At 46.2% G+C, this 1153433-nt stretch overlaps 1 protein-coding gene, 1 long non-coding RNA gene and 3 pseudogenes across 5 annotated transcripts; 2 read left to right on the top strand and 3 right to left on the bottom strand.

Moving 5' to 3' along the window:
* Positions 1-338869: 338869 nt before the first annotated feature.
* Positions 338870-1131631, top strand: LOC139275003 (sodium/potassium-transporting ATPase subunit beta-1-interacting protein 3). Of its 4 annotated transcripts, XM_070891853.1 has the most exons (7): positions 338870-339160; positions 715496-715633; positions 740192-740272; positions 1015798-1015995; positions 1049389-1049449; positions 1092296-1092377; positions 1127645-1131631. In XM_070891853.1, the coding sequence occupies exons 1-7, from the start codon at positions 339107-339109 to the stop codon at positions 1127652-1127654; spliced, it is 624 nt and encodes a 207-aa protein (XP_070747954.1). In that variant the 5' UTR covers positions 338870-339106; the 3' UTR covers positions 1127655-1131631. The 4 variants fall into 4 exon arrangements, with proteins under 4 accessions (XP_070747954.1, XP_070747963.1, XP_070747970.1 ...); XM_070891862.1 differs by lacking the exon at positions 1092296-1092377; XM_070891869.1 differs by lacking the exon at positions 1092296-1092377 and having other exon boundaries at positions 1049389-1049488; positions 1127645-1127679.
* Positions 827392-827630, bottom strand: LOC139278961 (U2 spliceosomal RNA; annotated as a pseudogene).
* On the bottom strand, positions 827804-828034 carry LOC139279832 (U2 spliceosomal RNA; annotated as a pseudogene).
* LOC139279126 (U2 spliceosomal RNA) lies at positions 857297-857529 on the top strand (annotated as a pseudogene).
* On the bottom strand, positions 1002175-1022505 carry LOC139275020 (uncharacterized). The gene is made up of 3 exons (XR_011595656.1): positions 1022391-1022505; positions 1014405-1014560; positions 1002175-1003534 (listed from the first exon to the last, which is right to left on the bottom strand). It is a non-coding gene; the product is annotated as an uncharacterized lncRNA (long non-coding RNA).
* Positions 1131632-1153433: the final 21802 nt, after the last annotated feature.

Genomic DNA, 1153433 nt, shown 5'->3' with positions numbered 1-1153433 from the left:
CTCTGTTAATAAAGGATGATATCAGGGCAGTTGTGAGAGATGATATTGGCTCTAATGAACAAAATGTTGAATCATTGTGGGTGGAGATTAGAGATAGTATGGGGAAAAAGTCACTGGTGGGCGTAGTTTATAGGCCCCCAGATAATAACTTCATGGTGGGGCGGACAATAATCAAGGGAATAATGGAGGCATGTGAAAAAGGAACGGCAGTAATCATGGGGGATTTTAACCTACATATCGATTGGTCAAATCAAATCGCACAGGGTAGCCTTGAGGAGGAATTCATACAATGCATACGGGATTGTTTCTTAGAACAGTATGTTACAGAACCTACAAGGGAGCAAGCTATCTTAGATCTGGTCCTGTGTAATGAGACAGGAATAATAAACGACCTCCTAGTAAAAGATCCTCTCGGAATGAGTGATCACAGTATGGTTGAATTTGTAATAAAGATTGAGGTTGAGGAAGTAGTGTCTCAAACGAGCGTACTATGCTTGAACAAAGGGGACTACAGTGGGATGAGGGCAGAGTTGGCTAAAGTAGACTGGGAACACAGACTAAACTGTGGCACAATTGAGGAACAGTGGATGACTTTTAAGGAGCTCTTTCATAGTGCTCAACAAAAATATATTCCAGTGAAAAAGAAGGGCGGTAAGAGAAGAGATAACCAGCCGTGGATAACCAAGGAAATAAAGGAGAGTATCAAATTAAAAACCAATGCGTATAAGGTGGCCAAGGTTAGTGGGAAACTAGAAGATTGGGAAAATTTTAAATGACAGCAAAGAATGACTAAGAAAGCAATAAAGAAAGGAAAGATAGATTACAAAAGTAAACTTGCGCAAAACATAAAAACAGATAGTAAAAGCTTTTACAGATATATAAAACGGAAAAGAGTGACTAAAGTAAATGTTGGTCCCTTAGAAGATGAGAAGGAGGATTTAATAATGGGAAATGTCAAAATGGCTGAGACCTTAAACAATTATTTTGCTTCGGTCTTCACAGTGGAAGACACTAAAACCATGCCAAAAATTGCTGTTCACGGAAATGTGGGAAGGGAGGACCTTGAGACAATCACTATCACTAGGGGGATAGTGCTGGACAGGCTAATGGGACTCAAGGTAGACAAGTCCCCTGGTCCTGATGAAATGCATCCCAGGGTATTAAAAGAGATGGCGGAAGTTATAGCAGATGCATTCGTTGTAATCTACCAAAATTCTCTGGTCTCTGGTGAGGTACCAGCGGATTGGAAAGCAGCTAATGTAACGCCTCTGTTTAAAAAATGGGGCAGACAAAAGGCAGGTAACTATAGGCCGGTTAGTTTAACATCTGAAGTGGGGAAAATGCTTGAAGCTATCATTAAGGAAGAAATAGCGGGACATCTAGATAGGAATAGTGCAATCAAGCAGACGCAACATGGATTCATGAAGGGGAAATCACGTTTAACTAATTTACTGGGATTCTTTGAGGAAAAAACGAGCATGGTTGATAGAGGTGTACCGATGGATGTGATGTATTTAGATTTCCAAAAGGCATTCGATAAGGTGCCACACAAAAGGTTACTGCAGAAGATAAAGGTACGCGGAGTCAGAGGAAATGTATTAGCATGGATAGAGAATTGGCTGGCTAACAGAAAGCAGAGAGTCGGGATAAATGGGTCCTTTTCGGATTGGAAATCGGTGGTTAGTGGTGTGCCACAGGGATCGGTGCTGGTACCACAACTGTTTACAATATACATAGATGACCTGGAAGAGGGGACAGAGTATAGTGTAACAAAATTTGCAGATGACACAAAGATTAATGAGAAAGCGGGTTGTGTAGAGGACACAGAGAGGCTGCAAAGAGATTTAGATAGGTTAAGCGAATGGGCTAAGGTTTGACAGATGGAATACAATGTCGGAAAATGTGAGGTCATCCACCTTGGAAAAAAAACAGTAAAAGGGAATATTATTTGAATGGAGAGAAATTACAACATGCTGCGGTGCAGAGGAACCTGGGGGTCCTTGTGCATGAATCCCAAAAAGTTAGTTTGCAGGTGCAACAGGTAATCAGGAAGGCGAATGGAATGTTGGCCTTCATTGCGAGAGGGATGGAGTACAAAAGCAGGGAGGTCCTGCTGCAACTGTACAGGGTATTGGTGAGGCCGCACTTGGAGTACTGTGTGCAGTTTTGGTCACCTTACTTATGGAAGAATATACTAGCTTTGGAGGGTGTACAGAGACGATTCACTATGCTGATTCCGGAGATGAGAGGGTTACCTTATGATGATAGATTGAGTAGACTGGATCTTTACTCGTTGGAGTTCAGAAGAATGAGGGGTGATCTTATAAAAACATTTAAAATAATGAAAGAGATAGGCAAGATAGAGGCAGAGAGGTTGTTTCCACTGGTCGGGGAGACTAGAACTAGGGGGCACAGCCTCAAAATACGGGGGAGCCAATTTAAAACCGAGTTGAGAAGGAATTTCTTCTCCCAGAGGGTTGTGAATCCGTGGAATTCTCTGCCCAAGGAAGCAGTTGAGGCTAGCTCATTGAATGTATTCAAATCACAGATAGATAGATTTTTAACCAATAAGGAAATTAAGGGTTACGGGAGCGGGCGGGTAAGTGGAGCTGAGTCCACAGCCCGATCAGCCATGATCTTGTTGAATGGCGGAGCAGGCTCGAGGGGCTAGATGGCCTACTCCTGTTCCTAATTCTTATGTTCTTATGTTCTTGTATTCTTATGCCCCCTGGTGGCAAGTCTTACACATTGGTGAGGTTTACATACATAACATCACTCCTCCCCAAAGTCTTATGTACAAGTTATTTACAGGTTGAGGCGCTCTGGCGCTCAGTGTTCCCGGGTCGATCACCTAAGTTGAAGTCCTGTCATGGGTGAGTTGGTCAGATCATTGCTGCACTACAGCTGGTCTGATCGGACTGTCGGGCATGGGATTCATCGTCGTGGTTGACAGCGAGGTCGATTGCTGGTTGGTTGTGTGTTGGTGGATCATAGGTGGTAAAGTCTTCTTCAAACTGTTCTTGGTTGTCAGTGAATCACAGTTTGGTCTGATCCAAGTGCTTTCTGCATGTTTGCCCATTCAACAGTTTAACAACAAACACTCTATTCCCCTCCTTGGCTAAAACAGTGCCAGAAATCCATTCAGGACCATGACTGTAATTGAGAACAAAGACAGGATCATTAACTTCAATGTCACGCGATACAGCCGCGCGATCGTGGTACACGTTATGCCGGTGCCGCTGGGTTTCTATGTGATCATTGAGATCCGGGTGGACTAAGGAGAGCCTGGTTTTGAGTGCTCTCTTCATTAACAATTCTGCAGGGGGAACCCCAGTGAGCGAGTAGGGGTGCGATTGGAAGCTGAGCAGGACCCGAGATAACCGGGTCTGCAAGGAGCCATCCGTTACGCATTTCAAGCTCTGTTTGATGGTTTAGACTGCCCGTTCTGCTTGACCATTGGATGCGGGCTTCAATGGGGCAGATCTCACATGCTTAATACCATTGCGGGTCATGAACTCATTGAATTCCGATCTGGTGAAACACGATCCATTGTCACTAACAAGGACATCGGGCAAACCATGGGTGGCGAACATGGCCCTGAGGCTTTCAATGGTGGCAGTGGACGTACATGATGCCATTAGTACATTCAATCCATTTAGAGTAAGCGTCCACTGCTACTAGAAACATCTTTCCTAGAAAAGGGCCAGCAAAATCTACACGGACCCTGGACCACTGTTTGGAGGGCCATGACCACAGGCTCAGTGGGGCCTCCCTGGGTGCATTGCTCAACTGTGAGCAAGTGTTACATTGGTGTACGCGTGACTCCAATTCAGAGTCAATGCCGGGCCATCAAACGTGCGACCTGGCGATAGCCTTCATCATGACTATGCCTGAGTGCGTACTGTGTAGGTCGTGTATAAACGTTTCCCTGTCTTTCTTTGGCAAAACCATGCGATTCCCCCATAGGAGACAATCCAATTGGATGGACAATTCATCCTTGCGTTGGTGGAACGGCTTAATTTCATCTTGCATTTCCCCGGGAACCGCTGACCAGCTCCCGTTAAGGATGCAGATTTTTACTAGGGATAGCGCAGGGTCTTGGCTAGTCCAGGTCCTGATCTGGTGAGCCGTGACGGGTGACCCCTCACTCTCAAAAGCATCCATTACCAGAAGCAAGTCAGCGGGTTGTGCCATTTCCACCCCGATGGTGGGCAACGGTAGCCGACTGAGTGCATCAGCGCAGTTCTCAGTGCCTGGTCTGTGGCGGATTACATAGTCATAATGTTAGTGCCCATCTTTGGATGCGGGATGAAGCATTGGTGTTGATACCTTTGCTTTCTGAGAGCAGTGAAGTAAGCGGTTTGTGGTCAGTTTTGAGCTCAAACTGGAGACCAAATAGGTATTGGTGCATTTTCTTAACCCCGTTTACACAAGCCAATGCTTCTTTCTCAACCATACTGTAGGCTCTTTCAGCCTTGGATAAACTTCTGGATGCATATGCAACCAGTTGCAGTTTGCCTGACACATTTGCTTGCTGTAACACACAACTGACCCCGTATGACGACGTATCACAAGCTAGTACTAAATATTTACATGGGTCATACAATACAAGTAACTTGTTAGACCATAGCAGGTTTCTGGCCTTATTAAAGGCTGTCTCTTGAGATTTACCCCAAACCTCAAGCAACCCGCAGCAATAAATGCAAGGGTTCCAGCAAAGTGCTCAACCCCGGTAGAAAGTTATCAAAATAGTTGAGGAGTCCCAAGAACGAACACAGCTCCGTCACATTCTGTGGTCTGGGTGCATTCTTGATGGCCTCTGTCTTGGAGTCCGTGTGTCTGATGCCGTTTGCTGCAATCTTTCTCCCCAGAAATTCGACCTTTGGCACCAGGAAAACACAATTGGAGCGTTTCAGCCTGAGTCCCACTCTGTTCAGTCGCTTTAGAGTCTCTTCCAGGTTGTGCAAGTGTTCGGTGGTGTTGCGACCAGTGATCAAGATGTCGTCTTGGAACACCACGGTGCATGGAACCAATTTCAGCAGACTTTCCATGTTCCTCTGGAAGATAGCCGCAGCCGAGCGAATCCCAAAGGGGCAACTGTGGTATATGAACAGTCCTTTGTGCGTGTTGATGCACGTCAATTTCTTTGATGGTTCAGCCAGTTCATGTGAATGACTTTCCCCTGCTAGTGTTGCAAATAGGTCGTCCACTTTAGGTAGTGGGTAATGGTCCTGCAACGAGACTCGGTTGATCGTTACTTTGTAGTCCCCGTAGCTTTTGACCGTCCCATTGCTCTTCAACACTGGCACGATTGGGTTGGCCCACTCGTTTGAACTCGACTGGCGATATGATTCCCTCTTTTGAAGTCTGTCCAGCTCGATCTCGACTTTCTCTCACATCATATATGGGACTGCTCAGGCCTTGTGATGAACGGGCCGTGCCCCAGGAAGAAGATGGGTCTGCACCTTGGCGTCTGTGAAGTTGCCGATGCCTGACTCAAATAACGGCGGGAATTTGTTTAGTACCTGGGCGCATGAGGTGTCATCCACCGAAGACAGTGCTTTGATGTCGTCCCAGTTCCATTGGATCTTTCCTAGCCAGCTTCTGCCGAACAGCGTTGGGCCATCGCCTGGTACAATCCATAGTGATAAATCATGCACCATTCCGTCGTACGATACTTTCACTGCCGCACTGCCGATAACGGGTATGAGTTCTTTCGTGTAAGTGCGCAACGTTGTGTGAATCAGGCTTAGTTTTGGCCTCTGTGCCTTGTTGCCCCACAGTTTCTCAAAAGCCTTCTGGCTCATGATTGATTGACTCGCTCCCGTGTCCAATTCCATGGAAACTGGAATGCCGTTAAGTTTAACTTTTAACATTATCGGAGGGCTTTTGGTGGTGAAGGTGTGTACCCCATACACTTCATCTTCATCCTCAGGTTGAGTTGCCTCTCCTGCTCGTTCAACGTGATCACGCTGGATCGGTCGTCCTCTGCTGACTCTGCCACGTGGTGAGTCAGAGGTGGTTTGCACATTCGCTGGAGGTGCCCCATTGTTTCACAGCCCTTGCATACATAGTGCTTGAATTGACATTGATGGGCTCTGTGACTGCCCCGCAACGGTGTAGTAATTTGCAGTGTTTACCCTCTCCCTCGACTGTGGGCCCAGCTTGTGCAGTGGTGGTTGCTTTTCTCCAGGTAGCGGTCCTCTCTTCCACGGGCGTCAGTGGGTGCAGATTTGCTGGGTCTCCTCCTGTTAGAGTTCTCTCTCTTTTGTTGTGGGCCACATTCCTCTGCAAAGATGAAAATATAACTTTTTAGAGAGGGTGTCTTTCTGCTGTGTAGGACATATAGATGGTCATATTTACAATTGCAATTCCAGTGAATAAATGAAAATATTACTTACACCAACTGCTTGACCAAGGTCCTGCCACATTTTGCATTGGCCTCCAGACCTCAGGGTGGTCACCATTGCATAGTAATCTTGTGAAAGTTGGTACCAGCGTTTCTTCATTTCTTTTGGTGTAACTTTTATTTGACCTCTGCTGGTGCCCAGCTCGTGCCATCTGGCCTCAATTACAGTAACCAGGGCCTCCACTTTGTCCTGTGAGAAATTCTTGGTCCTTGAGTCGCGTTGCATATTGCAGCTCCGATTTTTTCCACTCAGAAGAAAAGTTTTCACACACAACTGGCTCTTTAAAAATGGCTGAATGCAGACCGGGAGGTGTACTGGACATGCGCGCCCATACCAGTCACATAGAAAACATCATTTTTTTTCCTGCATGCGCAAAAGGGTTGGGGCCTCCTTTTTTTGGCACAGACCTTCGGCTCCACCCGCTGAAGCTAAAGGACAGGCTGCGTGGCGCCAATTTCAAAAATTATAATGGGGAAACTTTCAACTTTTCTTTTGCCGTAGTCGTCATTAAAAAAAAACGGGCGTAGCTCTTCAAATATGCCAAAAATGGCATTTGGGAAGATTGAGCCCATGGTTATTGCTATGTATGCAAACCTCACCAATGTGTAAGACTTGCCACCAGGGGGCATATCTGTGGGAGACCTAAGGATCACCTGTGCACCCTGGGCAAGCAGGTGTAAAAGGCAATCCACCAGGCTGCTTCCTCACTTTGGAGTTACATTAAAGAGACCAAGGTCATAATGGTTTGAGCTTACAACACAGTCTTGTGGAGTTATTCTGAACATAATAATTGGCGACGAGTTACAGATCACAAACTTTCACGCAGTAATGGCTGCCATTGGTATTCTTGAGAGATTTGTTGAGGGTGATGATTGGGAAGCCTTCGTTGAGCGTCTCAACTAGCACTTTGTGGCCAACGAGCTGGACACGGCTGAGACGGCGGTCAAGTGCAGGGCGATTCTCCTCACCGCATGTTGGTCTTTGATATATGGCCTTGTCAAAAATCTGCTGGCACCAGTCAAACCAACAGACAAGACTTACGCTGAGCTGTGCACGCTGTTTCAGGAACACCTCAAGCCAAAGGAGAGCATCCTAATGGCAAGGTTTTTACACACACCATCGCTCCGAGGGCCAGGACGTGGCGAGTTTTGTTGCCGACCTAAGAAGCTTTGCGGGACAGTGCGAATTTGCCGGATCTTTGGGGGAAATGTTGCTGGAATTTTTCGTGCTTGGAAGTGGCCACGAGGTCATTCTTCACAAACTGCTGTCTGCCGAATCCCTAGATCTGAGCAAGGCCATCACGATAGCCCAGGCTTTCATATCCACGAGCGACAACACGAAATAGATATCTTCACAGCATCAAAGCTCACCGGCAAGTATTGTGCATAAAATAATGCCTTCAGCAGGCTGAACTGTACATGGCAGGGCTTACACAACCGCAGAGGCCAGGCCTAGGGTGACTCAGAGGCCGCTGTGGGGTGTGAATGCATATCCATTAACACACCTCTTCTTCCCTCTTTCTCTCCAAGGTGCATGCCCTAGTATGGACCACATCCTGGTCTGCGCATGCACAATAGGCTTGCTTACAATGGGAAGCTAGGCATTCAATGAAGACATTTGGGGCAACAAAGTATAATGCAATTCTTGTATTTTTGATTTTTTTCAAAGTACCACCCCACCACCGAACCTCTCATCGGGCTCGAGGGTCGGAACGTCGGCCGGCAGAATCGCTCCCTCCCCCGGACACAGGGGCTCGGGGCTCGGGGCTCGGCTTCCACCACCCCCCCCGGCTTCCCCGCCCCTACCGCTCCGGGCATCTTTTGATGCTGTTGGCTGACGCTCCGACCCTCGAGCCCGTTCAGGGGAGGAGAGGTGATGGGGTGGTAATTTGAAAAAAATCAAAAATTCAAGAATTGCATTACACTTCCAATTTCTCCCTTTTTACTTTCAAAAAATGAAGATTTATAATGCATATTCTGTGCCTTCTTCACTCCCTCCAAAACTTCAGCTAAAAACAACGGCGATTTTGTAATGTGCGCTGAGTTTTGTTAAGTGCCCAGAAGGTTTTTTGGGAGTGTTACTCTCATAATAAATGGCCAGACTGAGTATTGTATGCAATGAACAAGTGTGACCTTAGCTCCTTTATTAAGGTTCTAGAGTGCAGGTACCTCCTGGGTGGCCTGCTTATATACTGTGCTCCCAAGGAATGCTGGGATCCCTTGGGACTCCAACAGGTAGGCCCTCTGGTGGACAGGTGTGATGCAGGTTACAAGGGGTTAAATACATAACATCACTCCCCTGTGACATCAACAGTACACTTATTTACAAGGTGAGACGATCTGGGGCTTTGTGCTCCCTTGTCGATTGTCTCGGTACAAATGCTGGTGCGGGTGGGTTGGTCAGTTCTTCACTGGGTGTTGGGTCAACTATGATGCCAGTTGCCACTTGTGTGTGTGTTGGAAGGTCAAAGTTGGTGGTGTCCTCTTCAGGTTGTTCGTAGCTGTTGGTGAACCGTAATTTGATTTGGTCCAAGTGTTTTCGGTGCGTTTGTCCATTGGTCTGTTTGACCTGAAATACCCTACTCCCCTCTTTGGCTGTGACCGTGCCAGCGAGCCATTTGGGACCATGTCCATAATTGAGTACAAACACAGGATCATTGATCTCAATGTCGTGTGACAAATTTGCGTGGTCATGATACACACTTTGTTAATGCCGCTTGTCCTCCATGTGATCATGTGGATCAGGGTGGACAAGAGAGAGCCTTGTTTTAAGCGCCCTTTTCATGAGCAGCTCAGCTGGGGGAATCTTGGTGTGTGAGTGGGGTCTGGTGCAGTAGCTGAGCAGTACTCGGGACAACCGGGTCTGCAGGGAGCCTTCCGACACGGATTTCAAGCTTTGCTTGATGGTCTGAACTGCCCGTTCTGCCTGGCTGTTGGATGCAGGCTTGAACAGGGCAGATGTGACATGTTTGATCCCATTGCGGGTCATGAATTCTTTGAATTCAGCACTGGTGAAGCATGGCCCATTGTCGCTGACTAGGACATCAGGCAAGCCGTGCGTGGCAAACATGGCTCGTAGGCTTTCAATGGTGGCTGTGGATGTGCTTACAGACATTATTACACATTCAATCCATTATGAGTAAGCGTCCACGACAATCAAAAGCATTTTGCCTAGGAATGGGTCCGCATATTCTACATGGATCCTCGATCAGGGTTTGGATGGCCATGACCACAAACTTAGCGGTGCCTCTCTGGGTGCATTGCTCAATTGAGAGCAAGTGTTGCACTGGCGCACACATGACTCTAAATCTGAGTTGATGCCAGGTGGGACCTGGCTATGGCTTTCATCATTACGATGCCTGGGTGGGTGTTGTGCAGTTCGCAAATAAATGTGTCTCTGCCTTTCTTGGGCAAGACTACGCGATTGCCCCACAAAGGACAGTCCGCCTGCAGGGACAGCTCATCTTTGCGTCTGTGGAACGGCTTAATCGTTTCCTGCATTTCCACTGGGACACTGCACCAGCTCCCATGGAGGACAGTTTTTTAGCAAGGATAGTAAAGGATCCTGGCCTGTCCAGTTCCTGATCTGGCAGGCTGTAACGGGGGATTTCTCGTTCTCAAATGCCTCCATGACCATGAGCAAGTCCGCTGGCTGTGCCATTTCCACCCTGGTGGTGGGCAGTGGTAGCCAACTGAGAGCATCTGTACAGTTCTCTGTGCCCGGTCTGTGGCGGATTACATAGTTGTATGCCGACAGCGTGAGCGCCCATCTTTGGATGCGGGCAGAGGCATTGGTATTAATCCCTTTGCTCTCCCAGAATAGCGATATGAGCAGCCTGTGGTCAGTTTCAAGCTCGAACTTGAGGCCAAATAAGTACTAGTGCATTTTTTTTACCCCGTAAACGCACGCCAGAGCCTCTTTTTCAACCATGCTGTAGGCCCTTCTGGCCTTGGACAAACTCCTGGATGCATATGCAACTGGTTGCAAAATACCCGATTCATTAACCTGTTGTAACACACACCCGACCCCGTATGACGACGCATTGCAAGCTAACACCAATCGTTTACATGGGTTATGCAGGACAAGCAGTTTGTTAGAACACAATAAGTTTCTGGCTTTCTTAAAGGCAGCCTCTTGTGAAATCCCCCATACCTAGTTGACTCCCTTGGCAGTAGCGCATGTAGGGGTTGTAGCAGGGTGCTTAACCCAGGTAGGAAATTACCGAAGTAGTTAAGGAGTCACAGGAACGACCGCCACTCCATCACGTTCAATGGTCATCGCGCGTTCTTGATGGCCTCCCTCTTGGCGTCGGTGTGTCCAATGCCATCTGCTGCGATTCTCCTTCCTAATAATTTGACGTCCTGTGCCACGCAAACACACTTTGAACGTTTCAACCTGAGCCCCACGCGATCCATCCGACTAAGAACCTCCTCCAGATTCTTCAGGTCCTCCACGGTGTCCTGACCTGTAACCGATATGTTGTCCCGGAAGACCACTGTGCAAGGAACCAACTTTAGCAGGCTCTCCATGTTCCACTGGTAGATCGCTGCGGCCGACCGAATCCAGAACGGGCACCGGTTGTAGATAAACAGACCTTTGTGCGTGTTGATGCAGGTGAGGCCTTTCAAAGACTCCTACAGCTTCTGCATCATGTAGGCTGAGGTCAGGTCCAGCTTGGTGAAGGTCTTCCCTCCAGCCAGGGTCGCGAATAGGTCATCTGCCTTGGGTAGCGGGTACTGGTCCTACAGCGAAAAACAGTTAATCGTTACTTTATAGTCCCCACAAATTCTAACTGTACCGTCCTCCTTGAGTACTGGGACAATCGGACTGGCCCAGTCATTGAATTCCACCGGCGTGATGATGCCTTCACGTTGCACCCTGTCCAGCTCAATTTCCACTTTTTCACACATCATGTACGGTACCACCAGATCCTTGTGGTGGATGGGTCACGTACTGGGAACCAAATGAATCTGCACTTTCACCCCTGAAAAGCTTCCAATGCCTGGCTCAAATAACAAAGGGAACTTGCTTAGAATCTGGGTACATGCGGTGTCATCAACGGACGAAAGCGCTCAGGTGTCATCCCAGTTCCCGCGGATTATCCCTAGCCAGCTTCTGCCAAACAACACAGGGCCATCCCCTGGCACAATCCACAGCGGGAGTTCATGTACTGCTCCATCATAGGAGATTTGACTTCAGCACTGCCATTTACTTGCTGTAAGTCCTTAGTTTGGTGTGAATGAGGTGAGCTTGGGTCTGTCTGCCTTCTTCCCCACAGCCTGTTGAAGGCCGTTTTACTCATTATGGACTGACTTGCCCCCGTGTCCAGCTCCATAAACACTGGAATACCATTCAGTTCAACTTTCAACATTATTGGTGGGCATTTCGTCGTGAACGTGTGCGTGTGTACCCCGTACACCTCTGCCTCCTCAGTACGAGTTTCCAATTCAGTCTGATCCACTGTGGATTGATCTTCCCTTGCAACATGGTGGTTTGCAGGGTTTGCAGCTCGCCTGCACATACGTTGGAGGTGTCCCATTGTTCTGTAGCCATTGCACGCATAATGCTTAAAATGGCATTGATGGGGCCGATGATCACCCCCACAGCTCCAACAGGGTGTTAACTGCCTCGCATTAACAGATGATAGCGGACTCTGGGTCAATTGAGGTCGGGCCACAGCAGCCGGCGTGTACGTTTCCCCCTGTACATTTCTGCTCAAAACCGACGTTACTTTGTGCACAGTACTGGCCGAAACTTCTTTGTTCTGTGAAATCTGCTTGGTGTTGTCGCTGTTGGACATAAATGCCTGGGCTGTCGTTATAGCTTTACTCAGGTTCGGAGTTTCTACAGTTAACAGTTTGCGAAGGATTGTCTCATGTCCAATGCCCAGTACAAAAAAGTCTCTGAGCATTTGTTCTCGGAATCCCTCAAACTCACAATGTCCTGCAAGGCGCCTTAGTTCGGCAACATAGCTCGCCACTTCCTGGCCCTCCGATCATTGACACGTGTAGAACCGATATCTCGCCATTAAAACATGTTCCCGGACCAGCGTACACAATTCTTCGTAGGATTTCCCTGTTGGTTTTGCCAGGAGATTCTTCATGAGGCCATAGGTTGTTGCCCCACAGACAGTTAGGAGGATCGCCCTTCATTTGGTCCCGTTCTCGTCCCTTCCAGCTCGTTGGCACAAAGTATTGGTCGAGTCTCTCCACGAAGGTCTCCCAATCGTCCCCCTCTGAGAACTTCTCCAGAATGCTGACTGTTCTTTGCATTTTCGCGCGGTTGTTCGTTACCTCGTTGCCATTGTTACTCTCATAATAAATGGTGAGACTGAGTACTGTGTGTAATGAGCAAGTGTGACCTTAGCTCCTTTATTAAAGTTCCAGAGTGCAGGTACTTCGTGGTTGGCCTGCTGATATACTGTGCTCCCAAGGGATGCTGGGATCCTTTAGGACTCCAACAGGTAGACCCTCTGGTGGACAGGTGTGATGCAAATGACAAGGGGTTAGATACATAATAGGGAATGGTCACGTATGCGGTCATAGAAAGAAATCTAAGTTGGCATAATGTGCTTAAATGTCAAAAACTAGCGCAGACATCAGGTTACGCAAAAAAACGTAGCCTAAAACAATCGTATCTCAGTGAATTACACTGGTGCAGAAACTTTGGGGAAACTTGGAGATTTTTATTTACTTTCAAGTCAGGATGGTGTGTGACTTGGAGGCAAACTTGCAAGTGGTGGTGTTCCCATGCACCTTCTGCCGTTGTCATTCTAGGTGGTAGAGGTCGTGGGTTTGGGAGGTGCTGCCGAAGAAGCTTTGGCGAGTTGCTACAGTGCATCCTGCAGATGGTACACACTGCAGCCGCGGTACGCCGGTGATGGAGGGAGTGAATGTTTAACATGGTGGATGGGGTGCTAATCAAGCAGACTGCTTTGTCCTGGATGGTGTCGAGCTTCTTAAGTGTTGTTGGAGCTGCATTCACCCAGGCAAGTGGAAAGCATTCCATCACATTCCTGACTTGTGCCTTGTAGATGGTGGAAAGGCTTTGGGGATTCAGGAGGTGATACACCCGTTGCAGAATACACAGCCTCTGACTTGCTCTTGTTTCTACTGTATATATGTGGCTGGTGCAGTTAAGTTTCTGATCAATGTTGACCCCCAGGATGTTGATAGTGGGTGATTCAGTGATGGTAATGCTGTTGAATGTCAAGGGGCGGTGGTTAGACTTTCACTTCTTGGAGATAGTCATTGCCTGGCACTTGTGTGGCACGAATGTTACTTGCCACTTATCAGCCCAAGTCTGAATGTCGGCAGGTCTTCTTGCATGCGGGCATGAACTGTTTCATTATCTGAGGAGTTGCGAATGGCACTGAACATTGTGCAATCATCAGCGAACATACCCACTTCTGACCTTATGATGGAGGGAAGGTCATTGATGAATCAGCTGAAGATGGTTGGGCCTAGGGCACTGTCCTGAGGAACTCCTGCAGCGATGTCCTGGGGCTGTGATGATTGACCTCCCTCAACCACAACCTTTGTGCTAGGTATGACTCCAGCCAGTAGAGAGTTTTCCCCCTGAATCCCATTGATTTCAATTTTACGAGGGCTCCTTAATACCACACTCGGTCAAATGCTGCCTTGATGTCAAGGGCAATCGCTTTCAGCTCAACTCTGGTGAGCAAGTGCCACTTGATAGCACTGTCAACGACACCTTCCATCACTTTGCTGATGATTGAGAGTTGACTGATGGGGCGGTAATTGGCCGAATTGGATTTGTCCTGCTTTTTGTGCATGGGACATACCTGGGCAATTTTCCACATTGTCAGATAGATGCCAGTGTTGTAGCTGTACTGGAACAACTTGGCTAGAGGTGCAGCTAGTTCTGGAGCACAAGTCTTCAGCATGACAGCCGGGATGTTGTCGGGGCCCATAGCCTTTGCTGTATCCGGTGCGCTTAGCTGTTTCTTGGTATCATGTGGAGTGAATCGAATTGGCTGAAAACTGGCTTCTGTGATGGTGGGGAGCTCAGGAGGAGGCCGATATGGATCATCTACTCGGCACTTCTGGCTGAAGATGGTTACAAACAGCCTTGTCTTTGCACTCACATGCTGGGCTCCACCACCATTGAGGATGGAATATTCATGGAGCCTCCACCACCCATTAGTTGTTTAATGGTCCATCACCATTCACGACTGGATGTGGCAGGACTACAGAGCTTTGATCTGATCCATTGATTGTGGGATTGCTTAGCCCTGTCTATAGCATGCTGCTTATGCTTTTTAGCATGCATGTAATCTTGTGTTACAGCTTCCCCAGGTTGGCACCCTATTTTTAGGTACGTCTGGTGCTGCTCCTGGAAAGCTCTTCTACATGCTTCATGAACCAGGGTTGATCCCCTGGCTTGATGGTAATGCTAGAATGAGGAATATGCCAGGCCATGACGTTACAGATTGTGATGGAATACAATTCTGCTGCTGCTGATGGCCCACAGCACGTCATGAATGCCCAGTTTTGAGCTGCTAGATGTGTTCTGAATCTATCCCATTTGCACAGGGGTAGTGCCACACAACATGAGGGTGTCCTCAGTGTGAAGAAACATAGAAACTAGAAAATAGGTGCAGGAGCAGGCCATTCAGCCCTTCTAGCCTGCACCGCCATTCAATGAGTTCATGGCTGAACATGAAACTTCAGTACCACCTTCCTGCTTTCTCGCCATACCCCTTGATCCCCTGAGTAGTAAGGACTTCATCTAACTCCTTTTTGAATATATTTAGTGAATTGGCCCCAACCACTTTCTGTGGCAGAGAATTCCACAGGTTCACCACTCTCTGGGTGAAGAAGTCTCTCCTCATCTCGGTCCTAAATGGCTTATCCCTTATCCTTAGACTGTGACCCCTGGTTCTGGACTTCCCCAACATTGGGAACATTCTTCCTGCATCTAACCTGTCTAAACCCGTCAGGATTTTAAACGTTTCTATGAGGTCCCCTCTCATTCTTCTGAACTCCAGTGAATACAAGCCCAGTTGATCCAGTCTTTCTTGATAGGTCAGTCCCACCATCCCGGGAATCAGTCTGGTGAATCTTCGCTGCACTCCCTCAATAGCAAGAATGTCCTTTCTCAAGTTAGGAGACCAAAATTATACACAATACTCCAGGTGTGGCCTCACCAAGGCCCTGTACAACTGTAGCAACACCTCCCTGCCCCTGTACTCAAATCCCCTCGCTATGAAGGCCAACGTGCCATTTGCTTTCTTAACCGCCTGCTGTACCTGCATGCCAACCTTCAATGACTGATGTACCATGACACCCAGGTCTCGTTGCACCTTCCCTTTTCCTAATCTGTCACCATTCAGATAATAGTCTGTCTCTCTGTTTTTACCACCAAAATGGATAACCTCACATTCATCTACATTATACTTCATCTGCCATGCATTTGCCCACTCACCTAACCTATCCAAGTCACTCTGCAGCCTCATAGCATCCTCCTCGCAGCTCACACTGCCACCCAACTTAGTGTCATCCGCAAATTTGGAGATACTACATTTAATCCCCTCGTCTAAATCATTAATGTACAATGTAAACAGCTGGGGCCCCAGCACAGAACCTTGCGGTACCCCACTAGTCACTGCCTGCCATTCTGAAAAGTACCCATTTACTCCTACTCTTTGCTTCCTGTCTGACAACCAGTTCTCAATCCACGTCAGCACACTACCCCCAATCCCATGTGCTTTGACTTTGCACATTAATCTCTTGTGTGGGACCTTGTCGAAAGCCTTCTGAAAGTCCAAATATACCGCATTAACTGGTTCTCCTTTGTCCACTTTACTGGAAACATCCTCAAAAAATTCCAGAAGATTTGTCAAACATGATTTCCCCTTCACAAATCCATGCTGACTTGGACCTATCATGTCACCATTTTCCAAATTCGCTGCTATGACATCCTTAATAATTGATTCCATCATTTTACCCACTACTGAGGTCAGGCTGACCGGTCTATAATTCCCTGTTTTCTCTCTCCCTCCTTTTTTAAAAAGTGGGGTTACATTGGCTACCCTCCACTCGATAGGAACTGATCCAGAGTCAATGGAATGTTAGAAAATGACTGTCAATGCATCCGCTATTTCCAAGGCCACCTCCTTAAGTACTCTGGGATGCAGTCCATCAGGCCCTGGGGATTTATCGGCCTTCAATCCCATCAATTTCCCCAACACAATTTCCCGACTAATAAAGATTTCCCTCAGTTCCTCCTCCCTACTAGATCCTCTGACCCCTTTTATATCCGGAAGGTTGTTTGTGTCCTCCTTAGTGAATACTGAACCAAAGTACTTGTTCAATTGGTCTGCCATTTCTTTATTCCCCGTTATGACTTCCCCTGATTCTGACTGCAGGGGACCTACGTTTGTCTTTACTAACCTTTTTCTCTTTACATACCTATAGAAACTTTTGCAATCCGCCTTAATGTTCCCTGCAAGCTTCTTCTCGTACTCCATTTTCCCTGCCCTAATCAAACCCTTTGTCCTCCTCTGCTGAGTTCTAAATTTCTCCCAGTCCCCAGGTTCGCTGCTATTTCTGGCCAATTTGTATGCCACTTCCTTGGCTTTAATACTATCCCTGATTTCCCTAGATAGCCACGGTTGAGCCACCTTCCCTTTTTTATTTTTACGCCAGACAGGAATGTACAATTGTTGTAATTCATCCATGCGGTCTCTAAATGTCTGCCATTGCCCATCCACAGTCAACCCCTTAAGTATCATTCGCCAATCTATCCTAGCCAATTCACGCCTCATACCTTCAAAGTTACCCTTCTTTAAGTTCTGGACCATGGTCTATGAATAAACTGTATCATTCTCCATCCTAATGCAGAATTCCACCATATTATGGTCACTCTTCCCCAAGGGGCCTCGCACAATGAGATTGCTAATTAGTCCTCTCTCATTACACAACACCCAGTCTAAGATGGCCTCCCCCCTAGTTGGTTCCTCGACATATTGATCTAGAAAACCATCCCTTATGCACTCCAGTAAATCCTCCTCCACCGTATTGCTTCCAGTTTGGCTAGCCCAATCTATGTGCATATTAAAGTCACCCGTTATAACTGCTGCACCTTTATTGCATGCACCCCTAATTTCCTGTTTGATGCCCTCCCCAACATCACTACTACTGTTTGGAGGTCTGTACACAACTCCCACTAACGTTTTTTGCCCTTTGGTGTTCTGCAGCTCTACCCATATAGATTCCACATCATCCAAGCTAATGTCTTTCCTAACTATTGCATTAATCTCCTCTTTAACCAGCAATGCTACCCCACCTCCTTTTCCTTTTATTCTATCCTTCCTGAATGTTGAATACCCCTGGATGTTGAGTTCCCAGCCCTGATCATCCTGGAGCCACGTCTCCGTAATCCCAATCACATCATATTTGTTAACATCTATTTGCACAGTTAATTCATCCACCTTATTGCGGATACTCCTTGCATTAAGACACAAAGCCTTCAGGCTTGTTTTTTTAACACCCTTTGTCCTTTTAGAATTCTGCCGCACAGTGGCCCTTCCTGTTCCCCGCCCCGGGCCTCTCTGCCCCCCACCCCCCCCATCTCCCCTCCGTCTCCTGCCTCTGCCTCCCTTTTGTCTCCCTCTGTCTCCCTGCATTGGTTCCCATCCCCCTGCCATATTAGTTTAACTCCTCCCCAACAGCACTACCAAACACTCCCCCTAGGACATTGGTTCCGGTCCTGCCCAGGTGCAGACCGTCCGGTTTGTACTGGTCCCACCTCCCCCAGAACCGGTTCCAATGCCCCAGGAATTTGAATCCCTCCCTGCTGCACCACTGCTCAAGCCACGTATTCATCTGCGCTATCCTGCGATTCCTACTCTGACTAGCACGTGGCACTGGTAGCAATCCCGAGATTACTACTTTTGAGGTCCTACTTTTTAATTTAGCTCCTAGCTCCTTAAATTCGTTTCGTAGGACCTCATCCCTTTTTTTACCTATGTCGTTGGTACCAATGTGCACCACGACAACTGGCTGTTCTCGCTCCCATTTCAGAATGTCCTGCACCCGCTCCGAGACATCCTTGACCCTTGCACCAGGGAGGCAACATACCATCCTGGAGTCTCGGTTGCCTATCTATTCCCATCACAATTGAATCCCCTATCACTATCGCGCTCCCACTCTTTTTCTTGTCCTCCTGTGCAGCAGCGCCAGCCACGGTGCCATGAACTTGTCTGCTGCTGCCCTCCCCCGATGAGTCATCCCCCCCAACAGTACTCAAAACGGTGTATCTGTTTTGCAGGGGGATGACCACAGGGGACCCCTGCACTACCTTCCTTGCACTGCTCTTCCTGCTGGTCTTCCATTCCCTATCTGGCTGTGGACCCTTCTCCTGCGGTAAGACCAACTCACTACACGTGATAGTCACGTCATTCTCAGCATCGTGGATGCTCCAGAGTGAATCCACCCTCAGCTCCAATTCCGTAACGCGGACCGTCAGGAGCTCGAGGCGGACACACTTCTCACACACGTAGTCGTCAGGGACACCGGAAGTGTCCCTGAGTTCCCACATGGCACAGGAGGAGCATATCACGTGACCGATCTCTCCTGCCATGCCTTAACCCTTAGATACCCTTAAATTGGTAATAACAATGTTACAGTTCACTTACTGATATAAAAACAAAAAGAAAGGATACTCACCAATCACCAGCCAATCACTTACCCCATTGGCTGTGACGTCACCTTTTGATTCCTTTCTACTTCTATTTTGCTTTCTCTCCCGCTGTAGCTGCACAAGTACGCCTTTGTAGGCCGCTCCGACACTGCTCCCACCTCTCGCCAACTGCCGCTGACCCTCGAGCTCCCACTGGGCCTTTATAGGCCGCTCCGACACTGCTCCCACCTCTCGCCAACTGCCGCTGACCCTCGAGCTCCCACTGGGCCTTTATAAGCCGCTCCGACACTGCTCCCACCTCTCGCCAACTGCCGCTGACCCTCGAGCTCCCGCTGGGCCTTTATAGGCTGCTCCGACACTGCTCCCACCTCTCGCCAACTGCCGCTGACCCTCGAGCTCCCGCTGGGCCTTTATAGGCTGCTCCGACGCTGCTCCCACCTCTCGCCAACTGCCGCTGACCCTCGAGCTCCCGCTGGGCCTTTATAGGCCGCTCCGATGCTGCTCCCACCTCTCGCCAACTGCTGCTGACCCTCGAGCTCCCGCTGGGCCTTTATAGGCCGCTCCGACGCTGCTCCCATGAAGATGGGACTTCGTCCCCACAATGGCAGTGCGCTGGTCATGGACAGATGCAACTGCGACAGGTAGATTGGTGAAGACGAGTTCAAGTAGGTTTTTTCCTCACATTGGTTCTTTCACCACCAACCAGTCTGGCAGCTATGTCCTTCAGGACTCAGCCAGCTCGGTCAGTAGTGGTGCTACAGAGCCTCTCTGGTTGATGAATATGGAAGTCCCCCACCTAGAGTACATCCTGTGCACTTGCTACCCTCACTGCTTCTTCTAAGTGGTGTTCAACATGCACTGATTCATCAGCTCAGGGAGGGTGCTAGGTGGTAATCAACAGAGGTTTCCTTGCCCATGCTTGACCTGAAGCCATGAGACATCATGGGGTCCGGAGTCAATGTTGAGGACTCCAAGAACTACTCCCTCCTGACTTTATACCACTGTGCTGCCACCTCTGGTGGGTCTGTCCTGCCGATTGGATATACCCAGGGATGGTGATGGAGGAATCAGGGATATTGGTTGAAAGGTATGATTCTGTGAGTATGACTATGTCAGGCTGTTGCTTGACTCGTCTGTGGGACAGCTCTCCCCTAATTTTGGCACAAGTCCCCAGATGTTAATGAGAAGGACTTTGTAGGGCTGACTGGGCTGGATGTGTCGTTGTCTTGTATGAAGTCAGTACTGAGGTCGATGCCAGGTGGTCCTTCCGGTTTTATTCTTATTATTGTTTTCTGCAGTGGTTTGTTGCAACTAAATGTCTTGCTCAGCCATTTCAGAGGACAGGTAAGAGTCAACCATGTTACTGTGGGTCTGAAGTCACATATAGGTCAGACAGGTAAGGGCAGAAGACTTCCTTCCCTAAAGAACATTAGTGAACCAGATGGGTTTTGACGACAATCTGATGGATTCATGATCACCATTATTTATACTAGCTTTTTATTCCAATTTATTTAATTGAATTTTAAATTCCCCAGCTGCCGTGGTGGGATTTGAACTCATATCTCTGGACCATTAGTCTAGGCCTCTGGATTAATAGTCCAGTAACACAACCACTATGCTACCATTCATGCATGAGGATGCATCGCAAAGGTAATTAACGATAAACTGAAGCCATTAACTATAAACTTAACCTTCTGAAGATCAGTGGTGAGTGTGGATTTATAAGGCTAGAACCTCCACTTTTTTTGCATGCTTAACACCCACTTAACGCCCATTTTATCGCTGAAATGACATATAACGCCCATATATCACCCATTTTGGCACAAAATGGAAACTGGCGGGCATTTTTCGGAAACTTATCGCCGAGCGTTACTTTCCCCATGTGCTTAATGCAGGAAAAAATATTACCACCCGCCCACTTATGGGCGGAATCAGCAGAATGGGCGAATTCAACGCCCATAATATCGCCAAGTGTTACTTTCCTCACGGATTTAACGCCGAGATTCAATATTAACGCCTGCGCACTTTTTTTTGTCATAAAGAGCATATTTACCGAAACTAGTGGCCATGAGATCGCCCAGCGTCAATTTCATCAGCTCGCACACATATCGCCCACAATATCGCTCGTCCTAAAAACCGCCCAGAAAAAGTGGAACTAACCGGAACTAATCACAACATTATGGACGCCATGCTGTAGATCACATGTCGCATCCTTTAAACGGCTGCTGTGCTTCAATCTCGGCAGAGTTCGGATGTACTCTGCAGGTCATTTGAGTTGATGTGAACATCTCTAAAAACATCTTGACCATACTGTGACCAATTGGAACTGAAGAGGTGTCTTCATTGGGACATTCCTTATTTGTGACCAATCGGTGGAAAACAGAGAGCTACTGCAATGGGGCCTGTCCTTTCTCACCCTCTCTTGGTGACCAATTACATGCAGCAGACTCGACATCGCCGAAGGAAAGCTCCACTGCATTATGTGCCCAATGTAAGACATGAAAGACAGATGAGGAGGACCAGACGTTACACCCTCCGCAAGTACAAGGAGAAGCATTCTTACCTCGACTTGCCTGACACCACCCGCCTTCGGAGACTGCGCTTCCACAAAGAGGTTACCATTGAGGTATGCCAGCTGATAAGGGCAGATCTGCAGCCTGCCAGCACCATCAGAACTGCACTGTCCGTCGAGATCAAAGTCACTGCAGCAATGTCATTCTACGCCTCGGGTTCTTTTCAGGCCACAGCTGGAGATATTTGCGGACTTTCTCAACATGCCCCACATCGCTGCATTAGACAGGTCACTGAAGCCCTGTACACACGCAGGAGGGACTTGATCAGCTTCCCTATGATCAGGGAGGCACAGAGTGAGAGGGCTCTAGGATTCTGCAGAATTGCAAACTTCCTCACGGTGCAGGGAGCAATAGAGTGTATGCACATTGCGATGTGGGCACCTTTTCAGGATGGTGAGGTTTTCAAGAACCGCAAGGGATTCTACTCCCTGAATGTCCAACTGGTTGTCGACCACCAGCAAATTATACTGGCAGTGAATGCTCAATTTCTGGGCAGCATCCATGATGCTCACATCCTGCGTGAGAGCACTGTATCTGACTTGTTTAACAATGAGCCGCAAGGTCAATGCTGGATGCTTGGTGACAAAGGATATGGCCTCGCCACCTAGCTGATGACCCCACTGCATGACACACGCACCGAGGTCGAGAGGCGATACAACGAGAGCCACAGAGCAACTCGCAATATCATGGAGAAAACCATTGGAGTGCTGAAGCAGCGCTTTAGATGACTGGACCACGCAGGAGGTGAGCTCCAACACCACCTTGAGCAAGTAGCTCAATTTGGAGTGGTGTGCTCCATGCTATACAATGGCTATCAAGAGGGGACAAGAATTGCCTGATGAGTCTGACAATCCACCTCACCAAAGAGAGGAAGAGGAGGATGAGGAGGCGGATGCTGACATCGGCCCAGACAATGGGCCCAAGTTTCCACATGATTTGCGCCTGACTTTTAGGAGCAACTGGTGGAGAACGGACTACCTTAGAAATCGCAATTCTCCACATTTTTTTTTCTGCAGTTCTAGTCAGGTGGAACAGTTCTACTTTGGAACAGAATTTTTTCTTCAAAAGGGGGCGTGTCCGGCCACTGACGCCTGATTTGAAAGTTTCCACAGTGAAAACGTACTCCAAACTAAGTTAGAATGGAGCAAGTGAAGATTTTTGTAGAACTGAAAAAACCTGTTCTACACATTAAAAAATCAGGCGCAGGTTACAAATTAGGCGTCCAGAACCGGGGGGTGGGGGGGGGGAGGGAAAGGAAGTAATTAAATTCTACAATAAATCCTTATTTATACTTCTACAAATATTATACAAATAAATCCAACCTGAATAAACATTTATAAGCAAAGAAAAGATTAAATAAACCATCTACCTACCTGTGTGAAGGCACGGAGAATGCTACAGTCAGCCTGAGGTGCCCGTTCTTCCCACGGCGGGGGGGGGGGGGGGGGGGGAGGAGGAGGCGCCCGTTCTTTCCCGCGGGGGGTGGTGGAGGAGGCGCCCATTCTTCCCGCGGGGGGGAGGAGGAGGTGCCCGTTCTTCCCGCGGGGGGTGGTGGAGGAGGCGCCCATTCTTCCCGCGGGGGGGAGGAGGAGGTGCCCGTTCTTCCCGCGGGGGGTGGTGGAGGAGGCGCCCGTTCTTCCCGCGGGGGGGGTAGGAGGCGCCCGTTCTTTCCCGCGGGGGGGGAGGAGGCGCCCGTTCTTCCCGCGGGGGGGGGAGAGGGGAGAGGAGGCGCCCGTTCTTTCCCGCGGGGAGGTAGGAGGCGCCCGTTCTTTCCCGCGGGGAGGTAGGAGGCGCCCGTTCTTCCCGCGGGAGGGGGGGAGGCGCCCGTTCTTCCCGCGGGAGGGGGGGAGGCGCCCGTTCTTCCCGCGGGAGGGGGGGAGGCGCCCGTTCTTCCCGTGGGGGGGAGAGAGGAGGCGCCCGTTCTTTCCCGCGGGGGGGGAGGAGGCGCCCGTTCTTTCCTGCGGGGGGGGGGGAGGCGCCCGTTCTTCCCGCGGGGGGGAGTGGGGGGGAGAGGAGGCGCCCGTTCTTTCCCGCGGGGGGGGAGGAGGCGCCCGTTCTTTCCTGCGGGGGGGGGAGGCGCCCGTTCTTCCCGCGGGGGGGAGGGGGGGAGAGGAGGCGCCCGTTCTTTCCCGCGGGGAGGTAGGAGGCGCCCGTTCTTTCCCGCGGGGGGGGGGGGAAGAGAGGAGGCACCCGTTCTTTCCCGCGGGGGGGGGGGAGGCGCCCGTTCTTTCCGCGATGGGGGGGGGGGAGAGAGGAGGCGCCCGTTCTTTCCCGCAGGGGGGGTAGGAGGCGCCCGTTCTTTCCCGCGGGGGGGGGGGGGGGGGAGGATGCGCCCGTTCTTCCCGTGGGGGGGGGGGGGAAGGAGACAGTGAGAAGGCTGCAAGTGCTGATGTGCTGATGGCAATGTGCTTTTATTAAAAAAATGTTCAAAAATTAAACAGCTACAAAGAACTACAAAAATGGCCGAGTGCCAATGTTTTTTTCACACTGAGCATGCGCGAACGCTCCAACGCGCACGCGCAGCGTTGCCGGCAGGAAAAAAACGAATTTAAATAGTACCCGCCCCCTCCCACTTACAAAATCGGCGCGAGTGTAGGCTCCGCCCCCCTGGGCGCCGCGCCAGGCAGACAAGGAGCTGCAGAACGCTCCAGAATCGCGAGTTTTTTTTTAGGCGCCGTTTTAGGCGCGAAAAACGGGCGCCCAGCTCGGAGGGGCGCCCGTTTTTTATCGTGTGGAAACTTGGGCCCAATCAGGCTGATGCTGAAGCCATACCCCCGCCCCCCTGTAGACTGCATGAAAAGGCCCGTGGTGGCATGATAGCTGCAAGAGCCTTACGTCAGGAGTTCATCATTGATCGCTTTGCCTGAAAGAACGTTGGTGTTATTTACAAGGCTGACACACTGCTGGGTGTGCAGGTGCTCCATCAATGGTGGGCATCACCTTGGTGACAGTTAAAGTTTAAGTTGATTGAAATTAAGTGTAATTATACCCTTTGATGTTAAGGAATCACCAGCGTGAAATGGTGCAGCTATCTGAGCCAATGTGCTACATGGTTTTTAAAAATAAAAAACATTTAAACCGAACATTTCCCCTCCCCTCCCCCACCCCGCTTCTCCTCCCCACCTCTACTCCTTCCCCTTCTCCTCCTAACTCCAAGCTGCCTGGCCGAGGAGGTCCTCAGGTGATGCTTCATTGAGGGGGGGGGGTGTGGGTTGGCGGGGAGGAGGTGACGGCCGAAATGCTGCTTGGACGGATACGAGAGAGGACTGTCCCGAGCTGGGAACGAGCTCTGAGCCAGAAACAAGATGTTGCTGCTGGCTCTCATGTGGTTGGCAATGGGGGTACGGCACCTTGGGGTACAGTGCCGCGCTCCAGGACCACTGGGAGCCCTCTGCCACCACTGTTCCTGGCTACCAGCTCCAGGGCCTCCTCCATCCCTTCCATGTTATATCTTATTTGTTGGACAAAAACTCGGTGCCAAATATGCTCTTGATGTTTTGTAGGTGTTTTGCTACTGGTGAATCTCCGTCGTGCCTCCCACAACAGCCAGACAAGCACACACCACAGCCACACACGCTTTCAATGCCTCTGGGCTCCCTCTCTCTCTGGCTCCTCTTTTGCACATGTCATGATGACCCTTGACCTCCTAAATCGCAGGAATCGAGCTTTGTCATGTCCTTGCTAAGAACGACCACACTTTACGGTAGAAAGTCAAAAAAATTGAACACTACTGCCCATTTGATATCGCTTGCGGTAATGCCCATTTTCAAAAATGGAAACTAGGTGTTTTGAGAATGGGTGAGAAGCCGGCGATCTGAAAACCCTTTTTTAACGCCCACGCTGGAAATAACGCCCATTTTTGGGTGATAAGCACAAAAGTGGAGGTTCTAGCCCATAAGGTTTTATAAAATTTTAGGCATCCTACCTTCAAAAGGACATTGATGCATTTGAGAAGGTTTAGCGAGAAGGAATAAGAATGCTACTTTGACTTAGAGTTCTAAATGACGCATTCGAAGTTAAAGGTTTAACTTGTTTTCATTGGAACAACATGATGGGAGATACATAATTAAGGTCTTTAGAATGCTCTGTACTCATGTACACAGTAAAAAGGTAGTTTCTATAAGCAGACATTATTATCCAATGAACTGAAACTTGCAACATTATGTGTGACTTGAATTGGATAGTATGTTGCATCACTTATTTCCTTTTACCATGGTATGGTGCAGCAGAGATTACGCAGACTGCCCACGACATTCCTCTGCCCATTTTAAAAGGTAGAAAAGAAATGACAGACCGTTATATTCAGGCTAAAACGCATGGTCAAATTTATCTATAATAAGGTTAATTAAATGGCACCAATGCAGAGCAAGAAACTATTAGCACAATACTTCGGGGTCAAAATTGCCCGTTTTTACAATGCCCGCGAAACACTTTGCGCTGGGGTGGAGGGGAGGTGCTACTGGATCGTGCGGGAGTTAGCGGAGGCGCCGCAACAGTAATACCACATAACCAGCGATGTGGTCTTCGCCGTGCACAGCTACCCCTTAGCGCCGCGCTCCGACCCCATTCTGCCCTGTGGCGGATATTGCCCAGCGTCTTGCGAGGCTACCGTGAACGGTGTCAGTGCCAGCCTTGCGAATCGCGAATTGGGCCAACATCTGCTCACTGGGCGAAAGTTAAATGGGAGGTTGGGAGTGCCACGCGCCACCATCTTGCTGGTTTTGCTGACTCACTGGTCGGCCCGACTACTTCGCCCCTTGCGTGGTCTGGGCCACCATCGTGCAGCCCGGCACACCGTTTTGGGTCTCAGGCTGCAGCCTCGGCACCATGCTGCCCTGGTGGCCTAGTGGAGGCCATCAGAGGCCGTGCAGAGTGCGCAGTCGCCCTCCCCTTTAAATAAAGGGGAGGAGCATTGAACAGCGTCAGTGCTACACACAGCATCTCCCTGGAACTCGCCGCAAGAGCAAGTGGAGCACGCAAGATTGTGCTCCACTTCCTCTGAGGGGCGGTAATCGCAAGTTTGCGGCCAGGATTGGACTTCTGCGCTAGGTGCAAGAAGCCCTGCCACGAGCCGGTTACCGCCCCCAATTGGGGCGCTGGGGAATTTCTGCCGCTTTTAGTACCTAAACTATTTCAAAACAATAAAGAGTGTTAAATTTTCAGAAATCCATTTTTATAACTTTCGAACTGAGTTTCTAATGAATTGTTACGTGGACAATTGTCATTATGGAGTCTCTTCTACTGCTTCAATGTGGAAACATTGGGCTGAATTTTAATGGGGAAGGCGAAGTGGGGTCGGGGAGGCCTCTGAAGCCATCGGCAAATTCGGGAGAATGTGTTTCCCCCAAGCCTTGCCGAATTTAATGGCAGATTCTAATTTGCATGGGAAGCTACGACTTCCAATTCACAGCCAGCCATATTGAGAGGCTGACTGGCTCTGGGCAGATAGACGTGCAGCATGAGACAGCAAGGAAGAGGGAGGGATCGCGTGGGGGGCTGGGGGGTACGGCCAGAGAAGCATGGGCGAGAAGTCCAAAGAGGATTGGGGGCTGGAGGGCAGTCAAAGGAGTACAGGGGGTGGGGGCAGTGACGAAAAGGATCAGGCGCCGGGGAGAGGCTGGACGAGCACAGGGTGGAGGTCTGAACAGGCTTGCGGTCGGCTGGAGGAGCACGGGGTGGGGCTGTGCAAAAAAGATTGGGGGCCGGGGAGCATCAGGAGGAGCATGGGAGGGGGGGGGGGATGTTGAAGTATCAGGGACCAGGACCAACATGGGGTGAGGGGGATCTGAAGTGATCAGGGGCCGGGAACAGCACAGGATGGGCTGGCGGATTGTGGGGAAGCAGTGGTGTCAGCAAAGATTGGGCAAGGGAGGCCTTGTGGGGGGATCGTAGGCCTGCAGGGTGGGGCCAATCAGAGGTCTAGGGGGAGGATTGGAGACCTGAAGGGGGTCTCTGATCATGGAGGGTGCATTAGGCAGGGACCCTGGATCCAGGAGGTAAGTGTAAACGCATTTACCTCCTGGATCCAGCATTAGCTGGCGGGTTTCACGAAGCGTGTAGGTTGTAATCAGCAGGAGATTTCCTTGCTCATGCTTGACCTGAAGCCATGAGACTTCAAGGAGTCTGGAGTCAATGTTGAGGACTCCCAGGGTCATTCCCTCCTGACTGTATACCACCGTGCCGCCAACCCTCGTGGGTCTGTCCTGCCGGGATGTTAATGTAGAGTCTGGGATATTGGCTAAAAGGTATGATTATGTCAGGCTATTGTTTGTCTAATCTGTGGGACAACTCTCCCAATTTTGGCACAAGTCCCCAGATGTTGGTGAGGAGGATCAGGCTGGATGTGCCGTTGTCATATCTGTAGCCAGTGCCGAGATCAATGCCAGGTGGTCTTTCTGGTTTTATTCTTATTGTAGCTTTTTTTTTTACAACTGAGCGGCTTGCTAGACCATTTGAGAGGGCAGTTAAGAGTCAACCGCATTGCTGTGTGTCTGATGTTACATATAGGCTAGATCAGGTAAGGTAAGGACAGCAGGTTTCCTTCCCTAAAGCACATTAGTGAACTAGATCGGTTTTTACAACAGTCCAGATTTTTTTTATTTGTATAATTAACTAAATTTAAATTCCACAACTGCTGTGGTGGGATTTGAACTCGCATCTCTGGATCATTAGTCTGGGCCTCTGGATTACTTATACCCGTAACTTAACCACTATGCTACTGTTGTGCTTGATAATCCTTTGCATTATTACAGGATCACTGAGATCATATTCTGCTTGCTTTAGAGACCAGGACTGGCTTTTATGGGTCTCGACTCAAGAACAGAATCTCTTCCATCTATATCTTCTGACATCCTTGAGTCCTTTTACTTACCAAGTAATTACTTCTCAGCTAAACCATTTAATTCACCATGAGTGTTCCTCTCTAGGGTTGGTGAGTGCAAGTGATGGACTGACTAACAGAATGGGAGAATAACGGGGATTGTTGCTTAATGTTGAAAGGTCCAGGTATTTTATCTTATTTCATAACTCGCACAAAAATATATCCCAATGAGAAAGAAAAATTGTAAGAGAAGGGATAACCATCCGTGGCTAACTAAGGAAATAAGGGATGGTATCAAATTGCAAACAAGGGCATACAATGTGATCAATACTAGTGGGAGGCCAGAGGATTGAGAAACTTTTAAAAGCCAGCAAAGAACGACTAAAAAAATGATAAAGAGAGGGAAGATAGAAACATAGAAACATAGAAGGTAGGTGCAGGAGTAGGCCATTCGGCCCTTAGAACCTGCACCACCACTCAATATGATCATGCAACTGCAGTACCCCATTCCTGCTTTCTCTCCATATCCCTTGATCCCTTTAGCCATAAGGGCCACATCTAGATTATGAAAGTAAATTAGCACGAAGTATAAAAACAGATAGTAAGAGTATCTACAGGTACATAAAAAGGAAAAGAGTGGCGAAAGTAAATGTTGGTCCCCTAGAGGATGAGACTGAGAATTAATAATGGAGAATAGGGAAATGGCAGAGGCGTTGAACAAATATTTTGTATCGGTCTTCACGGTAGAAGACATTAAAAACATCCCAATAGTGGATAATCAAGGGGCTATGGGTAGGGATCACTAATGAAGTAGTATTAGGTAAAATAATGGGACTAAAGACGGAAAAGTCCCCTGGACCTGACGCCTTGCATCCTAGGGTCTGAAGAGAAGTGGCTGCAGAGATAGTGGATGCATTGCAGAGTGATCTGCACAGAGAGGTCTTAAACGGAGTGGAGTTAAACAGAGTGGTTTATTTGGGAATTTGGAAAGAGTGAGAATTCGGAGAAGAGGGGAAGATTAATTTAAAAATTACAAATAGGTAAGTGATATTTCACAGAGGTAGCGTTTCTGCATGGGAGCAGCGGCGGGAGCTGAGGCGGAGGCTCAAAAGGCAAGGCTCAACAGGCAACATTCGAAAGCGACATCAGAGTTTATGGTGAGTGTTTTATTTTCTGTTAAGTTAGTACTTAGTCTTTAAATAAAGGTTAGTTAAATCAGCTGATTGCTGAGTAGTTGCTGGGTGTGTTTTGGTAAGGTTTAGAATTTATTTTTGCTTGATAGTTCCATCTAACTTGAGGGATGGATGGCAGGGCAGCTCAGTTCCGTGGATGGCACATCCTGTGACATGTGGGAAATCCTGGATGCTTCGTGCAGCCGGGACGACCATGTGTACAAGAGGTGTCTCCAGTTGCACCAACTCGAGCTCCACGTTTTGGAGCTTGAGCGGCAGCTGGAGTCACTCCTGTGCATCCGCGAGACTGAGAACTATGTGGATAGCATGTTTCTAGAGGTGGTCACCCTGCAGCTTAAGAGTGTGCAGGCAGAAGGGGAGTGGGTAATTGCCAGACATAAGAGGAGGACTAGGCAGGTAGTGCAGGAGTCCCCTGAGTCCATCTCGCTCTCCAACCGGTATTCTGTTCTAAGTATCGGTGGGGACGACGGTGCCTCTGGGGAGTGCAGCCAAAGCCAAGACCACGGCACCACGGGTTGCTCAGCTGCACAGGGCAGGAGGAAGAAGAATGGAAGAGCTATAGTGGTAGGCGATTCAATAGTCAGGGGAGCAGGCAGACGTTTCCGCAGACCTGACTCCAGGATGGTATGTTGCCTCCCTGGTGCCAGGGTCAAGGATGTCACTGAGCAGCTGCAGGGCATTCTGGGAGGAGAGCGTGAACAGCCAGAGGTCGTGATCCATATCGGGACCAATGACATAGGTAGAAAGAGAGACGAGGTCCTGCAGGCAGAGTTTAGGGACCTAGGAGAGAGATTAAAAATCAGGACCTCAAAAGGTAGTAATCTCCGGATTACTCCCGGTGCTACGAGCGAGTGAATACAGAAATAGGAGGATAGAGGAGATAAATGCATGGCTGGAGAGATGGTGCAGGAGGAAGGGCTTTAGATTCCTGAGGCATTGGGACTGCTTCTGGGGGAGGTGGGACCTATACAAGTCGGACAGGTTGCACCTCAACAGAGCCGGGACCAATATCCTCACGGGGGAGTTTGCTAGTGCTGTTGGGGAGGGTTTAAACTAGCTTGGCAGGAGAATGGGAACCTGAGAATAGATTCAGTAGGGAGGGGAGTAAAGCTGGAATTAGAAAGCAAAAATGTAGAAAGTGAATTTGAACGACAGAGAAAATAAGCAGGAAAAAAGGGTAAAATTTTTTTTTAAGTTCTTTGTCTAAATGCACGTAGTATTCATAACAAAATAGATGAGTTGATGGCACAAAAAGATACAAATGGGTATGATCTGATAGCCATTACAGAGACGTGGTTGCAAGGTGACCAGGATTGGGAACTAAATATTCAGGGGTGTTTGACAATTCGGAAGAACAGACAGAATGGAAAAGGAGGTGGAATAGCACTGTTAATAAAGGATGGGATCAGTGCGTTAGTGAAAAACGATATTGGCTCAGAGGATCAGTTTGGGTGAAGATAAGGAATAATAAAGGGAAAAAGTCGCTAGTGGGCACAGTCTATAGGGTCCCTAATAATAGCTACACTGTTGAACGGAGTATAAATCAAGAAATAATGGAGGCTTGTAATAAAGGAACGGCAATAATCATGGGTGATTTTAACCTTCATATTGATTGGACAAAGCAAATTGGCCAGGGTAGCCTTGAGGAGGAGTTCATAGAGTGTATCCGGGATAGTTTCCGGAACAGTATGTTGCAGAACCAACCAATGAGCAGGCTATCTTAGATTTAGTACTGTGTAATGAGACAGGATTAATAAATGATCTCGTAGTAAAAGATCCTCTAGGAATGAGTGACCATAATGTGGTTGAATTTCAAATTCAGTTGGAGGGTGTGAAAGTTGGTTCACAAACCAGGGTCTTTAGCTTAAAAAAAGGAGACTACAAAGGTATGAGGGCAGAGTTGGCTAAAGTGGCCTGGGAAAATAGATTAAAGAATGGGACGGCAGACAATTAAGGAGATATTTCATAACTCGCAACAAAAATATATATCAATGAGAAGGAAAGACTGTAAGAGAAGGGATATCCATCCGTGGCTAACTAAGGAAATAAAGGAGGATTTTAAATTTAAAACAAAGGCATACAATGTGGCCAAGACTAGTGGGAGGTCAAAGGATTGGGAAATTTTTAAAAGCCAGCAGAGAACGACTAAAAAAATGATTAAGAGAGGGAAGATAGAAGTAAACTAGCACAAAATATAAAAACAGATAGTAAGAGTTTCTACAGGTACATAAAAAGGAAAAGAGTGGCTAAAGTAAATGTTGGTCCCCTAGAGGATGAGACTGAGAATTAATAATGGAGAACAGGGAAATGGCAGAGACTTTGAACAAATATTGTGTATTGGACTCCACGGTAGGAGACACTAAAAACATCCCAATAGTGGATAATCAAAGAACACATGTCCAAGCCCTCCTGCCATGACTTAACCCTTAGATTAACTTAATTTGGCAACAATAATGCTAAAAGTTACTTACTGATAAAGAAAAGAAAAAGAAAAACTACTCACCAATCACCAGCCAATCACTTAACCCCTTGGCTGTGACGTCACCTTTCGATTTCTTTCTACTTCTTTGTTTACCTTCTGCCCTTGTAGCTGCACTGGCAAGCCTCTCCGATGCCTCCCCGACTCCCTCATCCTCCGACTGCCTCTCGACGCTGCCGCTGGGCCTTTATAGACCTCTACGACGGTGTTCCCCGACTCCCTTCTCCTCCGACATGTCACATCTGCCCCGTTTAAACCAGCGTCCTATGGTCAGGCAGAGAGAGCAGTGCAAACCATCAAGCAAGGCTTGAAGAGGGTAACTGAAGGCTCGCTGCAGACTCGCCTATCCCGAGTCGTGCTTAGCTACCGCATGTGACCCCACTCGCTCACTGGGATCCCACCTGCTGAACTGCTCTTGAAAAGAGCACTTAAGACAAGGCTCTCGTTAGTTCACCCTGATCTACATGAACATATAGAGAGCAGGCGGCTTCAACAAAGTACATACTATGATAGCGCAAATGTGTCACGTGAGATTGAAATCAATGATCCTGTATTTGTATTGAATTATGGATAAGGTCACAAGTGGCTTCCCAGCACTGTCGTGGCCAAAGAGGGGAGCAGGGTGTTTCGGGTCAAACTTTCAAATGGACTCATTCACTGGCAACACTTGGACCAAATCAAACTCAGATTTACGGACTATCCTGAGCCTATCTTTTTTAATCCCTCAACACACACACCAGTGGCAACCGGCACCACGGTTGACCACGAAGCAGAACCCATCATCCACAGCAGCCCAGTAGGACCCAACACATCAGGTAGCCCAGCAAGGCCAGCTGCACAGCAGCCCAGCGAGGGCCCAACAAATGATTCAACAACACCAGCTTTCACACCTAGACGATCAACCAGGGCAAGAAGGGCCCCAGATCGACTCACATTGTAAATAGTTACACTATTGACTTTGGGGGGGGTGGTGAGTATTGTTATATATGTGGACTTGTATTTACTCTGTACAGCCACCAGAGGGCTCATCCCTAGGAGTCCCAAGGGATCCCATAATCCCTTGGGAGCACAGGTATTTAAGGAGGTCTCACAGGTTGGAGAGGCACTCTGGAGACCTGCAATAAAAGACTACGGTCACACTTTACTTTGAGCTCACAGTGTTCAGTCTGACTCTTTCTCCATACGTAACAGTGACCATCTTTAAAAAGGGGACAAGTCCGACTGTGGCAACTACAGAGGAATCTCCCATTTATCAGCCACTGGGAAAGTCGTTACTAGAGTCCTCCTCAACCGTCTTCTCCCTATGGCTGAGGAGCTCCTCCCGGAGTCACAGTGCGGATTTCGTTCCCTACGGGGCACAACGGACATGGTTTTTACAGCGTGACAGCTGCAGGAAAAATGCAGGGAACAGCAACAGCCCTTATACATGGCCTTTTTTGACCTTACAAAGGCGGTTGACACTGTCAACCGCGAGGGTCTATGAAGCGTCCTCCTCCGCTTCGGATGCCCCCAAAAGTTCGTCACTATCCTCCACCTGCTCCACGACGACATGCAGGCCATGATCCTTACCAACAGATCCATTACAGACCCAATCCACGTCCGGGCCGGGGTCAAGCAGGGCTGCGTCATCGTCCCAACCCTCTTCTCAATCTTCCTCGCTGCCATGCTCAACCTCACAGTCAATAAGCTCCCCGCTGGAGTGGAACTAATCTACAGAATCAGTGGGAACCTGTTCAACCTTCGTTGTCTCCAGGCTAGATCCAAGACCACCACAACCTCTGTCTTTGAGTTACAGTATGCGAACGACGCCTGCGTCTGCGCACATACAGAGGCTAAACTCCAAGTCATGGTCAACGTATTCACTGAGGTGTAGGAAAGCATGGGCCTTACGCTAAACATCCGTAAGACAAAGGTCCTCCACAAACCTGTCCCCGCCGCACAGACTGCACCCCCAGTCATCAAGATGCACGGCGTGGCCCTGGACAATGTGGACTATTTCCCATAACTCGGGAGCCTCTTATCAACAAGAGCAGACATTGACGACGAGATTCAACACCGCCTCCAGTGCAGCCTTCGGCCGTCTGAGGAAAAGAATGTTCGAAGACCAGGCCCTCAAATCTGACACTAAGCTCATGGTCCACAGGGCTGAAGTAATACCCGCCCTCCTGTATGGCTCAGAGACATGGACCATGTACAGTAGACACCTCAAGTCGCTGGAGAAATACCGCCAACGATGTCTCCTCAAGATCCTGCAAATCCCCTGGGAGGACAGATGCACCAACGTTAGCGTCCTCGACCAGGCCAACATCCCCAGCTTTGAAGCACTGACCACACTTGATCAGCTCCGCTGGGCAGGCCACATAGTTCGCATGCTAGACATGAGACTCCCAAAGCAAGCGCTCTACTCGGAACGCCTTCATGGCAAATGAACCAAAGGTGGGCAGCGGAAACATTACAAGGACACCCTCAAAGCCTCCCTGATAAAGTGCAACATCCCCACTGACACCTGGGAGTCCCTGGCCAAAGACCGCCCTAAGTGGAGGAAGTGCATCCGGGAGAGCGCTGAGCATCTCGAGTCTCATCGCCAAGAGCATGCAGAAATCAAGCGCAGGCAGCGGAAAGAGCATGGGGCAAACCTGTCCTACCCACCCTTTCCCTCAATGACTATCTGTCCCACCTGTGACAGGGATTATGGTTCTCGAATTGGACTGTTCAGCCACCTAAGGACTCATTTTGAGAGTAGAAGCAAGTCTTCCTCGATTCCAAGGGACTGCCTATGATGATGATGATGATTGTTGTGGTGGCCAATGAATCTAAATTCACCGATTTTAAAAAAAATAGCACCCAGCGGTATTGGCCGATGGGAATCGGCGCTTTGCAGCGGTGTGGGTGGGGAATTTGGAGCGGAGTTTGCATGGGGAAATTCAGCTTCTACTGATTTGGTCTTAATGAGCCAGCTGCTCCCTGGCCTTCTTAAAGGCCAGGATTTGCAACTAGGCCCCGAGGAGTGAAGGTGTTTGAGTGAAGGCCATGGCTGCTGCACCTGCACCAAGGAGGGCAACCCGTTTTTCCGATGCAGAACTCGAAACACTGCTGCAGGCTATGGAGGGAAGAAGGCGAGTCCTGTACCCCAATGCAAGGAGACCTACTCAGGAGGTTTTTCCCAATGCCTGGAGAGAGATAGCTGTGGAGGTCTCAGGGACCTCCATTCATGATCGAACTGCCACCCAGTGCAGAAAAAGGATGAACGACATCATTCATCTGATGAAAGTGAGTACATGTTCCACCAACTGCTGATCTTCCATCTGTGAGCCTGTTGTTCATCCTTCTCTCATTTCCCACCTTCACTACAAAGTCACTGAAGCAGCATTTCATTGTTGAGGTCTGTATGTATATATATATATATATATATATATGTGTGTTGATCTCGCAATGGAGGCTCCCATTCATGTCACATTTATAGCTGCATGTCAGGGACATACACTTGTGCACTCATTTGTAATGCCTCATGACACTACTACTCAGCAACCATTCTTTGTTTTGCAGGCCAAGGTTGCGCACAACTGAATGGAGCAAAGGAGGACTGGTGGTGGCAAGCCTCAGCTTCAGATCCTGACACCTCTGGAGGAGAGGGTGGAGGCACTAGTGGGCAGACATGCTGCCTTCCCTGTTGTCTCTGGTACTGCTGATGCCGATGTGGGCAGCATGGGTGAGTGAAGGCCCTCCTTTAATGCTATCTCTCCCTGAAAGCGCCAGCACCTACTGTGCCTTTCCTTCAGAAAGTGTGCAATTTGCAGTCTCTTGCCAGCCCTTGTGCCATTTATGCTTGCAGAGAGGCTGAGTGAAAGCCAAGGCGAGGGTCCGAGCACTGGTACGAGTAGGAGGGCAATGCAGGATGACAACCTTGAAGGCAGTGGCAAGCCGAGGCCAGGGAAAGGATGAACTGGACACAGAGAGGGGCGGCCTGGGGGACAACCTTGAAGATAACAACAGCAATGGCGATCCTGACACCCTCGAGGACATTGTGGGCTGTAGCCTGGATGGGAGCCTGGAGGCCACTCCATCTGTTGGCCCCATCTCTGATGAGGCAGAGGAAGAGGGGGCCAATGCTGTCAGCACTGTGTCAGTGCTTCCTACACTCACATGCACCAGCTCAGATACTGGGAGTATGCTGTTCAGATCTAATAGACATAGCAGATGGGTTTGCACTGGGTGTTGCACTGGGGCCTAGTGGGCTGCAGCATGGTGACGGCCACAGGGAACCTCGGGTGCCATCTCTCCGGCGGGGGCCGAGTGTGCACGTGAGTTCTGCTGAACAGGACTCAGACGAGCCCATCAATATTGGGGCTTATGAAAAAAGGGTGGAGGCCATGCATTCCCAGATGTTGGGGGGCAGTGGCAAGGGTGCCCGAGAGCCGGTCGTAAGTGGTGAATAGTGTGGAGGAGTCCGCCTCCCGCATTATGGACAGCTCTGAGCACAGCGTGGAGCTCATCATTGCCAGTGTGCAGGCGATGGTGGACTTCCAGATTGACCGTGCAGATCCAGCTGTGATGCCGCGACTCGTAGGTGATGTTGGAAAGGCACACCGTAAAGTCCCTCATGGTCTGTGGTCGACCCAGTCGCGAAGGCAGCACTGATGCGTCGGGTGGCACCCTCAGATTGGTGGTGGTGGTAATGTGTCGCCCCCGGGGAGTGACAAAGACTCCTTGGACCAGGATCCTGATGATGCGCTGTCTCAGGATCACACCATTCCTGGCCCCAGACCTGTCACTCCACCACTGCCTCCAACTATGGAGTCGCCCGAGCCAAGGCCGACTGAACCATCCGAGGAGGATGCCGACTGGTCCGGTCTCCAGCCGGCCTTTCCAGGGCCAGAGCTGGTCAAGGGCATCCTAGAAGGACATCTGTAGCTTCTACACAGGAAACACAGCAGCCTTCCCAGACCCATGAGGCAGCCACAGAGGAGACACTGTGGCATAATAGTAGGATAGGTTTGCGTAAAAGGGTTGTAAGGAGATGCACAAGGGTGAGAGATGATGTTGTGTTTGTTTTTTCACCTTTCTTTATTACATAATACATTTTTATTTTGTGTTCCTATATCTGGGCAGGTGTATGATTTGACGGGAGCCAATGATGTATGAAAGGACTCATTGGGATGGCCATGGAAAAGCAAGGATGAAGGGTGATGTGGGCATTAACTCAGCAGAAACGAGCAGCGATGAGATGGGTCTGCACTTCCCTTGTAGGGTCGGGATGGCGATGACACCTCCAGGGTGGTTGGCAATGCACATCCTGGTCCTCCTCCTCGTGCTGCTGCACCTCCTCCTGAGGTGGTACTGCTGACTCGACCTCCAGCGGCTGGCCCCTCATGATTGCCAAGCTGTGAAGCATGCAGCAGACGACAACAAATAAGGAGACCCGCTCAGCCGAGTACTGCAGAACTCTGCTTGAGGATCCCGCTGCAATGCTCAATTATGCACCTGGTGCCAGAATGAGGGTCATTCATTGTAAGCATGTTTGGCAGCAGTCCTGGGGTTGCGAAGGGGAGTCAGCAGCCAAGTGCACAGGCGATATCCCTCGTCACCTAGCAGCCATCTACAATCCTGGTTTGGGGCCTGAGAACACGGCGGGCACGCCGGTCTGGCGCAGGATGTAGGCATCCTGGCTGCTGTCTGAATACTGGGCATCAACTGCCATTATCTTGCACTGGTGGTCGCACACCAGCTGGACATTGAGGGAGTGGAATCCCTTTCTGTTCATGAACATCTCAGCATGGGTTTGTGGTGCCCTTAGTGCGATGTGTGTGCAGTTGATGGCGCCCTGCACCCTGGGGAACCCCGCAATCTGCACAAATCCCGTCTGCCGCTCCACCTGCTTCTCCCTGGTCATCGGGAATGAAATGTATTGCTCTCTTCTCCTGTAGAGAGCATCTGTGACTTGACGGATGGAACGATGGGCGGAGAACCGAGATATGTTAGATATATCTGGAGTTGCAGACAGGACAGAGCCAGTTGCTTTAAAAGTTGAGTGCGTTGGTCAGTTTGGTTTCAATGCTCAGAGCTGTCCTCAGTCTTGTCTGAGGCTACAGATCTAGGCGCAGGAGATTACACAGCTCCCTGAGGATGTCCTTCCTGAATCGGAGCCTTCGCAAACATTGCTCATCAGTTAGCTGCATGAAGGAAAACTGATGGCGGTAGACCCTTGGACGGTAGGGCCTTCTTCCCCGAAGTCTATGCTGGGCCCCTCCTATGGCAGCTGGCTCATTGCCTTCTCTCTCAACCTCTTGATACTCCTCAGCCTCTGCAGGCTGCTGCTGGCAAACATCTGCCTCATCGCCCACTATCTGGTGCGGGGGGGTCAGCTTACCTCACCCTCTTCCTCACGCCAGCTCCTTCCTGGCCAACCTCTCTGCCTTGAGGTCTAAGCCCATATAAGAACATATGAAACAGGAACAGGAGTAGGCTCTGGGTCCCTCGAGCCTGCTCCTCCATTTAATAAGATCATGGCTGATCTGATCATGGACTCAGCTCCACTTCCCTGCCGGCTCCCCATAACCCTTTACTTCCTCATCGCTCAAAAATCTGTCTATCTCCGCCTTAAATATATTCAATGATCCAGCCTCCACAGCTCTCTGGGACAGAGAATTCCACAGATTTACAATCCTCTGAGAGAAGAAATTTCTCCTCATTTCAGTTTTAAATGGGCGGCCCCTTATTCTGAGACTATGTCCCCTAGTTTTAGTTTCCCCTATGAGTGGAAATATCCTCTCTGCATCCACCTTATCGAGCCCCTTCATTAACTTATATGTTTCGATAAAATCACTTCTCATTCCTCTGAACTCCAATGTGTATAGGCCCAACCTACTCAACCTCATCTCTGGAATCAACCATGACCCTTATCTGAACAGCCTCCAATGCAAGTATATCCTTCCTTAAATACGGAGACCGAAACTTTATGCAGTACTCTAGATGTGGCCTCACCAATACCCTGACAATTGTAGCAGGACTTCTCTGCTTTTATACTCTATCCCCCTTGCAATAAAGGCCAACATTCCATTTGCCTTCCTGATCACTTGCTGTACATGCATACTAACTTTTTGTGTTTCATGCACAAGGTCCCTCTGTACTGCAGCACTTTGCAATTTTTCACCATTTAAATTATAATTTGCTTTTCTATTTTTTCTGCCAAAGTGGGCAACCTCACATTTTCCCACATTATACTCTATCTGCTAATTTTTTGCCCACTCACTTAGCCTGTCTATATCCCTTTGCAGATTTTTTGTGTCCTCCTTACAATTTGCATTCCCACCCATCTTTGTATCATCAGCAAACTTGGCTACATTACACTTGGTCCCTTCATCCAAGTCATTAATAGTTGAGGACCCAGCACCGATCCCAGTGGCACCCCACTAGTCATTGTTTGGCAACCGGAAAATGACCCATTTATCCCGACTCTCTGCTTTCTGTTAGTTAGCCAATCCTCTATCCATGCTAATATATTACCCCCAACTCCGTGAACTTTTATCTTTTATCTCCAAGCCCATCTCTATGTTGGGCAGCCATGTCTGCTGCCTCCCTTGCCCGCTGCCTCTGGAGCCGTTGCTGACAGCATCGCCTTCTCCTGCGTACCTCCCTGCCGCGCACAATCTGCACAAGGCGTTCCTCTGCGAGCATTGAGCCCATTGCGTCTGCAGGCTCAACCCTCACTATGAGGCCTCTGTGGAGTACAGATTGAGGCCCCCGGGCCAGTAGTAGTCACTGCAGATGTCAATAGGGTGAGTGATAAACTTTTCAAATACCTAAAAAACTTTAAACAAGTACGCAAACGTTTTTGCAACTCCCAACAATTTCTCCCAAGTGCAAAAAATGTTCGTCCAAGTTAATCGTAATTAAAAAAAAAAATCCTTTCTCCTCCGCCGGCGGTCTCGAGCAGCCCTGCACAGTGCTCAGACACAAAAAGCTGTCAGAGGCACTGTCAGGCGGCAGGTTCCTTTTTTTATGCTGAATATAGCTTCCGGGATGGAGAGGATGATCCTGGAATAGTGAGCAGTTTTGGAGAGCAAGACCTGATCGTGCTTTATGTGGTCCAGCCAAATCTGGGCATGAATGGCTAAACCAGTTGTCCATCATTGAAGATCAAGGGCTAGAACTTCCACTTGTTTTGCATGCTTAATGCCCACTTAACGCCCATTTTACTGTTGAAATGACGTATAATGCCCATATATCGCCCATTTTGGCACAAAATGGAAACTGACGGGCATTTTTAGGAAACTTATCACCGAGCGTTACTTTCCCCATGTGCTTAACGCCCGGAAAAATATTACCGCCCGCCCACTTTTTTTGGGCAGAATCACAGAATGGGTGAAATCAACGGCCATAATAGTTTCAGCACTGATTTAATGCCGAAATTCAATAATACCGCCCGTCCACTTTTTTTTGTCGTAAAGAGCATATTTACCGAAACTGGCGGCCATGAGATTGCCCAGCTTCAATTTCACCACCTCGCACACATATCGCCCACAATATTGCTCACCCAAAAAAACACCCAGAAAAAGTGGAACTAACCAGAACTAATCACAGCATAATGGACGCCATGTTCGAGATCACATCCTTTAAAAGGCTGCTGTGCTTCAACCTCGGCGGAGTTCGGATGTACTCTGCAGGTCGTTGGAGTTGATGTGAACATCTCTAAAAACATCTTGACCATACTGTGACCAATTGGAATTGAATAGGTGTCTTCGTCAGGACATTCCTTGTTTGTGACCAATCGGTGGAAAACAGAGAGCTACTGCAATGGGACCTGTCCTTTCTCACCCTCTCTTGGTGACAAATTACATGCAGCAGACTCGACATCGCCGAAGGAAAGCTCCACAGCATAATATGCCCAATGTAAGACATGCCAGACTGATGAGGAGGACCAGATGTTACACCCCCCGCAAGTACAAGGAGAAGCATTCTTACCTCGACTTGCCCGACACCACCTGCCTTCGGAGACTGCGCTTCCACAAAGAGGTTATCACTGAGGTATGCCAGCTGATAAGGGTAGATCTGCAGCCTGCCAGTACCATCAATACTGCACTGTCCGTCGAGGTCAAAGTCACCGCGGCACTGTTGTTCTATGCCTTGGGTTCTTTTCAGGCCACAGCTGGAAACATTTGCGGTTTGTCTCAGCATGCCACACATCGCTGCATTAGACAGGTCACTGAAACCCTGTACACAAGCAGGAGGGACTTGATCAACTTCACTATGACCAAGGAGACACAGAGTGAGAGGGCTCTAGCATTCTCCAGAATTGCAAACTTCCCCAAGGTGCAGGGAGCAATAGACTGTACGCACATCGCGATGCGGGCACCTTTTCAGGATGCAGAGGTTTTCAGGAACCGCAAGGGATTCCACTCCCTGAATGTCCAACTGGTTGTCGACCGCCAGCAAATTATACTGGCAGTGAATGCTCAATTTCTAGGAAGCATCCATGATGCTCACATCCTGCGTGAGAGCACTGTATCTGACTTGTTTAACAATGAGCCACAAGGTCAATGCTGGATGCTTGGTGACAAAGGATATGGCCTCGCCACCTGGCTGATGACACCCCCTGTGTGACACACACACAAAAGCCGAGAGGCAATACAACGAGAGCCACAGAGCAACTCGCAATATCATGGAGAAAATCATTGGAGTGCTTAAGCAGTGCTTTAGATGCCTGGACCACTCAGGAGGCAAGCTCCAATACCACCCTGAGCAGGTAGCTCAATTCGTGATGGTGTGCTCCATGCTGCACAACTTGGCTATCAGGAGGGGACAAGAATTGCCTGATGAGTCTGACAGTCCACCTCACCAGAGAGAGGAAGAGGAGGACGAGGAGGCGAATGCTGACATTGGCCCAGACAATCAGGCTGACGCTGAAGCCATGCCCCCGCCCCCCTGTAGACCACATGAAAGGGCCCGTGGTGGCATGATAGCTGCAAGAGCCTTACATCAGGAGCTTATCATTGATTGCTTTGCCTGAAAGAACGTTGGTGTTATTTACAAGGCTGACACACTGCTGGGTGTGCAGGTCATACATCAATGGTGGGCATCACCTTGGTGACAGTTAAAGTTTAAGTTGATTGAAGTTAAGTGTAATTATACCCTTTTGATGTTAAGGAATCACCAGCGTGTAATGGTGCAGCTATCTGAGCCAATGCGCTACAAGGTTTTGTTAAATAAAAAACATTTAAACCGAACATTAGTCTGAAATCATCCCCCGCCCACCCGCTTCTCCTCCCCACCTCTATCCCTTCCCCTTCCCCTCCTGACTCCAAGCTGTCCGGCTGAGGAGCTCCTCAGGTGATGCTTCATTGGGGGGACAGTGGGTGACGCCCAAAACGCTGCTTGGACGGATACGGGAGAGGACGGTCCCGAGGTGGGAACGTGCTCTGAGCCAGAAGCAAGATGTTGCTGCTGGCTCTCATGTGTGGTTGGCAATGGGGGTGCGGCACCTTGGGGTACAGTGCTGCGCTCTGGGACCACTGGGAGCCCTCTGCCACCAGTGTTCCTGGCTACCAGCTCCAGGGCCTCCTCCATCCCTTCCATGTTATATCTTATTTGTTGGACAAAAATCTCGGTGCCAACTCTGTTCTTGGTGTTTAGTAGGCTTTTTGCTACTGGTGAATCTCTGTTGTGCCTCCCACAACAGCCAGACAAGCACACACCCACAGCCACAGACGCTTTCAGTGCCTCTGAGCTCCCTCTCTCTCTCTGTCTCCTCTTCTGTGCATGTCATGATGACCCTTGACCTCCTGAATTGTGGGAATCGAGCTTTGCCATGCCATTGCTAAGGACGGCCACAGTTTACGGCAGAAGGTCAAATAAATGTAACAGTACCACCCATTTCAGATCGCTCGTGGTAACGCCCATTTTCAAAAATGCAGACTAGGTGCTTTGAGAATGGGCGAGAAGCCGGCAATCTAAAAACCCTTTTTTACCGCCAACGGTGGAAATATCGCCCAAAAGTGGAGGTTGTAGCCCCAAGTCTGTGACCCTTGGAATTAAGGGAGCAGCGATGTGGGCCATACCAGAGGGAATTACCAGGGTGAGAGAGAGTAATGGTTTTAGTGAGGACAATGTGTGGAAACCAGATGAGTGTCACAAACCTTTTCTGCAATGTGGTTCTACAATTTAAAATATATCCACTTTCGGCTCCAGAGCTATTGGGTTGGAGTTTCCACTTGAGATCGCTGGGCTATTGCCCATTTATCGTCCAAAAAGGCAGGCTATCGCCCATTTTACTTTAAAAGTGGAAAGTAGGGCCGGTATATCATCCACATACCGCCGGGCTGATTGCTCGCCGAGAAGATCGCTGGGGAAAAGTTGCTCTTACCAGGCACTCCTCACAAAACTCGGCACTATGGACGCCATTTTGAACGTCGGAGGAAGTGAGAGGCTGCTTACAGAAGGGGCTTATAACATGTCCCTCGTGTATACCACGAATGTCTGAAGGAGCTCGCAACCTATCGCGACACTCTCCATGCACAGTCTGGTCAAGCCCTCGATACGATCGGCCAGAGGATGCGTGTGCTGACCTTGCTGACTTGACCTCCGTGGGGTCGGCGTGAGCACTAACATGTGCTTTGGCGTCGCCGGCTGCAACCCGCTTGGTCCCGACGTTATGGCCGCAGGTCCCACAGGTGATAGTTCCGTCAGAGCGATGCTAGGGGCATACTCCTCCGTATCCAAGATTTCCTCCTCCTGTTCCGTTGTCTGTTTCCAACGTTATATGCTAATAGGGTTTGTATCCACAATTGATGCATGTTTACAACAAAGATCATGTTTAAGATCTAATGCTTGACATAACCATCTCTCTCGACTACAATCTCCATTGAAGGGCCCCCGGAATCAGGATAGCTGGTGAACTTGGCAATGACAGGACCTAATGTCCCAAAGTGTCCCAGGACAGACAGTGAGCAAGGGCAGCTCTCCCCAGTCCAGGCTGGGTCACTGTGTAAGTGACAGCAGCCGGAGAGATTGACACAGTGTGACTTAAAAAGGGCGCAGATCTTAGCAGGGAATATATACAAGAATAACGAGCTTAATTTCAATCCTGGAGATTTATAATTACAATTTGCATCATTACAAGTTAAAATCTATATTTACTCTTGCCGAAGCAACTAGGCTGTTCCAGCGCTTCCGGCACTAGTCAGATCCCCTGGCCTCGTGGGACACAGATGAGATGACGTCGGCGATCTTGCCCCATATTTTAGGGTAGGCCCGGAGTGGAGGTTTCCTACGCCCACCCCTGGTTAATTGGGCCCACCGGGAATGCACCCCCGTGACTAGGGCCTCGTTTGCCTCATTTGAGAAGGGTTTGGCCCTCCTCCTCCGCCCTCCACATCTTGAAGACTATTATGTCCTGAATCAGACATATTTTTCTTTTATCTCTTAATTGCCAAAAAACTATTTCTCTTCCTCTCTCCTCTCTGTCTCTGCCTTCCTCCTCTCTCTCTCTCCTCTCTCTCTCTCTATCTACCCCTCCCTTTGCCTTCTGCGCATGCGTGGATGATCCCTGACCTCCCGAATTGTGGGAAAACCAGCTTACCAAAAATAAATGCATGCGCAGAAGGCCGTTGCTAGGAAAGCCTTGCCTTCCACATTGCTGAGGCCCGTTTTGCATCGCTAGGCTATCGCTCCCCCTCCCAAAAAAGCCACAAGTCGCAATCCGAAAAATGGGCAATGTTCCAGCAATCCTGAAGGCTGAAACATCGCTACGGCTGGAACATCGCCCATCTAAGTGGAAAGTCTAGCCCAACTGAATACACAGAATACATAGAATACAAATACAAAATCAACAGACTTCCAACGAGACCAATGGTTACTAGAATGTTTCCCCTCCGAGTGTAATGAGTATAAGGCATATACCAGTTAATGTTATATCAGTGAACTTCAAAAAAGAGGCTGGTTAGGAATGTATCTTACAAGATTAGGAAAAGACTTGCACACCTGTTTCAGACTTAATGAAATGCATCCCCAATCTTGTAATTTCCTGTTAAAAGTGAAGATAAGTTTATCTAAAAACCAAAAGTTGAGGTGTATCCCTCTCAAATAATTAAATAGGGGATGCAACCCCTTGCATTCCACAAAAACGTGAAACACAAACTCTTCCAGGAATCAAAAGCTGTAATTGATCTGGGTATCCACAAAATAACTTAAAAATATGCGGCACCGCAGTGCTAAGTGCAACACTCTCCAAGCCCTGACTTTTGGGGACAGGGACAATTTTTCTTCAGATTGTTATATAATTGGACCAGGATACATGATAGGATAGATTATACCTGGTGTTTTGAAAGAAAAGCTTGCTGAGCTGAATGGTGGTTTCTTATTCCACAATTTGTCAGTGTTATGTTTTTAAACTGTTGGATTCCAATAGCCACTTTTCACCTTGTACTCAACAAAGTAGATGGGTAGCCTTCTCAAAGCTTCTACATATGTTGAAACCACTTGGTAGGAAAAATATGAAAATAGCTTGGGTGACTCACTATCTAACTTGTTTCTTTCTGTCGGAACCAATAGCTCCACTATTCAGTGCAGTGGATCATCAATACACTGAGCCTCTTCACTGCCTATAATTTCATTTTGAAATCTGTAACAGATCTATGCAACACCATTAGCTTTGATAGGAACTCTTCCGTCACTCAATGAATCTGTATCCTAACTCCATCCACCCACCTTGGCTGTATATCTCTTAATACCCTTGGCTAACAAAAATCTATCGATCTCCAATTTTAAATGATTAATTGAGCTACCATATGCTGCTTATTGTAAGAGAGAGTTCTACACTTCCACCATCCTTTATGTGAAGAAATGTTTCCTAACTTCTCTCCTAAATGACCTGGCTCTGATTTTAAAGTCATGTCCCCTTATCCTAGACGCCCCCACCAATGGATTTCTCTCTATCAATGGTTCTTCTCATCAATTCCTTTCAAAATCCTAAAACCTCAATCAAATCAGCCTTCAACTTTCTATATTCCAGGGCAAGCCTATATTGTAAGCCTAGTTTATGTAATCTCTCCTCATAATTTAACACTTAGATCCCTGCAAATATTCTGATGAATCTGCACTGCTCTCCTTCCAAGGACAATATATGCTTTCTAAGGTGCCCAGAAATGTACACGGTACAACAACAACTTGTATTTATACGCTTTTAACGTAGTAAAATGTCCCAAGGCACTTCACGGGTATTATAAAACAAAATTTGACATAAGGAGAAATTAGGGGAGATGACCAAAAGCTTGGCCAAAGAGATAGGTTTTAAAGAGCGCCTTAAAGGAGGAAAGAGAGGTAGAGAGGCGGAGAGGTTTAGGGAGGAAATTCCAGAGCTTAGGGCCTCGGCAGCTGAAGGCACGGTCACCAATGGTTGAACGATTAAAATCGGGGTAGGCAAGAGGCAAGAAGAGATACCCCAGATATAGTCTAACCAGGACTTTGTATAGCTGTAGTCTAGTATAGCTATAGGTCACCATTATATTCTAGTTCTGTAGATGTAAAGGCCAACATTCGATTAGCATTTTTGATTACATTTTGTACCTGACCACGACCTTCAAAGTGATCTGTGCGCATGTACCCCTGAATCTCTTTGGATGTCTATTGTTCCTAGCATTTCACCATTTAAAACATACTCAGGTCTATTGGGGCTGAAATTGAGGTCTCCTTGATGGCATACGTTGTAATCCATTTGAAAGGCCTCGGAAGTTCTGGATTTCTGCATGCGCTTGCACATGTGCGAAATATGGAACTTGCAATCTGTCAAGGTATGCCCACGCAATTGCCCACGCAACTCTTACATAGAAACATGGAAACACAGAAAATCGGTGCAGGAGTAGGCCATTCGGCCCTTCGAGCCTGCACCGCCATTCAATAAGATCATGGCTGATCATTCCTTCAGTACCCCTTTCCTGCTTTCTCTCCGTACCCCTTGATCCCCTTAACCGTAATAGCCATATCTAACTCCCTCTTGAATATATCCAGTGAACTGGCATCAACAACTCTCTGCGGCAGGGAATTCCACAGGTTAACAACTCTCTGAGTGAATAAGTTTCTCCTCATCTCAGTCCCAAATGGCCTACCCCTTATCCTAAGACTATGTCCCCTGGTTCTGGATTTCCCCAACATCGGGAACATTCTTCCCGCATCTAACCTGTCCAGTTCCGTCAGAATCTTATAAGTTTCTATGAGATCCCCTCTCATCCTTCTAAACTCCAGTGAATAAAGGCCAAGTTGATCCAGTCTCTCCTCATATGACAGCCCAGCCATCCTTGGAACAGTCCGGTGAACCTTCGCTGCACTCCCTCAATAGCAAGAACGTCCTTACTCAGACTAGGAGACCAAAACTGAACACAATATTCCAGGTGAGCCCTAAGCCTGCTTACAGTCGGTAAAAGCAGGCTTAGGGTCTACTTTCACCAGCATAAATGTATATATAAGGTAAATAAAACATTTAAAAATCCACATACACTTTAAATGAATATGCAAATATTGGCCTGGATTAAGATGTTTAAAATTATTTATTAAAAAATAATTTTTTTATTGAAGTTGTTGCAAGGAAGGGACTTATGTATAAAATTGCAATTCAGTATATTTATAATTATTAGAATTCTGTAAATTGTATATGTTATGTATGCATGTTAATGTATGTACTGTAATACTAGACCACTGAATGTACCTTCACCCTGTACAAACTATACCTGTACCACCAGAGAGTGCTGCTGCTGGAGACCTAAGAGTCACCTGTACACTGCAGGTAACCAAGTATAAAAGGGAGCTCACCTCTTGGTATCCTCCCTCTATGAGCTGCAATGAAGGATAAGGTCACTACAGTTCAAGTACTATACCCTTACCTTGTGGAGTCATTATTAGAGTGCTTGCATATACTACAACTGGCGACGAGGTTACAAATTTCCACACACAATATGTCTAACCTAAGCAACTTCCAACAATTGGCTGATGGGGAAGATTGGGATGCCTCTGTGGAAAGGCTAGAACACTTTTTCATTGCGAATGACCTGGCTGGGGACTCACTGATCTCGCTGGTGAAGAAGCGTAGGGGCATCCTACTCAGCAGTTGTGGGCCCAATATCCGTGGCCTCATCAGGGACCTGCTAGCCCCAGCGAAGGCGACAACCAAGACCTATGCGAAGCTTGTAACTTTAATACAAGAACAACTGAAACCCAAAGAGAGCATCCTCACAGCCAGACACCGGTGGCCCAAAGGCCAAGAAATTGCTAAATATGCTGCAGACCTGAGACGATTGGCTGCACCATGTGATTTCGGCGACCACCTCACCGTAACACTAAGGGACATCTTCGTTATTGGAATCGGCCACGAGGACTGCTCCACAAGCTGCTCTCTGCGGACACTACGGTCACCCTGCAGAAGGCAATCAAAGTGAGCCAGGCATTCATGATTTCGGTCTGCGACTCCAAACGGATGATGACTCACACCCAGGACTCTAACCCAACGAGTACAGTGAACCGAATGGCGACTTTCAGAGGCAAGACTGCTGCCCCAAGTCCCGTAACCCTGAGTCCACCACATGGGGCCAAACGGCTAGCCCCGTGCTGGCACTTTGGTGGAAACCACAGGACTCACCAGTACTGATACAAAGACTATACCTGCAAAGGCTGCAACACTAAAGGTCACCTTCAGCGAATGTGTAAAAAATCTTTTACTCACCGAGTCACTGAAGAGTTGGCCGATCACCCGGGCTCCAGCGCTGATGAAGACAAAGCAGGGTAGCCCCTGGAAGAGGAGTACATATACCTGCTCCACCGAGAGTTCCCCGTGGAAAATGGAAGTAGAAATCAACGGGGTTCCAGTCTCGATGGAGATCGACACAGGGATGAGCCAGTCGTTGATGAATCAGACGGCCTTTGAGATACTCTGGACAATACTGCCAAACGACCGAAAATGTCCCCAATCCAGGCAAAACAGCTAACCTGCACAAAAGGCATCATCCCAGTCATTGGCAGTGTGGAGGTCCAGGTATCCCATGGTGGCGCGATACACAAACTTCCCCTGTGGATATTTGCCGGTGATGGTTCAAAACTTCTGGGAAGAAGATGGATGAAGCAAGTCCAAATCTGTCGGAGCGATGAAGGCCCCCGGGCCCCGGCGATCAACATCCTACGCGGCCCCAAACTTGGCAGCACCTAAAAATCCTACCGGCCGACTCGACTGCGTGGCGACCACACGGACTGCACAACTCAACGGTGTGATGATCCAACTTGAACGACCAGACCTCACCTTCCGGGGTCCAGTGGCAGGACTCCGAGGGAAGAAGATCAGCGCAGAAGGTAGACTCCCGGCGTCTGTGGCAGAATCTGGGGAGAAAAGGATCACCACAGCCTACCTCATGGAGAGAGAGAAGATGGCGCCCGCACCACGAGGCGAAGCACCTGGAATCAAGATGGCCATGACCAGACCACGTGAGGCAGCGTTGAGGGAGCAACACATGTCACCAAGCGGCGAACCGGATTGAGGGAAAGATTGCAAGGCCCTCTTAAAGGAGACCGGCAACTCAGAACAATTAAAGGCACAGTTCCACTCTTGGCACAGCGATGCTGGTGATATTAAAGATAAAAGTGTAATTAATGAATGCAGGTATGTAAATGTACTGTTGAATTGTGATGCCGGCAATGCTAATGGGAGAAATGTACCGAATGCTTCAAAAAGTGATGTAAGTGACATGTTTGTACTGCTGAACAATGATGCCAGTAATGCTAACGTGACAAATGTAACCAACAAAGGCAGGTATCCAAATGTAACCTTGTACAAAGATACTGATAGCACACAAGAAAGCATTGTAAGTGACAAATGTGAAAGAGTAAAGAAGTATAACAATGTCGAAGTAGCTAGTTGCGATCGGAGCCAGTGTATCATGTATGCTAATGATAGAATGAGAAATGATACCGGGTTCTACATGTATAATGACAATGCCAAAGGTAACCCTCCGTGGGAAACGGCCAGGTCCAGCGGGCTACCCGATCATGTAGCCTGCGCTTCTGGGACCAATGTGATGCCCCAGGAAGGGTTCACACACACCCAGTGGAAGAATACCCACTGTAGGGACAGCGGTCAATGGGCAGCGCAGCCACCACCACTGGCAACCTGCCCCAGATCGGCCCTACACCCCCCTTGGTCACCAGGGCTAGCACCGGGAGCAAGAGGCCAGTACCCTCCAGCTTTCCCGGTGGAACCTGAGATGACCAAACTTCCACCACCAATGGAGGACAAGGTGGCCCTGCCCACCACTAAACGGCACCACCTACCCTTTCAACAATGTATGTACCTTACCCATACTTGCTCCACCACTGTGGAAGCCTCCAACAGTGACACCCACATGGTCTATGTATGGGGGGGGGGGGGTGGTGGGGAAATGGATGTGTGCAGCCACGAACACATCCGGCACCCACACAACCCTCACCACAACCTCCCACCATCCACTACTGATCACCTCCCCGTGTCATGGCAATAAGGACTTGGAAAAGGCTTAGTGGGGAGTGTTGTTATGTATGCATGTTAATGTATGTACTGTAACACTAGACCACTGAATGTACCTTCACCCTGTATACACTATACCTGTACCACCAGAGGGTGCTGCTGCTGGAGACCTAAGGATCACCTGTACACTGCAGGTAACCAAGTATAAAAGGGAGCTCACCTCTTGGTATCCTCCCTCTAGGAGCTGCAATAAAGGATAAGGTCACTACAGTTCAAGTACTGTACCCTTACCTCGTGGAGTCGTTATTCGAGTGCTTGCATACACTACAGTATAATTGGGGATTCCATTCAATATCATTTGGCGATTCTCTTCATAAATGATTGCAATGGGATTCTCTTGTGTGATTGGAGGACCGGGCCCACTTAATCCCAGGGACTTCTCCCTGGGATCCGTGGACCTTTACGCTGCTGTCCGCCTGGAGGCCTGAGATCGCAACTCTACGCATCCTGGGCGCTTGCAGGCAGGTTCGTAAATGCTACACTGGTCATAGGCATACTCCGGAATTACGCCTCTGACTGCAATTTCTAGCCCATTATTGTTTGGTCCAAAATGGATGTCCTCACACTTATTAAATTTTCAAACTGCTCGTATTTGAACGCACATTCTCTGGATTAGTAGGCCAAGCGTCTAGATTAGTCCAGTAACATAACCACTATACTACCTTCCCCCATCCTCAGCACAGATGTACTTTGATATCTATTCACACACATAGACAAAGATAATCAGATGTCAAATTACACTGTAAGTACTAAAATATTTCAATCAATATACATGATTTTCAGCAGATGCTTGGATACCTATTAATGTGTGCCGAAAACCATTGCTAAAGAGAACATGTAAAATGTAGCAGACATGTACATTTAGGACATCACAGAAAGAGTTTTACATTAATTATATGAGTGAAAATTCCATAACTGGGCATTCATGGGATATAATTACCTTTTGCGAAATTTTAGCAACATTATTAAACGTGTTTTAGTTTATATTACAGGTGTTTCTTTTTAGTTGTCCATTTATGAATGCCTTTCAGGGATCAGACTGGTAGGTGATGACTTATTTCATTAATTATTGATTTTAATTTTACTGCAAAATTATCCCATTATTGGATTATCATTCACTTTTAAATATAAAAATAGTTACTGAAGATATTCGTGGGTTTATTTCAGTTGTAATAATTTTAAAATAAATTACACAGTGTAATGCATAAAATTGAGCAATTCTTGTAGGTTGTAATATAAGCCAACCATCACAACCCTGGTGAAACAGCAAGGATCCTTTACTGTATTAGAACATTCTGAAATACTGTCTATAACTAAAATATTGGCAAATTATGTTTCGTTCCTTCATCCTATATAGATATTAGTGCACCTTGTTCCTTTAATATAGATATAGTTAAAATGTGTCTAATATTGGACAATATTGTAGTGGGTGTTAGGTCTGTTATTTTCTGCATTGCAACTATTGAGCCTCTGGGGTTTAGTGAGAATTAAGACGTGGCACAATATCTGTGTATAATCGAAATGACCTATTGTCTATTGCAGATAATTGTGCTGAAATGTGCATAGATTCTGAGTGACACAAGCAATTTATTTTGAACATAGAGGCTGATTGAAATGAAATGCTGCTTCCTGACGATAATTATAGACTGTGCTAGTCTGCTTTCTGTTGTCGTTGTGAGCCATTTCAGCATCTCAGTACAGAGCAATAGAAGCATCATCCTACATGTTGAATGAGAACCAATTCTATTTAACCATTGTCATTCTCTAATTTACTGCATTCATTTGAAATTGGACATAATTGTTATCATTATAATTTTGCACATGTAATCCTTTAGCTGGTTAACTATTTGATGTTTTACTTGTATAAAAATTGTGCTTATGTTTGGTTACCAAACGGCACCCTGTAACAATGTGCTTCTTTACCAATGATGGAATTAAGGAGCATGCAAGGTTCAGTTGCAAGCTCATGATTGGATACTCTGCAAATTACCAATCTCAGTCAGGCCACTGATGTTGTACCAACAAACTTTTTTTTATTCTCAGGAGGTGACTCAACTGCTTCTTCTAAAAAAAATTGTTTTCGATCAAATAATTTGGCATTTAGTAGAACAAAAGACAAATCCTCTATGTACCAGCTCTTTGCTGAGTATCAGAAGATTAAAGGATCTTTCTTCATTCCAACATCATGACCAAACCAGTTACTTTTGTTTTTACCCAGCATCCTGAAAAAAATCAGAGGCATTATCTGCGTTGCGTTGCAGTTCAGTGCTTCCACTCAGCTTCTGGAATTAGTCTCACAACAGTGATACAATAATATAATCACTCAGTGGTCATTATGAGAAGAATGACAATGATCTAAATGTACTTGATCTGGTATTTTAGTGTTTAACTGACCCTAACCAATTAGCATTACTTTTGTCTTGTGTATTCCCAGAAGTATGCTCCATCTGCAGAAATTGTTAATCATAATTCACTAGAAAATCTTTGTATAATTCTCATGAAATTCACACAACACTGTTAGATGCTGATATCTGCAAGACATCACTGTGTTGGAAACTGAGACCTTGAAATTATGCAGTGTGAAAATGAGTGTACAAAAGCTTAGCGCATTCATAGGCACTTTCTCTGTCTACTACTTGAATTGACAAAGGATTTTCATATGAACCCATTGTCCCGGAACTTGCGGTCCTGCTGATGTTGAACTGACAGCATTCACCATCATTTCGCCTTTGAAACTGATAACAACTTCAGGGTAACGCAGAAATCCTGAAGTTGTGGTCTGTTATTCACTGCTCCTCTATAGGCTGCACTGTGGATAATGGACCCCTCCAGTCACCACTTCCTGAGCCGGCAATCAGTGAAATCACTGACCTGATGAAAACTTCCCCTTTTCCGAACAAATATCGCTGTTAGAAACCCCATAAAAAGTTAGACCCATTCAAATGAGGTGTAACTGGGTTTTTAACAGCGATCTGAGTAATAATTACTGATAAACAACCATTCTGATCATGAAAAACTAATTTTTATGTTGGTGGAATGTCAAATTTCTCCATTACCTGTAAGTTAAACATTATTAGATTTTAAAATGCACAAAACATTTTTTAAATTCTTTTTAAAAGTTTGTTCATGATATTTCAGCTTCAACCTTAACCCAATGTGTATGTAAAAAAATCGTTATTTCGCTGTCTGTAAATTTATTTTAAAGTGATTTCTATTTCCTGGTTCTCTGTCTGTGAGAATTCTGCAATGTGATTGGCTGCTTAGACAGCTTGTTGACATCACAACAGCTTGCATTATGGGATTCCCACTAAACTACGTTGATTTCAGCTGCACATCTGAAATGGCAAACTTCTGACAGAGACTGTGGTTCTCGTAATGGACTGTTCAGCCACCTAAGGACTCATGTTAAGAGTGGAAGCAAGTCTTCTTTGATTCCGAGGGATTGCCTATGATGATGATGATGACCACCGAAAATATCATCATTTAGCACCAAAATACCACCAGTGTTAAATTCATCAGCGATTTACCACTGGTGGTAAAAAAATACCACCGATCTTATTTTTTTTCCGTTTTTATGACATCATTAAGTGTGCAATACCAAAATACCACTGAAAATTGCCACCAGACGTGAATTCATCAATATCACCATTTTTACCACTGGCCTAAATTACCACCGAGAAAAGTGCAATCGTATCTGATCGAATCCAGTGCTACGGGCGCCATTTTAACAAACGGAGCTGCAGTCCAGTCCACATGAGAGAAGGCTGAGTTTTACACAGACATCTTTATGTGAGTTCAGAGTTAGATTTTAAGGTTATTTGGGGCTTTTATTGGATTATTTGAGTAAATTGGAGGACATTTTAAGGATATTTAAGAAATTTGGAGGACATTTGAGGACATCTTAAGAACATTTGCAGGACATTTAAAGAAATGGGACCTAAAATATCTCTGCCAATATTGCTGACTACTTATATGATGCAGAATAGAGCTGGAAGAAGGTTTATTCAAGAGCATGTCCCTACAGTGTCCCCACAGTGACCCCATGTCCCATGTCCCCATCCCCCAAGGGATGCCATGGACGCCGCTGGGCCGGGCCGGCTGGCCGAAGGGACCGAGTCAGCAAGGGTGCAGGGGAGCAACGCACCTGCTGGGTGGGCTTCGTAAGCACCTGGTGTAGGTGGTGGTGGGGAGATTGGGGGAACTTGGGGGAGAGCAGGCTGCCCCGGCCAAAAGGAGGCATGCCCGGCCCAAGGTAAGGCCATGTCGGGGAGAGGAGGAGTGGGCGGGTACTGATGACGCACGCGCAAAAGTGCCACCCATTTTACCTTCAGTGTTGCACATTGAAAAATAAGAATGAAAGACAGTTAGCCCTAACACCGGTTTTATTTGATGAAAATAGTGTCTTTTGAGTGAGAGTGCTATTTCGGTGGTTAAAAAAAACTCGATTTTTAAATAGCACCGAAATACCACCGGAAAACCAATGGTAGGGCTAAATGATGAAAATCCAGCCCATACTTTTTCCCCCTGATCTTCCAAGATTGCTTACCTTACTTTATTGAAGATTTGGAGGGAAAAATTTGTTCTCGCCCGGAAAGCAGTTGGTGTTCCCGAAATGGCCACTGCGCTAAACTAGGTAAATTGGTGTGGGGGGCGTGAGGCAGGTGGCGCAGCGCTAACCTTAGGTGCAACAGTGTCCTGGTGGTGTTCCACGACAGATCTGGGACCAATTTGTAGTGCTGGTGCGGTGTTACTGCTTCCCCGAGCATCTGTGTGAGGTTGTGAAACTCGCAATGCATTGTGGGCAGTGAGGATCTCTGAAAGTTAGAGGGCCATGCACATTAAAGCAAGGGAAAATAAAATGCACTGATTCAATACATTTTTCAGCCCTTTTTCAACAAATAATCACTCTTTAAAAGAAGTTCTAAATGTCAATATTTAGCACTTAAAGCTGAATTACCTTCCTAAACTCAAGAAATGAGAAAATTGCCCCAGCACAACACAAATGGCTCAGCAAGCCAGGGAAAGGGAATCCAATTTGTCACAAGCAGTATTCCATCTTCGTGCAGGGGGTCAACACTGCAAGACTGGCCCTCTACTCACAAGGGCCAAGAGGCGCTCCAGAAAGAACAATGTGGGAGTATATTACCAAGGCTGTCACTGCCAGCAGTGGCACCCCCACCATCTGGCTCCAGTGCCCAAAGAAGCTGGTCAAGGTCAGTGAATGCATCTTCAAAAGACATTGCCTACCAACTGAACCACAAGCCTGACATATTGCTCAATGCATGAGCCCTAATCACTCACCTACCAACAATCTGCACCAATTATGAGGCATATCTCCCATTCCTAGCATCACCTCACACCCTTGGAGAAGATGATGCAGGCCTTTTTTTGCAGGGGCATGGTTGAGCCCGTGGCCAATGGCAAGGCTGAAAGGAAACCAGATGCTGGTATCCTCATACATTATCCTCCTTCTGGCATGCACCTCTAGGCTTTCCGCCCTCCCATCAGCACAACTGCACCCTTGTGCCCCTTCCTCATTTCACACACCCAAGAAATGCAGCCTGCCCAGCCAATGGGATCGCAGGCGAATTATTCCATCCTGTATATGCCGGCCACAAAGGGGCTGTCTGGGATGCATCCTTCCATCTGATTCCTCCTCTAAGGCTTCCTCCTCTTCTGTACCTTCCTCTTCTGCGTCTTCCTCTTCACTCTACAAGCAGATGCTGTAAATGTGAAACAACAGCATAAAATGTTGCAAATACTCGGTTGGTCAAACAGCATGTTGACCTGAGATGTGAACTCCATGGATGTTGCTTGCTGTGAATATTTACAGCATGTTCTGACTTTTCAAAGGCATTCACTTACCATCCGAGCCCTTGCAAGCATCCAGCAGCACTCCCAAAGCACTTAAAAAAAAATTCACATCTATTGCAACTAGCCACCACTTGAATAAAATTTATAAAAACAGTCCAAACCCTTCCATTCAAACCTACCTGATTGATATATGTGTCCCTTTAACAGCTGCAAATATCATGCCTGTCAGAATCTGTCAGCCCGCTGCATGCTTAGGACCCAACGCTGACTTGAGCGCGAGGGTCGGAGTTCGAGTAGGTGATGTTAAGTCATCATTGCACTCCGACCGACATCACATGGTGCCAGTATTTTTCAAGGGCAACCAATTTGGCAGCTGTTGCCAAGAAAACCTCCAGCTGGCGCAAGAGCGGCGTCTGTCATTTGTTCACGCATCACTGGTATCGCTGGCACGGCCAGGTGGCAGTAAGAACAGCAATTACTCCCCCCTGGGGCCTTTAGAATCACCAGATCTCAACTGTGAAGTGTATTATCTAGGTCTTTCAAGGGTCTAATAGGAGAAATTTTAATCAGAAGCCTGTGAACTCCCCCCAATACACTCCTTGACATGAGGGTCGCAGGTGGAACATCCACCCCAATTGGGGTCCAACTGGAGTGAAATCACGGCAAAGCCAGGGTCTGGCTTATATTCTGGGCCCCAACCAGCTGTAAATCCAGACTAGGAATTTTGAGGCATATGTATCGAAGATTCCAACTTTAAGTGACATAAATTGGGTCATATTACATATCAACCGTGGCTCAATAGCAGTACTCTTGCTTTTGAGTCAGACGATCATTGGTTCAAGACCAACTCCAGAAATCTGAGCACATAGAAACATAGAAACATAGAAAATAGGTGCAGGAGTAGGCCATTCAGCCCTTTGAGCTGCACCACCATTCAATATGATCATGGCTGATCATTTTTGCAACTTTAGTACTCCATTCCTGCTTTCTCTCCATACCCCTTGATCCCTTTAGCCGTAAGGGCCACATCTAACTCCATTTTGAATATATCAAATGAATTGGCCTTAACAACTTTCTGTGGTAGAGAATTCCACAGATCCCAACTCTCTGAGTGAAGAAGTTTCTCCTCATCTTGGTCCTAAATGGCTTACCCCTTATTCTTAGACTGTGACCCCTGGTTCTGGACTTCCCCAACATCGGGAAAATTCTTCCTGCATCTAACCTGTCCAATCCCGTCAGAATTGTATATGTTTCTATGAGATCCCCTCTCATTTTTCTAAATTCCAGTGAATATAAGCCTAGTCAATCGAGTCTTTCTTCATATGTCAGTCCTGCTATCCCGGGAATCAGTCTGGTGAACCCTCGCTGCACTCCCTCAATAGCAAGAATGTCCTTCCTCACATTAGGAGACCAAAACTGTACACAATATTCAAGGTGTGGCCTCACCAAGGCCCTGTACAACTGCAGTAAGATCTCCTTGCTCCTATACTCAAATCCCCTTGCTATGAAGGCCAACATGCCATTTTCCGCCTTCACCGCCTGCTGTACCTGCATGCCAACTTTCAATGACTGATGTACCATGACACCCAGGTCTTCTTGCACCTCCCCCTTTCCTAATCTGTCACCGTTCAGATAATATTGTGCCTTCCTGTTTTTGCCACCAAAGTGGATAACCTCACATTTATCTACATTATACTGCATCTGCCATGCATTTTCCCACTCACCTAACCTCTGCAGCCTCTTAGCATCCTCCTCACAGCTTACACTGCCACATCTGCAAACTTGGACATATTACATTCAATTCCTTCGTCTAATTCGTTAATGTATATTGTAAATAGCTGGGATCCCAGCACTGAACCTTGCGGTACCCCACTAGTCACTGATTGCCATTCTGAAAAGGACCCGTTTATTCCTACTCTTTGTTCCTTTCTGCCAACCAGTTCTCCATCCATGTCTATATATTACCCCCAATACCATGTGCTTTAATTTTGCACACTAATCTCGTGTGTGGGACCTTGTTAAAAGCCTTTTGAAAGTCCAAATATACCACATCCAATGGTTCTCCCTTGTCCACGTTACTAGTTACATCCTCAAAAAATTCTAGAAGATTTGTCAAGCATGATTTCCCTTTCATAAATCAGTGTCAACTTGGACTGATCCTGTCACTGCTTTCCAATTACGCTGCTATTACCGGTACATCTTTAATAATTGATTCCAACATTTTCCCCACTACCGATGTCAGGCTAACCGGTCTATAATTCCCTGTTTTCTCTCTCTCTCTTTTTTAAAAAAGTGGAGTTACATTAGCTACCCTCCAATCCATAGGAACTGATTCAGAATCTATCGAATGTTGGAAAATGATCACCAATGCATCCACTATTTCTAGGGCCACTTCCGTAAGTACTCTGGGATGCAGACTATAGGCCCTGGGGATTTATCGGCCTTCAGTCCCATCAATTTCCCTAACACAATTTCCTGACTAATAAGGATTTCCTTCAGTTCCTCCTCCTTGCTAAACCCTCACTCTCCTAGTATTTCCGGAAGGTTATTTCTGTCCTCCTTAGTGAAGACAGAACCAAAGTATTTATTCAATTGGTCTGCCATTTCTTTGTTCCCCATTATAAATTCACCTGATTCTGACTGCAAGGGACCTACATTTGTCTTCACTAATCTTTTTCTCTTCATATATCTATAGAACTTTGTGCAGTCAGTTTTTATGTTCCCTGCAAGCTTACTCTCATGCTCTATATTCCCCCTCCTAATTAAACCCTTTGTCCTCCTCTGCTGAATTTTAAATTTCTCCCAGTCCTCAGGTTTGCTGCTTTTTCTGGCCAATTTATATGCCTCTTCCTTGGATTTAACATTAACCCTAATTTCGCTTGTTTGCCACGGTTGAGCCACCTTCCTTGTTTTATTTTTATGCCAGACAGGGATGTACAATTGTTGAAGTTTATCCATGTGATCTTTAAATGTCTGCCTTTGCCTATTCACCATCAACCCTTTAAGTATCATTCACCAGTCTATCCTAGCCAATTCACGTCTCACACCATCGAAGTTACCTTTCTTTAAGTTCAGGATTCTAGTCTCTGAATTAACTGTGTCACTCTCCATTTAATGAAGAATTCTATGATATTATGGTCACTTTTCCCCAAGGGGCCTCGCACAACAAGATTGCTAATTAATCCTCTCTCGTTACACAACACCCAGTCCAGGATGGCCAGCTCTCGAGTTGGTTCCTCGACATATTGGTCTAGAAAACCGTCCCTTATACACTCCAGGAAATCCTCCTCCACTGTATTGCTACCAGTTTGGTAAGCTAAATCTATATGTAGATTAAAGTCACCCATAATAACTGCTGTACCTTTATTGCACGCATCCCTAATTTCCTATTTGATGCCATCCCCAACCTCATTACGACTGTTTGGTGGTCTGTACACAACTCCCACGAGCGTTTTCTGCTCTTTGGTGTTCCGCAGCTCTACCCATACAGATTCCACATCATCCAAGCTAATGTCCTTCCTTACTGTTGCGTTAATCTCCTCTGTAACCAGCAACGCTATCCCCACCTCCTTTTCCTTTCTGTCTATCCTTCCTGAATATTGAATACCCCTGGATGTTGAGTTCCCAGCCTTGGTCACCCTGGAGCCATGTCTACGTAATCCCAATTACATCATATCCGTTAACAGTTATCTGCGCAGTTAATTCATCCACCTTATTACGAATGCTCCTCGCATTGAGACACAGAGCCTTCAGGTTTGTTTTTTTAACACTCTTTGTCCTCTCAGAATTATGTTGCCATGTGGCCCTTTCTGATTTTTGCCTTTGATTTCTCTGCGCTCCACTTTTCCTTATCTCCTTTCTACATTTTGCTTCTGCCCCCATTTTACTTCCCTCTGTCTCCCTGCATAGATTCGCATCCCCCGCCATGTTATTTTAAACCTTCCCCAACAGCACTAGCAAACACTCCTCCTAGGACATTGGTTCCGATCTTGCCCAGGTGCAGACCGTCTGGTTTGTACTGGTCCCACCTCCCCCATCATCTAGACTGACACTTCAGTGCAGTACTGAGGGAGTGCTGCACTGTTGGAGGTGCTATCTTTTCAATGAGACATTAAATCAAGACCCTATCTGCCCCCTTGGTGGAAATAAAAGATACCAAGGAACTTTTTAAAATGGGGATTTCCAGGTATCCTGGCTAATATTAATCCTCCAAATAACATAAGCAAAAAACAATCTGGTTATTTATCTTATTACTGTTTGTGGAAATTGTGGGCAAATTGACTGCCACATTTCCCTCTATTGCAACAGTGACTACAGTTCAAAAGTACTTCATTGGTGGTGAAGTGCTTTGGAATGTTATGAGATTATTACAGCATTTTGTCATTTAACATATGATGACATTGCACTGCTTTGAGGTGAAGAACAGAAAAAAAAGAAGACTCTTAATCACAAGTCCACAAGAGTAGACTAGCACTAGTAATTTGATAGAAAAGACATTTCTTGTGTGGTAATTTCCATCCTGTACTCTGCTGACATTTATATACAAGTAGAACGGCTAGACATCTTAATCTATTTCAGCCACTACCAAGAAGTAATTAAAATCCGTTGACAAAAAAGATTGCTAGTTATTTTGTGAAAACTGACTGCAGAAGGAAAGAAACAAGAAGGTTTGTTCTACTGTAATAGTGAAATTATAGAAACGAATTAGTGCTGGAACTAGATATTGGATGCTTTCTGTTATGTCTGTAACTATGTAATACTTGCCACTAGAGGGCACGACTGTTGGAGTCAAAATGGTCACTTGCACACACGTGCAGGGCCAGTATAAAAGGTTGGTTGCCATGTTGTTTAGGCACTCTGGAGTTGTAATAAAGAAGACTAAGGTCACACTAAGTTTAGTTCACTGTTCTCAGCCTCGTAGAGTTCTTCTATACATAATAATTACCGACAAGTAACAGAATATGAACCTTCATGCAACCATGGTTGCCTTTGGAATATTAGAGAGATTCGTAGAGGGTGATGATAGGGAAGCCTTTATAGAGCGTCATGACCAGTACTTCATGGCCAACGAGCTGGAAGGAGACACTAATGCGGTCAAGCGCAGAGTGGTTCTCCTCACCATCTGTGGGCCTGAAATATACGGCCTCGTCAAGAATCTGCTCGCACTGACAAAACCAACAGAGAAGGAATATACAGAGTTGTGCTGCTCAGGTCTAGAGTTTTGGCAGCCAGCAGCTTTTGAAGAATGACCTCGTGGCTGATGCCAAGCACGAAAAAGTCCCACAGCATTTCCCCCAACGTAGCTCCAAAATCGCAAGGTCCCGCGAGGCGTCTCAGGTCGGCGACATAATCTGCCATGTCCTGGCCCCCGGAGTGATGGTGTGTGTAAAAATGATACTTGTCCACGAGGATACTCTCCTTTGGCTTGAGGTGGTCCCGAACTAGCGTGCACAACTCAGAATAAGGGGTCGGCCATTTAGGACTGAGATGAGGAGAAATTTCTTCACTCAGAGGGTTGTGAATCTTTGGAATTCTCTACCCCAGAGGACTGTGGAAGCTCAGTCGTTGAGTATATTGAAGACAGAGAGCAATAGATTTTTGGATATTAAGGGAATCAAGGGATATGGGGATAGTGCAGGAAAGTGGAGTTGAGGTAGAAGATTAGCCATGATCGAATTGAATGGCCGAACAGGCTCGAAGGACCAAATGGTCTACTCCTACTCCTATTTCTTATGTTCTTATGTTCTAAATCCAGGGGCGTATGGTAATGGAGGAGTGCAGCAAAGTGCATTAGAAAGTGGTTCGAAAATAGAAAGGAAAGAAAGGCTATTAATGGGAAATTTACTGGGTTGTGTAAAATGATGACCAGAGTTCCAAAGGAATCAGTCTAAGGCAAATGCTCTTTCTCATTTTCACGAATGACCTTGAAAAAGGAATAGCTGGCAGGCTATTTAAATTTGCAGGTATCAAAATTTGTATGGAAAGAGACAATTGTTGTTCAAAGGAATTCAAAAGGTTATTATTTACACAGCAGAGTCACAGGTATCCTTTAATGTTGATGAATGTTTGATCCAGGAGCTGTGAACTGATTTTGAGAGAGAGAAGGAAGGAATGGAATGTCTACAACATTTATGTAGAAATTACTCTGAACAACTTGGTTAACACTAATTCTTGTGTGCATGTGTCACATTTCAAGATTTTTTAAATCAGGCGTTCTGCTTCTTTCTTGAATAGCAGTCCAACCAGACTCCATCTACAGCCACCTTTTCCTCACCTTGAACTTCTGCTTTAACTCCACTTTAACTCCATTGCTTTGTCGAGATAAAATTATCACTGTGGGAATTTGTGTGGGTCCTAGCTACACCTGCCTTTCGTAGGGTCTGTTGAATATTCTTTTTAAAGTTCGACTCGGGCCTCCTCCCTGATCTCTTTTCTGTTGCATTGATGACCGCACGGGTGCTGCTCCTGCACTTGCCTTGATCCAAAGTATTTTATTAACTCGGCTCTTGGCAGAAGCTGAGGCTGTCAATTAAATGGTTTTAATGAACAACAACAACACATTCATATAACACCTTCAATATAGAAAACTTCTAAAGGAAAATGACAGAGGCCTCAATGGAGGCGACAAAACCAGATGCTGAGTCAAAGAAGGAGATATCAGATATTTGATGTGGGTTGACCGAGAGTAACCCTTGCTGGAAAATGCACATGTGTAAATGTTAGGGGAGAAACAGGATTGGGCATTGCTGTGATGCCCTCCATGGTTGAATAGGCTTACTAACACTCATGTTTTAGGCTCATATATAAAGAATGGCACAGAAGTTTGCTGGTGCCAGTTGAACCAAACCCTTGAATGAAAACAACAACTTGCATTTAGATCACAACTTTAACATAGTAAAACGTCACAAGGCATTTCACAGGAGCATCATCAAACAAAATTTAACACTGAGCCATATAAGGAGATATTAGGGCAGATGATCAAAAGCTTAGTCAAAGAGATAGGTTTTAAAGAGCATCTTACAGAAGGAGAGAGAGGTGGAGAGGTTTAGGGAGGGAATTCCAGAGCTTAGGGCCTTGGCAGCTGAAAGCATGGGTGCCAATGCTGGAGTGATTAAAATCGGGGATGCTCAAAAAGCCAGAATTAGAGGAGCACAGATATCTTGTGGGGAGGGGCGGCTAGAGGAGGTTACAGAGATAGGGAGGAGCAAGGCCATGGAAACATAGAAACATAGAAAATAGGTGCAGGAGTAGACCATTTGGCCCTTCGAGCCTGCACCGCCATTCAACAAGATCATGGCTGATCATTCCCTCAGCACCCCTTTCCTGCTTTCTCTCCATACCCCTTGATCCCCTTAGCCGTAAGGGCCATATCTAACTCCCTCTTAAATATATCCAATGAACTGGCATCAACAACTTTCTGCGGCAGGGAATTCCACAGGTTAACAACTCTCTGAATGAAGAAGTTTCTCCTCTTCTCAGTGCTAAATGGCCTACCCCTTATCCTAAGACTATGTTCCCTGGTTCTGGACTTCCCCAACATCGGGAACATTCTTCCCGCATCTAACCTGTCCAGTCCCGTCAGAATCTTATACGTTTCTATAGATCCCCTCTCATCCTTCTAAACTCCAGTGAATAAAGGCCCAGTTGATCCAGTCTCTCCTCATATGACAGTCCAGCCATCCCTGGAATCAGTCTGGTGAACCTTCGCTGCACTCCCTCAATAGCAAGAATGTCCTTCCTCAGATTAGGAGACCAAAACTGAACACAATATTCCAGGTGAGGCCTCACTAAGGCCCTGTACAACTGCAGTAAGACCTCCCTGTTCCAATACTCAAATCCCCTAGCTATGAAGGCCAACATACCATTTGCCTTCTTCACCGCCTGCTGTACCTACATGCCCATTTTCAGTGACTGATAAACCATGACACCCAGGTCTCGTTGCATCTCCCCTATTCCTAATCTGCTACCATTCAGATAATATCTGCCTTCGTGTTTTTGCCCCCAAAATGGATAACCTCACATTTATCCACATTATACTGCATCTGCCATGCATTTGCCACCCACCTAACCTATCCAAGTCACCCTGCAGCCTCTTAACATCCTCCTCACAGCTCATACCGCCACCCAGTTTAGTGTCATCCGCAAACGTGGAGATATTACACTCAATTCCTTCATCTAAATCGTTAATGTATATTGTAAAGAGCTGGGGTCCCAGCACTGAGCCCTGCGGCACTCCACTAGTCACTGCCTGTGATTCTGAAAAGGACCCGTTTATCCCGACTCTGTTTCCTGTCTGCCAACCAGTTCTCTATCCATGTCAGTACATTACCCCCAATACCATGCGCTTTGATTTTGCACATGAATCTCTTGTGTGGGACCTTGTCAAAAGCCTTTCCACTGGTTCTCCCTTGTCTACCCTGCTAGTTACATCCTCAAAAAATTCCAGAAGATTCGTCAAGCATGATTTCCCTTTCATAAATCCATGCTGACTTGGTCCGATCCTGTCACTGCTTTCCAAATGCGCTGCTATTTCATCCTTGATGATTGATTCCAACATTTTCCCCACGACTGATGTCAAGCTAACCGGTCTATAATTACCCGTTTTCTCTCTCCCTCCTTTTTTAAAAAGTGGTGTTAAATTAGCTACTCTCCAGTCCATAGGAACTGATCCAGAGTCGATAGATTGTTGGAATATGATCACCAATGCATCCACTATTTCTAGGGCCACTTCCTTAAGTACTCTGGGATGCAGACTATCAGGCTCCGGTGATTTATCGGCCTTCAATCCCATCAATTTCCCTAGCACAATTTCTTGTCTAATAAGGATATTTTTCAGTTCCTTCTTCTCACTAGTCCCACTGTCCCCTAGTACATTCGGAAGGTTATTTGTGTCTTCCTTCGTGAATACAGAACCGAAGTATTTGTTCAATTGGTCTGCCATTTCTTTTTTCCCCATTATAAATTCACCTGAATCCGACAGCAAGGGACCTACGTTTGTCTTCACTAATCTTTTTCTCTTCACATATTTATAGAAGCTTTTTCAGTCAGTTTTTATGTTCCCTGCTAGCTTCCTCTTGTACTCTATTTTCCCCCTCTTAATTAAACCCTTTGTCCTCCTCTGTTGAATTCTAAATTTTTCCCAGTCCTCAGGTTTGTTGCTTTTTTTAGCCAATTTATATGCCTCTTCCTTGGCTTTAACACTATCCTTAATTTCCCTTGTTAGCCATGGTTGAGCCACCTTCCCCGTTTTATTTTTACTCCAGACAGGGATGTACAATTGCTGAAGATCATCCATGTGATCTTTAAATGTTTGCCATTGCTTATCCACCGTCAATCCTTTAAGTATCCTTTGCCAGTCTATTCTAGCCAATTCACACCTCATACCGTCGAAGTTACCTTTCCTTAAGTTCAGGACCCTAGTTTCCGAATTAACTTTGTCACTCTCCATCTTAATGAAGAATTCTACCATATTATGGTCACACTTCCCCAAGGGATCTCGCACAACAAGATTGCTAATTATTCCCTTCTCATTACACACATCACCCAGTCTAGGATGACCAGCTCTCTGGTTGGTTCCTCGACATATTCGTCTAGAAAACCATCCCTAATACACTCCAGGAAATCCTCCTCCACCGCATTGCTACCAGTTTGGATAGTCCAATCAATATGTAGATTAAAGTCGCCCATGATTACTGCTGTACCTTTATTGCACACCTCCCTTATTTCTTGTTTGATGCGGTCCCCAACCTCACTACTACTATTTGGTGCTCTGTACACAGCTCCCACTAGCATTTTCTGCCCTTCGGTATTCCGTAGCTCCACCCATACTGATTTCACATCATCCAAGCTAATGGAGAGATTTGAAAACCAGGATGAGAATTTTAAAATTGAGGTGTTGCTTAACCGGGAGCCAATGTAGCTCAGCGAGCACTGGGGTGATGGTTGAACGGGACTTGGTACGAGTTAAGATATGGGCATCAGGGCATCAGAGTTTTGGATGACCTTAAGGTTATGGAGAGTTGAAGGTGGGAGGCCAGCCAGGAATGCATTTGAAGGGGAAGAAACTGGTAAAATATTTACCCTGTTAAAAGAAGAGACTGGGAACCTGGATTGTACAGTGGTTAGAAAACTGTTCTCTTGCCTCTGGAACCTGATTTTTGTCAGCCCAGGCTGGATCAGCAAAGGGAGTCCTTCTGACCTTGGGGTTATGACACATGTCTGGGACCTTGAACACAGTGTCACTATTAAGCTGGATGTGTATAGTGAATGTGCTAAGTATGGAAATGTAAACCATTCCACTGTTACCTTGATAAGCAGAACTACCCCCCCGCCTCACCCTCCCCAAAAGTAAACATTGGCGAGTGTTAACTGGTGTATCCCCCAATATTAGAATTGGAGGGGAGAGAGGGAACTCAGGGAAAATGATCACGTTCTTCCAACCCCCTACAAGGACTGGATTATATCCAGAAGTCACGACACTGTCACAATTCACTTCATACCTAATAAACCTGTTAACAATCCATACACAATGCACAATGCCTGCCCCATCTGTGGTGGGGGTGGGTGGGGCAGGGGAGGATGCAATTGTGCTGGGGTAAGGCACTTCGGCTGGGGGAGGCATACACTTGGACTGGGGCAAGGCACTTCAGCTGGGGGAGGCATACACTTGGATTGGGGTAAGGCACTTCAGGCTGGGGTGGCATGCACTTGCGCTGGGGTAAGGCACTTTGGCTGGGAGAGGGAAGTACTTGGACTGGGGTAAGGCACTTTGGCTGGCCCTTGCTGTCTTCTGGAGAGCTCTGTTCTCTGTTGCTTCAGGAAGTCAAAATGGATCGAGTTACAATTTGCAAAGTGACGAGAGCGGGAGAGTCAGTGATGAGAACGGGAGAGTCCGTGACGAGAGCAGGAGAGTCTGTGAGTTCCGGGGAGTCCGAGTTCAGGAGGTCGGTGATTCGGTAGGCCCTGAGGTCAGCGATTCGGTAGGCCCTGCGGTTGGCGAGTGGGTAGGCCCTGTGGTCGGCGAGTGGTAGGCCCTGAGGTTGGCGAATAGGTAGGCCTTGAGGTCGGCGAGTAGGTAGGCCCTGAGGTTGGCAATTCGGTAGGCCCTGAGGTCAGCGAGTAGGTAGACCCTGAGGTCGGCAATTCGGTAGGCCCTGAGGTCAGCAAGTAGGTAGGCCCTGAGGTCGGCAATTCGGTAGGCCCTGAGGTCAGCGAGTAGGTAGCCCTGAGGTCAGTGAGTCGGGAGTTCGGAGGCCGGGAGTCCGGAGGCCGGCAGATCGTTGAGGTGAGTTGGTAAGTAGATCACTTTTCTCTATTTTCTCTCTTTCTTTTTAATGAGGTCAGGAGTTCGGAGGCCGAGAGGTCAGGAGGCCACAGAGGTTGGTGAGTTCGGGAGGCCACAGAGGTCGGTGAGGTGAGTTAGTGAGTACCTCTCTTTTCTCTATTTCTTTTTAAGTAGATTTTAAACAAGATCAGGCTAACTAGAGGGATGGCAGCGCAGCTCAGCCCCGTGGAGTGCACATCCTGTGGCATGTGGGAAGTCCTGGACGCTTTGCGCAGCCGAGGTAACCATGTGTGCAGGAGGTGTCTCCAGCTTCAACTGTTCGAACTCCGTGCTTCGGAGCTGGAGCAGCGGGTGGAGTCAATAAGGTGCATCCGCGAGGCTGAGAATTACGTTTCAGGAGGTGGTAACTGTCATGTATTCAACTGTCATTGTAACCCATGTATAAGCTGACCTAAGTTGTACACCTTGAGAACATTGACCACAGGGGGCGAACTTGTGGGAGACACTCCTAACCTGGACTTTCCGGTATAAAAGGGGAAGCTCCACCCACCGTCTGTCTCTTGAGGTCTTGGTAATAAAGGTAACTGGTCACAGAGTGATCTTCTCTCAAGTATGGGACTTGTGTGCATTTATACTGTACAGTAAGGACATATTATTGGCGACGAGAAACTGGGATTTAAACCATGCTAGCATGGCCACTAGCAGCACAGAAGAGAGCTACTGTGTTGGTGATGATTGGGACGACTTTATTGAGAGACTGCAGCAAAGTTTTGTCACTAAGGAATGGTTGGGACAGGATTCAGCCGACAAACGCAGGGCTCATCTCCTGACGGTTTGTGGATCCAGAACGTACTCCCTGATGAAGGACCTTCTAGTGCCAGAGAAGCCGGGGGACAAGACGTTCGAAGAGCTCAGTAAGTTGATTGGGGAACACCTTAAACCGGCGAGCAGCATGCACATGGTGAGACACCGGTTTTACACGCACCGGCGACGAGAAGGGAAAAGCGTTCCAGACTTCGTGGCAGATCTCCGGCGACTGGCGAGCCTATGTAAGTTCCCAGATGCATGCAGAGCGGAGATGCTGCGAGACATTTTATTAAGGGCATCGGCCATGCTGTGGTTTTCAGGTAACTGATTGAGACCAAAGACTTGACCTTGGAAGCGGCGGCTCTGATAGCCCAAACAATTATCTCAGGGGAGAAAGAGACCAGAATGATTTATGGCAAAAGTCTTGGCTCAAATGCGGCAAACGACCAGGGGGTCAACATTGTTAACGCGGCACACAGTTCTCTAGGCAGACAAGGGCAATCGGACATGCCCCAGCATGTAGTCGAACCCAAAGGGGGAATTCAACAGAGACAATGGCTAGCTGAACGGCGATTCATGCCATCGCAATGGACAATGCGGCCAGTAATGGGGCCATCAACATCTGTTAATGGTGCGCTTAAAGACAATTACAGAGGCAGTCAGAGACAATCGACTGGTAATGGACCTTTTGTGGAGGCAAACACCCAGCCAGAGCTTGCAGGTATCAGCAATATACCTGCAGAAACTGCAAAGTCAGCGGTCATTTGGCACGTATGTGCAGGAAGCCTGCAGCCAGGTTGATGTACGAGGAGGATGGGCCCGATGTAAGCCCTATGAAGCCAAATGAATACTGGGGGAAACCTGGAAGCTGAAGTTCAGCGAGTTTATATGGAGCACATATACAGTTCATATACCAGGACGCCACCGATAATGATGAAAGTGCTCCTCAATGGCATCCCAGTATTAATGGAACTAGACACGGGGGCCATCCAGTCCCTGATGAGTATCAAACAGTTCGAAAGGTTGTGGATGTCCAAGGCCAGTAGGCCAAAATTATTGCCGATTGATGCACAGCTACGGACATATACAAAGGAGATAATTCCGGTGCTAGGCAGCGCCACGGTAGTCATGACCCACAAAGATTCGGAGAACAGGTTGCCACTCTGGATTGTCCTGGGGGACGGTCCCGCACTACTGGGGAGGAGTTGGCTTGCTGTCATGAACTGGAAATGGGGCGATGTCAATGCAATTTCTTCTGTGGAGCGAGTATCATTCTCACAGGTCCTGGACAAATTTGACTCATTATTTCAACCCGGCATCGGCACTTTCATGGGGGCCAAGGTAGTGATTCACATAAACCCGGACGCCAGGTCAGTACACCACAAGGCCAGAGCGGTGCCGTACGTGATGCGGTAAAAGATAGAAGGCGAATTGGACCGCCTGTTGAGGGAAGGCATCATCTCGCCAGTCGAATTCAGTGACTGGGCGAGTCCGATCATGCCGGGGCTCAAGGCGGATGGGTCGGTCAGGATATGTGGCGATTGCAAGGCCACCATCAATCAGGTGTCACTCCAAGACCAGTACCCTCTACCGAGAGCGGAGGACCTCTTTGCGACGCTATCCAGTGGCAAACTTTTTCAAAATTGGACCTGACTTCAGCTTACATGACCCAGGAGCTGGTGAGTGAGTCGAAGAAGCTGACCACCATCACGACACACAAGGGGTTGTTTGATTATAACAGATGTCCGTTCGAGATTCGTTCGGCCGCCGCGATCTTTCAGCGAAATATGGAAAGCCTCCTCAAGTCGATTCCAAGGACGGTGGTTTTTCAAGACGACATCCTCATCACGGGTCGGGATACTGAACAACACCTCCACAACCTGGAGGAGGTGCTACGCAGACTGGACCGGATAGGGCTGCGACTGAAAAAGGCGAAGTGCGTCTTCTTAGCTCCAGAGGTAGAATTCCTGGGGATGAGGGTAGCAGCAGACGGGATCAGACCTACTGCGCCCAAAACGGAAGCGATCCAGAGAGCACCCAGACCCCGTAACACGACGGAGCTGCATTCGTTCCTGGGGCTCTTGAACTATTTTGGTAACTTTCTTCCCAAATTGAGCACACTGTTAGAGCTGCTACATGTGCTCCTATGCAAAGGTCACGATTGGGTCTGGGAGGGACAGCCAGGAAAGGGCTTTTGATAGAGCACGCAATTTGTTATGCTCCAACAAACTGTTAACGTTATATGACCCGTGTAAGAAACTTGTTTTAACGTGCAATGCGTCGTCCTATGGGGTCGGGTGTGTGTTGCAACATGTGAATGCCAATGGTCAGTTACAGCCGGTAGCTTATGCCTCCTGAAATCTGTCCCAGGCAGAAAGGGGCTACGGGATGGTAGAAAAGGAAGCGCTAACATGTGTATATGTAGTAAAAAAAATGCACCAGTACCTGTTTGGCAGGAAATTTAAGCTGGAGACAGATCACAAACCCCTAATGTCCCTTTTGGCCGACAACAAGGCCATAAATGCGAATGCATCGGCCCGCATACAGAGTTGGGCACTTACGTTAGCCGCCTATGACTGCACAATTCGGCACAGACCGGGCACTGAAAACTGTGCCGATGCACTCAGCAGGCTACCACTAGCAACCACTGAGTGGGCAGCTGAGCATGATGCTGAGATGGTCATTGTTGTTGAAGCTTTCGAAAGCGCAGACTCACCGGTGACAGCCCGTCAGATTAAGGTCTGGACAAATAAAGACCCGCTACTGTCTTTAATTAAGAAATGTGTCCTGAATGGGGACTGGGCAGCTACGTATGGTGCATGCCCTGAGGAGTTTAAACCATTTCATAGGCGCAAGGATGAACTCTCGATTCAGGCCGATTGCCTACTGTGGGGGAAACCGCATATACAACCACTAGGAACATTTTACCCAAGAACGGGCCTGCAGAGTCGACATGGACCCTGGACCATGGTTTGGAGGGCCAAGACCATAAACTTAGTGGTGCCTCCCTGGGTGCATTGCTTAACTGCAAGCATGTATTACATTTGTGCATGCAGGACTCTAAGTCCGCATCGATACTGGGTCACCACACGTGGGATCTGGCTATCGCTTTCATCATTACAATGCCTGGGTGAGCACTGTGGAGATCACTGATGAAAGTGTCCCTGCCCTTTTTGGGTACCACTACCCAATTGCCCCACAGAAGGCAGTCTGCCTGTCTAGACATTTCATCTTTGCGCCATTGGTATGGCTTTATCTCTTCCTGCATTTCCAATGGGACACTGGACCAGCTCCCGTGAAGCACACAATTTTTTACTAAGGACAGTAAGGGGTCCTGGCTCGGCCAGGTTCTAATCTGTCGGGCTATGACGGGTGATTGCTCACTCTCGAATGCTTCCATTACCATGATTAAATCTGCCAGCTGTGCTATTTCCACCCCCGTGCTGGGCAATGGCAGCCCACTAAGAGCATCGGCACAGTTTTCTGTGCCTGGCCTGTGGCGGATGGCGTAGTTGTATCCGGACAACTTGAGCGCCCATCTCTGGATGCGGGCCGATGCATTCGTATTTATCCTCTTACTTTCGGAAAAGAGTGATATCTGTGGCTTATGGTCAGTTTCCAATTCAAATTTGAGCCCAAACAGATATTGATGCATTTTCTTTCCCCCATATACACACGCTAACGCTTCTTTTTCAATCATTCTGTAGACCCTATCAGCCTTAGACAGATTTCTGGATGCATAAGCAACCGGTTGCAATTTCCCAGATTCATTAGCTAGTTGCAATACACACCCGACCCCGTATGACGACGCATCACATGCTTGTACCAAACGCTTACATGGATCATACAACACAAGCAATTTGTTTGAGCATAACAATTTTCTAGCTTTTACAAAGGCATTTTCTTGGCTTTTACCCCATACCCATTCATCTCCTTTATGCAGTAAGGCGTGCAGTGGTTCTAGCAGTGTGCTGAGACCCGGTAAGAAGTTACCAAAGTAGTTCAGGAGTCCTAGAAACGACCGCAGCTCCGTCATGTTCTGTGGCCTCGGAGCGTTCTCGATTGCCTCCGTCTTTGAATCAGTGGGCCTGATGCCGTCCGCCGTGATTCTTCTCCCCAGGAACTCCACTTCAGGCACCAGGAAAACGCAGTTCGAGCATTTTAACCTGAGCCCCATGCAGTTGAGTCGAGTAAGAACCTCCTCCAGGTTCTGCAGATGCTCGACTGTATCCCGGCCTGTAACCAAGATGTCGTCCTGGAAGACCACCGTGCGCGGGACCGACTTCAGTAAGCTTTCCATGTTTCTCTGGAATATCGCCACAGCTGATCGAATCCCAAACGGGCATCTGTTGTAAATGAAGAGACCTTTGTGCATGTTGATGCTGGTGAGGCACTTCAATGATTCCTCCAGCTCCTGCGTCATATAGGCTGAGGTCAAGTCCAGCTTCGTGAACGTCTTTCCCCCTGTCGGCGTTGCAAAAAGGTCGTCTGCCTTTGGTAATGGGTATTGTTTCTGCAGGGAGAATCGATTGATAGTTACTTTGTAATCACCACAGATTCTGATGGTGCCATCTCCCTTGAGGACTGGAACAATCGGACTGGCCCACTCGTTAAATTCAATCGGCGAAATGATGCCCTCTTGTTACAGCCACTCCAGCTCGATCTCCACCTCTCTCCCATCATGTACGGTACTGCTCTCGCCTTGTGATGGATGGGTCGCACCCCCGGAATTAGGTGGATCTGCACTTTTGCTCCTTGGAACTTCTCGATGCCTGGTTCGAACAGCGAGGGGAACTTGTTTAAGACCTGCGCGCCCGGACGTCGTCCTAGTTCCAGTGTATCTTCCCCAGTCATCTCCTGCCGAGCAGCGTGGGACCATCGCCCGGTACCATCCAGAGTGGTAGCTTGTGCACCGTTCCATCGTAGGTGACCTTTACAGTAGAACTGCCGATTACAGGAATCAGTTCCTTTGTGTAAGTTCTCAATTTAGTGCGAGTGGGAGTTAGGATTGGCCTTGAGGCATTGCTACACCACAATTTATCGAAAGTCTTTTTGCTCATAATGGACTGGCTCGCAACCGTGTCCAGCTCCATTGATACCGGGAGTACGTTTAATTCAACCTTCAGCATTATCGGGGGACACTTTGTGGCAAATGTGTGCACACCATATACCTCTGCCTCCTCGGTCTGTGGCTCTGGTTCGTCGTGATTCCGTCGTGGATCTGTCCTCCTCTGCAACATGCTGGTTTTCAGGATTATCAGGGTTTGCAGCTCACCTGCACATACGTTGGAGGTGTCCCATTGTTCCACAGCCCTTGCAAACGTACCCTTTGAAGTGGCATGAATGGAAATGATGATCATCCTCGCAGCGCCAACAAGGTGTTAATGGCCTTGCATTCATCACCCTTGATGGTGGACTCTGAGACATCTGCGGATGTGCAGCTGCAGACATGTGTGACCTGCCCTGTACGTTGCAATTTGAAAACAACACTTTGTTCACAGTACTTGTAGCAGCACTTGTGTGCTGAGAGATTTGCTTGGTATTGTCATAGGTGGCAATGAACGCCTGGGCTATTGCTATGGCTTTACTCAAGGTTGGGGTTTCTAGAGTCAAAAGTTTGCGAAGTATCACTTCATGGCCAATGCTAATTACAAAGAAGTCCCTGAGCATGTGCTCCAAATGTCCTTCAAATTTGCAATGTCCCGCAAGGCGTCTTAGCTCGGTGACATAGCTCACCACTTTCTGGCCTTCAGACCTTTTGTAGGTGCAGAACCAGTACCTCGCCATCAGAATGCTTTCCTTCAGGTTCAGATTCTCCTGGACCAGTATGCACAAATCATCGTATGATTTCTCTTTGGATTTCGCTGGAACAAGCAGATTTTTCATGAAGCCATACATTGGTGCCCCGCAAACAGTGAGGAGAATTGCCCTTTGTTTGGCAGCGTTCACTTCTCCTTCCAGCTCATTGGCCACAAAGTATTGGTCGAGTCGCTCCACGCAGGTTTCCCAATCATCTCCCTCTGAAAAGTTCTCCAGGATGCCCACTGTTCTCTGCATCATTGGATTCGTCATCTGTATCTCGTCGCCAGTTGTTATGTATGAATGAAGAGTCTGACCAGATACTGTGAGCTCAAAGTAAAGTGTGGCCTTAGTCTTTTATTGTAGATCTCCAGAGTGCCTCTCCAGCCTGTGAGGCCTCCTTAAGTACCTGTGCTCCCAAGGGATTGTGGGATCCCTTGGGACTCCACGGGATGAGCCCTCTGGTGGCTACACAGGACCTCAAAGGTAGTAATCTCTGGGTTACTACCGGTTCCACATGCTAATGAGTACAAGAATAGAAGGATAGAGAGGATGAATGCTTGGCTGGAACATTGGTGTAGAAGGGAGGGCTTTAAATTCTTGAGGCATTGGGACCGCTTCTGGGGGAGATGAGACCTGTACAAACCGGACAGGTTGCACCTCAACAGCGCTGGGACCAATATCCTCACGGGGAGTTTTGCTAGTGCTGTTGGGGAGAGTTTAAACTAGCTTGGCAGGGGGATGGGAACCTGAGAACGAATTCAAAAGGGAAGGAAGTAAAGCAGAAGTTGGATAGCAAGAATCTAGAAAGTGAATCTGTAACACAGAGGAAACAGGGTTTAGTATGTAGTAAGCAAGGAGGTCTTCCTGTGCTGAATGGTATATACTTTAATGCGAGGAGTATAGCGAAGAAGGCGGATGAGTTAAGAGCACAGCTAGACATTTGGGAGTATGACATTATAGCCATTGCAGAAACATGGCTGAAAGAGCGGCAGGTTTGACAGATTAATATTCCTGGCTACAGGATTTTTAGAAAAGATAGAGAGGGGGGTAAAAGGGGGTGGGGGGGTTGCGGTACTAATTAAAGAAACTATTACAGCAGTGAGGAGGGATGATATGTTAGAGGGATCATTAACTGAGGCCATATGGGTCGAATTGAAAAATAAAAAAGGGGCGATCACTCTGCTGGGAGTGTATTATAGACCCCCAAACAGTGGGAGGGAGATAGAGGAACAAATATGTAGGCAAATTGCTGTGAAGTCGAAAAACCACAGGGTAGTAATAGTAGGGGATTTTAACTATCCAAATATTGATTGGGACAAATTTAGTGTGAAGGGTATAGAGGGTGCGGAATTCTTGAAATGCATTCAAGAGAACTTTTTTAGTCAGTATGTAGCAAGCCCAACACGAGAGGGGGTGGTTTTGGATTTAGTTTTGGGGAATGAAGTTGGGCAGGTTGAAGGGGTATTAGTGGGGGAGCACTTGGGTGCCAGTGACCATAATTCAGTCAGATTCAAGTTGGTTAAGGATAAGGACAAGAATAGGCCTGGAATACAAGTTCTGAATTGGGGAAAAGCTAATTTTGCTAAGTTAAGGAGTGATTTGGCTATAGTGGACTGGAAACACCTACTTGTGGGTAAATCGGTGTCAGAACAGTGGGAGGCAATCAAGGAGGAGATCCGAAATATTCAGGCCAAACATGCGCCCTTAAAGAAAAAAGCTGGGAAAAATAATTCTAGAGCCCCCTGGATGTCCAGGAACTTACAGGGGATGATTAAGAAAAAAGGGGACGCTTATGTCACATATCAACGGCGAAATACTTTAGAATCTTTAGAGGAATATAGAAAGATAAGAAGTAAAATTAAAAAAGATATTAGAAATGCTAAGAGAGAGCATGAGAAATTCCTGGCCAATAAAATTAAGGAAAATCCTAAGATGTTCTATAAATATATTAAGAGTATGAGGGTAACTAAGGAAAGGGTAGGGCCTATTAGAGACCATGAGGGTAATCTTTGTCAGGAGATGGAAGATATTGGTTGGGTTCTTAATGAATACTTTAATCAGTTTTCACAAAGGAAAGGGGCAATGCAGATACTGCTATAGAGGAGGAGTGTGATATTCTGGATGAAATAAATATAGTAAGAGAGGAAGTATTCAGGACTTTAGCAGCTTTGAAAGTAGATAAGTCCCCAGGCCCGGATGAAATGCATCCCAGGTTGTTGAGCGAAGTAAAAGAGGAAATAGCAGAGGGCTTGACCATCATTTTCCAGTCCTCTTTGGATATGGGCATGGTGCCGGAGGATTGGAGGACTGCTAATGTCATACCCTTGTTTAAGAAGGGAAAAAGGGGTAGGCTGAGTAATTATAGGCCTGTCTGCCTAACGTCAGTGGTGGGAAAATTATTGGAAAAATCCTGAAAGACAGGATAAATCTACATTTGGATAGGCAAGGATTAATTAGGGACAGTCAGCATGGATTTGTTAAGGGAAGATCGTGCTTGACTAACCTGAGTTAATTTTTTGAGGAGGTAAGCAAGAGGGTCGATGAGGGTAGTGCGTGCGATGTAGTATATATTGACTTTAGCAAGGCTTTTGATAAGGTCCCACATGGTAGACTGGTCATGAAGGTTAAAGCCCGTGGGATACAGGGTAAAGTGGCAAGTTGGATCCAAAACTGCCTTGGAGGTAGGAAGCAAAGGGTAATGATTAATGGATGTTTTTGTGACTGGAAGTATGTTTCCAGTGGAGTTTTGCAGGGCTCAGTACTGGGTCCCTTGTTTTTTGTGGTTTATATCAACGATTTAGATTCGAACATCGGAAGTATGATTAAGAAGTTTGCAGATGACACTAAAATTGACTGTGGTTGATAATGAAGAGGAAAGTCATGGGCTGCAGGAGGATAGCAATCTACTGCTCAGGTGGGCAGAGCAGTGGCAAATGGAATTTAATTCAAAGAAGTGTGAGATGATGCACTTTGGGAGTACTGCGTGCAGTTCTGGTCGCTGTATTATAGGAAGGACATGATTACACTAGAGAGGGTGCAGAGGAGATTTACTAGGATGCTGCCTGGAATGGAGAATCTTAGTTATGAGGACAGATTGGATAGGCTGAGTTTTTTCTCATTGGAACAGAGGAGGCTGAGAGGAGACCTCATCGAGGTGTACAAGATATTGAGGGGCCTGGACATAGTGGATAGTAAGGGCCTATTTCCATTGGTGGAGGGAGCTATTATGAGGGGGCTTAGTTTTAAGGTGGTTGGTGGTAGGTTTAGAGGGGTTTTGAGGGGGGGGGCTTCTTTTCACAGAGGGTTGTGGGGATCTGGAACTCGCTGCCTGGAAGAGTGGTGGATGCAGAAACCCTCACCACTTTTAAGAGATGGTTGGATGGGCACTTAAAGTGCCGTAACCTGCAGGGTTACAGACCTAGAGCTGGTAATTGGGATTAGACTAGATGACCTTTTGTTGGTCGGCGCAGATATAATGGTAATTACTGCAGGGATTAGAATACGGCCAGTGTGATCTCCTGAACTAGTTTCGATCGCCTGGATGGGTCGGAGAGGAATTTTCCCAGATTTTTTTCTCCATAGATTGGCCTCTGTTTTTATCTGGTTTTTGCCTCTTCCAGGAGGTCACATGGCTCCAGTTGGGGTGGAGCGTAGATGTTTTTAGTATAAGGGGTGTTGCAGTGGTAGGGGGCAGACTGGTTGGGCTGGGTGCTCTTTGCCTTTCTGTTATTGTTCATGGGTTTGTATGTAACCTTTAGGGTTGCTGACGAAGGGCTGTGCAGCTCATTGTCGGCCGGCACAGACACGATAGGCCGAAATAGCCTCCTCCTGCGCTGTAAATTTCTATGTTTCTATGGGCCCAAGTTTCCACACGATAAAAAAGGGCGCCCCTCCGAGCTGGGCACCCGTTGTTTTTCGCGCCGAAAATGGCGCCGGAAAAAATCCGCGCGATTCTGGAGCGCCCTGCAGCTCCATGTCTGCTTGGCGCGGCGCCCAGGGACGGAGCCTACGACTCGCGCCGATTTTGTAAGTGGGAGGGGGCGGGTACCATTTAAATTAGTTTTTTTCCAGCAGGCAACGCTGCGCATGCGCGTTGGAGCGTTCGCGCACTCGGCCATTTTTGTAGTTCTTTGTAGCTGTTTAATTTTTGAACATTTTTTAATAAAAGCACACTGCCCTTCCATGATCAGCACTGAGGCTTCTTGCAGCAGTGAGAAGGCTGCAGGAAGCCTCAGAAGTTGAGGCAGCCGTTTCCCGACGGCCTCCCCCACTGCCGTAGGGAATGGCTGCTCAACTTCTGAGGCTTCCTGCAGCCTTCTCACTGTCTCCTTCCCCCCCCCGCCTGCCGTCTGGAATGGCTTCCTCCCCCCCCCCGCTGCGTTCGGTCGGTCGGTCGGGCCCGCACTCCCTCCCTCCCCCCGCCCGCCCGCCGTCGGGAACGGCTTCCTCCTCCCCCCCTGCCATCGGGAACGAACGGCTGCCTCAACTTGTGAGGCTTCCTGCAGCATTCTCCCTGGCTGAAGCACTTTCACACAGGTAGGAAGATGGTTTATTTAATCTTTTCTTTGCTTTTAAATTTTTATTCAGGTTGGATTTATTTGTATAATATTTGTAGAAGTATAAATAAGGATTTATTATAGAATTTAATGACTTCCCTTCCCCCCCCTCCCCCCCCACCTCGTTCTGGACGCCTAATTTGTAACCTGCGCCTGATTTTTTAATGTGTAGACAAGGTTTTTTCAGTTCTACAAAAATCTTCACTTGCTCCATTCTAAGTTAGTTTGGAGTACGTTTTCACTGTGGAAACTTTGAAATCAGGCGTCAGTGGCCGGACACGCCCCCTTTTGAAGAAAAAATTCTGTTCCAAAGTGAAACTGTTCTAACTGACTAGAACTGCAGAAAAAAAATGTGGAGAATTGCGATTTCTAAGATAGTCCGTTCTCCACCAGTTGCTCCTAAAAATCAGGCGCAAATCATGTGGAAACTTGGGCCCTATATTTCTAAGTCAGTAAGACCTTGGGATGACTGGTTTCAGTGACACATTCCTGTGAAACTTCAGGGTGTGGCTTATCCTCCAAGGCGGCCAATCAGAAACAAAGGGTGGAGCATGTTGGCCAGTTTGGCAGTACAAATAAACACGTCCTCAAGAAAAAGGGCGTGATCAACAAATCTAGAGTCCCCTGGCTGTCAAGAGACATACAGGGTAGGATAAAGAAAAAAAGGGAGGCATATGACAGACACCGAGGGCTCAATATTGCATAAACTCTAAAGGAGTCTAGAAAGTGCAGGCGTGCAATTGAAAAGGAAATTAGAAAAGCAAAGAGAGAGCATGAAATAATTTTGGCAAGTAAAACCAAGGAAAATCCAAATACATTAAGAGCAAGAGGATAACTAAAAAACGAGTAGGGCCTATTAGAGATCATAAAGGTAGACTGTGTGTAGAGACGGAAGATGTGGGTATGGTTCTTAATGAATACTTTGTGTCTGTTTTCATAAAAGAGAGGGGTGATGCAGACATTGTAATCAGGGAAGAGGAGTGTGAAATATTAGATGAAATAAACATCTAAGAGAGGAAATATGAAGGGCTTTAGCAGCTTTGAAAGTGGATAAATCCCCAGGCCCGGATGAAATGTATCCCAGGCAGTGAAGAGAAACAAAAGAGGAAATAGCAGAGGCTCTGACCATCATTTTCCAATCCTCTCTGGCTACAGGTGTGGTGCTGGAGAACTGCTAATGTGGTACCTTTGTTTAAAAAGGGAGAAAGGGATAGACTGAATAATTACAGGCCAGTCAGCCTAACCTCCATGGTGGGAAAATTATTGGAAAAAATTCTGAGTCGACAGGATAAATCTTCTTTTAGAAAGACACGGATTAATCAAGAACAGTCAGCATGGATTTGTTAAGGGAAGGTCATGTCTGACTAACTTGATTGAATTTTTTGAGGAGGTAACAAGGAGGGTTGATGAGGGCAGTGTGCTTGATGTGGTGCATATGGATTTTAGCAAGACTTTTGATATATTCCCACGTGGCAGACTGGTCACAAAAGTAAAAGCCCATTGGATCCAGGGCAAAGTGGCAAGTTGGATCCAAAATTGGCTCATAGGCAGGAAGCAAAGAGTAATGGCTGCTAGGTGTTTTTGTGACTTGAAGGCTGTATCCAGTGGGATTCTGCAGGACTCAATACTTGGTCCCTTGCTTTTTGTGGTATACAGCAATTATCTAGGCTTGAATATAGGGGGTATGCTTAAGAAGTTGCAGATGATACTAAAATAGGCTGTGTGGTTGATAATGAAGAAGAAAGCTATAGACTGCAGGAAGATATCAATCAACTGTTCAGGTGGGCAGAACAGTGGCAAATGGAATTCAATCTGAATACGTATGAGGTAATGCATTTGGGGAGAGTTAACAAGGCAAGGTAATACACATTAAATGGTACGACACTGAGAAGTGTAGAGGAACAAAGGGACTTTGGAGTGCATGTCAATGGATCCATGAAGGTAGCAATCCAGGTAGATAAGGTGGTTAAGTAGGCATACGGAATACTTGCCTTTGTTAGCTGAGGCATAGAATATAAGCGCAGGGAGGTTATGCTTTGAAATGTATAAAAAATTAGTTAGGCCACAGCTAGAGTACTGTGTGCAGATCTGGTCACCACAGTACAGGAAAGATGTGATTGCACTAGAGAGGGTACAGAGGAGATTTATGAGGATGTTGCCTGTACTGGAGAATTTTAGCTATGAGGAAAGATTGGATAGGTAGGTTTGTTTTCTTTGTAACAGAGGAGGCTGAGGGGAGACCTTATTGAGGTGTATAAAATTATGAGGGGCCTAGATAGAGTAGATAGAAAGGACCTATTTCCCTTAGCAAAGGGGTCAATGACCAGGGCGTATAGATTTAAAGTAAATGGTAGGAGGCTTTGATGGGATTTGAGGGGAAATTTCTTCACCCAGAGGGTGGTAGGGGGCTGGAACTCACTGCCTGAAAGGGTGGTATAGCAGAAATCCTCACCACATTGGATATGCACTTGAAGGGTCATAAGCTACAGGGCTACAGACCAAGAGCTGGAAAGTGGGATTAGGCTGGATAGCACTTTGTTTGCCAGCGTGGACACGATGGGCCGAAATGGCCTCCTTCCATGCTGTAAATTTCTATATTTCTATAATTGCTTACAATGCAAAAGTGGCTGTAACATTGTACTTTTTAATAAACAATTATTTTATGCATGTTAAGCATAGTTATGACAGACTATTTTTCAAAATACACCATATGACCTGAGTGGAAGGATTTGTTTCCAATTATCTATGCTCAAATAGCTGTCTTCAATTTGTAATTTGGTATTTCTGGGCAGTGAACCATGCAGGAATATGTTGTTCATTACATTGCTCAATAAATTAGGATCCCCTGTTATTTAGGGTATAATTAATCAGGCCGCATGGAAGAAAGTCTAACTGCACTGGAGACATAGAGGAGAAGTTTATTTACATGAATAGATTAAAATTGCATACTGCGTTGTCCAGTATCCTTTCTTAAAAGGCGACTACGAAGTTAACCCCACAAGCTGCTGTCCTGTAGCACAAAACAGCAAGAAATGTCAGGTTAACATTTTTGTCAGAACTGAAAAATAAACAAGCGCTCACGATTTGCGATTTTTTTAACCCCTTTTTCCATAGAAAGGACTTAGAAATGAGTTGCACTTTAAGTGCTATGTTTTAAATTGAAGTGGATTCACAAAGGTTTAACATTCTCTTTACAGCCATATGCTGTAGCCACTGAGACAAAGAGGGGTTTATTTGTTAATGAGCCAGGTATTGAAGCTGGACGGAATGGTTTATGGAATATCACTTCTCAATTTGAGTTGGACAATAAGAATTAATTGATTCATCCCAGATTTATTAAATCAGAATGGACCTAGTCATTTTGAGAATAACAGGAGATGGTTTCTAAGGACCCACAACCTAATGTTGGGGGAAGCAGTCACCAGTTCTATCAGCAGCCCAACTTGCAAATCACTGCATGGTTTTTGATTAGGCACTTTACAGCTTTCTAGTCGCAACATTAAGTTCAACAATTTCAGATCATAACTGTTACGCTCATAATAAATTGATACAACTGAGTATTGTATGCAATGAGTAAGTGTGATCTTAGCTCCTTTAATTAAACTCCAGAGTGTTGGTACAGCATGGGATGTCTGCTTATATACAGTGCTCCCAAGGGATGCTGGAATCCCTTGGGACTCCAAATGGTAGACCCTCTGGTGGTGGTATGATACAGGTTGCCAAGGGTTACATACATAACATCACTCACTCCCAAAGTCAATAGTATACTTATTTACAGGGTGAGACAATCTGGGGCTTTTCGCTCCCTTGTCGATCGTCTCGGTACAAATGCAGGTGTGGGTGAGTTGGTTGGTTCTTCGCTGGACTGTTGAGCAGCTGGCCTTGCCGGGTTGCTAAGGATGGTGAGTTCAGCTTCATGGTCAACCGTGACATCGGTTGCCACTTGTGCGTGTGTTGGAAGATCGAAGTTGGTGGTGTCCTCTTCGGGTTGCTCGTGGCTGTTTGGTGAATCGCAATTTGTTTTGGTCCAAATGCTTTCTGCACAGTAGTCCATTAGCCAGTTTGACCTGAAACACCCTACTCCCTTCTTTGGCTATGACCGTGCCAGCAAGCCATTTGGGACCATGTCCATAGTTGAGTACAAATACAGAATCATTGACTTCAATATCGCATGACAATTTTGCGCGATCATGGTACATGCTTTGTTGATGCCACCTGCCCTCGATGTGATCATGGAGATCAGGGTGGACGAGAGAGAGCTTTGTTTTGAGCGCCCTTTTCATTAGCAGCTCGGCTGGGGGGACCCCGGTGAGCGAGTGGGGTCTGGTGCGGTAGCTGAGCAGGACTCGGGACAGGTGGGTTTGGAGGGAGCCTACCGACACACGTTTCAAACTTTGCTTGATGGTTTGGACTGCCTGTTCTGCCTGGCCGTTGGATGCAGGCTTGATTGGGGCAGATGTGATGTGCTTGATCCCATTGCGGGTCATGAATTCCTTGAATTCAGCGCTGGTGAAACACGGCCCATTGTCACTGACAAGGACATCAGGCAGGCCGTGTGTGGCAAACATGGCTCATAGGCTTTTGAGCCTAAGTCACAATCTCCAGGGGATGAGCCCTCTGGAGGCTATACAAGGTATGTACAGGTTTACATATATAACAACTCTCCCCGGCCCCCCTGCCCCCGCCAAAGTCAACAGTATAACTATTTACAAGGTGAGTCGATCTGGGGCCTTTCTTTCCCTGGTTGATCGTCTCGGTGCAAATGCTGGCTTTAGTGAGTCGTTTGTTGGGCCCTCACTGGGCTGCTGTGCAGATGGCCTTGCTGGGCTGCCTGGTGTGGCGAGTGCTGCTGGGCTGCTGCGGGTGATGGGTTCTGCTTCATGGCCAACCGCGGTGTCGGTTGCCACTGGTGTGTATGTTGGGGGGTCAAAGAAGGTAGGGTCCAAAGTGGATTGCTTAGGATAGTCTGTGAATCTGAGTTTGATTTGATCCAAGTGTTTCCGGTGAATGAGTCCATTTGAAAGTTTGACTCGAAACACACTGCTCCCCTCTTTGGCCACAATAGTGCCGGGAAGCCACTTAGGACCTAGTCCGTAGTTCAACACAAATACAGGATCATTGATTTCAATTTCACGTGACACATTTGCGCGATCATGATATGTACTTTGTTGAAGCCGCCTGCTCTCTACCTGTTCATGTAGATCAGGGTGAACGAATGAGAGCCTTGTCTTAAGTGCCCTTTTCATGAGCAGTTCAGCAGGTGGAATTCCAGTCAGCGAGTGGGGTCTCGTGTGGTAGCTAAGCAGGACTCGGGATAGGCGAGTCTGCAATGAGCCTCCATAACAATGATTAAATCTGCGGGCTGTGCCATTTCCACTCCCATTTGGGCATTTACAGCCTACTGAGAGCATCTGTGCCTGGCCTGTGGCGGATGGCGTGGTTGTATGTGGACGACGTGAGCGCCCATCTCTGGATGCGGGCCGAAGCATTTGTATTTATCCGCTTACTTTCAGCAAGAGTGATGTCAGTGTCTTATGGTCAGTTTTCAATTCAAATTTGAGCCCAAACAGATATTGATGCATTTTCTTTACCCCACAGACACATGCTAACACTTCTTTTTCAATCATGCTGTAGGCTCTCTCAGCCTTAGACAGACTTCTGAATGCATAAGCAACCGGTTGTAATTTCACAGATTCATTAGCTTGTTGTTATACACAACCGATGCCACACGACGACACATTACATGCTAGTACCAAACGCTTACATGCATCATACAACACAAGCAATTTGTTTGAGCAGAACAATTTTCTAGCTTTTACAAAGGCATTTTCTTGGCTTTTGCCCCATACCCATTCGTCTCCTTTATGCAGTAAGGCGTGCAATGGTTCTAACAGTGTGCTGAGACCCGGTAAGAATTTACCAAAGTAGCTCAGGAATCCTAGAAACGACCGCAGCTCCGTCACGTTCTGTGGCCACGGTGCGTTCTCATTTGCCTCTGTCTTCGAATCGGTGGGCCTGATGCCGTCCGCCGCAATTCTTCTCCCCAGAGTCTCCACTTCAGGCACCAGGAAAACACACTTTGAGCGTTTTAACCTGAGCCCCACGTGGTTGAGTCGACTAAGAACCTCCTCCAGGTTCTGCAGATGCTCGACTGTGTCCCGACCTGTAACCAAGATGTCGTCCTGGAAAAGCACCATGCGCGGGACCGACTTCAGTAAGCTTTCCATGTTTCTCTGGAATATCGCCGCAGCTGATTGAATTCCAAACAGGCATCTGTTGTAGATGAAGAGACCTTGGTCCGTGTTGATGCAGGTGAGGTCCTTCGATGATTCCTCCATCTCCTGCATCATGTAGGCTGAGGTCAAGTCCAGCTTCGTCAACGTCTTTCCTCCTGGCAGCATAGCAAAAAGGTCGTCAGGTTTTGGTAGTGGGTATTGATCCCGCAGGGAGAAACGATTGATAGTTACTTTGTAATCACCACAGATTCTGACGGTGCCGTCTCCCTTGAGGACTGGAACAATCAGACTGGCCCACTCGTTGAATTCGATCAGCGAAATTATGCTGTCTCATTGCAGCCGGTCTAGTTCGATCTCCACCTCGCTCCCATCATGTACGGTACTGCTCTCACCTTGTGATGGATGGGTTGCGCCCCCGGAATTAGGTGGATCTGCACTTTTGCTCCTTGGAACTTCCCGATGCCTGGTTCGAACAGCGAAGGGAACTTGTTTAAGACCTGGGCACACGAAGTGTCGTCAGCAGATGAGAGCGCTCGGACATTGTCCCGGTTCCAGTGTATCTTTCCCAGCCAGCTCCTGCCGAGCAACGTGGGTCCATCACCCGGTACCACCCAGAGTGGTAGCTTGTGCACCGCTCGATCGTAGGAGACCTTTACAGTAGCACTGCCGATTAAGGGAATCAGTTCCTTTGTATAAGTTCTCAGTTTTGTGTGAATGAGATTCAAGACTGACCTTGAGGCCTTGCTGCACCACAATTTATCAAAAGTCTTTTTGCTCATAATGGACTGGCTTGCGCCCGTGTCCAGTCCATTTAATTCAACCTTCAGCATTATTGGGGGACACTTTGTGGTAAATGTGTGCACCCCATATGCCTCTGCCTCCTCGGTCTGAGGCTCTGGTTCGTCGTGATCCACCGTGGATTTGTCCTCCTGTTGGTTTGCAGGATTAACAGGGTTTGCAGCTCGATGTTGCAGCTCATTGTTCCACAGCCCTTGCAAATGTACCCTTTGAAGCGGCATGAATGGAAACGATGATCACCCTCGCAGCGCCAACAAGGTGTTAATAGCCTTGCATTCATCACCCTTGATGGTGGACTCTGAGACATCTGCGGACATGCAGCTACAGGCATGTGGGGCCTGCACTATATGTTGTGAATTGAAAACAACATCACTTTGTTCACAGTACTTGTAGCAGCACTGTGTGCTGAGAGATTTGCTTAGTATTGTCACTGGTGACAATGAACGCCTGGGCTATCACTATGGCTTTACTCAAGGTTGGAGTCTCTACAGTCAAATGTTTGCGAAGTATCACTTTATGGCCAATGTCAAGTACGAAAACGTCTCTGAGCATGTGCTCCAAATATCCTTCAAACTCGCAATGTCCTGCAAGGCGTCTTAGCTCGGTGACATAACTTGCCACTTCCTGGCCTTCAGACGTTTTGTAGGTGTAGAACCGGTACCTCACCATCAGAATGCTTTCCTTCAGATTCAGATGCTCCCGGACCAGTGTGCCCAAATCATCGTACGATTTCTCTGAGGGTTTCACTGGAGCAAGCATATTTTTCATGAGGCCATATGTTGGTGCCCCGCAGACGGTGAGGAGAATCACCCTTCGTTTGGAAGCGTTCGCTTCTCCTTCCAGCTCGTTGGCCACGAAGTATTCGTCGAGTCGCTCCACAAAGTTTTCCCAAACATCTCCCTCCTATAATTTCTCCAGGATGCCCACTGTTCTCTGCATCGTTGGGTTCGTCATCTGTATCTCATCACCAGTTGTTATATATGAATAAAGAGTCTGACTGGATACTGTGAGCTCAAAGTAAAGTGTGACCGTAGTCTTTTATTGCAGGTCTCCCGAGTGCCTCTCCAGCCTGTGAGGCCTCCTTAAGAACCTGTGCTCCCAAGGGATTGTGGGATCCCTTGGGACTCCAGGGGATGAGCCCTCTGGTGGCTATACAAGATATATACAGGTTTACATATTTAACACAATCCATTTTGAATAAGCATCCACAACAACCAAAAACAGTTTGCCTAGTTATGGGCCCGCAAAGTCAACGTGGATCCTAGACCACGGTTTGGAGGGCCATGATCACAAACGTAGCGGTGCCTCTCTGGGTGCATTGCTCAGTTGAGAGCAAGTGTTGCATTGGCGCACGCATGTCTCCAAGTCCAAGTCTGAGTCGATGCCGGGCCACCACACATGGGATCTGGCTACAGCTTTCATCATTACTATGCCTGGATGGGTATCTGCCTTTCTTAGGCAAAACCATGTGATTATCCCACAAAAGACAATCCGCCTGTATGGACATTTCATCTTTGCGCTGCTGGAACGACTTGATCTCTTCATGCATCTCCGTTGGGATGCTGAACAGCTCCCATGGAGGACACAATTTTTTTACCAGGGACAGTAAAGGATCCTGACTGGTCCAGGTCCTGATCTGGTGGGCCGTAACGGGTAACTTTTCGTTTTCGAATGCATCCATCACCAAGAGCAAGTCTGCAGGCTGTGCCATTTCCACCCCGGTGGTGAGCAATGGTAGCCGACTGAGAGCATCAGCGCAGTTCTCTGTGCCTGGTCTGTGGCGAATTACATAGTTATATGCAGACAGCATGAACACCCATCTTTGGATGCTGGCAGAGACATTGGTGTTAATCCCTTTGCTCTCTGAGAATAGCGATATGAGCGGCTTATGGTCAGTTTCTAGCTCAAACTTGAGACCAAACAGATACTGGTGCATTTTTTTTACCCCGTAAACGCACACCAGCGCTTCTTTTTCAATCATGTTGTCGACCCTTTCGACCTTGGACAAACTCCTGGATACATAGGCAACCGGTTGCAATGTTCCCGATTCGTTAGCCTGTTGTAACACACACCCGACCCCATATGATGATGCATCGCAAGCTAGCACTAATTGTTTACATTGGTTATACAGAACAAGCAGTTTGTTGGAACATAACAGATTTCTGGCTTCCTCAAAAGCAGCCTCTTGTGATTTCCCCCATACCCAGTCATCTCCCTTGTGTAGTAGCACATGTAGGGGTTCCAGCAAGGTGCTTAATCTGGGTAGGAAATCACCAAAATAGTTGAGGAGTCCCAGGAACGACCGCAGCTCCGTCACATTCTGTGGGGGTCTTGGTGCGTTCTTGATGGCCTCCGTCTTGGCGTCGGTGGGTCTGATGCTGTCTGCCGCGATTCTTCTTCCTAAGAACTCGACCTCTGGCGCCAGGAAAACATACTTCGAGCGTTTCAACCTGAGTCCCATGCGATCTAACCGACATAGAACCTCTTCCAGGTTCTGCAAGTGTTCAATGGTGTCCCGACCTGCGACCAGTATGTCATCCTGGAAGACCACTTTAGCAGGCTCTCCATGTTCTGTTGGAAATTTTCCCTGGCCAAACGAATCCCAACCGGGCATCTGTTGTAGATGAACAGACCTTTGTGCGTGTTGATGCAGTTGAGGCCTTTCGAAGATTCCTCCAGCTCCTGCGTCATGTAGGCCGAGGTCAGGTCCAACTTGGTGAACGTCTTTCCTCCAGCCAGGGTTGCAAATAGGACGTCTGCCTTGGGTAGCGGGTACAGGTCCTGTAGCGAAAAACGGTTAATCATTACTTTCTAGTCCCCACAAATTCTGACCGTGCCGTCGCCTCTGAGAACCGGAACAATCGGATTGGCCCACTCATTGAATTCCACCGGTGCGATGATGCCTTCTCGCTGCAGCCTGTCCAGCTCAATTTCCATTTTCTCTCGCTTCATAAATGGCACCGCCCGTGCCATGTGGTGGATGGGCCGTGTACCGGGAACCAAGTGGATCTGCACCTTCGCCCCCGAGAAACTTCCAATGTTTGGCTCAAACAACAATGGGAACCTGCTCAGAACCTGGGCACATGAGGCATCATCAACAGAAGAAAGCGCTCGGATGTCGTTCCAGTTCTAGCGGATTTTTCCCAGCCAGCTGCTGTCAAACAGAGTGGGGCCATCTCCTGGCACAATCCATAGTGGGAGTTCATGCACTGCTCCATCATAGGAGACTTTTACTTCTGCGCTGCCAATAACAGGGATCAGCTCATTGGTGTAAGTTCTTAGCTTGGTGTGAATGATGCTAAGCTTGGGCCTGTGTGCCTTTTTGCATCACAACCTGTCAAAGGCCTTTTTGCTCATGATAGACTGACTCGCACCCATGTCCAGTTCCATAGATACTGGAATTCCATTCAGTTCAACCTTTAACATGATCGGTGGACATTTCGTGGTGAAGGTGTGTACCCCGTACTCTTCTGCCTCCTCGGTTCGAGTCTCTAGTTCAGCCTTATCCACCATGAATCGATCTTCCTCTGCAACGTGGTGGTTTGCAGGGTTTGCAGCTCGTCTGCACATTCATTGGAGGTGTCCCATTGTTCCACAGCCTTTGCACGCATAGTGCTTGAAACAGCATTGATGGGCTCGATGATCACCTCCACAGCGCCAACAAAGTGTTAACTGCCTCACATTAACAATTGATGGCGGACTCTGGGTCATCAGAGGTTGTGCAGCTGCAGGCGTGTATGTTCTGCCGGAGCTAGAAGATCCTTCATGAGGCCATAGATTGTTGCCCCACAGACGGTAAGGAGGATCGCCCTTTGTTTGGCAGCGTTTTCGTCCCCTTTCAGCTCGTTGGCCACGAAGTATTGGTCGAGTCTCTCCACGAAGGCCTCCCAGTCGTCCCCTTCTGAGAATTTCTCCAGGATACCAACAGTTCTTTGCATTTTCGCATGGTTGTTCGTTATCTCATCGCCAATTGTTACGCTCAAAATAAAGTGATACAACTGAGTACTGTATGCAATGAGTAAGTGTGACCTTAGCTCCTGTAATTAAACTTCAGAGTGTTGGTACAGCAAGGGAGGCCTGCTTATATACAGTGCTCCCAACAGATGCTCCGATCCCTTGGGACTCCAACAGTTAGGCCCTCTGGGGGTGGTATGATACAGGTTGCCAAGGGTTACATACATAAAATGAACCACTGATCAATGTTCCCTCTAATTTTTACTTTGTCCATGTGGCCCTTTAATGTGGCCCCTTTAAGAGGCTGTGTGGCCCATTCTAAAATCCACACTTGCGTGGTTTTTGCACTTATAAACAGGTCGGCTGCGCAAGAGCTCCAGGCAGGCTGCACGGCTGGCTTAAGGGGAACATTGCCACTGATCCCATTTTTTCAGACAGCAGCTATTGGTAATATTTCTGCTTTTGTCATTTTCAGCTCCTCTTGACCATCTTTTGTTTCTTTACTTCTCCCATTACTACCCTCTTTTGCCTTCCATCATCATCCCTTTGCCATTTAATCTCTCCTGGTTTCCCTCCTATCTCAGATCTTCCCTTTTGTTCTTTCCTCCGCCGCCCCCCCTCCCCACCGCCACCCAGCCCCTCACCCCACCCTTCGCTCGCTTTGTATTTGTTTCAAAACTTTTTGACTTAAGATGGCAGCCATGGAAACCACCGCTGCCGCTCCCTCTCCCAGTCCTCGGGATTATTTTCACCGTCCCCTTCCCCGTCGGTCGTAAAATATCACTGATTCCCACCGCCCACGATCCCCCGGCCCCTGATGTCGTTTTGTACCAGCTTACTCGCCGCTCGCCGCTCGATGCAATTGGATTAAGACACGGAGCCAAATCGCTGAGTCGGAGAAGCCAGAAACGAGGTCAGGACCCAGGAAAGGTAGGGCATGGACTAGCAACAAGTTCGAGACCCAGGGAAGGTATGGCACGGGCCAGCAGGGAGGTCGGGACCCAAGGCCAGAATACGCGTGGGCACTAGTAAAGAACCTGTTAAGTCCTGACTCTAATGCACTGACTTACACGAGACACATGCTGAAGTCAAGCTCACTCAGGACCTGCACCTTTAATTCACAGCTCTCCAGTGCTGCACTTGCCTGAGACCTCCCTTTATATACCTCAGTGGGACAGGTATGGAGTGTCTCCTGCAAGTGCACCCCTGGTGGTAAGGTATGCTTATTGTTACAGGTCATATCCAGTTACAGTCATGTATAGCATGGTAAGATACAGTTATATACAGTAATGTGAGATACATGACATCACCCTCCCCCAAGATCTCACTGCCTTTATAGATTCAGTCTCTCAGGTGGTCTGCGCTCTTGTGTGGAGCGTGTTAGTTGTGGTTCAGTTGTTTGCCTTGGTGCCTGTTTTCCGTTCGGTATGATTGCTGGTATCTCGCCTGGGCTGTCTGTTTCGTTCGGTGTGATTGCTGGCATCTCGCCTGGGCTGTCTGTTGAGACTGCCCTTTCCTCAGGTTGTTCCACCTGTCTATCCACCAGGTGTGGTGTGAGTTCCACATTGTAGTCTGCCTCTGGTTCTTCAGTGTTATCAGTGAATCTACTTTTTACTTGGTCTACATGCCGCTGGCAGGTTTGGCCATTGTCCATTTGTACAACCTATAGCCTGTTTCCCTCTTTGTCTGTTACTGTCCCTGCAAGCCATTTGGGACCCCGGCCATAGTTGAGTATAAAACACTTTGTCCCCTATCTCATTCCACCTCCCCCTCGAATTTCGGTCATGGTACTCAGTAAGCTTTTGACGCTTAGCCTCAACAATTTCATGCATGTCTGGGAAGATTAACGAGAGCCTGGTCTTTAAGGTTTGTTTCATCAATAGTTGCGCGGGGGGGAACCCCAGTCAATGAATGCGGACGAGATCTGTATGCCAGCAGCAGTCACGACAGGTGGCTCTGCAGCGTGGGACCTTGGATTCTGAGCATGCCTTGTTTAATTATCTGCATTGCTCACTCTGCCTGGCCATTGCAGGCCGGCTTGAAAGGTGCCGTCTTATTGTGATTTATACTGTGGTCAACTATAAAATCGTGAAATTCTGCGCTGGTGAAGCACGGACCATTATCATATGTCAGCAATGCCGTGCGTTGCAAACATGGTTCTAAGGCTCTCCACAGTGGTGGAGGTGGTGCTTGAGTTTAAAATGGTGCACTCGATCCATTTTGAAAATGCATCAATGACTACGAGGAACATTTTGCCCATGAATGGGCCCGCATAGCCTACATGCACCCGCGACCACGGTTTGGTGGGCCAGGGCCAGGGTCTTAGGGGGGCCTCCCTGGGGGCATTACTGAGTTGGGCACAAATGGTGCACCGACGGATGCAGAGCTCCAAGTCCGCGTCAATGCCAGGCCACCAGACATGAGATCTGGCTATGGCCTTCATAAGGACGATCCCCGGGTGCTCGCGATGGAGCTCCCGGACAAAGGCCTCCCTGCCTCGCAAGGGCATAACTACTCGGCTGCCCCACATCAGGCAGTCTGCCTGTAGTGAGAGTTAATGCATGCGCCTATGGAAGGGTTTGACCTCCTTGGGGCAGGCATCGTGAGCCTCTGCCCAGTCACCGGTTAAAACGTATCTTTTAACTAGAGATAACGTGGGGTCGCTTGTCGTCCAGGCTCTGATTTGGCGAGCCGTCATGGACGAACCTGTGGATTCAAAGGCATTGATTGCCATGACCATCTCACAGTCCTGTTCGATGGACCCTTCTGTGATCGCCAGTGGTAGCCTGCTAAGCGCGTCGGCACAGTTGTCTGTGCCTGGTCTGTGCCTTACCGTGTAGTCGTAAGCCGCCAGCATGAGTGCCCACCGCTGAATGCGCGCCGAGGCGTTGGCGTTGATTGCCTTGCACTCGGATAGTAGGGACGTGAGGGGTTTGTGGTCAGTTTCTAACGCAAATTTGGCCCCGAAAAGGTATTGGTGCATCTTTTTGACACCGTACATGCACGCGAGTGCCTCCTTCTCAACCTACCGTACCTGCGCTCCGCCCGCGAAAGTGACCTGGAGGCATAAGCAACAGGCTGCAATTTACCCACATCATTGACGTGCTGTAAAACGCATCTGACCCCGTACGCTGACGCATCACATGTAAGGACTAACTTTTTACCTGGGTCAAAATAGGCTAAAACACTCTTGGAACATAGAAGGTTGCGTGCCTTATTGAAGACACATTCTTGGGCGTACCCCCAAAACCAATCTCACCCCTTTCTGAGTAGCACATGGAGAGGCTGCAGCAGCGTGCTCAAGTTCGGCATAAAGTTCCCAAAGTAATTGAGTAGCCCGAGAAAGGCGTGCAGTTCCGAGACATTCCGGGGTCTGGGTGCCAGACGAATCGATTCGGTTTTGGATTCGGTTGGGCGGATTCCATCAGCGGCAATCCTTCTGCCCAAAAATTCAACTTCAGGCGCGAGAAACAGACACTTGGATTTCTTAACTCTTAGGCCTACCCGATCCAATCGACTTAGTACTTCCTCAAGATTGCGGCGATGAGGGTCGGTGTCCCTGCCCGTGATGAGTATGTCATCTTGAAACACGACCGTCCCCGGGATGGACTTGAGAAGACTCTCCATGTTGCGCTGGAATATAGCAGCTGCCGACCTGATGCCGAATGGGCATCGATTGTACACAAAAAGGCCTCGATGTGTGTTGATGGTGATGAGTAGCTTAGACTCTTCGGTCAGTTCTTGAGCAAATATACGCAGATGTGAGGTCAAGTTTCGAGAAAAGTTTTCCCCGAGCCAACGTGGCAAATAGGTCCTCCACTCTGGGCAGTGGGTATTGGTCCTGTAGGGAGACTCTGTTTATGGTAGACTTGTAATTCCCACAGATTCGCACGGATCCATCAGGCTTCATGACGAGGACGATGGGGCTTGCCCAGTCGCTGAATTCCACGGGAGAAATTATGCCTTCCCGCAGAAGCCGGTTCAGTTCTTTTTCAATCTTTTTCCTCATCACATAAGGCACAGCTCTAGCCTTGTGATGGACCGGTCTGGCATTGTGTGTGATGTAGATTCTAACTTTAGCCCCTTTGAAGGTGCCCACACCTGGCTGAAAGAGATGTCCAAAACGGCTTAGAACTGTTGAGCAAGAGGTCCATTCCTCTGACGACATGGCATGAACATCATCCCATTTCCAATTAAGTTCTGCTAGCTAGCTTCTCCCCAACAGGGCTGGGAGATCCCCGGGGACAATCCACAGGGAAAGTCGGTGTACCATCCCTTTGTGTGTGACTGAGAGCATGGCGCTGCCAAGGACTGAGACGATTTCTTTAGTATAGGTCCTTAGTTTGGTGTCGATCATTGTGAGATTTGGTCCGTTGCTTTTGTGCGACCACAGCTGTTCAAATTGTTGAGCGCTCATGAGGGATTGACTGGCCCCCGTGCCCAGTTCCATGTTGACGGATGTCCCGTTGAGTAGAACCCTCATCATAATTGGAGGCGTCTTGGTGTAAGAACAGTGGACATTGATCGTGTTAACCCGCTGTACCTCGGCGTCCCGTGCACTGTTCCAACCGCCTTCTGTTCCGCTTTCCGACCCTTCCGATTCGTATACCAGCTGAGCTGCTGTTTTTCTGCACATGCAAGCCAGATGCCCTGTGTTGTTGCAGTTTCTGCAAACGGCATGTTGAAATCGACACACCCTGGTTGAGTGCCTTCCCCCACATCTCCAACACAGACCATTTCCATTGTTTCCGAAGGATGAGCTGCATCTGGCTGATCTCCCTTGAGCTTCTCTCAATCTGTTGTTGATTGCTCGCATTGTGGGCTGATGAGGTGTGATCGGCCGTCCATGTGGCCCTTGATTTTGATGGCTTCTGGCGCCACTGTCTGCTGTTGAAGGCCCACTCCTGCCTTTGTCTGTGTGTGGGGGCAGCGGTTTGTTTCACAATGTGAACCCCTTGTTCCGATGCCTCGTTGGTTATCGTACCCGAAGTATAAATCAGCCTCATTTCTTCTTCGCCTGCCAAGAATGTCTGTGCGACCAGTGCTGCTGCCTCTAGAGTCAAGTTCTTAGTCTCTATAAGCTTTTGGAATATGCCTGCATGGCCTATTCATTCAATAAAAAGTCTCTCAGTACTTCTCTCCTTAGTTCATCGGGGAACTCACATGAACTAGCCAGCCTCCGAAGTTCCGCCACGAAGTCGGGTATGCTTTGGCCCACACAGCATCTGTCGTTGACCTCACAGCCTGGCCATGTGTAGGCTGCTCGCTGGCTTCAGGTGGTCTCTCACCAGTGTGCTCAACTCCTCAAATGACTTGCTTGCTGGTTTCTCGGGTGCCAACAGGTCTTTCATTAAAGCGTATGTTTTCGAGCCACAGCTGGTCAAAAGATGGGCTCTTCTCTTGTCTGCCTTATCATCGTCCAGCCAGTCTTTGGTCACAAAGCTTTGCTGGAGCTTTTCTATAAAGTCATCCCAATTGTCTCCAGCATTGTATTTCTCATCTGAGCTGTTGGTAGCCATTCTGTGGATTCTGTGATCCCGTAACTCGTCGCCACTGTTAAGTCCTGACTCTAATGTACTGACTTACACGAGACACATGCTAAAGTCAAGGTCATTCAGGACCTGCACCTTTAATTCCAGCTCTCCAGTCCTGCACTTGCCTGAGACCTCCCTTTATATACCTCAGTGGGACAGGTATGGAGTGTCTTCTACAAGTGCACCCCTGATGGTAAGGTATGCTTATTGTTACAGGTCATATCCAGTTACAGTCATGTATAGCATGGTAAGATACAGTTATATACAGTAATGTGAGATACATGACAGAACCAAAGACTAAAGCGTGAGCAGCTGGAGAGGGAGCGGAAAAAGCACAGCAAAGCCTGCGCATGGAGAGCAACGTGCTGGAGCTGGAGCCGGGGGTGCCTGGGTACAGTGTCTGTATTTTCTCCTTCTTCTTAGGCAGTCCCTCGGAATCAAGGATGACTTGCTTCCACACTAAAAATTATTTCTCGTGACTAATGAATCCTATGTGGGACCTACAGTCTCTGTCACAAGTAGGGCAGACGGTGGTTGAAGGAACGGGTGGATGGGGTGCTTGGGATGCCATGCGCTCCTTCCGCTGTCTACGTTTGGTTTCAGGTTGTTCTCGGCGTAGAGACTCGAGGTGTTCAGCGCCTTTCAGGTTATCTTTCCTCCAATTTGTGCGGTCTTGGGCAAGATATTCCCAAATGCTGGTGGGGATGTTGCACTTTTCAAGGAGGCTTTGAGAATGTCCTTGAAGCATTTCCTCTGCCCACCTGGGGCTCATTTACCGTGTCAGAGCTTCGAGTAGAGTGTTTGTTTTGGGAGTCTTGTATCGGGCATGTGGATGACGTGGCCCACCCAATGGAGCTGATCGAGTGTGGTCAGTGCTTCGATGCTGGGGATGTTGGCCTGAGTGACAACGCTGACGTTGGTGCGCCTATCCTGCCAATGAATTTTCAGGATCCTGCGGAGGCAGCATTAGTGGTACTTCTCCAGTGCTTTGAGGTGCCTGCTGTACAAAATCCATATCTCTGTACAGGAGGGTGAGAATCACTACTGCTCTGTAGACCATGAGCTTGGTGCCAGGTTTGAGGTCCTGGTCTTCAAACACTCTCTTCCTCAGGCGAAAGAAGGCTGCACTGGCACACTGAAGGCAGTATTGGACTTCGTCATCGACGTCAGCCCTTGTTGACAGTAGGCTCCCAAGGTATGGAAAATGGTCCACGTTGTCCAAGGCCTTGGCGTGGATTTTAATAATCGGGGAGCAGTGCTGCGTGGTGTGGGCAGGTTGGTAGAGCACTTTTATCTTACAGATGTTTAGCATAAGGCCCATGCTCTTGTATGCTTTGGTGAAGGTGTTGACGATGGCTTGGAGTTTGGCCTCCGAGTGTGCGCAGATGCAGGTGTCGTCTGTGTACTGTAATTGAATGACAGAGGATGGGCCGACCTTGGATCTGGCCTGAAGGCGGCGGAAGTTGATCAGTTTCCCATTTGTTCTGTAGATTAGCTCCACTCCAACGGGGATTTAACTGAGGGCGAGATGGAGCATTGCAGCAAGGAAGATCGAGAAGAGCGTTGGAGCAATGACACGGCGTTGCTTGAACCCGGTCCGAACGTGAATTTGGTCTGTGGTGGATCCGTTGGTCAGGATCATAGCTTGCATGTCGTCGTGAAGCAGGCAAAGGGTGGTGACAAACTTTTGGGGGCAGCTGAATTTGAAGAGGACACTCCATAATCCCTCACGGTTGACAGTTTTGAAGGTCAAAGAAGGCCATGTACAGGGGTTGGTGCTGTTCCCTGCAATTCTCTTGGATTTGCCGCGCGGTGGAAATCATGTCCATTATGCCCCTTAGTGGGCGGAATCCGCATTGCAACTCTGGGAGGAGTTCTTCAGCCTCTGGGAGAAGGTGATTGAGGAGGAAGCTTGTGATGACTTTCCCTGTGGCAGAAAGCAGGAAAACTCCTCTGTAATTACCACAATCGGATTTGTCGCCTTTTTTGAAGATGGTCACGATTACCACATCTCTGAGATTCCCTGGCATTCTCTCCTCCTTTCAGATGAGAGAAATGAGGTGGTGAATTCACGCCAAAAATGTTTCTCCGCCATGTTTTAGGGCTTTGGCGGGGATTCCATCTGCTCCTGAGGCCTTGTTTTCCAATTGTTGGATGGCCTTTTCTACCTCATGCTGGGCTGGGGTTGTGCTGAGATGGGGGCGAGTAGCATGCTGTGGGATGGAGTCGGGGACACTCACGTCGAAGTCAGAGTCTCGGTTGAAGAGTTCTTTGAAGTGCTCCTTCCAGCAGGCACTGACTGACTCTCTGTCCTTGATGAGTACCTCTCCGTTCTTGGCCAGCAGTGAGGTAGGGCCTTGGGTACTTGGGCAGTAGGTGCTCTTGACTGCACTGATGAATCCACGCATGTCGTGGTTGTCGGCTAGTTGCTGGGTCTCCTGTGCTTTCTCCACCCACCATCTGTTCTTTAGGTCGCAAGCTTTTTGTTGGACCTCAGCCTTCAAACGTCTGCAGAGCTGCTTTCTTGCTCACGAGTTATGTTGTGTTTCCAGTCCAAGAATGCCTTGCACTTGCGACTTATTAGCTCCTGGATCTCTTGGTCATTCTCGTTGAATCAGTCTTAGTGTTTCCTGGTCAAGTGACTGAGCATCTCTTCACAGGTACTAATTATGGAGGCCTTGAGGGCAGACCAGGCACTATGGATAGTCTGCATCTCTGAGTCACTGGGAATCGCCAGGTTGGCAGTGAGGTGCTGGCTGATTAGAGTTTTCTTAGCTGGGTCTTGGAATACTCCAGCGTTAATTTTCCTGTGGCATTGTTTCTGTTGCCGCCGCTGTTTTGGGACTACATTGATGGTGATGACAGAACGGATTCGGCGGTGGTCCATCCAGCAGTTGTCAGCTCCTGTCATGGTGCACGTCCTTGCGATCCCTCGCTCGGACGATGATGTAGTCCAGCAGATGCCAGTGCTTGGAGCGAAGGTGCTGCCATGAAGCCTTATACTTGTCTTTTTGACAGAACAGGATGTTGGTTATGACGAGGCCATGTTCTAAGCATTTCGTCAGGAGGGTACCATTGGAATTGAATTTTCCTACCCTCTCTCTGCTAATCACACCTCCCCAGAGGTCTGTATCCTTTTCTACTTGGGCATTAAAGTTGCCAAGGAGAATCAGCTTGTCGTCCATTGGTACTCGGGATAGGGATTGTTCAAGTTTGGAGTAGAACTCCTCTTTGGTCTCGTCTGTAGCTTCCAGTGTTGGGGCCTACTGATGACCGTAGTACACTGGTTCCGGGGGGCTAGGGTGATCCGAAGAGTTATGAGGCATTTGTTTATCCTGCAAGGGGAGTCTCTGAGACGGCCAACTAGTTTGTTTTTTATGGCAAATCCAACCCCGTGGAGGCGGCAATTTTCTTCTAGTTTACCTTTCCAGAAGAAGGTATAACCACCATCTTGTTCCTTGAGCTGGTCTTCCCTTGCCCTCCGGGTCTCGCTTAGGCCGACAATGTCAATGTTGAATTGTCTGAAGTCCCGGGCAACGATTGCAGTACGCTGTTCCGGTATGTCACTGTTGGGGTTGTCCATGAGAGCCCTGACGTTCCCGGTCCCGAACTTCATTTTGAAGTGTGAAAGATGCATGTGCATGAGTTCTTTTAAAGTATCGGTATTTTATGGTGAAATTCGCAAGCTGCTCCAAGATTTACGTGCTCACCTACACTGTGATCTCTGAAAACCAGGGAGAGAGGACCTGAGGGAGGGATGGAGGGGATCGGGAGGAATATGTGTGTGTGTGTGTGTGTGTGTGTGTTAGGCCCATGCAGCAGAATCTAGTCTCCAATCATAAGAACATAAGAAATAGGAATAGGAGTAGGCCATACAGCCCCTCGAGCCTGCTCTGCCAATAAAATCATGGCTGATCTGATCATGGACTCAGCTCCACTTCCCTTCCCGCTCCCCATAACCCCTTATCCCTTTATCATTCAAGAAACTGTCTATTTCTGTCATAAATTTATTCAATGTCTCAGCTACCACAGCTCTCTGAGGCAGCGAATTCTACAGATTTACAACCCTCTGAGAGAAGACATTTCTCCTCATCTCAGTTTTAAATAGACGACTCCTCATTCTAAGATCATGCCCTCTACTTCTAGTCTCCCCCATCAGTGGAAACATCCTCTCTGCATCTACCTTGTTAAGTCCCCTCATAATTTTATATGTTTCGATAAAATCACGTCTCATTCTTCTGAATTCCAGTGTGTAGAGGCCCAACCTACTCAACCTTTCCTCATAAGTCAACCCACTCAACCCCGGAATCAACCTCGTGAACCTTCTCTGAACTGCCTCCAAAGCAAGTATATCCTTTAATAAATATTGAAACCAAAACTGCATTCAGTATTCCAGGTGTGGCCTCACCAATACCCTGTACAGCTGTAGCAAGACTTCCTTGGATCCCCTAGCCATTGGACCACGACCTTGCTCTGTCAAGTTTGTGTGGTAACTAGTGTGCAACGGTCACCCCACGTTAAAAGAATTCATGCATAGGCATCTTCCACCCCTTAAAATGAAGTTCTGGACCTGGAACATCAGGATCCTCATGGACATCTCCAACAGCAACAGACTGGAATGTTGTACTGCTATCATTGCCCGGGAACTCGGATGCTTAAAAAAGGCCCAACAGTCGGAGCGGCGGAAGATCGGAGGAGGCGGCGCGGGTGTCCGGGGGAGGCCTATAAAAGGCCCAACAGTCGGAGCGACGGCAGATCGGAGGAGGCTAGCTGATGCAGGGTGAGAAGACAAAAAAGAAGCAAAAAGAAATCGAACGGTGATGTCGCAGCCAAGGGGGTTTGTGATTGGCTGATGATTGGTGAGTAGTTTTTCTTCTTTTTCTTTTCCTTTATTAGTAGGTAACCTTTGGCATTGTTGCCAAATTAAGTTAATTTAAGGGTTCATTCATGGCAGGAGATGCCAGACCCATGTCATGCTCCTCCTGTGCTATGTGGGACTCAGGGACGCTTCCAGTGTCCCTGACAACTACATGTGCAGGAAGTGTATCCTGCTACAGCACCTGACAGACCGCATTGCGGCACTGGAGCTGCGCATGGATTCACTCTGGAGCATCCGCGATGCTGAGGATATCGTGAATAGCATGTTTAGTGAGTTGGTCACACCGCAGCTAAAGGTTACTCAGGTAGATAGGGAATGGGTGACCATCAGGAAGAGCTGTGGAAGGAAGGTAGTGCAGGGGTCTCCTGCGGTCATCCCCCTCCAAAACAGATACACCGCCTTGGGTGCTGTTGGGGGGGATGACTCACCAGGGGAGGGCAGCAGCAGCCAAGTTCATGGCACCGTGGGTGGCTCTGCTACACAGGAGGGCAGGAAAAAGAATGGGAGAGCTATAGTGGTAAGGGATTCGATTCTAAGGGGAATAGATAGATGTTCTGTGGCTGCAATCGAGACTCCAGGATGGTATGTTGCCTCTCTGGTGCAAGGGTCAAGGATGTTTTGGAGCGACTACAGGACATTTTGGAGGGGAAGGGTGAACAGCCAGTTGTCGTGGTGCATATAGGTACCAATGATATAGGTTAAAAAAATGGGATGAGGTCCTACAAGCTGAATTTAGAGAGCAAGGAGTTAAATTAAAAAGTAGGACCTCAAAGGTAGTAATCTCAGGATTGCTACCAGTGCCACGTGCTAGTCAGAGTAGGAATTGCAGGATAGCTAAGATGAAGGCATGGCTTGAGGAATGGTGCAAGAGGGAGGGATTCAAATTCCTGGGACATTGGAACCGGTTCTGGGGGAGGTGGGACTAGCACCTGGGCAGGACCGGAACCAATGTCCTAGGGGGAGTGTTTGCTAGTGCTGTTGGGTAGGAGTTAAATTAATATGCCAAGGGGATGGGAACCTATGCAGGGAGACAGAGGGAAGTAGAATGGGGGCAGAAGCAAAAGATAGAATCAATAAAAGTAAAAGTGGAGGGCAAAGAAACCCACGGCAAAATCAAAAAGGGCCACATTATAGCAAAATTCTAAAGGGACAAAGTGTGTTAAAAAGACAAGCCTAAAGGCTCTGTGCCTCAATGCAAGGAGTATTCGTAATAAGGTGGACAAATTAACTGCGCAGGCAGCTATTAACAAATATGATATAATTGGCATTACCGAGACATGGCTCCAGGGTGACCAAGGCTGGGAACTCAACATCCAGGGGTATTCAACATTCAGGAAGGAAAGACAGAAAGCAAAAGGAGGTGGGGTAGCATTGCTAGTTAAAGAGGAAATTAACGCAATAGTAAGGAAGGACATTGGCTTCCAAAGGGCAGAGAGCGCTAGTGGGAGTTGTCTACAGATCACCAAACAGTAGTAGTGAGGTTGGGGACAGCATCAAACAAGAAATTAGGGATGCATGCAATAAGTCTCCAGCAGTTATCATGGGTGATTTTAATCTACAGAGAGATTGGGCTCACCAAATTGGTAGCAATACGGTGGAGGAGGATTTCCTGGAGTGTATTAGGGATGGTTTTCCAGACCAATATGTCGAGGAACCAACTAGAGGGCTGGCCATCCTAGACTGGTGATGTGTAATGAGAAAGGACTAATTAGCAATCTTGTTGTGCGAGGTCCCTTGGGAAACAGTGACCAAAATATGGTAGAATTCTTTATTAAGATGGAGAGTGTCACAGTTAATTCAGAGACTAGAGTCCTGAACTTAGGGAAAGGTAACTTCGATGGTATGAGATGTGAACTGGCTAGATTAGACTGGCGAATGATACTTAAAGGGTTGACGGTGGATAGGCAATGGCAAACATTTAAAGATCACATGGAGGAACTTCAACAATTGCATTGTGTTCCTAAAACAGATGAGACTGCACACAGGGAGGTTAAAGAAACAGTGACCTCAGTCTTTATTAAGACACTCCAGAGTGAGGAACAGGCCTTAGGGGCCGGCTTATATACAGTGCTCCCAAGGGATGCTGGGATCCCTTGGGACTTCAGGGGATGCACTCCCTGGTGGCAGAACATGGAAGTGCATGCTTTACAGATACACACCATCACTCCCCCCACAAAGTCAAAGTGAAAACTATTTACAAGGTGAGGTGGTCGGGAGCCTTTCTTTCCCTGGTGGACCGCCTCGATACAAATGTCTGCTCTGGTGTGTTGGCTGTGCCCTCGCTGGGCTGGCGTGTTGTTGGCCCTGCAGGGCTGCTGGGTGAGCCTGGCCTTGCTGGGCTGTTGGGCATGATGGGTTCGATTTCCTGGTCCGGGGTGGTGTCGTTGATCCTTTGGGTATGTGTTGTGGGCTCGAAAAGGGTGGTGTCTGTTGTGGATTGTTCAGGGCAGCCCGTGAACCGCAGCCTCGTTTGGTCCAGGTGCTTTCTGCAAATTTGTCTATTGTCTAGTTAGACTACAAACACCCTACTCCCTTCTTTAGCTATCACCGTGCCCGCGATCCACTTGGGACCATGTCCATATTTTAGCACATACACAGGGTCATTCAGATCAATTTCCCGTGACACAGTGGCGCGACCATCATTTACATTTTGTTGCTGCCGCCTGCTCTCTACCTCATCATGCAGGTTGGAGTGAACCAGCGAGAGTCTGGTTTTAAGTGTCCTTTTCATGAGTAGCTCAGCCAGGGGCACCCCTGTGAGCGAGTGAGGTCTCGTGAGGTAGCTGAGCAGTACTCGGAACAGGCAGGTTTGGAGTGAGCCTTCTGTGACTTGGTTAAGGTTCTGTTTGATTGTTTGTACTGCCCGCTCTGCCTGCCCATTGGAGGCTGGTTTAAACGGGGCCGAGGTGACATGTTTGATCCCATTGCGGTTCATAAATTCTTTAAATTTGGCACTGGTGCAACATGGCCCGTTGTCACTGACCAGTATGTCAGGCAGGCCGTGGGTGGCAAAAATGGCCCTCAGGCTTTCAATGGTGGTGGTGGCGGTGCTTCCCGACATTATTTCACATTCAATCCATTTTGAAAAAGCATCCACCACCACCAGGAACATTTTACCGAGAAACAAATTGTGCATCCCGGTCTGGAGTAAAAATAAAACGGGGAAGGTGACTCAACCGTGGCTAACAAGATAAATTGGGGATAGTGTTAAATGCAAGGAAGAGGCTTATAAATTGGCCAGAAAAAGCAACAAATCTGAGGACTGGGAGAAATGTAGAATTCAGCAGAGGAGGACAAAGGGTTTAATTAGGAGGGGGAAAATAGAGTATGAGAGGAAGCTTGCTTGGGAACATAAAAACTGACTGCAAAAGCTTCTATAGGTATGTGAAGAGAAAAACGTAGAAACATAGAAAATAGGTGCAGGAGTGGGCCATTCGGCCCTTCGAGCCTGCATCACCATTGAAGAAAATCATGGCTGATCATTCCCTCAGTAACCCTTTCCTGCTTTCTCTCCATATCCCTTGATCCCCTTAGCCGTAAGGGCCATATCTAACTCCCTCTAGAATATATCCAATGAACTGGCATCAACAACTCTCTGCGGCAGGGAATTCCACAGGTTAACAACTCTCTGAGTGAAGCAGTTTCTCCTCATCTCAGTGCTAAATGGCCTACCTCTTATCCTAAGACTGTGTCCCCTGATTCTGGACTTCCCCAACATCGGGAACAATCTACCCGCATCTAACCTGTCCCGTCCCGTCAGAATCTTATATGTTTCTATGAGATCCCCTGTCATCCTTCTAAACGCCAATGTATAAAGGTCCAGTTGATCCAGTCTCACCTCACATGTCAGTCCAGCCATCCTGGGAATCAGTCTGGTGAACCTTCGCTGCACTCCCTCAATAGCAAGGACGTCCTTCATCAGATAAGGAGAACAAAACTGAACACAATATTCCAGGTGAGGCCTCACCAAGGCCCTGTACAGCTGCAGTAAGACCTCCCTGCTCCTATACTCAAATCCCCTAGCTATGAAGGCCAACATACCATTTGCTTTCTTTACCGCCTGCTGTACCTGTATGCTAACTTTCAATCACTGATGAACCATGACTCCCAGGCCTCGTTGCACCTCCCCTTTTTCTAATCTGCCACCATTCAGATAATATTCTGACTTTGTGTTTTTGCCCCCAAAGTGGATAACCTCACATTTATCCACATTATACTGCATCTGCCATGCATTTGCCCACTCACCTAACCTGTCCAATTCACCCTGCAGCCTCTTAGCATCCTCCTCACAGCTCACACTGCCACCCAGTTTAGTGTCATCTGCAAACTTGGAGATATTACACTCAATTCCTTCATCCAAATCATTGGTGTATATTGTGAAGAGCTGGGGTCCCAGCACTGAGCCCTGCGGCACTCCACTAGTCACTGCCTGCCATTCTGAAAAGGACCCGTTTATCCCAACTCTCTGCTTCTTGTCTGCCAGCCAGTTCTCTATCCACGTCAGTATATTACCCCCAATACCACGTGCTTTGATTTTGCACACCAATCTCTTGTGTGGGACCTTGTCAAAAGCCTTTTGAAAGTCCAAATACACCACATCCACTGGTTCTCCCTTGTCCACTCTACTAGTTACATCCTCAAAAAATTCCAGAAGATTTGTCAAGCATGATTTCCCTTTCATAAACCCATGCTGACTTGGACCGATCCTGTCACTGCTTTCCAAATGCGCTGCTATTTCATCCTTAACAATTGATTCCAACATTTTCCCCACCACTGATGTCAGGCTAACTGGTCTATAATTACCTGCTTTCTCTCTCTCTCCATTTTTTAAAAGTGGTGTTACATTAGCTACCCTCCAGTCGATAGACTGTTGGAAAATGATCACCAATGCATCCATTATTTCTGGGGCCACTTCCTTAAGTAAGTTTTACTTAACACAGTCTTAGGATAAGGGGTAGGCCATTTAGGACTGAGATGAGGAGATACTTCTTCACGCAGAGAGTTGTTAACCTGTGGAATTCCCTGCCGCAGAGAGTTGTTGATGCCAGTTCTTTGGATATATTCAAGAGGGAGTTAGATATGGCCCTCACGGATAAAGGGATCAAGGGGTATGGAGAGAAAGCAGGAAAGGGGTACTGAGGGAATGGTCAGCCATGATCTTATTAAATGGAAGTCCCCAAGCCATCAATCGTTTTTGTCTCTCCTGTACTGATTCTGCAGTGGATCCTGAAGACCAGAACCGCAGCAGATGCGTTGCCCAGGCCGGACTTGCGGCCATGTGACACGCCGCCGCCAGCGCCACCAGGCTCCGCACAGTTGATTGCAAATTTATAGCAATTATTTGCATTTGATCACTGCAAAATTGTACCCTGACCATATTTGACTGCCTTTTAGTTATCAACACAAATGTACGAGTTTAACTTCAGTCACTTCTCACTTCACATTACAAACAGTAATTAGTTTTCTCAATGTTGGATATAAATCAGATATGTCACTACATTTTCTGTAGCCATCATATGTTCCACCTATAAATGATTCATTCAAACCTGGTCCAGCAGCTTCTTCACAGCAGGTCTTTAACCTGTCTAGTTGAGACAAAAGATTAGTGAAGACAAACATAGGTCCTTTGCAGTCAGAATCAGGTAAATTTATAATGGGGATCAAAGAAATGGCAGACCACTTGAACAAGTACTTTGGTTCTGTCTTCACGAAGGAAGACACAAATAACCTTCCGGAAATACGAGGGAACAGAGGGTCTAGTGAGAAGGAGGAACTGAAGGTAATCCTTATCAGTCAGAAAATTGTGTTTGGGAAATTGATGGGATTGAAGGCCGATAAATCTCAGGGCTTGATAGTCTGCATCCCAGAGTACTTCAGGAAGTGGCCCTAGAAATTGTGGATGCTTTGGTGATCATTTTCCAGCAGTCTATCATAGAAACATAGAAACATTGAAAATAGGTGCATGAGTAGGCCATTTGACCCTTCAAGCCTGCACCACCATTTAATAAGATCATGGCTGATCATTCCCTCAGTACCCCTTTCCTGCTTTCTCTCTATACCCCTTGATCCCTTTAGCCGTAAGGGCCATATCTAACTCCCACTTGAATATATCCAATGAACTGGCATCAACAACTCTCTGCGGCAGGGAATTCCACAGGTTAACAACTCTCTGAGTGAAGAAGTTTCTCCTCATCTCAGTCCTAAATGGCCTACCCCTTATCCTAAGACTGTGTCCCCTGGTTCTGGACTTCCACAACATCGGGAACACTCTTCCCGCATCTAAGTTGTCCATTCCCGTCAGAATCTTATATGTTTCTATGAGATCATCTCTCATCCTTCTAAACTCCAGTGTATAAAGGCGCAGTTGATCCAGTCTCTCCTCTTATATCAGTCCAAGCATCCCTCGAATCAGTCTGGTGAACCTTCGTGCACTCCCTCAGTAGCAAGAACGTCTTCCTCAGATTAGGAGACCAAAACTGACCACAATAGTCCAGGTGCGGCCTCACCAAGGCCCTGTACAACTACAGTAAGACCTCCCTGCTCCTCTACTCAACTCCCCTAGCTATGAAGGCCAACATACCATTTGCCTTCTTCACCGCCTGCTGTACCTGATTTCCAACTTTCAATGACTGATGTACCATGACACCCAGGTCTCGTTGCACCTCCCCTTTTCCTATTCTGCCACCATTCAGATAATATTCTGCCTTCGTGTTTTTGCCCCCAAAGTGGATAACCTCACATTTATCCACATTATACTGCATCTGCTATGCATTTGCCCACTTACCTAACCTGTCCAAATCACCCTGCAGCCTCTTAGCGACCTCCTCACAGCTCGCACCGCCACCCAGTTTAGTTTCATCTGCAAACTTGGAGATACTACACTGAATTCCTTCATCTAAATCATTAATGGATATAGTAAAAAACTGGGGACCCAGCACTGAGCCCTGCGGTACTCCACTAGTCACTGCCTGCCATTCTGAAAAGGACCTGTTTATCCCGACTCTCTGCTTCCTGTCTGCCAAACAGTTCTCTATCCACGTCAACACATTACCCCCAATACTATGTGCTTTGATTTTGCACATCAATCTCTTGTGTGGGATCTTGTCAAAATCCTTTTGAAAGTCCAAATACACCACATCCACTGGTTGTCCCTTGTCTACTCTATTAGTTACATCCTCAAAAAATTCCAGAAGATTTGTCAAGCATGATTTCTCTTTCATAAATCCATGCTGACTTGAACCGATCCTGTCACTGCTTTCCAAATGTGCTACTATTTCATCCTTAACATTTACCCCACGACTGATGTCAGGCTAACCGGTCTATAATTACCCGTTGTCTCTCTCCCTCTCTTTTTAAAAAGTGTTGTTACATTAGCTACCCTCCAGTCCATGCGAACTGATCCAGAGTCGATAGACTGTTGGAAAATGATCACCAATGCATCCACTATTTCTCGGGCCACTTCCTTAAGTACTCTGTGATGCAGACTATCAGGCCCCGTGGAATTATCGGCCTTCAATCCCATCAATTTCCCTAACACAATTTCCCACCTAATAAGGATATCCTTCAGTTCCTCCTTCTCACTAGACCCTCGGACCCCTCGTACTTCCGGAAGGTTATTTGTGTCTTCCTTCGTGAAGACAGAACCAAAGTATTTGTTCAATTGGTCTGCCATTTCTTTGTTCCCCATTATAAATTCAGCTGAATCCGACTGCAAGGGACCTACATTTGTCTTCACTAATCTTTTTCTCTTCACATGTCTATAGAAGCTTTTGAAGTCAGTTTTTATGTTTCCGGCAAGCTTCCTCTCGTACTCTATTTTCCCCTTCTTAATTAAACCCTTTGTCCTCCTCTGCTGAACTCTAAATTTCTCACAGTTATTTGCTGCTTTTTCTGGCCAATTTATATGCCTCGTCCTTGAATTTAACACTATCCTTAATTTCCCTTGTTAGCCACGGTTGAGCCACCTTCCCCATTTTATTTTTACTCCAGACAGGGATGTACAATTGCTGAAGTTCATCCATGTGATCTTTAAATGTTTGCCATTGCCTATCCACCGTCAACTCTTTAAGTATCATATGTCTGTCTATTCTAGCCAATTCACGCCTCAAACCATCGAAGTTACCTTTCCTTAAGTTCAGGATCCTAGTTTCTGAATTAACTGTGTCACTCTCCATCTTAATAAAGAATTCTACCATATTATGCTCACTCTTCCCCAAGGGACCTCGCACAACAAGATTTCTAATTAGTCCTTTCTCATTACACAGCACCAGTCTGGGATGGCCAGCTTGCTAGCTGGTTCCTTGACATATTGGTCTAGAAAACCATCCCTAATACACTCCAGGAAATCCTCCTCCACCGCATTGCTACCAGTTTGGTTAGCCCAATCAATATGTAGATTAAAGTCACCCATGATAACTGCTGTACCTTTATTGCACGCATCCCTATTTCCTGTTTGATGCCCTCCCCAACATCACTACTACTGCTTGGAGGTCTGTACACAACTCCCACTGGTGTTTTTTGCCCTTTGGCATTCCGGAGCTCCACCCATACAGATTCCACATCATCCAAGCTAATGTCCTTCCTTACTATTGCATTAATTTCCTCTTTAACCAGCAATGCCACCCCACCTCCTTTTACTTTCTGTCTATCCTTCCTAAATGTTGAATACCCCTGGATGTTGAGTTCCCAGCCTTGGCCACCCTGGAGCCATGTCTCCGTGATGCCAATTACATCATACCCGTTAACTGCTCTCTGCGCAGTTAATTCATCCACCTTATTCCAAATACTCCTCGTATTGACACACAGAGCCTTCAGGCTTGTCTTTCTAACACACTTTGCCCCTTTAGAATCGAATCTGGACTAGTTCCTAGGGATTGGAGGGTAGCTAATATAACACCACTTTTTAAGAAAGGAGGGAGAGAGAAAACAGTGAATTATAGACCGGTTAGCCTGACATCAGTGGTGGGGAAAATGTGGGAATGAATTATTAAAGATGAAATAGCAGCGCATTTGGAAAGCAGTGACAGGATTGGTCCAAGTCAGCATGGATTTATGAAAGGGAAATCATGCTTGATAAATCTAGAATTTTTTGAGGATCTAACTAGTAGAATGGACAGGGGAGAACCAGTGGATGTGGTGTATTTGGACTTTCAAAAGGCTTTTGACAAGGTCCCACACAAGAGATTGGTGTGCAAAATTAAAGCACATGGTATTGGGGGTAATATATTGATGTGGATAGAGTACTGGTTGGCAGACAAGACTCAGCGAGTTGGGATAAATGGGTCCTTTTCAGAATGGCAGGCAGTGACTAGTGGGGTGCCGCAGGGCTCAGTGCTGGGGCCCCAGCTATTTACAATATACATCAGTGATTTAGATGAAGGAATTGAGTGTAATATCTCCAAGTTTGCAGATGACACTAAACTGGGTGCTGGTGTGAGCTGTGAGGAGGATACTAAGAGGCTGCAGGGTGACTTGGACAGGTTAGGTGAGTCGGCAAATGCATGGCAGATGCAGTATAATGTGGATAAATGTGAGGTTATCCACTTTGGGGGAAAAAAACACGAAGGCAGAATATTATCTGAATGGTGGCAGATTAGGAAAAGGGGAGGTGCAATGAGACCTGGGTGTCATGGTACATCAGTCATTGAAAGTTGGCATGCAGGTGCAGCAGGCGGTGAAGAAGACAAATGGCATGTTGTTCTTCATAGCGAGAGGAATTGAGTATAGGAACAGGGAGGTCTTACTACAGTTGTACAGGGCCTTGGTGAGGCTTCACCTTGAATATTGTGTACAGTTTTGGTCTCCTAATCTGAGGAAGGACATTTTTACTATTGAAGGAGTGCAGCGAAGGTTCACCAGACTGATTCCAGGGATGGCAGGACTGACATATGAAGAAAGACTGGATCGACTGGGATTATATTCACTGGAATTTAGAAGAATGAGAGGGGATCTCATAGAAACACATAAAATTCTGACAGGACTGGACAGGTTAGATGCAGGAAGAATGTTCCTGATGTTGGGGCAGTCCAGAACCAGGGGTCACAGTCTAAGGATAAGGGGTAAGCTATTTAGGACCGAAATGAGGAGAAACTTCTTCACTCAGAGAAATGTGAACCTGTGGAATTCTCTAACATAGATAGTTGTTGAGGCCAGTTCATTAGCTATATTCAAAAGGGAGTTAAATGTAGCCCTTATGGCTAAATTGATCAAGGGGTATGGAGAGAAAGCAGGAATGGGGTACTGAAGTTGCATGATCAGCCATAATCATATTGAATGGTGTTGCAGGCTCGAAAGGCCGAATGGCCTACTCCTGCACCTAGTTTCTATGTTTCTATGTTTTCTATGTTTCTGCCCTTGAAATGTTTGATAGGACAGTGTAGAGGGAGCTTCACTCTGTATCTAACCTGTGCTGTACTTGCCCTGGGAGGGTTTGATGGGACTGTGTCGAAGGAGCGTCACTCTGTATCTAACCTGTGCTGTACTTATTCTGGGAGTGTTCGACATGACAGTGTAGACAGAGCTTTACTCTGTATTTAACCCGTGCTGTCTCTGCCCTGGGAGTGGTTGAAGGGACAGTGTAGAGGGTGAATTATTCTGTATCTGACCCATGCTGAACCTGCCCTTGGAGCCCTCAGAGAGTCGGGATAAACGGGTCCTTTTCAGAATGGCAGGCAGTGACTAGTGGGGTGCCGCAGGGCTCAGTGCTGGGGCCCCAGCTGAGGAAGGACGTTCTTGCTATTGAGGGAGTGCAGCGAAGATTCATCAGACTGATTCCCGGGATGGCATGACTGACATATGAGGAGAGACTGGATCGACTGGGCCTGTATTCACTGGAGTTTAGAAGAATGAGAGGGGATCTCATAGAAAGATAGAAAATACTGACTGGACTGGACAGGTGTTCCTGATGTTGGGGAAGTCCAGGACCAGGGGACGCAGTCTTAGGATAAGGGGTAAGCCATTTAGGACTGAAATGAGGAGAAACTTCTGCACTCAGAGAGTTGTTAACCTGTGGAATTTTCTACCACAGAGAGTTGTTGATGCCAGTTCATTGGATATATTCAAGAGGGAGTTAGTTATGGCCCTTACGGCTAAAAGGTTCAATGGGTATGGAGAGAAAGCAGGAAAAGGGTACTGAGGCTTTGATCAGCCATGATCTTATTGAATGGTGGTGTAGGCTCGAAGGGCCGAATGGCCTACTCCTGCACCTATTTTCTATGTTTCTATGTCTCTATAGTTCGACATCGACAACGCCGCCATGAGCGAGACACGACGGGCAGGAGAAGGTCTGTTCAAGGAACAAGTTGGTGGATGCACCTTCTTCTGGAAAGGCAAACCAGAAGAAGGATGCCATCTCCATGGGGTTGGCTTCGCCATCAAAAATGAGCTGGTTTGATGTCTTAGAGATTCCCCTTATGGGATAAATGAATGTCTCATTACCCTTCGGCTCACTCTAACCCAGAACCAATATGCTACAGTCATCAGTGACCACCACTTGCCCAACCTGTGATGAAGACTGCAGATCCCACGTTGGTCTCATCAGTCACATTAGAACTCATTTTAGTGTGGAAGCAAGTCATCCTTGACTCCGGGGGACTGCCTCAGAAAAAGATTGGCTTAAAACCTGTTACATCTCTAACTTTATCTAGTTCTGATGTAAGGTCATTGTCCTGAAATGTTAACTTTGTTTCTCTCTCCACAGATGCTGCCTGAGTATTTCCAGCATTTTCTGTATTTTTTCCAGATTTCCAGCATATGCAGTATTTTGCTTTTGTAGCAGTATTAGAAATGTTCCTCTAGAGGGCGATGACGAATTGCTGCTTTGATTAAGCATTTTTTCCCGAGTTGAGTGATTCCCAGTCCAACAAATTTTAACATTTACAATGGTTTGAAATAATCTCAATGCGATGCCCCAAATTTTCTTTTCAATTTTCAAGTCTGGCAATAACTTTTTGAAAGGATTCATCACACTGTTTTGCAATGGAAACCAACATTTTCTTCAAGGTTTTAAATTCATGTTAACATTCTGACACAACTGGCACAAAATAATTGGGAGAGATGAATATTGATTTTTTTTATAGTAATGTGTTAAGAAAATAACCCATAAATATTCCAATAACATACACAAAATGTTTAAAATAATGTATGAGCAATGTTATGTACCATTGTAATGTAAGCATCAGCTCCCCAAGGATTGTTGACAACTCCGAACTTGACTTTTGATTTAGCTTGTCAGACAGCTATGTCAATGGATATGGCCGACCAATATTCCCAAGAATTTCGTACTATTTCCAGTCGTCAGACAACCAAGGTGAATCGCCTGCAGGTTAAAAGTAAAAGGCAGTTGGGCCCCAAGTTCTCAGAAACTGGCAATGGTAACAGAGCATTGAAGTCCTGCTATTGGTGTCTGGGAAAACACATTGCTCAAAGTTGTCCATATGTGAAGGCAGAGTGTTTCATCTGCAGGAAAACTGGGCATCTTGCAAAGGCATGCCGACTGAAGAGTAAACCAGTTTTCAAAGCTATAATTAGAAATCCCCAGAGACTACATAGCATAGAAGAAAAACAACAGGACGAGGAGGTTTTAGAGCTACACATCATCAGGAGCATGAGGTTAACTAACAGCGATTCGAAAAGTATCATAATCCACATAGATGTTGCAGGAACCAAGACACCCATGGAAATCGACACTGGTGCATCCGTGAGTGTAGTACCGGAGTCGCTATACCTCGACAAATTGCGTGATTTCCCATTGGAGAAATCCAAGATAGAGCTGCAAGGCTACTCGGGAGAGAACATTTCTGTGGTAGGTCGTATCACCATACTGGTGAGATACAAGGATCAATTTCAGAGCTTGCCTCTATTAGTAAACCTGCCTTATTAGGAAGAATGAGTTTAAATTCGACACCATGATTGGAAGGTTCTGTTCGAGAGTGAAGGTATCCTCTTTAAAACAGAAAACGTGGTTAAGCTTGATTTGTAAATATAACAAACTAAGTCCATATCTTTTGTTATGTAAAACCATGCAAGTTATGTATGATGATTATTTTGTTACACTTCTCCCTCCTTAATGAAGAAGTGATTATAATATATATAGCTCCATTTGTGGACTACTGTGGCACTGCAACCAGTGCTGCATACAAAGAAAGAGGGAACAGGACACCTGACTGGAGTTCCGGAGTGTTCTGCCATCTTAAGGTTGTGTGTGCGTTTGTGAGTTGTCATCATCATCATAGGCAGTCCCTCGAAACGAGGATGACTTGCTTCCATGCCAAAAAAAGGTTAAGTTCACAGGTGTTTCAATGAAGGACCTGAACTACATCTAGCCACCACACGGGCTTGACACAGCTAGGTCTTTGGTCCAGTGGCAAGGATTACGCAAAACGACTGGAGACCAGCTCTACTGCATGGACCCAGTGTGCATACATTTTGCAGTGTGGGCTGGCCCGCGCTGCCCCTGGGTCCCTGGCCCTGAACTCACGCCTCTCCTGAGCCCCGATCACATCCCTCTATAATCGCGTGCCGCTCCTTCGCTCTGATCTCGCCGCTCCTGCTGTGTCTGCCCACGCTCCAATCACCGACCTGGACCTAGATGACGTCACTCTTCGCTGCCGTTGCCCTCCTGCACCAGCTCGCGCTGCTCCCTGAAGTGGCCTCCACACTGTCCATGGCTGCCGCACCTCCACACCTTTTATGGTCCTGACCTGCCGCTGGTGTTGTCACGCAGGTTGGGGTCTCCACGCTGTCCATGGCCACCACACATCCGCTCATTTTATGGCCCCGACCTGCCGCTGGTGTTCCCACGCAGGTTGCGGCCTCCACGCTGTTGTACTGAAGATTCCAGCACAGGTCAGATACAGAGTAATGCGCCCTCTACACTGTCCAATCAAACACTCCCAGGGCAGGTACAGCATGCGTAACACACAGAGTAAAGCTTCCACTACACTGTCTCATCAAACACTCTCAAAACAAGTAGAGCACGGGTTAGATACAGAGTAAGGCTCCCTCTATACTTTTCATTGAACACTTCCAGGGCAGGTACAGCACGGGTTAAATGCAGGGTCAAGCTCTATTTACACTGTTCCCTCCATCACAGCCTGGGCAAGTAGAGCACGGGTTAGATACAGAGTAAAGCTCCCTCTACACTGTCCATTAAACACTCCCAGGCAAGGTACAGCGCGTGTCAGATGCAGAATAAAGCTCCCTCACACTGTCCCATCAAACACTTCCAGGTCAGGTACAGCACGGGTTAGATACGGAGTAAAGCTTCCTGTATACCGTCCCATCAAACACTCACAGGGCAGGTAGAGCACGGGCAGGATACAAAGTAAAGTGCCCTCTACACTGTCCTATCAAACACTTCCAGGCAGATACAGCACGGGTTAAATATAGTGTAAAGCTTCCACTGCACTGTCCCATCAAACACTCCAAGGGCAGGTCCAGCATGGGTCAGATACAGAATAATTCACCTTCTACACTGTCCCTTCGACCACTCACAGGGCAGAGACAGCACGGGTTAAATACAGAGTAAAGCTCTGTCTACATTGTCACGTCGAACACTCCCAGAATAAGTACAGCACAAGTTAGATACAGAGTGACGCTCTTTCGACACAGTCCCATCAAACCCTCCCAGGGCAAGTACAGCACAGGTTAGATACAGAGTGAAGCTCCCTCTACACTGTCCTATCAAACATTTCAAGGGTAGAAACATAGAAAACATAGAAACATAGAAACTAGGTGCAGGAGTAGGCCATTCGGCCCTTCGAGCCTGCACCACCATTCAATATGATTATGGTTGATCATGCAACTTCAGTACCCCATTCCTGCTTTCTCTCCATACCCCTTGATCAATTTAGCCATAAGGGCCACATCTAACTCCCTTGTGAATATATCTAATGAACTGGCCTCAACAACTATCTGTGGTAGAGAATTCCACAGGTTCACAATTTTCTGAGTGAAGAAGTTTCTCCTCATTTCGGTCCTAAATAGCTTACCCCTTATCCTTAGACTATGACCCCTGGTTCTGGACTGCCCCAACATCAGGAACATTCTTCCTGCATCTAACCTGTCCAATCCTGTCAGAATTTTATGTGTTTCTATGAGATCCCCTCTCATTCTTCTAAATTCCAGTGAATATAAGCCTAGTCGATCCAGTCTTTCTTCATATGTCAGTCCTGCCATCCCTGGAATCAGTCTGGTGAACCTTCGCTGCACTCCTTCAATAGCAAGAATGTCCTTCCTCAGATTAGGAGACCAAAACTGTACACAATATTCAAGGTGTGGCCTCACCAAGGCCCTGTACCACTGTAGTAAGACCTCCCTGTTCCTATACTCAATTCCTCTTGCTATGAAGGCCAACATGCCATTTGCCTTCTTCACCGCCTGCTGTACCTGCATGCCAACTTTCAATGATTGATGTACCATGACACCCAGGTCTCGTTGCACTTCCCCTTTTCCTAATCTGTCACTATTCAGATAATATTCTGCCTTCCTATTTTTTCCCAAAAGTGGATAACCTCACATTTATCTATATTATACTGCATCTGCCATGCATTTGCCCACTCACCTAACCTGTCCAAGTCACCCTGTAGCCTCTTAGCATCCTCCTCACAGCTCACACTGCCACCCAGCTTAGTGTCATCTGCAAACTTGGAGATATTAGATTCAATTCCTTCGTCTAATTCGTTAATGTATATTGTAAATAGCTGGAGTCCCAGCACTGAACCTTGCGGTACCCCACTAGTCACTGGCTGCCATTCTGAAAAGACCCATTTATTCCTACTCTTTGCTTCTGTCTGCCAACCAGTTCTCTATCTACATCAATAGATTACCCCCAATACCATGTGCTTTAATTTTGCACATTAATCTCTTGTGTGGGACCTTGTCAAAAGCCTTTTGAAAGTCCAAGTACAACACGTCCACTGGTTTTCCCTTGTCCACTCTATTAGTTACATCCTCAAAAATTCTACAAGATTTGTCAAACATGATTTCACTTTCATAAATCCACGTTGACTTGGACCGATCCTGTCACTGCTTTCCAAATACGCTGCTATTACATCTTTAATAATTGATTCCAACATTTTCCCCACTACCGATGTCAGGCTAACCAGTCTATAATTTTCTGTTTTCTCCCTCCCTCCTTTTTTAAAAAGTGGGGTTACATTAGCTACCCTCCAATCCATAGGAACTGATTCAGAGTCTATAGAATGTTGGAAAATGACTACCAATACATCCGCAATTTCTAGGGCCACTTCCTTAAGTACTCTGGATGCAGACTATCAGGCTCTGGTGAGTTATCGGCCTTCAATCCCATCAATTTCCCTAACACAATTTCTTGACTAATAAGGATTTCCTTCAGTTCGTCCTTCTCGCTAGACCCTCGGTCCCCTCGTATTTCCGGAAGGTTATTTGTGTCTTCCTTAGTGAAGACAGAACCAAAGTATTTATTCAATTGGTTTGCCATTTCTTTGTTCCCCATTACAAATTCACCTGATTCTGACTGCAAGGGACCTACATTTGTCTTCACCTGGAACAGATACAGGACGGGTTAGGTACAGAGTGAAGCTCCCTCTACACTGTCCCATCAAACATTCCCAGGGCAGGTACAGCACGGGTCAGATACAGAATATTTCTCCCACTCCACTGTCCCATCAAACACTCCTGGGACTGGCATAGTACGGGTTAGACAAAGAGTAAAGCTCCCTCTACACAGTCCCATCAAACACTCCTGGGACTGGCATAGTACGGGTTAGACAAAGAGTAAAGCTCCCTCTACACTGTCCCATCAAACACTCCTGGGACTGGCATAGTACGGGTTAGATACAGAGTAAAGCTCCCTCTACACTGTCCCATCAAACACTCCTGGGACTGGCATAGTACGGGTTAGACAAAGAGTAAAGCTCCCTCTACACAGTCCCATCAAACACTCCTGGGACTGGTATAGTACGGGTTAGACAAAGAGTAAACCTCCCTCTACACAGTCCCATCAAACACTCCTGGGACTGGCATAGTACGGGTTAGACAAAGAGTAAAGCTCCCTCTACACAGTCCCATCAAACACTCCTGGGACTGGCATAGTACGGGTTAGACAAAGAGTAAAGCTCCCTCTACACAGTCCCATCAAACACTCCTGGGACTGGCATAGTACGGGTTAGACAAAGAATAAAGCTCCCTCTACACATCCCATCAAACACTCCTGGGACTGGTATAGTACGGGTTAGACAAAGAATAAAGCTCCCTCTACACGTCCCATCAAAGACTCCCAGGACAGGTACAGCGCAGGTGAGATATAGAGTAAAGCTCCCTCTACGCTGTCCCATCAAACACTCCCAGGGCAGGTACATTACGCGTCAGATACAGAATAAAGCTCCCTCTACACTTTCGATTATGCACTCCCAGGGCAGGTACAGCACGGGTCAGATACAGAGTAATTCTCGCTCAACACTGTCCCATCAAACACTTCTAAGGCAGGCCCAGCACAGGTTAGATACAGAATAAAGCACCTTCGACACTGTCCCTTCAAACACTCCCAGGGCAGGTACATTACGCATCAGATACAGAATAAAGCTCCCTCTACACTTTCGATTATGCACTCCCAGGGCAGGTACAGCATGGGTTAGATACAGAGTAAAGCTCCCTCTACACTGTCCCATCAAACAGTCTCGCGGCAGGTATTGTACGGGTTAGATGCAGAGTAAAGCTCACTCTACACTGTCCCATACAACATTTCCAGAGCAGGTACAGCATGGGTTAGTGAAGGGTTAATAGCGTTAGTGTGAAATTGCTGTGCTTTAGAAAATTACTATATGACAGAATGAGATAAGCAATTGCGAAAAGGTCACAAGACGCTGAGCAAGAAAGAAACCAACCACACCAGATGCTGGCCGAAGATAAGGAAGTAAGTTGGACAAAGACGAAAAAAACTCGTTGTGAGACACTTTTTGCAATGCCAGATGTAGAAGCAGTGACATGTGACCTTTGCGGTTTATGACTTTAAATACTCATTTTTTGTGACCCTAAATTGAGTTGTTGCCTGGTTGAGGGGCCTACATACAACTCCCCTGGTACCTTGTATTAATAAACTGTGTGTGTTTTCAACTCTCTAACGTAGTCTCGGAGTAGATTTATTTCTACCTCGGGGTTTTCCCCCAACAGTTTTGGCGCTGTGAGAAAGGTTACCGGTAAACCCTCCTGACCGAGACTCGAACATAAGGGGATAAGGTCAGATTTCAGGACATCCCAGAAATTGGAACATCGAATCGGCAGGGGTGAGGCTACCGGACACCCAATGAACAAGTGAGACTCGAGGAGGTTTGATAACAGACACAGTGAGTAGAAATTAAGATAAAGTAGAATATAAGTAAGATAAGTGGTGTGTAAGAGAAACGAGTGTCCCCGTCACTTCAATTGTCATAAGCTATCTCAATCACCTAACTTAAGTCGGAATTAAGAGGGCAAATGCCCCACATGATGGTCAAGGATTAAGGTCGAAGGGAACAACGAGAGGACAAAGTGACAGCGGAAACCTGTGAGTGACTGTGTGATATGCGTGAACTGGTGTGAGAGTTGAGGGATAATCCCATCGCAATAAATAAGTGACGGATTAGAAGTACGCCCGCGTGAAAAGACTCATTCGCAGAGGAAGCGAGGGAAGGTCAGATCACATAATGGCATCGGGGGAAGACCTTGAATGGGGGCCGAGGGTTTCTTAGTAGGTTCTATGCAGATGACCAGAAGGGCTTAATAGATAAATGATTAAAGACGGGCGGGATCCCTCGGCTGTCCCCAAGGAGCAAAAGAATTGGTGGGAGAAACAGAACAGAAAAAGGCAAAGAAAGCTGGAGTACTTTTAGTATATCAGTTATGTGTGTTACAAAGTAAAACCAAACAATTAGTAGAGAAAAGTAAGGAGACAGAAGCCGAGAATAAGAAATGGAGAAAGTGGTATGAACAAACCGGCAAGTGGGCGGGATCAGATTATGACCTCCCTCCGACTTATGTTGCTGCAGTAGCAGCCTCGGCTCCTCCCTTTGATGAGGAGACCGAGATGGAAGGGTCAAATTCAGTAAATACAGAAAGGGCAGCCCCTCTTAGGGTAACCCAGGGCGTATAGGGAGGGAACCCTCGATATCAATACTACACTTTCAGCCCCCACAGAAAAACAAATGATGAATCAGGATTTGGGGAGTCTGCAACCCGGAAGAGAAATGTAGAATTTTGGCAAAAGTTAGAAGAATTGTATGAGACCCACGATATGCATGAGCGAGATGTCCACCAAATAGTTCGGGCTAAGTGTCCAAAGGACCGGTGGACAGGGCTAGCACCCCCTCACAGTGACTGTACATGGATACCTGCCATGGGTGTCACAAGGGCACAATGGGACACTGCCAGAACAGGGTTCGTCCAGGCTGTACTGGCCCTAATGGGAGCATCCACTCCAAATTGGGGATTGATAATGCAGACCCGCCAGAAAAAAGGAGAAAACGGCAATGACTACGGAGAGAGGTTATGGTTCCAATACCAAGAATCCTCTGGACAGGCGGCTCCGAATAGAGACGACCCAATCTTCGTGAAAATGTTTAAGGACGGCCTTTCGGCTGACCATCAAAAGATCTTAAAAATGGGAGTGCTAGTCGCGGACACCTATGACCAAGCTGTCCAGTGGGCATGCCACATTAACTCTGGGGGAATAAAACAAGAAGTGGCCGCGGCTAAGAGTAGTAAGAGTGCGGGCCGAGGGGAATGCTACAACTGTGGCAAGACGGGTCATTTTGCCGCCGACTGTAGGGGCCCCAAAAGACCAACCGTCCGATGTGACAATTGCGGGAAAAAGGGACATGCCACTGATAAATGTTGGGCGCCCAAGGAGAAAAGAAATAGTCATTCAGGCCTTAAAGTAGAGGAGATGAACCGGCAGCAGCTAATCACAGCGCTGAGGGACTTAGGAAGAGACTGAAGGCCAGCGGCCCCCGAGGGGCAGGGAGAGGATCTGCGTATTCACATAACAGCACTGTTAGGGGGCCGACAGTGTGATATGTTAGTGGATACCGGAGCATCGGTATCTATGACAGATATTCCCTTACCCACAACTAAACATGTAGTCCATATAACTGGCGTGGGAGGATTTGCCACCAAAGCCCACCAGAGTGAAGTAATTCTATTGGAGACAGCCGGTATTCTGATCCCGGCACAATTTTATGTATGTCCAAATGCAGAAGGGACCATATTGGGGATCGACCTCCTGGAACAGTTAGGGGCAATAATAGACTCACAGAATAAGAGAATAGTTTGGAGAAATAAGGGAGGACGCAAAATCACGACGTATGGGAAACAGACTAATTTGCACAATCACGCAAAGGTCAGAAGTGTGCAACTTCTCACCCGAGATTGGGATACAGCAGGAGACTACGGCCCATTATGCGAACAAATGAGGGAAGTGTGGGCTCAATCAAAGCAGGATTGTGGGCTGGTAAAGACCAAGCCAGTGGTCATTCCTGGGCCCGAACACACTCACCCCATCGTAGCAAGCCCAGCGACCATATTTAATGGACTGAAACCAGAACATAAAATATTCACAGTCTTAGATATAGCCAATGGATTTTGGTCCATACCATTAGCCCAGGAGTCCCAAGATAAATTCGCATTCACGGTTGGGGATAGGCAGTACACTTGGATACGAGTGCCCCAGGGTTTTCACAACAGTCCGGCCATATTTCACCGAACTATGAGTCGAGCCTTGGAGACCGTAGATTTAGCCCCCTACCGAAGTACCATCCTCCAATATGTGGACGATCTGTTGATTGCCTCAGAGGATGAGAGAGGACATATGGGGGCTCTAATAGAAACCCTAGAAGCCTTAAAGAAAGGGGGATTTAAGGTAAACCCCAAGAAAGCTCAGATCGGATTGAAGGAGGTACAGTACTTGGGACACCAATTGTCGCAGGGGACAAAAACAATGCCCCACGACAGAAAGGAAGCAATTTCCATTATGCCCCAACCGAAAACAGTCCGAGGAGTGCGTAAAGTATTAGGACTCTTGAACTACTGTAGGAACTTTATAGCCAACTTCGCGGCAATCGTGGAACACATACAGAGACTAGTTAAGGGAGGAAAACCAGCTGTAGAAAGTGTGGAGTGGGGCCCGGAACAAGAAACAGCATACGGCCAGATAAAGGAAGCCCTGATGTCGGCACCAGGCCTAGGACTGCCAAATATGAACGCACCGTTTCACATTCATTGTGAAAACGAGGGCGGGTTTTACGGAGCAATCGAGAGGCGGGAGTCGAGAGAGGCAGCGGCCTATAAAAGACTCAGCAGTCCGGGGAGCGTCGAGAGAGGCAGCGGCCTATAAAAGGCTCAGCAGTCCGGGGAGCGTCGAGAGAGGCAGCGGCCTATAAAAGACTCAGCAGTCCGGGGAGAGTCGAGAGAGGCGGGAGTCGAGAGAGGCAGTGGCCTATAAAAGGCTCAGCAGTCCGGGGAGCGTCGAGAGAGGCGGGAGTCGAGAGAGGCAGCGGCCTATAAAAGGCTCAGCAGTCCGGGGAGAGTCGAGAGAGGCGGGAGTCGAGAGAGGCAGCGGCCTATAAAAGGCTCAGCAGTCCGGGGAGAGTCGAGAGAGGCGGGAGTCGAGAGAGGCAGCGGCCTATAAAAGGCTCAGCAGTCCGGGGAGAGTCGAGAGAGGCGGGAGTCGAGAGAGGCAGCGGCCTATAAAAGGCTCAGCAGTCCGGGTACCGGTGCAGCTCCAGCTGAGAGAAGTCAAAAAAGAAGTAGAAAGAAATCAAAAGGTGACGTCACAGCCAACGTGGTAAGTGATTGGCTGCTGATTGGTGAGTAGTTTTTCTTTTTCTTTATTAGTCAGTAACTTTTAACATTGTTGTCGGCAATTTAAGTGTATCTAAGGGTTAAGTCATGGCAGGACAGCTCGGTCATGTGATATGCTCCTCTTGTACCATGTGGGAACACGGGGACAACACCAGTGTCCCTGACGACTACATGTGCGGGAAGTGTGTCCACCTCCGGCTACTGACGGTCCGCGTTGCGGAGTTGGAGCTGAAGGTGGATTCACTCTGGAGCATCCACGATGCTGAGAATGACGTGAGTATCACGTGTAGCGAGTTGGTCTTACCGCAGGAGAAGGGTCCACAGCCAGCGAGGGAATGGAAGACCAGCAGAAAGAGTAGTGCAAGGAAGGTAGTGCAGGGGTCCCCTGTGGTCATCCCACTGCAAAACAGATACACTGCTTTGAGTGCTGTTGAGGGGGATGACTCATCAGGAGTGGGCAGCAGCAGCCAAGTTCATGGCACCGTGGCTGGCTCTGTTGCACAGGAGGGCAGGAAAAAGAGTGGGCGAGCGATAGTGATAGGGGATTCAATTGTAAGGGGAATAGATAGGCGTTTCTGCGGCCGCAACCGAGACTCCAGGATGGTATGTTGCCTCCCTGGTGCAAGGGTCAAGGATGTCTCGGAGCGGGTGCAGGACATTCTAAAAAGGGAGGGAGAACAGCCAGTTGTCGTGGTGCACGTTGGTACCAATGACATAGGTAAAAAAAGGGATGAGTTCCTACGAAATGAATTTAAGGAGCTAGGAGCTAAATTAAAAAGTAGGACCTCAAAAGTAGTAATCTCGGGATTGCTACCAGTGCCACGTGCTAGTCAGAGTAGGACTCGCAGGATAGCTCAGATGAATACGTGGCTTGAGCAATGGTGCAGCAGGGAGGGATTCAAATTCCTGGGGCATTGGAACCGGTTCTGGGGGAGGTGGGACCAGTACAATCCGGACGGTCTGCACCTGGGCAGAATCGGAACCAATGTCCTCGGGGGAGTGTTTGCTAGTGCTGTTGGGGAGGAGTTAAACTAATATGGCAGGGGGATGGGAACCAATGCAGGGAGATAGAGGGAAACAAAAAGGAGGCAAAAACAAAAGACAGAAAGGAGATGAGGAAAAGTGGAGGGCAGAGAAACCCAAGGCAAAGAACAAAAAGGGCCATTGTACAGCAAAATTCTAAAAGGACAGAGGGTGTTAAAAAAACAAGCCTAAAGGCTTTGTGTCTTAATGCAAGGAGTATCCGCAATAAGGTGGATGAATTAACTGTGCAAATAGATGTTAACAAATATGATGTGATTGGGATTACGGAGACGTGGCTCCAGGATGAGCAGGGCTGGGAACTCAACATCCAGGGGTATTCAACATTCAGGAAGGATAGAATAAAAGGAAAAGGAGGCGGGGTAGCATTGCTGGTTAAGGAGGAGATTAAGGCAATAGTTAGGAAGGACATTAGCTTGGATGATGTGGAATCTATATGGGTAGAGCTGCAGAACACCAAAGGGCAAAAAACGTTAGTGGGAGTTGTGTACAGACCTCCAAACAGTAGTAGTGATGTTGGGGAGGGCATCAAACAGGAAATTAGGGGTGCGTGCAATAAAGGTGCAGCAGTTATAATGGGTGACTTTAATATGCACATAGATTGGGCTAACCAAACTGGAAGCAATACGGTGGAGGAGGATTTTCTGGAGTGCATAAGGGATGGTTTTTTAGACCAATATGTCGAGGAACCAACTAGGGGGGAGGCCATCTTAGACTGGGTGTTATGTAATGAGAGAGGATTAATTAGCAATCTCGTTGTGCGAGGCCCCTTGGGGAAGAGTGACCATAATATGGTGGAATTCTGCATTGGGATGGAGAATGAAACAGTTAATTCAGAGACCATGGTCCAGAACTTAAAGAAGGCTAACTTTGAAGGTATGAGGCGTGAATTGGCTGGGATGGATTGGCGAATGATACTTAAGGGGTTGACTGTGGATGGGCAATGGCAGACATTTAGAGACCGCATGGATGAACTACAACAATTGTACATTCCTGTCTGGCATAGAAATAAAAAAGGGAAGGTGGCTCAACCGTGGCTATCAAGGGAAATCAGGGATAGTATTAAAGCCAAGGAAGTGGCATACAAATTGGCCAGAAATAGCAGCGAACCTGGGGACTGGGAGAAATTTAGAACTCAGCAGAGGAGGACAAAGGGTTTGATTAGGGCAGGGAAAATGGAGTATAAGAAGAAGCTTGCAGGGAACATTAAGACGGATTGCAAAAGTTTCTTTAGATATGTAAAGAGAAAAAGGTTAGTAAAGACAAACGTAGGTCCCCTGCAGTCAGAATCAGGGGAAGTCATAACGGGGAACAAAGAAATGGCGGACCAATTGAACAAGTACTTTGGTTCGGTATTCACGAAGGAGGACACGAACAACCTTCCGGTTATAAAAGGGGTCGGGGGGTCTAGTAAGGAGGAGGAACTGAGGGAAATCCTTATTAGCCGGGAAATTGTGTTGGGGAAATTGATGGGATTGAAGGCCGATAAATCCCCAGGGCCTGATGGACTGCATCCCAGAGTACTTAAGGAGGTGGCCTTGGAAATAGTGGATGCGTTGACAGTCATTTTCCAACATTCCATTGACTCTGGATCAGTTCCTATGGAGTGGAGGGTAGCCAATGTAACCCCACTTTTTAAAAAAGGAGGGAGAGAGAAAACAGGGAATTATAGACCGGTCAGCCTGACATCGGTAGTGGGTAAAATGATGGAATCAATTATTAAGGATGTCATAGCAGTGCATTTGGAAAGAGGTGACATGATAGGTCCAAGTCAGCATGGATTTGTGAAAGGGAAATCATGCTTGACAAATCTTCTGGAATTTTTTGAGGATGTTTCCAGTAGAGTGGACAAGGGAGAACCAGTTGATGTGGTATATTTGGACTTTCAGAAGGCGTTCGACAAGGTCCCACACAAGAGATTGATGTGCAAAGTTAGAGCACATGGGATTGGGGGTAGTGTACTGACATGGATTGAGAACTGGTTGTCAGACAGGAAGCAAAGAGTAGGAGTAAATGGGTACTTTTCAGAATGGCAGGCAGTGACTAGTGGGGTACCACAAGGTTCTGTGCTGGGGCCCCAGCTGTTTAAGTGCTGTACATTAATGATTTAGATGAGGGGATTAAATGTAGTATCTCCAAATTTGCGGATGACACTAAGTTAGGTGGCAGTGTGAGCTGCGAGGAGGATGCTGTGAGGCTGCAGAGCGACTTGGATAGGTTAGGTGAGTGGGCAAATGCATGGCAGATGAAGTATAATGTGGATAAATGTGAGGTTATCCACTTTGGTGGTAAAAACAGAGAGACAGACTATTATCTGAATGGTGACAGATTAGGAAAAGGGGAGGTGCAAAGAGACCTGGATGTCATGGTACATCAGTCATTGAAGGTTGGCATGCAGGTGCAGCAGGCGGTTAAGAAAGCAAATGGCATGTTGGCCTTCATAGCAAGGGGATTTGAGTACAGGGGCAGGGAGGTGTTGCTACAGTTGTACAGGGCATTGGTGAGGCCACACCTGGAGTATTGTGTACAGTTTTGGTCTCCTAACCTGAGGAAGGACATTCTTGCTATTGAGGGAGTGCAGCGAAGGTTCACCAGACTGATTCCCGGGATGGCGGGACTGACCTATCAAGAAAGACTGGATCAACTGGGCTTGTATTCACTGGAGTTCAGAAGAATGAGAGGGGACCTCATAGAAATATTTAAAATTCTGACGGGATTAGACAGGTTAGATGCAGGAAGAATGTTCCCAATGTTGGGGAAGTCCAGAACCAGAGGTCACAGTCTAAGGATAAGGGGTAAGCCATTTAGGACCGAGATGCGGAGGAACTTCTTCACCCAGAGAGTGGTGAACCTGTGGAATTCTCTACCACAGAAAGTTGTTGAGGCCAATTCACTAAATATATTCAAAAAGGAGTTAGATGAGGTCCTTACTACTAGGGGGATCAAGGGGTATGGCGAGAAAGCAGGAATGGGGTACTGAAGTTGAATGTTCAGCCATGAACTCATTGAATGGCGGTGCAGGCTAGAAGGGCCGAATGGCCTACTCCTGCACCTATTTTCTATGTTTCTATGTTTCTATGTTACTCAAATGCATGGAGACCGAGCCCGCCCAGTAGCTTATTATTCCACCCAACAATCGTCCGTAGCAGGAGGTCTGTCAAGATGTGTAGCAGCCTTGGACTGCGCAACGTGGGTGGTGAAAGTTAGTGAGCCAGTAGTAATGCCAGGGGAGGTTATACTACATACCAAACATACCTTGGTGGAAATGCTCAACACCGGGAAATTGCGCTCTGTGTCCAACGTCTGCCGGGCCAAATGGGAAGCAGTATTACTTCCCTTAGATGGGTCTGTAAAAATTGTACGAGACATGGGGGAGAACCCGGCAGAGGGCCTCTTATCTGTGGGTGAGCCTCATGAGTACCAGTCACAGGAATGGGAGGACTCACCGGGACACATAAATGAGATTCCCCTTGAAAACCCCGAGCTGATCCTGTATGTGGATGGGTCCCGGAAATATATTCAGGGGACCCTGCATACGGGATGGGCGGTGGTAGACGAAGCTCTAAACACTGTCCGAAAGGGAAGGTTAGACGGAGGACTGTCGGCCCACGTAGCTGAACTCACTGCCCTGACTGAAGCCCTCCAACTGGCCGAAGGCCGGCGGGCAAATACATATATGGATAGCCGCTATGCCTTCGGGGTAGTCCATGACTACATGACTGCCTGGGCAAGGAGGGGGTTCGTCACTTCGGGTGAGGAGGCTATCAAACATGAGGGCCGAGTCAGACTACTATTAGATGTCGCCAGTAAACCCGCAGAGGCAGCAGTGATCAAGGTTAAGGCTCACCAGAAAGTAATAAACAATGTCCAACGGGGCAATGAAGCAGCGGATAAAGCGGCACAGGAAGCAAGTATATCCTTAGAAGTGCAGGAAGAAGTTGTATGTAGTATCATTACCAGGGAAGATATAGACATTGTGAGATTACATGCCGATGTAAGTGATGAGGAAAAGAAAGATTGGGGCACAAAAGGAGGGAGCCAGGGTGACGACTTCATATGGAGGAAAGATGGGAAAGTGAGAGCCCCGGCTTGTATTCGACAAATGCTCATGGAACTACACCACGGCATCAGTCATGTCGGACGGACCATCATGATAACAAACATAACTGGGGATTAGTGGTGGCCAGGAATGGGACGGGACGTAGCTAAATACTGTCAGCAATGTGTCACGTGTGCCCAGCACAGCCCAGGAAAGGCCGTTAAGGTAAGAATGGCTCACCAACCATGACCAAGGGGGCCATGGGAGTGTTTACAGATAGACTTCACGGGATCTTTACCATCCTCAAGGGGCAAGAAATACTGTCCAGTAATAATAGATCAGTTTACGCGGTGGGTAGAAGCATTCGCCACGTGAAACTGCACCGCAATCACGGTGGCCCAAATATTGACAGAGAAAGTAATGCCATGTTGGGGCATCCCCATCCAAATCGATTCCGACCAGGGAACCCATTTTACCGGCCAAATAATGAAGGAGGTGTGTGCTATGTTGGGTATTAAACAGAAGTTTCATATCCCCTACCACCCGCAAAGCCCTGGGATGGTAGAACGTATGAACAGGACACTTCAAACAGCCCTAGCAAAGGCTATCCAAGAGACGGGACAAGTTGGGTGGATTTACTACCCACAATCTTGACGAGACAAAGGGCAATTCCTAACCGAGTGACGGGATTAACTCCATATGAGTTGATGACAGGCAAGGCGATGCGCCTGCCGGAAGGAATCATAACTGGGGGATCCGACGTAGGACCCCAGAGGGATCGGATTAGAAAGTACGACTTGGAACTGAGTAAGCAACTTAAGGAATTGAGGAAGGAAGTGAGGGAACGGCAAGCAGGCAGGGTCGAACAGAAGGAATTGGAGGACCAGGGAGAGGTCCCGCAGGTAGGTGCAAAGGTAATTGTAAAATGTCTGCCAGGACGAACCGGGTTTGCTCCCCGTTGGTCTGGCCCATTTGAAGTCCTAATTAGTGGAGATACGTGCGCCTGCATAGATATGGGTGGGGTTGGCCGATGGAAACATTGGTCTCAGCTCAAAGAATATGAATCCAACAACCCCAGCACAAGCAAACAAAACAAATAACCCTGCCTTCATACACATTCTAGGAAACTGAAGGTGGACGCATCAGCAGAAAATGTCGGAAGAAATAAAGACGATCCAAGATGAATGTGTTACACGATATTATGTGCAGTTTGCTTTTTTGTGTAATTGTAATATGTAGCCTAGGGAGGACTCAGGCCAGAGTACCCCCACGGACCAAAAGAGAGTTGTATGTGAACACCTTTTTGTACATATCATACACCTATGCCAAGAAAGCCAATGTTGCCAGCTGTTGGGTCTGTGCCCATGTCCCCACACAGTCGGAGGAAGGAATCCCCCTACAATCAATTCCATTTAGTGATAATGAGACGGCCAGCTGGATGTTTGGAGTTAGATCAGGATCCACATGCGTTGGCTTTTATGCCACAGAGGCAGACGGCAGCACCATAATAAAACTTAAAAGTTATGGGTATAATTCAGAACAATGTAGTGGGTGGAGACGATCAACCGATAATGATTCCTATCTATCACCATTCCTGAGAACAAGGTGTAAGAAGGGACAGGGAGAGGGGCTATATCTCACAAGGCAGGGACGACCGGAAGATCCTATTGTGGGGTACAGTAACTGCACATTTAACCTTACCTTATCTGCCGAAGGGGCTAGGGTGACACTCCCGTCATTAAACGGAAACGGTGACTTTTCGGTCCAATGGGACCCCCCAATGATAAATAAGTATACGCCCTACAACGGGATTCATTTTGTGTGCAATCACAGGGCCTACCCCTGGTTGCCCCGAGAATGGACGGGTTCTTGTTATCTGGCTTATATCTTACCCTACATGTATCACCTGGGTTCTCTGAAGGACCTCCACCAGACAGCCAGACGAGCCATCACGGAGACTGAAAGATTCTGGGCCATTGCGTTTCCCTGGTTTGGAGCAGGTAAATTGGCAAGGGAAGGCTTCCGTCCTGGAACAGGTGGCCAACGATACAGCTGAAGCCCTAGTTAAAGTTAATGCAGAGATGGTAGCCCTCCGCACAGTAGCTGCAAAATCGGATGGCCCTTGACTATGTGTTGGCAGAAAAAGGGGGAACCTGTGCCCTCATTGCAGCCGAATGTTGTACATACATCCCAGATAGCTGGGAAGAAATTACCAATCTGACACAGCATATCTAAGAAGAGATTAAAAAGCTTAAGCAACCACCAGCCTCCACATTGTGGGACTGGTTCTCAGGGTGGTTAGGATCTATGGGAATGTCACTAATCCAAGGTCTGGTTACCTTTGTTGTGGTGGTAATAATGCTGTATTGCCTATGTATGTTATTTAAATGTTGTATAAGTAAAGCACTGTCAGCTTTACTATCGAGCAGACCACCCTCAAACTACGAGAACCTAGCGGTGCCCCATAAGATGGCATACACATGCCCAAAACACCTATATGATGAGGTTTTACAAGCAGCAGAATGAGGTGTGACAGGAGATGGGAATCTGGACCCCGGAGTGGAGACCCCAGGGCTCAGGAACCGGCACATCACATCACCAATTTCTGCATGAAGACCGGGTATACGTTGGCCTAGAATTATGTATATGAAAAATTTCAGCCAAATGAGGGATGGAAGGGTTAATAGCGTCAGTGCGAAATTGCTGTGCTTTAGAAAATGTACTATATGACAGAATGAGATAAGCAATTGCGAAAAGGTCACAAGACGCTAAGCAAGAAAGAAACTAACCACACCAGACGCTGGCCGAAGATAAGGAAGTAAGTTGGACAAAGACGAAAAAAACTCGTTGTGTTGACACTTTTTGCAATGCCAGATGTAGAAGCAGTGACATGTGACCTTTGCGGTTTACGACTTTAAATACTCATTTTTTGTGACCCCAAATTGAGTTGTTGCCTGGTTGAGGGACCTACATACAACTCCCCTGGTACCTTGTATTAATAAACTGTGTGTGTTTTCAACTCTCTAACGTAGTCTCGTAGTAGATTTATTTCCACCTCGGGGTTTTCCCCCAACAGTTAGATACAGAGTAAAGCTCCGTCTACACTGTCCCATCAAACACTACTAGGACAGGTACAGTACAGGTTCAATACAGAGTAAAACTCCCTTTAAACTGTCCCATCAAACACTCCCAGGGCAGGTACAGCAGGGGTTACATAGAGAGTAAAGCTACCTCTACACTGCCCCATCAAACATTCCCAGGACAGGTACAGCACGGGTTAGATATAGCGTAAAGCTCTGTCTACACTATCCCATCAAACTCCCAGAATAGGTACTGTACAGGTTTTTTCAGAGTGAAGCTCCCTCTACACTGTCCCATCAAACATACTCAGGGCAGGTACTGCATGGCTTAGCAAGAGCGTAAAGCTCTCTCTACACTGTCCCACTAAACACTCCCTGGGCAGGAACAGCACAGGTTAGATACAGAATGAAGCTTCCTCTACACTGTCCCATCAAACACTCCCATGTAAGTCCAGCACGGGTTAGTTACAGAGGAATGCTCCCTCTACACTGTCCCATGAAACACTTCCAGGGCAGGTACAGCATGGGTTAGAAACAGGGTAAAGCTCCTTCCAGACTGTCCCATACAACACTCACAGGACAGGTACAGGACAGGTTAGATACAGAGTAAAGCTCCATTTACACTGTCCCATCCATCATATTCAGTGCAAGCAGAGCACGGGCGAGATACAGAGTAAAGCTCCCTCTACACTGTCCCATTGAACACTCCCAGGACAGGTACAGCATGGGTCAGATACAGGGTAAAGCACCCTTCGGACTGTCGCATCAAACATTCCTAAGACAGGTACAGCACGGGTTAGATACAGAGTTAAGCTCCCTCTGCACTGTCCCATCAAACACTCTCTGGGCAGGTACAGCTTGGGTTAGATACAGACTAAAGCTCCCTCTACAGTGTCCCATCAAACCCTCCCAGGGCAGGTACAGCCAGGGGTTTAGGTACAGGGCAAAGCTCCCTCTACACTGTCCCATCAAACCCTCCCAGGGCAGGTACAGTACGAATTAGATACATAGTAAAGCTCCCTCTATACTGTCCCATCAAACCCTCCCAGTGCAGGTACAGTAAGTGTTAGATACAGAGTAAAGCTCCCCCTTCACTGTCCCATCAAATGCTCCTAGGGCAGGGACACCACTAGGTTAGGCACAGAGGAAAGCTCCCTCCATATTGTCCCATCAAACCCTCCCAGGGCAGGTACAGCCAGGGGTTTAGGTACAGGGTAAAGCTCCCTCTACACTGTCCCATCAAACCCTCCCAGGGCAGGTACAGTACGAGTTAGATACATAGTAAAGCTCCCCCTTCACTGTCCCATCAAATGCTCCTAGGGCAGGGACACCACTAGGTTAGGCACAGAGGAAAGCTCCCTCCATATTGTCCCATCAAACACTCCCAGTGCAGGTACAGCCAGGGGTTTAGATACAGGGTAAAGCTCCCTCTGCATTGTCCCATCAAACCCTCGCAGGGCAGGTACAGCACGGGTTAGATACAGAGTAAAGCTCCCTCGACACTGTCCCATCAATGCCTCTCAGGACACGTAAAGCACGGGGTTAGATAGAGAGTAAAGATCCTTTTAGATTGTCCCAAAAAACACTCCCACAGCAGGTACAGCATGCGTTAGAATAAGAGTAAAAATTCCTCTGAACTGTCCCACCAAACGCTCCTAGGGCAGGTACACCACTAGGTTAGATACAGAGGAAAGCTCCCTCCACATTGTCCCATCAAACACGCTCAGGGCAGGTACAGCACGGGTTAGATACAGAGTAAAGAACCCCCTACGCTGTCCCATCAAACTCTCCTAGGGCAGGTACAGCATGTGTTAGATGCAGTGTAAAGCTTGCTCTACACAGTCCCATCAAACCCTCCCAGGACAAGTACAGCATGGGGTTAGATACAGAGTAAAGCTCACTCTACACTGTCCCATGAAACATTCCCAGGGCAGGTACAGCATGGGGTTAGATACTGAGGAAAGCTCACTCTACACTGTCCCATGAAACATTCCCAGGGCAGGTACAGCATGGGGTTAGATACAGGGTAACATAGAAATATAGAAATATAGAAAATAGGAGCAGTAGTAGTCCATTCGGCCCTTCGAGCCTGCTCCGCCATTCAATATAAGCATGGCTGATCCTCCATCTCATCACCATATTCCTGCTTTATCCCTATACCCCTTGATGGCTTTTGTGTTTAGAAATCTATCTATCTCCTTCTTAGATATATTCAATGACTTGGCCTCCACAGACTTCTGTGGTAGAGAATTCCACAGGTTCATCACCCTCTGAGTGAAAAAATCTCTCCTCATCTCGGTCCTAAGTTTCCTACCCCATATCCTGAGACTGTGACCCCTTGTTCTAGACTTCCCAGCCAGGGGAAACATCCTCCCCGCATCCAGTCTATCCAACCCAGTCAGAATTTTATATATTTCAATGAGATCCCCTCTCATTCTTCTAAACTCTAATCAATACAGCCCGAGTCGACCCAATCTCTCCTCATACGACAGTCCTGCCATCCCAGGAATCAATCTGGTGAAACTTCGTTGCACTCCCTCTATGGCAAGTATATCCTTTCTTAGGTAAGGAGACCAAAACTGCACACAATACTCCAGGTGCGGTGTCACCAAGGCCCTGTGTAACTGTAGTAAGACATCCTTTCTCCTGTACGCAAATCCTCTTGCAATGAAGGCCAACATACCATTTGCCTTCCTAACTGCTTGCTGCACCTGCATGTTTGCTTTCAATGACTGGTGTACAAGGACACCCAGGGTGCTTTGTACATTGACATTTCCCAAGCTATCACCATTTAAATAATACTTTGTCTATATGTTTTACCTCCCAAAATGGATAACTTCACAGTTATCCACATTATACTGCATCTGTCATGTGTTTGCCCACTCACTCAACCTATCTAAATCACCTTACAGCGTCTTTGCATCCTCCTCACAACTCACAATCCCACCTAGTTTTGTGTCATCAGCAAACTTGGAAATATTATATTTGGTTCCCTCATTCAAATCATTTATATATATTGTGAACAGCTGGGGCCCAAGCACTGATGCCTGTGGTACCCCAATAGTCACTGCCCGCCACCTCGAAAAAGACCCGTTTATTCCTACTCTCTGTTTCCTGTCAGTTAACCAAATTTCAATCCATGCCAATACATCACCCCCAATCTGAAGTACTTTAATTTTGCACACTAAGCTCTTATGTAGGACTTTATCAAAGGCCTTCTGAAAATCCAAATACACTACATTCACTGGTTCACCATATCTATTCTATCAGTTACATCCTCAAATAACTCCAGTACATTTGTCAAACGTGATTTTCCTTCCATAAATCCATATTGACTTTGTGAATTCCCATTGATATTATCTAAGTGTGAGGTTATCACATCCTTTATAATATACTCCCTCTACATTGTCCCATCAAACCCTCCCAGGACATATACAGCATAGGGTTAGATACAGAGTAAAGCTCCCTCTACACTGTCCCATCAAATCCTCCAAGGACAGGTACAGCACGGGGTTAGAAACAGAGGAAAGCTCACTGCACTGTCCCATCAAAGCATCCCAGGGCAGCTACAACCCGCGTTAGATATTGAGTAAAGCTCCTCTATACTGTCCCATCAAACCCTCCCAGGGCAGGTACAGCACGGGTTAGGTACAGAGCAAAGCTCCCTCTATACGGTCCCATCAAATACACCCAGTGCAGGTACAGCACCGGTTAGATACAGATTAATGTTCCCTCTACACTGTCCCATCAAACACTCCCAGGGCAGGAACAGCACGGGTTATATACAGAGTAATGCTTTCTCTACACTGTCCCATCAAACACTCCCAGGGCAGGGACAGCACGGGTTATATACAGAGTAATGCTTCCTCTACACAGTCCCATCAAACTCTCCCAGGACAAGTACAGCACAGGGTTAGATACTGAGGAAAGCTCACTCTACACTGTCCCATGAAACACCCCCATGGCAGGTATAGCTCGTGTTAGATTCAGAGTAAAGCTCCCTCTAAACTGTCCCATCAAACCCTCCCAGGACAGGTACAGCACAGGTTAGATACAGAGTAAAGCTCCCTCTACACTGTCTCATCAAATACTCCAGGGCACGTACTACAAAGGGTTAGATACAGAGTAAAACTCCCTCTACACAGTCCCAGCAACACTCCCAGGGCAGGTAATGATGTGTATCTGTAAAGCATGCATTCCCATGTACCGCCACCAGGGAGTGCATCCCCTGAAGTCCCAAGGGATCCCAGCATCCCTTGGGAGCACTGTATATAAGCCGGCCCCTAAGGCCTGTTCCTCACTCTGGAGTGTCTTAATAAAGACTGAGGTCACTGTTACTTTAGCCTCCCTGTGTGCAGTCTCATCTGTGTGAGGAACACAATAACTGGCGACGAGTATACGAATCCAACGCAAAGATGCAGCAAACTGTGGGCATCCTGGAGAAGTTCTTGGAGGGTGAGGACTGGGAGGCCTATGTCGAACAGTTAGACCAGTAGTATGTAGCCAACGAGCTGGACGGAGAAGGAAGCACTGCAAAAAGGAGAGCGGTCCTCCTCACGGTCTACGGGACACCAACCTACAGCCTCATGAAGAATCTTCTGGCACTGGTGAAACCCACAGATAAGTCATATGAGGAGCTGTGTAGACTGGTTCTGGAGCATCTTAACCTGAGGGAGAGTGTGCTGATGGCGAGGTATCGGTTCTACACGTGCCAGCGATCTGAAGGTCAGGAAGTGGCGAGCTATGTCGCCGAGCTAAGGCGACTTGCAGGACAATGTGAGTTTGATGGCTACCTGGAGCAAATGCTCAGAGACATTTTTGTACTGGGCATTGGCCACGAGACCATCCTTCGAAAACTTTTGACTGTAGAGACACCGACCCTCAGTAAGGCCATTGCGATAGCACAGGCATTTATGTCCACCAGTGATAACACCAAACAAATCTCTCAGCACACAAGTGCTAGCAACGTTCATAAATTAACTGGAAATGTGCTTGTGAGCAGAAATGTACAGGGCAGAAACCACGAGTCTGCAACTGCCAGAAGGCTTCAGGTGACCCAGATGACTCAGAGTCTGCAACAAAGAATGAATGCAAGGTAATTCACACCTTGTTGGCGTTGTGGAGGCTTCCATTCAGCCTATTCATGCCACTTCAAAGGGTATGTTTGCAAGAGCTGTGGAACAATGGGGCACCTCCAATAAGCTTGCAGACGAGCTGCAAGCTCTGCAAATCCTGCTAACCACCACGTGGCAGAGGAAGATCGGTCCATGGTGGATCAAAGCAATTTCGAGCCTCAGAGAGAGGAGGCAGATGCTGAAGTACACAGCGTGTACACATTTTCGACAAAATGTCCACCTATATTGCTGAATGTAAAATTGAATGGCTTACCCATAGCCATGGAACTGGACACTGGCGCTAGTCAATCCATCATGAGTAAAAAAATGTTTGAGAGACTGTGGTGCTACAAGGCACTCAGACCAGCCCTGAGCCCCATCCACACGAAACTGAGAACGTACACCAAAAACCTGGGCAGCGCCATGGTCAAGGTCACCTACTAGGGCACGGTGCACGAACTGCCACTCTGGATTGTCCCGGGCGATGGCCCCACACTGCTTGGAAGGAGCTGGCTGGGCAAAATCCGCTGGAACTGGGATGACATCCGAGCGCTATCACATGTCGATGAGGCCTCATGTACCCAGGTTCTGAAAAATTTCCTTCTCTTTTTGAGCCAGGCATTGGAAACCTTTCTGGGGTGAAGGTGCGGATCCACTTAGTCCCAGAGGCACGACCCATTCACCACAAGGTGCGAGCGGTACCTCACATGATGAGGGAGAGAGTGGAAATTGAGCTGGGCAGGCTGCAATGCGAGGGCATCATCTCCCCAGTGGAATTCAGCAAGTGGGCCAGCCCGATTGTTCCAGTACTCAAAAGTGATGGCACGGTCAGGATTTGCGGCGATTACAAAGTAACTATCAATCGTTCCTTGCTACAGGACCAATACCCGCTACCTAAGGCAGACAACGTATTTGCGACGTTGGCAGGAGGCAAGACCAAGCGTGACCTGACTTTGGCCTACACGACGCAGGAGCTGGAGAGTCTTTGAAGGGCCTCACCTGCATCAACACGCACAAGGGACTGTTCATCTACAACAAATGCCCGTTTGGAATTCGGTCGGCTGCAGCGATCATCCAGAGAAACATGGAGAGCCTACTTAAGTCGGTAGAACGCATGGTGGTTTTTCAGGACGACATATTGGTCACGGGTCGGGACACCGTCGAGTACCTACAAAACCTGGAGGAGGTCCTCCAGCGACTGGATCGCGTAGGGCTCCGGCTGAACGGGTCGAAATGCGTCTTCATGGCAACAGAAGTTGAGTTTTTGGGGAGGAGGATTGTGGCGGATTGCATTCGGCCCACAGATGCCAAGACCGAGGTTATCAGGAACTCGTCCAGGGCACAGAACGTCACGGAGCTGTGGTCGTTCCTGGGACTCCTCAACTATTTTGGTAACTTCCTACCGGGGTTAAGCACACTATTAGAGCCCCTACATGTGTTATTGCGCAAAGGTGAGAACTGGGTATGGGGACAAAACCAAGTAATTGCTTTTGAGAAAGCCAGAAACATTTTATGCTCCAACAAGCTGCTTGTATTGTATAACCCGTGTAAAAGACTTGTGCTAGCATGTGATGCGTCGTCGTACGGAGTCGGGCGTGTATTACAACAAGCTAACATTGCGGGGAAATTGCAACCTGCCGCCTATGCCTCCAGGCACTTGTCTAAGGCCGAGAGGGCCTGCAGCATGATTGAGAAAGAGGCATTAGCGTGTGTGTTCAGGGTAAAAAAAATGCATCAGTACCTGTTTGGCCTCAAATTTGAGCTGGAAATCGATCACAAGCCCCTCAAATCCCTGTTCGCTGAAATCAAAGGGATAAATACGAGTGCTTCAGCCCGCATACAAAGGTGGGCACTCGCGCTATCAGCGTATAACTATACCATCCGCCACAGGCCAGGCACCGAGAACTGTCGGATGCTCTCAGTTGGCTACCATTGCCACCCACGGGGGTGGAAATGGCGCAGCCTGCAAACTTGTTGATGGTGGCGCAGCCCGCAGACTTGCTGATGGTCATGGAAGCGTTTGAAAATGATAAATCACCTGTCACGGCCCGCCAGATAAGGACTTGGACCAGCCAAGATCCTCTGCTGTCCCTAGTAAAAAACTGTGTACTGCATGGGAGCTGGGCCAGCATCCCCGTTGAAATGCAAGAGCTAATCAAGGCGTTCCAGCGGCGAAAGGACGAGCTGTCCATTCAGGAAGACTGCCTGTTGTGGGGTAACCGTGTAGTGCTACAAAAAAAGGGCAGGGAGACGTTCATCTCGGATCTCCACATCACACACCCGGGTATAGTAATGATGAAAGCGATAGCCAGATCCCACGTGTGGTGACCCGGTATCGACTCTGACTTCGAGTCCTGTGTACGGCAATGCAGCGTGTGTGCTCAGTTGAGCAACGCGCCCAGAGAGGTACCACTAAGTTTGTGGTCCTGGCCCTCCAGACCATGGTCGAGGATCCATGTCGACTATGCGGGCCCGTTTCTCGTTAAAATTTTCCTGGTGGTGGTGGATGCTTTTTCAAAATGGATTGAATGTGCAATAATGTTGGGAAGCACTGCCACTACCACCATTGAAAGCCTGAGGGCCATGTTTGCCACCCACGGCCTGCCTGACATACTGGTCAGTGACAACAGACCATGTTTCACCAGTGCCGAATTTAAAGAATTCATGACCCGCAATGGGATCAAACATGTCACCTCGGCCCCGTTTAAACCAGCCTCTAATGGGCAGGCAGAGCGGGCAGTACAAACAATCAAACAGAACCTCAAACAAGTCACAGAAGGCTCACTCCAAACCCGCCTGTCCCGAGTACTGCTCAGCAACGCATGAGACCCCACTCGCTCACAGGGGTGCCCCCGGCTGAGCTACTCATGAAAAGGACACTTAAAACCAGATTCTCGCTGGTTCACCCCAACCTGCATGATCAGGTAGAGAGCAGGCGGCAGCAACAAAATGTAAACGATGGTCGCGCCACTGTGTCACGGGAAATTGATCTGAATGACCCTGTGTATGTGCTAAACTATGGACATGGTCCCAAGTGGATCGGGGGCACGGTAATAGCTAACGAAGGGAGTAGTGTGTTTGTAGTCAAACTAAACAATGGATAAATTTGCAGAAAGCACCTGGACCAAACGAGGCTGCGGTTCACAGACTGCCCTGAACAACCCACAGCAGACACCACCCTTTTTGAGCCCACAACACACACCCAAAGGATCAACAACACCACCCTGGACCAGGAAATCACACCCATCATGCCCAACAGCCCAGCAAGGCCAGGCTCACCTAACAGCCCTGCAGGGCCAACAACACGCCAGCCCAGCGAGGGCACAGCCAACACACCAGAGCAGACATTTGTACTGAGGCGGTCCACCAGGGAAAGAAACGCTCCTGACCGCCTCACTTTGTAAATAGTTTTCATTTTGACTTTGGGGAGGGGGGGGAGTGATGTTGAGTATCTGTAAAGCATGCACTCCCATGTTCCACCACCAGGGAGTGCATCCTCTGAAGTCCCAAGGGATCCCAGCATCCCTTGGGAGCACTGTATATAAGCCGGCCCCTAAGGCTTGTTCCTCACTCTGGAGTGTCTTAATAAAGACTGAGGTTACTGTTACTTTAACCTCCCTGTGTGCAGTCTCATCTGTGTTAGGAACACAATCGGTAAAGCACGGGTTACATGTGGAATAAAGCTCCCTCTACACTGTCCCATCAAACACTCTCAGGGCAGATACAGCACTGGTTGAATGCAGAGTAAACTCGCTCCACACTGTCTCATCAAACACTCGCAGGGCACATACTACACGGGTTAGATACAGAGTAAAGCTTCCTCTACGTTGGCCCATCAAACCCTCCCAGGGCAGGTACAGCTCATGTTGGATACAGAGCAAAGCTCCCTCTAGCAACGTCGGGAGGCCTATCAAGGCCAACGGGGAGTTCATGAGGCAGTCGGAGAGGTGGGAGATTGAGGAGCAACGTCGAGAGGCCTATAAAGGCTAGCGGGGAGTTCGTGAGGCAGAGGCCAGCTGGTACAGCTGCAGTAGGGAGAGAAGGCAAAAATAAGTGGAAAGAAATCGAAAGGTGACGTCACAACCAAGGGGGTAAGTGATTGGCTGGTGATTGGTAAGTAGTTTTTCTTTTTCTTTTCTTTATCAGTAAGTAACCTTTCGCATTGTTGTTGCCAAATTAAGTATATCTAAGGGTTAAGTCATGGCAGGACAGCTCGGACACGTGTTATGCTCCTCCTGTACTATGTGGGAAGTCAGAGACGCTTCCGGTGTCCTTGATGACTATGTGTGCGGGAAGTGCATCCGCTTGCAGCAGTTGAGGGACTGCATTACAGCACTGAAGCTGCGGGTAGATGAACTCTGGAGCATCCACGATGCTGAGAATGACGTGAGTAGCACGTTTAATGAGTTGGTCTTACCGCAGGTAAAGGTTACACAGCCAGATAGGGAATGGGTGACCAACAGGAAGATCAGTGCAAGGAAGGTAGTGCAGGAGTCCCATGCGGTCATCCCCCTGCAAAACAGATACACCGCTTTGAGTACTGTTGGGAGGGATGACTCATCAGGGGAGGGCAGCAGCAGCCAAGTTCATGGCACCGTGGGTGGTTCTGCTGCAGAGGAGGGCAGGAAAAAGAGTGGGAGAGCTATAGTGAGAGGGGATTCAATTGTAAGGGGAATAGATAGATGTTTCTGCAGCCACAACCGAGACTCCAGGATGGTATGTTGCCTCCCTGGTGCAAGGGTCAAGGATGTCTCGGAGCAGGTGCAGGACATTCTGAAAAGGGAGTGTGAACAGCCAGTTGTCATGGTGCATATAGGTACCAACGATATAGTTAAAAAACGGGATGAGGTCCTACAAGATGAATTTAGGGAGCTAGGAGCTAAATTAAAAAGTAGGACCTCAAAAGTAGTAATCTCAGGATTGCTACCAGTGCCATGTGCTAGTCAGAGTAGGAATCACAGCATAGCTCAGATGAATATGTGGCTTGAGGAGTGGTGCAGAAGGGAGGGATTCAAATTCCTGGGACATTGGAACCAATTCTGAGGGAGGTGGGACCAGTACAAACTGGACGGTCTGCACCTGGGCAGGACCGGAACCAATGTCCTAGGGGGAGTGTTTGCTAGTGCTGTTGGGGAGGAGTTAAACTAATATGGCAGGGGGATGGGAACCTGTGCAAGGAGATAGAGGGAAGTAGAATGGAGGCAGAAGCAAAAGAATCGAAAGAAGAAAAGTAAAAGTGAAGGGCTGATAAACCGAAGGCAAAAAGCAAAAAGGGCCACATTACAGCAAAATTCTAAAGGGGCAAAGTGTTTTAGAAAGACAAGCCTGAAGGCTCTGTGCCTCAATGCGAGGAGTATTTGGAATAAGGTGGACTAATTAACTGCGCAGATAGCAGTTAACGGGTATGATGTAATTGACATCACGGAGACATGGCTCCAGGGTGACCAAGGCTGGGAACTCAAGATCCAGGGGTATTCAACATTTAGGAAGGATAGACAGAAAGGAAAAGGAGGTGGGGTGGCATTGCTAGTTTAAGAGGAAATTAATGCAATAGTAAGGAAGGACATTAGCTTGGATGATGTGGAATCGGTATGGGTGGAGCTACGGAATATCAAAGGGCAGAAAAGGGAGTTGTGTACAGACCACCAAAGAGTAGTAGTGAGTTTGGGGACAGCATCAAACAAGAAATTAGGGATGCATGTAATAAAGGTACAGCAGTTATCATGGGTGACTTTAATCTACATATTGATTGGGCTAACCAAACTGGTAGCAATGTGGTGGAGGAGGATTTCCTGGAGTGTATTAGGGTGGTTTTCTAGACCAATATGTCGAGGAACCAGCTAGGGAGTTGGCCATCCTAGACTGGGTGATGTGTAATGAGAAAGGACCAAATAACAATCTTGTTGTGCGAGGCCCCTTGGGTGGCGGTGTGAGCTGTGAGGGGGACGCTAAGAGGCTGCAGGGTGACTTAGACAGGTTAGGTGAGTGGGCAAATGCATGGCACTTGCAGTATAATGTGGATAAATGTGAGTTTATCCACTTTGGGGGAAAAAATGCGAAGACAGAATATTATCTGAATGGTGGCAGATTAGGAAAAGGGGAGGTGCAACGAGACCTGGGTGTCATGGTTCATCAGTCATTGAAAGTTCGCATACAGGTGCAGCAGGCGGTAAAGAAGGCAAATGGTATGTTGGCCTTCATAGTTAGTGGATTTAAGTATAGGAGCAGGGAGCTCTTACTGCAGTTGTACAGGGCATGGTGAGGCCTCACCTGGAATATTGTGTTCAATTTTGGTCTCCTAATCTGAGGAAGGACGTTCTTGCTATTGAGGGAGTGCAGCGAAGGTTCACCAGACTGATTCCCGGGATGGCCGGACTGACATATGAGGAGACACTGGATCAACTAGGCCTTTATACATTTAAGTTTCGAAGGATGAGAGGGGATCTCATGGAAACATACAAGATTCTGATGGGACGGGACAGGTTAGATGTGGGTAGATTGTTCCCGATGTTGGGGAAGTCCAGAACCAGGAGACACAGTCTTAGGATAAGGGGTAGGCCATTTAGGACTGAGATGAGGAGAAACTTCTTCACTCAGAGAGTTGTTAACCTGTGGAATTCCCTGCCGCAGAGAGTTGTTGATGCCAGTTCATTGGATATATTCAAGAGGGAGTTAGATATGGCCCTTACGGCTAAGGGGTATGGAGAGAAAGTAGGAAAGGGGTACTGAGGGAATGATCAGCCATGATCTTATTGATGGTGGTGCAGGCTCGAAGGGCTGAGTGGACTACTCCTACACGTATTTTCTATGTTTCTGTTTCTATGACAGTGTCCCATCAAACACTCCGAGGGCAGGTACAGCACGGGTCAGATACAGAGTAAAGGTCCCTCTGCACTGTCCTATCAAACGCTGCCAAGGCGGGTACAGCACGGGGTTATTATAGAGTAAAGCTCCCTCTGTCAAACTCTCCCAGGGCAAGAACAGCACAGGTTAGATACAGAGTAAAGCTACCTCTACACTGTCCCATCAAACTAGCCCAGGGCAGTTACACCCCAGGGCAAGATACAGAGGAAAGCTTCCTCTACATTGGCCCATCAAACCCTCCCAGGGCAGGTACAGCCTGTGTTAGATACAGAGTAAAGATCCCTCGACAGTGTCCCATCAAACACTCTCAGGGCAGGTACAGCACGGGTCAGATACAGAGTAAATGTCCCACTGCACTGTCCCATCGAATCCTCCCAGGGCAGATAAAGTACGAGTTAGATACAGAGTGAATCTCCTCTACACTGTCCCATCAAACATTCCCAGGGCAGGTACATCATGGATTCGATGCAGAGTAAAGCTCCCTCGACACTCTCCCATCAAACACTCTCAGGGCGGGTACAGCACGGGTTAGATACACAACAAAGCTGCCTCTACACTGTCCCATCAAACACTCTCAGGGCAGATACAGCACAGGGTAGATACAGAGAAAAGCTCCTCGACACTGTCCCATCAAACACTCGCAGGGCGGGTATAGCACGGGTTAGATACAGCATAAAGCTCCCTCTACGCTGTCCCATCAAGCACTCCCAGGGCAGGTACAGCACCGATAAGATACAAGGTAAAGCTCCCTTTACACTATTGCATCAAACACCCCCAGAGCAGGTACATCATGGGTTAGATAAAGAGGAAAGCTCCTTTTACATTGTCCCATCAAACATTCCCAGCACAGGTACAGCACGGATTAGAGACAGAGTAAAGATTCCATTGCACTCTCCCATCAAACCTTCCAGGGCAGGTACAGCACGGGGTTAGATACAGAGGAAAGCTCCCACTACACTGTCCCATCAAACCCTCCCAGGGCATGTACAGCACGGGGTTCGATACAGAGTAAAGCTTCCTCTACACTGACCCGTCAAACCCTCCTAGGACAGGTACAGCACGGGGTTAGAAACAAAGGAAAGCTCACTCTTCTCTGTCCCATCAAACCCTCCCAGGACAGGTACAGCCATGTTAGATATTGAGGAAATCTCCCTCTACAGTGTTCCATCAAACCCTCCCAGGACAGGTATAGCACGAGTTAGATACAGAGTAAAGCTCCCTCTACACTGTCCCATCAAACACTCTCAGGGCAGATACAACACTGGTTAGATGCATAGTAAAATCCCTCTACACTGTCTCATCAAACACTCGCAGGGCACGTACTACATGGGTTAGATACAGAGTAAAGCTTCCTCTACATTGGCCCATCAAACCCTCCCAGGGCAGGTACAGCCCGTGTTGGATACAGAGTGAAGCTCCCTCGACAGTGTCCCATCAAACATTCCGAGGGCAGGTACAGCACGAGTCAGATACAGAGTAAAGGTCCCTCTACATTGTCCCATCAAACGCTCCCAGGGCAGGTACAGCACGGGGTTAATACAGAGTAAAGCTCCCTCTGTCAAACTCTCCCAGGGCAGGAACAGCACAGGTTAGATATAGAGTAAAGCTACCTCGACACTGTCCCATCAAACTCGCCCAGGGCAGGGGCACCCCGGGGCAAGATACAGAGGAAAGCTTCCTCTACATTGGCCCATCGAATCCTCTCATGGCAGGTAAAGTACGAGTTAGTTACAGAGTGAATCTCCCTCTACACTCTCCCATCAAACACTCCCAAGGCAGGTACATCATGGGTTCGATGCAGAGTAAAGCTCCCTCGACACTTTCCCATCAAACACTCGCAGGGCGGGTACAGCACGGGTTAGATACAGCATAAAGCTCCCTCTACACTGTCCCATCAAGCAATCCCAGGGCAGGTACAGCACCGGTTAGATACAAGGTAAAGCTCCCTCTACACTATTGCATCAAACACCCCCAGAGCAGGTACATCATGGGTTAGATAAAGAGGAAAGCTCCTTTTACATTGTCCCATCAAACATTCCCAGCGCAGGTACAGCACGGATTAGAGACAGAGTAAAGATTCCATTACACTCTCCCATCAAACCTTCCAGGGCAGGTACAGCACGGATTAGGTACAAAGTAAAGCTCCCACTACGCTGTCCCATCAAACCCTCCCAGGGCACGTATAGCACGGGGTTAGATTCAGAGCAAAGCTCCCTCTGCACTGATTTGTCAAACACTCCCAGGGTAGGAATAGTATGGGGTTAGATACAGAGTAAAATTCCCTCTACACTGTCCCATCAAGCTCTCCCAGGGTAAGTACAGCCCGTGTTAGATACAGAGTAAAGCTCCCTCTACACTGTCCCATCAAACATTCCCAGGGCAGGTACAGCACGGGGGTTAGATACAGAGTAAAGATTCGTCTACACTATCCCATCAAACTCTCTCAGGGCAGCTAGACCACGGGTTAGATACAGAGTAAAGCTCCCTCTACACTGTCTCATCAAACCATCCCAGAAGAAGTACAGTATGTCATTAGATACAGAGTGAAGCTCCCTCTCCACTGTCTCATCAAACACTCCCAGGGCAGTTACAGCACAGGGTTAGATACAGGGTAAAACTCCCTCTACACCGTCCCATCAAACATTCCCAGAAGAAGTACAGTATAGCATTAGATACAGTGTAAAGCTCCCTCTCCACTGTCTCACCAAACACTCCCAGGGCAGGTATAGCACAGATTAGATACAGAGTAAAGATTCCATTACACTCTCCCATCAAACCTTCCAGGGCAGGTACAGCACGGGGTTAGATACAGAGGAAAACTCACTCTACACTGTCCGATCAAACCCTCCCAGAGTAGTTATAGCCCGTGTTCGATACAGATTAAAGCTCCCACTGCACTGTCCCATCAAAGCCTCGCAGGGCAGGTATAGTATGGGGTTAGATACAGAGTAAAACTCCCTCTACACCGTTCCCATCAAACACTCCCAGGGCAGGTATAGTATGGGGTTAGATACAGAGTAAAACTCCCTCTACACCGTTCCCATCAAACACTCCCAGGGCAGGTATAGTATGGGGTTAGATACAGAGTAAAGCTCCTTCTACACTGTCTCATCAAACACTCCCAGCGCAGGTACAGCCCGTGTAAGATACAGAGTAAAGCTCCCGCTTCACTGTCCCATCAAACACTCCCAGTGCAGGTACAGCACGAGTTAGATACAGAGTAAAGCTCCCTCTACACTATCCCATCAAACTCTCCCCGGGCAGGTACAGCACAGGTTAGATACAGAGTAAAGCTCCCTCTACACTGTCCCATCAAACTGTTATGTATTAATGCTTGGGGTTCACCAGACACCAGGGGGCGCCGCGGTTGGAGGTCATTTGGCTGTACGCATGTGGCATGTGTGCTTGGTCACCTGTATATAAGCTGGGTGTCTTTGTCACGCTGGCACTCTCGGGCTGGAATAAAGCTGGATCAGGTTGCACCTGAGTGAGTTTACAGTAAGCAGACTCTTGAGTAATTACAATTGACGGCGAGGTTAGTTAAGAACCTCTATATCTACAATGGGCACCATTGGAATCCTGGAGAGATTCATGGAGGGTGAGTATTGGGCGGATTTTGTGGCCAACAGCACGGAGGCAGAGGCCTATGTATTTAAGCGCAAGGCTGTTCTCCTCACCATTTGTGGTCCAAAGATTTACGGCCTCATGAAGAATCTTCGCTTGCCTATACGTCCGGCGGAAAAAGGGTCCGAGGAATTGTGTACGTTGGTAGGTAACCATCTGAACCACAAGAGGGGATGATCATATCACGCTCCCGTTTGTACACGCATGTTCGTGCTGAGGGCCAGGACGTGTCGGGATTTGTCGCTGACCTGCGACGTCTTGCTGAGCCATGTAAGTTCGGTAATGTGCTGGAAGACATGCTGCATGATGTCCTCGTGATACGCTTCAGCCATGATGCGATCCTCCGGAAGCTGTTGGCTGCAGAGATGCTGAATTGGAAAAAGGCCATCGCGACTGCCCAGGCATGCATGATGACGGATGATAATTTGAGGCAGATATCATCGACGAGTCGGAGTTCCAGGGCAAGTACTTTAAACAAGATGCCGCCATTTTCGGGCAGAGCTGCTTACACGAAATCTGCCGCTGCTCAGAGCTCGGCAACTAGTTCAATCCAGATTTCACCCTGTTGGCATTGTGGGGGCAATCATCGGCCTCATAAGTGTCGATTTAGACATTACTCATGCAATGGATGTTCGAAAGTGGGGCATCTTCACAGGATGTGTCCACAATGGAGCAAGCGTGGTGTGACTCACGTCAGGTCAGTGATGGCCCGGTTACGCAACCCGAAGAGGAAGTGAATGGACTGTATTCATTCCTGAGCAAGAACCAGCCGATAGTCGTTAATGTGAAGCTGAATGGTGTCCCTGTATCAATGGAGCTGGACACGGGTGCGAGCCAGCCGATAATGAGCCAAAGGACATTTAACAAGCTATGGGACACTAGGGCTGCAAAACCGAAGCCGAATCCAGTCAATGCCAGGTTGTGTACTTACACTAAGGAACTCGGCAGTGCAGCAATTGAGGTGTCATATGACGGTGTGGTTCCTGAGCTACAATTATGGATCATCCCAGGTAATGGTCCAACGCTGTTCGGCAGGAATTGGCTCGAGAAAATCAAGCTGAACTGGAATGATGTCAAGATGTTGTCCTCAGTGGATGATACTTTGTGTACTCAAGTATTGAAAAAGTTTCCTTCTTTGTTTGAACCAAGCATTGGTAATTTTACGGGAGCCAAGGTGCAGATTCACCTGGACTCCAATGCAAGGCCTGTCTATCACAAAACTCGGTCTGTTCTGTACATGATGAGGGAGAAGGCTGAAATTGAATTGACAGACTCCAGCGTGAAGGGATCATATCACCGGTCGAGTTTAACGAGTGGGCTAGTCCCATTGTTCCTGTGTTGAAGAGTGATGGCACTGTCAGGATTTGTGGAGACTGCAAGGTTATGATTAACTGATTTTCAAAACAGGATCAGGATCCGTTACCGTGGGCTGATGACCTGTTCGCCATGCTAGCTGGTGGAAAGTCATTCACGAAACTGGATCTGACGTCAGCCTATATGACCCAGGAGCTTGTCGACACTTCGAAGAAACTCACCTGCATCAACACCCATAAAGGACTGTTCGTCGACAAGAGATGTCCTTTTGGGATTTGTTCGGCTGCAGCCATATTTCAGAGGAATAGGAGAGATTACTGAAGTCCGTTCCTCGAACTGTCGTGTTTCAAGATGACATTCTGGTCACAGGTCGTGACACTGCTGAACATCTGAACAATCTTGAAGAAGTCCTACAGCGTCTGGATAAAGTGGGATTCAGGCTGAAACGCTCGAAGTGTGTATTCATGGCACCTGAAGTCGAATTCCTCAGGAGGAAGATTGCTGCTGATGGCATCAGGCCCACTGATTTGAAAATCAAGGCTATCAAAAATGCACCCAGGCCTCAGAATGTGACAGAACTGTGTTCGTTCCTTGGGCTACTCAACTACTTTGGTAATTTCATACCCAGATTGAGCAGTTTACTAGAGCCACTGCATGTGTTACTAAGAAAAGGTAACAACTGGATCTGGGGTGCTTCTCAAGATAGAGCCTTTGAGAAAGCCAAGAATTTGCAATGTTCAAACAAGTTGCTTGCCCATTATGATCTGCGTCAGCGTCTTATATTGGCCTGTGATGCTTCATCATATGGGGCTGGCTGCGTACTCCAACAAGCAAATGTATCGGGCAAGCTACAATCTGTTGCGTATGCTTCGAGAGGTCTGTCTAAAGCGGAAAGAACTTACAGTATGGTAGAGAAAGAAGCTTTGGCCTGTACGTATGGGGTAAAAAAAATGCACCAGTACCTGTTTGGTCTTCGTTTTGAACTAGAAATGGATCACAAGCCACTCATTTCATTGTTTGTGGAAAGCAAAGGTATTAATACCAATGCATCGTCCCGCATTCAAAGGTGGGCACTGACATTGTCTGCCTATGATTACGTCATCCGTCATAGACCTGGTACTGAGAATTGCGCTGATGCACTGAGTCGTCTGCCCTTACCCATAACTGAGATGGAGACGCTTCAACCTGTAGATCTACTGTTAGTAATGGATGCTTTTGAGAGTGAAGGAACCCCTGTCACTGCTCAACAAGTTAGGATCTGGACCAGCCATGACCCTGTTTTATCGGTTGTGAAACGGTGTGTACTCAGTGGTGATTGGTCTGCCATATCTATGGAGATGCGTGAGGAGACCAAACCTTACAACCATTGCAAGGATGAGCTGTCCATTCAGTCAGATTGTTTACTGTGAAAAAATGTGTACGTGAACTTCATAGCACTCATCCTGGTATTGTCATGATGAAGTCCATTGCGAGGTCTCATGTATGGTGGCCTGGAATTGATTCTGATCTGGCATCATGCATGCATCAGTGCAATACTTGCATGCAGCTAAGTAAAGTACCAGCGGAATCTTCGCTGAGTCTTTACGTGGCCATCCAAACCATGGTCGAGCATCTACATTGATTTTGCAGGCCCGTTCCTAGGAAAGATGTTTTTTGTCGTAGTAGATGCATATTCTAAGTGGATAGAGTGTGTTATTATGTCATCCACTATGTCTACAGCTACCATTGAGCACCTTTGTATCATGTTTGCTACTCATGGTTTGCTTGACATTGTTGTGAGCGACAATGGATCTTGCTTCACAAGTCTTGAGTTCCAGGAGTTCATGAAACTCAATGGCATCAGACATGTGAAATCAGCTCCATTCAAGCCTGCTTCTAATGGTCAAGCAGAACGTGCCATTCAAACGATCAAGCAAAGTATGAAACGTGTAACTCAGGGCTCACTGCAGAGACAGTTGTCATATATATTGCTCAGTTACAGGTCAAGACCTCATACGCTTACTGGGGTTCCTCCTGCTGAACCACTGTTGAAGATAAATCTCAAGACCAGGCTTTCTCTTGTTCATCCTGATTTGAATGATCGTGTTGAAAATAGACGTCAAGGTCAGCAATGGTGTTATGATCGTGTTGCCGTGTCACGTGACATCTCAGTTAACGATCTGGTTTATGTACTCAACTATGGTCAAGATCCAAAGTGGATCGCCGGCACTGTTACAGTCAAGGAGGGTAACAGAGTGTTTATTGTCATGCTCAAGAATGGGCAAACATGCAGGAAACACCTTGACCAGGTTAAACTGCGGCATACGGATGAACTGGAACAGAGTGAGGAAGATGCAGTCAGTGACCAACCAACCATTGTTCACTCATCAGAGGACTCTGCTGATATTACTAACCCTGAACCTTCAGTCTCTAATGTGGTTATGACCACTCCCATCAGATCAGCTACTCAGCCCTCAGTCTCAACGGACTCAGAATGCTCGCTCAGAGCCAAATTTGAACTGAGACGATCAACTCGTGAGAGGAAAGCCCCAGACCTTCTTAATTTGTAAAAAGACTGTTGTTAAGATTTTAAAAGGGGGATGTTGTTATGTATTAATGCTTGGGGGTCACCAGACACTAGAGGGCACCGCGGTCAGAGGTCATCGGGCTGTACGCATGTGGCATGTGTGCTTGGTCACCTGTATATAAGCTGGGTGCCTTTGTCACGCTGGCACTCTTGACATCGCCGCCCTAAGCGAGACCCGGTGGGCAGGAGAAGGCCAGTTGAAGGAACATGGTGAAGGTTATACTTTCTTCTGGAAAGGGAAACCAGAGGCAGAATGCCGCCTTCATGGAGTTGGCTTTGTCATCAAGAATGAGCTGGTCAACTGCCTCAAAGACTCCCCCTGTGGGGTTAACGAATGCCTCATGACTCTTCGTATTACCCTATCCCGGAACCAATGCACCACAGTCATCAGCCCCTACAGTTGATGCAACGGATGAGGCTAAAGAGGGTTTTTATTCCAACCTCGAGACTTCCTTGTCCTGCGTCCCCACAAGTGACAAATTGATCCTCCTGGGGATTTTAATACCAGGGTCGGCAAAGACACAGCCCTCTGGGGAGACATGATTGGCAGAGAGGGGGTAGGGAAAGCCAACTCCAGTGGTACCCTACTCCTGACAAAATGTCTAGAGCATGAACTCCTCATCACCAACACCTTGTTCCACCAGAGGGACAAATATAAGGCATCGTGGCAACACCCTCGCTCCAAACACTGGCACCTGCTTGACTATATCATCGTCCGAGCCAGGGATCGCAAGGATGTGCGCATCACCCGCGCTATGATAGGAGCTGACGACTGCTGGACAGACCAACGCCTAATCCCATCCATCATCAACATTAACGTTGCCCCAAAGCAGAGGGGACAGCAGAAGCAGTTCTGCAAACAAGTTAATGCCAAGGCACTTAGAGACCCAGCTAAGAGAGCCCTATACAGCCACGCCTCACAGCCAATCTGGCGTGCCTTAATGAGCCTGAGATGCTGAATGCGCACAGTGCTTGGTCTGCCCTCCAGGCCTCTATAACCAGTGCCTGTGAAGAGACACTTGGTCACTCAACCAGAAAACATCAGGACTGGTTTGATGAAAATGATGAGGAGATCGAAGAACTCCTCAATCGAGACTCTGCCTTTGACTCGAGTGTTCTCGACTTCATCCCGCAGCATGTGACCCGCCACCAACTCAGTGAAACTCCAACGTTGCACGAGTTAGGCAAAGCCATAAAACAGCTGAAGAATAACAAGGCTACGGGTCTGGATGGAATCCCTGCTGAAGCGTTAAAGTATGGCGGAGAGGCGCTGTTGGCGCGGATACATGACCTCATCTCTCTCACCTGGAGGGAGGAGAGCATGTCGGGGGAGCTCAGAGATGCAGTGATTGTGACCATTTTTAAAAAGGGAACAAGCCTGACTGCAGCAACTACAGGAGAATCTCCTGCTATCAGCCACTGGGAAAGTTGTCGCTAGAGTTCTCCTCAATCGACTTCTCCCTGTGGCCGAGGAGCTCCTCCCGGAATCACAATGCGGATTTCGTCCCCTACGGGGCACAACAAACATGATTTTTGCAGCGCGACAGCTGAAGAAAAAATGCAGGGAGCAGCGCCAGCCCTTATACATGGCCTTTTTCGATCTTACAAAGGCCTTTGACACTGTCAATTGAGAGGGTCTATGGAGCGTCCTCCTCCGTTTCGGATGCTCCCAAAAGTTTGTCAACATCCTTCACCTGCTTTACGATGACATGCAGACCGTGATCCTTTCCAACAGATCCATTACAGACCCAATTCACGTCCGGACCGGGGTCAAACAGGGTTGCGTCATCGCTCAAACCCTCTTCTCAATCTTCCTTGCTGCCATGCTCCACCTCACAATCAACAAGCTCCCCACTGGAGTGGAACTAAACTACAGAACCAGCGGGAAGCTGTTTAACCTACGCCGCCTCCAGGCTAGGTCCAAGATCACCCTCACCTCTGTCATTGAGCTGCAGTATGAGGATGATGCCTGCGTCTGCGCACATTCAGAGGCTGAACTCCAGGATATAGTCAATGTATTCACTGAGTCATATGAAAGCATGGGCCTTACGCTTAACATCTATAAGACAAAGGTCCTCCACCAGCCTGTCACTGCCGCACAGCACAGCAATCATCAAGATTCAAGGCGCGGCCCTCGACAACATGGACCATTTCCCATATCTCGGGAGACTCTTATCAACAAAGGCAGGCATTGATGCAGAGATTCAGCGGCACCTCCAGTGTGTCAGTGCAGCCTTCGGCCGTTGAGGAAAAGAGTGTTTGAAGACCAGGCCCTCAAATCTATCACCAAGCTCATGGTCTACAGGGCTGTAGTAATACCCGCCCTGCAGTGTGGATCCGAGGCATGGACGATGTATAGAAGGCACCTCAAGTCTCTGGAGATATATCACCAATGATGTCTTCGCAAGATCCTGCAAATCCCCTGGGAGGACAGGTGCACCAACATCAATGTCTTCGATCAGGCTAACATCCCCAGCATTGAAGCACTGACCACACTCGATCAGCTTCGCTGGGCAGGCCACATAGTTCACATGCCAGATACGAGACTCCCGAAGCAAATGCTTTATGTGGAGCTCCTTTGTGGTAAACGAGCCAAAGGAGGACAGTGGAAACGTTATAAGGACACCCTCAAAGCCTCTCTGGTAAAGTGCGACATCACCACTGACACCTGGGAGATCCTGGCCGAAGACCGTCCGAAGTGGAGAAAGTGCATCCAGGAGGGCGTTGAGCTCTTCGAGTCTCAATGCAAAGAATGTGAAGAGGCCAAACGCAGGCAGCAGAAGGAGCGCACTGCAAACCAGCCCCACCAACCCCTTCCCTCGACGAATGTCTGTCCCACCTGTGGCAGGTTCGGTAACTCTCATATTGGACTGTTCAGCCATCAAAGAATTCACTTTGGGAGTGGAAGCAAATCTTCCTCGATTCCGAGGGACTGCCTATGATGATGATGACTCTTGGGCTGGAATAAAGATGGATCAGATTGCACCTGAGTGAGTTTACAGTAACCAGACTCTTTCCTCACAAACCCTCCCAGGGCAGGTACAGCATGGGTCAGACAGAGAGTAAATCTCCCTCTACACTGTCTCATCAAACACTTCCAGGGCAGGTACAGCCCGTGCAAGATACAGATTAAAGCTCCCGCTTCACTGTCCCATCATACTCTCCCAGGGCAGGTACAGCACGGGTTAGATACAGAGTAAAGCTTCCTCTACACTGTCCCATCAAACACACCCAGTGCAGGTACAGCATGGGTTATGTTATATATGCAAACTTGTATTTACTCTATACAGCCACCAGAGGGCTCATCCCCTGGAGTCCCAAGGGATCCCACAATCTCTTAGGAGCACAGGTATTTAAGAGGCCTCACAGGTTGGAGAGGCACTCTGGAGACCTGCAATAAACGACTACGGTCACACATTACTTTGAGCTCACAGTGTTCAGTCTGACTTTCTCCATACATAACAACTGGCCACGAGATACAGATAGCGAACCCAAAGATGCAGACAACAGTGGGCATCCTGGAGAAATTCTCGGAGAGAGATGATTGGGAAACTTTTGTGGAGTGACTCGATCAATACTTGGTGGCCAATGAGCTAGATGGGGAAGAGAACGCTGCAAAACAAAGGACGATCCTCCTCACCGTCTGTGGGACATCAACGTTTGGCCTCATGAAGAATCTGCTCACTCCAACGAAACCCACGGAGAAATCGTACGATCATTTGTGCACACTGGTCCGAGAGCATTTGAACCCGAAGGAAAGCGTTCTGATGGCGAGGTACTGGTTCTACTCCTACAAAATGTCTGAAAGCCAGGAAGTGACGAGTTATGACGCCGAGCTAAGACGCCTTGCAGGACATTGCGAATTTGAAGGACATTTGGAGCACATGCTCAGAAACTTTTTCGTACTTGGCATTGGCCACGAAACCATACTTCGCAAACTTTTGACTGTAGAGACCCCAACCTTGAGTAAGGCCATAGCGATAGCCCAGACGTTCATTGTCACCAATGACAATAGGAAGCAAATCTCTCAGCACACAAGTGCTGCTACAAGTACTGTGAACAAAGTGATGTTGTTTTCGAATCGCAATGTGCAGGGCAGGTCACACATGCCTGCAGCTACACGTCCGCAGATGTCTCAGAGTCCACCATCAAGGGTAATGAATGGAAGGCCATTAACAGCTTGTTGGCGCTGCAGGGGTGATCATCATTTCCATTCATGCCGATTCAAAGGGTACGTTTGCAAGGGCTGTGGAAAAATGCGACACCTCCAACGTATGTGCAGGTGAGCTGCAAATAATGTTAAACCTGCAAACCACCATGTTGCAGAGGAGGGCAGATCCATGGAGGATAACGACGAACCAGAGCCTCAGAATGAAGAGGCAGAGGTACAAGGGGTGCACACATTCACCACGAATTGCCCCTGATAATGCTGAATGTTGAACTAAATGGAGTCCCGGTGTCTATGGAGCTGGACACAGGCGTGAGCCAGTCCATCATGGGCAAAAAGACTTTCGAAAGATTGTGGTGCAACAAGGTCTCAAGGCCAGTCTTAACTCCAATTTGCACGAAACTAAGAACTTACACAAAAGAACTGATTCCTGTAATCGGCAGTGCGACTCTAAAGGTCTCCTACGAAGGGGCGGTGCACAAGCTATCACTCTGGGTGGTACCGGGCGATGGTCCAACGTTGCTTGGCAGGAGCTGGCTGGGAAAGATACGCTGGAACTGGGATGACATCCGAGCGCTATCGCCCGCTGATGACACTTCATGTGCCCAGGTCTTAAACAAATTTCCTTCGCTGTTCGAACCAGGCATCGGGAAATTCCAAGGAGCAAAAGTGCAGACCCATCTAATTCCGGGGGCACGACCCATTCATCACAAGGCAAGAGCAGTACCATACATGATGAGAGAAAGGGTAGAGATTGAGCTAGACCGGCTGCAAAGAAAGGGCATCATTTCACCGATCGAGTTCAACGAGTGGGCCAGTCCTATTGTCCCAGTCCTCAAGGGAGATGGCACCGTCAGAATCTGTGGCGATTACAAAGTAACAATCAATCATTTCTCCCTGCAGGACCAATACCCACTACCAAAGGCCGATGACCTCTTTGCAAAACTGGCAGGAGGAAAGACGTTCACGAAGCTGGATCTGACTTCAGCCTGCATGACGCAGGAACTGGAGGAATCATCGAAGGCCCTCACCTGCATCAACACGCACAAAGGTCTTTTTATTTATAACAGATGCCCGTTTGGAATTCGATCGGCGGCGGCGATATTCCAGAGAAACATGGAAAGCTTACTGAAGTCGGTCCCTCACACCGTGGTCTTCCAGGACGACATCTTGGTCACAGGTCGGAACATCTGCAGAACCTGGAGGAGGTTCTTAGTTGAATCAACCGCATGGGGCTAAGGTTAAAACGCTCGAAGTGCATTTTCCTGGTGCCTGAAGTGGAATTCTTGGGAAGGAGGATTGTGGCAGACGGCATCAGGCCCACCAACATGAAGACAGAGGCAATCGAGAATGCACTGAGGCCACAGAACGTGACGGAATTGCGTTCGTTTCTGGGACTCCTGAACTACTTTGGTAACTTCTTACCGGGTCTCAGCACACTGTTAGAACCACTGCATGTCTTACTATGAAAAGGGGACGAATGGGTTTGGGGTAAACGCCAAGAAAATGCCTTTCTAAAAGCGAGAAAATTGGTATGCTCAAACAAATTGCTTGTGTTTTGTGATGCATGTAAGTGTTTGGTACTAGCATGTGATGCGTCGTCATATGGCGTTGGGTGTGAATTGCAACAAGCTAATGATTTCGGGAAACTGCAACCGGTTGCTTATGCATCCAGGAGTCTGTCTAAGGCTGAGAGAGCCTACAGCATGATTGAGAAAGAAGCGATAGCATGTGTCTATGGGGTAAAGAAAATGCATCAATACCTGTTTGGGCTAAAATTCGAATTGGAAACTGAACATAAGCCACTCATATCCCTGTTTTCCGAGAGTAAAGGGATAAATACCAATGCATCAGCCCGCATCCAGAGATAGGCGCTCACGTTGTCCGCATAAAACTACGCCATCCGCCACAGGCCAGGCAGAGAAAACTGTGCTGATGCTCTCATGTGGTTGGAAATGGCACAGCCCACAGATTTAGCCATGGTTCTGGAAGCATTTGAGAATGAGCAATCACCCATCATTGCCCGGCAAATCAAAACCTGGAAGAGGCAGGACCCCTTATTGTCCCTAGTCAAAAACTGTGTGCTCCATGGGAGCTGGTCCAATGTCCCAGTGGAAATGCCGAAAGAGATAAATCCGTTCCAGCGGGGCAAAGCTGAAATGTCTATACAGGCAGGCTGCCTTCTGTGGGGCAATCGAGTAGTGGTTCCCAAGAAGGGCAGAGACACCTTCATCAGTGACCTCCACAGTACCCACCCAGTCATCGTAATGATGAAAGCGACAGCCAGATCCCACATGTGGTGGCCTGGTATCGATGCGGACTTGGAGAGTCCTGCGTTCACAGATGTAACAGATGCTCGCAGTTAAGCAATGTACCCAGGGAGGCGCCGCTAAGTTTGTGGTCTTGGCCCTCCAAACCATGGTCTAGGGTACACGTTGACTATGCAGGCCCGTTCTTGGGTAAAATGTTCCTTGTGGTTGTAGATGCGTACTCCAAGTGGATTGAATGTGAGATAATGTCGGCTAGCATGTCCGCCGCCACTACTAAAAGCCTGCAGGCCATGTTTGTCACACACGGCTTACCTGATATCTTGGTGAGCGATAACGGGCCATGTTTTATCAGTGCTGAGTTCAAAGAATTCATGACCCATAATGGGATCAAACATGTCACATCTGCCCCGTTTAAACCAGCGTCCAATGGTCAGGCAGAGAGAGCAGTGCAAACCATCAAGCAAAGCTTAAAGAGGGTAACTGAAGGCTCACTGCAGACTCGCCTCTCCCGAGTCCTGCTTAACCACCGCATGAGACCTCACTCGCTCACTGGGATTCCACTTGCTGAACTGCTCATGAAAAGAGCACTTAAGACAAGGCTCTCGTTAGTTCACCTTGATCTACATGAACAGGTTGAGATCAGGCGGCTTCAACAAAGTGCATACCATGATAGCGCAAATGAGATTGAAATCAATGATCCTGTATTTGTATTGAATTATGGACAAGGTCCCAAGTGGCTTCCCATCACTATCATGGCCAAAGAGGGGAGCAGGGTGTTTCGGGTCAAACTTTCAAATGGACTCATTTACCGGAAACACTTGGACCAAATCAAACTCAGATTCACGGACTACCCTTAGCAACCCTCCTTGGACCCTACCTTTTTGATCCGCCAACATACACACCAGTGGCAACCGGCACCATGGTTGACCACGAAGCAGAACCCATCCCCCGCAGCAGCCCAGCAGGACCCAACACACCAGGCAGCCCAGCAAGGCCAGCTGCACAGCAGCCCAGCGAGGGCCCAGCAAATGATTCAACAATACCAGCTTTCACACCGAGAAGATCAACCAGGGCAAGAAGGGCACCAGATCGACTCACATTGTAAATAGTTACATTATTGACTTGGCGGGGGGTGGGGGGGGTGTTGTTATATATGTAAGCTTATATTTACTCTGTACAGCCACCAAAGGGCTCATCCGCTGGTGTCCCAACGGATCCCACAGTGCCTTGGGAGCGCAGGTATTTAACGAGGCCTCCTCACAGCTTGGAGAGGCACTCTGGAGACTTGCAATAAAAGACTAAGGTCACACTTTACTTTGAGCTCGCAGTGTTCAGTCTGACTCTTTCTCCATACATAACAGGTTAGATACAGAGTAAAGCTCCCTCAACATTGTCCCATCAAACTCTCCCAGGGCAGGTACAGCACAGGTTAGGTACAGAGCAAAGCTCGCTCTACATTGTCCCATCAAACACTCCCAGGGCAGGTACAGCATAGGTTAGATACAGAGTAAAGCTATCTCAACATTGTCCCATGCAACCCTCCCAGGGCAGGTACAGCATGGGGCTCGATCCAGAGGAAAGCTTCCTCTACATTGGCCCATCAAACCCTCCCAGGGCAGGTACAGCACGGGTCAGATACAGAGTAAAGCTCCCTCAACACTGGCCCATCAAATCCTTCCAGGGCAGGTATAGCACGGGATTAAATGCAGAGTAAAGATCCCTCTAAACTGCCGCATCAAAAGCTCCCAGATCAGCTACACCATGGGGTTAGATACAGACCAACGCTCCCTCTACATTGGCCCATCCAACCCCCCCAGGGCAGATACAGCACGGGTTAGATACAATGTAAAGCTGCCTCTACAATTTCCCATCAAACACTCTCAGGGAAGGTGCAGCATGAATTAGATACAGAGTAAAGCTGCCCCGACACTATTCCATCAAACCCTCCCAGGGCAGTTACACCCTGGGTTAGATACAGAGTAAAGCTCCCTCTACAGTGCCCCATCAAATATTCCCAGGGCAGGTAAAATACAAGTTAGATACAGAGTAAAACTCCCTCTACACTGTCCCATCAAACCTTCAATAGCAGGTACAGCACAGGGTTAGATACAGAGGAAATCTCCCTCTACACTGTCCCATCAAACAATCCCAGGGCAGGTACAGCACGGATTAGATACAGAGTAAAGCTCCCTCTACACTGTCCCATCAAACCCTCCCAGAGCACTTACAGCGCGGGTTAGATACAGAGTAGTTCTCCGTCTACACTGTCCCATCAAAGCCTCCTAGGCCAGATACAGTACGGGATAGATACAGATTATAGCTCCCTCTACGCTGTCTGATCAAACAATCCCAGGTCAGGTACAGCCCAGGGTAAGATACAGAGTAACGCTCCCCCTACACTGTCCCTTCAAAGATTCCCAGGGCCTGTACAGTAAGGTGTAGATGCAGACTAAAGCTATCTCTATATTGTCCCATCAAATACTCTCAGGGCGTGTACAGCATGGGTTAGATATTGAGTAAAGCTCCCTCTAAACTGCCCCATGATACAATCCCAGGGCAAGTAGAGCACTGGTTAGATACAGGGTAAAACTCCCTCTACACAGTCCCAGCAAACATTCTCAGGGCAGGTAGAGAACTGGATAGATGCAGATTAAAGCTCCCTCTGCACTGTTCCATAAAACTCTCCCAGGGCAGGTACAGCCCGTGTTAGATACAGAGTAAAGCTCCCCCTCGAGTTTCCTATCAAATTCTTTCAGGGTAGGTACAGCACTTGTTAGATGCAGAGTAAAGCTCCCTCTACACTGTCCCATCAGACCCTCCAAGGGCAGGTACAGTATGGGTTAGATGCTAAGTAAAGCCCCCTCTACATTGTCTGATCAAACACTCCCAGGTCAGGTACAGCTCAGGGTAAGATAGAGAGTAAAGCTCCCCCTACACTGTCCCATCAAAGATTCCCAGGGCCTGTACAGCAAGATTTAGATGTAGACTAAAGCTCCCTCTATACTGTCCCATCAAATACTCTCAGGGCAGGTACAGCACGGGTTAGATACAGAGCAAAGCTCCCTCTACACTATCCGATCAAACAATTCCAGGGCAGGTACAGCCCAGTGTAAGATGCAGAGTAAAGCTCCCCCTACACTGTCCCATCAAACATTCCCAGGGCAGGTACAGCATGGGTTAGATACAGAGTAAAGCTCCCTGTAAACTGTCCACCAAACATTCCCAGGGCAGGTACAGCATGGGTTAGATACAGAGTAAAGCTCTCTCTACACTGTCCCTCAAATATTTCCAGAGCAGGTACAGTACATTTAGATACAGAGTAAAGCTCCCTCTACATTGTCCCATCAAACAATCCCAGGGCAGGTACAGCCCAGTGTAAGATAGCGAGTAAAGCTCCCCCTACACTTTCTCATCAAACCATACCAGGGCAGGTACATCACAGGGTTAGATAGAGGTTAAAGCTCCCTCTGCACTGTCTCATCAAACCCTCCCAGGGCGTGTACAGCACAAGTTAAATACAGAGTACAGCTTCCACTACACTATCCCATCAAACCCTCGCAGGGCACGTACTGCATGGGGTTAGATACAGATTAAGCTCCCTCTACACAATCCCCTCAAACACACCCAGGGCAGGTACAGTATCGAGTTAGGTACAGAGTAAAGTTCCCTCTACACTGCCCCATCAAACCCTCCCGGAGCACTTACAGCGCGAGTTACATGCAGAGTTATTCTCCATCTACATTGTCCCATCAAACCCTCCCAGGGCAGGTACAGAACAGGTTAGATAGAAATTATAGCTCCCTCTACACTGTCTGAGCAAACAATCCCAGGTCAGGTATAGCCCAGGGTGAGATACAGAGAAAAGCTCCCTCTGCACTGTCCCATCAAACATTCCCAGGGCAGGTACAGCATGGGTTAGATACAGAGTAAAGCTCCCTGTACACTGTCCCATCAAACATTCCCAGGTCAGGTACAGTTCCGATTAGATACAGATTAAAGCACCCTCTACACTGTCCCATCAAACAATCCCAGGGCAGGTACAGCATGGGTTAGATAAAGAATAATCGTCCCCATACACTGTCTCATCAAACACTCCCAGGGTACGTACTACACGGGGTTAGATACAGAGTAAAGTTTCCTCTACACTGTCCCATCAAACACACCCAGGGCAGGTACAGTATGGGGTTAGATACAGAGTAAAGCTCCCTCCACACTATCTCATCAAACACTCCCAGGGCAGGTACAGCATGGGTTAGATAAAGAGTTAAGCTCCCGCTTCACTGTCCCATCAATCCCTCCCAGGGCAGGTACAGCACGGGTTAGATACAGAATAAACTTTCCTCTACACAGTCCTGTCAAACACTTCCAGGGTTGGTACAGAACGGGTTAGATACAGAGTAAAGCTCCCTCTACACTGTCCCATCAAACAATCCCAGGTCAGGCACACCCAGGGTAAGATAGAGAATAAAGCTCCCCCTACACTGTCTGATCAAACCATACCAGGGCAGGTACATCACAGGGTTAGATACAGGTTAAAGCTCCCTCTACACTGTCCCATCAAACCCTCGCAGGGCATGTACAGTATGGAGTTAGATACAGAGTAAAGCTCCCTCTACACTGTCCCATCAAGCACTCCCAGGGAAGGTACAGCTCGGGTTAGATAGAGATTATAGCTCCCTCTACACTGTCTGATCAAACAATCCCAGGGCAGGTACAGCACGAGTTAGATTTAGAGCAAAGCTCGCTCTACACTGTCCTATCAAACCTTCCAGTGCAGGTACAGTATGGGGTTAGATCCAGAGGAGTGGTCAGTCTACATGGTTCCATCAAATCCTCCCAGGGCAGGTACAGCCCCTGTTAGATAGAGATTTTAAAGCTCCCTCGACGCTGTCCCATCAAACACTCCTAGAACAGGTACAGTATGGTGTTAGATACAGAGTAAAGCTCCCTCTACACTGTCCCATCAAACATTCCCAGGGCACGTACAGCATGGATTAGGTACAGAGTAAAGCTCCCTCTACACTGTCCCATCAATCAATCCCAGGGAAGGTACAGCACGGTTAGATGCAGAGTAAAGCTCCCCCTACAGTGTCCCATCAAACACTCCTAGGGCACGTACTACACGGGGTTAGATACGGAGTAAAACTCCCTCTACATTGTCCCATTAAATCCTCCCAGGGCATGTACAGCACAAGTTAGATACAGAGTACAGCTCCCAATACACTATCCCGTCAAACCCTCGCAAGGCACGTACTGCACGGTGTTAGATACAGAGTAAAGCTCCCTTTACACTGTCCCATCAAACACACTCAGGGCAGGTAGAGTATGGAGTTAGATACAGATTAAAGCTCCCTCTACACTGTCCCATCAAACACCCTAGGGCAGGTACAGCACGGGTTGGAGACAGAGTAAAGCTCCCTCTACACTGTCCCATCAAACATTCCCAGGGCAGGTACAGTATGGATTAGATACAGAGTAAAACTCCCTCTACACTGTCCCATCAAACAATCCCAGGGCAGGTACAGCCCAAGGTAAGATACAGAGTAAAGCTCCCCTAAACTGTTCCATCAAACACTTCCAGGGAAGGTACAGAACGTGTTAGATACAGAGTAATCGCCCCCATACACTGTTTCATCAAACACTCCCGGGGCACGTACTACACGGGGTTAAATACAGAGTAAAACTCCCTCTACATTGTCCCATCAAACACTCCCAAAGCAGGTACAGTACGGTTTAGATGCAGAGTAAATCTCCCTCTACACTCTCCCATCAAACACTCCCAGGGCAGGTGCAGTATGGGTTAGATACAGAGTAAAGCTCCCTCCACACTGCCTCATCAAGCACTCCCAGGGCGGGTACAGCACAAGTTAGATACAGAATAAACCTTCCTCTACACAGTCCCATCAAACACTTCCTGGGCTGATACAGCACGGGTTATATAAAGAGTAAAGCTCCCGCTTCACTGTCCCATCAAACCCTCCTAGGGCAGGTACAGCACAGGTTAGATACAGAATAAACCTTCCTCTACACAGTCCCATCAAACACTTCCAGGGCTGATACAGCACGGGTTAGATACAGAGTAAAGCTCCCTCTACACTGTCCCATCAAACACTCCCAGGGCAGGTACAGCACTGGTTAGATTTAGAGCAAAGCTCGCTGTACACTGTCCCATCAAACACTCCCAGGGCAGGTACAGCTCGTGTTAGATACAGAATGAAGACTCCTCTACACTGTCCTATTAAACCTACCAGTGCAGGTACAGCACGGGGTTAGATACAGAAGAGTGGTCACTCTACACTGTCCCATCAAATCCTCCCAGGGCAGGTACAGCCCCTGTTTGATACAGAGTAAAGCTCCCTCTCACTCTCCCATCAAACATTCCCGGGGCAGGTACAGCACGCGTTTGATGCCGTGTAAAGCTCGCTGTACATTATCCTATCAAACATTCCCAGGGCAGGTACAGTACGGATTAAATACAGAGTAAAACTCCCTCTACACTGTCCCATCAAACATTCCCAGGGAAGGTACAGCACGTGTTAGGTACAGAATAATCGTCCCCATACACTGTCTCATCAAACACTCCCAGGGTACGTACTACACGGGCCTAGATACAGAGTAAAACTCCCTCTACATTGTCCCATCAAACACTCCCAGGGCAGGTACAGCACGGTTTAGATGCAGAGTAAAGCTTCCTCTACACTGTCCCATCAAACACTCTCAGGGCAGATGCAGCACAGGTTAGATGCAGAGTAAAGCTCTCTCTACACTGTCCCATCAAACACTTCCAGGGCTGGTACAGCACGGGTTAGGTACAGAGTAAAGCTCCCTCTACACTGTCTCATCAAACACTCCCATGGCAGGTACAGCGCAGGTTAGATTTAGAGCAAAGCTCGCTGTACACTGTCCTATCAAACACTCCCAGGGCAGGTACAACACGTGTTAGATATAGAATAAACACTCCTCTACACTGTCCTATTAAACCTACCACTGCAGGTACAGCACGGCGTTAGATACAGAGTAAAGCTCCCTCTACACTGTCCCATCAAACACTCCTAGAACAGGTACTGTATGGTGTTAGCATGCAGAGTAAAGCTCCCTCTATACTGTCCCATTAAACACTCCCAGGTCAGGTACACTTCGGGTTAGATACAGAACAAAGGTCCCTCTACACTGTCCCATCAAACACTCCCAGGGCAGGTACAGTACAGATTAGATACAGAGTAAAGGTCCCTCTACATTGTCCCATCAAACACTCCCAGGGCAGGTACAGCACGGGTTAGATACAGATTAACGCTCCCTCTACACTGTCACATGAAATACCCTCAGGGCAGGTATAGCATGGGTTAGATGCAGAGTAAAGCTCCCTCTACACTATTCCATCAAACACTCCCAGGGCAGAGAAAGCTAGGGTTAGATACAGAGTATTTCTCCCTCTACACTGTCCCATCAACCAATCCCAGGGCAGGTACAGCCCAGGGTAAGATACAGAGTAAAGCTCCACCTACACTCCCAGGGAGGGTACAGCACAGGTTAGATACAGAGTAAAGCACACTCTACACTGTCCCATCAAACACTCCCAGAGCAGGTACAACACCGGTTAGATACACGGTAAAGCTCCCTCTACACTGTTGCATCAAACACCCCCAGGACAGGTACATCATGGGTTAGATGCAGAGTAAAGCTCACTCTACACTGTCCCATTAAAACATTCCCAGAGCAGGTACAGCCCAGGCTAAGATAGAGAGCAAAGCTCCCTCTACACTGTCCCATCAAACACTCCCAGGGAAAGTACAGCACAGGTTAGATATTGATTAATTTTCCCCATACACTGTCTCATCAAACACTCCCAGGGCACGTACCACATGGGTTTAGAGACAGAGTAAAACTCCCTCTACACTGTCCCATCAAACACTCCCAGGGCAGATACAGCACGCGTTAGACACAAAGTAAAGCTACCTCGACATTGTCCCATCAAACCCTCCCAGGGCACGTACAACCCATATTAAATACAGAGTAAAGCTCCTTGTACACTGTCCCATCAAACGCTCCCAGGACAGATAGAGCATGGAATATATATATAGTAAAGCTCCCTCTACCCTGTCCCATCAAACCCTCTCAGAGCACTTACAGCGCAAGTTACATGCAGAGTTATTCGCCGTCTACACTGTCCCATCACACCCTCCCAGGGCAGGTACAGCACGGGTTAGATACAGAGTAAAGCTTCCTCTACACTGTCCCATCAAACGATCCCAGGGCAGGTACAGCACGGATTAGATACAGAGTAAAGCTCCCTCTACACTGTCCCATCAAACATTCCCAGGGCAGGTACAGCACAGAGTATATACAGAGTAAAGCTCCCTCTACACTGTCTCATCAAACTATATCAGGGCAGGTACATCACGGGGTTAGATACAGGTTAAAGCTCCCTCTACACTGTCTCAATCAAACCCTCTCAGGGCATGTACAGCACAAGTTAGATGCAGAGTAAAGCTCCCACTAAACTATCCCATCAAACCCTCGCAGGGCACGTACTGCATGGGGTTAGATACAGAGTAAAGCTCCCTTTACACTGTCCCATCAAACACACCCAGGGCAGGTACAGTATGAAGTTAGATACAGAGTAAAGCTCCCTCTACACTGTCCCATCAAACACTCACAGGGCAGGTACAGCACGGGTTAGATACAGAGTAAAGCTCCCTCTACACTGTCCCATCAAACATTCCCAGTGCAGGTACAGCCCAGGGTAATATAGAGAGTAAAGCTCCTCCTACACTGTCCCATCAAACACACCCAGGCAGGTACAGTATGGAGTTAGATACAGAGTAAAGCTTCCACTACACTGTCCCATCAAACACTCCAGGCCAGGTACAGCACGGGTTATATACAGAGTAAAGCTACCTCTACACTGTTCCATCAAACACTCCCAGGGCAGCTACAGTATGGAGTTAGATACAGAGTAAAGCTCCCTCTACACTGTCCCATCAAACACTCACGGGGCAGATATAGCACGGGTTAGATGCAGAGTAAAGCTCCCTCTACACTGTCCCATCAAACATTCCCAATGCAGGTACAGCCCAGGGTAATATAGAGAGTAAAGCTACCCCTACACTGTCTCATCAATCCATACCAGGGCAGATACATCACGGGGTTAGATACAGGTTAAAGCTCCCTCTACACTGTCACATCAAACCCTCCCAGGGCATTTACAGCACAAGTTAGATAGAGAGTACAACTCCCACTACACTATCCCATCAAACTCTCGCAGTGCATGTACTGCACGGGGTTAGGTACAGAGTAAAGTTCTCTCTACACTGTCCCATCAAACACACCCAGGCAGGTACAGTATGGAGTTAGATACAGAGTAAAGCTCCCACTACACTGTCCCATCAAACACTCCCAGGGCAGGTACAGCATGTGTTAGATACAGAGTAAAGACTCCTCTACATTGTCCTATCAAACCTTCCAGTGCAGGTGCAGCATAGGGTTAGATACAGAGAAGTGGTCAGTCTACACTGTCTCATCAAATCCTCCCAGAGCTGGTACAGTCCCTGTTAGATGAAGAGTAAATCTCCCACTACACTGTCCCATCAAACACTCCTAGAACAGGTGCAATATGTTGTTAGATACAGAGTAAAGCTCCCTCTATACTGTCCCATTAGACACTCCCAGGGCAGATCCAGTAAGGGTTAGATACAGAGTAAAGGTCCCGCTACACTGTCCCATCAAACACTCCCAGGGCAGGTACAGCACGGGTTAGATACAGATTACCGCTCCCTCAACTCTGTCCCATGAAACACTCCGAGGGCAGGTACAGCACGGGTTAGATGCAGAGTAAAGCTCCCTCTACACTGTCCCATCAAACACTCTCAGGTCAGGGACAGCTAGGGTTAGATACAGAGTAATTCTCCCTCTACTGTCATGTAGTCAACTGTCATTGTAACCTATGTATAAGCTGACCTAAGTTGTACGCCTTGAGAACACTGACCACAGGGGGCGAACTTGTGGGAGACACTCTTAACCTGGACTTTCCGGTATAAAAGGGGAAGCTCCACCCACCGTCTGTCTCTTGAGGTCTTGGTAATAAAGGTTACTGGTCACAGAGTGACCTTCTCTCAAGTATGGGCCTTGTGTGCATTTATACTGTATAGTAAGGACATATCATTGGTGACGAGAAACTGGGGTTTAAACCACGCCAGCATGGCCACTAGCAGCACAGAAGAGAGGTATTGTGTTGGTGATTATTGGGACGACTTTATTGAGAGACGACAGCAAAGTTTTGTCACTAAGGAATGGTTGGGACAGGATTCGGCCGACAAATGCAGGGCTCATCTCCTGACGGTTTGTGGATCCAGATCGTACTCCCTGATGAAGGACCTTCTAGCACCAGAGAAGCCGGCGGACAAGATGTTCGAAGAGCTCAGTAAGTTGATCGGGGAACACCGTAAACCGGCGAGCAGCATGCACATGGCGAGACACCGGTTTTACACGCACCAGCGGCGAGAAGGGCAAAGCATTGCAGACTTTGTGGCAGATCTCCGGCGACTGGCGAGCCTATGTAAGTTCCCAGATGCATGCAGAGCCGAGATGCTGTGAGAGTTTTTTATTGAGGGCATCGGGCGCTCTGGGGTTTTCAGGAAACTGATTGAGACCAAAGACTTGACCTTGGAAGCGGCGGCTCTAATAGCCCAGACAATTATCTCAGGGGAGGAAGAGACCAGAATGATTTATGACAAAAACCTTGGCTCAAATGCAGCAAATGACCAGGGAGTCAACATTGTTAACGCGGCACACAGTTCTCTAGGCAGACAAGGGCAATCGGACATGCCCCAGCATGCAGTCGAACCCAAAGGGGGAATTCAACAGAGACAATGGCTAGCTGAACGGTGATTCATGCCATCGCAATGGACAATGCGGCCAGTAATGGGGCCATCGACACCTGTTAATGGCGCGCTTAAGGACAGTTACAGAGACAGTCAGAGACGATCGACTGGTAATGGACCTTTTGTTTCCAACAATGAGGCCTCCAGCTCATGCTGGAGGTGTGGAGGCAAATACCCAGCCAGAGCTTGCAGTTATCAGCAATATACCTGCAGAAACTGCAACGTCAGCGGTCACTTGGCGCATATGTGCAGGAAGCCTGCAGCCAGGTTGATTTATGAGGAGGACGGGCCCGATGTAAGCCCTACGAAGTCAAATGAATACTGGGGGAAATCGCTGGAAGCTGAAGTTCAGCGAGTTTATGTGGAGCACATATACAGTTCATATACCAGGACGCCACCGATAATGATGAAAGTGCTCCTCAATGGCATCTCAGTATTAATGGAGCTGGACACGGGGGCCAGCCCGTTCCTGATGCGTATCGAACAGTTCGAAAGGTTGTGGGTGTCCAAGGCCAGGAGGTCAAAATTATTGCCGATTGACGCACTGCTACGGACATATGCAAAGGAGATCATTCCGGTGCTAGGCAGCGTCATGGTAGTCATGACCCAGAAAGATTCGGAGAACAGGTTGCCACTCTGGATTGTCCTGAGGGACGATCCCGCACTACTGGGGAGGAGTTGGCTTGCTGTCATGAACTAGAAATGGGGCGATACCAATGCAATTTCTTCTGAGGAGCGAGTATCATGCTCACAGGTCCTGGACAAATTTGACTCACTATTTCAACCCGGCATCGGCACTTTCATGGAGACCAAGGTAGTGATTCACATAAACCCGGACGCCAGGCCAGTACACCACAAGGCCAGAGCGGTGCTGTACGTGATGCGGGAAAAGATAGAATGCGAATTGGACCGCCTGCTGAGGGAAGGCATCATCTCGCCAGTCGAATTCAGTGACTGGACGAGCCCAATCGAGCCAGTGCTCAAGGCGGATGGGTCGGTCAGGATATGTATCGATTACAAGGCCACCATCAATCGGGTGTCACTACAAAACCAGTACCCGCTACCGAGAGCGGAGGACCTCTTTGCGACGCTATCAGGTGGCAACATTTTTTAAAAATTGGATCTGACCTCAGCTTACATGACCCAGGAGCTGGCGAGTGAGTCGAAGAAGCTGACCACCATCACGACACTAAAAGGGGTTGTTTGAGTATAACAGATGTCCGTTCGGGATTCGTTCGGCTGCCGCGATCTTTCAGCGAAATATGGAAAGCCTCCTCAAGTCGATTCCAAGGACGGTGGTTTTTCAAGACGGCATCCTCATCACGGGTCGGGATACTGAAGAACACCTCCTGGAGGAGGTGCTATGCAGACTGGACCGGGTAGGGCTGCGACTGAAAAAGGCGAAGTTCGTCTTCTTAGCTCCAGAGGTAGAATTCCTGGGGAGGAGGGTAGCAGCAGACGGGATCAGACCTACTGCGTCCAAAACGGAAGCGATCCAGAGAGCACCCAGACCCCGTAACACGACGGAACTGCGTTCGTTCCTGGAGCACCTGAATTATTTTGGTAACTTTCTTCCCAAATTGAGCATGCTGTTAGAGCTGCTATACATGCTCCTGCGCAAAGGTCACGATTGGGTCTGGGGAACAGCCAGGAAAGGACTTTTGATAGAGCACGCAATTTGTTATGCTCCAACAAACTGTTAACGTTATATGACCCATGTAAGAAACTTGTTTTAACGTGCGATGCGTCGTCCTATGGGGTCGGGTGTGTGTTGCAGCATGTGAATGCCAATGGTCAGTTACAGCCAGTAGCTTATGCCTCCAGAAGTCTGTCCCAGGCAGAAAGGGGCCACGGGCTGGTAGAAAAGGAAGCACTAGCATGTGTATATGCAGTAAAAACAATGCACTAGTACCTGTTTGGCAGGAAATTTGCGCTGGAGACAGATCACAAACCCCTAACGTCCCTTTTGGCCGACAGCAAGGTCATAAATGTGAATGCATCGGCCCACATACGGAGGTGGGCACTTACGTTAGCCGCCCATGACTACACAATTCGGCACAGACTGGGCACTGAAAACTGCACCGTTGCACTCAGCAGGCTCTCACTAGCCACCACTGAGGGAGCAGCTAAGCATGATGCTAAGATGGTCATGCCTGTTGAAGCTTTCGAAAGCGAAGGCTCACCTGTGACAGCCCGTCAGATTAAAGTCTGGACAAATAAAGACCCGCTACTGCCTTTAGTTAAGAAATGTGTCCTGAATGAGGACTGGGCAGCCACGTACGGGGCATGCCCTGAGGCATTTAAACCGTTTCATAGGTGCAAGGATGAACTCTCGATTCAGGCCGATTGCGTACTGTGGGGAAACCGAGTAGTCATGCCATAGAAGGGCAGAGAGGTGTTTACCCAGATAACTTCACAATGAGCACCCAGGCATTGTCATGATGAAGGCAATTGCCAGGTCACATGTTTTGTGGCCAGGGATAAATGAAGACCTGGAACTTTGTGTTCGCAGGTGCAACATGTGTGCTCAGCTGGGCAACGCACCCAGGGAAGCCTCCCTTAGCCCCTGGTCCTGGCTTGCCAAGCCATGGTCATGCATGCAGGGTATTAAAAGAGATGACGGAAGTTATAGCAGATGCATTTGTTATAATCTACCAAAATTCTCTGGACTCTGGGGAGGTACCAGTGGATTTGAAAGCAGCTAATGTAACGCCTCTGTTTAAAAAAGGGGGCAGGCAAAGGCAGGTAACTATAGGCCGGTTAGTTTAACATCTGTAGTGGGGAAAATGCTTGAAACTATCATTAAGGAAGAAATAGCGGGACATCTAGATAGGAATAGTGCAATCAAGCAGACGCAGCATGGATTCATGAAAGGGAAATCATGTTTAACTAACTTACTGGAATTCTTTGAGGATATAACGAGCATGGTGGATAGAGGTGTACCGATGGATGTGGTGTATTTAGATTTCCAAAAGGCATTCGATAAGGTGCCACACAAAAGGTTACTGCAGAAGATAAAGGTACGCGTAGTCAGAGGAAATGCATTAGCATGGATAGAGAATTGGCTGGCGAACAGAAAGCAGAGAGTCGGCATAAATGGGTCCTTTTCCGGTTGGAAATCAGTGGTTAGTGGTGTGCCACAGGGATCGGTGCTGGGACCACAACTGTTTACAATATACATAGATGACCTAGAAGAGGGGACAGAGTGTAGTGCAACAAAATTTGCAGATGGCACTAAGATTAGTGGGAAAGTGGGTTGTGTAGAGGACTCAGAGAGGCTGCAAGGAGATTTGGATAGGTTAAGCGAATGGGCTAAGGTTTGGCAGATGGAATACAATGTCGGAAAGTGTGAGGTTATCCACCTTGGGAAAAAAAACAGTAAAAGGGAATATTATTTGAATGGGGAGAAATTACAACATGCTGTGGTGCAGAGGGACCTGGGGGTCCTTGTGCATGAATCCCAAAAGGTTAGTTTGCAGGTGCAGCAGGTAATCAGGAAGGCGAATGGAATGTTGGCCTTCATTGCGAGAGGGATGGAGTACAAAAGCAGGGAGGTCTTGCTGCAACTGTATAAGGTATTGGTAATGCCGCACCTGGAGTACTGCGTGCAGTTTTGGTCACCTTACTTAAGGAAGGATATACTAGCTTTGGAAGGGGTACAGAGACGAATCACTAGGCTGATTCCAGAAATGAGGGGGTTACCTTATGATGATAGATTGAGTAGACTGGGTCTTTACTCGTTGGAGTTCAGAAGGATGAGGGGTGATCTTATAGAAACATTTAAAATCATGAAAGGGATAGACAAGATAGAGGCAGAGAGGTTGTTTCCATTGGTGGGGGAGACTAGAACTAGGGGGCACAGCCTTAAAATACGGGGGAGCCAATTTAAAACCGAGTTGAGAAAGAATTTCTTCTCCCAGAGGGTTGTGAATCTGTGGAATTCTCTGCCCAAGGAAGCAATTGAGGCTAGCTCATTGAATGTTTTCAAGTCAAAGATAGATAGATTTTTAACCAATAAGGGAATTAAGGGTTACGGGGAGAGGGCGGGTAAGTGGAGCTGAGTCCACGGCCAGATCAGCCATGATCTTATTGAATGGCGGAGCAGGCTCGAGGGTCTAGAGGGCCTACTCCTGTTCCTAATTCTTATGTTCTTATGTTCTTATCCATGTGGACTACGCAGGTCCTTTCATGGGAAAAAATATTTTTGTTTGTAGTAGACGCCTACTCCAAATGGATTGAGTGTGTCATTTTAAATTCAAGCACATCCTCTGCCATGATAGAAAGTCTACAGGCAATGTTCGCCGCCCATGGTCTACCGGACGTCTTGGTCAGTGACAATGGCTCGTGCTTCACAAGCACTGAATTCCAGGCTTCATGGCAGGCAATGGAGTCAACCATGTCAGAAAAGCACCATTCAAGTCAGCTTCAAACGGCCAGGCGGAACGAGCAGTGCAGATAATCAAACAGGGGATGCTTAGAATCCAAGGGGGTTCCCTACAAAGCCGCTTATCACGCCTCCTGTTTGCCAATAGATCCCGACCACACTCGCTCACAGGGGTTCCACCCGCAGAGCTGCTAATGAAAAGGACGCTCAAAACAAGGTTATCCCTTATACACCCTACTATGAAAGAAATTGCTGAGAGCAGGCATCAGTCACAATGTGACTACCATGACAGGAATGCGAGGGCGTGATGTATTGATGTCAATGACCCCGTTTTTGTCCTTAATTACGCTGCAGTGCCCAAATGGCTTGCAGGCACTGTGCTTGCCAAAGAGGGGAATAGGGTTTTGGTCGTTAAACTTACCAATGGACAAATTTGCCGCAAACACGTGGATTAAACTAAAAGGAGGTTCAGCAACCCTGTAGAAGAAGCAGAGGAAGAACACAAAATCGAGTTTACTCCACCACAGGTGACCGAACACCAGAACCAAGTGGAGGAGAGCCCAGTCACTGTGGGCAGTCCGGACAGGCCTGAGGCACCGCAAACAGCAGACACTCAGGCCAGCGCCCAACAACCGGAGCCCCAACTCAGGTGCTCTACAAGAGAGCGTAAACCACCAGAGAGACTTAACCTATAATCCCAATAAGACTTTGGGGGGGAGGTGATGTCATGTATTCAACTGTCATTATAACCCATGCAAAAGCTGACCTAAGTTGTACACCTTGAGAACACTGACCACAAGGGGGCGAACTTGTGGGAGACACTCCAAACCTGGACTTTCCGGTATAAAAGGGGAAGCTCCACCCACCGTCTGTCTCTTGAAGTCTTGGTAATAAAGGTAACTGGTCTCAGAGTGACCTTCTCTCAAGTATGAGCCTCGTGTGCATTTATATTGTATAGTAAGGACATATCATCTACGCTGTCCCATCAACCAATCCCAGGGCAGATACAGCCCAGGGTAAGATACAGAATAAAGCTCCCCCTACACTCCCAGGTAAAGGTACAGCACGGGTTAGATACAGAGTAATGGTCCCCTTACACTGTCTCATGAAACACTCCCAGGGCACGTACTACACAGGATTAGATACAGAGTAAAACTCCCTCTACACTGTCGTATCAAACACTCCCAGGGCAGGTATAGCACGATTTTGATGCAGAGTAAAGTTCCCTCTGCACTGTCCCATCAAACACTCTCAGGGCGGGTAAAGCACGGGTTAGATACAGAGCAAAGCTCCTTTTACATTGTCGCATCAAACATTCCCAGGGCAGGTATAGCATGGGTTATATACAGAGTGTAAAGTCCTGTCCCCTCAGTACAGATTCACACGAGGCATGTAGTGAAGTCAAGGTCACTCTGGACCTGCACCTTTATTTCCAGCTCTGGAATGCTGCACTTGCCTGAGACCTGTGCTTATATACCTGTCTCTTGCAAGTGCACCCCCGGTGGTAAGGTATGCTGGTGGTTACAGGTCATATCTTATGACAGTCATGTATAGCATGTTGGGATACAGTTACATATAATAATGTAAGGTACATGACATCACCCTCCCCCAAGGTCTTATTGTCTTTATAAGTTCATCTCTCAGGTGGTCTACGCTCTCGCGTGGAGCGTCTGAGTTGTGGTTCAGTTGTTTGCCTTGGTGTCTGTTTTTCTTTGGGTGTGGTTGCTGGTATCTTGCCTGGGCTGTCTCTTTCGATTGGTGTGATTGTTGTTGACTCGCCTGGGCTGTCTGTTGGGATTGCCCTTTCCTCAGGTTGTTCCCTCTGTCTGTCCACCAGGTGTGGTGCGAGTTCCACATTGTAGTCTGCCTCTGGTTCCGCAGTGCTGTTGGTAAATCTGCTTTTGACTTGGTCTACATGCCATTGTCCATTTGTACGACCTGTTTCCTTCCTTGCCCGTTACTGTCCCTGCAAGCCATTTGGGACCCCTGCCATAGTTTAGTTCAAACACTTTGTCCCCGATCTCATTCCATCTCTCCCTCGAATTTCTGTCATGGTACTCAGTCAGTTTACAGCGTTTGCCTCAATAATTTCGTGCATGTCTGGGAGGATTAATGAGACTTGTTTTTAAAGTCCTTTTCATCAACAGTTGCGTGGGGGGGATCCCAGTCAGTGAGTGCGGACGAGATCTGTATGCCAACAGCAGTCGCGACAGGCGACCCTGCAGCGTGGGACCTTGGATTTTAAGCATGCCTTGTTCAATGATTTGCACTGCTCTCTCCACCTGGCCGTTGGAGGCCGGCATGAATGGTGCCGTCTTGACGTGATTTATGCCGTGGTCAATTATAAAGTCTTGGAATTCTGCGCTGGTGAAGCACGGATCATTGTCACTGACTAATATGTCAGGGTTTCCGTGCGTTGCAAACATGGTTGCGAGGCTCTCCACAGTGGTGGAGGTTGTGCTCGAGTTTAAAATGATGCATTCGATCCACTTTGAAAATGCATCTACAACTACGAGGAATATTTTGCCCATGAATAGGCTCGCATAGTCTACGTGCACCCGCGACCACGGTTTGGTAGGCCAGGGCCAGGGGCTCAGTGGAGCCTCCCTGGGGGCATTGCTGAGTTGGGCACAAATGGTGCACCTTCGGACGCAGAGCTTCAAGTCCGCGTCAATACCAGGCCATCAGATGTGGGATCTGGCTATGGCCTTCATGAGAACTATCCCCGGGTGCTCGCAGTGGAGCTCCCGGACAAATGCCTCTCTGCCTTGCAGAGGCATGACTACTCGGCTGCCCCACATCAGGCAGTCTGCTTGTAGTGATAGCTCATGCATGCGCCTGTGAAAGGGTTTTAATTCCTCGGGGCAGGCATCGCGAGCCTCTGCCCAGTCACCGGTTAGGACACATCTTTTTACTAAGGATAACGTGGGGTCGCTGGCCGTCCAGGCTCTGATTTGGCGAGCCATCATGGACGAACCTGTGGACTCAAAGGTATTGATTGCCATGACTATCTCACAGTCCTGTTCGTCAGACCCTTCCGTGGTCGCCAGGGGTAGCCTGCTGAGCACGTCGGCACAGTTGTTTGTGCCTGGTCTGTGCCTTATGGTATAGTCGTAGGACGCCAGCATGAGTGCCCACCGTTGAATTCGCGCCGAGGCGTTGGTGTTTATTGCCTTGCTCTCGGATAGGAGGGCCGTGAGGGGCTTGTGGTCGGTTTCTAACGCGAACTTGGCCCCGAAAAGTTATTGCTGCATCTTTTTGACACCGTACACGCACGCGAGCGCCTCCTTCTCTCCAATTCCGTACCCGCGCTCCGCCCGCGAAAGTGACCTGGAGGCATAAGCTATGGATTGTAATTTGCCCGCACTATTGACATGTTGCAAAATGCACCTGACCCCATACGCTGACGCATCGCATGTGAGAACTAGCTTTTTACCTGGGTCAAAGAAAGTCAAAACACTGTTGGAACACAGAAGGTTGCGTGCCTTATTGAAGGCGCGTTCCTGGGTGTCTCCCCAAAACCAATCGCACCCCTTTCTGAGTAGCACATGGAGAGGCTCCAGCAGCGTGCTTAAGTTCTGCATAAAGTTCCCAAAGTAATTGAGTAGCCCGAGAAAGGCGCGCAGTTCTGAGACATTCCGGGGCCTGGGTGCCAGGTGAATTGCTTCTGTTTTGGACTCTGTTGGGCGGATTCCATCAGCGGCAATCCTTCTGCCCAAAAATTCAACCTCGGGTGCGAGAAACAGGCACTTGGATTTCTTGACTCATAGGCCTACCCGCTCCAACCGCTTTAGTACTTCCTCCAAATTACGGAGATGGGAGTCATGTCCCTGCCTGTGATAAGTATGTCGTCTTGAAATACAACCGTCCCCGGGATGGACTTGAGCAGACTCTCCATGTTGTGCAGGAATATGGCAGCTGCTGACCTGATGCCGAATGGGCATCGATTGTACATGAAAAGGCCTCGATGTGTGTTGATGGTGGTGAGTAGCTAGGATTCCTCGGTCAATTCTTGCGTCATATATGCCGATGTGAGGTCTAATTTTGAGAAAAGTTTACCTCCAGCCAATGTGGCAAATAAGTCCTCCGCTCTGGGCAGCGGGTACTGGTCCTGTAGGGAGACTCTGTTTATGGTAGATTTGTAGTCCCCACAGATTCGTACGGATCCATCAGGCTTCATGACTGGGACGATGGGACTTGCCCAGTCGCTAAATTCCACAGGTTATATAATGCCTTCCTGCAGAAGCCTGTCTAGTTCGTGTTCAATCTTTTCCCTCATCACATAGGGTACAGCTCTGGCCTTGTGATGGACCGGTCTAGCATCCTGTGTGATGAAGATTTTGACTTTGACCCCTTTGAAAGTGCCCACACCTGGCTGAAAGAGATGTTCAAATTGCTTTATAACTGTTGAGCAGGAGGTCCGTTCCTCTAATGACATGGCATGGACATCATCCCATTTCCAGTTTAGTTTTGCCAGCCAGCTTCTCCCCAGCAGTGCTGGGGGGTCTCCGGGGACAACCCACATGGGAAGTCGGTTCACTGTCCCTTAGTGTGTAACAGAGAGCATGGCGCTGCCGAGGACTGGTATGATTTCTTTGGTGTAGGTCCTTAGTTTAGACCCTTGTGAGTTTTGGTCTGTCTCTTTTATGCGGCCACAGTCGTTCAAATTGTTGAGCGCCCATGAGAGATTGACTCGCTCCTGTATCCAGCTCCATGTTGACAGATATACCGTTGAGTAGGATCCTCATCATTATAGGAGGCGTCCTGTCGTAGGAGCAGTGGCCATTGATCGTGTTGACCCGCTGTACATCGATGTCCCGGGTACTGTCCCCACCGTCTTCTGGTCCGCTTTTCGACCCATTCGATTCGTATACCAGCCGAGCTGTCGTTTTTTTGCACATGCAGGCCAAATGCCCTGTATATTCACAGTTCCTGCAAACAGCCTGCTGAAATCGACATTCCCTTGATGAGTGCCCACCTCCACACCTCCAGCACAGACTGCTTGTAAAGAATGAGCTGTGTCTGGCTGATCTCTCTTGAGCTTCTCTCAGTTTGTAGTTGATTGCTCGCATTGTGGGTTGATGAGGTGTGAACGGCCGTTCCTGTGGCCCTTGCTGGCTTCTGTTGCCACTGCTTGCTGTCGAAAGCCTGTTCTGCCAGTTTTGTCTGTGTGTGGGGGTAGCAGCTTTTCTAATGCTGTGAACTCCTTGTTCCATTATTTTGTTAGTTGTCGTACCTGCATTGTAAATCAACCTCGTTTCTTCTTCCCCTACCAAGAATGTCTGTGCAACCAGTGCTGCTGCCTCTAAGGTCAGGTTCTTGGTCTCTATGAGCTTTCGGAATATGCCTGCGTGGCCTATTCCTTCAATGAAAAAGTCTCTCAGCATTTGTCTCCTCAGTTCATCGGAGAACTCACTTAAACTAGCCAACCTCCGAAGTTCCGCCGCGAAGTCGGATATGCTCTGGCCCACACAGCGTCTGTAGTTGTAGAACCTGTGTCTGGCCATGTGTAGGCTGCTCACTGGCTTCAGGTGGTCTCTTACCAGTGTGCTCAATTCTTTTAACGACTTGCTTGCTGGTTTCTCAGGTGCCAACAGATCCTTCATTAAAGCGTATGTTTTTGAGCCACAGCTGGTCAAGAGATGGGCTCTTCTCTTGTCTGCCTTATCATCGCCTAACCAGTCTTTGGTTACAAAGCTTTGCTGGAGCCTTTCTATAAAGTCCTCCCAATTGTCTCCCGCATTGTACTTTTCATCTGATCCGTTGTTCGCCATTCTATGGATTCTGTAATCCCATAATCCATCGCCACTGTAAAGTCCTGGTCCCCTCAGTACAGATTCACACGAGGCATGTAGTGAAGTCAAGGTCACTCTGGACCTGCACCTTTATTTCACAGCTCTGGAATGCTGCACTTGCCTGAGACCTGTGCTTATATACCTGTCTCTTGCAAGTGCACCCCTGGTGGTAAGATATGCTGGTGGTTACAGGTCATATCTTATTACAGTCATGTATAGCATGTTGGGATCCAGTTATATATAATAATGTAAGATACATGACACAGAGTAAAGATTCCTCTACACTGTCCGATCAAACACTCCCAGGGCAGGTACAGCACGGGTTAGATACAGAGGAAAACTCCCTCTATATTGGCCCATGAAACCCTCCCAGGGCAATTACAGCACGAGTTATTTGCAGTGTAATGTTGCCCCTACCGTGTCCCATCAACTCTCCAAGGGCAGATACAGCACCTGTTAGATACAGAGTAATTCTGCCTCTATACTGTGTAAGCATCGGCTGCTCAAGGATTGTGAGATATCTGGACATTGTGTTTTAATGTTTCTCACTGCAAAAAAAGCTGGAAGCCTGTTGTGGGAGTGGCCCAGGTACTTTTCCATGTTGTACTTGAAATCCACATCGGATGGACGGGGGTGGTCTGAGAAGTTACAATGGCCAGGAGAAGGCAACTCATCACAGGTAATGGGCAAAGATGGAGGGTCCATTGTTAAGCAATATGAACTGGTCAGTGATCAAGCCATTACCTCGTATGAGATAACCCCGAGAGGTGGGAAACCAGAACAAAGGAAAGCCATTAAGCCCAGGAAATGAAACCCCATCCCCAGCCATCACTGGAATACACATGGGACACTTAGAAGCCTCGAAACAAGGAAAACTTTATTGGGCCAGAAAAGGCAAACAGACTTTGGATATAAACAGTGACCACATGGCCATAGCTCTCTCTTTTGCTCTCACTTGCTTCACCTCCACAAGGACCGAGAACGGAGGGAAGAAACCATAGACAGTACGGAACCAGAAGAGACACGTTTTTACCAGGAGAAGCAGCGAGTAAGCCAATGAATCGGTGAGCATCATCCCTGCCCATACATCTTTAAGATCACAGCCACTGTGTGAGGAGGTATCTTGTGTTCTCCAAACCAAGCCTTAGAAGGCTTTTAGTGGGGAGGTTTTGCTGCAAGGACCATAGGGGTATGCCCAACCGGCCGGTCGGTACAGATTCGGGGGTACACTGTGGATCCGAGCAGAGGGTTTGGACATTGGGTACTTCGCGATAGGGGCGGTTTAGACACGCCAGGGTGTGAGATTGTGCTACATCGTCACTTTATTTACTTGTAGTTTTGCTGTGTTGAGGTAGCTTTAATAAAACATTGATGGTTGAGACCGAGGTATTTGTCCGTGACTCATTCATCTGTTCAGTACAGTAATCACTCCCAGGTCTAGAACTATTGTAACGTGTGGGTGCATCGAAAATAGCTAAGGGAAACCACTTACAGAATCTGGTGACCGCAGGCAGGACCTGGGTGTACTGAACAGAGAGTTATAGAAGATATTAAGGCACAGAGATTGGCAATGGGGGATAGGATGTCCTCATATATCTTTGGGAAAGTTAATGTAACACAACAGTGGGTACTGGACCTGTTGCAGGCTCAGAGTCTCGAGGACAAAGCTGCTGAGTGGATGGGGAGTAAGGAGCATAGAAAGGCAAAAGAAAAGGCCACCTGGCTCCTGTGTCTGTAGAAGCAAGTCCAACTGCTTAGGGAGCAGGTTAGTAGGCTTTCGGCAGATCTCAAGGAGTCCGAGGAGCAGTCAGCTCAAGGGCCGTGGTAGGAATGAGGCTTTTAGATGAGTTGCGAGAGGAAAAGTTGGAGAGGCGCACTCAGGAGGAAACCTCCCGTAACACCGGGGAGTACCTGCAGTGTCAGGCAACAGAGGCCAAGCTCAATGAGCAGGTCACACGGGAGGAGACCGCTCATCTAGCAGGTAAAGTAGACGGGCTGGAAGGGCAACTGAAGGATATTAAGACAGTGTGTAGGGTAGCCACCAGTAAGGATGTTGAGGGTGGGAATCACATGCCCTACCAAGAGAAAATTCAAAGCTTGACCCACGCTCTATCCAAGGCCAAAGGAATGGTCTGCCTAATGGCCCTGGGGGCGCGGCCCAGGTGGACTGGGAAGAGGAAGGGGAAGACAGTGAGGACAGGGACGCACGACCTCTGCCAGAGGCGCTGGGACCCATGTATCCCATACAGCAGCGGAAATACGGTGCGCCCGTAGACGGCCAAGGTCAGGGGCTGCTGCAAAGTAATTTTGTGGTCCCATTCACAACCCCACAGCTGCAAAATATGATTTCAGGGGTGCCCAAGCTTACCAACGAAGGAGACTCATTGGTCCACTTCACGGAGGTGGAACAGGTGGGAGGGATTAATGGCTGTAATGAAGTGGAGGTTCACAAGCTGCTATTATTTTCCCTGGAGGGGAAGATGTATCAGGCCCTATCTGCCTAAAGCAAGAGGGGGCAGGGAACCATAGAGGACTTAAAGGAGGAAATCCAAAGAGCCATGGATCACAGCCAAGGTAGTCCATTCTTCAGGGTGGAAAGGACACTGCAACTGGCTGGACTATCCGCATCCGTGGTTTTATCTAACTGATTACCCATTTTCACGCTGCCCCTCGTATTACTGTGTCGTTACGCGTTCGTGTCGTCGTGCAATTTAAACAAACTTAAAAATAGACACAGACTTTACAGAAACTAACACTGACTTTAACTAACTCCAAATAAACAAACTTTACTAATGCTAACACTTACCCGCGTCGCCGCGTGGTTCGCGTCGCCGCGCAATTTAGGATACTAAAACTCCCACGTTGCCTCGCAGTTCACGTCGCCGCGCAATCCGCGTTGCCTCGCAGTTCACATCGCCGCGCAATCCGCGTCGACCCGTGGCTCGCGTCGCCGCGCGAGTTAAGATACTTAAAACTTTAAAAGATAAACAAGGACTTCTAACACTTACCCGCATCGCCGCACGGTTCACGTCGCTGCGCGATTTCAATACAAGATAGACAAAGACTTCTAACACTTACCCGTGTCGCCGCGCGGTTCGCGTCGCCGCGCGATTTCAATACTTAAAACTTTACTTAAAACTCTAAACACTTAAGACTTACAAAGACTTACTGACATTAGCACTGACTTTCGCGATTCGCATTGCTGCGCCTCTACGTCACTACGCGTTGGCGTCACTGCGCGTCTACGTCACTGCGCGTTTACGTACTGCGCGTCTACGTCACTGCGCGTTCGCTTTACTGTGCGTTCGCTTCCCTGCGCGTTCGCTTCGGCCCTTCTCCTCTCGGCCGCACGCTCGCGCCGCTGCGCGTCTCGCATTGTTTGTGCGTCTGCGCTGCTGCGCGTTCGCGTCGGCCCTACCTTCCGAGTTGCTGCGGGGTTTTTTTTAAAAATTCAATCAGAGCCTAGACGGGCCAAGTGATATACAAGGTCGACGTCGTACTTGAGTTGAACACCTATCCTCTATTTAAATCCCCATTTTATTCCCTGTGAGCCTAATTTTCTAATTTTCTAAAGTCTTATGAGCCTTAATTAATTTCTTTTAGTCTCCAAATTTCCCTATCCTTTCGCGTTACTGCGCAGTTTAAATCCAATCAGTCAATGAAAGCCCTAATTTAATGGAGTTTTTCTGCCAACTGGACAGGAGTGATTTTTTTTTTTACTGCAGTGGAATTTTTTCATAATTTAAAATCTCAGAACATTTTTTTCTTTCAGCACCTATTTAGTACGTTACTTTTTTTTATGACTAGAGAGAAGTCTGGCACGTAGGCTGTGGACTGCTTTTCGTTATCTCAATTGTTCCAGCCTCAAGGTCGTGTTATTTAATATAATTTTTTTTTTAATCCTTTTGAATCCATCTCAGTTGTTTTGCTGTGCCTTCTCTGAATGTTTTCTTTCAACAAGTTTTTCTTTTTTTAACCACCGGGACCATGTAATTTTTTTCTTTTTTTTTAACAAACCTATCCTTTGTACATTTCCTGGCTCCATAACTTATCATCCGAATATACGTAATTCAATAAGGTTCACACTCTTAAACTTCCCACATACAGGACAACACTACGAAGGGTTAAAACAAACTTTCATTCTGTTTGAGATAAAACAAACCACAACTCCCTGGCTTTTTTTTCAGTAAAAATCACAGAAGCATTTCTCATTTAAACAGACATTCACAAGAGTCTCTTTTCTTTCCTATTAATTTTTGGATCCATGATTGATCATCCATCCCTATCTAGCTCTAACTATAACCTATCTTTCCAAGTCGCCGCTTGGTTTGCGTCATCGCGCAATTTCCCTATCTCTATCCCTATTCTAAGTTTGAAAGGTATTCACCAGATTGTCCTGGATCTCGTTCAGACACTACCTGAGAACCAGCGAGTGGCTAAACTTTCCTCAGACTTTTGGAACCGGGGGAAACTGGAGCAGTATTGAAATCATACTCACTCCAGTGGCCACTTTCCCCTCATCTCGTCCAAGGCTAGTCTGGCTCTTAATTCGCAAGTTTTCGGCAGTCGTCCGTTGAGATCCCACTTCTGACACCAAATGTAAATTACCGGATTCTTTTACTTCAATCTGGTTCAGTAAAATTACTGAGTCGAATACCTCTTGTGCTTTGAACAAAGCAGTCTTTATTACCGGCCAGTAAGACCTATCAGACAGAAGATATACTCTCTGGATAGAGCGTACACACTCCCTACGGATAGGTGAAGTTACATCGTAAAGCGTTAACAGTTATACAGTTTTGAAATCAGATAACAAAATACAATTGGATTGACAGTCTAACTCAGCCACTCATTAGTCAATCTATATGAGATGTTCTTCTTGAAAGCTCAAGCATTGCCTCTAAATGTTTCAATCTAATGGTGTGACTATTAACTGAGACCTTGCAATTCTGCAGATGTATTTCATGTTACAATTATATATTATTGGCAGGATTAGTGACTTGAAACCTTGAGAAAGACTGTTAGCTATGCTGATGTTGCACTATTTGCAATCTGACATTCTCCCAGCTATTCTTCCATGGCTTATACATTTTCATATATCCCGTTTACCTTACTGTCCTTAATTCCATATATTCCGTTCAGATATCCACATCCCCCCTTTTATCATTCTATGATAACATTTAGGATCGTCCTATGAGTATTGCATTCATCCGTTCACACTCCCTTTCCAGAATCATATTATTGTTGAGTAGTTCTCTAGTTTGTTGGATCATAACCCGGGAAGCCTTGACCACAAGAGGGTCTGCTAACCTTGTCATCATTACTTTACAGCAGAGGTTAAGGCAACCAACAATCAAACAGCAGGTAATTATTATTACGATGAGAACAATTGCCCCATGTATTAGATAGGATCTCCAAGATCCACCCAGAAACCAATCAAACCTGCCTAGTTTTTTTGCTGGTGTGGATAACTTCTTCACCTCCCTCCTTATGTGATCGGCAAGGTGGGTTATGTTTTCTGAACTATCAGGAATGTAAGTGCAACATTCAGATCCTATCAGGGCACACGTTCCCCCTTTCTCAGCTAACAGGTAATCGAGGGCCATTCGGTTTTGTAATGCTACGGTCCTTATCGCTACCATTTCAACTGTGATGCCCTCCAGAGCCTCAGCAGTGCGGTTAGCTCCAATATCGTTTCTTTGAATCCATCTAACAGTCTCAGTTAGGGTCAGTGGAACGGTGCGCAAAGGAATTCCCCCTTTGGAATGTATAGGGATATGTGAACACACCCAGCATCTAGTGAAGTGCCCTTTTTCCGCATAAACGTAAGATATATACAAAAAGGTGTTTACATGGAGCTCTCGCCTTTGTCTTCCTTCCCGTGCGCCAAAACTGTCATATATCAACACTATTATGCAGACAGTGGCATACAGACACAGTCTCATCTTATAAATAGTCCAATTATTTAGCTGATAAAAAGAGTTCTGTTTTCCCGTTTCCCTTCTTCAGGTCTCCGTCAGTGTATTTGGCTGTCTTACGGGTAAAAGTTCAAACTGATCCTCCTTCAACTGTCTTGTTCAGCTATGGGGAAGAGGAGATCTGGAACAGAAACAGGAATTAGACTAACCAGCAAAAATTTGTTTAAATGGTGATGAGCTTGCAGTGGTGCAGGTGAACCCAGGCACTTTTCCCCTCAACCTTGGCTGCAGTGGGGGTAGTGAGTGACACCTAAAAAAAGGCCCCTCCCATTGTGGCTCTAATCCCTTCCAAATCCATACTTCCCTGGTGCCACGAGGGACAATTCGGGTAAAACTGGGAGGTCGAGGTGAGCATCTTGAACCTGGTTGTGAACTAGTCGCAGAGCCTGAGTCAGAGAAAGAACATAGGTGGTCATCAGTCTAGCTGAGATCTCATATCTAGGAACAATTTCCCTCATTAACACCTTAACAACAGTCTGAGTCTTATTGTCCAGGTTAGGGTAGGCTTCAATCCATCTGCTAAACACATCTACTATTACTAACACATATCTGTAACACTGAACTTTTTGCAACTCAATGTAGTCCAACTGAAATGTCTCAAAGGGACCTTCGGGTAGGGGCGTTTTACCCCAATCACAGGGGACTCCCTTCCCTGGATTATGTTGCTGGCCAACCAGGCAACGACTACTGATGTTCTGGGTGAGCGCCTGGAGTCTAGGGTGCCACCAAGTAGCCAAAAGCGTATCACTTGTTGCCCTTGCTCCACAATGAGTAGCAAAATGCAGACATTCTATAACCCATGAGGCCAACTCGTCAGACATGCAAGTCTGTTCCGCGGGAGTGGTCCAGAGTTTAGAAACATTGTCATAAGTACATGCATAATATTTCCACAACAGTTTATCTTTTTCAGGAGCGTCCTCCTGTGCTTTTATAACATCTTGGATGGTTGGCATTGGTTTTTCCGAGGCTAACTTATCCTTCGCAGGATTTTTAGTCCTTGTCAACGACAATAGGCCGTGCTTCACCAGCGCTGAATTCAAGGAATTCATGATCCGCAATGGGATTAAGCACATCACATCTGCCCCGTTCAAGCCCACATCTAACGGCCAGGCAGAACAGGCAGTCCAAACCATCAAGCAAAGCTTGAAACGCGTGTTGGACGGCTCCCTGCAGACCCGCTTGTCCCGAGTCCTACTCAGCTACCGCACAATACCCCACTCGCTCACCGGGGTTCCCCCTGCCGAACTGCTCATGAAAAGGGCACTCAAAACAAGGCTCTCTCTAGTCCACCCTGATCTCCATGATCATGTCGAAGGCAGGCGGCATCAACAAAGCATGTGCAAGTTTGTCACACGATATTGAAGTCAATGACCCTGTATTTGTACTCAACTATGGACATGGTCCCAAATGGCTTGCTAGCACTGTCATAGCCAAAGAAGGGAGTAGGGTGTTTGAGGTCAAACTTGCAAATGGACTAACTTGCAGAAAACATTTGGACCAAAACAAACTGCGATTCACAGACAGCCACAAGCAACAATGAAGAGGACACCACCAACTTCGACCCTCCAATACACACGCAAGTGGCAACTGACATCACAATTGACCACGAAGCTGAACTCATCATCCCCAGCAGCCCAGCAAGGCCAACTGCGCAGCAGCCCAGCGAAGGCCCAACCAACTCACCTGCACCTGTATTTGTACCGAGACGATCGACTTGGGAGCGGAATGCCCCAGATCGTCTCACCCTGTAAATAAGTGTACTATTGACTTTGGGGTGGAATGATGTTATGCATGCAACAACCTTGTAACCAGCATTCTACGACCACCAGAGGACGCATCTGTTGGAGTCCCAAGGGATGCACTGCATATAAGCAGGCCTACCATGCTATACCAGCACTCTGGAGTCAGAATAAAGAGACTAAGGTCACACTTACTCAAGTCGACAGTACTCAGTCACATTGCTTTATTTGAGGCATAACAAACCCTACTAGACTGTGTGGAACCTTACTAGACAAAAGTAAGGTAGTCGGATTATTTGCGTGAATCACCATACTGGAAGATCCGGTGTCCAACAAATACTTCCCCACTACCTTCTCCATCACCACTCGCGAATCATGGTCCAAAGTGTAGTTCGAAGAGCTACGGGACAGTGCTGTACCTTTATACTATCAAATAAACATACTATTGAACAAAACATGGGTGCATGTGGCTTATGGCCAACTCCTAATCTGTAAGGCCCCAGGTGCTCGTCCACAAAGCATTAGATCTCGAGCCTTGGACCATCTCATAACAAGCTGGTGTGCATCCCAAGGTCGCTTTCTCTCTCTCTCTATATAGCAACAACAATCCATGAAGCATGGAGCAGAGACACACTGTGAATGACTAAATATCATAATTAACAGTATATGATTAACCCCATACAATACATACAGTTAATTCAGAGACTAGGATCCTGAACTTGGAGAAAGGTAACTTCGATGGTATGAGACGTGAATTTGCTAGAATAGACTGGCGAGTGATACTTAAAGGGTTGATGGTGGATAGGCAATGGTAAACATTTAAAGATCACATGGATGAACTTCAACAATTGTACATCCCTGTCTGGAGTAAAAATAAAACGGGGAAGGTGGCTCAACCGTGGCTAACAAGGGAAATTAAGGATAATGTTGAATCCAAGGAAGAGGCATGTAAATTGGCCAGAAAAAGCAGCAAACCTGAGGACTGGGAGAATTTTGTGATACAGCAGAGGAGGACAAAGGGTTTAATTAGGAGGGGGAAAATAGATTATGAGAGGAAGCTTGCTGGGAACATAAAAACTAACTGCAAAAGCTTCTATAGATATGTGAAGAGAAAAAGATCAGTGAAAACAAACATAGGTCCCTTGCAGTCAGATTCAGGTGAATTTATAATGGGGAACAAAGAAATGGCAGACCAGTTAAACAAATACTTTGGTTCTGTTTTCACGAAGGAAGACACAAATAACCTTCCGGAAATACTACGGGAGCGAGGGTCTAGTGAGAAGGAGGAACTGAAGGATATCCTTATAAAGCAGGAAATTGATGGGATTGATGGCCGAGAAATCCTGGGGCCTGATAGTCTGCATCCCAGAGCACTTAAGGAAGTGGCCCTAGAAAAACTGGATGCATTGGTGATCATTTTCCAATAGTCTATCGACTCTGGATCAGTTCCTATGGACTGGAGGGTAGCTAATGTAACACCACGGTTTAAAAAAAGAGGGAGAGAGAAAACGGGTAATTAGCCTGACATCAGTAGTGTTGAAAATGTTGGAATCAATTATTAAGGATGAAATAGCAACGCATTTGGAAAGCAGTGACAGGATCAATCCAAGTCAGCATGGATTTATGAAAGGGAAATCATGTTTGACAAATCTTCTGGAATTTTTTGAGGATGTAACTAGTAGAGTGGACAAGGGGGAACCAGTGGATGTGGTGTATTTGGACTTTCAAAAGGTTTTTGACAAGGTCCCACATAAGAATTGATGTGCAAAATCAAAGCACATGGCATTGGAAGTAATGTACTGACGTGGATAGAGAACTGGTTGGCAGACAGGAAGCAGAGAGTCGGGATAAATGGATCCTTTTCAGAATGGCAGGCAGTGACTAGTGGGGTGCCGCAGGGCTCAGTGCTGGGATCCTAGCTCTTTACAATATACATTAATGATTTAGATGAAGGAATTGAGTGTAATATCTCCAAGTTTGCTGATGACACTAAACAGGGTGGCGGTGTGAGCTGTGAGGAGGATGCTAAAAGGCTGTAGGGTGACTTGGACAGGTTAGGTGAGTGGGCAAATGCATGGCAGATGCAGTATAATGTGGATAAATGTGAGGTTATCCACTTTGGGGGAAAAAACACGAAGGCAGAATATTATCTGAATGGCGGCAGATTCGGAAAGGGGGAGGTGCAACGAGACCTGACTGTCATGGTTCATCAGTCATTGAAAGTTGGCATGCAGGGTAGAGCAGGCGGTGAAGAAGGCAAATGGTATGTTGGCCTTCATAGCTAGGGGATTTAAGTATAGGAGCAGGGAGGTCATACTGCAGTTGTACAGGGCCTTGGTGAGGTCTCACATGGAATATTGTGCTCAGTTTTTATCTCCGAATCTGAGGAAGGACGTTCTTGCTATTGAGGGAGTGCAGCGAAGTTTCACCAGACTGATTCCCTGGATGTTGGGACTGACTAATGAGGAGAGACTGGATCAACTGGGCCTTTATACACTGGATTTTAGAAGGATGAGAGGAGATCTCATAGAAACTTATAAGATTCTGACGGGACTGAACAGGTTAGATGCGGGTAGAATGTTCCCGATGATGGGAAAGTCCAGAACCAGGGGACACAGTCTTAGGATAAGGGGTAGACTATTTAGGACTGAGATGAGGAGAAACTTCTTCACTCAGAGAGTTGTTAACCTGTTGAATTCCCTACTGCAGAAAGTTGTTGATGTCAGTTCATTGGATATATTCAAGAGGGAGTTAGATATGGCCCTTCTGGCTAAAAGGATCAAGGATTATGGAGAGAAAGCAGGAAAGGGGTACTGAGGGAATGATAGGCCATGATTTTTTTGAATGGTGGTGCAGGCTTGAAGGGCTGAATGGCCTACCTCTGCACCGATTTTCTATGTTTCTCTGTTTCTATCTTTTCATGCGTCTCTGGTGGGACGCTGGACCAGCTCCCATGGAGGACACAGTGTTTTACAAAGGGCAAGAAAGGATTCTGGCTGGTCCAGGTCCTGATCTGGCGGGCCTTAACGGGTGACTTTTCGTTTTCAAATGCATCCATCACCAGAGCAAGTCTGCAGGCTCTGCCATTTCCACCTCGGTGGTGGGCAATGGTAGCCGACTGAGAGCATCAGCGCAGTTCTCTGTGCCTGGCCTGTGGCGAATTACATAGTTATATACAGACAGCATGAGTGCCCATCTTTGGATGCGAGCAGAGGCATTGATATTAATCCCTTTGCTCTCTGAGAATAGTGATATGAGTGGCTTATGGTCAGTTTCTAACTTGAACTTAAGCACAAACAGATACTGGTGCATTTTTTTCACCCCATAAACGCATGCCAGAACTTCTTTTTCAATATGCTGTAGACCCTTTCGGCCTTGGACAAACTCCTGGACCCATAAGCGACCGGTTACAATGTTCCCAATTCGTTTGCTTGTTGTAACACACACCCGACCCCATAAGAAGACGCATCGCGAGCTAGCACTAAACGTTTACATGGGTCATACAGAACAAGCAGTTTGTTGGAACATAACAGATTTCTGGCTTTCTCAAAAGCAGTCTCTTGTGATTTCCCCCATACCCAGTCATCTCCCTTGCGTAGCAGCACATGTAGGGGTTCTAGCAAGGTGCTTAACTTGGGTAGGAAATTACCAAAATAATTGAGGAGTCCCAGGAACGACCGCAGCTCCATCACGTTCTATGTTCTCGGCACATTCTTGATCGCCTCTGTCTTGCCGTCGGTGGGTCTGATGCTGTCTGCCGCGATTCTTCTCCGTAAGAACTCGACCTCTGGTGCCAGTAAAACACACCGAGCGTTTCAACCTGTGTCCCACACGATCTAGCCGATTTGAACCTCTTCCAGGTTCTGCAAGTGTTCGATGATGTCCCGACCTGTGATCAATATGTCGATCAATAGGTGCGCGGAACTGACTTTAGCAGATTCTCCATGTTCCTTTGAAAAATAGCCGCGGCTGATCGAATCCCAAACGGGCATCTATTTTAAATGAACAGACCTTTGTGCGTGTTGATGCAGGTGAGGCCTTTCGAAGATTCCGCCAGCTCCTGTGTCATGTAGGCCGAGGTCAGGTCCAACTTGGTGAACATCTTCCCTCCTGCCAGCATCGCAAATAGGTCGTCTGTGTTGGATAACGGGTACTGGTCCTGCAGTAAAAAACGGTTAATCGTTATTTTATAGTCCCCACAAATTCTGACCGTGCTATCGCCCTTGAGAACTGGAACAATCAGACTGGCCCACCCATTGAACTCCACCGGCGCGATGATGCCTTCTCATTGCAGCCTGTCCAGCTCGATCCCCACTTTCTCTCGCATCAGGTATGGCACCACACGTGCCTTGTGGTGGATGGGTCGTGCACCGGGAACCAAGTGGATCTGCACCTTCGCCCCAGAGAAATTTCCGATGCTTGGCTCAAACAACGATGGGAACTTGCTCAAAACCTGGGCACATGAGGCGTTGTCAACGGATGAAAGCATTCGGATGTCGTCCCAATTCCAGCGGATTTTTCCCAGTCAGCTTCTGCCGAACAGTGTGGAGCCATTTCCTGGTCCAATCCATAATGGGAGTTCGTGCACCGCTCCATCATAGGAGACTTTTACTGCTGCACTGCCAATTACAGTGATCAGCTCTTTAGTGTAAGTTCTCAGCTTGATATGAATAGGGCTCAGCTTGGGCCTTTGTGCCTTGTTGCACCACAGTCTCTCGAAGGCCTTTTTGTTTATGATAGACTGACTCACACCCGTGCCCAATTCCATGGATACTGGAATTCCATTTAGTTCAACTTTTAACATGATCGGTGGACATTTCGTGGTGAAGGTGTGTACCCCGTATACTTCTGCCTCCTCGGTTCGAGTCTCTAGTTCAGTTTGATCCGCCATGGGTCGGTCTTCCTCTGCAACGTGTTGGTTTGCAGAGCTTGCAGCTCGTCTGCACATTTGCTGGAGGTGTCCCATTGTTCCACAGCCTTTGCACGCATAGTGTTTGAAGCGGCATTGATGGGCTCGATGATCACCTCCGCAGTGCCAACAAGGTGTTAATTGCTTCGCATTCACACTTGATGGCGGACTCTGAGTCATCTGAGGTCGTGCAGCTGCAGGCGTTTACGTTCTGCCATTTGCATTCCTGCCTGAAAACGATGTTGCTTTGTGTACAGTACTTGTCACTGCATCTTTATGCTGTGAAATTTGTTTGGTGTTATCGCTGGTGGACATAAATGCCTGGGCTATCGTTATGGCTTTGCTCAGATTCGGTGTTTCAACAGACAATAGTTTGCGAAGGTTAACCTCATGGCCAATGCCAAGCATAAAAACGTCTCTTAGCATTTGCTCCAGGAATCCATCGACTTCGCAATGTCCTGCAAGGCACCTTAGTACGGCGACATAGCTCACCACTTCCTGGCCTTCAGACCGTTGACATGTATAAAATCGATACCTTTCCATCAGAACGCTCTCCTTCGGATTTAGGTGCTCCCAGACCAGCGTACACAGTTCTTCATACGATTTTGTTGTTGGTTTCACCGGAGCAAGAAGATTCTTCATGAGGCCATCGGTTGTTGCCCCGCAGACGGTGAGGAGGATCGTCCTTCGTTTGGCAGCGTTCTCATTCCCTTCCAGCTCGTTGGCCACAAAGTATTGGTTGAGTCACTCCACGATAGCTTCCCAATCGTCCCCTTCTGAGAATTTCTCCAGGATACCAACCGTTCTCTGCATTTTCGCGTGACGGTTGTTATCTATTACTCGTCTCCAGTTGTTATATCTCAAATAAAGCAATGTGACTGAGTACTGTAGACTTGAGTAAGTGTGACCATAGTCTCTTTATTCTGATTCCAGAGTGCTGGCATAGCATGGGAGGTCTGCTTATATGCAGTGCTCTCAAGGGATGCTGGGATCCCTTGGGACTCCAACAGATGCGTCCTCTGGTGGCGGTAGAATGCTGGTTACATGGTGTTGCATACATAACAGGGTTCACAGGGAATGAGCAGGCAGGGTCAATCTCCAGGTTGCTAGCCATCGATTTAGGATCACTACACGCAAAATGGAAGTGCGTTCCGCTAAAATGGGAGCAGCCAGGGTCAGGAGTCCGAGCGGCAGATTTTTGCTAGCCCTTAGAACCATAGTGGATTTAAGGAACTACTGTCTTTGTGGGGAGGTGTGTACAGGGAAGGAGAGGAAAGTAGTGGTTATCCCGGAGAAAAGGAAGGGTAAAGGCACAGTATGTACGATGAAGCCAAAGGGTAGATACGACCTCGAGCAATTGGTCAATATTACCCCGGCCCAGTACCAGGTTTACGTGCGGGACAATCAGCATCGTTCACCACACACAAACACGACTGCAGTAGGGTGACGGGGGTAGAAGTCAGGGTCCAAGGAGACCCTATGTCCCGGCCACAGGAACAGTATAATTTCCCAGGGAGGCAGAGGCCGACTTAGAGACGGCACTGGGATCCCTGGTAGCCCAGGAGGTGTTGAGGCCCGTGGCAACACATGTGAACTCTCCACTTTGGCCGGTTCGGAAACTGGACCAGTCGTGGAGGGCCACCATGGACTATCGGGCACTCAACAAGAACATCCCAGCTTGTGCGCCCACTGTCGCAGCCGTAGCCGACCTGAGAGGGAGCATTCCAGCATCTCCACTTTCACGGTGCTGGATATATTGAACGGGTTCTGGTCAATTCCCCTCAAAAGGAGGACCAGTACAAGTTTGCCTTCACATTTAAAAGGCAACAGTATACCTAGACATGCCTTCCCTAGGGTTTCCACAAAAGCCCCTCCATTTTTCACCAGTGTATGGCCAACAGTTTAAAGGGTTTGAGCAGACCCCAGCAGTTGGTGTAGTATATAGATGACCTCCACCTCCTTTTGTTCTCCGACGAGGGGGAGGAGCATGGTCCACTGCTGGCCGAGCTGCTGGAGCTGGTGGAGGACACCGGGTTCAAGGTTAATCCCAAGAAAGCTCAGATCGGTCAGAAGGAAGTGAAATTCCTCGGGCTGACCGTGAGGGCTGGGGAAAGGGCTATCGATGGCGCCAAACGGAGGGCAGTACAGGAGTTACCAGCCCCCACGACCGTGATGGGGGTGAGATCCTTCCTGGGGCTCACGGAGTACTGCAGGAATTTTATTGAGGATTACGCCACCACGGCAGCCTCTCTACCTCGGCTCTTCCGCAAGAGAATCGGATAGGAGTAGGATGAGGACTGCACGACAGTGTTCAATCGTCTCAAGGGAGACCTGCAGACTGTAGTGTATGACATGATACAATGAACTCCGTACTGTGAGCCAGTGACTAGGTGTAGCCTGGTCAGTCTTGAATGGCTTCCAGAAGTCACGATACAAAGGTGAAGTTCAGGTTATATACTGGGCCCAGCACGAGTGTACCTATGACCCTAGGACCTCCGATGGTAGTGCCCCCTGTTGGTGGCAGACCTTATGTATATACATTACATCATTCCCCCCACAGTTCTTGGCACAAGTCCATATTACAAGTTGAGACGGTCCGGAGCCCTTCGCTCCTTGGTTGACCGTCTCAGTACAATCCCAGTGCTTTCCGAGTCTCTCACGACTTGGGGCTGGGCGTTGATCACAGTGGGTTCTTCTGATGGCTGGACGTGAGTTGGTTGGTCGTCTAAGCTCGTGGTGTCTTCTTCCAACTGCTCCGGTTCGTCAGTGTGTCTCAGCTTGATTTGATCAATGTGTTTCCTGCACATCTGCCCATTCTTGAGCTTAACCATATGCACCCGGTTACCCTCCTTATCCGTAACATTGCCCGGGAGCCACTTGGGCCCTTGACCATGGTTAAGTACATACACAGGGTCATTTACAGATATGTCGCATGACACTGCGGTGCGGTCGTGATACCACTGCTGGCGTCGACGTCGGGTTTCGATATGATCGTTAAGGTCAGGATGGACGAGAGAGAGCCTGGTTTTGAGACCTCTCTTCATCAATAGTTCCGCAGGCGGGATACCAGTGAGCGTGTGTGGCCTTAACCTTTAACTGAGCAGTATGCGTGACAGGCGTGTGCAAGGAACCGTGAGTTACGCGATTCAGGCTCTGCTTGATGGTTTGAACTGCCCGCTCCGCTTGACCATTGGACGCGGGTTTGAACGGGGCTGACCTCACGTGTTTTATGCCGTTGCGTTTCATGAACTCTTGAAACTCCATGCTCGTGAAACACGGTCCGTTGTCACTGACAACGATGTTTGGTCGACCATGTGTGGCAAACATGGCTCTCAGGTTCTCAATGGTGGCAGTGGAAATGCTGGATGACATGATCACACATTCTATGTGTTGTGTATGGAGAAAGAGTCAGACTGAACACTGTGAACTCAAAGTAAAGTGTGACCTTAGTCTTTTATTGTAGGTCTCCAGAGTGCCTCTACAACCTGTGAAGCCTCCTTAAATACATGCGCTTCCAAGGAATTATGGGATCCCTTGGGACTCCAGGGGATGAGCCCTCTGGTGGCTGTGCAGAGTAAATACAAGTCCACATATACAACAAACCTGCCCCCGCAAAAGTCAATAGTGTAACTATTTACAATGTGAGTCGATCTGGGGCCCTTCTTGCCCTGGTTGATTGGCTCGGTGTGAAAGGTGGTGTTGTTGAATCATTTGTGGGGCACTTGCTGGGCTGCTGTGCAGCTGGCCTTGCTGGGCTGCCTGGTGTGTTGGGCCCTGCAGGGCTGCTGTGGATGATGGGTTCGGCTTTGTGGTCAACCGTGGTGCCGGTTGCCACTGGTGTGTATGTTGGGGGATCAAAAAAGGTAGGGTCCAAGGTGGGTTGCTCAGGATAGTCCGTGAATCTGAGTTTGATTTGGTCCAAGTGTTTCCAGTAAATGAGTCCATATGAAAGTTTGACCCAAAACACCCTGCTCCCCTCTTTGCCCACGACAGTGCCGGGAAGCCATTTGGGACCTGTCCATAATTTAATATAAATACAGGATCATTGACTTCAATCTCACGTGACACATTTGCGCTATCATGGTATGCACTTTGTTGAAGCCGCCTGCTCTCTACCTGTTCATGTAGATCAGGGTGAACTAACGAGAGCCTTGTCTTAAGTGCTCTTTTCATGAGCAGTTCAGCAGGTGGGATCCCAGTGAGTGAGTGGGGTCTCGTGCGGTAGCTAAGCAGGACTCAGGATAGGCGAGTCTGCAGTGAGCCTTCAGTTACCCTCTTCAAGCCTTGCTTGATGGTTTGCACTTCTCTCTCCGCCTGACCATTGGACGCTGGTTTAAACGGGGCAGATGTAACATGTTTGATCCCGTTACAGGTCATGAATTCTTTGAACTCAGCACTGGTAAAACATGGCCCGTTGTCGCTCACCAGTGCATCGGGTAAGCTGTGAGTGGCAAACAAACCCGCAGGCTTTCAGTAGTGGCAGCGGACGTGCTAGCTGACATTATCTCACATTCAATCCACTTGGAGTACGCATCCATAACCATAAGGAACATTTTACCCAAGAACGGGCCTGCATAGTCAACGTGTACCCTAGACCACGTTTTGGAGGGCCAAGACCATAAACTTAGTGGCGCCTCCCTGGGTGCATTGCTTAACTGCGAGCATGTATTACATCTGTGAACACAGGACACTAAATCCGCATCGATAGGGGGCCACCACACGTGGGATCTGGCTATCGCTTTCATCATTATGATGCCTGGGTGGGTACTGTGGAGGTCATTGATAAAGGTGTCTCTGCCCTTCTTGGGGACCACTACTCGATTGACCCACAGAAGGCAGTCTGCCTGTATAGACATTTCATCTTTGCACCGCTGGAACAGCTTTATCTCTTCCTCCATTTCCACTGGGACACTGGACCAGTTCCCGTGAAGCACACAGCTTTTGACTAGAGATAATAAGTGGCTTGTCCAGGTTTTGATCTGCCAGGCAGTGATGGGTGATTGCTCACTCTCAAATGCTTCCATAACCATGGCTAGATCTGCGGGCTGCGCCATTTCCAACCCTGTGGTGGGCAATGGCAGCCTACTGAGAGCATCGGCGCAGTTTTCTGTGCCTGGCCTGTGGCGGATGGCGTAGTTGTATGCGGACAACGTGAGCGCCCATCTCTGGATGCGGGCTGATGCATTGGTATTTATCCCTTTACTCTCGCAAAACAGGGATATAAGTGGCTTATGGTCAGTTTCCAATTAGAATTTTAGCCCAAACAGGTATTGATGCATTTTCTTTACCTCATAGACACACTCTAATGCTTCTTTTTCAATCATGCTGTAGGCTTTCTCAGCCTTAGACAGACTCCTGGATGCATAAGCAACCAGTTGCAGTTTCCCCAAATCATTAGCTTGTTGCAATACACACCCGACGCCATATGATGACGCATCACATGCTAGTACCAAACGCTTACATGTATCATACAACACAAGCAATTTGTTTGAGCATAACAATTTTCTCGCTTTTACAAAGGCATTTTCTTGGCTTTTGCCCCAAACCCATTCGTCCCCTGTTTGCAGTAAGACATGTCGTGGTTCTAGCAGGGTGCTGAGACCCAATAAGAAGTTATCAAAGTAGTTCAAGAGTCCCAGAAACGACTGCAGCTCCGTCACGTTCTGTGGCCTCGGTGCGTTCTCGATTGCCTCCGTCTTCGCGTTGGTGAGCCTGATGCCATCCGCCGCAATCGTCCTTCCCAAAAACTTCACTTCAGGCGCCAGGAAAATGCACTTCGAGCATTTTAACCTGAGCCCCACGCGGTTGAGTCGACTAAGAATCTCCTCCAGATTCTGCAGGTGCTCGACTGTGTTCCGACCTGTGACCAAGATATCGTCCTGGAAGACCACGGTGTGCGGGAACAACTTCAGTAAACTTTCCATGTTACTCTGGAATATCGCCGCAGCTGATCGGATTCCAAATGGGCATCTGTTACAAACAAAAAGATCTTTGTGCTTGTTGATGCAGGTGAGGGCCTTCGATGATTCCTCCAGTTCCTGCGTCATGTAGGCTGAAGTCAGATCCAGCTTCGTGAACATGTTTCCTCCTGCCAGCGTTGCAAAGAGGTCGTCGGCCTTTGGTAGTGGGTATTGGTCCTGCAGGGAGAAATGATTGATTATTCCTTTGTGATCGCCACAGGTTCTGACGGTGCCGTCTCCCTTGAGGACTGGGACTAATAGGACTGGCTCACTCGCTGAACTCGATCGGTGAAACTATGCCCCCTCTTTGCAGCCGGTCTTGCTCGATCTCTACCCTTTCTCTCATCATGTACGGTACTACTCTCGCCTTGTGATGGATGGGTTGCGCCCTCGGAATTAGGTGGATCTGCACTTTTGCTCCTTGGAATTTCCCAATGCCTGGTTCGAACAGTGAAGGAAATTTGTTTAAGACCCGGGCACACGAAGTCATCCCAGTTCCAGCGTATCTTTCCCAGCCAGCTCTTGCCGAGCAGCGGGGGACCATCGCTTGGCACCACCCAGAGTGGTAGCTTCTGCACCGCTCCATCGTAGGAGACCTTTACGGTAGCACTGCCGATTACAGGAATCAGTTCTTTAGTGTAAGTTCTTAGTTTCATACGAACTGGAGTTTAGACTGGCCTTGAGGCCTTGTTGCAGCACAACTTTTCGAAAGTCTTTTTGCCCATGATGGACTGGCTCACACCCGTGTCCAGTTCCATTGACACCGGGAGTCCATTTAGTTCAACATTCAGCATTATCAGGGGACAATTCATGGTGAATGTGAGCACCCCATGTACCTCTGCCTCCTCTATCTGAGGCTCTGGTTCAGCGTGATTCTCCATGGATCTGTCCTCCACTGCAACATGGTGGTTTGCAGGTTTTACAGGCTTTGCAGCTCGCCTACACACTCGTTGGAGGTGTCCCATTGTTCCACAGCCCTTGCAAACGTACTCTTTGAATCGGCATGAATGGAAACGATGATCACCCCCTCAGCGCCAGCAAGGTGTTAATTGTCTTGCATTCATCATCCTTGATGGTGGACTCTGAGTCAGCTTTAAACGTGAAGCTGCAGGTATCTGTGACCTACCCTGTACATTACGATTCAAAAACGTCACTTTGTTCACAGTACTTGTAGCAGCACTTGTGTGCTGAGAGATTTGCTTCATATTGTCACTGGTGGCATGAACGCCTGGGCTACCGCTATGGCCTTACTCAAGGTTGGGGTCCCTGCAGTCAAAATGTTGCGAAGTTTTGGTTTCATGGCCAATGCCAAGTACGAAAAAGCCTCTGAGCATGTGCTCCAAACGTCCTTCAAATTCGCAATGTCCTGCAAGACGTCTTAGCTCGGCGACATAACTCGCCACTTCCTGACCTTCAGACCTTTTGTTGGTGTAGAACTGGTACCTTGGCATCAGAACGCTTTCCTTCGGGTTCAAATGCTCTCGGACCAGTGTGCACAAATCGTCGTACGATTTCTCCGTGGGTTTCGCTGAAGTGAGCAGATTCTTCATGAGGCCATACGTTGGTGCCCCACAGACGGTGAGGAGGATCACCCTTCGTTTGGCAGCGCTCTCTTCCCCATCTAGCTCGTTGGCCACGAAGTATTGGTCGAGTTGCTCCACAAAGGTTTCCCAATCATCTCCCTCTGAGAATTTCTCCAGGATGCCCACTGTTCTCTGCATCTTTGGGTTTGCTATCTGTATCTCGTCGCCAGTTGTTGTGTATGGAGAAAGAGTCAGACTAAACACTGTGAGCTCAAAGTAAAGTGTGACCTTAATCTTTTATTGCAGGTCTCCAGCGTGCCTCTCCAACCCGTGAAGCCTCCTTAAATACCTGTGCTTCCAAGGGATTATGGGACCCCTTGAGACTCCAGGGGATGAGCCCTCTGGTGGCTGTACAGAGTAAATACAAGTCCACATATATAACACTATCCATTTGGAATATGCATCCACTACCACAAAAAACATTTTACCGAGGAAGGGGCCCGCAAAGTCGATGTGGATTCTCGACCACGGTTTGGATGGCCATGGCCACAGACTGAACGCGGCTTCCTTTGGGTCATTGCTTAACTGCATGCAAGTGTTGCACTGATGCACGCATGACTCTAAGTCCGAGTCAATGCCAGGCCATCAAGCATGGTACCTGGCGATTGCCTTCATCATGACAATACCGGGATGCGTACTATGTAACTCTCGTACAAATCTCGCCCTGCCTTTCTTCGGCATTACAGCACAATTACCCCACAGTAAACAGTCGGACTGGATGGAAAGCTCATCTTTGTGACGGCTGTACAGTTTGGCGTCATCGCCCATTTCCTTGCGGATGGTCAACTAGTCCCCATTAAGAACAAAACATTTTACAACCGATAAGGTCGGATCCTGGCTGGTCCAGGTCTTAACTTGTTGAGCAGTGACAGGCGACCCTTCACTCTCAAAGGCATCCATGACCATGAGTAACTCTGCGGGCATTGACGTTTCCACCTCCGGTGTGGGCAACGGTAACCGGCTCAATGCATCAGCGCAGTTGTCAGTGCCTGGTCTATGGCGAATGCCATAATCATAGGTAGATAATGTCAGCGCCCACCTCTGGATGCGAGACGACGTGTTGGTATTGATACCTTTATGTTCCGAGAACAACGGTATAAGTGGCTTGTGATCGGTTTCCAGCTCAAAGCGAAGACCAAACAGGTACTGGTGCATTTTTTTTTCCCCATAAGCACATTCTAAAGCCTCGTTCTCTACCATGCCGTAGGCTCTTTCTGCCTTGGACAGGCTTCAAGACGCTTATGCAACTGGTTGTAGTTTGCCTGATTCATTAGTTTGCTGAAGTACGCAGCTAACCCCATAGGACGACGCATCACAGGTCAAAACTAGACGCTTGCATGGGTCATACAGTACCAGTAGCCTGTGGGAACACAACAGATTTCTAGTTTTCTCAAAGGCTCTGTCTTAAAGTTCACCCCACACTCAATCGTCTCCTTTCCTGAGCAGCTTGTGCAAAGGCTCTAATAGTGTGGTCAATTTGGGTAAGAAGTTACTGAAGTAGTTGAGCAGACCCAGGAACGAACGCAGCTCCGTCACATTCTGGGACCTGGGCGCATTTTTGATGGCCTCTGTTTTCGTGTCTGTAGGCCTGATTCCATCTGCAGCAAACTTTCATCCAAGAAATTCGACCTCTGGTGCCATGAAAACGCACTTCGAATATTTCAGCCTGAGTCTCACTTTGTCCAGACGACGCAGAACCTCTTCCAGATTGTACAGGTGCTCGGCGGTGTCACGAACTGTGACTAGGATGTCGTCTTGGAATACCACGGTCCTGGGAACGGATTTCAATAGGCTCTCCATGTTTCTCTGAAATATGGCTGCCACCGAATGAATGCTAAAAGTGCACCTGTTGTTTCATGTTATTTTCTTTGATGATTCAACCAGTTCCTGTGTCATGTTGGCTGACATTAGATCCAATTTGGTGAACGATTTTCCCCCAGCTAGCATTGCAAACACGTCATCAGCTTTCGGGTACCGGGTACTGATCTTGTTTCGAAACTCAGTTGATCGTAACCTTGTAGTCTCCACAAATCCTGACTGTGCTGTCGCTCTTTAACACCGGAACAATGGGGCTGGCCCATTCATTAAATTTGACCGGTGAGATGACCCCCTCGCGTTGTAACCTGTCCAATTCGAGCTCGACCTTTTCTCTCATCATTTGCGGGACCGCCCTGGCTTTGTGATGGATGGGCCTTGCGTCTAGGCCGAGGTGAATCTGCACCTTGGCTCCCTTGAAGCTGCCAATTCCCGGTTGAAACAGTGAGGGAAATTTGCTCAGCACTTGAGCACACAAGTCATCATCCGCTGATGACAAAGCTTTGATATCGTACCATTTCCATTTTATTTTCTCGAGCCAACTCCTGGCGAATAACGATGGGCCGTTGCCCGGGATAATCCATAATGGTAGATCATAAACCGCTCCCTCATACGACACTCTTACTGCTGCACTACCGATCACTGGTATGAGCTCTTTGGTGTAGGTACGCAACTTCGCATTTATCGGACTCAGCTTGGGTCTCTCTGCCTTGGTCTCCCACAGCTTTTCGAAAGTCCTCTTTCTCATTATCGATTGACTCGCACCCGTGTCTAATTCCATGGATACCGGCATGCCGTTTAATTGTACCTCCATCATTATTGGTTGGTTCTTTGTTAGGAACGCACGTACGCTATACACTTCCTCCTTGGAGCTCTCAAATGCCTCGGGCTGCATCGCCAGATCCACGCTGAATTGATCATCATCCACATGGTGTGTCGCAGCCCGCTTGCTCCGCTGAAGATGCCCCGTCTTCGCACACCCTCTGCATACATACTGCCTGAAGCGGCACTGATAGGGTCGGTGATTGCCCCCACAATACCAACACATTGAGCTCGGATTTGCGCCCAATGGCATATGCAGTCGAGTAGGCCCTCGATGGTGAACTTTGAGCGGCTCCCGGTCTTGCAGACGTAGTCGAGTAGGTCCTGCCATGTGCAGCTCTGTTGGCCGTCGATACAATTTTCTACACAGTACTTGCCATGGAGTTCCTGTTTTGTCGCGATATCTGTTTTGTGCTTTTCTGCGTGGACATGCAAGCCTGGGCGATGATGATGACCTTGCTGAGGTCCGGCATCTCCACAGCCAGCAGCTTACTTAAAATCACCTCGTGGTTAATCCCGATCACAAAAAAGTCACGCAGCATATCTTCCAATGCAGGCCCAAATTTGCAAGACCCTGCAAGATGTCTCAGGTTGGCAACAAATGCCGCTACGTCCTGCCCTTCTGGATGAACGTGCGTATAGAAGCGATATCTGGATATGAGGATTCCTTCCATGGGTTTAAGGTGTTCCAGAACTAGAGCACACAGTTCTTTGTAATCCTTTTCTGTAGGAAGAGTGGGTGAGAGCAGATTCTTGATGAGTGCATAGATCGTTGGGCCACAGACGGTGAGAACAACTGTCCTGTGCTTCTCTGCATTCTTGTCTTTGTTTAGGTCTTTTGCCACAAAATACTGGTCAAGGTGATCTGTGAAATCTCCCCAATCCTCTCTCTCATTGAATCTCTCCAAAGTTCCAACAGTACTCGATCGTGCTGTGCTTGCCATACTTTTGCATGGGTTTGTATTTGCCTCGTCGTCAGCTGTACGTATGAAATTATACAATGAACTCTGTACTGTGAGCCAGTGACCAGGTGTCAGTCTTTAATGGCTTCCAGAAGTGAAGATACAAAGGTGAAGTTCAGATTATATACCGGGCCCAGCACGAGTGTACCTATGACCCTAGGACCTCCGACAGTAGTGCCCCCTGTTGGTGGGCAGACCTTATGTACATACATTACACAGACGGCACTCGCACTAGGGGCGATTAATGGTGGAGAGGACTTATTTTTAGAAGTAGCAGCCAGCGGGGACAGTTTGAGCTTGGTGCTGCTCCAGAAGCAGCACGGCAAGCTGCGACCCGTGGTGTACTTCTCAAGAGTCCTCACAGGTGTAGAACGGGAGTACTCCAATTGCGAGAGGTATCTCCTTGCCACACGTTGGGCTGTGAAGCACTCCCAGCTCTTCACGGGGTCATCCCAGATCATTCTACAGATCCGCGGTATCCCCACTCAGATGTTGCTAGATGGGAGAATGAAGGACGGCACGGTGAGCAGTGCTTGCATTGCTCGCTGGACTTTATTACTCTCATAGATGAATCTGGGAATGCAAGGCCTGTGTGAGCCCAAGCTGGCCGCTAACATAATCTATGCAGGGGCGGCCCATAAGTGTTCGGTAGAGGGAGTATGGTACGTAGACATAGGAATTTGGATCGGGTTACACCCCATGGGCCGCAAAATATATAGCAGGGGTGCGTTTCACCGGGTATGGGATTTATGACACGATGACAGGCATTGCAAGGGCCATTAAACTCCCGATCACACTGAGCACTCAGCACACCGAATACTTGGTCATCTGGTTTCATCGCGGTTTCACATCCACACATGGGAAGCCCTTAGCAACCAAACCACTGTTGCAAAGGATCTTAGAGGCCACGGGAACCCAGGGAAGCCATTACTTTCATAAAGTAAAGGCCCATTCCAAGACAGAGCCCAGAGGGGAAGGCAACCAAAAGGCTGATGCGTTAGCCAAGTAGGAAGACAAAACAGGAGTGTTTTGGGAACCATACGGGTCCAGTCTAGTAGCAGCGATCCGGGACAAAGGGGGGACACAAGGTAGACTTGAGGAATGTCCAGGCACAGGATCCCGTCCTCAAGGTTGCCCTGGAGCAGCTGGCTAGGGGAGAAACGGTAGAAGGCCCATTCAGGGTAGCGGGCATTACTTTAAAGGAGGGAATGCTTTTCAGGGGAGATCAGTGGGTGGTTCCAGAACAGCACCAGAGGGAATTCCTCCAGATAGCCCACGGGGCCCAGAAGCGGGACACTCAGGGCTGGAGACTACCTGGCAGAGGGTAGAACAGGCAGGGTGGTGGCCGCAACTGAGGGAGGATGTCCGCGATTTTTGCGCAGACTGTCTGGTGTGCGCAGCAAATAACCCCGATCCCCAGAAAGACAGGTTCCCATGGGATACATGAGAAGGGTAGAGGGACAGGTCGATTACATCAGATCATTGCCCACTGCAAAGGGGGGTTATAAGTACTATTTAGTCCTAGTGGACGTTTTCTTGAAGTGGGTTGAAGCCTCTCCTTGCCGATCAGGCACGGCACTGGCGACGGCAAGGATCTTGGTAAGGGAAGTGTTCTCTAGGTGGGGACTGCTGCAGATCTTGGAGTCCGACCAGGGGAGCCACTTCACATGGCAGGTCATGCAGGTTACTTGAAAGTGCGAGGGATAGAAGGGAAATGGCATGTGGCTCACGACCCACAGTCATCGGGGATTGTGGAGCGACATAATCGGACCAAGAAAGGCTGCGGAAAGAAACAGGACAGTCCCCGAAAATGTGGGTTGAGGTCCTGATGGGGGTCCGAGCCAGCCTCTCCAGAAGCACAGGGTATTCCCCGCATGAGCTCACGACTGGTAGGGTCATGCGCATGCCCATCCATGTTCTGGCGCCGGTTCTCACAGCAGGGCAGGTGAGAGAAGTTAACCGGGACAAGTTTATGAAAAATCTGTTCGAGCACTTGAAACAAATTCATTGGCAAGCTACCAGCAACATGGGGAAGCAGCACTGGAGCAATCGATTGTTGCTCGAGCCCTGGAGAACCCACGAGTGGAAGGTAGGGGGATCAGGTCATGGTCCACAATTACGCTCGGGTGGGCACGTTTGAGCCTTTGTACATGGGACCCTACAGCATCGTAGATAAGGCCAGTCCCATGGTGTACGCGGTTAAGCTTCCGAAGCGCACAAAGTGGCTCCATGTGAACCAGTGCAAGTTGTTTAACCCGGGGGAAAGAGCGAGAAACAGAAAGAAGTACCAAGGCGCTGTAACCAGCATGGTGGACGCGGGTCTTCCTCCCACAGTTTGGGACAGTGAGGAGCCCGTGGTGGTGGTGGTTAGGAGTAGCAGCAGGATCCCACGGCCGAGAACGCCGTGGTCGCCTCCTTACACACCGCCGAGGAGCTGTAAAAGGCCCAGGGTCGTAGAGACCTAGCGGGGCCACCCAGAGACGGGTGGCAGTGTATATAGTTTCCTTCTCAGTTTCATGTTTTTACAGAGTGTCTTTTGATGAAGCCAGACCTGTGGAGGTATACCCTCTCACAGAAAGGTCGCTGCTTCTTTGTATCTTCACAGGAAGCCGAGAGAAAGATGGAGACAACCCTGGTAATTGTTCTCTGGAGCTTGGCCTGAACAGGGTACAGCAGGAGGGGGGACGCCGAGTCGTCTTTCCTCTACGGATGTACTGGGGGGAACGGACCCACCATGACACAGGGGAGTGTAGGACAGGGGACACGGACAGGATGGCAGCCTACTTCCACGAGGGAAGGTGCCCAGGGTGGCTGGGGTCGAATTTGACGAAATACTCCAGCACGCCGGGTTCACATACGGGGAGGCTGCCATAGTGTCCCGGACTGAAGGTCACAGCCACACGGGTTGGGGTGACCGAGGGCAAGCACGTATGCTTGAAGTGCAAGGGACACATTCCCCTGGGACGGTGGTGATGGCTCAGGAAATTGAGTCAGGACACAGGGAACCAGACAACGGACTGGGAACAACTGGGGAACGATACGTACCGACAGATTACGGGGACACAGGGGGGAGTGGAATTGTGCTGGGACAAATGGTGGAAGGAGGAACAGGGAATTTATGTGCATATGTTGGGGTCGGAACGGATCTGCCCAGCAGGTGTGTCGATTGCCTTTTCATGGCAATGGCAGGACGCCGGGGCTGGGATCAGAAGGAATCGGAGTATGGACTCCTGGGTGATCCCAGACCCCCCCAACACAATAAATGCCACTGAACTTGTAGCACACAAGAGGAAGCCCCTGCCCACAGCCCCACTGTTACAGATGACAGAACTTACATGTCCCGCCACCACACCAGGCCCAGGGAATGGTTTTATTTTAGGCCCCGACCGTGTAATGCACCCCCGGAAAGGTTTTATTCCAGGGGATGCATTACGTGGTCGTGTCGGTCATTTTAAACTTAACCGGGGTACATCTGCCCGATTGGTATCCAAAAGAAATTGAGCAGCTGTATGAGGTGTTCATTAAAGAAATGTTCTGCCAGTTCTTTGAACTCAGTTACGGGGATGTGAGTCGGGAAAGATTGTACGATATGGGAGTGAGGGATAATGTTGGTCCAGGGAGGCAGAGGCGAGGGGTGCTCAATGATGTCGCTACGGCGCTTAGCACGGGTACATCTCTCGTCAACAGCATGGATGACGTGCAGCTGCAGATGTAGATCAGTGGTTTAAAGGATCAGCTGCGGAAAATCCTGGTGGAAGGGAACGCGGTGATAGCGTCGGAGTTAGAGGAGGACCAGGCAATGACTGGTCTATTTAAAGGAGGTTATCGCAGAGCTGGAGACACATGCAAAGACTGTAAATGCATTCATACGGGAGGACAGGAATGCCTCGACGCAGGCAGCACAAAACGAAGTGTGCATGTTGTACGGTGCCTGGTTGCTGAGCGAGGGGTGCAGTAATTTAGAGGACCTCCAGGAAGGTCACGTCCCATCATGGATCAGCAACCGGCACCTCGCAGCACTCAGCCCGTACAGTCAGTCGATGTCCCAGTGGATTGCGGTCGGTCCAACCACACTTTCATGGGGATAGTGTTGTGTATGCCGGTAATGGGCGGGACATCACAACCAGTGCTGGTACACAGGGTGGAGAACATTGGGGTCATACGGGAAGGGGTGCACGTGCGGTATCATGCGGTCCCACCATTTGTTATAAAGTGGGAGCACGCCATGACCGGCACTGACCTCAAGCGGTGCCAGATCAGGGCTGCACACGTCATATTGTGTCCCCAGCATTTGAATGCGTTCGATCGGCCAGAGTGCGGGTTTGAATCCGAGAATCGAGAGCCTATTAATTGCACCATGGAGGTGACCATCTCAGGTAGTATATGCGGGCGACGGGACATACTGCGTAACCATGAGTGTGGACCGGTATAGAGTACACCGGGACACTTGGTGTCCGGTCACCGACAGCACTTTCTGCTTCAAACCCCACACCGAAGTTCAAGTGGCACAGGAACGTATTATTCTGATCCCAGAACCATCCACGGTACACATTACGGTAAATGACACGATCCTGAACCTGCAACAGTACATTACCCAGTTCGGATATCAGATTCCTTTCCTGCCGGAACACCTACCAACGTTATTAAAGGCCATTGAGCTATCCCAAAAACATTATTTCACACTGGAACAAACAAACCAGGACACAGGGGAAAGAATTAAAGGGATAAATTCCCTGCCCTGGTGGGACCTTGGTATAAGTGTGGAGGTCCCTCCGTGGATCCAGATATGCTCACATGCTCTCGTCATTGTACAGTTTTTGATTGTGATATACCTGTTGTGTATTTCTTGTAAAAAGAGAAGTCAGGCGTTCCGGAGTCGGTGGGAGGCCATAGTTAACGAACCTTGAATGTAACTTTCTGTATCTATATGGTAACAGTGCGATGCACGGTTGTATTTCGGGGACGTATATTCGGGGTGTTTTAAAAGTAAACAGGATAGGATTGGTTGGGAACCACGATGCTTGCTCACCAGCGGACGTTGATATTATATCTGTAATGTACCTATGAATGATTCCACGAGACAATGTGTTGTACTCAAACTGTAGTGACTTTGGTCCTTTATTCGTAACTCCAGAGTGAGGCAGCCGCATGGTGCCTCCACTTTTATACAGTCCCTGCCACCAGGCCAGGAAACCCCAGTCTCCACCAGTTGCACCCTCTAGTGGTGCCAGCATGTATATACACAGTGTAAACCTTATTGATAGTATATCAGGTAAACAAGTCTCCATCTTATTCAACTACACAGAGAGTATATCTATAGTCTGCATATATAACATCACTCTCCCCCAAGTCCTTTGTGCCAATTACCTTTGCACTATGTGATCTGGCTTAGCTCTCCCCAGACTTAAGTGCCAATAGCCCTTGCACCTTGGCTGTGCTTTGGCACGGCTCTCTCCCTGTTAACCCCCAAGTCCTTTTGCCACAACATTGGGTAGTGGTTACCAGTTTAGATGGTTCGATGATGCAGTAGAGGTTCCAGAGGGTTCTGGGTTTGATCCATGTGTGTGTCCATGGTTACATATATCCATTTCCATCCCCACCCCCCACAGCGTGATCATACAGCTGGCCCGTTACATTAACATAGAGGATCAGACACAGTGCAAGTACAAAGAAAGGAAGAACATTTTTTTTTACCGTTTGTATCGTGACACCTTGGTTCAGTGACTTACATTCGTTACGTTTTACGGTCGTGTGCCCGGATTGGGTAGATTGCATTCATGGTTCAGTCATGGTCAGTACTGAGGTAGCAGTACAGGTATGCGAGGACGCTGATTCCAGAGCAACCAGATGGGGTCCTAGTTGTCTGATGGCGGTGCTGCGCCCCCTGCTAGCGGAGTGGGCTTGGTTCGCTCACCTTGCCAGGACTCAGGGCCTTTGCCGTTGCCTAGTGGTGGGCAGAGCCACGGATGTGTGTGGCCTCCCTGTCCTCCTTTGAGGGCTGCAGAATCTTCTGTTTGCTCTCTAATGGTGTTGGGAACCTGGCTGTTCCAGGTCCCATTTGGGGAACTCGTTGGTTCTGACCTTTCGCTCCCGGACATGGCCGAGGTAGTGACTGGGTCTGGGGGCTGTGCCGTCTCCACCCGGGTGGTGGGCAACGGCGGCCGACTGCACGTATTGGCGGCGTTTTCATTTCCAGGTCTGTGGTGAATAGTGCCATCAGGTGTCTGCAGCATGGGATAGACCTGGGGCAGGGTATCAGGATCAGTGCCTTCACCCTACTGAGGTCGCTGGCCTATAACTTGAGGGGATACCTGAGGCAGGGTATCAGGATCAGCGCCTTTACCCTCGTGAATTCGCTCGCTTGCTACTTTTGGGGACACTCTATTCCCGACATCTCGCAATAACATTTTGTTCTTTACATTCTTAATCAGTTCGTTACATTGATTGCCATGCATACAATGTCTCTTTAAGTTCAGTTGGTTGCAGGTCTCCTTTAAGAGAACCCTGCCACGCCACACTGCACCTCGCTGCAGCAGGGTCGCCATCTTGCCTCTGTCCTCGACGTCGACTGCCTTGATCCTTCTCTCCCGCGATTCTGCCACAAAAGCTGGAAGAGTGCCTGTGAATTTGATCTTCCTCCCCAGGAGTCCTGCCACTGGAGCCGGGTTAGTAATTTTAGGTCGTTCTGGTCGGATCATTGCCACGCAGTCATGATGGACGGTCTGTGCCTCAGCTGCTGCGCTGCTCTGTTCTCTGGGTCCTGGCCCAAGCGAAGGTGAGGTTTTGCTCTACCTCTGAGCATGGGGGACATTGATTGCTGGAGTGAAAAGGTCTTCCCATTTCCACTGGATCTTCCCCATCCACCTTCTTCTGAGTAGTGTTGGACCAGCACCTGCGACAATCCACAGAGGTAACTTGTGCACCACGCCATTATGGATTACACTTACATCCGCATTACCAAGAACTGGGATCAGCTCCTTGGTGTAGGTGCGCAACTTTTCCTGTACTGGAACCAGCTCGGGTCGTTTTTCGTTCCATAGCCTCTCAAAGGCATCCTGGTTCATCACTGATTGGCTCGCTCTCGTGTCCACTTCCATGAAGACTGGAACGCCGTTTATCTCGACTTCCATCTTCACTGGAGGACAATCGGTGGTGCAGGTATACACTCCATACACTGGATTCAAAGTCATCTACCGACTCCTCTGCTAGGCGGTGAGTCGTATTTCTTTTCCACATACGCTGGAGGTGGCCCTTCGTGTTACAGGCTTTGCATACGTACTCAGCAAACTGACACTGGTGAGCCCTATGGTTTCCTCCGCAATGCCAGCATGGTGCTACTCGATTAGCATCCCTCGGCAGACTCTGAGTTCTGGAACCCTGAGGTCTGTGCTCTCTGCCCTGGGCAGAGCCACATTCTACGGTCTTGCCTGTGAAAAGCACCATTCTGTGTACAGTACTTGCTGGGTTTGTGTCCACAGGATGAATAATTTGCTTGGTGCTGCAGGTCGAGGTCATGAACGCCTGACTGATGCTGATGGCCTTCTGCAGGTTGACTGTGGTGTTGGCAGATAATAGCTTGTGAAGGAGGCCCTCATGGCCAATTCCTATCATGAAGATGTCTCTCAATGCTTCGTTGAGGTGCATGCCAAAATCACACGGTGCCGCAAGTCGCCTGAGGTCGGCAACATATTTTGCAATCTCCTGGCCCTCAGGTCCGCGGTGAGTGTAAAATCTGTACCTGGCTGTGAGGATGCTCTCTTTTGGTTTTAGTTGGTCGCGACTTAGTTCAGTCAGCTCATTGTATGTCTTATCCTTGGCCTTCGTGGGTGCCAGCAAGTCCCTGATGAGGCGGTAGACCTCGGGCCCACAACTGGTCAGCAGTATAGCCTTGCGTTTCTCCGCCAATGTGTCCGTCTCCCCTACCAGGTCGTTTGCCATGAAATATAGCTCGAGCCTTTCCGTGAAGGCATCCTAATCATCACCCTCTGTGAAGTCTTTTAGTGTGCCAAAGGTAGCCATAATCACGTGAAGGTCTGTATTCTCGTCGCCAGTTATTATGTCTGCAATGTACTCATGAATGACTCCACGAGGCAATGTGTTGTACTCAAACTGTAGTGACCTTGGTCCTTTATTCATAACTCCAGAGTGAGGCAGCCACATGATGGCTCCCCTTTTATGCAGCCCCTGCCACCAAGGCAGGAAACCCCGGTCTCCACCAGTTGCACCCTCTAGTGGTGCCAGCATGTATTTATATTGTAAACCTTATTGACAGTACATCAGTCTCCACCTTATGAAGTGACTACACAGAGAGTCTATCTATAGTCTGCATATATAATGGTTGATATGTTCTAGAAGGACTCTTGAAATAACCTTCCGGAAGTACTAGGTGACCGAGGGTCTAGTGAGAAGGAGGAACTGAAGGATATCCTTATTAGGTGGGAAATTGTGTTGGGGAAATTGATGGGATTGAAGGCCGATAAATCCCCTGGGCCTGATAGTCTGCATCCCAGAGTACTTAAGGAAGTGGCCCTAGAAATAGTGGATGCATTGGTGATCATTTTCCAACAGTCTATCGACTCTGGATCAGTTCCTATGGACTGAAGGGTTGCTAATGTAACACCACTTTTTAAAAAGGGAGGGAGAGAGAAAAGGGGAAATTATAGACCGGTTAGCCTGACATCAGTAGTGGGGAAAATGTTGGAATCAATTATTAAAGATGAAATAACAGCGCATTTGGAAAGCAGTGACAGGATCGGTCCAAGTCAACATGAATTTATGAAAGGGAAATCATGCTTGACAAATCTTCTGGAATTTTTTGAGGATGTAACTAGTAGAGTGGACAAGAGAGAACCAGTGGATGTGGTGTATTTGGACTTTCAAAAGGTTTTTGACAAGGTCCCACACAAGAGATTGGTGTGCAAAATTAAAGCACATGGTATTGGGGGTAATGTACTGACATGGATAGAGAACTGGTTGGCAGATAGGAAGCAGAGAGTCAGGTTAAACAGGTCCTTTTCAGAATGGCAGGCAGTGACTAGTGGAGTGCCACAGGGCTCAGTGCTGGGTCCCCAGCTATTTACAATATACACTAATGAATTAGACGAAGGAATTGAGTGTAATATCCCCAAGTTTGCAGATGACTCTAAACTGGGTGGCAGTGTGAGCTGTGAGGAAGATGTTAAGAGGCTACAGGGTGACTTGGACAGGTTAGGTGAGTGGGCAAATGCATGGCAGATGCAGTATAATGTGGATAAATGTGAGGTTATCCACTTTGGGGGCAAAAACATGAAGGCAGAATATTATCTGAATGGCGGCAGATTAGGAAAAGGAGAGGTGCAACGAGACATGGGTGACATGGTACATCAGTCATTAAAAGTTGGCATGCAGGTAAAGCAGGTGGTGAAGAAGGCAAATTGTATGTTGGCTTTCATAGCTAGGGGGTTTTGAGTATAGGAGCAGGGAGGTCTTACTGCTGTTGTACAGGGCCTTGGTGAGGCCTCACCTGGAATATTGTGTTAAGTTTTGGTCTCCTAATCTGAGGAAGGACGTTCTTGCTCTTGAGGGAGTGCAGCGAAGGTTCACCAGACTGAATACCGGGATGGCTGGACTGACATAAGAGGGAATACTGGATCGACTGGGCCTTTATTCACTGGAGTTTAGAAGGATGAGAAGGGATCTCATAGAAACATATAAAATTCTGTTGGGACTGGACAGGTTACATGCAGGAAGAATGTTCCTGATGTTGGGGAAGTCCAGAACCAGGGGACAGAGTCTAAGGATAAGGGGTAAGCCATTTAGCACTGAGATGAGGAGAAACTTCTTCGCTCAGAAAGTTGTTAACCTCTGTAATTCCCTACCGCAGAGAGTTGTTGATGCCAGTTCATTGGATATATTCAAGAGAAGTTAGATGTGGCCCTTTACGGCTAATGGGATCAAGGGGTATGGAGAGAAAGCAGGAAAGGGGTACTGAGGCGAATGATCAGCCATGATCTTATTGAATGGTGGTGCAGGCTTGAAGGGCCGAATGGCCTACTCCTGCATCTATTTTCTATGTTGCTGTGTTTCAATGTTTCTATCATAGGGAGGAACTGTAAAGATCTGCTCCTCAAGGATTGTTTGGCATTATCTGGACATTGCATCTTAATATTTCTCACTGCAGGAAAAAAAGCTGGTAACCTGTTGTGGGAGGGGCCCAGGTACTTTCCCACGTTATACACGAAAAATCCACATCTAATGACCGGGGCTGGTCTGGGACATGTTACAATGGCCAGGAGAAGGCAGCTCATCACAGGTAATGGGCAAAGATGGAGGATCCATTGTTAAGCAACATGAACTCGTCAGAGAGCCATTACCTGGATGAGATAACCCTGAGAGGCGGGAAACGAGAACAAAGGAAAGCCATTAAGCCCAGACCGGTTGGAAGCGAAAACCCATCCCCAGCCATCACTGGAATACACATGAGCCACTCAGACAGAAGCCTCAAAACAAGGAAAACTTTATTGGGCCAGAAGAAGCAAACAAACAGGATCCTCAAAACAAGGAAAAACTTTATTTGGCCAGAACAAGCAAACAGACTTTGGATATAAAAGGTGGCCGTATGGCCATCTCGCTTTCTTTTTGCTTTCTCTTGCTTCACCTCTACAAGGACCAAGCACTCCATCTGGGACAGAGAGAAGAAACCATAGACAGTATGGAACCAGAAGAGACACGTTTTCACCAGGAGAAGCAGCGAGTAAGCCAACGAATCAGTGAGCATCATCCCTGCCCACACATCTTTAAGATCACAGCCACTGTGTGAGGAGGTGTCGTGTATTCTCCCAACCAAGCCTTAGAAGGGTTTTAGTGGGGAGATTTTGCTGCAAGGACCATAGGGGTACGCCAGCCGGTCGGTACAGATTCAGGGGTACACTGTGGATCTGAGCAGAGGGTTTAAACATTGCGTACTTTGCGATAGGGCTAGTTTAGACACACCAGGGTATTGGATTGTACTACATCGTCACTGTGTTTACTTGTAGTTTTGCTGTGGTGAGGTAGCTTTCATAAAGCATTGACGGTTGAGACCAAGGTATTTGTCCGTGACTCATTCATCTGTTCAATACAGCAATCACTCCCACTTCTAGAACTATTGTAACGTATGTCGAAAACACCTAAGGGAAACCACTTACAGTAACCAAAATTATTACAGTTTACAACTTAATTCATTTGCAGATAAAAAAATTACATATGTTGGAAATCTGAAATATAAACAGAAAACGATGACAATACAGAGTAGGTTTGTCAGCATTTGTAAAACAATAGGTTAATGTTTCAATCTTCTGGGTTGAAATTGTATTCATAATTGGTGACAAATGTAAACTTGCCTTGACCACTATTTTGACCCTCTTATTTCAACTGAGTTAATGTCTTCCATTAAATGACTGAGCATTTTGCTATGAATATATTAACATATTTATTAATAATTTCACACAGTATGATTTGAAGTCATTTGATTCTTGAAGGATCTCACGTAGATGAAGGATTTATCGCTGAAATTTCAACTTTTTTTTTTTTCTTTTCAATACTAACAGACCTGTTGTATATTTCCAGCATTTGCCATTTTCATTTTTTTTAATATTCCTGTAGTAATGATGATAATTTTATGGCTGTAACTATTTGTAACACCAAAGTTCTGATTGGTCCCGATGGAGGACAAGACACACCCAGCAGTTTGTCTGGGATGTGTAATTAGATCCTGTCTGCCTGAGTAATCAAGATCTTTGCAATGTGTAATTTGATTCATTTATTGTGACAGTCAGCTCCAGAGCTCACAGTAGTAACACTACTGCTTTCTGAGCTCACCCCACCCCACCCCCAGCCCCCCCGCCCCACCGCCCCTGGGTTAGGAGCACTCACACCGCCAATTTCAGATCGGTAGGGGTGAGGACTTGAAGGGATTTTAACAAGAGGATGAGAATTTGAAAATCAAGGTCTTGGTGGACAATGTTCCCCCTAATTTTGGGGGGTGTGTGTGGTCCCTTTAATGGGCTGTGTGGGTCCACAGGGGTAATGGGTGAATAGGACAGGCTGCATGTTAGGATAGGTGCAGCAGAGTTTTGGATGAGCTCAAGTTCATTGAGGGTGGAAGATGGGAGGCTGGCCAGTCGAATCCGGCAAATAACACTTAAACATAATGTTATGTATGTTGTCGGACCAACAGAATTTGCTCTCATTTTTTAAAATGCATTTATTCATTGCCCATCCCTAGTTGTCCTTGAGAGGGAACTATTGAGCTGCCATCTTGAACCGCTGCAGTCTGGGGGATTTGGGGGAGGAGAGGGAGAAAGAGGTGCAGGTGTAAACGGGATGGTGGTGGAAGAACGTGATCCTGGCCCAACAGAGGGCGGGAGAGAGTGATCTATCTTCCCATCTGGATCATGTCCTTGCTTTCATCCCCCCTCCTTTAGACTTGGATCACGTTCTTTCCCTCTCCCCACTGTTCTCACCACGCTCCACCCCCAACAAGTTCCTGACCTTCTCTCCCCAAGTTCCTGACCTTCTACCTCCTCTCTGAGCTCCTCTTCCCTGCTCGATCTCCTTTCCTCTCCCCTCTATCCCACTCTCCTCTCCCCCTCCGATCCCCTTTCCTCTCCCCCTCTGATCCCCTCTCCTCTCTCTCCCCCTTTGTACCCCTCTTCTCTCTCTCCCCCTCCGATCCTCTCTCCTCTCTCTCCCCCTTTGAACCCCTCTTCTCTCTCTCTCCCTCCGATCCTCTTTCCTCTCCCTCTGCAAGTCCCTCTCTCTCTCCCCTCCTCCTCCCTTCGATCCCTTCTCTTCTCTATTATTGCAGATCTGACTGGGTTTCAGTCCTGTTGGGTTTCAGTTATGACTGCATTAGATAGCGAGGTTGGAAAACTGCACTGCCAAGGGGCCACTTTGAATGGTTGTTCTCTTGTCCTTATGAGGCCTGGTTACAGAGCTACAATATTTGGGATAAACGCACGGATGCCCACCATTCAACCAAGGATGGCAGTCATAGTTTTAGCCTTTGTTTCCCCGTCCCAGTATCAATTTCCTCTGCAAGTGTTTGGGTCCACTGTCACCCCTGGCCAGGAACTCCCACCCAATCGTTATGCCATTGGCAATTAGAACTAAATTCGAGTGCTCCCCAAGGCTACTTCTTTCATCCCCTCTCCTCCCTCGCTCTCTTCAATCGCCTATCCCCTCTCCCCTCTCCTGCCCCTAAGTCCGATCCCCTGAACTTCTCCGCATGGAGCCAAAGAAAGCGTGCCTGTGCTGGCCGCCGCCACTGCAACATTGGGCACTGTGCATGCGCAACCAGATCGAGTGAGTCAAAAATGCACTGCAAATAATCACTCCATTTATAAATCTGACCAAAAACACACGAGACGTCAATATTTGGGTCTTGCAAAGCAATGCAGAACAAGAGGGAGAAATTCGGTATTGCCCTGTTTGGGGGCGGTAACAGTTGGGAGGCGCGAGGCTGAGAGCCAGGCACTGAAGTCTCGCCCCTCTGCAGAAATTTAGGTTACCATCTCTGGAAGGAAATGGAGTGCTAGCGCTCCACTTCCTTCCTGGGGCGGTAATGGGGCAGACGCCTCAGCAGCACTACACACTGGGCCGTGCAGTGCCGGCGCATCCGAGAGGCCCTCCCCTCACTTAAAAGGAAGGGTCCACGTTGCCGACTCTGCAGAAGAAAAAGGGACCTATCTGGAACACTGTGGAAGCAGGGGTACCAGGTGATTAGCCTGGTACAAGCAGAGTGCCGGGCTGAGCGATCGCGGCCAAAAAACCGAATCAGGGACGGCAATAAGTAGGTAATTAAAAAAAAATGTTCACTTGGCCACCTCACCTTTAATTTTCGCCCCAGTAGCAGCTGACCACCTGACATCAGTGTGCAAAATTAAAGCACATGGTATTGGGGGTAATGTATTACAGGCAGTGACTAGTGGGGTACCGCAAGGTTCAGTGCTGGGACCCCAGCTATTTACAATATACATTAATGATTTAGACGAAGGAATTGAATGTAATATGTCCAAGTTTTCAGACGACACTAAGCTGGGTGGCAGTGTGAGTTGTGACGAGGATGCTAAGAGGCTGCAGGGTGACTTGGACAGGTTAGGTGAGTGGGCAAATGCATGGCAGATGCTGTATAATGTGGATAAATGTGAGGTTATCCACTTTGGTGGCAAAAACAGGAAGGCAGAATATTATCTGAATGGTGACACATTAGGAAAAGGGGAGGTGCAACGAGACCTGGGTGTCATGGTACATCAGTCATTGAAAGTTGGCATGCAGGTACAGCAGGCAGTGAAGAAGGCAAATGACATGTTGGCCTTCATAGCAAGAGGATTTGAGTGTAGGAGCAGGGAAATCTTACTGCAGTTGTACAGGGCCTTGGTGAGGCCACACCTTGAATATTGTTTCCAGGTTTGGTCACCTAATCTGAGGAAGGACATTCTTGCTATTGAGGGAGTGCAGCGAAGATTCACCAGACTGATTCCCGGGATGGCAGGGCTGACACATGAAGAAAGACTGGATCGACTAGGCTTATATTCACTGGAGTTTAGAAGAATGAGAGGGGATCTCATAGAAACATATAAAATTCTGATGGGATTGGACAGGTTAGACACAGGAAGAATGTTCCCGATGTTGGGGAAGTCCAGAACCAGGGGTCACATCTAAGGATAAGGGGTAAGCCATTTAGGACCGAGATGAGGAGAAAGTTCTTCACTCAGAGAATTGTGAACCTGTGGAATTCTCTACCACAGAAAGTTGTTGAGGCCAGTTCGTTCGATATATTCAAAAGGGAGTTAGATGTGGCCCTTACGGCCAAAGGAATCAAGGGATATGGAGAGAAAGCAGGAATGGGGTATTGAAAGTTGCATGATCAGCCATGATCATATTGAATGGTGGTGCAGGCTCGAAGGGCCGAAAGGCCGAATGGCCTACTCCTGCATCTATTTTTCTATGTTTCTATGTTTCTATGTTTCTATGACACGTGCTTCCTGCAGCTGTCGGTGATGTTGCCCGGCGCTGCTGCAGCGGGCGAAAGTCACTTTCAGGGCCGGGGTGCTAATGGGGCGATGCGCGCGGTGATGACATCACGATCTCCAGGCACAGGAGATTGGGGTGCAAAGCCGTAGCGGGAGTTGTTAACAGGACCGCGCCCGGTTGTTCACTCACGGTAGGCGCAAGTGCACCCAATGTTTTATGTAATTCTTTAATTTTCACATCAAGTTGGCTAACTTTTCGTATCCTTCATTTGCTCATTTCAAATAAATATGAATGTGAGCAAAGAGTTGTGAGGAAACACTAAAAGTATATTTTCTGAATCCATGCTTGCAGTGAGGTACCTTGTTCGCTGCCTATGCCTATTGAAAAATGACAGGCAGAATGACTGAACTCGCAATGTACATGAACTCTATAAATTTACCCTTAACAGTAAGAAATAAAAACAGAAAATGCTGGAAACACACTGCAGGTCAATCTACATCTATTAAGAGAAAAGCCAATTAATGGCAATTCGAGTGTGATCCTGGATAAGGGTAAGACCTGATCAAAATTACTGAGACAGATTATAAATCCTGTTTAACATATGGACAAAGAGTTAAAGCCAAACTTCCACCAATCTCCTGCTCAAGTTACAGTAGAAGATCAGGATAACTCCCATGTAAATTCAGGTCCACATAGAGTTGTGATTATTTTTCAGAGTAACATATATAAAAATCATTTACATTTAAAAAAGAAATCTTCCCTCTTTCTCCACTCCTGAGAATGTTAAGTCCTTGCTGGACTACTGTTTCATCAATGCTGGCTTCTCTCTGGTATCTTTTGCCAGTGAGACTTAGCAGGCTACATGAATGGAGCTGGGATCATAACAGTGCCAAGTAAGGATCATCTTGAACAAGGGAAATCTCAGACATCTTCCCTTGACTTTCAATAGTACCACCGTAATTGAATTGCCCACCATCAAAATCTTGGGGTTCACCATTTACCAGAAGTTGAATTGGACCAGCCATATCAACATCAGGGTTGCAAGAGCAGGGCAGAGGTTGGGTACTCTATGACACATCCTAGCCCTCAAAGGATCTCCATCAGTTGATTTGCACAGTGCGTCTCAATATCCAACCCCGCTGCCACTGGCACACTGTGGTTGCACTGTGAATGATCTACACAATGTACTGCAGCAACTCAGTATGGTTACTTCGACAGCACCTCTTTCCCCTGTGACTTCTACCACCAAGAAGGACAAGAGCAGCAATATCATAGGAATACCATCACCTCCAAGTTCAGCTCCAAGTCACACAACCTCCTGATGAGGACATAATCCTTCATTGCCCCTGCATCCATTTTCTGCATTTTCCTACCTAACACAATTATGGGAGCACCATCACTGCAAGGACTGCGGTAGTTCTAAGATTAACTGGGGATCGGTAATAAATGTGGCCTTGCAAGTGTTGCTCGGAACATATTACATTTTTTGGACAGAACCTGTTTCCACTGGGTCCCTGCTACTTCTGTCCCTGATTCAAAATTCCGATTGTGGGGAGTGAGGGGAGGGGGAAGAGCAGACACTTTTTGTACTTGCCACCATCCTGACTGTTGTGTTCCTAACACAGATGAGACTGCACACAGGGAGATTAAAGTAACAGTGACCTTAGTCTTTATTAAGACACTCCAGAGTGAGTAACAGGCCTTAAAGGCCGGCTTATATACAGTGCTCCCAAGCGATGCTGGGATCCCTTGGGACTTCAGGGGATGCGCTCCCTGGTGGCGGAACATGGGAGTGCATGCTTTACAGATACACAACACTGACGGTGTAAAGAGCAGGATTGATGGGTGACGTCCCCCGCCAGAAATCCCACCAGTTCCACCTACTCTGCCATCAATGTGCAGTATGCTTGCATGCAGAGGTGTAAGGGGTCCACAGTGCCTTTTCCAATGACAGATGATCTCTAAGCAGTCGATTGCTTTTAGTAGCAATAGAATGCTGCTGGGTTATTTGAAAGATTTGTTTTGTCTTTGACTGCAAAGACTCAATTCCCTCATGAAGTAGCCAAAGCTGCTCTGATTATCTTGGCCCTCCAGAGAGAATATCAAAGAGTGACCGCAAATGATGCAGGTGTCCTATGGATGTTGAGTCAATTGAAATTTTCAAGACTCAATAGATTTTTGTTAGTTAAGGGTATCAAAGGATAGGGAGCAAATATGGATAAATGGAGTTGAGATATAGATCAGCCGTGGCCTAATTAAATGGTGGAACAGGCTCAGGGGGCTAAATGGTCTACCCGTTTTCTAATGTTTCTAATGATGCAGTTCCCAGGATTTGGGACAGAGTCAACACTGGTAGCAACTGGAGGGTGGAAATTCTGTCCCAGCACACTTCCAGCAGCATGCCAGGAATTTCAGGAAAAGGAGACATAAAATTATAAAATGTACAAGAAAATTATTAAACTTATCCACATAGTAGCATTTTGCATGTTCAAAATATGTCTAAAACATTTTTCATCAGAGGCCTGCCCTCTCCGAAAGGCCAAAGGCTTGAGTTCATAGATTTTGCCAGAGCTATCATTCTGTGTGCTGTTTGAGGAGACTCACCGAGTCGCACTCCATAACTTCCAGCATGCACCTGTGTGATTTAGTGCAAGCAGCCTGTGGCAGTGTTGCCAACTCTGGTTCGATGCATCCTTGGAGGTTTTATCACATGCCTCCAACCACCCTTCCCAGTCAATCAGCCTTTCCCCCCATCTCCAATGCTTTAATAATTAATAAACAAAAGTGTTCAAAGAAAATAAAGAAAATACACAATTTTTTTAATGCCCCAATTGTTTTTCTCCTGGGTTGCTTGCAGCAGTGTCCATGAGATGAAACTTTGAATCCTGCAGACTCCAGGACTATCCTAAGATGGGTTGGCAACCCTCATCTATGGGGAAATCTCCCAGAATGCCTAATATGATTCTCTGCAAGCAATCAGTGCACAACTGTTCCCAGAATTGCATGAGTTCTGAGGAACAACAGCTTTGAAGGCAAATATAATTTTTTTTGTACATTCAAACAAGATAAAGCATAAATTATTAACCTATTCAAATGCACTTTTCCTGGGAAAAAAGTACAAATTAATATCTTCAAGGGTTTGTAACTTGTGCAATTACAGATAGCAATACCATGAGAGAGAGAAAACTAAATAGGCGAGACAAAAATAAAAGAAACAAAATGAGAGATAGTTAGAGACTGAAAGATGGCCAGAAAGTGAGAAAGACAGAAAACAAGCCAGGAAGAAGCACAAAGAGAGAAAGAGAAACCAAGAGATAGAGACAGAGAGAAACTGGCCCCGATTTTAACTCCAGGTGAATAACCTGCAGTTAAAATTACAGTTGGGCCTCAAAGAAGTCATCAGGCTGCAACATGCATGTCACGTATGTATGCTTGGGGGTACAAGCCACCAGGTGGCACCACTGTCGGAGGTCACTGGGCTGTACGCACATGTGCGCGGCCCAGCTATAAAAAGCAAGCCATCATGTAATGTAATCACTTTGGGCCCTAATAAAGCAGAGCCAGGCTTGTACCTGTGTTAGTTTACAGTATTCAGTCTATCGAGTTATTACATATATAACATTTGGCGACGAGGTAACTTAAGAACCTTCGCATGCAAAAAAAAATGAGCACAATTGGAATTCTGGAGAGATTTGTGGAGGGAGAGGATTGGGCAGATTTTGTAGCTCACCTGGACCAGTACTTCATGGCCAACAAAATGGAGAAACCCACTGACGCAGTTAGGCGCAGTGCGGTCTTCCTCACGGTTTGCGGTCTGAAAATCTATGGACTCATAAAGAATCTTCTCTCGCCTGCAAGTCCAATGGACAAAGACTATGAGGAACATGACCATCTCAAACCAGAAGAAGGCATCATCATCTCACGATATCGATTCTACAAGCACGTTCGTTCTGAGGGCCAGGCTGTGTCGGAATTCGTTGCCGACCTAAGACGTCTAGCTGGACCGTGTAAGTTTGAAAATGCGTTGGGAGACATGCTGCAGGACTTCTTTGTAATCGGCATCAACCACGAGGTGATCCTGCGTAGGCTATTAACGGCGGAGACAGTGGATTTGAGCAAGGCCATCATGATTGCCCAGGCATGCATGACGATGGACAAAAACTTAAAGCAGATATTATCGAAAAATCGGAACTCGACAAGTACTGTAAACAAGATTGTATCGTCATTTGGCAGAGCTGCATATGGCAGGGCCTACTCGACTGCGTATGCGAAACCTGTGGCTGCCCAAAGTCCGCCAATGGGAATGAATCCGATTTCACCGTGTTGGCATTGTGGGGCAATCATTGGCCTCATCAGTGTTGGTTTAAACAGTACATCTGTAAAGGCTGTTTGAGACTGGGACATCTCCAGCGCATGTGTCCGCAACTGAGCAAGCGTGCTGCGACACACCACGTGGAGGATGATGACCAGTATAGCGCGGATCCGGATATGCAATCTGAGATACCAGAGGAGGAAGTGTATGGATTGTATTCGTTCCTAACAAAGAGCCAACCAATAAGGATTAATGTAAAACTTAATGGTGTGCTGGTATCGATGGAATTGGGCACGGGTGCGAGTCAATCAATAATGAGCCAGAGGACATTCGACAAGCTGTGGAATACTAAGGCTGTGAGGCCTAAGCTGAGTCCAGTCAATGCCAAGTTGTGTACGTACACTAAAGAACTCATAACGGTGATTGGCAGTGCAGTAGTCAAGGTGTCGTATGATGGTGCGGTTCATGATTTACCGTTATGAACTGTTCCAGGCAATAGTCCAACGCTGTTTGGCAGGAATTGGCTAGAAAAAATCAAATGGAATTGGAACGATATCCAAGCGTTGTCATCGGAGGATGAGACGCCATGTACTCAAGTGCTGAATAAGTTCCCCTCGCTGTTTGAACCAGGCATCGGCAATTTTACGGGAGCCAAGGTGTAGATCCATGTGAACTTGGGATGCAAGACCCGTCAATCATAAAGCTCGGGCGGTTCCGTACATGATGAGGGAGAAGGTCGAAATTGAACTGGACAGACTCCAGCGTGAAGGGGTCATATCACCGATTGAAATTAACGAATGGGCCAGCCCCATTGTTCCTGTGTTGAAGAGTGATGGCACAGTCAGAATTTGTGGAGACTACAAGGTTACGATCAACCGAGTTTTGAAACAGGATCAATACCCATTACCGAAGGCTGATGACCTGTTTGCAACGCTAGCCGGGGGGGAGTTGTTCACTATACTGGATCTGACGTTGACCTACATGACACAGGAGCTGGTCGAGACGTCGAAGAAACTTACGTGCATCAACACTCATAAACATAAAAACAGAAAATAGGTGCAGAAGTAGGCCATTCGGCCCTTTGAGCCTGCACCACCATTCAATAAGATCATGGCTGATCATTCACCTCAGTACCCCTTTCCTGCTTTCTCTCCATACCCCTTGATTCCTTTAGCTGTAAGGCCCAAATCCAACTCCCTCTTAAATATATCTAATGAACTGGCATCAACAACTCTCTGCGGAAGAGAATTCCACAGGTTAACAACTCTCTGAGTGAAGAAGTTTCTCCTCATCTCAGTCCTAAATGGCTTATCCCTTATCCTTAGACTGAGACCCCTGGTTCTGGACTCCCCCAACATTGGGAACTTTCTTCCTGCATCTAACCTGTCCAGTCCCGTCAGAATTTTATAAGTTTCTATGAGATCCCCTCTCAGACTTCTAAATTCCAGTGTATAAAGGCCCAGTTGATCCAATCTCTCCTCATATGTCAGCCCCGACATCCAGGGAATCAATCTGGTGAAACTTTGCTGCACTCCCTCAATAGCAAGAATGTCCTTCCTCAGATTAGGAGACCAAAACTGAACACAATATTCCAGGTGAGGCCTCACCAAGGCCCTGTACAACTGCAGGAAGACCTCCCTGCTCCTATATTCAAATCCCCTAGCTATGAAGGCCAACATGCCATTTGCCTTCTTCACCGCCTGCTGCACCTGCATGCCAACCTTCAATGACTGATGTACCATGACACTCAAGTCTCGTTGAACCTCCCCTTTTCCTAATCTGCCGCCATTCAGTAATATTCTGCCTTCCTGTTTTTTCCACCAAAGTGGATAATCTCACATTTATCTACATTATACTGCATCTGCCATGCATTTGCCCACTCACCTAATCTGTCCTAGTCACCCTCTTAGCTTCCCCCTCACAGCTCAGCACTGAGCCCTGCGGCGCCCCACTAGTCACTGCCTGCCATTCTGAAAAGGACCCGTTCATCCCGATTCTCTGCTTCCTGTCTGCCAACCAGCTCTCTATCCAAGTCAACACATTACCCCCAATATCATGTGCTTTAATTTTGCACACCAAGCTCGTGTGTGGGACCTTGTCAAAAGCCTTTTGAAAGTTGAAATACATCACATCCACTGGTTCTCCCTTGTCCACTCTACCAGTTACATCCTCAAAAAATTCGATAAGATTTGTCAAGCATGATTTCCCTTTCATAAATCCATGCTGACTTGGACCAATCCTGTCACTGCTTTCCAAATGCGCTGCTATTTCATCTTTAATAATTGATTCCAACATTTTCCCCACTACTGATGTCAGGCTAACCGATCTATAATTCCCCATTTTCTCTCTCCCTCCTTTTTTAAAAAGTGGTGTTACATTAGCTACCCTCCAGTCCATAGGAACTGATCCAGAGTCGATAGACTGTTGGAAAATGATCACCAATACATCCACTATTTCTAGGGCCACTTCCTTAAGTACTCTGGGATGCAGACTATCAGGCCCTGGGGATATATCGGCCTTCAATCCCATCAATTTCCATAACACAATTTCCTGACTAATAAGGATTTCCTTCAGTTCCTCTTTCTCGCCAGACCCTCTGTCCCGAGTATTTTTGGAACGTTATTTGTGTCTTCCTTCGTGAAAACAGAACCAAACTATTTGTTCAACTGGTCTGCCATTTCTTCATTCCCCATTATAAATTCACTTCCGTCATTTCCTACCTAGATTGAGCACTTCATTAGAGCCACTGCACATGCTGCTAAGGAAAGATGACAACTGGCTTTGGGGTACGTCTCAAGATAGAGCTTTTGAGAAAGCTACTAATCTGCTTTGCTCTAACAAGCTGCTGGTACATTATGATCCGTGTAAGTGTCTAGCATTGGTCTGTGATGCTTCGTCATATGGAATCAAGCTAATGAGTCAGGTAAACTACAACGTGTTGCGTATGCTTCTAAAAGTTTGTCAAAGATGGAAAAAGCCTACAGCATGGTAGAAAAAGAAGCATTAGCCTGTGTGTATGGGGTTAAAAAGATGCATTAGTACCCGTTTGGTCTTCAGTTTGAACTGGAAACAGATCACAAGCCACTCATTTCATTGTTTTTGGAAAACAAAGGTATAAATACCAATGCATCGTCCCGCATCCAGAGGTGGGCACTGACATTATCTGCCTATGATTATGTCATTCGCCATAGACCTGGCGAATGACATAATCATAGGCAGATAATGTCAGTCATAGAATTGTGTCGATGCACTGAGCCATCTGCCATTGTCCACACCGGAGGTGGAGACACCACAACCTGCAGATCTACTGTTAGTTATGGATGCTTATGAAAGTGAAGGAAGCTCTGTCACAGCTCAACAAGTTAAGATCTGGACCAGCCAGGACCCGATATTATTGGTTGTGAAACAGTGTGTCCGTAGTGGTGATTGGTCTGCCATACCCAAGCAAATGGATGATGAGAACAAACCTTACAACTGTTGCAAAGATGAACCAACCATTCAGTCAGATTGTTTACTGTGGAGTAATCATGTTGTTATGCCTAAGAAAGGCAGAGAGAAATTTGTACATGATCTACATAGCACTCATCCCGGCATTGTAATGATGAAAGCCATTGCCCGATCTCATGTATGGTGGCCTGGAATTGACTCTGATCTGGAATCATGTGTGCATCACTTGCATGCAGCTAACTAAAGCACCAGCAGAATTGCCACCAAGTCTGTGGTCGTGGCCGTCCAAACTATGGTCCAGGATCCACATCGACTTTGCAGGTCCCTTGCTGGGAAAGATGTTTTTAGTTGTGGATGCATATTCCAAGTGGATAGAGTGTATAATCATGTCATCAAGTATATCCACAGCTACCATTGAGAGCCTTCGTGTCATGTTTGCCACTCTTGGTCTGCTCGACATCGTTGGAAGTGACAATGGTTCTTGCTTCATAGCCTGGAGTTTCAAGAGTTCATGAAACTCAATGGTATCAAACATGTGAGGTCAGCACCATTCAAACCCGCATCTAATGGTCAAGCAGAGCGTGCTGTCCAAACCATCAAGCAGAGTATGAAACGTGTAACTCAAGTTTCACTGCAGACTCGCTTGTCATGCATATTGCTTAGTTACAGGACAAGATCCCACACGCTTACCGGGGTCCTCCCTGTTGAACTATTGATGAAGAGAGCTCTCAAGACCAAGCTCTCTCTTGTCCATCCTGACTTGAATGATCATGTTGAATACAGACGTCAAAGTCAGCAGTGGTATCATGATCGCGCTGCTGTGTCACGCAACATTTCTGTTAACAATCCTGTGTATGTACTAAATTATGGTCAAGGTCCCAAGTGGATCACCGGTACTGTTATGGCCAAGGAGGGTAACAGAGTGTTTATCGTCAAGCTCAAGAATGGGCAAATATGCAGGAAACATGTTGATCAGATAAAGCTGCGGCACACGGATGAACTGGAACAGTCTGAGGAAGACATAATCAGTGACCAACCAACCTACCCTCAGTCATCAGAGGACTCCGCTGTCATCAATGAATCTGGACTTTCAATCCCTGACATGGTCATTGCCACTCCCATCAGATCGGCTACCCAGACCCCAGTCATAACAGACTCAGAACGCTCGCCCAAGGCTGGAGTTGAACTGAGACGATCAACTCGGGAGTGGAAAGCCCCAGACCATCTCAATTTGTAAAAAGACTGTTACTAATATCTTAAAGGGGAATATTGTCATGTATGTATGCTGGGGGTTACTAGCCACCAGGTGGCGCCACTGTCGGAGGTCATTGGGCTCTACGCACGTGTGTGTGGCCCAGGTATAAAAGGCAAGCCATCATGTAATGTAATCACTTTGGGCCCTAATAAAGCAGAGCTATGTTTGTGCCTGTGTTAGTTTATAGTATTCAGTCTATCGAGTTATTACATACATAACAATGAAGGACCCTGTTGGCTCTGGTCTCGTCTCCTTGCTGCCTGCTCAGGAGAGCAGGTTAAAATTGCAGATGTTGCGATCATGGCGGCTTTGGGACAGGTAAGAGCCAAGGCAATTTTAACTGTCCACCCACCAGGTTTGTGCTGAGTGAGGGAGGTTAAAATTTCATCTAAGTGGGAGAGACAGAGGCCGGAATTTTTATCTTGGAGTCAGGTCGTGCATGTGTGGGCCGCATAGCAGGTTGGGAATGCAATGTTTGGCTCAGCGCGTCGTTCAATGCGACTTTAAATTAATGGCCCCATTTAAAGCATGCTCGTTTACCGGCCCAACTAAATGGAGCAGGTCTGATGATGTCATCACTGACTCATTTTGAGTTCTGATATTTAAAGGCAGCCTTGCACACAACTCATTTAAAGGCTGCTAAAGGAATGTACATGCTCATTTATTAAAGTCTGAGTACTTTTCCAAACATTAAAAGATGGATACACAAAGGCACAGGACTGCACCCAGATTTAGTAATACATAGAAACATAGAAACATAGAAAATAGGTGCAGGAGTAAGCCATTTGGCCCTTCGAGCCAGCACTGCCATTCAATGAGTTCATGGCTGAACATGCAACTTCAGTACCCCATTCCTGCTTTCTCGCCATACCCCTTGATCCCCCTAGTAGTAAGGACTACATCTAACTCCTTTTTGAATATATTTAGTGAATTAGCCTCAACAACTTCCTGTGGTAGAGAATTCCACAGGTTCACCACTTTCTGGGTGAAAAAGTTTCTCCTCATCTCGGTCCTAAATGGCTTACCCCTTATCCTTAGACTGTGACCCCTGGTTCTGGACTTCCCCAACATTAGGAACAATGTTCCTGCATCTAACCTGTCTAAACCCGTCAGAATTTTAAACGTTTCTATGAGATCCCCTCTCATTCTTCTGAACTCCAGTGAATACAAGCCCACTTGATCCAGTCTTTCTTGATATGTCAGTCCCGCCATCCCGGGAATCAGTCTGGTGAACCTTCGCTGCACTCCCTCAATAGCAAGAATGTCCTTCCTCAAGTTAGGAGACCAAAACTGTACAAAATACTCCAGGTGTGGCCTCACCAAGGCCCTGTACAACTGTAGTAACACCTCCCTGCCCCTGTACTCAAATCCCCTCGCTATGAAGGCCAACATGCCATTTGCCTTCTTAACCGCCTGCTGTACCTGCATGCCAACCTTCAATGGCTGATGTACCATGACACCCAGGTCTCTTGCACCTCCTCTTTTCCTAATCTGTCACCATTCAGATAATAGTCTGTCTCTCTGTTTTTACCACCAAAGTGGATAACTTCACATTTACCCACATTATACTTCACCTGCCATGCATTTGCCCACTCACCTAACCTATCCAAGTCACTCTGCAGCCTCATAGCATTCTCCTCGCAGCTCACACTGCCACCCAACTTAGTGTCATCCGCAAATTTGGAGATACTACATTTAATCCCCTCGTCTAAATCATTAATGTACAGTGTAAACAGCTGGGGCCCCAGCACAGAACCTTGCGGTACCCCACTAGTCACTGCCTGCCATTCTGAAAAGTACCCATTTACTCCTACTCTTTGCTTCCTGTCTGACAACCAGTTCTTAATCCATGTCAGCACACTACCACCAATCCCATGTGCTTTAACTTTGCACATTAATCCCTTGTGTGGGACCTTGTCGAAAGCCTTCTGAAAGTCCAAATATACCACAACAACTGGTTCTCCCTTGTCCACTCTACTGGAAACATCCTCAAAAAATTCCAGAAGATTTGTCAAGCATGATTTCCCTTTCACAAATCCATGCTGACTTGCACCTATCATGTCACCTCTTTCCAAATGCGCTGCTATGACATCCTTAATAATTGATTCCATCATTTTACCCACTACCGATGTCAGGCTGACCGGTCTATAATTCCCTGTTTTCTCTCTCCCTCCTTTTTTAAAAAGTGGGGTTACATTGGCTACCCTCCACTCCATAGGAACCGATCCAGAGTCAATGGAATGTTGGAAAATGACTGTCAATGCATCCGCTATTTCCTTAAGTACACTGGGATGCAGATCATCAGGCCCTGGGGATTTATCAGCCTTCAATCCCATCAATTTCCCCAACACAATTTCCCGACTTATAAGGATTTCCCTCAGTTCCTCCTTCTTACTAGACCCTCTGACCCCTTTTATATCCAGAAGGTTATTTGTGTCCTCCTTAGTGAATACCGAACCAAAGTACTTGTTCAATTGGTCTGCCATTTGTTTGTTCCCAGTTATGACTTCCCCTGATTCTAACTGCAGGGGACCTATGTTTGTCTTTACTAACCTTTTTCTCTTTACATATCTATAGAAGCTTTTGCAGTCCATTTTAATGTTCCCTGCAAGCTTCCTCTCGTACTCTATTTTCCCTGCCCTAATCAAACCCTTTGTCCTCCTCAGCTGAGTTCTAAATTTCTCTCAGACTCCAGGTTCGCTGCTATTTCTGGCCATTTTGTATGCCACTTCCATGGCTTTAATACTATCCCTGATTTCCCTTGATAGCCATGGTTGAGCCATCTTCCCTTTTTTATTTTTACGCCAGACAGGGATGTACAATTGTTGTAGTTCATCCATGCGGTCTCTAAATGTCTGCCATTGCCCATCCACTGTCAACCCCTTAAGTATCATTCGCCAATCTATCCTAGCCAATTCACGCCTCATACCTTCAAAGTTACCCTTCTTTAAGTTCTGGACCATAGTCTCTGAATTAACTGTTTCCTTCTCCATCCTAATGTAGAATTCCACCATATTATGGTCACTCTTCCCCAAGGGGCCTCGCACAACGAGATTGTTAATTAATCCTCTCTCATTACACAACACCCAGTCTAAGATGGCCTCCCCCCTAGTTGGTTCCTCGACATATTGGTCTAGAAAACCATCCCTTATGCACTCCAGGAAATCCTCCTCCACCGTATGGTTTCCAGTTAGCCCAATCTATATGCATATTAAAGTCACCCATGATAACTGCTGCACCTTTATTGCATGCATCCCTAATTTCCTGTTTGATGCCCTCCCCAACATCACTACTACTGTTCGGAGGTCTGTACACAACTCCCACTCGCGTTTTCTGCCCTTTGGTATTCCGTAGCTCTACCCATACCGATTCCACATCATCCAAGCTAATGTCCTTCCTTACAATTGCATTAATTTCCTCTTTAACCATCAACGCCACCCCGCTTCCTTTACCTTTCTTTCTATCTTTCCTAAATGTTGAATACCCTTGGATGTTGAGTTCCCAGCCTTGGTCACCCTGGAGCCATGTTTCTGTGATGTCTACCACATCGTATCTGTTAACTGCTATCTGCACAGTTAATCCGTCCACCTTATTCCGAATACTCCTCGCATTGAGGCACAGAGCTTTCAGGCTTGCCTTTTTATTACACTTTGACCCTTTAGAATTTTGCTGTAAAGTGGCCCTTTTTGTTTTTTGCCTTGGGTTTCTCTGCCCTCCCCTTTTACTCATCTCCTTTCTGTCTTTTGCTTCTGTCTCCATTTTGTTTCCCTCTGTCTCCCTGCATTGGTTGCCATCCCTGCATATTCTGGTGGAGGCAGTGAGAGCACGCAGAGAGGTTATTGTTGTGTATGTATATACCCTGTACACTCAATGTACAGTCACATAAGACCAATGAATGTACTTGTACATTGTATACAATATGCCTGTACCACCAGAGGGTGCAACTGGTGGAGACCGAGAGGTCACCTGCACACTGCAGGTAACCAGGTATAAAAGGGAGCCCACCTTACTGTAACCTCATTCAGGAGCTGCAATAAATGGACTAAGCTCACAACAGTTCAAGTGCAATACCTTACCTCGTGGAGTCATTGCCAGAGTGCTTAAAGACTCTACAATTGGCGACGAGTATATGAATTCCATGCGAAACATGGCTAACCTTGGCAACTTTCAACAATTCGCTAATGGGGAAGATTGGGATGCCATTGTGGAAAGGCTGGAACACTACTTCATCGTGAACGACCTGGCTGGAGACACACTGACCTCGCTGGCTGACTGATAAGTGGCGAGCTATCCTGCTCAGCAGTTGTGGGCCCACTGTTCATGGCCTTGTCAGGGACTTGCTAGCCCCAGAGAAGATGACAACAAAAACGTTCGTGGAACTCGTAAAGCTGATACAGGAACAGCTCAAGCCGAAAGAAAGCATCCTCACAGCCAGACACTGGTTCTACACACACCGGCGGCCCGAAGGCCAAGAAATCGCAAAATATGCTGCAGACCTGAGACGAATGGCTGCATCGTGTGATTTTGGTGACCACCTCACCGAAGCACTGAGGGACATCTTTGTTATCGGAATCGGCCACGAGGGCCTCCTCCACAGGCTGCTGTCTGCGGACACCACCGTCATCCTGCAGAAAGCAATTAACATGAGCCAAGCGTTCATGGCCTCGGCCTGCGATTCCAGAAGGATGATGACTCAACCCCAGGACTCCAACACGGCAAGTACAGTGAACCGAATGGCACCTTTCAGAGGCAAGACTGCGACCCCGAGCCCCGCAACCCTGGGTCCGCCGCAGGGGGCCAACTGACCAACCCCATACTGGCGCTGTGGAGGAAATCACAGAGCCCACCAATGCCGAGACAGAGACTATACTTGCAAGGGCTGTAACACTAAAGGCCATCAACAGTGAATGTGTAAAAGAAATTTCACTCACAGTCGCTGAAGAGTTGGTCAATTATCTGGGCTCCAGAACTGATAAGGACAAAGAGAGAGTCCAGGAGGCAGCTCAGCCTCAGGAAGAGGTGTACGGAGTGTTTACCTGCTCCACTGAGAGTTCCCCGTTGAAAATAGAAGTTGAAATCAACGGTGTTCCAGTCTCGATGGAGGTTGACACAGGGGCAAGCCAATCACTGTTGAACCAGGCGGCCTTCGAGAAACTCTGGGACAACCCTATCGAACAACCTGAAATGCTACCAATCCAGGCGAAGCTGCTCACTTACACAAACGACACCGTCCCAGTCGTTGGCAGCGTGGATGTCCAGGTGTCCTATGGCAGCGTGATGCACAAGCTACCTTTGTGGATCGTTGCTAGTGATGGGACAGTTCTGCTCGGAAGAAGTTGGATGAAGCAAACCCAAATGTGTTGGTGCTGGGAAAGCCTCCAGGCCCCGGCGATCGACATCCTAGGCGGCCCCATCGCTGCACCTGAAGATCCTACCGTACAACTCGACTGTGCGGCGACGACACAGACCGCACAACCCAACGGCGAGATGACCCAACCCAAACGAACAGAACTCACTTTCCGGCTGTGGCAGGACTCAGAAGGGAGAAGATCGACGCAGAAGGTAAATCCCCGGCTTCAGTGGCAGAACCTGGGGAGAGAAGGATCACCGCAGCCTACCTCGTGGAGAGAGAAAAAATGGCACCTGCACCACGAGGCAAAGTGACTGAAATCAAGATGGTTACGACCAGACCACGAGGGGCAGTGTTGAGGGATCAACACGTGATGCCGAGCAGCGAACCAGATAGGGGTAAAGATTGAAAGGCCCCCCCTAAAGGAAACCGGCAACCCAGAACGATTAAAGGGACAGTTCCACTTTTTGTATAGCAATGCCGGTGATACTAATGTGAGAGGTGTAATTAACAAATGCAAGTATTTAAATGTACCGGTGAACAGCGATGCTGGTAGGATACGTGGAAAAGATGTAATTGATTAATACAAGTATCTAAATGTAACATTGTACAGCGATGCCGGTAATATACAGGGAAAATATGTAATTGAGGGAAAAGATGTAATTGATAAATGTGAACTACTACCTGAGTGCAATCGGAGCCAATGTATCATGAATGTAAATGATGGAATAATGTGTGATGCCAGGTTCAATATGCACGTCGACAAAACCAAGGGCAATCTCCCGTTTGAAGCACCCAGGTCCAGCGGGCTACCCAATCATGTAGCCTGCGCCTCCGGGACCAATGTGATGCCCCAGGGAGGGTGGCCACACACACAGTGGGAGCTTACCCACTGCAGGGCCAGCGATCAGTGGACGGCACAGGCACCACTACTGGCACCCTGCCCCAGATCGGCCCTACCCATCTGGCCACCAGGGAGCAAGAGGCCAGCACACTACCAGAGTGCTTACAGACACTATAGTTACGTTCCCTGAAAATAAACGCGAGACTTTTCAAAGACACCAAAAGCGCCTGGTTGGAGATAGCAGAGGGGGTCAGCAGCAAGGATGTGGTGAGGAGGACCTGGATCCAATGCAGGAAATGATTCAATGATCTCACAAGGTCAGGAATGATGAGTGCAATGCCACACTCACCTACATTCTGATGTGCCTGTCACCACATCCCTATCACTCTGCCTTCCCAAGCCTACTCCTGCACATCATTCCTTACACCAATGAACATTCCAGGTCTACCCATCCCTCTCTGTCTATGTATATACTCTCATCCCGATCTGATTAACCACCACTGACACTCAACCCCAGTCTACTGCAATCATAGGAAGTAAGACCACAGAACAACAACAACTTGTATTTATATAGCACCTTTAATGTCGTGTAATGTTCTAAGGCGCTTCACAGGAGTATTATGCAATAAAAATTTGAAACCGAGTAGAAATTAGCGCAGGTGGCAAAAAGCTCGGTCAAAGAGATATGTTTTCATCATCATCATCATAGGCAGTCCCTCGGAATCGAGGAAGACTTGCTTCCACTCTTAACATGAGTTCTTAGGTGGCTGTACAGTTCAATATGAGAACCACAGTCTCTGTCACAGGTGGGGCAGATAGTCGGTGAGGAAAAGGGGTGGGTGGGACTGGTTTGCCGTACGCTGTTTCCGCTGCCTGCACTTGATTTCTGCATGCTCTCGGCGACGAGACTCGAGTTGCTCAGCGCCCCCCCCCGGATGCACTTCCTCCACTTAGGGCGGTCTTGGGCCAGGGTCTCCCAGGTGTCAGTGGGGATGCACTTTATCAGGGAGACTTTGAGGGTGTCCTTGTAATGTTTCTGCTGCCCACCTTTGGCTCGTTTGCCGTGAAGGAGTTCCGAGTAGAGCGCTTGCGTTGGGAGTCTCATGTCTGGTCTGTGAACTATGTGGCCTGCCCAGCGGAGCTGGTCAAGTATTTTAAGGAGCGTCTTGATGGAGGGAAGAGAGGTAGCGAGGTGGAGAGATAGGCAGGGAGTTCCAGAGCTTGGGGCCTAGGCAACAGAAGGCACGGCCACCAAAGGTTGAGCGATTACAATCAGGGATGCTCAACAGGGCAGAATTAGTGGAGCGCAGACATCTCGAGTGGGTAGTGCGGCTGGAGGAGATTATAGAGATAGGGAGGGGCGAGGCCATGGAGGAATTTGAAAACAAGGATGAGAATTTTGAAATTGAGCCGTTGCTTAATCGGAAGCCAATGTCGGGGAGCACAGGGGAGATGGGTGAGCGGGACTTGGTGCGAGTTAGGACATGGGCAGCCGAGTTTTGGATCACCTCTATTTTACATAGGGTAGAATGTGGGAGGCCAGTCAGGAGTGCATTGGAATAGTCAAGTCTAGAGGTAACAAAGGCAAGGATGAGGGCTTCAGCAGCAGATGAGCTGAGGCAAGGGCAGAGACGGGCAATGTTACGGAGGTGGAAATAAGCAGTAGATATGTGGTTGAAAGCTCATTTCAGGGTTAAATATGACACCAAGGTTGCGAACAGTTTGATTCAGCCTCAGACAGGAGTTGGGAAGAGGGATGGAGTCAGTGTCTAGGGAACGGAGTTTGTGGCGGGGACCGAAAACAATGGCTTCGGTCTTCCCAATATTCAATTGGAGAAAATTTCTGCTCATCCAGAACTGGATGTCGGATAAGCAGTCTGACAATTTAGAGACCGTGGAGGGGTCGAGAGAAGTGGTAGTGAGGTAGAGCTGGGTGTCATCAGCGTACCTGTGGAAACTGACGCTGTGTTGTCAAGGGGCAACACGTAGATGAGAAATAAGAGGGGGCCAAGGATAGATTCTTGGAGTACACCAGAGATAACGATGTGGGAGTGGGAAGAGAAGTCATTGTAGGTGATTCTCTGGCTATGATTAGATAAGGAAGAATGGAACCGGGTAAGTTCAGTCCCACCCAGCTGGACAACAGTGGAGAGGCATTTGGAGAAGGATAGAGTGTTCAACTATCTCAAAGGCTGCAATCAAGTCAAGAAGGACGAGGAGGGATAGTTTGCCTTTGTCACAGTCACAAAGGAGAAGAAGGCTATTTGTCAATGTCAGACCACTCCCTCATAGTCACCCTCTCCAGATGTAGCCCATCCATTCCTTGCACTCATTCAATCACTCTCACTCAAAGTTCTCTTCTTTTTCTCCTTGCAGGGGAAGAGAGCCCAGAACAACAGGGAGAGGCAGAGAATCGGAGGTGGCCCTCCAGTCTTCACACAGTTAATTCCAGTAGAGGAGGAGGCTCTGAAGATATTGTGAGTTACAGAGCTGCTGGTAGTGGGAGATGGTGACAGAATTACACCTCATACAGCCACATGGCATACAACAGTCACTCAGTTGGTGACTGATGTACATAATGATAACGTACATAATGATAACGTAAACCATTCTTAATATAACACTTCCAAATCATCTCTTTACTCTCCCACAGGCCCACTGTCCAGCAGGAGGAGGAAGATGACACCTCAGAGAAAGCTCCGGCCTCTGAGGGTGCACCGCTAACAGGCCCAAGTACGCCCATCGTGCGAGATAGAGTAGAGTTGTCACCTGGTGTCTCACACTGCACAAGTGAGCAAGAGTAGATGGTGTTGACAGAGACAGCAGTGGAGACTCCTCTCCAGAGGATGCAGGATGCTCCAAGCTCTGCTGAGCTGCACGCAGATGCTGAACCTTGGTGGTCATCGAGAAAGAGGCTGATCTTGAAGGGCAGCAACCATTGCATAAGGCTCTGGCAGCTTTTGCAGCCGCGATGTGTGCAAATGTGCAGAGAATGTAGGAGTCCATCTTCAACTTGAGCACCACCATAAGAACATAAGAACATAAGAACATAAGAAACAGGAGCAGGAGGAGGCCATTTGATCCCTTGAGCCTGCTCCGACATTTCAATAAGATCATGGCTGCTCTGATCCTGGGCTCAGCTCCACTTCCCTGCCCGCTCTCCATCACCCTGTACTCCCTTATCACTCAAAAATCTGTCTATCTCCGCCTTAAATATATTCAATGACCCAGTCTCCACAGCTCTCTGGGGCAGAGAATTCCACAGATTTAAAACTCTCTGAGACAAGAATTTCCTCCTCATCTCAGTTTTAAATGGGCGAACCCTTATTCTAATACTATGCCCCCAGTTTTAGATTCCCCCATGAGTGGAAACATCCTCTCTGCATCTACCTGTCGAGCCCCTTCATTGTCTTATATGTCTCAATAAGATCACTTCTCATTCTTCTGAACTCCAATGAGGCAGGCAATGGTGACGATGTGCTATTCAATGGAAAAGTTGGCCACCTGCACGGAGCAACAAATGCACCAGTCACAGGAGAACATGCTTGCTGTGGACAACAGATGGCAGGCGCTCATAAACCTCATCACGCGGGTGGATATAAACGTAGACTTGGGCTTCATCGCCCCATTGCTCTGAAGCAAGGTGCTCTCCAGCTCCTCGAGGGATGATGGTGTGAGGGGACATGTAAGTGGGGGCTCTTCTCAAAGCGCTCCCACTTCTCCTCCATTGCCTCCTCCTCAGTCAGAGCCCCACAGTTGCAGGAGGAACAGACTTTGGTGGGGCCCTCACAGGCTCCAAAACCCAGAGGACGTTTGTCAGAAGTATCAAAGCAGTCACAGCAGGGAAATGAGCAGCCTGTCTCTACCTCTGCTAAGGCCACAGGGGTTGCACCGTGCAGAAGCACTCGGATAAGGATAATAACACAAAAGTAGATGCACAAGGGTATGTGCATGGGTGTATGAAAAAATGTTTGTGATAAGTTTCAGTTATTTTGATGACACAAATAAATGTATTTCTTTTCACCACTTTCCAGTCTTGGCCACTTTTGCCTTCTACCTTGGAAGTGAATGGTGAGACATTAATTAACCTCGAGCACTTGGAGTTTGGGTGAGAGGAACGGCTTGGTCATTGTAGGGATGCTTTATGGTGTTGTTATAGCATGTGGCAGTCATATGGATGCATTGGAGCAAGTTAAGTAAATTAGGCCACGGTGAGGTCAACTAGTGCCTCCCGGGCAGCAATGTGTGCCGTTGCTGGTGCCAACTCCACCTCAGATTCCTCCTCCTCCTCTTCATCCTCTGAAGAGGCTGTGCGCTCTGCAGAGGGTGCCTTCATGGCCACATATGTACAGTTGATGACGCCCTGCATCTGTGGGAAGTCAGCCATAAACGCAAAGCTGAGAGCCTGCTCAGTAAACTGGCTTCATCAGTGGCAAAATTGACATAATTGTCTGGCTTGTCAAAATGGCACCGGTCACCTGGGTGATGCATTTGTGGGCAGCCGACTGCATGATCCCGTGAATGTCTGCTGCAGATCCCTGGAAGGAGCCTGAGGCGAAGAAGTTGAGGGCAGTGGTGACTTTGACACCTGGTAAGATGTGTCCATGTAGCAAGTCTTGTTTCAGCAAGCTACAAATGCCTGTGACGACTTGGCGTGATAGTCTGAGCCTCCTGAAGCACTGCTGCTCAGTCATGTCTAGGAAGCTCATTCTCTGTCTATATAGCCTGTATTGGCGGGGTATCGCCTCCGGCGCGATGCAGCTCTGTGGTGTCCCCCTCGCTCCTGTGGAGCATCAGGTCAGTGAGGAAAATGCTGCTCTTGTGGTTTCTGCTGCTGCTGGTGTGGTGGATGCTGCTGGTGTGATTGTTGTTGGTGCTGGGGCTCACCTGATTCTTAGATTCAAGGTGAGAGAGCATTAGTAGCACCCATGCTGATGTAATAGATGGCAGGTGAAGTGGAGATCAAAGGGCCAATCCCTCAATGCAGTGAGAGTGAGTAGCAATGTGGTGAGAGTGGTTGCAGAAATGACCTGCAAACTGTTGACAGTTAAATCTCTGCACAAAATGGAGTCAGCAAGAGTGTTTCCATTAGCCAAGTAATCAGGTGTCATGTGGGAGCACTTATCAGTTTTTCCCAGCTCCCAATTAATGCCCTCGCACAATGGCAACTGAGCTTCCTCCTCCCATTCACAGGCAAGGTTCCTGAGGACCATGAATTCCGTGCTCCTGAAGTTAAAACCAAAAGCTGCTGTTAAAAACTCTCTTAAGGGTCTCCCAACAAGCAGATAATTACTTGAATGGTCTGTCTCTGCCAATTGGGTCCGTGGCGCACTGGGAAACGTGCCTGAGTTAAATACGGAAGTCGGCAGGATGGTGGTGGTTTTCCGATGCACAGGCAATTTCAGCAATTTTTACTGCTGACCTGCTCAGCAATGGGAACATTCCGGCCAGAGAACCAGACAGAGATTATAAGAGCAAGCGTGAGAGATTGCATGAGGGAGTGTATGTGTGATGTGAAACAACAAAGGGCTAGAATTTCCTATTAGCCTGACAGCGCCCGATCGCCGCCCAAAAGACCGCTGAGACTGGGAAGATTATCGCCGGCGGAAACTTACCCCCAAAAAATAAAAAAATCTGCCAAGTGAAAAACATGGGCCTTGTACCCCCATTCGGGGCAAAAAAGTGCAATTTAGGATCAATTGGGCCGTTTGGCAACAAAATGGGCGAAAAATGTAAAAATCAATAAAAATTTACCCTGAGGCTGCGGGTTTGGCCTAATACCAGAAAAACAATAAAAATAATTTTTCAAAAAACATCAACTAAAAAAATCAAAAAAACATTCCCGAGACACATTAGGGCCGAAATTCCTCACCTCACTGCCCGCTGCCGCCGACTGCCGCCCACTGCCGTCGACATTCCTCGTGAAGATCTGCCCAGTGCCACTTTGGAGGTGGCCTGGAGCGGCTGAAGAGAGAGCCGCCTAGAACCGCCCGCTGACGTCAGCGGATGGCCGAATAGCGCAACTGACCTCCTGCCTGCCGAGCTCCGGTATCATGTGGGCGGGATTCGGCGGGTCTCGGCAGCAAAACGGGGCTGGACCGCTGGCTGGAGGCTGGTCTGTCCCCAACGGTAAGTCTGAAGAACTCCAAAAAAAAGGTAAGTGAACATTTAAAAAAAAATTCCACAGCAAATTACTTGGATGGTCCCCTGAAGATCTTCCAATAGTTTTTTTATTGTTTACTGTTGATGTTTTTATTCAGATCTTCGACCCTTCGTGGGCCCAACTCCATCCTCGGCGACACTTGGACGGCAAGCGCCTCTGCCGCCGAGAATGAGATCCCCCGCCAGCTGCCGCCCAGATTGGCAGCGTACGTTGTCCATTTGCTGCCCGCCAGCCTTCGAGGGACCTGGGTGATGAATATCCCGCCCAAAGTACCGTCCGGTACCTCGGCGGCACTTGGGCGAGCGGAGGCCTTGATGAAAATTGGCCCCTTTAAAACTAAATCACCACAACACATTTTTAATATAATGAGTAATGAACCAATTACTAACCTTTTTCTTGAAGAGCTACTCACCTACTGCCCAGCTCCGCTGATTCTCGTGGGCGTTTTTTTAAAAGTTACCTATGGGTCACCACTCAGCCAAATATCGCGCCAGGGCGATCTCAGGAAGATGCACGCCAGCGGTCCGCTCCCCAGCAGTACATCAAAACCGCCGGCATAACTCAGATAAGGATATTTTCGCTCACCTGATTACTGCCCACAATGGCCAATACCGCCCAGAAACCGGGCAGTAAGCCATAGGAAATTCTAGCCCATAAGAACATAAGAATTAGGAGCAAGAGTAGGCCATACGGCCCTTCAAGCCTGCTCCTCCATTCAATAAGATCATGGCTGATCGTCAACCTCAACTCCAGTTTCCCGCCTGATCCACATATTCCTTGATTTGCCCACAATCCAAAAATCTATCTAACTCAGCCTTGAATATACTCAATGACTTAGCATCCACAGTCCTTTGGCGTAGAGAATTGCAAAGATTTCCAACCCTTTGAGTGAAGAAATTCTTCCTCATCTCAGTCTTCCCCTTATAAGAACATAAGAACATAAGAAATAGGAGCAGGAGTAGGCCATATGGCCCCTCGAGCCTGCTCCGCCATTTAATATGATCATGGCTGATCTGATCATGGACTCAGGTCCACTTCCCTGCCCGCTCCCATATCCCCTTATCCCCTTATCGATTAAGAAACCGTTTAATTCTGTCTTAAATTTATTCAATGTCCCAGCTTCCACAGCTCTCTGAGGGAGCGAATTCCAGAGATTCACAACCCTCTAGGAGAATAAATTTCTCCTCATCTCTGTTTTAAATGGGCGGCCCCTTATTCTAAGATCGTGCCCTCTAGTTCGAGTCTCCCCCATCAGTGGAAACATCCTCTCTGCATCCACCCTATCAAGCCCCCTCATAATCTTATACGTCTCGATAAGATCATCTCTCACTTTTTTCTGAATTCCAATGAGTAGAGGCCTAACCTACTCAACCTTTCCTCATAAGTCAACCCCCTCATCCCAGAATCAACCTAGTGAACCTTCTCTGAACTGTCTCCAAAGCAAGTATATCCTTTCGGAAATATGGAAACCAAAACTGCATGCAGTATTCCAGGTGTGGCCTGACCAATACCTTATATAGCTGTAGCAAGACTCCCCTGCTTTTATACTCCATCCCCTTTGCAATAAAGGCCAAGATACCATTGGCCTTCCTGATCAAGTGCTGTACCTGCATACTATCCTTTTGTGTTTCATGCACAAGTACCTCCAGGTCTCGCTGTACTGCAGCACTTTGCAATCTTTCTCCATTTAAATAATAACTTGCTCTTGGATTTTTTCTGCGAAAGTGCATGACCTCACACTTTCCAACATTATACTCCATCTGCCAAATTTTTGCCCACTCACTTCACCTGTTTATGTCCTTTTGCAGATTTTTTGTGTCCTCCTCACACATTGCTTTTCCACTCATCTTTGTATCATCAGCAAACTTGGCTATGTTACACTCAGTCCCTTCTTCCAAGTCGTTAATATAGATTGTAAATAGTTGGGGTCCCAGCACCGATCCCTGCGGCCCCCCACTAGTTACTGGTTGCCAACCAGAGAATGAACCATTTATCTCGACTCTCTGTTCTCTGTTAGTTAGCCAATCCTCTATCCATGCTAATATATTACCTCCATCCCCGTGAACTTTTATCTTGTGCAGTAACCTTTTATGTGGCACTTTGTCAAATGCCTTCTGGAAGTCCAAATACACCACATCCACTGGTTCCCCTTTATCCACCCTGTTCGTTACATCCTCAAAGAACTCCAGCAAATTTGTCAAACATGACTTCCCTTTCATAAATTCATGCTGACTCTGCCTGATCGAATTTTGCTTTTCCAAAAGTCTTGCTACTGCTTCTTTAATAATGGACTCCAACATTTTCCCAACCACAGATGTTAGGCTAACTGGTCTATAGTTTCCTGCTTTTTGTCTGCCTCCTTTTTTAAATCGGGGCGTTATATTTGCAGTTTTCCCAGGACCTCCCCAGAATCCACGGAATTTTGGTAAATTATAACCAATGCATCCACAATCCCAACCGCTACTTCTCTTAAGACCCTAGGATGCAAGCCATCAGGTTCAAGGGATTTATCTGCCTTTAGTCCCATTATCTTACTGAGTACCACCTCCTTGTGATTGTGATTGTGTTAAGTTCCTCCCTCCCTATAGCTCCTTGACTATCCACTGTCGGAATATTGTTGATGTCTTCTACCGTAAAGACTGATGCAAAATATTTGTTCAGAGTTTCTGCCATCTCCATGTTCCCCATTACTAATTCCCCGGTCTCTCATCCTCTAAGGGACCAACATTTACTTTAGCCACCCTTTTCCTTTTTAGATACCTATAGAAACTCTTGCTATCTGTTTTTATATTTTCCACTAGTTTACTTTCATAGTCTATCTTCCCTTTCTTAATAATTTTTTTAGTTGTTCTTTGCTGGCTTTTAAAAGCTTCCCAGTCTTCTGTCCTCCCACTAGTTTTGGCCACTTTATATGCCCTTGTTTTTAATTGGATACCGTCCTTTATTTCTTTAGTTAGCCACGGATGGCCATCTTTTCTCTTGCATCCTTTCCTCCTCACTGGAATATATTTTTCCTGAGAGTTGTGAAATATCTCCTTAAATGTACACCACTGTTCATCAACCGTCCTACACTTTAATCTATTTTCCCAGTCCATTTTACCGAACTCTGCCCTCATACCTTCATAATCTCCTTTATTTAAGCTTAGTACGCTGGTTAGAGATCCAACTTTCTCACCCTCCATCTGAATTTGAAATTCAACCATGCTATGATCACTCATTCCGAGGGGATCCTTTACTAGGAGCTTGTTTATTAATCCTGTCTCATTACACAGGACCAGATCTAAGATAGCCTGCCCCCTAGTTGGTTCCATTCCATACTGCTCAAGGAACCCGTCCCTTACGCACTCTATAAACTCCTCCTCAATGCTACCCTGACCAATTTGATTTGTCCAATAAATATGGAGGTTAAAATCACCCATGATTATTGCTGTTCCCTTTTTACAAGCCCCCACTATTTCCTGTTTTGTACTCCGACCAACAGACTTGCTACTGTTAGGGAGCCTATAGACTACGCCCACCAGTGACTTTTTCCCCTTATTGTTCCTTATCTCCACCCAAACTGTCTCAACACCCTTATAATTTGAGCCAATATCGTTTCTTACTATTGCAGTGATTCCATCCTTTATCAATAGAGCTACCCCACCTCCTTTTTCTTTCAGTCTGTCCTTCCGGATTGTCAAGTACCCCTGAATATTTAATTCCCAGTCCTGGTCACCTTGCAACCACGTCTCTGTAATGGCTACCAGATCATACCCATTTGTCTCAATTTGTGCTGTCAACTCATCTATTTTGTTACAAATGCTACGTGCATTTAGACAAAGTGCCTGTAAGTTTTTTTTTACCCTGTTTTCTTGCATGTTTCCTCTCTCCTTCAAACTCACTTTCTTTATTTTTGCTTTCTAATTCCCTCTTTACTCTCTTCCCTACTGGATCTAGTTTCAGGTTCCCATCCCCCTGCCAAGCTAGTTTAAACCTTCCCCAACAGCACTAGCAAACCCCCCCGCGAGGATATTGGTCCCGGCTCTGTTGAGGTGCAACCCGTCCGACTTGTACAGGTCCCACCTCCCCCAGAAGCGGTCCCAATGCCTCAGGAAACTAAATCCCTCCCGCCTGCACCATCTCTCCAGCCACGTATTCACCTGCTCTATCCTTCTATTTCTGTACTCACTCGCTCTTGGCACCGGGAGTAATCCGGAGATTACTACCTTTGAGGTCCTGCTTTTTAATCTCTCTCCTAGCTCCCTAAACTCTGCCTGCAGGACCTCATTCCTCTTCCTACCTATGTCATTGGTACCGATGTGGACCACAATCTCTGGCTGTTCACCCTCTCCCCCCAGAATGCCCTGCAGTTACTCAGTGACATCCTTGATCCTGGCACCAGGGAGGCAACATACCATCCTGGAGTCACGTCTGCGGCCGCAGAAGCACCTGTCTGCTCCCCTGACTATTGAATCCCCTACTACTATAGCTCTTCCATTCTTCTTCCTCCCACCCACCCTGTGCAGCTGAACCACCCATGGTGCCATGGACTTGGCTCTAGCTGTACTCCCCAGAGCCACCATCGCCCTCACCAGCACTCAGAACAGAGTACCGGTTGGAGAGCGAGGTGGACTCAGGGAACTGCTGCACTACTTGCCTAGTCTTCCTCTTCTGTCTGGCGGTCACCCATTCCCTCTCTGCCTGCACACTCTTCATCTGTGGGGTGACCACCTCGAGAAACGTGCTATCCATGTTGCTCTCAGTCTCGCCGATGCACCGCAGTGACCCCAGCTGCCGCTCAAGCTCCAAAACACAGAACTCGAGTTGGTGCAGCCGGAGACACCTCCTGCACACATGTGGTTGTCCCTGCTGCGCGAAGCATCCGGGACTTCCCACATACCACAGGATGTGCAATCCACGGGACTGAGCTGCCCTGCCATCCCTCTAGTTACACTCGCAACTATCGAGTAGAACTAAACTCTAAACTTTAGCAAAACACACCCAGCCGCTACTCAGCAAACAGCCAATTTAATTAACTGGCTCTCCTTAGCAATAAAGATCACATATATTTACTGGAAGATGCTACTTACAACAATGCCAAAGGTTTCCTGTGAAGGGAAAAAGAAAAATACTCACCAACCCACCAGCCAATCACTTACCCGCTTGGCTGGGACGTCACACTTAGATTTTGATTTTTTAAAAATCTTTTTCTCCCTGCACCAGCTGGCACCTCCGACTGCTGCTGGCCTTTTATAGGCCTCGATCTTTCCCCTCTGCTGGCTCATAGAAACATAGGAACATAGAAAATAGATGCAGGAGTAGGCCATTCGGCCCTTCGAGCCTGCACCACCATTCAATAAGATCATGGCTGATCATTCCCTCAGTACCCCTTTCCTGCTTTCTCTCCATACCCCTTGATCCCTTTAGCCGTAAGGGCCATATCTAACTCCCACTTGAATATATCCAATGAACTGGCATCAACAACTCTCTGTGGCAGGGAATTCCACAGGTTAACAACACTCTGAGTGAAGAAGTTTCTTCTCATCTCAGTCCTAAATGGCTTACCCCTTATCCTTAGACCTCTGGTTCTGGACTTCCCCAGTATCGGGAACATTCTTCCTGCCTCTAACCTGTCCAATCCCGTCAGAATTTTATACGTTTCTATGAGATCCCCTCTCATTCTTCTAAACTCCAGTGAATACAGCCCCAGTCAATCCAGTCTCTCCTCATATGTCAGTCCTGCCATCCCGGGAATCAGTCTAGTGAACCTTTGCTGCACTCCCTCAATAGCAAGAACGTCCTTCCTCAGATTAGGAGACCAAAACTGAACACACTATTCCAGGTGAGACCTCACCAAGACCCTGTACAACTGCAGTAAGACCTCCCTGCTCCTATACTCAAATCCCCTAGCTATGAAGACCAACATCGCCTGCTGTACCTGCATGCCAACTTTTAATGACTGATGTACCATGACACCCAGGTCTCGGGGCTGATGACATCATTGGGACCCTATCTGCTAATTTCATCTGCGGCTTGAGCGGAGGAGCAGTGATGGCTTCCCCGTTTGGCCAAACCTGTCAGGTGGCGGATCGTGAGCCAGAAGAGGCCCAGGCAGGTAAATTTTTTAGTTTTGTAGGGTTTGATGTGATTCTTCTCAAACCTACCCTTATTTTGCATCCAGAGATTTTAAATGAGGTGACTGACTGCTGGATGTCACTGGAGGTACCTTGAGATTGAGATGGATCCCTCGTACTGGCTCATGAAATGGCTTTGCAGCTGGTGCTGCTGCATCCGATGCTGCACTGGCTGAATAGCAGAGGGGGAGGGAAGCATGGTAAACCTATCAAATAGGGGAAGGCTCCCGTGACTAAGGAATTTGGCAGAAGAAAGGCGGGTAGATTTCAAGAGTTCGGACACCCCATCGTTGCTTCTATACTTGTCTCATTATCATCTCTTTTTGCCTTGCACCATCATCACTCCTGCCCTCCATCCTATTATGGACCTCTTCCTTTTGTTCTTTTAAGACCCTTTTCCCTGGTTTTGTACTTGCTTAAAAGCTGTTATATCTCTATCATTTTCCAGTTCTGCTGAATGGTCATTGACCCGAGTTTCACTCTCCACAGATGCTGCCTGACCTCCTGAGTGTTTCCAGCATTTTCTGTTTTTATTTATGAAGTAACGGACATGTTTGAGAACTAGTAAAATGGGTCAAAAAAGATCCTACTAAATAATGCAACTAAGGAAGATTGAGGACTGACTATAGGGATTTGTGCATAGATGAATACAATGCACTCAATCAGCTCTGAAACATTTTCACAGTATTTCTATAAGCAAGGTACATTACATTCTGGTAAACTATAAACTTGTGCTGCTGCCTAAAATACAAAGCACAAAGGGGTCGAAATTGCCCACGGCCTGAAATGAGGTGCACCTATTGTTATGTATGAATAAAGAGTCTGACTAGATACTGTGAGCTCAAAGTAAATTGTGACCTTAGTCTTTTATTGCAGGTCTCCAGAGTGCCTCTCCAGTCTGTGAGGCCTCCTTAAGTACCAGTGCTCCCAAGGGATTGTGGGATCCCTTGGGACTCCAGGGGATGAGACCTCTGATGGCTGTACAAGGTATTCGTCAATACCGGGCCACCACACGTGGGATCTGGCTATCGCTTTCATCATTACAATGCCAGGGTGAATACTGTGGAGATCACTGATGAAAGTGTCCCTGCCCTTCTTGGGGACCACTACCCGCTTACCCCACAGAAGGCAGTCTGCCTGTATAGACATTTCATCTTTGTACCGCTGGTACGATTTTATCTCTTCCTGCATTTCCAATGGGACACTGGACCAGCTCCCATGAAGCAAACAATTTTTTACTAGGGACAGTAAGGGGACCTGGTTAGTCCAGTTTCTAATCTGTCGGGCTGTGACGGGTGATTGCTCACTCTTGAATGCTTCCATAACCATGACTAAATCTGAGGGCTGTGCCATTTCCAACCCCGTGGTGCGCAATGGCAGCCTACTGAGAGCATCGGCACAGATTTCTGTGCCTGGCCTGTGGCGGATGGCGTAGTTGTATGTGGACAACATGAGCGCCCATCTATGGATGTGGGCCGATGCATTCGTATTTATCCCCTTACTTTCGGAAAAAAGGGATATCAGTGACTTATGGTCAGTTTCATATTCAAATTTGAGCCCAAACAGATATTGATGCATTTTCTTTACCCCATAAACACATGCTAACGCTTCTTTTTCAATCATGCTGTAGGCTTTCTCGGCCTTAGACAGACTCCTGGATGCATAAGCAACCGGTTGCAGTTTCCCAAAATCATGAGCTTGTTGCAATACATACCCGACGCCGTACGACGACGCATCACATGCTAGTACCAAACACTTACATGGATCATACAACACAAGCAATTTGTTTAAGCATAACAATTTTCTCGCTTTTACAAAGGCATTTTCTTGGTTTTTGCCCCATATCCATTTGTCTCCTTTACGCAGTAAGACGTGCAGTGGTTCTAACAGTGTGCTGAGACCCGGTAAGAAGTTACCAAAGTAGTTCAGAAGTCCTAGAAACAACCGCAGCTCCATCACGTTCTGTGGCCTCGGTGCGTTCTTGATTGCCTCCATCTTCGAATCGGTGGGCCTGATGCCGTCCGCCGCGATTCTTCTCCCCAGGAACTCCACTTCAGGCGCCAGGAAAACGCACTTCGAGCATTTTAACCTGAGCCCCACACGGTTGAGTCAACTAAGAACATCCTCCAGGTTCTGCAGATGCTCGGCTGTGTTCCGACCTGTAATCAAGATATCGTTCTGGAAGACCACCATGCGCGGGACCGACTTCATTAAGCTTTCCATGTTTCTCTGGAATATTGCCGCAGCTGATCGAATTTCAAACAAGCATCTGTTGTAAGTGAAGAGACCTTTGTGCATGTTGATGCAGGTGAGGCCCTTCGATGATTCCTCCAGCTCCTGCGTCATGTAGGCCGAGGTCAAGTCCAGCTTCGTGAAAGTCTTTCCTCCCGCCAGCTTAGCAAAAAGGTCATCAGGTTTTGGTGGTGGGTATTGATCCTGCAGGGAGAAACAATTGATAGTTACTTTGTAATCACCACAGATTTTGACGGTGCCGTCTCCCTAGAGAACTGGAACAATCGGACTGGCCCACACGTTGAATTCGATCGGCGAAATGATGCCCTCTCGTTGCAGCCGATCTAACTCGATCTCTACCCTTTCTCTCCTCATGTACGATACTGCTCTCACCTTGTGATGGATGGGTCGCGTCCCCGGAATTAGGTGGACCTGCACTTTTGCTCCTTGGAACTTCCCGATGCGTGGTTCGAACCGTGAAGAGAATTGTTTATGACCTGGGCACACGAAGTGTCGTGAGCTGACGAGAGAGCTCGGACGTCGTCCCAGTTCCAGCGTATCTTTCCCAGCCAGCTCCCGCCGAGCAGTGTGGGACCATCGCCCGGTACCGCCCAGCATAGTAGCTTGTGTACCGCTCCATCGTAGGAGACCTTTACAGTAGCACTGCCGATTACGGGAATCAGTTCCTTTGTGTAATTTTCATGCGAATGGGAGTCAAGACTGGCCTTGAGGCCTTGCTGCACCACAATTTATCGAAAGTCTTTTTGCTCATAATGGACTGGCTCGCGCCCGTGTCCAGCTCCATTGATACCGGAAGTCCACTTAATTCAATCTTCAGCTTTATTGGGGGACACTTTGTGGTAAATGTGTGCACCCCATATACCTCTGCCTCCTCGGTCTGAGGCTCTGGTTCACCATGATCTGCCATGGATTTGTCCCCCTCTGCAACATGGTGGTTTGCAGGATTAACAGGGTTTGCAGCTCGCCTGCACATACGTTGGAAGTGTCCCATTGTTCCAGAGCCCTTGCAAATGTATCCTTTGAAACGGCATGAATGGAAATGATGATAACCCCCGCAGCACCAACAAGGTGTTAATGGCCTGGCATTCATCACCCTTGATGGTGGACTCTGAGACATCTGCGGAAGTGCAGCTGCAGGCATGTGGGGCCTACTCTGTACATTGAGATTTGTAAACAACATCACTTTGTTCACAATACTTGTAGCAGAACTCGTGCGCTGAGAGAGTTGCTTAGTATTGTCACTGGTGGCAATGAACGCCTGGGCTATCGCTATGGCTTTACTCAAGGTTGGGGTCTCTACAGTCAAAAGTTTGCGAAGTATCACTTGATGGTCAATGCCAAGCACAAAAAAGTCTCTGAGCATGTGCTCCAAATGTCCTTCAAATTCGCAATGTCCTGCAAGGCGTCTTAGCTCCGCGACATAACTCGCCACTTCCTGCCCTTCAGATCTTTTGTAGGTGTAGAACCGGTACCTCGCCATCAGAACGCTTTCCTTCGGGTTCAGATGGTCCCGGACCACAAATCATCATATGATTTCTCTGTGGGTTTCACTGGAGCAAGCAGATTTTTCAAGAGGCCATATGTTGGTGCCCCACAGACGGTGAAGAGAATCGCTTCGTTTGGCAGCGTTCGCTTCTCCTTCCAGCTCGTTGGCCACGAAGTATTGGTCGAGTCGCTCCACGAAGGTTTTCCAATCATCTCCCTCCAAAAATTTCTCCAGGATGCCCACTGTTCTCTGCATTGTTGGGTTCGTCATCTGTATCTCATCACCAATTGTTATGTATGAATAAAGAGTCTGACTAGATACTGTGAGCTCAAAGTAAAGTGTGACCTTAGTCTTTTATTGCAGGTCTCCAGAGTGCCTCTCCAGCCTGTGAGGCCTCCTTAAATACCAGTGCTCCCAAGGGATTGTGGAATCCCTTGGGACTCCAGGGGATGAGCCCTCTGGTGGCTACACAAGGTATATACAGGTTTACATATATATAACGGCCACAATGCATGGGGCGGCTTAACCTTCGAAATTCAGCACTTCGGGGATTTTTTCGGAATGGGACGGAAGTGACCTCATCATGGGAGTGGAAGTTGGGGCGGGGCGTAGTGGCTGTCATTAGTGGGGCAGAAGTTGGCGTGGGGCGGAGTACCCGAGGCTGGCAGTCATCAGCGCCACGCTGATGACATCATCGCGCTGGCACGTCACAACGTCTTTCCTCTTCAGTTAAAGTGGAGGGCCGCTGCGAACTCTGCTGCCACTTTAGTGGCAAACACTGGGCCACCAGGGAGGGATTCGGCCGGGCCAGTTGCCTGGAACCCAAGCGGGGGTGCCAGGCTGCCTGTTGGCGGCCCGGCCGAACCCGGGGGCATAATTGTCGGCCCGACCTGGCAGTCGCCCGACAAAAGGAAATAACATGGCGGCCGAGGCAATGCATCAACCTCTTTAAGGGTGGCCGCGCTGCCAAGCTACAGAGAGTGTACCGACAGCAAAACCTGCCGGGGCACCACTCGGCAGTGGGGCCGCTTCCGCGGGGCAGTTCTGGGAAAAGGACAATTTCCCAAGGGGCAATTTCGTGAAGGGGTCCCCGCCAGTCGGTAAGGGGTTGGCGCGTACAGGCCGTGACGGGAAAACAGGCAGAGCAGTCCCGGACACCGCTCCAAAACTGAGGAAGGACAATTTCCAAAATGGCGACCCCTCTGCGGAGACTCGACAGCCATTCAGCTTTCAGGCGGCCAGAGGCCTTATCGGAAGGGGCAATTTCAGCCCCCAAATATTTACTCATTCAATACGTATTTAGAAGGCACAGTGCATAGATAGTGGAGGGACTCAGCAGGCCAATCTTCTTACTCCTTTGAAGCTATTGTCATGAGATGGTAAGTTGTGCCAAGCGAGGGTATCATAGGCGGTCCCTCAAATGAGGATGACTTGCTTCCACATGAATTCACAGATGTTTCAATGAAGGACCTGATGTTCCAGAGCTGAACTCCAATTGAAGGGTGGAAGATGCCTGTGCGTGGATTTTTTTTAACGTGTGGTGACCGGTGCACATTAGCCAACACAGGGGCTTGACAGAGCTAGGCCTTTACCTGGCCCGTGCTGCCCCGGGCCCTCGGCTCTTTTGGGTCCCGTACCTTCATTTGCAACTCCTCCACCATGATCTCTCGCCTCTCCTCCGCCGCAAACATTTGCCGCACCTCCGCCACGAACTCTCGCCGCTCCTCCGCCACAAACTCTCGCCGCACCTCCGCCACAAACTCTCGCCGCACCTCCGCCACAAACTCTCGCCGCACCTCCGCCACAAACTCTCGCCGCACCTCCGCCACAAACTCTCACCGCACCTCCGCCACAAACTCTCGCCGCACCTCCGCCACAAACTCTCGCCGCACCTCCGCCACAAACTCTCGCCGCACCTCCGCCACAAACTCTCGCCGCTCCTCTGCCACAAACTCTCGCCGCTCCTCTGCCACAAACTCTCGCCGCACCTCTGCCACAAACTCTCGCCGCACCTCCGCCACAAACTCTCGCCGCACCTCCGCCACAAACTCTCGCTGCACCTCTGCCACAAACTCTCGCCGCTCCTCTGCCACAAACTCTCGCCGCACCTCTGCCACAAACTCTCGCCGCTCCTCTGCCACAAACTCTCGCCGCTCCTCCGCCACAAACTCTCGCCGCACCTCCGCCACAAACTCTCGCTGCACCTCTGCCACAAACTCTCGCCGCTCCTCTGCCACAAACTCTCGCCGCACCTCTGCCACAAACTCTCGCCGCTCCTCTGCCACAAACTCTCGCCGCACTTCCGCCACGATCATCCACCAAATCTCAGACACGATCCCTCATCACTCCTCCGCCCGATCACTCGTCACAAGTTTGCCATGACCTTCCCACTGTACCAGGGCCCCGCCGATGCTTCTGCCCACGCTCCAAACGGCGACCTGGGTCCTGATGACTTCACCCAGTCGCCCACCTCAAAGCCGTCGCACATTTGTGTCGGTTTGCGCTCGAAGCTGCAGTGGCTCGCTCCAGCTATTTATACTCCCGACCTGCGGTGGGTGTCCTCTCGCAGCTCGGGGTGGCCCACGATGTTGCAGGGGCCTGGTACTCCAGCTCTTTATATTGCACGAGACATTATGCAGTGCTCTGCCAGCACCGCCCCTCTTGCCTTGTTTAGCGCTCCAAGGGACATGCTAGCGCTAGATTTAGTTCTCTACTTCCCTCCTGGAGCGCTAAATCAAAAGTTCGTGTCCGCTGGAATTGGGTAGCACCCAGCGCTACTTTTGCATTCCCGCAAAAGTTATCATCCCAAACGAGGCGCTACGCAATTTCTAGCCCATAGTTCAAAAGTAAGAGAGACAAATGTTGACACACTAAAACCTGGATTTTAACTTCTGGCGGGAATGATGTGGGTGGGGGCCGAGGCGAACAGGAAACTGTCCGTTCCTCTGCAGTGTGATTTCAACTCCCAGGCCTCATCTGTATGGGTCCTGTCAATCCCCACCCATTCAGTGGGCGGCAACGGGATTTCAGGCAACAACGTGTTATCGGCAGGGACTCGAAGGAACGGTCCCCAGCAGTCAGGTAAATGCATATTGGGCGGGGGCGAGTCAGGAGAGCATCAAGTTCGGAGAAGGGAAGCCCACAAGAACATAAGAAATAGGAGCAGGAGTAGGCCATTTGACACCTTGAGCGTGCTCCGCCATTTAATAAGATAATGGCTGATCTGATCATGGATTCAGCTCCACTTCCCTGTCCGCTCCCCATAACCCTTGACTCCCTTATCGCTCAAAAATCTGTCGATCTCCGCCTGAAATATATTCAATGACCCAGCCTTCACAGCTCTCTGGGACAGAGAATTCCACAGATTTACAACCCTCTGAGAGAAGAAATTCCTTCTTATTTCAGTTTTAAATGGGTGGCAACCTTATTCTGAGACTAGTTTTAATTTCTCCTATGAGTGGAACTATCCTCTTTGCATCCAACTTGTCGAGCCCTCTCATTATCTTATATGTTTCGATAAGATCACTGATACAGGAGAGGGCTAAAGTTTCTGTTATGTATGTAACCCTTGGCAACCTGTATCACATCTCCACCAGAGGGCCTACCTGTTGGAGTCCCAAGGGATCCCAACATCCCTTGGGAACACTGTATATAAGCAGGCCTCTCACTTTGTACCAGCACTCTGGAGCTTAATTAAAGGAGCTAAGGTCACACTTACTCTTTGCATACAATACTCAGTTGTATCCTTTATTATGAGCGTAACAATTGGCGATGAGGCAACGAACAACCACGCGAAAATGCAAAGATCTGTTGGTATCCTGCAGAAATTCTCAGAAGGGGATGATTGGTAGGTCTTCGTGGAGCGACTCGACCAATACTTCGTGGCCAACGATCTGGAAGAGATTATAAGTCGGCTAGAACGCGTGGGACTCAGGTTGAAATTCTCGGTGTGTTTTCCTGGCGCCAGAGGTCGAGTGCTTAGGAGAAGAATCGCGGCAGATGGCATCAGACCCACCGACGCCAAGACGGAGGCCATCAAGAACACGCCGGGACCACAGAACGTGACGGAGCTGCGGTCGTTCCTGGGACTCCTCAACTATTTCGGTAATTTCCTACCCGGGTTAAGCACCTTGCTCGAACCCCTACATGTGCTACTGCGCAAGGGAGATGACTGGGTATGGGGGAATCACAAGAGGCTGTTTTGAGAAAGTCAGAAATTTGTTATGTTCCAACAAACTGCTTGTTCTGTATAACCCATGTAAACGATTAGTGCTAGCTTGCGATGCGTCGTCATTCGGGGTCGGGTGTGTGTTACAACAGGCTAATGAATCGGGAACATTGCAACCGGTCACCTATGCATCCAGGAGTCTGTCCAAGGCCGAAAGGGCTTACAGCATGATTGAAAAAGAAGCTTTGGCGTGTGTTTACGGGGTGAAAAAAATGCACCAGTATCTGTTCGGTTTCAAGTTTGAGCTAGAAACTGACCATAAGCCGCTCATATCGCTATTCTCAGAGAGCAAAGGGATTAATACCAATGCCTCTGCCTGCATCCAAAAATGGGTGCTCACGCTGTCGGCATACAACTATGTAATTCGCCACAGATCAGGCACAGAGAACTGCACTGATGCTCTCAGTCGGCTACCATTGCCCACCACCGGGGCGGAAATGGCACAGACTGCAGACTTGCTCTTGGTGAAGGATGCATTCGAAAACGAAAAGTCACCTGTTACAGCCCGCCAGATCAGGACTTGGACCAGCCAGGATCCTTTACTGTCCCTTGTAAAAAACTGTGTCCTCCATGGGAGCTGGTCCAGCGTCCCAGCGGAGATGCATGAAGAGATCAAGCCGTTCCAGAGGCGCAAAGACGAAATGTTCTTACAGACAGACTGTCTTTTGTGGGGTAATCGCGTGGTCTTGCAGAAGAAAGGCAGGGAAACGTTCATACGTGACCTACACAGCACCCACCCAGGCATAGTAATGATGAAAACCATAGCCAGATCCCATGTGTGATGGCCCGGCATCGACTAAGATTTAGAATCATGCGTGCGCCAATGCAACACTTGCTCTCAACTGAGCAATGCACCCAGAGAGCTAAGTTTGTGGTCGTGGCCTTCCAAACCGTGGTCTAGGATCCACGTTGACTTTGCGGGCCCATTTCTAGGCAAAATGTTCTTGGTTGTTGTGGATGCTTATTCAAAATGGATTGAGTGTGTAATAATGTCTGTAAGCACATGCACCGCCACCATCGACAGCCTACGAGCCATGTTTGCCACACACGGCCTGCCGGATGTCATTGTCAGCGACAATGGGACGTGTTTCACCAGTGCTGAATTCAAGGAACTCATGACCCGCAATGGGATCAAGCACATCACATCTGCCCCATTCAAGCCTGCATCCAATGGCCAGGCAGAACGGGTAGTTCAAACCATCAAGCAAAGCTTGAAACGTGTGTCGGAAGGCTCCCTGCAGACCCGCCTGTCCCGAGTCCTGCTCAGCTACCGCACCAGACCCCAGTCGCTCACCAGGGTTCCTCCAGCCGAGCTGCTCATGAAAAGGGCGCTCAAAACAAGACTCTTTCTTGTCCACCCTGATCTCCATGATCATGTCGAGGGCAGGCGGCATCAACAAAGCATGTACCATGATTGCGCAAACTTGTCACGCGATATTGAAGTCAATGACCCTGTATTTGTACTCAACTATGGACATGCTCCCAAATGATTTGCTGCCACTGTCATAGCCAAAGAAGGGAGTAGGGTGTTTCAGGTCAAATTGGCCAATGTACTAATGTGCAGAAAGCATTTGGACCAAACCAAATTGCGGTTCATAAACAGCCACGAGCAACCCGAAGAGAACACCATCAACTTTGCCCTCCAACATACACACACACACACAAGTGGCAACTGACATCAAGGTTGACCACGAAGCCGAACTCACCATCCCCAGCAGCCCGGCAAGGCTGGCTGCTCAGCAGCCCAGCGAAGAACTAACCAACTCACCCACACCTGCATTTGTACCTAGACGATCGACAAGGGAGCGAAAAGCCCCAGATCGTCTCACCCTGTAAACAAGTGTACTATTGACTTTGGGATAGAGTGATGTTATGTATGTAACCCTTGGCAACCTGTATCATACCACCACCAGAGGGCCTACCTGTTGGAGTCCCAAGGGATCCCAGCATTCCTTGGGAGCACTGTATATAAGAAGGCCTCCCACGCTGTACCAGCAGTCTGGAGTTTAATTAAAGGAGCTAAGGTCACACTTACTCATTGCATACAGTACTCAGTTGTATCCTTTATTATGAGAGTAACAGTTTCCTTACGTGGTGTGACAGAGCACTCCAGCTCCTCCAGGCCTGCAAGGAAACAAACAAAAGCGAATTACATACCTTTCTGATCCTCTACTGGCCCCGGATCCAGCTGTCACCACGTTGCCCTGAGAAGCCAACGAGATTGGAATAAAATGCTGCAACCATTTTAACTGCCTGTCCACTTGCTTTCCATTGGGTGGGCAGGGTTAAAATTGGTCCTGATGAGATATAAATGAAAGTTGTAATCAATAAAAGTAAAGAAGCTTACTCTCCCCACCCACACCATCACAAGTGGGACTTCTCAATGTCCTAACTACCCACAACAGAGCAGAGTGAAAAGTGACAGGCTATGTAGGGAGGTATGATAAAACTTGCTGTAAACTCACAAAATCCTACTGCTGCTCTGTTTAATGTAGAGCTGAATACCAGATATGGTAAGGACTTAACATTATTGAGTTCCAAGCAATTACTTTCCTTTGGATTTATTCCCTCTTAAAATAATGAATTTATAGGGCTCCTCCTTGCAATTTCTGGCACAGCCATGGACTTTGTTGACTTATTTTTGATTCTCATTTCAAAGGGCCTGCTATGAAACCAAGGATACTTCATATACACAAATGGGTGCACCACTCATTTGCCTCCTTGCAGACCAAACTTGGAGATATTGAGGTAAATAAAAACAGAAAATGCTGAAAATCTCAGCAGGTCAAGCAGATTTCCAGCATTTTCTGGTTTTATTTCAAATTCCAGCATCCGCAGTATTTTACTTTTGAGACATTGGGGTGATAGTTCAAAAGATTGTGTCTGCTTCTTGTCAGCATGATCAGTCTATTTACATGCAGCTAAATAGTTGAAACAGTTTGGGGGCGATACTCAGTTTTATCTGTTTGATCATTAAGCGCCCTGCATGATGGGCGGCATCTGGTCATTTTCATCATTCCTGCAGTTGACTGAGAGTTGCTGCTAGACCTCATGCAGGGGCCACTCTGTTCAATGACCTGGCATTGCAGACATTAGATGGGGCAGTGGAGAAAAGGAGGGATGCACTGTTCCTTCCATCTGGGAGAAGGCGAACTCCGCAGGTTTTTAGGGCCGTGGGCAGAGGTGGCTGTGGAGGTGTCGGCCAGCACCGTGGTGGATAGAAACCCTACACAGTGCCGCAAGAAATACAACGACCTCAGTCGGGTGGTCAAGGTGAGTACATGTTTGCACAACTCTTACATAGCAGCCTCTGAGCCTCTGTCGGTGCACACTCTTCAAACCAGCACTTAACCCAGCAGGCAACCACCAACCATCTGTACATACTCACAGTCCCAGCCGCATTTCACGCCTTGCCTACATTCACAGCTATTTAACTGCGGCAGGCATATCTTCCACATACATAACTGGACTCTTACTCACACAGCTTCTATTCTTTTGCTGATCAAGATGGCACACAACAGGATGGAGCATCAGCGGACTGGAGCGAGGGAAGCTGAACTGCGCTAGCTTTCTGAACTGGAGGAGCGCGTGATGTGGCTCACTGGCCTGCAAGTGGTGGGTGCCGTGGCCAGTGGAGAAGTCAAGCCCACTGGGGGCAATAATGGTATTTTTATCCCCTCTTCTCATCCCACTCCCCCGTTAAAGCAGAAGGCCTTTCCAGCTCCTCATTGTCTGCCTTCCTTTCTCCATTCCTGCCCCCTACCCTCACCTTAACGCGACTCTTATGCTATTTATGCTTTCAGATAATCAGCCTGTGCCTGAGCCGCCCCCCCAACCCAATCATGAGGGAGAACGTAGGAGAGGAGGGTGAGGAGGGGGGAGGGGGAGGAGGAGGAGGAGCCAAGCACTACATCACTGCTTCTCTCACTCGCAGGCACGAGCTCAGATACTGCCACTACACAGTCCTTAGAGGTTAGGTTAGTAGAAGCATCTGCACGGGGTGATGCGCCAGGGCCTAGCAGGCTGCAGCACAACCAAGGGGAAAGGGAAGCTTGGGAGCCATCTCCCCGGACGGCGAGTTCGCACGCGACTTCTGCTGCAGAGAACTCAGATGAGGACCTTGATGATGAGGTGTTCACACAAAGGGTGATGGCCATGCACTTTAACATGATTGGTGCAAAGGCATGGGTGCCCGAGAGGCTGTTGGAAGTGGTAAGGAGCATTGTACACAGCTCTGCACACACCATGGAGCCCATCATTGGCAGTGTGCCATGATGGTGGACTCCCGGACAGACCGTGCGGATCCAGACGTCATGACGCATGTCATGGGCGATGTGGCAGCTTCCATTGCGGCACAGGCGGAAGCAACGTAACATCTTGGCGCTGTAATAGAGTCAATGGTTTATTGCATGGATGCTCAGACTGCTCTCATGCAGTCTCAGCTTGATGCCACGCAAGCCCTGATTGCTGACATTGCCGCTGGATCCACCGTAGTACACCGGGGATCTCATGGTGTCACAGTAGCCCAGCAATCTTTGCTCGAGCAGATTGGTTAGGATGCTGAGGTGCTGTCTCGGGGGACTAGCAGTGAGTCAGTGGGGCATTCCTGATCCCACCACTGCCACTCCGCCATTGCACTTGTCGCTGCCTATCACTCACCCAGGCCAGACTGCTGCCGCCCATATGATGTGATTGGGATTACGGAGACGTGGCTCCAGGATGATCAGGGCTGGGAACTCAACATTCAGGGGTATTCAACATTCAGGAAGGATAGAATAAAAGGAAAAGGAGGTGGGATAGCATTGCTGGTTAAAGAGGAGATTAATGCAATAGTTAGGAAAGACATTAGCTTGGATGATGTGGAATCTATATGGGTAGAGCTGCAGAACACCAAAGGGCAAAAAATGTTAGTAGGAGTTGTGTACAGACCTCCAAACAGTAATAGGGATGTTGGGGAGGGCATCAAACAGGAAATTAGGGGTGCATGCAATAAAGGTGTAGCAGTTATAATGGGTGACTTTAATATGCACATAGATTGGGCTAGCCAAACTGGAAGCAATACGGTGGAGGAGGATTTCCTGGAGTGCATAAGGGATGGTTTTCTAGACCAATATGTTGAGGAACCAACTAGGGGGGAGGCCATCTTAGACTGGGTGTTGTGTAATGAGAGAGGATTAATTAGCAATCTCATTGTGCGAGGCCCCTTGGGGAAGAGTGACCATAATATGGTGGAATTCTGCATTAGGATGGAGAATGAAACAGTAAATTCAGAGACCATGGTCCAGAACTTAAAGAAGGGTAACTTTGAAGGTATGAGGCGTGAATTGGCTAGGATAGATTGGCGAATGATACTTAGGGGGTTGACTGTGGATGGGCAATGGCAGACATTTAGAGACCGCATGGATGAATTACAACAATTGTACATTCCTGTCTGGCGTAAAAATAAAAAAGGGAAGGTGGCTCAACCGTGGCTATCTAGGGAAATCAGGGATAGTATTAAAGCCAAGGAAGTGGCATACAAATTGGCCAGAAATAGCAGCGAACCTGGGGACTGGGAGAAATTTAGAACTCAGCAGAGGAGGACAAAGGGTTTGATTAGGGCAGGGAAAATGGAGTACGAGAAGAAGCTTGCAGGGAACATTAAGGCGGATTGCAAAAGTTTCTATAGGTATGTAAAGAGAAAAAGGTTAGTAAAGACAAACGTAGGTCCCCTGCAGTCAGAATCAGGGGAAGTCATAACGGGGAACAAAGAAATGGCAGACCAATTGAACAAGTACTTTGGTTCGGTATTCACTAAGGAGGATACAAACAACCTTTCGGATATAAAAGGGGTCAGAGGGTTGAGTAAGGAGGGGGAACTGAGGGAAATCCTTATTAGTCGGGAAATTGTGTTGGGGAAATTGATGGGATTGAAGGCCGATAAATCCCCAGGGCCTGATGGACTGCATCCCAGAGTACTTAAGGAGGTGGCCTTGGAAATAGCGGATGCATTGACAGTCATTTTCCAACATTCCATTGACTCTGGATCAGTTCCTATGGAGTGGAGGGTAGCCAATGTAACCCCACTTTTTAAAAAAGGAGGGAGAGAGAAAACAGGGAATTATAGACCAGTCAGCCTGACCTCAGTAGTGGGTAAAATGATGGAATCAATTATTAAGGATGTCATAGCAGTGCATCTGGAAAATAGTGACATGATAGGTCCAAGTCAGCATGGATTTGTGAAAGGGAAATCATGCTTGACAAATCTTCTGGAATTTTTTGAGGATGTTTCCAGTAAAGTGGACAAAGGAGAACCAGTTGATGTGGTATATTTGGACTTTCAGAAGGCTTTCGACAAGGTCCCACACAAGAGATTAATGTGCAAAGTTAAAGCACATGGGATTGGGGGTAGTGTGCTGACGTGGATTGAGAACTGGTTGTCAGACAGGAAGCAAAGAGTAGGAGTAAACGGGTACTTTTCAGAATGGCAGGCAGTGACTAGTGGGGTGCCGCAAGGTTCTGTGCTGGGGCCCCAGCTGTTTACATTGTACATTAATGATTTAGACGAGGGGATTAAATGCAGTATCTCCAAATTTGCGGATGACACTAAGTTGGGTGGCAGTGTGAGCTGCGAGGAGGATGCTATTAGGCTGCAGAGTGACTTGGATAGGTTAGGTGAGTGGGCAAATGCATGGCAGATGAAGTATAATGTGGATAAATGTGAGGTTATCCACTTTGGTGGTAAAAACAGAGAGACAGACTATTATCTGAATGGTGACAGATTAGGAAAAGGGAAGGTGCAACGAGACCTGGGTGTCATGGTACATCAGTCATTGAAGGTTAGCATGCAGGTACAGCAGGTGGTTAAGAAAGCAAATGGCATGTTGGCCTTCATAGCGAGGGGATTTGAATACAGGGGCAGGGAGGTGTTGCTACAGTTGTACAGGGCCTTGGTGAGGCCACACCTGGAGTATTGTGTACAGTTTTGGTCTCCTAACTTGAGGAAGGACATTCTTGCTATTGAGGGAGTGCAGCGAAGATTCACCAGACTGATTCCCGGGATGGTGGGACTGACCTATCAAGAAAGACTGGATCAACTGGGCTTGTATTCACTGGAATTCAGAAGAATGAGAGGGGATCTCATGGAAACGTTTAAAATTCTGACGGGTTTAGACAGGTTAGATGCAGGAAGAATGTTCCCAATGTTGGGGAAGTCCAGAACCAGGGGTCACAGTCTGAGGATAAGGGGTAAGCCATTTAGGACCGAGATGAGGAGAAACTTCTTCACCCAGAGAGTGGTGAACCTGTGGAATTCTCTACCACAGAAAATAGTTGAGGCCAATTCACTAAATATATTCAAAAGGGAGTTAGATGAAGTACTTACTACTCGGGGGATCAAGGGTTATGGCGAGAAAGCAGGAAGGGGGTACTGAAGTTTCATGTTCAGCCATGAACTCATTGAATGGCGGTGCAGGCTAGAAGGGCTGAATGGCCTGCTCCTGCACCTATTTTCTATGTTTCTATGTTTCTATGTTTCCTGGGCCAGAGCTGGTTGAGGGCATCTTACAAGGCCATCTGTAGTTTCTAGCCCTGACACATGGCAGCCTTCCACCAGCCATGCTGCAGCCACAGGAGAGACGCTGCGGAGGAGTAGTAGAATAGATGAATGAGAAAGGGACTCATGGGGAAGGAAATGTAGTCCCTCCTCCTTCTGTACAGAGCATCTGTGACCTTGCGGATGGAGCAATGGATGCCAAACTGGGAGATGTTGGAGATGTCTCCTGTTGCTCCCGGGAAAGATACATTGACGTGGAAATTGAGAGCGATGGTTGTTTGATGATGACAGTAGCATTTTTCTTTCCATGCAGATTGTCTATCTCAAAATAATCCGAGTAGTAGTCCATTGTGCTTAAGTAGTCTTTGCCATCGAATGTGAATATGTCACAACCAATCTTTTCCCATGGTCTCTGAGGGAGATCGTGACTTATCAATGGTTCTTTTGGTTGGCTCGATTGATAGGTGTTACATGTTTCACACTTTGAAACTGTTATGTTCAAAATAAAGTGGTGTAACTGAGTACTGTAGATGTGAGTAAGTGTGACCTTAGTTCCTTTATTCTGCTCCAGAGTGTTGGTACAGCATGGGAGGCCTGCTTATATTCAGTGCTCCCAAGGGATTCTGGGGTCCCTTGAGACTCCAACAGGTACACCCTCTGGTGGTGGTATAATACTGGTTACATAGGGTTGCATACATAACATCACTCCCTCCCGAAGTCAATAGTACACTTATTTAGAGGGTGAGACAATCTGCGGCCTTTCGCTCCCTTGTCGATCGTCTCAGTACAAATGCAGGTGTAGGAAAGTTGGTTGGTCCTTTGCTGGGCTGCTGTGCAGCTGGCCTTTCTGGGCTGCTGGGGATGGTGAGTTCAGCTTTGTGGTCAACCTTGATGTCGGTTGCCAATTGTGTGTGTGTAGGAGGGTCAAAGTTGGTGGTGTCCTCTTCAGGTTGCTCGTGGCTGTCTGTGAATCGCAGTTTGGTTTGGTCCAAATGCTTTCTGCACGTTAGTCCATTTGTGAGTTTGACCTGAAACACTCTACTCCCTTCTTTGGCTATGACAGTGCCAGCAAGCCATTTGTGAGCATGTCCATAATACAGGATCATTGACTTCAATATCGCGTGACGAATTTGAGCCATCGTGGTACATGATTTGTTGATGCCGTCTGTCCTCGACGTGATCATGGAGATCAGGGTGGACAAGATAGAGCCTTGTTTTGAGCGTCCTTTTCATGAGCAGCTTGGCTGGAGGAACACTGGTGAGCAAGTGGGGTCTGGTGCGTTAGCTGAGCAGGACTCCGAACAGGCGGGTCTGCAGGGAGCCTTCCGACACGCATTTCAAGCTTTGCTTGATGGTTTGGACTGCCTGTTCTGCCTGGCCGTTGGATGCGGGCTTGAATGGGGCAGATGTGACGTGCTTGATCCCATTGCGGGTCATAAATTCCTTGAATTCAGCACTGGAGAAACATGGCCCATTGTCACTGACAAGGACATTAGGCAGGCCATGCGTGGCAAACATGGCTCGTAGGCTTTCGATGGTGGCAGTGGACATGCTTACAGACATTATTACTTACACAATCCATTTTGAATAAGCATCCACAACAACCAAAAACATTTTGCCTAGAAACAGTCCTGCAAAGTCAAAGTGGATCCAAGACCACGGTTTGGAGGGCCATGACCACAAACTTAGCGGTGCCTCTCTGGGTGCATTGCTCAGTTGGGAGCAAGTGTTGCATTGGCACACGCAAGACTCAAAATCTGAGTCGATGCCAGGCCACCACACATGGGATCTGGCTACAGCTTTCATCATTACCATGCCTGAGTGGGTACTGTGTAGGTCGCTTTTGAATGTTTCCCTGCCTTTCTTAGGCAAAACCACGTGATTGCCCCACAAAAGACAGTCCGCCTGTATGGACATTTCGTCTTTGTGCCGCTGGAACAGCTTGATCTCCTCATGCATCTCCGCTGGGACATTGGACCAGCTTCCATGAAGGACACAGTTTTTTACAAGGGACAGTAGGGGATCCTGGCTGGTCCAGGTCCTAATCTGGCGGGCCGTAACGGGTGGCTTTACGTTTTCAAATGCATCCATCACCAAGAGCAAGTCTGCAGTCTATGCCATTTCCACCCCAGTGGTGGACAGTGGTAGCCGACTGAGAGCATCAGCGCAGTTCTCTGTGCCTGGTCTGTGGCGGATTACATAGTTGTATGCAGACAGCGTCAGCGACCATCTTTGGATGCGAGCAGAGGAACTGGTATTAATCCCTTTGCTCTCTGAACATAACAATATGAGCGGTTTATGGTCAGTTTCTAACTCAAACTTAAGACCAAACAGATACTGGTGCATTTTTTTCATCCTGAAACGCATGCCAGAACTTCTTTTTCAATCATGCTATAGGCCCTTTTGGCCTAGGACAAACTCCTGGATGCATAGGCGACCGGTTGCAATGTTCCCGATTCGTTTGCTTGTTGTAACACACACCCGACACCATATGAAACATAGAAAACATAGAGACATAGAAAATAGGTGCAGGAGTAGGCCATTCGGCCCTTCGAGCCTGCACCACCATTCAATAAGGTCATGGCTGATCATTCACCTCAGTACCCCTTTCCTGCTTTCTCTCCATACCCCTTGATCCCTTTAACCGTAAGGGCCATATCGAACTCCCTCTTGAATATATCCAATGAACTGCTATCAACAACTCTCTGCGGTAGGGAATTTCACAGGTTAACAACTCTCTGAGTGAAGAAGTTTCTCCTCTGTCAGTCCTAAATGGCTTACCCCTTATCCTTAGACTGTGTCCTCTGGTTCTGGACTTCCCCAACATCGGGAACATTCTTCCTGCATCTAACCTGTCCAGTCCCGTCAGAATTTTATATGTTTCTATGAGATCCCCTCTCATCCTTCTAAACTCCAGTGAATACAGGCCCAGTCGATCCAGTCTCTCCTTACATGTCAGTCCTGCCATCCCGGGAATCAGTCTGGTGAACCATCGCTGCACTCCCTCAATAGCAAGAACGTCCTTCCTCAGATTAGGAGACCAAAACTGAACACAATGTTCCAGGTGAGGCCTCACCAAGGCCCTGTACAACTGCAATAAGACCTCCCTGCTCTTATACTCAAATCCCCTAACTATGCAGCGAGTGGGGTCTCGTGTGGTAGCTAAGCAGGACTCGGGATAGGCGAGTCTGCAGTGAGCCTTCAGTTACCCTCTTCAAGTCTTGCTTGATGGTTTGCACTGCTCTCTCTGCCTGACCATTGGACGCTGGTTGAAACGGGGCAGATGTGACATGTTTGATCCCGTTACGGGTCATGAATTCTTTGAACTCAGCACTGGTAAAAGATCGCCTGTTGCCGCTCACCAGGACGTCGGGTAAGCCGTGTGTGGCAAACATGGCCCACAAGCTTTCAGTGGTGGCAGCGGAAGTGCTAGCCGACATTATCTCACATTCAATCCACTTGGAGTACGCGTCTACAACCACAAGGAACATTTTACCCAAGAATGGGCCTGCATAGTCGACGTGTACCCTAGACCACAGTTTGGAGGGCCCAGACCATAAACTTAGTGACGCCTCCCTGGATACATTGCTTAACTGCGAGCATGTATTACATCTGTGAACGCAGGACTCCAAGTCCGCATCAAGACCGGGCCACCACATGTGGGATCTGGCTATCGCTTTCATCATTACGATGCCTGGGTGGGTACTGTGGAGGTCATTGATAAAGGTTTCTCTGCTCTTCTTGGGGACCACAGAAGACAGTCTGCCTGTATAGACATTTCATCTTTGCGCCGCTGGAACGGCTTTATCTCTTCCTGCATTTTCACTGGGATACTGGACCAGCTCCTGTGAAGCACACAGCTTTTGACTCGAGATAATAAGAGGTCCTGACTTGTCCAGGTTTTGATCTGCCGGGTAGTGCTCACTCTCAAATGCTTCCATAACCATGGCTAGATCTGCGGGTTGCGCCATTTCCACCCTTGTGGTGGGCAATGGCAGCCTACTGAGAGCATCGGCGCAGTTTTCTGTGCCTGGCCTGTGGCGGATGGCGTAGTTGTATGCGGACAACGTGAGCACCCATCTCTGGATGCGGGCCGATGCATTGTTTTTATCCCTTTACTCTCAGAAAAAAGAGATATAAGTGGCTTATGGTTAGTTTCCAATTCGAATTTTAGCCCAAACAGGTATTGATGCATTTTCTTTACCTCATAGACACATGCTAACGCTTCTTTTTCAATCATGCTGTCGGCTTTCTCGTCCTTAGACAGACTCCTGGATACATAAGCAACCGGTTGCATTTTCCCAAAATCATTAGCTTGTTGCAATACACACCCGATGCCATATGACGACGCATCACATGCTCGTACCAAACACTTACATGGATCATACAACACAAGCAATTTGTTTGAGCATAACAATTTTCTCGCTTTTACAAAGGCATTTTCTTGGCTTTTGCCCCAAACCCATTCGCTCCCTTTTCATAGTAAGACATGTTTCTAGCAGTGTGCTGAGACCCGGTAAGAAGTTACCAAAGTAGTTCAAGAGTCCCAGAAACGACCGCAGCTCTGTCACGTTCTGTGGCCTCGGTGCATTCTCGATTGCCTCCGTCTTCGCGTTGGTGGGTCTGATGCCGTCCGCCGCAATCCTCCTTCCCAGGAACTCCACTTCAGGTGCCAGGAAAACGCACTTCGAGTGTTTTAACCTGAGCCCCATGCGGTTGAGTCGACTAAGAACCTCCTCCAGGTTCTGCAGGTGCTCGACTGTGTTCCGACCTGTGACCAAGATGTTGTCCTGGAAGACCACGGTGTGCGGGACCAACTTCAGTAAACGTTCCATGTTTCTCTGGAATATCGCCGCCGCTAATCGGATTTCAAACGGGCATCTGTTATAAATAAAAAGACCTTTGTGCGTGTTGATGCAGGTGAGGGCCTTCGATGATTCCTCCAGTTCCTGCGTCATGTAGGCTGAAGTCAGATCCAGCTTCGTGAACATCTTTCCTCCCGTCAGCATTGCAAAGAGGTCGTGGGTATTGGTCCTGCAGAGAGAAACGATTGATAGTTACTTTGTAATCACCACAGATTCTGAGGGTGCTGTCTCCCTTGAGGACTGGGACAATAGGATTGGCCCACTCGCTGAACTCGATCGGTGAAATGATGCCCTCTTGTTGCAGCCGGTCTAGCTCAATGTCTACCCTTTCTCTCATCGTGTACGGTACTGCTCTCGTCTTGTGATGGATGGATCGCGTCCCCAGAATGAGGTGGATCTGCACTTTTGATCCTTGGAATTTCCCGATGCCTGGTTCGAACAGCGAAGGAAATTTATTAAAGACCTGGGCACACGAAGAGTCATCAGCGGGTGATAGCGCTGGGACGTCGTCCCAGTTACAGTGTATCTTTTCCAGCCAGCTCCTGCCGAGCAGCGTGTGACCATCGGCCGGTACCACCCAGAGTGGCAGCTTGTGCACCGCTCCATCATAGGAGACCTTTACGGTAGCACTGCCGATTACAGGAATCAAAGAGGTCATGTAAGTTCTTAGTTTCGGGTGAACTGGAGTTAAGACTGGCCTTGAGGCCTTGTTGCACCACAACTTTTCGAAAGTCTTTTTGCCCATGATGGACTGGCTTGCGCCCGTGTCCAGCTATTCATGGTGAATGTGTACACCCCATGTACCTCTGCCTCTTCTAACTGAGGCTCAGGTTCATCGTGATCCTCCGTGGATCTGTCCTCCTCTGCAATCTGATGGTTTGCAGGTTGAACAGGCTTTGCAGCTCGCCTGCACACTCGTTGGAGGTGTCCTATTGTTCCACAGCCCTTGCAAATGTATCCTTTGAATCGGCATGAATGGAAACGATGATCACCCCCACAGCGCCAACAAGGTGTTAATGGCCTTGGATTCATCACCCTTGATGGTGGACTCTGAGACATCTGCAGATGTGTAGCTGCAGGTATGTGTGACCTGTCCTGTACATTACGATTCAAAAACAACATCACGTTGTTCACAGTATTGTAGCAGCACTTGTGTGCTGAGAGATTTGCTTAGTATTGTCACTGGTGGCAATGAACGCCTGGGCTATCGCTATGGCCTTACTCAAGTTTGGGGTCTCTACAGTCAAAAGCTTGCGAATTATGGTTTCATGGCCAATGCCAAGTACGAAAAAATCTCTGAGCATGAGCTCCAAATGTCCTTCAAATTCACAATGTCCAGCAAGGCGCCTCAGCTCGGTGACATAACTCACCACTTCCTGGCCTTCAGACCTTTTGTACGTGTAGAACCGGTACCTTGCCATCAGAACGCTTTCCTTCGGGTTCAAATGCTCTCGGATCAGTGTGCACAAATCGTTGTACGATTTCTCCGTGGGTTTTGCTGGAGTGAGCAGATTCTTCATGAGGCCATACGTTGGTGCCCCACAGACGGTGGGGAGGATTACTCTACGTTTGGCAGCGCTCTCTTCCCCATCTAGCTCGTTGGCCACGAAGTATTGGTCGAGTCGCTCCACAAAAGTTTCCCAATCATCTCCCTCTGAAAATTTCTCGAGGATGCCCACTGTTCTCTGCATCTTTGAGTTAGCTATCTGTATCTCATCGCCAGTTGTTGTGTATGGAGAAAGAGTCAGACTGAACACTGTGAGCTTAAAGTAAAGTGTGACCTTAGTCTTTTATTGCAGGTCTCCAGAGTGCCTCTCCAACCTGTGAAGCCTTCTTAAATACCTATGCTCCCAAGGGATTATGGGATTCCTTGGGACTCTGGGGAATGAGCCCTCTGGTGGCTGTACAGAGTAAATACAAGTAAACGTATATAACAAATCTCTTGTGTGGGATCTTGTCAAAAGCCTTTTGAAAGTCCAAATACACCACATCCACAGGTGGAAGACGCATCGCAAGATAGCACTCAATGTTTACATGGGTTATACAGAACAAGCAGTTTCTTGGAACATAACAGATTTCTGGCTTTCTCAAAGGCAGCCTATTGTGATTTCCCTTATACCCAGTCATCTCCCTTTCGCAGCAACACACGTAGGGGTTCTAGCAAGGTGCTTAACCCAGGTAGGAAATTATCAAAGTAATTGAGGAGTCCCAGGTACGACCGCAGCTCCGTCACGTTCTGTGGTCTTGGTGCGTTCTTGATGGCCTCCGTCTTGGCATCGATGGGTCTGATGCCATCTGCCGTGATTCTTCTCCCTAAGACTCGACCTCTGGCGCCAGGAAAACACACTTTGAGTGTTTCAACCTGAGTCCCACACAATCTAGCCAACTTAGAACCTCTTCCAGGTTCTTTAAGTGTTCTATGGTGTCCTGACCTGTGATCAATATGTCATCCTGGAAAACCACTGTGCGCGGAACCGACTTTAGCAGGCTCTCCATGTCCCTTTGAAAAATAGCCGCGGCTGATCGAATCCCAAAGGGGCATCTATTGTAGATGAACAGACCTTTGTGCGTGTTGATGCAGGTGAGGCCTTTCGAAGAATCCGCCAGCATCATGTCGGCTGAGGTCAGGTCCAACTTGGTGAACGTCTTTCCTCCTGCCAGGGTTGCAAATAGGTCGTCTGCGTTGGATAACGGGTACTGGTCCTGTAGCAAAAAACGGTTAATCGTTACTTTATAGTCCCCATAAATTCTGACCGTGCCATCGTCCTTGAGAACTGGAACAATCAGACTGGCCCACTCATTGAACTCCACCGGCGTGATGATGCCCTCTCATTGCAGCCTGTCGAGTTCGATCTCCACTTTTTCTCGCATCATTTATGGCACCGCCCGTGCCTTGTGGTGGATGGGTCGTGTACCGGGAACCAAGTGGATCTGCACCTTCACCCCCGAGAAACTTCCGCTGCCTGGCTCAAACAACGACGGGAACTTGCTCAGAACCTGGGCACATGAGGTGTCGTCGACGGACGAGAGCACTTGGATGTCATCCCAATTCCAGCGGATTTTCTCCTGCCAGCTTCTGCCGAACAGTGTGAGGCCATCTGCTGGTACAATCCATAGTGGGAGTTCGTGCACTGCTCCATCATAGGAGACTTTTACTGCTGCGCTGCCAATTAAAGGGATCAGCTCTTTCGTGTAAGTTCTCAGCTTGGTGTGAATGGGGCTAAGCTTGGGCCTGTGTGCCTTGTTGCACCACGGCCTGTTGAAGGCCTTTTTGTTCATGATAGACTGACTCTCACCCGTGTCCAGTTCCATGGATACTGGAATTCCGTCCAGGTTGACTTTTAGCATGATCGGTGGACATTTCGTGGTGAAGGTGTGTACCCTGTTCACTTCTGCCTCCTCGGTTCGAGTCTCTAGTTCAGCCTGATCCACCATGGATCGATCCTCCTCTGCAACGTGGTGGTTTGCAGGGTTTGCAGCTCGTTTGCACATTCGCTGGAGGTGTCCCATTGTTCCACAGCCTTTGCACGCATAGTGTTTGAAGCAGCATTGATGGGCTCGATGATTACCTCCACAGCGCCAACAAGGTGTGAACTGCCTCGCATTAACATTTGATGGCGGACTCTGGGTCATCTGAGATCATATGTTTTGCCATATGCATTCCTCTCTGAAAGTACTTTGTGTACAGTACTTGCCGAAACCTCTTTATGCTGAGAAATTTGTTTGGTGTTATCGCTGGTGGACATAAATGCCTGGGCTATCATTATGGCTTTGCTCAGGTTCGGTGTTTCAACAGTCAATAGTTTGCAAAGGATAATCTCATGGCCAATGCCAAGCACAAAAAAGTCTCTTAGCATTTGCTCCAGGAATCTATCGAATTCGCAATGTCCTGCAAGGCACCTTAGTTCGGCGACGTAGCTCGCCACTTCCTGGCCTTCAGACCGTTGACATGTGTAAAATTGATTCCTTGCCATCAGAATGCTCTCCTTCAGATTTAAGTGCTCCCAGACCAGTGTACACAGTTCTTCATACGATTTTGTTGTTGGTTTCACCGGAGCAAGAAGATTCTTCATGAGGCCATAGGTTGTTGCCCCGCAGACGGCGAGAGGATCGTCCTTCGTTTGGCAGCGTTCTCATTCCCTTCCAGCTCATTGGCCATGAAGAATTGATTGAGTCACTCCATGAAGGTCTCCCAATCGTCCCCTTCTGAGAATTTCTCCAGGATTCCAACAGTTCTCTGCATTTTCGCATGATGGTTCGTTATCTCGTCGCCATTTGTTATGTTCATAATAAAGTGGTGTAACTGAGTACTGTAGACGTGAGTAAGTGTGACCTTAGTTCCTTTATGCTACTCCAGAGTGTTGGTACAGCATGGGAGGCGTGCTTATATATAGTGTTCCCAAGGGATGTTGGGATCCCTGGGGACTCCAACAGGTATGCCCTCAGGTGGCGGTATAATACTGGTTACATAGGGTTGCATACATAACAGAAATATAGTCTTTTATGTCACTGTTCAATCGTGGCCAGTAAATGGATTCACTGGCACGTCGAAGAGTGCTGTTGACACCAGTGTGAGCAGCATGAAGTCGCTGACGAATGTCGGATCTCAGGGATTTTTGTATGACACAGCGCTAGCCTTTGAAGACTATGCCATCCTGTGTTGTGAGTTCATCATGAACTTTGAAGTATGCATGCGTTTCAGGCGAGCATTCAAGTGTCGTTTCTGGCCATCCCGTTGTGATTTGTTGTATGACCAGTTGTAGTGTGGAGTCGCTTGCAGTTGTGTGTTGTATGTTAGTCAGTCCTTGTTTCGAGAGTGGGAGAAAGTCCACCATGCGGATGCATTCCACTGTAATTTCTGTCGGTATACATGTGAGAGGGTGTCTGCTAGGTACATTTCTTTTCCTTGTTGATACTTTATTTCAACATCATATTGGTTGAGCCAAATGAGCAGATATTGTAGTCTCTTGGGTGCTGCAGATAACGGTTTGTGTTGTATAGCAACCAAAGGCTTATGGTCTGTCCATAGCGTGATCTTGCAACCGTATGGCTTTGTTCCATTCCGAAGACTTGAGCAAGCAGCTCCTTTTCGATTTGAGAGTATTGCGTTTCTGCTGGAGTGAGCGCTCGGCTCGCGTATACAATTGGTTGTCCCTATTGCAGAAGGACGAACCCAAGACCTTTGCTCGAAGCATCTCCTTGACCTTCAGTTCCAAGTTTTTGGTCAAAGTACCTGAGCACCGGAAAATCTGTCTCACGTTGTTTGATAGCTTCAAACACTTTGTCTTGTTCTTCAGTTCATTTCCAGACCGTGTCTTTATGAGTAAGCCGTTGCAGAGGCTCGCTGAGGTCTGAAAGACCTGACAAGAATTTTGTGAGGTACTTTGTCATGCTGACAAATTGTACACCTGTGACATCCTACGATTTCTGCATTTTGTTGATTACGACCACTTTGCTTGGGTCAGCTTTGAGTCCTTCACTAGACAGTATGTGCCCCTTGTATTTCACTTGGGAGCTCTTGTATTCAAACTTATCAAAGTTCAGTTTGATGTTTCGCTCTCTGCACCTCTGCATGAATTTGCGTAAGTTTGCGTCATGATCTTGATTGGCCTCTTTAAGTGTCTCACCACGTCCAGTGATCAAGAGATCATCTGCAATCTTGTAAACTCCATCTAGACCCTCGAGGTTCTGGTCTAGCTTCTGTTGGAAGATTTCCAGGGCAGGACTGATGCCAAATGGCATTCTATTATATCGATATCGTCCCCATGGAGTCTGGAATGTCGTGAGGTAGGAGGACTCTGTGTCTAGTTCACATTGCAAGAACCCCTCCTTGCAGTATGCTTTAGTGAAGACCTTTACATTTGACATATGTGGCAAGATGTCATCGATCACAGGAAGTGGATAGTTTCCACATTTCAGGGCATTGTTCAGATGTTGAGACATACTCGTATCTTTCCATTTGGTTTTTGTACAGTCACTAGACTGGATACACAGACCGTCAGTTCAACCACTTTCGTGATGATTTGTCGATTTTCCAAACGATCGAGTTCTCCTTTTAGTTTTTGTTTGATCGCTATTGGCACCCATCTGGGTAGCATTACAGCTGGTGTCGCTGATTCATTAAGTTCAAGGTAAACTGTCCCTGGCATGTGCTCATGTCCCTTAAACACATCTGGATACGCAATGTTGACATCAGTTTTTGACGCCAGCGAGATGTTTGCCTTGTTCGTAGTTTGCGATTTGCGTGGTTCACTTCCCACCGTGATATTCTGATGCTGCACTTGTATCAGTTGCAGCTGTTGAGCAGTGCATGAGCCAATCAGTGGTGCACTTTGGCCGTCAATTATCACAAAGGGCACAACATACTTTTGCTTGTTCTTTATATTTTCCAGTGACATATTACAAGTTCTTATCATTGGAATGGTGGTCATATAGTGAGAGTATTGTCTTAGATTCTTTTATCTTTAAGCCTTTAGGTAAGTATCTATGAGGTAACATAGAAACATAGAAACATAGAAAATAGGTGCAGGAGTAGGCCATTCAGCCCTTCCAGCCTGCACCGCCATTCAATGAGTTCCTGGCTGAACATGCAACTTCAGTACCCCATTCCTGCTTTCTCGCCATACCCCTTGATCCCCCTAGTAGTAAGGACTACATCTAACTCCTTTTTGAATATATTAAGTGAATTGGCCTCAACAACTTTCTGTGGTAGAGAATTCCACAGGTTCACCAGTCTCTGGGTGAAGAAGTTTCTCCTCATCTCGGTCCTAAATGGCTTACCCCTTGTCCTTAGACTGTGACCCCTGGTTCTGGACTTCCCCAACATTGGGAACATTCTTCCTACATCTAACCTGTCTAAACCCGTCAGAATTTTAAACGTTTCTTTGAGATCCCCTCTCATTCTTCTGAATTCCAGTGAATACAAGCCCAGTTAATCCAGTCTTTCTTGATATGTCAGTCCCGCCATCCCGGGAATCAGTTTGGTGAACCTTCGCTGCACTCCCTCAATAGCAAGAATGTCCTTCCTCAAGTTAGGAGACAAAAACTGAACACAATATTCCAGGTGAGGCCTCACCAAGGCCCTGTACAACTGCAGTAAGTCCTCCCTGCTCCTATACTCAAATCCTCTCGCTATGAAGGCCAACATGCCATTTGCCTTCTTCACTGCCTGCTGTACCTGCATGCCAACTTTCAATGACTGATGTACCATGACACCCAGGTTTTATTGCACCTCCCCTTTTCCTAATCTGTCACCATTCAGATAATAGTCTGTCTCTCTATTTTTACCACCAATGTGGATAACCTTACATTTATCCACATTATACTTCATCTGCCATGCATTTGCCCACTCACCTAACCTATCCAAGTCACTCTGCAGCCTCATAGCATCCTCCTCGCAGCTCACACTGCCACCCAACTTAGTGTCATCCGCAAATTTGGAGATACTACATTTAATCCCCTCGTCTAAATCATTAACGTACAATGTAAACAGCAGGGGCCCCAGCACAGAACCTTGCGGTACCCCACTAGTCACTGCCTGCCATTCTGAAAAGTCCCCATTTACTCTTACTCTTTGCTTCCTGTCTGCCAACCAGTCTCAATCCACTTCAGCACACTACCCCCAATCCCATGTGCTTTAACTTTGCACATTAATCTCTTGTGTGGGACCTTGTCGAAAGCCTTCTGAAAGTCCAAATACACCACATCAACTGGTTCTCCCGTGTAACACATTGCATGTGGCCCCACAATCTATTTGCATTTTTACCATTTGACCTATAATGGAGAAGGTAGCCATAATCTTGTTAGGATACTTTCTGTTAGCTTTGTCCTTGATTGTGTGATCAACTTTACCAAGCAGCTTTACAGTCATGACTTTAAAATCAGAATCATAACTCTCTTCATATAGTGCATGAACGTTTGGCTTGCCTTTATATCATGTGTAGACTTCTGCCTCGATCCACTCTGTCTGCACTTTTGAGAAAAGTGCTTTAGTTTGCTGCAACTTGTGCAGGTCTTCTCATGCTGGGTATTTAGTTTTTGACAGCTCGTGTCTTTTGCCACAATGTCTGCAATTGCCGCAAACTCTTTGTCTGTGAATTCTTTCTTTGTGGGTCGGGGTTTCTGTCTGACAGCTTTGACATCTTCAGGGTCTGTTTTAGTGAGCTTCATGGATTTCATTTGTACAACTGTGGCCTCTGTAGTTTTACAGAGCACCACACATTTATCGAGTGTTAGGCTTGATTCTTTCAATAGCCTCTTACGCAGAGTGTTATCAGATATTTTGCAGACTATGCAGTCTCTGATGAAGTCATCCCTCAAATTGCTGAAATCACATGACGATGCTAGCTCTCTCACTTTCACGAGATATCTGTCAAACCGCTCGTCCCCTTGTACACAGTTGTTAAACTGGTACCGTTCATAGATGATGTTGGTTCTACCTTTACAGTGCTCTTCACAGAGCTTCAAAATAATCTCAATTTCCTGCTTGTCTTCCTTTGATTTGTAGGGAAGATTATTGTGGATACCTAGGGCATCGCTGCCAATGGCAGTGATAAACCTTGCAACCCTAACTTTATCAGGTTTTCCCACAATATTTGTGATAATTTCATAGCTGTCGCACAACTGTTTGAATTTTTTCCAGTTGGCTTTCAAATCACCAGTCACCTACAATGGAGGAGGGAGAGGTATGTGCGTGGGAGTTGGCACCGTGGTGATCACGATAGCTTGCTACAGTTTAGGACCAGGGAACTGAAATTCATCAGGATGTAAGGACCACCCATTTCTCGACGGTATTCCGGCAGTGCATTGTTTACAACTGCCAGAATACCATCGAGACCAAAACCGCTAGTTTCATCAAAATTGTTTCAGCGGTGTGCGAGCAGTGTGTAGCGGGCGGTATGCAGCATTATAGTCGATCAAGATTGATTTTCTTGTCAATGGATGGTGCGGCACTGCACTGCACATGCAGAAATTTGTTTCTTTGACGTTTGTTCACAGATGCTTTTTCCCCGCGATTTCGGGGGTCAGGGGGTCACCTGTGCATGCGCAGAGAGTTGGAGTCGAGGGAGAGAGAGTGAGAAGGAGCAGCAAAGTATTCAAGGTTCAGTTGTTTCCATCAGAGATTCCAGAGTCAAATAATATAATAATACAATATCAATTATAAATAAAAAAATCATGAAATAAATATAATAAATATAAATATAATGGAAATGCTGAAAAAGAAGTCTAAGCGCAGGAATATTGAGAAACATAGAAACATAGAAACATAGAAAATAGGTGCAGGAGTAGGCCATTCGGCCCTTCTAGCCTGCACCGCCATTCAATGAGTTCATGGCTGAACATGCAACTTCAGTACCCCATTCCTGCTTTCTCACCATACCCCTTGATTCCCCTAGTAGTAAGGACTTCATCTAACTCTTTTTTGAATATATTTAGTGAATTGGCCTCAACAACTTTCTGTGATAGAGAATTCCACAGGTTCACCACTCTCTGGGTGAAGAAATTCCTCTTCATCTCGGTCCTAAATGGCTTCCCCCTTATCCTTAGACTGTGTCCCCTGGTTCTGGACTTCCCCAACATTGGGAACATTCTTCCTGCATCTAACCTGTCTAACCCCGTCAGAATTTTAAACGTTTCTATGAGGTCCCCTCTCATTCTTCTGAACTCCAGTGAATACAAGCCCAGTTGATCCAGTCTTTCTTGATAGGTCAGTCCCGCCATCCCGGGAATCAGTCTGGTGAACCTTCGCTGCACTCCCTCAATAGCAAGAATGTCCTTCCTCAGGTTAGGAGACCAAAACTGTACACAATACTCCAGGTGTGGCCTCACCAAGGCCCTGTACAATTGTAGCAACACCTCCCTGCCCCTGTACTCAAATCCCCTCGCTATGAAGGCCAACATGCCATTTGCTTTCTTAACCGCCTGCTGTACCTGCATGCCAACCTTCAATGACTGATGTACCATGACACCCAGGTCTCTTTGCACCTCCCCTTTTCCGAATCTGTCACCATTCAGATAATAGTCTGTCTCTCTGTTTTTACCACCAAAGTGGATAACCTCACATTTATCCACATTATACTTCATCTGCCATGCATTTGCCCACTCACCTAACCTATCCAAGTCGCTCTGCAGCCTCATAGAATCCTCCTCGCAGCTCACACTGCCACCCAACTTAGTGTCATCCGCAAATTTGGAGATACTACATTTAATCCCCTCTGCTAAATCATTAATATACAGTGTAAACAGCTGGGGCCCCAGCACAGAACCTTGCGGTACCCCACTAGTCACTGCCTGCCATTCTGAAAAGTCCCCATTTACTCCTACTCTTTGCTTCCTGTCTGCCAACCAGTTCTCAATCCATGTTAGCAAACTACCCCCAATCCCATGTGCTTTAACTTTGCACATTAATCTCTTGTGTGGGACCTTGTCGAAAGCCTTCTGAAAGTCCAAATATACCACATCAACTGGTTCTCCCTTGTCCACTCTACTGGAAACATCCTCAAAAAATTCCAGAAGATTTGTCAAGCATGATTTCCCTTTCACAAATCCATGCTGACTTGGACCTATCATATTACCTCTTTCCAAATGCACTGCTATGACATCCTTAATAATTGATTCCATCATTTTACCCACTACCGATGTCAATTCCCTGTTTTCTCTCTCCCTCCTTTTTTAAAAAGTGGGGTTACATTGGCTACCCTCCACTCCATAGGAACTGATCCAGAGTCAATGGAATGTTGGAAAATGACTGTCAATGCATCCACTATTTCCAAGCCCACCTCCTTAAGTACTCTGGGATGCAGTCCATCAGGCCCTGGGGATTTATCGGCCTTCAATCCCATCAATTTCCCCAACACAATTTCCCGACTAATAAGGATTTCCCTCAGTTCCTCCTCCTTACTAGACCCTCCGACCCCTTTAATATCCGGAAGGTTGTTTGTGTCCTCCTCAGTGAATACCGAACCAAAGTACTTGTTCAATTGGTCCGCCATTTCTTTGTTCCCCGTTATGACTTCCCCTGATTCTGACTGCAGGGGACCTACGTTTGTCTTTACTAACCTTTTTCTCTTTACATATCTATAGAAACTTTTGCAATCCGTCTTAATGTTCCCTGCAAGCTTCTTCTCGTACTCCATTTTCCCTGCCCTAATCAAACCCTTTGTCCTCCTCTGCTGAGTTCTAAATTTCTCCCAGTCTCCGGGTTCACTGCTATTTCTGGCCAATTTGTATGCCACTTCCTTGGCTTTAATGCTATCCCTGATTTCCCTTGATAGCCACGGTTGAGCCACCTTCCCTTTTTTATTTTTACGCCAGACAGGAATGTACAATTGTTGTAGTTCATCCATGCGGTCTCTAAATGCCTGCCATTGCCCATCCACAGTCAACCCCTTCAGTATCATTCGCCAATCTATCCTAGCCAATTCACGCCTCATACCTTCAAAATTACCCTTCTTTAAGTTCTGGACCATGGTCTCTGAATTAACTGTTTCATTCTCCATCTTAATGCAGAATTCCACCATATTATGGTCACTCTTCCCCAAGGGGCCTCGCACAACGAGATTGCTAATTAATCCTCTCTCATTACACAACACCCAGTCTAAGATGTCCTCCCCCCTAGTTGGTTCCTCGACATATTGGTCTAAAAAACCATCCCTTATGCACTCCAGGAAATCCTCCTCCACCGTATTGCTTCCAGTTTGGTTAACCCAATCTATGTGCATATTAAAGTCACCCATTATAAGAACAGGAGGTTGAGGGCATCCGCCTTCAATGAAACGGAGCTACCTGCCCTGCTGGCAAACATCACAGAGAGATACTGTGACATAACGAAGGGTGGTCATGGAAAGCCCCCCCAAATGAGTACAACAAAATATGAGTTAAGATCGGGGAGGCTGTCTTCTCCACAAGTACAATGGTACGCACTGGAGAAAGGTGTCGTAAGAGGTGGAATGACCTGGTGAGAGTAGCAAGAGTAAGTAATGATTTTATTTATGCACCCCCCCATGTGCCATGTACCATGTAAATGTAGGTTCATAAGAAATAGGTTCAGGAGTAGGTCATACAGCCCCTCGAGCCTGCTCCGCCATTCAATAAGATCATGGCTGATCCGATCATGGACTCAGCTCCACTTCCCTGCCCGCTCCCCATAACCCCTTAACATTTAAGAAACGGTCTATTTCTGTCTTAAATTTATTCAATATCTCAGCTTCCACAGCTCTCTGAGGCAGTGAATTTCACAGATTTACAACCCTCTGAGAGAAGAAATTTCTCCTCATCTGTTTTAAATGGGCGACCATTTATTCTAAGATCATGCCCTCTAGTTCTAGTTTCCCCCATCAGTGGAAACATCCTCTCTGCATCCACCTTGTCAAGGCCCCTCATAATCTTATAGGTTTCGATAAGATCACCTCTCATTCTTCTGAATTCCAATGAGTAGAGGCCCAACCTACTCAACCTTTCCTCATACGTCAACCCCCCATCTCCGGATTCAATTTTCTCTGAACTGCCTCCAAAGCAAGTATATCCTTTCGTAAATATGGAAACCAAATTCAGTGTCACACGGATGATGTTATTTATCCTAAGGTTACGGCGATGTATTTGTGCTTTCAGGCAATGACAAGAGGATCAATGCAGTGTTTTGATGTGTGTGTGTGAACCTGTGTGTGTGCGATATTAAATGGATTGACGATTTTTAATTTAATTTACTTTACTTTCTGCAGAAGAAGACATCTGCAACAGCAGTGGATCAATGGCGTACGGGAGGAGGACTCCCAATGCAAGAACCCTTGATGGAGATTGAGATCCATGCCCTGTTGTTGGTAGGGGATAGCAACCGTGCCACCACTGGCGTTGGAGCTGACCCACCCACACACGTTGGTCAGTTCAATATAATCCCCGGTCTGTGTTGCGGTCGTGTAATGTCATGTAATGTAATTGTAACTATAATATTAGCCTCATGTAATGTAATGTAAGTTTATTGCACTGTAATGTTGGGCTCATGTGATGTACTGCAATCTTGGGCACGTAACGCAATGCATATGTATATGTATATATGTATTGTCTGTCTGCGATATGTAATGCAGTAATACGATAGTGGTGGACATTTAAGTAATACAGCGCTACATCACTGTACTCATGTACTCATGTATCCTTGACCCCTCCCCTGCTGCCAAGCATGTTACAATGTTGTTTTGCTCTTCCAGACTCGGAGGATTCAGACCAGACCTCCGCAGAGAGACCAGACGACAGACCCACTACCTCCACATCTGGCATCACCCAGCCCTCTCCTGACTTCACCCCTGCCAGAGATGATGAAGAGTAAGAGGAAGAGGAAGAGCAGCTCATCCTGGAGCCAGTGGAGGTGGGGGTGGAGATGGAGGAGGAGATAACAGTTAATCTGGGCCAGCTGGAACATCCTCCACCACCGAGTCTATATTAATGGGATTCCCCCATGCCTCCTCGGACTAAACGATACGCAGCAAGGTACCCCCAGCACTACAGTGCCTTTGCTGCAGCGATGGAGTTTGGTACAGAAAAGGTCAGTTGCTGTACTAGGCGTGTACCAGGACATGGTGCGTCTGTCACAGGTCAGCGTTGACATAGGTCAAGAGCTGCGCAAGGCCATGGATATGATAGCCGGAAACATCGCGGCGCTATCAGAACAACAGTCAGAGGATATGTCGCGTCTGATCACCGCGATGGAGCGAACCGCCAACTCCGTCAATACTATGCGGCAATCGACGGGATCGGGATATGGCGCGGAATCTCCCCGTGCCATAGTAGTCAGGTCGACAGCACCTGAGGGTGGGGAGCTGCCAGCAGCTTCCAGCCCTGAAGCCGTGTCTTCCGGATCACAAGCTTCTCCTGAGGCCCCATTCAGTGCGCCTGCAATGTCTCACCCCCAACGAAAGCAACAGCATTCGGGGTGCGGTGCTGCACGCCGGCTTGGTACCACCACGGGGAGGTCTGGGCTCAGGGGCAGTGGGAAAGAGAAGGGCGTGAGTAAGAAAGGGGCGGTGGGGACAGGGGGGAGCGGTGAGTCCGAAGGGTGGGGGAGTATGCGATCGAGGTCGAGGACAGTAAAGGGTGCTTTGTTGTATAGTCAATTGTCCATTGTTAATTTAAAATAGTTGAAGTTTGATTTTTAATAGTTTATTTCAAGTTGTTACAGTTGTTAAAGTTGTTACAGTTGTTCAAAGTTATAGTTATAAGTTTTACAAAGTTTTACAATTGTTATATATTTTTTACATTTTTACATAAACATGTGAATTGAATTTAAGCACTCTTGTACAGTGTCAAACTTTTGGGGTAACAGTCATCAGGGTCCCACACACTGTGTGCAGGGAAAGATGAAACGCAGCTCTTCACATTCAAGCAAAGCATTCATTTATGAGCTGTTGACATAACAATTTTGCAGTGGCATACACTCTACGTGCCCTCCGCTGTGGTGTTGGTGGGGTGGTGCCTTGGGTTCATCTGGAAGCTTCTCCTCATCCTCCTCCCCCTCATTTTCCTCTTTTTCCTCCTCCGTCACCTGCACTCTCTCCTCAGGAGGTCCCGCAGTCCCCTGAGGCAATTCGTATTCCTGCATGATTGCTAAATTATGCAACATGCACAACACCACTGTGAACTGAGCGACCTGCTCAGGGTGGTATTGCAGCCTGCCTCCCAGGTGGTCCAAGCATCCAAAGCACTGCTTCAGCACTCCAATTGTCTTTTCGATAATATTACGTGTGGCTATGTGGCTCTTATTATATCGTTGCTCGGCTTATGTCTGAGGGTTCTGCAGGGGGGTCAAGAGCCAGGTGGCGAGGCAGTACCCTTTGTCCCCCAACATCCAGCAGTTACTTTGTGGCTCAGACTTCAACAGGTCAGACACAGTGCTCTCACGCAAGATGTGTGAATCATGGATGTTCCCCGGAAAGTCGGCATTCATTGCCATTATGTGCTGCGTATGGTCGCAGACAAGGGAAGGAGTGAAATCACTTACGGTTTTGTTACACCTCCGTCTCCTGTAATGGTGCTCGCAGGGCAATATGAGTACAGTCAACAGCACCCTGCACCTTGGGGGAGCGGCAATGCATGCAAAACCCAAAGCCCTCTCACTCTGTGTCTCCCTGATCATTGGGAAGTTCATAACTTCCATCCGGCGTGCATACAGTTCTTCAGTTACCTGTTGCATGCAGCGATGAGTAGCATGCTGAGAAATGCAGCATATGTCCCCAGCTGATGCCTGAAAAGAGCCGCATACATAGAAGGAAAGTGCCGCAGTCACCTTCACCTTGACAGAGAATGCAGTAATGTTGGTGGTACAGGTCTGCCTAAATGAGCTCGCAAATCTCATTGATCACCTCTTTCTGGAAGCGCAGCCTTCGAACGCACTGTCGATCGGCCAGATCCAAGTATGAGCGCTTCTCCCTGAAAATCCTTTGGGGGGTAAGGCCTCCTCCTCCTCATCAGTCTGTGACCTCCTCCATTACTCTGATAATTCTGCTCAATAAACCTTCTCCCATTTGGATCCTACATTAACCAAGAAGTCAGCAATACAAGCTGAGATAGTACAGGCCCCATTCATTTTAAATTTCCAGAATCTGCTCAACTATCCTGAGATAAACTCAAATGATTTTTCAATGAATAAAATAATAACTCAAATGCCTTCTATCTTAATAATGTACTCAGTAACATAGAAACATAGAAACATAGAAAATAGGTGCAGGAGTAGGCCATTTGGCCCTTCGAGCCTGCACCACCATTCAATATGATCATGGCTGATCATACAACTTCAGTACCCCATTCCTGCATTCTCTCCATACCCCTTGATCCCTTTAGCCGTAAGGACCACATCTAACTCCCTTTTGAATATATCTAACGAAATAGGCTCAACAACTTTCCATAGTAAAGAATTCCACAGGTTCATAATTCTCTGAGTGAAGAAGTTTCTCCTCATCTCAGTCCTAAATGGTTTACCCCTTATCCTTAGACTGTGACCCCTGGTTCTGGACTTCCCCAACATCAGGAACATTCTTCCTGCACCTAACCCGTCCAATCCCGTCAGATTTTTATATGCTTCTATGAGATCCCTTCTCATTCTTCTAAATTCCAGTGAATATAAGCCTAGTCGATTCAGTCTTTCTTCATATGTCAGTCCAGTCATCCCAGGAATCAGTCTGGTGAACCTTCACTGCACTCCCTCAATAGCAAGAATGTCCTTCCTCAGATTAGGAGACCAAAACTGAACACAATATTCCAGGTGAGGCCTCACCAAGGCCCTGTACAACTGCAGTAAGTCCTCCCTGCTCCTATACTCAAATCCTCTCGCTATGAAGGCCAACATGCCATTTGCCTTCTTCACTGCCTGCTGTACCTGCATGCCAACTTTCAATGACTGATGTACCATGACACCCAGGTTTCATTGCATCTCCCCTTTTCCTAATTGGTCACCATTCAGATAATATTCTGCCTTCCTGTTTTTGCCACCAAAGTGGATAACCTCACATTTATCTACATTATACTGCATCTGCCATGCATTTGCCCACTCATCTAACCTGTGCAAGTCATCCTGCAGCCTCTTAGCATCCTCCTCACAGCTCACACTGTCACCCAGCTTAGTGTCATCTGCAAACTTGGAGATATTACATTCAATTCCTTCATCTAAATCATTAATGTATATTGTAAATAGCTGAGGTCCCAGCACTGAACCTTGCGGTACCCCACTAGTCACTGCCTGCCATTCTGAAAAGGACCCATTTATTCCTACTCTTTGCTTCCTGTCAATATAAATACCTTTCCCACTGTAAAGTCACTGTTCACCTCTTAAATACTGAGGTGCTGCTTTTGCTGACTGTTCCCGATTTCAAAATGGCGACACCGAACACTACCACCCATTCCCACCCACTTAAGATCGAGTAAAACCATTTTCTCCAGGACGTATGCAACTCCGATGGTATGTCGGTGATATGTCATAAAACTTGCACTTTTTGAATGGTATGTGGGCGGTTCTACATGGCGGACGGTGTGCATACTGCTCGGTGGTATGTCAATGATGAATCTTCTGCCGAGCAGTATGTCGGCGGTATGTACCTGTTTTTTGCCAAAACTTGTATTTTTCGGCGGTATGCGGGCGGTAGTGGGTGGTATGTCGATCAATTTCGGGCTCTTTGAGTTTATCACATACAGTTCAAATACCCAGAGGACTAGAACAAGTCTAATAGTAAAAGATCGTGGTTATGTATTTGTAGAAATAATTTTTCAATCGAGGCTCTACAATAACTTATGCCACTTTAAATTTACTTTACTAATGCCTCTAGACTATTTTACAAGCTTATGACTATTTATTGCCCTTTACGGATCCATGCGCGATGTGTAGGAAGCACGCTCTGCACTGCACTGCTTAACATCGATTTCGATCGGCTTGAAAAAGTCTTACATTTCCCATATTTCTGTCATAGATGTGTTTGATGAAAGATTGGAAGTCTCCGCTTCTGACACCATGTATTTTATAGTCTCTTGAGCACTCTTGAACACTTAGTTCAACTTAACTCTATTTACTTGGGAGATCGCAGCCATGTGGAGCTTAAGATGGCGTCCCTTCACAGATCCTCTCTCTCAATTCAGCTCCCGATACCTCCTAGCTAGAGGGCGCTATACATTATATCGATACCTCCTAGCTAGAGGGCGCTATACATTATCTCGTTACACTTGACTGCCACTGGGCGAGCCATCCTCACCCTGATCTGAGGTTCGAGGTCTGGTTGCAGCAAATGGCAGAGCTCTGTGACCATGTCCATTCTGAAACACAACCTTCGCGCACACAGCTCCTCAGTGAAATTACAGAGGGAAAGGTATTGAGAGAGGTCGACTGCTGCCGGAATACCATGGGAGAGTAAGACCTCCTGTTGCCAGCTCTGTGGCGCTTTCTTCATCTGGCAACATGTTGATGTGTTTGTCCCTGTGCTGCTGCCTGTGGTTGTCTGTGCCTTCCCCTTTGCCTGTCCCTATCCCTCTCCCTTTCCCTCACCCTTTCCCTCACCCTTTCCTCATCCTTACCCTCACCATTCCACTCTCCCTGTGCCTCTCCCTGTTGCGTGCTCCATGGGCTTCTCCCTTTCCCTCTCCCTGTGGCGTGCTCCATGGCCTTCTCTAAGTGCCTCTCCCTATGGTGCTCCCTCTCTTTGTAGTAGACTTTCTCTCTCCCTCTCTTGATGCTGTTCCCTCTGTAATTGGTGGCGCCATTGTCTTCAACAAAGCATCCTCTGACGGTGAAGTCGGAGCAGGCGGTCAAGTGCCACCACAGCCCCCATGAAGCGACAGAAATGGTTGAACATTGAAAGTGCCGTGAGTGATACAGGGGAAAAAGTAGGAGGCAGAAGAATGTTTGAGCGAAAAAATCGCTACTATCGGTCCACCAGCCACTCTACCTAACTGTTGGAAAACAGAAATAGATAATGGCCAACAAAAATACTTTCCAAGATGGCACCTTTAAATAGCGCTGTTGCATCGGTTCCTGACTGCAACTCGAAGCTCAAGCTCTCGTTGTCATTGCCAGGCGCTAAGGTAGGTTGTATGAGGCAACTTCACTTCCGGAGTGCTCCCTCGTAGTGCCTCCTCAAAACCCCTGCCCAATTCTGCGGGGTTGATTTTTTTTGCTGCGCCCGGGTGAATTCTATTTTGTGCCCCCTTCGCCCCTCCCAGAGGCGCTAATGGCCGTCGATAAAAGGGGGAATTTTGGCCCCTTTATGTTTAGCCAAACACTTGGCAGAGGAAGGCAGCGCGTGAATACTCGGAAATACTGACTGCAGTGTTAAGGAGTGGAGGCATTCCTGTTTTCCCATGTCAATCTAGTAGTTATAGTTTAACATCTATAATGAATGTGTACAAGGATCCAAGGAAGACTATTCTGAATGTGATTTTTAAAGCATTTTCTGTAATCTGTTTTATTATATTTCTGCTAGCCCCTAACATAATACCATAGCTTGTAAGGACTAGAAATAAATGCAGCTTAAATTTTGGTTAAATAAAAAGTTTTATTGAATATTTTGTAAAGAAACCTTACTATTAAAACAGCTGTTGGTTTACATGGATTTTGAACAGAATTACTAATGTAATCATACATTCTTGTAATTAATTTTCATTGATTTATTTTGTTATTTTATTGTAGTGTACACCATGACTTTATTCATAACCAGTAACCCAGCTAGAAATACAGATCTGTGTGCAAGCTAAGCCCAAGTGTAAGCAACTCAAAGTCACAAATGACAACCTCTGTGACTGTGTCCGTGGTACACTCATCCTTCTCACCCTGTCTGCAGCCTTGAACACAGTTGACTACATATTTTCCTCTAATGCCTCTCCTCCACTGTATAGCTAAGTGGATCTGCCACTCTTACCTATCCAGTCATAACCAGTGAATCTCCTGCGACGGCTCCTCTTCCAGCTCCCTCACTGTTACCTCCTAAGTCTCTAAAAGATCTATGATTTGCCCCCTCCTAATTCTCATCAACATGTGGCCCCTCAGTGACATCACCCGAAGACACAATGTCGGGTTCCACATGTACGCAGATGACACCCAGATCTATTTCACCACCTCCCTCTCGACACCTCCACTGCCTTCGTGTTGTCAGACTGCTTGTCTGACCAGCCTTGGATGAGCTGAAATTTCCTCCAATTCAACATCGAGAAGATCATTGTCTTCGACCCCTGCCACTAACCCTAATCACCAATTCCATCCCCCTCCCTGGCCACTGTCTTAGGCTGAACCAGACTGTTCACAACCTTGGCGTATTATTTGACCCTGGACTGGGGTACCGATGCATATCCTGTCCATCAAAAAGAGCGCCTACTTTCACTTCCGTACCTTCATAATAGCACCTGTCTCTGCCCTTGCCTCAGCTCATGTGCTGCTGAAACACTCATCCATGCTTTTGTTACTCCAGACTCGACTATATTAAAACTCTGCTGCCCGGGATCCTAACTCACACCAAGTCCTGCTCACCCATCACCCCTGTGTTCGCTGACCTTCATTGGTTCCTAGTTTTGATTTAAAAAGTCTTATCCTTGTTTTTAAATCCGTCCGTGTCCTCGCCACTTCCTATCTCAGTAACCTCCTCCAGCCCTACAATCCTCCGAGAACTCTAAGTTCCTCCAACTCTGGCCTCTTGTGCATCCTCCACAGCCTTTGCCCCACCATTGGCGGCCGTGCCATCACACATCTCGGCCTTAATCTCTGGAATGCCCGCACTAAACCTCTCCACCTTTCCACTTTTCTTTCCACCATCAAGTCGCTCCTTAAAACCTACCTCTTTGTCCAAGCTTTTAGTCACCTGTCTTAATATATCCTTCTTTCGCTCAATGTAATTTTTTGTCTGATTTCAAGCTTCTTGCGATGTTTTACTGTTAAAGGTGCTATATAAATGCAAATCGTTGTTATATTAGCATTTACACGACTACCCCAAGCCGAATTACACATTGATGCTAGGTTTATGATGCCATTGAATTTCGGCTTACGACCGACTAAAATAGATAACAAAATATTTTAATTAATTCAGACAACTGTATAGCTCCATACCATTATCCATACTTTTAATATGAGGCTGACATTAACTCATTCATTCTGGTAATGCGCTATATGACTGTGTAACTGAATAACAACTAAAAATGTACCTACCATACTGCACTGTTTAGATTGTTGAGTTGAGTATTTTAAGATAACTATAGTTTTTAAGTGACAAAGAGATCTCAGAATATTTTAATAATTTGAAAGAGTGTTAAAAAGGCCTGTAATAAATTATGGGATGATGATAGCACTAGTCATTTACAGCTACTGTAAATTTTCTAGAATTTATGACCTTTGGCTTTTAGGTTCTAGTAACCATGGTAACACAAATTTTAGAGAGAAAGGCAGATAATTACAGCATGGGATCTACAAGAAAAAATGTTGAAGAAAAAGGATCTGAAAAGGCAGACGTCCAGTCTGTGACTGAATGGTGATATATCTTGTTTGAAACAGATAACTGACTATGACATGAAAGGTACAGAGTGACATTAACATTGACAGATAGAATCTTCAATAAAAAAACTCTCCTTACAATTTTGTTTCTTCCTCTCTTGAAGGTGTTGACTGATTTCGAGTTATTGTTCTGTGGATGTTGCTACCTCACCCAAGTGCCCATTCTTCATGGCGAGACTCAAAGCTGAGCCGAATGCTATCCTTGACCAATGTCCACAAATATTCACTTTCCAGCAGGAGTTACTCAACAATGAACACAGACTCAGCCCCTCTCCACTAGACCTCAAGAAAATAATAATAAAAGAATATACTTGCAGTTATGTAGCATCTTAAAGTGCTTTTGCACAATGAATTGATTTTTGATGTACAGTGACTGTTATATCATCATCATCATAGGCAGTCCCTCGGAATCGAGGAACAATAAGAACATAAGAAATAGGAGCAGGAGTTGGCCATACGGCCCCTCGAGCCTGCTCCGCCATTTAATACGATCATGGCTGATCCGATCATGGACTCAGGTCCTTTTCCCTGCCCGCTCCCCATAACCCCTTATTCCCTTATCGTTTTAGAAACTGTCTATTTCTGTCTTAAATTTATTTAATGTCCCAGCTTCCACAGCTCTCTGAGGCAGCGAATTCCACAGATTCACAACCCTCTGAGTGAAGAAATTTCTCATCTCTATTTTAAATGAGTGGCCCCTTATTCTAAGATTATGCCCTCTAGTTCTAGTTTCTCCTATCAGTGGAAACATCCTCTCTGCATCCACCTTGTCAAGCCCGCTCATAATCTTATACATTTCGATTAGATCACCTCTCATTCTTCTGAATTCCAATGAGTAGAAGCCCAACCTACTCAACCTTCCCTCATAAGTCAACCCCCTCATCTCCGGAATCAACCTAGTGAACCTTCTCTGAACTGCCTCCAAAACAAGTATATCCTTTCGTGAATATGGAAACCAAAACTGCACGCAGTATTCCAGGTGTGGCCTCACCAATACCCTGTAACAAGACTTCCCTGCTTTTATACTCCATCCCCTTTGCAATAAAGGCCAATATTTCATTGGCCTTCCTGATCACTTGCTGTACCTGCATACTACTCTTTTATGTTTCATGCACAAGTACCCCCAGGTCCCGCTGTACTGTAACACTTTGCAATCTTTCTCCATTTAAATAATAACTTGCTCCTTGCAGCAAAGCACTGCCCCCCAATTATCAAGATCCACGGCGCGGCCCTGGACAATGTGGACCCGTTCCCATACCTCGGGAGCCTATTATCAACAAGAGCACACATTGATGAAGAGATTCAACACTGCCTCCAGTGTGCCAGTGCAGCCTTCGGCTGCCTGAGGAAAAGAGTGTGCAAAGATCAAGCCCTCAAATCTACCACCAAGCTCATGGTCTACAGGGCTGTAGTAATACCCGCCCTCCTGTATGGCTCAGAGACATGGACCATGTACAGTAGACACCTCAAGTCGCTGGAGAAATACCACCAACGACTGTTATATAGGAAATAATGGGATATTGCCAAGCATTAGACATGGATCCATCATGAGGTGCACCATGAGATTAACAGGGAGTTGGGATGTTGACTTGCTACTAGGATGATATGCAATTGAACGCCATCCTTCTGACAACAAGTATAAAACTAAAATTGAATTAATAAAAAAAGCAAAAGATGCCTTTAGATCACTGCACAAGAGTTTCAATTCTCTTTTGAAGGCAAAAAAATTATACTTTTGTGCATATTGCATCATATATTACATTGCTACAGAAAAGTATAGAGAGAATAAATCTATGCCGAGGTAATTATATTTATTTGCCTTGCTTGAAAGATGTTGGGTTGGATTTTTGTTTTTTTGCGTTTTCAAGCCTTTCTGGGCGCAATTTGCGGTGGAGCGAAAAATTTAGCGCCAGGATAACGTTAGCGCCAGAGTGAGCAACTTTCGGCGAACGAAAGTTCACAAGGAGCTTTAGCATTAACTCCGACATTACACCACAGACTCTGTGCGCCAAAGCCGAAAGTTCCGGCATTGGCGCAATCTGCCATTTTGTGCATGCACTTTTCTCTCCTCACACTTCCACCTTCTGATTTCCTGTTGCAAACGCTAATGCAGGTCACGGCCACTTCCTGTGTGCGCATGCATGGTACAATCGGGGCTGAATCAGCCATTTCACATTTTTAATTCAATGATGGAGGAGGACGAAGGAAGACAGTATGCCAGGCGATTCAGCCACGAGGCTAATGGAGCTTTAGTGTGGGCTGTGGAATGGAAATGGCAGGAGTTGCGTCTTCAGGGTTGTTCCAGACCACTGCGATCCATATTTAAAAGAATTTGGAAAAACATCGCAGAGGAGGTCTCTGCCTCAGACACTATGGTGAGGACTGGCACACAGTGCCGAAAGAAATTTAACGATCTCACCAGGGTCGTCGGAATGAGTACCATTTTCATTCATGCACTCCTTCATCACTTCAAGGATAAATCTGACACACTATTTGTTCTCATGCTGTTGGTGCCTCTCAATACTCTGTGGGTTGCCTCCTAAAATGCATGACACAAAAGTAGGCTTAGTTTGGCACCCTATTTGCCATGAATGATCTTTACACATTATTAAGATTGCTTTCTGAGATCTCATAAGATGGCTCCCCACTTCAATAACTTCATAATGAACCATGTGCAACTCCCAAGGCCATTAAACAGAGGACTGTATTACATTCAGACAGTATGGCATAATTGCTTTGATGGCTATCTGTGCCACAAAAGCATATGGTCCCTCTTGTAACCATTCTCATTTTCATCTTTGCAGACAAAGATGTCTCATAATCACTGTGAACATGTGCGGACATACGGAGGTCTGCCTCAGACCCTGCCACTCACTGAAATTGAAGAGAGGGTGGCAGACATCATCGGCGTCACTGGTCAGGCAGCTGCCACTGGGGGTCTGAGGGTAAGTCCTGCACACTCCCTGGGTGGGTTGGGGCAATGTCCTGCACACTCCCTGGGATAGGTTGGGGCAATGTCCTGCAGTGCCTCTGGACCTGGTTGGGGCAATGTCCTGCTGTGTCTCTGGACTAGATATAATGGAGTAGCGCCGATCCTTCAACTGAGCCTGTGCTATGCGACCTTCCTCATGTCACCCTGCCCCCTCCCCTGCTGCTAGCCACTCATCTGTTGCTTTCTACATCAGATGACTAGACACAGGCGCTGCATCCCTCAAGGGACCCCTCCATGTCAGGCCATCATCTGGAGGAGGAGGAAGAGGAGGATACGGATGAGCCAACTCTGGTGCAGCATCATTCGACCCCTGTTCCAACATCAACACTCAGCTCCTCTGGGGGTGACATGACACTCTCGGGGTTCGAGGAACCCGAGGCTCCTGTGACCAATGGTGTGCAGCAACGCAGTGCTGGGGTTGAATCCCGTAGGCCATCCCTCCAGAGGGTGGGTCGGCAAAGTTGGTCTGCTGACAGTCAGGCAGATGTGGAACTGGACATGATGGGAATGTCCAGGGAGAGCATCCAAATCAGCCGTCAGCTCCTTAATGTCTTGGGTAGGATTCCCGCGAGCATTGACGGTCTGAAAGCGACCATTACGGAGGTAGGGTTGCAGATTGTCAGTGCGAGCCATGATACCAGCGATGTCATGTATCTCACACTACTGTACATAACTGTATCTTACCATGCTATACATGACTGTAACCAGAGATGACCTGTAACTACAAGCTTACCTTACCACCAGGGGTGCACTTGCAGGAGACACTGGATACCTGTCCCAGACAGGTATATAAGGACAGGTCTCAGGCAAGTGTGGCATTCGAGAGCTGTGTAATAAAGGTGCAGGTCCTGAGTGACCTTGACTTCAGTATTTGCCTCGTGTGAATCTGTACTGCAGGGACAGGACTTTACAAGCGAGACCATCAATACCCACATGAGGCTGCAGTGACACTGGAGTCCTGGAGAGTGTGGCGCGAGCCCTTGTAGAATATGGCGCTTCACAGGCACAAGCTCTACTTCAGCTTGGGCAGGTGATGCAGTCCATGCCTGCCTCCATAAAAACATAGAAAACAGGTGCAGGAGTAGGCCATTTGGCCCTTCAAGTCTGCACCACCATTCAATAAGATCATGGCTGATCATTCACCTCAGTACCCCTTTCCTGTTTTCTCTCCATACCCTTTGATCCCTTTAGCCGTAAGGGCCATATCTGACTCCCTCTTGAATATATCCAACGAACTGGCATCGACAAATCTCTGCGGTAGGGAATTCCACAGGTTAACAACTCTCTGAGTGAAGAAGTTTCTCCTCATCTCGGTCTTACATGGCTTACCCCTTATCCTTAGACTGTGACCTTTGCCTTGCGGGTGTAAAGCGTAAGGCCCATGATTTCATATGCCTCAGTGAATACATTGACTATATCCTGGAGTTCAGCCTCTGAATGTGCACAGATGCAGGCATTGTCCTCATACTGCAGCTCAATGACAGAGGTTTGGGTGATCTTGGACCTGGCCTGGAGGTGGCGTAGGTTAGACAGCTTCCCACTGGTTCTGTAGTTTAGTTCCACTCCAGTGGGGAGCTTGTTGATTGTGAGGTGGAGCATGGTGGCGAGGAAGATTGAGAAGAGGGTTGGAGCGATGACACAGCCCTGTTTGACCCCGGTCCGGATGTGGATTGGGTCTGTAATGGATCCGTTGTTAAGGATCACGGCCTGCATGTCATCGTGAAGCAGGTGAAGGATATTGACAAACTTTTGGGAGCATCCGAAATGGAGGAGGACGCTCCATAGACCCTCACGGTTGATAGTGTCAATGACCTTTGTAAGATCGAAAAAGGCCATGTATAAGGGCTAGCACTGCTCCCTGCATTTTTCCTGCAACTGTCGCGCTGCAAAGATCATGTCTGTTGTGCCCCGTAGGGAACGAAACCCGCATTGTGATTCCGGGAGAAACTCCTCGGCCACAGGGAGAAGACGATTGAGGAGAACTCGAGCTAAGACAAAAGTCCTCCACCAGCCTGTTACCGCCGCTCAGCACTGCCCTCCAACCATCAAGATCCACAGCGCGGCCCTGGACAACGTGGACCATTATCCATATCTTGGGAGCCTCTTATCAACAAAGGCAGACATTGATTTGGAGATTCAGCATCGCCTCCAGTGCGCCAGTGCAGCCTTCGGCCGTCTGCGGAAATGAGTGTTTGAAGACCAGGCCCTCAAATCTACCACCAAGCTCATAGTCTACAGGGCTGTAGTAATACCTGCCCTCCTGTATGGATCTGAGGCATGACAAGTAATAGAAGGCACCTCAAGTCGCTGGAGATATATCACCAACGATGTCGCCGCAAGATCCTGCAAATTCCCTGGGAGGACAGGCACACCAACATCAGTGTCCTCGACCAGGCTAACATCCCCAGTATTGAAGCACTGACCACACTCGATCAGCTTCGCTTGGCAGGCCACATTGTTCGCATGCCAGATACGAGACTCCCCAAACAAGTGCTTTATGCGGAGTTCCTTCATGGTAAACGAGCCAATGGAGGATAGCGGAATCATTATAAGTACATCCTCAAAGCCTCCCTGGTAAAGTGCGACATCACCACTGACACCTGGGAGACCCTGGTCAAAGACCGCCTGAGGTGGAGAAAGTACATCCGGGAGGGCGTTGAGTTCTTCGAGTCTCAACACAAAGAGCATGAAGAGGCCAAGCGCAGGCAGCGGAAGGAGGATGTGGCAAAGCAGCCCCACCGACCCCTTCCCTCGACGAATGTCTGTCCCACCTGTAACAGGGTCTGTGGCTTTCATATCGGACAGTTCAGTCATCAAAGAACTCACTTTGGGAGTGGAAGCAAGTCCTCCTCGATTCCGAGGGACTGCCTATGATGATGAGACTGTGACCCCTGTTTCTGGACTTCCCCAACATCGGGAACATTCTTCCTGCCTCTAACCTGTCCAGTCCCGTCAGAATTTTATACGTTTCTATGAGATCCCCTCCCATTCTTCTAAACTCCAGTGAATACAGGCCCAGTCGATCCAGTCTCTCCTCATATGTCAGTCCTGCCATCGCGGGAATCAGTCAGATGAACCTTCGCTGCACTCCCTCAATAGCAAGAACGTCCTTCCTCAGATTAGGAGTCCAAAACGGAACACAATATTCCAGGTGAGGCCTCATCAAGGCCCTGTACAACTGCAGTAGGCCTCCCTGCTCCTATACTCAAATCCCTTGGCTGTGAAGGCCAACATGCCATTAGCCTTCTTCACCGCCTACTGTACCTGCATACCAACCTTTAATGACTGATGTACCATGACACCCAGGTCTCGTTGCACCTCCCCTTTTCCTAATCTGCCGCCATTCAGATAATATTCTGCCTTCACGTTTTTGCCACCAAAGTGGATAACCTCACATTTATCCACGTAATACTGCATCTGCCATGCATTTGCCCACTCACCTAAACTGTCCAAGTCACACTGCAGTCTCTTAGCATCCTCCACCCAGCTTAGTGTCATCTGAAAACTTGGAGATATTACACTCAATTCCTTCATCTAAATCATTGATGTCTATTGTAGATAGCTGGGGTCCCAGCACTGAGCCCTGTGGCACCCCACTAGTCACTGCCTGCCATTCTGAAAAGGACCCCTTTATCCCGACTCTCTGCTTCCTGTCTGCCAACCAGTTCTCTATCCACGTCAGTTCATTACCCCCAATACCATGTGCTTTAATTTTGCACACCAATCTCTTGTGTGGGACCTTGTCAAAAGCCTTTTGAAATTCCAAACACACCACATCCACTGATCTCCCTTGTCCACTCTATTAGTTACATCCTCAAAAAATTCTAGATTTGTCAAGCATGATTTCTCTGCATTCCCCACTGTCACACGGGGAAGTGACGGTTCCGAAACAGACTAGTGTTCGTTTACATCATGCTTCAGTTGTTAGGGACCAGCCCCGTTGGTGACTGAGTGGCTCCAGGGATATGGGAGGTGGTGTCATTCCTCTGGATGACAGCATTTCGTCTCCCCCCACTCAGTCGCCAACGAAGCATCAGCGACGCTTGTCACCCAAGCCACCTGTGACTGGCGACGCCAATGAAGAGGCAAGCCGGTCAGAAGCTGGGTCTTCCATGCCACAAGCTGGTCCAGTGTGTCCCAAGACACCGTCTCCATTGTCTCTTCCCCCAACACAGCAATGCTCTGTTAGCCTTACTACACGCTCTGGTGCCACTTTGATTAGAAGCAGCAGGCAAGGGAGGGGGATGTAGGGAAGGGGTGCAAAAGACGGTGGGAAAAAATAGTGGGGCAGGACTTGATTTAATTATCGCACAGCTGGATTATGTTCTTGATGCTGGATTATGTTCTGATAATGTTCTTGAATTATCACACTGCTGGACGCAGCTCATTATTTCATTTTATGTAAGTATCACAATGAAGGTTACAAAGTTTACAATGTTACAATGATTAATAATTTTTTTTGTTCACCTTAACCATTCCTGTATAGTGTATCATTTGCAGAATAAGAGGGGGAATCGTCAACACAGTTGGCCAAGCAATGCTCAAACCTGCCATTCACTCTTCAAGCAAAGTGTTCAATTATGAGTTGCCGACGTAAGGCTTTTGCAGTGGTGAAACCTCCACGATGCCTCCCCTGTGGTTGTGGTGGTGGTGGCATGGGTTCCTCGCCAGGCTCCTCTTCCTCGTCTTCCTGCTCCTCCTCCTTCTGAGGTGGTCCTGCAATCCCCTGTCATGTGTGCAATAAAGATACAACGTGAGTACTGTTTAACTGAACAAGGTACAATCTTGGCTCTGCTTTATTACGGCCCAAAGTGCCTGATTCACAAAATGGCTGGCCTTTTATACCAGAGCAGCACCATGTGCATGCTGCTTAGTGGCCTCCAACAATTACACCATCTGTTGGCAACAAACAGCATGTACATACATGACAATACCCTCCTCTGAGATCTTATCACAGACTTTCACAGGTTGAGACGGTCCGGTGCTTTATGCTCCCGGGTTGACCGTCTCAGTTCGATTCCGGCCTTGCGTGAATGTGCGGAGTCTGTTGTGGCTGGTGGCTGGATAGCTGATTTGTTGGGGTGGCAGTGGCCATGTCAGGAATTGCAAGTCCATTTTTATTGAACAAGTCCGTGATGGAAATTCCGGGTGCACTGATGACCCTTGAGTCCACTGAAGGCTGCTGGTAGGTTGGTTGGTCATCGACGGTTTCTTCGTCCGACTGCTCTGGCTCGTCTGTGTGCCTCAGCTTTGTTTGATCCATGTGTTTTCTGCAAGTTTGCTCATTCTTGAGCTTAATAACAAATACTCTGTTGCCCTCCTTGGCCATGACCGTACCAGCGATCCATTTGGGACCTGACCATAATTCAACACATATACAGGATCATTAACAGAAGTCTTGCGTGACACAGTTGCACGATCGTGGTACCCTTGTTGACTCTGTCTTCTGTATTCAACATGATTACTTAAAACTGGGTGTACAAGAGATAACTTGGTCTTATGACCTCTTTTCATCATGAGTTCAGCAAGCGAGACCCCTGTGAGTGTGTGGGGTCTTGTCCTGTAACTCAGCAGTATGCAAGACAAGCGGGTCTGCAGTGACCCTTGGGTTACTCTCCTCATGCTTTGCTTGATAATTTGTATTGCATGTTCTGTTTGCCTGTTGGACGCAGGCTTGAACGGTGCTGACCTGACATGTTTTATGCCGTTAAGTTTTACAAACTCCTGACTGGTGAAGCACGACCCATTGTCGCTCACCACTATGTCAGGCAGACCATGTGTCGCGAGCATGACATTGAGATTCTCTATGGTTGCCGTGGATGTACTGGATGACATTATTATGCATTCTATCCACTTCGAACAAGCATCCACCACCATTAAAAACATCTTGCCCAGGAAAGGACCTGCAAAATCTACATGGATCCTAGACCAAGGTTTGGATGGCCATTATTGTGTTTCTAACAAATATGAGGCTGCACACAGGGAGGTTAAAGTAACAGTGACCTGCAGAGTGAGGAACAGGCCTTAGGGGCTAGCTTATATACAGTGCTCCCAAGGGATGCTGGGATCCCTTGGGACTTCAGGGGCTGAGCTCCCTGCTGGCGGAACATGGGAGTGCATGCTTTAGAGATACACAACATCACTCCCCCCGCAAAGTCAAAGTGAAAACTATTTACAAGGTGAGGCGGTCGGGAGCCTTTCTTTCACTGGTGGACCGCCTCGGTACAAATGTCTGTTCTGGTGTGTTGGCTGTGCCCTCGCTGGGCTGGCGTGTTGTTGGCCCTGCAGGACTGCTAGGTGAGCCTGGCCTTGCTGGGCTGTTGGGCGTGATGGGTTCGATTTCCTGGTCCGGCGTGGTGTCGTTGATCCTTTGGGTGTGTGTTGTGGGCTCGAAAAAGGGTGGTGTCTGCTGTGGATTGTTCAGGGCAGTCTGTGAACCGCAGCCTCGTTTGGTCCAGGTGCTTTCTGCAAATTTGTCCATTGTCTAGTTTGACTACAAACACCCTACTCCCTTCTTTAGCTATCACCGTGCCCGCGATCCACTTGGGAACATGTCCATAATTTAGCACATACACAGGGTCATTCAGATCAATTTCCTGTGACACAGTGGTGCGACCATCGTTTACATTTTGTTGCTGCCGCCTGCTCTCTACCTGATCATGCAGGTTGGGGTGAACCAGCGAGAGTCTGGTTTTAAGTGTCCTTTTCATGAGTAGCTCAGCCGGGGGCACCCTTGTGAGTGAGTGGGGTCTCGTGCAGTAGCTGAGCAGTACTCGGGACAGGCTGGTTTGGAGTGAGCCTTCTGTGACTCGTTTAAGGCTCTGTTTGATGGCTTGTACTGCCCGCTCTGCCTGCCCATTGGAGGCTGGTTTAAATGGGGCCAAGGTGACATGTTTGATCCCATTTCGGGTCATGAATTCTTTAAATTCGGCACTGGTGAAACGTGGCCCGTTGTCACTGACCAGTATGTCAGGCAGCCCTCAGGCTTTCAATGGTGGCGGTGGTGGTGCTTCCCGACATTATTTCACATTCAATCCATTTTGAAAAAGCATCCACCACCACCAAGAACATTTTACCAAGAAACAGGCCTGCATAGTCGACATAGATCCTCGACCATGGTCTGGAGGGCCAGGACCACAAACATAGTGGTGCCTCTCTGGACGCGTTGCTCAACTGAGCACATACGCTGTATTGCTGTACACAGGACTCTAAGTCAGAGTCAATACTGGGCCACCACACGTGGGATTTGGCTATCGCTTTCATCATTACTGTACCCGGGTGTGTGCTGTGGAGATCCGAGATGAACGTCTCCCTGCCCTTTTTTGGTAGCACTACGCGGTTACCCCACAACAGGCAGTCTTCCTGAATGGACAGCTCGTCCTTTCGCCGCTGGAATGCCTCGATTAGCTCTTGCATTTCAACGGGGATGCTGGCCCAGCTCCCATGCAGTACACAGCTTTTTTACTAGGGACAGCAGAGGATCTTGGCTGGTCCAAGTCCTAATCTGGCGGGCCGTGACAGGTGATTTCTCATTTTCAAATGCTTCCATGACCATCAACAAGTCTGCGGGCTGCGCCACCATCAACAAGTTTGCAGGCTGCGCCATTTCCACCCCCGTGGTGGGCAATGGTAGCCGACTGAAAGCACAGTTCTCGGTGCCTGGCCTGTGGCGGATGGTATAGTTATACACTGATAGCGCGAGTGCCCACCTTTGTATGTGGGCTGAGGCATTAGTATTTATCCCCTTGTTTTCAGTGAACAGGGATGTGAAGGGCTTGTGATCGGTTTGTAGCTCAAATTTGAGGCCAAACGTACTGATGCATTTTCTTTACCCTGAACACACACGCTAATGCCTCTTTCTCAATCATGCTGTATGCCCTCTCGGCCTTAGACAAGCTCCTGGAAGCATAGGGCGACAGGTTGCAACTTCCCCGCAACATTAGCTTGTTGTAATACACACCCGACTCTGTACGACAACGCGTCACATGCTGGCACAAGTCTTTTACATGGGTTATACAATACGACCTCCGCCGCCTTGTTGCAAAGACCAAAGTACGGAAATGACTCATCCTAGAGGCACTCTTTGCTGACGACTGCGCCCTTATGGCACACAAGGAGAGTGACCTACAATTCATACTCAGCAAATTTGCTGAGGCAACAGAATTGTTTGGCCTAACCATCAGCCTTAGTAAAACCGAGATTCTCGATCAGCCTGCCCCTGGCACCACAGCACCTGCTCCCACAGTCTTCATCGGCAGCATACAACTAAAGTCAGTGGACAGCTTCAAGTACCTTCACAGCACCATATCACGTGGTGGGTCCTTGGACAAGGAGATTGATGCAAGGATCTGTAAAGCCAGCCAGGCACTTGGTCGCTTGCGCACTAAGGTGTTGTGTCACCACCACATCAGACTGTCAACTAAACTGTTGGTGTATAGAGCAGTCATTCTCTCATCTCTCCTTTATGGATGTGAGACCTGGACACCCTACAGGCATCACAACAAAAAGTTGGAAGCTTTCCATATGCGCAGTCTCAGATCTATACTCCACATACGCTGGCAAGACCGGGTGTCAAACGTTGAGGTTCTGGAGAGAGCACAATCAACTAGCATCGAGGTGATGATCATGCGAGCCCAGTTCCGGTGGGCTGGACATGTCATCCGCATGGATGAGTCAAGGATCCCTCGTCAGCTTCTTCACGGCGAGCTCTGTGAAGGTCAAAGACACCAGGGACGCCCCCGCAAGCGCTACAAAGATTGCATCAAGGCTAACCTCCAGTACTGTGGCATCCGACCAAAGGACCTCGAGAATACAGCAGCTAATAAAATCCATTGGCGAACCCTCACGAGGACTGCCTGCCAGACCTTCGAAGAAAGCTGATGTCAACGCCTGCGGGACACTAGAGATAGACAACATCAGGTGGCAGTACTGACAGCATCAGGCACATCGAACTCCCCTTGTCCGACGTGCAAGAGACTATGTGCATCCAGAATTGGCCTATACAGCCACTTGAAGACACATGCCATTGATGATTAGCACATCAACATCTTTGTTGGTTACGACAGACTACCAAGACAATACAAGCAGCTTGTTGGAGCATAAAATGTTTCTGGATTTCTCAAAAGCAATCACTTGGTTTTTTCCCTATACCCAGTTCTCACCTTTGCACAATAACACATGTAGGGGCTCTAAAAGGGTGCTTAACCCCGGTAGGAAGTTACCAAAATAGTTGAGGAGTCCCAGGAATGACTGCTGCTCTGTGACGTTCTGTGGTCTGGGCGCGTTCCTGATAGCCTCTGTCTTGGTGTCTGTGGGCCGAATGTCGTCCGCCACGATCTTTCTCCCCAAAAACTCCACCTCTGTTGCCATGAATACGCATTTTGACCTCTTCAGCCGCAGCCCTACGCGATCCAGTTGCTGGAGGGCCTCCTCCAGGTTTTGTGGGTGCTCGGCAGTGTCCCGACCCATGACCAATATGTCGTCCTGAAAGACCACCGTGTGTGGTACCGACTTGAGTAGGCTCTCCATGTTTCTCTGGAATGAACAGTCCCTTGTGCGTGTTGATGCAGGTGAGGCCCTTCAAATACTCCTCCAGCTCCTGCATCATGTAGGCCGGTCAGGTCGAGCTTGGTGAACATCTTGCCTCCTGCCAGCGTCGCAAATAGGTCGTCTGCCTTAGGTAGCGGGTATTGGTCCTGTAGCGAGAAACGATTAATAGTTACTTTATAATCGCCGCAAATCCTGACCTTGCCATCACTTTTGAGTACTGGAACCATCGGGCTGACCCACTCACTGAATTCCACTGGGGAGATTATGCCCTCGCGTTGAAACCTGTCCAGCTCGATTTCCACTCTCTCTCTCATCATGTGAGATACCGCTCGCGCCTTGTGGTGAATGGGTCGTGCCTCTGGGACCAAGTGGATCCGCACCTTCACCCCAGAAAAGTTTCCAATGCCTGGCTCAAAAAGGGAAGGAAATTTGTTAAGAACCTGGGTACATGAGGCCTCATCGACATGTGATAGCACTCGGATGTCATCCCAGTTCCAATGGATTTTGCCCAGCCAGCTCCTTCCAAGCAGTGTGGGGCCATCGCCCAGGACAATCCAGAGTGGGCAGTTCATGCACCGTGCCCTCATAGGTGACATTGACCATGGCACTGCCCAGGACAGTGATAAGCTCTTTGGTGCACATTCTTAGTTTCATGTAGATGGGGCTCAGGGCTGGTCTGAGTGCCTTGTTGCACCACAGTCTCTCAAACATTTTCTTACTCATGATGGATTGGCTAGCACCAGTGTCCAGTTCTAAGGCTATGGGTAAGCCATTCAATTTTACATTTCGCATTATAGGTGGACATTTCGTCAAAAATGTGTGCACCCCGTGTACTTCAGCATCTGCCTCCTCTCTCTGAGGCTCGAAATTGCTTTGATCCACCATGGACCGATCTTCCTCTGCCACGTGGTGGTTAGCAGGTTTTGCAGAGCTTGCAGCTCGTTTGCAAGCTCAATGGAGGTGCCCCATTGCTCCACAGCTCTTGTAAACATACCCTTTGAAGCGGCATGAATAGGCTGAATGGAAGCCTCCACAACGCCAACAAGGTGTGAATTGCCTTGCATTCATCCTTTGTTGGGGATTCTGAGTCATCTGGGTCACCTGAGGCCTGCTGGCAGTTGCAAACTCATGGGTTCTACCCTGTACATTTCTGCTCGCAAACAAAGTTCCAGTTAATTTATGAACATTGCTCACATTTGTGCGCTGAGAGATTTGTTTGGTATTATCACTGGTGGACATAAACGCCTGTGCTATCACAATGGCCTTACTGAGGGTCGGTGTCTCTACAGTCAAAAGTTTTCGTAGGATGGTCTCATGGCCAATGCCCAGTACAAAAAAATCTCTGAGAATTTGCTCCAGATAGCCTTCAAACTCACATTGTCCTGCAAGTCGCCTTAGCTTGGTGACGTAGCTCGCCACTTCCTGACCTTCAGATCGCTGGCACGTGTAGAACCGATACCTCGCCATCAGCACACTCTCCCTCGGGTTAAGATGCTCCAGAACCAGTGTACACAGCTCCTCATACGACTTATCTGTGGGTTTCACTGGACTCAGAATATTCTTCATGAGGCTGTAGGTCGGTGCCCCGCAGACTGTGAGGAGGACCACTCTCCTTTTTCCAGCGCTTCCTTCTCCGTCCAGCTTGTTGGCTACAAAGTACTGGTCTAGCCATTTGACCTAGGCTTCCCAGTCCTCACCCTCCGAGAACTTCTCCAGGATTCCCACAGTTTGCTACATCTTTGCGTTGGATTCGTATTCTCGTCGCCAGTTATTGTGTTCCTAACACAGATGAGGCTGCACACATGGAGGTTAAAATTACAGTGACCTCAGTCTTTAATAAGACACTCCAGAGAAAGGAACAGGCCTTAGGGGCTGGCTTTTTTATAGTGCTCCCAAGGGATGCTGGGATCCCTTGGGACTTCAGGGGATGAGCTCCCTGGTGGCGGAACATGGGAGTGCATGCTTTACAGCTACACAACAGCCATGACCACAGACTCAGCAGCGATTCAGCTGGTACTTTGCTGAGCTGCATGCAAGTGTTGCACTGATGCACGCATGTTTCCAGCTTAGAATCAATTCCTGGCCACCATATATGGGACCTGGCGATGGCCGTCATCATCACTATATCAGAATGTGTGCTGTGTAACAAATGCACAAACTTCTCTCTCCCTTCCTTAAGCATTACAATTCGATTGCCCCACAATATGCAATCTGCTTGAATAGACAGTTCGTCCTTGCGACGAATGTACGGTTTGGCCTCCTCACACATTTGCTTAGGTATGGCAGACCAATCCCCTTTGAGGATGCAACCCTTCACCACCGATAATATCGGGTCCTGGCTGGTCCAGGTCTTAACTTGTTGAGCCATGATAGGGGTACCTTCACTCTCAAAAACATCCATGATTAACATTAAATCTGCTGGTTGTGGCGTTTCCACCTCGGGTGTGAGCAACGGCAACCGGCTCAAAGCATCGGCACAATTCTCTATGCCAGGTCTGTGGCAAATGACATAATCATAGGCAGATACACAACAGCCATTGGATGCGGGATGAAGAGTTGGTATTGATTCTTTGCTTTTGTAAAACAACAAAATGAGCGGCTTGTGATCGGTCTCTAATTCAAACCTGAGACCGAACAGGTATTGATACATCTTTTTAACACTGTACACACACGCTAAAGCTTCTTTTCCTACCATACTGTAGGCTCTTTCTGCTTTAGACAAACTTTTGGATGCATACGTTGACGTTTCCCCGACTCATTGGCTTGTTGTGACACGCAACCAGTACCATATGACGAAGCGTCATAGGACAAAACTAAATGTTTACATGGGTCATAATGTACCAACAGCTTGTTCGAGCAAAGCAGATTGATGGCTTTCTCGAAAGCTCTGTTTTGCAATGCGCCCCACACCCAGTTGTTGCCTTTTCATAATAGCATGTGCAGTGGTTCAAGGAAGGTTCTCAATTTCGGTAGGAAGTTACCAAAGTAGTTGAGTCGACCCAGGAACGAACGCAGCTCCATCACGTTCTGTGGCTTGGGTGCAAACTTGATGGCTTTGGTTTTCACGTCAGTAGGTCTGAAGCCATCAGCGGCGATTTTCCTCCCAAAGAATTTGACCTCCGATTCGCGGGAGAGGCCAGCGGGAGGTCGGAGGGAGGCCTATAAAAGGTCCAGCAGTCGGGAGCGGCAGGAGTTCATTGGAGAGGCCAGCGGGAGGTCGGAGGGAGGCCTATAAAAGGTCCAGCAGTCGGGAGCGGCAGGAGTTCATTGGAGAGGCCAGCGGGAGGTCGGAGGGAGGCCTATAAAAGGTCCAGCAGTCGGGAGCGGCAGGAGTTCATTGGAGAGGCCAGCGGGAGGTCGGAGGGAGGCCGACAACAGGTCCAACAGTCGGGAGTGGCGGGAGTTCGTCGGAGAGGCCAGCGGGAGGTTGGACGGAGGTCTATAAAAGGCCCAGCAGTTGGGAGTGGCGGGAGTTCAACGGAGAGGCTAGTGGGATGAAGTCCTACATGCTGAATTTAGGGAGCTCGGAGTTAAATTAAAAAGTAGGACCTCAAAGGTAGTAATCTCAGGATCGCTACCAGTGCCACGTGCAAGTCAGAATAGGAATCGCAGGATAGCTCAGATGAAAATGTGACTTGAGGAGTGGTGCAGAAATGACGGATTCAAATTCCTGGGACTTGGAACCGGTTCTGGGAGAGGAGGGACCAGTACAAACCAGACGTTCTGCACCTGGGCAAGACCGGAACCAATGTCCTAGGGGGAGTGTTTGCTAGTGCTGTTGGGGAGAGGTCAAACCAATATGGCAGGGGGATGGGAATCTATGCAGGGAGACAGAGGCAAGTAAAATGGAGGCAGAAGCAAAAGATAGAAAGAAAAAAAGTAAAAGTGGAGGGCAGAGAAACCCAAGGCAAAAATCAAAAAGGGCCACATTACAGCAAAATTCTAAAGCGGCAAAGTGTGTGAAAAAGACAAGCCTGAAGGCTCTGTGCCTCAATGCGAGGAGTATTTTTAATAAGGTGGACGAATTAACTGCATAGGCAACAATTAATGAATATGATATAATTGGCATCACGGAGACATAGCTCCAGGATGACCAAGGCTGGGAACTCAACTTCCAGGGGTATTCAACATTCAGGAAGGATAGACAGAAAGGAAAAGGAGGAAATTAACACAATAGTAAGGAAGGACATTAGCTTGGATGATGTGGAATCTGTATGGGTGGAGCTGCGGAATACCAAAGGGCAGAAAAAGCTAGTGGGAGTTGTGTACAGACTACCAAACAGTAGTAGTGAGGTTGGGGACAGCATCAAACAAGAAATTAGGGATGCGTGCAATAAAGGTACAGCAGTTATCATAGGCGACTTTAATCTACATATAGATTGGGCTAACCAAACTGGTAGCAATACGGTGGAGGAGGATTTCCTGGAGTGTATTAGGGATGGTTTTCTAGACCAATATGTTGAGGAACCAACTAGAGGGCTGGCCATCCGAGACTGAGTGATGTGTAATGTGAAAGGACTAATTAGCAATCTTGTTGTGCGAGGCCCCTTGGGAAAAAGTGACCATAATCTGGTAGAATTCTTTATTAAGGTGGAGAGTGACACAGTTAATTCAGAGACTATGGTCCTGAATTTAAGGAAAGGTAACTTTGATGGTATGAACGTGAATTGGCTAGAATAGACTGGCAAATGATACTTAAAGGGTTGACGGTGGATAGGCAATGGCAAACATTTAAAGATCACATGGATGAACTTCAACAATTGTACATCCCTGCTTGGAGTAAAAATAAAACAGAGAAGGTGGCTCAACCGAGGCTAACAAGGAAAATTAAGGATAGTGTTAAATCCAAGGAAGAGGCATATAAATTGGCCAGAAAAAATAGCAAACCTGAGGACTGGGAGGAATTTAGAATTCAGCAAAGGATGACAAAGGGTTTAATTAGGAGGGGGAAAGTAGAGTATGAGAGGAAGCTTGCCGGGAACATAAAAACTGACTGTAAAAGCTTCTATAGATATGTGAAGAGAAAAAGATTAGTGAAGACAAACGTAGGTCCCTTGCAGTCAGATTCAGGTGAATTTATAATGGGGAACAAAGAAATGGCAGACCAGTTGAACAAATACTTTGGTTCTGTCTTCACGAAAGAAGACACAAATAACCTTCTGGAAATACCGGGGGACTGATGGTCTCGTGAGAAAGAGGAACTGAAGGAAATCGTTATTAGGCGGGAAATTGTGTTAGGGAAATTGATGGGATTGAAGGCTGGTAAATCCCCGGGGCCTGATAGTCTCCATCCCAGAGTACTTAAGGAAGTAGCCCGATAAATAGTGGATGCATTGGTGATCATTTTCCAACAGTCAATTGACTCTGGATCAGTTCCTATGTCTGGAGGGTAGCTAATGTAACACCACTTTTTAAAAAAGGAAGGAGAGAGAAAACGGGTAATTATAGACCAGTTAGCCTGACATCAGTAGTGGGGAAAATGTTGGAATCAATTATTAAAGATGAAATAACAGCGCATTTGGAAAGCAGTGAGAGGATCGGTCCAAGTCAGCATGGATTTATGAAAGAGAAATCAAGCTTGACAAATCTTGTGGAATTTTTTGAGGATGTAACTAGTAGAGTGGACAAGGGAGAACCAGTGGATGTGGTGTATTTGGACTTTCAAAGGCTTTTGACAAGGTCCCACACAAGAGATTGGTGTGCAAAATTAAAGCACATGGTATTGGGGGTAATATACTGACGTGGATAGAGAACTGATTGGCAGACAGGAAGCAGAGAGACAGGATAAACGGGTCCTTTTCAGAATGGCAGGCAGTGATGAGTGGGATGCCGCGGGGGGGGGGGGGAGGGCGGTGGGGGGGGCTCAGTGCTGAGACCCCAGCTATTTACAATATACATGAATGATTTAGATGAAGGAATTGAGTGTAATATCTCCAAGTTTGCAGATAACACTCAGCTGGGTGGCAGTGTGAGCTGTGAGGAGGATGCTAAGAGGCTGCAGGGTGACTTGGACAGGATAGGTGAGTGGGCAAATGCATGGCAGATGCAGTATAATGTGGATAAATGTGAGGTTATGCACTTTGGTGGCAAAAACATGAAGGCAAAATATTATCTGAATGGCAGCAGATTAGGAAAAGGGGAGGTGCAATGAGACCTGGCTGTCATGGTACATCAGTCATTGAAAGTTGGCATGCAGGTACAGCAGGTGGTGAAGAAGACAAATGGTATGTTGGCCTTCATAGCTAGGGGATTTGCGTATAGGAGCAGTGAGGTCTTACTGCAGTTGTACAGTGCCTTGGTGAGGACTCACCTGGTATATTGTGTTCAGTTTTGGTCTCCTAATCTGAGGAAGGACGTTCGTGCTATTGAGGGAGTGCAGTGAAGGTTCACTTGACTGATTCCCGGGATCGCAGGACTGACATATGAGGAGAGACTGGATCGACTGGGCCTGTATTCACTGGAGTTTAGAAGGATGAGAGAGGATCTCATAGAAATATATAAAATTCTGACGGGACTGGACAGGTTCGATGCAGGAAGAATGTTCCCGATGTTGGGGAAGTCCAGAACCAGGGGACACAGTTTAAGTATAAGGGGTAACAAAGAAACATAGAAACATAGAAAATAGGTGCAGGATTAGGCCATTCGGCCCTTCAAGCCTGCACCGCCATTCAATAAGATCATGGCTGATCATTCCTTCAGTACCCCTTTCCTGCTTTCTTTCCATACCCCTTGATCCCCTTAACCGTAAGGGCCATATCTAACTGCCTCTTGAATATATCCAGTGAACTGGCATCAAGAACTCTCTGCAGCAGGGAATTCCACAGGTTAACAACTCTCTGAGTGAAGAAGTTTCTCATCATCTCAGTCCTAAATGGCCTACCCCTTATCCTAAGACTATGTCCCCTGGTTCTGGACTTCCCCAACATCGGGAACATCCTTCCCGCATCTATCCTGTCTAGTCCCGTCAGAATCTTTTACGTTTCTATGAGATCCTCTCTCATCCTTCTAAACTCCAGTGAATAAAGGCCCAGTCGATCCAGTCTCTCCTCATATGACAGCCCAGCCATCCCAGGAATCAGTCTGGTGAACCTTCGCTGCACTCCCTCAATAGCAAGAACGTCCTTCCTCAGACTAGGAGACCAAAACTGAACACAATATTCCAGGTGAGGCCTCACTAAGGCCCTGTACAACTGCATTAAGACCTCCCTGCTTCTGTATTCAAATCCCCTAGCTATGAAAGCCAACATACCATTTGCCTTCTTTACCGCCTGCTGTACCTGCGTGCCCGTTTTTAGTGACTGATGAACCATGACGCCCAGGTTTCGTTGCACCTCCCCTTTTCCTAGTCTGCCGCCATTCAGATAATATTCTGCCTTCATGTTTTTGCCCCCAAATAGATAACCTCACATTTATCCACATTATGCTGCATCTGTCATGTATTTGCCCACTCACCGAACCTGTCCAAGTCACCCTGCAGCCTCTTAGTGCCCTCCTCACAGCTCACACCACCACCCAATTTAGTGTCATCTGCAAACTTGGAGATATTACAGTCTATTCCTTCATCTAAATCGTTAATGTACATTGTAAAGAGCTGGGTTCCCAGCACCGAGCCCTGTGGCGCTCCACTGGTCACTGCCTGCCATTCTGAAAAGGACCCGTTTATCCCCACTCTCTGCTTCCTGTCTGCCAACCAGTTCTCTATCCACATCAGTACTTTACCCCCAATGCCATGAGTTTTGACTATGCATGCCAATCTCTAGTGTGGGACCTTGTCAAAAGCCTTTTGAAAGTCCAAATACACCACATCCACTGGTTCTCCCTTGTCCACTCTGCTAGTTGCATCCTCAAAGAATTCTAGAAGATTTGTCAAGCATGATTTCCCTTTCATAAATCCATGCTGACTTGGACCGATCCTGTCACTGCTTTCCAAATGCGCTGCTATTTCATCCTTAATGATTGATTCCAACATTTTCCCCACCACTGATGTCAGGCTAAACGGTCTATAATTACCCGTTTTCTCTCTCCCTTCTTTTTCAAAAAGTGGTGTTACATTAGCTACCCTCCAGTCCATAGGAACTGATCCAGAGTCGATAGACTGTTGGAAAATGATCACCAATGCATGCATTATTTCTAGGACCATTTCCTTGAATATTCTGGGATGCAGACTATCAGGTCCTGGGGATTTATCAGACTTCAATCCCATGAATTTTCCTCACAGAATTTCCCGCCTAATAAGCATATCCTTCAGTTCCTCCTTCTCACTAGACCCTCAGTCCCCTGGTATTTCCGGAAGGTTATTCGTATCTTCCTTCGTGAAGACAGAATTGAAGTATTGGTTCAATTGGTCTGCCCTTTCTTTGTTCCCCATTATAAATTCACCTGAATCCGACTACAAGGGATCTATGTTTGTCTTTACTAATCTTTTTCTCTTCACATATTTATGGAAGCTTTTCCAGTCAGTTTTTATATGCCCTGCAAGCTTCCTCTCATACTCTATTTTCCCCCTCCTAATTAAACCCTTAGTCCTCCTCTGTTAAATTATAAATTCCTTCCAGTCCTCAGGTTTGTTGCATTTTCTAGCCAATTTATATGCCTCTTCCTTGGCTTTAACACTATCCTTAATTTCCTTTGTTAGCCATGGTTGAGCCACCTTCCCAGTTTTATTTTTACTCCAGACAGGGATGAACAATTGCTGAAGTTCATGCATGTGATCTTTAAATGTTTGCCACTGCTTCTCCACCGTCAACCCTTTGAGTATACTTTGCCAGTCTATTCTAGCCAATTTACGCCTCATACCGTCGAAGTTACCTTTCCTTAAGTTCAGGACCCTACTTTCCGAATTAACTTTGTCACTCTCCATCTTAATAAGGAATTCTACCATATTGTAGTCACTTTTACCCAACGGGCCTCGCACAACAAGATTGCTAATTAGTCCCTTCTCATTACACATCACCCAGTCTAGGATGGCCTGCTCCCTCGTTGGTTCCTCGACATATTGGTCGAGCAAACCATTCCTAATACACTCCAGGAAATCCTCCTCCACCGCATTGCTACCAGTTAGATTAGCCCAATCTATATATAGATTAAAGTCGCCCATGATTACTGCTGTACCTTTATTGCACACATCCCTTATTTCTTGTTTGACGCTGTCCCCAACCTCACTGCTACTATTTGTTGGTCTATACACACCTCCCACTAGCGTTTTCTGCCCTTTGGAATTCCGCAGCTCCACCCATACCGATTCCACATCATCAGGCTAATATCCTCACTAACAATTGCATTGATTTCTTCTTTAACCAGCAATGCCACCCCGCCTCCTTTTCCTTTCTGTCTATCCTTCCTAAATGCTAAATCCCTTGGATGTTGAGTTCCCAGCCTTGGTCACCCTGGAGCCATGTCTCCGTGATGCCAATCATATCGTATCCGTTAACTGCTATCTGTGCAGTTAATTCATCCATCTTATTCCGAATATTCCTCGCATTGAGGCACAGAGCCTTCAGGCTTGTTTTTTTTAACACACTTTGCCCCTTTAGAATTTTGCTGTAATGTGGCCCTTTTTGTTTTTTGCCTTGGGTTTCTCTGCCCTCCACTTTTACTATTCTCCTTTCTATATTTTGCTTCTGCCCCCATTCTATTTCCCTCTGTCTCCCTGCATCGGTTCCCATTCCCCTGCCATATTAGTTTAACTCCTCCCCAACAGCACTAGCAAACACTCCCCCTAGGACCTGCCCAGGTGCAGACTGTCCGGTTTGTACTGGTCCCACTTCCCCCAGAACCGGTTCCAATGTCCCAGGAATTTGAATCCCTCCCTTCTGCACCACTCTTCAAGCCATGTATTCACCTGAGCTATTCTGCGATTCCTACTCTGACTAGCACGTGGCACTGGTAGCAATCCTGAGATTACTACTTTTGAGGTCCGACTTTTTAATTTAACTCCTAGCTCCCTAAATGCGTCTCGTAGGACCTCATCCCGTTTTTTACCTATGTCATTGGTACCTATATGCACCACGACATTTAGGACTGAGCCATTTAGGACTGAGATGCGTCGAAACATTTTCACTCAGAGAGTTGTTAACCTGTGAAATTTCCTACTGCAGAGAGTTGTTGATGCCAGTTCATTGGATATATTCAAGAGGGAGTTAGATATGGCCCTTACGGCTAAAGGGATCAAGGGGTGCGGAAAGAAAGCAGGAAAGGGGTACTGAGGTGAATGATCAGCCATGATCTTATTGAATGGTGGTGCAGGCTCGAAGGGCCTACTCCTGCACCTATTTTTTCTGTTTCTGTGTTTCTCTGTTTCTATGAAGACGCACTTCAAGCGTTTAAGTCTGAGTCCCACTCTGTCCGAACGCAGTAAAACCTCTTCCACGTTGTTCAGATGTTCTTTGGAGTCACGATCAGTGATCAGGATGTCATCTTGGAACACGACTGTTCTGGGAACGGACTTCAGTAGACTTTCCATATTCCTCTGGAATATTGCTGCAGCCGAGCGAATTCCAAACGGGCACCTGTGATAAATAAACAGTCCTTTGTGCGTGTTAATGCACGTAAGTCTCTTCAACATCTCGATCAACTTCTGCGTCATATAGGCCGACGTCATTTCCAGTTTTGTGAATGACTTCTCTCTAGCTAGCCTCGCAAACAAGTCATCAGTCTTTGGTAACGGGTACTGATCTTGTTTCGAAATCCTTTTGATCGTAGCCTTGTAGTCTCCACAGATTCTGACTGTGCCATCACTTTTCAGCACAGGAACAATGGGGCTGGCCCAATCATTAAATTTGACCGGTGGTATCATCCCTTCACACTGGAGTCTGTCCAGTTCAATTTCAACCTTCTCCCTCATCATATACGGCACTGCCCGAGCTTTATGATGGACGGGTCTTACATCTGAGTCCACATGGATCTGGACCTTGGCTCCCGTGAAGTTGCCGATACCTGGTTCGAACAGCGAGGGGAACTTGCTCAATACTTGGGCACATGTATCTTCCTCCGATGACAACGCCTTTATGTCGTTCCAGTCGCATCTGATTTTCTCCAACCAGCTCCTGCCGAGCAGCATTGGGCCATTGCCTGGAACAATCCACAGCGGTAACTTGTGAACCGCACCGTTATACAACACATTAATTTGTGCACTGCCAATCACCTTTATCAGTTCTTTGGTGTACATGTGCAGCTTGGCGTTAACAGGGCTCAGGCTGGGCCTCACAGTCTTAGTATCCCACAGCTTATTAAATGCCCTCTCATTCATGATCGATTGACTCGCCCATGTCCAGTTCCATCAAAACGGTATCCCGTTAAACTTCACGTTAATCAAAATTGTTTTACTCTTGGTTATGAAAGAGTACAGTCTATACACTTCCTCCTCTGGCATCTCGGATTTCGTATCCGGATCCGCGCTAGTCTGATTCTTGTCCTCCACGTGGTGTGTCGCAGCTCGCTTGCTCATCTGTGGACACTTGCGCTGGAGATGCCCCACTCTTAGACAGCCTTTGCAACTATATTGCTTAAATCGGCACTGCTGGTGCCGATGATTTCCCCCACAATGCCACATGGAGAAGTTGGATACATTCCCACTGGTGGACTTTGGGCAGCCACAGATTTCGCAAACGCAGCCAGATAGGCCCTGCCATGTGCCGCTCTGCCGAACGCCGTATCATTCGCGAACACAGTCGGATAGGCCCTGCCATGTGCCGCTCTGCCGAATGCCGAATCAATTGCATTTACAGTACTTGCCAAGGTTCGGTTCTTCATCGATATTTGCTTTAAACTCCTGTCTGTCGTCATACATGATTGAGCGATCTGGATGGCTCTTTTTAAATCCAACTCCTCCACTGCCAGAAGTTTGCGCAGGATCACCTCGTGGTTGATACCGATAACAAAGAAGTGCCGCAGCATGTCTGCCAACACCGTCCCGAACTTGCACGGTCCCGTTAGATGTCTCAGGTCGGCAACGAATTCTGCCGCGATCTGGCCCTCCGATCGAACGTGTGTATAAAATCTGTATCTCGAGATGATGATGCCTGGCTTGAGGTGCACAACTCCTCGTACGTTTTCTCTGTTGGGTCACTAGGCATGAGTAGATTCTTTATGAGACCGTAGATCTTTGAACTGCACACAGTGAGGAACACGGCCCGGCACCAATCTGTATCGTCGACCCCCTTCATTTTGTTGGCCATGAAGTACTGGTTCAAATGGCTCACAAAGTCTGCCCAATCTTCTCCCTGCACAAGTTGCTCTAAAAATCCAATCGTGCTCATTTTGCAAACAAAGGTTCTTGTATTCTCGTCGCCAAATGTTATGTATACAATAAAGGTACAACTTGAGTACTGTTTAACTGAACAAGGTACAATCTTGGCTCTGCTTTATTACGGCCCAAAGTGCCTGACTCACAAAATGGCTGGCCTTTTATACCAGAGCAGCACCATGTGCGTGCTGCTCAGTGGCCTCCAACAATGACACCATCTGGTGGCAACAAACAGCATGTACATACATGACATCCCCATTGGCAATTCCTGTCCTGTCATGATGATTAAGTTGTGTAGCATGCAGCACACCACAATTAACTCAGAGACATGCCGAGGGTAGTATTGTAGGGAGCCTCCAGGGTGATCCAGGCATCAGAAGCGCTGCTTGAGCACTCCAATTGTCTGTTCAATGATGTTGCGTGTGGCTGCATGGCTCTCATTATAACGATGCTCGGCTTCTGTCTGAGGGTTCCCGAGGGGGTTCATGAGCCAGGTGGCGAGGCCGTAACCTTTGTCCCTGATCAGCCAGCTCTGGCCTTGTGCTGGAACATGCTTGAGACACTGCTCTCATGCAAGATAAAAACATCATGGATGCTCCCTGGATATTGGGCATTGACTGCCATGATGCGCTGAGTATGGTCACAGATGATCTGTATGTTCAGGGAGTGGAATCTCTTTCGGTTTCAGAAAACCTCTGGATTCTGTAAAGGTGCTCGCAGGGCAATGTGCGTACAGTCAACTGCACCATAAACCTTGGGGAAGCCAGCAAATCGTTCAAAACCTATAATCCTCTCATTTTGCGTCTCCCTGGTCATTGGGAAGTTTATGAAGTCCATCCTGCGTGCGTACAGTGCATTAGTCACCTGGTGAATGCAGCAATGTGTAGCGTGCTGCGAGATGGAGCATATGTCCCCCGCTGATGCCAGGAAGGAGCCGGAGGCATAGACAGCAAGTGCCACAGTCACCTTCACCTCAACGGGCAGTGCAGTCCTGTTGCCATTGGTAGACTGTAGGTCCGCCTTTCGGAGCTGGCATATCTCTGTCAGCACTTCTTTTCAGAAGTGCAGCCTTCTAATGCACTGTGCCTCAGAGAGCTGGAGGCATGAGCGATGTTCCCTGTAAACTCGTGGGGGATAAGGCCTCCTCCCCATACGTCTGCGACCTCTTCAATTACGTTGCAAATGATCAACAATAAGCCTTCTTCCAGCTTGAAGACGTATGGCAATAGCAGCCAGCATTCCTGGCTCCCGACATAGCATGGCATCCATCTTTTAAAATGTCCTTAAATATCCTTTATAAAACAAGCTATAAACCCATATAAAACTTCACAATCAAAAATCTGCAGCAACACAGCGTTCTTCTCCCAATCCTTTTAATCACTCACAACTGCAACTTTCTCCTTCGCTTTCAACATGGCGCCGTTAGCGCCTGGTGCGCCCTGGGTCCATTTGATTTTTCTGGGCGGGTCCTTGGGCGGATACTAAATCAGGCGAAAAGCTTGAAAGTTCTGCCCGGGGTGCTAGCGCAGCATTGCACGATGATTTACGTCATCCCAACGGTCAAGGCAGCGGCGGGGCGATAAGTTTTAGCGCCGCTGTAAAACCATTGCCGGAAGTTCCACCCGGGCGCAAATTCTTGTGTGCCTCATTTCACGCCCCAAAAAACATTTTTGTGCCCCGTCAAGGTGCTAAATGGGATGCAAATTAACTGAAAATCCAGCCTGTTGTTGAGATCAGTCCAAGTGCCTATGTGCTATAAAACACTCACTCCTTCGCCATAGTACTCAATTCTTGCCTGTATTATTTAAATTAATCTGCTGTAATTTTCCTATCTAAAATTGATCATTTTAAACATTTACAAATATAAGAACTGGGAACAAATATGATGACTGGGATTACAGAATACAGGTTGTCAGAAGAAGACAGGGTTAGAAGTTAGTTAGGGTTCCAGCACTCACTATTCAGGTTGGAAGTCTCGCTCCAACCACAAAATTGCGGTTACCGCTCCACACAGGACACGGGGTTAGATTTCCACTTTTGTGCTGATTGGTGTTATTTCCAGCGTGGGCGGTAAAAATGGGTTTTGAGATCGCCGGGGTATCACCCATTTTCAAAACCCTAACTTTCCATTTTGGAAAATGGGTGTTACCGTGAGTGATCTGAAATGGGCGTTAGCGGTAAATTTTTTTGACCTTCTGCTGTAAAGTATCACCAACCATAGCAACGGCATGACAACGCTCGTTTCCTGCATTTCAGGAGGTCGGGGTCATCATTACATGCGCATATGAGGAGAGAGAGAGAGAGGGACTGAACGCGTGTGTGGGTGTGGTGTGTGCTTCTTTGGCTGTTGTGGCAGGCACGAGCGAGATTCACCAGCAGCAAAAAGCCTACTAAACACAAAGAAGGTAGTTGGCACCGAGTTTTTGTGGAAAAAATAATAGTTAACATGGAAGGGATGGAGGAGGCGACCCAGCACACTGTGGAGACTGAGGACGCTGGCGAAAGCAGTGAGCTGGGAGAGGAACAATTGGGAGGATGCAAAAGAGCAAGGAGGTTCTCGGACGAGGCAAATGCCACCCTCATGCAGGAGGTCGAGTCATGCTGCGGTCAATTGACCCAGGGAGGGTGTGGGAAGCCCATCCCAAAGGCCTACCAGAAGATATGGGCCGAGATAGCCGAGGTGATCTCGTCGGCGATCAACGACATGCGTGAGGGCAACCAATGCCACAAGCGATGGAACGACCTTGTCGGATCCGCCAGAGTAAATATTACATTTATTTACATGTATTATATATTTATATAATTGGAATTGTAAGTGTAATGAGTGATTAAAATAAGATGTGATGTTTTGCACTTATACTGGGAAGGTTGTACTCAAAGTCTGCGGTCATGGTGTACATCTTTAGGTGAAGAATGATCATTTTCATTATAATCTTGATTACATCTGTCGGTTATGTGTTGTATCAGTCTCTGTGACAGTATCACGCGTTGATCTCATGCCATGTCGTGCTGTTGTTACCTTTTACAGAAGAAGCTTTCGAGGAATAGGGCCGAGCAGAGGCGAACGGGTGGGGGGGCCACCAGTCATCATCGACCTCACCGACATCGAGGAGTGAGTGCTGGCACTAGTGGGGACCCACCCCGGTCGGCCACGCAAGCAGCAGCAGAGCCCATTGTGATGTCACGTGAGTAAAGTATACACCATTGCATAAAGTCAATAGATTCCACACCCACTCATATCCCACCAATATTATATGATAGATGAATCATAAAATTCTTCTCTAAAAAATGATATCCTCTTGAGAATCATTGCAATGCAGAATTTGGTGATGGTCATGAAATGTGATGTCTGTGATGATCTTGATAGCGGTGTTGCTTTTGTTGTGCATATGCTGTGTGTAGCACAGTACTCACCTTGTGACCCTAGCACCCCCTTCTCCTCTAACCACATTTATGTTTTGCAGCTCAGCCAGCAGCACGGCCCATGCAAGAACACCGAGCCCAGAAGCTGGAGGCACGGGGACGGACATGATGGTATTCGTGCCGCGGATGGCGGAGGCTCTGGAGGCAATAGGCAGGAACATAGGCCTTCCAGTGGTCCCGGAGCGCTGCACTCCACCTCTAGGTTCTGCACCCCCAGTGCCAACGACACATGAGAGGCAGGAGCAAGATCCTGCTTCTGGATCTGAGAATGTTACCACCTCGGTACCCCCCGCTCTAGTATCTGTGCAACCACCGCCTCTGCCTTCATCCCAATGAGGCACCGCCTGAGGAGCTCCTCGGCCAGGCGGCATGGAGCGAGGAGGGGAAGGGGTAGAGGTGGGGAGAAGATGGGGGGTGGCGGGGAGGGAAGGGAAATGAGGTGTATGTCCGCAGGTGATGGCTTTGTTATATCTCCATCTCAGTGTATGCAATTTGTTGTAATATATGGGGGGGGGGGGAGGGGGCCACACTGTTGGTTTGCATTTGTGTTCTGTGTTGCTGGACATGTTGACCATTTGATTGATGTCAATGTTTGAAAAAGTGGGGTAGGAGTGGGGTGTTTTTGCCCGTGATACTTATGATTTCAGACCAATGGTCGTCTTAAATATTTGTTATTCAACATAACCTTGTTGCGCATTGTCTCAGATAGCTGGACCGTTACACACTGGTGATTCCTTAACATGAAAGGGTATAATTACACTTAACTTGAATCAACTTAAACTTTAACTGGCACCAAGGTGAAACATAGAAACATAGAAAATAGGTGCAGGAGTAGGCCATTCGGCCCTTCGAGCCTGCACCACCATTCAATAAGATCATGGCTGATCATTCACCTCAGTACCCCTTTCCAGCTTTCTCTCCATACCCCTTGTTCCCATTAGCTGTAAGGGCCATATCCAACACCCTCATGAATAGATCCAACGAACTGGCATCAGCAACTCTCTGCGGAAGAAAATTCCACAGGTTAACAACTCTCTGAGTGAAGAAGTTTCTCCTCATCTCAGTCCTAAATGGCTTACCACTTATCCTTAGATTGTGACCCCTGGTTCTGGACTCCCGCAACATCGGGAACATTCTTCCTGCATCTAACCTGTCCAGTCCCGTCAGAAATTTATATGTTTCGATGAGATCCCCTCTCATTCTTCTAAACTCCAGTGAATACAGGCCCAGTCAGGAGATTAAAACTGTACACAATATTCCAGGTGAGGCCTCACCAAGGCCCTGTACAACTGCAGTAAGACCTCCTTGCTCCTATACTCAAATCCCCTCGCTATGAAGGCCAACATGCCATTTGCCTTCTTCACTGCCTGCTGCACCTGCATGCCAACTTTCAATGACTGATGCACCATGACACCCAGGTCTCGTTGCACCTCCCCTTTTCCTAATCTGCGGCCATTCAGATAATATTCTGCCTTCATGTTTTTGCTACTAAAGTGGATGACCTCACATTTATCCACATTATACTGCATCTGCCATGTATTTGCCCACTCACTTAACCTGTCCAAGTCACCCTGCAGCCTCTTAGCATCTCCTCACAGTTCACACCACCACCCAGCTTAGTGTCATCTGCAAACTTGGAGATATTACTCTCAATTCCTTCATCTAAATCATTGATATATATTGTAAAGAGCTGGGGTGTTAGCACTGAGCCCTGTGGCACCCGACTAGTCACTGCCTGCTTATCCCGACTCTCTGCTTCCTGTCTGCCAATCAGTTCTCTATCCACGTCAATACATTACCTCCAATACCATGTGCTTTAATTTTGCACACAAATCTCTTGTGTGGACCTTGTCAAAAGCCTTTTGAAAGTCCAAATACATCACATCCACTGGTTCTCCCTTGTCCACTCTGCTAGTTACATCCTCAAAAAATTCTAGAAGATTTGTCAAGCATGATTTCCCTTTCATAAATCCATGCTGACTTGGACCGATCCTTGGACTGCTTTCCAAATGCGCTGCTATTTCATCTTTAATAAGTGATTCCAACATTTTCCCCACTACTGATGTCAGGCTAAATGGTCTATAATTCCCTATTTTCTCTCTCCTCCTTTTTAAAAAAGTGGTGTTACATTAGCTACCCTCCAGTCCATAGGAACTGATCCAGAGTCAATAGACTGTTGGAAAATGATCACCAATGCATCCACTATTTCAAGGACCACTTCCTTAAGTACTCTGCGATGCATACTATCAGGCCCTGAGGATTTATCGTCCCTCAATTCCATCAATTTCCCTAACACAATTTCCTGACTAAAACAGATACACCGTTTTGGATACTGTTGGGGGGGATAACTCATCAGGGGAAGGCAGCAGCAGCCAAGTTCATGGCACCATGGGTGGACCTGCTGCACAGGAGGGCAGGAAGAAGAGTGGGAGAGCTATAGTGGTAGGGGATTCTATTTTAAGGAGAATAGATAGGCATTTCTGCGGCTGCAATCGAGACTCCAGGATGGTATATTGCCTCCCTGGTGCAAGGGTCAAGGATGTCTCGGAGCGGCTGCAGGACATTTTGGAGGGGGAGGGTGAACAGCCAGTTGTCCTGGTGCATATAGGTACCAACGATATAGATTAAAAATGGGATGAGGTCCTACAAGCTGAATTTAGGGAGCTAGGAGTTAAATTAAAAAGCAGGACTTCAAAGGTAGTAATCTCAGGATTGCTACCAGTGTGACATGCTAGTCAGAGTAGGAATTGTAGGATAGCTAAGATGACTATGTGGCTTGAGGAGTGGTGCAGGAGGGAGAGATTCAAATTCCTGGGACATTGGAACCGGTTCTGGAGGAGGTGGGACCAGTACAAACCGGATGGTCTGCACCTGTGCAAGACCGGAACCAATGTCCAAGGGGGAGTGTTTGCTAGTGCTGTTGGGAAGGCTTAAACTAATATGGCAAGGGGATGGGAACCTATGCAGGGAGGTGGAGGGAAGTAAAATGGGGGCAGAAGCAAAAGATAGAAAGAAGATAAGTAAAAGTGGAGGGCAGAGAAACCCAAGGCAAAAATCAAAAAGGGCCACATTGCAACAAAAGTCTAAAGGGACAAAGTGTGTTAAAAACACAAGCCTAAAGGCTCTGTGCCTCAATGTGAGGAGTATTCATAATAAGGTGCACAAATTAACTGTGCAGGCAGCTAGTAATGACGATGATATAATTGGGATTAAGGAGACATGGCTCCAGGGTGACCAAGGCTGGGAACTCAACATTCAGGGGTATTCAACATTCAGGAAGGATAGACAGAAAGCAAAAGGAGGTGGGATAGCGTTGCTGGTTAAAGAGGAAATTAACGCAATGGTAAGGAAGGACATTGGCTTGAATGATGTGGAATCTGTATGGGTAGAGCTGCGGAATACCAAAGAGCAGAAAAAGCTAGTGGGAGTTGTGTATAGACCACCAAACAGTAGTAGTGAGGTTGGGGCAGCATCAAACAAGAAATTAGGGACGTGTGCAATAAAGGTACAGCAGTTATCATGGGCGACTTTAATCTACATATTGATTGGGCTAACCAAACTGGTAGCAGTACGATGGAGGAGAATTTCCTGGAGTGTATTAGGGATGGTTTTCCAGACCAATATGTCAAGGAACCAACTAGAGGGCTGGCCATCCTAGACTGGGTGATGTGTAACGAGAAAGGACTAATTAGCAATCTTGTTGTGCGAGGCGGTTTGGGGAAGAGTGACCATAATATGGTAGAATTCTTTACTAAGATAGAGAGTGACACAGTTAATTCAGACTAGCGTCCTGAACTTAAGGAAAGGTAACTTCAATGGTATGAGACGTGAATTGGCTAGAATAGGCTGGCGAATGATACTTAAAGGGTTGCTGGTGGATAGGCAATGGCAAACATTTAAAGATCACATGGCTGAACTTCAATAATTGTACATCCCTGTCTGGAGTAAAAATAAAACGGGGAAGATGGCTCAACCGTTGCTAACAAGGGAAATTAGGGATAGTGTTAAATCCAAGGAAGAGGCATATAAATTGGCCAGAAAAAACAGCAAACCTGAGGACTGGGAGAAATGTAGAATTCAGCAGAGGAGGACAAAGGGTTTAATTAGGAGGGGGAAATAGAGTATGAGAGGAAGCTTGCTGAGAACATAAAAACTGACTGCAAAAACTTCTATAGATCTGTGAAGAGAAAAAGTCAGAATCTGGTGAATTTTAATGGGGAACAAAGAAATCGCAGACCAATTGAACAAATACTTTGGTTCTGTCTTCATGAAGGAAGGTGATGCCCACCATTGATGTCTGAGCTGCACACACAGTTCTTTCAGGCAAATTACTCATTGATGAGCTCCTGATGTAAGAGTCTTGCAGTTATGTAGCCACCACAGGTACTTTCCTGCAGTCTAGAGGGGGGAGTGGGCATGGTTTTATAGTCAGCCTGATTGTCTGGCCCTAGTTCAGCTTCCAGCCCCTCATCCTCCTCTTCCTCTCTCTCCTGAGATGGCCCATCAATCCCTTCTGGCAAATCTTGCCCCTCCTGATAGCCAGGTTGTGCAGCATGGAGCACACATCCATGAATTGAGCTACCTGATCAGGGTTGTATTGTAGCTCCCCTCCTGAGTGCTCCAGGCATCTAAAGCGCTGCTTAAGCACACTAATTGTTTTCTGGACCACATTGCGTGTGGCTCTGTGGCTCTTGTTGTATTACTTTTCATCCTCAGTGTGGGTGTCATGCAGTGGGGTCATCAACTAGCTGGCTAGGCCATATCATTTGTCACCAAGCATCCAGCATTGTCTTTGTAGCTGACTGGTAAACATGTCAGAGACAGCACTCTCACACAGGATGTGAGCCTCATCGAAGCTGCCCGGAAATTTGGCATTCACTGCCATAATTATCTGGTTGTGGTCGACAACTAGATGGACCTTCAGGGAGTGAAATCCTTTTCTGTTGCGAAAAACCTCTGGGTCCTGAGAAGATGCCCGCATGGCGATGTGAGTACACTGTATTGCTCCTTGCACCTTGGGGAATGTAGCAATGTGGTAGAATGCTCCAGCCCTGTCAGTCTGAGCCTCCATGGCCATAGGGAAGCTGATAAAGTCCATCCTACATGTGTACAGGTCCTCCGTGTAGCAATGTGTGGCACGGAGGCCTGAAAGGAACTGGAGGCGTAGAACGATAGTGCCACGGTGACCTTGACCTTGATGGACAGTGATGTCCTCAAGGTGCTGGCAGGCTGCAGATCTGCCCTGATGACGTGGCATATTTCACTGATAAACACTTTGTGGAAGCGCAGTCTCCGAAGGCAGGTGTTCTCGGATAAGTCGAGGTAAGACCGCTTCTCCCTGTAAGTGTATGTATGTATGTAAGTATGTATGGTCTGGACCTCCTCTTCAGTCTGGCATGTCTTAGATTGGGCACATAATGCTGTGGATTAGATGTTGTGCCATTTTCACTCTGCAGCATCTGCGTTGTAATCGATGCAGGCTGACAAATGGCTAGCCCTATTCCAATAAAAGTATAATGTCGATTGATCACAAGCAATAAATTTCCACACTAAAAGACACCTACAGTAAAACCCAATTGTCCACAGTATAAAAAGATGTCTGTACAGATGGTCACTTCACCCGAGAAGAACTCCAGAGTCAATCCAAACTCCTCTGAAGTTGAAGTAGCCTTTTCAATGAAGCGACCTGTGATTTGCAAAATGGCATCCACACTGCTATGATTAGTTCAGAACACTTCAACTTTTTCAGAGCGGTGTTTTCGGCGAGCGATATTGTGGGCGAGATGTGTGTGAGGTGCTGAAAGTGACGCTGGGTGATATACTGGGCGCTAGTTTCGGCAAATGTGATCTTTACGACAAAAAAAAGTGGGCTTTCGGTATTATTGAATCTCGCCGTTAATTACGTGCCGAAAGTAACGCTGGGCGATATTATGGCCGTTCGTTTCGCCCATTCTGATGATTCCACCTAAAAAAACTGGGCGGGCGGTATTATTTTTTCCCGGCGTTACGTACATGGCGAAAGTAACGCTCGGTGATAAGTGTCCGAAACATGGACATCAGTTTTCAATTTATGGCTAAATGGGTGATATCTGGGCATTACTCCTCATTTCAGCATTAAAATGGACATTAAGTGGGCATTATGCATGCAAAAATAATGGAAAATCTAGCCCATGGACCTCAACGGACAGTGTGACCCTGATGGTGCTGGCAGGCTGCAGATCTCCTCTGATGAGCTGGCATATCTCACTGATAACCTCCTTCTGGAAGCGCAGTCTCCTAATTCAGGTGTTATCGGACAAGTTGAGGTAAGACCGCTTCTCCCTGTACTTGCAGTGATGTAAGGTCTGGTCCTCCTCATCAGTTTGGCACATCTTAGATTGGGGACATAATGCAATCGAAAATATCTTCTGTCATCTGTAGTCTGCAGCATGTGTGTACTTATCAAGACAGGCTGCGAAATGACAGGCCCCATTCCGATAACTATCAGTATTTCACCGATTGTTCACAAACAATAAATGTCCCCACTAAGACACCTAAAGTAAATTTCAATCGTCCACAGTATGATAAGATGTTTGTTCAGATGTTCACATCACCTTAAAAGACCTCCAGAGTACATCCAAACTCCTCCGAAGTTGAAGCAGAGCAGCCTTTTAAATGAAGTGACCTGCGATTTAGAAAATGGTGTCCATACCGCTGTGATTAGTTCAGGTCAGAGCAACTGTTTCACAGCGCTTTTTTCAGCAAGCGATATTGTCGGTGAGATGTGTGCGAGGTACCGAAAGTAACGCTGGGCGATTTTCTGGGGGTTAGTTTTGGCAAATGTGATCTTTATGACAAAAAACAGTGGCTGGGCAGTATTATTAAATATCAGCGTTAATTGCATGCCGAAAGTAACGCTGGACGATATTATGGGCGTTGGTTTCGCCCATTCTGATCTTTCCGCCCCAAAAAAGTGGGCGGGCGGTATTATTTTTTATCGGCGTTACCTACATGCCGAAAGTAACGCTCAGCAATAAGTGACCGAGAAATGGGCATTACTTTCCATTTTGTGGCTAAATGGGCGATATATAGGCGTTATGCCTCATTTCAGTGGTAAAATGGACGTTAAGTGGGCGGTATGCATGCAAAAATAATGGGAAATCTAGCCCATGGAATGCAATGTCGCGCGTTCCACTTCACTTTCGGGTGGGTTCAGGGGCACTACTCAGGCAGCTTCTCCGGGTAGCGCTGATGTGTTTTAACGCCCCTCCCCTGGACCCGATGGCTTGCATCCTAGGGTCTTAAAAGAATTGGCTGCAGAGATAGTGGATGCATTGGTTGTAATTTACTAAAATTCCCTGGATTCTGGAGAGGTCCCGGCGGATTGGAAAACCACAAATGTAATGCCACTATTTAAAAAAGGAGGCAGACAGAAAGCAGGAAACTATAGATCAGTTGGCCTAACATCTGTCATTGGGAAAATGCTGGACTCCATTATTAAGGAATCAGTAGCAGGACATTTGGAAAAGCATGATTTATTTAAGCAGAGTCAGCATGATTTTATGAAAGGGAAAAGAAATCATGTTTGACAAATTTGCTTAAGTTCTTTGAGGATGTAACGAGCAGGGTGGATAAGGGGGAACCAGTGGATGTAGTGTATTTGGATTTCCAGAAGGCAATCGATAAGGTACCACATAGAAGGTTACTGCACAAGGTAAAAGTTCACGGAGTTGAGGATAATATATTAGCATGGATTGAGGATTGGCTCACTAACAGAAAACAGAGAGTTGGGATAAACGGGTCATTTTTCGGTTGGCAACCAGTAACTAGTGGGGTGCCGCAGGGATCGGTGCTGGGGCCTCAACTATTTACAATCTATATTAATGACTGGATGAAGGGACCGAGTGTAATGTAGCCAAGTTTGCTGATGATACAAAGATGGGTGGGAAAGCAAATTGTGAGGAGGACACAAGAAATCTGCAAAGAGATATAGACAGGCTAAATGAGTGGGAAAAAAATTGGCAGATGGGGTATAATGTGGAAAAGTGTGAGGTTATCCACTTTGGCAGAAATAATAGAAAAGCAAATTATAATTTAAATGGAGAAAAATTGCAAAGTGCTGCAGTACAGAGGGACCTGGGGGTCTTTGTGCATGAAACTCGAAAAGTTAATATGCAGGTACAGCAAGTAATCAGAAAGGCAAATGGAATGTTGGCCTTTATTGCAAGGGGGATGGAGTATAAAAGCAGAGAAGTCCTGCTACAACTGTACAGGATATTGGTGAGGCCACACCTCGAATACTATGTACAGTTTTGGTCTCCGTATTTAAGAAAGGATGTACTTGCATTGGAGGCTGTTCAGAGAAGGTGCACTCGGTTGATTCTGGAGATGAGGGGGTTGACTTATGAAGATAGGTTGAGTAGGTTGGGCCTATACTCATTGGAGTTCAGAAGAATGAGAGGTGATCTTATCGAAACATGTAAGAGAATGAGGGGGCTCGACAAGTGGATGCAGAGAGGATATTTCAACTCATAGAGGAAACAAAAACTAGGGGACATAGTCTCAAAATAAGGGGCCGCCCATTTAAAACTGAGATGAGGAGGAATTTCTTCTCTCTGAGGGTTGTAAATCAGTCGAATTCTCTGCCCCAGAGAGCTGTGGAGGCTGGGTCATTGAATATATTTAAGGCGGAGATGGACAGATTTTTGAGCGATAAGGGGATATGGCGTTATGGGGAACGCAGGGAAGTGGAGCTAAGTCCATGATCAGATCAGTCATGATCTTATTAAATGGCAGAGCAGGCTCGAGGGGCCAAATGGTCTACTCCTGCTCCTATTTCTTATGTTCTTATGTTAAAGGGGAGTGACACTGAGAACTCTGCATGGCCATTTCAAGGGCTGTGTAATGGCGTGGCCACAGTCCAGCACCAAGACGGAGTGCCGGGCTGCACGATGGCGGCTCGGACCACGCGACACAAAGCAGAATGGGCCAACCGGTGAGTCAGCCGAAGAAAAGCTGACGCAGCACACTTCCCCTTTAACTTCCGCTCCACGAGCGAAGGTCGGCCCGGTTCGCAACCCACAGGACTGGCGTTGACATCGTCCACAGCAGCCTTGGGGGGCACTAGCCAATTTCCGCCATGGGGTGGAAGGGGGTCGGCGCGGGGCGAACAGTGTTTGCCGCGTATGGCGATGATGCCATCAGCGGAGGCGCACCGGCCCAGGACGCTACCAGTGGGGCGTGGCGCTAATGTGTTCGCGCCTCCGCCAACTCCCGCGCAATTATGCAGGAACCTGTGGCGCCCCACTCCACCGGGCAAAAACTGTTTTGCGCCGCATTAGCCCTCCCGGAGGCGCTAATGGGAGGCGCAGAAGAGGGGAATTTCTGCCCCTAAATATTTGCTACCCAGACTGTAGAACTCTGCATTATGTATGTAAGCCTTTATGCACAGAACTATTTGCTGATAGGCACCATTTAATTTGTAACCAGGCAATATAACAGGGGTTCTGCTGGATATTCATCACACTCTGCAGCTAATATAACTGCAGCCTTGGAGAAAGACACTACTTCCAGTCTCCCCATTATGCGAAATAGTTAATTTTAACGCAGAATTCAGGCCAGCATAATTGGGCCATATGTTTATTGTATAAAAGCCTCATCAGCGGCAAGATTTTACCACTAAGAAATATTTATATATCTATATATCAAGATCCCACATGTGGAAGACCACGAGTGCAAACAAATTTACAGTTTTCTATTATTTACATGGTGACAGATTGGAATTCGCAATACACATCTGTAGGTAACAGATAGCTTGCTAGGAATTTGAGGTAGTGGTACTTACAAGGTAATGAAATGCAACCTTTAAATAGGCCCTCAGATACTCTGATTTACTTAAATTCCCATTACTTCCAATCCACATACAGGTCACGTGGACCATATTTCAACATGTTCATTAAACATACCTCTGCTTTCACTGGAATATGTACCTCGAGTCAAATTTACTACCTTTAAAATATCCTCTAAGGCCTGCTTCTAGACCTGGGAAGTGACTATTGAGTTGTGTTCCACTGCTATTAACTCAATCTTTCTCAATCCCCCTTTAAGATTTAAGCATAGAATCTAGGCTAATCGATTAACTGCATAGATCTGATGGTCAACAGTTGTACCTGGTATTAGACTATACGTTAATAGATAATTATTGGAATTTTTTGTCAATTTTTGTACAATAGTTGAATGGTGTGAGGATGTAATTTAAGACAAATATAGTAACGACATACATATCGTGATGTTGATCGATGTGTTTCAGTAAAGTGCAATTGATAGTATTTTGGCAACCGACTACATGAGCATTTTCATGGCCTGATGCGTGGTCTAACAATTATCATTTGGCATAGATACACAAGTTTCCATCTTATACAATCTCACAGTGACTACACATAGAGTACATCCATAGTCAGCATATACAACAATCAAGGTCCACGTCGGTGATTGGAGCGTGGGCAGATACAGCAGGAGTGACGAGAGATTGTGGAGGGATGTTATTGGGGCCCAGGAGAGGCGTGAGTTCAGGGCCAGGGCCCAGAGGCAGCACAGGCCAGCCCACACTGCAATATGTGTGTGCACTGGGTTCATGCAGCAGAGCTGGTCTCCAGTCGTCTTGGTCAACCCTTGCCACTGGACCAAGACCGAGCTCTGTCAAGGCCATGTGGTGACTGGTGTGCAACGGCCACCCCACGTTAAAAAAATCCACGCACAGGTATCTTCCACCCTTCAGGATGTAGTTCGGGACCTGGAATATTAGGTCCTTCATTGAAACACCTGTGAACTCATCCTTTTTTGGCGTGGAAGCAAGTCATCCTCGTTTCGAGGGACTGCCTATGATGATGAATGAAAGATTATGTAAACAAAGAACTTACAGTGCATTCTGAGTACCAGTACCTACAGAATTGAAAGCACTTTGGTATGAGTTACATTCAGAGAAAGAGGGTAAATCAATGTCTGAATGACTTCTCATCCTCGGTGATTTCAACCTCCATCTCAATTCATCATGCTCTCTCTCCTCAGAGCTCACTAGCCTCCTATTCTCCCTTAATCTCTCCCTCCATGTAAACTCCCGAACCCATATTCACGGCCAGTCCCTCGACCTTGCCATCTCTCGTAGCCTTGCTACTCCCATCGTGTCAATCGCAGATAAGGCCATCTCTGACCACTTCCTTGTATCGCTCTCCCCCCATATACCCCTTCCACCCACTGCCCGCCCCCGCAACCTTACCTCCTTCTGTGTCCGCCCCTGGAAAAAACTCTCTCCCGACTCTTACAACTGCACTTATGAACTCCCAACTGTCCAGCCTTTGGCCTTCCATTCACCATGACATTTCTGCAGTTACCAATCTTGGTCCTAAATGGCTTACCCCTCATCCTCAGACTGTGACCCCTGGTTCTGGACTTCCCCAACATTGGGAACATTCTTCCTGTATCTAACCTGTCTAAACCCATCAGAATTTTAAACGTTTCTATGAGATCCCCTCTCATTCTTCTGAACTCCAGTGAATACAAGCCCAGTTGATCCAATCTTTCTTGATATGTCAGTCCCGCCATTCCGGGAATCAGTCTGGTGAAACTTCGCTGCACTCCCTCAATAGCAAGAATGCCCTTCCTCAAGTTAGGAGACCAAAACTGTACACAATACTCCAGGTGTGGCCTCACCAAGGCCCTGTACAACTGTAGCAACACCTCCCTGCCCCTGTACTCAAATCCCCTCGCTATGAAGGCCAACATGCCATTTGCTTTCTTAACTGCCTGCTGTACCTGCATGCCAACCTTCAATGACTGATGTACCATGACACCCAGGTATCGTTGCACCTCCCCTTTTCCTAATCTGTCACCATTCAGATAATAGTCTGTCTGTCTCTCTGTTTTTATCACCAAAGTGGATAACCTCACATTTATCCACATTATACTTCATCTGCCATGCATTTGCCCACTCACCTAACCTATCCAAGTCACTCTGCAGCCTCATAGCATCCTCCTCGCAGCTCACACTGCCACCCAACTTAGTATCATCCGCAAATTTGGAGATACTACATTTAATCCCCTCGTCTAAATCATTAACGTACAATTTTTACGTATGCGGCTGGGTGTTAAATTTTTTATCTCATAATACTCCTATGAAGCGCCTTCAGATGTTTCTCTACGTTAAGGTGCTATATAAATACAAGTTGTTGTTGTTGATGTTCTGAGGAAAAAGAGCCGTATGAGTTGTGCACAATGTTCATCATGAATATATTACACACGTGACCACAAATGCAGTTCTATATAATGTTATGATGTTGTTTGTTATTGTGGTGTATATTGGTTAAAAAAAGGAAAGTCATTTGCTGAACATTTTAGTGTGATGAAGATACCCCTGGTCTTAAACCAGCTTTGTACCATTAATTTACAGTAACACCTATCTCGGGTCAGGGTGGTGCACTCTGAGGAAGAGATGTTACCTTATTCATCAAGCACATTAAAATTCAGTTTATCCAAAAATAAATTTTTTGTAATTATCTTGTTGAAAAATATTGTCTTAATGCTCATCTGCGTTATATGTGACACATTCTTTTGATGGCCACAAATATCAGATTAGTTCAGATGGCAGAACTCTCACTCTGAGTTAGTTGTGGGTTTACATCCTATTCCAAGACTTGAGTGCATATCAGTTCAGTACTGGGGATGTGCTGTGTTACTTGAGGTACTGGCTTTCAGATGAGATGTTTAACTCATACAAAAGCAAAACACTGCAGATGCTGGACATCTGAAATAAAAACAGAAAATGCTGGAAATACTCAGCAGATCAAGCTGGCTTCCACAGATGCTGCCTGACCTGCTGAGTATTTCCAAATGTTTAACTGAGGTCAGTTTGTTTATTCAGGTCGCTGTAAAAAAAATCTGATTTTCTCATTGGAGCAAGAGCAGAGAGTTCTCCCAACAAACTGGTTATTGCTCTTATGTCCTTGGATGCTCTGATAATGACTTCACGAGATAATGTGTTGTACTTGAACTGTAGTGACCTTAGTCCTTTATTGATAACTCCAGAATGAGGATCACACCTGGTGGCCTGCCTTTTATACTAGGCCAGGCACACCTGTACAAGTAACCTACAAGTCTCCCACTGCTGTGCCCTCTGGTGGCACACCTTGTGATAGTACAAACAGTAGCCATGTAGGATACATGACGTCACTCTCCCCCAAGCCTTTAGTGCAAATCGCCTCTGCATTGACTGTGCTCTGGGCTTAGCTCTATCTGGTTGACCCTTTGCGGGTTGCGGTGAGTGGTTGGTGCAGTAGAGAGCTGGTGGTTGATGTTTGTGTGTGTCCCTGCCCACACCATTCTACTGCCCCCACACCCCCCCACCCCAACATATAGATTATGCCGGAGGCTCATTGCATTCATATACATTCAAGTCCAGAAAAAACAGTTTGCATTACATTTGTGATTCAGTTGTGAGACAAGTATGTTAGGCTGGTGAGATACATTGTCGATACGTACTGGGGATCGGTGACCGGTGCGTAAGGGCAAACTAGTTCCAGAACTGCTGGATGGTGTCCCTGCAGTCTGGTGGTGGCACGGTGCCCAGTGCTGGCAGTGGGAACCCGGTTGGCTCTTGGGGCTGTTGCCGTGGTTCCTAGCGTCGGGCAGGTTCACAGATGCCTGTGACCTCACTGTCCTTTCTTTGCATCCTGGGTCGCTGCTGCTCCCTGAGGAGCTGTCGTCCAGCAGTGCACAGGGAACTGCTGACCCGCTGGCCTGGGCGTTGTTTGGTTTGGGATCCTGGATGGTCCCAGTCCCCTTTGGGAGGACAGTTGCGGGTGACCCTTCGTTTCCAGGTATGGCCTTGGTGGCGATAGGATCTGGGGGCTGCGCCTTAGAACAGTTTGCTCTTTCAGGCTCGTGGTGGTTGGAGCCATCGGGTGCCTGAAAGATGGAGCCAATCAGGGGCAGGGTATCGATACCGGTGCCGTTGCCCTCCTGAGATCGCTTGCTCTGCAGCTCGTGTGTATTGGCTGCTTGTGGCCACACTCCATGGTGCATAACTCTGGTCCCAGGGATGCAGGCTACAGCTTTGGGTAGCTCGCTGGACCTGTGTGCTCCCAATGGGTGTTTACCCGCTGCATTGGCTGTATGCAGTAGAAATCCTACATCGTACAATGTTTCATCACTCATTGTGAATACCCTGTAGTTTCGATCGCGATCGTGCAACATTTCCTTGCTTGTTGCATGTGCACAATTCTGATCACCAATTATACATTTTGTCTCTAACTCACAGTTGCTATTACATTGCTTGAGTGTGTGGAACTGTCCCTTTAAGTGTGGTAGGTTGCAGGCCTCCTTTAAGAGAGCCTTGCCATCTTTACCCCAATCCTCTTCTCCGTTTGGTGCCACGTGTTGCTCCATCAGCGCTGCACCTCGTGGTCTGGCCCCCTCCATCTTTTTCTTCAGCGCATTACTTTGTGGTTCAGGCGCCATCTTTCCTCCATCCACGATGCCGACTGCGGTGATCCTCTTCTCCCCGGGTTCTGCCTCCGAAGCTGGGAAGTCGCCTCTGGATCCGAGTTTCTTTCTCCGGAGTCCTGCCACTGGAACCTGGAAGGTGCGCTCGGGTCGTCCCAGCTGGATCATCTCCACACTGCTGGGTGGTCTGTGCCTCGGGTGCTGTGCTGGTCTGCTCTCTGGTGCCGGGTTCAACCTCAGGTGAGGGCTTGCTTGGCCTCTGAGCGCAAAGGACGTTGATCGCTGGAGGGGGGAAGTCTTCTCACTTCCAATGGATCTTCTCCATCCATCTTCTTCCGAGTAGCGTTGGTCCACCATCTGCAATAATCCACAGATGTAAATTGTGCACCGCGCCATCATGGAGTACCATAACATCCACACTACCATAATTTCATCGGTGTAGGTGCGCAGCTTTGCCTGAACCGGGACCAAGTTGGGTCGTTCAGCTTGATTGTCCCATAGCCTCTCAAAGGCTTCTTGATTCATTACTGACTGGCTCGCCCCCGTGTCCACTTCCATGAAGACTGGAACGCCATCTATCTCGACTTCCATCCTCAACGGGGAACACTCGGTGGTGCAGGTAAACATGCTGTATACCTCGTCGGGGGGTTGAGCTGCCTCTCTGCCTATTGTTTCATAATCCGCGCTGGATTCATGGCCATTTGCAGAGTCTTCATCGACACTGTTATGTCTTGAATAAAGAATCTGACCAGATATTATAAGCTTAAAGTAATGTGTGACTGTAGTCCTTTATTACAGGTCTCCAGAGTGCCTCTCCAGCCTGTGAGGCCTCCTTATGTACAGGTGCTCCCAAGGGATTTTGGGATCCATTGGGACTCCAGGGGATGAGCCCTCTGGTGATTAAGCAAGGTATTTACAGGTTTACATATATAACAACACTCCTCCACCAAAGTCAATAGTGTAACTATTTACAATGTAAGTCGATCTGGGGCCTTCCTTTCCCTGGTTGATTGTCTCAGTGCAAATGCTGGTTTTGGTGAGTCGTTTGTTGGGCCCTCGCTGGGCTGCTGTGCAGCTGGCCTTGCAGGGCTGCTGGGTGTTGTGAGTCCTGCTGGGCTGCTGCAGGTGATGGGTTCTGCTTCATGGTCAACCGCTGGGTCGTTTGCCACTTGTATGTGTGTTGGAGGGTCGAAAAAGGTAGAGTCTATTGTGGGTTGTTCTGGATAGTCCTTGAATCTGAGTTTGGTTTGGTCCAAGTGTTTTCTGCAGGTGAGTCCATTTGAAAGTTTGATCCGAAACACCCTACTCCCCTCTTTGGCCACAACAGTGCCAGGAAGCCACGTGGGACCTTGACCTTGTCCATAGTTCAGCACTGGAGCTGCAGATCCATTTACTCTGGAGCATCCCTGATGCTGAGGATGTCGTGAATAGCACGTTTAGTGAGTTGGCCACACCGCAGGTAAAGGGTACACAGTCAGATAGGGGATGGGTGATCAACAGGAAGAGCAGTGGAAGAAAGGTAGTGCAGGGGTCCCCTGCGGTCATGCCCCTGCAAAACAGATACACCGCTTTGGGTACTGATGAGGGGGATGACTCATCAGGGGAGAGCAGCAGCAGCCAAGTTCATGGCACCGTGGGTGGCTCTGCTACACAGGAGGACAGGAAAAAGAGTGGGAGAGCTATAGTGGTAGGGGATTCTATTGTAAGGGGAATAGATAGACGTTTCTGCAGCCGCAATCGAGACTCCTGGATGGTATGTTGCCTCCCTGGCGCAAGTGTCAAGGATGTCTTGGAGCGGGTGCAGGACATTTTGAAAGAGGAGGGTGAACAGCCAGTTGTCGTGCTGCATATAGGTACCAATGATATAGGTAAAAAATGGGATGAGGTCCGACAAGCTGAATTTAGGGAGCTAGGAGTTAAATTAAAAAGTAGGACCTTAAAGGTAGTAATCTCAGGGTGGCTACCAGTACCACATGCTAGTCAGAGTAGGAATCGCAGAATAACTCAGATGAATATGTGGCTTGAGGAGTGGTGCAGAAGGGAGAGATTCAAATTCCTGGGACATTTGAACCGGTTCGGGGGGAGGTGGGACCAGTACAAGCCGGACGGTCTGCACCTGGGCAGGACCGGAACCAATGTCTTAGTGGGAGTGTTTACTAGAGCTGTTGGGGAGGGGTTAAACTAATATGGCAGGGGGATGGGAACATATGCAGGGAGACAGAGGGAAGTAAAATAGGAGCAGAAGCAAAAGATAGAAAGAAGAAAAGTAAAAGTGAAGGGCAGAGAAACCCAAGGCAAAAATCAAAAAGGGCCACATTGCAGCAAAATTCTAAAAGGCAAAGTGTGTTAAAAAGACAAGCCTGAAGGCTCTGTGCCTCAATGCGAGGAGTCTTCGTAATAAGGTGGACGAATTAACTGCAAAGGCAGCAATTAATGAATATGATAAAATTGGCATCACGGAGACATGGCTCCAGGGTGACCAAGGCTGGGAACTCAACATCCAGGGGTATTCAACATTCGGGAAGGATAGACAGAAAGGAAAAGGAGGTGGAATAGCGTTGCTGGTTAAAGAGGAAATTAACGCAATAGCTTGGATGATGTGGAATCTGTATGGGTGGAGCTGCGGAATACCAAAGGGCAGAAAATGCTAGTGGGAGTTGTGTACAGACCACCAAACAGTAGTAGTGAGGTCGGGGACAGCATCAAACAAGAAATGAGGGATGCATGCAATAAAGGTACAGCAGTTATCATGGGCGACTTTAATCTACATATAGATTGGGCTAACCAAACTGGTAGCAATACAATGGAGGAGGACTTCCTGGAGTGTATTGGAGATGGTTTTCTGGACCAATATGTCGAGGAACCAACTAGAGGGCTGGCCATCCTAGACTGGGTGATGCGTAATGAGAAAGGACTAATTAACAATCTTGTTGTGCGAGGCCCCTTGGGGAAGAGTGACCATAATATGGTAGAATTCTTTATTAAGATGGAGAGGGACACAGTTAATTCCGAGACTCGGGTCTTGAACTTAAGGAAAGGTAACTTCGATGGTATGAGACGTGAATTGGATAGAATAGGCTGGCGAGTGATACTTAAAGGGTTGATGGCAGATAAGCAATGGCAAACATTTAAAGATCACATGGATGAACTTCAACAATTGTACATCCCTGTCTGGAGTAAAAATAAACGGAGAAGGTGGCTCAACCGTGGCTAACAAGGGAAATTAAGCATAGTGTTAAATCCAATGAAGAGGCATATAAATTGGCCAGAAAAAGCAGCAAACCTGAGGACTGGAAGAAATTTAGAATTCAGCAGAGGAGGACAAAGGGTTTAATCAGGAGAGGGAAAATAGAGTATGAGAGGAAACTTGCCAGGAACATAAAAACTGACTGCAAAAGCTTCTATAGATATGTGAAGAGAAAAAGATTAGTGAAGACAAACATAGAAGGTCCCTTGCAGTCAGATTCAGGTGAATTTATAATGGAGAACAAAGAAATGGCAGACTAGTTGAACAAATACTTTGGTTCTGTCTTCACGAAGGAAGACACAAATAACCTTCCGGAAGTACTAGGGGACTGAGGGTCTAGTGAGAAGGAGGAACTGAAGGATATTCTTATTAGGCGGGAAATTGTGTTATGGAAATTGATGGGACTGAAGGCTGATAAACCCCCGGGGCCTGATTGTCTGCATCCCAGAGTATTTAAGGGAGTGGCCCTAGAAATAGTGGATGCATTGGTGATCATTTTCCAACAGTCTATCGATTCTGGATCAGTTCCTATGGACTGGAGGGAAGCTAATGTAACAGCACTTTTTTAAAAAGGGAGAGAGAAAACGGGTAATTATAGACCAGTTATCCTGACATCAGTAGTGGGGAAAATGTTGGACTCAATTATTAAAGATGAAATAATAGCGCATTTGAAAAGCAGTGACAGGATCGGTCCAAATCAACATGGATTTATGAAAGGGAAATCATGCTTGACAAATCTTCTGGAATTTTTTGAGGATGTAACTAGTAGAGTGGACAAGGGAGAACCAGTGGATGTGGTGTATTTGAACTTTCAAAAGGCTTTTGACAAGGTCCCACACAAGGGATTGGTGTGCAAAATCAAAGAGCATGGTATTGGGGGTAACTGACGTGGATAGAGAACTGGTTGGCAGACAGGAAGCAGAGAGTCGGGATAAACGGATCCTTTTCAGAATGTCAGGCAGTGACTAGTGGGATGCCGCAGGGCTCAGTGCTGGGACCCCAGCTATTTATAATATACATTCATGATTTAGATGAAGGAATTGAGTGTAATATCTCCAAGTTTGCAGATGACACTAAACTGGGTGGCATTGTGAGCTGTGAGGAGGATGCTAAGAGGCTGCAGGGTGACTTGGACAGGTTAGGTGAGTGGGCAAATGCAGTATAATGTGGATAAATGTGAGGTTATCCACATCCACATTGGGGGCAAAAACACGAAGGCAGAATATTATCTGAATTGCGGCAGATTAGTAAAAGGGGAGATGCAACGAAACCTGGGTGTCATGGTACATCAGTCATTGAAAGTTGGAAAGCAGGTACAGCAGGCGGTGAAGAAGGAAAATGGTATGTTGGCCTTCATAGCTAGGGGTTTTGAGTATAGGAGCAGGGAGATCTTGCCTTGGTGAGGCCTCACCTGGAATATTGTGTTCAGTTTTGGTCTCCTAATCTGAGGAAGGACGTTCTTGCTATTGAGGGAGTGCAGCGAAGGTTCACCAGACTGATTCCCGGGATGACATATGAGGAGAGACGAGATCGACTGGGCCTTTATTCACTGGAGTTTAGAAGGATGAGAGGGGATCTCATCGAAACATATAAAATTCTGACGGGACTGGACAGGTTAGATGCAGGAAGAATGTTCCTGATGTTGGGGAAGTCCAGAACCAGGGGACACAGTCTAAGGATAAGGGGTACGCCATTTAGGATTGAGATGAGGAGAAACTTCTTTACTCAGAGAGTGTTAACCTGTGGAATTCTCTACCGCAGAGAGTTGTTGATGCAAGTTTGTTGGATATATTCAAGAGAGAGTTAGATAGGGCCCTTACGGCTAAAGGGATCAAGGGGTATGGAGAGAAAGCTGGAAAGTGGTACTGATGTGAATGGTGAGCCATGATCTTATTGAATGGTGGTGAAGGCTCGAAGGGCTGAATGACCTACTCCTGCGCCTATTTTCTATGTTTCTATGTAACACAGATACAGGATCATTAATCTCGATTTTGCGTGACACATTTTCGCGATCATGATATGTATTCTGTTGAAGCCGCCTGCTCTCTACCTGTTCGCGTAGATCACGGTGGACTAACGAGAGCCTTGTCTTAAGTGACTCTTTTCATGAGCATTTCAGCGGGGGGGATCTCCAGTGAGCGAGTGGGGTCTTGAGCGGTAACTAAGCAGGACTCGGGATAGGCGAGTCTGCAGTGAGCCTTCAGTTACTCTCTTCAAGCTCTGCTTGACTGTTTGCACTGCTCGCTCTGCCTGACCGGAGGATGCTGGTTTAAATGTGACATGTTTGATCCCATTGCGGGTCGTAAAATCTTTGAGCTTGGCGCTGGTGAAGCACGGTACCCATTGTCACTCACAAGGACATCAGGCAGGCCGTGCGTGGCAAACATGGCCCGCAGGCTTTCTATGGTGGCAGCGGACGTGCTTGCTGACATTATCTCACATTCAATCCATTTGGAGTACGCATCTACAACCGCAAGGATCATTTTTCCCAAGAATGAGCCTGCACAGTCGACATGGACCCTGGACCACGGTTTGAAGGGCCAAGACCATAAACTTAGTGGCGCCTTCCTGGGTGCATTGCTTAACTGTGAACATATGTTACATTTGTGCACGCAGGACTCTAAGTCTGCATTGATACTGGGCCACCACACGTGGGATCTGGCTATCACTTTCATCTTTACAATGCCTGAGTGGGTACTGTGGAGTTCACTAATGAAAGTGTCCCTGCCCTTTTTTGGCACCACTATCCGATTACCCCATAGGAGGCAGTCTGCCTATATGGACATTTCATCTCTGTGCTGCTGGTACGACTTTATTTCTTCCTGCATCTCTAATGGGACACTAGAACAATTCCCGTGGAGCACACAGTTTTTTACAAAGGACAGTAAGGGGTCTTGACTCGTCCAGGTTCTAATCTGTCAGGCGGTAACAGGTGATTGCTCACTTTCGAATGCTTCCATTACCATAACTAAATCTGCGGGCTGTGGCATCTCCACCCCTGTGGTGGGCAATGGCAGCCTACTGAGAGCATCGGCACAGTTTTATGTGCCTGGCCTGTGGCGGATGGCATCGTTGTATGCAGGCAACGAGAGCGCACATCTCTGGATTCTGGCCGATGCATTCATATTTATCATCTTACTTTCAGAGAAGAGGGATATAAGTGGCTTATGGTCGGTTTCCAATTCAAATTTGAGCCCAAACAGATATTGATACATTTTCTTTACCCCATAAACACACGCTAACGCTTCTTTTTCGATCATGCTGTAGGCCCTCTCAGCCTTAGACAGACTTCTGGATGCATAAGCAACCGGTTACAATTTCCCAGATTCATTAGCTTGTTGCAATACACACCGGACACTGTATGACGGCGCATCACATGCTAGTACCAAATGCTTACATGGATCATACAACACAAGCAATTTGTTTGAGCATAACAGTTTCCTAGCTTTCTCAAAGGCATTTTCTTGGCTTTTACCCCATGCCCATTCATCTCCTTTACACAGTAAAGAGTGCAGTGGTTCTAACACTGTGCTAAGACCTGGTAAGAAGTTACCAAAGTAGTTCAGGAGTCCTAGAAACAACCGCAGCTCCGTCACGTTCTGTGGTCTCAGTGCGTTCTTGATTGCCTCCATCTTTGAATCGGTGGGCCTAATGCCATCCACCGCGATTCTTCGCCCCAGGAACTCCACTTCAGGTGCCAGGAAAATGCATTTCACGCATTTTAACCTGAGCCCCACACGATTAAGCCGACTAAGAACCTCCTCCAGGTTCTGCAGGTGCTCGAAGGTGTCCCGATCTGTAACCAAGATGTTGTCCTAGAAGACCACCATGCACGGGACCGACTTCAGCAAGCTTTCCATGTTCCTCTGGAATATCGCCGCTGCTGATCAAATCCCAAATGGGCATCTGTTGTAAATGAAGAGACCTTGATGCAGGTGAGGCCTTTCGATGATTCCTCCAGCTCCTGCGTCATGTAGGCCGAGATCAAGTCCAGCTTTGTGAACGTCTTTCTTCCCGCCAGCATCGCAAATAGGTCATCTGCCTTTGGTAGTGGTTATTGATCCTGCAGGGAGAAACGATTGATAGTTACTTTGTAATTACCACAGATTCTGATGGTGCCGTCTTCCTTGAGGACTCGAACAATTGGACTGGCCCACTTGTTGAATTCGATCGGCGAAATGATGCCCTCTCATTGCACCCAGTCCAGCTCGATCTCCACCCTCTCTCTCATCATGTACGGTACCGCTCCCGCCTTGTGATGGATGGGTCGCGCCCCCGAAATCAAGTGGATCTGCACTTTTGCTCCTTGGAACTTCCCGATGCCCGGTTCGAACAGCGAGGGGAACTTGTTTAGGACCTGGGCACATTAAGTGTCGTCGACGGACGAAAGCTCTCAGATGTCATCCAAGTTCCAGCGTATCTTTCCCAGCCAGCTCCTGCTGAACAGCATGGGGCCATTGCCCGGTACTACCCAGAGTGGCAAATTGTGCACCGCTCCATCATAGGAGATCTTTACGGTAGCACTGCCGATTACGGGAATCAGTTCCTTTGTGTACATTCTCAGTTTAGTATGAATGGGACTGGCCTTGAGGCCTTGCTGCACCACAATTTATCGAAAGTCTTTTTGCTCATTATGGACTGGCTCGCGCCCGTGTCCAGCTCCATTGACACCGGGAGTCCATTTAATTCAACCTTCAGCATTATCAGGGAACACTTTGTGGTAAATATGTGCACCCCACATACCTCTGCCTCCTCAGTCTGAGGCTTTGGTTCATCGGGATCCACCGTTGATCTATCCTCCTCTGCAACATAGTGGTTTGCAGGATTAGCAGGGTTTGCAGATCACCTGCACTTACATTGGAGGTGTCCCATTGTTCCACAGCCCTTGCAAACGTATCCTTTGAAGCAGCTTGAATGGAAACGATGATCACCTCTGCAGTGCCAACAAGGTGTTAATGGCCTTGCATTCACCACCCTTGATAGTGGACTTTGAGACATCTGCGGATGTGCAGCTGCAGGCATGTGATTCCTGCCCTGTACTTTATGATTCGAAAACAACATTACTTTGTTCACAATACTTGCAGCAGCATTCGTGTGCTGAGAGATTTTTTTTGGTATTGTCACTGGGTGAACGCCTGGGCTATCGCTATGGCTTTATTCAAGGTTGTGGTCTCTACAGTCAAAAGTTTGCGACGTATTACTTCATGGCCAATGCCAAGTACAAAGAAATCCCTGAGCATGTGCTCCAAGTGTCCTTCAAATTCGCAATGTCCTGCAAAGTGCCTTAGCTCGGCGATGTAGCTCGCCACTTCCTGGCCTTCAGACCTCTTGTAGGTGTAGAACCGATACCTCGTCATCAGAATGCTTTCCTTTGGGTTTAGATGTTCCCAGACCAGTGTGCACAACTCATTGTATGACTTGTCTGTGGGTTTCGCTGGAGCGAGCAGATTTTTCATGAGTCCATACGTTGGTGCCCTGCAAACTGTGAGGAGGATCATCCTTCATTTGGCAGTGTTTGCTTCTCCTTCCAGCTCGTTGGCGACGAAGTATTGGTCGAGTCGCACCACGAAGGTTTCCAAATCATCTCCCTCTGAAAATTTCTCCAGGATGCCCATGGTTCTCTGCATTGTTGCGGTGAGGTTCGTCATCTGTATCTCGTTGCCAGTTGTTATGTCATGAATAAAGAATCTGACCAAATACTGTAAGCTTAAAGTAATGTGTGACCATAGTCCTTTATCATAGGTCTCCAGAGTGCCTCTCCAGCCTGTGAGGCCTCCTTGTGTACAGATGCTCCCAAGGGATTGTGTGATCCCTTGGGACTCCAGGGGATGAGCCCTCTGGTGGTTAAACAAGGTATTTATAGGTTTACATATATAACAGACACAGAGTCATATTTCTCTTACACATTCGCTGGAGGTGGCCCTTTGTGCTGCAACCTTTGCATACATAGCCTTTAAAATGGCACTGGTGAGCCCTGTGATTCCCTCCGCAATGCCAGCATCGAGCTACTTGATTAGCCCCCCTCGGTGGACTGAGTTAACGGACTCGAGGGCCTGGTGTTCTCCCTTCCCTGAGAAGGTTCGCGTTCTACAGTCCCGCCTCTAAAAGATGCCACTCAGTGCACAGTAATTGCCAGGTTTGAGTTTGAGGGTGAGTCATCTGCCTAGAGCCGCAGGTCGAGGTCATGAATGCCTGGCTCACAGAGATGGCCTTCTGCAGTGTGACTGTGGTATCTGTCGACAGTAGCTTATGAAGAAGACCCTCATGGCTGATTCTGATGACAAAAATGTCCCGCAGCGCTTCGGTGAGGCGGTCGCTAAAATCACACGGTGCCGCCAGCCTCTGTCTGCAGCGTATTTAGCGATTTCCTGCCCTTCGGGCCATCGGTGGGTGTAGAACCAGTATCTGGCTGTTCTCCTTGGGCTTGAGTTGCTCCCTCCTCGTACATGTTGGTCATTGTCTTCACTGGTGCCAGCAAGTCCCTGACGAGGCCATAGACGGTGGGCCAACAACTGGTTAGCAGGATAGCTCTGCGCTTGCCAGCCAGTGTGGCCGGGTTGTCTCCTGCCAGGTCGTTTGCTGTGAAGAAATGGTCGAGCCTCTCCACAAAGGCGTTCCAATCATCACCATCGGTGAACTGCTGCAACGTACCAAGGGTAGCCATTTTTGCGTGAAAGTCCGTAATCTCATCACCAATTGTTATGTCCTTGGATCCTCTGATAATGACTCCACGAGGCAATCTGTTGTACTTGAACTATAGTGACCTTAGTCCTTTATTGATAACTCCAGAATGAGGATCACACCTGGTGGCCTGCCTGTTATACTAGGCCAGGCACACCTGTACAGGTAACCTACAAGTCTCCCACTGCTGTACCCTCTGGTGGCACACCTTGTGATAGTAGAAACAGTAGCCATGTAGGATACATGACAGCTCTGTTTGTGGGATCGAGCTGTTTGCAAACAGGCCGTTGTGTGTTGTCTGCATAACAGCAACTTGCATTTATGTCGTGCCTTTAACGTAGAAAACCGTCCCAACAGCCAAGGAAATGTGAAGTAGCCTGTGATGTGCTGAGGATGTGATGAGGTGCTTTCCTTTTTTCTCATTAATCCGATTCTTATACGCTAGCATCTCGTTTCCCCTGATTGGGGTTTAAGAATTCTCGTTGCGGACAACATGAGCCAATTTACAGTGTCCCTGTTTTCATCAACACACACTCAACCAGAGTACACAGCAGCACTGCTCCCACAGGAAGAACTCGCCTGTAATCCACTGGAGCATTGCAATAGGTTCCGAACTTTACTAAACCTGCTTTATTATTTCTTGTAACAATACTTAAGGCTTTAAACGTATTATATTCTGTGTGATTTTTGATTCCCGCGGATTGAGCGGGTGGGGGGAGCAGCGGGGTGGTCAGAAGAAGCACCAAGGGAACTCCTGACAGTCGTTCACATCCACTGATCGATAACATTTATAAACCATCGTCACTGGAACTAACTATTCACCCGATCGCATATTACCTACCAGCGTCACCCCCTTAGATCTAGATTAAACTAGTGCCCGAGGCTATAGAGTAAATCTACTCTATTGACATTTCTGAACCAATTATCACTTACATGGAAATGGCTGAGCGCCTGCCAACCTATCAAAACCGATCATTGTTTCAATGTTCCCTTAGTCATGATGCCCAACATTAACCAGCACCCTACATAACATCAAATCTTCTCCCCATCCCGCCCTTCCACAAGTTCTCAACTACTCCCCATCCCCAATATTTTCCTGGTCGTCTGTCCCCAAGAATCTCCCGACCCTTGCCAACCCCGCGTTTCCAACTCTGCAGGTTACACGAACCCCTCTGCTTTCCCTATTAATCATATTTGGCAAGGAGCAGCCCCGCCCAGCGCGTCCTGACGAGTCACGTTTCAGAAAATCTCACCAACTCAATTCAACTTTCTCTGACCCAGCCCATTAACCCTGGCTATACCATCTTTCCCTTTCATATTAAAGCTTCTCCAGCAAGTGATCGGGCTTCGCAATCGCACAGCAAGTAAGAGGGGATTCGAACAGAGAGAAAGAGACTTCTCATCCGTCCCGTTCCCAGCGCTGTTGGATTGTATTAGCTTCCCTGTATTTATTCTCCATTATTTGTGCCGTGTATATGGAGTGTCAGCTTACAACAGCTTCTTCATTCTGTTGATCAGACTCGCTGGTTCCGACTCAGCCGGTGTAGGGAAAACCCCATCAGATTCTTGCTCCGAGACTTTTCTCTGGCTGGAATGGGTTGCTGCACAGGTCGATGTACTTTAATATTCCTCTGTACTTTACAGCTGGTGAGTATTACACCCCGACTCATTGGACTTGCTTATGATGTGATCATTGCTTAAACACGATCTGGGTCGTTTGGTGCTCCCACTATTGAAAGGATTTATGTATTTTAGATTTATTAGCGACAAAGAAAAATAAACACAAGCGATTATTTCTTTAAAACCGTATCAGTGCTTCCTGAGTACACGGTAGGATCGAGTGTGCCACTTGGGTAATAAATATATTTGATGCAATCCGATGTTTGATGAGTTTCAATCATATCTTGAATGTTGGTACACATCAACGTTAAACATAAATGACAGTGCACCTGGTTTCAGATATGTATCTAGTAACCTGACGCCTCGTACACCAAGTACCTTTCTCGGGGTGTCTTTCTTTTGGTCTCTCTATCCTACCGTCTCTTTGTTGTATTTAATCGCGGTCTGTTTGCTTGTTGTCTGTGTGGTATGACGATGGAATAAAAATCGTGCTTGCTTTCCATCGGTCTTTTGCATTTGATATCGGTGCTCTGAAAGGGGCTGACAGTTCAGTGTGCCGAGGTCTGCTGCCGTCCAACTATTGTTTTTGGATTAACATCGTGGGGCTCTCGTAATCTCCTTTCTGACATCACTTAAACCCGCCAGCATACTGGCAATGACCGGCAAACTGTTGGCCTCAAACCACACATCAACATCATTGAGACAAATATACAGAGCTATACATTAGCCAGCCTGTGCTCATTTTTGAGATGAGGCGACCGGGAGTAACAAACGTGGTCGGCGGAGCCGAGTGTTGGGAATCAGCAGTCTCATTGCACATTTTGAGCATTAAATAATCTCACTAGACCCAAATGATTGTACAGTCAAAGAACAATCATTAAACAAGGCGGATACAGCCTGAAGTGAAATTATCTTTTCAATATAGTTGCAGAAATCGGGTTGGATCTTGAGGGTGTGTGTGTGTTTAAATCGGATCCTGTAAGCTGTACTGTGAATTGAAATAACATCTATTTTTGTATTTGGTCATTTTCGTAGTGTACATCGTTGAAGCACTAAGTGCATCGAGCAACATAGTAACAGAACAAAGGTTTGTTCTGAGCAGAAAGAACACTTTTTCGGAAACCGAGAATTAAAATGGAATAATTGTTGGCTAAATAATGTGTTAGATGCAGGATGCTTGCCACTGTATTGATTTTTTTTAAGGAGAGGAAGCATCTGGCTACTCGTGAATAAAATGAAACAGAACTGGATGGATAATGCAACTGACAAAGGCAGTGATTGCATGCCGAATGCCTGCTGGTGGGAGCACTATAAGCAGGTGCAGTGTAGCCCTGCTAATGTGTTTTGCACCTGGGATGCTCAGACCAAAAGTGCATAATGGTTTTTGAGCGTTTGTACCATAGTAATCTGACGCTCAGATTATATATATTTTCGTCTGCCTAAATATTTAGAAAAAGATTATATCCTTTACGTTAAAAATTGCTTACTTTAAGAGAGCTCGGAGCTGAATCCTGGCTCCCTTTTTGTTCGGTTATCTCTATGATGCAGGCTTCCAGTGAATATATTAGGATCTTATGAGCTGAGAAGTGAACCGTTTCAAGACCTAACTGCCTCAAGCCCGGATTATTAATTGATTCTAATAGGTTTCTAACACAACGGTACAATGACTAATAGTGCAGCTCTATATATATAGGGACAAACCCAGCAACATTATTAATATTTGAAATTATAGGATAGGTTTGTATTATTGGTATGATATACAGGACTCAAAAGCTGACATTACTCGACCCAAGTCACTTGTCAAAATATAAACATAAAAAACATAAATATAAATCCCTTTTCAACAGATACCATTGCCAAAAGCTTTTTGTTGTTTTTTTCCTCCCTTTTTCCTCCCACCCCTGTAATTTAAATCCCTGGTTTCCTGAAGTTGCTGAATCATGCTGGGGTAAGTGTCTATAGACACCAACAACCAACCTATACTTCACCCAAGTGACCATTCTTTATGTGTGGCAGTTGACTCAGCACGGGGAGCATCACAACTGAACCTGTTATGTGCTCATGCACAGCTTCCAGCAGGGAATCATGAAATGTGAGCACGAATAGGAACCCTGGCTCATATTTTCTCCTCTTTGTCTCAGAAGTACTTTGTAACCAATTGGTCCCGATTATCATCCGGGTTGAGATTAGCTAACACAGCACAGACCAGAGGTGAACCTGATTTTTCTGATCAGTGTGGCTCAGTGTCACATCATGTTCCTGTACTAATGCACTGAGCTGATTAGGAATCTCTACCTTCAGTTTAAAATGAATTGTTCTTTACATTCTGTACATTTTATCATCCGTTTTATTTATAAATCACTTTGTGATTGGTAAATTTATTCCTATGGTCTCTTTAAAGCTTTTATTTTCCATTTATTTTCTCTGCCATGAGCAGCTGTATTGGTGGCTGAATGACAGGGAGCTTTCAGGTGAGAGTTCATTTTTAATGTGGGATTCAATTCTAATAATGGGAGACATATGTCTACTTTCACAAGCACACCAAACACCCTCGGAATGTGAGCTATTTAATAGTGGCAGCGAGGAAGATTGAGAAGAGGGTTGGAGTGATGACGCAGGCCTGTTTGACCCCGGTCCGGACGTGGATTGGGTCTGTAATGGAACCGCTGGTAAGGATCACGGCCTGCATGTCATCATGGAGCAGGCGAAAGATGTTGACAAACTTTTGGGGGCATCCAAAACGGAGGAGGACACTCCATAAGCTCTCACGGTTGACAGTGTCAAAGGCCTTTGTAAGATCGAAAAAGGCCATGTATAAGGGCTGGTGCTGCACCCTGCAATTTTCCCGCAGCTATCGCGCTGCAAAGATCATGTCTGTTGTGCCCCGTAGGGGATGAAATCCGCGCTGTGATTCCGGGAGGAGTTCCTCGGCCACAGGGAGAAGACGGTTGAGGAGAACTCCAGCGACAACCTTCCCAGTGGCTGATAGCAGGGAGATTCCCCTGTAGTTGCTGCAGTCGGACTTGTCCCCCTTTTTAAAGATGGTCACGATCACTGCATCTCTGAGATCTCTATGAGATGCTCCATCTCACAGTCAACAAGCTCCCCGCTTGAGTCGAACTAAGCTACAGAACCAGTGGGAAGCTGTTTAACCTATGCCGTCTCCAGGCCAGGTCCAAGATCACCCCAACCTCTGTCGTTGAGCTGTGGTACGCGGACGACGCCTGTCTCTGCGCACATTCTGAGGCTGAACTCCAGGATATAGTCGATGTATTCACTGAGGCATATGAAAGCATGGGCCTTACGCTTAATATCCGTAAGGCAAAGGTCCTCCACCAGCCTGTCCCCGCCGCACAGCACTGCCCTCCAATCATAAAGATTCACAGCGTGGCCCTCGACAATGTGGACCACTTCTCATACCTCGGGAGCCTTTTATCAACAAAGGCAGAAATTGATGAGGAGATTCAACATCGCCTCCAGTGCGCCAGTGCAGCCTTTGGCTGCCTGAGGAAAAGAGTGTTCGAAGACCAGGTCCTCAAATCTACCACCAAGCTCATGGTCTACAGGGCTGTAGTAATAACCACCCTCCTGTATGGATCAGAGGTATGGACGATGTACAGAAGACACCTCAAGTCGCTGGAGATATATCACCAACGATGTCTCCACAAGATCCTGCAAATCCCCTGGGAGGACAGGCACACCAACATCAATGTCCTTGCCCAGGCTAACATCCCCAGCATTGAAGCACTGACCACACTCGATCAGCTTCAATGGGCAGGCCACATAGTTCGCATGCCAGACACAAGGCTCCCTAAGCAATTGCTCTATGTGGAGCTCCTTCACGGCAAACGAGCCAAAGGTGAGCAGCGGAAACGTTACAAGGACACCCTCAAAGCCTCCCTGGTAAAGTGCAACATCACCACTGATACCTGGGAGTCTCTGGCCGAAGACCGACCTAGATGGAGAAAGTTCATTCGGGAGGGCGATAAGCTCTTTGAATCTCAACACTGCGAGCGTGAAGAGGTCAGGCGCAGGCAGCGGAAGGAGAATATGGTGAATCAGTTCCACCCACCCCTTCCCCCGGCGAATGTCTGTCGCACCTGTGACAGGGTCTGTGGCTCTCGCTTTGGACTGTTCAGCCACCAAAGGACTCACTTTAGGAGTGGAAGCAAGTCTTCCTTGATTCCGAGGGACTGCCTATGATGATGATGATGATGATTTAATAGTAACTAATAGAGAGCTAGAAAAGATTATAGTGATTTGGAGTGAGTTGGAATAGTCAAGTCTAGAGGTAACAAAGGCATGGATGAGGGCTTCAGCAACAGATGAGCTGAGGCAAGGGCAGAGACGGGCGATGTTACGGAGGTGTAAATAGGCGGTCTTAGTTATGCTGAGGATATGTGGTCGGAAGCTCATTTCAGGGTCAAATATGACACCAAGGTTGTGTACAGTCTGGTTCAACCTCAGACAGAAGTTGGGGAGAGGGATGGAGTCAGTATCTAGGGAATGGAGTTTGTGGTGAGGACCGAAAATAATGGCTTCAGTCTTCCCAATATTCAATTGGAGAAAATTTCTGCTCATCCAGAACTGGATGTCGGATAAGCAGTCTGACAATGTAGAGACCGAGAAGGGGTCAAGAGACGTGATAGTGAGGTAGAGCTGGGTGTCATCAGCATACATATAACAAAGCTGAATTAATATTAAACTAGGAGAAGGGACTGGAAGGCATAGTGGGTTACAGTGCTGTATTTTCACTTTTGGACTTGGAAAGAAATTAAAATCATCTCTTTGTGCCAGTTATAAGTGTGGATTGAGATTGTGGAGTCTACTGGATGGAGTTCGAGAACAGAAAATGATCCACAAATTGTAATAAATCAACAGGTTTAAAATTTAGGGCATAAGGATGCCTGGTTAGGGTTAATGCATTTGTTTAGGCTAAGAATTCTTCTTTGCATCTAGCCAGTGCTTTGTTTTATTTGTCTTGTTATTGGCTCTCCGGATCCGAATGGTAAAATGTTCCATTATTCACTATGGACATCCTTTACCTTGTTGAATGGAAAAAGTCATAAAATATAACATTTATGTGTTGAAATCATGTTAGGTCATAAACTATTTAATATCTTTGTTAAAATAACAACTGGAAAAAAATAATTTGAACATATTAATGTGTCTGTATGCTAATTTAATATAGCATAGTGTAATTTCACCCTGTTTAGAGGCTATTATTTCATCTGTGTAACTTAATTTCTGTTCCAACATAGATCTCAATAACTCTGCCAATTCAGATCTATGATGATGTTGTTGGTACTACTTATTAAACAAAAATATTTCTTTCAAAACTTCTTCGATTTTCTGTACTGTTCTACCAAGAGGATAGACAGGTAATCCAAGATGTACTGAAGCCCCTGTAAACTGTTGCACACTTGGAATGTTGTGTCCAGTTTTGGTCCTTGCACCTTTTGGGGGATTTTAAGGCTGTTTGAAAGGTCCAGAGGAGGGTGACCAAAATGGTATCTAGTCATAGAATCATACAATCATAGAAATTTACAGCATGGACGGAGGCAATTTCGGCCCATTGTGTCCGCGTCAGCCAACAAAGAGCTATCCAGCCTAATCCCACTTTCCAGCTCTTGGTCTGTAGACTTGTAGGTTATGGAACTTCAAGTGCATATCCAAGTACTTTTTAAATGTGATGAGGGTTTCTGCCTGTACCACTTTCAGGCAGTGAGTTTCAGACCCCCACCACCCTCTGGGTGAAAAAATTCCCCCTCAAATCCCATCTAAACCTTGTACCAATTACTTGAAATCTATGCCCCCTGGTCATTGACCCCTCTGCTAAGGGAAATAGGTCCTTCCTACCCACTCTATTCAGGCCCCTCACAATTTTATACACCTCAATAAGGTCTCCCCTCAGCCTCCTCTGTTCCAAAGCAAAAAAACACAGCCTATCCAATCATTCCTCATAGCTAATATTCTCCAGTCCAGGCAACATCCTCATAAATCTCCTCTATGCTCTCTCTAGTGCAATCACATCTTTCCTGTAATGTGGTGACCATTACTGCATGCAGTACTCTAGATGTGGCCTAACAAGTGTTTTATACAGTTCAAGCATAACCACCCTGCTCTAGTATTCTATGCCTTGGTTAATAAAGGCAAGTATTCCGTATGCCTTCCTAACAACTTTATTTACCTGGCTTGCTACCATCAGGGATCTGCAGATGTGCACTCCAAGGTCCCTTTGTTTCTCTACACTTCTCAGTGTCCTACCATTTAATGTGTATTCCCTTGCCTTGTTAGCCCTCCCCAAATGCATTACCTCACATTTCTCTGGATTGAATTCCATTTGCCACTGTTCTGCCCACCTGAGCAGATCATTGATATCTTCCTGTAGTCTACAGCTTTTAGTATCATCTGCAAATTTTTTAATCATACCCCCTATATTCAAGTCTAAATCATTGAATATATACCACAAAAAGCAAGGGACCTAGTACTGAGCCCTGCGGAACCCCACTGGAAACATTCTTCCAGTCATAAAAACATCCATCAACCATTACCCTTTGTTTCCTACCTCTGAGCCAATTTTGGATCCAACTTGTCACTTTGCCCTGGATCCCATAGGCTATTACTTTCGTGACCAGTCTACCATGTGACACCTTATCAAAAGCTTTGCTAAAATCCAAATACACTACATCAAATACACTACCCTTATTGAGCCTCCTTGGTACCTCCTCAAAAAATGTAATCAAGTTAGTCAGACACGACCTTCCCTTAACAGATCCTTGCTGACTGTACTTGATTAATCCGTGTCTTTCAAAATAAAATCATATGGCTCTTTTTCCCAACTCTGTAATTTATCCTGGTAACTATTTAATTAGAAAATTGCAAGATTAGGTATGCCTGAGGAACAATTTACATAGAATTACATAGGATTCACAGCACTGAAATGGGCCATTCAGCCCAATAAGTCTGTGCTGGTGTTTATACTCCACATGAGTCTCCTACCATTCCATCTACCTCATTTTAACCTTCCAGCATATCTTTCTATCCCTTTTTATCTCATGTGCTCGTCTAATTTTCTTTTGAAAGCATCTAATCTATTTGCCTCAACCACTTCCTGTAGTAGTGAGTTCTACATTCTAACCATTCTCTGAGTAAAAAAACGATTTCTTATTTCCCTATTAGACTTATTATTAACTATCTTGTATTTATAGTCCCTAGTTTTGAATTCTCCCACAAGTGGAGACATTCTCTCCACATCTACCCTGTCCAACCCATTCATAATTTTAAAGACCTTTATCAGGTCACCTCTAAGTCTAAAGAAAAAGGCCCCAACCTGTTTAATCATTCCTGATAGCTGTAATCTCTTAATTCTGGTAGCGATCTTGTAAATCTTCTTTGCACTTTCTTTCGTGCTTCTATGTCCTTTTATAATATGGAGACCAGAACTGTGCACAAAGTGCTGTCTGACCAGGATCCTATACAAGTTTAACATAACTTCACTACTTGTGAATTCTATACCCCCAGAAATAAATCTCAGTGCTTTGTTAGCATTTTTAATTGCTTTGCAGACCTGTGATGCTGCTTTTAACGACTTGCTCATCTGCATCCCTAGATCCCTTTGCTCTTCTACCCCATTCAGTTTCTTATTTTCTAAGATGTAGGTTAGGTTTCTGTTTTTCCTACCAAAGGGCATCACCTCACATTTATCGATGTTAAAGTTGATTTACCACTTAGCTACCCAGTCTGCAAGTTTCCACTGTCTTCTTGTATTATGTTGCATTCTTCCTCAGTGTTGGCTACAAATTTTGATATTGAGTTACTTGTTCCTAATTCCAAAGCATTAATGTAAATTATGAATAACTGTGGTGCCAGCACTGATCCTTATAGAACACTGCTTTCTACCTTCCTCCAATCTGATTAATTACCCTTTACCCCAATCTCTGCTTTCTATTTTTTTTAGCCAATTGGCTTTCCATTCAGCCATTTGTCCCCTGACTCTACATGCCCTAACAGTTGTCATGAGCCTACTGTGTGATATCTTATCGAAGGCTTTTTGAAAATCCAAATATATGACATCTACTACATTACCCTTGTCTATCCTTTCCATTACCTCTTCAAAGAATTCTATTAGATTAGTTAAGCATGACTCAGCCTTTTGGATTCTCATTTTGTGCCTTCCATGTCCTCAGGGCATTCCAAAGAGCCTCATAGTTAATTAAGTACTTTTGAACTGTAATCACTGTTTATGTTACAGCTATACAAAACCCTGGCTAGGCCACACCTGGAGTACTGTGAGCAGTTCTGAGCATAGAAACATAGAAACATAGAAAACAGGTGCAGGAGTAGGCCATTCGGCCCTTTGAGCCTGCCCCGCCATTCAATGAGTTCATGGCTGAACATGCAACTTCAGTACCCCCTTCCTGCTTTCTTGCCATACCCCTTGATCCCCCTAATAGTAAGGACTACATCTAACTCCTTCTTGAATATATTTAGTGAATTGGCCTCAACAACTTTCTCTGGTAGAGAATTCCACATGTTCACCACTCTCTGGGTGAAGAAGTTTCTCCTCATCTCGGTCCTAAATGGCTTACCCCTTATCCTTAGACTGTGACCCCTGGTTCTGGACTTCCCCAACATTGGGAACATTCTTCCTGCATCTACCCTGTCTAAACCCGTCAGAATTTTAAACGTTTCTATGAGATCCCCTCTCATTCGTCTGAACCCCAGTGAATACAAGCCCAGTTGATCCAGTCTTTCTTGATATGTCAGTCCCACCATCCCCGGAATCAGTCTGGTGAACCTTCGCTGCACTCCCTCAATAGCAAGAACGTCCTTCCTCAAGTTAGGAGACCAAACCTGTACACAATACTCCAAGTGTGGCCTCACCAAGGCCCTGTACAACTGTAGCAACACCTCCCTGCCCCTGTACTCAAATCCCTTCGCTATGAAGGCCAACATGCCATTTGCTTTCTTAACCGCCTGCTGTACCTGCATGCCAACCTTCAGTGACTGATGTACCATGACACCCAGGTCTCGTTGCACCTCCCCTTTTCCTAATCTGTCACCATTCAGATAATAGTCTGTCTCTCTGTTTTTACCACCAAAGTGGATAACCTCACATTTATCCATATTATACTTCATCTGCCATGTATTTGCATATCAGGAAGGATATATTGGCGTTGATGGGAGTACAGTATAGGTTAACCAGAATGATACCTGGATTTCAAGGGTTAAGTTACGAGGAGCGATTACACAAATTAGGGTTGTATTCCATGGAATTTAGACGGTTAAGGGATGATCTGATCGAAGTTTTCAAGATATTAAGGGGAACAGATAGGATAGATAGAGAGAAACTATTTCCGCTGGTTGGGGATTCTAGCAGTAGAAGGCATAGTCTAAACATTAGAACCAGACCTTTTGCAAGTGAAATTAGGAAACATTTCTACACACAAAGGGGCCGAAATTGGTCAAACACATGGTCCGCCCGTTTTTCGGCGGTCCGCGGGCGGTGCGTCGGTTCTTACCGCCCGGTACCGCTGGGGCGGAGTAGGTGGAAATCTCATCAAATTTTTCTTTGCTGTAAGCCAAGTGGAATGCAGTGGGTGGGAGCGGAGTGCAGCCGGCGGTGTGCAACGGAGAGGCCTTTTGACTCGGGAATCTTCGGCTCCCGGGTTGTGTGCAAGTATATGCTGCTGTGAAGCTCTGCCCCACGAGAGGCAGCGACGAGAGGCCAGAGACTGCCAGCCTGAGAGCGTGTGGTGGGGGGAGGGGGGAGATCGCTGTGGGGAGCGAGAGATCGCTGTGAGGGGCGAGAGATCGCTGAGGGGGGGGAGAGATCATTGTGGGGGGGTGGGGGGAGGGAAGAGACTGCAGGGAGTGAGCGAGACTGGGGTGTGGGAGAGACTGGGGGGGTGAGAGACACTAACATTTTTATTAATTAATAAAGGAGTAGTAAGGCTTTATTAGAACATTTATATTATTGCCTTACTACTATCCATTTAAAAATACATTAAACTGTAGAACTATAAAGATCAAACAAACCTGTCAGCTCTGTGTAACCGCCCACTTAAAATCGACTTAAAAGCACCTTCTCCAGGACGGTATGCAGCTCCGGTAGTATGTCGGTGGTAAGTCACGAATTTTGCACTTTTGGGCATTATGTTGGTGGTCTGCATGGGCGGGCAGTGTACATACTGCCCGGCGGTATGTCACTGATGAATTTTCCGCCGGGCGATATGTCGGCAGTATGTAGGTGTTTTTTGACGAAAATTGCATTTTTGGGCGGTACACAGGCGCTAGAGGGCAGTATATCCACCAATTTCGGGCCTGCAGGGTGGTAGCAATTTGGAACTCTCTTCTGCACATGGCAATTGATGCTATATCAATTGTTAATTTTAATTCTGAGATTGTTCGGTTTTTGTTAACCAAAGGTATTAAGGGATAAGGGCCAAAGGCACATATGGAGTTATGTGGAGTTAGGTCGCAGATCAGCAATGAACTCATTGAATGACAGAACAATCACGAGGGGCTGAATGGCCTACTCCTGTTCCTATGTATTATGTCTGTAATGTACCTATGAATGACTCCACGAAGCAATGTGTTGTACTCAAACTGTAGTGACCTTGGTCCTTTATTCCAAACTCCAGAGTGAGGCAGCCATATGGTGACTCCCCTGTTATACAACTCCTGCCACCAGGGCAGGAAACCCTGGCCTCCACCAGTTACACCCTCTAGTGGTGCCAGCATGTATATACACAGTGCAAATCTTATTGATAATACACCAGGTAAACAAGTCTCCATCCCATGCAACCATATAGCAACCACACAGAGAGCACATCTATAGTCTGCATACACAACATCACTCTCCCCCAAGTCCTTTGTGCCAATTACCTTTGCACTATACGTTCTGGCTTAGTTCTCCCCAGACTTAAGTGCCAATAGCCCTTGCACCTTGACTGTGCTTTGGCTTGGCTCTCTCCCCGTTAAACCCCAAGTCCTTTTACCACAACGTTGGGTAGAGGTTACCAGTTTGGATGGTTCGATGATGCAATGGAGGTTCCAGTGGGTTCTGGGTGTGATCCATGTGTGTGTCCATGGCTACATACATCCATTTCCCCGTCCCCCCCACCCCACAGCGAGATCATGCAGCTGGCCCGTTACATTAACATACAGGATCAGACACAGTGCAAGTAAAAAGAAAGGAAGAAAAAAACATTTGTTTTTACAGTTTGTATTGTGACACCTTGGTTCAGTGACTTACACTTGTTACATTTTACGGTTATGCGCCAGGATGGGGTAGATTGCATTCATGGTTCAGTCATGGTCAGTACTGAGGTAGCAGTACAGGAATGTGAGGACACTAGTTCCAAAGCAACCGCACGTGGTTCTAGTTGTCTGATGGTGGTGCTGCGCCCCTTGCTAGCGACTCAGGGCCAGGACTCAGGGCCTTTGCCGTTGCCTAGTGGTGGACAGAGCCACAGATGTGTATGGCCTCCCTGTCCTCCTTTGAGGGCTGCAAAATCTTCTGCCTGCTCTCTAACGGTGTTAGGAACCTGGCTGTTCCAGGTCCCATTTGGGGAACTCGTTGGTTCTGACCTTTCGCTCCCGGACATGGCCGAGGTGGCGGCTGGGTCTGGGGGCTGCGCCGTCTCCACCCGGGTGGTGGGCAACGCCGGCCGACTGCACGTATTGGCGCCGTTTTCGTTTCCAGGTCTGTGACGAATAGTGCCATCAGGTGCCTGCCGCGTGGGATAGACCTGGGGCAGGGTATCAGGATCAGTGCCTTCACCCTCCTGAGGTCGCTGGCTTGCTACTTTTGGGGACACTCTATTCCCGACATCTCGCAATATTTTGTTCTTTACATTCTTAATCGGTTCGTTACATTGATTGCCATGCATACAATGTCTCTTTAAGTTCAGTTGGTTGCAGGTCTCCTTTAAGAGAACCCTGCCACACCACACTGCACCTCGCTGCAGCAGGGTCGCCATCTTGCCTCTGTCCTCGAGGTCGACTGCTTTGATCCTTCTCTCCCATGATTCTGCCACAAAAGTTGGAAGAGTGCCTATGAATTCGATTTTCCTCCCCAGGAGTTCTGCCACTGGAGCCGGAAGGTACTTTTAGGTCGTTCCGGTTGGATCATTGCCACGCAGTCATGATGGACATTCTATGCCTCAAGTGCTGCGCTGGTCTGTTCTCTGGTGCCTGGCCCAAGCGAAGGTGACGTTTTGCTCTGCCTCTGAGCACGGGGGACATCAATTGCTGGAGTGAAGAGGTCTTCCCATTTCCACTGGATCTTCCCCATCCACCTTCTTCTGAGTAGCGTAAGACCATCACCTGCAACAATCCACAGAGGTAACTTGTGCACCACGCCATTATGGATTACACTTACATCCACACTACCAAGAACTGGGATCAGCTCCTAGGTGTAGGTGCGCAACTTTTCTTGTACTGGAACCAGCTTGTGTCGTTTTTCGTTCCATAGCCTCTCAAAGGCAGCCTGGCTCATCACTGACTGGCTCACTCCCGTGTCCACTTCCATGAAGACTGGTTTGCCATTTATCTTGACTTCCATCTTCACTGGAGGACAATTGGTGGTGTAGGTATACACTCCATACACTTCTTCTTGGGGCTGAGCTGCCTCTCTGGCCAAATCATCATACTCCCCGCTGGATTCTCCCCGATTCCTCTGCTAGACGGTGAGCCGTATTTCTTTTACACATACATTGGAGGTGGCCCTTCATGTTACAGGCTTTGCATATGTACTCAGCAAACCAACACTGGTGAGCCCTATGGTTTCCTCCGCAACACCAGCATGGTGCTGCTTGATTAGCACCTCTCGGCGGACTCTGAGTTCTGGGACTCTGAGGTCTGTGCTCTCTGCCCTGAGCAGAGCCACGTTCTACAGCCTTGCCTGTGAAAGGCACCATTCTGTGTACAGTACTTGCCGGGTTTGAGTCCACAGGATGAATAATTTGCTTGGTGCTGCAGGTTGAGGTCATGAAAGCCTGATTGATGCTGATGGCCTTCCGCAGGTTGACTGTGGTGTCAGCAGATACTAGCTTATGAAGGAGGCCCTCGTGGCCAATTCCTATAATGATATTGTCTCACAATGCTTCGTTGAGGTGCGTGCCAAAATTACATGGTGTCGCAAGTCTTCTGACATTGGCAGCATACTTTGCAATCCCCTGGCCCTCAGGTCTGCGGTGAGTGTAGAATCTGTGCCTCGCCATGAGGATGCTCTGTTTTGGTTTTAGTTGGTTGCAAATTAGTTAAGTCAGCTCTTATCCTTGGCCTTCGTGGTTGCCAGCAAGTCCTGACGAGGTGGTAGACCTCGGGCCCACAACTGGTCAGCAGTATAGCCTTGCGCTTCTCCGCCAAAGTGTCCGTCTCCCCTGCCAGGTCGTTTGCCACGAAATATTGCTCAAGCCTTTCCGTGAAGGCATCCCAATCATCACCCTCTGCAAAGTATTTTAGTGTGCCAAAGGTAGCCATAATTGCGTGAAAGTCCGTATTCTTGTCACCAGTTATTATATCTGTAATGTACCTATGAATGACTCCACGAGGCAATGTGTTGTACTCAAACTGTAGTGACCATGGTCCTTTATTCCAAACTCCAGAGTGAGGCAGTCATATGGTGGCTCCCCTTTTATACAGCAACAGCCACCAGGGCAGGAAACCCCGGTCTCCGCCAGTTGCACCCTCTAGTGGTGCCAGCATGTATATACACAGTGCAAACCTTATTGATAATACACCAGGTAAACAAGTCTCCATCCCATGCAACCAAACAGCGACCACACAGAGAGCACATCTATAGTCTGCATACACAACACTATGTTCCTATGTTCCTAATGTATGGAAACATAGCAGTAATTGAGAACTGGGACCAATTAATGATACTGGTGAGAATTGGGTCAAGTAATGGCAGTGGAGTGTTGAGGAGCTAAGTCGGAAGGAATTCTCTTGGAAGAAATGATTCTTATGAGAGCTGGGATAGAAACAGGGGAATCTAGGCTGCTTTAAGTTCAAAACTAGGGTGGGAATGCGCTGGTAGCTGGCAGGGTGGACAGTGGAGCTGACAGAGACTTAGGCAGCTGAGTCTAAATTAACAGCTTCTCACCACTGGAGTGTCCCCTTAAAAGTTTCGCACTATGAGGGAGTTCACTTAGGGATGAGTGTGTGGTTGTGAGATTCCTTCATGCCTAGGATATAGAAGTATCAGTCAAGGATAGAGTGACTGTGGGAGTGAGAAAGATAGTATCTTGCCAGTCTGAGAATAACTCTTTTCAACTGATTTTATTAGTCATTAACGTATTAATGGACTAATGCATACAGTGTTCTGGAGAATTGAGAAAATGAAAGTCAAATCATCCTTCAATAAGGCTGTTACTTTCAGTTCCTGATACAGTACAGCTAGAGTCCATTATTCCTGTTTGATCTTATTGTGAATAAAGGTTTTAAAAAACTGATGCCTCATTCTTTTGTGGGTTCTGATATTGAATTTGACAGATTGACCATCCTGGACGCGCTGTGAGCTAAGTATAAATGTCATAACAATCTGTCCAATGTTAATGTGTATTTGTTAGTTTTATGTGTTCAGAACTTCAAAAAATGAAAGAAAGTGGCAGTCTTTCTTTGGAAAACATTGAATGTGATATGAAGAATTTTTATTTCTGTATAGTTTCTTGAGCACAGAAATGAAGATTGGATTTGTGACAGAGTCTGTGTAAGAATGCTAATAATTCCTTCAAAATAGGTTTGTAGTGTATTGTGAGGTTGTTGCTTGTGAGCTCCTTAGTTGTATTAAAGATTCCTCAATTAATCTATGAATACAGCTGATCAGAATGCAAATATTCTCATCGATAATGATTAAATTATAAAGTATATTTTTCCATTTTCCAGGCATCATTTAAAGATTAAGGCTGATTGTCCCAGTCAGTTGGCCCACTAATCAATCTGTAGAAATTACCCCCAAAAAATCTTCCATTATGTTTGTTATGACGATGAAACAGTATTTTGTAATAATGGGGCAATGAAAGAAAGTCACTGGCACAGTGGCTCAATAGCACTATTGTTTTTAATTAGGATACTGCTCTCTGCTACTTCAACAATGTATCTTTGACCTCAAAATGATGCGGCTGACGGTTAATATGTGCCATAACTCTTCTACATAATGTATATTTGCGTGTGGAGAGTGAGTGAGAGTGTTTGTAACAATATCTTTTCACATCAGAGTCAGTACTGTGAGATAGAAATTAAATATACAGTAATGTATACAAGACTTAATAATTACAGAGCTCTCTTCAGATACAGTATTTTTATATTATTTTCTCAATTTGCCTCCCTTCCTCTGCTGAAGGCAACCATTTATCATAGGGTAGGGTTCCACATGTGCTGGCTTTTCTCCACTACCTTGCTCAAATAGTCAATCGTGACCTTAAACAGTGAGTATCAGCAGATTAATTGACAATGGGGCATCATAGCCAAGGCCTACCTTGTCCTCACTTAATGTCCACACATGGACTTTCCAGCAGGACTCACTGGATAATAATCAGGAGCGGAATTTCTGGTTGATTTCCTCCTCTCTAGCTTAAGGGCACTGCGATAATTTGCAGCATTACGCATGCCCTCTCAGGTGGACGTTAAAGATCCCACCCCCACTATTTCAAAGAAGAGCAGGGGAGTTCTCCCTGATGTCCCGGCCAATATTTATCCCTCAATCAACATCACAAAAACAGATTATCTGGTCATTATCACATTGCTCTTTGTGGGACCTTGCTGTGTGCAAATTGGCTGCCGCATTTCACTACATTTAAATAGTGACATCACTTCAAAAAAGTATTTAATTGGCTGTAAAGTGCTTTGCTACATCCTGAGGTTGTAAAAGGTGCTATAAATGCAAGTTTCTTCTCATCTTTCCATTGTCTGGGCTGAAATAAGTGTACTCACCATAGACTAAGGATCAAACTTGAGACCTTCTCCATCTGTATGGATCAGTTCCACATTGGCAATGGACTTGCCAATTTTCATATTTATCCAATAAAAAGTGCCGTGCTGTATACAAAATATCCTGATATATCAATAAGTGCTTCAGTATTGTTAATCCTAAGTAATGTGGAGCCATACTTTATAAGGAGATTATCTTGCAATAAAATCAAAACTCCCAGCAGTTCAGCAGTTCAGCAGTTCCAAATGTTCTTTTCGTGTATCTGGGATGTTAATATTTGGATCCCCTGCTTCTTAACCTCTGATAATATTGATAAAGAAATCAAAGCAAACAGCCAGCTCACTCCCATAAACAGTTGGTGCTGCTTGGCATCATTAAACATCTAACCAGAGTGAATCTCACCACAATGCAGGGGTTGATAGAAACAACAGTGACAATGGCCAGTTAATGATGTCTACTTAATTACCAATATTGATCAACTACATGGGATAGTTTATGGCCTGAATGTTGGATTGTTATATATGCATATGTCTAGGAGGAATTTATGATGAATTGTACACAGAATTTTTATATTTAAAAAATGAATTGAAAGCTGTGCTTGCAATTTGATTACCTTGAAGTCCATTGTTACCCTTTTCCTTTAAGCACTTACATAGCACTATGAAAAAACTTTCCTATATCAGTAGCATGATAATATTGGAATTTATTCCACTTTCTGAAAGTTTATAGTATTGATATCAAACACTATTTGTTCAATAAATTATTCTTATTGCCCTATAAAATATTCAGTGCCTGTAAAAATATGATTGCGTACAACAGATCAAAAGAAATACAATACTAACAAAGATTAGAACTCATTCTTCCAAATAAAGACTGGAGTATTGTGTTTCTTGGTTCATTATAGTTTATACCTTATTTCTTGTGTTAAGGCAATGGTGTATGGTAGTGGTGGGTGATATGTAAACAAAAGTTATCTCCCCTCCCTAACAGCTGGTAAATTTGAATGAAGTCCATGGTAATAGAAAGTGATTATTTCTAAATGATGAACATTTTGAGTGTAAGTGGTGCCCTCTTTTGGCCTTTGCTTTCAGAGTTACTAGAGGCTGAAAATCTGCCTCTGGAACCATTCAATCCCTCGAAAGACAAGCATAATCGAAGGGAGCTAATATGAAGAAAGAATTAAACAAGGGCGTCTGCTAAGCTGGTACCCTTTAGCTTGAAAGCATTGTGGCTCATGTTGTCCAGATGGGAATTTTCTCAAGGGAAGACTCTTTCTTTCACATAGTGGATCAAGTGTAGGCTTAAAGTGCTTGTGTGATGTGAGGCTCAGGTTGTATTATAATCATATGAACAGCATGTATATATAGTTAGTTAGGCAGCATTTATAATATTATAAAAAGTAATTTGTTTATAAAAAACAGAACCTGTTTTTCATTTTTATTCATGGTGTTCGGAAAGCCAGGCTTATCTCCTTTGTCACTGTGCTAAATACCTTCTTGCACCCCAAGCACTCAGACACAGATCGGGGAAATCTGCCTGTTGAATAAACCAATCCTCTCTGTACTTAGGGTGTTCCAGAAGTTTGAATGTGAAAAAAGTGTCTTTGTACTGGACCATTACTATTAAAATCATCATCAGAAGAAAATAAGCTTTCCATTCACATTATACTTGGAGAACAACTTTTGTAGAAGCATGTGATTTTTGTTTCACTTTTTCCTCTTATAAAACATTTTTAAATCCTAATCTTTTCATTCCAGTAAATAACTCGATCTATATAGTTTACAGAAATAAAGCTTAACATAAGTAAAAATGCTCAGGATATTTCATACAGAGCTGTGGGATATATGATTTGACGATTGATAAAGCCCAAGCAGCTGCAGAAAACAAAACACACCATGCAAGCTACAGCACTGATGTTAACCTTAATATGTTCCAGTGTTGATCAGATGACAATAAATATCTGCACTTTCTACAGCTCAGTTGGTACATGCACTATCTGGTGTGGTACTGAGCCACGTAGACCAGGGAGCTCCCAGGTTCAGTTTCTAATCTGTGCTGAATTAGTTCATCTTCATTGAGATTGTAATTGGCTGCAGTTTCGAAGGGTAAAATTATCCAGGACTCTTACTCCTGATCACTATCCAGTGACCACTGGTGGAAAGTGAACATGTGTGGACATAGGGTGAGGACAGGACTGGACTTTACTGTAATGCCCCCCTCCCACAGTTGAATAGTTTGCTGAAAGTCATTGTTCACATTCACACCTAAAGAATGCCTATTTTATGTGAGGCTGTAGAACTGCACCCCAGCATGAGTCAATGCCTTCAGGATAGAAGAAAAACAGCCAAAAATTATGCAAAAAAATTGACTGGCAATTATGGAAGACAGTAACATTCTTAATTGAATTCAAAATTAGTACAAAATTAAAATATTTTTGGTTTCTTTCAAGAATTACCAGTAGGAACTAATACAAGTTCCACACAATTCTCAAAATCTGTTATTTAGTAGCATTTCAGATTTGGAATTTTTATCTACGAACCATTTCTCATTTAAGTTCCTTCTTATTAAGCTTCCTCATGCAATGAAGTATAGGAGAAGATTTCCGCTATTCTTTATGCCATACCATATAACCATTCTTTATAACCACATTTATTATTTTGTTGCACAAAGAGAAAATTGACTGACAGTGCAAGGAAGTTACCAAACATGACTATTCCAATGAATGGGACATGCCTAAACTGGCCCTTGTGCTCATCTGTCATCATCCCTGTCCTTGCCGAACTATGTTGGCTGTCGGTCATCCAATGCCTCCAATATAAAATTCTTATCTCCGTATTTAAATCCCTTCATGGCCTCACTCCTTTCTTTCTCTGAAACCTCTTTCAGCCCTTCAACCCTCAACCGAGCTCTCCATTCTTCTGATTCTGGCCTTTTGTGCACACCTTCCTTTCGCTCCACCATTGGTGGATGTGCCTTCAGCCACATTGTCATCATGCTCTTGATTTCCCTGACTAAGCCCTTCTGCCTCTCCTCCTTCAGGACCGTCCTTAAAACTCATCTCTTTCACCAAGCTTTTGGTCACCCCTCCTTGGGGCATTTTTCTACATTAAAGGTGCTATATAAATACAAGTTGTTCTGGTGTGGTTGTTATGAAGCCACAGACATGTTGTCTTGATTCTAAGGGGTGCACAGAAGCAGGCTGGAGCAATTTATCTGGAAGCTCTGAAATTCCAATCTGAGATTGGGTGTAGTGCAGGGAGATTGCCTGACAGTGGCTAGGATTTGGGGTGAGTGAGTGAGTGTTTCCCATTCCCTTCATATTAAAGGGGCATATCTGTGGGACCTCTTGGGCTACTTTAGGAATTCCAATCAGTTCACTGTTATAAAGCTTTAGCAAAGAGCTGACGCGAATTCTGTTGAAGTCCTTGGGAAGATTCAAGGAAGTTCCTAGGCAAAGGTCTATTTCCTTTACAGCATTTATAAAGCACTGTTAGGAGCTGAAGATGGAAATGCTGCCAAATTACTTTGGTCAGGAAATGGTCTTGGGAACCTCAAGCAGAGCGGTTGTGTGTCGCTCCAACTCTCATCAGTGAATTGGGGTGGATGCTACATGTCCATTCTTATAGGTGTGGGCAACCTGTTTGGACCATGTAAATGACCTTGTCACCAGAATTTAGGACAGGATGGGCAGCCTTCCATTCAGGCACTGGTGAGGTACACACCACCACACTTGTTCTGGTAGAGTTGTTCTATTTGAAATTTGGCCATTGTTATTTTTTTCTTCCTTTTTTCCTGTCGAGGTATACTCAACTTTTACTGAGCCTCCTACCTAATAGGCTGGAAACTTGATTGAGTGTGCATTCGGAAACATGGCTTATGTCCATTGTCTAACATGTTGATATTCCCTCATGCCACCTTTGTTGATACATTAATGTGAAGATCCATGTACTCTGAAAGATTTCTCATGTTAAGTAAATGTGTAGAGGATAATGAATGGGTTATGAAAAATAAATCATCAAGTGACATCAGAGCATATACTCACAGGAGACCACAATGTCAGTGAGTCAATTGGCCAAATCCATGAGACAAAAACAGGTCAGTTCATACTGGAGTGATATGCTTTTCTACATTCATACAAAGCAGGGCGACATTGCTAAAGGAGCATTACTGGCATTAATGCCAGTAGAATTGTTTATATAATGATCCCACAACAAATCTGCAAAATGTTGATAAATATATGTGTGTACATATATATTTCTATATACATAATATGACTGTATATCTATTTGCTGAACATGATTTCTGCTTTATTCCTGTCTTAAATGTTGTGTAGAAATTGTTCCAGGACATTTTGACTTTCTACATTGATTTTTCCTCAGCTCAGTTCCAGTTGACGCAGTGAGTCAAAATATCCTGAAAAAAATTTCAAACAACTGCAAGAACAGGAATAAGATTAAACCTGGATTTATTATGTACAATCCGCAGTCCACCAACAAATTCTAATACTCTTGCTACTAACCACGACTGCTTTCATGAATAAGGTCTTTCTAAACCTCGAGTTCCATGAAAGTCAAACACGGCAGACGAGTGAATAAAAAACATGTGCGCAAATAGGACTGAATTGCCCGTGCTTCGATGGCTGGATTGTTAGAGCTTAGATATTATATGTCGCATATGAGCTACATTTTGGACACTCTTGTACTAAGAATCTAATGCTGAGCAGTTCCTACCCTTCAGTGCCCTGAAACTACTTGCTAGGCAGCATGTGACCCTGTGATAGATGAGGCAGGGCCAGTATTGTGTCTGTTCGTCTCACAGATGCAGAGACAGCTTAAAGAGGGTCAGATTGGCAGGAGTGAAATATTTTTTAACCTGCTGTTTAAAACTATATTTTAAAATGAGATTGAAATTATATTTTATAAAACTCAATATGCTTAGGAGGGCTGAATTTATACTATATATGTCTTAAGACTGAAATAAATGTAGGGAATGCATTTCCTATAGTACCATTAAAAAAACAATAGTTATTGGAGGAATAGCTTACCATGTATGTTTGGCAGCGTTCTGTAACAGATTATTATATTAATGCTCCTAACATGTTTAACTTGATGCAATTGATTCCAGTTAGCAGCAAGTTCAATTTGTTAAGCAAAATGTGCTTATACAAGGAATTTACTATCCATCATAAGTAATTAATCCCAGAATGGATGCATTATTTCTCAGCCATCTTTTGAAGAGGAAAAACCATTGAAGTACAGCTCAATGTGTTTTCATAAACTACAAAATTATTTTTTCGTTAATGATTAGATATTTCTCTCAGATGATGCAAATAAAGTTAAACAGTTGACAGGGTATCGATGGAAGGCAAATGGAAGGTTGGCCTTTATTGCAAGGGGGATAGAGTATAAAAGCAGAGAAATCCTGCTACAACTGTACAGGGTATTGGTGAGACCACACCTGGAGTACTGCGTACAGTTTTGGTCTCCGTATTTAAGAAAGGATATACTTGCATTGGAGGCTGTTCAGAGAAGGTTCACTAGGTTGATTCTGGAGATGAGGGAGTTGACTTATGAGGAAAGGTTGAGTAGGTTGGGTCTCTACTCATTGGATTTCAGAAGAATGAGAGGTGATCTTATCAAAACGTCTAAGATTATGAAGGGGCTTGACAAGGTGGATGCAGAGAGGAGAGGGGCGACTAGAACTAGGGGGCAAAATCTTAGAATAAAGGCCGCCCATTTAAAACTGAAATGAGGAGGAATTTCTTCTCTCAGAGGGTTGTAAATCTGTGGAATTCGCTGTCCCAGAGAGCTGTGGAGGCTGGGTCATTGAATATATTTTAAGATTGAGATAGACAGATTTTTGAACGATAAGGGAATAAAGGTTTATGGTGAGCGGGCAGGGAAGTGGAACTGAGTCCATGATCAGATCAGCCATGATCTTATTAAATGGCGGAACAGGCTCGAGGGGTCAAATGTCCTACTCCTGCTCCTATTTCTTGTGTTCTTGTGATGATACCAGCAGCATAGCTGAACCATTATCATGGTCGGGATTCATTTTAATTTGATCAGGAGCTGACAGCACTGAATGAGTGCTGACAAGCAAATAGCCGATTGGCTAGGGGGGAAGTGGGGGGCTGAAGGGCTGGGGGTCTGGAACCAGCATGAATTCCAGCACCTCCTCTGAGAGCCAAGCCAGAAAAATTATTTTAAAGCGAGTTGAGGCAATCATGGGGGTGGGTTCACTGATCGATTGGCAGTGGGTGGAAATATATTTGTAGCATTCATGTACCTCCTGGCCTCACAAATATCAATGCTACAGTTTTGTCTTTGGGCACGACCTACACCCAGCGGAAGTTCAAATTTGGGTCAGGGTCACACAAATGGCATAGGACCCTGATTTAGATATCTTAATAAGCCTCCTGCATGTTTTGGACAGGAACACTGGTACCCATTTTGAGGCCTACTCAAAAATTGAGTCAGGTATACCTTGGGCAGCCAATGGGCAGTGTTTTTTTTACATTTTCGCCTGCCTATTGCACGTCTTCCAATGTAATTGGGGTGGTAGGCCAGTGAATATCATCCTCATAATCTATACATTGATTTGAATGAACTGGACTAAATCAAGAATATCATGTCATTGAAATGCATGAGAGATGGGGGAGGGTTATGTATATGTACTGAACAAATCTATTAAAGAGTACTGTCAGTAGTAAATGGTGTTTGGCTAACCTTTATCCATGATTATCAAGCACTAAAACATATTGGTTAGTAGTCTGTTTTACTGAGCAATACAAATGGCACTGAAGTGTGTCATAACATCACAAAAATGTTGCTTGTACATGACGTCATCACTTTAGAAATCATTTGTGGTAGTTCTGTCTTTCTTCATCTCGAGGTATGAAGACTATACCTCATTCAGTAGAATTGCTCTTGACAAGATTGTTGTTAAGCGGAGTATTCCAGAGTTAAATTAAAAAGGAACAATATCTGGTCAATGCATATTTTATCTGCATTGAACACATTTGAGATACATAAACTGAACAGAGATGTGAAACATAGAAACATAGAAACTTGGAAAATAGGTGCACGAGTAGGCCATTCGGCCCTTCGAGCCTACACCACCATTCAATAAGATCATGGCTGATCATTCACCTTAGTACCCCTTTCCTGCTTTCTCTCCATACCCCTTGATCCCTTTAGCCGTAAGGGCCATATCTAACTCCCTCTTGAATATATCCAATGAACTGGCATCAACTACTCTCTGCGGTAGAGAATTCCACAGGTTAACAACTTTCTGAGTGAAGAAGTTTCTCCTCATCTTGGTCCTAAATGGCTTACCCCTTATCTTTAGACTGTGTCCTTCTAGTTCTGGACTTCCCCAACATCGGGAACATTCTTCCTGCATCTAATCTGTCCAGTCCCGTCAGAATTTTATATATTTCTATGAGATCCCCTCTCATCCTTCTAAACTCCAGTGAATACAGGCCCAGTCGATCCAGTCTCTCCTCATATGTCAGTCCTAACATCCCGGGAATCAGTCTGGTGAACTTTCGCTGCACTCCCTCAATAGCAAGAAAGTCCTTCCTCAGATTAGGAGACCAAAAACTGAACACAATATTCCAGGCGAGGCCTCACCAAGGCGCTGTACAACTGCAGTAAGACCTCCCTGCTCCTATACTCAAATCCCCTAGCTATGAAGGCCAACATACCATTTGCCTTCTTCACCGCCTGCTGTACCTGCATGCAAACTTTCAATGACTGATGTACCATGACACCTAGGTCTCGTTGCACCTCCCCTTTTCCTAATCTGCCGCCATTCAGATAATATTCTGCCTTCGTGTTTTTACCCCAAAGTGGATAACCTCACATTTATCCACATTATAGTGCATCTGCCATGCATTTGCCCACTCACCTAACCTGTCCAAGTCACCCTGCAGCCTCTTAGCATCCTCCTCACAGCTCACACCGCCATCCAGCTTAGTGTCATCTATTACACTCAATTCCTTCATCTAAATCATTGATGTATATTGTAAATAGCTGGGGTCCCAGCACTGAGCCCTGCAGCACCCCACTAGTCACTGCCTGGCATTCTGAAAAGGACCTGTTTATCCCGACTCTCTGCTTCCTGTCTGCCAACCAGTTCTCTATCCACGTCAGTACATTACCCCCAATACCATGTGCTTTAATTTTGCACACCAATCTTTTGTGTGGGACCTTGTCAAAAGCCTTTTGAAAGTCCAAATACACCACATCCACTGGTTCTCCCTTGTCCATGCTACTAGTTACATCCTCAAAAAATTCCAGGAGATTTGTCAAGCATGATTTCCCCCTCATAAATCCATGCTGACTTGGTCCGATCCTGTCACTGCTTTCCAAATGCGCTATTTCATCTTTAATAATTGATTCCAACATTTTCCCCACTACTGATGTCAGGCTAACCGATCTATAATTATCTGTTTTCTCTCTCCCTCCTTTTTTAAAAAGTGGTGTTACATTAGCTACCCTCCAGTCCATAGGAACTGATCCAGAGTTGATAGACTGTTGGAAAATGACTACCAATGCATCCACTATTTCTATGGCCACTCCCTTAAGTACTCTGGGATGCAGACTATCAGGCCCCGCGGATTTATCGGCCTTCAATCCCATCAATTTCCCGCCTATAAGGATTTCCTTCCGTTCCTCCTTCTCACTAGACCCTCGGTCCCCTAGTATTTCCAGAAGGTTATTTGTGTCTTCCTTCGTGAAGATAGAACCAAAGTATTTGTTCAACTGGTCTGCCATTTCTTTGTTCCCCATTATAAATTCACCTGAATCTGACTGCAAGGGACCTACATTTGTCTTCACTAATCCTTTTCTCTTCACATATCTATAGAAGCTTTTGCAGTCAGTTTTTATGTTCCCGGCAAGCTTCCCCTCATACTCTACTTTCCCCCTCCTAATTAAAGCCCTTGTCCTCCTCTGCTGAATTCTAAATTTCTCCCAGTCCTCAGGTTTGCTGCTTTTTCTGGCCAATTTATATGCCTCTTCCTTGTATTTAACACTATCCTTAATTTCCCTTGTTAGCCACGGTTGAGCCACCTTCCCCATTTTATTTTTTACTCCAGACAGGGATGTACAATTGTTGAAGTTCATCCATGTGATCTTTAAATGTTTGCCATTGCCTATCCACCGTCAACCTTTTAAGTATCATTTGCCAGTCTATTCCAGCCAGTTCACGTCTCATACCATTGAAGTTACCTTTCCTTAAGTTCAGGACCCTAGTCTCTGAATTAACTGTGTCACTCTCCATCTTAATAAAGAATTCTACCATATTATGGTCACTCTTCCCCAAAGGGCCTAGCACAACAAGATTGCTAATTAGTCCTTTCTCATTACACATCACCCAGTCTAGGATGGCCAGCCCTCTAGTTGGTTCCTCGACATATTGGTCTAGAAAACCATCCCTAATACACTCCAGGAAATCCTCCTCCACCGTATTACTACCAGTTTGTTAGCTGAATCCATATGTAGATTAAAATTGCCCATGATAACTGCTGTAACTTTATTGCATGCATCCCTAATTTCTTGTTTGATGCTGTCCCCAACCTCACTACTACTGTTTGGTGGTCTGTGCACAACTCCCACTAGTGTTTTCTGTCCTTTCGAATTCCGCAGCTCCACCCATACAGATTCCACATCATCCAAGCTAATGTCCTTCCTTACTATTGCATTAATTTCCTGTTTAACCAGCAACGCCACCCCACCTCCTTTTCTTTTCTATCTATCCTTCCTGAATGTTGAATACCCCTGGATGTTGAGTTCTCAGCCTTGGTCACCCTGGAGCCATGTCTCCGTGATGCCAATTATATCATATTCATTAATTGCTGCCTGTCGGGGAAGTTCTTGATCAAAGTATTTCTGTATCATGCGCACGCACACTCAGAAATAAAAAGGATATGTTATCCACAGTATTCAATTTGTTTTAATTATTGCTCTTTAATAGTTACATAGATTGCAACACAGTACTGAAAGAATATAATTAGGAATAAAAATGTTACTTATGACTGGAGGCATCCATTAATGAGCAGGCAAGCTAAAGGCTACTTGATCTATTACGTGCTGTAGTGCTTTACATTTTGGGCCCTGCAGGGTGGTCAAATTTAAAAATTCGGGTATTTAATCAGGTGCACAACACTTATTTTCATTTTGCCTTCATGAAGCACATGGACAAAAGTAAAGCGGATTAATGTTTTTAATGTTAGCAAACACAACCAGAGTTTTAATCGTGTAAAGGTGTAGGATCATTCAAGCATCAACAATTTTTGTATCAGTGTTATCGTTAATATGGAATTATCAAAGTACATTAAAATATCATATAGTTAATGAATATCTTTGTCCAAAAGCCCTGCTTATCCAGATGTATCTTTATTCAAGTATGTGTTCTTTATCTAAATGTACATTTATCTCAGTTTATCTTTATTTGTGCATTATTTGTCTATTGTGCCAAAATGTTCCCTTTATCCAAATGCTCTCTTGAACCATAATGCAATAGTTATCTCAGTTTATCCTTTATTCAAGTGCATTCTTAGTCCAAATTTGTGTTTATCCAATTGCACTATTTATCAAGTTTTATTCTCTTCATCCAAATGCACTCATACTCACTTGTTGTTTGTCCAAATACGCTATTGAGTCAAATGGGTTTCTCCAGTTCTTGTTTGAAATTAGCTGGAGTATGTGTGCTCATCAAAGTAAATTATGTCACTGTTGAAAATGGCACATTTTCTACTTTCTGTAGTCAGTGTCGGCATTATCAGCTCCTAGGTGATTGATTTGGGGACAAAGCAGTATGGATCTCCACTTGGAAGCAGACCTGAACTTGCGAGAGATGGCTGAGCAACAGCAGAGGGAAAGAGCTAGAGGGTTCTCAGATGCGGCTCTGGAGGCACTGCTGGTGGCTGTAGAGAGGAGGCAGGCTGTCCCCTTGCCACAAACTGTTAGGAAGCTATTTGCCCATACGTTTAGAAGGCTCTGGCTAGAGGAGCCACAGGAGCAGGAGCGGGAGTTCCAGGCCCAGAGAAAGGGGCCTGAGAGTCGGGAGGAGCCACAGGACTGGGAGCAGGAGTTCCAGGCCCAGGTAACGGGCCCGAGAGTCAGGAGGAGCCACAGGAGTGGAAGCAGGAGTTCCAGGCCCAGGTAACGGGGCCCGAGAGTCTGGAGGAGCCACAGGAGCGGGAGCGAGAGTTCCAGGCCCAGATAAAGGGCCCGAGAGTTGGGAGGAGCCACAGGAGTGGGAGCGGGAGTGGGAGTTCCAGGCCCAGATAAAGGTCCCGAGAGTCGGGAGGAGCCACAGGAGTGGGAGCGGGAGTGGGAGTTCCAGGCCCAGATAAAGGTCCCGAGAGTCGGGAGGAGCCACAGGAGTGGGAGTGGGAGTTCCAGGCCCAGATAAAGGTCCCGAGAGTTGGGAGGAGCCAGCTGGTGCAGGGACCAAAAGTTTAAAAAAATCGAAATCGAAGTGTGACGTCACAACCAAGTGGGTAAGTGATTGGCTGGTGGATTGGTGAGTATTTTTCTTTTTCTTTTCAGGAAACCTTTGGCATTGCTGTAAGTGGGAACTGCAAGTAAATATATGTGATCTTTATTATCTAAGGAGAGCTAGATAATTAAATCGGCTGTTTGCTGAGGAGCTGCTGGGTGTGCTGTGCTAAGGTTTAGTTTAGTTCTACTCGATAGTTGCGAGTGTAACTAGAGGGATGGCAGGGCAGCTCAGTCCTGTGGATTGCACATCCTGTGGTATGTGGGAAGTCCCGGATGCTTCGCGCAGCTGGGATGACCATGTGTGCAGGAGGTGTCTCCAGCTGCACCAACTCGAGTTCTGTGTTTTGGAACTTGAGCGACAGCTGGGGTCACTGCGGTGCATCGGCGAGACTGAGAGATGTGGACAGCACGTTTCTAGAGGTGGTCACCCTGCAGCTTAAGAGTGTGCAGGCAGACAGGGTGACCACCAGACAGAAGAGGAGGACTAGGCAGGTAGCGCAGCAGTCTCCTGAGTCCACCTCGCTCTCCAACCAGTACTCTGTTCTGAGAACTGGTGGGGGCGATGGTGGCTCTGGGGAGTGCAGCCAGAGCCAAGTCCACGGCACCATGGGTGGCTCAGCTGCTCAAGGTGGGAGGAAGAAGAATGGAAGAGCTATAGTGGTAGGGGATTCAATAGTTAGGGGAGCAGACAGGCGTTTCTGCGGCCGCAGATGTGACTCCAGGATGATATATTGCCTCCCTGGTGCCAGGGTTAAGGATGTCACTGGGCATTCTGGGGGGAGAGGGTGAACAGCCAGAGGTCGTGGTCCACATCGGCACCAATGACATAGGTAGGAAGAGGGATGTTGTCCTGCAGATAGAGTTTAGGGAGCTAGGAGAGATTAAAAAGCAGGACCTCAAAGGTAGTAATCTCCGGATTACTCCCAGTGCCACGAGCTAGTGAGTACAGAAATAGGAGGATAGAGCAGATGAATACATGGCTGGAGAGGTGGAGCAGGCGGGAAGGCTTTAGTTTCCTGAGGCATTATGACCGCTTCTGGGGAGGTGGGACCTGTACAAGCCGGGCGGGTTGCACTTCAACAGAGCCGGGACCAATATCCTCGTGGGGGGGGTTTGTTAGTGGTGTTGGGGAGGGTTTAAAATAGCTTGGCAGGGGAATGGGAACCTGAAAATAGAGGGAGGGGAGTAAAGCTGGAATTAGAAAGCAAAAATTAAGAAAGTGAGTTTCAAGGAGAGAGGAAACAAGCAGGAAAAAAGGGTAAAAAAAACAAACTTAAAGGCACTTTGTCTAAATGCACGTAGCATTTCTAACAAAATAGATGAGTTGACGGCACAAATTGAGACAAATGTGTATGATCTGATAGCCATTACAGAGACGTGGTTGCAAGGTGACCAAGACTGGGAATTAAATATTCAGGGGTACTTGACAATCCGGAAGGACAGACAGAAAGGAAAAGGAAAAGGGGTAGCTCTAGTGATAAAGGATGGAATCACTGCAATAGTGAGAAACGATATTGGCTCAAATGGGGTGTTGAAACAGTTTGGGTGGAGATAAGGAACAGTAAGGGGAAAAAGTCATTGGTGGGCGTAGTCTATAAGCTCCCTAACAGTAGCAACTCTGTTGGTCAGAGCATAAACCAGGAAATAGTGGGAGCTTGTAAAAAGGCAACAGCAATAATCATGGGTGATTTTAACCTCCATATTGATTGGACAAATCAAATTGGTCAGTGTAGCCTTGAGGAGGAGTTCATAGAATGCATAAGGGATGTGTTCCTTGAACAGTATGTAACGGAACCAAACAGGGGGAAGGCTACCTTAGATCTGATCCTGTGTAATGAGACAGGATTAATAAGCAATCTCCCAGTAAAGGATTCCCTCAGAATGAGTGATCATAGCATGATTGAATTTCAAATTCAGATGGAGGGTGAGAAAGTTGGATCTCTAACCAGCGTATTAAGCTTAAATAAAGGTAGACTACAAAGATATGAGGACAGAATTGGCTAAAGTGGACTGGGAAAATAGATTAAAGCGTATGATGGTTGATGAACAGTGGTGTACATTTAAGGAGATATTTCACAACTCTCAAGAAAAATATATTCCTGTGAGGAGGAAAGGGTGTAAGAGAAAAGATAGCCAACCGTGGCTAACTAAAGAAATAAAGGACGGTATCCAATTAAAAACAAGGGCAAACAAAGTGGCCAAAAATAATGGGAGCACAGAAGACTGGGAAGCTTTTAAAAGCCAGCAAAGAACGACTAAAAAAATGATTAAGAAAAGAAAGATAGACGATGAAAGTAAACTAGCACAAAATATAAAAACAGATAGCAAGAGTTTCTATAGGTATATAAAAAGGAAAACATAGAAACATAGAAACTTAGAAAATAGCTGCAGGAGTAGGCCATTCGGCCCTTTGAGCCTGCACCGCCATTCAATGAGTTCATGGCTGAACATACAACTTCAGTACCCCATTCCTGCTTTCTCGCCATACCCGTTGATTCCCCCGAGTAGTAAGGATTACATCTAACTCCTTTTTGAATATATTTAGTGAATTGGCCTCAACAACTTTCTGTGGTAGAGAATTCCACAGGTTCACCACTCTCTGAGTGAAGAAGTTTCTCCTCATCTCGGTCCTAAATGGCTCACCCCTTATCCTTAGACTGCGACCCCTGGTTCTGGACTTCCCCAACATTGGGAACATTCTTCCTGCATCTAACCTGTCTAAACCCGTCAGAATTTTAAACGTTTCTATGAGATCCTCTCTCGTTCTTCTGAACTCCAGTGAATACAAGCCCAGTTGATCCAGTCTTTCTTGATATGTCAGTCCTGCCATCCCGGGATTCAGTCTGGTGAACCTTCGCTGCACTCCCTCAATAGCAAGAATGTCCTTCCTCAAGTTAGGAGACCAAAACTGTACACAATACTCCAGGTGTGGCCTCACCAAGGCCCTGTACAACTGTAGCAACACCTCCCTGCCCCTGTACTCAAATCCTCTTGCTATGAAGGCCAACATGCCATTTGCTTTCTTAACCGCCTGCTGTACCTGCATGCCAACCTTCAATGATTGATGTACCATGACACCCAGGTCTCGTTGCACCTCCCCTTTTCCTAATCTGTCACCATTCAGATAATAGTCTGTCTCTCTGTTTTTACCACCAAAGTGGATAACCTCACATTTATCCACATTATACTTCATCTGCTATGCATTTGCCCACTCACCTAACCTATCCAAGTCACTCTGCAGCCTCATAGCATCCTCTTCGCAGCTCACACTGTCACCCAACTTAGTGTTATCCGCAAATGTGGAGATACTACATTTAATCCCCTTGTCTAAATCATTAATGTACAATGTAAACAGCTGGGGCCCCAGCACAGAACCTTGCGGTACCCCACTAGTCACTGCCTGCCATTCTAAAAAGTACCCATTTACTCCTACTCTTTGCTTCCTGTCTGCCAACCAGTTCTCAATCCACATCAGCACACAACCCCCAATCCCATGTGCTTTAACTTTGCAATTAATCTCTTGTGGGACCTTGTCGAAAGCCTTCTGAAAGTCCAAATACACCACATCAACTGGTTCTCCCTTGTCCACTCTACTGGAAACATCCTCAAAAAATTCCAGAAGATTTGTCAAGCATGATTTCCCTTTCACAAATCCATGCTGACTTGGACCTATCATGTCACCTCTTTCCAAATGCGCTGCTATGACATCCTTAATAATTGATTCCATCATTTTACCCACTACCGATGTCAGGCTGACCGGTCTATAATTCCCTGTTTTCTCTCTCCCTCCTTTTTTTAAAAGTGGCATTACATTAGCTACCCTCCACTCCATAGGAACTGATCCAGAGTCTATGGAATGTTGGAAAATGACTGTCAATGCATCCGCTATTTCCAAGGCCACCTCCTTAAGTACTCTGGGATGCAGACCATCAGGCCCTGGGGATATATTGGCCTTCAATCCCATCAATTTCCCCAACACAATTTCCCGACTAATAAGGATTTCCCTCAGTTCCTCCTTCTTACTAGACCCTCTGACCCCATTTATATCCGGAAGGTTGTTTGTGTCCTCCTTAGTGAATACCGAACCAAAATACTTGTTCAATTGGTCTGCCATTTCTTTGTTCCCCGTTATGTTCCCTGCAAGCTTCCTCTCGTACTCTATTTTCCCTGCCCTAATCAAACCCTTTGTCCTCCTCTGCTGAGTTCTAAATTTCTCCCAGTCCCCGGGTTCGCTGCTATTTCTGGCCAATTTGTATGCCACTTCCTTGGCTTTAATACTATCCCTGATTTCCATTGATAGCCACGGTTGAGCCACTTTCCCTTTTTTATTTTTACGCCAGACAGGGATGTACAAAAGGGTGGCTAAAGTAAATGTTGGTCTCTTGGAGGACGAGACCGGGGAATTAGTAATGGGGAACATGGAGATGGCAGAAGCTCTGAACAAATATTTTGTATCAGTCTTTACGGTAGAGGACACTAACAATATTCTGACAGTGGATAGTCAAGGGGCTATAGGGGGGGAGGAGCTTAACACAATCACAATCACAAAGGAGGTGGTACTCAGTAAGATAATGGGACTAAAGGCAGATAAATCCCCTGGACCTGATGGCTTAAATCCTAGGGTCATAAGAGAAGTAGCAGCAGGGATTATGGATGCATTGGTTGTAATTTACCAAAATTCCCTGGATTCTGGGGAGGTCCCAGCAGATTGGAAAACTGCAAATGTAAGGCCCTATTTAAAAAAGGAGGCAGACAAAAAGCAGGAAACTATAGACCAGTTAACCTAACATCTGTGGTTGGGAAAATGTTGGAGTCCATTATTAAAGAAGCAGTAGCAGGACTTTTGGAAAAGCAAAATTTGATCAGGCAGAATCAGCATGGATTTATGAAAGGGAAGTCATGTTTGACAAATTTGCTGGAGTTCTTTGAGGATGTAACGAACAGGGTGGATAAAGGGGAACCAGTAGATGTGGCGTATTTGGACTTCCAGAAGGCATTTGACAAGGTGCCACATAAAAGGTTATTGCACAAGATAAAAGCTCATAGGTTTGGGAGGTAATATATTAGCATGGATAGAGGATTGCCTAACGAACAGAAAACAGAGAGTCAGGATAAATGGTTCATTCTTTGGTTGGCAACCAGTAACTAGTGGGGTGCCGCAGGGATCAGTGCTGGGACCCCAACTATTTACAATCTATATTAAGGACTTGGAAGAAGGGACTGAGTGTAACGTAGTCAAGTTTGCTGACGATACAAAGATGGGAGGAAAAGCAATGTGCGAGGAGGACACACAAAATCTGCAAAAGGACATAGACAGGCTAAGTGAGTCGGCAAAAATTTGGCAGATGGAGTATAATGTCGGAAAGTGTGAGGTCATGCACTTCGGCAGAAAAAAATCAAAGAGCAAGTTATTATTTAAATGGAGAAAGCTTGCAAAGTGCCACTGTGCGGTGGGACCTGGGGGTGCGTGTGCATGAAACACAAAAGGATAGTGTGCAGGTACAGCAAGTGATCAGGAAGGCCAATGGTATCTTGACCTTTATTGCAAAGGGAATGGAGTATAAAAGCAGGAAAGTCTTGCGACAGCTATATAAGGTATTGGTGAGGCCACACCTGGAATACTGCATGCCGTTTTGGTTTCCATATTTACGAAAGGAGGCAGTTCAGAGAAGGTTCACTTGGTTGATTCCGGGGATGAGGGGGTTGACTTATTAGGAAAGGTTGAGTAGGTTAGGCCTCTACTCATTGGAATTCAGAAGAATGAGAGGTGATCTTATCGAAACGTATAAGATTATGAGGGGGCTTGACAAGGTGGATGCAGAGAGGATGTTTCCACTGATGGGGGAGACTAGAACTAGGGGGCATGATCTTAGAATAAGGGGCCGCCCATTTAAAACAGAGATGAGGAGAAATTTCTTCTTTCAGAGGGTTGTAAATCTGTGGAATTCGCTGCCTCAGAGAGCTGTGGAAGCTGGGACATTGAATAAATTTAAGACAGAAATAGACAGTTTCTTAAATGAATAGGGGCTATGGGGAGCGGGCGGGGAAGTGGAGCTGAGTCCATGATCAGATCAGCCATGAGGAGGCTCGAAGGGCCGTATGGCCTACTCCTATTCCTATTTCTTATGTTCTTATGTTCTTATATCTGCATACATGATGACCAACAGCATGGTCCTCAGTTCCTGGATACAATGCTGCAAGAAGTTTAATAATCTCCTGCAGTGTATTTGCGTCATGGGTTCTTTGCTTAAGAATTCATAGCTATACATTTACTGTAAAGAACTAGCTGGTTTTATTAGCAAAGGTTTAACAATGAAACTGAACACTACCAGTTCATCCACCAGGCTCACAACAGCCCATCTCATCGTGGAGAACCTGAACTCAAATATCCAGAGTTTTATTGCATCTTGTGAACATCACGTGACTGGGTAAGCCACTCACAGCGTAACAACTCCACAAACCTAGGAGCATGCTCACAAGTGCATACATTACACCTCTCATGGCAGGTCAAGGTCAGTGAAGGCTTCAGCAAATGCCATATCCCACCACCTGCACCACAAACCTCACATACTGCTCAATACACCACACCTTCACCTCCCAACAATCTCTACCTTTCTTCACTCAGACCTCACAATCATGGTTTCACTTCACTCTCACAACTATACCACTGTTGCAACACTCACATCCACATCTTACTGACAGCTATTTAACTATGACCGGCACATAACCCAAACACATTGCACCACACCCACTGACATACTTCCCTTTCTCTTGCAGGCTAAGGTCGCTTACAATCACTGGGAGCAGCAACAGACAGGCGGGGGACAAGCAGCAATGCAGGCCTTGAGCTAACTGGAGGAGAGTATGCTCGACATCATTCGAATGGAAGTCACCGTGGCAATGGGTGAAGTTGAAGCCTTTGGGGACAACAATGGTATGCTCATTCCTCTTCCTTCTTCTCACATCCACTTCCCCTTCATCCCAAAAGCTTTTCTCACTTACAAACTGCTGATGGTGTATGCCTGGATACCTTGCTTCCCCCGCCACTGCCCCCGCCCCACTTCCCTCACCACAATCTGACTAGTGCGCCTTTCTGCTTTCAGATAACCCAGAACTGCCAGCTGCAGAGCGTGTACCCGAAGCGATGGAAGGGAGTGAAGGAGAAGAGGAAAGTACACAGCCACTGTATCTAGCAGTTGCAGACTCCAGCTCAATTTAGAGGGTAGCAAAGAAGCAGGATCTGGACATAGTGAGCCACCGGGCATGTGTGGGCTGCAGTGAGGCAGAGGATAGCTTAGGGGCCAGCTCCCCGGAGGGCGAGTTCACCCACGAGTTCTGCTGCACACGATGATGACCTCAATGAGGAGGCCTTCAAAAAAAGGGTGCTGGGCATGAACACCGAATTGTTATGTGCAATGGCAAGCCTGCCAGAGAGCCTCTTGACAATGTCAAGGAGCATGGAAGGGTCCAGCTGCAACATTGGATGGAGCTTTGCGCAGAGCTTGGAGCCCATGATTTCCAGGCTGGAAATGATGGACAACTCCAGGAGAGACCTTGTCAAACCAGACATGCTGCTTTCTGTGATGGGTGATGTCACAGCTGCCATTGCAGGCGAAAGTGACCCACCGTCTTTGTGCTGCAGTGGAAGCACAGACTGTTCTCCAGTCTCAGCTTGCTGCCACTCAAGCTCAGACTGCTGCCATTATGGCTAGGTTTACCAGTGTCGAACGAGGCTTGCAGGGTCACTGCAACCCAGCAATCTGGCCTCCAACAGGTTGCTAGGAATGCTGAGGCCTCGCCCTGGGTGAGTGGCAGTAGGTCTGTGGAGCAGGAACCTGCTGTGCTCTATCAGGATGACAAAATTCTTGTTCCTTCCACTGCCTCTCCGCCTTTGTCCTTGTCGCTGCCTCTCAGCCAGTCAGCCCAGACTGCTGCCGCCCATGCCGAGGTGATGCAGCATACAGCTGGAGCTTCCAGGTCCAGAGCTGCTCGAGGTCGTCCTGCAAGGCCATCTGAAGCCTCCCCCACGGAAACTCAGCAGCCTTCCACCTGCCATGCTGCAGCCACTGAGAGAGCACTTCGGAGGAGCACCAGAGTAGGAAAGGGCACCCGAATGACATGAACTAAAGGATTGTACAAGGGTGATTAGCTGATACTGTATTTGTGAATTGAATAGTGATGAATTTATTAATTTTCTTTGAAATCTTTGTTTTGTGGTGGCTCTCATTCCAGGAGGAAGCTGTAATATTCCATGACAGAGGATTGGTATGATGGGAATGTGGTTGATGAGGATGTGGTGAGCAATGGGGATCTGAGGTTTCATTCATTGGAATTGGAGTCTGATGAGGCTTCACAGGCAGCTCGTGCTGACATGGGATTTGCTGGCTGCATCATCCCTTCCTCCTCACCTTCCTCCTCTTCCTCCTCTCTCGTCTTCCTGCTGAGGTGGTCCCACAACCCCTACTGGCAATGGATGCACCCTCATGATAGCCAAGTTGTGAAGCATAAGAACATAAGAAATAGGAGGAGATGTAGGCCATTTGGCCCCTCGAGCCTGTTCTGCCATTTAATAAGATCATGGCTGATCTGATCATGGGCTCAACTCCACTTCCCTGCCCGCTCACCACAAACCTTTACTCCCTTATCATTCAAAAATCTGTCTATCTCTGCCTTAAATATGTTCAATGACCCAGCCTCCACAGCTCTCTGGGGCATAGAATTCCATCGATTTACAACCCTCTGAGAGAAGAAATTCCTCCTCATCTTAGTTTTAAATGGGCGGCCCTTTATTCTGAGACTATGTCCCCTAGTTTTAGTTTCCCTATGAATGGAAATATCCTCTTTGCATCCACCTTGTCGAGCCCCATCATTATCTTACATGTTTCAATAAGATCACCTCTCATTCTTCTGAACTCCAATGTGTATTGTGTATAGGCCCAACCTACTCAACCTATCTTCATAAGTCAACCTCCTCATCTCTGGAATAAACCTAGTGAACCTTCTCTGAACAGCCTCCAATGCAAGTATATCCTTCCTAAAATACGGAGACCAAAACTGTACACAATACTCTAGGTGTGGCCTCACCAATACCCTGGATAGTTGTAGCAGGACTTCTCTGCTTTTATACTCTATCCCCCTTGCAATAAAGGCCAAAATTCCATTTGCCTTCCTGATTACTTGCTGTACCTGCATACTAACCTTTTGTGTTTCATGCACAAGGACCCCCAGATCCCTCTGTACTGCAGCACTTTTCAATTTTTCTCCATTTAAATTATAATTTGCTTTTCTATTTTTTCTGCCAAAGTGGATAACCGCACATTTTCCCACAGTATACTCTGTCTGCCAAATTTTTACCTATTCACTTAGCCTGTCCATATCCTTTTGCAGATTTTTTGTGTCCTCCTCACAATTTGCTTTCCCATCCACCTTTGTATCATCAGCAAACTTGGCTACATTATACTCGGTCCCTTTATACAATCATTAATATAGATTGTAAATAGTTGAGGACCCAGCACCGATTCCTGCGGCACCTCACTAGTCACTGTTTGCCAACTGGAAAATGACCTATTTATCCCGTCTGTTTTCTGTTAGTTAGCCAATCCTCTATCCATGCTGATATATTACCCCCAACCCTATGGACTTTTGTCTTGTGCAGTAACCTTTTATGTGGCACCTTATCGAATGCCTTCTGGAAATCCAAATACACCACATCCACTGGTTGCAGCAGACCGCCATGAAATAGGACACCTGCTCCGCCGAGTAATGGAGGGCTGCTCCTGAGTGGTCAAGGCAGCTGAACCATTGCTTCAATGATGTTCCTGGTGGCAGCATGGCGCTCATCATATGAGTGCTGGACACAAATTGGGTATTGGGAGGGGATTCATGAGCCAAGTGCAGGGCGAATAGCCCTTGTCTCCGAGCATCCAGTTTTGGATTTAACGTGCTGACTGAAAGATTGCTGGCACACTGGACTGACATCTTGGATGCAACAGGATGAAGGCATCATGACTGCTGCTAGGATACTGGGCACTCACCATCAGGATGCGCTGTGCGTGATTGCACAACAACTGCACATTAAGTGAGTGGTAGCCTTTGCGGTTACAGAAGATCTCAGGATTGTTATGAAATGGCTGCAAAGCCACGTGGGGGCAGTCAAAGGCACCCTGCACCAATGGGAAGCCCACTATCCTGGCAAACCCACTTGTGCACTCCTCCTGCTTCGATTTGCTCAGAGAAAAGAAAACGTAGTCCTTTCTCCTGCTGGAGAGAGCCTCAGTGGCCTCTCGGATGCAGCAATGGATGGAGAACTGGGAGATATTAGCTATGTCTCCTGCTGCAGGGGATCCACTGGTGAAGAAATTGAGGGCCACGGTGACCTTGTGGTCCACTGGGAGGGCCATGGTCACCCTGCTCTGAGGTCTGGACACAGGAGGTGGCTGATTTCTGTGAATATCTCCTTGCTGAAGCGGATGTAAGAGAAGTGTTACCTGAAGACCCTAAGTGGGTAAGGGCTCCTGTTGAAAGCCCTCCTGGCCCTCCTCCTCCCTCTGCACACATCTTTTTATCTTCTTTGCTGCCTCCGCTTTCTCTCCCGAAGATACTTGAGCACGAGGGGGACTGCAAGTAGAGCCCCCATCACTGCGAACAAGTGTTGTGAGCAGAAGCTTTTAAATAAGAATGAAGGCCTTCTCCACTTGTAACAAACACTCCCTGTCACCTTAGGACATTGAAAGAAGTTAACAAAGCTGCCTGTACCTCGACTCTATTCAACGTTGCTCTAAATGCCTTGAAAACCTTCTATCAGTCTCAGGCTTGAAAATTTCAATTGACCCAGAATTTTGGGGCAAATGAATTCCAGATTCTATTAGCCTTGATTACTTTTTGTGCCTGTGCACTAGTGATTTTGTGTATATGGAGACCTAAATTAATCTCCCCTCCACAGCTCCTGGGCTCTCATCATTAAGAAAATATTCTGATTTACTTTCCTCAGATCCAAAGTGGATGACCTCACACTTCCCACATTGAACTCTGTAGATTAGAAAACTATATATAATAAATGTTTGGCATAGCAAGATTTACTGTATGGCATATCTTGGTAAGTCTTTTTTTGTGGAATGACGTCATCTAAAATATTTCCCAGGTTTTCACTTTGAAACGCAGGGATTTGAAACTGTAATAGCTACAATGTTGCTTCACCCGGTTTTATGGATTGGATAATGATACCAGCTCTTTGCCTTTCACCACTCAGCATTCTCATCAAAATGGGACACTCAACTATTCTGCACACCTAGGATCTGCTTCCATTGCCTCAATACTTGTGTTAGCTGAAGGTTTTATTCAGATGGGTGAATGGATCGAAAACTCTGTCAGACATCCTATTTTACAATGTGATGGATTAGTTCCCTGTTTCATGCTGGTGAACACTGCACAAGCTGGCTCCTATGCTTTATAAGCTATGGGTTTAATCATACTACTTAAGGCCCCTTGGAGACCAGTGTAGTAAAGCCATACTTAGAAGCAAGGCAGACCTTTTGCTGGGCAATGGAAATATCTGGCCGGCATGCTGACTGTGTGCAGAGGGCACTGAGGAGTTATTTCACAGACACAGGTGGGCCTGGATAGGGATGGCTGGTTTTAATTGTGCCTTTGAGATGTTAAAAATTAGTGATAACCAACCCTTTATTCATTACAGATAAACAGGCATCCCAGCTGCTCAACCGCCCACCGGAATTTGTAATTAGGCCCTGGTCATGTCAGTGGCTGTTTGCTTTGTCTTGCAGCTGTGCTTTTTACAGATCGGAGCCTTCTTAGTACTTCAAACTCAGTTAGCAATTCAAAACGATTTTTTTAAGTAATTTTCAATTTTCACCCTTAAAACATGGTTTTGTTTCTGTTCTTTTCTTCACGCTCCAATGTAATCTAATTATCAAATGGAAAATGAAGCATCATTTTTAATGATGATCATAAACAGGATGTTTTTAAAAATAGCTTTTGAAATTTAAATGTAAAAGTGGGTATGATGGACGTTGAGCTCCTCCAGTGGAGTAACAATCACTTTAAATAAAAATATGGTGAAAAATTATAAATAATAAGACAAAACAGCGCTTTATGGTGATCAAAAATGAATAGTCACAACAATCTAGAATCTCAGAGAATTAGCTGTGGGTGCTTCTCAAACCTCTAGAAAAACTAAATGATCTACGAATAATGTGTCTTTTAAAGTGTGCATTGTACCCTAAGTTTTGTGAGACAGATCCCAATTACTTGAGTGCAGTATTGAGTGCAAGTTATTATTTTAAAGCACTGCTACAGATATTCCATTTTGTGTGCTATACTGTGAAATAGTCTCTATTTCTGTTTCTCTTACAGGCAGATATACAACATATTTGTATCTCTGTAAAGTGGTTTGGCTAATAATTGGGGTATAATTGGAAGCCAAACTGGCTTCAGTTTGGGCTTGGTTCTTGGGTGTAAAATCAGCACCAGGAGGTAGTCTCAGTCTGTTTGGGCTTCACACTGGCTGCAGACTTTTCAAACTCTCATTTTAAATGTAAAACATGTTGAAGAATCTGCCTTTACATTCTTACTATTAGTGATGAATTGATTAAACATTTTACTGGCATTTGGACATGGGAGGGAGGGGTGGATGGAACTTTCTCTGCTTCATATTTCCACTATCGTCTCCCTACTTACACTTGTGCAGAGATCTGCGTTCCTCCAATTTGAGTGTAGTATACAGCCAGCACCATAAATAAGTGCTGCTGACTCGCAATAATGTAAAAAGGTATTGGTGTCATGGCACAACAATGGCATTTATATGCTCTGAGGGCTAGACTTTTGTGTTCTTATCGTTCAATTACCGCCTGATTTAGTGCCCGTTTTAACGTTTTCGTTGCCTTACCGCCCAATTTTAGATCGACATGCAAACTTGCGCCCATACATCGCCCGATTACTGCTGGTGGTATTTTCGGGTAAATCCAGCCGCCTGCCCAGTAGATGCAATCAATTTTCCCTCCTGGATGTCGTACACTGCCCGTTTACCTCCTGCAAGACCGCCCAGCGCTATTTTCGGACATTAAAAAAATCGCCCGGCATACCACCCGCTATCAATATCGCTATGAAAAGAATGCACTTAAGTGCTCCTGACCCAGCGATGTGGACGCCATTTTTTAATCGGAGCTAAAGCTGGATTAAATTGCAGGTTAACCTTAAATGGTTTTTTAGTGCATTTTTATTGTTGTTTTACAGGAATACTTTTAATTTCAGGGGTTTATTAAAATATCTACTTTAATTTGAGGATAGAATAATGAAATTTGATTAATGTTTGAACAATTTACATTAAATTTACCTTTAAAAAAAATGGGGCCTGCAATTTCTCAACCAATGCTGGCTACTAATTACATGCTGCATCATCATCATCATCGTCATAGGCAGTCCCTCGAAGCAAGGTGACTTGCTTCCACGCCAAAAAGGGATGAGTTCACACGTGTTTCAATGAAGGACCTAATATTCCAGATCCCGAACTACATCTTGAAAGGTGGAAGATGCCTGTGCGTGGATTTTTTTAACGTGTGGTGACTGTTGTACACCAGTCACCACACGGGCTTGACAGAGTCTTGGTCCAGTGGCAATGATTACCCAAGACGACTGGAGAACAACTCTGCTGCACGGACCTAGCGCGCACACATATCGCAGTGTGGGCTGGCCTGTGTTGCCCCCGAGGCCCTTGCCTCTTCTGAGCCCCAAACTCATGTCTCTCCTGGGCCCCCGGTCAATTCCATCTACAAACTACATGCTGCAGAGTGCAGCTGAAAGAAGATTTATTGAAGAGCATTATGTGCCCAATCAAAAAGGTGGCAGACTGCTGAGGAGGAGGAGACCTTACTCACAACGCATTTACAGGGATAAGCGATCATACCTGGACTTTTCCGAGAACACATGCATTAGAAGGCTGCGCTTCCGAAAGGAGGTCGTCAATGAGATATGCCAGCACATTAAGGGAGAACCGCAGTCTACCAGCACCATCAGGACCGCTCTGCCCTTTGAGGTTAAGCTAACTGCGGCACTTTCATTCTATGCATCGGGCTCCTTTCAGGCATCAGCTGGTGACATTTGCTGCATCTCTCAGCACGCCACATATTGCTGCATTTGGCAGGTGACACAAGCACTTTTCACATGAAGGTTTGACTTTATAAACTTTCCAATGACCAGGGAGGCACAGAGTGAAAGGGCTGTGGGATTCTCAAGAATAGCAAACTTCCCTAAGGTACAGGGTGCAATAGACTGTACGCACATCGCCCTGCAAGCACCCTTAGAGGATGCAGAGGTGTTTCGTAACCGAAAGGGATTCCACTCCCTGAACGTGCAGTTCGTTGTCGACCACAATCAAATAACCATGGCAGTAAATGCCAATTTTCCAGGGAGCATTCATGATGCGCACGTCTTGCATGAAAGCACTGGCTCCGACCTCTTTAAAAGTCAGCCAGAATGTCAATGCTGGATGCTTGGTGATAAAGGATACAGCCTCGCCACCTGGCTCTTGACTCCACTCCGTAAGCTGCAGACAGGAGTCGTGCATCACTACAATCAAAGCCATATAGCTACACGCAATATAGTCGAAAACTCAATTGGAGTGCTGAAGCAGCGCTTCAGATGCTTGGACCACTCTGGAGGCAACTTACAATACCATCCGGATCAAGTCGCGGAGTTCATTGTGGAGTGTTGCATGTTGCACAACTTGGCAATCAGAAGGGGGCAGGAAATGCCACAGGGGACTGCAGGTCCACCTCACGACATAGTGGACGAGCCAGTTAGAGAAGTGGAAGAGGAAGGTGAGGAACAGGAGGTCGAGGAGGAGTCTGGTGATGAAACTATGATACCAGCCACCCCAACATCGCTGGAGAAGACCTGCGGCACTTACACAGCAGCAAAACTGTTATGTCAGCAGCTCATAAATGAACGCTTTGCTTGAACGGTTACGAGTTCAGTTTAAATGTCCATTGTTTGTAACCCTTGCATTGATTGTAGTGATTATTGACCCCTCATTTAGCAAAAGTGAGTGAGACACAACACAAAAATGTTATATTCAATTAAAGTTATTTTAATTTTGAAAAAGGCGGAGTGTAAAGTAAATGAATAATTAATAAATTAATAAATAATTAGAAATACTTAAAATAATTTTTTTTTTACAAGGTTTAAATAAGTAAACAATGCACTTTAAACACACATCACAACACCCCAAACAGTAAACCATTTTTCATAATAAATAAACAACCACCCACTAATAATTAACAAAACAGAATACATTTTTATATTAATAGACAACAATGTCCACCAACCCCCTCCCCCACCACCAGCCCCCGCCCTCCACCCCCCCACAATCATTGACCAAAACAGGAAATATTTTAATTTTATTTGTGACCACTGTCTTTCACCCCCCCACCCCTTCCATCTGACACCCAAATGTTTATTTGGAAGGCACGTACCCCTCCCCAGCCCATCTGAATTGATGTCAGGGCAGTGTGCAGCAGTGCGCCCCGAGTGCAGCTGCAGAAGACGGGGTGACCATGGCAGCGCCAAGCAGGGAATGTGGAGAGGTGGTAGGGTCTGATGACCCGTCCTCGGAGTCAGAAGAATCTGCATTCTCCTGACTCCCATGTGCTGTAGCATGATTGGTATGACACCTTGGGGTTTAAGTGTCATTCCCTGATTCTACTGGCCGCTGCAAGGCGTCCATGGAATCAGCGATTCGCTGCATCGCCGCAATCCATGCCACCGCCTCCTCCGAATGGCGCACGGATTGCGCTGCGATCACTTGTGTGAGTGCACCAATTGCCTCGAGGAGCGGTCGACCCACGTGGACACTCGCCCGAGTCAGCACAACCATGTCCATCTCTGCGTCTGCCTGTCTTGCAGCACGGATCTCATTCCGAAGCAGCCTCCTCGGATTATGCACAGGGACCACGACACTCGGTGTGCACTGCTGCACAAATCTTGGTCTGGCCACTTCCTCGGAGCCGAATCCATAAAAAATGGATTCGACTGAGGAAGAGGTGGTCGCAGGCATGAGGGATCCTTCCATGGACTGCAACACCTCCTCAAGTTCGACTTTCTGCGGCAGGTCGAGCATTAGCTGCACTTGATTAGCTGCATTTCATCCTCCTGCTCCTACTCTTTTGTAAACACTACGTGCTCCTCTTCAGCTAAAAGATAGAATAGGTCATTAGAAGGGTGAGGTAGGGAGGGAAGGAAGGTAGGGGAGGGAGGGAGGGTGAAGATTACATTTTATAGCTTACATTGTGCATGAATATGAAGAGGCGCAACATGACTGCATTAGATTTCACCAAGATACACTACATGAAATGAACATGTACAGAATTTACTGAGAGTGCATGGCATTCTCATAATATTTCATAATGGTACTAGCTTTAGAGTCCAGTATAATTTATGCATTATGCACATCCCGGGATCATACGTTACTCATGTAGCGCCAGCACCGGATCAGCACCACTACGAGTGGCCGAGCGATCATGCGCCCCAGTGAAGGCTGCGGCCCACTCCTCCAGGTGGCTCAGCTCCTGCAGCTCTGCTGGCCCTCCCCCAGTGCGGCGATATTCACCTCGGTTGAAAGCAATTTTTTTCTGAACATATGACAAAATCGTGGTTTAATATAATTGCACAAGTACTAGTAAGCACCCCCAATGCTTTAACACTATCCCATTAATGCACCATCACCTTCCAAGTTATGCATAATGAACACATCTTATTAATTACAGCAAAACAATATAATAACATCGTTTATAGTAACTCCAAATTCAGTGAGATTAAGAAATGCACAGTATAGCACTTTCACATTTTAACTAATGAATCATTGAATGATTAAATTTATTAAACTTTTGTTTATTTACTCTTACAACTGAAACAATGTCGTTCCAGCGCTTTCTGCACTGGACTGGCTCCCGACGGATCTGGGCGATCGAGGACACCACCTCGGCAATTTCTGGCCATATTCTCTGATATACTTGCGGGCTGGGCTTGCCACGATCACCCTAGGTCAATCGGTCCCAATGCATTTCCACCTCGTGGACGAGTGCAGCCTGGGCTTCCATTGAGAAGCATTTTGCCCTTTTCCTCCCTCCCATGTTCGCCTCAGGCTCCATTTCCAGCGTGACCGTTGAATCTTCTGCCATTTTAGTTTTAGTTAGAATAATCGTCAATTGTACACAACTTTCCTCCTCTCTTTTTCCTTACCCCTCCCTTACTCAATTGTGCATGTATGGGATGACCCCTGACCCCCGAAACGCGGGTAAAAAAAAATCCATTGCGCATGCACAAAAAAACCGCGCGTGCGCATTGGGGGGGGGGGGGGGGGGGTGGGGAATTTTTTAAATTGCGTATGCGCAAAAAGAGAGAAAAAAAAAGTTTCCGCATGCACAGTAAGGCCAGTCTGGATCAAGCCAGCCTTACACGAGAACTACGACCGCCCGCTGCCGCAGACTATCGCCACCGCCAGTGCTGGTATAGATTAAGGGAAAATTAAGGTATCAATTCTCGGCAGTGATCGGGCAGTATGGATGAATCCTTTTCTACAAACCGCCCGATTACTGTCGAAATATGGACGGTGGCGACGTAAAGTGCAAAGTCTAGCCCTGAATCTCTCAATTCCATTAAAAACTGAATAAGTGCTCACACTAGAACATCGGAACAGGAGTAGGCCATTCAACCCCTCGAGCATGTTCTGCCATTCAATTAGATCAAAGCTGATCTGTATCTTAACTCTATTTACCTGCCTTGCTTTCGTAACCCTTAATAACCTTGCCGAACAAAAATCTATCAATCTAAGTTTTGAATTTTCAATTGACCTAGTCTCTTTTTGGGAGAGAGAGTTCCAGATTTGCACGACTCTTTGTGTGAATAAGTGCTTTCTGATATCACTCCTGAACTACCTCGCTCTAATTTTAAGGTTATGCCCCTTGTTCTGGACTCCCCCACCAGAGCAAATAGTCTCTCTCTGTTTACCCGATCATATCCTTTAATAATCTTAAACACATCATTTGTATCATCCCTTAATCTTCTATATTCAAGGGAATACAAGCCTTGTCTATGCAAATTATCCTCATAATTTAACCCTTTTAGCCTCTGTATCATTCTGGCGAATCTGCATTGCACCCCCTCTAAGGTCAATATATCCTTCCTCAGGTGTGGTGCCCAGAACTGAATGCAGTACTCCTGATGGGGTCTAACCAGAGCTCTGCACAGTTGTAAAATAACTCCATCCCCTTTGTATTCTAGCCCCTTGAGATGAAGGCCAACATTCAGATCAGCCACGATCTTATTAAATGGCGGAGCAGGTTCGAGGGGCTAAATGGCCTAATCTTGCTCCTATTTTTGATATTCTTATTCCATTAGCCTTTAGAAAGTCTGAAATATTAACTAATTAGAATCTGTTCAGAAAACATGTCTCAAGCACGTTCATTATATATTTACACTGTAAGAAAACTTCAGTCATATTCTTTACAAACATCTGCTGGATCACTTCATTCTGTTAGGGTTAACTTCAAATCTTGATATATAGCAAGTCTTAAAGATGCTTTCTGGAAGTTGTTAAATGTTTATGAAGTTTATTTCATCACAAATTCATTGATATTTGTTCAAAGACTTTTCTTGGCATTACATATTATTGTTTCTTTATAGTATGGCACTAGTACAGTTAAATAATTGGATAAAGTTCCATAGGTTATTCCAATCCAGTCAGTACAATATCTTAGATCCATCGTGATAGTCCTCACTGTGGCGAGGACAAAGCCCTTATACAGAACACAAATGCACAGTGATGTGTTGCACATGTAGACAAATCTCTTAATCGGTAATAATATTTATCATTCGATGGGAATATCTAAAACTTCCATTTCTATCTGCCAAAGATAATTCTAAAAGGGATTTTTTGGGGGGTGGTGGGGGTGGCGGGGGGGGGGCAAGAGTTGAGATAATTGTTGCGGATAATAAATATTGTACTTAAAAATAAAATTAGACATGGTGAAATGTCATGCAGAAACTTTGGCCCCAATATTTACAGGGTGGTGGGGAACATGCAGGGGAGGCCGAAAGCAGCTGAAGAGGCCAGGGACATGGAGGTTCTGCTGAATTTAATGGCAGGGCCTCATTATAATTTTATTCATCCCTTTTCTGCCCGGCAGCCAGCCAAATTGACAGGCTTGTTGGCTGTCGGGAGGGAAAACTACACGCCACTCAACCTGCCACGCTCACAGCGGGTTGGGGTCACATTTTATGTTTTTTTAATTGCTCAACCCCCTCCCCCCCCCCACCACCACAACCTCCTCCTGCCCTTAATGTGGGGTTGGGGGAGGTTAATATCCAGCCTCTTCTGTCTAATTTCACACATGAAGAATGGCCACTTGGATGAGGTACTGCAGGGTAGCTGTCACCTGTGTAACCATACTCCAACAAGGGGCTGAACTTTCAGGAGAGGAGAGGAAGGGGGAAATTATGGAACGAATCTTGCAGGGAAAATAATGGATTATTAACGATGCATGCCCTTATTAATGCACAAGTCAGCCAGCGAATTCAAGGAATTAAGAGATACAGCATGAGTTGCGAATCTCCAGAACTTGCTGGTTGATTTGCATTGTTATACTGTTTTCTTTGCACAAACGGCATCTTGCCCTTAGCCTCCCCATTATTTTTAAGAACTTGCTGGATTTGCACAATAATTATCGATTAAACTCGCCGCAAAAATTTAGGCTTGGTGATGAACCCTTTTAAGTAAATACCTTTTTAATAGTGTGATAATTGTTAATGCAATGTCAATCAACCTCTGTGGCCCAGAAAGGGAATAGTTTAAACAATTAAATCTCATTCCTGCATGTAATAAATTCTTCTTAGAGAATTTCAAATTTCAAATTTTAATTGTTTTTCTTTTTTTTCATTTCTTTTCCTTTCTGTCTCTTTTTGCTCTCTCTTTCTCTTAATATAATCTTTCTTTCCCATCTTAATTTCTCTTTCTGTACTTGATTTGACTCTAATTCACCCACTCCAATTCATGTTACATCCCCATCGCTCTCCTGTTAGAATCATAGAGTCATAGAATTATACAGCACAGAAGGAGGCCATTTGGCCTATTGAATCTGCGCCGGCTCTTTCGAAGATCAATCTAATTAGTCCCACTCCCCTGCTCTTTCCCCATATCCCTGCAATTTTTTCACCTTCAAGTATATATCCAATTCCCTTTCCACAGTTTTTTTTCTCAATCCTCAAATCTCATTGGTTAAGGAAATACACTGTTGGCCCCACCGTTCACGGAGGTCCCAGGTGCCCCGTTGCCCTCGCCACACTTTTATCAGCTCGCACTTCCAGCAAGTTACGGTGCAAAGCTCTTTGGAGCTGAAGGGTGTAGGAAGAACTCTTAACTAATGGCATCATGTGAGATGCCCTTCCCCAGCAAGATTTGGTTCCATGTTGTTTTTTTGGTGGGGGTGGTGGCGGGGGGGGGGGGGCGTTGCGGGGAGAGGGATCTGAATTAGGTGCCCTTAGGGGCCCTTACTGACATTTCAAAACAATATATTGACTCATTTCTGATTCACTCAGTAGCCACAGTATAAAATATAACTTGTGTATGTGGAGAGAGCAGCAAGCTGATGGGTTAGCAATTTTAATGAATGATTTAGGGATCTGGTTAGAAAACTCCGAAAAGATTTTCAAAGCCAGAGGAGGTCCTATCTCTGAGTTAATGCACACAGCACTACTTTCAATGCTGCTTTCAGTTTTACACAGAGCCATGGACAATAGGAAATTAATAAGCACTAAATGCACCCAGTAATGCTCGAAGGCTGTTTCTGATAAACAGATGTTGGGATTCAGTTCAGGTACTGAACATAAGAACATAAGAATTAGGAACAGGAGTAGGCCATCTAGCCCCTCAAGCCTGCTCCACCATTCAACAAGATCATGGCTGATCTGGCCGTGGACTCAGCTCCATTTACCTGCCCGCTCCCCGTAACCCTTAATTCCCTTATTGGTTAAAAATCTATCTATCTGTGATTTGAATACATTCAATGAGCTAGCCTCAACTGCTTCCTTGGGCAGAGAATTTCACAGATTTACAACCCTCTGGGAGAAGAAATTCCTTCTCAACTCGGTTTTAAATTGGCTCCCCCTTATTTTGAGGCTGTGCCCCCTCGTTCTAGTCTCCCCGACCAGTGGAAACAACCTCTCTGCCTCTATCTTGTCTATCCCTTTCATTATTTTAAATGTTTCTATAAGATCCCCCCTCATCCTTCTGAACTCCAACAAGTAAAGACCCAGTCTACTCAATCTATCATCATAAGGTAACTCCCTCATCTCCGGAATCAGCCTAGTGAATCGTCTCTGTACTCCAAAGCTAGTATATCCTTCCTTAAGTAGGGTGACCAAAACTGCACGCAGTACTCCAGGTGCGGCCTCACCAATACCCTGTACAGTTGCAGCAGGACCTCCCTGCTTTTGTACTCCATCCCTCTCGCAATGAAGGCCAACATTCCATTTGCCTTCCTGATTACCTGCTGCACCTGCAAACAAACTTTTTGGGATTCATGCACAAGGACCCCCAGGTCCCTCTGCACCGCAGCATGTTGTAATTTCTCCCCATTCAAATAATATTCCCTTTTACTGTTTTTTTTCCCCCAAGGTGGATGACCTCACACTTTCCGACATTGTATTCCATCTGCCAAACCTTAGCCCATTCGCTTAACCTATCTAAATCTCTTTGCAGCCTCTCTGTGTCCGCTACACAACCCGCTTTCCCACTAATCTTTGTGTCATCTGCAAATTTTGTTACACTACACTCTGTCCCCTCTTCCAGATCATTTATGTATATTGTAAACAGTTGTGGTCCCAGCACCGATCCCTGTGGCACACCACTAACCTCCGATTTCCAACCCGAAAAGGACCCATTTATCCTGACTCTCTGCTTTCTGTTAGCCAGCCAATTCTCGATCCATGCGAATACATTTCCTCTGACTCCGCGTACCTTTATCTTCTGCAGTAACCTTTTGTGTGGCACCTTATCGAATGCCTTTTGGAAATCTAAATACACCACATCCATCAGTACACCTCTATCCACCATGCTCGTTATATCCTCAAAGAATTCCAGTAAATTAGTTAAACATGATTTCCCCTTCATGAATCCATGTTGCGTCTGCTTGATTGCACTATTCCTATCTAGATGTCCCGCTATTTCTTCCTTAATGATAGCTTCAAGCATTTTCCCCACTACAGATGTTAAACTAACCGGCCTATAGTTACCTGCCTTTTGCCTGCCCCCTTTTTTAAACAGAGGCGTTACATTAGCTGCTTTCCAATCTGCTGGTACCTCCCCAGAGTCCAGAGAATTTTGGTAGATTATAACGAATGCTATAACTTCCACCATCTCTTTTAATACCCTGGGATGCATTCCATCAGGACCAGGGGACTTGTCTACCTTGAGTCCCATTAGCCTGTCCAGCACTACCCCCCTAGTGATAGTGATTGTCTCAAGGTCCTCCCTTCCCACATTCCTATGACCAGCAATTTTTGGCATGGTTTTTGTGTCTTCTACTGTGAAGACCAGAGAAAATAATTGTTTAAGGTCTCAGCCATTTCCACATTTCCCATTATTAAATCCCCCTTCTCATTTTCTAAGGGACCAACATTTACTTTAGTCACTCTTTTCCGTTTTATATTTTACTGCTATCTAATGGTTACTGCTGGGTATTATTTTTTGCTAAGGAACAAGTGATGCAAGTGCATTACTAACCTCCATGGTACATAAGTTTCTGGTTTATGCAATCCTTCGTTTTCTTCGAGAAGTTTATAAATGGCATGGATTATGACAAGCTGACATCTCAAGGTAAGAGCTGTAGTCTACGCTTTAAACTAGTCCCAAAAGGAAATGCAAATGGAATTTTGGTGTTCAGGAAATGAAGGGGCTCAAAACACAATTAGCTTTTGAAATAGTATTGATCAAACTGCTTATAGAAATGAAACTGATCTGCAGTCATGGTGCTTGGTAAAATAACAAGGTGCTTGAAATTAAAGACAGGTGTCATGTGCTGTTACCATCAGTTATCAGCATTTGAGAAAGAGCTGCAGTCAAGCCTATTTCAAGCTACAGTACTGGCATTTGGAAGGTGCAAGAAAAATACAGTTAGAGACAATTATGTAGGCAAGTGAAGACCACATAACATGAAGAAATGGGTTTCCATTTTGAAAGTTAAATTATTTATTTCTTGAGAAACTTAGTAGAAGAGCCAAGGCCCATTGTATAAACATCAGCAAGGCTGAGAAGGCTAGGAATGAAGTTGAAGTATTAATCAAGAAGCTAATGGATAAAATTGCAGGGCATTGCCCTGGGCTGTTATAATGTACTTACAAGCAGCTGGTATGAATAAAGTAAAAGCAAACACTTAAGATATAGTTTGCAGTGCTGCCCTCTTGGTTGGAAAATACTGTGGGACCTCAAGAGGAGAGGAGGTCTGTGAGAATGACAAAACTATACAAAAACTAAAGCAACTAAGGGGTTGAAATTCCTTTGTGCATCATCTTTAGTTGACTGGTTAACATATTCACATAAAATTCCTATGTGCTTTTTTATAACAAAGTCATTAACCTGTATGTTTGAAGTTGATTAATACCTTTCTTCAAGTAGTGCATCCAGGAATTTTACATAAAAATATTATTATACACATAGGAATTTCAACCAAAGTAATAATGTTTTAAAATGACCATGCTGCCTGCACAAAAATACCTTGTGGAATACTTGGAGAATTCCACAAAGAAAGTACAAGTTGCCACAGTGAAACAGCTGTTGAAGCTATATTATGAGAATTGAAGCATAGCAACAGTTCAATTTTTGCTGTCAGTTTCATGTTTCTGCTCAATCCAATGGGACAGAATACAGCTCGTTTTACAAAATTGAAATCAGGTCTAAAACAAACAGTTACAAAATTCTAATCTTACATCATCTGATGGAGGCTACTGAATGCAACTAGAGGCTGAAGAACTCCCAGGGGGGTGAAATTGCCCCTTTTTATAGCCCCATTAGCGCCTCCAGGAGAGTGGGGAGGGCCTAAAAAATGAAGCGCAAGGCCGTTTTCACCCGGGCAGGGGGGAAGGGCGCTACTGCCTCCCGGGAAATTGAACCGGAGGTTTGGGAGGTGCTGTCCCGGCAGAGCCTCACCCTGTGGTTAGTGCCCTGGGTTGCTGTGCAACCGACGATTATGTCATCATCGTGCGCGGCGACCCTTCACTGCCCCATGCCGACCCTAAACGCCCTGCGGGGTAAACTGCCATGAGGCTGGCGCAGGCTAATGTCAACATCCGCTCCCGGGGCGCTGTTTAAAGGGGAATTCTGCTGTGCCCCCGGCTGTCATCTTTGTTGGTCAGTCAACTCTTGAGTTGGCCTGACCATGGTGGCCCTAGCGTGGACCAGGCCACCATCATGCAGCCTGGCACTCTGTCTTAGGTGCTGGGCTGCTGGCCCGGTCTGACAAATTCCTGGCAGAGTGCGCAGCAGCCCTCACCTTTAATTGAAGGGGAGGGGTGTTGTAGCGTGTTAGCGAGCTGGACTCAGTGCCATGCTACCGCCCCGGGAGTGCCCCTCAAAGGAAGCAGAGCACTGGAGACAGTGCTCCACTTCCTTTGAGGGGCATAAGGCCCAATTTTGCATTTGGGGTGGGACTTCCGGGCCGGGCGATAAAAGTCCCGACCCCGGCAGGTTATCGGCCACAATCGGGGCGCGGGACAATTTTGCCCCCCCGCCCCCCACCCCCCCCCCCAGTCTCTCATGTAGCGTGGAATTAAAGGCACCCAATAGTTAGGCCGAGCTGGTTTCCAGTTTCTAATTTTCAACAGTTATGTGAAGGTTTCAGATAGATGCGCAGCAGCTTCAGATCAAACATCTAGACCTTTAAGTCACTATGACATGGATTTTTTTTCCTTTTTACATCAATTTTATCTGCTATTTTTCTCCTCTCTTCACTCCTCAGTGAATAAAATGTCACCAGATTTTTTGACCCTCGGGGCATGTTGCCGCCCAACCCATTTCTGTCTTCACCTGACACCCACACATGTGAAGCAAGCAACCCTGCCAATTGTTGTCCCATTACTGCCATCCTTACTGAGACCAGCTAGCTCAACACAGACTGAAGATTGAACTGGGACTCTCCTGTTCTGTATGGCTCACCTAATTACTATATAAACTTGCAGAGCCAACAGGGGAACAATACTCATATTTAATCTGGTGCAATTAAATGCCCATAACTCGGTTATGGAAGAATTAGTTTTATTCCATTCAAACGTTGAAATAGTGTGTCAGCTGTGTTAGCTCAGCTGTGGCTCAGTTGGTAGCACTCTCGCCTCTGAGTTGAAAGGTTGTGGGTTCATAGTCCCACTCCAGGGACTTGAGCACAAAAATCTAAGCTGACACTCCAGTGCAGTGCTGAGGGAGTGTTACACTGTCGGAGGTGCTGTCTTTCAGATGAGACATTAAACTGAAGCCCTGTCTGCTCTTTCAGGTGGGTGTAAAAGATCCCATAGCACTATTTTGAAGAAGAGCAGGCGAGTTATCCCTGGTGACCTGGCCAATATTTATCCCTCAATCAACATAATAAAAACAAATTATCTGGTCATGATCACATTGCTGTTTGTGATAGCTTGCAGTGAGTAAATTGACTGCCGTGTTTCCCACATTCTAACAGTGACTACATTGCAGCATTCCAGCATCCGCAATATTTTGCTTCTGCAAAAGTATTTCATTGGCTATAAAGGGCTTTGAAATGTCCGGTGGTCATGAAAGGTGCTATATAAATGCAAGTCTTTCGTTTTTTTTCTTTTACTGTTCATAGATGCTACAACATGACAACAGGCCATTAGGCCACACTCGTCCGTGTTGGCATTTATCATCCATGTGAACAAATAGTCCGAATCACAATTACCAGCCCTAATCCCATATTTCTTCATCCCCTTTTCCTTCATCCATCTATCCAAGCTAATCTTGAATGTTGATATAGTTTCTGTCTCACTCACTAATCCTGGAAGTAAATTTCACTGCCTCACAGCTCTGTGTGAAGAATATTCTCCTGCCCTCTGTTAGAAATCTCTTCACCCATGAATAATCAAACTGGAAACCCTTATCTAAGTGTAGGGCACAGCTTCAAAGCCACGATCTTCCACTGAGAAAATGCTCCATTTGTCACTATCCAGCATTACATCATGAAAGCATTATTTTTGTGCATGCTGTGTGACAACTAGTGTATTTGAAATCTGCAGCGATCACGAAGCATTCAAAAGAGTAAGTGGTTACCGTTGTACAGGACACTTAATAAATAGGCACAATGTGAATGTATCTTATAAGTTAGTATGTCCGTGCCTCTTACATTCGCAGAAAAAAAGACAGCAGCTTATAAATTCAGATGCGTAGCACCCGTTTTTTTGGATGCTAACTGACCTACAAGGGTCCCAATATGGAGGGTAGGAAGAGCTTGCACATTTCCAGCCAGAAGTGTGATGCCCGCCATATTGGACAAGGTGGATACACTGGGGTCAGGAGTGCATGTCCGGATTATTTAAAGGGAAGAGTATTTAATTTAAATTAAATTAGGGTACCTGCACTACGCTTCTTGCAGGACTTGTTTTCAATCTTTGAATGCTCCAACGCTTCACATGCCACATGCTGAACCAGCACAGCACAATGAGGTGCTAACTGGCAGGAAGGCCCCCCTCACCAGCAATATTTGAACGGTTCATGCAGAACGTACAGGTTAGTTGCTGGTTTCTCATTTCAGGCTGCTAGTTAACTTATGGGTAGTTTTGGTTTGTTTTATCACTCTGCAAAGTTCACTTTTTCTAAACAGAGTAAGATTTTATTGGTGTTGCTCATTTTTTGGCAGCAGCCTTGGGTGGTCTGTTGGGCTGCCTTCGGGGCAGGAGGACAAAGGGTTGCAGCAAGGAAGACAGCAGAGAGCCATTTCCAGAAGAGGGAGGAGGAGGAGGAGGGAACTTCCCAGGAGGCTATATCCAAAAATGGGTCTTCAGTGAGCACTTCTCCAACCTGAACTTCACTGAGGAGCAATGCCTCAGGTGTCTTCACTTCCCCAAGGAGGCTGTCACTGAGCTATGTCACCCTCAGTTATGTCACCTGAGCCACAACTTGAGCCCCACACCAAGGCATAGACAGCACTGACTATGGCTGTCAAGGTCATCGTGGCCCTTAACTTTTATGCCATAGGCTCTTTTCAGGCTGCAACTGCTGGCATCAGCGACATTTCACAGTTTGCAGTGCATCAGTGTACCAGGGAGATCATGGAGATTCTCTGGGCCAGGTGAAAAAGCTACATCTCCTTCCCAATGGACAGAGCAAAGTAGGTGAGTGAGCTTAGCCCGCATGGCAGGCTTCCCCAAGGTGCAAGGTGCCATAGACTGCAGACACAAATATTATGTGCTGTCTGAATCAATTGTAACAGGCAGGTGCAGTGCACGTCCAGCCCACCGCTCGACTGAATCTGGGCATGATCGGATTTCTAGACCACTCTATGCAGCTCTTAAATATAACCAAGGGATATGGAGATAGTGCGGGAAGGTGGAGTTGAGGTAGAAGATCAGCCATGATCTTATTGAATGGGGAGCAGGCTTGAAGGGCTGAATGGCCTACTCCTGTTCCTATTTCTTATGTTCTTATGTTCACAGAGCTGAAAATCTGCGTGTAGTTGGTGGGGCCGTGGGAGGAAGGCTGCATCCCAGGGATGTGCCTGCCAGGAACCTCTACCACTGACCCTAGAAGATTTTCTGTGGTAAGCCAGAGGTACCCTACTACAGAGGTTGCCTCCAGGCTAGATCCAAGACCATCCCATCCTCTGTCATCAAACTACAGTACACAGACGACGCTTGCATCTGCGCACATTCAGAGGCTGAACTCCAAGCCATCATCAACATCTTCACTGAGGAATACGAAAGCCTGGGCCTTACACTAAACAAAGACAAGTCCGTAAGACAAAGGTCCTCCACCAAGCTGACCCCGCCACACAGCATCAAAATCCACAGCACGGCCTTGGACAACATGAACCACTTTCCAAACCTCGGGAGCCTACTATCAGCAAGGGCAGATATCGACGACGAGGTCCAACACCACCTCCAGTGCACCAGCGCCACCTTCGGTCACCTGAGGAAGAGAGTGTTCGAAGATCAGGCCCTCAAATCTGGCACCAAGCTCATGGTCTACAGGGCTGTAGTGATACCTGCCCTCCTGTATGGCTCAGAGACATGGACCATGTACAGAAGACACCTCAAATCGCTGGAGAAATACCACCAACGATGTCTCCGCAAGATCCTGCAAATCCCCTGGGAGGATGCACCAACGTCAGTGTTCTTGATCAGACCAACATCCCCAGCATCGAAGCAGTGACCACACTCGACCAGCTTCGTTGGGCAGGCCACATTGTTCGCATGCCTGACACAAGACTCCCAAAGCAAGATTTGAGGGCCTGATCTTCGAACACTCTCTTCCTCAGGTGACCGAAGGTGGCGCTGGTGCACTGGAGGTGGTGTTGGACCTCGTCGTCGATATCTGCCCTTGCTGATAGTAGGCTCCCGAGGTTTGGAAAGTGGTTCACGTTGTCCAAGGCCGTGCTGTGGATTTTGATGCTGTGTGACAGATTAGGAAAAGGGCAGGTGCAAAGAGACCTGGGTGTCATGGTACATCAGTCATTGAAGGTTGGCATGCAGGTACAGCAGGCGGTTAAGAAAGCAAATGGCATGTTGGCCTTCATAGCGAGGGGATTTGAGTACAAGGGCAGGGAGGTGTTGCTACAATTGTACAGGGCCTTGGTGAGGCCACACCTGGAGTATTGTGTACAGTTTTGGTCTCCTAACCTGAGGAAGGACATTCTTGCTATTGAGGGAGTGCAGCGAAGGTTCACCAGACTGATTCCCGGGATGGCGGGACTGACCTATCAAGAAAGACTGGATCAACTGGGCTTGTATTCACTGGAGTTCAGAAGAATGAGAGGGGACCTCATAGAAACGTTTAAAATTCTGACGGGGTTAGACAGGTTAGATGCAGGAAGAATGTTCCCAATGTTGGGGAAGTCCAGAACCAAGGGACACAGTCTAAGGATAAGGGGGAAGCCATTTAGGACCGAGATGAGGAGGAATTTCTTCACCCAGAGAGTGGTGAACCTGTGGAATTCTCTACCACAGAAAGTTGTTGAGGCCAATTCACTAAATATATTCAGAAAGGAGTTAGATGAAGTCCTTACTACTAGGGGAATCAAGGGGTATGGTGAGAAAGCAGGAATGGGGTACTGAAGTTGCATGTTCAGCCATGAACTCATTGAATGGCGGTGCAGGCTAGAAGGGCCGAATGGCCTACTCCTGCACCTATTTTCTATGTTTCTATGTTTCTATGCTCTATGGAACTCCTACACGGCAAGCGAGCCCCAGGTGGGCAGAAAAAATGTTTTAAGGGCACCCTCAAAGCCTCCTTGGTAAACTGCAACATCCCCATAGGCACCTGGGAGTCCCTGGCCAAAGACCGCCCTAAGTGGAGGAAGAGCAGCCAGGAGGGCGCTGAGTACCTTGAGTCTCGTCGCCGAGAGCATGCAGAAAACAAGTGCAGGCAGCAGAAGGAGCGTGCGGCAAACCAGACTCCCCACCCACCCTTTCCTTCAAAGACTGTCTGTCCCACCTGTGACAGAGACTGTAATTTCCCCTCTTGGACTGTACAGTCACCTGAGAACTCACTTTTCGAGTGGAAGCAAGCCTTCCTCGATTTCGAGGGACTGTCTACGATGATTTTGAATCCCAATGGCGGACAACTGCACCACCACGGAGACATCTCTGGTGGCGGCCTGCACCTGGAAGTCAGAAACCGCAATGTACTCTGCCTGCCTGAGGGGGATAGTTGTCCCTGCATCCCGCTCCCCTCCCTCACTCCCAGAAAGGTGAAAACACTGCCCCCCAGCACCCTTTGTAAAGGGGCTACTTTAAAAATTAAAATAAATGACAACCTGAAATCTTTAGGGGTCCAGGCACTGTTATCCAGCCTGGACCCCAGGTGAGCACCACTTCTGTCACTCAGCAGCCTGGTACACCTAGTCTCACCAATCATCCCACTATCAATGCTCCACAGGGATGTGTTGATAGTCCACACACACCTCCTGTGCTGATGGCCATGTATGGGGTGGACTTTAGCTCCGGCTCCAACAAGTCTGAGCAGAAACTCCCTTGCGAGGCCAGGACCTGGCATATCCAGTTGCCAGCCTAAGTTAAGGCTTGTCCAGCACATTCCCGCTGATGTTATGATGGGAGTGTGCCAGAAAGGCTGCAGATCTTTGGCCTCTGCATCTCAGTTTGGAGAAAATCGGTTTTAAAAGGTATTTTGAAACATGGCACAGAGTTGAAGGTTTGTGCCAGTGATTTTCCAATTTTGAAAATGTTATTCCCCTGTGGTCATCCAGTCTGAGTTTGCTCTGGCTCATTGTTCTGAAGATAACAATCAGTATGGAAAAAAAGAGTTTCTTGGCAACATGCTAAACATTGTATCAAACTACAGGATATCAAAGTAATACAGTACATCCAAGATTAATTCAGAAAATAGCTTTTTGATCTGACAAAACCCAACCCTTCCTTCTGATGAATGTAGGAATCTGGGGAAGAAGAACAAGTGGATTTCTAGACTTGAAAGTTGAAGGAGCTAAATTAAATCCACCTTTCGGATGAGATGTTAAACCGAGGCCCCGTCTGCCCTCTCAGCTGGACATTAAAGATCCACAGCACTATTCAAACAAACACAGGAAGTTCTCTCCAGGATTCTTGCCAAAATATATCCCTCAACCAATCTCTCTGAAATAAAATCACATTCCTGATATAAAAGCAAAATACTGTGAATCTGGAAATCTGAAATAAAAACTGAAAATGCTGCAAATACTCAACTGGTCAAGCAGCATCTGTGGAGAAAGAAACAGCATTAATGTTCATCGACCTGAAACGTTAACTCTGTTTCTCTCTCCACAGGTGTTACTTGATCTGCTGAGTATTTCCAGCATTTTCTTTTTCAATCTCATTGCTGTTTGTGGGATCTTGCTGTGTGCAAATTGTCTGCTGCGTTTCTCTACATTACAACAGTGACTACACTTCAAAAGTACTTCATTGGCCGTAACATGCTTATCGATGTTCTAAGGTTGTGAAAGGAATTATATAAATTCAAGTTCTTTCTTTAAATGCTCATCACTACTACAAATATCTTTATAGTTGTTTTCTGATCATCTTCACCATGACTATCAACTGAATATTAATATTTAATACCAAACTCATTAATTATGTTCAAGTCTAAAGACAATTCTGTAGCAGCCCGTTACATTAAGGGGTATAATGAGCACTTATTTGCAAGTCATAAATGGTCATGTGATATTGCAGCTCTTTTAAGAATTGCACCTCCTCAATCTTTTACTGGCATTTTCTCTTACCTGCTGCTTGTTGTGATCAAGTATTAAAAAATGCTAAGAATTTTCTAAATTGGCTGTTTCTTTCTGCAAACCGACCAAAACCTTTCCACTGCTTCACACTCTTTCTATAACAGCTATTATATCACCCTCAGCTGCCAAACCACCGACCAATCAAGCACCAATTTAAAGTGTTTCAGCTTAAAAAGAAGGAAATCACTAAATGTCTGAGTGCATGCCAAACAAGCATAGCACCTCAGTTTTTAAATTACAATCCAGCCGAAACCCTTTCTGCTATCTTGGTTGATTTTAACTCTGCATCTTTCCTGTTTCTTTGTCATTTGTTTGCAGTCGTCTTTACCTTTGTTTAATTTTTGTCTGTTTTCACCTCAGTTTCTCTGGGTTACTATTTCTGTTCTATTTAATGCTCTGTCAGTCTCTCTCTTTTCATTCCTTGTCTTGCTATTTTTAACAGTTAAATAAAAGCCTTGTATTTTTCAATGTTCTTTCTTTGACTTTTTCAATAATTAAGGATCATGAAGGTATAGACATTGCAAAGGAGCTTTGCTTCAGCAGCACATATAGTTCCAGCTACTGCTGTGGTTTATATCTGCGCAATGCACTGTGTCCCTAGCCTTGAGAGATTACAGCTTTCAGTGGATTTAACATCTGTTGTTGATAGCACTTCATCATTTATAATTTGTAACATAAGATCGAGCGAACATTCTGTTGAACTGGTAGTTCATCAGTCAGCTAGAGTTTGGCATTGTAATGACCTAGTCGTTTCCATAAGGTTCGGGACCCAGAATCCGTGGAATCCTTAAATCCTGATAGTTCTATACAGTTGAGCTAATGACTGCAAACAAAGACACTACTTGATCTAACAGCACAGTGTTATAATTGAGAAATCTAATCCATATTGTTTTCTTTTGTCTTTGAACTAATCTAAGGGATATTAATGAAAATAGTAGGCCACCTTCGTGTTGGTTAAGCCAGATTCACCAGTGCTCTGCAGCACTGATATAGCTTGAGTTTGTGAGGTCAGTGGGAGGGCACCTCATCTACATGGGGTCAGAAAGTGCAGGGTACGTGCAGCAGAAAATCTGGAACTTCCCACCGTTGGATGAGGGCGGAAGGGGTTGGCTGCCAAAGCCCCACCCTCAACTGCCAAGATTCCAGTCATCTCCCTTTCAGTCTCCAATGCAAGAACCATTAAATCATTTTTAAAAACTAACCATTCCAATTGCCTGGACCCCCTCAATGGGTTCCATTTTGTCCTTTTGGAGGTCGGTACACCTCATCTCACTTCGTTTACTGGTCTCCATTCTGTGCCAACTGAAAAATCCCAGATTTATGGTGCGAGTCCAAAGGAATCTCTGAAGAAATTTGGGGCCACAATTCTGAGACATCTTGGGACTGACTTTCCTGTCCAATGCAGTTGGGGAATGCTCAGTTTCCGAGGATACAGGCGAGGAAAAGGGGTGGAGACCCATGACACTAGGTCTCATCTTTACATTTGTAATGTATGCACCTGAGTACCAAAAGGGACACTTGAATTAAAGTTATGCTCAAAATAGTTGTAGAGCTGTTGAGTTGTGAGTGGCTTAGCCAGTCACGTGATGTTCACAAGACTCAATAAAACCCCAGCCAGTTGGATTCAGGGGATCCACGATGAGGCAGGTGGTTGCGAACCTGCCTGATGAACTGGTAATGTGTAGTGTGATTATTAAACCTTTTGCTAATAAACCAACTAGTTCTTAATAGCAATGTGTTGCTATGAATTCTTAAGCAAAAAGCTCATGGAGCAAATACATTATAACATTGTCTCATTTTCCTGCTCCAGCACTGGTAGTGTCCCCATTTTGATGTATGACATAGGCCCTCTGTCTCGGCCCTTGCAGATCAAAGGACCTGGAGGGGGACAGGCAGCAAATAATCTTTCAGGGACATCACTACAAAGATTAGAGCCATTGTCCTTAGGCAACAGCCAGAAAAGCCAGACATCGGCAGCCGTTACTCCTGCTGCAGGCTGCTCTGGTCTGTAATAATGGCTACAGTTAGGCACCCTTTTCCAGGCACAAGGCTCTGCCCAGGAACGGGCCTATGCCTGGGGTCTAATATGCCTTGGCTAATGATGTGAAACTGCAAAAATGTGCTATAAATGGAACAATTTAAGGGCAGGCAGGGGCAGATTTTAGGACAAAGCCAGATTATGTTGAATCCCCATCCCGCTTTCTGTCTGTCAAAAACTCCAACCATACTGGTGGTGGGTACATAATGCTCTCGTCCACAAGTTGGTAATATTATGAGTCCATGCAAATGAGGGAAATACGTTACACGAGGTATTTCCCTCCATTAGTGCCCTAGCAATGTTAGGTGCAAGGGATATCTCTGCATCCCAGCCGTTCAGTGTTGCTAAGGGCCATTATGGCAGATTTAGAATCAAAGCCACTTCAAGCAACGCAGAGTGATCAATTGTATTTTCAAAATCGGCAAAACCATGAGTGCTCAGTTTTAGAATTTTGCATTGTGTTGCTATGACCCGACAGACATTGCTGCAATGTGCTGCATTAATGGAATTTCACCCCACATGAGGTGGACTTCCAAGTTACGTTGAAAACGGTGTAGGTCTCGGCATAAGAAACATGTAACGGGTGGGGCGTGTAACGGGTGGGACATGTAACAGCAGGGCGTGTAACGGACAGGATGTAAATGGGCGGGGCGTGTAATGAATGGGACGTGTAACGGGCGGGGTGTGTAACGGGGTGGGGGGGCATGTTACAGGCAGGGCGTGTAATGGGTTGGGCATGTAACGGGGGCGTGTAATGGGGGGGGTGTATAATGGGGGTCAGGAAATTGTGTTATGGAAATTGATGGGATTGAAGGCCGATAAATCCCCAGGGCCTGATAGTCTGCATCCCAGAATACTTGAGGAAGTGGCCCTCGAAATAGTGGATACATTAGTGGTCATTTCCCAACATTCTATAGACTCTGGATCAGTTCCTATGGACTGGAGGGTAGCTAATGTAACCCCACTTTTTAAAAAAGGAGGGAGAGAGAAAACATGGAATTATAGACCAATTAGCCTGACATCAGTAGTGGGGAAAATGTTCGAATCAATTATTAAAGATGAAATAGCAGTGCATTTGGAAAGCAGTGACAGGATCGCTCCAAGTCAGCATGGATTTATGAAAGGGAAATCATGCTGGACAAATCTTCTGGAATTTTTTGAGGATGTAACTAGTAGAGTGGACAAGGGAGAATCAGTGGATGTGGTGCATTTGGACTTTCAAAAGGCTTTTGACAAGGTCCCACACAAGAGATTAGTGTGCAAAATTAAAGCACATGGTATTGGGGGTAATGTATTGATGTAGATAGAGAACTGGTTGGCAGACAGGAAGCAAATAGTAGGAATAAATGGGTCCTTTTCAGAATGGCAGGCAGTGACTAGTGGGGGTACATTAATGATTTAGACAAAGGAATTGAATGTAATATCTCCAAGTTCGCAGATGACACTAAGCTGGATGGCAGTGTGAGCTGTGAGGAGGATACTAAGAGGCTGCAGGGTGAGTTGGACAGGTTAGATGAATGGGCAAATGCATGGCAGATGTAGAATAATGTAGATAAATGTGAGATTATCCACTTTGGTGGCAAAAACAGGAAGGCAGAATATTATCTGAATGGTAACAGATTAGGAAAAGGGGAGGTGCAGCGAGATCTGGGTGTCATGGTACATTACTCATTGAAAGTTGGCATGTAGGTACAGCAGGTGGTGAAGAAGACAAATGGCATGTTGGCCTTCATAGCGAGATGATTTGAGTATAAGAGCAGGGAGGTCTTACTGCAGTTGTACAGGGCCTTGGTGAGGCCACACCTTGAATATTGTGTACAGTTTTGGTCTCCTAATCTGAGAAAGGACATTCTTGCGATTGAGGGAGTGCAGCGAAGGTTCACCAGACTGATTCCCGGGATGGCAGGACTGACATATGAAGAAAGACTGGATCGACTAGGCTTATATTCACTGGAATTTAGAAGAATGAGAGGGGATCTCATAGAAACATATAAAATTCTGACGGGATTGGACAGGTTAGATGCAGGAAGAATGTTCCCAATGTTGGGGAAGTCCAGAACCAGGGGTCAGTCTAAGGATAAGGGGTAAGCCATTTAGGACTGAGCTGAGGAGAAAATTCTTCACTCAGAGAGTGGTGAACCTGTGGAATTCTCTACCACAGAAAGTTGTTGAGGCCAGTTCATTAGATATATTCAAAAAGGAGTCAGATGTGGCCCTTATGGCTAAAGGGATCAAGGGGTATGGAGAGAAAACAGGAATGGGGCATTGAAGTTGCACGATCAGCCATGATCTTATTGAATGGTGGTGCAGGCTCAAAGGGCCGAATGGCCTACTCCTGCACCTATTTTCTATCTTTCTTTGTTTCTATGCTTCTATGTTTCTATGTAAGGGGGGGGCAGCGTGTAACGGGGGGGGGGGTGTAACCCGGGGCATTTAATGGGATGCATGTAACAGGGCGTGTAACAGGGGGGGGGGCGTGTGATGCAGAGTATATAATGCGTGTAATGCAGGACATGTAATGGGGCGTGTAATGCGGGATGTGTAATGGTGGCATGTAACGGGGAGGCATGTAACGGGTGGCATGTAAATGGGGCGTGTAATAGATGGTGCGTGTAACAGTGGCGTGTAACAGGCGGGACGTGTAATGGGCATGGCGTATAACGGGAGTGTATGATGGAGGGCATGTAACGGGGGCTTGTAACGGGGCGTGTAAGGGCGATATGTGCAACAGGGGCATGTAACGGTGGTGTAAAAATGACGGGGCATGTAATGGGTGGGGTGTGTAAAGGGGGGCATGTAACAGGGGCTGTGTAACGGGGGTGTGTGTAACGTGCACGTGTAACAGGGCCATGTAATGGGGGCGTGTAATGGGGGGGGGCGTGTAATGCGGGGGGGCGTGTAATGCGGGGGGGCGTGTAACGGGGACATATAATGGGGGCGTGTAACGGGGCGGCATGTAATGGGCAGTATATGTACCAGGGGCTTGTAACGGGGGATTGTAACTGACGGGGCGTGTAATGGGCGGGGCCTGTAATGGAGGGGGCATGTAATGGGCAGGCGTGTAATGGAGGCAGTGCATGTAACGGGGACGTAAAACAGGTAGGGCATGTAATGGCGGGGCGTGTAACGGGGGCATGTAGTGGGGGCGTGTAATGGGGGCATGTAAGGGGCGGTACATATAACAGGGGGGGACATGTAATGGGGCCATATAACGGGGGGTCGTAATGAGGTGTGTAACGGGGGGGCATGTAACGGGGGGCGTGTAACAGGGGGCGTGTAATGGGGGCATGTAACGGGGGCGTGTAACGGGGGCGTGTAACGGGGGCGTGTAATGGGGGTGTGTGTAACAGGGGTGTGTAATGGGGAGTGTGTAGCGGGGCGGCATGCAACGGGGGGGGGGGGCGTGTAATAGGTGACCGATCTGCTACCGCCAGTTTTCTGCCCAGTGGTGAAAGTTAGAATCTATCCTCCTTGTATTCTTAAACTGTGGAAGAAATGTAACAAATGCCTAATTTTAATTGAGTATAAGGCAGTTGTTTATCTTAATTCCTTTTGATAGATACAGTTGGAACCATTTATTATTCGGCTTTCTTACTTTATTATTATTTGCATGTCTGAGTGGAGGAATCACTATTGCTATTTTTATGCTGCCGATTTGTGTAAAGTTGCAGTTGTTGCTCTTTGGTGATGAGGGAACAGGATACAGGAGAACATTATTTACAGAAGTCATTTCTAGTAAAGATGCAAAAGAATAAATCACAATCATACCAAGTGCAGAGTTTTAGATATAATCTGAGGGCTTTTGCTTTCCCATCCTGTGTGTCTATTATGAAGTTGGGTCATGGCCTGTTAGATAAATTCTCCTGTCTACTGAGCTGCCAGCACCTGCAATAATTGCATTTTGGTGTCCCATGGATGGTCTTTCATTCTGAGTCTTGAGGGTCACTCCTTCAGAGTTTTTATGTGAGACTTTTAGAATTAAAGACCATCAGTTCTGATTACTCTGGTTTCCCCTGTGTCTGCAGTCTCATCGATTTAGTCGAGGTTTCCAATCCTAATTGGTCCTGAGGCATAACTGCTCTGACCTGTGTAAATACCAAATGGATTAAAGTAAATCTGTGGGATACTGTTTCCTCAATGCACAGCCTAAACAAATGGAAGCCAAAGCCTTCTCATTATTAGTGACTGCAGTTTTACTTACAAATTCACATCTACAAATAAAATAAATTCTTTAATGCGGATGTAAAAACCCAAAGCAATCTCTTTGTGATGCTCTTAATGCATTATTCATTTCAGCTTGATACCCTCTATTGACCCATCTTTTAGACTTTCCCCTCCTCTCGTTCTCCAAGAAGAATGCTAATTAACTGCATCCATAATCAGGACTTAAAGAACACTTTGAGGAAATTTATTGCATGGTATTCTGTCAACACATTGAGAATATAAATGAATGAAAGCTTTTAATTTCTTTGTGTTAAAACATTGAGTGCTTTACCCACTTTATACCATTCCTGATCTAGTGATATGCATCCCTCTCAAGCACGAGCGCAGTCATTGGCACCCCGGGGGCAGAGATAGCGAGTTACAGGGGCCTGCACCAGGTGAAACACTTGGCACAAGTGAGCAGGAGCAGGCACTGATAACAGGGACAGCCCAGGAGACAACTCGCCATACGCAGTGTACCATCCTCCCCTGGCTCTGCTGAGCGGGTCAGAAAAGTGGACGTCTGGGGTCTGGCCACTAAAAGAAAAATGTGCGAGGCACACAAGTAATTATATGAGGTATTGTATGGGCTTGTGGTTGTTGGTGAGGGAAGTGATGGAGGGGTGGTGATTGTTTTGAATGGTGGAGGTGGCAGGAAAGGCACTGTGAGCAGGAGCAGTGCAAGAGATGGGGAAGGGAGGAGGTGTACTGACCTTTCCTGATTTAATGATGTCATTGAATCTCTTATGGCACTGTATCCAGGTCTTGAGGCGATGTTCCTGTTGCTAACTTCCTCTGTCACCTCCAATCAGGTTTTCCCGGTGACACTGTTTGACCTTCTCTTGCCACTTAGTGGAAACAGCACTTCCCTCCTGGCCTCATGGCAGCGAGCAGCACCTCGAGGGAGGCATCAGGAAATCTGGGGGCAAGCTTATCCCTCTTTGCAGCCATCTTTTAGAAGCAGAAAACAAATTGCAAAAGCCAAATGCAGGGTTCATATTGAGTGAATGCAACCTCCCTTTAAGAGGGACATTCCTCCTTTAAGTAGTGGGCCGGGATTCCTGATGAAAATTGTGTGCTGGAAGTGGGCTGCAGCTGATGCAGTCAGCCCACAAATCAAACGTAAATGAGACCTGGCTAGTAAATTCAGCCGGGCCTTGCCAGCTTTCACATTTTTGGTGCACTACCTGTTTTGGACCCCTCAAGCACCAACCCCGATCCGAGTTAAAATAGGACCATATCTTTCTTTCCTGTATAGGACTACTGAGCCATATGAGAGCTCATGGAAAGAAACAAACTACCCCAACAGCCCAAGCTATGACTTCATTGCAGTGTCATTGGTTGTGCATTAGAATGCCAGTCACTAATATTTATGGCTCCTAGTTTGTGGTTTAACTGATAAAAATCCCAATGAATGCAAAATGTTGGGGTTTGTGTTGATTTTGAAAACACCATCTTAACAAATATTATGGGGAAAAAAATGAAATGTTCTTACCAGGAGCTCTTCGTAAGTCCGTCCATCCTGCCTGTACAATCAGACAACTTAAGGCCAAATGTTCATTCTCATATTTCCTAATCACCTCTTCCAGCCACTGACACCCAAATATTTCCCCTATGAAGTCACAAATCTTGTATCAAAATGCGGTGTAGATCCAGACACTTGCCAGATTTAAGAAGCACTATTGAGTAAAGATGGGAGTGGTCCCAGTCAGATATCTCTGTTGAGACAGAATAGTTGCAAAATGAAACAGAAGGTTGAAGAGGAGATATTAAAGCAGATGAGATAGCTTTTAATGAGCGTCTGAAAGGAGGAACGAGAGGTAGAGAGACGTAGAGATTTAGGGAGGGACTTCCAGAGCATAGAGACTTGTCAGCTGAAGGCACGGCCACCAATCATAATTAAGGAGTATAGATATCTCAGAGAATTGTGGGGCTGGAGGAGATTACAGAGGTGGGGCGAGGGGGGGAAAGGATTAGGTAACAGAAATGAAGTTTATAGCTACCTGAATGTTTTTCAACCATTTTTTAATATACCGGTTTTAAAAATAGAAACAATAGTAAAACAGTAACAGGTGGATGATGTTTCATTCCTGCCACCATCCTGATCCAGTTATACTTGTAGGAGTGAGTACTCAACTGAGTGCTTGTTAGAAGACCAAGAAAACAGTATTTTCATGTGATCACATTACAGGAGCAGAAGAAATGGGACAAGAAATCTTGGCATTAACTGACCCAATAATGTCGGAGCAAAAGTTGGTAAAAAGAGGAGAATAAAAGAGAACCGGTTAATGCTGATTACAAAATTTTATGTAAAGCTTAGAATATATCTTCTTTTTACTTTAAAATTTGGATTGAATGTTTCTCTTCCTGGCCCCTCCCGACCCCTCACATTGATTTAGTGAGCTTTAACATTAAAGTTGCATACAGTCCCACTAACTCTCAATATATAATATCTCAATACCTTCATTGGTCACAAATTGCTACATCCTCAAAGAATTCTAGTGAGGTTGTTAGGTATGGCCTGCCTTTCAGTGAAACTGTGCTGACGTGGATTTATTACCTTTATTGTCACAGAATACTTTGACTTAACTTCCTTCACAGAAGGAAGATGTAGCAGATCAGTCATATTGAGCCAGTTCATCACATTCCCAACTTTCTGCTGCCGTGTGTCATGAAGCTTGGTAAATAATATACAAAATATGCAAGTGAATGGAACATAAAGTGCACAGTATTTTAATCACCTACAAAATTTGGAGAGAGTGGGTGTATAGAATATGGGTATTACATGTTGTCACAAATCATCACATTTGTGCTGCTTTGTTTTGTAAAATGTATATTTTTTTGAACTACAAAGAGACAGAATTCTTAAAATGACATCATTTTTTTAAGTAGATACAAGTCTCTGTATTAAAGGTGACGATGCCATTATGCTGGGTTTTTAATTACTGCAGTGGTCTGAGCCTGTTATCTATGCATCCAGGGACTCATGCCTCATCCTATTTCCTCTTTGAATGTAAATCACTATCCTGAATGAGGAGAAACTTCTTCACCCAGAGAGTGGTGAACCTGTAGAATTCTCTACCACAGAAAGTAGTTGAGGCCAATTCACTAAATATATTCAAAAGGGAGTTAGATGAAGTCCTTACTACTCGGGGGATCAAGGGGTATGGCGAGAAAGCAGGAAGGGGGTACTGAAGTTTCATGTTCAGCCATGAACTCATTGAATGGCGGTGCAGGCTAGAAGGGCTGAATGGCCTGCTCCTGCACCTATTTTCTATGTTTTCTATGTTTCTATGAAAACAACGTAAGAATTTTAACATCGAGGTGTGGCTTAACCGGGAGCAAATATAAGTCAGCGAGTACAGGGGTGATGGGCGAACAGGGCTTGGAATGAGGTAGGACATGAGTAGCAGAGTTTTGGATGACCTTAAGATTACATAGTATATGAGGAATTATAGGTTCAAACCTACACCTTACAATATCAATGTTGACAAAATATTTCTCACTCAGCAATGTAGAGAAAGAAAGACTTACATTTATATAGTGCCTCATCATGTCATAAGGACATAAGAATTAGGAGCAGGAATAGGCCATATGGCCTTCAAGCCTGCTCCGCCATTCAATAAGACCATTGCTGATCTTCAATCTCAACTCCACTTTCCTGCCTGATCCCCATATCCCTTGATTCCCCTAGAGTCCAAAAATCTATCTAACTCAGCCTTGAATATACTCAACGACTCAGCATCCACAGCCCTTTGGGTAGAGAATGCCAAAGATTCACAACCCTCTAAGTGAAGAAATTCCTCCTCATCTCAGTCTTAAATGGCCGACGCCTCATGTTGAGACTATGCCCCCTAGTTCTAGACTCTCCAGCCAGGGTAAACAACCTCTCAGCATCAACCCTGTCAATCCTCCTCAGAATCTTAAATATTTCAATGAGATCACCTCTCATTCTTCTAAACTCCAGAGAGTATAGGCCCAATATACTCAATCTCTCCTCATAGGCCAACCTTCTCATCCTAGGAATCAATCAAGTAAACCTTCATTGCATTGCTTCTTAGGCACACTGTCCTTCCTCAGATACCAAAACTGTGCAATGTACTCCAGGTGTGGTCTCACCAAAGCCCTGTACAAAGTCCTGTACATCTCACTCTCAACAAGTTCCTTGCTGGAGTGGAACTAAACTATAGAACCAATGGCAATCTGTTAAATCTGTGCTGCCTCCAGGCTAGATCCAAGGTCGTCCCATCCTCTGTCATCGAACTACAGTACATGGACAATGCTTGCATCTGCGCACACTCAGAGGTCGAACTCCAAGCCATCGTCAACACCTTCATCGAGACGTACGAAAGCATGGGCCTTACACTAAACATCTGTAAGACAAAGGTCCTTCACCAATCTGACCCCGCCACACAGTACTGCTCCCCAGTCATCAAAATCTATGGCGCGGCCTTGGACAACGTGGACCATTTTCCATACTTCGGGTGTCTACTATCAGCAAGGGCAGACATCGATGACGAGGTCCAATACTGCCTCCAGTGTGCCAGCGCAGCCTTCGGTCGCATGAGGAAGAGAGTGTTTGAAGACCAGGACCTCAAATCTGACACCAAGCTTATGGTCTACAGGGCAGTAGTGATACCCGCCCTCCTATATGGCTCAGAGACATGGACCATATACAGCAGATATCTCAAAACGCTGGAGAAGTACCATCAGCACTGCCCCCGTAAGATCCTGCAAATCCATTGGGAGGATAGATGCACCAATGTCAGTGTTCTTGCTCAGGCCAATATCCCCAGCATCGACGCACTGACCACACTCGACCAGCTCCGTTGGGCGGGCCACATCGTCTACATGCCCGACACGAGACTCCCTAAGCAAGCGCTCTACTCGGAACTCCTACATCACAAGCGAGCCCCAGGTGTGCAGAGGAAATGTTTCAAGGAAACCCTCAAAGCCTCCTTGATAAAGTGCAACATCCCCACCAGTACCTGGGAATCCCTGACGCAAAACCGCCCAAAATGGAGGAAGAGCATCCGGGAGGGTGCTGAGCACCTCGAGTCTCATCGCCGAGAGCATGCAGAAATCAAGCGCAGAGAACGGAAGGAGCGTGCGGCAAACCAGGCTCCCCACTCACCCTTTCCTTCAACCACTGTCTGCCCCACCTGTTACAGAGACTAATTCCTGCATTGGACGATACAGCTATCTGAGAACTCACTTTTAAAGTAGAAGCAAGTCTTCCTCAATTTCGAGGGACTGCCTATGATGATGATTGTACAATTGTAGTAAGACTTCCTTACTCTTGTACTCCAACCCCCCTTGCAATAAAGGCGAACATGCTATTTGCTTCCTAATGAGTTTCTTACACGAGGACACCTAAATCTCTCTGAACAACAACATTTATTAGTTTCTCACCATTTAAAAAATATTCTATTTTTCTATTCTTCCTACCAAAGTGAATAACTTCACATTTCCCCACATTATACTCCATCTGCCATCTTATCGCCCACTCATTTAACCTGTCTATATCCCTTTACAGGCTCTTTGTGTCCTCCTCACAGCTTACTTTCCCACCTAGCTTTGTATCATCAGCAAACGTGGATACATTCCATGCTGCCCCTTCATCTAAGTCATTAATATAGATTGTAAATAGCTGAGGCCCAATCACTGACCCTTGTAACAGCCTGCCAACTGGAAATGACCCATTTATCCTTCACTGTTTTCAGTCTGTTAACCAATCCTTTATCTAGGCTAATATATCACCCCCAAATCCATGAGTCCTTATCTTGCCTCACAGCTCTTTTTAAATTACGTTGAAGCACAGTATCTATTGTGTAGGCAAATAATGCAGTCATTAACACAAATTATGATCCCACAACAGGAATCAAATTATTTTTAATTGATTTTTAGTTGTATTAATTGAGGGATGAATCTTGACCGAAACACCATGGCAAACTTGTTAAATGAGTACTTTGTATCTGTTTGCACAGTGGAGGAAGAGGGGGAAAAAACAGCCCTGCAAGAAAATCTAAAAATAAGTCAAGGGCAGGAACTCAGTGAATTTAATAGAAGTGAAAAAGAAGTAATGGAGAAAATAATGAGATTTAAGATATACAAATCTCCATTACCTGATGGTTTCCACCCTGGGGTATTACAAGAAATAGGTGATGAAATTACAGATGCATTAATCATAATTTTCAAAATCTCTCTAGATTTATGAATTATACCCTTGGATTGGAAAATTGTAAATGTCACTCCATTATTTAAGCAGGGAAGGAAGAAGAAACCAGATAACTATATTGTAAGTGCTTCAGTTAGGAGGCACAGTAAATTGTGTGGATAAGAGAAGGTAGTTGCAAAGGGACAAAGACAGACTTAGCGACCGCAATTTCTCCACGTGCGATCTATGCGGGATCTATGCGGCCAGGGTTGGTAGCATGTAGAAAGCCCGCTCCTGACTCGAGCCCGCTCTCGCTCCTGAATCTTACGATGATTGGGCTTGTTAAGTCTGCCCTGCGGGCTTCCTGGCCAATTATGCGGAAGTCGGTCTCATGAAGTCATTTGATGACGCTTCATCAGCCAGTTTCCTTAAAGGGACCATGCCCACAATGGTTTTGACAGTTTTTTTGTCACTGTTCTGCAGCATTGAGGTGCTGCAAACACTGAGAAGCACTACACAGAGGTGCCGGCTGCACCCAGGCTCTCCCATTTCTCCTTCCAGGTGCGTATGGAGGGAGTCACAGAATGCAGGGAGGTCCTCTTTCCTCCCCATGGGTGGATGGGACCTCCCCAGGACACCAAAGCTGCCTGGTTGCACATTGCACAGGAGGGTACAAGCAGGGATGTCATCAGGAGGACCAGGCTGCAGTGGCACAAATCTTTCAATGATCTCAGTAGATCACGAAACGTTACTGCAAAGCCACACTCCACCTCACCCTGCTGCACCACTCATCACATCCCCCTCACTTGCCTTCCCTACTCTACCCCTGCACATCCTTACTCACACCAACTTACCTTGCACCTCCACTCTCTCTCCCTCTATCTACATTATCAGTTCCCCATTTCACTAGCCACCCCTCACACTGACCCTCATCCTTGTCCAATCATACCAACTAACAACACACAAGAGTCGGCACTTGGGTCGTTTTAACCAATGTTCATGTCTATTTAATGTTGATGTGTTGTCAAACATTGAAATCTTTATCTTCAGCACTTTGCATTCTTGGACAGATTTGTGGGCACCTTTGGAAGTGGTTTAGTGAGTTCTAGTGAATGGTGAGACATAAGGTTACCACCCACAATGGTGACGAGTGTGAAAGTAATGGGTTGGACATTGCAGTGTTGCTTTATGGAGCTGGTGTGGTGTTACCCCATGCATCATGTGGCAGCCAGGGTGTACAGCATGAAGTGAAGTAAATGTGGCCATGGTGAGGCTATCACTGGCTTCCCGGGCAGTAATGTGGTCAGGTGCTGATGCCCTGTGTCCTGTGCAGCATCAGGTGATTGCGGAGAAGGTTGGTGTTGCTATTGGTGATGCTGGTGTGTTTAGTGATGTTGGTGTTGGGGCTGATATTGGGAAATTCTGAGGACCAAGGTGAGATTGTTTCAAGGGCACCGATACTGCTGGAATAGATGGCAGGTCAGGTTGAGATGACAGAAGCGATCTGTCATTGGTGAGAGAGGTTGCTCCAAGGAGGTGGCAGTGAATAGAGAGTTCACTGCAAACACTTCAAACCTGCATACAGCTCAAAAGTCTCTTCCAAAACCAGAAGGCTTCAGCTTCTGACATTGGAAAGTGATCAGCTGTGAAATGGTAGCTTTTATACCACTTCGGCAGCTGTCAACTAGCCAAAGTGATGGAGAGTCACTGAGAACCCAACTCACTTACCTGGTGTGTTCTCCGAAGGACGGCAAACCCGTCAAAAAGTTGGTAAAATTGTAATTGCCTGCTTTTAAGCCTCTTAACCAGCCTTTAAGTACCTTTTAAAGATGTTAATTACCTGCCCCGCTGCTTGCTGTCGGGTCTGCTATCTGAACACTGATCTGACAGGTCAGAAACTCACACAGAGGCAGGTTTAGAGTGGGATCCCGACCCGCTGTCAATCAGGACCATTTTGATAGCAGGTCTGCCTCCAAATCCACACTCACATGGTTGGGAAGATTCCAACCAGTGAGTGGGCAAAACTATGGCAGATGGAGTTCAATATGGGTGAATGTGTAGTCATCCACTTTGGATCTGAGAAAAACAAATTGGAATATTTTTTTACTGGTGAGAGACTAGGGGCTAGATTTTACACTTTTGTGCATATCGCCCAAAAAATGGGCATTATTTCTGGCGTGGGCGGTAAAAATGGGTTTTCAGATCGCCGGCTTCTCGGCCATTCTCAAAGCACCTAGTCTCCATTTCTGAAATTGGGCATTACCGCGAGCAGTATGAAATGGGCGGTAGCGTTAAATTTAGCTGACCTTCTGCTGTAAAGTGTCGCCGTCCTTAGCAACAGCATGGCAACGCTCGATTCCTGCAATTCAGGAGATCAAGGGTCAACATGCTATGCGCAGAAGAGGAGAGGGACTGAAGGTGTGTGTGGGTGTGGTGTGTGCTTGTTTGGCTGTTGTGGGAGGCACGAGGGAGATTCACCAGCAGCAAAAAGCCTACTAAGCACCAAGAACATAGTTGCCACCGATTTTTTGTCCAACAAATAAAATATAATATGGAAGGGATGGTGAGGCCCTGGAGCTGGTAGCCAGGAACACTGGGGGTAGAGGGCTCCCAGTGGTCCCGGAGCACGGCACTGCACCCTATGTTGCTGCACCCCCATTGCCAACGATACATGAGAGCCAGGAGCAATATCTTGTTTCTGGCTCGGAGCACATTCCCACCTCGGGACCGTCCTCTCACGTATCCATCCAAGATGCGGTTCGGTCGTCAGCACTCCCCCCCCCACCCCCACTGCCCTCCAATGACGCATCACCTGAGGAGCTCCTTGGTTAGGCGGCAAGGAGTCAGGAGGGGAAGGGGAAGAAATAGAGGTGGGAAGGAGAAGCGGGGAGCAGGGGGAAAGGGTTGGTTTTTACAGAAATACTGATGATTTCAGACAAATGTTCGGTTTAAATGTTTTTTTATTGAACAAAACCTTGTTGCACATTGGTTCATATAGCTGCACCGTTACCTGCTGGTGATTCCTTAACATCAAAGGGTATAATTACACTTAACTTCAATCAAATTAAACTTTGACTGTCATCAAAGTGATGTCCACCATTGATGTATGACCTGCACATCCAGCAATGTGTCAGCCTTTGAAATAACACCAACGTTCTTTCAGGCAAAGCGCTCATTGATGAGCTCCTGATGTAAGGCTCTTGCATCTGTCATGCCACCACGGGCCCTTTCATGCGATCTACAGGGGGATGGGGGCATGGCTTCAGCGTCAGCCTGATTGTCTGGGCCGATGTCAGTGTCTGCCTCCTGATCCTCCTCTTCCTCTCTCTGGTGACGTGGACTGTCAGACTCATCAGGCAATTCTTGTCCCCTCTTGATAGCCAAGTTGTGCAGCATGGAGCACACCACCACGAATTGAGCTACCTGCTCAGGGTGCTATTGGGGCTCGCCTCCTGAGTGATCCAGGCATCTAAAGCGTTACTTCAGCACTCCAATGGTTTTCTCCACGATATTACGAGTGGCTCTGTGTGGGTGTCATGCAGGGGAGTCATCTGCCAGGTGGCGAGGCCATATCCTTTGTCACTAACCATCCAGCATTGACTTTGTGGCTGATTGTTAAACAAATCAGATATAGTGCTCTTACGCAGGATGTGAGCATCATGGATGCTGCCCGGAAATTTAGCATTCACTGCCATTATAATTTGCTGGTGGTCCACAACGAGTTGGACATTCAGGGAGTGGAATCCCTTGCGGTTCCTGAAAACCTCAGCATCCTGAAAAGGTGCTCGCATCGCGATATGCATACAGTCTATTGCTCCCTGCACCTTGGGGAAGTTTGTAATTCTGGAGAATCCTAGAGCCCTCTCACTCTGTGCCTCCCTGGTCATAGGGAAGCTGAACAAGTCCCTCCTGCATGCATACAGGGCTTCAGTGACCTGTCTAATGCAGCAATGTGTGGCATGCTGAGACAGACCACAAATTTCACCAGCTGAGGCCTGAAAAGAACCCGAAGTGTAGAACGACAGTACCACAGTGACTTTGACCTCAACGGACAGTGCAGTACTGATGGTGCTGGCAGGCTGCAGATCTCCCCTTATCAGCTGGCATACCTCAGTGATGACATCTTTGGGGAAGCGCAGTCTCCGAAGGCAGGTGGTGTCAGGCACGCCGAGGTAAGACCGTTTGTTCCTGTACTTGCAGGGGGTGTAACGTCTGGTCCTCCTTATCAGTCTGGCGCGTCTTACATTGGGCACATAATGCTGTGGAGCATACCTTCGGCCATCTCGAGTCTGCAGCATGTGATTGGTCATCAAGAGAGGGTGAGAAAGGACAGGCTTCATTGCAATAGCTCTCTGTTTTCCACCGATTGGTCACAAAGAATGAATGTCCCTATGAAGACATCTATTAAATTCCAATCGGCCACAGTATGGTCAAGATGTTTGTACAGATGTTCACATCACCTCCAGAGTACATACGAACTCCCCCGAGGCCTTTTAAAGGATGCGACATGTGATGTAGAACATGGCGTCCATAACACTGTGATTAGTTCCGGTTAGTTCAATTTTTTCTGGGCGTTTTTTTGGGGCGAGCGATATTGTGGGCGATATGTATGCGAGGTGATGAAAGTGGCGGTGGGCGATCTCCTGGGCATTAGTTTCATCAAATCTGATCTTTACGACAAATAAAATGGGCGGGTGGTATTATTTTTTCCCGGCATTACGCTTGCCAATAAGTATCCAAAAAATGCCCATCAGTTGCCATTTTGTGGCTAAATAAGCGATACCTGGACATTATATGTCATTTCAGCGGTAAAATGGACGTTAAGTGGGCGTTAAGCATGCAAAAAAAGTGGAAAATCTAGCCCTAGGAGCTGTGGAGGAACAAAGGGATTAGGTGTCCATGTACACAAATCACTAAACACTAGTGCACAAGTAGAAAAAGTAATGGAAAAGATGATTGCAATGTTTGACTTTATCTCATGGGGGTTGGAATTGAGAAAAGTGGAAGTGATGCAGAGCCTTGGTCAGAATCCATCTGGGTTTAAAGGGTTAAATTATGAGGAGAGAATGCATAAACCTGAGTTTAGAAGGTCGAGATGTGATCTGCTTGAGGTGGTTAAAGTGATAAAGGGATTTGAAATAGTAGATGCAGAGAATCTTTTTCCTTTAATGGTGGAATCCAGAACAAGAGGGCGTCATCTTAAAATTAGAACGCATGAAATCAGGAAATACTTTTTCAGACGACAGGTAGTGGAAATCTGGAACTCCCCAAAAGGGGATGTTGGGTCAATTCAAATGTTCAAGACTGAGATCAATAGAGTTTTATTGGGTAAAGATATGAAGGGAAATGAAACAAACTGGGATCAATGAAGTCGAGTTACAGATCAGCCATTATGTAATTGAATGGCAAAACAGGGTTGAGGGGCTGAATGGCCTACTCCTGTTCCTATATTGGTCAATGAGCTGAGAAGCATGCCATTTTGATAAGGGTTAGAATCTGCATTTTACCACATAAGCACAATGTTTTTGCAAAATAATGCAATGGGCTTTTTTGTTCTGTGTCAGCTGTGTCTCAGTGGGTAGCTGAGTCAGAAGATTATGGGTTCGTCCCACTCCAGGAACTTGAGCACAAAAATCTAGGCTGACACTCCAGTGCAGTGCTGAGGGAGTGCTGCACTGTCAACGGTGCCGTCTCTCAGATGAAACGTTAAACCGAGGCCCCATCTGTTTTCTCAGGTGAACATAAAAGATCCCATGGCACTATTTCGAAGAAGAGCAGGGGAGTTATCCCTGGTTTTCTGACCAATATTTATCCCTCAATCAACATAACAAAACAGATTATCTGGTCATTAACACATTGCTGTTTGTGGAAGCTTGTTGTGCGCAAATTGGCTGCCGCGTTTCCTACATTACAACGGCGGGGCAACAGAAAAGCTACCGCAAAAAGATCAACACTGAAGCACTCAAAGACCCTGAAAAGAAAGCCCTATTCAGCCAACGCCTCACAGCCAACCTGATGACCTCCAATGAAGTGGAGCCGCAGAGTGTCCATAGTGCCTGGTCTGCCCTCAAGTCCATCATAATTAGCACCTGCAAAGAGATTCTTGGTTATTCTACCAGAATATATCAAGACTGGTTCGATGAGAATGACCAGGAGATCCAGGAGCTAATAAACCACAAATGCACGGCATTTCTGAATTTGAAACAATTCCACAACTCAAGTGAAAGAAAGCAGACCTACAGACAACTGAAGGCCAAGATCCAATGAAAAACTCGTGACCTAAAGAACAAATGATGGGTCGAAAAAGCACAGGAGATCCAGCATCTAACTGACAATCACAATGTGTGTGGATTTTTTAGCGCAGTCTGGACCACCTACGGCCCAAGCACTTATTCCACTGAGAGCCAAGAACAGAGACGTGCTCATCAAGGACAGAGAGGCAGTCAGTGCCTGCTGGAAGGAGCACTTTGAGGATCTTCTCAACTAAGACTTTGTCTTTGATGTGAGTGTCCTTGACTCCATCCCACAGCATGCTACCCGTCTCCACCTTGGCACAATCCCAGTTAGGCATAAGGTTGAAAAGGCCATCCGACAACTGAAAAACAACAAGGCCTCAGGAGCAGATGGAATCCCCGTCGAAGTACTGAAGCATGGTGGAGAAGTACTCGGTGCAAATCCATGACCTCATCTCTCTTATCTGGAAGGAGGAGAGCATGCCTGGGGATCTCAGAGACTCCATAATCGTGACCATCTTCAAGAAAGGTGACAAGTCCGACTGCGGTACTAACAGAGGAGTTTCCCTGCTGTCTTCCACAGAGAAAATCATCGCAAGAAACCTCCTCAATCATTTCCTCCCAGTGGCTGAAGAACTTCTCCCAGAGTCGCAGTGCGGATTCCTCCAACTAAAGGACACAACAGATATGATCTTCACCACGCGGCAAATCCAAGAAAAATGTAGGGAGCAGCATCAACGTCTGTACATGGCTTTCTTTGACCTCATAAAGGCCTTCGACTCTGTCAACCGCGAGGGATTATGGAGTGTCCTTCTCAAATTCGGCAGTCCTCAAAAATTCGGCACCATCTCCATCTGCTTCACGATGATATGCAAGCCATGATTCTTACCAACGGATCCACCACAGACCCAATACAAGCGCAGACCAGGGTCAAGCAAGGCTATGTTATTGCACCAATGCTCTTCTCAATCTTCCTCGCTGCAATGCTTCATCTCACCTTTAATAAGCTCCCCAATGGAGTGGAGTTAATCTACAGAACAAGTAGGAAATTGTTCAACCTCCAACGCCTTCAGTCCAGATCCAAGGTTGTTCCAACCTCTGTCATTGAATTACAATGTGCAGATGACGCTTGCGTTTGTGCACTCTCAGAGTCCGAACTCCAAACCATCGTTGACACCTTCACTGAAGCATACGAGAGTCTGGGCCTCACATTAAACATCAGTAAGACAAAGGTCCTCTACCAATCTGCCCCCACCACACAGTACTGCTCCCTTGTAATCAAGATCCACGATGAGATCTTGGACAATGTGGACCACTTCCCACACCTTGGGAGCCTACTGTCAACAAGGGCAGACATCGATGACAAAGTCCAACACCAGCTTCAGTGTCCCAGTGCAGCCTTTGGCTGCCTGAAGAAAAGAGTGTTCAAAGACCAGCGTAACAAACCCGGCACCAAGCTCAAGTTCTACAGAGCAGTAGTGATATCCACCCTCCTATATGCTTCAGAGACATGGACTATGTGTAGTAGGCACCTCAAAGCACTGGAGAAGTACCATCAACGCTGTCTCTGAAAAATCCTGCAAATTCATTAGCAGGATAGGCGCACCGTCAGCACCCCCAGCATCGAGGCATTGACCAAGCTCGATCAGCTCCGATGGGCGGGCCACATTGTCCACATGCCCGATGCTAGACTCCCGAAACAAGCACTCTACTCTGAGCTACATTACAGCAGGCATACCCAGGAGGTCAGAGAAAATGCTTCAAGGACACCCTCAAAGTCTCCTCAAAAAATGCAACATCCCTATCGATTCTTGGGAATCTCTGGTCCAAGACCGCTCAAAGTGGAGGAGGAGCATCCGAGAAGGCACCGAACACTTTGAGTCTCTTCGCTGGAAGCCAAGCACAAAAAGCGGAAGGAGCGAACAACAAGTCTAGCACCCTACCCACTCATCCCTCCAACCACCGTCTGCGCCACCTGTGACAGAGACTGTAGATCCCGCATTGGTATCATCAGTCACCTTAGAACTCATTTTAGTGTGGATGCAAATCATCCTCGACTCCGGGGGACTGCCTAAGAAGAAGAAAACAGTGACTACACTTCAAAAAGTACTTAATTGGTTGTAAAGCCCTTGAGATGTCCGGCGGTCATTAAAAGCGCTATATAAATGCAAGTCTTTCTTCTTCTTTCTTTCTGTTGCCTCTTCTTGGCTCCCCTTAAATCACACTGTACCTTTTGCTGAAGTTAATTGGATCAGTTTCTAGGTCATTTCAATGCAATTCTTGATCCTCCTGTCAGGAGGAGTGTAACAAAAACCTAGAGTCCCACACCCTTTCTATTTCCCTTGCTCACATTGTTGTTCACAAATATGGCTGTTCAGATTAGAAACTCCTAGGTGATGCATCATAGAGAATGACCCAGTAAAAATGAATAATCACCCACCAAGCTGCTTGTCTTTATTTTGGCTTTGATCCTTTTTTCTGTGAAAGCGGCCATACACCTTTTCATGGCTTATGGGCTTGCTCATTTCCATGGCCTCTGTACTTTAATTTCTGTTTTGTTTTAGCAGTCTGTTTTCCGTTATAGACTTGTACTATCATGACAAATAGCTGGTAAAATTATATATACCGGTATAAGTGGAGAATTAAACTGATATCAGAGAACAAATCGTACAACCATTACTGTAAGGAGACATAATACTCCAGCGATGAAAGAAGTAAATGATTTAAATAAAAACAAGAAATACAGTCAAGTCTCTGATCACAAAACCCAGCTTACTAAACCAAACAGATGGGACCCAATGAGCCAGTCAGTGGGTGTCAAATGAACAGTTCATCTAAAATCAATACTACCTCTGTTCATGTCAAAAGTATCAGATCTTGCTTTGCCATTAGATGAAGGCATTCATCGAAGACTATGGGCTAGAAACCCCACTTTTGTGCTTATCACCCAAAAATGGGTGTTATTTCCGGCGTGGGTGGTAAAAATGGGTTTTCAGATCACCCATTCTCAAAACACCTAGTTTACATTTTTGAAAATGGGTGTTACCGCGAGCAATAGCAAATGGGCGGTGTTATATATGTAAACCTGTATTTACTCTGTACAGCCACCAGAGGGCTCATGCCCTGGAGTGCCAAGTGATGCCATAATCCCTTGGGAGCACAGTTATTTAAGGAGGCCTCACAGGTTGGAGAGGCACTGTGGAGACCTGCAATAAAAGACTAAGGTCACACTTTACTTTGAGCTCACAGTCTGATTCTTTCTCCATACATAACAGGCGGTAGCGTTAAATTTTTCTGACCTTCTGCCGTAAAGTGTGGCCATTCCTAGCAACGGCATGGCGACGCTCGATTCCCGCGATTCTGGAGATCAAAGGTCATCATGACATGCACAGAAGAGGAGACAGAGAGAGAGGGAGCTCAGAGGCACTGAAAGCATGTGTGGCTATGGTCTGTGCTTGTTTGGCTGTTGTGGGAGGCACGGCAGAGATTCACCAGCAGCAAAAAGCCTACTGAGCACCGAGAACATAGTTGCCACCGAGTTTTTCATCGCCTGAGGAGCAACTCGGCCGGGCGGTTTGGAGTCAGGAGGGGAAGGGGTAGAGCTGGGGAGGAGAACTGGAGGGGGTGAAGGGTTGGTTTGCACAGAAATACTGATGATTTCAGACTAATGTTCGGTTTGAATGTTTTTTATTCAACAATACCTTGTAGCACATTGGCTCAGATTGCTGCATCATGACACGCTGGTGATTCCTTAACATCAAAGGGTATAATCACACTTAACTTCAATCAACGTAAACTTTAACTGTCACCAAGGTGATGCGCACCATTGATGTATGACCTGCACACCCAGCAGTGTGTCAGCCTTGGAAATAACACCAACGTTCTTTCAGGAAAAGCGATCATTGATGAGCTCCTGACGTAAGGCTCTTGCAGCTATCATGCCACCATGAGACCTTTTATGCTGTCGACAGGGGGGCGGGGCATGGCTTCAGCATCAGCCTGATTACCTGGGCCGTTGTCAGCATCCGCCTCCTCGTCCTCCTCTTCCTCCCTCTGGTGAGGTGGACTGTCAGACTCATCAGGCAATTTTTGTCCCCTCCTGATAGCCAAGTTGTGCAGCATGGAGCAGACCACCACGAATTGAGCTACCTGCTCAGGGTGGTATTAGAGCATGCCTCCTGAGTGGTCCAGGCATCTGAAGTGCTGCTTCAGCACGCCAATGGTTTTCTCCACGATATTGCGAGTTGCTCTGTGGCTCTCGTTGTATCGCCTCTTGGCTTCGGTGTGGGTGTCACGCAGGGGGGTAATCAGCCAAGTAGCGAGGCCATATCCTTTGTCCCCAAGCATCTAGCATTGACCTTGTGGCTCATTGTTAAACAAGTCAGATACAGTGTTCTCACGCAGGATGTGCACAGCATGGATGCTCCCTGGAAATTGAGCATTCACTGCCAGTATAATTTGCTGGTGGTCGATAATCAGCTGGACATTCAGGGAGTGGAATCCCTTGTGGTTCCTAAAAACCTCAGCATCCTGAAAAGGTGCCCGCATCGCGATGTGAGTACAGTCTATTGTTCCCTACACCTTGGGGAAGTTTTCAATTCTGGAGAAACCTAGAGCCTTCTCACTCTGTACCTCCCTGGTCATAGGGAAACTGATCCAGTCCCTCCTGCATGTGTACAGGGCTTCAGTGACGTGTCTAATGCAGCAATATGCGGCATGCTGAGAAAGTCCGCAAATGTTGCCAGCTGTGGCTTGAAAAGAACCCGAGGCATAGAACGACAGTGCCGCAGTGACTTTGATCTCGACGGACAGTGCAGTTCTGATGCTGCAGGTCTGCCCTTATCAGCTGGCATACCTCAGTGATAACCTCTTTGTGGAAGCGCAGTCTCTGAAGGCAGGTGGTGTCGGGCAAGTCAAGGTAAGAATGCTTCTCCTTGTACTTGCGGGGGGTGTAACGTCTGGTCCTCCTCATTTGTCTGTCACTTCGTACACTGGGCACATAATGCAGTGCAGCGGTCCTTTGGCGATGTCAATTCTGCTGCATGTATTTGGTCACCAAGAGAGGGTGAGAAAGGACAGGCCCCATTGCAGCAGCTCTCTGTTTGCCACCGATTGCATACAAACGAGGAATGTCCCGATGAACAATCCTCTTCAATTCCAATCGGTCACAGTGCAGTCAAGATGTTTTCAGAAATGTTCACATCAACTCCAATGACCTGCAGAGTACATCTGAGTTTCTATGGATATCTAAAGAGAAAAAGGTTAGTAAAGACAAACGTAGGTCCCCTGCAGTCAGAATCAGGGGAAGTCATAACGGGGAACAAAGAAATGGCAGACCAATTGAACAAGTACTTTGGTTCGGTATTCACTAAGGAGGACACAAACAACCTTCCGGATATAAAAGGGGTCTGAGGGTCTAGTATGGAGGAGGAACTGAGGGAAATCTTTATTAGTCGGGAAATTGTGTTGGGGAAATTGATGGGATTGAAGGCCGATAAATCCCCAGGGCCTGATGGACTGCATCCCAGAGTACTTAAGGAGGTGGCCTTGGAAATAACGGATGCATTGACAGTCATTTTCCAACATTCCATTGACTCTGGATCAGTTCCTATGGAGTGGAGGGTAGCCAATGTAACCCCACTTTTTAAAAAAGGAGGGAGAGAGAAAACAGGGAATTATAGACCGGTCAGCCTAACCTCAGTAGTGGGTAAAATGATGGAATCAATTATTAAGGATGTCATAGCAGCGCATTTGGAAAAAGGTGACATGATAGGTCCAAGTCAGCATGGATTTATGAAAGGGAAATCATGCTTGACAAATCTTCTGGAATTTTTTGAGGATGTTTCCAGTAAAGTGGACAAGGGAGAACCAGTTAATGTGGTGTATTTGGACTTTCAGAAAGCTTTCGACAAGGTCCCACACAAGAGATTAATGTGCAAAGTTAAAGCACATGGGATTGGGGGTAGTGTGCTGACGTGGATTGAGAACTGGTTGTCAGACAGGAAGCAAAGAGTAGGAGTAAATGGGGACTTTTCAGAATGGCAGGCAGTGACTAGTGGGGTACCGTAAGGTTCTATGCTGGGGCCCCAGCTGTTTACATTGTACATCAATGATTTAGATGAGGGGATTAAATGTAGTATCTCCAAATTTGCGGATGACACTAAGTTGGGTGGCAGTGTGAGCTGCGAGGAGGATGCTATGAGGCTGCAGAGTGACTTGGATAGGTTAGGTGAGTGGGCAAATGCATGGCAGATGAAGTATAATGTGGATAAATATGAGGTTATCCACTTTGGTGGTAAAAACAGAGAGACAGACTATTATCTGAATGGTGACAGATTAGGAAAAGGGGAGGTGCAACGAGACCTGGGTGTCATGGTACATCAGTCATTGAAGGTTGGCATGCAGGTACAGCAGGCGGTTAAGAAAGCAAATGGCATGTTGGCCTTCATAGCGAGGAGATTTGAGTACAGGGGCAGGGAGGTGTTGCTACATTTGTACAGGGCCTTGTTGAGGCCACACCTGGAGTATTGTGTACAGTTTTGGTCTCCTAACTTGAGGAAGGACATTCTTGCTATTGAGGGAGTGCAGCGAAGATTCACCAGACTGATTCCCGGGATGGTGGGACTGACATATCAAGAAAGACTGGATCAACTGGGCTTGTATTCACTGGGGTTCAGAAGAATGAGAGGGGACCTCATAGAAACGTTTAAAATTCTGACGGGTTTAGACAGGTTAGATGCAGGAAGAATGTTCTCAATGTTGGGGAAGTCCAGAACCAGGGGTCACAGTCTAAGGATAAGTGGTAAGCCTTTTAGGACCGAGATGAGGAGAAACTTCTTCACCCAGAGAGTGGTGAACCTGTGGAATTCTCTACCACAGAAAGTAGTTGAGGCCAATTCACTAAATATATTCAAAAGGGAGTTAGATGAAGTCCTTACTACTAGAGGGATCAAGGGGTATGGTGAGAAAGCAGGAATGGGGTACTGAAGTTGCATGTTCAGCCATGAACTCATTGAATGGCGGTGCAGGCTAGAAGGGCTGAATGGCCTGCTCCTGCACCTATTTTCTATGTTTCTATGTTTCTATGATGCACAGCAGCCTTTTAAAGGAGGCGACATGTGATCTGCAAAATGGCGTCCATAACGCTGTGATTCGTCCCGGTTAGTTCCACTTTTTGTGGGTGTTTTTTTGAGCGAGCGATATTGTGGCCGATATGTGTGCGAGGTGGTGAAATTGACGATGGGCGATCTCCATGGCCACTAGTTTGGATAAAAATGCTCTTTACGACAAAAAACAGTCGGCAGGCGCTAATATTGAATCTCGGCGTTATTTCCATGCAGAAAGTAACACTGGGTGATATTATGGGTGTTGAATTCGCCCATCCTGCTGATTCTGCCCCAAAAAAATGGGCGGGCGGTATTATTTTTTCTCGCCGTTCAGCTCATTGGGAAAATAACACTCGGCGATAAGTCTCCTAAAAAAGCCCATCAGTTTCCATTTTGTGCCAAAATGGGTGATATCTGGGCATTATACGTCTTTTCAGCGATAAACTGGGCATTAAGTGGCCGTTAAGCAGACAAAAAAAGTGGAGGTTCTAGCCCTATATGCTTCTCCATGGGGAAAGAAGGAACAAAGAATCAGAAGTATCAATTGCACACTTTATATCAGTTAGCTGAAGAGTGACATTGGCAAGGCATTGGGCGCAGATCCGTGACTTTCCCTTTGGATAGGGAATGGTGCATGGTAATGGGGCACCTAAAAAGGAGGAGCAAATATATTTTTAAAAGGAATAAAATTGATATAAAATCTGCTTTGGAATCTTTTCCGTACTAGCTAGTCAGACTGATTAACTGTAAAGTTAAACCTTGTCAAGGCAATTTGCCAAATTCTACCACAGATCAGCAATAAAACAAACTTCACTGTAGCCTTTATTTTAGTGAGCTCTTTACAAAGGTACTGCTTTTACTTGGATTCACATCCCCAAACTGCGTTATCTATTAAAAAAAAATATTGCACGAAGTTAGAGCAAAAATCCAGTACCTTTGTGATTTGTTATGCTTCATTTAGACTGAGGTGCCCATTTTAGAATTTAAAAATGTAACTGTTTATAGGAATCAAAAGACTTTTCCTTTCTTCACTGGCACCAAGAACGCAGTCAGGAATACTCTTGAATAGTGATGGCTTTGTGGCAGAATTTGATAATGAAAATCACAGTGTATCACATTCATGTGAGTAAACGGAAAGATAGTTTAAGCTTTGATAGAAAATAAAATATTCTGAAAACAGATGGGATTTTGCACCATGACATCTGTCTAAGGCAGACATAGCTTTCAGATTTACCATTGTTCAAGGGGACTTTTAACATAAAGTACTGTTTTGATTTATTGAATATTCTAATGGGCCTTTCTCATGTAATCAATGCAAATTTGGGTATTCATAGTTCCAATCACTCAATTTGTTCCTCTACTATCAATCCCTGTCAGTTTGTGGCTGAATAGAAATTGTGGTCTGTTCATTTCAGCCAAACAATGGAAAGTGTAACTGGAAAAGCTCAAAACAGTTGGCAACCATTTGGAATGCTAATCTTATTTAACAATTGCAAGTTATATTGCAACCCAGCAAAACAAATTCATGCGTCACACGTTTACAATTATATATAATAAACAAAACACTTTGTGATCTAATCTGCTTGTGTTTTCATGTAAGTGAAAATGTCACCGTAGAAAAACATAATACAAAATAAAAGATTACCATAATGCTCACCGAAGCATTTTACTCATCCAGGCCATTATGCCTGGGTACGGTAGTTTAGTGGTTATGTCACTGGACAAGTAATCTAGAGGCCTGGACTAATATTCCATGAGACGTGAGTTCAAATCCCACCATGGCAGTTGTGAATTTGAATTCAGTTAAATAAATCTGCAATAAAAAGCTATATAATGGTGACCATAAAGCCATGGATTGTTGTAAAAACCCATCTGATTCACTTATGTCATTTCGGGAAGGAAATCTGCCATCTTTACCCAGTCTGGCCTAGATGTGACTCCAGACCCACAACAATGTAGTTGACTTTTAACTACCCTCTGAAATGCCTGAGCAAGCCACTTAATTGTAGCAGACCACTACAAAAACGTACAATGCGAATAACACCAGATAGACCACCCAACATCGACTTAGGCATCGGATTCGGACACAGCAAAGGCACACCTGGTCGACCCTACAAAGCTCTCCATCTGTGACTAACTAAGGAAATAAGGCATGGTATCAAATTGAAAACAAGGGCATACCAAGTGGCCAAAACTAGTGGGAAGCCAGAGGATTGGGAAACTTTTAAAAGCCAGCAAAGAACGACTAAAAAAATAATAAAGAGGGGAAAGATAGATTATGAAAGTAAATTAGTACAAAATATAAAAACAGATAATAAGAGTTTCTACAGGTACATAAAAAGGAAAAAAGTGGCTAAAGTAAATGTTGGCCCCTTAAAGGATGAGACTGAGGAATTAATAATGGGGAGAAGGGAAAGGACAGAGACTTTGAACAAATATTTTGTATCAGTCTTTACGGTCAAAGACACTAAAAACATCCAAACAGTGGATAATCAAGGGGCTATGTGGAGGGAGGAACTAAAAACAATCACTATCACTAAAGAAGTAGTACTCGGTAAAATAATGGGACTAAAGGTGAACAAGTTCCCTGATGGATTGCATCCTAGGGTCTTAAAAGAAGTGGCTGCAAAGATAGTGGATGCATTGGTTGTAATCTACCAAAGTTCCCTGGATTCTGGGGAGGTCCCATAGAAAATAGTAGCAATAGTAGGCCAATCGGCCCTTTGAGCCTGCACCGCCATTCAATATGATCATGGCTGATCCCCTATATCAATATCATATTCCCACTTTCTCCCCATACCCCTTGATGCCTTTTGTGTCTAGAAATCTATCCATCTCCTTCTTAAATATATTCAGTGACTTGGCCACCACAGCCTTCTGTGGTAGAGAATTTCACAGGTTCACCACCCTCTGAGAGAAGAACTTTCTCCTCATCTCAGTTCTAAATTTCCTACCCCGTATCCTGAGACTGTGACCCCTTGTTCTAGACTTCCCAGTCCTGTCCAGCCCTGTCAGAATTTTATACTTTTCAATGAGATCCCCTCTCATTCGTCTAAACTCTAGTGAAGACAGGCCGAGTCGACCCAATCTCTCCTGATACAACAGTCCTGCCATCCCAGGAATCAGTCTGATGAACCTTCATTGCACTCCCTCCATGGCAAGTATATTCTTTCTTAGGTAAGGAGACCAAAACTGCACACAATACTCCAGGTGTGGTCTCACCAAGGCCCTGTATAACTATAGTAAGACATCCTTGCTCCTATACTCAAATCCTCTTGCAATGGAGGCCAATATACCATTTGCCTTCCTAACTGCTTGCTGCACCTGCATGTTTGCTTTCAATGACTAGTGTACAAGGACAACCAGGTCCCTTTGCATATTGACATTTCCCAAGCTGTCACCATTTGAATAATACTTTGTCTTTATGTTTTTTCTAACAAAATGGATAACTTCACATTTACATAGAAACATAGAACCATAGAAAATAGGTGCAGGAGTAGGCCATTCAGCCCTTCAAGCCTGCACCACCATTCAATAAGATCATGGCTGATCATTCACCTCAGTACCACCTTCCTGCTTTCTCTCCATACCCCTTGATCCCTAAGGGCCACATTTAACTCCCTCTTGAATATATCCAATGAACTGGCATCAACAATTCTCTGCGGTAGGGAATTCCACAGGTTAACAACTCTCTGAGTGAAGACGTTTCTCCTCATCTCAGTCCTAAATGGCTTACCCCTTATCCTTCGACTATGTCCCTTGGTTCTGGACTTCCCCAACATCGGGAACATTCTTCCTGCATCTAACCTGTCCAGACCCGTCAGAATTTTATATATTTCTATGAGATCCCCTCTCATCCTTCTAAACTCCCAGTACAAAGGCCCAGTCTGGTGAACCTGCGCTGCACTCCCTCAATAGCAAGAACGTCCTTCCTCAGATTAGGACACCAAAAACTGAACACAATATTCCAGGTGAGGCCTCACCAAGGCCCTGTACAACTGCAGCAAGACCTCCCTGCTCCTATACTCAAATCCCCTAGCTATGAAGGCCAACATACCATTTGCCTTCTTATCCAAGTTATACTGCATCTGCCATGTGTTTGCCCACTTACTCAACCTATCTAAATCGCCTTGCAGTGACTTTGTATCCTCCTCACAACTCACAATCCCATCTAGTTTTGTGTCATCAACAAACTTGGAAATATTACATTTGGTTCCCTCATCCAAATCATTTATATATATTGTGAATAACTGGGGCCCAAGCACTGATCACTGTGGTACCCCACTAGTCACTGTCCACCTGCCCAAAACAGACCTGTTTATTCTTATTCTCTGTTTCGTGTCAGTTAATCAATTTTCAATCCATGCCAGTATATTACCCTCAATCCTAATTTTGCACACTAACCTCGAATGCGGGACTTTATCAAAGGCCTTCTGAAAATCCAAATACACTACATCCACTAGTTCTCCCTTATCTATTCTATCAGTTTATTCCTCAAAAAACTCCAGTAGGACTGAGATGAGGAGAAACTTCTTCATTCAGAGAGTTGTTAACCTGTGGAATTCCCTGCCGCAGAGAGTTGTTGATGCCAGTTCATTGGATATATTCAAGCGGGAGTTAGATATGGCCCTTACAGCTCATGGGATCAAGAGGTATGGCGAGAAAGCAGGAAAGGGGTACTGAGGTAAATGATCAGCCATGAGCTTATTGAATGGTGGTTCAGGCTCGAAGGGCCGAATGGCCTACTCCTGCACCTATTTTCTATGTTTCTATGTTTCTATGTTTGTCAAACATGATTTTCCTTTCATAAATCCATGTTGACTTTGTCTAATCCTGTTGATATTGTCTAAGTATCCCGTTATCACATCCTTTATTATAGACTGTAGCATTTTCCCTACTACTGATGTTAGGCTAACCGGTCTATAATTACCTGTTTTCTCTCTCCCTCCTTTTTTAAATAGTGGGGTTACAATGCGGAAGAAGTTAGGATAAACAAGGCAAAGCAACACCTCCCGCTCCCACTTCACCGAACTCTCCCACTTACCAAACTCTCAAGTTTCCCACTCTGTGCTACTGCACAATGGATTGGAAAACCACAAATGTAACACCCCTGATTAAAAAAGGAGGCGGACAGAAAGCAGGAAACTATAGACCAGTTAGCCTAACATATGTCGTTGGTAAAATGCTGGAGTCCATTATTAAGGAAGCAGTAGCAGGATATTTAGAAAATCATAATTCAGTCAAGCAGAGTCAGCATAGTTTTATGAAAGAGAAATCAATTTTGAGAAATTTGCTGGAGTTCTTTGAGGATATAGCAAGCAGGGTGGATAAGGGGGAACCAGTGGATGTGGTGGATTTGGATTTCCAGAAGGTGCCCAATAAAGTGCCACGTAAAAAATTACTGCACAAGGTAAAAGTTCACGTGGTTGGGGATAATATATTAGCATGGATAGGGGATTGGCTAACGCACAAAAAAGAGAGTCAGGATAATTGATAATTTTCCGGTTGCCAAACAGTGGGGTGCCGCAGGGATCGGTGCTGGGTCCTCAACTATTTACAATCTATATTAATGACTTGGATGAAGGGACTGAGTGTAATGTAGCCAAGTTTGCTGATGATACAAAGATGGGTGGGAAAGCAAATTGTGAGGCGGATACAAAAAATCTGCAAAAGGATATAGACAGGCTAAGTGAGTGGGCAAACATTTGGCAGATGGAGTATAATGTGGAAAAATGTGAGGTTATCCACTTTGGCAGAAATAATAGAAAAGCAAATTATTATTTAAATGGAGAAAAATTGCAAAGTGCTGCAGTACAGAGGGACCTGGGGGTCCTTGTGCATGAAACACAAAAAGTTAGCATGCAGGTACAGCAAGTAATCAGGAAGTCAAATGGAATGTCGGCCTTTATTGCAAGGGGGATGGAGTATATAAGCAGAGAAGTCCTGTTACAACTGTACAGGGTATTGGTGAGGCCACACCTGGAGTATTGCGTACAGTTTTGATCTCCGTATTTAAAAAAGGATATACTTGCATTTCAGGCTGTTCAGAGAAGGTTCACTAGGTTGATTCCGGAGATGAGGGGGTTGACTTTTGAAGATAGGTTGAGTAGGTTGGGGTTATACTCATTGGAGTTCAGAAGGATGAGAGGTGATCTTATCGAAACATATAAGATAATGAGGAGGCTCAACAAGGTGGATGCAGAGAGGATGTTTCCAGTCATAGGGGAGAATAAAACTAGGGGACATAGTCTCAGAATAAGGGGCCGCCCATTTAAAACTGAGATGAGGAGGAATTTCTTCTCTCAGAGGGTTGTAAATCTGTGGAATTCTCTTCCCGAGAGAGCTGTGGAGGCTGGGTCATTGAATATATTGAAGGCGGAAATAGACAGATTTTTGAGCGATAAGGGAATAAAGTGTTATGGGGAGCGGGCAGGGAAGTGGAGCTGGGTCCATGATCAGATCAGCCATGATATTAAATGGCGGAGCAGGCTTGAAGGGCCAAATGGCCTACTCCTGCTCCTATTTCCTATGTTCTTATATTCTAACAACTGCGGACTTGCGCCAAAATTGGGAGAGCTGGCACAGACTAGTCAAGCAACAGCCTGACATAGTCATATTCACAGAATCATACCTATCGATCAATGTCCCACACTTCTCCCTCACCACCCTTGGGTATATCCTTTCCTACAGGACAGAACCACATGGGTCCACAAAAAGCAGGACAAATCCAATCCAGTCAATTATCGCCCCATCAGCCTACTATCAATCATCAGCAAAGTGACAAAAGGGTCATCGATAGTGGTATGAAACAGCATTAACTCACCATCAACCTACTCACCGATGCTCAGTTTGGGTTCCACCAGGACCACTCGTCTCCTGGTCCCATGAAAGCCATGTACAAAAGAGCTGAATTCCAGAAGTGAGGCGAGAGTGACGGCAAGGGCAGCATTTGACCAAGTGTGGCAAAATTAAGTCACTTGGAATCAAGGGGAAAACCATTCACTGACTAAGGTCATACTTAGCACAAAGGAAAAAGTTTGTGGTTGTTGGAGGCCAATCATCTCAGCCCCAGGACATATCTTCAGGAGTTCCTCAGAGCAGTGTCTTAGGCTCAACCCTCTTCAGCTGCTTCATCAATGAGATCATAAGGTCAGAAATGGGGATGTTCACTGATGTTTACATAATGTTCAGTTCCATTCGCAACCCCTCAGATAATGAAGCAATCCATGCCTGCATGCAGCAAGGCCTCAACAATATTCAGGTTTTGGCTGATAAGTGGCAAATAACATTCACGCCACACAAGAGCCAAGCAGCGACCAACTTCAACAAAAGAGAGTCGAATCACCTCCCCTTGGCATTAAATGACATTGACCAGAAACTTAACTGGACCAGCCACATAAATACTATGACTACAAGAGCAGGTCAGAGGCTGGGTATTCTGCCTCCGGACTCACCAAAATTGTTCCACCACTTACAAGGCATAAGTCAGGAATGTGATAGAATAGACATCACTTGACTGGATGAGTGCAGCTCCAGCAACACTCAAGAAGCTCAAAAACCATCCAGGACAAAGCAGCCTGCTTGATTGGCACCCCATCCACCCTTAAACATTCACTCCCTCTACCACTGGCACACCGTGGCTGCAGTGTGTACTATCTACAAGACGCACTGTAACAAGTCGCCAAGGCTTCTTCGACAGCACCTCCTAAACCCACAACATCTACACCTGGAAAGACAAGGCAACAGGTGCATGGGAACACCACCGCCTCCAAGTTCCCCTCCAAGTCTCACACCATCCTGAATTGGAAATATATCGGCATTCCATTATCGTCGCTGGGTCAAAATTCTGGAACTCCTTCCCTAACAGCACTGTGAGAGTACCTTCTCAACACAGACTGTAGCAGTTCAAGAAGGTGGCTCACCACCACCTTCTCAAGGGCAATTAGGGATGGGCAATAAATGCTGGCCTTGCCAGTGACACCTACATCCCATGAATGAATAAAAAAAATAATTCCATGAATACTAGATCACCGATTATAATCTTCCCACAGTGCCCGACAAGAACAGGGGTGATAAAATGCTCATGGCGACCCACTCACCTGAATCTCTGGCAATGCACCACATGCCATTTAGCAGGTGCATTCAGGCTAGCCAGTGAGGCCCTCAAATCAGTAATGGTGTAATTTAGTCTCCGATTATAGAGTAACCATTGGAAGCCGTGTTCACCGCCCAGTGCTGGCCTCATCAGGAGCACTTGGTACAAAGGAGCAGCTGGTCCAGCAGTGGGCCGAAAAGCCAGATAAATTAAGAAAAATATGTTTCCTTGTGGGCCAGGTGGAGCATTTTCCTCTGGGCCCCACAAGGAAACCTTGGGCATAGGCATCCCTCCCCTGACCGCGATAGCCTATCTTCCCCCTCCCCGACCAATAATCTGACTGCATAGACCATTCCCATGGACCCCGGCGACAGCCTTCTGTCGCACCCGGCCAACCCTTGCCTGCTAATCTGATCTCATTGATGCCTGGTTTCGTTGGGAGTTAGGCCTGTTTAAATAAGGCCCAAGATTTAAAATGACCCGGACCTCATGTCGACGAGTCGAGCCTTGGAAGCTTTGAAATGTCCCAACTTTCTAAGTCTTTGAGAGTGTTTATCTTTGCCTACATCTCCAAGAAAGAGATATTTAAGAGGCACAGGTTAACTAACAACAAACTCAGGGGAGTAATTTTAACCTATCCCATCCACAGGAAATTGACGAGATTGGATCAGTTAATCCTTTTACACCCTGCACAATTTTATTTCCGATCGGTTTCAATTCAATATAAAATTATGCAGGGTGTAATATTGCTGGCCATTTTGATCCCTTCAGTTTCCTGTTAGTTGGGTTAGATTAAAATAACACCTCCCTCTCATTTAGTAACGTTTATTATATCAGGTAATGGTTATTCTTCTGCCGCCATTATATTTCCATTCAATATTTGAAAATGAAGAAAGACTCACAATAGACCTGGCTTAAAGTATAAAGTTTGAAGCAAATTTATGAAATAAATGATGGACAAGTTAATGCAATAACAGTGATATAATACAGTGATAAGTGTACCGTAGGACTATCATGTAAGCTTTTCAGTATGGCCACAGTCTAAGGCTAAGGGGTAAGCCATTTAGGACCGAGATGAGGAAAAACTTCTTCACTCAGAATTGTGAACCTGTGGAATTCTCTACCACAGTAAGTTGTTGAGGCCAGTTCGTTAGATATATTCAAAAGGGAGTAAGATGTGGCCCTTACGGCTAAAGGGATCAAGAGGTATGGAGAGAAAGCAGGAATGGGGTACTGAAGTTGCATGATCAGCCATGATCATATTGAATGGTGGTGCAGGCTCGAAGGGCTGAATGGCCTACTCCTGCACCTATTTTATATGCTTCTATATTTCTATGTTTCTATGTCTCCTCCTTTAAGACCCTGTATGAAAGCCATCTCTCGCCAAGCAGTCTTAATACAAAGACTCCTTATAAACTGAACCAACCAGGGCCCCTAAGATCCATGGGGATGAAATCAGTAGTTATGCTGGGATCATGCCTGCTGCGGAACTCCACCACTGACCCTGACAAAGTTTATGGTGTCAGAAAGGGGCCTGCAGGAGTAGCCTTTTTCAGACTATAAGTGCTTCTATGGTGCCCCTTCCTGCTGAAGACCTGGGAAATGCCAATGGTAGCTGATTAGCCCAGTAGGGGAGGGGAGCAGGGTCTGAGGTTTTAAATCCCCCCAAAAAACATTCTGCCCCCCTGATCTTCAGGGGTCCCATGTCTGCTCCTTTTGGTTAGGTATACTTGGTGAGACCAGTATATCTATGTCAATTACATACTGGGTCCGGACTAAAGGCCAAGAACTGGGAGCTCCCAAATTATATTTGAAAACTGAGTCTATGATTCCCTCCAAAACCTGTTGCTGTGGAGTGTACCTTTTACAATAGTGCATCAAGGATTAAGGGGGAGAAATTGGTTGGCGGGGGAGCGATAACGGGGCGCGAACAGCTTTCTGACAGGGCGCAGCGCAAATACCGACGCTCGCGAACTTCCCTTGCAGGTTAGTGTTGGCGGTAAACCTCAACGCCTCACTCTCCTGCACCCCGGAGATCGTGACGTCATCTGGTGCGCAGCATCCCATTACCACCTCAGATCCTAAATTCGCTTCCACCCCCTGCAGCATTGCCAGGCATCAACAACGATAGCTGCAGGAAGCGTTGTGAGGTTGGCTGGCCATTTAGGGAGTGGTAATTAAAGGCATTGGTGCTCAGGTAGGCCAAAAATAAAACCTCTGTGCTGGCTTTTGAATTTTTCCAATGTGTTAGAGTGCTTGGGGCTGATCATCGCGGATCGCAGGTACTGTTGACGACCAGTCGAATCATTACCTTGCAACGCCCTCAGCAATGGCCCTTCCCTTTCAGGGAGGGAAGGAGCCTATAATTCAGGCAGCGCTGCATGGGACATTGTGCAGCGCTCTGCTGCTACTGCCCTTCGTGCTTCGTTTAACTCTCCAAGGGACGTGGTAGCGCTTGATTTAGCACTCTTCTTCCCTCCTAGAATGCTAAACCGGAAGTTCGCGTCCACTGGAATTGGGTAGCGCCCGGCAATACTTTCATGCTCCCGCAAAAGTTATCGCCCCAAATGGGGCGCTATGCAATTTTTAGCTCTAATGACCCAAAGTTCCAATTGGGACCTGTGCACAAATCTAGAAAAACTGCTGGATGGGAGCTGGAAAATGGGGAAAAGTCTGATTGCGTTGAGCCATTTTCCGGTTTTGGGGGGGGTGAGGGGAGGTGGGGCATAGGCATGGGCAAATTTTTGTTGGATCTTTTCTGGGCCTGGCCTGCTTCACTCCAGGGGTAATTGCAGATGGGTTGCACCCTCCGACTGCCCCCTGTTGGGAAGGCCTTACCGCCCTGTTACCGCCTCTTAGTGATGGTAACGGGCCTTAAAAAAGGGGGCGATTTCGGCCCCTTAGGCTTTGCTCTGCCACAGTTCAACCAGTGGAGGGGGGCCAATTAAATTTCGACCCCTCAATTATCTGACTGTTTAGTACCTTCTGTACACATCTAAAATTTACAGTTACAGCTACAAGAACAACCTCAGGCAAAAGCAGGATATTTTCATGACAATGACCTTTGGCCCACTCACATATCAGTGCAGAACAGCACAAAATAGCCGAGGAGTAGATTGCCAGGCTGCTCTTTCACTTATGTCCAGGGAGACTGGGAAATGGGAAAAAAGATAGAGTAGTCCTCACTCTAAAAGATGTAGCGGCCGAAATTGATCAACTTACCGCCCACTGCCACCGACTGCCGCCCACTGCCACCGACATTCCTCTGCAAGATGCTCCCAGTGCCACTTTCCACGTGGCCTGGAGCGGGTGAGAGGGGAGAGCCACCGGGAACCGTCCGCTGTTCCAAGTGGCGCAACTGACCTCCCGCCCACCAAGCTCCCATATTCATGCGGGCGGGAGTCGGCAGGAGTCGGTGCCAGAATGGGGTTGGACCGCAGGCTGGAGGCTAGTCTGTCCCCGACGGTAAGTATGAAGATCCTGAAAAAAAGATTAGCGAACATTATTTTTTTTTCCACAGTGACTTACCTGGATGGGGTCCCCTGAAGGTCTTCCGATAGTTTTTTAAATTTTTTCCTGATGATTTTTATTTTCAGCTGTTCGACCCTCCGTGGGCCCGACCCCATCCTCGGCAGCACTTGGCCGAGAATGAGACTTCCCGCCCGCTGCCGCCCAGATTGGCGGCATACATCGTTCATTTGCCGCTCGCTAACCTTCGAGGGACCTCGGCGATGAAAACTCCGCCGAAAGTACCATCCGGTACTTCGGCGGCCATCAGCAGCACTTTGGGCAGCACATGGGTGGCGGAGGCCTTGGGAGGCCTTGACTAAATTTGGCCCCATAATTTGTCAGATATTGGGCTAGATTCTCCTCTGCAATCCCACCCAAAATCGGGTAGGCCAGCAGCAGGAAATGAGGGAAAATTTGGGTGGTGAGGCCTATTGCCACCTTACTGCTGGACCTGCAGTTTCCTCCTCTCACTCCCACTGGGGCCCCTGCTGCTGGCTACTCCTTTTCTGACAGGAGTGGGGCCCTGGTCCCCAGCAGATTTTCCTCTTATCCAACTGTAATACCAATGCTTCCCATGGCTGCCATTAGGAAGATGACAGGGGGCCTGGGGAAGCAGCAGTGACAACCCTGAGGTCTCCTCTCCCTTCAATCCACCCTCAGACCTTACCTTCCGAAGTGTCAGGGAGCAGGTGGAAAGCCCGGCCCTCCGGAACACCACCGCTGGGGGGAGAGTCCTGGCCATCGTATCATAGGAAGCGAGTGTACTGCCAAGACAATGATGCTGCAAGGATACGGAAAAGTAAAATGCTGATATATTTCAATTCCATGGGGGCCGATTTTGATCAAGACCGCCGCCTGCCCAAGTGCCGCCCAAAGTGCCGCCGATGACCGCCGAGGTACCAGACAGTCCTTTGGGCAGGATATTCATCGCCGAGGTCGCTCGAAGGTCGGCGGGCGGCAAATGGATGAAGTACGTCTCCAACCTGAACGACAGCAGGCGGGAGGTCGCATTCTCGGCGGCAGAGACGCTTGCCGCCCAAGTGTCACCGAGAATGGAGTTGGGCCCATGGAGGGTCGAACAGCTGAAAAAAAAATCATCAGTAAAAAAAACTATGGGAAGACCTTCAGGGGATCCCATCCAGGTAAGTCGCTGTGGAACAAAAAATGTTCACTTACCTTTTTTTCAGGATCTTTAGACTCACCGATGGGGACAGACCAGTCTCCAGCCAGCAGTCCACCCCTGTTCTGGCACCGACTCCCGCCCACAGGATTGTGGGAGCTCGGCAAGCGGGAAGTCAGTTCCGCCACTCGGCCGCCACTGACGGTAGCGGGTGGTTGCCGACGGCTCTTCCCTCCCGTCCGCTCCAGGCCACCTCAAAAGTGGCACTGGGCGGATCTTCTAGAGGAATGTCGGCAGCAGTGGGTGGCAGTGATCAATTTCGGTTCCCATATTTTTGAAGATTTGAGGTAACCAGGTTCTTTGGTGACTTTGAATGACCATCTGAGTTATTTGGTTTGCTGGCAGCTGTTCATTATTTAGGTTTCATAGTACGTGCAGGGGTGAAAGTGCCAATAGATTAGAGCAGTTTTGTTGTCGCTTTTAACTCAGGGATTAGTGGGCCAGGTAAATTAAATGAAACATGCTGCAGAACCTATTTCAACTGTATCTTATTCACTTCAGTACAATGTGATCAAACTATTCACAGAGTCTGATCATGTATGTGTAGGCTGGGTTGCCATCCTTCCAGTTTTAATTAAGCTATAAAGACATTTCCATCATACAAAGCAGAATCCAATAGTCTAAGGGCTGGATCTTTGGTCTTTTGCTGCCCCTGTTACACCCCGGAGGAGTGGCAATGGCGGCGGTAAGCACTTCTGGGCAGGTGGCCAGCTTCTGGCATCCCGTCGGGACATTCGTTGCCGATTTCGAAGGGGCGCGAAGCATTACCGCCCGGAAGAGGCGAGTCGGTGTGCAACACCCTTGGTTGCGACAACGGCTCAATATTTGGTTGCCACTTGATCCATAGAGCCCCGTGGCGCACCCTACTGGGAACGCCTGTGGAAGCTGGCCGTAGTGAGGTAAGTGTGATTGCTTTTTATTTTTATATTTTTCCGATTTATGTTGTGGTGGCGTGAGTAATGTATTGGGAATGTTTTTGCTGGGGTTTTTTTCAGATTTTTTTTTATGGAAGCCTCTCTTAGTGCGCTCCGAGACCGCCTGTTTACCTTGAGATTTTCATTTGATCGTCCAGCCTAGCGCCCTAAAAGAGGTGTGGAAGGTCTCCCTTCGCGCTCCGCTTCACACTCAGGGTCCAGCAGGTGAATTTTGCGGCTGGAGATGCAAACCATTTCCCGGCGCAAAATTTACCGCTCCGCCCAGTTTAACGCTGCAACAGAGGCACGACCAAATTTCTCCCCCCATCTTGTAAAACAGATGCCTATTTTCTCATTTTCCTTTGCTCATTTTCTCCCCTTTTCCTTGACGACAATGACTTTTTACTGGAATATGGTTCCGGCATACTGATTGCCCTAATACCTCACTCAAATGGCAATAATTCACGTGTGAGCTTTAACAGTGAATGTTTGCAAGCTATTGAAATGTGAGAAGCATCACAACCATACCTGATCGTGACCTCACTTAACATACTTATTGGATGAACAATCAGCAGCCAGAACTCTCGTCAATTGTCCTCTCCCTATCATTGGGGCGCTGCAGCCAACTGTAGAACCCCTATCACCACTCTGAAGTAAGATCAGCTAATTTAGCACAGACTGCAGATTGAACCTGGGACCTGGGACTATCTAGTCTGTATGACTCTGATGTTCACTGGATAGAACAGCATAAAAAGATCATCATCATCATCATAGGCAGTCCCTCGAGTCGAGGATGGCTTGCTTCCACGCCAAAAAGTTCACAGGTGTTTCAATGAAGGACCTAATATTCCAGGTCCCGAACTAAATCTTGAAGGATGGAAGATGCCTGTGCTTGGATATTTTTAACGTGTGGTGGCCGTTGCACACTTGGAGGGTGAATCTACGATCTGGCATTCCGAGCATGCAGTGGCACTCACAGGAAATTCATCTCACATAACTGTAGGCATGCACCCTGTTGTGTATGGAGAAAGAGTCAGACTGAACACTGTGAGCTCAAAGTAAAGTGTGACCTTAGTCTTTTATTGCAGGTCTCCAGAGTGCCTCTACAACCTGTGAAGCCTCCTTAAATACCTGTGCTCCCAAGGGATTATGGGATCCCTTGGGATGCCAGGGAATGAGCCCTCTGTTGGTTGTACAGAGTAAATACAAGTATACATATATAACAACACTCCCCCTCCCAAAGTCAATAGTGTAACTATTTACAATGTGAGTCGATCTGGGGCGCTTCTTGCCCTGGTTGATCATCTCAGTCTGAAAGTTAGTGTTGTTGAATCATTTGTTGGGCCCTGCGGGGCTGCTGTGGATGATGAGTTCTGCTTTGCGGTCAACCATGGTGCCGGTTGCCACTGGTGTGTATGTTGGAGGATCAAAAAAGGTAGGGTCCAAGGTGGGCTGCTCAGGATAGTCCGTGAATCTGAGTTTGATTTGGTCCAAGTGTTTCCGGTAAATGAGTCCATTTGAAAGTTTGACCCGAAACACCCTGCTCCCCTCTTTGGCCATGACAATGTCGGGAAGCCACTTGGGAACTTGTCCATAATTAATACAAATACAGGATCATTGAATTCAATCTCATGTGACACATTTGCGCTATCATGGTATGCACTTTGTTGAAGCCGCCTGCTCTCTACCTGTTCATGTAGATCAGGGTGAACTAACGAGAGCCTTGTCTTAAGAGCTCTTTTCATGAGCAATTCAGCAGGTGGGATCCCAGTGAGTGAGTGGGGTCTCGTGTGGTAGCTAAGCAGGACTCAGGATAGGCGAGTCTGCAGTGAGCCTTTCGTTACCCTCTTCAAGCCTTGCTTGATGGTTTGCACTGCTCTCTCTGCCTGACCATTGGACGCTGGTTTAAACGGGGCAGATGTGACATGTTTGATCCCGTTACGGGTCATGAATTCTTTGAACTCAGCGTACTCCAAGTGGATTGAATGTGAGATAATGTCAGCTAGCACGTCCGCTGCCACTACTGAAAGCCTGCGGGCCATGTTTGCCACACACGGCCTACCCGATGTCCTGGTGAGCGACAACGGGCCATGTTTTTCCAGTGTAGAGATAATAAGGGATCCTGGCTTGTCCAGGTTTGATCTACCGGGCAGTGACGGGTGATTGCTCACTCTCAAATGCTTCCATAACCATGGCTAGATCTGCAGGCTGTGCCATTTCCACCCCCGTGGTGGGCAATGGCAGCTTACTGAGAGCATCAGCGCAGTTTTCTGTGCCTGGCCTGTGGCGGATGGCGTAGCTGTATGCGGACAATATGAGCGCCCATCTCTGGATGCAGGCCGATGCGTTGGTATTTATCCCTTTACTCTCGGAGAACAGGGATATAAGTGGCTTATGGTCAGTTTCCAATTCGAATTTTAGCCCAAACAGGTATTGATGCATTTTCTTTAACCCACAGACACACGCTAACGCTTCTTTTTCAATCATGCTGCAGGCTCTCTCAGACTTAGACAGACTCCTGGATGCATAAGCAACCAGTTGCAGTTTCCCAAAATCATTGGCTTGTTGCAATACACACCCGACACCATATGACGATGCATCACATGCTAGTACCAAACACTTATATGGATCATACAACACAAGCAATTTGTTTGAGCGTAACAATTTTCTCCTTTTGACAAAGGCATTTTCTTGGCTTTTGCCCCAAACCCATTCGTCCCCTTTTCGTAGTAAGATGTGCAGTGGTTCTAACAGTGTGCTGAGGCCCTTAAGAAGTTACCAAAGTAGTTCAGGAGTCCCAGAAACGACCACAGCTGCGTCACGTTCTGTGGCCTCGGTGCGTTCACAATTCCCTCCGTCTTCGCGTTGGTGGGCCTGATGCCGTCCACCACAATCCTCCTTTCCAGGAACTCCACTTCAGGCACCAGGAAAATGCACTTTGAGCATTTTAACCTGAGCCCCACGCAGTTGAGTCGACTAAGAACCTCCTCCAGGTTCTGCAGATGCTCGACTGTGTTCCGACCTGTGACCAAGATGCCGTCCTGGAAGATCACAGTGTGCGGGACCAACTTCAGTAAGCTTTCCATGCTTCTCTGGAATATCGCCGCCATTGATTGGATTCCAAATGGGCATCTGTTATAAACAAAAAGACCTTTGTGCGTGTTGATGCAGGTGACGGCCTTCGATGATTCCTCCAGTTGTTGCATCATGTAGGCTGAAGTCAGATCCAGCTTCGTGAACGTCTTTCCTCCCGCCAGCATTGCAAAGTGGTCGTCGGCCTTTGGTAGTGGGTATTGGTTCTGCAGAGAGAAACGATTGATAGTTACTTTGTAATCGCCACAGATTCTGATGGGGCCATCTCCCTTGAGGACTGGGACGATAGGACTGGCCCAATCATTGAACACGATCGGGGAAATGATGTCCTCTTGTTGCAGCTGGTCTTGCTAGATCTGTACCCTTTCTCTCATCATGTACGGTACTGCTCTCGCCTTGTGATGGATGGGTCGTGCCCCCGGAATTAGGTGGATCTGCACTTTTGCTCCTTGGAATTTCCCGATGCCTGGTTCGAACAGCGAAGGAAATTTGTTTAAGACCTGGGCACACGAAGTGTCGTCAGCGGGCGATAGCGATCAGACATTGTCCCAGTTCCAGCATATTTTTCCCAGCCAGCTCCTGCCGAGCAGCGTGGGACCATCGACCGGTACCACCCAAACCGATAGCTTATGCACCGCTCCATCGTAGGAAACCTTTACGTTAGCACTGCCGATTACAGGAATCAGTTCTTTCGTGTAGGTTCTTAATTTCGTGCGAACTGGAGTTAAGACTGGCCTTGAGGTCTTGTTGCACCACAACCTTTTGAAAGTCTTTTTGCCCATGATGGACTGGCTCGCGCCTGTGTCCAGCTCCATTGACACCGGAAGTCCATTTAGTTCAACATTCAGCATTATCGAGGTACAATTCATGGTGAATGTGTGCACCCCATGTACCTCTGCCTCCTTGATCTGAGGCTCTGGTTCGTCGTGATCCTCCATGGATCTGTCCTCCTCTGCAACATGGTGGTTTGCAGGTTTAACAGGCTTTGCAGCTCACCTGCAAACTTGTTGGAGGTGTCCCATTGTTCCCTAGCCCTTGCAAACGTACTCTTTGTAGCGGCATGAATGGAAATGATGATCAACCCTGCAGCACCAACAAGGTGTTAATGGCCTTGCATTCACCACCCTTGATGGTGGACTCTGAGACATCTGCGGACGTGTAGCTGCAGGTATGTGTGACCTGCCCTGTACATTACGATTCGAAAACAACATCACTTTGTTCACAGTACTTGTAGCAGCACTTGTGTGCTGAGAGATTTGCTTCTTATTGTCACTGGTGGCAATGAACGCCTGGGCTATCGCTATGGCCTTACTCAAGGTTGGGGTCTCTACAGTCAAAAGTTTGCGAAGTATGGTTTCGTGGCCAATGCCAAGCACGAAAAAATCTCTGCGCATGTGCTCCAAATGTCCTTCAAATTTGCAATGTCCTGCAAGGCGTCTTAGCTCGGCGACATAACTCACCACTTCCTGGCCTTCAGACCTTTTGAAGGTGTAGAACCGGTATCTCGCCATCAGAACGCTTTCTTTTTGGGTTCGAATGCTTCTGGACCAGTGTGCACAAATCGTCGTACGATTTCTCCGTGGGTTTCGCTGGAGTGAGCAGATTCTTCATGAGGCCATACATTGGTGCCCCACAGACGGTGAGGATGATCGCCCTTCGTTTGGCAGCGCTCTCTTCCCCATCTAGCTCGTTGGCCACGATGTATTGGTCGAGTCGCTCCACAAAAGTTTCTCAATCATCTCTGTCTGAGAATTTCTCCAGGATGCCCACTATTCTCTGCATCTTTGGGTTCGCTATCTGTATCTCGTCACCAGTTTTTGTGTATGGAGAAAGAGTCAGACTGAACACTGTGAGCTCAAAGTAAAAAGTGACCGTAGTCTTATATTGCAGGTCTCCAGAGTGCCTCTCCAACCTGTGAAGCCTCCTTAAATACCTGTGCTCCCAAGGGATTATGGGATCCCTTGGAACTCCGTCGGATGAGCCCTTTGGTGGCTGTACAGAGTAAATACAAGTCCACATATATAACACACCCCATAATTTTCCATCCATAATTTTAAAAGATCATCTTATGTATGACTGCAATATCCCAAGATGTACTCTCTGTGACCGCCGCCAGTTGCTGGACGCGCTAAATTGTGAAACTGCCCTCCCACAGAACTCAAGCCGTAGCCCAATATTTCTACATGTGCACTGATGACACCCAGCTCTCCCTCACCACCATCTTTCTCGACCCCTCCACTTCCTCTAAATTGGCAGACTGCTTGTCCGACATCCAGTACTGGATGAGCAGAAATTTACTTCAATTAAATATTGGGAAGACTGAAGCCGTTGCCTTCAGTTCACGCCACAAACTGCGTTCTCTAGCCACTGACTCAATTTCTCTCCCTGGTAACTGTATGAGGGTGAACCAGACTGTTCGTAACCTTGGTGTTTTTTTTGACCCCAAAATGAACGTCCGACCATATTTCCGCAGCATGACTAAGACTGGCAATTTCCACTTCCGTAACATCGCCCAACTCCACCCCTGCCTCAGCTCATCTGCTGCTGAAACCCTCATCCATGCTTTTGTTACCTCTAGACTTGACTAATCCGATGCATTCCTGGCTGGCCTCCCATTTTCTACCCTCCATATACTTGACGTCACCAAAACTCTGTTGTCCATGTAATAACTTGCTCCAAGTCCCATTCACCCATCACCCCTGTGCTCGCTGACTTAAATTGGCTCCCAGTTATGCAACACCTTGATTTGATAATTCTCATCCTTGTTTTCGAATCTCTCCATGGCCTCACCCCTCCCTATCTCTGTAATCTCCTCCAGCCCTACAACCCTCTGAGAAATCTGCACCCCTCCAATTCTGGCCTCTTGAGCATCCCCAAATTTAGTTGCTCCACCACTGGTGGCCATCCCTTCAGCTGCCAAGGCCCTAAACTCTGGAATTCCCTTTCTAAACATCTCCGCCTCTCTACCTTTCTTTCCTCCTTTAAGACACTCCATAAAAACCTACTCATTGACCAAGCTTCTGGTCACATGTCCTAATATCTCCTTATGTAGCTCAGTGTTAAATTTTGTTTGATAATGCACCAGTGAAGTGCCTTGGGACAATTTACTACGTTAAAGGTGCTATATAAATACAAGTTATTGTTGTATATCAGGCTAGACTAAAGAGTTTTCAGGTTGTTTTTCATTGATTGTGCCAAAAGAGCAATACTTTGAGACATTTTGTATTAAGACTGCTTCATTCACTTTTATCCACATCTGAGAGAAAAAATAATGGCAGGCAGTCAATAGTACACATGTTTTTAAAATGCTGTTTGTTGATATGTTGCAATGGGCTGACAAAAGATAGGTGAGAATAAATGCCTCATATAATGAAGCTTATTAAATCAGAACTTTTACAGGTCCCGACCATTGATTATTAGTTAGGTGGTCAGTTTACTTCTAATCCATTCTATCATTATCATATACTAGAATCAGTGGCACTGTGTGCTCAATCAGCCTTTATAGGCATCCCTGTATTTGGATTTCATGAAATCAGTTATTATGTCGGGAGACTCAGTAAGTCAATTTGTTGTGCCATTTTATTGAGGAATGCACAGGGCCATAGTCCTGTCTCACTGCTCTGACAGTCATTCTAGCTGCATTATTCAATAAATCTATTTAAATCGCATACAGTATTTCTCTCCACCTGGAAAACTTCCAAAGTGGTCTATTTCATTTGGCTAATGTCAGGAAGGTATAGCTAAAGAAAGCTACAAAACTCTGTCACTGTTGCCAGGGATTGATTTATCAGGCCAAGAGACTGAGGAGGATCCTCACAGAACGCAGCGAGGCCGAAAGAAGGATGGAACTGGTAAGAAGAAAGGGAAAGAAGAAATGAAAGAAGAGCAAGGAAATCAATTTGATAGAGAGAGATAGCCTTCATATTTTACTCAAAGCTCTTCTAATCCAGCTTTTCTCTGCAATAAAACTCCAGTTAAATCCATGCAGCAACAGTATTGATTTTGTTACCTCTAATTAAATCTAAATTGACAGCTAACTCTACTTGGAGATTAATTCATTCCAAGATCCAGCTCTTCATTTAAACCCTGTCTGCTTGGGTAGAGGTTGCTTGGATTTAATCTGAGCTAAACTACTGCTCCAAATCAAAGTTCTTCACAGAAATAGTGCACATCAGCAGAATATGGAATAAAGCCAAACAAGAAACTCCTCCCTCCAGCTGACAGTCTTTGACTGTGGTTTGAAACCCAACTTATTCTGCATTAACTTTGTGAAGAAGGTCATCTCAAAAACTCACAGAACTTAAATAAAACGTGGCTGTAGTTTTCTGCTTCTACACTCACCAGTCCTCAATTCAGATTAATGGGTGGATAATTGTGGGCTGGCCAGTGCCGAAATAAAAAACCCCAGCCCGGGTGTCCTGTGTAGTAACAATACTATTCCACAAATCTAGCAATTGTTTTGCTTTATTTGCAGAACTCACTAACATATGGAGTAGTTGAGATGAATAGCATAGATGCATTTAAGGGGAAGCTATATAGGTACATGATGGAGAAATGAATACATAGAATTACATAGGATATACAGCACAGAACATGCCATTCGGCCCAAGCAGTCCATGCTGGCATTTATGCTCCAGTCGAGCCTCCTCCTGTCTTTCCTCATTTAACTCTATCAGCATAATCTTCTATTCCCTTCTCCCTCATATGCTTATTTAGTCTCCCATTAAATGCATCTATACTATTCACTTCAACCACTCCCTGTGGTAGCAAGTTCCATATTCTCACCACTCGTTGGGTAAATAATTTTCTTCTGAATTCCCTATTGATTTCTTGGTGACTATTTTATATTGATGGCCTTTAGTTTTGCTCTTCCCAACAAGTGGAAACGTTCTCTCTGTGTCTACTCCATCAAAACCTTTCATAATTTTAAAGACCTATATTTGGACACCCCCCAGCTGTCTTTTTTCAAGAGAAAAGAGACCCACAGTCTGTTCATCCTTTCTTGATTGGTACCCTTGCATTTCTGGTATCATTCTTGTAAATCTTTTTTGCACCCTTTACAGTGCCTTTATATATTTTTTATGATACGGTGACCAGAATTGTACACAGTACTCCAAACAAAGTTTGATAGAAGCTTAGCATAACTTCTCTACTTTTCAATTATATACCTCTAGAAATAAACTCTAGTGCTTGGTTTGCCTTTTTATGGCCTATTAACCTGCATTGCTACTTTTAGTGATGTGTATTTGTACTTTGAGATCCCCTCGCTCCTCTACCCCACTTAGATTCTTATTTTCCAAGTAATATGTGACCTCCTTATTTTGTTTACCAAAATGTAATACCACACATTCTTCTGTGTTGAAATTCATTTGCCAATTGTATGCCTGTTCTGCAAGTTTATTAATGTCTTCTTATAATTTGTTGCAGTCCTCAGTATTGAATATCCCTCCAATTTGGTGTCATCCTCAAATGTAGAAATTGTGTTTTTGATTCCAATGTCTAAATTGCTAATATAAATTGTGAACACTATTGGTCCAACACTGATCCTTGTGGGAACCCTCTTTTCACCGTCTGCCATTTTAAATAGCTACCCTTTATCCCTACTCTCTGTTATCTGTCATGAAGCCAGCTAGCTATCATTCTGCTACTTGTCTCCTGCCCTCTGCATTCTCCGGCCTTATTCATTAGTCTATTACATGGTACCTTATTGAAGGCCTATTGAAAATCTAGATAAATTAAAGCTACTGCATTACCTTTATCTACTCGCTCTGTTACCTCTTCAAAGAATTCAATGAGGTTGGGCAAGCAAGACTTTCTCTTCTGAAATCCATGTTGACTAGTCATTACTATATTTTGGGTTTCTAGATATTCTATTTTTTTCCTTTAGTAGGGATTCCATGGGGCTGAAATTGCCCCTTCCCTTAAGACCTGTTACCGCCATTTTGAAAATTCCGCTCCTGTGTTATCCCGGCGGTGACCCGCTCCCCCCACGACTGCTCCACTGCTTCTGATTCATCCTAAGCGCATCATCAGAGTGCACACCGCTGAAATTGCTCCCTCCCGATCGCGAAATTCCGCCGAGAAAATCTTGCTCCTGCCACTCGGTGACCGGCAGCTATTTCTGCTGGTGCACTGTGCTTAGAGTACTTCCAAAATGGCGGTGCAGCTGTCATTAGAGGGGAGGACCTAGAGCCACGGTCACCATCATTTCTATTGTCGCCTGACTGCCATGTCGGGCCAACAATTATATCCCCGGGTTCATCCGGGCCGCCAACAGGCCGCCAACAGGCAGCCTGGCACCTCCTCTTGGGTGCCAGGTCATTGGCCTGGCCGAAACCCTCCCTGGTGGCCTAGTGGACCTAACCTAAAGAATCGCAGCATGTCTCCCCTTTAAGTGAAGGGGAAAGACTTGGTTACGCGGCAGCATGATGACGTCATCAGACACTCCACCTGCCCCCAACTTCTGCCCCTTAGTGTGAGAACTTCCGCTCACCACTGCACATCCGCTCCCATTATGACCGACTTCTGGACCGCTGAAAAAAAAAGCCAAAGAGCGGAATTTCGCTCAAGGTGCCGCGCATTCACCGCGCCGGTAAAAACAACTGAACCAGGGTCGATGTGCCGCATTTCCGGCAGTGGGCAATTTCGGCCACCATTAGTTTTCCTACCACTGATGTTAAGCTGACTGGTCTATAGTTCCCTGAACATGTTCTTTCTCCCTTCTTAAACAGAGGCATTATATTAGCTATCTGCCAGTCCACTGGCACTAAATCTTTTTCTAACTATTAAATATGTATAGTAATACCTCTGCTCTCCCCTGCAGCCCATAACCTCAACTTTTCTTTTATGTCTTTAGCCATGGAGTCTCATTAATGTTTAGCTCGTTCTTTTTTAGCAGAATATATTTTTCCTGGATTCTGTTGAACACCATTTTAAATGTTTCACATTGCTGTTCTACATCATTGTTGTCCATTTTATTTTTTTCGCTCAAGTTTTATTCTCAGTCCCTCAAAATTGGCTTTTCTCCCTTATTGGGCTTCTTAAATATTGGGTTTAAAGGAATCTGTACATATTGTCAAAATTCCATTCCCTTGTCCCCTTTACCTACCTCTTCTGACCAATTAATTTCTGGCTGGTTGACATCCTCCATGATTATTATTCTATGTTTTTTACTCATTTCCATAATTTGTCTGCATATTTCTTCCTCCACCTCCCTTCACTATTAGGTGGTCTGTAGACTACTCCTATTAGTGTGATTGATCCTTTATTATCTTTTATTTTTATCTACATGGATTCTATTTCTGTCTTACTGATACCTGCGTCACTTTTTTCTGTCACTATGTTAGCTCTAATAAGTACAGCTACTCCACCTCTCCTTTTTCCTTCTCTACCTTTTCTAAATATGTTGTACTCTACAATGTTTAATTCCTAGTTTTGATTTTTCTGTAGCCATGTCTCAGTAATCCCTATTAAATCTGGTTCCTCACACTGTATTATTACCTTCAGTTTTCCGTTTTATGACGAACACTGTGTGCATTGCTGTACAGCCAATTTAGTACTTTTAATATCAGTTCCTCTCACTTTATTTTTAACCATCTTTTTACACTCCTGTTCTGTAAGTGTATTTATACAAGGATATGTTGATAGGGAACCATGCAAATGGGGATATTTTAATAGCAAATCACTTCACTCATAAAAACAAAATCACTCAAGGAATTATCTCGGAATTCTACAATTTACCACTGGTTTGTTTCCCTATTCATGATTGCATGTTGGTTTGAACATTCAGCCTTGTATGTGCTTCATCTATCCATTCCATGAGCAATATACAAAGTGTGGCTCTTAAGCAGCTGCCCCTGACACATAGTCCATGCATTTACTAGATATACTGTAAATTCTTTCTGACAAGCAACAGAATCCTTAGTACTCCTGGATGGTACATTCTGGGACAGGCAGTCTAATGAGTATTGTGTAATCAATAGAGCTTGTCTGTTTAACTCTAGTTAGGATTAGTAATGGGCTTGAATTTAGGGAGCACTATTAACATTTCTTTTTACTAATTCTGTGTTGTGCAATTTAATGTCTGTTCTCTGTTTATTGTGTTTGTTATACTCTCCAAGTAATTATATATCAGGGTTTCAGGGTGTGAGCTTAATGTGATGGTGTCTGCTCGCCACTTGAGGGGGGAAAAGCATGATTTAGGAAATAGAGAAAAACTTCAGCTAGTTGTAAAGATAGCTGAATTGCACTAAAGTATCAATATTTTAAGGTGCCACAGATAACAACTCCAGCAGTTTTAACAACCTTTCAAAAATGTGGGAATTTAGCAGCAGATTCACAAAGTAGTGACTCGAAGGCCCCAATATTTACTTGGAGCCAGGAAGTGAGCAGTCAGAGATCGTGGGTGGGTGGGGGGGGAGAGGGATGAGAGGTTGCGGGGCGGGGGGAGGGTGAGCAGTCAGAGATCGCGGGGTGGGGGGGGGGCGGGGTGAGCAGTGCCAGGTCGCGGGGCGGAGGGTGAGCAGTGAGGGTCGCGGGGCGGAGGGTGAGCAGTGAGAGATCGCGGGTGGGGGGGAGGAGTGAGAGATCACGGGGGGGGGGGTGGGTGAGCAGTGAGAGATCGTGGGTGGGGGGGAGGAGTGAGAGATCACGGGGTGGGGGGTGGGTGAGCAGTGAGAGATCGTGGGGGTGGGGGGTGAGCAGCCAGCGATTGTGGGGGTGTGAGCAGTGCAAGGTCACGGGGCGGAGGGTGAGCAGTGAGAGATCGCGGGTGCGGGGGAGGAGTGAGAGATCGCGGGGGGGGTGGTGAGAGATCGCGGGGAGGGGTGAGCAGCCAGCGATCGTGGGGGTGTGAGCAATGCAAGGTTACGGGGCGGAGGGTGAGCAGTGAGAGATCGCGGGTGGGGGGGGAGGAGTGAGAGATCGCGGGGTGGGGAGTGGGTGAGCAGTGAGAGATCGCGGGGGGGGGTGGTGAGCAGCCAGCGATCGTGGGGGTGTGAGCAGTGCAAGGTCACGGGGGGTGAGCAGTGAGAGGTCATGGGGGGCTATGAGCAGTGAGAGGTTGCAGGGGGGCTGAGCATTTAGCGATTGCAGGGGTGGGGGGTGAGCAGGGAGAGGTTGCAGAGGATGAGCAGTGAGAGATCGCTGGGGGGCGGGGGGGTGGTGAGCAGCCAGAGATCTCAGGAGAGTCGGACATCCCGGGGTCCGATCATGGAGTCTGTAAAGAGATTAGTTTGTGAGGCTGGGGAAGCAATCCTGCTCCTCCTGGTTCACAAGCAGTGCTGGAAATGCACCGACCCTATGGATCTAGCCCTTCTCGCCTCTTTTTCCCTGCTACTAACCTGCCACCTGGGAAACCTGACCTATATGGGTTAAAAATAAAAATGTAGGTAAAATGTAGCCTCCTAAAAAAGGTTTTACTAACTTATCCGCATCCTGAGATTGGGTTGGCCACCCACCCCCAATCTCCCTCCGTTAAAACCGGAAGTAGGTGGGTTGGGACGGGTTTGAAAAATTAAAAATTTTTTATCTCCCACTCACCCGTGCCTAGGGGTTAGATTTCCCTCCTAACATTGCAATGCAATATTATGATACATTGGGGTAATTTTTCCATCAACTGGGCAGTAATATGGGGCAGAACAGAACTGCTATTTGCCCATATTTTGGGCAGGTGCCTGCATTATTTCCATTGCCTCTGGGCTGCTTGACTGGGAGGGAGGAATTGTGCTGTGACATTTTGATGTAGCATCAGTAGGTCCCCAAAGCTGGAGAACCATCTGGAAAAGATTTGTTTTTGCTGCATTGGTATCCACTGATGGGGCATGGCTGAATATTCAATGGCATCTTACAACTAATTTATGTGCCTTGTAGATTTACTTGTAGCTCATCTATCCACTTTCTGGGCACTTTAACAAGTGGTGTACCTACATTTATCACTGAGGAAAGCTGTAACTGCATCAATTTTTAAGATTCTAAAACTGTTGTTTTAGATAATCCAACTGAATCTTCTTCAATCAATTGCAGTGAATAACTGGACATTTAAATTTCAAACTCTCCTCTCCTCCACTCCATTTACATCACATTACAATATGCCTGCCCAATTGCGGGTGGTTATACTATGACTCAGCCCACAAAGGTAGTGAAATTTGTGATGGGGCTAGAATGGAGCAGTACCCAGGCAGATGCTGGTTCCACCCAAAAATTCCTGTTCCACTGCTAGCATTTCACCAGTACACTGCCCTCCCCAACCCCAGGAACTTTGGGGCCATCATATTATAAGAACATAAGAAATAGGAGCAGGAGTAGGCCATACGGCCCCTCGAGACTGCTCCGCCATTTAGTACAATCATCGCTGATCCAATCATGGACTCAGCTCCACTTCCCTGCCTGCTTCCCAAAACCCCTTATTCCCTTATCAGTTAAGAAGCTGTCTATCTCTGTCTTAAATTTATTCAATGTCCCAGCTTCTACAGCTCTCTGAGGCAGTGAATTCCACAGAGTTACAACCCTCTGAGAGAAGAAATTTCTCCTCACCTCAGTTTTAAATGGGCGTCCACATTCTAAGATTATGCCCCCTAGTTCTAGTTTCCCCCATCAGTGGAAACATACTCTCTGCATCCACCTTGTCAAGCCTCCTCATAATCTTATACGTTTCGATAAGATCACCTCTCATTCTTCTGAATTCCAATGAGTAGAGGCCCAACCTACTCAACCTTCCCTCATAAGTCAACCCCCTCATCCCCGGAATCAACCAAGTGAACCTTCTCTGAACTGCCTCCAAAGCAAGTATATCCTTTCTTAAATATGGAAACCAAAGTTGCACGCAGTATTCCAGGTTTGGCCTCACCAATACCCTGTATAACTGTAGCAAGACTTCCCTGCTTTTATACTCCATCCACTTTGCAATAAAAAGGCCAAGATTCCATTGGCCTTCATGATCACATGCTGTACCTGCATACTATCCTTTTGTGTTTCATGCACAAGTACCCCCAGGTCCCGCTGTACTGCAGCACTTTGCAATTTTCCTCCGTTTAAATAATAATTTGCTCTTTGATTTTTTTTCTGTCGAAGTGCATGACCTCACACTTTCCAACATTATACTCCATCTGCCAAATTTTTGCCCACTCACTTAGCCTGTCTATGTCCTTTTGCATATTTTGTGTGTCCTCATACATTGCTTTTCCTCCCATCTTTGTATCGTCAGCAAACTTGGCTATGTTACACTCAGTCCTTTCTTCCAAGTCGTTGATATAGATTCTAAATAGTTGGAGTCTCAGCACTGATCCCTGCGGCACCCCACTAGTTACTGATTGCCAACCAGAGAATGAACCATTTATCCAGACTCTCTGTTTTCTGTTAGTTCGCCAATCTTCTAGCCATGCTAATATATTACCTCCAACCCCGTGAACTTTTATCTTGTGCAGTAACCTTTTATGTGGCACCTTGTCAAATGCCTTCCGGAAGTCCAAATACAGCACATCCACTAGTTCCCCTTTATCCACCCTGTTTGTTACATCCTCAAAGAACTCCAGCAAATTTGTCAAACATGACTTCCCCTTCATAAATCCTGGGCATCGCCCCAAAAGAGGCTTGTCCTGGGCCACCTTGTGACTGATTCAATGCTGCATGGAAAGTGGAACCAAGTTTTCTGTCAAAGACTGAAAATAAGTCCAAGAGTTATTACAACAGTAGGATAATAATATGAAACAGCCAGAATTATATTAAGGAGTTACAACAAACACAAGTCAGGGTTTGAACTCAGAAAAATGATTGCCAGGAAAAGACCCACTAGTTCATTCAGCCTGTTCCACAAATTTGATTTAATTCTGTTTTCTCTAAAGGTTTCTACATGTGACTAATTCAGCATTCAGTATTCTAGATATCTCTTAGACTGGTGTTTCTGCAATAGGAGTCAGTGTGAGTCATTTATATGAACAGTACAATGTTATTGTGCCTACTGTCGGAATACCTTAAACATTTAACAGAGACCGCAAAGGCATGGAAGGCTGTTATTATAATTATAGTGAGATATCTAACAATGAAACAGTGATTACTGAGCCCTATTTTGAAGGATCAGTTCTCAAGGTCTTTCACAACTATACAAAACAGCCACTGTAGTCACGGTTTCATTGATTTAATTTTTGGGTGCAAAGTTGATGTTGCCGATTGGAAATGAAGGCAGAGATTTGTCATGCTTGGTCTCTCCCATTTATTTTATCAGCAGTATTTCCTGTGGGGAAATTGATAGGTGCAGGAGCTTAATTTCAATATTTGAATGAAATCCCAGTGATATAATTTAAATGTTCATGCACATTCATGCATGTCTAACACTAAGTCCAAAGTTTCTGGGGGCTGAGCTGTATGCAGAATCCCTTTGGAGTTTAATTGGCTCCAACCTGACACATATAGAAACATAAGAACATAAGAAATAGAAACAGGAGTAGGCCACACGGTCCCTCGAGCCTGCTCCGCCATTCAATAAGATCATGGCTGATCTGATTATGGACTCAGCTCCACTTCCCCGCCCACTCCCCATAACCCCTTATCCCCTTATCATTTACGAAACTGTCTATTTCTTTCTCAAATTTATTCAACGTCCCGGCTTCCACAGCTCTCTGCGGCAGTGAATTCCACAGATTTGCAACCCTCTGAGAGAAGAAATTCCTCCTCATCTCTGTTTTAAATGAGTGATCCCTTATTCTAAGATCATGCCCTCTAGTTCTAGTTTCCCCTATCTGTGGAACCATCCTCTCTGCATCCACCTTGTCAAGCCCCCTCATAATCTTATACGTTTCGATAAGATCACCTCTCATTCTTCTGAATTCCAATGAGTAGAGGCCCAACCTACTCAACCTTTCCTCATAAGTCAACCTCCTCATCTCCAGAATCAACCTAATGAACCTTCTCTGACTGCCTCCAAAGCAAGTGTATCCTTTCCTAAATATGGAAACCAAAACTGCACACAGTATTCCAGGTATGGCATCACCAATACCTTCTATAGCTGTATCAATACTTTCCTGCTTTTATACTCCATCCCCTTTGCAGTAAAGGCCAAGATACCATTGGCCTTCCTGACTGTAATGTCTGTAGCGCCACACTGTGGATGTGGACGTATTGTGTTGCTGCAACAAAAGGGAATAAATAGTCAGCTTACAAGAACCAGGAAGTTCCGGAGACTTCTGCAGATGCATCCATTTTAGAAAGACCTGTAGTAACTAGCTCGGCCTTTTGGCTAAGATCATGCGTAACTGACCTGACAGGGGAGTAACCACCATAACCCCAAGGTGGTTCTCCCTGGATCAGGAAGGTATATGCTTGCTTTTTTGGAAATAGGAGGTGGGTGGGGTGGCTTGACCCATCCACCTCCACAGAGGTGTGTGGGGGGGCCTGACCCATCCACCTCCATGGCACGAACCTGGTATTGCAGTACTTCCAGGAACGGTGCAGTGGCTCTAGGCCTTTTGGCTAAGAGCATTGGCGCAGAGTGATCCTTGATGTGTGCAAAGTGACCTCTGGCGTTTGTGATTTGACAAAGAATTGTAACGATTGGCTACGAATTTCAAAAAAAAAACTAGTGTGCTCTGTGAATATATCACATTTGGCGATGAAATGGGATTTTTCGGATGATATAAGCTGTAATTTTTGTTGGTGAAGGATTCAGCCAGCCGACAGAGAAACTTTGAAAGCTTCTCTATCTTTGGAAAAAGCTACAAAATCCGAGATAAAAAACGAGCACACTACTTACTGCAGAGTTTAAAATGGCGGCACCCGTAGATGTACTGAGACATTTAGGTGAATATAACCGCAACCAGGAAAGGTTTAAAGCATATGTGGATCGGCTAGAAATGTATTTCACTGCAAATAAGAAAATCAAAGTTCCAGAGGGTGCAGATCAGAACCGGGCTGTGTTGGAACAGAAGAGAGCGATCTTCTTATCAGAAATGGGTCCTGAATTGTATGAAACACTGGTAAATCTGCTTGTGCCTGATGAGCCAAAGGACACAATGATTAAAGAGATTTTAATGAAGCTGGAGCAGCATTACAACCTGGTACCGTTAGAAATTGCTGAAAGCTATCATTTCGGTATACAAAATCAAAAGACTGATGAAATATCAGTGATTACATTGTAGCATTAAAAAAGCTATCTATTCACTGTAATTTCAAAAACTTTCAAAACCGAGCATTGCGGGACCGTTTTGTTATTGGGGTGAAAGATGATGCAATTAGAAGAAAGTTATTGATGACGGATGACTTGACTTTTGAGATTGCTTGTCAGACAGCGAGGTTGATGGGCTTGGCCGAACAATATTCCCGAGAATTTCATAATAATTACGGTCATCAGTCAACTGAGCTGAATCACCTGCAGGCTCAAAGTAAAAGGCGGTGGGGGTCCAAAGTTTCAGAAACTGGAAATTCTAACAAAGCACCAAAGTCGTGCTATTGGTGCCTGGGACAACACATTGCTCAAAGTTGTCCATATGTGAAGGCAGAGTGTTTCTTCTGCAGAAAGACTGGGCATATTGCGAAGGCATGCCGACTGAAGGGTAAACCAGTTTTCAAAGCTATGAGTCCAGCGTTCAAAGCTATGAATTGAAATCCCCAGGGACTACATAGCATGGAAGAACAACAACAGGACGTGGAGATGTTAGAGTAACACGTCATCAGGAGCACGAGGTTAATTGACAGCGATTCGAAAAGTATCAAAATCCACATAGATGTTGTGGGATTCAAGATACCAATGGAAATCGACACTGGTGCAACCTTGAGTGTCGTACCGGAGTCACTATACTGCGACAAATTGTGTGATTTCCCATTGGAGAAATACAAGATAGAGCTGCGAGGTTACTTGGGAGAGAAAATTCCTGTGGTAGGTCATATCACCGTACCAGTGAAATTCAAGGATCAATTTCAGAACTTGCCTCTAATAGTAGTGAAAGGAGACAAACCTGCCTTATTGGAAAAAATTGGTTGAGATCACTGAAGCTGGATTGGAGTGAGATTTTTCGTGTTGAAACAAGATTTGCATCAATGGATGATGTTATCAAGAGTTATCCGAAAGTGTTCTGCGAAACGGGTAGTCCGATCCAAGGCTTCAAGGTGAGTATCAGGGTATAGAGGGATGCTAGATCGGTTTACTACAAGCCACGTTCCTTACCATATGCACTCAAGGAGAAAGTGGAGCAAGAACTCAAAAGACTAGAGACTGAGAACATTATTTGTAAGTTGGATTGAAGTAATTGGGCTACACCCATTGTTGTTGTACCCAAGTCTGATGGTAAGGCAAAATTGTGTGGTGATTATAAAGTAACCGTAAACCACATCCTAGAGGGTAATGTCCCCAATACACTGGCGAATATAGAAGATTCGTTCAAAACACCGAGAGGTGGTCAGATCTTCACAAAACTGGATATTATGAATGCCTACTTACAGCTTGAACTAGATGAGGAGTCCAAGTCATGCTTGACTATAAATACTCAACTAGGCCTATATCAATTTAATACGCTACCATTTGGAGTGGCTTCCTCCCCTGCCATATTCCAAGGGGTGATGAACCAGATTTTGCAAGGTATTGAAGGGGTAGTATGTTATTTGGATGACATACTAATTTCAGCACCAAATAGGCAAATTCATAATAACACATTGAATGAAGTCCTCAAATGGCTAGAGAAGCACAGAGTATGAGTATCTGCTTGTAAGTGTGAGTTATTTCAAAACTCAGTGGAGTACTTAGGGTACAAAGTAGACAAAGATGGTTTACATCCAACCATGAGAAAGCTGGATGCAATCAGAAATGCACCCATTCCCAGGAATGTCACTGAACTTTGTTCATTCTTGGGTACCCAATTTGTCTACAGTATTACATCCACTGAATGAACTATTGAAAAAACAGATCCATTGGAAGTGGTCAAAAGAATGCGATACAGCATTCAAGGAGTGTAAAAGCAAATTGGTAGAGAGCACCATGTTAGTTCACTATGATATATCTAAGGAGATTAAGCTAGCATGTGATGCCTCTCTGTATGGAGTTGAGGCAGTAATCTCTTATGTATTACGTAGTGGGGAGGAGAGACCAATTGCTTTTGCTTCATGCACTCTCAATGCCAGTGAGAGTAATTATGTGCAAATCAAAAGGGAAGCTTTGACATTAATTTTTGGGGTCAAGAAGTTTCACAAATACTTGTATGGTCGTAAGTTTACCATCGTTATGGACCATAAGCCCCTAACAGCAATCCTCCATCCAAAGTCCCCAGTTCCAACACTAGCTGCAACCCGAATGCAGAGGTGGGCTTTGATTTTGTCAGCATATACATATGATATTGAATACAGATGATCAGCTGATCACAGTAATGCTGATGCTATGTCTAGATTGCCTTCCCCATCACAAGTTACACCCAATTGGGAAGAAGTGTTTTATTTTTCATATATAGAAACATGGAAACATAGAAAATAGGTGCAGGAGCAGGCCATTCGGCCCTTCAAGCCTGCACCGCCATTCAATATGATCATGGCTGATCATGCAACTTCAGTACCCCACTCACGCTTTCTCTCCATACCCTCTGATCCCTTTAGACGTAAGGGCCACATCTAACTCCCTCTTGAATATATCCAATGAACTGGACTCCACAACATTCTGTGGTAGAGAATTCCACAGGTTAACAACTCTCTGGGTGAAAAAGTTTCTCCTCATCTCGATCCTATATGGCTTACCCCTTATCCTTATACTGTGACCCATGGTTCTGGATTTCCCCAACATCGGGAACATTCTTCCTGCATCTAATCTGTCCAGTCCCGTCATAATTTTATATGTTTCTATGAGATCCCCTCTCATTCTTCTAAACTCCAGTGAGTATAAGCCTATCCAATCCAGTCTTTCTTCATATGTCAGTCCTGCCATCCCGGGAATCAGTCTGGTGAACCTTCGCTGCACTCCCTCAATAGCAAGTATGTCCTTCCTCAGATTAGACCAAAACTGCACACAATACTCAAGGTGTGGTCTCACCAAGGCCTTGTACAACTGCAGTAAGACCTCCCTGCTCCTATACTCAAATCCTCTCGCTATGAAGGCCAGCATGCCATTTGCTTTCTTTACTGCCTGCTGTACCTGCATGCCAACTTTCAATGACTGATGTACCATGACACCCAGATTTCTTTGCACCTCCCCTTTTACTAATCTGTCACCATTCAGATAATAATCTGCCTTCCTGTTTTTACCACCAAAGTGGATAACCTCACATTTATCCACATTATACTGCATATACCATGCATTTTCCCACTCACCTAACGTGTCCAAGTCACCCTGCAACCTCTTAGCATCCTCCTCACAGCTCACACTGCCACCCAGCTTAGTGTCATCTGCAAACTTGGAGATATTACCTTCAATTCCTTCATCTAAATCATTAATGTATATTGTAAATAGCTGGGGTCCCAGCACTGAACCTTGTGGCACCCCACTAGTCACTGCCTGCTATTCTGAAAAGGACCCGTTTATTCCCACTCTTTGCTTCCTGTCTGCCAACCAGTTCTCTATCCACGTCAATACATTACCCCCAATACCATGTACCTTAACTTTGCACACTAATCTTTTGTGGGACCTTGTCTAAAGCCTTTTGAAAGTTCAAATAACCACATCCAAATACATTGATGAACTGCCAGTCACAGCTGAAGAGATTGGTAGAGCAACCAAACGTGACCCAGTGATGTCAAAGGTGTATGATTATATTGCAAATGGATGGCCAAACCAAGTAACAGACAAAGATCTTCAACCAATCTTCATTTGTAGGAATGAATTATCAGTTGATAAAGATTGTATCATGTGGAGTGCAAGAATGGTTATACCAAATAAATTCAGGTCCAAATTATTAGGAGACTTCCATGACCAGCAGCTGGGAATGTGCTTGACCAAGAGCTTTGCACGTAGTTACTTATGGTGGCCAGGTCTTGATAAAGATAGGGCTAGACTTTCCATTTCACATCGCCCATCTATGGCCCATATATGGCCCAAAATGGACCAATATCGCCCATTTTGAGTAAAAAGTAGAAACTAGGCCCAAAATATCGCCCGAAAAACATGTGCCTAAGTTTCCACTTTGATCGACGAGAAGATTGCCGAAATTATAGCTCACACAAGGCCCATCCCAAGTTTCTGCACCTAGCATGCACTTCGCTGGGCCGATGCAAGGCCCAAAAGAGTGCTGAGAAATAGTTGCTTTTTCTGGGCCTAAGAGAAGAAAAATGGGCACTACGGATGCCATTTTGACTTCAGAGGAAGGGTGCAGGATTAGTTGTGAGTTATTTAGAGAGTTAATTTAAAGATAATTGTACTCAGAATATTGGGACAGGGAATATAAATAGGTATTATCAAGTTATTTTTGCTAAATAGCTTTTATATATTGAAATTATTTGGTAAATAGCTTTTACATAGTGAAGTTATTTACTGATATTGTTGGGGCCTATCAAACTGACTGGTATACAGCGTAGAGAGTACAGAGAGTGCAGAGTACAGTGATTAGATATTGTTGAGAGGTTATTAAAATTAGACATCAGCACGCTACACACTGCCGCATTTGACAGGTGACTGAAGTTCTTTATGCTCGTGGAGGGACTTCATAAGCTTCACAATGACCAGGGAGGCACAGACCGAGAATACTTTTGGTTTCTTGAGAATAGCAGACTTCCCCAAGGTGCAGGGAGCAATAGACTGTGTGCACATTGCCCTCAAAGCACCCTTAAAGAACGAGGAGGTCTTTTGTAACAGAAAGGGGTTCCACTCGCTAAATGTGAACATTCAGATGTTAATTTGCAGTTCGGGTTAATCAAAAATTTCAATTGCGTGGGGTTTCCTTGTCTTACCTGCACTGGCCTATCGTCAGAATTTATGCTTATTTTAAATATAAAATTTAGTGTAAGTAAAGTACTTGTATAGTAAAAGAATAAACAAATATGGATTAACAACAGTTGATAACTAATATAACTAAGACAGAAGACACACACAATTTATTGAATTAAAGATATTTTTTTTTATTAACAAATATAAAAAAAACTTTAATAAACTATCCCTCCAACCCCCTGCACCAACCCTTCCTTCAAATCCACAAAATCTTAACAATGAACAAAACAAGAACAATTGAACAAGTGAACACTGAATGAATAAACTTTTGGAAGCACTCCCCCCTCCCTATCTGCGGCCACGTTTCCCTCCAGTCCAGTCCCACCCCGTGTTCGTACCCCACCCGCCCGTTTTGGTCTATGCAGACTGATACCAAGTCGTCGTGCAGAGTGGGACGGCAAGACTTCCTGCCGAGGTGGAGGTGATGGAGCGGAAGCAGAAGCCTGAAGCTCCACTTCCGAGTCAGGAGGAACTTTATCCTCTGTACTCGCTTGCGTGCTCGAGGACTCGCTACAAGCAGACACGACACCTTGGGGTGCAGCGTCCCGTGTCCAGCCAGCAACGCATGCCGTAGGGCATTGGTTGCGGCTGTCTGTTGCCGAATGGCCTCCAACGTCTCCCTTACAATCTGTGCTTGCTCGGAAGACCAGTTGGAGAAGTTCATGCAGAACTCACTCCAGGTTGCTGGAAACTGGCTCCAGTTGGAGAGAATCCCGCAAAACCCTGGATAAGGTCGTGACTAATCGTGACCGTCTCCCTACACAGGGATAATAAGCTCTCAGTCTGGCCCTCCATCGTAGGCGATTGCTCACCCCGCTGACCGGAGATCCGTGGGGTCAGCATTTGCAAAATTACGCACCTTGGCGTCGCCACCTGCACACCGCTTGATCCCGGTGCCTCTTCCATCTCAATTGAGATGGCCGCAGGTTGTTCCACCCCGCACAAAAACAATCTCACCCTCCTCCTCCTCCTCTTGCTCCAGCTCAAATTGAGTTATGGATTGAGTGTTAACATCCTCCTCCTCCATCTCTTCCTCCTGCAAGCTGTTGGAAGGGTCAATATTTGCAGATGTCTCCGCTAAATCACCTGGCTCAACGGACACTTGACCTTAGAAAGATGAATGAAATTTCTAAACAACTTATAACAATACATATCAATATATATCAATATTTCAATATTAATATCAATATTTCAATAACCCAAAACGTTGCAATACTTTTCAAAACCCCATTTGCACAAGCATTCACCAGGGGTAACATGGCTTCATTCGTAGATCAAGAGTACATCAAAATTATTGAATTATAATTGCATAACATTACATGCATAACTACAATATTTTTAGTATGTATTTAGTAATGTTTGACACATTGCACAGCTCCCATTACTCACGAGACTGAAGGGTGGGCTTGGCCACACCACGGGTCATGACCGAACGGCTTTCAGGCCCCACCAAGGCCACCGCAAGCTCCTCATATTGTGTTAGCACGTGCACCGTTGCGGAGCCGCCGCCCGTCCTCCTTTACTCCGCACGGTTGATAGTTATCTTCTTCTGTAAATGATAAGATAACATTGCACGGCATAAGCTAATGGACTTGACAATAAACATTTAAGACTGACAGATTTAAATGTTCAATTGTTACTTAACATTGCAGTGCATATGAATAATTTTTAATACTATAAGATTCAACTTAGTGTTAGGGTGAATAAATGTATTTATAATTTAATTCTTTTATATTATTAATAAATGACATTGAAGATTCTAATTACAATTTATAAACATCAAGTAAATAATACATATGTATGATTTTAAATATGACTTTTAAATATGTTTTAAATATAAAATATAAAATGCAACTTACTCTGGCTGCTGCCAGCAGGCTGTTCCATCTTGTGCAGCACTAGTCAGCAGTCCGCATCTCATTAGATGCCGATGTCACAACATTGGCAATCTCCACCCATATTCTGCAAATGCATGTGGTGGAGGTTTCCCATGCCCACCCCATGTCAAGTCCTCCCACCTATTAATCACTACAGTTACAAGAGCCTTGTTGGCCTCCTTGCTAAAGGCTTTGGCCCTCTTCCTTTCACTCTCTATCTGCCAAATTTTTGCCCACTCACTTAGCCTGTCTATGTCCTTTTGCAGATTTTTTGTGCCCTCCTCACACATTGCTTTTCCTCCCACCTTTGTATCGTCAGCAACATAGAAATCTACAGCGCAGAAGGAGACCATTTCAGCCCATCGTGTCCGTACCGGCCGACAAAGAGCCAAACGGCTCTTGGTCAGCAGCCCTGAAGGTTACATATAAACCTATGAACAATGAACAATGACGGAAAGGTAAAAAGCACCGAGCCCAACCAGTCCACCCTACACAACTGCGATACCCCCTGCACCGCAACATTCTACATTCCACCCCAACCGGAGCCATGTCAGTAGAAATTGGAATTGAGTCCATTCACTGTGGCAGGCTTGAAAACCTGAGTTTAGCAGATCTGCTGTATTTCAGGCTGCTGTTGATGATTGACCAGCCAATTTGGATCACTGGTGGAACCTGGAGGGGTAGTTCTGGCACTGGGAATGGGCTTCTTTTCACTGTGTCCAGATAACTCTGCAAACCAATATCTTTAATCTGTAAAGTGGTCCTGGCTGGAAAAGCAGCAAGAAGCTCATCAGTGCTCTGTGCTGATAGGCTAAGCTTTAGCAGTACCATTGTGTACACTTGGAGCTCCCTAAGCCTTGGTTCTTGCTAACGTACACCTAACCTCTCTGTACTTAGGTAAGCAGGTGTGTCCTCACTGGAAGAGAGTGTGAATTTCATATCAGGCAAATGGAGTTCAACTTGTGTGGAGTTCTCCGTCGTTCATTTTGGAGACTCTAAACCATGGTGATGAGGTTTCACTGAGGTCAGACACCCATTTGTGATCAGTTACAAATCTTGTACTGCCTGGTAGTATGTGCAGTCTGCACTGCTGTGGGGCTGACAAAAAGCCAGCAGTGCATTTGCTATCCATCTGAATTTCTTTTGCATAGCATCAGGAGCTTAAAAGATAAATTTGTAACAAACGTCTCCCAACTTAATAATTTCTTATTTTATGTTGATACAAAGTAACTTCCTGACGAAGGGTCATCGACCTGAAATGTTACAGATGCTGCCTGACCTGCTGAGTATTTCCAGCATTTTCTGGTTTTATTTCAGATTTTCAGCATATGCAGTATTTTGCATTTGCCAAGTAACTTCCTATTTGTTTGTTTTCTTGTAACCTCCTTTTGATTTATATTTCCACTGGACAAAAGTAATTTTTTGCCCTTGAGTTTACAGTTGAGCGACAGCAATTTGCAAATAGAAATATGTGACTCTGTTTCTGGTTTGTCTTTTTACGCTTTCTGTTTGGTGTCTGTATTCTCAATTTCACAAAGGTTACCTCCAAACCAAACTGCTGAATCAGCACTGTTTGCCTCAGAGTGATTTAGTTGTAAATTGTGACGAGTGCTTAAAATAAAACTGCAATTAAGCGTGTGTTCTTAAAATAGGTGCTGGTTTAATTCCGCGTAGTACACCAGTTTACAGACAAGACAAGCTGATGGCATTTTAGCAACGAGTGGCCCAGTAAGGGAAATCCATTGACTAAAAACAAATTAAAATAATGCAAACGCTTGAGCAAGACGTAAATACCAGGTCAAACACAACAAGAGCATTCAGGAACTGTGTCTTTCAGCAAGGACTGTCAGCGGACAACTTATAGCATCATCATCATCATAGGCAGTCCCTCGATACGAGGATGACTTGCTTCCACGCCAAAAAAAGATAAGTTCACAGGTGTTCCAATGAAGGACCTAAAATTCCAGGTCCTGAACTACATCCTGAAGATTCCTGTGTGTGGATTTTTTTAACGTGTGGTGGCCGTTGCACACCAGCCACCACACGGGCTTGACAGAGCTAGGTCTTGGTCCAGTGGCAAGGATTACCCAAGACAACTGGAGACCTGCTCTGCTGCACAGATCTAGTGCGCACACATATCGTGAGAACACCAGTGGCAGGTCGAGGCCATAAAAGAAGCGGCGAGCAGCAGCCTGGGAGCAGCGTGGAGGCATACTACTTCAGGGAGCGAAGAGTGACATCATCAAGGTCCAGGTCGGTGATTGGAGCATGGGCAGGTACAGCAGGAGCGGTGAGGTTGGGGCGAAGGAACGGCGCGAGACTATGGAGGCACGTGATCGGGGCCAGGGGCCCAGAGGCAGCATGTGCCAGCCCACACTGCGATATGTGAGCTTATAGCATAGCAGTACCTACACACACCATCTATTATTTTAATTATTGCCACCCTCTCTTTGATTTCTCTCCATGCCATAGCTAATTACCAACCGGGAAGGTGCTCTGAATTTCTGGGAATGCCACTCCATTTGTTACGTATGCAACCCTAGGCAACCTGTATCATATCGCCACCAGAGGGCATATGTGTTGGAGTCCCAAGGGATCCCAGCATCCCTTGGGAGCACTGTATATAAGCAGGCCTCCCATGCTGTACCAACACTCTGGAGTTTAATTAAAGGAGCTAAGGTTATTGTCTACAGTACTCAGTTGCATTACTTTATTATGAGCTTAACAACTGGCGACGAGATAACGAACAATCATGTGAAAATGCAGAGAACAGTTGGGATCCTGGAGAAATTCTCAGAAGGGGACGATGGGGAGGTCTTCGTGGAGCAACTCAACCAATACTTCGTGGCCAACGAGCTGGAAGGGGATGAGAACACTACCAAACGAAGGCCGATTCTCCTCACCATCTGTGGGGCAACAACCTATGGCCTCATGAAGAATCTTCTAGCTCCAGTGGAACCAACAACCAAATCATATGAAGAACTGTGTACGCTGGTTTGGGAGCACTTAAATCCGAAGGAAAGCGTTCTGATGGCAAGGTATCGATTTTACACATGTCAACGGTCTGAAGGCCAGGAAGTGGCGAACTACGTCACCGAACTAAGGAGCCTTGCAGGACATTGCGAATTTGATGGATTCCTTGAGCAAATTCTAAGAGACTTCTTTGTGCTTGGTATTGGCCATGAGGTTATCCTTCGCAAACTATTAAGTGTTGAAACACTGAACCTGAGCAAAGCCATAAAGACATCAAGTTGGACCTGACCTCGGCCTACATAACGCAGGAGCTGGCAGAATCTTCAAAAGGCCTCACCTGCATCAACACGCACAAAGATCTGTTCATCTACAATAGATGCCCGCTTGGGATTCGATCGGCCGCGGCAATTTTCCAAAGGAACATGGAGAGCCTGTTAAAGTCTGTTCTGCGCATCGAGGTTTTCCAGGACAACATACGGGTCACAGGCCGGGACACCATCGAACACTTGAAGAACATGGATGATTTTCTAAGTTGGCTAGATCGCGTGGGACTCAGGTTAAAATGCTCGAATTGTGTTTTCCTGGTGCTAGATGTCGAGTCTTAGGGAGAAGAATCGTGGCAGATGGCATCAGACCCACAGACGCCAAGACGGCGGCCATCAAAAACGCACCGGGACCACAGAATGTGACGGAACTGCGGTCGTTCCTGGGACTCCTCAACTATTTTGGTAATTTCTTACCCAGGTTAAGCACCTTGCTAGAACCTCTACATGTGCTGCTAGGCAAGGGAGATGACTGGGTATGGGGGAAATCACAAGAGGCTGCTTTTGAGAAAGCCAGAAATCTGTTATGTTCCAACAAACTGCTTGTTCTGTATGACCCATGTAAACGTTTAATGCTAGCTCGCGATGCATCTTCATACGGGGTCGGGTGTGTGTTACAACAAGCAAACAAATCGGGAACATTGCAACCGGTCGCCTATGCGTTCAGGAGTTTGTCCAGGGCTGAAAGGGCCTACAGCATGATTGAAAAAGAAGCTCTGGCATGCGTTTACGGGGTGAAAAAAATGCACCAGTATCTGCTTGGTCTTAATTTTGAATTAGAAACTGACCATAAGCCGCTCATATTACTATTCTCAGAGAGCAAAGGGATTAACACCAATGCCTCTACCCGCATCCAAAGATGGGTACTCACACTGTCTGCATACAACTATGTAATCCGCCACAGACGAGGCACAGAGAACTGCGCTGATGCTCTCAGTCGGCTACCATTGCCCACCACTGGGGTGGAAATGGCACAGCCTGCAGACTTGCTCTTGGTGATGGATGCATTTGAAAACGAAAAGTCACCCATTACGGCCTGCCAGATCAGGACCTGGACCAGCCAGGATCCTTCCCTGTCCCTTGTAAAAAACCGTGTCCTCCATGGGAGCTGGTCCAGCGTCCCAGTAGAGATGCATGAAGAGATCAAGCCACAAAGACGAACTGTCCATAGAGGCGGACTGTCTTTTGTGGGGCAATCGCGTGGTTTTGCCTACGAAAGGCAGGGAAACGTTCATACACGACCTACACAGTACCCACCCAAGCATAGTAATGATGAAAGCTATAGCCAGATCCTATGTGTGATGGCCCGGCATCGACTCAGATTTGGAGTCTTGCGTGTGCCAATGCAACACTTGCTCTCAACTGAGCAATGCACCCAGGGAGGCACCACTAAGTTTGTGGTCATGGCCCTCCAAATCATGGTCCAGGATCCACGTTGACTTTGCGGGCCCGTTTCTAGGCAAAATATTTTTGGTTGTTGTGGATGCTTATTCAAAATGGATTGAATATGTAATAATGTCTGTAAGCACATCCACTGCCACCATTGAAAGCCTACGAGCCATGTTCGCCACACATGGCCTGCCTGATATCCTTATCAGCGATAATGGGCCGTGCTTCACCAGTGCTGAATTCAACGAATTCATGACCCGCAATGGGATCAAGCACGTCACATCTGCCCCGTTCGCATCCAACGGCCAGGCAGAACGGGCAGTTTAGACCATCAAGCAAAGCTTGAAACGTGTGTCGGGAGGCTCCCTGCAGACCCGACTGTCCCGAGTCCTGCTCAGCTACCGCACCAGACCCCACTCGCTCACCGGGGTTCCCCCAGCCAAGCTGCTCATGAAAAGGGCGCTCAAAACAAGGCTCTCTCTTGTCCACCCTGATCTCCATGATCACGGTGAGGGCAGGCGGCATCAGCAAAGCATGTACCATGATCGCGCAAACTTGAGATGCGATACTGAAGTCAATGACCCTGCATTTGTACTCAACTATGGACATGGTCCCAAATGGCTTGCTTGCACCATCATAGCCAAAGAAGGGAGTAGGATGTTTCAGGTCAAACTTGCTCATGGACTAACTTGCAGAAAGCATTTGGACCAAACCAAACTGCGATTCACAAACAGCCACGAGCAACCCGAAGAGGACACCACCAACTTCGACCCTCCAACACACACACAAGTGGCAACCGACATCACGGTTGACCACAAAGCTGAACTCACCATCCCTAGCAGTCCAGCAAGGCCAGCTGCCCAGCAGCCCAGCAAAGAACCAACCAACTCACCCACACCTGCATTTGTACTGAGACGATCGACAAGGGAGCGAAAAGCCCCAGATCGTCTCACCCTGTAAATAAGTGTCGTATTGACTTTGGGAGGGAGTGATGTTATGTATGCAATCCTAGTCAACCTGTATCATACCACTACCAGAGGGCATACCTGTTGGAGTCCCAGCATCCCTTGGGAGCACTGTATATAAGCAGGCCTCCCATGCTGTACCAACACTCTGGAGTTTGATTAAAGGAGCTAAGGTCACACTTACTCATTGTCTACAGTACTCAGTTGCATTACTTTATTATGAGCTTAACACTACCCTTAACTCTTGAAGGGCTTCCATTGGCACTTCATTTGGAATCACAGAAAGCAAGCTTCAACAGGCCATATTACCTTTTGGACATCACACCTGAGCAAGGGAATCAAGGGTTATGGGAGCCAGCAAGAAAGTGGAGTTGAGGCCAAGATCAGATCAGCCATGATTTTATTGAATGGCAGAGCAGGCTCGAGAGGCCAAATGCCCAACTCCTGCTCCTGTTTCTTATGTCTTATGTCCTTACGAGCCTGATCTTGCCTGAATAGGCACACTTTCTAGCAGATTTCACTGAAGAAATGATGAGGCGAGGGAACCATATACTCACTGGACGAGGAATCTATTACAAACATTTCAATGTTGTAGAGTACCCATTCTGTGCAACCTGATAATTGATCTCTTTTCATTTGTGGCACATGGCTGCCACATTGCAGATGTAGACCCTGCCACTCCTTGCCCCATTTTAAAATTGTCCCTAAAAACTGTCTGTGGTGGGACAAAATGAACCAGCATCACCAAGTAAAAATGTTGAAGAGAAGTTTGTCGTATTTAACTTTTACAAAACACGGCATGTTAGGCAAATAAAAGTTATATAAATAAACACATTTTACACAATACTCTTATCTCAGACTTAACTTTTATATAATACACGGATGTCAGAAACAATAATTAAATAACATTCATGATAGAAGGAAAGAAATAACAGGAATTCAGGAAGTTGCCAATGTTTATGACTTTTAATATAAGACTAATAAAGACCAATGCAAAAGGATACTGTCATCTTTAGGCCTATTTTGTGGAGAAAATGGAGAGGTGTGACCTCAATAAAAGTTGATTATGTCTATATTTTTAGTGCCTAGTTATAGGTCTCTGGACAGTAAGCTTTTAAAATCAGCCAAGTTATCAACTACCTTCTGCAAATGCCTGGGGCAGAATGACTTTCATATTGCTCTCTTGGGAGCTTGCTTTGGAAGACATTGCTAGACGAGTCAAAAATCATATGGTATCTATGTGGCACCTTCTGTTTGGCCCATTCAAAACACAAGTGTAAAGTTTTTGAGTGTACGTAAGCATCTGAGAGTGACTACCATTAACCGCTTCTTCACTAGTAATCTCATCATCATCATAGGCAGTCCCTCAGATTCGAGGAAGACTTGCTCCCACTCTAAAAATGAGTCCTTAGGTGGCTGAACAGTCCAATACGAGACCCACAGCCCCTGTCACGAGTAATCTAATGACACCTTCTTATACTAGAGAACTGTTATATGGGCTTACCCCAATTGCTTCGTGGGTAAATGCACTGAGTGTACAGACCAGAGAAACTTCAGGCCTTAGGTGCAGGTCCAAGGTTCAAGTTGAAGAAAATTGGCTGGTCTCTGAGCAGCAGCTGGAGTGGTTCAGCAAGGATTTGTTTCCCAGCGATAGGAATGGCGGCGGGGGTGGGGTGGAGATCATCCTGGGTTCCTGCTTCTGAATACCATCAAATAACTCCTGCTAGAAAGTGCACATGTGTGGATACCAAGAGAGGACAGCATCAGATTGACCTTTCAAGATCAAGAAGGATGGACCCTGGCAGCATTTGAGTGCAGGCAGCAATGCTGGGTCAATACCCCGGAAAGAGTCAATGCTTTCAGAAGCACAGAAGCAGACCATACAGCCCACTAATCTGCACCAGTTGTTTTCTCCATGAGCCACCAAATATAATAAAGCTGCTGTTCACACACACACACACCCTTTAATATTTCTTTTAAAAAAAAAAAGAACGGACTCTGCTTCAGCAATCATTTGTGGAAATTCTATTCTCCCCACGTGTAAAGACTTTGGGGCCAAATTTGCCCCTTTCTATAAGACCCGTGGCCACCTGGAGGCGGCCGCCATGGGTTGGTGCGGAATGGTCACTGAGTCTCCGCAGAGGGGGCGCCATTTAAAAATTGCCCGTCGTCAGGTTTGGAGCGGTGTAGAGGAAGCGGCTGCCCGTCATGCCGCCACAGTGTGCACGCTGCGACCCCTTACCGACCGGCGGCGACCCCTTCCTGAAATTGCCCTGTGGGAAATTGCCCCTTTCCCGGTCAGTGCCACTGATAGCTTTTGCCGCCCTTAAAGGGGAGGTGGTGCTGCCAGCAACGCCATGTTATTTTTTTTTTGTTGACCGACTGCCAGGTCACGGGTTCAACCGGGCCACCAACAGGCAGCCTGGCACCCCCTCTTGGGTGCCAGGCCACTGGCCCAGCTGAAACCCTCCCTGGTGGCCCAGTGTTTGCCACTAATGTGGCTGCAGAGTTCACAGCGGCCTTCCCCTTTAACTGATGGGGAGAGATGTTGTGAATCGCCAGTGCAACTACATCAGCAGCGGGGCGTTGATGACTTCGAGTGTTGGCTACTCTGACCCACCACCACTTCCTCCCTGCTAGTGACGGCCACTCTGCCTAGTCCCCACTCCTGCCCCGATGATAAGGCCACTTCCGCCCCACTTACAAAAAAAAGCACCAACATCTGAATTTTTCTGGATTATCTGCCCCATGCAGGTGGGCAATTTTGGCCCCTTTTTATCCTAATCTCTGCTTTCTCACCAGAAATATTTCCATATTCAATTGCATTTTTGAATAATTAGAATCTCTAATGAATAGAACTATTGTGAATGCACACCTCTCTAACTTATCAACAAATTTCATCTTTGATTTTTTATTAACTGTCTTTGCTCTATAATGTACTCCCAGTAGTACAATCAGTCTCTTGGTATTACTCAGCTCAATATGATTCTTTATAGATAATTTCAGTATTTAAATCCTGTGCTCTAGTGCTATGATATTAGCACCTTCCCTATTCCTCTTGAAAGTTTTATACCTAGGAACTCTTGTTATTTATAACCCAGCTCTGGGAGGTGGGGAGGAGGGAAGGGGTTGTGGGGACATGCGGGGGTGGGGGGGAGATTTCAGGGGCGAGGAGAGAAGGGTGGTGAGATGCTGGGGGCAGGGCTCTGAGCATCAGCGTTCTCATGCAATTTTCCAGTTCTGACAAAAGGTCATCGACCTGAAACATTAATTCTATTTCTCTCTCCATAGATGCTGCCTCACCTGCTGAGTAATTCCAGCATTTTCTGTTTTTATTTCGGAGTTCCCATGCCTTTTAGTTTGTATTTGTTTGCTCCACAACTTGGCCATTGTGAGGATGCAGCCCTTGCAAATCATTTCCTTACGGCTACAGATTGCATAGCGACCCGCTTTGGGCGATAAGTTTTCAGGGAGTGCAAAAGTATCACCGGACGAAAAATATTTGCTGCTGCTGGGAACTTCCGCTTTAGTACTCCAAGAGGGAAGTGGAGCACTAAATTAAGTGCTACCACTTCCCTTAGAGTGCTGAAGTGATTGAGAGGGGTGGTATCGGCAGAGCACTGAGCAATGTTCAGTGCAGCACTGCCGTCTGTACAGGCTCCTTCCCTCGCTTAAAGGGAAGGGCCAATGCTGGGGTGAATGAATCTTCATGCTGTCTGTGTTGGATGATGGCACCTGCGCTACATGCATAGCAGCCCCATCCACTCTAAGAGAGTGCAGGGGCTGTGCGATTGTGGGGTCAAAAGAAATCAGGAGGCACCAGAATGGGGAGATAAATAAATGTTGCCCTACCTGACCACCAGTGCCTTTAAATATTGCTCCCCAAGTGGCCATCCCAGGTGACAATGCCTCCTGCAGCTGCTGTTGTTGATGCCCGGCAATGCGGCAGGGTGCATGAGCGAATATTACATCCGGGGTGGTAACGGGGCGCTGCACAGTGGATGACGTCACAATCTACGGGATGCAAGAGAGCAAGGCGATAAATGTTAGCACCAGCGCAAAACCGCCAGGGAATTTCATGGGTGTCGGTGATTTTGCCGCGCCCGGTCGATAACCCCTTAGCGCCCCATTAGCACCTGCGCAAATCAGGCCAATTTCTTCCTCAGTGCCTGCCGCATGGCTGGTGGAAGACTACTGACTTTCCATGGGGGACACTACAAATGGCCTTCCAGGATGACCTCGAGCAGCTCTGGGCCTAGAAGGCATGGGTGTAGACTCAACTACCTCGGCATGGGCGGCAGCTGTCTAGGCTGGCTGGCTGACAAGCAGCAGCAAAGGCACTGGTGGAGTGGCAGTGGTGAGACTGGGTATGCTGTCCTCCGCTGGACAACAGGTTCTTGCTCCATGGGACCACTGTCACTCCCTCCGCATTCTTAGCCATCCGTTGGGGGATGCTGGAGTGCTGAGAGATGCTGTAAGCCGCTTTCCACACTCAAAAAAGGGAAATCGGTCAGTGAGTGTGGTGCAATGTGTTTGGGTGATGTGACTGCATGGTTTAATAGCTGACAATGTGTGCAGGGTGTGAGATGTGGGTGTGGGTCTTGCAGCAGTGGTAAGTGTGTGAGGATAAAGTGAAGCTATGACCGTGAGGTATGAGTGGTGATTGTTGGAGATTGTTGGTAGTGAGTGATGGTGGTGAGCAGTGTGTGAAGCTAATGGTGCAGTTGGTGGGATATGGCATTTGATGATGCATTCACTCACCTTGACCACTTCTGTGAGATCATTAATTTTTTTGCAGCACTGGATGCAGTAGCTCTATGATCTTGTCCTAGATGATAGTGACTATTGTATCAAAAGTGATAAGGAAAGAAAATCAACATTTTGTTGTTTTTAAGTACCCTAGGCTGGGTTTTCAGTTCTGTTCATTTTGGGACAGTAATGGCGGTGGGCGGTAGAGTTTGTGGCAGGAAATGGTTTGTGTCCTCAGCCACAAAGTTCATCAGCTCGGCCCTGAGTGTGGAGCGTAGCGCTATGGGAGGCATTGCACACCTCTTTTAGGGCTCAAGGCCGTCTGACCAACTGAAAATCCTGAGCTAAAGAGCCAGCCACGGAACGCCCTAAGAGAGGCTTGCTTGAAGAAAACAAAATTGGCACAAAACACACAAAAAACATTCCCAATACCGGTTGAACCTCTCTTATCCGGCACCCTCGGTACCTGGCCTGTGCTGGATAAGGGATTTTGCCGGACGAGGGGAGGTCACGTTAAATTGGATGGTACAGATTCTGAACAAGGGGATATCGGGGCTGGCTGGTTTGGGGCTGGGAGTGTGGCAGAGAGATCGGGGGGCGGGGTGGGGGGGGGGGGTGTTGTCAGGCTAGCATTTGTGGGTATCGGCAGCAAGGAAGGACTTCAATTTATTCAATTTGTTCATGTCGGAGTGGCTGGGAATGGAGCCATATGAGGGAGTCCCGAATAAGAGAGGTTGAACCTGTACCTTAACCACCCCAGATTAGGATAAATCGCAAAAATAAAAATAAACAAAACAATCACATTTACCTCATTCATTACTTACTACACTCACCACCGCCGGGACAGCTCTGACCGCCTGGTTTTCCAGGCGGTCCCACTAGGGCACTACGGGATTCTAGAGGCTCAATGTCAATTGAAAATTGAAGCGCAGTCGAAACTGGTGGCATTCCACATTGGATCGCGGGTGCTGCTGATCAGCGTCCCCACAAACCCATAACTAATTTCCCAGCGGGGCACCAAGCTGGCCACCCACCCAGAAACCATTCCCGCTGCCATTGTAGTCCCTGCGGGGCGCTAACAGGGGCAGCAGAAGTCCAAAATCCAGCGCCTTAGATCTTTTTCCCATCACTTTCTAATTATGAAAATAAAACTGGCAGTGATATTGTAGATTGCAGGAAGATATCAATGAACTGGTCAGGTGGGCAGAAAAGTGGCAAATGGAATTCAATCTGGAGAAGTGTGAGGTAATGCATTTAGGGAGGGCTAACAAGGCAAGGGAACACACATTAAATGGTACGACACTGGGAAGTGTAGAGGGCAGCTATCACTACTGCCCTGTAGACCATAAGCTTGGTGCCAGATTTGAGGTCCTGGTCTTCAAACACATGCCACATCGTCCGCATGCCCAACACAAGACTCCCAAAGCAAATGCTCTACTCAGAACTCCTACACAGCAAGCGAGCTCCAGATGGGCAGAGGAAACGTTTCAAGGATACCCTCAAAGCCTCTTTGATAAAGTGCAACGTCCCCACTGGCATCTGGGAATCCCTGGCCCAAGACCGCCCTAAGTGGAGGAAGAGCATCCGGGAGGGCGCTGAGCATCTCGAGTCTCGTCACCGAGAGCATGTAGAAACCAAACGCAGATAGCGGAAGAAACATGCGGCAAACCAGACTACCTGTGACAGAGACTGTAATTCCCGTATTGGACTGTACAGTCACCTAAGAACTCACTTTTAGCTTGGAAGCAAGTCTTCCTCGATTTTGAGGGACTGCCTATGATGATGCTGATGACTCACTTAGACATGTTGACCATTGGCTAGAGTATGACTTTATGGACACAAGTCACCATCCGATGTCGGAGTGTTGGCATGCTATTTAACCATAGGAAGCATTACAGTTGAGCCCCAACTTGTCCTCACCTGATGTTCATACACTCACAATTCCAGTAGATTACCAAACTGCCACCCCAGCTGAGATCAGCCAACTGAACACAGACTGTGCATCACACCTGTGTCCTTTGTGCTCTACACGACTCAGCTATTTATTGGATAACCTCACTGCACCAGTGGGGCAGCTGCTGTGTGTGACGTTTCACTTTGCACAATAAGAAAGAAAGATTTGGATTTATATCGTACCTTTCACGACCACCAGGCATCTCAAAGCGCTTTACAGCCAATGAAGTACTTTTTGGAGTGTAGTCACTATTGTAATGTGAGAAAAGCGGCAGCCAGTTTGCGCACAGCAAGCTCCCACAAACAGCAATGTGATAATGACCAGATACATTGTTTTTGTTATGTTGATTGAGGGATAAATATTGGCCTGGACACTGGGGATAACTCCCCTGCTCTTTTTTGAAATAGTGCCACCTGAGAGAGCAGACGGGGGCTCGGTATAACATCTCATTAAAAAAAAACATAGAAAATAGGTGCAGGAGTAGGCCATTCGGCCCTTCGAGCCTGCACCAACATTCAATAAGATCATGGCTGATCATTCACCTCTGTACCCCTTTCCTGCTTTCTTTCCATACCCCTTGATCCCTTTAGCCGTAAGGGTCATATCTAACTCCCTCTTGAATATATCCAACAACTCTCTGTGGTAGAGAATTCCACAGGTTAACAACTCTCTGAGTGAAGAAGTTTCTCCTCATCTCAGTCCTAAATGGCTTACCCCTTATCCTTAGACTGTGTCCCCTGGTTCTGGACTTCCCCAACATCGGGAACATTCTTCCTGCATCTAACCTGTCCAGTCCCATCAGAATTTTATATGTTTCTATGAGATCCCCTCTCATCCTTCTAAACTCCAGTGAATACAGGCCCAGTCGATCCAGTCTCTCCTCATATGTCAGTCCTGCCATCCCGGGAATCAGTCTGGTGAATCTTCGCTGCACTCCCTCAATAGCAAGAATGTCCATCCTCAGATTAGGCGACCAAAACTGACCACAATATTCCAGGTGAGGCCTCACCAAGGCCCTATATAACTGCAGTAAGACCTCCCTGTTTCTATACTCAAATTCCCTAGCTATGAAGGCCAACATACCATTTGCCTTCTGCACCGCCTGCTGTACCTGCATGCCAACTTTCAATGACTGATGTACCATGACATCCAGGTCTCGTTGCACCTCCCCTTTTCCTAATCTGCCGCCATTCAAATAATATTCTGCCTTCGTGTTTTTGCCACCAAAGTGGATAACCTCACATTTATCCACATTATACTGCATCTGCCATGCATTTGCCCACTCACCTAACCTGTCCAAGTCACCCTGCAGCCTCTTAGCATCCTCCGCACAGCTCACACCGCCACCCAGCTTAGTGTCATCTGCAAACTTGGAGATATTACACTCAATTCCTTCATCTAAATCATTAATGTATATTGTAAATAGCTGGGGTCCCAGCACTGAGCCCTGTGGCACCCCACTAGTCACTGCCTGCTATTCTAAAAAGGACCCGTTTATCCCGACTCTCTGCTTCCTGTCTGCCAACCAGTTCTCATCCAAAAGACAGCACTTCCAACAGTGCAGGAATCCCACAGCACTGCAGTGTCAGCCTAGCTTTATGTGCTCACATCCCTGAAGTGGGACTTGAACCCACAACTTTCTAGCACAGAGCTGAGTGTGCTACCCATTGAGCCACTGCTGACATTAATATAGCTCAGTAAAATAGAACGATGTTATTTTAGTATAACCCCCAAAAATTTGGGGCCAGAAATTGCGGCGTCACATATGTGTCGAAAACCGGCTTTTCCGATCTGTCAAGATTTCACCGTATAGATCGAACGCATCCCCGGGAGAAGGACATCCGCACGGGAGAGATTGGACTATTTGCCCAACTCTTGCCCAGCGAATGTCCTTCAAATTTTTACGCCTGGTAAAAGCAGGCGCATAGCCTACTTTTACCAGCGAACACTTTTAAATCATAAGAAAATTAAATTTAAACTCTCATTTTTATATTAAAAACCCTGTCCATTAAGGTAAGTTTATTTTTAACCCTATTAAAACACATTAAAAAAATTCCCCAAAATATATATTTTTTCTAAAATATTTAATTGCATTTACTTTCAATTAATTTTAAATATGTGAGGTGTTTTATTTATTTATTATGCTGTGTTTCGGTGTTTTAGGGAGTTTCCTCATTGATAGTAATGGGAGCTCATACAAACAGAGCTCCCATTTTTATCAATGAGAATACTGCATAGTGATTGGTGGTTGAGGCCCATGTGACTCCAGCATGTATGTACGTATGTGAAAGACATCTTCCCGTGTGCTGTGCAGCAAATCTTGGCCTCCAACCGGAATCCTACATTCCTCCGGGACTATCAGGTACTTTCATAGATTTATTCGGGTCGGAGGTGTTTGTTCGAAAGAAGCCTCCGACTGCAATTTTCCCCCCAATATTGTGATATGCATTATATGCTAGTTCCTACACTGACTACACATCAAAAAGTACTCCATTTACTGTAAAACGTTTTAGGACGTCCGGTGGTCATGAAAGGCACCATATAAATTCTTTCTTTCTTCTTTAGTTCTGAAATGTTATCATTTTTTGTAGTATTATTTTCTCTCTCTCTGGTTTCACGGCTGTTTCTTAACCCATATGAACCTGTATCTTGTTTTGATAATCTGCCCTTATCAACATGAATTTTATATGCTTACTAATTGAATATAATCATGCATGGAAAAGTTCTTACAGATTAAAATAACTAGAATATTTATAGAATATGGAAATAAGAAGCATGAAAGAAGTTGGCAAGCATCTTTGAGTACAAATATTTAACATAAATATAATGGACAAAGTTCATAAATGGATTAATTATTCTTTTCAAGAAAAGAAAATTATTGGACAGGAAATGATGACCCACCCGAATTCCCAATATGTACCTCCAGCACCAAAGCTCTGTGCTGGGAGTTCAAAGTAGAAAATGTACACAAACTCTCGGGATCGGCAAATTGATGCTGTCTTTGATCTCAGTGTTCATTGGATTTGAATTGTGTGCCTAACATAAGCTTCAGATTGTGGTGTTCTCCAGATGACTAAATCCCAGGACTCAGATAAAGAACTGGGTGGCAAGTTTTTGTTTTAAAAATGTATTTAAATTAATTGAAATCGCAAGTTAAATAACAGGAAATATGTACTTCTCTGTAGCTTTATTTTCTGTCACACATTTCCCGATAAATAAATTTAGGAGCTAAGTGTGACAAGAGATTCACAATGGACAATTAACAGCTGTTTTAGAATGCAGTTACTTCTGCTGTTTACATTAAATGCAGTCATTAGCAATTTAAATCAGTGGCCTAATTTACGATCGAATCAAACCCACTTCTGTTCAGTCATGGGAACAAAGCCATCTGATCTGTTGAGCTAATAACAGCGTCTGTTCTTTCAGTATGGGCACTCCATACACTTTGATATGATGCCAATGTACTAATCTGAATGCTAGGAAGTGTCAATGAGAAAACTTACATAATTTACTTAAGGCTAGTCAGAATTATAAAATTTAAATGATCATCATCATAGACAGTCCCTCGAAATCGAGGAAGACTTGCTTCCACTCTAAAAATGAGTTCTCAGATGACTATACAGTCCAATGCAGGAATTACAGTCTCTGTAACAGGGGGCAGACAGTTGTTGAAAGAAGGGGTGGGTGGGGAGTCTGGTTTGCCGCACGCTCCTTCCGCTATCTGCATTTGGTTTCTGCATGCTCTCGGCGACGAGACTCGAGGTGCTCAGCGCCCTCCTTTATGCTCTTCTTCTACTTTGGGCGGTCTGGGGCCAGGGATTCCCAGGTGTAGGTGGGGATGTTACACTTTATCAAGGAGGCTTTGAGGGTGTCCTTGAAGCGTTTCCTTTGCCCACCTGGGGCTCGCTTGCCATGTAGGAGTTCTGAGTAGAGCACTTGCTTAGGGAGTCTTGTGTCGGGCATGCAGTCGATGTGGCCCGCCCAACAGAGCTGGTTTGATGTGGTCAGTGCTTCGATGCTGGGGATGTTGGCCTGAGTGAGAACACTGATGTTGGTGCATCTATGGATTTGCAGGATCTTGTGGAGACAGCGCTTGTACTTCTCCAGCGCTTTGAGGTACCTGCTGTATGTAGTCCACGTCTCTGAGCCATATAGGAGGACGGGTATCATTACTGCCCTGTAGACCATAAGCTTGGTGCCAGATTTAAGGTCCTGGCCTTCAAATACTCTCTTCCTCAGGCAACCGAAGGCTGCATTGGCACACTGTAGGCGATGTTGGAGCTCATTATTGATGTCTGCCCTTGCTGATAGTAGAATCCTGAGGTATGGACGATGGTCCATGTTGTCCAAGGCCGAGCCTTGGATTTTGATGACCGGGGGGCAGTGCAGTGTGGCGGGGTCAGGTTGATGGAGGACCTTTGTCTTTTGAATGTTAAGCACAAGGTCCATACTTTCATACACCTCAGTAAAGGTGTTGATGAAAATCATCGCAAGTATCCTCCTCAACCATCTTCTCCCTGTGGCTGAAGAGCTCTTCCCAGAGTCACAATATGGATTCCATCCACTAAAGGGTACAACGGACATTATCTTCACTGCACGACAACTACAAGAGAAATGCAGGGAATAGCACCAACCTTTGTATATTGCCTTAAATGAAAAAGTGTATTTTTAAAAAACAATAATGTTCGATGGGTGTTTTTGTGACTGGAAAGTCCAGTGGGGGTCTGCAGGGCTCAGGACTAGATCCTTTGCTTTTTGTGGTATATATCAATGATTTAAACCTGAATGTAGGGGGTATGATTAAGAAGTTTGCAGATGATACTAAAATCGGCCGTGTGGTTGATAATGAAGAAGAAAACTGTAGACTGGATGGACAGGTCAGATGGGCAGAACAGTGCAAATGAAATTCAATCCAGTGAAGTGTGAGGTAATCCATTTAGGGAGGGCTAACAAGGCAAGGGAACACACATTAAATGGTAGGACACTGAGAAGTGTAGAGAAACAGAGGGACCTTGGAGTGCATGTTCACAGATCCCTGAAGCTTACAGGACAGGTAGTTAAGGTGGTTAAGAAGGCATATGGGATACTTGCTTTTATTAGCTGAGGCATAGAATATAAGAGCAGGGAGGTTATGCTTGAACTCTCTAGTTAGGCCACAGCTAGAGTACTGTGTGAATTTCTTGTCACCACATTACAGGCAAGATGTGATTGCACTAGAGAGGGTACAGAGGAGATTTATGAGGACGTTGCCTGGACTGGAGAATTTTATCTATGAGGAAAGATTGGATAGGCTAAGGTTGTTTTCTTTGGAACAGTGGAGTCTGAGGAGAGACCTAATTGAGGTGTATAAAATTATGAGGGGCCTAGATAGAGTGGATAGGAAGGACCTATTTCCCTTAGCAGAGGGGTCATTGGCAGGAGGTTTAGAGGGGACTTGAGGGGAAATTTCTTCACCCAGAGGGTGGTGGGGGTCTTGAATTCATTGCCTGAAAGGGTGTTAGAGGTAGAAACCCTCACCACAGTTAAAAAGTACTTGGATATGCACTTGAAGTGCCGTAACCTACAGGGCTATGCATCAAGCATTGGAAAATGGGATTAGGCTGGGTAGCTCTTTGTCGGCTGGCATGGACACGATGGTCCGAATGACCTCCTTCTGTGCTGTAAATTTCTATGAATAAGACGATTTTCATGTTTGCTGGGATATTAAATTTAACATTTTAAGTTATTTTTAATGTACAATTTCATCTTCTCTACAGTACAACAGTGACTATACTTCAAAGTTCGATGTAAATTGCTCTGGGATGTCTTGATGTCACGAAAGGCTATATATAAATGCAGGTCTTTATTTCTAAATGTGAATATAACTGTTAACTTGCCAACAGATTCAAGACAATTTGTACCTCCCTGGGTGACCAGTTTTGCTTGCTTTCAAGTCATACTGTGTTACACTAAAATAAATACCAAAATTATAGTAAGACAGCTACTTTAATACTTTAATATTTAACTGATAGAACTAGAATATATTCTTAAAATGCATTTGTGCCTAAAGTAAAATCTCTAAATAATTTAATTCTGCTTACCTGTCAGCCCTATTTTTCCTTTCTCTTTTTTGGCTGTTCTTCTTATAATTTTTTTGCTTTAATTATCCATTTTTTCCATGTTTCACAGAGACAAATCTTTAAAGATGGCAGGATAAGTTGATAAGGCTGTTCAAAAAGCATATGGGATAGAGTTTTTGCTAGATTTTGCTGGATTTTTCCAGTGCATTTAGCTCAAAATTGGTAAAACCAGTACAAATGATCGAGGAGTTTCAAGCAAATTACATCCAGTACAAATCAAGTTTCCACGATATTTTATGCTAGTTTAAAAAAACATTGCGCTAGAAGTCGGCCCTGCCCACAAAACTGACCAGATCAATTTAATCACCCTTGCGAGTTTTCTTTAATTGTGCTGTTTGAGGGCCTTTGAGGAGATTCTTAAAATTAAGCTTTTTTTAGGTGCAAGAGCAATAATAGGCACCTTTTTTAAGTTTTTAAATGTTAAAATGTTTTTAATTTATATGAAGAAACTGACTACTGTATACCAGTGAAATTAGGAAATATTTCTGCATAGTTTTTTTAAGATATTTTCAGTTATTTAAAATCAGGTTTCTCAGAGGTGGTGGACTAGACACTCTTATTAAAAATCATTGGCTCTGGAATTCTGGCCAGAGGCTTCTTTCGGACAAATGCCTCCAACCGGAGAATTTTTCCAAAAGTACCTGGTGGTCTCAGAGGAGCCTGGGATTCCGGTGGGGAGGCCTTCTCTTCCTGCGCTGTGAAGCATGCTCCCATCCTCCAGGTTCCCACGCAGAAGATGTAGTCACATGTGACTGCTCAACCAATCAGGTAAAGTATTCCACAGCATTCTTATTAATAGCAATGAGAACTCTGTATCTACGATTTCTCGTTGCTATTAATTGAGAAAAAAAACCAAACACAGTAACACCAAATAAAAAGTAAAAAACACATCTCACATAATTAAAATGAATTGAAATTAAAGTTAATAAATATCTTAGAGAAAAAAAAATGTTTCCGAGTTTAAAAAAAAAATGTTTTAATTATGGTTTAAAATAAACTTACCGTAGTGGGCAGGGTTTTTAAAAATAAAATGTGATTTTTCATTTTATTTTTTATGTTTCAAGTGTGTTTTAAAACTCTTACACCTGTGAAAATAGGCTATGCGCCTGCTTTTATCAGGCGCAAGAGTTTTGAGGACTTTTGCTGGGCAAGATATGGGTAAATCCTGCAATCTTGCCCTGGCAAATGTCCTCGCTCCCAATATGTGGATGATCTGTCAAGCTGGAGCTTGACAGATTGGAAGAGCCGGTTTTTAGCACATGCGTATTGTGCACTGAAAACAGGCTTTTGCGATGCCTTCTCGGGAAGGCCGGAATTTCTGGGCCAATATTTTTGTGATAAACTCATTTTCAGCTGTATTAATAAAACTACCAGGTTACCACTTTTAAATATATCAATGAATATTCTTTAATACAAGAAATAACAATCACGCTCTAAAACGCTGCCCGATTGTGCTTCTTTATGGAAGATTTTACATTCAGCGATATGAAAATGAGTTTGAGGGGAAACCTGAGCAGGAAATATAATTCAGAAAACTAGCACAATTGTGAGCGCGATTTGTGCCCGGATTGCTGATTGCGCTCAAAGTGGAAACTCTACCACCGGATCTTTGGCTTTATAAATAGTGACATAGCGTAAAAAAGTAAGAATGTTATGCTAAACCTTTATTAATTACTGGTTGGAAAAGAATAAAAGAGAGACTCGCATTTATATAATGCCTTTCATGACTTCAGGACATCCCAAAACGCTTTACAGCCAATGAAGTACTTTTGAAATGTAGTCACTGTTGTAATGTAGGAAACGCGGCAACCAATTCTGCACAGCAATGTGAAAAATGACCAGATAATCTGTTTTTTTTATGTCAGGCCTCAGCCAGAGGATTATGTCCAATTTAGGAAGGATGTCAAGGCCTTGGAGAGAGTGAGGAGAAAATTTGCTAGAATTAACCAGGAATGAGGACATTCAGTGATGTGGAGAGACTGGAGAAGCTGGGATTATTCTCCTTAGAATAGAAAAGGTTAAGGGGAGATATAATGGAGGTGTTCAAAATTTTGAAGGGTTTTAATAGAGTAAATAAGGAGCAACTTGTTTCCACTGGCAGGAGGGTCAGCAACAAGAGAGCAAAGATTTAAGGTAATTGGCAAGAGAACATGAGGGGATATGAGGAGAAATATTTTTTACAAAGTGACCGGAATTTTCTGGGGCCCGTGCGGGTGGGAATGGAGGCGGGTCGGGTGGGAAATTTGAAATAAGTTGGAGCGGGTCAGAAACCTGCCGTTATCTCACCCCCACATGCCTTTCACTCGGGCGCATTTGCCGGTGCGGCAGCGACCCGAGCAGCAAAGACGTGCGATCTAATTTAAAAGATTATCAGCTTGTTGTCAGACCCTTAAACACATTTTTTTTGCCTACCTTTCAAATTTTCCTGCATGACCATGGGATTCACACAGCTCAGAAGGCAGGAGTTGAGTGGCCATTGATCCAGCTGATTAGTTGACAGCATCAAATGAAAGTGAGCACCTCACAGCTGCTCACTTTCCTCAGGCAGAAGCTGTTGCTGACTGCATTGCCAGCACATATTTAACTTTCTACAGGTTGCAAGTGTTCCAGCAAAGTCACCATCCAGTCTCACCTCATTGATAGAACCTATCACACCATTGACAGATTGCTTCTTTCATCTCTATTGACCTGCCATCTTCTCCATCAGCATGGGTGCCATTTATACTGTCTCACCTTGGTCTTCAGAATTGGATCACGATGACCCCCAACACCAACAGCACACAGTCACATCAGCAACAACACCACCTTCTCCTCAACCACTTGATGTCGTACAGGGCTGTACCACACTGGAGACAGTACCCACAACACAGGGTATACAGGCAGACGATGAGCTTCCTCAACATGACTGATCAGCAGTGCCAAAGGAGGCGCCAGGTCGTTGCAGACATTTACACATTGCTGGAGCAAGACCTGCAGCTCAGAGGACCATGTGGACACAACTTACCATTGCCTGTCAAAGTCCTCAACGTCTTCGCCTCAGATTCCTTCCAGGGATTTTCTTTTCTTTATTCATTCACGGGATGTGGGCATCACTGGCAAGACGAGCATTTATTGCCCATCCCTAATTTCCCTTTACTGAGTAGCTTGCTAGGCCATTTCACAGGGCAGTTAAGAGTCAATCACATTGCTGTGGGTCTGGAGTCACATATAGGCCAGACCAGGTAAGGACGGCAGATTTCCCTCCCTAAGGGACATTAGTGAACCAGTTGGGTTTTTCTGACAATCCGGTAGTTACATGGTCACCATTACTGATACTAGCTTATTAATTTCAGATTGATTTAATTAACTGAATTTAAATTCCCCAGCTGCTGTGGTGGGATTTGAACTCATGTCTCCAGATTATTAGTCCAGGCCTCTGGATTACTAGTCCAGTAACATAATTACTATGCTACCGTACCCCTGCAGCAGATATTTGTGACATCTCGCGGTCAGTCACCCACAGATGCATTGTCCAGGTCACTGATGTTCTGTTTGACAAGTCAGCCAATTATGTCAACTTTGTCACTGATGAAATCAATGTTACTGAGCGGGCGTTCGGCTTTGATGCTCTGGCTGGCTTCCCACAGGAGCAGAGCGTCATTAACTGCACACATGTGGCCATCAGGGCACCCCCATCATCACCCAGGAGTGTTTGTGAACTGCAAGGGCTTCCACTCCCTCAATGTGCAGCTGGTCTGCAACCATAGGAAGATCATCATGCATGTGTGTGCCAAAATCCCTTGCAACTGCCACGATGCTTTGGGACACAGACCTGAAACATTAATTCTGTTTCTCTCTCCATGGATGCTGCCTGGCCTGCTGAGTGTTTCCAGCATTTTCTGTTTTTGTTTCAGATTCCAGCATCCGCAGTATTTTGCTATTGTAATGACACTTTCGTCCTTCCCCAGTCCAACCTCTCTTAGCTCTTTGCTCTTCCAAACAGACTTTCCGACTGGCTGCTTGGAGACCACGGCTATCTAATCAAGATGTGGCTCATGACACCCTTGAGAAGACCAAGGACTGAGGCCCAGGAGAGATATAATGAAAGTCTCATTTCCACCAGATGTGTTAAACAGCAGACAATAGGCTTGGTCAAAATGCACTTCAGATGCTTTGACAGATCTGGAGGAGCCCTTCAGTATGCACCAATCAGGGTCTCCAGAATCATTGTGGTCTGCTGCACCTTGCACAACATAGCGCAGCAGCGAGGGTTAGTACTGAATGAGGAGCAAAGCACTGAGTGCACAGCCTCTTCAGAGGAGGAGGAAGAGCATCAGTTGGAAGATGAGGAGGAGGAGCAGGAGCTAGAGGAACCTTCCAGCCAGATTCCACCAGCACCCGAACACATTGCTGCCCAGGAGGCCAAGGAGGGCCTCATCATGGCCAGATTTACTTCATTTGATGCTGTACACCCTGGCTGCCACAAACTGTGCCAGGTTGGCACCACCCTACAGCAACACCAGAAAGCATCCTTACAGTGATCAAGCCATTCCTTGCACACTGACCACCATTGCTGGAAGTCTCATCATTCACTGCAACTTACTAAGCCACTTCCAAAGGTGCACACAAATTTGTCCCAAGACCTGAAATTGGTGAAAATAAAGATTTTTTGGTTGAGTTCACATGAATGGAAACTTGACATTAACATTGAATAAAATAGCCAAGCTATCCTTGTGAATCTACTTGTGTGTAATCTTGCTGTTAAGCAACAAGGTGCACCCCCTGTGGCTTCAGCAGAGGTAGAGGCAGCCTCCTCACTTCCCTGCTGCGACTGCTTAGATAATCTTGGCGGGTGTCCTCTCTGACTGAGAGAGTGGCAACGGGGGAGAAGTGTAAACGCTTTGAGAGGGGCCCACACTTCCATGTCCCCTCTCACCATCATCCCTCTCATAGGCCACCCACACTTCCCTGCTGGTAAAGAGCTGGAGAGTTCCTTGCTGCACTGCGGTGGGGCCATGTCTACACTCACATCCCTCCTGGACAGCAGGTCTATGAGCCTCTGCCATCTATTCTCCATAGATAGCATGTGCTCATGTGAGTGCCACATTAGCTGCTCCATGTCGGTGGACATCCTTTCCATGGAAGAGCCTACCCTCGCCATCGCCTGTGACATGATGGTGCTCATGTTGGTGATAAACTCCTCCAGTCTTTGAACATTTGCAGACATTGCACTCGCAAAACCTGTCAGAGCCTCCTGCATTTCTTCCTGCACCTCCAGGATTGCCCTCTTTCTGGATGGCTCCCGAGGCTTAGCGTCTGCATGCGGCTCAGTCCTGCGCCCTCCGATGAAGAGTCTCCACTGCTGTCCCTGTCTCCACCATCTGCTCTTGCTCACTTGTGAATTGTGACACACCAAGTGACAACACTACTCTATCTCACGTGGGACTCACCGAGGTGTGCATATCTGCACCAGTACACCCTCAAAGGCTGGAGGCTGCTCTGAGGAGTCAACTTCCTCTTCCTCCTGGACAGTGATGGGGTGCTCTTGTTGGACCTGTGGGAGAATAAAGAAATGAGTTAGCTATGTCATATGAAGAATTGGTACAGATACCATTATGCACATGATGACCATTCTGCAGCTGATGACATCAATCCCCATATGAGTGACTGATGTATGCCATGCAGCTGTATATTATGCAATTCTGTCACCAGGTTGCTGAGATGTCCCCCTCACTCCGTCTCCCACCTCCAGCTGCTCGGCGACTCCCAATACATCTAACGTAGCCTCCTCTGTTGTTATGAGGGAGGCAAATGATGGAGGCCCACTTCCAGTTCTCTCCCTCTCCCTCTTAATGTGGGCTGTCTTTTCCTGCAGGGAGGGAAAGAAGAGAAGGTTGAATGAGAGTGATGGAATGAGTGCAAGGAATGGATTGGTTACATATTTAGAGGGAGACTATGATGAAGTGGGGTGTTAATGCCAAATGGCCTCCTTGTGTGTTGTTAATTGGTATGATTGCGTTAGGATGAGGGTGAGTGTGAGGGTTGGCTAGTGAGATGGGGTTGTGATAATGTAGATAGAGAGAGAGGGATAGATGGACATGCAAGGTATGTTTGTGTGAGTAAGGATGTGCAGGAGTAGGGTTGGGAAGGCAGAGTGCTGGGGATGTAATGAGAGGTACAGGACAATGAAGTTGAGTGCGGATTTTTACTAACTTTTCCTGTTCTAATAAGATAATTGAAACGTTTCTGACACTGCACCTGGGTCTTCCTCACCACATCCCTGCTGTTCGCCCCCTCTGAAATTTGGATGCAGGCTCTTTTTGTCTCTTGGGATCTCTTCTGCCCATTTGAAGGGAAGAGGACCTCCCTGCGTGCTCTGGCTCCCTTCATAAGCATATGGAGGGAGTCATCGGAGAACCTGGATGCAGCCCTCTGCCTCTGTGCAGTCTTGTTTCCAAGTGTTTGGAACAATCAAAAGCTCCAGTGGCGACTGCACACTCCTAGATGAACCTTCAAATGCAATGTGGCCATGGTTCCTTTAAATATCCCGACTGAAAATGCGTCATGGATGATGTCATCAGACCCGCACCATTTAATAGGGATGGGTAACATGCAGGGTAGGCTTAATCGGCCCCATTAGTCGATTTTTGCAGCGGGATAGAAGCAAGAACGGTGTCCTGACCCATCACGGCGACTGCCCGCACCCGACCCACTAGGTAAAGAACATTTCGGCCTGTGAGTTGTTATGATCTGGGATACACTACCTGAAAGGGTGATGGAAGCAGATTCAACACTAACTTTCAAAAATGAATTGGAAAAGGAAACATTTACAGGCCTATGGGGAAAGAGCAGAGATGTGCAGCTAATTGGATAGCTGTAGTTAGATGTAGTCCTTACTACTAAGGGGATCAAGGTGAATGATCAGCCATGAACTCATTGAAAGGCGGTGCAGGCTCGAAGGGCTGAATGGCCTACTCCTGCACCTATTTTCTATGTTTCTATGTTTCTATGATAGCTCTTTCACAGAACCGGCACAGGCATGATGAGCCAAACGGCCTCCTTCTATGCTGTATAATGCTGTGATTCTATCTATCCTATTTGCCGAATCCTTTTCTTCTAAAATAAATTAAGTTTAAGTCCTTCTACTTAGCTTACTGTCTGTCCCTTGGTTCCATCATTCATTTGGGAAGTGGGAGCGTTTTATTTTAAAAATGGGTTTGCTTTACTTGCAATTAGCCAATTTAAAATCTAGATTTAGAAAGTTGACCTCGTCACATCATAAATTTCTTGGTCCATCTCTAATACGTTTTCACGTATCAAATTAGAAATAAAGCTGATAGATTATACCCAATGGTATATCCACCCCCTCCACCCCACTAGGCCCCGCCGCAGGATTTACTTGTGGGCCGGTTCAGTGTTCAAGCTGGCAGATTTTGAGAAGGGCTCGACTGGTGAGCTACATTGGGACACCCGATTGACATCCGTAGATTACTGGTGTTATGGAAATGAGGCCATAGGCCCACTTGGAGCAAGCTTTAGGTCCTCTGTCTTCAGGTGTGCATTCCAGATGTGCTACCCACATTGTGCAGAACCAATTTCTCAGCCTATTTCATACTACTGGCGTCATTTCTTCTGCTACCCTGTTATGAAGCATGCTTGAAGGGCGTTAAGTGGAATTCAGGTTAGTGATGGATATGTTAGTGGCTAAGAACATCTTGGGCTAGAAATTCGGTTGTTTAGCGACCCTATTAGCATCAGAGAGGGGCACTAAGAGGCCGCGAAACACCGAGTGCCTGAGCACCGCACTGTCAGCTCCTGTCATGAACGTCAGTGAAAGTTTAGTGGCGGCGTTGACAGTTTGCACTGCACTCGCTAGTGCCGCCCGCTCAGTGACGTCACTGAGTGAGCAACGCCTACGTAGTCGCGTGTTTGGAAAACTTACTCTTTCGCCTGCGGTAGCATCTGGCGCTGACACCGGCAGGAGAAAGCTGTCAGTACAGCGTCGATCCCGCGGCGATATCGTCCAGAGTGCAAGGTATGTGATGAAATTTCAGTTTTCCAACTTCTATTTATATGTTGCAGTAGTGGGCAACAGTGGGTGAAGTTTCTTGAAATTTTCACAAGGATTTTTTTCTCAGCTTCTGGCGCTAGGTGGAATCCTAGCGCCAAAAAATTGAGTAGGTCTTGTGTGCTATCGCTTCGTTATCACCTTAAGAGGAGTGTGAAATGCTTCTCTTTGCAGTCCACTCTCCTCTTGGTGTGATATAACTGAATATCACACTTTGAAGCGGTAAACATCGCCTGGCACTAAAGGTAACGCCCCAGCGCCGTCACTGCCTCAAAGCGGGCGATACCGAATTTCCATTCCCTTGTCTTCCTGGCTGGAACAGCATGTTAGTACATGCCTTTAAAGAGAAGAATTGCTTAGAAATATCAACCTAGCAGATTAATTCTGGTTATGGCAATGAGACTTGGATATTAAAAGCATGACATTCAGGAGGTCTAAACAAATCTCTAAAGAACGTATACTTTTATAGAAGTTTGCAAGAAATCTGACAGTTTAATGTCTGACTTCGCACTGTTGATATACTTGTAACTGAAGTGTCTGAGCCCGAATTGACTCTGCAGTGAAGTAGATTGATACCTGTACTACCTTCTGCAGGAAGTATTAATACACTTTGCTCTGGTACTAGGCCAGGCTCTGACTCCAGATTCAGGCTGCAATCACACGATAATTGCAGCATCTGTGCGAAGCAAAACTGATTTGCATTGGCACTACAGTTAAAGTGTGAATGCACCCTGACAGGGCTAGATCGTTACAATAAGGTATATTAAGTAACTTTAATTTTTTTCACAGCATTGAACGAGAGTCTGCTTAGGCATTTGGGAGTTTGATTATACAGTTACTGGGCTTTTTGGAATAAATACACTAGCACTTGCCATTATACTAGTATGACATTGATCAGTGACCCTGATAAATTCTCCTATTTGTGTCATACATTCTCCGAGTAGAGAGTGTCCAATAATAATAACTGAGTAAGTAGTAGAAGCTCAACAGAAACAGTCTGTTGAATGTCAGCAATGGTGATAAGATACTAGTTCAAAGCTGAATTGGTGCATTCTATAAATGTCCTTGTTACACTTTTCCATTCTCGTATTAAAGATATATCAAAATTAGGCTGCAAGTAGGATGGTAATATAAAGCAGCCAGGCGAGGATAGTGACTGCGTCACTCATATCTGACCTTTCATCAAAAGGCCAGGATAGGTTCTGGAAACAGCAAAAGTTTTCCAATAGATTTGCTTTGGATTGACGAAGTGGCTAGATTAGTCTGTATCATTGAATGGAGGGAATTGTCTGGGGGTATGATCGGGTGGGAAAAAACATTTTTGTCAGTGGGTCGGGACCCCGCTGTCAACCCGCTGCCATGTGCCTTTCCCAAATGTCAGGTCTGTCAGCGCTGAGCAGACCCGACATGCAGTGGCGGGGGAGGTAATTTTAAATCATTAGTGGCTTGTTTACAGCCACTTAACAATACTTTCTCCCCAGCATTTTGAACTTGACAGGTCACCCACCGTTTCCCACTGTGCCTAAACCTCGTCAGTGAAGCTGAGGCGAGATGTCACCTGCCATTGTTTTAGCTGATGAGTTGACAGCTTCAAACATCAAGTCAAAGCTCCCAGCTGATTCAGATATCTTCCCTTAGCCACAAGCTTCTCTAAACTGCATTTCCACTACAGATTCTGAATGCTGCAAGTCTTTACGCAAGTCTCCATCCAGTCTGACCCCATTATCTCTTCCATCATTGACAGATTGCTTCTGTCATCTCTACTTCACCTGCCATCTATTCCATCAGCATCAGTGCCCTTGAAACTCATTCATGTTGGTCTTCAGAATCCCATCACGATCAGCCCCAACACCAGCAGGACCAGGCACACCAGCAGCACCAGCAGCACTAACAACACCAATCTTCTCCGCAATCAACTAATGCTGCACAGGACACTGGGCATCAGCACTCGACCACATTGCTGCCCGGGAGGCCAGGGATGGCCTCACCATGGCCAGATTTACTTCACTTGATGCTGTACACCCTGGCTGCTACATGATGTGCCAAGTTGGCACCACCCCACAGCACCACCATAAAGCATCCCTACAATGTCTAAGTCATTCCTTTCACACCCATCTCCATTGTGGAGGGTACCGTTATATCTCACCATTCACTGCAACTCACTAAGCCACTTCGAAAGGTGCACACACATTTGTTCAAGAACGCAAGGTGTTCAAGTGTTGAAAATAAGGATTTCAATGTTTGACATCACATTAACAGAAACTTTACATGAACACATTGGCTAAAAGTCCCAAGTGCCTACCCTTGTGTGTTGTTAGTTGGTTTGATTGGACAAGGATGAGGGTGATTGTGAGGGCTGGCTAGTGAGATGGGAAAATAATAATGTAGATAGCAAGAGAGGGATGGGTGGAGGTGCAAGGTAAGTTGGTGTGAGTAAGGATGTGCAGGAGTAGGGTAGGGAAGGCAGAGTGATGGGGATGTGATGAGTGGCACAGTAAGATGAGGTTGAGTGTGGCTTTGCAGTATCTTTTTGAGATCTACTGAGATAATTGAAAGGTTTGTGCCACTGCAGCCAGCTCCTCCTGATGACATCCCTGCTTGTGCCCGCCTATGTAATGTGCAGCCAGGCAGAGTTGTGTCCTGGGGAGGTCTCTTCCGCCCATTGGAAGGGAAGAGGACCTCCCTGCATGTTGTGACTCCCTCCATAAGTATCTGGAGGGAGTGATGGGAGAGCCTGGGTGCAGCTGTGCACCTTTGTGCAGTGCTTGTCAATGTTTGCAGCACCTCAATACTGCAGAACAGTGACAGCACAAATGTCAAAATAAGTTTACGCATGGTCGCTTAAAGGAAACTGGCTGATGACGTGTCATGATATGACGTCATCAGACCCGTTTCCTCCAGTTGGCCGGCAAACGCGCTGGACGGGCTTAACAAGTCCAATCAGTAGAAAATTATTCGACACAGCAGGCTGGAGCCAGCAGTGAGACCAGGGCTCACCATCGACATCGCTGGCCACGGACCCGTCGAGGTCAGTAAAATCCAGCCCATTGTTTTTTGAAGAGTTTAAGCAGATTTTAGACAATTAGCAAAATGCAGTTATTTGGCTTTCTCCATAAACACATTTTTGTTCACTGTTGCACTGGTAACTCGAGTGGTCCATGAATTGATGTATAGTTTAGTTTAGATGGTATTTAGATCCTGAATTTGATATTTGGATGGCCCAAAGAGTGGTGTGGGAGGACAGGGTTTTGATTCATGGGGCACTGGCATCAGTACTGAGGAAAGAGGGAGCTGTTCCATTGGGACGGGCTGCACTTAAACTGGGCTGGGACTAGTGTCCTGGCGAATCGAATAACTAAGGCTATAGATAGAGCTTTAAACTAAAAAGAGGGGGGTGGGGAGAGGAGTCAGGTGAAGGGAAATTTAGAAATCTAAAGAGAACAGTCAAGGCAATGGAGCAGTGTAGCGATTTGGGTAAAAAAATAAACAGAGTGTGATAGGAAGGGACAGAGAGTTCAACGGTAATAGTGCGTCAGTGAATAAGGTGAAAGCAGATAGATGAATTCATGGTACAAATAGTAATAAATGGCTGTCATTTAATAGCCATTACAGTGACGTGGGCCATGATTTCGCCGACCGATGCGAGTTCAGTGCGGCTAGGGTATTAGCGGGGTCTGAACCCGCTGCTGGTTCCAGCCTGTGCTGTAAAAGTGATTTTACGCTGATTGGGTTTGTTAAGCCCAGCCAGCGAGGTTCTCAAGTCAATTAAAAGGAAGCGAGTCTGATGATGTCATTTGATTACACGTCATTAGCCAGTTTCCTTAAAGGGACCATGCCCAAATTGATTTTGACATTTTGCTGTCAGTGTTCAACAGCATTGAGGTGCTGCAAACACTGACAAACACCTGAAGAGAAAAATCACCTCCTATATTCTCCAATTTAACATGTGCAATGCCACAGAAAACTCACTAATATAGAAATAAAAGCATTGTATCTGGTGAATAAGCATCACACAGAAATCAATCTACAAGAAACACTTCCTTTATTGTCTCGGAGCACATCTCTTACAAACTTCTTTCCAAATCCTTTCAGTGGCTATGTGTACTTCTATTCCATTCTCTCACCATCGTACCCTCAATCCAACAATAACATAATCTATGATGTTATGTGGAAGTATTACTGGTTACTGTTAAGGTGGATGTGTGTCCCATTAAGGTTACAAAGTCATAAGTTTTTGTTTTAAATGTTTAATTATATTGTATTTTAATTTATTTTAAACATATCATTTTTTTAAATGTATTTGTTATGTTAAATGTATTTTTTATGTCATTCCCATTCATGTTTATGGAGATTCTGTATGTACGTAACTGTTTCTCTCACCACGGATGCTGCCTGGCCTGCTGAGTATTTTGAGGATTTTCTGTTTTTGTTCCTTCTTTGATTGGTTGGGCCGGCCCACGTGATCCCAGGGACACTTGCGAACCACCTGCGCCCCTGGGATACGTGGGCCTCTACGCAGGTCTATAGTTAGAGGCCCAGGACCGCAAGTCTGCGTGGATCCCGAGGCAGAAGGTAAGTGCGTAGATTTTTTGCAGGCCCCGGGAAGCCCCCGACCGCGGATTCAGCCCCCCTTAGTGTTTATCTACCGTGCTTAGGACATCAGACTTTGACATCAATGTCTCCCGTCAGCTGCACTGCCTCCTGCACCGCCTGCCTCTTCAATCCCCATTCAAATGTTTGCACATCACGGGTACCTACAATGCAAAAGCCAGTGAGCGGCCTGCTCGGGTCCTTGCAGATGACTGCGCAGCTGTGCAGTGTAGCATAACATATTTGACGTATCACACTTTGTTACAGTTTCAACATTTTTATTTTTAAAGTCTGTTACTTAATAATGGCCGCTTCTGAAATATAGAAGCACTTTCCAATTTGCAAAATTTGCTGACCAATTAAACTTGAATTAACTTGAACCTGTGCTTACTTGCTCTCGCTCCCCTGCTCTTCTTTCAATAGCGCCATGGGATCTTTTACACCCAAATGAGAGGGCAGACGGGGCTCGGTTTAATGTCTCATCCGAAAGACGGCACCTCAAAAGAGTACAGCACTCCCTCAGTATTGCACTGGAAGTGTCACCCTGGACTTTGTGCTCAAGTCTCTGGAATAATACATGGTGCAGTGTGCTAAAAGGAAAAGATGAAAAGAATCGTACTGATAGGTGTTACTGACCACAAAGCTAATAAGTCCTAGAGTACGTGGTCATAAAAGATCCCATGCCATTATTCAGAGAAGAGCAGGGGAGTTCTTCCCAGTGTCCTGGCTAACATTTATTCCTCAACCAACACCTAATGTAGCTGTACTTGGAAATGGAAAACTCTATCTGTTATTTTTTTTTAATGGTTGAAAACTGCAACTTCAGTACTCAAAGGCATAAACTGCAATACTTAGATTTTCACATAGTATGTTTCACTAATGATAAAAGGATGTTCAACTGTTCTCGTGGGATTTTTAATGGAGTAGGGGAGAAAATTGAGAAGGGAAAAAGAACACTAGCAATAAAAGTGAATGGCATCCTTAAAGGAAAGCTGTCGGTTTTACTGATTTGTTGAACAAATCAAAAAAAATTGACCTTCTGGTCACCAAGGCTAGTGACCTTTGACATCAATGGGAGGAATCATACACAGGTGATTGTTGCCCAAGGACATCATATATGAACTCTTGGGACCGTTTCCACAGCAGCACTGATAGTCCAAGACAGATACAAAGGGCTGAATTTTAATGGGGAAGGCAAGTTGGGGGCATGGGGGAAGGGGGGGTGGCGGGGGGAGGAGAGGGGAGGGATGCTCCGAAGTGGTCGGCAAACCCAGGAAAACGGATTTTTCGCAGAGGCTGCTGAATTAACGGCAGGACCTAATTTGAATGGGAAACCTCTGTTTCCCATCCACAGCCAGCCAGATTGAGAGGCTGCCTGGCTTCGGGTGGGTAGACCTGCAGCACTAGGCCGCACAGAGGAGGCCACAGCATGTAGGCCACGGCCACGGGTCAGCCGGAGGAGCGGGGGAGGGGGTGGGGGGGAGATGTATTAGCGATTGCAGGCCTGGAGGAGCGGTGGGGGGGTGGGGAATTCTCTAGAAGATTGCAGTTTGCGAGGCGGCCGGAGGAACGGGGGGTGGGGAGGGGGTCTCAAGAAGATCGCGGGCCACAGGGCGGGCCAGAGAAGGATGGGGGGGGGTGTCCAAATAGATCAGGGGCCGGAGGAGGAGCATGGAGGGGGGTGGGGGGGAGGGTGGTTGGGTGTAGATCGGAGGCCGGGAAAAGCATAGGGATGGCCGGAGGAGTGGGGGTGGGGAGAGGCAATCGGAGGCCTCTCGGTGGGGGATCTCCGATCGCGGGGGGTGGGTTAGACAGGGATCCTGGATCTAGGAGGTAAGTGTAAAGGTACTTACCTCCTGGATTGAACAATCCTTGCCTTCCATTAGCTGACGGATTTCATGAGTCGGACCAGCTAAAGTTAAATACAAAATGGAGGGTAAAGCGATGCTTCCATCCTCATTATAATATTTAAAAAGACGACCCACCTCCTGGCAGCGTATTGGCTGTCCACCCTGTCCCACCACCGTTAAAACTGGAAGGAGGCGGGATAAGGTCGGGATTCACTTTAACTACCCCAACCAACCTATTTATTTAAGTTAAAATTCCCCCAAACTCTCTAAGTAATGGAATTACACAGCTGCACACAAAGGAAGGACTGGAGCTCATGAATAATATCGTTTACCAGTGTTTAATCAAGTGCACTGACTATAGAAAGATATTTTTTTAATCAAGTTAATGCTACTGAGGGGCATAAGTGCAGTAACTGGAATCTAAAAGTCAACTTAACTGATTGCAAACCTAACAAAGGAAAGTGTTTCTGATCTTGGTCAGTCAACAATGTCTGACAGTTTTCAGGCGTGTATTTCCTGGGTTATACTTCACTTTTTTTAGTCATAGAGGGTGAAACTCTATTTAGTCAGGGTAGGTGTGTGCAAATCTACAATTTTCTTCAGCATCCTGGTGATTTCACCCGCCCCTTGCTCTTAAATTGCCTTTGTGTACAGACACAATCCTTACTTGATCTTTAAGCCAAGGGTCTAGCGAGCAAGAGGAATTAAAGGAAATGATTATTGGTAAGAAAATAGTGCTGGAGAAACTAATGGGACTGAAGGCCGATAAATCCCCAGGGTCTGATGATCTGCATTCCAGAGTACTAAAAGAGGTAGCCATGGAAATAGCGGATGCATTGGTTGTCATCTTCCAAAATTCTATAGATTATGGAACAGTTCCTGCAGATTGGAGGGTGGCAAATGTAACCCCACTATTTAAAAAAGGAGGGAGAGAGAAAACAGGGAACTACAGCCTAACATCAGTAGTAGGGAAAATGCTAGAGTATATTATAAAGGATGTGCTAACGGCACACTTAGATAATATCAACGGGATTACATAAAGTCAACATGGATTTATGAAAGGAAAATCATGTTTGACAAATCTACTGCAGTTTTTTGAGGATGTAACTGATAGATTAGATAAGGGAGAACCAGTGGATGTAGTGTATTTGGATTTTCAGAAGGTCTTTGATAAAGTCCCACATAAGAGGTTAGTGTGCAAAATTAAAGCACATAGGATTCGGGGTAATGTTTTGGCATGGATTGAAAATTGGTTAACTGACAGAAAACAGAGAATAGGAATAAACGGGTCTTTTTTGGGGTGGCAGGCAGTGACTAGTGGGGTACCACAGGGATCAATTCTTGGGCCCCAGCTATTCACAATATATATAAATGATTTGGATGAGGGAATCAAATATAATATTTCCAAGTTTGCTGACAACACAAAACTAGGTGGGATTGTGAGTTGTGAGGAGGATGCAAAGATGTTGCAAGGCGATTTAGATAGGTTGAGTGAGGGGGTAAACACATGGCAGATGCAGTATAACTTGGATAAATGTGAAGTTATCCACTTTGGTAGGAAAAGCATAAGGACAAAGTACTATTTAAATGGTGATGGCTTGGGAAGTGTCGATGTACAGATGGACCTGGATGGCCTTGTACACCAGTCATTGAAAGCAAACATCACGTGCAGCAAGCAGTTAGGAAGGCAAATGGTATGCTGGCTTTCATTGCAAGAGGATTTGAGTACAGGAGCAAGGATGTCTTACTACAGTTATACAGGGCCTTGGTGAGACCGCACCTGGAGTATTGTGTGCAGTTTTGGTCTCCTTACCTAAGAAAGGATATACTTGCCATAGAGGGAGTGCAGCGAAGGTTCACTAGACTGATTCCTGGGATGGCAGGACTGTCATATGAGGAGAGATTGGGTCGACTAGGCCTGTATTCACTAGAGTTTAGAAGAATGAGAGGGGATCTCATTGAAACGTATAAAATTCTGACTAGGTTGGATAGACTGGATGTGGGGAGGACGTTTGCCTTGGCTGGGAAGTCTAGAACAAGGGGTCACAGTCTCAGGATATGGGGTAGGAAATTTAGGACCGAGATGAGGAGAAATTTTTTCACTCAGAGGGTGGTGAACCTGTAGAATTCTCTACCACAGAAGACTGTGGAGGCCAAATCACTGAATATATTTAAGAGAGAGATAGATAGATTTCAAGAAACAAAAGACATCAAGGGGTATGGGAAAAAAGCAGGAATATAGTGTTGAGATAGAGGATCAGCCATGATCATATTGAATGGCGGTGCAGACTCAAAGGGCTGAATGGCCTACTATTGCTCCTAGTTTCAGTGGGCTCAAAATTGCCCAGGAGTTGCTCCATTTTCTTTGGAGCAACTTGATTTTTCTGGAGTATCTTAAAAATCTGCATTTTGCACATTCAATTTGCGCCAGTGTAAGTGAGTTAGTTAGGATTTTTTTAGTTTATTTTTTTTTCAAAAGGGGGTGTTACCAGCACCTACTTTTGTTTTGGCCATTTAGGCCACTTTGGACATCTAATAGTTGCTCCAAACTAACTTAGGCCAGCATATGAGGCCACTTGTGGCCGCACAGAAAACCCTTGCGGAAAGTTAAGAAATTAGCGCACGTAGGTACATCGGAGACCATTCTACCAGAGATAGGGGCGAGAAGGGAAGCGGAGAGGAACTTGCAAAGCACTAAACAAAGCACAACAAGTAGTAAGCATTCAAGAAGACATAAAAGCATTCAAGAAGTAATAAAAAATAAAACAAAGTCCTACCTTCCTATCAAAACTCGGCCCAGGGAGTCAGCAGGCCGGCCGGTGCAACAGAAATAAGTCCAGATTCCAGTCCCAGGGCGCCCTATCTCAGACCCAGCTCCAATCCCTTCCCAAAGAATCCTCTCTGTCTGATCCCACTCCAGTTCCTGCTCAGCTTATCTAAAGCTAGATTTAGGATGTCTTGCCTGGCACTTTTTGTTTAAAGAAGTGAGGAATGTTGACGAAGTCTTCATTTGAAACACTTCTGTGGCATTGTTTTTCATATCTTCTGTTATGAAGAAAGCATCCGGCTTCACAACCCTCACACTTGTAAACATCAGGATCAGCCTCAGTGCCTTCCACAGCGGGCCCAGCCGGTATGTGAGACCACTCGGCCAGGGATAGTGGCGGCGAGCATCAGGTCCCTGCCACACAAGCTGCAGGCCGCGCTGGGGGCGAGGAGCTACTGCGCATGTGTGCATACTCCAATGTGCATTGAGAGCTGCCGGCACTGTGTCTCACGCAGGGCCCTAGCTCCGCCCCCCAATCAACTGGCCATGCCGCGCCAAGTCCCAGGAGAGGCAACGCAGTGGCCAGAATCGAGGGACATTTTTTCAGCGCCGTTTTCAGCCCACAAAGTCGGCCCATCTCTGGTGAGTGTGCCGAAAAAAGGGGTGGGTCAATTTTGAGCCCTATGTTTCTATCTATGTTTCTATGTGCACTTGTACAAACATGAAAAGGTGTAAAAATAGACATTTGTGGAATAAATTACGGCTTGTCTTGACCCAAAATAAATTTTATTTTAAAAAAAATACCAATTCGAGGAATATAAGAAACAGCCATTTGGTTCTTCAAGTCCTTTCTTTCTCACTGACCATGTACAATCAGCACTATCATGGGCTGCACTCAATTTATTTAATCTCCTGAATCTCTGTTCATTTCTCCCTGATTCCTGAAAGTAATTGAATAAAATCATGTATTGGAATGTACATAGTTTAAACCCAACCAATTACCTTCCAGCGATGATGAACTATTGCCTGCTGGTGACATTATCCATCTTGAATGTACATTATATCAATACTATAACAATAACCAAACTGAACTGCAAAATGTATTCTAGGTTTAATAAAGCAGACACTGATACACACATAATCAATCTATCATTTAATTTTATTCAGAGTCAGAATGTTTCAGTAAACTAACATTAACAACTGTAACTAGACCGGGTGATTTTCCGATATGTGCAGCCATTGGAAAGGTTACCTGGTGGCAGCACAAACACAGAAAACTACTCCTGGTATTTGTCACTTTGATGAAACTTGACTATTTTAACAGCTGTTTCTAAAGTCAATACTTCATTATTTCCACTTAGCAACCAGTACCAGCTAAACAAAGTCATTGTAGGGCGCATCAGCAATTGAACCATTGAGCTTTTTTGATATATTTCGATTGATAGAACAGTCAGACACATTCCTGCTGAGTCTACCAGTGAACAATAAAGAAAGAAAAACTTGCATTTATATAGTGATATTGTAATGAATATAGTTGCCTGCCAAGGAATTCACCCAGGTTTGATTCCCGACTATTGCAGTATGGAGGTGGGGCATGAATTAGACTACATGAAAGCTATGGTTTTCCCACTGTAATGTTTCAAGGTTTTCTGTACTCATGGCAATAACTGCAGTTAAATTTGTCAGACACCTACCATTGCTACAGTTTCATTTCTCTTATTTTATGCTACCTAGTACACACAACTATCTAGCCTCTCCCCAAATAATTGTTTTGATGTAATTTTAAGAGGACTGTTATCCATGCTTTCAAAAACAATAAAGTTATTTAAGGCAGTGATTCTATTTGAAACAGACTGAATTGTCCCCAGGGTGAATTCAGGCATCCGGTGCAGCCAATTAAAACTGGCGTTAGACCCATTGCATATGTTCTTCTTCTTCTTAGGCAGTCCCCCGGAGTGGAGGATGATTTGCTTCCACACTAAAATGAGTTCTAAGGTGACTGATGAGACCAATGTGGCATCTACAGTCTCTGTCACAGGTGGGGCAGATGGTGGTTGGAGAGATGGGTGGATGGGGTGCTTGATTTGTCGTACGCTCCTTCCGCTTTTTGTGCTTGGCTTCTGCATGCTCCCGGCAAAGAGACTCGGTGTTTGCCGCCTTCTCGGATGCTCCTCCTTCACTTTGAGCGGTCTTGGGCCAGGGATTCCCAAGAGTCGGTGGGGATGTTGCATTTTTCCAAGGAGACTTTGAGGATGTCCTTGAAGCATTTTCTCTGCCCTCCTGGGGCTCGCCTTCTGTGACATAGCTCAGAAAAGAGTGCTTGTTTCGGGAGTTTAGCACAGGGCATGCGGACAATATGGCCCGCCCACCAGAGCTGGTCAAGCGTGGTCAATGCCTCGATGCTGGGGATGTTGGCCTTGGAGAGAATGCTGACGTTGGTGTGCCTATCCTGCCAATGAATTTGCAGGATTTTGAGGAGGCAGCATTGATGGTACTTCTCCAGTGCTTTGAGGTGCCTACTGTACGTAGTTCATGTCTCTGAAGCATATAGGAGGGCGTGCATCACTACCACTCTGTAGATCATGAGCTTGGTGCTAGGTTTGAGCTCCTGATCTTTGAACACTCTTTTCCTCAGGCAGCCAAAGGCTGTACTGGGACACTGAAGGCGGTGTTGGATTTCGTCATCGATGTCTGCCCTTGTTGACAGTAGGCTCCCAAGGTATGGGAAGTGGTCCACATTGTCCAAGGTCTCATCGTGGATCTTGATAACCGGGGAGCAGTACTGTGTGGCGGGGGCAGGTTGGTAGAGGATCTTTGTCTTTCTGATGTTTAATATGAGGCCCAGACTCTCGTACGCTTCAGTGAAGGTGTCAACGATGGTTTGGATTCTGGACTCCGAGTGTGCACAAACACAAGTGTTATCTGCATATTGTAATTCAATGACTGAGGTTGGAGCAACCTTGGATCTGGACTGGAGGCATCGGAGATTGAACAATTTCCCGCTTGTCCTGTAGATTAACTCCACTCTAGCAGGGAGCTTGTTTAGGGTGAGATGAAGCATCACAGCAAAGAAGATTGAAAAGAGTGTTGGTGCGATGACACAGCCTTGCTTGACCCTGGTCTGCACTTGTATTGGGTCTGTGGTGGATCCGTTGGTAAGAATCACGGCTTGCATGTCATCGTGAAGCAGGCGGAGGATGATGATGAATTTTTGAGGACAGCCGAATTTGAGACCGACATTCCAAAATCCCTCACGGTTGACAGTGTCGAAGACATTAATGAGATCAAAAAAAGGCATATACAGACGTTGATGCTGCTCCCTGCATTTTTCTTGGATTTGTCGCGCGGTGAAGATCATGTCCGTTGTGCCCCTTAGTGGGCGGAATCCGCTTTGCGACTCTGGGAGGAGCTCTTCAGCCACTGGGAGGAGACGATTGAGGAGGATTCTTGCGATGATTTTCCCTGTGGCAGACAGCAGGGAAACTCCTTTGTAATTACCGCAGTCGGACTTGTCCCCTTTCTTGAAGATGGTTATGTTAATGAGAGGCCTAATGCCTATTATGATAATTAGTGTCCTAATGCCTGTTTTAGGACCCCCTCTGAGAAATTGGGTTTCCCTAAGCACCACTCAGGTATTCCAGGTGTAGAACCAGTGCTCCCAAAAAGGGAAGTTTAAATTTTGTTAACAATTCATGTGGAGCCAGGAGGAGCATTAGGAGTATACTATGGAGCACCTGGTCAATACAAGATGGAGGGCAGCTTGATCTACAAAGATAGGTAGGGTTTGTAAGAACAAGAAGGTTAATTCAATCAAACCAAATATAAATTGGGACAACTCAAACAGTTTAGAGTCAGAGTTAGTAAACATAATGCATGACTGCTCCATGACTCAGTACATAAGTGAAGCCATGCGAGGCAATGCTCATCTTGATCTAGTGTTCACAAATGACCCAAACAACATATTGGTAATGGAATGGGGGTTAGTGACCACAGAATGAACACATATTCTTGGATGGATGAATTAAGAATGGCCAAATGGCCTTCCTCTTACATAAGTATGTTGTGATCTTGTGAAAAAAGTAATCAATTGTGATTCTTATGACAACAGGCATCCTTCCACTATTTGCATGAATATTAAGATGACTAGAATGCAGCATTTAACATAACTCCACTGAAGAGTATCTTGACCTTCATCTTGTGCAGTCAATTTTCACAAGCTTCATTTTTAAACCCAGCTTTGTTAAATAATTGGCAAGGGCTCTTTATATTTGAAGACTGCACAAAGTGTACCACTGTGTGATCAGATATAACTGTTCATCAGAACAAAAGCTCTTGTGCAACAAAAGATTTTGCAGCTGGGGAAACAATGTCATTTCTATTGGATAGAACACCAGCACTGATGTTTGCCAATAATGACAGATAAGTTACGAAACAAAAAAAAATATTCTCCAAATTTAATGCATCCTCCCCGTCTCCATTATTTTAACCCTGTGAGGATTGCAGTATTTAAATGATCATTCATAGGATGCTTGTATTCTGTCCTGAATTATCATATTTTTTTCTTTCTATTCTATTATATTTGGTATTAAATCGATTTAAAAATGCACTTACTGATGGCTAGCCTCTCCATTGAAAGAACCATTTCCAACCTAGAAACCTCAAAACTGCTCATTGTCTGAGAAACTGGGTCTGTTTTTAATCTCCAATGGTTATGAATGGGCAATTGTCAGCACGGATACTCCAACCATCTCACTCACCAGTACGTAGAGTTTCATTTAGCCGAGATTTGGAGTGGCATTTGTTTCTGATATCATTTATAAGTCTATTGTCTTTGCTCCCCAGGTTGAAGGTGGTGACACCTATGATTGATGATGGAAAGAGAGTAATAAAATCCCACATTTGAAACTCTATTCGCTCAAATCCTAGACAAGTCTTTCAAATTGAATGTTGTATTCACAAATCCCTGGTTACTTTGGTAGCAGAATAAGTGATTTCTGCAGATAAATGCAGACAAATGCCTGTTGTAACCAATTACAGCAGCCACACCCAGAGAGGCTGCAAATCATTCTAGGCCAAATTAACTTAACAAGTCACAGTATGAAGATGCTCAATAAAATATTGTTTTAAGAGAGCTCACAGATCAATGGGAAGGTTCAAGCTGCAAGCTTCATACTTGTTTCCCAGCAAATACATTTTGTTACATAAAACACAGAGAGAAGATCGATAACCTCGTTGAAGTTTCTAAGATTATGAAGACAATTGGCAAAGTTGATTCAGAAAAATTGTTCATTGTACTGAAGAGCTCAAAAACTGGGAGACACAAGTTAGAAAATAGAAAATGAGAACTAAAAAGGAAAGATAGGAAAACTTTGTTTTAACACAAATTGTAATTTACCATTTACACAAATTGTGGAAGAAATGACTCGGGCAGGTGTGAGCACGGACAGATCTCAAAATGAAAGAAAGAACTTGCATTTATATAATACTTCTCACAACCTCAGAATGTTCCAAACTACTTTACAGTCAATGCAGTACATTTGAAGTGTGGCACTGCTGTAATGTAGGATAATGCAGCAGTCAATTTGTGCACAGCAATGTCTCACAAACAGCAATGAGCTATCAAAGAATCATAGAATCATAGAAATTTACAGGACGGAAGGAGGCCATTTCGGCCCATTGTGTCCGCACCAGCCGACCAAGAGCTATCCAGCCTAATCTCACTTTCAAGTTCTTGGTCCGTAGCCCCACATCCAAGTATTTTTTAAATGTGGTGAGAGTTTCTGCCTCTACCACCCTTTCAGGCAGTGAGTTCCAGACTCCCACCACCCTCACCATATATCTCCTCTATACCTCCCCTCAATTACTTTAAATCTATGCCCACTGGTTGTTGACCCCTCTGCCAAGGGAAACAGGTCCTTCTTATCCACTCCATCCAGGCCCCTCATAATTTTATACAACTCAATAAGGTCTCCCCTCAACCTCCTCTGTTCCAAAGAAAACAGACCCAATCTTTCCTCATAGCCAAAATTCTCCAGTCCAGGCAGCATTCTTGTAAATATCCTCTGCATCCTTTCCAGTGCAATCACATCTTTCCTGTAATGTGGTGACCAGAACTGGACACAATACTCCAGCTGCGGCCTCACCAATGTTTTATACAATTCAAGCATAACCTCCTTGCTCTTGTATTCCATGCCTCGACTAATAAAGGCAAGTATTACATATGTCTTCTTAACCACCTTATCTACCTGGCCTGCTACCTTCAGGGATCTGTAGACCTGCACTCCAAGTTCCCTTTGTTCCTCTACACTTTTCAGTGTCGTAACATTTAATGTGTATTCCCTTGCCTTGTTAGACCTCCCCAAATGCATTATCTCACACTTATCCGGATTGAATTCCATTTGCCACTGTTCTGCCCACCTGACCAGTATGTTGATATCTTCCTGCAGTCCACAGCTTTCTTCTTCATTATCAACCACACGGCCTATTTTATTGTCATCTGCAAACTTCTTACTTATACCCCCAACATTCAAGTCCAATTCATTGATATATACCACAAAAAGCAAGGGATCCAGCACTGAGCCCTGTGGAACCCCACTGAATACAACCTTCAAGTCACAAAAACACCCATCAACCATTACCCTTTGCTTCCTGCCTCTGAGCTAATTTTGGATCCAACTTGCCACTTTGCCCTGGATCCCATTGGCTTTTACCTTCGTGACCAGTCTGCCATGTGGGACCTTATCAAAGGCATTGCTTAAATCCATATACACTACATCATAAGCACTGCCTTCATTGACCCTCCTGGTTACCTCCTCAAAAAATTCAATCAAGTTAGTCAGGCAGGACCTTCCCTTAACAAATCCATGTTTACTGTCATTGATTAATCCATGTATTCCTAAATGAAGATTTATCCTGTCCCTCAGGACTTTTTCCAATAATTTTCCCACCACTGAAGTTAGGCTGATTGAGCTGTAATCACTCGGTCTATCCCTTTCTCCCTTTTTAACTAAAGATACAACATTAGCAATCCTCCAGTCCTCTGGCACCACATCTGTAGCCAGAGAGGACTGGAAAATGATGGTCAAAGCCTCTGCTATTTCCTCTTTTGCTTCTCTTAACAGCCTGGGATACATTTCATCCGGGCCTGGGGATTTATCCACTTTCAAAACTGCTAAGCCCCTTAATACTTCCCCCCTCACTATGTTTATCTCGACTAATACCACATTCCTCCCTCATTGCAAAGTCTGCATTGCCCCTCTCTTTTGTGAAAACAGATGCAAAGTATTAATTAAGAATCATACCCATGTCGTCTGCCGCCACACACAGATTTCCTTTATGGTCTCTAATAGGCCCCACTCTTTCTCTAGTTATCCTCTTGATCTTAATGTATATATTAAATATCGTTGGGTTTTCCCTGATTTTACTTGCCAACATTCTTTCATGCTCTCTCTTTGCTTTCCCGATCTCTTTTTTAATTGCACCCTGCACTTACAATCCTCTCGAGTTTCTGCAGTATTGAGTTCTCGGAACCTGTCATAAGCTTCCCTCTTTGTTTTATCTTACCCTGTATGTCCCTTGACATCCAGGGGAGCCTAGATTTGTTAGCCCCCTCCCCCCTTTTTTTATTTAAGGGAACATACTTGCTCTGTGCCCTCAGGATCTCCTCCGTGAATGTCGCCCATTGCTCTGATACTGATTTACCATCAAGTAGCCGTTTCCAGTCCACTTTGGCCAAACCCCACCTCAGCTCAGCAAAATTGGCTTTACCCTAATTGAGAACTATTTTTCCTGGTCCACCTTTGTCCTTTTCCATAACTACCTTAAATCTTATTGAATTATGATCGCTAGCACCAAAATGCTCTCCTACTGATACCCCTTCCACCTGCCCCTCTTCATTCCCCAAAACCAAGTCCAGAAACACCCACTCCCTTGTTGGGCTTGTTACATACTGGCTAAAGAAGTTTTCCTGAGTGCATTTTGGGAATTCTGCACCCTCTGTACCATTCACGCTACTTTTTTCCATTTAATATTAGGGTAGTTGAAATCCCCCACTTTTACAGCTGTATAGTTTTTGCACTTCGCAACAATTCGCCCACGTATTTGTTCTTCTATCTCTCTCTGATTGTTTGGGGGTTGATAGTATATGTGGTCAGATAATCTGCTTTTTAGGTGATGTTAGTTGAGGGATAAATATTGTCCAGGACACTGGATGAACTCCCCTGCTCTTCCTCAAATAATGCCATAGGATCTTCGGCATCCACCTGAGAGCACCATGTAACATATCTGAAAGATGGCATCTCTGACATCGTAGCACTGTTTCAATACTGCATTGAAATGTCAGACTAAATTGTATATTCAAGATGGGGCTTGAATCCAAAACCTTCGACTCACATGCATGAGTGCTCCCATTGAGTCCAGGCTGTCACCTTTAGTCATGTTTGATCTTCGATAATAGCCTGGAACTTGCAGTCAGTGGCGAAGCAAAGTCTTTCGCTGCTGGCCTTTAAGTAAGCTTCGCACAAAGATTTTGCGATCTCTGTGTCGAGAAGTTGGAGTTTTCTGATGCGTAATTCAAATCAACAGAGCTTAGTGTGGATCCCCTGGTGCGAGCTGCTGTGACATCAACAAGTTGTCTAAGCAGCCAATCAAAATGCCGTGAACAAGGAAGTGAGAAAGCTCTTAAAACATTAAAAAAATGTTAGAGAAAGTAAAACAAAGATTGGGGCTCTCACATGGGGAAAAGGCAAGCCTGAAATAAACATGAACAAACCTTTAAAAAAAATTAAATTTCTAAATTTTTTTAGTTTTTATTAAAATGGATAAATTTGACACTCCATAAAATTAAAATTACTGTTTCAAGACCATAACCTTTGTTTAGCAGTCAATTCGCTGCTAAAACCCCAGTTACACCTAATCCCTTTGGGTCTAACTTTTAGTGGGAAATTTAACAGCGTACTAATTGCTGAATTGCCAAAGTTTATGTCAGTTTCCCTGATTTGAATAATTGCACTGATTGCCAGCTGTGTGTGTGTGTGTGTGGGAGGGAGTGCCCAAAAATCCCCCCCAAAAAACACAAAAAAAACACAAAAAAGGGCTTTGAAAAATGTTTGCAGTGTCCCCCAGATCGGGGGGCACTTGATTTAATGTTTACTTTTTCTCCCAAAAGAGTTGTGTGGGAGGGCAGGGGGAGGCCCTGCACAGCACAGCTTGTAGCGGAGCAGTGAGTCACAGACCACAACTTCAGGATTTCCGCATGCGCCTGTGCATGCACCAAATCCCGAAGTTGTGGTCAATTTCAAAGGCAGAATGCCGGCGAACTCTGCCAGTTCCCCGTTACCCGTACTGCAAATTCCAGGCCAATAAGTCTCACGGGATTACTGGACAGTGTTTGGCTTCGGTGCGAACCTTAATCTTATTCTTAGCTAATGTCCACATATGTGCATTTTCCAGCAGGGGTTATTAGGTGGTGAACATGAGTAGGAATCCTAGCTGGCTTTTTCCCTCTCTATTTTAGGAGCATTGAGCTGAATTTCTGCCACCATTCTGCACTGGTTTTTGGCCTGTGCTGTTTTTTTTGAGCAGACTAAAATCTGCAAGTTTCGCCAATGTTTCTGCACCATCCTAAACTACATACGGAGATTTTTTCAGTTCCCGATTTGCCAGCTGCGCCATCTCTGGCCATTTAAGCAAGTTTGGCCAAGTAGGACTTTTTCAAAAACAGTGCAGTGCACCGTTCTAAAAAAACCTTACCTGCACTTAAGAAAACCGATGCAGAGAAGAGAAAATCGGCGCAGAGAAGACGTTATTTTTTTAGCGGCGCTGAAGACACGGCACCGGGGCCGGGAGCCTTTCGGCCTGGGATAGCAGCGGCACCGGGGGCGGCAGGGAGCCATTCGACCTGGGAAAGCAGCGTCACTGGCAGGGGGGGGGCAGGGGACCATTCGGCCTGGGATAGCATCGGCACCAGAGTTCTACAAAAAAGCGGTAAACTAATATGCCATTGTGTGTGGAATGACTTTCATTTTATTCGGCCTTTTTCATCTAAAATTAAAGAAATAAATATTGCAGGGTATGATAGCTTGTCACTACAATCTTCCAATAAACAGAAGTGAAGAGATCTTGGCAATGATAATATGTACCTGCATCTGTCTTGCTGCATCCTGTATGTTTCACTTTGCAGCCTCAGCCCTTCAGTGTGTCCCTCGTTACCCTGGTAACCTCAATTTTTTGGCACAGACCTTAAGCTCCACCCACAGAGCTTAAGGACAATCTGCGTCACTCTAAAATGAAAGTTTTTTGTGGTGAAACTTGGAATTTATTTTTTGCCACTGTCGACCACTAAAAAAATCAGGCGTACCTCTGCGCCAAAAATCATCCGTGTGGAAAATTGGCCCCATTGAGATCAATTATAACATTCCAATTGCTGTCCCACTTGAGATTAGCTAACTCAGGATAGATCCTGGGTCTTTCTCGTCTGTCTAGCTCAATGCCACAATAGGAATGGCAATTACCCAGTGAACAGACCATCGGGGAGTTATAAATGCTACACTTAACGTTCCCCTGATATTGACAGCTCTTCTTTGGTTTCACACATTTCCTGCCCCGCCCCCCCGCCCCTTTTATCTCTGGTCCTGCAGTCTGAATTCATTAATAACCCAAAGCCAATATGATTAAAGCCCTTGAATGTGTTATCCTGATGTGCTGTGTCGGTAACAGCGATCAGTCATTTTCCCAATGTGGTATCTACTTTATGCAGTTGGTTGCAGCTAAAAGCACTTTAACACCAGCCATTAGTTCAGGGATCAATTACTACGAGTGGATTCATGCACTTCCGATAACTAATTTTGATTAATTGCTAACAGGTTTTTGGATCTGGAAAATTTTTGTTCTGAAAATTGATGACATATGGATTATCTAATGGGTTAATGGGATGAATTCAATAAATTAATTGTGTGCTCGGCACAAAAAAAAATATATGGACAAAATAATGTCATCGAAATTCTTTTGATTGGCCATTCCTTTTTTGGTGTACAAACTACATTTACAAGGTTTGCATTTTCAGATTTTAAAAAGATATTGCTAATTTAAAGAAATAGGCTGCTCCAATTCTGGCTTCGTTTTTTGCTTTTTAATATTAATCATTATCAGTTTGCAAAAAGAACAAACTTTAAATATTAATAGTATTCAAGAAGGCCATTATGTAAACTCCTCCGAAACAGCACAGTATGAATGGAGTTTATTTTATGATGAATTTATTTGGAAAGAAAGATAAACAAAGAGTTATAAAAGTGACTTAGAGGCAGAGCTGCTTTAATGGCTGAGTGTCAGAAATTAGAAAAGAAAATGTACATGTGCTGAAAACAGGACATTCTTGGGAATGTGTTTTTCTTTAAAAAGGCAGTGTAGAGCTCACGAGTCAGTTACTCTAGGTTTCCGCTGTGAATTTTTATTGAAGTTTGGGAGATGATAACTACCATTTCTTTGTTACCTCTAGACTTGACTATTCCAATGCACTCTTGGCCGACCTCCCATGTTCTACCCTTCATAAACTTAAGGTCATCCAAAGCTCTGCTGTCCGTGTCCTAAATTGCACCAAGTCCTGTTCACCATCATCCCTGTGCTCACTAACCTACATTGGCTCCCAGTTAAGCAATGCCTCGATTTTAAAATCCTCATCCTTGTTTTACAATCCCTCTACACATCACCCCTTCCTATCTCTGTAATCTCCTGCAGTCCCACAATCCTCTGAGATATTTGCGCTCCTCTAATTCTGCCGTCTTGAGCAACCCAGATATTAATCACTCCACCATGGTGGCTGTCAAGGCCCTAAGCTCTGGAATTCCCTACCTAAACCTTTCTGCCTCGTTCCCTTTCTTTCCTCCTTTAAGACGCTCCTTAAAACGTACCTCTTTGACCAAGCTTTTGGACATCTGCCCTAATATCTCCAAATGTGGCTCGGTATCAAATTTTGTTTGATAATCACTCCTGTGAAGCGCTTTGGGACGTTTTACCATGTTAAAAGTGCTATATAAATATAAGTTGTTGTTGTTGTCAGTGGTATTTTCTTAACCCTTCCCACTCAGTGTGATTTTAAATTTCTCTTGATTCTGAGTCTCCACTCAGGCAATACATTGCCCCTGTAAATTAGAATATTAGAAAATCTGCCGGTTAGATGCAGGCCTGTAAAGATGCCTGCCTGATTAACTTCTATTTAAATGAATGGAGGAAAATCAAGTGGGCTCGTTTATCTGCCTGAGCTCTGACCTGCCCAGTTTTTTAATATTCACTGTATCCCAGGCAAACCCAAAATGTCTCCCTTACAGTTTTGTCACATTTTGCATATTTTCCGGCCTGGTCTTAACCCAATAGCCAAATGTAGCTCCCTCTGAAAGGAAAGTGGAGATCAAAATCAACACATAGCATTTATTGTCATTCGTGTCCTGGCCAATATTTATCCCTCAATCAACATGACAAAACAAACAGATTATTTGGTTATTAACACATTGCTGTTTGTGGGAGTTGGCTGTGCACAAATTGGCTGCTGTGTTTCCCACATTACAACAGTGACTACACTTCAAAAGCACTTCATTGGCTGTAAAGCGTTTTGAGACATCCGGTGGTCATGAAAGACGCTAAATAAATGCAAGTATTTCTTTATAAATAAATAAATGACTATTTATTAATTTTACCCCATATTAGTTGATAAGCTCATAATAAAGGATGAAACTGAGTACTGTGAACAATGAGTAAGTGTGACCTTAGCTCCTTTAATAAGACTCCAGAGTGTAGGTACCTCGTGGGTGGCCTGCTTATATACAGTGCTCCCAAGGGATACTGGGATCCCTTGGGACTCCAACAGGTAGGCCCTCTGGTGGTGGTGTGATACAGGTTGCAAAGGGTTAAACACATAACATCACTCCCTCGTAAAGTTAATAATACACTTATTTACAAGGTGAGACGATCTGGGGCTTTACACTCCCTTGTCGATCGTCTCGGTACAAATGCGGATGTGGGTGGGTTGGTCAGTTCTTCACTGGGCTGTTGGGCAGCCGGCCTTGCCGGGCTGCTGGGGATGGTGAGTTCGGCATTGTGCTCAACCATGATGTCAGTTGCCACTTGTGTGTGTGTTGGAGGGTCAAAGTTGGTGGTGTCTTCTTCGGATTGTTAGTAGCTGTTGGTAAACCACAATTTGATTTGGTCCAAATGTTTTCTGCACGTTAGTCCATTCGCCAATTTGACCTGAAACAACCTACTCCCCTCTTTGGCTATGACCGTGCCAGTGAGCCATTTGGGACCATGTCCATAATTGAGTACAGACACAGGATCATTGATCTCAATATCGCGTGACAAATTTGCGCGGTCATGGTACATACTTTGTTGATGCCGCTTGCCCTCCACGTGATCATGGAGATCAGGGTGGACAAGAAAGTGCCTTGTTTTGAGTGTCCTTTTCATGAGCAGCTCGGCTGGGGGAACCTCGGTGAGTGAGTGGGGTCTGGTACGGTAGCTGAGTAGCACTCGGGACAGTCGGATCTGCAGGGAGCCTTCCGACACGCGTTTCAAGCTTTGCTTGATAGTCTGAACTGCCCATTCTGCCTGACCGTTGGATGCGGGCTTGAGCGGAGCAGATGTGATGTGCTTGATCCCATTGCGGGTCATGAATTTCTTGAATTCATCACTGGTGAAACACCGCCCATTGTCGCTGACTAGGACATCAGGCAGGCCGTGCATGGCAAACATTGCTCATTGGCTTTCAATGGTGGCCGTGGACGTGCTTACAGACATTATTGCACATTCAATCCATTTTGAGTAAGCATCCACGACAACCAAGAACATTTGCCTAGAAATGGGCCTGCATCGTCCACGTGGATCCTCGACCACGGTTTGGAGGGCCACGACCACAAACTTAGAGGTGCCTCTCTGGGTGCATTGGTCAGCTGAGAGCAAGTGTTGCACTGGCACACGCATGACTCTAAATCTGAGTCGATGCCGGGCCACCACACATGGGATCTGGTTATGGCTTTCATCATTACAATACCTGGGTGGGTGCTGTATAGCTCAGAAATGAACGTTTCTCTGCCTTTCTTGGGCAAGATCATGCGATTACTCCACAACAGACGGTCCACCTGCAGGGACATTTCATCTTTGCACCTGTGGAACGGCTTAATTGCCTCCTGCATCTCCACTGGGACGCTGGACCAGCTCCCATGGAGGACACAGTTTTTTACCAAGGACAGTAAAGGATCCTGGCTGGTCCAGGTCCTGATCTGGCGGGCCATAACGGGTGACTTTTCATTTTCAAATGCTTCCATTACCATGAGCAAATCCACAGGCTGTGCCATTTCCACCCCACTGGTGAGCAATGGTAGCCGACAGAGAGCATCAGCGCAGTTCTCTGTGCCTGGTCTGTGGTGGATTACATAGTTGTATGCCGACAGCATGAGCGCCCATCTTTGGATGTGGGCAGAGGCATTGGTGTTACTCCCTTTGCTCTCAGAGAACAGCGATATGAGCGGCTTGTGGTCAGTTTCAAGCTCAAACTTGAGGCCAAACAAGTTCTGGTGCATTTTTTTTACCACGTAAACGCACACCAGAGCCTCTTTTTGAATCATGCTGTAGGCCCTTTCGGCCTTGGACAAACTCCTGGACGCATAAGTGACCGGTTGCAAAATCCCCGATTCGTTAGCCTGTTGTAACACACACCCGAACCCGTATGATGACGCATCGCAAGCTAGCACTAATCGTTTACAAGGGTTATACAGGACAAGCAGTTTGGTTGAACACAACAGATTTCTGGCTTTCTCAAAGGCAGCCTCTTGTGAATTCCCCCATACCCAGTCGTCTCCCTTGCGCAGTAGCACATGTAGAGGTTCTAGCAGTTTGCTTAACCCGGGTAGGAAATTATCAAAATAGTTAAAGAGTCCCAGGAACGACCGCAGCTCAGTCACGTTCTGTGGTCTCAGTGCGTTCTTGATGGCCTCTGTCTTGGCGTCGATGGGTCTGATGCCGTCTGCTGCGATTCTTCTTCCCAAGAACTTGACCTCCGGCGCCAGGAAAACACACTTCGAGTGTTTCAAACTGAGTCCCACGTGATCCAACCGACTAAGAACCTCTTCCAGATTCTTCAAATGCTTAATAACCAGTAAGGAAGTGGCCCTAGAAATAGTGGATGCATTGGTGATCATTTTCCAACAGTCTATCGACTCTGGATCAGTTCCTATGGACTGGAGGGTAGCTAATGTAACTCCACTTTTTTAAAAAAGGAGGGAGAGTGAAAACGGGTAATTATAGACCGGTTAGCCTGACATCGGTAGTGGGGAAAATGTTGGAATCAATTATTAAAGATGAAATAGCAGCGCATTTGGAAAGCAGTAACAGGATCGGTCCAAGTCAGCATGTATTTATGAAAGGGAAATCATGCTTGACAAATCTAGAATTTTTTAAGGATGTAACTAATAGAGTGGACAAGGGAGAACCAGTGAATGTGGTGTATTTGGACTTTCAAGAGGCTTTTGACAAGGTCCCACACAAGAGATTGGTGTGTAAAATTAAAGCACATGGTATTGGGAGTAATGTATTGACGTGGATAGAGAACTGGTTGGCAGACAGGAAGCAGAGAGTCGTGATAAACAGGTCCTTTTCAGAATGGCAGGCAGTGACTAGTGGGGTGCCGCAGGGCTCAGTGCTGGGACCCCAGCTATTTACAATATACATTAATGATTTAGATGAAGGAATTGAGTGTAATATCTCCAAGTTTTAAGATGACACTAAGCTGGGTGGCAGTGTGAGCTGTGAGGAGGACGCTAAGAAGCTGCAGGGTGACTTGGACAGATTAGGTGAGTGGGCAAATGCATGGCAGATGCAGTATAATGTGGATAAATGTGAGGTTATCCACTTTGGTGGCAAAAACACGAAGGCAGAATATTATCTGAATGGTGGCAGATTAGGAAAAGGGGAGGTGCAACGAGACCTGGGTGTCATGGTACATCAGTCATTGAAAGTTTGCATGCAGGTACAGCAGGCAGTGAAGAAGGCAAATGGTACGTTGGCCTTCATTACTGGGGGATTTGAGTATGGGAGCAGGGAGGTCTTACTGCAGTTGCACAGGGCCTTGGTGAGGCCTCACCTGAAATATTGTGTTCAGTTTTGGTCTCCTAATCTGAGGAAGGACGTTCTTGCTATTGAGGGAGTGCAGCGAATGTTCACCCGACTGATTCCCAGGATGGCTGGACTGATATATGAGGAGAGACTGGATCGACTGGGCCTTTATTCACTGGAGTTTAGAAGGATGAGAGGGGATCTCATAGAAACATATAAAATTCTGACAGGACTGGACAGGTTAGATGCAGGAAGAATGTTCCCGATATTGGGGAAGTCCAGAACCAGGGGACACAGTCTAAGGATAAGGGGTAAGCCATTTAGGACTGAGATGAGGAGAAACTTCTTTACTCAGAGAGTTGTTAACCTGTGGAATTCTCTATTGCAGACAGTTGTTGATATCAGTTCATTGGATATTTTCAAGAGGGAGTTAGATATGGCTAAAGGGATAAAGGGGTATGGAGAGAAAGCAGGAAAGGGGTAGTGAGGTGAATGATCAGATATAATCTTATTGAATGGTGGTGCAGGTTCGAAGGGCCAAATGGCCTACTCCTGTACCTATTTTCTATGTTTCTATGTTTCTATATCGTCCTGGAAAACCATGGTGTGAGAAACCGACTTTAGCAGGCTCTCCATGTTCCGTTAGAAGATTGCCACGGCCGACCGAATCCCGAACGGGCACCTGTTATAGATGAACAGACCTTTCTGCGTGTTGATGCAGATGATGCCTTTCAAAGACTCCTCCAGCTCCTGCGTCATGTAGGCCGAGGTCAGATCCAACTTGGTGAACGTCTTACCTCCAGCCAGGGTCGTCTGCCTTGGGAAGCTGGTACTGGTCCTGTAGCGAAAAACAGTTAATCGTTACTTTATAGTCCCCACAAATTCTGACCGTGCCATCACCTTTGAGTACCGGAACAATTGGATTGGCCCACTCATTGAATTCCACCGGTGCTATGATGCCTTCTCGCTGCAGCCTGTCTAGCTCAATTTCCACTTTCTCACACATCATATATGGTACCGCCCGTGCCTTGTGGTGGATGGGTCATGTACCGGGAACCAAATGGATCTGCACTTTCGCCCCCGAGAAGCTTCCAATGCCTGGCTCGACCAACTATGGAAATCTGCTCAGAACCTGGGCACATGAGGCGTCGTCAATGGATGAAAGCGCTCGGATGTCGTCCCAGTTCCAGGAGATTTTTCCCAGTCAGCTTCTGCCAAACAGTGTGGGGCCATCCCCTGGCATGATCCATAGTGGGAGTTTGTGCACTGCTCCATCATAGGAGAGACTTTGACTTCTGCACTGCCAATTACAGGGATCAGTTCCTTGGTGTAAGTTCTTAGTTTGGTGTGAATGGGGCTGAGCTTGGGCCTGTGTGTCTTGTTGCACCAAGCCTGTCGAAAGCCTTTTTGCTCATTGTAGACTGACTCGCACCCGTGTCCAGTTCCATGGATATTGGAATTCCGTTTAGTTCAACTTTCAACATTATTGGTGGACATTTCGTGGTGAATGTATATACCCTGTACACATCTGTCTCCTCAGCCTGATCCACAGTGGATCAACCTTCCTCTGCAACGTGGTGGTTTGCAGGGTTTGCAGGGTTTGCAGCTCCCTTGCACATTCGCTGGAGGTGTCCCATTGTTCTGCAGCCATTGCACGCATAGTGCTTGAAATGGCATTGATGGGCCCGATGATCATCTCCACAACGCCAACAAGGTGTTAACTGTCTCTCATTAACGATTGATGGCAGATTCTGGGTCATCCGAGGTCGAGCACCAGCAGCCAGCGTGTACGTTCTGCCATGTATATTCCTGCTCGAAAACGACATTACTTTGTGCACAGTACTGGCCGAAACCTCTTTACTCTGCGAAATCTGTTTGGTGTTGTCGCTGGTGGACAAAAATGCCTGGGCTATCGTTATGGCTTCACTTAGATTCGGAGTTTTGACAGTCAACAGTTTGTGAAGGATTACCTCATGGCCAATGCCCAGTACAAAAAAGTCTCTCAGCATTTGTTTTAGGAATCCCTCAAATTAGCAATGTCCTGCGAGGTGCCTTAGTTCAGTGACATACCCCACCACTTTCTGGCCCTTCGACCGTTGACACGTGTAGAACCAATACCTCGCCATCAAAATGCTTTCCTTAGGATTGAGGTGCTCCCGGACAAGCATACAAATTCTTTATAGGATTTAGTTATTGGTTTTACCGGAGCTAGAAGATTCTTCATGAGGCCATAGGTTGTTGCCCCACAGACAGTTAGGAGGATCGCCCTTCGTTTGGCAGCGTTCTTGTCCTCTTCCAGCCACGAAGTATTGGTCGAGTCTCTCCTCGAAGGCCTCCCAATCGTCCCCTTCTGAGAACTTCTCCAGGATACCAACTGTTCTTTGCATTTTCGCGCGGTTGTTCGTTACCTTGTTGCCAATTGATAAGCTATAATAAATGATGAAACTGAATACTGTGAACAATGAGTAAGTGTGACCTTAGCTCCTTTAATAAGACTCCAGAGTGCAAGTACCTCGTGGGTGGCCTGCTTATATACAGTGCTCCCAAGGGATGCTAGGATCCCTTGGGACTCCAATAGGTAGGCCCTCTGGTGGTGGTGTGATACAGGTTGTAAAGAGTTAAATACATAACATTAGTGATCCCAATTTTTTCTTCTCATTTGGAGTAGATTAAGGTTATCATCCTGTTGCAAATCTGCTCAGCACATGCAGAAACCCGGAACTTGTGGGGCCACTCTGAGCGCAAAATCCGGGCCAATGTAACTCATCATCATCATCTTCATAGGCAGTCCCTTGAATCGAGGATGACTTGCTTCCACGTCAAAAATTTCACAGGTGTTTCAATGAAGGACCTAAAATTCCAGGTCTGAACTAAATCTTGAAGGGTGGAAGATGCCTGTGCTTGGATTTTTTTTAACGTGTGGTGACCGTTGCTCACCAGCCACCACACGTGCTTGACAGAGCTAGGTCTTGGCCTAGTAGCAAGAATTAACCAAGACCAGCTCTGCTGCATGGACCTAATGCGCACACATATTGCAGTGTGGGCTGGCCCGTGCTTCCCCTGGGCCCTCGCCTCTTCTGGGCCCTGAACTCATGCATATCTTGGGCCCTGATCACATCCCTCTACAATCTCTCCCCGTTCCTTCGCTCCGACCTCGCCGCTCCTTCGCCCTGACTTCGCCGCGCCTGCAGTACCTGCCCATGCACCAATCACTGACCTGGACCTTGATGATATCCCTTTTCACTGCTGTTGCTCTCCTGCTCCAGCATATGCTGTTCCCTGGAGTTGTATGCTGCCACACTGCTCCTTCCACTCCCCAGCCTGCTCCAATGGTGCTCGCAGGCCGGGTGCCATGCAGACTGCTGGGCTAGGCCGCCACGCTGCTCCTTCTGCTCCCCAGCTTGCTTTATTACATCCTCAGTAGAACAGCTACTCTACATCAGGCTTGCATTCTCCACAAAATATTCTTGTGGTGTCTGAATTTCTGCTTCTGCCACTTTAACTTTGCTGGAAATGCAGTGGAAACCCCTTTTATGGCAAATTTACTGGGGTAGTGCAGGAGCAGCTGCGAGGGAATTCTTGGCCTTTATGATATGTGAAGTGCTGTGTTATTTGTAACCGTTTCCATGACAAGACATCTGCAAAGGGTTGAGGTGCTTCTTGTTTCACTATGTGGAATACTCATATACCATTTTAAAGCAGATGGTCCCTTTTTCTCCTCTGGTGTTTGAAGATCTAAAATGATACGTTATTATGTATTTGCAGTCTCTTTTCCATCTCAGAAGTAATGAATAAAGGAGTACATGCCAGAGGAAAGCTAAGCATACACGACTTTCTGTCCAATCCTCTCAGTTGTATCAGCAAAGAGAATTACTCTCAGCACATATTTCAACTGAATAAATGATTTTTTTGTTTCACCAAAATAAAATGTTCCTTTGTGTACAGCTACAGCTGCAGACCTTTTGCACATTCTGCCTATATGCTAAAGAGCAACTTAGCAGCTAAGTCTTTGCAATTGCTTTGGAAAAATGAGGATAGAACTGAATTTCCACTAATAGCTGGCTAATGTTTACTATGTTAAGGTAGTTACAACAACATAAATTTGGAATTTCCACTGGGAGCCCTGATTCTCAAGTAAGGCTTCCTCATAAGGTAATCTTGGAAAGGTAATCTGAGGGAGGACATGAATTTTCCTCAAGTTTCTCATATAATTCAAAAACCCTGCGACAAACATGAAATATTTTGTACATGGTTTCTTATTTTTTACTTACTGTGTTTCTTAATTCAAAACAAACTTTTAAAATGCCACACCCAAGATGGAGGTGATTCTTTCAATTAAAAACCAACATATTGCCTAGAAAGATTAAAGGGCCCCCTCAGGATCTGAGGCATAATGAGAGGGTGGGGTCGATCAATGGCGGCGGGGAATCAGGAGGAACCCACAAATGTTGCATTGTCTCCCAGTGAAGGAGCAAGGACGAATTTATGTTGGATCTCGGGGCAAGTGGAGCTTCTGTTTGCCCCAAACATAGCCCATGACATCACAGGAGGTGATGCCAGTGGAAAGACTCTGCCGCTGGAATTCCTGTGGCTCCCACCTTCTATCCACTCAGAGATCTGGATCCAGGGAAGTAACTGATGTTCAGGTCATTTTAGGTCCCCACATGTGTGTCGTGGCCTGGGTCCAGAAGAATGTCAGCATACTTAGATAAAGCAACCCCTTTATAAAGGGGTTCAATTGGCAATTGTTTTTTTAAAAACTTGGCATGGTTGACCTCCAGAGCAATTTTCCTGATCTGCTTTTCTTTTCCCATCCCATCAGCAGGCACTCAAGATGCACCTATGCTGCATGGGCACCAGCTGGCATTGTTGTAGTTAGTTGTCCTCTGGTTGCTGATCTTCCTCAAATGAATATCCCAGCCACGTAACCTCATGCTGTGTACACACAAAGAAGAACATAAGAATTAGGACCAGGAGTAGGCCATAAGGCCCCTCGAGCCTGCTCTGCCATTCAATAAGATCATGGCTGATTTTTGTTTTCAACTCCACTTTCCCGCCCGATCTCCATATCCCTTGATTCCCCTAGAGTCCAAAATTTTATCTCAGTCTTGAATCTTTCAATGACTTAGGGGTAGAGATTTCCAAAGATACACAACCCTCTGAGTGAGTAAATTCCTCCTCGTCTCAGACTTAAATGGCTGACCCCTTATCCTGAGACTATGCTCCCTAATCTAGACTCTTCAGCCAGGGGAAACGACTTTTCAGCATCTACCCTGTCAATCCCCCTCAGAATCTTATATGTTTCAATGAGATCATCTCTCATTCTTCTAAACCCCAGAGAGCATAGGCCCAATCTATTCAATCTCTCCTCATAGGATCAATCTAATGAACGTTTGTTGCACCGCCTCTAAGGCAAATATATCCTTCCTCGGATAAGGTGACCAAAACTGTGCACAGTACTCCAGATATGGTCTCACCAAAGCCCTGTACAATTGTAGCAAGACATCCTTACTCTTGTACTCCAACACCCTGGCAATAAAGGCCAACATGACATTTGCCTTTCGAATTGTGTGCTGTACCTGTATATTAACTCTCTCTGTTTCCTGCACAAGGATAGCTAAATGTCTCTGAAAAACCAACATTTAATAGTTTCTCACCATTGAAAAAATATTCTGTTTTTCTATTTTTCCTACCAAAGTGAATAACCTCACATTTACTCACATTATACTCCATCTGCCACCTTATTGCCCACTTACTTAACCTGGTGATTCAAGAAAGCTCCAGGGCTGGAAGCTCCTTTCTGACCTGCTCAACTGTATCTGTTGTCATCCATGGCCATCCTTTGCCCTTCTTCTCCAAATCTCCTTTCTTCCATTGCTTAAGTTATCCTGCCTCTGATAGTGAAGGCATTTCAGCCCAAACTACAAGTTCACCTGCGGAGCCCACTGCCCTTCCCCCGGTGTACCTTTTTTCTTTGTCTCAAAGAGCTGTGCAATGGCTTGATCTCTGAAGAAACTTGATTTCCTTCACTCGCGAACAGGATTTTGTTGCTCTCCCGACTATGCTGTTTGACTCACCGGCTGTGGCTTTGCTCTGCTTTCAGTCGCTTCAAGTCTTTGCTCTGAATTCTTTTGTAAAGTTGGTTTCCGATCTCTTGGGACTTTGGTAGACATCGCTAGACTACGTTTCTGTATTGGACTACACTGGATTATACCGTAAAACTATCGGCTGTTTCTCCATCTCTGCTGCTAAAATGTATTTTTCCTTTGAACTGCGGCTGCGTCTCTGCTGAACTGGTTCTGCTGTTTTTTTCAGCTCTGTTGGCATCTTGCTAGCAGCTGCTGGTTCACTCGTTCTACCAGTTTTGAAGTTTGCTGGTCGCTGGCTGTGGTTTACAAACTTGTGTCAATGTCACCATCATCTTTCTGCACTGTGGCCCGCCCAACAGAGCTGGTCGAGTGTGGTCAGTACTTTGATGCTGGGGATGTTGGCCTGATCGAGAACACTAACGTTAGTGCGTCTGTCCTCGCAGGGGATTTGCATGATCTTTCGGAGACAGCGTTGGTGGTATTTCTCCAGCGATTTGAGATGTCTACTCTATATGGTCCACATCTCTGAACCACATTGTTTGCATGCCCGACACAAGACTCCCAAAGCAACACTCTACTCGGAACTCCTACACGGCAAGCGAACTCCAAGTGGGCAGAGGAAACGTTTCAAGGACACTCTCAAAGCCTTCCTGATAAAGTGCAATATCCACACTGACATGTGGGAGTCCCTGGCCAAAGACCGCCATAAGTGGAGGAAGAGCATCCGGGAGTGCACTGAGCATCTCGAGTCTCGTCGCCAAGAGCATGCAGAAAACAAGCGCAGGCAGCAAACCAGACTCCCTACCCACCCTTTCCTTCAATGACTGTCTGTCCTACCTGTGACAGAGATTGTAATTCCTGTATTGCACTGTTCAGTCACCTGAGAACTCACTTTTGGAGTGGAAACAAGTCTTCCTCGATTTCGAGGGACTGCCTATGATGATGTCTTTCTTCATTGCTACCGACTCTCCTTCCTGCAACACATCCTTGAACTCTCTATATTTCAAATAGCTTCTGGACTTCACTCGCTTGCTTTGGACAGCGGTTCGTCGATGCTCTGTGCTGGCCCATCCTGTTCATGACGGCTTTGTTCTTCCATGGGATATTTGACTCTGACTCTGGTCTCCCTACTATTGTATCCCATTAACTCCTACATTTAAACAGGCCTATGTAACCTGAGCTTTTCCCGCGTGTGCACTTTGGCTGTCCCTCCAGACCCAAGCCATTCAATACTTCTCCACTTTTCCCACCTCGTTCCTTATCTCTTTATCCCTCCTTGATCATTCTCTCCTGTCGTTATACCTCCTTTCATCTCTCTTCTCTCAGATACTCTGCCCTTCCAAATCCCTACCGCAATCCTTCATTATTCTTCGACCTTCCTGCTCCTGCTGGAATCCCAGGCTTGACTCCCTCCTAGATAAGCCTGCAGCTTCCCTCTGTGCCTCTCTTGGCATCCTACGAAGCATGCATCGAGGCACTCATCACTGTCTCCTTATGAGAAACCACCCCAACTGTCCCATTCTACTCTCTCACCGACCTTCCCACCCAACATGCCCACTGGGGGCTAATCTTGCCAATCTCCTCCCTGTCTAACTCACCCCCCCCGCCCCCCCCCCCCCAGCACTGACCCTGTGGTCACTGGCAGTGGGGCAGCCATCACCGACCCTCTCCGCATCTCCCTCCAGAATGTCCGTTCGCTTGCGAACAAGGCCCTTCCCATCCATAAGCTTATCGTGGATGATGGCATCGATATCATGGCCCTGACGGAAACTTGGTTGAGGGGCGATGACACCTTAAATAAAGCCTTCCCGCCTGGCTATACCTTCTAACACATGTTCTGCTCAGACCGCCATGGTGGCGGTGTGGCTCTCATCACCAAATCACATGTTAGTCTGTCCCTCTTCTCCTCCGACACTTTCTCCTCCTTTGAGCATCTCAACTTATTCCACCCCTCTCACCTCTCATTTAAAATTCTCGTTCTCTACCGCTCACCCAAGTACCATGAAAGTTTATTACTGATATTTCGTTACTACATTCCTCTCTCTGCCTCCGCATCGAACGACTTCTCATCCTCGGTGATTTCAGCCTCCATCTCAATTCATCATGTGGTCTCTCCTCTAAATTCACTAACCTCCTGTCCTCCCTTAATCTCTCCCTCCAGTAAACTCCCCAACCCATATTCATGGCCAGCCCCTTGACCTTGCCATCTCTTGTGACCTCACTACTCCCATCGTGCCAATTGCAGATAAGGCCATCTCTGATCACTTCCTCATATCGCTCTCCACCCACATCCCCTTCAACCCCCGCCCCCCCCCACCCCCCGCCGTCCTCCCGCCCTCCCCCATGCCAACCCTAACTCCTTCTGTGTCCGCCCCTGGAAAAAAATCTCTCCCGACTTTCAACTGCACTTATGAACTCCCAACTGTCCAGCCTTTGGCCCTCCATTCACCATGACATTTCTGCAGCTACCGATCTGCTCAATCACACCCTCACCACCACCTTTAATGCCCTAGCCCCTGTTAAAACAATGACTCTTTCTCATCCTGGCCGTTCCTCCTGGTGCAGCTCTGATCTTCGCTGCCTTATTTCCAGGGGATGCAGACTTGAATGGATATGGTGGACTGGTTTAGCCATTCACCACCAGATCTGGCTGGACCACATAAAGCATTATCAGGTCCCGCTCTCATCGACCAAAATTGTTCATTATTCCAGAATCATTCTGAAATGTAAAGGTAAACCCCACCTTATACTTTCCACGTTAGCTGACATTGTTAACGGTTCTCTCTTCTCAGGTATTGTACCCCTCCCCCTCAAATCTGCCGTCATCACCCCTCTTCTCAAAAAAACACCTCTGTCCTTGCAAACTACAGCCCCATCTCCAACCTCCCTTTCCTCTCCAAAGTCCTTGAACGTGTTGTCGCCTCCCAAATCCGTGCCTATCTTTCCCAAAATTCCACGTTTGAATCCCTCCAATTCAGTTTCCGCGTCTGCCGCAGTACCAAAACAGCTCATTAAAGTCACAATGACATCCTTTGTGACTGTGACAAAGGCAAACTATCCCATCTCGTTCTTCTTGACTTGTCTGCAGCCTTTGACGGTTGACCACTCTATCCTTCTCCATCGCCTCTGCACCGTCGTCAAACTGGCTGGGAGTGCACTTGCCTGCTTCCATTTTTTTCTAGCTAATCATAGCCAGAGAATCATCGATAACGGCTTCTCTTCCCGCCCCCACATTGTTACCTCTGGTGTCCCCCAAAGATCTATCCTTGGCCCCCCTCCTAGTTCGCATCTACATGTTGCCCCTTGAAGACATCATATGAAAACACAGCGTCAGTTTCCACACGTACGCTGATGATACCCAGCTCTATCTCACTATCACGTCTCTCGACCACACCATGGTCTCTGAATTGTCAGACTGCTTGTTCCACATCCAGTTCTGGATGAGTAGAAATTTTCTCCAAATTAATATTGGGAAAACCGAAGTCATTGTTTTCAGTCCCTGCCACAAACTAGTCATTGACTCCATCCCTCTCCCCAACTTCTGTCTGAGGCTAAACCAGACTGTTCGCAACCTTAGTGTTATATTTGACCCTGAAATGAGCTTTCGACCACATATCCGCAGCATAACTAAGACCGCCTATTTCCATCTCTGTAACATCGGCCGTCTCCGCCCCTTGCCTCAGCTCATCTGCTGCTGAAGCCCTCATCCATGCCTTTGTTACTTCGAGACTTGACTATTCCAACACATTCCTGGCTGGCCTCCCACATTCTACCCTACGTAAGCGAGAGGTGATCCAAAGCTCGGCTGCTCGTGTCCTAACTCACACCAAGTCCCGCTCATCCATCACCCTTGTGCTCGCTGACCTACATTAGCTACCGGTTAGGAAACGCCTCAATTTCAAAAATCTCATCCTTGTTATCAAATCCCTCCATGGCCTCGCCCCTCCCTATCGAGACTCCAGGATGGTATGTTGCCTCCCTGGTGCAAGGGTCAAGGATGTATCGGAGCGGCTGCAGGGCATCCTGGAGGGAGAGGGTGAACAACCAGTTATCGTGGTGCATATAGGTACCAATGATATAGTTAAAAAATGGGATGAGGTCCTGCAAGCTGAATTTAGGGAACTAGGAGTTAAATTAAAAAGTAGGACCTCAAAGATAGTAATCTCAGGATTGCTACCAGTGCCACGTGCTAGTCAGAGTAGAAATAGCAGGATCGTTAAGATGAATACCTGGCTTGAGGAATGGTGCAAGAGGGAGGGATTCAAATTCCTGGGACATTGGAACCAGTTCTAGGGGATTGTTTGCTAGTGCTATTGGGGAAGGTTTAAACAAATATGGCAGGGGGATGGGAATCTATGCAGGGAGACAGCGGAAAGTAAAATGGGGGCAGAAGCAAAAGGTAGAAAGGAGATAAGGAAAATTGGAGGGCAGAGAAATCAAAGGCAAAAATCAAAAAGGACCACATTGCACATAATTCTAAAAGGACAAAGAGTGTTAAAAAAACAAGCCTGAAGGCTCTGTGTCTCAATGCGAGGAGCATTCGTAATAAGGTGGATGAATTAACTGCGCAGATAGCTGTTAACGGATATGATGTCATTGGGATTATGGAGACATGGCTCCAGGGTGACTAAGGCTGGGAACTCAACATACTGGGGTATTCAATATTCAGGACGGATAGACAGAAAGGAAAAGGAGGTGGGGTAGCGTTGCTGGTAAATACGGAGATTAACGCAATAGTAAGGAAGGACATTAGCTTGGATGATGTGGAATCTGTATGGGTGGAGCTGCAGAATACCAAAGGGCAGAAAACGCTAGTGGGAGTTGTGTACAAACCACCAAACAGTAGTAGTGAGGCTGGGGATGGCATCAAACAGGAAATTAGGGATGCGTGCAATATAGGTATAGCAGTTATCATGAGTGACTTTAATCTACATATAGATTGGGCTAACCAACTGGTAGCAATACGGTGGAGGAATATTTCCTGGAGTGCATAAGGGATGAGTTTTTAGACCAATATGTCGAGGAACCAACTGGAGAGCTGACCATCCTAGACTGGGTGTTGTGTAATGAGAGAGGATTAATTAGCAATCTTGTTGTGCGAGGCCCCTTGCAGAAGAGTGACCATAATATGGTAAAATTCTTCATTAAGATGGAGAGTGACACAGTTAATTCAGAGACTAGGGGCCTGAACTTAAAGAAAGGTAACTTCGATGGTATGAGACGTGAATTGGCTAGGATAGACTGGCAAATGATACTTAAAGGGTTGACAATGGATAGGCAATGGCAGACATTTAAAGATCATATGGATGAACTTCAACAATTGTACATCCCTGTCTGACGTAAAAATAAAATGGGGAAGGTGGCTCAACTGTAGCTAACAAGGGAAATTAAGGATAGTGTTAAATCCAAGGAAGAGGCATATAAATTGGCCAGAAAAAGCAGCAAACTTGAGCACTGGGAGAAATTTAGAATTCAGCAGAGGAGGACAAAGGGTTTAATTCGGAGGGGGAAAATAGAGTATGAGAGTAAGCTTGCAGGGAACATAAAAACTGACTGCAAAAGCTTCTATAGATATGTGAAGATAAAAAGATTAATGAAGACAAATGTAGGTCCCTTGCAGTCAGAATCAGGTGAATTTATAATGGGGAACAAAGAAATGGCAGACCAATTGAACAAATACTTTAGTTCTGTCTTCACTAAGGGAGACACAAATAACCTTCTGGAAATACTAAGGGACTGAAGGTCTAGCGAGAAGGAGGAAATGAAGGAAATCCTTATTGGTCAGGAAACTGTGTTAGGGAAATTGATGGGATTGAAGGCCGATAAATTCCCAGGGCCTGATAGTCTGCATCCCAGAGTATTTAAGGAAGTGGCCCTAGAAATAGTGGATGCATTGGTGGTTATTTTCCAACATTCTATAGACTCTGGATCAGTTCCTATGGATTGAAGGGTAGCTAATGTAACCCCACTTTTTAAAAAAGGAGGGAGAGAGTAAACAGGGAATTATAGACCGGTTAGCCTGACATCGGTAGTGGGGAAAATGTTGGAATCAATTATTAAAGATGTAATAGCCGCGCATTTGGAAAGCAATGACAGGATCGGTCCAAGTTAGCATAGATTTATGAAAGGAAAATCATGCTTGACAAATCTTCTAGAATTTTTTGAGGATGTAACTAGTCGAGTGAACAAGGGAGAGCCCATGGATATGGTGTATTTGGACTTTCAAAAGGCTTTTGACAAGGTCCCACACAACAGATTAGTGTGCAAAATTAAAGCAGATGGTACTGGGGGTAATGTATTGACGTGGATAGAGAACTGGTTGGCAGACAGGAAGCAAAGAGTAGGAATAAACAGGTCCTTTTCAGAATGGCAGACAGTAATTCGTGGGGTACCGCAAGATTCAGTGCTGGGACCTCAGCTATTTACAATATACGTTAATGATTTAGACGAAGGAATTGAATGTAATATCTCCAAGTTTGCAGATGACACTAAGCTGGGTGGCAGTGTGAGCTATGAGAAGGATTCTAAGAGGCTACAGGGTGACTTGGACAGGTTAGGTGAGTGGGAAAATGCATGGCAGATGCAGTATAATGTAGATAAATGTGAGGTTATCCACTTTGGTGGCAAAAACAGGAAGGCGTGATATTATCTGAATGGTGACAGATTAGGAAAAGGAGAGGTTGAACGAGACCTGAGTGTCATGGTACTTCGGTCATTGAAAGTTGGGATGCAGGTACAGCAGGCGGTGAAGAAGGCAAATGGCATGTTGGCCATCGCGAGAGGATTTGAGTTTCGGAGCAGCGAGGTCTTACTGCAGTTGTACAGGGCCTTGGTGAGATCACACCTTGAATATTGTGTACAGTTTTGGTCTCCTAATCTGAGGAAGGACATTCTTGCTATTGAGGGAGTGCAGCGAAGGTTCACCAGACTGATTCCTGGGATGGCAGGACTGACATATGAAGAAAGACTGGATCGACTAGGTTTGTATTCACTGGAATGTAGAAGAATGAGAGGGGATCGCATAAAAACATATAAAATTCTGACAGGATTGGACAGGTTAGATGCGGGAAGAATGTTCCTGATGTTGGGGAAGTCCAGAACCAGGGGTCACAGTCTAAGGATAAGGGGTAAGCCATTTAGGACCAAGATGAGGAGAAACTTCTTCACTCAGAGAATTGTGAACCTGTGGAATTCTCTACCACAGAAAGTTGTTGAGGCCAGTTCATTAGATATACTCAAAAGGGAGTTAGATGTGGCCCTTATGGCTAAAGGGACCAAGGGGTATGGAGAGAAAGCAGGAATGGGGTACTAAAGTTGCATGATCAGCCATGATCATATTGAATGGCAGTGCAGGCTCGACGGGCCGAATGGTCTACTCCTGCATCTATTTTCTATGTTTTTATATTTCTCTGTTATCTCCTCCAGGCCCAAAACCCCCCTGAGATGTCTGTGCTCCTCTAATTCTGCTCTCTTGAGCATCCCTGATTATAATTGCTCAACCATAGGTGGCTGTGCCTTCTGTTGCCTAGGCCCAAACTCTGGAATTTCCTGCCTAAACCTCTCCGCCTCTGTACCTCTCTTTCCTCCTTCAAGACGCTCCTTAAAACCTACCTCCTCACCTGTCCTAATTTGTCCACAAGCGACTTGGTGTCAAATTTTCTATCTCATAATACTCCTGTGATGTGGCTTGGGACATTTCACTACGTTAAAGACATTATATAAATACAAGTTGCTGTTGTTGTTGTCTGTATCACTTTGCAGACTCTTTGCATCTTCCTTATAGCTTACTTTCCCACCTAGTTTTGTATGATCAGCAAACTTGGACACATTACACTTGGTCCCTTTGTCTAAGTCATTAATATAAAGTGCAAATAGCTGAGGACCCAGCACTGATCCTTGCGGCACCACACTAATTACAGCCTGCCAATCTGAAAATGACCCGTTTATCACTACATTCTGTTTTCTGTCCATTAACCAATCTTCTATCCATGCTAATATATACCCCCAACCACATGAGCCCTTACCTTGCATGACAACCTTTTATGTGGCAACTTGAATGTCTTTTGGAAATATTCTACATCCACTGGTCAAGTCTTCCTTGATTTCGAGGGACTGCCTATGATGATGATGATGATGAGTTACATCCTCAGAAACTATAATAAATTTGCTAATCACAATTTACTTTGCATAAAACCATGTTGAATATGCCTAATCATATTTTGATTTTCCAAATGCCCTGTTACCACTTCCATAATGGATTTGAGCATTTTCCTGAATGCTGATGTCAGGCTAATTGGCCTGAGGTTCCCCATTTTCTCTCTCCCTCCTTACTTGAATAGTGGGATTACATTTGCTACCTTCTGATCTGTTGGGACCATTCTGGAATCTCGGGAAATTTGGAAGATCACAACCAATGCATCTACTATCTTTGCAGCCACCTCGGGGCCGAAATTGCCCCTTTGTATAAGAACCGTGACCGCCTCAAAGAGGCAGCCATGGGTCGGTAAGGACTCACTGCCAAGTCAGTAGGGAGTCGCCGACATTTCATAAGTTGCCTTCCATTTTTTCCCAGGTGGAGCTCGTCACCTCGCTGCCTGTGTTGCTGGCCCGTCAGGCATGCACCGACCCCCCACTGACTGGTGGCGACCCCCTTTCTGACTCACGTGGGAAATTGCCCCGCGGGAGCATAGCGGCTGCCACTTGGTGCCCCCAACAGCTTTCCCCAGCGGGAGGCTGTGTGTGGCTGCGCGGCGCATCTGCCCTTAAAGGGGAGGGCGCGCTTCCGCGGCCGGCATTTTATTTTAATTGTCGGCCGACTCAGAGGTTCACCCGACAATAGCGCCCACGGGTTCAGCCAGGCTTCCAATATGCAGCCCGGCACCCCCTCTTGGGTACCAGGCCGCTGGCCCAGCTGAAAGCCTCCCTGGTGGCCTAGTGGGACAAACTAAATTAAATATAGAATTCGCAGTAGCTCTCCCCGATGACACCGACCAACATCCACCCCGCTATTGCTCCCTGCACCTTGGGGAAGTTTGCAATTCTGGAGAATCCGAGAGCTCTCTCAGTCTGTGCCTCCCTGGTCATAGGGAAGCTGATCAAGTCCCTCCTGCATGCATACAGGGCTCCAGTGACCTCTCTAATGCAACAATGTGTGGCATGCTAAGACAGGCCGCAAATGTCGCCAGCTGAGGCCTGAAAAGAACCCAACGCGTAGAACGACAGTGCCGCGTTGACTTTGACCTCGACAGACAGTACTGATGGTGCTGGCAGGCTGCAGATCTCCCCTTATGAGTTGGCATACCTCAGTGATAACCTCTTTATGGAAGCGCAGTCTCCGAAGGCAGGTGGTGTCGGGCAAGTCGAGGTAAGACCGCTTGTCCCTGTACTTGCGGGGGGTGAAAGGTCTGGTTCTCCTCATCAGTCTGGCACATGTTACATTGGGCACATAATGCTGTGGGACGTACCTTCGGCCATCTCAAGTCTGCAGCATGTAATTGGTCATCAAGAGAGGGTGAGAAAGGACAGGCCCCATTGTAATAGCTCTGTTTTCCACCGATTGGTCACAAACAATGAATGTCCCGATGAAGACGCCTATTAAATTCCAATCGGTCACAGTCTGGTCAAGATGTTTGTACAGATGTTCACATCAACACCAACGACCTGCAGAGTACATCCGAACTCCCCCGAGGTTGAAGCAGAAGTAGCCTTTTAAAGGATGTGACATGTGATGCAGAACATGACGTCCATAACGCTGCGATTAGTTCCGATTAGTTCCACTTTTTATGGCCGTTTTTTTGGGTGAGTGATTTAGTGGCCGATACGTGTGCGAGGTGGTGAAATTGACGCTGGGTGATCTCATCAACGTTAGTTTCGGCAAATGTGCTCTTTACGACCAAAAAAAGTGGACAGGCGTTAATATTGAATCGGCGTTAATTCAGTGTGGAATGTAACACTGGGCAATATTCTGGCCGTTGATTTCGTCCATTCTGATGACTCCGTCCAAATAAAGTAGGCGGGCGGTATTATTTTTTCCCGGCGTTACGCACATGGGGAAAGAAACGCTTGCCGATAAGTTTCCGGAAAATGGGCATCAGTTTCCATTTTATGGCTAAATGGGCAATATCTGGGCATTATACGTAATTTCAGCGGTAAAATGGACATCAAAAAGGCGTTAAGCATGCAAAAACCGTGGAAAATATAGCCCATGGATTGGTATTAGTTGTCTAATTGGTTCAATGAAGAAAGAAGACAAATGTAAAAGCAAAACACTGCGGATGCTGGAATCTGAGATAAAAACAGAGAATGCTGGAAATCTCAACAGGTCAAGCAGCATCTGTGGAGAGAAAAACAGAGTTAACATTTCGGGTCGACGACTCTTCTTCAGAACTGCCAAATGTTCGAAAAGAGCACATTCTTAAGCACTGAAAGGGGGAGGGGAAGAAATAACAAAAGAGAAGGTCTGTGATAGGGTAGAAGGCAGGAGAGATTAGCGAGACAAAAGGGATGATGGGCCAAATTGAAATGGTAATTTGAAAGGTGATGACAAGTCTCTGTCGCAGCTGCTCTGACGACGCCACCTTTCACACTAGTGCCTCTGACATGTCTTCCTTTTTCCTCAACAGAGGATTCCCCTTTGCTGTGGTTAACATGGCCCTTGACCGTGTCTGTTCTATTTCCCACACCCCTTCCCCTCCCTCTCAGAACCACGACAGGATTCCCCTTGTCCTCATCTTTCACCCGACCAGCCTCCACGTTCAAGGATCATCCTCTGCTATTTCTGCCACCTCCAGCGTGATCCCACCACCAATCACATCTTCCCTTCCACTCCCCTCCCAGAATTCCAAAGGGACTGTTCCCTCCGCAACACCCTTGTCCTTTCCGCAATCACCCCCAGCACCCCCTCCACTTCCCACGGCACCTTCCCGTGGAGATGTAACACCTGCCCTTTTACCTCCTCCCTTCCCACTATCCAAGGCTCCAAATACTCCTTCCAGGTGAAACAGCGATTTACTTGTGCTTCTTTCAATTTAGTATACCGTATTCACTGCTCACGATGTGGTCTCCTCTACACTGAGGAGACCAAGCGTAGATTGGGTGACCGCTTTGCTGAACACCGCCGTTCAGTTCATAAGTGTGACCCTGAGCTTCCGGTCGCCTGTCACTTTAATTCTCCACTTCACTCCCACTCTGATATCTCCGTCCTCGGACTCCTCCACTGTTCCAACAAAGCTCAATGTAAGCTCGAGGAACAGCGCCTCATCTTTCATTTAGGCACTTTACAGCCTTCTGGACTCAACATCGAGTTCAACAATTTCAGAGCATAACCTCTGGTCATCTTTGGCTCCTTTTCCCTCTCCCCATCTTATTTTCCTTTTTCTTCTTTCTTCTCTTTTTTTTTCCTCTTTGTCTACAATGGCAGCTGGACATTACTACGCCATTCACACCCTATCCAGATTCACCTTTTTCTAATTTCTATCGTTAACATTTCAATTCGGCCTATCATCCCTCTAGCCTCTCTTATCTATCCTGCCTTCCAGCCTATCACAGATCTTCCCTTTTGTTCTTTCTCCCCCTCCCCCTTTCAGTGCTTAAGAATGTGCTCTTTTCGAACATTCGGCAGTTCTGACGAAGAATCGTCGACCCGAAATGTTAACTTTGTTTTTTTCTCCACAGATTCTGCCTGGCCCACTGAGATTTCCAGCATTCTCTGTTTTTATTTAAGAAGACAATTGTGATGGATAGTGGAGGATTCCCTTCTGCAGAATCCTAACACTGCCAGAATTTCTTGATGATACAGATTACATTTGTATTGAGTTATCTGATTGATCTTTGTAACTGGACTATGGAAGATCTAGATAAGGTTTCAACTCCCAGCTTCCAAAGTTAAATCTGGTCACAGGCAGCTATTAGGGATGTTGAAGATAACAACTGATCAAAATTGGTATGACAAAAAAAAGTCATCATTCACTGTGTAAAAGATCTTCAGGAAAAGGGGGAGGTCACAGCTTTAGGACCTGACAGCCTCTGAAGAACGGATCAGTAGTTAGTTCCCTTGTTGAAATATTGTTAATCATGGCTAAATGTCAACACAGATTGAGTAATGAGGCAGGTTTCATTGGCCAAATAGAGTCACAGAATCTGCTCTAATTTGGAAAGCAGTGACAGGATTGATCCAAGTCAGCATGGATTTATGAAAGGGAAATCAAGCTTGACAAATCTTCTAGAGTTTGTTGAGGATGTAACTAGTAGAGTGGATAAGGGAGAACCAGTGGATGTGGTGTATTTGGACTTTCAAAAGGCTTTTGACAAGGTCCCACACAAGAGATTAGTGTGCAAAATTAAGGCACATGGTATTGGGGGTAATGTATTGGCATGGAGAGAGAACTGGTTGGCAGACAGGAAGCAACGAGTGGGAATAAACAGGTCCTTTTCAGAATGGAAGCCAGTGACTAATGGGGTGCCGCAAGGTTCAGTGCTGGGACCCCAGCTATTTACAATATACATTAATAATTTAGATGAAGGAATTGAATGTAATATCTCCAAGCTTGCAGATGACACTAAGCTGGGTGTCAGTGCAAGCTGTGAGGAGGATGCTAGGAGGCTGCAGGGTTACTTGGACAGGTTAGGTGAATGAGCAAATGCATGGCAGATGCAGTATAATTTGGATAAGTGTGAGGTTATCCACTTTGGTGGCAAAAACAGGAAGGCAGATTATTATCTGAATGGTGACAGGTTAGTAAAAGGGGAGGTGCAACGCGATCTGGGTGTCATGGTACATCAGTCATTGAAGGTAGGCATGCAGGTACAGCAGACAGAAAAGAAAGCAAATGGCATGCTGGCCTTCATAGCGACGGGATTTGAGTATAGGAGCAGGGAGGTCTTACTGCAGTTCTACAGGGCCTTGGTGAGACCACACCTTGAGTATTGTGTGCAGTTTTGGTCTCCTAATCTGAGGAAAGACATTCTTGCTATTGAGGGAGTGCAGCGAAGGTTCACCAGACTGATTCCCGGGATAGCAGGACTGACATATGAAGAAAGATTGGATCGACTAGGCTTATATTCACTGGAATTTAGAAGAATGAGAGGGGATCTCATAGAAACGTATAAAATTCTGACGGGATTGGACAGGTTAGATGCAGGTAGAATGTTCCCGATGTTGGGGAAGTCCAGAACCATGGGGTCACAGTCTAAGGATAAGGGGTAAGCCATTTAGGATCGAGATGAGGAGAAACTTCTTCGCTCGGAGAATTGTGAACCTGTGGAATTCTCTACCACAGAAAGTTGTTGAGGCCAGTTCGTTCGATATATTCAAAAGGGAGTTCGATGTGGCCCTTACAGCGAAAGGGATCAAGGGGTATGGAGAGAAAGGAGGAATGGGGTACTGAGGTTGCATGATCAGCCACGATCATATTGAATGGTGGTGCAGGCGCGATGGGCCGAATGGCCTACTCCTGCACCTACTTTCTATGGTTCTATGTTTCTGGCAGGCCATCATGTGCTCTTAAGTCTGCAGCAATTACAGCACACGCCAATAAATTGGCACATTCTTAATGGAATGCTCTTTTAAAGGAAATATTTATTGAGGCACCACTGTTCATCCTATCACTGCATCATTCCCTGTACGGTACGCTCCTGATTTTAGCTGGGCTGCTTAAAAGAGGCTCTGAATATGGGCACACGCAAGGTACTTTCACACTGGGGAGGAAGGAAAATTGAAGGGCCTATTTAGATATCTGAGCAATGCAAACCAAGAGGATCACAGGTTCGATTGCTGCTATGTGCTGAGTTAGATGTTCCATCTTTCAGATGAGATGTTAAACCAAGGCCTCATCTGCCCTCTCAGGTGGATGTAGAAAATCCCATGGCACTACTTTGGAATTTTTACAATTATATTAGGAAAAAGAGGGTGGTCAGGAGCAATATAGGCCCCTTGAAAACTGATAATGGAGATATTATAAATAAAAATAAGGAAATGGCAGACATGTTGAATAATTAATTTGTGGCAATAATTACTGTAGAGGGAGAGGATAGCAGGCCGGACATCCCAAGGAAACTAATATTGAATCAGGAATGGGGACTCACCAAAATGAATGTAAGCAAAATAACAATAATGAAGAAAATAATGGTACTAAGGAGTGACACATCCCCAGGGCCAGATGCGAGTAAACAGGTACAAAAAGACATCAAAAATCCTAATGAAATGTTGGCTTTTATCTCAAAAGGGCTGGAATGCAAAGGGGAGGAGGTGCTGTTTCAGTTGGATAGAGCCTTGGTCAGATACATCTGCTGTACTGTGCTCAGTTCTGGGCAGTGGAGCACAGGCAGTATATATTGGCTTTGGAGTGGGTGCAGCACAGATTCACCAGAATTATACTGGGGCTTAGAGGGATAAATTATGAGAACAGGTTGCATAAACTTGGCTTTTACTTCATTAAGTGTAGAAGACTGAGGAATGATCTAATTGAGGTGTTTAAAAATGTTAAAAGGATTTGATACGGGCAACTATTTCCTCCGGTGACAGAATCCAGAACAATCATAGGATCATATAATGGTTACAGCACAGAAGGAGGCTATTTGGCCCGTCGAGCCCATGCCGGCTCTCTGCAAGAGCACTACAGCTAGTCCCACTCGCCCGCCCTTTCCCGTAGCCCTGCAAAAAAAATTTCCTTCAGGTATTTATTCAGTTCCCCTTTGAAAGCAACAATTGAATCTGCCTCCGCCACCCTTTCAGGCAGACGAGGGAACATAATCTTAAAACTACAGCCAGGTCAGTCTGGATTGAAATTAGGAAGCATTTTTTCACACAAAGGGTACGAGAAATCTGGAATCCTCTCCCTCCAAAATCTGTGGATGTTAGAACAATTGGAGCTTTCAAGACTGCGATAAATAGCTTTTTGTTCGGTAAAGTTATCAAGAGATATGGAGCAATGGCAGCTAAATGGAGTTGAGGTGCAGATTAGCCATGATCTAATTGAATGGTGTGGTAGGCTCGAGGTGTACCGAATGTTCATATAAAATACAGGAATATCTCCAAAACTTCCTTTGAGAAAAATAAAAGGTTTTCAATATTGCACTTTAGCAGCCTTTTAGTTACATATATACAACTTCTAAACACATCTGTGACTGCAACTCTCAAAATCCATAGCTCATGTTAACATTTTCTGCCTCAAGTTTGTGCATAACTAACAATGGGAGAAGTAAGGTTTGATTGGCTCTGATGGTTTTCAGTCATGCCCTGCATGCAATCTCATTGGTTCTTACCGGTTCCAGTCTGACATTACTTAGGTGCCTGTTAAAACCAACATTTTGGGAGGAATTTTAATCCCAAAAAATGGGTGGGTTGTGATAGAAACATAGAAACATAGAAAATAGGTGCATGAGCAGGCCATTCAGCCCTTCTAGCCTGCACTGCCATTCAATGAGTTCATGGCTGAACATGAAACTTCAGTACCCCATTCCTGCTTTCTCGCCATACCCCTTGATCCCCCGAGTAGTAAGGACTTCATCTAACTCCCTTTTGAATATATTTAGTGAATTGGCCTCAACTACTTTCTGTGGTAGAGAATTCCACAGGTTCACCACTCTCTGGGTGAAGAAGTTTCTCCTCATCTCGGTCCTAAATGGCTTACCCCTTATCCTTAGACTGTGACCCCTGGTTCTGGACTTCCCCAACATTGGGAACATTCTTCCTGCATCTAACCTGTCTAAACCCGTCAGAATTTTAAACGTTTCTATGAGGTCCCCTCGCATTCTTTAGAACTCCAGTGAATACAAGCCCAGTTGATCCAGTCTTTCTTGATAGGTCAGTCCCACCATCCCGGGAATCAGTCGGGTGAATCTTCGTTGCACTCCCTCAATAGCAAGAATGTCCTTCCTCAAGTTAGGAGACCAAAACTGTACACAATACTCCAGGTGTGGCCTCACCAAGGCCCTGTAGCAACACCTCCCTGCCCCTGTACTCAAATCCCCTCGCTATGAAGGCCAACATGCCATTTGCTTTCTTAACCGTCTGCTGTACCTGCATGCCAACCTTCAATGACTGATGTACCATGACACCCAGGTCTCGTTGCACCTTCCCTTTTCCTAATCTGTCACGATTCAGGTAATAGTCTGTCTCTCTGTTTTTACCACCAAAGTGGATAACCTCACATTTATCCACATTATACTTCATCTGCCATTCATTTGCCCACTCACCTAACCTATCCAAGTCACTCTGCAGCCTCATAGCATCCTCCTCGCAGCTCACACTGCCACCCAACTTAGTGTCATCCGCAAATTTGGAGATACTACATTTAATCCCCTCGTCTAAGTCATTAATGTACAATGTAAACAGCTGGGGCCCCAGCACAGAACCTTGCGGTACCCCACTAGTCACTGCCTGCCATTCTGAAAAGTACCCATTTACTCCTACTCTTTGCTTCCTGTCTGACAACCAGTTCTCAATCCACGTCAGCACACTACCCCCAATCCCATGTGCTTTAACTTTGCACATTAATCTCTTGTGTGGGACCTTGTCGAAAGCCTTCTGAAAGTCCAGATATACCACATCAACTGTTTCTCCTTTGTCCACTTTACTGGAAACATCCTCAAAAAATTCCAGAAGATTTGTCAAGCATGATTTCCCTTTCACACATCCATGCTGACTTGGACCTATCATGTCACCATTTTCCAAATGCGCTGCTATGACATCCTTAATAATTGATTCCATCATTTTACCCACTACCGAGGTCAGGCTGACCGGTCTATAATTCCCTGTTTTCTCTCTCCCTCCTTTTTAAAAAAGTGGGGTTACATTGGCTACCTTCCACTCGATAGGAACTGATCCAGAGTCAATGGAATGTTGGAAAATGACTGTCAATGTATCCGCTATTTCCAAGGCCACCTCCTTAAATACTCTGGGATGCAGTCCATCAGGCCCTGGGGATTTATCGGCCTTCAATCCCATCAATTTCCCCAACACAATTTCCCGACTAATAAAGATTTCCCTCAGTTCCTCCTCCTTACTAGACCCTCTGACCCCTTTTATATCTGGAAGGTTGTTTGTGTCCTCCTTAGTGAATACCGAACCAAAGTACTTGTTCAATTGGTCTGCCATTTCGTTGTTCCCCGTTATGACTTCCCCTGATTCTGACTGCAGGGGACCTACGTTTGTCTTTACTAACCTTTTTCTCTTTACATACCTATAGAAACTTTTGCAATCCGCCTTAATGTTCCCTGCAAGCTTCCTCTCGTACTCCATTTTCCCTGCCCTAATCAAACCCTTTGACCTCCTCTGATGAGTTCTAAATTTCTCCCAGTCCCCGGGTTCGCTGCTATTTCTGGCCAATTTGTATGCCACTTCCTTGGCTTTAATACTATCCCTGATTTCCCTAGATAGCCACGGTTGAGCCACCTTCTCTTTTTTATTTTTACGCCAGACAGAAATGTACAATTGTTGTAATTCATCCATGTGGTCTCTAAATGTCTGCCATTGACCATCCACAGTGAACCCCTTAAGTATCATTCGCCAATCTATCCTAGCCAATTCACGCCTCATACCTTCAAAGTTACCCTTCTTTAAAGTTCTGGACCATGGTCTCTGAATTAACTGTTTCATTCTCCATCCTAATGCAAAATTCCACCATATTATGGTCACTCTGATGATCGGGTGGGAGTTTAAAGAGTTATAAAATGGAATCCCAACCACCATCCCATCTCCAACCCATCCACCTCTGGTTTTGACGGAGGCGGGATGGGGTTGGAGGGTCGGGGTGGGCACCCACCATGCACCCAGAAGGTGGGTCGTCTATTTACATTTTATAATCAGGCTGGCATGCCTCATGGTGATTCACTATTTTAAATTTAACTCTGACTGGTCGGGTTTCCTGGCCTTAGGGAACCCACCAGCTAAAGGAAGGTGAGGACTGTTGGAACCAGGAGGTAAGTGCCTTTACACTTACCTGCTGGATTCAGCATCCCTGCCTCACCCAACCCTCTCCAATCGGACACACCCACAAGGCCTCCGATCTTCCTCCGATCTACCACCCCGAGACATCTAATCCACCCCATGAGGTCTCAACTCCCCCCCCGCCATCCAAGGTCTTTCATAGCCTTCCTTGCCTACGACCTCCCTCCGGCCCCCAATTGCCTACCTGGTTTCCCCCTCCACCCCCTTATGCTCATCCAGGCTCCCACCTCCAGTCCTGAATGTCTTCTGGCTCTCTATTCCCCCCACCCCCTTTTCCAATGCTCCTCTGGCCCGATCCTCCTCCAGACCCTGACCCCCGTCGATCATCCTCTGACCCCGATTCACATGTGCACCCCGCCCCCGCCAATCCCTCCCTCCTCTCTGCGGCCTAGTGCCGCAGGCCTACCTGTCCGCAGCCAGCCAGCCTCTCCATCTGTTTGGCTGCGGACAAGAAACCCGTTCTCCTGGGTTTCCTTACCACTTTCTAGTCCCTCGCTCTTGACTCACCTCCAGATTAAAATTCCAGTCATTGATTCTGAATTTCTGTGGGCAGATTCATTGGTGGTGGGACCTATTATAAGGGCTGCACACTTGCTGATCTAATTAGTTGATACTGACGACCTACAATCCGAAATGAAAAAGCTGATTTTGCTTGTGAAATGCTGAAAAGTTGCCGCATGGATTGAAACGCAACTGTCAGCTTAAAATCTAGAAGCAATGAGACATAGAATGAGATGAGTGGCAGCAGTTATCACTATGAGGTGACATGATGAAGTTGACTGAAGTGGGATGAATTTGGTTGTGAATTTACCATTAGGATATACTCACATGAATCCAAACTGACACAGATAGGAAGCAGATGCTAGTTTAGCATATATAGTTCTGAATTGCAGCGTAACTATGTCAACTGTAAATGACAGCTGGAACCATCAGCCATGTTTCAAATACTCAAGGTGAAATTGTGCACTCTGTGTACTGGTTCTGCTCCTGAATGGAAAGCAACCTAGCTGATAAACATTTATACTTGCACTGAGGAACAGATGTCAACAAGGTAATGTCAGCTACAGCCGATATCATCGAAAAGACATTGTCATTGCCATAAAATCTGACTAAATGCTGGGATAGAAATTTCAGTTAGAAATTGCGAAAGCACATACAGTGCATTCTCGGCAGCATAACACCAGGCAAAACCAAACTTTTCAATGGTGCATTTTGTAATTTTTTTCAGATTTTCAATGTACAGTGCAACATAGATGAAGCCAAACTAATGTACAAAAATGCAGAAATATATTCAGAGATATATCTAAAACAAGATGAATTACTCAAATGTATCAGTTGACATCTTGCAATAGAAATGACAGTATTAGGTGTCACCAATATCAAAACAAATATTCACAGAGGATACAATGATTAATGGAGGTTGAACATTGATGACTCTGATGTAATTACTGAGCAATACAATTGGATTTCTGTTCCCCAAGGCACAGCCTGAGAGAATGTGAGGGGAAGATGACAGTGATTCAACCAATATAGACCAGTTTCTACATCCATTACATAAGTGCCAGTGCAAAAACAACATTTTGATTCTTAATTTCGGTGGGCAGATTAATTGGTGGTGGGACTTATAATGGCTGCACACTTGCTCAGGACACTGACTTTATGAATGGCAGCAACACAATGTACACCTGTAATATGTGATGGTCTGAATGATCAAAGACAGTAACAGTTGATCTGGCAAATCTTTGAAAAACAATGCCATTGTTATATAGATTATATAAGAAAAGGATGCTGTAGTTGGGTTATCTGCATACATGCCAACCTATAAAAATAACAAAAGCTGACCAACAGCTTCAAAAACAAATACAATCCTTGTAAAGGCAAAAACAACTTAAAAAATGGCCTTGAATGTAAAACCTATGGGGCCCGAATTTGATGGACTCACCGCCCTCTGCCACCGACTGCTGCCCACTGCAGCCGACATTCCTCTTCGGGTTCTGCCCGGTGCCACTTTTGATTTGGGCTGGAGCGGGCGGGAGGGGAGAACCGCCGGGAACCACCCGCTAACGTCAGCGGACGGCTGAGTGGCGTAAGTGGACTCCCGCCCGCTGAGATGCCATATTCACGCGGGTGGGAGTCGGCACCAGAACCGGGGTGGACCGCTGCAAGGAGGCTGGTCTGTCCCCACAGTAGTTCTGAAGAGCTGAAAAAAAAAGGTGAGTAAACATTTTTAATTTTTTTTCTTTGCAGGGACTTACCTGTATGGGGTCCCCTGAAGATGTTCAGATGGTTTTTTTTTAATGCTTTTTCTTTGCAGGTCTTCGACCCTCCGTTGGCCCAACTCCATCCTTTGCCGCCGAGAATGAGAGCTCCCGCTGGCTGCCCAGATTGGCGGTGTAAGTCCCTCATTTGCCACCCGCCGACCTTCGAGGGACCTTGTTGATGAAAACCCTGCCCAAAGTACCATCAGGTACCTCGGCGGCCATTGGCGGTCCTTTGGGTGGCATTTGAGCGGGTGGGGGCCTTCATCAAATTCGGGCCCCTAATATGTGAAAATAAGTATTTTCCACCAAAAAGAAGTAGGACACAGGCTTGTAATGTAAGCTGTAGATATGCCTAACATTCCTTCACTTGCATTGGAAAATACTTTAATGTCTGAAAACCTGCAGTGTTGAAAGTACAACAACACATCTACATAAGACCTTTAATATAATTTAAATCCAAAAGCACCTCACAGATGACTAAGGAAAGCAGAGAACCAGGAAGGGAGATAATAAGATGGGTGACCAAAAGCTTGGTCAAATAAATAGGTTCTGAGAAGGTTTTTAAAGGGCAGAGAGAAGTGAAGAGGCAGAGGGGCTGAAATTCAGTGCCGACAGAAAGCTGGGGCACTTAGCGTCTTTTTCCCGCGATTACTGCTGCTATGGTTGTGGCGGCCAATGGAGCAATATTCACCTTTATTTTGGATAAAATGTCCTCCAGTGCTAAATGCTCTTCCGAATTGCCCTTTGCAGTGGTTTGGGTAGGTTGATTGGGGCGCTGTTTGCACAGGGAATTTACCCTTGTGGTGATTTGCAGCCAACGAGCCAGCTGCTTCCTAGCTGCAAATTACCACAAGGGTGAATTCCAGGGCCAAGGTTTGCAGCTAGGCCCTGAGAAGGGAAGACCTTGCATTGAAGGTTGTGGCTGGTGCTGCTGTGGGAAGGAGGACAAGGCGATTTTCAGATGTGGAGCTGGAGACCCTCATGCAGGGTGTGGAGGGAAGGAGGCGAGTCCTGTATCTGGACTCAGGGAGACCAACTCGCCACGTGTTCAGTAATGCCTGGAGGGAGATCGCAGTAGAGGTGTCAGGTACCTCCATCTATAATCGGACAGCGACCCAATGCAGGAAAAAGCTGAACAACATAATTCGTTTGATGAAAGTGAGTACCTGTTGCACCAACTGCTCACCTTCCATCTGCGAGCCTCTCCTTCATCCTTCTCTTATTTCCCACCTTCACTCTTTAGTCACTGAAGCAGCATTCCATTGCTGATGCCTCTATGTATATGTGTGTGTGTTCGTAATGGAGGCCTTCTCATCTCACATTGACAGCTGCATGTCAGGGACACACACTTGTGCTCTCATTTCTGATGCATCATCATGGTGCTACAAACCAACCATTCATTGTTTTGCAGGCCAAACTAGCTCACAATCGCATGGAGCAAAGGAGGACTGGTGGTGGCGAGGTCGACATTCAAATCCTCACACCGTTGGAGGCGAGGGTGAAGGAGTTCGTTGGCAGACATGGTGCCTTCCCTGTGGCCCACGGCACTGGCAGTGCCAATGAGAGTGAAGGCCCTTCTTTAATGCTATCTCTCCCTGAAAGCGACAGCGCACACTGGACCTTTCCTTCTGTAAGTGTGCTAGTTGCAGGTTCCATGCGTAAATCCCCCACCTCCCCCTCATGGCAGCCTTTCTCCCATTGAGGCTTGCAGATGAGAGGCCAAGTGGCAGCCGAGGCGAGGGAGAGGATCCTCTTGAAACACCGGCTGCTGAGACATCATTGCAAAGCCAGGAGGAGACCCTTGATGACAATGAGACAAATGAACATCCTGACACCATTGCGGACACTGAGGGCTCCAGCCTTGCTGACACCCTGGATCCCACTCCCATCTTTTGGGGACCTTTCCCATGAGGAAGAGGAAGAGGAGGACACTGCTGGCAGCACTGCGTCAATGCTTCGATCCACACACGCCAGCTCAGATACTGGGAGTACGTGGTCCGATTTAGTTCAGATAGTACAGGGGTCTGCAGTGGGCATTACACCGGGGCCTAGCGGGCTGCAGCATGGTGATGGGGCTGCAGCATGGTGACAGGGCTATGCAACGTCTCCGGGGGTGAGTCCGCACCGGAGTTCTGCTGAGGAGGACTCAGACAAGCCCATCGATGTTGCGGCTTACGAGAGAAGGGTGGAGGTCACGCATTCCCAGATGTTGGGGGCACTGGTAAAGGTGCCAGAGAGGCTGTCGGAAGTGGTGAGGAGCTTGGAGGAGTTAGCCTCCCGCATTATCGACAGCTCTGTGCACTCCATGGAGCCCATCATTGTCAGTGTGCAGGCGATAGTGGATCCCAGAGAGACCGTGTGGATCCAGATGTGAGGCCACAACTCGCAGGTGATGTGGCAGCTGCTGTTTCAGCACAGGCGCAAGGGAACGAGTGTATCAGTTCTGGTTTGGAGAGGATGGCCACGGCCCTGGAAGCTCAGAATGCTATTATGCACTCTGTGCAACAGGTCGCGGAGCATCTAAGTGCTGTCATATCTGGTGGCTTTGAGAATGTGTCTGCTCTCATACAGCCTCAGTTCGATGCCATCCAACACCTCAGTGTTGCTCAGGTTTCTCTAGTCTTTCCTTATAACTCAGATCTCTAATACCAAGGGTCAGCTTTATGACTCTTCTCTGTATTACCTCTAAAGCTTGAATGTCTCCCTTGTGTCTCAGTGATCAGAACTGGACACAATACTCAAGATATGGTCTGCCACAGCATTATACTTCCTCGGGATTATAGTCTCCTGTTTTGGCTATGTAATTTAAACATTCAATTATCTTTGTTGATTGCTGCACTGCATTGGTTTGGACATATTAAGTGTCGCGCCTACCAAGGATCCTGAGACTTTTAAAAACGTCATCTACAGCTTTTCAATCTTTTAATTTCACCTATATTGCTTATTTGAGGTCAATAATCATTTTTGGTCTATGAGGTTGTCTATTTATCCATTTTTTTTTCTCCACAACCCTTTATGCTGCAAATTCTTAATGGACTATGGGGGAAAGTTTAACTTTGCCACCTGGGAGGTAACCTGACAGAACGTAACAGACAGTGAAGTTGAAAATTACTCCCATATGGATTAGCACAGCACATGTACCTGTGATCCATTGTATTAGAATCTAAGATAATAACACTCCCAATGTATTAGTTTCAGTTTTTAATTTCAGTATTTTCTATCTGATACCTGCATTTCATAGAATCATAGAAATTTACAGCACGGAAGAAAGCCATTTCGGCCTATTGTGTCCAATTTCTTTACCTTCTGCCACCCCTCCCCACCTGATTCAGGTCTCTCTGTGTCATGCGCTATTCATTGGTTGAGAAGATAGGCAGGTAGTATTTCTATGGAATACAGCAGTTTCCAGTTGCAGAAGATTTGATTCTGCCTTTATATGTTAACAGCGACTGTGGTCTGTGCTCTTCTTGTTATCTTGGATAAGAGAAGGATGAACCATCCATGGCTAACTAAGGAAGTAAAGGATGGTATCAAATTGAAAACAAAGGCATACAATATTGTGAAGAGCAGTGGAAGGCCAGAGGTTTGGGAAATTTTTAGAAACCAGCAAAGGATGACTAAAAAAATGATAGAGAGAAGATAGCTTGTGAGAGTAAACTAGCAAGATATATAATAACAGTCAGTAAGAGTTTTCACAGGTATATAAAAAGGAAATGAGTAGCTAAAGTAAACGTTGGTCCCTTAGAGGATGAGACTGGGGAATTAATAATGGGAAACAGGGAAATGGCGGAGACTTTGAACAAATATTTTGTATCAGTCTTCATGGTAGAAGACACTAAAAGCATCCCAATAATTGATAATCAAGGGGCTATTGAGAGGGCGGGGGCAGAACTTAAAACAATTACTATCACGAGAGAAAAAGTACTAGGCAAACTAATGGGACTAAAGGTGGACAAGTCCCCTGGACTTGATGGCATGCATCCTAGGGTCTTAAAAGAGGTGGCTGCAGAGATAGTGGATGCATTCGTTGTAATCTACTAAAATTACCTGGATTCTGTAGAGGTCCCAGCCGACTGGAAATCCGCAAATGTAACGCCACTGTTTAAGAAAGGAGGGGGACAGAACGCAGGAAACTATAGACCAGGGAAAATGCTGGAATCCACCATTAAGGAAGTAATAGCAGGACATTTAGAAAATCATAATTGAATCAAGCAGAGCCAGCATGGTTTTATGAAGGGAAATCATGTTTGACAAATTTGCTGGAATTCTTTGAGGATGTAACGAGCAGGATGGATAATGGGAAACCAGTGGATACCATGTATTTGGATTTCCAGAAAGCATTTGATAAGGTGCCACTTAAAAGGTTATTGCACAAGATGAGCTCACGGGGTTGGGGGTAATATATTAGCATGGATAGAAGATTGGCTAACTAACAGAAAACAAAGTTGGAATGAATGGGTAATTTTCAGGTTGGAAAACTGTAACTAGCGGGATGCTACAGGGATCAGTACTGGGGCCTCAACTATTTACAATTTATATTAATGATTTGGATGAAGGGACCAAGTGTAATGTAGCCAAATTTGCTGATGATCCAAAGATAGGTGGGAAAGCAAGTTGTGAGGAGGCCGCAAAGAATCTGCGAAGGGATATAGATAGACTAAGTGAGTGTGCAAAAATTTGTAAGATGGAGTATAATGTAGGAAAATGTGAGGTTATCCACTTTGGTAGGAAAAATAAAAAAGCAAATTATTATTTAAATGGAGAGAGATTACAAAATGCTGCAGTACAGTGGGATCTGGGGGTCCTTGTACATGAAACACAAAAAGTTAATATGCAGGTACAGCAAGTAATTAGGAAGGCAAATGGAATGTTGGCCTTTATTGCAAGGGGGATAGAGTATAAAAGTAGGGAAGTCCTGCTACAACTGTACAGGGCTTTGGTAAGACCACACTTGGAGTACAGCATACAGTTTTGGTCTCCTTACTTAAGGAAGGATTTACTTGCGTTGGAGGCAGATCAGAGAAGATTCACGAAGTTGATTCCTGAGGTGAAGGGGTTGTCATATGAGCAGGTTGGGCCTATACTCATTGGAGTTTAGAAGACTGAGAGGTGATCTTATTGAAACATATACAATTCTGAGGAAGCTTGACAGTGTAGATGTTGGGAGGATGTTTCCCCTCATGGGGGAATCTAGAACTAGGGGGCATAGTTTCAGAATATGGGATTGCCCATTTAAAATAGAAATGAGGGTTGTGAATCTTTGGAATTCTCTACACTAGAGAGCTGTGGAGGCTGAGACATTGAATATATTTAAGGTGGCGATAGACAGACTTTTGAACAATAAGGGAGTCAAGGGTCATGGAGAGCAGGCGGGGAAGTGGAGTTGAGACCAGGATTAGATCAGCCATGATCTTATGGAATGGCGGAGCAGGCTCGAGGGGCCAAATGGCCTACTGCTGCTCCTATTTTTTATGTTTATGTTGGTCTTCTGCTTCATTTCTAAACTCCTCAAATCTTACAATTCATCAAAGATATAGTACAATCGTTAAATGAATATTGCTACTCAGCTCTTCTGCTTGTGACTGACATTGCCCTGACATCTGCTGATTTTCCCTCTACCTAGCTAACATAGAAACATCTAAACATAGAAAGTAGGTGAAGGAGTAGGCCATTCAGCCCTTCGAGCCTACACCACCATTCAGTATGATCATGGCTGATCATGCAACTTCAGTACCCCATTGCTGATTTCTCTCCATACACTTTGATCCCTTTAGCTGTAAGGGCCACATCTAACTCCCTTTTGAATATATCAAGCGAACTGGCTTCAACAACTTTCTGTGGTAGAGAATTTCACAGGTTCATAATTCTATGAGTGAAGAAGTTTCTCCGCATCTCGGTCCTAAATGGCTTACCCCTTATCCTTAGACTGTGACCCCCTGGTTCTGGACTTCCTCAACATCGGGAACATTCTTCCCGCATCGAACCTGTCCAATCCCATCAGAATTTTATATGTTTTTATGAGATCCCTTCTCATTCTTGTAAATTCCAGTGAATATAAGCCTAGTCGATCCAGTTTTTCTCAAATGTCAGTCCTGCCATCCCAGGAATCAGTCTGGTGAACCTTCGCTGCACTCCCTCAATAGCAAGAATGTCCTTCCTCAGATTAGGAGACTAAAACTGTACACAATATTGAAGGTGTGGCCTCACCAAGGCCCTGTACAACTGCAGGAAGACCTGCCTGTTCCTATACTCAAATCCTCTCGCTATGAAGGCCAACATGCCATTTGCCTTCTTCACTGCCTGCTGTACCTGCATGCCAACTTTCAATGACTGATGTACCATGGCATCCAAGTCTCGTTGCACCTCTCCTTTTCCAAACCTGTCACCATTCAGATAATATTCTGCCTTCGTGTTTTTGCCCCCAAAGTGGATAACCTCACATTTATCTACATTATACTGCATCTGCCATGCATTTGCCCACTCACCTAACCTGTCCAAGTCCACCTGCAGCCTCTTAGCATCCTCCTCACAGCTCACACTGCCACCCAGCTTAGTGTCATCTGAAAACTTGGAGATATTACACTCAATTCCTTCGTCTAAATCATTAACGTATATTGTAAATAGCTGGGGTCCCAGCACTGAACCTTGCGGTACCCCACTAGTCACTGCCTGCCATTCTGAAAGGGACCTGTTTATTCCTACTCTTTGCTTTCTGTCTGCCGACCAGTTCTCTATCCATGTCAATACATTACCCCCAATACCATGTGCTTTAATTGTGCACACTAATCTCTTGTGTGGGACCTTGTCAAAAGCCTTTTTAAAGTCCAAATACACCACATCCACTTGTTCTCCCTTGTCCACTCTACTAGTTACATCCTCAAAAAATTTCAGAAGATTTGTCAAGCATGATTTCCCTTTCATAAATCCATGCTGACTTGGACCTATCTTGTCACTGCTGCTTTCCAAATGCGCTGCTATTACATCATTAATAATTTATTCCAACATTTTTCCCACTACTGATGTCAGGCTAACCGGTCTATAATTGCCTGTTTTGTCTCTCCCTCCTTTTTGAAAAAGTGGTGTAGCATTAGCTGCCCTCCAATCCATAGGAACTGAATCAGACTCTATAGAATGTTGGAAAATGACCACCTCCTAATTAAATCCTTTGTCCTCCTCTGCTGAATTCTAAAATTCACCCAGTGCTCAAGTTTGCTGTTTTTCCTGGCCAATTTATATGCCTCTTCCTTGGATTTAACACTATCCCTAATTTCATTTGTTAGCCACGGTTGAGCCACCTTCCCCGTTTTATTTTTATGCCAGACAGGAATGTACAATTGTAACAGTATGAACAGGGGCTAAAAATGCTGATGTCTGTGAGTATAGTGGACAGTGGGCATGCAAGAACTTTCCTCAGGAGTAATGTCATATTATTATTGAATGCACAATGCTATATCTATGCTCTGTAGATATTACAAAATCAGTTAAGGGCAACAAGAAGCAATGATCTAAACTCACTGGCAAAGAACAAATAACTGAATCGCACTATACTCACACAAAACTAAATATAACAGTCAGAAATTACGCACTTAGGTGGACAGCTTTTTCCTTTAAGAGCCCACACATTACAATACTTTAAAGTGACAGCAACTATGGGAGTTGTAAATTCAGTGACCCATAATTTGCTGTCAAAATAATGGTGAGGCTAATGGCGCTTGCTATTATTTATGTGCAAATGCTGCAGCAACGTCAGGTGAGGGTAGATGCACAGTGTTGGCAGCTCACCTCTGAGTCTAAAAGGTTGTGGTTCAAGTTTCACTCCAGAGACTTGAGCACAAAAAGCTAAGCTGACACTCTGGTGCAGTACTGAGGGAGCGCTGCACTGCGGGCAGTGCTGTCTTTCGGATGAGATGTTAAATTGAAGTCCTGTCTGCTCTCTCAGGTGGACGTAAAATATGCCATGGCTCCATTTTGAAGAAGAGCAGGGGAGTTATCTCTGGTGTTTTGGCCAATATTTATCCCTCAACCAACATCACTAAAATAGATTTTCTGGTCATTGTCACATTGCTGTTTGTGCGATTTTGCTCTGTGCAAAATGGCTGTTGCATTTCCTACATTACAACAGTGACTACACTTCAGAAAGTACTTCATTGACTGTAAAGCGCTTTGGGACGTCTGGTGGTTGTGAAAGGCGCTATATAAATGCAAGGCTTTCTTTCTTTAGAATTGAAGTTAAATGTGGAAATCCAAAAATTGTTGCTGTTTAGCTGTATGGCTCACCATTGAACTGTGTGAAATTGCTGTATTTGCATGGTAGATACGAACTAAACTCACCATAGAAAGGTAAGACTTGTCTATTTCAGTCTAAGTACCTTTTAACAATGTGCTAAGTTTTATTTGTTGCCAGTCAACCTCTCTGGTACTGAAAATTAACTATTACAAGTGTGGAGTCTCATTTGTTCCGGTTTTAATTGTTGTTAGAGATTTTTTAAATGTAGAATTTAAAATTAAAACTTTTTTTACTTTTCCTTTCTGTCTCTTTTTTGTCTCTCTCTTATTCCAATCTTTCTTTCCCGCCCTTTATTTCTATTTCTATATCTGATTTGACATTGAATTCACCCACTCTAATTTACACTTCCTTCTTAGTCCTTGTAGTGGTAATTTCACAATCCCTCAATCTGATTGGTTAAGGAGGGACTTAGTTGCTTTCCAATTTGCTTAGGTCCTGGATATCCTGTTTCCCTTGCTGTGCAGTTATCAGCTCGCACTTCCAGCAATTTGCCACGCAAAAAAATTTAAAACCTAAACATGCAAGGGCAAATCTAATGAACAGCAGACGCTGTTAGGCTCACCACTACAGTAAATGATGGCTCACTGTTGCATTCACTGAATTAATACCACAGGAAATGATCTGAAATGCTTTCAGAAACTGGATGTGTTGAAAAGGTGCTAGTTTACATCAAATATGTTCATTTCAAAAACTCCTTATTAGATTACATTGATGTAAAGCTGTGACTTCTAATTAGCTGTTATACTGCAGGTTCTATCGATTTGGCCACTCACGACCCATTGTAGATTTTCAATCTCCCCAGTGTTTCACTCACCATGTGTTGAACTCGGGTAGTACAATATAGCACAAGTTGGATGGAAAGCTCCCCATTGATTGTGGAGCTGGGAGGAGCAGGAGTGTTCCTCCCAACCCACCTTAAAAGAACATGGGCCACATGCTACCCCACCCCCACCCCCAGCCATTGACCACCCCCAGCCATTGACCCCCCTCACCTCCAGCCATTAACCCCCCCCAGCCATTGACTCCCCCAGCCATTGATTCCCCCCCAACCCCAGCCATTGATTCCCCCCACCCACAGCCATTGATTCCCCCCACCCCCAGCCATTGATTCCCCCCCACCCACAGCCATTGATTCCCCCCACCCCCAGCCATTGACCTCTCCCCCCAGCCATTGATCACCCCACCCCCAGCCATTGACCCCCCCACTCCAGCCATTGATCCTCCCCACCACCAGCCATTGATCCCCCCACCCCCAGCCATTGACCCCCCCACCCCCAGCCATTGACCTCTCCCCCCAGCCATTGATCACCCCACCCCCAGCCATTGATCCCCCCACCACCAGCCATTGACCCCCCCACCCCCAGCCATTGACCCCCCCCACCCCCAGCCATTGATCTCTCCCCCCCAGCCATTGATCCCCCCCCACCCCCAGCCATTGATCCCCCCATCCCCAGCCATTAATTCCCCCCACCCCCAGCCATTGATCTCTCTCCCCAGCCATTGATTCCCCTCACCCCCAGCCATTGATTCTCCCCCACAGCCATTGACACCCCCACCCCCAGCCATTGATCCCCCCCACCCCCGGCCATTGATTCTCCCCACCCCCAGCCATTGATTCTCCCCACCCCCAGCCATTGACACCCCCACCCCCAGCCATTGATCCCCCCACCCCCAGCCATTGATTCCCCCCACCCCCAGCCATTGACACCCTCACCCCCAGCCATTGATTCTCCCCACCCCCAGCCATTGATTCCCCCCATCCTAGCCACCAATCACTAAGCAGATGTTTTCCCAGGATTTCCATAGTTATTCCTCCGAAGCTATGGCTGACGTTCAGATGAAAACCCCAAGGTTTATGAGTCTAACAGGACAAAATCCTATTTTTTGCCACACACTACATTGAAATCAATTAGAATTTTGCTTTTGATTTTTTTTCCCTCCAATTTTCTCCTCTTATCTCTATTCTGCTGAAGTTAGTGTTTCATGCTGGAGTAAGGGGCCAGCAGCCCCTTAGTACCTGACCCTAGCGACCATTCTTCACATATTGTGTTGTCGCCTCCCAAATCCGTGCCCATCTTTCCCGGAACTCCATATTTGAATCCTTACAATCTGGTTTCTGACCCTACCACAATACCGAAACAGCTCTCATCAAAGTCATAAATTACATCTTTTGTGACTGTGACTAAGATAAACTATTGCTCTTTGTTCTTCTCGACCTGTCTGTAGCCTTTGACACAGTTGACCACTCCATCCTCCTCCAATGCCTCTCCACCACCGTCCAGCTGGCTGGGACTGCACTCGCTTGCTTTCATTCTTATCTATCTAATCGTAGCCAGAAAATCACCTGCAACGGCTTCTCTTCCTACTCCCGCATTGTTACTTCTGGTGACCCCCAAGGATCTATCTTTGGTCCCCTCCTATTTCTCATCTATATGTTACCCCTTGGCAATATCACTCGAAAACACGCCGTCAGTTTCCACATGTACGCTGACGACACCCAGCTCTACCTCTCCACCATTTCTCTCGACCTCTCCACAGTCTCTAAATTGTCAGACCGCTTGTCCAACGCACTCCTAGCTGGCCACCCACATTCTACCCTACATAAACCTGAGATCATCCAAAACTCGGCAGCCGTGTCCTAACTCGCACCAAGTCCCGCTCACCCATCACCCCTGTGCTCGCTGACCTACATTGGCTCCTGGTTAAGCAACACCTCGATTTCAAAATTCTCATCCTTGTTTACAAATTGCTCCATAGCCTCACCTCTCCCGATCTCTGTAATCTCCTCTAGCCTCACAACCCCCTGAGATGTCTGAACTCCTTACATTCTTCCCTCTTGAGCATCCCTGATTATAACTGCTCAACCATTGGTGGCCGTGCCTTCTGTTGCCTAGGCCCCAAGCTCTGGAACTCCCTGCCTAAACTTCTTCGCTTCTCTACCTCTCTTTCATCCTTTAAGGCGCTCCTTAAAACCTACCTCTTTAACCAATCTTTTGGTCATCTGCCGTAATTTCTTTTTATGTGTCTTGATGTCAAATATATTTGTTTTGTCTTAAAACACTCCTGTGAAGTGCTTTGGAACGTTTTACTACTTTAAAGGCGCTATATAAATACAAGTTGTTCTTGTTCTTGTTTTTGCATTAATCTAGAGACGGAGGGGCCACTTTTCAACTCACTGCTGCCCCATTTACACCAGTAAATGGGGCTATAGTGAGACAAAATTAAGTGTAGATAAATGCTAACTTACTGTTGGATATCCGCCTGTTCTGATTTTCAGTCAGACCTTAATATAGCTGGCCAGCAGAAACAGACAGGACCTAATTAAAATATTCAAAAGGATCAAGTGACATCATCAGAGCCTCCAAGGGCAATTTTGTATCAATCAGTTTTTCAACTGCTACTTCCTCAACCCACCCACAGACCATGGACAGTGCAGGTCAAGAAATTACCATTATAGCAGTATTTAAAGGGATCTTTTAGCTGACTCAGGGAAAGCTGGAAGCATGTCTGGCACTCAGTTTTTCTTCAGTCTCAATAGTTTTGAGTCTTAAAAAGATTCCCTGAGGTCATCTCGTTGCTGCTGTGTGTGCTCATAAATTTCCCTTCCATTTAACTCCCCCTGGCAACTCACCTATTGTATTTAAATGTGGCCCAATCATCAAAATCAATTGGGTCTTTGTCTGAAGCCTCGCTCACCATCTACCCGATCTGTGCTCCATAGTATAATTGACTGAGTGTTGCTGAATTATAACAAAAAAAGACTCAGGATGTCCCAAAGCGCTTCACAGCCAATGAAGTCACTGTTTTAATGATGTTGGTTGAGGGATAAATATTGGTCAGGACACCAGGGATAACTCCCCTATTTCTCTTCAAAATAGTGCCATGGGATCTTTTACACTCACCTGAGAGGGCAGACAGGGCCTTGGCTTAGCATCTCATTCAAAAGACAACACCTCTGACAGTGCAGCACTCCCTCAGTACTGTACTGCCTGCCTAGATTTTGTGCTCAAATCATTGGAGTGGGACTTGAACCCACAACCTTCTAACTCAGAAGTGAGTGTGTTACCACCTGAGCCACAGCTGACACTTATTTAAGTGCAAAAGTCCAAATGAAGCCCAATGATGTATTCTCTCAGTGTTCACATGCTCACTGGCTATGGGTTGAAATGCGAGCTATTTTCTCCCTATTCTTAGCCCAGCATGTAAACCCACTGCTTACCTGGCTGAGATTGACAAATAGCTGCACAGACGAGGGATTCAACCTGTGAACTTCTTCCCAGTGTGTATCAGTATCAGTGCCACATCACAAGCAGCATTTTGTTCACTGAACTGGCTTTCTGCTATTTGCTGCTGTGATTACTCTATAATTGTCCAGATGTTTGAATACAAATTATAGTACATTGCATTATTGTACAGTAAAGTTTAGATAGTTTTTTGAAGCAGTGATGCCTTTGTCTCTTTTATTTTTATTACAAATTTCTTCTACTCTGAAAATGTTGATGTTTATCTAAGAGGATGTGAGGCCATTTGTAGCTTCTATATTCCAAACCCAGATGAGATTTGCAAACTCTGGATTGAATCCTAATCTGTATGGTTCAATAAATTACTGGATAAACTCCCTGAGCTACTTTGAAGATACAGTTTGTATCAGTTGATAGTTTCATTTTCAACTTCTGAATTAGAGATATAAGATACTAAGACAACTAAATTGCAGCAGTTAACTCATGTCTACATCTACTTGGAGGAATCGCAAGTCGATTAACATCCCTATAAATCTAAAATCCAATGTAAACAGAAGTCTGACTACACTTACATAAATCCTTGTAGCTAACACGCAGATTTCCCATGTGTTTCAGCATCATCAGCTCCATTTACCTTGGTTAAACCCTCATTATTTAGAGATTTCCCATGAGTGTCAAAATTATCATTTCTGTTGCGCTGTAATAATGCAATATTAACCCTAAACACCCTCAGGTAATCTCTTTTTGGGGGAATATGGGTTGTGATATCTTATTGTCCAGTTCAAATTATGATTGCAAAAACAGTGTTTGGAGATCAAGGAATGCAATGTGTGTTACATAAATTAACTCCAGGCACACAAATAGTGAAGGATCCTTTGCTTGGATTCTAAAAGCTGAAAATGTCACTGTTTAGAAGCTGTAACAAAAATGCAAATGCTTCATGATAATTGCTGACTTTATTCGTACAGATGTCGTAATTAGGCTGGGTCATTTAAACTTATCCTTTTATTACAAGAGATACGGGAGCAGATTTTAAGGTCTACTGCCTGGCTGAAATGAGGCAATAGCATTCCAATAATCTTCTTCTTGCCCAGAGGCAGGCCCGGGGGAGTCAAGGTTATGGGGAGCGAGCGGGGAAGTGGAGTTGAGGCCAGGATCAGATCAGCCATGATCTTATTGAATGGCGGAGCAGGCTCGAGGGGCCAAATGGCCTACTCCTGCTCCTATTTCTTATGTTCTTATGTTCTTATATTGTAGTTACCACAGGGCACTCATTTTTCGGCAGCAGTCCGCCAAATGCTAATGAGGCTCGGCCCTCAAAATGGACCAGACCTCCCACCGGCCTCGAGGTCTCAATGGCCACGTTTCGCCAGCTGGCCGCCCAAAGTCTGGGCCGGGACAAGATCTACCCCACATATTTTTGGAAGAACACAGCAATAGGTTAAAATGGCATTGCGCAATATTAGTAATGAATACATTAACATGTTGGTATGAAACTCCTTTGTGCACTATTTTAATGAAGGTAGTATCATGAAAATTTTATTGTTGTGCATGGAGAAAGAATCAGACTGAACACTGTGGGCTTAAAGTAAAGTGTGACCTTAATCTTTTATTGCTGGTCTCAGAGTGCCTCTCCAACCTGTGAAGCCTCCTTAAATACCTGTGCTCTCAAGGGATTATGGGATCCCTTGGGATGCCAGGGGATGAGCCCTCTAGTGGCTGTACAGAGTAAATACAAGTCCACATATACAACAACACTCCCCCCCAAAGTCAATACTGTAACTATTTACAATGTGAGTTGATCTGGGGCCCTTCTTGCCCTGGTTGATCGTCTCGGTGTGAAAGCTGGTGTTGTTGATTCATTTGTTGGGCCTTCGCTGGGCTGCTGTGCAGCTGGCCTTGCTGGGCTGCCTGGTGTGTTGGACCCTGCAGGGCTGCTGCGGATGATGGGTTCCGCTTTGTGGTCAACCATGGTGCCGGTTGCCACTGGTGTGTATGTTGGGGAATCAAAAAAGGTAGGGTCCAAGGTGGGTTGCTCAGGATAGTCCATGAATCTGAGTTTGATTTGGTCCAAGTGTTTCCGGTGAATGAATCCGTTTGAAAGTTTGACGCGAAACACTCTGCTCCCCTCTTTGACCATGACAGTACCAGGAAGCCACTTGGGACCTTGTCCATAATTTAATGCAAATACAGGATTATTGATTTCAATCTCACGTGACACATTTGCGCTATCATGGTATGCACGTTGTTGAAGCCGCCTGCTCTCTACAAGTTCATGTAGATCAGGGTGAACTAACGAGAGCCTTGTCTTAAGTGCTCTTTTCACGAGCAGTTCAGCAGGTGGGATCCCAGTGAGCCAGTGGGGTCCCGTGCGGTAGCTAAGCAGGACTCGGGATAGGCGAGTCTGCAATGAGCCTTTCGTTACCCTCTTCAAGCCTTGCTTGATGGTTTGCACTGCTCTCTCTGCCTGACCATTGAACGCTGGTTTAAACGGGGCAGATGTGACATGTTTGATCCTGTTACGGGTCATGAATTCTTTGAACTCTGCACTGGTAAAACATGGCCCGTTGTTGCTCACCAGGACATCAGGTCAGCCGCGTGTGGCAAACATGGCCTGCAGGCTTTCAGTAGTGGCAGCGGACGTGCTAGCCGACAATATCTCACATTCAATCCACTTGGAGTACGTGTCTACAACCACAAGGAACATTTTACCCAAGAACGGGCCTGCATAGTCGACGTGTACCTTAGACCACGGTTTGGAGGGCCAAGACTATAAACTTAGCGGCGCCTCCCTGGGTACATTGCTTAACTGCGAGCATGTGTTACATCTGTGAACGCAGGACTCTCCAAGTCCGCATCGATACCAGGCCACCACATGTGGGATCTGGCTATCGCTTTCATCATTACCATGCCTGGGTGGGTACTATGGAGGTCATTGATGAAGGTGTCTCTGCCCTTCTTGGGGACCATTACTCGATTGCCCCACAGAAGGCAGTCTGCCTGGGTAGACATTTCATCTTTGCACCGCTGGAATGGCTTTATCTCTTGGGAGAGTATAAAGGGCACCCATGCTGATGGAATAGATGGCAGGTGAAGAGAGATGACAGAAGTGATCTGTTAATGGTGAGAGAGGTGACTGGATGGAGACTTGTGTAAAGACTTGCAGCATGTTGAATCTGTTATGGAAATGCAGTGAGGAATAGCTTGTGGCTGAGGGAAGATATCTCTGTAAGGTGGGAGCTTTTACTTTACGTTTGAAGCTATCAACTCAACAGCTGATTCAATGGCCACTGAACTCTCGCCTCAGCTTGACAGACATGGTCCATGACCAGCGTGGACCCCGTGGGCAAGCTGTCAAATGCAAAAGGTAGGCTTGAAAATTATTCTTAAGTGTCTCTAAACGAGCCACTAATCACCTGAATTGGGTCTCTCGTCGCTGCCTGTCGCGTCTGCTCAGTGTTGACAGACCTGACATCAGGAAAGGCGCATGGGAGTGAGTAGACAGCGGGTTCCAGTCCCAGTGTCAAAATATCAAATTTCCCACCTAACCTGCCATCAATCCCACCTGCTGACCCCCCGGGAAATTCTGGCCTCACTTCTGGTATCATCCTTGTAAATCTTTTTTGTACTTTCTCCAGTGCCTCTATATCCTTTTTTGTAATATAGAGATCAGAGCTGTGCACAATGTGGTAAATTACTTTTGAAATGTAGTTGATGTTATTTAGTAGACTAATGGGCTAGCCAATTTGCATAAAGCAGGGTCCACAAATAATTTGAGATTAATGAGCGGTTAATCTGCTTTTGATGGTGCTGATTGAGGTGTTAAGATTGACCAGTATATATTCTTCGTTTTTATTATTAAAGCTGTTATTAATAAACCACTTTAAGATCATTTCCCAGCTGAATTCCAAAAATGGGTGGGAGGCATATATCATTTTCAGTGAGAAAATTAGTTCTACTGGGAGAAAAAAAAAGCAAATCTGAAATAGAAACAGAAAATGTTGGAAGCACACAGGCCAGGCAGCTTCTGTGGTGAGAGGAACATTTAACATCTGTAACCTGCTGAATGTTTTCAGCATTTTCTGTTTTTGTTATAGTTGTAAGGATATTCGATTTGACCTGGGTAGTACCAGGTATTGTTTATATAAGTCTGGTTAAGAGCATGGTCTGGCTCATGGGAGTGCTGGGTTTGAGAGAAATACCTGATGCAGCCGGAGATGAGTTTTTATTGAACACAGGATTTGTGGCATTTTTAAAAATCTGTTAGTACGTTATTAAAGAGCTGCCTCTTTGTGAATGTACGTAGCATATCTGAACTCTTGACTCTTGTTCTCACCTCTCATTCTTGTTTTCCTCAGTGCAAAAAAGTGGTCGCTGCAGCCTGCCTATACCAGATCTGAAATATTTCCCTACATTTTACCTTCAGATGTTAACTGAGCTGCTGTGCATTTCCAGCATTATTTGCTTTTATGTTAGTAGGATATTGACAAGAGGCTCCTGGCCTGTGAAGAAGACTCATAATGAAGCTGTGGAATGTCAACTGCTTAATAGTTGTTTCTGAGTTCATCTGTCATATACTGTGTCATGACCCTGGAGCTTTGACTTTAGTGTTGTTCTGGTACAGGTTGTACATCTCCAGTGCTGGACTCTTTAGTCCAGAAACATCCCTGGTCCGGCATCAGTCCCAGCATGGATGGCGTTCATTGAATAAAAAATTGTGGCTCCACATGTTAAATGTACATGTGATGCATTTGGATGACAAATCTTGACATCCTTGCCCTGGCCATCTGGAGGTTTTACACACTGGCTGGTGCTATGGTTTGACATGCGCTCCTCGCTGCCGAGGCCGCCTCTCCTTGTCTGATTGGCGGCGGGAACGCATTCTCTGAAGGCTGAGCCGACATTTTCCCCTCCCCCAGTTTCGGGGGGGGGGGGGTTGTTGTGTGTGTGTGTCTCGGTGCAAGGAAGCTGCCACTTCCACCAGTCAGGCTCTGCTCACAGCTTACATGCGGACTTGTGCGGGAGTCGGATCGTGGGTAAGGGTCAGCGTCTCTCCTTGACTTTATCCTCCACTTTATCTCTGATCTCTATTTTTTTTTTGTGTGTATGTATGTGTTTTTTTGAGGTGTTGGTGTTCATTGAGGTAAGCGGGCCGGGCAAGGAAAGGGAGGGGAAGGACAGGCAGCTGACTGAGGCACCGAAGCTGGGCCTGAGGATTTAAAAAAATGGAGGGATTCTGGATGACTAACTGCTGTGCAGTAGGCTTCTGCGCAGCGCATGCGCAGAACACGTCCGGGTTGTTTTCAGCAGCGTTGTCACCAGTTGATTTCCTGTGGTTCGGAAAATTCTCTGGTCCGGCACTGGTCAGGTCCCAAGGGTGCCAGACTAGAGAGGTCCAACTGTATTTAGATGTCGAAATTGATTCTAGATTATTAAGTATACTCTGTTACCATTTTATTTGCTTACACGCTGAAGAAAAGAGGAATATTGAACCGTATATACTGCTCACAGAATCTCTCCCCCAAATAAAAATAATTTCTCAATAAATTTGCATAAACACCATCATATTTTTTAACAGTTCAATGTGAGTGTTACATATCAACACAATGTCAGTGGCGATATCATTGGACTCTGTGGGTGATGTTTTAGGAATGATACAAAAATAAACTAAGGAAGAAAAAATAACAAGTTAAATACAGACATAAACTCCCTAGATACACAAGTAACCTGAAATGATGCCAAGATTGTGGGGTTCATATCCTGATTGTAAATCATTAAAACTATGCCTTAGAAGTTCATATGTAATCTAAAGCTCAATAGATTACTGTCTTGTAAAATACTTACAGATACTCATTAGGGTCAAGATACACAACAAAACAACAGTATAGATGTTCTTCTTCCCTACAGCTGGGAAATCAGTATTCCTGAGATTGAAGGAATTGGCCTGTTATGTCAGGCTTCGGTTCCATCCCCAAATCTGGGGGTTCCTGGGGCTTACCCAACCAGTGTAAGTGGGACTTTACTAGTAGTAGGCGTGGACCCATTATTGTTAGTTCAAGTGAGGTGGGAGGGCGAGTTCCAGGTCTTCGCCTCATTTTCCCTTAGGCTGTGAACATTAGCCTCAGCAGAGGGACACCTGAAGAATTTTGGCTCAGTGGCCTGACAACAGACCCCCATGGATCAGTGTCTGTGGGATTCTGGGGGCAGGCTAAAGGCATGGAGATAAGTAATAAAAACCTTTCTCACCCCCACCCCGCAGGATGATGGTAAGCACTAGGAGCCTTCTCCGACAACCAGAAGGTGTCGATCTCAGTGGTCAAGGCACAGAAGCTTTACTTCAATTTCCTCCTGGATCTTCTGATGATAGGTTTAGCCAGGGGGTGCCTGGAGTCTGCGTGGCCCATGCAAATGAGCCAACAGAAAAGTGCTGCAGCTATCTCCTCTTCAGTACAACACATCACATGGCCTTTGGACACCCTCATTTTCTATACAACAAAGTCAATATTCAGAGAGTTTGCATTTTTCAAAATGACCTTGCAACGGGAGATTCATGGGTAAAATGTACAGCACAGGTAACCTGAAATGATGCCAAGATTGTGGGGTTCATATCCTGAATGTAAATCATTAAAACTATGCCTTAGAAGTTCATATGTAATCTAAAGCTCAATAGATTACTGTCTTGTAAAATACTTACAGATACTCATTAGGGTCAATGTTAGCCCCAAAACAGGTGGGTTTGGGTCGGGTGGGATATTAAAATGTTAAAAATCTGAAACCCAACCGAAAACTGTCTCCAACCCACCACCTATTTCCGGTTTTAACAAAGGCACGGGACAGTGATGGGATGGTGATGGGACAGTGATGGGGGAAGGTAATGGGGGAAGGTGATGGGGGTTGGTGATGGGGGAAGGTGATGGGGGTCGGTGATGCAGGGCGGTGATGGGGGAAGGTGATGGAAGGCGGTGATGGGGGAAGGTGATGGGGGGCGGTGATGGGGGAAGGTGATGGGTGTCGGTGATGGGGAAGGTGATGGGGAAGGTGATGGGGAAGGGGGGGCGGTGATGGGTCGGTGATGGGGGTTGGTGATGGCGGGCGGTGATGGGGGTCAGTGATGGGGGGTGGTGATGGGGGTCGGTGATGAGGGAAGGTGATGGGTCGGTGATGGGGGTCGGTGATGGGGGGCGGTGATAGGGGAAGTTGATGGGGGGCGGTGATGGGGGAAGGTGATGGGGGTCGGTGATGGGGGTCAGTGATGGGGGTCGGTGATGGGGGTCGGTGATGGGGGGGTGATGGGGGGAAGGTGATGGGGGTCGGTGATGGGGGTCGGTGATGGGGGTCGGTGATGGGGGTCGGTGATGGGGGTCGGTGATGGGGGAAGGTGATGGGGGTCGGTGATGGGGGTCGGTGATGGGGGTCGGTGATGGGGGGAAGGTGATGGGGGGAAGGTGATGGGGGGAAGGTGATGGGGGGAAGGTGATGGGGGTCGGTGATGGGGGTCGGTGATGGGGGTCAGTGATGGGTCGGTGATGGGGGAAGGTGATGGGTCGGTGATGGGGGGGAAGGTGACGGTCGGTGATGGGGGTCGGTGATGGGGGTCGGTGATGGGGGGAAGGTGACGGTCGGTGATGGGGGGAAGGTGACGGTCGGTGATGGGTCGGTGATGGGGGTCGGTGATGGGGGTTGGTGATGGGGGAAGGTGATGGGGGTCGGTGATGGGGGTCGGTGATGGGGGTCAGTGATGGGGGGAAGGTGATGGGTCGGTGATGGGGGTCGGTGATGGGGGGAAGGTGATGGGTCGGTGATGGGGGTCGGTGATGGGGGGAAGGTGATGGGTCGGTGATGGGGGTCGGTGATGGGGGAAGGTGATGGGGGAAGGTGATGGGGGTCGGTGATGGGGGTTGGTGATGGGGGGCGGATCAGGCAACCAACCAGCTCCAGGAGGAGGATCACTCATTTAAATATTTTAATAAGGCTGTGTGCCTCAGATTTTACCTACATTTTAAATGTTTTTCTGGCTGGCCGAGTTTCCCGGCCTTGAAAAACCAGGCAGCTGAAGGGAAGCGAGCACTAATGGATTTCCAGCATTGCTTGTGGGCCAGGAGGAGCAGGGGTGCTAACCCCGGTCCACTAATCTTACCTGTAAACCACTCATGTGATTGGCTGTTCCCCCACCCCCCATGATTGGCCTACCACCCGACCCCTCCACCCCCGAGTCACAATCTCCCACTGACCCGGAGTTTCAAATTCTCCCCTCCCTCCTCTGTGCTACCCAGCTGCAGCCTTCATCTCCCCCGGAACCTTCCATAGAAAATAGGTGCAGGAGTAGGCCATTCGGCCCTTCGAGCCTGCACCACCATTCAATAAGATCATGGCTAATCATTCCCTCAGTACCACTTTCCTGCTTTCTCTCCATACCCCTTGATCCCTTTAGCCGTAAGGGCCATATCTAACTCCCCCTTGAATATATCCAATGAACTGGCATCAACAACTCTCTGCGGCAGGGAATTCCACAGGTTAACAACTCTCTGAGTGAAGCAGTTTCTCCTCATCTCAGTCCTAAATGGCCTACCCCTTATCCTTAGACTGTGTCCCCTGGTTCTGGACTTCCCCAACATCGGGAACATTCTACCTGCATTTAACCTGTCCCGTCCCTTCAGAATCTTATACGTTTCTATGAGATCCCCTCTCATCCTTCTAAACTCCAAAGTATAAAGGCCCAGTTGATCCAGTCTCTCCTCATATGTCAGTCCTGCCATCCCGGGAATCAGTCTGGTGAATCTTCGCTGCACTCCCTCAATAGCAAGAACGTCCTTCCTCAGATTAGGAGACGAAAGCTGAACACAATATTTCAGGTGAGGCCCTGTACAACTGCAGTAAGACCTCCCTGCTCCTATACTCAAATCCCCTAGCTATGAAGGCCAACATACCATTTGCCTTCTTCACCGCCTGCTGTACCTGTATGCCAACTTTCACTGACTGATGAACCATGACACCCAGGTCTCGTTGCACCTCCCCTTTTGCTAATCTGCCGCCATTCAGATAATATACTGTCTTCGCGTTTTTTCCCCCAAAGTGGATAACCTCACATTTATCTACATTCTACTGCATCTGCCATGCATTTGCCCACTCACCTAACCTGTCCAAGTCACCCTGCAGCCTCCTAGCATCCCTCTCACAGCTCACACCGCCACACAGTTTAGTGTCATCTGCAAACTTGGAAATATTACACTCAATTCCTTCATCCAAATCATTGATGTATTTTGTAAAGAGCTGGGGTCCCAGCACTGAGCCCTGCGGCACCCCACTTGTCACTGCCTACCATTCTGAAAAGGACCCGTTTATCCTGACTCTCTGCTTCCTGTCTGCCAACCAGTTCTCTATCCACGTCAGTACATTACCCCCAATACCATGTGCTTTGATTTTGCACACCAATCTCTTGTGTGGGACCTTGTCAAAAGCCTTCTGAAAGTCCAAATACACCACATCCACTGGTTCTCCCTTGTCCTCTCTACTCATTACATCGTCAAAGAATTCCAGAAGATTTGTCAAGCATGATTTCCCCTTCATAAATCCATGCTGACTTGGACCAATCCTGTTACTGCTTTCCAAATGAGCTGCTATTTCATCCTTCATGATCGATTCCAACACCTTCCCCACCACCGATGTCAGGCTAACCGGTCTATAATTACCCGTTTTCACTCCCCCTCCTTTTTTAAAAAGTGGTGTTACATTAGCTACCCTCCAGTCCATAGGAACTGATCCAGAGTCGATAGACTGTTGGAAAATGATCACCAATGCATCCACTATTTCTAGGGCCTTAAGTACTCTGAGATGCAAACTATCAGGCCCCGGGGATTTATCAGCCTTCAATCCCATCAATTTTTCTAACACAATTTCCCGCCTAATAAAGATATCCTTCAGTTCCTCCTTCTCACTAGACCCTCGGTCCCCTAGTACTTCCAGAAAGTTATTTGTGCCTTCCTTCGTGAAGACAGAACCAAAGTATTTGTTCAATCGGTCTGCCATTTCTTAGTTCCCCGTTATAAATTCACCTGAATCCGACTGCAAGGGACCTACGTTTGTTTTCACTAATCTTTTTCTCTTCACATATCTATAGAAGCTTTTGCAGTCAGTTCTTATGTTCCCGGCAAGCTTCTTCTCGTACACTATTTTCCCCCCCTTAATTAAACCCTTTGTCCTCCTCTGCTGAATTCTAAATTTCTCCCAGTCCTCAGATTTGTTGCTTTTTCTGACCAATTTATATGCCTCTTCCTTGGATTTAACAGTATTCTTAATTTACATTGTTAGCCACGATTGAGCCACCTTCCCCGTTTTATTTTTACTCCAGACAGGGATGTACAATTGCTGAAGTTCATCCATGTTGTTGTGGAAAAATATTTCCGAGACTGTATAATATATAAAGAGAGGTTTATTAAATCGGAGACAAAGCTTTGGGAGAAGTGTTAGAGACCCCTGTCTCTGAACCACTTCTCAATTTGGTATCTCCAGTGAGGTTCTTTTATCTTACAAATTACATCACTTTACATCACATGCTTTAGCACTAGTCCTCAAGTCTAATCATCGCATTACAAGGTTTACAAAGCTTTTCATCCAAGGCTGAGCTCTTGATATAAACCATCCTCTCATTGTGACAGGGCATTATAAACAAGTGCAGGCCTTTTGGCACCGGTATAGACAAACATACCCACTTATCTCTCCAGTCGTTCATTATCTCACTTTCCTATCTCCATAACTCAAGGCCAGCATACCTTGAAGTCTAACTGTGTTTTTTTATATAAAGCATAATGCATCAGTATTGTCCCTTACAAAATTCATTAAAGGGGAAAATAAAAACAAATGTTTGGTCCCGTATACTAGTCAAGTATATGTCAAAAAATCCGCTCCAACAATATTCCCCCTTTTGGTCCTAGAGGATGTTCACGAAATCCAGATGACCACAATGATAGTAGCATGGTGTCATATATTCATCCTTTCGGGTATGTTACTTCCCTGATGTTCCGTATGTCCACCTTGCCTGTAGTTCTAGGCTACCCTTCAAAGATAGTGGTCGGTGTCAATTTCGTCTGTTTCTTCATCCTTGGTGTCTTCAGGTATTTCCATCAGGTGTGCTTCTTCTTCGGCGATTTCACTGGCTACTGGCATCAGTCGAGCCATCATAACTTTACAACAGATATCAAAACACCCGATAATCAGACAACAAGTAATTATTATTACAACCAGAATAATTACTCCATGCATAAGATAGGACCCCCAGGATTCCCCTAACAGCCAGTCAAACCAGCCAGATCCTCCTGCTGTCGTGGATAATTTCTTTACCTCCCTTCTTATGTGATCAGCGAGGTTGGTTATGTTTTCTGAATTATCGGGAATGTAAGTGCAACATTCAGCTCCAATCAAGGCACATGTGCCCCCACTTTGTGCTAGTATCTAGGGCCATTCGGTTCTGGAGTACCATTGTGCGTATGGCTACCATTTCAGCCGTTATGCCCTCTATTGCTTCAGCAGTGTCGTTAACTATCTGTTCCAGTACCCTCTCTAGGTTACGTAATTCATCCATGGTGCGTCCTATCCCGAATGGGAGCATCATGACCCCAAATAGCCTCTCTACCGGGGTAAGATCTCGTCTTAGTCGACCTGGTGCCTGTACTTCTGCTAAAGTACGTACCCGTCTGACAAAAGGGACCACATATCCCAAATAACAGGACCCCCTCCAGTTCTGAGGCAACCAGGGGTAGGCCTTATGCCCGCACACAAAATAAGTGCTATTGTATGCTGTTAGATTCGATCCCAATCTCTCTCTCAGCCCCCGTCGCCACCTAATCTTAGGGTCCCAGTCCTGGCTACTTGTCTGCTTCTTCAAACCCTCTATTTCAAAGAACCCCTGGTTTGTTGTTTCGCTGGCTATTATGTTCCACCTGGTGAGGTTAAAGTATCCTGCTACAAAACCTGTTTCCTCACCGGTCAGGTTTCTAGTGAAACAAATGTCAGCGGTGGGCCTTCCAACTCCTGAGGTGTTGGTCAAAACCAGGAACGGGGGTCGTACCGACCTATTGTATTCCGGCTGGTACCATCCGTCAATGCATCCAAAAGGTAACCCCCCCGATCTCCATGTTTCTTTATCCCCACTCTGGTTCCAAGTATCATTTACTTCCCCTGTACTGTTTTGTCGCATTACCCACTCTGCTACTTCCAAAATGTTAAGGGAGATTGACCTCAAAGGGATGCCTCCTTTGTTATGTATGGGGATGTGCGAACATACCCAGCAACTGGAAAAGTTCTCATTTTGCGCATAAACATAAGATATGTACAAAAAGGTATTCACATGTAACTCTCGTTTCGGTCTAGCTAGCAGGCCGGACCTAACACGAACTATGATAATCGCACCGATCGCAATATATAGTTTCATCTTATTACTCTATAATTAACAAATAGTCAAAGGCAAAATGGCCGTATGGCTTGCTTGAAGAATCTTTCGCTGTCAATCTGTAAATAGACAAACAACAACTAATACGTGTGCTAAACAGCTGGTTCAAAAACCTTAAGCTGGGTCCAATGCTTCCATTTTCCGTTCCCTTTAACATCGATGCAGGCACAAGTGTCCCCGCTGATTATAACCTCATATGGTCCTATCCATTTTGGGGCAAACCCCGGTTTTCCCCGGGAGGACCCTTACCATAACGCGGCTTCCTGCCAACGGGACTTCAGGGAGCTTTGTAAGATCTGCTTCCGCGTCTCTTTCTTCCTGATTGTCCCTAACTAATTTACACATCCCTTTTAATTGAGTACTTAGTTCCAAAACATACCGTTTTATTTTGTCTTTTAATGGGCCTACATCGGCCCCCCCGTTATGATGTTCTCTGGTAATTGCATCGCCCTTCCTGTAATTAGTTCATAAGGGGTTAATCCGGTTGTCCGGTTTGTCGTGGCTCTTATCTTCATCAATATAATGGGTAATACTTCTGTCCACGTTTTTCCTGATGTTTTCATGGCCTTTGCCAGGGCATTCTTAAGGGTATGGTTCATGCGCTCTACCATTCCAGAACTCTGCGGGTGGTAGGGGATGTGGAATTTTTGTTTTATGCCCATCAGCTGGCATATTGTTTTTACAATTTCCCCGGTGAAGTGAGTGCCTTGGTCAGAATATCCTTGCCACTGTTGAGGCAGTGCAATCACCCACCGGGTAAATTGATCTATAATCACTAGGCAATATCTTTTTCCATGGGATGGGGGCAAAGGACCTGTGAAATCAATTTGTACGTGTTCCCATGGCCCCCGTGGATGTGGCTGGTGTCCCATTTAAATTTTAATGGGCCTGCCTGGATTATATTGTGTGCACGTAATGCATCGATGGCAATATCTCTCCCCATCCCTTTCCACCACCAATCTCTTCCAAGACTCCCGGTCATGGCCTCTCGTCCTGAATGAGACAGGCCATGATGCAACTCCAATAAGGTATTCTGTATACATTCAGGTGCCATTACCTTGTCGTTTCATCTCCAAATGTTATCCTTCCCTTGCGTTGCGCCCTGCTTTGTCCACATACCTATTTCCTCCTCAGAAGTGTCCTGGTGTAGTTTCTCAATACTTATCTGTTGGTCTCGGGCCCCAGCGGCACTGACTGAGGCTTCCTCACACTCTTCCTGTTCTAATGCCTTCTGTGCAGCTACGTGTGCAGCTTTATTTCCCTGGTGCCTCAGCCAATCTGGACTGGTTCGGTCCGGCTCCCTCCTGTGGGCTTTAATTTTAATAACCGCTACCTGTTTTGGTTTATTACTGGCTGCTAAAAGAGCTTCTATTCTCACCTGATGCTTTATGGGATGTCCGCTAGTTGTGATAAAACCCCTTCTCCCCCATGCTGTCATATAATCGTGTACTACCCTGAATGCATATCTACTGTCCGTATAGTTATTAACAATCTTATTTTCCGATAATTCCAGTGCCCGGGTGAGGGCTACCAGTTCTGCCACTTGAGCTGATGACCCCCCATTAATTCGCCCTGATTCAACTGTCTCTAGATCCTGGTTAACTACGGCCCATCCGGTACGAGGTAGTCCCTCTACGTATTTTCGTGAGCCGTCCACAAACAAGGTTTGTTCTGCGGTATGAAGGGGAGCGTCTTTTATTCTATCCTCTTCCATATCCTCACATACCTCTTCGCAAAAGTGGGGTTCCCCTTCACCCATCATACCTTCTGCGGGGTTGTTTCCTACATCCCTAATTATGGTTACCGCTTTGTTGGGTGTTAAGAGGACTGCTTCCCACTTTGCCCGTCTCATATTAGATACGGTTCTCAGTTTTCCTGTGTTTAACATTTCTACCAATGTGTGTTTAGTGTGGAGAATGATGTTTCCAGTCATCACCACAGGCTCGCTTAATTTTTACCGCCCAAGCTGCGCAATCTAGCGCGGCTATACATCTGGATAACCCTGTCACCACCGAGCTTTCAGTGATCGAGTAATAGGCTATAGGTCTCCTTTTATCCCCATGATCTTGGGTGACCACGACCATATAGAACCCACCTTCATTGTTACAGTGGATGTGGAAATCCTTACTCATATCAGGCAGTCCCAATCCAGGTGCGGAGACTAGTTCTGACTTGAGTTTACTATACGCCTGTTCTTGTTCAGGGCCCCACTCTATGAGGTCTAGGGCTGGTTTCCCCCCTTTCACTAATCTTTGTATTGGCTCAGCAATTTTTGCAAAATCAGGGATAAAGTTCCGGCTGTAATTAAAGAGGCCCAGTACCTTCCTCACCCCCCCTTACCGTTACTGGTCTAGGCATGTCCTTGACAGCCTTTTTCCTATCCGAGGGCATTTCTTTTAGTCCCTTTGAGAGGCAGTACCCTAGGTACAGGACCTGGGATTTCCCTACCTGGGTCTTTTTGGGGTTAAGGTCCGCCGTTTCCAGAGCTCTTAATACTAAGTATAGGGTTGCCTGATGTCCTTTCTTGGTTTCTGAGGCTATTAATATGTCGTCGACATATTGTAAAATACTATTTCCTGCCGGTATCTCTATTTGTTTTAGTATATCACTCATGACTCGATGGAATATGGCAGGACTATTATGGAATCCTTGTGGTAATCGGATCCAAGTATATTGTTTATCCTCCACCGTGAAGACAAATTTTTCTTGTGATTCTGGGTCGAGGGGAAGGGCCCAAAAACCATTGGCTATGTCTAGGACTATAAAGATCTTATGTTCAGGGGATAATCCATTAAGGATTGTGGAGGGGCTGGCCACTATCGGGTGTAATTTGGGGGTGACCTTGTTAAGGGCAGTGTAGTCGATAGTGAGTCTATAACTCCCATCTGGTTTCCCTATCGGCCATGTCAGTTTCCCCTTGCCGCAATCAATCAGGGCCTTAAATTCCCTCATTACATCATTCCCCAATATTGTTCCCTCACGATTCTTGCATACGTAAAATCTCATGGGTATATATAAGTTATCAATTTCCACCAATTGGGTGGTGCTCAGGTAGGCCGTCCATCTATTCCGTTTATCAGAGCCTTCTTGTCGGTGACGGGAAGGGGCATATTGGTAATGGATATTGAGGCTCCCGTGTCCACTAGCATCTCACACTGTCGGCCCCCTACTAGTGCAGACACATATATCCTTCCCTCCTTTTTACTTTGTACAGGGGCCGCCGGACATCACCGGGTGGCTTTATACGCCTGCCACTTCTGGTATTCCTGTTCTGACAGGGTCCTTGCCTTATTAGGATAGCCATTTTTACCATAGCATGTCGCTTCCAGGTGCCCTTTCTTACCACAATACGTACATTGCTTTTCACTGCCTTTCCCTTTGCATTCCCTGGCAAAATGGCCCGGTTTTCCACAATTATGGCAAGTCCCCCTTTTCTGCCCTCCTCCTGTTCCCGTGGCAGAGACCTTTTCCTGCTTTATCTTTTTTTTTTCTAAACTGCTAAAGTTTACTGTTTTAGCCTTTTTCAAAAGTCCCTTTTACACCTTCACAGATAGCTCACCACTCGCCCAGGAGTTTTGACCTGATCCCTGAAGGTATTTCTAAATTTAAAACTCTTTTTTTTTTTACTATCGGGACCATGTATTTTTTTATCTTTTACTCAACAAACCTATCCTTTGTGCATTTCCTAGCTCCGTAACTTATCATCCGAATATATCCACACCTTCGTTTCTAACTTAAAATGTAATACCATAAGGTTCACAGTTTCTTAAACTTCCCACATACAGGACAACACTACGAAGGGTTAAAAAAAATTTCACTCTGTTTGGAAAAAGTGGGTGGAGCTAAAACAGGCAGGCAACTCCACACCTTCCCAAACAGGCTTTCATTCATACCGCAATCAAAATCACTCAAGTACTCTCTTCATTCAAAATAGACACTCACAAAAGTCTCTCTTCATTCAACAAAGCTTATGTCTGGATCCATATGTCACTTAAGATAGTCACTATCAGCTTTTTTATGGCATTACGTAATTACGCAAGTTACAATTAATGATAGGAATTAATTAATGACCCAGGCAGCCTGCGTTTTACATTCCCTTCCTTACCTTCCATGTTCGCCAGTCTCGGACGTTTCCCTTTGTTTCTGTAATACTCACGGCCACGACTACTCTGTGGAGACCCTTTGTCTTCGCAACAAAGCTAGCGTGTTTCCTTACCACCGGAGTTTTCGGCTCTAGGTTGGAGTGATCAGTTCCCTTCCGCACTGACCTTATTTACTCAACTCAAACTGGTTAGTCAGCCTCTTCCTGCTATCTACTTACTCGTATCTTATACACTATCCCGTCGTGCCCGTACACCTCTCTTTTCAGTCTCTAACACCAGATTCCAGATACTGTCTTAAGTGATCACGTCTGATCGGACAGCATCCTGTTCGTGATGCCATTTTGTTGTGGAAAAATATTTCCGAGACTATATAATATATAAATAGAGGTTTATTAAGTCGGAGACAAAGCTTTGGGAGAAGTGTTAGAGACCCCTGTCTCTGAACCACTTCTCAATTTGGTATCTCCAGTGAGGTTCTTTTATCTTACAAATTACGTCACTTTACATCACATGCTTTAGCACTAGTCCTTAAGTCCAATCATCGCATTACAAGGTTTACAAAGCTTTTCATCCAAGACTGAGCTCTTGATATAAACCATCCTCGCATTGTGACAGGGCATTATAAACAAGTGCAGGCCTTTTGGCACCAGTATAGACAAACATACCCACTTATCTCTCCAGTCGTTCATTATCTCACTTTCCTATCTCCATAACTCAAGGCCAGCATACCTTGAAGTCTAACTGTGTTTTTTTTATATAAAGCATAATGCATCAGTATTGTCCCTTACAAAATTCATTAAAGGGGAAAATAAAAACAAATGTTTGGTCCCGTATACTAGTCAAGTATATGTCAAAAAATCCACTCCAACAATGTGATCTTTAAATGTTTGCCATTGCCTATCCTCCATCAACCCTTTAAGTATCATTTGGCAGTCTATTCTAGCCAATTCACACCTCAAACCATCAAAGTTACCTTTCCTTAAGTTCAGGACCCTAGATTCTGAATTAACCGTGTCACTCTCCATCTTAATAAAGAACTTTACCATGTTATGGTCACTCTTCCCCAAGGGGCCTCGCACAACAAGATTGACAACCAGTCCTCTCTCATTACACAAAACCCAGTCCAGGATGACCAGCTCCTTAGTTGGTTCCTCGACATATTGGTCAAGAAAACTATCCCTAATACACTCCAGGAAATCCTCCTCCACCGCATTGCTACCAGTTTGGTTAGCCCAATCAATATGTAGATTAAAGTCACCCATGATAACTGCTGTACCTTTATTGCATGCATCCCTAATTTCTTGTTTGATGCTTTTCCCATCCTCATTACTACTGTTTGGTGGTCTGTACACAACTCCCACTAGCGTTTTCTGCCCTTTGGTATTCTGTAGCTCCACCCATATGAATTCCACATCATCCAAGCTAATGTCCTCTCTTACTCTTACATTAATTTCTTCTTTAACCAGCAATGCCATCCCGTCTCCTATTCCTTTCTGTCTATCCTTCCTAAATGTTGAATACCCCTGGATGTTGAGTTCCCAGCCTTGGTCACCCTGGAGCCATGTCTCCGTGATGCTAATTACATCATACCCGTTAACTGCTATCTGCAGCAGTTAATTCGTCCACCTTATTCTGAATGCTCCTCGCATTGAGGCACAGAGCCTTCAGGCTTGTTTTTCTAACACACTTTGCCCTTTTAGAACTTTGGTGTAATGTGGCCTTTTTTGCTTTTTGCCTTAGGTTTCTCTGCCCTCCACTTTTACTTTTCTTCTTTCTATCTTTTGCTTCTGCCCCCATTCTACTTCCCTCTGTCTCCCTGCATAAGTTCCCATCCCTCTGCCATGTTAGTTTAACTCCTCCCCAACAGCACTACCAAACACTCCCCCTAGGACATTGGTTCCGATCCTGCCCAGGTGCAGACCACCCGGTTTGTACTGGTCCCACCTCCCCCAGAACCGGTTCCAATGTCCCAGGAATTTGAATCCCTCCCTTGTGCACCACTCCTCAAGCCACGTATTCTTTTGAACTATCCTGCGATTCCTACTCTGACTAGCACGTGGCACTGGTAGCAATCCTGAGATCATTACTTTTGAGGTCCTATTTTTTAATTTAGCTCCTAGCTCCCTAAATTTGTCTTGTAGGACCTTATCCCATTTTTTACCTATATCATTGGTACCTATATGCACCACGACAAGTGGCTGTTCACCCTCCCTTTTGAGAATGTCCTGCACCCGCTCCGAGACATCCTTGACCCTTGCACCAGGGAGGCAACATACCATCCTGGAGTCTCGGTTGCGGCTGCAGAAACGTCTATCTATTCCCCTTACAATTGAATCCCCTATCACTATAGCTCTCCCACTCTTTTTCCTGCCCTCCTGTGCAGCAGAGCCAGCCACGGTGCCATGAACTTGGCTGCTGCTGCCCTCCCATGATGAGTCATCCTCCTCAACAGTACCCAAAGCGGTATATCTGTTTTGCAGGGGGATGACCACATGGGACCCCTGCACTACCTTCCTTGCACTGCTCTTCTTGTTGGTCATCCATTCCCTATCTGGCTGTGTACCCTTTACCTGGGGTAAGACCAACTCACTAACCGTGCTATTCATGTCATTCTCAGCATCATGGATGCTCCAGAGTTCATCCACCTGCAGCTCCAGTGCCGCAATGCGGTCCGTCAGGAGCTGCTGACGGATGCCCTTCCCGCACACATTGTCGTCAGGGACACCGGAAGTGTCCCTGACTTCCCACATAGTACAGGAGGAGCATAACACGTGTCCGAGCTCTCCTACCATGACTTAACCCTTAGATAAACTTAAATTGGCAACAATGCTAAAGGTTACTTATTGATATAGAAAAGATAAAGAAAAACTACTTACCAATCACCAGCCAATCACTTACCCCCTTGGCTGTGACGTCACCTTTCGATTTCTTTCTACTTCTTTTTTGCCGCTCCGCTGCAGCTACACCGGCTGACCTCTTGTAGGCCTCTCCGACGTCCCGCGTCGCCTCCTCGACGAACTCCTGCTGCTCCCTCCAACTGCTGGGCCTCTTGTAGGCCTCACCAACATCCCGCTCCGCCTCCTCGACGCTGCACCAGCTGGGCCTCTAGTAGGCCTCACCAACGTCCCGCTCCGCCTCCTCGATGCTGCCACTGCTCCCTCCGACTGCTGGGCCTCTTGTAGGCCTCACCAATGTCCCACTCCGCCTCCTCGACGCCTCCTCCAATCTCCCCTACCCACCCCAAGCATTATAATCTCCCCCCCGACCATTCCGATCTCCTATGTACGTTCTGATCTCCCTGCCCTCGACGTCTCCCCGACCATTCCAGTCTCCCCCCAACTATTCTGATCTCTCCTTCACCGCACATTCCGATCTCCCCCCGCTCCCCGCCCCCCCCCCCGCCCATTCCTATCTCCCTCATTGACCTTTCCAATCTCTTTGCCCCCGACCCTTCGGCTCTCCCCCCCCATCTCTTCCAATTTGCCCTCTTCCAGCCTTTGAACCCCCCATCCAGTCTCCAATATCCTCCCTCCCTCCCTCCAGCATGTGATCCCTCCCTCCCTCCTCTCCACTCCCCGGCTGCAGCCTGGTGCCACAGGCTTACCCGCCTGACAGCCAGCCAGCCTCTCAATCTGGTTAGCTGTGGCCGGGAAACGGAGGCAAAAAATGTTAATCACGTCCTGCTGTTAAATTCGGCAAATTCCGAGGGAAACACATTCTTTAGGGTTTCCCGACTGCTAATCTGTTGCCCCTAGCCCTCCACCATCGCTCCCTCCGCCCCATAAATATCAGGGTCAATTTGTCTCCATTAATATACCACTCTGCGTAACAAAATTGTAAACCTGTTCAAAAAAACAGTTGATAACTATGTTTTGAATACAGCTTGACAAATTTGCACTGACTATATTATAATCATTATAAATTTACAGTTGACATCGTTCGACATCAGTTACGCAGAATGCTGACCATGGTGTTCACCATTCCTGCTACTTACAATAAAAAAAGAAGACCCACATTGGAATTAAACCACCCATAAAGTTCATGGTATTTATTCGGCAAAAGAATCAAAACTGAGACTGGTTTCAAGCCTTTGGTTTGTGATTAATGAAAATGATCTGAACCTCTCGATGATATTATTGCCTAGTAATCAATCCAAGATATTCATAGAATCATAGAAATTTGCAGCACAGGAGGCGGCCATTCCACCCTTCGTGCCTGTGCTGGCCGAAAAAGAGCTATCCAGCCTAATCCCACTTTCCAGTTCATGGTCCGTAGCCTTGTAGGTTACAGCACTTCAAATGTATATCCAAGTACTTTTTAAATGTGATGAGTGTTTCTGTCTCTACCACCCTTTCAGGCAGTGAGTTCCAGACCCCCCACCACCCTCTGGGTGAAAAAAGTACTCCTCAACTCCTTTCTAATCCTTCAACCAATTACTTTCAATCTATGCCCCCTGAATATAGACCTCTCCGCTAAGGGAAAAATGTCCTTCTTATCCACTCTTTTCGGTGCCTCATAATTTTATACACATTCATTATTGTCTGTATATTTGATATTGAAAGCAGTAATTCTTGATAGCATGTAATATACAAAAATTATGAATGTCATCATGCATCAAAGACAAGTTACCAACTGACAGACCACAGTTCCATAAACAGTAGTAAAACAGCCGACCAAACAAATGGAACAGCATATAACATATGCACATATAATAACCTAAGTAACCAATGGCAGGGATAGAGTTCAAGCCTATAATCAAACTTTGGGGTTCAGTTAACATTTATGAAATGTTCTGACAATATATATTTGATTCTGTTATAGCCACGTAACTTGCTCCTACATAACCATTACTCTCCCCGATATTTCCATTTGCTCTTTTCCTGATATTCTAATCAACGATACTGCTGGGTAAATCATACTGTGAAAAAATGTACTGTGTACATTAACATACAAAACAAATTGAAAAGGAATCTTGACAGCGTAACATGCGTTTAAAAAGGTTAGTGGATAGTCACAATGTTACTGTTTTCAAAGCAGATTAAGAACTCACTATTCAAATGGATGAGCAATGACTGCATCATTCACAGTATCTTCAGAAATGACACATACTAGCTCCAGAGAATTTAAGATGGATTGCGAAAAGTCTGTTAACCCTTCCATCAACTGTATTGTGGACTTTACCGTGATTCTCCTCTTTGGGGTGGAGTTGTGGTGTGGCGGCTCTTCCGCCCACCCCTCTGTTTCTGCCCCAGCCCCGATCCAGTTCCCTTGGACAGGGTTTATTGGATATGCACTACGGGCTCCTGGCTGGATTCCTGCTGCCAAGAGGGAACTCAACATCGGCCCCGAGGGAAATGGCAGCAGAGCTGCAGCACCACAAGTGCTGAGGACTGAATTAAACTGCAGACACATAGAAATGCAGTGTTGTAGGCTTCAGCAGAGATGGATTTCAGCACAAGTGAATCCTGGCAGCCCAAGGAAGTGGTGGCAAATATGATGAACTGGAGATAATTGCTCCAGGGACCTAGACACATCCCCCCACTACCATTTGCATGCAGTGGGTAGAGAGGAGCAGCCAGCAGAGGTCTGAGTGTGGCCAGGGAGAGGGAAATTTCAGTTGAGGCAGTATGGCAGGGATGGGTGTCACTACCGGAATTTTCCCTAAGCAATCCCGCCGATTTCGAGTGGTATCGTGGAGGATTCATCTCCTAATGCAAAATACTGCATCATTTTCCCAATCTTCCAAAACTAAGCAAGCTTTAAAAAGATAAATCAGAGCAGCTGGCACACTCAAAGGCAACTTTCTGCGACTGATTATTGACTTTTATTTTAGACAGGCGGTTGTTCGTTTTTAGAGGTACTCAGTAAGGGGTGCTTGAACTTGTTATGCTGACATTGGGATATCACTACTTAATGGTCTGTACACAAGAAGCTACACTGCTAATGATTCAGAGAAGAGAAACGATGATTTCAGGTCTTAGGGCTCTCAAGTTATTATTTAAATAGAGAAAAATTGCAAAGTGCTGCAGTACAGCGGGACCTAGGGGTTCTGGTGCATGAAACACAAAAAGATAGTGTGCAGGTACAGCAAGTGATCAGGAAGGCCAATGGAATCTTGGTCTTTATTGCAAAGGGGATGGAGTATAAAAGCAGGGAACTCTTGCTACAGTTATACAGGGTATTGGTGAGGCCACACCTGGAATACTGCGTGCAGTTTTGGTTTCCATATTTAAGAAAGGAGATACTTGCTTTGGAGGCAGTTCAGAGAAAGTTCACGAGGTTGATTCCGGAGATGAGGGGGTTGACTTATGAGGAAAGGTTGAGTAGGTTGGGCCCTCTACTCATTGGAATTCAGAAGAATAAGAGATCCTATCGAAACGTATAAGATTATGAGGAGGCTTGACAAGGTGGATGCAGAGAGAATGTTTCTACTGATCGGGGAGGCTAGAACTAGTGGGCATAATCTTAGAATAAGGGGCCGCCCATTTAAAACTGAGATGAGGAGGAATTTCTTCTCTCAGAGGGTTGTAAATCTGTGGAATTCGCTGCCTCAGAAAGCTGTGAAAGCTGGATCATTGGATAAATTTAAGACAGAGATAGGCAGTTTCTTAACTGATAAGTGAATAAAGGCTTATGAGGAGCAGGCAGGGAAGTGGACCTGAATCCATGATCGGATCAGCCATGATCGTATTAAATGGCGGAGCAGGCTCAAGGGGCTGTATGGCCTTCTCCTGCTCCTATATCTTATGTTCTTATGTTCAGAATAACGATCTAGAGTTAATTAATTATCTTACAGTAAGAGAGCATCTTGCAAACATTGACCATAATATGATAGAATTGACTTTAAGTTTGAGAAGAAGAGCAATCACACACAAACCAAGATTTTAAACTGATGTAAGGCTAACTTTAAAGGAATGCAACGTAAACTGACCACATTAAACTGGGCTGAGGTGTTAGCAGGCAAACATACAGAAAGACGGTGAGAGATATGTGATATATTCTTTACGATATCACTAACAACACGCACTACAAGATGGCTCCAGCACATCATGTGACTTTTATTATATTTAGAGCAGCAGTTACATTACCACAGTAGTCCACTAGGTGGAGCTCTCCATGACACTTCTCCCTCCTCAATGAAGAAGTAATCAAAACAAAATAATCAGCATACATAACTTTCATGGTTATATGCAACAAAAGATATGGACTTATTTTGCAATATTTACAAATCAAATTTAACCACTTGTTTTCTTTTTCAAAGAGGATACCTTTGCTCTTGAACAGAACTTTCCAAACTTAGTGTCGAACTTAGACTCATTCTAGCTGATCCTGAGGAGAATATTTCTCCCAGGGCAACCCTTGATCTACATTTTGACTTTCTACAACTTCAGAATGTTTGTCTGCCTGACTTGGAATCAGACTTAAATTCTGACATTCTCTTGGACTTATTTCTAGCACATCTGATGTAGGATTTGCTGCTGGAACTCGAATTGTAACAAGACTATCTGACTCATCAGAAATAATCGAATCATTCCAACTTTCAACTCCTTCCAGATACATAGATAAAATATGATCAATGTGAACAAACTTAACCTTTCCATGATCAAATACCTTGACCAAATATGTGCAAGGACCACATATCTTCACTACTCTTCCTGGTAACCACTTTAACCATTTATGGTGATGGTTCTTCACTCTCACCTTCTGATTCAATGTTACACTTCTCTTACTCTTCCTTTATCATGATTCTATTTCTGTCTTAATTGTTTCTCTTCTACTGACCGTGCCAAGTTCGACTTTAACAACGATAACCTAGTTTGTGGCTGTCATTTGAGAAACAGCTCTGCTGGTGTTCTACCAATAGTTGTATGAGGAGTATTACGATAAGTAATTAGAAAATTAGACATTTTGTGGTCCAATGACAACTGCCGTTTCTTTGGATTGGGATCCAACATTTGTTTGATGAGAGCACATTTTACAATTTGTACAGTGCGCTCTGCTGCACCATTTGAAGCAGGGTGGTATGGTGGAACCTTGGTATGTTTCACACCATTTCTGCTCATGGACTGTGCAAATTCTTTTGAACAAAATTGCAGCTCATTATCAGACACAATTTCTTCTGGGAAGCCATATGAAGAAAACAATCTTCACAAATTGTCTAGTGTTTTACTCGTTGTTATTTTCCGCATCGGAAACACCTCTTCTAATGGATAACAATCAAAATGAACAATTCTAGCTCAGAAAAATCTACATGTAACCTTTGCAACACCCTGGGAGGCCATTTCCGTGGCTGTAATGGTGGTTTCTTGATTATCAATTGACATGTAGTACAATGACTAACGATGTACTCTATGGGCTAGATTTTCCACTTTTGTGCTTATCGCCCAAAAATGGGCGTGATTTCCGGCGTGGGCAGTAAAAAAAGGGTTTTCAGATCGTCGGCTTCTCGCCCATTCTCAAAGCATCTATTCTCCATTTTTAAAAATAAGCGTTACCGCGAGCAATATGAAATGGGCGGTAGCATTAAATCTCGCTGACCTTAAAGTGTCACCGTCCTTAGCAACGGCATGACAACACTTGATTCCCGCGATTCAGGAGGTCAAGAGTCATCATGACATGCGCAGAAGACGAGACAGAGAGAGAGGGAGCGGAGAGGGACTGAAAGCGTGTCTGGGTGTGGTATGTGCTTGTCTGGCTGTTGTGGGGGCACGAGAGAGATTCACCAGCAGCAAAAAGCCTACTAAGCACCAAGTACGTCGTTTTTGACCAACAAATAAGATAGAACATGGAAGGGTGGAGGCCCTGGAGCTGGTAGCCAGGAACACTGGTGGCAGAGGGCTCTGAGTTGTCCTGGAGTACGGCACTGCACCCCAAGGTGCTGCCCCCGCATTGCCAACCACACATGAGAGCCAGCAGCAACATCTTGCTTCTGGTTTGGAGCACGTTCCCACCTTGAGACCGTCCTCTCCCGTATCCGTCCAAGCAGCGTTTCGGCCGTAATCTGCCTCCCCCCAATGAAGCATCTCATAAGAATATAAGAAATAGGAACAGGAGTAGGCCATACGGCCCCTCGAGCCTGCTCCGCCATTCAATAAGATCATGTCTGATCTGATCATGGACTCAGCTCCACTTCCTCACCTGCTCCCCATAACCCCTTATCCCTTTATCGTTTAAGAAACTGTCTATCTCTGTCTTAAATTTATTCAATGTCCCAGCTTCCACAGCTCTCTGAGGCAGCAAATTACACAGATTTACAATCCTGTGAGAGAAGAAATTGCTCCTCATCTCTGTTTTAAATGGACGGCCCCTTATTCTAAGATCATGCCCTCTAGTTCTAGTCTCCCACATCAGTGGAAACATCCACCTTGTCAAGCCCCTTCATGGTATTGGGGGTAATGTACTGACGTGGATAGAGAACTGGTTGGCAGAGAGGAAGCAGAGAGTCGGGATTAACAGGTCCTTTTCAGAATGGCAGGCAGTGACTAGTCGGGTGCTGCAGGGCTCAGTGCTGGGACCCCAGCTCTTTACAATATACATCAATGATTTAGATGAAGGAATTGAGTGTAATATCTTCAAGTTTGCAGATGACACTAAACTGGGTGGCGGTGTAAGCTGTGAGGAAGATGCTAAGAGGCTGCAGGGTGACTTAGACAGGTTAGGTGAGTGGGCAAATGCATGGCAGATGCAATATAATGTGGATAAATGTGAGGTTATCCACTTTGATGGCAAAAACATGAAGGCAGAATACTATCTGAATGGCGGCAGATTAGGAAAAGGGAAGGTGCAACGAGACCTGGGTGTCATGGTGTATCAGTCATTGAAAGTTGGCCTACAGGTACAGCAGGCGGTGAAGAAGGCAAATGGTATTTGGCCTTCATAGCTAGGGGATTTGAGTATAGGTGCAAGGAGGTCTTACTGCAGTTGTACAGGGCCTTGGTGAGGCCTCACCTGGAATATTGTGTTCAGTTTTGGTCTCCTAATCTGAGGAAGGACGTTCTTGCTATTGAGGGAGTGCAGCGAAGGTTCACCAGACTGATTCCCGGGCTGGATGGATTGACATATGAGGAGAGACTGGATCGACTGGGCCTGTATTCACTGGAGTTTAGAAGGATGAGAGAGGATCTCATAGAAACATAAAATTCTGACAGGACTGGACAGGTTAGATGCAGGAAGAATGTTCCCGATGTTGGGGAAGTCTCGAACCAGGGGACACAGTCTAAGGATAAGGGGTAAGCCATTTAGGCTTCTTCACTCAGAGAGTTGTTAAACTGTGGAATTCCCATCCGCAGAAAGTTGTTGATGCCAGTTCATTGGATATATTCAAGAGGGAGTTAGATATGGCCCTGACGGCTAAAGGGATGAAGGAGTATGGAGAGAAAGCAGGAAAGGGGTACTGAGGTGAATGATCAGCCATGATCTTATTGAATGGTGGTGCAGGCTCGAAGGGCCGAATGGACTACTCCTGCTCCTATTTTCTATGTTTCTATAATGCTCGTTACACCTCCCTCCTGTCTTTTTCCTCTCCCTGGCATTATACATTGTCTTCTCCTGCAGAAGAGAGGGTGTGAGTTAGTGACTGTCTGTTGAAAAGGTTGATGTCTGGGGCTTGTGCATATAATCCATGTGGCGAGAGCTAGAAAAGAAGCACATGAGATTGAGGATGGGAAGGTGATGGATGTAAATCCAAGTGCAAACTGTCACAGTTCCCCATTCAAATCACCCAATTTTATTTTAAATTGGTTTTAAATCAGGAATCGCTACCCTTCATTTACTCTATATTTATGTCTGCAGTTTAAGTGAGAAATTGTAAGAATTGCGATGCCAGACGGCTGACAAGAAGTCAGACAATTTGTCAAAAATAATTATAATGTGTATGAGTTGCTCTCTGCTGTCTTCAAGGCAGGATTTGTTCAAACGGAATAAATTGCAGTTGCTGAAATTATTATCAAAACAGCATTGTTTTGGACTGTTTGTAGTGATTACTGGTTCATTGTATTGCATTACAGGATAATGAGCATCTAGGGCCAACAATATCTACTGTGTTCTGCAAAATGATATATTGTACAATGGTACAAAAGCAAAATACTGCGGATGCTGGAATCTGGAATAAAAACAGAAAATGCTGGGAAGCTCAACGGGTCAGGCAGCATCTGTGGAGACAAACAGAGTTAATGTTTCAGGTCGATGACCCTTCATCAGAATGTACAATGGTGTTGTTTTGAGCAAAGATTTTACTTAACCAAGCCTAATGAGACCACTTTTACATGTAAAATTGCTGCATGCCAGTTTTGTTAATTAAAAAGATAGAAAAACATAAGTGAGCCCAAAGTCTGCTTATTAGTTGCTTGTAATAATTATATACTAGATTTGACTAATACTTACTTTTAACTAATTTAAGGTTTATTTTGTCTGATAATTATAAATAAAACCATACATTTTTAGGTGGTGAGCGGGAAGACTTCATTTGATTGTATTACAGGAGAGAAGGAAAATGTTCTTTATCCACTGTTTTATTATGCAGCTCAAGCTGCATGCTGGTAGAATGGAGTTTAGGTCTGTGCAATTTTGGATATTCTACCTTCAATATAGATATTGGGATGTTGGAAATAAAAACAGAAAATGCTGGAAATACTCAGCAGGTCAGGCAGCATCTGTGAAGAGAGAAACAGAGTTAACATTTTAGGTCAATGACCTTTCGTCAGATCTGGAAAAAGTTAGAGATGCAACAGGTTTTAAGCAAGTGCAGAGGCAGGGAACGGGGGAGGGGAGGAAAGAACAAAAGGGAAGGTCTGTGATCGGCTGAAAGGCAGAAGAGATTAAATGACAAAAGGTATCATTGTTGAAGGCAAAAGGAGTTGGTAAGTATAGAAAAAATAGATGGGTCTCGAAGAGGTGTAATTGGGAATAGCAGAATCATCAACAGATGCCATCCGAAAAAATAGGGGCAGAGGTTATGATCTGAAATTGTTGAACACTAAGTTGAGTCCAGAAGGTGTAAAGTGCCTAATTGAAAGATGAGGTACTGTTCCTCGAGCTTGCATTGAGCTCCATTGGAACAGTGTAGAAGGCCGAGGACAGAGAGGTCAGAGTGGGAGTGGTACGGGGAATTAAAGTGACAGGCCACACTCGGGGTCACACTTGCAGACTGAGTGGAGGTGTTCCATAAAGCAGTCACGCAATCTGCATTTGGTCTCCCCAATGTAGAGGAGAGTACATCGTGAGCAGCGAATACAGTATACTAATTGAAAGAAGTACAAGTAAATCGCTGTTTCACTTGGAAGGACTGTTTAGGGCCCTGGACAGTAGAAAGGAAGGCAGTAAAAGGCCAGGTGTTACATCTCCTGCGCTTGCATGGGAAGGTGCCATGGGATGGAAAGGGAGTATTGAGGATGATAAAGGAGTGGACCAGGGTGTCATGGCTGGAGTGGTCCCTTCAGAATGCTGAAAGGGGATGGGGAAGATGTGTTTGGTGATGTTGGAGATGCTTTAGACAAGAGCAACAAAGATGATTCTAGGACATAAGGCTTGAGGTTATGAATAAGGAGCTAGATACTAAAATTGTTTGAGACTTCAACATTGGAAAAGAGATTCAGGAATGACATGATCATCAGAACAAAGTAACTCATTTAACTTTGTGAGGAAAAAAAAGAGAACATGAGTATAAAGTTAACAGGCTAGAAATTTGGCAGGTTTGTGCCCGTTTAGCGCTATGGTGAAGCTGAAAAAGTAATTTTTTTTGGCGCTAAACAAGTCGCACAAAATTTAGCGCCCGATCGGAAAATTCGGCAGTAGTTTTGTGCCGGCACTAAAAATGATTGCTGGTCCGTTTTTCTTGCCATTTTTATGACGTCAATCAGCATGCAATGCTGCACTATCGCCGGGGGGGCGGAAAATTCACCGATAATGCCATTTTTATTGCCGGCCTAAAAACACCCCTCAAAAACAATCGTCTTATCATGTCGGACCCAGGGCGTGCTTGGTGCTAACGCGCCATCTTGAAAAATGGAGCAAAAGTTCATTGCATAAAAGGATTTGGAAGGAAAACTGTGTTTTACACAGTGAGCTTTATGTTAGTTTATAATTCATTTTTAGGGATATTCAAGGACATTTAAAAAAAATAGGGGCTATAATATCTCTGCCATTATTCCTGGCTGCTTTTTCTATGCAGCATCGAGCTGGAAGAAGGCTTATTCAAGAGCATTTTGAACGTAATCGAAGAGCTTGCAGACGTATGGGGAGGTGGCCTTACCCCCCCAAGAGTTTACAGGGAACAGCGCTCATATCAGCAGTTGTCTGAGGGATAGTGCTTTCGAAAGCTGTGCTTCCAAAAAGAGGTGGTCACAGAGTTATGACAGCTGATAAAGGCAGACCTACAGCCTACCAGCAGCATCAGGACTGTACTGTCCGTCGAGGTGTAGGTGACTGCGGCACTTGCCTTCTATGCCTCCGACTCCTTTCAGGCATCAGCAGGGGACATATGCTCCATCTCGCAGCATGCTACACATCGCTGCATTCGCCAGATGACTACTGCACTGTATGCACGCAGAATGGACTTTATCAACTTCCCAATGACCAAGGAGGCACAGAATGAGAAAACTGTAGGTTTTGCATGAATTGCTGGCTTCCCCAAGGTTCAGGCTGCCATTGACTGTACACACATCGCCCTGCGAGCACCTTTCGAGGATCCAGAGGTTTACTGAAACCGAAAAGGATTCCACTCGCTGAACATGCAGTTCGTCTGCGACCATACTCAGCGCATCATGGCAATAAATGTCCAATTTCCAGGGAGCATTTTTGTGAACTTTTAATAACTTAACAGAATTGGAAAACTTTTAAAACTTTTATAAAATAGCAACAACAAAACAGCAACAAAACAATAAAAAGAACAACCCCTGAATCGAATGTCTTTTACCTGCGGCCCACCCCCCCCCCCCCCCGCTCCGTCCTAACCCCCCTCCCTCGCACCATGACTGAACCCAAGGTAATACAAGGTGTCGTGCAGCAACGTGGCCAGAGTCCTGATCTAAAAGGGGGATAGACAATGGCAAGTGTGGATCCCCTGGAGAAGCTCGAGGTATGAAAGGCCCGCTTCTGAGTAGCGCGCCTCTTGCTCGGCCTCACCACTTACAGGTGATGTGGATCTGGTTGCTGTGACACAGTGGACTGCAGTGCCAAATGTCGAGACCATCAATTGGGCGTGGTCATTGACAGCTGTGACAGTCTGAGACATGCCCTCCCTTGTGTCCGCAGATAGTGCCGCCGTAATGCTTGCAGGAAAAGCAACCAAGACCTCCAGGAGCTGTCAGCTGAGCTGGACGCTCTCCCTGGATAGTCCCACCATGCCGAGGTGTGCGTCTGCCTGTCTGTCAGTAGACCGGCTTTGTCGACTCACCCTCCGGAGAGATGGCATATGGGATTAAACCCTGGGAGTTGCCACTTGGATCCGGGGCTGGGTCAGGAAGAAGAAGGAAGGACTTGCATTTATATAGCACCTTTCATGATCTTAGGATGTTCCAAAGCAATGTTACAGCCAATGAAATACTTTTGAAGTGTGGTCACTGTTGTAATGTGGGAAACAGTGTGGAGGGCCCGACCTGCGAGAAACCACCAGCCGCAGATCGGGGCCATAACAGGAGCGGAGGTGTGCCAAAACCCAAGAATGTGTCTTCCCGCTAATTGCTACTGGCTGACCACAGGTAAAAGAAGTGTCGATTGCATCGGCCCCCCTCACCGCACCACACCCCTCCCCGCCCAGAATAGCTTCCTGAATTTTCTCCTACCGTAGAGGTTCCTCGTCCTCAGTGTCTTTGTGGTCCCTCTCCTCCACCCCCATATGATAGGCTGAGGTGGAGGCTTCCATTGGTGGATTTGGTACCTCCTCATCTGGAAATAGAAAACACCAGACGAGTGGGTCGCAGCAAAGGAGGGGGTCGCAGCAGAGGAGGGGACAGGGTGAAGGTCATGAGGAAGGTCACATAACACAGGCTCATTTGAAGGATCGGCGCTACTGAATTATATGTAGAGAACAGACACTGCATGACATTGCCCCAACCCTCGCCCACAGACACTGCATGACATTGCCCCAACCCTCGCCCACAGACACTGCATCATATTGCTCCAACCCTTGCCCACAGACACTGCATCACATTGCTCCAACCCTTGCCCACAGACACTACATCACATTGCCCCAACCCTCGCCCACAGACACTGCATCACATTGCTCCAACCCTTGCCCACAGACACTACATCACATTGCCCCAACCCTCGCCCACAGACACTGCATCATATTGCTCCAACCCTTGCCCACAGACACTGCATCACATTGCTCCAACCCTTGCCCACAGACACTGCATCACATTGCCCCAACCCTCGCCCACAGACACTGCATGACATTGCCCCAAACCTCACCCACAGACACTGCATGACATTGCCCCAACCTTGCCCACAGACATTGCATCACATTGCCCCAACCTTGCCCACAGACACTGCATTACATTGCCCCAACCCTCGCCCACAGACATTGCATCACATTGCTCCAACCCTCGCCCACAGACACGACATCACATTGCCCCAACCCTCGCCCACAGACATTGCATCACATTGCCCCAATGCAGCCCGGGCATTTTTCAGGACTTACCCTCAGCTTTGAACAGGGGATCAGCACACATGGGTAGTTGACCATCCTGAGGCACTGATCAGAGCTGCCACATGCTCTTCCAGATCCGTTAACGGCAGTGTCTGGGGTGGACCACCGCCTGTGCATCGTTGCTCCCGGCGGTTATGCGACATCTTTCACTGCAAAGATGATATTTGGAATGATTACCAGAGGACTCTTCTGCTCTTGTGGCACACACCAATAGCTATCAAAGCACTTATATCATACTGTGTGCATTTAATACAGTCCTCTGTTTAATGGCCCTGGTAGTTGCATGTGGTTCATGAGGAAGACATCGAAGTGTAGAAACATCTTTTAAGATGTCAAAAAGCAGTCTTACTAATGTGTAACGATCATTTATGGCAAATAAGGTGCAACACTAAGCCTACCTTTACCAACATGTGTCAGATTTAGAAATTAAGTAATGAGAGTGTGCATGAATAAAAATATTACTTACTCTCACAATCCTGCAATAGTCATTGAACTTTTTCCTACATTGTTGATGGTCCCTCGACTGAGGAAAGCTCCTCGGCCATGCTGATCCACAATCGCCTTCGCACAGCTAGGAGGGGTTTACCAGCACCTCTCCTATTAAATTCCCCCAATTTGGTTTGCACAGCTGCAATCAGAGCCTCGTTTGCTTCATAACTAAACTTTTGAGTCCCCTTCCATCGTGGCTGCTTGGTCTGTGAAAAATACCTGCTTCACTCCGATGTACTGCACATGTGCAGGCGCACCCTGACAGCTGACCAGAATCACGGTAAGAAGAAAAAAAAAAAATCGGAGAAAAAAAAAAATTGGAATAAAAAAAACTTGCACGTGCGCAAAAGGTTCATTTTTTCTTTTCATCACAAGTTTCGGGTCCGGTGCACAATTTCCATCGCTGGATTTGGCGCTATCGCTATCGCCGGTCACCATTTGTCGAATTTTGTGACTTCCTGCAATAACGCTAGCCCAGCACTAAAAAAATAACTCCATGATTATCACCCAAAAATGGGCAAAATCGCTAATATCCAAATTTCTAGCCCAACATGCCTCAATCAGAACTTGAAATGAGATATTTTCCCACAGAGTAGTGGACCTGCAGAATAGCCAGCTAAAGTGGTTAATGTTGTGGTGGTTCACCCATTTAGGAAGGAGTTGCATACATGTTTAAGGAACAGAATTGAGGGTTATAAGGATAAGTAGAGATATACACCATCTAAAGCTGTGTGGAACATGATGATTTGTGAACTGCTGTGACCTTAGGAATGTGCAAGAGAAGGCAACTGGTTTAGGATGTATAAAGTAGGATTCAATATTGGTTCATGTAGGATGTAAGATTAGATAGATATTCTGGGATTTTGCTTGATTTACATTTGGGGAGCAAGGAAAACTGTGCATCACCATTCCTCTGTTCAATGTATTTTTAAGAAATATCAGGTTGATTAGCAGAAAGTTCTAACAGATTCAGAGGTAGAAATTGGTATGCGTTGCTCCAGTTTCTCAGATGCAGAATAGATGCAAAGCATATCAATTCAGCACTGGTGTAGCCTGTGCCCAGCGTCAGAAAGATAAACAAAGGCAAGGGCAGCAAAAAAAATCCTCAAAGCAGCACCAGTACCAGTTGCCTGATATATATTGGAAGGAAGCTGGAGATGGGACTGGAGACTGGACAGAAATATAAGTTTGTTAATTGTTGTCTCCCTGACAAACAATTGATAGTAGCTAGATTAATTCTGATGTGGTACAGCCATTTTAGATTATGGATGCAATTTCAGACAATTGCTGCAACAGATGTTGGGCCCATTAACCCTGGACAGCTGCTAACAAAACCAGTTGTGCCAATAATAAATTTAAATATAACTTCATGGGCCAACCCTTTTAATGTCGTGCGCATCCCATCATTTGTTTTCTCTAAAAGGTGTAAGTTAGACTCCCATGTCAGTGCACCAGGGATCACAATGCCCTTGGTTTCAGGAAGGATCTATTTATTAAAATAAAGATTTAGGAAAGGTAATTTAATAGCATTTTGAGTGTACCTTCACATGACACATCCAGAGGGGTCAAAGGCCTTAGGTGAAATAGCAAAAATAATGCAGCCTTCTTCTCCAAATACAATATTGGGCCTAAAATTCCGATAGAGGTCTTCCCGTGGGCAAACTAAAGAAAAAAGGTAAAAAACTGCGCACTTACCTGTTGCTGCTGTGCCTGCTTGAACTTCTGAGTCTGAGGCCTTCACTCCTACGCATCGGAGCGCGTGTACGTCAGGACGTGCGCAGGGCTGGAGCTCTAGTCACATGGCTCTGGGCAGCCAATCAAGGTACAGTATTTTCTCATTCATAATAATAGGAACTCTGTAAATTGGAGTTCCCATTATTATGAATGAGAACCCTCCCCCAAATACACAAAAAATCAGTAAAAAATAGAAAAATACACAACATATTTAAGAATCATTTAAATTAAAGTTCTTATAAAAAATAATATTTTCCTGACTTTTTTTTTAAAAAGATGCCTTAAAAAAAAAACTTACCATAGAGGGGAGGGTTTTAAACAATAAATTATGTTTTCATATGTGTTTATTTAATTTTATTTTAATGTTTTTATGTATTTTTAAACACTTGCGCCTGTAAAAGTAAACTATTCGCCTGCTTTTTCAGGCGCAAGATTTTAAAGGACATTTGCTGGGCAAAATATTCGTAAATTTTGGAAATCTTGCCCTGCAAGTGTCCTCGCTCCCGATATGCGTGAGATCTGTCAAGCCAGAAACTTGACAGATTGGAAAAGCTGGTTTTCAGCGCATGCGCATTGCGCGCTGAAACCCAGCTTTTCCGATGCCTTCCCGAGTCCGTAGGAACTTTGTACGGAATTTCAGGGCCAATAAATTAAAGGCATGGATTCCTGTATTTTAAAAAAGTAACAATTCTGGGCCAGGTATGCAGAAGTTTTTTTTTTACACATATATTACAGTGTTAATGCTGCTCCTTGAAATGTATTATTTTTTATTTCATATTTCCAGCATCTGCAGTAGTTTGCTTTTGTGTTGTGATCTATTATTTGTGATACATTACAGGACCGCTGGTTAGGCTGCTCATGACCTGGAAATATTAGTTAGAGCTTTCACATCGCAAGCTCTGACTAGTCTTAACAAATTTAGGAGTCTGGGTCTGAAATGGGCAAAGGAGCCTCATTTCAATATTAAAATGAGGCCTGAGTTCATTTCAGGCATCTGGCAGGGTCACCTAAAAAAAGAACCCTGACCAATTTAGCAGTGATCCAAACACCAATACCTATGGTACTATTTCAAAGAAGAACAGGGGAGTTGTCCCCTGTGGCCTAGTCAATCTTTATCCCTCAATCAACATCACTAAAAACAGATTATTTGATCATTATCACATTGCTGTTTGTGGGAGCTTGCTGTGCGCAAATTGGCTGCCGCGTTTCCTACATTATAATAGTAACTAAACTTCAAAAGCACAGATGCAAGTCTTTTTTTTTAAACCCTGTGCCGATTTTCCAAACAGGTAAAACAGATGTCACGATAACCAATTTAGCAAAACAGAGGCCTAGGCCTGATCTGAAAGAAAGAAAGACAAGCATTTATATAGTACCTTTCACGACCGCCGGACATCTCAAAGCACTTTATAGTCAATTAAATATTTTTTAAAGTGTAGTCACTGTTATAATGTAGGAAATGTAGCAGCCAATTTGCACACAGCAAGCTCCCATAAACAACAATGTGATAATAACCTGTTTTAGTGATATTGATTGAGAGATAAATATTGTCCAGAACACCGGGGATAACTCCCCTGCTTTTCCTCAATCTAGTGCCATGGGATCTTTTACATCCACCTGAGAGATCAGACCAGGCCAAAAGACGACACCTCCGACAATGCAGCACTCCCTCAGTACTGCACTGGAGTGTCAGCAGAGACATTTGTACTCAAGCCTCTGGAATGGGATTTGAACCAACAACCTTTTGACTCAGAGGCAAGAGTGCCACTAACTGAGCTACGGCTGACACCCCAGGATGTCCAACTTAACAGCCTCTTTATGTACATTCGCCAGATCACAATTGTACAAAGAATATTCTTCACAACCATTACCATTGTTCTTTGCTTTAATTGATCTATGTTTCTAATTGCAGCAGGATTTAGGCTGTGCCTTTTATTGCCTTTAAGTAAAGTTGAACTGTTTCTTTTAGCTGTTAAAGTATATTGTGACATAGTTGCAAATTGCTAGGGTCAAGTGTTGTTATCCTTAATGTACCCAATTCTAACTGGAATTTAATCAAGTTGGATGGTTCTTTAAAAAGTGCTTTCCCTCAAGACCTATATCTAGTTAAACTACATTGAGGCTTTCGGTGCTGTTATCCTATATATTAATGCATTTAACTGCATTCTTTTGAGATTCTTTTGGCTGTATCTACTTCATTTCAAGATTGACAAGCAGGCTGCTAAGAAAAGTTTGCACTTCAGTACTGGAATCAGCTGAAACAGATGTGTTGGTAGAATATAAAACTAGCTTCAATCACTATTGTGCTGTCTGCTTTTTAAAGTAAATGAAAAAAATGACTTTAAAAAATGGTAACTAAATGTTTCTGCTTCAGCAAAAATAATTAGGAACACTTGCAGTTCCACTCCTCGGTCAAGGAGGTGGGTGGGGTGGCTTGACCCATCCACCTCCACGGAGGTGTGTGGGGGACCTGACCCATCCACCTCCATGGCACGAACCTGGTATTGCAGTACTTCCAGGAACGGTGCAGTGGCTCTAGGCCTTTTGGCTAAGAGCATTGGCGCAGAGTGATCCTTGAATGGGCCCAAGGTGACCTCTGGCGTTTGTGATTTGACAAAGAATTGGAACGATTGGCTACGAATTTTAAAAAAATATATATAAATCAATGTTTAATCTATGGAATTGGAGGGGGAAGGAGTGCTCTTAAAGATGAGGAATGTTCAGCAGTTTTATTTAATCAATCACTGTATAGCCAGATATAGAATGAGCACCCCTGTCCTCATGATGTGCAGCTGAAGAGTAATCAAGCATATTTCACTTAAGACACTTGACTCAGGAGAATGTGGTATTGAGTAGATAGAGCAATTAAACAGGATAAATATAGGAGGAAATAGTGCTGAAAAAAATGGTGAAACTGAAAAGTGGAAAATACACTGGGCCCAGGCAGCATGCATCACAGAATGATGACAGAAGCCAGAGAGGCTCTGACCACAATCTTTCAAACATCCTTGAATATGAAAATGTATTGCCAAATGTCTGTTCACAAAGGGAGAAAGGGTTAAATTAGGTAACTGCAGACCAGTCACTGTGGCACTGATCATGGGTATGCTTCCAGAGGTCATAAGGCAGAATAAAGTTAATACTCACCTAGAAAAACCACAGATTAATTAAGGACAACCAGGTCTGACAAATTTAATCGAATTCTTTGAGGTAATAATAGAGGGTATTGATGTAGAAAATGAATTAGATGTGCATAAGGATATTAAAAAGGCATTTGATAAGGTGACAAATGGGAGGCTTGTTGATAAAATTAACGCATATGTAGTAGAGGGAACGCTGCAGCAAGGGTATGAGGTTGGTTCAGGAAAAGACAGAGAAGTGGTTAACAGATAGTTTTTGAACTGGATCAATGTAAACAGTTGTGTTTGTCCTAATAATGTTGGGACCATTATTCTTCTCAGTATATAGAAATGGTCTGGACTTGACTTAGGGAGCATGCTATGTTTCTGGATTTTTGATTAGAGATAATAAGAGGTCATTGCTTGTCCAGGTTTTGATCTGCTGGGCAGTGACGAGTGATTGCTTCTATAACCATGGCTAGATCTGCAGGCTGCACCATTTCCACCCCCGTGGTGGGCAATGGCAGCCTACTGAGAACATCTGCGCAGTTTTCTGTGCCTGGCCTGTGGTGGATGGCATGGTTGTATGCGGCAACGTGAGCGCCCATCTCTGGATGCGGGCCGATGCGTTGGTATTTATCCCTTTACTCTCGGAAAACAGGGATATAAGTGGCTTATGGTCAGTTTCCATTTCGAATTTTAGTCCAAACAGGTATTGATGCATTTTCTTTACCCGATAGACACATGCTAATGCTTCTTTTTCAATCATGCTGTAGGCTCTCTCAGCCTTAGACAGACTCCTGGATGCATAAGCAACCGGTTGCAATTTCCCAGAATCATTAGCTTAATGCAATACACACCCGACGCCATATGACGACGCATCACATGCGAGTACCAAACGCTTACATGCATCATACAACACAAGCAATTTGCGCGAGCATAACAATTTTCTCGCTTTTACAAAGGCATTTTCTTGGCTTTTGACCTAAACCCATTTGTCCTTTCTGTGGTAAAACATGCAGTGGTTCTAACAATGTGCTAAGAGCTGGTAAGAAGTTACCAAAGTAGTTCAGGAGTCCCTGAAACGACCACAGCTCTGTCACGTTCTGTGGCCTCGGTGCGTTCTCGATTGCCTCCGTCTTCGCGTTGGTGGGCCTGATGCCGTCCACCACAATCCTCCTTCCCAAGTACTCCACTTCAGGTGCCAGAAAATGCACTTTGAGCGTTTTAACCTGAGCTCCATGCGGTTGAGTCGACTAAGAACCTCCTCCAGGTTCTGCAGATGCTTGACTGTGTTCCGACCTGTGACCAAGATGTCGTCCTGGAAGACCACAGTGTGCGGGACCGACTTTAGTAAACTTTCCATGTTTCTCTGGAATATCGCCGCCGCTGATCGGATTCCAAACGGGCATCTGTTATGAACAAAAAGACCTTTGTGCGTGTTGATGCAGGTGAGGGCCTTCGATGATTCCTCCAGTTCCTGTGTCATGTAGGCTAAAGTCAGATCCAGCTTCGTGAACGTCTTTCCTCCCGCCAGCGTTGGAGAGGTTGTCGGCCTTTGGTAGTGGGTATTGGTCCTGCTGGGAGAAACGTTTGATAGTTACTTTGTAATCGCCACATATTCTGATGGGGCCATCTCCCTTGAGGACAGGAATGATCGGACTGTCCCACTCGTTAAACTCGATCAGTGAAATGATGTCCTCTCTTTGCAGCCGGTCTAGCTCGATCTCTACCCTTTCTCTCATCATATACGGTACTGCTCATGCCTTGTGATGGATGGGTCGCTCCCCCGGAATTAGGTGGATCTGCACTTTTGCTCCTTGGAATTTCCTGATGCCTGGTTCGAACAGCGAAGGAAATTTGTTTAAGACCTGGGCACACGAAGTGTCATCAGCGGGCGATAGCGCTCGGATGTCATCCCAGTTCCAGCGTATCTTTCCCAGCCAGCTCCTGTCGAGCAGTGTGGGACCATCGCCCGGTACCACCCAGAGTGGTAGCTTGTGCACCACTCCATCGTAGGAAACCTTTACGGTAGCACTGCCGATTACAGGAATCATTCCTTTTGTGTAAGTTCTTAGTTTTGTGCGAACTGGAGTCAAGACTGGCCTTGAGGCCTTGTTGCACCACAATTTTTGGAAAGTCTTTTTGCCCATGATGGAATGACTCGTGCCCGTGTCCAGCTCAAAGTAAAGTCTGACCGTAGTCTTTTATTGCAGGTCTCCAGAGTGCCTCTCCAACCTGTGAGGCCTCCTTAAATTCTTGTGCTCCCAAGGGATTATGGGATCCCTTGGGACTCCAGTGGATGGGCCCTCTTGTGACTGTACAGAGTAAATACAAGTTCACATATATAACAGGAAATTCGGCCAATTTTTTTTCAAAACGCCACCTCCCCTTTAAACTTTGCCCCGCGAGTGGCCTACAGCCCAGTACGTGCCGTCTGATGCTCTCACTGGCATCGCCTGGCGCAGTTTCAAGGGGTACTCCCGAATTTTCACTCCAGGGCGAAAACAGGTCATTGCGCACGGTGATGACGTCGGCACAGCAGAGCGGGCCGCTACTGGTTACCGCCACCACTAAAGTCCCGTGGAATTTCGTGGGAGGTGTTAGCGGCGCTGCACCTGGGCGAAAAGTAATTTGTGCCCCCGGGGGCACTAACGGCAGGTGCAAACGCCACGATTTTCTGGACAGAGTCAGAGACAGCCCTCCCACTAACTAGGTACACACAAAAAAAGACAAAGCATCATGTGATTATTCAGACAGCTAGATCTGGGGAGTAAGCCTGGCCTAGCAAAGAGAAACTTACCCATTATTAACCCAGAGCCAGTCAGAATCAGAAAGGCTGAGCAGGAAAGGTTACCCATGCCTGCTAATAGGGACAGCACTTTTATTATTTTTCTATAGTAAATTGAATCAGTGTGAAATTTGATTACATCTGTTACTCTATATGTTCACTTGGTCTCTGTAAAATGAAACAACTTAACAATTTGTACCTGGGCTTATTTCATTGTTTCTTGGTCTTCCTTTGAAATAATTGCAGAGGTACATGTGAGGGAATTGCAAAAGCCACAATATCCTGTTTAGATCACAAGAGGACTCTATTGTTACATCCATTGGTTCTAACTAGATATTGGGCAGTACAGGTGCACTCCTGAATGTGAGAGGCTTGGACCTCTTATTGGACTCACCAGTACCTGAGAGGACCTACGGCAGAGCTAAAACCTGCAACAGGGCACAATATCAACATTTGCAAATGACACAAAAACTGTGAAGAGGATTATAAGTGACGTCAGGCAAATACAGACAGGATAGTAGACTGGCAGGTAGATTTCAAATGGAGTTTAATGCAGAGAAATGTGAGGGAGGAAGAATAAGGAGGAAATATACACTAAATGGTAAAACTGTAAAAGGAGTAGATGAGCAGAGAGACTTGGGGCCGAAATTTCCCACCGCCTGAAAACAGTCGCACCTGCCGCTCTTGAAGTGTTCCAGCCACCCCAATGCATGGGGCGGTCTAACCGTCGGAATTCAGCACTTGGGGGATTTTCTTGGAGCAGGGCAGAAGTGGCCTCATTATGGGGGCGGAAGTGGGGGCAGGGCGGAGTGGCTGTCAATAGCCGGGGGGAGGTGGGGGCAGGGCGGAGTGGCTGTCAATAGCCAGGGGGGGGGGGTGGGGGCCGGGAGGACCATGCTGAAGACGTCATTATCATGATGATTGCGCTGATGCTTAACAATATCCCTGCGGCACCCCACTTCAGTTAAAGGGGAGGGCTGCAGCGAACTCTGCAGCCGCTTTAGTGGCAGACAAAAAGCAGGAAACTATAGACCAGTTAGCCTAACATCTGTGGTTGGGAAAATGTTGGAGTCCATTATTAAAGAAGCAGTAGCAGGACATTTGGAAAAGCAAAATTTGGTCAGGCAGAGTCAGCATGGATTTATGAAGGGGAAGTCGTGTTTGACAAATTTGCTGGAATTCTTTGAGGATGTAACGAACAGGGTGAATAACGGGGAACCAGTGGATGTGGTGTATTTGGACTTGCAGAAGGCATTTTGACAAGGTGCCACATAAAAGGTTACTGCACAAGATAAAAGTTCACGGGGTTGGGGGTAATATATTAGCATAGACAGAGGATTGGCTAACTAACAGAGAACAGAGAATCAGGATAAATGGTTCATTCTCTGGTTGGCAACCAGTATCTAGTGGGGTGCCGCAGGGATCAGTGCTGGGACCCCAACTATTTACAATCTATATTAACGACTTGGAAGAAGGGACTGAGTGTAACGTAGCCAAGTTTGCTGACGATATAAAGATGGGAGGAAAAGCAATGTGTGAGGAGGATACAAAAAATCTGCAGGCTAAGTGAGTGGGCAAAAATTTGGCAGATGGAGTATAATTTTGGAAAGTGTGAGGTCATGTACTTTGGCAGAAAAAATCAAAGAGCAAGTTATTATTTAAATGGAGAAAGATTGCAAAATGCCGCAGTACAGCGGGACATGGGGATACATGTGCATGAAATGCAAAAGGATAGTATGCAGGTACAGCAAGCGATCAGGAAGGCCAATGGTATCTTGGCCTTTATTGCAAAGGGAATGGAGTATAAAAGCAGGGAAGTCTTGCTACAGCTATACAAGGTATTGGTGAGGCCACACCTGGAATACTGCGTGCAGCTTTGGTTTCCATATTTACAAAAGGATATAGTTGCTTTGGAGGCAGTTCAGAGAAGGTTCACTAGGTTGATTCTGTGGATGAGGGGGTTGATATGAGGAAAGTTTGAGCAGGTTGGGCCTCTACTCATTGGAATTCAGAAGAATGAATGAGAGGTGATCTTATTGAAATGTATAAGATTATGAGGGGGCTTGATAAGGTGGATGCAGAGAGGATGTTTCCACTGATGGGTGAGACTAGAACTGGAGGGCTGATCTTAGAATAAGTGGCCGCCCATTTAAAACTGAGATGAGGAGAAATTTCTTCTCTCAGAGGGTTGTAAATCTGTGGAATTCGCTGCCTCAGAGAGCTGTGGAAGCTGGGACATTGAATAAATTTAAGACAGAAATAGACAGTTTCTTAAACAATAAGGGGATAAGGGGTTATGGGGAGCAGGTGGGGAAGTAGAGCTGAGTCCATGATCAGATCAGCCATGATCTTATTGAATGGCGGAGCAGGCTCGAGGGGCCATATGGCCTACTCCTGCTCCTATTTCTTATATTCTTATGTTCTTAAACACTGGGCTACCAGCGAGGGTTTCGGCCGGTCCAGCAGTCTGCGAGGCTGCCTGTTGACGACCCGACCGAACCCGCTAACACAGTGTCGCCGGCAGCTCCACCTCTCCTTTAAGAACGTCCGTGCCGCCAAGCCACAGAGAGTGTACCAGCAGCAAAAGCTGTTGGGGGCACTGACCAGCAGCGGGGTCACTCCTGCGGGACAATTCTGGGATAGGGGTAATTTCCCAAGGGGCAATTTTGGGAAGGGGTCTGCGCCAATCGTAAGGGGTTGGCGCGTGCACTCCGCAGCGGGAAAACGGGTGGAGCGGTCCCCTACACCACTCCAACCCTGAGGAAGTGCAATTTTCAAAATGGCGGCCCCCCGCGGCCATTCCGCCCCGACCCATAGCCGCTGCTTTCAGGTGGCCAGAGGCCTTATAGAAAGTGGCAATTTCGGCCCCATAGCATTTTAGATATACAAATCTTTAAAAATGAGAGGTCACGTTATAAAAGCTTTAAAAAAAACTATTGGGATCCTCAGTTTTATAAATAATGGCACAGAAAAAAGGAGAAAGATACACGTAATGAATCAGGTAGCTAATCTAGACAGGTTTAATCATGCATGGTGCATGCTGTCAGCCAGGAACCAGTTTTGTAACAGGGTCTGAACTCAGAAATGTGACAGTCCCCCAGTTTGTATATGCAGTGGACCTAACGGCAGTCTTAGATAGGCAGCCTGGACATCCAAACCAATATGGTGTGTGGCGTATACCCTGCGTGAAATGAGTGCGTGTACGCCACAGCTGTGTCAGACTCTTCAGCGCTTGTTTTTCACCTGAAAAGCCGAGCGGCATGTTGCAATTTCTATGCCTTTTCCTGGTCACTCACTTGCTGTTTAAGCACCCTTCCTGTGCACAAATTGACTGCATGGTTGCCTACATAACAGTGACTGCACTTCAAAAGTAATCCATTGGCTGTAAAGTGCTTTGGGATATTCTGAGGACATAATAAGCTGCTATACAAATGCAAGTTATTTCTTTCCTTTGTTGAATTAAAAAATATATTGGCCCCGGTATTTAGTCAGAGCCGTGGAGAGAGCGGAGCTCGGATTTCCAGACGGGAAACCCGGAAATAAGAGTTTCATGGATGTCCTGCTGAAATTAACAGCAGGACATTTTTAAATTATTTCTGCAGATTTCCCGCCCGGCAGCCAGACTGAGTGACAGTGCCTTTTGGGCAGGAAAGCCTTCAGCAGAGAGTGTGGGGTGGGAAATTCCGGGTGGGGAGATCGCGAGGGGTAGGATGACGGGGGGAGATAGCAGGAGGAGATCATATAGGGAGATAGTGGAGTGGGGGGGAGGGGACGATGGCGGGGGTCTGTGAACAGGTTAGGAAACACTCCTGCTCCTTCTGGCCCACGAGGTGATGTAAATGGAACAGCCCTTCTCACCTTCTTTCACCTGTCGGATTTCTCGAGCTCCGGAAACACCCGACCATCATTCGTTAAAAATAAATCTCATGTTTAAATAGAGACACGCAGCCTCCTTAAAAGATTTCAACGATTGGCCTGCCTCCTGAGAGCAGATTGGTTGCCTGCCCCCATCCTGCCCCTGTTCCAGATTGGGTGGGTTAGGGTTGGGTTTGAAATTTAAAAAAAAATTGACTTCCCACCCATCTCAAATCCACCTGGTTTGGAGCATTAAAATGACCCCATTGTTTCAGTGCACTTCTCATATTCCAAGTAATTAACGAGAGAGGATGTGTTCAGAAAAAATGTACTTATTTTTCGTTGATTGTTAAATTTTCTCTGCTGAATTTCTCTATTATCACACTGATGGGAGAAAATTTATCAGCAAATTAAATGCAGATGCAGTAATCATGATGCATTTTCAAGATTTTAACATAGGGCTGTATTGTCATTCCGTTTAGCTTATATAACAAACTCTACTGTGTTTACCAAGGTTGCAGAATTTCAGTTTGAGTTCCATTGCACTTGGTCTTTAATTCATCTGCAGTGTTCCAAGCAATCTACCGACTTGTCAAAATGTTTCTGGACTAATGGATTGTTAAAAATAGAATGTTATGCAAATGTGAACGACCGCACTTACTGGGCCATTATTCAAAAGAGTTGCAATTCTTCAAAGACATCTATGACTTGTAATTTTGTCATGAGTGCTTCTTGCTGAGTTTTTACAACTAATTTATTTTCAGCTTGAGTACTGTGGAGATATCATGGGCCTGGAGAGAAAACAAGCTAAAAATGTCTTGCCACGCAACTGGAGGAAGTACTCATAAAAAAGCGACAAGTCCTCACCAAGTGTAATGTCTGGAACTTCTACAGGGATTCTACCGTAACTTTGAAAGATGATTGACAGAAAACCGGGAGAAATTACATAAATGGCCATTTGCGCTGTTTCTGTGAATCTTCTGTCAAAGTTATGGCAAGAGATCAGGGTACCTCTACAGAAATTCTGCCCTAGTGTCTCAGAATATTTTTCTCCAGCAATAACAACAACTTGCATTTAATGGTACCTTTAATGTAGTGAGTGACCCTGATTGATTTACAGAGGCAGAACGAAAACTGTGCAGGAGAATTGAGCGCGGTTTTGCAAAGACCATGGACTGAATTCATTGCATTAGAAGCCAATGGAAGTTGCAAGAACAGGAGTGTTGTGGAACAGGACTTCAGTGCCACAGATGGTACAGTTTTGGATAAGTTGGAATTTATGTAGGATGGAGCAAGAGAGTTCAGTGGGAGGGAAATGTAGAAGTCAAGCCTGGAGATAACAAATATGTGGGTGACGGTTTTGGTACCATGGGGGATGAGGTAAGGGAAGAGACAGGTGATGTTTCAATGGTGAAAATAGGCAGTTTTGGTGATGGATAGAATATGACATTTGAAGAGTAGCTCTGGTTCAAATAGAATACCAAGGCTATGCACCATTTGATTCAAGGAAGTGTGGTATTGTTTAAATGATCCAGTCAGATCCGACAGTAGAAAACCAGGCAAAGTTAACTCCGGGGCACTCAAGGCCATGGCCCTTCAAATTATCTACATGCTGCTACTCAGCGTCATCATCCAAAACACAATGTCAGGTTCCACATATATGGTGACGACACCCAGTTCTATCTCACCACCATCTCTCTCAACCTCTCCACTACCTCTCATTTATCATGCTGCTCTTCTGAAATCCAGTATTGAATGAGCAGCAATTTCCTCCTACTAAAGATTGTGAAGACCAAAACGATTATCTTTGGTCCCTGCCACAAATGCTTACCCTAGCCACTGACTCTATCCCTTTCCCTAGCCATTGTCTGAGGCTGACCCAAACTGTTCACAACCTTGGCACCTTAATTGACCATGAGCTGAGCTTCCAACCCCATATCTTCCCCATTACCAAGACCTCCTTACTTCCAATTCCATACCATCGCCCATCTTTCCCCGTGCCTCAGTTCATCTGCTGCTGAAACCCTTATGTATGTCTTTGTTACCTCCAGCCTCAACTATTTCAACGCTCTACTGGCCAGCTTCTCACCTTGCACCTTCCGTAAATTTCAGCTCATCCAAAACACTGCTGCCAGTATCTTAGCTTGCACCAAGTCCCGTTCGCCCATTACCTCTGTGCTTGCTGACCTACAATGACTCCCAGTCCGGGAATGCTTCTATTTTAAAGTTTTCATTCTTGTTTTCAAACCCTTCCATGGCTTTGCCCCATCCTATCTCTGTAACCTCCTGCAGTCCTACAACCCTCTGAGATCTCTGTGCTCCTCCAACTCTGGCCTGTTGCATATCCCTGATTTTCATCGCTCCACAATTGGCGGCCATGCCTTCAGCTGCCTAGGTCCTAAACCTCTCCACATCTCTACCTCTCCTCCTTTAAGCTGCTCCTTAAAACTTACCTTGTTTATTCTAATATCCCCTTTTACTTGGCTCGATGTCAAATTTGGTTTGATAACGCTCCTGTGAAGCATCTTGGGATGTTTTACTACAATGAAGGCGCTATATAAATGCAAGTTGTTATTGTTGTTGATGGTGCGGAGGTAGAAACTGAACCAAAAGGATTAGTGGGGTTGGGAAACCATGTGAAACTTGGAGGGAATTAAAGAAGAAAAGATTTACATCTATATAGCAGCTTTCATGACCTCAGGATATCCAAATACACTTTACAGCCAATGTAAAGATAAATGCAAAAGTGCTGTTGAGTAACTAAACAGTATACAAAATGATTGTAGATTATAAGGCAAATGGGTTTATAAGGGTCTGTGTGATTTGTCCATTAATCTGACTGGTCAATTGTGCTTCTAATGACTTTAATTGAAACAAATAACATCAAGATTCTACAAAGAAATGGATTTGGAGGCAAAAGGGAAAGGGAAAGCCTTTTAAATGCTGTGCTTCAAAACAATAAAATAAATGGGATGTTTGATGTGGATCTGTGTACTGAGATAACAGCTTGCTTCTTAGAATCATTCCTTGCTCACAATAATTTTTTCTTGCACAAGCAATTCCAAGCACTTGAAAATGAATCATCCGTGAAATTTGAAGGAGTTATGCCTTTTGTTCAACATTCTAGATCCGCTGTAATGTATGAGATAAGTAATTCATTTCAAAATTAAGATTGGGTCAGATAGTGAACCCTAATAAATGTTAAGTCTTTTTAAGTAATATCGTTGCTCAGGCAAGGAGGTTATATTTTTAACTGTCAATTGTTGTGCTCATTAACATGAGGGATATTAGTGATGGAGAATGGAACACTTTTTATTTTAGTCACATAGTGTCAGCGTCAAGCACACCCAGATCCAGATACAGCACAGTCAGATGCACACTCTACTACACCATTAAAGATATTTTTTATTTCTAACACCAATCATCTTGCAGTTTCTTTGACTGAGTTTCTAATAGTGCTGATTAGCTCTGAATTAGGGGGAAATTTGTGCTGTTGCAAAAATGCTGCCAAATACCAATGGTCAATTAGCCATAAAAAAAGCAAACCAAGCACTTTGGTTATTTCTAGAGGGACAGAACTGAAAAGTAGAGAAGTTATGCTAAACTTGCAACAAACCTTGGTTAGATCACACTTGGAGTACTGACATATTATAAAAGGGATACAGAAGCACTGGAGAGGGTGCAAAAAAGATTTACAAGGATGATACCAGAACTGAGAGGTTATACCTATCAGGAAAGGATGAACAGCCTGAGTCTCTTTTCTCATGAAAAGCAGATAAGGGATGACCTAATAGAGGTCTTTAAAATTATGAAGGTTTTGATAGAGTGGATACAGAGAGAGTGGCCGCGATTTCGCCACATGCAGCGGGATCGATGCGGCCAGGGTTACTGAAGGGGGAAAGCCCGCTCCCGATACGAGGCCGCTGTTTCCTCGGAATCTTCCCATGACTGGGCTTGTTAAGCCCGCCCTGCGGTCTTCCCGGCCAATTAAAAGGAAGTCTGATGACGTCATTTGATGACACGTCATCAGCCGGTTTCCTTAAAGGGACCATGCCCACAATGATTTTGACAGTTCTTCTATCAGTGTCCTGCAGCATTGGGGAGCTGCAAACACTGAGAAGCATGCACGGAGGTGCAGGGCTGCACCCAGGCTCTTCCATGACTCCCTTCAGATGCTTATGGAGGGAGTCACAGCACACAGGGAGGTCCTCTTCCCTTCCAATGGGCGGAAGGGACCTTCCTAGGACACCTACGCTGCCTAGCTGCACATTGCACATGAGGGCACAAGCAGGGATGTTGTTAGGAGGACCTTGCTGCAGTGGCACAAACCTGTCAATGATCTCGTTACTGCAAAGCCACACTCAACCTCATCCTGCTGTGCAACTTATTACATCCCCATCACTTTGCCTTCCCTACTCTACCCCTGCACATCCTTTCTCACGCCAACTTACCTTGCACCTCCACCCATCCCTCTCTCTCTCTCACCTTTTATCTACATTATCAGTTCCCCATTTCAATAGCCACCCTTCATACTCACCCTCATCCTTGTCAAATCATACCAACTAACAACACACAAGGGTAGTTAGGCACCTGGGTCCTTTAACCAATGTTCATGTCTAGTTAATATTGATGTATTGTCAAACATTGGAATTTTTATTTCCTGGACTTTGAGTTCTTGGACATATTTCTGAGCACCTTTAAAAGTGGCTTAGTGAGTTGTCGTGAATGGTGAGACATAAGGGTCCTCCCCCCACCCCCCAAAATAGTTACGAGTGTGAAACAAATGGGTTGGACATTGCAGGAATGTTTTATGGAGCTGGTGTGGGGTAGTGCCAACCTGGTGCATCATGTGGCAGTCGGTGTACAGTGTCAACTGAAGTAAATGTGGCCATGGTGAGGCCATCACTGGCCTCCCGGGCAGCATTGTGGTTGGGTGCTAATGTACTGTGTACTTTGCAGCATCAGGTGTTTGCAGAGAAAGTTGGTGTTGTTGACAGTGATACTGGTGTGTTTATTGATGTTAGTGTTGTGGCTGATCATGGTGGGATTCTGAGGACCAAGGTGCGATTTTTTTCAAGGGCACCGATGCTGCTGGAATAGATGGCAGGTGAGGTTGAGATGACAGAAGCAATCTGTCAGTGGTGAGAGGGGTTGCTCCAAGGAGGTAACAGTGACTGGAGAGTTCACTGCAAACACTTTCAAATCTTTTCCAAAACCTGAAGACTTCATCTTCTGACATTGTAAAGTGAACAGCTGTGAAATGGTAGCTTTTATACCACTTCTGTAGTTGTCAACTAGCCAAAGCAATAGTCACTGAGAACCCAACTCACTTACCTGGCGTGAAACCCGAGGGACGACAAAGCTATCAAAAGGTTGGTAAAATTGTAAGTACCTGCTTTTAAGCCTCTTAACCATCATTTAAGTATCTTTTAATTATCTAAATTACTTGTCCCGCGCTTGCTGTCGGGTCGGCAATCCGAACGCTGACCTGACAGTTGAGAAACTCACACAGAGGCGGGTTTACAGGGGGATCCTGACCCGCTGTCAATCAAAGCCATTTTGGCAGTGGGCCCGCCTCCAAATCCACACTCGCAGGGCTGGGAAGATTCTGGCCTGTGTTTCCGCTTGTGGGTAGAGCAAAATTAGAGGCCATCAATATAAGGTAGTCACCAAGAAATCAAATAGGAAATTCAGAAGAAAATGTTTTACCCAGAGAGTGGTGGGAATGTGGAACTCACTACCACAGGGAGTAGTTGGAGTGAATTGTTTCACATTGGCCTTCACATCCTTTCTAAAGTGCTCTGCTGGGCGGGCCACATAGTTCGCATGCCAGATATGAGACTACCAAAGCAAGCGCTCTACTCGGAACTCCTTCACGGCAAATAAGCTAAAGGTGGGCAGAGGAAACGTTACAAGGACACCCTCAAAGCCTCCCTGATAAATTGCAACATCCCCACTGACACCTGGGAGTCCGTGGCCAAAGGCCGCCCTAAGTGAAGGAAGTGCATCCAGGAGGGCGCTGAGCATCTCGAGTCTCATTGCCGAGAGCATGCAGAAATCAAGCGCAGGCAGTGGAAAGAGCGTGCGGAAAACCTGTCCCTCCCACCCCCTGCCTCAATAACTATCTGTCACACCTGTGACAAGGACTATGGTTCTTGTATTGGACTGTTCAGCCACCTAAAGACTCATTTTTAGAATGGAAGCAAGTCTTTCTCGGATCCAAGGGACTGCCTATGATGATGAAAGTGCGGTGCCCAGAATTGGACATAATACTACAGTTGAGGCCGAACCAATGTTTTATAAACGTTCATCATAACTTCCTTGCTTTTGTATTCTATGCCTCCTCGTTCTTCCGAGCAAAATGTATCACTTCGCACTTTTCTGCATTAAGTTTCATCTGCCATGTGTCCGCTAATTCCACCAGCCTGTCTATGTCCTCTTGAAGTCTATCACTATCATCCTCACTGTTCACTATTATTCCAAGTTTTGTCATCTGCAAATTTTGAAATTGTGTTTTGTACACCCAAGTCCAAATCATTAATATATATCAAGAAAAGTAGTTGTCCTCATGGTCCCTGGGGAACACCATTGTAAACCTTCTGCCAGTCCAAAAAAACAACCGTTCACCACTACTCTCTGCTTCCTGTCACTTTGCCAATTTGGTATCCATGCTGCCACTGTCCCTTTTATTCCATGGGCTTCAACTTTGCTGGCAAGCCTCTTATGTGGCACTTTATCAAACACCTTTTGGAAGTCCATGTACACCACATAAATTGCATTGCCCTCATCAATCCTTGCTGTTACTTCATCAAAACACTCGATCAAGTTAGTGAAACAGATTTGCCTTTGACAAATCCATGTTGCTTTCCTTTTAATAATCCAAGGTTGTCCAAGTGACTGTTAATTTTGTCCCGGATTATCAATTCTAAAAGCTTCTCCACTACCGAGGTTAAACTGACTGGCCTGTAGTTGCTGGGTTTATCCTTGCACCTTTTTTGAAACAAGGATGTAACAATTGCAGTTTTTCAGTCCTCTGGCACCACCCCCACATCTAAGGAGGATTGGAAGATTATGGTGATTTGTGAACATGGACACCTGAATCTCTTTGTTCCTACACACTTTCTAGTCCCTCACTATTAAGAAAATATTCCAATTACTTTTTTTCAGATTCAAAGTGGATGACCTCACACTCTCCCTCATTGAAATCCATCGACCAGCAGTTTGCCCACTTATGTAGTCTGTCTATATCCCTTTGAAACTTTCTGCTCCCATCCACATAACTTACTGTGCCTCATCTTCAAAGTTGGAAATAGAACTCTCTATTCTTTCATCCAAGTATTTAAATATATGGTGAAAAACTGTATCATTACAGATCCCTGGGGAACACCACTTGTCACGTCCCGTAAATTAAAGAAAGAACCGTTTATCCTTATCCTACAAGAGAACTTTCTTGATCAGTGTGTTTCCAGCCCATTGAGGAAGGAAGCAATGCTGGACATCATTCTAGGGAATGAAGTGGGGCAAGTGGAACATGTTTCAGTGAGAGAGCATTTGGGGAACAGTGACCATAATATCATCTGGTTTAGAATAGTTATGGAAATGGCCAAGGTGCAATCAAGTGTAAAAATACTTAACTGGAAGAGGGCTAACTTCAGTGAGTTGAAGGTCGAGAGGCAGAGCGGCAGCATCCCAGGCCTACAAAAGGCCAGCGTAAGTCGGGGAGGCCCAGCGGGAGGTCGAGAGGAGGAGCGGCAGCGTCCCAGGCCTACAAAAGGCCAGCGTGAGTCGGGGAGGCCCAGCGGGAGGTCGAGAGGCAGAGCGGCAGTGTCCCAGGCCTACAAAAGGCCAGCGTGAGTCGGGGAGGCCCAGCGGGAGGTCGAGAGGCAGAGCGGCAGTGTCCCAGGCCTACAAAAGGCTAGCGTGAGTCGGGGAGGCCCAGCGGGAGGTCGAGAGGCAGAGCGGCAGTGTCCCAGGCCTACAAAAGGCCAGCGTGAGTCGGGGAGGCCCAGCGGGAGGTCGAGAGGAGGAGCGGCAGTGTCCCAGGCCTACAAAAGGCCAGCGTGAGTCGGGGAGGCCCAGCGGGAGGTCGAGAGGCAGAGCGGCAGTGTCCCAGGCCTACAAAAGGCCCAGCTTGTGCAGCTCCAGCCGGGAGAAAAAGCAAAAAAGAAGTAGAAAGAAATCAAAAGGTGACGTCACAACCAAAGGGATAAGTGATTGGCTGGTGATTGGTAAGTAGCTTTTCTTTTTCTTTTTTATTTCAGTAAGTAATTTGTTAACAGTGTTGTCGCCAATTTAAGTGTATTTAAGGGTTAAGTCATGGCAGGAGAGCTCGGTCACATGATATGCTCCTCCTGTACCACGTAGTCCCTGACAACTACGTGTGCGGGAAGTGTATCCGCCTCCAGCTCCTGACGGACCGCGTTGCAGAATTGGAGCTGAGGGTGGATTCACTCTGCAGCATCCACGATGCTGTGAATGACGTGAGTAGCACGTGTAGCGAGTTGGTCTTACCGCAGGTGAAGAGTCCACAGCCAGATAGGGAATGGAAGACCAGCAGGAAGAGCAGTGCAAGGAAGGTAGTGCAGGGGTCCCCTGCGGTCATCCTCCTGCAAAACAGATACACCGCTTTGAGTACTGTTGAGGGGGTTGACTGATCAGGGAAGGGCAGCAGCAGCCAAGTTCATGGCACCATGGCTGGCTCTGCTGCACAGGAGGGCAGGAAAAAAAGAGTGGGCGAGCTATAGTGATAGGGGATTCAATTGTAAGGGGAATAGATAGGCGTTTCTGCGGCCGCAACTGAGACTCCAGGATGGTATGTTGCCTCCCTGGTGCAAGGGTCAAGGATGTCTCGGAGCGGGTGCAGAACATTCTGAAAAGGGAGGGTGAACAGCCAGTTGTCGTGGTGCACATTGGTACCAACGATATAGGTAAAAAAAGGGATGAGGTCCTACGAGACGAATTTAAGGAGCTAGGAGCTAAATTAAAAAGTAGGACTTCAAAGGTAGTAATCTCGGGACTGCTACCAGTGCCACGTGCTAGTCAGAGTAGGAATCGCAGGATAGCACAGATGAATACGTGGCTTGAGCAGTGGTGTAGCAGGGAGGGATTCAAATTCCTGGGGCATTGGAACCGGTTCTGGGGGAGGTGGGACCAGTACAAACCGGATGGTCTGCATCTGGGCAGGACAGGAACCAATGTCTTAGGGGGAGTGTTTGCTAGTGCTGTTGGGGAGGAGTTAAACTAATATGGCAGGGGGATGGGAACCAATGCAGGGAGACAGAGGGAAACAAAATGGAGACAGAAGCAAAAGACAGAAAGGAGATGAGTAAAAGTGGAGGGCAGAGAAACCCAAGGCAAAAAACAAAAAAGGCCACTGTACAGCAAAATTCTAAAGGGTCAAAGTGTAATAAAAAGGCAAGCCTGAAAGCTCTGTGCCTCAATGCGAGGAGTATTCAGAATCCAGGAGAGGGCTCTGAAGATGAACAGGACCCCAAGAAAGAATGCAAAAGGCAGGAGGCAACAGAGCAGAGTAGCACTGGGGTAAGTGTAAACCACAAGGTGATAGGAAGGGACAATATGTATGAATATAAAGGGGTCAAAACTAAAAATCATGGTTTAAAAACTAGTATTAAAACACTCTACCTAAATGCACGCAGCATTCGAAATAAAGTAAATGAGTTGACGGCACAAATCATTACAAATGGGTATGATTTGGTGGCCATTACAGAAATATGGTTGCAGGGTGGCCAAGACTGGGAATTAAACATACAGGGATATCTGACAATTTGGAAAGATAGACAAGAAGGGAAAGGAGGTGGGGTGGCTCTGTTAATAAAGGATGATATCAGGGCAGTTGTGAGAGACGATATTGGCTCTAATGAACAAAATGTTGAATCATTGTGGGTGGAGATTAGAGATAGTAAGGGGGAAAAGTCACTGGTGGGCGTAGTTTATAGGCCCCCAAATAATAACTTTACGGTGGGGCGGACAATAATCAAGGGAATAATGGAGGCTTGTGAAAAAGGAACAGCAGTAATCATGGGGGATTTTAACCTGCATATCGATTGGTCAAATCAAATCGCACGGAGTAGCCTTGAGGAGGAATTCATAGAATGCATACGGGATTGTTTCTTAGAACAGTATGTTACAGAACCTACAAGGGAGCAAGCTATCTTAGATCTGGTCCTGTGTAATGAGACAGGAATAAAACGATCTCCGAGTAAAAGATCCTCTCGGAATGAGTGACCACAGTATGGTTGAATTTGTAATACAGATTGAGGGTGAGGAAATAGTGTCTCAAACGAGCATACTATGCTTAAACAAAGGAGACTACGGTGGGATGACGGCAGAGTTGGCTAAAGTAGACTGGGAACACAGACTAAATGGTGGCACAATTGAGGAACAGTGGAGGACTTTTAAGGAGCTCTTTCATAGTGCTCAACAAAAATATATTCCAGTGAAAAAGAAGGGCGGTAAGAGAAGGGATAACCAGCCGTGGATAACCAAGGAAATAAAGGAGAGTATCAAATTAAAAACCAATGCGTATAAGGTGGCCAAGGTTAGTGGGAAACTAGAAGATTGGGAACATTTTAAACGACAGCAAAGAATGACTAAGAAAGCAATAAAGAAAGGAAAGATAGATTACGAAAGTAAACTTGCGTAAAACATAAAAACAGATAGTAAAAGCTTTTACCGATATATAAAACGGAAAAGAGTGACTAAAGTAAATGTTGGTCCCTTAGAAGATGAAAAGGGGGATTCAATAATGGGAAATGTGGAAATAGCTGAGACGTTAAAGAATTATTTTGCTTCAGTCTTCACAGCGGAAGACACAAAAGCCATGCCAAAAATTGCTGGTCACGGGAATGTGGGAAGGGAGAACCTTGAGATAATCACTATCACTAGGGGGTTAGTGCTGGACAGGCTAATGGGACTCAAGGTAGACAAGTCCCCATGTCCTGATGAAATGCATCCCAGGGTACTAAAAGAGATGGCGGAAGTTATAGCAGATGCATTTGTTATAATCTACCAAAATTCTCTGGACTCTGGGGAGGTACCATCGGATTGGAAAGCAGCTAATGTAACACCTCTGTTTAAAAAAGGGGGCAGACAAAAGGCAGGTAACTATAGGCCGGTTAGTTTAACATCTGTAGTGGGGAAAATGCTTGAAGCTATCATTAAGGAAGAAATAGCGCGACATCTAGATAGGAATAGTGCAATCAAGCAGACGCAACATGGATTCATGAAGGGGAAATCATGTTTAACTCATTTACTGGAATTCTTTGAGGATATAACGAGCATGGTGGATAGAGGTGTACCGATGGATGTGGTGTATTTAGATTTCCAAAAGGCATTTGATGCCACACAAAAGGTTACTGCAGAAGATAAAGGTACGCGGAGTCAGAGGAAATGTATTAGCATAGATAGAGAATTGGCTGGCTAACAGAAAGCAGAGAGTCGGGATAAATGGGTCCTTTTCGGGATGGAAATCGGTGGTTTGTGGTGTGCCACAGGGATTGGTGCTGGGACCACAACTGTTTACAATATACATAGATGACCTGGAAGAGGGAACAGAGTGTAGTGTAACAAAATTTGCAGATGACACAAAGATTAGTGAGAAAGCGGGTTGTGTAGAGGACACAGAGAGGCTGCAAAGAGATTTAGATAGGTTAAGCGAATGGGCTAAGGTTTGGCAGATGGAATACAATGTCGGAAAATGTGAGGTCATCCACCTTGGGAAAAAAAAACAGTAAAAGGGAATATTATTTGAATGGGGAGAAATTACAACATGCTGCGGTGCAGAGGGACCTGGGGGTCCTTGTGAATGAATCCCAAAAAGTTAGTTTGCAGGTGCAGCAGGTAATCAGGAAGGCAAATGGAATGTTGGCCTTCATTGCGAGAGGGATGGAGTACAAAAGCAGGGAGGTCCTGCTGCAACTGTACAGGGTATTGGTGAGGTCGCACCTGGAGTACTGCGTGCAGTTTTGGTCACCTTACTTAAGGAAGGATATACTAGCTTTGGAGGGGGTACAGAGATGATTCACTAGGCTGATTCCGGAGATGAGGGGGTTACCTTATGATGATATATTGAGTAGACTGGGTCTTTACTCGTTGGAGTTCAGAAGGATGAGGGATGATCTTATAGAAACATTTAAAATAATGAAAGGGATAGACAAGATAGAGGCAGAGAGGTTGTTTCCACTGGTCGGGGAGACTAGAACTAGGGGGCAGAGCCTCAAAATACGGGGGAGCCAATTTAAAACCGAGTTGAGAAGGAATTTCTTCTCCCAGAGGGTTGTGAATCTGTGGAATTCTCTGCCCAAGGAAGCAGTTGAGGCTAGCTCATTGAATGTATTTAAATCACAGATAGACAGATTTTTAACCTATAAGGGAATTAAGGGTTATGGGGAGCGGGCGGGTAAGTGGAGCTGAATCCACGGCCAGATCAGCCATGATCTTATTGAGTGGCGGAGAAGGCTCGAGGGGCTAGATGGCCCGCTCCTGTTCCTAATTCTTATGTTCTTATGTTCTTATGAAGTGGCCGAGGTGGATTGGAATCAGAAATTGGTGGGCAAAACAGTAATTGAACATGGGGGGCCTTCAAAGTGAAGATGATTCGGATACAGGTAGACACATTATTATGAGGGGGAATGGAAGAGCATCCAAATACAGTCGATAACCAAACTGAATAAAGAAAGTACAGAGGAGATCTAAAGAAGCGAATAAGAGAGACAAAGAGAGAGTATCAGAATAGATTAGTGGCTAACATAAAAGGGAACCCCGAAGTCTTTTATAAACACATAGGGTAGTCAAAGGAAGGGTGGGGCTGGTTAGGGATCAAAAGGAAATCTTCCTGTGGAGGCAGAGGGCATGGCTGACGTAATAAATTATTACTTTATATCTGTCTGGATGCTGCCAATGTAGCAATAAAGGAGGAGGAAGTAGTGATATTGGATTGGCTAAAAATAAATAAAGAGGAGATAATTAAAATGTTTTTGCAGTCAGTCAAAGTGGAAAAGTCACCCGGTTTGGATGGGTTGCATCCTTGGTTACTGAGGGGAATTAGGATGGGAATTGTGAAGGCTCTAGCCACAATCTTCCAATCCTCGTTGGATAGCGGGGTGGTGTCAGAGGACTTGAGGATTGCAAATGTTACACCCCTGTTTAAAAAAAAGGAGAGAGATAAACACAGCAACTAAAGGCCAGTCCACCTAACTTCGATGGTTGGGAAACTTTAAAGACAATAATCCGGGACAAAATCAATTAACATTTGGAAAAGTATTGGCTAATAAATGAAAGCCAGCACAGATTTGTTGAAGGCAAATCGTGTTTGACTAACTTGATCGAGTTCTTTGATGAAGTAACAAAGAGGATTAATGAGGGTATTGTTTGATGTTGTGTATATGGACTTTCAAAAGGTGTTTGAAAAAGTACCACATCATAGACTTGTTGGCAAAATTAAAGCCCATGGGATTAAAGGGACAGTGGTAGCATGGATACAAAATTGGCTAAGGGACAGAAAGCAGAGAGTAGTGGTGATTGGTTGTTTTTTTGACAGGAGGGAAATATAGTGGTTTCCCCAGGAGTCAGTATAAGGACCACTGCTCTTTTTGATATATATTAATGACATGGACTTTGGTATACAGGGCACAATTTCAAAGTTTGCAGGTAACACAAAACTCAGAAATGTAGTAAACAATGAGGTGGATAGTAACATACTTCAGGAGGTCATAGGCAGACTGATGAAATGGGCAGACACGTGGCAGATGAGATTTAACAAAGAGAAGTGTGATATGATACATTTTGTCAGGAAGAATGAGGAGAGGCAATGCAAAACCTTTATAAAACTCTGGTTAGGCCTCAGCTCGAGTATTATGTTCAATTCTGGGCACCACACTTTAGGAAGGTTGTGAAGGCCTTGGAGAGATTTACTAGAATGGCACTAGGGATGACTAGAATGGCAGTAGGGATGAGGGACTTCATTTATGTGGAGAGACTGGAGAAGCTGGGGTTTTTCTCTTTGGAGCAGAGAAGGTTGAGAGGAGATTTTATAGGGGTATTTAAAATCATGAATTGTTTTGAAAGAGTAAATAAAGAGGAACTGTTTTCCTGTGGCAGAAGGGTCGATAAGCAGAGGACATGGACTTAAGGTGATTGATAAAAGAACCAGAGGAAACAGTTTTTTCTACACGAGTTGCTATGATCTGGAATCCATTGCCTGAAAGGGTGGTGGAAGCCGATTCTGCGCTTTTTGTCTCTTGTGTTGTAAACTTCTATTATTCTATCATCCTGCCTGGTTAACCTCTGTTCCTGTGTCTAGCTGAAATTTGGCTTTGAAATGATTATATTAAGTTTGCTGACCAATATTAATTCGATAGGAGTGAACACATTTTTCTTGGATGTGCAATAGTTAATTAGAAATGAATTAATTCTGTAGAATGGCATGGATATTTAGTTGCAGTTGCATCTATCTTTAGAAAATGGAAATCAAAATGGTGGCAGTGGTGTTCAATAGTTGTAGGCCCGTATTTTGCTGTAATAGTAATGGTGAGGCTATCAGCACGGACCGTTATAATGGGATAAATCGGACAGAAACTTCTGGCATCTGCTCATGCACAGTTAAATGTGGAAATCCAGAAGTTGCTGTCAAAGACAGCTGCTCCTCCACAGGATGCCCTTTTGCAGTCTTCACCAATAGACTTCATATGACTGCAATGGCATGAACCTGGGATACTTGCCCATTAGTTCCCCCACTAAAGACAGTTGAAAAAGTTAGGGCTGGTGCATTCAGGAGTAAGTGAGTTTTTAACGGTGTGATAAGTGATAGTTACTGCTGAACAACCTCTCTGGCCTTGAAAAATTAATTTTATAAGTTTGGAGTCTCATTCGCTCAGAAGAAAATTGGTGTTGGAGATTTAAACAAAAATAAAATTTAAATTAACATTTTTAAAACTTTTTCTGTCTGTCTCTTTTATCTCTCTCTCCCTTAATCCCATCTGTACTTCCCATTATTTATTTTGCTTTCTGTGCTTCATTTAAATTTAATCTATATTTCCTGCTTTATACTTCCTGATTTGGAGTCTGCTTGACTCAGTGAGGATTCTTCAATCTGTTTGGGTGAAGAGCCTCGCTTGCCTTGGCCACAGACACCACAGATCCTCTGTAGAGGGCACGGCGTTGGAACAGATGCCCGGTGACTGGACGTCTCCGCTCTAACACTGGTCAAATGTTTGTGGGCAGCTGTCAGCAAGGTTAAGAGCAAATGTCATTCTTTCGCCGCTGACCGTAAATCCGAGCCATTATCTATCCTTGATAGTTGTCAACAATCACAATGGAAGATGAATTTTCAAGATGAACATTATTCCAAACTCGATCTCTTTCATTTCAGTGTTCCAACCTGACATAAGTGTGTGGTAAATTGTAGCAATATATGTTCTCAGTGAAGTCTGAAAAGACTCATTGTTAAACTACTTCTGTTATCTGTCTGTTAAGGAATCTAATAGATTCAACCAGCAGATGTATTCAGTAAAGAACTGGTTTGCCTCACCTCATTGTATGTGATGCAAAATAGAACCTTGATATTTAATGGCTCTAAATATTTCCTGAGATACTTAAAATATAGAACAATTTATGTAAAACAGTGGAGAATAAAATAAAACCACAGTGCTGGAAATCTAAAACAAAAAAATAATGGAAATAGACAGCAGGTCTATCAGCTAGTGAGAAAGAAGAAATAGATTAACTTTTCAGTTATGACCCTTTGCCATAATGACATTAATGCAGAATACTGAAATGTTAACCTAACTTTCTCTCTCAGATGCTGATTGACGTGTTGTGCCTTTCCTGCATTTTCTGCAGAACTGGAGCAGCGGCAAGAGTAACAGAAACTCCATTTGTAATTATGACAGTGGCTGTAGAAATGTGCATGAATCTCTGTGGATAAACTGGGAACATTGCTGAAGATTTGGAGAAAAAGAGTAGGGAGACTGCAAGAACAATTAGGAGATGAGAAAGAGAAAGAACCAGAATGAAAAACATAAATACAGGAGCAGCAATCCTAGAGAAGTAAATAAAGACAAAAAAGAAATATATGGAGAAATGGCAGGAAATTGAGAGTGAGAGAACAAATAGAAACAAAACTAGTGAAAGAGTAAAGCTAACAAAAGTGTGAAGAAGGCATTACAGAAAGACAAAGAATCAAAGAGAAATTAAGTTGAAGAGAAAACCAGAGGTAAGAAAAAGAAAAAAAAACTGTAATTGCAGAGTAAAAAAGAATGCGAGCAAATAAGATTTGAAGAAACAAGTCTAGCAGTGTGATTCCAACTTGTTAATTTTTTATTTATTTCCTTATTTGTTGAGCGGTTATTAAAGTTATGGGTGACTGGGCTGAAGGTTTACAACCTGAGACCGTTCACTGCAATCCTGTGTTATTTATGACACAGGTTATTAGATCTGCTGAATGGCTTTGGCCCTCAGCATCCTCACTCCAGCATTCATTTGTGTCTTGAGGCAGAAACAGGAATCTTTAACCCTTCGTCCCTTAATATAGGACAAAATTAACACTGAGCTTTCTCCAGTGCTGTGCTTACTGTGAGTGTGTATCAATGCATGCTAAGCATTCGACATGATAAGCAAAAGACAATTTATAGCAGTTTGTGATCATTCCGGGAGTTTCTTTTGTTCTTCCTTGATTAACAGCTGACTCGGATCTCTTCCCTATGGATGCATGTTGCATTCCTATGTGCAGGTCAGTTATCCTGATAGGCATCTCTACAGCTTTGACAGGAGAAAAGAACATCTCTCGTCTCCAACCATCCCACTTTCTATATTGTAAATATCATGCCATCTTCCACACACTTTACTCTTGATTGGCTCGTGTCCAATATGAAGTGAATTGTACCACATCAGTAGAAGTCTTTCCTCAGCCTAGGTTGTCATCAGTCCTGTAATGATGCAAACAGCCTTTCTTTCGGTGTACTGTCTTAAAGAATATTTTTCAAACATAATTGATGATAAAAGGAACCAATTCCTCCGGTGGGGGAATCCATAACAAGGAGATACAATCTTAAAATTAGAGCTAGACTCTTCAGTCATAGAATCATATAATTCTGTGCCTTGACTAATAAAGGTAAGTATTCTGTATGCCTTCTTAACCACCGTATCTACCTGGCCTGCTACCTTCAGGAATCTGTGGACATGCACTCCAAGGTCCCTTTGTTCCTCTACACTTCTCGGTGTCCTACCATTTATTGTGTATTCCCTTGCCTTGTTAGCCCTCCCCAAATACATTACCTCACACTTCTCCAGATTGAATTCTATTTGCCACTGTTCTGCCCACCTGACCAGTTCATTGATATCTTCCTGCAGTCTACAGCTTTCTTCTTCATTATCAACCACACTGCCAATTTTAGTATCATCTGCAAACTTCTTAATCATACCCACTATATTGAAGTCTAAATCATTGATATATAACACAAAAAGCAAGGGACCTAGTACTGAACTCTGCAGAACCCCACTGGATTCAGCCTTCAAGTCACAAAAACATCCAGCAATCATTACTCTTTGCTTCCTGCCTCTGAGCCAATTTTGGATCCAACTTGCCACTTTGCCCTGGATCCAATGGGCTTTTACTTTTGGGACCAGTCTGCCACGTGGGAATATATCAAAAGTCTTGCTAAAATCCATATGCACTACATCAAGCACACTACCCTCATCAACCCTCCTTGTTACCGCCTCAAAAATTCAATCAAGTTAGTCAGACATGACCTTCCCTTAACAAATCCATGCTGACTGTCCTTGATTAATCTGTGTCTTTCTAAATGAAGTTCTATCCTGTCCCTGAGAATTTTTTCCAATAATTTGCCCACTACCGAGGTTAGGCTGACTGGCCTGTAATTACTCCGTCTATCCCTTTCTCCCATTTTAAACAAAGGTACAACATTAGCAGTCCTCCAGCACCACTCCTGTAGCCAGAGGGGATTGGAAAATGATGGTCAGCGCATCTGCTATTTCCTCTTTTGCTTCTCTTAACCGCCTGGGTTACATTTCATCCGGGCCTGGGGATTTAGCCACTTTCAAAGCTGCTAAACCCCTTAATACTTCCTCTCTCACTATGTTTATTTCATCTAATATTTTACACTCCTCCTCCTTGATTGCAATGTCTGCATCACCCCTCTCTTTTGTGAAAACAGATGCAAAGTATTCATTAAGAACCATACCCACGTCTTCCGCCTCCACACACAGCTTACCTTTATGGGTCTCTAATAGGCTCTACTCTTTCTTTAGTTATCCTCTTGCTCTTAATGTATTTATAAAACATCTTTGGGTTTTCCTTGATTTTACTTGCCAAAATTGTTTTATGCTCTCTTTGCTTTCCAGTTTCGTTTTTAATTTCACCCCTATACTTTCTATACTCCTCTTGAATTTCTGCAGTAATGAGCCCTCGGTATCTGTCATAAGCCTCCCTTTTTTTCTTTATCCTTCCCTATATGTACCTTGACATCCAGGGGCTCTAGATTTGTTAGTCCCACTATTTTTCTTTAAGGGAACATACTTGCTTTGAACCTTGCAGATCTCCTCCTTGAATGCCTCCCATTGCTCAGACACTGATTTACCTTCAAGTAGCTGTTTCCAATCCACTATGGCTAAATCATCTCTCAGTTTATCTAAATGAGCTTTTCCCCAATTGAGAACTTTTATTCCTGGTCTATTTTTGTCCTTTTCCATAACTAGAGTGAAACCAGCAAGCACTTTTTTACACGTCTGGAATTCTCTCCCCCAAATGGCTGTGAATGCTGGAACAATTGACATTTTCAAGACTGAGATTGACAGATACATTAGGTAAGGGATGTGGAGGTGAGGAGGGTAACTGGACTTGAGGTACAGATCAGTCATGATCTAATTGAATGGCAGAACAGGCTCAGAGATCAATCACATAGGTGAGTCCCATGTACCTATGCTTTTGAGAGTATATTCACTAACTTTGATAGCTAAGTAGGTTTCTGTCAATTTGCTCAGGATAAAGCACGGAACAACCTTTCTGTTTTTAATTACTGGAGTTATCCTATGTTGCCACAAGTTCTCTCTCCAGTCTTTGATGAGGATAAACAGCAGATCATCACAACAACAGACTTGTTTTAGCATTTAAATCATTAACAAAAGAACGTAAGTAAATAAATGCCATAACAGTAATAGAATACATATATATTTATAGTTGAAATTCTTCTATTTAGCTATTTGAAAAAAACATAATAAGAAGCTCACAATCTAAATACTGAGCTATGTAGAATACTTTTATATACACAGCATCAGAATCCAGCATGAAGTGGGCAGCACACCTTTATCATGCATCCATAGACGTCGGCTTAAGGCTTGCTCCAAATTGGGCCTCGGACTATATTTCCATAAAACTAACAAACTACGGACGGCAATCAGACATCAGGATCCATCTTGCCAGTCGGAGCATTTGCAAAATCGTTCGGCTTAGAGTGGGGGTAATTTTGCGGGGGGTCAGCAGGTGCGATCGGTGGCAGGTCGTGTGGGAAAATCTTTGTTTTGGACCATTGTCAACCTGCCGCCATGCGCCATTCCAAAATTTTGGGTCTGTCGATGTTGAGCAGACCCGACATGTTGCAGCAGGGGGAGACAATTCATGTCATTATGACCTTGTTAACAGTGGACTAACAACTACTTTCAGCTCACCTTCAGAGTTTACCAGGTCGGCCACGGAGTCCCGCTGCTCGGGGATCACGTCAGGTAAGCATGTCGGGAGTTGAATGGCCATGGGATCATCTCATTGATTGACAGCTGGAAATGTGCTATAAAAACTCCCATCTCACAGCTGTTCACTTTCCAATCTCAGAAGCTGTTGCTTATTGCATTTGGAAGACAGATTGAGCGTTATTAATTAATTTGCGCATGGTCCTTTATGGAAACCGCTGATGAAGTGTCATCAAATTACATCATCAGACCCGATTACTTCAATTAGCCAGGAAATGTGCTGGACGGACTTAACAAGCCCAATCAGGGGAAAACCATTTTGGACAGCGGGCTGGCTCCAACAGCAAGGCCAGGACCCACTACCGATGTCGTGCATCATGGACCCGCTGAGGTTGGTAAAACCCAGCCCATTTGTCTCATTTTTTGAGTGATGCGGCTGTACCCATCTAGGCAAGTGATGAGTATTCCATCATACTCCTGACTTGTACCTTGTTGATGGTGGAGAGGCTTTGACAGGACAGAAGGTGAGCCACTCGTCATAAGGTAACCATTCTCTGTCCTGCCCTTGTAACCATACTGTTGCTATGGCTGGTGCAGTTCAGATTCTGGTCAATGGTGACCCCCCCTTAATGTTGATGGTGGAAGACTTGGTGATGGTGGTGCCAAAGGATAGGTGGCCAAGCTTTCTCTTGTTTGAGAGGGTCATTGCCTGGCACTTATTTGATGCAACTGTTACCTTCCAATTGGCAGTTCAAGTCTGGCTGTTATCCAGGTCCAGCAGGAGGCTGGCATGGGCTATATAATTATCGGAGGAGTTGTGAATGATGTTGACAATATGGAATCATCAATGAACAACTTTCTTCTGACCTCTTTGATGAAGCTGCTGAAGATCATTGGTCCAAGCACACTTCACTGAGGAACTCCTATAGTGATGTCTTGGGGCTGCGATGAATGGCCTCCGACAATCATGACCATCTTCCTTTGTGTCAGATATGACTCCAGCCATTGCAGGATTGTTTCCTTGACCTACGTTGACTTCAGTTTTTCAAGGGCTCCAAGGTGCCATACTCAATCCAATCCTGCCTTGAAGTTGAGAGATGCAATAAGGTTGCTATATAAATGCAATACTTTATTTTCTTTCTAATTTCCTACTGTACTCATTTAAATGAAGGATTGAGATGGGATTAGTAAGATATTGGCAGAGATCCTAGTAGCATTACAATTAACACAAACCACACATGACCAATGAAAGCATACCACTATATGTGCAGAAATTTCACATTCTGTAAAATTGCCAGCCAGCATCAGAAATCTTTAGTATGAACCTATATGATGTATTGAGTTTGTCTGTACAAGATACTCAGAAGCAGCTTAGCACATTCCCTTCCTACCTTAATTTAGAAGTCTGGTCATCTTGATAGCAGAAAGAATTGACATTTGCATAGTATTTTTGCATAATGACTCTACTCACTGACTTCTCCGATTGAAAAATATATATGAAAACTATATTTCAAAGTATTCCAGAGATGAAAGGTGAAGCAGTCCTCTGTGATTCTGAGCATGCCCTGCCCCTTTGAAAGTGAACAAAAGCCTCAGGAGGGTATAAGATTTATTAAAACATACCAGCTGCTAAAATTAGTGATGTGCAGTTACACTAAGATTATATTAATTGAATGTCAAGCTTACAGTGACTGAATGTCTTTTAAAAGTGAGGAACACTTTCTAAACAATTCATTACAGTCACCTCAGAAGTCAGAACTAAACAATTTCACAGTCATCGTTGTCAACATGCTACTGAAAATAATGCTGTTAACTACAAAGAGCTCATATGATGATGATAATATGCTATCTTTTGTTACGTTTAATAATTATGTTTCAAGCATAATCCTGCTGCCTTCATGAATTGCAAGTGCTCTCACTCCATTAATATGCAACTGGTTTATGGTGCCCAGCATCATGCTCATTATTCAGGTCTGTGCTCCTGTCCTGGCCGCTGCCATGATGTTTTCATTTTGCGCCAATCTTCCATTCCCCTACTCTTTGACCCTACATAGCAAGGCGGAGGCTGGCTGACTGTAGCCTGATTGGAGACCAGGGCTATCCTCTCCACTCTTGGCTCATGGCTCCTTTCAGGAATTCACCCTCAACGGTGGAACTGTGCTATAATCAGATCCATGCCTCCACCAGAGCCCTCATCGAGCAGATCATTGGAATTCTCAAACATCAGTTCTGTTGCCTAGACAAAACTGGTGGCATGCTGTAAAACAGCCCAAAAGAGTGTCTCACATTATAGACAACAAATAGAGGAACCAATGTAGGAGGACCTTCAACATGATGAGAGAGACGATAATGAGACATCATGGATGGAGAGGAAGTGGGAGGGTTGCCTGAAGCTGGAACTCTTCAGCAGTCGCTCATTGAACAATGGTTCTGCTGAACAATCCATGCTCCCCTGCATTAAGAGTCATATCTGTCCCAGTTCCAGTCCTTCCACACTCCAATACTGGATTCCAGCCAATGATCAACATTGGTATTAATGTCAGCTAACATTGCAGGGTCAGTAGATACTACAGCAGCACTCTTTGGATACAAAGATTTCAGAAAGCATTATGAATTCCAAATTCTCGTAACAAGTTCTAATACTAATGATCACCCTGGTAAAAGCTCCTAGTGTCTGTCTAAACTGCTCTCTCAGTTATTCTATAACTTCTACCAGGTGCTCCCCAGTGGCTGTAGCATGGGCATTGGAAGTCTGCTTCCCCTCAGAGAAGGTGATCATGGCCAGTGGCCATTAGGAGCTCAGGCTTGAGAGGGCACAGCTGCAAACTGCAGCATCTTGGTGGCTGCCAGGGCAGTCTGGTCCATTTGGCTTCCTGGCACCATGACAGGCATTGGTTGGGAGGATAGCAGTGGAGCTGTCATTGTTAGAGAAGGCAACATGTTTCCACCTGCACTTGTTGCAACTCACCTATGCTCAGTAAGTCACCCAGTACAGACCTCTCTGGAGTGCCAATTTCTGTACTTGTAAAGATCAGAGTGAGGGATGGTACATCTTTTGGAGGTTTCTCCTCTTTAACGTCTGCTGCAGCTTATCCCGAGACTTTCGTTTTAAATGTGAGCCCTGGACATTTTTTTAAAAATTCATTCATGGGATGTGGGCATTGATGGCCATGTCAACATTTATTGCCCATCCCTAATTGCTCTCGAGAAGGAGGTAGTGAACCACCTTCTTGAACTGCTGCAGTCCATGTGGTGAAGGTACACCCACAGTGCTGATAGGGAAGGAGTTCCAAGATTTTGACCCACTGGCAATGAAGGAACAGCGATATATTTCCAAGTCAGGATGGTGTGAGACTTGGAGGGGAACTTGCAGGTGGTGGTGTTCCCATCGCCTGCTGCCCATGTCTTTCTAGGTGCTAAAGGTCATGAGTTTGGAAGGTGCTTAAGCTTAGACCACTCAGGAGGTGAGTTAAAATTCCACCCTGAGCAGGTAGCTCAATTCGTGGTGGTGTACTGCATGCTGCACAACTTGGCTATCAGGAGGGGACAAGAATTGCCAGAAGGGACTGCCGGTCCACCTCAGGAGAGAGAGGAAGAGGAGGATGAGGAGGTGGATGCTGACCTTGGGCCAGACAATCAGGCTGATGATGAAATCATGCCCCTGCCCCACTCTAAATGCAGGAAAGGGCCCGTGGTGGCTACATAGCTGCAAGACTCTTTCGTCAGCAGCTCATAAATGAGCGATTTGCCTGAAATAACGTTGGTCATATTTACAAAGCTGCAACATTGCTGTGTCTGCAGCTCATACATGAATGGTGTGCATTACCTTGGTGACAGTTAAAGTTTAAGTTGATTCAAGTGATGTTGAATTATCCCCTTTCATGTTAAGGAATCACCAGTGTGTAATGGTGCAGCTATCTGAGACAATGCGCAATAAGGTTATGTTAAATAAAAAACATTTAATGAGAACATTTGTCTAAAATCATAATTATAACTGTAAAAAATACCCCACCCCACGACAAATTTATAACATTTATATCATTCATTAAATGTTAAACATTTCCAATAACACTTCATAAACATAGAATACAAATGCAAAAAAACAAGGTGCCCCTCTCACCCCAAACCGCCCAATAAAATAGTAGCAACAACATAAAAATACTGTGACCAAGACAACTCCTGCGGCCATGCACCTCATTTTCATTTCCCTCCGCTTCTCCTCCCCATCTCTACCCTTTCTCCTTCCCTTCCTGATTCCAAGTCGCCTGGCCGAGGAGCTCCTCAGGCGCTGCTTCATTGGGGAGGATGACGGCAGAACCGCTGCTTGGATGGATATGGGAGAGGACGGTCCCGAGGTGGGAACGTGCTCCGAGCCTGAAGCAAGATCTTCCTCCTGGCTCTCATGTGTCATTGGCAATGGGGGTGCGGCACCTTGGGGTCCAGTGCCGTGCTCCAGGATCTCTGGGAGGTCTTGGTCACCAGTGTTCCTGGCTATCACCTTCAGGGCCTCTGCCATCCGCAGCACGTGCTCGCTCATGGTGGCGGTCATGCTGGCCACCTGTTGGGATATGCCCCCCATTGTCTGTAGGATCTGCTGACCTATGTCAACACTCCTCCCGGACAAGTGTACCATGTCCCTGCTCAGATCTGCCACTCGTGGAGCAGACCTGCCACGTCGAACCAATCTCCGTGTGGTCGGCGCTGTCCTGGAGACACCTCGGGTGCCCTGTGGCAAGGTGCTTGGGACCGGTACCTCCATGGTGGAGGAGGGAATGGCCGCAGGAGCACTAGATGTCATGGGTATCGACTGCATTATGGAGCTTAGCGATGATGTCTCCTCGAAGTCCGCACTCTCGTCTGTGGAGAAGGCACCCAGCAGCTCCACGGGCAAGAATCGGGACTCCTCAGCACCAGATGCACAATCATCCGGCAACTCCAGCCCCGCACCCCCAGTTTCTGGGCTCGGTGGTGTTGCATGGAACTGAGCTGCTGGCTGAGCTACAAACCATAAATGAGGTTATTAGAGGAGAAGGGGGTGCGAGAGTCACAAGGTGAGTCCAACGCTGCACACAACATATGTATGACAAAAGCAACACCGCTATTAAAATCATCACAGACATCACATTTCATGACCATAACAAAATTCTGCATTGCAATGATTCTCATGAGGCCATCATTATTTAGAGAACACTTTTATCAATCATCTATCATATATTATTGGTTGGATATGAGTGGGTGTGACATCTGTTGACTTCACATCACGCAATGATGTATACTTTACTCATGTGGCATCACATCAGGTTCTACAGCTGCATTCGTGGCCAACTGGGGATGGCCCCCCACTAGTGCCAACACCCGCTCCTCGATGTTGGTGAGCTCGATGATGACTGGTGACCTGCCACCCTTTCGCCTCTGCTCGGCCCTATTCTTCGAAAGCTTCTTCTGTAAAAGGTAACACCAGCAAAACATGACATGAGATCATTGCATGAGATCATTGCTAGGTACTGTCACAGAGACTGATACAACACATAACCGACAGATGTAAACATTCCCGGTATAAGTGCAAGACATCACATCTCATTTTATTCAATCATTACACTTACAATTCCAATTATATAAATATATAAGTACATGTAAATAAATGTAATACTTACTCTGGCGGATCCGACAAGGTCGTTCCAGCACTTGCGGCACTGGTTGCCCTCAAACACCTCGTTGGTCACCCATATCCTCTGGTAGACCTTTGGGGTGGGCTTCCCACGCCACCCTGGGTCAATTCACCCCAGCGTGACTCCACCTCGTGCAGGAGGGAGGCATTTGCCTCATCGGAGAATCTCCTCGCTCGTTTGCATCCTCCCAATTGTTCCTCTCCCATCTCACTGCTTTCGCCAGCGTCCTCAGCTCCACAGAGTGCTGTGTCGCCTCCTCCATCCCTTCCATTTTACATTTTTTTTTACCGACAAAAACTCAGTGGGAACAACGTTCTTTGTGCTCAGCAATCTTTTTGCTGCTGGTAAATCTCCCACCTACCTCCCAAAACAGCCAAACAAGCACACAATACACCCACACATGCTTTCAGTTCCTCTCTGCTCCTTCTCTCACTCTCTCCTCTTCTGCACATGTATTGATGACCCCCGACCTCCTGAAACGTGGGAAATGACCGTTGCCATGCCATTGCTATAGATATTGACACTTTACAGCAAAAGGTCAAAAAATTTAATGCTAACGCCCATTTCAGATCGCTCGCAGTAATGCCCATTTTATAAAATGGAAAGTTGGGGTTTTGAAAATGGGCGATAATCCGGCGATCTCAAAACCCATATTTACCGCCTACGCTGGAAATAACACCCATTTTTGGGCGATCTGTACAAAAGTGGAAAGTCTAGCCCCATGTCTGGTTTTATTAATGTTGGGATGCAAAGGAAATTAAACATTTGTTTTAGCATAGGCAGTATTCCCAGTCTTGTTCATTTGTATTCTTATCTTCCAGTTCCTCATCCACAGATAAAGTTAAGTTGTAGGTTTACATCAATTTTAACTGTGCTTTTCAGTATTTTAAAGACCTTTCTCAATCTTCCTTTCTCCAGTAACAACACATTGAATTCTATTAGCCTGTGTTCATCACTTCATTTACAATAGAAGTCCAGAACACCTCAAAGGCCAATTTGTTCTTCTACTGCTAATAATCAAATAGCTGATTTTAAGCACGAATTCTGCATTTATTTACATTTTTCTTGAAAACCTCTTGACTACATAGCCCGTCGTCATGCGCTTGTGGTTTGGCAACTGCAAGTTGATTTTAAAAGGAAACAGTCACTACTTAGAATAAAGTGACGATGTTAGGAGTACCAAATCTAGAACTGTGGATATAGCCTAAAATTAGAGCCAGGCCTTTCAGGAGTAAAGTTAAGAAACACTTCTACACACAAGGGGTGTGGAACTCTCTTCCACAAACGGTAGTTGAGTCTGAGTCAATTGTTAATTTTAAATCTGAGATTGATAGATTTCTATTAACCAAAGGTATTAAGGGATATGGGGTAAAGGCAGGTATATGGAGTTTGGTCACAGCCTCAGCCATGTTCACATTGAATGCCAGAACAGGCATCAGGGACTAAATGGCCCACTACTGTTCCTATGTTCCTAATACAGTTAACTATCTGAAATCTATTTTGTGCCCAAATATGAATAGATTCGTGGGGAGGGGGGAAAACTCTTGGTAGTTATAATGGCCCAGAATTTGCAGTCAGCCCCCGAAGTAAGCTTCCACAAAGATCTCACGATCTCTGTGTCGAGAAGTTTGGGTTTTCTGATGCATAGTTGAAATCAACAGAGTATAGTGGTGGGGATCCCCTAGTGCGAGCTGCTGTGACATCAACAAGCTGCCTTAGCAGCCAATCAAAATGCAGAATTCTCACAGACAGCTAACAAGGAAGTGAGTAAGCTCTTATTATTCAAACTTTTTAAAATGTTAAAAGAGAGAGCAAAACAAAGATTGGGGTTCTTGGGGAAAAGGCAAACCTGATTTTTTTAAAAAGTTTCTTCAAAAAATTTATTTTTATTAAAATTGATAAGTTAGACAATGCATAAAATCAAAATTAGTTTTTCAGGTTCATAACCTTTGTTTAGCAGTCATCATCATCATAGGTTGTCCCCCGTGTCGAGGATGACTTGCTTCCACGCTGAAAAGGGATGAGTTCACAGGTGTTTCAATGAAGGACCTAATATTCCAGGTCCCGAACTACATGTTGAAGGGTGGAAGATGCCTGTGCGTGGATCTTTTAACGTGTGGTGACCAGCCACCACACGGGCTTGACAGAGCTAGGTCTTGGTCCAGTGGCAAGGATTAACCAAGACGACTGGAGTCCAGCTCTGCTGCATGGACCTCGGGCGCACACATATTGCAGTGTGGGCTGGCCTGTGCTGCCCCTAGGCCCTCGCCTCTTCTGGGCCTCAATTACGTCGCTCCACGATCACTCGCCGTTCCAGCACCCCAATCTCGCCGCTCCTGCTGTACCTGTCCACGCTCCAATCAGGGACCTCCATGGTGACATCCAACCCAGTCACCCTCTTCACAGCCATCGCTCTCCAGCACACGCTGTACCTTTGAAGGCCCCGACCTGCTGATGGTCCATGCAGGTCAGGCCATTGTGCCAAATGCCGGATCTGGCCGCACGCTGCTTTTGTGGCTTTTTTTTCCCTCCCAGCAAATCCTGACTTGGTTTAACCTGGCAGTAAAGTTGTGGCACCTTCCCTACACCATGTGCAGTACCCCAGCTATCGTGGCTTGCCGCCAACCGGGGCCCTGTTGGTACCCCCGCTATTTGCAAACATACCGCTTCCGAGGATGGCCACATTGGGTAAACGGTAATTGCCTGGAAACTCCATGAGTCCTAAGAGAGCAACTGGGGAGGGAGAGAGAGAGAAACACAAACTGGGGAGGGAGGGAGAGAGACAGAAACACAAACTGGGAGGGAGAGAGAGAGAGAGAGAGAGACACAAACTGGGGAGGGAGAGAGAGACAGAAACACAAACTGGAAGGGAGAGAGAGAGAGAACCACAAACTGGGGTGGAAAAGAGAGAGACAGAAACACAAACTGGAAGGGAGAGAGAAAGAGAGAAACACAAACTGGGGTGGGAGGGAGAGAGAGAGCAACACAAACTGGAAGGGAGAGAGAGAGAGAAACACAAACTGGGGAGGGAGAGAGAGAGAGAAACACAAACTGGAAGGGAGAGAGAGAGAGAAAAACACAAACTGGGGAGGGAGGGAGAGAGAGAGAAACACAAACTGGGGTGGGAGGGAGAGAGAGAGAAACACAAACTGGAAAGGAGAAAGAGAGAAACACAAACTGGGGAGGGAGAGAGAGAGAGAAACACAAACTGAGGAGGGAGGGAGAGAGAGAGAAACACAAACTGGGAGGGAGAGAGAGAGAGAAACACAAACTGGGAGGGAGAGAGAGAGAAACACAAACTGGGGAGGGAGAGAGAGAGAAACACAAACTTGGGAGGGAGGGAGAGAGAGAAACACAAACTGGGGAGGGAGAGAGAGAGAAACGCAAACTGGGGAAGGAAGGGAGAGAGAGCAACACAAACTGGGAGGGAGAGAGAGAGAAACGCAAACTGGGAGGGAGAGAGAGAGAGAAACACAAACTAGGAGAGAGAGAGAGAGAGAAACGCAAACTGGGAGGGAGAGAGAGAGAGAGAAACGCAAACTGAGGGAGGGTGGGAGAGAGAGAAACACAATCTGGGGAGGGAGAAAGAAGAAAGAAAGATGGATTTATATAGCGCCTTTCACGACCACCAGACGTCTCAAAGTGCTTTACAGCCAATGAAGTACTTTTGGCGTGTACTTATTGTTGTAATGTAGGAAACGCGGCAGCCAATTTGCGCACAGCAAGCTCCCACAAATAGCAATGTGATAATGACCAGATAATCTGTTTTTATGATTGCTACATTTAGAATAATTCCACAGGATGGTACATCTTAAGCTCAAACTGTTGTGACCATGGTCTCTTTATTGTAACTCCAGAGTGAGGAAGCAGCATGGTAGTCTGCCTTTTATACCTGTTTGCCTAGGGTGTGCAGGTGACCCTTGGTCCTCCCACAGGTACGCCCCCTGGTAACAAGTCTTATACATTGGTAGAGTTTATATACATAACATAATTCCCCCCCAAAGTCTTATGTACAAGTTATTTACAAGTTGAGGCGATCCGGGGCTCTGTGTTCCCGGGTTGATTGCCTGAGTTGAAGTCCTGGCATGGGTGAGTCGGTCGGATCATTGTTGCTCTGTGGTGTGGCTGGTCTGATCGGACTGTCGGCATGGTGGGTTCATCCTTGAGGTTGACCGCGAGGTCGATTTCTGGTTGGGTGTGTGTGGGTGGATCAATGATGGTAATGTCCTCTTCAAACTCTTCTTGGTTGTCAGTGAACCACAGTTTGGTCTGATCCAAGTGTTTTCTGCACGTTTGTCTATTCAAAAGTTTGACAAGAAATACTCTATTTCCCTCCTTGGCTAACACAGTGCCAGCAACCCGTTTGGGACCATGACCATAATTAAGAACAAACACAGGGTCATTGACCTCGATGTCACGTGATACAGCCGCGCGATCGTGGTACATGTTATACCGGTGACGCCTAGTTTCTACATGATCATTGAAACATAGAAACATAGAAAATAGGTGCAGGAGCAGGCCATTCGGCCCTTTGAGCCTGCACTGCCATTCAATATGATCATGGCTGATCATGCAACTTCAGTACCCCACTCCCGCCTTCTCTCCATACCCCCTAATCCCCTTAGCCGTAACGGCCACATTTAACTCCTTTTTGAATATATCTAATGAACTGGACTCAACAATTTTCTGTGGTAGAGAATTCCACAGGTTCACAACTCTCTGGGTGAAAAAGTTTCTCCTCAACTCGGTCCTATATGGCTTACCCCTTATCCTTAGACTGTGACCCCTGGCTCTGGACTTCCCCAACATCAGGAACATTCTTCCTGCATCTAACTTGTCCAGTCCCGTCATAATTTTATATGTTTCTATGAGATTCCCCTCTCATTCCTCTAAATTACAGTGAGTATAAGCCTAGCCAATCCAATCTTCCTTCATATGTCAGTCCTGCCATCCCGGGAATTTGTCTGGTGAACCTTTGCTGCACTCCCTTAATAGCAGCACATCCTTCCTTAGATTAGGAAACCAAAACTGCACACAATACTCAAGATGTGGTCACCAAGGCCCTGTACAAGTGCAGTAAGACCTCCCTGCTCCTATACTCAAATCCTCTCACTATGAAGGCCAGCATGCCATTTGCTTTCTTTACTGCCTGCTGTACCTGCATGCCTACCTTCAATGACTGATGTACCATGACACCCAAATCTCGTTGCACCTCCCCTTTTACTAATCTGTCACCATTGATAATAATCTGCCTTCCTGTTTTTGCCACCAAAGTGAATAACCTCACATTTATCCACATTATACTGCATCTGCCATGCATTTGCCCATTCACCTAACCTATCCAAGTCACCCTGCAGCCTCTTAGCATCCTCCTCACAGTTCACACTGACACCCAGCTTAGTGTCATCTGCAACTTGGAGATATTACATTCAATTCCTTCGTCTAAATCATTAATGTATATTGTAAATAGCTGGGTTCCCAGCACTGAACCTTGCAGCACCCCACTAGTCACTGCCTGCCATTCTGAAAAGGACCTGTTTATTCCCACTCTTTGCTTCCTGTTTGCCAACCTGTTCTCTATCACATCAATACTTTACCCCCAATACCATGTGCCTTAATTTTGCGCACCAATCTCTTGTGTGGGACCTTGTCAAAAGCCTTTTGAAAGTCCAAATACACCATATCCACTGGTTCTCCCTTATCCACTCTACTAGTTACATCCTCAAAAAACTCGAAGATTTGTCAAGCATGATTTCTCTTTCATAAATCCATGCTGACTTAGACCGATCCTGTCACTGCTTTCCAAATGCGCTGCTATTACATCTTTAATAATTGATTCCAGCATTTTCCCCACCACAGAAAGTTGTTGAGGCCAATTCACTAAATATATTCAAAAAGGAGTTAGATGAAGTCCTTACTACTAGGGGAATCAAGGGCTATGGTGAGAAAGCAGGAATGGGGTACTGAAGTTGCATGTTCAGCCATGAACTCATTGAATGGCGGTGCAGGCTAGAAGGGCCGAATGGCCTACTCCTTCACCTATTTTCTATGTTTCTATGTTTCTATCCGGGTCGACTAAGGTGAGCCTGTTTTTGAGTGCTCTCTTCATTAACAATTCTGCAGGGGGAATCCCGGTAAGCGAGTGGGGTCACGTATGGTAGCTGAGCAGAATGCGAGATAACCGGGTCTGCAGGGAACCGTCTGTCATGCGTTTCAAGCTCTGCTTGATGGTTTGGACTGCCTGTTCCGCTTGACCATTGGATGCGGACTGAAACGACGCAGACCTGATATGCTTGATGCCATTGCGGGTCATGAACTCATTGAATTCCGAGCTGGTAAAGCATGGTTCATTGTCACTAACAAGGACATCGGGCAAACCATGGCTGGTGAACATGGCCCGGAGGCTTTCAATGGTGGCAATGGATATACATAACGACATTATTATACATTCAATCCATTTAGAGTAAACGTCCACTGCTACTAGGAAAATCTTTCCGAGAAAGGGGCCAACGAAATCTACGTGGACCCTTGACCACAGTTTGGAGGGCCATGACCACAGACTCAGTGGGGCCTCCCTTTGTGTGTTGTTCAACTGTGAGCAAGTGTCACATTGGTGTATGCATGACTCCAATTCCGAGTCAATGCCGGACCACCAAACATGCGACCTGGCGATAGCCTTCATTATGACTATGCCTGCGTGGGTACTGTGAAGGTTGTGTACTAACGTTTCCCTGCCTTTTTTTGGCAAAATTACCCGATTCCCCCATTGGAGGCAGTCCGAATGGATGGACATTTCGTCCTTGCATCGGTGGAACGACAATTTCGTCTTGCATTTCCCCTGGGACCACCGATCAGCTCCCATTGAGGACGCTGCTTTTTACTAGTGATAGCACTGGGTCCTGGCTAGTCCAGGTCCTGATCTGGCGAGCCATGACGGGTGATCCCTTGCTCTGAAAAGCATCCATTACAAGGAACAAGTCTATGGGTTGCGCCATTTCCACCCCGGTGGTGAGCAATGGTAGCCGACTGAGGGCATTTGCACAGTTCTCAGTGCCTGGTCTGTGGCAGATTACATAATCATATGCAGACAATGTTAGTGCCCATCTTTGGATGCAGGACGAAGCATTGGTGTTAATACCTTTGCTTTCTGAGAACAATGAAATGAGCGGCTTGCGGTCGGTTTCGAGCTCGAATCGGAGCCCAAATAGATATTGGTGCATTTTCTTAACCCCGTATACGCATGTTAACCATATGGTTTCTCAACCATACTGTAGGCTCTTTCAGCCTTAGATAAGCTTCTGAATGCATATGTAACCGGTTGCAGTTTGCCTGACCCATTGGCTTGCTGTAACACACAACCAATCCCTTACGAAGATGCATCACAAGCTAGTACTAAACGTTTACATGGGTCATACAATACAAGTAACTTGTTAGAACATAGCAGGTTTCTGGCCTTGTTAAAGGCTGTCTCTTGAGATTTACCCCAAACCCAGTCATCACACTTGCATAGCAATAAATGCAATGGTTCCAGCAAAGTGCTCAACCCCGATAGAAAGTTACTAAAATAGTTGAGGAGTTCCAGGAACGAATGCAGCTCTGTCACATTCTGTGGTCTGGGTGCATTCTTGATGGCCTTGGAGTCTGTGGGTCTGATGCCGTCCGCTGCATTTCAGCCTGAGTCCCACTCTGTCCAGTCGCTTGAGAACCTCTTCCAGGTTGTGCAAGTGTTCGGTGGTGTTGCGACCAGTGATCAAGATGTCATCTTGGAACACCGCGGTGCATGGAACCGATTTCAGCAGACTCTCCATGTTCCTCTGGAAGATGGCCGCTGCCGAGCGCATCCCAAAGGGGCAACTGTGATATATGAACAGTCCTTTGTGCGTGTTGATGCACGTCAATTTTTTTGAAGGTTCAGCCAGCTCCTGTGTCATGTAAGCAGAGGTTGGATCCAGCTTGGTGAACGACTTCCTCCCTGCTAGTTTTGCAAACAGGTCATCTGCTTCTTTGGATGGTCCTGCACCGAGACTCGGTTGATCGTTACCTTGTAGTCCCCGCAGATTCTGACCGTCCCGTTGCTCTTCAACACCGGAACAATTGGACTGGGCCACTCGTTGAACTCAACTGGTGATATGATCCCCTCTCGAAGCCTGTCCAGCTCGATCTCGACTTTCTCTCACATCATGTATGGAACTGCTCGGGCCTTGTGATGAACAGGTTGTGCATCAGAGACTAGATGGCACCTGTGAAGTTGCCGATGCCTGGCTCGCATAACGACAGGAATTTGTTTAGCACTTGGCCACACGAGGCATCATCCTCCGAAGACAGTACTTTGATGTCGTCCCAGTTCCATCGGATCTTTACTAGTCAGCTTCTGCCGAACAGCATTGGGCCATTGCCTGGTACAATCCATAGTGGTAAATCATGCACAGCTCCACCGTACGATACCTTCATTGCCGCAATGCCAATGACTGGTATGAGCTCTTTGGTGTATGTGCGCAGCTTGGTGTGAATCGGGCTTAGTTTTGGCCTTTGTGCCTTGTTGCCCCACAGTTTCTCAAAAGCCTTCTAGCTCATAATTGACTGACTCGCCCCCGTGTTCAATTCCATGGAAACTGGAATGCCATTTAATTTGAGTTTTATCATTATCGGAGGGCTTTTGGTGGTGAAAGCGTGTACCCCATACACTTCCCCTTCAGCCTTGGGTTGAGTTGTCTCTCTTACACGTTCAGCGTGATCCACGCCAGATTGGTTATCTTCTGCCGACTCTGCCAAAGGTGAGTCGCAGCACGTCTGCACATTTGCTGGAGGTGCCCCATTGTTCCACAGCCCTTACACATGTAGTGCTTGAATCGACATTGATGGGCTCGATGATTATGCCCGCAGCGCCAACATGGTGCTAATGGATTCGCCTTCACGCCCCACGGCGGACTCTGAGTCATCCTAGGTCTGGCCTCTGCGGGCGTGTAGGCTCTGCCATGTACAGTTCTGCCTGCTGAAGGAGTTATTTTATGCACAGTACTTGCCGGTGAGTTTCGATGCTGCAGTGATATCTGTTTAGTGTTATTGTTCGTGGGCTATCGTGATGGCCTTGCTCAGATCTAGGGATTCGGCAGACAGCAGTGTGCGAAGAATGACCTCGTGGCCAATTCCAAGCACGAAAAAGTCCCACAACACTGCCCCCAAAAATCCAGAAAATACGCACGGTCCCACAAGGCATCTCAGGTCGGCGACAAAACTCGCCACATTCTGGCCCTCGGAGCGATGGTGTGTGTAAAAGCAATACCTGCTCTGCTTCGGTTTGTGGTGTTCCCGAACCAGCGTGCACAACTCTTCATATGTCTTGTCCGTTGGTTTTGTTGGTGCTATCAGATTTTTAATGAGTTCATATATCATGGACCCGCAAATGGTGAGGAGAGTCGCCCTGCGCTTGAACGCGGTTTCTTCCTTTTCCAGCTCATTGGCCACAAAGTACTGGTCAAGATGCTCAACAAAGGCTTCCCAATCATCACCCTCAACAAATCTCTCAAGAATACCAACAGCAGTCATAACTGCGTGAAAGTTTGTGATCTGTTACTTGTCGCCAATTGTTACATTTAGAATAATTCCACAGGACTGTACATCTTAAGCTCAAACTGTTGTGAACTTGGTCTCTTTATTGTAACTCCAGAGTGAGGAGGCAGCATGGTAGTCTGCCTTTTATACCTGCTTGCCCAGGGTGTGCAGGTGACCCATGGGTCTCCCATAGGTGTGCCCCCTGGTGGCAAGTCTTACACATTGGTAGAGTTTACATACATAACAGTGATGTTGATTGCAGGATAAATATTGGTCAGGACATTGGGGATAACTCCCCTGCTCTTCTTCAAATTAGTGCCATGGGATGTGGGAGCAAGGGATAGAGAGAGGGCAACACAAAATGGAAAATGAGAGAGAAACACAAACTGGGGAAGGAGGGAGAAACAAATTGAGTGTAGGAGAGAGAGAGAAGCACAAACTGGGGAGAGAGAAAGAGAGAGAGAGAGCAACACATTGAGGGAGTGAGGGAGAGATCGAAACAAACTGGGGCAGGGAGAGAGAGAGAAACAAACCGGGAGTGAGGGAGAGAGAGAGAGATAAACACAAACTGGGAGGGAGAGAGAGAGAGAAACTTAAACTGGGAGGGAGAGAGAGAGAGAGAAACGCAAACTGGGAGGGAGAGAGAGAGAGAGAAACGCAAACTGGGAGGGAGAGAGAGAGAGAGAGAGCAACACAAACTGAGGGAGGGAGAGAGAGAAACACAAACTTGAGAGGGCGAAAGCAGCACATATTGGGGGAGTGAGAAATGGAGGGTGCGGGAATTCATGTTGGCCTCTGATGTGGGCTGTTGTGCACTGAGCTTTATTATAGGAGTCAGGCAGCTTTAGTGTTGCTCCCTGAGGACCGAGTCTCACCTCCCTAAATCTGGGATTCAGTGGTGGAGTGTGAGAGTCAATTAATTGAATTGGGTTTGGATTGGGGTTTTATTTATTTTTATAATTAGCTGGGTATTGTAAAATGTTGTAAATCTGTATGAAAACTTTACTTCGAAGTTAATTATTTCGATGATGTTTTTGTCAAATCAATGGAATCTCATTGAAGTAATGGAATTTCTCATTGCAGTCGATACTGTAGAAACATCATTGAAGTAGTTTTTATTTAAACAGTACTTATCCATAAATCTTTCTATTCTTTTATATTCTTTCTTTCTGTTATAATTCATCTCACAAGAAAACCAAGCTCAAATATTTTATTCTGAGCTTGATGTTACTTAGACACTCAACTAAGCTAAATGCAATAACAATGGCAAACAGTGGGGAAATATCACATGATCAAATCTCCAGGATTACATCAAACCGGAGTTGGCAACCCTGGATAGCACACCCTGGGTGGACCCCTTATTCTTCTGATAAACCCACTGAATTTATTATGAAATGTACTATATCTTCCATTGATGGATGGACTTTATGTTCTGCACCCAGCCCCTCTCCCAGCAGAGTACTGGAGAAGAGCAGGCAGCACGCGCACAGTAGGAGCAAAAAGGTCAGAGACTATTTTTTTTAGGCCCAGCAGCATAATTGTTGGAGCGCATGAGCTCTGGCTGTTATTTGTCGATAGCAGCTAGAAGGTCTGAACTCTAGTGGCCATTCCTGCTACTGCTGGCCTCTCAGGCCTGCAATAGGAGGAGCTGGCTCTCCTCCTTAATTTCTGGGTGCCAGGTCTTGCCAGGCACCAAGCCTGCATTAGGGGAGAGTTTGGACCATTTAAATGACCTGAACCTAGAAGTACAGTTGAGTTCAGACTCTTACAGGTCGAGCACATTCAATTTAGAAGACTGTATTCGCTGCTCATGATGCGGTCTCCTCTCTATTGGGGAGATCAAGCGTAGATCGCTTTGTGGAACACCTCTGTTCAGTCCATAAACATAACCCTGAGCTTTCGGTTGCCTGTCACTTTAATTCTCTGCCCCACTCCCCTATTCTGACCTCTCTGGCTTTGGTTTTCTACACTGTTCTAATGAAGCTCAGTTCGAGGAACAGCACCTCATCTTTCGATAAGGTACTTTGAGCTTTCCGGACTCAACATTGAGTTCAACAATTTCAGATCATAACTTCTGCTCCTATTTTTTCGGACAGTGGCTTCTGGTAATGATTCTGCTGTTGTCATTTATAGCTCCTCTAGATCCATTTTGTATTTCTTTTCTTGTGCCATAACCACCCCCTTTTTCCTTGCACCATCATCCAGGAGGCAGGTTAGCAATTTCAATATGATAACAAGCCTGAAGCCTGTACTTTAACCTGCTGTGCTGGTTTTGCTGCAGGCGGCCGGGGATCCTGGGGCTCGGGATTCCCAGTGGCAGCAACACAAGGTGGCCTCAGCCTTGGGAGCAATCCTTGTGGGCCGGGAGGAGTAGAAGTGCTTCCTCATGGCCCCCCAAGCTTCCTCTCCAGCAGCTGCACCTCTGCCCGCACCACCATAACCATCCTGGGCCCAGCACTTACCTTGTGCTGTTGCCTCCTGGTCTGCGATCCCCGCATGACTGGAAGCCAACCTGTCAATCAGGCTGACTTCTGGGCGGGAAACCCACCCTTTCCTTTCCCGAACTTCCTTTCCCAAATGTCCAGGTTTCCCGCTGTCTCCCGGGTCCCCCTGCACCGTGTGGGTGGGACCCTAGAAAATCCAGCCCATTAACTCTGTTTCTCTCTCCACGGCTGCTGCCTGACTTGCTGAGTATTTTCAGCATTTTCTGTTTTTATTTTAGGTGCACTCCACCACCCTTGTGAAAAGGCCAGAAGAAAATTAGCCTTTATATATCAGGCTATAAATTTAAGAATCATGTTTATTAAGAATTGAAATTACCAGAAGCAAGAGTAAATACAACAAATTTCATTAGATTACAAAACTACTTAAATTTACAATCGCTGTTCTAAATCAATAAAATATCTCACTGTCCTTGTCTATGTAATAATGTAACCTTCAACCAGTATTCACAATGCAAAGTTTATAAATGAAATTGAATATTCATGGAATATTCCCACTACAGTATTAAAACCTTGCGTATGGAAACAAACTGATCCAAACTGAACCACTTCTGGTTAATCTGTTTTTATTTCATGAAGTCTTGGCATATATGGAAAAGAAATGAGTCTTTGATTTTGCATGCATAATGTCAGTTTTTCACAATTCCATTACCAACCGATGGAGGGGGAAGATTTCCTTCTGCGCATGCAAAGGCATTTTGTAGTCGCACCAAAATCAGAGTATGACAAATATGTGGATCATTATGTGGAGAGTTTTAAAATTATTTAAAAATTCATGCCCGGTAGTTGTGTAATTCCTGGCAGCCTACTGAGAGCATGTATTTGATCCAGGGCTGGAAAATTCTCATTGCCAGCTTGTTGGGTAGGGGGAAGAGAGTGAGAGAGAAGTTGGAACAGAAGATGCTGAAGTAAATCTCAGATGATTCAAAAAACAAACTAATTTGTCAGCTTGCAAGGGAGATCCCATCTTCAGTCCTTCTGCTTTGAATCTGTTTACCTGCTGCCTTTAAATGTTTTTTTGCTGGTTTGCTGTTGGGTCTGTGTCACCCGCTGGCAATATGCATTACACAGCAGGTATCAACCTGAAAGTACGTTTGCAGAATTTTCAAAGAATTGCCATTAGGAAGACCATTATTTTATAAACCAGGTCTTCCCTGCAGCTGGCTTTAACAGATCCACTTTACTTTGGGCTTGTTGCCAATTGCATAAGGCCCATTTGCTGGCAGCACTACTAGTATGTCATAAAACCAATTTAAGGCAACTTTTGATTCCTTGTAATTTATTGTTGGTCTTTGTCCACTGACCAACTCCTCATATGTACAGACCAAAAAATATACTGTATTTCTTTTCAGGGCAATTTTCTTCTAGTTCCAAGTTCAAGAAACAACTTTTGGCAAGGAATAAAACACCTTAACAATGGTATGAGATTTTGGGGGAAGGATCAATATATTTTTTGAGTGTCTAGTATTGGTTGTGTACTCAATACCCAATGGTGAAGTTGTCAGTGTTTCTTGAGCTAGTGGCAATGGGAGTGTACCAGATGTAACTGACGACATCGAACTTCACAAAAAGTGACACTTTGAGCTTCCAAAGCTGAAGTTTGAAAAGTCCAAACACGTATACCTGAATAAACATATGAATATCCACAGGAGAATTATTTAAAGATATATTTGTCTTAAAATGCTGCTTCTGGAGGTAGTCTCAACTCTGACAGTGCTGCAAAATAAGTGGCATGGCGCAAGTCTTGTGCAACATAGGTTTGGATGAAGAAAGAAAGACTTCCATTTATATATTGCCTTTCACAACCTTAAGATGTCCCAAAGCTTTGGAGTGTAGTCTCTGTGGTACTGTAGGAAACGGGGTAGCCACTTTGTGCCCAGCAAGTTCTCACACTGTGATAATGAACAGACAATCTGCTTTCTACTGATGTTGATCTTCGAAATAGTGCCATGGGATCTTTTACGTCCACCCGAGAGAACAGATGGTGCCTCGGTATTACGCCCCTTCTGAAGACAGCACCTCCAACAGTGCAGCACTCCCTCAGCACTGCACTGGAGTGTCAGTGTAGATGTTTGTGCTCAAGTCTCCGGAGCAGGACCTGAACCCACAACGAACCAACTCAGAGGCGAGGGTGCCACCAACCGAGCCACAGCTGACACATCCCATTTGTTCTGATCCATCCAGAATACCAATATGACCCTATTACAGCATTTGACTGTTGCTTAATTGAATCCTGTCTCATAGCCTCAATCCTTTCTGGCAATCCTTCCAGTTGTTGATAAGCATTGAGTAATACTTCCTGGGCTGTGTCCTAAGCTTGTCCTTGACAATCCTGATTCTGTTTCCTCTTCTCTGGCTACACTGGTGTACCCGTTCCAGAATTGCTGTATCCTGTTCGAGAGTTAGCTTTCCCATGGCACCGGAGACACCCCCACAGATGTTGGTTGTCAAATGCTGCCATTTGTTTGTGACCATGAGTAGGCTGAAGATTCAAAGAAGTCAGTAATACAGCAACTCGGAAATGTATGGCAGCAATAAAAGTTACTTCAGTGAGGCTGCCATTGCTCTTAATATAAATGAGGTCAAGTTAGAAGACCAAGAGCCTCATCATATTTGGGAACCGCTTTCAATGGGAGCAGTTCAATACGACATAAAAGTAATTCATAAAATGAATAGTTGTCTCTAATAGACTAAGAGCTGATCCTTCATAAGATACCAGCTGTGGCTCAGTTGGCAGCACTCTCGCCTCCGATCAGAAGATTCTTGGTTCAAATCCCACTCCGGAGTCCCGAGCACATAGGCTGCAGTGGTGGAGGTGCCGCTGTCCGGACGAGACATTCTACCAATGCTCTGTCTACCCTCTCAGGTCAACGCAAAAAGTCCTGTGATATTTCAAAGGACAGGAGTTCTTCCCGGTGTCCTGAGCAACATTTAATCCCCAACCAACATCAGCAAAAACAGACCATCTGGTCATCATCACACTGCCGCTTGGGTTTCCAGCATTATAACAGTGACTACACGTCAAAAGTACTTCATTGGCTGTAAATGCGCTTTGTGACATCCTGAGGTCATGAAGGCTTTCTTTCATCTCATTATATGCACAAGCCTAGCAGATTGGAATGATAACTGGTGCTTGGATTTGCATTCACAAACACACAACATGGAGTGAGTAATTTAACCACAGAACAGGTTAGGAGAGTTTAACATTATCATCATAAATAGGTATGAATGTGGAACTTAGTTTAGAATACTGCAACAGGAAATATTACTGCAGGCACTGCCCAGGATTCAATGCTGCTAATTGTTACTCACTTATTGTACAGAGCCTACAAAATATAAAGTGTTACCAAAAGCTCTTTATCTCCCAGCAGTACCGAGGAGATTCTAAACAAGCTTATGTCAACGAGCTTTGTCTGTCAATGTGCTGTTAAAATCCCAGTTACACCTAATTTCTTTAGGTCTAACTTTTAGTGGGAAATTTAACAGCGTACTTAATGCAGAAGAGCTGAAGTTTTCATCAGTTTCCCTGATTTGAGAGATTTTGCTGATTGGCGGCTCTGTGGGTTGGGGGAAGGGGGGCACAGCCTGCGTCAGAGCAGTGAATGACAACTGCAGGATTTCCACATGCGCATGCGCCAAATCCCAAAGTTATGGTCAGTTTCAAAGGCGGAATGATGGTGAACGCTACCAGTTAGCAGTCATCCGGACCCATAAATGCACTTCTAGGGGATCAAAGTTCATCAACTCACCGCCCACTGTCGCCGACATTGCTCTTGCAGATCCGCCCAGTGCCACTTATGAGGTGGGCTGGAGCGCGCGGGAGGGGATAGTCACTGGGAACCGCCCGCTGACGTTAGCGGATGGCCGAGTGGCGCAACTGACCTCCCGCTCGCCGAGTTCCCATATTGAAGCAGGCGGGAGTCGGCGGCAGAACAGAGGTGGTCCGCTGTGAGGAGGCTGGTCTGCCCCGACGGTAAGTATGAAGAACCTGAAAAAAAGGTGAGTGAACATTTAAAAAACAAAAATTTTCACAGCAACTTACCTGGATGGGGTCCTCTGAAGGTCTTCCGATAGTTTTTTTATTTTTTACTGATGATTTTTTTTTCAGGCCTTCGACCCTCCATGGGCCATCCTCAGTGGCACTTGGGCGGCAAGCGCCTCTGCTGCCAAGAATGAGACCTCCCGCCCGCTGCTGCCCAGATGGCAGCGTACGTCGTCCATTTGCCGCTCGCCGACCTTCGAGGGACCTTGCCGATGAATATCCTGCCCAAAGTACCGTCCGGTACCTCGGTGGTTATCGGCGGCATTTTGGATGGTACTTGGGTGGGTTGAGGCTTTGATGAAAATCGGTCCCCTAGTGTCTTCGCTTTCACTCTGTAAATCATTCAATACACGTGCAACTTTGTTTTGCGTGCAAATATTTTCATACAATGAATATTTAGAATTGTCGGAACTTTGTGTCCATTTTTATAGTATGTGTTGAGAGTTCTGTAACTCAGAATTGTTATTTTGATGGTAATTTGAAGCACGATAAATCATGTTGGAACCATTAACTCGATTGAGTTTGCAGTGTGGTTTCCCTGCTTCCTAACGTCTACTGTGAGCTCAGTGTGTGCACACACCATAACTAAAAACTGCTTTAATGTCCAGTTATAAAGGAGCACTCTAAAAAAATCTTTTTCCCTCACTCTAATTTTCCAGTTTTCTTATAAGAACATAAGAAATAGGAGCAGGATTGACCATACGGCCCCTCAAGCCTGCTCCGTCATTTAATACGATCATGGTTGATCCGATCATGGACTCAGGCCCACTTCCCTGCCCGCTCCCCATAACCCTTTATCCCCTTATCATTTAAAAAACTGTCTATTTCTGTCTTAAATTTATTCAATGTTCCAGCTTCCACAGCTCTCTGAGGCAGCAAATTTCACAGATTTACAACCTTCTGAGAGAAGAAATTTCTCCTCATCTCAGTTTTAAATGGGCGGCCCCTTATTCTAAGATCATGTCCTCTAGTTCTAGTCTCCCGCATCAGTGGAAACATCTTCTCTGCATCCACCTTGTCAAGCCCCCTCATAATCTTATACATTTCGATAAGATCACCTCTCATTCTTCTGAATTCCAATGAGTAGAGGCCTAACCTACTCAACCTTTTCTCATAAGCCAACCCCATCATCCCCAGAATCAACCTAGTGAACCTTCTCTGAACTGCCTTCAAAGCAAGTATATCCTTTCATAAATATGGAAACCAAAACTGTACGCAGTATTTCAGGTGTGGCCTCACCAATACCCTGTATAAGTGTAGCAAGACTTCCCTGCTTTTATACTCCATCCCCTTTGCAATAAAGGCCAAAATTCCATTGGCCTTCCTGATCACTTGTACCTTCATATTATCCTTTTGTGTTTCATGCTGTACTGCAGCACTTTGCAATCTCTCTCTATTTAAATAATAACTTGCTCTTTGATTTTTTTCTGCCAAAGTGCATGACCTCACACTTTCCAACATTATACTCCATCTGCCAAATTTTTGTCCACTCACTTAGCCTGTCTATGTCCTTTTGCAGATTTCTTGTGTCCTCCTCACACATTGCTTTTCCTCCCTTCTTTGTATCGTCTGCAAACTTGACTACGTTACACTCAATCCCTTCTTCCAAGTCATTAATATAGATTGTAAATAGTTGGGGTCCCAGCACTGATCCCTGAGGCACTCCACTAGTTACTGATTAACAACCAGAGAATGAACCATTGATCCCGACTCTGGTTTCTACGATTCTCTGTTTTCTGTTAGTTAGCTAAATCCTCTATCCATGCTAATATATTACCCCCAACCCCGTGAACTTTTATCTTGTGCAGTAACCTTTTATGTGGCACCTTGTCAAATGCCTTCTGCAAGTCAAATACATCAAATCCACTGGTTCCCCTGAAGGTAGCAATTCAAGCCATGATACAGTTGCACAGGCACCAGCTACCTCTGGTACCTTACAGAAATGATCACTCTTTATGTGAGAGTCCAGACATTTCCAGCAAGCTATTCAACTGTGGATCCAGTCATCTGAAAGCCCAGATATGCACAACTTCCAGCAGGGATCTGATTCAATGATCGGGAACAGGAAACCAGGTTGATTTCTCCCACCCTAGCCCAGGGGCACTAAAATAATAAAGAAAAGAAAGACTTGGATTTATATCGCACCTTTCACAACACTTGGATGTACCAAAGCACTTTACAGCCAATGGAATACTTTTAGAGTGTAGAGACTGTTATAATGTGGGAAATGCCGCAGCCAATTTGCACATAGCCAACTCCCACAAACAACAATGTGATAATGACCTGATACTCTGTTTTTATTAGAACAGAAGATCATAAGAAATAGGAGTAGGAGTAGGCCATACGGCCCCTCGAGCCTGCTCCACCATTTAATACGATCATGGCTGATCCGATCATGGACTCAGGTCCACTTCCCTACCCGCTCCCCATAAGCCCTTATTCACTTATCGGTTAAGACACTGTCTATCTCTGTCTTAAATTTATCCAATGATCCAGCTTCCACAGCTCTCTGAGGCAGCAAATTTCACAGATTTACAACACTCTTGAGAGAAGAAATTCCTCCTCATCTCAATTTTAAATGGGCAGTCCCCTATTCTAAGATTATGCATCCTACTTCTAGTCTCCCCTATCAGTGGAAGCATCATCTCTGCATCCACCTTGTCAAACCCCCTCATAATCTTATACGTTTCGATAAGATCACCTCTCATTCTTCTGAATTCCAATGAGTAGAGAGGCCCAACCTACTCAACCTTTCCTCATAAGTCAACCCCCTCATCTCCGGAATCAACCTCGTGAACCTTCTCTGAACTGCCTCCAAAGCAAGTATATCCTTTCGTAAATATGGAAACCAAAACTGTACTCAGTATTCCAGGTGTGACCTCACCAATACCCTGTATAGCTGTAGCAAGACTTTCCTGCTTTTATACTCCATCACCTTTGCAATAAAATCCAAGATTCCAAGACACTAGTGAGAGAGAGAGAGACACTAGAGGTAGAGAGGTGAAGAGGTGTAGGGAGGGAATTCCATCGATCACCTGCTGTACCTGCATACTAACCTTTTGTGTTTCATGCACAAGTACCCCCAGGTCCCGCTGTACTGCAGCACTTTGCAATCTTTCTCCATTTAAATAATAACTTGCTCTTTGATTTTTTTCTGCCAAAGTGCATGACCTCACACTTTCCAACATTATATTCCATCTGCCAAATTTTTGCCCACTCACTTAGCCTGTCTATGTCCTTTTGCAGATTTTTTGTGTCCTCCTCACACATTGCTTTTCCTCCCTTCTTTGAATCGGCTGCAAACTTGGCTACGTTACACTCAGTCCCTTCTTCCAAGTCATTAATATAGATTGTAAATAGTGGGGTCCCAGCACTGCTCCCTGCGGCACCCCACTAGTTACTGATTGCCAACCCGAGAATGAACCATTTATCCTGACTCTCTGTTTTCTGTTAATTAGCCAATCCTCTATCCATGCTAATATATTACCTCAACCCCGTGAACTTTTATCTTGTGCAGTAACCTTTTATATGTCAAATGCCTTCTGGAAGTCCAAATACACCACATCCACTGGTTCCCCTTTATTCACCCTGTTCGTTACATCCTCAAATTCCAGCAAATTTGTCAAACATGACTTCCTCTTCATAAATCCATGCTGACTCTGCCTGACCGAATTATGCTTTTCCAAATGTCCTGCTACTGCTTCTTTAATAATGGACTCCAACATTTTCGCAATTGTTATGTTGATTGAGGGATTAATATTGGGCAGGACACCCGGGATAACTGCCCTGCTCGTCTGGAGTGGGACTTGGACCCACAGCCTTCTGACTCAGAGGCGAGTGTGATACCAACTTAGCCATAGCTAACACTAAAGAGAGAGAGAGATGCTAGAGGTGGAGAGGTGAAGAAGTGTGGGGAGGGAATTCCAGAGCCTGGTGCTTAGACAGCTGAAGGCTGCTAATGGTGGGATGAAGGAAAGGGGGAGGCGGGATTCACAAGAGAAAATCCTAGGTATGATTCCCAGGCGCTGAAATTCAGTACTGCCGGAAAGCTGGTGCTCCCCCCGTTTTGTGGCCATTAACGCCGAAATTTTTGAGTGGCTGGGCCACCCCATATTCAGCTCCAAAAGTGAACAAGTGAATTCCAGTGCGAATGAACCCTTCCAAAGTGGAATTTTCAGCAGTGTGGCTGTCTTAATTTGAGCGTTATCACCACTGAGAAATTCAGGATGCAGGTAAGGGTTTCTAATGTGCCAGCTGTTCAAGGCCAGAGTTTGCAGCAAGGCCTTGAGGGGGAAGGAGGTTGGAAGGATGGCTGGTGTAAGAGGTGCAAGGAGAGCCAACAGGTTCACTGATATGGAGCTGGAGACTCTGATGGACGGTGTGGAGGACCAAAGAAGAATACTGTTTCCTGGCGTGGGGAGACCTGGCAGACAAGCAGCATGTAATACATGGAGGGAGATTGCAGGGGACGTGTCAGGCACTTCCATATATGTGAGGATGCACCCTCCCAGGAGGGTGCTGGCTAGTCTGCACCCGGCCCTTCCAGGCTCAGAGGTTCCATGGGCATCCTAGAAGGACAATTGTAGGTCCCAGACAACAACCACAGAAGCCTTCCCGGACCCATGATGCAGCCGCAGGGATGAGAGTTAGGCATAGTGTTAGGGTATTCACACATAACAGGTGTTATAGTGAGTTGCACATGGGGTAAGAAAGGACAACATTATTGTTCTTTATGATCTGTTTTTGCAGAGATTTGGATAATTGAAAAAATCTTTATTTTTGGCACATATATCTGGCCAGGTGTTTCATCTGGGAGTGGGCAATTCTGCATTAAGGCACTCATTGCGATGGCCATTGAAAGTGGGAGCTTGAAGTGTTATGTGTAGATGGAATTATCTGAAGCGAGCAGCTATGAGACGCAGCTGCACCTCCCTTCCAGGGTTGTGTGATGGGGATGATGCCTCCTCGCTCTGGGGCAATGGGGATCCTCCTCCTCCTCAGGTGGTACAGCTGGCTCGACCTCCAGCGGCTGTCCACTCATGATGGCCAGGTTGTGCAGCATGCAGCAGACCACGACGATCATGGAGACCTGTTGAGGAGAGTACTGCAAGGTGCCACCAGAGTGGTCCAGGCACCGGAATCTCTGCTTAAGGATGCCTATGCACCGCTCGATGATGCACCTGGTGGCACAATGAGCGTCATTGTATGCATGCTCTGGCGCAGTCCTGAGGTTCCGCAGTGGAGTGAGCAGTCAAGTGGACAGGGGTTATCCCTTGTCCCCAAACAGCCAACCACAATCCTGATTTGGGCCGGTGAAGACGGCGGGCACCTGGCACAGAATGAATGAATCATGGCTGCTGCCTGGGTACCTCGCATCAACTGCCAGGATCCGACGCAGGTGGTCGCACACGAGTTGGACGTTCAGAGAATGGAAGCCTTTGCGGTTGACAAAGATCTCAGGGTGATGGTGTGGCACCCTCAGCCCAACGTGTGTGCAGTCAATGGCACCCTGTACCCTCGGGAAGCCTGCCATTCGGGCAAATCCGTCCTGTCGCTCCACCTGTTTGTCCCTTGTCATCGGGAAGGAGATGTACTGGACCCTTCTCCTGTACAGTGCATCTGTGACCTGCCGGATGCACCGATGTGCAGAGAATTGGGAGATGTTGCCAATGTCTGCAGTGACAGACTGGAAAGACCCCGTCGCGTAAAAATTCAAGGCGATGGTGACCTTGGTCTCCACTGTGAGGGCGGTCATGAGCTTTGTTTGAGGCTGCAGATCTACTCGCAGTACTGTGCAGAGCTCCCTGAGTACTCCTGTCCGAAATCGTAGCCTTCAGAGGCATTGCTCATCAGTGAGCTGGACGAAGGAGAACTGAGGTTTGTAGACCCTTTGAGGGTATGGCCTCCTTCCCCCACGTCTGCGTTGGCCACCTCCCCTGGCAGCTGCCTGCTGGACATCTCCCTGATCCTCCTTATTCCCAGGCTCCTGTGGAGGCTCTTGCTGGCAAGGTTCCTCTCCCAGTATTTGGAGGGGGGGGTCAGCATCCCTCACCCTCCTTCTAATGCCATCTCCCTCCTGGCCACCCTCTCTAGCTGCAGGTCTGTGCACATATACACGCCCTTCTCTTGGTTGTGCAGCCATGGCTGCTGCCTCCCTTGCACGCTGCCTCTCTGCACAGTGCTGATGGCGATGACTTCGCCTGCGTGCCACCCTGCCTCTGACCAGGTGTACCAAGTGTCGCCCTCCCAACACTCCTCCCATCCTCAGGGTGGACCCTGCCAAGCAGGTCTCTGCTGCCCACAATGAGGCCTACAGGCCTCCACTAAACAGTTAGCAGGTTTAATGAAGCAAAAACAATAACTACAACTTATTACACTTTAAATTCAACTCAAAACTTAATTAAAATATTTTTCTGCCAAAGGACCCTGATCCCAGCAACATTCCAGCGGTGTTGCATTCGAGCACCGACTCGAATACCTGGGAAGGGGGAGCACTGCCTGAAGAACTCCTACCTTTTCATAGCTAAAAATCCAGGTGGCCTCCATTTTCCAGCGGCTCGAATGCTGCTTCCCTTACTGCACAAAACTTCTCCTTTACTCTGGCTTCACAACGCCGCTTCCGGCAGAAGTGCACACCACTCAAATCCCCCCGAGCTGAATATGGCTCGGGGAGGGAACTGCCCAAACTCTGCGGTAGCCATCTCTTCGGGGATGGTGAATTTCGGCCACCTAGTCTGTGCAAAATTTGCTGATTGCAGCTGGGTGCTGTAATTGTTTGTGCAAAGAGGGAAAAATAAAAGACAAACAACTAAGGTTTCTGCTAATTATTGCTTCTGATAGAAAATACGCAGCCCCTTTCCAACCCCTTTCCACTAAGGCAATTGTGCTTCCCCTCAGCTTAAGATGGGCTAACTCAGAACAGATCGGGAATCAAACCTGGGACCTTGTAGTCTATACGGCTCAATTTCATGTAGCCTTTTGGAATTGCACCATTGGAGCAGCTGACTATGGTGTTATCTGCTGGGTCCAGGTTGTAGCTCACAAGTTATTTGTTCTGGGAGTCTAAGAATTAGAACTTGCAGAAAGTGGAGGTGGGTGGGGAGCAGAGTTTGAGGACTCTATGCTTGCGATAACTCATCCTTGTTATCTGAAACACTTCCAAGAAATTATGCAAAGAATTTACTTGTGAAGGTGAATATTCTGTCTGAGTTTATGCTGAAAAAACTGGAATAATGCATGAGGTGGAACAGTCACTTCTCAGCATATTCATTTTTTGAGCAAGGTGAGAGGACAATCTATCTGCAGTGCCTTTTCAGCCTCAAGGGATTTAGGAATTAATATGATATAACCATATATAAACTATCAAACTTCTAAGTTTCAAAGTGTATAAAGTCTTTTGGGGACCATTTCAAAAGGAAGTTATCATGGATGTTGGGACAATGGGGCCGAAATTCAGGTGCCAGATAAGCCCCGTTACTGTCGTTTTGAGGCGGCCATGCGGCAGAATCGAGCAGCTGTCATGTTGCAGTCCAATAGCCGCCACGCTCCAAATTCACCTCGCGGATTTTTCGGGCATTCCCCACATCCGGCCCGCTGCTGCCGACCACCCCAAGCGCATCATCAAAGCACGCACCGTCGCTCTCCCGCACCTCCATCCCACTCTGCGCGAAATTTACCTAAACAAATCCACGACCTGCTGCACAGTGCCCCGACAGCCTTTTCTGTCAGTGCACCTTGTTTTTTGTGTGTGGGCCATGGCAGCATGGTGGCCCTTCAAGGGGAGGGCCCATTGCCACGGCCGCCATGTTTTTTTTTGACGGTCAACTTCCCGATGGACAATTATGGCCCCGGGTTCGGCCTAGCCGCCAACAGGCAGCCTGGCATCCCCTCTTGAGGGCCAGGCCACTGGCCTGGCTGAAACCTTCCCTGGTGGCCCAGTGACCAAACCTAAAAAAATCGCTGCTGCTCTCCCCTTTAAATGAGGAGAGAGATGTGGTGACGCACACGCGCACTGACGTCACCACCGCTCCACCGCTGAGTGACAGCGGCAGAGACTCTGTCCCGCCCCAACTTCCTCCTCTCACCAGCACTTACCGCCGCACTTCCACCCCCATTATGACCGACTTCTGGACTGCTCTAAAAAAATTGCCAAAGAGTCTGCCTTGTCGGACCAGACAGTAAAAACAGCAAAACAAGGTAGGTGCCCCAGCTTTCTGGCGGGCCTGAATTTTGGCCCCAATGTTTTCAATGAGGAAACCGTTTCAAATCAGGTTTATTTAGTATTCGAAGAGTGCATGTATTTTGTTTAAAATATTAAGCAAGAAAAGTAATGCACTGGTATTATTATCTTTAACAAACAAGATGGAATCCATATTTACTACTAGACTACTATGGAAATAACCCCTCCCTCAAAAAATTATCATTGTTTCTCGTCTAATTTTGGATCTGTAGCCAAAGTGGTTTGAATTGGGTCCAAATATGTATTTTCACACGAAACATAAAATAGCCAAATTCAGGTCACTTTGATTTTGTGGTATGATTATCAAGTACCACGGGAATATTTTCATCTGTGTGTCAAGTTAAAGAAAAATCTTCTACTAAACTCTAATTGGTTTATCCAAAAGCAAAATACTGAAATAAAAACAGAAAATGCTGGAAATACTCAGCAGGTCAGGCAGTGTTTGTGGAGAGAGAAACAGATGCTGCCTGACCTACTGAGTATTTCCAGCATTTTCTGTCTAATTGGTTTATAATGATTTTACACATAAGATATATCCCATGTCCTTTGAAAGTGTTTCACCCTTTTAATCATTTGTCAAACCACATATCTTCTGCATTTTATCCTTGTAAACATTTGACAAGTGTTGCTACAAGCTGTACGTCTCAATGACATGATACTAGTTTACTAAATGCCTTTGGATCCATGCTTGCAGTGTAATGACAATTCTTTCATTTCACATAACAATTCCAAAAACTTTGGGAATTATCCCTTGAGGCCACCTAGAGAATTTTAATGACTAAGAGAGCAAGTCAGGACATGAAAGAAAATGTATTATACAATAACAGAACCAACAATTCTTTTGAATTGCTTTTTTGAATTGTTGGGGCTGGTATGGCCCATGTGATATGTTTTCAGCCTCAAGTTATAGCCGTTTGTAACAGTTCTACTGAAACTGTTTCAATGCTATACAGGCAACTCTCGATTATCCGGGTCTCTCGGGGATTGGGCTATGCCGGGTAAACGATTTCTCCGTTAGAGCGAGTTGACATTATAAAGTTAAAACTTCAATGAATAAATACTGTTCAATCAGCTACAAGCAGTAACAAGGCAGTATGGACATTACCAGCATGCATGCAGGTGGCCTCGAGGAGGAGATTGTCTAGCTCCGGGGTTCCGGAGCGCGATGCCTTCCCGGGCCGAAAAGACTCCGAACGCACCGGCCCGATGCCTTCCCGGGCCGAAAGGACTCAGACGTCAGCGGCGGCCGCGAGAGACAGCGGCCGCAGCAGCGTGCACACACACGGAATTTTAAATGCCATTACAATGGTTTCCCATTGCATCCGTGTGCGGATAATCCAGAGTTGCCTGTATTACCTTTTTGCACTTTCAAGTTAAATAAGCTGCTGACAAGAGGGATTACATTGATTTTAGCATTCATGGATATGCTCCAACAGTAGATATTGTATAAATAGAACAGCTGCTAGGATTGCCTGTCATTCTAGTATTATTCTTCCAAAAGGAGTGCCACACTTCCCGATATAGCTGAATGCAATTTTTAAATGCCCTGCTGAGGTTTCATCATCATCATAGGCAATCCCTCGGAATCGAGGAAGACTTGCTTCCACTCCTGAAGTGAGTTCTTTGGTGGCTGAACAGTCCAAAACGAGAGCCACAGACTCTTGTCACAGGTGGGATAGACATTCGTCGAGGGAAGGGGTGGGTGGGACTGGTTTGCCACACGCTCCTTCCGCTGCGCTTGACCTCTTCACGCTCTCAGCATTGAGATTCGAAGAGGTCAACGCCCTCCCGGATGCACTTTCTCCACTGAGGGAGGTTTCGGCCAGGGACTCCCAGGTGTCAGTGGTGATGTCGCACATTATCAGGGAGGCTTTCAGGGTGTCCTTGTAACGTTTTCACTGCCCACCTTTGGCTCGCTTGCCGTGAAGGAACTCCACATAGAGCATTTGCTTAGGGAGTCTCGTGTCTGGCATGCGAACTATGTGGCCTGCCCAGCGAAGCTGATCGAGTGTGGTCAGTGCTTCAATGCTGGGGATGTTAGCCTAGATGAGGACACTGATGTTGGTGCGCCTGTACTCCCAGGGGATTTGCAGGATATTACGGAGACATCGTTGGTGATATATCTCCAGCGACTTGAGGTGTCTTCTGTGCATCATCCACGCCTCTGATCCATACAGGAGGGCAGGTATTACTACAGCCCTGTAGACCATGAGCTTGGTGGTAGATTTAAGGGCCTGGTCTTCGAACACTCTTTTCCTCAGGCGGCCGAAGGCTGCACTGGTGCACTGGAGGCCATGTTGAATCTCAGCATCAATGTTTGCTTTTGTTGAGAAGAGGCCCCCGAGATATGGGATGTGGTCCACGTTGTCGAGGGCCACGCTGTGAATCTTGATAACTGGGGGGCAGTGCTGTGCGGTGAGGACAGGCTGGTGGAGGACCTTTGTCTTACGGATATTAAGCGTAAGGCCCATGCTTTCATATGCCTCGGTGAATACATCAACTATATCCTCGAGTTCAGCCTCAGAATGTGCGTAGAGACAGGCGTCGTCCGCGTACTACAGCTCAACGACAAAAGTTGGGATGATCTTGGACCTGGCCTGGAGGCAGCATAGGTTAAACAGCTTCCCACTGGTTCTGTAGTTTAGTTCCATTCCAGCGGGGAGCTTATTGACTGTGAGGTGGAGCATGGCAGCGAGGAAGATTAAGAAGAGGGTCGGAGCGATGACACAGCCCTGGTTGACCACGGTCTGGATGGGGATTGGGTCTCTAATGGATCTATTGGTAAGGATCACGGCCTACATGTCGTCGTGGAGCAGGCGAAGGATGTTGACAAACTTTTGGGGGCATACGAAATGGGGAGGACGCTCCATAGACCCTCACGGTTGACAGTGTCAAAGGCCTTTGTAAGATCGCAGATTTACAGGTGATTTGTCAGAGGTTTTTTCTTATTATAAGTTTGAAGTTTTCCTGCAGCAGTCAGAAAATTTGGACCGTTGTCATTGATTTCAGGAAGGCTGAATATGAACTAGTTGCATTTTAACGTGGGAAAAGTACAGAAGTAAATACAATTTGTAAACTATGTCACGAGACATTTGCATGCATGTGGGTGAAAGGGATAGGGGGAAGAACTCAGTGTTATTGAGTCACTTTTGTTAAAATCAAAATGCTGACTGCACAGTTATACAATACTGGATAAGTAATACATCTGTATGTTATATATTATTTTAGTTAAGATAGCCTGGAGGAGAAATTCATGTTGTTTGCGTCTGTCGTTAGCCCCCCACCCAGCAAACGATTTCTCGCTGAGGGTGGGGGCTGGGGGGGTTGGGAGGGCGCTACTGCCTCCCACGATATTGTGCAGGAGTTAACCGAGGCGCAAACCGGCAGTGCCCCAGGCAGCTGTGCCGGCGATGATGATGTCATTGTCGTGCACAACGACCCATTTTCGGCCCACAGTGGAAATTGGTTCGCACCCCGTGAGGCCACTGCAGGCAATGTCAGCGCCAACCTCGCTAGTTACTAATCGGGCCGCACTCCACTCGTGGAGCAAAAAGAGGAGATGTGCAGCGCCATTTTTTTCCCCAGCCTTTCGTTGTTTATTTTGTGTGGTCCATGGGGTCCTCTGTTGGGAGGTTGGAGGAGAGGCCTTTAAAGGCCCAGCAAGAGTTTGTGAGGCCGGCGAGGAGCAGCGTCGTCGGGAGGTCAGAGGAGAGGCCTATAAAGGTCCAGTAGGAGTTCGTGAGGCCAGTGGGGAGCAGCATCGTCGGGAGGTCGGAGGAGAGGCCTATAAAGGCCCAGCAGGAGTTTGTGAGTTTGTGAGGCTAGCTGGTGCAGAGAAGGCAAAACAGTAGAAAGAAATCGAAAGGTGACGTCACAGTCAAGGGGGTAAGTGATTGGCTGGTGATTGGTAAGTAGTTTTTCTTTTTCCTTTCTTTATCAGTAAGTAATCTTTTAGCCTTGTTGTTGCCAAATTAAGTTTATCTAGTGGTTAAGTCATGGCAGGAGAGCTCGGACATGTGTTATGCTCCTCCTGTACTATGTGGGAAGCCAGGGACGCTTCCGGTGTCCCTGACGACTATGTGTGCGGGAAGTGTATCCGGCTGCAGCTCCTGACGGACCGCATTGCGGCACTGGAGCTGCGGATGGATTCACTCTGAGCATGCACGATGCTGAGAATGACGTGAATAGCCCGTTTAGTGAGTTGGTCTTACGGTCTTACCGCAGGTAAAGGGTACACAGCCAGATAGGGAATGGGTGACCAACAGGAAGAGCAGTGCAAGGAAGGTAATGCAGGGGTCCCCTGTGGTCATCCCCCTGCAAAACAGATACACCGCTTTGGGTACTGTTGGGGCGGATGACTCATCAGGGGAGGGCACCAGCAGCCAAGTTCATGGCACAGTGGGTGGCTCTGCTGCACAAGAGGGCAGGAAAAAGAGTGGGAGAGCGATAGTGATAGGGGATTCAATTGTAAGGGAAATAGATAGGCGTTTCTGCGGCCGCAACTGAGACTCTAGGGTCATATGTTGCATCCCTGGTGCAAGGGTCAAGGATGTCTCTGAGCGGGTGCAGGGCATTCTGAAAAGAGAGGGTGAACAGCCAGTTGTCGTGGTGCATATAGGTACCAACGATATAGGTAAAAAAGAATATGAGGTCCATCAAGACGAATTTAGGGAGCTAGGAGTTAAATTAAAAAGTAGGACCTCAAAAGTAGTAATCTCAGGATTGCTACCAGTGCCACGTGCTAGTCAGAGTAGGAATCGCAGGATAGTGCAGATGAATACGTGGCTTGAGGAGTGGTGCAGCAGGGAGGGATTCAAATTCTTGGGACATTGGAACCGGTTCTGGGGGAGGTGGGACCAGTACAAACTGGACGGTCTGCACCTGGGCAGAACTGGAACCAATGTCCTAGGGGGAGTGTTTGCTGGTGCTGTTGGGCAGGAGTTAAACTAATATGGCAGGGGGATGGGAAACTATGCAGAGAGACAGAGGGAAGTAGAATGGGGGCAGAAGCGAAAGATAAAAAGAAGAAAATTAAAAGTGGAGGGCAGAGAAACCTAAGGCAAAAAGCAAAAAGGGCCACATTACAGCAAAATCCTAAAGGAGCAAAGTGTGTTAGAAAGACAAGCCTCAATGCGAGGAATATTCGGAATAAGGTGGACAAATTAACTACGCAGATAGCAGTTAATGGGTATAATGTAATTGGCTCCAGCATGTCCAAGGCTGGAAACATCCAGGGGTATTCAACATTTAGGAAGGATAGACAGAAAGGAAAAGGAGGCGGGGTGGCATTGCTGGTTAAATAGGAAATTAATGCAATAGTAAGAAAGGACATGAGCTTGGATGATGTGGAATCGGTATGGGTGGAGCTACGGAATACCAAGGGGCAGAAAATGCTAGTGGGAGTTGTGTACAGACCACCAAACAGTAGTAGTAAGGTTGGGGACAGCATCAAACAAGAAATTAGTGATGCATGCAATAAAGGTACAGCAGTTATCATGGGTGACTTTAATCTACATATTGATTGGGCTAACCAAACTGGTAGCAATGCGGTGGAGGAGGATTTCCTGGAGTGTATTAGGGATGGTTTTCTAGACCAATATATTGAGGAACCAACAAGGGAGCTGGCCATCCTAGACTGGGTGATGTGTAATGAGAAAGGACTAATTAGCAATCTTGTTGTGCGAGACACTTTGGGGAAGAGTGACCATAACATGGTGGAATTTTTTATTAGGATGGAGACTGACACAGTTAATTCAGAAACTAGGGTCCTGAACTTGTGGAAAGGTAACTTCGATGGTTTGAGGCGTGAATTGGCTAGAATAGACTGGCAAAGGATACTTAAAGGGTTGACGGTGGATAGGCAATGGCAAACATTCAAAGATTTGTCTAGAGTAAAAATAAAACGGGGAAGGTGGCTCAACCGTGGCTAACAAGAGAAATTAAGGATAGTGTTAAATCCAAGGAAGAGGCATATAAATTGGCCAGAAAAAGCAGCAAACCTGAGGACTGGGAGAAATTTAGAATTCAGCAGAGGAGGACAAAGGGTTTAATTAAGAGGGGGAAAATAGAGTACAAGAAGAAGCTTAAAAACTGGAACATAAAAACTGACTGCAAAAGCTTCTATAGATATGTGAAGAGAAAAAGATTAGTGACGACAAACACAAACACTAATGAAGTTGGATTCAAGTAAATTTATAATGGGGAACAAAGAAATGGCAGACCAATTGAACAAATACTTTGGTTCGGTCTTCATGAAGGAAGACACAAATAACCTTCCGGAAGTACTCGGGGACCGAGGGTCTAGTGAGAAGGAGGAACTGAAGGATATCCTTATCAGGTGGTAAATTGTGTTAGGGAAATTGATGGGATTGAAGGCCGATAGTCTGCATCCCAGAACACTTAAGGCAGTGGCCCTAAAAATAGTAGATGCATTGGTGATCATTTTCCAACAGTCTATCGAATCTGGATCATTTCCTATGGACTGGAGGGTAGCTAATGTACATCACTTTTTAAAATGGGAGGGAGAGAGAAAGCGGGTAATTATAGACCAGTTAGCCTGACATCAGTGGTGGGGAAAATGTTGGCATCAATTATTAAGGATGAAATAGCAATGCATTTGGAAAGCACTGACAGGATCGGTCCAAGTCAGCATGGTTTTATGAAGGGGAAATCATACTTCACAAATCTTCTGGAATTTTTTTGAGGATGTAACTAGTAGAGTGGACAAGGGAGAACCAGTGGATGTGGTGTATTTGGTATTTCAAAAGGCTTTTGACAAGGTCCCACACAAGAGATTGGTGTGCAAAATCAAAGCACATGGTATTGGGGGTAACATACTGACGTGGATAGAGAACTGGTTGGCAGACAGGAAGCAGAGAGTCGGGATAAACGGGTCCTTTTCAGAATGCCAGGCAGTGACTAGTGGGGTGCCGCAGGCTCAGTGCTGGGACCCCAGCTCTTTACAATATACATCAATGATTTGGATGAAGGAATTGAGTGTAGTATCTCCAAGTTTGCAGATGATATTAAACTGGGTGGCAGTGTGAGCTGTGAGGGGGACACTAAGAGGCTGCAGGGTGACTTGGACAGGTTAGGTGAGTGGACAAATGCATGGCAGATGCAGTATAATGTGCATAAATGTGAGGTTATCCACTTTGGGGGCAAAAACGCGAAGACAGAATATTATCTGAATGGTGGCAGGTTAGGAAAAGGGGAGGTGCAACGAGACCTGGGTGTCATGGTTCATCAGTCATTGAAAGTTGGCATACAGGTACAGCAGGTGGTGAAGAAGGCAAATGGTATGTTGGCCTTAATAGCTAGATGATTTGAGTATAGGAGCAGGGAGGTCTTCATGCAGTTGTGCAGGGCCTTGGTGAGGCCTCACCTGGAATATTGTGTTCAGTTTTGGTCGCCTAATGTGAGGAAGGACGTTCTTGCTATTGAGGGAGTGCAGCGAATGTTCACCAGACTGATTCCCGGGATGGCTGGGCTGCCATATGAGGATCAACTGGGTCTTTATACATTGGAGTTTAGAAGGATGAGAGGGGATCTCATAGAAACATACAAGATTCTGACGGGACGGGACAGGTTAGATGCGGGGAGTTTGTTTCCGATCTTGGGGAAGTCCAGAACCAGGGGACACAGTCTTAGGATAAGGGGTAGGCCATTTAGGACTGAGATGAGGAGAAACTTCTTCACTCAGAGAGTTGTTAACCTGTGGAATTCCCTGCCGCAGAGAGTTGTTGTTGCCAGTTCATTGGATATATTCAAGAGGGAATTAGATATGGCCCTTACGGCTAAGGTGATCAAGGGGTGTGGAGAGAAAGCAGGAAAGGGGTACTGAGGGAATGATCAGCCATGATCTTATTGAATGGTGGTGCAGGCTCGAAGGGCCGAATGGCCTACTCCTGCACCTATTTTTTATGTTTCTATGTCTATGCCGGGATGGTGCAGCCTCGCACTCAGCTCCTGTGCCGGGCTGTGGCCACGGCACCCCGCATCTCCGGTGGCATAGTGGAGGCCCCTCGCCCCACTGCAAAGCTCGCAGCGTACCCTTCCCGTTAACAGAGGTGGAGGGCACACTCGCTTCAGCGCTATATGGAGACTCTGCGTAGCGCTGGAAAATTAGCTCACTTATCGCCTCGGTCCTGACCCCGCGAGGAAATGGAGCGCCAACATTGTGCATCGCTTCCTCTCAGGGACGGTAACCCCAATTTCACGGCCGGCCGGACTTCCGTGTCAGGCGCTGGAAGTCCCGCCTCGCCTCGGTTACCGCCCCCATATGGGGCAATTCTGAATTTTGACCCCCTCCCTCCTCCCTGTCTTCATTTGAAATTTGTCCTAATCCACTAAGGTAACAATTTCTCGTATCATCGTTACTAAATGAGCAAGTGTTTCGGAAGAAACCAGATGGGTATGTATTTTACATAAAGAATAAACCATTATTTGCTGTTAAAATTGTTTATTAGCAGCAAGCTGCCTTACATTGGTAACACGAGTTAGTTTCACAGTGAAACTGGAATCGTGCCTAATATGAAAAATGGAATGATCACACAAATGCAATAATTATCTTTAATGCTGGGTGAAGACACTTTGATGGAGCAGAGTAGAAGGGACTTTAGAGTAGATTTTCTTGGATCCCTCTTCCCTTTCGCTCCTGATTGGCTAGTGCTGACAGAAAGGATTGCAAATTTGAGGTAAGTTACTTGCCTCTGAAGCCTTGAGCTGCATGTCCTGCCTCTAAGGCTGGGGCTTTTGACTGCTGAAGGAAATCAGCAGTCAAAGGCTCTGATTGCCTGCAAACATCATGGAGGGAGGTTAGAGATAACTACTTAGCTATAACGGAAGATCATTGGCCTGCCTGCAGGACCCTCTCAGACCCTCTAGCCAATGGGAATCCAGGGGCAGGCCACAGCACCAAGTCTCTTGCTTTGGGGACATCCAGTGAGCATTGTCCTCGTGACTTGAGGCAGGAGGTTGGAAATGCCTCATTAGTATCAGTGCATTGAGCGTGTACCTAATGTAAATCCAGGACTAGCTCTGCCATTGCCGGGGAAGCACTGGACATCCCAAGGCAATGTAAAAGATTCCGAAATCTGACAAACCGGGTCTATGCACCTTTTTTCCTGATCTTTGTGCCCAAGGAAATGGGTATTCGCATGTTACAACAGTGACTACACCACAAAAGTTCTTCATTGGCTGTAAAGCGCTTTGAGACGTTGGGTGGTCGTGAAAGGCGCTATCTAAATGTAAGTCTTTCTTTTCTTTTATTTCCCGGATAGGATCAGGAAAATCAACCCTTTTATTGCTGCTTCCAGCTTGTGCCCTAGATCATCATCATAGGCAGTCCCTCAGAATCGAGGAAGACTTGCTTCCACTCTTAACATGAGTTCTTAGGTGGCTGTACAGTCCAATATGAGAACCAGTCTCTGACACAGGTGGGACAGATAGTTGTTGAGGGAAGGGGTGGGTGGGACTGGTTTGCCACACCCTCTTTCCGCAGCCTGCGCTTGATTTCTGCATGGTCTCGATGATGAGACTCAAGGTGCTCAGCGCCCTCCCGGATGCACTTCCTCCACTTAGGGAGGTCTTTGGCCAGGGATGTCGGTGGGGATGTTGCACTTTATCAGGAAGGCTTTGAGGGTGTCCTTGTAACGTTTCCGCTGCCCACCTTTGGCTCGTTTGCCGTGAAGGAGTTCCAAGTAGAGCGCTTGCTTCGGGAGTCTTGTGTCTGGCATGCGGACAATGTGGCCTGCCCAGCGGAGCTGATCAAGTGTGGTCAGTGCTTCAGTGCCCTAGTTAGCAGTGCTTAAAAAAACTTTCTTTAAGCATTTTTTCTTTCTCGCACAGTAAAAGTGCTGCTGACTAACAGAGAGCATTTCACTGAAGAACAGAGTAGAACACATCATTTTTGCTGAGGCTGAATTCGCGGCTCCTATGGGCATGTACAAGGTGGGCCTGTGGGGACCGTGCAAGTTCCGGGTTAGGCATGTACTGCGCATGCGCCTAAACCCGGAACTTACGGTCTGTCAATAATTCTCTTGACAGATCACACGCATCCGAAAGTAAAGAGCCTTCACGGGCAGAATGCCCACCGCATGCCCTTGAAATTCTTACGCTGGCAAAAGCAGGCCTGCTTTTACCAGCGTAAGAGTTTTAAAAAATAGAAAAATAAAATGTTATCACTCCTTTATATATTAGAAACCATGTCCATTAAGGTAAGATTATTTTTAGCCCTGTTAAAACATTTCAAAAAAGCTAAAAAAACATTTTTTTTGTATAAAATATTTAATTCAATTGCATTTTAATTAATTTTAAATATTTAATGTGTTTTTTTAATTTATTTAATGTGTTTGTGTGTTTTGTGGGATATTCCCATTCACACTTATGGCAACTCCGTAAAAACGGAACTCACCATAAGTATGAATGGGGATCTCCCTACTTTCATTGGTTGGGCCAGCCCACGTGATCCGAGGGGCACTTGCAAAGCACCTGTGCTCCTGGGATATGTGAGTCTCTACGCACTTACACACGCCTACGCGTAGAGACCCAGGACCGCAAGTCGCCGAACCTCCCAAACCACCAGATAAGTTTGTAGATCGGTGGCATATGCCTCCGGGAAGCCTGTGACCGCAAAATCTGGGCCGTTGTGGCTGCATCCCAGTGTCTAACAATTACAACCCTGTTTCTTTCAATGATAACCACCATTTTATTAGCTTAATGAATCAGTGTCTTATGCTGTCCGGGCACCATCATTAATAACATGAAAAGTGCACTGACATCTTTTATTTGGGAGGGGTTTGTCTAGTACATTAGACTTAAACTGAAAGGCAAAATAATGTATTCAGTCAGTGATAAAGTGAGGAGATGTCAATTCATCTCTATCTTCTGTCATTCACTGTGATGCATTTATTTGATCATTATATTTTTGATGTGCTTACCATTGATGGCAGCTCAGGAGAGATGAGCACTAATGAAACTATAAAATATGCAGCTTTTCAAGGCACAGCTTCAGTAATTATGAAGTAAAATGAGTAGATTTGAACATGGGGAGATTTGTAACATTAGGAATAACAGGTTGCACATTTAAAATGAAAGGAAAACAGCTAAAAAATGTTTTGCAGTAATTTGCAGCAATGAAAACAATTATCTATTCTATCTGGCCCCAATATTTAATTATTGGGCCTTCCTCCCCCCCATTTTTTGCCCCTCCTTTTCTCAAGGCATAAACTCATTCTGGTTGTGCTCCAGGGGCCCTAGCTGTCCTCCAGTACTTTGTCTAAGTGGCCATGTATGACCCTAGACAGTGAGTGGCTGGAGAATAATGGACCAGGAGGTTTTATAGCCAAGCCTGCTCTTGTCCTTGACTGACATTCACTCATGCTTAATTTCAGGCACGGATTATTGGATAACAACCAAGAATAGGAACCCTGGCTAACTATTTTTTCACCTTCTGCGGCACTGCTAGCAATTGTGGTGTCACTACTGCCTCCTTGGCTGAGATCAGTTAACTCAGTCTAGGCTAAGGGTTGAAGTTGGGATCTTGTTGGTCTGCATGACTCAGTACAACACCATACAAGGAATTTAGCGAGAGCTTATTTGGTGCTAGGTTACTACAAACAACAAGGCACCTAACATTTTTCTCAGGTAATGCTAACAAAAGATTTCATTTATATAGTGCTCTTAATGTAATAAAATATCTCAAAGTGCTTCAAAGAGGTGAAAACAGACACCAAGCAGAAAAGGGAGAAGAGTTGGGACAGGTGATCTTAGAAAAGGTAGTTTTTGAGTAGGTTTTTGAAGGAAGGAGGGAGGTAACAAGGCGGAGAGATTTAGGAAGTTTATTCCAAGTGTGAGGTCTGAATTTTCTGCAACCAAAGGTGGCACAAAGAAAAGGAGGGATGCGAAGGAGGCCAGATTTGTAAGATCATATACTACATGTGCTGATGCATAGGGCTGGAAGATGTAGAGAGGAGTGAGCCATGGAGAGATTGGTAGGTGAGGACAAGGATGTTGAATGTAAAGCACTGGGGGATTGGGAACCATTGGAGGTTGGTGAGAACAGGAGCGGTAGAGTTACAGGACTTTGTGTGGGGTAGGATGCAGGTGATGGAACTTTGGACGAGTTGCATACACATACACATCAGTGCTTTCTACATGAAGAAAGGGCCTGTCAAACTAAGTAATAAAGAATAGTTGAATAGTTGTTTGAAAACCACACAATCCATTCCATGTTTTTTTAACTTTATGAGAATTCTATATAATTAGTGTGCGACTGTTTGCGTGGCTGCTCACTGTTTTTTCTGTGTTATTTAAGAGCTCTGTTTATCGGTGGTCCAGAGGTCATCTATAGTCAGCATTAAAGCTGGACCTGACACTTGATGGTACTCAGCAGGACTTTATTTTCAGGATGTTAGAACACTTAACTTGATTTCAGGTTTCCTTGGAGAAAAATAAAATTGTAATGGCTTTTTTTTTTTAGCCATACCTTTACCACTGTCCACAGGCACGTGGATGCATTTCCAAACAAGTAAGGGATCATTAGGATACTTATGATTCCTCAAGAGGCTGCTGTTGTCTTGTTTTTGCAGTTCAGCCTATCATATAGCAAAATTATAGGTGCTAGAATCACTGGCAGGAAATCTCTATGTCAGCAATAGAGCAACAGAGCAGTCATTCAAATGCTATGTAATGAACGATGCTTGTGTGCTACAGGATAAGAAACTAATGTGCAATAGTGATACAAAGGCATTAAACTGAATTTAGTCAGTCAGGGTTGAGATATTTCTTAATTTTAAATGTTCTCTGAATATATTAGAACATAATAGACTTTATTTTTATTTATTGTAATGCAATAACATTATTGTAGATTGTGTTATGGCCAATCAGGCCCCCATGCTTCCTACCAGACCAGTTTTTTACTGGTCTGCTGCCAAATCTCCATCAGACCGTTGAAGGATAGCAGCTAGGGGGGGTGGGGGGTGTGGGGTTGGTGGGGGAGGGGGCTGGGGGGGGGAGGGGGGGTGGGTTCTACCAGTCTCTTGCCAGAGTTTCACTGCAAAGCCTGTAGAATCCCCAAGAAATTTCACGGCCGAAATCTTACCATAATATTTGTCCTGGGCAGGGTGCATAATGACCTTACCCAACAGTAGCCACTGTATAACATTCGGGAACAGAAAGCAAACTGAATCTTTTCCCCGGCCCTGCTGATACTGATGCTACCTCATTGTCCCACCTGAGATGAACTGACCCAGCACAAATCAGGGATCAAATCTGGGACATTCTTGGTCTCGAAAGGTCAGAGCTGCAACACAATGAGGTAGACCTTGACTTTGTACCACGATGTAAGACAGGCGATAGAGAGTTGGCAGCCTGTTTCACATCTCACCCAGGAGCTATGTAAAACAGGCTGCCAACTTGCTGTCCCCCACTTTACACTACCGCACATCAAAGTTCAAATCTACCCCAATATATTTACTTAACGAGTTGGTGAGCAGGCCATGTATATTTAAAGCAAGCTTCAACATGGGTAGTTTAAGTAGAGTTTGGGCATGGTCAGAGAGAGACTTATCTAGTGGAAGTGCTGAGAAATGTCAGCCATTCAAAGTATAAAACTCACTTCCATTGATACCATTTTTAATTAAAATAAATTGTGGATAATTGCCCTCGCAAAGATGCAGTTATATTCAACACAGTCCAAAATTATTTAAATGCTTTGTATTATCGCCTCTCTTTAGGTATCTGTGAGTCATGCATAATTCTCCAGTTTTAGAGTAGGAGGGAAGGTGGGGCCGGTAACCTACTGTTAACTTTCTGCGAATGCTGCTCTTGAGCAGATTGCTAGAAGTTGTGTTAGGATGTGCAAAGTGATTCACCGACTGATTTTCTTTTTCTCCTTGCATCATACATCTCCCAAAAGATATTTCCAATAATCAAAATTTGCCATGGGAGACTTGAGGCCGTGAACATGCGATTATCACTCAGTGCCGCGTTTATTTTTGTGAAAGCATAAAAATGTGGGATGGTGCCTAGTGGGCCCAGCTCAATTGTTGTCACTAACAGCAGAGTTAGTGGCAACAAAAATTGCAAACTGGCGCACACTGGCAGGTTGCCAAGCAAAAGGCCGTAAGGTTGCCTGGTGCAATCAAAGCTGCTTTTGTGTGGATATATTATTATTAATTTGCATTCATTTCTATTGTGCCATTTTATGCCTCAATTGGCATCAAAGAACAGTTCCAAATAATACAGGCCCAATGAATTCACTGCAAAATTAAGCAAACTCATCATCATCATAGGCAGTCCCTCAAAATTGAGGAAAACTTGCTTCCACTCCAAAAATGAGTTCTCAGGTGACTGTAGAGTCCAATACAGGAATTACAGTCTCTGTCACAGATGGGACAGACAGTCGTTGAAGGAAAGGGTGGGTTGGGAGCCTGGTTTGCTGCACGCTCCTTCCGCTGCCGGCGTTGTCCTTTGCATGCTCTCAGCGACGAAACTCGAGGTGCTCAGCACCGTCCCGGATGCTCTTGCTCCACTCAGGGCGGTTTTGGGTCAGGGATTCTCAGGTGCTGGTGGGAATGTTGCACTTTGTCAAGGAGGTTTTGAGGGTGTCCTTGAAACGTTTCCTCTGCCCAGCTGGGGCTCGCCTGCCGTGTAGGAGTTCCGAATAGAGCGCTTGCTTTGGGAGTCTCGTGTTGGATATGCGGACGATGTGGCCTGCCCAACGGAGCTGGTCGAGTGTGGGGATGTTGGCCTGATCAAGAACACTGACGTTGGTGCCTCTATCCTCCCAAAGGATTTGCAGGATCTTGCGGAGGCAGCGTTGGTGGTATTTCTCCAGTGCTTTGAAGTGTCTACTGTATATGGTCCATGTCTCTGAGCCATATAGGAGGGCGAGTATCACTGGAGCCCTGTAGACCATAAGCTTGGTGCCAGATTTGAGGTCCTGGTCTTCGAACACTCTCTTCCTCAGGTGACAAAAATCTGCGCTGGCACACTGGAGGTAGTGTTGGACCTCGTCATCGATGTCTGCCCTTGATGATAGTAGGCTCCCGAGCTATGCAAAATGGTCCACATTGTCCAAGGACGCCCCGTGGATTTTGATGACCGGAGGGCAGTGCTGCGTGGCGGGGTCAGGTTGGTGGAGGACCTTTGTCTTTCGGATGTTTAGTGTAAGGCCCATGCTTTCGTATGCCTCGGTGAAGATGTTGACGATGGCTTGGAGTTCAGCCTCTGAAAGTGCGCAGACGCAAGCATCGTCCGCATACTGTAGTTCGATGACAGAGATGGGATGACCTTGGATCTAGCCTGGAGGCGACGAAGGTTGAACAGGTTCCCATTGGTTCTATAGTTTAATTTCACTGCAGTGGGGAGCTTGTTGAGCGTGAGATGAAGCACTGCAGCGAGGAAGATCGAGAAGAGCGTTGGTGTGATGATGCAGCTCTGCTTGACTTCGGTCCGGACGTGGATTTGTTTTGTTGATTACAGGATTTGGGGGAATGTGATGGAGAAGGTGGAATTAGGGAATCATGGCTGAATGTTTTTTTTTTAAGTGTACAATATGCATGATCTATTATCCAGGTGTTTTATCAGTACGCCCACTCCTAAGCAGAGATCCATGTGGCAGTGAGGTATAAATAGAATTTCTTTCATTATGAAGATGTGTGGTTCTTCTGTCATCACTTATAGAAAGAAATAGAATATTTTTTTCCTTTGTGTGTTAATGTTGAATCTTGTTTCCAGCACATGATGGATATCGTAAGTGAGGCTTAGCAATTGATGCTGACTTCTGATTTTTCTTGATGGTCGGTTGTAGATTTCAGCCAATCTGTCCACAGTAACAAGGTTTTCACAACACAGATTGATGGGCACGAACTGAGCCAGCCAAGTTTGTAATTACAAACTGTCAATACAAGAAGACATCTGCAGATGTGCAGTTATTTAATGGTTATGTTACTGGACTAGTAATCCAGAGGTCTGGACCAATAATCCAGAGAAAGTGAGCTCAAATCCAACCATGGCAGTTTGAGAATTTGAATGCAGATTTTAAAAATCTGGAAATAAAAATCTGGTATCAGAAAAAATTGTAAAAACGCAACTGGTTCACGAATGTCCTTTAGCAAAAGAAAACAAAGATCCTTACCTGGACTGGCCTATTTGTAACTCCAGTTCCACACCAATATGGTTGACTCTTAACTGCTCTCTGAAATGGTTTAGTAAGCCATTCATATAAGATCCCAGAGGGACCCTGGTTCCAAATGATTCGAAGTTGACCTGTATTGGGAACAGTGATTTAACATTATTCAGCACAAGCTAGACTTAATACATTACAGTATTCGAGCAGCAGTTTACAGAGAATAATTGAAACTTATATTACCCCATTATCTTCTGGATAGAAGCGCAACTGTGGGTAAGCTGCACCCTGTGTCTCTTGTCTCACATCTCTCCGAGTCTCTCGAGTGTCTCCTTGATTCTTTCTGAAATCTTACAGGGCTCGACCTTGGCACATCATCGCCCATTTAGCACCCATATAAGCGCTGAGATTCGTCATTCGTTATCAAATATGGGCGATAGCATATAGCCCATATTTGATAAAAAATGGAAACTAGCACCCTATTATCGCCCATTTATCGCCGGTGCAACTTTCGGCATACAAGAATGAGCTGCATCACCCGGTCCATTTAAAAAAACTATATGACGTTATCCTCGTGTAAGGCCAGGAATACTGTTTATAATGGAAACTAGCGCCCGATTATCGCCCAGATTATCGCCGAGTGCTACTTTCGTCATTTCGCCCCTAATTCGCCCAAATGATCGCTGGCCCAAAAAAACGCTCAAGAAAATCTGCACTCACCTGACCTTAACTCGGCAGTATGGACACTATTTTGTAACTTGGAGGATTTTTAATAAAAGGCTGCTTGAAGTGGTTGTCAGGAGAAGCAATTTGAGAGTGATTTTAAGGGCGTTTTTGACTCTTGCCAATCATCTAATCACATTTGTATTTGTTGAGGACAAATTAAGAAGCAAGATTAAGGGCATTTATAGTGATTTATAGTGATGGGGCCTGTAATTTCTCAACCAGTATTGATGACTAATCACATGCTGCAGAATAGAGATGGGAGAAGTTTTATGCTAATACAGTTTGTATCCAATGGATGCATGGTTATAACATCTACGATCAGAGAAAATATTTAATAAGATCATGTTTATGAATTAATGCTTGACACCAAACATCTCGTGTATAATCTCCAGGAAAGGCCCCATCCACAGGCTGTGCCATTCGGCGCCTGAGGGGAGGTAAGCGGTTTATTTGAATCAATGGAGGCCCCCCGGGGGGAATCAGGACCGCTACTGAGCTGGGCAATGACAGGACCATGAGGGGAGGGGGCACCGTGTCCATGGGCTGTGCTCGGAGACCTCCGTGTGGCCGCAGTTAATGTCCCAAAGTGTCCCAGGGCAGACAGTGAGCCAGGGCAGCTCTCCCCCAGTCCAGGCTGGGTCACAGTGACTGATAGCAGCCGGAGAGACTCACACAGTCTGGGCAAAGCTGACCAGACTCCTCAGTGCTCAGTCGTGCCCCATCCACCAACCTGACCAAAAAGGAGAAGGTGCTCAAGTTAAAGAGTTGCTCACAGTACACAAGCAGCTGTATAATTTAATAATTCTCCTTCTAAACTAAAGTGGTAGAAATGCCGAATGTTTGCGGTCTGTGGGCCCGAAATTCAGTACCGCTGGAAAGCTGGTGCTCCCCCGACCTTTTTGTGGCCATTAGCGGCAATTTTTTTCATGGCTGGGCCACCTCATATTCAGCTCTAAAAGTGAACAAATGGGTTCCAGCGCTAATGAACCCTTCCAAAGTGGATTTTTCTGCGGTGTGGCTGTCTTAATTTGAGCGTTATCACCACTGAAAAGTTCAGAACGCAGGTAAGGGTTTCTAATGAGCCAGCTGCCCCCTGACCTTGTTAAAGGCCAAGATTTGCAGCAAGGCCCTGAGGGGGGAAGGAGGTTGGAAGGATGGCTGGTGTAAGAGATGCAAGGAGAGCCAACAGATCCACTGATATGGAGCTGGAGACACTGATGGACAGTGTGGAGGACAGAAGAAGAATACTGTTTCCTGACGTGGGGAGACCTGGCAGACAGGCAGTACATAATACATGGAGGGAGATTGCAGGGGAGGTGTCAGGCACCTCCATGTTTGTGAGGATGCACCCTCCCAGGAGGGTGCTGGCCAATCTGCAGCCGGCCCTTCCAGGGTGGCGATGGGTCGACGCCTCCAAGCTCTGCGGTGACGGGGATCCTCCTCCTCCTCCTCCACCTCCTATGCCTCCTCCTCCTGCTGCACCTCCGTCTCCTCCTGCAACTTCTCCTCCTCAGGTGGTACGGCTGGCTCGACCTCCAGCGGCTGTCCCCTCATGATGGCCAGGTTGTGCAGCATGCAGCAGACCATGACGATTATGGAGACCCATTGAGGAGAGTGCTGCAAGGTGCCACCAGAGCGGTCCAGGCACTGGAATCTCTGCTTGAGGATGCCTATGCACTGCTCGATGATGCACCTGGTGGCACAATGACCGTCATTGTATGCATGCTCTGGCGCTGTCCTGGGTTTCCGCAGAGGAGTGAGCAGCCAAGTGGACAGGGGATATCCCTTGTCCCCAGGCAGCCATCTGCAATCCTGATTCAGGCCGGTGAAGATGGCGGGCACACTGGCAGGCGCAGAATGAACGAATCATGGCTACTGCCTCCCTTGCCCGCTGCCTCTCTGCATGGTGCTGATGGCGACGCCTTCTCCTGTGTGCCACCCTGCTTCTGACCAGGTGTGCCAGGTGTTGCCCTCCCAACACTCCTCCCATCCTCAGGGTGAACCCTGCCAAGCAGGTCTCTGCAGCCCACAGGACCCCACTAAAGAGTCAGACCTGAAAGTTGTATAAAAGTACAGAGGTATGTGCAAACCTCTGAGCTGCACTCAGCAGGGTGAATGGAGCCAAAACAATTAATAAAACTATTAAAAGATAAATATAGTGGATGCTGTAATCTTAAATAAAAATACTAAAATTAATAAAACTATTAAAAGATAAATATAGTGGATGCTGTAATCTTAAATAAAAATACTAAAATTAATAAAACTATTAAAAGATAAATACAGTGGATGCTGTAATCTTAAATAAAAACACTAAAATTAATAAAACTATTTCCCTACCAAAGGACCCTGATTGCGGCAACACACCAGCAGTGTCGCATTCGAGCACCGACTCGAATACTTCACGGGGGCACTGCTGGGAAAAGTCTTATCTTTTTGCAGCTGAAAATCCCTGTCCTTGCCACTTTTCAGCGGCCCGCATGCTGCAGAGCTCTCCGCTGGAAAGTCTCCTTTACAGCAGCTTCACCGTTCCGCTTCCAATGGAAGTGCACACCGCTCAAATACCCCCACACCACCCCCCCACCGAGCTCGGGAGGGAAAATAAACCGACCGCGGCAGCCAATCGATGTTATTGGTCGCCCAACCAAACTCCGCGGTAGCCGTCCCTTTGCAGATGGTGAATTTCGGCCCCCGTCTGTTTCCAGTCATTCCTTTGGCCACAATTTTTGATCAAAGCCTTTAAATAATAATTAATACTGTTGATTAAATTTAAGGCATCTCAGCAAAATTAGACTTAAAGGGCGCAGGTTCTGACCCCAGTCCAAATCTTAGCAGGGAAGCTACCTGTTGGGGTAAAAAGAAGACTTCTCTTCTTCAGGGTGGACTCCGTAATATAAGAAATCGACCCGCCCGTATCCCCGCCTGTATAGGGACCACAGAATCACTCAGACAAAACCTCGGTTCAACTGGTTTTTATTCAAACATACAGAGGAAATGTTCACGGATGAACCTTCCAAGAACAAAGGTTTTACATCTATAGTTATACAGTTTCCGAGGTGTGCGACTCTCCTACAAAACCACCGATTGGCCTACTGCTATCAGCAAAGTTACATCAGACTGGCTCTGAGTGGTTCTCCCACCTGTCCATCTCCCATCACATGTCACTCTTCTGGACTGTGTTGTTCAGTGGTGTCAACTTTGCCTCAGTTCCTCATGACGTGTGAATTAACCTTGCTTCCCAGGGTTTGCTATCTTGTTCCCAAACATCCCTTAAGATGTTGCTACAATAGACTGTTGCCTCCCTCCTGTCCTTGGTGGATGTGTTATGTAAGTTTCCCTCAGTCTGTATTAAGGTTAACACAATGGATGTTTCATTAGCCATCAAGCTTTGCTGTGTAGCAAGCTTTGCTGCTTCCCCTTTTTAAACCCCATTGTAAGCGAGGATATAAACGTGCTTTACATGCATAAGCGAGTTTTATATACAATCGGTCAATTTACGATATATTACAATCCCTAGCATAAGACAGAGGAACTCCTGGTTCCTCAGAACCTCCGAATACTGATAAGCCCTACAACCTGGACCATGTGTCAAATCAATTCACCACCTTCAGTATCCACTTTTGTAACCATCTGTCTGTCTCCACCATATTTTATCCCCTTACACTACCCGAGATTACCCAGCTTAATTACAATATAGCAGATTTACATTCTAATTAATGAGTCAGTGCACCATTAGGGAGCTAGGAGTTAAATTAAAAAGTAGGACCTCAAAGGTAGTAATCTCTGGATTGCTACCAGTGCCACGTGCTAATCAAAGTAGAGGGAGCAGGATAGTTAGAATAAATACGTGGCTTGAGCAGTGGTGCAAGTGGGAGGGATTCAAATTCCTGGGACATTGGAACCAGTTCTGGGGGAAGTGGGACCTGTACAAAAGGGATGATCTGCACTTGGACAGGACTGGAACTGATGTCCTGGGGGCAACATTTGCTATTGCAGTTCGGGAGTGTTTAAACTAATATGGCAGGGGGATAGGAACCTATGCAGCGAGACAGGGCAAAGTAATATGGAGTCAGAAACAGATGGTAGAAAGGTAAAAAGCAACAGTGGAAGGCTGAGTAAACAAAAGCAAGAAACAAAAAGGGCCACACTACATCATAATTCTAAAAGGACAAAGGGTGTTAAAAAAACAAGCCTGAAGGCTTTGCGTCTTAATGCAAGGAGTATCTGTAACAAGGTGGATGAATTAACTGTGCAAATAGATGTTAACAGCTATGATGTGATTGGGATTACAGAGACGTGGCTCCAGGATGATCAGGGCTGGGAACTCAACATCCAAGGGTATTCAACATTCAGGAAGGATAGAATAAAAGGAAAAGGAGGTGGGGTAGCAATGCTGGTTAAAGAGGAGACTAATGCAATAGTTAGGAAGGACATTAGCATAGATGATGTGGAATCTATATGGGTAGAGCTGCAGAAAATCAAAGGGCAAAAAACGTTAGTGGGAGTTGTGTACAGACCTCCAAACAGTAGTAGTGATGTTGGGGAGGGCATCAAACAGGAAATTAGTGATGCATGCAATAAAGGTGCAGCAGTTATCATGGGTGACTTTAATATGCATATAGATTGGGCTAACCAAACTGGAAGCAATATGGTGGAGGAGGATTTCCTGGAATGCATAAGGGATGGTTTTCTAGACCAATATGTCGAGGAACCAACTAGGGGGGAGGCCATCTTAGACTGGATGTTGTGTAATGAGAGAGGATTAATTAGCAATCTCATTGTGCGAGGCCCCTTGGGGAAGAGTGACCATAATATGGTGGAATTCTACATTAGGATGGAGAATGAAACAGTTAATTCAGAGACCATGGTCCAGAACTTAAAGAAGGGTAACTTTGAAGGTATGAGGCGTGAATTGGCTAGGATAGATTGGCGAATGATACTTAAGGGGTTGACAGTGGATGGGCAATGGCAGACATTTAGAGACCGCATGGATGAACTACAACAATTGTACATCCCTGTCTGGTGTAAAAATAAAAAAGGGAAGGTGGCTCAACCGTGGCTAGCAAGGGAAATCAGGGATAGTATTAAAGCCAAGAAAGTGGCATACAAATTGGCCAGAAATAGCAGTCAACCCGGGCACTGGGAGAAATTTAGAACTCAGCAGAGGAGGACAAAGGGTTTGATTAGGGCAGGGAAAGTAGAGTACGAGAGGAAGCTTGCAGGGAACATTAAGACAGACTGCAAAAGCTTCTATAGATATGTATAGAGAAAAAGGTTAGTAAAGAAAAACGAAGGTCCCCTGCAGTCAGAATCAGGGGTAGTCATAACGGGGAACAAAGAAATGGCAGACCAATTGAACAAGTACTTTGGTTCGGTATTCACTAAGGAGGACACAAACAACCTTCCGGATATAAAAGGGGACAGAGGGTCTAGTAAGAAGGAGGAAATGAGGGAAATCCTTACTCATCGAGAATTTGTGTTGGGGAAATTGATGGGATTGAAGGCCGATAAATCCCCAGGGCCTGATGGACTGCATCCCAGAGTATTTAAGGAGGTGGCCTTGGAAATAGCGGATGCATTGACAGTTATTTTCCAACATTCCATTGACTCTGGATCAGTTCCTATGGAGTGGAGGGTAGCCAATGTAACCCCACTTTTTAAAAAAGGAGGGAGAGAGAAAACAGGGAATTATAGACCCGTCAGCCTGACATCGGTAGTGGGTAAAATGATGGAATCAATTATTAAGGATGTCATAGCAGCGCATTTGGAAAGAGGTGACATGATAGGTCCAAGTCAGCATGGATTTGTGAAAGGGAAATCATGCTTGACAAATCTTCTGGAATTTTTTGAGGATGTTTCCAGTAGAGTGGACAAGGGAGAACCAGTTGATGTGGACTTTCAGAAGGCTTTCGACAAGGTCCCACACAAGAGATTAATGTGCAAAGTTAAAGCACATGGGATTGGGGGTAGTGTGCTGACGTGGATTGAGAACTGGTTGTCAGACAGGAAGCAAAAAGTACGAGTAAATGGGTACTTTTCAGAATGGCAGGCAGTGACTAGTGGGGTACCGCAAGATTCTGTGCTGGGGCCCCAGCTGTTTACATTGTACATTAATGATTTAGATGAGGGGATTAAATGTAGTATCTCCAAATTTGCGGATGACAGTAAGTTTGATGGCAGTGTGAGCTGCGAGGAGGATGCTATGAGGCTGCAGAGTGACTTGGATAGGTTAGGTGAGTGGGCAAATGCATGTCAGATGAAGTATAATGTGGATAAATGTGAGGTTATCCACTTTGGTGGTAAAAACAGAGAGACAGACTATTATCTGTATGGTGACAGATTAGGAAAAGGGGAAGTGCAACGAGACCTGGGTGTCATGGTACATCAGTCATTGAAGGTTGGCATGCAGGTACAGCAGGCAGTTAAAAAAGCAAATGACATGTTGGCCTTCATAGCGAGGGGATTTGAGTACAGGGGCAGGGAGGTGTTACTACATTTGTACAGGGCCTTGGTGAGGCTACACCTAGAGTGTTGTGTACAGTTTTGGTCTCCTAATCTGAGGAAGGACATTCTTGCTATTGAGCGAGTGCAGCGAAGGTTCACCAGACTGATTCCCGGGATGGTGGGACTGACATATCAAGAAAGACTGGATCAACTGGGCTTGTATTCACTGGAGTTCAGAAGAATGAGAGGGGATCTCATAGAAACGTTTAAAATTCTGACGGGTTTAGACAGGTTAAATGCAGGAAGAATGTTCCCAATATTGGGGAAGTCCAGAACCAGGGATCACAGTCTAAGGATAAGGGGTAAGCCATTTAGGACCGAGATGAGGAGAAACATCTTCACCCAGAGAGTGGTGAACCTGTGGAATTCTCTACCACAGAAAGTTGTTGAGGCCAATTCACTAAATATAATCAAAAAGAATTAGATGTACTCCTTACTACTAGGGGGATCAAGGGGTATGGTGAGAAAGCAGGAATGGGGTACTGAAGTTGCATGTTCAGCCATGAACTCATTGAATGGTGGCGCAGGCTCGAAGGGCCGAATGGCCTACTCCTGCAGCTATTTTCTATGTTTCTATTACAATTTAAAATATAATAATTGAATACTTACTCTTGCCGATGCAATGAGACTGTTCCATCGCTTGCGGCACTGGTCTGCCTCACGCCTATCGTGGGCCACCAATGAAACGACAGCACGATATCACCCCATATTTTTTGCTAAATGTGGGGGAGAGGTTTCCCACGCCCACCCTGGGTTAATTGGCCCCACCGATTTTGCACTTCATTAACTAATGCCTCATTAGCCTCATCAGAAAACGCTTTTGGCCTCCTTCTCCCTGAAACCTCCACATACCATCTCCGGATTCTTCATTCGACATCTTGAGCACGCCACTTCTTTCCAAACCTTCCTTCTCTCTCTCCCTCCCTTTGCCTTCTGAGCATGCACAGATGAGCCCTGACCTCCTGAATCGCGGGAAAAGTTCTTTGCTTGAAAAAAAAACGCGCATGCGCAGAACTGACATTGCTATGGATGCCAGCCTTGCATGACTGAATACATCGCTAACGCCAATTTCACATTGCAAAGGCTATTGGCCTTTTTTTAAAATGGGCGATATTCCAGCGATCATGAAAAATAAAAAAAATAAATATTGCCCAACTTTTCGTGTAATAGCCACCATTATCAAGATTCCGCTCTCGTGTTATCCTGGCGGTGACCCGCGCCCCCAAAACCATTCTGCTAATGCAAATCCGTGTTCGGTGCATCATCACAGTGTACACCTCCGATCTACGCACCGCGCCCCTCTCCCCCGCCGACTGTGAAATTCCGTAGCGAAAATCTTCAGCCTGCCCAACAGTGCCAAAACACGCTTTTCGTGGTGGTCCAGTGAGGCTGAGGCCTTCTGCAATGGTGGTGCAGCTTCCCTTAAAGGGGAGGATGCACTGCTGCTGCCACCATGTCTTTTTTTGTCGGCCGACTGCCATGTCGGTTCGACAATTATACCCCCGGGTTTGGCCGGGCTGCCAACAGGCAATCTGGCACCCCCTCTTGGGTGCCAGGCCACTGGGCCAGCCGAACCCCTCCCTGGTGGCCCAGTGGACTGAAGTTGTAAGATCACGCAGGCTCTCTCCTTGAAGTGAAGGGGAGAGCCTTGGTGACGACGTCATCGTGGCGGTCACTCCGCACCGCCCCCAACTTCCGTCCCTCTAGTGCTGCCAACGCCACATAACCACCCCCATTAAGAGCGACTTCCAGATCCGAATAAAAAAAAACAACGAAGAGCAGAATATCGCCCAGGAGGCGACCTCAACCACCGCAGCGGTAAAACACTCAAAATGGGCGAAGGGGCAATTTTGGCCCCATGGAGTCTAACTGAACCAATCACTGGCTTACACCCAAAACCCAAAATCCAATCATAAAGTTGCTAAGTCCACAGCACCTTGGCTTCTGCAGGTTCTAGTCTCATGACACCCATACATCATCTGTTTTTGAGCATCAAGACTCATATCTGGGGTAGTTATGGTAACACAAAAGAAAGATGTCTCCATAGTGTAGAGACAACCTCCTTGTTGTTCGCTGTTCCTGTGACAGGCCTATGTTTTTAATTATAACATTCCAACACAGTGGCAGCTTCACCTGACCTTGCTTCCCAGGCTGGCTGCATTCTATCTCATCCTTACTGTTCGCTGATATCCAACTTTCACCCACAGCCTCCCTATTCGACCTATCTGCTTTCTCACCCCAGGCTGTCTGGTTACAGCTTACACACAGACTTTTAATTTTAAGCAAAAGGGTTACATGTCATATATAATTAAGGCTATCATTGCATAAAATTGATGATTACAGATTTCCACATTTAATTCTACACACGATTATAAATCCATTGCTGGGAATAATAAGATATTGATGATTATGATAAAACAAGTATTCTAAAATCAATTAATCCATGATAATCTTACACTTAGTTGTATCAAACCAATAACTATGATGGGAAATAAATACTGACATTTCCAGAATGCTTACATCCCAAGAATGAATTAAAAAATGTAACCTCAGCAGTTTCCTTTACAGAAGCTAACACTGTATTGAATCCAGAGAAGCTCACATCATCATACCCTACTAGATGGATCTTTCCTATATGCCGCTTTGAGTTATTAAACTTGTATTATGATCCTTTCACTGCGTCAGATAAGGCAGCCCAAGAGATTAAACAGTACCACTTATTCCTTCTTGTCAAATCTTGGCAATGTGTGCCTGATTGATGCAGTCTTTTTGATGTAGCAGTATCACAGTTGATTACCTAGTAGAAGCTTAGTGCTGCACAGCAGGAAGAATAAAAAAGGAATAAATAAACTAGACATCTGATTGTATTTTTGCTCTTTCTCACTTTCTGTCAGATGTAAAATTCTACCATGCTGAACCAAGCTATTGCATAAAAAGAAAAATTTTTTCTGTGCAATATGTTACAAAAAATTTCTGTCACTTTAATGCAATTTTCAGGTACAGCGTCGAGAATCCGGAACCCTCGGGACTGGGACCGAGGCCATTCCGGATTCCAGGTTTTTCCGGACTTTTGATCGTCTTTCTGACATCACAAATCCGGAAACACCCGAGCCCAGGTTCGGGTATTTCCTGATTTCGGAACGTCAGAAAGGAGGGCGGGGGGGTTGGAGGGGGGTCCCCGCTGAGGAGCTGTTCAGGCTGGCCAGCCCCGTCAATGAGGTTGTTGGGCGGGGCCCCGCCGCGGAGGAGCTGTTCGGGCCAGTCCCGCCGAAGAGGAGGTGTTCGAGTGGACCCCGCTGAGGAGGAGGTGTCGGGTGGGCCCCGCCAAGGAGGAGGTGCTCGGGTGGACCCCGCTGAGGAGGAGTTGTTCAGGCAGGCCCCGCTGAAGAGGAGGTGTCGGTGGACCCAGCCGATGAGGAGCTGTTCGGGTGGGCCCCACCGAGGAGGAAGTGTTCAGGTGGGCCCCGCCGAGGAGGAGGTGTCGGGTGGGCCCCGCCGAGGAGGAGGTGTCGGGTGGGCCCCGCCGAGGAGGAGGTGTTCGGGTGGGCCCCGCCGAGGAGGAGGTGTTTGGGTGGGCCTCGCTGAGGAGGAGGTGTTCGGGTGGGCCCCGCCGAGGAGGAGGTGTTTGGGTGGGCCTCGCTGAGGAGGAGGTGTTCGGGTGGGCCTCGCTGAGGAGGAGGTGTTTGGGTGGCCCCCGCTGAGGAGGAGGTGTTCAGGCAGGCCCCGCCGAGGAGGAGGTGTCGGGTGGGCCTCGCTGAGGAGGAGGTGTTTGGGTGGCCCCCGCTGAGGAGGAGGTGTTCAGGCAGGCCCCGCCGAGGAGGAGGTGTCGGGTGGGCCTCGCTGAGGAGGAGGTGTTTGGGTGGGCCCCGCCGAGGAGGAGGTGTCGGGTGGGCCCCACCGAGGAGGAGGTGTTCGGGTGGACCTCGCTGAGGAGGAGGTGTCGGGTGGGCCCAGCCGAGGAGGAGGTGTCGGGTGGACCCCGCTGAGGAGGAGGTGTTCAAGTGGACCCCGCTGAGGAGGAGGTGTCGAGTGGACCCCGCTGAGGAGGAGGTGTCGGGTGGGCCCAGCCGAGGAGGAGGTGTGCGGGTGGGCCCCGCCGAGGAGGAGGTGTTCGGGTGGGCCCAGCCGAGGAGGAGTTGTTCAGGCGGGCCCCGCCGAGGAGGAGCTGTTCGGGTGGGTCCAGCCGAGGAGGAGCTGTTCGGGTGGGTCCAGCCGAGGAGGAGTTGTTCAGGCGGGCCCCGCCGAGGAGGAGGTGTTCGGGTGGGCCCAGCCGAGGAGGAGTTGTTCAGGCGGGCCCCGCCGAGGAGGAGCTGTTCGGGTGGGTCCAGCCGAGGAGGAGCTGTTCGGGTGGGTCCAGCCGAGGAGGAGTTGTTCAGGCGGGCCCCGCCGAGGAGGAGCTGCTCGGGTGGGCCCCGCCGAGGAGGAGCTGTTCGGGTGGGTCCAGCCGAGGAGGAGGTGTTCGGGTGGGCCCAGCCGATGAGGAGGTGTTCGGGTGGGCCCCGCCGAGGAGGAGCTGTTCGGGTGGGCCCCGCCGAGGAGGAGGTGTTCGGGTGGGCCTTGCTGAGGAGGAGGTGTTCAGGCAGGCCCCGCTGAAGAGGAGGTGTTCAGATGGCCCCCGCCGAGGAGGAGCTGCTCGGACGGCCCCACCGAGGAGGAAGTGTTCAGGTGGGCCCTGCCGAGGAGGAGGTGTCGGGTGGGCCCCGCCGAGGAGGAGGTGTCGGGTGGGCCCCGCCGAGGAGGAGGTGTTTGGGTGGGCCTCGCTGAGGAGGAGGTGTTCGGGTGGGCCCCGCCGAGGAGGAGGTGTTTGGGTGGGCCTCGCTGAGGAGGAGGTGTTTGGGTGGGCCTCGCTGAGGAGGAGGTGTTCGGGTGGGCCTCGCTGAGGAGGAGGTGTTTGGGTGGCCCCCGCTGAGGAGGAGGTGTTCAGGCAGGCCCCGCCGAGGAGGAGGTGTTGGGTGGGCCTCGCTGAGGAGGAGGTGTTTGGGTGGCCCCCGCTGAGGAGGAGGTGTTCAGGCAGGCCCCGCCGAGGAGGAGGTGTCGGGTGGGCCTCGCTGAGGAGGAGGTGTTTGGGTGGGCCCCGCCGAGGAGGAGGTGTCGGGTGGGCCTCGCTGAGGAGGAGGTGTTTGGGTGGGCCCCGCCGAGGAGGAGGTGTCGGGTGGGCCCCACCGAGGAGGAGGTGTTCGGGTGGACCTCGCTGAGGAGGAGGTGTCGGGTGGGCCCAGCCGAGGAGGAGGTGTCGGGTGGACCCCGCTGAGGAGGAGGTGTTCAAGTGGACCCCGCTGAGGAGGAGGTGTCGAGTGGACCCCGCTGAGGAGGAGGTGTCGGGTGGGCCCAGCCGAGGAGGAGGTGTGCGGGTGGGCCCCGCCGAGGAGGAGGTGTTCGGGTGGGCCCCGCCGAGGAGGAGCTGTTCGGGTGGGTCCAGCCGAGGAGGAGCTGTTCGGGTGGGTCCAGCCGAGGAGGAGTTGTTCAGGCGGGCCCCGCCGAGGAGGAGCTGTTCGGGTGGGTCCAGCCGAGGAGGAGCTGTTCGGGTGGGTCCAGCCGAGGAGGAGTTGTTCAGGCGGGCCCCGCCGAGGAGGAGCTGTTCGGGTGGGTCCAGCCGAGGAGGAGTTGTTCAGGCGGGCCCCGCCGAGGAGGAGCTGTTCGGGTGGGTCCAGCCGAGGAGGAGCTGTTCGGGTGGGTCCAGCCGAGGAGGAGTTGTTCAGGCGGGCCCCGCCGAGGAGGAGCTGCTCGGGTGGGTCCAGCCGAGGAAGAGCTGTTCAGGCGGGCCCCGCCGAGGAGGAGCTGCTCGGGTGGGCCCCGCCGAGGAGGAGCTGTTCGGGTGGGTCCAGCCGAGGAGGAGGTGTTCGGGTGGACCCAGCCGAGGAGGAGGTGTTCGGGTGGGCCCAGCCGATGAGGAGGTGTTCGGGTGGGCCCCGCCGAGGAGGAGCTGTTCGGGTGGGCCCCGCCGAGGAGGAGGTGTTCGGGTGGACCCAGCCGAGGAGGAGCTGTTCGGGTGGACCCAGCCGAGGAGGAGGTGTTCGGGTGGGCCCAGCCGATGAGGAGGTGTTCGGGTGGGCCCCGCCGAGGAGGAGCTGTTCGGGTGGGCCCCGCCGAGGAGGAGGTGTTCGGGTGGGCCTTGCTGAGGAGGAGGTGTTCGGGTGGGCCCCGCCGAGGAGGAGGTGTTCAGATGGCCCCCGCCGAGGAGGAGCTGCTCGGACGGCCCCACCGAGGAGGAGCTGCTCGGGCGGCCCCACCGAGGAGGAGGTGTTCGGGTGGGCCCAGCCGATGAGGAGGTGTTCGGGTGGGCCCCGCCGAGGAGGAGCTGCTCGGGCGGCCCCACCGAGGAGCTTCTCGGGCAGGCCGGCCCCACCGAGGAGGTGCTCTAGCAGGTCGGCGGCGAGGCTCCGAGGTAAGGGTAGCAGCGGTGAGTGGGGCGAGGCAAGTCGTGGCGAGGCAAGGCCTGAGGTCAGGTAGCGGCGGGGCCCCGAGGTCGGCAGCGTCAGTGGGTCCGGAATCCGTAACAGTTTACGGATTCCGGATGACCCTGCCACCGATCGGTCCGGAGTCCAGATTCCGGAACTCCAAATTTTCTACGCTGCATCTGTATAACACCTTTGTTAGAATACTCAGGGTTTACACCAACAAGTACAGATAATCCCTTACTATTCTCCATGACAAAATGTTCATTATTCATTTTCTGAAAGACAATACCATAGGAACAAAGTCATAAAAACATAAGAACATATGAAATAGGAACAGAAGTAGGCCATACGGCCCCTCGAGCCTGCTCCGCCATTCAATAAGATCATGGCTTATCTGAGCATGGACTCAGCTCCACTTCCCTGCCTGCTCCCCAGAATCCTTTACTCATTTAAGAAACTGTCTATTTCTGTCTTAAATTTATTCAATGTCCCAGCTTCCACAGTTTTACAACCCTCTGAGAGAAGAAATTTCTCCTCATCTCTGTTTTAAATGGGCGGCCCCTTATTCTGCCCTCTAGTTCTAGTCTCCCCCATCAGTGGAAACATCCTCTCTGCATCCACCTTGTTAAGCCCCCTCATAATCTTATACGTTTCTCTAAGATTACCTCTCATTCTTCTGAATTCCAATGAGTAGAGTCCCAACCTACTCAACCTTTCCTCATAAGTCAACCCCCTCATTCCTGGAATCAACCTCGTGAACCTTCTCTGAACTGCCTCCAAAGCAAGTATATCCTTTCGTAAATATGGAAACCAAAACTGCACGCAGTATTCCAGGTGTGGCCTCATCAATACCTTATATAGCTGTAGCAAGACTTCCTTGCTTTTATACTCCATCCCCTTTGCAATAAAGGCCAAGATACCATTGGCCTTCCTGATCACTTGCTGTACCTGCATACTATCCTTTTGTGTTTCACGCACAAGTACCCCCAGGTCCCACTGTACTGCAGCACTTTGCAAACTTTCTCCATTTAAATAATAATTTGCTCTTAAGCTATGAAAGTCTTTCTTGCTGATCCTTCCTAAACATTCCAGGCACTAAAGAAATAATTTTTACTGCAAAATATGAATACTTCAGTAAAAAGTATTGAAAAATTGGAAAAGTCTGTACTAAATGTAATTTTCATCTTGTGCAAATGATGCTTTGAAATGCTCAAATTTTTTAAATGGATATGTTATTTGGTAGTGTGATTCTGAGATTAGTGACACCGTGTGAATATTAGCTTGTTTGCTCTGATTTCCAGGGCACTGTATACCGGAAAGCAATGGACTCACACAACACAGAGAATTTAGAACTCTTATGATGGACTACTAGGTTGTATCTGAAATGAAAGTCTCCTCTCTGCCAGCTGTAAGATGAGAACAATTCCAAATAATGGATTCTACAATACTGTAATGTAATTTATTAAATGTTGAAATGCTATTATAAAGTTGGGATCCCTGCACAACATGGTCAGGGTGTGTAAGCATATATTTTCTACTGATCTATAAAATTTGCATGCAATGGTTGCATAGAATTATTGTTGTAGCCCCGGAATGGTGATATTTGGGGGCGAAATTAGGGTCATTTGCGCCTCCGGTTGGGGTGCTAATAGGGCATAAATGACTTTGCGACCAGGCGCAGCGTCACTAACGACTCCCACTAAATTCGGCGGCAGTTTAGTGGCAGCATTACGGCATTGCGCCCTGATCTCTTGCGTTCGGAGATCGTGACATCATTGCCGTGCGCAGTGCCCCATTGGCGCCCCAGATCCTAAATTGGGTATAGCCCCCTGAAGCTGTGCTGGCCGATGACAGTGACAGCTTCACGGGATGCGTACCGGGGATTTTAAAGGGGAGCTTGATTTAGCGCTTCATTTCCTTTCGGGGTGTGGTAACCCCAATTTATCGCGAGAAGAGAGACTTCTGTGCCGAGCGCCTTGTGAGTGTTACTGCCCCCGAATTTCTAGGCCTTGAGTTTTTATTAATTTTATAAATGCAGTGTTCAATCTGATACTGAACCATACAGATCTGGAAACCTGCTGTTTTAATTATTGGATCAGCTGATCTCAGTTGGGCACAAACAGATATACGACAATTGGTCTCAGTTTCCCTAAGCTAGGGAAGAAGAAAAACACTCAAGTTTCATGCTCCTCATCTCTATCCAGCGATTGCTGCTGGAAAGTGTGCTATGTAAATTGCGGGTAAGGAAACATCAAGCTTTGCAGTGATGCACCCCACGATCAAATGAACAACTAACGCTGTCTCACAGATGAAGAACGGCCAATTGGCTGAGATAATGTAGAATGTTCGGGGCCTGTGAACTATACCCTGCATATATCAATGCCTTGAGAGTAGGGAAAAAAGTTGGGAATGTAAATTTAAAAAAAATATATAATGCAATTTTACTGTGCCTCTAAAAGGAATTGGTGCTATTTTTTGGTAGTGTTATGCCAATAACATTTTAACACATTTCTTCACTGACAGGACAATGGCAGTTCAGCTATTACACTAATGTATTGTAACAGGTGCTATAACACAGAAACAACTTACTGGCTTTTCTCATGCGACTTTAACTGGGGTAGATTTTGACATTTTGCGATAGTGTAAAATGGATGATAGTGAATTGCCACCCTGTTTTATATATCTTCAAGAAAAGTTGGGAGCGATGTAAAATGGGCTACCAATTCGTTATCACCCATTTACACTATCGCACAAAGTTAAAATTTACCCCCTGTGTTCCGTATGCCTCTACTAGCTAGTTCATTGCACTATGTCCGTGTTCAAATCATTGGATTTGATATTTTCAAGAACCATTTCAATACATGGAATCATTACCATTATTTATTCTTTTAACGCATTTTAATTAATTAGTTCAACATTTAATTGGTGTTGAGTGAGGAGAGGAAATTAGCCATGACAAACTAACAGCTGTGGTGTCCAGGTTAATAATGGGCCCTTGTGCTTTGCTTTGTTTGATGAAGAAACAGCCTTTACATGAAGATAGGCTATTGGAGTAGCAGTTCGAACACAAGTTGAACCACTCCTGATTGGAATAAGAGCTATAAATGAGATCCAAATGAAATAAATTATTGGGCTGGCAAATTAACAGCGAGTTTAATGCACATGCCATTATCCATTGTAAATCATCTACGAGTTTGTGGTGAGGAAGGGATAGCCTGTGAGTTGTGAATTGTCACAAATTGTTGGCCAAGTTGCGGCGCTCTGTCATCAGCCTCGCAAAATAGGCAGCGTCAACCTCCCTATGAGTTTCAAGAAATTGTTGCATTTGTACTTTAATTACCACAGAAAGTTAGGGCTAGTACTTAACAGTGTAAGGACCGTTTTATTGAAGAGATTGATGTTTCTGCAATGTCACTAAAACCTCCCCCATCTAGAAAGGCATGAATTGAAACTGTGGTGTCTCATTCCTGCAGCTTTACGTAAAACTAGCCTCACTCGAATATCATGAACTCCATCCTGTTGCTAAGCGCACAGCCTGTCGACAGTGCATTCAGCGCTAGACTGTGCACTACAATCATTATAATTAGCAGATAGCACAAAGTTGACATGCTGCCTGCGCTACTTGAACGGGTGCTGGCATTTTTCAGCACTATGGAATTTCACCTCCAAAATCATTAAAAAGGCTAATGTCCTTTGATCATGTTAGCTTAGAACCAGAGCCACAAGCTTGAAGCATAACAGTAGATTGAATTACAATGGGCCAGATTTTGCTGAAAACTTGACAGTGTCAACACACATCTTTATTAAAGGTCAAATCGGCCAGCAACCTTTAGCGAGGTAGAGATACCATGTGAATTGCAAATCGCCACAAATTGCTAGCCGATTATAAGTATAGAGTCTCATTCCTTCAGTTTGTGCATTGTTTTAGCAGATTTTACAAATGCCAAATTAACATTTTTCAAATTATTTTTCTTTTCCTTTTTTCTTTCTCTCTTAATAAGAACATAAGAACATAAGAATTAGGAACAGGAGTAGGCCATCTAGCCCCTCGAGCCTGCCCCGCCATTCAATAAGATCATGGCTGATCTGGTCGTGGACTCAGCTCCACTTACCCGCCCTCTCCCCGTAACCCTTAATTCCCTTATTGCTTAAAAATCTATCTATCTTTGACTTGAAAACATTCAATGAGCTAGCCTCAACTGCTTCCTTGGGCAGAGAATTCCACAGATTCACAACCCTCTAGGAGAAGAAGTTTTTTCTCAACTCGGTTTTAAATTGGCTCCTCCGTATTTTGAGGCTGTGCCCCCTAGTTCTCGTCTCCCCCACCAATGGAAACAACCTCTCTGCCTCTATCTTGTCTATCCCTTTCATGATTTTAAATGTTTCTATAAGATCACCCCTCATCCTTCTGAACTCCAAGGAGTAAAGACCCCAGTCTACTCAATCTATCATCATAAGGTAACCCCCTCATTTCTCGAATCAGCCTAGTGAATCGTCTCTGTACCCCTTCCAAAGCTAGTATATCCTTCCTTAAGTAAGGTGACCAAAACTGCACGCAGTACTCCAGGTGCGGCCTCACCAATACCCTATACAGTTGCAGCAGGACCTCCCTGCTTTTGTACTCCATCCCTCTCGCAATGAAGGCCAACATTCCATTTGCCTTCCTGATTACCTGCTGCACCTGCAAACTAACTTTTTGGGATTCATGCACAAGGACTTCCAGGTCCCTCTGCACCGCAGCATGTTGTAATTTCTCCCCATTCAAATAATATTCCCTTTTACTGCTTTTTTCCAAGGTGGATGACCTCACATTTTCCGACATTGTATTCCATCTGCCAAACCATAACCCAATTGCTTAACCTATCTAAATCTCTTTGCAGCCTCTCTGTGTCCTCTACACAACCCGCTTTCCCACTAATCTTAGTGTCATCTGCAAATTTTGTTGCACTACACTCTGTCCCCTCTTCTAGGTCATCTATGTATATTGTAAACAGTTGTGGTCCCAGTACTGATCCCTGTGGCACACCACTAACCACTGATTTCCAACCGGAAAAAGACCCATTTATCCCGACTCTCTGCTTTCTGTTCGCCAGCCAATTCTCGATCCATGCTAATACATTTCCTCTGACTCCGCATACCTTTATCTTCTGTAGTAACCTTTTGTGTGGCACCTTATCGAATGCCTTTTGGAAATCTAAATACACCACATCCATCGGTACACCTCTATCCACCATGCTCGTTATATCCTCAAAGAATTCCAGTAAGTTAGTTAAACATGATTTCCCTTTCATGAATCCATGCTGCATCTGCTTGATTGCACTATTCCTATCCAGATGTCGCGCTATTTCTTCCTTAATGATAGTTTCAAGCATTTTCCCCACTACAGATGTTAAACTAACCGGCCTATAGTTACCTGCCTTTTGCCTGCCCCCTTTTTTAAACAGAGGCGTTACATTAGCTGCTCTCCAATCTGCTGGTACCTCCCCAGAGTCCAGAGAATTTTGGTAGATTATAACGAATGCATCTGCTATAACTTCAGCCATCTCTCTTAATACCCTGGGATGTATTTCATCAGGACCAGGGGACTTGTCTACCTTCAGTCCCATTAGCCTGTCCAGCACTACTCCCCTAGTGATAGTGATTGTCTCAAGGTCCTCCCTTCCCACATTCCTGTGGCCTGCAAATTTTGGCATTGTTTTTGTGTCTTCCACTGTGAAGACAGAAGCAAAATAATTGTTTAAGGTCTCAGCCATTTCCACATTTCCCATTATTAAATCTCCCTTCTCATCTTCTAAGGGACCAACATTTACTTTAGTCACTCTCTTCCGTTTTATATATCGGTAAAAGCTTTTAGTATCTGTTTTTATGTTTTGCGCCAGTTTACTTTCGTAATCTATCTTTCCTTTCTTTATTGCTTTCTTAGTCATTTTTTGCTGTCGTTTAAAATTTTCCCAATCTTCTAGTTTCCCACTAACCTTGGCCACCTTATACGCATTGGTTTTTAATTTGATACTCTCCTTTATTTCCTTGGTTATCCATGGCTGGTTATCACTTCTCTTGCCGCCCTTCTTTTTCACTGGAATATATTTTTTGCGCACTATGAAAGAGCTCCTTAAAAGTCCTCCACTGTTCCTCAATTGTGCCACCGTTTAGTCCTTGTTTCCAGTCTACTTTAGCCAACTCTGCCCTCATCCCACTGTAATCCAATCTTTCTTTTCCTCTCTTTATTTCTGTACCTGATATGACATTGAATTCATCCACGCTAATTCACTCTCCTTCTCAGCCATTCCTCTATTTATTTTTGAATCCTTAAATTTCATGCGTTAAGGAGAATACACAGTTTGTTCCATTAAAGAAAAAGAAAAGAAAGACTTGCATTTATATAGTGCCTTTCACGACCACTGGGCATCTCAAAGCGCTTTACAGCCAATGAAGTGCTTTTGGAGTACAGTCACTGTTGTACTGTGGAAAATGTGCCAGCCAATTTGAATCCTGAGACTGCTTAATATGGCCTTTAGAATGATGAGAGGATATGAAATGAAGCACAGTAGAGGGAAGATAAATCAGCAGAACAGATACTTTACAGGGAGGTTCGTGAATGTTTGCAATAGACTTCCCAGGAAGGTAGTCAAGATTGATAACATAAGTAATTGTAAGGAGAGGTTGGACAGACAGTTGATAAGAAAATCAGTAAAAGAATATTGGTACTGAACCGTGCATTCTGCTTTCGAACTCCGAAAAAAAGAAAGACTTGCATTAATATAGCACCTTTCATGATCAGCGGATGTCTCAAAGTGCTTTACAACAAGTACTTTTGAAGTGTAGTCTCTGTTGTAATGTGGGAAACACGGCAGCCAATTTGCACACAGCAAGCTCTGACAAACAGTAATGTGATAATGACTAGATAATTTGTTTTAGTTATGTTGATTGAAGGCTAAGTATTGGCTAGGACACCAGGGATAACTCCCCTGCTCTTCTTCGAAATAGTGCCATGGGATCGTTTACATCCACCTAAGAGAGCAGACGGGGCTTCAGTTTAACCTCTCATCTGAAAAACGGCACCTCCGACAGTGCAGCGCTCCCTCAGCACTGCACTGGAGTGTGAGCCTAGATTTATGTGTTCAAGTCCCTGGAGTGAGACTGAAACTCACAACCTTCTGACTCAGAGGTGAGTGTGCTACCCACTGAGCCACAGCTGATCTTGGTTATTCACCAAGGTCCAAGCTGCCCTGTTGCCTTGCTGCGCTGATATCAGCTCGCACTTCCAGTAACTTACAGGCTGAAAAAGATTCAAACCTAATGGTACACAAACAAGTCTAACTAATGGGGCATGCTTTGCAATGCTTCGCTCCAGCAAAATCTGTCCCATTATCTTTACCTCCAAAGTGACAAACCACAGTGATTAACTTCATGAAAACATTACATTGGCATTGCAACAGAGAACATTGCTTGGTTGTTTGGTTTTTGCCTTCCTGCCACCACAAGTTGTTTGTAGGTATCTTCCTCCACACATAGGACCCAAGTTTCCGATGCTGCTCAAAACGGCGCACCTCCGTGATTTAAGTAACCTGTTTGGGGAAAAAAGTGTGCTGAAATCTTACCCGGGAATTCTCGGGCTGCCCTGGAACATGGCGTGGTGCAGCGGAGTCTGAGGGGGGGTGGAGCAAGTCGATCGCAACCAGCAGGGAGTGGGGCTAGGGTCCTGCGTGTTTTTTTCAGTCGGCATCCTTGCACATGCGCGTTACAGCGTGCGCGCATGCACAATGGGTCTTCAACCTTGGCATTCGGTCATTTAAAGGGAGAACGCGGCAGGCACTCATTTAAAGTGAGCTGGGACTTTTGGTTGTAGGTAGGAAAAGGAGTGAAAAGTATTTAATTGATTCTTGGAGAGCAAAGGAGTGCTGCAAAGGTGCTGCATAGGTGCAAGCAAGGTCATTTAAAGGGAGAACGTGGCACTCTGTTAAAGCGAGCTGTGTAATTTTTGGGTGCAGGAAGGGAAGGAGTGAAAAGTCTTTAAGTGATTCTTGGAGTGCAAAGGGGTGCTGCACACTTGCATGCAAGGAAAGGACTGTGTTTTTAAAAATCACAGAGTGGGAATCCAGTAACTGTACAGCAATGCAGCGAGAATGAAGAACTTCTTGCATGAATAAGTGGAGACGCTAGTTAATGTTATTGAGGGGAGATGGCAGGAGCTGGACACCAGCAACAGAGGCCGCACAAAGGTGGCACCCAAAGAAATCAAGAAACGCTGGGACCTAGTTGCAGCTGAATACTGCGGATGGTGAATACCAGGAGATCTGGGACCCATTGTAAAAAGAAATGGCAGGACCTTGGTCAAGTCGTTAGTGTAAGTAATATCTTCTTTTTCTCAATGGAATTGCAATTGTAAATGTGACCAGCTGTGTATGTCCCATCCGGCAGAAAGGCACCCTCTCTAAAAAGTTATATTTTCATCTTTGCAGAAGAAATTGGCTCACAACAAAAGGGAAAGAACACGAACAGGAGGAGGCCCACCAAATCTGCACCAACTGACACACTTGGAACAGAGGGTCGCTGCCATGATGAATCATGCCTGGAGAAAAGCAATCAGTGATGCACAAGCTGGGCCCACAGGCTTGGGAGAGGGTAAGTCCTGAAAATGCATCGTAACCCTTCAAATCAACCTGCTGCCTGGCCTGCTATATGTGAGACTACTCATGTCACCCATCCTGCCCACTCCTGTGCTGCTAACCATTTGACTGTTCGGTTATAATTTGCAGAACATGATGCCGATCCAGAAGATTCAGAAGAAGATTCAGATGCGTGCAATCAAGACCAAGGCGGTGGGGCAGGGGGGCGCATGGCTATGTGTTCAGGGAAGAATGTTGATCGTAATATGGATCAGTCCATAGTGCAGGGCTTCACTCTCCCAGACAATAGCATGAGTTCTCGTCCAACATTCCACTCTTTCATCCACCCCCCAACCTTGCGTGGTGCTTTAAGTTCTGATGCGGCATGCCATCGTCTCCTCATGTACCCATCCACACTTAGTGATGTAAGTTCTGGTAAGACGTTCCATAGTTTCACATCTTCCGAGGTTGCAGGTCCCAGTGGTGATGGTGGAATGCAGCTTGGAACACCCAGTTCCCCACTGTCAGAGGTAGAGGGTTACAGTGATGGTGGTGTAATGCAGCTTGTAGTACCCAGGGCCCCACTGTCAGAGGTAGAGGGTTACAGTGATGGTGGTGTAATGCAGCTTGTAGTACCCAGGGCCCCACTGTCAGAAGAAGCGGGTCCCAGTGATGATGGTGGTGGAATGCAGTATGGAACACCCAGGGCCCGAGTGTCAGAAGAAGCGGGTCCCAGTGGTGATGGTGGTGGAATGCAGTGTGGAATACCCAGGGCCCCACTGTCAGAAGAAGCGGGGTCCCAGTGGTGGTGGTGGTGGTGGAATGCAGTGTGGAACACCCAGGGCCCCACTGTCAGAAGAAGCGGGTCCCAGTGGTGGTGGTGGTGGAATGCAGTGTGGAACACCCAGGGCCCCACTGTCAGAAGAAGCGGGGTCCCAGTGGTGGTGGTGGTGGAATGCAGTATGGAACACCCAGGGCCCCACTGTCAGAAGAAGCGGGGTCCCAGTGGTGGTGGTGGTGGAATGCAGTGTGGAACACCCAGGGCCCCACCGTCCCACCCTGCACCTCGCACTGGAGTGGTGCCACGAGGCAGAGCCGGGGGGAGAGGAAGGAGAACCCGAGTAGGCTCTCCGAGATGCAGCGTTCAACAAATGCGCTTGAGGTTATTGCATTGGGTGTGGAGGGCCTTACCCATTTACTTGAAAGCACCATCAGAGGGGTTGGTGATGAGTTAGCAGCACTGTCTGTACAAATAGCAGTTATGCCACGTGAACTGAGTGCGGGAATCTCTGGAGCAGCGCAAATTCTGGCAGAGGCCATCAGGCAATTAGCTGCTGCAATAAGCGCACACATCCCGGCCAATCAAATGCCACTCCCACTGCAATCCCAGAATCAGCCTCTGTAGAGACCCAATTGGACCCGCCCTCTCTCCCCCCCACCATGAGGCAGTGCACATGCACTGAGATGTGGATGAGAGCTGGGTGCAGCCTTTCTTTGCTGTTGGTGTTGATGTAATAGTTGTTGGTGCCACTGTTGTAACTGTTTTCAAATTGAAATTGTGTACCAAGTTTTGTAACTTTACAAGTATATAAGTGATCTTAGAGTTTTTAAGTGATCTTAAAGTGTAAATGTTCTCACATTTAATAAGTTGTTTAAATTTACTACGTTAAAAGTTATCTTCAGATTTTTCAGTGATCTTGTTCACAAATTGAAATTGTTTACTAAGTTTTGTAACTTTAAAACTTTATAAGTATTTGGAGTTTTTAAGTGATCGGAAAGAGTCATATCAAATTTGATACAAGAATGATTTTATTGCACTAAAGTAAAGTACATTGTAAAGATTTCAATGAAATATATTATACATTGAAACTGAATCATGACAAGAATGCTTTTATTATTGCATTAAAGTAAAGTACATTGCAAACGTTTCAATAAAGTTTATTACTTAACATTAAAACTGAATCATGGTCAATTATCATATCAACACACAACATTTAGAAACACCTGCAAAAGATAAACTATACCTCACCCCTTCAGTCATGCCTGCCTCCCACACCTAGCCATGACCGAAGGGCGGCTGGTGTGGCGTGTCGTGGCTCGGAGATCTCTCCTGCTGCAGTGGGATGGGTGTCCGTGGACCGAGGAAGCCAGCGACTAATTGCCCTACAGTATCCGAGACACAGAGATCAGTCCTGCTGCTGGCTGCGAGGGGTTGGGTTGGGGGCAGAGGGGCGGGAGGGGAAAGAGTGGTGTTGGGGGTGTAGGAGTGAGGAGGGACACACGGAGTGAAGGGTTGGGAGGTGAGGGGGGGGGGGTGGAGAGTGCTGTTGGGGTTGTGGGAGATAGTAGTGGGTTAGGGTGGGTTACAACACTTTACTCTAACAGTTAGTTTTTACAAGTGAGAGATAATCTAGGCCGAGGTGAGTCATTCAAGTAATAGGTTGGACAAATGGGGTGTGATGATTTCCAAAGGATCAAATTAGCCATAATTAGGTGTTGATGTGTCTGCCTCAGCCGGGAGCCTACACTTGCTTATTTATAAAAAGAGAAACAACTGTCCTCATTCAGCAGATATAAGGCAAAATATAATTGAAAGAGGTTTTAGGCCATTTTAAGTGATGTGTTTAATGCTTTAGTCCTTTGTGTTTAATGCTTCCCACCCCCCACGTCTCTGGCTGTGCCTGCACTGAGCTTAATACTAGGTAAGGTTTTTCAGAACTTACAAAAGTGGACACTTACTCCATTCTAAGTTAGTTTGGAGTAAGCTTTCGCTGCCAAAACTCGCAAAACAGGCCTAAGTGGCTGGACACACCCTCTTTTGAAAAAAAATACCTGAACTAAAACGAACCTAAACTAACTCACTAGAACTGGAGCAAAGTGCCGAGAATTGCGATTTCTAAGATACTCCAAACTAAACTAGTTACTCCAAAAAAATTGGAGCAACTCCACCCGAAACTTGGGCCCATTATTCCCTGCCAAAGAAGATAGCTAGCCAACCTGTTTCAACCCCTCTACTAATAACATTTTTGATTTGAGATTAGTAAGAATTTGCATAAAATTTTACATATAAGGAATAGACCCCGCCCCACCAGCTAAATCAGTATATGTTGTCTTGATCTTTAAAAATTAACGTAAAATATCTGGTTATTGGAATAAGTAAAGTTCTGGATGTTTGAATGTTGTGAGGAACAGGCCAGCTCCTGAGCCACTAGGTCTGCAGAGAATATCACAGGCCAAGGAAAGGAAACCACCGACAATGAATAATGTAGGATGTGATGCTGGATGGGTGTTTTGATGTATTGTAAATTTACTCAATTTATCTTGGGTGGAAACAGCATGACACTTGCAAAATCTTTCAGGAATCGGTTGATAGAGTCCATGATATAGTAGGTTATTTGTAGTCTAGAAATGGAATAGGTTTGCTGTACATTTCTTGTTCCATGCTTTCCGGTATCTCATGATGAGCTGCTGCCTGTAGGTGTGCAATGTAGGTTGACTCACTCTCCAAATTCCTGTCCTCCGCTCACTACTTTTCATTTAGTGGTCTTTCTGCGAGCAGGACCTAGCCACATTCTACTGTTTCACAGCATCGGGAGCTAGTGCACCAACGTATAAATCAAATACAACCTGGCATGTTTCAGAGTAATATGTACAAGTGCTGTTTATATTTGTACCTGTTTGTCACCCAACATACGAACACACAGATGATGTGGAATTTGAGGCTGTGCTAGTGCACATGATTGGCTCCCAAATGTAGACTTGCAGCCAAGAATTAAAATTGTAATATTCAACAAAACTTTAACCAATAATAATAGTCATGTGACATTGCAATTTACATGATCGATTGAACCTTAGCATTTTAATATTGAAAGGCATTGAATTAACATTTACCCTAGAGCTTTTTCAACTAGACCAGCTAAGCCAAGGCTGTTATGTAACTCTCAAAAATAAAATTATCACAGTGCCCTCGGTAGTTAATTCTAATTTTCTACTAATACTAACTATGTTAAAAATAACGTTCCATTTTCTGTGAAAGTTTTACTTAGAACATGTAGGGGTCAAAATGTCCCCTTTCATTAAGGCCTCTGGCCACCGGAAAGCGGTGGACATGGGCCGGCGGGGAATGACCGCTGAGTTTCTGCAGAATGGCCGTCGCTCGCGCAATTTCCCTCATGCGTTCTTCCGGCGGTGAGCATATCCGCCCAGCTCCCCACCACCTCTGCCCCACTGCTGCCGAAGCCTCCTTAAGTGCGTCATCAGAGCGCGCACCGCCAAGGACCCGCTTCGGAAGCGACATTCAGCTGAAAAAGTCTTCTCACCGCTTGACGGTGCCTACGTTTTGTGTCGGTACACAATGCTTGATGAAGTCCGCCAGTGATGTTTAAAGGTGTGTTGGGTTTAGGAGCATTTTTGTTGGCAACTTTTTCTCTGACTTTTTAAGGCATTGAGAGCAGCCTTGCTGACAGCCCGCTTGATTGACAGTGCTCCAGACTCTTCAAACTCCACAACAGGGAACCATCATTGAGGAGGCTGGTCTTGGGCAAAAGATGGAAATGGGGGCAGTGCTGGCAGGCCAACGCCTCCTGCACATCGTGCGTGCCAGAGAGGCATGCAGGAGAAGGCGGCACTGGGTCCAATGGCTGGAAACGCAGCGGGCAAGGACCGCAGCAATCATGGCTGACCAGCATATAGAGGGTCAGGGAGATGGCGAGAGAGGTCAGCCCAGAGAGCTGCAACAGGAAGGGCTCAACAAGAGGGTGCCGTCAGGAGCTGGGTGAGGTATGCGGAACCCCCGCAACAGATACTGGGTCAGCAGGCCAGGAGGGAGCCTGCAGAGGCTGAGGATCAACCAGACCAGGTGGGCGAAGGCAATGAGGCAGCTGAGAGAGGAAGATGCCTACACAGATGTGGTGACAGAAAGCACTATCGGCAAAGGGTCTACCGGTAGCAGTTCTCGCACAGGAACCTAACTGATGACCAGTGCCTCCGTAGACTGTTATTCCGCAAGGACGTCATCACGAAGCTCCGCAATCTCCTGCAGGCAGACTTACAGCCACAAACAAGGTTGGGGACAGCCTTGGGCGTTGCACCCAAGGTGATCATCACCCTCAACTTTTATGCCATTTGATCCTTCTAAGCTGCAACAGCAGACATCTCCAACATCTCGCAGTTTGCCGCACATACATCCATACGTGAGGTCACAGGTGCTCTCTATAAAAGGAGGAGCGACTACATCGCCTTCTCGGTAAGCAGGGAGAAGCAGTTGGAGCGGCAGACTGGATTCCTGTGCATTGTGGGCTTCCCTAGGGGGGCCATTGACTGCACCCATGTCACACTGAGGGCGCCCCTAAACACTCCCGAGATGTTCTGAAACGGCAAGTGATACCACTCCCTCAATGTCCAGCTGGTGTGTGATCACAGCCACAAAGTCATGGCAGTTGATGCCCGGTATCCTGGCAGCCGCCACGATTGTTTCATACTGCGGCAGACCGGTGTGCCAGGAGTCTTTACTGGGCCTAATGAAGATTGCAGCTTGCTCCTCGGAGACAAGGGCTATCCATTGTGTAGTTGGCTAATGACTTCCCTTCGCAACCCCAGGACTGCTGCGCAGCACGCATACAATGTCAGTCATTTGGCCAGCAGGACCATCAACGCACACACCATCGGCATCCTGAAATAGAAGTTCTGTTGCCTGGACCACTCAGGACGTGTGCTGCAGTACTCGCCTGAGCATGTCTCCATATTCGTGGTCGTGTGCTGCATGCTTCATAACCTGGCAATCATGATGGCACAACCATTGGAAAACGAGGCAGCAGTGCCACCTGAGGAGGAGGAGGAGGAGCACAGAGTGCATGAGGAACAGCAGGAGGAGACACAGGAGGAGGAGCAGGATGCGGGTGGCCAGCCACGCAGGAGGCGGCGTCGCCACCCTGACCCTGCAAGGGAAGCACAAAGTTATCTCATTGCTGTGCGTTACCGATAAGCTAATGCACACTTGTGCCTTCATCTGTGCATCTCCACGGGCAAACCTATGAGCCCTCTCACACAGCATTCCACACAGTTAAATGAGAGAACTATACAGAGATTGCAAACCAAAATAAAGATTTATTAGACCCCAAACAATGGATCCACAAAACATAGACATTATCAGTTATGCACATTATTAATTATCACCCTTGTACATCTCATTATTACCCCTCTTACGCATACCTATTCTTACACTACGCCGCAGTATCTCCTTGTGGCTGCTTCATGGCTCTGGGAAGGCTGTTCCATGTCAGGAGAGGAAGCTACAGATGTCCTTCTAGAACGCCCCCGACCAGCTCTGGCTCTGGAAGGGCCGGCTGCAGACTGGGCCGCACCCTCCTCGGTCCGATCAGTCGGCCGTGGCTCGGGCAAGTCCATGCTTGTTGGCAACAGCAGAGTGATAGGTCTGGGGTCAGGAATGCTGTGATCCTGAGAGAGTGCATCATCATCCTGGTCCGAGGAGCCTACGCCACTCTCCCGGGGGCAACAGATCACCATCACCACCAATCTGAGGGAGCACAGGTCGGTGGTGTGGCACGACACCGGAAGGTTTCCCGTGGACAGTGGTGGACCCAGCTGCAATGGCAGCAGTCAGATCTCACATGGTATCCAGCTGAGACTGCATGAGAGCAGACACAGTCTCGATGCCACCAAAGACGACAGCAGTAAGACACTCCGTGGCCTGTTGCCCAGAGTGCAGAAGAGCATTCTGACCTTCCAGGGCCGCGGCCATCCTATCCAGTGCAGCACTCAGATGCTCGTTCCATGGCGCCTGTGCTGTCATGGCAGCTGCCACATCCCCAAGGAGTCGCGGTATCACAGCTGGATCTGCACGGTCACTCTGGAAGTCCACCATCGTCTGCACACTGGCAATGTTGGGCTCCATGGTGTGCGCAGAGCTGTCCACAATGTGGGAGGCGGACTCCTCCATGCTCCTGACCACTTGCGGCAGGCTCTCGGGCAACCTTGCCATTGCCCCCAACATCTGCGAGTGCATGGCCTCCACCCTTCTTTCATAAGCCCCACATCGATGGGCTCGTCTGAGTCCTCTGCAGCAGAACTCGCGTGTACACTCGCCCCTCCGGAGAGATGGCACCCAAGGTTCCCTTGACCTATCACCATGCTGCAGCCCGCTAGGCCCCGGTGCATCAACCAGTGCAGACCCCTCTGCTAAATCTAACTGACTCGACCGCGTGTGAGTGTAGGAAGCAGTGACACGGTGATGGCTCACACTCGGGATCTCATCTACAATCATAAATGGGACAAGGGGTGGCATCAGGGTAAGGTGGTGCCTTGCATCATGCAGCAAGCAACTTGCACACAAGCATAACCAGGTAGGCGATTGCACTTTCAGTGAGAGATTGCATTGGACATAGGCCTTAACTTACCCATGCTTCCCCCAGCATGATTGGCACGACCAGCGGCCACAGGGAAGCCAACATGCCTGCCCACTAGTTACTGCACCCTCTCCTCTAGATTCGTCAGCTGTTGTGGTTCGGCCTCGCTCCCACCAGTCCTTGCTTGCTAGGAATGGTTGTGTGACACCTTGACGTACAAAACAAAGAAGGGTTGCTGACTAGCTGTGTCATGAGGCCTCGGCAATTAGTGCAAGTATGGGTCCATTACATACAGCTGTCAATTTCACATGAAAGGGGAGCTTCCATTGTGAGTGTGCGGACATATATTTGCATGCCTCAGCAAACAAATGGTGCTTCAGTGACTGTTGGTGAGAAAGAAGGGAATGTGAAGGAGACTTTTGCAGATGGAAGGTGAGGAGTTGGGCATACATACTTTCATCACTCGAATGAGGTAGTTGAGTCTTTTTCTGCATTGGCTGGCGGTGCGCTGACGAATGGAAGTCCCCGATACCTCCTCAGAGATTTCTCTCCAGGCATTGAGAAATATGTTCCAAGTGGGTCAGCCTGTATCAGGGTGAAGAATGGGCCTCCTTCCCTCCACAGCTTCCAGCAGGGTTTCGAGCTCTATGTCACTAAAGCGGCTGGCCCTCCTCTATGGTCTCACATCAGCCATCTCCTTTCAAGCAACAGAGACCAAACTCAGCGCTCAGGGCCAGGGAGCAGCTGCCTCGTTGTGAGCATTGGTTAGCAGCTGAATTAAGAACATAAGAACATAAGAATTAGGAACAGGAGTAGGCCATCTAGCCCCTCGAGCCTGCTCCGCCATTCAATAAGATCATGGCTGATCTGGTCGTGGACTCAGCTCCACTTACCCGCCCTCTCCCCGTAACCCTTAATTCCCTTATTGCTTAAAAATCTATCTATCTTTGACTTGAAAACATTCAATGAGCCAGCCTCAACTGCTTCCTTGGGCAGAGAATTCCACAGATTCACAACCCTCTGGGAGAAGAAATTTTTTCTCAACTCGGTTTTAAATTGGCTCCTCCGTATTTTGAGGCTGTGCCCCCTAGTTCTAGTCTCCCCCACCAATGGAAACAACCTCTCTGCCTCTATCTTGTCTATCCCTTTCATGATTTTAAATGTTTCTATAAGATCACCCCTCATCCTTCTGAACTCCAACGAGTAAAGACCCAGTCTACTCAATCTATCATCATAAGGTAACCCCCTCATTTCTCGAATCAGCCTAGTGAATCGTCTCTGTACCCCTTCCAAAGCTAGTATATCCTTCCTTAAGTAAGGTGACCCAAACTGCACGCAGTACTCCAGGTGCGGCCTTACCAATACCTTATACAGTTGCAGCAGGACCTCCCTGCTTTTGTACTCCATCCCTTTCGCAATGAAGGCCAACATTCCATTTGCCTTCCTGATTACCTGCTGCACCTGCAAACTAACCTTTTGGGATTCATGAACAAGGACCCCCAGGTCCCTCTGCACCACACATGCTGTGGTGCAGAGGGACCTGGGGGTCCTTGTTCATGAAACTCCTAAAAGAGTTTCATGAACAAGGACCCCCAGGTCCCTCTGCACCACAGCATGTTGTAATTTCTCCCCATTCAAATAATATTCCCTTTTACTGTTTTTTTTCCCAAGGTGGATGACCTCACACTTTCCGACATTGTATTCCATCTGCCAAACCTTAGCCCATTCGCTTAACCTATCCAAATCTCCTTGCAGCCTCTCTGAGTCCTCTACACAACCCGCTTTCCCACTAATCTTAGTGTCATCTGCAAATTTTGTTGCACTACACTCTGTCCCCTCTTCTAGGTCATCTATGTATATTGTAAACAGTTGTGGTCCCAGTACTGATCCCTGTGGCACACCACTAACCACTGATTTCCAACCGGAAAAGGACCCATTTATCCCGACTCTCTGCTTTCTGTTCGCCAGCCAATTCTCTATCCATGCTAATACATTTCCTCTGACTCCGCGTACCTTTATCTTCTGCAGTAACCTTTTGTGTGGCACCTTATCGAATGCCTTTTGGAAATCTAAATACATCCATCGGTACATCTCTATCCACCATGCTCGTTATATCCTCAAAGAATTCTAGTAAGTTAGTTAAACATGACTTCCCTTTCATGAATCCATGCTGCGTCTGCTTGATTGCACTATTCCTATCCAGATGTCCCGCTATTTCTTCCTTAATGATAGTTTCAAGCATTTTCCCCACTACAGATGTTAAACTAACCGACCTATAGTTACCTGCCTTTTGCCTGCCCCCTTTTTTAAACAGAGGCGAAACATTAGCTGCTCTCCAATCTGCTGGTACCTCCCCAGAGTCCAGAGAATTTTGGTAGATTATAACAAATGCATCTGCTATAACTTCCGCCATCTCTTTTAATACCCTGGGATGCATTTCATCAGGACCAGGGGACTTGTCTACCTTCAGTCCCATTAGTCTGTCCAGCACTACCTCCCTAGTGATAGTGATCATCTCAAGGTCCTCCCTTCCCACATTCCTATGAATTTCACGGTCCTAAGGCCACTCTGCACCCACACTGCTGCAAACAGACCATTCCCACCTGCAATACCGCTCCGCTCCTTTTTACCAATGAAAACGCTTAATTTCGCTCTAATCACTGCCGCATCCATTGCAGCAGTAATGAACGGCAAAAAGCGGTAGGTGCACCCCTGTTTGAGTGGAGGGCAATTTCATATAAAATAGAAAATTACTTCCGTATTTAAATTATGTTAACTTTTATAATATTTTGTTTTGAGCCAACCATATGTGACAAAGAATTGGGCACTTTTTAAGTTTAGTTTTTCTGGATCCAAACATAAAGATGTCTTTTTATTTCCTAAGATCGAGAAGGTGCAATTAATCTAAAATTGTGAAAAATCTGGACATTCATAAAAAGTGTGATAGGTCATTTCATTTTGTTTTCATTGCATAAATATAACAGTTATATTTTTTTAAAACCCCACGTTTCCTCCTAACAGTTGATATATTCAAGAGGGAGTTAGATATGGCCCTGACGGCTAAAGGGATCAAGGGGTATGGAGAGAAAGCAGGAATGGGGTACTGAGGTGAATGATCAGCCATGATCTTATTGAATGGTGGTGCAGGCGCGAAGGGCCGAATAGCCTATTCCTGCATCTATTTTCTATGTTTCTATGTTTCTAGTAGAAAGAGAAAGGTATGCTGTTGCTATTATTATCTACCGGTATGTCTTATTAGCTAAAAAATTTAACAGGAAGTCATGATGAGAGAGAAGGAAAGGCTATAGGAATATTTTACGTCCAACATGCTTCGCTATCTTTCATTAAAAAATAAAACAAGGATAAAAAATACGATTAAGAGATCTTCATTTTTGTATTGTAACTTCTGCCTAGTGCAACTTTGCCATTTTGTGTCTGCTACTAGGCTGCGTTACTCCAGTAATACAGGTTACATTAGGAGCTTGAGTGCATCCCAATGTGGCTTCATTCCTTTTAATCCAATCCAAAACTATCTGAGCTGGGTAGAATCACAAAGAGTGGCTCAATGAGGGGCCTACGTCAATCATGTCCTCACCTGATGTGCCTACATATATTTATGCATACACACTTGTAGATATCACTGGATAGAAATCAAGTGCAGTAGCACTGAATTATATTTTTTCTCATCTCCATACCCACAGTAGGTTTCCCATTACTGTCCCAGCTGAAATTGTCTAACTCAGCACAGGTATTAGATGAGATATCACCGACTAAGCCATAAGAAAAGTGGTGGATAAACTAGGGGTTCTAATGTGGGTAAAGGTAAGAAAATGCATATTAATAGAGGAAATGTGAAACACTTAGAGAGTGAATGGTTGTCTATTAATATAGGTGGATAATTACATATTTAGCTTTGATTATGACTATACACTAAAAACATTCAGTATTTGTGAAGCTTTTATAAACAAAGCTAAGACCAAGGCTGTAATGAGGTCTGGGGCTGAGTGGTCCTGGCAGAACCCAAACTAAGCATCGGTGAGCAGGTTATTGGTGAGTAAATGCCGCTTGATAGCACTGTTGATGACACCTTCCATTACTTTGCTGATGATTGAGAGTAGACTGATGAGGCGATAATTGGCCGGATTGGATTTGTCCTGCTTTTTGGGGACAGGACATACTTGGGCAGTTTTCCACATTGTCAGATAGATGCCAATGTTGTAGCTGTACTGGAACAGCTTGGCTAAAGGCACAGCTAGTTCTGGAGCACAAGTCTTCAGCACGACAGCCGGGATGTTGTCGGGGCCCATAGCCTTTGCTGTATCCAGTGTGCTCAACTGTTTCTTGATATCACATGGAGTGAACCGAATTGGCTGAAGATTGGCTTCTGTGATAGTGGGGACCTCAGGAGGAGGCCAATATGGATCATTCACTTGCAACCTCTGGCTGAAGATGGTTGCAAACGCTCCAGCCTTGTCTTTTGTACTCACATGCTGGGCTCCGCCATCATTGAGGATGGGGATGTTCATGGAGCCTCCTCCTCCTGTTAGTTGTTTAATGGTCCACCACCATTCATGACTGAATGTGGCAGGACTACAGAGCTTTGATCGGATCTGTTGGTTGTGGGATCGCTTATCCTGGTCTATAGAATGATGCTTCCACTTTTTAGCATGCATGTAGTCCTGTGTTGCAGCTTCTCCCGGTGGTGGGCTGGCGGAGTGTGGGAGGCAGCGGTGTCAGCAAAAAGCGAGCTGGGGAGGCCTCGTGGGGGACTGGAGGCCTGCGGGGTGGGGGGGATCAGAGGCCTGGGAGGAGGGTCTCTGATCATGGAGGGTGGGTTAGGCAGTGCCCCTGGAGCCAGGAGGTAAGTGTATAGGCATTTACCTCCTGGTTCCAACAGTCCTTCTCTTGCATTCGCTTCTAGCCTCATTATAGTATTTAAATGGATGACTACCCTCCTGGAAGAGGATTGGCAGCCCACTCCCCCATCCCGCCTCTGTTAAAGGGAGGCAGGTTCAGGTTGGGATTCAGATTTTAACACTTTAACCTCCCACTCACACCCAACTCACCCAGTTTTTTAGGTTAAAATTCCCCCCATGCAGTCAAAACAGGATAACTGGAAATACAGGAAAACTCTTCTGGACCTCTAAAAGAAAGATTTTTTTTTTAAATCATGTAATCAGAATATTAATCACATCAATCACTTACAGGCAAGATCTGAACAGCAGTCTCTTGGTTGTCTGTTGAGTTATTTGCTTGCAACATAAATTATTTTTAATGTATTTCATGAGTCCATACATTAGCATACAGGGACCGGAATTTTCTGAGGTAAGAGCATGTGAGTTGGAGACGTGGGGGGAAATGAAAGTTGAACAAAATGTGAACCCTGACCTCAACCCACCCACTTTAACTCAGGAGGGATGGGGGGGGCGGGGGTGTGCTGCCATCCCGCTGTCAGGAGGCGGGTTGGCAATTAACATTTTAGAATGAGGCCTGAAGCCACTACGTTATCCTGCTTTGCAGGTTTAACTGCAGGCGACCGGGGATCCTGGTGGCTGTAATGAGGCAGCCTCCCAGACCCCAAACTACCCCATTATCAGCCTGCCCCTCTCTGGGGTCGGACACCCCTTTCAGGCTTGGACCACCCCCCTGCTCCCAGACCCCTCCCCCCCCCCCCAACCGTTTCCAATCCCAGCTTATCAATTAGGCTGACTTCTGAGTGGGAAATCTGCCCCTAACGTCGCACGCACACTGTACCCCACAGCGCTCGAGTTTCCTGCCGTCTCCTGGGTCCCTCTGCCCCCCCCACCCAGATCCCCCACCCCCACCGTGCAAGTGGGACCTGAAAAAATCGAGCCCATGGCCTCGCTCCTCACTATCTCTACAACTTCCTGCAGCCCTTCAACCAAGGATGCTCAATGTGGGGAGCGAGCACAAAGAGGACTGGGGACTTGCATTCAAGTTGCGCAATCGTACTTTTCCTTTCCTGCTGCTATTGTGACATATCTTGAGGTGGTGCTAGCTGCACCTTAAGAATGAGGCTGGTGGATAGATGAGACTCTGTTTGCCCTCTCAGGTGGACATGGAAGACAGCACGGCAGTATTTAAAGAAGAGCAGGGGAGGTCTCCTAGTGTCCTGGCCAACATTTATCCTTCAATCAGCACCACTTAAAAAAGGGATTATCTGGTCCTTTATCTCAGTACTGTTTGTGGGAACTTGCTGTGTGTAAATTTGCTGCGGTATTTGGCAACAGTACAACAATGACAACACTTTAAAAATACTCAATTGTCTGTGAAGTGCTTTGTTCTGTCCTGAGTATGTGAAAGGTGCTATATAAATGCAAGGTTTGTTTGTACTTTATTCAATTGACTGACATTTCCATTTAGTGTTAACTGGCTTCATGCCGGTCTCCATACTTCATATTTCAGATTTCCAGCATCTGCAGTATTTTGCTTTTGTAACATAAATAGCTCTTCCGCAATGGACTGAGGCTTTTCAATATGTTCAGTTTAAAGAGATGCTCGGCTTGTTTCATTGCTTATAATGTATAAAACAGAGCTCAAAATTTATTCCGGAACTGTGGTAGTTTAGTGTAACAAAAGCCAATTATTTGTGTGGTGTGCATGTTCATTGAACCATTACCTGTTGTTCAAATGCGGACATTATAAATAAAATATTTTCATTTATATTTGCTGTACTTAATTACCTGTTGGATGCTCTAACCCCCTGGAACATTCACAAGGAATTTAATAATGTATTAATAATTCAATTGTATGGCATTTGATTGCTTTTTAGTTTACAATATAAAAGTCACTATCAAAATGCTTGTGGTCAGTTTAACAATGCTTGCCATTGGCTATTAGTTTCCTCTAGAGCCTGTTCATCCATTAGAACATGCCTGAGCAATTAAAGTGCAGTGGTTGTTGAGTTACATCCCCTGACCATAATCACCTTTGTCCCTACCCCTGTTCCACTTACTGTTCTGGGGACTGTTTCTGCGGGTCTCCACTGGCTGCCTCCTGCCACACTTGTGCCGCTTCCTCCTGCAGGCCTCATGTCATTAAAGCTGGGTACAGTTGGGAGTCAGGCCTGGCATATTTAAATGAGGCCCTGGTGTTAAAATAACTCAAGTTCACGTTGGAAAGCTGGGGTGAGCCAGATGCTTGCCCCACCAACCCTCACTGCTCGCCTGGGCTATACTTTCTTATTTGCTTTTACAGTAGTTAGTTATGGTTCCTGAGAGCTATTGTCCTCACCTCTTTTATATATGTCTGAAATAGAACGGACTTAAATTGGAAAATTGTAATAATTTGGACCCAATCTTTACTGATTACCATGTAATTAAAAAATACATTTAATTTATTTATGGAACCTTTCCTGAACAATATCTGTGAGGTTCTCCTTTAAATAATCATTTTCCTTCTGTCACACACTATTGTTCCTCTCTTTCTCCCCCCTCAAAACCATATACTATTCCCTGATGGAGAGGGTAGGCAGGTGTTTCAGCCAATGCCACTCTGTAGCCAGATGCTAGGAAGTGTACAGGTGTGCGGTGATCAATTATTTCCTTCTTCCTGTGGGGAAGTGTCCTGCCTTTGCTCATTGTGACAGCTAGGAGAGACCGGGATGGTAACCATGACTGATTCCCTGAAACCTTTGAACTGTAAACCATGGTTTTTGTATATTGGTGAATCGTATAAGATTTAAATCTCCATAATGCACTGCAATAGAACAAATGAATGCCTTGGATTGTTCCTTGCTTTAATCCTATCATATCTCTTGCTTACTGATTGTTTTTAACTAAATGGATGAAAAGTTCTTTATTTTGAACCATTTGTTACTTTTCTGTTACAAGACTGACAAAATAAAAGAGAGGTTCAAAATCCCTCCAGGTAGTGCTATTTTAGAGAAATAAGTGTAAAAATCTTGGCAAAACCAATCATAAGGTAAAAGAAGAAACACTTCAATGGATTTAAAGATGCAAAACAGTAAAAAAAAAATCACAATTTAGTGTGAGTCGCAATCTTATTTTAAACGGTATTGCTTTACAATTCATGGGTATGTAAGAAACATAGAAACATAGAAAATAGATGCAGGAGTAGGCCATTCAGCCCTTCGAGCCTGCACCACCATTCAATAAGATCATGGCTGATCATTCACCTCAGTACCCCTTTACTGCTTTCTCTCCATACCCCTTGATCCCTTTAGCCGTAAGGGCCTTATCCAACACCCTCTTGAATATATCTAACGAACTGGCATCAACAACTCTCTGCGGAAGAGAATTCCACAGGTTAACAACTCTCTGAGTGAAGAAGTTTCTCCTCATCTCAGTCCTAAATGGCTTACCCCTTATCCTTTGACTGTGACCCCTGGTTCTGGACTCCCCCAACATCGGGAACATGCTTCCTGCATCTAACCTGTCCAGTCCCGTCAGAATTTTATGTTTCTATGAGATCCCCTCTCATTCTTCTAAATGCCAGTGAATACAGGCCCAGTCGATCCAGTCTCTCCTCATATGTCAGTCCTGTCATGCTGGGCATCAGTCTGGTGAACCTTCGCTGCACTCCCTCAATAGCAAGAATGTCATTCCTCAGATTAGGAGACCAAAACTGAACACAATATTCCAGGTGAGGACTCACCAAAGCCCTGTACAGCTGCAGCAATACCTCCCTGTCCCTATACTCAAATCCCTTGTCTATGAAGGCCAACATGCCATTTGCCTTCTTCACCGCCTGCTGCACCTGCATGCCAATCTTCAATGACTGATGTCCCATGATACCCAGGTTTCGTTGCACTTTCCCTTTTCCTGATCTGCTTCCGTTCAGATAATATTCTGCCTTCATGTTTTTGCCACCAAAGTGGATAACCTCACATTTGCCATGCATCTGCCATGCATTTGCCCACTCACCTAACCTATCCAAGTCACCCTGCAGCCTCTTAGCATCCTCCTCACAGCTCACACCACCACCCAGCTTAGTGTCATCTTAAAACTTGGAGATATTACTCTCAATTCCTTCATCTAAATCATTGCTGTATATTGTAATTAGCTGAGGTCCCAGCACTGAGCCCTGCGACATCCCACTAGTCATTGCCTGCCATTCTGAAAAGGACCCGTTTATCCCGACTCTCTGCTTCCTGTCTGCCAACCAGTTCTCTATCCACGTCAGTACATTACCCCCAATACCATGTGCTTTGATTTTGCACACCAATCTCTTGTGTGGGAGCTTGTCAAAAGCCTTTTGAAAGTCCAAATACACCACATCCACTGGTTCTCCCTTATCCACTCTACTAGTTACATCCTCAAAAAATTCTAGAAGATTTGTCAAGCATGATTTCCCTTTCATAAATCCATGCTGACTTGGACCGATCCTGTCACTGCTTTCCAAGTGCGTTGCTATTTCATCTTTAATAATTGATTCCAACATTTTCCCCACTACTGATGTCAGGCTAACCGGTCTATAATCACATGTTTTCTCTCTCCATCCTTTTTTAAAAAGTGGTAAGCCCATTCCTGATTATTTTACCTAAGTTTGTGGTGTTCTCCCACTAAAGATTTTGGACCATATACTTAAGGTGGGCTTCAACATGTTTAAATGCATGCTGAATGCTGCACATGGCATCTCATAGAACCACAGAGAAGGACAATGAGTTCTATGGTTCTGTTGTAATAACTTTGTTTTCTTCCCAAGTTTCAATATGAAACAGATGAGAACTGTCATTTGCTGAGATTTTTAACCTTGGACCAAAATAAACATGGAACTCATCTGCCAACTTCCACCCTAGAAAAGTAGGTTGGAGCCAGAAGATAAAATCGCACATCTTTGAAAGTGTTTTACATAATAGAACGCTATCCTTTTTGACAAATAGAGTCGTTGAATTTCACCCGTGGACAGGTATACCAGCTGGAGTAAGCTTGCCATAAGGTGAAATGCATTTTTATCAAAAGCTATTTTCAGTGTCAAGGTGCCTTGGTGTAATGCTAATGTCCAGCTGGAATAACAACCTTTGCCAGCTCCTTGAAAATAGACTGTTCTTTTTAAGATGTTTTCCTATTTCTAGCTCCCAACAAAATATTTCTAAAGATTTGTCTCCACCCAACTTTTTAAAGGATCTTGAACAAGACACCAAATAGGCAGCTGTCAGGGTGTTTGAACAATAGATCAAGATTTATTAAGCTTACAGTGTAATATACTTAACAAAAGGCGACAATTGAACAATTGCTCGCAGCCTTTGGTCTCTGGAATCTCTCAGACACAGGTGACGTTGTCTTCAGTCTGTTCTTTGCTCTCCCAGCAGTGTGAAGGTATTCTTTGAGTATCGATGTTTTAACCTATTTCTTATCAAAGGTTTGGCTTGGCAGTGTCCATATATGGTTTTTAACAAAATCACTATTTTAATTGGTTTTAATGGTCAAAATACCTTTGTCACTCAGGCTAGAGATAGTATCTTCATCACACCTGCTACCAGTAATTTTCCAAAAACCTTACAGTCCCTGTTATCTTATTTACAAATTCCTTCACCTCATCGGAATCTGCCTTATTTATACTTCTTTATCCTAACTGTTAGTTTTGCTAGACAAACTCCAATTTCGACTTTGCATTATAATAATTTGAACTTGACTCACAGCCTGAGCCTGCTTGTTATCTGAGCTTAGTCAAAACTGCTTTTGCGTACATTTGACCAGCCTCTAACATTCCCAAGCCCACTGAGAATCATGGGTGAGATTAGTTTGGTCAATGACTACAATTGAATATATATACGAATCTCTAATATCAGTCTTTCGTACAAAGGTCATATTGCTTGTTGGTTGACTGGTTTTTTGTGGCGGAGAAGCGACGAGAGATTGTGACGGAGGTGCGGCAAATGAGGATACGGGGCCCAGAAGAGTTGAGGGCCCAGATGCAGCACGGGCCAGCCCACACTGTGATATGTGCGCGCGCTAGGTCTGTGCAACAGAGCAGGTCTCCAGTCATCCTGGTTAACCCTTGCCACAGGATAAAGGCCTAGCTCTGTCAAGCTCATGTGGTGGCTGGTGTGCAACGGTCACCACACGTTGAAAAAATTCACGCACAGGCATCTTCTGCACTCCCAATTGGAGTTCAGGATTGGAACATCGGATCCTTCATTGAAACACCTGGGAACTCATGGAAGCAAGTCATCTTCGTTCGAGGGACCGCCTATGATGATGATGATGATGAAAGGTTCCTTCACAAACAACATCTAATGCTGCTCATGTTGAAAGGAGGCATCTGTTTGCAATGCAGTAAATGAGACACATTAGGTTTCCCTGGACCTTGCCTTACACATTTGTTGAACGCTTTGCTTGTGTGTCTCCACTTAGCAAACTAAGAACTAGCAAATTGCAACCCAGCTGTTGCATATGGATTTGAGTGAACAAATATGGTTGGCAATTGAACATCATAATTTGGTTACTGCCACCAGCTGTTATCAAGGTATAAATATCTTCTCAGATATTTGTTTAATAAATAATATATCTTATTATGCAGAGCTCTACCCATTTAACACTTGGTGACACAATAGGCCTACTCGGGGGAATTTTAACTCTTCCCGATCAGCGGGAAAGGAGCGGGTGAGCAGTTAAAATGGACGGCTCCATTTTTCCCTCTGTTCCTGCTGATTCACCATTTTAATACCGCTGGTTTATGCAGCAGATGGACTCCTGCCAGACTCTAGCAAGAGCCTTATTAATAAATGCAAATCGAGGTCCCATTATATACAGGAGACCCCACCGGCATTTTAACCCACTTCTGAGCAGCAGCGTCAGATAAAGCTGTCATGAAGCCAGTTAAGTCTTCTAAGGTAAGTTTAAAAACAAACTTTCAATAGTAGGGCCAGGAGGAGCAGGATTGCTCCTCCGGGCCCCACAGGAAAGTCTGGTCTTCTGTTGCCCCAGGCTTATCTTGCTGCCAACAGTCTTCTCTTGGTGCAGGCAGATGACCTCCCGACCGCTTGATCTTTGATCCTGCCGGCCAGCTGCCGCTTATCACATGTAATGGGCGAGCAGCTGATCACCAGCATTCAAATGAGGACTGCCAGTGAAAAGCTCCCAGGGAAGTTCGAATCATCCCTACTGTTTAAGTAATTGCATTGTGGCCTGGATTCTAACTGCCAGCAGGTTTCAGACAGGAAATCATGCTGGCGAGTTAATTTCCCACCTACCCGAGGCAAAACAAGATCTAAGGCAAAAGCAGAAGCTCCACTGACTTTGCGCCTGTTTCAGGTGGATGTCGAAGATCACCCCATTGATATTGAGGTGGAGAGATTTAAAGTAAAATGCCAGAGGTCAATGCTTGGGCCCTTACTGATTCCGATCCAGATAATTGATGCAGAAACACATTGTAAGTTGGTCAAACTGGACGGAGAGGGAATAACTGGAAGCAGATAAAGCAGCTGAGGAATTACAAAGGATCTAGATAGTATGTAGAAGTGGTCAGAACAATGGCAGATGAAACTCAATACAGATAACTGCAAGGTCTTACAAATTGGAAGAGAAAACTGTGTTGGCCTAGTTCGGAGAGAGCTGGAAGTGATAGTGGACTTTACATTGACCATGCCATTGTTAAGCAGCAATTACCAAAGCAAATGTTGAACAACTGTATTTGGAGAATCAGAACAATTTTAAGTCTGTAGCTGTGTATTGATTTGCTTAGGCTGCATCTTCAATTCTAGTCATCAAAACGTAAGAAAAACATCCAAGCTCTGTAGGTACAAAGCAGGGTAATAAGGCTGATCCCTAGCATCAGAGGAACGAGTTATAGGGAAATGTTGTATAAATGTGGACTCTTCAGCCTTAAAAGGAAGTTTGTGAGGAACATTAGATCATTCCTCAATCTTCCACATTCAAGAGGATACAAGCCAAGTTTATGCACCCTGCCCTCATAATTTAACCCTCTAAACCCCGTTTGTGGAGTTGGTAGCCCTGCGTTAAGTTGAAATTAACATAAGCCAGGAAGAAAATTGTGCTGCTAGATATGTCTTTTTAATAAATGTAGCATCTTTTGCAGCTTTAACTCACTTGAGCCGCCAAGAAGACATGGCAGAATCTGATCAAGACTTTCAGAGCAGACTATTCCAGGACTTGTAGCCCAGCACTGCAGCAGTGCGCCATTAAAACATTTATACAGTGTAAATCCCAATTAGCCATTGAAAGCCAGCTCCCAGTAGGATCCTAGTTTGTTTATTTGTTTTGTCAAGATACTGTTTACAAAAATAAACTATTGATGGCCGCTTGATGGGAATGTATATTTCTTCTGGCTTCATGCATTAAAACTATTTAACGTTGTACCACTCGTGATTACGAGCCAGTATGGTAGTGATTGTAGTTTGACTCCAGGGTCACCGCAGCTATTTATTTTTAGTGTTTATATTTGTAACTGTGGCTATAAAAAACTGGAACTGATGTAGCATTCTGTACTGAATATAAAACATTGTCATATATTGTAAATCACTCTGTAATGACACACATATTTCAAAAAGTATGTAGCTTTATTTGCATGTGAGAGTAGGGGAATGTAGGACAATTCCATTAGCGTTAACCTTAGGCATAATAAAATAGCTGTTCCATCACAACACTACATTGCATTCCACTACATGCTAATCAGGTACGCAAATAACCAAAAGCACATCCAATTTTAAAGCATTATTTTATATTCCATTTTCATTTATCTCAACAATTTAATTTTCCTGCTTGCTTCTCACATAATTTATTTATACTTTCTACAGATCCCTGGGGACTGTGAGATATTTTGTCAGCCTGCACATTTGCATTGTTGCTCATGATCAATCTTCAGTCCACCGGCCTTCTTCGCCTAAAATGACCAGTGTCTATTGCCTTTCTTTTAGTTTTGTCCCTTTACTCTTCTCCAGAAGACAGTCACTCCTGATAAGATACAGCACTGTGGGTTCCAGAAACACCTTGGCACCTTGGCACCTTGTCCAGGTTATATTCTTCCACATGTAAGCCTAATCACCAAACATTGTCAAACAATTGAATGCAGGTGATATAGAAATTGAGCCCAATCATGTCCTCGCCAAAGGGCCACCCTTTTAATCAGGGACTGCTGGATGTGATTAGAATAGGAACATTAGCTATTCCCTCCTGCATTCCCCCTGCCCCGCTGTCATTGAAATCAACAAACTCTGCATAGAGTTACCTGCTTGGCCCTTTTTTTAAAAATTTGTAGCCAATCTTTCCAATTCTTTGTCAAATCACAAATGCCAGAGGTCACCTTGCACACATCAAGGATCACTCTGCGCCAATGCTCTTAGCCAAAAGGCCTAGAGCCACTGCACCATTCCTGGAAGTACTGCAATACCAGGTTCGTGCCATGGAGGTGGATGGGTCAGGCCCCCCACACACCTCCGTGGAGGTGGATGGGTCAAGCCACCCCACCCACCTCCTATTTCCAAAAAGCATAGGAGAACCACCTTCCTGATCCAGGGAGAACCACTTTGGGGTCATGGTTACTCCCCTGTCAGGTCAGTTACGCATGATCTTAGCCAAAAGGCTGAGAAGGCCCTTTATGGTTCAGTAGCACGCCACATAGTGCATTTATCTACAACTCTTTTGTAGAAACAAAATGAACAGTTAAATCAAGCATTTATCGACAGACTCAATCTGGTCAAGGAGCCCAAGGAGAGCATTACTATCATGCCCTTAACCAATGTACACACATGTGTACTTATCAGCAGGAGTCATTGGCTAATGATCTGAAGTGGGGTCCTAGCTGATTTCATTGCTCTCCTCTTTAACCCAGGCAATCTATGGCCAATTATTGCGCACCCATGTTGAACACCAATTGAAAGAAGCACCGAGAGTAGCAAGGGCACAGAATGTACTCTGGATGAGGGACTTCAATGTCCATCATCAAGACTGGCTTGGTAGCACCACTACCGTCTGAGCTGGCCGAGTCCTGAAGGACATAGCTGCCAGACTGGGCCTACGGCAGGTGGTGAGAGAACCAACACAAGGGAAAAGCCTACTTGACCTCCTCCTCACCAATCTACCTGTCACAGATGCATCTGTTCATGACAGCATTGGTAGCAGCGACCACTGCACAGTCATTGTGGAGACAAAGTTCCATCTTCACACTGAGGACACCATCCATCATGTTGTGTGGCACTACCACCGTGCTAAATAGGACAGATTCAGAACAGATCTCACAGCTCAAAACTGGGTATCCATGAGGTGTTGTGGGCCATCAGCAACAGCAGTATTGTATACCACCACAACCTGTAACCTCATGGCCCGGCATATCCCTCACTCTACCATTACCATCAAGCCAGGAGACCAACTCTGGTTCAATGAAGAGTGTAGAAGGGCATGCCAGGAGCAGCACCAGGCGTACCTAAAAATGAGGTGCCAACCTGGGGAATCTGCAACACATGCATGCTAAAAAGTGGAAGCAGCATGCTATAGACAAGGCTAAGCAATCTCACAACCAACGGATCAGATTAAGCTCTGCATTCCTGCCACATCCTGTCGTGAATGATGGTGAACCATTAAACAACTAAAGGGAGAAGGAGGCTCCATGAATATCCCCATCATCAATGATGGTGGAGCCCAGCATGTGAGTGCAAAAGACAAGACTGAAGAGTTTATAACCATCTTCAGCCAGAAGTGCCGAGTTGATGGTCTATATCGGCCTCCTCCTGAAGTCCCCACCATCACAGAAGCCAGTCTTCAGCCAATTCTATTCACTCCACGTAATATCAAGAAACTGGATACAGCAAAGGCTATGGGCCCTGACAACATTCCGGCTGTTGTGCTGAAGACTTGTGCTCCAGAACTAGCCATGCCTCTAGCCAAGCTGTTCCGGTACAGCTATAACACTGGCATCTATCCGACAATATGGAAAACTGCTCAGGTATGTCCTGTCCACAAAAAGCAGGACAAATCCAATCCGGCCAATTACCACCCCTTCAGTCTACTCTCAATCATCAGCAAAGTAATGGAAGGTGTCGTCAACAGTGCTATCAAGCAGCACTTACTTACCAATAACCTGCTCACCGATGCTCAGTTTGGATTCCATCAAGATGACTGGCTCCAGACCTCATTACAGCCTTGGTCCAAACATGGACAAAAGAGCTGAATTCCAGAATTGAGGTGAGAGTGACTGCCCTTGACATCATGGCAGCATTTGACCGAGTATGGCATCAAGAAACCCTAATAAAACTGAAGTCAATGGGAATCAGGGGGAAAACTCTCCACTGGCTGGAGTCACACCTAACACAAAGGTTGTGATAGTTGGAGGTCAATCATCCCAGCCCAGGACATCGCCACAGGAGTTCCTCAGGGCAGTGTTCTAGGCCCAACCATCTTCAGCTGCTTCACGAATGACCTTCCCGCCATCCTAAGGTCAGAAGTGGAGATATTTGCTGATGACTGCACCGTGTTCAGTGCCATTCGCAACTCCTCAGACAATGGGGCAGTCCATCCCGCATGCAGCAAGACCTGGACGACATTCAGGCTGGGCTGATAAGTGGCAAGTAACATTCGCGCCACACAAGTGCAGGGCAATGACTATCTCCAACAAGCGAGAGTCTAAACACTGCCCCTTGACATTCAACGGCATTACCATCACTGAATCACCCACCATCAACATACTGGGGATCACCATTGACCAGAAACTTACCTAGACCAGCCACATAAACATTGTGGCAACAAAAGCAGGTCAGAGGCTGGATATTCTATGGTGAGTGTCTCACTTCCTGACTCCCCAAAGCCTTTGCATGATCTACAAAGCACAAGTCAGGAGTGTGATGGAATACTATCCACTTGCCTGGATGAGTGCAGCTCCAAAAACACTCAAGAAGCTCAACACCATTCAGGACAAACCAGCCCGCTGATTGGCACCCCATCCAGCACCTTAAACATTCACTCCCTCTATCACCGACGTACCTGCAGTGTGTACCATCTACAAGATGCAACTCGCCAAGGCTTCTTTGGCAGTGCCTCCAAAACCCGCGACCTCTACCACCTAGAAGGACAAGGGCAGCAGGCGCATGGGAACACCATCACCTGCAAATTCCCTCCAAGTCACATACCATCCTGACTTGGAAGTATATTGCCGTTTCTTCATCGTTGCTGAATCAAAATCCTGGAACTCCCTCCCTAATTCCACTGTGGTAGTACCTTCACCACATAGACTGCAGCGGTTCAAGAAGGCGGCTCACCACCACCTTTTCAAGGGCAATTAGGGATGGGCAATAAATGCTGGCCTTGTCAGCAACGCCCACAACCCAGGAATAAATAATTTAAAAAACTAATGCTGTGAAGAAATATTTAATGAAACCCTCATTTATCTTCAGTTTAAAAAAGCTGGTAATCTTTTTCAAAACTACACTTTTCCCAATTTATATTTGGGCAGCTGTGATTGAAAATTGAAATCTTGCCTTATGATGGTTATGTGTATTTATAAATAAATTAGGTCCCATCTAGGTTTCTGTAGCATTCAAAGTGGCCAACTAATTGCTTACTGTCTGGATTAACATTGAATACTTATTTTGATCCGGTGTTTAATTAAGATATAGTAAAGCATGAAATTATGTATAGTGTAAGAGATGATGGCTGAGCATGTGTGACTGGGGGCTGTTGCAGCTGAGTAAACAAATAGGATCCAGCTGAAACTTTACAAGCTTCTGTTTCTATAGTGAATATTCTCATATGGTTGTATTTAAAACAGTAGTCATAATATACCACCTATTTGTAACATTGGGGTAGAGTTTCCGGTTCTGTGCAATCGGCGATTCCGGCGCAAATTGCACACCTTTTGAATAGTGTTTTTTCTCCCAGGTTTCCACTCAAACTCATTTGCATAGCAGCCAACACAAACTCTGCCACAAACCAGCGCTAGCGGGCACCGTTTTAAAACATAATTTTTTAAAAACAAAATATTGCTTCCAAAGAAATTTCCATATATATTTAAGTGGTAATTTGGTGAAGGTTGAAAATTATTTGATCACATATTTAATCACAGTGTCAATCCACCGCCTGTGAGTAACCCAATTATAAATGACTGAAATTCACTTGAAAAAAAGTTATATTGTGGTACAGTTGTCAGTTTCTTAGTAAATTAATGCAAAAATAACATTCAAAAGCTTTTAAAATGTTCCTTTGAATGTCCTTATGCTCAAAAGTACCAGCTTAGTTTTTGACGGCCTGCAAATGGAGCAATTAGTGGAACCTCTGCTTTTGTGGGCGGGGCCTGCTTCCAATGTGATGTTTTTAAAACTAGTGCAGAAGATTGTGGAAACTTGAGTTGCGCTGAACACAAATTGCGATTAAAATTCCGTGATATTTTGTGCCGATTTCGCCGATTTCGGATGCATTGTGTGGAAAAAACTGCAATTGAGCGGAAACTCTGGGCCACTGTTTTTAAATTGAAACTAATATTAGGAGGACGTGCCTAAAATTATATTGTTCCGTTAGGATCACAGCATATTTGGGTTTGTAAACCATTGGATTTGTTGTGCAGAGAGTTCACCTGTGAGAACATTGTGATACTATTGCTGACCCTTGAGAGAAAGGATAGTTTCCCGCGTACAACAACAGCAACTTGCATTTATATAGCACCTTTAACATAGCAAAATGTCCCAAGGCGCTTAACAAGAGCATTATCAATAAAAACATTTTTGACAGAGTCACAGAAGGAGATATCAAGACAGATGACCAAAAGCTTGGCCAAAGAGGTAGGTTTTAAGGAGCATCTTAAAGAATGAGAGAGAAGTAGAGAGGCGGAGAGGTTTAGGGAGGGAATTCCAGAACTGAGTGCCAAGGCAGCTGAAGGCAGTGTCGCCAATGGTGGAGCGATTAAAATCGGGGAGGCGCAAGAGTCCAGAATTGGAGGAGTGCAGAGATTCTGAAGGCTTAAAGGGCTGGAGGAGATTACAGACATAGGGAGGTGGAGGCCATGGAGGGATTTGAAAACAAGGATGAGGATTTTAAAATTGAGGCGTTGTTGGACCAGGAGCCAGTGTAGGTCAGGGGCGATAGGTGAACGAGTTAAGCGAGTTCGCGAGTTAAGATAGGGGCACTAGTGTTTTGGACGAGCACAAGTTTATGTATGGTGGAAGATGGGAATGTAACCATAAAAGGGCCATTGTAGATAGAAGTTTGAAGAAGCCTTTTTAAAGTGACAAAAAAACTACTTCAGCCGGAGAAAAGCAGTCAATTTCATTCGCCAAAGTCTTTCCCAGGACTACAGCTGTAATTGGAGAAGGGAAATAAATACCGTTACAGGATTCAAGTCCATTTTCTTGCATTTGTTCCTTGTAGCAAAAATGTAAATGTGAGGAAGTGGAGCTCCCCAATTTATGCCCTTGTCTACTTTGTCACTATTATTAATTAATGGGGAAAAATATGCTTCATCATGCCAGAAAATGCTGTATGATATTGGCCCAGAAATCCCTGTTTCTTCTTCCCGCGGGCGTTCGACTAAAAGTAAGAGAAAAGATGCGCACATACCTTTTGGTTGAATGCCCGCCAGAGATCCCGGACTCGAGGCCTCCTCTTCTTGCACAACGGAGCACGTTCACATTGGGACGTCCGCAGGAGTCACGTGGACCTGGACACCCAATCACGGTAAAGCATTTTCTCATTCATTATAATAGGAGTTTCGTAAATTAGAAACTCCTATTACTATGAATGAGAAACAACCCCAAACACCCAAACACTACAAATAACATTTAAGAAAACACCTCACATAAATACACCATAGAAATTAAAGTTGATAGAAATGTTTTTTAAAGAAAAAAAATTTGCTAATTTAAAAAAAACATTTTAATTATGGTTAAAAATAAATGTAACATAGTGGGCAGGGTTTTTAAAAATAATATGTGTTTTGTTAATTTAATTCTATCTTTGTATGTTTTTAAACTTTTATCAGGCGCAAGAGTTTTGAGGACATTTGCTGGGCAAGATATGGGTAAAGACCGCAATCTTGCCCTGGCAAATGTCCTCACTCCTGAGATATGGAGGATCTGTCAAGCCAGAAACTTGACAGATCGGAAAAGCCGGTTTTCAGCACATGCACATTGCGCACTGAAAATCAGCTTTTCCGATGCCTTCCCGGGTCCATAGAAACTCCGTATAGACCCGGGGAGGCCGCGATTTCTGGGCCATTATATTTGTATTATTGCTTAAGTCTGATATCTTGTTGTGTATTGACAAGTAATTATTCGTGTTTGTATTAGCCTATACAATTCTGGTCTTGAGCTTGTTTCTACTATTTGGAGCAATTGGTGATGTAAAAATGCGCATCTGTAAAAGCCAGTATTCAATTTAACCCGATTAGGTAAATTATTAGAGTTGAATCACGTGACCTGCAAGAGTACAGCTTATAAGGAGCACATTTTTAGATTGTACATTTGTAAGGAGCACTCATCATCATAGGCAGTCCCTCGGAATCGAGGAAGACTTGCTTCCACTCTTAGCATGAGTTCTTAGGTGGCTGGACAGTCCAATACAAGAACCACAGTCTCTGTCAAAGATGGGACAGATAGTCATTGAGGGAAAGGGTGGGCAGGGAGCCTGGTTTGCCGCACGCTCATTCCGCTGCCTGCGCTTGGTTTCTGCATGCTCTCGGCGACGATATTCGAGGAGCTCAGCACCCTCCCGAATGCACTTCCTCCACTTAGAGCGGTCTATGGCCAGGGACTCCCAGGTGTCAATGGGGATGTCGCACTTTATCAGGGAGGCTTTGAGGGTGTCCTTGTAACGTTTCCTCTGCCCGCCTTTTGCTCGTTTGCCATGGACAAGTTCCGAGTAGAGCGCTTGCTTTGGGAGTCTCATGTCTGGCATGCGAACTATGTGGCCTGCCCAGCAGAGCTGATCGAGTGTGGTCAGTGCTTCAATGCTGGGAATGTTGGCCTGGACGAGGACGCTAATGTTTGTGCATCTGTCCTCCCAGGGGATTTGCAGAATCTTGCAGAGACATCGCTGGTGGTATTTCTCCAGCGACTTGAGGTGTCTACTGTACATGGTCGACGACTCTGAGCCATACAGGAGGACGGGTATTACTATGGCCCTGTAGACCATGAACTTGGTGACAGTTTTGAGGGACTGGTCTTCAAACATTCTTTTCCTCAGGCGGCCGAAGGCTGCACTGGCGCACTGGAGGTGGTGTTGGATCTCGTCGTCAATGCCTGCTCTTGTTGATAGGAGGCTCCCGAGATAGGGGAAGTGGTCCACGTTGTCCAGGGCCACGCCGTGGATCTTGATGTTTGGGGGGCAGTGCTGTGCGGCGAGGACAGGCTGATGGAGGACCTTTGTCTTACTAATGTTTAGCCTAAGGCCCATGCTTTCATATGCCTCGGTAAATACGTCGACTATGTCCTGGAGTTCAGCCTCTGTGTGTGCAGACACAGGTGTCGTCCGCGTACTGTAGCTCGACGACAGAGGTTGGAGTGGTCTTCGACCTGTCTTGGAGACGGCAAAGGTTGAACAGCTTCCCACTGGTTCTATAGTTTATTTCCACTCCAGTGGGGAAGTGGCGACTGTGAGGTGGAACATGGCAGCGAGGAAGATTCAGAAGACGGTTTCGGCAATGACACAGCCCTGCTTGACCCCGGTCCGGATGTGGATTGGATCTCTGATGGATCCGTTGTAAGGATTACAGCTTGCATGTCGTCGTGGAGCAGGCGGAGGAAGGTGACGTACTTTTGGGAGCATCCAAAATGGAGGAGGACTATGTGACTGTTGAAGGAGAAAGTTGCACTTTAGAACTGTAACATCATCATCATAGGCAGTCCTTCAAAATTGAGGAAGACTTGCTTCCACTCTAAAAATGAGTTCTCAGGTGGCTGCATGGTCCAATGCGGGAATTACAGTCTCTGTCGCAGGTGGGGCAGACCGTGGTTGAAGGAAAGGGTGAGTGGGGAGCCTGGTTTGCCGTATGTTCCTTCCAGTGTCTGCGCTTGGTTTCTGCATGCTCTCGGCGATGAGACTCAAGGTACTCAGTGCCCTCCCGAATGCTCTTCCTCCATTTTGGGCGGTCTTGGGCCAGGAATTCCCAGGTGCCGGTGGGGATGTTACACTTTATCAAGGAGGCATTGAAGGTGTCCTTGAAATGTTTCCCCTGCCCACTTGGGCCTTGCTTGCTGTGTAGGAGTTCCGAGTAGAGCACTTGCTTAGGGAGTCTCGTGTCGGGCATGTGGACGATGTGGTATGCCCAATGTGGACGATGTGGTCGAGCATGGTCAGTGCTTCGATGCTGGGGATGTTGGCCTGAGCAAGAACACTGATGTTGGTGCGTCTATCCTCCCAGTGGATTTGCAGGACCTTGTGGAGGCAGCGGTGGTGGTACTTCTCCAGTGCTTTGAGGTGTCTGCTGTATATGATCTACATCTCTGAACCTTATAGGAGGGCGGTTATCATTACTGCCCTGTAGACCATAAGCTTGGTGCCAATTTTGAGGTCCTGGTCTTCAAACACTCTCTTCCTCAGGTGACCAAGGGCTGCACTGGCACATTGGAGGCGGTGTTGGAGCTCGTTATCGATAGTAGGCTCCCGAGGTATGGAAAATGGTCCACGTTGTCCAAGGCCGCGCCATAGATTTTGATGACTGGCGTGGCAGTGCTGTGTGACGGGGTGCATTTCCCACCCCCAAAGCACAAACCCATGCTGCACGGACAATAACCTGGGCCCACCTATCGGAACTCTCCGCAGCACCAAGAACCTCCTTGACCTCACCACTGCACCTGGAACTTGCTCCCTCTCCGGATTCCAAGGATTTGGAACAAATTCTCCCAGGTCTGAATTCTCCTCCTCCTGAACTCTATTCTCCCGATCCGGCGGCATCCCTCGGAGTCCCTTCGGCTGGTTCAGTGCTGGCCTCGGAGTCCCCTCGGCGAACTTGGAGCCGGCCTCGGCGGGGACCCCGGAGTCCCTTCAGCCGGCAGCCCAATCTGCAGAGGCAAAAGTAGCTGGAGGAGCTGCGGCGGAGCCACTGTCGGGCATGTGGTGCGGGTAATGGCGGCGGCCACTCTGACTTCCCTCGTGATCCCTCGAGAAGCTAAAATGGAGCAGGGCCCCAGCGTCTCTCATCCCCATCCCTCATCACACCTCTGATCTCCCACCACCTCTCCTGAAGGTGCTGCCCAGTGCCGAGCTTACGGCTCACATTCCATCATAGGCAACTAGGCCCATACAGAACTGTAACATAGCACACCCTTAAATAATTCACCAGTCTGGCACCTGATTTTGAGTAATGATTGTTCTGTTTCAGAGGTTTGAACATTGTGGTGAATGAGATTTAGTGCTGATAACTTGGTGAGGAAATAAGTGGAATTGAACTTGTATCAACAATAACAACAAAAACTTGCATTTAAATAGCACCTTAAAAATAAGATATTAGGACAGGTGTGACCAAAAGCTTGGTCAAAGAGATAGGTTTTAAGGAGCATCTTAAAGGAAGAGAGAGACATCGCGAGGCGGAGAGGTTTAGGTTGGGAATTCCAGAGCTTAGGGCCTCGTCAGGTGAAGGCACAGCCACCGATGGTGGAGCAATGGGGGAAGGGAGAGATGACATGGTGGCAATGGGGAATTGCTGCCCTCCCATGACAAACAGAATCTTAGTCCTGCTAGGTGGTAAGGTTGCTTCTCAATTGTTTTAAAAGATCCTAAAGGGCAAGTAATATTTGTGGAACATTATATTTTATACACTATAAGCTTCTAAATTGCTTTAAAATGTCTAGTGCTATTGTATGCTTGTGTCAACTGTATTTATAGAGGCCAATCATAATATGAGTTAAATATGTACATAACTCAGCTTCTCAGTTTCTAAAAAGCATTTTCTTGACTTTTCTCATAGCTGGCAGCATTGGAGAGACAGATCTTTGATTTCCTGGGCTACCAGTGGGCTCCCATTCTGGCCAACTTCCTTCACATAATTGTTGTCATACTCGGTCTATTTGGAACAATTCAGTACAGGCCTCGCTACATTGTGGTGGTAAGTTATCAACTCACTCATTTACATTAATGGAAACAAAATGCTGAACTCACTTTCTAGCAAATCACATCAGCATGAATATAGCAACTATCTAGAAAAGTATTATGTTTGACTGTCACTGATAAATGATGTTGCGCTTTCTCTTGTTCCTGTTCTCTACTGCACACGACTTCCAGGCTAAGATTGTGGTCAGGCAACCAGCTCCCAGATCTCAGCCAGTGTTTCCACAATTGGTTGCAAGACTGGTGACTCCCGCTCAGATTTTCTTCCATCTCTGTAGTGAACCACATGACAGAAAGCAGAGAGTCGGGATAAACGGGTACTTTTCAGAATGGCAGGCAGTGATGAGTGGGGTGCCGCAGGGCTCAGTGCTGGGACCCCAGCTATTTACAATATACATCAATGATTTAGATGAAGGAATTGAGTGTAACAGCTCCAAGTTTGCAGATGACACTCAGCTGGGTGGCGGTGTGAGCTGTGATGAGGATGCTAAGAGGCTGCAGGGTGACTTGGACAGGTTAGGTAAGTGAGCAAATGCATGGCAGATGTAGTATAATGTGGATAAATGTGAAATTATCCACTTTGGTGGCAAAAACACGAAGGCAGAATATTATCTGAATGGTGGCAGATTAGGAAAAGGGGAGGTGCAACGAGACCTGGGTGTCATGGTACATCAGTCATTAAAAGTTGGCACAGTGGTCGGTGAAGAAGGCAAAAGGCAAATGGTATGTTGGCCTTCATAGCTAGGGGATTTGAGTAGAGGAGCAGGGAGGTCTTACTACAACTGTACAGGGCCTTGGTGAGGCCTCACCTGGAATATTCAGTTTTGGTCTCCTAATCTGAGGAAGGACGTTCTTGCTATTGAGGGAGTGCAGCGAAGATTCACCAGACTGATTCCTGAGATGGCAGGACTAACATATGAGGAGAGACTTGATCGACTGAGCCTTTATTCACTGGATTTTAGAAGAATGAGAGGGGATCTCATAGAAACATATAAAATTCTGACGGGACTGGACAGATTAGATGCAGGAAGAATGTTCCCAATGTTGGGGAAGTCTAGAACCAGGGGACACAGTCTAAGGATAAGGGGTAAGCCATTTAGGACTGAGATGAGGAGAAACTTCTTCACTCAGAGAGTTGTTAACCTGTGGAATTCTCTACCGCAGAGAGTTGTTGATGCCAGTTCATTGGATAGATTCAAGAGGGAGTTAGATATGGCCCTTATGGCTAAAGGGATCAAGGGGTATGGAGAGAAAGCAGGAAAGGGGTACTGAGGTGAATGATCAGCCATGATCTTACTGAATGGTGGTGCAGGCTTGAAGGGCTGAATGGCCTACTCCTGCACCTATTTTCTATATTTCTATGATCTCCATCTGTCACCTCTCACTCACTGGTTTCAGTAATCTGATGAATCACACATGTGAACCAGTACTCTACAATTTTGCAGTATATTGGGTTGTAGTGCCAGCATATTAAATTGCCTGCTACTCAAAATTACAGTTGTGAACAATGGTAATCTAATAGTGTTGACTGGAATCAGGCTGTGCAAGGGATATGATATGCAGATTTCATTTGTTATTAACTATCAGTGGATATATGACAGAGGTCAAAGTGAAGAAAAGGTCTTGAGTGCTTTTGATTTTATTCTGAAACCAACAGAATGCTGAACTATAGAGCCAAGCGTAGAGCACAGGTCAGAGGAAGTCATGGTTAAAGTGGTTAGCAATCTGATTAGATCACATCTGGAATACCATGTCCAGTTCTAATCACAGAGGCACAAAGGGGACATTCAGGGGCCGAAATTCAGGCCCGCCAGAAAGCTGCCGCACTTACGGTTTTTTAAGTGTTTCTACCACCATCTTAGAAGAGGTTGACTCTTGCTTCATATTCAGGTCTTTGTCTTTTTTTTTCGAGAAGACCGGAAGTCGGTCATAATGGGGGCAGAAGTGCGGCGGTAAGTATTGGTGGGACAGGACCGAGTCTCTGCACACTGTCCGTGTGCGTCACTACGTCTGTCCCCTCATTTAAAGGGGAGAGAAGCAGCATTTTTTTAGGTTCGGCCACTGGGCCCAAGAGGGGATGTCAGGCTGCCTGTTGGCGGCCCGGCCAAACCCGGGGGTATAATTGTCCGGCCGATCGGGAAGTCAGCCGGCAAAAAAAACATGGCAGCCACAGCAGTGCACCCTCCCCTTGAAGGGCCGCCGCGCTGCCATGGCTCACTCACAAAAAAACTGGTGCACCTACAGAAAAAGCTGCCAGAGGCACCGCGCGGCGGCTCTTGAATTTGTTGAGGTAAATTTTGCGCGGAATGGGATGGAGGTGCGGGAAAGCGACGGTGTGCGCCTTGAGGTCGAATTTCGATCGTGGTGGCCAATGGATTGCAACGCCGCGGCCAATGGATTGCAATGCGGCGGCCATGCAACGTCAATTCCGCTGCATGGCCGCCGCAAAACGGCAGTAACGGGCCTTATCCACACCCTGAATTTCGGCCCCTGACTCTGGGGGAAGACTCAGTTATGAGGAACAGTTTGAATACCTTGGGTATTATCCTTGAAAGGCAAAGTAATAAACTGTATAGATATTGATGGAGTTTGGAAGACTGTTTCCAACTGAATCAAGACAATGGGCAGCATTTTAACTTGGAGGCAGGTAGGGAATGGGGGCGGGGATGGATTGAGGTCAGGAAACCTCGGAGAGCAGGTTTCCCTCAGGCCCTGCAAAATTTAATGTCAGGGCCTGATTAACATTTTTGAATCTGTTTTCCCCCTCTGTAGCCAGCCAGATTGTGAGCCTGGGTGGCTGTCAGGTGGGTATGCTTGAGGCACCAGGCCGTAGTCAGGGAGTAGGGATGGGGAGGGGGATCGGAGGCCAAGATCGTGGAGGGTGGGTTGGAAAGCTGGGATAGGGGGGTGCGGGGTGGGGATGTGGTCAGAAATCGGGGAGTGGGGGAGTCAGAAGGCTGGGATCAGTGATCGGGAGGGTTGGTGGTGGAAGGCCGGGATTGGATGGAGTCGAAATGTTGGGATTGTGCAGAGGGTGGTCAGCGATTGGGGGGATGGAGTAAGAAGGCCAGAGGGGAAATTGGAGATCGGATGCCTCGTGGAGTGTGCGGGTGGGGGGAGGAGGCGTCAGAGGCCTTGGGGGTGGGGGAGTTCAAGGGGAGAACGAAAGGCTCGGGGGTAGGGATCCGGGGCTGGGGGGAGGGGCGGGTAGCGGATGGTATGGGGGGGGGGAGAGGGTCTAGGGACTGGGGATCGGGAGGCTGGAGGTGGGTAGTTAGGGCCAGGGATCGGAAGACCGGAAGGGGGATCAGAGATTGGAGGCCTTATAGGGTGTGTCTTCATCCTGTATTATCTGGTGTGACAGCAATCTTCCAGCCACCACATCAAACCCAAGGGTGGCTGTTCGGAGACAAGAGCTATCCGCTCTACACCTGGCTGATGACTTCCCTCCGCAACCCCACCACTCCTGCCCAGCACTCATATAATAACAGCCATGCTGTTACCAGGAATGTCATCGAGCAGACCATTGGCGCTGGTAAAATTGACTGATTTCATGCCCAAACAGTTACAAATTTCACCCATGACATTCCACCAACCCTTACTGTTATCATAGATTGCTCGTGGGAGTGACACCTTGAGTTGCCGTGAGGCACTTGCCAACAGAATTTGTTTTAAGTCTTTCAACTCTAACTCGGGGTGACAGTGATGGAAATCAGCCCAGTCACTTGTTAGGGCAACTGAGTTCGTCCCCCAGTTTATATGCACCAAGTCTTCGGCCAATGCTTTGTACTCCGGCAGGGTCAAACTTCTACTGGTAGTAGATATTTCCTCATTTGGAGGTAGGTTGTAGGTTACAGAGGAGATATCATTATCAGATTCATCGTCTGAAAGTGTAGGGTCACCGAACCATGTTGTAGTAGTGATTATATTAACCTGCTTTGTTTCTACTGGGGCAGTGGGTGTAGTGACCATATTAAGAGGCACAATATCTCGGGAGCCTCAGACCTCACCATTCTGCAGCAAGGTACTTAAGCTTTGTCTCTCCCTCCCCACCACCACCCTAAGCACCCAGATTTCCGAAGCAGATGAATTTCTAGGCCCATGTGTACTTGCCATGTATTGATAGGCATTGTTTTTTGTTTGAGGCTGCATACTACTTGTGAATTTATTGAGTAATAGCTTTCACTATTCAAACTAAAGATTGTTGATAAGGGTACCAAAAGCTACACAATATAATCAATGATGCCCTAAACCTTGGGGAAGCGAGCAACGTGATGTCGCTGCTGGTACTACAGCTGAAGGATATTTAGATGGGTATGTAGTGAAATAGGACTTCAGTTACCTGCTTAGTGAAGCAGTGATCAGGACAACAATGGATTCCTGAGATAGCCCTACAGGTGCTTTAGACAGTCTCTGTGGTGTAAAAGTTGAGGGCAATGGTGACCTTCACTGCCACTCCCAGTAGGTGTTGTGGACCAGATGATACAGAAAGATAACAGCCTCCCTAGTGATCATGAGCTTCACCTTCATGTACTGCTCTCCGTGCTCTGTGGCAGTCGATCTTCTGCTGAGGATAGTTTGTCCAGTGAGTCATGCAGCACCTATACCCTCTTGTACTTTGGCTGCCTCCTCCTTGGTTTCTTCTCAATGAATAAATACCTGACATGACCACTGCATCAATGCTGTGGGACTGATACCTCCGCTGCAATATTCACTTCTGTTAGCAAGCATAAGGTGATATCGGGATGCCAGAAAAGGAGTTAACTTTTTCCAAGATGTTTGTCAAAGAAAAAGCTTGTGTTTAGCTGCTCAGCTTGAAATACAGGAAAGCTATTCACACCGCAAAATGAAATTGAAGCAGAAGATTAAACCCTCCAGCTCCTCCCATACACACCCCGCAGGATGTGGGGAAACACCTCCATAAATCTGGTAAGTACTTCATCATTTTTGAATGCTTATTAATGAAACTGTAGAACAGGAGTGTTGGTAGTATTTCAAAGGTAGTGAGTGTAGTCCATACAAACATACTATTTAGAATTAACTGTCAGTTGTTTCTCAATGTAATCGTGAACAATAACTTTATCACTTTCTTCTCTATACCTGAATCTTCCAGCTTGGGCATAAATGCTTAATACTAGCACCATCTGCACCACCATGACATTCTATGACAAAAACTAAAATTAGAATCACCAGAAGGGGCTAAAGTCATCACCTACACTGGTGAAATCTTCTGCACATATTGGCACAGTGAAATTCGCATTACTGTTGAGGAAGGCAAATTGGAAAAACCATAGCAGACAGTAGGAATAAAAGAAATATAATGTAAATGAAGAAGTTGAGCATACCGTTAAGGCAAGAGTATTATTGCACCAATAGGATATTCACCCTCCAGTGAAGGGTTACATTCCATTGGTGAATTTTGAAAAAACCTTTCTTGATCTGCATGAAGAATAAATGTAAAGGCTATATTACAGTCTAAATGTATTAGCTTGGCTCAGTTGGTAGCAATTTTGCCTCTGAGTCAGAAGGCTATGGACTAGAACCTCCACTTTTGAGCTTAGCGCCCAAAAATGGGCATTATTTCCAGCGTGGGCGTTAAAAAAGGGTTTTCAAATCGCCGGCTTCTCGCCCATTCTGTAAACACCTAGTTTACATTTTTGAAAATGGGCGTTACCACGAGCGATATCAAATGGGTGGTAGCATTAAATTTTTCTGATCTTCTGCCATAAAGTGTGGCCGTCCTTCGCAACAGCATGGCAACGCTCCATTCCCGCGATTCTGGAGGTCAAGGGTTACCATGACATGTGCAGAAGAGAAGACAGAGAGAGAGCGGGAGCTCAGAGGGACTGAAAGCGTGTATGGCTGTGGTCTGTGCTTGTTTGGCTATTGTGGGAGGAACAACAGAGATTCACCAGCAGCAAAAAGCCCACTAAGCACTAAGAATATAGTTGGCACCGAGTTTTTGTCCAATATAAAATATATAAAATGGAAGGGATGGAGGAGGCCCTGGAGCTGGTAGCCAGGAACACTGGTGGCAGAGGGCTCCCAGTGGTCCCGGAGCACCGCACTGTTCCCCAAGGTGATGCACCCCCATTGCTAACCACACATGAGAGCCAGCAGCAACATCTTGCTTCTGGCTCAGAGCACGTTCCCACCTCAGGACCGTCCTCTCCCGTATCTGTCCAAGCAGCGCTTCGGCCGTCACCCCCCCATCCTCCCACCCCCCAGTGAAGCATCGCCTGAGGACCTCCTCGGCCAGGCTGCTTGGAGTCAGAAGGGGAAGGGGTAGAGGTGAGAAGGAGAAGCGGGGGGGGGGGGGGGGGGTGGGGGGGGGAGGGTTGGTTTCTATAGAAATACTGATGATTTCAGACTAATGTTCAGTTTAAACGTTTTTTATTTAACAAAACCTTGCAGCACATTGGCTCAGATAGCTGCACCATTACATGCTGGTGATTCCTTAACATCAAAGGATATAATCACACTTAACTTCAATTAACTTAAACTTTAATTGTCACCAACATGATGCCCACCATTGATGTGTGACCTGCACACCCAGCAGTGTGTCAGCCTTGTAAATAACACCAACGTTCTTTCAGGCAAAGCGATCATTGATGAGCTCCTGACATAAGGCTCTTGCAGCTATCATGCCACCATGGGCCCTTTCTTGTGGTCTACAGGGGGCAGGTGCATGGTTTCAGCATCAGCCTGATTGTCTGGGCCTGAAATCTTCATGAGGACTTCTCTTATATCCACTTAAGTGAAGAGCAATGTATTAGAAGGCTCTGCTTCAGCAAGCAGATGGTCACAGAACTCTTCCACCTCCGTCAACTAGTGCAGGGTGACCACAGTTCTCCCAGTGGCCCTCAAGGTTACCGTGTCCCTCGATTTCTTCAGCAGTGGATCCTTCCAGTCTGCAGCAGGAGACATAGCTAATGTCTTCCAGTTCACCATCCATTGCTGCATCTGGGAGGTCACTGAGGCCTCTGCAGCAGGAGAAGGGACTACATTTTCTTCACTCTGAGCAGGGAGAAGCAGGAAAATTGTGCATGTGGATTTGCCAGGATAGCAGGCTTCCCCATGGGGGTGCAGGACACCATCGACTGCACCCACGTGGGTTTGCGGGCACTGCATAACAATCCTGTGATCTTCCATAACTGCGAAGGCTACCACTCACTTAATGTACAGTTGGTGTGCGACCATGCCCAGCACTTCCTGATGGTCAATGCCCGCTATCCTGGCAGCAGCCATGATGCATTCCTCCTGCGTAAGTCCGGTGCACCAGCAATATTCCAACCACCACGTCAAACTCAAGGGTGGCTGCTCGGAGACAAGGGCTACCCACTCTGCATCTGGTTCATGACACCCCTCCGCACCCCACCACTCCTGCCCAACACTCATATAATGAGAGCCATGCTGCCAGCAGGAACATCATCGAGCAGATCATCAGGTTGCTAAAGCAACGATTCCACTGCCTTGACCGCTTAGGAGGAGACCTTCAGTATTCACCTGAGTAGGTGTCTCATTTCATCGTGGTCTGCTGCATGCTTCATAACTTGGCCATCATGAGGGTGCAGCTCTTGCCAGCAGGGATTATGAGACTACTGCAGGAAGAGACAGAGGAAGAAGAGGATGAGGAGGAGGAGGATGAGGAGGATGAGGAGGAGGAGGAGGAGGAGGAGGGAGGAGGATGAGGAGGATGAGGATGAGGAGGAGGAGGATAAAGAGGAGGAGGATGAAGAGGAGGAGGAGGACAAGAAGGAAGGGAGGAGGCAGGCAGGCAGCAAATCCCCTTTCGGCATAGGCTGTCTGTGAACACCTCATCAGACTCTGATTCCAGTGAATGAAAACCCATCCCCATCTTCCCATCCCTCTGTCACAAAATATCACAGCTTCCTTTCAGGAAAAAAGCTGAAATGAGCTGTGGAACTACCAGATCTGGCTGTAGACTGCACCACCTCAGCATGGGTGACAGCAGTCTGGGCTAGTGGCTCAGCATTATCCTAGAAATCTGTTGAAGGACAGATTTCTGGCCTGCTGCGACATCCTGCAAGCTTCATTGTACACTGGTAAACCCAGCCACGATGGCACCTCTGAGCTTGGGTGACAGCAAGCTGAGACTGCATGAGAATAGTCTGATCTTGCGTGGCAGCAATCTGAGATTGCAGGAGAGCAGTCTGTGCTTCCATTGCAGCACTGAGATGTTGGATCGCTTCCACCAGTTCTGCAATGACAACTGCACCATCGCCCATCACACAAAGCATCATGGCCTCGTCAACATGGTTTTTCCCGGAGTTTTCCATCTTAGCCTAGAATTCATGGGCTCCAGGTTCTGTGCAAAGCCCCATCCAATGTTGAAGCTAGACCCCTCTGTATTGTATAGGGTTAATCACATAGAGTTAATTATGATATTTAGTCATTCACAGTGTGTCTCTGCTCCATGCTTCATGGATAGAGAGAGAAAACGACCTTGAGACGCACACCAGCTTGTTATGAGACAGCTCGAGATCTCATGCTTTGTGGACAAGCACCTGGGGCCTTACAGATTAGGAGTTGGCCATAAGCCACATGCACCCATGTTTTGTTTAATAGTTTGTTTATTTGATAGTATAAAGGTACAGCACTGTCCCATACCTCTTTGAACTTCACCTTGGACCGTGATTCGCGAGCAGTGCCGGGACCCCCAATGCTCCAGACCAGCTGTCGCTTGTGGAGTTCCCGACGGGCAGAAGGCCGTGAGCGTTGTTGCATCTTATCATACTTCTCGTTTCTTCGTAAACTGTATTATTAATGTTTCTTTTCTCTCAGTAAACGGTATCTTATTCTTTACTTCATTTGACTTGTCTCTTACAGATCCCGAACCTGGGTCTATTATTATTGATCCAAAACAATCTCCATGCTCCTTGACATTGCTAACAGGCTCTCCGGCAGGCTTGCCATTGCACCTAGGAATTTGGTGTGCATGCCTATCACCCTTCTTCAGAAGGCTGCCCATCGAGGTCCTCATATGAGTCATGTGCAGCAGAACTTGCACGCTAACTCGCCACCCGGGAAGTGGTCCCTGAGCTACCCTATCCTCTCGGCCTTGATGCAGCCCATTCATGCCTGGTGCGTCACCTTGTGCAGATCCCGTATCTACACTACGCTCTGAATTACACGCAGCGCCAGTTTCTGAGCTGGTGTCTGCGAGTGACAGATGCAGCGACGCTGTGTCTTCTTCTTCCCCTCTTGCTCTCCTCCATCGCCTTGGGGACAGGCTGGGCTGGTGCTTGTTCTTGGTTATCTGAAAGCAGAAAGGGGCAAGAGTTGTGTTATGGTGAGGGGAGTGGGGGATGGAAGCAAGATATGCATACATGCAGCATCAGCAGCTTGTACACGAGAAGAGATTGTGGGAAGAAGGATGAGGAATGACCGTACCGTTGTTGTCCCCAAGGCTTTAACTTCGCCATTGCCACGGCCTCGGTGACTTCCCCTCCAATGATGCCAAGCACTCTCTCCCCAGTTGGCTCAAGGCCAGTATCGCAGCTTGTCCCCCATCTGTCTGATAATAGTCCTGGCAATTGTGAGTGACCTTAGCCTGCAAGAGAAAGGGAAGTGTGTCAATGAGTGTGGTGCAATGGGTTTGAGAGATGTGCCTGCCATAGTTGACTAGCTGTCAGTGTGTGCACGGTGTGAGATGTGGGTGGTAAGATTGTGAGAGTGAAATGAAGCTATGGTTGTGAGGTCTGAGTGGTGATAGGTAGAGATTGTTGGTAGGTGAGTGTTGGGGGTGTGGTGCATTGAGCAAGTTGTGAGGCTTGTAGTGCAGATGATGGGATATGGCATTCGCTGAAGCCTTCACTCACCTTGACCTGCCCATGTAAGGTCATTAAACTTCTTGATGCGTTGTATGGAGGACCTGAGGACCACACTGATTGCCATCACATAGTCGGATATCTCCTGCCACAGCTTTCGGCACGTATGGGGCAATGGTTTCTTTTCAGCTTGCACGAAGAAGACGGCCCACCTCCTCTCCACAGCCACCAACAGTGACTCCAGAGATGCATCTGAGAAGCGTTTGCTCTCTCCTTTGCTGCCGCCCAGCCATCTCTTCCAAGTTGGTTGTGCTTCCAAGTGGTGCTCCAACTGCATTGACAATAAGGTGCTGTAGCATCAATGCACCTCCCCTTTAAGTACTGGATAAAGCATAGGCCAAACATGACTTGGAATGAGACTGCACCTGATATTGGCCCACCTGTTGAATCATAGAATGGTTATAGCATGGAAGAAGGCAACTCAGCCCATCGAGCCTATGCTGGCTCTCTGCAACAGCACCTCAGCTAATCCCCGTCCCCCCACTCTCCCCTCCCGCCCCCGCCCCCGCCACCCGTCCTTTCCCCGTAGCTATAGAAATGTTTTTCTTTCAGCACTAATCCAACTGCCTTTTGAAAACAGTGATTGAGTCTGCCTCCACCACCCTTTCAGGCAGTGCATTCCAGATCTTAATCACTCGCTGTGTAAAGTTTTTTCTCATGTCGCCTTTGGTTCTTTTGGCAATGACCTTAAATCTGTGTCCTCTGCCAATGGGAACAGTTTCTCTCTATCTACTCTGTCCAGACCCCTCATGATTTTGAACACCTCTATCAAATCTCCTCTCAATCTTCTCTGCTCTAAGGAGAACAACCCCAGCTTCTCCAGTCTATCCACGTAACTGAAGCCCCTCATCCCTGGAATCATTCTCGCAAATCTTTTCTGCACCCTCTCTAAGGACTTCACATCCTTCTTAAAGTGCGGTTCCCAGAATTGGGCGCAATATTCCAGTTGAGATCGAACCAGTGTTTTATACAGGTTCATCATAATGTCGAAGCTTTTGTACTCTATACCTCTATTCATGAAGCCTAGGATCCCATAAGCCTTTTTACCCACTTTCTTAACCTGCCACGCCACCTTCAATGATTTGTGTACATATACCCCAAGTCTCTCTGTTCATGCACCCCCTTTAGAATTGTACCCTTTAGTTTATATTCCCTTTCCTCATTCTTTCTACCAAAATGTATCACTTCACACTTTTCTGTGTTAAATTTCATCTGCCATGTGTCCATCCATTCCAACAGCCTGTCTATGTCCTCTTGAGGTCTATCACTTTCCTCCTCACTGTTCACTATATTTCCAAGTTTTGTGTCATCTGCAAATTTTGAAATTGTGTCCTGTACACACAAGTCTAAGTCATTAATATGTATCAAGAAAAGCAGTGGTTCCAGAACCGACCCTTGGGGAACACCACTGTACACCGTCCTCCAGTCCGAGAAACAACCGTTCACCACTACTCTCTGTTTCCTGTCACTTAGGCAATTTCTTATCCATGCTGCCACTGTCCCTTTTATTCCACGGGCTTCAACTTTGCTGGCAAGCCTATTAGGTGGCACTTTGTCGAACACCTTTTGGAAATCCATGTACGCCATGTCAACCGCATTGCCCTCATCAAACCTCTCTGTGACCCCATCAAAAAACTCGATCAAGTTGGTTAAACATGATTTGCCTTTAACAAACCTGTGCTGGCTTTCCTTAATTCATCCATACTTCTCCAAGTGACTATTAATTTTGTCCTTGATTATTGTTTCTAAAAGCTTCCCACTATTAAGGTTAAACTGACCAGCCTATAGTTGTTGGGTTTATCTTTATACCCTTTTTTGAATAAGGGTGTAATATTTGCAATTCTCAATGCTGCGATCAGCACTATAATCATGTAAATGAGCAATGAGCACGAATTTGGCGTGGTACTTAGACCAGTTTGATCTGGCGCAGCTAAATAGCGCTGAGCCGTTTTCGGGCCATATCCAATTTCTGGGCCGATATAAATGCAAGTTTGTTCTTTCTTAATTAAGGAGGAAAACTTGAGCTCATGCGGTGAGTGGCATACATCAAGAATTTTCTCAGGCATTTTCCTGATTAACCACCGTAGCCTCGGTGGAAGATAGGAAGAAGTCCCGGAAACACTGCGTAAAAGGACTTTCCACTGATCTTACGATGAAGTTATGGTACCGATTGGGAGAACTCCTGAGCCAATTCCTGGTGATGATATGTGCTCTGATTAAAAGACTTGTTGATTTCAGATAGCTTTAAGCATAAGTTTGTCAGAGAAGCCGCTTGGAATGGATTCAGTCAGCTGGATGCTTGTGTTAAGCACAATCAAACAACCGTGGAACAACCTTGGGAAGAATGTAGGATGACAGGACAATCATGTCAGTGACTTTCCTTTGGTGATGCCTAACTCAAGTATTATATCCAGAGAGTCAAATCAAGTAGGCATTGAACTCTCCATTCCAGACATCACTGTTCAATACATCTCTTTCCCTGAAGCACAGACATTAGTTAGTGCTGCTGTTGTGTCTGTACTAGCTGGCTTGAACGGTGCTGTTCTGACATGGTTAATTTCATTGTCTGCCATGAAGTCCTGGAATTCAGTGCTTGTGAAGCACGGGCCATTGTCGCTGACCAAGACGTCCGGTAGACCGTGGGCGGCGAACATTGCCCGCAGACTTTCTACCATGGCAGAGGATGTGCTTGAATTTAAAATGTAACACTCGATCCATTTGGAGTAGGCGTCTACTACAACCAAAAACATTTTTCCCATGAAAGGACCTGCGTAGTCCACATGGATGCGTGACCAAGGTATGGCGGGCCATGGCCAGGGGCTAAGGGGGGCTTCCCTGGGCGCATTGCCCAGCTGGGCACACGTGTTGCACCTGCGAACACAAAGTTCCAGATCTGCGTCTATCCCTGGTCACCAAACGTGTGACCTGGCAATTACCTTCATCATGACAATGCCCGGGTGCTCATTGTGGAGTTCTCTGATGAACACCTCTCTGCCCATCTGGGGCATGACTATGTGGTTTCCCCACAGTAGGCAATCGGCCTGAATCGAGAGTTCATCCCTGCGCCTGTGAAATTGTTTAAATTCCTCAGGGCATGCCCTGTACGTGGCTGCCCAGTCCCCATTCAGGACACATTTCTTGACTAGAGACAATAGCGGGTCTCTATTTGTCCAGATTTTAATCTTACGGGCTGTCACGGGTGAGCCTTCGCTTCCGAAAGCTTCAACAGCCATGACCATCTCAGCAGCATGCTCGGTAGCCCCTTCAGTGGTGGCTAGTGGGAGTTTGCTGAGTGCATCGGCACAGTTTTCGGTGCCCGGTCAGTGCCGAATTATATAGTCATAGGCGGCTAACGTGAGTGCCCACCTCTCTATGTGGGCCGATGCATTTGCATTTATGGCCTTGTTGTCGGCCAAAAGGGACGTTAGGGGTTTGTGATCTGTCTCCAGCTAAAATTTCCTGCTAAACAGGTACTGGTGCATTTTCTTTACAGCATATACACATACGAGCGCCTCCTTTTCTACCATCCTGTAACCCCTTTCTGCCTGGGACAGACTCCTGGAGGCATAAGCTACCGGCTGTAACTGACCCTTGACATTAACATGTTGCAACACACACCCGACACCATAGGATGACGCATCGCACGTTAACATAAGTTTCTTACATGGGTCGTATAGTGTTAACAGAGTGTTGGAGCATAACAAATTGCGTGCTCTATTAAAAGCCCTTTCCTGGCTGTCCCCCCAGACCCATTCGCGACCTTTGCGTAGGAGCACGTGTAGCGGCTCTAGCAGCGTGCTCAATTTGGGAAGAAAGTTACCAAAATAGTTCAGGAGCCCCAGGAACGAACGCAGCTCCGTCGTGTTACAGGGTCTGGGTGCTCTCTGGATCGCTTCCGTCTTGGACGCAGTAGGGCTGATCCCGTCTGCTGCTACTCTCATCCCCAGGAATTCTACCTCTGGAGCTAGGAAGACGCACTTCGCCTTTTTCAGTCGCAGCCCTACCTGGTCCAGTCTGCGTAGCACCTCCTCCAGGTTGTGGAGGTGTTCTTCAGTATCGTAACCCGTGATGAGGATGTCGTCCTGAAAAACCACCATCCCTGGAATCGGCTGGCGAGATGATGCCTTCGCAGGCGGTCCAATTCGCCTTCTATTTTTTCCCGCATCACGTACGGCACCGCTCTGGCCTTGTGGTGTACTGGCCTGGCGTCCGGGTTTATGTGAATCACTACCTTGGCCCCCATGAAAGTGCCGATGCCGGGTTGAAATAATGAGTCAAATTTGTCCAGGATCTGTGAGCATGATACACGCTCCACAGAGGAAATTGCATTGACATCGCCCCATTTCCAGTTCATGACAGCAAGCCAACTCCTCCCCAGTAGTGCGGGACCGTCCCCTGGGTGGCAACCTGTTCTCCGAATCTTTGTGGGTCACGACTACAGTGGCGTTGCCTAGCACCGGAATGATCTGCTTTGTATAAGTCCGTAGCTGTGCGTCAATCGGCGATAATTTTGGCCTCCTGGCCTTGGACGCCCACAACTTTTCGAACTGTTTGATACCCATCAAGGACTGGCTGGCCCTCGTGTCTAGCTCCATTGATACTGGGATGCCATTGAGGAGCACTTTCATCATTATCGGTGGCGTCCTGGTGTATGAACTGTATACGTGCTCCACATGAACTCGCTGAACTTCAGCTTCCAGCGATTTCCCCCAGCGTTCATTTCTGAAATTTCTGCAGGTATTTTGCTCATCTCTGCAAACTCCGGCTGAATGTATGCCTCCACGCCTCCAGCATGAGTTGCGGTTTGAAACAAAAGGTCCCTTGCCAGTCGATCGTCCCTGACTGCCCCTGTTATTGTCCTTGAGTGCACCATTAACAGGTGTTGATGGCCCCATTACTGGCCGCATTGTCCCTTGCAATGGCGTGAATCGCCGTTCAACTTGCCATTGTCTCTGTCGAACTCCCCCTCTGGGTTCGACTACATGTTGGGGCATGCCTGATTGCCCTTGTCTGCCTGGAGAATTGTGTGCTGCTTTAACAATGTTGAATCTCTGTCCCAACCATTCCTTAACACAATACCTCTCGTCTGTTCTGCTAGTGGCCATGCTCGCGTGGTTTAAATCCCAGTTTCTCGTCACCATTGATAGGTCCTTCCTATACCGTATAAATGCACACGAGGCCCATGCTTGAGAGAAGGTCAGTCTGTGACCTGTCCTTTATTCCTTAGCACTCAAGTGATGAAGGTGGGTGGAGTTTCCCCTTTTGTACCTGAAGGTCCAGGTTAGGAGTGTCTCCCACCTAGTGGTCATTGTTCTCACAGTGTACAACTTAGGTCAGATTATACATGGGTTGCAATGCTGGCTGAATACATGACAATGTGTGTGCCATCGATTGCAGCCAGGACCTTGAGCAAGCCAGGCACCCTGTAAAACTGCATGGCCCTATTTCACTGCTGCCTTGTTGCAATGCCAATGTTAATGAATTTGCATGCTATTCTGTAAGGAGCACCAATGCAGTCTGTCCAATATTGCAGAGAATACCCATTCTTGCCTGAAATGAGCCTATGCCATAAGAGTTGAGAGTAGTGCTCATCTTCATAGCTACAGAGAGAACAGAGCAGACTGACGAGCATGGCTGAAGGGCCTACTACAGTAGGTGGCACAGCTACCCTGTTGCTTCTTTGGTAGTTGTATTCTTCTTAGACACATCTTCTCAGTAAGGCCTTCATATGATCTGTGTTGCCTGAATAACATATGGTGAGGGGTAATATCTGGTGGGCTGCATCCTCCTTAAATGCTGCACAATCCTGGACTTGTATCTCTTTCTCCTCCATGACAATGGCATGCAGGATTTTCCCACAGAGATTGTTAGAAACATAGAACCATAGAAAATTGGTGCAGGAGTAGGCCATTCGGCCCTTCGAGCCTGCACCACCATTCAATAAGATCATGGCTGATCATTCACCTCGGTACCCCTTTCCTGCTTTCTCTCCATACCTCTTGATCCCTTTGGCCGTAAGGGCCATATCTAACTCATTCTTGAATATATCCAATGAACTGGCATCAACAACTCTCTGCGGTCGAGAATTCCACAGGTTACCAACTTTCTGAGTGAAGAAGTTTCTCCTCATCTCAGTCCTAAATGGCTTACCCCTTATCCTTAGACTGTGTCCTCTGGTTCTGGATTTCCCCAACATCAGGAACATTCTTCCTGCATCTAACCTGCCCAGTCCTGTCAGAATCTTATATGTTTCTATGAGATCCCCTCTCATCCTTCTAAACTCCAGTGAATAAAGGCCCAGTCAATCCAGTCTCTCCTCATATGTCAGTCCTGCTCCTGAGAAGCCCTCACTGCAGGCAGGGGAAAGGTGCAGCAGAACTCTGCCAGTGGTCTGACCCTATTCGAAGCAAGTGCAGGTAAACAGAATGGCAAACCAAAAATGTTTTTAAAAGTGTTCCCAGCTGCAGAAATCCGTATTCTGCATCGCCGGGCTCTTGTGTGTGAGGAACTCCTTACTTCTGCCTTGAACATCTGATTCGAGCAGTTTGTTGCACTTTAGAGATCTCAAAATGCGTTGGGAGTGTAAAACCAAGAAACTAGCAGCTGGTGCAACACTGCCTTTCACTTTGACATATAGAAATGAGGGGACTCGGGATTTGGCAGACAGATCACAGAAAGCTCAAAAAGTGTAAAGGAATTCCAGCACAAATGTCTTCCAGTTGATTCTCTTGCTGAATAAATGTTCCTGCGCTGCATATATGCTGCTAATGTGCTGAAAACAACAGTGAATAATGCTGTAATGAAGACCCTTGCATTATATCAAGTTCATTACTCCTGCCAATCAGGGGGAGATTTTAAATTTTGGGTGGCTGACTGCTTGAACTTGTTGGCAACCTTCCATGCCAGGAGTGTAGAAGCCAGAGCCATTTCAAGGCCCAGGTCTTGTTTAAATGGAAACCCAGTGGGCTGTGGGTGCCACATGGGCAGTCCCACTGCTCCTCGTTGGATTTGCTCTGGCGCAGAAATCGGGCAGCTTGGAGGCAGCAAGGTCCGACTGGGGGTGGGGGAAAAGGGAGGGTTGCGATTGCGGAGGAGGGACCCTGGGGTTGGAGCTGCCCAGATTATTTGTGTGGAGCCTGGAGGAGCATTGCTCCTCTTGGCTCCACATAAATAATTTTAAAGTTACCATCAAGAGGTCACTTCTGCTGTACGGCCAGTACAACTGCTCGGAGAGTGCACAGCGCGCAGACCGTTCAGTTCTCTCCTAAAATGGCAATCGGGGTCCTGTGATTGTTATAGGACCTCTTTACATATTAAGAGATCCTACCACCTATAACAGGCGCGCACTTTGGTTACCCAGCGGTAGGCCCTTTCAATGATGACAATCAGAGTGTTGGCGTTAATGGGGCCGTATGTCTACTGACCCAGTTTTAAGGCATTTACCACCTGGTTAATGCTGATGTGGCCAAGTTAAAATCAGCCTCAATGGATTTGTGCTAAGTATTTGCACTATGGGGCTGAAATTGCCCTCCGCCCCAAACAGGGCGCACTTAACCGTTTTGTAAGTGTTCTGTCTGCCCCAATGCATAAAGTGCGGGCGGGTTGGAGCGGCCGTCGTCAGCGGGTCGTAAATGTGGGCGAGTTGGAACGGCCGTCGCTCCAAGTCAGCAGCGCCACGCTGAAGACGTCAGCGCGACCCGGCTGTGCCACATCGCGCTGACGCGTCATAATGTCCGTCCCTTCAGTTAAAGGGGAGGACTGCTGCGAACTCTGCAGCCACTTTAGTGGCAAACACAGCCACCAAGGAGGGTTTTGGCCAGGCCAGTGGCCTGGCACCCAAGAGGGATTGACAGGCTGCCTATTGGCGGCTGGGCCGAACCTGTGGCATAATATGGAGTCGCCGACAGCCGATCGCCCCTTTAAGGGCGGACATGCCACCCAGCCACAGACTGCTCCCCGCTGGGGAAAGCGGCCAGTGGCACCGACCGGTGGCTGCATCGCTCCCGCGGGACAATTCCACGTGGGGGTTGGAAAGGGGGTCGCTGCTGGTCGGTAGGGGGTCAGCACATGCCCGATGAGGCAGGAAAACACGCGACGCGATAACCCGTTCCTGCCGCTTCAAGCCCGGGGGCAATTTCAGTCGGGTCGGCCCATCCATCTGCCCCTGTTCGATAAGGCCTCTCCGCTCCATTCCCACCTCTTAGAGGCAGTAATGGAGCTTATGGAGGGGGACAATTTCGGCCCCTCTATCTTTTCATCTGATTCAAGGCAGAAACTCTGGTTGCTGAAATGATCTCACAGATGATTGTAAATCATTATTAATATCATTCTTCAGCACCTCCTGTATCTCTATCCATAGGATAGCTTCCAATGTAGCATCCCTTATAAGATTCTGTTTCCTCTTTGTATTCTTTGAATTTGGCTGAACAACTCAAGTTTTCATAACTGTAGGATACCATTGGCTTTGGGCTATTGTCCTCTCTGATCAAACACATTTACTCCTGGGTACAATAAGAATTGATCTTTTTTTTTTAAACTTTAAAACATATAAAATCAAATTAAAATTTGGTTGCCGGGGGTGATAATGCATTCCAGTCCCTCCGGCGCCCACCTCTCGCGGAAGGCCGCGAGCGTACCGGTGGAAGAATTTGTCATTTTATTGAGCATTGTAGCCAACAGGTGCTAAATGATATAATAAATGACAGGAGGTCTAAACAGCTGAAAGGCACTGATCTACCTTACCAATTACTACTTATTGCTTCATCAATTAAAGAGGTGGTTTTGTTATTGGCAGCCAAACCTGGAAACTTAACAGAGGGAAATAACAGACACTGTGGGACAGAAGGGAAGATATATATATATAACTGATTAATAATGATGGGACTGGTGACAAATGAACCATGTGTGCGTTGCTAGTATGGCAGGTTTTATTTTGGACTGACTGGTGACTTCATGGGCCCAATTTCAGTGTTTTAAATCTGCACTAAATTAGTTTGTGCACACAGGAAAAGGAGTGCAGTTTAGTAGCAGAAGCAAGAACATTTTTTGAAAGACTACTCTGCCCATAGGATCATAGAATGGTTACAGCACAAAAGGAGGCCACTCGGCCTGTTGAGCCTGTGCTGGCTCTCCGTAATCGCACTTCAGCTAGTCCCACTCCACCACCCTGACCCCACAGCCCTGCAAATGTTTTTCCTTCAGATACTTACCCAATTCCCTTTTGAAAACCACGATTGAATCTTCCTCCACCACCCTTTCAGGCAGTGTATTCCAGATCATAACCACTCACTGCGCAAAATAGTTTTTCCTCGTGTCGCCTTTGCTTCTTCTACCTTAAATCTGTGTCCTCTGGTTCTCGACTCTTCTGCCAATGGCAACAGTTTCTCTCTATCCACTTGCATCTGCAAGGCTGAGAGCTTCATGGATAGCACGTTTCAGGAGGCGGTCACCCCGCAGTTTAAGACTTTGCAGACAGAAAAGGAATGGGTGACCGCCAGACAGATAAGGAGGACCAAGGGGTAGTGCAGGAGTCCAGTGAGTGCATCTCTCTCTCCAACCGGTAATCTGTTCTGAATACTGATTCGGGTGATTGTTCGTCTGGGGAGTACAGCCATAGCCAAGTCCACAGCACCATGAGTGGTTCAGCTCTATGAGGGCAAGGAGGAGGAAAGTCAGAAAAGCAATAATGATAGGGGATTCAATAGTTAGGGAAACAGACAGGCATTTCTGTGGCCGCAGAAGTAACTCCAGGATGGTATGTTGACTCCCTGGTGCCAGGATCAAGGATGTCACTGAACAGCTGCAGGACATTCTGAGGGCGGAGGGTGAACAGTGAGAGGTCGTGGTTCATATCGGTTCCAATGACTTTGGTACAAAGAGGGATGTAGTCCTGCAGGCAGATTTTAGGGAGCTAGGAAAGAGATTAATAAGCAGAACCTCAAAGGTAGTATTCTCTGAATTACCCCTTGTGCCATGCACTAGTGAGTACAGAAATAGGAGGATAGAGCAGATGAATGTGTGGCTGGAGAGATGGTGCAAGAGGGAGGGTTTTAGATTCCTGAGGCATTGGGACAATTTCTGGGAGAGGTGGGACCTGTACAAACCGGACGGGTTGCACCTTATTATTGCTTTTCTGACCTTCCTCCTCCTTGCCCCCATAGAGCTGAACCACCATGGTGCTGTGGACTTGGCTCTGGCTGTACTCCCCAGATGAATAATCACCCTAATCAGAACCAAGGTGGATGCAGAGAGGATGTTTACACTGATGGGGGAAACTCGAACTAGAGGGCATGATCTTAGAATAAGGGGCCGCCCATTTAAAACAGAGATAAGGAGAAATTTCTTCTCTCAGAGGGTTGTAAATCTGTGGAATTCACTGCCTCAGAGAGCTGTGGAAGCTGGGACAGTGAATAAATTTCAGACAGAAATAGACAGTGTCTTAAACGATAAGGGGATATGGGGAGTGGACGGGGAAGCGGAGCTGAGTCCATGATCAGATCAGCCATGATCTTATTGAATGGCGGAGCAGGCTCAAGGGGCCGTGTGGCCTACTCCTGTTCCTATTTCTTATGTTCTTATTAACAAGACCAGAACGAATATCCTCGTAGAGAGGTTTGCTGGTGCTGTTGAGGAAGTTTTAAACTAGCTTGGCAGGGGGATGGGAATCTGAGCATAGATTCAGAAGGGAGAGAAGCAAAGCTAGAAATGGAAGGCAGTAAATTAGTAAGTGCGTTTGGAAGGCAGAGGGCACAAAGGATAAAAAAGAGACAACAAAGGGGTTTGGCAGTGCTTACTGGTATATATTTCAATGCAATCATCATCATCATAGGCAGTCCCTCGGAATCGAGGAAGACTTGCTTCCACTCTTAAAATGAGTCCTTAGGTGGCTGAACAGTCCAATACGAGAGTCACAGTCCCTGTCACAGGTGGGACGGATAGTCGTTGAGGGTAAGGGAGGGTGGGACTGGTTTGCCGCATGCTCTTTCCACTGCCTGCACTTGATTTCTGCATGCTCTCGACGATGAGACTCGAGGTGCTCAGCGCCCTCCCAGATGCACTTCCTCCACTTAGGGCGGTCTTTGGCCAGGGACTCCCAGGTGTCAGTGGGGATGTTGCACTTTATCAGGGAGGCTTTGAGGGTGTCCTTGTAACGTTTCCTCTGCCCACCTTTGGCTCATTGGCCGTGAAGGAGTTCCGAGTAGAGTGCTTGCTTTGGGAGTCTCGTGTCTGCCATATGGACAATGTGGCCTGTCCAGCGGAGCTGATGAAGTGTGGTCAGTGCTTCAATGCTGGGGATGTTGGCCTGGTCAAGGACGCTAATGTTGGTGCGTCTGTCCTCCCAGGGAATTTGTAGGATCTTGCGGAGACATCGCTGGTGGTATTTCTCCAGCAACTTGAAGTATCTACTATACATGGTCCATGTCTCTGAGCCATACAGGAGGGCAGGTATGAGTTTGGTGGTAGATTTGAAGGCCTGGTCTTCGAACATTCTTTAACTCAGGCGGCCGAAGGCTGCACTGGCGCACTGGAGGCAGTGTTGAATCTCATCATCAATGTCTGCTCTTGTTGATAAGAGGCTCCCGAGGTATGGGAAATGATCCACGTTGTCCAGGGCCATGCCGTGGATTTTGATGACTGGGGGCAATGCTGTGCGACGAGGACAGGCTGGTGGAGGACCTTTGTCTTACGGATGTTTAGCGTAAGACCCTGCTTTTGTACGCCTCAGTAAATACGTAGACTATGCAAGGAGTCTCGTGAATAAGTGAGTTCAGGGCACAGATAGACATGTAAAGGTATGATATCATAGCTATTAGTGAACCATGGCTGAAAGAAGGGCAGGAATGTCAGCTCAACATTCCTGGTTACAGATCTTTCAGATAAGACAGAGAGGACTATAAAAAAGGAGGGGGAGTCTCAATATTGGTTAAAGTAGCAATTACAGCGATTAAACCCTCATCGCATTTAAAAAGTACTTGGATATGCATTGAAGTACTGTAAAATACAAGTCTACAGACCAAGAGCTGGAAAGTGGGATTAGGCTGGATAGCTTTTTTTCGGTCAACACAGACACCATGGGCCGAATGGCCTCCTTCTGTGCTGTAAATTTCTATGATTCTAAGTGACCTTATAACCAAAATGATGCATTAACTACAGCTACATCAATATTTGTCTCTCAAGTGACTTTGACCCCGGATGTTTTACAATCCAGCCAAGGAAGATTTGTGTTTGTTGCCATGTTGCCTGAAGACACCCGAGGGGAAATAATTTGAGTTCATACTGGAAAAAGGGATCTTCACTTGCCAGTACGCATATCAGAAGTGCGTACACTAATTTTCGGGTATGTGTTGCTGCTGGGCAAGGTTCTCACAGGCACGGGCCGTCACTCCGCTAAATTCATCATCAGTGCACCTGTTTTACACCCATAAAACAGGCACACAATGTTAAACTTTGCCCTTATAATTCCCTGAAAGTGTGAGTGCAAAGTGATAAAGTCATAAAAAGGAAATAGAAGTTTGGGTTTTATAACTAGGGAAATAGACGACAACAGTACCAGAAGAAATGATTAAATGATACGTAGAAATACATAGGCCTAGAAATTAGTTGCATTTGCACCTCTCATTAGCACCCCCGTGGAAGCTACCAGGTACAAATGCGTTAGCGCCCGGGCGCGGTGCTGACAATGACTCCCGCCGTATTGGGTGGGAGTTTAGCGGCAGTGCTACAGCGTTGTGCCCTGATCTCCTGTGCCCGGAGATCGTGACGTCATCGCCGTGTACATCGTCCCATTAAGCACCTTGGCCCTGAAACTGACTTTCACCCCCTGCAGCAGCATCGGCCGAAAATATCAGCAGCTGCAGGAGGCATTAATCGGGTGGCGAGCCATGACTGGGGCGATAATTAAAGGCACGGTGGCCGAGGTAAGTAAAAAAAAAAATTACCTTTGTTTTCGCTGTGTTTCTCTGTTTTCTTCGCGGGGTCCTGCCTGCACTCGCTCAGCCTGGCACTCTGAGTGCTGGGCTGATCGCACAGGTACCCTGCTCCCTTGGTGGTCCAGGTAGGTGATTCTTTAATGCAGTGCCTGCAGCGATGGCCCTTCTCTTTAAGCGAGGGAAAGGCCCTTTGTATGCGATAACGCTGCTGAAGCGTCCGCCCCATTAGTGCTTCAAGAAGGCAGTGGAGTGCTTGATTTGGTACTCCACTTCCTTTCGGGAGCACTAAAGCAAATTTTTTGAGAGGGTGGAAACATTAGCGACCCCTAAGCAGGGCGATAATCAATTTCCCCCCATAGATGCTAACAACATGGAAACAGGTCATTCTGTCCAATCAATTCATGTCGCTGGTTGCCCTAAGCAAATACTCCTAATCACATTCCCAAATCTCTTTAACCCCTTGTCCTTCATCCACCTATCCAATCTAATCTTAGGGTGAACATAACTGGGCTAAATTTTAATGGGGAAGGTGGGTTGGGAGTGTTATGTATGCAACACCTTGTAACCAGCATTCTACCACCACCAGAGGGTGCATCTGTTGGAATCCCAAGGGATCCCAGCATCCCTTGGGAGCACTGCATATAAGCAGGCTTCCCATGCTGTGCCAGCACTCTGGAGTCAGAATAAAGAGACTAAGGTCACACTTAGTCAAGTACAGTACTCAGTCACATTGTTTTATTTGAGACATGACGAGGAGCGTGGGGGTCCGAAGCGGTCGGGAAAACCGAGTGAACGGGGAGGCCACGTTGGGGGGATTGGAGGTCTGGGGGTGATCGGAGGCTGTGGGAGGGGCTCTCCAATCATGAGTGCTGGGTTTGGCAGGGATCCTGGATCCAGGAGATAAGTACCTTTACACTTACCTCCTGAATCCAGCAGTCCTCGTCCTACTTTAGCTGGTGGATTTCACAAGGCCTGCAAAACTCGACCAGCTAAAGTTAAATTCAAAATGGTGGTTAAAGCAGAGGCTTTATTATTATAATATTTAACTAGACGGCTCACCTCCTAGGAGCGGGTTGGCTGCATGCCTCCATTGAAACCGGATGTAGGCGGGTTGGAGGCAGGTTCTGGTCAGGGTTTAGATTTTTAACACTTTAACTTTCCACACAACCCCAACCCACCTGTTTCTTTCTGGTTAAAATTCCCCCGACTCGAATTAGACTGAGTATTCCAGGGAGGAGCGAATTCAGCCATTGTTTGTGCCCCTGATTATTGACCAGTGTATCTTAGATTTGTGCATTTGAGATCAGGGAGGACAGGATTCAGCACAGCTGTGATGGCTCCCAGGTTTGGATGATTTGTCTTGCTTCACACATGAAGAGTGGTTATTTGGGCAAGTTGCCTGAGGACTTTTGGCACTTATGGAACCATAATGGCTAACACCTTCAGCACAATGTAGCTTTCATTAGACATTCTGATCAGAAGGGGATTAATTGCCCAAGAAGAGAATCTTGAACCGAAGCATGATCAACAGACTAAAATGTGCTATGCTCGTCAATTCTGAGGCTCTATGATAGTTGAAAAAAGAAACGTGTCCCTAAAATAAATCTCGGTTTATTGGAGCATCTTTATTATTGACTTCAATTTCTTACAGGACTTGAATAGGGGAGGGGTGAGAAGCACTCTCAGTGCTCAGTGTATTCACTCTGCCTTATACTTTCTAGTGTTTATTAATTATTGATTTAACCATTTTTCCTTCTTTCTTTGTTATGTCTCTAGTACTCTATCTGGACAGCCTTGTGGGTCGCCTGGAATGTATTCATTTTCTGCTTCTATTTGGAAGTTGGAGGACTCTCAAAGGTAAGCTTTTGAAACAACCATTATATACAAAGGCAGCTGGAGATTTCCTGGCTTGTATTGGTTTTGGAGTGCATGATGAATTGAAATCTAGTCTGACCAGCATCTCCCTTTAATGAGATGTCAGCCATTTGTTCTCTCCTTGCCCTCACTTCTTTTCAATGATGCCCTGGTTTGACCTCCTGAGGCCTCGTGCAGCAACTAAGAACATAAGAACATAAGAAATAAGAGCAGGAGTAGGCCATACGGCCCCTCGAGCCTGCTCCGCCATTTAACATGATCATGGCTGATCCGATCATGGACTCGGGTCTACTTCCCTGCCCGCTCCCCATAACCCCTTAAACCCTTCTCGGTTAAGAAGCTGTCTATCTCTGTCTTAAATTTATTCAATGTCCCGGCTTCCACCGCTCTCCGAGGCAGCGAATTCCACAGATTTACAACCCTCTGAGAGAAAAAATTCCTCATCATCTCAGTTTTAAATGGGCAGCTCCTTATTCTAAGATTGTGCCCCCTAGTTCTAGTCTCCCCTATCAGTGGAAACATCCTCTCTGCAACCACCTTGTCAAGCCCCCTCATAATCTTATATTTTTTGATAAGATTACCTCTCATTCTTCTGAATTCCAATGAGTATAGGCCCAACCAGCTCAACTTTTCTTTATAAGTCAACCACTTCATCTCAGGAATCAACCTAGTGAACCTTCTCTGAACTACACTGTACACAATACTCCAGGTGTGGCCTCACCAAGGCCCTGTACAATTGTAGCAACACCTCCCTGCCCCTGTACTCAAATCCCCTCGCTATGAAGGCCAACATGCCATTTGCTTTCTTAACCGCCTGCTGTACCTGCATGCCAACCTTCAATGACTGATGTACCATGACACCCAGGTCTCTTTGCACCTCCCCTTTTCCTAATCTGTCACCATTCAGATAATAGTTTTGGTCTCCTAACCTGAGGAAGGACATTCTTGCTATTGAGGGAGTGCAGCGAAGGTTCACCAGACTCATTCCCGGGATGGCGGGACTGACCTATCAAGAAAGACTGGATCAACTGGGCTTGTATTCACTGGAGTTCAGAAGAATGAGAGGGGACCTCATAGAAATGTTTAAAATTCTGACGGGGTTAGACAGGTTAGATGCAGGAAGAATGTTCCCAATGTTGGGGAAGTCCAGAACCAGGGGACACAGTCTAAGGATAAGGGGGAAGCCATTTAGGACCGAGATGAGGAGGAATTTCTTCACCCAGAGAGTGGTGAACCTATGAAATTCTCTACCACAGAAAGTTGTTGAGGCCAATTCACTAAATATATTCAAAAAGGAGTTAGATGAAGTCCTTACTACTAGGGGAATCAAGGGGTATGGTGAGAAAGCAGGAATGGGGTACTGAAGTTGCATGTTCAGCCATGAACTCATTGAATGGCGGTGCAGGCTAGAAGAGCCGAATGGCCTACTCCTGCACCTATTTTCTATGTTTCTATGTTTACCTCCAAAGCAAGTATATCCTTTCGTAAATATGGAAACCAAAACTGTATGCAGTATTTCAGATGGTGCCTCACCAATACCCTGTATAACTGTAACAAGACTTCCCTGCTTTTATACTCCATCCCCTTTGCAATAAAGACCAAGATACCATTGGCCTTCCAGATCACTTGCTGTACCTGCATACTAACCTTTTGTGTTTCATGCACAAATACTACCAGGTCCCGCTGTACTGCAGCACTTTGGAATTTTTCTCCATTTAAATAATAACTTGCTCTTTGATTTTTTTCTGCCATAGTGCATACCTCACACTTTCCAACATTATACTCCATCTGCCAAATTTTTGCCCATTCACTTAGCCTGTATATGTCCTTTTGCAGATTTTTTGTGTCCTCCTCACACATTGCTTTTCCTCTCATCTTTGTATCATCAGCAAACTTGGTTACGTTACACTCAATCCCTTCTTCCAAGCCATTAATATAGATTGTAAATAGTTGGGATCCCAGCACTGATCCCTGTGGCAACCCACTAGTTACTGATTGCCAACCCAAGAATGAACCATTTATCCCGACTCTCTGTTTTCTGTTCGTTAGCCAATCCTCTATCCATGCTAATATGTTACCCCCAACCCCATGAACTTTTATCTTGTGCAGTAACCTTTTATGTGGCATCTTGTCAAATGCCTTCTGGAAGTCCAAATACACAATTTTTGTCCTTGCAACTCTGCTGTTAACTTGTAATGTGCTATATGTTCTTAATGACCTTAATCTTTATTACTAAAAGGATCTTTGTGCTTCAGTTTCCATGCTTCCTTACATTAAAAAACAAAAATATGAGAACAAATGATACTGTAGAATATGAAATTAGGTAATGTGGTGTCCTCTGGGAATAATGTCTGCAGAATAATTACCTGGCCTTTGTTAATTGCAGCGATTACTCATCAGATACTATCTGATTGTCTGAGGCATCCTGTACCTAATGGTTCAAGGTGACCCATCTTTATGTATAGTAATTAGAGTTGTTACTTCGTAATAACAAAGTTAGAGCTTATTGGTTGGCAATTGTGAGAAACCTGCCCAGAATATTTGATTAGAAAAAAAATACATTTCTTTGTCTGCTTGGGTGTTACAATGTAGAGTGCAGATTTTATCCTTACAAAGTGTGACTATAATCGTTATCATAGACAATTCAAATTAAGTTCTAAGTTCAGTGGATACATTCTACTTTTAACTGACAGCAGATCAAGAAGAAAATGAATCAGATCCCCACATTAATAGATGACATTATTGCGTGTTCGGGATTCGCAGTAATCAATATTTGGATCAAGATGAAATTTAAAACATGATCAGTCACCATGAATATAATATTATAATTCATCATCTTCCTCCATCTTGCTACTAATTATGTAGTGAGAATATTGTCCCAGAAAAATTGTGGTCGGAGACTTCCGACTGGTGGATGTCTCCGACCTGAAAAATATCTATGAATTTACCTGGTGGTCCAGGAGGTACAGACACTGGTGGTCCGGGAGGTATAGACACTGGTGGTCCGGGAGGTACAGACACTGGTGGTCCGGAAGGTACAGACACTGGTGATCCGGGAGGTACAGACACTGGTGGTCCGGGAGGTACAGACACTGGTGGTCTGGGAGGAGCGGACACTGGTGGTCCGGGAGGTACAGACACTGGTGATCCGGGAGGTACAGACACTGGTGGTCCGGGAGGTACAGACACTGGTGGTCCGGGAGGTACAGACACTGGTGGTCCGGGAGGTACAGACACTGGTGGTCCAGGAGGTACAGACACTGGTGGCCCGGGAGGTACAGACACTGGTGGTCCGGGAGGTACGGACACTGGTGGTCCGGGAGGTACAGACACTGGTGGCCCGGGAGGTACAGACACTGGTGGTCCGGGAGGAGCGGACACTGGTGGCCCGGGAGGTACAGACACTGGTGGTCCGGGAGGAGCGGACACTGGTGGTCCGGGAGGTACAGACACTGGTGGCCCGGGAGGTACGGACACTGGTGGTCCGGGAGGTACAGACACTGGTGGTCCAGGAGGTACAGACACTGGTGGTCCAGGAGGTACAGACACTGGTGGCCCGGGAGGTACGGACACTTGTGGTTCTGGGCCTCTATGCGAAGGCCTGCATAGAGACCCACATATCCCAGGAATGTAGGCACTTCGTACGCGCCCCTGGGATCACATGGGCCAATTAAATCAATCAAAGTAGGGGTATTCCCATTCATACTTGTGGTAAGTTCCGTATGTATGGAAACACCATAAACATGAATGTGTTATTTTGGCGGGTATTCCCAAACACTTAAAATAAATTTAAAAAACAACATCACATATTTAAAATTAATCCAAATGGAATTTAATTAATTATTTAAAACAAAAATGTATTTTTTTTTACCATATTTAAAGGGTCTGAAAATAAACTTACCTTATTTCACAGGTTTTTAAATGTTTAAATTATTGAAAAAAATAGTATTTTTCTGTCCTTTAAAAGTCTTACGCTGATAAAAGCAGGCCTTACACTTTCATATCGACAAAGTCAATGTTAAACTTGTAAAATAGGCTGTGTGGTTGATAATGAAGAAGAAAGCTGCGGACTGCAGTAAGATATCAATGTACTGGTCAGGTGGGCAGAACTGTGGCAAATGGAATTCAATCCGGATAAGTGTGAGGTAATGCATCTGGGAAGGTCTAACAAGGCAAGGGAATACACAATAAATGGTATGACACTGAAAAGTGTAGAGGAACAAAGGGACCTTGGAGTGAGGTCCACAGATCCCTGAAGGTAGCAGGCCAGGTAGATAAGGTGGTTAAGAAGACATATGGAATACTTGCCTTTATTAGTTGAGGCATGGAATACAAGAGCAAGGAGGTTATGCTTGAACTGTATAAAACACTGATTAGGCCACAGCTGGAGTACTGTGTGCAGGAAAGATGTGATCGCACTGGAAAGGGTGCAGAGGAGATTTACAAGAATGTTGCCTGGACTGGAGAGTTTTGGCTATGAGGAAAGATTGGAGATGCTGGTTCTGTTTTCTTTGGAACAGAGGAGACTAAGGGGAGACCTGATTGAGGTGTATAAAATTATGAGGGGCCTGGATAGAGTGGAGAGGAAGGACCTGTTTCCCTTGGCGGGGTGGGGGGAGGGGGGGGGTCAACAATCAGAGGGCATAGATTTAAAGAAATTGTGGGAAGGTTTAGAGGAAATATGAGGGGAAATTTCTTCACCTAGAGTGTCGTGGGGGTCTGGAACTCACTGCCTGAAAGGGTGGTAGAGGCAGAAACCCTCCCACATTTAAAAAATACTTGGATGTGCATTTAAAATGGCGTAACCTACAGGGCTATGGACCAAGAACTGGAAAGTGGGATTAGGCTTGATAGCTCTTGGTCGGCCGGCGCGGACACGATGGGCCGAAATGACCTCCTTCCGTGCTGTAAATTTCTATGATTCTATGATTAACCGTTCCACTGGGCGTGAAACGGGTGATAGCAGGCCAGCCAGCCATTTTACACCCGCCCGATTCTCCTTTCATTGACTTCAATCAAACGGAAAGTCTCGGTGGGGTGTAAAACTAGCGTCTGACCCGCTGTGTCCTGTTTCACACCTGGCGGGGAACAGTTAACATTGACGACTCCTCACCATCTTTACACTTCCTCAGCTCTCTCGATGCACAAATGCTATAGGATTGTTTTTTTTGCTGGTTCAGACTCTGAAGGAGGAAGAATTCGTCAGTGGCCTTGTTAGGGAGAGTTCCTCTCACACTCCAATTGGTGTAACAGAGGCTGCTGTGGTTCAGCGATTGGGGCAGACTAACTAGCATTGAGACAGATCGCCTCTAAAAGCATTCAACCACGTAATATTAATTGTAAAAAGCTCTCCCTTACAAATGCTAAAAGAATGATTGCACAAATCCGCACAAAATAAAAAGGAGGAAAATTGCTGTAAATGGCAGAACTCAGATATTGGAAAAATGTTTTTTTTTGTACTAGAACAATAGGGCAATCAGGCGTCAACCCTATCATGTTGGCATGGGTCTAGGGACTGAAAGAATAGGATATTTCCTGTGTCCATGTCAATAAATTCAGTAGTAAATCAGTCTATTTAGGCACTAATCACAGGCATCTTTCTCTGTCCATCTGGCCCAGGCTCAGTGACCATACACACTGAAACCAATACCTTTGAATGGACATGTTCCATGGGGTTCTTTTTGTTCAGTGTCAGTCCCATATATCTTCCCCACTCAATACTAAAGCAATAGGATAGATATAGCATTAAAAGAAGGAATTCTGGAAATAAGGGGCTGGAAGTTTGGCATATTTGTGCCCCCGGGGGGCACTAATGAGGTGTAAATGCCTTACTGCCCAGGCACGATGCTGGCAATGATGACTCCTGCCATATTCGGTGGGAGTTTAGCAGCAGCGTTGCAGCATTGCACCCTGATCTCCTGCGCTTGAAGATCGTGATGTCATCGCTGGGCACATCGCCTCATTAGCACCCCGGCCCCGAAGTTGACTTTTGCTCCCTGCAGCTGCCCCAGGCGATAACACCAACAGCTTTAGAGGATGCATATCAGGCGGCCGGCTGCTACCTGGGCGAAAATTAAAGAGGTGTACAGTGCTGGAAAAAAACCTCACCTTTTCGTTGCCGTTGTGGTTTCTTTGCGGGATCGGGGCCGCGATCGTTCTGTTTGAGTGCCTGGTTGATCGCGTGGCAACCCCACTCCCCGGTGGTCCACGTAAGTGCCGTCTTTTGCAGAGTCGGCAGCTTGGGTACGTGGCCAAGTGCATAGCACTGCTGAGGCATCCGCCCCATTACCGCCCCAGGAAGCAGCGCTCCACTTCCTTCCGGGGACATAACCCAAATTTATCAAGCGGGGCGGGATTTCCGTGCCTACCGCTAAGTTTCGCACCTCCCGGATGTTATTGCCCCCAAATGGGACAATAATGAATTTCACCCCCAAGGTTTATTTAATTGAAAATACCTTGAATTCAATAAGAATAAACTAAATTCTCCAAAGCCCATTGTGTATTTCTGGCCAATTGTCAGCAGTTGGCTGACACATTATTAATATATTGCTTTCTGCATAATACAAGCCCCACCCAAATATGGTAATTCACCGAGTTATAACAGCGCAACCAACATTTGCCAGACTTTGATACAAGATGAAATCATAGCAGTGAAACATAACAATGCTGTCACTCACCAGGATCAGGTACAAGCCAATTAACAAGGCTTATTCCCCCATCTGTGTAACGTATCATATGTGCTGTATACTATGAAATCAAAGTATGACAATTTTGTAACTGAAGAAAAATTACTACAAAAATTACTGAAGAAAAAAATAACTGAATTGTGCTCGATGGAAAGATTTTATAGAATATTCTGGAAGCATCACCACCATTTATGGTGATGTGAGTGGGGAACCATGGTGAATCTGCTCATCACAGGTGCAATGTATCGATTCCTGAAGAAAGAAGTCAAACTCTGTCGGCAATTTTCAATACTATTGACATACTGCAGCTATAAATCATCACGTGAAACTGAAAATGCTACAATCTGGTCCTGAAGGCTGAATTTTAATGGGGAAGGTGGGTTGGGAGTGGGGGGCTCCAAAGCGGTCGGGAAACCCGGGAGAAACCCCAAATATAATGGCAGGGCTTGATTTGCATGGGAAACTGTTTCCCACCCACGGCCAACCAGATTTAGTGGCTGGCTGGCTCCAGGTAGGCAGGCCTGTGGCACCAGGCCGCCGAGAGGAAGGAGGGAGGGATGGAGTGGGGGCCTGAGGAGCACGGGGAGGGCGGGAGAAGGGGGGTAGGGTGAGGTGGGGTGAGGTAAAGATCCGGGCCGGAACCAGTTCAGGGTGGGGTGGGTGAAGATCGGGGGCCAGAAGAGCAGGGAGAGGGCCAGAGGATCTGCGGGGTGGTTGGCGGAGCAAGGATGGGATCGGCCACGATCAGGGGCCGGGGGAGCAGATCGGCGGGTAGGGAATGATCGGCAGCAGGATGAACAGATCACGGGCCTGAGGAGCATTGGGAGAGGCCTCATAGGGAGTGATCGGAGACCTGGGGAGGGGAATCGGAGGCCTTATGGGGGGGTTTCCGATTGCAGGGGGTGGGTTAGGTGGGAACGCTGGATCCAGGATTTAGGTGTAAAGGCGGTTACCCCCTGAATCCAGCTGTCCTCACCTTACATTAGCTGGTGGGATTTACAAGGCCTGCAAAACCCAACCAGCTAAAGTTAAATTCAAAATGGAGGTTAAACCAAAGGCTTCCAGCCTCATTATAATATTTAAATAAATGACCCGCCTTCTGGGAACGGATTGATTGCTCGCATCCCGTCCCGCCGCCGTTAAAACCAGAAGTGGGCGGGTTCTGATTAGAATTGAGACTTCCCACACGACCCCAACTCACCCATATTTTTCAGGTTAAAATTCCCCGTTAAACTTTGTCCTGCAAGCCAGACATTACAGAGAAGGTAGAAAATACTGTTAGGATTAAATAATGTCAAATCGGGCTTGATATGTCCAATTATTTACTACCAACCTTCTTTAGAAGGTTGTAGGTTCAAATCCCACTCCAGGGACTTGAACACATAAATCTAGGCTGCTGACACTCCACTGCAGTACTGAGGGAGTGCTGCACTGTCAGAGGTGTCCTCTTTCAGATGAGATGTTAAACCTGCTCTCTCAGGGGGATGTAAAAGATCCTATGGCACTCTTTCGAAGAAGAGTAGGGGAGTTATCCCCGATGTCCTGGCCAATATTTATTCCTCAATCAACATAACAAAAACAGTTTTTCTGGTCATTATCACATTGCTGTTTGTGAGAGTTGCTTGTGCGCAAATTGGATGTTGCGTTTCCCACATTACAACATTGTACATTAATTGGCTGTAAAGTGCTTTGAGACGACAAGTAGTTGTGAAAGGCGCTATATAAATGCAAGTCTTTTTTCTTTCTTTAAAGTACAAAGTAATACACAGAACACTTTGTCTCATTTATTCTGTTCAGAAAGATTGTTTGGGGAAAAAGTGCAAATACATTGGAGTTAGTAAATATTAAGGTACAGATAAGGCATGAAGTTAAACCTAAAGTACATCAGCTCATTCTCATAACTGATGGCTGCCTATTATGCACCTCTCCCCATTTTACTTTCCATCTACTCAATAGGGTGGAGGGTCGGGAGGGATGCATAATCACCGGCCAATCCAGTATCGCCTGTTTTACTCCATTGCCGAAGGTTAAAATTACCTCCTAAGTTTTTTTGGAAGCAATAGTTTTTATTGTTGAAGAAACATGCAGGAGATCAAAGGGAGATATTAAGAAGATGTTAAGCCATCAAGTTAAGGGTACTCAATGAAAGAACTTGAAACATTCTGAATCTAGTTCATGAACAGAATACAGCAACTGCAAATTCATCTAGAATAGAGAATTGCTACGGTGAGCTAGTTGTGGGATACTGGAACTCCCCTCGAACATGTAGGAAATAATCAGAATGGAATCCTCTTTTAAATCTTTTACGATTAATCTTATATCTTTGTCCTCTTGTTATAGCCCCTCACTGTACAGTTTTGGCCTCCTTACCTAAGGAAGGATATATTTGTCTTAGAGGGAATGGAATGAAGGTTCACCAGACTGATTCCTGGGATGGAGAGATTTCTATAGGGAAAGCAGGAAAGGGGTACTGAGATGAATGATCAGCCATGATCTTATTGAATGGTGGTGCAGGCTCGAAGGGCCGAATGGCCTACTCCTGTACCTATTTTCTATGTTTCTATGTTTCTATGTCCTATGAGGAGAGATTGAGGAGACTAGGCCTATATTCCCTAGAATTTGGAAGAATGACTGCTGATCTCATTGAAACAGATAAAATACTTAAGGGGCTTGACAGAGTAAATGCTGGGAGGATGTTTCCCCTGGCTGAGGAGTTTAGAACTAGGGGGTCACTAGGTCACTAGGGAGTCGCTCAAAATAAGGGATCGGCCATTTTGGACTGAGATGAGGAGAAATTACTTCACTTAGCGGGTTGTGAATCTTTGGAATTCTCCAGCCCAGAGGACTGTGGATGATCAGTCGTTACATGTCCAAAACAGAGTGATAAATTTTTGTATATTAAGGGAATCAAGGTTTATGGGGATAGTACGGGAAGGCAGAGTTGAGGTAATAGATCAGCCATGATCTTATTGAATCGCGGAGCAGGCTCGAGGAGCCAAAAGGCCTACTCCTGCTCCTATTTCTTATGTTATTCAGTTATCCCATTACTGTCTTTACTTCCACATGAGAGGTAGCATGGCTGGTAATGGTGAAAGTGCTTCTGAATTACTGAAAAGGAAAAGTTTGATAGTTGATGTGGAACAACATTGTATATTTGTGACATTGTAAAAATTCCTGTCAGTAGGGTGGCAGTTGTGTGCTTGTCGATGTGTCAAGTTTAAAATAATATAAAATAAAAAGGGCATATAAATTAGTGAAATGAAATTGAGCATTAGGTTTATAGGACTTAAAATTACCCAGTAGATGCTCGTTTTTTTTTTGGAGCAACTTGACTTTTCTGGAGTATCTTAAAAATCCCCATTTTGCACATTCAATTTGCGCCAGTGTAAGTGAGTTAGTGAGGAATTTTTTAGTTTAGTTTAGTTTTTTTCAAAAGGGGGCATTACCAGCCACCTACGTCCGTTTTGGCCATTTAGGCCACTTTGGACAACTAATAGTTACTCCAAACTAACTTAGGCCAGCGTATGTGGCCACTTGTGGCCTCACAGAAAACCCTTGTGGAGAGTTAAGAAATCAGTGCAGGTAGATACTAATGACTTGACGAAAGAATGTGAATAGGATCAAACAGCTATACAGGACATCATATGACAAATTTTGCAAAGTTAATTTACTGTACAACAGAAGCATTCATGGAAGTTTAAATTACAAAAATAAAAGAAGTAAAGAGACAAAACATAATTTTTTCAAAATTTCCAAATAAAAAATAGAAGTACCTCCTGCTCATAATTCTTATGTTCTTATGTAGGAAAGTATTTTCATCAACAGGGTAACGAAAAGTCTTGAGTAAACTCATTAAAATTACTGGCTACACAGTTATCACACTCGCCCCCCCGGATGAAAACTCCCCCCCAGGGTCAAAACTCCCCCCCCCCGATCAAAACTCTCCCCCCCGCCGCCCCGATCAAAACTCTCTTCCCCACCTGCTCCCCCTGCCCCGATCAAAACTCTCCTCCCCCTGCCGATCAAAACTCTGCCCCCCCTCCAGATCAAAACTCTTTCTCCCCCCCCTCCAGATCTAAAGTCTCCTTCTCCCCCCCCACCCCCGGATCAAAACTCTGCCCCCCGACCTCCCCAGATCAAAAGTCTCCTCCTCCCCTGCCCCCCCAGATCAAAACTCTTACCCCCACCCCCGATTAAAACTCTCCCCGCACCAACCTTTTGATGTAACCTTAGCCCGGGAAGGCAGCAGGCCGGCCTATGCGGCAGGCCACTCAGCCCGGGATAGGGACGGGACACACCGGGTCCCACGCTGCAGCACGCATCATCATCATCATCATTGGCAGGAGCTACTGTGCATGCGCACACGCTCTAATGCGCATGCGGACAGCTACCGGCACTGTTTTTGGCGCAGGGCCCTAGCTCCGCCCCCCCCCAATCGACTGACCACGCTGCGCCAAGCCCCGGGAATTTTTAGGCGCCGTTTTCAGCCCAGAAAGTCGATGCATCTCGGGTGAGTGCGCCGAAAAAAGGGGTGGGCCAAATTTGAGCCCATAGAGTGGGATTAAATTGACGCAGTGTGTTTATCAGAGGCGATTCTAGATGTTGAGATTTGGGAAGCTACCACTAACCAGCAAGATTCTAGCACTGAAAGATCTTGGAATCTGACCTCCTGTTGGGAAGCAGGTTAAAACTCACAACAAACACACGATTCAATCATTGTTCTTCCTCACAAGGTGTGAGAAAAATAAACCAAGTTCCTTTTGCTAATTTTAGGCACCTTTTACGTTTGTGGGTGACTTAGTGCTAGTTTGTGCTGTTGTGGTCCCTCCTTCAATTGGAAGGACTGAGGGTAGCTTTTTTATATTTGCCAATTATAGCACATATTAGCCGATCACAGATGTGTAATATTGTGAACACTGGTGGCTTTTTAGTGGTTTTATTGATTTTGCACCGTGGTTCTAAAGGCCATAATTCACTGAGCTAGAGAGAGAATATTTTGTAGCCTCTCCCTTCTATCCTTGTTACTTGCATATTAAGGGTATGGTAGCATAGTGGTAATGTTCCTGGACTAGTAATCCAGAGATGTGAGTTCAGATCCACCATGGCAGCTGGGGAATTTAAATTCAGTTAATAAATAAATCTGGAATAAAAAGCTAGTATCAGTAATGGTGACTATCAGATTGTTGTAAAAACCCATCTGGTTCACTAATGACTTTCAGGGAAAGAAATCTGCTGTCCTTACCCGGTCTGGCCTATATGTGACTCTTGGCCCACAGCAATGTGACAGCCCTCTGAAATGGCCTGGCAAGGCACTCATTTAAGGCTGTGTCTATTTGTACTAACTGAAAGGTAGCCATTTCTCTGAATGGCTCTCCATTTTCACATGACCTATTGCTGATTGGTCTCCTTGGAGGATAAGCCACACCCTGAAGTTCCTCTGAAATGTGTAACTGGACCCGCCCAGCCCAAGTTCTGAGTGACTTTCCTCTTTGTAATTCGATCCATTTTGACTTCAGAAGCCACAGCGATCTCTCCAAAATCCACAAGTTCCAGCCGAAGTCCATTACCCCATCCCTCCTCCAGCTGAAGACCCTTACCCCAGAACATGTGCTGCCTCCCCCAGCCGAAGTCCATTACCCCAGCACAAGACCTTACCCCCCCCCACCCCCCCGCCCATAGATGGGGCATTATGAGCAAATTGTTAACAGGTTTATTGGGGTATGAAGTGAATAGTGACAGTGTCGTGTCTTCTGGATTTCATTCAACCCAACAATGTCCCTTGTAGCACGCACACCGAGCTTGCACGTACCAGGGGTTGGAAGAATGTGACCCGTCTTCTCAGAGTTCTCTCTCTCCCCCCAAGCTCTCTCTCTCTCTCTCTCTCTCCCTGCAAGCTCTCTCTCCCTCAAGCTCTCTCTTTCTTTCCCTCAAGGCTGTCTCTCTCCCCAGGCTCTCTCTCCCCCCAAGCTCTCTCCCCGCTTCTTGCTCACCCCGCTGCCCCGCTCTCTCTCCCTCCTCCCCCAAGCAGACGCTTGCGGGGCTGCGGGTGGCTCGGGGTGCGGGGCTCGGGGCTGGGGGCTGCGGGTGACTCGGGGCTGGGGGCTGCGGGTGACTCGGGGCTGCGGGTGACTCGGGGCTGGGGGCTGCGGGTGACTCGGGGCTGGGGGCTGCGGGTGACTCGGGGCTCGGGGCTGGGGGCTGCGGGTGACTCGGGGCTCGGGGCTGGGGGCTGCGGGTGACTCGGGGCTGGGGGCTGCGGGTGACTCGGGGCTGGGGGCTGCGGGTGACTCGGGGCTGGGGGCTGCGGGTGACTCGGGGCTGGGGGCTGCGGGTGACCCGGGGCTGGGGGCTGCGGGTGACTCAGGGCTGGGGGCCGCGGGTGACTTGGGGCTCAGAGCTGGGGGCTGCGGGTGACTCGGGGCTCGGGGCTGGGGGCTGCGGGTGACTCGGGGCTCGGGGCTGCGGGTGACTCGGGGCTGGGGGCTGCGGGTGACTCGGGGCTGGGGGCTGCGGGTGACCCGGGGCTGGGGGCTGCGGGTGACTCAGGGCTGGGGGCCGCGGGTGACTCGGGGCTCAGGGCTGGGGGCCGCGGGTGACTCGGGGCTCGGGGCTGGGGGCTGCGGGTGACTCGGGGCTCGGGGCTGCGGGTGACTCGGGGCTGGGGGCTGCGGGTGACTCGGGGCTGGGGGCTGCGGGTGGCTGGGGGCTGACGGTTGCGGGTGACTTGGGGCTGGTGGCTGCGGGTGACTCGGGGCTCGGGGCTCAGCGCTGCGGGTGACTTGGGGCTCGGGGCCCAGCGCTGCGGGTGTCTCAGGGGATCAGCGGATGCGTTCGGCTGCTGGATGAATCGTTAGCAACGTGGTATTGATTGCATGCGCAGAATAGGGTAAGTAAGAATTGGATTTGGGTGGGGGGGGGGCGGAGTCGCATGCGCAGAAGAGAGACTTAGTACAATATCGCTCATTTAAGGGCAATTAGGGATGGGCAATGACTGTTGGCCTTGCCAGTGACGCCTACAATGAATTTAAAAATGTTTACGTTATTACTCTGCTGCTGCAGATTACCCTTGGTTTAGAACATCTGGTCCTCCAGTTAGGAGTCTAACAATCCACTGCTAGAAATGTGTGGCTGACAGGTCGCCTAGTTTTGCACAACATTGTTGCTTTTTCTATTATTGGTTGCTATGAACCTGAATTTCAATGTAAAAACCCTGCTGCTTGTGTGTGTATCTTTGTGAGTGTAGCAAAAATTACCTACATTGTGACCGTCTCCCAAACTGACCTAGTTTATTTTCCAGATTGGTTCAGGTCAGATCAATTCTTCAGACACCAGCCCTCATGTCTGCTAAATACAGCATGAAGTCTGAACTACAAGTAAAATACTGTTATTTTTCCCATTATATCTCATACAACCATTGCAAAGCTTCTATTTCTTCAGAAACAATCCAAACTGGAGAACCCAGTACATGCCTGACAGATCTCTCAGCAATCCCCACTCCTGAAAGCCTCAGCCATCTAGCTAATATGTAAGATTGCCTTTCATTGTTATCCAGCACAGCCAAGAGGCAGCACTTTCCTTCGAATGGCAGTTCCCTATTCTGAAAGACTCACCTGTAGACTCCTGGCACTTCGACTGACGGATACACATTCTGCAATTTTTTTCACAATATAAACTATTTTCCACAGTAAGTGCAGACAATTGTCATTTTTTTAAATTTTCCTTTGTGCATTGTAAAATGATTACATTGTGATAAGTTAATATTTATATATCTGTTTCTTTTTAATTTAATGGATGCTTCAGTTTAGAATGGCCAAGGCCAGTGTTACCATTTAAAACCTATTTCAACTTCAGATCAAGGTTTTTTAGCTAATAGTCTTGAAGATTCTCCAGTTACATTTTTTAAGGTAGATGACCTGTTACTCTGCTATGTTCAAGTAGTTCAAACTATTGATCTTTAAGTTATAGGCAAAAGGCAACACAACCCATTCCATTATACATATTCACATCATGAGTTACGTTTCTCAAAATAAAGAGAAATAAACATAACTCATGATGTGAATATGTATAATGGAATGGGTTGTGTTGCCTTTTGCCTATCACTTAAAGATCAATAGTGCTGGTTTATACACTGATTTACATTCAGAACCTAATGTGCAATGAATGTTAAAGCTCAGGGACTTTGTATAAACAGCAGAACATTTGTTTGGGAGAACAATGTGGGTCTATGTGTTCCTAAAGCTTATTCTATTGAGAAAGTTTCTTCTTCAGGGGTAACACAAAAAAAAGTTTTCGAGCTTTGACGGCTGAGAAGAACAGGTCCTTGCTTCCCAGTGTAGAAAGCAGAAGTAAGTAAAATATCATCATCATCATAGGCAGTCCCTCGAAATCGAGGAAGACTTGCTTCCACTCTAAAAGTGAGTCCTCAGGTGGTTTTACAGTCCAATGCGGGAATTACAGTCTCTGTCACAGGTGGGGCAGATAGTGGTTGAAGGAAAGGGTGGGTGGGGAGCCTGGTTTGCCGCACGCTCCTTCCGCTGTCTGCGCTTGATTTCTGCATGCTCTCGGTGACGAGACTCGAGATGCTCAGCGCCCTCTCAGATGCTCTTCCTCCACTTAGGGCGGTCTGGGGCCAGAGAATCCCAGGTGCCAGTGGGAATGTTGCACTTTATCAAGGAGGCTTTGAGGGTGTCCTTGAAATGTTTCCTCTGCCCACCTCCCGGATGCTCTTGTTGCCCAGTACCCAACCTGTAATCTGACAGCCTGGTTGGAATAAAGGCAGCAAGAGGACTGGTGCAGGATTTGTGCATCATGACTGCCCTACCAAACCACCCATGACTGCAGTAAAACTGTTTTGAAGACAGCCAACAATACCAACAGAGCCTGGCTGCTGCTGTGGAGTGTAAAAAGGGGAGCATGATTGCAGAGAGGCAGTTCTTCTAAAATAGGAATGTACAAAAGTAACTTAGGAATGTATGTAGTATGGCCGTCTCGAACACCTTCAAATTTGTGCAAAAAAAAAGGAATGTGAGCTGACCGTAGACTTGCTGAGGCAATTTTCATGTCTGCTTTTATCAACCAGCAATTCATTTTTTTAAATTGAATTGAACTGAAATCCAAATTGCAGTCTCAAACTGATTGACCCATCTCCTTAATATATTGTAAGTTTATGTTTCATTGCATTCTACTTGTACCGTATGCACTGGTTAAACTTCTCTGTCTATGTTGTGAGGCATCATATGCTCAGACCCCAGATAGCTGACATAGTGCGTAAACATTCCACTTAATGGGCTGAATTTTTACTTTGAAAAATGTGTGGATTTGCAAACTGGTGGGCAGTTAGAAACACTGAAATTGACAGCACGTCGGGACGCAGGCTTCAACCCGCCGACTTCCGGTTTTAACTCGGGTGCATTAGTCAGCACGCCAGAGACCCCTTCGGGAGAGTTGGGTGACCTAATTAAAGCAATTTGTAGATTATTAAGTGGCTATTAATAGCCTTTGTAGATCAGTATGTTGAGGAACCAACTAGGGAACAGGTTATTTTTTTATCTAATATTGTGCAATGAGAAAGGGTTAATTAATAACGTGTAGTAAAGGGGCCCTTAGGGAAGAGTGACCATAATATGATAGAATTTTATATTAAGTTGAAAGTGATTTAGTTAAATCTGAAACTAGAGTCTTAAGAGCTTTTAAAAGCCAGCAAAGAATGACTAAAAAAATGATTAAGAAAGGGAAGATAGACTATGAAAGTAACAAGCACGAAATATAAAAACAGATAGCAAGAGTTTCTATAGATATATAAAAAGGAAAAGAGTGGCTAAAGTAAATGTTGGTCCCTTAGAGGACGAGACCGTGGAATTAGTAATGGGGAACATGGAGATGGCAGAAACTCTGAACAAATATTTTGCATCAGTCTTTACGGTAGAGCACACTAACAATATCCCAACAGTGGATAGTCAAGGGGCTATAAGGGGGGAGGAATTTAACATAATCAAAATCACTAAGGAGGTGGTACTTGGTAGGATAATGGGACTAAAGATGGATAAATCCCCTGGAACTGATGGTTTGCATCCTCGGGTCTTAATTTACCAAAATTCCCTCGATTCTGGGGAGGTCCCAGCAGATGGGAAAACCGCAAATGTAATGCCCCGATTTAAAAAAGGAGGCAGACAAAAGACAGGAAACTATAGACCAGTTAGCCTAACATCTGTGGTTGGGAAAATGTTGGAGTCTATTATTAAAGAAGCAGTAGCAGGGCATTTAGAAAAACATAATTCAGTCAGGCAGAGTCAGCATGGATTTATGAAAGGGAAGTCATGTTTGACAAATTTGCTGGAATTCTTTGAGGATGTAACAAACAGGGCGGATATAGGGGGAATAGTGGATGTGGTGTGTTTGGACTTCCAGAAGGCATTTGACAAGGTGCCACATTGCACAAGATAAATGTTCATGGGGTTGGGGGTAATATATTAGCATGGATAGAGGATTGGCTAACTAACAGAAAACAGAGAGTTGGGATAAATGGTTCATTCTCGGGTTGGCAATCAGTAACTAGTGGGGTGCCGCAGGGATCAGTGCTGGGACCCCAACTATTTACAATCTATATTAACGACTTGGAAGAAGGGACTGAGTGTAACATAGCCAAGCTTGCTGACTATACAAAGATGGGAGGAATAGCAATGTGTGAGGAGGACACACAAAATCTGCAAAAGGACATAGACAGGCTAAGGGAGTGGTCAAAAATTTGGCAGATGGAGTATAATGTTGGAAAATGTGAGTTTATGCACTTTGGCAGAAAAAAAATCAAAGAGCAAGCTATTATTTAAATGAAGAAACATTGCAAAGTGCTGCAGTACAGCAAGACCTGGGGGTATTTGTGCATGAAACACAAAAGGTTAATATGCAGGTACAACAAGTGACCAGAAAGGCCAATGGAATCTTGGTCTTTATTGCAAAGGGGATGGTGTATAAAAGCAGGGAAGTCTTGCTACAGTTATACAGGGTTTGGTGAGGCCACACCTGGAATACTGCATACAATTTTGGTTTCCATATTTAAGAAAGGATATACTTGCTTTGGAGGTAGTTCAGAGAAGGTTCACTAGGTTGATTCTGGAGATGAAGGGGTTGATTTATGAGGAAAGGTTGAATAGGTTGGGCCTCTACTCATTGGAATTCAGAAGAATGAGAGGTGATCTTATCGAAACATATAAGATTATGAGGGGGCTTGACAAGGTGGATGCAGAGAGGATGTTTCCACTGATAGGGGAGACTAGAACTAGGGGTCATAATCTTAGAATAAGGGGCCGCCCATTTAAAACTGAGATGAGGAGGAATTTCTTCTCTGAGTGTTGTGAATCTGTCGAATTCGCTGCCTCAGAGAACTGTGGAAGCTGGGTCATTGAGTAGATTTAAGACAGAGATAGACAGTTTCTTAACTGATAAGGGAATAAAGGGTTCTGGGGAACGGGCAGGGAAGTGGACCTGAGTCCATGATTGGATCAACCATGATCGTATTAAATGGCGGAGAAGGCTTGAGGGGCCGTATGGCCTCCTCCTACTCCTATTTCTTATGTTCTTATATTCTTATGTTAAATCTAAACAAAGCAAACTACGTAGGTATGAGGGGCGAAGGTAGATTGGGAAACTACATTAAAAGGTATGATGGTAGACAAGTAATGGCTAGCATTTAAAGAATTACTAGATAATTTACAACAAATATACATTCCTTTAAGGCACAAAAACCCCACAAGAAAAGTGGTCCAATCATGGCTAACAAGAGAAGTTAAAGATAATATTAGTCAAAACAAGAGCCTTAAATGTTGCCAAATAGAGCAGTTAACCTGAAGATTGGGAGGATTTTAGAGGCCAATAAAGGAGAAACAAGAAATTGATAAAGAAAGGGGAAATAGAATATGAGAGTAAACTAGCTAGAGACATAAAAACGGATTGTAAAAGCTTCTAGAGATATGTAAAAAGGAAAAGATTAGCAAAAGTAAATGTGGGTCCCTTACAGGCTGAGACAGGAGAAATTATAATGGGGAATAAGGAAATGGCAGGGAAATTAAACAAATACTTTGTGTCTATATTCATGGAAGTAAACACAAAAAAACCTCCCAGAAACAGTGGAGAACCAAGGGGACTAGCAAGAATGAGAAATGAAAGAAATTAGTATTAGTAAAAAAAAGTACTGGAGTAATTAATGGGACTGAAAGCTGATAAATCCCATGGCCTACATGCTAGGGTTTTGAAAGAGGTAGCTTTTGAGATAGTGAGTGCATTGGTTGCCACCTTCCAAAATTCCATAGATTCTAATACGGTTCCCACTGTTTGGAAGGTAGCAAATGTAACCCTGCTGTTTAAGAAAGGAGGGAGAGAGAAAATGGGGAACTACTGACCAGTTAGCCTGCTAGCAGGAAAATGCTACAATTTATTATTAAAGACATGGTAACAGGGCACTTTGAAAATAATAAAAGGATTGGGCAGAGTCAACACGGATTTATGAAAGGGAAATCATGTTTGACGAATCAACAACAACAACTTGTACAGGAAATTCTCCTTTATCCGGATACGGATTTAATGGAAAACTCGCCGTAACAGAATTAAAAATATTGCGTCGCCACTTCTCACCGGCTGGCGGCCTTGCACGTAACACTTCGACATATATCATATCCAGATCCTTCTGTTGCAAAATCGCTAACAATTGCACAACGTGACACTCACCATGAGCAAGGACTCAGAAAATCTACTATAAAAATCTAAAAACTGAATGCACAAGTTCACCCTCCTCTGCCCTTGCTTTGCTGGTGTGTGTGTATACGCACTGCTGCAGCAGCTGTCTCTCGCGGCCGCCGCTGACGTTGGGAATGGGAGCAGTGCCGGCACCGGGTTCCAGGCACTGCTCCCATTCCCACTCCGGAGAGCGTGCTCTGGAACCCGGGAACTAGACAATCTTCTCCTCGAGGCCACCTGCAGCTACTCCCAGTGCAGCATTCGTCCCTCCCCGGTTACAGTCCGGGGGAAGTACATGCATGCTGACAACTGGATCCCTTTTCTTCTGCAGAAACGATTGTCGCGCATGAACCGTTTGCCTCGCAAGTTCTCACATTGAAACCACTCAGAACTCTTCTTGCAATTAGTTACTTCAGATGCAGCGACTATTAAGTAGGTGATCACTAACATACCCATGGGAATTTTGATTTCCAATGAGTTGTTAAATATATATACAAATATTAATTTTAAAATGTAAACTCGCCCTATCGGAAAATTAGTGTACCCGGAATTGCCGACTCCCCGAGCGATCCGGATAAATGAGAGTTTCCTGTATTTATATAGCGCCTTTACGTAGTGAAACGTCCCAAAGCGTCCCGAGAGTATTATGAGATAAAAATTTGACATCGAGCTGCATAAGTCGAAATTAGGGCAGGAAGAGGTATGTTTTAAGGAGCGTTTTGAAGGAGGAAAGAGAGGTAGAGAGGCGGAAGGGTTTAGGCAGGGTGTTCCAGAGCTTGGGGCCTAGGCAACAGAAGGCATGGCCACCAATAGTCAAGCAATTATAATCAGGGCTGCTCAAGAGGGCAGAATTAGAGGCACGCAGACATCTTGGGGGGTTGTGGGGCTGGAGGAGATCACAGAGATGGGGCGGGACGAGGCCATGGAGGGATTTGAAAATAAGGATGAGATTTTAGAAATTGAGGCATTGCTTAACCAGAAACCGATGTAGGTCAGTGAACGCAGGAGTAATGGACGAGCAGGACTTGGTGCGAGTTAGGACCCGGGCAGCTGAGTTTTGGATCACCTCCAGTTTACGTAGGGTTGAATGTGGGAGGCCAGCCAGGAGTGCGTTGGAATAGTCAAGTCTAGAGGTAACAAAGGCAAGGAATAGGGCTTTAGCCACGGATGAGCTGAGGCAAGGGCGGAGACGGGTGATGTTATGGAGGTGGAAATAGGCGGTCTTAGTTATGCTTCGGATATGTGGTCGAAAGCTCATTTCAAGGTCAAGTATGACACCAAGGTTGCGAACAGTCTGGTTCAGCCTCAGACAGAAGTTGGGGAAGAGGGATGGAGTCAGTGACTCGGGAACGGAGTTTGTGATGGGGACCGAAAACAATGGCTTCGGTCTTCCTAATATTCAATTGGAGAAAATTTCTGCTCATCCAGAGTCGGACAAGCAGTCTGACAATTTAGAGACCGTGGAAGGGTCAAGAGACGTGGTAGTGAGGTAGAGCTGGGTGTCATCAGCGTACATGTGGAAACTGAGGCTGTGTTTCAGGATGATGTGGCCAACGGGCAACATGTAGATGAGAAATAGGAGGGGCCAAGGCCTAGGGGGACACCAGAGTTACTGATGCGGGAGCGGGAAGAGAAGCCTTTGCAAGTGATTCTCTGGCTATGATAAGATAGATAAGAATGGAACCAGGCAAGTGCAGTCCCACCTAGCTGATGAGTTTTTGGAGGTTGTAAGTAGCAGAATAAAAAAAGGGGAACCAGTGGATGTGGTGTATTTCGATTTTCAGGAGGCATTCGATAAGGTGCCACCCAAGAGGTTATTAAACTAAATTAGGGCTGATGGGATTGGGGGTAATATTCTAGCATGAATTGAGGATTGGTTACCGGACAGATACAGAGAGTAGGAATGAATGGGTCATTTTTGGGTTGGCAGGCTGTAACTAGTGGGGTGGCGCAAGGATCAGTGCTTGGGCCTCAGCTATTCACAATCTATGAGGGGAACAAATGTAATATATTCAAGTTTGCTGATGATACAAAGCTATGTGGGAATAGTTGTGAGGAGGATGCAAAGAGGCTTCAAGGAGATATAGACAGGCTAAGTAAATGGGCAAGAACATAGCAAATGGAATATAACGTGGTAGGAAAAATAGAAAAGTAGAGTATTTTTTACATGGTGAGAGATTGGGAAATGTTGTTGTTCAGAGGGGCCTGGGTGTCCTTGTACATGAATCACTGGAAGTTAACATGCAGGTACAGCAAGCAATTAAGAAAGCAAATTATATGTTGGCCTTTAGTACAAGAGGATTCGAGAATGAATAAATGGGGGCAAAATTGGCCTCACTTGCGCCTCCCATTAGCACCTCCAGGACACGCTAACAGGGCGTAAATCAGTTTTCGCCCGGGCGGTCGCTCCCAGCAAAATTAGCCTTGGGTTTTTGGGAGGCACTGCCAGGTACTACTCCACTCCTGCTGGTAGTGCGCCAATTGGTTGCGTTCGGCGATGGTGATGTCATCACCGTGCGCACCACCTCGTTACCGGCCTCCTCCATAAATTGGTCCTCTCCCCCTCAGGTACCTCCTCGCACTGACAATGACAGCTTCAATGAAAATCATAGAATCATAGAAATTTACAGCATGGAAGGAGGCCATTTCGGCCAATCATGTCTGCGCTGGCCGATCAAGAGCTCAGAATAAATCCACAAGACTGTATTGTAAGCTCAAACTGTTGTGACCTTGGTCTCTTTATTCAGACTCCAGAGTGGAGAAGCAGCATAGTGAGTCACCTTTATACCTGCTTGCCCCAGGGTGCACAGGTGACCCTTAGGTTTCCCATAGGTGTGCCCCCTGGTGGCAAGTCTTACATATTGGTGAGGTTTACATACATACATAATAGAGCAATCCAGTCTAATCTCACTTTCCAGCTCTTGGTCCGTAGCAAGGTTACGGCACTTTAAGTGCACATCAATGTACTTTTTAACTGTGATGAGGGTTTCTACCTCGACCACCCTTTCAGACAGTAAGTTCCAGAGCCCCAGATATTTCCCCTCATATCTCCTCTAAACCTCCCCCCACTTACTTTAAATCTATGCCCCCTGGTTCTTGACCCCCCCTGCCAAGGGAAAAGGTCCTTCCTATCCACTCTATGCAGGCTTCTCATAATTATATGCAACTCAATCAGGAGTCCCCTCAGCAACATTCTTGTAATCTCCTCTGCACCCTTTCCAGTGCAATCATATCTTTCCTGTAATGTGGTGACCAGAACTTGACACAGTACTCCAGCTGCGGCCTTATCAGTGTTCTATATAGTTCAAGCATAACCTCCTTGCTCTTGTATTCCATGCCTAGACTAATAAAGGCAAGTATTCCATATGCCTTCTTAACCACTTTACCCACCTGGACTGCTACCTTCAGGGATCTGTGGATCTGCATTCCATGGTCCCTTTATTCCTCTACACTTTTCAATGTCGTACCATTTAATGTGTATTCCATTGCCTTGTTAGAACTCTCTAAATGCATTACCTCACACTTATCCGGATTGAGTTCCATTTGCCATTGTTCTGCCCACCTGACTAGTACATTGATATCTTCCTGCAGTCCACAGCTTTCTTCTTCATTATCAACCACACAGCCTATTTTAGTGCCATCTGCCAACTTCTTAATCATACTCCCTACATTCAAGTCCAGGTCATTGATATATGCCACAAAAAGCAAGCGATCCAGCACTGAGCCCTGCGGAACCCCACTGGATACAGCCTTCCAGTCACAAAAACACCCATCAACCTTTGTTACCTGCCTCTAAGCCAATTTTGGATCCAACTTGCCACTTTGCCCTGGGTCACATGGGCTTTTATTTTCGTGACCAGTCTGTCATGTGGGACAGCTTTGCTAAACTCCATATACACTACATCATACGCATTACTCTCATCAACCCTCCTGGTTACCTCCTCGAAAAATTCAATCAAATTCGTTAGACATGACCTTCCCTTAACAAATCCACGATGACTGTCCTTGATTAATCCATGTCTTTCCAAATGAAGATTTATCCTGTCCCTCAGGATATTTTCCAATAATTGTCCCACCACTGAGGTTAGGTTGACTGGCCTGTAATTACTCGGTCTATCCCTTTCTCCCTTTTTAAATGAAGGTACAACATTAGCAGTCCTCCAGTCCTCTGGCATCACACCTATAGCCAGAGAGGACTGGGCAATGATGGTCAGAGCCTCTGCTATTTCCTCTTTTGCTTCTCTTAATAGCCTGGGGTACATTTCATCTGGGCCTTGGGATTTTCAAAGCTGCTAAGCCCCTTAATACTTTCACTCTCACTATGTTTATCTTGTCTAATATTTCACACTCCTCCTCCCTCATTGCAAAGTCTGCATCGCCCCTCTCTTTTGTGAAAACAGATGCAAAGTATTCAGGTCTTCCGCCTCCACACACAGATTTCCTTTATGGTCTCGAAAAGGCCCCACTCTTTCTCTAGTTATCTTCTTGCTCTTAATGTATTTGTAAAACATCTTTGTTTTTTCCCTGATTTTACTTGCCAACAATTTTTCATGCTCTCTCTTTGCATTCCTGATGTCTTTTTTAATTGCACCCCTGCACTTCTTATATTCCTGTAAAGTTTCTGCAGTATTGAGTTCTCGGTAACTGTCATAAGCTTCCTTTTTTCTTTATCTTACCCTGTATGTCCGTTGACATCCAGGGGGCTCAAGATTTCTTATTATCCCCACCCTTATTTTTTAAGGGAACATACTTGCCCTTTACCCTCAGGATCTCCTCCTTGAGTGCCTCCCCCTGCTCTGACACTGATATACCATAAAGTAGCCATTTCCAGTCCACTTTGGCCACATCCCATCTAAGCTCAGCAAAATTTGCTTTACCCCAATTGAGAATCTTTATTCCTGGTCCATCTTTGTCCTTTTCCTTAACTACCCTAAATCTTACTGAATTATGATCACTAGCACCAAAATGCTCTCCCATGGATACCCCTTCCACCTGCCCCTCTTCATTCCCCAAAAGCAAGTCCATAACCGCCCCCCCTCTTGTTGGGCTTGTTACATACTGGCTACAGAAGTTCTCCTGAATGCTCCCTCTGTACCATTTACACTACTTTTCCCCCAATTAATATTAGGGTAGTTGAAATCTCGTATTATTACAGCTCTGTAAATTTCTCACTTCGCAGCAATTGTCGAGTTGCAGGCGGGAGGCCTCTGGAGAAGTACTATTTAAAGGTGCCATCTTGTCGAAACCTTTTCTGTCAGCCATTATTATTTCCACCTTGCTGACAGATAGACAGAGTGCCTGTTGCAAGGATTATAGCGGTTTTCACCTCAAGGACTGTTGTGGCTCTTAAGCATTGCCTTGTTTAATTCAGGGCAGATTGGATTCTGCAACATTTATCTCATTTCATGGGGGCTGTGTTGGCACTCAACCTCCTGCTGCGATGTCACCGTCGGAGGTTACTTAGGTGGAGACAAATGCGGAGAGAAAGGCAGAGCGAAAGAGAAGCAACAATATAAGGAGAAAAGCACAGAGAGAGAGAGAGGGAGAAAGACAGGTACGCAGACAGCAAGATATGGCCAGAGGGAGAAGGCACAACTGGGCTGGCAACAGGAGACCTTACCCTCCCAGGGTATTCCAGCAGTAGTACTCCTACTTTCATTTCACTGAGGAGCAGCGTGTTCGAAGACTGCGCTTTAACAAGGACGTGATCGCAGAGCTTTGCCATCTGCTGCAACCAGACCTCGAGCCTCAGATGGCTCTTTCAGTGGCAGGCAAGGTCACCATCATGCTCAATTTCTATACCAATGGATCCTTCCAGTGTGCAACAGGAGAGATCTTCAACATCTCCCAGCTGGCCATCCATTGCTCCATCCACAAGATCACAGATGCTCTCTACAGAAGGAGAAGGGACTACATTTCCTTCCCCCTGAGCAGAGAGAAGCAGCACGAGCATGCATGTGGATTAGTCAGGACAGCAGGCTTCCCCATGGTGCAGAGTGCCATTGACTGGACCCAAGTCACTTTACGGGCACCACATCACAATTCTGATGTATTCTGTAAGCACAAAGGCTACCATTCACTGAATGTGCAGTTGTTGTGTGACCACACACCCCGCATCCTCACCCTCGGTACTCGCTATCCTGGATGCAGCCACGATGCCTTCATCCTGCGCAAGACCAGTGTGCCAGTTCTCTTCCAGCCACCACATCAAGCCCACAACTGGCTGCTCAGATACAAGGGCTATCCACTCTTCACCTGGCGCATGACTCCCCTCTCTAACCCCACCACTCCTGCCCAGCTCTCATACAATGAGAGCCATGGCGCCACCAGGAACATCATTGAGCAGACCATCGAATGCTCAAGCAACGGTTCCGCTGCCTTAACCGGTCGGGAGGAGTCCTTCAGTACTCACCAAAGAGGGTGTCCCTATTCGTCGTCATCTGCTGCATGCTGCACAACCTGTCCATCTTAAGGGCACAGCCATTGCCACCAGGCATAGTCGCACCACTTCAGGAGGAATACCAGAAGAACCAGGAGGAGGACCAGGAGGAGCTGGAGGAGGAGCAACAGCAGGAAGATGAGGAGGAGCAGCACCAGCAACAATCGCGATGGAGGAATGGTGACTCCATCGTGATCCTGCAAGGGAGGTCTGCGACTGTCTCATCAGAACTCATTACCACTGATTTCCATCCCACTTCCCAGTCCCTCTGGACGTCCCATCACCACATAAATTTGCCCTTCCATACCAAAGCCCCAAAACTGAAATGAGAGACAATCGCAACATTAAACATTCCAATCAACATTTATCAAACAACAATAAAATGTATAAATGTGTATTTATTCTTCACCCTTCTGCATTTCCTTATATCTCCTCTATCGTTGACCTATTCTAATACTCCTCCGCAGTGTCCCCTGTGGCTGCAGCATGGTTGGTGGAAAGCTGCTGTGTATCAGGGTCAGAGACTACAGCTGGCCTTTTAGGACGCCCTCAACCAGCTCTGAGCCTGGAAGGCCTGGTTGCAGACTGCACCACCTCAGGATGGGCGGCGGCCGTCTGGGGTGACTGAGTGACACGCAGCAACAAATGCAATTGCGGAGTGGCAGTGGTGGAATCAGGAATGCTGTCATCCTGAGAGAGGACAGCAGATGCCTGCTCTACTGACTCACTGCTAGTCCCCTGGGGGCAGCACCTCAGCATCCCCACCAACCTGATGGAGCACAGATTGCTGGAATGCTGCGACACCATGTGATCCCCGATCTCTCTTGTCTGCACATTGGCAATGATGGTCTCTATGGTGTGTGCAGAGCTGTGTACAATGCGGGAGGTAGACTCCTCCATCCTCCTTACCACTGCCGATAGACTCTCGGGCCCCCTTGCCATTGCATGTCGGAGTACACGGCCATCACCCTTTGTGTGAACGCTTCCCCATCAACGTCCTCATCTGAGTCCGGTGCAGCAGAACTCGCCCTCCGGGGAGATGGATCCTGAGGTTCCCTTTCCCTTGGCGCTGCAGCCCGCTAGGCCCCGGTGCATCACCCAGTGCAGACCCCTTTACTAACCTAACCTCTAAGAACCGCGTAGTACCAGTATCTAAGCTTTTTTGTTATTCGATCATGGGATGTGGGCATTGCTGGCAAGGCCAGCATTTATTGCCCATCTCTAATTGTCCTTGACAAGATGTTGGTGATCCGCTTTCTTGAACCACTGCAGTCCGTGTGTTGATGGTACTCCCACAGAGGGAGTTCCAAGATTTTGACCTAGCGACGATGAAGGAATGACGATATACTTCCAAGTCAGGATGGTGTATGACTTGGAGGGGAACTTGGAGGTGGTGGTGTTCTCATGCATCTGTAGCTCTTGTCCTTCTAGGTGGTAGAGGTTGTGGATTTGGGAGATACTCCCAAAGAAGCCTTGGCGAGCTCCTGAAATGCATCTTGTAGATAGTACACACTGCAGCCGGTGATGGCGGGAGTGAATGTTTAGGGTGGTGGCTGGGGAGCCAATCAAGTGGGCTGCTTTGTCCTGAATGGTGTTGAGCTCCTTAAGTGTTGTTGGAGCTGCACTCATGCAGGCAAGTGGAGAGTATTCCAGCATACTCCTGACTTGTGCCTTGTAGATGATGGAAAGGCTTTGAGGAGTCAGGAGATGAGACACTCATCGCAGAATACCCAGCCTCTGACCTGCTCTTGTTGCCACAGTATTTATGTGGCTGATCCAGTTAAGTTTCTGGTCAATGGTGAGCCCCAGGATGTTGATGGTGGGGGATTCGGCGATGGTAATGGTGTTGAATATCAAGGGATGACAGTTACACTCTCACTTGTTGGAGATAGTCATTGCCTGGCACTTGTGTGACACGAATGTTACTTGCCATTTACCAGCCCAAAACTGAATGTCATCCAAGTTTTGCTGCATGGGAATGGACTGCTCCATTGTCTGAGGAGTTGCGAATGGCACTGAACACGGTGCAGTGATCAACGAACATCCCCACTTCTGACCTTATGGTGGAGGGAAAGTCATTGGTGAAACAGCTGAAGATGGTTGGGCCAACACTGCCCTGAGGAACTCCTGGAGTGATGTCCTGGGGCTGTGATGATTGACCTCCAACCACCACAACCATCTTCCTTTGTGCTAGGTATGACTCCAGCCAGTGGAAAGTTTTCACCCTGATTCTCATTGACTTCGATTTTATTAGGGCCCCTTGATGTCACACTTGGTCAAATGCTGGCTTGATGTCAAGGGCAATTACTCTCATCTCACCTCTGGAATTCAGCTCTTTTGCCCATGTTTGGACCAAGGTTGTAATGAGTCTGGCGCCAAGTGGTCCTGGTGGAACCCAAAATGAGCATTGTTGAGCAGGTTATTGGTGAGTAAGTGCCTCTTGATAGCACTGTTGATGACACCTTCCATCACTTTGCTGATGATTGAGAGTAGACTGTTCGGGTGTTAATTGGCCGGATTGGATTTGTCCTGCTTTTTGTGCATAGGACATACCTGGGCAGTTTTGCACATTGTCAGATAGATGCCAGTGTTGTAGCTGTACTGAAACAGCTTGGCTAGAGGCGCGGCTAATTCTGGAGCACATGTCTTCAGCACCACAGCCAATATTGTTGAGGCCCATAGCCTTTGCTGTATCCAGTGTGCTCAACTGTTTCTTGATATCAAATGGAGTGAATCGAATTGGCTGAAGACTGGCTTCTGTGATGGTGGGGACCTCAGGAGGAGGCCGATATGGATCAACCACTCGGCACTTCTGGCTGAAGATGGTTGTAAACTCTTCAGCCTTGTCTTATGCACTCACTTGCTGGGCTCCGCCATCATTGATGATGGGGATATTCATGGAGCCTCCTCCTCCTGTTAGTTGTTTAATGGTTCACCATCATTCACAACTGGATGTGGCAGGACTACAGAGCTTTAATCTGATCCATTGATTGTAAGATTGCTTCGCCCTGTCTATAGCATGCTGCTTCCACTTTTTAGCATGCATGTAGTCCTGTGTTGCAGCTTCCACAGGTTGGCACCTCATTTTTAGGTACGCCTGGTGCTGCTCCATGCAAGCTCTTTTACACTCCTCATTGAACCAGGGTTGATCCCCTGGCTTGATGGTAATGGTAGAGTGAGGGATATGCTGGGCCATGAGGTTACAGGTTGTGGTGATATCAGTACTGCTGCTGCTGATGGCCCACAACGCCTCATGGATGCCCAGTTTTGAGCTGTGAGATCTGTTCTGAATCTATCCCATTTAGCACGGTGGTAGTGCCACACAACGCGTTGGATGGTGTCCTCAGTGTGAAGACGGGACATAATCTTCTCAATAACTATGCGGTGGTCACTGCTACCAATGTTGTCATGGACAGATGCATCTGCGACAGGTAGATTGGTGAGGACCAAGTCAAGTAGGTTTTTCCCTCGTGATGTTTGTCTCACCATCTGCTATAAGCCCAGTCTGGCAGCTATGACCTTCAGGGCTCGGCCTGCTCGGTCAGTAGTGGTGCTACCGAGCCACTTTTGATGATTGTCATTAAAGTCCTCCACCCAGAGTATATTCTGTGCCCTTGCTACTCTCAGTGCTTCTTCCAAGTGGTGTTCAACATGGTGGAGTACTGATTCATCAGCTGAGGGAGGGTGGTAGGTAGTAATCAACAGGAGGTTTCCTTGCCCATGCTTGACCTGAAGCCATGAGACTTCATAGGGTTTGGAGTCAATGTTGAGGACCCCCAGGGCCACTCCCTCCCCATTGTATACCACTGTGCCCTGTCTCGGGTGGGTCTGTCCTGCTGGTGGGACAGGACGTACTCAGGGATGGTGATGAAGGAGTTTGGGATATTGGTAGAAAGGTACGATTCTGCAGTGTGACTATGTCAGGCTGTTGCTTGACTAGTCTGTGGGGCAGCTTTCCTGATTTTGGCACATCCCCAGGTGTTGGTGAGGAGGACTTTGCAGGATTGACCGGGCTGGGTGTGATGTTGTCGTGTCCAAAGCTGGTGCCTAGGTCAATGCTGGGTGGTCCATCCGGTTTTATTCTTATTATTGTTTCTCGTAGTGGCTGAGCTACAACTCAGTGGCTTGCTAAGCCATTTCAGAGGGCAGTGGAGACTCAACCACATTGCTGTGATCTGGATTCACATATAGGCCAGACCAGGTGAGGACCAGTGCAGGAAAGTGGAGTTGAGGAAAATCAGCCATGATCTTAATGAATGGCTCAAGGGGCCGAATGGTCTACTCCTACTCCTAATTCTTAAGTTCTTATGTAAGGACGGCAGATTTCCTTCCCTAAAGGATATTCATGAACCAGATGGTGTTTTACGACAATCTGATAGTTTCATGGTCATCATTACTAGCTTTTTATTCCAGATTTATTAAATTCCCCAGCTACCATTGTGGGATTTCTGGATCATTAGTCCAGGCCTCTCTATTACTAGTCCAGTAACATTACCACTATGCTACTGTTCCCGAGTGTGGGGTGAGAGAAGTAGTGTCATAGTGCTTGGCTCCTCCTCCTCCTCTCCCTCCTCATTCCCCTCTTCTTCCCCATCGTGACTCAGTTGGGGGGGCTCAGGCACAGACTTGTCATCTGCTGCATGGTTATCTAAAAGCATAAATGGCACAAGATTCGCGTTAAGGTGAGGGCAAGGGGCAGGAATGGAGCAAGGAGGCAGACAGTATGAGAAGCTTGAAAGTGATAAGGCCTTCTGCTTTAACAGGGAAGTAGGATGAGAAGAGGGGATAAAGATACCGTTGTTGCGCCCAGCAGGCTTGACTTCTCCGCCAGCCACAGTTCCCACCACCTGCGGGCCAATAAACCGCAGCACTCACTCCTCCAGGTCAGTCAGCTGACGCAGTTCAGCTTTCCCCCCTCCAGTCCGCTGCTGCTCCCGTCTGTTATGTGGCATCTTGGCCTGCAAAAATAAGGAGTCTGTGTGAGTAAAAGTCCAGCTATGTATGTGGAAGATACTATGCTGTGGTTGAATAGCTGTGAAAGTAGGCAAGGCTTGGAATGAGGATGTGACTGTGAGTAAGTACAAATACTTGGTGGTTGCCCATTGGGTTAAGTGCTGGTTTGCAGAGTGTGCACCGACAGAGGCTCAGAGGCTGGTATGTAAGAGTTGTGCAAACATGTACTCAACTTGATCACCTGAATTAGGTCATTGAATTCCTTCTAGCACTGCATTGGGCTTCTGTCGACCATGGCGCTGGCCGACACCTCCACGGCCACCTCTGCCCACATGTCCCTGAAAACCTGCGGAATAGTTCATCCTTCCTTCTCGCCACTGCCCCTATCAATGTCTCCAATTTCCACAATGCCAGGCCATTGAGCCGAGTGGCCCTTCTAAGAGGATTTGGAGCAGACATCTCAGAACTTCCTTCCAGCTCTCAGTGAAGTCCAGCAATGATGAAAGTGACCAGGTGCTGCCTGAAACAATATCCCCTTTAAGAATTAGAATGAGCATGAGGCTGATTATTGCTGAATGAAAGTCACCTGAAATTAGGTACAGCTCTGGTAATAGTGCTGCAGCAGTACCCCACTGAAACCATTAGCGCCTCAGATACCGCCTCCCTTCATTTCTGAGGTGAAAATGCCCAATGTTCCACACTTTTGCAGACCATCTTGCCGGGCGCTAATTGTTCTAAAAGTTAAAACTTAGCGCCCCAAATGTCTTACTGCAATTGTAGAGGGCCCTGGTGAGACTGCACCTGGAGAATTTGTACAGTTTTGGTCTCCTTACATAAGGAAGGATATACTTGCCATAGAGGGAGTGCAACAAAGGTTCACCAGACTGATCCTGGGATGGGGAATTGTCCTATGAGGAAAGATTGAGCAGACTAGGCCTATATTCTCTAGCGTTTAGAAGAATGAGAGGTGATCTCATCAAACTATATAAAAATCTTAAAGGGCTTGACAGGGTAGATGCAGGGAGGATGCTTCCCCTGGCTGGGGAATCTAGAACCAGGAGTCACAGTCTCAGAATAAGGGGTTGCCATTTAGGACTGAGAGGAGGAGAAATTTCCACTCAGAGGGAGATGAGTCTTTGGAATTCTCTACCCAGAGGGCTGTGGATGCTCAGTCGTTGAGTATATTCAAGACAGAGATCAATAGGTTTTTGGCTATTAAGGGAATCAAGAGATATGGGGATAGTGCAGGAAAGTGGAGTTGAGGTAAGGGTCTATTTCCATCGGTGCAGAAGTCTATTATGAGGGGGCGTCGTTTTAAGTTGGTTGGTGGAAGGTTTAGAGGGGATTTGAGGGGGGAGCTTCTTTACGCAGAGGGTTGTGGGGATCTGGAACTCGCTGCCTGGAAAAGTGGTGGATGCAGAAACCCTCACCACTTTTAAGAGATGATTGGATGGGCACTTAAAGTGCAGTAATCTGCAGGGTTACGGACCTAGAGCTGGTAATTGGGATTAGACTGGATGACCTTTTGTTGGACGATGCAGAAATAATGCTAAGTACTGCAGGGAATAGAATACGGCCAGGGTGACCTCCTGGACTAGTTTTGATCGCCTGGATGGGTCGGGGAGGAATTTCCTAGATTTTTTCTCCCTAAATTGGTCTGGCTTTTTACATGTTTTTTTTCCTCTCCCAGGAGATCACATGGATCCGGTTGGGGTGGAGTGTAGAATGTTTCAGTATAAGGGGTGTCGCAGTTGTGTGAGGCAGACTGGTTGGGTTGGGTGCTCTTTGCCTTTCCGTCATTGTTCATAGGTTTATATGTAACCTTTAGGGCTGCTGACCCAAGGGCCGTGTGGCTCTTTGTCGGCCGGCGTGGACACGATGAGCCATAATGGCCTCCTTCTGCACTGTAAATTTCTATGTTTCTATGTTTAAGATCAACCATAATCTTATTGAATGGCGGAGCAGGCTCGAGGGGCCAAATGGCCTACTCCTGCTCCCATTTCTTATGTTCTTATTGTTATGTATGCATGCTTGTATTGTTATATGATGTCTGTAACACTGAATGTACCTTTACACTGTACACACCTTATCTGTACACCAAAGGGTGCTGCTGCTGGAGACCTAAGGGTTACCTGCACACTGCAGATAACCCAATATAAAAGGGAGCTCACAGCTTGGTGTCCTTACTCGAGGAGCTGCAAATAAAGGACTATAGTCTACACTATTTATGTACCATTCCTCTGCCTCGTGGAGTCATTACCAAGGTGCCTACATACATAATACTTATTACCTGATGTTGCAGCGTTTATTGGGTGTGCACGGGCTTCCTGGGCTTGCTGAGCCTTGCCAGTGAAAGCAATGCGAGAGCACAGTACAATTGTGGGACCTGAAAAAATGACAGTTAAAAAAAAATCACATAAATACTCAAAAATTCACACCTGCTTCCTCACCTAAGGGAAAGGCTCTTTCTGACACCAATTGTGCTGAGAGTTTGCTTTCTGGAGTATGCAGGTGAGTTATACAACATTGGAAGTCACTCTCACTACATTGGAGGATTGTGCCTCTGATCTCCACTTTACTTCTGTCATATATCACAACAGCATGGGCACCACTTCTGCTGTTTCATCTTGGACCTCAGATGAGGACCAAGTTTAGCCTCAGCAGCAACAACAGCAGCAACAAGAGCAGCAACAAGAGCAGCAGCAGCCTTCTGCTCGCCGACCTGCCGCTCTACAGGAGAGAGAGGGGCACCACAGGTCTGCACTGTGCCAGAGGTGTTACCCCCAACACAGAGTATACAGGCAGAGAATGAGCTTCCTGGACATGACTGAACAGCAGTGCTTCAGGAGGCACAGGCTATCATGCCAGGTCATTGCAGACATTTATAGCTTGCTGGAACAAGATCTGCTGCTCAGAGGACCTGGTGGACATGTGTTACCAATGGCTGTCAAGGTCTCCACTGCCCTCAATTTCTGCAGCAGACATTTGCGGCATCTCACAGTCAGCCACCCACAAATGCATTGCCAAGGTGACTGATGTTATGTTTGACAAATCAGGTACTTATGTGTACTTTGCCACTGTTGAAGCCAGTCAGACTGAACAGGCGCTCGGTTTTGTGGCTGTGGCTGGCTTCCCATATTGCAGATGTCATCAACTGCACACACGTGGCCATCAAGGCACCATCAGATCACCCAGGAATGTTCATGAACCACGAGGGCTTCCATTCCCTCAATGTGCAGCTTGTCTGGAACCACAAAAAGATCATCATTCATGTGTGTGCCAGATTCCCAGGGAGCTGTCATGATTAATTCATCCTGCACCAGTCCACCCTCCCTCAGCTCTTTGCACCTCGAGATGAGATCTGTAATAGAGCAAGTAATCGGCATGCTGAAGATGCGCGTCAGATGCCTGGACGGATCTGGAAGAGCACACCAGGGTCTCCAGAATGATCCTGGTATGCTGTGCTCTGCAAAACAGAGTGCATCAGCGCCATTTGGAGCTGCAGAAGGAGCAAGACGCAGAGCACAGAAACTCTTCAGAGGAGGAGGAGCAGGAGGAATATGAGGAGGAGGAGGAGGAGGAATATGAGGAGGAGGAGGAGGAGGAATATGAGGAGGAGGAGGAGGAATATGAGGAGGAGGAGGAGGAGGAGGAATATGAGGAGGAGGAGCAGGAGGAATATGAGGAGGTGGAGGAGGAATATGAGGAGGAATATGAGGAGGAGGAGGAGGAGGAGGAATATGAGGAGGAGGAGCAGGAGGAATATGAGGAGGAGGATCAGGAGGAATATGAGGAGGAGGAGGAGGAGGAACTTGAAGTGGACATGGCATCAGCAGCAGCGCACATTGCTGCCTGGAAGGCCCAGAATGGCCTTATAATGGCATGATTTTGTTAGGTTGCATCAGTACACCTATATGGCACCCAGATGCTGAAACAAATTCCCCTCCGCCCAAACCACAAAGTAGTCCTAAAATGACTGAACCATTCCTGTCACACACATCGATTGCTCGAAGTTAATTCATGTCTTACCATTCACATCAACTGACAAGGCCACTTCCCAAGTAGCGGGCAAAAATGGACAAGACGGGAAAGTGGTGCAAAGAAATAATTTTATGTGGCTCATAAAGTAAACTGAAACTTAACTATCAAATATTTTATAACACACCAATGTGCTTACCCTTGTGGATATACAATTGTTTAATTTTCCTCTTCCTATAACTCCTACACCCTGCAACCCGTGTGGCTTCAGCAGAGGTAGAGGTAGGTTGCTCACTTCCATGCTCTGACTATTTAGACACTTTTGGCGGACGTCCTCTAGGTTTTGGCACATGTGAGGGTACCGCCAAACACTGCTCCTCCTGCACCTGTGCAGCGGCAGACCCGGCCATCGGGACACGAGGCAGCATGTGGGGCTCTGACTGGGAGGGGTGCGGGGCAACGGGGAGAAGTGGGAGCACTTTGAGCAGAGCCCCCACTTTCATGTTCCCTCTCACCATCGTCCCTCTCATGGCCCAACTGCACATCCCTGCTGGAGAGCACCTCGCTGCACATCAATGAGGTGATGAATGCCCAAGTCTAAGTTTCTATCTATCCTCGATATGGCTGCATTCAGAGTCTGCAAGCACTCGTTTGAATGCTGCATTTGATGCTCCATGCAGGTGGCCTCCCTTTCCATGAATGAACACATCATAGCCATGGCCTGCGACATCATGCCGCTCATGCTGCAGATGGACTCCTCCATTCTCCCGACAATCAAGCACATCGCGGCTGGAAAAGCTGCCAGAGCCTCCCACATTTTCTGTTGCTCCTCAAGAATCATCTGTTTTGTCAACGGCACATGAGGTTCAGCATCTTCATCCACTTGAGCAGAGCTTGGAGCATCCTGCACCCTCCACCAAGGTCTCTCCACCACTGTGCCTGTTTCCACAATCTGCTCCTGCTCACACGTGATGTGTGAGACACCAGGTGACAACATCACTTTGTCACTTCCTGGACCTACCGACGTGTGTGTATCTACGTTGGTGCTTGGCCTGCATGGGTTGCGTGCCAGTGCACCCTCAGAGTCTATAACCTCCTCTGAGGAGTCATCTTCCTCCTCTGGCTGGGCATTGGGGTGGGACATTTGATGGGCCTGTGGGAGAGTAAATATATGAATTAGAATTGGTATGACCAGAATGTTTTATGTTACCATTATGCACATGATCATATTTCACTGGCTTCTGACATCAAGTCAAGATGAGGGACTGTTGTATGCCATGTAGCTGTGTGATATTTAATTCTGTCACCAGGTAGCTGGGAGTTCCCCCTCTCTCCATCTCCCACTGCCAGCAGCTCTGCAACTCGGCTCAGCTTCCAGTACCTCCTCCTCTGCTGAAGTGAGCGGTGTCATGACTGGAGGACAACCACTATTTCACTGCCTCTTCCAGGTGTTCTGTGCTCTCTTCTTCTGCAAGGAGGGAAACAAGATACCTTTGAGTGATAGTGATGCAATGAGTGGAAGGGATGGACAGGTAACATCTGTAGAGGGTGAGTTTGAGGGAGAGGAGTAACATTGCATTAAGATGAGGGCGAGTGTCAGTAGTGGATGGGCAGATGGAGATGTGAGTAAGTGCATAGACAGAGAGGGATGGGTGCACCTGCAAGGTAAGTTTGTGTGAGGAGTGATGTGCAGGAGTAGGCAGGGTGAGGGGGTTGCGGTAGCACACACATCAGGATGTAGGGCAATGTGGCATTATACTCACCTTTCCTGGCCTCATGAGGTTATTAAAGCATTTTCAACACTGTATCCAGGTCCTGCCAACAACGCTTCTGCTGCTCGCTTCTTCTGCGATCTCCAGCCATGTGTTCTTAGTCTGGGCAGCTGGTCTCTTCCTCTCATCAGCAGGGGACACGATGTCCCTGCGGGCCCTAACTCCTTAAAGTAATATTTCCAAGGAGACATCCCTAAATCTTGGGGCTGATTTATGTCTTTGATCTTGCATATTTCAGGTTAGATCATTGTCAAATTTCTACAACACAACCAACTCAATATTCCCACAACCTGTCTTCCATCTCCAATAGCCTTCAAGTGACATCTGTGCATTGTTCCTTTAAATAGCTCAGCTGAAGTAGAGTCATCCGTGATGTCATCGGACCCGCTCCAGTTAATTGGTTGGGAAAAAACCGAGTCTGATTTAATTGCAGTGGCTTCGTTAAAAAGCCTCTCCAACTTCCGGATTCCCAACACGATGCAAGCCCCCCACCCCACTGCCTTCGGCACGCAAAGGTAAAAATTCAGCCCAATGTATTATTGAGTCCTCAAAAAAGCCCAGATCCCTGGTTTGTGCTGAATTGACTGATTTCAGCTGAGGTGGCAGTGCACGTTCTTCAGTTGGGTTTAGTATGTCAAGCTATGAAGTCATGGATGATTCTTGCCCCTGATACCTATTGAATGACCTTGGCTGGAACTGATCGTCAAATGAGGATAGGTTTAGGATTGTCTCTAATGCTATCTGCTTCCTTCCTGCATGGTCAAATAGCACAACAAAATTCCCTATCTAGAATTATGCATGGAGAATAGGTGATAAACCAGAGAATTGCCAGTGCCGCCAGTGGAACTGTATCACTTCAGGAATTACCACCTGGAAAAAAATGATACAGATAAAGAGTCGCAGATAAAAGCTGCTGAAACCTAGAACATATAACCTGAAGTACAGGTATTACAGGAGGCTATCATTCAAACATTAAAACTTGTGGAATAAGTTTGCCATAATTTCTCGGTTGAAGGGCACTATAAAAGAAATCAACTGAGTTTTTCTGAGTCCCACTGGGAGTGTATATGAGAAATTCCAATGCTCATGGCATGCCCACATTCCTGACAGGCCAGGCGCCCTGCTGAATTCAGAAAATTACCCCTAATTTTTTTATGAGTTACAATTCAAATTGCATGTCTGCCAATTTGTGGTGTTGAATATGTACTTGGCAATTGAAAGATGTATATTTCTCTTCATGGATTTCAGTACTCCCAAAAATTGACCCCAATCTCCAAGTGGTATCAACTGCTCTCCACCCTTCTGAAAACAATGGCAGCCTTATAAAGATTGAAATGATTGTAAAGTTTGTCTGCTCTCTGTCAGTTCCTGAACACTACATCAATGAAATTTGCATCTTTCAATTAAATGCAGGGAATTCAGTGACAGTAGTAGCACACATTAATGAAGATGAGGTGCAGAACTAACTGTCCAATTGCTTGTATTGTGCAAGACAAAATGATACTGCAGCCTGTTACAAATAAATATCTCTTATGAGCTTGGGGACCGACTGATAAGCTAATAATATAAGGTACCTTCTCCTGCTATAGGCTTGTCAAGATAAATGCACTCTATTCTGCAGACCACTGAGTAGGGAAACATGGAGGGCTGCCTTTGTAACAATGTAACAATGTTGAGCATTCATCATTTGGGTAGATAACCAAATGTCATCTTGTGCATTGTGGTGTCAGATAGCAGGAGATTGCTGCAAGTGACACAGTAAATAATTGATGAAATCAGATACGCTACCTCTTGTGAGTGACTACTGGCTCCTTCAATCTAATGCTTCTATGGAAATTCATAAGTTGAGCTGCCCTCACCTTACATTGCTCAGCAAGCACTGAAGGTAATGTGAGCATCTTAAAGAAGCCTTCTTTTGTCTCTGACAAAACTGATTACACATGGTGACTTTGCAAGATTTGTTTTAATGTTAGCATGTGGCAGAAGCCGGTGAGTTTGTCAAGATACAATAAATTGCTGGGGGAGGACGCAGCTGTACCCTAATGCAGTGTGATGATGTATATGCTACTGAGACCCCTTACAGCCTGCAGGCTTAGATGAAGGCTGTCTGAAGATGTGGTTAATGGCCTGATTCTTTTCTTCCACGTTTTCCAGAAAGCTGGATACTGTAACATTAATATGCAGTCTTTTCTAGATGCTTGATATTTATCTCAATATTTCCTTTTATTTTGTGTATTTACAAACTTGTGTCCCAAATAGTGTATAACAACGACTATTTGAAATGTGTTTCATCCTTGGTGCAGTATATCATCACATCATTTATATATTCACATTCTAATTGTATGAGAAATATGAGCTTTTCACTTAAGATATTTCCGATAGTTGCACAGGGGAATAATGGATGGCTGGTATGTCCATGAGCAATGGAACCATTCTGCACATGTTTTACACATTTTCTCCAGTTTAATATTATTTACCTGTACTTCCAAAAATACGATTGCCATTTTCGTGATCTGTACTAGTTTGCTTTTCAAATATTTTCTCTCTCTTTAAGACGACCCCATTACCTTCAGTGCTTGCTGAGCACTGTAATTTGAGGGCAAAATGGATCATTTCCTCATTTGTTTGCATTTTTACAGTGCGTTATCACATTGTTCAAACACCTCAAAGCTTTTTACACATTGAAACATTTTTTTAACTGCACTGGGTGTTATATAAGCAAATATAGTAGCATTTTGCCACGGTAACATTCCACAAACAGTAACGAGATGAATGACCAATCAGGTGTCAGCCTTGGCTCGGTGGTTGCACTCTCGCATCGTGGCTGCACCACCAGGCAAATTTGGCGACAAATGGATCAAGGGTCAGAAGAGGCCCAGAAAAGTAATCCATTTTAATTTATTTTGTTTCTTTGCGGGCAAAGTGGAGCAGGAGTGTTCTTTTGGGCCCCCTAAGGAAAGCTTCTTCCTCCACCTCGATCGTGATAACCTTCTGAATCTCACTGCTAAGCACTTACCTGACTGCCACGGACTGTTCCTTCTTGTAAAGTCCTGTCCCCTCAGTACAGATTCACATGAGGCATGTCGTGAAGTCAAGGTCACTCTGGACCTGCACCTTTATTTCACAGCTCTGGAATGCTGCACTTGCCTGAGACCTGTCCTTATATACCTGTCTCTTGCAAGTGCACCCCTGGTGGTAAGGTATGCTGGTGGTTACAGGTCATATCTTATTACAGTCATGTATAGCATGTTAGGATACAGTTATATATAATAATGTAAGATACATGACATTTCTGCCGCCCAAAGGAGGGGACTTAAAACAATCACTGTCATTAGAGAAAAAGTACTAGGCAAACTAATGGGACTAAAGGTGAACAAGTCCCCTGGACCTGATGGCCTGCATCCTAGGGTCTTAAAAGAGGTGGCTGCAGAGATAGTGGATGATTGGTTGTAATCGATCAAAATTCCCTGGATTCTTGAGAAGTCCCAGCAGACTGGAAAACCGCAAATGTAACGCCCCTATTTAAGAAGGGAGTGGGACAGAAAGCAAGAAACTATAGACCAGTTAGCCTAACACCTGTCATTGGGAAAATGCTGGAGTCCATCATTAAGGAAGCACTAGCAGGACAGTTAGAAAATCATAACGCAGTCAAGCAGAGTCAGCGTGGTTTTATGAAAGGAAAATCATGTTTGACAAATTTGCTTAAGTTCTTTGAGGATGTAATGAGCAGGGTGGATAAAGGCGAATTAGTAGATGCCATGTATTTGGATGTCCAGAGAGCATTCGATAAGGTGCCACATAAAAGGTTACTGCACACGATAAGAGCTCACGGCGTTGGAGTTAATATATTAGCGTGGATAGAGGATCGCCTAACTAACAAAAACAGAGAGTTGGGATAAATGGGTCCTTTTTAGGTTGGCAAACTGTAACTAATGGGTTGCCAGAGGTATCAGTGTTGGGGCCCAACTATTTACAATCTATAGTAATGACTTGGATGAAGGGACCGTGTATAATATAGCCAAATTTGCTGATGATACAAAAGATAGGTGGGAAAGCAAGTTGTGAGAACATAAGAACATAAGAAATAGGAACAGGAGTAGGCCATTTGGCCCCTCGAGCCTGCTCCGCCATTCAATAAGATCATGGCTGATCTGATCATGGACTCAGCTCCACTTCCCTGCCCGCTCACGATAACCCTTTACTCTCTTATCGCTCAAAAATCTGCCTATATCAGCCTCAAATATATTCAATGACCCAGCCTCCACAGCTCTCTGGGGCAGAGAATTCCATAGTTTTACAACCCTCTGAGAGAAGAAATTTCTCCTCATCTCAGTTTTAAAGGGGCGGCCCCTTATTCTACGACTATGTCCCCGAGTTTTAATTTCCCCTATGAGTGGAAATATCCTTCCTGCATATACCTTGTCGAGCCCCCTCATTATCTTATATGTTTCAATAAGATCACCTCTCATTCTTCTGAACTCCAATGTGTGTAGACCCAACCTACTCAACCTCATAAGTCAACTTCCTCATCTCCGGAATCAACCGAGTGAACCTTCTCTGAACAATCTTCAATGCAAGTATATCCTTCCTTAAATACGGAGACCAAAACTATACACAATACTCCAGGTGTGGCCTCACCAATACCCTGTACAGTTGTAGCAGGACTTCTCTGCTTTTATACTCGATACCCCTTGCAATAAAGACCAACATTCCCATTTGCCTTCCTGATTACTTGCTGTACCTGTGAGGAGGACGCAAAGAATCTACAAAGGGATATAGATAGGCTAAGTGAGTGGGCAAAAATTTGGCAGATGGAGTATAATGTGGGAAAAAGTGAGGTTATCCACTTTGTTAGGAAAAATAAAAAAGCAAATTATTATTTAAATGGGGAGAGAGGGATCTGGGGTTTCTTATACATGAAACACAAAAAGTTAGCATGCAGCTAAAGCAAGTAATTAGGAAGGCAAATGGAATGTTGGCCTTTATTTCAAGGGGGATGGAGAATAAAAGTAGGGAAGTCCTGCTCCAACTGTACAGGGCATTGGTAAGACCATACCTGGAGTACTGCATACAGTTTTGGTCTCCTTATTTAAGGAGGGATATACTTGCACTGGAGACAGTTCAGAGAAGGTTCACGAGGTTGATTCCTGAGATAAAGGGGTTACATAAGAACATAAGAACATAAGAAATAGGAGCGGAGCAGTCCCTCGAGCCTGCTCCGCCATTTAATACGATCATGGCTGACCCAATCATGGACTCAGGTCCACTTCCCTGCCCGCTCCCCATAACCCCTTATTCCCTTATCGGTTAAGAAACTATCTATTTCTATCTTAAATTTATTCAATGACCCAGCTTCCACAGCTCTCTGAGGCAGCGAATTTGACAGAGTTACAACCCTCTGAGAGCAGAAATTCCTCCTCATCTCAGTTTTAAATGGGCGGCCCCTTATTCTAGATTATGTCCCCTAGTTCTAGTCTCCCCTATCAGTGGAAATATCCTCTCTGCATCCACCTTGTCAAGCCCCCTCATAATCTTATACATTTCGATAAGATCACCTCTCATTCTTCTGAATTCTAATGAATAGAGGCCCAACCTACTCAACCTTTCCTCATAAGTCAAACCCCTCATCTCCGGAATCAACCTAGTGAACCTTCTCTGAACTGCCTCCAAAGCAAGTATATCCTTTCTTAATTATGGAAACCAAAACTGTATGCAGTATTCCAGGTGTGGCCTCACCAATACCCTATATAACTGTAACAAGATTTCCTTCCTTTTATACTCCATCCCCTTTGCAATAAAGGCCAAGATTCCATTGGCTTTCCTGATCACTTGCTGTACCTGCATACTAACCTTTTGTGTTGCATGCACAAGTACCCACAGGTCCCGCTGTACTGCAGCACTTTGCAATTTTTCTCCATTTAAATTTTTTCTGCCAAAGTGCATAACCTCACACTTTTCAACATTATACTCCATCTGCCAAATTTTTACCCACTCACTTAGCCTGTCTATGTCCTTTTGTAGATTTTGTGTGTCCTCCTCACACATTGCTTTTCCTCTCATCTTTGTATCATCAGCAAACATGGCTACGTTACACTCGGTTCCTTCTTCCAAGTCATTAATATAGATTGTAAATAGTTGAGGTCCCAGTATGGATCCCTGTGGCACCCCACTAGTTACTGATTGCCAACCCAAGAATGAACCATTTATCCTGACTCTCTGTTTTCTGTTAGTTAGCCAATCCTCTATCCGTGCTAATATATTACCCCCAACCCCGTGAACATTTATCTTGTGCAGTAACCTTTTATGTGGCACCTTGTCAAATGCCTTCTGGAAGTCCAAATACACCACATCCATTGGTTCCCCTTTATCCACCATGTTTGTTATATCCTCAAAGAATTCCAGCAAATTTGTCAAACATGACTTCCCCTTCATAAATCCATGCTGTCTCTGCCTGACTGAATTTTGCTTTTCCAAATGTCCTGCTACCGCTTCTTTAATAATGGACTCCAACATTTTCCCAACCACAGATGTTAGGCTAACTGGACTATAGTTTCCTGCTTTTTGTCTGCCTCCTTTTTTAAATAAGGGCGTTACATTTGCAGTTTTCCAATCTGCTGGGACCTCCCCAGAATCTCGGGAATTTTGGAAAATTACAACCAATGCATCCACAATCCCTGCCTACTTCTCTTAAGACCCTAGGATGCAAGCCATCAGATCCAAAGGATTTATCTGTCTTTAGTCCCATTATCTTACTGAGTACCACCTCCTTTGTGATTGTGATTATGTTCAGTTCCTCCCCCCTCTATAGACCCTTGACTATCCACTGTCAGAATATTGTTAGTGTCCTCTACCGTAAAAACTGATACAAAATATTTGTTCAGAGTTTCTGCCATCTCCATGTTCCCCATCACTAATTCTCCGGTCTTGTCCTCTAAGGGACCAACATTTACTTTAGCCACTCTTTTCCTTTTTATATACCTATAGAAACTCTTGCTATCTGTTTTTAATATTTTGTGCCAGTTTACTTTCATATTCTATCTTCCCATTATCAATCATTTTTTTAGTCATTCTTTGCTGGCTTTTAAAAGCTTCCCAGTCTTCTGTCCACCCACTAGTTTTGGCCACTTTGTATGCCCTTGTTTTTAATTGGATACCATCCTTTATTTCTTCAGTTAGCCACAGATGGCTATCTTTTCTTTTCTTTTACACCCTTTCCTCCTCACTGGAATATATTTTTCTTGAGAGTTATGAAATATCTCCTTAAATGTATGCCACTGTTCATCAACTGTCCTACACTTTAATCTATTTTTACAGTCCACTGCCCTCATACCTTCGTAGTCTCCTTTATTTAAGCTTAGTACGCTGGTTTGAGATCCAACTTTCTCACCCTCCATCTGAATTTGAAGTTCAACCATGCTATGATCACTCATTCCAAGTGGATCCTTTACTGGGAGATTGTTTTATAATCCTGTCTCATTACACAGGACCAGATCTAAGATAATCTGCCCCCTGGTTGGTTACGTTATATACTGCTCAAGGAACATAAGAACATAAGAAATAGGAAAAGGAGTAGGCCATAAGGCCCCTTGAGCCTGCTCCACCATTCAATAAGATCATGGCTGATCTGATCATGAACTCAGCTCCAGTTCCGCGCCCGTTCCCCATAACCCCTTATCCGCTTATCGTTTAAGAAACTGTCTATTTCTGTCTTAAATTTATCCGCTTATCGTTTAAGAAACTGTCTATTTCTGTCTTAAATTTATCCGCTTATCGTTTCAGAAACTGTCTATTTCTGTCTTAAATTTATTCAATGTCCAAGCTTCCATAGCTCTCTGAGGCAGCGAATTCCACAGATTTACAACCCTCTGAGAGAAGAAATTTTTGCTCGTCTCAGTTTTAAATGGGCGGCCCCTTATTCTAAGATCATGCCCTCTAGTTCTAGTCTCCCCCATCAGTGGAAACATCGTCTCTCTGCATCCACCTTGTCAAGCCCCCTCATAATCTTATACATTTCGATAAAATCACCTCTTATTTTTTAAGGTGGGAACCCGTCCCTTATGCCATTGTCATATGAAGAAAGGTTGAGCAGGGTGGGCCTATACTCATTGGAGTTTAGAAGAATGAGAGGTGATCTTATTGAATTGTATAAATTCTGAGGGGGCTTGACAGGATCGAGGCAGAGAGGATGTTTCCCCTAGTGGGGGAATCTAGAACTAGGCGGCATAGTTTCAGAATAAGGGGTCGCCCATTTAAAACAGACATGAGGAGGATTTCTTCTCTCAGAGGGTCGTGAATCTTTGCAATTCTCTGGAGAGCTGTGGAGGCTTGGTCATTGAATGTATTTAAGGTGGAGATAGACAGATTTTTAACAATAAGGGAGTCAAGGGTTATGGGGAGCGGGCGGGAAAGTGGAGTTGAGGTCATGATCTTATTGATTGGCAGAGCAGGCTTGAGGGACCAAATAGCCTACTCCTGCTCCTATTTATTATGTTCTTATGTGCCCACGGGGGTGAGCAAGAGACTGATGTGGCCAGTGCAGGTGAGTCCCTGGAGTTAGAACCTTTGTGGTCTCACACTATGGAAAGCCGGATGGTTTCCCATCCCCCTCAGCCCCTGTCCGCACCACACCTGCCAGCAGTTAAAATTCAAGCTCATGAGTCAGAGGGTCATGGTTACTGTCTTGCAGCCCAATCTCATATCCATATTTTATTTTTGCATGGCTACCCCATGGAGAGCACAGGATGGTGGAATTCACACTATTGTAATAATTGCTCTCGGGCATTTAATACGTCAGCTGGGATGGCATAAAGCAGCATAAGCTACATCATTTGACTCACGTTCTTTTTGTAATTATTATGTCTGCACTGTACTTATGAATGACTCCACGAGGCAATGTGTTGCACTCAAACTGTAGTGACCTTGGTCCTTTATTCGTAACTCCAGAGTGAGGCAGCCGCATGGTGGCTCCCCTTTTATACAGCCTCTGCCACCAGGGCAGGAAACCCTGGTCTCCACCAGTTGCACCCTCTAGTGGTGCCAGCATGTATACACACAGTGTAACCTTATTGACAGTACATCAGGTAAACAAGTCCCCATCTTATGCAACTATACAGTGACTACACAGAGAGTATATCTATAGTCCACATATATAACAGTAATGCTCTACATTATGCTAGAAATAAACCAAAAATTGCTAACCATGATGCTCAGATAATTTCTTCTCAGATTGAACTAGCACTGTAGAAAAATAAAGTCGGTCCCATTGACTCCAAGTTAAGAAGCCTTTTGTGAATAGTTCTGATATAAAACATATTCCGAAGTACAGCTAGCTTGGGGACTTGGGACTAAAAAGATCAGCAATTATAGTGCAGTTTACAAATAAAAGATGAGGTTAGAGAAAAGTACTGCAGTATGCATGTTTTAGAGTTCCCAGAGGAAGAAATGTTAAAAAACCCCAAATGTATGGTAAATTAACTCCTTGAGCTCAAAGGAAGACATTTCTTCATGTATTTAAAAAATAAAGAGGTGGAAATTTGGTTGTCTAGCACCTCAGTTAGCGGCCAGGAGGGGTGTTAATGCGAGTGTAATAGTTTACCGACCGAGCGCGCAGCTTGCAGTGCACCACTGGAAAATTTAGTTGAGGTTTATCTGTGGCGCCAAACACTAGCACCTGGCTGCTGACTATCAGTCAGATCATGATGTCAGTCCTGGTGCAATGATCACGCTTACGCCCCGCTCGCTAAATCAGGTGCGGCCGCCTCATTTAGCGACTGCCACTAATCACGTCTGAAAAAACAGTCGGTACAGGCGGCAGAGTCGTTAACTGGTGGCTACTTAAAGGGATGAGGAAGTGCTTCCCTCGGAGGTCACAGTCAGTGCAACATTTACACAGAGCACGGTGCGGGAGCCTCCGAGTTTGCAGAGGCAGACATACATAACAGTACAGCTTGATAACAAGTGAATTTGAAAACTTTAATGGGTGCATTACTATGCTGCCACGTCGCATTTTACATGCTCTAGTAAGGTGGCGTCAAGGGAGAAGGGCTGTTGGCCATGTCAAATGGTGCTCGCAAGGCCATGTGCCACAGCTGAAAGAGAAGAGCACCTAGATGTCGGGGCAGGAGGCCTTACCTCCCATGGCATTACAGGCAGCAACGCTCATACCTGGACCTGTCCAAGGAGCAGAGTGTCAGAAGGCTGCACTTCCAAAAGGAGGTAGTTACAGAGATATGCCGCCTCCTGCAGGCAGACCTGCAGCCTCACATTGGCAACAGTCACAGTGAAGGTCACAGTGGCATTCACCTTCTATGCCTCCAGCTCCTTCCAGGCTGCATCAGGAGACATCTGCAACATCTCACAATTCGCAGCACATCGCTGCATCCGCGATGTCACACAGGCTCTCTACACTCGCTGAATGGACTTTATTAATGTTATGTGTGCAATAAAGTTACAAACTGAGTACTGTTTAATTGAACAAGGTATACCCTTGGCTCTGCTTTATTACTGCCCAAAGTGCCTGACTCACAAAATGGCTGGCCTTTTATACCAGAGCAGCACCATGTGCGTGATGCTCAGTGGCCTCCAACAATGACACCATCTGTTGGCTACAAACAGCATGATACATACATGACAATACCCTCCTCTGAGATCTTATCACAGTCTTTCACAGATTGAGACAGTCCGGTGCTTTACGCTCCTGGGTTGACCGTCTCAGTTCGATTCCGGCCTTGGGTGAATGTTCGGAGTCTGTGGCTGGTGGCTGGATGGCTGACTTGTTGGGGGTGGCAGTGGCCATGTCAGGAATTGCAAGTCCATTTTTATTGAACAAGTCTGTGATGGAAATTCCAGGTTCACTGATGACCCTTGAGTCCACTGAAGGCTGCTGGTACGTTGGTTGGTCATCGACGGTTTCTTTGTCCGACTGCTCTGGCTCGTCTATGTGCCTCAGCTTTGTTTGATCCATGTGTTTCCTGCAAGTTTGCCCATTCTTGAGCTTAATAACAAATACTCTGTTACCCTTCTTGGCCATGACCGTACCAGCGATCCATTTGGGACCCTGACCATAATTCAACACATATACAGGATCAGTTACAGAAATCTCGCGTGACACAGTTGCGCGATCGTGGTACCCTTGTTGACTCTGTCTTCTGGATTCAACATGATTACTTAAATCCGGGTGTACAAGAGATAACTTGGTCTTAAGATTTCTTTTCATCATGAGTTCAGCAAGCAAGACCCCTGTGAGTGTGTGGGGCTTGTCCTGTAACTCAGCAGTATGCAAGACAAGCGGGTCTGCAGTGACCCTTGGGTTACTCTCCTCATGCTTTGCTTGATAATTTGTACTGCATGTTCTGCTTGCCCGTTGGACGCAGGCTTGAATGGTGCTGACCTTACATGTTTTATGCCGTTAAGTTTTACAAACTCCTGAAACTTCTGACTGGTGAAGCACAACCCATTGTTGCTCACCACTATGTCAGGCAGACCATGTGTCGCGAACATGACATTGGGATTCTCTATGGTTGCCATGGACGTACTGAATGACATACTTATGCATTCTATCCACTTCGAATAAGCATCCACCATCACTAAAAACATCTTGCCCAGGAAGAGACCTGCAAAATCTACATGGATCCTGGACCAAGGTTTGGGTGGCCATGACCACAGACTCAGCAGTGATTCTGCTGGTGTTTTGCTGAGCTGCATGCAGGTGTTGCACTGGTGCACGCATGCTTCCAGCTCAGATTCAATACCTGGCCACCAGACGTAGGACCTGGCGATGGCCTTCATCATCACTATACCAGGATGTGTGCTGTGTAACTCACGCACAAACTTCTCTCTCCCTTTCTTAGGCATGACAACACGATTGGCCCACAATATGCAATCTGCTTGAATAGACAGTTCGTTCTTGCGACGAATATTCGGTTTGGCCTCCTTGCACATTTGCTTAGGTATGGCAGACCAATCTCCTTTGAGGATGCAACCCTTTACCACCAATAATATCGGGTCCTGGCTGGTCCAGGTCTTAACTTGTTGAGCTGTGACAGGGGTACTTTCACTCTCAATAGCATCCATGATTAACATTAAATCTGCCGGCTGTGGCGTTTCCGGTGTGGGCAACGGCAACTGGCTCAAAGCATCGGCACAATTCTCTGTGCCAGGTCTGTGGTGAATGACATAATCATAGGCAGGTAATGTCAGCGCCCACCTTTGGATGCAGGATGAAGCGTTGGTATTGATAGTTTGCTCTCAGAAAACAACAAAATGAGCGACTTGAGATCGGTCTTTAATTCGAACCACAGACCGAACAGGTTTGACGCATCTTTTTAACACCATACACACACACTAAGCTTCTTTTTCTATCATACTGTAGGCTCTTTCTGCTTTAGAGAAACCTTTGGATGCATACCCGACAGGTTGAAGTTTCCCCGACTCATTGGCTTGTTGTAACATGCAACCACTTCCATATGACGATGCGTCACAGGCCAAAAGTAAACGTCTACATGGGTCATAATGTACCAGCAGCTTGTTCGAGCAAAGCAGATTGGTGGCTTTCTCGAAAGCTCTGTCTTGCAATGCGCCCCACACCCAACTGTTGCCTTCTCTCAGTAGCATGTGCAGTGGTTCAAGTAAGGTGCTCAATTTAGGTAGGAAGTTACCAAAGTAGTTGAGTAGACCCAGGAACAAACGCAGCTCCGTCACGTTCTGTGGCTTGGGTGCATTCTTGATCGCTTTGGTTTTCACATCAGTAGGTCTGATGACATCAGCAACGATTTTCCTCCCGAGGAATTCGACCTCCGGTGCCATGAAGACGCACTTCGAGCGTTTAAGTCTGAGTCCCACTCTGTCCAAATGCAGTAGAACCTCTTCCAGGTTGTTCAGATGTTCCTTGGCATCACGACCGGTGATCAGGATGTCATCTTGGAACAAGACGGTTCTGGGAACGGACTTCAGTAGACTTTCCATAGTCCTCTGGAATATTGCTGCAGCTGAGCGAATTCCGAAAGGGCACCTGTGGTAAATAAACAGTCATTTGTGCGTGTTAACGTCTCGAGCAACTCGTGCATCATATAGGCTCACGTCAAGTCCAGTTTTGTGAACAACTTCCCTCCGGCTAGCGTCGCAAACAAGTTATCATCCTTTGGTAACGGGCACTGATGTTGTTTCAAAACCCTGTAGTTTCCACAGATTCTGACTGTGCCATCACTTTTCAGCACAGGAACAAAGGGGCTGGCCCGTCCATTAAATTTGACCGGTGATATGATCCCTTCACGCTGGAGTCTGTCCAGTTCAATTACGATCTTCTCCCTCATCATATAAAGCACTGCCCGAGTTTTATGATGGACGGGTCTTGCATCTGAGTCCATGTGGATCTGCACCTTGACTCCCGTGAAGCTGCCGATACCCGGTTTGAACAGTGAGGGGAACTTGCTCAATACATGGATCTTCCTCTGATGACAACGCCGTTATGTCATTCCAGTCGCATCTGATTTTCTCCAACCAGCTCCTGCCGAGCAGCGTTGGGCCATTGCCTGGAACAATCCACAGCAGTAACTCGTGAACCGCACCGTTATACGACACATTAATTTGTGCACTGCCAATCACCTTTATCAATTCTTTGGTGTACGTGTGCAGCTTGGCGTTAACAGGGCTCAGCCTGGGCCTCACAGTCTAAGTATCCCACAGCTTATTAAATGCCCTCTCGTTCATGATCGATTGACTCGCCCCGTGTCCAGTTCCATCGATACCGGTATCCTGTTAAACTTCACATTAATCAAAATTGGTTTAATCTTGGTTATGAAAGAGTACAGTCCATACACTTCCTCCTCTGGCATCTCGGATTGAGTATCCGGATCCGCGCTAGTCTGACTCTCATCCTCCACGTGGTGTGTCGCAGCTCGCTTGCACATCTGCGGACACTTGCGCTGGAGATGCCCCACTCTCAGACAGTCTTTGCAACTATATTGCTTAAATCCGCACTGCTGCTGCCGATGATTTCACTCACAATGCCAACCCTTAGAAGTCGGATACATCCCTGCTGGTGTACTTTGGGCAGCCACAGGTTTCGCGAACACAGCCAGATAGGCCCTGGCATGTGCCGCTCTGCCGAACGCCGAATCAATCGCGTTTACAGTATTTACCGAGGTTCGGTTCTTCACCGATATTTGCTTTAAACTCCTGTCCGTCGTCATACATTGAGCGATCTGGATGGCCCTTTTTAAATCCAACTCCTCCACCGCCAGAAGTTTGCGCAGGATCACCTCGTGGTTGATACCGATAACAAAGAAGTCCCGCAGCATGTCTGCCAACACCGTCCCGAACTTGCACGGTCCCGCTAGATGTCTCAGGTCGGCATCGAATTCTGCCGTGCTCTGGCCCTCCAATCGAACGTATGTATAAAACCTGTATCTCGAGATGATGATGCCGTTGTCTGGCTTGAGGTGCTCCCGTACCAATGTACACAACTCCTCGTACGTTTTCTCTGTTGGATCACGAGGCATGAGTAGATTCTTTATCAGACCGTAGATCTTTGAGCCGCACACAGTGAGGAACACGACCCGGCGCCGATCTGCATCGTCGACCCCCTTCATTTTGTTGGCCACAAAGTACTGGTTCAAACGGCTCACAAAGTCTTCCCAATCTTCTCCCTCCACAAACCGCTCTAAAAATCCAATCGTGCTCATTTTGCAAATAAAGGTTCTTGTATTCTCGTCGCCAAATGTTATATATGCAATAAAGGTACAAACTGAGTACTGTTTAACTGAACAAGGTACACCCTTGGCTCTGCTTTATTATGGCCTAAAGTGCCTGACTCACAAAATGGCTGACCTTTTATACCAGAGCAGCACCATGTGCGTGCTGCTCAGTGGCCTCCAACAATGACACCATCTGGTGGCTACAAACAGCATGTACATACATGACAATTAACTTCCCGATGACCAGGGAAAAACAGAATGAGCGCGCATCTGGGTTTGCCAGGATAGCGGGCTTACGGAGGGTTCAAGTAGCAATTGACTGCACGCACGTGGCCTTGCGAGCACTATTCGAGAATGCAGAGGTATTCAGAAACAGAAAGGCACACCGCTCCCGAAATGTGCAGCTGGTGTGCGACCACACGCAGCGCACCTTCACAGTCAATGCTCGCTATCTTGGAAGCGCACATGATGCTTTTATCCTGCGGGAGAGCACTGTTGCACGACTGTTTCAGCCACCACGGGAAGGCAGAGTCTGGCTGCTCGGGGATAAGGGATACAGCCTGGCCACCTGGATAATGACCCCCCCCCGCAACCCCACCACAGAGCTGGAGGAACACTGCAATGAGAGCCATGCTGCCAACCGCAACATCATCGAGCAGAAAATAGGGCTGCTGAAGCAACAATTCCGATGCCTGGACCACTCTGGAGGCAGCCTTCAATATTCCCCTCACCAGGTCACGCTATTCAATGTGGTGTGCTGCAAGGTGCATAACTTGGCCATCATGAGGCCCAGGCCTTGCCAGTGGGGATCGCAGGACCACTCAGGCGGTGGAGGAGGAGGAGAGGGAAGAGGAGGAAGAGGAACAGGAGCCTGGCAAGACCCCGAATATCTAGCAAGATGACGAGGACCAGCAGCCACAGAGGAGGCAGCGTGCCAATGTTGCCGACACAAGGGCTATTCGGCAGCAGCTTATAAGGCATCGGTTTGTTTAAATGGAAGGAGCTGAGGGATGCAGCTAATAATAACCGCGCATTGTGCAATGATAATGCCACACCTCTGTCACAAGTCCACAGTCATACACTAGATGCTGAAGGAAATGGTCAAAGTAACATTTTATGTATTTACATCCCTCAAACAACCCCAAAAACCCCACACCCGCAAATAATAAAAACTGGAGCTACCGCCCCTTCAAAGACCAGAATACATAATGATCATCAACAACATATGTACAAAGGCCACATGGGGACACATATCATCCCCCTCCCACACCTACTGCTGCTCCTCAATGTGGCCTCAGTGCCTGCAGCAAGGCTGTTTGAGGGCTGTTCTTTGTCTGAGGGAGACAGGACAGTCGACCTATGAGAAAGCCCTGGACCAGCTGTGGGCCTGGAAGGCCCGGCTGCAGACTGCACTGCCTCAGAATGGGCGGCAGCAGTCTCGGATGGCTGGGGTGCTGGCCGTGGCGGGTGCAAAGCCAGATTGGCAGTATTGAGAGCCGGACATTGTCGTCGTGGGGAAGGACAGCACCTTCCATTTCCAGCGGTCCACTGCCACTCCTACAGGGTGGAGCCAGAGCATCAGGAGCAATATGTACGAGCAAAGATTGCTGCCCTCCTGCGGCTCCGTCTGTTCCCCGTCGGACTGTGGTGATGACAGAGAGGATGGCAGCAATCACTGCATCAGAGCAGACTGAGCTTGAAACGCAGTAGTCTGAGGGTGCATGCCAACAACCAGTGACTGCATAACACCACGAGGCTTCGGCCTGTGATGACATGGCTGCTGCCACATCAACCATGGCACGTGCCATCCCCTCTGGGAACCCATTGTCGCTCGTTGAGTATACTTCCAGGTTTAGCCAGGCAAGGATGGGCTCAGTGGATGGGCAATGGGCATGGGCGATGCTTGAGGCGGCCTCTGCCACACTCACAGCAAGTACATCCATGCTCTGTGGTACACTCTCCAATGCACCCATAAGCTCACAGTGCATCTGCATGGACTCCCTGGACATAGCCTCCAAATCCAGGTCCTCATCTGCCTGTCTCTGAGCAGGACTCCTTGGCCGACTTACCCTCCGGAGAGCTGCCCTCTTTGCGCCCCTCGTGCTGGGCATTGCTGTTGGCCACTGGGGCCAGGAGCATCCGGATCTTGAAACCCCAGGAAGGTGGGCTCCTCCACCAAGCTGGTCTCCCCACTCGCTGGCACTGAGGTCGGGTCCTGCTCTGTGGCCACACTCGTCTCCAGTTCCTCCTCATCTTCCCTGTCGTGTGACAAAGACAGCTGACAGGCAGGCTGCGGCTCATTTGGCTCATCATCTGCAAGCACAAAGCAACAGAAGTGTGGGTAGCAGTTTCCTGCACATTTAAAAAACCTTTGCCATGTATTGCACCAAGGCACAACTTCAATAAAATATTAAAAATCCAGTATAAAAGCTTAAATGAAAACTACCTGAAAGATGTTTGTGCCCCTTTAAGAAGTACTGACAGCGTCTCTGTCAATCTGCTGCACACTTGCTTTTCAGAGTTTAGGACGCAGCGCAAAACTCAGCTCTAAGGTTGAAGTTCGCAATGCATGACGTTAAGACTGACGTCATGCTCTCTTCATTTGCATTTCCAGGGCCAGCGCTGCTATAAACCCCTCACCAAAATGACGCCACCGAGTCCCACACCAGAGAAGGGCGATAGAATGGCCAGGATTTAGTGCAAATGGGTGGCGATAAGTTGCCCATTTCTGGGCCAAAGTGGCTATTCCACTACCTGTGAGTAACCCGATTTAAATAACTGAAAATGAAGTTAAAAACTATACAGAACCATTTAAGAATTTCATCAGTGTTAGTTCCTTAGTAAATTTTTAAAAAGTTAAAGATTTCTATTAGTGCCTTTGTGCCTAAAGAAAAAGCTTAATTTTAAGAACCTCCCTGAAGGCCCGTAAACAGGTGCATTAGTGAAAACTGGTCATGGTGATTAATTCGAGATGGGGGCATGCTCAGTTTTGTGGGCAGGGCTGGCTTCCAGCATAATATTTTTTAAACAAGCACAAAAGTTTGTGGCAACTCAATTTGCACCAGACGTAATGTGTGCTTGAAGTTCCTCGATCCTTTGCACTGGTTTGGACAATTCCAGGAAACTTGTGCTAGAATACCAGCGCTACCTCGTGGAAACTCAGTCCCTGATTCTTCATGGTTAATGAGGTTGAGGAGGTATATAAGTTTCACCACTTCCTGTTTCTATGTGCACTTCCTGTCTGCATCATTTGACTTTATGTTGTCATGTTTTTTTCAGATGTTTTATATCAACTTTTTCCATTCTAAATTCCTATATTCACATTTATAATGGAAACCATGTATGTAAACTTGTCACTCTGCAATTTGGCCAACCACAATTCTCAAAATGCTATCTGAATTTTTTTTCCGTCTGTCATTATTGGCAACATTAAAATGGCAAAAGTTACATGTTTTGCAATAACATGATTACATTTTTCTATATTGCCTTTGTGCCTTTTAATATCTTTGTTAAAGTTTTTAAATTGAAACCCTCAAAAACCTGCACTTGGAGGAACAAGAATGTTTTTAGTCTCGGGGATAGCGCATACCACAGGGGGCCTCAATAATATGCAAAAGTCGCAATTAGTACCGTGTCACAATTTTAATTCCTGATCGTAGAAGTTGCACATAGTGCCGAACCTGTCAGTGAAACCTGATGCAAGCAATAGCGGGGCCAGAAGATGGTCTGTATTTTAAATTTATTTATCATTTCATTGTGGGGTAAAAGGAGTAAGTGTGCTCCTCTAGGCCCCACAAGGAAACCTTGGGCTTCTCCTGTCCCTCGTTCGACTGCAAATTGCTTCAGACCAACTCCCAGCCACCTAGCTTAGTACCAGGAACTATTAACTGAGAACCCTGGTGGTCTGACATCAGTTAAATGAGGCCCGGGATTTAAAATCTCTCCACAAAATACACACAACATTGTCATGGACATTTCACACTTGTGCCAGAAGTTAAAATTGGGTGTAAATTTTTGCCAGTGTATTGGACTTTTCTGCACTAATTTTTAAAAATTAATTCTGGGGATGTGGGCGTCACTGCAAATGCTGCCCATCCCTAATTGCCCTTAACTGGGCCATTTCAGAGGGCAGTTAAGAGTCAACCACATGTGGGTCCTGAGTCAAATGTAGGCCAGACCAGGTAAAGGCAGCAAATTTCCTTCCCTAAAGGACATTACAACAGTCCAGTAGTTTCATGGTTACCATTACTGATACAAACTTTTTTTTTATCTTCCAGAATTATTAATTAACTGAATTTCTCCTGCCATGGAGGGATTTGAACTCATGTTTTTGGATCATTAGTCCAGGCTTCTGGATTACTCATCCAATAATATAGCCACTATGCTACCATACCTCGAATGCTAAATGTAGCCTATAAAATAAGCAAAGGACCTAGCTGTACACAGGATTTTATGTATATATTGTAAAATAAAAAGAGAGTTGGTAACAGAAGGTTTTAATGTGAATTTACTGTGACTGAGTCCTAATGCTACATACTGAAGGCAAAAGGCCTTTCCAAGCATCCATTTGAGATTAACACCAGCTGCAGGGAACCTGGGGAGATTTGTTTCTGGATAAATGCAATGCTCTTTTAATGCTGAGGGTGTGCTTGCAAAACAAAGAGTGCAGGCTTTACTGTAAAATAATTAGTGTAGATCTAAAGGTGGGCACCCTTAGAATTAATTATTATTTCATTAATAATCTCACACTTTTTAGAAGGAAAGTTTGTTTCACAATAGATAATGCGACAGAACTGATAAATTCTAGCTACTTTTGCGATGCATTCACCTAATGCAGTATTTATCATACCTACCCCATACATTTCCCTTAAACTGTACAAAAAATTGGGGTGCAATTACCCCCAATCAGATCTGCTAGTGTGTTTTTTAATTTTTAATTTGTCATCTGCTTCAGGACTTCATGGAAAAACCCCATTACAGTTAACCACGATAAACAGATAGACACACCTCAGTGACCTTCAGCAAAGGATATTCCCTTGCAGCGAGCCCATTTATCAAAAAAAAATGGAGACTTGTTTTGTTGACAGTATGACTATCACCTTTATTTACAATAAAGCACGAACACAATGGTATCCTGGTTTATTTACCGGCAGAGTTGCACTTGATGGAGAATCTACAGAAAAATACATCAATATAATGAATCTGTCAAATGAATTGGGCATAATTTTATGTACTTCATAATCAGGGTAATTTACTTATTTTTGAGATTTTTGTACGATGTTAAGAACATAAGAAGATAAGAAATAGGAGCAAGAGTAGGCCATTTGGCCCCTCGAGTCTGTTCGGCTATTTAATATCATGGCTGATCTTCTACCTCAACTCCACTTTCCTGCACTATCCCCATATCCTTTGATTCCCTAAATACCCAAAAATCTATCGATCTCTCTCTTGAATATACGCAATGATTGAGCCTCCATAGCCCTTTGGGGTAGAAAATTCCAAAGATTCACCACCCTCTGAGTGAAGAAATTGCTTCTCATCTCAGTCCTAAATGGCCGACTCCTTATTCTGAGACTGTGGCTACCTGGTTCCAGACTTCCCAGCCAGAGGAAACAAAGATTCATCTCAGTAAAGATCATCTCATTGGGATAATGAAAAAATATCTAAAAATACAAAGAACAAACAAATAACTACGATGGCGAGAACAGCCAGGGAAAGAGATGAGAAAATGGGGGAAATTAGAAAAATAACACACAAAGGTTGCAGATGCAAATCTGAAATGCTAAGAAAAAAATTGTGCGTATGTCAGTCACATAAGGAGATAAAAGAGGCTGACACCAAGGATGCAGCCCCACTCCCCAACTATCAGAACTGTATCTGACAAAGGGTCTTTACTCTGAATATCAACTTGCCTCCCCTCTCCCCTCTGACAGATCCACCTCCCCCCACAACCGTTTGCTTTAATAGGGATATAGCTACGGTGTGAATTTACTGAACAAAAAAAATATGCAAATTGCTAAGACAGTGGGTTTCATAAAATGATATGTATCTGTCAGACCTGAATCTAACTGCTGTCTGCACATGAGCAATACAATTCAGTGACATACTGCCCAAATTGCAGTTACATTTTTAATTTTTAGTAAAGAGCTAAGCAGATATCTGCTAATACAAAGAACATGAAATTCAAAATGTTTCTGAACAATAAACTGACAGTATAGGAATTTCTGAAGATTCACTTCGCACTACAGCTAATGTGAGGTTAAATTGATGACCAACTACATCATCGAGATGATGTCACATTTGATCTGACAGGCATCACTCTGAGTTATATACACTACTGTTTGTGTTGCTGTTTTGGCCTTGCATCAAAACTATGTTGTATAACTTGCCTGTTAAAACAATAATGGAATTGTTTTCTTTACATTAACTAAGGCATTTTATATGGAGAAATTCTAGCAAAATGTCATCTTTCGGATGAGACATTAAACCAAGCGGTCCCGGACACTGCTCCAAAACTGAGGAAGGGACAATTTCCAAAATGGCTGCTCCTCTGCGGAGACTCACGGCCATTCCGCACCGACCCGTGGCCGCTGCTTTCAGGCAGCCAGAGGCCTTATAGAAAGGAACAATTTTGGCCCCTATAGATTTTTCAAATGAATGGAATTGGGGGTAGGTGCGACTGCTCGCTGCGCATTTAAAGAACCTGCGGCATGCTGCCCTTGATTTTTCAATCATTTATTTTAATGAACAGGAAATCATTGGTAAGATGCCCACAGTTTCCCAATATCCACTCCTGAATTGGATGACCAGCAAGCAAGGTGACCCACTAGTAGTGCACATTCATAAATGATTATTTTATTACATTTTAATTTAGAGGTGCATTTATTATTTATTTCATACTGTTACATGCCACACACACAAACCTTTCAATGTTAACTTTGTTTCAACAACCATATTTATACTTCATATATGAACATCTACACTATCAATTTTGATTAGATTATAATTTTACACTTTAAATTTTCTCTAGCATGACAACTACTAAACAAACGTAACAGAATTTAGGTTCAAGCACACAACACCTTTTCTGCTAGCTATTGCCTTAAATGTGAAATCACTCGAGTCTCACACAACCCACTAGCATTGTCTGACATGCTTGATTGAGAATCATTTGCTACGAAAATGAAAGGACTGGTATACAGACCCACTATAACATTTGGCCAGTCAGCAAGTCATTAAGTCCAAATTGAAAGTCTTTTGATGTATCAGAAATTGTCTGGAAGTGGCAGTGTCTCCCTAAAAGCTTTGTGCTTAAAAATCCACCAAAGTAACCAGTGTACACAGATGGTGCAGATCTGTGGCCCACAGGAGAAGGGCTGTTTACTTGGTGTCTCCCCATATTAGAGGAAGTGTCGCTATTGATGGATGATGCCTCTCCACTCTGGGGGAGGGGTAGTCACAGAAGGCAGAATAAGGATCTGGGTCTCAGAAACAGCCCTTTAGGATTTTCCATAGGGACCTATTAAAAACCTGTTTTCCTCAACCTCATTTTGGGAAATTTGAAACTGATGTTGGGAAATGTAGTTTTTAATAAGGCAATTTGTCATGTGAAATATGTGAAAAATGATGATGTCATGAAATACTCAATATAAAACAATACAATACTTAATTTCCAACAAAAATATAAAACACGAAAGTGCTGGAAATACACCACACAAAATACAGAGAAATCTTGACAAAGAGGAGGGAATTTTCAACTTCACACATTGCAGACCCTGCCAATTTTCACCCCTTTGATTTCAGTTGGAAACTATCCCCAGACTCTGTACCTGAAATGTTAACCTGTCATCTCATTTTACAGCTGATGCTGCTGCTACATCTTTCCAGCATTTACAGTTTTATTTCTTTTTATCTAATTATCATTGAAATTTGAAATAGCCAGAAATATGTTACAAGAAATAGGAAAGCTTAACTAGCCTAACAGCAAAACATACCAATGGCACACAATTTATTGGTTTTGTAGAAAGGTAATAGGTTTATTAGTAGCAGATTAGTAGCAACCAAATGATTTTTTAAAGCCTGCTGGAGATGAAATAGCCATCAAGGCCTCTCAGAACAGCATTTCATGAACACAGTGTTCCACCTTTGAGCATGGGATAACTGCCTACTGTCAGCAGAGCTGTAAAGAAACGTACCCTAGGATTTTTTGTTGGTCCCGCACACATGCCTCTCTTGTGGCTAAAGGCAGTGGTTTAGAGGGAAGCAGTCAACATGGGGGGAGGGGGGAAAGGTACAAATTAAAATAAATCAATCTTTTATTTCTGTGAACCCAGCTGGCTCGGGTTCAATGTTATGCTGAGGAACCTTAGCTACTCACATTGGGCAATATATTAAAAACACTAATACAAAAACAAAATACTGCAGATGCTGGAAATCTGAACTAAAAACAGAAAATGCTGGAAATACTCAGCAGGTCAGGCAGTATCCATGGAGAGAGAAACAGAGTTAACGTTTCAGGTCGATGACCTTTCGTGAGAACAGGTTATCGACCTGATACGTTAACTCTGTTTCTCTCTCCATTGGTGCTGCCTAATCTGCTGAGTATTCCCAGCATTTTCTGTTTTTACATTATATTAAAAACACTGCCTGTCCCAGGAGATTGCCTGGTTAGAGGTTGGGTTAATAGTGTATAGTTACATCAGGATATGGCAGGTTTGATGAGCCTGATATTCTTTTCTCAACTTTCTTTTATTGTCTTCATATTTTTCATACTATAAAAATGGCTCATGACAGGACTTCTTATTGAATTCAATGAAGAATTTGTATCTCATTTTGAACATTGTATTGAACGTACAGAGGAATTGACTCTTTATGTCACATGTTGTATTGCCTGTATTGAAGAAGTAAAACATCACATATTAGGCATCACATTTTAATACATTAAAGAAGTGGCTTTTAAACTAGTAAGAGCTTTAGTTCTTTTCATTGTTAATCAATACGATGTCCAGTATGAGGAGCTAGTTCTTCAATAACAGCGTGGTGGCCCCGACCTGCGTGAGAACACCAGCGGCAGGTCGGGACTATAAAAAGCGAGTGGCCCCTGGACAGCGTGACGGCGTACCACTTCAGGGAGCAGTGCGAGCTGCTACAGGAGAATGACGTCTTGGAGGAGGGCGACTGGATTGCATGTCACCATAACCCAGGTCGGTGATTGGAGCGTGGGAAGGTACAGCAGGAGCGGCGAGGTTGGGGCGAAGGAGCAGCGAGAGATTGCAGAGCGACGTGATCGGGGCCCAGGAGAGGCATGAGTTCGGGGCCCAGCTGAGCCGAGGGCCCAGGGGCAGCACGGGCAAGCCTACACTGCAATATGAGTATGCACTAGATCCGTGCAGCAGAGCTGGTCTCCAGTCGTCTTGGTTAATCCTTGCCATTGGACCAAGACCTAGCTCTGTCAAGCCTGTGTGCTGGCTGGTGTGCAACGGCCACCATACGTTAAAAAAATCCACGCATAGGCATCTTCCACCCTTCAACATTTAGCTCGGGACCTGGAATATCAGGTCTTTCATTGAAACACCTGTGAACTCATTCGTTTTGGTGTGGAAGCAAATCATCCTCAATATGAGGGACCGCCTAAGAAGAAGAAGAACAGAGTATGCTGAAGAAAATCTTCCTGTTGCTTTATGAGCAATTTCTTAGATGTTTACAACTTGTGCCGGGAATTTCCTTTGGGCTTCTCCCGTTTCGTCGCCATAACTTCACCAGAAGTTTGGCATTAACCCCACTTACTTATATCAACGTGTTATCCGCCAAACTTTCACCACAATAATAGCGATGAAGGAAAAGAAGCCCCAAGGAGATTTCCAGAGGTAGTGTTTAGCAAGATTTGTTTATTATGGCATTCAATAGAATACCCATTGTAACAAGTAACTTTTTTATTTAGTGCAATGCAAATATAATTTTTTCAGTGTAGTTCATACAATATGCTCATTGTTTCATGCTGGACAACATATTGAAGGCATTGAAGAAACAAAATTTCTCATGCAGGAAATTATATAGAATTGAGTTTACATAATGAATTTTGTCAAACAACACATTGAATGCACTGAAAAAAATAACAATGTTGGGTGTCAAGCATGTACTGAAGAGACACTCGTATTCAACGTTGTATTGAATTAAGGAAATGTGGCCACTTATGACGTGCAGATCGACAATTTAGAAAATATGACTCAAAAGAAGGTTATTGCCTGGAATTTCTTCAGGTGCTCTACTGATCAGCCGCTGTAACTTTGACAGAAAATCAGGGAGAACCTCATTCACATGGTTTATCTGGGATTTACACCAAAGTTGCAGCAGCCAATCGGGAGAACTGTGAGTAAGTTACCGGTGTATATATTAAAAACCTGTTATGTCAGTGATGCAAACAGTAGGGTTCTCAAAAACTTGAACTGTGGGTGGAGCAGTAATCTCTTATGTATTAAAAATAGTCATTGGTCTCCAGACTCTAATTGTACTGAATAGGTTTAACCAAGAGCAGGAATCGGACGGGCGGGATTGGGGGTGGTGACAGGCGATTGTAAAACTCCACCAAGCTTGCCAGCATGAGGCAATTTTTACTCCCGGGACTCATCGACATGCTATCGGTCAGTTGGCTGCCCGAAAGGGAATTTTGGTCAGCAGCATGGGAGGAGCCAAGGGCAAAGGAGGCCTAAACTTTCCTTGTGGGGCTCGAAGGATATTAGGTTTGAGAGAGAGAGGGAGAGTCACAAATCAAGGTTTTAAATGTAAACTTTGAAGGGATGAGAAATTAATTAATTGGGCTGAACTGTTAATGGGTAAAACTGCAGACAAAGTAGTATTTGATACAATACTAACCAGGACGTTTGATATGGCTCCACACGAGACATTATTAGCAAAAATAAAAGTGTATGGAACTGACAGTAACTTTATGATATGAGCTAGTAATTGGTTGAGCGTTAGGAGACAGAGTAGGGATAAAGGGAATGTTCTCTGATTGGCAGGATGTGACAAATGATATTCCCCAGGGATCTGTACTGGGGCCTCAGCTTTTCACCATATATATCAATGACTTGGATGAAAGAATAGAGGGACCGAAATTGCCCCTTCCCTTAAGGCCTGTTACAGCCGGAAATTAGCGGCCATGCTGCGGAGTGGAATGGCCGCCGATTTTTCGTGGAATGGCTGCTATTTTGAAAATTCCACTCCTGTGGTATCCCGGCGGTGACCCGCTCCCCTCACAACTGCTCCGCTGCTGCCGATCCAACCTAAGTGCATCATCGGTGCGCACACTGTCAATATGCTCCCCAAACGCAAAATTCTGTGCTGAAAATCTTCCTCCCGCTGCTCGGTGCCACTGACAGCTTTTCTGCCGGTGCACTGTGCTTGGTGTGCTTGCAAAATGGCAGTGTGGCTGCCATTAAAGGTGGAAGACCTCCTGCCACGGCCACCATCTTATTTTTTTTGTCGGCTGACTGCCAGGTCTGCCAGGTCTGGCCGACAATTATGCCCCCGGGTTCAGCCGGGCCACTAGCAGGCAGCCTGGCACCCCCTCTTGAGTGCCAGACTGCTGGCCCAGCCGAAACCCTCCCTGGTGGCCCAGTGGGCCCAACTTAAAGAATCGCATTGGCTCTCCCCTTTAAGTGAAGGGGGGAGATGTTGTGACATGCCACCGTGATGACATGATCAGCGCTACGCTAATGAGTGACAGAGGTGAACACTCCGCCCGTCCGCTCCCCCACTTCCGCCCCTCTACTTACCGAACTGTCACTCACCGCCGTACTTCCGCCCCCCATTATGACCTACTTCCGGGCCGCTTGGAAAAAAAACCCAAAGAGCGCAATTTCGCGCAAGAAGCCACGACATTTACTGCAGCGGAGAAAACAGTGGAAACAGGGTAAGTACGCTGCGCTTTCGGCAGGGGGGGGGCAATTTTGGCCCCCAAGAGTTGTTTTCTCCGCATTCCAGATCATAACACTTCTCTTCTCCTCTCCTCTCCTCACCTCTCCTCTGATCTCTTCTTACCTCTCCTCATTGTTATGTCTCCTCTTTACCCTGCAGAATTGTTAATGAAGAGAGCATTCAAAACCAGGCTCTCTCTAATCCACCCGGATCTAAATGATCATGTGGAAACCCGGCGTCACCAGCAAAACATGTACCACGATCGCGCGGCTGTATCGCGTGACATTGATGTTATCGACCCTGTGTTTGTCCTTAATTACAGTCATGGTCCTAAGTAGGTCGCTGGCACTGTCTTGGCCAAGGAGGGGAATAGAGTGTTTATAGTCAAACTATTGAATGGACAAACGTGCAGAAAGCATTTGGATCAGACCAAACTGCGGTTCACCGACAACCAGGAACAACCTGACGAGGACATCACCATCATCGATCCACCATCACACACCCAACCAGCAATTGACCTCGCTGTCAATCAAGAGGATGAACCCACCGTTCCCAACAGTCCTGTCAGACCAGCCGTGCCACAGTGCAGCAATGGTCCGACCAACTCATCCATGCCAGAGTTTGAACTCAGACGATCAACCAGGGAGTGTAGGGCCCCGGATCGTCTCAACTTGTAAATAATTTGTATCAAAGACTTTGGGAGGAGTGATGTTATGTATGTAAACATTGTAACTGTGTAAGACTTGCCACCAGGGGGCGCAACTGAAGAGGCCCAAGGGTCACCTGCACACCTCGTGCAAGGGAGTATAAAAGGTTGTCTGCCATCCTGCTTAGGCACTCTGGAGTTGTATTAAAGAGACTAAGGTCACATCAGTTTTAGCTCACAGTACTCAGTTTTGTGGAGTTCTTCCATACTTAACAGTTGCACCAGCTGTTAAGACTGGTTTTGTTGAAAAAATAGCGGCTACCTTGCTTCCGCCCACTTCCGCAGTGGAACAAGGCGGCCGCCATTTTGGAGACATTGGCAGCGGTGCCGTTCCCTGCGCTCACCTCTTCCATGTAAATATGTAAATCATGACGTCAATCGGAGTGCAACGTCTAAATTGACACACGACTGTGATTTTGGACATCACTACACCCCATACCCGCTCTCTCCTAACTACGCATGGATGAACGTGCGTGCAGCAGTTGTACAGAGACGCTGTCAGTGCTTCTTAAAGGGTCACACAGATTTTTCAGGTACGTTTTGAATTCCGCTTATGAAGTGTTTTTTTAAATATTTTGAGTAGTGACTTAGTGCAATACATTTAAAAAGTTATTAAACATTGCCCCGGTGGTTTGGGGGGCTGCACCGTGCCAGAGGCGATACCCCCAACACAGGGTATACAGGCAGAGGATGAGCTTCCTGGACTTGACTGAACAGCAGTGAATCAGGAGGCTCAGGCTAGCGTACCAGATAATCGCAGACATTTGTAGCTTGCTGGAACAAGACCAGAAGACCAGAGGACCTGGTGGACATGCCTTACCAGTGGCTGTCAAAGTCACCACCACCCTCAGCTTCTTCGCCTCAGGCTCCATCCAGGGATCTGCAGCAGACATTTGTGGGATGTCGCATTCAGTCACCCAGGTGACCAATGCCATGTTTGACAAGACAGCGAATTATGTAAACTTTGTCACTGATGAAGTGAGTGTTATTGAGCGAGTGCTCGGCTTTGCGGCTCTGGCTGGCTTCCCACAAGTGTAGGGCGTCATCGACTGCATGCATGTGGCCATCAAGGCATTCCCAAATCACCCAGGAGAGTTTGTGAACCGCAAGGGCTTACACTCCTTCAGTGTGCAGCTCGTCTGCAACCATAAAATGATCATCATGCATTGGTGCGCCAGATTCCCTGGCAGCTGTCATGACTCTTTCATGCTGCGCCAGTCCACCCTCCCTCAGCTCTTCACATCTCCAAACAGACTAACCGGCTGGCTGCTTAGAGACAAGGGTCATCCACTGAAGAGGTAGCGCATGACACCCTTGAGGAGGCCAAGTGCTGAGGTCGAGAAGCATTATAATGAAAGCCACATTTTCACCAAAAGTGTCGTTGACCAAGCAATCGGCATGCTGAAGATCTGGAAGAGCCCTTCAGTATGCACCAACCAGATTCATTGTCGTTTGCTGCATGCTACACACCATAGTGCAGCAGCATGGATTGGAGCTGCAGGAGGAGCAAGGCGCAGAGCACACATCCTCTTCAGAGGAGGAACAGTTGTAAGATGAGGAGGAGGAATTTGAGGTGGAGATGGCACCAGCAGGGGTGCACATTGCTGCCCAGAAGGTCCTAGATGGTCTCATCATGGCCAGATTTACATAACTTGCTCCAGTGCACCCGTATGGCAGACGCATGCTATACTAACTCTACCCCCTGCCCCCCAACAACACCACAAAGCAATCCTACAATGACCAAGCCATTCCTCACACACAAACCCCCAATGTTTGTGGTTAAGTAATATCTCATCATTCACTCCAAGTGATAAGATCACTTCCCGGGTAGCAGGCAAAAAATGGACAAGACCGGAAAGTGGTGCAAAGAAATAAATTTATGTGCGTCATAAATAGAACAGAAACTTATCACTAATATTTTTTCATACACCCATGGGCATACCCTTGTGTATCTAAAATTGTGTCTTTTTTCTTTTCCGAGTGCTTCTACGAGGTGCAAACCCTGTGGCTAGAGCAGAGATAGAGGCAGCCTTCTCACTTCCCGGCTGCGACTGCTTAGACACTTTTGGCAGATGTCCTCTTTGTTTTGGAGCCTGTGAGGGCCCCGGCAAAGACTGTTCCTCCTGCGACTGTGCAGGGGCAGACTCGGCCATCAGGATCCAAGGCACCATGTGGAGCTCTGACTGAGGAAGAGACAACGGGAGGGAAGTGAGAGCGCTTTGAGAAGAGCCCCCACTTCCATGACCCCTCGCAACATCATCCCTCTCACAGGCCACCCAAGGTTATTGCTGGCAAGGCCTGCATTTATTGCCCATCTCTAGTTGCCCAGAGAAGTGTTATGTATGCAATAAAGGTTCAAACTGAGTACTGTTTAACTAAGCAAGGTACAACCTTGGCTCTGCTTTATTTACGCCAAAGTGCCTGACTCTCAAAATGGCTGGCCTTTTATACCTGAGCAGCACCATGTGCATGCTGCTCAGTGGCCTCCAACAATGACGCCACCTGGTGGCCAGAAACAGAATATACATACATGACAAGAAGGTGGCGCTGAGCCTGCTTCTTTAACCACTGCAGTTCGACTGGTGAAGGTGCCCCCACAATGCACCTGTCTTTCTAACTTAGGCTAACTCCGCTTACCCATAATGCATGTTATATCAGCCCTTTTATGTAAATATATGTCTTAAATCTACAATATATCAATGATTTGGAAGTAGGGATCAACTAAAACTATCAAAATTTGACAAATGACACCAAGGCGGAGGGGATAATTACAAACAAAAAAGAAAAAACTGATCAGGTGCCCAGATAGATTGGAAAGTTGGACTGAGAAATGGCAAATGAAATGAATTGATGACAAGTGCAAAGTGACGAGATTGAGAAAAAAAAGTAAACAATAGAACTATAGACACATTGGTTATAGTCTGCACTGAACAAGGATTTTGCGGTAATTGTGGACAGATTTGCATTTGCACACTGTGTGGCAGCAGTAAGTAGGCAAATGGGTTAATCGATTGTTTAGTACTTGGAATGGAACACTAATCACAGAACATGATACTGAGCCTATGCAGGACATTGGTTCAACCCCATCTGGAGTACCTTGTGCATTTCTTGTGTAATGTTGCAGGAAGAGCATCACAGCACTGAAAAGGGTATACTGAAGTGAGTGCTGCCAGGTATCCTATAAGTAACCTTTTGCTGCAAAGAGAGACTCCAGCAGCTGAGTTTGTTTATACTAGAACTGAGATGACCAAGAAAGGATCTAAATGAGGTAGTCAGTATCCTTAAAAGTAGTGACAAGTTGAATCCTGGGGCTGCTTAACATGGCCTTTAGAATGATGAGAGGATAAGAAATGGAGCACAGTAGAGGCAGGGTAAATCGACAAAACAGATGTAACTACTTCACAGGGAGGTTCGTGAATGTTTGCAATAGACTTCCCAAGGAAGCAATCAAGGTTGATAACATAAGTAATTGTAATGAGAGATGGACAGATATTTGATAAGAAAATCAATTGAAGAATATGGGTAATGAACCATGCATTCTGCTTTCGAATTATGAAGCCACTCAGATGGACCATAAATGGTCTTGTAATTTTTTATATTGCTATGTACTCAGGCTCGTTAACATAGGTCAGGATTATAACTTCTATATGTACAACCAACTCTACCTCTATGCCATCATCATTGACGCTAATGCTATTGTTGTACTATCTAAGGTATGACAGTAGACAATCAACAGCTAGCATTTAAAGAATGAATACATAATTTACAACAAACACATTCCTTTAACGCACAATAACCCCACAGGAAAAGTGGCCCAACCGTGGCTAACAAGAGAAATTAAAGATAGTACTAGATCAAAGCAAGCGGCTTATAATGTTGCCAAAAAGAACAGTAAACCTGATGATTGGGAGGATTTTAGAATTCAGCAAAGGAGGACCAAGAAATTGATAAAGGAAGAAAAAATAGAATTTGAGAGTAAACTAGTGAGAAACATAAAAACAGACTATAAAAGCTTCTATAGGTATATAAAAAGGAAAGGATTAGTGAAAGTAAATGTGGGTCCCTTACAGGCTGACACAGGAGAAAATATGATGGGGAATAAGGAAATGGCAGAGAAATTAAACAAATACTTTGTGCCTATCTTCATGGAAGAAGGAGCAAAAACCTTCAGGAAATAGTGGAGAACCAAGGGTCTAGCGGGAATGAGAAACTGAAAGAAATTAGTATTAAAAAAAATGGTACTGGAGTAATTAATGGGACTAAAGCCCGATAAGTCCCCTGGACCTGATGGCCTATGTCCTAGGGTTTTAAAAGAGGTGGCTATAGAGATAGTGGATGCATTGGTTGTCATCTTCCAAAATTCCATAGATCCTGCGGATTGGAAGGTAGCTAATGTAACCCTGCTATTTAAGAAAGGAGGGAGAGAGAAAACAAGGAACTACAGACCAGTTAGTCTGACATCAGTAATAGGGGAAATGCTAGGATCTGTTATTATATTATTAAGGATGTGATAACAGGGCACTTAGAAAATAATAATAGGATTGGGCAGAGTCAACACAGATTTATGGAAGGGAATCATGTTTGACAAATCTGTTAGAGCTTTTTGAGGTTGTAGCTAGCAGAATAGATACGAGGGAATCAGTGGATGTGATGTATTTGGATTTTCAGAAAGCCACAAATTTGACAAGGTGCCATACAAGAGGTTATTAAAAAAAATTAGGTCTCATAGGAGTGGGGGTAATATACAAGCACGGATTGAGGATTGGTTAATGGACAGAAAACAGAGAGTAGGAATAAACGGGTAATTTTCGGGTTGGCAGGCTGTAACTAGTGGGATACTGCAAGGATCAGTGTTTGGGATCCAGCTATTCACAATCTATAACAACGATTTGGATGAGGGGACCAAATGTAATATATCCAAGTTTGGTGATGATACAAAGCTAGGTGGGAATGTAAGTTGTGAGGAGGATGTAAAGAGGCTTCAAGGGGATAAGTGAGTGGACAAGAACATGGCAAATGGAATAGAATGTGGAGAAATGTGAAGTTATCCACTTTGGTAGGAAAAATAGAAAAGCAGAGTACCTTTATTTTTTAAATGGTGAGAGATTGGGAAATGTGGGTGTTCAGAGGGACCCGAGTATCTTTGTACACAAATCACTGAAAGTTAACATCTAGGTACAGCAAGCAATTAAGAAAGCAAATGGTATGTTGGCTTTCATTACAAGAGGATTTGAATATGAGTAAAAGGGATCGATATTGCCCCTTCCAATAAAGACTCTGACTGCCGGAAAGCAGCGGCCACGGGGTGGCACAGAATGGTCATTGACTCTCCGTGGATGGGACGGCATTTAGTAAATTGCCCTTCCTCAGGAGCGGAGCGGTGTCCGGGATCGCTCCACCTGTTTTCCAGTGCACGTGCATGCGCCGACCCCTTACCATCTGGCGGGGACCCCCTCATGAAATTGCCCTACCGAAATTGCTCCTTACCTGAAATTACCCCACCAGCGCGGCCCCGCCACAGGCCCATGCTCCCGACAACTTTTGCTGTCGGTGCACTCTGTGTGAAATGACAATACTCTGCTGACGCCACCATGTTATTTTCTTTTGTCAGCCGACTGCTAGGTCGAGCCGACATTTATGCCCCAGGGTTCGGCCAGGCCACCAACAGGTCACTGGCCCAGCCAAAACCCTGCCTGGTGGTCCAGTGGACCTAACGAAAATGAATGCAGAGTTTGCAGCCGCTCTCCCCTTTAACTGAAGGGAAGAGAAGTTGTGAAGCGTCATCACGATGACATTATCAGCAAGAAGCTGATGACTGACAGCGGCGGACACTCTGTCCCGCCCCCATTCCCGCCCCACTAATGACGGGCACTCCGCTCTGCTCCCACTTCTGCCCCCAAGATGATCCACTTCTGCCCCGCTCCAAAAAAATCCCTGAGAAGCTGAATTTAGCCGGATATGCTGCCTCAATAGCAGTCGGTGCACCAGAGGGCAATTTCTATCTCAAGACGTCTTACTGCAATTATAAACGGCCCTGGTGAGACAGCACCTAGAATATTGTGTACAGCTTTGGTCTCCTTACTTAAGGAAGAATACACTTGCCATAAATGGAATGCAACGAAGCTTTACCAGACTGATTCCTGGAATGGGGGGCCTATATTCTCTAGAATTTAGAAGAAAGAGAGGATTTCTAATTGAAACATACAAAATTCTTACAGGGCTTGATAGGGTAGATGCAGGGAGGATGTTTCCTCTGGCTGGGGACTCTAGAACCAGGTGTCACAGGGGCCAAAATTGCCATCTGCCACGTTTGAGGCCGATAATTTGAAATAAGTGATGAATCAATGGGGCAACGAATCGATCAAAATTGCCCTTTTAAAAAAAAATGATCGGGGCAGTGTTTGGGGCGGCTGAGGGGTGGAAGTGCGCGGAAGCAGGGCGGAAAGCGGGCGGTGTTATCAGTATCACGCTAAGTACATCAGTTCGACACGGATGTGCCACGTCGGGCTGACGCGTAGCACTGTCCCTCCCCTTTACTTAAAACGGAGGGCCGCTGCGAACCCATGGCCTCCATTGCCGGGCCGACTGCAGAATCGGGCAACAATTAAAATAAAATGGCGGCTGGGGTGGTGTGCCCTCCCCTTTAAGGGCAGATGCATCGCCCAGCCACTGGCAGATTCGTGTCAGGAAAAGCTGTCAGGGGCAGCGACCAGCAGTGACTCTGCTCCCGTGGGGCAATTTCCCTTGCGGGGCACAAAGGGGGTCACCGCCGGGCGGTAAGGGCCCAACGGGACGGGAACATGGGGCACGGGACTCGTTTCCGCCACCCCCGGCACGGGGACAAGTTTGGATAGGTCGGAATATCCATCTGCTCCTGGTTGAAAAGGCCTTACCGCCCCATTACAGGCGGTGATGGACCTTAAAGAGCAGGGAAATTTCAGCCCTACAATCTTAGAATAAGGGGTCGGCCATCTAGGACTGAGATGAGGAGAAATTTCTTCACTCAGAGGGTGGTGCATCTTTGGAATTCTCTACCCCAGAGGTCTATGGAGGCTCAGTCATTGAGTATATTCAAGACAGAGATTGAAAAAATGTTGTATATTAAGGGAATAAAGGGATACGGGGACAGTACAGGAAAGTGGAGTTGAGGTCGAAGATCAGCCATGATCTTATTGAATGGCGGAGCAAGCTCAAGGGGCAGAATGGCCTACTCCTGTTCCTATTTCTTATGTTCTCATTTGTCTCATGTCAAGTCAAAGGAGGAGAAATTCAGTATTGGCACGTTTGGAGCGTTAATTTTTAAAAGTTTGAAAAATTAGTGGCAGGCAACTTTGCTGTTTGCGCTCCAAGAAGAAATAGGAGTGCTAAATCGAACGCACCACTTCCTTCTTGCAGCGTTAACTGCAGCAGGTGGGGCGAACACCTCAGCAGCACTGTCCACTGGGCCTTGAAGAGATGCTACGTTCAAAGGGCCCTTCACTCCCTTAAAGAGAAGGGTCATCTCTGCCGGCTCTGCAATACAAAAGGCACCTTGCTGGACCACCAAGGAAGTGGCGATCCCACGCGATCAGCCCGACGATCATGCAGAGCGCTGGGCTGAACGATCCCGGGCAGGAACCTGCGAATAAAACGGCAATAAGAAAGGTAAGGTTTTTTTTTACCTACTTCGGCCACCTCACCTTTAATCATTGCTCCCATAGCAGCCGGCAGCCTGATCCATGCCTACTGCATCTGACGGTGCTTTTGCCCGGTGCTACTGCAGGGGCAAGAAGTCAATTTCGGGTCCAGGCTGCTATCAGGGCTGTGTGCACGCCGATGATGTCACGATCTCCGGCCGCAGGAGATCAGGACGCAATGCTGTAACGCCGCCGCTAAACTCCCACCCAATGTGGCGGGAGTTGATGTCAGTGCCGCGCCCGGTCGCAAATGCTTCCACGGGGGGTGCTAAGGCACCCAGTTTCTCCCCCAAAGTGTCAGCGTGTCTGTTCCTATTAGGTTTTAAGGGAGCTGGAGAGAATTTTTTGTCTGCGAAGAAAAGATCGAATGAGAAAAAGCATATTAAATTCCTTGCTTCCACAGACTATGTACAATCTGAGGCATATGAAAGCATGGGCCTTACACTAAACATCCGTAAGACATAGGTCCTCCACCAACCTGACCCCGCCATACAGCCTTGGACAACGTGGACCACTTTCCATACCTCACAAGCCTACTATCAGCAAGGGCCGACATCGACGACAGGGTCCAACACCGCCTCCAGTGCGCCAGTGCAGCCTTTGGTTGCCTGAGGAAGAGAGTGTTCCAAGATCAGGCCTCAAATCTGGCACCAAGCTTATGGTCTACAGGGCTGTAGTAATACCCGCCTTCCTGTATGGCTCAGAGATGTGGACCATGTACAGCAGACACCTCAAGGCGCTGGAGAAATACCACCAACGATGTCTCCGCAAGATCCTGAAAATCCCCTGGGAGGATAGACGTACCAATGTCAGGCCAACATCCCCAGCATCAAAGCATTGACCACACTCGACCAGCTCCATTGGGCGGGCCACATTGTCCACATGCCCGACACGAGACTTCCAAAGCAAGCGCTCTGTTTGTAACTCCTACACGGCAGGTGATCCCCAGGTGGGCCGAGGAAACGTTTCAAAGGCACCCTCAAAGCCTCCTTGATAAAGTACAACAACCCCATCGGTACCTGGGAATCCCTGGCCAAAGACTGCCCTAAGTGGAAGAAGAACATCTGGGAGTGCGCTGAGCACCTCGAGTCTCGTCATTGAGAGCATGCAGAAAACAAGCGCAGGCAGCGGAAGGAGCATGCGACAAACCAGACTCCACACCCACCCTTTCCTTCAACGACTGTCTGTCCCACCTGTGACAGAGACGGTAATTCCCGTAATGGACTGTACAGTCACCTGAGAACTCACTTTTGAAGAGGAAACAAGTCTTCCTCGATTTCGAGGGACTGCCTATGCATTTAGAGATAGGATTAGGGTTAGGACAGTCTACCCATTCATGGGCTTATTTCATCTCTTAGGGAATGTTCTGCAAAATTATTCCTTGAATTCCCTAAATAAATGAGCAAACCTCCTTGATATGTCTGTTCACTTACCCCACCAGCACACAAATCTGGCTTGTTGCTTTCCATACACAACAAAGGTAGTTTTAACCCCCAAATATGGGTGGGTTGGGGTATGAAGGAGATGTTAAAATGTAAAAAATCTCAAAACCAACCCGAACCCGCCTCTACCTGTGTTTAATGTAGGCGAGACAAGGGGTGGGCAACCAACCCGCTCCCAGGAGGCGGGGTGGCTCTTTAAATATTCTAATGAGGCTGAGAGCCTCACATTGAACATGTTGTACAGGTTTAACCCTGGCCGGCCAGGTTTCCCCGACAGCTCAAGGGAGGTGAGGACAGCCTTGGTGAAAAGGTAAATGCCCTTACAGCTCTGCTCGTGGGCTGGGAGGAGCTAGTGTGCCTCCCCGGAGCCCTCTAAGCTTACCTCCTACCCTGAGATCGGACCTCCCCCCGCACCCCCCCCACCCCTCCCGGCCACCTCAACAGACCCCACCCCCATCCAAAGTTGCATACTGTGGCGACAAAATTCCACAGCATGCAGGGAAACCTGCCAGATTTCCTGTCTGAAACTCTGCTCCCCCGCTTGCATCATCACAGGAACCATGCTGTTCTATGGAGTATTTGATCATCCCTCTACAACCTTCAGGCTCATTCCTAACCAACGATTTATCCAGCTTTATTTGCAGGATTTATTCAACACAATTTTAACTGGGATGTCAGAATAAGATTTTACCTTGGTCCTGCCTTCAGTATTGTATGACAGAATGAACTGGAAACATTCAAAATATGTAATCAGTGCATCAAGAAACTCTCGTCCTGTAAAATAGAGATTTACCTCACGTGGGGTATCGTAACTGTGAAAATATTTTCCATTTTTTTGCAGTGATAGAATATTCAAGCTGTTATGCTTCATTGATACAATACACAGAATACAACAAACATAGTGAACGTGAATACAAAAGGACATCACACAGTAAAAGAATTGAATGATAAGTCAATTATTTTTACATTTGTGATGAAGTACCACTCTACGGAGTGTAACACAGTGAATATTTTCATATTTCCTATCACCAAACTGAAGTCACCTCTATTTATTATATCAATATGGAGAAATACCAGTTAAAATGAAAATCGTATTTCCACTGGTACTGCTTCACCAATGATAAAATGACAAAATTGAACAGTTTCCTATGATTCTCTTCAATAAAATGAATTGGAAAAAAGGCTCTTTAAAGTTCAAAATTTACTGCAAAACATGTTTTATCGATAGAATATAAGAACATAAGTAATAGGAGCAGGAGTAGGCCATTTGGCCCCTCGAGCCTGCTCTGCCATTCAGTAAGATCATGGCTGATTTGATCCTGTCCTCAACTCCACTATCCCGCCCACTCCCCATAACCCTTGACTTCCTTATCGTTCAAAAATCTGTCTCTCTCCACCTTAAATATATTCAATGACCCAGCCTCCATAGCTCTCTGGGATAGAGAATTCCAAAGATTCACGACCCTCTGAGAGGGTCCTTTTTAAATGGGTGACCTCTTATTCTGAAACTATGCCCCCTAATTCTAGATTCCCCCACGAGGGGAAACATCCTCTCTGCATGTACCCTGTCAAGCCCCCTCAGAATCTTATATGTTACAATAAGATCACCTCTCAGTCTTCTAAACTCCGATGACTATAGGCCCAAGCTGCTCAACCTTTCTTCATATAACAACCGCTTCATCTCAGGACCAACCTGGTGAACCTTCTCTGAACAGCCTCCAGTGCAAATATATCCTTCTTTAAAAAGGAGACCAAAACTGTACACAGTACTCCAGGTGTGGTCTTACCACTGCCCTGTACAGTTGTAGCAGGACTTCCCTACTGTTATACTCCATCCCCCTTTCAATAAAGGCTAACATTCCATTTGCCTTCCTAATTACTTGCTGTACCTGTATGCTAACTTTTTGTGTTTCATGTACAAGAACCCCCAAATCCCTCCGTATCGCAGCATTTTGTAATCTCTCCCCGTATAAAAAATTATTTGCTTTTTTATTTTTTCTAACAAAGTGGATAACTTCACATTTTCCCACATTATACTCCATCTGCCAAATTTTTGCCCACTCACTTAGCCTATCTATATCTCTTTGTAGATTCTTTGCGTCCTCCTCACAATTTGCTTTCCCACCTATCTTTGTATCATCAGCAAATTTAGCTACATTACACTCGGTCCCTTCATCCAAGTCATTAATATAAATTGTAAATAGTTGAGGCCCCAGCACTGATCCATGTGGCACCCCACAAGTTATAGTTTGCCAACCTGAAAATGACCCATTTATCCCAATTCTCTGTTTTATGTTAGTTATTCAAATCTTATTCCATGCTAATATATTACCCCCAACCCCGTGAGCTCTTATTTTGTGCAGTAACCTTTTATGTGGCACCTTATCAAATGCTTTCTGGAAATCCAAATACACGACATCTACTGGTTCCCCTTTATCCATTCTGTTCATTACATCCTCAAAGAACTCCAGCAAATTTGTCAAACATGATTTCCTTTTCATAAAACCATGCTGACTCTGCTTGACGGCATTATGATTTTCTAAATGTCCTGCTACTACTTCCTTATCAGAAGGTTATAACGGATTCAGCAGTTTAATGGTTTTTGCGGACCCCGAACTGAAGCATCAGTGAGCAGTTTATTGGTGAGTAGGTGCCACTTGATGGCATTATTGATTACTTCCTCCATCGCTTTGCTGATGGTAAGGAGGAGAATGATAGGGTGATATTTGGCCAGGGTAGATTCATCCTGTTTTTTGTAGATAGGATATATTGGAGCAATTTACCTCATTTGCAAACAAATGCCAGTATCTTAGCTGCCTTGGAATAGCTTGGTTAGGGATTGCCTAGGTCTGGCATATTTCAACACTATAGCCCGGATGCTATCAAGACCCAGAGGGCCCGAACTTGGTCAATGCCAAGTCCCGCCCAAAGGGCCGCCGAGGGACCGGGCAGTACTTTGCCAGAACGATTCCTCTAAAAGAGGTGGCAGTATCACCCGGCAACCAAATAACGGCTTACGCCATCAATCTGGGCGGCAGTGGGCGGGAACTCCCAATCTCGGCGGCAAATGCGATCCTTGCCAAAGTGCCGCCAAGGATTGAGTTGGTCCCAGGGATGGGGGAAACACTTAACAATAAAATTCTTCACAAAAAAATACACCGGAACACCTTCAGTGGACCCTGTACAGGTAAAACGCTGAAAAAAAAATTAAAATGTGTTCAGTAACCTTTTATTGCAAGTCTTCTTACTTACTGTTGGGGTTAGACCTGCTTCCACACAGCGATCCTTCCCCTTGCTGCCTGCAACTCCCGCCCGCACCAATATGGCAGCTCGGCAGGCAGGAGGTCACTTAAGCGGCTGTCAGCGGGCGGTTCCCAGCGGTACTCCCCTTCCGCCGGCAGCAGACCAAGAGGAATCTGTCACCGAGGGGAGACCGCTGAAAAGATTTGGCGGCAGCAGGCGGCAGTGGGCAGTGAGCCCACCAATTTCGGCCCCAGAGCCTTTACTATGTCTAATATTCTCAGGTGCTTCTTAATATCATGTGGAGTGAACTAAATTGGCTGGACAACGGCATCTATGATAGTGAGAATCCCAGGAGGTGGACAAGTAGGATCATCCACTCGGCACTTTTGGCTGAACACACTTTGCAAGTACGTCAGCCTTTTCCCATAGACTCACGTACTGGGCTCCACGATGGTTGAGGATAGAGATATTCATGAATGCTCACGTTTCCATTCATGGCCTGGTTCTCCACCACCATTTTGATTTGGATGTAATAGGGCTACAGAGCTTTGCTCTGATCTGTTGGTCATGGGACTGCTTAGCTCTGTTTGTAGCATGGGGCTTTTGGTGTTTTGCATGCAAGTAACTCTGTGTTGTAATTTCACTGGATTAGTCGCTCATTCTAAGTTATGCCTATTGCTGCTGATGGCACACTCTTCTGTACTCTAGATTGCATCAAGGTTCCACTCTAGTCCAATGTAAATGGACGAGTAACAGATGTGCTGGGTCATGAAATTACAGATTGTGGTGGTGCATAATTCTGCTACTGTTGATGGCCCGCAGTGCTACACAGATGCTTAGATTTGGTCAGCTCGATCTGTCACTACTTCTAATGGGTCCATCCTGCCATTGGTGACTGGGTGACTCAAGTAATATTATAGAGAACTCTGGGATATTGGTTGATAGATGTGACTCTATGAGTACAACTATGTCAGACTGTTGCTCGATTAGTCTCTGGGACAGCTTTCCCAGCTTTGTAAGAGGGCTTTGCAGCGTTGATTGCGTTAGAATTGCCGGAGTCTTGTCTTGATTTGATGCCTGGGTTATTGCCGATAGGTCTGTCCAATAATTCTCTATAGAAATTGTTTACAACTGAGTGATTTGCTGCAGAGGGCAATAAGAGTCGACCAGATATTGAGTGACATGTAGGTCAGACCAAGTAGAGGTGGGGCAGGTTCCCTTCCCTGGAGGACATTAGTGAATCAGTTGGGGTTTATGATAATTTAACAGTCTCCATGCTAATTTTTCTGGTGCTAGTTATCGAATTTAGTTTCCCAACTTCCCATGGTGGGATATGAACTTATTGGCCTTGATTTAACTGCCCCACCACCCCCACCCTTCCCCGCCCCCCCCCCCAACACCTACCCCCTCCCAGGAGCTCACGGTACACAAATTGGTTGCAGCATTTCCTACATTACAACAGTGACTACACTCCAAAAAGTACTTAATTTGCTGTAAAGCACTTTGGGATGTTCGGTGGTCATGATAGGTGCTATATAAATGCAAGGCTTTTTTTCTTTTTTTCGTCCACCCCGAGCCTCAATCACCAGCTTCTCCAGAGCCCTACAGATATCAAACCTTGGCCCAGCCCTCCCGCTCGCAGCCTGTTGCTGATGCTCCCTTCCCAGTGCTGGGATCCATCCCTCAGGGTTCTCTGTTGCAGTTTCCTGCCAGTCATGTTCCCTCCTGATTTCCGGGCAGGAACACTAGCTAATGAGGACCTGCTGTTAAGATTGGCAGATCCTCCACATTCCCAGCCTTGCCAGTGTTCCCCATGTGACCGTGCTTCCTTGTACCCTCCCCGTAAATATCGAGGCCATAATCTCTATTATTGCTAATCAGGAGCACTAGGCTACTGCGCCTTGATTTCTGTCTGCAGCTGCTATGATTGAGTGAGTTATGATCAGCTTCAGGACAGGAAATAAATGTTGTAGAAAAATGTCAGAAATCCTTGAAAAGGCTGGAACATAACAGGAGAGTTCAGCTGTTGTGTAGGTTTGATTTTGAGGTTTTTTGAAATTTGACATGGATAGGCCACATCAAAGAATACAAATGCACGTTCATGGATACACATACAGCCTTTTAGCCCATTAACACACTGACCACTGAAATAATTTAGTTTCTCTGACCTTGACTGTACAATTAAAGTAAACAGGAAAAATGCATCAAAAGCAGCACTTATCGATGAGTGCTGACTGGAGCTTAGGGAATTTGCAATAGCAGGTTATCAGCAGAGCACTGAGGCTTGTTCGAGTTTTCTTCTGCTCTCTGTTTATCGGCTGTCAATCTCCTAGCTCTCCCACTGCTCAATTGGTAGAAATGTCACACTAATGGAAGGTGAATGCTTAATTTCTATAATCTGCCCAGACACCAGTTCGATTTTTTAATTAATCGAATGAAATGATCAAAGATACTCTTTTTACCAGTTTGCACATCAGTTTATTGTATATGGATTTAAAACCAGATATTTGTGCATTTCAAATATAATAAAAGTAGTTCTTTAAAAAAATATAAAGTTCCCAAGACTCAGTTCACACTAAATTTTAATCACAAAATACATATGTTCTGGAAAAATTGATGCATAATTCGCAGAACAAATATTTATACAGGTTATTTGTATTGAAATATTCCATTTATGAAAGGCATAATTTCCCATTGCTTTCTCTGAGAGTTAGTTGTTATACAGCACATACATAATTCATTGATAATTATTTCCATTTTAGTGATAGCTCAGAGTTTAACTTTATGTTTTCTCTGCTTCATTTAAACCATTGTTTCTTCCAGCTCTGAGAACTCTGTGTTGCACCATTCCCTGACTCAGGGCAGGCTGGTGACAAGCTCCTAGGCCTCTGCCTATGCCCAACTGTGACCATCTGTTAAGAGATGTGCATGAGTAGATCTAGGGTGATTCGATCTCCAGTTTTTCCTCCTTTACTATAGATCATATCTTCTGGTGGCACAGCCAAGTTCATAAGAATATAAGAACATAAAAACATAAGAAATAGAAACAGGAGTAGGCCACCCGGCCCCAACATCCTTTTGCAGATTTTTTGTGTCCTCCTCACAATTTGCTTTCCGACCCATCTTTGTATCATCAGCAAACTTGGTTGCATTACACTCAGTCTCTTCATCCAAGTCATTAATATAGATTGTAAATAGTTGAGGATCCAGCACCGATCCCTGTGCTACCCCACTAATCACTGTTTGCCAACCGGAAAATGATCCATTTAACCTGACTCTCTGTTTTCTGTTAGTTAGCCAATCCTCTATCTGTGCTAATATATTACTCCCAATCCCGTGAACTTTTATCTTGTGCAGTAACTTTTTATGTGGTACTTTATCGAATGCCTTCTGGAAATCCAAATACACCACATCCACTGGTTCCCCCTTATCCACTCTGCTTGTTATATCCTCAAAGAACTCCAGCAAATTTGTCAAACATGATTTCCCTTTCATAAAACCATGCTGACTCTGTTTGATTGAATTATGCTTTTCCAAAAGTCCCCCTATTGCTTTCATAATAATGGACTCCAGCATTTTCCCAACGACAGATGTTAGACTAACTGGTCTATAGTTTCCTGCTTTTTGTCTGCCTCCTTTTTTAAATAGGGACATTACATTTGCGGTTTTCCAATCTGTTGGGACTGCCCCAGAATCCAGGGAATTTTGGTAGATTACAACCAATGCATCCACTATCTTTGCAGCCACTTCTTTTAAGACCTTAGGTTGTAAGCCATCAGGTCCAGGGGTCTTGTCCACCTTTAGTCCCATTATTTTACTGAGTACTATTTCATTAGTGATTGTGATTGTATTAAGTTCCTCCCTCCCTATAGCCCCTTAATTATCTACTATTGGGATGTTTTTAGTGTCTCCTACCATGAAGATGATACAAACTATTTGTTCAACGTCTCTACCATTTACCTGTTCTCCATTATTAATTGCCCAGTCTCATCCTCTAGGGGACCAACATTTACTTTAGCCACTCTTTTCCTTTTTATGCACCTGTGGAAACACTTACTATCTGTTTTTATATTTCATGCTAGTTTACTTTCATAATCTATCTTCCCTCTCTTTGGGCTCAAGTTTCGGACCCCCGCTAGAATGGCGCACATCGGAGAGGCCCGCCTAATTTGTAGAACTGAAAAAGCGGCAAATACTTACCTCGCGATTCTCTGATATCTGTAGGGCTGTTTCCAGCTCGGCGCGGCGCAGCAAGAGCTGCTGGGGGCGGAGCTATAGGCCTGTGCCAAAAACAGTGCCGGCAGCTGCGCGCGTGCGCAGTGGAGGCTGCGCGCATGCGCAGTAGCTCCTGGCCCTCCCAGCGCGTCCTGTCTCTGGGCGATGACCCTATCCCTGGTCGAAGAGTCGTCGCCCCTATCCTGGGCCGAGTGGCCTGACAGTACTTACCTCTTCCGCGGCGGCCCGCCCGCCCGGCATCTCGCTGGGGGCAGCCCCGCCCAAAATCCTCGGAGTCGGCAGCAGGGCCCGCCCGACGTCCTGAGCAGCGGTCTGTCGTCTGCTGGGGGCGGGCCCCGCCCGAAGCTCTCGGCGGCGGCGGGCCCCGCTCGAGATGCTGGTCAGCAGCGGGGCCCGCAGACTGGCATCTCCTGGGGGGGCCCCGTCCCAGCACGCTGTTGGAGGGCTTCCAGTGCTGCAGTAGGTGAGTAGAAACTTAATTTTTTATTTATTGATTGATTTTTTTTTTTTTTAATTTTGTTTGATTTTTTATTATTATTTTTTTTTTCATTGATTTATTGGTTGATTTATTGATTTATTTATCATTTATTATTGATGATGGCTCTTTAGTTGTAAAAGTGAAGTGTTTAATGCTTGTAAACTTCCCTTCACTCCCCCATCTCTCGTTCCCTACGCCTAATTTATAAAGTGCAGGCAAGGTTTTTCTGAGCTTACAAAAATCTACACTTACGAAATTCTAAGTTAGTTTGCAGTAAGTTTTCACTGCCTAAACTTGCAAAATAGGCATAAGTGGCTGGTAACACCTCCTTTTGAAAAAAAACTGTTCTAAAACAAAACTATTCTAACTCACTAGAATTCGAGCAAACTAAATGCCGAGAATTGCAATTTCTAAGATACTCCATTCTAAACTAGTTGCTCCAAAAAAAAGGAGCAACTCAGACTGAAACTTGAGTCCTTTATCATTTTTTTTTGTCGTTCTTTGCTGGCTTTAAAACGTTTCCCAATTCTCTGGTTTCCCACTAGTCTTGGCCACATTGTATACCCTTGTTTTCATAGAAACATAGAAACATAGAAAATAGGTGCAGGAGTAGGTCATTCGACCCTTTCAGCCTGCACCACCATTCAATATGATCATGGCTGATCGTGCAACTTCAATACCCTATTCCTGCTTTCTCTCCATAATCTCTTGATCCCTTTAGCCGTAAGGGCTACATCTAACTCCCTTTTGAATATATCTAACGAACTGGCCTCAACAACTTTCTGTGGTAGAGAATTCCACAGGTTCCCAATTCTCTGAGTAAAGAAGTTTCTCCTCATCTCATTCCGAAATGGCTTACCCCTTATCCTTAAACTGCGACCCCTGGTTCTGGACTTTGCCAACATCAGAAACATTCTTCCTGCATCTAACCTGTCCAATCCGGTCAGAATTTTATGTTTCTATGAGATCCCCTCTCATTCTTCTAAATTCCAATGAATATAAGCCTAGTCGATCCAGTCTTTCTTCATACATCAGTCCTGCCAATCCGGGAATCAGTCTGGTGAACATTTGCTGCACTCCATCAATAGCAAGAATGTCCTTCCTCAGATTAGGAGACCAAAACTGTACACAATATTCAAGGTGTGGCCTCTCCAAGGCCCTGTACAGCTGTAGTAAGACCTCCCTGCTCATACTCAAATCCTCTCGCTATGAAGGCCAACATACCATTTGCCTTCTTCACTGCCTGCTGTACCTGCATGCCAACTTTCAATGACTGATGTACCATGACACCCAGGTCTCGTTGCACCACCCCTTTTGCTAACCTGTCACCATTCACATAATATTCTGCCTTCCTGTTTTTGCTACCAAAGTGGATAACCTCACATTTATCTACATTACACTGCATCTGCCATGCATTTGCCCACTCACCTAACCTGTCCAAGTCACCCTGCAGCCTTTTAGCGTCCTCCTCACAGCTCACACTGCCACCCAGCTTAGTGTCATCTGCAAACTTGGAGATATTACATTCAATTCCTTTGTCTAAATAATTAATGTATATTGTAAATAGCTGGGGTCCCATCACTGAACCTTGCGGTACCCCACTAGTCACTGCCTGCCATTCTGAAGAGGATTTGTTTATTCCTACTCTTTGCTTCCTGTCTGCCAACCAGTTCTCGATCCACGTCAATACATTACCCCCAATACTATGTGCTTTAATTTTGCACACCAATCTCTTGTGTGGGACCTTGTCAAAAGCCTTTAGAAAGTCCAAATACACCACAGCCACTGGTTCTCCCTTGTACACTCTACTAGTTACATCCTCAAAAAATTCTAGAAGATTTGTCAAGCATGATTTCCCTTTCATAAATCCATGCTGACTTGGACTGATCCTGTCACTGCTTTCCAAATGCGCTGCTATTACATCATTAATAATTGATTGTAACATGTTCCCCACTACTGATGTCAGGCTAACTGGTCTATAATTCCCTGTTTTCTCTCTCCCTCCTTTTTTAAAAAGTGGTGTTACATTAGCTACCCTCCAGTCCATTGGAACTGATCCAGAGTCAATAGAATGTTGGAAAATGTCCACTAATGCATCCACTATTTCTAGGGCTACTTCCTTAAGTACTCTGGGATGCAGACTATCAGGCCCTGGGGATGTATTGGCCTTCAATCCCATCAATTTCCTTAACACAATTTCCTGACTAATAAGGATTTTCTTCATTTCCTCCTTCTCGCTAGACCCTCGGTCCTCTAATATTTCCGGAAGGTTATTTGTGTCTTCCTTCATGAAGACAGAACCAAAGTATTTGTTCATTGGTCTGCCATTTCTTTGTTCCCCATTATAAATTCACCTGATTCTGACTGCTTTTGCAGTCAGTTTTTATGTTCCCTGCAAGCTTTCTCTCATACTTTATTTTCCCCCTCCTAATTAAACCCTTTGTCTCCTCTGCTGAATTCTAAATTTCTCCCAGTCCTCAAGTTTGCTGCTTTTTCTGGCCAATTTATATGCCTCTTCCTTGGATTTAACACTATCCCTAGTTTCCCTTGTTGGACACGGTTGAGCCACTGTCCCTGTTTTATTTTTACGCCAGACAGGAATGTACAATTGTTGAAGTTCGTCTATGTGATCTTTAAATGTCTGCCATTGCCTATCCACTTTCAACCCTTTAAGTATCATTCACCAGTCTATTCTAGCCAAGTCATGTCTCATACCATTACCTTTCCCCAAGTTCAGGACCCCAGTCTCTGAATTAACTGTGTCACTCTCCATCTTAATAAAGAATTCTACCATATTATGGTCACTCTTCCCCAAGGGGCCTCACACAACAAGATTGCTAATTAATCCTCTCTCATTATACAACACCCAGTCTAGGATGGCCAGCTCTCTCGTTGGTTTCTCGATATATTGGTCTAGAAAACCATCCCTTATGCACTCCAGGAAATCCTCCTCCACTGTATTGCTACCAGTTTGGTTAGCCCAATCTATATGTAGATTAAACAGTGGAAATGTGAAGATAAATGCATATTTTGGATTTTGTCTAGTTACCTTTGGGGAATAGAGATTTTAATGCACAAATTTCCTTCTGTTGTTGCGGAGTCCATGATAGGATACATTGCATGTGGAAGGAGTAGACATGATGGGCAAATGAGCATTTTTTTCTGGCTACTGTTTTATTTTCTTATGTAGAACCCAATAACCAGATGTTTTCATCCAGTGAGGAATGAGGCAGACAAACTTGACTGATGTTGGGCAAGCAGTGTCCGAAGAGGGTTCGCTGTTGGCCACCATTGTCTCTTAGGAAGCTAATCTTTTTACTGGCTGACTGGGATTAATTTCAATTTAGCACAGTCCTCATTTAGCCAAGTAAATGTAGAAATATATGAAACATAATTCCACTTGATCTAAAGCAAGGTATGCATTCCATCTTGGCATTGCCTATCTTGCAGTATGTTTTGTTATATGTACACCCTTGTAAACAAAGTTGTGGAAAATCGCAACACACTTATCAAGATGGTATAGTGTTTCTTTTTGTTAAAATAAACATATTTCCAGTTGAATGTGCAGTTTGTTAGCATAATGTTATACAGTTGTTGTTGGGGTTTCAATTTGCAGTTGAATGTTAAAGAGTCTTGAATACCTAAAGGGGCTGAAATTGCCACTTCCGACAAGGCCTCTGACCGCGGGAAAGCAGCGACCACAGGGTGGCGCAGAATGGCCGCCGACTCTCAATGGAGCGGCCGCCATTTTGTAAATTGCCCTTCCTCAGGAGCGGAGCAGTGTCCACTTCGCCCATTTTCCTGCCGCAGCGTGCACGCGTGACCCCTTACAGTCTGGTGGAGTCACCCTTGTGAAATTGCCCCTTATCCGAAATTGCCCTGCAGGAGCGGCCCCAGGAGCGGCCGGTGTCCCCGACAGCTTTTTCTGTCGGTGCACTTTTGGTGAAATTGCAGCATGGCTGCTCTTAATGGGGAGAGCGCACTGTCGCAGCCGCCATGTTTTTTTTTTTTGTCGGCCGACTGCCAGGTCAGTCCGACAAATTTGCCCCCGGGTTCGACCAGGCCACCAACAGTCAGCCTGGCACCCGCTCTTCAGTGTCAGGCTGCTGGCTCAGCCGAAACCCTCCCTGGTAGCCCAGTGGACCTAACTGAAATGAATGCAGAGTTAATTGAAGGGGAGGGATGTTGTGACGTACCAGCGTCCCGCTATTGATGGGTACTCCGCTCTACCTTCCGCCCCCATGATGATCCACTTGCGCCCTGTTGCAAAAAAAACCTAGAGGAGCTGAATTTCGCCAGAGAGACCGCCGCATTCATTGCAGCGACCAGAACACTTCAAAAACAGTACATGCGCCCTACTGTCATGAGTTTCCATCATGTGTTTGGCTTTTCAAGGTCTCCTTATAAATTCAGATCATTTTTGCTTCATATTGCCTATTACTTTAAAAAAAAATTATTTTGTAGTGCAAAGTGGTACAATGCATATTTATACTTGTCATCTTAGTCATGCCATCAGAAAGAACATTAGAGAAAAGGCAGCTTCTTTTCTAGAAGGAGGTAGGTAATATTAGGGATCAGTTAACAGCAGGCTGCTTTTATGCAGTTCCCATTACTTGGTTCGTGAGTAGCACAGGTACAGGCTGGTCATTGAACATGCATGGCTCAATGACCAAAGAAATGCAATTTTAAGGGATAAATCTAAGGTAAATTTTATTAGGCTTGCTTACTTAGAAAGACCTTAAGATTTGACACAGCAAATGTTACATTTTTAGGCATGTAAACCAAAATGTGAAATCCAGTTTTCCTCAATTCAACTACATTCTGTATTTATCAGTGCAGTGCTGCTAATTGGTCTCATTTAAATAAATTGAGCATACTCACATTAGAAGTAAAACTGGAAAATAAAGATGTTCCAGAATATACAATGCATGCTGTCCTGGACATGCCTTCAGTATTACCTTATTGAAGTACATAAGAAGCAAAGCTTTGAAAAATAGCTATCTAATAATATAAAGCTGTGTTTATTTGTACTAACTGAAAGGCAGCCGTTTCTCTGACTGGCTCTCCATTTTCACATTACCTATGGCTGATTGGTCCCCTTGGAGGATCAGCCACATGCTGAAGTCTGACTGACTTTCCAATTTGTAATTTGGTCCATTTTGACTTCAGAAGCCACAGAGGATATATCTCCCCAAAAGCCACCAAGTTCCAGCCAAAGTCCCTTACCCCAGCGTAAGTACATCCCTCCCTCAGCCAAAGTCCATTACCCCAGCGCAAGACCTTACCCGCCCCACTCCCCCCCCCCATAGATGGAGCATTGTGTGCAGATTGTTAACAGGTTTATTGGGTATGAAGTGAATAGTGACAGTGCCATGACTTCTGGATTTCATCCACCCCAACAACGTCCCTTGTAACACATGCACCGAGCTTGCACACACCAGGGATTGGAAGAACATGATCTGTCTTTTCTGAGTTCCCTCTCTCCCCTCCAATCCCCCCCCCTCACCTGTGTCTCTCCCCCACCCCCATCCAGGTTCTCTCTCTCTCTCTCTCTCTCTACCCCGCCCCCCCCCCTTCCAGGCTCTCTCTCTACCCTCGAAGCTCTCTCTCTCTCTCTCTCTCTCTCTCTATACCCCCCAAGCTCGTTCTCTCTATCCCTCCCCCCCCCCCCAGCTCTCTCACTGCCCCCACCAAGCTCTCTCTCTGCCCCCCAGCTCTCTCTGCCCACCCAAGCTCTCTCTCTGCCCCCCAGCTCTCTCTGCCCCCCCAAAGCTCTATCTCTGCCCCCAAGCTCTCTCTGCCCCCCCAAGCTCTCTCTCTGCCCCCCCAAGCTCTCTCTCTGCCCCCCCCGCTCTCTCTGCCCCCCCAAGCTCCAGCCTCTCCCCAAGCTCTGTCTCTGCCCCCCCGCTCTCTCTGCCCCCCCAAGCTCTCTGCCTCTCCCCAAGCTCTGTCTCTGCCCCCCAGCTCTCTCTGGGCTGGATTTTCGGCTCAGTTGCGCCTCAGTTTGCACCCCAGAGGGGTGGTAATTTTTTTTTTTTTTTTTTTTTAATTCGTAGCCAATCGTTCCAATTCTTTGTCAAATCACAAACGCCAGAGGTCACCTTGCACATGCCAAGGATCACTCTGCGCCAATGCTCTTAGCCAAAAGGCCTAGAGCCACTGCACCGTTCCTGGAAGTACTGCAATACCAGGTTCGTGCCATGGAGGTGGATGGGTCAGGTCCCCCACACACCTCCGTGGAGGTGGATGGGTCAAACCTCCCCACCCACCTCCTGTTTCCAAAAATGCAAGCATATACCTTCCTGACCAGGGAGAAACCACCCGGAGGTCATGGTGGCTGGTCAGAAACGGTACTACACTTGATCTTAGCCAAAAGGCCGACCCAGAGGGGTGGTAATTTTTTTTTTATTTTTTTATTTTTTTATTTTTTTTTTTATTTTATTTTTTTTTTTTTTATAAATTCGTAGCCAATCGTTTCCAATTCTTTGTCAAGTCACAAACGCCAGAGGTCACCCTGCACCAGTCAAGGATCACTCTGAGCCAATGCTCTTAGCCAAAAGGCCTAGAGCCACTGCACCGTTCCTGGAAGTACTGCAATACCAGGTTCGTGCCATGGAGGTGGATGGGTCAGGTCCCCCACACACCTCCATGGAGGTGGATGGGTCAAGCCATCCCACCCACCTCCTGTTTACAAAAATGTAAGCATATACCTTCCTGACCAGGGAGAAACCACCCGGAAGTCATGGTGGCTGGTCAGGTTAGTTATGCAGATCTTAGCCAAAAGGCCGAGAAGGTGGGAGCCAGAATGCTGCCATCCTGAGGAAGGACAGAATCTTCCATTTCCTGGGAACCACTCACACTCAGATGGAGCTGGGCCTGAGCATTCGAAGCACGATGTGTCACCACAACTTGCTGGCTTGCTTCGGCACCGTCATTTTCCCGTTGGACAGTGGGGAAGACAGAGAGGATGGCAGCAGTCGGCGACCGCATGACATAAAGCTGAAGCGTGGCTTGTGCCTGCGATGCCATCGCTACTGCAACATGATCAATGGCATGCGCCACACACTCTGGCATGCCACTGTCACTGTTGGAGGCCACCTGCCCATGTGAGTGGGCACGGATGGCCTTGCTGGAGTCCTGAGTTACAGGGACAATGCGTGAGGTGGCCTTCGCAAAACTCACAGCAAGTTTGTCGATGCTCTGGGGGATCCTATCCAATGCACCCATGAGCTCGCGGTGCATCTGTGTGTTCTCCCTGGACATTGCCACCAAGTCCAGGTCCACGTCTGCCTGTTCTTCAGCAGGACTACTGTGCCGACTCACCCTCCAGGGAGCTAGCCTCCAAGCTTCCCTTCCTGCTGGCCGTTGCTGTAGGCCACTGAGGCCAGGAGCAAATTGATTTTTCTGGAGTATCTTAAAAAATCCCCATTCTGCACATTTAATTTGCGTCAGTGTGAGTTAGTTAGGATTTTTTTTAGTTTAGGTCATCAAAGCCCGAGAAATTGATGTCGTCCCCAGATGTACAGTTGGTAGCCGGGGTGAGTGCTGGGCTGTCTGATTCAGGGGGAAGACTTTCATCCCCTCTCTCATCGTCTCCCTCATAGCCAGATGTGGATGGCTCCCGAGAAGGGTTTTGTGCTGGCAGCTGGTCATCTGCAAGCAGAAAGCAACAGACATGTGGTTATCAGCAGGGGAGGGGACAGGGTGATTGGAAGAAGGTGTCATTGGACATGTACATATTAGGGGTCAATCAATTCACATCAGCCGCATATTCCATTTACATACCCTCACTACCTGAAGGGGCATCGGCCTCAACCCCGGCTACTGTCTGAACTGGGATGCCCATGAGGGCCGACATTCATTACTCAACATCAGTTAGACCCAACAGTTCCGGCTGCCCCCTTCCTGGACGTCACTGTTTGCGTCTGTTGTGCGAGAGCTTGGCCTGCAATAAGAACAATAAGAAGGGTTGAGTAAGGGTCCACCTGCTACTGTGCCACATATGCCTTCCATAGTTCAATAGCTGACACTGTGTGGATGTGCAACTGTATTCACTTCAATCTGAGTGGTTGTTGACTGAGGTTTGGCAAAGATTGGGAGGAGGTGAGAGACAGGTAGCATTGTGGCTATGGGTAATGTTTATGAAACGCATATCAGCAGTGGGAGTAGAATGCATGGAGGCTTGACAATGATCCTGAATGCAGAGGCAATTGCTGGAGAAGTGAGCCTTCAGCTTTCTGCTGCATTTTGCAACCCACATCATGGCAAGCAACACATTGAGAAGGGGAAGTTCCGTCAAATAATTCACATTGTGTGTTCCATTGATTTTGGAAAGATGACAGGCCTACATAAATGTGAGGGGTGCTCACTCTGACGACTCCCGTGAGGTTGTTGAACTTCTTGCAGCATTGTGTGCCAGTCCTGGCCACCGCTGACACCTCGTGTGCAATTTCACGCCAGATCTGTTTGAAAATCCTGGGCAAGGGCCTCCTTCCCCCAACCAGATGGAATACAGACCACCTCCTTTCAAAGGCCTGCACTAAGGCCTCAGCAGCCTCTGAGGAGAATCGTTTGGCACGCTGCCTGCTCTCGTGCTGTGCCATCTCCACCGAAGTCTCAGAGGTGTGCCGAGTCATTTGCGCATGCACGCAGGAAACCGTCGTGCCATGAAATACCGACTGCGCCCGGGAAATAAGCACAAAATGGCACCCTTTTTTAATGCCACGATTTTCGGCTCAAGTGCACAAAGTTCGTGTGTCACGCCTGATTTACCGCCCCCGATCATTGAACCTCATTTTTTGCCAAAATTTCCAGACGAGAACGTAAACTTTTTCCTGGCGGTATCAGGACTGCCCCACCGCCATTACCGCCCAGAAATCAGTAAAGCCCAAAATCCAGTTCAAACATTTTAAATAAATAAGAAAAATACTTCACATATTTAAAATTAATTGAAATTGAATTTAATCAAATGTTTTAGACTAAAATTTATTTTTAAAATACATTTTTAAATATGTTTTAATAGGGGTAAATATAAACTTACCTTAATGGACAGGGTTTTTAATATAAAAATTATTGACAACATTTTATTTTTCTAGCCTTTAAAACTCTTATGCAGGTAAAAGCAGGCCTTACACCTATATTTCTGCCCCTCAAAGGCCCTTCTCCTGGGGATGCGTGCAATCTATCAAAAGACAGATTTGACAGATCGCAAGTTCCGGGTTTGGGTGCATGCGCAGTGCACACCGAAACCTGGAACTTGCAGGGCATCTAAGGGCACATGCGCACATCGTACACACCCGGAGAGGCCATGATTTCAAACCCATGGTATCCAGACTGTGGAAGCCTTATTAGAACATAACATAAGAACATAAGAATTAGGAGCAGGTATAGGCCATTCGGCCCATCGAGCCTGTTCTGCCATTCAGTAAGATCATGGCTGATCTTCTACCTCAATACTTTCCTGCACTGACCCATATCGTTGATTCCCTTAATATCCAAAAATCTATCGCTCTCTGTCTTCAATATACTCGAAGAATGTGCCTCCACAGCCCTTTGGGGTAAAGAATTCCAAAGATTCACCAAACTCGAAGTGAAGAAGTTTTTCCTCGTCTCAGTCCTAAGTGGCCAACCCCTTATTCTGAGACTGTGACCCCTGGTTCTAGACTTCCCAGCCAGGGGAAACATCCTCCCTGCATCTACCCTGTCAAGCCCTGTAAGAATTTTGTATGATTCAATGAGATCACCTCTCATTCTTCTAAACTCTAGAGAATATAGGCCTAGTCTACTCAATCTCTCCTCATAGGACAGTCCCCCCATCCCAGGAATCAGTCTGGTGAATCTTCATTGCACTCCCTCTATGGCAAGTATATCCTTCCTTAGGTAAGGAGACCAAAACTGTACACAATACTCCAGGTGCAGTCTCACTAAGGCCCTATATAATTGCAGTAAGATGTCTTTACTCTTATACTCAAGTCCTCTTATAATAAAAGCCAACATACCATTTGCTTTCTTATTTGCTTCCTGTACCTGCATGTTAAATTTCAGTGATTTGTTTACAAGGACACCCAGGTCCCTCTGAACAGCAATATTTTCGAATCTCTCACCATTTAAAAAGTACTCTGCTTTTCTATTTTTCCTACCAAATGGAAACTTCACATTTCTCCACATTCTATTCCATTTGTCATGTCCTTGCTCATTCACTTAGCCTATCTATATCCCCTTGAAGCCTCTTTGCATCCTCCTCACAACTTACATTCCCATCTAGTTTTGTGTCATCAGCAAACTTGGATATATTACATTTGGTCCCCTCATCCAAATCATTGATATAGATTGTAAATAGCTGAGGCCCAAGCACCGATCCTTGCGCCATCCCACTAGATACAGCTTGCCAACCCGAAAATGACCTGTTTATTCCTACTCTCTGTTTTCTGTATTTTCTACCAGTTATAACCTCAAAAAACTCTAATAGATTTGTCAAACGCTATTTCCCGTTCATAAATCGTGTTGACTCTGCCCAATCCTATTATTATTTTCTAAGTGTCCTTATAAGTACCATGTCCTTAATAATAGATTCTAGCATTTTGCCTACTACTGATGTCAGGCTAACTGGTCTTTAGTTCCCCGTTTTCTTTCTCCCTCCTTTCTTAAATAGCGGGGTTACGTTAGCTACCTTCCAATCTGCGGGAACCGTTCTAGAATGTATTGAATTTTGGTAGATGACAACCAATGTATCCAGTATGTCTTTCAAAACCTTATGATGTAGGCCATCAGGTCCAGGGGATTTATCAGCTATCAGTCACATTAATTCCTCTAGTACTATTTTTTTACTAATACTAATTTCGTTCAGTTCCTCATTCTCGCTAGATCCTTGGTTCTCCACTATTTCCAGGAGGTTTCTTGTGACTTCTTCCGTGAACTCAGACACAAAATATTTGCTTAATTTCTCTGCCATTTCCTTATCCACATTATAATTTCTCCTGTCTCAGCCTGTAAGGGACCCACATTTACTTTTGCTAATCTTTTTCTTTTTACATACCTCTAGAAGCTTTTACCATCTATTTTTATGTCTCTCACTAGTTTACTCTCTCATGTTCTATTTTCCCTTTCTTTATCAATTTCTTGGTCCTCCTTTGATCAATTCTAAAATCTTACCAATCCTCAGGCTTACTGCTCTTTTTGGTAACATTATAAGCCTCTTCCTTTGATTTAATACTATCTTTAACTTTTCTTGTTCGCCACATTTGAACCACTTTTCCTGTGGGGTTTTTGTGTTTTAAAGGAATGTATGTTTGTTGTAAATTATGAATTAATTCTTTAAATGCTAGCCATTGCTTGTCTACCATCATACTGGGCCTCCTCCAATGGCGATCAGGCCCCCTCCAGTGGCGATCGGGCCCCCTCCAGTGGCGATCAGGCCCCCTCTAGTGGCGATCGGGCCCTCTCCAGCGGCGATCAGGTCCCCTCCAGTGGCGATCAGGCCCCCTCCAGTGGCGATCGGGCCCCCTCCAGTGGCGATCAGGCCCCCTCCAGTGGCGATCAGGCCCCCTCCAGTGGCGATCGGGCCCCTTCCAGCGGCGATCAGGCCCCCTCCAGCAACGACAGGGCCCGTTCTAGCGACGGCAGATGGGCGTCTCCTCCACGACGGTGTTTTGGCAATTCCTCCACGATGGCGTTTGGGCCTCCTCCCCTTCGGCGACGGCTGGACCACTCATTCCCCACCGGTGACGTCTGAATGGCGACCTGGTTTCCTCCTCTTCTACAATGGCGGTTGGCCTCTCCTCCTCCTTCAGCGACGACTGGATGTCTCCTTCCCCACTGGTGCCCTGGCCTCTTCTCCTCCTCCAGCACGTGATGAGCATCATGGCCGTGACCACCCTGATCTTCCACTCTGAACTCCAGTGGACCACTGACCCTCCCAATGCCTGACCCCAACCAAGCTTCGGACCACCTACCATCAAGGGCACTACTCAGCACCGAGCTTGCGGCCAACATCTCGCCGTAGGCAACTAGGCTCATACAGCAGTGCTTGGTCTCCCGTTATCTTGGACCCCCTTGCCACTGGACCAAGACCGTGCTCAAGCTAAGCCCGTGTGGTAGCCGGTGTGCAACGGCCACCCCACATTAAAAGAACTCACGCACAGGCACCTTCCACTCCTTTAACATGAAGTTCAGGGCCTGGAATGTCTGGACACCTCCACCAGTGACAGGCCGGAATGCCGCACCGCCATAGTTGTCCGGGAACGTCGACATCGCCGCCCTAAGCGAGACCCAGTGGGCAGGGGAAGGCCAGCTCATGGAACCAGGTGGAGGTTACACATTCTTCTGGAAAGGGAAACCAGAGGAAGAACACCGCCTCCACGGAGTCGGTTTCGCCATCAAAAACGAGCAGGTCGACCGCCTCAAAGACTCCCTCTGGGGGATTAACGATTCTCTGACTCATCCTATCCCAGAATCAATGCGCAAGAGTCATCAGAGCGTACGCCACAACACTCGATGCGACAGATGAGACCAAAGAGTGTTTTTACTCCAAGCTCGAAAAATCCCTGTCCCGCATCCCTGCGGACGACAAACTGATCCTCCTCGGTGACTTTAACACTAGGGTCGGCAAGGACACAGACCTCTGGGGAGGCGTGATCGGCAGAGAGGGGGGGAGGGAAAGCCAACTCCAGCGGTACCTTACTCCTGACAAAATGTCTAGAGCATGAACTTGTCATCATCAACACCTTGTTCAGCCAGGGGGACTAATACAAGGCATCATGGCAACACCCTCGCTCCAAACACTGGCACTTGCTTGATTATATCATCATCCGAGCCAGGGATTGCAAGGATGTGCATATCACCCGTGCCATGACAGGAACTGACGACTGCTGAATGGACCACCGCCTATTCCAATCCATCATTGACAAAGCGGTGAGGGCAGCAGAAGCAGGGTCGCAAAAAAGTCAAAGCCGGGGCACTCAAAGATCCAGCTAAGAGAGCCCTATACAGTCAGCGCCTCACAACTAACCTGGCATGCCTTGATGACCCCGAGAAGCAGAATGTCCACAGTGCTTGGTCTGTCCTCCAGCCCTCCATAACCAGTGCCTGTGAAGAGATACTCGGTCACTCAACCAGGAAACACCAGGACTGGTTTGATGAGAATGACCAGGAAATACAAGAGCTAATAGATCGCAAGCGCAGGGCATTTCTGAGCCTTAAACAACTACCCAACTCAGGAGCAGCAAGGCAGCATTACAAACGGCTCAAGGCCGAGGTCCAACAAAAAACTCGGAACCTAAAGAACAGATGGTGGATGGAGAAAGCACAGGAGATACAGCAGCTGGCCGACAGCCATAATGTGCGAGGATTCTTCATCGCAGTCAAGGCCACCTACGGTCCAAACACCCAAGGCCCCACCCCACTGCTGGCCAAGAACGGGGAAACAGCTAGGACACGGAGGCAGTCAGGGCCCGCTGGAAGGAGCACTTCGAAGATCTCCTCAATCGAGACTCTACCTTTGACTCGAGTGTTCTCAACTCCATCCCGCAGCATGCTATCCACCACCACCTCAGTAAAACCTCAGCACTGCACGAGGTTGAAAAAGCTATAAGACCGCTTAAGAACAACAAGACTATGCGAGCGGATGGAATCCCCGCTGAGGCACTGAAGTATGGTGGAGAGGCATTGCCGGTGCGAATACATGACCTCATCTCTCTCATCTGGAGGGAGGAGAGAATGCCGGGAGATCTCAGAGATGCAGTGATCGTGACCATCTTTAAAAAAGGGGACAAGTCCAACTGCGGCAACTACAGAGGAATCTCCCTGTTATCAACCACTGGGAAAGTCGTTGCTAGAGTCTTCCTCAACCATCTTCTCCCTGTGGCTGAGGAGCTCCTTCCGGAGTCACAGTGCGGATTTCGTCCCCTACGGGGCACGACGGACATGATTTTTACAGCGCGACAGCTGCAGGAAAAATGCAAGGAACAGCACCAGCCCTTATACATAGCCTTCTTCGACCTTACAAAGGCCTTTGATACTGTCAACCGGGAGGGTTTATGGAGCGTCCTCCTCCATTTCAGATGCCCCCAAAAGTTCGTCACCATCCTCCGCCTGCACGTTATGATCCTTACCAATGGATCCATTACAGACCCAATCCATATCCATGCCCCAACCCTCTTCTCAATCTTCCTCGCTGCCATGCTCCACCTCACAGTCAACAAGCTCCCTGCTGGAGTGGAACTAAACTACAGAACCAGTGGGAACCTGTTCAACCTTGTCGTCTCCAGGCCAGGTCCAAGACCACCCCAACCTCTATCGTCGAGCTACAGTATGCAGACGACGCCTGCGCCTGCGCACATACAGAGGCTGGACTCGAAGTCATAGTCAACGTATTTACTGAAAGCATGGGCCTTACGCTAAACATCCGTAAGACAAAGGTCCTCCACAGCCTGTCCTCACCGCACAGCATTGCCCCCAAGTCATCAAGAACCACGACAGGGCCCTGGACAACGTGGACCATTTCCCATACCTCGGGAGCCTCTTATCAACAAAAGCAGACAATGACGATGAGATTCAACATTGCCTCCAGTGCGCCATCAGCTGTACCCTTATATTCTTTCAGCTGGGACCAATGTTCCCATCGGCCTCCACCTTTCGTTTTTATACACACACATGTGTCACCACTGATTACATATGGTCCGTTCCATCGTGGGGCGTATCCAGGTTTTCCTGTCAATTCTCTAACCATTACCTTCGCTCCAACCTCCGGCACCACCGCTGAGGGTTTTGTCCCTTTATCTTATCTTCGTCCCTTTGTCTATCTCTTACTTCCTGCCGCATCCCTTTCAGCTGTTTACTCAATTCCATCACATACTTCCTGATTCTAACTCATAATGGTCCTAATTCTGCCCCTCCTGAACTATTCCCTCGGGTAACTTCATTACTCATCCAGTCATTAGCTCATCGGGGGTTAATCCTGTTGTTCGATTTGGTGTGGCGCGTAACCTCCTTCATATCGTGGGTAATAATTCTGGCCAGGATTGTCTGGTTTCCTGTATTTCAAAAACAAGTGATAGTTTATAAACTATCTTAACATACAAGTGCTCGTAATTCAAGTTCTCGCAAATCATTTCCAAGGCTACTTCCATATCTTATCTTGTCTCCCCAAATGGCAGTTCTGTCTTTCATCAGAGAAAATGGCATTTTTAGATTGTTTCCAAACTTTTTAGTTTTATTTCTTTTTTTTTTTAAAAGAGATCAGATTTTACAAATTTGCATACACTTGAACTGTAGGTTGGCATCATTAGTTAGTACCCACATTTAACATTTTATTTAGCGAGTCCTTTTGATGAAAAACATTCTTTCAATAGATCTCTGTCAGATCAATACAAAAAAAATCTCAAACAACAAAATAGTTCTAAAGAGGCTCAATTTAAATGTATCTCAGTATTTTGTTGTGCCGTTTCTTAACCAGTTGTACTTGAAACCTTTACAACAAAATTAACTCTTTACTGTTCCCATCCTAATTGCTGCTCCCCTTTTGTAGTATTTGTATTTATTTTTGAATTAAAAATGTCAAATATGGTAATACTGTTTTTTAAATATTGGAATTCTGTGATCTGTAAATCACTTAAACTTATTATGTCCAAGTGATTTACAGATCACAGAATGCAAAGTACTTGTTATAATTATGTGCCTAACTTCTGTTTTAGAAGCTGAACATTAAAAAAAAAACTCCAACCCAAGTAGGAATAGTATAAGTAGAAAATATTTTGCTCTGTAACTTCAAGATATATTTTGTGATAGAGTACTTCATAAATTACATCCATTTAAGCTTCAGCTTCTGATGTAGTAGTTGAGGTAAAGTTATACAGATGTGTACTATTATTATTTCTATTAAAAAGATTTCCAAACACAAGATTTTCCAATACAACCAAATGTTTATCGAGAAGAATCACCTGAAATATCTCAAAATTCCAATTCAAATACTGTACAGCCAATCTTTTATTTAAATCTCTTTTACTGAGTTAGAAGCTTTCACGTCATTTAACATAAGATTCTACACAAAGGAAAATGAGGGCGCAGTTTCCCCCAGCCCGTAGCCTCGAGAAACTCACGCAAGCTTTTTAAAAAAGACATTACACTCTCCCTTCTCCTTTCTTTATCTCATTCATAGACTAAATTTATCGTCTTTCAACCCAATGTAATCAATGATTACGTGTTTTCTTTTGACAAGTAAGTGAGCATGTCGGAATTAAAAAAAGAAGAGACCACGCATTTTTTTAATTATAATCCAATTAGAACATCCAAATTTCTCAGCACGAGAGCTGAAGCTTCTGTGTCGGTTCTGTTTTCTCTTTTTAAAAAAATATTTTTTAGCAAGGTTGAAGGTTTTATCTTTTGTTAAACAAACCCATCCTTTGTGCATTTCATCGCTCCGTAAATCATAATCAAAATAAATCCGCACCTGCGCCTCTAACTTAAAATGTAATCCAATTCTAGGTTCACACTTTCTTAAAACGTCCCACTTCTAGGACAACACTACAAAGGGTTAAAAACTTTCAACTCTATGTCTGAAAAAGTGGGTGGAGCTAAAACAAATTCACAGCTACACCATTTTTCTTTTAAAAGACAGGCTTTCAGACAAATGAAAAATTAATTATCTCCCACAGTCAAGAAAACTTCCACACAAGCACTTTCATTTGAAGACAGACATTCACACCAACTTTTCATTCAACAAAGCTTATTTTCTCTTTCTTTTTCAACTTATTTTCTGGTTCCGTTATTTTTCTTCATCAGTCTCTATCCCAACCGTCCGGTGTGCGTCATTCTCAAACTATTCACTTCCACTTTTAACCTCCGTAATTGTATGCACTGACTTATTACCAATAATCCTGTTTTGGCTGTTTTCTTATTTTTCTGTTTCTCCCACCATAATTTCTGTTTTGCCGGCTCTATTTTGGGATCCCACCCATCACTTAACATCGTCATTATTAATCGGTTTCACTGTATCAGATATCACCCGTCCCTCTGCTTGGGTTCCCTTAAACCCAGAGTCTACGGCGCCACCGATATTTTCCTATCAATTTAAACTGTATTCTTAGATACTAACTGTCCCTCCCTAGAGTCTACAATCCCATTGATACCTTATAATCTCACGTTTGGGCAAGTCCACCCCTTTACCGGATTCTGTGAACTCTCTCCAAGCCCTTGGACACCTCCAACATCTGGTTGGACTAACAATACTGATTGCCTCCCTGATCTGGTTCCTTAAACCTAGAATTTGCAACCACTACCAGTTTCTCACTTTGACTTATATAGTGACAGATATATAACATATTTAAATAACCCCCAAGTCTTTTGCACCATAACAGACTTTTCACAGATTCAGGTAGCCCGGGCAACAGACACGTTTTGTAACAGCTTACATCAGGTTGTGAGTGGTAGTTTAAATATACTCACTCATGATGCTCTGTAAAACACCCGTTTGTCTGTCCCCTGTAGGTACCCTGTTCGCAGTGCCAATTGTTGTGGGATATTTAAATATAACACTTGACACAAGTCTGCATAAGGAGAAAAGAGTTGTTTATTTCCACTCGATCGATCAAGGGAGAGACAGCTCGCACCAGTCTCACACTGGGTACACCCCCAACGCTCTCTCCGAACAAATCGTCAGGTTACTGTCTTTGTACAGTCAAAATACATACAAAATCATGAAGTTCCGCGTGGAAGCTTTCCATTTGTTGTTTCCATGCCGCGTCACAAATTTTCGCCGAACTACTATGATTACATTGGTTAATACAATTATACTGACAGCAAGCTTCGTTGCCTCCCCTGTGTGCCCTTTATCTGATAAGTTACATGCTACATCATTTTCATGTCTGTGAACTCTTCTCCTCCTGGCTGGTCTGCCCTCAACTAGCTGAGATGTTCTCAATTATCCATTGTTTCCTGGAATCTCTTACCACCTCATGTGATCTAGCCTTGAAGTGTATTTTTCCCAACTGTCTGTTTTTTCTGTGATAAGGTGATTTATCTTCCTGAGAGTTCTAGTTTAGCATTTTCCCTGTGTTCCGTAGCACGTATTTTTCTTTTTTCTTTCAGCCTTGTTTGTGGTTTTAACTTTACTTAATTAGGTTCCCGTTGATTAATTAGGTTCCCTCTGATTAATTTTTTTCTCTACAGTCCTGGCTCTGTTGAGGTGCAACCCATTCGGCTTGTACAGGTCCCACCTTCCCCAGAAGCAGTCCCAATGCCTCAGGAATCTAACGCCCTCCCTCCTACACCATCTTTCCAGCCATGCATTCATCTGCTTGATCCTCCTATATCTGTGCTCACTAGCTCGTGGCACCGGGAGTAATCCAGAGATTACTACCTTTTGAGGTCCTGCTTTTTAATCTCTCTCCTAACTCCCTAAACTCTGCCTGCAGGACCTCATCCCTCTTTCTACCTATGTCATTGGTCCCGATATGGACCACGACCTCTGGCTGTTCACCCTCTCGCCCCAGAATGCCCTGCAGCCGTGAGGTGACATCCTTGACCCTGGTACCAGGGAGGCAACATACCATTCTGGAGTCACGTCTGCGGCCACAGAAACACCTGTCTGCCCCCCTAACTATTAAATCCCCTGCCACTATAGCTCTTTCACTCTTTTTCTTCTCCCCGTGTGCAGTTGAGCCACCTGATGACCTCAAGTTTACAGAGGGTGGAAGATGGGAGTCTAGCCAGGAGTACATTGGAATAGTCAAGTCTAGAGGTAACAAAGGCACGGATGAGGGTTTCAGCAGCAGATGAGCTGAGGTGGGCCGGATTCGGGCAATGTTACGGAGGTAGAAATAAGTGGTCTTAGTGATGGCATGGATATGTGGTTGGAAGGTCATCTCAGGGTCAAATACAACACCAAGGTTGCGAACAGACTGTTCAACCTCAGACAATTGCCAGGTAGAGGATGGAGTCGATGGCTAGGGAACGGAGTTAGTGGTGGGGACCAAAGATAATGGTTTTGTTCTTCTCAATATTTAGTTGGAGAAAATTTCTACTCATCCAGTACTAAATGTTGGACAACTAGTCTGACAATTTAGAGACAGTGGAGAGTTCGCGAGAGGTAGTGGTGAGGTTGAGGGCTAGGGCAGCGGGGAATCTTAGAGGAAGTTCGGCACGGTGGGCTAGGGGAAGGGAGGGTAGTGGCAGAGGAAGCTGATCGGATGGTCTCAATCTTAGTGACAAAGAAGTCCATGAGCTCCACACACTTGTTATTGGAGGTGAGGGTGGAGGTGACAGGGAGAGGGGTTTAAGAAGATGGTTTGCAGTAGAGAAAAGAAGCCGGGGGTTATCTTTGCATTCCAAGATGATCCTGGAATAGTGAGCAGTTTTGGCAGATAACAGCAGGACCCGATAGTGCTTTATGTGGTCCAGCCAGATCTGGCCGTGAATGGCGAAACCAGTTCTCAGCCATATCTATACAAATCTGCATCACTTTGGCTTAAGGGAGTGGAGCTGAGGCTGTACCAGGGGAAGGACCAGGGTGAGAGAGAGTAATGAAGGTAAGGGTGTGGTTGAGCAGAAACGTTGTGGTGAATGAAGGGTCAAAGGCTAAAGAGTTGGGATTTTGAAAATGCAGTTGTAAGTGAATTGGACGAGAGTTTTTTCCAGGGGAGGATACAGAAGGTAGTAGGGTTCGGAGGGGGTTAGGGGGCTGTGGGTGAAGAGCAATACAAGGAAGTGATCAGGTATGACCTTACCTGTGATTGACATGATGGGTATAGCAAGGCCACGCGAGATGGCAAGTTCAAGGGGGCGGCCATGAACATGGGTAGGGGAGTTTATATTGCGGGCAAGATTAAGGGAGGATAGGAGCACAGTGAAATCAGAGGAGAGAGAGCGTGATGAGTTGAGATGGAGGTTGAAATTAGAGAGGATGAGAAGTTGCTTGGTGCAGAGGCTGAGGTAGAAAAACAGTGACGATAACTCAGTGAGAACATTTTTATGGTACTTGGGTGGGTGGTAAAGAATGAAGATTTTAAATGAGAGTCAAGAGGGGTGGAACAAGGTGAGATGGTTAAAGAATCAGAAGGTGCCAAAGGAGTAGGGGGGCTGACCAAGTTGTAATTGGCTGATAAGAGCCACACCGCCACCGTGGTCTGGGCGGGGCAAGTGGTGGAAGGTATAGCCAGGCAGAGAGGTTTCATTTATCGGGACGATGTCATTACCCCTCAACCAGGTTTCTGTCAAGTCCATGACGCCATCACCCACAATAAGCTCATAGATGGTAAGGGCCTTAGTCACAAATGAATGGACATTATGGAGGGAGAAGCGGAGAGGGTGATGATAACTGACCTAGTGGCAGAGTCCATCACCATTGGGATGGGTGAGTGGGACAGGAAGGAGGTAGGAAAAATTAGCCCCCAACGGGCATGCTGGGTGGGAAGGTTGGCGAAAGAGTAGGATGGGGCAGTTGGGATTGCTGCTTGTAAGGAGTGCGTCAATGGACCCTTTGGAGGATGCTGAGAGAGACAGAGAGGGAAGCTGTAGACTTATCTAAGAGGAAGTCTAGCCTGGGATGGCAGTAGGAGAGGAGGAAGGTCGAGGAGTGCAGACAGGTTTACGGTGGGGATTTGGGAGGGAAGAGTACCCGAGAGGGGAGAAATGAAAGGAAGCATGATGACAGGAAAGAGGGGTCTAGGAGGGGTAAACAGAAAAGAAGTAAAAAAGGGGGAGAAAAAAGTGTAAATAGAAGTGATGAGCTCTGGTCCGGAGTGGCAGCCAAAAATGAACACAGGGAAAACTCAAGTTACGTAGGCCTGGTTACATAGCAAGATTAGGATAGATATATCCTGGTAATAAACGGGGAATAGAGAGGAGAGAATAGGAGGGATTCCAGACTTAAAGGCAGAGGTATGGTAGCATAGTGGTTATGTTACTGGACTAGTAATCCAGAGGCCTGGACTAATTGGAGACATGGGTTGAAATCCCACCATGGCAGCTGGGGAATTTATGGAATAATTTCAAAGAAGTGTTTGAAATTATGGAAGGCTTGGACAGGGGAGATAGAAGCAGATAGTTTCCAGTAGTTGAGGACTCAAGAACGAGGAGCCATATATTCAAGATTAAATGCAAGAGATTTTAGAACTGAGGGCAGGAGAAACTTCTCACGGAGATCTGTGAGGATGTGGCATTCACATCCGAGGTCAATGGTTGAAGTAGAAACTATATTAACAGGGTGGGTAAATGTGATTAGAATTATTTACTTGCATGGAAGGTAAGTGCTGATATGGACTGATATTTACTGAGGTGTATGAAAGCATGGGCCTTACGCTAAACATCCGTAAGACAAAGGTTCTCCACCAGCCTGTCCTCACACAGCACTGCCCCCTAGTCATCAAGATCCATAGCGCGGCCCTGGACAACGTGGACCATTTCCCATACCTTGGGAGCCTCTTATCAATAGAAGCAGACATTGACGACGAGATTCAACACCGCCTCCAGTGCGCCAGTGCAGCCTTCAGCGGCCTGAGGAAAAGAGAGTTTGAAGACCAGGCCCTCAAAACTGCCACCAAGCTCATGGTCTACAGAGCTGTAGTAATACCCGTCCTCCTGTATGGCTTATAGACATGGACCATGTACAGTAGACACCTCAAGTCGCTGGAGAAATATCACCAACGATGTCTCCGCAAGATCCTACAAATCCCCTGGGAGGACAGACGCAGCAACATTAGCATTCTCGACCAGGCCAACATCCCCAGCATTGAAGCACTGACCACACTTGATCAGAATGGGAATAAATGGGTCCTTTTCAGAATGGCAGGCAGTGACTGCAAGGTTCAGTGTTGGGACCCCAGCTATTTACAATATATATTAATGATTTAGATGAAAGAATTGAATGTAATATCTCCAAGTTTGCAGATGACACTAAGAGGTTGCAGGATGACTTGGACAGGTTAGATGAGTGGGCAAATTCATGGCAGATGCAGTATAATGTGGATAAATGTGAGGTTATGCACTTTAGTGGCAAAAACAGGAAGGCAGAATATTATCTGAATGGTGACAGATTAGGAAAAGGTGAGGTGCAACGAGACCTGGGTGTCATGGTACATCAATCATTGAAAGTAGGCATGCAGGTACAGCAGGCAGTTAAGAAAGCAAATGGCATGTTGGCCTTCATAGCGAGAGGATTTGAGTATAGGAGCATGGAGATCTTACTGCAGTTGTACATGGCCTTGGTGAGACCATACCTTGAGTATTGTGTTCAGCTTTGGTCTCCTAATCTGAGGAAGGACATTCTTGCTATTGAGAGAGTGCAGCTAAGGTTCACCAGACTGATTCCCGGGATGGCAGGACTGACATATGAAGAAAGACTGGATCGACTAGGCTTATATTCACTGGAATTTAGAAGAATGAGAGGGGATCTCAGAGAAGCATATAAAATTCTGATGGGATTGGACAGATTAGACGCAGGAAGAATGTTTCTGATGTTGGGGAAGTCCAGAACCAGGGGTCGCAGTTTAAGGATAAGGGGTAAGCCATATAGGACCGAGATGAGGAGAAACTTTTTCACCCAGAGAATTGTGGAATTCTCTACCACAGAAAGTTGTTGAATCCAGTTCGTTGGATATATTCAAAAGGGAGTTACGGCTAAAGGGATCAGGGGGTATAGAGAGAAGGCAGGAGTGGGGTACTGAAGTTGCATGATCAGCCATGATGATATTGAATGGTGGTGCAGGCTCGAAAGGCCGAATGGCCTGCTCCTGCACCTATTTTCTATGTTTCTATGTTTCTATCAGCTCCGCTGGGCAGGCCACATTGTTCGCATGCCAGACACAAAACTCCCAAAGCAAGTGCTCTACTCGGAACACCTTTAAGGCAAACGAGCCAAAGGTGGGCAGAGGAAACGTTACAAGGACACCCTCAAAGCCTCCCTGATAAACTGCATCCGCACTGATACCTGGGAGTCCCTGGCCAAAGACCGCCTTGAGTGGAGGAAGTGCATCCGGGAGGGCACTCAGCACCTCAAGTCTCATCGCCAAGAGCATGCAGAAATCAAGCGCAGGCAGCGGAAAGAGTGTGTGGCAAACCAGTCCCACCCACCCTTTCCCACAGCGACTATCTGTCCCACCTGTGACAGGGACTGTAGCTCTCGTATTGGACTGTTCAGCCATTTAAGGACTCATTTTTAGAGCAGAAGCAAGTCTTCCTCGATTCTGTGGGACTGCCTATGATGATGATGATGATGACCATCATACCTTTTAATGTAGTTTCCCAATGTACCTTAGCTAACTCCTCCTCATACCTACTTAGTTTACTTTGCTTAGATTTAAGCTCCTAATTTCGGATTTAACGAAATCACTTTCAAACACGATATAAAAATCTGTCATTTTATGGTCACTCTTCCCAAAGGCCCCTTTACTACAAGGTTATTAATTAACCCTTTCTCATTGCACAATACCAAATCTTAAATAGCCTGTTCCCTAATTGGTTCCTCAACATGCTGACCTAGAAAACCATCATGCATACAATCCATGAATTCGTCCTCCACACTATTACTGCATATTTGCTTTGCCCAGTCTATATGTAATTAAAGTCCCCCATGATTACTGTATGACCCTTGTTACATACACCTCTAATTTCCTGATCCATATTGTGCCCTACGTTACCATTCTGCTTGGGGGCCTAGAAACAACTCCCACCAATGTTTTCTGCCCATTGCTGTTTCTTAGCTCCACCCAAACTGATTCTACTTCTTGATTTTCTGAACTAAGATCCTTGCTCTCTATCTCATCCTTTATCCCATCCTTTATTTTCAAGGCTACCCCTCCTCCTTTTCCATTTTGCCTATCTCTTCTAAAAGTTAAGTATCCTCTGTTAATAGTAGTTATCATTGACCTTGCCTGGTAAATTAAAAGACTTTAGACTCTAATTAGTGGGTTGGTTAATTCTTCGGAGTTTTATGTTTTTCCCTTCTGGAAGTGATAAAGAATTCTTTAATTCTGAAAGAAGGGAGCATGTGTGGTGTCCGTGTATGTGGTGTGTGGGTGTTTTGCACATAAATGCTGTTCCTGAGGTTTCCCCAGAGTTTATAGCTCTGGACTGTTGCAGATTGAACTGCAGGTTCAAGATGGAACCTTGTGTGGGATCCGGATGCGGCTCGGCCGGAGCACTGAACTTTTCTTTCCTGTGATAACATATGAAAGTATTCTTGTCAGTTTGAAACATATGGAAGTAAATGAGTGCTTCAGTATCAAATGAATCTTTGCATCTCGAGGATGAAAGCCTTATTCAAACAGAACACATTTAAGTCTTTTAATTTGTGTAGGTTCATTTTAAAGCTCTTTGTTTAAACCTAACCTTTGGTAAATAATATGTCGTGATTGTGACTTTCTGTTTACCTCAGGGGGCAGGTCCATACAGGTGGGTAATCCAAAAACAGCATTGCCAGCTTGTATGAGTGCATTGCAAGTTCAACTTGCCCAGAACAAAATGGCATAAGGCATTCAACATAACCGATGATATCTATTTATGCTTGTCTCTCATGTCTCCGCACCTCCTGAGTGGAAGAAGCTAACATTTCCCAATTCGCGAACTTTGGGCTCTTCATTTGATTTTGATCTTGCTATCAGTAGCAAAACCCTGCCCTTGATTTCCTTGTACAATCGGGTCGGAGAGCGCGAGAAGCGGCAGAGCAACCAGGGCCCCGAACCCCAACTCCACTAAACCCCAGGATCCTCACATACTCCCTGAGGCTGCAAGATGGGCAAGCTCGCCCGAATAGGCGGGGCTTTAAACATCGGAGCCTTGTCCCAGGCCGGGTTTCCGCCTTTGGCTGATTCCCATTGGGTTTGGTCCGGCGTCTTGAAGCCCAGCCCAGAGTGGGGACCAGACTCAGGCTCTGCAGCCGCAGGCTGGAGCTTCAAGATGCTGGGCCAAAACCAGTGAGAATCAGCCGAGGGCGCAAGCCCAGCCTGAACCCAGGCCCCTATGTTTAAAGCGTAGTGATGAATGGTTGTTTCTCAGACTGGAGGACGGTGTACAGTGGTGTTCCCCAGGGGTCGGTACTAGGATCACTGCTTTTCTTGATACATATTAATAACTTAGACTTGAGTGTACAGGGCACAATTTCAAAATTTGCAGATGACACAAAACTTGGAAGTATAGTGTACAGCGAGGAGGATAGTGATAGACTTCAAGAGGACATAGGCAGGCTGGTGGAATGGGCGGACACGTGGCAGATGAAATTTAACACAGAAAAGTGCGAAGTGATACATTTTGGTAGAAGGAACAAGGATAGGCAATATAAACTAAAGGATACAATTCTAAAGTGGGTGCATGAACAGAGAGAACCACGGGTATATGTGCACAAATTATTGAAGATGGCCGGGCAGGTTGAAAAAGTGGTTAAAAAAGCATACGGGACCCTGGGCTTCATAAATAGGACATGGGGCTGAAAATGTAGTACAGGGCAGTACCAGCCACGAGGTGGGAGTTCCTGTGCCAGGCCCAGAAGTCCCGCCCCACTCACAAAATTGGGGTTACCGCCCCGAGAGGAAATGGAGCACAAAAAACGCATTCCACCTCCGCTCTGGGACACTAAGGGGATGAAAGCAGAGGGAACGGGGCGCAGTTGGGGAGGGCCAAGGTTCAGACTGTGCAGGACCCTACCTGGACCACCGGGGAGCGAGGTGCCACGACATCAGCCCGACATTCAAATGGAGTGCCAGGCTGTCAAATCACAGCACAGACCCCGTGTTCAAGGAGGCAACAGGCTATGACAGGTAAGTTGGACAATTTTTTTTAATATGTGCATGCCATCTCCCCTTTAACTAGTGCCCCGTGAGCGGGAGGAGCAAACGACCCCAATTTCTTCCCCAAATATCTACTTAATATCTGTCATATCTTGATCTTCTAAAATTTTACTTCCTCCTTCCATCTAAAGTGGTCCTATCCATTCTTGAACTCTTCCTTTATTTTTTATATGTTTATAAAATCCCTTGCTGTTTCCTTTTATATTCGAATGATAGAATCATAGAATGGTTACTGCACAGAATGAGGCCACTTGTCCCATCGAGCTCGTGCCAGCTCTCTGCAAGAGCACTTCAGCTAGTCCCACTCCACCATCCTTTCCCCGTAGCCCTGCAAATATTTTTCCTTCAGATGCTTAACCAATTCTCTTTTGAAATCTGCCTCCACCACCCTTTCAGTTAGCATATATCCACTCATAACCACTCGCTGCGTAAAAAGGTTTCCCCTCATGTCACCGTTGGTTCTTCTGACAATCACCTTAAATCTGTATCCTGTGGTTCTCCACCCTTCTGCCAATGGGAACAGTTTCTCTCTATCTACTCTGTCTAGACTCCTGATGATTTTGAATACCTCTATCAAATCTCCTCTCTGCTCTAAGGAGAACAATGCCAGCTTCTCCAGTGTAGCCATGTAACTGAAGTCCCTCATCCCTGGAACCATGCTTGTAAATCTTTTCTGCATCCTCTTTAAGGCCTTCACATCCTTCCTAAAGATCGGTGTCCAGAATTGGACACAATACTCCAGTTGAGGCCGAACCAGTGTTTTATACAGGTTCATCATAACTTCCTTGCTTTTGTACTCTATGTGGGAAAAATTTGAGTCGTTTCCACCATCCATTAGTGCCCCGCTTCAATTGGTAGAACTGCGGGCCACTGCGCCGGTGATAACGATGTCATCACTGTGTGCAGTGACTCTTTTTCGCCCCGCAGCGAAAATTCAGTACTGCCTGTAAAGCTGCCGCAGGCAATGCCCACCCCAGCTTCGCAGAGAGCGTACCGGGCTGTAGGTCGCTCATGGGGTGAAAATTAAAAGGGAGTTGTGACAGTAAAAGAGAAATGGTCGACTTACCAGTCACGGCCTTCTTGATTGTAGATCACGGGGTCCGTGCCGCGATCTTGTAGCTCGGCACTCTGCTTGTGTTCTGGGCTGCTGCCACGGTACCCAGTTCCCTGGTGGCCCAGCGATGACTCCATTTCCCGCCCGCAGAGTCGGCAGCTTGGCCCTTCCCTTTAATGGAAGGGGAGGGCGCTGTCTACCTGTCAGCAATATGCGTCCCACCACATAGCACTGGAAACTTTGCGTCCCTTTGCGCCGTGGTCCCGCCCCCGAGAGGAACTGCAGCACAAGATTTTACACCGCAGTTCCTCTCGGGGGCGGTGTGCCAATATAGCTCGCGAGGCGGGACTTCCGCGCCTGGCCTACGCAATTTCTTCCCTATGTATCTTTTTGTTTTACAAATGATGGTGCAAGAGAATGTAGGTTTACTAATGAATCAATAGTTAGAGATAACTTTAGAAGATGAATTGATTCTGGAAAAAAACAGCATAATTCAAGTGTGTTAAGTCACTGCTCCCTGGTGGCATGCCTAGGTTGTTGAAAGAAGCCAGAGGATTGTTTACCCACAACTTGGCAGTCCTACTTAAACATACACATTGTATCATGGGACTGGAGTGTAACCAATCTTACACCTTTGTTCAAGACTGGAGCGAAGGATAAACCCAGTAACTATAGACCAGTTAGTCTAATGTCAGTTGTGAACTAACTCTTGGGATACATAATTCAAAATTAAATTAGTGAGCATTTTGAATTGCATGGCTAATCAAGGACACTGATTTGTTAAAGGCAAGTAATGTTTGACAAATTTAATATAATTTTTCCGAAGAAGTAACTGATATAATGCACCTAGATCTTTAGAAGATCTTCAGTAAGATGCCTCGCAAGAGCCTTGTTAGAAAATTCAATTGTATGGTATAAGAGGAAATGTCGCAGTAGGGATAGAAAGGTGATTGATGGACTTAAATAAATGAATTAGGGTAATTGGGTGTTTATTGGATGGGAGAAGGGTTGCAGTGACATATCCCAGGGGTCAATGTTGAAACCACTTTTGTTGTCAGTATACGTTGATGATTTGGACTTGGGAACACAATCTTAAAACAGAAGCCCCGAGTGAATGATCCTTCTCCTGAGAGCCCGACCATCACAGATGCCAGTCTACAGCCAATTCAATTAATTCCTTGTGATATCAAGAAACGACTAACCACACTAGACACAGCAAAGACTAGGGGCCCCGACAACATTCCAGCTGTGGTGCTGAAGGCCTGTGCTCCAGGACTAGCCAGGCCTCTAACCAAGCTGCTCAAGTGCAGATACAACATAGTCATCTATCCAACAATGTGGAAAATTGCACAGCTTTGTCCTGTCCACAAAAAGCAGGACCAAACCAATCCGGCCAATCACCACCCCATCAGTCTGCTCTCAATCATCAGCAAAGTGATGGAAGGTGTCACCAACAGTGCTATCAAGCCGCACTTACTCACCAATAAACTGCCCTGTTTGGGTTCCGCCAGGACCATTCTGCTCCAGACCTCATTACAGCCTTGGTCCAAACATGAGCTGAATTCCAGAGTTGAGAGTGACAACCCTTGACATCAAGGCAGATTTCGATTAAGTATGGAACCAGAGAGCCTTAATAAAACTGAAGTCACTGGGAGTTAGGTGGAAAACTTGCTGAAGTGATACCTGGCACAAAGGTTGTTGGAGGGCAATCATCTTAGCTCCAGGATATCGCTGCAGGAGTTCCTCAGGGCGTGTCCTAGGCCTAACCATCTTCAGCTGCTTCATCAATGACCTTCCCTTCAGATGTGGGGCTGTATGCTTATGATTCAGTTCCATTCGCAATTCCTCAAATAATGACCTGGGCAATATTCAAGCTTGGGCCGTTAAGCGGCAAGTAACATTCGTGCCACACAAGTGCCAGGCAATAACAATCTCCCACAGCCTCTCCACCACAAGTCAAGAGTATTGTCATATCTTCCGAGAGCACACCACACACAACCTGTAAGATGGCTGTAGGTTCCGGAATCTTCTGACCTGCTGGTCAGGTGACCTGCTTTTTATTAAATAGCACTACTTGCAGTGACACAGGCATCCACAGTGTGGAGCTACAGACATTACACTTCTCCCTCCTCAATGAAGAGTTAGTATAACAAACAATCATCATACATAATTTGCATGGTTATACATGACAAAGATATGGATTTATTTTGCCATATTTACAAATCAAGCTTAACCACTTGTTTTCTGTTTCAAAGAGGATACCTTCACTCTCGAACAGAACCTTCCAGACATGGTGTCGAATTTAAACTCATTCAAGGCTTATCCTGAGGGAATTTTCCTCCAAAGGATGTCCTTGATTTCCATTTGAACTCTCTCTAAGTTCAGACTCTTTGTTTTCCTGACTCGGACTCAGACTTAAATTCTGACTTTCTCTTGGATTTGTTTCCAGTACATTGGATGTACGTTATGCTTCTGGTGTATCAAAACTATCTGATGAATCAGAAATAATTGAATCACTCCGACCTTCAACTACTGCCATGTCTGTGGGTAAAATATGATCAATGTGAACAAACCTAATCTGTCCATTATCAAACATCTTGACCAAATACGTGCGAGGACCACATATCTTCACCACTCTTCCTGATAACCACTTTACCATTTATGGTGATGGTGCTTCAATCTCACCTTCTGGTTTAATTTCACACTTCTCTCTTTTACTCTACCTCTATCATGATTCTCTTTCTGTCTGAATTGTGTCTCTTCTACAGACTGTGCCAAGTTTGGTTTAAACAATGAGAATCTGGTTCATGGCTGTCATTTGAGTAACAACTCTGCTGGTGTTCTACCAGTAGTTGTGTGAGAGTATTATGATACGTTATTAGAAAATTGGTTCAATGACAATTGTCGTTTTTTTGGATTTGGATACAACATTTTTTTGATGAGGGCACGTTTTACAACTTGTACAGTGTGCTCTGCTGCACCATTTGAAGCAGGGTGGTATGGTGGAACCTTGGTATGTTTCACACCATTTTTTCTCGTGAACTGTGCAACTTCTTCTGAACGAAATTGTGGTCCATTATCTGAAACAATTTCTTCTGGGAGGCCAAATGAAGAAAATAATCTTTGCAAAATGTCTAATGTTTTGCTTGTTGTTATTTTCCACATTGGAAACACTTCGACACACTTCGAATGGCTATCAATTACAATGAACAATCGTTGTCCTTCTAGCTCAGCAAAAACAATATGTAGCCTTTGCCACATCTTGGCAGGCCATTTCCATGGCTGTAATCATACTGATGGTGGTTGCTTGCTTACCGATTGACATGTCATACAATGACTGACGATGTACTCTATATCTTTATCAAGAACTGGCCACCATAAGTAACTGCATGCAAAACTCTTGGTCAAGCACATTCCCAGGTGCTGGTCATGGAGGTCTCCTAATAATTTGGAACTGAATTTATTTGGTATAACCACTCTTGCACCCCATGATACAATCTTTATCGACTGATAATTCATTCCTATGAATGAAGAATGGATGAATATCTTTGTCTGTTACCTGGTTTGACCATCCATTTGCAATATAATTAAACATCTTTGACATAACTGAGTCATGTTTGATTGCCCTCCTCAGCTCATCGATGTATGAAAAATAGAGCACCTCTTCCCTATTGGGTGTAACTTCTGATAGGGAAGGCAATCTAGACATAGCATCAGCATTTCTGTGATCAGCTGATCATCTATATTCAATATCATGTATATATGCTGACAAAATCAAAGCCCATCTCTGCATTTGGGCTGCAGCTAATGTTGGAACTGGGGACTTTGGATGGAGGATTGCTGTCAGGGGCTTATGGTCTGTAACGAGAGTAAACTTACGACCATACAAGTATTTGTGGAACTTCTTGACCCCAAAAATTAATGTCAAAGCTTCCTTTCAATTTGCACATAATTACGCTCACTGGCACTGAGAGTGCATGAAGCAAAAGCAATTGGTCTCTCCTCCCCACTATGTAGTACATGAGAGATTACTGCCCCAACTCCATACGGAGAGGCATCACATGCTAGCTTGATCTCCTGAGATATGTCATAGTGAACTAACATGGTGCTCTCTACCAAGTTGCTTTTACACTCCTTGAATGCTGTATCGCATTCTTTTGACCACTTCCAATGGACCTGATTTTTCAATAGGTCATTCAGTGGATGTAATACTGTAACCAAATTTGGTAGGAAGTTCCCATAATAGTTCAAAAGACGCAAAAATGATCGAAGTTCAGTGACATTCTTGGGAGTGGGTGCATTTCTGATTGCATCCAGTTTATCCTTGGTTGGATGTAAACCAGCTTTGCCTACTCTGTACCCTAAGTACTCCACTGAGTTTTGAAATAACTCACACTTACGAGCAGCCACTCGTACTCTGTGCTTCTCTAGCCATTTGAGGACTTCATTCAATATGTTATTATGAATTTGCCTATTTGGTGCTGAAATTAGTATGTCATCTAAATAACATACTACCACTTCAAAATCTGGTTCCTTGCCCCTTGGAATATGGCAGGGGCGGAAGACACTCCAAATGGTAGCCTATTAAATTGATATAGGTTAGATGAGTATTTATAATCAAGCATGACTTGGACTCCTCATCTAGTTCAAGCTGTAAGTAGGCATTCGTCAGATGCCACTTTGAGAAAATCTGACCCCCTGTCAGTGTTGGGAACAAATATTTGGCAATGTATTGGGGACGTTACACTCTAGAACCTGGTTTACAATTACTTTATAATCACCACACAATCTTACCTTACCGTCGGACTTAGGTCCAACAACAATGGGTGTAGCCCAATTACATCGATCTATCTTAGAAATAACGTTCTCAGTCGCTAGTCTTTTGAGTTCTTGCTCAACTTTCTCCTTGAGTGCATATGGTACGAAACGTGGCTTGCAGTAAACTGATCCAGAGTCCTTCTGTACCCTGACACTCACCTTGAAGCCTTGGATCGGACTGCCTATTTCGCAGAACACCTTCGGATAATTCTTGATTACATCATCCTTTGATGCAAATCTCATTTCAACACGAAAAATCTCATTCCAATCCAGCTTCAGTGATCCCAATAAATTTCTTCCTTGTAAGGCAGGCTTGTCTCCTGCCACTACTATTAGAGGCAAGCTCTGAACTTGATCCTTGTATTTCACTGTTATGGTGATACGACCTACCACCGGAATGTTCTCTCCCGAGTAGCCACGCAGCTCTATCTTGGCTTTCTCCAATGGGAAATCCCGCAATTTGTCGAGGTATAGCGACTATGGTACAACACTCACGGATGCACCAGTGTCGTTTTCCATGGGTATCTTGAATCCTGCAACATCTATGTGGGTTATGATACTTTTTGAATTGCTGTCCGTTAACCTCGTGCTCCTGATGACGTTTAACCCTTAACATCTTCACGTCCTGTTGTTGTTCTTCCATGCTATGTAGTCTCTGGGGATTTCTACTCATAGCTTTGAAAGCTGGTTTACCGTTCAGTTGGCATGCCTTCGCAAGATGCCCAGTTTTGCTGCAGAAGAAACACTCTGTCTTCACATATGGACAACTTTGAGCAGGCACCGATAGCAGGATGTCAATGCTCTGTTCCCATTTCCAGTTTCTGAGACTTTGGGGCTCCACCGGCTTTAACTTTGAAACTGCAGACGATTCATCTCGGTTGTCTGATGATTGAAATTAATATGAAATTGTTGGGAATATTGGTCGGCCATGCTCATCGATCTAGCTGTCTGACAAGCTAAATCAAAAGTCATGTTAGGCGTCGTCATTAACTTTCTTCTGATCGCCTCATTTTTCATCCCACAAGCAAAGCGGTCTCGCAATGCTCAGTCGGAAACCACTTAGTGCCCCGTTACCGCCCCTCCCCGCAGGTGGTAATAGGAGGCACAAACCAGCCCAATTTCTCCCCCTTTGTCATCACAAGAACTAGTCTGTTGGACAGTGCTCCCAATTTTGCCACAAGTCCTCAGATGTTGGTGAGTAGGACTTCTGATTGAAAGGTCTGACTAATGAAAGAATTTCAAAATGTATTGCTAATGATCACTCCTTTTAGTAACCCTTCTGCCGTAAAAGCAAAGTTAGAATGTAGGAACATAAGGATAGTCAGGATGAGAAAAGATCATTTAAAGTTTAACTTTTCTATCAGACCATCCAACTGTATTTTGAAATAACCCCAATGTTTTTGTCTCTCAGATCCGGCTTGGCAGATTATTCCATTTATCACTGAATAAAGAAGTTTTGCCCGATAGTTTTCAGTTTATTTTTCATTAAGTCCCATTTATCTCTTTAGGTCCTACTTTCCTTGCTTTTGGACCTTTTCCCCATGATTTACAATACACAGAACAGTATGGAGGTCTAGTCGAGCAAAGATTGCAATAGTCGACTTTTTCTTTCTGTTTTAACGTATTAGGTCGACTACTCTTCATCTTAAACGTTAACTCTGTTTCTCTCTCCACAGATGCTGCCTGACCTGTTGAGTATTTCCAGCATTCTTTGTTTTTATTTCAGATTTCCAACATCCGCAGTATTTTAACCTTTTGTATTTTACTTTTCTTTCTGTAGCTGGAAATTTAAAAAATGCAGCCAAGCGTTTGTAGTTTTGTGTGATGCATTTGGAAGGGTGAATAAAGTGAAGAAAACTCTGGTTTAATAGTTATGTGCTATTGTAAAATACATTGTACTATTGCACATCAGTTAAACGGCCCTTCAAAATGCCATCTGGGCCACGCCAAGCGTCTGAGTCATGACCACATTACTTGACATGATTTGTGCATGCACCAGTGTCATAATCCCCGCAAGGTACATACAAAACACAATTGTTCGGAAAAGCAGAAATTTAGAAAAATACTTAAGATTTATGTTCTGTTTACACAAGAATTGGAAACTTGGCCAAAGTGGACTGGAAACGACTACTTGATGATAAATCAGTGTCAGAGCAGTGGGGGGCATTTATGGAGGAGATCCTGATGATATAAAGCAAGTATGTTCCCTTAAAGAAAAAGGCTGGGACTAACAATTCTCGAGCCCCTGGATGTCAAGGGACATACAGGGTAAGATAAAGAAAACAAGGGAAGCTTATGACAGGATACCGAGAATTCAATACTGCAGCAATGCTGGAGGAGTATAAAAAATGCAAGGGTGCAATTAAAAAAGATATCAGGAAAGCAAGGAGAGAGCATGAAAGAATGTTGGCAAGTAAAATCAGGGAAAACCAAAAGATGTTTTACAAATACATTAAGAGTAAGAGGATAACTAGAGAAAAAGTGGGCCTATTAGAGACCATAAAGGAAATCTGTGTGTGGAGGCAGAAGACGTGGGTATGATTCTTAATGAATACTTTGCATCTGTTTTCACAAAAGAAAGGGCGATGCAGACTTTGCAATGAGGGAGGAGGAGTGTGAAATATTAGATGAGATAAACATAGTGAGAGATGAAGTATTCAGGGGCTTAGCAGCTTTGAAAGTGGATAAATCCCCAGGCCCGGATGAAGTGTATCCCAGATCGTTAAGAGAAGCAAAAGAGGAAATAGCAGAGGCTCTGACCATCATTTTCCAGTCCTCTCTGACTACAGGTGTGGTGCCAGAGGACTGAAGGATTGCTAATGTTGTACCGTTGTTTAAAAAGGGAGAAAGGGATAAACCAAATAATTACAGACCAGTCAGCCTAACCTCAGAGGTGGGACAATTATTGGAAAAAATCCTGAGGACAGGATAAATCTTCATTTAGAAAGACATGGATTAATCAAAGACAGTCAGCATGAATTTATTAAGGGAAGGTCTTGTCTGACTAACTTGATTGAATTTTTCGAGGCGGTAACCAGGAGGTCGATGAGGGCAGTGTTTATGATGTTGCGTATATGGATTTTAGCAAAGCTTTTGATAAGGTCCCACTTGGCAGACTGGTCATGAAAGTAAAAGCCCATGGGATCCAAGACAAAGTGGCAAGTTGGATCCAAAATTGGCTCAGAGGCAGGTAACAAAGAGTGTTTTTGTGACTGGAAGGTTCAATGCTGGGTCCCTTGCTTTTTGTGGTATACCCTGTATATCAATGATCTGGACTTGAATGAAGGAGTATGATTAAGAAGTTTGCAGATGACACTAAAATAGGCTTTATGGTTGATACTGAAGATCATCATCATCATAGGCAGACCCTCGAAATCGAGGAAGACTGGCTTCCTCTTCAAAAGTGAGTTCTCAGGTGACTGCATAGTCCAATTCGGGAATTACAGTCTCTGTCGCAGGTGGGACACACAGTCGTTGAGGGAAAGGGTGGGTGGGGAGTCTGGTTTGCCGTATGCTCCTTCCGCGGCCTGCGCTTGTTTTCTGCATGCTTTTGGCGACGAGACTCGAGGTGCTCAATGCCCTCCCGGATGCTCTTCCTCTATTTAGGACGGTCTTTGGCCAGGGACTCCCAGGTGTCGATGGAGATGTTGCAGTTTACCTAGGAGACTTTGAAGGTGTCCTTAAAATGTTTCCTCTGCCCACCTGGGGCTCACTTGCCATGTAGGAGTTCCGAGTAGAACGCTTGCTTTGGGAGTCTTGAGTCCGGCATGCGGACAATGTGGCCTGCCCAACAGAACTGTTCGAGTATGGTCAGTGCTTCGATGTTGGGTATGTTGGTCTGATCGAGAACACTGTCTGTCCTCCCAAGGGATTTGCAGGCTCTTGTGGAGGCATCGTTGGTGGTATTTCTCCAGCGATTTGAGGTGTCTATTGTATATGGTCCACATCTCTGAGCCATACAGGAGGGCGGGTATCACTACAGCCCTGTAGACCATAAGCTTGGTGCCAGATTTGAGGGCCTGATCTTCAAGTGCTCTCTTCCTCAGGTGGCCGAAGGCTGCGCTGGCGCACTGTAGGCGGTGTTGAACCTCGTTGTCAATGTCTGCCCTTGCAGATAATGAAGAAGAAAGCTGCGGACTGCAGGAAGATATCAATGTACTGGTCAGGTGGGCAGAACAGTGGGAAATAGAATTCAATCTGGATAAGTGTGAGGTAATGCATTTGGTGAGGTCTAACAAGGCAAGGGAATACACATTAAATGGTATGACACTGAAAGCTGTGGAGGAACAAAGGAATCTTGGAGTGCAGGTCCACAGATCCCTGAAGGTAGCAGGCCAGGTAGATAAGGTGGTTAAGAAGGCATATAGAATATTTGCCTTTATTAGTCGAGGCATGGAATACAAAAGCAATGACGTTATGCTTCTCGGCCTTTTGGCTAAGATCATGCGTAACTGACCTGTCCAGCCACCATGACCTCCGGGTGGTTTCTCCCTGGATCAGGAAGGTATATGCTTGCTTTTTTGGAAACAGGAGGTGGGTGGGGTGGCTTGACCCATCCACCTGCACGGAGGTGTGTGGGGGACCTGACCCATCCACCTCCATGGCACGAACCTGGTATTGCAGTACTTCCAGGAATGGTGCAGTGGCTCTAGGCCTTTTGGCTAAGAGCATTGGCGCAGAGTGATCCTTGGCGTGTGCAAGGTGACCTCTGGCGTTTGTGATTTGACAAAGAATTGGAACGATTGGCTACGAATTTCAAAAAAAAAAAATGACGTTATGCTTGAACTGTATAAAACATTGGTTAGGCCGCAGCTGGAGTACTGTGTGCAGTTCTGGTCACCACATTACAGGAAAGATGTGATTGCACAGGAAAGGGTGCAGAGGAGATTTACAAGAATATTGCCTGGATTGGAGAATTTTGGCTATGAGGAAATATTGGAGATACTGGGTCTCTTTTCTTTGGAACAGAGGAGGCTGAGGGGAGACCAGCATGACCGATGCCCTCAATAAAGAAATCCCTTAGCATCTCCCCCCTGCAGGCGTCTGTGAACTTACAGAGGCTGGCCAAGCACCGGAGGTCCGCAACGAAGTCTGGTATGCTCTGTCCTTCCCGGCGTCGGTGGGTATAAAATCTGTGTCGGGCCATGTGTATGCTGCTCGTCGGTTTGAGGTGCTCACTGACTGGCTTGCTGAGCTCTTCAAAGGTTTTGTCCGCCAGCTTCTCGGGTGCTAACAGGTCTTTCATGAGCGCGTAAGTCTTAGATCCACAGCTGGTCAGTAGATGAGCACTTCACTTGTCGGCCACTGCATCTCCCAGCCAGTCCTTCATGACAAAGCTCTGCTGAAGCCTCTCCATGAAATCGTCCCAGTCCTCACCAACACATTACCGTTCCTCTGTGCTGCCGGTGGCCATTCTCGTGGGTCGTTGATTCCCGTTTCTCGTCGCCACTGTAATGTCCTTACACAATACCACAAATCCACATGAGGCACATTCTATGGACAAGGTCACTCTGTGACCTGCACCTTTAGTCACAGGACCAAGAAGTGATGACCCTGCGTGGGACCTCCCTTTATATACCTGGATGACCAGGTGAGGAGTGTCTCCCACAAGTTCACCCCCTGTGGTCAATGTGTGCATTTCGCAAGTATATACAGTATTGCAGTGTTGTTACATGAAGGTTACATACATGATAGTGTCAAGTGAAGTAAATCTGGCCCTGGTGAAGCCATCCCTGGCATCCCGGGTGGCAATATGGTCGGGTGCTGATGCCCTATGTTCTGTGCAGCATCAGGTGATTGTGGAGAAGGTTGGTGTTGTTGTTGGTGCTGCTGGTGTGCCAGGTGATGCTGGTGTTGGGCTGATTGTGGTGGGATTCTGAAGACCAAGGTTTTATAGTAGAAAGGGCACCCATGCTGATGGAATAGATGGAAGGTGAACTTGAGATGACAGAAGCGATCTGTCAAGGGGGTGAGAGAGATTGTTCCAATGAGGTGACACTGAGCAGAGTGGACCCCATTGGTGAGCTGGTAAATTCTAAAATTGAGCTCATAATAGTTGTTAATCCGCTGTTAACAAGGCCATAATGACCTGAATTACCTCCCCCGCTGCTGTGTGTCAGGACTGCTCAGCACTGACGGATCCGACATGTGGTAAAGGCATGTGGTGGTGGGTTAACAACGGGGTCTTTCCCACCCGACCCGCCATTGATCACACCCGCTGATCCCGCAGAAAATTCCCCCCGTTAATCTCTCGTGAGAAAATTCTGTGTAAAAACCCATCGATCGCCAAATCAAACAAAGCATCTCACATCTCACAATGAGACAAACCTGCTCTCCTCCAGACAACATACCTCCTTGATCCAAAATGAGAACTGCTGTGACTGGTGAAGTAATTCATCATCTTGGTCCATCCCATCCTATCCCCAACTGCTTAATAAAGTTGCTAATTAACTCAACCTTAACTGTTTTTGCTAGGAGTCTGTTGTACATAGCCATTGCAACTGGGGGAATAAGTTTCTTCAAACCAATAGAATGTTCTTCTCCACCAAAATCTTTAGTAAAAAAAACAAAGATTTATATAATTTGAGTCCTTGTGCAGCATTTGTCAATTTAAAATCATTGCTTTCTAGTTCTTTTCTCCCAGTCTTTGTCAAATAATCTGCTTACACCCACATTATCTAGGCCTCGCAGCAAGTTAAACAGTCAGGTCACGTCTCGCTTCATCTTTCTTCCAATTAAATTTAGTTCAGCTCTGCAAATCTTTACTTGTAATTTCGAACTTAAGACAAGGAATCATTCTCATTGCTCCTTTCTGAAACTGCTTCAAACCTTCAAAGGTAGGATAGCCAAAAATACACAGGTCTTTCCAAATATAGCGCAACTGGTTTTCTATTAGCAATTAGGATTAAGCGTTTGGGTCTCTTTACTTTATTTTACTCTAAGTATCTTCTGGGCTCAGCACCTTAGACCACTCCCATAAGCAAACCTTAACTCTCCATGTTTCAGAAAGTGCTTTCACTTGCCCAGATATGTAGGTAAATTAATTGTGTACCCCAAGATCAATTGGAGAACCACTTCACTTCATTTTGGTTTACTGACTTTATCACGTGTCCATATCGGATCTTGCTTGACTTTGGAAGGCAGTAGAACAATATTTCTTTGGACTGTGACTTGGGCTTTTACTGGATTTATTTAACAGTAAAAGAATAAGAAAACAGTAACAATGATACAAAATAGATTTTGTAGTAGTAATCAAATGTAATTATCTCTTTTAAGTATAAAAATAATAAATAACTATGACTGCTGTGCTAAACTATGTATTCTCAAGTGGCAGTTCTTTTCTTTTTCTCGCCTTGCACAGAAGCTATGTAAGAAGTCACTCCATAAAGGCTTCAGATAGACTCTACAATTTGAACCAGCCAAACTGGCAGATACTTTCATGAAAACAACTAAAAACACATTTAACTCATTCTTAAAATTCAAATCCTTATGCCTGGTAAAAGCAGGCATCGTACGGGTTAAAGTAAATGTTAAATTAAATTTTTTAAATGATTAAAACATACAAAAACATTTAAAATTAGTTCATGTAAATTTTGGCCCGGATTAAAATGTTTAAAATAATTTTTCAACATTTTTTTTTAAATGCTTCATTAAAGGGACTTTTAATTAATTTTGAACATGGGGACATTAGTTTTATTTCAGTGGTGTTCATTATTTATTTATTTGGGCATTTCTCATAAACTATGGCGTTTGTAAATGTAATCCCCATAAGTACATGAGGAATCCCCTTTTCTAATTGATTGGCCTGGCCCACGTGATCCCAGGAATGCTTCCCGAACTGCCTACTTCCCGAAAGATCCCTAGGATCTGTGGGCCTTAATGCAGGCGCACGCCTGGAGGCCCAGGACCTGAAGACTCCAAAGCCCAGAGCCAACAGGTAGGTTCGTATTTTGTTCCGGTCAGAGGCCTACTCCAGAGGTATGCCTGCGACTGCAACTTTCGGCCCAATATCTTTTATGACTTATAGTCAGATGCCCTTGAGGTGGATTTTAGTAATTTAGTTACCTTTGCCAACATGGACACATTCAACAAATGATGATTAATCACTACAAACCCTTTTGCTTCTTCACCATTACTAAAGGACATGATTTTATCATGAATACATATTTGCTGTTTGCGGTTCCAAAATACATTAACTTACAATTATTTATATTAAAACCCATTTGCCATTCTTTAGTCAATCTACATAATTGGTTTAAATCTATCCATATTCTGTTTATTTTCCTTATATTTGCCACCTGATCACATAGTGTGGTATCATCAGCAACTTTGAGAATGTTTCTGGTGTTCATGCTATTCATAAATGACTTGGCAGAAAACAGGCGAGAGCTTAGAACAGACACCTATGAAACTCCACTGGTCACTACCATGGAATATAGAGTCAAGACTTTGGAATAGTCCTTAAAATCCTTCTTCTTCTTAGGCAGTCCCTCGGAGTCGAGGATGACTTGCTTCCACACTAAAAATGAGTTCTCATGTGACTGATGAGTGCAATGCGGGCCCTACAGTCTCTGTCACAGGTGGGCGGGTGTGGTGCCTGGGTTGCCATGCGCTCCTTCCACTTTTTATGCTTGGCTTCAACTTGCTCTCAGCATAGAGACTCGAGGTGTTTGGTGCCTTGCCGGATGCTTTTCCTCCACTTTGTGCGGTCTTGGGCGAGCAATTCCTACGTGTCGGTGGGGATGTTGCACTCTTTCAAGGAGACTTTGAGGGTGTCCTTAAAGCATTTCCTCTGCCCACTGGGGCTCGCTTGCTGTGTTGGTGCTCCGAGTAGAGCACTTGTTTTGGGAGTCCCGTGTCGGGCAAGCGGACAATGTGGACCGCTCAACGAAGTTGATCAAGCGTGGTCAATGCTTCGATGCTGGGGATGTTGGCCTGAGCGAGAACACTGATGTTGGTCTGTCTATCCTGCCAAGGGATTTGCAGGATCTTGCGGAAGCAGCATTGGTGGTACTTCTCCAGTGCTTTGAGGTGCCTGCTGCACATAGTCCATGTCTCTGAAGCATATAGGAGGGCGGGTATCACTACTGCTCTGTAGACCATGAGCTTGATGCCGGGTTTGAGGTCCTGGTCTTCAAACACTCTCTTCCTCGGACGGCCGAAGGCTGCACTGGCACACTGAAGGCGGTGTTGGACTTTGTCATCGTCGTCTGCCCTTGTTGACAGTAGGCTCCCGAGGTATGGAAAATGGGCCACCTTGTCCAAGGCCTCATCATGGATCTTGATAATCGGGGAGCAGTGCTGCATGGTGGGGGCAGGTTGGTAGAGGACCTTTGTCTTACGGATGTTTAGTGTGAGGACCATGCTCTCGTAAGCTTCGCTAAAGGTGTTGACGATGGCTTGGAGTTCGGCCTCCGAGTGTGTGTAAATGCAGGCATTGTCTGCATACTGTAATTGAATGACAGAGGATGAGCCGACCTTGGATCTGGCCTGGAGGCAACGGAGGTTGAATAGTTTTCCGTTTGTTCTGTAGATTAGCTCTACTCCAGCGGGGAGCTTACTGAGGGCGAGATGGAGCATTGCAGCAAGGGAGATCGAGAGAATGTTGGTGCGATGACACAGCCTTTCTTAACCCTGGTCCGAACGTGAATTGGGTCTGTGTTGGATCCGTTGGTCAGGATCACAGCTTGCAAGTCATTGTGAAGCAGGCGAAGGATGGTGACAAACTTGGGGACAGCTGAATTTGAGGAGGACGCTCCATAATCCCTCCTGGTTGACAGTGTTGAAGGCCCTTGTGAGGTCAAAGAGGGCCATGTACAGGGGTTGGTGCTGTTACCTGCATTTCTCTTGGATTTGGAAGATCGGGTCCTTTATGCTCCTTAGTGGGTGGAATCCGCATTTTGACACTGAGGAATTCTTCAGCCACAGGGAGAAGGCGATTGAGGAGGATTCTTGCGATTACTTTTCCTGTGGCAGACAGCAGGGAAATTCCTCTGTAATTACCGCAGTCGAACTTATCACCTTTCTTGAAGATGGACACGATTACCGCATCTCTGAGGTCCCCTGGCATGCTCTCCTCCTTTCAGATGAGAGAAATGAGATTGTGTATTCGTACCAAAAGTGTTTCTCCATCATGTATTAGTGCTGCGGCGCAGATTCCATCTGCTCCTGGGGACTTGTTGTTCCTCAGTTGTCGGATGGCCTTTTCTACCTCGTGCCAGGTTGGAGTTGTGCTGGGATGGTGGCGGGTAGCATGCTGTTGGATGGAGTCGAGGACACACACATTGAAGACAGAGTCCCGGTTGAGGAGAGCTACGAAGTGCTTCTTCCAGTGGACACTGAATGCCTCTCTGTCCTTGATGAGTACCTCTCCGTTCTTGGCCCTCAGTGGGGTAGGGCCTTGGGTGCTTGAGCCTTAGGTGGTCTTGATGGCGCTAAAGAATCCTTGCACGCCGTGGTTGTCGCCTAGTTGCTGGATCTCCAGCGCTTTCTCCACCCACTATCTGTTCTTTAGGTCGCAGGTCTTTTGTTGGACCTCGGCCTTTAGACGTCTATAGAGCTGCTTTCTTGCTCTCAAGTTGTGTTGCTGTTTCCAGTCCAAGAATGCCTGGATCTCTTGGTCGTTCTCGTCGAACCAGTCTTGGTGTTTCCTGATCGAGTGACGAGCGTCTCTTCACAAGGTGCTAATTATGGAGGCCTTGCGGGCAGATCAGGCGCTGTGGACATTCTGTATCTCTGGGTCACTGGGAGTCGTCAGGTTGGCCGTGAGGCACTGGCTAAATAGTGCTTTCTTAGCCGGGTCGTGGAGTGTTCCAGCATTGATTTTCCTGCGGCATTGTTTCTGTTGCTGTCGCTGTTTTGGGGTTACGTTGATGGTGATGACAGAACAGATTAGGCAGTGGTCTGTCCAGCAGCCATCAGCTCCTGTCATGGCACCGGTGACGTGCACATCCTTGCGGTCCCTCACTCGGACGATGACGTAGTCTAGCAGACACCAGTGCTTGGAGCGAGCGTGCTGCCATAAAGCCTTATACTTGTCTTTCTGATAGAACAGGATGGTGGTTATGACAAGGTCATCTTCTAAGCATTTTGTAAGGAGGCGGGTACCGTTGGAGTTAGCTTTCCCTACCCCCCTCTGCTAATCACATCTCCCCAGAGATGTGTCCTTTCCAACTCTGGCGTTAAAGTCACCCAGGAGGATCAGCTTGTTGTCTGTTGGTACTCGGGATAGGGATTGGTCGAGGCTGAAGTAGAACTCCTCTTTGGTCTCGTCTGTAGCTTCCAGTGTTGGGGCGTACGCGCTGAAGACCGTACACACTGGTTCCGGGCTAGGGTGATCCAAAGTATCATGAGGTGCTCGTTTATCCCGCAGGGGGAGTCTCTGAGGTGGCTAACTAGTTAATTTTTTATGGCGACGCCAACTCCATGGAGGTGGCGATCTTCTTCTGGTTTACCTTTCCAGAAGAAGGTGTAACCACTACCTTGTTCCTTCAGCTGGACTTCTCCTGCCTGCTGGGATTCACTTAGGGCAGCAATGTCAATGTCGAAACTTCTGAGCTCCCGGGCAACGATAGCAGTTCGTCATTCCGGTCTGTCGCTGTTGGGGGTTGTCCATGAGGATCCTGACGTTCCAGGTCCCACACTTCATTTTGAAGGGTGGAAGATGCCTGTGCGTGAATCCTTTTAATGTGGAGTGGCCATTGCACACCAGCTTCCACACGGAGCAAAGCCTTGGTCCAGTGGCAAGGGGTTCCAAGATGACTGGAGGCCAGGAGCCATTGCATGGGCCAAGTACATACAAACACACATACTCCTACTGTCCTCCTTTCTCCTTTCTGCAGGACCTCTCTCCCTGGGATTCATAGGACACAGTGGCAGCCTCATGACCTCGCTGTTGGCCCGTGCTGTGCTGCTCCTGGACCATGACCCCAGCTGCTGGCCCACAGTGATTTGAAATCCACTGTGGAAATTATAGGAATTCATTAATTTGTGTTATTTGAGTTTAAACTCTCAAATGGTTTCGATCAGATTGCCCTCAGCCCTGTGCTTTAAAATTATGCTGCATTCCTCTACTGTCAGATATGTTAGTGCCTGCACTGGATAGGCAATTTGGTTCTGTTTATCAAGTATGGTAGCTTAGGATGGTGCTGGATCTATGAATGGCGCTTCCCTTCGTTGACTGGTTGGGCTGGCCCAAATGATCCGAGGGGCGCTTGAGAACCGCCTGCGCCCCTAGGATACGTGGGCCTCTACCCTGGCCTACGCGTAGAGACCCAGGACCGCAAGTCTCCGTGGATTCCGAGGCAGAAGGTAAGTGCGTAGGTTTTTTGCTGGTCGAGGCATCCGCCTGCGGAAAGCCTCCGACCGCGGATTATCACGTAAGATTCCCTCTTCTGTGCTGTTCGCAGTGAAATCAAATGCGATTATAAAGAATTTATTTATGATTTCGCTACAAGTATTGTAGTGAAAATCAATCAATTTGCACTTCAGCCCTGCTTTTCTTTCAATGTTTTCTTTGTTAGGAAAGTGGATGTGGAAGAATAGCTTCGCTGAATGTGGGTGGAATTTATTAATCTATTATTTAAAAGGAGAAAGAGGCAAATGCACTTGGAAATTCCCTTGTTGATATATAATGACAATGGAGTTAGGGCTCCCTTTCAATACTTCATGCAATTTTTGTCCAATGATAAAGAGGTTGCTGCAGTATTTGGGCACAGGGAGACATCTGAAGCCAGAAGTTTCTGGAAGCATGAGCTGCTGTATTGTTTTCAAGTGTTGATATCAAAGTTGTAATGAATTTTTTATACATTTTTTTTCAATATATATTACCATTACAAAGTCTGATTCATATTATATGCAACTGCAAAAAAAATATTTTAAAGGAATTCCATTTTCATGAAAAGCATTTGGAAAACCTTTCCTTGTTTGTGTACAAATCCTCAATTCAGTGACTGAAATCACATGACAACACCCCATTTGCACAAGACATTGTTGCAATGAAAATATCACTTGGCTCTTTCCTTCCCTAAACAAAAGAAGGGGGCAATTTTAAACACACCCGCCTGCTGGAATCCAGATGGCTGGGCAGGTACGAAAAAGCAGCTTTCCCGTTGTCTCTGATAGCAACTGCAGATGACATACTGCCCAAAGCAGGCGGGAACCTAACGGGTTTATACAAATCGGGTGTCCTATTACATCAATAGGTCCCCAATGGCACTTTAACTGGGGCCTGAGCGGGAAATCTGCCACAGCTGCCCACCAAGCTGAGGCTGGTCACGTGGCCGCGCAGCACTCCAGGGCCGGGATTTCGCCAACAGAGGTGAGTTTGATGCGTGCAGCATGAGATACCTATCCCGAAGTGCAATCCGCCCTCTCCCTTCTATCTTCCATAGCTGGGGCTTGTTAAGCCCGCCCTGCATGTTTCCCGGCCAATTAACTGGAAGCGGTCTGATGAAGTAATCTGATGACACGTCATCAGCCGGTTTCCTTAAAGGGACCTTGCCCAACTTTTTTTTGTTGGTTCATCTGTCAATCCTTTGCAGTATTGAGCTACTGCAAACACTAACAAACACTGCACAATGGTGCGCGGCTGTACCCAGGCTCTCCCATGACTCCCTCCATAAGCATGCAAGGAGATTCTCTTCCATTCCAATGGATGAAAGAGACCTCTCCAGAAGATCAACGCAGCCTGGTTGCACATTGCACAGAAGGGCACAAGCAGGAATGTTGTCTGGAGGAGCTGACTGCAGTGGCGCAAACCTTTCAATGATCTCAGTAGATCACAAAACGTTACTGCAAAGCCACCTCAACCTGCCACTCACCACATCCCCATCACTCTGCCTTCCTTACTCTACTTCTGCACATCCTTACTCACACCAATTTACCTTGCACCTCCACCCATCCCTCTCTCTCTGTCTATCTATATTATCAGTTCCCCATCTCACTAGCCACCCATCACACTCGCCCTCATCCTTGTCCAATCATACCAACTAACAACACACAAGGGTAGGCACTTGGGTCCTTTAGCCAATGTTCATGTGTAGTTAATGTTGATGTGTTGTCAAACATTGAAATCTTTATTTTCAGGACTTTGTGTTATTGGACAGATTTGTGGGCACCTTTGGAAGTGGTTTAGTGAGCTGCAGTGAATGGTGAGGCATAAGGGTACCTCCCACAATGGTGACGAGTATGAAAGGAACGGGTTGGACATTACTTTATGGAGCTGGTGTGGGGTGGTGCCAACCTGGCGCATCATGTGGCAGTCAGGGTGTACTGCGTCAAGTGAAGTAAATGTGGCCATAGTGAGCCCATCACTGGTCTCCTGGGCAGCAATGTGGTCGGGTGCTGATGCCCAGTGTACTGTGCAGCATCAGATGATTGCAGAGAAGGTCGGTGTTGTTGGTAGTGTTGTTGGTGTGTTTAGTGATATTGGTGTTGGGGCTGATATTGATGGGATTCTGAGGACCAAGGTAAAATTTTTCAAGGGCACCGATGCTGCTGGAATAGACGGCAGATGAGGTTGAGATGACAGAAGTGCCCTGTCAATGGTGAGAGAGGTTGCTCTAAGGAGGTGACAGTGAATAGAGAGTTCACTGCAAACACTTCCAAACTGCATAAAGCTCAAAAGTCTCTTCCAAAACCTGAAGGCTTCAGCTTCTGACTTTGGAAAGTGAACAGCTGTGAAATAGTAGCTTTTATACCACTTCTGCAGCTGTCAACTGGTCAAAGCAATAGAGAGTCACTGAGAACCCAATACACTTACCTGGCGTGAAACCCGAGGGACGGCAAACCCGTCAAAAGGTTGGCAAAATTGTAAGTGCCTGCTTTAAACCCTCTTAACTAGCATTTAAGTACATTTTAATTATGTTAATTACCTGTCCCGCCACTTGCTGTCGGCTCTGCTATACGAACACAGATTTGACAGGTTAGAAACTTACACTGAGGTGGGTTCAGAGCGGGATCCCGACCCACTGTCAATTAGTATTTTCACTCTGGGCATGTAAATCTCAATTGAAGTGCGGCATCACCACCCCAACTGAGACAGGGTAACTCAGCACCGACCAAGAATCAAACCTGGAGACTGGTCTGTATGGTTCAGCAGCAAACATAGAAACATAGAAAATAAGTGCAGGAGTAGGAGTAGGAATAGGCCATTCGGCCCTTCGAACAACTGTGTGGATACTTATTCACTGAGCCAGTGGAGGTGGAATTAAGCTGAATTTTGACAGTGAACGTAGAATGAGTTGACTATCAAACACTTGCCCTGCCGCAGCCTGGTGATATAATAGAGTATTGCACTATTGCACTATCCCATACAGTAATTGGATATGGTTTTATTGCTTGTGATTGCTCACATGCCAAATTCTCAATCTCTGTTGGGTCATCAAGGGTAAATACCAAATTAAGCCCATGCCATCAGGTAATTCCTATTAGGGCAGATAAATCAGTCACTGATACAGGCACTAACATTTTTCATTCACATAAACGCCAAGTGTAAAATATACCTGTAAATGACAAGAGGTATGCACTCAGCTGCCCAGCAGAGTACAAGGGGAAACTAGATAAGTACTTGAGGGAGAAAGGTATAGGAGGATCTGCTGATATGGTTAGATAAAGAGGGGTGGAAAGAGGCTCATGTAGAGCATAAACACTGGCTTAAACCAGTTGGAACAAATGGCCTATTTCGGTGTTTTAAATGCTGTGTCATTCTACGTACTATTGCTGCAAGTTGTAGACGTGCAGAGCAGGCACCTTAGAGAAAACTTTGAATTAGAATGTATGAAATTGATAATGACAAATCTTTGTCTCTTCCTTCCTTTCAATCTCCAATCTAATTTTCTTTAACAACACCTCTGGCATGCTATGTAGGAACATTTATAGGGTTGAAGCTGTTTAATTAGGATATCCTGACAAATGTAAATGTCTCATTTATTGATTATCATCAGTATTTTTAAATATACCTCAAATCAACTGATGCTATTGTTTGTATTATATGTGACGCCCCTGCAAAAGCGATTATGTGATCAGTTGTACATGGACAATTTTAGGTGTTGTGATAGGTATGGATTCATATAGTTCTTTATGATCTACAAACCTTAAGGTTAACTTTTACTGTACATCAGTAAGTAAAGTGGTGTTTGTGGGTGCAATTTTTACATCAATGTGACCCAATACAGTAGATTTTACAGTAAGTACTTTCCCCCACCCACCCCCACACCCCCCCCCCAATTTTCTCACCATCTCTCCTGAACGCACAGATGAATGTTGCAGTGAGCATCCACAAATGCTGACTGTTTTGTGTCTTGCCGAAGTGAGTGCATAATCATTGACTTTAGAGGAGTCATGGAGCATCTGTTAGCCAATGGTAATTTTTAGGTTGCAATGCACTCCCCAAATTGAGATCTGGGGGAAGAATTTCCATGAGGTTTGTCCCAAATTCCTGTGATAACTGCTTGCTATTGGATTGGCTGTTGGGTGGGTGTCCGGAGTTGAGGGCAGGATTGCACTTTCTTCACGAGGCAAGGCATAGGTGCTGAATCAGGTGAAATAAAAAACTTAAAAAAATGAAATGGCCATGCCTCATAGGAGCAATCAGTGACTGCTGTTTGGGTCATGTGTGGTGGAGGAGTGGGAACTCTGACACTGATGAAGTTGAAAGAGGAAATCACCACAGGGTAGCAGCAGCCCTAACTTTAAGGTGAGAATAGATATTGTTTGATGTCCATAATATTTATGGAAACAGTGTTAATTTCCCCTTAACTCGGGCTTGCTACTAGCAGGGCTGCTTCTTACCCATCGAGTATGGCAGCACCTCCATTCTACATGCATGTCATAAGAACATAAGAAATAGGAACAGGAGTAGGCCATACGGCCCCTCGAGCCTACTCTGCCATTCAATAAGATCATGGCTGATCTGATCATGGACTCAGCTCCAGTTCCCTGCCCGCTCCCCATAACCCCTTATCCCCTTATCGTTTAAGAAACTGTCTATTTCTGTCTTAAATTTATTCAATGTCCCAGCTTCCACAGCTCTCTGAGGCAGCGAATTCCACAGATTTACAACCCTCTGAGAGAAGAAATTTCTCTTCATCTCTGTTTTAAATGGGCGGCCCCTTATTCTAAGATCATGCTCCCTAGTTCTAGTCTCCACCATTAGTGGAAACATCCTCTCTGCATCCACCTTGACAAGCCCCCTCATAATCTTATACATTTCAATAAGATCACCTCTCATTCTTCTGAATTCCAATGAGTAGAGGCCCAACCTACTCAACCTTTCCTCATAAGTCAACCCCCTCATCTCCGGAATCAACCTTGTGAACCTTCTCTGAACTGTTTCCAAAGCAAGCATATATTTTCGTAAATATGGAAACCAAAACTGCATGCAGTATTCCAGGTGTGACCTCACCAATACCTTATATAGCTGTAGCAAGACTTCCCTGCTTTTATACTCCATCCCTTTTGCAATAAAGGCCAAGATACCATTGGCCTTCCTGATCACTTGCTGTACCTGCATACTATCCTTTTGTGTTTCATGCACAATTACCCCCAGGTCCCGCTGTACTGTGGCACTTTTGCAATCTTTCTCCATTTAAGTAATAACTTGCTCTTTGATTTTTTTCTGCCAAAGTGCATGACCTCACACTTTCTGACATTATATTCCATCTGCCAAATTTTTGCCCACTCACTTAGCCTGTCTATGTCCTTTTGCAGATTTTTTGTGTCCTCCTCACACATTGCTTTTCCTCCCATCTTTGTATCATCAGCAAACTTGGCTACGTTACACTCAGTCCCTTCTTCCAAGCCGTTACCTTTGAGTGGCCATTGTTCTTGTGTGAGGCTGGACAGGCCATTTGATCATTGAGGTCAATTCAGCCAAGCCCAACTTGACATCCACACACATGCACTTTGTGGCAGTGAACGCAGAAAAGCTCACAATTAACATTTTTAAATTCGGTACTAGTTCTTTTTTGTAACCAATACATAACAGAATAAACCAATAAATCATCATCATCATCGTAGGCAGTCCCTCGGAATCGAGGAAGACTTGCTTCCACTACTAAAGTGAGTTCTTTGGTGGCTGAACAGTCCAACACGAGAGCCACAGACTCTGTCACAGGTGGGACAGACATTCGTCGAGGGAAGGGGGGGTGGGGCTGATTTGCCGCACGCCCCTTCTGCTGCCTGTGCCTGAGCTCTTCACGCTCGCAGCATTGAGATTCAAAGAGCTCAACGCCCTCCCGGATGCACTTTCTCCACCTCGGGCGGTCTTCAGCCAGGGTCTCCCAGGTGTCAGTGGGGATGTCGCACTTCACCAGGGAGGCTTTGAGGGTGTCCTTGTAATGTTTCCACTGCCCACCTTTGGCTCGTTTGCCATGAAGGAGCTCCGCGTAGAGCAAATACTTAGGGAGTCTCGTGTCTGGCATGCAAACTAAGTGGCCTGCCCAGCGAAGCTGATCGAGTGTGGTTAGTGCTTCAGTGCTGGGAATTTTAGCCTGGGCAAGGACACTGATGTTGGTGCATCTGTCCTCCCAGGGGATTTGCAGGATCTTGCGGAGACATTGTTGGTGATATATCTCCAGCAACTTGATGTGTCTTCTGTACATCGTCCATGCCTCTGATCCATACAGGAGGGCGGGTATTATTATAGCCCTGTAGACCATGAGCTTGGTGGTAGGTTTGAGGGCCTGGTCTTCGAACACTCTTTTGCACTGGCAGACTTGAGGCGATGTTGAATCTCCGCATCAATGTCTGCCTTTGTAAATAGAAAAACATAGCAAATAATCAAAATAAAAACTAGAGGGATTTATATACAAGTGTGAATTATACACCTGAATTTACAATGGTCAGTGATACATGTGTAGAATTCATTAAACACTTGCGTTTAAAGTGTTGACTCTGCAATTTGCAATATAGCTCTTAAGTGCAATGTTCAACTGCTGAATTTCCCAAAACGCACAGCTTCACATTTCAAACTCATTTTATATAGTGAGTTTTCAGAAGATGAATTAATATTACTTCCTCACAGACTGACAGATATAATCAATTACTCACTATCTATTCTATTGAAAAAGTGTACCTTTTCACTTTCTTCCACTTAAATATTAATTAGGCCATCTAAAGTGCTGTTGTTTTACTGACATATAATAATCCTAGGATTTGATCAGTTGTAAGAGCAGCTGAAAGTGATGTAGATGCCACTGTTGAGTGCTATAACACTGGAGAACAACAATAGTCCCAGCAGCAGGAATCGTGCATCAAGCAATACTTCCTACATCAAGATGTGTCAGTGGGTGGCAGTTTAAACAAGCAGGTTCTTAACCTCTTGGAGCTCAACCCTTTCCCGCAGTCTCCAATATTAACCTGCAAGGTTCTGTAGGCAGATGAGGAACTTGCCTAAAACAGGCCTGAGTTCGAGGTCTTATTATGTCAATAGGACTCTGATGGCGTTTTAACCGGGGTGGGAGCAATGAAGCTGCTGTGGTTTTCCCACCAGTCTGAAGGAGTTCAGACTCCTGTTTCCCTCACGCCAGATCCTTCTGAAACCCCCTCCCTGCCACTCACCTGGCGGTCGGCAGCTGCTCTCTTCCCACCCGGAGTAGCAGCATTTATATGAGCACCAGTGGTTAAAATAGCCATGGCCACCCAGGAAATTAACCCAACGGAACCGTTTCGCACCAAAATTCCTTTCCCAGTTAAAGCCCACCCCAATATATAATTGGGCTGGAGTCAGGACTGCCTGGCCTACAGGGATTTCTCTGTTTAACGAACCAAAAAAACGCCCAAATTGGATACAGCCCGAAAAATAATGAAAATACTAAATCTACCATAATTAACTCGTTGTTTTTGCCCCAATTCTATCCAATTACGAACTGTCTGCCTGCTATTCTCAAAATCTCAAAAGATGCAGCAAGTTACGTGGAGCACTCAATTGTCTGATGACATGTGTTTTGTATATATTAAAGGGACACAGTGGGTGTGAAATTGGGCTCGATAGCACCCATTGTTTGGGCACTATAGGTGTCCTTCAGGGACCAAAATAATGTGCACGCGCACACTTCTGCTCAAATTGCACCGGATGCCATCTTGGTATCATAGCTCCTGCAGCTAACGCCTGCCGAAAGTATGCAGAGCAGGCAAATCATGATGCCAAATAACTGCTATTTTGGAGTTCAATGCTCCAGCCACGCTCTCTCTTAACCTCACACAGCTGAATATGTGTTAAGCAGCAGGAAGCACCTCCCACCACTGTTATTTAAAGGGATTATCAATTACTTACTGGTTAGTTGCTGGTTGATTTCTTCCGGCCATTGCTATGATTCTACAAGGGCTTTCCATAGTTTTTTCAAATTGCAAAAGTTTACCAGGAGAGGTGTGGCAGGTGCTGAAAGACTTTTTGCTGACTTCAAGGCTTCGGCATAAACCAACTGCTTCCAGATATGGGTGCACTAGTCGGAATTCCCCTTGGTATACAGGATGACTGGGAGATTGAACAGAGGCCAACCCAGAGCAGGAAAAGCTGCGGGAAGGGGAAGGAGCAAAGTGCTCTCAGCAGGAGACCTTATCAGCCCAGGGTGTTCAGGGAGAAATTCTCCTACATAAACCTCAGCGAGGAACAATGTGTGAGATGTGTGCGCTTCAGTAAGGACGTCCTTACTGAAATCTGAAATCTGCCGCCTGCGGCAGCCACACCTACAACCTTAGAGCAGGGCAAGGACCGCATAGCCAATGGCTGTGAAGGTGATCGTGGTAATGAACGTTTATGTGTAGGACTCCTTCCAGCCTGGAGCTGAAGATATTTGCAACATCATTCCGTCCACTGTTGAGTAAGGAAGGTCACTGAGGCTCTCTATTCAAAGAGAGCTGATTACATTTCATTCTCTCTTGCTGGAGACCAGCAGGAGGAGTGGGTACTCAGCTTCACTAGGATTGCAGGCTTCCCATGGTGCAGGGTGCCATTGACTGCACGCATGTCGCTTTGCGGGCGCCGCAGGTCAACTCTGCCGTGTACTGTAACCGAAAGGGATTCCACTCCTTCAATATCCAGCTGGTGTGTGACCATCGGCAGCGTATCATGCAGGTCGATGCCTGTTATCCTGGCAGCCTTCATTCTGCAGCAGTCCGCTGTCCCATCTGCAAATCAAAGGGTGGCTATTGGGCGACAAGAGCTATCCGCTGACAACATGACTCATGACTCCGGTACGCAACCCACGCACACGTCGGCAGCATGCATACAATGAAAGCCAGGCTGCCGCATGAAATTTGATAGAGCAGACCAATGGCATGCTGAAACAACGCATCCGCTGCCTGGACTGCTCTGGAGGAGCCGTACAGTACTTCGCAAAGTGGGTGTCAAGATTCGTGGTGATCTGCTGGATGCTGCACAACCGTCCCCTCATGAGGGGACTGCCCTTGACACCAGCAATACGGCAAGCAGTTGAGGAGCAGGAGCATGAGCTGGAGGAGGAAGAGGAAGAAGAAGAGGAAGAAGAGTAAAAGGAAGGGATGAGTCAACCTTAACAGCACCTTTTTACATTGGTTGTCCATGAATAACTAATTTGAGTATGATACCAGTAACTGCAACCCCAATTCCCCATTCACCAACTCCCTACCTTCCCTCTGTCACTGACCATCCAAAGGTCCACTTGGCCACAATGCAAAAGTCAAAGCCATCACAAAATAAACATTCCAAACTAAATTTATAAATTAAATCATGCCATATTGCATACAAATGCAAACGAATCACATTCTCTTAGTGCCTGTCTTCTGTGTGCCTTTACCTGTCACAGTGCTCCTACGCTGTGCTACCCCAGTGGCTGTAGCATAGCTGGTGGATGCTACTGACTTTCAATGGAGGAGACTGCAGATGGCCTTGCAGGAAGACCTCAAACAACTCTGTGCCTAGAAGGCCAAGCTGCGGACTGCACCATCTTGGCATGGGTGGCAGCAGTCTGGGCTGGCTGGCTGACATGCAACAGCAAGGGCTCTGGCGGAGTGGCAGCGGTGGGAGGACGAATGCTGTTATCCTGAGCAAGGACAACAGGTTCGTGCTCCGTGGCAGTGCCTCAGAAAATCTAGTAATCAGTTGGGGGACAAATTGCTGGACTGCTTGAACACCCTGCAAGCCCCTTTGAACTGTAATCCACACAAATGATGGTAGCAGTCTGTGCTTGCACGATAGCCATCTGAGCTTCCACTGCAGCACCCAGACATTGGGTGGCTGTTGCTTGTGCTGCAATGAAAGCTGCAACATCAGCCATCAGATGCTGCATCATGGTTGGGTTCACGTGCGCTAATGGAGTTGGCCATCATTTCCATGCTGGAAAGGATGGGCTCCAAGCTCTGCGCAAAGCACTGTGCCAAGCTGGTGCTGGACTCCTCCATGCTCCTTGACATTGAACGCAGGCTATCTGGCAGGCTTCCCAATGCACCAAACATTTTGTTGTGCATACCCATCAGCGTCCTTCTGTAGCCCGCCCCATTGAAATCCTCATCTAAGTTCTCTGCAGCGGAACCCGGGTGTGACCTCATCCTACGGCGAACTGGCACCTGCGCTATCCTTGTCCCCTGCCCAAGCTGCAGCACACTAGTGCCTGGTATCTCACCACATGCAGGTCCCACTTCTAATCTATCCTCTCAGATAAGTGCACTGTCAGTATCTGAGCTGATGACTACAAATGTGAAATCAAGTGACTGTGCGTCTTCATCATCACTGCCTTCTAGCTTTCTTCCACTGCCTGGCCAGGTTGCACCTTTTGGGTATCTGAAAGAAAAAAGCTCAAGGATATCATTGTGGCTAGAGGGGTGGGTGAGGGGTAAAGTAAGAGGTGCATGCTTACACCACCTCAGCTTGTAAGTCAGAAGAGACTGTGGGATGAGGGAGAAGTGGGATATGAGAAGGAGGATTCGATATGAGGATACCGCCATTTTCGATAGTTTCAGCCCCATCATTGGCCATGGCCACAGCAATAGCCATTCCAATAATGGCCAGCATCATCACCTCCATGGGAATTAGGCCATGCTGCCTCTAGTTGTGCACCACCTTATCCTGCAAGAGAGAGGGAAATGTGTAAGTGAGTGTCATGTAATCTGTTTGGGTGATGTGGCTGTCATGGTTGAATAGCTGCCATTGTATGTAATCTGTGAAATGTGGGTGTGAGGCTTGCAGCAGTATTAAGTGTGTGAGGGTGCAATGAAGCTATGAATGTTAGGTGTGAGGCCTGATTGATAGAAAATGTTGGTAGGTAAGTGATGGGGGTATAGTGAATTGAGCAGTGTCTGAGGCTAATTGTAGAGTTGGTAGGATGTGATATTTCAAGATGTATTCATTGACCTTGAACATTTGTGTGAGGTCATTGAACTTCTTGCAGAACTGCATCCATGTCCTCGGGGCTTGATTTCTGGCATTGACCTCAACAGCTATCTGCTCCCACTGCCTTCTGACCATGTGTCTGGAGGGCCTCATGCTCCCCTGTGGATACAGGACATCTCTCCTCCCTTCCACCTCCTCCACCAACACCTCCAGTACAGTGTCCGAAACAGAGCCCGTTGTCTCCCGCGTTGTGCCATTCCTCACTGCTTCCCAGGACAAATTCACTTCCGGCATGACTCCTAGCACCTGCTCCAGCCACAATTCACCTTCCTTTTAAGAGGTGCAGGCTAGCTTTAAGCAGTGCAGGCTCGCTTTAAGTGGTGCTCGGAAGTTACGATTTTGGGCCCCCTGCTGATGGATTCAGCCAATGAACAGTGTGATTAGCGCTGGCTGTCCACAGAAATCATTCTAATGAGCAAGCAGCACAAAGCTGCCGAGCTACCTGCATTTCAATCAATGGGCATGGATTAATTGTGCATCATGAGACCCATGCCCGTTTTTGGGGACTATCCAATTTAGCCCCCACTGTGCTTGTGAAGAAGTTCATGGCAAACCTTTTTCCTTTGTTTGCAAATGCACAAGGGGGATTTCCTCTGTGTACTATGTGTAATAAAATCATAACAATTTACATAGCACCTTTAACAAAGAACAATGTCCCAAGCCTTTTCACAGGATAGTAGTGAGAGGAATGGAATACTGGGGCAAAGAATAGAGTTTAGGAGAGTGACTGAAGGCTTGGCCGAAATGATGAATTTTTAGAATTTTAGAGGATGGAGAGAAGCAGAGAAATGGAAGAGTATTAGAAGAGAGTTCCAGACAGGAGGAAAAAATTGGTTGAAAGCTCTGCCACAAATAGAAGCCAGCAAGGAGAACATTGAAATAAATCAAGTATGGAGTTGATATAAGCCTGACTAAGGATTTCAACGGTGATGGGCAAAGGTAGAGACATACGCAGTGTTGCGGAGAGGGAAAAATTTGGGCTGATGATAAAGCGAATGCGCGGTTTGAAGCTCATCTCATTGATGATAAATATCCATAACATCATCACAGCTCTATGATAAATTTGAACTATTCTTCCTTGCCATTAGAAAAGATTGTGTGCAAAATCTCAGTACTATTTCCATGTAGCCGACCCATCTGACTCCCCACAATATCACTTCAGTCATTTCTAAATCTAATAGCCCAGAATCTTATTTGCTGGTAGGAGCTTATCTACACCTTCTTAGAACTTCTTGATAGTTTCATGGTCGCAGCATCCTTGCTGGTAATCTATTCCACCTTTTTCTCCCCGTTACTAAAAACCCTGAAGTTCATACTTTTTCATGAAAATGATGCCTTTTTACGAGATTGAACATTTCTACGATTTAGCCAATGCAGTAACAGTTTGATTTTTTGCAAATTTTCTTGGTGTATTTTCCTTTGTGGGTCTCCAGAGGAAATTATGCAAACAAATCATTGAGAACTTACAGAATTGTTTAGTTGACAGGAAAGCCATCTTTTGCCCTGAGAGCACTGCGCTGAATGTTGTAAACATTCCTTTCATCAGCTTGAAGATCTGATAACATTGTATACTTTATATTAAAGCTACTGGCACACAGTTATAGGACAACTGGCCCTGGCTCCTGAGATTTTCATGTTACATTCCACAATGTGTTAGGTTTCCCTGTAAAATGTGTCTTATTCAAATATGCGAATGCTTGAACTGTAGACTGCATTACGAGAGAGTAAATTCGCTGCATTTAGTTAAAGTCAATCGGCTCAATTTTCCCCAAAGTCTTTTTGGGCGTACTTGAAGAGTTACGCCCATTTTTTGGGGGCCCAAGTGTGCCAAAAAAAAATGTTCTAAGTTTCCCCATTTGATTTCTTCATTTTGGCGCAGCCTAACCTGTCCTTTAATTTTGGGAATGGAGCCTTGATCTGCGCCAAAAAGATTGGGTTGCCACAGTAACCAGGGACACAATGTGGGCTGAGGCTGCAAAGTGAAACATACAGCCAGCTCGCAACACATTGAAATAAATTGCAGCAACTTAAAAACATATTAAAATACATTGCAGCAACTTATCTCCAATTACTAAAGTGTCCCATCCTTCCTGATGCCGGTGCTTATCCTCGCCCCTAGCCCTGGCCGAAGGGCATCCCAGTCTGCTCCCCCACCCGCCCCTCGCTCCGAGTGGCTTATCGGTCTGCTTCTCCCGCCTGCCCCTAGCCCCGTGTGCCTTGCTGATCCGCTCCCCTGCCCCTAGCCCTGGCCGAATGGCTTGCCAGTCCGCTTCCCCGCCTGCCCCTAGCCCCGAGTGTCTCGCCGGTCCCGCTCTCCCGCCACTAGCCCAGGCCGAGTCGCCTCCAGGTCCGGACACCCGCCCCTATCCCAGGCCGAATGGTCTCCTTCCTCCTGGTTCCCGTACCTAACTATACCCGATAGGCTTCCACCCCTCTCTCCCCCTCTCTCTTACCTTTCCTGCTGCTGCTGTCCGGGCATCTGCTGCACTTACCTGCACCGATTTCCTTAACTCTCCAGAAAGTTTTTCTGCAGAGGCCACATATGCAGGCCTAAGAAGAACTGGAGTAACTCTCAGCTGGCCAACTTCCCTAAATGGCCAGAATTGGCGCGGGTGACAGTAGTAGTGAGGTTGGGGATAGTATCAAACAAGAAATAAGGGATGTGTGCAATAAAGTTACAGCAGACGTCAATCTACATATTGATTGGGCAAACCAAATCGGTAGCAATACGGTGGAGGAGGATTTCCTGGAGTGTATTAGGGATGGTTTTCTAGACCAATATATCGAAGAACCAACTATAGAACTGGCCATCCTAGACTGGGTGATGTGTAATGAGAAAGGATTAATTAGCAATCTTGTTGTGCGAGACCCCTTGGGGAAGAGTGACCATAATATGGTAGAATTTTTTATTAAGATGGAGAGTGACACAGTTAATTCAGAAACTAGGGTCCTGAACTTAAGGAAAGTTAACTTCGACGGTATGAGGCATGAATTGGCTAGAATAGACTGGCAAATGATACTTAAAGGGTTGACGGTGGATAGGCAATGGCAAACATTTAAAGATCACATGGATGAACTTCAACAATTGTACATTTCTGTCAAGAGTAAAAATAAAATAGGGAAGGTGGCTCAATCGTGGCTAACAAGGGAAATTAAGGATAGTGTTAAATCCAAGGAAGAGGCATATAAATTGGCCAGAAAAAGCAACAAACCTGAGGACTGGGAGAAATTTAGAATTCAGCAGAGGAGGACAAAGGGTTTAATTAAGAGGGGGAAAATAGAGTATGAGAGGAAGCTTGCCGGGAACATAAAAACTGACTGCAAAAGCTTCTATAGATATGTGAAGAGAAAAATATTAGTGAAGACAAACGTAGGTCCCTTGCAGTTGATTCAGGTGAATTTATAATGGGGAACAAAGAAATGGCAGGCCAATTGAACAAATACTTTGGTTCTGTCTTCACGAAGGAAGACACAAATAACCTCCCGGATGTACTCGTGAACCGAGGGTCTAGTGAGAAGGAGGAACTGAAGGATATCCTTATTAGGCGGGAAATTGTGTTAGGGAAATTGATGGAATTGAAGACCGATAAATCCCCGGGGCCTGATAGTCTGCATCCCAGAGTACTTAAGGAAGTGGTCCGAGAAATAGTGGATGCATTGGTGATCATTTTCCAACATATCGACTCTGGATCAGTTCCTATGGACTGGAGGGTAGCTAATGTAACACCACTTTTTAAAAAAGGAGGGAGAGAGAAAATGGGTAATTATAGACCGGTTAGCCTGACATCAGTCGTGGGGAAAATGTTGGAATCAATCATTAAGGATGAAATAGCAGCGCATTTGGAAAGCAGTGACAGGATCGGTCCAAGTCAGCATGGATTTGTGAAAAAGAAATCATGCTTGACGAATCTTCTGGAATTTTTTGAGGATGCAACAAGCAGAGTGGACAAGGGAGAACCAGTGGATGTGTTGTATTTGGACTTTCAAAAGGCTTTTGACAAGGTCCCACACAAGAGATTGGTGTGCAAAATCAAAGCACATGGTATTGGGGGTAATGTACTGATGTGGATAGAGAACTGGTTGGCAGATAGGAAGCAGAGAGTCAGGATAAACGGGTCCTTTTCAAAATGGCAGGCAGTGACTAGTGGAGTGCTGCAGGGCTCAGTGCTGGGACCCCAGCTCTTTACAATATACATTAATGATTTAGATAAAGGAATTGAGTGTAGTAGCTCCAAGTTTGCAGATGACACTAAACTGGGTGATGGTGTGAGCTGTGAGGTGGATGCTAAGAGGCTGCAGGGTGACTTGGACAGGTTAGGTGAGTGGGCAAATGCATGGCAGATGCAGTTTAATGTGGATAAATGTGGGTTTATCCACGTTGGGGGCAAAAACACGAAGGCAGAATATTATCTGAATGGTGGCAGATTAGGAAAAGGGGAGGTGCAACGAGACCTGGGTGTCATGGTTCATCGGTCATTGAAAGTTGGCATGCAGGTACAGCAGGCGGTGAAGAAGGCAAATGGTATGTTGGCCTTCATAGCTAAGGGATTTGAGTATAGGAGCAGAGAGGTCTTACTGCAGTTGTACAGGGCCTTGGTGAGACCTCACCTGGAATATTGTGTTCAATTTTGATCTCCTAATCTGAGGAAGGACATTCTTGCTATTGAAGGAGTGCAGCGAAGGTTCACCAGACTGATTCCAGGGATGGCAGGACTGACATATGAGGAGAGACTGGATCACTTGGGCCAAATACGCTGGAGTTTATAAGGATGAGAGGGGATCTCATAGAAACGTATAAGATTCTGACGGGACTGGACAGGTTAGATGCGGGAAGAATGTTCCCGATGTTGGGGAAGTCCAGAACCAGGGGACACAGCCTTATGATAAGAGGTAGGCCATTTAGGACTGAGATGAGGAGAAAATTCTTCACTCAGAGAGTTGTTAACCTGTGGAATTCCCTGCCGCTGAGAGTTGTTAATGCTGGTTCATTGGATATATTCAAGAGGGAGTTAGATATGGCTAAAGGGATCAAGGGGTATGGAGAGAAAGCAGAAAAGGGGTACTGAGGGAATGATCAGGCATGATCTTATTGAATGGTGGTGCAGGCTCGAAGGGCCGAATGGCCTACTTCTGCACCTATTTTCTATGTTTCTATGTTGCGCCCCCTTTGGCTGAAAAAAAGACTTACCTAAAAAAATCATAACTAACTGAATTACGCTGGTGCAAATTGATGAGAGAAATTGTGTTTTTTTTAACTTCGGCCAAAAAAAGCGGCCTGCTCAAAAAACCAGTGCAAATAACTTGGGAAAATTGAGCCCTTTAAAACTGAAGTTCAGGTGATTTAAGATGTAAAAAGGTGCAATTTATTGGACCACTTCAAAAGTCAACAAAATTTAGGACAAAATACACAAGGGGTATATTTTCTTCTGTATGTAAAGTTACATATATTTTTTTAATATACTGTCAGTGCAAAAAAAAATACACTTAAGTCTTTTAACTTAACTGAGGTAAATGTACCCCTTTTAAGCAAGATGGAAGATATAGAAAATGTAATCAGAGCACTTTGGGATCCTTTTAGCAGACAGCAGTTAAAAGAAATAGGGTGAACACTTCAAATTCCTTTACTCTCATTGCTTTGAAAACCTTCAAACCGTGCCAGTTTCTGGTAGTTTTACTCAAATATTCTATGTTGTCAGCTTTGGTACAGTGGCAGCAGTGAGTCAGAAGGTCGTGGGTTCAAGCTTCATTCCAGATATTTGAGCATATGTGTGTCAGCTGTGGCTCAATGGGTAGTGTTATATATGCAGACAATAGATATACTCTCTGTGTATTCACTGTATAGTTGCATAAGATGGAGACTTGTTTACCTGATGTACTATCAATAAGGTTTACATTGTGTATATACATGCTGGCACCACTAGAGGGTGCAACTGGTGGAGACAGGGGTTTCCTGCCCTGGTGGCAGAGGCTATATAAAAGGTGGGCCACTATGCGGCTGCTTCATTCTAGAGTTATGAATAAAGGACCAAAGTCACTACAGTTTGAGTACAACACATTGCCTCGTGAAGTCATTCATAGGTACATTACGGACATAATAACTGGCGACGAGAATACGGACTTTCACGTGATTATGGCTATCTTTTGGCACACTAAAAGACTTTGTAGAGGGTGATGATTGGGATGCCAAGGCTCGAGCTATATTTCATGGCAAACGACCTGGCAGGGGAGCCGGACACATTGGCAGAAAAGCGCAAGATTATATACTGCTGACTAGTTGTGGGCCCGAGGTTTACCGCCTCGTCAGGGACTTGCTGGCACCATGAAAACCAAGGATAAGACATACGATGAGCTGACTGAACTAATTCGCGACCAACTAAAACCAAAAGAGAGCATCCTCACGGCCAGGCACAGATTCTAGATTCACCGCAGACCTGAGGGCCAGGAGATTGCAAAATATGCTGCCGACCTCAGGAGACTTGTGGCACCGTGTGATTTTGTCACACACCTCAACGAAGCATTGCGAGACATCTTCGTTATAGGAATTGGCCATGAGGGCCTCCTTCACAAGCTATTATCTGCAGACACCACAGTCAACCTGCGGAAGGCCATCAGCATCAGTCAGGCGTTCATGACCTCGACCTGCAGCACCAAGCAAATTATTCATCTGTGGACTCAAACCTGGCAAGTACTATACACAGAATGGTGCCTTTCACAGGCAAGACTGTGGAACATGACTCTGCCCAGGGCAGAGAGCACAGACCTCAGGGTTCCAGAACTCAGAGTCCGCCGAGGGGTGCTAATCGAGTAGCACCATGCTGACGTTGTGGAGGAAACCATAGGGCTCACCAGTGTCGGTTTGTTGAGTACGTATGCAAAGCCTGTAACACGAAGGGCCACCTCCAGCAGATGTGGAAAAGAAATACGACTCACCGTCTGGCAGAGGAGTCGGTAGATGATTTTGAATCCAGCGGGGAGTATGATGATTTGGCCAGAGAGGCAGCTCAGCCCCAAGAAGAAGTGTATGGAGTGTATACCTGCACCACCGATTGTCCTCCAGTGAAGATGGAAGTCGAGATAAACGGCGTTCCAGTCTTCATGGAAGTGGACACGGGAAGCAAGCCAGTCAGTGATGAGTCAGGATGCCTTTGAGAGGCTATGGAACGAAAAACGACCCGAGCTGATTCCAGTACAGGAAAAGTTGCGCACCTACACCAAGGAGCTGATCCCAGTCCTTGGTAATGCGGATGTAAGTGTAATCCATAATGGCGTGGTGCACAAGTTACCTCTGTGGATTGTCGCAGGTGATGGTCCAACACTACTCAGAAGAAGGTGGATGGGGAAGATCCAGTAGAAATGGGAAGACCTCTTCACTCCAGCAATCAATGCCCCCCGTGCTCAGAGGCAGAGCAAAACGTCACCTTCGCTTGGGCCAGGCACCAGAGAACAGACCAGCGCAGCACCTGAGGCACAGACCATCCATCACAACTGTTTGGCAATGATCTGACCGGAACGACCTAAAAGTATCTTCCCAGCTCCAGTGGCAGGATTCCTGGGGAGGAAGATCAAATTCACAGGTACTCTTCCAGCTTTTGTGGCAGAATCGCGGGAGAGAAGGATCAAAGCAGTCGACCTCGAGGACAGAGGCAAGATGGCGACCCTGCTGCAGCGAGGTGCAGTGTGGCGTGGCAGGGTTCTCTTAAAGGAGACCTGCAACCAACTGAACTTAAACAGACATTGTATGCATGGCAATCAATGTAACGAACCGATTAAGAATGTAAAGAACAAAATGTTGCGAGACGTCGGGAATAGAGTGTCCCCAAAAGTAGCAAGCAAGCGAATTCGGGAGAGAAAAGGCACTGATCCTGATACCCTGCCCCAGGTCTATCCTACGCTGCAGGCACCTGATGGCACTATTCGCTACGGACCTGGAAATGAAAATGCCGCCAATACGCGCAGTCGGCCGCCGTTGCCCACCATCCTGGTGGAGACGGCGCAGCCCCCAGACCCAGTCGCTACCTCGGCCATGTCCGGGAGCGAAAGGTCAGAACCAACGAGTTCCCCAAACGGGACCTGGAACAGCCAGGTTCCCAATACCGTTAGAGAGTAGGCAGAAGATTCTGCAGCCCTCAAAGGAGGACAGGGAGGCCACACACATCTGTGGCTCTGTCCACCACTAGGCAACGGCAAAGGCCCTGAGTCCTGGCAAGATGAGCGAACCAAGCCCACTCCGCTAGCAGGGGGCGCAACGCCGCCATCAGACGACTAGGACCCCGTCCGGTTGCTCTGGAACTAGCGTCCTCACATACCTGTACTGCTACCTCAGTACTGACCATGACTGAACTAATTATGCAATCTACCCAATCCTGGCGCACGACCAAATGGGCCGAAATGGCTTCTTCCGTGCTGTAAACTTCTATGATTCTATGATTCTTTCTTTATAATCCAGGTTGACACTTCAGTGCAGTACTGAGGGAGTGCTGTACTGTCAGAGGTACCGTTGTTTAGATGAGTTGTTAAGCTGAGGGTTTTCCATGCCCTCTCATGCAAAGGATGCTGTGGCATTATTTGAAGAACAGGGAGCGGTTTCCTGGTGTCCTGGCCAATATTTATCCCTCAATCAACATCTTTAAAACAAATTAACTGATCATCAATCTCATTCGTGTGTGCAAATTGACTGCCATACTTCCATACAACAGTGACTACATTTTAAAAGTACTTCATTGGCTGTGAAGTGCTTTGCGACTTGCTGAGGAGATGCACGTTCTTTCTTTATTATTTTACCAGTTCTGGAGCAGAAATGGTGGGATAAGCCTGCTGAGTGTTACATTTTTTTAAATGGCTTTTAAATTAATAATAAATGTACTTTGGTCCTTTGGGAATTTATCCAGATGAGTCTGATCCACTTTCACCATCCATTGTCTAAGGCTGTTGACTGTGAATCAGGACATCACTCCACACCCACAGCTGCTGATTACAGTACTCCGTCAGGGAAGTGAAATCCCAGTATAGACCAAAGTAACAGAAAACAATCCAAGCACAAAGGCCAGCCATGTGCTTAACAGTATGCTTTTATTGTTACCCCAGAAACATGGGTCTTTGGCAACAGAGAGGGGGAGTGGTCCAAGCTACAAGCACAATTGTATAGGAAATGTTTCCAGTACTACAGACAGTGACTAGGATAGAGGGAATATGGTTTAGTGATGTGCCGACAGGATGAGGAAGGCCATCAGGCCTATATGCATTCTTCCACTTCTTATTGGACTCATCCGTGTACCCTACCCATCCTCACCCCTCCCGCCCCCACCACCTCGCCTTGCAGGTCTGATCTATCAGATCAGCATGGGCACCACTTACTTTGGACCTCATTGGCATGCTGAGGATGCGTTTCAGGTGCCTGGACAGATCTGGAGGTGCCCTTCAGTACGTACCAGCCAGGCTGCGCTCTACACAACATGAACCTGCAGGAGGAACAAAGTGCAGAGCACAGAGCCTCTTCAGATAATTCTGAGGAGGAATAGGAGGAGGAGGTGTAGGAGGAGGAGCAGGAGGAGGCGGATCGTGACATGGCCAATGCATCTGCATTAGTGCTCATTGCTGACCAGGATGCTTTCATTATTGCAAACTCCCTTTTGAATATATCCAATGAACTGGCATCAACAACTCTCTACGGTAGGGAATTCCATAGGTTAACAACTCTCTGAGATGAAGAAATGTCTCCTCATCTCAGTCCTAAATGGCCTACCCCTTATCCTAAGACTGTGTCCCCTGGTTCTGGAGTTCCCCAACATCGGGAACATTCTTCCCGCATTTAACCTGTCCAGTCCCGTCAGAATCTTATATGTTTCTATGAGATCCCCTCTCATCCTTCTAAACTCCAATGTAATAAGGCCCTGTTGATCCAGTCTCTCCTCATATGTCAGTCCTGCCATCCCGGGAATCAATCTGGTGAACCTTCGCTGCACTCCCTCATTAGCAAGAACGTCCTTCCTCAGATTAGGAGACCAAAACTGAACACAATATTCCAGGTGAGGTCTCACCAAGGCCCTGTACAACTGCAGTAAGATCTCCCTGCTCCTATACTCAAATCCCCTAGGCCAACATACCATTTGCCTTCTTCACCGCCTGCTGGGATCCCAGCACTGAGCCCTGTGGCACTCCACTAGTCACTGCCTGCCATTCTGAAAAGGCCCCATTTATCATGACTCTTTGCTTCCTGTCTGCCAACCAGTTCTCTATCCACATCAGTATATTACCCCCAATACCATGTGCTTTGATTTTGCACACCAATCTCTTGTGTGGGACCTAGTCAAAAGAGAATTCCAATGATTCACAACTCTCTGAGTGAAGACATTTTTCCTCATCTCAGTCATAAACGGCCAACACCTTATCCTGAGACTATGTCCCTTACTTCTAGACTCTCCAGTCAGTGGAAATAGCCTCTGAAGCCTTCTCAGAATCTTTTATGATTCAGTGAGATCACCTCTCATTCTTCCTATCACTTCTATGTGCTGCATCCCATGTGGCTTCAGCCTACGTAGAGGCAGGCTGCTCAGATCCCTGCTCTAACTGCTGAGATGCTCTTGGCTGACGTCCTCTAGGATTTGGAACCATGAGAGCCCTGTCAAAGACAGCTTCACCTGCAGCTACGCAAGGCCAGACTCGGCCATCAGGACACAAGGCAGCATGTGGGGTACTGACAGGGGGGACGGGGAATGGATGAGAAGTGGAAACGCTTTGAGCTGAGTCCCACTTCCATGTCGCCTTTCACCATCATCCCTCTTATGCCGCCACCACCCCCCACATCCCCGCACTTCCCTGCTAGCAATGAGCTGAAGAACACTTTGGTGCAGATCAGTTGGGAGATGAATGGCCAAAGCTAAGATATCATTCATCCTATTTAAGGTGGCATTCATAGTGTGCAAGCCATTGGTGAAGGCTTGCATGCACTCGTTTGATTGGCACATTAAATGCTCTATGCAGGTGGCCACTCTTTCTATAGACAAAGACATCACGAAGGCCTGCGACATCATGCCACTTATGTTTGAGATGGGCTCCTCCCATCTCTCTGCAAGCATGTACAGTGCAGCTGAAAAGCCTGCCAGTATATTGCACATTATTTGCTGCTGCTCCAAAAGTATCCTGTTCGTCGACGGCCCCCGAGGTACAGCATCTGCCTCCAGCTGAGCACAGCTTGGAGCGTCCTGCAGCCTTGAACTATCCACTGCTGCCTCTACCATCTGATCTTGCTCAATCATGATGTGTGAGTCACCAAATGAAAACTCAGCTATCTGCCTCACTGGTCTCATTGATTTTTGAGAATGTGAGTGCTAAATGCCATGTGGCTGTCTGATATTTAATTCTGTCACAAGGTAACTGGGAGGCCCCCATCTCCCCATCTCCAACAGCCAGGCACGCCAACACTCCACTGGTGTTCATCTGCAGCTGTCAGTTGCACAATGGCTGGAGGGCTACCTTCAGTTCTCTGCCTCTCCCTTGTGTTCTGTGTTCTCTTCTCCTGCAAGGAGGGAAAGAAGAGACTGATGAGTGAGATTAATGGCATGTCCTGAACGGATGGATAGAGAGCATTTGTTGAGATGACTATGAGGGAGAGGCATGACATTGCATAAAGATGAGGGTGATGTCAGTGGTGGATGGTCAGATGGGGATATGAGGAAGTGCATAGGAGAGGGATGGGTGCAACTCTAAGGTAAGTTGGTGTAAGAAGAACTGGAGTAACTCTGAGCTGGCCAAAGTTGCCTAACTGGCCAGAATTGGTGCAGGTGGCAGGTTACGCCTCCTTTCACACAAAAAAAACCTAACCTAAAAAAATCATAACTAACTGGTGCAAATTGATTGGACAAACTTGTATTTTTTAACTTAGGCCAAAAAAACAGCACAAACCACTGTGGAAATTTGAGCCCATTGATACTGGGGAAAGAACTATAAAATGGGGAGATGAATCAAAAACAACTAAAAATGAGGTGCTACACAGTATAAATAGGAATACTCAGACATAAATTTCTAACTGTTAAGAATATCACTTTATAAATCCAACATTTAATCAGCCACTGAATCATATCCTCATATGATACAAGTCTGACACCCATATTTTAGCCATACACGGTGTTCTAACTTCCTAACACTCAACTCCCTGTGCTCTATCATTGAACACTTGCAGCAGAGAAAAATTACAACATTGCTAAAAATAAATTGCAGTTCCAATTTGCAACTTGAGAAAGAAAGCTGCACTTTTACTAGGCAACAAATAAAGAAGCCCTCAATAATCCCATTCCCTGATTTATTACATGAATCTAGGGGGTTGATTTAAACCCACCCCATCTGGTGGGAATGGGGCAGTGGCCATTAAAATTGATTAATTTGACATACGATTTCATACCTGTTGTAATCGTGTCGGCTGCCATTTTAACTTCTTACTTTAGTTAGTTGGCTGAGGCAGCTGCTAGAAGCAGGCAGGTGTCTTATGAGTTTTATGATGTAAGTAGGACCACAATGGGTTTTTAATTGGACGGCACAAAAGCCCCACCCAGTGGCCATCCCTCTGAATATAACTCACAGCATTTGCTTCAGGCATTGACTGGCTGACTGGAAGCACTATTTCGAGGATCATAGGGATCGGTCTACTATTGTGCTTAGTGGATTTTTAAGGGTGGAGATTGATTGTTGCAGTCTTTATTGCATTAATCACTCTGTCATGGGTGCTATTTTTGTTTCATTGCTTTGTATGGAGCAGTCTCAGCCACCAGGGCGAGCAACAGGTGGGCTATTAAAAGACAACAGGTGAGTGGGGGGCTACACGTAGAAGGTCATACCTAGCCCACAGTCACCAAGCAGGCTGTTGCTGATCTATGCAGCCTCTTGTAACAGGAGGGTAGCCCTATCTGCACACCTGAGTCATGATAATGAGCAAGCAGCACGAATATTAGATGCTGTTTGAGACAATGCTAAGAGACATGTGCAGTGCGTGTCTTCCCCACTGCAGACCTGCTTTCAGGCACAGTTGAATTTCTAAGCCATGATGTTTTAACCCCCAAAAGGTGTATACAAGTGTTCTCCACTGTGCAAATATATAAACCTGATTCACTCTAGAACATTGCTTATATTTATTTGAACCCAGTAAATCTGGCTGATTGATAGTTTCTGTCTTAGTATCCCTCCTATCTAAAAAGAAAGGCACACTTTTCCCATATATTGATATTTAGAAAAATGACCTGCCTCATTTTGTGTCAGAGAAATAGGGTCTTGAAAATGGGTCATTTTGTAATAGGCATGTAATGCAATGCCTGCTGTGAACTGAACCGTTAAGTGATAACGTGGTCATATTTAATATAATGCTATTCATAAGAACATAAGAAATAGGAGCAGAAGTAGGCCATATGGCCCCTTGAGCCTGCTCTGCCATTCAATAAGATCATGGCTGATCTGATCATGGACTCAGCTCCACTTCCCCCCCCCCCCCCGTTCCCCATAACCCCTTATCCCCTTATCGTTAAAGAAATTGTCTATTTCTGTCTTAAATTTTTTTCAATGTCCCAGCTTCCACAGCTCTTTGAGGCAGCAAATTCCACAGATTAACAATTTCTCCTCATCTCTGTTTTAAATGGGCAGCCCCTTATTATAAGATCATGCCCTCTAGTTCTAGTCTCCCCCATCAGTGGAAACATCCTCTCTGCACCCACCTTGTCAAGCCCTCATAATCTTTTACGTTTCGATAAGATCACCTCTCATTCTTCTGAATTCCAATGAGTAGAGGCCCAACCTACTCAACCTTTCCTCATAGGTCAACCCCCTCATCCCCAGAATCAACCTAGTGAACCTTCGCTGAACTGCCTCCAAAGCAAGTATATCCTTTCGTAAACATAGAAACCAAACCGGCACGCAGTATTCCAGGTGTGGCCTCACCAATACCTTATATAGCTGCAGCAAGACTTCCCTGCTTTTATACTCCATCCCCTTTGCAATAAAGGCCAAGATTCCATTGGCCTTCCTGATCACTTGCTGTACCTGCATACTATCCTTTTGTGTTTCATGCACAGGTCCCGCTGTACTGCAGCATTTTGCAATCTTTCTCCATTTAAATAATAACTTGCTCTTTGATTTTTTTCTGCCAAAGTACATGACCTCACACTTTCCAACATTATACTCCATCTGCTAAATTTTTGCCCACTCACTTAGCCTGTCTATATCCTTTTGCAGATTTTTTGTGTTCTCCTCACACATTGCTTTTCCTCCCATCTTTGTATCGTCAACAAACTTGGCTACGTTATACTCTGTCCCTTCTTCCAAGTCGTTTATATAGATTGTAAATATTTGGGGTCCCAGCAAGAGGTTATCTGTTGGAAAACAAATCATGTTTGTGTACTGCATGTTACAAAAGGAATGAGATGCTCAAAAGCTTATCACTGAAGTCTTGACCATATTTATGGTCAAATTAGAAGTAAACATGATGACTTGAACTGAACTCTTCTTTGGGCTTGAATTCAAATCAAAACTGCATTGTCATCAAAAATTTCCATTTTACACATTACAAATTACAGTATACTAACAAAGGTTTGGAAAACATTTGGCATAAGCTGGATACAGTTGAAAATTATGTAAGATTTTGACGATTTCAAAGAGGAAGCTTCAAAGGCTTTCTCTGTGAAATAAGTACCCTTTCAGATTGTGGTGAAAACACATTTATTGGAAAAGAGATTGTAAAACAAAGATCTATGTTCTCACTGCCACCATTAAACTGCTTCAGTTTGCAAATTTATAGCTTGCAAACCTGATATACTAGTTTATGAACTATGTAAACCACTTTCATGATGGCTTCCCACCATAGAAATATGTTAAAGGAATATTGGTATCAGGTTTTGTGCAGAATAGAAACTGACCATCAACAATATGCATTTCCATATCGCAAGAAAGTGGCTGAATCTTTGCAATAGCAAGATTTGATGACTTCAATGCAGTATTACGAAAAGGCCTGAAAAGAGCCATGTTTTTGACTACATTCCTGCAGACTCACAGTTCACTACCAAATATAGAAATTCACCTTTTTGGTTTTGTTTTTTAACAATCTCTGTTTCTGATGGCATCTCTCAACAGCTTGCCTTTAAACAAACTATGTAGAAGATGTACTTTAATTTGGGTCAGCATTTGATTCTTTCACATTTGCCATTCGTCCTATTTTGGTTCCTAGTTCTGGGATGATATTAACTGATGGAATTGTACAGAATTGGTCTATGCTAAACCAAGTGACCCTTTGATGGAAGATTGTCCTCTCCTTCCCGCCTCCCGCCACCTGCCCCCTCCTCCCCCCCACCATGCCAACTCCGGTGCTGAACAAACGCAGTGCAACCAAAGTACACTGTTCCAGTCCAGGCCCAGGAATGTCATGCTTTTCTGTCCTGAACTATTAACATGGTCTTGAGGCACTGTGGGGGAACCTCAGACCTGTGTCTTGTATCAGGTCTCTGAGAACAAGGGATAAGCAGTCAGAAAGCCCAGTTACATCAAAAACCTCTGTGTACATCGGTGAGATCTCTATAATAGTGGAAAACTGATACTCACCCAAATGTCTTCAGTCTGTTCCCTACCCTGGAATGCCCAGTGAACACAGCAGCAGGAAAATGAAGTGAAAGGCTAGGAACAACCCTGCCTGCCCCATTTGACCCTCAGTGACGGTCCTGCATCCACTGCAGGTGCAGGCCCAACTCTGTTCTGCTCCCTCCACTCTCCCCCCAGAAGCCTCAAAAATTCCAGGACAACATAAAAGAGATAGACACCCAACAAACTGATTTCCACTCTATTTTCCTGACCTTGGCACCCAGAATAATGGGAGCATGAAGCAAAAATATCAGTCCCAATGTGCTAAGTAGACTTAATTCGACCTCAATTTCATCGAACATACAACATACATGTTTGAATATGCTGAAAAATGTAGTTACCCTTTGGTAGTCCCAAAAAAAAGTCTTGACTTGCGGATGAAAGATAGGAAATTATTTTTTGCACATGATTCTATTCTAGCCCTTGTGTGGTTTATTGGTGAAAAAAGGTTATGATTTCCCTTGTCAAGGACACAAAATCTGCATCATTTTCTCATATTTCAGGATTGTCAAATGTATTCCTACACTAGAAATTTATGCTTTAGATTTTCTTCTATCACAAGTAGTTGTCCACCAAAAAACACGAGTGAACAAATGTTTATCATGCTGCAGCATTGAAACGATGCTGGTCGAGAAGTAAATTTCCACTGTAATTGAGAGCTATATCTTGTTTTTCTTGACAGATTTTCTATTCCAGTTATTCTTAGTGTCTTACTGTGCTGGTAAAAGAGTAGAGTCTATATTAATTTCCCAGTGACATTTGCGCTACTGTCCCATGAAAGGAATAGCCCTGCAGGAGTTGTCAGTGTTCGGTACGTGTGATTGGAGACTGAATACTGAACAAAAGCCATTATCTCTTCTCCAAGCATATCTGGGTCTGTCTCGGCGAGCAGCAGCCAGAAAAGACTAAATTCATCAATCACCCGAACCATCCTCAAGACAAGTCTCCAAAACAATCCTGAAGCAAATTCTGTGTTTTTTTGTGTGTGGCAGGTTTCAAGCATGTTAATAGTCAGCTCACAGAATTACACATCAAGGTCTCTGCTATGATAAACGACAGCTGCCAAAATAGAAACAACCAGCATTTTCTTTAGGATCACACATCCCAACACTTTTTAAAATGTATTTTCCCCCCCAATTTTCACCCTTTGCCCTAATGGCCCTGAATCTTGGTGGGGTATTGTTCCCCAGGCAACATCTGCCACCCAGCACCTCGCTCAAGTTTACGAAACAATTCAGAACTATAGGTCTTATATGGACCAAGTTGAGGTAGCTGCTTTGGTTTTTGTTACAATTTCTCAACAGGGTACTGAACAAAACAGTTCCTCCAGAAACTAGTGAGTAACTCGGATGTTAAAAGATAATGGCCTAGAAATTTGATGGGAGCCACACCCGCTTTTCAGGCCCCAAACGGGAGAGCAAGCCATTAATATAGCGGGCAGTCAAACCAGGTTTGCATGCACCAACGGTCCTCAAAGGGACCACTGTAGGCCACAACTGAAAAGATAAGTTTGTAAATAATACTTACCTGAATGTGGAGCTGCACAAGAGGTGGAGGGCCCACACCTGACAGGGAGTCCAGGCACAATTTAAGCCTTTAAGGCAGAGGCTGATTGAATGGGCATGGAGTATGTGAAAGAAGCTGCTGGTGAATCGTGGTTTTTGGAAACAGGCAAGTACATATCATAGCTGATGTGAGCACAGCAGTGTCACTGCAGGCAATGGGAGTCAGTGAGCTGTGCTATATCCTGCCACTGGGAGAAAAGTCTCTAAAACAGCTGGACGGAATACATGACAGGCGGTTGCTCAGCAACTGAACTCACGTAATAAGGGGGAACCAGTGGATGTAGTGTATTTAGATTTCCAGAAGGCACTCAATAAGATGCCACATAATAGGTTACTGTACAAGATACAAGTTTACGGGGTTGGGGGTAATATATTAGCATGGGTTGAGGATTGGCTAACTAACAGAAAACAGAGAGTCAGGATAAACGTATCATTTTCTGGTTGGCAAACAGTAACTAGTGGGGTGCCGCAGGGATCGGTGCTGGGGCCTCAACTATTTACAATCTATATTAATGACTTGGATGAAGGGACCGAGTGTAATGTAACCAAGTTTCCTGATGACACAGAGATGGATGGGAAAGCAAATTGTGAGGAGGACACAAAAAATCTGCAAAGGGATATAGACAGGCTAAGTGAGTGGGCAAAAATTTGGCAGATGGAGTATAATGTGGGAAAATGTGAGGTTATCCACGTTAGCAGGAAAAATAAAAAGCAGATTATAATTTAAATGATGAAAAATTGCAAGTGCTTCAGTATAGCAGGACCTGGGGGTCCTTGTGCATGAAACACAAAAAGTTAGTATGCATGTGCAGCAAGTAATCAGGAAGGCAAATGGAATGTTGGCCTTTATTGCAAGGGGGATAGAGTATAAAAGCAGAGAAGTCCTGCTACAATTGTACAGGGTATTGGTGAGGCCTCACCTGGAGCACTGCGTGCAATGTTGGTCTCCGTATTTAAGAAAGGATATACTTGTATTGGAGGCTGTTCAGAGAAGATTCATTAGGTTGATTCCGGACATGAGGGGGTTGACATATGAAGAAAGGTTGAGTAGGTTGGGCCTCTACTCATTGGAATTCAGAAGAATGAGAGGTGATCTTATCGAAATGTATAAGATTATGAGAGAGCTTGACAAGATGGATGCAGAGAGGATGTTTCCACTGATGGGGAAGACTAGAACTAGGGGACATGATCTTAGAATAAGGGGCCGCCCATTTAAAACTGAGATGAGGAGAAATTTCTTCTCTCAGAGGGTTGTAAATCTGTGGAATTTGCTGCCTCAGAGAGCTGTGGAAGCTGGGACATTGAATAAATTTAAGATAGAACTAGACAGTTTCTTAAATGATAAGGGATTATGGGGAGCGGGCAGGGAAGTGGAGCTGAGTCCATGATCAGATCAGCCATGATCTTAGTGAAAGGCGGAGCAGGCTCGAGGGGCCGTATGGCCTACTCCTGTTCCTATTTCTTATGTTCTTATTTTCCTATCATCATAGGCAGTCCCTTGGAATCGAGGAAGACTTGCTTCCACTCTTAACATGAGTTCTTAGGTGGCTGTACAGTCCAATATGAGAACCACAGTCTCTGTCACAGGTGGGACAAACAGTCGTCGAGGGAAGGGATGGGTTGGACTGGTTTGCCGCACGCTCTTTCCGCTGCCTGCGCTAGATTTCTGCATGCTGTCGGCGACGAGACTCGAGGTGCTCAGCGCCCTCCCGGATGCACTTCCTGCACTTAGGGCTGTCTTTGGTTATGGACTCCCAGGTGTCAGTGGGGATGTTGCATTTATCAGGTAGGCTTTGAGGGTGCCCTTGTAACGTTTCCGCTGCCCTCCTTTGGCTCGTTTGCCATGAAGGAGTTCCGAGTAGAGCGTTTGCTTTGGGAGTCTCATGTCTGGCATGCGAACTATGCGGCTTGCCCAGCGGAGCTGATCATGTGTGGTCAGTGCTTCAATGCTGGGGATGTTGGCCTGGTCGAGGATGCTAATGTTGGTGCGTCTGTCCTCCCAGGGAATCTGCAGGATCTTGAGGAGACATTGTTGGTGGTATTTCTCCAGCGACTTGAGGTGTCTACTGTACATGGTCCATGTTTCTGGGCCGTACAGGAGGACGGGTATTACTACAGCCCTGCAGATCATGAGCTTGGTGCCAGTTTTGAGGGCCTGGTCTTCAAACACTCTTTTCCTCAGGCAAAGGCTGCACTGGCGCACTGGAGGTGGTGTTGGATCTCATCGTCAATGCCTGCTCTTGTTGATCGGAAGCTCCCGAGATAGGGGAAGTGGTCCATGTTGTGGTCCACAATAAAGATCATCATGAAGATAGGTTGAGTAGGTTGGGTCTATGCTCATTGGAGTTCAGAAGAATGAAAGGCGATCTTCTCGAAACATATAAGATATTGAGAGGGCTGGACAAAATGGATGCAGCGAGTATATTTCCACACATAGGGGAAACTAAAACTGGGGGACATAGTCTCAGAATAAAGGGGCCACCCATTTAAAACTGGGACAAGGAAGAATTTCTTCTCTCAAGGGTTGTAAAGATGTGGAATTCACTGCCCCAGTGAGCTGAGGAGGCTGGGTCTTTGAATATATTTAAGGCGAAGATAGACAGATTTTTGAGCGATAAGGGAATAAAGGGTTTTGGGGAGTGGACAAGGAAGTGGACCTGAGTCCATATCAGATCAGCAATGGTCTTATTAAATGATGGAGCAGGCTCGAGGGGTCAAATGGCCTACTCCTGCTCCTATTTCTTGTGTTCTTGTGTTCTTGTAGGGTTGGGGGGAACTTAGTACTTCACGCATGCCTGCTGGGCCGAAAATAAGTTTGCTGACCACATGTGAGGGGCAAGACTGACAATGCTTTCATCAAGGAAATTATGATTGTTGTTGCAATGTATGCACCTGTGAGTATGCTCACAGGTTTGTAGAGTTGTTGGCCTGGAGGCTGGTGCACGGAGCAGTTCCATGCAATAAATTTTTAAGTCGGTTCACGGGCTCCCAGGCCGCCTGTAATTTCTGCGGTCTGGAGGAGTCCGTGTTCCATGTTTTTATTGAATGCACGAGGTTGCAGCCCCTGTTCCATTATTTAAAGGGGCTGCTCCTCAATTTCTGGCTGCACTTCAGTCCCACACTCCTGATCTTTGGGCACCCTGTGCGGAGGGGAGCGGGTAGGTCCGAGGGCCTCCTCGTTGGACTGCTCCTGGGCACGGCCAAGGGTGCCATCAGCCGGTCCAAGCAGCGGGCGGTCGAGGGGGTCGTTCAACCTGACTGCCTGCCTCTCTTCCGCTCTTACATCCGGTCCAGGGTGTCCTTGGAGATGGAGCACGCGGTGTCCACCGGTACGCTCGCGGCCTTCCGCGAGAGGTGGGCACCGGAGGGACTGGAGTGCATCATCACGCCCGGCAACAAAATTTTCATTTGATTTTATATGTTTTAAAGTTTAATTTATTTTAATTGCTGGGTTTTTAGTGTCCCCCTCCCCTTTTATAGGGGGCACTTGTAAAATATAAAATTTTAATGCCCCCCAAAAAAATCACAAAAAACACAAAAAAAAAATATTAAAAAAGAGGGCAGTTAAAAATGTCTGGAGTGTCCCCAGATCGGGGGGGGGCACTTGATCTAATGTTTATTTTGTTCCCCCCCTAAAAGAGTTGTAGCGCTGTTGACCTGGAGGGTGGTGCACGGAGCAGTTCCGTGCAACAAATTTTTAAGTCGGTTCACGGGCTCCCAGGTCGCCTGCAATTTCTGCGGTCTGGTGGAGTCCGTGTTCCATGTTTTTATTGAATGTACGAGGGTGCAGCCCCTCTTCCAATATTTAAAGGGGCTGCTCCTGAAATTCTGGCTGCACTTCAGTCCCACACTCCTGATCTTTGGGCACCCTGTGCGGAGGGGAGCGGGTAGGTCCGAGGGCCTCCTCGTAGGACTGCTCCTGGGCACAGCCAAGGGGGAAATCAGCCGGTCCAGGCAGCGGGCGGTCGAGGGGGTCGTTCAGCCCGACTGCCTGCCTCTCTTCCGTGCTACATCCGAGCCAGGGTGTCCCTGGAGATGGAGCATGCGGTGTCCACTGGTACGCTCGCGGCCTTCCGCGAGAGGTGGGCACCGGAGGAACTGGAGTGCATCATTACCCCCGTCAACCAAATTTTAATTTGATTTTATATGTTTTAAAGTTTAATTTGTTTTAATTGCCGGTTTTAGTGTCCCCCTCCCCTTTTATAGGGGGCACTTGTAAAATTTATGAATTTAAGGTCCCCCAAAAAACCCACAAAAACACAAATAAAACAAAAAATAAACAACAAAAATTTTTTTAAAAACGGCAGTTGAAAAGTGTCTGGAGTGTCCCCCAGATTGGGGGGCACTTGACTTAATGTTTATTTTTGACTTCCAAGAAGAGTTGTAGAGCTGTTGACCTGAAGGGTGTTGCACGGAGCAGTCCCGTGCAATAAGTTTGTAAATCGGTTCACGGGCTCGCGGCCTTCCGCGAGAGGTGGGCGCCGGGGGGACTGGAGTGCATCATCACCCCCGGCAATCAAATTTTAATTTGAACCGTTAGTGTCTAAAAGTTTAATTTGTTTAAATTAGCCGGTTTTAGTGTCCCACCACCCCCCCCCCCCCCCACTTTTAGCCAGGGGGCACTTGTATAATTTGTGTTTTTGGCGCCCTCAAAAAAAAACCAAGGGGGCACTTGATTGAAAGTTTTTGGAGTGTGACCCCCGCTTTAATCAGAGGGCACTTGTTTACAAATACAACAAAAATAGTTGTAGAGGTGTTGAGTTGGGAGTGGCTTAGCCAGTCACGTGATGTTCACAAGATTCAATAAAACCCCAGCCAATTGGGTTCAGGGGATCCGCGATGAGGCAAGTGGTTGTGAGCCTGGTGGAGGAAGTGGTAATGAGTAGTGTGATTGTTAAACCTTTGCTAATAAACCAACTACTTCTTAATAGCAATGTGTTGCTATGAATTCTTGAGCAAAGAACCCATGAAGCAATTACATTACAAAATGGCGACGAGGATGGGAGTTTCTTTATGAAGAAATTTTTGGTGGAATTTCCTTTAATGAGAAGGCAAGTGGAGCACAGCAAGGAGATATACCAGCAGCATGATTCACGAATGAGAGTCTGGTACAGGTGCAGCGTCCAGAATATGGAACTCTCAGGAGCAAGGCCGTTCCAGATTCTGCATTTTTCCGGACTTTGGAACGTCTTTCTGATGTCACAAATCCAGAAACACCCAAGACCAGGTGAGGGTATTTCTGGATTTCGGAACATCAGAAAGGAGGAGGGGCTGGTGCTCATCGAGAAGATGTTCGGGTCGCCGGCCCCGTCAATGAGGTCATCAGGCGAGGCCCAGCTGCCAAGGAGTTGTTCGGGCGGGGCCTCGCCAAGGAGGAGCTGTTCTGGCGGGACCCCACCGAGGAATTGTTTGGGCGGGGCCCAGCCAAGGAGGAGCTTTTTGAGCGGGGCCCCGCTGAGAAGGAGCTGTTTGGGCAGGGCTCCACTGAGGAGGAGCTGTTTCTGCGGGGCCCTGCCAAGGAAGAGCTGTTCGGGCGGGCCCTGCCGAAGAGGAAGTGCTCGGACGGACCCCGCTGCGGTGGAGCTTTTCGAGCGGGCCCGTCGCAGAGGAGGTGTTTGGGCGGGCCGTCGAGGAGGCCCCAAAGTAAGGGCAGCGGCGGCGAGGCAATGGCAATGGCAGCGAGGTAAGGACAGCGGCGGCAAGGCAAGGACAGCATCGGTGAGGTGAGGGGTGATGAGGCGAGGCCCGAGGTCAGGCAGCAGCAGGACCATGAGGTCGGCAGGGTCATTGGGTCTGGATTCCGGACAACCCTGCCACCAATCGGTCTGCATTCCGGAACTCCAGATTTTGGACTCTGCACCTGTAGTACCATTTCTTTTTGTGAGTACTGAACAATGTTGAACTGACAAAAAGAGCTTGTGGAAAGCCATTTGGAGTCATTAAAAATAATTCAAGATTATTGAGAGTGATTGACGGTTAACAGCTGTCAACCACAAGGGTCTATGGAGCATCCTCCTCCATTTTGGATGCCCCCAAAAGTGCATCAACATCCTCCGCCTGCTCCACGACGACATGCAGGCCATGAACCTTACCAACGGATCCATTACAGACCCAATCCACATCTGGACCAGGGTCAAACAGGGCTGCGTCATTGCCCCAACCCTCTTCTCAATCTTTTCACTGCCATGCTCCACCTCACAGTCAACAAGCTTCCCGCTGGAGTGGAAATAAACCAGGCCAGGTCCAAGATCACCCCAACCTCTGTCGTTGAGCTACAGTATGCGGACGACGCCTGCGTCTGCACACATTCAGAGGCTGAACTCCAGAACATAGTCGACGTATTTACTGAGGCGTACAAAAGCATGGGCCGTACGCTAAACATCCATAAGGCAAAGGTCCTCCACCAGCCTGCCCTCGCCAAAAAAACTGCCCCCGAGTCATCAAGATCCAAGGCGCAGACCTGAACAAGGTGGACTACTTCACATACCACGGAAGCCTTTTAGCAACAAAAGCAGATATTAATGAGGAGATTTCAACACTTCCTCCAGTGCGCCAGCGCAGCTTTTGGCCGCCTGAGAAAAAGAGTGTTCGAAGACCAGGCCCTCAAATCTACCAGCAATCTCATGGTCTACAGGGCTGTAGTAATACCTGCCCTCCTGTACGGCTCAGAGACTTGGACCATGTACAGTAGACACCTCAAGTCGCTGGAGAAATACCACCAACGGTGCCTCCACAAGATCCTACAAATTCCCTGGGAGGACAGATGCACCAACATTAGCGTCCAGGTCAACATCCCCAGCATTGAAGCACTGACCACACTTGATCAGCGCCGCTGGGCAGGCCACATTGTCCGTATGCCGGATACTAGACTCCCAAAGCAAGCGCTCTACTTGTAACTCTTTCATGGCAAACGAGCCAAAGATGGACAGAGGAAACGTTGCAAACACCCTCAAAGCCTCCCTGATAAAATGCAACATCCCCAACGACACCTGGGAGTCCCTGGCCAAAGACCGCCCTAAGTGGAGGAAGTGGATCTGGGAGGGCGCTGAGTATTGTGTTCCTAACACAGATGAGACTGCACACAGGGAGGTTAAAGTAACAGTGACCTCAGTCTTTATTAAGACACTCCAGAGTAAGGAACAGGCCTTAGGGGCCAGCTTATATATAGTGCTCCCAAGGGATGTTGGGATCCCTTGGGACTTCAGGGGATGCGTTCCCTGCTGGCGGAAAATGGGAGTGCATGCTTTATAGATACATAATATCACTCCCCCCCCAAAGTCAAAATGAAAACTATTTACAAGGTAAGGCGGCCGGGAGCCTTTCTTTCCCTGGTGGACCGCCTCGGTACAAATGTCTGTTCTGGTGTGTTGGCTGTGCCCTCGCTGGGCTGGCGTGCTGTTGGCCCTGCAGGGCTGCTGGGTGAGCCTGGCCTTGCTGGGCTGTTGGGCGTGATGGGTTCAATTTCCTGGTCCGGGATAGTGTCGTTGATCCTTTGGGTATGTGTTGTGGGCTCGAAAAAGGTGGTGTCTGCTGTGGGTTGTTCAGGGCAGTCTGTGAACCGCAGCCTTGTTTGGTCCAGGTGCTTTCTGCAAATTTATCCATTGTCTAGTTTGACTACAAACACCCTACTCCCTTCTTTAGCTATCACCGTGCCCGCGATCCACTTGGGACCATGTCCATAGTTTAGCACATACACAGGGTTATTCAGATCAATTTCCCGTGACACAGTGGCGCGACCATCGTTTACATTTTATTGCTGCCACCTGCTCTCTACCTGATCATGCAGGTTGTGGTGAACCAGCGAGAGTCTGGTTTTAAGTGTCCTTTTCATGAGTAGCTCAGCCGGGGGCACCCCTGTGAGCAAGTGGGGTCTCGTGCGGTAGCTGAGCAGTATTCGGGACAGGCGGGTTTGGAGTGAGCCTTCTGTGACTCGTTTAAGGCTCTGTTTGATGGTTTGTACCGCTCTGCTTGCCCATTGGAGGCTGGTTTAAACGGGGCCGAGGTGACATGTTTGATCCCATTGCGGGTCATGAATTCTTTAAATTCGGCACTGGTGAAACATGGCCCGTTGTCACTGACCAGTATGTCAGACAGGCCGTGGGTGGCAAACATGGCCCTCAGGCTTCCCGACATTATTTCACATTCAATCCATTTTGATAAAGCATCCACCACCACCAGGAACATTTTACCGAGAAACGGGCCCGCATAGTCGACATGGATCCTCGACCATGGTCTGAAGAGCCAGGACCACAAACTTAGTGGTGCCTCTCTGGGCGCGTTGCTCAACTGAGCACACACGCTGCATTGCCATGCAAAGGACTCTAAGTCAGTGTCGATACCGGGCCACCACACGTGGGATCTGGTTATCGCTATACCCAGGTGTGTGCTCTGGAGATCCGAGATGAACGTCTCCCTGCCCTTTTTGAGTAGCACTACGCGGTTACCCCACAACAGGCAGTCTGCCTGAATGGACAGCTTGTCCTTTCACCGCTGGAACGGCTTGATTAGCTCTTGCATTTCAATGGGGATGTTGGCCCAGCTCCCATGCAGTACACAGTTTTTTTGCTAGGGACAGCAGAGGATCTTGGCTGGTCCAAGTCCTAATCTGGCGGGCCGTGACAGGTGATTTATCATTTTCAAATGCTTCCATGACCATGAACAAGTCTGCGGGCTGCGCCACCATCAACAAGTTTGCAGGCTGCACCATTTCCACCCCCGTGGTGGGCAATGGTAGCCGACTGAGAGCATCCGCACAGTTCTCGGTGCCTGGCCTGTGGCGGATGGTATAGTTATACGCTGATAGCGCGAGTGCCCACCTTTGTATGCGGGCTGAGGCATTAGTATCTATCCCCTTGTTCTCAGAGAATAGGGATATGAGGGGCTTGTGATCGGTTTTCAGCTCAAATTTGAGGCCAAACAGGTACTGATGCATTTCTTTACCCCGAACACACACGTCAATGCCTCTTTCCCAATCATGCTATAGGCCCTCTCGGCCTTAGACAAGCTCATGGAAGCATAGGCGACAGGTTGCAACTTCCCCGCAACATTAGCTTGTTGTAATACACACCCGACTCCGTACGACGATGCATCACATGCTAGCACAAGTCTTTTACACGCGTTATGCAATAGAAGCAGCTTGTTGGAGCATAAAATGTTCCTGGCTTTCTCAAAAGTAGTTACTTGTTTTTTTCCCCATACCCAGTTCTCACCTTTACGCAATAACACATGTAGGGGCTCTAAGAGGGTGCTTAACCCCGGTTGGAAGTTACCAAAATAGTTGAGGAATCCCAGGAACGACCGCAGCTCCGTGACATTCTGTGGTCTGGGCACGTTCCTGATAACCTCGGTCTTGGCGTCTGTGGGCCGAATACCATCCGCCGTGATCTTTCTCCCCAAAAACTCCACTTCTGTTGCCATGACCTCATTTCGACCTCTTCAGCCGCAGCCCTATGCGATCCAGTCGCTGGAGAACCTCCTCCAGGTTTTGTAGGTGCTCGACGTTGTCTCGACCCATGACAAATATGTCGTCCTGAAAAACCACCGTGCATGGTACCGACTTGAGTAGGCTCTCCATGTTACTCTGGAAGATTGCTGCAGCCGACCGAATTCCAAACGGGCATCTGTTGTAGATGAACAATCCCTTGTGTATGTTGATGTAGGTGAGGCCCTTCGAAGACTCCTCCAGCTCCTGCGTCATATAAGCCGAAGTCAGGTCGAGCTTGCTGAATGTTTTGCCTCCTGCCAGCGTAGCAAATAGGTCGTCTGCCTTGGGTAGCGAGTATTGGTCCTGTAGCGAAAAACGATTAATAGTAACTTTACAATCACCGCAAATCCTGACCGTGCCATCACTTTTGAGTACTGGAACAATTGGGTTGGCCCCCTCATTGAACTCCACTGGGGAGATGATGCCCTCGCGTTGCAGCCTATCCAGCTCGATTTCCACTCTCTCTCTCATCATGTGAGGTACCGCTCGCGCCTTGTGGTGAATGAGTCATGCCTCTGGGACCAAGTGGATCCACACCTTCGCCCCGGAAAAGTTTCCAATGCCTGGCTCAAAAAGAGAAGGAAATTTGTTAAGAACCTGGGTACATGAGGCCTCATCGATACGTGATAGCACTTGGATGTCATCGCAGTTCCAGTGGATTTTGCCCAGCCAGCTGCTTCCAAGCAGGATGGGGCCATCGCCCGGGACAATCCAGAGTGGCAGTTTGTGCACCGTGCCCTCGTAGGTGACATTGACCATGACACTGCCCAGGACAGTGATAAGCTCTTTGTGTACGTTCTCAGTTTCGTGTGGATGGGGCTCAGGGCTGGTCTGAGTGCCTTGTTGTACCACAGTCTCTCAAATATCTTTTTACTCATGATAGATTGGCTAGCGCCAGTGTCCAGTTCCATGGCTACGGGTAAGCCATTCAATTTTACATTTAGCATTATAGGTGGACATTTCGTCAAAAATATGTGCACCCCGTGTACTTCAGCAGCTGTCTCCTCTCTCTGAGGCTCGAAATTGCTTTGATCCACCATGGACCGACCTTCCCCTGCCAAGGATCAATGACACCACCCCAGACCAGGAAATCGAACCCATCACGCCCAACAACCCAGCAAGGCCAGGCTCACCCAGCAGCCCTGCAGGGCCAACAACACGCCAGCCCAGCAAGGGCACAGCCAACACACCAGAACATACATTTGTACCGAGTCGGTCCACCAGGGAAAGAAAGGCTCCCGACCGCTTCACTTTGTAAATAGTTTTATTTAGACTTTGGGGGGTTTAATTAGGAGGGGGGAAATAGATTATGAGAGGAAGCTTGCCAGGAACATAAAAACTGACTGCAAAAGCTTCTATAGATATGTAAAGAGAAAAAGATTAGTGAAGACAAATGTAGGTCCCTTGCAGTCGGATTCAGATGAATTTATAATGAGGAACAAAGAAATGGCAGACCAGTTGAACAAATACTTTGGTTCTGTCTTCACGAAGGAAGACACAAATAACCTTCCGGAAGTACGAGGGGACCGAGGGTCGAGTGAGAAGGAGGAACCGAAGGATATCCTTATTAGGTGGGAAATTGTGTTAGGGAAATTGATGAGATTGAAGGCCGATAAATACCCGGGGCCTGATAGTCTGCATCTCAGAGTATTTAAGAAAGTGGCCATAGAAATAGTGCATGCATTGGTGATCATTTTCCAATAGTCTATCGACTCTGGATCAGTTTCTATGGACTGGAAAGTAGCTAATGTAACGCCACTTTTTAAAAAAGGAGGGAGAGAGAAAAAAGGTAATTATAGACCGGTTAGCCTGACATCAGTAGTGAGGAAAATGTTGGAATCAATTATTAAAGATGAAATAGCAGCGCATTTGGAAAGCAGTGACAGGATCAGTCCAAGTCAGCATGGATTTATGAAAGGGAAATCATGCTTGACAAATCTTCTGGAATTTTTTGAGGATGTAACTAGTAGAGTGGACAAGGGAGAACCAGTGGATGTGATGTATTTGGACTTTCAAAAGGCTTTTGACAAGGTCCCACACAAGAGATTGGTGTGCAAAATCAAAGCACATGGTATTGGGGGTAATGTACTGACGTGGATCGTGAACTGATTGGCAGACAGGGATGAATGGGTCCTTTTCAGAATGGTAGGCAGTGTCTAGTGGAGTGCCGCAGGGCTCAGTGCTGGGAGCACAGCTATTTACAATATACATTAATGACTTAGATGAAGGAATTGAGTGTAATATCTCCAAGTTTGCAGATGACACAAAACTGGGTGGCGGTGTGAGCTGTGAGGAGGATGCTAAGAGGCTGCAGGGTGACTTAGACAGGTTAGATGAGTGGGCAAATGCATGGCAGATGCAGTATAAAGTGGATAAATGTGAACTTATCTACTTTGGGGGCAAAAACACGAAGCAGAATATTATCTGAATTGCGGAAGATTAGGAAAAGGGGAGGTGCAACGAGACCTGGGTGTCATGGTTCATCAGTCACTGAAAGTTGGCATACAGGTACAGCAGGTGGTGAAGAAGGCAAATGGTATGTTGTCCTTCATAGCTAGGGGATTTGAGTATAGGAGCAGGGAGGTCTTACTGCAGTTATACAGGGCATTGGTGAGACCTCACCTGGAATATTGTGTTCAGTTTTGGTTTCCTAATCTGAGGAAGGACGTTCTTGCTATTGAGGGACTGCAGCGAAGGTTCACCAGACTGATTCCCGGGATGGCAGGACTGACATATGAGGAGAGACTGGATCAACTGGGCCTTTATACATTGGAGTTTAGAAGGATTAGAGGGGATCTCATAGAAATATATAAGATTCTGACGGGACTGGACAGGTTAGATGCGGGAAGAATGTTCCCGATGTTGGGGAACTCCAGAACCAGGGGACACAGTCTTAGGATAAGGGGTAGACCATTTAGGACTGAGATGAGGAGAAACTTCTTCACTCAGAGAGTTGATAACGTGTGATATTCCCTACCGCAGAGAGTTGTTGATGCCAGTTCATTGGATATATTCAAGAGGGAGTTAGATATGGCCCTTATGGCTAAATGTTTCAAGCGGTATGGAGAGAAAGCAGGAAAGGGGTACTGAGGGAATGATCAGCCATGATCTTATTGAATGGTGATGCAGGCTCGAAAGGCCGAATGGCCTACTCCTGCACCTATTTTCTATTTTTCTATGTTTCTAGGTTTCCACTTGACCATTGGATGCAGGCTTAAATGGGGCAGACCTGACATGCTTAATGCCATTTCAGGTCATGAACTCGTTGAGTACTGAGCTGGTGAAACACGGTCCATTGTCACTAACAAGGATGTCGGGCAAAGCATGGGTGGCGAACATGGCCCTGAGGCTTTCAATGGTGGCAGTGGACGTACAAGATGGCATTATTATACATTCAATCCATTTGGAGTAAGCGTCCACTGCTACGAGAATCATCTTTCCTTGAAAAGGGCCAGCAAAATCTACATGGACCCTGGACCACGGTTTGGAGGGCCATGACCACAGGCTCAGTGGGGCGTCCCTGGGTGTGTTGTTGAACTGTGAGCAAGTGTTGCATTGGTGTATGCATGACTCCAATTCGGAGTCAATGCCGGGCCACCAAACGTGCAACCTGGCGATAGCCTTCATCATGACTATGCCTGGGTAGGTGCTGTATAGGTCACGTATAAACGTTTCCCTGCCATTTTTTGGCAAAACCACGCAATTCCCCCATAGAAGACAATCCGATTGGATGGACAATTCATGCTTACGTCGGTGGAACGGCTTAATTTCATCTTGCATTTCCCCGGGAACCGCCGCCCAGCTCCCATTAAGGATGCAGCTTTTTACTAGAGATAGCACACGGTCTTGGCTTGTCCAGGTCCTGATCTGGCGAGCCGTGACGGGTGACCCCTTGCTCTCAAAAGCATCCATTACCAGAAGCAAGTCTGCAGTTTGCGCCATTTCCACCCCGGTGGTAGGCAATGGCAGCCGACTGAGGGTGTCAGCGCAGTTCTCAGTGCCTGGTCTGTGGCGGATTACATAGTCATACACAGACAATGTTAGTGTCCATCTTTGGATGTGGGACAAAGCATTGGTGTTAATACCTTTGCTTTCTGAGAGCAGTGAAGTAAGCGGTTTGTGGTCAGTTTCCGGAGACCAAATAGGTATTGGTGCATTTTCTTAACCCTGTATACACAAGCTAATCCTTCTTTCTCAATGATACTGTATGCTCTTTCAGCCTTGGATAAACATATGGATGCATATGCAACCGGTTGCAGTTTGCCTGACACATTGGCTTACTGTAACACAACCGACCCCGACGACGCATCACAAGCTAATACTAAACGTTTACATGGGTCATACAATACAAGTAACTTGTTAGAGCATAGCAGGTTTCTGGCTTTATTAAAGGCTGTCTCTTGAGATTTACCCCAAATTCAGTCATCACCCTTGCGTAGCAATAAATGCAAGGGTTCCAGCAAAGTGCTCAACTCCGATAGAAAGTTACCAAAATAGTTGAGGAGTCCCATGAACGAACGCAGCTCCATCACATTCTGTGGTCTGGGTGCATTCTTGATGGCCTCCCTCTTGGAGTCCGTGCGTCTGATGCTGTCTGCCGCAATCTATCTCCCCAGAAATTTGACCTCTGGCGCCAGGAAAATACACTTGGAACATTTCAGCCCGAGTCCCAATCTGTCCAGTTGCTTTAGAGACTCTTCCAGGTTGTGCAAGTGTTCGGTGGTAATGCGACCAGTGATCAAGATGTCGTATTGGAACACCACGGTGCATGGAACCGATTTCAGCAGACTCTCCATGTTCCTCTGGAAGATGGCCGCCACTGAGCAAATCCCAAAAGGGCATCTGTGATATATGAACAGTCCTCTGTGCGTGTTGATGCACGTCAATTTCTTTGACAGTTCAGCCAGCTCCTGTGTCATATAAGCAGAGGCTAGATCTAGCTTGGTGAATGACTTTCCCTCTGCTGGTATTGCGAATAGGTCCTCCACTTTGGGTAGTGGGTACTGGTCCTGTAACGTGACTCGGTTGATTATTACTTTGTAATTCCCACCGGCACGATTGGGACTGGCCCACTCGTTGAACTCGACTGGTGATATGATTCCCTCTAGTTGAAGTCTGCCCAGCTCGATCTCGTCTTTCTCTCGCATCATATATGGAACTGCTCGGGCCTTGTGATGAATGGGCCTTGCCCCAGGAACAAGATGGGTCTGCACCTTGGTGCCTGTAAAGTTGTCAATGCCTGGCTCAAATAACGCCTGGAATTTGTTTAGCACCTGGGCGCACGAGGCGTCATCCACCAAAGACAGTGCTTTGATGTCGTCGCAGTTCCATCGGATCTTTCCGAGCCAGCTTCTGCCGAACAGCATTGGGCCATCGCCTGGTACAATCCATAGTGGTAAATCATGCACCATTCCATCGTATGATACTTTCACTGCTGCACTGCCGATAACAGGTATGAGTTCTTTGGTGCGCAGTGTTGTGTGAATTGGGCTCAGTTTTGGCCTCTGTGCCTTGTTGCCCCCAGTTTCTCAAAAGCCTTCTGGCTCATGATTGTTTGACTCACCCCCGTGTCCAATTCCATGGAGATTGGAATGCAATTAAGTTTAACTTCTAACATTATCGGAGGGCTTTTGGTGGTGAAGGTGTGTACCCCATACACTTCCTCTTCATCCTCAGGTTGAGTTGCCTCTCCTGCTCGTTTAGCGTGATCCGCAGTGGATCAGTTGTCCTCTGCTGACTCTGCCACGTGGTGAGTCAGAGGTCATTTGCACATTCGCTGGAGGTGCCCCATTGTTCACAGCCTTTGCACACACAGTGCTTGAATCGACATTGATGGGCTCTGTGACTGGCCCTGCAGCACCAACATGGTGTTAATGGCTACGCATTCACACCCAACAGCAGCCTCTGAGTCACCCTAGGCCTGGCTTCTGCGGTCGTGTAAGCCCTGCCATGTACAGTTCTGCCTGCTGAAGGCATTATTTTATGCACAGTACTTGCCGGTGAGTTTCGATGCTGTGAAGATATCTGTTTCTTGTTGTCGCTCGTGGATATAAAAGCCTGGGCTATCGTGATGGCCTTGCTCAGATCTAGGGATTCGGCAAACAGCAGTTTGCGAAGAATGACCTCGTGGCCGATTCCAAGCATGGAAAAGTCCTGCAACATTTCCCCCAAAGATCCGGCAAATTCGCACTGTCCCGCAAGGCGTCTTAGGTCGGCGACAAAGCTAACCACGTTCTGGCCCTCGGAGCAACGGTGCGTGTAAAAGCGATACCTGACCATTAGGATGCTCTCCTTCGGCTTGAGGTGTTCCCGAACCAGCGTGCACAGCTCTGTGTAAGTCATGTCCGTTGGTTTGACTGGTGCCAGCAGATTTTTGAGGAGGCCATATATCGAAGACCCACATACAGTGAGGAGAATCGCCCTGCACTTGACCGCCGTCTCAGCCGTGTCCAGCTCATTGGCCACAAAATACTGGTCGAGACGCTCAACGAAGGCCTCCCAATCATCACCCTCAACAAATCTCTCAAGAATACCAATGGCAGCCATTACCATGTGAAAGTCCGTGATCTGTAACTCGTCGCCAATTATTATGTTCAGAATAACTCCACAAGACTGTGTTGTAAGCTCAAACCATTGTGACCTTGGTCTCTTTAATGTAACTCCAAAGTGAGGAAGCAGCCTGGTGGATTGCCTTTTAAACCTGCTTGCCCAGGGTGCACAGGTGACCCTTAGGTCTCCCACAGGTGTGCTCCTTGCTGGCAAGTCTTACACATTGGTGAAGTTTGCATACATAACATCCTTCATAGTGAGAGGATTTGAGTATAGGAGCAGGGAGGTCTTACTACAGTTGTACAGGGTCTTGGTGAGGTCACACCTTGACTATTGTGTGCAGTTTTGGTCTCCTAATCTGAGGAAGGACATTCTTGCTATTGTAAGGGGTTCTCGGGGAGTGTTGTTGTGCCTTGGGTGTCTCTCTCTGGGCTTCTGCCCTCACAGCTTATGCCTGGCCTGTGAGGTACCCTGAGTGCTGCAAGAGCACCCCTGGAGAGACTGTGTCCACAGCTTATGAAGGGGGTTTGAGACTCGTGCATCCCCACAGCTTTTGCCTAGCCTGTGAGGCACCTGTGAGTGTCAAACACTCCTAACCCCTTCTTCCCTAACCTGTGACACACAGTTGAGCATTTTCGAGGCGCTCCTAGCTTCCCTTACACTGTTCTGACATAAGACTCACGATCAGGAGAGTAATACAATAGAATTGAGACAAGGTGATTCCAAGAGGAACTTAGGCTTCCAATTTATTTGACAAGGTGTATCTCAACAAACAGCAATACACCAACAAAACAATGCCCCTAAACCCCACTAAACAGACACAATGAAAATTTTTATACAAGTTTAGCAGTACAATGCCCAACCTCCCACCTTTCCTGGCCTAACTGAGTTGGGAGTTCTGGGGACCAGAGGTTATACTCACTACTGTGCCTTTTGCAGTCTGGTGGTTTGTTTCTTCTATCTTCGGTGTCTTCGGACACTGGTTTTCCTTCAGTGTCGAGAGGCTTGCTGGTTGTTGGATCACGAGAGCAGAGAGCATACACACTGGGTCAGAAACCCCTTTTTATAACCAGATATCCAGTCCGCCTATCGTGCTGAAATCGATCCTTCCCATTGGTGGGCTTTGTGATTTTGAAAAATGCAGCAGTTTTAGATTATTGCGGGGTTTTTTCCACTGATGTTAACGTACTCAAGGTTTGAGTAGGTGTTGATTGCGTTGGCCTCCTGTAGCCATTGTGTAGGCCCTTGAGTTGTTTTGGGTTCCCTAGTTTTCTGAAGGTCTGCATAATTTCCCTCCATAGTGTAAACATGGGGAAGACAATAGCCCGATAATGGCGATGAGTCAGTCCCACAGTTTTCGAGCAAGTGCTCTCCCATTGGCTTGAAAGGCCCAATGCTTCGGGCTGACTCTGTCCCACCATTGGCCCTCCAGTGTCCTCCCCCGTCCAATCACTGCTCTGCCAAGGTCAAACCGTCTCGGTTTCAATTCACATTGCAGCACAGACAGATCCCACAGCTCTTTTCCTTCTGGGTAAAATGAGGGGGTTTTTGTCCTCCCCTACACTATTGAGGGAGTGCAGCGAAGGTTCACCAGACTGATTCCCGGGATGGCAGGACTGACATATGAAGAAAGACTGGATCGACTAGGCTTATATTCACTGGAATTTAGAAGAATGAGAGAGGATCTCATAGAAACATATAAAATTCTGACGGGATTGGACAGGTTAGATGCAGGAAGAATGTTCCCGATGTTGGGGAAGTCCAGAACCAGGGATCACAGTCTAAGGATAAGGGGTAAGCCATTTAGGACCGAGATGAGGAGAAACTTCTTCACTCAGAGAATTGTGAACCTGTGGAATTCTCTACCACAGAAACTTGTTGAGGCCAGTTCGTTGGATATATTCAAAAGGGAGTTAGATGTGGCCCTTTTGGCTAAAGGGATCAAGGGGTATGGAGAGAAAGCAGGAGTGGGGTACTGAAGTTACATGATCAGCCATGATCATATTGAATGGCGGTGCAGGCTCGATGGGCCAAATGGCCTACTCCTGCACCTATTTTCTATGTTTCTATGTTTATGTTTACCCTCAACGACTGTCTATCCCACCTGTGGCAGGGACTATGGCTCTCGTATTGGACTGTTCAGCCACTTAAGGACTCATTTTTAGAGTGGAAGCAAGTCGTCTTCGATTCCAAGGGACTGCCTATGATGATGATAATGATATGAATGTGATTACGAGTTATGTCAGTAATTTGGGAGCCTTTGACAAGAATAAGGAATCGTTTACATCCTACAGTGAAAAATTGTAAATGTTTTTTTAAAACTAATCATGTCAATGAAGTCCCAGCAGGTGTGTCAAATTCACAAATAAGTAATCAAGCAGTGCACAAGAATAGGAAAGCTATTCTGTCAGTCATGATTGTTGCAGATAATTATGGTAGCTTAGTGAATTTGTTAACCCCGAGAAAGGTTAAGGATATTTCATTCTCAGACATACTACAGATATTGGAGAATCATTTTGTTCCACAGCTTTTAGAAATAGCGGAAAGCTATAACTTCACAATGCGAAACCAACGACCTGATGAAACATTCAGTGAATACATTGTCGCCATAAGAAAATTATCTCTACACTGCAATTTTGGAGGATTCCTAGATAGGGCTCTTTGAGATAAATTTATATGTGGACTAACGGATGAATGCATCCAATCAAAATTGTTAGATATGGATGATCTCCCTTTTGAGAAAGCTTGCAACCCATTGCCGGCAGTAATAGCAATTCACAGTCACCGGGCTGTAGAAACACAGAAGAGGGTGAGCCCTAGTCGGAGGGAGAGTTATGAAACCAAAGAGAATAGTTGTCATAGGTGTAATAACTGCACAACAGTATCAGTTCAAGTGGGCAAGATGCTACCAGTACCAAGTAAGGGCACACAATGCAGCCACATGAAAATCCAAGGACAGGCCCAATGATAATCAAAGACTTCACTGGGCAGAAACGATCAGAACAGTGTAGGTTTTGGTTTATATGCAGTGAAGGGCAAGTCCATGCAAATGGGACATTGGTACAGGTCAGCAGATTGCGAAGTCGGGACTCAGCAGTGAGGTCGGGACCAAGCATCGAGGACGAGCCCAGCAACGAGATCGGGGAACAGGAGCGAGGTCGAGCCCAGCAGCGAGGTCAAGGCCCAGGAGTGGCACACTATGGACCAAGAGTGGTGTCAGGGCCCAGGGAAGGTGCAGCATGGACCAACAGCAAGGTCGGGAGGCCTACACTCCACCCTATGAAACCCAGGGAGAGAGGACCTGTGGGAAGGTGGGAAGAGGACAGTAGGAATATGATGTGTGTGTGTGTGTGTGTGTGTGTGTGTGTGTGTGTGTATCCAATCATTTTGGATCCCCTTGCCATTGGACCAAGACCTTGCTCTGTCAAGCCCGTGTGGTAGCTGATGTGCAACGGCGACCCCATGTTAAAAGAATTCACACACAGGCATCTTCCACCCTTTAAAATGAATTCTGGACCTGGAATGTTAGGACCCTCATGGACAACCCCAACAGCGACAGATCGGAACGCGGTACTGCTATCATTGCCCGGGATTCAGACGATTCGACATAGACATCGCCGCCCTAAACGAGACTCGGCGGGCAGGGGAAGGCCAGCTCAAGGAACAAGGTGGAAAGGTAAACCAGAAGAACGCCTCCTCCATGGGGTAGGCTTTGCCTTACAAAATGAGCTAGTTGGGCGTCTCAGAGACTCCCCTTGTGGGATAAACGAACGCCTCATGAACCTTCGGCTCACCCTAGCCCAGAACCAGTACACTATGGTCATCAGTGCGTGTGCCCCAACACTGGAAGAGGAATTCTACTCCAGCCTTGAAAAAACTGTGTCCCGAGTCGCAACAGGCGACAAGCTGATCCTCCTTGTCGACTTTTACGCCAGAGTTGGAAAGGACACAAACCTCTGGGGAGGTGTGATTGGCAGAGACGGGGTAAGGAAAACCAACTCCAGAGAGGGGGTAAGGTACCCTCCTCCTGACAAAATGCTTAGAACATGATCTTGTCATAACGAACACCCTGTTCCATCAGAGAGACAAGTACATGGCCTCCTGGCAACATGTCATCATCCGAGCGAAGGACTGCAAGGACGTCCACATCACCCGCATCATGACAGGAGCTGATGACTGCTGGACAGACCACTGCCTAATCCGCTCTGTCACCTCCATCAATGTAGCCCCAAAACAGCGGCGGCAACAGAAACAATGCCACAGGAAAATCAACGCTTGAGCACTCAAAGACCATGCTAAGAAAGCCCTATTCAGCCAGCACCTCACAACCAACCTGATGACTTCCAGTGAACCTGAAATGCAGATTGTCCACAGTGCCTGGTCTGCCCTCAAGGCCTCCAAAATTAGTACCTGTGAAGTGATGCTTGGTCATTCGATCAGGAAGCATCAAGACTGGTTGGATGAGAACGACCAGGAGATCCAGGAGCTAATATGCCGCAAGCGTAAGGTTTAGTTGAACTGGAAACGAACACTACAAACGTCTGAAGGCCGAGGTCCAACATAAAACTCGTGACCTAAAGAACAGATGGTGGGTGGAAAAAGCGCAGCAGATCCAGCAACTAGCCATCAACCACGACGTGCTTGGATTCTTCAGCGCAGTCAGGACCATCTACAGCCCAAGCACCCAAGGCCCTACCCCACTGAGAGCCAAGAGCGGAGAGGTACTCATTAAGGACAGAGAGGCAGTCAGTGCCTGCTGGAAGGAGCAATTTGAAGATCTCCTTAACCCAGACTCTATCTTCGACGTGAGTGTCCTCGACTCAATCCCGCAGCATGCTACCCACCACCACTTCAGCACAACCCCAGCCCGGCATGAGGTTGAAAAGCCCAAAAGAACAACAAGACCTCAGGAGCAGATGGAATCCCCGCCGAAGCACTAAAGCATGGCAGAGAAGCACTATTGGTGCATATCCATGAACTCATCTCTCTTACTTGGAAGGAGGAGAGCATGCCAGGGGATCTCAGAGATGATGTAATCATGACAATCTTCAAGAAAAGTGACAAGTCCGATTGTGACAATTACAGAGGAATTTCCCAGCTGTCTGCCACAGGGAAAGTCATCGCAAGAATACTCCTCAATCACTTTCTTCCAGTGGCTGAAGAGCTGCTCCCAGAGTCGCAATGCTGATACCACCCACTAGAAACATAGAAACATAAGAAAATAAGAACATAAGAATTAGGAACAGGAGTAGGCCATCTAGCCCCTCGAGCCTGCTCCGCCACTCAACAAGATCATGGCTGATCTGGCCATGGACTCACCCGCTTCCCATAACCCTTAATTCCCTTATTGGTTAAAAATCTATCGATCTGTGATTTGAATAAATTCAATGAGCTAGCCTCAACCGCTTCCCTGGGCAGAGAATTCCACAGATTCACAACCCTCTGGGAGAAGAAATTCCTTCTCAACTCGGTTTTAAATTGGCTCCTCCGTATTTTGAGGCTGTGCCCCCTAGTTCTAGTCTCCCCGACCAGTGGAAACAACCTCTCTGCCTCAATCTTGCCTATCACTTTCATTATTTTAAATGTTTCTATAAGATCACCCCTCATCCTTCTGAACTCCAACGAGTAAAGACCCAGTCTACTCAATCTATCATCATAAGGTAACCCCCTCATCTCCGGAATCAGCCTAGTGAATCGTCTCTGTACCCCCTCCAAAGCTAGTATATCCTTCCTTAAGTAAGGTGACCAAAACTGCACCCAGTACTCCAGGTGCGGCCTCACCAATACCCTGTATAGTTGCAGCAGGACCGCCCTGCTTTTGTACTCCATCCCTCTCGCAATGAAGGACAACATTCCATTCGCCTTCCTGATTATCTGCTGCACCTGCAAACTAATTTTTTTGGATTCATGCACAAGGATCCAAAAAGAGTTTCATGCACAAGGACCCCCAGGTCCCTCTGCACCTCAGCATGTTGTAATTTCTCCCCATTCAAATAATATTCCATTTTACTGTTTTTTTTCCCAAGGTGGATGACCTCACATTTTCCGACATTGTATTCCATCTGCCAAACCTTAGCCCATTCGCTTAACCTATCTAAATCTCTTTGCAGCCTCTCTGTGTCCTCTACACAACCCGCTTTCCCACTAATCTTTGTGCCATCTGCAAATTTTGTTACACTACACTCTGTCCCCTCTTCCAGGTCACCTATGTATATTGTAAACAGTTGTGGTCCCAGCACCGATCCCTGTGGCACATCACTAACCACCGATTTCCAACCCGAAAAGGACCCATTTATCCAGACTCTCTGCTTTCTGTTAGCCAGCCAATTCTCGATCCATGCTAATACATTTCCTCTGACTCCACGTACCTTTATCTTCTGCAGTAACCTTTTGTGTGGCATCTTATCGAATGCCTTTTGGAAATCTAAATACACCACATCCATCAGTACACCTCTATCCACCATGCTCGTTATATCCTCAAAGAATTCCAGTAAATTAGTTAAACATGATTTCCCCTTCATGAATCCATGTTGCGTCTGCTTGATTGCACTATTCCTATCTAGATGTCCCGCTATTTCGTCCTTAATGATAGCTTCAAGCATTTTCCCCACTACAGATGTTAAACTAACCGGCCTATAGTTACCTGCCTTTTGTCTGCCCCCTTTTTTAAACAGAGGCGTTACATTAGCTGCTTTCCAATCCGATGGTACCTCCCCAGAGTCCAGAGAATTTTGGTAGATTATAACGAATGCATCTGCCATAACTTCCGCCATCTCTTTTAATACCCTGGGATGCATTTCATCAGGACCAGGGGACTTGTCTACCTTGAGATCCATTAGCCTGTCCAGCACTACCCCCCCTAGTGATAGTGATTGTCTCAAGGTCCTCCCTTCCCACATTCCCGTGACCAGCAATTTTTGGCATGGTTTTTGTGTCTTCCACTGTGAAGACCAAAGCAAAATAATTGTTTAAGGTCTCAGCCATTTCTACATTTCCCATTATTAAATCCCCCTTCTCGTCTTCTAAGGGACCAACATTTACTTTCGTCACTCTTTTCCGTTTTATATAATCGGTAAAAGCTTTTACTATCTGCTTTTATGTTTTGCGCAAGTTTACTTTCGTAATCTATCTTTCCTTTCTTTATTGCTTTCTTAGTCATTCTTTGCTGTCGTTTAAAATTTTCCCAATCTTCTAGTTTCCCACTAACCTTGGCCACCTTATACGCATTGGTTTTTAATTTGATACTCTCCTTTATTTCCTTGATTATCCACAGCTGGTTATCCCTTCTCCTACCGCCTTCTTTTTCACTGGAATATATTTTTGTTGAGCACTATGAAAGAGCTCCTTAAAAGTCTTCCACTGTTCCTCAATTGTGCCACCGTTTAGTCTGTGTTCCCAGTCTACTTTAGCCAACTCTGCACTCATCCCACTGTAGTCCCCTTTGTTTAAGCATAGTACGCTCGTTTGAGACACTACTTCCTCACCTTCAATCTGTATTACAAATTCAACCATACTGTGATCACTCATTCCGAGAGGATCTTTTACTAGGAGATCGTTTATTATTCCTGTCTCATTACACAGGACCAGATCTAAGATAGCTTGCTCCCTTGTAGGTTCTGTAACATACTGTTCTAAGAAACAATCCCGTATGCATTCTATGAATTCCTCCTCAAGGCTACCCCATGCAATTTGATTTGACCAATCAATATGTAGGTTAAAATCCCCCATGATTACTGCCGTTCCTTTTTCACATGCCTCCATTATTCCCTTGATTATTGTCCGCCCCACCGTGAAGTTATTATTTGGGGGCCTATAAACTACACCCACCAGTGACTTTTTCCCCTTACTATCTCTAATCTCCACCCACAATGATTCAAAATAGGTGGAGGAGTAGGCCATTCGGCCCTTCGAGCCTGCACCACCATTCAATAAGATCATGGCTGATCATTCACCTCCGTACCCCTTTCCTGTTTTCTCTCCATACCCCTTGATCCCTTTAGCTGTAAGGGCCACATCTAATTCCCTCTTGAATATATCCAATAAGGGGCACAATGGACATGATCTTCACCGCGCGTCAAATTCAAGAGAAATGCAGGGAGCAGCACCAACCACAGTACATGGCCTTCTTTGACCTCACAAAGGCCTTCAACACTGCCAACCGAGAGGGATTATGTAGTGTTCCTCAAATTTGGCTGCCCGCAAAAGTTTGTCACCATCTTCCGTCTACTTCACGATGACATGTAATCCGTGATCCTGACCAACGGATTCACCACAGACCCAATACACATGCGGTCTGGGATCAAGCAAGGCTGTGTCATCACACCAACGCTCTTATTGATCTTCCTTGCTGCAATGCTCCATCTCACCCTCAGTAAGCTCCCCGCTGAAGTGGAGCTAATCTACTGAACAAACGGGAAACTGTTCAACCTCCGTCACCTCCAGACCAGATCGAAGGTCGGCCCATCCCCTGTCATTGAATTACAGTATGCAGACGACGCTTGTGTTTGTGCACACTTGGAGGTCGAACTCCAAATCATCGTCAACACCTTCACTGAAGCGTATGAGAGTATGGGCCTTACACTAAACATCCGTAAGACAAAGGTCCTCTACCAATCTGCCTCCGCCACACAATACTGCCCCTGATTATCAAGATCCATGACGAGGCCTTGGACAACGTGGACTATTTTCCATACCTTGGGAGCCTACGGTCAACAAGGGCAGACGTCGATAACGAAGTCCAACATTGCATTCAGTGTGCCAGTGCAGCCTTCGGTTGCCTGAGGAAGAGAGTATTTGAAGACCAGGACCTCAAACCCGGCACCAAGCTCATGGTCTACAGAGCAGTAGTGATACCCGCCCTCCTTTATGCTTCAGAGACATGGACCATATACAGCACTGGAGAAGTACCACCAACACTGCCTCCTCAAGATCCAGCATCCATTGGCAGGATAGGTGCACGGACATCAGTGTTCTCGCTCAGGCCAACATTCCCAGCATTGAAGCATTGACTGCGCTCTATCAGCTCCGATGGATGGGCCACATCATCTGCATGCCCGATACTAGACTCCCAAAACAAGCACTCTACTCAAAGCTCCGACATGGCAAGTGAGTCCCAGGTGAGCAGAGGAAACACTTCAAGGACACCCTCAAAACCTCCTTAAAAAAGTGCAAAATCTCCACCGACACCTAGGAATTCCTGGCCCAAGTCTGCTCAAAGTAGAAGAGAAGCATCCGTGAAGGCGCCAAACACCTCAAGTCTCTTCGGCGGGAGCAGATGGAAGCCAAGTGGAAAGAGTGCATGACAACCCAAGCAGCCCACCTACCTGTCCCTTCAACCATCTTCTGTCCCACCTATGACAGAGACTGTGGGTCCCGCATTGGATTCATCAATCACCTGAGAACTCATATTAGTGTGGAAGCAAGTCATCCTCGACTCCGAGGGACTGCCTAAGAAGAAGAAGATGTGGCACCCAGCAGTACTTGGTCAAAATAGGTGAATGCATCAGGGAAGTTTATATGGATCAAATGTTTCTAGCGAGTGATGCACCTTCGGTGTCACGAGTAGATAATTATGAGCCTGACATGGACGATGATCAGAGTGAGCTGGCAGGTCCAAGTACTTCAACGGACACAACGGTCACAACGTCCATATACCCACCAACTCAGATGGAGCCGACTAAAGGCGGTTCTGTGGGTATGGGACAATCTCGCAGAGACTCTATATCTTCCGGGGGAGGAGGTGGAGTTGGGGTTCAGTTGAGAAGATCAACGAGGAAATGCAAACCAACTAGATAGGATATTAATAACTGGGACTATCAATATTTTAGGAAGAAAGCTAACACTAGGACGGATGTAAGGGTTCCAAGGAAACTCAAAAGGACACAGGAAGATAGAGGTCAGGAATCCTGGGCTACACGCCCTGAAAACAGAAATTCCCCAAGACGGTCACCGGAGTCAAATAAGAACATAGAAAATGGGCAACGTGGACTATTTTCCAGTGAACTGCAAAGAAATGGAGGTCGGAGCACGAGTAAGCTAAATGCTTAGAACCAGGTACTCAGACTCAGCGGTCGAATTTGTAAAATTGTATTTGTTAAGTAATCATTTGAAATATTGTATAATACCTTGCCTCTAAAAAAAGAGGAAGCAGTGTAATGTATGCACTTGTGAGTATGTTCACAGGTTTGTAGAGCTCATGAGTTGGGAGTGGCTTAGCCAGTCATGTGCTGTTTACAAGACTCAATAAAACCTCAGCCAGTTGGATTCAGGGGATCCCCGATGAGGTACGTGGTTGTGAGCCTGGTGGATGAACTGGTAATGTGTAGTGTGATTGTTAAACCTTTGCTAATAAACCAACTAGTTCTTAATAGCAATGTGTTGCTACGAATTCTTAAGCAAAGAACCCATGAAGCTAATACATTACAGTTGTCTGGATGCCAATGCATTCTGTCCATCACAAACTCTATTGCTTTGCATGGGTTCTGAAAGGCTTCTGTTATTACTCTTCTGCATCTTCCTTGAACACCATCCATGCCCCCATATGCACTGCTAATAGCTACCAAGCTTTCCTGCTAACTCATTTATCTTTTACTAGACCCCCTTTCAGATTACTAAGTAACATTGAACACCTTTCAAGAAAATTATGAAAAATTTGAGAGTTTAGTTGACAACAACTTGTCTAGTGAGGGGAAAGGTTGAATGCCTGTGAGACATCTCTACACTCTTTGGAGCCAAAATTGGCCCTTTGCACAAGGCCCGTTAGTGCCTCCATGGCACCACATACCCTCTTATAGGATGTGATATTGCTACTGTAAAGTCCTTACTCTACAGTATGAAACCACACGAGGCACATTCTGGGGACTGTGAACTTGACTCTTTATTCACAGGACTCCAAAGACGATGACCCTGCGTGGGACCTCCCTTTTTATACCTGTGTGATCAGGTAAGGAGTGTCTCCCACAAGTTCACCCCTTGTGGTCAAGGTGTGCATCTAAATTGAGTGTAAACAGTAATACAGTGGTGTTACATTGTGGTTACATACATGACATCACCTCCCCCAAAAGTCTTATTGGGATCATAGGTTTAGTCTTTCAGGTGGTCTACGCTCCCTCGTGGAGCGCCGCAGTTGGGGCTCTAGTTGTTGGACACTGACATGACGGGCTGTCACCTGTGGTGATTCTGGCCTGTCCGGGCTGTTGCTTGTTCACTGGTGGTGTTGTGAGCTCTATCTCATGGTCTTCTTCAGGTTCCTCAGTGTCGATACTGAACCTTTTTTTTACTTGGTCCAGATGCTTACCGCATATCTGACCATTGTTGAGTTTTACCACGATGACCCTATTCCCCTCTTTGTCAATTACAGTGCCCTTAAGCCATTTGGGCCCCACGGCATGATTGAGGACGAATGCAGGATCATTTATTTCGATACATCTCCCCCTCGAATTACGATCATGGTACTCGTTTCGTGACTTACGCTTGCCCTCAACTATGTCGTTCAGGACTGGGTGAATGAGGGACAACTGAGTTTTGAGTGTCTGTTTCATTAGTAGCTCTGCAGGTGGGACCCCCGTGAGCGAGTGCGGTCGGGATCTATAGACCAGCAGGAGACACGATAGGTGGCATTGTAGGGAGGGTCCTTGAGTCCTGAGCATACCTTGCTTAATGATTTGGACTGCATATTCCGCCTGGCCATTGGAGGCCGGCTTGAACGGCGCAGTCCTGACGCGGTTGATGTCATTGCCCGACATAAACTCTCGGAATTCGTAGCTTGTGAAACATGGGCCATTATCATTAACCAGGATGTCCGGCAAACTGTGGTTGCAAAGATCGCACATAGGCTTTCCACAGTGGTGGATGATGTGCATGAATTCAGAATGATGCTCTCGATCTATTTCGAGTACGCATCTACCACAATAAGGAACATCTTTCCCATGAATGGACCCGCGTAGTCAACATGAATGCGTGACCATGGCCTGGTGGGCCAGGGGCACAGGCTGAGCGGGGCCTCCCTGGGGGCATTACCCAGCTGGGCACACGTTGTGCACCTGTGAGCACAGTGTTCCAGGTCTGAATCAATTCCAGGCCACCAAACGTGTGACCGGGCAACGGCCTTCATCAGCACAATGCCTGGGTGCTCGCTGTGGAGTTCCCTGATGAATGCTTCCCTGCCCTTCTGGGGCATAACTACCCGGCTGCCCCATCGTAGGCAGTCGGCTTGGATGGGGAGCTCATCCATCCATCTGTGGAACGGTCTGACCTCCTCAGGGCATGCTCCGTGTGCGGGCGCCCAATCCCCAGTCAGGACACATTTCTTAATCAGGGATAGGAAGGGATCTCTGTTTGTCCAGATTTTGATCTGGCGGGCTGTGATGGGGGAGCCTGCGCTGTCAAAGGCGTTGACGGCCATGATCATCTCGGCGCTTTGCTCTGCTGCCCCCTCAGTGGTGGCCAGTGGAAGCCTGCTGAGCGTCAGCGCAATTTTCAGTGCCGGGTAGGTGCTGGATGGAGTAGTCATAAGCAGCCAGCGTGAGAGCCCATCGCTGTATGCGAGCAGATGCGTTGGCAGTGACAGCCTTGCTGTCTGACAGCAGGGATGTTAATGGCTTGTGGTCCGTCTCTAATTCAAACTTCCTACCAAAGAGGTACTGATGCATTTTTTTTTACACCATAGACACATGCAAGCTCTTCCTTCTCAATCTTTCCAAATCTCTGTTCTGCTTGAGAGAGTGACCTGGAGGCATAAGCCGCAGGTTGTAGTTGACCCTCAGCATTGCCCTGCAGCAACACGCACCCAACCCCATAGGACGATGCATCACATGTCAGAACCAATTTTTTACAGGGGTCGTACAGAGTCAACAATTTGTTTGAACACAGTAGATTTTGCGCCCGATCAAACGCCCATTCCTGACAGTCCCCCCAAAACCAATCGCAACCCTTACGCAGGAGCACGTGTAGTGGCTCCAACAACGTGCTCAAGTTCGGCAGAAAGTTCCCGAAATAGTTCAACAGTCCCAGGAATCAACGCAACTCCGATGTGTTGCAGGGCCTGGGTGCTCGCCGAATCGCCTCTGTTTTGGATTCAGTGGGCCGACTCCCATCTGCAGCAATCCTCCTGCCCAGAAACTCAACCTCAGGAGCTAAGAACACACATTTAGACTTCTTGAGTCGCAGGCCTACCCGGTCCAGTCGGCGTAACACCTCCTCCAGGTTGTGGAGGTGTTTCTCGGTGTCTCGACCCTTGATGAGGATGTCGTCCTGGAATACGATCGTTCCAGGAATGGATTTAAGCAGGCTTTCCATGTTTCTTTGAAAAATCGCGGCCGCTGATCGAATGCCAAACAGGCACCTGTTATAAACAAACAATCCTTTGTGCGTGGTGATGGTGGTCAGTAGTATAGACTTGTTGGCCAGTTCCTGGGTCATATAGGCTGAAGTGAGGTCCAACTTGGTGAACAGCTTGCCGCCTGCCCATGTGGCGAAGAGGTCTTCCGCTCTCAGGAGTGGGTATTGATCTTGTCGGGACACCCGATTGATGGTGGCCTTGTAGTCGATCCTGACAGAGCCATCCGCTTTTAGGACGGGAACGATGGGGCTCCTCCAGTCGCTGAATTCAACAGGCGAGATGATGCCCTCTCTCAACAGCAGGTCCAATTCATTCTCGATCTTTTCCCGCATCACATACGGCACCGCTCTGACTTTGTGGTGCACTGGCCTGGTATCCGGGGTGATGTGTATCACTACTTTAGTGCCTTTGAAAGTCCCGATGCCAGGTTGGAATAGTGAATCGAATTGTTGTAGGACTTGTGAGCACGAACTTCGCTCCACAGATGACATTGCGTGAACATCTCCCCACTCCAGTTCATCTCGGCTAACCAGCTCCTCCCCAACAGTGCAGGACCATTGTACGGGACAATCCAGAGCGGCAGACGATTCACTAACCCATTGTGTGTGACAGCCAACATTGCACTGCCTAGCACCGGAATGATTTCTTTAGTGTAAGTCCGTAATTGTGTCTCAATACGTGTTAATTTGGGTCTACTGGCTTTAAGTGGCCATAGCTTCTCAAATTGCTGAACGCCCATGAGTGACTGGCTGGCCCCAGTGTCCAGCTCCATGCATACTGGGATACCGTTTAATAAAACCCTCATCATCATTGGCGGCGTTTTGGTGTATGAACTGTGAATATTCGCCATATGGACCCGCTGAACCTCGGCGTCCATCGATTTGCCCCAAAAGTCATCCTGCCACAAAGAACCCTCTTCTGGTCCATCCACCTCATATATTAGTCTGGTTGCAGGCTTCCTGCACATTCGAGCTAAGTGGCCACTGAGCTTGCAGTTCCTACATAAGAACATAAGAACATAAGAATTAGGAACAGGAGTAGGCCATCTAGCCCCTCGAGCCTGCTCCGCCATTTAACAAGATCATGAACTCAGCTCCACTTACCCGCCCGCTCCCCGTAACCCTTAATTCCCTTATTGTCCTGCAGACCAGCTGTTGAAATCTGCAAGATCTAGCTGAGTGTTTTCCCCCACACCTCCAGCATGAGTTAAAGTTTTCATTGTTGGGAACAAAGGGACTATGGCCAGGCATACCGCGCTGACTGTCCCTTTGACTGCTCTTAAGTGCCCTATTAGTGGGTGTCAATGGCCCCACCCGGGCCGCATTGTCCACTGTGATGGCGTGAATGTCCGTTTAGCCTGCCATTGTCTTTGTTGAAGTTCTACTCTGGGGTCTATTGTTGCCTGGGGAGTGTCGGACTGCCCCTGCCTGCCTGCGGTGCTCTGAGTTGCATCGATGATGTTGACTCCCTGATCCATCACCGCGTTAGAGGCAGAATAGCGCTCGTTTATTATTTTCATCTCTTCCTCCCCCGCCATGAATGTTTGAGCTATCAACGGCGACGCTTCCAAGGTCAAATCCTTGTTCTCAATTAATTTGCGGAAAATTCCCGCATGACCGATGCCCTCCATAAAGAAGTCCCTTAGCATCTCCCCCCTGCAGGCATCTGTGAACTTACAGAGGCTGGCCAAACGCCGGAGGTCCACTACGAAGTCCAGTATGCTCTGTCCTTCACGATGTCGGTGGGTGTAGAATCTGTGTCGGGCCATATATATGCTACTCGCCGGTTTGAGGTGCTCCCCCAATCAATTTGCTAAGTTCTTCAAAGGTTTTGTCCGCCGGCTTTTCGGGTGCTAGTAAGTCCTTCATGAGCGCGTAAGTCTTTGGTCCGCAGCTGGTCAAAAGATAAGCCATTCGCTTGTTGGCCACTGCATCCCCCAGCCATTCTTTCGTGATGAAGCTTTGCTGAAGCCTCTCGACAAAATCGTCCCAGTCTTCCCCAACACAGTACCGTTCCTCTGTGCTACTGGTGGCCATTCTCGTGGGTCGTGAATTCCCGTTTCTCGTCGCCAATGTAAAGTCCTTACTCTACAGTATGAAACCACACGAGGCACATTCTGGGGACAAGGTCACTCTGTGACCTTGACTCTTTATTCACAGGACTCCAAAAACGATGACCCTGCGAGGGACCTCCCTTTTTATACCTGTGTGATCAGGTAAAATTGCTCTAATTCATGAGAAAAATACCCCACACACAGCCAGTGTTTATCCACCAGCTTTTGTTATTGGGAATGGTGTTTAATTGTTGCAGCAGTAGTTCACCCCTTGTGGTCAAGGTGTGCATCTAGGTTGAGTGTATACAGTAATACAGTGGTGTTACATTGTGGTTACATACATGACAGCTACTGGCAGAGACTTCTTTTGATTTATTCCTGATCAATAAAGTTCATCTTAAATTTGATGACCTGGTTTCATAAACCTTTTTAGTTCCCTTACCACCAAGAAATTTATGTGGGAGGAAGGCGAAGGAGGAAAAATGAAGGGAAAGGGTCATTAGATCAAATTTTGGCTTTTTGTTAACGATGTCAGTTTTGCCAATTTTCACATATGTTCAAAAGCCAACTCACCAGCTTGATTACTTAAAGAAACATTTCTTCCAGGCTTTGCTAAAAATACACTCGAGTATGATGAATATTGCATGATATTCCCCGCTTACCAAGTACTGTGAAAGACTGAGTGAAGATCTGCACTTAGTTCATTTTTGCACACAAAAAAATCAGGGTCATCTAACCCCAAATTCATGAATAATTCAAGACCATAACACTTTGAGAGTCTTTCTCACCCTGAACAGAACTGGTGCAGATGTTCAAACATCCCTTATGAATACCACATGTGGTGCAGATGACATCTGCACAGACCTGTGCTCAGAATGGTACATTCTCTGATGTAAAGCAAGGCACATTTTGAGCTTTTATTTGAAATTTGAACTAAAGGGAGCTATTGCCTTGATGAGTGTGACACTACAATTTTTTTGCGATTCATTCCCAAATTAATATTATTATAATGATCTTGGAACTTATGAGCCAATTGTGAATGGATGTCGCTTTAAAAGAAAGAAAGAATTTGTGTTATCATGTTCTCAGGACATCTCAAAATGTTTCACAACCAATGAGTTACATCTGAAGTGTAGTCTCTACAAATATGTAGACATATGAGGCTCGATTTCCCTCTGTTTGGCTGCCTGTTTTTGGCGAGAAAGGCAAGGAAGGAACATAAGGGGTTTCAAGCCCAATGCCAGGTTTTCCACACCAAAAATTTACCAGCGAGTCTTGCATGAGTCCATGGCAGATGTCTGCTGCATGTAAATAAATGATTGTGGAATGGTGGAGTTTGCTGCAGGGAAACATTTGCATTTATTATCGTTCTGTAGCCATTAATGGTAGCGAGAATCTTGATGGGGCGGGCAGTGGGAGCGGAGAGGTATTATGGCAGACCGCAAAGAACCCAGTCAGTGGGTTTAATTATTTTCAAGTTTCTGCAAGTTTTTTTATAAAAGTGATTTCATTAGGGTAGAAATTGAACCCTATTGCGGCCACGTTACAGGTGTAAAACGGGGTCGAAAAGGGCCAATTTCAGGGATCAATATTCTGCGCTTCAGGAGCGCCCTAAAGACATCTGACAGAAATTAGGTTAAGCGATTTTTCAGCCCCCATGCGGCTGCCTAAAACAGGTGTTGAGCCACTTATATATGCAAATGAAAGGCCTAAAGCCTGTTTTAGGCCCCTCTGCCATAACAAGATAGATGAGTTGACAGCACAAATAGAAATAAATGGGTATGATCTGATTGCCATTACAGAGACGTGGTTGCAAAGTGACCAAGGCTGGGAACTAAGTATTATGGGGTATTTGCCATTTTGTAAGGATAGGCAGAAAGGAAAAGGAGGTGGGGTAGCTCTGTTAATAAAGGATGAGATCAGTGCAGTAGTAAGAAATGATATTGGTTCAGAAGATCAAGATGTAGAATCAGTTTTGATGGAGATAAGAAGTAATAAGGGAAAAAGTCACTGGTTTGAGTGGTCTACAGGCCCCCAAACAGTAGCCACTCTGTGGCACAGAGTATAAATCAAGAAATAATGGAGGCATGGAAGAAAGGTACAGCAATAATCTTGGGAAATTTTAATCTTCATATTGAAGAGTTCATAGAGTGTATGCGGGATGGTTTCTTGGAACAATATGTTGTGGAACCAACCAGGGAGTAAACTATTTTAGATCTGGTAATGTGTAACGAGTCTGGATTAATTAATGATCGTGTAGTGAAGGATCCTCTTGGGATGAGTAATCATATATAACATGGTAGAATTTCAAATTCAGTTTGAGGGTGAGAAAGCTAGGTCTCAAACTAGTGTCTTGAACTTAAATAAAGGGAATTACAAAGGTATGAAGGCAGAGTTGGTTAAAGAGGACTGGGAAAATATATTAAAGGGTAAGACTGTAGAAACACAGTGGCAAACATTTAAGGAGATATTTCATAAATCTCAGCAAAGATTTATTCCAGTGAGAAATAAAGATGCTAAAGAGAACGATGAACTAACCCTGGCTAACTAAGGAAGTAAAGGATGGTATCAAATTGAAAACAATGGCATACAATATTGTGAAGGACAGTGGAAGGCTAGAGAATTGGGACATTTTTGGAAACCAGCAAAGGATGACTAAAAAATGTTAAAGACAGAGAAGATAGCATATGAGAGTAAACTAGCAAGAAATCTAAAAACAGACAGTAAGAGCTTCTACAGGTATAAAAAGGAAATGAGTAGCTAAAGTAAACGTTGGTCTCTTAGAGGATGAGACTGGGGAATTAATAACGGGAAACAGGGAAATGGCAGAGAATCTATACAGTAGACACCTCAAATCGCTGGAGAAATACCACCAACGATGTCTCCGCAAGGTCAAGCAAATCCCCTGGGAGGACAGACGCACCAACGTTAGTGTCCTTGATCAGGCCAACATCCCCAGCATCGAAGCACTAATCACACTCGACATGTCACATTGTCCACATGCCTGACACAAGACTTCCAAAGCAAGCGCTCTACTCAGAAATCCTACTCATCAAGCGAGCCCCAGGTGGGCAGAGGAAACGTTTCAAGGGCACTTTCAAAGCCTCCTTGATAAAATGCAACATCCCCACTGACACCTGGGAGTCCCTGGCCAAAACCGCCCTAAGTGGAGGAAGAGCATCCAGGAGGGCGCTGAGCACCTCGAGTCTTGTCGCCGAGAGCATGCAGAAAACAAGCTCAGGCAGTGGAAGGAGTATGCAGCAAACCAGACTCCCTGCCCACCCTTTCCTTCAACGACTGTCTGTCCCACCTGTGACAGAGATTGCAATTCCTGTATTGAGTGGAAGCAAGTCTTCCTCAATTTTGAGGGACTGCCTATGATGATGATATAAAAAGGAAACGAGTAGTTAAAGTAAACGTTGGTCTGTTAGAGGATGAGACTGGAGAATTAATAATGGGAAACAGGGAAATGGCAGAGACATTGAACAAATATTTTGTATTGGTCTTCACGGTAGAGGACACTAAAACATCCCAATAATTAATAATCAAGGAGCTATTGCAGGGGGTTGGGGAACAAAACAATCACTGTCATTAGAGATAAAGTATAGGCAAACTAATGGGACTAAAGGTGGACAAGTCCCCTGGACCTGATGGCAAGCATCCTAGGGTCTTACAATAAGTGGCAGCAGAGATAGTGGATGCATTGGTTGTAATCTACCAAAATTCCCTGAATTCTGGAAAGGTCCTAGTGGACTGGAAAACCGCAAATGTAACACCCCTATTTAAGAAAGGAGGGAGACAGAAAGCAGGAAACTATAGACCAGTTAGCTTAACATCTGTCATTAGGAAAATGCTAGAGTCCATCATTAAGGAAGTAGTAGCAGGATATTTAGAAAATCATAATGCACTCAAGCAGAGTCAGCATGGTTTTATGAAAGGGAAATCATGTTTGACAAATTTGCTGGTGTTCTTTGAAAATGTAATGGGGAGAGTGGATAAAGGAGAACCAGTTGATGTTGTATATTTGGATTTTCAGAAAGCATTTGATAAGGTGCCACATAAAAGGTTACTGCACAAGATAAGAGCTCATGGGGTTGGGGATAATATATTAGCGTGGATGGAGGATTGGCTAACTAACAGAAAACAGAATATCGGGATAAATGGGTCATTTTCAGGTTGGCAAGCTGTAACTAGTGGGGTACCACAGGGATCAGTGTTGGGGCCTCAACTATTTACAATTTATATTAATGACTTGGATGAAGGGACCAAGTGTAATGTAGCCACATTTGCTGCTGACACAAAGATAGGTGGGAAAACAAGTTGTGAGGAGGACGGAAAAAATCCACAAAAGGATATTGATACGTCAGTGAGTGGGCAAAAAATTGACAGATGGACTATAATGTGGAAAATGTGAGGTTATCCACTTTGGTAGGAGAAATAAAAAGCAAATTATTATTTAAATGGGAGCAATTACAAAATGCTGTAGTACAGAGGGATCTGGGGGTTCTTGTACATGAAACTCAAAAAGTTAGCATGCAGGTGCAGCAAATAATCAGGAAAGCAAATGGAATGCTGGCCTTTATTGCAAGGGAGATAGAGTATAAAAGAAGGGAAGTCCTGCTCCAACTGTACAGGGCATTGGTCAGACCACACCTAGAGTACTATGCACAGTTTTAGTCTCCTTATTTAAGGAAGTATATACTTGCATTGGAGACAGTTCAGAGAAGGTTCACGTGGTTGATTCCCGAGATGAAGGGGTTGTCATATGAAGAAAGGTTGAGCAGGTTGGGTCTATACTCCTTGGAGCTTAGAAAAATGAGAGGTAATCTTATTGAAACATATAAGATTCTGAGGGGATTTGATAGGGTAGATGCAGAGAGGATATTTCCCCTCATGGGAGAATCTAGAACTAGGGGGCATAGTTTCAGAATAAGCCGTCGCCCATTTAAAATAGAAATGAGGAGGAATTTCTACTCTTAGAGGGTCGTGAATCTTTGCAATTCTCTACCCCAGAGAGCTGTGGAGGCTGAGTCTTTGAATATATTTAAGGTGGAGATAGACAGATTTTTGTATGATAAGGGAGTCATGGGTTATGGGGAGTGGGCAGGGAAGTGGAGTTGAGACCAGGATCAGATCAGCCATGATCTTATTAAATGGCGGAGCAGGATCGAGGGGCCAAAATGGCCTACTCCTGCTCCTATTTCTTATGTTACATAGAAACATAGAAACATAGAAAATAGGTGCAGGAGTAAGCCATTTGGCCCTTCGAGCCTGCACCACCATTCAATATCATGGCTGATCATTCCCTCAGTACCCCTTTCCAGCTTTCTCTCCATACCCCTTGATCCCCTTAGCCGTAAGGGCCATATCTAACTCCCTCTTGATTTTATCCAATGAACTGGCATCAACAACTCTCTGCGGCAGGGAATTTCACAGGTTAACAACTTTCTGAGTGAAGAAGTTTCTCCTCATCTCAGTCCTAAATGGCCAACCCCTTATCCTGTGTCCCCTAGTTCTGGACTTCCCCAACATCGGGAACATTCTACCCGCATCTAACCTGTCCCGTCCCGTCAGAATCTTATATGTTTCTATGAGATCCCCTCTCATCCTTCTAAACACCAAAGTATAAAGGACGAGTTGATCCAGTCTCTCCTCATATGTCAGTCCAGCCATCCCGGGAATCAGTCTGGTGAACCTTCGCTGCACTCCCTCAATAGCAAGAACGTCCTTCCTCAGATTAGGAGACCAAAACTAAACACAATATTCCAGGTGAGGCCTCACTGAGGCCCTGTACAACTGCAGTAAGAGCTCCCTGCTCCTATACTCAAATCCCCTAGCTATGAAGGACAACATACCATTTGCCTTCTTCACCGCCTGCTGTACCTGCATGCCACCTTTCAATGAATGATGAACCATGACACCCAGGTCTCGTTGCACCTCCCCTTTTCCTAATCTGCCACCATTCAGATAATATTCTGCCTTCGTGTTTTTGCTACCAAAGTGGATAACCTCACATTTATCCACATTATACTGCATCTGCCATCCATTTGCCCACTCACCTAACCTGTCCAAGTCACCCTGCAGCCTCTTAGCGTCCTCCTCACAGCTCACACTGCCACCCAGTTTAGTGTCATCTGCAAACTTGGAGATATTACACTCAATTCCTTCATCTAAATTATTGATGTATATTGTAAAGTGCTGGGGTCCCAACACTGAGCCCTGAGGCACTCCATTAGTTACTGCTGCCATTCTGAAAAGGACCCGTTTATCCCGACTCTCTGCTTCCTGTCTGCAACCAGTTCTCGGTACACGTCAGTATATTATCCCCAATACATGTGCTTTGATTTTTGCACACCAATCTCTTGTGTGGGACCTTGTCAAAAGCCTTTTGAAAGTCCAAATACACCACATCCACTGGTTCTCCCTTGTCCACTCGACTAGTTACATCCTCAAAAAATTCCAGAAGATTTGTCAGGCATGATTTCCCCTTCATAAATCCATGCTGACTTGCACCAATCCTGTCACTGCTTTCCAAATGCGCTGCTATTTCATCCTTAATAATTGATTCCAACATTTTCCCTACTACTGATGTCAGGCTATAACCGGTCTATAATTACCCACTTTCTCTCTCCCTCCCTTTTTAAAAATTGGTGTTAAATTAGCTACCCTCAGTCCGTAGGAACTGATCCAGAGTCGATAGACTATTGGAAAATTACCACCAATGCATCCACTATTTCTAGGGCCACTTCCTTAAGTACTCTGGGATGCAGACGATCAGGCCCCGGGGATTTATTGGCCTTCAATCCCATCAATTTCCCTAACACAATTTCCCACCTAATAAGGATATCCTTCAGTTCTTCCTTCTCACTAGACCCTCGGTCCCCTAGTACTTCCGGAAGGTTATTTGTGTCTTCCTTCGTGAAGACAAAACCAAAGTATTTGTTCAATTGGTCTGCCATTTCTTTGTTCCCCATTATAAATTCATCTGAATCTGACTGCAAGGGACCTACGTTTGTCTTTACTAATCTTTTTCTCTTCACATATCTATAGAAGTTTTTGCAGTCAGTTTTTATGTTCCTGGCAAGTTTCTTCTCGTACTCTATTTTCCCCCTCTTAATTAAACCCTTTGTCCTCCTCTGCTGAATTCTAAATTTCTCTCAGTCCTCAGGTTTGCTGCTTTTTCTGGCCAATTTGTATGCCTCTTCCTTGGATTTAACACTATCCTTAATTTCCCTTGTTAGCCACGGTTGAGTCACCTACCCCGTTTTATTTTTATGCCAGACAGGGATGTACAATTGTTGAAGTTCATCCATGTGATCTTTAAATGTTTGCCATTGCCTATCCACCGTCAACCCTTTAAGTATCATTTGCCAGTCTATTCTAGCCAATTCACGCCTCAAACCATCAAAGTTACCTTTCCTTAATTCAGGACCTTAGTTTCTGAACTAACTGTGTCACTCTCCACCTTAATAAAGAATTCTACCATGTTATGGTCACTCTTCCCCAAGGGGCCTCGCACAATAAGGTTGCTAATTACTCCTTTCTCAATGCACATCACCCAGTCTAGGATGGCCAACTCCCTAGTTGGTTCCTCGACATATTGGTCTAGAAAACCATCCCTAATACACTCCAGGAAATCCTCCTCCACCGCATTGCTACCAGTTTGGTTAGCCCAATGAATATGTAGATTAAAGTCACCCATGACAACTGCTGTACCTTTATTGCACACATCCCTAATTTCCTGTTTGATGCTGTCCCCAACCTCACTACTACTGTTCTTATATTTTCTTATGTTAAGCAGCGTGGAGGAGCAGGCGCTGGGGCTGTGCCTCATTTACTTTACTACCAAAGTTGGACTGTCATTAACGTCAATGTTGTGAAGGAGCCATGACACAAATTAAATGGGCTTCTTACATATCTGTTTCCTTTTGAAAGCAAGCACAATGTTTAGCTATTCAGGTTAACCCAATGTTGGACTTAAATTTGGGGCTATTATCATATACAATGAACAATTCTCTGTCTGTTTCATTCCTTTGTACTTTCCCTTTTGCAAATCTTTCAAAACCTTTGACTAATGAAGCAGGCAATCTTGCAGCCCTGGCCAGTTTGAGGTGAATCACTCTTAGATTTATCCCTCCTTCTCTATGATACATTGTGGGTCTTTATCTCTAGTGACAAAGACCATTTTCAGTTGCTCAAACTGAGCATTGCACCCTGTGAGTAACAGCATTCTGAAAATAACTGGATTGTAAAAATAATCAACAGTATATTTTGTAAATTTATATAGGTGGCTAAAAAAATGAAAAATAGACTGTAACAAGGGTATGAAGCCAAACTGGCGGGCAACATAAAGGGAAATAATGCAAAGCCTTAAAAAAGTGAAAGATAATGTGCACCAATTGTAGATGAAAACAGAAATGTTCTTATGGATGATGAAGGAGTAATGGAATTACTAAATGCATACTTTGCCTTTGTTTTCACAGAGGGTTGTGACAGTAGGAATGTAAGGATACAAGAGCAATTGCATAGGATAACTATAGATAAGGAAGTAGCACTGAAAATTTGAGGAACTGCAATTTGGAAAAGCACCTGGACTTGATGACATGGATCATAGAATGCGCAGAGAAGTCAGAAAGTAACCTGTGGGCGGCGGCGGGGGAAGAGGGCCAGTGGAGGGGGGGAGAGAGAGCCTGCGGGGGGGGGGGGGGGGAGAGCCTGTGAGGGGGGGAGAGTCTTGGCGGGGGGGGGGAGAGCTGGCGGGGTGAGAGAGCCTGCGGGGGGGGGAAGAGAGCCTGCGGGGGGGGGGAAGAGAGCCTGCGGGGGCGGGGAGAGAGCCTGCGGGGGGGGGAAAGAGCCTGCGGGGGGGGGGGGGGGGGAGAGCCTGTGGGGAGGGGAGTGAGCCTGCGGGGGGGGGGGGGGGAGAGCCTGTGGGGAGGGGAGTGAGCCTGTGGGAGAGAGAGCCTGCAGGGGGGGGGGGAGAGCCTGTGGGGAGGGGAGGGAGCCTGCGGGGGGGTGGGGGGGGGAGAGCCTGCGGGGGGGAGAGAGACTGCGGGGGGGAGGGAGAGAGCCTGTGGGGGGGGGAGAGACTGCGGGGGGGAGGGGGGAGAGCCTGTGGGGGGGAGGGGGAGAGCTGGCGGGGGTAGAGAGCCTGCAGAGGGGGGGAGGAGGGAGAGAGCCTGCTGGGGTGGGGGGGGGGGAGAGCCTGCGGGGTGGAGAGAGACTGCGGGGCGGGGAGAGCCTGCGGGGGGGAGGGAGAGAGCCTGTGGGGGGGGGGGGAGAGACTGCGGGGGGGAGGGGGGAGAGCCTGTGGGGGGGAGGGGGAGAGCTGGCGGGGGTAGAGAGCCTGCAGAGGGGGGGAGGAGGGAGAAAGCCTGCTGGGGTGGGGGGGGGGGAGAGCCTGCGGGGAGAGAGAGCCTGCGGGGGGGCGGGGGGAGAGCCTGCGGGGGAGGGGGGGAGAGCTGGCGGGGGGAGAGAGCCTGCGGGGGAGGGGGAGGGGGAGGGAGAGAGCATGCTGGGGTGGAGGGGGGAGAGCCTGCGGGGGGAGAGAGTCTGCGGGGGGGGGGGGAGAGCCTGCGGGGGGGGGGGAAGAGTGCCTGCGGGGGGGGGGAGAGAGCCTGCGGGGGTGGGGGGGAGAGCCTGCGAGGGGGGGGGAGCCTTGGGGGGGGGGGGGGAGAGCTGGCGGGGGGAGAGAGCCTGCGGGGGGGGGAGAGAGCCTGTGGGGGGAGAGAGCCTGCGTGGGGGGGGGGAGGGAGAGCCTGTGGCGGGGGGAGAGAGCCTGCGGGTGGTGGGGGGGGGAGAGCCTGCGAGGGGGGGAGAGCCTTGGCGGGGGGGGGAGAGCTGGCGGGGGGGGGGGAGAGCTGGCGAGGGGAGATAGCCTGCGGGGGGGGGGAGAGAGCCTGCGTGGGAGGGGGGGGGGAGAGCCTGCGGGGGGGGGAGAGCCTTGGCGGGGGGGGGAGAGCTGGCGGGGGGGGGGGGGAGAGCTGGCGAGGGGAGATAGCCTGCGGGGGGGGGGAGAGAGCCTGCGTGGGGGGGGGGGGGGGAGAGCCTGCGGGGGGGGGCGGGGGAGAGCCTGCAGATGGCGGCAGTGGGGGCAGAGAGCCGGCGGGGAGAGAGCCCGGTTGGGAGTAAGCGGGGGGAAGAGTGAGAGAATTCCAGGATTTTTACCCATCGATGATGAAGGAACGGCAATATATTTCCAAGTCAGGATGGTGTTTGACTTGGAGGGGATCTTTGAGGTGATGGTGTTCCCATGCACCTGCAACATTTGTCCTTCTAGGTGGTAGAGGTGGCGATTTTGGGAAGTGCTGCCGAAGAAGCCGTGGCGAGTTGCTGCACTTGTCTGGATGAGGGCAGGCCACAGTGCTGTTCGAGCTGCACTCATCCAGGCAAGTGGAGAGTATTCCATCACTCTCCTGACTTGTGCCTTGTAGATGGTGGAAAGACCTTAGGGAGTCAGGAGGTGAGACATTTGCCGCAGAATACCCAGCCTCTGACTTGCTCTTATAGCCACAGTATTTCCATTAGACACAGTGGTATAAGTAAAATTCTTCATAGCTTTTAAAAGGAAAATGCATAAAATTTGGAAAAGAACATTTATAGGGTGTGGGAGAAGGGCAAGGAATGGGCCCATTCAGAGAGCTGGCACAGATAGGCTGTTTGGCTTCCTGTGCAGTAAAATTATGGGCCAGAAATTGCTGGGAAAATAATGACACATTAACAATGCTCGCCATTATTGGTTCATAAAAAATCCAGCAGTTTGCGGTATAAAAGAGATAACTATGAGTTCCGATTCTCCATAGATTGCTGGATGATTTGCGTCGCTCTCCCGTTAGGCTCAACAAAACCAAAATAATTACCATCTCACCCTGAGGCCCCCATTGAAGTTTATTGCAATCATGAAATTGTTGGATTTACGACATTAATGGGAATTAATCTCACTGCAGCCATTTAGGGCTGCTAATTCATGTCAAATGAGGACCCTGTTACTGGCATGATTTATGGTCCTGGCATGCCACTCAGCCATGGAGGCTCAGAATTGGAAGAGTAAAGCTGTGGACTCTTACTTCAGCTTGGCAATGAATTGTTCCTCAAGGTATTTTAAAAGTTTTAAAATCTGTTTTGGAAGTATCCTTGTGCCATTCTTGTCATCCACACTGCTGTTAGTGTCGGAATGCAGGATGCAAAGCTGTTTCAACACTCCGAAATGCAAACAGACAGATTTCTTTCATAAAATAACATTTTGGGATGCAACATATGATGTGGTAAGTGTAGCATGCTTGGGAGTAAATCGGTGACTTTGTACCTATGGTTCCTAAAACGCTCCATCATTGGGGGTTTCCTTGCATCATGTCTGGGTCTATGGACGAATTAATAGAGATTGATTGCTATGATGAATCTACAACTCCATTACCTTTGTACCATGCAAATACCAGGATGGTAGAGGGTGAAGCAGCTGGACCGTGGTCTTTTCTCGTCGAGCAATTCCTAAATCCTGTAAGAGCAGTGCAACGGCGTACCCACTGTGTTATGTCTCGAATAAAGCAATGTGACTGAATACTGTAGACTTGAGTAAGTGTGACCTTGGTCTCTTTAATCTGATTCCAGAGCATGGGAGGCCTGCTTATATACAGTGCTCCCAAGGAATGCTGGGAATCCCTTGGGACTCCAACAGATGCAGGTGGCAGTAGAATGCTGGTTACAAGGTGTTGCATACATAACATCACTCCCCCACCCCCCAAAGTCAATAGTACACTTATTTACAGGGTGAGACGATCTGGGGCTTTCCGCTCCCTGGTCGATCGTCTCGGTACAAATACAGGTGCAGGTGAGTTGGTTGGGCCTTCGCTGGGCTGCTGCGCAGCTGGCCTTGCTGGGCTGCTGGGGATGATGAGTTCAGCTTCGTGGTCAACCGTGATGTCAGTTGCCACTTGTGTGTGTATCGGAGGGTCAAAGTTGGTGGTGTCCTCTTCAGGTTGCTCGCGGCTGTGTGTAAATCGCAGTTTGGTTTGGTCCAAATGCTTTCTGCAAGTTAGTCCATTTGCAAGTTTGACTTAAAACACCCTATTCTCTTCTTTTGCTATGACAGTGCCAGCAAGCCATTTAGGATCATGTCCATAGTTGAGTTCAAATACAGGGTCATTGACTTCAATATCGCGTGACAAATTTGTGCGCTCATGGTACATGCTTTGTTTATGCCGCCTGCCCTCGACATGATCATGGAGATCAGGGTGGACTAGAGAAAGCCTTGTCTTGAGTGCCCTTTTCATGAGCAGTTCGGCAGGGGGAACCCCGGTGAGCGAGTGGGGTCTTGTGTGGCAGCTGAGCAGGACTCGGGACAGGAGGCTCTGCAGGGAGCCTTCTGACACGTATTTCAAGCTTTGCTTGATGGTTTGGATTGCCCGTTCTGTCTGGCTGTTAGATGCGGGCTTGAACGGGGCAGATGTGACATGCTTGATCCCATTGTGGGTCATGAATTCCTTGAATTCAGTGCTGGTGAAGCACGGCCCATTGTTGCTGAGAAGGACATCAGGCAGACCGTGTGTGGCAAACATGGCTCGTAGGCTTTCGATGGTGGCAGTGGACGTGCTTACAGACATTATTACACACTTAATCCATTTTGAATAAGCATCCACAACAACCAAGCACATTTTGCCTAGAAATGTGCCAGCGAAGTCAACGTGGATCCTAGACCACGGTTTGGAGGGCTATGACCACAAACATAATGTTGCCTCCCTGGGTGCATTGCTCAGTTGAGAGCAAGTGTTGCATTGGCGCACGCAAAACTCCAAATCTGAGTCGATGCCGGGCCACCATACACATGGAATCTGGCTATAGCTTTCATCATTACTATGCCTGGGTGGGTACTGTGTAGGTCACGTATGAACGTTTCCCTGCCTTTCTTAGGCAAAACCACGCAATTGCCCCACAAAAGACAGTCCGCCTGTATCGACATTTCGTCTTTGCGCCGCTGGAACGGCTTGATCTCTTCATGCATCTCCGCTGGGACGCTGGACCAGCTCCCATGGAGGACACAGTTTTTTACAAGGGACAGTAAAGGATCCTGGCCGGTCCAAGTCCTGATCTGGCGGGCCGTAATGGGTGACTTTTCGTTTTCAAATGCATCCATCACCAAGAGCAAGTCTGCAGGCTGTGCCATTTCCACCCCGGTGGTGGGCAGTGGTAGCCGACTGAGAGCATCAGCGCAGTTCTCTGTGCCTGGCCTGTGACGAATTACATAGTTATATGCAGACAGCGTGAGTGCCCATCTTTGGATGTGAGCAGAGGTATTGGTATTGATACCTTTGCTCTCTGAGAATAGTGATATGAGCGGCTTATGGTCAGTTTCTAACTCGAACTTAAGCCCAAACAGATACTGGTGCATTTTTTTCACCCCATAAACGCATGCCAGAGCTTTTTTATCAATCATGCTGTAGGCCCTTTCGGTCTTGGACAAACTCCTGGATGCGTAAGCGACCGGTTGCAATGTTTCCAATTCGTTTGCTTGTTGTAACACACACCCGACCCCATACGAAGATGCATCGCAAGCTAGCACTAAAGGTTTACATGGGTCATACAGAACAAGCAGTTTGTTGGAACATAACAGATTTCTGGCTTTCTCAAAAGCAGTTCTCTTGTGATTTCCCCCATACCCAGTCATCTCCCTTGCGTAGCAACATGTAGAGGTTCTAGCAAGGTGCTTAACCCGGGTAGGAAATGAGCAAAGTAATTGAGGAGTCCCAGGAATGACCGCAGCTCCATCATATTCTGTGATCTCGGCGTGTTCTTTATGGCCTCTGTCTTGGCTTCGGTGGGTCTGATGCCGTCTGCCGCGATCCTTCTCCCTAAGAACTCGACCTCTGGCGCCAGGAAAACACACTTCGAGCGTTTCAACCTGAGTCCCACATGATCTAGCCGACTTAGAACCTCTTCCAGGTTCTGCAAGTGTTCGATGGTGTCCCGACCTGTGATCAATATGTCATCCTGGAAAACCACGGTGTGTGGAACCGACTTTAGTAGATTCTCCATGTTCCTTTGAAAAATAGCCGCGGCCGATCGAATCCCAAACGGGCATCTACTGTAGATGAACAGACCTTTGTGCGTGTTGATGCAGGTGAGGCCTTTCGAAGATTCCGCCAGCTCCTGTGTCATGTAGGCCGAGGTCAGGTCCAACTTGGTGAACGTGTTCCCTCCAGCCAGGGTTGCAAATAGGTTGTCTGCCTTGGGTAGCGTGTACTGGTCCTGCAGCGAAAAGCAGTTAATCATTACTTTATAGTCCCCGCAAATTCTGACTGTGCCATCTCCCTTGAGAACCGGAACAATCAGACTGGCCCACTCGTTGATCTCAACCGGCGTGATGATGCAGCCTGTCCAGCTCGATCTCCACTTTCTCTCGCATCATTTATGGCACCGTACGTGCCTTGTGGTGGATGGGTCATGTACCGGGAACCAAGTGGATCTGCGCCTTCGCCCCAGAGAAGTTTCCAATGCCTGGCTCAAACAACGACAGAAACTTGCTCAAAACCTGGGCACATGAGGCGTCGTTGACGGACGAAAGCGCTTTGATGGCGTCCCAATTCCAGCGGATTTTTCCCAGCCAGCTTCTGCCAAACAGTGTGGGGGCATCTCCTGGTACAATCCATCGTGGTAGTTCGTGCACTGTTCCATCATAGGAGACTTTTACTGCTGCGCTGCCAATTACAGGGATGAGCTCTTTAGTGTAAGTTCTCAGCTTGGTATGAATAAGGCTCAGCTTGGGCCTTTGTGCCTTGTTGCACTATAGCCTCTCGAAGGCCTTTTTGCTCATGATGGACTGACTCGCTTCCATGTCCAATTCCATGGATACTGGAATTCCGTTCAGCTCAACTTTTAACATGATCGGTGGACATTTCATGATGAAGGTGTGTACCCCGTACACTTTTGCCTCCTCGGTTCGAATCTCTAGTCCAGTTTGATCCGCCATGGATTGGTCTTCCTCTGCAACATGGTGGTTTGCAGGGTTTGCAGCTCGTCTGCACATTCGCTGGAGGTGTCCCATTGTTCCACAGCCTTTGCACTCATAGTGTTTGAAGTGGCATTGATGGGCTCGATGATCACCTCCGCAGCGGCAAAAAAGTGTCAATTGCCTCTCATTCACGCTTGATGGCGGACTCTGAGTCATCTGAGGTCGTGCAACTGCTGGCGTGTACGTTCTGCCATATGCATTCCTGCCTGAAAACGACGTTATTTTGTGTACAGTACTTGCCGAAGCATCTTTATGCTGTGAAATTTGTTTGGTGTTATCGCTGGTGGACATAAATGCCTGGGCTATCGTTATGGCTTTGCTCAGGTTCGGTGTTTCAACAGTCAATAGTTTGCGAAGGATAACCTCATGGCCAATGTCAAGCACAAAAAAGTCTCTTAGCATTTGCTCCAGGAATCCATCGAATTTGCAATGTTCTGCAAGGCGCCTCAGTTTGGCGACATAGCTCACCACTTCCTGGCCTTCAGACCGTTGACATGTGTAAAATTGATACCTTGCCATCAGAACTCTCTCCTTCGTATTTAGGTGCTCCTGGACCAGTGTACACAGTTCTTCATACGATTTGGTTGTTGGTTTCACCGGAGCAAGAAGATTCTTCATGAGGCCATGGGTTGTTGCCCCACAGACGTTGAGGAGGATCGCCCTTCGTTTGGCAGCATTCACATTCCCTTCCAGCTCGTTGGCCACGAAGTATTGGTCGAGTCGCTCCACGAAGGCTTCCCAATCATCACCTTCTGAGAATTTCTCCAGGATATCAACAGTTCTCTGCATTTTCATGTGATGGTTCGTTATCTCGTTGCCAGTTGTTATGTCTCGAATAAAGCAATGTAACTGAGTACTGTAGACTTGAGTAAGTGTGACCTTAGTCTCTTTATTCTGACTCCAGAGTGTTGGCACAGCATGGGAGGCCTCCTTATATACAGTGCTCCCAAAGGATGCTGGGATTCCTTGGGACTCCAAAAGATGCGCCCTCAGGTGGCGGTAGAATGCTGGTTACATGGTGTTGCATACATAACACTCTGGGTGTTCCAGTGTCCCTGATCATGTTGGTTCTATACTTCATGGGTCAAGAATGCTTGTACATTTCTCACATCTACCTTGCCATTCACTCATTAACTTCTCAATGACCAATACAACAATTTCCAAGTACAACCAGGTTACAATGACCTCTTCTGCTTGTTCTTATTAATATGTTTTGCACTTTTCCTTTCTGTTTCTTTTTTCTCTCTTAATCCACTCTCTTTTTCCCTCTCTTTATACCTCTTTATAGGGCTCAAAATTGGCCAGGACTTGCTCTGTTTTTTTGGAGCAAATTGATTTTTCTGGAGTATCTTAAAAATCCCCATTTTGCACATTCAATTTGTGCCAGTATAAGTGAGTTAGTGAGGATTTTGTTTGTTTAGTTTAGTTTTTTTCAAAAGGGGGCATTACCAGCCACCTACGCCCGTTTTGGCCATTTAGGCCACTTTGGACAGCTAATAGTCACTCCAAACTAACTTAGACCAGCATATGTGGCCACTTGTGGCCTCACAGAAAACCCTTGCGGAGAGTTAAGAAATCAGCGCAGGTAGGTACATCGGAGGCCAGCAGAACTTAATGACTTGACTAAAGAATGTGAATAAGATCAAACAGCTATACAGGACATCATATGACAAACTTTGCAAAGTTAATTTACTATACAACAGAAGCATTCATGGAAGCTTAAACTACAAAAATAAAAGAAGCAAAGAGACAAAACATATCTACATAATTTTTTCAAAATATCCAAATAAAAAATAGAAGTACCTCCTGCTTGTAATTCTTATGTTCTTATGTTCTCCCAGCCGCCTAAGCTCACCCACCCTCAGCCCGCCCCTTACAAACAACCATACTTCCCGGGGTCAGGGATCAGACCCTCCAGGATCAGAACAGCACCTGGGGTCAGAGATCGGACACGTCTGGGGATCAGATCTTCCTTAGAGGTCGGGGATTGGCCCGCCCATGGGATCGGAACCCCCTAAACCCAAGGGGCCAGTGATCGAACCCACCCTGCAGTTCGGAATTCCCCCCCCCCCCCACAACCGGGGATTAAAACTCCGCCCCCCCCCCCCAATCAGAACTCCCTCCCTCCCCCTACCATCCCCGCCGCCCCGGCTTGGGCCCCGCACCAACCTGTTTGTTGTGGCCTTCCAGCCCGGGAAGGCAGCGGGCCGGCCTGTGTGGGAGGCCACTTTGCCTGTGATAGGGGCGGGATGCATCGGGTCCCACGCTGCAGCACGCACACAGAGGCTGGGGGCAGGAGCTACTGCGCATGTGCGCACACTCCAATGCGCATGTGGAGAACTGTTTCTGGCACAGGGCCCTAGCTCCGCCCCCCAATCGACTGGCCACGCTGCGCCAAGCCCCAGGAGAGGCAACACAGCGGCCAGAATCGGGGGATATTTTATCGGCGCCCTTTTCAGCCCACAAAGTTGGCGCATTTCTGGTGAATGCATCAAAAAAAGGGGTGGGCCAATTTTGAGCCCTATGTCTCTAATTTGATTCTAATTTACCCTATTTCCTTCTCCGATTTTTGCTATCTCTTTCACTATCCATTCTTTCATGGGTCAGTGAAATAAGCCATTGGGCCTGATGTTAATGAGGTGCAAGATGTGACTGAACGTTATCAGAACAACGTTCCAGCAATTCGAGGCACAATTATAGTGCGATGTCAGCGGTGAGCTAAAAAGTCTAATTAACCTTGTTTGTCGTGAGATGCATCACTATGTCAATTTCTTGCCCTATTCATTCTATGTAATGCAATGAAAGTACAAGCCTTGAAATTTTAGAAATGTTTGAAGCAACTGATGTGATTCAAAATCTGTAAAGCATTTACAACATAAAGTTACAACATACAGTTGTGGCACAGTGAGTGAACTGCTCCAGTGCCAGATTTAACCCAGGGCATCATCTAACGATTCAATAAATGACTGTGGAGAAGAAGCACAAATAAAATATATCCTAATTGGTAAATCAATAAAATTGTGTTTGTTTAATAATGCGCACGTGGAGCAAACTTAGATTAAGCCTGCAGAGTTTTTGTTGGATTTTTTCTTTTGGCTGGCCGTTAAGTTTACACCAATCTATATATACGTTATGAGAAAATTTGTCGAAACAATTTCTGAAAAAAGAACATTGTGCACACTTTGTAAGTATTTATTATTCGTAGACTGCAATTATAGCAGAAATGGCACCTGACTGCTAACGTTTTCCTGAATCACCAAGGAGTGTAAATGCAAATTTTCCAGTGAATTTGTCAAATGGTTCCTCTGTGGACTATAAACCAGCAACTATAGTTTTATGCCAAAGCAATAAAGAAAATATGTTTACACAGTACTAACAGTAACAAAATGACAACGTTTGCAGCAAGAGCCAATTTAAAGCTGTACTGTAAAAAGGATTAAATGGCTGACTGAGATCTCTTAATGCTAATTCACCATACGTGGGACCAGTAAAAATTATGCTAATGATATTTAGTACTTTAAATAACCAATATTTTCAGACTATAGAACTCACATTAACAGCTATTTCTGAACAGGATGTTTGTCACAAAGGGTACCTTTTTAGATATTGGTGAAGAAGACTGAAGATAAATAAAACTATTATATTCTGCACTTTGGGATCAGCTAGTTTATTGCTTCTGTGTCCAATACACAAAATACTCTTAAATATTCAGCAACAAAGTTCGTAGTACCTTTAATTGTCAATGGTAGCACATCATCATCAACAATCTGTCAATTAAAAATATATAATGGCCCAGATTTTGCTGGAGCGTCACATCTCACAGCATGTCCCATTAGTTAGACTTCTCCCCTTGTCCATCAACTCAAAAAACTTTTGCCCTGTAAACTGCTGGAGGTGCGAGCTGATAATGGGCATCAGGGACGTGGGAGCACAATGGGAGCAACAGTCTATCTCCTTAACAAATGAGATTTAAGGATTGAGAAAGAAACAGAGGAATGATTGAGAGAAAATGGGGTGAATTAGAGTTAAATCATTTACAGAAAAATAAATAAATAAAGCGAGAGAAAGAAAGATTGGATGAACAGAGACAAAAGAGACAAAGGAGAAGTAAGAAAAAAAATTTAAATTTTATATTTTTTGAATCTATAGTAACTATTTATTACCTGTAGGAATGAGAATTCCGTCTAAATTGTTCCCTTTCTGAGCCAGAGAGGTTGATTGTCATTGCAGGAACATACATTTCCTCATTGAGAAGGTGCTTACATCATTAAGTAGTAGCTTTAACAATGTTCAATTAACGTGCAAATACAACAAATTCATGAAACTTATGGGAAGGTTGAGGGTGAGCTGCCATTTTCGCAAGGCTAATGGCTAAGCAGCACAAATCGTCAAGCAACTTGTGGCGATTCGCAATTCACACAGTAGCTCTTCCTTGCCACAAGTTGCTGGACGATTTACACATTAACATTGGCAAGCACCATTAACTTGACGGCATTTTTGGCAGTAAAATCTGGACCAATGACTAAAAACTTCAAACAGAGGAATGCTCCAGATATCTTGTGCCATCGTTTAAAAATGAGAGTAAGTCGAATAGCTTGCAGCTGTATCTGCTGCCTGATCCCATTTTACAACTTATTAATGAGGAAGGTCTGAAATTACGTTGTGTTAAGGTGTGATTTACTCTGTATGTTCATGTACTGACTGTAAAGTAAAGCAGCTTACTGATTTATCGCTGGCCTTGTCTCATCAAAGTGTTAATCAACCTGCCTTTTGAAAGATTGGAGAAGTGCATGTGAGCACATCTGTGAGGATCACAATATCCAGTTCATGCAACAAGGAGGTCACATTGTTATACCCCATGGATCACACAGTCCTAAATGTAGACATTTGGTAGCAAAACTTATCTCCATATCATGAGGGAGGCAGGTCTGCTTACAGGAGAGACAGGTGGCACTAACCTGAGCGAATATCTAAAGACAAACCTGAAATTTGTAACACATTGGCCCAGAATTTTCTGGAGCAAGGCATCTCGCAGTGTGCCCTCACCCTTCAGCTGGAAAACATTTTGTGCTGCAAATAGTTGGAAATGTGAGCTGTTAACGGGCTGTCTGGGAACTTGGTTAACAACGGTGCCAACAGTTTATCTCCTTAACCAATGAGCTTTAAGGATAGAGAAAGAAACAAGGAAATGATGGAAAATAAAGTAGCATGACTTAGAGGCAAATCAGGTACAGGAAGAGAAATAAAGAGAGGGAAAGAAAGATTGGATTAAAGGAGTGAGAAAAAAGAGACAGAAATGAAAATAAAATAAATTACAAATGTAAAATTTATATCACATCTAGGAACAATTTACTACCTTAGGGAATGCGATTCAACAGTTTAAATTGATCCTTTTCTGGGCCAGAGAGGTTGCGTGGCAATGCAGGAACATGAATCTCGTCGTTGAAAGGGTTCTTAAGCAGTTAAGTAGCAGCTCGGACTTTCTGCAACGTGTTTTATTGGTAATTAATGTACAATGCAACAATTCCTTGAAACTAAGGAGAGGTTGAAGGCGAGCTGCTGTTTTTGTAAGGCTACTGGTGGAGTGGCGTAATTCACCAGCAATTTGTGGCGATTTGCAACTCACAGGGTATCTCTTCCTCGCCACAAGTTGCTGGAGGATTTACACATTAATAACAGCGAGTGCCATGAAACTTTCCCTGCAAATTCTGGGCCAATCTGTCATCCAACTTTTGCATTGCTGTAGTTGCAATGTTTTTCTTCTATGTTTTGCCCTTACGAGTTCATAAGATGAATACGCATGAGAAAAAAGGCCATTCAGCTCATCCCTCCAGAGAGAATTTATTTTCACCAATTACACTATTCAACTGCTTCTGAAATGATTCTTGGATTTTCGCCTCATTCGTCTATCCAGAAGTACATGCCACATGTTGCTTTTTGTAAAGAAGAAATTCTTGACATTAGTTCTAAATTTACCTTTTGCTGGTTTAAACTTCTACCCTTGTCTACTGTCAGATTTAATTTGAAGTAATTCTGAATTATGATGTCTCATTTTAGTCACCTCCTTTCAAGGTTGAAAAGCCAAAATCTTTCCAGTTTTTTCCATAACTCAGTCCTTCGACAGGAGGGATGGGTCTCACAGCTCCTCTCTATACCATCCCCATGGGTTAAATGCTTCTCTTGTACCTTAGCAAGCAGTACAGAACACGGTAGTCAAGGTTGTGGTCTGACCAGAACACCGTGCAGTTTCAACATGATCCTGAGCTTCTCTTCCTAATCTTTCTCATCTTTCCTCTAGGAAAGAATGATCATGGCATGGTTCAATTTCAAATTCAGTTGGAGGGGGAGAAAGTTGGGTCTCAAACCAGTGTCCTGATCTTAAATAAAGGCGATTACAAAGGTATGAAGGCAGAGTTGTCTAAAGTGGACTGGAAAAATAGATTAAAGTATAAGACAGTTGATAAGCAGTGGCAGACATTTAAGGAGATATTTCATAACTCTCAACAAAAATATATTCCAATGAGAAGGAAAGACTTTAAGGGCAGGGAGAACATCCGTGGCTAACTAAGGAAGTTAAGGATGGTATCAAATTGAAAACAAAGGCATACAATGTAGCCAATATTAGTGGGAGGCCAGAGGATTGGGAAATTTAAAAAAAGCAGCAAATAACGACTAAAAAGATAATAAACATAAGAACATAAGAACTAGGAGCAGGAGTAGGCCATACGGCCCCTTGAGCCTGCTCCGCCATTCAATACGATCATGGTTGATCTGATCATGGACTCAGCTCCAGTTCCCCGCCCGCTCCCCATAACCCCTTATCCCCTTATAGTTGAAGAAACTGTCTATTTCTGTCTTAAATTTATTCAATATCCCAACTTCCACTGCTCTCTGAGGCAGCGAATTCCACAGATTTACAACCCTCTAAGAGAAGAAATTTCTCCTTCTCTGTTTTAAATGGGCGGCCCCTTATTCTAAGACCATGCCCTCTAGTTCTAGTCTCCCCCATCAGTGGAAACATCCTCTCTGCATTCACCTTGCCAAGCCCCCTCATGATCTTATACGTTTTGATAAGATCACCTCTCATTCTTCTGAATTCCAATGAGTAGAGGCCCAACTTACTGACCCTTTTCTCATAAGTCAACCCCCTCATCCCCGGTATCAACCTAGTGAACCTTCTCTGAACTGCCTCCAAAGCAAGTATATCCTTTTGTAAATATGGCAACCAAAACTGCATGCAGTATTCCAGGTGTGGCCTCACCAATACCTTATATAGCTGTAGCAAGACTTCTCTGCTTTTATACTCCATCCCCATTGCAATTAAGGCCAAGATACCATTGGCCTTCCTGATCAATTGCTGTACCTGCATACTATCCTTTTGTGTTGCTTGCACAAGTACCCCCATGTCCCACTGTATTGCAGCACTTTGCAATCTTTCTCCCTTTAAATAATAACTTGCTCTTTGATTTTTTTCTGCAAAGTGCATGATCTCACACTTTCCAACATTATACTCCATCTGCCAAATTTTTGCCCACTCACTTAGCCTGTCTATGTCCTTTGCAGATTTGTTGTGTCCTCCTCACACATTGCTTTTCCTCCCATCTTTGTAACGTCAGCAAACTTAGCTACGTTACACTCAGTCCCTTCTTCCAAGTTGTTAGTATAGATTGTAAATAGTTGGGGTCCCAGCACTGATCCCTGCGGCACCCCACCAGTTACTGGTTGCCAACTAGAGAATGAACCATTTATCCCGACTCTCTGTTTTCTGTTAGTTAGCCAATCCTCTCTCCATGCTAATATATTGCCCCCAACCCCGTGGACTTTTATCTTGTGCAATAAAGAGTGAGAAGATGGATTATGAGAGTAAACAAGCAAGAAATATAAAAACAGATAGTAAGAGTTTCTACAGGTATATAAAAAGGAAGAGGGTAGCTAAAGTAAATGTTGGTCCCCGAGAGGATGAGACTGGGGAATTAATAATGGGGAACAGGGAAATGGCAGAGACTTTGAACAAATATTTTGTATTGGTCTTCACGGTAAAAAGACACTAAAAACATCCCAATGATAGATAATCAAGGGGCTATAGGGAGGGGGAAATTAATACAATCATTATCACTGAAGAAAAAGTACTCGCTAAAATAATGGAACTAAAGGTGGACAAGTCCCCTGGACCTCATGGCTTGTATCCTAGGATCTTAAAAGAAGTGTTTGCAGAGATAGTGGATGCATTGGAACAATCTACCAAAATTCCCTGGAGTCTGGAGAGGTCCCAATGGATTGGAAAACTGCAAATGTAATGCCCCTATTTAAAAAAAGGAAGAAGACAAAAAGCAGGAAACTATAGACCAGTTAGCCTAACATCTATCGTTGGGAAACTGCTGGAGTCCATTATTAAGGAAGCAGTAGCAGGACATTTGGAAAATCATAATGCAGTCAAGCAGAGTCAGCATGGTTTTATGAAAGGTAAATCATATTTGACAAATTTGCTGGAGTTCTTTGAGGAAGTAACGAGCGGGGCGAATAAAGTGGATGTGGTGTATTTGGATTTCCAGAAGGCATTCATTAAGGTGCCACATAAAAGGTACTGCACATGATAAGAGTTCATGGGATTGGGGATAATATAGTAGCATGGCTAGAAGTTTGGTTAACTCACAGAAAACAGAGAATCGGGATAAATGGGTCATTTTCCGGTTGGCAAACGGTGACTAGTGGGGTGCCACAGGGATCAGTGCTGGGACCTGAAGGATTTACAATCTATATTAATGATTTGGATGTAGCCAAGTTTGCTGATAATACAAAGATGGGTGGGAACGCAAGTTGTGAAGAGGACACAAGAACCTGCAAAAGGATATTGACAGGCTAAGTGAGTGGAGTGGACAAACATTTGGCAGGTGGAGTATAATTTGGGAAAATGTGAGATTATCCACTTTGGCAGAAAAAATAAAAAAGCAAATTATTATTTATGGTGAAAGATTACAAAATGCTGCGGTACAGAGGGACCTGGTTCCTTGTGCATGAAACAGAAAAGTTAGTATGCAGGTATGGCAAGTTATCAGGAAGACAAATGGAATGTTGGCCTTTATTGCAAGGGGGATGGAGTATAAAAGCAGGGAATTCCTGCTACAACTGTCCAGGGTATTGGTGAGCCCACACCTAGAGTACTGCATATAGTTTTAGTTTCCTTATTTCAGGAGGGATATACTTGCATTGGAGACAGTTCAGTCAAGGTTCACTAGGTTGATTCCTGAGATGAAGGGGTTGACTTTTGAAGAAAGGTTGAGCAGGTTGGGCCTATACTCTTTGGAGTTTAGAAGAATGAGAGGTGATCTTATTGAAACATATAAGATACTGAGGGGACTCAAAAAGATAGATGCAGAGAGGATGTTTCCACTCGTGGGGAATATAGAACTAGGGAGCATAGTTTAAGAATAAGGGGTCACCCATTTAGAATGGAGATGAGGAGGAATTTCTTCTCTCAGAGGGTCTCTGCCCAGAGAGCTGTGGAGGCTGGGTCATTGAATACATTTAAGGTGGAGATAGACAGATTTTTGAACGATAAGGAAGTGAAGGGTTATGGGGAGCGGGCGGGGATGTAGAGCGGAGCCCGAGATCAGATCAGCCATGATCGTATTAAATGGCGGAGCAGGCTCGAGCGGCCATATGGCCTTCTCTTGCTCCTATTTCTTATGTTCTTTTTCTCTGTTGATTCTCTTTGCTGTCTGTGTTTTTGTACTTTTCATTCCTACTTACTTTTTGTGTTATGTCTTCCCCCATTTCTCTCTAATTCTTTATTGATTTTATTCTCTAATCTCAGTCACTTTAAGGTGAATTTTAATCCCAAAAAGCAGGTTGAATCGGGTCGGCTGAGATGTTAAAACTTTAAAAATCTCAAACCCGACCTCAATCCGCCTGCTTCCGGGTTTAACGGAGGCGGATTACCGATTGAAATATTATCCAACCTCTGATTTAACGTCTCATCTGAAAGACGGCACCTCTGACAGTGCAGCGCTCCCTCAGCACTGCACTGTCAGTCTAGATTTTTTTGCTCAAGCTCATGGAGTGGGACTTGAACCGACAACCTTCATGACTCTGAGGCAAGAGTGCTATCCACTGAGCCACAGCTGAGGCAAGGACAGTTTAAACAAGATGGTAAGTGCATTTACAACACTGTTGCTGGGCCAAGAGGAGCAGGATTGCTTCACCCCAGCCCCCCCAAGCTTACCCACTTGCCTTAGATTGGAGCCCTCTCCACCATCAAACCATCCCCCCATACAAAGAGCCCCCTTGGGGGTTGGAGATCAGACCCCTTCCCCCTGGGTCTGGGAACGGACCCCTCCCCCACTGCCAACCACCCCCCTCCCCCCGCCCCGCAACCCCCCACCATGTTCCCAGTAGCAGCAGAAGGCTCCTTCTTTGTGGCTGCGGTCTGCTCCCTGCCTGACTGGAAGCCTAGCGTGTCACTCAGAGTGACTTCGGGGCAGGGATCCTGGCAAAGAAAATACGCTCGCTCCGAAACTAACACAACCCGCCTCTGTCGAGATCGGGGCCTATGAATCAGTGGAAGGGATTTCCTTCTCTATCCTGCCTGAAATATATCAGCAGAATTAGTCAGAGTCCTACAAACCTCACTGCCTGATCTGCATTTACCTCCCTTTCCTCTGCCAGCACCTCCTTCCCTACCTGCCAAATGCTAATACTGGCAGGGGGCACTGAGCCCGGGACCTTGGTTTATTTCCATCCCAGCCACCCCTGTTCTTGTTGCTTTCCGGGGTCATCATGTGAGCCATGGCAGTAGGCCTGGGGTAGTGGTAGGAAAGGCCCCAAATGAACCAAATAGATGAAGAGGGTCTTCTAGTGACTTTGGGGTAGAAATTGCCCTCTGCTCGAAACGGGGCACTCCTACCGTTTTTAAAGTTTTTCTCTGTCCCAGTCCATGGGGCAGAGGTACCGGAGAAATTCAGCCTTTTTTTTTCTCTGTGGTGTGGTGTTCTGGTCGAGTGCAGGGCAGAAGTGACCTTGCAGCAGGTCTGCCGTTCCGTTCAGTCATCAGCGTTACGCTGACAGTCACAACGTCTCTCCCCTTCAGTTAAAGGGGAGACCTGCTACGCACTCTGCAGATATTTTAGTTAGGTCCATGGGCCACCAGGGAGGGTTTCGGCCAGGCCAGCAGCCTGACACCCAAGAGGGAGTGCCAGGCTGCCTATTGGCAGCCCAGCCGAACCCGAGAGCATAATTGTCGGCCCAACCTTGCAGTCGGCCGACAAAAAAAATACCATGGAGTCTTTTAAGGGCGGCCATGCCGCCATTTCACACATAGTGATCAGGGGCACCAGCCAGCGGCAGGGACTCTCCCACGGGGCAATTTTGGGTAAGGGGCAATTTCGCGAGGGGTTTCCCATAAGTCAAAAAAGGGTCAGCAGTGTGCACACCGCGGTGGGAAATTGGGCGGAGCTGTCCCGGACACCACTCCGCTCCTGAGGTAGAGCAATTTTAAAATGGCGACCCCTCCACGGAGAATCGGCGGCTTTTCGGTGGCCAAAGGCCTTATCGGGAGGGGCAATTTTGACCCCTTTGTCTCCCTCCAACTCTCTGCCATTCCTTATCTAGGCCCAGGATCAGGTGTGACCTTCAGTCGAAGACTCAGAGCAATCTTTAGGGCCTGTTGCCCCTTTAAGGTGTCCTCTTCTCATGTTGCATTGGCAGTCCCACTGCAGCACCGTCTTCATTTTCAAGGCCAGGGAGTGGGGGGTGGGGGGGGCTCTTGCTTGCTAGTAGGAATCCTATCAGAAGCTCGCCATGAATACATAATGACCCCTTGCTGGAAACTGGGCCTGGGTCATACCAGGGTGGCTGGTGGAAATCCGGCTCAGTTCTGTAGGGGTCAATTAAGGAAAATCCAGCCTAGAGTTTCTAGTTACTTATTACCCTAGCTTCTAAGGATGTTAGAATAAAAGATTCGCACTGAGCTATGAGGACAGATTGGATAGGCTGGGTTTGTTTTCCTTGGAACAGAGGAGGCTGAAGGGAGATCTCATTGAGAAGTATACAATTATGAGGGGCCTAGATAGAGTGGATAGAAAGGCCCTATTTCCCTTAGCAGAGAGCTTCACAACCAGGGGCCATAAATTTAAAGTAATTGGGAGGAGGTTTCGAGGGGATTTGAGGGGAAATTTCTTCACCCCAAGGGCTGTGGGGGTCTGGAACTCACTGCCTGAAAGGGTGGTAGAGGCAGAAACCTTCACCACATTTAAAAATACTTGGATGTGCACTTAAAGTGCTGTAACCTGCAGGGCTACAGACCTAGAGCTGGAAAGTGGGATTAGGCTGGATAGCCTCTTGTTGGCCGGCAGGGATACGATGGGCCGAAATGGCCTCCTTCCGTGCTATAAATTTCTATGATTCTATTCTATTCCTCTGGGATTCTCGAGGGTTTCAGACATTCTAGCAATATGATCCAGCTGCAGAAACCATATCGTTATAAGCATGCAGCCCCCCTGAGCACTCAGTGGGTAAGTGCCCCCATGTGATATGTCACTACGCTTTAAACCAGGAAGGTTCTTGGTTTGATTCCTGCTCTGTGCGGCGTCATCTGCAGTCAATAAGCCCTACATGAAAGTGTGGATGTGGATGAGGACACAATTGCAATGTCCCCGGCAATTAAATAACCTTCTCACACAGATGCTCTAGGTTCACACGTGAAGAATGAGCACTTAGTAAATGTAGCCAGCACCCGAGAATCAGTACTCCAGCATCAGTAATTGAAAAGGGGACGCAATCCTCTGTTATCCATGTTTGAGTGGAGGGGCTTCTTTGCAATGTGGAGAACCGTATAGATGCCAAAGTGTTGGATTATTTATTGCCTTTTTGTTTACTGCTACTAGCATTCTTGAAACTTTGGACTCAAAGTAAAATGTAAAATCATGCCATTGTTCTATCCATTTCAGTTCACCACCGAAAGAACACTGAATACACTATCAGCGTTAGAGAGAGACACTGACTTCAAATTCACATACATCTCTCTGCATTGTTTCATACCATGCTTAATTTCTAATTTCATTTAATTAACACATTTTTTTCTCTTAGTGCAACGTAATGACTAATCAGCATATTATGTAAATTATGTACGTTAAATCGAACATGATAATTCTGCTCAAAAAGACAACAATTTCTGGCAGTGTTTTCATATTGGGGTTGAGTTTCTGCTTTGGCGCAATCAGTGATTCCAGCGCAAGTTACGCCAAAAATTGCACACGTTTCGAAAGGTTTTTTTACCCCTAGAGTTTCTGCTCAAACTCATTTGCATATCGCCGAACTAGTGCAATCGGGCAGTGTTTTAAGTGTAATTGTTGAAAAAGAATTAGCTTTAAAAATATTCCTTGATATATTTAAGAGTAGTAACTTGTTAAAGTTTGATTAATACATCTGAAAATGGTTTTATCCCCAAAAATAAGCATTTTAAATCACACCTGTGAGTTATCCAATTTTAAATGAATTAAAAAAAATATACAAAACTTTTTTTTAGTTAGATTGGAGTACTATAGTGAGTTCCTTAGCAGATTCAAAAAAACTCATTCGGAACTATTGCACCCAAAAGTTCCAGCTTAATTTTTCGAACTTCCTCGAAGGCCTGCAAACGAGCACAATTAGCGGAAACTCCCAATGGTGATTAATTTACCCTGTGGGTGTGGACGGTTTTGTGGGCGGAGCCTGTTTCTAGCGCGATGTGTTTAAAACTAGTGCAAAAGGTCGAGTTGTGCTAAACACAATTAGTGCTTAAAATTCCGAGATCTTTTGTGGTGGTTGCGCTGCTATTGGGGGAATTGTGCTGAAAAAACAGCACAATTGAGCGGAAACTCCTGACTGACATATGGTGACATCAATGAATATTCTTTAAACAAATTCTATTTTCAATAATCTTTGACCCAACATTATTCTAGTTCAAATTGTGAAATCCCACTCATTTCCCCTAATAATTAACAAATTACTTGGATTAAATTATCTGAAAAAAAATGTTTCTTAAAGCTGCTTCACCTCAGTGGTAACCAAACAAATGACATCAATAATGTTTTTGAACAAATACAAAAATGTATAAATAGTTAAACAAGCAGCAGAATGCACAAAATTAACACCATCTGGAAGTGTGCTGCATGGTGACAGCAGCTTTGTATTCCATCAAGGCTCTTTGTCTGAAGATGTAAAATAATGTAAGTGAGAACGGCCTACTTGCCCTCCCTATCTTTAGTCCTGAACTTAAAGAAAGGTAACTTCGATGGTATGAGACGTGAATTGGCTAGGATAGACTGCCAAATGATACATAAAGGGTTGACGGTAGATAGGCAATGGCAAACATTTATAGATTACATGGATGAACTTCAACAATTGTACATCCCTGTCTGGAGTAAAAATCAAACAGGGAAGGTAGCTCAACCGTGGCTAACAAGTGAAATTAAGAATAGTGTTAAAATCAAGGAAGAGGCATATAAATTGGCCAGAAAAAGCAGCAAACCTGAGGACTGGGAGAAATTTAGAATTCAGCAGAGGAGGACTAAGGATTTAATTAGGAGGGGGAAAATAGAGTATGAGAGTAAGCTTGCAGGGAACATAAAAACTGACTGCAAAAACTTCTATAGATATGTGAAGAGAGAAAGATTAGTGAAGACTAACATAGATCCCTTGCAGTCAGAATCAGGTGAATTCATCAGGAGGAACAAGGAAATGACAGACCAATTGAACAAGTACTTTGGTAGTGAAGACACAAATAACCTCCCGAAAATACTAGGGGACCGAGGGTCGAGCGAGAAGGAGGAAGTGAGGGAACTGAGGGAAAACCTTATTAGTCAGGAAATGGTGTTAGGGAAATTGATGGGATTGAAGGCCGATAAATCCCCAGGGTCTGATAGTCTGCATCCCAGAGTATTTAAGGAAGTGGCCCTAGAAATAGTAGATGCATTGGTGGTCATTTTCCAACATTCCATGGACTCTGGATCAGTTCCTATGGAGTGGAGGGTAGCCAATGTAACCCCACTTTTTAAAAAAGGAGGGAGAGAGAAAACAGGGAATTATAGACCGGTCAGCCTGACCTCAGTAGTGGGTAAAATGATGGAATCAATTATCAAGGATGTCATAGCAGTGCATCTGGAAAATGGTGACATGATAGGTCCAAGTCAGCATGGATTTGTGAAAGGGAAATCATGCTTGACAAATCTTCTGGAATTTTTTGAGGATGTTTCCAGTAGAGTGGACAAGGGAGAACCAGTTGATGTGGTATATTTGGACTTTCAGAAGGCTTTCGACAAGGTCCCACACAAGAGATTAATGTGCAAAGTTAAAGCACATGGGATTGGGGGTAGTGTGCTGATGTGGATTGAGAACTGGTTGTCAGACAGGAAGCAAAGAGTAGGAGTAAACGGGTACTTTTCAGAATGGCAGGCAGTGACTAGTGGAGTGCCGCAAGGTTCTGTGCTGGGGCCCCAGCTGTTTACATTGTACATTAATGATTTAGACGAGGGGATTAAATGCAGTATCTCCAAATTTGCAGATGATACTAAGTTGGGTGGCAGTGTGAGCTGCGAGGAGGATGCTATTAGGCTGCAGAGTGACTTGGATAGGTTAGGTGAGTGGGCAAATGCATGGCAGATGAAGTATAATGTGGATAAATGTGAGGTTATCCACTTTGGTGGTAAAAACAGAGAGACAGACTATTATCTGAATGGTGACAGATTAGGAAAAGGGAAGGTGCAACGAGACCTGGGTGTCATGGTACATCAGTCATTGAAGGTTGGCATGCAGGTACAGCAGGCGGTTAAGAAAGCAAATGGCATGTTGGCCTTCATAGCGAGGGGATTTGAATACAGGGGCAGGGAGGTGTTGCTACAGTTGTACAGGGCCTTGGTGAGGCCACACCTGGAGTATTGTGTACAGTTTTGGTCTCCTAACTTGAGGAAGGACATTCTTGCTATTGAGGGAGTGCAGCGAAGGTTCACCAGACTGATTCCCGGGATGGCGGGACTGACCTATCAAGAAAGATTGGATCAACTGGGCTTGTATTCACTGGAGTTCAGAAGAATGAGAGGGGATCTCATAGAAACGTTTAAAATTCTGACGGGTTTAGACAGGTTAGATGCAGAAAGAATGTTCCCAATGTTGGGGAAGTCCAGAACCAGGGGTCACAGTCTGAGGATAAGGGGTAAGCCATTTAGGACCGAGATGAGGAGAAACTTCTTCACCCAGAGAGTGGTGAACCTGTGGAATTCTCTACCACAGAAAGTAGTTGAGGCCAATTCACTAAATATATTCAAAAGGGAGTTAGATGAAGTCCTTACTACTCGGGGGATCAAGGGTTATGGCGAGAAAGCAGGAAGGGGGTACTGAAGTTTCATGTTCAGCCATGAACTCATTGAATGGCGGTGCAGGCTAGAAGGGCTGAATGGCCTACTCCTGCACCTATTTTCTATGTTTCTATCTATGTTTCTATGTAATTGGACATTGGATAGTGAAGGTTGCACTGTGTGGTGGGGGGGAGGTGAGGGAAGGTTGGACATCGTGGCGAGGGGAATCTGGATATCGCGACAGGGAAGATCGGATATTACGGCAGCGGAAAATCGGACAGTGCAGCGAGGGCTATTGGTTAATGAAATGTTCCACCTCTCCATAGTGAGATACTCGGACACCATGAAACCTGCCACCATAAAAATGGCAACGGGTGCGTGCGTGGTGGGTTAGGGTTAGGTTTCATTCACTTGACAGTGTATCTCCCAAACCTCTCCTACCCATCATGAGGGATGGTCCGACCTTCCCCTGCTGTGATATCCGACCTTCCCCCATAAACTAGTGGTAATCCAATACTCAGCTACCTTTATTCTAACTTGCACAAAGTCCCGTTCACCCATCATCCCTGTGCTCGCAGATCTACATTGGCTCCCAGTTAAGCAACGCCTCGATTTCAAAATTCTCATCCTTGTTTTCAAATCCCTCCATGGCCTCACTCCTCCCTATCTCTATAATCTCCTCCAGCCCCACAACCCCCTAAGATATCTGCACTCCTCTAACTTTGGCCTCTTGAGCAACCTTGATTATAATTGCTGAACCATTGGTGGCTGTACCTTCTGTTACTTCGGTCCTAAGCTCTGGAACTCCCTGCATAAACCTCTTCACCTCTCTACCTCTCTTTCCTCCTTTAAGATGCTCCTTAAAACCTATCTCTTTGACCAAGCTTTTGGTCACCTGCCCTAATTTTTCCTTATGTAGCTCAGTGTCAAATCGTTTTTGTCTCATAATATGCCTGTGAAGCATCTTGGGACGTTTTACTGCGTTAAAGGTGCTATATAAATACAATTTGTTGTTGTTGTTTGATTCATAGTCTGGAATTTTAATTTGGAGGTGTGTAGGGAGCGGGGGAGGGGGGCTGCAAAAAGGGTTCCGGGTGAATGGGTTTCCCTCAAGCCCTGCCGAATTTAACTGCAGGGCACGATTAGCATTTTGAATCTCTGTTTCCTGCCGACAGTCAACCATCTGGAGAGGCTGGCTGTCTGTCGGGCAGGAAGGCCTGCAGCACCAGGCCACAGAGAGGAGGGAGGGAGGGATCAGGGAGTGGGTCAGAGTGCCTGGGATCTTTGGAGCAGTCGGGGGCTGGAGGATCTTCAGAGAGGTCGGGGGCTGAAGGTTGGAGGGGTCTGGGGCTGCAGATCTGAAGCCGGAAGGGTGATCGGATATCGGCGGCCTCATGATGGGGAGAGATCAGAGGGAGATTGTTGGAGGGGATCGGAAAGGTCAGGGGGCAGTGTAAGGCAGAAACGCTGGATTCAGTAGATAAGTGTAAAGACACTTACCTCCTAAATCCAGCAATCCTTGCCTTCGTTTAGCTGGCGGGTTCCCCGAGACCTGGGAAACCCGCCCGTCCACAGTTAAATTTAAAATGGTGGATCACCATGCGTGTCATGTATCCTACATGGCTAATGTTGGTACTATCACAAGGTGTGCCACCAGAGGGAACAGCAGTGGGAGACTTGTAGATTACCTGTACAGGTGTACCTGGCCTAGTATAAAAGACAGGCCACCAGGTGTGATCCTTACTCTGGAGTTATCAATAAAGGACTAAGGTCACTACAGTTCAAGTACAACACATTACCTCGTGGAGTCATTATTAGAGCATCCAAGGACACAACAATTGGCGACGAGATTACGAACTTTCACGCGAAAATGACTACCATCGGTATATTGCAGCAGTTCGCCGATGGTGATGATTGGGGCGCCTTTGTGGAGAGGCTCGAGCGTTTCTTCACAGCAAATGACCTGGCAGGAGACGACCCGGCCACACTGACTGATAAGCGTAGAGCTATCCTGCGAACCAGTTGTGGTCCCACCTATTGTGTTCCTAACACAGATGAGGCTGCACACAGGGAGGTTAAAGTAACAGTGACCTCAGTCTTTAATAAGACACTCCAGAGTGAGGAACAGGCCTTAGGGGCCGGCTTATATACAGTGCTCCCAAGGGATGCTGGGATCGCTTGGGACTTCAGGGGATGAGCTCCCTGGTAGCGGAACATGGGAGTGCATGCTTTACAGATACACAACATCAGTCTCCCCGCCAAAGTCAAAGTAAAAACTATTTACAAGGTGAGGCGGTCGGGAGCCTTTCTTTCCCTGGTGGACCGCCTCGGTACAAATGTCTGTTCTGGTGTGTTGGCTGTGCCCTCGCTGGGCTGGCATGTTGTTGGCCCTGCAGGGGTGCTAGGTGAGCCTGGCCTTGCTGGGCTGTTGGGCGTGATGGGTTTGATTTCCTGGTCCGGGGTGGTGTCGTTGATCCTTTGGGTGTGTGTTGTGGGCTCGAAAAAGGTGGTGTCTGCTGTGGGTTGTTCAGGGCAGTCTGTGAACCGCAGCCTCGTTTGGTCCAGGTGCTTTCTGCAAATTTGTCCATTGTCTAGCTTGACTACAAACACCCTATTCCCTTCTTTAGCTATCACCGTGCCCGCGATCCACTTGGGACCATGTCCATAGTTTAGCACATACACATGGTCATTCAGATCAATTTCCCGTGACACAGTGGCGCGACCATCGTTTACATTTTGTTGCTGCCGCCTGCTCTCTACCTGATCATGCAGGTTGGGGTGAACCAGCAAGAGTCTGGTTTTAAGTGTCCTTTTCATAAGTAGCTCAGCCGGGGGCACCCCTGTGAGCGAGTGGGGTCTCGTGCGGTAGCTGAGCAGTACTTGGGACAGGCGGGTTTAGAGTGAGCCTTCTGTGACTCGTTTAAGGCTCTGTTTGATTGTTTGTACTGCCCGCTCTGCCTGCCCATTGGAGGCTGGTTTAAAAGGGGCCGAGGTGACATGTTTGATCCCATTGTGGGTCATGAATTCTTTAAATTCGGCACTGGTGAAACATGGCCTGTTGTCACTGACCAGTATGTCAGGCAGGCCATGGGTGGCAAACATGGCCCTCAGGCTTTCAATGGTGCTTCCCGACATTATTTCACATTCAATCCATTTTGAAAAAGCATCCACCACCGCATAGTCGGCATGGATCCTCGACCATGGTCTGGAGGGCCAGGACCACAAACTTAGTGGTGCCTCTCTGGGCGCGTTGCTCAACTGAGCACACACGCTGCATTGCCATGCAAAGGACTCGAAGTCAGAGTCGATACCGGGCCACCACACGTGGGATCTGGCTATCGCTTTCATCATTATTATACCCGGGCGTGTGCTGTGGAGATCCGAGATGAACGTCTCCCTGCCCTTTTTTGGTAGCACTACGCGGTTACCCCACAACAGGTAGTCTGCCTGAATGGACAGCTCGTCCTTTCGCCGCTGGAATGGCTTGATTAGTTCTTACATTCCAACGGAGATGCTGGCCCAGCTCCCATGCAGTACACAGATTTTTACAAGGGACAGCAGAGGATCTTGGCTGGTCCAAGTCCTAATCTGGCGGGCCGTGACAGGTGATTGATCATTTTCAAACGCTTCCATGACCATCAACGGGCTGCGCCACCATCAACAAGTTTGCAGGCTGCGCCATTTCCACCCCCGTGGTGGGCCATGGTAGCCGACTGAGAGCATCTGCACAGTTCTTGGTGCCTGGCCTGTGGTGGATGGTATAGTTATACACTGATAGCGCGAGTGCCCACCTTTGTATGCAGGCTGATGCATTAGTATTTATCTCCTTGTTTTCAGCGAACAGGGATATGAGGGGCTTGTGATCGGTTTCCAGCTCAAATTTGAGGCCAAACAGGTACTGATGCATTTTCTTTACCCCGAACACACACGCTAATGCCTCTTTCTCAATCATGCTGTAGGCCCTCTCGGCCTTAGACAAGCTCCTGGAAGCATAGGCGACAGGTTGCAACTTCCCCGCATTGTTAGCTTGTTGTAATACACACCCAACTCCGTACGATGACGTGTCACATGCTAGCACAATACACGGGTTATACAATACAAGCAGCTTGTTGGAGCATAAAATGTTTCTGTCTTTCTCAAAAGCAATTACTTGGTTTTTTCCCCATACCCAGTTCTCACCTTTGCGCAATAACACGTGTAGGTGCTCTAAAAGGGTGCTTAACCCCGGTAGGAAGTTACCAAAATAGTTGAGGAGTCCCAGGAACGACCTTAGCTCCGTGATGTTCTGTGGCCTGGGCGCGTTCCTGATAGCCTCTGTCTTGGCGTCTGTGGGCCAAATGCCGTCCGCCGCGATCGTTCTCCCCAAAAACTCCACTTCTGTTGCCATGAAGATGCATTTCGACCTCTTTAGCCGCAGCCCTACGCGATCCAGTCTCTGGAGGACCTCCTCCAGGTTTTGTAGGTGCTCGGCGGTGTCCCGACCCGTGACCAATATGTCGTCCTGATAGACCACCGTGTGCGGTACCGACTTGAGTAGGCTCCCCATGTTTCTCTGGAAGATCGCTGCAGCCGACCGAATTCCAAACGGGCATCTGTTGTAGATGAACAGTCCCTTGTGCGTGTTGATGCAGGTGAGGCCCTTCGAAGACTCCTCCAGCTCCTGCGTCATGTAGGCCGAAATCAGGTCGAGCTTGGTGAATGTCTTGCCTCCTGCCAGCGTCGCAAATAGGTCATCTGCCTTAGGTAGCAGGTATTGGTCCTGTAGCGAGAAACGATTAATAGTTACTTTATAATCGCCGCAAATCCTGACCGTGCCATCACTTTTGAGTACTGGAACAATCGGGCTGGCCCACTCGCTGAATTCCACTGGGGAGATGATGCCCTCGCGTTGCAGCCTGTCCAGCTCGATTTCCACTCTCTCCCTCGTCATGTGAGGTACCGCTCGTGCCTTGTGGTGAATGAGTCGTGCCTCTGGGACCAAGTGGATCCGCACCTTCGCCCTGGAAAAGTTTCCAATGCCTGGCTCAAAAAGGGAAGGAAATTTGTTAAGAACCTGGGTACATGAGGCCTTAGCGACATGTCATCCCAGTTCCAGCGGATTTTGCCCAGCCAGCTCCTTCCAAGCAGTATGGGGCCATCGCCCGGGACAATCCAGAGTGGTAGTTCGTGCACCGTGCCCTCGTAGGTGACCTTGACCATGGCGCTGCCCAGGACAGTGATAAACTGTTTGGTGTACGTTCTCAGTTTCGTGTGGATGGGGCTCAGGGCTGGTCTGAATGCCTTGTTGCACCACAGTCTCTCAAACATCTTTTACTCATGATGGATTGGCTAGCGCCAGTGTCCAGTTCCATGGCTACGGGTAAGCCATTCAATTTTACGTTTAGCATTATAGGTGGACATTTCGTCGAAAATGTGTGCACCCCGTGTACTTCAGCATCTGCCTCCTCTCTCTGAGGCTCGAAATTGCTTTGATCCACCATGGACCGATCTTCCTCTGCCACATGGTGGTTAGCAGGTTTTTCAGAGCTTGTAGCTCGTTTGCAAGCTCGTTGGAGGTGCCCCATTGTTCCACAGCTCTTGCAAACATACACTTTGAAGCGGCATTAATAGGCTGAATGGAAGCCTCCACAACACCAACAAGGTGTGAATTGCCTTACATTCATCCTTTGTTGGGGACTCTGAGTCATCTGGGTCACCTGAGGCCTGCTGGCAGTTGTAGACTCATGGTTTCTGCCCTGTACATTTCTGCTCGCAAACACAGTTCCAGTTAATTTATGAACATTGTTGGCACTTGTGTACTGAGAGATTTGTTTGGTGTTATCACTGGTGGACATAAACGCCTGTGCTATCGCAATGGCCTTACTGAGGGTCGGTGTTTCCACAGTCAAAAGTTTTCGTAGGATGGTCTCGTGGCCAATGCCCAGTACAAAAAAGTCTCTGAGCATTTGCTCCAGGTAGCCATCAAACTCACATTGTCCTGCAAGTTGCCTTAGCTCGGTGACGTAGCTCGCCACTTCCTGACCTTCAGATCGCTGGCACGTGTAGAACCGATACCTCGCCATCAGCACACTCTCCCTCGGGTTAAGATGCTCCCGAACCAGTGTACACAGCTCCTCATACGACTTACCTGTGGGTTTCACCGGAGCCAGAAGATTCTTCATGAGGCTGTAGGTCGGTGCCCCACAGACTGTGAGGAGGACCGTTCTCCGTTTTGCAGCGCTTCCTTCTCCGTCCAGCTCGTTGGCTACAAAGTACATTCGACATAGGCTTCCCAGTCCTCACCCTCCGAGAACTTCTCCAGGATGCCCACAGTTTGCTGCATCTTTGCGTTGGATTCGTATTCTCGTCACCAGTTATTGTGTTCCTAACACAGATGAGGCTGCACACAGGGAGGATAAAGTAACAGTGACCTCAGTCTTTAATGACACTCCAAAGAGAGGAACAGGCCTTAGAGACCGGCTTATATACAGTGCTCCCAAGGGATGCTGGGATCCCTTGGGACTTCAGGGGAAGAACTCCCTGGTGGCGGAACATGGGATTGCATGCTTTACAGATACACAACACCACGGTCTATGGCCTCGTCAGGGACTTGCTGGCATCAGCGAAGACAACAACCAAGACATACGAGGAGCTCGGAACCCTGATCCATGAGCAACTCAAGCCCAAGGAGCGCATCCTCACAGCCAGATACCAGTTCTACACCCATCGACGGCCCAAAGGCCAGGAAATCGCGAAATACGCCACAGACCTCAGGAGGCTGGCGGCACCGTGTGATTTCGGCAACCACCTCAATGAAGCGCTGCGGGACATTTTTGTCATTGGAATCGGCCATGAGGGCCTTCTTCACAAGCTGCTGTCGGCGGATACCACAGTCACACTGCAGAGGGCCATCTCTGTGAGCCAGGCATTCACGACCTCGACCTGTAGTTCTAGGCAGATGACTCACCCTCAGCACTCAAACCCGGCAGGCACTGTGCACCGAGTGGCGCCTTTTAGAGGCTGGACTGTACAACGTGAACCCTCTCAGGAGAGAGAGAACAGGCCCCCGAGTCCCTTAACTCAGAGTCCGTCGAGGGGGGCTTATCGAATAGCAACCACCAGCACTATACTGCACCAACCACTCACCCAAGATTGAAATGACCTGCCAAGGGTCAACCAGACAGAGCCCACATAGAGCTAAGCCCAGAGCACAGTCAATGCAGAGGCGATTTGCACTAAAGGCTTCGGGGAGAGTGATGTCATGTATCCTACATGGCTACTGTTGGTACTATCACAGGGTGCACCACCAGAGGGCACAGCAGTGGGAGACTTGTAGGTTACCTGTACAGGTGTGCCTGGCCTAGTATAAAAGGCAGACCACCAGGTGTGATCCTTACTCTCGAGTTAACAAATAAAGGAATAAGGTCACTACAGTTCAAGTACAACGCATTGCCTCATGGAGTCATTACTAGAGCATCTAAGGACACAACAATGAGGTATGCAATCTCATTATAATATTTAAAGAGCCAACTTGCTTCCTGTGAATGAGTTGGTTGCTTGCCCCCTGTCCTGCCTCCGTTTTTACTGGAAGTGGGTGGATCGGAGGCAGGTTGCAGTCGGGATTCAAATTTTTATCTCTTTAACCTCCCACCTGACTCCAACCCAGCCATTTTTTGGGGTTAAAGCTCTCCTCATAGTCTGAGAAAGGTCTGGCTATTTGTTTTTATTTGTTCCTTGGATGTGGTCAACGTTGACTAAGCAGTTTGTATTGCCGTAGTTTCCCCGAGGGCTTTAAGAATCAGCCACATAATGTGGAACTGCAGTCATTTGATGGCTAGACCGGGTGGGTGTGTCAGATCCTGAAGAGCTTTAATCAGCCACTTGCTTTTGAATGAAAATTCAGCCGCTTTCATGGTCATTTTTTCTGGTGCAGCCACTACTTACTAATTATTGAATGCAGTTTCACAACTTGCCACGGTCGGATTCCCAAACTCTGGGTTGCATGTTCAATATCACAGCCATCACATGACCATACCCTCGCAAGTCAAATAACCAGAGCTCATTCTAAAATTCAGTAGTTTACATTCAATGCACATTTCTCTTATTGGATATTCGATTGTGTAAAAAAGTTGGAGTAAAAGGAACATTCCTTGGCTGATTGTATCTCATTGGAATAGAATCCTTTGAAATGTCTGCTAGTGATTTATAAACTTGTTTTATAGATAATATCTCAGCCTGCCCTTTCCTCTTTTAGAAGTGACTGAATTCCACAGCTTTTGTTGTCCAATTTTGCTTTATTTCATTAATCCCCTTCATTGACACAAACATATATTTACATTTGAGCACCATACACTCCGGATGGAAGCAGAGAGTCGGGATAGACAGGTCCTTTTCAGAATGGCAGGCAGTGACTAGTGGAGTGCCGCAGGGCTCAGTGCAGAGACCCCAGCTCTTTACAATATACATCAATGATTTGGATAAAGGAATTGAGTGTAATATCTCCAAGTTTGCAGATGACACTAAACTGGGTGGTGGTGTGAGCTGTGCGAAGGACTCTAAGAGGCTGCAGGGTGACTTAGACAGGTTAGGTGAATGGGAAAATGCATGGCAGATACAGTATAATGTGGATAAATGTGAGGTTATCCACTTTGGGGGCAAAAACGTGAAGACAGATTATTATCTGAATGGTGGCAGATTAGGAAAAGGGGAGGTGCAACGAGACCTGGGTGTCATGGTTCATCACTCATTGAAAGTTGGCATACAGGTACAGCAGGTGGTAAAGAAGGCAAATGGTGTGTTGAACTTCATAGCTAGGGGATTTGAGTATAGGTGCAGGGAGGTCTTACTGTAGTTGTACAGGGCCTTGGTGAGGCCTTACCTGGAATATTGTGTTCAGTTTTGGTCTCCTAATTTGAGGAAGGACCATCTTGCTATTGAGGGAGTGCAGCGAAGGTTCACCAGACTGATTCCCGGGATGGCTGGACTGACATATGAGGAGAGACTGGATCAACTGGGCCTTTTTACATTGGAGTTTAGAAGGATGAGAGGGGATCTCATAGAAACATACAAGATTCTGACGGGACAGGACACGTTAGATGCGGGTAGATTGTTCCCGATTTTGGGGAAGTCCAGAACCAGGGGACACAGTCTTCGGATAAGGGGTAGGCCACTTAAGACTGAGATGAGGAGAAACTTCTTCACTCATTCACTCAGAGAGTTGTTAACCTGTGGAATTCCCTGCCGCAGAGAGTTGTTGATGCCAGTTCATTGGATATATTCAAGAGGGAGTTAGATATGGCCCTAACGGTAAAGGGGATCAAGGGGTATGGAGAGAAAGCAGGAAAGGGGTCTGAGGTTGAATGATCAGCCATGATCTTATTGAATGGTGGTGCAGGCTCAAAGGGCCGAATGGCCTACTCCTGCACCTATTTTCTATGTTTCTATGTTTCTATGGTCTTAGCTTGTGTTTCTGTTTTCACCACGAGCTTTAATTTTAGCTTAGACAATAACATTTCATTCCCATAAGGTACTGCAACTGTAGAATACAGATAACTAGATACAATTCAACAATATCCACAAAGTTACCCAGTAATATTCATCTGCTCACATTATTTTAAAGTACGGCTAATCACAATGCATCAAAACTTGATCGTGGACAATGACAAAAAATCCACAATTGTAAAAGATCCGCTCAAACATGACAAGGCTTCAGTTTCCCGCTTCAATAGAGGTGACCTCGCTGATACAACAGTGGACTGCAAACTGGAAGATGTCGCTGCTCTTACCTCCTGTTGCATAAAGGTTAAAGGCCACAATGACCTTAACAGCCATAGGCAGTGCTGTCCATGTCCTGGTTGGAGGCTTGAGTTGTGACTGCAGCAGTTGAAATAGCTCAGTGACCGCCTTCTTTGTGAAGTGAAGGCACTGCTGTTTGAATTGAGACAAAAATGAGTTAAAACTGAAAAGGTAAGCTGTCCTGCTAGCTCTGCTCATGATTTGCCACCCACTAAAATTAATGGTGAGAAAATCTCACGCTGGCAAGTGCAGAGGACAAAATTCCAGCGAGTATAACTAGAGGGATGTCAGGGCAGCTCAGTCCCGTAGATTGCACATCCTGTGGCATGTGGGAAATCCTACATGCTTTGTGCAGCTTGGACGACCATGTGTACAGGAGGTGTCTCCAGCTGCACCAACTCGAGCTCCGTGTGTCGGAGCTTGAACGGCGGCTGGAGTCACTGCGGTGCATCGGCGAGACTGAGAGCTACGTGGACAGCACGTTTCGAGAGGTGGCAGCTTAAGAGTGAGCAGGCAGATAGGGATTGGGTGAACGCCAGACAGAAGAGGAGGACTAGGCAGGTAGAGCAGCAGTCCCGAGTCCACCTCGATCTCCAACCGATATTCTGTTCTGAGTACCGGTGAGGGCAATGGTGGCTCTGGGGAGTGCAGCCAGAGTCAAATCCACAGCATCACGGGTGGCTCAGCTGCACGGGGGAGGTGGGGGGGGGCGCGGCGGGGGCGGGGGGGGGAAGGAAGGTGAATGGAAGAACTATAGTAATAGAGGATTCAATAGTCAGGGGAGCAGACAGGCGTTTCTGCGGCCGCAGACATGACTCCAGGATGGTATGCTGCCTCCCTGGTGCCAGGGTCAAGGATGTCACCAAGCGGCTGCAGGGCATTCTGGGGGGAGAGGGTGAACAGCCAGAGGTTGTGGTCCATATCGGGACCAATGACATAGGTAAAAAGAGGGATAAGGTCCTGCAGGCAGAGTTTAGGGAGCTAAGAGAGAAATTAAAAAGCAGGACTTCAAAGGAAGTAATCTCTGGATTACTCCCGGTGCCACAAGATAGTGGGTACAGAAATAGAAGGATCAAGCAGATGAATGCGTGGCTGGAGCGATGGAGCAGGCAAGAGGGCTTTAGTTTCCTGAGGCATTGGGACCGCTTCTGGGGGAGGTGGGACCTGTACAGGAGCATCCAGCCCAAACTGCGACCTATGAATCCCATGGATAATAGGAGTATGTGTGCTTACTATGTCCGTGTAGCAGAGCTTGGTCTCCAGTCGTCTTGGTTAACCCTTGCCACTGGACCAAGTCCTTGCTCTGTCAAGCCCATGTGGTGGCTGGTGTGCAACGGCCACCGCACGTTCTGAGTCCATGATCAGATCAGCCATGATCTTATTGAATGGCGGAGTAGACTTGAGTGACCAAAATGGCTTACTCCTGCTCCTATTTCTTATGTTCTTATGGTCTTATGTTAAAAGAATTCACGCACAGTCATCTGTAATATATATATAGCGCCACCCAGTGGACTACTGTGGTAATGCAGCCATTGCTGTTTCAACAATAAAGAGGGAACAGGTCACCTGACAGATTCCTAAAGTTATCAGCCATCTTAGAGCCTGTGTGTTTGTGAGGTCGTTCAGAAGATATCACATTGGCGACGAAGGTATTAAAGGGGTAGTATGTTACTTCGATGACATACTAATTTTAGAACCAAATAGGCAAATTCATAATAACATATTGAATGACGTCTTCACACTGCTAGACAAGCACAGAGTACGAGTGACTGCTTGCAAGAGTGAGTTATTTCAAAACTCAGTGGAGTACTTAGGGCACAGAGTTGACAAAGATGGTTCACATCCAACCAATGGAAAACTGGATGCAATCAGAAATGCACCCACTCCCAAGAATGTCACTGAACTTCGATCATTTTTGGGTCTTTTGAACTATTATTGGAAGTTCTTACAAAATTTGGTTACATTGTTATATCCACTGAATGAACTGTTGAAAAAACAGGTCCATTGGAAGTGGTCAGAAGAATGCGATGCAGCATTCAATGAGTGTAAAAGCTAATTGTAGAGAGCACCATGTTAGTTCACTATGACGTATCTAAAGAGACGTTGTCGAGGTCCGCGCCGTGAATCTTGATGATTGGAGGGCAGCGCTGTGCGGCAGGGACAGACTGTTGGAGGACCTTTGTCTTATGAATGTTAAGCGTAAGGCCCATGCTTTCATATGCCTCAGTGAATACATTGACTATGTCCTGGAGTTCAGCCTCAGAATGTGCGCAGATGCAGGCGTCGTCCGCATACTGCAGCTCAACGACAGAGGTCGGGGTGATCTTGGACCTGGCCTGGAGGTGGAGTAGGTTAAACAAATTCCCATTAGTTCTGTAGTTTAGTTCCACTCCAGCGGGGTGGATCATTTCCCATATCGCGGGAGACTCTTATCAACAAAGACAGACATTGATGCAGAGATTCAACATCGCCTCCAGTGCGCCAGTGCAGCCTTCGGCCGTCTGAGGAAAAGAGTATTTGAAGACCAGGCCCTCAAATCTACCACCAAGCTCATGGTCTACAGGCCTGTAGTAATACCCGCCCTCTTGTATGGATCTGAGGCATGGACGATGTATAGAAGGCACCTCAAGTCGCTGGAGATAGATCACCAACGATGTCTCCGCAAGATCCTGCAAATCCCCTGGGAGGGCAGGCACACCAACATCAATGTCCTCATCCAGGCTAACATCCCCAGTATTGAAGCACTGACCACACTCGATCAGCTTCGCTGGGCAGGCCACATAGTTCGCATGCCAGATACGAGACTCCCTAAGCAAATACTTTATGCGGAGTTCCTTCATGGTAAACGAGCCAAAGGTGGGCAGCGGAAACGTTATAAGGACATCCTCAAAGCCTTCCTGGTAAAGTGCGACATCACCACTGACACGTGGAAGACCCTGGCCGAAGACTGCCCGAGGTGGAGAAAGTGCATCCGGGAGCGTGAAGCGGTCAAGCGCAGGCAGCAGAAGGAGCGCGCGGCAAACCAGCCCCACCCATCCCTTCCCTCGACGAATGTCTGTCCCACTTGTAACAGGGTCTGTGGCTCTCGTATTGGACTGTTCAGCCATCAAAGAATTCACTTTGAGAATGGAAGAAAGTCTTCCTCCATTCCGAGGGACTGCCTATGATGATGATAATCTAAAGAGATCAAGCTAGCCTGTGATGCCTCTCTGTATGGAGTTGGGGCAGTGATCTCGCATGTACTACATAGTAGGGAGGAGAGACCAATTGCTTTTGCTTCACGCACTCTCAGTGCTAGTGAGCTTAATTATGCACAAATTGAAAGGGAAGCTTTGGCATTAATTTTTCGGGTCAAGAAGTTCCACAGATACTTGTTATGGTAAGTGTTATGTATGAATAAAGAGTCTGACCAGATACTGTTAGCTCAAAGTAAAGTGTGACCTTAGTCTTTTATTGCAGGTCTCCAGCCTGTGAGGCCTCCTTAAGTACATGTGCTCCCAAGGGATTGTGGGATCCCTTGGGATTCCAGCGGATGAGCCGTCTGATGGTTACACAAGGTATTTACAAGTTTACATATATAACAACACTCCCCCGCCAAAGTCAATAGTATAACTATTTACAAGGTGCCTCGATCTGGGGCCTCTCTTTCCCTGGTTGATCGTCATGGTGCAAATGCTGGTTTTGGTGAGTCGCATGTTGGGCCCTCGCTGGGCTGCTGTGCAGCTGGCCTGCCTGGTGTGGTGAGTCCTGCTGGGCTGCTGCGGGTGATGGGTTCTGCTTCGTGGTCAACCGCAATGTCGGTTGTCACTGGTGTGTATGTTGGGGGGTCAAAGAAGGTAGGGTCCAAAGTGGGTTGCTCAGGATAGTCCGTGAATCTGAGTTTGGTTTGGTCCAAGTGTTTCCTGTAGATGAGTCCATTTGAAAGTTTGACCCGAAACACCCTACTTCCCTCTTTGGCCACAACAGTGCCGAGAAGCCACTTGGGATCTTGTCCATAGTTCAACACAAATACAGGATCATTAATTTCAATTTCGCATGACACATTTGCGCTATCATGATATGTACTTTGTTGAAGCCGCCTGGCCTGCTTTCTACCTGTTCGTGTCGATCAGGGTGGACTAACGAGAGCCTTGTCATAAGTGCCCTTTTCATGAGCAGTTCAGCGGGTGGAATCCGAGTGAGCAAGTGGGGTCTCGTGCGGTAACTAAGCAGGACTCGGGATAGGAGAGTCTGCAGTGAGCCTTCCGTTACCCTCTTCAAGCTCTGCTCGATGGTTTGCACTGCTCTCTCTGCCTGACAATTGGATGCTGGTTTGAATGGGGCAGATGCAACATGTTTGATCTCATTACGGGTCATCAACTCTTTGAACTCGGCACTGGTGAAACACGGCCTGTTGTCGCTCACAAGGACATCAGACAAGCCGTGCGTGGCAAACATGGCCCGCAGGCTTTCAGTGGTGACAGCGGACGTGCTTGCCGACATTATCTCGCATTCAATCCATTTGGAGTACGCATCGACAACCACTAGGAACATTTTACCCAACAACGGGCCTGCATAGTCGACATGGACCCTGGACCACGGTTTGGAGGGCCTCCCTGGGTGCATTGCTTAACTGTGAGCATGTGTTACATTTGTGCACGCAGGACTCTAAGTCTGCATCGATACCAGGCCACCAGATGTGGGATCTGGCTATCGCTTTCATCATTACAATGCCTGGGTGAGTACTGTGGAGATCACTGATGAAAAGGGGAGGTGCAGCGAGACCTCGGTGTCATGATTCATCAGTCATTGAAGGTTGGCATGCAGGTACAGCAGGCGGTGAAGAAGGCAAATGGTATGTTGGTCTTCATAGCAAGGGGATTTGAGTATAGGAGCAGGGAAGTCTTACTGCAGTTGTACAGGGCCTTGGTGAGGCCACACCTGGAGTATTGTGTACAGTTTTGGTCTCCTAATCTGAGGAAGGACGTTTTTGCTATTGAGGGACTGCAGCGAAGGTTCACCAGACTGATTCCTGGGATGACAGGATTGACATATGAGGAGAGACTGGATCGACTGGGCCTGTATTCACTGGAGTTTAGAAGGATGAGAGGGGATCTGAAAGAAACATATAAAATTCTGATGGGACTGGACAGGTTAGATGCAGGAAGAATGTTCCCGATGTTAGGGAAGTCCAGAATCAGGGGACATAGTCTTAGGATAAGGGGTATTTAAGACTGAGATGAGGAGGAACTTCTTCACTCAGAGAGTTGTTAACCTATGGAATTCCCTACCGCAGAGAGTTGTTGATGCCAGTTCATTGGATATATTCAAGAGGAAGTTAGATATGGCCCTTGCGGCTAAAGGAATCAAGAGGTATGGAGAGAAAGCAGGAACGGGGTACTGAAGGAATGATCAGCCATGGTCTTATTGAATGGTGGTGCAAGCTCGAAGGGCCGGATGGCCTACTCCTGTACCTATTTTCTATGTTTCTATGTTGCTCTATGAAAGTGTCCCTGCCCTTTTTGGGTACCACTACCCAATTGCCCCACAGAAGGCAGTCTGCCTGTATAGACATTTCATCTTTGCGCCACTGATACAGCTTTATCTCTTCCTGCATTTCTAATGGGACACTGGACCAGCTCTCGTGAAGCACACAATTTTTTACTAATGACAGTAAGGGGTCGTGGCTCATCCAGGTTCTAATCTGTCGGGCGGTAACGGGTGATGGCTCACTCTCGAATGCTTCCATTACCATGACTAAATCTGCGGGCTGTGCCAATTTCCACCCCCCACAGTGGGCGATGGCAGCCTATTGAGAGCATCGGCACAGTTTTCTGAGCCTGGTCTGTGGCAGATGGCATAGTTGTATGCAGACAACGTGAGCACCCATCTCTGGATGCGGGCCGATGCATTCTTGTTTATCCCCTTACTTTCAGAGAAGAGGGATATCAGTGGCTTATGGTCATTTCCAATTCAAATTTGAGCACAAACAGATATTGATGCATTTTCTTTACCCCATAAACACACGCTAACGCTTCTTTTTCAATCATGCTGCAGGCCCTCTCAGCCTTAGACAGACTTCTGGATGCATAAGCAACCGGTTGCAATTTCCCAGATTCATTAGCTTGTTGCAAAACACACCCGACACCATATGACAACGCATCACATGCTAGTACCCAACGCTTACATGGATCATACAACACAAGCAATTTGTTTGGGCATAACAGTTTTTTAGCTTTAACAAAGGCATTTTCTTGGCTTTTACCCTATACCCATTCATCTCCTTTACGCAGTAAGGCGTGCAGTGGTTCTAACAGTGTGCTGAGACCCGGTAAGAAGTTACCAAAGTAGTTCAGGAGGCCTAGAAACGACCGCATCTCCGTCACATTCTTTGGCTTCAGTGCATTCTCAATTGCCTCTGTCTTCGAATCGGTGGGCCTAATGACGTCCGCCATGATTCTTCTCCCCAGGAACTCCACTTCAGGCGCTAGGAAAATGCACTTTGAGCATTTTAACCTGAGCCCCACACGATTGAGCCGACTAAGAACCTCCTCCAGGTTCTGCAGTTGCTCGACGGTGTCCCGACCTGTGACCAAGATGTCGTCCTGGAAGACCTGCGCGGGACTGACTTCAGTAAGCTTTCCATGTTTCTCTGGAATATCGTCGTGGCTGATCGAATCCCAAATGGGCACCTGTTGTAAATGGAGAGACCTTTGTGCATGTTGATGCAGGTGAGGCCCTTCGATGATTCCTCCAGTTCCTGCGTCATGTAGGCCAAGGTCAAGTCCAGCTTCGTGAACGTCTTTCCTCCCGCCAGCGTCGCAAATAGGTTGGCTGCCTTTGGTAGTGGGTATTGATCCTGCAGGGAGAAACGATTGATAGTTACTTTGTAATCACCACAGATTCTGACGGTGCCATCTCCCTTGAGGACTGGAACAATCGGACTGGCCCACTCGCTCAATTCGATCGGCGAAATGATGCCCTCTCATTGCAGCCAGTCCAGCTCGATCTTCACCCTCTCTCTCATCATGTAAGGTACCGCTCTCGCCTTGTGCTGGATGGGTCACTCCCCCGGAATTAGGTGGATCTGCACTTTTGCTCCTTGGAACATCCCAATGCCTGGTTTGAACAACGAGGGGAACTTATTTAAGACCTGGGCACACGAAGTGTCATCAATGGATGAGAGCACTCTGACGTCGTCCCAGTTCCAGCATATCTTTCCCAGCCAACTCCTGCCGAGCAGCATGGGACCATCGCCCAGAGTGGTAGCTTGTGCACCGCTCCATCGTAGGAGACCTTTACAGTAGCACTGCCGATTACGGGTATCAGTTCCTTTGTGTAAGTTCTCTGTTTAGTGCGAATGGGAGTCAGGACTGGCCTTGAGACCTTGCTGCACCACAATTTATCGAAAGTCTTTTTACTCATAAAGGACTGGCTCGCATCCATGTCCAGCTCCATTGACACCGGGTGTCCATTTAATTCAATCTTAAGCATTATCGGGGGACACTTTATGGTAAATGTGTGCACCCCATATACCTCTGCCTCCTCGGTCTGAGGCTATGGTTCGTCATGATCCGCCGTGGATCTGTCCTCCTCTGCAACATGATGGTTTGCAGGATTAGCAGGAATTTGCAGCTCGCCTGCACCTACATTGGAGGTGTCCCATTGTTCCACAGCCCTTGCAAACATATCCTTGAATTGGCATGAATGGAAACGATGATCACCTCCGCAGGTGTTAATGGCTTTGCATTCATCACCCTTGATGGTGGACTCTGAGACATCTGTGGATATGCAGCTGCAGGCATGTGAGGCTTGCCCTGTACATTGCGATTCGAAAACAACATTACTTTGTTCACAGTATTTGTAGCAGCACTCGTGTGCTGAGAGATTTGCTTGGTATTGTCACTGGTGGCAATGAGCGCCTGGGCTATTGCTATCCTTTACTCAAGGTTGGGGTCTCTACAGTCAAAAGTTTGTGAAGTATCACTTCGTGGCTGATGCCAAGAAGTCCCTGAGCATGTGCTCCAAATGTCCTTCAAATTTGCAATGTCCTGCAAGGCATCTTAGCTCGGCGACATAGCTTGCCACTTCCTGGCCTTCAGACCTTTTGTACGTGTAGAACCGGTACCTCGCCATCAGAACGCCTTCCTTCGGGTTCAGATGCTCCCAGACCAGTGTGCACAAATCATCGTACAATTTCTCTGTGGGTTTCGCTGGTGCAAGCAGATTTTTCATGAGGCCATACGTTGGTGCCCTGCAAACGGTGAAAAGAATCACCGTTCATTTGGCAGCATTCGCTTCTCCTTCCAGTTCATTGGCCACGGAGTATTGGTCGAGTTGCTCCACAAAGGTTTCCCAATCATCTCCCTCCGAAAATTTCTCCAAGATGCCCACTGCACCATTGGGTTCGTCATCTGTATCTCGTCGCCAGTTGTTATGTATGAATAAAGAGTCTGACCAGATACTGTGAGCTCAAAGTAAAGTGTGACCTTAGTCTTTTATTGCAGGTCTCCAGAGTGCCTCTCCAGCCTGTGAGGACTCCTTAAGTACAGGTGCTCCCAAGGGATTGCGGGATCCCTTGGGACTTCAGGGGATGAGCCCTCTGGTGGTTACACAAGGTATTTACAAGTTTATATATATAACAGTAAGTTTACCATTGTTACAGACCATAAGCCCCTGACAGCAATCCTCCATCCAAAGTCCCCAGTTCCAACATTAGCTGCAGCCCGAATGCAGAGATGGGCTTCGATTTTGTCAGCATATACATATGATATTGAATGCAGACGATCATCTGATCACAGTAATGCTGATGCTATGTCTAGATTGCCTTCCCCATCATAAGTTACATCCTATAGGGAAGAAGTGTTCTATTTTTCATACATTGATGAACTGTCAGTCACAGCTGAAGAGATTGGTAGAGCTACCAAACGTGACCCAGTTATGTCAAAGGTGTATGATTACATCACAAATGGCTGGCCAAACCAGGTAACAGAGAAAGATATTCATCCATTCTTCATTTGTAGGAATGAATTGTCCGTGGATAAAGATTGTATCATGTGGGGTGCAAGAGTGGTTATACCAAATAAATTCAGGTCCAAATTATTGGAAGATCTTCATGACTGGCACCTGGGAATGTGCTTGACCAAGAGTTTTGCACGCAGGTACTTATGGTGGCCAGGTCTTGATAAAGATATAGTGTACATCATCAGTCAGTGTATGACAGTCAGTAAGCAAAAACCATCATCAGTACCATTACAGCCATGGGATGGACTCCCAGGTGTGGCAAAGGTTACATATCAATTTTGCTGAGCTAGAAGGACAGCAATTGTTCATTGTGATTGATAGCCATTCGAAGTGGGTCGAGGTGTTTCCAATACGGAAAAAAACAAGTAAAACATTAGACATTGTGCGAAAATTATTTTCTTGATTTGGCCTCCGAGAAGAAATTGTTTCTGATAATGGACCACAAGTTTATTCAGAAGAATTTGCACAGTTCACGAGCAAAAATGGTGTGAAACATACCAAGGTTCCATTGTACCACCCTGCTTCAAATGATGCAGCAGAGCGCATAGTACATGTTGTAAAACGTGTCATAGAAACATAGAAACATAGAAATTAGGTGCAGGAGTAGACCATTCAGCCCTTCGAGCCTGCACCACCATTCAATAAGACCAATGCTGATCATTCCCTCAGTACCTCTTTCCTGCTTTCTCTGCATACCCCTTGATCCCCTTAGCCGTAAGGGCCATATCTAACTCCCTCTTGAATATATCCAATGAACTGGTGTCCTCATCAAACAGATGTTGGATCCAAATCCAAAGAAACGCCAGTTGTCACTGGACCACAAATTGGCTAATTTTCTCATTAAGTATCATAATATTCCTCAAAAACTATTGGTTGAACACCAGCAGAGTTGTTTTTCAAATGACAGCCGCAAACCAGATTCTCGTTGTTAAAACCAAACTTGGCACAGTCCATAGAAGAAAATCAATTAAGACAGAAAGAAAATCATGATAGAGGTAGAGTAAAAGAGGTGTGAAATTAAATCAAAAGGTGAGAATGAAGAACCATCACCATAAATGGTTAAAGTGGTTACCAGGAAGAATAGTGAAGATATGTAGTCCTCGCACATATTTGGTCAAGATGTTTAATCATGGACAGGCTAGGTTTGTTCACATTGATCATATTTACCTACAGATGTGGAAGGAGTTGAAGGTTGGAATGATTCAATTATTTCTGACTCATCAGATAGTTTTGATACAAGTAGAGTACCAGTAACATATCCTACATCAAATGTACTGGAAACTAGTCCAAGAGAATTTAAGTCTGAATCCGAGTCAGGCAGACAAAAAGTCTGAAGTTATAGAAATATAAATCAAGGGCCTCCCTTGATGGAAAATTTTCCTCAGGATCAGCCTAGAATGAGTCTAAATTTGGCATCACGTTTGTAAAGTTCTGTTCAAGAACAAAGGTATCTTCTTCGAAACAGAAAACAAGCGGTTGAGCTTGATTTGTGAATATGGCAAAATAAATCCATATCCTTTGTTATGTATAACCATGAAAGTTGTGTATGATGATTGTTTGTTATAATTACTTCTTCATTAAGGAGGGAGAAGTGCAATATATATAGCTCTGCCAAGTGGACTACTGTGGTAATGCAGCCATTGCTGTTTACAACAATAAAAATGTTGTGTAGGCATGCCTGTTCACTGTGATGTCTGTAGCACTGTCATGCAACATTGAATGTACCCTTGTACTGTACACACCTTACCGGTACACTAGAGGGTGCTATTGCTGGAGACCCAGGGGTTGCCTGCACATAAAAAGGAACACACAGCTTGTTGTGGTCACTCAGGAGCTGCTAATAAACGACTGCAGGTCTGCAGTTTAAGTACCATACCCTGCCTCGTGGCGTCATTACTAAAGGTGCCTACATACACTACAACTGGCGACGGGAATACGGGACCACGAACTACACGCTCAGCATGTCTAATCTCAGCAACTTTCAGCATTTTACAGAAGGGGAAGATTGGGATGCTTTTGTGGAAAGATTGGAACACTTCTTTATAGCCAACGACCTGGACGGGGACACACCGGCCACACTACCAAACAAACGCAGGGCCATCCTGCTTAGTAGTTGTGGGCCCACCATCTACGGTCTCATCAGGGACTTACTAGCCCCGGAGAAGACAATCACCAAGAGCTATGAGGAACTTGTAACAATCATACAGGAACAACTAAAACCGAAAGAAAGCATCCTCACAGCCAGGCACCAGTTCTACACTTACCGGCGACCTGAGGGCCAAGAAATTGCCAAGTATGCTGCACACTTAAGAAGACTAGCTGCACCATGCAAGTTTGGCGACCATCTTAATGAAGCACTAAGGGACATATTTGTCATCGGAATCGGCCACGAAGGCCTCCTACACAAATTGCTCTCGGCTGACATCACGGTCACCCTGCAGAAAGCAATTCAAGTGAGCCACGCCTACATGGTTTTGGCCAGCAACTCCAGGTGAATACTGACCCAGGACTCTAAACCGGCGAGCGCAGTGCACCACATGGATACTTCTAAAGGCAGAAATGCTGCCCTGAGTCCCGCAACCCTGAGTCCGCCACATGGGGCAAACCGGATGGCCCCGTGCTGGTGCTGCGGAGAAAACCACAGGGCCCACCAGTGCCGCTACAAAGACTATGCATGCAAAGGCTGCAAAGAAAAAGGGCACCTTCAGAGAATGTGCAGAAAAGTCTGTACTCACTGTGTCTCTGATGAGTTGGCTAATCACCGGGGCTCCGACACAGATGAAGATGAAGCTGCTCTAACCCTGGGAGCAGAATATGGAATCTTTACCTGCTCCACCGGAAGTTCTCCATGGATGATGGAAGTGGACATCGACAGGGTCCCAGTCTCCATGGAGATCGACACAGGGGCGAGCCAGTCTGTGATGAGCCAAAAGATCTTTGAAAAAATTTGGAGGAATCCTGCCACTCGACCAAAACTGTCTCCTGTCCAGGCAAAGCTGCTCACCTATACCAAAGGTAAAATCCAAATCATTGGCAGTGCAGACATCCAGGTCTCCCAAGGCAGCGTGTTGCACAAACTCTCCCTGTGGATTGTACCCGGAGACAGTCCCACGCTGCTGGGCAGGAATTGGATGAACCGGGTCCACATCAGGCGAAGTGGTGCTGTGGAAGAAAAGAGCACCACAGTCTGCCTACAGCAAGACCACAAAATGGCTGCAGCACCACAAGCATGTGGAAGAAAAGAGTACCATAGCCTGCCTACAACAAGACCACAAAATGGCTGCAGCACCACAAGCAGCAGACCTGCATTCAAAATGGCCTCCTCCATGCCACGAGTCAACATGGAGGAGCATCATGTGACATTGAGTGGCCAATCGGATTTGAAGGCTCCCTTAAAGGAGACCTGTAACCAAAAAAATTTAAAGGGGAAGTTCCAACTATTTGAGTACACGGACTTTAAAGCTAAAGATGCAATTAAAGGGTGCAAGTATGAAAATGTATGCAATGTAACGATGAATTGTGATGCTGGTTTAACTAATGTGACTAATGAGATGAATGCAGGTGTCAGTAAGGTTAAGAACAAGTTTATTATGCTAAACAGTGATGATAGAGATTGTGAAATACCTAATGTAACCATGTCTGTTGAAACCAAGACACCCAAAAGTGATGCAAGTGCTAGAATGTATAATGCAGGCTTGACTATGTGTGATCAGAGCCAAGGTGTCATGTATACCGGTAGGACACTGCCAAAGGACATTGGGTCCTACAGGGACCATGCTAATGCCAATGGAATCCCCTTGCGGGAGACCCCCAGGTCCAGCAGGCTACCAGACCATGTAGCCTGGACCTTTGGAACGAATGTGATGCCCCTTGCAGGACACACACACAGGCAGTGGGAGCAGACCCACTACAGGGACAGTGGTCAATGGGCAGTCCAGCCATCACCAATGGCAATGTGCACCAGACCAGTCCTACAGCCCCTGGCCACCAGGGCCAACACTAGAAGCATGAGGCCAATACCCTCCAGCTTCCCTGGCAAGCCCTGGGATGATCTGACCCTCATCCCCATTAGTGGACAAGGAGCCCACTCAGTCTTGTGGCCCTGCCCACCACCCCACAACTACCCACATCACAGTGTATACACACCACCCACTGCTGCCGTGGCTACTTCCCCGAGGGATCCCACAACAGTGACACCCACTTGGTCTGTGTGTGAGGGAGGGGAAACGTACGAGGCCAACCTCAAGCACAGGGGTCACACCTGGCAACCACACAACCCTCACCACAACCTCCCATCGCCCACTACTGATCACCTCCCCTGGTCATGACAACTAGGATATGAAAAATGCTCAGGGGGGAGTATTGTTGTGTAGGCATGTCTGTTCACTGTATGATGTCTGTAACATTGTCATGCAACATTGAATGTACCCTTGTACTGTACACACCTTACCAGTACATTAGAGGGTGCTGTTGCTGGAGACCCAGGGGTTGCCTGCACACAACAGGTAACCCAGTATAAAAAGGAACACACAGCTTGTTGTGGTCACTCAGGAGCTGCTAATAAAGGACTGCAGGTCTGCACAGTTTAAGTACCATGCCCTGCATCGTGGAGTCATTACTAAAGGTCCTACATACACTGCAAAAGAGGGAACAGGTCACCTGACAGGTGCCTGAAGTTATCAGCCATCTTAGAGACTGTGTGTTTGTGAGGCCATACAGAAGATAGCACAGCATCTTCCACCCTTTAAGATGTAGTTCACGACCTGGAATGTCAGGTTCCTCGTTTGAAACACCTGAGAACTCATACTTTTCTGGTGTGGAAGCAGGTCATCCTTGATACAGGGGACTGCCTAATACTACACTAATACTACCCGTCCACTACATACAGGTTCGTGGCTGGTATGTTCTTTTAGGCTGCTGGTTAATCTCAGTTGTATTTTGTTTTGCCTATTTTCTGTATTCTACAATTGAATTCTAACTTCTAAGAAGAAGTTTTGGCTGGGGTTGGACTGCTTTTGGCTGCCTTCACAATAGTTTTACTGCCATCATGGGTGATCTGGTAGGTCTGCCTTTGGGGCTGGTGGAGGAAGGGGAGCAGCCAAAAAGACAGGAGAGAGCAGGAGCAGCTGTGAGAATAGGGAGGAGGAGGTGGAGGAGAGCACTGTGCAGGAGACCATCCACATAGCGGGACTTCAGGGAGTACTTCTCGAACCTGAACTTCACTGGGGAGAAATGCCTCAGGCACCTTCACTTCACTAAGGAGGCTGTCACTGAGCTATGTCACCTGCTGCAGCCGCAACTCAGGCATCAAACCAGGGCATGGACAGCAGTGCCTGTGGCTGTCAGGTCACCGTGGCCCTTAACTTTAATGCAACAGGCTCCTTCCAAGAGGCAGAAGATGACATCAGCGACATTTCCCAGTTTGCAGTCCACCATTGTATCAGGATGTCACCAAGGCTCTCTATACTAGGAGAAATAGCTATAGCTCTTTCCCAATGGTCAGAGTGAAGCAGGATGAGAGAGCACTAGGTTCGCCCACATTGCAGGCTTCCCCAGGGTACAAGATGCCATAGACTGCACCCATATTGTCTTGCGTGCTCCCCATCACCACCCTGAATAGAAAGGGATTCCATTCCCTCAACATCCAGCTTGTTTGTTACCACAGGCAGTGCATCTTACAGGTCTGTGACCGGTTTCCTGGCAGCAGTCATGATTCATTCATCCTGCGCTTGTCCTCTGTGCTGCTTTTATTCCAGCCATAACATCAGCTCACAGGCTGGCTACTTGGCCACAGCGGTTATCCCTTTCAGACATGACTCATGATGCCTGTCAGGGACACGAGTGCAGTTACAGAGTCATGCCGCAACCAGAAACATCACTGAGTAGACTGTCTGCATGCTCAGGCAACGCTTCTACTGCTTATCCCACTCGGGAGAAACTTTACAGTGTAGTCCTGAATGTATATCCAGAGTTGTGGTCATCTGTTGCATGCTGCATAACTTTGAGATAATGAAGGACCAGCCCTTACCACCACCTGGCCAACAAGAAGGGCAGGAGGAGGAAGAGCAGGAGCAGCATCGACGACCACTGCCCCTAGCTGCCTGAGGGCTTAGAGAACAGCTCATCCTCGAGTTCTTCATATGAACCATCCCTCCTATCCCCAATAAACCAAAAGTTCCACAATCCTTATCATTGTCCTTGCTACCACCATCTGATTGCCTTCTTTCAGTCCAGTCTTAGCGATCTTGCCCTCGCGTCACTACAACTATAAACAACAACACTAAACCCAGAACAAAAAAAATTATCAAACAACTCAATTCTATCTGTATCTAATAGTTAACAGAAATAAATAAGAAGCAGCCCTGAGTGATTGTCTTCTTTGCTCATTTACCTATCCTAGGGATCCTATAGTGCATTTCCCCAGCAGGTTGTCCCTGCCTCTGTCCGCTACCTGGACCAGGGCCTCCAACATCGCATTGGAAAATCTGTGTGCCCTCTCTGGATCTCTTCCTGCCATTTTTTTCCATCTGGGAAAGTTTCCCTGTTGTCCGCAGCCAGAGTGTACCTCTGCTTTAAAAGGTTGTGACAGCGTTTAAGTGGCATCAGAGATGCCCAATTTCTCCCTCCTCCCAAACAGACCTGCAATGAATGAAATGGTAGTGCTTGCTGCACACCTGAAGCATTATAATGATGTGCCAGCATCAATTTCATGTGGTGCCATGGAATTTTTTACATCCACCTGAGAGAGCAGACGGGATCTTGGTTTAGCTTATTTGAAAGACGGCACCTCCGACAGTGCAGCACTCCCGCAACACTGCACTACAGTGCCAGGCTAGATTATATGCTCACGTCTTTAGAGTAGGGATTAAAGCCACAACCTTCTGTCTCCAATGCAAGAGAGCCAGCACTGAGGCAAGGCTGGAACCTAAGTCAAGTTTTACCCAATATTAATTCAAAAACATAATTCAACTTAATAGATTCTTTATCTCAGATGACATAGACTCCTGTTATGTTCCAAATATTATTTGATCAAATGTCTGTACATCTCCTTATAAGGTTCAATCCTGTCCATAAGTAGATATTTATTTAGCTCTTTTTTTGAGGTGTCAATCAACATAGTAGTTACTGCATGTTTCATGTACAGCAAATGTAACGCCCCATTTAAAAAAGGAGGCAGACAAAAAACAGGAAATATGGACCAGCTAGCCTAACATCTGTCGTTGGGAAAATGTTGCAATCCATTATTAAGGAAGCAGTAGTGGGACATTTGGAAAAGCATAATTCAATCAAGCAGAGTCAGCATGGTTTTATGAAAAGGAAATCATGTTTGACAAATTTTCTGGAGTTCTTTGAGGATGTAACGAGCAGGGTGGATAAGGGGGATACCAGTGGATGTGGTGTATTTGGATTTCCAGAAGACATTCAATAAGGTGCCACATAAAAGGTTACTGCACAAGATAAAAGTTCACGGGGTTGGGGGTAATATATTAGCATGGATAGAGGATTGGCTAACTAACAGAAAACAGAGAGTCGGGATAAATGGGTCATTTTCCGGTTGGCAAACAGTGACTAGTGGGGTGCCGCAGGGATCGGTACTGGGTCCTCAACTATTTACAATCTATATTAATGATTGTATAAAGGGACCAAGTGTAATGTAGCCAAGTTTGCTGATGATACAAAGATGGGTGGGAAAGCAAATTGTGAGGAGGACACAAGAAATCTGCAGAGATATAGACAGTCTAAGTGAGTGGGCAAAAATTTGGCAGATGGAATATAATGTGGGAAAATGTGAGGTTATCCACTTTGGCAGAAAAAAATAGAAAAGCAAATTATAATTTAAATGGAGAAAAATTGCAAAGTGCTGCAGTACAGAAAGACCTGGGGGTCCTTGTGCATGAAACACAAAAAATTAGTATGCAGGTACAGCAAGTAATCAGGAAGGCAAATGGAATGTTGGCCTTTATTGCAAGGGGGATACAGTATAAAAGCAGAGAAGTCCTGCTACAACTGTACAGGGTATTGGTGAGGTCACACCTAGAATACTACGTACAGTTTTGGTCTCCATATTTAAGGAAGCTGTGGAGGCTGGGTCTTTGAATATATTTAAGGCGGAGATAGACAGATTTTTGAGCAATAAAGGAATAAAGGGTTATGGGGCGCGGGCAGGGAAGTCAAGCTGAGTCCATGATCAGATCAGCCATGTTCTTATCAAATGGCGGAGCAGGGGCGAGGGGCCAGGTGGCCAACACCTGCCCCTATTTCTTATGTTCTTATGTTCTCATCCACTCTTCTGTGGTGGAAAGAAAAAGTTTATCATCTCTAATCTTGCTTGAGGCTTGTTATTTTAATCCCGTATCTTCTAGCTCTGTGCTCACAGTCTAAATCAAATAGGGTGCTTACAATTTACATTATCTAATAAAGAAATAACTTGCTTTTATACAGTGCCTTATCACATCTCTCAGGGCATCCTAAAATACTTCACATCCAATGAATTACTTTTTGAAGTGCAGTCACTTGTTTTGTGGATAAACACAGCAGCCAGCTTTCACACAGCAAGGTATGGAAATTGTGAGGTCATGCACTTTGGCAGAAAAAAATCAAAGAGCAAGTTATTATTTAAATGGAGAAAGATTGCAAAGGATTGTATGCAGGTACAGCAAGTGATCAGGAAGGCCAATGGAATCTTGGCCTTTATTGCAAAGTGGATAAGAACATAAGAACATAAAAAATAGGAGCAGGAGTAGGCTATACGGCCTCTCGAGCCTGCTCCGCTATTTAATAGGATCATAGAAACATAGAAACATAGAAAGTAGGTGCAGGAGTAGGCCATGTGGCTCTTCGAGCCTGCACCGCCATTCAATAAGATCATGGCTGATCATTCCCTCAGTACCCCTTTCCTGCTTTCTCTCCATACCCCTTGATCCCCTTAGCCGTTAGGGCCATATCTAACTCCCTCTTGAATATATCCAATGAACTGGCATCAACAACTCTCTGCGGCAGGGAATTCCACAGGCTAACAACTCTCTGAGTGAAGAAGTTTCTCCTCATCTCAGTCCTGAATGGCCTACCCCTTATCCTAAGACTATGTCCCCTGGTTCTGGACTTCCCCAAAATCGGGAACAATCTACCCGCATCTAACCTGTCCAGTCTCGTCAGAATCTTATACGTTTCTATGAGATCCTCTCTCATCCTTCTAAACTCCAGTGAATAAAGGCCCAGTTGATCCAGTCTCTCTTCATATGACAGTTCAGCCATCCCTGGAATCAGTCTGGTGAACCTTCGCTGCACTCCCTCAATAGCAAGAACGTCCTTCCTCAGATTAGGAGACCAAAACAGAACACAATATTCCAGGTGAGGCCTCACTGAGGCCCTGTATAACTGCAGTAAGACCTCCCTGTTCCTGTACTCAAATCCCCTAGCTAAGAAGGCCAACATACCATTTGCCTTCTTCACCGCCTGTTGTACCTGCATACCAACCTTCAATGACTGATGAACCATGACACCCAGGTCTCGTTGCACCTCTCCTTTTCTTAATCTGCCGCCATTCAGATAATATTCTGCCTTCGTGTTTTTGCCCCCAAAATGGATAACCTCACATTTATCCACATTATACTGCATCTGCCATGCATTTGCCCACTCACCTAATCTGTCCAAGTCATCCTGCAGCCTCTTAGAGTCCCCTTCACAGCTCACACCGCCACCCAGTTTAGTGTCATCTGCAAACTTGGAGATATTACACTCAATTCCTTCATCTAAACCGTTAATGTATTGTAAAGAGCTGGGGTCCCAGCACTGAGCCCTGCGTCACTGCCTGCCATTCTGAAAAGGATCAGTTTATCCCGATTTTCTGCTTCCTGTCTGCCAACCAGTTCTCTATCCACGTCAGTATATTACCCCCAATACCATGCGCTTTGACTTTTCACACCAATCTCTTGGGCGGAACCTTGTCAAAAGCCTTTTGAAAGTCCAAATACAACACATCCACTGGTTCTCCCTTGTCCACTCTGCTAACTACAGCCTCAAAAAATTCCAAAAGATTCGTCAAGCATGATTTCCCTTTCATAAATCCATGCTGACTTGGACCGATCCCGTCACTGCTTTCCAAATGCACTGCTATTTCATCCTTAATGATTGATTCCAACATTTTCCCCATTACTGATGTCAGGCTAACCAGTCTATAATTACCCGTTTTCTCTCTCCCTCCTTTTTTAAAAAGTGGTGTTACATTAGCTACCCTCCAGTCCATAGGAACTGATCCAGAGTCGATAGACTGTTGGAAAATGATCACCAATGCATCCACTATTTCTAGGGCCACTTCCTTAAGTACTCTGGGATGCAGACTATCAGGCCCAGAGGATTTATCAGACTTCAATCCCATCAATTTCCCTAACACAATTTCCCGCCTAATAAAGATATCCTTCAGTTCCTCCTTCTCACTAGACCCACTGTCCCCTAGTACATTCGGAAGGTTATTCGTGTCTTCCTTCGTGAAGACAGAAACAAAGTATTTGTCCAATTGGTCTGCCATTTTTTTGTTCCCCATTATAAATTCACCTGAATCCGACTGCAAGGGACCTATATTTGTCTTCACTAATCTTTTTCTCTTCACATATTTATAGAAGCTTTTGCAGTCAGTTTTTATGTTCCCTACAAATTTCCTCTCAGCTGATCTGATCATGGACTCAGCTCCACTTTCCCGCCCGCTCCCCATAACCCCTTATTCCCTTATCGTTTAAGAAACTGTATGGATTATAAAAGCAGGAAAGTCTTGCTACAGCTATACAGGGTATTGATGAGGCCACACCTGGAATATTGTATGCTGTTTTGTTTTCCATATTTACGAAAGGATATACTTGCCTTGGAGGCAGTTCAGAGAAGGTTCACTAGGTTGATTCCGGAGATCAGGGGATTGACTTATGAGGAAAGATTGAGTATGTTGGGCCTCTACTCATTGGAATTCAGAAGAATAAGGGGTGATCTTATCGAAATGTATAAGATTATGAGGGGGCTTGACAAGGTGGATGCAGAGAGGATGTTTCCGCTGATGGGGGAGACTAGAACTAGAGAATATGATCTTAGAATAAGGGACCACCCATTTAAAACAAAGGTGAAGAGAAATTTCTTCTCTCAGAGGGTTGTAAATCTGTGGAATTCACTGCCTCAGAGAGCTGTGGAAGCTTGGACGTTGAATAAATTTAAGACAGAAGTAGACAGTTTCTTAAACGAGAAAGGGATAAGGGGTTATGGGGACCAGGCAGGGAAGTGGACCTGAGTCAATGATCAGATCAGCCATGATCATATTGAATGTCGGAGCAGGCTCGAGGGGCCGCATGGCCTACTCCTGCTCCTATTTCTTATGTTCTTATGTTCTTATGTCCCACAAATAGCAAATGAGATAATGTTTTAAAAATCTTGCATCTGCATATATTCCATTATAAATGACTGTGGCCTCATTTATAATGGAAACTGCCTCTCTAAGCTTATCATAGTGTAATCACAGCCTCCCATCAGTGATGGCAATATAGGCCGTAACTTTACCCGTGTTGAGAGGGCGAGATGAGGGGCGGGTCAGGTGTCAAAATAGAAATGATTGACAGTGGGTCACGAGTCCGCCTCCATGCTAGTCTCCCATGTGTCGGGTCTATCAGTACTTAACAGACCCGACACCAAGTGGCGGTGGAGGCAATTTAGATCATTAAGAGGTAGGTAAAAGCCAATTAAACACCATTTTGCCCTACACTTACCATTTTTCCAGTTTTTTGATGAGGCTCATGGCAATCAGGGATCACGTCAGGTAAGTAGGTTGGGTATTGCAATGTATCCATTCTTCTGAATAGTTGACAGCTGCAAATGTGGTATAAAAGCTGCCATTTCACAGCTGTTCAGTTTCCAATCTTAGAAACTGATGCCTTCAGGATTTGGAAGACACATTTGAACTTTATGCAGGTTGGAAATGTTTGTAGTAAACTCTCTATCCACTGTCACCTCCTTGGAACAACCTCTCTCACCATTGATAGATTGCTTCTGTCATCTCAACCTCACCTGACATCTATTCCATCAACATTGGTGCCTTGAAAAAATCTCACCTCTCCTCAGAATCCCACCACAATCAACCCCAACACCAACATCACCAGGCACACCAGCAGTACCAACAACAACACCAACTGTCTCTATAATCAGCTGATGCTGCACAGGACACAGGACTTCCACACCTGACCATATTGCTGCCCGGGAGGCTAGGGGTGGCCTTACCATGGCCACATTTACTTTACTGGATGCTGTACACCCTGGCTGCCACATGATGCGGCACGTTGACACCACCCCATACCAGCTCTATAAAGCATCCCTGCAATGCCCAAGCCATTCCTTTCAGACTGAGCACTATTGTGAGGGAAACCATTATTTTTATGTATTTAACCCTTGGTAACTTGTATCACACCACCACCAGAGGGCCTATCTGTTGGAGTCCCAAGGGATCCCAGCATCCCTTGGGAGCACGATATATAAGCAGACCACCCACGAGGTACCTGCACTCTGGAGTCTTATTAAAGGAGCTAAGGTCACACTTACTCATTACTCATAGTACTCAGTTTCATCCTTTATTATGAGCGTATCAATTGGCGACGAGATAACGAACAATCGCGCGAAAATGCAAAGAACTGTTGGTATCCTGGAGAAGTTCTCAGAAGGGGACGATTGGGAGGCTTTCGTGGAGAGACTCGACCAATACTTCATGGTCAATGAGCTGGAAGGGGACGAGAACACTGCCAAACGAAGGGCGATCCTCCTTACCGTCTGCGGGGCAACAACCTATGGCTTCATGAAGAATCTTCTACCTCCGGTAAAACCAACAACTAAATCCTATGAGGAATTGTGTACGCTGGTCCGGGAGCACCTAAATCCTAAAGAAAGCGGTTTGATGGCGAGGTATCGGTTCTACACATGTCAACGGTCGGAGGGCCAGGAAGTGGCGAGCTATGTTGCCGCACCAAGGCGCCTCGCAGGACATTGCGAATTTGATGGATTACTAGAACAAATGCTGAGAGACTTTTTTGTGCTTGGCGTTGGCCATGAGGTAATCCTTTGCAAATTATTGACTGTTGAAACACTGAACCTGAGCAAAGCCATAACGATAGCCCAGGCATTTATGTCCACCAGCGACAACACCAAACAAATTTCGTAGCATAAAGAGGTTTCGCCAATACTGTGGATAAAGTAACGTCGTTTTCGAGCAGGAATATACATGGCAGAACGTATACGCCGGCTCCTGCATGACCTCAGATGACCCAGAGGCCACCATCAATCGTTAATGCAAGGCAGTTAACACCTTGTTGGCGTTGCGGAGGTGATCATCGGGCCCATCAATGCCGCTTCAAGCACTATGCATGCAACGGCTGCAGAACAATGGGACACCTCCATCGAGTGTGCAGGCGAGCTGCAAACCCTGCAAACCACCACGTTGCAGAGGAAGATCGATCCATTGTGGATCAGGCTGAATTGGAGACTCGGACCGAGGAGGCAGAAGTGTAGGGGGTGCACATGTTCACCACGAAATGTCCACCAATAATGTTGAAAGTTCAACTGAACGGAATTCCAGTATCCATGGAACTGGACACGGGTGCGAGTCAGTCCATAATGAGCAAACAGGCCTTCGACAGGCTGTGGTGCAACAAGGCACACAGGCCCAAGCTCAGTCCCATTCACACCAAGCTAAGAACTTATACCAAGAAATTGATCCCTGTAATTGGCAGTGCAGAAGTCAAAATCTCCTATGATGAAGCAGGGCACGAACTCCCACTGTAGATTGTGCCGGGGATGGCCACACTGTTTGGCAGAAGCTGGCTGGGAAAAATCCACTGGAACTGGGATGACATCCGAGCGCTTTCATCCGTTGACGACGCCTCATGTGCCCAGGTTCTGAGCAGATTTCCATCGTTGGTCAAGCCAGGCTTCTCGGGGGCGAAAGTGCAGATCCATTTGGTTCCCGGTACGCGACCCATCCACCACAAGGCACGGGCGGTACCATATATGATGCGTGAGAGAATGGAAATTGAGCTGGACAGGCTGTAGCGAGAAGGCATCAGCGCGCCGGTGGAATTCAACGAGTGGGCCAGTGCAAATGTTCTGGTACTTAAAGGTGACGGCACGGTCAAAATTTGTGGGGCCTATAAAGTAACGATTAACTGTTTTTCGCTACAGGACCAGTACACGCTACCCAAGGCAGATGACCTATTTGCGACCCTGGCTGGAGGGAAGACGTTCACCAAGCTGGACCTGACCTCGGCCTACATGACGCAGGTGCTGGAGGAATCTTTGAAAGGCCTCACCTGCATCAACATGCACAAAGGTCTGTTCATCTATAACAGGTGCCCGTTCGGGATTCGGTCGGCCGTGGCAATCTTCCAACGGAACATGGAGAATCTGCTAAAGTCGGTCCCTCGCACCGTGGTTTTCCAGGACGACATACTGGTTACAGGTCGGGACACCATTGTGCACATGAAGAATCTGGAAGAGGTTCTCAGTCGGTTGGATCGCATGGGACTCAGGTTGAAACGCTCGAAGTGTGTTTTCCTGGCACCGGAGGTCGAGTTCTTGGGAAGAAGAATCACAGCAGACGGCATCAGACCCACCGATGCCAAGACGGAGGCCATCAAGAACTCGGCGAGACTACAGAATGTGACGGAGCTGTGGTCGTTCCTGGAACTCCTCAACTATTTCGGTAATTTCCTACCCAGGTTAAGCACCTTGCTAGAACCCCTACATGTGCTACTGCGCAAGGGAGATGACTGGGTATGGGGGAAATCATAAGAGGCTGCCTTTGAGAAAGCCAGAAATCTGTTGTGTTCAAACAAACTGCTTGTCTTGTATAACCCATGTAAATGATGAGTGATAGCTTGCGATGCGTCGTTATACGGGTTCGGGTGTGTGCTGCAACAGGCTAACGAATCGGGGATTTTGCAACCGGTCGCTTACGCGTCCAGGAGTTTGTCCAAGGCCGAAAGGGCCTACAGCATGATTGAAAAAGAGGCTCTGGTGTGCATTTACGGGGTGAAAAAAATGCACCAATACTTGTTTGGCCTCAAGTTCGAGCTTGAAACTGACCACAAGCCGCTCATATCGTTATTCTCTGAGAGCAAAGGGATTAACACCAATGCCTCTGCCTGCATCCAAAGATGGGCACTCACGCTGTCGGCATACAACTATGTAATCCATCACAGACCGGGCACAGAGAACTGTGCAGATGCTCTCAGTCGGCTACCATTGCCCACCACCGGGGTGGAAATGGCACAGCCTGTGGACTTGCTCTTGGTGATGGATGCATTTGAAAACGAAAAGTCACCCAATACGACCCGCCCGATCAGGACTTAGACCAGCCAGAATCCTTTACTGTCCTTGGTAAAAAACTGTGTCCTCCATGGGAGCTGGTCCAGCATCCCAGCGGAGATGCAGGAGGCGATTAAGCCATTCCACAGGCGCAAAGACGAAATGTCCTTGCAGGCGGACTGTCTGTTGTGGGGCAATCACGTGGTCTTGCCCAAGAAGGGCAGAGAAACGTTAATTTGTGACCTACACAGCACCAACCCAGGCATTGTAATGATGAAAGCCATAGCCAGATCCCATGTGTGGTGGCCCGGCATCGACTCAGATTTAGAATCATGCGTGTGCCAGTGCAACACTGGCTCTCAGCTGAGCAATGCACCCAGAGAGGCACCGCTCAGTTTGTGGTCGTGTCCCTCCAAACTGTGGTTGAGGATCCATGTGGACTATGTGGGCCCATTTCTAGGCAAAATGTTCTTGGTTGTCGTGGACGCTTACTCATAATGGATTGAATGTGCAATAATGTCTGTAAGCATGTCCACGGCCACTATTGAAAGCCTATGAGCCATGTTTGCCACACACGGCCTGCCCGATGTCCTAGTCAGCCACAATGGCCCGTGTTTCACCAGTGCTGAATTCAAGGAATTCATGACCTGCAATGGGATCAAGCACGTCACATCTGCTCTGTTCAAGCCCGCATCCAACGGCCAGGCAGAACGGGCAGTTCAGACCATCAAGCAAAGCTTAAAACACGTGTCGGAAGGCTCCCTGCAGACCCGGCTGTCCCGAGTGCTGCTCAGCTACCGCACCAGACCCCACTCACTCACTGGGGTTCCCCCAGCTGAGCTGCTCATGAAAAGGGTGCTCAAAACAAGGCTCTCTCTTGTCCACCCTGATCTCCATGATCACGTGGAGGGCAGGCGGCATCAACAAAGTGTGGACGATGATCGCGCAAATTTGTCACGCGATATTGAGGTCAATGATCCTGTGTTTATACTCAATTATGGACATGCTCCCAAATGGCTCACTGGCACGGTCATAGCCAAAGAAGGGAATAGGGTGTTTCAGATCAAATTGGCCAATGGACTAACGTGCAGAAAACATTTGGACCAAATCAAATTGTGGTTCACCAACAGCTACGAACAACTCGAAGAAGACACCACCAACTTTGACCCTCCAACACACACACAAGTGATTGACCACGAAGCCGAACTCACCATCCCCAGCAGCCTGGCATGGCCAGCTGCCCAGCAGCCCAGTGAAGAACTAACCAACTCACCCACACCCACATTTGTACTGAGACGATCAACAAGGGAGTGTAAAGCCCCAGGTCGTCTCACCCTGCAAGTAAGTGTATTATTAACTTTACGAGGGAGTGATGTTATATATTTAACCCTTGGTAACCTGTATCACAGCACCACCAGAGGGCCTACCTGTTGGAGTCCCAAGGGATCCCAGCATCCCTTGGGAGCATGGTATATAAGCAGACCACCCACGAGGTACCTGCACTCTGGACTCTTATTGAAGGAGCTAAGGTCACACTTACTCATTACTCATAGTACTCAGGTTCATCCTTTATTATGAGCGGATCAATTATGTCTCACTATTCACTGCAACTTCCCTCATAAATTAGATGCCTAAGTCCTTAACGGAAAGGATTGAGCCATCTTCCTTGCTTTTATCTGATCTCTCTCCAATGCATTAGGTAGTATACCCAATTCTGAAAAATATTCCAAATGTAGCCTCACCAGCAATCTGCGTAAGGTAAAAATAACTTATCAAATGCATTTGAGATATATTCTAGCACTTGACTAACTACGTTAATAAAAGTTAATATCGAGCTGATAAGCGGGATAATCTTTTGTTGGCTGGCGTGGATACGATAGTAAGTACTGCAGGGAATCGAATACAGCCAGGGTGATCTCCTGGACTAGTTTCGATCACCTGAATGGGTCAGAAAGGAATTTTCCCAGATTTTTTTCTCCAATTGGCCTGGGTTTTTATCTGTTTTTTGCCTCTCCCAGGAGATCACATGGCTCCGGTTGGGGTAGAGCATAGAATGTTGCGGTGCAAGGGGTGTCGCAGTTGTGTGGGGCAGATTGGTTAGGCTCGATGCTCTTTACCTTTCCGCCGTTGTTCATTGTTCATAGGTTTATATGTAACCTTCAAGGCTGCTGACCGAGGGTCGTGTGGCTCTTTGTCGGCTGGCGCAGATACGATAGGCCGAAATGGCCTCCTTCTGTGCTGTAGATTTCTATGTTTCTATAGTGACATTGACTGGATACCTTCAATGAATCATCAGTATTCACAACCAAATCATCTTCTTTCTCCACCTTTTCTAATGGACGTTACTTCATTGTCGTACATATTATATTATCATTATCCATATTAATATACATCTGCCATTCCTTAGCCTGAGGATACCGAGCTTCATGGGGCTTCTTTGTGTATATTTGGAGCCTTGAAGGCATATATAACATTTAAATACTCATGTTCATTAATTTGCATATATATTATATATATAATTAGAATTTATCCATCAATGAGGCAACACCACGAAGAACAATCCTTTTCAAATCTCCAGGCCCACATACAACACGGCAAGGAATTTAAAGATAAATCCAATAGGATTGAGTTATCTGAGTTTCAAGACCTGGATTGAGGGGTTTAGGGCAGCAATGATTCGTGGGCAATGTTTGGACACTCCTGCCTTAACCAATTTACTTAATTGGTTCAAATACAAAGCCAGTAGATCTTTAAATGTAAACAAGACTGTTACAAGTCTTTGGAGTGAACAGTCCTTTGTCTTTGTATGATATTTCAACCCACAATAAAAGGTTGATCACAAGCAATGAATAAGTGCAAATAGACAACTTCAAGCTCAATATTTACACACACAAATCTAGTTGTCTAGCTTTAATTTGCCTAAATCTTGCATACACGCAGGCTTTAAATTAAATCATGATATTGCTTACTTTTTCACCTTATATGCCCTTATCATTTATACAGAGGTTTCACATGAGAATCTTTGACAAAAATTGCTAATATTTTTGCTGTTGTTTCTCTCCTGCTCTGTCTTAGCTCCAAAAAGCAAACCAATTAATTTACGAATGCTCCTTTAGGTAAAAACCACCTGTAAAGCTTACAGTAGGTTTTTACTTATGCTAAAGAATACTCATGCTATGCTTACTAATGTTTTTGATGTTTTTATCGTCGGGTGCGATGAGGCGGGCTCTCGATCGATTTTCTCCTCTTTGATGGTTTTTTCGGATTGGACCGGAAGCCGGTCATAATGGGGGCGGAAGTGCGGTGGTAAGTGCTGCCGCTGTCACTCAACGGTGGAGCGCTGGTAACGTCATTGCATGTGTGCATCACTACGTCTCTCCCCTCATTTAAAGGGGAGAGAAGCAGCGTTTTTTTAGGTTTGGCCACTGGGCCACCAGGGAGGGTTTTGGCCGGGCCAGCGGCCTGGCACCCAAGAGGGGGGTGTCAGGCTGCCTGTTGGAAGCCCAGCCGAACCCGAGGCCATAATTGTCCGGCCGATCGGGAAGTCGGCCAGCAAAAAAAAACATGGCAGCCGCAGCAGTGCGCCCTCCCCTTGAAGGGCCGCCGTGCTGCCGTGGCTCACACACAAGAAACTAGGTGCACCGACAGAAAACGCTGTCGGGGGCACCACGCGGCGGATCGTCGATTTTTGGAGGTCAATTTCGCGCCGAGTGGGATGGAGATGCAGGAGAGCGGCGGTGCACGCTTTGATGACACGTTTGGGACGCTCAGCAGCAGCGGGGCAGAAGTGGGGACCGCTAAAAATATCCCCGAGGTGAATTTGGAGCGTGGCGGCCAATGGCATTCGATTCTGCCGCATGGCTGCCACAAAACGGCGGTAACAGGCCTTATCCGGGCCCTGAATTTCAGCTCCGCTATGTTATGAAAAATATGAAAGGAAGAACTTGCATTTATGTAGCACCTTTCACAACCTCAGGACATCCCAAAGCGCTTCACACCAAGTACTTTTGAAGCAGAGTCACTGCTGTAATGTAGGGAAATACAGGAGTGACTAGTACAGCTGATAGCAAGAGGATAGTTGGAGCAGACCTGGAATTTGTAGCTTTGTGACAACTTAGCACAATTATTTATTGTATATGTGTGTGTGTGTGCACTTCTTGTCAACTTCATCCATTATAAATTTCTATTTTCACATTTATATTGAAAATGGCCGATGTGAACTTGTCAAGCTGTAATAATACCCTCCTGTCAATGAACCATTATAGTGCCACCGCTGATGGAAGGATATGAATAGTTTGCGAACAAAGACATTTTGTCGGGCAGTTTTCGTTTCCATATTTACAAAAGGATATACTTGCTTTGGAGGCAGTTCAGAGAAGGTTCACTCGGTTGATTCCGGGGATGAGGGGGTTGACTTATGAGGATAGGTTGAGTAGGTTGGGCCTATACTCACTGGAATTCAGAAGAATGAGAGGTGATCTCAGCAGAACGTATAAGATTATGAGGGGGCTTGACAAGGTGGATGCAGAGAGGATGTTTCCACTAATAGGGGAGACTAGAACTAGGGGGCATGACCTTAGAATAAGGGGCCGCCCATTTAAAACTGAGATGAGGAGAAATTTCTTCTCTCAGAGGGTTGTAGATCTGTGGAATTCGCTGCCTCAGAGAGCTGTGGAAGCTGGGACATTGAATAAATTTAAGACAGAAATACACAGTTTCTTAAATGATAAGGGAATAGGGGTTATGGAGAGCGGGCAGGGAAGTGGACCTGACTCCATGATCACATCAGCCATGATCGTATTAAATGGCAGAGCAGGCTCGAGGGGCCGTATGGCCTACTCCTGCTCCTATTTCTTATGTTCTTATGCCTGCCTCACCAGTGGCAATCCTCAGGTAAGTCCTGGGAGCGGGCTGTGGAGCCGGGGTAGCACTCTGACTCCTCCACATCTACAGGATAAGTCTTTAAACAAAAAACATTTTTTTTTTTCAACTCACCGCCGAAGGCCCCGCTCATATCTAACTAATTTCTCAATGGGATTCTTAAACTGCCGACATGCACCCAGGACGCCTAAAAAAAGGCAGCACGAATTTAGCAGTGGGACCAATGTTTGTGCAGCGATTGGCACAGGCTGTCCCACTGTTAAATTGATATGCTTTGCACCCATTTTACATCCCAAAAATGGATGTAATGCATACCAATTTTTACCCAAGGGTGTTTTAAGAGAAGCATGAAAATTTGAAGCAGAGTAACATACAGAGCTATGGGGAGAAAACAGGGCATTAGGATTAGTTTTAGATCGCTCTATTGAAGTCAGCACAGATATATGGGCTAAATTGCCTCCTTCTGTGCAGTACACTTCTATGCATCAAGGATTTCTGCTGGAAAGGATATTAGTGTAAAATCTGGTTGAGGGTAGGTTGTGATGCCTCCACAGTCAAATAGTCCACCAAAACTTATTGTCCCAGCACCCACATGAAGAATGATTGCTTGCATGAGGTATTGGAGGATACCTGCCACTCACGTTAGGAGTCTGCACCTTTGGAAGAAGAGAGAAAACTGGAAAATAGATTCTGCTACAGTGACATCATGCAGAGGAATTGTGGGTTAGATTTTCTATTTAAGACGTCACTGGATTGGAACCTCATCTAATTGAATTAGATAACTTCAGGAAAGGTATTTCCTCTTGGAGGCTTTATAGCGTCCAACACAAACCAACCAAAAGGTTTGTGAGCATAATCAGTTGCCTTTAAACTGAATTATGATGACTCCATTTATTTGTAGGCTAGAGTTTGCGACTATAGTGCATCTCATTATCATATCATCATCATAGGCAGTCCCTCGGAATCGAGGAAGACTTGCTTCCATTCTAAAAATGAGTTCTTAGATGACTGAACAATCCAATATGCAAACCACAGTCTCTGTCACAGTCGTTGAAGGAAAGGGTGGGTGGGACTGGTTTGCCGCACTCTCTTTTCGCTGCCTGCGCTTGATTTCTGCATGCTCTCGACGATGAGACTCGAGGTGCTCAGCGCCCTCCCGGGTGCACTTCCTCCACTTAGGGCGGTCTTTGGCCAGGGACTCCCAGGTGTCAGTGGGGATGTTGCAATTTATCAAGGAGGCTTTGAATGTGTCCTTGAAATGTTTCCTCTGCCCACCTTTGGCTCATTTGCCGTGAAGGAGTTCTGAGTAGATCCAAGACTGTCCCAACCTCTGTCGTCGAGCTACAGTACGCGGACGACGCCTGCGTTTGCGCACATTCGGAGGCTGAACTCCAGGTCATAGTGCGTCTACTAAATAGTTTACAGCCCTAATGGTATTTGGTGATATATCTAGTAATGGTATTTAGCAGTGTGTTAAACTTGAGTTATATTTTATTTCCCTTCCATAGACAGGGAAATATCAGTGTCCCATAGGAAATGCCACTAACAAAATGCAGTCATTTGGTGGTTCACTGCCACTGATCTCAAATAGAAAGATACTGGATTTAAGCGCCCAATCCCCATAATGCAAGGATTCTCAATTTCCTTAGCGGCAATTTTAACATTCTGAAACTGTATGGTTCCATAACTGGATGTGAAATTGTGCCTTATAAATCCTGCAGTACGCAAGAGACTTCCATGCAATGCCAGAACAAAGCATGATAGATAGTCCTGTAAACTAGTAGACATATATTTATTCTGTTGCACCACTGATTAAAAGAAAATAAAGCTGTAAGAATGCTGATACAAAGCATGAACGTGAAACTTGACCTTGCATCTCATGGGGTATCGTGAAATAATTATTTTTCATTTAACTTAATGATATAATCCCACTGGAAATAATTCGAGACAGCAGCACAGTCACCAGCACTGCCATGCAGTAAGAATAGGATCTCTAAATGAGAGAAAATTCTGTAGCAGTTAATTTCTGCAAACAATTTCATAGCAGCAAATCACAGAATTTGATACTTCAGCATCTGCTTTCTGTCACTTTGCTTTTTAGGTAATTATGATCGATTACATTACTGGCCAGAATACATTTTGAAACAAAGTACAAATGAAGACAAAACAGGGTTTCTAAAGAGGTTTTATCCAAAACAGTATGCATTAGCAGTGCTCAGCTAAAATGTTAATAAGCCTTTTGATTAGAGCCATGACATGACCTGGTACAGTTTATTCTCATTATGAAAAAGTGTAAAAGTTGGGTCAGAATTTGCTGTAACAGGGCATCTAACATTGTTTGCCATTAGTTATACTTGGCCCAGCATGTTTAAGCAATGTTTCCTCCAAATTTTGTTTGTTGTGCATGACCTGTTTATTTCAAAGCGTGATATCATTAAATTTGCTCTGCGGCTGCTGTGTGGTGTCTTAGAGGGAACAAGTTGTGAGCAGCCTGCGCGGTACCTTACAGATTGCTGGGTGGCAGCACACAGCACAGCTTAAAGGGAACATTGCCCTTCAGCTCAAAACATTTTTGCCCACAAAGTTGTTGAAAGCACAAGCTGATAACCCTGCAGCGAAGGAAACAGAGCTCCTTAACCAATGAGATTCAAGGATTAGGAAATAAATATAGGAAGGACTGGGAAGGAGAGTGAATTAAAGGGGGTGAATTCAATAAAAAAATCAGCTACAGAAAAAGAAATAAAGAGAGGCAAAGAAAGATTGAATTAAGAGAGACAACAAAAAAGGGACATAAAGGAAAAGTTAGCAAAATAAATTTAATTTAAAATTTTACATTTTTTAAATCTCCCTGAAAAATTTCAAACCTGAAGGAATGAGAGTTCCTCATACTTGTAAGAGTTAAATTTTGATGCCAGACCGGTTGATTGCCAGTCATTAACACTGAAATGTTGTTAAAAGGGTTCCTGCTCATATAGGGACCGAATTGCCCTCCGCACTATTTGGGGCAGATAATTCAAATTATGTGATGAGTTACCACCCGAATCGATGGGGCGGAGGATAGAGGGAAATTGCTCTCTTTTCTTAAAAATTTAATCGGGGCAGTTTTTGGGGTGGCAGAGGGGCGGGACAGAAATGAGTCGGGAGCAGGGCGGAAAGCGAGCAGTGTCATCAGCGCCTGCACTTAGCACAGCAGTGTGACGCGGAGGTACTGCGTCGCATGAACCCATATCAACGTCCCTTCCGTTCACTTAAAGGGGAGGGATGCTACAAGGCCTATGTCGAGCCCACTGTCCCACCGCAGGGAGGTTTTCGGCTGGGCCAACAGCCTAGTATCCAAGAGGAGGTGCCGGCCTACTTGTTTGGGGCCTGGCTGAACTCGTGGCTGCCATTGTCGGGCCGACTATTCAAATAAAATGGTGACCGCAGTGGTGTACCCTTCCCTTTAAGGGCAGATGCACCGCCCAGCCACTTGCCGGGACAAGCTGTTGGGAGCACTGATCAGCAGTGGTCCACTCCCGCAGGGCAATTTCCTTCGCGGGACAGAAAGGGGTCGTCGCCAGTCGGTAAGGGGTCGGCACGTGCCCAACAACGGGTCAGAGCGCAGGGTGGGGCGGAAACATGGGGCGCGGTGGAAACTCGTTTCCCTTGGTCCAGGGGCAATTCTGCATGGGTCGGACCATCCACCTGCCCCCGGTCAGAAAGGACTTATTGTCCCGTTAGTAACAGGCCTTAAGGAAGGGGGCAATTTTGGCCCCATAATGACTAGACTTAACTCTCTATGGCAAGTTTAATGTGCAATTAATGGCCAAATATAGAAGTTCCTAAAAAAAAAACGAGAAGCTAAGGGCAAGATGCCATTTTTGCGAAGCTAATGGCAGAGTGGTGCAACTCGGACAGCAACCTTTGTATATTCGCATTTAACCGCGTATCTGCTCCTTTGCCTGAAGTTGCTGTTCCTTGGGATGTTTTACGATGTTAACGGTGCTATATAAACACAACTTCTTGTTGTTGTTGATGACATGATATTTAATGACGGGTTATTCTGACCAGCCTTACTGCCTTTTTATTTATTCTCCGCTCTTTTTATATTTATAGCTATTTTTATTTTCGACCTGTCCCTCTTTAGGTCCAGCCCCATTATTTACCAGTAAAGCCAACAATAAAGGATGAGAAGAGAAAGGGAAGCAAATTTGAGGGTGAGGAAAAGATGATAAATGGAAGGGAAACAAATGATAAACCTATTGAATGGGACTGAAGAGTGGAGTGCACACATAGTCGCAGGGAAGTGCAATAGTGATGGACTGACAACAGATAATAGACAATGTTGAGGTAAAAAGACTACGAATTCTGGAAATCTGAAATAAAAGCAGGAGCTACTGGAAATGTACATAAAGTTAATCAGCATCCGAAAAAGAAACAAGTTGATTAGAAATAACTGTTCTGATGAAGAGTCTCACCTAAAACATTAACCTAACTTTCTTTTTTCAGTTGTTGTCTGATCTGCTGCTATTTCCAGCATTTCTGCTTTTTATGGTACTTGTTGGTCAGATTTAATAATATAGATTAGAATATAAATTACCAAAGCAAATTTATCGATCAGATACAATGAGGACACAGAGACAAAAAAATGCAAATTCTTGCTCTAAGGCCACACCTTTCAGCATTTTATTTTTTGCATACAAAGAAATAGAGGTCAAAAAATATGAAGCTTTCTTAAATCCATGAACATAGCATAAAATAATTCAACAGCATAAAACCCAAGTATTACAGAGGAGGTTATGAATGAAATGTTATCAGGTGCATTTTTGGACAAGTAGGATCAAAGCAGGAGACAGCCAAAATGTATTTTTGCTGTTACAAGCAGCTAACTATCCTGCTGGGAAGATGTATGAAGAGGACATGAATGGATTTTGCCGTGATTATTCTTCTTTCCCCTGTCAACTGTTGAGTAGTTTGCCAGTGTTCACTATCTAGACTCACAGATGAAGAATAACCACTTCAGCAAGCTAGCTGAAGAGTGTTGTTGTCATGGAGAAAATCTTGACAGGAGAAAAATGGGCCCTTTTTCTCACTCAGAATTTGTAACATGCAGCCTTAAACAGCACTGTTTCAAGAGGGGTAATTGTGGTTCACCCTCAGTGGCCTAGAAATTGGATTGAGCTGTTCCCATTTTACAAGCGTAAACCAGGCACCTGTAATATGGTGGACAGCATGTGTGCTGTTCACTCTGTGCCAGAAGTGTGCCGTCCACCATATTGGGTAGGGCTCCACCATAGGCGTCCAGGATGAATGCTGGAAACATGCATTAGGCCCTTTGAATATGCAAAAAGGAGGTCTAATATGCTTGTTTCAGGCCCATTGCAAAATTGGATTGCGGATGAACGCAGTGTACATGGTGCACGCTGTAGCCTGTCTGGGAGAGGTAGTCAATTTTCCCTATCTACTGGTAAATAATGGGGGTGGACCTAAAGAGGGACAGGTTGAAGATAAAAATAGCTATAAATATAAAAATAGTGGGGAATAAATAAAAAGGGAATAAGAGTGGTTAGAATATTGAATTATTAAATATCATGTCATCAACAACATCAACTTGCTTTTATAAAGCACCTTTAAGGTAGTAAAACATCCCAATACACTTCACAGGAGCATAACAACAACAACAAGAAGTTGTATTTATATAGCGCCTTTAACATTAAAAAATGTCCCAAGGTGCTTCACAGGAGTTTTATAAGACAAAAATTTTACACCGAGCCGCATAAGAAGAAATGACGGCAGCTGACTAAAAGTATGGTCAAAGAGGTAAGTTTTAAGGAGCGTCTTAAAGGAGGAAAGAGAGGTAGAGAGGTGGAGAGGTTTAGGGTGGACATTCCAGAGCTTAGGGCCCAGGAAGCTGAATGCACGGCCACCGATGGTTGAGCGATTATAATTAGGAATGCTCAAGAGGGCAGAATTTGAGGAGCGCAGATATTTGGGGGGGGGGGGGCGGGGGGCTGTTGTGAGGCTGAAGGAGATTACAGAGATAGGGAGAGGTGAGGCCATGGAGCGATTTGAAAACAAGGATGATCATTTTGAAATTGAGGCGTTGTTTAACCATTTGTCTGTCATCAAACAAATGACCATCATGGGCCATCCCGACCTGTGTGAGAACACCACCGCAGCTCGGGGCTATAAATAGAGCTGGAGCGCCGAGCCCTGGAACATGGTGGCAGAGGTGCGGCGAATGAGGGTACGGGCCCCAAAAGAGCCAAGGGCTCAGGGGCAGCACGGGCCAGCCCACACTGTGATATGTGTGCGCACTAGGTCCATGCAGCAGAGCAGGTCTCCAGTTGTCCTGGTTAATCCTTGCCACAGGATAAAGGCCTAGCTCTGTCAAGCCCGTGTGGTGGCTGATGTGCAACAGTCACCACACGTTAAAAAAATTCACGCACAGGCATCTTCCATCCCCTCAATTGGAGTTCAGGACCTGGAACATCGAGTCCTTCATCGAAATATCTGTGAATTCTCGTGGAAGCAAGTCATCCTCGCTCGAGGGACTGCCTATAATGATGATTATCATCCAATTCAATTATTTTAGACAGTCCAGCTAAAATGGAGCATCTTTTCTTAAGGGATGGAACACTTCTCTTGGAAACACCGCTATTGTGGACATTGGACAAATACTTGAAAAATAAAAATTTGCAGTGATATGAGGAAAGAGCAGTGATGACTAATTGTATAGCTCTTTCAAAAAGCCAGCACAGGCAAGATGGGCTGAATAGCTGCATTATTCTAAACTTTTTATTCTATGATTTGTTTAATAAATTTAGGGACGTGTGTTTCTCTTTTGGAGGAAGTGCAAGTTTGTTCTCGATAATATGTTTGGTACAAAGTTTTTTCTGTTTTCAACAAAAGACTGCTCCTCACCACGATCTCCGACTGCCCTTCCCTACAATCTCCGACTGCCCTGCCCCCCCCACCCCCCCCCACCCCACGATTTCCGACTGCCGCCCCCGCAACGATCTCCGACTGCTCACCCCCACCCCGATCTGAAACTCCCCCACCGTCCAGTGATCTCCGACAGTCGGTCAGCCTGTAAATCTGGCTGGCTGTTGGGAAGGAAAGCTGTTGAGAAAATTTAAAAGACATCCTGTGGTTATTTTCAGTAGGACGGCCAGTAAATGCATAATTCCAGCTTTCCCATTCGGAAATCCAACCCCAGCCCCGCTCTCTTCATGGTCCCGAATAAATATCGGAGCCTCTGACACTTTTCATAGTCAACCTACTCTGCAAAACTGACTCATGGCTCCTCTGCCACATGTCCCAATGCAGTCAATTCATCTAATTTCTCCTCCCATGCCGACATGATCACTTATGGCTTCCCTCAGGTCGCCATCCGTGGTCTCTTCCTATTCATACTCTATGTAAAAATTTCAAAAATATACAATTTAAAAACTTTGTAAAACTTATAACTATAAAACAACTTTAATAAACTTATACAAATCAAACTTCAATTATTCAATGAACAAGTACAACAAAAGATCCTTTACTGTCCTCGACCATGACCTCGACCTTGACCGTGTGCTACATCACCCTTGGGACTATTCCCCCCTTTCTTACTCCCGCCCTTCCCTTTCCCACTGCCCCTGAGCCCAGACCTCCCCGTGGTGGTACCAAGCCGGCATGCAGCACTGCACCCTGAATGCTGTTGCTGTCGTTGAGGGTCAGACATTGCAGGCGCAATAAATGGGGCCTCAGGAAAAGCTCGTGATATGGAAGGCACGGCTTCAGGGCTGGAAGATGCTGGCAGCTCCCCAGGTGCTGTCGACCTGACTACTATGGCACGGGGGGATTCCGCGCCACGTCCGCATGGCATCGACGGAGTCGGCGGTTCGCTTCATCACGGTGATCAGATGTGACATATCCTCCGACTGCCACTCTGATAGAGCCGCGATGTTTGCGGCGATCATAGCCATGGCCTTGAGCAGCTCTCGACCTATGTCGATGATGACCTGTGACAGACGCATCATGTGCTGGTACATGCCCAGTACAGCAACCGACCTTTTCTGTACCAACCTCCGTCGCTGCAGCAAATGCACTGCAACACTGGGGGTGCCTTGCTGTGCACCACTTGGTCCCCAGAATCCGAGGAGACATGGGGGAATCCCCTGAATACAGACTCGGTGGTGGAGGATGTTCCAGCTGGTGACATGGAGCTGGTGTATCCTCCTCCATCTCCACCCTCCCCTCCACCTGTGCTGGCTCCAGGATCAGCGGCTCTTCCTCTTCCTCTTCGTATTCATCATCTCTGCCGATGGTGAAGTCGGGAGAGGGCTGGGTGATGCCAGAGGTGGAGACAATGGGTCTCTCTGTGTCGGTGTGGTCTGAATCATCTGAGTCTGGAAGTACAAAACAACAATTAAAAATGCTTGGAACCAGGGAATGGGTCAGGGTTACATGAATACATAGCACAGTGAATTATCGCAGTTTTACTTAAATGTCCACCACTGCTACAGTACTGCATTACATATCGCAGACAGACAATACATATATGCATTGCGTTACATGCCCCCAACATTGCAGTATATCACATGAGGCCAATATTACAGTGCAATAAACTTACATTACATCAGGCCAACATTACAGTTACAGTTACATTACATGACATGACAGGTGTGATGTCTTGGATAAGGAGTCAGACTAGATACTGCAAGCTCAAAATAAGTGTGACCGTAGTCCTTTATTACAGATCTCAGAGTGCCCCTCCAGCCTGTGAGGCCTCCTTATATACAGGTGTTCCCAAAGGATTGTGGGATCCCTTGGGACTCCAGGGGATAGGCTCTCTGGTAGTTGGACATGGAAATTAAAGAATTACATACATAACAACACTTCCCCCTCCCCCCCGCCAAAGTCATTGGTGTAACTACAGGCAACTCTCGATTATCTGCACACGGATCCAACGGGAAACCATTGTAATGGGATTTAAAATTTCAGCCCGGTAAGGCATCGGGTTTTAACTTTATAATGTCAATCGCTCTAACGGAAAATCATTCACCCGGCATAGCACAATCCCCGAGAGACCAGGATAATCGAGAGTTGCTTGTATTTATAATGTGAGCCGATCTGGGGCCTTCCTTTCCCTGGTTGATCGTAAGTGGTTTGTTGGGCCTTCGCTGGGCTGCTGTGCAGCTGGCCTTGCTGGACTGCTGGGGGTGGTGAGTCTTGCTGGGCTGTTGGGGGTGATGGGTTCTGCTTTGTGGTCAACCGCTGGGTCGGGTGCCACTTGTGTGTGTGTTGGAGGATCGAAAAAGGTAGAGTCTATTGTGGGTTGTTCTGGATAGTCCGTAAATCTGAGTTTGGTTTGGTCCAAGTATTTTCTGTAGGTGAGTCCATTTGCGAGTTTGACCACAAACACCCTACTCCCCTCTTTGGCCAAAACAGTGCCAGCAATCCATAAAAACATAGAAACATAGAAAATAGGTGCAGGAGTAGGCCATTCGGTCCATCGAGCCTGCACCACCATTCAATGAGTTCATGGCTGAACATGCAACTTCAGTACCCCATTCCTGCTTTCTCGCCATACCCCTTGATCCCCCTAGTAGTAAGGACTACATCTAACTCCTTTTTGAATATATTTAGTGAATTGGCCTCAACAACGTTCTGTGGTAGAGAATTCCACAGGTTCACCACTCTCTGGGTGAAGAAGTTTCTCCTCATCTCGGTCCTAAATGGCTTACCCCTTATCCTTAGATTGTGACCCCTGGTTCTGGACTTCCCCAACATTGAGAACATTCTTCCTGCATCTAACCTGTCTAAACCTGTCAGAATTTTAAACGTTTCTATGAGATCCCCTCTCATTCTTCTGAACTCCAGTGAATACAAGCCTAGTTGATCCAGTCTTTCTTAATATGTCAGTCCCACCATCCCAGGAATCAGTCTGGTGAACCTTCGCTGCACTCCCTCAATGGCAAGAATGTCCTTCCTCAAGTTAGGAGACCAAAACTGTACACAATACTCCAGGTGTGGCCTCACCAAGGCCCTGTACAAATGCAGTAAAACCTCCCTGCCCCTGTACTCAAATCTCCTCGCTATAAAGGCCAACATGCCATTTGCTTTCTTAACCGCCTGCTGTACCTGCATGCCAACCTTCAATGACTGATGTACCATGATACCCAGGTCTCGTTGTACCTCCCCTTTTCCTAACCTGTCACCATTCAGATAATAGTCTGTCTCTCTGTTTTTACCACCCAAGTGGATAACCTCACATTTATCCACATTATACTGCATCTGCCATGCATTTGCCCACTCACCTAACCTATCCAAGTCACTCTGCAGCCTCATAGGATCCTCCTCGCAGCTCACACTGCCACCCAACTTAGTGTCATCCGCAAATTTGGAGATACTACATTTAATCCCCTCATCTAAATCATTAATGTACAATGTAAACAGCTGGGGCCCCAGCACAGAACCTTGCGGTACCCCACTAGTCACTGCCTGCCATTCTGAAAAGTACCCATTTACTCCTACTCTTTGTTTCCTGTCTGCCAACCAGTTCTCAATCCACGTCAGCACACTACCCCCTAATCCATTGTGCTTTAACTTTGCACATTAATCTCTTGTGTGGGACCTTGTTGAAAGCCTTCTGAAAGTCCAAATACACCACATCAACTGGTTCTCCCTTGTCCATTCTACTGGAAACATCCTCAAAAATTTCCAGAAGATTTGTCAAGCATGATTTCCCTTTCACAAATCCATGCTGACTTGGACCTATCATGTCATCTCGTTCCAAACGCACTGCTATGACATCCTTAATAATTGATTCCATCATTTTACCCGATGTCAGGCTGACCGGTCTATAATTCCCTGTTTTCTCTGTCCCTCCTTTTTTTTTTAAAAGTGGGGTTACATTGGTTACCCTCCACTCCATAGGAACTGATCCAGAGTCTATGGAATGTTGGAAAATGACTGTCAATGCATCCGCTATGTCCAAAGCCACCTCCTTAAGTACTCTGGGATGCAGTCCATCAGGCCCTGGGGATTTATTGGCCTTCAATCCCATCAATTTCCCCAACACAATTTCCCGACTAATAAGGATTTCCCTCAGTTCCTCCTTCTTACTAGACGCTCTGACCCCTTTTATATCCGGAAGGTTGTTTGTGTCCTCCTTAGTGAATACCGAACCAAAGTACTTGTTCAATTGGTCTGCCATTTCTTTGTTCCCCGTTATGACTTCCCCTGATTCTGACTGCAGGGGACCTACGTTTGTCTTTACTAACCTTTTTCTCTTTACATATCTATAGAAGCTTTTGCATTCCGTCTTAATGTTCCCTGCAAGCTTCCTCTCGTACTCTCTTTTTCCTGCCCTAATCAAACGCTTTGTCCTCCTCTGCTGAGTTCTAAATTTCTCCCAGTCCCCGGGTTCGCTGCTATTTCTGGCCAATTTGTATGCCACTTCCTTGGCTTTAATACTATCCCTGATTTCCCTAGATAGCCACGGTTGAGCCACCTTCCCTTTTTTATTTTTACGCCAGACAGGGATGTATAATTGTTGTAGTTCATCCATGCGGTCTCTAAATGTCTGCTGTTGCCCATCCACAGTCAACCCCTTAAGTATCATTCGCCAATATATCCTAGCCAATTCACGCCTCATACCTTCAAAGTTACCCTTCTTTAAGTTCTGGACCATGGTCTCTGAATTAACTGTTTCATTCTCCATCCTAAATGTAGAATTCTACCATATTATGGTCACTCTTCTCCAAGGGGCCTCGCACAACGAGATTGCTAATTAATCCTCTCTCATTACACAACAACCAGTCTAAGATGGCCTCCCCCCTCGTTGGTTCCTCGACATATTGGTCTAGAAAACCATCCCTTATGCACTCCAGGAAATCCTCCTCCACCGTATTGCTTCCAGTTTGGTTAGCCCAATCTATATGCATATTAAAGTCACCCATGATAACTGCTGCACCTTTATTGCATGCACCCCTAATTTCCTGTTTGATGCCCTCCCCAATATCACTACTACTGTATGGAGGTCTGTACACAACTCCCACTAACGTTTTTTGCCCTTTGGTGTTCTGCAGCTCTATCCATATAGATTCCACATCATCCAAGCTAATGTCCTTCCTAACTATTGCATTAATCTCCTCTTTAACCAGCAATGCTACCCCACCTCCTTTTTCTTTTATTCTATCCTTCCTGAATGTTGAATACCCTTGGATGTTGAGTTTCCAGCCCTGATCATCCTGGAGCCACATCTCTGTAATTCCAATCACATCATATCTGTTAACTTCTATTTGCACAGTTAATTCATCCACCTTATTATGGATACTCCTTGCATTAAGACACAAAGCCTTCAGGCTTGTTTTTTTAACACCCTTTGTCCTTTTAGAATTATGATGTAGTGTGGTCCTTTTTGTTTCTTGCCTTTGTTTACTCGGCCTTCCACTATTGCTTTTTACCTTTCTATCATCTGTTTCTGACTTCATATTACTTCGCCCTGTCTCGCTGCATAGGTTCCCATCCCCCTGCCATATTAGTTTAAACACTCCCGAACTGCATTAGCAAATGTTACCCCCAGGACATCAGTTCCAGTCCTGCCCAAGTGCAGACCGTCCCTTTTGTACAGGTCCCACTTCCCCCAGAACTGGTTCCAATGTCCCAGGAATTTGAATCCCTCCCTCTTGCACCACTGCTCAAGCCATGTATTTATTCTAACTCTCCTGCTCCCTCTACTCTGATTAGCACATGGCACTGGTAGCAATCCAGAGATTACTACCTTTGAGGTCCTACTTTTTAATTTAACTCCTAGCTCCCTAAATTCAGCTTGTAGGACCTTTTCCCGCTTCTTCCCTATATCGTTGGTACCTACATGTACCACGACAACTGGCTGTTCACCCTCCCTCTCCAGAATGCTCTGCAGCCGCTCCGAGACATGCTTGACCCTTGCACCAGGGAGGCAACATAACATCCTGGAGTCTCGGTTGCGGCCGCAGAAACTCCTATCTATTCCCCTTACAATAGAGTCCCCTATCACTATAGCTCTCCCACTCTTTTTCCCGCCCTTCTGTGCAGCCATGGTGCCATGAACCTGGCTGCTGGTGCCTTCCCCTGGTAAGTCATCTCCCCCAACAGTATCCAAAACAGTATATCTGTTTTGGGACATTGTCCATAGTTCAACACAAATACAGGATCATTTACTTCAATTTTGCATGACACATTTGCGCGATCATGATATGTATTCTGTTGAAGCCGCCTGCTCTTTACCTGTTCATGTAGATCAGAGTGGATGAACGAGAGCCTTGTCTTAAGTGCCCTTTTCATGAGCAGTTCAGCGGGAGGGACCCCGGTGAGCGAGTGGGGTCTTGTGCGGTAACTAAGCAGGACTCAGGATAAGCGAGTCTGCAGTGATCCTTCAGTTACCCTTTTCAAGCTCTGATTGTTTGAACTGCTCATTCTACCTGACCGTTGGACGCTGGCTAAAACGGGCAGATGTGTCATGTTTGACCCCAATGCGGGTCATGAATTCCTTGAATTCAGCACTGGAAAAGCACGGCCCATTGTCACTTACAAGGACATCAGGAAAACATGCCCGTTGGCTTTCAATGGTGGCAGCGGACATGCTTGCCGACATTATCAAACATTCAACCTGTTATGTCTTGAATAAAGAGTCAGATTAGATACTGCAAGCTCAAATTAATGTGACCGTAGTCCTTTATTGCAGATCTCAGAGTGCCTCTCCAGCCTGTGAGGACTTCTTATATACAGGTGCTCCCAAGGGATTGTGGGATCCCTTGGGACCCCAGGGGATAAGCCCTCTAGTGGTTAGACATGGTAATTCCAGGTTTACATACATAACAACACTCATCCCCAAGTCAATAGTGTAACAATTTAGATGTGAGTCGATCTGGGGCCTTCCTTTCCCTGGTTGATCATCTCGGTGCAAATGCTGGTGTTGGTGAGTCGTTTGTTGGGCCTTCACTGGGCTGCTGCGCAACTGGCCTTGCTGGACTGCTGAGGTGATGGGTTCTGCTTCGTGGTCAACCATTGGGTTGGTTGCCACTTGTTTGTGTGTTGGAGGGCCGAAAAAGGTTGGGTCTATTGTGGGTTGTTCTGGATAGTCCATACATTTGAGTTTGGTTTGGTCCAAGTGTTTTCTGCAGGCGAGTCCATTTGCAAGTTTGACCACAAACACCCTACTCCCGCCTTTGGCCAAAACAATGCCAGCAGTCCACTTGGGACCTTGTCCATAGTTCAACACAAATACAGGATCATTTACTTCAATTTCTCATGACACATTTGCACGATCATGATATAGAAACATAGAAACATAGAAAATAGGTGCACGATTCGGCCCTTCGAGCCTGCACCACTATTCAATAAGATCATGGCTGATCATAGAAACATAGAAAATAGGTGCAGGAGTAGGCCATTCGGCCCTTCTAGCCTGCACCGCCATTCAATGAGTTCATGGCTGAACATTCAACTTCAGTACCCCATTCCTGCTTTCTCGCCATACCCCTTGATCCCCCTAGCAGTAAGGACCTCATCTAACTCCTTTTTGAATATATTTAGTGAATTGGCCTCAACAACTTTCTGTGGTAGAGAATTCCACAGGTTCACCACTCTCTGGGTGAAGAAGTTCCTCCGCATCTCGGTCCTAAATGGCTTACCCCTTATCCTTAGACTGTGACCCCTGGTTCTGGACTTCCCCAACATTGGGAACATTCTTCCTGCATCTAACCTGTCTAACCCCGTCAGAATTTTATATGTTTCTATGAGGTCCCCTCTCATTCTTCTGAACTCCAGTGAATACAAGCCCAGTTGATCCAGTCTTTCTTGATAGGTCAGTCCCGCCATCCCGGGAATCAGTCTGGTGAACCTTCGCTGCACTCCCTCAATAGCAAGAATGTCCTTCCTCAGGTTAGGAGACCAAAACTGTACACAATACTCCAGGTGTGGCCTCACCAATGCCCTGTACAACTGTAGCAACACCTCCCTGCCCCTGTACTCAAATCCCCTTGCTATGAAGGCCAACATGCCATTTGCTTTCTTAACCGCCTGCTGCACCTGCATGCCAACCTTCAATGACTGATGTACCATGACACCCAGGTCTCTTTGCACCTCCCCTTTTCCTAATCTGTCACCATTCAGATAATAGTCTGTCTCTCTGTTTTTACCACCAAAGTGGATAACCTCACATTTATCCACATTATACTTCATCTGCCATGCATTTGCCCACTCACCTAACCTATCCAAGTCGCTCTGCAGCCTCACAGCATTCTCCTCGCAGCTCACACTGCCACCCAACTTAGTGTCATCCGCAAATTTGGAGATACTACATTTAATCCCCTCATCTAAATCATTAATGTACAGTGTAAACAGCTGGGGCCCCAGCACAGAACCTTGCGGTACCCCACTAGTCACTGCCTGCCATTCTGAAAAGTACCCATTTACTCCTACTCTTTGCTTCCTGTCTGACAACCAGTTCTCAATCCATGTCAGTACACTACCCCCAATCCCATGTGCTCTAACTTTGCACATCAATCTCTTGTGTGGGACCTTGTCGAACGCCTTCTGAAAGTCCAAATATACCACATCAACTGGTTCTCCCTTATCCACTCTACTGGAAACATCTTCAAAAAATTCCAGAAGATTTGTCAAGCATGATTTCCCTTTCACAAATCCATGCTGACTTGGACCTATCATGTCACCTCTTTCCAAATGCACTGCTATGACATCCTTAATAATTGATTCCATCATTTTACCCACTACCGATGTCAGGCTGACCGGTCTATAATTCCCTGTTTTCTCTCTCCCTCCTTTTTTAAAAAGTGGGGTTACATTGGCTACCCTCCACTCCATAGGAACTGATCCAGAGTCAATGGAATGTTGGAAAATGACCGTCAACGCATCCACTATTTCCAAGGCCACCTCCTTAAGTACTCTGGGATGCAGTCCATCAGGCCCTGGGGATTTATCGGCCTTCAATCCCATCAATTTCCCCAACACAATTTCCCGGCTAATAAGGATTTCCCTCAGTTCCTCCTCCTTACTAGACCCCCCGACCCCTTTTATAACCGGAAGGTTGTTCGTGTCCTCCTTCGTGAATACCGAACCAAAGTACTTGTTCAATTGGTCCGCCATTTCTTTGTTCCCCGTTATGACTTCCCCTGATTCTGACTGCAGGGGACCTACATTTGTCTTTACTAACCTTTTTCTCTTTACATATCTATAGAAACTTTTGCAATCCGTCTTAATGTTCCCTGCAAGCTTCTTCTCATACTCCATTTTCCCTGCCCTAATCAAACCCTTTGTCCTCCTCTGCTGAGTTCTAAATTTCTCCCAGTCCCCAGGTTCGCTGCTATTTCTGGCCAATTTGTATGCCACTTCCTTGGCTTTAATACTATCCCTGATTTCCCTTGATAGCCACCTCAGTAACCCTTTCTTGCTTTCTCTCCATACCCCTTGATCCCTTTACCCGTAAGGGCCATAACTAACTCCCTCTTGAATATATCCAATGAACTGGCATCAACAACTTTCTGCGGTAGAGAATTCCATTGGTTAACAACTCTCTGAGTGAAGAAGTTTCTCCTCATCTCAGTGCTAAATGGCTTACCCCTTATCCTTAGACTGTGTCCCCTGGTTCTGGACTTCCCCAATGTCGGGAACATTCTTCCTGCATCTAACCTGTCCTGTCCCATCAGAATTTTATATGTTTCTATGAGATCCCCTCTCATCCTTCTAAACTCCAGTGAATACAGGCCCAGTCAATCCAGTCTCACCTCATATGTCAGTCCTGCCATCCCGGGAATCAGTCTGGTGGACCTGCGCTGCACTCCTCAATAGAAAGAACATCCTTCCTCAGATTAGAAGACCAAAACTAACACAATATTCCAGGTGAGGCCTCACCAGGGCCCTGTACAACTGTAGTAAGACCTCCCTGCTCCTATACTCAAATCCCCTAGCTCGGAAGGCCAACATACCATTTGCCTTCTTCACCGCCTGCTTTACCTGCATGCCAACTTTCAATGACTGATGAACCATGACTCCCAGGTCTCGTTGCACCTCCCCTTTTCCTAATCTACCACCATTCAGATAATATTCTGCCTTCGTGTTTTTGCCCCGAAAGTGGATAACCTCACATTTATCCACATTATACTGCATCTGCCATGAATTTGCCCACTACCCTAACCAGTCCAAGTCACCCTTGTCTGCATAGAAGTACTCCATCCGCCACAGGCCAGGCACAGAAAACTGTGCCGATGCTCTCAGTAGGCTACCATTGCCCACCACCGGGGTGGAGATGGCACAGCCTGCAGATCTAGTTATGGTAATGTAGGCATTTGAGAGTGAGCAATCACCTGTTACCGCCCGACAGATTAGAACCTAGACGAGTCAGGACCCCTTATTGTCTTTAGTTAGAAAACTTTGTGCTCCATGGGAGTTGGTCTAGTGTCCCGTTAGAGATGCAGAAAGAAATAAGGCCGTACCAGCGGCACAAAGATGAAATGTCTATACAGGCAGACTGCCTCCTATGGGGTAATCGGGTAGTGGTGCCAAAAAAGGGCAGGGACATTTTCATCAGTGATCTCCACAGTACCCACCCAGGCATCGTAATGATGAAAGCGATAGCCAAATCCCACGTGTGGTGGCCTGGTATCGATGCAGACTTAGAGTCCTGCGTGCACAAATGTAATACATGTTCACAGTTAAGCAATGCACCCAGGGAGGCGCCACTAAGTTTATGGTCCTGGCCCTCCAAACCATGGCCCAGGGTCCATGTTGACTATGCAGGCCCATTCTTGGGGAAAAATGTTCTTAGTGGTTGTAGATGCGTACTCCAAATGGATTGAATGTGTGATAATGTTGGCAAGCATGTCTGCTGCCACCATTGAAAGCCTACGGGCCATGTTTGCCACGCACGGCCTGCTTGATATCCTTGTGAGTGACAATGGGCCGTGCTTTACCAGTGCCGAGTTTAAAGAGTTCATGACCCGCAATGGGATCAAACATGTCACATCTGCCCCATTTAAACCAGCATCCAATGGTCACGCAGAACGAGCAGTTCAAACAATCAAGCAGAGCTTGAAAAGGGTAACTGAAGGCTCACTGCAGACTCGCTTATCCTGAGTCCTGCTTAGTTACCGCACAACACCCCACTCACTCACCGGGGTCCCTCCCACTGAACTACTCATGAAAAGGGCACTTCAGACAGGACTCTCGTTAGTACACCCTGATTTACACGAATAGGTAGAGAGCAGGCGGCTTCAACAGAATACATAGAACGATCGCGCAAATGTGTCACGCGAAATTGAGATAAATGATCCTGTATTTGTGTTGAATTATGGACAAGGTTCCAAGTGGCTTCCTGGCACTGTTTTGGCCAAAGAGGGGTGTTTGTGGTCAAACTCCCAAATGGACTGAACTGCAGGAAACACTTGGACCAAACCAAACTCAGATTTATGGACTATCCAGAATAACCCACAGTAGACTCCACCTTTTTCGACCCTCCAACACACACACTAGTGACAATCGACCCAGCGGTTGACCACGAAGCAGAACCCATCACCCGCAACAGCCCAGCAGGACTCACCACCCCCAGCAGCCCAGCAAGGCCAGCTGCACAGCAGCCCAGCTAAGGCCCAACAAACAACTCACCAACACCAGCATTTGCACCGAGACGATCAACCAGGGAAAGGAAGGCCCCAGATCGACTCACATTGTAAATGGTTACACTATTGACTTTGGGAGGGGTGAGTGTTGTTATGTATGTAAACCTGTAAATACCATGTCTAACCACCAGAGGGCTTATCCCCTGGAGTCCCAAGGGATCCCACAATCCCTTGGGAGCACCTGTATATAAGGAGGCCTCACAGGCTGGAGAGGCACTCTGAGATCGTAATAAAGGACTATGGTCACACCTTACTTTGAGCTTGCAGTATCTGGTCTGACTCTTTATTCAAGACATAACAGAATCGATGATAACCCCAGCAGCACCAACAAGGTGTTAATTGCCTTGTATTCACCACCCTTGATGGCGGACTCTGAGTCATTGCGGACTTGCAGCTACAGGCATGTAAGTCCTGTCATGTACATTTCGATTTGAAAACAACGTTATTTTGTTCACAGTACTTGCAGCCACACTAGTGTGCTGGGAAATTTGTTTGGTATTGTCACTGGTGGAGATAAACGCCTGGGCTATTGCTATGGCTTTACTCAAGGTTGGGGTCTCTATAGTCAAAAGTTTGCGGATTATATTCAACTTACCATCCTGTCTGAGTGGGTCAGCTCCAATACCGATGGGGCATGGTTGCTATCCCCAACCCGGGACAGGGCACGGATCTCGATTTCAGTCAGGGGTTCTTGGGGTACGGTTCCTCCCCCCGTACGCCACTGATTGGCTGCTATTGCAGCTGTCTTCTTCTGCAGAAAGTGAAGTAAATGAAAGTAAAAATCTTTAATCCATGTAACATCGCAGACACACAGGGTCTCACACACACACACACACACACACACACACATTAAAAAACTGCATTGATCCTCTTGTCATTGCCTGAATGCACAAATACATCACCGTAACCTTAAGATAAATAACATCATTCGTGTGACACTGAACCTACATTTACATGGTACATGGCACATGGGGGGTGCATAAATAAAATCATTACTTACTCTTGCTACCCTCACCAGGTCGTTTTACCTCTTACAGCACCTTTCCCCAATGCATACCATGGTACTTGTGGAGGAGATAGCTTCCCCGATCTTGTCCCATATCCTGTTGTACTCCATTGCGGGGACTTTCCACGACCACCCTTCATTAGCTCGGAGTACCTCTCTGTAATATTCTCCAACAGGGCAGGTAACTCCGTCTCGTCAAAGGCGGGCGCTCTCAACCTCCCGTCCTTTTCGATGTTCCTGCGCTTAGATTTTTTTTTAACATTTCCATAATATTTATATTGTTATGATTTTTGTTTTGTAAAATATGTCTTCTTATTCTTCAAACTGTAGAATTATTAGTTGTTATGAATATTTTTTAACTCTGCAATGTGTTTTTAAAGTAACTACCTGTCGACTAGCTTGCTGCTCCTTCTCACTCTCTCCTCACCCAACTCACTGCGCATGCGCGGGTGACCTCTGACCCCTGAAATCGCTGGTAAAACACTTCTGTGAAAAAAAAAGAGAAAAAAACAATCGCGCATACGCAGTTCAGTACTGCAACGTCCATCGAAGAGAAAGTCGATCTGGGTTGACTACTAGCTTATATACCACTCGCTGCAGACTGCTGGCATACATAACGGCGAAAAAAAATTGGCCAATTTTGTCCTCTTCGGTCTCGGCTGTATGCTGGCGGTTTGAAACGGCGCATCGCCGGCATACCGCCAAGAAATGGGCGGCCTTTATGCAACGACCAATTTCGGGCCCAAGATCTTTACCACGACTTTGGCTACCTCATCCCAGAGCGGGAAATAAAGCTGAAACTTTCTGCTCTTTTAGTTGACTGGATTGTATTAAACCACGTGGTTGTGTGTAATGTTATGTGAAATGAAGTAGCAAAAAGGGCCCAAAACGCAATCAACCATTTTGTAGTTCATATCGATATAACTTTAGTGAAATATTCAAAGAAAAAGGATTTAATTGACTGTTTCTGTGTTGTTTACAGGATAGTGACCTGATGACCTTTAACATCTCCATGCACCGTTCCTGGTGGAGGGAGCATGGGCCCGGTTGTATGCGGAAGGAGTTGACCGCTTCAGCCAGCAAAAGCCTGGATGATCGCACTTACATCTCAGTGACAGGCTGCATTGTCGACTTTCAGTACCTGGAGGTTATTCACAGCTCTTTCCAAATACTACTCTCGGTAAGTATGTTCACGATGACTGGAGGGACTCTACCCATAGAATCATAGAAGGTTACAAGAGAGAAGGAGGCCATTCGGTCTGGCGAGCACTTCAGCTAGTCCCACTTCCCACCCTTTCCCCGTAGCCCTGCATTGTTTTCCTTTAGGTACTTATCCAACTCCTTTTTGAAAGCTATGATTGAGTCTGTCTCCGCCACCCTTTCAGGCAATGCATTCCAGATCCTATCCACTTGCTGCATAAAAAAGATTTTCCTCGTGTCGCCTTTGGTTCTTGTTTCAATCACGTTAAGTTTATATCCTCTGGTTTTCGACCAGATGGGAACAGTTTCTATCTACTCTATCCAGACCTCTATCAAATCTCCTCTCAACCTTCTCTGCACCAAGGAGAACAATCCCAGCTATCCATGTAACTGATGTCCCTCATCCCTGGAACCATTCTCGTAAATCTTTTTTGCACCCTCTCTAAGGCCTTCACAACCTTCCTAAAGTGTGGTGCCCAGAATTGGATACAATACTCCAGTTGAGGCCAAACCAGTGTTTTATAAAAGTTCATCATAACTTCCTTGCTTTTGTACTGTATGGGGGAAAAATTCATCATCGTCCCATTTAGGGTGGTAACTTTTGAAAACCGGGATATTTAGCGGCAGGCGCTAATGTTTTCCCGCTCTCAAAGAATTGGCTTTAGTGCTAGAGTAAGGAAGTGGAGCACTAAATCAAGCAGTCCACTTCCTTCTTGGAGCGCTAAGGGACGGGGGTGGAGCGGAAACCTCAGCAGCTCAATGGGCCGTGCAGTGCTGCCGCGTTCAAAAGGCCTTTCCCTCTCTTAAAGGGAAGGGCCATCGCTGCAGGCTCTGCAATTTAAAACGGACCTATCTGGTCTACCAAGGTAGCGGCGAACCCGTGCAATCAGCCGGGCACTCAAGCAGAGTTTTTTTGTTACCTCGGCCACCTTAGCCTTTAATCATTGCCCCGTTCGCAGCCGGCCGCCCAGTCCACAACTCCTGCAGCTGCCGCTGTTTTCACCCAGCGCTGCTGCAGTGGGTGAATGTGAATTTCAGGTCCGTGCGTTAACGGGGAGATGTGCATGCCGATGACATCAGGATCTCTGGGCGCAACACTGTAGCGTCGCTGTTAAACTCCTGTCCAATATGCCCGGTCACAAAGGCATTTGCGGCCAATTTCTAGCCTATGCCTCTAGTTATGAAGCCCAGGATCCCGTATGCTTTTTTAACCGCTTTTCAACTTGCCCTACCACCTTCAATGATTTATGCACAGATACCCCTAAGTCTCTCTGTTCATGCATCGCCTTTAGAATTGTACCCTTTATTTTATATTGCCTCTCATTCTTCCTACCAAAATGTATCATTCACACTTTTCTGCGTTAAATTTCATCTGCCACATGTCCGCCCATTTCACCAGCCTATGTCTTCTTGAAATCTATTACTATCCTCCTATCTGTTCACTACACTTCCAAATTTTATGTCATCTGCAAATTTTGAAATTGTGCCTTGTCTATCCAAATCCAAGTAATTAATATATATCAAGAAAAGCAGTGGTCCTAGTATCGACCCCTGAGGAACACCAATGTATACTTTCCTCCAGTCCGAAAAACAACCGTTCACCACTACTCTCTGTTTCCTGTCACTTTGCCAATTTCATATCCATGTTGCCACTGTCTCTTTTATTCCACGGGCTTCAACTTTGCTGGCAAGCCTATTATGTCACACTTTATCAAACGACTTTTGGAAGTCCATGTACACCATATCAACTGCATTGCCCTCATCAATCCTCTCTGATACCTTATCAAAAAACTCAATCAAGTTAGTTAAACACGATTTGCCTTTAACAAATCCATGCTTGCTTTCCTTAATTAATCCACACTGTGTCTAAAAGCTTCCCCAACACTGAGGTTAAACTGACCGGCCTGTAGTTGCCGGGTTTTTCCTTACACCCTTTTTTGAATAAGTATGCACATCTCCCCGAAATTCACATTCACCCACTGCAGCAGCGCCGGGCAAAAACACCATGGATTGGGCGGCCGGCCGCTAACTGGGCAATGATTAAAGGCAGAGGTGGCTGTAACATCTGCAATTCTCCAGTTCTCTGGCACCATTCCTGTATCTAAGAAGGATTGGAAGATTATGAAAAGTCCTTCTGCAATTTCCACCTTAATTTTCCTCAGTATCCTAGGATGCATCCCATCCAGTCCTGGTGACATATCTACACATATCTACTTTAAGTATAGTCAGCCTTTCTAATACCTCTTCTATATCAATTTTTATCCCATCCTGTATCTCCACTACCTTCTCGTTCACTATGACTTTGGCAGTATTTTCTTCCTTGAAGACAGATGCAATGTATTCATTTCTTACCTCAGCCTCCATGCATGGGTCTCCTTTTTGGTCCCTAATTGGCCCCACCTCTCCTCTTACTGCCTGTTCACTATTTATATGCCTATAGAAGACTTTTGAATTCCCTTTTATGTTAGTTGCCAATCTATTCTTATACTATTTCTTTGTTCGTCTTATTTTCTTTTTCATTCCCCTCTGAACTTTCTATATTCAACCTGATTCTCACTTGTATTCTCAAACTGACATCTGTCATATGCGTTCTTTTTCTGCTTCATCTTACTCTCTAGCTCATCTGCTGCTGAAACCCTCATCCATGCCTTTGTTACCTCTAGCCTTGACTATCCAACACTTTCTTGGCTGGACTCCCTTCAATCAATAACTTGATCTCATCCAAAACTCTGCTGCCAGCATCATAACTCGCAGCAAGTACTGTTCGCCCATTATCCCTGTGCTCGCTGATCTAAATTTGGCTCCTGGTCTGGCAACGCTGCAATTTTAAAACTTTCATCCTTATTTTCCAATCTCTCCATGGCTTTGCACCCTGCCGCCCACCTCCCCGCCCCCCCCACCCCCCGCCCCAACACACACACACACACACACACACACACACACTATCTGTGTAACCTTCTCCTGCCCCACAATCTTCCATGATCTCTGTGCTCCTCCAATTCTGGCACCTTGTACATCCCCTATTTTAATCGCTCCACCATTGGCGGCCGTGCTTTCAGCTGCCTGGGCCATAAACTCTGGAATTCCCTCCCTAAGCCTCTCCGCCTCTCAACCTCTCTATCCTCCTTTAAGATGCTCCTTAAAACCTACCTCCATCTGTCCTAATATCTCCCTGTGTGGCTCAGTGTCAAAATTTGTTTGATAACACTCCTGTAAAGCGTCTTGGGACATTTTACTATATGAAAGGCACTATATAAATGCAAATTGTTGTTGTTGAAAGCAGCTCAGTTACACAGTCAACACAAAAGCAAAATACTGCGGATGCTGGAACCTGAAATAAAAACAGAAAATGCTTGAAATCTCAGCGGGTCAGGCGGTATCTGTGCAGAGAGAAAAACAGAGTTCACGTTTCAGGTCGATGACCCTTCGAAATGAACAGATTCTTAAGGATCTGATCGTATATAAAAAAAAATTCTCTCTCCCATGGCAGCTGGTAATTATTCCGCTATTCACACCCTATCTAGACTAATCTTTTTCTAACTTCTGCCATTACCATCTCAAGATGACCTATCATCCCTTTTGTCTCTCTAATCTCTCCTGTCTTCCACCCTATCACAGACCTTCCCTTTTGTTCTTACCTCCCCTTCCCCTTTCAGTGATCCTTAAGAATCTGTTCATTTTGAACATTCGCCAGTTCTGATGAAGGGTCATCGACCTGAAATGTTAACTCTGTTTCTCTCTCCACATATGCTGTCTGACCCACTGAGATTTCCAGCATTTTCTGTTTTTATTTCAGTTACACAGTCCCTGGCCTTGTCAGCACTTGGAAACTAAAAAAAATGTTCAGCTCACATTGACCCACATGCATTCACTGTGCCCAATGGTGGTTCCTTCCTAGGGGAACCAATAGACATCCTTCCGTGGTTGAATAAAAAACATTACAATACATGCCCAGCTCACAGTGAAACTAATTCCAATCCTTGAAATGTGTGATAAGGCACAGGAGTGGAAAGCCTGTCTACTGCCTGTCCATGGAAACACCATTTCCCTTTCACTGTGCACTTGAGCAACCAACTAACTAGGCAGTCATTTTATTAGCATTACTAACTGACATAGAAATTTACAGCGCAGAAGGAGGCCATTTCGGCCCATGAGCTTGGTGGTAGATTTGAGGGCCTGGTCTTCAAGCACTCGTTCCTCAGGTGGCCGAAGGCTGCACTAGCGCACTGGAAGCAGTGTTGAATCTCCTCATCAATGTCTGCTTTTGTTTATAAGATGCTCCCGAGGTATGGGAAATGGTCCATGTTGTTGAGGGCCACGCCGTGGATCTTGATGACTGGGGAGCAGTGCTGTGCGGTGAGGACAGGCTGGTGGTGGACCTTTGTCTTACGGATGTTTAGCGTAAGGCCCATGCTTTTATATGCCTCGATGAATACATCAACTATATCCTGGAGTTCAGCCTCAGAATGTGCGCAGACGCAAGTGTTGTCCACCTACTGTAGCTCAACGACAGAGGTTGGGGTGGTCTTGGACCTGGCCTAGAGGCAGCATAGGTTAAACAGTTTCCCACTGGATCTGTAGTTTAGTTTCACTTCAACGGGGAGCTTGTTGACCGTGAGGTGGAGCATGGCAACAAGGAAGATTGAGAAGAGGGTTGGAGAGGTGACGCAGTCCTGTTTGACCCCGATCTGATGTGGATTGGGTCCGTAATGGATCCATTGGTAAGGATCACGGCCTGCATGTCATCATGGAGCAGGCGACATGCAGACCATGATGTGATCTGTCCTACTACCTCCCTATGTGGCGCCCTATCAAATTTTGTTTGATAACACACCTGTGAAGTGTCTTGGGATGTTTTTTGCTGTTGATTTTCTATTTTGCTTCTTGGTGTTATGTTATTGTCAAAGTTCCTAATAATCCAGCATCAATTGATAAAGGAATAACAGCTAAGTTTATTATATCTGATAATTTTACATTCAGGCAACATTCAGAAGCTCAATCCCTGCTACCACCTCTATCGTGCAGATTGACCTAAGTCTTCAATTTAGATCTGACTGGTTGTACTTCATTTAACATTTCTGAAACATTTATACATTTTCATACGAAAGCTGATATATCATTATACTTGGCACATTCATGTGGCCTGTTTACCTCTCGTCATGCATGTTCTAATTGTTTCCAACTTGTGTCTACATCAATCGAACATAGTCAATGGCCCTCTCCCCCTCCACAGAGGCCCTCACCCCTTTGCCAAGCATCTAAATAGGTCTAAAAATAAAATCAAAGTACAAAGATGTGGCTTTTCATTCTACACTGGGACAAGCTCTGCCAGCAAGATCGGTTAGTGTTAGAACAGATGATCTTCCAGTGTATCTGACTGGCAGCAGTTGAGTTTTCTGCCTAATACCAGGGTTAAGTCAGGTTCTGCCTGACAGCAGACTGAGATCACATTGGGTCAGATTCTGATTGACAATGTGTTGGACTGGTTCGAGAAATGTTGGGTGCCGTGCAAATGCTATTCTGTGGGTGCATCCTGACTGCAGTAATCAAGCAGCCAATGAATGGATTGTCATTTTAACAGATCCAGTGCATATTTTCATTCAGAAATCCACATGGACAAAAAAGATATAGCCCCTGATGTTGGTCTCGCTACCGCCCTGTTTTTCAGCATGAGCAGGGTGGTAGTGAGACAAAAAATGCAAAAAGTTGCTGATACCAACTTTCCTCCTGAGGCCCAACACGGCCTCGATATAGGCGGCCAGTGCTTTCGTCGGAAACAGGTGGGAGCTTCGTAAAGCACTTAACCACTGAGGAAGAAAATTGAGCAATCGCTTGACAATAGTGACTTAGACAACAGTCTCGACATACACAACAAACATAAGAAATGTCATTATTTATACGTAAGACTGGACATTACTGTCAGCATTAACCCTAATATTTGGGATGCCAGTGGGCTACTAAGCAGTAATTTGAGAGTGCCATTTTGTGTACACTTCCCACCCATTTTGCACATGCTGCCAAATTGCTGTTAGGGAAACATGGGCCTTGTCTATACAGCACTGAGGAAGTGAGTAACTTTGTTATTGTTGACATAATAGCTCGTTAAGATCACAGTGCACCTTTCAGTACTAACACATTACAAATGTACCAGCCGTGATATTTGAACAGTCATTGCAGTCTGTGACTGCCTAATTTGTAAATACTCCAGGGGTGCCAATGCTGTCTAAACATGCCTATTGATCTGTTTCAGAGCAAAACTTTGGGCAACTAAAATGCATTGTGAATTACTGCCTCAAGGTCGGCTCTCAGCATGTTCAAAGTGACCCAAGATAGTGGGTCCGAAATTGCCCCCCGACTGAAAGTAGGCGCACCTACCATTTCTGAAGATTTTTCTCCCCCCCCCCCAATTCATGGGGCAGAGAGTAGAGCGATATTGAGGGCTCTAAAAACATTTTCATCTCTGGGCGGAAGTGCGTGGGGAGCGGGTCGGGCGCCGGTATGTGTCATCAGCGCCATGCTGACGTGTCATAACGCCCCTCCCCTTCAATTAAAGGGGAGGGCCACTGTGAGTTCTGCAGAGCTCGCACTGGGCCACCAGGGAGGGTTTTGACCGAGCCAGTGACCCGGTACCCAAGAGGGGATGCCGGGTTGTCTGTTGGCAGCCCGGCCGAACCCATGGCCACCATTGTCGGGCCGACCTCAAAGTTGGGCGAAAATTACAATGAAATGGAGGCGCCGGCAGCAGGCCCTCCCCTTTAAGGACAGACATGCCGCCCAGCCACACAAAGCTTTCAGTGACACTGACTGGTGGCGGCGGCGCTCCCGCGGGGCAATTTCCCACGACGGTCGGAAAGGGGGTCGCCGCCGATCGGTGTGGGGTCAGTGCATGCCCGACGGGATGGCAGAACAGGCGGCGGAGATACCCGTTCCCGCCACTCCCGGACCGGGGCAAATTAGGAAAGGTTGGCCCATCCTTCTGCCCCTGGTCAGTAAGGCCTATCCGCTCCATCACCGCCTCTTAAGAAGGGGGGAAATTTCGGCCCCAGCATCTTTGAGATTTGAGCCCCAGGCCTCTATAGAAGCAGTATGAGTATTCAGAAGAGATGCTCCCACCGTGTCTATGGCCTGTGCTGTGGAAGGTATTTCTGCAAATGTCATAGGATTTGCTGTGTGATCCCTTACTGACTGTAGGGCAGACAACTGTTTAGTATAGATTCAACTAGTGGACTCCTCCGTACTCTTTCCCAGATTTTGGAAGTATTTTGCACAGCCACAAGTGGCTCGTGTTGACGATTCTGCTCAGACAGCAATCTATGTTTGCAAGTAGGCTCTGTGAGGTCTGAATCCTTAGCAGGAACTGTACTGGACCTCCGGTCAGCAGATGCCATCAACGCCACTTGCCACTCCTCACCTGTGCAGCTATGTATCCAGTGCTACCTCTTTAATACATGTAAGTGTTCTGTTCTCACTGCTTTGCATCTTCCAGCATTGAAGAATTAAACTGTTAGAAGGATTTTCTTGTACATCTTCTTGGAGCAGGAGCTTATCATATAGAATGGTATGTTGATTTATCTTAGCAAATTTCTTCAGATCTGACATCTTTTAAACATGCCTTGGCAGCTCCTGTGGGTCCTGAATACTACATTCACTCGTCCTAACAATCCAGCTACATTGGTGTCCATCACTCCTTAACTAATTCCAGTAGGGCTTCTAGTATTTAGTTAGTAAACCTGAGTTTCCTCCTTATACAATGCTCCATACTTCTAATATTGCTCAGAAAACCACTACATTGGCCTTCGCCATACTATTTCAGCTGTTTAAATGGCTCAAAGCTGCATTTCGCATCTCATTGTCAGTATTATTGATTTTGCTGTTTCATTAGATAGCCTATTGTGCAGGTGTTAAAATGCTCCAGGAAATAGTAAAATGGGTACTTAACCATCATGGTTAGTAAATACAACCAAAAGTAGCACTTAGTTAATCTCTGCAGTAGTGCACCAACAGTAATTGCTCAGCTTTAATATCGATAAAGTGTTCATAGACCATTAACTCTTCCTGCACCCACCTCAGAGTATTCAGTTCTCTCATGAAAATGATGGATTGTGATATAGTTTCTCAATATTTAAGTGGGGCTGACATCACAGTAATATGAACAAGGCTTTAATAACCTCCTCTAATTAAAATCAAAGCTTTACCCAATAATGAAAACAAATCCCACAATATTGATTGGGGAATTGTACTCCATGCCCAATGAACAGTGATTCATGTACTCATGACATGTTGTAGATGTTACATCTCATTATGAATTACCGTCAGGGGTTATGCTTCCCTAATTTGAAGAAAACCTGCATTGCGATTAATAACCGAATGTGAAAATGATTGTAAATGTACAATATAATTGAATATTATTTCATCAAATAGAAGTTACACTGAGCTGCATTTAATAAGAAAGTAGTTTCCTCGCTTCTGCCTTTGAAGATGATAATTAGGAAGAATATAATTAATTAAGATGTGTTTCATGTATTGTGGGCACATATTTTTCAGAAGTGCTAATTATTTGGGGGCACACTTATTTGTACTGCAAAAATGGCCACAATGCTCCAACTTTTGTCTATGATTAGTCCCCTTGGAGGATAAGCCACACCCTGAAGTTTCATTGGATTGTGTAACTGGAACTGCCCATCCCAAGGTCTCACTGACATTGCAAATAGTAACTCAATCCACTTTGACTTCCTGAAGCAACAGAGGACAGAGCTCCCCAGAAGACAGCAAGAGCCAGCCAAAGTGCCTTACCCCAGTCCAGGTGCATGCCTCCCCCAACTGAAGTACCTTAATCCCAGTCCAAGTACAACACTCCCCCAGCCAAAGTGCCTTACCTCAGTACAAGTGCATGCCTCCCCCAGCCAAAGTCCCCCCTTACACCCCCCCCCCCCCGCCATAGATGGGGCATTGAGTACAGGTTTATTGGGTATGGAGTGAATTGTGACAGTGTCGTGACTTTTGGATTTCATCCACTCCAACGATGTCCCTTGTTGGAAGAACATGATCCATCTTTCCCGAGTTCCCTCTCTCCCCTCCGATCGCCCCCCCCCCCCACCCGCACCACCTGTGTCTCCCCCCCCGCCCATCTCTATCTCTCTCTCCCCCTGGTCTCTCTCTCTCCCCCAGCCTCTCTCTCTCTCTCCCTCCCGCCCCCCCCACCCCCCGTCTCTCTCTCCCCACCGGTCTCTCTCTCCCCCAGCCTCTCTCTCTTCCACCCACTTCTCGGCCCCCTGCCGCCACTCTCGGCCACCCGCCGGCCCTCTCGGCCGTCCGCCGAGATCAGGTCGGCAGTATCGGGCATCAGGTCCTGTTTCTGGGCACCATGTGGAGTGAATGATTCGGGGCCGGGGGAGGGGGGCAGAGCTTGACTGACGCGGCATGGGGGGATGGGGCTTGACAGGCACATGTCTGTCAAAAAAGTGCAGTGCAAATAGCTACATCATTATTTGGGGGGAATCTATAATTTTAACAATTTTTAAAGATGTGTTAGTTAAAGATAATTTTTAAAAGAAATCATTTTATTTTAGTTTTATATGCTCTGATAATTGGGCAAAATTGATTTTGGACAGATATGCAAAACATGATAGCAAATTGTCAGTCTGTTTTACAATCTGCACGATTTTATTTCCCATTAAAGTGCTGTGCCATGGGAGATCAACTAGTGTTACAAAAAATTCACAGCAGCCAATCAGCACATGAAAGAGATAGATAGTATTTTGGGTGTGATATTTCCAGCAAATGTTTGTTTTTATTATGTAACAGCAAATATTTTGTGGCATTGCTCATGGCGAAGCAGAGCTCATTTTGTTTCAAAAAAGAAGTGTTATGCATAAAGTGTGACGGGAAAGGTGTGAAGGGGAAGTGTTATAGAAAATAGTCTGACACTTATAGGAAGTGTACGATATGCGCAAAATGTTTAGAAACATAGAAACATAGAAAATAGGTGCAGGAGTAGGCCATTCAGCCCTTCTAGCCTGCACCGCCATTCAATGAGTTCATGGCTGAACATTCAACTTCAGTACCCCATTCCTGCTTTCTCGCCATACCCCTTGATCCCCCTAGTAGTAAGGACCTCATCTAACTCCTTTTTGAATATATTTAGTGAATTGGCCTCAACAACTTTCTGTGGTAGAGAATTCCACAGGTTCACCACTCTCTGGGTGAAGAAGTTCCTCCGCATCTCGGTCCTAAATGGCTTACCCCTTATCCTTAGACTGTGACCTCTGGTTCTGGACTTCCCCAACATTGGGAACATTCTTCCTGCATCTAACCTGTCTAACCCCGTCAGAATTTTAAATGTTTCTATGAGGTCCCCTCTCATTCTTCTGAACTCCAGTGAATACAAGCCCAGTTGATCCAGTCTTTCTTGATAGGTCAGTCCCGCCATCCCGGGAATCAGTCTGGTGAACCTTCGCTGCACTCCCTCAATAGCAAGAATGTCCTTCCTCAGGTTAGGAGACCAAAACTGTACACAATACTCCAGGTGTGGCCTCACCAATGCCCTGTACAACTTTAGCAACACCTCGCTGCCCCTGTACTCAAATCCCCTTGCTATGAAGGCCAACATGCCATTTGCTTTCTTAACCACCTGCTGCACCTGCATGCCAACCTTCAATGACTGATGTACCATGACACCCAGGTCTCTTTGCACCTCCCCTTTTCCTAATCTGTCACCATTCAGATAATAGTCTGTCTCTCTGTTTTTACCACCAAAGTGGATAACCTCACATTTATCCACATTATACTTCATCTGCCATGCATTTGCCCACTCACCTAACCTATCCAAGTCGCTCTGCAGCCTCACAGCATCCTCCTCGCAGCTCACACTGCCACCCAACTTAGTGTCATCCGCAAATTTGGAGATACTACATTTAATCCCCTCATCTAAATCATTAATGTACAATGTAAACAGCTGGGGCCCCAGCACAGAATCTTGCGGTACCCCACTAGTCACTGCCTGCCATTCTGAAAAGTACCCATTTACTCCTACTCTTTGTTTCCTGTCTGCCAACCAGTTCTCAATCCACGTCAGCACACTACCCCCTAATCCATTGTGCTTTAACTTTGCACATTAATCTCTTGTGTGGGACCTTGTTGAAAGCCTTCTGAAAGTCCAAATACACCACATCAACTGGTTCTCCCTTGTCCATTCTACTGGAAACATCCTCAAAAAATTCCAGAAGATTTGTCAAGCATGATTTCCCTTTCACAAATCCATGCTGACTTGGACCTATCATGTCACCTCGTTCCAAATGCACTGCTATGACATCCTTAATAATTGATTCCATCATTTTACCCACTACCGATGTCAGGCTGACCGGTCTATAATTCCCTGTTTTCTCTCTCCCTCCTTTTTTAAAAAGTGGGGTTACATTGGCTACCCTCCACTCCTTAGGAATTGATCCAGAGTCAATGGAATGTTGGAAAATGACTGTCAACGCATCCACTATTTCCAAGGCCACCTCCTTAAGTACTCTGGGATGCAGTCCATCAGGCCCTGGGGATTTATCGGCCTTCAATCCCATCAATTTCCCCAACACAATTTCCCGGCTAATAAGGATTTCCCTCAGTTCCTCCTCCTGACTAGACCCCCCGACCCCTTTTATAACCGGAAGGTCGTTCGTGTCCTCCTTCGTGAATACCGAACCAAAGTACTTGTTCAATTGGTCCGCCATTTCTTTGTTCCCCGTTATGACTTCCCCTGATTCTGACTGCAGCGGACCTACGTTTGTCTTTACTAACCTTTTTCTCTTTACATATCTATAGAAACTTTTGCAATCCGTCTTAATGTTCCCTGCAAGCTTCTTCTCATACTCCATTTTCCCTGCCCTAATCAAACCCTTTGTCCTCCTCTGCTGAGTTCTAAATTTCTCCCAGTCCCCAGGTTCGCTGCTATTTCTGGCCAATTTGTATGCCACTACATTATAGAAGTGTTTAAATGGAGAAAACAGTGTCTGTCTAATGATGCTAGAAGCAACAGAAATAAACTATAAAACAATACCATGAGAATTATTTCATTGATAGTGACATTATTGATTAATGCCCAAATGATTTATTGAATTTGCAAATCTTTCACTAAAGGAAATGTAGTGGAGTTTCTAGCACCTCACATCCAGACTCTTTCGGGGCTGACCTTGTCCTCCTCTCCATTTCCAAGTTTAGATGGAGTGTTGGATAGAGTTTAATAAAATAAATGCAGGGTTTTGAAAGTCATAAAACAGGTCATCAATCTGTACAACCAAGCCACATGCCAAGCTGTAACCAACTCCAAAGAACCCATTGGGGAAGTCCAGAACCAGGGGACATAATCTAAGGATAAGGGGTAAGCCATTTAGGACTGAGATGAGGAGAAACTTCTTCACTCAGAGAGTTGTTAACCTGTGGAATTCCCTGCCGCAGAGAGTTGTTGATGCCAGTTCATTGGATATATTCAAGAGGGTGTTAGATATGGCCCTTATGGCTAAAGGGATCAAGGGGCATGGAGAGAAAATGGGAAAGGGGTACTGAGGTGAATGATCAGCCATGATCTTATTGAATGGTGGTGCAGGCTCGAAGGGCCGAATGGCCTACTCCTGCACCTATTTTCTATGTTTCTATGTTTCTATAATTATGCCTGATTCAGCAGGCTTCATTCTACCCATAGCTGAGCAATATAACTGAATCAAATAAATACGCCACCTGCACACACAGTAATCTCTAAACTTACTAACATGAATTCTGCTTTGTCTCAGAAGCTACATGGCAGTGGACTTGCATCAATACACACAGTCAAACAATCATTTTTTTTCAATTCCTGGTAACAGCGAGTGAGAGCCAGAGACAACACAAACCTAGAGTAAAAGAGCGATATTTGCCAATTCCTACTGCTACTGTGCAGGCTCTCCCACAAAGAGAAAAGACATATTTATATAGCGCCTTTCACCATCGCAGGACAACCCAAAGCATCTTACAGCCAATGAAGTACTTTTTGGCCCAGAGATTTAGGTGTGCACGGTACTGGGGTGCAAGGTACTTTCGCTATGCCAGAATGGTGAGGCTCGAAACTCCACAGATTGGTTTACCTTGAGCAGTCAAGATAGCCATCGTAGGCTTTACTTAGGGAAACCAGCCCTAAGGATTGCTTGCAACAAAGAAGGTAAGTAACTCACCTAAATGTGGAGCCGGAAAGAGCAGGAGCATCCCCCTCCCGATTGCTGCCATATCTGACGGCCCAATTTATTTTCCTCCTGGCCTCATTTCCTGACCCTAGATTTCAACCGATTGAGGGGATTAGAAACACCTCATGCTGAACTAGTTTCAGAGAAGGGTCCTCAAACAGGCCTTAGAGCCCTTATTTGCTCAAGCAAAGGGTCCGGCGTCTCTTTCAGGCGTGGGTAAAGGATGCCTTGTCGTTGTGCTTACCAATATGGTGGGCTGCGCACGTCGGGCTGGAGATGTGTACATACTTCCTGCCCGCCATATAGAGGCCTTGATAGTCCATGTGGCGCCTGAAAAATGGGTGCTGCGTGAACCAATTTCTAGGCTTTGAAGTGTAATCACTGTTGCAATGTAGGAAATGCAGCAGCCAACTTATGCACAGCAAGCTCCCACAAACAGTAATTAAATAAATGACCACATCATCTGATTTTTAGGTGTTGCTTGAGGAATAAATATTGGCCAGGACGCTGGAAGAACTCCCCTGCTCTTTTCCGAATATTGCCGTGGGATCTTTTACATATACTTGAGAGGGCAGACGGGGCCTTGGTTTGACGACTCATCTGAAAAACAGCAACTCCAACAGTGCAGTACTCCTTAAATACTGCATTGGGGTGTCAGTCTCGATTATATGCTCAAGTAGACTGGAGTCTCTGGAGTTGGGCTCGAACCCACAGCCTTCTGACTTAAAGGCAAGAGTGTTACCACTGAGTCAATCAAATTCTGTCAGGACAACCGTTGTAAAGCGGGTTCCTTAATACCCCTTCTGTAATAATCCCTTCTATTGAGGTTCAGTGGAAACTGCTGACATAAACTTGTCTTGCTGTGATTACACCTAGCTGTCAGTGGTGAAACTGTAATCCTGTTTTGTATCTCCCAGCTCTTCAGCCGATACTGCAGAGAAACTCTTATACTCCAACTATCTCTTACAATCTTCATGGTAGAAGATATTAAAAGCATCCCAATAATTGATAATCAAGGGGCTATTGGGAGGGGGGAACTTAAAACAATTACTATCACTCGTGAAAAGGTACTAGGCAAACTAATGGCACTAAGGGCCCGAAATTGATGATGTCCCATTGCCACCAGTTTCTCGCCGGTATTCGGGTGGTCGTTCATTTTTTACCGCCCGCTACCGCTAAGATCCTCCAGCGCAACTTTGATGGTAATGTAGCGGGCGGCAGCGGGAGCGGGCTATAGCGTGCGTTGGCGGGCGGTGAAGGCCATTAGACTCGGCAAAGATCGGAGACCGAGTTTTGCGCATGCGCATGTGTCTGCCAAGCTCCGCCCCTGTCCCCCCATCAATCATTCACTCCACAGGACCTGAGGCTCGAGACTGTCGACCTGTCTCTCTCCCGCTCTGGCCCAGGCTTGGCGAGGGGGCCGAGAAGCAGCCAGCAATGGGGCCAAGAAGCAGCCGGCAAGGGGGCCGAGAGAGAGAGGGAAAGAGAAAGAGAGCCTGGGCTGGTGGGGGGAGGGGGCGGGAAGAGAGCCTGGGGAGAGAGAGAGAGAGAGAGAGACTGGGAGGGGACAGACACGGGTGGGGAAGGGATTGGAGGGGAGAGAGGGAATTCACGGAAGGCGGATTACATTCTAACGTTGGAGTGGATGAAATCCAGAAGTCACGACACTGTCACTATTCACTTCATAGATATGTGATATGTGAAGAGAAAAAGATCAGTGAAGACAAACGTAGGTCCCTTGCAGTCAGATTCAGGTGAATTTATAATGGGGAACAAAGAAATAGCGGACCAGTTAAACAAATACTTTGGTTCTGTCTTCACAAAGGAAGACACAAATAACCTTCCGGAAATACTAAGGGACCGAGGGTCTAGTGAGAAGGAGGAACTGAAGGAAATCCTTATTAGGCGGGAAATTGTGTTAGGGAAATTGATGGGATTGAAGGCCAATAAACCCCGGGGCCTGATAGTCTGCATCCCAGAGTACTTAAGGAAGTAGCCCTAGAAATTGTGGATGTATTGGTGATCATTTTCCAACACTCTATCGACTCTGGATCGGTTCCTATGGACTGGAGGGTAGCTAATGTAACACCACTTTTTAAGAAGGGAAGGAGAGAGAAGGCTGGTAATTATAGACCGGTTAGCCTGACATCAGTAGTGGGGAAAATGTTGGAATCAATTATTAAAGATGAAATAGCAGCACATTTGGAAAGCAGTGATGGGATCGGTCCAAGTCAGCATGGATTTATGAAAGGGAAATCATGCTTGACAAATCTTCTGGAATTTTTCGAGGATTTAACTGGTAGAGTGGACAAGGGAAAACCGGTGGATGTGGTGTATTTGAACTTTCAAAAGGCTTTTGACAAGGTCCCACACAAGAGATTGGTGTGCAAAATTAAAGCACATGGTATTGGGGGTAATGTACTGATGTGGATAGAGAACTGGTTGGCAGACAGGAATCAAAGAGTCAGGATAAATGGGTCCTTTTCAGAATGGCAGGCAGTGACTAGTGGGGTGCCGCAGGGCTCAGTGCTGGGACCCCAGCTATTTACAATGTACACTAATGAATTAGACGAAGGAATTGAGTGTAATATCTCTAAGTTTGCAGATAACACAAAACTGGGTGGCGGTGTGAGATGTGAGGAGGATGCTAAAAGGCTACAGGGTGACTTGGACAGGTTAGGTGAGTGGGCAAACGAGTGGCAGATGCAGTATAATGTGGATAAATGTGAGGTTATCCACTTTGGTGGCAAAAACACAAAGGCAGAATATTATCTGAATGGCGGCAGATTAGGAAAAGGGGAGGTGCACCGAGACCTGGGTGTCATGGTACATCAGTCATTGAAAGTTGGCATGCAGGTACAGCAGGTGGTGAAGAAGGCAAATGGTATGTTGGCCTTCATAGCTAGGGGATTTGAGTATAGGAGCAGGGAGGTCTTACTGCAGTTAGCGAGGCCTCACCTGGAATATTGTGTTCAGTTTTGGTCTCCTAATCTGAGGAAGGATTTTTTTGCTATTGAGGGAGTACAGCGAAGGTTCACCAGACTGATTCCCGGGATGGCAGGACTGACATATGAGGAGAGACTGGATCGACTGGGCTTGTATTCACTGGAGTTTAGAAGGAGGAGAGGGGATCTCATAGAAACATATAAAATTCTGACGGGACTGGACAGGTTAGATGCAGGAAGAACGTTCATGATGTTGGGGAAGTCCAGGACCAGGGGACATAGTCTAAGGATCAGGGGTAAGCCATTTAGGACTGAGATGAGGAGAAACTTCTTCACTCAGAGAGTTGTTAACCTGTGGAATTCCCTATCGCAGAGAGTTGTTGATGCCAGTTCATTGGATATATTCAAAAGGGAGTTAGATAGGGCCCTTATGGCTAAAGGGGCCAAGGGGTATGGAGAGAAAGCAGGAAAGGGGTACTGAGGTGAATGATCAGCCATGATCTTATTGAATGGTGGTGCAGGCTCGAAGAGCCGAATGGCCTACTCCTGCACCTATTTTCTATGTTTCTATGTTTCATACCCAATAAACCTGTTAATAATCTGTACACAATGCCCCATCTTGCACTGGTGTAAGGAGGGACTTTGACTGGGGGAGGGATGCACTTGCACTGGGGTAAGGCATTTCGGCTGGGGGAGGCATGCACTCAGACTGGGGTGAGGCACTTCGGCTGGGGAGGGATGTACTTGGACTGGGCTGAAATTGATGTTGAAATTGTAAAATTTGCTTCCAATTCCCTATAAATCCTACTGTAAACTAAGTGTTAAGCTCTCAGCAGCCTTTCATCAAATATTCCCGTTTTCAAAATGGTGTCCGTACCGTCCACTTAAGATCAGGTAAGACGGTACTTTTCAGGACGATAGTTAGGGCGGGCAGTAAATGAATCTTAGTGATCAAATTTACGTTTTTGGGCCTTTTCCGATGGGCGGGCAGTATGGACTACCGCCGGTGGTAAATATCTGCTGAATTTACCGCCGGCGGGATTGTGGGCAGTAATTAATTTTTAAAAAATCAAATTTGCATTTCTGGGCAGTAATTGGGTGGTAGTGGGCGGTAACGTGATGAATTTCGGGCCTTAAAGGTGGACAAGTCCCCTGGACCTGATGGCCTGCATCCTAGGGTCTTAAAAGAGGTAGCTGCAGAGATAGTGGATGCATTGGCTGTAATCCCCCATGAAGTGCCTTGTACCATTTTACTAGTTTGTCGGGCAGATTGAGCAATGCAACTTGTTGGGAGAGCAGAATTGAGAGAGTGTGACCAGCACCAATTTCAGCTGCTGAGGTCCTAAGCTTAGGAATTCGCTCCCTACTCCTCGCTGCCTCTCTTTCCTCATTTAAGACGCTCTTTAAAGTCTACCTCTTTGACCAAGCTGTCCTAATATCTTATGTGGCTCAGTGTCAAATTTTGTTTGATAATGCTCCTGTGAATGCCTTTGGGATATTTTACTGCGCTATAGAAATACAAGCTTTTGTTGAGTTAGAGGAGGGGACCAAATATTGAAGAGTTTGTTTTTATGGAGGTTTTGATGGTGGCGAGAGATTTAGCAAGGTGGAGGAGTTTAGGAAGGGATTTTAGAGTGCGAGGGAATGGTAATGGGGGAGTGGATGGCTGGAGGGAGGGAAAGATGCCTAGAGGAGTGGAGTGTGTGAACTTAGACTTAGTGCTGCAAAGGATTATAGTAGGAGGGAGGAGCAAGGCTATAGAATGAAAGGTAAACTAGGGCAAACACAGGAGAAACATAGAAACATAGAAAATAGGTGCATAGAAACATAGAAACATAGAAAATAGGTGCAGGAGCAGGCCATTCAGCCCTTCTAGCCTGCACCGCCATTCAACGAGTTCATGGCTGAACATGAAACTTCAGTACCCACTTCCTGCTTTCACGCCATACCCCTTGATCCCCCGAGTAGTAAGGACTTCATCTAACTTCCTTTTGAATATATTTAGTGAATTGGCCTCAACTACTTCCTGTGGTAGAGAATTCCACAGGTTCACCACTCTCTGGGTGAAGAAGTTTCTCCTTATCTCGGTCCTAAATGGCTTACCCCTTCGAGCCTTCAATATGATCATGGCTGATCATGCAACTTCAGTACCCCATTCCTGCCTTCTCTCCATACCCCCTGATCCCTTTAGCCATAAGGGTCACATCTAATTCCCTTTTGAATATATCCAACGAACTGGACTCAACAACTTTCTGTGGTAGAAAATTCCATAGGTTCAAAATTCTCTGGGTAAAAAAAGTTTCTCCTCATCTCGGTCCTATATGGTTTACCCCTTATCCTTAGACTGTGACCCCTGATTCTGGACTTCACCAACATCGGGAACAATCTTCCTGCATCTAACCTGTCCAATCCCGTCAGAATTTTATATGCTTCTATGAGATCCCCTCATTTTTCAAAATTCCAGTGAATATAAGCCTAGTCGATCCAGCCTTTCCTTATATGTCAGTCCTGCCATCCCGGGAATCAGTCTGGTAATCCTTCGCTACACTCCCTCAACAGCAAGAATATCCTTCCTCAGATTAGGAGACCAAAACTGAACACAATACTCAAGGTGTGGTCTCACCAAGGTCCTGTACAACTGCAGCAAGACCTCACTGCTCCTATACTCAAATCCTCTCGCTATGAAGGCCAACATGCCATTTGCTTTCTTTACTGCCTGCTGTACCTACATGCCTACTTTCAATGACTGATGTACCATGACACCCAGGTCTCATTGCACCTCCCTTTTTACTAATCTGTCACCATTCAGATAATAATCTGTCTTCCTGTTTTTGCCCCCAAAGTGGATAACCTCACACTTATCCACATTATACTGCATCTGCCATGCATTTGCCCACTTCACCTAATCTGTCCAAGTCACCCTGCAGCCTTCTAAGCATCCTCCTCACAGCTCACACTGCCACCCAGCTTAGTGTCATCTGCAAACTTGGAGATATTACATTCAATTCCTTCATCTAAATCATTAATATATATTGTAAATAGCTGGGGTCCCAGCACTGAACCTTGCGGTACCCCACTAGTCGCTACCTGCCATTCTGTTTATTCCCACTCTTTGCTTCCTGTCTGCGAATCAGTTCTCTATCCACGTCAATACATTACCCCCAATCCCATATGCCTTAATTTTGCACACTAATCACCTGTGTGGGACCTTGTCAAAAGCCTTTTGAAAGTCCAAATACACCACATCCACTGGTTCTCCCTTATCCACTCTGCTAGTTACATCCTCAAAAAATTCTAGAAGATTTGTCAAGCATGATTTCCCTTTCATAAATCCATGCTGAATTGGACCAATTGTGTCACTGCTTTCTAAATGCGCTGCTATTACATCTAATAATTGATTCCAGCATTTTCCCCACTACCGATGTCAGGCTAACCTGTCTATAATTCCCTGTTTTCTCTCTCCCTCCTTTTTTTAAAAAGTGGGGTTACATTAGCTATCCTCCAGTCCACAGGAACTGATCCAGTGTCCATGGAGTTTTGGAAAATGACCACCAAAGCATCTACTATTTCCAGGGCCACTTCTGGGATGCAGACTATCAGGCCTTGGGGATTTATCGGCGTTCAATCCCATCAATTTCCCTAACACCATTTCCTGACTAATAAAGATTTCCCTCAGTTCCCTCAGTTCCTCCTTCTCGCTAGACCCTCGGTCCCCTAGTATTTTCGGGAGATTATTCGTCTCTTCCTTAGTGAAGACAGAACCAAAGAATTTGTTCAATTGGTCTGTCATTTCCTTGTTCCCCATTATGAATTCCCCTGATTCTGACTGCAAGGGACCGACATTAGTCTTCACTAATCTTTTTCTCTTCATATATCTATAGAAGCTTTTGCAGTCAGTTTTTATGTTCCTTGCAAGCTTCCTCTCATACTCTATTTCCCCCCTCCTAATTAAACCCTTAGTTCTCCTCTGCTCAATTCTAAATTTCTCCCAGTCCTCAGGTTTGCTGCTTTTTCTGGCCAATTTATATGCCTCTTCCTTGGATTTAACACTATCCCTAATTCCCCTTGTTGAGCCACCTTCCCTGTTTTATTTTTACGCCAGACAGGGATGTAGAAGTGTTGTAGTTCATCCATGTGATCTTTAAATGTCTGCCATTGCCTATCTACCGTTAACCCTTTAAGTATCATTCGCCAGTCTATTCTAGCCAATTGACATCTTATACCATCGAAGTTACCTTTCTTTAAGTTCAGGACACTAGTCTCGGAATTAACTGTGTCACTCTCAATCTTAATGAAGAATTCTACCATATTATGGTCACTCTTCCCCAAGGGGCCTCGCACAACAAGATTGCTAATTAATCCTCTCTCATTACACAAGATCCAGTCTAGGATGGCCTGCTCTCTGGTTGGTTCCTTGACATATTGGTGTAGAAAACCATCCCTTATACACTCCAGGAAATCCTCGTCCACAGTATTGCTCCCAGTTTGGTTAGCCCAATCTATGTAGATTAAAGTCACCCATGATAACTGCTGTACCTTTATTGCACGCATCCCCAATTTCTTGTTTAATGCCATCCCCAACCTCACTACTACTGTATTGGATATACATTGTTTATTGATGATTGGAAAATGTTTCAGATTAACTATTTCAGGACAGATTATAAGATTGGAAAAGAAAATTCCATGTATTGTCATCTGCGATCGGAACTGCCCCAATGTGTCAACCTCAGGAGCATTTGAAATTTCACAATCCAGTCAATGTGTGGTGCTGCTGATTGAAAAAATCCTTCAGGAATAGACTGTGAGGTATATTTAAGGTTTGATGAACTTTCCTTGGCTGTGTTTCATTTGCTTCAGATTATGTACAACTGGGGAGCATTGTTTGATTATAAAGTAGACTGTGGCATTGATGTAACTTTTCTGACATTGGATGTGGCAATTTAAAAAAAATCCAAAAGTAAGAACAGAAAATGCTAAACATGAACAGCAGATCGGTTAGGATCTGAAATATAAAGTTGGATTAATATTTTGATTTTGACCCATCATCAGAATTGCCGCATTCAGATGAGGGCAAGTTTGGACCTGACCAAGAAAGCAATGAGAAGGAAGAATATTAGGTAGAGTCAAGAGTTCACAACTACTATGTGCTTCTAATTAGAAAAGTTGAATTTCATGACTATTGAAAGCTACAAAAAATACAGATAGGGAATCTTCAAAACACAGTCTATGTTTTGGGGCTTGAGCAGGTAATGTTGCTTTCCTGTACATTCCTCAACAAGCCAGGCCCAAGTATATTATTATAGGGTTTAAATAGGTCCCATGGGTAGAAAATTGCTTTTCTGCCAGTGTTAGTAATACAACTGTTCAGTGTTCCATGCATTAAATACAATCAGATGGTGGTGAGCGTGAAATAGAACACTGTTGTCAGGGTGAATAGTGTTTAAATCAGAAGGGTTGCTGAACATTGGTGAGTGAAATGGAGTTTGGGAAACAAAATGATAGAATGATGGATGATCACTGTGATAGTGTGTTTGAAACGGTGGATATTTATGTAGCTAAAGTAAAGTATACAATCATTTTTATATCTCATATTTTTAGATCGTTTTGAAATAGGAAGCAGTAATGATGGTCAAGGTTTCATTCAGAGAAAGGGAAATGAAGATAGAGAGAAAGGCATCAAAGCACATTAGTGTAAAATTCCTAGGTCTAGAAATTCGTGCTCGCCACACAAGTAATGGCTTCTGAAAATGACCACAACGTTAAGGAGACTAAATTAATCTGGGGGGCTGGAGAATGGTGGCGCTGTACTAACCTTCAGTGCAACGCCCTCCTGGTGGTGTTAATGGAGATCTCTGAGATGAAGTTCCCATCCTAAAATGGCATTCAAGCTTTCGCACAGCTGAGGAGCTCGCAAGGAATTGTGGGCAATTAAAAGGGCTATGAATTAAAGGGGCAGTGCACTTAGAACTAATACAAATTAAAATGCAATGACAAATTGCAGCTTTCAGTCCTTACTGCCTTTCAACAAAAAAAATTAACATTAAAAAGTCCCAAATGTGACTATTCAGCTCTTAAAGCTGAATTCCCTTCAAAATCTAAAAAATTGCGAAAACTGCTTCAGCACTAACACAAATGGCTCAGCAGGCCAGAGAAGGGGCAACCAGGGTCTCACAAGCAGCAATCCAGCTTTATGCAGGGGGGTCAGCACTGCAAGACAGGTCCTCTACCCTCAGGGGCCAGGAGACCCTCCAGAAAGAAGGATGTGGGACTACATCAGCGAGGCCATCACTGCCAGCAGTGTTGTCCCCACCACCTGGCTCTAGTGCTCAAAGTAGCTTCATGACCACAGACCACTGATCAAGGTCAGTGAATACATCTTCAAAAGCCATCTCCTACCAACTTCACCACTAGCCTCACACACTGCTCAATGCATGACCCCCACCCCCACTCACTCACCTACCAACAATCTGCACCAATCACGAGGCACATCTCCCATTCCTAGCCTCACCTCACCACCTTGGAAGAGATGGTGCAGGCCATTCTTGGCAGGGGCATGATTGAGCCCATGGCCAGCACCGGGGCTGAAAGGATATAAGATGCTGCAATTCTCACACATTATCCTTCTGGCATGCACCTCCTGCTTTCTCGTCCTCCCATCACCACAACTCCACCCTTGTGCCTTCCTCATTTCACACACCCAAAAAAATGGAGCCTGGCCAAGAAGAGGAGGAGGAGAGTGAAGAAGTAGAAGAAGAAACACCGTCACTTGATTTGACACTCCCAGCTATCAGCTCCTCAAGATCAATTAGCAAAGCCATTTGCAGTGTCCCCCACTGAAAGTCAGCTGCCTTCCACCAGCCATGCTGCAGCCACTGGAGTTGTACTGTGTGACATCAGTAGGATAGGGAAAGGCACACACAACACAGTCACTAAGGGAAGGCATAAGGGTGATTTCTTGATGTCATATTGGATGGATAGATGTATAAAGTTGAATTGGAAGATTTACTTTGTGGTGGCTTTTATTTCAGCATGTGGCCAATAGGATGCTGTGATTGTCAATAACAGAGGGAAGGTAAGGTGTGGGACAAATGTTGAAAGGGGAATTGGGGTTGTGTTCACTGGTACTGCAAGCGGATATCCCGGCCAGAAAGGGGCTGTCTGGGTTGCATCCTTCCTTCTGCTTCCTCCTCTTCAGCTTCTTCCTCTTCTGTGTCTTCCTTTTCCCACTGTGAGCGGATGCTGTAAATATGACATTACAGCAAAAAATGCTGGAAGTACTCAGCATCGTGACCTGAGATATGAACTCTGTTTCTCTCTCCATGGATGTTGCCTGACCTGCTGAGTATTTGCAGAATTTTCTGTCTTCTTAGAGGCCTTCCTTTACCATCCGAGACTTTGCAAGTGTCCAGAAGCCCTCCCTACACACTTAAAAAAACTTCTTAACATCTATTTCAACAAGCCACTACTTCAATAAAATCAACAAGAAAAACAGTCCAAAAGCTTAAATCCAAACTTACCTGGAAAATGTCCCTTTAAGAAGTGCTGACATCACCACTGTCAGCCTGGTGTGTTTAGGATCCAACGCTGAATTCAGCACTCGGGTTGAAGTTCGGAGTGGTACGTTAAGTCGGTGTTTAATGCCGATTGACGTCACTCTGTAACCATTTTCTTTCCAAGGCGTTGCCAATTACCGGCAGCACGAAGGTAAGGAGGAAAATGGCAGCCGCTGCGGGACCTGCCACCAGCTGGCAAAAGAGTGTCGCCCACCATTTTTTCACCAGTTCATGGTGCTATGGAGTGGAAGTACATGAATTTCTAGCCCTACTATTTTAACAAAGATGATGGTCTATAAATTGAGTCATGTAGGGCCTGTTTTTCAGGCGCTAACCAACCTGGTAAGTCCCAATATGACAGGCAGGAATCGCTGGCAGTTCTCCAGTGCCTAGCCTTTCACAGGCATTGTGTGCATATTTCCCCTGTGATAAGATGACATGCTTTCAGTAAAAGATATCAATTGTGGGTTTACTCCCGTATGGTATCTTGTTAAAATGGAGGAAGGGCTTTACAGATTTTGCATATGAGTAACTCCTATTGTTAAAGATGATAACACATACTGTGAGAACCCGAGGGGGAATTTTAACCTCCAAACATGGATGTGTTTGGGATGGGCCTCGGGAAACCTGACAGCTAAAGGGAGGCAAGGACTGCTTCGTGGAAAAGGTAAGTGCCTTTACAGCACTGCTTGTGGGCCAGGAGGAGCAGGAGTGTTCCCCCCGCCTACCCACCAAGCTTCCCTTCTTCCCTGCCCATCATCGGATTCCCCCCCCACCCCAGGATCGAAGATTGGATCCTCCTCCAAGGGATTGGAGATCACCTCCCCCAGGATCAGCGACCACCATCCCCCAAGATCCATACCTCCCCTCCCCCTGCCCAGGCCAGCACTAACCCAACTGCAGGCTCCCTACTGGTTCCTGGCTTGCAGCCTCCTCCGGAGCATTCCGTGCCCAACAGGGAACCTAGCCAGTCAATGAGGCTGGCTTCCTGGCGGGGAATCTGCAGGAGAAACAAGATGCATGCTGTGACGTTAAGAATGCACATCGTGCATCCTAACCTAAGCTCCTCCCCCATTCACAGCTCACAAAACCTGCCCCAGTAAATATCGGTGCCTGATTTGGTGGCCTCCTTAACCACAGTGTCGTGTAAAGGGTTACCTGTTTTAAAAAAATAACAATTCTCCGATGTGGGTGTCACTGGGAAGGCCGACATTTATTGCCCAACCCTAGATGCCCTTACAAAGGTTGCCATGGGTGTTCTCCTTGGACCACTGCAGTCCGTGTGGTGAAGGTGCTCCAGGATTTTGACCCGGTGATGATGAAGGAATGGCAGTATATCTCCAGGTCAGGATGGTGTGTGACTTAGGGTGGACCTTGGAGGTGACGAACTATTAACAGTATGGTGATGCCATAGTTCCCAAGGAAGCAAAATAGAAAGCAACTAGTGTGTCACCTTGTTTTGTCTCGTCAGGTCATTGAACTTTTTCTGGCACTCCTCTGCAGTTTCTGAGGGTTGAGAGAGATGGTACTCAGTACTCGACCTGGCATGCCAGACACTATTGTGAGCTTCCTGCCATGGCCATCCAGTGGTCTTTCTCTACTTTGCAGCATTTCATCCAGGAAAATTTGGCCTCATAAAATTTTGGGCTCCTCTTCTGTGCCTTCTTTGAAGGCTGTGCTCCCTTCTTTGGGTGCCTCTGACCATTCCTTGACTTGTGAACATTCTTTAATAGTGCCACTAAATCTCACATGAGCCATCTATTGTAGCTACTCTACGCAATCTCTCAAAGCATGTAATATTTAACTGCAGCTCCCTCAGCCTGCTGCTGCATATCTTCATCCACTTTTGGCTTTTTGAGGGCTACTAGTACTGTCAATTTCCAAACTCCCAGCACAATACTCCTGTGTTACACAGCAGTTGAGCTCAGCCAACACCAATGAATATGTAAATGAGCTGAGCTGAGGATCGGCAGGTGGACATCCCAGCACAGCTATGTAACACTGGGGAATTTTGGTTTCAGGATTTTACAACTTTCGTGGCTCTTTAGAAGTAAAGTAGAATATAATGAAAATATCTTACGAAAAAGCAATCCACAAGAACATAAGAATTTGGAGCAGTAATATGCTATATGACCCCTCGAGCCTGCTCTGCCGTTCAGTAAGATCATGGCTGATCATCGTCCTCAACTCCACTTTCCTACCCGATCTCCATATGCTTTGATTCCCTTAGACTACAAAAATCCATCCAGCTCAGTCTTGAATATAAGTACCTAAGAACATAAGAAATAGGAGCAGAAGTAGGCCATTTGGCCCCTCGAGCCTGCTCCGCCATTCAATAAGATCGTGGCTCTTCTGATCCTGGCCTCAACTCCACTTCTCTGCTGGTTCCTCCTTATCTACCCTGCTAGTTACAATGTCAAAAGATTTGTCAAACATGATTTTCCTTTCATTAATCTGTGTTGATTCTGCCCGATCGTATTATGATTTTCTAAGTGCTCTGGTACCATGACCCTAATAATAAATTCTAGCAATTTTCCTATTACTGATGTCAGGCTAACTGGCCTGTAGTACCCTGTTTTCTCTCTCCCTCCTTTCTTGATTAACGGTGTTACATTTGCAACCCTTCAGTTTGCTGGGACCGTTCTAGAAGCTAGGTAATTTTGGAAGATCAAAACCAATGCATTCACTATCTCTGCAGCCACCTCTTTTAGAACCTTAGGATTAGGCTGTCAGGTCCAGGGAATTTGTTGGTTTTCAGTCTCATTACTTTCTCTAGTACTTTTTCTCTACTTATAATAATTACGTTAAGTTCCTTACCCTCATTAGACCCTTGGTTCCCGACCAATGACACATTTTAATTTAAAATAAAATGTAGGCTTCAGGCAAATCACAGATGTAGAGAGCAATTATCACAGTGTCAATTATATATGGGTTTGTCTTTCATGAACTCAGAGTAAGAAATTCTTTATATTTGAGCAACACTTTAATAAATGGTCCTGATACACTGCTGTAATACAGAACAGTTATGGTCCTCCAATAGACTCGTCATAGTCTCTATATAGCGCAACCCCAGAATAAAGCTGTATTAAATTGTCCACATAAATTAGGAAATGTGCACAAGTACCATACACTGAATAACTGGCTAACAGTATATACTTAATGTGTCATTAAATTCATCCTAGCTAGATATTGTCATTATCATCCAGAATATCTTCAATCGATTAATGCCAGGATGTCAACCAAGAACCCTTAAACCAGTATAGCAGAATCTTGCATGGGACAATATCCACCATGCTACAAATTGCTCACTGACTAGCCTGAATAAATGCATTGTATGTTAGATCCAAGATATAATTGCTGAGATTTCTGATAAACACAAAGACCTGTGGGGGAAGAGACAGGCCTATAAATCAGTTCACACCAGCAGGCCGGCACAAACTCGGTGCAGGGAATGGGTAGGCCTGAGGCCCACCCCATATTGGGCCTTGGGTCACATTTACATCAGACTGGTGAGCTGCAGAGACCTGCAATGCAATAAAAGGGTTAACCACATGCTTTTACTTTCCCTTTAAAGCGCTGACTTTATTATTATGTTATCTGTCATTCACACACAAGCTAAATCCTAGAAATTTAGTAGCTTCCAGCATGGGCCGCGCATCTCATACAACAGTGGGGGTAATTTTAATTGCACCCACTGTTGGTATGGGGTGGATTTGGTCAGGGTGAAAAGTTAAAATAAAGAAAATTTCAAACTTGAACCCAATCTGCCTGAAATCCACCCACTTCCAGCTTTAATGGAAGTGGGATGGGGCAGACAACCAATGCGCTCTTAGGAAGTGGGTTGATCATTGAAAGCTTTTAAGGTGACTGCATGCCTCCATTTTAACAAGCTTTCTATTTTTAACCAATGTAGGCCAGATTTCTCAGACGATAAGGTAAGTGCCTTTGAAGTAACTATTTGTACTGTGCTTTTGGTGTGGAGTCCCTGTCCCCGATCCTCCTGCCCGAACCGGAAGTGTTGGACCAGAAGTACAGCACTGAATCTGAATCATTCTGACCACGTTGCCTGCTGAACCCCCGACCGAGCAGCTCCGAGCCTGGAGATAATTCCCCTGTTTCTGGACATCATTCCCCTGTTTCTGGAGCTCCTATTTCCCTGGTGATTTAGCGGCCCTGACCCGAGCGGCTCTGACCCGAGCGGCCCAGAGTGCTGAGCGCCCCGACCCGAGTGACCCCGAGCTCTCCACTGGGCCACTGAGCCCTGAGCTGGGGGAGAGAGGCGGGAAGAGAGAGCCGGCGAGTAACAGGGATGGGGTAGGGAGGGGGGGCAGTGAGAGAGAGTCTAGTTGTTGGGGAGTGGAGAGTGCCTGGTTGGGGGGGGGAGGGGAAAGAGAGTGCCTGGTTAGGGGAGGAGAGAGAGAGAGAGAGAGGTTTGGGTGGATGGGGGGGAGGTAGAGAGAGAGAGAGACGGGGTGGGGGGACGAAGAGAGAGCGAGATGGGGTGGGGGGGAGAGAGAGAGAGAGAGATGGGGTGGGGGGGTTGGGGAGAGAGAGAGCCCGGTTTGGGGGGGGGGGTTAGAGAGAGAGAGCCTGGTTGGGGAGAGAGAGCAATGGTTTTTTGGGGGGGAGGGGAGAGAGGGAGCCTGTTTGGGGGGTGGTGAGGGGGAGAGAGAGCCTGGTTGGGCAGAGAGAGAGAGATCCTGGTTGGAGAGACAGAGAGAGAGCCTGGTTGGGGAGAGAGAGAGCATGGTTTGGGGGGAGGGGGGAGAGAGCCTGGTTGGGGGGGTGGGGGAAAGAGGGAGCCTGTTTGAGAGTCGGAGGGAGAGAGAGCACCTGATTTTGGGGGGGGGGGAGAGAAAGACGGGGTATGTGGGGGGAAAGAGGGAACTCGGGGAAGACAAGTCCCGTTCTTCCAACCCCCTTTACACCCACACCCGACATAGTTGTGGTGGATGAAATCCAAAAATCACGACACTGACACTTCATACCCAATAAACTTGTTAACAATCCACACACAATGCCCCATCTATGGCTGGGTGTGGGGGAAGGGGGGGCTGCGTGGGAGGGGGGGTGGGTAAGGTCCTGCACTTGCGCTGGGGTAAGGGACTTAGGCTGGGGGAAGCAGCACTTGCACTGGGGTAAGGAACTTCAGCTGGCACTTGGTGGCATCTGGGGAGATCTACCCTCTGTGGCTTCTGGAAGTCAAAGTGGATCGAGTTACAATTTGTGAAATCCATGAGAACTTGGGCTGGGCTGTTAACGTTAGACATTCAAGAGAAACCTCAAGGTGTGGCTTATCCTCCAAGGGGACCAATCAGAGACAAGGGGTGGCCATTTTTACAGTGCAAATAAACATGTCCATAAGGTAAGTGTCTTTATAGCACTGCTTACGGGCTAGGAGAAGCAGGAGTGTTTCCTTCCAGCCCAACAATCTAAGCTGTAAACCCCTCAGTCTCTGGTGATCTGTCTGACCCTCTACCTCCATGGTCTCCAACCCCTCGATCTCCTCCCCTCCCCACCTCCCCCAATCTTCTCCCCACCCCCTGGATCTTGCCCTCTATTACTATCACCTCAGACCCCGTGACCACGCTCTGTCCAACCACGACCACCATCTTGCCCCCAACTACGCTTTAACCTTTCACATCCACGCTTTACCCACCTGACCAGGCTCTACTCTCCCACAATTTCTCTCCGCCCCCGCGACCCCCCCCCCTATTAGACCTACCTATTCCTCTGGTGTGACCTTCTGCTGCAGGCTTTCCCACCCAACAGGCAGCCAAGCTGTCAATCAGGCTGGTTGTGGGGCGTGAAAAGTGGAAAAAAAAATTTAAACTGCGGGATGTTTGGGAAACCCATACTTCCAAGTAGAAAGAACAGAATATTTTTTTAAATGTTGAGAATATACTAAATGCTGATGTTCAGAGAGAGTTTGGTATACTTCCTGTTTAAACATTGTTGATTTCCAGATATTACTTATTGTATGTCCCCATGACTAACATCAAAGAAGGATCAGTATCTCCCTCTTACCAATATTAAACAGGAGCTGCTAGGTTGACAGACATCGTCCAGCAGCCTTGATACGAGGGACACCTATAATGATGAGTGTCTGTAGGACAATTAGCCAGTTCCCATTGATGTGCCATTTACTCAATTAGGCTACCTATCTCACTCACCTTTGCCTAGATCCAAAGTCAACCAGTGATTTCTTGCCATATCTTTTGGTTGCTAGCATAATGAATGTGTATTTGCTTACGAACTATTGAGATTTTCAAGGGTCAATAATTCAATACAGCCTCGATTACAATTATGTGGTTCTCGTTGGGAATTTCCTTGGGGATTCTTCCAATCGACTGTATTAACTTTGTTTCTGCCACATAAATGAAAGTTCTTTGGGGGCTCACCCAATCAACTGTTGAAATATTGGGTGCTGAATGGGAGAATCTCCAAGGAAATTCCCAGCCGATATGTTTACTGATAATTCTTGTTTTGATTTTAGAAACAATTTTGGCCTATACTAAATAAAACTAAAAGAATATTTGCACAGAAAATGTCTGGGTTTTATTTCTACAAAAGGTCTGCGCTGTCGGCTGTAAAAAGAACTTCACAGTCTTTGTTTAAACATAACTGGTTCAACATGGAGTCAATAATAAAATAAAGGGGGTGATTTTCATCTTTAGATGTAAAACAGTTCTAATTTGAATTGCATTGCTTTAATTCCCCTTGAATCCCAAGTGCGAATAGCACTCAATCTTCTGTTGTATCCTCAATTGCAAAATTATTCACAACTTCAAGTGCAAATTTAGTAGAGTTTAGCAATGACACCACTGATAGGAGAGAAAAATTATGTGCCAGTCGAATGTAAAGGCGAGTGTCGTAAAGTGGGGTAGGGGAATTTAGAAAGCTACTGAAGAGCTTTAAAAAGCATATTAGCCCATCAACAACCTTGGCCAAGGCTGAAGGGGCATATGATTAAGGATTAGTAGGTCAGGATAAAGGGATAGGTGCAGACATGAGTGTGCAGAAAAGTGATAATGCAGCCCAACACTTGGCCTCCTCTTTGATGACTGCTTAAGTCAAGGTGATATTGTATGTGATGCTTATGACAAGGTATTTCTTCTGTGCTACCCTACAGCATCATTCCATAGGTCAGCACTGCGACATGCCTGCAAGAAGGTGCAGATTAGTTTCACTAGTCCATTCGGCCCTTCGAGTCTGCACCGCCATTCAATATGATCATGGCTGATCTTCTATCTCAACACCATATTCCTGCTTTTTCCCCATATCCCTTGATGCCTTTTGTTTCTAGAAATCTATCTATCTCCCTCTTAAATATATTCAGTGACTTGGCCTCCACAGCCTTCTGTGGTAGAGAATTCCACAGGTTCACCACCCTCTGAGTGGAAAAAAATTCTCCTCATCTTGGTCCTAAATTTCCTACCCTGTATCCTGAGACTGTGACCCCTTGTTCTAGACTTTCCAGCCAGGGGAAACATCCTCCTTGCATTCAATCTATCCAACCCAGTCAGAATTTTATATGTTTCAATGAGATCCCCTCTCATTCTTCTAAACTCTAGTGAATACAAGCCTAGTCAACTCAATCTCCCCTCATATAACAGTCCTGCCATCCCAGGAATCAATCTGGTGAACCTTCGCTGCATTCCCTCTAAGGCAAGTATATCCTTTCTTAGGTAAGGAGATCAAAACTGCACACAATACTCCAGGTGCGGTATCACCAAGGCCCTGTATAACTGTAGTAAGACATCCTTGTTCCTGTACTCAAATCCTCTTGCAATGAAAGCCAGCATACCATTTGCCTTCCTAACTGCTTGCTGCACCTGCATGTTTGTTTTCAATGACTGGTGTACAAGGCCACCCAGGTCCCTCTGTACATCAACACTTCCCAAGCCATCACCATTTAAATAATACTTTGTCCTTATGTTTTTCCTACCAAAGTGGATAACTTCACATTTATCCATGTTATACTGCATCTGCCATGTGTTTGCCCATTCACTCAACCTATCTAAATCGCCTTGCAGCGTCTTTGCATCCTCCTCAAAATTCACAATCCCACCTAGTTTTGTGTCGTCAGCAAACTTGGAAATATTATATTTAGTTCCCTCATCCAAATCATTTATATATATATTGTGAATAGCTGGGGCCCAAGCATTGATGTCTGTGATACCCCACTAGTCACTGCCCGCCACCCCGAAAAAGACCCGTTTATTCCTACACTCTGCTTCCTGTCAGTTAACCAATTTTCAGGCTCAAACTGACTGTTACTCTATGTTGCAAGTTAGCCACTGATGTCCTTGCAGCAGATGGCAGTAGTTGGTATCTTCCCCTCTACTGATCCTGACCCCAAGGAGGCAAGTTACCACAGTTATTCCCAAGTAGGTTTTCCAGGTTGTTGGTGGCACCTTGGTAAGTGTGGCCAAGCAGGCAGTGCTGACATGCCTTCTTTGGTGCAACACCATATAAAGCATGCATGTTGTGGTTGGAATACTTATGAAAAAACTTCCAGCATAAGGATTAACAGACATTCATATCTCATTGTGGTGTTACTGGGATTTGCTGTCACAGTCGTCATAGAGGAGAGGAACCTCTATCAACAACATCGGTCAAAGAGAGATGTTGGCGTGTGGATGTTGGCAGGAGCGTCCAGAGCACCTCACTGGAAGCCCAATCTGCCATGTATCCTTCCCGATCCTCTTTCCCTCTTAACACAAAGAATTGCTGGTGGCACACATTCTGATGACATTAAAGGCAGATTGGGGAAAAATAATTAAATAAGAGTAACTAGCACAAAGGCTCATAACCTATAAAAGGCCTAATGCGCTTAACTTTAAAGTGCATGGACTTTTTACAGGTCCAGCCAAAGCCTTGTTTCTGCCAGATTTCGCTAGATGTGTTGGAGACTCGATGTCCTGCATGCTCATGGGCCAGAAGATGGCATGGTTCCCTTCCCCGCCCCCTTGAGCATAGTAATGAAGCTTCCGCTTACTTCAGGCAGGATCTTCAGATACCCACTCCAGGCCCAATGAGAAGATGCAGAAAGACCTTGAACCAGCGGGAATCCAGCAGAATTGATTTCTTCCATATTTCCCAACCAGGACCCCAAATCGGGGCAATAGGAAGATGAAAATTGGCTCCAGGAGTCTTTGTAAGGACCTATCTAATGATATAGTTCTTCGCAACAAGTAGCTATTGACTGTTGTGTGATTTCTAGGCACCTGAATTATGATTTTTGGGCAATTGTTTGGTTGCTTTTTTACTTATGCCTGTGACAGAAAATATTACTTTGTGTTTCATTAAAACCATTCCCGAGGACTAGGTAGCATATTTTACTAAAACGCGATACTTTCATCTCACGAACGTGGCTTCCAATTCCTTTCAGATATATTAGATGAATATTTCAAAGTGGCCTAAGAAAAGTGTAGTTTAGAGTGGCATTGCTGGCATTAAACTATCCTGAATTGACAACAGCTAGAATTAAAAAGGGGAAAAATGTAAAAAAGTCATCTTTGAAAGCACCAACACATTCTTAAATAAACTCAACCTTAAATAATAAGAATGGAGGGACTAGTTAGTTCTAATCCAAGGAATATAGGATAAATACAGTGAAAACTACTTCAAATAGTATATAACCTTGAATTCTCTTTGTCTCTTCTCCTCACAGCTCATTGGTTTTGTCTATGCCTGCTATGTGATCAGCGTTTTCACTGAGGAAGAGGACAGCTGTAAGTACTGAAACACACCCGTCTCTGGATCACTCCAGGGTGAGACATGACCTTTGCAATAATGACTAATTTATCATACAGTCACACTACATCTCAGCAGGGACGCATCAAAGTAATGAGCATTTTCTTTAGACAGTACCTCTTTTTTGGTTTTGCCAAGCTGATGCTGCATCTAGTAATATTATGTAAGATGTGTCAGATTTTATTTATTCAAATTGAAATAGAGATAAAAAGAAGTCATAGTTACCAGCCATCTTGTTTTCTCACAGAGTCATGTACTGTGAGAAATATTAGTCTCAAAAGCTGAGGAAAATAAAGGTTTATTGTTCAAGACACCCAATTCAATCTCCGTTGTGTGTGAGTTGTCCGATCTTAGCTGGGCAGTGCAATTAACTGCAATGTACCTGAGCTAGGCACATACTTTTTCTTGATTGCTATCATTCTCGCTGGAAGGTGACCTGTTTGGATAACAAATGAAGACATGATTGTACTTTAGATTCAAAATACAGCCAAACAAACGTGCATACAGTTCCATTGGGGGAAAAAAAATCATGGGTGGAACTTTCAACATTGATGGGATCTAAACGAGCGGCCGCTCTTGATCTACCATCCCGATGATCATTTCCATTAATTTCAATGGAAAGGTATAACCGGCGGTCGAGCCTCTGCTGCCTGTTTTACTTCCCCAGTCATTCAACAAGACATTTCTGCACAAACAAGAAAAACATGCTGCTCAATAGTTTCCCTTGCGAGTGGAGGGTTAGAAATGTGCTGGAGACCAGAGGGTCCATCACTTGAGCAGTTCAAAGTCCAGCTCAGTAGCTCCCCAAAGCGGAAAATGATGTAGGCAGACTTGAGAAATAGGTAAAAGTTTCCCAGGCGGTAAGCACCTTAAATGAAACAGTTCCAATGAGCGGGTCAGCTCACGAGAAGGCTATGTCTAATCTATTTGCATGTAAGCTATACCAACAACAACAACAACTTGTAGTTATATAGCACCTTTAACGTAATGAAACCATCCCAAGGCACTTCGTAGGAGTATTATGAGATAAAACAATTTGACACCGAGCCGCATAAGTAGAAATTAGTGCAGGTGACCAAAAGCTTGGTCGAAGAGGTATGTTTTAAGGAACGTCTTGAATGAGGAAAGAGTAGAGAGGTGGAGTGGTTTAGGCAGGGAGTTCCAGAGCTTGGGGCCTAGGCAACAGAAGGTACGGCCTCAAGGTGTTGCTTAACTGGAAGCCAATGTAGGTCAGCGAGCACAGGGGTGAGCGGGACTTGGTACGAGTTAGGACACGGGCAACCGAGTTTTGGATCACCTGTAGTTTATATAGGGTAGAATGTGAGAGGCCAGCCAGGAGTGCATTGGAATAGTCCAGTCTAGAGGTAACAGAGGCATTGATGAGGACTTCAGCAGCAGATGAGCTGAGGCAAGAGTGGAGACGGGCGATGTTACGAAGGTGGAAATAGGTGGTCTTAGTTATGCTGTGGATATGTGGTCAGAGCTCATTTCAGGGTCAAATATGACACCAAGGTTGCGAACAGTCTGGTTCAGCCTTGAACAAAAGTTGGGTAAAGGGATGGAATCAGTGGCTAGAGAACCAATGGCTTTGGTCTTCCCAATATTCAATTGAAGAACATTTCTGCTCATCCAGAACTGGATGTTGGACAAGACGTCGGATAAGTTAGAGACCGTGGAGGGGTCGATAGAAGTGGTAGTGAGGTAGAGCTGGGTGTCATCAGTGTACATGTGGAAACTGGCACTGTGTTACATAAGAACATAAGAAATAGGAGCAGGAGTAGGCCATACGGCCCCTTGAGCCTGTTCTCCATTTAATATGATCATGGCTGATCCGATCATGGACTCAGGTCCACTTCCCTTTCCGCTCCCCATAATCCCTTATCGGTTAATAAACTGTCTTAAATTTATTCAATGACCCAGCCTCCACAGCTCTCTGAGGCAGCAAATTCCAGAGATTTACAACCCTCTGAGAGAAGAAATTCCTCCTCATCTCAGTTTTAAATGAACAGCCCCTTATTCTAAGATTATGCCCCCTAGTTTTAGTCTCCCCCCATCGGTGGAAACATCCTTTCTGCATCCACCTTGTCAAGCCCCCTCACAATCTTATACGTTTCGATAAGATCACCTCTCATTCTTTTGAATTCCAATGAGTAGAGGCCCAACCTTGTTATACCAATAGAAATTCGGGCATAAATTATGAAAATTGTGATGCCTTATAGCATGTATGTCATTTGTACATACGTGCCAGTGAACGTATGAGGATTTGGGTGATGGTCCCTCCCACCCGGACTGGAAATTTAAGAGGTAAGAAAAATGAGTATAACTGGTGGAAATAGCTCCTACCCAAAATGCTAACCTTGAAAATGTTGTTGCACTGGTACTATGCTTCTATCTCGCCAAATTCACCATGGATTTCTGACCCCATAATATCTATAGTGGTGTGTGTCTGTATGTGTGTTCATCCTGTTCCCCTTGGTGTAGGTGTGTCATCTGTGCACTCAAACTCAATCTTGTGCTTCTGTCAAAGTTGTACCCGAGTGGCAAGAGTGCATAAGCTGCTGTTTCCCAAAAGGAACCTTTTAGGCCTGAAGTGGCCCTCATCTCACAACAGCTACATTCTGCTGCAGGTTGCACCTATGGCCTGCTACATGGGTGGGCTGGCCTGGCCCTATGTCCTTTCTTTCGGCATTGGAAGGAACTAGCAAGACAGCATACATGTACTTCTCTCCTGAGGCAGCATCATTATCCATGCACACTTCTGTCATACCACTAGTACCAGGCACTGGCTCTGCATGCCGCTAAACTGTGAAAAAACAGGCATAAGAGTACCAATAATATCAGTGAATCCCTGCCTCTTGGTTATCTGTAACTGATCACAAAGCACGTCAAAACCAGAAGAGATAGCCCTCTCCAATGTGATATCCCAGGTCTCTATGGTCGCAGTCTGAGCATCTATGAAGATCACACACTGCTGTTCGCACCTTGCTACAGATGACCCCAGACCTGCCACACATTCCATAATGGCTTGCGGTGTTGTTAAACCATCCTCCTATGTAATGCACATGGTGGTGGTGGAATTCTGCACCTGACCCATCATTATCAGCACATTCTCTGACATGACCACTGTTGTCAGCACCAAGGCTCGATCCTCTGCCAGAATTATTTTATTAAAATGCTAGATCAGTGACCTGCAGATCCGAAGTCTCTTTAGCTGAGTGGCAACACCTCCTGACTCTATAGCTGGCATTGGCTTCCTCCTCATTTGCCATTACAAGCTGCTCTGGCCCATCTAGTGAACTCTCCTCCAACTCTCCTGGAGTGGATGTCTCTCAGCTAGTGCTTGGTAAAGATAGGGTGAGTGACAGTGTGCTGAGAAGTGTTGATAGTGGCAGATGCTGGGGACTTGTGTTGTCTTCTGGCCGCACATCTAAAGAAGGAAATGAGGAAGAGAAGTTAGTGTGATTAATTGAGCAGTGGAGATCACATGCCGCTTTCAGTTGGAGTAATATGAGGAGGGGTTTGTGATATTTTCACACAAAGTCAATGTTATTTATTTGACCTTTCCCATGTTTCAGTAAACACCAACAAAACACTCTTTTTTTTTCTTGCCATTTCAGTCATCTTCTTTATTTTCTTAATTTTCAGTTGTTTAACAAGATGAGCGATGCAAAGAAAACGTCTTTCCTACTCTATAAATCAATAATGTGCACTCATTCCAACCTCAGAAGATTTCCCCTTAGTGTAACAGTGTGATTTTTCCCATTCCCAAAGCAGAGATCCATTTAAAATAAGTGGAATATAGCCTTCATTAAGATAATAGATAAGAGAAATGTCACATGAACATCTGAAGTGTTCATCTGCTAATATTGCTGGTAGTGATTTCAAGCCAACTGAGATGTATTTTAATAGCTAATACAAGGGATTACAGCTAATGTGTCCAGGTAAATCAAAAATCAATATAGTTCTTTATCCGAATTAAAATCAAAATCAACAGCTATGAAAGTTTAAAATGTATTTATAAACAGAAAATACTCTGAGAATTACAATTACAATCATAACTTCTATTTATACCAGGAGGAGATAAGATTCCTTGAGGTGAATGTCTGCTTTTATTGATGGTGAATTGGCTGCCTGTTTTACATTCTGCCCGATTTTATTTTTCATTGACTTCAAGCACAATGTAAAATTATGCTGTAGCTTTATTGAACATTATGCAGAATTCTAGTATTCAATCAAACAACAAAATCAAGTGAAACCTACATTTCCATTGCAACAACTTGGAGTTCAGAATTACCAGTCAATGGGCTCTATTTTCCTCTTTGCCGATTTTTGGCACCCAGGAGGATGTACGGCCGATTTTTTTGTGCCCGATTACGCCGAAAAAAAAATACAACTTTCGCCAAAGTAAAATTAAATTTTGGCGCTGCGGGTACCCAAAGTTAAATCTGGAGGTGGAGCTTCAAGTGTGTGGCGAAAAGTCAGTGAGCATGCTCCGGAAAAAAAAACTTTTCCCACGTGATGGGCGTGTCCACGCATCCATGGTGAATGACCTGGTCTGGATCAAGAGCTTGTGAGAACACATTGGGAGCGGAGCTGGATCTGGACATTTAAATTTTAGCTGCAAAAGATGGATCCAAGGGAAGGGGAAGGGCCATGAGATTTCTAGCAGGAGAAATTGAGTCCCTGATAGACATCATTAAGAGGAGATGGGATGTGCTTGAGAACAAAGGAAGAATGGGACAAAGAAACTGAAACCCTCTCTATTAGCGAAACTTTGGGACCAAGTTGCAGAAGAATTTAATGCAGTGGCCATGACCCCGAGAAGCGGCACACAGATCAAAAAGAAATGGCAGGACCTTGGCCAAAGAGTTACTGTAAGTAATATTTTTTATTTATGCACTACAATTACATTTGTAAATGTGACTAATGTGTGTGTGTGTGTGTGGCCATCATAGCAGAAGGACCCTCTCTTTAAAAAGTTCTATTTTCATCTTTGCAGAGGAAGGTGTCACAGATCAACCGAGAAAGGTCAAAAACTGGAGGAGGTGCGCCAAGTAGGCTGCAACTAACAGCCGTGGAACAGAGGATCGCTGATATGATTAAATATCGCAAGAGAAGATCAACCACCAATGTGGACGCTGGGCCCAGGTTACCGAGGGAGGGTAAGCCCTGCAAATTGCACAGTCTGAGTTGGCATCGTGGTCTTTGAAAAGAGCCTGCGCTGTGTGACCCGCATACTCATGTCACCCTGTCCCCTCTGACCCTCCCCTGCTGCTAACCAAACATCTGCTCTGTTATGTTTTGCAGATGTTGTGCATCAGGAAGAGACAGAAGCTGAAGCAGAAGTAGAAGCAGAGCATGATCAGGAAGCCGTCAGTCCAGATATTCTTCATTAACTTCAGCACGAGGATGAACTGGAGAATGAAGGGCAGCAGGAAGACCCCAATAATGAGATGGTTACATTGGAATTGGAGCCGGCGAACCCCCTGATGACACCAAGCCCTTTGCTGAGTGATACAACCGACACAACATTTCATGGTGTACAGTCTGAGGCTGCAGGTCCCAGTGGGTTGCAGCAAGCGACACCTGGGAGACGGCAGAGGAGGGTGGGAAGGAGAGCTCAACCTGAAATGCAGGATGCAGGGGACATAGGACAGCTCATGGGAATAAGTAGGGACAGCATTGAGCTAACGAGATCGCTCTGGGACACCATGGGTGGAGTGAGGGTAGAATTAGCGGGACTGTCAGTAGAATTAGCAGCACTGTCTGGAGGAATGGGAGCAGTGTCGGGACAGATGAGGGAGGGGATGTCGGAGATTAGAGAGGGAATGTTTGAGATTAGGGAGAGAATGTCGGAGATTAGGGAGGGAATGTCGGAGGCAGCTGATGCAGTGTCGGGACAGATTGGAAGGGAAAGTCGGAGATAGCTGCTGCAATAAGTGGGCACACCCAGGCTGTCATTGCCCAACAGCAATTGGCAGCATCAGCTGCTGACACTCACTTTCCAATACCCAGACCAACCTCAGGTAGTGTGCCGCGGTTGATCCACAGGATGAAGAAGAGTCTGACGATGAACCCAGGCCTTCCACAATGCTGTCTGCTAGGTCTGTCCCTGTCCAACCCCACCAACAACAAATGTGTCTTTGTGCAGAAAGTAGAAAAAGCCTTGGGGTCAGGGTAAGGAAGCAGAAGTCTGAGGTAACGGGCACAGGTCAGGGTAGAGGCAAGAGGGGCAAGAGGGGCGCACAGCGCTAAGGTCTTTAAATAAGGGGGAGGAGAGATGGCTGCAGCTAGAGTTTGTTTGTTGCTGCTACTTGTTGTTTTCTTCATTGAAAAGTTTACAGTTTGATGCAACATTTTTAATTAAAGTGAAGTAAAACTGTACAAATGTTTAATAAACCTAATTATTTTTTAAATTTAAGCAGAATCCTGCACATTATTTTTTGAATTAAAGCAACATAAACCAACACAACATTATGTACATTATCATGTACATTATTTTTTCACACTAACAGATGCAAAGAGTCAACACTGTCGGGCCATTTAGCCTTCAAGCAGCAAAGCGATCATGGATTAGCCGCTGACGCAAGTCTCTAGCTATGGCGTTAGGTGCATGAGGCCACCTCCTCCGCTGTTGTCCTGCGGATTGAGGTGGTGGCATGGGTTCATCCTCCTCCTCCTGCTGCTGGTCCTCCTCGTCCTCCTGCTGCTCCTCCTCCTCCTCTTCCTTGTTGTCAGCCTCCTCATCCTCTTCTTCCCCGCCCCCTTCTCCCCTCAGGAGGATCTTCAATGTTGGCCAAGTTGTGCAGCATGCAGCACATGATAGTGAACTGACTGACGTGGTGAGGGGCGTATTGCAGTATTGCAGGTAGCCTCCAGAGTGGTCCAGGCATCGGAAATACTGCTTCAGTATGCCAATTGACCTCTACCGACGCTCTGGCTCAGTGCGGGGATTGCATTGGGAGGGGTCATAAGCCAGGTGGCGAGCCTGTACCCTTTGTCACGAAGCAACCAGCTGTGCCCTTCTGGCAGCTCCTGAAACATCGTAGATATAACGTTCTCTTTTGGGATGAAAGCATCATGGATACTACCTGGGTATTTGGCATCCATTGCCAGAATTCGATGTGGATTGTCGCAGACAAGCTGCACATTTAGGGAATGGAACGTTTCCTGTTGCGATAAACCTCAGAGTCGTCCAAAGGTGTTCTCAAGGCGATGTGGGTACAGTCGATCACACCCTGTACCTTTGGGAAGCCAGCAATTCTGGAGAACCCCACAGCCCTGTCTCACATTGCCTGCGTGGTCATAGGGAAATTGATGAACTGGTCCCTTTTGGCATACAGTGCAGCAGTCACCTGTTGAATGCAGCAATGTGTGGCATGCTGTGAGATGCAGCATGAATTCTCAGTTCCTGCTTGAAATGAGCCAAAAGCATAGAAGGCAAGTGCTGCAGTGACCTTCACTTCCACAGGTAGGGCAGTCCTCCTGCCACTTCTTAGCTGTATGTCTGCCCTGATTAGCTGGCAGATCTCTGTGATGACCTTCTTTCTAAATCGCAGCCTACAAATGCAGTCTGCCTCACTCAGGTGTAGGTATGAGTGCCTGTCCCTGTAGATTTGATCAGGGTATGGCCTCCTCCCCATCAATCCCCGAGCGATCTGGTTTCTGCGATGATGGCGTCGTATTATCCATCGCCTCTACATGGCATGCATGTAAAGCAACCTTACTACATGGGCATAGTAATATTTGCACCCATAATTATTATTATTAATTTTGTTATTGTTATTGTGAGACAGTACTTATTGAAGCACAGCACACACTGGGTGATGCCCTAGGACCACACGCTGGTCTGTGCGCATGTGCAACACTAAGCTCTGCCTCTATGGAGATGTGACACATAGTGATTTATGGCACTAAGATCTTTTGCCGAAATGTGTATGTTTGCTGCTGTGTTGTGCCATCTCCGATGCACAGTTCGGAGTGTATGTCGGCAGGATCGCTCCCTCGGCCAGACAGAAACACATGAGCTCGGCGCTTGTATTCCACCCACCACCCCCCCTGTACCCCCCACCCCAGGGCTTCTTTGCAAGCTGAGCCCGGGGTGAGGGGAGTGGGTGGAATCCAAGCGGTGAGCTACTATGCTTGTGTCCGGCCGAGGGACTGATCCTGTCGCCGGTCGGCCGGCATTCCTCGGACCCGTCCCTGGAGCCCCATGAGCAGAAATTCTGTAGTGAGGTGAAGTCGCAATTTGCCAACTCACATAATATGGAAAAAATTAAATTTCTAACATTCTGTGAGAAAAATTAACTTTCTGAGTTATTTTCCGAGTTCCCTCTGCAAAAATCATCATGAATTTGTATTTTAAATTGTCTTCTTCCCTCGCTCCAAAAACTCAGATATACTGAGCACCGATTTCCTTAAGTTAACGTAGTGTTTTTCTATTGGTACTTAAGACCATCTGGTACTGTGCACCGTCCTGAAAAAAATCGGTGTTGCCGTAAATCGGTTAAATGGCCAAAAAGGGCCAAAAACGGCACGGATATCAGTTTTCAACCAGACCTGCGCCACAATATCTGGCACTGAGTAACTGCCGGCATACAAACTTTGAGCAAAGTTTCAAAATCAAGATTGCTCAAAAGAAATCAACGGACGTCAAAAAAACGGCGTCCAATGGTGGCGAAAATAAAGCCCAATGTTTGTTAATGGGAATGCACACTTTAGGGGATCTGGGAATGCACACTTTAGGGGATCAATTTCTTCCCCATACATTCGACAGCACTGTACAGAATTGGACAGCGGAATAGGTTTTTTTCAAGTACATTCATTGAAGAGGCCTCCTTAGATTATGGTCGATTTTTAATGTGCAGAAATTTAATGTGCAGAATAGTTTTGCGAACGATCCAATTCTTGTTCAAACTGATACTCAAAATAAATATTTTATTACATGGAAATTCGTGCTACGGTTTTATATCAAGTAGCAAATACGGGAAATTCACTTAGTACATTCATTGAGGTACATTTGCTGGTTTCGTTTGTAATACAATATGTGGCTCTTTAGGTTTCTCTGATGGATCACTACTTTAAAACAACAATGTACATAACCAGAAGGAATTGACAGTTGGTGTAGAAATATCACAGAGTCCACAAGGGGAAATTGACAGACAAATTCTCAGAGCTAAATCAGATCCTCCACTGAGACTGCACCTCAGGGTTTCATTTCACTCCTTTCCTGTCCTGATATATACCACTGTAGTGGTCCTGGATGTTAGATGAAGGTTAACTGCATCTCAGAATTCCTAAAAGTAAATCAGATTTAATCTTTATCTTTAAGTACTGTATTTTAGGCTATGACATAAAAATAAATGTAATTGGATGATTTGTATTCCAAGATGTGAACTTTAAAAAAAGTGTCAAACTGCTTTCTCTTAAAAAGCAGGGCTCACATGGAGCCAGTGCATCTTTTACTTTGTATATTAGTTTCATACTCAGACTAGAATTTACATCCACTGACATCCAACCCAATACAATTATCATTAAATTAAGCAGTCACTGGATTTGAATAGATATTTTCTTAACCTACTTTTTAAATGTTATTTTCTTCTCCTCGGCCTCTCTACTATGTTCCATTTCCCAATGGGAAAGGTAGAAATAATTTGCTCCAAGGCTGCAGCTGACAATCTTACTGTCATCTGACTACAAAAAAGTTGCCTGTAATTAATTCTTTTGTTGCGCTTTCCAACTTTCGGGTGTTTTTGTTAAATGTGAGAAGATGTAATAAATGCATTGGTCGCCTTTAGGGAGCAGACTTTGCTCAGCTTTGGAGGCAAGTGGTGGAAAATGTGTGGAAACCACAGCAAAACGTCCCATGGGTAGCTAACCAGAAAATTCTGGATGGTTAATGATCTTGTCTCTGTTGTTAAGTGCCTGCTGCTTTGTGCTTCTTTGTTTAAGGGAGACAATGAATGTAAGTGACATCAATCTAAATAGTAATCTCTTGTCAAATGACTCCTAAGAAACATTATCATAGGCAGTCCCTCGAAATTGAGGAAGACTTGCTTCCACTCTAAATGTGAGTTCTCAGGTGACTGTACAGCCCAATATGGAAATTACAATCTCTGTCACAGGTGGAACAGACAGTGGTTGAAGGAAAGGGTGGGTGGGGAATCTGGTTTGCCGCACGCTCCTTCCGCTGTCTGCACTTGGTTTCTGTATGCTCTCGGCGATGAGACTCAAGGTGCTCAGCTCCTGCCCAGATACTCTTTCTCCACTTAGGTGCCTGTGGGGATGTTGCAGTTTATCAAGGGAGGCTTTGCGGGTGTCCTTGAAACATTTCCTCTGCCCACCTGGGGATCGCTTGCCGTGTAGGAGTTCTGAGTAGAGCGCTTGCTTTGGGAGTCTCGTGTCGTGCATGTGGACGATGTGGCCTGCCCAACGGAGCTGGTCGATGCTGGGGATGTTGGCCTGATCGAGAACACTGACGTTGGTGCGTCTATCCTCCCAGTGGATTTGCAGGATCTTGCAAAGTCAGCGCTGGTGGTACTTCTCCAGCGCTTTGAGGTGTTTATTGTACATGGTCCATGTCTCTGAGCCATATAGGAGGGTGGGTATCACCACTGCCCTGTAGGCCATAAGCTTGGTGCCAGATTTTCAGTCCTGGTCTTCAAACACTCTCTTCCTCAGGCGACTGAAGGCTGCGCTGGCACACTGGAGGCAGTGTTGGACCTTGTCTTTGATGTCTGCCCTTGCTGATAGTAGGTTCTGAGGTATGGAAAATGGTCCACATTGTCCAAGGCCGCCCCGTGGATTTTGATGACCGGTGGGCAGTGCTGTGTGGCGGGTTGGTGGAGGACCTTTGTCTTATGGATGTTTAGTGTAAGGCCCATGCTTTTGTATGCTTTGGTGAAGATGTTGACGATGGCTTGGAGTTCAGCCTCTGAATGTGCGCAGACGCAAGCGTCGTCTGCGTACTGTAGTTCGATGACAGCGAATGGGACGACCCTGGGTCTAGCCTGGAGGTGACGAAGGTTGAATAGCTTCCCATTGGTTCTATAGTTTAGTTCCACTCCAGCGGGAAGCTTGTTGAGAGTGAAATGGAGCATTGCAGCGAGGAAGATCGAAAAGCGCTTTGGCGCGATGACTCAGCCCTGCTTGAGCTTGGTCCGGACGTGGATTGGGTGTGTGGTGGATTCGTTGGTCAGGATCATGGCTTGCATGTCATCGTGGAGCAGGCGGAGGATGGTGACAAACTTTTGGAGGCAGCTGAAATGGAGGAGGACGCTCCATAGTCCCTCCCAGTTGACAGTGTCAGAGGTGTTTGTGAGGTCAAAGAAGGCCATGTATAAGGGTTGGTGCTGTTCCCTGCATTTTTCTTGTAGTTGTCGCGTGGTGAAGATCATGTCCGTTGTACCCCTTAGAAGACGGAAACTGCACTGTGACTGCGGGAGGAGCTCTTCGGCTAAAGGGAGAAGATGGTTGAGGAGGTTTCTAGCGATAACTTGCTCAGTGGCCGACAGCAGGGATTCCTCTGTAGTTGCTGCAGTCGGACTTGTCCCCTTTTTTGAAGATGGTCACGATTACAGCTTCTCTGGGATCTCCTGGCATGCTCTCTTTCTTCCAGATAAGAGAGATTCATGCATTCATGCCAATAGTGCCTCTCCGCCATACTTTAGTGCCTTAGTGGAGATTCCATCCGCTCATGATACCTTGTTGTTCTTGAGCTGACGGATGGCCTTTTCTACCTCGTGCAGGGCTGGAGTTTTGCTGAGATGGTGGCGGGTAGCTTGCTGCGGGATGGAGTCGAGATCATTTGTGTCAAAGACAGAGTCTTGATTAAGGAGATCTTTGAAGTGTTCCTTCCAGTGGGCCCTGACTGCCTTGGTGTCCTTAATGAGTGTCTCCCCATTCTTGGCTAGCTGTGGGATGGGGCCTTGAGTGCTTGAGCCATAGGTGAACTTAACTGCGGTGAAGAATCCTTACACATCACGGCTGTCGGCCAGCTCCTGGATTTCCTGTGCTTTCTCCAACCACCATCTATTCTTTAGATCGCGGGTTTTTTGTTGGACCTCGGCCTTCAGCCGTCTGTAGAGCTGCTTTGCTGCTCCTGAATTGGGTTGCTGCTTAAAGTTCAGAAATGCTCTACGCTTGCAGTTTATTAGCTCCTGGATCTCCTTGTCGCTCTCGTCAAACCAGTCATGGTGTTTCCTGGTTGAGTGACCGAGCATCTATTCGCACTTTCCAACTTTTGGGTGCTTTTGTTAAATGTGAGCAGGTGTAATAAATGCATTGGTCGACTTTAGGGAGCAGACTTTGCTCAAGCTTGGAGGCAAGTGGTGGAAAATGTGTGGAAACCACAGCAAAACATTCCATGGGCAGCTAACCAACAAGTTCTGGATGGTTAATGATCTTGTCTCTGTCGTTAAGTCGGTGCATCTGTCCTCCCAGGGGATTTGCAGGATCTTGCGGAGACATCGTTGGTGGTATTTCTCCAGGGACATGAGGTGTCTACTGTACATGGTCCATGTCTCTGAACCATACAGGAGGGCGGATTTTGCTACAGCCCTGTAGACCATGAGCTTGGTGGCAGATTTGAGGGCCTGGTCCTTGACCAGGCCAACATCTTCAGCATTAAAGCACTGACCACACTTGATCAGCTCCGCTGGGCAGGCCACATAGTTCGCATGCCAGACACAAGACTCCCAAAGCAAACGCTCTACTCGGAACTTCTTCACGGCAAACTAGCCAAAAGTGGGCAGAGGAAACGTTACAAGGACACCCTCAAAGCCTCCCTGATAAAGTGCAACATCCCCACTGACATCTAGGAGTCCCTGGTCAAAGACCGCCCTCAGTGGATGAAGTTCATCCGGGAGGACGCTGAGCACCTCGAGTCTCGTCACCGAGAGCATGCAGAAATCAAGCGCAGGCAGCAGAAAGAGTGTGCGGCAAAGCAGTCCCACCCACCCTTTCCCTCAACGACTGTCTGTCCCACCTGTGACAGGGACTGTGGTTCTCGTATTGGACTGTTCAGCCACTTAAGGATTCATTTTTAGAGTGGAAGCAAGTCTTCCTCGATTCCGAGGAACTGCCTATGATGATGTTGTTAATTAAGTGCATGCTGTTTTGTGCTTCTTTGTTTAAGGGAGACAATGAATGTAAGTGACATCAATCTAAATAGTAATGTCTTGTCAAACGACGCCTAAGAAACAACTAATTCAAAGTCTCCAGCTACACTTGTACACAGCAAACTTTACAATTGATTGGGTTGTAATTGATAGCACAAGTTGAAGCACACAATTGGTTCTTGGGAACAATGAATATTAATTATCACATAATTGGTTGTGCATTGTAGCTGTAACTCTTTGTTAAGAGCATAAGAACAAAAGAAATAGGAGCAGGAGTAGGCCATACGGCCCCTCGAGCCTGCTCCACCATTCAATAAGATCATGGCTGATGTGATCATGGACTCAGTTCCACCTCCCTGCCCGTTCCTCATAACCCTTTACTCCCTTATTGCTCAAAAATCTGTTCATCTCTGCCTTAAATATATTTAAAGACCCAGCCGCCACAGTTCTCTGGGACAGAGAGTTCCATAGATTTATAACCTTCTGAGAGAAGAAATTTCTCCTCATCTCAGTTTTAAATGGGCGACCCCTTATTCTGAGACTAAGAGCTAGATTTTCCATTATTTTTTCATGCATAACGCCCACTTAACGTCCATTTTACCGCTGAAATGAGGTGCAATGCCCAGATATTGCCCAATTTAGCCACAAAATGGAAACTGATGCCCATTTTTCCGCTACTTATCACTGAGCGTTACTTTCACCATGTACGTAACGCCGGGAAAAAATAATACCGCCCATCTACTTATTTTGGGCGGAATCATCAGAATGCACGAAACCAACGGCCATAATATCGTCCAGCATTACTTTCGGCACGTAATTAACGCAAAGATTCAATAATACTGACCGCCCACTTTTTTTTGTCGTAAAGATCATATTTGCCGAAACTAACGCTCAGTATATCGCCCAGCGTCCCTTTCACCACCTCGCACACATCTCGCCCACAATATCACTCGCCCAAAACACCACTCTGAAAAAGTGGAACTGTTCTGAACTAATCACAGCAGTGTGGGCGCCATTTTTCAAATCGTAGGTCACTTCATTGAAAAGGCTGCTTCAATTTCAAGGGAGTTGGATTGACTCTGGAGTTCTTCTCAGGTGAAGTGACCATCTGAACAGACATCTTTTCAGACTGTGGACGATGGGTTTTACTGTAGGTGTATTTTAGTGTGGAAATTATTGCTTCTGATCAATCGCTATTATACTTTCATTGGAATGGGGCCAGCCATTTCTCAGCCTGAATCGGTTAATACGCAGATGCTGCAGAGTGCAAATGTCACAATGTCAAATGCACCACACGATGTGCCCAATCTAAGACGTGCCAGAATGAGGAGGAGATCCAGACCATACACACCCAGCACTTACAGGGAGAAGAGGTCTTACCTCGACATGTCCGAGAACACCTGCCTTCGGAGATTGCGATTCCACAAAATGGTGATCACTGAAATATGCCACCTCATCAGGGCAGATCTGCAGCCTGCCAGCACCTTCAGGTCATCACTGTCCGTCGAGGTCAAGGTCACCACGGCACTGTCATTCGCGTCCGGTTCCTTTTGGACCGTCGCGGTCGAGATTTTCCCTCTGTCTCAGCATGCCACACATTGCTGCATTAGACAGATCACGGAGGCCCTGTACGCGCGTAGGATGGACTTTATCAGCTTCCCCATGACCACGGAGGCTCAGACTCAGAACTTACCACATTGCTAAGTTTCCCAGGGTGCAGGGAGCAATAAAGTGTACTCACATCGCCATGCGGGCATCTTCTTAAGACCCAGAACTTTTGCATAACAGAAAAGGATTTCACTCCCTGAAGATCCAACTGGTTGTCGACCACAACCAGATAATAATGGCAGTGAATGCCAAATGTCCTGGCAGCTTCGATGAGGCTCACCTCCTGCATGAGAGCGCTGTCTCTGACATGTTGAAGAGTCAGCCACAAGGACAATGCTGGATGCTTGGTGACAACCGATATGGCCTAGCCACCTGGCTGATGACCCCCCCCTGCGTGACACTTACACCGAGGCCGAGAAGCGATACAACCAGAGCCACAGAGACACACGCAACGTGGTCCAGAAAACAATTACTGTGCTTAAGCAGTGATTTAGATGCCTGGAGCACCCAGGAGGGGACCTAACATACAACCCTGAGCAAGTAGCTAAATTTGTGGCCCTGTGCTCCATGCTGCACAACCTGGCTAACAGGAGGGGACAAGAATTGCCAGAAGGGACTGATGGTCCACCTCAGGAGAGAGAGGAAGAGGAGGACGAGGGGCTGGATGCTGACCTAGGGCCAGACAATCAGGCTAGCTATGCAACCATGTCCACGCGCCCCCCCCTCCAGACCGCAGGAAAGGGCCCGTGGTAGCTACATAGTTGCAAGACTCTTACGTCAGGAGCTCATAAATGAGCGATTTGCCCAAAAGAACATTGCTTTAATTGACAAACCTGACACACTGCTGTGTGTGTGCAACTCAGACATCAATGGTGGGCATTACCTTGGTGCCAGTTAAAGTTTAAGTTGATTCAAGTTAAGTTTTATTTAACCCTTTCATGTTAAACATAGAAACATAGAAAATAGGTGCAGGAGTAGGCCATTCGGCCCTTCTAGCCTGCACCGCCATTCAATGAGTTCATGGCTGAACGTGCAGCTTCAGTACCCCGTTCCTGCTTTCTCGCCATACCCCTTGATCCCCCTAGTAGTAAGGACTTCATCTAACTCCTTTTTGAATATATTTAGTGAATTGGCCTCAACAACTTTCTGTGGTAGAGAATTCCACAGGTTCACCACTCTCTGGGTGAAGAAGTTCCTCCTCATCTCGGTCCTAAATGGCTTACCCCTTATCCTTAGACTGTGTCGCCTGGTTCTGGACTTCCCCAACATTGGGAACATTCTTCCTGCATCTAACCTGTCTAACCCCGTCAAAATTTTAAATGTTTCTATGAGGTCCCCTCTCATTCTTCTGAACTCCAGTGAATACAATTAAGGAATCACCAGTATGGAACGGTCCAACTATCTGAGACAATGTGCAACATGGTTATGTTCAATAAAAAACATTTAATATGACTATTGGTCTGAAATCATAAGTATCATGGGCAAAAACACCCTACCCCCATCCCACTTTTTCGACCATTGACGTCAATCAAATGGTCAACATGTCCAGCAACACAGAATACAAAGGCAAAGCAGGAGGGTGGCCCCCTCCCCCCCATACATTACAACAAATTGCATACACCCAGATGGAGACATAACACAGCCATCACCTGCGGACATGCACTTCACTTTCCTTCCCCCCTCCCCTTCTTCTCCCCACCTCTGCCCCTTCCCCATCTTGCTCCATGACGCCTGGCCGAAGAGCTCCTCAGGCGGTGCTTCATTCGGGGGGCGGGGGCGAAGGCAGAGGCGATGGTTGCACGTGTACGAGAGTGGGGGGGTGCCGAGGTGGGAACATTCTCGGATCCAGAAGCAAGATCTTGGTCTTGCCTCACATGTGTCGTTGGCACTGGTGGTGCGGAAATTAGGGGTGGATTGCCACGGTCCGGGACCACTGGGAGGCCTGTGCCAGCAGTATTCCTGACTGTCGCCTCCAGGGCCTCCACCATCCATGGAACGTACTCAGTCATGGTGCCGGAGATGGTGGCCAGCTGTCTAAATATGCCCCCCAATGCATTGAGGATCTGGTCACCAATGTCTACAGTTCTCCTGGATAGCTTAGCCATCTCTCCGCTCTCATCTGGCACTCGTGGACCAGACCTGCCACGTCCTTGAGACCGCCGCAGGGTAAACGCTATCCTGGGGACAAATGGGGTGCCCTGTGGTGAGGTGCTTGGGTTCGGTACCTCCAGAGTGGAGGTGGGAATGGCCGGAGGAGCACTAGATGGCCTTGGGGTGGAATGCCTTCTGGAGCCTGGCGATGCAGGTTCCTCAAAGTCGGCGCTCTCATCCATAGAGAACAGACCCAGTGGATTGATGGATGAGAATCGGAGCTCTTCAGCAAAAATGTAGGATCATCCGTCGAGTCCGGCCCCGCGCCCCCACCTTCTGACCTCTGTGGTCTTGCCTGGGGCCACGCAGCTGGCTGAGCTGCAAAACACAAATGAGGTTATTAGAGGAGAAAGGGGTGCTAGGGTCACAAGGTGAGTCCAGCGCTACACACAGCACATGCTTGACAAAAGCACCACTGCTATCAAAATCATCACAGACATCACATTTCATGACCATCATCACATTGTGCATTGCAATGATTTTCATTAGGCCAGCATTATTTATGGGACAATTTTAGGAACCATATTATTGTTCGGATGTGAGTGAGTGTGGCATCAATTGACTTTAGATCACCCAATGGTGTATACTTTACTCACGTGGCATCACTTCAGGGTCTGCAGCTGCTTGCATGGCCATCCAGGTGTGCTTCCCCATGAGTGTAAGCACCCGCTCCTCGATGTCAGTGATGTCGCTGATGACTGGTGGCCCCCCACCCGGACCTAATCGTCGATAGCTTCCTCTGTAAAAGGTGAAAGGACGACATGGCATGAGATCATTGCATGATATCATTACTAGGTACTGTCACAGAGGCTGATACAACACATAATAATCATGATTACATTTGTTGGTTATGATAATTATCATTATTTATCTAAAGACGTACGCCATGAACGCTGGCTTTGAGTACAACTTTCCCGGTAAAAGTGAAAGACCTCACATCTGATTATAGTCACTCATGACTCTTACAAACGAAATTACATAAATATATAAGTACATGTAAATAAATGTAATACTTACTCTGGCGGATCCAACAAGGTCGTTCCATCGCTTGCGGCATTGGTTGTCCTCACGCACCTTGTTGGACGCTGACGAGACCACCTCTGCTATCTCGTCCCATATCTTCTGGTAGGCCTTTGGGGTGGACTTTCCACGTCCTCCCTGTGTCAAAACACCCCAGCATAACTCGACCTCCTGCAGGAGGGAGGCATTTGCCTCGTCCGAGAATCTCCTCGCTTTTTTGCGCCCTCCAATGTGCTCCTCGCCCAGCTCACTGCTCTTGCCAGCGTTAGCCTCCACAGCGTGCCGTGTCGCCTTCTCCTCTCCCTCCACTATAGGCACTAAATTCGGGCAAATATCTAGCTGGTAACAGCTAATTTTTTTCCCCAATTTGCAATAAAGCTCGAAACTCTCCCTCCTTCCTCCAAAAACAGCCACACCACACCCACACACGCCTTCACTCCCTCTCAGCTTCCTCTCTCTCTCCCTCCGCTTATGCGCATGCCATGATGACCCTTGAAGTCCTGAATCACGGAAATCGAGCGTTGTCATGCCGTTGCAAAAGACGATGACACTTTACGGCAGAAGGTCAGAGCGATTTAATGCTAACATCCATTTCGTATCGCTCGTGGTAACGCCCAATTTCAAAAATGGAGACAAGGGGCTTTGAGAATGGATGACAAGCCGGCGATCTAAAAACCCATTTTTACCGCCCATGCTGGAAATAACGCCCATTTTTGGGCGATCTGCACAAAAATGTAAAATCTAGCCCTTTGTCCCCTAGTTTTAATTTCCCCCATGAATGGAAATATCCTTTCTGCATCCACCTTGTTGAGCCCCCTCATTACCTTACATGTTTTGATAAGATCACCTCTCTTCTGAACTCCAATGTGTATAGGCCCAACCTACTCAACCTATTTTCAGAAGTGAAACACCTCATCTCCGGAATCAACCTAGTGAACCTTTTCTGAACTGCCTCCATATTTATGTATATCCTTCCTTAAATATAGAGACCAAAACTGTATGTCGCACTCTAGGTGTGGCCTTACCAATACCCTATACAGTTGTAGCAGGACTTCTCTGCTTTTATACTCTATCCCTGTTGAAATAAAGGCCAACATTCCATTTGCCTTCCTGATTACTTGCTGTACCTGCATACTAACGTTTTGTGTTTCATGCACAAGAACCCCCAGGTCCCTCTGTACTGCAACACTTTGCAATTTTTCTCCATTTAAATTGTAATTTGCTTTTCTATTTTTTCTGTCAAAAGTGGATAACCTTACATTTTCCCACATTATATGCCATCTGCCAGATTTTTACCCACTCACTTAGCCTGTCTATTTCCCTCTGCAGATTTTTTGTGTCCTCCTCACAATTTGGTTTCCCAACCATCTTTGTATAATCAGCAAACTTGGTTACATTACACTCGATCCCTTCATCCAAGTCATTAATATAGATTGTAAATAGTTGAGGACCCAGCACCGATCCCTGCAGCACCCCATTAGTCACTGTTTGCCAACTGTAAAATGACTCATTTATCCCAACTCTCTGTTTTCTGTTAGTTAGCTAATTTTCTATCCATGCTAATATATTACCCCCAATCCTGTGAACTTTTATATTGTGCAGTAACCTTTTATGTGGCACCTTATTGAATGCCTTCTGGAAATCCAAATACACCACATCTACTTGTTCCCCCTTATCCACCCTGCTGATTGCATCCTCAAAGAACTCCAGCAAATTTGTCAAATATGATTTCTCCTTCATAAAACCATGCTGACTCTGCTTGGTTGAATTATGCTTTTCCAAATGTCCCGCTACTGCTTCTTTAATGATGGACTCCAGCATTTTCCCAATGACAGATGGTAAGTGAACTCGTTTTCTGCTTTTTGTCTGCCTCCTTTTTTAAATAGGGGCATTACATTTGCGGTTTTCCAATCCGCTTGGACCGCCCCAGAATCCAGGAATTTTGGTAGATTACAACCAATGCATCCACTATCTCTGCAGCCCCCTCTTTTAAGACCCTAGGAGACTTGTCCGCCTTTAGTCCCATTATTTTACCGAGTACTACTTCACTGGTGATAGTGATTGTATTAAGTTCCTCCCTACCTATAGCCCCTTGATTATCAACTATTGGGATGTTTTTAGTGTCTTCTACCAATACAAAATATTTGTTCAACGTCTCTGCCATTTCCCTGTTCTCCATTATTAATTCCCCAGTCTCGTCCTCTAGGGGACCAACATTTACTTTAGCCACTCTTGTCCTTTTTATGTACCTGTAGAAACTCTTACTATCTGTTTTTATATTTCATGCTAGTTTATTCTCATAATCTATCTTTCCTCTCATTATCAATTTTTTGGTCGTTCTTTGTGGCTTTTAAAAGTTTCCCAATAATCTGGCCTTCCACTAGTCTTGGCCACATTGTATGCGCTTGTTTTCAATTTGATACTCTCCCTTATTTCCTTCATTAGCCACAGATGGTTATCCCTTCTCTTTCATTCTCATTATGATATATTTATGTTGCAAGTTATAGAATATCTTCTTAAATGTCTGCCACTGCTCATCAACCATCCCATACTTTAATCTATTTCCCCAGTCCACTTTAGCTAACTCTGCCCTCAGGCCTTTGTAGTCTCCTTTATTTAAGCTTAGGACACTGGGTTGAGAACCAACTTTCTCACCCTCCAACTGAATTTGAAATTAAACCATGTTATGGTCACTCATCCTAGAGGATCCTTTACTACAAGATAATTTATTAATCCTGTCTCATTACACAGTACCAGATCTAAGACAGCTTGCTCCATGGTTGGGTCCGCAGCGTACCTAACCAGTAAGTAACTTGTTAACATTGTTGTCGCCAAATTAAGGTTAAGTTACGGCAGGAGAGCTCGGACACGTGATATGCTCCTCCTGTACCATGTGGGAACTCAGGGACACTTCCGGTGTCTCTGACGACTACGTGTGTGGGAAGTGTATCCACCTCCAGCTTCTGACGGACCGCGTTGCGGAATTGGAGCTGAGGGTGAATTCACTCTGGAGCATCCACGATGCTGAGAATGACGAGAGTAGCACGTGTAGCGAGTTGGTTTTACCGCAGGTGAAGGGTCCACAGCCAGATAGGGAATGGAAGACCAACAGGAAGAGCAGTGCAAGGAAGGTAGTGCAGGGGTCCCCTGCGGTCATCCCCCTGCAAAACAGATACACCGCTTTGAGTACTGTTGGGGGGATGACACACCAGGGGAGGGCAGCAGCAGCCAAGTTCAAGGCACCGTGGCTGGCTCTGCTGCAAAGTGATAGGGGATTCAATTGTAAGGGGAATAGATAGGCTTTTCTGCGGTCGCAACTGAGACTCCAGGATGGTATGTTGCCTCCCTGGTGCAAGGGTCAAGGATGTCTCGGAGCGGGTGCAGGACATTCTGAAAAGGGAGGGTGAACAGCCAGTTGTCATGGTGCACATTGATACCAACGATACAGGTAAAAAAAAAGGATGAGGTCCTACGAGACGAATTTAAGGAGCTAGGAGCTAAATTAAAAAGTAGGATCTCAAAAGTAGTAATCTCGGGATTGCTACCAGTGCCACGTGCTAGTCAGATTAGGAATCGCAGGATAGCTCAGATGAATATGTGGCTTGAGCAGTGGTGCAGCAGGGAGGGATTCAAATTCCTGGGGCATTGGAACCGGTTCTGGGGGAGGTGGGACCAGTACAAACCGGACAATGTCCTAGGGGGAGTGTTTGTGAGTGCTGTTGGGGAGGAGTTAAACTAATATGGCAGGGGGATGGGAACCAATGCAGGGAGACCGAGGGAAACAAAATGGAGACAGAAGCAAAAGACAGAAAGGAGATGAGTATAAGTGGAGGGCAGAGAAACCCAAGGCATAAAAACAAAAAGGGCCACTTTACAGCAAAATTCTAAAGCGTCAATGTGTATTAAAAAGGCAAAGCTGAAGGCTCTGTGCCACGATGCGAGGATTATTTGGAATAAGGTGGACGAATTAATTGTGCAGATAGCAGTTAACGGATACGATGTGGTTGGCATCACGGAGACATGGCTCCAGGGTGACCAAGGCTGGGAGCTCAACATCCAAGGGTATTCAACATTTAGGAAAGATAGACAGAAAGGAAAAGGAGGTGGGTGGCATTGCTGGTTAAAGAGGAAATTAATGCAATTATAAGGAAGGACATTAGCTTGGATGATGTGGAATTGGTATGGGTGGAGCTACGGAATACCAAAGGGCAGAAAACGCTAGTGGGAGTTGTGTACAGACCTCCAAGCAGTAGTAGTGATGTTGGGGAGGGCATCAAACAGGAAATATGGGGAGCATGCAATAAAGGTGCAGCAGTTATCATGGGTGACTTTAATATGCATATAGATTGGGCTAACCAAACTGGAAACAATACGGTGGAGGAGGATTTCCTGGAGTGTATAAGGGATGATTTTCTAGACCAATATGTCGAGGAACCAATGAGGGGGAGGCCATCTTAGACTGGGTGTTGTGTAATGAGAGAGGATTAATTAGTAATCTCGTTGTGCGAGGCCCCTTGGAGAAGAGTGACCATAATATGGTGGAATTCTACATTAGGATGGAGAAGGAAACAGTTAATTCAGAGACCATGGTCCAGAACTTAAAGAAGGGTAACCTTGAAGGTATGAGGCGTGAATTGACTCGGATAGATTGGCGAATGATGCTTAAGGGGTTGACAGTGGATGGGCAATGGCAGACATTTAGAGACCGCATGGATGAACTACAACAATTGTACATCCCTGTTTGGCGTAAAAATAAAAAAGGGAAGGTGGCTCAACCGTGGCTATCAAGGGAAATCAGGGATAATATTAAAGCCAAGAAAGTGGCATACAAATTGGCCAGAAATAGCAGCGAACCAGGGGACTGGGAGAAATTTAGAACTCAGCAGAGGAGGACAAAGCGTTTGATTAGGGCAGGGAAAATAGAGTACGAGAGGAAGCTTGCAGGGAACAAAAGCTTCCATAGATATGTAAAGAGAAAAAGGTTAGTAAAGACAAACATAGGTCCCCTGCAGTCAGAATCAGGGGAAGTCATAACTGGGAACAAAGAGCGAGCAGACCAATTGAACAAGTACTTTGGTTCGGTATTCACTAAGGAGGACACAGACAACCTTCCGGATATAAAAGGGGTAAGAGGGTCTAGTAAGAAGGAGGAACTGAGGGAAATCCTTATAAGTCGGGAAATTGTGTTGGGGAAATTGATGAGATTAAAAGCCGCTAAATCCCCAGGGCCTGATAGTCTGCTTCCCAGAGTACTTAAGGAGGTGGCCTTGGAAATAGCTGATGCATTGACAGTCATTTTCCAACATTCCATAGACTCTGGATAAGTTCCTATCGAGTGAAGGGTAGCCAATGTAACCCCACTGTTTAAAAAAGGAGGGAGAGAGAAAACAGGGAATTATAGACCCGTCAGCCTGACATCGGTAGTGGGTAAAATGATGGAATCAATTATTAAGGATGTCATAGCAGCGCATTTGGAAAGAGGTGACATGATAGGTCCAAGTCAGCATGGATTTGTGAAAGGGAAATCATGCTTGACAAATCTTCTGGAATTCTTTGAGGATGTTTCCAGTAGAGTGGACAAGGGAGAACCAGTTGATGTGGTGTATTTGGACTTTCAGAAGGCTTTCGACAAGGTCCCACACAAGAGATTAATGTGCAAAGTTAAAGCACATGGGATTGGGGGTAGTGTGCTGACGTGGATTGAGAACTGGTTGTCAGACAGGAAGCAAAGAGTAGGAGTAAATGGGTACTTTTCGGAATGGCAGGCAGTGACTAGTGCGTTACCGCAAGGTTCTGTGCTGGGGCCCCAGCTGTTTACACTGTACATTAATGATTTAGACGAGGGGATTAAATGTAGTATCTCCAAATTTGCGGATGACATTACGTTGGGTGGCAGTGTGAGCTGCGAGGAGAATACTACGAGGCTGCAGATTGACTTGGATAGGTTAGGTGAGTGGGCAAATGCATGGCAGATGAAGTATAATGTGGATAAATGTGAGGTTATCCACTTTGATTGTAAAAACAGAGAGACAGACTATTATCTGAATGGTGACAGATTAGGAAAAGGGGAGGTGCAACGAGACCTGGGTGTCATGGTACATCAGTCATTGAAGGTTGGCATGCAGGTACAGCAGGCAGTTCAGAAAGCAAATGGCATGTTGGCGTTCATAGTGAGGGGATTTGAGTACAGGGGCAGGGAGGTGTTACTGCAATTATACAGAGCCTTGGTGAGGCCACACCTGGAGTATTGTGTACAGTTTTGGTCTCCTAACTTGAGGAAGGACATTCTTGCTATTGAGGGAGTGCAGCGAAGGTTCACCAGACTGATTCCCGGGATGGCGGGACTGACCTATCAAGAAAGACTGGATCAACTTGGCTTGTATTCACTGGAGTTCAGAAGAATGCGAGGGGATCTCATAGAAACGTTTAAAATTCTGACGGGTTTAGACAGGTTAGATGCAGGAAGAATGTTCCCAATGTTGGGGAGGTCCAGAACCAGGGGTCACAGTCTAAGGATAAGGGGTAAGCCATTTGGGACCGAGATGAAGAGAAACTTCTTCACCCAGAGAGTGTTGAACCTGTGGAATTCTCTACCACAGAAAGTTGTTGAGGCCAATTCACTAAATATATTCAAAAACGAGTTAGATGTAGTCCTTACTACTCGGGGGATCAAGGGGTATGGCGAGAAAGCAGGAATGGGGTTCTGAAGTTGCATGTTCAGCCATGAACTCATTGAATGGCGGTGCAGGCTCGAAGGGCCGAATAGCCTACTGCTGCACGTATTTTCTATGTTTCTATGTTTCTATCTACTGTTCAAGGAAACTATCCCAGATACACTATATGAACTCTTCCTCAAGGCTGCCCTGGCCAATTTGCTTCTTCCAATCAGTATGAAGGTTAAAATTGCCCATGATTATTGTCATTCCTTTATTACAAGCCTCCATTATTTCTTGATTTATACTCCATCCAATAGTGTAGCTACTGATAAGGGGCCTATAGACTATGCCCACCAGCGACTTTTCCCCCTTATTATTCCTTATCTCCACCCAAACTGATTCAACATCTTGATCCTCTGAGTCAATATTGTTTTTCACTAACTCCCTGATCCCACCCTTTATTAACAGAGCTACCCCACCTCCTTTTCCTTTCTGTCTGTCTTCTGAATTGTCAAATACCCCTGAATATTTAGTTCCCAGTCCTGGTCACCTTACAACCACGTCTCTGTAATGGCTATCAGATCATACCCATTTGTATCTATTTGCATCTTGAACTCATCTATTTTGTTACGAATGCTACGTGCATTCAGATAAAGAGCTTTTAAACTTGTTTTTTTACCATTTTTCCTGCTTTGACCCCACTTTCTGATTCACCTTTATGTTTATATACGCTGTCCCTTCTGGGTACACTCTGGTTTTTATTTCCCCCAGTGCTACCCTTATCTATTGCCTTCTCCTTGTTGTTTGACTTTTTTAATTTTCGCTCAGTTAAACCCCACTAATTAGTTTAAAGCCCTCTCTACAGCCCTTATTTTTTGATTTGCCAGGACCCTAGTCCCAGCTCAGTCTAAGTGGAGCCCATCTGAATGGAACGGCTCCCTCGTACCCCAGTATTGGTGCCAGTGTCCCACGAACCAAAACCCATTTCTCCCACACTATCTTTGAGCCACGTGTTTAACTCTCTGATCTTATTTACCCTATTCAAGTTTGTTCCTGGCTCAGGTAGTAAACCAGAGATTATTACCTTTGTGATTCTGATTGTTAATTTGGCCCCTAGCTGCTCATACTCTCTGAGCAGAACATCTTTCTTTGTCCTATCTATGCTGTTGATACCCACATGGACCATGACAACTGGATCTTCCCCCTCCCACTCCAAGTTCCTCTGCAGCCCTGAGGAGATTTCATCTCAGTTTTAAATGGGCGGCCCCTTATTCTGAGACTATGTCCCCTAGTTTTAGTTTCCCCTATGAGTGGAAATATCCTCTCTGCATCTACCTTGTCGATCTCCTCATTCATTATCTTACATGTTTCGATAAGATCACCTACTCAACTTAACTTCATAAGTTAACCCCACTAGTCACTGTTTGCCAACCGGAAAATGACCCATTTATCCCGACTCTCCCTTTTTTGGTAATCACCTATTGAATGAAATAATTAAATCTTATAAGTATGTGTTCTGCGGTGTCTCACACAATTGAATACCATGAAGTTACTCACGGGCCAGGCTCATGTCGGGAGAATAGCTACAAGGGGTTAATACCACAGCACTGTTGGCACCTGTAGATTTAAGGGTTAAATCATGGTGGGAGAGCTCAGACAAGTGTCATGCTCCTCCTGTGCTATGTGTGAACTCAGGGACGCTTCCAGTGTCCTCCACGACTACATGTGCAGGAAGTGTATCCTGCTGCAGCTCCTGACGGACTGCATTGCGGCACTGGAGCTGCACATGGATTCACTCTGGAGCATCCGCGATGCTGAGGATATCATGAATAGCACGTTTAGTGAGTTGGTCACACCACAGGCATAGGTTACAAAGGCAGAAAGGGAATGGGTGACGAGCAGGAAGAGTAGTGGAAGGAAGGTAGTGCAGGGGTCCCCTGTGGTCATCCCCCACAAAACAGATACACCGTTTTGGGTACTGTTGGGGGGGATGACTCATCAGGGGAAGACAGTAGCAGCCAAGTTCATGGCAGCATGGGTGGCTCTGCTGCACAGGAGGGCAGGAAAAAGAGTGGGAAAGCTATAGTGGTCGGGGATTCTATTGTAAGGGGAATAGATAGACGTTTCTGCGGTCGCAACTGAGACTCCAGGATGTTACGTTGCCTCCCTGGTGCAAGGGTCAAGGATGTCTCGGAGCAGCTGCAGGACATTTTGGAGGGGGAGGGTGAACAGCCAGTTGTCGTGGTGCATATAGGTACCAACGATATAGGTATAAAATGGCATGAGTCCCTACAAGCTGAATTAAGGGAGCTAGGAGTTAAATTAAATAGCAGGACCCCAAAGGCAGTAATATCAGGATTGCTACAAGTGCCATGTGCTAGTCAGATTAGAAATAGCAGGATAGCTAAGATGAATACGTGGCTTGAGGATTGGTGCAGGATGGAGGGAATCAAATTCCTGGGGCATTGGAACCGGTTCTGAGGGAGGTGGGACCAGTACAAATCGGACGGTCTGCACCTGGGCAGGACCGGAACCAATGTCCGAGGGGGAGTGTTTGCTAGCGCTGTTGGGGAGGGGTTAAACTAATATGGCAGGGGGATGGGAACCTATGCAGGGAGACAGAGGAAAGTAAAATGGGGGCAGAAGCAAAAGAGAAAAAGAAGCAAAGTAAAATGGAGGGCAGAGAAACCCAAGGCATAAATCAAAAAGGGCCACATTACAGCAAAATTCTAAAGGGACGAAGTGTGTTAAAAAGACAAGCCTGAAGGCTCTGTGCCTCAATGCGAGGAGTATTCGAAATAAGGTGGATGAATTAACTGCGCATGCAGCTATTAACGAATATGATATAATTGGGATTACGGAGACATGGCTCCAGGGTGATCAAGGCTGGGAACTCAACATCCAGGGGTATTCAACATTCAGGAAGGATAGACAGAAAGGAAAAGGAGGTGGGGTAGCATTGCTGGTTAAAGAGGAAATTAATGCAATTATAAGGAAGGACATTAGCTTGGATGATGTGGAATTGGTATGGGTGGAGCTACGGAATACCAAAGGGCAGAAAACGCTAGTGGGAGTTGTGTACAGACCTCCAAGCAGTAGTAGTGATGTTGGGGAGGGCATCAAACAGGAAATATGGGGAGCATGCAATAAAGGTGCAGCAGTTATAATGGGTGACTTTAATATGCATATAGATTAGGCTAACCAAACTGGAAACAATACGGTGGAGGAGGATTTCCTGGAGTGTATAAGGGATGATTTTCTAGACCAATATGTCGAGGAACCAATGAGGGGGAGGCCATCTTAGACTGGGTGTTGTGTAATGAGAGAGGATTAATTAGTAATCTCGTTGTGCGAGGCCCCTTGGAGAAGAGTGACCATAATATGGTGGAATTCTACATTAGGATGGAGAAGGAAACAGTTAATTCAGAGACCATGGTCCAAAACTTAAAGAAGGGTAACTTTGAAGGTATGAGGCGTGAATTGGCTCGGATAGATTGGCGAATGATGCTTAAGGGGTTGACAGTGGATGGGCAATGGCAGACATTTAGAGACCGCATGGATGAACTACAACAATTGTACATCCCTGTCTGGCGTAAAAATAAAAAAGGGAAGGTGGCTCAACCGTGGCTATCAAGGGAAATCAGGGATAATATTAAAGCCAAGAAAGTGGCATACAAATTGGCCAGAAATAGCAGCGAACCAGGGGACTGGGAGAAATTTAGAACTCAGCAGAGGAGGACAAAGCGTTTGATTAGGGCAGGGAAAATAGAGTACGAGAGGAAGCTTGCAGGGAACATTAAAATGGACTGCAAAAGCTTCCATAGATATGTAAAGAGAAAAAGGTTAGTAAAGACAAACATAGGTCCCCTGCAGTCAGAATCAGGGGAAGTCATAACTGGGAACAAAGAAAGAGCAGACCAATTGAACAAGTACTTTGGTTCGGTATTCACTAAGGAGGACACAGACAACCTTCCGGATATAAAAGGGGTCAGAGGGTCTAGTAAGAAGGAGGAACTGAGGGAAATCCTTATAAGTCGGGAAATTGTGTTGGGGAAATTGATGAGATTGAAAGCCGCTAAATCCCCAGGGCCTGATAGTCTGCTTCCCAGAGTACTTAAGGAGGTGGCCTTGGAAATAGCTGATGCATTGACAGTCATTTTCCAACATTCCATAGACTCTGGATAAGTTCCTATCGAGTGAAGGGTAGCCAATGTAACCCCACTGTTTAAAAAAGGAGGGAGAGAGAAAACAGGGAATTATAGACCCGTCAGCCTGACATCGGTAGTGGGTAAAATGATGGAATCAATTATTAAGGATGTCATAGCAGCGCATTTGGAAAGAGGTGACATGATAGGTCCAAGTCAGCATGGATTTGTGAAAGGGAAATCATGCTTGACAAATCTTCTGGAATTCTTTGAGGATGTTTCCAGTAGAGTGGACAAGGGAGAACCAGTTGATGTGGTGTATTTGGACTTTCAGAAGGCTTTCGACAAGGTCCCACACAAGAGATTAATGTGCAAAGTTAAAGCACATGGGATTGGGGGTAGTGTGCTGACGTGGATTGAGAACTGGTTGTCAGACAGGAAGCAAAGAGTAGGAGTAAATGGGTACTTTTCGGAATGGCAGGCAGTGACTAGTGCGTTACCGCAAGGTTCTGTGCTGGGGCCCCAGCTGTTTACACTGTACATTAATGATTTAGACGAGGGGATTAAATGTAGTATCTCCAAATTTGCGGATGACATTACGTTGGGTGGCAGTGTGAGCTGCGAGGAGAATACTACGAGGCTGCAGATTGACTTGGATAGGTTAGGTGAGTGGGCAAATGCATGGCAGATGAAGTATAATGTGGATAAATGTGAGGTTATCCACTTTGATTGTAAAACCAGAGAGACAGACTATTATCTGAATGGTGACAGTTTAGGAAAAGGGGAGGTGCAACGAGACCTGGGTGTCATGGTACATCAGTCATTGAAGGTTGGCATGCAGGTACAGCAGGCAGTTCAGAAAGCAAATGGCATGTTGGCGTTCATAGTGAGGGGATTTGAGTACAGGGGCAGGGAGGTGTTACTGCAGTTATACAGAGCCTTGGTGAGGCCACACCTGGAGTATTGTGTACAGTTTTGGTCTCCTAACTTGAGGAAGGACATTCTTGCTATTGAGGGAGTGCAGCGAAGGTTCACCAGACTGATTCCCGGGATGGCGGGACTGACCTATCAAGAAAGACTGGATCAACTTGGCTTGTATTCACTGGAGTTCAGAAGAATGCGAGGGGATCTCATAGAAACGTTTAAAATTCTGACGGGTTTAGACAGGTTAGATGCAGGAAGAATGTTCCCAATGTTGGGGAGGTCCAGAACCAGGGGTCACAGTCTAAGGATAAGGGGTAAGCCATTTGGGACCGAGATGAGGAGAAACTTCTTCACCCAGAGAGTGTTGAACCTGTGGAATTCTCTACCACAGAAAGTTGTTGAGGCCAATTCACTAAATATATTCAAAAACGAGTTAGATGTAGTCCTTACTACTCGGGGGATCAAGGGGTATGGCGAGAAAGCAGGAATGGGGTTCTGAAGTTGCATGTTCAGCCATGAACTCATTGAATGGCGGTGCAGGCTCGAAGGGCCGAATAGCCTACTGCTGCACGTATTTTCTATGTTTCTATGTTTCTATCTACTGTTCAAGGAAACTATCCCAGATACACTATATGAACTCTTCCTCAAGGCTGCCCTGGCCAATTTGCTTCGTCCAATCAGTATGAAGGTTAAAATTGCCCATGATTATTGTCATTCCTTTATTACAAGCCTCCATTATTTCTTGATTTATACTCCATCCAATAGTGTAGCTACTGATAAGGGGCCTATAGACTATGCCCACCAGCGACTTTTCCCCCTTATTATTCCTTATCTCCACCCAAACTGATTCAACATCTTGATCCTCTGAGTCAATATTGTTTTTCACTAACTCCCTGATCCCACCCTTTATTAACAGAGCTACCCCACCTCCTTTTCCTTTCTGTCTGTCTTCTGAATTGTCAAATACCCCTGAATATTTAGTTCCCAGTCCTGGTCACCTTACAACCACGTCTCTGTAATGGCTATCAGATCATACCCATTTGTATCTATTTGCATCTTGAACTCATCTATTTTGTTACGAATGCTACGTGCATTCAGATAAAGAGCTTTTAAACTTGTTTTTTTACCATTTTTCCTGCTTTGACCCCACTTTCTGATTCACCTTTATGTTTATATACGCTGTCCCTTCTGGGTACACTCTGGTTTTTATTTCCCCCAGTGCTACCCTTATCTATTGCCTTCTCCTTGTTGTTTGACTTTTTTAATTTTCGCTCAGTTAAACCCCACTAATTAGTTTAAAGCCCTCTCTACAGCCCTTATTTTTTGATTTGCCAGGACCCTAGTCCCAGCTCAGTCTAAGTGGAGCCCATCTGAATGGAACGGCTCCCTCGTACCCCAGTATTGGTGCCAGTGTCCCACGAACCAAAACCCATTTCTCCCACACTATCTTTGAGCCACGTGTTTAACTCTCTGATCTTATTTACCCTATTCAAGTTTGTTCCTGGCTCAGGTAGTAAACCAGAGATTATTACCTTTGTGATTCTGATTGTTAATTTGGCCCCTAGCTGCTCATACTCTCTGAGCAGAACATCTTTCTTTGTCCTATCTATGCTGTTGATACCCACATGGACCATGACAACTGGATCTTCCCCCTCCCACTCCAAGTTCCTCTGCAGCCCTGAGGAGATTTCATCTCAGTTTTAAATGGGCGGCCCCTTATTCTGAGACTATGTCCCCTAGTTTTAGTTTCCCCTATGAGTGGAAATATCCTCTCTGCATCTACCTTGTCGATCTCCTCATTCATTATCTTACATGTTTCGATAAGATCACCTACTCAACTTAACTTCATAAGTTAACCCCACTAGTCACTGTTTGCCAACCGGAAAATGACCCATTTATCCCGACTCTCCCTTTTTTGGTAATCACCTATTGAATGAAATAATTAAATCTTATAAGTATGTGTTCTGCGGTGTCTCACACAATTGAATACCATGAAGTTACTCACGGGCCAGGCTCATGTCGGGAGAATAGCTACAAGGGGTTAATACCACAGCACTGTTGGCACCTGTAGATTTAAGGGTTAAATCATGGTAGGAGAGCTCAGACAAGTGTCATGCTCCTCCTGTGCTATGTGTGAACTCAGGGACGCTTCCAGTGTCCTTCACGACTACATGTGCAGGAAGTGTATCCTGCTGCAGCTCCTGACGGACTGCATTGCGGCACTGGAGCTGCACATGGATTCACTCTGGAGCATCCGCGATGCTGAGGATATCATGAATAGCACGTTTAGTGAGTTGGTCACACCACAGGCATAGGTTACAAAGGCAGAAAGGGAATGGGTGACGAGCAGGAAGAGTAGTGGAAGGAAGGTAGTGCAGGGGTCCCCTGTGGTCATCCCCCACAAAACAGATACACCGTTTTGGGTACTGTTGGGGGGGATGACTCATCAGAGGAAGACAGTAGCAGCCAAGTTCATGGCAGCATGGGTGGCTCTGCTGCACAGGAGGGCAGGAAAAAGAGTGGGAAAGCTATAGTGGTCGGGGATTCTATTGTAAGGGGAATAGATAGACGTTTCTGCGGTCGCAACCGAGACTCCAGGATGTTACGTTGCCTCCCTGGTGCAAGGGTCAAGGATGTCTCGGAGCAGCTGCAGGACATTTTGGAGGGGGAGGGTGAACAGCCAGTTGTCGTGGTGCATATAGGTACCAACGATATAGGTATAAAATGGCATGAGTCCCTACAAGCTGAATTAAGGGAGCTAGGAGTTAAATTAAATAGCAGGACCCCAAAGGCAGTAATATCAGGATTGCTACAAGTGCCATGTGCTAGTCAGATTAGAAATAGCAGGATAGCTAAGATGAATACGTGGCTTGAGGATTGGTGCAGGATGGAGGGAATCAAATTCCTGGGGCATTGGAACCGGTTCTGAGGGAGGTGGGACCAGTACAAATCGGACGGTCTGCACCTGGGCAGGACCGGAACCAATGTCCGAGGGGGAGTGTTTGCTAGCGCTGTTGGGGAGGGGTTAAACTAATATGGCAGGGGGATGGGAACCTATGCAGGGAGACAGAGGAAAGTAAAATGGGGGCAGAAGCAAAAGAGAAAAAGAAGCAAAGTAAAATGGAGGGCAGAGAAACCCAAGGCATAAATCAAAAAGGGCCACATTACAGCAAAATTCTAAAGGGACGAAGTGTGTTAAAAAGACAAGCCTGAAGGCTCTGTGCCTCAATGCGAGGAGTATTCGAAATAAGGTGGATGAATTAACTGCGCATGCAGCTATTAACGAATATGATATAATTGGGATTACGGAGACATGGCTCCAGGGTGATCAAGGCTGGGAACTCAACATCCAGGGGTATTCAACATTCAGGAAGGATAGACAGAAAGGAAAAGGAGGTGGGGTAGCGTTGCTGGTTAAAGAGGAAATTAACACAATAGTAAGGAAGGACATTAGCTTGGATGATGTGGAACCTGTATGGGTAAAGCTGCAGAATACCAAAGGGCAGAAAACGCTAGTGGGAGTTGTGTACAGACCACCAAACAGTAGTAGTAAGGTTGGGGACAGCATCAAACAAGAAATTAGGGATGCGTGCAATAAAGGTACAGCAGTTATCATGGGCGACTTTAATCTACATATAGATTGGGCTAACCAAACTGGTAGCAATATGGTGGAGGAGGATTTCCTGGAGTTTATTAGGGATGGTTTTCTAGACCAATATGTCGAGGTACCAACTAGAGGGCTAGCCATCCTAGACTGGGTGATCTGTAATGAGAAAGGACTTATTGTGTGAGGCCCTTTGGGGAAGAGTGACCATAATATGGTAGAATTCTTTATTAAGATGGAGAGTGACACAGTTAATTCAGAGACTTGGGTCCTGAACTTAAGGAAAGGTAACTTGGATGGTATGAGACGTGAATTGGCTAAAATAGACTGGCGAATGATACTTAAACGGTTGACGGTGGATAGGCAATGGCAGACATTTAAATATCACATGGATGAACTTCAACAATTGTACATCCCTGTTTCGAGTAAAAATAAAATGGGGAAGGTGGCTCAACCGTGGTCAACAAAGGAAATTAGGGATAGTGTTAAATCCAAGGAAGAGGCATATAAATGGGCCAGAAAAAGCAGCAAACCTGTGGACTGGGAGAAATTTAGAATTCAGCAGAGGAAACAAAGGATTTAATTAGGAGGGGGAAAATAGAGTATGAGAGGAAGCTTGCCGGGAACATAAAAACTGACTGCAAAAGCTTCTATAGATATGTAAAGAGAAAGAGATTAGTGAAGACAAACATAGGTCCCTTGCAGTCAGAATCAGGTGAATTAATAGTGGGGAACAGACAAATGGCAGACCAATTGAACAAATACTTTGGTTCTGTCTTCACGAAGGAAGACACAAATAACCTTCCGGGAATACTATGGGACAGAGGATCTAGCGAGAAGGAAGAACTGAAGGAAATCCTTATTAGTCAGGAAATTGTGTTCGGGAAATTGATGGGATTAAAGGCCGATAAATCCCCAGGGCCTGATAGTCTGCATCCCAGAGTACTTAAGGAAGTGGCCCTAGAAACAGTGAATGCATTGGTGATCATTTTCCAACAGTCGATCGACTCTGGATCAGTTCCTATGGACTGAAGGGTAGCTAATGTAACACCACTTTTTAAAAAAGGAGGGAGAGAGAAAATGGGGAATTATAGACCGGTTAGCCTGACATTGGTAGTGGGGAAAATGTTGGAATCAATTATTAATAATGAAATAGCAGCGCATTTGGAAAGCAGTGACAGGATCGGTCCAAGTCAGCATGTATTTATGAAAGGGAAATCATGCTTGACAAATCTTCTAGAATTTTTTGAGGACATTACTAGAGAGTGGACAAGGGAGAACCAGTGGATGTGGTGTATTTGGACTTTCAAAAAGCCTTTGACAAGGTCCCACACAAGAGATTGGTGTGCAAAATTAAAGCACATGGTATTGGAGGTAATGCATTGACGTGGATAGAGAACTGGTTGGCAGAAAGGAAGCAGAGAGTCAGGATTATTGGGTCCTTTTCAGAACAGCAGGCAGTGACTAGTGAGGTGCCGCAGGGCTCAGTGCTGGGACCCCAGCTATTTACAATATACATGAATGATTTAGATGAAGGAATTGAGTGTAATATTTCCAAGTTTGCAGATGACACTAAGCTGGGTGGCGGTGTGAGCTGTGAGGAGGATGCTAAGAGGCTGAAGGGTGACTTGGACAGGTTAGGTGTGTGGGCAAATGCATGGCAGATGCAGTATAATATGGATAAATGTGAGGTTATCCACTTTGGTGGCAAAAACATGAAGGCAGAATATTATCTGAATGGCGGCAGATTAGGAAAAGGCGAGGTGCAACGAGACCTGGGTGTCATGGTACATCAGTCATTGAAAGTTGGCATGCAGGTATAGCAGGCATGTGAAGAAGGCAAATGGCATGTTGGCCTTCATAGTTAGGGGATTTGAGTATAGGAGCAGCGAGGTCTTATTGCAGTTGTACAAGGCCTTGGTGAGGCTTCAGCTGGAATATGGTGTTCAGTTTTGGTTTCCTAATCTGAGGAAGGACGTTCTTGCTATTGAGGGAGTGCAGCGAAGGTTCACCAGACTGATTCCCGGGATGGCAGGACTGACATATGAGGAGAGACTGGATCGACTGGGCCTGTATTCACTGGAGTTTAGAAGAATGAGAGGGGATCTCATAGAAACATATAAAATTCTGACGGGATTGGACAGGCTAGATGCAGGAAGAATGTTCCCAATGTTGGGGAAGTCCAGAACCAGGGGTCACAGTCTAAGGATACGGGGTAAGCCATTTAGGACCGAGATAAGGAGGAACTTCTTCACTCAGAGCGTTGTGAACCTGTGGAATTCTCTACCGCAGAGAGTTGTTGATGCCAGTTCATTAAGATATATTCAAGAGGGAGTTAGATATGGCCCTTATGGCTAAAGGGATCAAGGGGTATGGAGAGAAAGCGGGAAAGGGGTACTGAGGTGAATGATCAGCAATGATCTTGTTGAATGGCGGTGCAGGCTCAAGGGGCCGAATGGCCTACTCCTGCACCTATGTTCACTGTTTCTATGTTTCTATGTATTCCAGCATTAATCACCACCTTCAGTAGAGGGTAGAAAATTTGAAGAATAAATAAAAATACAAAAAACACTCATAACAGCCATAGTAAAATCAGATAAATTGCTTCAGAAAGGCAAAAATACATTGAAATGGTATGATAAAGGTGATGACTGGAGTTATAATTGACTTCCAGTCAACTTTCCCGATTGTGGGGCCGAGATGGATGAAGACTCTGTGACTGAAGGATGAGCCAGTGGTTGGGGAAAAGTGTATGAAGAGTGGGGGCTACATGCAGAGAAACAACAACAACTTGTATTTATGTAGCGCCTTTAACGTAGTGCTCGCTGATTTATTTGTTTTGTCTTTTGGTCATCTGCCGTAATTTCTTCTTATGTGACTCGGTGTCAAATTTATTTGTTTTAGAAACATAGAAACATAGAAAATAGTTGCAGGAGTAGGCCATTCGATCCTTCAAGCTTGCACCACTATTCAATATGATCATGGCTGATCATGCAACTTCAGTACCCCATTCCTGCTTTCTCTCCATACCCCTTGATCCCTTAAGCTGTAGGGGCCACATCTAACTCCTTTTTGAATATATCTAACGAACTGGCCTCAACAACTTTCTGTAGTAGAGAATTCCACAGGTTCACAATTCTCTGAGTGAAGAAGTTTCTCCTCATCTCAGTCCTAAATGGCTTACCCCTTATCCTTAGACTGTGACCCCTGGTTCTGGACTTCCCCAACATCGGGAACATTCTTCCTGCATCTAACTTGTCCAATCCCGTCAGAATTTTATATGTTTCTATGAGATCGCCTCTCATTCTTCTAAATTCCAGTGAATATAAGCCTAGTCGATCCAGTCTTTCTTCATATGTCAGTCCTGCCATCCCAGGAATCAGTCTGGTGAACCTTCGCTGCACTTCCTCAATAGCAAGAATGTCCTTCCTCAGATTAGTAGACCAAAACCGCACACAATACTCAAGGTGTGGTCTCACCAACGCCCTGTACAACTGCAGTAAGACCTCCGTGCTCCTATACTCAATTCCCCTCGCTATGAAGGCCAGCATGCCATTTGCTTTCTTTACTGCCTGCTGTACCTACATGCCTACCTTCAATGACTGATGTACCATGACACCCAGGTCTCACTGCCCCTCCCGTTTTACTAATCTATCACCATTCAGATAACATTCTGCCTTCCTGTTTTTGCCACCAAAATGGATAACCTCACACTTATCCACATTATACTGCATCTGCCATGCATTTGCCCATTCACCTAACCTGTCCAAGTCCCCCTGCAGCCTCCTAGCATCCTCCTTGCAGCTCACACTGCCACCCAGCTTAGTGTCATCTCCAAACTTGGAAATATTACATTCAATTCCTTCGTCTAAATCATTAATGTATATTGTAAATAGCTGGGGTCCCAGCACTGAACCCTGCAGCACCCCACTAGTCACTGCCTGTCATTCTGAAAAGGACCCGTTTATTCCCACTCTTTGCTTCCTGTGTGCCAACCAGTTCTCTATCCGTGTCAATATATTACCCCCAATAACATGTGCCTTAATGGTGCACACTAATTTCTTGTGTGGGACCTTGTCAAAAGCCTTTTGAAGTCCAAATGCACCACATCCACTGGTTCTCCCTTATCCACTCTACTAGTTACATCCTCAAAAAACTCTGGAAGATTTGTCAAGCACGATTTCCCTTTCATAAATCCATGCTTACTTGGACCGATCCTGTCACTGCTTTCCAAATGCGCTGCTATTACATCTTTAATAATTGATTCCAGCATTTTCCCCACCACCGATGTCAGGCTAACCGGTCTATAATTCCCTGTTTTTTCTCTCCCTCCTTTTTTTAAAAATGGTGTTACATTACCTACCCTCCAATCCATAGGAACGGAACTAGAGTCCATGGAATGTTGAAAAATGACCACCAATGCATCTACTATTTCTAGGGCCACTTCCTTAAGTACTCTGGGATGCGGACTATCAGGCCCTGGGATTTATCGGCCTTTAGTCCCTTCAATTTCCCCAACACCATTTCCTGACTAATAAGGATTTCCCTCAGTTCCCCCTTCTCACTAGACCCTCAGTCCCTTAGTATTTTCTGGAGGTTATTTATGTCTTCCTTAGTGAAGATAGAACCAAAGTATTTATTCAGTTGGTCTGCCATTTCCTTGTTCCCCATTATGAATTCACATGATTCTGACTGCACGGAACCTACATTAGTCTTCACTAATCTTTTTCTCTTCATATTTCTATAGAAGCTTTTACAGTCAGTTTTTATGCTCCCCGCAAACTTACTCTCATACTCTATTTTCCCCCTCCTAATTAAACCTTTAGTCCTCCTCTGCTGAATTCTAAATTTCTCCCAGTCCTCAGGTTTACTGCTTTTTCTGGCCAATTTATTTGCCTCTTCCTTGGATTTAACACGTTCCCTAATTTCTCTTGTTAGCCACAGTTGAGCCACCTTCCTTTTTAATTCTTACACCAGACAGGGATGTTCAGTTATTATAGTTCATCCATGTGATATTTAAATGTCTGCCATTGCCTATCCACCGTCAACCTTTTAAGTATCATTCTCCAGTCTATCCTATCCAATTCACGTCTCATACCGTCGAAGTTTCCTTTCTTTAAGTTCAGGACCCTAGTCTCTGAATTAACGGTGTCACTCTCCATTTTAAAGAAGAATTCTATCATATTATGGTCACTCTTCCCCAAGGGACCCCACATGACCAGATTGCTAATTAATCCTCTCTTGTTACACAAGACCCAGTCTAGGATGGCCTGCTCTCTAGTTGGTTCCTCGACATATTGGTCTAGAAAACCATCCAGGAAATCCTCCTCCACCATATTGCTACCAGTTTGGTTAGCCCAATCAATATGTAGATTAAAGTCACCCATGAGACTCAGAACCTTCAGGCTTGTTTTTTTTAAACTCTTTGTCCTTTTAGAATTATGTCGTAATGTGGCCCTTTCTGATTTTTGACCTTGATTTCTCTGCCCTTCACTCTTGCTTTTCTCCTTCCTACCTTTTGCTTCTTCCCCCTTTTTACTTCCTTCTGCCTCCCTGCATGGATTCCCATCCCCCTGCCATTTTAGTTTAAACCTTCCCCAACAGCACTAGCAAACACTCCCCCTAGGACATCGGTTCCGGTCCTGCCCAGGTCCAGACCATCCGGTTTGTACTGGTCCCAACTCCCCCAGAACCAGTTCCAATGTCCCAGAATTTGAATCCCTCCCCTTGCACCATTCCTCAAGCCACGTATTCATCTGACTTATCCTGCAATTCCTACTCTGACTAGCACGAGGCACTGGTAGCAATCCTGAGATTACTACCTTTGAGGTCCTACTTTTTAATTTAACTCCTAGCTCCCTAAATTCAGCTTGTAGGCCCTCATCCCGTTTTTTACCTATATCGTTGGTACCTATATGTACCACGACAGCTGGCTGTTCACCCTTCCCCTCCAGAATGCGCTGCAGCCTCTCCGAGACATCTTTGACCCTTGCACCAGGGAGACAACATACTATCCTGGAGTCTCGTTTGTGGCCGCAGAAACGCCTATCTATTCCCCTTATAATAGAATCCCCATATCACTATAGCTATCCCACTCTTTTTCCTGCCCTTCTGTGCAGCAGAGCCACCCCTGCTGTCATGAACTTGGCTGCTGCTGCCTTCCCCTGATGAGACATCTCCCCCAACAGTACCCAAGGTGGTGTATCTGTTTTGGAGGGAGATGACTGCAGGGGACCCCTGCACTACCTTCCTTCCACTGCTCTGCCTGATGGTCACTCATTCCCCATCTGTCTGTGTAACCTTTACCTGCAGTGTGACCAATTCACTAAACGTGCTATTCACGGAATCCTCAGCATCGCGGATGCTCCACAGTAGGAGCTGCAGCTGGATGCACTTCCTGCACATGTAGTTGTCAGGGACACTGGAAGCGTCCCTGACTTCCCACATAGCACAGGAGGAGCATGACATGGGTCTGGGCTCTCCTGCCATGACTTAACCCTTAAATTAACCTAATTGTTAACAACACCAAAGGTTTCTTAACGATAAGAAAAGAAAAAGAAAAAGATTAAATATTCACCAATCCACCAGCTAATCACTTACCCACTTGGCTGTGACATCACACTTCGATTTCTTTTTGCTTCTTTATTTACCTTCTGCGCCTGCACCAGCTAGCCTCTTCCCGCTTGCTGGGCCCGTTTTATGGGCCTCACTGCTCCCGACCTGCTCCGCTGCGAGCTCCGCTGCTTCTCCAGCCTTCTGGGCCCCTTTTATGGGCCTCGCTGCTCCCGACCTGTTCCGCTTCAACCTGTCAGATTTTGGTGATCTTTGGTTCATGTTTCCCATCTGCAAATCCTCCCTTTCTAATCACCTGTAAAAGAGTTTATAAAAGTCATCAGTGAGAGACCACACATCCGGGTCCCGAGACCAGTTTTCACAGTTTGCCAGAGTGCGCTGTTACTACGTTAAAGATGCTATATAAATAAAAGTTGTTGTTGTAAAACATCCGCAGCAGCTTCACAGGGATGTTTTAAGATAAAACAAATAAATTAGACACCGAGCCACATAAGAAGAAATTACGGCAGATGACAAAAAGCTTGGTCAAAGAGGTAGATTTTAAGCAGCGTCTTAAAGGAGAAAAGAGAGGTGGAGAGGTTTAGGGAGGGAGTTCCAGAGCTTGGGGTGTAAGCAGCTGAAGGCATAGCAACCAATGGTTGAACAGTTATAATCAGGGGTGCTCAAGGGGGCAGCGGGGGGGTTGTGAGGCTGAAGGAGATTACAGAAATAGGGAGGGGCAAGACCATGGCGGGATTTGTAAACAAGGATGAGAATTTTGAAATCGAGGCATTGCTTAACCGGGAGCCAATATAGGTCGGCAAGCACAGGGGTGATGGGTGAGCAGGACTTGGTGCAAGTTAGGACACGGGCTGCTGAGTTTTGGATGACCTCAAGTTTGTGTAGGGTCGAATATGGGAGGCCAGCCAGGAGTGCGTTGGAGTTGTCAAGTCTGAGGTAACAAAGGCATGGAGGAAGGTTTCAGCAGCAGACATGCTGAGGCACGAGCAGAGATGGGCAATGTTACGGAGGTGGAAATAGGTAGTTTTAGTTATGAAACAGAGCTGAAGGAGTTAGCAGAGACATGGAGGGAAGAGGCTATGGAAAGACTGAAATACAAGGACAAAAATGTTGAAATTAGTGTTTTGGAGGTTGCCAAAAACAGGATTTAATGCAGTATAGAACTGTACCATCTCCTTTTACATAGAGGGGCAGTTGTTAGATAACATTTAGAAAGTATTTGTATCACATCTCAAAAACAGCATCAGCCCAGATTGAGAAAGTTTCAATTTTCAGACAGCCCTAATGATCCTAGGTGAAATATAGTTGGGCAGTCTCAATCCATTTCCCTGTCGCTGCTGGTCTAGCATCATCATAGGCAGTACCTCGGAATCGAGGAAGACTTTCTTCCACTCTAAAAATGAGTCCTGAGGTGCTGGTCCAATGCATATAATTGCCCACAATTTGACATTAATTGGTATTAAATTAGGAATCACATGAGATGTGATTGCTTGTTTAGGAAGCAGAAATGTTACATTGGTGTAGCAAAATTTACTCTGAGCAGATAGTTAGGATAGTGTAGATGGTGTTTCCCTGCCAGTGGCTCAGTGGGTAGCACCCTCACCTCTGAGTAAAAAGATTATGGGTTCAAGTCCCACTCCAGAGACTTGAGCACAAAAATCAAGGCTGACACTCCAAGCAGTGCTGAGGAAGTGCTGCACTGTCGGAGGTGCCGTCTTTTGGATGAAACATTAAACCACGACCCCGTCTGTTCTCTCTGGAAGTAAAAGATCCCATGGCACTATTTCGAAGAAGAGCAGGGGAATTATCCCCGGTGTCTTAGCCAATATTTATCCCTCAATCAACATAACAAAAACAGATTATCTGGTCATTATCACATTGCTGTTTGTGGGACCTTGCTGTGTGCAAATTGGCTACTGCGTTTCCCACATTACAACAGTGACTACACTTCACTTAATTGGCTGTAAAGTGCTTTGGGATGTCCAGTGATTGTGAAAGGTGCTATATAAACGCAAGACTTTTTTCTTTATCGAACCCATAGCCATGGCCACTGGAAAATTGTGACCGTGTTTAATTGCTGAATTTGATAAAATAGTGCCACCCCATGAAAAGTGCACCATCCTCCCCACTTTGCCTCCCAACTTTACTTCCAGATGCTGCTCTTGTTGCTGCTCTGAGAATAGAAATCTGCTGCAACTGTGAATGGAAATTCTTGACCATGCAATAGTTTTGTGAGATCAGGAGTTTGTGCCTATAGCAAGCAGCAGAGTGAATTCCTCTGGAACTGTAAATTAAGGAAGACTAACTCTGTGAACTGGAGGGGAATCAAAACAATGGCCATTCCTTAGCTACACTTGGGTTATTTTCCAACATTGCACTGTTTGGCGGGAAGCTCCTTATCCCAGTAGCATATATCAGAAATTTGGGCATGCAAAGTTGGAAAATTGCTCTTTTGATGCTAAGACTTGAACAGCAAAGTATTCCATTCTCCATCGTGGACATCTTGAACAGCCTGTATTTTGCTTACAAATAGTATACAACTTTTCCACCATCCCAAACATAGGCTAGAAATGTGCTACTGATATTAGTGGATGAACAGATAATGAGTTCCCCTGCCTACTGTTTTAATGGAAGTATTAACCCATTTAAAATAAATAAGGAATTAAACTGGCAAAATAAATGTCAGAATTGATTTTAGAAATCACTTATTCATCCAATGAATGATTTTCCAGGTAGGATAATGGAGACAAAACTCTGGAATCATTCAAGATGCAGTGAATGTTTTCATAGGTTCCTATGGAAAGACAAATTCAATATCCCTCATCTTTGTGAAATGGGTTAAAGCATCTACTAAAATAGCCAACCAAGGAATGTTAGGCCAACAATGTTATTTGTTTTTCTTGAGTGTTGGCATTTTTATTTCTATTTAATATTTATCAGTTTGTATCTTTTTTGTAGCTTTATTCATTTCATTTTTTTCATTTGTGGATCTGTGCATTTATTTGTGGTTGTGTTGTGGTTTCAGTTGATTTCATAGGTGGACTTGATTCATACTCCTACCACGCTCCCCAGAAACCCTCCCATGTACAGTTAACGCCTGTTTACCTGTAAGTAAGGTTTGGTGTTTTAATATAACAATACTAATCCACAGGAATAGAAACTAAATTAATAAATTAACCTACCCTCATTATTTGCTGTGCAATTTTAATACTTACTATTATAGCACATCACAGTCATTCTATTACAGTTGAACCTTGTAAATACAAACATAAAGGGTGCACAAATATAATTCTTATTACAGGTTTATTTATTAATGCCTGAACTCTTATTGTATTGATGGAGCTACAGACAGGACTGAGGATAAATATATGTGCTATAAGAAGGAATGTGTAGTAGTTGAGTTCATTATAACCAAGTTCTGTTGTATGTAGGTGTTGTATACTGCTCAATATATGACTGCTTTAAATGTATACCAGCAATTGCTTGCATTGCTGCACGCTTGCAGAATCAGTACTATTAAGCTAATACTTTAAACCCATGGTAGAAACGCAGAGTATATGATCTACATTCTTAAAACATTTCAAATGTAGCAACTTTAATCTTAGTTACAGCAGCCACAGTAGTTAAAATGAAAATGGAAACCTTCTTGTTTTAGAAGGCTCTTACTTAATTGTTAATATCACTGTTTTACTATCCTGTGTATTACTGTGCTGACTCTGATATCACCACCATCACTCAGAGAGACCATAGTGGCTGATGATTGGAAATGGAGATGTTCATACTGGTGCTGTATTGGAAGCTACTCTTAGCGCAGAGGGTTAAAGCATATTATTGATGCAGAGTGAAGGGAATTTTGCTAACCCAAGTTAAATTTGACCTAATCTTTAGAGATAATTTTAACCCACCTCACCTGGCAGCAATGGGGCGGTGCGCTGTTACTTACTGCCCCATTCCCACTGCTTTCCTGCTGATCACCATTCTAACTGCACACTTTTTTTAGTTGGCCAAAGCAACTGCCAGCAACTGTCATGAATGCATGCAAATCGGGGCCATATGATATCATTAGGACTGCAATGTAATCTTAATTTAAAAATTGTACCAGTGCAAAACTCGCTAGTAAAATCTTGCAGGATTGGTTTCCCAGGGCCACTGGAAGCACTATTTAATGGGGCACTCACCTGCAGGAAAATGATTATAGGGATCTGTGTGCCATCGTGCTGTTCAAATTGCCAATAGAGATTACAGCTTCCAGATTGATTCCTTGAGATTTTTTGACTTACTTACCTTGATAAAGCTCGCACAGCTTATCATGGGGTCTTTGCTTAAGAATTCATAGCATCATCATCATAGGCAGTCCCTCGGAATCGTGGAAGACATGCTTCCATTCTAAAAATGAATCCTTAGGCGACTGAACAGTCCAATACGAGAATCACAGTCTCTGTGGTTATGTTCAGAATAAATCCACAGGACTGTATCGCAAGCTCAAGCTATTGTGACCTTGGTCTCTTTATTCAGACTCCAGAGTGGAGAAGCAACATGGTGGATCACCTTTTATACCTGCTTGCCCCAGGGTGCACAGGTGACCCTTAGGTCTCCCACAGGTGTACCCCCTAGTGGCAAGTCTTACATTTTGGTGAGGTTTACATACATAAATAACATCACTCTCCCCCCCCCAAGTCTTGTGTACAAGTTATTTGCAAGTTGAGGCGATCTGGCGTCCTGCGTCCCCCGGTCGATCGCCTGGGTTGAAGTCCTGACCTGGTGGGTTCATCTTGTGGTTGACGGCGAGGTCGATGTGTTAGTGGGTCGCTGAGAGCCAGGTCCTTTCACAGTAGTTCCTGGTTATTTGTAGTTCACAGTTTGGTCTGGACTAAATGCTTTACCCGTTAGCCCAGTACATGGTTTCACAATCAAATGCTCTGTTTTCATCACACAGACTCCATTCCTCCCTTTGGCTAATACGGTGCGAGCGGCCCAACTGGGGCCCTGAACATGATCTACATCACTTATTCTGATGACGCTTGGAGAGGCCGTGCGATCATGGTGCATTCTCTGCTGATAGCATATGGATGGCTCGGTTCTGAGTGATTCTGTTTGGTGACTGCGTAGCACCCCGGGTCTGTAGGGAGTCTACTGTGACACGCGTGGTGCTTGGCTTTGTGATTTGGGCTGCCTACTCCGGACTATTGTCGCTGACCCTGAGGTCTGGCAAGCCCAGGATGGCCGCAAGGGCCTTGAGACTTTCAGAAGTGGCGGGAGGCCTTGTGGTCCCCGTGGATCCTGGGCCATAGTATGGGGGCCCCGGATCACCGACTGTGTGTAGCCGCCCTGCCTTGCTTTGCAATGTTTCGTCTTTGCGGCGGATAGGTTGTAACATCCCGTCTAGCAGTTCACCTTTGGCAGGCGGTAACGTAGGATCCTGACTGGTCCAGGTCCTAAACTGGGGGCCGTTACGGTTGGCACCTCGCTTTCTAGCACTTCCACGACCACGAATGGGTCTGCAGGCTGCGCCGTTTCCACCCCCAGTGGTGGGCAACGGTGGCCAACTGAGAACATTAGTACCATTCTCAGTGCCTGGCCCGTGGCAGATCATGTTACAGTGCACAGACAGTGTTAGACATTCTCGAAACAACGCATCGATAATGGTGCCTCTGCCCTCCCAAAACTGTGTCTGACTTGAGCAAATATTGGGACACTCTTTGGTACGACTCTTTTGTTCCATGAATACAGGCTGCTGCCTTAGTTAACTTATTGGATACATGTTCAGCTGTTTGGGGCTTGCCCGCTACTTTGGCGTGCTGCATAACACTCCCGACCCCGTACGGTAACACATCACTTGCTACAAATACTTTGTTAGATATATATACAACTGGTTGGGGTTCGCCCGCTACTTTGGTTTGCTGTACAACACAACCGACCCCGTATGATAACACATCACTTGTTACAAGTATTTTGTCAGATACATATACTACCGGTTGGTGTTCGTTCGCTACTTTGGCTTGTTGCAAGGTCCCCCCGACCCCATATGATAGTACATCATTGGCCGCGAAAGAATGCTTACATGGGTTACACAGTGCAAACAACTTATTGGAACGTAGTGGGTTCCTGGCCTTCACAGCGGCTGCCCCTTTACCTTTGCCCCAAACCCAGTCTTCTTCCTTGCTGGGCGACACATTCCTCCGTTCCGTTGTGGCGATCTCCCATGGTCTGGACGCTCTCTCGTCCCGTGGTCTGGACGCACCTTTGTCCCGTGGTCTGGACGCACTCTCGTCCCATGGTCTGGACGCCCTCTCGTCTGTGTCCGTGATGCCGACTGCCGCGATCTTCCTCCCCAGGGATTTGGCCTCTGGTGTTGAGAAGATGGATTCGGATAATTTTGGCCGGAATCCCACTCTGCTTGGTCGACCTGGAGCCTCTTCCATCATCGTCGGCTTTGGGTGGTGGGTATCATGCCTGTACTGCTGCTCGGTTGATCTTCACCTCCTTGTGGTCGTGATGAGTGGCCTGTGCCTCAGGGATCTGCAAATGGATCTGCACTTCGATGCCTGGTTCAGCTGAAGGTGGGGGTTTGCTCAGCCTTTGAAAAGGGGAGACGGCGTTCACCGGAGAAGGTACGCAGAGGTCTTCCCAGTTCCATCGAATCTTCCCCATTCACCTTCTACCAAGCAGCGTTGGCCCAACACCTGGAACAATCCACAGTGGTAAATCGTGCACCGCTCCCTCATGGGATACTCTTATGTCTGCACTACCAATAACAGGTATCAGTTCCTTGGTGTAGGTGCGCAGCTTTGCCTGAATCGGGATCAGCTTGGGTCGTTGTGCTCTGTCGCCCCAAATCCTCTCGACTGCCTTCTGGCTCATAACTGATTGACTCGCCCCCGTGTCCAATTCCATGGAGATTGGAGTGGCATTAAGTTTAACTTTTAACATTATCGGAGGGCTTTTGGTGTTGAAGGTGTGTATCCCATATACTTCCTCTTTATCCTCAGGTTGAGTTGCCTCTCCTGCTCGTTCGGCGTGATCCTCACTGGATCGGTCATCCTCTCCTGACTCTACCACGTGGTGAGTTAGAGATCATTTGCACATTCACTGGAGGTGCCCCACTGTTCCACAGCCCTTGCACACATAGGGCTTGAATCGACATTGATGAGCTCTATGACTGCCCCCGCAGCGCCAACATGGTGTTAATGGATACGCATTCACGCTCCACGGCGGACACTGAGTCAGTCTAGGCCTAGGTCTGTTCTCTGCAGTCGTGTGGGCCCTGCCCTGTACTGTTCTGCCTGCTAAAAATATTATTTTATGCACAGTACTTGCCGGTGAGCTTCGATTCTGTGAAGATATCTGTTGCATGTTATCGCTCGTGGAGATGAAGGCTTGGGCTAACATGATGGCCTTGCTCAGATCTACGGATTCGGCAGATAACAGTTTGCGAAGAATGACCTCGTGGCCAATTCCAAGCACGATAAAGTTCCACAACATTTCCCCCAAGGATCCTGCAAATTCGCACTGTCCCTCAAGGCATCTCAGATCGGCGACAAAACTCGCCACGTTCTGGCCCTCTGAGCGATGGTGCATGTAAAAGCAATACCTGGCCATCAAGATGCTCTCCTTTGGCTTGAGGTGTTCTCTAACCAGCGTACACAGCTCTGTGTAAGTCTTGTCCATTGGTTTGACCGGTGCCAGCAAATTTTTGAGGAGGCCATACATTGAAGACCCACATACGGTGAGGAGAATTGCCCTGCGCTTGTCCAGCCTTGTCCAGTTCGTTGGCCATGACGTACTGGTCGAGGCGCTCAATGAAGGCTTCCCAATCATCACCCTCAACAAATCTCTCAAGAATACCAATGGCAGCTATTACCATATGAAAGTTCGTGATCCATTACTCGTCGCCAATTTGTTATGTTCAGAATAAATCCACAGAACTGTATTGCAAGCTCAAGCTGTTGTGACCTTGGTCTCTTTTTTCAGACTCCAGAGTGGAGAAGCAGCATGGTGAGTCACCTTTTATACCTGTTTGTCTCAGGGTGCACAGGTGACCCTTAGGTCTTTAACAGGTGTGCCCCCTAGTGGCAAGTCTTACATTTTGATGAGGTTGACAGACATATATAACACCTGTCACAGGTGGGACAGACAGTCGTTGAGGGAATGGGTGGGTGGGACTGGTTTGCCGCACGCTCTTTCTACTGCCTGCGCTTGATTTCTGCATGCTCTCGGCAATGAGACTCGAGGTGCTCAGCACCCTCCCGGATGCACTTCCTCCAATTAGGGTGGTCTTTGGTCAGGGACACCCAGGTGTCGGTGGGGATGTTGCACTTTATCAAGGAGGCTTTGAGGGTATCCTTGAAACATTTCCTCTGCCCACCTTCGGCTCATTTGCCGTGAAGGAGTTCCAAGTAGAGCGCTTGCTTTGGGAGTCTTGTGTCAGGCACACGAACAATGTGGCCTGCCCAGCGGAGCTGATCGAGTGTGGTCAGTGCCTCAATGCTGGGGATGTTGGCCTGGTCGAGGACACTAATGTTGGTGCATCTGTCCTCCCAGGGGATTTGCAGGATCTTGCAGAGACATCATTCGTGGTATTTCTCCAGCGATTTGAGGTGTCTACTGTACATTGTCCATGTCTCTGGGCCATACAGGAGGGCGTGTATTACTACAGCCCTGTAGAACATGACCATAGCAACACATTGCTATTAATAACGAGTTGGTTTATTAGCAAAAGGTTTAACAATCACACTACACATTACCAGTTCAACTATTTTAGTTGTGCACTTTAAACAAATGCCCCCTGCAAGGGGGGGGTCACACCTCCTTTCCAGTGCCGCTTTTTTGGGGGGGCGGGGGGAGTTAGGGCACTAAAAACAGAAATTATACAAGTGCCCCCTAGCTAAAAGGGTGGGGGGGGGGGGAGGGAGGGCACTAAAACCGGCAAATTTAACAAATTGAACTTTAGACATAAAATCAAATTAAAATTTGGTTGCGGAGGTGATGATGCACTCCAGTCCCTCCTGCGCCCATCTTTCGCGGAAGGCCGCGAGCGTACCGGTGGACACCGCATGCTCCATCTCCAGGGACACCCTGGCTCAGATGTAACCGCGGAAGAGAGGCAGGCAGTCGGGCTGAACGACCCCTCGACCGCCCGCTGCCTGGACCAGCTGATGGCCCCCTTGGCCATACCCAGGAGCAGTCCTATGAGGAGGCCTTCCGACCTGCCCGCTCCCCTCTGCACAGAGTGCCCAAAGATCAGGAGTGTGGGACTGAAGTGCAACCAGAATTTGAGGAGCAGCCCCTTCAAATAATGGAACAGGAGCTGCAACCTCACACACTCCATAAAAACATGGAACACTCACTCCTCCAGACCGCAGAAATTGCAGGCGGCCTGGGAGCCCATGAACCAACTTAAAAACTTATTGCACGGGACTGCACCGTACAACACCCTCCAGGCCAAGTCCCCAATAACTAAGGGGAGGACTCCCACGTAGAAATCACTTCATTGGGGTCTCCCGCCTCCTCCAGATGGCAAGATGGTGCCAACAGCTCAACAACTATTTTGTTGTGAACAATCAAATCAAGTGCCCCCTGATTAAAGGAGGGGGGGAAGCGGTGGGACACCAAACACTTTCAAACACGTGCCCCCTTGTTTTTCGCTTTGTTTTTTTTTGAGGGCACTAAAAACACAAATTATACAAGTGCCCCCTGGCTAAAAGTGGAGGGGGGGGGGGGCACTAAAACCGGCAAATTAAACAAATTAACATTTAGACATAAAATCGAATTAAAATTTGGTTGCCGGGGGTGATGATGCACTCCAGTCTCTCCGGCGCCCACCTCTCGCGGAAGGCCGCGAGCGTACCGGTGGACACCGTGTGCTCCATCTCCAGGGACACTCTGGCTTGGATGTAACCGCGGAAGAGAGGCAGGCAGTCGGGCTGAACGACCCCCTCGACCGCCTGCTGGCTGGACCGGCTGATGGCACCCTTGGCCGTGCCCAGGAGCAGTCCTACGAGGAGGCCCTCGGACCTACCCGCTCCCCTCCGCACAGGGTGCCTAAAGATCAGGAGTGTGGGACTGAAGTGCAGCCAGAATTTGAGGAGCAGCCCCTTCAAATAATGGAATAGTGGCTGCAACCTCGCACATTCCATAAAAACATGTGACACAGACTCCTCCAGACCACAGAAATTGCAGGCGTTCTGTGAGGCCGTGAACCGACTTAAAAATTTATTGCATGGGGCTGCTCCGTGCAACACCCTCCAGGCCAAGTCCCCAAAAAATAAGGGGAGGACTCCTGCGTAGAGAGCACTCCATCGGGGACCCCCACCTCCTCTGGATGGCAAGATGGTGACAACAGCTCAACAACTCTTTTGAGGGAACAATAAATAAACATTAAATCAAGTGCCCCCTTATTAAAGGGGGGGGGACATTCCAAACAGTTTACAAGTTGCTCTTTTTTTTTGTTTTTTTTGGGGGGTTCTTGGGCACTAAAACCACAAATTATACAAGTGCCCCCTGGCTAAAATTGGAGGGGGACACTAAAACCCGGCAATAAAACAAATTAAACTTTAAAACATATAAAATCAAATTGAAATTTGTTTGCCGGGGGTGATGATGCACTCCAGTCCCTCCAGCGCCCACCTCTCGCAGAAGGCCGCGAGCGTACTGGTGGACACCGCGTGCGCCATCTCCAGGGACACCCTGGCTCGGATGTAACCGCGGAAGAGAGGCAGGCAGTCGAGCTGAACGACCCCCTCGACTGCCCGCTGCGTGGACCGGCTGATGGCCCCCTTGGCCGTGTCCAGGAGCAGTCCTATGAGGAGGCCCTCGGACCTACCTGCTCCCCTCCGCACAGGGTGCCCAAAGATCAGGAGTGTGGGACTGAAGTGCAACCAGAATTTGAGGAGCTGCCCCTTCAAATAGTGGAATAGTGGCTGCAACCTCACACATTCCATAAAAACATGGAACACGGACTCCTCCAGACCGCAGAAATTGCAGGCGGCCTGGGGGCCCGTGAACCGACTTAAAAACTTATTGCATGGGACTGCTCCGTGCAACACCCTCCAGGCCAAGACCCCAATAAATAGGGGAGGACTCCCACGTAGAGAGCACTCCATTGGGGACCCCCACCTCCTCTAGATGGCAAGATGGTGACAACAGCTCAACAATTCTTTTGTTGTAATCAATTAATCACGTGTCCCCTGATTAAAGGGGGGGGGGGAGAACACACCAAACATTTTCAAACAAGTGCCCTCTTTTTTGTGCTTTTATTTTCCCGAGGGCACCGAGATGCAAATTATACAAGTGCCCCCTAGCTAGCAGGGGGTGGGGGGGGCACTAAAACCGGCAATTAAACAAATTAAACTTTAAACAAAGGTAATCAAATTAAAATTTGGTTGCCGGGGGTGATGATGCACTCCAGTCCCTCCGGCGCCCACCTCTCGCGGAAGGCCGCGAGCGTACCGGTGGACACTGCATGCTCCATCTCCAGGGACACCCTGGCTCGGATGTAACCACGGAAGAGAGGCAGGCAGTTGGGCTGAATGACCCTTTCGACCGCCCGATGCCTGGACCGAGTGATGGCCCCCTTAACCATGCCCAGGAGCAGTCCTACGAGGAGGCCTTCCCGACCTGCCCGCTCCCCTCCGCACAGGGTGCCCAAAGATCAGGAGTGTAGGACTGGCGTGGAACGAGAAGTTGAGGAGCAGCCCCTTCAAATATTGGAAGAGGGGATGCAACCTCACACATTCAACATATGCATGGAACACGGACTCCTCTAGACAGCAGAAATTACAGTTGGCCTGGGAGCCCGTGAACTGACTCAAAAACATTGCATGGCACTGCTCCGTGCAACACCCTCCAGGCCAAATCTCCACTAAATAGAGGAAGGACTCCCGCCTCCTCTGGACAGCAAGAAGGGACACCCTCTGCAACCACACCACGCCTGAACAACACAGGTTTAATAAATGCTATGGGACCACTAGGATTATAATTGAGCACACCAAAGGACTCCTCAGTGGTTCGGGTGTCTCAGCAGGTCTGGAGCTCCCTGCTATTAGCTCCACAAAGAGTCTCTCGCATCATAGTGGTGTGCTGCATTCTGCACAACCTTGTCAACCAGAGTGGCCTGCATTTGGAGGAGGTTTACTAACTCAGTTACTCCTATGAAGTGCTTCCCTAGTGGCCTTAGCAAAGCTGGATGGGGAAGTGATGAATGGAAAGTCAAATGGCCAGAATGTGCTGAGGAAGAAGTCCTGAGAGAAGTTGTTGGTTCTGCAAGAGCTACCATGTGAGAAGAGAATGCTGTTGGTGCCAGGTGTGAGAACAGCAAAGAAAGAGGTATCATAGAATTGTAGAATAGTGCAACATGGAAAAAGACCATTCGGCCCATTATGCCTGTGCCAGCTCTCTGAAAGAGCTATTCAAATCCAATTCCTTATTGACAGTTACTATTGAATCTGTTTCCACCACCCTTTGGGGCAGTGCATTCCAGATCATCATAACTCGTTGAGTTAAAAAACAATTGTCCTCATCTCCCCCCAGGCTCTTTTACCAATGATCTTAAATCTGTGTCCTCTGGTTACTGACATTCCTGCCAGTGGAAACAGTTTCTCCCTATCTATTCTATCAAAACACCATTATTTAAACATTTTTCTTTCATTTTTCTACAAAAGACACTTTGGAAACTATCCAAAACACAACTGAAAAGTCTGTATTAAAACTTTTGTGTCTATTAATTTAATAGATAGAATGGGAAAAAAAATATTTTTGGCACAGTCCATCAGACAGGATAAACAGTATTTTTGACAATAAAATCATAACATCACAGATAATCCAGGACTCCTCCGATGTATGTCCATAAGAAATATGGTTAAAATTGCCAGCAGCGAGGAAACTTTCATCTCATCATTCTGGTCAGGATTCAAACCCAGATCCCATAGATTAAAGGACAAGATTTAAATCTCAGTACCACCCGGTGCTCTATGTAAAAAAAAACAATGTTTGAATACATTGTTCAGTCATTCATTAGATCAATCTAGGTAAAAATATAGCTAAATAAAGTTTGCTTAGTTTATAACTCATGGCATCTGAATGCTGTGCATTATTTTCAGATTTACTGTTTCATTGATATACCATGGCACACATTTGCACCAGTTTTGAAATTAGCTGAGTGTCACTGAAGATTTACAGGATTACATAAACAATGGAATTTGCATCTGCCTAGCACCATGCTTGAAAATTGGGCCTGGAGTCAGAGAAAATCCTCAGACAGTATAACATTCCCTTCGTGTGGTGCCTACTTCTTTAAGTAACTCCGGAGCTGGAAGCAGGGCAGAAGCTGCAAAGAGATTGTATAGAGAGGAACAAACACACAGAATAAAAAAGATAGGAAGTAAAAAAGGCTTTGAAAAATAAATGAGTGATCTAAGCAGATGGTATTTAAAATTAGTGTTTTGAAGTCAGGATTAATTATATTAATTTAAATCTGCAGCAAAAATCATTTTGATAAGGAATAAGAACATATCCCTTGGGAGACTAAACAACATTACATTATATTTATTCATAGGCCACAGATAATGAGCTTCTTAGAGTGCCTACTTAGTCAGGAGTTTGCTCTGAATTTCCCCATAGATAAGAAAAAATTAAGAGGTTGAAAATGATTTTATTTCAAAGGCTAAAAACAGCATCTGATGCAAAAAAAATGATGTAAAAAGATTAGGGTTGGATTATAGTGCCAAGTAATACCTATATTTAAGAAGGGAGATAGAACATGTCCAGGGAACTGTGGACCAGTCAGCTTAACATTGGTGGTAGGAAAAATAATGGAATCCATACTAAAGGAGAAAATAGAAGAACATCTAGAAACCGAAAATATAATAATGAAACGTCTTGCTTGCTAACCTAATTGAACTTTTGAAGAGGTAACAGAGAGTAAACAAGAGCAATGCAGTAAATGTAATTTTTCTAGATTTTCAAAAGGCCCTCGATCAGGGACCCCATAATAGACTGATGAATAAGGTCAGAGAGTGCAGAGTCAAGGGACAAGTAGCAGAATTGATAGCTAGCTGGTTTCAAGACAGAAAGCAGAGAGTAGGGGTAAAAGGTAGCTATTCCCAGCAGCTGAAGGTAGATAGTGGTGTTGCACAAGGATCTACAAGGATTCCACGAGGCGAGGGCCCAGGGGCAGCATGGGCCAGCCCACACTGCAACATGTGTGCGCACTAGGTCCGTGCAGCAGAGCTAGTCTCCAGTCGTCTTGGATAATCCTTGCCACTGGACCAAGACCTAGCTCTGTCAAGCCCGTGTGGTGGCTGGGGTGCAACAGCCACCACACTTGAAAAAAATCCACGCACAGGCATCTTCCACCCTTCAGGATGTAGTTCAGGATCCGGAATATCAGGTCCTTCATTGAAACACCTGTGAACTCATCCCTTTTCGGCGTGGAAGCAAGTCATCCTCGTTTCAAGGGACCGCCTATGATGATGATGACAAGGATCAGTGCTGGCACCACTGTTGTTCACAATTTATATTAACGATTTAGACTTTGGAATCAAATGCACAATTTCTAAATTTGCAGATGACACCAAATTAGAGTCGATAGTCAATACTGAGGAGGACTGCAACAAATGACAAGAAGACATTAATAAACTTGCAGAATGGGCATAGAATTGGCAAATGAAGTTCAACACAGTGAAATCAGGGATAGTAATAAAGCCAAGGAAGTGGCATACAAATTGGCCAGAAATAGCAGTGAACCCGGGGACTGGGAGAAATTTAGAACTCAGCAGAGGAGGACAAAGGGTTTGATTAGGGCAGGGAAAATGGAGTACGAGAAGAAGCTTGCAGGGAACATTAAGGCGGATTGCAAAAGTTTCTATAGATATGTAAAGAGAAAAAGGTTAGTAAAGACAAACGTAGGTCCCCTGCAGTCAGAATCAGGGGAAGTCATAACTGGGAACAAAGAAATGGCAGACCAATTGAACAAGTACTTTGGTTCGGTATTCACTAAGGAGGACACAAACAACCTTCCGGATATAAAAGGGGTCAGAGGGTCTAGTAAGGAGGAGGAACTGAGGGAAATCTTTATTAGTCGGGAAATTGTGTTGGGGAAATTGATGGGATTGAAGGCCGATAAATCCCCAGGGCCTGATGGACTGCATCCCAGAGTACTTAAGGCGGTGGCCTTGGAAATAGCGGATGCATTGACAGTCATTTTCCAACATTCCATTGACTCTGGATCAGTTCCTATCGAGTGGAGGGTAGCCAATGTAACCCCACTTTTTAAAAAAGGAGGGAGAGTGAAAACAGGATATTATAGACCGGTCAGCCTGACCTCAGTAGTGGGTAAAATGATGGAATCAATTATTAAGGATGTCATAGCAGCGCATTTGGAAAGAGGTGACATGATAGGTCCAAGTCAGCATGGATTTGTGAAAGGGAAATCATGCTTGACAAATCTTCTGGAATTTTTTGAGGATGTTTCCAGTAGAGTGGACAAGGGAGAACCAGTTGATGTGGTGTATTTGGACTTTCAGAAGGCTTTCGACAAGGTCCCACACAAGAGATTAATGTGCAAAGTTAAAGCACATGGGATTGGGGGTAGTGTGCTGACGTGGATTGAGAACTGGTTGTCAGACAGGAAGCAAAGAGTAGGAGTAAATGGGTACTTTTCAGAATGGCAGGCAGTGACTAGTGGGGTACCGCAAGGTTCTGTGCTGGGGCCCCAGCTGTTTACATTGTACATTAATGATTTAGATGAGGGGATTAAATGTAGTATCTCCAAATTTGCAGATGACACTAAGTTGGGTGGCAGTGTGAGCTGCGAGGAGGATGCTGTGAGGCTGCAGAGTGACTTGGATAGGTTAGATGAGTGGGCAAATGCATGGCAGATGAAGTATAATGTGGATAAATGTGAGGTTATCCACTTTGGTGGTAAAAACAGAGAGACAGACTATTATCTGAATGGTGACAGATTAGGAAAATGGGAGGTGCAACAAGACCTGGGTATCATGGTACATCAGTCATTGAAGGTTGGCATGCAGGTACAGCAGGCGGTTAAGAAAGCAAATGGCATGTTGGCCTTCATAGCGAGGGGATTTGAGTACAGGGGCAGGGGGGTGTTGCTACAGTTGTACAGGGCCTTGGTGAGGCCACACCTGGAGTATTGTGTACAGTTTTGGTCTCCTAACTTGAGGAAGGACATTCTTGCTATTGAGGGAGTGCAGCGAAGATTCACCAGACTGATTCCCGGGATGGTGGGACTGACCTATCAAGAAAGACTGGATCAACTGGGCTTGTATTCACTGGAGTTCAGAAGAATGAGAGGGGACCTCATAGAAACGTTTAAAATTCTGACGGGTTTAGACAGGTTAGATGCAGGAAGAATGTTCCCAATGTTGGGGAAGTCCAGAACCAGGGGTCACAGTCTAAGGATAAGGGGTAAGCCATTTAGGACCGAGATGAGGAGAAACTTCTTCACCCAGAGAGTGGTGAACCTATGGAATTCTCTACCACAGAAAGTAGTTGAGGCCAATTCACTAAATATATTTAAAAAGGAGTTAGATGAAGTCCTTACTACTAGGGGCATCAAGGGGTATGGCGAGAAAGCAGGAATGGGGTACTGAAGTTGCATGTTCAGCCATGAACTCATTGAATGGTGGTGCAGGCTAGAAGGGTTGAATGGCCTACTCCTGCATCTATTTTCTATGTTTCTATATTTCTAAATGTGAGGTATTACATTTTGTAGGAAAAATAGGGAGGTCACTTATTGCTTGGAGGGTGCGAGTCTAGGTGGGGTAGAGGAACAAAGGGATCTCGAAGTACAAATACACAAATCACTAAAAGTTGCGACATAGGTTAGCGAGGCCATACAAAAAGCAAACCAAGCACTAGGGTTTATTTCTAGAGGTATAGAATTGAAAAGTAGAGAGGTTATGCTAAACCTGTATCGCACCTTGGTTAGATTACACTTAGAGTACTGCATACAGTTCTGGTCTTCATACAAAAAGGATATCAAAGCACTGTAGAGAATGCAGAGAAGATTTACAAGGATGATATCAGAAATGCAAGTGTATACATATCAGGAAAGGATGAACAGACTGGGCCTCTTTTCCCTTGAAAAAAGACGGAGGGGTGACCTAATAGTGGTTTTTAAAATTGAGAGGTTTTGATAGAGTGAATACAGAGAGAATGTTTCCACTTGTGGGGAAGAGCATAACTAGAGGCCATCAATATGATAGTCACCAAAAAAAACAGTAGTGAATTCAGAAGAAACATCTTTACCGAAAGAGTGGTGAGATTGTGGAACCACAGGGAGTGGTTGAAGCAAATAGTATAGATGCATTTAAGGGGAGGCTAGACAAGCATATGAGGGAGAAGAGAACAGAGGATTATGCTGATAGGTTTAGATGAGGAAAGCTAGGAGGAGGCTCGAGTGGAGGATAAATGCCAGCATGGACTGGTTGGGCCGAATGGCCTGTTTCTGTGTCGTATATCCTATGTGTAATGTCTGTAGCTCTACACTATGGACTCCTGTGTTACTGTAGCCAGTGCTGTTTAATAAAGAGCCGGGTCACCTGACAAGAAGGTCTGGAGATTCTGGAATGTTTTGCCATCTTAAGGCTTGTGTGTGCTGTGTGCTCTCTGGAAATATTACAATGGCGATAAGAATGGGATTAATCGGATAAAACAAAGCTGCAGATTTTGTTGGTAAAGGATTCAGCCAGCCAACAGAGAGACTTTGAGAGCTTCTCTGTTTTGATTAGCAGCTACAAATCCGAGGTAAATTGCAAGCACATTTGTTTGAACTGCCAGAGTCCAGTATGGCCACGCCTATGGGAGTAATAGGGCATTTGGGGGAATTTCAACATGACCGGGAAAGTTTCAGAGCATATGTGGATCGGCTAGAAATGTTTTTCACCGCAAATAATATAATCGAAGTCCCCGATAATGAAAACCAGAAATGGGCGGTGTTGGAACAAAATAGGCCGATTTTCTTAACTGAAGCAGGGCCTGAGGTGTATGAAACCCTGATAAATTTGCTTGTGCCTGACAAGCCAAAGGAAACAATGCTGAAACAGTTTCTAAGTAAGTTAGAGCAGCGCTACAGCCCCGTGCCCTTAGAAATTGCTGAAAGTTATCGCTTCGGAATATGAAATCAGAAGGTCGAAAAAAATATCAGTGAGCACATTGTTGCATTAAAAAAGCTATCAATTCACTGTAATTTTGGAAACGTTCAGGACCGAGCATTGCGTGACCGCTTTGTTTGTGGGATGAAAAATGATGCGATCAGAAGAAAGTTATTGACAACGCCTAGCTTGATTTTGACTTAGCTTGTCAGATAGCTATGTCAATGAGCATGGTCGATCAATATTCCCGAGAATGTCATACTATTTTCAGTCATCAGACAACCGAGGTGAATCGCCTGCAGATTCAAAGTAAAAGGCGGTGGGGGCCCAAAGTCTCAGAAACTGGCAATGGTAACAGCATTGAAGTCCTACTATCGATGCCTGGGACAATACATTGCTCAAAGTTGTCCATATGTGAAGGCAGAGTGTTTCTTCTGCAAGAAAACTGGACATCTTGCGAAGGCATGCCGACTGAAAAGGGTGAACCAGTTTTCAAAGTTATGAATAGAAATCCCCAGAGACTACATAGCATGGAAGAAAAACAGCCGAGGTGATGTTAGAGCTAAACGTCATCAGGAGCATGAGGTTAACGGACAGCGATTCGAAAAGTATCATAATCCACATAGATGTTGCAGGAGTCAAGATACTCATCTAAATCGACACTGGTGCATCCATGAGTGTAGTACTGGAGTCGCGATACCTCGACAAATTGCGTGATTTCCCATTAGAGAAATCCAAGATAGAGCTGCGAGGCTACTCAAGAGAGAACATTCCTGTGGTAGGTTGTATCACCGTACTGGTGAAATACAAGGATCAAATTCAGAGCTTGCCTCTAATAGTAGTGGCAGGAGACAAACCTGCCTTACTAGGAAGGAATTGGTTGGGATCACTGAAACTGGATTGGAGTGAGATTTTTCATGTTGAAATGAGATTTGCGTCAAAGGGTGATGTCATCAAGAATTATCCGAAGGTGTTCTGCGAAACAGGCAGTCCGATCCAAGGCTTCAAGGCGAGTGTCAGGGTACAGAAGGACTCTAGATCAGTTTACTGCAAGCCACGTTCCGTATCATATGCACTCAAGGAGAAAGTTGAGCAAGAACTCAAAAGACTAAAGATTGAGAACATTATTTGTAAGATAGATCAATGTAATTGAGCTACACCCATTGTTGTTGTATCTAACTCCGATGGTAAGGTAAGATTGTGTGGTGATTATAAAGTAACTGTAAACCATGTTCTAGAGGGTAATGTACCCAACACACTGCCAATTATAGAAGATTTGTTCACAACACTGACAGACCACCAAACAATAGTAGTAAGGTTGGGGACAGCATCAAACAAGAAATTAGGGATGCATGCAATAAAGGTACAGCAGTTATCATGGGTGACTTTAATCTACATATTGATTGGGCTAACCAAAGTGGTAGCAATGCGGTGGAGGAGGATTTCCTGGAGTTTATTAGGGATGGTTTTCTAGACCAATATGTCGAGGAACCAACTAGAGGGCTGGCCATCCTAGACTGGATGATGTGCAATGAGAAAGGACTAATTAGCAATCTTTTTGTGCGAGACCCCTTGGGGAAGAGTGACCATAACATGGTAGAATTCTTTATTAGGATGGAGAGTGACATAATTAATTCAGAAACTAGGGTCCTGAACTTAAGGAAAGGTAACTTCGATAGTTTGAGGTGTGAATTGGCTAGAATAAACTGGCAAATGATACTTAAAGGGTTGACGGTGGATAGGCAATGGCAAACATTTAAAGATGAACTTCAGCAATTGTACAACCCTGCCTGGAGTAAAAATAAAACGGGGAAGGTGGCTCAACCGTGGATAACAAGGGAAATTAAGGATAGTATTAAATCTAAGGAAGAGGCATATAAATTGGCCAGAAAAAGCAGCAAACCTGAGGACTGGAAGAAATTTAGAATTCAGCAGAGGAGGACAAAGGGTTGAATTAAGAGGGGGAAAATAGAGTACAAGAAGAAGCTTCCTGGGAATATAAAAACTGACTCAAAAGCTTCGATAGATATGTGAAGAAAAAAGGATTAATGAAGACAAACGTAGGTCCCTTGCAGTCGAATTGAGGTGAATTTACAATGGTGAACAAAGAAATGGCAGACCAATTGAACAAATACTTTGGTTCTGTCTTCACGAAGGAAGACACAAATAACCTTCCGGAAGTACTATGGGACAGAGGATCTAGTGAGAAGGAGGGACTGAAGGATATCCTTATTAGGCGGGAAATTGTGTTTGGGGAATTGATGGGATTGAAGGCCAATAAATCCCCGGGGCCTGATAGTCTGCATCCCAGAGTACTTAAGGAAGTGGCCCTAGAAAAAGTGGATGCATTGGTGATCATTTTCCAACAGTCTATCGACTTGGGATCAGTTCCTATGGGCTGGAGGGTAGCTAATGTAACACCACTTTTTAAAAAGGGAGGGAGAGAGAAAGTGGGTAATTATAGACCGGTTAGCCTGACATCAGTGGTGGGGAAAATGTTGGAATCAATTATTAAGGATAAAATAGCAACACATTTGGAAAGCAGTGACAGGATCGGTCCAAGTCAGCATGGATTTATGAAGGGGAAACCATGCTTGACAAATCTTTTGGAATTTTTTGAGGATATAACTAGTAGAGTGGACAAGGGAGACAGTGGATGTGGTGTATTTGGACTTTCAAAGGCTTTTGACAAGGTCCCACACAAGAGATTGGTGTGCAAAATCAAAGCACATGGTATTGGGAGTAATATACTGATGTGGATAGAGAACTGGTTGGTAGACAGGAAGCAGAGAGTCGGGATAAATGGATCCTTTTCAGAATGGCCGACAGTGACTAGTGGAGTGCCGCAGGACTCAGTGCTGGGACCCCAGCTCTTTGATGATTTGGATGATTTGGATGAAGGAATTGAGTGTAATATCTCCAAGTTTGCAGATGACACTAAACTAGGTGGCGGTGTGAGCTGTGAGGGGGACGCTAAGAGACTGCAGGGTGACTTAGACAGGTTAGGTGATTGGGCAAATGCATGGCAGATGCAGTATAATGTGGATAAATGTGAGGTTATCCACTTTGGGGGCAAAAACGCGAAGACAGAATATTATCTGAATGGCGGCAGATTAGGAAAAGGGGAGGTGCAACGAGACCTGGGTGTCATGGTTCATCACTCATTGAAAGTTGGCATACAGGTACAGCAGGAGGTAAAGAAGGCAAATGGTATGTTGGCCTTCATAGCTGGGGGATTTGAGTATAGGAGCAGGGAGGTCTTACTGCAGTTGTACAGGGCCTTGGTGAGGCCTCACCTGGAATATTGTGTTCAGTTTTGGTCTCCTAATCTGAGAAAGGATGTTCTTGCTATTGAGGGAGTGCAGCGAAGGTTCACCAGACTGATTCCCGGAATGGCTGGATTGACATATGAGGAGAGACTGGATCAACTGGGCCTTTATACATTGAAGTTCAGAAGGATGAGAGGGGATCTCATAGAAACATACAAGATTTTGACTGGACGGGACAGGTTAGATGCGGGTAGAATGTTCCCAATGTTGGGGAAGTCCAGAACCAGGGGACACAGTCTTAGGATAAGGGGTAGGCCATTTAGGACTAAGATGAGGAGAAACTTCTTCACTCAGAGAGTTGTTAACCTGTGGAATTCCCTGCCGCAGAGAGTTGTTGATGCCAGTTCATTGGATATATTCAAGAGTTAGTTAGATATGGCCCTTATGGCTAAGGGGATCAAGGGGTATGGAGAGAAAGCAGAAAGGGGTACTGAGGGAATGATCAGCCATGATCTTATCAAATGGTGGTACAGGCTCGATTGGCCGAATGGCCGACTCCTGCACCTATGTTCTATGTTTCTATGTGGTCAAATCTTCTCAATGTTGGATCTTACAAATACCTACTTACAGCTTGAACTAGATGAGGAGTCCAAGTCACGCTTGACTATAAATATTTATCTCGGCTTATATCAATTTAATAGGCTACCATTTGGAGTGTCTTCCGCCCATGCCATATTCCAAGGGGTGATGAACCAGATTTTGCAAGGTATTGAAGGGTTAGTATGTTATTTAGCTGACATACCAATTTTAGCACCAAATAGGCAACTTCATAACATATTGAATGAAGTCCTCGAAGGGTTAGAGAAGCACAGAATACGAGTGTCTGCTCGCAAGTGTGAGTTATTTAAAAACTCCGTTGAGTACTTAGGGTACAGAGTAGACAAAGATGGTTTACATCCAACCAAGGGAAAGCTGGATGCAATCAGAAATGTACCCACTCCCAGGAATGTCACTGAGCTTCGATCATTTTTGGGTCTTTTGAAGTATTATGGGAAGTTCCTACCAAATTTGGCTACAGTATTACATCCACTGATTAAACTATTGAAAAAAACAGGTCCATTGGAAGTGGTCAGAAGAATGCAATACAGCATTCAAGGAGTGTAAAAGCAAATTGGTAGAGAGCACCATGTTAGTTCACTATGACGTTTCTAAGGAGATCAAGCTAGCATGTGATGCCTCTCCGTATGGAGTTGGGGTAGTGGTCTCTCATGTATCACATAGTGGGGAGGAGAGACCAACTGCTTTTGCTTCACGCACTCTCAGTGCCAGTGAGAGTAATTATGCGCAAATCAAAAGCGAAGCTTTGGTATTAATTTTTGGGGTCAAGAAGTTCCACAAATACTTGTATGGTCTTAAATTTACCATCGTTACAGACCATAAGCCCCTAACAGCAATCCTCCATCCAAAGTCCCCAGTTCCAATATTAGCTGCAGCCTGAATGCAGAGATGGGCATTGATTTTGTCAGCATATACATGTGATATTGAATGCAGACGATCAGCTGATCACAGTAATGCTGATGCAATGTCTAGATTGCCTTCCCCGTCACAAGTTACAACCGATAGGGAAGAAGTGTTCTATTTTTCAAACATTGATGAACTGCCAGTCACAGCTGAACAGATTGGTAGAGCAACCAAACGTGACCCAGTTATGTCAAAGGTGTATAATTATATTGCAAATGGATGGCCAAACCAGGTAACAGACAAAGATATTCATCCATTCTTCATTCGTAGGAATGAGTTATCAGTCGATAAAGATTGTATCATGTGGGGTGCAAGAGTGGTTATACCAAATAAATTCAGGTCCACATTATTAGGAGACCTTCATGACCAGCACCTGGGAATGTGCTTGACCAAGAGTTTTGCATACAGGTACTTATGGTGGCCATGTCTTGATAAAGATATAGAGTACATTGTCAGTCGGTGTACGACATGTCAATCGGTAAACAAGCAACCACCGTCAGTACTATTACAGCCATGGAAATGGCCTCCCAGGGTGTGGCAAAGGCTACATATTGATTTTGCTGAGTTAGAAGGACAACAATTGTTCATTGTGATTGATAGCCATTCGAAGTGGGTTGAGGTGTTTCCAATGTGGAAAATAACAACAGGTAAAACATTAGACATTTTACGAAGTTTAATTTCTTCATTTGGCCTCCCAGAAGAAATTGTTTCTGATAATGGACCACAATTTCATTCAGAAGAATTTGCACAGTTCACACAAAAAAATGATGTGAAACATATCCTGTTCCACCGTACCACCCTGCTTCAAATGGTGCAGCAAAAGCGCACAGTACAAATTGTAAAACGTGCCCTCATCAAACAGATGTTGGGATCCAAATCCAAAGAAATGATAGTTGTCATTGGACCACAAATTGGCTAATTTCCTAATTACATATCGTAATACTCCTCATACAACTACTAGTAGAACACCAGCAGAGTTGTTTCTCAAACAACAGCCACGAACCAGATTCTCGTTGTTAAAACCAAACTTGGCACCATCCGCAGAGGAGACACAATTAAGACAGAAAATCATGATAGAAGTAGAGTAAAAGAGAGAAGTGTGAAATTAAATCAGAAGGTGAGAGTGAAGGACCATCACCATAAATGATTAAAGTGGTTACTAGGAAGAGTGATGAAGATATGTGGCCCTTGCACATATTTGGTCAAGATGTTTGATAATGGACAGGTTAGGTTTGTTCACATTGATCATATTTTACCTACAGACATGGAAGGAGTTGAAGGTGGGAATGATTCAATTATTTCTGACTCATCAGATAGTTTTGATACACCAGTAGCATATCCTACATCCAATGTACTGGAAACAAATCTAAGAAAAAGTCCGAGTCAGGCAAACAAACAGTCTGAAGTTAGAGAGAGTTCAAATGGAAATCAAGGGCATCCCTTAGAGGAAAACTTTCCTCAGGATAAGCCTCGAAGGAGTTTAAATTCAACACCATGTTTGGAAGGTTCTGTTCGAGAGCGAAGGTATCCTCTTTGAAACAGAAAACAAGTGGTTAAGCTTGATTTGTAAATATGGCAAAATAAGTCCATATCTTTTGTTCTGTGTAACCATGCAAGTTATGTATGATGATTGCTTGTTATAATAACTTTTTCATTAAGGAGGGAGAAGTGTAATGTCTGTAGCTCCACACTGTGGACTCTTGTGTTACTGCAGCCAGTGCTGTTTAATAAAGAGCCAGGTCACCTGACAAGAAGGTCTGGAGATTCTGGAATATTCTGCCATCTTAAGGCTTATGTGTGCTGTGCGCTCTCTGGAAATATTACACGATGTAATCCTATGTAATATTTATTTGTAGGCCAGAAACTGATGAGTTTCCTTAGTTGGGGGTTTGCTTTCTTTTGTCCTTCTAGACAAGTAAATTAATAGCAACTGTTACTGTTCATTTTTAAAAACTATATTATTAATGACTGGAGAGAACAAGTGAAAAATTAGGTTAAATCATGCAACGGAGCCTACTTTACTTTGTTATTATTCATTTATCATTACTTTTCAAAAGACCAATGTTTCCTATTTTCAGCAATGTATTGGAAGTTGCAGCTTATAGTATAGCATAATCAGGACACTTTCTAGGTCATATTTCATTTTTTTTTCTATATCTAAATAGATCAGACATCTAACCGAAAGGATATTGTGGGCTTGATTCTAATTTATTTAGTTGAAAATATCATAACACATTTTTCCACAGCACCCTTGATTGCTGCTTCAAATATACTGTGTTCAATAGTGTTTAAGAACAGAGTTGAAAAGGAAAACTTAAGTTTTGGAAATTTGGAATAAAAATAGGAAATAGAGATCAGATCAATCAGCAGATTAAACCAATCAACAAGGTTAATGTTTAAGTTGTCATTCTTCCCCAGACCTGGTCAGTGCTGGGACTGTGCACCTTTAGTAAACTCTATGGGGGTGAAATTGGATAAAGCTTAAAAACGGGCATGGGGAGCGAGAAGTGCGCTGGGCCCACGTCCGTTCAAGGTGGTGCAGGCAGCACAGAAAATTCCTGCTGCCTGTTCATTACAATGATTGCAGCGCTGATCTCTGCACTAAACCCGTTGTTGGTTGGCTTAGCGCTCTACAGGGGGGCCAATATCTGATCGAATGGTCAATAAATGTGGCCTAGACTCTCTACAATACTTAAAAGGGGAGGTGCTTTGTTGCAGAAGCACCTTATTGTCACTCTGAGCCATGGCCACCAGGAAAGAGATAAATCAATGGGGTTCTCTGATGTGGCACTGGAGGCCTTGGTCCTGGGAATGCACAGATTACGTGAGGTCCTCTACCCGCAGGGGGGCAGGAGGCCATCCAGGCAGCATGCCAGAAGGAGGAAGAAGCAGAAGTTGTCTGTGCAGTGAGTGTTGTCCCCAGGACCTGGATCCAGTGCCGCAAGAAGTTTAATGACCTCACACAAGTGGTCAGGGTGAGTGAATACATCTTCAAACACCACATCCCACCATCTGTATCACTAGCCTCGTACACTGCTCAATGCACCACATCCCCATCACTTAGCTGCCAATCTCTCATAATCATGATTCATACCTCACAATCATAGTTTCACCTCACACACTTACCATGGCTGTAAGACTCATACCCACATCTCACACATTGCACACATTACCAGCTATTCGACCATGGCAGCCACATCACCCAAACACATTGCACTACACTCACTGACACACTTTCCTTTCTCTTGCAGGCAATGGTGGCATATAACAGACATGAGCAGCAGCGGATGGGCAGAGGGGAGGCCCGACTTCATGGAGCTAGAGGATACAGTGCTGGAGATAATTGGAGGGGCCGTGACTGAGACCTCTGAGTTTGAAAGCATTGCTGAGGATGACAGTATGCTCATATTTAATCCTTCTTCTCACATCTCTTCTCGTTTACAAGCTGCTGATGGTGTAATGATGCACATCTTGTTCCCCCTCCCCCTCCCCCCCCCCATCCCCTCACCACAACCCAACCCTCTGTCTTTCTCCTTTCAGATACCCAAGAAATGCCACCAACACAGCCTATCCCCGATGTTATGTCAGAGGAGGATGAAAGAGAAGAGGCACCATCACTTGATCTGACACTCCCAGGCATCAGCTCAGAAAATGGCACTGCGTGAACTTTAGAGGGTAGTATCGAGGTGGGATCTACATGTAATGAGTCACTGGGCATGAGTGGACTGCAGCCAGACCAGGAGGAAAGGGTAGCTCAGCTGCCAGCTCTCTGCGCATGAATTCTGCTGCATATGCCTTCAATGGTGGCCTTCGGAAGACAGGTGATGGGCATGCACACAGGAATGCTTGATGCAATGCAGGCCTGCCAGAAAGCCTCTTGTCAGTGTCAAGGAGCATGGAGGAGTCTGGCTCCAACAATGCACAAAGTTTTGCGCGGAGCCCATAATTTCCAAGATGGATATGATGGGCAACTCCATTAGGACATTTGTGGACCCAACCATGCTGGGTGCGATGGGCGATGTCCCAGCTTCCATTGCAGCATAAGCGGAAGCGACCCAATGTCTCAGTACTGCAGTGGAAGCTTCGACTGCCCTCATACAATTTCATCTGGCTGCCATGTAAGATCACACTGCTGCCATCATGGCTGGGTTTGCGAGTGTGGATAAGGGCTTGCAGGGTCTCGCAGCAGTCCAGCAATCTGTGCTCCAACAGATGGCTAGGAATGCTGATGCGTGCCCCAGGGGAGTGACTGTGGGGCTGTGGAGCAAGAACTTGCTTTCCTCTCTTAGGGTGACAGCATTCCTGCTCCCACCACTGCCACTCCACCCTTGCCAGCCAGCCTGTCCAGACTACTGCCGCCCATGCCGAGGTGGTGCAGTCTACAGCCGGGCCTTCTAGGGAGAGCTGCTCAAGGTCATCCTACAAGGTTATCTGCAGTCTCACCCATGGAAAGTCAACAGCCTTCCACCAGCTATGCTGCAGCCATTGAGGTAGCACGGCATAGGAACACTAGACTAGGCAAAGGAAAACAAAGAGATACACTAAAGGAATGCACAAGGGTGATGAGTTGATGTTATGTAGTTTGGCATTGATAAATTTATTAATTATGTTTGGAAAGTTTGTATTGTGGTGGCTCTCATTTCAGCTTCGTGCCCAAGAGGACACTGTGATGTTCTATGACAGAGGGATGGTAATGTGGGGAAGTCTTGAGCAATGGCAATCTGGAGTTTCATTCAGGGGAACCGGATTCAGATGAGGTGGTCATGGACAGCCTGTCCAGAATGGGGATCTGCTGCCTGTTTCCTCCTCCTCCTCCTCCTCAGATGGTCACGGAACCCTCATGATGGCCAAGTTGTGGAGGATGCAACAGACCACTACGAAATGGGACAACATCTCTGGTGTACTGGAAGGCTCCTCCCATACGATCAAGGCAGTGAAACCGTTGCTTCAGAACCCCTATGGTCTACTCGATTATGTTCCTCGTGGCAGCATGGCTCTCATTATATGAGTGCTGGCCACAAGCGGTGGGGTTGCAGAGGGGAGTCATCAGCCAAGTGCAGAGCGGTTGCCCTTGGCTTCAAGCAGCCATCCTCAGGTTCGATGTGGTGGCTGGAAGAATGCTGGCACAGCGGACTGGCCCAGGATGAAGGCATCATGACTGCTGCCAAGATATTGGGCATTCACCATCATGATGTGCTGGGCGTGGTCGCACACCAGCTGCACATTAAGTGAGTAGTAGCCTTTGCGGTTGTGGTACATCTCAGGATTGATATGCCGTGCTCGCAAAGCCATGTGTGTGCAGTTGATGGAAGCCTGCACCATGGGGGAGCCAGCTATCCTGGCAAAGCCACATGCATGCTCCTCCTGCTTCTATCTGTTTAGAGAGAAGACAATGAAGTCCCCTTTCTTAGTGTGCAGAGCCTCTGTAACCTCCCAGATACAGTAACAGACAGCGAACTCAGAGATGTTAGCAATGTCTCATGTTCTAGATTGGAAGGATCCGTTGGTGAAAAAATTGAGGGCCACGGTCACCTTGAGGGCCACTGGCAGCACCATCATCACCCTGGCCTGAGGCTGCAGGTCTGGTTCCAGGAGATGGCAGAGTTCTGTGAACACCTCCTTGGTGAAGCAGAGCCGCCGATCACACTGCTCCTGGCTTAGGTGCAGGAAGAAGTGCACCCTGTTCACCTTAGGTGGGTAAGGCCTCCTCTGAGAGGCCTCCTGCCCCTCCCTCTGAGAGCAGCTCGTCCTCTTCTTCGCTGCCTCTGCTTCATCTTCCTGTCATACTCAAGCACAAGGGAGACTGCAAGTGGAGTCCCCATGACTGGGAGCAAGTTGTGTGAGCAGAATCCTTTAAATCAAAAGCTAGGCCTTCTCTACTTGCAGCAACACTCCCTGTCGCCTCACCATCTTAATTAACTGTAGAAAGCTCCAAACAGTTCAATAACTTGCAGAGCCAGTACAAATCAAAAAGCAAGTCGGCTGCGGTTGTTGTGAACCCTTTAAATAGCACTGGTGAGGGGCCCTTCCTGCTGCTGAATGCACGTTTACGATTTGTAAAGGGTGTTGAATGGAGTACTGATGTCGAAAATAGCAGGCCATGCGTTAAATCAGTGTTTCTCACTGGTTGACGTCATGATCTGCCTCATTACCATTTCTCCAGCGAGCGCAGGCAACGGCTGTGCTGCTGACCTGCGCAAAATGTAGACCGCTGCGAGACTTGACGGAAGTGGCCGGAAGTGAGGAGGCCGACATTTTCCCTCTGAAACCGGCCTGATCAGCCAGCACTAGGGTGCAAATTTCATGGCCTCTATATATTCTATTCTATAGAACTTCCCTCTCTGCAAAACATTCCATTCTAATTCAGCACCAATTGACACTAAGTTAGCAATTTCACTCAGAGGTCACAGGATGTCTGGTGAACAAAATGTCACACTGAAGCAGTAAAAGATATTCTTCTGAGGTTGTTGCTAAAGCATATCGTCAGGGGCTTTACTCTGCATCTGACCACGCTACATTTGATCTGAAAGAGTTTGATGCTGACCCTATGCATCCAGAATGGAAAGTGCTCCACTCTCCAATACTAATGCCTCTTAACAAATTAACCACATAGAAATAGAAAATAATTCATACTCTCTTAAACTTCATGGGGTAGATTTTCACTTTAAGCGCTTGAGCTGATCACTCGCTTGTTAGAGTAACAGCTCGACTTTCATTTCTATAGAAAGACTTGCATTTATATAACGCCTTTCACGCCCACCAGACATCTCAAAGCACTTTACATTCAATGAAGTACTTTTGGAGTTGTAATGTGAGAAATGCGGCAGCCAATTTGTGCACAGCAAGCTCACACAAACAGCAATGTGATAATGACCAGATAATCTGTTTTTAGTTATGTTGATTGAGGGATAAATATTGGCTAGGATAACTACCCTGCTCTTCTTTGAAAAAGTGCCATGGGATCTTTTACGTCCACCTGAGAGGGCAGACGGGGCCTCGGTTTAATATCTTATCCGAAAGACGGCACCTCCGACAGTGCATCACTGCACTCGTGTACCACCCTCAAATTTTGTGCTCTAATCTCTGGAGTGGGACTTGAACCCACAACCTTTTGACTTAGAGACAAGAGTGCTACCCACTGAACCACAACTGATTTGAATTGAAATGAATATTGCACAAGTACTAAAACTGGTAGGCGATCTGCTCTGCCACTTTACTGCCCAAACAGTGAAGGTGAAAATCGACGGCTTGAATTGATCTTAATGCTGCACTTCAGGAATTGGAGCAAAGAAAGAAACCCAGCTACAGCTTAGTAACTATTAATGAAAGATTGAGCTGTCACACCTTGCTTATTGGAAAATATTAAGTTAGTAATGGTTGACTGCTAAAGTTATTTACAGTAACAAAATGCAACATAGAAACATAGAAACATGGAAAAATAGGTGCAGGAGTAGGCCATTCGGCCCTTCGAGCCTGCACTGCCATTCAATGAGATCATGCTGATCATTCCCTGAGTACCCCTTTCCTGCTTTCTCTCCATACCCCTTGATCCCCTTAGCCGTAAGGGCCATATCTAACTCCCTCTTGAATATATCCAATGAACTGGCATCAACAACTCTCTGCGGCAGGGAATTCCACAGGTTAACAACTCTCTGAGTGAAGAAGTTTCTCCTCATCTCAGTCCTAAATGGCTTACCCCTTATCCTAAGACTATGTCCCTGGTTCTGGACTTCCCCAACATCGGGAGCATTCTTCCCACATCTAACCTGTCCAGTCCCGTTAGAATCTTATATGTTTCTATGAGATCCCCTCTCATCCTGCTAAATTCCAGTGAATAAAGGCCCAGTTGATCCAGTCTCTCCTCATATGACAGTCCGGCCATCCCTGGAATCAGTCTGGTGAAACTTCGCTGCACTCCCTCAATAGCAAGAACGTCCTTCCTCAGATTAAGAGACCAAATCTGAACACAATATTACAGGTGAGGCCTCACTAAGGCCCTGTACAACTGCAGTAAGACCTCTCTGCCCCTATACTCAAATCCCCTAGCTATGAAGGCCAACATACCATATGCCTTCGGGTGTTACATTAGCTGCCCTCCAGTCCATAGGAACTGATCCAGAGTTGATAGACTGTTGGAAAATGATCACCAATGCATCCACTATTTCTATGGCCACTTCCTTAAGTACTCTGGGATGCAGACTATCAGGCCACGGGGATTTATTGGCCTTCAATCCCATCAATTTCCCCCCTAATAAGGATATCCTTCAGTTCCTCCTTCTCACTAGACCCACTGTCCCCTAGTACATTTGGAAGGTTATTTGTGGTTTCCTTCATGAAGACAGAACCAAAGTATTTGTTCAATTGGTCTGCCATTTCTTTGTTCCCCATTATAAATTCACCTGAATCCGACTGCAAGGGACCTATATTTGTATTCACTAATCTTTTTCTCTTTACATATTTATAGAAGCTTTTGCAGTCAGTTTTTATGTTCCCTGCAAGCTTCCTCTCGTACTCTATTTTCCCCCTCTTAATTAAACCCTTAGTCCTCCTCTGTTGAATTCTAAATTTCTCCCAGTCATCAGGTTTGTTGCTTTTTCTAACCAATTTATATGCCTCTTCCTTGGCTTTAACATTATCCTTAATTTCCCTTGTTAGCCATGGTTGAGCCACCTTCCCCATTTTATTTTTACTCCAGACAGGGATGTACAATTGCTGAAGTTCATCCATGTGATCTTTAAATGTTTGCCATTGCTTATCCACTGTCAACCTTTTAAGTATCCTTTGCCAGTCTATTCGAGCCAATTGACGCCTCATACCGTCGAAGTTACTTTTCCTTAAGTCCAGGACCTAGTTTCCGAATTAACTGTGTCACTCTCCATCTTAATAAAGAATTCTACCAAAATATGGTCACTCTTCCCCAAGGGGCCTCGTAGAACAAGATTGCTAATTAGTCCCTTCTCATTACACATCACCCAGTCTAGGGTGGCCGGCTCTCTAGTTGATTCCTCGACATATTGGTCTAGAAAACCATCCCTAATACACATTAGGAAATTCTCCTCCACCGCATTACTACCAGTTTGGTTAGCCAAATCAATATGTAGATTAATGCAACTTTATGTAGATATGCCCAATCAATATGTAGAATATGCAACTTTAGTATATGATTTGTGTCAAAGATTAAAAGAATGATTGAGACATAAGAACATAAGAAATAGGAGCTGGTGTAGGCCATATGGCCCTTCGAGCCTGCTCCGCCATTTAATAAGACCATGGCTGATCTGATCATGGATTCAGCTCCACTTCCCTGCCCGCTCTCCATATCCTTTTATTCCCTTATCGCTCAAAAATCTGTCTATCTCTGCTTTAAATATATTCAATGATCCAGCCTCCACAGCTCTCGGGCAGAGTATTCCACTGATTTACAACCCTCTGAGAGAAGAAATTCCTTCTCATCTCAGTTTTAAATGGACGGCCCCTTATTCTAAGACTATGTCCCCTAGTCTTAGTTTCCCTTATGAGTGGAAATATCCTCTCTAGATCCACCTTGTCGAGCCCCCTCATTATCTTATATGTTTCGATAAGATCACCTCTCAGTCTTCTGAACTCCAATGAGTATAGGCCCAACCTACTCAACCTATCTTCATAAGTCAACCCCCTCATCTCCGGAATCAACCTAGTGAACCTTCTCTGAACAGCCTCCAGTGCAAGTATATCCTTCCTTAAATACGGAGACCAAAACTGCACGCAGTACTCTAGATGTGGCCACAACATTACTCTGTACAGTTGTAGCAGGACTTCTCTACTTTTATACTCCACCCTCTTGCAATAAAGGCCAACATTCCATTTGACTTCCTGATTACTTGCTGTGCCTGCATACTAACTTTTTGTGTTTCATGCACAAGGACCCCCAGGTCCCTCTGTACTGCAGCACTTTGCAATTTTTCTCCATTTAAATTATAATTTGCTTTTCTATTTTTTCTGCGGGGTGTATAATGGATGGACGAGTCACTACGCCAATTTGCACCCCTGCCAAAGAAACATCACTGTGATGAAAGAGGGATAAATAGTGAACATGAGTATTAAAAATAGAAAAATGTGCAACGGGGTACTAATGAGTTTTTTCTCTTTCCTCCAATGGGATTGGAGAGAACAGAATTATAAAGGTCTTCAAGTTCCTAAAGAATGCACATGTGTGGAAAATGGATTTCCTTCATTTGACATTTTTTCCCTTCTTTCAACAAATGGTTGTTTCTGAAAACTAGCAAATTGTTTTGTTGAGCATAGAGATACATATTTACGAAAGGATATACTTGCTTTGGAGGCAGTTCAGAGAAGGTTCACTAGGTTGGTTCTGGGGATGAGGGGATTGACTTATGAGGAAAGGTTGAGTAGGTTGGACCTCTACTCATTGGAATTCAGAAGAATGAGAGGTGATCTTATCGAAACGTATAAGATTATGAGGGGGCTTGACAAGGTGGGTGCAGAGAGATTGTGTCCACTGATGGGGGAGACTCGAGCTACAGGGCACAATCTTAGAATAAGGGGCCACCCATTTAAAATAGAGATGAGGAGAAATGTCTTCTCTCAGAGGGTTGTAAATCTGTGGAATTCGCTGCCTCAGAGAGCTGTGGAAGCTGGGGATTGAATAAATTTAACCCCTTAAACGATAAGGGGTTAGGGGGAGTGGGCGGGGAAGTGGAGCTGAGTCCATGATCAGATCAGCCATGATCTTATTTAATGGTGGACCAGGCTCGAGAGGCCGTGTCGCCTACTACTGTTCCTATTTCTTAAGTTCTTATACCCTAAGGGCAGAAATGATCAATACAACCACTGACACTTTATTAAATGCTCCTTTTCTGCAAATATGCTCCTTGGTGAAATTAAAGTAGAGGTCTACATGTATATTACATGCTGCATGCCTTTGCTTAGTCACTTTCTTTTGTTAACATAAAGATAGAAATACTCTTCCATATAAATTCATATGACTAACTTTGGAAGTTGGGCAGTTGTCACCAGACTTTAGGAGTGAAATTCAACTTTGATGGGAGGTGCAAAATGGGCAGTAGTGAATAGCCCGCCCATTATACACCGCGCCCAACCTTCCTTTCCAGTGATTTCAATGGTAATGGGGCGGAGTGTATAACGGGTGGACGATTCACTACTGCTAGTTTGTACCCCCGCCAAAGTTGAATTTCACCCCCTTTGTTTCTTGAGGGTTTTGTGTGAGATAAATACTATGAAGTTGTGTTAGCTAGTTTGCAATATTGCTAAATAGAGACTTGTTTCTTAAAGTCTTGGAATAGCTTATTCGCCCTTATATCAGTATATATGCCTCCTGATTTTTTTTTAAGTTTGTTTATCATAGAAGAGTTCTGGTATGATTTTTCTAATCATGTACATTATTTCCTTAGGAATCAGGTACAAGATAGCTGGCTAGTTACTAATAAGAATAGATATTTAATCCTATCCTTACTGATATCCATTTTCCAGCAGGAGTCACCAACTAACAATCTGAAGCAGGAAGCAAGGTTAATTTTCCTGCTCCTTAACCCGAGGCACTAAGACTAATTTTAGTAACAGCTATCTCAATACAAACATATCCCCTTGTCTATCACAGGGATCTTTCAGGAGACACCTCTTTTTAACCTGTAGGATACAATATTAATGAAGAGATGATATAGCGACTGGAACCCTAGGTGTCCATGAACACCTCCTGACCACTTGTAAAGCATATTTTCCAGCACTGTGAATTTTGTCTAAGTCCTAACATCAAAGCTTTTAAAATGTTGGCAAAAGAGCTGACAATTATAGATGATCAGCTCTGACAGCATTCTTGCAATTGTCTCGTGGGCTGTTCTAAGCATAGACACTTGAAAATAGATTTAGAAGATTGAAGGGCCCTTGGTCTAAACTACAGAAAAATGAGACACTCATTTTAGATTTTCCTAAAAAAAAATCACTGTATTGGAAATGGTCATGCATGTAGAAGCAAGCAATATGCAGTTTGATTGACATGTTTTCTAGAGTACTTACTGCTAAATTTGGACTCATTCTACCTCTAATATTGCACTTTGATGCAGGCACGCCATCCAGTGGCATAGCACACCATCTGTGTGTGATTCAGTCATTCTAGTAACACTAGCTACAGTGTAGCATAGTTTGAGACACTATACGCACGATCTTTCATTTGCTGCTTTGAGATGTAATACAATTTTACAGTTCACATTTTGGTAAGTGACCCATCTATACTATGAATTATGCTATTCATAAGTGCTACTTCCTGTTTGAGCTTGAACTAACAATCTTTAATATCAACAGACGAGGCCAATGGCGTTTTCTTTTTCTATGTTGATTTATTATGTTCAGCTCGCTGTAGGTCTTCCCACAGCACAGACAGTTTTTTTTGGCTAAGGTGGTGACTAGGTATCTGCCTGTGCTGCTGGGGTGAGGAGGATACCTGATCTCTCCAGATGTTTTTCTGAGATGTAGCAAAAATTACATGTAGTACTGATCTGTGGCACAGGGTATTAAAACAATAACCTGTTACACCAGGAAGTCATTCCATGTCCTTCGCATTTTTGAAAAATAGCTACTGAATCTCCTGGGACTTTGAACATGGGTAGTCAAGAACAAGTGCTGTTTTCAGGTAAAGCAGGGTTAGAGGGCAGTGGATAATAGGACAAACGCAGGAGAAAAAGGGGGGACGGGAGGTAACGGTGAGAGAGATGAGAGTAAAAGTAAGGGCGAGGGCAAGGGTGAGAAGCAAAGGTAGTGAGTGGTAGGAGAGGAAATAAGAGAGGGCTTGGCAGGAGGAAGGAGGGGGAGGGGAAGAGAAGGGGCTGGGGAGAGGGAATGGGTATGGGGAAACTACCTCAACTGTAGGCGTTTAGAAAAAGTACCTCAGTGGGGGAGTACAAAAAATACCTTTTCGGTATTACTAAAAGATTCTCAGACAAAATAAAAATAAATAAATAAATAAACCCCCGATTTAAAAAATAATTATGTCCTGATTAAAAAAAACATTGTATATTGATGTTTTAACAAAGAAATAATAGGCCTTCTTTTAAAAAGAAAAAAATGATGCCTGATTTTTACTCTACTGTGCAGGCCAGGTAAGTTTCATTGGACAAGAACACTTGACTACTGTACAGGCACTGAAAGATAGGCTAGTTACTGACATTAGTAACTTTATATTGAAAGCACCTATCACAGCAGCACCTACAGGCATAACAGGTGTTGAATCAAATTTGATGATCATCTACAGATTTCAATATATTATATAGACAGAAAGAACTTGCATTTATGTAACCTCTTTAAATTTCACATCATAACCACTGAATATATCTTGAAGTGCAGTCACTGTTGTCTGCTAGGCAAATGCGGCAGCCAATTTGCACAGAGCAAAGTGCCACAAACAGCAATGAGATAATGACCAGTTCATCAGTTTTTTTTGGTGTTATTTGGGGGATAAATGTTGGGCAAGATGATGAGAGAACTCTCTTTTATTTCTTCGAAAGAGTGCCGTGGAATCTTTTATGTCAACTTGGACAAGCCGACAGGGCGTCAGTTTAACGTCTCATTCAAATGACTGCACCTCTTGACAATGCAGCACTCCCTCAGTACTGGATTGTCAGCCTAGATTATGTAATCAAGTCCTGTGGTGGAGCTTGGACTAATGACTTCTGATTCAGAGGCAGTAGATGCTTTAGCAGTCAAGCTGGCACCTTCAGCAGCCTACACCTCCACCTGTTTTAACGCTATGGGGTACAGTTTCTGCTTTGGTGCAATTTCCCGATCGCGCCTAAAATGCTCTAATTTGCATAATCACAAGCGTAAAATCTTCCACGAACCAGAACATAATTGTTTCTTTAAAAAAAAATCTGTTAAAATGTATTTCTCGATGTACTTGAGAGTGGTAACTAGTGCAGTTTATCAAGAAAGCTGAAAATGGGTTTATCAATTAAAAAAAATGTAATAAGGGTGTCCAGTTCTTTCCCTGTGAGTGACCTGATTTAAAATCACTGAAATTGGCTTAAAAAACCCCGAAACTGGACAATTTAATAGTGTCACTGGTGTACACTAGTCAATTTCTTAGTAAATTAAATAATTTCCGATATGAAAAACTTTTAAAACATGCCTTAAACCTAAGAAAACAAGCGCAATTTGAAGAGCTTTCTCAAACCCAATGCAATCTGCAGAATCACGCAGTGTTGACCTGGTGGTGTGGATAGTTTTGTGGGCGGGACTTGATTCAGGCAGATTGAATCTTGAACCAGCGTAAAAGATCATGGAAAACATAAACGTAAATGGTTTTGGATGTAGTTCATTCACGTTTAAAGTTCCACAATCTTTTGCGCTGGTTTGGCCGATTCCGCCCGGATTGTGTTGATATAACTAACGCATACAAGTGGCAACTCGATCCCCCCACCCCATTTTTAAGGATGGGAAAGTAACTATGAGCTGAGAGGTTGACTCCCATTCAGAAAACCCTAATTCAAATCCCAGCCTCACCGAAAATCCATTGACAAGTTTAGAATGTTCGCAGCCAGGGCCAAGATGATGAAGTGTTCCAACTTGAGAGAGTTACATTAGCAGTGAAACCAACTTGTGCCCTGCTAAACATGCCTCTGATTGGCTAATAGAGAGAGAGAGAGGCATTACTGTGGCCTTGTACTTCCTTGGACAGTATTATTCTCTCATCTGAAGGAGATGGGAAGGCAACAATCTCTATACACAAAATAATATTCAATGATCAATTTCCTCCCCTCCTCTACTGAAGCACTGACTCATGCTGGGGTATGATTTCATGACCACTGCCAGCCTTCCAGTACTTTGCTCAAGGGGTCATTCTTGGTGTATTACTATAGGTGTTGAGAATCAGCATGCTATTGAACCATCACAGCCAAGCCTGATCCTTTTCCTAATCTTATGTCAATACATGTGCATGTTCCAGCAAGGTCACTGGATAGTGATTGGAGGGGGTTCATGGCCAATTTCTCCTTCCTAACCCAGTGGCATTGAGGTCAATTGTAAAAAGAAAGACTTGCAATTATACAATGCCTTTCACAACCTCAGGACATCCCAAAGTGCTTTATAGTCAATGAAGTACTTTTAAAGTGTAATCATTGTTGTAATGTAAGAAATCGTTGCTCACACCAATAAGATCAGCTAGCTCAGCAGAAGCCAGGGATCAATTCTGTAATATTTCTGTTTTGTTTGAGCTCATAGCTATATCATGCATTGTACTCACCCACTTGACAAAGCCCAGTTATCAATCATAAGAGATCTGCAATTATATGTTTACACTGATGTACCTACAGGCTCTTTTCATCAATGTATAAAAAACTTTTTCAGACATTTTATGCTGAAAAGGTTAATGCTGTCAAGACATGATGCATATATTCTGAAAACAGCATAGTTTATCTTGCCACAAAAAAGTCAATACTGACTTTTTCTTTACATCTCTTCCAGGTCGAAGTAAATGACAGACAACAGATGATCATGGATGGATAGGCCTCTGATGAAGATGTTCTTCAAACTACACTTTAGAGAAAAGAAAAAACATTATATGTGATATCAGGTGTGGGCAGGTACTCCCACGTAATAATTCATTTCTGACCAAATCTCAAGTCAAAGACTTATTTTTAGGCATATCCAAGTTGATTATGAAATACTTGGTTCTGGTTACTGTTTCTTGTCCTTTGCTGTACAATAATGGTATCTTGTATGGAGCGTCTAGTTAAAGTATGTACACTGTAGCAAACAGTGAATTTAGTACAGTCAAGTGATTTGTTTCAGGTAAAATCCACTGTGAAACAGGAAAACATTACTGGACTTGTGCTGAGAGTGAATCAGTCCCTCTGACGGTAGCAACTGTTTCTCTGTAGAATATTTAAATGAGTCAGTTTTCAACTTGTACAAAAATACTTTTTTATGGATTTATGAAGTATTATTAATTCTTAACACATTTGTAAGATAATGTTAGCACCCCAGTATTTTGTAGTCGTGTGAATGTTACAAACATTTTATGTGATACATCTGTTAGACCATTCTATGGATTATAGATTAGGTGATTAAAAGAAACCTTTTATTCTCATTATTGCTGTGTTCCGCTCACTGAAGTAGTTGAGAATCTTGTCATGGTCTTCTGTTGAGTGGAGCATGTAGCTCGATTATAATACCCTGAATGATAGGTCCAGTCTACATCATTCCATTCTTAGAAGGCACTTGGCAGCTTTCAGCATCCTTCTAGTCTCACAGCCCACAGAAAACCATCTTTATAGACTTCACTTGGACCACACCATGAAAAACACCCACAGGAAGTATACTTCGAGACTCGAGGGCCTAGAAATTCAATGGCGCCAGAGACACACTGGGAATGAGGCACGGATTGCACATTGCTGTTCACATGGGTGCAGGGACCACAGGCGCCCAGCCAGTGCTATCCTCACTGCTTATTAACTGTGTGCCTGTTTGGGTGCATGGGAAATCGAGCGTCTCTGGTGCCACTTTAAATGCACTCAGTTATTGGTTGTGAGGAAAGAATTGTGGCACAGTGGGTTGATTGGGGATGGGAGGGATTGTTCCGGTGAAGTGCTCTTGTATCAGTTGTTCTCTAAGAACTCTGGCAGAAAATGGTACAGGTGGTCTATGGTGCTCTTTGATCTCCGCCTCCACTATTGCTGCCCAGCAGGTGTTAAGGGGTGGTCCTTCATTTTAATGACGTTAGCACATGACCAAAAATCAGGAAACATGTTTAGAGGTGTGGTGCAGAGCTTCTCGCAGACGGTCCAGGCAGTTGGAGCGTTACTTGAGCACGCCCATGGTCTACTCAATTTTGGTGGCAGTATGGCTTACATTGTAGGCCAACTCTGCATCTGTGCCTCGATTCCTGATAGGACTCATGAGTCATGTGTCCGGAGGCCAAGTAGCCAATCTATGACCTGACAGCCTGGTTGGAATAAAGGCAGAACAGAGGACTTGTGCAGGATGAATGAATTATGACTGCTGCCAAGAGATGTGTATGATGCATTGCCTGTGGCCACAAACAAGCTGTGCATTCAGGGAGTGGTTATCCCTTTCTATTGAAAAAGATGACATGTGGCATAGCGATGTGGGTGCAGTCTATGGCCTCTTAGCCCCTGGGGAAACCTGCAATGTGTGCTTCTTGTCCTGTCTTGCTCTGTCCATGGGGAATGTGATGCATGTGTTACTCCTGGCATAGAATCCAGTCATCCTGATACAGCACTGTGATATGTCACCTGCCACAGCCTGAAATTACCCCATGACGTAAAAATTAAGGACCACATTGACCTCGACAGCCACAGGCACTGCTGTCTATGCCCTGGTTTGAGGCCCGAGTTGTGGCTGCAGCAGGTGCCTCCTTGGTGAAACGAAGGCATGTAAGGCAATGCTCCTCAGTGAAGTTGAAGTATGAGAAGTGCTCCCTGAAAACCTGCTCTGTGGATGGTCTCCTACACAGGGCTCTTCTCCTCCTCCATCTTCTCCAGCCCCAAACGAAGACCAACCAGATCATCCATGGCTGGAATAAACTGCAGAACAAAAAAAACAGTCCAGCACCATCAGCAGAAAGTTGTTCCTAGAAGTCAGAATCACTTGTAGAATGGAGAAAATAGCACAGAGAAGGCCCAGCAGTTAAACTGCAACCCAAGAGGATAAACCAGCAACTAACCTGTATGGAATCAATGAACCCATTAAATAATGTTCCTGGTAGGTCCTTGATGACTGTTAATGTCATGATTTGCTGGGTGAGTTTATTACATAATGCATATGAGGCTTTTTAATACTTCTGGGGCGTGCCCTCAACCCCTATGGAGCAGTCCGGTCCAATATAGCGGGCGACATACTATCGGGGGAAATGGATGCGGCATTTCATATTGGACCCTTAGGCACTCATTTTATGTTTATAAAACAGATGCAGCGCAATTGAATTTCTAGGCCAAGGAATCAGTTTGAAAAGTATGTTAATATCCTGGGAATAATGTGAATATTATAGGCTAGAAATTACTGTGGGCAAGATTAGCAGATGAACAATTAATGTGATAGCAGGTTTTCTGTCTGCTATTTTAACAGGGTCAACAACATATTTCAAATAAATGTCCTCTAATATCAACATTAATGTCTAGCCTGATGCTATTTGGATAATGAGGGAAAGCGAATAAAGAGGAAAGGAGGTATATTATGAACATTTAAAATGCAAAGTTCATGGTTCAATAGAACCAGATTTACAACATACACCCCTGATAAATCTTATGTTATATGCAAAAAAAAAACTAAAATATGGTGCATCCTATTATTGTAGCAATGGAGTTCAAATGGATATAGTTTCCTGGTACTGGAATTTGCAGAGACAAGAAAGTTAAGTAATAATTTGAGCAAAATATAATTTCTGGAAATATTTGCTCCAGAGAAGCTTTGCTTCCTATTTTACCAGTAGGCACATCATGAACAAAATAGGATAACAACTCCAGAGGCCCCAAAATTGTGATCAAGACCAAGAGCTGAGAGCTTGGGATTACCTGCCTGTGGTTGAAATTTGGATGGAATCAGCTTTGCCAGGATTGTATCCCATTTTTAGCTCGTTATTTTCCAGTGATGGGAGATGGGATGGGCAGATCATCTGCCACCATCTACACATTGAGCTGCGGGAGTTCCCAGGCTGTTGCAGGAAATGTGCCTTCATAAGATTTCAGTGGAACTCTCGCCAGCTGTCAGCTAGCATGTGTAGTGTTGAGGTCTTCCGAAAGGCTCCAAACCATTACCAAGCAAAGGTAATCAATTCTGGAGATTATCAATTACCTGAAGCAGCAGCTTATTGTGAGCTAAAGCAACAAGCTGTTGAGGCAGCTTTTTGCCCTCAGAACTGCATAAAGCTGCTCTAGTTTTCTGGTCCTCTGTCAGGATAGCACAGCCCACCCCCGCAGAGGGCCCCGTCCTCAGAGTTTGGGATGGACCTGCGCTACTGCCTGGACAGCCAAAAGTTTTACTTCACTGAATTTCCACTGGCAGAGCTGGACTCCCGGAGTTTCGGCACCACCATCCTTCACTATGCTGTGCATTGTGCTAAATCAAACACTGCGACTGTATTACAAATTTCTTTCTGTAGCCATTTATAGCAATGGCTTTTAGAAGAGGCAGCTATGGTCTGGATTTCCTATTGTTTAAAAGGACCTTTGAAACTGCCAAGTTCCTACTGATTACAAAAGTGTGATGTTATTAATACAGCAGATGTATGTGCGCTGATAGTAGCCTTTGGCTACTGAATCTCTTGCGTCGACCTGATGGATAAAGCACATTTTGCGTAACTTTTTTTATAATCTTGTGTATATATATATATGCATATTCTTGTGTACTGAGGGTGTTATTGATAGAAATACTATGTAAACAATTTTTACTTATCTAGAAAGCCCATGACCCTGGGTATCATGTAAAAACTAGTATGGATGGTAAATACTTCATGTCAGTTCAAAATGATTAAATTGTATGTTGGATTACAAGCTAATTGTAAGCATTCCCTCTTTTCTACACCTTGATTTCTAAATTAGTCTATACTAATGGGGTTTTTAAGCCAGTTTAGTCGCTCCCACTGATTTTATACAGACATTTTTTAAAATGATATATACATACACACATCCATTACAACAGTAACTACACTTCAAAAACACTTCATTAGCTTTGATGCGCTTTGGATATCTTGAGCATGTGAAAGATGCTACAAGAATGCAAGTTTTTTCTTTTTTCATTAAATTAAGAAAACAACGTATTTTCATGATTTCCCTGACCAATAATAGGTCAAATAAAATAATGGATACAATATCATAACAACTGTTTAATGAAATTGAATTATTTCTTTAACAAATATAGGGCTCAATTTTCCCCAGTGATTTGTGCCGTTGTTTTGGCACGCGCCGCTTTTTTTGGCTTAAATTAAAATATCCACGTTTCCCCAAAGATTGTGCGCCAGCGTAACTCCATTACAAACGATTTTTTTTTACGTTCGTTTTTTTTCCCGTCATAGCGGGTGTAACCTGATGTCTGCGCCAGTTTTTCACAAATATGCAAGTTTGGACGACTTACATTTCTCCCAGGACGGCATATGTGACCACTCCCAAAAAACCTTCTGGGCACTTAAGAAAAACCAGCGCAGATCAAAAAATTGGTGCAGAAAGACGCCATTAGGCAAAGTTTTGGAGGGAGTCAAGAGCACATAAATATGCATCAAGCTTAAATGTTTCCAACTGAAAACACAAAAAATGGAAGTTTCATGCAATTCTTTATGTTTGGATTTTTTTTTAAAGTGTCACACCACCACCGAACATTTCCAAACCGGGCTCAAGGGTCGGAGCATCAGCCAGCAGGATTGGTCCCTCGCCCGGTTACAGGGGCTTGGCTTGAAAAGCCCAGGGGAGTGGAAGTCGAACTGAAGGGATGAGAACCCTTACATTATGCCACTATGCATCAAAAGAAGCCCGGGTTGTGGGAGTGGGATGGGGGGGTGGTGGAAGCCTAACTGAAGGCATGTGAAGCCTTACACTATTTAACAAGCAGCATCAAATGAAACCTGGGGGGGCGGGGTGGTGTGGAGGCCGAACTGAAGGGATCAGAACCCTTACACTGTGCCACTATGCATCAAATGAAGCCCGGGGGGAAGGGGCGGTGGTGGTGTTACCCAATGTGAGCAAGCCTATTGCTCATGCTCAGACCTGTGGTCCATACTAGGACATCGACCTTGGGGAGAGAGACAACAAAGAAGCATGTTCTGCCTACCGTTTTTAGCTTTTAATCATGAGGACAATACTGACAATGCCATACTTTGTGCAAGCCTTCTGCATGATGGTGCTGCGGAAGAGACAATTGATTCGACGTCATTGCATGAGGAACCTCAGAGCACGTAGGATGATGGGCAGGAGGCCTTACCCATGTTGGTATATCGAGACAGGCATTCGTACCTCCGCCTGAGTGATGCAGACTGTGAGAAGGCTGCGTTTCCGCAAAGAAGTTGTAACTGAGATCTGTAAGTTAGTAAAAGCAGACCTGCAACCTCGAAGGGTCAGGAGGACTGCTTTGTCATTGAAGTGAAGGTTACAGTTGCACTTACATTCTGTGCATCTGGATCGTTGCAGACCATAACTGGGGATGTGTGCGCCATCTCTCAACATGCAACACATATCTACATTCGGCAGATGACTGCTGCACTATATGACTGGAGGAATGACTACATAAAGTGCGCCATGACCGCCCAGGCAATGCGTGAAAGGGCTGTGGGCTTCTCCAGGATTGCTAGCTTCCCAAAGGTACAGGGCTGCATTGATTGTACCCACATGGCCTTGTGAACACCTTTGGAGGATTCCGAGATGTACAGGAATAGAAAAGACTTCCACTCTGTAAATGTGCAGCTCATGAGTGACGACATGCATCGCATCATGTCAGTTGATGCAAGATACCCTAGGAGCACCCATGATGCATTCATCTTATGCGAGAGCACTATATCTGCCAGAAGGGCAGAGCTGGCTATTGGGAGACAAAGGGTATGGCCTCACCACCTGGCTCATGACGCCCCTACGTGTAACCCAGATGGAAGCTGTTTGGGAATATAGCATGTTGTACATTGCGACACGCAGCATAATAGAGAGGACCACTGGCATCTTTAAGCAACGTTTCCGATGCCTGAATCATTCCGGAGGCTACTTGCAATACTTCCCTGAGATTGTCGGTCAGTTCACTGTTGTGTGCTGCATGCTGCATAACTTAGCCATCATGAGGCAGCAGCAGCTGGTAGTAGAAGACCCACCTGAGCTGAGAGTGGCTGATGATGAGGAGGAAGATGCAGGATGTCATGTATCTCACATTACTGTATATAACTGTATCTTACCATGCTATACATGACTGTTAACTGGATATGACCTGTAACAATAAGCATACCTTACCACTAGGGGTGTACTTGCAGGAGACACTCCATACCTGTCCCACTGAGGTATATAAAGGGAGGTCTCAGCAAGTGCGGCACTGGAGAGCTGGAATTAAAGGTGCAGGTCCTGAGTGACCTTGACTTCAGCATGTGTCTCGTGTAAGTCAGTACATTAGAGTCAGGACTTAACAGTGGCGACGAGTTACGGGATCACAGAATCCACAGAATGGCTACCAACAGCTCAGATGAGAAATACAATGCTGGAGACAATTGGGATGACTTTATAGAAAGGCTCCAGCAAAGCTTTGTGACCAAAGACTGGCTGGGCGATGATAAGGCAGACAAGAGAAGAGCCCATCTCTTGACCAGCTGTGGCTCGAAAACATACGCTTTAATGAAAGACCTGCTGGCACCCGAGAAACCAGCAAGCAAGTCATTTGAGGAGTTGAGCACACTGGTGAGAGACCACCTGAAGTCAGCGAGCAGCCTACACATGGCCAGACACAGGTTCTACAACTACAGACGCTGTGTGGGCCAAAGCATACCCGACTTCGTGGCGGAACTTCGGAGGCTGGCTAGTTCATGTGAGTTCCCTGATGAAGTACTGAGAGATTTTTTTATTGAAGGAATAGGCCACACAGGCATATTCTGAAAGCTTATAGAGACTAAGAACTTGACTCTAGAGGCAGCAGCACTGGTCGCACAGACGTTCTTGGCAGGCGAAGAAGAAACGAGGTTGATCTATACTTTGGGTACGACAACCAACGAGGCATCGGAACAAGGGGTTCACATTGTGAAACAAACCACTACCCCCACACACAGACAAAGGCAGGAGAGCAGGCCTTCAACAGCAGACAGTGGCACCAGAAGCCATCAAAATCAAGGGCCACATGAATGGCCGATCACACCTCATCAACCCACAATGCGAACAATCAACAACAGATTGAGAGAAGCTCAAGGGAGATCAGCCAGACGCAGCTCATCCTTCAGAAACAATGGAAACGATCTGTGTTGGAGATGTGGAGGAAGGCACTCAACCAGGGTGTGTCGATTTCAGCATGCCGTTTGCAGAAACTGCAACGACACAGGGTATCTGGCTCGCATGTGCAGAAAAGCAGCAGCTCAGCCGGTATACGAATTGGAAGGGTCGGAAAGCGGACCAGAAGACGGTTGGAACAATGCACGGGACGCCGAGGTACAGCGGGTTAACACGATCAATGTCCACTGTTCTTACACCAAGACGCCTCCAATTATGATGAGGGTTCTACTCAATGGGATACCCGTCAACATGGAACTGGACACGGGGACCAGTCAATCCCTCATGAGCATTCAACAATTTGAAAAGCTGTGGCCGCACAAAAGCAACAGACCAAAACTCACAATGATCGACACCAAACTAAGGACCTATACTAAAGAAATCATCCCAGTCCTTGGCAGCGCCATGCTCTCAGTCACACACAAAGGGATGGTGCACCGACTTTCCCTGTGGATTGTCCCCGGGGATCTCCCAGCCCTGTTGGGGAGAAGCTAGCTAGCAGAACTTAATTGGAAATGGAATGATGTTCACGCCATGTCGTCAGAGGAACAGACCTCTTGCTCAACAGTTCTAAGCCGTTTTGAACATCTCTTTCAGCCAGGTGTGGGCACCTTCAAAGGGGCTAAAGTTAGAATCTACATCACACACAATGCCAGACCGGTCCATCACAAGGCTAGAGCTGTGCCTTATATGATGAGGAAAAAGATTGAAAACGAACTGGACCGGCTTCTGCGGGAAGGCATAATTTCTCCTGTGGAATTCAGCGACTGGGCAAGCCCCATCGTCCCCATCATGAAGCCTGATGGATCCATGCGAATCTGTGGGGATTACAAGTCTACCATAAACAGAGTCTCCCTACAGGACCAATACCCACTGCCCAGAGCGGAGGACCTATTTGCCACGTTGGCTGGGGGAAAACTTTTCTCGAAACTTGACCTCACATCTGCGTATATGACGCAAGAACTGACCGAAGAGTCTAAGCTACTCATCACCATCAACACACATCGAGGCCTTTTTGTGTACAATCGATGCCCATTCGGCATCAGGTCGGCAGCTGCTTTTTTCCAGCGCAACATGGAAAGTCTGCTCAAGTCCATCCCAGGGACGGTCGTGTTTCAAGATGACATACTCATCACGGGCAGGGACACCGACTCTCAACTCCGCAATCTTGAGGAAGTACTAAGTCGATTGGATCGGGTAGGCCTAAGAGTTAAGAAATCCAAGTGTCTGCTTCTCGCGCCTGAGGTTGAATTTTTGGGCAGAAGGATTGCCGCTGATGGAATCCGCCCAACGGAATCCAAAACAGAAGCAATTCGCCTGGCACACAGGCCCCGGAATGTCTCGGAACTGCGCGCCTTTCTCGGGCTACTCAATTACTTTGGGAACTTTATGCAGAACTTGAGCACGCTGCTGGAGCCTCTCCACATGCTACTCAGAAAGGGGTGCGATTGGTTTTGGGGGGACGCCCAGGAACGCGCCTTCAATAAGGCACGCAACCTTCTATGTTCCAAGAGTGTTTTAGCCTTTTTTGACCCAGGTAAAAAGTTAGTCCTTACGTGTGATGCGTCAGCGTACGGGGTCGGGTGCGTTTTACAGCACGTCAATGATGCAAGTAAATTGCAGCCCGTTGCTTATGCCTCCAGGTCACTTTCGCGGGCGGAGCGCGGGTACGGTATGGTTGAGAAGGAGGCGCTCACGTGCGTGTACAGTGTCAAAAAAATGCACCAATACCTTTTCGGGGCCAAGTTTGCGTTAGAAACTGACCACAAACCCCTCACATCCCTACTATCCGAGTGCAAGGCAATCAACGGCAACGCCTCGGCGCGCATTCAGTGGTGGGCACTCATGCTGGCGGCTTACAACTACACGATAAGGCACAGACCAGGCACAGACAACTGCGCCGACGCGCTTAGCAGGCTACCTCTGGCGACCACAGAAGGGTCTGACGAACAGGACTGTGAGATGGTCATGGCAATCAATGCCTTTGAATCCACAGGTTCGCCCATGACGGCTCGCCAAATCAGAGCCTGGACGACCAGCGACCCCACGTTATCTCTAGTTAAAAGATGTGTTTTAACCGGTGGCTGGGCAGAGGCTCGCGATGCCTGCCCCGAGGAGGTCAAACCCTTCCATAGGCGCATGCATGAACTCTCACTACAGGCAGACTGCCTGATGTGGGGCAGCCGAGTAGTTATGCCCTTACGAGGCAGGGAGGCGTTTGTCCGGGAGCTCCATCGCGAGCATCCGGGTATCGTCCTTATGAAGGCCATAGCCAGATCTCATGTCTGGTGGCCTGGCATTGATGCGGACTTGGAGCTCTGCATCCGTCGGTGCACCATTTATGCCCAACTCAGTAATGCCCCCAGGGAGGCCCCCCTAAGCCCCTGGCCCTGGCCCACCAAACCGTGGTCGCAGGTGCATGTAGACTATGCGGGCCCATTCATGGGCAAAATGTTCCTCGCAGTTGTTGATGCATTTTCAAAATGGATCGAGTGCACCATTTTAAACTCGAGCACCACCTCCACCACTGTGGAGAGCCTTAGAACCATGTTTGCAACGCACGGCATTCCTGACATATTGGTCAGTGATAATGATCCGTGCTTCACCAGCGCAGAATTTCATGATTTTATAGTTGACCATGGTATAAATCACATTAAGACGGCACCTTTCAAGTCGGCCTCCAATGGTCAGGCAGTGAGCAGTGCAGATCATTAAACAAGGCATGCTCAGAATCCAAGGTCCCACACTGCAGAGCCGCCTGTCGCGACTGCTGCTGGCATTACAGATCTCGTCCGCATTCGTTGACTGGGGTTCGCCCCGCGCAACTATTGATGAAATGAACCTTAAGGACCAGGCTCTCGTTAATCCTCCAAGACATGCATGAAATTGTTGAGGCTAAGCGTCAAAAGCTAACTGAGTACCATGACCGAAATTCGAGGGGAAGGTGGAATGAGATAGGGGACAAAGTGTTTGTGCTAAACTATGGTTGGGGTCCCAAATGGCTTGCAGGGACAGTAACAGACAAAGAGGGAAACAGGCTACTGGTTGTACAAATGGACAATGGCCAAACCTGCCGGAGGCATGTTGACCAAGTAAAAAGTGATAACATTGAAGAACCAGAGGCAGACTACAATGTGGAACTCACACCACACCTGGTGGACAGACAGGTGGAGCAACCTGAGGAAACAGACAGCCCAGGTGAGATACCAGCAATCGCACTGAACGAAAAACAGGCACCAAGGCAAACAACTGAATCACAACTAAGACGATCCACGCGAGAGCGCAGACCACCTGAGAAACTGAATCTATAAAGGCAATAAGACCTTGGCGGAGGGTGATGTCATGTATCTCACATTACTGTATATAACTGTATCTTACCATGCTTTCCATGACTGTAACTGGATATGACCTGTAACAATAAGCATACCTTACCACCAGGGGTGCACTTGCAGGAGACACTCCATACCTGTCCCACTGTGGTATATAAAGGGAGGTCTCAGGCAAGTGCGGCACTGGAGAGCTGGAATTAAAGGTGCAGGTCCTGAGTGACCTTAACTTCAGCATGTGTCTCGTGTAAGTCAGTACATTAGAGTCAGGACTTAACACAGATGACGAGGAAGCAATGCAACTACCTGAACCCGGAGCACGACGGCGGAGGAGGACGGGCTGTTGTGGCCTTTTAACAATTGCTCGAGCCTTGCACCAGCAGCTCATCCGTGAATCGCTTTACTGCCTGAAGGCTCAGCAGCAACTATTCCAAATGGACCATGTTTTACTGGTTGGACCTGTTCCGTAATGTTGTGTTTTGTTACTGGAACAAATAATGGAAACGATTCAGTTATAATAAAAATATATTTTATTCAAAAGTTTAACATTTGTTTGAATTTAACTGAACTTTAATAAAAATATTCTTGTATCAAACTTTAAAGGTTTCAGTTAAGATCACTTACAAACTTTAACATCACTTACAAACTCTGAGATTACTTAAAAACTTTAAGATCACTTACAAACTCTTAAACTTGTAAATTTACATAAGTTACAAAAAACTTTTAATTTGAGAACAGTTACAACAGGAACAATAATAATAACAACAACATCAGCAGCAAAGAAAGACTGCACCCACCTCTCCTCCACCTTATTCTAAGACTGCCTGCTGCGCTTGGTCTTGTTGACTCCACCCCCGCCCGCAGGCAGTGACGCAGCATTTCTTGGATTGGGACTAAGCATATTCTTTCGAACATCTCGGGTAATGCGCACTTCTTGATGCGGGCGGTGGGGGGCGGGGGGGTGGAGGGGGAATGGGCAGCCGATAACGTGGAAGGCCTGGCTTGGGCCTCTTCAGAGGTTGGTGTGAGGATTGAAGTGGGAGTGGCAGTTGATTCTGTCAACAGGCACAGAGTCTGGGCGTGTTCCCTTATTGCATCAGCTAACTCCGGCATTCCCTCCCTCATGTGCTTTGACAGTGTGTCAACTACCTGCAACATTCCCTCCCTCATGTTCACCGACAGTGTATCCGCTGCCTGAGACATTCCCTCTCTCATGTTCCTGGACAGTGTTCCCATTTCTTGGGAGAGTGTTGTTATTTCTCCCGATAGTCCCGATACCTCATCACCCACCCGACTGATGGTGTCCAGGAGTGATCGTATAAGGTCAATGCTCTCCGCACTCATTGCCATCATCTGAACCACATCTATTAGATCCTGCACCTCAGAAGAGAGCAGTCGAGCTCTCCTTCCCCTCCTCACCCTTGGTTTGGCTCGCTGCACCCTATGGGAACCGCAGCCTCGGAAGGTGGAGCCCTGGGTGTGCTTTGCAGCACCCCATTGGAATTCCCAGCCTCGGACAGTGGGAAACCATGGAATGTCCCAGCACCACTTGTACAACTCAGAAAAGTGGCAGGCACCTCAATGGGCGGCACCTGCACCTCCTCCAGAGTGAGTGTAACAGTGGGGGCTTCATCCATCACTTTCCATCCCCCTCCCCACCAAAGTCTTGGTCTGGAAGGTGGGATTGGAAGATGTTCTCCTCTCCAGGCTCATCCATGTCTGAATCTTCTTCTGCATCGTCAGGGTTGGCCTCAAGTTGTGCAAAATGTAAAAGAACAGACACATGGTTAGCAGCAGAGGAGGGGGCAGGGTGGGTGGCATGAGTAGGCTCACACAGCACATGCAACAGGCTGATTTGAAGGACCATGATGAATGATAGCACATTGCATCAACCAAAGCATAACTGACAAAGACATCCCCATGAACCGAAGCATGGCTAGTGTTATGTATGTGGATTTGTATTTACTCTGTGCAGCCACCAGAGGGCTCATCCCCTGGAGTCCCAAGGGATCCCATAATCTCTTGGGAGCACAGGTATTTAAGGAGGCTTCACAGGTTGGAGAGGCACTCTGAAGACCTGCAATAAAAGACTAAGGTCACACTTTACTTTGAGCTCACAGTGTTCAGTCTGACTCTTTCTCCATACACAACAACTGGCGAGGAGATACAGATAGCAAACCCAAAGATGCAGAGAACAGTGGGCATCCTGGAGAAATTTTCAGAGGGAGATGATTGGGAAACTTTTGTGGAGCGACTCGGCCAATACTTCGTGGCCAACGAGCTAGATGGGGAAGAGAGCGCTGCCAAACGAAGGGCGATCCTCCTCACCATCTGTGGGGCACCAACGTATGGCCTCATGAAGAATCTGCTCACTCCAGCGAAATCCACGGAGAAATCGTACGACGATTTGTGCAACTGGTCCGAGAGCATTTGAACCCGAAGGAAAGCGTTCTGATGGCAAGGTACCGGTTCTACACCTACAAAAGGTCTGAAGGCCAGGAAGTGGCGAGTTATGTCTCCGAGCCAAGACGCCTTGCAGGACATTGCGAATTTGAAGGACATTTGGAGCACATGCTCAAAGACCTTTTCGTACTTGGCATTGGCCACGAAACCATACTTTGCAAACTTTTGACTGTAGAGACCCCAACCTTGAGTAAGGTCATAGCGATAGCCCAGGCGTTCATTGCCACCAGTGACAATACGAAGCAAATCTCTCAGCACACAAGTGCTGCTGCAAGTACTGTGAACAAAGTGATGTTGTTTTTGAATCGTAACGTACAGGGCAGGTCACACATACCTGCAGCTACACGTCCGCAGATGACTCAGAGTCCGCCATCAAAGGTGATGAATGCAAGGCCATTAACACCTTGTTGGCACTGCGGGGGTGATCATCATTTCCATTCATGCCGATTCAAAGAGTACGTTTGCAAGGGCTGTGGAACAATGGGACACCTCCAACGAGTGTGTAGGCGAGCTGCAAAGCCTGCTAAACCTGCAAATCACCATGTTGCACAGGAGGACAGATCCACGGAGGATGATGACGAACCAGAACCTCAGATAGAGGAGGCAGAGGTACATGGGATGCACACATTCACCACGAATTGTCCCCCAATAACGCTGAATGTTGAATTAATGGACTCCCAGTGTCACTGGAGCTGGACAATGGTGCGAGCCAGTCCATCATGGGTAAAAAGACTTTCGAAAGGTTGTGGTGCAACAAGGCCCCAAGGTCAGTCTTAACTCCAGTTCGCACGAAACTAAGAACTTACACGAAAAAACTGATTCCTGTAATCGGCAGTGCTACCGTAAAGGTCTCCTATGATGGAGCGGTGCACAAGCTACCACTCTGGGTGGTACCAGGCGATGGTCCCATGCTGCTCGACAGGAGTTGGCTGGGAAAGATACGCTGGAACTGGGACGATGTCCGAGCACTATCGCCCACTGATGACACTTCGTGTACCCAGGTCTTAAACAAATTTCCTTCGCTGTTCGAACCAGGCATCGGGAAATTCCAAGGAGCAAAAGTGCAGATCCACCTAATTCCGGGGGCGTGACCCATCCATCACAAGGCGAGAGCAGTACCATACATGATGAGAGAAAGGGTAGAGATTGAACTAGACCGGCTGCAAAGAGAGGGCATCGTTTCACCGATCGAGTTCAGTGAGTGGGCCAATCCTATTTTCCAGTCTTCAAGGGAGACGGCACCGTCAGAATCTGTGGCAATTACAAAGTAACTATCAATCGTTTCTCCCTGCAGGACCAACACCCGCTCCCAAAGGCCGACGACCTCTTTGCATCGCTGGCGGGAGGAAAGACGTTCATGAAGCTGGATCTGACTTCAGCCTACATGGCGCAGGAACTGGAGGAATCATCGAAGGCCCTCACCTGCATCAACACGCACAAAGGTTTATAACAGATGCCGGTTTGGAATCCGATCAGCGGCGGCAATATTCCAGAGAAAGATGGAAAGTTTACTGAAGTCGGTCCTGCACACCGTGGTCTTCCCGGACGACATTTTGGTCACAGGTCAGAACAGAGTCAAGCATCTGCAGAGCCTGGAGGAGGTTCTTAGTCGACTCAACCACGTGGGGCTCAGGTTAAAACGCTCAAATTGCTTTTTCCTGGTGCATGAAGTGGAGTTCTTGGGAAGGAGGATTGTGGCAGACAGCATCAGGCCCACCAATGCGAAGACGGAGGCAATCGAGAACGCACCGAGGCCACAGAACGTGATGGAGCTGCAGTCGGTTCTGGGACTCTTGAACTATTTTGGTAACTTCTTACCGGGTCTCAGCACACTGCTAGAACCACTACATGCTTACTATGAAAAGGGGACGAATGGGTTTGGGGCAAAAGCCAAGAAAATGCCTTTGTAAAAGTGTGAAAATTGTTATGCTCAAACAAATTGCTTGTGTTGTATGATCCATGTAAGCGTTTGGTACTAGCATGTGATGCGTCGTCATTTGGAGTCATGTGTGTAGTGCAACAAGTTAATGATTTCGATAAACTGCAACCAGTTGCTTATGCATCCAGGAGTCTGTCTAAGGCTGAGAGCCTACAGCATGATTGAAAAAGAAGTGTTAGCGTGTGTGGGGTAAAGAAAATGCATCATTACCTGTTTGGGCTAAAATTCGAATTGGAAACTGACCATAAGTCATTTATATCCCTGTTTTCCGAGAGTAAAGGGATAAATACCAATGCAGCGGCCCGCATCGAGAAATGGGCGCTCACGTTGTCCGCATACAGCTACGCCATCCGCCACAGGCCAGGCACAGAAAACTGCACCGATGCTCTCAGTAGGCTGCCATTGCCCACCACGGGGGTGGAAATGGCGCAGCCCACAGATCTAGCCATGGTTATGGAAGCATTTGAGAGTGAGCAATCACCCGTCAGATCAAAAGCTGGACAAGCCAGTACCCCTTATTATCTCTAGTCAAAAGCTGTGTGTTTCACAGGAGCTGGTCCAGTGTCCCAGTGGAAATGCAGGAAGAGATAAAGCCGTTCCAGCGGCGCAAAGATGACATTTCTATACAGGCAGACTGCCTTCTGTGGAGCAATCGAGTAGTAGTCCCCAAGAAGGGCAGAGACACCTTCATCAATGACCTCCATAGTACTCAACCAGGCATCGTAATGATGAAAGCGATAGCCAGATCCCACGTGTGGTGGCCTGGTATCGATGTGGACTTAGAGTCCTGCGTTCACAGATGTAATACATGCTTGCAGTTAAACAATGTACCCAGGGAGGCGCCACTAAGTTTATGGTCTTGGTCCTCCAAACCGTGGTCTCGGGTACATGTCGACTATGCAGGCCCGTTCTTGGGTAAAATGTTCCTTGTGGTTGTAGACGCGTACTCCAAGTGGATTGAATGTGAGATAATGTCAGCTAGCACATCCGCTGCCACTACTGAAGGCCTGCGGGCCATGTTTGCCACTCACGGCTTACCCGATGTCCTGGTGAACGGGCCATGTTTTACCAGTGCTGAGTTCAAAGAATTCATGACCCGTAACAGGATCAAACATGTCAGATCTGCCCCGTTTAAACCAGTGTCCAATGGTCAGGCAGAGAGAGCAGTGCAAACCATCAAGCAAGGCTTGAAGAGGGTAACTGCAGGCTAACTGCAGACTCGCCTATCCCGAGTCCTGCTTAGCTACCGCACGAGACCCCACTCACTCACTGGGATCCCACCTGCTGAACTGCTCATGAAAAGAGCACTTAAGACAAGGTTCTCATTAGTTCAACAGGTAGAGAGCAGGCGGCTTCAACAAAGTGCATACCATGAAAGCGGAAATGTGTCACGCAAGATTGAAATCAATGATCCTGTATTTGTATTGAATTATGGACAAGGTCCCAAGTGGCTTCCCAGCACTGTCGTGGCCAAAGAGGGGAGCAGGGTGTGTCGGATCAAACTTTCAAATGGACTCATTCACCGGAAACACTTGGACCAAATCAAACTCAGATTCACGGACTATCTTGAGCAACCCACTTTAGACCCTACCTTTTTTGATCCCCCAACATACACACCAGTGGCAACCGGCATCACGGTTGACCACAGCAGCCCTGCAGGGCCAGCTGCAGAGTGTCCCAGCGAGGGTCCAACAAATGATTCAACAACACCAGATTTCACACCGAGACGATCAACCAGGGCAAGAAGGGCCCCAGATCAACTCACATTGTAAATAGTTACACTATTGACTTTGGGGGGGGGGGGGGGGGTGCGGGGGGTGAATGTTGTTATGTATGTGGACTTGTTTTTATTCTGTACAGCCACCAGAGGGCTCATCTCCTGGAGTCCCAACAGATCTCATAATTCCTTGGGAGCACAGGTATTTAAGGAGGCTTCACAGGTTGGAGAGGCACTCTGGAGACCTGCAATAAAAGACTAAGGTCACACTTTACTTTGAGCTCACAATATTCAGTCTGACTCTTTCTCCATATATAATAGCTAGCACACGCAGTACTCAATATTTAGCAAAGCCAGATTGTGCAATTTGCAGGACTTACTCTCTCCCTCGAGTGTGGGCCAAGCTTGTGCAGTGGTCGTTGCTTTTCTCCAGGCAGGACCCATCAAAGCAGCGACCCTATCTTCCAAGGGTGTCAGTGGCTGCGGGCCTCCTCCTGTTCGGTTTCTTTCTCGCTTGTTGTGTGCCACCTTCCTCATCAAAGTTGAAAACATAAATTTTTAGTGAGGGTGTCTTTCTGCTGGGTGGGACATATACAGATGGTCACATTTATAATTGCAATTCCATTGAATAAATGAAAATATTACTTACATCAACTACTTGACCAAGGTCCTGCCACTTCTTTTTGCAATGGCCTCCAGACCTTGGGGTGGTCACCATTGCACAGTAATCTTCTACAAGCTGGTTCGAGCGTTTCTTCATTTCTTTTGGTGAAACTTTTATATGACCTCTGCTGGTGTCCAGCTCGTGCCATCTGGCCACAATTACAGTACCCAGTGCCTCCACTTCATTGTGTAAGAAATTCTTGGTACTTGAGCCACATTGCATCTTGTGTTGCAGCTCCAATTTTTCCCATGAGAATTAAAGTTCTCACACACAACTAGCTCTTTAAAAATGGCCAAATGCAGACTGGTTGGTGTACTGGGCATGCGCGCTCATAGCAATCATGTCAAATAGGTCCTTCTTTTTTCATGCATCTGCAGAAGGGAGGGCATCATTTTTTCGGCGCAGACATTATGCTCCACCCACCGAAGCTACAGGACAGGCTGCACGGTGCCAATTTCAAAAAATAAAACGGGGAAAGTTGCTACTTATTTTTTTGGAGTAGTTGGGGCCAAAACAAATGGGCGTAACTCTGGCAATATGCCAAAAAATGGCATTGGGGAAAATTGAGCCCATATAAAGGCTGAAAGAACATCTATGAATAGAACTGCTCAGATCTGTTGCCGCGCTCTAGGGTAACAAAATGTGATGCATTGCTGCAGAGAAGTTGGAAGTACACCGTTCTATTGGTCAACCAATTCTGAAAGCGGGCCCAGTAGGTTACTAATCCGTGGCACGCACGGCAGAGGAATGCCTCAGACTTAAACTTAGACAACATTTTTTTTTTAAAATGGCCTTTGGATGTGGACAATACTTGCATTGCCCATCCGGAGTTGCCGGAGGGCACTAAGAGTCAAGCACAAAAAGATGGCAAGTCTCTTCCCTGAAGTACACCAATGAATCTTTTGAATAGGTGAGCAGGACACCTGCAGGAAGGCAGCAGGGCCTTCTTTAAATATGCAGATCAAGTCCGATTAGTCATCAGGACCTGATCTGCAATTTTAGTTGAAGGCCTGAGTGGGGAGAGCAGTGATGGCTTCCCAGTCAGGCCAGACCTGCCGGGAGTTGGATCAGAAGAGGCCTAGCAGGTAACTTTTAATACTTTAAACTTAATACTACATGCTCTGCGCTTTCCTCGGGCCCCAATTTCCACTTGTTTTATACGTGTTTTTACGTTCCAGCGTATGCTTGAGATTTTCAGGAAATCTCGCTGTAAATTACCATTGACAAGATTGGTTAAGAAACTGGCATAAATTTAGCGCAGATTGGATTGAGGAAATTATAGCTCACCATTCTTACATAGCCAAACTCTTACCAGGTCCCTAATTATTTTTAGCTAAGAAAGTCCTAAACTGAACAACTTAATCATATACAAATATTATCATAAGCATCTTATTTTCAATCCTGATCTCTTGTATACAACAAATACATAAATAGTCCTGAGCCGGTTTCTTTCTTTTTTTCTCCTTGTCTCTAATGGCAGCAGGTGAATCCTGCAATTCACACCCTATCTTGACTAATGTTTTTCTATTTGGCTCATCATCCTTTTTATCTCTCTAATCTCTCCTGTCTTCCAACCTAGCAGACCTTCCCTTTTGTTCTTTCTTCCCCTCCCCCTTTCAGTGGTTGTTAAGAATCTGTTCTTTCTGAACAGTCTCCAGTTCTGACGAAGGATCACCGACCCGAAACGTTAACTCTACTTTCTCTCCACAGATGCTGTCTGGCCCGCTGAGATTTCCAGCATTTTCTGTTTTTCTTCCAGATTCCAGCATCCGCAGTATTTTGCTTTTACATCACTCGTCTCATTTGATTGCATGGTAACCAATTTCCAGCTTTGAGATTGGATATTTATCTGTTGTAATGAGGCAGTTTCCAATCAGACAAGTGTTTGGCAGCCATATGGTAAGCTTAACTCACTGCAGATTCAATGCAATTGTACAATTTAAATACAATTAAGTTCATACAAATGAATAATCTGTCCTGATCTTTTGCAATCATTGGAAGTATTTACTTAACAGGAAATCAAACTAAAATTATGTTATATGTGAAGTAAACTTAAAAAGATTCGGAGACAACTATAATCTGCTTTTAATTTGCTAAATTGTCTTGGTTCGTATACTTTGTGCAGGACACATGGCAAAACGACCTGAAACTGGTAAAAATTAATGCAAAAGTGTAACATTGATCAAACATTGTAAATAACTAAAAAAAAAAGTTCTAAGAAACCAATGGGTTTAATCTGAATCTAGCACACACTAATGGGAAAATAATCTTCTCTGTGATAGCTATGCAAATCTGGACAACCTCAATTCAAGCGGATATGGGTAGAATAGCCTCCCTCTGTGCTGTAAATTTCTATGGGCTAGACTTTGCATTGGTGTCCAGATCGCCCAAAAGTGGGCGGTATTTCCGGCGTTAGCGATTATATATTATTTTGTGATCGCCGGAATATCGCACATTTTAAAACCCGCTAGTTTCCACTTTTTAATTTGGACGCTAGCCGTAGCGATGTGAAATGGGCGTTAGTGATTTATTCAATCATGCAAGGCTAGCTTCCATAGCATCGATCTTTTCCCACATTTCAGGAGGTTAGGGGTCACCTGCACATGCGCAGAAGAGAGTGAAAGAGGAGAACGCGAGATAGAGGAGAAAGCTGGCTGAGAGATTATTGGAGTTTTTGCATTGTTATTGGTAAATTTGTTCAGTTTTTGGAAAAATGGAGAATATTGAAGTTATGGAGGAGGTAGTTGTGAGTGAGGAAGTGGCCGAAATGGGAGAGATGGGTGGACGAAGGCATGCAAAACGCTTCAGTGAGGAGGCCAATGCTGCCTTCGTCTCCGAAGTGGAGAACATATGGGCCCCAATTGACCTGGGATGGTCGTGGGAAACCATCCCCAGGGTATATCAACGCATCTAGACCGAGATCACAGACGTAATATCATCAACGACACGAGGTGAAAGAGCCCAACCAGTGCCGCAAGCGCTGGAATGATCTCGTTGGTTCCGGCAGGGTAAGTATTACATTTATTTATTTAATAAATTGTAATGATGCAATGATTAATTTAAATGCAGATTAGGCTAGTAATCTTGGTGTCATGCGTTTAATCCTAACCTCGATCTTATTCAAGTTATTCTCAAGACGGTAGATATAACTACGCATTTAATTGCATGCGAAGCGTAATAGCATTTAAAGTTAATGGTGACAATGATTAGCATGGGATGACAAATTTTGGATTGTCTGTGTGTTGTGTGTGATGTTGTGTGTGTTGTGTAATAGTAATAATAATATATCTGTCAGTAATCTAATATCTGTCATATCTGTAAAAGAATCTAGGCAATGATCTTATGCTATGCTCGTCACCTTTGCAGAAGAAGCTTTTGAAGAATCGGGCCGAGCAGCAGTACACAGGTGGCGGGCCAGGAGATATAAACCCCCTGACCGACCTGGATGGGTGGGCGTTGGCCTTGGTGGGGGTCCACAACCGGTCGGCTACCCATGGTGGTGGTGAACCCGTTCTCGTGCCATGTGAGTAATGTATAAACCATTGGTGACTTCAAGTAATTTAATGCCATTTCCATATAATATATGATTGATGTAATGTTATGTAATGTTATGTATAGAAAGATAGAAAATAGAGGCAGAAGTAAGCCATTCGGCCCTTCGAGCCTGCACCACCATTCAATATGATCATGCAACTTCAGTACCCCATTCCTGCTTTCTCTCCATACCCCTTGATCCCTTTAGCCATAAGGGCCACATCTAACTCCCTTTTGAATATATCTAACGAACTGTCTTCAACAACTTTCTGTGATAGATAATTCCACAGGTTCACAATTCTCTGAGTGAAGAATGTAATTAACGATGGGATCATGAAATATCATTGTAATGCCATGCAGATTCTGTACTATCATGATGTTAATTATATGTGATGTCTGTCAGTATATTTATAGCAGTAGTGTTGCTCCTCGTGTATAATGCCTGTGCAGCGTAAGCATTCTCATGTGACCCTAGCAACCCCTTCTCTTCTACTAACCTCATTTGTGTGTTCTAGGTCACCAGATAGCACAGGCTTTCCAGGTTCCCCAGGCTCGTCGGCCTGCACAAGATCCCCAGGTTCCCGTGGTTGTCTCCAGAGGCGAGGAGGCAAGAGCCTCGCCTGTTCTTCTGCAGGTCCTCCTATTCACTGAAGATAATGAGGAGGTGGAGGAGGAGCCTGCAGCCCTTTCGTCCTGTGTCCATGTCCCAGAATATGGCACTGCACCCCAAGGTGCCGTAGCGCCATTGCAAATGACACATGCAGGTCAGGAGGAAGCTCTTGCTTCTGACTCAGAGGATTTTTCCCTGCAAATGCCTTCTCCATCTCCAGCCCAATCCGTTCATCTGCTGTCACTCTCCACACAGCAGCAGCGCTCGAGGTGCACTGCTCCAAGGCGGCTTAGAGTTGTTAATAGGGGAAGGGGAAGAGGTGTGGTTAAAACGAGGGGGGCGGGGGTAAAGGAAAGGAGAAGCGTGGCTGCAGGTAGGGAGGGTGGGGATTATTCTAAAATTGTTGTTGTTGTTAAAAAAATGCGTTGAATGTTTTGGGTGGGTGAGTGTTTGTTATATTTATAATGTTTTTTTAAAGTATTTTGTTGCTGTGGTTTTTATTGTTATTTGTTCTTTCTAAAATTTTCACTGTTGAGGTGGGGGTGGGGGGGTACACGGGTGTTAAACAATTTTTTTTTAAAACAAACACTTTTATAACGTAAAATTTTTTAAATTTAACTTAACATTGTTGTATAGTGTCTTCAAATAGCTGAAACGTTAAGCACATACAAAGTTTGCAAACACTGGCGAGACCAGGCTAGGACAGGCAAAGATGAAATGTAACATAACACAACTGTAACTGTCACCAACGTAACGTAAAGCGTTCATTATGAGCTGCGGACCCAACAGCCTTGCAGCTGCGTAACTACCACCAACGCTAGTTCAAGCAAAGCGTTCATTTATGAGCTGCTGACACAACAGTCTTGCAGTTGCGTAACCAGCATGAGGCTTTTCCTGCAGTCTAGGGTGGGGTGGGGCCATGGTTTCAACGCTAGCCTGATTATCCTCCCAGAGGTCCTCGTCCACCTCTTCTGCCTCTCCTCTCTCCCGAGGTGGACCGGCAATCCAATCTGGCAATTCTTGTCCCCTCCTGATAGCTGGTTATGCAACATGCAGCACACCACAATGAACTGAATGACCTGCTCAGGGTGGTATTGTAATTCACCTCCTGAGTGGTCCAGGCATCTGAAGCACTCCAATTGGCTTTTTGTCGATATTGGGGTTATGAGCCAGCTGGCAAGGCCATATCCTTTATCCCCCAGCATCCAACCGTGACCTTGTGGCTGATTCTTAAACAGGTTAGAGACAGTGCTCTCACGCAAGATATGCGCATCATGGATGCTCCCCGGAAAATGAGCATTTACTACCATGATTATTTGCTTGTGGTCAACGAGTTGCATATTCAGGGAGTGGAATCCCTTTCAGTTCCGAAAAACCTCTGCCTCCTGAAAAAGTGCTCGCATGACGATGTGCGTACAGTCTATTGCTCCCTGCACCTTGGGGAAGTTTGCTATTCTCGAAAAACCCAAAGCCCCCTCAGTCTGTGCCTCCCTGATCATAGGGAAGCTTATAAAGTCAATCATGCATGCGTAAAGGGCTTCATTTCACCTGTTGAATGCAACAATGTGTGGCATGCTGATACCGCAAATGTCGTCAGCTGAGGCCTGAAAGGAGCCCGATGCATCGAAGGAAAGTGACGCAGTAACCTTGACCTCAATGGGCAGTGTGGTCCTGATGGTGCTGTTCGGCTGCAGATCTCCCTTAATGAGCTGGCATACCTCACTGATGACCTCCTTTCAGAAGCGCAGCCTCCTAAGGCACGTGTTTTCGGACAAGTTCAGGTATGACCGCTTATCCCTGCAAGTGCGTCGGGAGTAAGGTTTCCTCCTCAGCAGTCTGCCACCTCTTTGATTGGGCACATATAGCTCTTCGATATACCTTCTCCCATCTCTAGTCTGCAGCATGTGAGTCATCATCAATAGTGTATGAGAAATTACAGGCCCCATTATATTACTAAATGGCCTATTTATAGGTACTCAATTATTAAATTTTTCTCTAAAAACATAAAAAAAATGCAAATTCTCCACAATTTTATAGATGGTTGTCAAGAGATTTTAAAACCATCTTAAAAGCATTCATGAATTACTTCAAAGCTCCCACGAACTTGAAGCAGCCTTTTATGAAAAGTCATCCGATTTACAAAATGGCATCCATACCGCTGGGTTAAAGTCAGGTGAGTGAAGCTTTTTTTTTTGATTGATTTTTTGGACGAGCAATCTTTTGGGCAATATATGGGTGAGATGTCAAAAGTAATGCTTGCCGATATTCTGGGCTTTAGTTTCCATTCTAAACAGTCTTCTGGGCAGTGCACAATTGCTGATGTCATAATTAAAAAAAAATATGGACGGGCAGTTCAGCTAATTCTCAGCGTAAACTTTATGCCGAAACTAATGCTGGCGATAAATGGCCAATAACTGGGTGTTAGTTTCCATTTTTAATCAAATATGGGCGTTTAACTAAATCTTAGCAGTTAACTGGGCAGTAACTGGCAAACCCGATGGAAAGTGTAGACCTATGATTCTATGTCTACAATAAAATTTCAAAACATACGGTAACTAAAGCCATCTTCACAGATTAACTTCAATGATTTACCTACTTAGCTGTAATCTGTATTTAATGGGATTAAAAGCGGACAAGTCCTCTGGACTTGATGGCTTGCATCCTCAGATTCCCGGGATGGCAGGGCTGACATATGAAGAAAGACTGGATCGACTAGGCTTATATTCACTGGAATTTAGAATAAGAGGGGATCTCTAGAAGCATATAAAATTCTGACGGGACTGGACAGGTTAGATGCAGGAAAAATGTTCCCGATGTTGGGGAAGTCCAGAACCAGGGGTCACAGTCTAAGGATAAGGGGTAAGCCATCTAGGACCGAGATGAGGAGAAACTTCTTCACTCAGAGTTGTGAGCATGTGGAATTCTCTACCACAGAAAGTTGTTGAGTCGAGTGCGTTGGATATATTCAAAAGGGAGTTAGATGTGGCCCTTACGGCTAAAGGGATCAGGGGAGTAGGGAGAGAAGGCAGGAGTGGGGTACTGAAATTGCATGATCAGCCATGATCATATTGAAGGGCCAAATGGCCTGCTACTGCACCTATTTTCTATGTTTCTATGTCCTTAAAGAAGTGGCTGCAGAGATGGTGGATGCATTGGTTGTAATCTACCAAAATTCCCTGGATTCTGGGGAGGTCCCAGCAGATTGGAAAACCGCAAATGTAACGCTCCCGTTTAAAAATGGGGGCAGACAGAAAGCAGGAAACTATAGACCGGTTAGCCTAACATCTGTCATTGGGAAAATGCTGGAGTCCATTATTAAGGAAGCAGTAGCAAGACACTTGGAAAAACATAATTCAATCAAGCAGAATCAGCATGGTTTTATGAAAGGTCATTTTGCGGTTGACAAACAGTGACTAAAAAAATATGGGCGGGCATTTCAGCTAGTTCTCAGCGTAAACTTTATGCCGAAACGAACGCTGGCGATAAATGGCTGGTAACTGGGTGTTAGTTTCCATTTTGCCGCAGGGATCGGTGCTGGGGCCTCAACTATTTACAATCTATGTTAATGACTTGGATGAAGGGACCGAGTGCAATGTAACCAAGTTTGCTGATGACACAAAGATGGGCAAGCAAATTGTGAGGACACAAAATATCTGCAAAGGGATATAGACAGGCTAAGTGAGTGGGCAAGTAATGGAGGAAAATGTGAGGTTATCCATTTTGGCAGAAAAAAAAATAGAAAAACAGATTATAATTTAAATGGAGAAAAATTGCAAAGTGCTTCAGTACAGGGGGACCTGGGGGGTCCTTGTGCATGAAACACAAAAAGTTAGTATGTAGGTACAGCAAGTAATCAGGAAGACAAATGGAATGTTGGCCTTTATTGCAAGGGGGATAGAGCATAAAAGCAGAGAAGTCCTGCTACAACTGTACAGAGCATTAATGAGGCCCACACCTGAAGTACTGCGTGCAGTTTTGGTCTCCGTATTTAAGAAAGGATATACTTGCATTGGAGGCTGTTCAGAGAAGGTTCACTAGGTTGA

Source organism: Pristiophorus japonicus, chromosome 1 (genome assembly GCF_044704955.1).
Source record: "Pristiophorus japonicus isolate sPriJap1 chromosome 1, sPriJap1.hap1, whole genome shotgun sequence".
Classification (NCBI taxonomy): Eukaryota; Metazoa; Chordata; class Chondrichthyes; family Pristiophoridae; genus Pristiophorus; species Pristiophorus japonicus.
This window is presented reverse-complemented; position numbering and strand designations above follow the sequence as displayed.

Bases quoted from the DNA above. Each gene is read 5' to 3' on its own strand.
- LOC139275003 (XM_070891853.1), top strand. From the start codon at position 339,107: ATGGGTTGCTGCACAGGTCGATGTACTTTAATATTCCTCTGTACTTTA. The intron at 339,161-715,495 runs GTGAGTATTACA...CTTTTCTCATAG, and splicing joins TCCTCTGTACTTTACAGCTG to CTGGCAGCATTGGAGAGACA. The intron at 1,015,996-1,049,388 runs GTAAGTATGTTC...TTCTCCTCACAG, and splicing joins CTTTCCAAATACTACTCTCG to CTCATTGGTTTTGTCTATGC.